The sequence below is a fragment of the Mastigoproctus giganteus genome, chromosome 3 (assembly GCF_048544385.1).
Source record: "Mastigoproctus giganteus isolate SK-2022 chromosome 3, ASM4854438v1, whole genome shotgun sequence".
NCBI lineage: Eukaryota > Metazoa > Arthropoda > Arachnida > Uropygi > Thelyphonidae > Mastigoproctus > Mastigoproctus giganteus.
In genome coordinates this window covers 179570186-180586502 of record NC_143577.1, presented here as the reverse complement: position 1 = coordinate 180586502, position 1016317 = coordinate 179570186, and the positions used below count along the sequence as shown (strand labels likewise).

Sequence of the window (1016317 nt, the reverse complement as noted above, 5' to 3'; positions counted from 1 at the left end):
TTAATAAGTTAGATTCAGTTGTATCTGATAGCTCCACTTATTGTGAAGTGGACCCGACACTGTTTACCAATTTGGTAAATCAATACAATAAAACGTTAACCACATATCGTAAAAACGACTACATTACTATGGTTCAGTTGAAGGAATTGAAGTCCAGAACATACAATATCCCTGCACTTTTTGGTCAGGTAAAATTACACAAGCCTGGATTTCCGATTCGACCTATTGTTTCCTACAGGAACTCGGCATTTTCAGCCTTAGCCACACATGTATATAACATTATAAAACCTTTTAGACAGGTTATACAATTTGGGATTAAGAATTACGATACATTATTTAATAATCTTAAAGACTGTAGACTCGGCGACAATGACAATTTATTCTCATTAGATGTTACATCATTATATACGAATGTAAACGTTGAATACACATTAGATATTATTTGGGATATGTTAAATAAAAACTCGACACCGATTAATTATACGAAGCTGCCTATAAAGGAGATTTTTCACTTAATTAAACTATTAGTTGAGGCTAACTACATCACCTTTCGAGACAAGGTGTACAAACAAATTTTTGGATTACCAATGGGTTTGAGCCTGAGTGGCTTAATGTCAGAGATCTATCTCTCAACGATTGAGCAGATACATTTGACACCTTTTCGTCCCCGTATCACATACTATGGGAGGTATTTAGACGATGTTCTAGTTATTACCGATAATAGTACTATCCAAGATATTTTACATTCGTTTAATAATATTCATTCTAGACTCAAATTTACATTGGAAAGGGAAGATACGGATACTAAGTCATTAAACTTTCTAAATTTCACGCTTACCCGGGACTCGAACAAAATACAATTTAGCATCTATCGAAAACCCACAAACACCGGTATGCTTCTACATTATAATAGCTACCACCCGTTCACCTACAAAAGATCGATTATCTTTAATCAATTTCTAAATGCCTATAAATATTCAACGACGGATTCTGCTTTAGACTCAGAAATACAAATATTAACTAGCAGATTCTTGAACAGGGGTTATCCCATTAACACAATAAATCGAATTAGGGTACAAGCTAGGGATAGGATACAAAATACTGCACCAATCAACAATAGTAATATCAAAAAATACTTTATTTCTGTCCCATATGTTGAACAGTGGCACAAACAGCTTAACAGATTCTTTAAAGATACCGAATTTAAAATTATAGCTAGGCCTATACGGAAGTTACACACTATACTGAACAATCGCTCGGTTCTTTCGGCGTTCGCAACACAAATTAATGATCTAGTATACAACATTTCTTGCGGTGATTGCGACTCGTCTTATCAGGGTTCGACGCGGTTTTCTCTTAATATCCGTGTAAATCAACACGAAGCCTCAGTTCGTGCTTCTCGTTCAGCATCGTCAGAATTAGCCTTTCATGCCATTAACGAAAAACATACTTTTTTATTTAATGAGGCTAAAATACTTAACGTTCAACGTAATTATACGCGACTATTAATTGCAGAAACCGTTGAAATTAAATTACACGAGAATTCTGTTAATGTTCGGCGGCCATATTTGATCTCCGATGCGTGGACCTTTACGCGCATGCGCGAAGTCACATAATCACTATTTAAGTTGCAGGTTTAGCCTGATTCGGTAATTTTCATTCCTGTGATCACGACAGTCGGTCGAAAAGCATTGTCAGCTTCAGGAAGGAAAATCGTTTTGAATATTTTCGTTAGATTCTTTTAATTGCGTTACTTTGAATTTTAATTGTTTTGAATTGATTTTGAATTGTGTTAAATTGAGTATTTAATTATTTATATTTTACTTTAATGTACCGGTAAGTTGTCGATTTTTTCGTTTTTTCCGTTTTAATTTCTGGAGGGTATCTTACGGAAGTGTTCCACGTACTATATTGAGGTAAACTCCTCTTATTAATTTACTAAACTTATTATTCCCCATATTTCTACCTGTCCTCCACTCCTTCAGACTCTAACTTGTCACATCACATTTTTTTTACTTTATTTATTTATTTTTATTATTTTTATTATTATTATTTTATTTATTATTAATTTTATTAATTTTTATTATTATTTTATTTATTTATTATTATTTTTTTATTATTATTTTTTTAATTTAATTTTTTTTTTTTTTTAGGCCCTTGCCACTGAAATCTTCGGAAATTAGGTGGCACGGCCTGCTAGAGAACTTAAGCGATTCCTCTGCTGTCGGACCTGGCTCCTCGGGGCTAAGTGTGGGCAACGGGGGGTCCCACTAGGGCCCCAACTGCTAAAAGATCAGAAGAGCAACATAACACGACATTACACAATGCAAACACACACACACACACACACACACACACACACACACACATTACACTTTTTAAACCTCTGACCTTCACAGAGTTCTGTGATACACAAACAGAGTACACAACGCGATGATGGGGGAAACTCCTGGGGCCGTTAGACATCGAACACTTTCTGCAGTGGAGGACCTAGCGGTATAGTAGTTTTATCATAATCTATGAAAATTATTTCTTCCAGATGCTGCATGAATAGCGAGCGATCTGAGGGAAGAGACTCTATCTTAAGCAACAATTAGGACCTTTGGTGTAGATTTCTCCCCCACCCCAGTGAGTTATTCCTGGTTTTTCACAACAACATACAAATCGGCAGGTGAACACTCTTCTACAGAAATAATGCACTTATCTATATGCCCATGCTTGTGAGCGGTTAATACCAATATTTAATGTACCTGTGTGTATTAACGGTTTGCCAATTAGTGACGAAAACCGCGACATTTTCAGCAGGGAGGAGAAGAAGGCGTGCAGACCATTCAAAATAATGGAAAAATAGTCAGTTGTAACTGCCGATACACATGAGTGGGATCTGCCTCACCACCGTTGCATATACCTGATCTGCAACGGCAATATGATATCCAATACACTTGCTATGTAACAGATTTAAAACTGTCTGTATATAAATCCGACACAAATAGAAATCAGTCATAATTAAGAATAATTACAAGTTTTTTTTTTTTTTTGAAAGCTCCAAACACGAGATTTATTAGAACCTAGGGGCTCACATCTGGTGAGTATGGGCTTGGCACACCCAGGATATCATCATTCTTCTCTTTCCTAGGTGATTCTCTTCTTACTCTTGTTTGCTCTCTCTCTCTCTCTCTCTCTCTCTCTCTCTCTCTCTCTCTCTCTCTCTCTCTCTCTCAGGATAACTTAGAAATTTTTTTTTTTTTTTTTTTTTTTGGCTGGTGCAGCAAAAGCTTCAGCCTTCCTTGCACCATATGGCTAATAATAATAATAATAATAATAATAATAATAATAATAATAATAATATAGTACTTAGTAATGTGCATGGATTGGATGTTGAGAAGAAGAAAGAAGCTATTTGTTGACATTAGACTTGAAATTCTGTAGACTGTAATTTTCAGGAAAATACGGGTTATGAAGAAAGGTTATTACAGAAAACGGCAGTTGAATGAATAAATAAGGAAGATGAAAAGTTAGTAATGCAAATTTGAAGTAGAAGTTGAACAGTAAATGGAGTTGGCTGGTGGCAGCACGTGTTCTGACTGTTTTGAAAGAGAAAGAGCGGGAATTATAGAAGCCAATTGCAGGAAATAAAGAAGACAATTCAGAAGAAGAGTACCCGTGGAAGCATCTGTAGAAGAGGCATGCAACAGAAACAGAACGTCTATAGTGCAGAGACGCTGTTAGAGATGAGTCATAAATTAACCTAATTGCCCTCTTCTGAATGGAATCTAGAAGCCTCAGAGACGTTTTGGAGGCACAGCCTCAGATGTGGGAAAAATATTTCACGGTAGGGCGGATTTCAATTTGTACACAATGAACAGCTGTTTGGAAGAAAAGTAACGCAAAAAGCGAAAGAGAAAATCAAGTTTTTTAGATGCAGAAGAAGCAATATTTCTAATGTGCTTGTGCCAAGAGAGATTAGAAGTCAGGGTAATCCGCAAAACAGATATAAAATTTTGCCTAGAAATCGGAGTGTCACCACAGACAAACTTAGGAGCAGAAGAATCCTTTTTGCAAGACATAAGACAGGACTGAGATTTAGAAAGATTGAAATCAACTAAGTTGTTTTTGCCCCGTGGAGAATTACCTGGAGATCGGAATTTAAGGAATTTGTAGCGAATATTCGAGAAGTTGACGCTGATTGTGCAGAGCGAGGTTTCTCAAACTAGAAATTGGAATGCAATGTGCTATTATCACCAAAACTATAGATAGGTTTCCGGTCATTGGAATAAGGTCATTAATATAAAAGAGGAAATGAGTGGGAGAAAGAACTGAACCTTTGGGGACACCAACATTAGTAGTGAAGTTAAAAGATAGAGAGCCATCAACCTCAGTGAGCGGTCAGAGAGAAAATTGGATAAACAATTACCAAACACAGTAGGCAAACCATAAGATGGAAGCTTGTTTAGAAGACCTTTAAGCCAAACACGATCGAGAGCATTTGAGATGTCAAGAGCAACTGCTTATGTTTTACCAAATTTTTCCATTGAATTTGTCCATAAATGGGTAACATAGGCCAGAATATCACCAGTGGATCGACAATGACGGAATCCATACAGGCGATCGTCGATCAGACAGAAGGTTAATAGTTCGCGGTTAATTGATTTTCTATTACTTTAGAAAGAGTAGAAGTAATGGCAATGGGACGATAATTAGATGGGAGTGATTTGTAAACCTTCTTAGGAACTGGCTGAATATGAGCAAATTTCCAAACAGAAGGAAAAACACCTTTGGAATAAGAAAGTGAACAAAAAAAAAAGGAGTACAGGTTTTGAGAACAAGTGAAGAAATACCATCAGGAGCTCAGACTTTTTTAGCACCAAGATTCGTCAAAATCCTTCTGACATCCTGTTGACGGAAGACCACAGGCGGCATTAAATGAAGCGTACTGGGAATGATGGGGGATGTTTTTATCAAGATCATTAATACATGAGTTGGGAAAAAAAATGGGTTGCTAGCAAATCAGCTTTGTCCTTGGCTGAAGTGACAATAGAACCATCAGGATTTGAAACAGGGGGGAGCAGAGATGGGCAATAGTTGCGACCATATCTTTGGCAAGAGACCAGAATGCTCGGCTACCATTAGGGCAAGAATCAAGATTTCTACTCTTGGCCTGTTCATAATCTAGTTTGGACTGATTAATAACTGCTTTACAATTTTTGAAAGCTTTGGTGTAGGCAGAAAATGAAACTGAAGAATTGGAAACAAGCAAATTACAATATGCAACATTCTTCTCTTGAACAACTTTAGCACATTTATTGGAAAACCAAAGTTTAGATAAAGGACGAGATTTTAAAGTGGTGTGTGGAACAAAACATTCCATCCGTACAAGAATAATTTCACTGACACGATCTGAGCAAACGTTGATATCAGGAGTTTTGAAACAGTAATCCGACCAAGGAAAAGAAATCTCGCAGGTTATCCCATTTTGCATTCTTGTAATGCCAAACAACACGAGGTTGGGAATAGCAATGAGATAAAGGCTCCACTGGAGAAGAGACAATCGCCAAATTGCGATCTGAAGTGACTAAAGGACCACTCTCTTTGACCGTGTACTTAGAAGGGTTGTTTGTGAGAAACAGATCAAGCGGTGTTGGCTGTATGGTTAGGATTATCCGGTATTCTGGTAGGTAAATGAACAATCTGTGCGAAGTCATTAGTAATTGAAAAAGACTCAGCATCACAACCAGCTGGGTCTGTGTGACTAGAAAATGGAAGCCAGCTGGAGTTGTGAACATTAAAATCACCAAGGAAAATTACTTCACTGTTAGGAAAGTTGGACTGGAGAAAGTCAAGTTGCAAAGAGAGGAAGTCAAAGAGTTCCGAGTGACTAGTGGAGTTGGGAGAACGGTAGAGACAACAGATGAATGACAGAGCTAAGTGAATAAGAATGAGGTAGAGAGACTGTAGAAAGTCGAGTTGCATAGAGGGGAAGCCAAAGAGTTCCAAATGATTAATGGAGTTGGCAGAACGGTAGAGACAACGGATGAATGACTGAGCTAAGTGAATAAGAACGAGGTAGAATGATTTTAAGCCAGAAAAGATCGAAAAGAGGAGATTCCGTCTCGACAATGCCCTCCGCATATCGGACTCTCTGGCAGAATAGATGCAGCAAGATTACATACACTAACTGATCAGAAAGCCTCTTAGAGAGTTACCAATAGGTTCGGTCTAGTGTACTAACTAGCGGCCGTCCTGCGAATACCGTTTTAGAGCTGTACCCTCGAAATGTAAAGAAGTTTGGATCTCGCCATGGTGTTCATCATAACCTCAAAGGACATCAATCATACTGCATACTGGAAGAGATGGGGGAGGGTTGATCGGAACTTTGCTCTGGAGGCTAAACATGTGTTCCACCACTTCAAGCCCCAAGAAGCAATGTTGTGGTATTGCATCGTTCTTCTTCCACCTAGTATTGTCTGGTAACACAGAGGAGCTGCATTCCTCAGTGTGGTATGAGCACCACAACTCAACCCCTACTTACATTGGTTCCCACCTGGGTGATTACCCACAGAATGCTTCTAAGTTAAAATTAGGATTGCTAACAAGATTACTAACAAAACAAGTGTGCGCGGCTCTAAGGATTTAATTTATTAACTACAGATTAACTAATTTATTAACTAGGTGTCAGTAGGTGTAACCTTAGAATCCCAAATTTAAATTCTTAAAATCACAAATACCCAAAATCTATGAGAAAATATGGACATAACGTTCTTGTTAGGCGGTGGAAGTCACAAAGAACAATGCCGGTGATACCATCCACGAGGGAGATCTAAGGAACTCATTTGTGGAAAGTGGCAGTGGTGATAGGGGCTGAATATTCTGCCAGAGGGGGACTACCATGCCAAGAAATCCAAACCCTAAGGCATTCTTTGGATCTCCCTGGTTTGAAAGAGATTTTACACTGGGGTATCCAACATTTGTATTTAATCCCACCTAGCATGACAGACCACTAAGTAGAAGTTCATGAAGAGCCAAAACATTATGACCACCTACCTAATATGATGTTGGTCCTCCACGTGCAGCCAAACCAGCTCGACTCAGAGAGGCATGGACGCTACAAGATTTCTAAATGTGTCTTCTGGTTTCTGGTACCAACACGTAACCAGCAGATCTTTTAATAATTCTTGTAAGGTCCGTGGATGAGACGCCGCAGATCCGACTTGCTGTTCCAACAGAAATCACAGATTCTCGATGGGAATGATGTCTGGGGAATGTGGAGGCCAGGGCAATACCTGGCCTCCACATTCCCATACACAAAGTCTTCCTCATATTCCGCGAACTAATATCAAACAATCCGTGCGGTGTGGCATGGCGCATTATCCTGCTGAAAGACGGCACCGCCAGAGAGGAAGACGGTTGCCATGAAAGCGTGTACCTGGTCAGTAATGATGTTTAGGTAGAGTGTAAAGTGTGTTTAGTGTCAAACGGCCCTAGGGGTCGTTTGACACCAGGGGACGTTTGTCCCCCCCCCATCTCCGTGTAGTACACATTGTGGGTGTGAAACAGAACACTGTCAATGCCAATGGCTTAAAAGTGTATGGATTTTGTATATGGGTAATGTCATGTACCATTGTTTCCCTGGTCATTTAGCAGTTGGGTCCGTAGTGGGAACCAACGTTGTCCACACTCTGCCCCATGGAGGCAGACCAAGTACACCAGTATTATAGTTATTTACTCTGGCAGGTCGTTCCACCTAATTTTCTGAGACTTCAGTGGCAAGCACCTAAAAAAAATGGGGGTGAGGAGAAGAAATAGGGTTAGCCGAGGTAATTAAAAAATTGTGTTAGTTAAATTTTTGAGTGTGGGGTACAATTACTAGGGGTTGGCTTGAACACTAATCATGAAAAATTTTAAGAGGTAGCAGCGGGGGAGACTGAAGGCAAAGAAGAGAAGGTGACCCAAAGGTGTCAGTGGGGCAGGCCCATGCCCCACCAGAGGGAAAGAGGGATCAGCAGGGGTGGAGACAAAGAGACCGTCCGTTCCCCCCCACTAGGAGGAAAGGAGTAGAAAGGACCATGCAAGGGAGCATGGTTTTGAACGTGTAGACTCAACGTTGTGAACACTCTGCCCCATGGAGGGTACACCAATATTATAGTTATTTACTCTGGCTGGTCCTGCCACCTAATTTTAAGATGTTTAGGGTTTTTTTTTTTACTTTGAATTTTGATACTTAAGTTTACTGTTATATTTAGGCCACCCGAATAATTAAATCCATCTGCCGTGCTATGTCTATTAATTGCGTGTGTTCTACGGTCGATTTGTCTTCACAAACAATTATATTGATACACCAACGTGTTGTATTAAAATAATAATTTACCTTTAATATTGGAAAATAAATGTACATAACATAGATATTTACAATTAAAACTATTTACAATAAAATACATAGTACAAATAAAATAAAAGCGATATAAAACGTTAAATCATGTTAAAATACTTTTAAACACTATGAGAAAATAAAAGCGATCAAATAATGAAAATACTAAAATACCGATAAAACACTGAGACTAATACCGCTAAAATCCCGAAGCTTTCAGAGGCATCGGCCTCCTTTCTCAACAGTACTTTTTTAATTGCAACATATCCTTAAATAATAGCAGGTTCACGGCTCACGTGGTTCCACAGGCGCATGGGCGGTATTTAAGGATGTGTTGCAACACATCCTTAAATACCGATTTTAATTGCAACACATCGTATTATTTAAGGATGTATTGCAATTAAAAAAGTACTGTTGAGAAAGGAGGCCGACGCCTCGGAAAGCTTCGGGATCTTAGCGGTTTTAGTCTCAGTGTTTTATCGGTACTTTAGTATTTTCATTATTTTATCGCTTTTATTTTCTCATAGTGTTTTAAAGTATTTTAACGTATTTTAACATGATTTAACGTTTTATATCGCTTTTATTTTATTTGTACTATGTATTTTATTGTAAATAGTTTTAATTGTAAATATCTATGTTATGTACATTTATTTTGCAGTATTAAAGGTAAATTATTATTTTAATATAACACGGTTGGTGTATCAATATAATTGTTTGTGAATATGAATTCTAGTCTAGGTGAACGACGCTCGCCAGGACCTACAGGGCATTAGTGCTTGTGGTGCTACAGGCTCGCATTATAGTGAGCAACACAGTTCTTTTGATTGCGTCCAGGGTCCTCCGATTTACAACCATTGCTGTTTAGGTGTACCATGCTGGAGCTGCATACAAGATGGCTAGCAGGAAGACTGTTTTATAATACAGGTTGGGGGTCGTTTTGATAAACCCCAGTCCTGTCGTGCGATTCTTGCTAGTAGGCCAGCGTATCTTTTTATTTTTGTGCGAATGTAGGATAGGTGATGCTTGAAGGAAAGATTTTTATCGAGAACAACGCCAAGGTATTTCAATTTGTCGGTTAAGCCAATGGTCTTTGTGTCAATCTTAATTTGGGGCGGCCTGAGGATGTCAAGTCTGCCCTTGAGTAATATGAATGTAGTTTTTTCCGACGATACTTTTAAGTCGTGGATCCTAGCCCAGTTTTAGAGCGTAGTCATGACCTGGTTTGCTTTTACCTCAAGAAGTTCAGGTATGTAGACATATACACATGTATAGTATCTTCTGTATGGTGGCTCCAGGAACATAAGTTCATCTCCGCCCTGTTACTCTGTGATGATACAAAACTCTGTAGAGCGGCCAGAAACGTGTAGTGTTATGCGTGTGTATATTATGTGTTTTTGTGTTGTTTAGTTGTTTCTGGCCTCTTTGCCACCGGGCAGGCGATCTCCTGGAAAGCATACCCGGTGCCTGTCTACACCATGAAGAGGTGGGCCACAACTAGATATGTCCTTAAACAAGTGGAGATGGACCATTACAATCTTTGTCTGCCCTGAAGAGGGCAAAGTTCCACACCCACTGGAGACAGTGCTATACCAGTGATGCCAGCAAACCCCATACCCACAGCTTCCCAAACTTAGGGTACCAGCATAGAGAAAAAAATAATAAATAAGATCATAATTTAAAAAAATAAATAAATAAATAAAACAAAAAAAATTAGTTAAAAAAAAAGTAAAAAAAAAAAAACTAAGATAAAAATTTATAGATGAGTAGATAATTTTTTTTTAAAAAAATTGAATAAAAAATTAAATTAAATTAAACAGTATTAAAAAAAGTAAAATAAAATAAAAAAAATATATATAGATACAAAGTTAAAAAAAGGAAATTGCTAATAAAAGAAATAAACAAAATGAAGGTGAAGTAAAATTATATAAAATAAAATAAGATAAATAAAAAAAAAAACATTTGCCCAGACTGTCTTCTATTTTCTGTAGCAGGTACGGCTAAAGAAAATAGAAGAAAAAAAATTACACAAAAGTAAATAAATAAAATATATTAAAAAAAATAAATAATTAAAATTTAAAAAATTAAAAAAACGAAAAGAGAAAAAATATATATAAATAAATTTAAAAGAAAAAAAATTAGATAAAAAAAATAAAAGGGAATAGTCTAAGATTGGACAAATCCCACACCCACTGGAGGCAGTGCAATACCTGTGGGTGCCAGCAATCCTCGGGTTACCCAGACCTGAGGGGATAAAAGTAAAAAAAAAAAACAAAAAAAAAACTGGATCTATGTGATCTTCTAAGAGCTATTCAAGGTGACAATATTTTATCTTTGCAAGACACTGCTCACTGTTGAGGCTGACATTATTGAAGGTGCTGGAGGCACTGTAGGAGGTGAAGCTGAAGCAGGATGGGCCAACAGAAATTTTCTTCTAGCAAATAAATCAGAAGCAAATTGTTGTAGGATTCCAAGGTGTGAGGCAAATTCTACTATATGTTTTTCGTTGCCAAGTGAGGTGTTCCTACAGTCTTGTAGGGATTTCCATAGGTTAGCATAAAGAGGGCAGTGATAGAGCAGGTGGTTCCAGTCTTCCAGTTGGAGTCAACGGCAAGAATCGGTATTGCTTATTCTGAACTGAAAGAGTTTGGAGTTGAAAGAGCCATGTCCAGTTATGATAAATGATGTGTAGAGGTTTGAAGAGAACCATAGGGAATTTTTCTTGTTGGCAGTAAAGGAGACGTCTGGTATAGATTTTTATGTAGTTCTGCCTTTATGGATTGTATTCCAACGATCTTGCCAAATTTTTGTTAAAGCAGACCAAATCCGGGTTTTTTAAGCTAGAATTCCATTCGATAGAATTCCATGGAGGTCTGATGTTTTTGAAAGTAGCAGAAGGCACGATGTAAAATGTGCAAGTCCAGACTTAGCACTTCATAACCAGCCTAATCAGCTAACCACATATTGTAGCTGAACTGGACAAACCAACATTGATATCACGACTTCAACTAATGATCTACGAACGCAGATCAGTGACTGCACAACAATTCCAGACCTGACACTGAGTGATCATAGGGTCATTCTCTTTTACCTCTCTCTCTCAACACCCCTCCTGCTGCCTCCAGCGTTAGACCGACTTTGTGCGATTCTCAACTAAAAAGATCGATTGGAAAGCCTTTGACAAACTAATCAGGCGCGACATCCCGAACACAGATCATTCCTGCTTTGAGTTAACAACCCCGGAAGACTTAGTCGAAAATAATCCAAAACTCTCTCGTGAAAGCCGCTTACTGTTCCATTACGAAAAAGAAGGCATAACCGAAGCTCCGCCCTTGGTGGACACTGGAGCTGTCTTGCCTTAGGAGAGAAGTACATCAATCAAGAAAACGATATCAAACTCACAGGGACTGGTCGGCCCCAGAGGTTGAAAGACTCCACAGAGAATATTTAAGAACAAAAAATCAGAACACCATGGCATTATCTAAGAGAAAAAAAGAAACTTGGATCTCTTTTGTGAAAGAATCAGGCAACGCTAACCCCTGGGGTCTCCTCTACAAGATTGCTAGAGCTAAAAGCTTTACTCCATATGTATTCGGTACAGTCCAAACAGATACTTCTGAAACCACCTGTTGGGCTGATTCAATTAATACAATTCTGGACAAACTCTTTTCCCATGACGATCCCTCTGAAGACCTGCCAGAACATAAGACTGTTAGGCGACAGAACGCTGCATACAACCCACCAGACAATGCTGATCCATTTAAGATGATTGAACTGGAGACAGTGCTCAAAAAGATAAATAATAAAAAATGTCCTGGAATTGACTGTATTGAATATGTCTTCATTCAACGATTCTTTAGATTAAAACCTGACCTCCTTCTACTTCTGTTTAACAAATGCCTCTCCTCCTCTCAGTTCCCTAAGGCTTGGAAGGTGGGGCCCTTCTTCATCTCATCGCCAAGCCCAACAAACCACTGACTGAACCCAGGTCCTTCAGGCCCATTGCCCTGCTGGCCAACCTTGGGAAAATCCTTGAGAGATTGATGTCCTACAGGGTTACAAACCTCCTATTGTTAAAAGACTCTATATCCCCTTCACAATATGGCTTCACCCCTGGTCGATCCAGTGAGGAGGCCCTTTCTGACCTAGTCCTTCATCTGGAGACTTCCCAGTCCAATATGAGCTGGCCATGTTCATCGACTTTGAGGGCGCGTTCGACAGAGTATGGTGGGAGAGTGCCCTTCAATGCCTCCGTCAACCTAACCATTATTGTCAAATCCAAGCATCAACAGGTCTCCAGGCCTGTTCACAGGGGATATCCCCAGGGTTCGGTCTTGGGCCCCCTACTTTGGAACATGGTCCTACAAAGTTGGCTCAGCAATACATTTGAAAACACAAAAATAATAGCCTTCGCAGATGACTTCACCATCACTGTTTCTGGTCGGTCTCGCTCAGTAATTGAGATGAATGCTCAGCGGGTCCTCGACCATCTTCCTGGATTTGTGCAGTCTTCTATGGAGACTGCACAAACTCCATATTAATCCAGCAAAATCTAATATGATCATATTTAAAACGAAGCTTGACATCAGAAGGCTCCCCCTAAGGTCAAGATCGATGGCGCTCAGTTACTACTGGTCCTGCAAACTAAAGTCCTAGGAGTAGTTATAGACCACAAGTTGTCATTTCTTCCCCACTTCCAGCACTTGAGTACAAAAGTCAAGAAATTCACCGCATCCATAGTTAGGATTTCGAGATATGAGTGGGGACTGTCTCGCAGGACACTACTCTTATGCTGTAAAGCTGTATTCTTGCCGATTGTAATTTACGCTGCAGGGGCCTGGTTTCACCGAGTGACTATTGTAAAAATGCGAGAGAAACTCCAATCAATACAAAGAAGTATGATCCTTGCCATCCATCGTTTCTGCCGCACTGTGTCCATGGCGACCATCCAAGTCATCGCGGGGACAATCCCGCTGGATTTGGCTGTGATCTTCCGAGGCATCTGATTTCGACTAAAGAAAAGAATCCAAACCTCCATACTTGAAATAGAGCTGAACCTCGATAATGACATCAAACGAGAAAAGACTAGATGTTACAATGAACTTATCAAACTGTGGCAGACCAGATGGGACACCTCTACCACTGGAGCAGTAACTAAAAAATTCCTCCAGATGGTAACCTTTGCAACATCTAAAACCACCATCTCATGGTTTTTATTGAGTTTAGAAACTACATACATTGTCACCGGGCACGGTTCCCTTAATGATAAGCTCCACCAACTGGGATTGATCAATACAGATCTTTGCATCTGTGGCAACAAAGAAAGCTGGTTCCATATCCTTTTCGAATGTGATCTATATGACGAACAACGCGAAAAACTAAAGACAACTGTCTCTAACTTTGCAACTGAACAACTGGAGCAACTCATCCAGTACCCTGAGAACCTCTACTCCTTCCAGGAATTTGCCAAGTCTGTCTTTTCAAGGCGTCGAACTCTGCTGGCCAACACTAACCCAGCACCTGAACCCAGCAATAATTAATACCATAATCTCATTATTATTATTATTATTAGTCTTTTTTCTTTTTTATTTTAATATTAATATTTTTTCCCTTCTCCTCTCTTCGCGCTCTGCTCTGATTCTAGGGCTGTCCTCGGAGTCGGAGTAGCTCTTCTCTGCACTCCTTCCTTTTTCCCTTCTAGTCCCATGCTGGATGAAAAAAAAAAATTTTTTTTTTTTTTTTTCGTTCTTCCTCGCCTTTTGCTTCTCTGAAACGGCCCCCCCCCAGGGCAGGGCAGCCCCTCTTTCTCAAAAAAAAAAAAATATATATATATATTAATTTATTAATTATTATTATTTATTTAAATAATTTATTTATTTTTCTCCTCCTCTCTCTCTCTCTCTTTCTCTCTCGTTCTACCCTGGATTGGGACTTCCCTGGGCTAGGGAAGTCTCCCTCCTCTCTTCCCCCTCTTCATCTTTAGATAGTCCTATTTCGTCCCTGGGAAACCCGTTCCTAAAGGGGGAGGGTGAGCAGATAGTAGGGAAGCCTGCCTTCCTGCAGCTAGGGACGAGTGCCTGGAAGCGGCCATCCTGTTAATGGCTGCTTTCAGGTTTGTTTGTTTGTTTGTTTTGTTTTTTAGGAGCATTAGCAACTAAGGCCATATTGCTCCGGGATATGCGGTGGTCATTCCTTTCCGCATCCTCCGTATTTGGTGGTGACGGGCTCGAACCCCGGTCTAATCAAGAAGCGTGTGCTACGCACTGCTGCTCCTTCCCACCTGGCTACTGAGGCGCCTTTGCTTTCAGGTAGTCAAGAGTATAACAGTATAACAAGACACACACAGACAGTATTTATTTTCTTTCCTGTCCTGTGCGGGATGAACTTTTTTTTTTTTCCTCTCTCTTCTTCTTTCCTCTTCTCTCTCTCTCTCTCCACTGTCCTTTTCCTGCCTGTGCAGGAAAAATTTTCCGTGCTAATTTTTTTTTTCTTTCTTCACTACTCACACACACGGGTCTTACCTTGACAGTCTGTTTTAAAAAAAAAAAAAAAGTAAAAAGTAACCGAGAGGAGCTGAACTTATGTTCTAGGAGCCGCCCACACATATAATACATACATACATGGACATTGCTCTGTATCGGGACCAGTTACTCGCGGCTGCCCTCAGGGATCCGTTCTTGGCCCTGTTTGCTGAAACGTGGTCCTTGATGGGTGGCTGGTTAAAGAACATGAGCGTATTTCTAAACTTGCGTATGCAGACGATCTTGTTGTTTTCATATATGGTAATTCCAGACTTGAACTGGAAGAACGTGGAAATTAAGTGTTTCTTGACTTAAATACTTGGTGTGTAACTCACAAACTGGAGATTTCCGTAATGAAAACCAAACAAATGCTCTTTAAAGGTAAGCTAAATTTAGAGACCACCAAACATAAATTAAACGACCAACCTATTAAAATTGTCCGTACGTATAAATATCTTGGTATAATGATCGATGATCGCTTTCAGTTCGTAGCCCATGCAAAATATATACTCCAGAAAATAAAAACACTGACCGGAAAATTAATTAGAATTACAAGATGTGCCTGGGGCATTAAGCCTTCTACATTAAAAATGTATTATGGAAGCATATTTCTACCTATAGTTTGCTATGCAGCAGGTGCATGGGGCACTAGTATTGTAAATGCCTTGTAAAAAAGTATTTTGTGCAAGCTCAACGGTTCTTTTTATTAGCGACATCAAGGGCATCTCGTACAATTTCGACATCAGCTCTCCAGGTACTAACAGGCAAAGTGCCCATTCAGTTTGAAATAATATTTAACTACTTACAGTATTATAGGCGGAAGGGTCTACCTGCTGTTATTGACCACTATACACTTAATCTAGAGTTACCAGTTAAGAAAGATGTGCAGAGAATTCGGAATCAGTTCCTTGTAGATTGGCAGGAGGAATGGTCTAATGATACTAAGGGTAGAATAACTAATAAATTCATGCCTATGGTGATATAGAATTAAGTAAATCAAACATGCCTTGGTTTAATCCAGGCTTAAATTTAACGTTCTTGATTTCAGGCCATGGAAGTCTGAATTTTACATTGTATACTTTTGACCTTGCTGCTTCTCCACTATGTAATTGCGGAGAGCCTGAAACTGTGCAGCATTTAATTTTTGAATGTAACTGTTACTTAGATTATAGAAGGGACTCACAAATATTGACAAAAAAAAATACGAGGAGAATGACCTACCTAGATTTCTTGACAGTAAAGAAAATTACCTTGCTTTGGCAGAATTCGCAGATAAGATTTTAAGCGAAGGAAAAGACTGAATGGAACTAATCCTTAGCAAAAACAATTTTGTCCCTTGAGAACAACATGATGTTCTCCATTATGTTTGTACTGAGCACAGAGCTTGTACTTGGTATTTTTATTCCTCAAAAGACTTGGGAAAAACTGTGCATAAAAAAAATTGAGACTGTCTTAATTAGAAAGTAATGATAAAGCTTTCTTATATTGCAGAGGTTTGCAGCAATTTGAATTTTGCTTAATTATAGACAAGACTGGATCGAGTCAATTAAAGATTGGTGATAAAAAATAAATTGAACTTATGAAAATGTTAAAATGAATACCTTGTGTTTTCAAGCCTTTTGTAAATGGTTGTTCTTGTGTTCTGGGTAGCTCTGGACATAATTTACTTGAACTGACTTTCCACACGGGATGAAGACAGATCTTGGAAAGAGAATTTTGCCTTGCAGCTTCATATTGCTGAAATCTCAGATGGGTTGTAGTATTTTGGGTATAGTCTCTTATCTGACTTACTGTTTTCTTGTGGTGAGATCAAGATTTCTGACTTGTTAAATTGAAATTCAAATCACTGTGAAATTTTGTTATATAGATATTGAGCTGTTTGTTGACGAATTTATATCTTAGGTTGAGATCAAATTTCAATAGAGTTGACCTGTAGTGATGGGGATAAAGAGGTTATTCGATTATCACAAGACAATGATTTCTGTTTAACGTAGTTGCTGCTGCGCGTTCAGTATAAGAATTGGATATTTTCAATTGTAAAAATTGCTTTCTAACTGGCTGTAGAAATCCCCATTAGCTAGTACTTTAACCATCTTGTCTTTTCTTCACTGCATGGTCTTGTGTTAATATTAAGAGTGTTAATCATAATATAAAGAGTTTTAATCATAATATAAAGAGTTTTAATGTTAACAGTTTTAACAAAATCAATTGAAAATTGTCTTGGTATCTGATTGTTGCAGCTGTGACATGTTCATTTTCTTGTTACTGCTGCCAGGTAGACAGTTATTGTTCTACAAGATTAATCTAAAAGATTAATTTCTTAGTTTAAATATTGATTGTCTTTTCCACTAATAACTTTACTCTTCTTTTCCTACTTTGCTTCTTTTCCGGGGATGCCTATTTCTCTCATATCCTTGCTTTCTATCAACTTTCCTTCCCTCCATTTTCCATACTACTCCTTCTGTATCCCTTTTCCTTTTTTTAAATACCTTGGGGCTCACAGGGTTGCCTGATAGCCCCAGTAAGAGTCTCAGCTAGAAAGGGGAACCTGGTGCGCTTCCACGTGGCCAAAGTTGGGAGTCAGGAGGCAGGGACCAGGTGTCGCAGCGAGGTGCCGGCACTCAACACTCAACATAACAAGACACATACTTACACACCTACATATATACACTTGCCGGCCTGGCCTTTGCCTTTTCAGATGCTACAGCCGCATATAGGGGAAACCCTGGAGACCGCAATTAAAACAAACACACCTTGACCTTGAGTACAGTAGCGTGCACCGGTTACAGTACCGCCTTCCAGTATCTCGAGTTGTGTACGTCCATCCAAGATAACTCCCCAGACGAGAACAGCTCAACCACCATATCGACCCCTTTCAGCGATGTTGGCGGGGTAATACCGTGCGCCAACCTCTCGCCTGATTAGCTGACGTCCAGAATCGCTGCTGAGACTGAATCTACTGTCATCAGTAAAGAGTACCTGAAGTAAAAATTTTGTGGTTGTAAACCTTTAGAAATAGTGTTGGTCCTTAAGTTTTGCACACAAGTGTAAAATAAATTTAAATTTTCTGTTTATACTCCGGGACGACCAAACGGTCAGAGGAGTTCACAAGATAGACAGAATACAAGAAACAGCACCGTATTCAGTAGTCACGGGCTTGAATCCCGGTCACTCAAGGCACGTGTACTTATGCAACCGCGCGCCCGACCACTAGGCTACGGCACAAATAGTAGACTTTTTAGGAACATCAGCAACTAAGGCATATTGCTCCGTTTATATTGTTTGTAAATTGCGTGTGTTCGAGGTCGATTTTCTGTTTGCTGGACGAAAAACCAGAGTTTCCGGGAGAAAAAACCATGCTACTCTCGCTTGAGTCCGACTAACTCAGCCACGTTGTGAAAACGACCAATTAAAATTCTAGCCGTCATCGACAGGATTCGAACTCCGTCCTGTGTGGAGGACGGCGTTCCTACCAACTGTGCAACCTCCTAGGGCAGATCCTGGAGTAAGTTGGGAGCAAGTGATCAAAGCTGTTGAATCCGGTGAAGTCCAGGGGCTTTGTCACACTTGAACTTTTAGATGGCATCACATACGTCCAAAATCTTTCTCCCTCCTTCCCCATGGGTACATGTAAAAGAATTTCTGGGATGATGACGATCTGTTATTGAGAATTGCTGTCTGTACTATCCGGTATGATGATCTGATCCAGTGTCTTTCCTATAGTGTCCAACCAGGAAGTCGTTTACGGTGTGCCCACTCCTCGTCAGAATAGCGAACACCACGCCAAACTGCGCAAAAACTAAAGGAATAGTAAAAAAATAACAATAATAAAATAAAGGAATCGCAAGCACACTTTTTTTTCTTTCTTTTTTTTTTTTTTTTTCTATTACATACCAAAGATTGAACGACTCGCACCAAACATAAAACGGAAAAGATCAAGATCAATATTTATATTTTAAGGGCATACTGCTATCGGGGCGTGCCAGCAGGATCTGCTCTTTAACTGCGCAACATACGCCTTCGCAGGGCAAGTCCAGATTTCTAAAGTGGGTAGCCCGGTGCAGAACTTACAAAAAAAACGAATTCTATGTATTTTTTTACTCGTTTAATAACAGCGTGTGAAGCAGGGGGGATTTATAGTTTTGCCACTGTCACGCAGTAGCCCGACAAAAGTAATTGATGCTGGTATCGAAAACATTTATTGCTAAGAAATAAAACAAAACATATAATTTCTTAGAGAATTTAATTAGTTACTTTACATTATTAAAAGTTTTAGGTCATATTGTTAAGTCGTATGGAGATCGGTGTGATATGTTGTATTTACATGTTTCTGCAGCTAAAAGGATTTAAATTGCATAGTTAATGAACGTTCATAATGCTCACCACAGAACACCTTTCCTTCATAACCAATTGACCCAATATTGTACTACTTTTACATAATTGGCATAATCAAGTGTTTTTTGACTCATATTTAAAAGAAACCACCTACTTTCTGAGTTACTCTCACATTGCAGAGTGAATCCTGAAACCGGGGATTTTCTCATAAATAAATGATAGTTGACTGTTACAGATGCCATTAATTTGAAAGATATGCAATACAAGTGAAGGAAAAGATTGTTCTTTTTCAACAACAATATTCTTTCACTAGGCAGACTAAACATCATCTTCGTCTTTTCCGATTAAGGGTGCCAATAAATACCTACAAACTCCAGGGGTTCACATCTGGTGAGTATGAGCTTGGCACACTCAAGGTCCTGAGCTGAATCTCTCTCTCTCTCTCTCTCTCTCTCTCAGGGTAAATCAGAATTTTTTTTTTTTTTGGATGGTGCAGCATAAGCCTCAGGCTTCCTTGCACCATGTGGCTAATAATAATAATAAATTAATATTAAATCTTGGTAGCTACAAACACAACAGAAATATGTAGAAAAAACTACAGAAATAGTCAATTCATTTCGTCATTACTTTATTGTAAAAAGAAAAAGATAGATGAAAAACCTTTAAGTTGCACATAACAACTATATTTTACTGCACAAAATAATAGTTGATTAACGGAGAAAACACATACCATACAGAAAAGCTCACAACAAAAATGTTCGGTGAGCGAGAACATTTTTCATATAAACTTCGAAATTAAAACATGAAGATGAAGGGCTGTAAACGCTACTACAGACTGGAAACATAATTTTGACCGTTGTTACCGATATCCCTTGTATTTTATCTAAATGTTGTTATTTTTGACAATCTGAGAACCAGCAAGGCCTAAATAGGTTATCATCTCATTTTCGAGTATCTTTTTAATACTAATACAGTATTACTGTAGATACCTCGCACAGTGCTGAACATTAAAATCTGCCAATTTGGGAAAACTGTCCAATTTTTGGCTATCCAATTTGTTACAAAGTAGGACAATATCAGGGCAACTTCTCGTGAATGAAAAGTGCATTATTAGAATTCATTGTAGCAGTTTAAATCTTCCTGGGTGCAAAAAACGTATTTTTTTTTTTTTTAATGTAAATCCCAAATACGAGAGATATTAAAACTTATAGTACTTAGTACCATGCATGCATTGGAGCTGAGAAGATAAAAGAAAATATTTGTTGACATTAGACTTGAATTTATGTAGATTGCAATTTTCAGTAACTACATATGAAGGAAGGTTGTTCCAGAAAACGGAAGTTGAATGAATAAATGAGGCAGAAGAAAAGTTGATTCTGTGAGTTTGTCTGGAAGTAAAAGGATATTTACTGGTTGTGGCACGTGTTCGGACCTTTGAAAGAGAGAGCAGGAATTGTAAAAGTAAAAAGAAAAGACATGCAACAGAAACGAACATCTATGACAGAGAGAGAGAATTTGTTGGTTTTTAGGAGCATTAGCAACTAAGGCCATATTGCTCCGGCGATATGCGGTGGTCATTCCCTGACCTTTCCGCATCCCCGTATTAGGTGGTGACGGGCTCGAACCCCGGTCTAATCAAGAAGCGTGTGTTACGCACTGGTGCTCCTGCCCACCTGGCTACGGAGGTGCCAGAGAGAGAGAGAGAGAGAGAGAGAGAGAGAGAGAGAGAGATTAATTAACCTAACCGCTCTCTTTTGAATGGGATCTAAAAGCTTGAGAGAGGTTTTGGGGGCACCGCCCCTGAGGTGGGAACAATATTCCATGATAGGGCGAATTTGCGATTTGTACAGAGTGAACAGCTCTTGGAAGAAAGCAACGCGGAGAGCGAAAGAGAAAACCCAGTTTTTTTAGATGAATAGGAAGAAATATTTGTAATTTGCTTATGCCAAATTGCCAAAAGAGAGAGAGAGAGATTATAAGTCAGAGTAATTCCCAATACAGATATATGATATTACCTAGAAATCGGAGAGTTACCGAAGATAAGCATAGGAGCAGAATTATCCTTTTTGCGAGATATAAGACAGGACTGAGTTTTAGAAGGATTGAAATCAACTGAGTTATTTTTGATCCACTGAAGAAAAACATGGAGATCAGCATTTAAGGAACGGGTAGCGGTATTCGAGAAATTAAATCGGTTTCAGCAGGAAATGGTTTCTCAAACTGGATGGTGGAATGCAATTTGCTATTATTAGAGGACAAAATATGCATGCTACCTTCATATAAATCAAATAAAAACAAATATTACAGTTTTTAATTAAAATCATTTTTCAATTTTATTTTTTTCAACTAATACATAGGTACAACTTTAATGAAGATTTAGATAAAACCTATGCCAATTTTATAAACGTTCTTGGTTATTCTCCGGCACGACCGCTAGGAACGCAGCTATGGAGGTAAGCAAACACTAATCCATAATCGTGAGAGCACATTTGGATTCAGATGAATTCCTCTATGGACTGGAGAATCTATCCCAATTTATACGAATCTGTCCCGATTCAAAAACTAAGATGAAAAGGAATTATAAAGCAATTATAAAGCTGTTTGAAATTTGCCTGCAACCAGCGGGTGGCCGATTTTTGGAATAAAATGTTGTGAGGAAGAAGAAGAAGAAGAAAATCTTTATTGTGCAGTAAAGATACAGATACAATAATGTGCCCGCGACAGCCAGGAGGCCAGGGGCTTGACAATGATATAGGGTAATATAAAATATGTACAGTATAAAAATTTGTACAGTATAAAAGATAACATAACGATTAAAAACGTAGCATTAATCTTTCAATAGATATGAGTTTGTACATAGTTGTCAGGCAGACAGTACACCAAGGTATGTACACGTTCATATGTACAAAGCACATATTTAAGTATATTCAAAAAAGTCAGAATATTTCAAAGTGCCAAATTGATGTTCGGTATCGCCTTTTCTTGTGAAACAGTTCGTCGATTTGCCTGCGACGTGCCGTTCTGCGCCTCATAGCAGATAGCAGGTGGAGGTATCGGTATGAGTCGACATCAGGGCCAAACAAAAGGGGAACAAGTTCCGCCAACGAGCGCCTGTAATTTGTAAGATGTAAAATCTTACAAATATAATATTTTGTGGAGGAGGGAGATTTATTTAAAGTAAAACTTATAATATGGCAATATGGGGGAGCGAAACCATACGTCAAGAATATTACTAAGATCACCCAAGGGATTAAATTAGACAACATCTATACAAGGGGAGCGGTAAGTGAAAAGCTATTAGCAAGCTAGGGACACTCGACTCTCAGCTCACACAAACAAACCAAACAATAGAAACTAGTAGCAACTGCTATTAGTAGAAGGGTCAACTCTGGTAAACAATAGCGCGGTGGACCATGTGCTGTCGGGAAATTTCCTTAATCGGTGACACCTCCAGGAAAGACAAGGTAGGAATGCTGGGAATTAGATTTAAGATTAGCGTCTGGCTGGCAGAGATGGCAAGTTTTATAGATCGTGGGAAATTAGTCTGCTACAGTATAACTATAAGCGGCTGACTTCAAAGGTACTGACAGCCTGTGAAATTTTACAAATTTCTTAAAATAAGAAGTTGGATAGAGCATTAAATAGACAGCGTGAGAAAGATTAAAATTTAGCGTATAAGAAGAGAGAGAAAGTTGATAAAATGAGTAAGATTGGTTAAACAGAAAACTAGGGCGTTTTTGACATATGTTTTTTTTTTTTTTTTTTATGTGAACCCCAAACACGAGAGGTATTAGAACCTATAGTACTTAGTACAGTGCTTGGGTTGAAGGTTGAGAAGACGAAAGAAGATATTTGTTGACATTGGACTTGAACTTCTGTAGATTGTAATTTTCAGGAAATACATATGAAGGAAGGTTGTTCCAGAAAATGGCAGTTGAATGAATAAATGAGCAAGATGAAAAGTTGGTTCTGTGGGTTTGAAGTTGGACAGTAAATGGATGTTAGCTGGTGGCGGCACGTGTTCGGACTGTTTTGAAAGAGAGAGCAGGAATTATAGAAGCCAATTCAGAAGAACAGTGCCCATGGAAGTATCTGTAGAAGAGGCATGCAGCAGAAACAGTGCGTCTATGCGAAAGCGAGTGGAGAAACTCTGTTAGAGATGAATCATTAATTAACCTAACTGCCCTCTTCTGAATGGAATCAAGAAGACTGAGCCTGAGAGAGGTTTTGGGGGCACCACCCCAGATGTGGGAACAATATTCCATGGCAGGGCGGATTTGCGATTTATACAGAGTGAGCAGCAGTTTGGAAGAAAAATAACGCCGAGAGCGAAAGAGAAAACCAAGTTTTTTAGATGCACAGGAAGCAATATTTATAATGTGCTTGTGCCAAGAGAGATTAGAAGTCGGGGTAATCCCCAAAAGAGATATATCATTTTGCCTAGAAATCGGAGTGTCACTAAAGATAAGCATAGGAGCAGAAGAATCCTTTTTGCGAGATATAAGACAAGACTGAGTTTTAGAAGGGTTGAAATCAACTAAGTTGTCTTTGCCCCACTGGTGAATTACCTGAAGATCGGCATTTAAGGAATTGATAGCAGATTTTCGAGAAGTTGAAGCTGATTGAGCAGGACAAGGTTTCTCAAAATGGAAAGTGGAATGCAATGTGCTATCATCGGCAAAACTATGGATAGTATTTCCAGTCAATGAAGAAGGTCATTGATATACAAGAGGAAAAGAGTGGGGAAAAGAACTGAACCTTGGGGGACACCGGCATTAGTGGAGAAGTTAGAAGACAGAGAGCCATCTACCATCATCCTCAGTGAGCGATCAGTGAGAAAACTGGATAACCAATTACTAAAAACAGTTGGCAAACCATAAGATGGAAGCTTGTTTAGAAGACCTTTATGCCAAAGCCTTTGAGATATCAAGAGCAACTACTTGTGTTTTACCGAACCTTTCCATTGAATTAGTCCATAAATGGGTAACATAAGCCAGAATATCACCAGTGGATCGACACTGACGGAATCCATACTGGCGATCGTTGATCATACGGAAGGTTTCTAGGTGGTTTAAGAGTTGGCGGTTAATTGATTTCTCCATTACTTTAGAAAGAGTAGAAGTAATTGCAATGGGACGATAATTGGATGGGAGGGATTTGTCACACTTTTTAGGAACTGGCTGGATATCAGCAAATTTCCAAGCAGAAGGAAAAACACCTTTGGAATAAGAAAGTGAAAAAAGGCGGCAAAGAATAGGAGTAAGTTCAGGAGCACAGGTTTTGAGAACAAGTGGAGAAATACCTGGAGCTTTCTTAGCATCAAGATTCATCAAAATCCTTCTAATATCCTTTTGACGGAAGACCACAGGAGGCATTAAATGGAGCGTGTTGGGAATGGTGGGAGGTGTTTTACCAAGATCATTAATACATGAGCTGGAAGAAAAATGGGATGCTAGCAGGTCAGCTTTATCCTTGGCTGAAGTGACAACAGAACCATCTGGTTTGGACAGAGGTGGGAGCAGAGATGGGCAAAAGTTGCGACCAATAGCTTTGGCAAGAGACCTGAATGCTCGGCTGCCATTAGGGCAAGAAGCAAGTTTCATACTCTTAGCCTGTTCAAACTCTAGTTTGGACTGATTAATAACTGCTTTACAATTGTTGCGAGCTTTGGTGTAGGCAGAAAATGAATCTGAAGAATTAGAAACAAGCCAATTGCGATATGCAACTTTCTTCTCTTGGACAGCCTTAGCACATTTATTGGAAAACCAAGGTTTAGATAAAGGGCGAGATTTTAAAGTGGAGTATGGGATAAAGGATTCCATTCCTTCAAGAATAATTTCACTGACACGATCTGAGCAAACGTTGACATCAGAAGTTTTGAAACAGTAATCCGACCAAGAAAAAGAAGAGAAGAAGTCTCGCAGGTCATCCCATTTTGCATTCTTGTAATGCCAAACAAAACGAGGTTGGGAATAGCCATGAGATAAAGGTTCCATTGGAGAAGAGACAATCACCAAGTTGTGATCTGAAGTGCCTAAAGGACCTCTGACTTCGACCGTGTACTTAGAAAGGTTGTTTGTGAGAAAAAGATCAAGCGTATTGGCCGTATGATTAGGATTGTCCGGTATTCTTGTAGGTAAATGAACAATCTGTGCTAGGTCATTAGTAATTGCAAAAGCCTCAGCATCTCGACCTGCTGGGTCCGTGTGACTAGAAAACGTAAGCCAGCTGGAGTTGTGAACATTAAAATCACCAAGGAAAATTACCTAACTGTTAGGAAAGTTGGACTGGAGAAAGTCAAGTTGCAAAGAGAGAAAGTCAAAGAGCTCCAAGTGATTAGTGGAGTTGGGAGAACGGTAGAGACAACAGATGAATTTGACAAAATGAGGTGGAGAGATTTTAAGCCAGAGAAGATCAAAGAGAGGAGATTCCAAATTGCCAAGTCTCTGACAGGGAATATCAGAACGGACATATGCACAAGTACCACCTTAGAGGCGAAAGGAATCATACAGCGAATAATTTGGGCATCTGAGATGAGCAGTAGTTGAATCAACTGATAACTGAGATTCTGTCAGAAAAAGTACATGGGGTTTGGCAGACTGCAAGTGGAAATGGACATCGTTGAGATTAGAATTGAGACCACGTATATTTGTGAAATGAATTAGGAAGTCCTTGGGAGGTTTAGATCTTTTCGCAGATAAGCTTGCTCTATTAGTTTGACAATTCATTGTGTATTCAATAGTAAGAAAAAGTGGTGGGACATGCTGTATGAAGTAATGAAATTTTTGGATATGGCATACATGTGGTAAGAATATACCCAGATCCTTGACATAACGTGGCCTCGACAATGCTCCCCGCATACACACTACTCGGACTCCCTCCAGTCACTATCTGGCAGAGTAGAGGTAGCAAGATTATACACTAGCTGATCCGGAAGCCTCCTAGAGAGTTACCAATAGGTTCGGTCCGGTGTACTAACTAGCGGCCGGCCTGCGAACACCGTTTTAGAGCTGTACCCTCGAAATGTAAGGAACAGTAGTAGTAGTAGTGGCATGTGATGCAAGAAAGCAAATGTATGAGCTTATGCAGCATCAGCCAAAAAAAAAAAAAAAAAAATCACACCATTCCCTCAAAATGCCTGTCCAGTTCTTCCTTAAATTTATACAACCTATCAACTTCTACAACGACAGATGGAAGTTTGTTCCAGCAATTAACCACCCGCTGGCTAAAGGCAAATTTCCGCACATCTATTCTACATCTGTCATTTCTTAATTTGAATTTATGCCCCCTTAGGTTCGTAATCTGAACAAGTGGAAGGATCCCATCAGAATTCAGCGTGCTCAACCCATTCAAGGCCTTATATACCTCAATCAGATCATCTCGCAGATGCCTAGTCTCCAGCCACTGCAATTTGCAGAACTTAAGCCTCTCTTGGTAAGAGGTTCCCTTCATTCCCCTCACCAATCTTGTTGCCCTTCTCTGTACACGCTCAAGTAAATCTACATCCTTCCTAAAATGAGGCCTCCAGACCTGTACGCAGTACTGAAGGCACGGCCTGACCATTGCCTTATACAGAGGTACAATAACCTCCTTTTCCTTTCTAGCAAAATTCCTATATATCATTGACAAAACCCCATGACCTGCCCTGGCAGCCTGTCTGCATTGTTCAGAGAACTTCATATCTGACTGCACAATTACTCCCAGGTCTTTTTCATTTTCTACCACCTTAAGTGTAGTACCACACAGTTGGTACGTTTCTCTGGGGTTACTTCTACCCATATGCAGTACTTTGCATTTGTCAAGGTTAAACTTCAGTTGGCACTTCTTAGCCCATCTGATCAAATTATCTAGATCCTGTTGCAGTAGCACACTGCCATTACTGTCATTAAGAACCCTGCCAACCTTTGTATCATCTGCAAACTTCGATATTAAGCCTGATATACCTTCATCAATATCATTGATAAATATACAAAACAACAGTGGATCTAACACCGAACCCTGTGGGACACCACTGATAACATTAGTCCAAGAAGAGCAGCACCCATTGATTACCACCCTCTGTCTTCTAGCAGTTAACCATCCTTTTATCCATTGTAGCAACTTACCCTTAATACCATTCTGCTCCAATTTGTATAATAGTCTTCCATGCGCAACAGTGTCAAAAGCTTTCCTGAAATCCAAATATATGATATCAAAATTATTTTTTGCATCCAGTTCCTTTGTAACCACATAATAATATCCTATCAAATTTGTCAGACAAGACTTTCCCTTAACAAACCCATGCTGTGTCTGAATTATTGCTGCAGTCTTGTCTAGATGATCCTGCAATGCATCTTTATCCAGCGACTCCATTATTTTACCCGGAACAGAAGTTAAACTAACTGGTCTGTAATTACTCCTGTCACCCTTCGATTCCCCTTTGTGAATTGGGGATACAATTGCACATCTCCAGTCCGTGGGAACCTCCCCTGAGTCCAAGGATGCTCTCATAATTATGGCTAAGGGTTTGCTTAGTTGCTTTGCTGCCTCCTTTAATATAACTGGATAGATCCCATCTATCCAGTTATATTAAACTTCAACAATTTCTCTTCCACTTTGCTCTCAGTTATTACAAGATCATTAAGCACCCTGCTACAATTTGATAACCTTCTGCCATTTTCAAACCTTAATAATTCCTCACGTGTGAATGTAGATGCAAAATACTGATTCAGTTTGTTTGCTATCTGAGCAGGATCATCAACAGTCGAACCATCGATGTCAAGTGGACCGATCAGATTTATCCCCTTCCTTTTAGAGTTTATATAAGTAAAGAAATGCTGTTTTTTTCTTGCTGTTTTTCTTAGCATCTTTTGCCAAGGATTTCTCGTAATCTGCCTTCGCCTGCCGAACCTCCTTTGTGACCTGATTACAGATTAACTTATATCTGCCATAGGCTTCTGAGTCGCTTGATAATTTATATGCATCCCATGCATTTTTCTTCTCTGTTATGAGTCTCATTAGTTCATTTGACAATCATTTAGGCCTAAAACTTGCCACAATTGAACAATATTTCTTAATAGGTATGAAACTTTTGGTAGCTTCCACGATTAATTCCTTGAATGCTTCCCACTTAGAATTTACTGTTAGTAACATCGTCAGTTGATTCCACTGCACAGAATTTAAAAACTGTCGGGGACCACTGCACTCGCCTTTACGGAAGCAAAAACCCTTTCCTTTACCCCAGATGGTAATTAAATCTTTAAGTAAATCCCACGTCAGTACACTGTGATCACTGCCACCTAATGGTTCTTTTATCTGCAAATTCCTAATACATGAATGATCACTGCTGATAACCAGATCAAGAGTATTACATTCTCTAGTTGCCTCTCGAACATGCTGCTGCAGAAAACAATCATCCAATAAATCCACAAAATTCTGACTAGTGTGTGAGTTCCCAACCCACAAGTTCCAGTCAATATCTGGGAAGTTAAAATCCCCCATTATAAGACATTTCGATTTACTAGCCCACTCTATTTCTCTGTACAATTGTTCATTGTACTCATTCGAGTCATTAGGCCTATAGCACACTCCTACTCTAATTTTTGCTTTCGCAGTGCTTATGTCACACCAAACTGACTCAACAGTGCACTATTCATCTATATCAACTGGATGCACTTCTTTTGATTTTATGTTTTTCTTTATTAACAGCATAACACCTCCTCCCTTCCGATCCTGTCTATCCTTTCTGTACACACTGTACTCCCCAAATTCCAGTTCGGCATTCCTTATATCTGGGTGACACCACGTCTCCGATATCCCAACAATATCCGCCTTTGATGTCTTGACCAACACTTCAAATTCATCAAATTTATTTACTATACTTCTAGCATTGGTATACATGCAAGCATACATGCACCTATTCCTATTCCCACCCACTCTAACACATCCCATATACCCGCCTGTTTCACGATGACTGACATCCGTCCCTGAAACCCCCAACACCCCTCGCTCCAGGTCGCTACTTATTCTAATAGAAGTTGTGCAAGAATCACCTTCACCTCTGTCTACGGCTACTGTTAAACTATTAGTTCTTGTATCCCCCCAAGCTATCAGTTTTCCGACCCACCTAACACTGCCTCGATAGCATCAGCAAATATTCTTGCACCCTTTCTATTTAAGTGAATCCCATCCCTGTAGAAGCAATCTCTCCTGTTATAAAGTACAGTCCAAGCTTGAAAAAATTCTACCCCTTGAGCCTTGCACAATCTTTCCAGGGCCGAATTGATCGACAAGGCTCTCATCATATACTCCCTCCTATCGTGTCTGGGCAGAATTGCAGACACTTTCAAATTCAACCCTAATTCACGGCTTTTTTTCATCAGTGACCTGTACTTGTTAAGTAATTCTGCCGGTCTCCTACTCTTAATATCATTTGTGCCAACGTGTACAACTATATCACCTTTTGTGCCCTTAAAAGATGATATCTACTCTACAACGTCATCAATCTTTGCCCCTGGCAGACATACCCTGGTCCTGTTCAATCTATCCTTTCTACAAAGGATGTTTCCCGTTTCCCTGACAATAGAGTCACCAACAACTACTAGTTCCTTTGGGACCAGCGCAATCTGCCTTGGGGGTTGCCGCTGTGTTGCGTGATGACCAAGTGCAAGCTCTGGCGTTGATGTGGGCAGCTGAGAGCCTGATGGGCCCCTCAATTTAGATCTTTCGAGGGCATCCACCCTGTCCTTCAAACTCTCATATAGGCCCATAACAACACTGAGTTGTCGCCTGATTTCCTTACATTCCTTACATCGCGCACACACAAAGACACCCCCCATGGCAATATCATGTTCCGTTCCAGATAGTTCGGCAAACATTTCACAAGTTGCACATTTTTTTAGGCTGTGATGCGTTGGAGAATCGCCCCCCTCAGTTCTCCCCCGAGTCACAGCACTCTTGCCACTTTGTGCCCGTTGCTTTGCTTTGCCTATTGGATCTCGCCACGGCGTTCATCATAACCTCGGAAGTCATCAATCATACTGCATGATGGAAGAGATAGGGAAGGGTTGACTGGAACATGTTTAGCTCTAGAGACTAAACATGGGTTCCGCCACTTCAAGCCTCCAACAAGCAAAGTGGTGGTATTTCACCGGTTGATGAGAGTCATCTAGCACCTAGTACTGCCTGGTAACATAGAGGGGCGTCGGTCCTCCATGTGGTGTGGGCGCCACACCTCGACCCCTGCTTACGTTGGATCACACCTAGGTGGTCACCCACCATGTACTTGTGAATGGAGGTTATACCCAGGTTTACTAACGGTCCCACCATCGTGAAGGTGCAAGCAGAGGATTTGGCTGTCACAGACCGTCCGGACTTCGCCGAAATTGGGTCCACTTGACTTGAGTGTCACCCGAATATCAGTTCCATCAGCGTTTTAGACTCCCAGGTAGCAAGTACAGCTTGTCTGGCATAACTGAGAGAATGTCTGTGATGAACAAAAAGTGAGTGAACAGGGGAAAACACAGTCATACCCCGAGTTGAGTTATGTGGGTGTTTAGGAAAATGAGTTAGTGGGATTCTAAGTTGAGTTTTTTTGTTGGTGCTAAGGAAAATGAAATAGTCAGTGAACACAGCAGTCGAGATAGGTAAAATGAGTTAGTAACATGGACAGTTGAGGGTTCTGTTGTGGTAGGAAATATGCGTCAGTTAACAGTTGAGTGTTTGGACGTAGTGGAAAAAGCAAAGGGTAGCGGCCTGGGAAGTTTTCTTCTTGAAAGAGTTCTTAATAGGTGGAGCGGAAAAACGAGGGTAGCACCCTATGAGTTTTTCCTTGTGATAAGTTTTAATAAAGTGGAGTGGGGAAGGAATTAGTGTGAGATGCCCTATGAGTTTTCCTTGTGATAAGTGAATGGATGGTAGCCCGAATAAGGTGGAGAAAGAACGCCAGTCCCATGCAGCAAAGAGTTCCTAAAAACTACCTGTAGCAAATTCAGGTGTAGCGGATGAAGGAGATCCTCAGAGAGCCAAAAATGGAAAGTTGAAACCGCCCCGGAAAGCAAAGGAAAGAAGAAAAAAGATAATAGTAAGTACTGTAAGTTAACAAGGACTGTTAGTGAAACAGTATAGTGATTAATTAATGAAAAACAGTAATAGCACTAGAAGTAACTTGATAGATAAATTATCTCTTAAGTAAATTATATATATGCTAGCAGAGTTTAATTAATTCAAAAAGGTTATTGTAAAATGCAAGAGAAACTAAAGATAAGTAATAGATTAAATTGTTGTTCAAATGATTATAATATGTTAGAAGGATAATAAAGTTTATAGTGAGAATCTTTGAATGTTTTAAGGATAAGAAATTGATTATAGTGTTTGTATTCATGAAGAATTGTTGGTCCAACTGAAAGACTAATAACAAATAGAGACTATAGGAAAGTTAAGATTAGTCTTCAGTGTATTGTAACAGAATGGCGAGAACACAGATTATAATGATTATAATGATGAAAATAGCATATTGATTGTTAATATAAGAATAATATATGCAAGGTATCCTTGACTTAACCTTGTATGCATATTACATGTTTTTTATTCAATTGTATATTATGTTGTATATATATGTGTAAATAAACTTTGTTGTTTGTTAATTTGTGAGTTGTTATTCCTGAACACTCAGCCTTTCCGAAGGGAATTATAATTAATTGAGAAGTTCCCTTGAATCTGGAATTCTCCTAGGAAGTAAAGTTAGATGCGTAAGTGGGGGAAATAAGAATAAAGTGGACAAATACATAATAGGGAACAAAACAAAACGAAATAAAAGTAAGAATAAATAAAAAGGAAATATATAAATCATTCTTCGAATTCCACCCCCGACAAATTGCGATCAGAAGCGCATTTCTGGAGGTCAACTCCGATCATTAGCAGGGCTTGTACTGTAGGAAGTACTTGTCCAGGTAGGAATCTGTCACTGTCTTCAGCCTGTTCCGTTGTAGCTGAAGAAGAGGGGTGGCTCATAAGGACGGAAGTGGAACATGCCACTGGCATATATCCCAGAAGTCAGGGGAGTTGATTTTTCCAACCAGCATTTTAACTGTGGTCACAGTTCTCCTCATGCGGATTATTTGAGGCAGCCGTGGAATTTGAAGTTGGTCGGCCATGCTGGTGGTCCTCTGCTGGGGGGGGGGTCGATGTTTGTGGGTTGCCCACTTCAATATCCAGTATTCATTGGCGAAGATGGGCTTCATGAGAGAAGGTACTGCGGATGCCCATATTTCAGAGGCATACAGAAAGGTAGGATACACAACGGTTTCCAGGTATCTGATTGTGGTTCTTGCATCTGTTACGAAGAAGATGTTGACGGGCAATCCAGCGCATTCGGCTGATCTTGCGTAGAACACATTCGATGTGGCAGTTGAATCTAAGGTTTGGGTCGAAGGTTACACCGAGATCTTTATGTTTAGTTACACTTGGAATAACTGCCGTGCAGTGAGGGTTGTATGGATGTGGGACACTTCTTCAGAGAAAAAAACCATAATAACGGATTTTTGGGGGTTCAGTTTAAGACCGAAATGGTTGAGATGGCTAGAGAAAGCTGTGATCTTATTACAGATTTCCGATGTGATCACTCCCCTGTCGGCTGATGGTGGTATTTCCGTTAGGAACTTTATATCGTCGGCATAGATAATAACGTCATCTCTGTTACACACAAACGGAATAAGGAGGGCGGTAAAAAGTAACCCCGATAAAACGCCACCTTGCGGCACACCTTCATTGATGGATTGGGTATAGCAGAGGTTGCGATGAGTGAGGTACACTGTTCTATTCCAGAGGAGCGAGTGCAGAAAAGCGAAAACGTCACCTTTGATCCGAAAGAAATTGGTTAGGAGATTCAGAAGGGCTGAGATGTTGAAGCTATCAAAAGCAGCTTCAATATCGGCATAAACAACCGCCATTTCTGATCTGGCCTCAAATGCGTTTAGAATTTCCGTTTGGACTGCCAGAAGGTTGGAGACAGTTTATCTATTAGGGAGAACATAATGGAGTTTTTTTGATGATTGTTGAAGTAGACGGCGTGTTATATGCGGAAGAAGGACTTTTTCCAGTAGCTTTAGGAGCGTGGATGCGGTGGATATCGGTCTGTAGTGCTTCGGCTGGCTTGGTAGTTGAACTTTAGGTAGTGGGGGAAGAGCGTATTTGCTCCAGGATGCAGGAAACACTCTATGAAAGAGGATGGAGTTGAACAAATAGAGCAGAGGATCAAGGATATATGGACTGAGGCACTTTACGATGAAATGCGGGACTTTATGGACGCCAGCGGTGTATGACGGACGAAGCGAGTTGATGGCTTGACGGAGCTGCTGTCGATTGATTTGAATGGAAAACAGCTCATCATCTGGACTAGAAATGGGGTCTGGCTGGCAATCATATAGTTGTGTGATGTTGTCTTGGAATCTGGCTACATAGTTGATCCATTCAACTGGATTGAAATTGGAACCTGGTTCAGAGTTACGGGTATATGGCACTTTGCCTTTGGATAAGGTCTTGTCAGTATATTCTTTAATGGCTTGCGATTTCAGTCTGTTAAACAGTGCTCTTGTGTTGATTTAGAGGTGCGTTATTTAAATAAATTCAAAGAAGATCTAGACAAATTATTAGAATGGATGGACATGTAATGTGAGTTTTATTTTTTTTTGTATTTTTTTGCTGATATCGCGCTTCCTTTCTTTTGAAATATGCCACTGTTACTACTACTACTACTACTAATAATAATAATAATAATAATAATAATAATAAACGAACAGCAGAAAGGATGCAAGGAGCTAACCATAGATGCTGCAGTTATGGAGCAAGCCTTCAAGAAGCACCGCAACCTATACACGGCCTACATCGATTACCGCAAGGCCTTCGACTCCTTACCTCATAGCTGGCTAATAGAGACCCTGAAGATCTACAAGGTCAATCCGATAGTAACAAACTTCCTAGGAGCAACAATGGCAAAATGGAGTACCACCATTAAGGTCGAGAACATCACAACCAGGCCAATCCCCATTAGAAGAGGAATCTTTCAGGGAGATGCCCTGAGCCCACTATGGTTCTGTCTAGCACTCAACCCGCTATCCACTATGCTCAACGGCAGCAAGTATGGATATAAGCTAAAGAAGGAAGAAAGAACCTGTACACCCTCACCCACCTGATGTACATGGATGACATCAAGTTCTACGCGGCAACCGAGAAGCAACTCCAGCAACTGCTCCGGATCACCGAAGAATTCAGCAAGGCTATCAGGATGGAATTTGGTCTAGAAAAATGCAAGACACCAGGGAAAATTAGTTGGCCGAAACTACCAGCTGCTGACTGGTAAAGAGATCGAAGCTATGACAGAAGGAGAGACCTACAAATACCTAGAGATGATGCAGGCTGAGCAGTTGGAACACAAGGAAATCAAGAAGTGCTTGATTGAAAAATATCATCAGAGACTCAGAAGCCTGCTGAAAGCAAAATTGAACGGCGGGAACACAGTTAAAGCCATAAACACCTATGCAGCTCCAGGAATAACATACGAATTCGGGTCATAGATTGGAACACTGAGCTAGACGATATCATGCGAAAGACAAGGACAATGATGACCAAAAGTCGCCAACACCACCCGAAGTCAGAAGTGTAGAGAATAACAATACCTCGGAAAGAGGGAGGAAAGGGCCTGATAGACCTGACAGAACAACAGAAAACAGCGATAGTTAACCTGAAGGATTACTTCGAGAACAACAGAGCACCACTCCACCATTCCATAAGGAAGATAGATAAGTGATATACCCCACTCAACCTAAGAGAGAAAACCCCTCACGCCCAAACGGTACAAGAAACGAAGATAGAAAGATGGGCAAAGAAGACACTCCATGGAAGACACTACAATGACCACCATCAAAATCACATCGATAACACTGCTTCCAATGCATGGCTCACAAGCAGGACACTCTTCCTCGAGACTGAAGGATTCATGCTGATTCAAGACCAGGTGATCACCAGAAACTATAGACAATACATCTTAAAGGAGCCTGGAATGTCAGATGACACGTGTCGACGATGCCACCTGGCCTCAGAAACGATCCAACACATCACCGCGGGGTGCAACGTGATCATTCAGACTCGACCAGGTAGCCAGGATAATACATCAGAAGCTAGCGAGGAAATACCAATTGACCAAAGAAAGTGTCCGTACTACAAGTACGAACCCAAAGCAGTACTAGAGACCCGAACCCACAAGCTGTACTGGGACCGCGCCATAATAACGGATAAGACCATCCCGGACAATAGACTGGACATAACCCTTGTGGACATGATGGAAAAGGCTACCTATCTGATTGACATAGCGGTGCCGAACACTAGTAATGTCCAGAAAACCCACGAGGAAAAAATTAGGAAGTACACGAACCTGAGACATGAGATCAAGGAGATGTGGCATATGTAAGAAGTATCAACCATCTAAATCATCGTGTCAACCACAGGTATTGTACCAAAGACTCTACATAGCAGCCTAGCAGCAATAGAGAACACCTACAAGGAACTCCAGAAAGTTGCAATTCTGAGCACCTGTGGGATAGTCAGAGATTTCTTCGGGGAGATGCCCTGAGCCCACTATGGTTCTGTCTAGCACTCAACCCGCTATCCACTATGCTCAACGGCAGCAAGTATGGATATAAGCTAAAGAAGGAAGAAAGAACCTGTACACCCTCACCCACCTGATGTACATGGATGACATCAAGTTCTACGCGGCAACCGAGAAGCAACTCCAGCAACTGCTCCGGATCACCGAAGAATTCAGCAAGGCTATCAGGATGGAATTTGGTCTAGAAAAATGCAAGACACCAGGGAAAATTAGTTGGCCGAAACTACCAGCTGCTGACTGGTAAAGAGATCGAAGCTATGACAGAAGGAGAGACCTACAAATACCTAGAGATGATGCAGGCTGAGCAGTTGGAACACAAGGAAATCAAGAAGTGCTTGATTGAAAAATATCATCAGAGACTCAGAAGCCTGCTGAAAGCAAAATTGAACGGCGGGAACACAGTTAAAGCCATAAACACCTATGCAGCTCCAGGAATAACATACGAATTCGGGTCATAGATTGGAACACTGAGCTAGACGATATCATGCGAAAGACAAGGACAATGATGACCAAAAGTCGCCAACACCACCCGAAGTCAGAAGTGTAGAGAATAACAATACCTCGGAAAGAGGGAGGAAAGGGCCTGATAGACCTGACAGAACAACAGAAAACAGCGATAGTTAACCTGAAGGATTACTTCGAGAACAACAGAGCACCACTCCACCATTCCATAAGGAAGATAGATAAGTGATATACCCCACTCAACCTAAGAGAGAAAACCCCTCACGCCCAAACGGTACAAGAAACGAAGATAGAAAGATGGGCAAAGAAGACACTCCATGGAAGACACTACAATGACCACCATCAAAATCACATCGATAACACTGCTTCCAATGCATGGCTCACAAGCAGGACACTCTTCCTCGAGACTGAAGGATTCATGCTGATTCAAGACCAGGTGATCACCAGAAACTATAGACAATACATCTTAAAGGAGCCTGGAATGTCAGATGACACGTGTCGACGATGCCACCTGGCCTCAGAAACGATCCAACACATCACCGCGGGGTGCAACGTGATCATTCAGACTCGACCAGGTAGCCAGGATAATACATCAGAAGCTAGCGAGGAAATACCAATTGACCAAAGAAAGTGTCCGTACTACAAGTACGAACCCAAAGCAGTACTAGAGACCCGAACCCACAAGCTGTACTGGGACCGCGCCATAATAACGGATAAGACCATCCCGGACAATAGACTGGACATAACCCTTGTGGACATGATGGAAAAGGCTACCTATCTGATTGACATAGCGGTGCCGAACACTAGTAATGTCCAGAAAACCCACGAGGAAAAAATTAGGAAGTACACGAACCTGAGACATGAGATCAAGGAGATGTGGCATATGTAAGAAGTATCAACCATCTAAATCATCGTGTCAACCACAGGTATTGTACCAAAGACTCTACATAGCAGCCTAGCAGCAATAGAGAACACCTACAAGGAACTCCAGAAAGTTGCAATTCTGAGCACCTGTGGGATAGTCAGAGATTTCTTCGACCGACAGTAACACCAGACATTACAACCACCCTGCGTACTTGGTAGCAGTACTCGTCACGGAGTGGAATCCCCCAATCAGGGAGAAATAATATAAGAGCAACAACAATAATAATATAATTAGAGGGGGAGATTAGCCGAGTGGGCGGGTTAAAATGCTGGACTGTGCATATCATGAATTTCGAATCCACGCAAAAAAAAAAAAAAACCCCAGAAGTCTTGAATTGCAGATGAATTTAATTATTTGGGTGGCCTGAAAATAATAGGGTTTTTTTTTGTTTTTTTTTTATTTTTAAATAGGATCATACCTGTCCAAGATCGAAGTGACCGCAGAGATAGCAAGTGTCACCATGTAGTGTTAGTCTCAATAGCTATCATCCACCACTGGATTCAAAAATGTAAGCTAAATCAGCTCCACCTCTCTCAATAGCTGGATGATTAGGAGAAGTAGAAATATTGATTATACTGGTGTGTAGCACAGGATAAAGTCACTCGTGTTCAGGCCTTAGACAGAGGGTGGGTTGGAAAAGTCTAACTCTTTTCCACCCCCCCCTCTCGAAAGTTCACGTTCGCGGGAAACAATTCTCACTTTCCCTGACAACACCTACACTCTTCCGACCACAATCCCGAAAGAAGCAACCAAAACTCCCCGAAGGAAAATCTGTCAGTTCACCCATTTTAGGATCATCAATCATTTGTGAATCCTCAATCCCCTCAGTGATAGTCTCAGTCAAGGCTCCAGGATGCATGCGCAGCCCTGAGCCTTCACTAACCACTGGGGTTTGTACACTCACTGACACAGTTTTCTCCCCTGTGTCACCAATCACTAGATTTCCCCCCACTTTCTGACGCATTAATTACACCATTATCTTCACCTATTTGGGGATGGGGGGGGCTGATACCGCACTTCTCCTAGCTTTTGGAACTTTTGGCTTCAAATACTTAGCCTTCAACACATTTTGCGCTGAATCAGCAGGTAATCTAGGTAACCTTGAAGAAGAAGAAGAAGAAGTTAGGGAGGAAGAAGAACTGGAATCCTCCTTCCTTCCACCCCCCTCCACGTTGCGACTTCCTACTATAAGATTTAACTTTCATTTTTCCAAAATCCCCGTAACAGAGAGCGTCCACAGCAAACACGAGACAAAAAAATCAGAGAAAAGGTGAGAGCTTGGACACACTGAAGTAGAACCTCCACGCTCTCAGCAAGGGACTACATCGATACAAAGAGAGCTCCCAGAGGAAAATAAACAACCGAATCTTCGAAGACCAAAGATGCCTCTACACAAGTGTCGGAGAAGACGGGAAAGAAGGGAACGGACTACCCGAGCAAAAGACGATTTAGTAGTTCTGGGGCAAAGCAGGGAAGTAAGACAACAGTCCCCTGAATAGAACTATAACGCAAGAAAACCAAGGACGTAAAAGAGATGAGAGAGTGGGAGATTCGTGAAGAAGAAGTAAAACAGACAATCAAGAACTCTCACAACTGGCTCACTCCAGGAATAGATAACGTCCACAACTACTGGTACAAGAAACTCACTTGCACATACAAGCACCTGGCAGAGCAGTTCACCCGAATGATAAGGCACCCAGAGACAATCCCTCAAGGAATCATATATCTGAAGCCTAAAGACGAAGATACAAGAAATCCAGCGAAATACAGGCCAATCACCTGCCTCCCAACGAAGTACAAGATCCTGACCAGCTGCATAACCAGAAAGATGTGTGATCACCTGGAGAGCCAGATCATAATGGCCGAACAGCAGAAAGGATGCAAGGAACAATTAACCATAGATGCTGCAGTTACAGAGCAAACCTACAAGGAGCGCCACAACCTGTATTAGCTGGCTAATAGAGGCGCTGAACATCTATAAAGTCAATCCCATAGTGACAAACTTCCTAGGAGAAAGGACAGCGAAATGGAGCACCACCATTAAGGTCGAGAACATCACAACCAAGCCGATCCCCATCAGGAGAGGAATCTTTCAGGGAGATGCCCTGAGCCCACTGTGGTTCTGTCCAGCACTTAACCTACTATCCAACATGCTCAACAGCAGCAAATACGGATATAACCTCAAAGAAGGAAGGAAGAACCTGTATACCCCACCCACCTGATGTGCACGGATGATACGAAGCTCTACGAGGGAACCGAGAAGAAACTCCAGCAACTAGCCCAGATCACCGAAGAATTCAGCAATTATATTAAGATGAAATTTGGTCTAGAAAAATGCAAGACCCACGGTTTGCACCAGGGAAAATTAGTCAACCGAAACTACCAGCTTCAGACTGGTAGAGAGATTGAAGCCATGGCAGAAAGAGAGATGCAGGCTCAGCAGTTACAGCACAAGGAAATTAAGGCCTGCCTGATCGAAAATGCCATCAGAGACTCAGAAGCCTGCTAAAAGAAAAGCTGAATGGAGGGAACACAGTTAAAGCCATAAACACTTATGGCTTTAGTCCCAGTACTAACATACTCCTTCGGGGTCATAAATTGGACTAACACCGAGCTGGAGGATATTGTGAGAAAGCCAAGGACAATGGTGATGAAGAGACGCCAACACCACCGAAAATCAGCCATGGAGAGACTGACAATTGTTCTGAAAGAAGGAGGATGGGTCTGATAGACCTCATCGAGCAACAGAAGACAGCGATTGCTAAGCTGAAGGGTTACTTCCAGAAACACACAGCAGCACTCCACAAGGCCATAAGGAAGATTGATAAGCGGTATACTCCACACAACCTAAGCGAGGAGTCTCCTCTCAACCAGGAGACACAAACGAAGCTAGAAAGATGGGCAGAGAAGACACTCCACGGCAGATACTACAATGATCTCTATCAAGATTACACAGATAAAATTGCTTCCAATGCATGGCTCACGAGTGGGACGCTCTTCCCCGAGATTGAAGAATTCATGCTGGCCATCCAAGACAAGGTAATCACCACCAGAAACTATAGAAAATACATTGCCAAGGAGCCCGGAGTGTCCGATGACACATGTCGACGATGCCACCTGCCCTTAGAAACGATCCTACATATGATCGCGGGATGTAGCGTGGTGCATGAGTGCATTCATAGACAAGACCTGGTAGCCAGGATAATACATCAGAATCTAGCAAGGAAATATCAGTTGATCGAAGAAAGTGTACCGTACTACTACTAGTACGAATCCCAGGCAGTACTAGAGACCCCAATCCACAAGCTGTACTGGGACCTCACCATAATAACGGATAATACAATCCCGCACAACAGACCGGACATAACCCTTGTGGACAAGAAGGAAAAGGCTACCTATCTGATGGACATAGCGGTACCCAACACTGGCAACCTGCAGAAAACCCATGGAGGAAAATATCAGGAATTACATGAACCTACGGCCATCCCGATCATAGTGTCAACCACAGGTATGCCTTGCAGCAATAGGTCTTCCAGCGAACACCTACATGGAACTCCATAAAGTCGCAATTCTGAACACCTGTAGGATAGTCAGAGAGTTCCTCGACCTACAGTGAAATCACACATAACAACAACCACCCTGTGTATGTACCTGGTAGCAATACCCGTCACGAGGTGGAACCCCCAATCAGGGAGAAATAATATAAGAACAATAATCATAATAATAATACAATACAATACAATTTACTTTCATCAAAAAAATTTGTTTACAATAAATGAACTTGTTAAGAGTAAATATCTTGACAAAAAGTTGTCAAGAAATTCTTCTGAAGAAACTCTGTAATTCTTCACATACAGTGGTTTTTCCAAACAAATTTGTTATTTAACAGAAAAGGAAAATGTAATTACAATACATAATACATTCCAGACTGCAAAAAGAGATAATAATTTATCTGCATAGCATTCTAATCTACTGAATCATTAAGTGTCAAAAATTTTCTTATTAAGAATTTTAATTCGAAAATAGGACAACTTCTCCTGAGCCTGAAATAAACATTAGCCAACAAATTGTTCATTTTATTCATTGTATGCCTGTCTCCAAATCTATTTAGTATCCTAGGGTGAGGGAAAACAATTGCTTAGGGTTCCTTAAGCTACGTGAAATTCTTTTGTAGATTCAACTCTTCAAAAATAGTGTTTGAATTTTTAAAGATTAAATTTAACTTCAGTTTTTGAACAGTATTTTATTTTTCAACAAAAAATGCCTTCTCTTATTCAGGTCATTCAAAATGTTTATCCCCATTAAAATTCTTAAAATCCTGTTAATTAAGTCGTTTATGACCCTTATTTCAGTTATATTGGATCGTGCCCATCAGGGACAGCTCGTCCATAAGCACCATGGCACAGCAGCAACCCCAGCTATTTAAATATAGTTATCCAGTGAACGGAGTTATATGTTCGAGCCCGTGACCACCAAATACGGAGAATGCGGAAAGGTCAGGGAATGACCACCGCGAATCCCCGGAGCAATATGGCCTTAGTTGCTAATGCTCCTAAAAAACCAAATAAACAAACAAACAACAAGCAACGGAGTTATATGAAATTTTGTGAAGAATAATGCAACGTAATGAATATTTTTATTAACAGTACCCGCATATACACTGTTGTGCAAAACTTTAGGACCAGTCAGATTTTCACCTGTAGGTTCTCACAGGAACGGCATGGATATGCCACTCCTGTGAGATCCTTGAGGTTGACCTTTGGTCCTTGAGGTTGTCACAGACAGATAATTGTGGTAAATAGGTAGCTCTAATGTAAAATTATATAGCGTAATACGCATCACTGCATTTAGGATTCTATTAGAACTGTAGTATTGACAATTAATTATTAAATTTATTGATCTTATTAATTTAAAATATCATCCCCAGACTAGAGCAGCAAAGCAACGGACACAATGTCTCAGGAGTGCTGTGACTCGGGGGAGAACAGAGGGGGGGGGGAGATTGTCCAACGCATCACAGCCTAAAACAATATCTTCAAAAAGGCCTCTAAGGTTGGGAGAGTACATATCCAGAATTTAAAACAAATACACCAACCGTTTAATTAAAATGGTTTAATACCAGAAACTAAAATGAACCAAACGATATTACACTGTAAAATGATATATGCAAGATTTGCAAAATAAATATATACGATGAAACTTTAATATACAATAAAATAAATAAATAAATAAATAAAATATTTAAAATACAATAAAGCTAAAAGCGATAAAACATTGACTGAAGCTTTCGGAGGCTTCCGCCTCCTTTCTCAACAACAATGATGTTAAATCAACACATCCTTAAGTAACAGGCTCACGGCACACGTGGTTGACCAGGCGCATACTCAATACTTCTTCCATATGATCCAGAACCGGAAGCGGCTCGGGAGCGTGGAAATATAAAACGCTCGTCTTTTGCCAGAATCACAGCTTCTAGTAGGGGGTGAAATCGAACACCCCTGTCCCTATTCACCTGTAGGTGAATTTGGACAGGGGCGCATAGGTTCTGGGACCGTAAGTGGCTAGAGAGTTTGTGGATAGGCTCGTCCGAGAACAATAATATGAATAGGGACAGGGGTGTTCGATTTCACCCCCTACTAGAAGCTGTGGTCCTGGCAAAAGACGAGCGTTTTATATTTCCACGCTCCCGAGCCGCTTCCGGTTCTGGATCATATGGAAGAAGTATTGAGTATGCGCCTGGTCAACCACGTGTGCCGTGAGCCTGTTACTTAAGGATGTGTTGATTTAACATCATTGTTGTTGAGAAAGGAGGCGGAAGCCTCCGAAAGCTTCAGTCAATGTTTTATCGCTTTTAGCTTTATTGTATTTTAAATATTTTATTTATTTATTTATTTTATTGTATATTAAAGTTTCATCGTATATATTTATTTTGTAAATCTTGCATATATCATTTTACAGTGTAATATCGTTTGGTTCATTTTAGTTTCTGGTATTAAACCATTTTAATTAAACGGTTGGTGTATTTGTTTTAAATTCTGGACAGCCTAAAACAATTTGCAACTTCTGAAATGTTTGTTGATATGGATGAACAGTACACTGTTGAGTCAGTTTGGTGTGACATAAGCACTGAGAAAGCAAAAGTAAGAGTAGAAGTGTGTTATAGGCCTAATGACTCGAATGAGTACAATGAACAATTGTACAGAGAAATAGAGTGGGCTAGTAAATCAGAATGTCTTATAATGGGTGATTTTAACTTCCCAGATATTAACTGGAACTTGTGGATTGGTCACTCGCACACTAGTGAGACTTTGGTGGATTTATTGGCTGATTGTTTTCTGCAGCAGCATGTTCGAGAGGCAACCAGAGAGGGTAATACTCTTAATCTGGTTATCAGCAGTGATAATTCGTGTATTAAGAATTAGCAGATAAATGAACCATTAGGTGGCAGTGATCGAAGTGTACTGATGTGGGATTTACTTAAAGATAAAATTACCATCAGGGGTAAGGAAGGGGTTTTTGCTTCCGTAAAGGTGAGTACAGTGGTCTCACACAGTTTTTAAATTCTGTACAGTGGGACCAACTGATGATGTTGCCAACAGCAATTTCTAAGTGGGAAGCATTCAAGGAATTAATCGTGGAAGCTACTAAATGTTTCATACCTATTAAGAAATATTGTTCAAGGTTTAGGATTAAATTGTTATCAAATGAACTAATGAGACTCGAGACAGAGAAGAAAAATGCATGGGATGCATATAAATTATCAGGCGACACAGAAGCCTATGGTAGATATAAGCTAGTCTGTAATCAACTCACAAAGGAGGTTAAGCAGGGGAAGGCAGATTACGAGAAATCTTTGGCAAAAAACAACAAGGATTTCTTTACTTGTATAAACTCTAAAAGGAAGGGGATGGATCTGATTGGTCCACTTGATTTCGATGGTTTGACTGTTGATGATCCGGCTCAGATAGCAAACAAACTAAATGAGTATTTTGCATCTACATTCACACATGAGGAGTTATTAAGGTATGAAAATTCCAGAAGGTTATCAAATTGGCGCAGGGTGCTTAATGATTTTGTAATAATTGAGAGCAAAGTGGAGGAGAAATTGTTGAAATTAAACATAAAAAAGGCACCTGGGGTGGATGGGATCTATCGTTATATTAAAGTAGTAGGCAAAGGACATAAATAAACCCTTAGCCATAATTATGAGAGCATCCTTTGACTCAGGGGAGGTCCCCACGGACTGGTGGTGTGCAATTGTATCCCTAATTCACAAAGGGGGATCGAAGGGTGACACGAGTAATTACAGACCAGTTAGTTTAACTTCCGGGTAAAATAATGGAGTCAGTGGTTAAAGATGCATTGCAGGATCATCTACACAAGACTACAGCAATAATTTAGACACAGCATGGGTTTGTTAAGGGAAAGTCTTGTCTGACAAATTTGATTGGTTATTATGATGTGGTTACAAACGAACTGGATGCAAAAAATAATTTTGATATCATATACTTGGATTTCAGGAAAGCTTTTGACTCTGTTGGGCATGGAAGACTACTGTACAAATTGGAGCAGAATGGTATTAAGAGATGGATAAAAGGATGGTTGAGTGGGAGAAGACAGAGGGTGGTAACAAATGGGTGCTGCTCTTCGTGGACTAATGTTATTAATAGAGTCCCAGGGTTCGGTGTTGGGTCCTCTGTTGTTTTGTACATTTATCAACGATATTGATGAAGGTGTATCAGGCTTAGTATCCAAGTTTGCAGATGATACAAAGGTTGGCAGGGTTGTTAATGACAGTAATGGCAGTGTGCTACTGCAACAGGATCTAGATAATTTGGGCAGATGGGCTAAAATGTGGTAAGTGAAGTTTAACCTTGACAAATGCAAAGCACTGCATATGGGTAGAAGTAACCCCAGAGAAACGTACCAACTGTGTGGTACTACTCTTAGAGTGGTAGAAAAATGAAAAAAACCTTGGAGTAATTGTACGTTCAGATATGAAGTTTTCTGAGCAATGCAGACAGGCTGCCAGGGCAGGTCTTGGGGTTTTGTCAATGATATACAGTATTTTGATATAATATACAGAATTAATGAATTTTGCTAGCAGGGAAAAGGAGGTGATGTGCTTCTGTATTAGGCAATGGTCAGGCCACGCCTTGAGTACTGCGTACAGGTCTGGAGGCCTCATTTGCTTGAGCGTGTACAGAGAAGGGCAACAAGATTGGTGAGGGGAATGAAGGGATCCTCTTACCAAGAGAGGCTTAAGTTCTGCAAATTGCAGTGGCTGGAGAATAGGCACCTGCGAGATGATCTGATTATGGTGTATAAGGCCTTGAATGGGCTGAGCACGCTGAATTCTGATGGGATTCTTCCACTTCCTCAGATTACGAACCTAAGGGGGCATAAATTCAAATTATGGAAAGACAGATGTAGAATAAACGTGCGGAAATTTGCCGTTACCCAGCGTGTGGTTAATTGTAGAAACAAACTTCCATCTGTCGTTGTGGAAATGGATAAGTTAAATAAATTTAAGGAGGAACTAGACAAACATTTAGAGGGATTTGTTTTGTAATTTTTTTTTTTTTTTTTTTTGGCTGATGCTGCATAAGCTCATACACTTGCTTTCTTGCATCACATGCCACTACTACTACTACTGCATTCTCTCATATAGGTCAGACAAGCTCTACTTGCTCTGCTCTACTTTTTCTTCTGGGTGACATAGCCAGAGGAAGGCCTTGACTAGCTTCTTGTAATGATTCCTGTCTCCTAAAACTGCTGCCATATAGACATGGAAACACGTATAGTATATTCTGTACAGCGGCTCCAGGAACATTAGTTCATCTCTGCCACGTTACTCTTTGATGACACAAAATCTGTAGAATGATCAGAAATGTGTAGTGTTATATTTGCGCATTTATGTGCGTGCTATTTAGTTGTTTCGGGCCTCTTTGGCACTGGGCAGGCGATCTCCTCTAAAGCGTGCCCTGTGCCCGTCTACACCAAGAGGAGGTGCGTCACAACTAGATATGCCCCTAGCCAAGTAGAGATAGACCATTACAATTTTTGTCTTCCCTGAAGAGGGCAAAGTCCCGCTCCCACCGAAGGTAGTGTTACAGTATACCAGTGGGTGCCGACAAATTGCGTACCCACAGTTATCAAAAATTTGGGTACCAGCATGGAAAAAAAAAAAATAAATAAATAACATCATAATAAAAAAATTAATAAATTAAAAAATGAAAGTAAAATAAAATAACAAAAACTAAGATAATAAAAAATTTATAGATAAGAGTAGAAAAAATAAAAATAAAAAATAAAATTAAAAAATAAAATTAAATTAAAAATAAAAATAAAAACAAAATTAAAAAATAAAAAAGAAAAATTAAAAAAGAAAATTAAAAATAAAAAATAAAATTAAAAATAAAATTAAAAATAAAAATAAAAATAAAATTAAAAAATAAAAAATAAAAATTAAAAAAGAAAATTAAAAATAAAAAATAAAATTAAAAAATAAAATTAAAAATTAAAAATAAAATTAAAAAATAAAATTAAATTAAAAATAAAAATAAAACTAAAAAATAAAATTAAATTAAAAAATAAAATTAAAAATAAAATTAAAAACTAAAAAATAAAAAATAAAATTTAAAAAATAAAAAATAAAAGTGAATTGTCTAAGATTGGACAAATCCTGCACCCACTGGGGGCAGTGCAATACCAGTGGGTGCCAACAATCCTCGGGATGGCCAGGCCTGAGTAAATAAAATTAAAAAAAAAACACAACTGGATCAATGTGGGGGGGGGATCTTCAAAAAGGTGATCTTCTAAGAATTATTCAAGGTGACAATATTTTAACTTTGCAAGACACCACTCACTGTTGAGGCTGACATTATTGAAGGTGCTGGAGGCACCGTAGGAGGTGAAGCTGAAGCGGGATTGGCCAACGGAAGTTTTCTTCTAGAAAATAAATCAGAAGCAAATTGTTGTAGGATTCCAAGGTGTGAGGCAGATTCTACTAAATGTTTTTCATTGCCAAGTGAAAAGGTGTTTATAACGTCTTGTAGAGATTTTCGTAGGTCAGCATAAAAAGGGCAGTTATAGAGCAGATAGTTCCAATCTTCCAGTTGGAGACGAAGGCAAGAATCGGTATTGCTTATTCTGAACAGAAAGAGTTTGGAGTTGAAAGAGCCATGTCCAGTTATGGTAAATGACGTGTTAAAGGTTTGAAGTGAACCATAGGGAATTTTTCTTGTTGGCAGTAAAGGAGACGTCTGGTGTAAATTTATATGTAGTTCTACCTTTAGGGGTTGTATTCCAATGATCTTGCCAAATTTTTATTAAATTAGACCAAATCCAGGTTTTTTCAGCTTTGGTGTCTGCAAGGACATCATTCTGTATTCCGTAGAATTCCATGAAGGTTTGATGTTTTTGAAAGTAAGCAGAAAGCAGGATATGTATAGTATCTTATGTAGGACGCCACCTGAACGAAATTTCAACTCCGCCTTTGTACAGTGTGATGGTTACAGAGCACTGTAACAGACCCAGAAATGTGTGTAATATTATGGTCGTACAGTGTGATGGTTACAAAGCACTGTAACAGACCCAGAAATATGTGTAATATTATGTTCGTGCAGTGTGTGTTGTTGTTGTTGTTTGGTTGTTTAGTTGTTTCTGGCCATTTTGTCACCAGGGAGACGATCATCTGGAAAGCTTGCCCAGTGTCGGTTTACACCACGGGGCGCTATGCCACAACTACGCATGTACAATGGCCAACCTCACAGTCATGACTGAATGTCCAAAGCGAGTTTGGAATCATTCAAAAGAACCTCCGTGTAGCGCGCGCACACACACACACACACACACACACACACACACACACACACACACACGGAGAGGTGCGGGGATAGTCTCGGCATGCAGACGCAATAATTCGAGCTCCTGATATTTTGTTTAATTTAAGTGCTTAAAGTGCCTCATACTTCTGGAATTATGTTCTCCATAGACAAGTTTAGAAGAGGATTCCGTTGGTGAGACTTTTTTTGGTATTTTCTGGGATCTTTCTGCTAGATCTTAACGTTAATTATTCAACGTCTTTGTCAATGGTTAGGTCGCCATGCCGCCATTGGCAGGAAATTGAAGAGAGCAGTTTTCGGTCTTTTCGGAGCTGCCACGCTAATATCTAGCAAATTGTGACTGGGGAGGGGACCACCCGCTGTGTGTCAGCAATTGTCTGCTTACGTTGCCTAGTGATTGTCGCTTAACAAGGTCAAGAATAACGTCACGTGGCGACAAGGTTAGGGATTATACTCCTCCACCCTAATTGCACTTTTCTCCTCTTATGCCCATAGGCACAACGTCTCTGAAACTTTTCGCCTGATTTAAACTAACTTTACCATGTTTTCTGTGTGTTCCCCACACGTCTACAAACTTTTTGTGGCAGATGTGAAACTTCCCCCGGGCTTATCCTGCAAGAAAATGAAGACTGACATCGTATTTATCGTCCCCAAAAACTTCTAATAATAATAATAATAAAAAAAAAAAAAAAAAAAAAGACCTTGTTCTGTTAATTTAGAGGTTTTTCCGCTTGAACTTTTCCTATTTTTTCCCACGTGAACAGAAGGCTACAGCCCAATCCCGGGTTCCTGTTTATCATAGAGACTTGCTTCAACCATCATTTTGCTACTTTTTAGGAGAATACTAACGGCGACCCGATTATCTGGAAACCCCTGTTTTCCGTTTTTCGAAAATCATGTCCACTGCAGACTATACTATCATTGATGAATGCCAGGACTTTACTCCTGAAACTATCCAAACTCTAGGCCTACGGGGTGATACTGAGGCCTCCAGGCCTACTCCAGCCTCCAAGAAGCGTAATAAAAAATCATTTCCGAAATCAGAAATGGAAACCAGATCCCAAAGTGAACGAAAGGAACTACAAGACCGATCTTCCCAGCAAGGAGAAAATGATGATGAAGAGACACCACTGGATCCCACTCTGCCTGAGGGTCCCGTTTTAGAGCAGGTTCTCTACCTGAGAACTGCACTAGAAACTTTAATGAAGACAACCAACAGCAGAGTCAGTACAGCTCTGCGCGCAGACATAGTTTCCCTATGGACGAAGTTGGAAACCATTTTACTTACAACGCACCTCGAACGCGAGAAAGCAGTGGCTAAACTCGAGGCATATCTTGACGGTAGGGATAGTCAAATGCAACAGCGCGCCCCTAATTATGCAGACACGCTGAGGATTCCCAGTAATGCTGAACAAACAACTGAATCAGAAAACTCAACCAAAAGGAAAACTCTCCTACAAAAACCACATCTGGTAATTGTTAGATCTACTTCCACAGAAGATCATCACACAAGTGAGGAAGTAAAAAATATAGTGGTCGCAAATCTAGCAGAAGACCTGAAAATGGCAAAAATTAAATCTGTGCGTAAGACACGTAATATTGGTGTCATCATTGAAACTGAGACGAAAGAAGAAGCTAACAAAATCATTAGTAACCCCAAAATACAAACACTTGGCCTACAGGCTGCACCCCCGAAAAGAAAGGGGCCCAGCATAATAATTTATGATACCGAAAAGGACCTAACCCCAGCAACGCTCCAGGATGAACTATACAGAAGAAACCTCCAGCAGGACCACCCAGATGTTGAACCAAATGACCTCGTTTTCCCGAAATTCCAAAAAAATGCCAGAGTGGGAAATTCTACCAACTGGGTAGTGGAGCTTTCCCCCGCAGCCTGGAGAACAATAAGTCAACAAAATAGAGTGTTCATAAATTGGGGCAGTCACCGCTTCAAGGAGCATGTGGCTGTCCCCAAATGCTACAAGTGTTGTCGTTTTGGACACACGACACACACGTGTACCCAAGCTCAACCCACATGTGGACACTGTGCTGAGAGAGGCCACGACTTTAACTCGTGCACTAAAAAAGAAGACCCACCCACTTGCGCAAACTGCAAATCAATGAAAATGCAGGCAGATCATTCCATCCGGGACAATAAATGCCCTGTCTACACAAAAGCTAAGAGCACATGCCAACTAAGGCTCGATTATGGGGACTTACCTTAAACCATTTAATACTACCACTGTAAAATTTGCACAAATTAATGCCCAGCGAGCTAAAGCAGTTGCAGCGCAGTTGAGGAAAAAGGCAGATGAGGAGAACCTCGATATCCTCTTTCTTCAAGAGCCATATTCGCATAGTAAGGCAGTCAGAGGGTATCCGTTGGCTTATAAGATCGTTCAAGTGGACGGGGAGACCCCATGGGCGGCTATTCTGGTCAGAAACTCTGATCTCACTGTTACCAAAATACCACATTACTGCCTTCCCTGGGCAGCCTGTGCCCATATCATCACCCCTTTGGGGGAATTTTACGCAGTTTCTCTCTACTCGCGGCCGGGGGAGGATATTCTCCTGATTATTAGATACTTACAAAGCATCTCTCTGGAATTCCCAAATGCAAAAATCATCGTTGCCGCCGACGTAAACTGCAGGTCGCCAGCGTGGTTCAGTGAAACTCAAGATAGACGAGGCACAAACAACGGACAAAGACTGGAAGAATATCTTTCAAACAGTTCTTTCTCAATTCTCAACCAACCAAATAACCTACCGACCTTCTCTAGTACAATGTGGGAAGCCACAATTGATATCACCCTGGCCACAAGATCCGTTGCACAACACCTTTCATCCTGGACAGTTAGAGAAAGCTGGACCACTTCGGACCACCGTGTAATAACTTTCCAACTACACCGATCAGTAAGCCGACAACCAATTATGAGGCAAACTCTACATAGATTTGCAATTGACAAGGCAAACTGGCAGGAATTTAAGGATTCACTGATCATGGCCGCCCACTCTCTCAGCACAGTTGGACTGAACCCAGACCAGCACCAAAAGGCAATTGTAAGCCTAGTCACTGACAGCTCAATTAACTCTATTAAACGGAAGAAACCTTCTCTTGGAGCCGTACCTTGGTGGTGCCCAGAGCTCCAACAACTGCGACGGGAGGTTTACACCCGACGGAAAAATTTTCAACGCGCAAGACGGACATGGCCAGAAGCGGAAGTAGAGTATCTCAAGCAGCAGTACCGAACGGCAAGAAACGAATACACAGCCCTGATTAAACAAAGGAAAAAGCGCTCCTGGGAGCACCTAGTCTCCACAGTTGGAAATTCTGCTCCATGGGGAGTGGTTTACAGAGTAATCACAAACAAACTCCCCAGGGGAGAAGTCATCCCAGCCACCAAGACGCCACAAGGCACGTATACAAAGACATGGTCCGAATCTATAAATAACATCCTTGACGCCATGTTCCATCAACACATGCCACCAAGTACCCCAGAGCAAATACTACTATGTGAGGAAAACAGCACATACACCACGGCCCAAGTGGAAGACAGCTTCACCAAGGAAGAACTGGACTCCGCTGCAGCAAAAATAAAAAACAAGAAATCTCCAGGAGAAGATATGCTGGAGCCTGAGATCGTAAAGAAGGCTGTTGAAACCATCCCAAATGAGATCCTAAACCTCTTCAACCATTGCCTTGAAGCAGGCCATTTCCCAGTAGTATGGAGATCTGCAAAATTAAGGCTTATTCTCAAGAATCCGACAAAACCACAAGACCTTCCGGAGTCATACCGGCCCATCGCTCTTCTATCCATACTAAGCAAACTCCTAGAACATCTTCTAAGCAACAGAATAGAAATTCATTACTCCAAGGCTGGCCTTCACTCTGACAACCAATACGGCTTTAGAAGGGGATACTCCACGGTGGACGCCTTAGAGAATATCGTCAAAGCAGCTACCACTACCAGCCATAAATACTTCCTTGTCATTTCAGTGGATTTTGCCGGGGCGTTTGACTCCCTCTGGTGGCCAAGCGTCCTTGGCAGACTCCGGAAAGCAAAACTACCAGCTAATTTGTACAATTGTATAAAAACCTATCTTGCAAACAGAACAGTAACCGTCAGTGCTCCGTACTGTTCAGTCACACGACCAGTCTATAGAGGATGCCCACAAGGCTCAGTACTTGGCCCACTTCTCTGGAACGTGGTGCTCGACAGCTTTCTAAACCTCGACCTTGGTAATGTGCGATCGCAGGCCTATGCGGATGACCTGATCCTGATGCTGGCGGCAGACTCAAGAACTCAACTAGAGATCTCTGCAAACCGTGCTATAAATATCCTACAAGACTGGGCCACCCAAAACCACTTAAAGATATCCCCAACAAAAACCTGCTCCATCCTACTTAAAGGTTCTCTCAATATCAGAAGGCCTCCCCAGATAAAGATTCAGGAAACAACAATTAAGCTTTCCACTGAACTTAAATATCTTGGTATTCTGCTGGATAAAAATCTGTCATTCACACCCCATCTTACTTACCTCAGAAGCAAAATCAAAAAATACTCCGCACTAATAGCTAGAGTCACTCGTCGCGACTGGGGACTTAAGAAGAGGACCCTAGCCCTCTTCTATAAGGCAGTCTTCTTACCAGCAATAACATACGCATCAGGAGTCTGGTTCCACAAGGCGGTAACAGCAGTTAACAAAAGGAAGCTAGAGACCATTCAACGTTCAGTCCTACTAACAATCTCGAGAGCCTGCTGTACTGTAAGCACCCACGCCCTCCAGGTCCTCTTGGGTGCTCTCCCCCTGGACCTGGAGATCGTCCGCTGTGGGTTGCTTTATCAACTATCCAAAGGCAAATCAATCACCTGCCTAGACTACACAACTGATCCGGCGAACGATCGTAAACTAGAGAAAAAACGCCTTCTCACCCACCTACAGCAGGCCTGGCAAACCCGCTGGACGACTTCGACAAAAGGGGAAGTCACCCGAAGATTCATACCGGATAATCAACTAGTGTTTCCCCAAAGCCCAAACTGGTTTTCACCGGGTCTGCTGACATCTTACCTGCTCACGGGACATGGCGCAATAAGAGCAAAACTCTCCAGTTTCGGATTGAGTGAAACCCCTCTCTGCCACTGTGGACAGCCAGAGACGTGGGAGCACCTCATGCACCACTGCCAACTATATGAAGACCTCCGCTGCCTCTTAATAACTAGAATACGTTTCTCACCAATAAACCAAGAACAATATCTCCTGGAGAGCGAGGACAACTATAAAGCCTTAACGCAGTTTGCGCAGGATCTTTTTACTAGAAGAAGAACATACCCACAACCTTAGCAGGAATTTTCCCACAAACTAACCACTCATCATCCATAATAAAGATCCTTAGATGTGTCAACCAAACAAAAACCTAACAGCTACAATCTGAAAAACTAATCATTAACTTAACCTGGATCTGACCACTGGCTTAAACTGGAGTCATTATCTGGATTTGACCACTCACACGGACGGAACAACATGTCCCAGGAATGGCGTACGAAGACCTGACAAAGACATTATGCAGTTTGCTGCCGAAACATCATTAGGCGATCTGAACCGGGTACCCTCACTCGGTTCACTTTCTTTCCCTTTCCTTGGCAGGGGATGGTTACTCTGTACCCTCCCCCCTGCCATCCCCTATCTTCACCTGGTGAGGCATGGGCCTGCCCCACCGACTTTTGGGGTTATCTTCACTATTGACTCCATATTTCTGTCTTTCACCCCCCAGTCTTCAGTCTCCCTTCCCTCTCTAGCTATCTTGCGACTAGCGTTTGACCCTTGCCAAAACTACACAAGCCCCACACAAAAATTTAAAAAAAAAAAAAAAATAAATAAATAATAATAATAATAATAAATGAACTATAACCCGTATAACTTATATCTCTTTCGGTCTGACCCAATTTCTAGCGTTTCTCCTCCCCCCTCCACTTTTTTTTTTTTTTTTTTTAGGTCCTAGCCACTGAAATCTCAGGAAATTAGGTGGCAGGACCTGCCAGAGTAAATAGTAAATTTCTAAAATACTGGTGTACCTGGTCTGCCTCCACGAGGTATAGTGTGGGCAACGGTGGGTCTCATTTGAGACCCAACAGCTAAAAGACCAGATGAACAACGGTACAAAACATTACACACTACAATATCCATACACTTTTAAACCTCTGGCCTCTACAGTGTTCTGTATCACACCACAATGTATATTACGCGGAGATGGGGGAAACCCCTGGTGCCGTTAGACCCTAAAAACACTATACACTATACACTATACACACACACACACACACACACACAATTTCCATGAGCAGGACAGCAGAACACGAAAAAATGAAGAAGAAAATAGCATAAAGTAAAAAAAAGCAAATTAAAATTAAATGTTTTTATCCATGTCTTTGTCCACGTCTGTATCCAGTGCTGCCCAAAGTAGTCCACAAGAAGAAAAGGTGTACAGTCAAACTGCAGTAGTAATGTCATCCAAACATGAGATCTGCAAGGCAGGAACAAATTCTAGATATATATCTGTTCTGTTAATCAGAAGTCACTGGTCTGTGGCATCATTGAGCAGATGAGCGAGTCTTGATAAATGATTAGCAAGAAAAGTGCAGCATCTGTTAAAACCTTTGCGTGTTCTTGAAAACCAAAACAATTTTGGACATTACGTCATCAGGACGACAGACGAGGCAACAGGTCGTATTTTCATTTATGAAGTGTTTTCAGTTTGATTGCCTGCATTAACATTGACGTTGAAAGTCTTCCTACGATTAAACGCAGCATTGCAGAAGGTTTGAAGGGCCTGGATATTGATGACAGATATGAGTATCTTCACCCATCCAGGTGACAAGTTTGGTACTGTTGCCTGAAGAGCCAATCTTATGTCGTCGTAAATGGAGCATTTAAAAAGTACGTGAGGAGGGTTTTCCGGTAGCCCACATCGACAGGAGACTGTATAGAAAGTCTGAATTGGTAGAGTTTTGCGTTAAGCGAACCATGTCCAGTTAGTATATCGGAGGTAAACAGTGAGGGTGAAAACCATTTTCTGGTGGATGATGAAAGTAGTGCAGTTACGTCGGGAACGAATTTATTGGTAACAGCTCCTTTTTCGGTAGAATTCTATCTATTCTGCCAGATGTTGACCAACAAATTCCAACATCGAGTTTGTTCAGTTTTGGGATCAACCTGAGGGTTAACAATGATTCCCTGAAATTCCGTAGAAATGCCTCTGCGGATGTAAAAGCATAGCCATCTAAACGCAACATGCAGGTCAAGTGGTATAGTGACTGCAACAGCCTGTAGAGCTAGAGTTGATGCTGTTCTGCAACCGTGAAGTAGGCCAAGTAGACAACAACGTTGAATAGTGGATAACTTGGTTTGTAGAGTTCTGAGTGCAGCACGTCTAAACCATTGACTGGCTGTATAGGTTGTAATTGGGATTATGGCAGCATTATAAAATACACTGTGCTGCCACTTTATTGGGTACACACATGCCGTGCACACAAATGGTTTATCCCACAACGTTGCAAGTCACATGATCAAATTTGTGGATATAAACGCAGCAGAACAACCTTTATAGTATAAGTTAAGCGTACAAACCGTAGTAAGAATGGGGAAAAGGAGTGAACTAACGGACTTCGAACGTTGTATGGTAGTAGGTGCAAGGCGTGCTGGACAAAGCATCTCTGAAACGGCAGTCCTCCTGAACTTATCGTGCAACAGTTTCAAGGGTGTATCGAGAATGGTGCAACGAACAGAAGACACCCTCTTAACGGCACTCCTGTGGAAGAAAATCCCCTGTTGATGAGAGAGGCCAGAGGAGGATGGCTAGAATTGTGCAAGCAAACAGACAGGCCACAATGTCGCACATCACGTCAGAATACAACCTTGGCGCGCAGAAAAAATATCGCAACGGACCACTAGTCGCACTTTGTCGCGAATGGACTACAACAGACGACGGCCCACATCGCGTACCTTCGTTATTAATGAAAAACAAGAGCACGCCTCCTGTGGGCACAGCAACACCAGCACTGGACTACCGAGGATTGGAAAACTGCTGCTTGGTCTGACGAGTAGAAGTTCCTGGTGCATCATGTTGATGGAAGGCTCAGAATTTGGCGAAAACAACATGAATCCATGGACCCGTCATATCTAACGACTATTGTGCAAGGTGGTTGGGAAAGTTTTCTTGGCACCCATAGATTTACATCTGAATGCCATATCGTACCTAAACATCCTTGCTGACCAAGTGCATCCGTTCATGTTGACAGTTTATCCTCAGTTGGTTACTTTCAGCAGGATAATGCGCCGGTGCACAAATCCCGAATCACTATGGAATAGTTCCTGGAACATAACAATAACTTTTCTTTGCTGCAGTGGCCCGCTCAGTTGGCGGATCTCAATTCTATTGAACATCTTTGGGATGAGCTGGAAAGGGCTGTTCGCTGCAGGCCTAAATCTCCGTCGAATCTCAAGGAACTGCGTGACACACTGATGTCTGCATGGTACTCCATTCCTGCACAACGTTTTCAGCATCTTATTCAATCCATGCCTAGACGAATTCCGGCTGTTTTGAAGGCTAGAAGGAGGCTCAACACGCTACTAGGTAGGTGTACCTAATAAAGTGGCAACACAGTGTAGATATAGGGTTTTGGTGTTCAATCCCCAGTCTTGTCTGATAATTCGGAGCAGCATTGCGGTAAAACTCTTAACTTTTACGGAGAGGTGTTGAATATGTAGAGTAAAGGAAAAGCGTTCGTCGATGATGAGTCCTAAAAAAATTGGTGCTTCGGACAAGTGAAAGTGATTTCTTGCCATATTTTATAACTGGTGGTCGGCCATAGTCTAATTTGTGTTTAAAAACCATAATCTTCGATTTGGTTGGGGATAATTTCAATTTGTTTTAGAGGAGCAGGATGATAGTTCAAGGAGTACTTTATTGGCATAGAGTTCTAAATCAGATCTTGAGTTTCCATTCACTAAAACGACAAGGTCATCTGCATATCAAAGTTGTTGCACATTTTGAAATTCAGTCGTCCTAAGCAACCAATCATCAAGAACCAGGTTCCAAATCAAGGGAGCCAAAATTTTTTAACTTTATGCTATTCTCTTCTTTATTTCGGAAGACAGATCTGTGAATCTTCGTGCTTTTAGTGATGACCATGACAGTGCGATCAGCAAAGTAATTTCTAACAAGTTTATAAAGCTGCAGAGAGCAATGATTGGAACGAAGTCCACTGAGGGCACTCTCCCACCATAAGGTATCAAAAGCGCCCTCAAAGTCGATAAAGATCGCCATAACCTACTTAGAATTGGAGCTTTCAATAAGGTGGTGAAGTTCTAATAAGGCGTTTTCGCATCCAAGCCCTTGCCTAAAACCGTATCGAAGAGAGGATGTGGAGCTTGTAGCTCCGTGCAGTGTGGTTATTTTATTGGCAATTAGTCTCTCTAACACTTTTTCATGGTTTGGGAAACGTTCCAGAATTTAAGCAGTTGGTGAATAATTTAAGTAGAACTTTGGGCCTGAGTTCATAAAATTGTTTGATAAATATATTATCAATCAGGTCATCACCAGGACATTTGTTTGAATTAATTTTTATTCAGGATTGAAGTCAGTTCCTCTGCAGTGAATGGACTTGTTTCTTCTAAAGGAAGGTATTTTTGGAAACAATCTCGAATAGATAGATGGTATGAAGTGTAAATAGTGAGATCATCATTAGGCAGCAGTTGGTCCAAGATGGTATTTATGGAGTCTGTTAATGAAAGAGTTTTCATACTCTAGGTAATGGAGTTAAAAATGTCACCTAGGATCATTTTATTTTTAGCAATTTTATAAATGACACCCAAGGATTATTATTCCCAGATGTACCGACAAAATTATGCCAGGAATGCAATTTATTTTCATAAATCAATTTTACGTATTTTCTTTTGAGAGTTTCGTACTCATCATGTAATCTGTTAACTGCTTCTTGAGGCCTAGTACGCCGTTTTCGCTGAGAATTTCTCCTGGCAGGATGTAGACATTTGTAGACATGTACAGTATCATATGTAGGACGACACATGAACGAAAGTTCAACTCCGCCTTTGTACACTGTGATGGTTACAGAGCACTGTAACAGGCCAGAAATGTGTGTAATATTATGTTCGTGCAGTGTGTGTGTGTGTGTGTGTGTTGTGTTGTTTCTGGCCATTCTCTCACACACACACACACACACACACACACAGGCTCGCGCACGAGACAGGACAGCAGAAGACGAGGAATAAAGAAGAGAATAGCATAAAGTTAAAAAAATAATAATAAATAAATTTTTTAAAAATTAAAAAAATAAATTAAAAAAATAATATAAAAAATATAAATAAAAGATAAAATAAAACAAAAATAAATAAATAAATTTAAAAAATATATATAAATAAAATAAATAAATAAAACAAAAAAAATAATAAAACCTTTATCTGTCTGTTTTTTCCCACGTCTTAATGCAGTGCTGCCCAAAGTAGTCCACAAAGAGAAAAGGTGTACTGTCAGACAGCAGTAGTAATGTCATCCAAAAAACAAGATCAGCAGGAACAAGTTCTAGCTACAATTCTGTTAATCTGGAGTGGTATTAGAAGTCACTGGTTGATGATGGTATCACTCTGTAGAGGAAGGATTTCATAAAATTGTTTCAGATAAAGAATTTGATAAAGAATGAATCTGAAAAATGCAGAATCTGTTAAAATCTTCTTATGTTCTTGAAAACCAGCAAAATTTTGGACATTACATCATCAGGACGACAAACGAGGCAACAGGTTGTATTTTCATTTATGAAGTGTTTTCAGTTTGATTGCTTGCATTAACATTGACGTTGAAAGTCTTCCTGAGATTAAACGCAGCATTGCAAAAGGTTTGAAGAGCCTGGAAATTGTTGACAGATATGAGTATCTTCTGACATATGGGAGACAAGTTTGGTACTTGCCTTAGGAGCCAATCTTAGGTCCTCGTAAAGGGAGCATTCAAAAAGTACATGAGGAGAGTCTTCCGGTAGCCCACATCGACAGGAGACTGTATAGAAAGTCTGAATTGGTAGAGTTTTGCGTTAAGCGAACCATGTCCAGTTAGTATATCGGAGGTAAACAGTGAGGGTGAAAACCATTTTCTGGTGGATGATGAAAGTAGTGCAGTTACGTCGGGAACGAATTTTTTGGTAATAGCTCCTTTTTCGGTAGAATTCCATCTATTCTGTCTTCTAGCAGGATGTAGACATGTATAGTATCTTTTGTACGACGGCACCAGAACGAAAGTTCAACTCCACATTTGTACACTGTGAGGGTTACAGAGCACTGTAACAGGCTAGAAATGTGTGTGTGGTTGTGTGTGTGGTTTAGTTGTTTCTGGCCGTTTTGTCACCAGGCAGGCGATCACCTGGAAAGCCTGCCTAGTGTCCGTCTACACCACGGGGAGGTAGGCCACAACTACGCATGGTACCGTGGCCAACCTCAACCGTCACGCACTGAATGTCCAAAGAGTTTGGAGCCATTCAAAAGAACCCCGCGCCAGCAAGGCGGCAACAGCGCGATAATTATGAGAGCCATAATTATGAGAGCATCTTTGGAATCAGGGGAGGTCCCCACGGACTAAAGATGTGCAAATGTATCCCCAATTCACAAAGGGGGATCGAAGGGTGACACGAGTAATTACAGACCAGTTAGTTTATCTTCTGTTCAGGGTAAAATAATGGAGTCACTGGTTAAAGATTCATTGCAGGATCATCTAGACAAAGACTGCAGCAATAATAGAGACACGGCATGGGTTTGTTAAGGGAAAGTCTTGTCTGACAAATTTGATAGGAGATTATGATGTGGTTACAAAGGAACTGGATGCTAAAAATAATTTTGATATCATATATTTGGATTTCAGGAAAGCTTTTGACACTGTTACGCATGAAAGATTATTGTACAAATTGGAGCAGAATAGTATTAAGGGTAAGTTGCTACAATGGATAAAAGGATGGTTGAGTGGGAGAAGACAGAGGGTGGTAATTAATAGGTGCTGCTCTTCGTGGACTAATGTTATTAGTGAAGTACCACAGGGTTCGGTGTTGGGTCCTCTGTTGTTTTGTATATTTATCAATGATATTGATGAAGGTATATCAGGCTTAGTGTGGAAGTTTGCAGATGATACAAAGGTTGGCAGGGTTGTTAATGGCAGTAATGGCAGTGTGCTACTGCAGCAGGATCTAGATAATTTGGGCAGATGGGCTAAGAAGTGGCAACTGAAGTTTAACCTTCACAAATGCAAAGTACTGCATATGTGTAGAAGTGACCTCAGAAAAACGTACCAACTGTGTGGTACTACACTTAGGGTGGTAGAAAAGAAAAATACCTGGAATAATTGTGCAGTCAGATATGAAGTTTTCTGAGCAATGCAGCCAGGCTGCCAGGGCAGGTCATGGGGTTTTGTCAATGATATATATAGGAATTTTGCTAGAAAGGAAAAGGAGGTTATTGTACCTCTGTATAAGGCAATGGTCAGGCCGTGCCTTCAGTACTGCGTACAGGTCTGGAGGCCTCATTTTAGGAAAGATGTAGATTTGCTTGAGCATGTACAGAGAAGGGCAACAAGATTGGTGAGGGGAAGGAAGGGATCCTCTTACGAAGAGAGGCTTAAGTTCTGCAAATTGCAGTGGCTGGAGGCTAGGCCACTTATACACCTCAATCAGATCACCTACGCGGTGATCTGATTGAGGTGTATAAAGCCTTGAATGGGTTGAACACGCTGAATTCTGATGGGATCCTTCTACTTGTTCAGATTACGAACCTAAGGGGGCATAAATTCAAATTAAGAAAAGGCAGATGTAGAATAGATGTGCGGAAATTTGCCTTTAGCCAGCGGGTGGTTAATTGCTGGAACAAACTTCCATCTGTCGTTGTGGAAATTGAGAGGTTGAATAAATTTAAGGAGGAACTGGAGGCATTTGGAGGGAATGGTGTGATTTTTTTTTTTTTTTTTTTTTGGCTGATGCTGCATAAGCTCATACACTTGCTTTCTTGCATCACATACCACTACTACTACTAGTACTAGACAGGACAGCAGAAGACAAAAATAAAGAAGAGAATAGCATAAAATAAAAAAAATAATAAATAAAAAATAAAATAAAAATAATAAAAAAAATTTCAAAAGTGGAAAACCCAGCTGTTTCTTCATTATCAGACGCCCTTCCATCTACTTCATCTTCACCTAGTGTCACTTAAGGAAAATATTGAACTCTGATGAAGATAATGACGAATAAAAGTTGAATATATGTATGTACAGTTTATTATTATGTTAGTACTCATTTTCTTTATTTCTATTTTGTAACTCTCTATGTTTTTAATTAAAATTAACAAGTACGATATCTTGGTTTTTTTTATTCTTTTTTATTTTCTTTTACGTTACGTATCGTATACGATAAACCATAGGATAGTGTATACATACATTATAATAAAACGTATTGTATAGACCATTCAATGTTTAGTACATGGTTTTAATGCTTTAAAATGGCTGCTAATTTATACGATTCGTATTTTAAAAGCTCAGGAATGCAAGATACACATACCGAACAAAACATATAACAAACAACGTCTTGGAACAGAACTCGTTCGTAAACTGAGAGTTGCCTGTGCTGTGGTCGGAAGCCGTGTTTTTCTAGGCGTAAATAATTGTGTGGCTCTGCAACGTGGTAGTTCGATTTCTATTGGATACTCTGAATTTGCATGCCAGGATGCCTGCTACATCAAATATTCGCCTTCGGCGACACTGTACACAATGAAATATTCAAGAAAAACATGTTGTTTTTGTCCATCAGTGTTAGCTTAGTGCAGTATCATCAATTAATCAATCAAATTTATTATTCTGATTATTTTTCATTGTTAATCAATTAAATTGTAATTAAACGAGAATCATGCCCCAGATTAGAGCAGCAAAACAACAGCACAAACCAGCGGAGTGCAGTGGCTGCCGTAGAACCAAAGGGGACGATTCTACAACACAAAACGTCCCCGGGGACTCACATCTGGTGAGTATGGGCTTGGCAAACCCAGGGTCCTGAGCTGGATATCATCATTCTTCTCTTTCTTGGTGATTTTCTTCTACTTTTCTCTCTCTCTCTCAGGGTAACTCGGGAATTTTTTTTTTTTGGGTGGTGCAGCATAAGCCTCAGGCTTCCTTGCACTATATAGCTAATAATAATAATAATAATAATAATAATAATAATAATAATAATAATAATAATAACATCATAGCATAAAAACTTGTAAATGTTTCCAGAACTTACTAGAACACGACATGCTTCAGCCGAGGAGGCTGGACAATACAGTCACCGACTTATTGTCGGTGACTGTATTGTCAAGGAAACGGTAAATATGTTGTGCAAGATAGGTGGAACAGGACCAGGGTATATATGCTAGGGGCAAAAGTAGATGACGTTGTAGAGCAGATATCATCTTTTAAGGGCACAAAAGGTGATATTGTTGTACACGTTGGCACTAATGATATTAAGAGTAAAAGATCTGTGGACTTACTTCACAAATTCAGAGAAATGTTAGGGATTTGAAATAGATTAATAACTTTTTCATTCAAGTTTGGTGCACTTGTGTGCAATAAAGAGTTCTTCTGTTCAAATCGGCGTTACTTGCTTTGCGATTCCTTTGACTCGTTTTATCACCTCTTAAAATGCGTATTGGCAACTTGCCAACTAGGCATTGACTCAACCACTGGGGCCAAAATGTAGAATAGTGTAGCGCACAGTTTCACCTACGGTTAATTTCAAAGTTGAAAACGATTTCGTGTTTTTATTCGTTTATTATTGAAATGATTATTAGAGGATGAGTATACTATATGCGGGACCTGTTAATAAAAATATTTATTGCATTGCATTGTTCTTCACAAAATTTCATATAACTCCGTTGACTGTATATTTAGATTTAAAAGCTGGGGGGTGCTGCAGTTCCGCAGTGCCTACCAACGAGCCGCCCATGTTAGAGAGGCAACAAGAGGAAGCAATACTCTTAATCTGGTTATCATCAGTGATTCGTAATGCATTAAGTACCTTCATATAAAATCCTCACTGGGTTACAGAACCACCGTCTACTAATGTGGAATTTAATTAAAGACATAACTATAAGGCCGCCGTAGCCTAGTGGTCAGGCGCGCGGGTGCCTAAGTACACGTGCCTTGAGTGACCGAGGTTCAAGCCCGTGACTACTGAATACGGTGCTGTTTCTTGTATTCAGTCTATCATGCGAACTCCTCTGACCGTTTGGTCGTCCCGGAGTATAAACAGAAAATTTATTGTCTAGGGTAAAGCGAAAGGCTTTTCCTATGGATGACTACAGAAGTCTCAGATTGTTTTTATATTGTGTGCAGTTGGACCAACTGATGATGGTACCATCAGCAAATGCTTAATGGAAGTATTCAGGGAAATAATGAGAAAAGCTATTAGGCTTTTCATAACAACAAAGGAATACTTTTCAAGGCTTAGACCTAGAATGATGTCAAATGAACTATTGAAACACGTGGCAGAGAAGAAAAATGCGTGAGATTAACATAATGATACAGAAGCCTATGGTAGGCATAAATTATTCTGTCATTTAGTCACAAAGGACGTTAGGCAAGCTAAGGCAGATTGTGAGAAATCTCTAACAAAGAATGCAATGAAAAGCAGCAAAGATTTTTATAGTTATATTAACAGTAGATGGAAGGGGTTGAATCACCTTGGGCCATTTGATATCAATGGGTTAATTGACCATGATGTGTATCGGTTAACTGTTGATGACGCTGCTAGGGTTTCTGACAAATTAATTAGGTATGTTGCATCTACATTCACACATGGCGAATTCTTTAGGGAAGGGGATGCCAGAAGTTTATCAAACTCTAACGAGGTGAGAAATGACTGTGATAATTGAATGGATATTGGAAGAGAAAAAATAAATTGTTGAGGATGGACATAAGAAAAGGCACCTGGGAAAGTTGGAATCTATCCAGTTATATTAAGGGAGGCAGCTAAGGAGGTAAGCATATCCTTAGTCATAATTATGAGAGTATCCTTAGATGCAGGGAAGGTCCCTCTGTACTGGAGATGTGCAAATATATCCCGAATTCTTAAAGGGAGATCAAAATGCAATATTAGTAATTACAGACCTTTAGTTTAACTTCTGTTCCATGGAAATAATAGAGCTACTGGTTAAAGGGCTATCTGGACAGGCACGCAATTAAACAGCTATCACAGCACGGATTTATCAATGTGTGGTCTGGTCTATGGAATCCGATAGTTTAGTATGTTGTAGTGATCAGGAACTGCTTGCAAAAATTATTTTAACATCATATGCTTGGATTTAAGGAACGCTTTTGATACTGTTTTGCATAAAGGACTTCTGCACAAACAGGAGTAATGTGGCATTAAGGATGATTTACTACTATGGATACAGGGATCGTTAAGTGGAAGAAGACAGGGAGTCGTTATCAATATGCTTCCTGCTTCACTCTGTGTGGTACTTCCCTGTGTGTTACTACCACACAGAGGCGTATCTAGGTATTTGGCGCCCTTGGGAAATTTGTGGCTTTTTTCGATAATTGGTAAAATAATAATAATAAATACAGTCGGACCTCTGTTTAACGATCTTCTTTATAGCGAATTTTTATTAGCGAATTTTTTGCATTCCCCTTGGTAATTACATTTAAAATAGTTTCCGTAAAATGAAGAAAAATTTTCATATAACGAATGGATTACGTCGATGGCATGTCTAAAATTAATTGGGCTTTTTTTGTTTTATTTAAATTATAAATCAGAATATTCACGATTACCTATTTACATAGCAAGCACAAAAACACTATACACACATTATTTATAACTTCTAGCTTATTCAGTACTGTATCGTAGAATGAGCACAATGCGTGAATTGTACTGCTATGCAAGCGATCTACTAGATAGAGATCCAGAATCTGAGTGGGCCAAGAAGATAATGAGAGATGCTGCAAATGCAATTTTTGGACTGGCCCAAAGGAAAGCCAAACAGCAATGGATGACAAGATACTAGATGATATTAGATCTAAAGAAGCGCAGGAAAATCTTTAAGAACAAAGATGTATGACAGTTTGATTAAAACGGAAATAAGGAAGACTAAACAGATAATGGATGGCAGAGAGATGTAAAAGAATTGAATATCTGTAAAACGAGCATAAGGAACACCTAGTCCACAAAGAAGTGAAGGAACTATGCAAAATCAAGAACGATCGTGCAAGAGGCCACATTCTGGATAAAAAAAAAAAAAAAACAAACCAGGAAATTGAAGGACACGCAACAGAAAAGGGATAGATGGAAAGAATATCTGAGGGAACTATACTGCGATGACGACAGACAACTAGGAAATGACAACATCCAAACAGAAGGAGAACATCAAGACTTTCTGAGGGAAGAACTGGAGCAAGATTAAGCTAATGAAAAATAACAAAGCAGCTGGCATTGATAACATCCTAGCCGAAATGCTCAAATACTTCAGAACAAGAGGTAAACAACAGCTTTTCAATATTTTCGATAATATCTTAAATGGAGGGAAACTACCCCTTGACTTTCTGAGATCCATCTTTATTCCCATACCAAAAAAGGCAAGAGCAGCAAAATGTGCAGCCCACTGCACAATAAGCCTCATAAGCCACTCCATGGAAGTCCTGTTGAAGATGATTCTACACAGAATTGAAGGCAAGATTTAAGAACAAATTGGAAAAGACCAGATCGGTTTTAAAAAGAGGGTTGGCACAAGAGAAGTAATATTTGTTCTGAATATATTGGCAGAAAGAGCAATTGAACAACAACAGAACCTATTGTCTGCTTCATTGACTTTAACAAAGCATTCGATTGCTTGAAACATGATATCCTCTTCCAGCTCTTGAACAATCTAAACATCAATCCCAAGGAACTAAGGATACCATGGTTACTATACCTTTAGAAAGAAGCGGCAATCACTGTAGGTGGACATGTGGACATGTGTTTTTGTAAAGGGCTGCACCTCTGTTCAACTCCGCCTCGTATCTCTGTGAACAGTATCATTACAAATGGGCCAGATATGTGTGTGACGGAGGTTGGTGTGTTCTGTTGTTGTTGTGTCTGGCCGCTTGGCTACCCAGAAGCATCAATCACCTGGAAGGATGATTCTGGGTACTCGTCCACACCACGGGAAGGTGGGCCAGTCCCAGTAATGCACGTACTGTCTCAAAAGAGACTCTGACCCACATGATGTTGCCAGCAGGTAGGTCAGGATCCTCTGGGGGCCCATTCCAGAGGGGCAGACAAAAAAAACAACAAAAAAAAAACCACCCGTGGTGTAGGTTATGGGGAAAAAATTATAAAACAAATAAATAAATAAAATAAAAGTAAAAATAAAAAATAAATAAAAATTAAAAAAAAATAATAATAAAAAAACAAAACCACCCGTGGTGCAGGTCATGAAAAAAAATAAAATAAAATAAAATAATAATAAAATAAATAAATAAATAATTAAAAATAAATAATAATAATATAATAAATAAATAAAAAATTAAAAATAAATAATAATAATATAATAAATAAATAAAAAATTAAAAATAAATAATAATAATATAATAAATAAATAAAAAAATAGAATAAATTTTGAGAAAAAATAAAATAAAAATAATAATTAAAAAAATTTGAGAAGAAAAAAAATAAATAAATAAAATTAATAATTTAAAAAAAAATAATATATATATATAAAATAACTAAAAATAAGTGTGTTCTGTTTCTGACTCCAAACAGAACTCAAGGAAGAAAAGAAAAAAAAAAAAAAACCCATTGTCTAATCCACTTCAGGCCCAATGCCAGGGGTGTTGCCCACTCTATATGATCTCCTCCTTCGAGCAAAGACTTCCGTAGCAAAGTTGTGAAGAGCAAATAAACGTTCAGGGGTTTGGAGTAACTGGTCTAATTGGTTTTCACTGTAGATGGAGAAAGCACAGTCTGGTACAAATCCAGAAAGGAGTGAAGTCAAGGATGTGTGTTGTCTCCTATGCTGTACAATCTGTATGTTGACGCCATTATAGATTTAATACAAGGTTCTAAAGAAGGAGTTACTGTTAATGGTTCAGTTATCAGTAACCTGCGATATGCAGACGATACTGCCCTGATTGCAACATCAGAGGAAAAGCTACAAACACTCCCCAACAAAATGTTAACATCCAGTGAGCAGATAGGCTTAACAATTAATGCCAAAAAAGATCAAGACTATTGTCATAGGCAAAAACACCTTGCCTGGAATCAAATTACGCTGTGGCAACGCTACCATCGAACAAGTGAGTAGGTTTGAATATCTAGGGAAGATCTTTACAAATAATGATGACCAAGGGACAGAAATTAGAAGCAGAATCACTGCTTCTAATTTCTGTCCAAATTAATATGGCCAAATCGGTATTTAATAATCTTAAGAACTTCCTCTGTGACACGAAACTGGGTTTTCAGAAAAGATATCGAATGGCCAAGTGCAACACATGGAGCACTCTTTTACAGTGGCGGACAAAACACTTGCATCACCTTTAAAAAAAGTAACATTTGCAGTGAAACGTATAAGATATTGTTTGATTACAGTCATTTTGTTTGTCGCAAAGCAAAGGTAAAGTGTAAAGTGTGTTGTTGTCATACGACACCAGGGGTTTCGCCCATCTCCGCGTTGCTTTCATTGTGGGTGTACCAGTTTACTGGAAATGCCAGAGATTTAAAAGTGTATGGACACTGTATATGTGTAGTGTCATGTACTGTTGTCATCTTGTCATTTAGCCGCTGGACCCCCTACTGAGGCCCAACGTTGCCCCACTTTCGCGTCTTGGAGGCAGACCAGGAACCCAGCAGACTTAGATTTACTCTGGCAGATCCTGTTGCTTACTTTCCTGAGCTTTCGGCGGCAAGGACCTTAAAAAAAAAAAAGATTTTGAATTTGCATGCATGCGTCATCGAATGTTGGGGTATCGCTTAGAATGAACAGGCCGAAACTGGGCGAAACTATACTTTGAGCGAAATTTGTTTGGTGTATGGGGCATCGTTGGGTGGAAGACTGGGTGGAAGAGGAGGTGGAAGACTGGGGGATAAAGGTAGAAGTATGGGGGCGATAGGAAAGGTGCCCCCAGATGATCAATGGGGCATACCCATGCCCCACCAGGTGAAGAGAGGGTTGGCGGGAGAGTGAGGAGATAGTCTCCTCCCTCCCCTGCCAGGGAAGGGAATAAAAAGGAATCAAGTCAGAGTGCTCGATTCATTGCCAACAAGGCTTGTCGGCAGCGAAGCTTCGTGGTCTAGATCGGTGTGTTCCAATCCAGTCACTAGTTCAGTTGCATTGGTCTTTCATGCAGTTGAGTTCCGCGTCCGTTTCTCTAGATTCAGATGTAGATGTTGTCTCTTTGTTAGAACTGCGTAGTCACATTTTGTGATTGTGTTTCAGCTTCTGTGACCTTAATTCTGGTCTCCGTCCTTAGTCTTATCATAATATAGTGTTGCTATGTTAATCCTCTGCAGTTTTCTTCATTTGCGTTTTGATTGGGTTGCGGGTTCATTTGTTGAGATTGTATGGTTCGACGCCTAGCGAATAATTCCTGGGCATGATCGGTGAAGGCTGTGTATGATTCTTTGTCATCCAGGATATATTGTTCCTGGTCTTTGGGGGAGTGTTTCAATTTTGTCACCAGTTGACAGCGGAGGTGTCATATTGGTGGCGGTCAAACATTAGGTGAGCCCACGTTTCTTGGTCGCTGCAGGTGCAGCTATTTCCAGTGCGGTTAGTTTGGCATTTAGGGCGCCACGTCCTGTGAGCAGGTAAGTTGCAAATAGACCTGGTGCATACCAAGTTGGGAGCTTTGGATGGAATCTGTCCACAGTGGGGAAAAACTTCCTGGTTATCCAGCCTTTTGTAGAGGTGTCCCACTGCGTTTGCCACACCTGCAGCAAGTGGGCCTGAAGCCTGCTTTTTTCTGCCACACGGTTGTTTCCTGGGTTTGCATCAAAGTCCTGGTGCGTGCCAGCGGTACCCTTACTAAGCTCGTAGAGTATGCCTCTCCTAACCACCTCGAGGTCTATGGGGAGGGTTCCAGCGATGATTTGTAGGGCGTGAGTACCCACCGTGCTGCAGGCACGGGTGGCAGTGAGGAGCATTATTCCGTGCATAGAATCTAGGTTTCGTAGGTTGACAGTAGTGCCAGCCTTTTTGTACCATAGTGGTGACATAGTGACATAGTGTTTTTTGACAGGCGGCACCGGTGCTTTCGCACAACTCCGCATTTGAATCTCTTGTGAAGTAAGACAGTACTGTCAAGGCCAGATAGCATATGTTAGTGTATGTTTGTGTTTGCTTAGTGCGGGTTATGTTGTTTATCTGGCCGCTTAGCCTAGGGTCTGTGGAACACCACAGGCCGCTAGTTACCGTCACTGGCACTGGGAGCCGGACCAGGTAAGTGGCCTTTTTGTACCATGCACCCGCTGCGTAGGTTACAATTGGTAGAAATGCTGCTTTGTAATAGAGCATCATTGTTCGTTGTTTTAGTTCCCAGTCTCGCCGGCTGAACCTCCATGATAATCCTGTTTATCATGAAGGTTCAGCTTCGTATTTTTCTTCTGAGGTAATTGAGGTGAGGTTTGAATGATAACTGGGTATCCAGTATGACTCCCAAGTGTTTATGTTCTGTGCATAGCCTTACGGTGCCAATCTTTATTTGGGGTGGTCTGCTGGTGTCCAGTGCTCCCTTTAAGAGAATAGAATTTGTTTTTGTTGGTGAATTCTGGAGTATGTGCATTCTAGCCCAATCTCGGAAGATTTTCACGGCGCAATTTGCCAATGTTTCTAGTTGTACATTAGCGTCTATTGTCAGGACGAGGTCGTCCGCAAAAGCCTGCGACATAAAAATTCATCCTGATGGATGAATTTCTACATAAAAACATGTCTTTATGTAGGAATTCATCCATCAGGAGGTTCCATTGGTCCTAAGACAGCCTCTGTGGACAGTCCATCTGGGCAGCCTCTGAAGATTTTCCTTCTTATTTCTTTGTATAGAGTGTTGACCTTTATTTCTCTATCAGTGATGTAGCTTCGGAGCACATTGAACAGGTTGCCAGGCACCCCTGCCTACGAGAGCCGAACTAGGACGCTCGGCCACCATAAGGTGTCGAACGCTCTGGCAAAGTCAATGGATATGGCTAGGAAGTATTTTTTTCTCCGTTTGTTGTGCTTGAGTAATTAAGCTTTTGAGGGCGTCAACAGTAGATCGACCTGATTTAAACCCGTACTGGTTTGGTGAGGGTAGGTTTGCCAGTTGGTAATGATGGTTATTCTAGATAGTAATAATCGTTCAAAGAGTTTGCTAATGATGGTGAGGAGAGCTATTGGTCTATAGGAGGATGGCTGTTTTGGTGGTTTTGTTGGATTTTTAATTATTAGTTTGACGTTAGCCGTTTTCAAATCCTGCGGGTATGATCCCGTTTTGAAACACAGGTTGAAGAGTTGGAGCAGTAGGTCTGGTTCTCTTTCAGCGACTTTTTTGATGATTTCCGATTTCAGGAGGTCTGGCCCAGGACATTTCCTTGTTGTTATGCGTGAGGCAGCCAGGATGAGTTCGTCTTTGGTGTATTGTGGTTCTTCATTCTGTTTGGTAATTATCATTGCTTATACAGGTCTGGATTTGTTCCTCCGTTTATGGTTCTACATGGGGAAGGAAGGTGGCATCTAAGATATTTATTGATGCTTCCCACAAGCAAGTTTCGTCTCCTTCTGGTGTGACTGTGGTTGTAAGTACCTCCCCTCTGGGAAGTTTGTTCCTGACTACTTTGTACACGACACCCCAGGGGTCAGTGTTTCCCGTATTTGTCACTAGCCTCTCCCAGGATTCTCTTTTGTTTTTTCCATATAAGGGCTGCATAGGAGTTTCGTGCTTCTCTGTATAGATTTCCGAGCGCTTCTACCTCCTGCCCAGGCCATGAGCGTCTAGCCCTTTGGAGATGTTGGCAGCCTCTGTAACGATTCATGTGATGGTCCTTTGTAGGTCATCAGGGTTTCTGGCAGTGGCTAGTGTTTGTATTCTTCTATTCTTGTTCGCTGTCAGGGTTTCCTGGAATAGGTCGAAGTTTGCCGTTTGCAGTGCATAACAGTATAGAATTCTTTCTGCAGGTGGTTGTTGATGCAAGTTCCTGTTGAGTTGTTAGGTCAGGACCCTATGGTTGGATGTAGTCCACGCATCCTGGACCGTCCAATCAGTGATGTTGCCTGCTATATTTCGGGTGGCGAGGGAGACATCGATTGTTGCCTCAAATAGGTTACAGAACGTTGGCAGCTGATTTGGTCTGTTGAGGACAGCGATGGAAGAGCTCGCAATGAATTCCTCCAATAGTTGCCCATTCCTGGTACCTTGCCTGTCGGGGGGTGTGGCTGTACGTACCAAGCCGGGGATCTGCAATTTGCATCAGCCCCAATAATAATTTTTTACCCTCGTCCTTAGTAGTAGGTTGGTGGCATGTTCCAGGTATCTAGTAGCTGTGGTGATGTCCTCACCGGGTCTGCAGTATAGGGAAAGCAAAGGTATTGCGTCGGATAACGCTTCTATTGCATCAGACAGTAGTTGTAAGATCTATTCAGCCGTTTCTATAAATACGGCGTTGAAACACCGCCGCTCATTAGTATCCTGTTTTGCGGAGGTGTAAGCATGTCTCCATATGTTCGGCTGACACTAAGAAAAAAAAAGTGTAGCTGTCGCTCTGTCCCAGGAAGATCTTTCTACGCGTGCTATCGCTCATAAAATAAGCTGCCACCAGTATCCCGGGTTTAAATTAAAGCGTGAAACCGATATGAAGAGAAGACCTGGATCAGGCAGTAAGAGAGTGACTACGCCTTCCCAAGATCGATATTTGAAACGGCTATGCCTTCGTAATCACCATTCTAATGTTCATGATCTAAAATTGGACTTTGAGACGGCCTCGTGTAGAAACAAGTGCATGAACTATCCAACGACGGCTTTCAGAATGTGGTCTACATACCTATCGGCCCAAGAACGTCTTGTGTTTGACCCAACAAATGTTTTGCTTCGGCTAAAATACATGTTTCATGGACAGAAGAGCAATGGACACTGTCATCTTTTCTGACGAATCGAAATTCAACCTGCATTTTTATTTTATAATATCATCCCAGGGAGCTCACATCTGGTGAGTATGGGCTTGGAACACACACACACACACACACGGTGAGTGTGCTAAGCCCATATATTGCAGCTAGATATCATCATTCTTCTCTTTATTATTATTATTATTATTATTAGCCATATGGTGCAAGGAAGCCTGAGGCTTATGCTGCACCAGCCAAAAAAAAATTTTCTGAATTACCCTGAGAGAGAGAGAGAGAGAGAGAGAGAGAAGGGAATCACCAAGAAAAAGAAGAATGATGATATCCAGCTCAGGACCTTTATTGGTGATTCCTTTCTACTTCTCTCTCTCTCTCTCTCTCTCTCTCTCTCTCTCTCTCTCTCTCTCAGGGTAACTCGGAAATTATTTTTTGGCCGGTGCAGCATAAGCCTCAGTCTTCCTTGCACCATATGAATAATAATAAGAAAGACTTCGAATATGTGGGTTGTAGAGTTTGGAAACCAGACACCTTAGAGAGATTAACTGAGGTGTTTAAGGTTCTGAGAGTCATCAGTAAAATGAATGAGGACGAAATTTTCAAGATTATAAATTATGCTAGAACTAGGGGGCATAAATTCAAGTTAAGGGGGGGGAGATGTTTAGATTGAACTGTAGGAAGTTTTATTTTAGCCAGCAAGTTATAAATTACTGGGAAAAGTTGCCTACATGGGTGGTAGAGGCTGACAGTTTGGGGAAATTTAAAGATCATCTGGGAATTCAGGTGAGGGAAACGCATAGGATGATAGGTTTAATTTCCTTTTCTTTTATTAATTCTTAGGTTTTTTTTTTTTTTTTCATTGTTTTATTCGGTTTTTTTTTTTGGCTGGTGCAGCATAAGCCATAGGTTTTCTTGCACTATGCGGCCATTACTAATACTAATACTAATAATGATAATCTCAAAGAAGGAAGGAAGAACCTATACACCCTCACCCACCTGATTTACATGGATGATATCAAGCTCTACACGGAAACCAAGAAGCACCTCCAGCAACTACTCCAGATCACCGAAGAATTCAGCAATGATATTAGGATGGAATTTGGTCTGGACAAATGCAAGACCCACGGATCGCACCAGGTAAAATTAGTCAATCGAAACTACCAGCTGCAGACTGGCAAAGAGATCAAAGACATGCCAGAGGGAGACATGGCCTACAAATACTTGGGGATGATGCAGGCTCAGCAGTTACAGCACAAGGAAATTAAGGCCTGCCTGACCGAAAAGTACCATCAGAGACTCAGAAGCCTGATGAAACCAAAGCTGAATGGAGGGAACATAGTTAAAGCCATAAACACCTATGCAGTCCCAATGCTAACATACTCCTTTGGGGTCATAGATTGGACTAACACCGAGTTGGAGGATATCATGAGAAAGACAAGGATAATGATGACAAAGAGCAGCCAACACCATCCGAAATCTGCAGTGGAGAGACTGACAATTCTTGGAAGAAGGAGGAAGGGGCCTGATAGGTCTCATTGAGCAACAGAACACAGCGATAGTTAACCTGAAGAATTACTTCCAAAACCACACAGAAGCACTCCACCGGGCCATAAGGAAGATAGACAAGCGGTATACACACTACTCAACCTAAGCGAGGAGTCATCCTCCAAGAAAAATGGGCAGAGAAGACACTCCATGGCAGACACAACAAAGATCTCCATCAAGATGACATAGATAAAATTGCTTCTAATGCACGGCTCACGAGATATATATGTATATGTATACCTGTCCCATAGTGGCACCAGGACTATTCGTCCCTCTCCACCAATTTTCATGTAGAGAAGGGGAAAAAATCCTCTTAATTACATCGGCCTGAAGGGTAAATTTGTATTTACCAGGCCTCTCTGCCATCAGGTGGCAACCACCAACATGAGCAAATACCACTCGATGCTCGCCCTAGCACAAGGAGCCGAACTTGGGTCTACTCCTATGTCAATGCTAACATAGCACCAGAAAATCCTGCACCCAACAGAGGCCGTGCAAAACCGGCAGGTGCCCGCAAAATCCCGCTTCTGGTTGCCCACACCCCAGAGCCAGCAAAAAAAAAGGCTCACGAGCGAGATGTTCTTTAGTCTCTTCCCCGAGACTGATGGATTCATTCATGCTCGCTATCCAAGACCAGGTTATCAACACCAGGATCTAAAGAAAATACATCGCCAAGGAGCCTGGATTTGTTTTTATTATTATTAGCTTTATGGTGCAAGGAAGCCTGAGGCTTATGGCTGCACCAGCCAAAAAAAAAATTCTCGAGTTACCCTAAGAGAGAGAGAGAGAGAGTCAAAAGGGATTCACCAAGAAAGAGAAGAATGATGATATCCAGATCAGGACCTGGGTGTGTCAAGCCTATGTGAGCCCCTGGGGTTAATGGCATATGCCGATGATGCCACTTTGCCTTAGAAACGATCCAACATATCACCGCGGAATGCAAGGTCATCCCTCAGCCTGAGTACACTCATAGACACGATCAGGTAGTCAGGATAATACATCAGAAGCTAGCAAGGAAATACCAGTTGATCGAAGAAAGTGTACCGTACCACAAGTACGAACCCCAGTCAGTAGTACGGTCTCAGTACAAGCTGTACTGAGACCGCGCCATAATAACGGATAGGACAATCCCACACAACAGACCGGACATAACCCTTGTGGACAAGATGGAAAAGGCTACCTATCTGATTGACATAGCGGTACCCAACACTAGCAACCTGCAGTAAACCCATGGGGAAAAAATCAGGAAGTACGCGAACCTAAAACAGGAGATCAAAGAGATGTGGCATAGGCAACAAGTAACGACCATCCCGATTATCGTGTCAACAACAGGTATGGTGCCAACGACCCTACATAACAACCTAGCAGCAATAGGTCACGAAGTAGAACCCCCAATCAGGGAGAAATAATATAACTGCAATAATAATAATAGAGTTATCCGTAATTTTATACATTAACCTGTATTTGTGTCTGTAAATTGCATGTGTTCTCTAGTCGCGTAGCTTGACGAAAAAAACCTCAGTTTCTGGGGCAAAACCTTGCTACCTACGCCTGAGACCGACTAACTCAGCCACGGAATGAAAAAAGCCCATTACAGTTCCTCGCGTCATCGACGGGATTTGATCCTAGGCCTTTTCCACTCGGTGTGGGGAGGCTGCTAACGATACCAGTGTGCTACCCCAGAAAATTCAGCCTGCGTGGCTCGGATGGGAAGCGATATGTCAGAAAACGAAAATCGGAGGTGCACCATCCTGAATGCATAACACCGACTATAAAGTTCTCCTCCAGTCAGATGGTCTGGGATTCATAACAAGCAAAAGGGTGGGGCGAATTGAGTTTATTAACGGAACGTTGAATACAGACACATACATTGCTACCTTGGAAGAGTACCTGAAACCCATTATCAGGGATCACCACACAGACGTCCAAAATTGTATTTTTCAACAGACTCAGCATCTTTCCACACAGCCAAATTGGTAAGTTTTATGCTATTTATATTTAATGATAAGTTTGTCTTATTGTCTCACAAGGCTTAAAACATATTTACACCAAAGTTTTCCCTCGTTTTTGTCCCTTAAGGTGCAGTCATACCACAGAAATGCTGGCATTACAGTGTTGGACTGGCCCAGCAACAGTACAGATTTGAACCCGATTGAAAATCTCGTTCATAATGTAGTCTAAAATTGCCCACAAGAAGTTATCAAGTAAGATTCAGCTGCAGAAGAGCATTATTATGAGGGTATGGTACCATGAAATTGGGTAATCTTATATCCAGAAATTGATTAATTCCATGCCAGATCGTTGCAAGGATGTAATTGCAGCTCGAGGAGGAAGAACAATATATTGAGGACTTATTTTTCTGATTTACAGTACATGATACTATTACAACAACTTTTCATTTAAATTTGTACACGTAAATGCAATAAAATGCATGTTTGGTTGTTGAGATTTCCATTTGCATTTTTTCTTATATTTCCATTAATTACGTATTTTTCCCTTTGGGATGATATTTATGACAATTAGGTATATCAGGTGGAGCCTTTTTATTTTATTTCATTCACAGACATTTATATCCCATCTAATAAATGTATTTCGAACATTTCTTCAATCCACAATGCAGTGAAAAACACATTATTTGCAAAATTCACAAGTAATCCAGTTTTTTTTGTCCGCCACTATATATGGATGTGAGAATGGGTCATGCAGAAATAAGGAAACTGGAACCTTCGAGATCACAAAGGAGATTAGGCAGGCAAAGGCAGATTATGGGAAATCCTTGGCAAAGGATGCAAAGAAAAACAGAAAAAGAGTTCTTTACCTATGTAAACTCTAGAAGGAAAGGGATGAATCAGATTGGTCCACTGGATATTGATGGTTCAACAGTTGAGGATCCTGCTCAGGTGGCTAACAAACCAAACGAGTATTTTGCATCTACATTCACACATGAGGAGTTATTCAGGAAGGGGAATGCCAGAGGTGCAGTAAACTCTGGCAGTGAGCTAGATGATTTTGTAATAACTGAGAGGAAAGTGAAGGAAAAATTGTTGAGGATAAACATAAAAAAGGCACCCGGGGTGGACGGGATCTATCCAGTTATATTAAAGGAGGCAGCAAAGGAAGTAAGCAAACCAGTAGCCATAATTATGAGAGCTTCTTTGGATTCAGGAGAGGTACCCATAGACGGGAGATGTGCAAATGTGACCCCAATTCACAAAGGAGGACAAAGGCTGACACAAGTAATTATAGACCTGTGAGTTTAAATTCTGTTCCAGGAAAATTAACGAAGGCACTGGTTAAAGAAGCACTGCAGGATCATCTAGACAAGACTTCAGTTATAGCTCGGACACAGCATGGTTTTGTAAAGGGAAAGTCTTGCCTGACCAATTTGATTGGATACTATGATGCAGTCACAAAAGAACTGGATGCAGGGAATAACTTTGATATTATATATTTGGATCTTAGAAAGGCTTTTGATACTGTTGCACCTGGAAGACTGGACTGTTGAACAAATTGGAGCAGTGCGGCACTGAAAGCAAATTGTTGCTATGGATAAAGGGATGGTTGAGGAGGAGAAGACAGAGAGTGGTATTCAATGGACACTGCTCACTCATCATGGACTAATGTTATTAGTGGAGTCCCTCAGGGTTTAGTGTTGGGTCATTATAGTTTCGGAATTAATAAATGATACTGATGATGGTATATCAAGTTTAATGTCCAAGTTTGCAGACGATACAAAGGTTGGCAGGGTTGTTAAGGACACTACTGATGCTATGCTGCTCCAACAGGATCTGGAAAGGTTGAGCAGATGGGCTGAGAGGTGGCAAATGAAATTTAACATTGACAAATGTAAAGTACTACCTATGGGAAACAGCAACTCCAGAGCAACGTATCAACTCTGTGGTACTACACTGACAGTGATAGAGAAGGAAAAGGACCTGGGTGTAATTGTGCAGGCAGATATGAAGTTCTCTGAGCAGTGCAGACGGGCTGCAAGAGTAGCTCATGGTGTATTGTCAATGATATTCAGGAATTTTTCTAGCAGGGATAAGGGGGTGATTATTCCTTTGTATAAGGCAATGGTCAGGCCACACCTAGAGTACTGTATATCGGTCTGAAGGCCTCATTTGAAGAAGGATGTAGAGCTCCTGGAACGAGTACAGAGAAGGGCAACAAGATTAGTGAATGGAACAAAGGGTTGCTCTTACGAAGACAGGCATAAGTTTTGCAAATTACATTGTCTGGAGATTAGGCACCGGCGAGGTGATCTGATAGAGGTGCATAAAGCCTTGAATGGTGTGAGCATGGTCAATGCCAATTGAATTCTTCCTCTTGCTCAAAATAATCACCTGAGAGGGCATAAATTCCGATTGAGGAAAACAAATGTAGATAGATGTGCGGAAATTTGCCTTTAGCCAGCGGGTATTTGGTTGGTGGAACAGACTTCCATCCCTTGTTGTGGAAGTTGATAGTCTAAACAAATTTAAGGCTCAGCTGGACATGTATTTCGGACGAATGGAAGTGTGAAATGGAAGTGTTTTTTTTTTTTTTTTAGCTGAAGCTGCATAAGCTTGCTTTCTTGTACCATATGCCTCTACTAATGCTAATGCTAGATGTGCACGCTCAGAATAATGTTCAAAATTCCGTGGACAGATCGGGTTACCAATGAGTAGGTCCTTATGAGGGCAAGGATCATAAGGACAGTAGAGAGTACAATTGCAAAGAGAAAGACAGTCGTTGTGGAAGTTGATAGGTTAAATAAATTTAAGGAGGAACTGGACAAACATTTAGAGAGAATGGTTGTGGGATTTTTTTGGCTGATGCTGCATAAGCTCATACACTTGCTTTCTTGCATCACATGCTACTGCTACTACTACTTTGGCCATATTATAAGTGGTCCACAATATGACCTGCCGAGACTAAGCGTGTGAGGAAGATTAAAGGCTAAAGAGCAAAGAACAAAGAAAAAAGTGGCTTGATAACATCAGAGGATGAACAGAGGGTCTTACAACTGTTCCACAGGGGTTCGTCTGGACATCATTCTTCAAATGGAGATTAAAACATTCGACTCTTAATATTATTGAAAATGCAAAGTGAAGAATAATGTTTCCGGGCAAGGTTATTCGTTAATAATGATGTTCCAGAAAACGACTATGTTTTGTATGATCGACTAGTGGTTTATATATTAGAACATCAATCTCGTTTTCTCAAGATCTATTCTGAAAAGGAGAATAGATTCGCAACAACAAAATCGGCATTGTGTTTATTCATTCTGAAAACCTCCTATAAATTAGACCTCAGAATGCCGCAAAACTATGGTTCTTTTACTATAAAACTCGTGCTGTAGAAAACGTGTAGCAAGAGAATGGCTAAGAGGCAAGGATGATTAAACAAAACATGGTTTATTAACTCTAGAGTACAAACAGGTGTAAAGTAAAATGGTTATATACTTTTATATGATTATATAAGACCTCTATCTCTTATCAAAAAGGATAAAACGATATACTATAAGGCTAATGATATATGTGTATAAACATGTCTGTGTTTTTCATGTGATCTTCAATTGGCACTTCTGCCCGTACTCTTTGAAGCCAACAAACATCCTCCAGTTCGAGTATCTGAGTATATGTATAAGTGTACTATACAGGTTTAACAGTCATAACTTACGTTATTTCATTTATACAAATAGATCTTGTGAATCTTAGACTCTAATTTCTAGGTGTTGTAAGATAGACGCTACCTTACTGAGTGTTCCTACGAGGAGGGTTGTTTCTCAGTGGTCTCTATTAAATAAAGAGTTATGTATTAACGTCAGGCACTTTCATTCTATTAAATATCGTGTTGTAAATATAGGGTGAAACTTACCAGAATAAACTTTGCAATATTCAGGGATAGACTTCTAGGAACAGGAGCTACCAGCAAAAGATTCTCAAGACGTTTTTACGAGATAGCCTGAAGAAAAAGAAATGCTTCGCTCGGGACAAGACTGTCTTCATCTCCTTCTCGGTTTCTCCGTGTCTCTGTGTGTGTGTGTCCCCTCTTTTGTCTCCGATCTGCATATATATATGTCCCCCCCTTTTAGAGTTTCCAATGCTTCTATTGGTCAAAAGGCTAATTTCGTGGGGAAACGAAAATCCCAGGGACTGTTCTTTTGGAGACCTGACATAGTAAAAATGGAATTTATGAGGAGAAAGAGGGACTTCACATCTGCATTGGGGTGGAATTTCCAGACTGCCCAGCTGTAGTCACTAGATCTGAAGTCCGTTAGTTCCTACACAAGGAATTTCCAGACAACAATCACCCCGTAGTTATAAGGTTCAGATTTCACCCTGAAGTATGCTTCTTAATCGTCATTACTCTCTTTTCTCCGACGAAAGTCATATACTTTCTCACCGTTTTATAAATATCATATCCACGATGTTCGTCCGATGCGATCGAGTAACGATCTCTTGCTGTGAATCAGCTGGACTCATAAAGATGGAACAGTGTTTCAACTAGTGTTTTCCCTAGCGCTGCGCCAACGGGCGTACGCTAAAAAGAGAAACAGCCTTATACAAGGAGTGAATATCACACTACAGGTATAGTAGTGACAAAAAGTATAAGGTGACTTGGCGAAGTAACAGCCCTCAAAGGCAAACGAAAAGTAAAAATGAAGACATTTTTACCCAACACAAGAACAATTTCACAAAGCAAAAGACAGAATTGGCTAGAAAACGTTGGTCTCCGACATTCACATTGAATACGTTCAAGCATGCGATGATGAAGTGGTTGCCTATTGGTCCCTTCAGAATTTCGTTCTGGGGGGAAAATATATCTATGCTGTAATGTAATCAGATTTAACGATGCATGCAGGCTTGAATCGCCCTCTGAAAGCAATACATTTGGCAAAAATTAATTTTCACACCCATGCTCTCATCATGATGGGACACCATTTAGCTGCGCCATTTCTTCAGCTATTTCGACATTACGTCACCATTTCCACACCCGAATTATCCCCAGGTGTCAAAATAGCTTGGCACAGAACTGATGTGGGCTGTCAGTGGCACCCTTCTGCTACTGCTACCACACTAGTTAATGAAAATGACCTGGGGGTAATGGTGTAGTGAGACATGAAATTCTCTGAGCAATGCAGAAATGCTTCCAGGACAGCTCAAGGGCTTCTGTCAGTGCTATACAGAAATTTTTCTGACAGGTATAAGGAAGTGATTACCCCTTTCTATAAGGTCAGGGTTAGGCGACACCTTGATTACCGTATACTTATCTGGAGGCCTCGCTTTCGGAAGGATGTATATCTGCTGGAATGGGTGCCGAGAAGGGCAAGCAGATTGGTGGTGGCAACAAAACGGTGATCTTACCTAGAAAGGCTTTGGTTCTGCAGAGTGCAGTGTCTCGAAGATAGGCACCTACTGGGAGATCTGATTCAAATGTTTAAACCTTTATTGGACTGAGTAAGTTGAATGTCAGTGGCATTTTTTCACTTTCTGAGACTACAGACATGAGGGGGTATAAATTCAAGTTGAGGACGGATGTTTGCAAGATAAATCTGCATTAGTTTGCCTTCATTCAGCAGGTGATTGATTGCTGGAACAGGCTTCCATTCGTCTTTGTGGAAGTGGATGATTTGAATAACTTCAAGTGAGAACTAGTCAAATTCTTTGAGGCTACGGATGTGCGAACTGTGCTTTTTTTTTTTTTTTTTCCTCGTCCGATGCTATATAAGCTTGCTTTCTTGCATTATTTCCCATTGTTACTACCATTTGCAAAATTCCACATTTTTCTGTCTAATCTGTATGTGTATTACATTTATCGATTAATCTCTTTAACGACAATTGAATATCGCCAACATTTGGATTTTAATGTCTTACGCACCCATCTCAAAATAATTTGTTTATTATTATTATCATTAGCCATATAGTGCAAGGAAGCCTGAGGCTTATGCTACACCAGCCAAAAAAAAAAAAAAAAAAAAACAAATTCTGAATTACCCTGAGAGAGAGAGAGGGAGTCAGAAGTAGAAGGAAATCATCAAGAAAGAGAAGAATGATGATTGTTGTATGTGAGAATAATTAGTAATAGAACTTTCTAAACGAGACAACATCATTAGATGGATGTTTGATTGGATTTGAGAGATACTATTTTTTGGTACTAAAAGCTACAATAATAATTCACATTTGGGATTTATCATAAAAACAGAAATAAAAAAAAAAGCTTTCCAACCAAAGTATGAAGAATTTACAGTTGTGTGTTTTCTACAATGTTTAATAATTATTTATTTAATTTAAAATTCAAATAAAACTTTAAATTTATGTAATTATGCTCTTGGGTATAATCCCCCCCCCCCCGTCATACCCGTGATTTTTTAATTTTCGGTAGTCTATTATGCACTGACCTAATGAATAAACTGATGTTCATTGAATAGATCCAAGAACAATAATAATTTATCTGTAATTGGTGTTTCTGTGATGTTCACCTATTCGGCTTTTAGGTAACCTGTTGCGCAGTTGTGTTTCTGCCGCTAGATGGAAATTGGTTTCGGTATCATTATCTATAGGTAGCTGGTTATAGTTACTCTTTTTGCATTTGGCATATTGATATGTTTTTTTCTTTTTTTTTTTTTTCTTTTAACCCCAACATGTCAATAGTCACGCAACCGTTTTGAATTGTAGTGTAGTTCACGTATTCATTCTTTTTAATACTGTTTGTGTTATTTATTTATTATTTATTTTTTTTTTTTTTGTTGTGAAAATGAAACCATGCTGACGAATTTGATCCATGTTTGAATCATGTTGAATTATGTGCGACCCGTGCTTCCAGTGGGGGAACATTCCTGCAATATACTGTATATTTTTTATCTGTATTTGTGGTGATCCTTAATTTTTGAATCCCCGAAGTCGAAAGTATATGCAGTTATTCAAAGGCTGTTAGAGTTAGAATCTACATGGACAAACTGGTTGCACAACATCTGTCAATAGTGGGATGTTTAATTAGGACAGGTGCATAATAACCTGCACCTAGTTTCTCTGAACTGCTTGAGTCAAATAATATAGGCGGTGTCTCTTTAATTAAATTAATTTTTGTCGTTTTTCATTTAACTGTTTAGTTAAAAACAACAAAAACTTTATGCACTAGTAAAATCTGAAGTTTGGGTGTTAGGACTTTTGACGTAAAGTGAGTTATGCTAGCAACAGTTTTCAAGCAGCTTTGATCATGAGAGGAAGCAAAATCTTGGGATGACAGGAGAGCACCGTGTCATTGGCAGTTCATTAAAGTTTGCTTCTGCATGTTTTGCTTCATTAAGGGATCAGTTTACCTTACAGTTATTTCTAACAACGAATAAACTGTATACGTTTAACTCGTCTTAGATAAAAAAAAAAAAAAGTGAAGGTGGAGACATTGCCCATTTTTGGTAAGTAGTATTAATATGTATATCAGACTTACTTATTAGAGGACAAATTATATCTAAGTTTGGATTTTCATGGAATTTTTTGCGAATTATATTTAGTAAAATAATAAGTTATATTTATTCCAGTTTCTATATTAAATTTTTAATATAGAAACGGGAAAAAAATTACTCTGTAAAGTGGTTATCCCTATTGAATTAGGTGTGAAATGTTAAAAAAGAACATAGACAACACAAAAAAAAAAAAAAAAAAAAAATTTTGAAGTAACCAGCACAAGTGATCGTAGGACTTGTTATATGCATTATACTTGAAGTATGATTCAGATTATTATTATTATTATTATTATTAGCAGCTGTATAGTGCAAGGAAGCCTGAGGCTTATGCTGCACCAGCTGAAAAAAAATCTCCAGTTACCCTGAGAGAGAGAGAGAGAGAGAGGAATCACCAAGAAAGAGAAGAATGATGATATCCAGCTCAGGACCCTGGGTGTGCCAAGCCCGTACTCACCCAATGAGGATTTTCAGTTATTAAAAGATCATTATTTTAGTATCAACAAGACAGTGCAGTTCTGATGGTACTAAAATAATAATATCTTGTTTTAATTATCATCTCTAACAAAGAATTTAACTTGTGGTTTCCTGGTACTATGTATGGATTGAAAAAAAAAAAGAAGAAACTCATTGATGTCACACTGCAATTTTTGGAAATTGCAAATTTTAGTACCTGTGTAAAGTTAATGTAGAGTTGGAAGGTTGGGTGTTGAATGAGTTTGCAGTTTCGTGTTAAGTGTTCTTAGCATTCTACCAGGTTAGGAAATGGTGATAAAATCAGCTTTAAAACTGAAAATAAAGCTTGGGGAGGAAAGGAAGGAAGATTATATATATATGTGTGTGTGTGAGTGTGTATACACACACACACACACACACTTAACTTATTTATGCATTATTTCTTTTTAAAATTATGGTACTACTTGGGAGCATCAGGTTTGTAGTGACTCCAACCAACATGCTAGTTATATATAAATCTAGCCCTAGTATGGATTGCCTTATATATAAATATAGATACATATAAAAACAACAAAATTAATGTAAATTTAAAGATTAGAGCCTTTTAGAGAAAGTGGGAGAAATAGAGAATACTAGAGAAATTGGAGAAAATTAGTGAAAATTAACATTTCCCCCTCATGCCATACATCTGCTACTTCCCCAGGGGCTTTGAGCAGACATATAACCATACTAGAAGAATACATTATACATACCAGTTTTGCTAGGTTAACTTTAAGTAATTACTTGGTGAATAATTTGGAATGATGAGAGTAATTTTTTTTTTTTTTTAATATATGTATTTAATTTTAAATGAACAGGGTGGTTTGCATATATGACAGCAAACTGTGATAGTTGATTCAAAACCCTACAGGTATGTATCAGATTAAATCCGATATATTTAATCCGAATCTCCTATCACAGTTTGCTGTCATATACGTAAACCACCCTGTTTATTTAAAATTAAGTGCATATATTAAAAAATAATAATTTAAATATAATTAAAAATTATAATTAAATTAAAAATAATTTAAATAATTTACAAATAATTAAGGTTATATACAGGGTGTCTCACAAATACACGGCATAACTTCAGGAATGAGTTCCTCATATGTAGACAATAAAAATATTTTATATCAACATAGTTCCGGAAATGCTTGGTTCCCGAGTTATTAACCAGAATGTCTTATCTCCCGCAGGTGATTTCCTTCATCACAAGGTACTGACAGAATCTGGTGGTTTTCCATTCCAACCATATACTCAAATCAGGAGCAAGCGGATATGCACTTTATGTACAGTTTGGCAGACGGCAATGCTTTGGAGGCTCGTCGTTTGTACCATGAAAGGTTCCCAGAATGAAGATGTCCAGACAGGAAAACGTTTGAAGGTATCCATTGCTGCCTTTGTGAACATGGGACTTTTACATCTCGTGCTGCTGACAGAGGATGACGACCAAGATCTACGACTCCTGAAGTAGAGGAGGAGATTTTGGATGTTGTGCATGCCACTCCTGGAATCAGCACACGCATGTTTGTTTTCCTGTCTGGACATCTTCGTTCTGGGAACCTTTCATGGTACAAACGACGAGCCTCCAGAGCATTGCCGTCTGCCAAACCGTACATAAAGTGCATATCCGTTTGCTCCTGATTTGAGTACATGGTCGGAATGGAAAACCACCAGATTCTGTTAGTATCTTGTGATGAAGGAAGTCACGTGCAGGAGATAAGACATTCCAGTTAATAACTCAGGAACCAAGCATTTCCGGAACTATGCTGATATAAAATATTTTTATTGTCTACATATAAGGAACTCATTCCTGAAGTTATGCCGCGTATTTTTGAGACACCCTATATATGCATATATATATATATAACTGTTTCCCTCCCATATATATATATATATATATATATATATATATATATGTTTGCTTACATGCACACCTCTGTATATTCTTGTTGTTTATTTAAAAATCAGAAAAGTAAAGAAGTTGTCAATCTGGAATAATTTTTGAAAGTAGGGTGCCGTCCCTTTTTGGTCTTTCATTCAGCATCTTATGGGGAAAGATTATATCCCTCGTATGCCCCCTCACCTTCCAGACTGGGGAACTCAAAATTGAAACACAAATGGTGGTGGTGTGGCATCAATTAGATTATTGGATTGATTGTTTTTTAGTAATCATGAAATGTAATTTTTAACATGTTATTGTGAAGTTGTAAATAGGCTTTAATTAAATGTAATTTACAAAGTTTAATCACTTCCTTATTGTATGAAATTTCTAATGCTCTGTTTTTTCCCACTGTTTTTTTCATATCTTCCCCTGTTATTTGCTGGAATATTCTAGAAATGGGCAGACAACTGTTAGCACTATTAAAACTTATAGAAAAACAAACATGATGGTGACACTGGTTTCACCTGTAGAGGACTCATTGTAGAGGTGGATGTGGCTTCTTATTTATCTGTCCACTTACCTATCGTGGAACATTTGCTTATTGGCATCACTTCGTAATTATAAAAAAAAATATAGAGGAGTGTTGTGATGTGGCATCCGTTAGAGTCAAAGTAAATAACATCTGACAAATTTAATTAATAAGGAGAGGGAGGTGTAATTTTTCATATGACATTCCATGAATGGAAGGTTATAATCAAATGTAGAGGTGAATCGATCATTAATACAGTACATTTACAGCAATTAGGTTATGTCCCTTGTCAGCTTTCTTGAAGAGAGTTATTTAAATCAATTATAGATTGGAAGAATTTTCAAAGGCTTTTTATTTCGAAGTTGCGTTAGCAGATCAGTTTAGGAAGTGCTGGCTGTGATCTTGCGATAATGTTACGTGGGCATTGGCACACAAATTGTGATATCAAGGCTGTGTAGTACTGTGAAATATGCATATTCAGTTATTAATTGTAGCATTGGTTTTTCTGTTGTAATAAGGCATTTAAAATGAATTTGTGAACTCTTGGTTGCAGCGACTGTAAAGTATAAATGTAAATTTATTTGAAAATTGCATGCATATCTGCATTCAGTTTTCATGTTAATATTTACCAGTTATTTCAGTGCTACATGGGAATATAACCATGCTATTTATTAATATAGGCAAGATTATTCATGGAAGATTGGGTTGTTCATTATCAGCTTTAAAAAAAAAAAAAAAAAAAACTTAGGAAATATAAGTAGTTTGCTATCTTATATGCATACCTTAGGATGTAACATTCACTCAGTAGTTTGTAATACTTTACTGATTCCTCCTGGATTTTAATGAAAATTGAAGTGCTCTTATTTTGCAGAGCTTCTCAGATTTAATGAAATAATGCATACCTTAGGAAATAATGAAATTATTATAATGAAATTAATGAAATAATGCATACCTTATATGCATACCTTAGGATGTAACATTCACTCAGTAGTTTGTAATACTTTACTGATTCCTCCTGGATTTTAATGAAAATTGAAGTGCTCTTATTTTGCAGAGCTTCTCAGATTTAATGAAATAAATAAATACCAACAATTATCTCAGATCATTTTATGCAATAAACATTTTTGTAACATTGCCAGTAATTCTTCTTCATGTGTATTTCAAGTGAGATCTTGCAGTCATTTAATTCCTGCTACTTTCATCTGGATCAGCAATTCTGTAAGGTATAAAAGAAAGTTCTTGTGTGAATATTGATGCAAAAAAATTTAGTTCACCTGCTAAATAAGTTTATTTACTAAAGTTTAGGATCAGTAGTGATATTACCATAGCTGTCCTGTAGTGGATCATTGTAATGCAGTTCCTTCCTTCTAGTGTTCAACTTTTCCAAGAAAAAAAAAAAAAACACCACCACATTGTTATTAGCTCTCTTTGTCAGAAATTTTTTTGTTTTATCTTAGTTTGCCTTATTCTACTTTAATCATTAAGAATATGCTTATAGCCACTTCATGCTTTAAAAATTTTTTTTAATAAAAACACCAAGCATGAAAGATATTAGAATCTATGGTATTTAATAATGTGCATGGGTACCAAGTGCTATAAGTTGAGAAGCTGAATGAAGATACTTGTTAATATTAGACTTGAATTTCTGTAGATTGTAATTTTCAAGAAATATGCATGGAAGGCTGTTTTCAGAAAAAGGGAAGCTGAAAGAATAAATGTGAAAGAAGAAAAGTCGGTTCTGTAAGTTTGAGGTTGGACAGTTGTAAGTTTGAAGAAGGATGCTGAGTGGTTCTAGCACGTGTTCGAACTGGTTTGAGAGAGAGAGAGAGAGAGAGAGAGAGAGAGAGGAAATTATAGAAACCAATTCAGAAGAAGTGCACATGAAAGTATCTATAGAAAGGGCATGCAGCAGAAACAGAACTTCTATGAGACAGAGAATGGAGAGACTTTGTTATAGATGGGTTATTAATTAACCTAAGTGTCCTCTTTTGAATGGATTCAAGAAGTCTGAGAGAGGTCTTGGTGCACCACCATCACAATATTCCATGGTAGGGCAGAATTGAGATTTGTACAGGTGAGTAGTTCTTTGGAAGAAAAGTGACACTGAAAGCAAAAGAGAAAACTCAGTTTTGTAAATGTAGCAAAAGGAATATTTGTGATATGCTTATGCCATGAGAGAGAGAGAGAGAGAGAGAGAGAGAGAGAGAGAGAGAGACACATGACATGACATGGTAATCCCAAATATAGAGATGTGACCATGTCTAGAAATCTGAGTGTCAGCAAAGATAAGTAGGAGCAAAGAATCCTTTTTGTGAGATTTAAGACTGGACTGAGTTTAGGAGGATTGAAATCAGTGAGTCAAAGTTATCTTTGACTCACTGAAGGAATTACCTGGAGATCAGCATTTAAGGAATTGGTAGTGTATGTTTGAGAAGTTGAAGCTGTTTGTGCAGGGCAAGATTTCTCAAACTGGAAGGTGGAATTCATTGTGCTATCATCACAAAAATTATGGATAGGATTTCCTGTCAGTCGAAGCAGGTCATTAATATACAGGAGGAAAAGAGTGGGAGAAAGAACTGAACCTTGGTGGACACCAGCATTAGTGAGGAAGTTATAAGACAAAGAGACATCCACCATCAACTTCAGTGAGCGGTCAGAGAGAAAACTGGATAAACAATTACAAAACACAGTAGGCAAACCATAAGATGAGACCTTGTATAGAAGACCTTTATGCCAAACACGATTGAAAGCCTTTGAGATGTCAAGAGCAACTGCTTGTGTTTCACTGAACTTTTCCATTGAATTTAATCAACACTGACGGAATCCATACTGGCGATAGTTGATCAGACGGAAGGTTTCTAGTTAGTTTGAGTTGGTGGTTAATTGATTTCTCCATTATTTTAGAAAGAGTAGAAGTAAGTGCAATGGGACGATAATTGGATGGCAAGGATTTGTCACCCTTTTTAGGAACTGGCTGGATATGAGCAAATTCTAAGCAGAAGGAAACACACCTTTGGAATAAGTAAATGAAAAAAGGCAACACAGAACAGGAGTAAGTTCAGGAGCACAGGTTTTGAGAACAAGTGGAGATATACCATCAGGACCTGGAGCTTTTTAGTATCAAGATTTATCAAAATCCTTTTGATGGAAGACCACAGGAAGCATTGAATGGAGTGGACTGGGAATGGCAGAGGTGAATTACCAAGATCATCTTAGTAAACTACCAAATCATTAATACATGAGTTAGAAGAAAAGTAGATTTGTTATTATTATTAGCCATATGGTGCAAGGAAGCCTGAGGCTTATGCTGCACCAGCCAAAAAAAAAAATTTCAACTTACCCTGAGAGAGAGAGAGAGAGAGAGAGAGAGAAAAAGAAAAGAAAAGAAAAGAATCACTAAGAGAAGAATGATGATATCCAGCTCAGAACCCTGGGTGTGCCAAGCCCATTCTCACCAGATATGAGTCTCTGGGGTGAAAGTTTGCTAACAGGTCAGCTTTATCTTTGGCTGAGTGGCAGTTGAACAATTCAGTATGGGGTGGGAGTAAAGATGGACAAAACCTACGGCCGATAGTTTTGGCAAGAGACCAGGATGCTTAACTACTGCTTTGACAAGAAGCACATTTTTTACTCTTAGCCTTTCAAAATATAGTTTGGATTGATTAATAACTACTTTACAATATTTGCGAATTTTGGTGTAGGCATAAAATGAACCTGGAGATTTTAATGCACACTAATTGTGATATGCTATATTCTTATCTTGAACAGCATTTGTACATTTATTGGAAAGCCAGCTTTTAGATAAAAGATGAGATTTTAAGGTGGAGTTTTGAATAAAGAATTTCATTTCTACTTGAATAATTTTACTGACTTGATCTGAGCATACACTGACATCAGAAAATTTAAAACACCGATTCAACACTAGCAAAGGAAAAATAGAGCATCACATAGCTGTGAAGCTCAATACGTTCTACATTGATTTCAATATTTGTAAAAGAATAAGAGAAGTTTACTTCAGTATGATACGTAGAACACTTCCGTATGATACTCTCCAGAAATTAAAACTAATATAACATTACAGTAAAAAATAATTTGAAAACAATTAAAAAAAATCAATTAAACACAATTAAAAATAATAGAATGCAATTAAAAATTAATTAAAAGAATATAACGTCAAATTTACAAACTGATTTTCCTTCCTCATTTTGCAAATTTGAAAAAATTGTTTTGCATATTTGATGTTACATTCTTTTAATTAATTTTAATTGCATTCTATCATTTTTAATTGTTCAATTGATTTTTTTAATTGTTTTCAATTTATTTTTTACTGTAATGTTATATTTGTTTTAATTTCTGGAGAGTATCATATGGAAGTGTTTTATTTTAATTGCATTCTATCATTTTTAATTGTTCAATTGATTTTTTTAATTGTTTTCAATTTATTTTTTACTGTAATGTTATATTTGTTTTAATTTCTGGAGAGTATCATATGGAAGTGTTTTATATATCATATTGAAGTAAATTTCTCTTATCCTTTTACAAAAATTTTGCATTCTTGTAACACGTGAGAACAATGGCTTCAGTGGAGAAGAGTCCATCACTAAGTTGTGATTTGAGGTGCCTAGAGAATCACTCAGCTCTACCATGAGAAAAGATCAAGAGTGTTTGCAGTGGTTAGGATTGTCTAGTAGATAAATGAACAATCTGTCATTAGTAATTACTAATGCAAAATTACCTCCCTGTTAGGAATGTTGAACAGGAGAAAGTTGGGCTCCAAAGAGAGAAAGTTCAAGGATCCAAAATGATTAGTGGAATTGGTAGATTAAAGGCAGCAGATGGATTTGATGAAATGGGATAGAGAGATTTTATGCCAGAGAAGATCAAAAAAGAGATTCTAAATTACTCTCTCTGACAGGGAATGTCAGTGTGTGGACATATGCTTCAGAGTATACTTCAGAGGTAGTATACTACCTCTGAAGCCAAAGGATTTGTACAGTGAATAATTAGGACAACTGGGATGCGCTGTGGTTGAATCAACTGATAATTTGGATTCTGTTGAATCAACTAAGTGGCGCTTGGCAGACTGTAAATCTATATGGACATCATTGAGTTTGAACTGAGACTACATATATTTGTGAAATGAATGAGGAAGTGTTTGCAGATAAAAGAACCACTAGTGAGCAGTGATCCCATTGATTGATGTGGGATTTACTTAAAGATGTAATTACTGTCAAGGGCAAAGAGAAGGGCTTTTGCTTTCGTAAAAGTGACTGCAGTGGTCTCAGACAGTTTGTAAATGCTGTTCAGTGGATGTAGATGGTGATGTTACCAACAGCATATTCTAAATGGAAAGCATTTGGGCAAATAATCACAGAAGCTGCTAGGTTTTTTATACCAGTTAAGAGATACTATTTGAGGATTAGAATGTATAGCTGTGAATGTATGGCTTAGAACTAAATGTAGGTTAGATTAACTGATGAGACTAGTGACACAGAAGAAAAATACACGGGATGTATTTGTTACAAATTATCAGGGGACACAGAAACCTACAGTAGGTATAAATTAATCTGCAATTAAATAAAAAAGGTTATGGCAGCTAAGTCAAATAATTAGAAGTCTTGCAAATAATCCAAATAAAAGTACCAAAGATGTTTTTACTTATGTAAACTCTAGAAAGAAAGAGAGGGATAAGTAATTGTTTGCCAGATATGGTGTAACTGCTATGATCCTGCTGACAAACTGAATTGATACTTTGCATCTACTTTTACACATGATGAATTTCGAAGTGAAACTTCTTTAAGCGTGCTCCAGGCAGTTTTCAGATCTGAGTAACTTGCATTTGTGGATTGACAAAAAACACAATGAAAATGCGACCATTGCCATAAGTAAGTGCATTACAGGCACTTTGAACAGCCAAATGTCGTACTAGGCTAAATTCTCCGGTTTTCGTGCGATCACCGAAGTTAAGCAGCAGTAGACTAGGTTATTTGCTTTCAGCTAGCTGGTTGTTGATTGTTGGAACAAACTTTCACCTTGTATTTTGGAAGTGGGTAGCTTGAATAAATTTAAGGAAGAACTAGACAAAGCCATTATTAGTGAAATTATTTGTTTACCTTATTACAGAATAGTTTATGCTTGTTATAGTGTCCAGTTTTCTTGATAAAATATGTTCATTGCATGCACATTTTTTTTTCTGTTACACACTTCACTTTAGTGGTCATTCACTGTAGTTTAGTCTAGGCCAGGGATTGGCAACCTTTTGGGTTTAGGGGTAGAGGATAGTGGCCCTGGCCCACTCTGGTGTGGTATTCTGGTTGTAGATTTAAGTATATTTGATGATCTTTGGTACCACTATAATTTTTTTCAAATCAGACCTGGTTATACTGAACAGAAGTTCTTTTAAGTTATTTTGGAATAATGAATGTATACCATGGGAAGGCTGAAGCCTTCCCATGGTATACACCCATATTTCATATTTGCATTCCAATCAATTGGAATAAAAGTGTGTCCATTTCTTTGTGGTAACTTAAATATTTTGTACATATAGAGCCCTGATACCTTGTTAGTGTTATTACATGAAATAGTCATATGGTGTCATTAAGATTGGGTTACCAGATTGTCTGAGGTGGATGTAGTATGTTGGAATTGAAAATGAGGATATATTTTTTATGAAATAATTTTTTTTTGATATTTTTTATGAAATATATTTTTTAGGACATTATTATGAAAATGAGGACAAATAGAGGATATATTTTTATTACAGAAATTGATATAAAATGACCAAAATAGAAATAGTAAAATTGGTGTATATAGGTTACAAAGTAAGGGATATAAACATCAAAACTCACTGCAAGTAATTGAACTATAAAAGAAGAAAAACCAGTTAAAACTAAACAGATTATAAAATCCTGATGTGCATTAGCATTAGTAGAGGTATTTGATGCAAGAAAGCAAGCTTATGCAGCATCAGCCAAAAAAAAAAAAAAAAAAAACCACTTCCACTTCACCCCTCTGTTCGTTCGAAATACCTGTCCAGCTGAGCCTTAAATTTATTTAGGCTATCAACTTCCACAACAAGGGATGGAAGTCTGTTCCACTAACCAACTACCCGCTGGCTAAAGGCAAATTTCCGCACGTCTATCCTACCTCTGTCTTTTCTCAATTTGAATTTATGCCCTCTCAGGTGATTATTCTGAGCAAGAGGAAGAATCCCATCAGCATTGAGCATGCTCAAACCATTCAAGGCTTTATACACCTCTATCAGATCACCTCGCTGGTGCCTAGTCTCCAGACACTGTAATTTGCAAAACTTAAGCATTTCTTCGTAAGAGCACCCCTTTGTTCCATTCACTAATCTTGTTGCCCTTCTCTGTACTCATTCCAGCAGCTCTACATCCTTCTTGAAATGAGGCCTCCAGACCTGTATACAGTACTCTAGGTGTGGCTTGACCATTGCCTTATACAAGGGAATAATCACCTCCTTATCCCTGCTAGAAAAATTCCTATATATCATTGACAATAAACCATGAGCTACTGTTGTAGCCCGTCTGCACTGCCCTAAGAACTTCATATCTGCCTGCACAATTACCCCCAGGTCCTTTTCATTCTCTACCACTGTCAGTGTAGTACCACAGAGTTTATACATTGCTCTGGGGTTGCTGTTTCCCATGTGTAATACTTTACATTTGTCAATTTTAAACTTCATTTTCCACCTCTCAGCCCATCTGCTCAACCTTTCCAGATCCTGTTGCAGCAGCATAGTGTCAGTAGTTTCCTTGACAACCCTGCAAACCTTTGTATCGTCTGCAAACTTGGACATTAAGCTTGATATACTATCATCAATATCATTTATAAATATAGAAAACAATAATGGACCCAACACTGAACCCTGAGGGACTCCACTAATAACATTAGTCCGCGATGAGCAGTGTCCATTGATTACCATTCTGTCTTCTCCCCCTCAACCACCCCCTTTATCCATAGCAGCAATTTGCCTCCAATGCCACACTGCTCCAATTTGTGCAGCAGTCTTCCATGTGCAACAGTATCAAAAGCCTTTCTAAGATCCAAGTATATAATATCAAAGTTATACCCTGCATCCAGTTCTTTTGGGACTGCATCATAGTATCCAATCAAATTGGTCAGGCAAGACTTCCCCTTAACAAAACCATGCTGTGTCCGAGCTATAACTGAAGTCTTGTCTAGATGATCCCTCTGTTGTTGATGTTCCACCAGAAAAATGGTTTAGTGTCTAAGCTACAAAATATGTTTCTATTAACCAGTAATGTCTCTTTTTTAGCAAAGCTGAATTAGCTGGGTGTTTTGGAAAGGTTGCAGTGTCACTGCACGGTTCTGGAGACATGGAGTTATGCTTTATATTTTTGTCATGAGTGCTTGGATTTCAGAAATGAATTTTTATTTGCTAGTCCTAATCTTGCTCATTTGACTGATGGCGATGGGGCTCAATTAATTAAGACTGAGGAAGATTTTCAGGCTTTTCAAAAATTTTCCAAGAAATTATTTCAAAGAAGATTAGTTCTTCTTGAACTTGAATAAAGAACAGTAGAAGGCTTATAGACTATTGACATGAATTCTGTGTAACAGTTAAAGATGCTGAAAGAAACAGTGTAATTGACCTGGTAGTTAATAATTATTGTGTTCCTTTGTAAACAGACTAATCTTATCGGACAATTTATGTAGTTATTTGTGACCATATTGTTATTTGACTTCATCTCATGTTGACTTCTTAAGAACAGTGGCTCCTTGTGCCACGTTTGGTCTTATTCATGTGATAGGGCTCATTGCGCCATATGCCTGTCCTGTGGTTCCTTGTGCTGCAATTTATATTTCTGTATATTATCTGTATATCATATGAATCTGTATATAATATATACAGTGGTGGACAAAAAAACTGCATCGCTTGTGAATTTTGGAAATAATGTGTTTTGAGCTGCATTGTGGGTTGCAGAAGTGTTCGAAATGCATTCGTTAGATGGGATATACAGTAGACTCTCGAGTAAGTCCCCGACATACGAAAAAGATACATTCTAGGACTTATTACGTAAGTCGAGTTTTACGTAACTCGCGAATGACTAATAAAATATTGCTACTATATCCCTGATATGCCAAAATTACAAAAACCACATAATATCCTCAGAAGAATGAAGAAAAATAGTTATATATTTTTAATTAGTTCAATTAAAAACTTTATCTGGGGATAGCGGTGAAGTAGCCAGAGTGGCACATAAGAAAAGAAAACATAAAAGGAAGAAAAAATGCATGTTGTACTGTAAAACTGATATGTATTTCGTAGCCTTCGTTATTATAGTTGACTTCACTGATGCCGATCGCTTCACTGCTTCTCGCATTCTGTCTTTCTCCTTTATTGTGTTCACTGTTGTCACTGACAAATCTGAATTCCGTACAATACTTGTTAATGTTTGGCCATTTTCATACAACCTTATTATTTTAATTTTCTTATCCAACTCAATCGCTTTCCTTTTCTTCATAGATTTACTAGTACCGCTGTCACTTATTCTCTTAGTCTGCACCATGATAACAGTCAAAATTAAATTTTCTGAAAAGCACTTAACAGGGTTAAGGCAAAAACTCACTATTATCACCCCAAGCATGCTCACATTTTACTGAAGCACAATTCCGGAGGTCACTGCCATAAAACAATTTGCACTTTCCGGGTTATTAGGCTTTTCTGTTAGTGCAATTCATTATAAATGGGTAGTAAACTCGATCTTACTGCATTTGCAATAATACCAATAGCTGGAATTCTGTGGGTTTTTAGTTATTATGGTGAAATGTGTGTCTCCTTCACTGAAATCATCAGTCATATAAAAAATATATAAATAACGGAACATAAGTTTGAAGCTACATAAGTTGGCAACTTACTGTATCGAAAAATGTTCAGCAACCTACGTAAAAGGTATGGTGATAGATAAAAAATGAAAAAACTTACCACGCACAACTCGCGTGTCTGATACGATGCTTCCCTTTATTTTTTACAATTATGCGTATGGTTTTGGTCACCAACATTACAATGGTTCTTTAGAGATTTAACAGATGCCCCGTTTTCAAACTTTTGAATAATTTCAAGTTTTTGTTTAATTGAAAGCACAAATCTTGCTTTTGCCCATCATTTTCACGATTTCTAAACAAAAAAAAAAAATGTTACTATAAAAAAAAATTCCGATATCCCTGACATAAATAACGAAACAAAATTTGCCCTCTTGCAGTGCGATGGAACACAACAATCGACGATACACTAAAACAAACTAAACATTTGGTCACTTTTTTGTTTTAAGCGGATGTGAAGACAACCTACTGATAATAGGTACATTAATCTCCCAATGACGACTTATAACACTGCTTCTTGTCGCTTATTAACGACTTTCAAAACATCTGTTTATACCTTTATATTTATTACTTGAATTTTATATAAGATTTCTGGTTGATTTTATTTTATTTTTAAATTTGGAGTCTTGAAGTGTCCCAGTTAATCAGATTCCAGTAAATTGAGTCTGCTGTATACCTCTGTGATTGAAATCCAATAAAAAGACTCCACCTGATACACCTAATATCTATAAATATCTTTCCAAAGGGTAAAATGCATAATTAATGGAAATATGAGAAATCATGCAAATGGCAATCACGACAACCATACAATCAGCAAAATAAGTCCTCAATATTATGATGTTCCTCCTCGAGCTGCAATTACAGCCTTGCAACGATCTGGCATAGAGTTAATCAACTTCTGGATATACAGTTGCCCAATTCCACGGTACCACACCCTTACAATGCTCTCCTGCAGCTGAATCTTACTTGTTGGCTTCTTCTGAGCAATTTTAGACAACATTATGCACCAGCAATTTTCAATAGGGTTCAGATCTGGACTGTTGCCAGGCAAATCCAACACTGTAATGCCAGCATTTCTGAGGTATGACTGCAGCTTAAAGGAGAAAAATGAGGGAAAACACTGGTGTCAGTATGTTTTAAGCCTTGTAAGACAAGAAGACAACTTCATCATTAAATCTAAATAACATAAAACTAGCCAATTTTGCTGTGTGGCAAGGTGCCGAGTCCTGTTGAAATATGCAGTTTTGGACGTCTGTGCAGTGACAACGGGTTTCAGGCACTCCTCCAAGATAGCAGTGTAGGTTTCTGCATTCACAGTTCCGTTAATAAACATAATTCGCCCCACTTTGCTTGTTATGCATCCCCAGACCATCCGAACAGAGGGGAACTTTACAGTTGGTGTTATGCAGTCAGGATGGTATGCCTCCGATTTTCGTCTTCTGAAATATCGCTTCCCATCCGAGCCATGAAGGTTGAATTTTGATTCGCCAGAAAAGATAATGTCCCATTGTTTTTTTGTCCATGAAACATGCGTTTTAGCCCAAGCAAGTCGCTTCATCCTCATTTGTTGGGCCAACAAAGGCTTTTCTTTGGCAAATAGGTATGCGGACCACATTCTGAAAGCCACCTTTGGTTAGTTTGTGCACTTGTTTCTACACCAGAAGCCATTTCAAAGTCCAGTTTTAGATCAGGAGCACTAGCATAGCAATTACGAAGGTATAGCCATTTCAAATATCGATCTTGGGAAAGCGTAGTCACTCTCTTAAGGCCTGATTTAGGTCTTCTCTTCACATCACTGGTTCACGCTTTAATTTCAGCACCTGGGATACTTTTGACTGGTGGCAGCCTATTTTATCAGTGATAGCATGCATAGAAAGCCCTTCCTGGGACAGAGCAACAGCTACACTTATTTTTTTTCTTGGTGTCAACTGAACATATAGAGCCATGCTTACACCTCCACAAAACAGGATACTAATGAGCATGTATACCCTTCCAAAGCTGTATTTATAGAAACGGCTCATGCAATTACTGATCCAATACTTTTGCTTTGCGATAAACAAAATGACTGTAATCAAACAATATCTTATATGTTTCACTACAAACGTTACTTTTTTTGAGGTGATGCATATTTTTTTCTGCCACTGTATGTATTTAGGGGAGTTGCCAGGTTTCCGGCTAGGGGATGCTTGCTAATAAAAATGGAAAAAAAAAAAAAAAAAATGCGTGCCCACCTATAACCACCCTCTATCTTATGTAACTCAAACATCCCTTTATTCATAACAGTAACTTTCCTAATGCCATACTGCTTAATTTGTACAGCATGCAGAATAGTACCGAAATCTAAGGATATGATGTAAAAATTTTCAAAATTATTCTTTTTTTTTTTTTTTTTTTTTTTGCATCCAGTTCCTTTGTTATCGTGAAACGGTAACTAACAGATGGTCAGACAAGACCCCCTTAACAAACCCATATTCTGATTTGCATATAATTCCATTCCTGTTAAGATGATCCTCCAATAATTCTTTAACCACTGAACCCATTATTTTCCCTAGAACAGGTCAAACTTACAGGTTTATAATTGCTCAGTTGCCCTTTATTATTATTATTATTAGCTATATGGTGCAAGGAAGCCCGAGGCTTATGCTGTACCAGCCAAAAAAAAAAAAAAATTCTCTAGTTACCCTGAGAGAGAGAGAGAGAGAGAGAGACAACAATGTGGCATATACATAAAAATTCAGTATATCACACAGAGATCAGAAATTAACAAAATCAATGAAGTTAATGGTTTAGGAAAGAAGACAAACTTTGGCAACTTAAAAACAAGGAATGCAAAAATTTTGAAAATAATATATTTTTTATGAGCTGGAAAGTGATTACATGCCTATTTCAGCATGACAGGCCATATTGTAACACCTTTAATCCAGATAAGATTATTTATTAATTTTTTAACACACCTACTCAATTGAATCATTTGCTTTTACATAAGCATTTATTATTATTATTATTATTAGCCACATGGTGGAAGGAAGCCTGAGGCTTATGCTGCACCAGTCAAAAAAAAAAATTGAGTACCTGAAAGAGAGAGAGAGAGGTAGGAGGGAATCACCAAAAAAGAGAAGAATGGTGATATCCAGCACAGGACCCTGGATGTGCCAAGCCCATACTCATCAGGATGTGAGCCACTGGGATTTAGTAGCAGTAGCAGAGGCAATAGCAATCAATGCTGCTAGAACAGCATGGGCTTAAAGCTTCAATAGCCTTAAAAAAAAAAAAAAAAAAAACTGTTAATCTTAAATTTTTTCCTTTCTTCTAGTTTGTGTTAATAAATTTCTTCCTCATTTTCTAATCCTGTAATCAACCAAACCTAGTTTACTAAAAAAACATGTAATTCAAAAAATCCCAAAAAAATAAAAAGTTTTAAAAGTATTTCTTTACACCTTGTCTCTATTCTAACTACCTTTCAGGAAGCATTGTAGTTAGGATCCATGCCATGTGGAAAATGAGGTGGTTTGAATCCCATCACAAAGGAGGAACTTTTATGGGTGGGCATTTGGTTTCCTCTCCCACCTGGTAACTTGGTTTCTTATGAAGCAAACAGACAATACAATATAGGCAATTCACAGGTATTATACACAGTTGCCTCACAACCTTAGTTGCTTGATGCAAAAATAAACACCCTTTTAACTATCCTCCAAGCTGTCTTTTGGTATACCATCCCTTGGACAGGAGCATCGAGAACCACCATGGGCCCTGGTGAAAGTGCCTTACTTTCTTACAAATTAAGAAAGGACAGATGTAGAGTAGATGTGCGGAAATTTGCCTTTAGTCAGCGGGTGGTTAACTGCTGGAACAAACTTCCATCTGTCGTTGTAGAAGTTGATAGGTTGAATAAATTTAAGGAGGAACTGGACAGGCATTTGGAGGGAATGGTGTGATTTTTTTTTTTTTTTTTTTTTTTTGGCTGATGCTGCATAAGCTCATTCACTTGCTTTCTTCCATTACATGCCACTATTACTCTTAACCAAATCATGCTTGCTACTAAATTCTTTCAATAAAGTCTATAGCAAAGCTTGCATACCAAACATCAGAAGATGCGCATGACCCAGCCAGCATCCATTAAAGATCTCTACTTTTGGTCTTGTGGAACAACTTTCCACCACATGTGCATTTCCTAAAAAATGCAACTTACAAAAGTGAAAGTAAAGTGACGACAAGGTTTTCTTGTATCCCAATCTTTAACGTGTAGTAATCTTTAACTTTTCTAATAGGATCTCCTAAAAAAATTGAATGTGCATTAAAAAAAGAAAGGTGGATAGTATGCTTCATCAAAAAATTAAATATCAAGTATGGTATCATAATCACTAATTTACAGCATGGCATGTTGAAAGTTTGCATTTTCAGTCTTGCTTTGCCATACATCTAATTCTTCCAAAGAATACATCAAATTGTTGTTATGTTATTTGGTTTTTAGGAGCATTAGCAACTAAGGCCATATTGCTCCGGGGATATGCGGGGATATTCCCTGACCTTTCCGCATCCTCCATATTTGGTGGCCACGGGCTCGAACCCCGGTCTACATCAAGAAGTGTGTGCTATGCACTGCTGCTCCTACCCACCTGGCTACGGAAGCACCTCAAATTGTTGTAGGCACCAGTTTTCTTTCACCAAATGGTCACAGGCACCAGTTGTCTTTCACTAAATTGTCTCATACATCGAACTGTCATGCACTGAATTATCATGCTAACTAGTCATATAAATTGTCTTCCAATAAACTGACATGATTCCAGGTAAGTCATAAAATATACACAATACAAAGATTATATCAATTCTAATACAGGAGATGCAGAAATTGAATAGAGTTAATACAACGTGTATAGAAAGGATATGCATGTTAGGAAGGAAGAGGTGAGTGCTTCTGGTTAATCAGTACAGATTCTAAAACAGAATGGCTAGTAGAAAAAAACTGTCAGCATAATACTGAGTCTAGTGTGAAAAAACATTGAGAAAACAAAAATTAGAGTAGAAATATGTTATAGGCCCATAGCTTAGAATGAACCAGAGCACAGCAGTATATTGTTCCAGCTCATCACTCACTCACTCATTATAATCAGACCGGACCCTTATGTTATGAACATGGGATAGTATTATATACCCCAGCTGAAGTTGCAGATGAACTCAACAGTTACTTTGCATCAATATTTACAGAAGAAAAACCCTTTGTGTCAATGAGATATTATGGGAGTGAGGCTGAAAAAATAGTAATTAATGATGTTGAAATTTCACATGTTTATTTAAAGAAAAAACTTGAGCCTATAGGCCAGTAAAGCTCCTGGGGTTGATGGCATATACCCTAAAACTTAAGAGAGACAGTAAGTGAGTGCATTGAACCATTGAGGTTAATTATGAGAGCATCATTGGACACTGAATTGATTCCGTTGGATTGTAAAAGTGCCAATATATCTCCAATACATAAGTGCAGTTCTAAGAGTGTAATGGAAAATTGCCAGCCAGTTAGTCTAACTTCGGTAGTAGGGAAAGTCATGGATACAATGATCAAGGGTGAAATTCAGGATCATTTATATAGAAATGGAATTCTGAAGGATACTCAACATGGTTTTGTAAAGATAAAATCATGTTTAACTAATCTGGTTAGCTATTTTGACAGGGTCACTCAAGAGGTGGACTTAGGGAATAATTTAGACATAGTTTACTTGGATTTCAGCAAAGCATTTGACTCAGTCCCACATGGGGGGGGTAACTTTATAACCTGGAACAGGTCAGAATCACAGGGAAAATCCTTACATGGATAGCAGGATGGCTTCAGGGCAGGAGGCAGAGGGTTGTAATAAATGGTTATTCCTCAGATTGGGTTTATGTAAGAAGTGGGGTTCCCCAAGAATCAGTATTAGGTAATTAGGACGACTGTTGTTTTTGATTTTAATAAATGACGTCGATGCATTTCTAAATTTACAGATAATGTAAAGAGTGGTAGAGTAGTTAATGATCACTGCCAAGTAGAGCTTCTTCAGAATGACCTAGACAGACTTCAGGGATGGTCAGAAAAAATGGCAGCTATGCTTTAATCCAGCAAAGTGTACGGTATTACACTTGGGGAACAGTAACCCCAAAATAACTTATACACTTGGTTGAAAAAACCTGGTAGTAGAGAAAAGGGACTTTGGTGTTATAATACGGTCAGACGAAGTTCTCCAAGCATTGTAGACAGGTTGCAAGGAAGGTCCATGATATCCTATCGATGATTTATCGAGCAATTGCTAGTAGAAATAAGGACATCATAATCCCATACTGTGTTCAAGTATGGAGACCGAACCTAAAGAAAGACACTGTGCTTCTTGAAAGGGTCCAAAAAAGGGTAACTCGCCTGGTGGATCAGCAAAAGAGTGTCCACATGAGGAAAGACTTCAACTATGTGGGTTGCAGAGCCTGGAAACTAGGCACCTTACAGGAGACTTGATTGAGGTGTTTAAGGCTCTGAGAGGCATAAGTAAAATGAATCAGGATGAAATGAAATTTTCATGGTTATAAATGATTCTAGAACAAGGAGCCATAATTTCAAGTTACGGGGGGGGGGGGAGTTGTTTAGACTGGATTGCAGGAAGTTTTATTTTAGCCAGTGAGTTATAATTACTGGAATAAGTTACCTACATGGGTGGTAGAGGTTGACAGTTTGGGGAAATTCAAAGGTCAGCTGGATAATTACCCACGGGAGGAGGGAAATGCATAGGTTTGTCTATTTCCTTTTCTATTATTAACTATTATTTTTTTTTTATTTTCTTCTTCTTATTATTATTATTTTATTTTTAATTTTATTCTATTTTACTTTTATTTATATATTTATTTTTTATTTTTTTGGCTACTGCAGCATAAGCCATGGGCTTCCTTGCACCATGTGGCCATTGCTAATACTAAAAATATACATGTGTGATTACTGAAAATAAGATATTTTATTAACAAACAATCCACATCAAAAAATTTTATATTTTGATACCTGTATATGCCAAGTGACTGTTACGAATATAACATTCAAATATAGACAGAATGGGCCAGTAAATAAGAAGGGCTTATCATGATACGATTTTAGCTTTCCATATATTCACTGAACTTGTCCGTTGGTAGCACACACCACAACAGAACACTACTGTATTTTCTGGACTACATATTTCTAAATATAAACATGTTAGACAGGCTTAAAGAGAAATGAAAGTTCTTGATTATCAGGATTCATAGTGCATTAAGACATTTTTCAGGTAATATAATTCTTGAGGTAAGTGCAAGCATTACTTTGATCCAAACCATCAGATAAATCCTTTGTTGGCATAACAGCCAATGTTGGAAGGATGTTCTAAGGGTAGCAAAGTTTCAAATGACTGGGGAGATAATGCTAGGAAAATATGCCTCAATAACTTCAAGAGGTGTGTCAGGATAGTAAATTATAGAAGAATACTTAATCTTAACAGTGTCTACAGTAATGTCAGCAGTGTTGTAAATAAAATGGCTGAATTTGAACTCTTGATTAGGCCAACTGATGCTATCATAACACAGCTAACAGAAACATGGTGCCATCCAGAAACAGGGGATGACTAGTTCCACTATGATATGTATAATGTATTAAGAAAGACAGGGAAGATAGAAGGGGTGGCGGGGTCATGCAGCTTATCAAAAGAGCTTTTGCTGAGTCAGAAGCTATGTCAGTAAAAGATAGTATTGAATCTATGATGTGAGTTAGTTGGAAGCAAATGTATAATGAGAATGGGAGTAATCTACAGACCAGAAGATTGTGAAGAGTATGATGAGTGTCCCTACATGCAGATGGAATGGGCAAGCAAGAATGAATGACTTCAATCTGCCCCAGATGGGTAACTCACCAGGGAGAAAAAAGTTTAAATAAACTAGATGATTATTATTTGTACCAGCATATTAGAGAAAATACTAGGAGTGAGAATATTCTCAATATTCTCAATATTATTTATTAACCAGATTACATCATGGGGGTTTAAAGTACAGGAACCATTGACAGAGAGTGATCACGCAGTCATTAATTGGAAGATGGGTTTTAATTTCAGACAAGAGGACTATGATAGTTTAAAGTACTGTGTGGCATCTATTAATTGGGCGGATTGCCAAGTGAGGGCAAATACATTTGAATTATGGAATACCTTTAAAGCTAAAAACACAGTAGCCATGAACGCATACATACCATTAAAAAATATTGCACAAGGAGGATGCCAAAATGGATGAATGCGAAGACGGCTGGTCTAACAGAGCAGTAAAAGATAGCACGAACTAGTTACAGAGCTGATCTATAACAGTACCACATATAAGGTAATGGAGGCCAAAGCAAAGCTGCATATGAGAAAGCACTAGCTAAGAGAGCAAAGACAAGGGGACAAGGAATTTTTCATCAAATGCCATCAAATGCTCCAAAACAACAACAACAACTCTCAGCCCATCTGCTCAACTTTTTTAGATCCCGTTGCGGTAGTGTACTGTCATTAGTGCCATTATCAACCCTGCTAGCCTTGATTATCTTTACTTCATTTGATGGCTTAGTTATCTAGCTGCCCAGCAATAACTCAGGAACTGTATATCAGACGTGCCTTTTTTGTGGGTGGGGAAGAGATGGATCAGGGGGTGAAATATCCATTTGAAATAATAGACAGACAGAAAATTGTCCCCCCCCCATGCTTGGTACTGTTAACAATTCCCAAATTTTAGCATGTAGTAAGTACTGTAATCAGTGACTTACTATGTGTTGAAGTCGAGTGTTCATTCTCCACTGGTTTGTGTGTGTGTGTGTGTGTGTGTGTGTGGGAGGGTGTTATTTCAGTGGCCATTGAGTGTTTATTTTGAAATCGTGTTATATTTTAAAATGTTAAAATGTATTTATTTTAAAATGTATTTATATAATATGTGTGTATATGAGGCTGGTAAAACTACTCTTATTTAAAAAATTGTTACTTTGTTATTAATTTCAAAAAAATGATTTCTTTTTTCCTCTTTAACATTCAGCATAAATTTTAGACTCTTTGCAATTTTCTTTATGTAGATATAAACCATGGAACCACCAGTAATAAACCTTCCAGGGGAGATTTCCTTCACAATGCAGGTTGGTCTAATCAGAGATACTGTTACCACTGACATTGGGGAGCTTACTTTAAAAATCCTGAAAGATTTAGCATGCGTTTTCATTGATAAAAAGGTAATTCTTAATGCATTAACATTTAAAACATAATTATTCAGTAAAATTTTAAAGAAATTGTTATGTATTTAGTAATATGAATCTATTCCAAGGCAATAAATGAAATATATGTGAAAAAAAAAAAAAATCAACATATATATATATATATATATATATATATAGAGAGAGAGAGAGAGAGAGAAATGTATTTGATAAGCGTATTGAGTAGGGTTGCTGGCCTGTCAAGTGTTAATTACAACGGAATAAATTAAGAATGCCTGCAAAGGAAAAGCAGATTACCTGAAAATAAATAGTAAAATTAAGATTAACAAAAATAACTGAAAAATAATAAAATAATACTTAATGCTGTGGGTCCTGAAATTTTAACTACGTCTTCAAAGTGCCGGTAGCCAAATCCGAAAGAACCGCAGCAATAAGCAAGGTCTCTGTTTCTGTTATGATGTATACGTATGAAACTTTCACTAATTTTTTCTTTTGACAGAATTTATCGGTTTTATTTTAGCATAATTCTACATCTTACTTTTATTTATTTATTTTTGAATTTAATTCTTGTTATTCCTTCCTTTTTGGTCACTGTCAGGTCAGCTATGATGTATACATTTCATACATATACATCATAGCAGAAACAGAGACCTTGCTGTGGTTCTTTCAGTTTTGGCTACCGGCACTTTGAAGATATAGTTAAAATCTCAGAACCCACAGCATTAAGTATTATTTTATTACTTTCAGTTATTTTTATGTTAATCTTAAGTTTATTATTTATTTTCAGGTAATCTGCTTTTCCTTTGCAGGCATTCTTAATTTATTCCATTGTAATTACACTTGACAGGCTAGCAACCCTACTCAATACACTTATCAGATACATTTGCCTATATTTCATTATGGTTGCTGGGTATTTCTGCTATTACTAGTAGTGTCCCAGATTCATAATTCAATTTAATAAATAAATAATTTTTTCATTCTTTTTAGACGTTCAGTTTTATCACTACATCCTATTATTTTTATATATATGTGTGTGTGTGTGTGTTATTTGTGAGGGTTTGTATAAGTAATTTTCACTAAACTACTCGCCTATCTGGCTGCATAGACAGAGCTAGTAAGTATGTATATATTATTATTATTATATTATATACAGGGGGTCTCAAAAATACATGGCATAACTTCAGGAATGAGTTCCTCATATGTAGACAATAAAAATATTTTATATCAACATAGTTTTGGAAATGCTTGGTTTCCGAGTTTTGAAGGTCTGTCTATGACACTTAACTGTTCACATCACCTTATAGTAATTGTTCAAAATGTTCACCTTCTGCTTGAATACAGGCCTCACATCGACGTCTCATGGACTTGTGAAGACGATGCCAAATTCCTGACATGTTTTGTATTGTCTCACAACTTGCCACAATTCGATTGCGGAGAGTTTCCACATCAGCTACCCGAGTCGAATACACCAATGACTTAAAATGGCCCCCACAAGAAGAAATCTAGTGGGTTTAAGGCAGTGAGCATGGAGGCCAGGCAGTTGGTCCATCTCTACCTATCCACCGACCACGAAACCTTCGATTTAGGTAATTGCGGGCTAGGTGGCTGAAATGTGCGGGAGCGCCATTGTGCATGAAGTGTGCTTGTTGACGAATGATCAGTTGTGTGTCTTCCAAGAAATCAGGCATGTTGTTTTCCAGAAAGTTTCAGTATGCCTGCCCTGTGAGTTTGTTTGGAACATGGGGCCCAAATAACTTATCACCAAAAACACCCACCCAGATGTTGAGGCTGAACTGCTGTTGGTGATATGATGAAAGAATTGCATGTGGGTTTTCCTCAGCCCATACATGCTGATTGTAAAAGTTTTGGATTCCGTCTCGTGTGAACTGTGCTTCATCTGTGAATATCACTAAGGTAGGAAAGTGAGGAATTGTACCACACTGTTAATTGTGCGAGTAATGTTCTGCCAGTGGCAGAACATTACTTGCACAGGGTAATCTGCTGGTGACGAGGACTGTACCCGTTGCAGATAGTAAGGATACAGTTGGTGTTCTCGCAACGGTCCAAATAGTCGAATGTTGAATAGCCAGTTGCATTGCTATTCTGCGTGTGCTGATTCCAGGAGTGGCATGCACAACATCCGAAATCTCCTCCTCTACTTCTGGAGTTGTAGATCTTGGTCGTCCTCTGTTGGCAGCACGAGTTGTAAAGGTCCCATGTTCACCAAGGCAGCAATGGATACCTTCAAATGTTTCCCTGTCTGGACATCTTCATTCTGGGAACCTTTCATGGTACAAACGATGAACCTCCAGAGCATTGCCATCTGCCAAACCATACATAAAGTGCATATCCGCTTGCTCCTGATTTCAGTATATGGTCGGAATGGAAAACCACCAGATTCTATCAGTACCTTGTGATGAAGGAAATGACTTGCGGGAGATAAGACATTCCGGTTAATAACGACAAAAAGGTAAAAATCAGTATGTTTGTGTATATGGTAGGGGAGTTGAGCTATCAGGTGTAGTTAAAGTCCTAGGACCCACAGCTTTAAGTTCTTACTATGATTATGCCCTTAATAATTGCATTTTATTGTTATTTCAGGTAAACTGATTTTTTACTTACAGGTTCTTCCTATTCTTCCATGGTTACTACACCTGATAGCTCAACTCCCCTACCATATACACAAATATACTGAGTTTTACCTTTTTGTCTATTATTCATTATGGTTGTCGGTCCTTTCTGCATTTACCGTAGTACCCGGATCCATAACCCTGTCTTATATACATTTTATAAATATTGCATAAACTCTTATAGCTCATTCCTGTTTGATAATACTTTTGTAATTTCATTGCATCTTTATCATTTTTATATATATATATATTTTTTTTTTTTTATGTAAATGTTGTGTATTATAGTTAAAAGTCAGTGTCTGGCTGTTTAGCTAATGGGCGGCATTATATATTAATTTCTTCATTTCATATTATGTTTAGTTTAGCTTCAGATTCGATAAGAATAATATCATAGCCCGAAACCATTCAATTTATTATTTTTCTCAGTTTTTTATGGTAAAATGTCAACAAAAAGAAAATGCGTAGCTTTTGCAACAAAAAAAGGAAATTATTAATTAGAGTTAGAAAAGGTGAAAATTTAGGAAATCTCGCCAAATGTGGGGATATCAACAATTTGCGACATGAAGAAAAATTCCAGTGCTATATCAGAATTTGGATCTAGCAGAAAAAAGACTGTTGAAACCTGAAAATGCCGCTGTAGAGAGAGTGTACTTTATTTGTGCTTTCTTCAGAAGTGAAGATTAGGTGAGCTACCAGTGTCTGGTCCAATGTTGTGTCAAAAATCATTAGATTTTAATCAAAAATTAAGAGGTTATGAAGATTTTAAGGCAAGCACAGGTTGGCTGAAAAACATTAAATTGAGACATGGTATATGTGAACTAGATATTCAAGGAGAGAAACATTCTGCAGACAAATCAGCAGCAGTGTTCTTTAAAAGTAAATTTACTTCAGTTATAGCAAATTAAGAAAAAGAAAACGTTTATAATGTTGATGAGACGGGCTTATTATGGAAAGCGTTACCGAGAAAACCCTAGCCGCTAAAAGAGAAATGCCTGCACCAGGTTTTAAGACGAGAAAAGAGCGAGTTACAATTGCTGTGTATGCAAATGCTACTGAGATGCACAGATTGCCCATACTCATTTTCGGTAAGTCGAAAACACCAAGAGTATTTAAAAATCTTTTTAATTTTCTGTTTTGTATAAAAATCGGAAAAATACCTGGATGGATGTCTCTGTTTTCTTAGACTGGTTTATAAATTATTTTATTCCTGAAGTTAAAAAAAGAAAACCATCAAAAAAACTGGCAAAGTTTTACTTCTATTAGATAATGCACCTCCCCATCTATGTGAAAATGACATTAACAGCATTGATCAAAATTTTCAAGTTTTCTTTTTCCCACCAAATATGATTTCTCCTTTAGACCAAGACATTGTTGAGACTTTTAAAAGGTTTTACAGAAAAAGGTATTACGATGTTTGCTTCTTTCTAACAAAGGTTCGGAAAGTATCATTTTGTTTTATAAAAATTAGAACATTTTGGAATCTGTTTTTATGATTGCTGAGGCATGGAACGATGTTTATGAACTAACACTTATTTGACCAAACCAGTAGTATAGATTCAGCATTATTATACAGCTGATTTGTATGCCATAGAGTTAGCCTTGGACCACATTAAAACCCACAAGTACCAAAGGTGTATGGTGTACACTGACTCTCTACGTACACTGCAGGCTTTATCAGGGATGAGGTATAATCTTCACCAATTCCTGACCCGGATCCAGCAGATGCTACATTCTCTATCTCAGTGTTCATTTGACATTCGATTCTGCTGGATTCCAAGCCACATTGGAATGAGGGGGAATGAACTGGCAGATGTTACAGCCAGATCACCAGAACTCCGCAACACTCATTGCCTGTTAGTCCCCTATACAGACTACAGGCAGGTGATACAACTTACATTACTCTCCCACTGGCAACAATCTTGGCATGGGCAGGTCACAAACAAGCTCTGTCAGATAAAGTCTGTAATCTGACACTGGTAGTGTAGTCTGCAGGAACCGCAGAGAGGAAGTTGTTCTAGTCTGCCTGCACATAGGATACAGTCATCTTATGCATGGATTTCTGCTGAGGGCAGATGACCCTCCTATGTGTTGAGAACTTGCCACCATTTTAACTATTCATCACATTTTAACTGAGTGTCCATATTTTAGACATGAACGTAATTTATATTTTACTGTTTTTAATTATCTGTCTGAGTCTTATACACTCAGTCAGATATTGTCTGACAATGATCATTTCTCTGCTGTTTTTATCTATTTAAAATCAGTAAACCTTTTTGCACGCATTTAAAATTTACCTTTATTATTATTTCTTTATTGATATATCTTTATACTTTTTATACCTATGTTATTATCTTTATTGATATATCTTTTATACTTTTTGTACCTATGTTATTTATATATCTTAACATGGTGACCTAATTTATTAGGTCAATGAAAGCTTAAATTTTTTATATATGATCTGGTTTTTGGTGCATTATAGCCTTTGTTGCTAATAAAATCCAAACTGACTGACCAACCAACCAACCAACCAACCAACCAACCAGCATTCTCATTAAGCATTCTGGTGACCTACCTTTTTCAACAGCCTTCCCTGAAACTACATTTACTTACTCAATCTCCATTTCACCACAGATATTTCTGGCTTTCATCCTTACCCTACTTGTCCTTTGTTCTTAATTCAAGCCTTCATGGATTTTGTCTTACTATGCTTTTTCTTTACATGGTAATAGTAACAGTATTTATCCACTAATTCATTGAATTGTTTCACAATCAGCATTGAGCTTGCACAATCCGTTAACAGCCTCAACAATTCAATCAGATCACCTTGCAGGTGTCTAGTCTCCTGAACTTCAATTTTCAGAACTGAAGCCTAGTATAACCACTTAGCCTCCAGACCTGTATGCAGTGCTCAAGATGTGGCCTAACCATTAATGTATACACTGGGATAATCACCTCATTATTCTTTCTAGCAAAATTCCTGTATATCATTAACAAAACCCCATGAGCTCTCATGGCAGCCTGTCTATATTGCTCAGAGAACTTCATATCTGACTGCATAATTAAACTAAACCCCCAGGTCTTTTTTGTTCTTCACTAATTTGAGTGTGGTACCACACATTTAGTATGTTACTCTGGAGTTACTGCTAAACTTCAGTTGTTGTTTCTCTGCCAATCTGCCTAATTTTTCTAGATCTTGTTGCAGAAGCATACTTTAATTACTGTCATTAACCCCACTGCAATCCTTTGTATCATCTGCAAACTTGGACATTAAGCCTAATATGCTTTCATCAGTATCATTAATAAATATAGAAAACAACGAGCCCAGCACTGAACCCCGTGGAACCCCACTAATAACATTAGTCTGTGAAGAGCAATGTCAACTAATAACCACTCTCTGTCCTTCCCACTCAACCACCTCTTTATCCATGAGCAGTAATGTGCCCTTAATGCCATACTGCTCCAATTTGTACAGCAGTCTTTTATGTGCAACAATATCAAAATCTTTCTTGAAATCTAAGTATATTATGTCAGAATTATTTTTTGCATCCAGTTCCTTAGTCACTGCATAATAGTAATCTATCAGATTTGTTAGACAAGACCACCCCTTGACAAATCCATGCTGCAATGGCAGTATAATTGTATTCCTGTCTAGATGGTCCTGCATTACTTCTCTAACCAGTGACTCCATTATTTTCCTTGAAGAAAAGTTAAGCTGACAGGTCTGTAATTATTCATGTCACCTTTTGATCCCTCTTTATGAATCGGGGATATATTTGCGTACTTCCAGTCCATAGGGACTGCACCTGAGTCCAATGATGCTCTCATAATTATGGCTAAGGGTTTGCTTACCTCCTTTGCTGCTTGCCTTAATGTAATTGGATAAATCCTTTATGGCCCAGATAGCTTATTTCACCAGATAGCTTATTATTATGTTTAGCATCAACATTTTCCTCTTTATCACAAAATCTTTAGTTCCCACTTAAAATTTGATAATCTGGAATTCTCTTCCCTAAAGAATTCTTCATGTGTGAATGTAGATGCCAAATACAGATAGCAGGATCATCAACAGTTAAACCATTTGGGTTGAATTACATCGGCCCATCAAGTGAACCAATCTGATTCAACCTTTTCCTTCTACTGTTAATATAAATGAAGAGGTCTTTGCCTCTATTTTTTTACATTCTTCGCCAGAGACTTCTCTTAATCTGTCTTAGCTCTCCTAACTTCCTTTGTGACTTGATTGCAGAATAGTTTCTATCTAGAATAGGCTTCTGTGTCACCTGATAATTTTTATGCGTCCCGTGCATTTTCCTTCTCTGCCACAAGTCTTACTGGTTCTTCAGCCCTCCATTTTGACTCAGTGTCAAATTGAATTTCTTATTTGGTTTTAAAAGCCTAGTAGCTTCTATGATTTTTTCCCTGAATGCTTCCCATTATCATTAGTTAGTCCCAGTGATTTGAATTTAAAAACTGTCAGAGACCACTGTAGTCACCCTTATGGAAACAAATGTCTTACCTTTACCCTTGACAATAGTTGTCTTTAGTCTTATATATGCCCTATTTTTTTTTTTTTTTTTTTTCTATCAGTTTATATTATTTTTCACTTCATTAAAGCTGAGTATCCCTGAGAGAGTAGGCAATACTCACATCATTTACATTACTCTATTGGGTCCAGCCAAGTTCAGTTCATTGGTAGTGAAACACTTCTTTTTATCACACTGACATGATTTTCCCCTATCCAAAAGCTTCTCAAGTTCATAACTCACCTATATAAGAATTAACACAGAAAATAAGAGAAATTCCAGTAGAGTTTGTGGCCATGAACAATAAATGAGCTAACCATAGTGCATATGCATTCCAGGAAGTTGTCACAAAAGTAACTTATGGTACTAAAAAAAGCTAGGACAAAGCTAGGATATATGGTACTAAAAAAAGCTAGGAGCCACAGATTGCCACATTTTACAGTTCTGTAAAAGATGATGAATGAATTGATGCAATTGAACAAATTGTGTGCTATATATGATATCAGCCAGAATACCATATGTTGGTTCATGGTGATTTTTTTCTTTCCTTATAAATGTAGAAGGCATCAGTTTCTAAATGACATACAGGTGATAATATGCAAAGAAGGCTGTTAATAAGAAAAGTAAAAATTATGGTGATAGAAAATGAACACATGAAATTGATGTATTGCAGTTGTTTTTCTAATTCATCCATGCAGAATTTTTATTTAGTGAATGCCACAAGAACCTTAGAAAAATGGATGAGTGATTTCATGTTTATTTAATTAAAACTAATGTGTATTTATTTTTAATTGCAAAAAATACATTTTTCAAAAGTTTCACTTATTATTTAAAAAACGTAGAACTGAAATTTATGAGTATTGAAAAATGTATTTTTTGCAATTAAAAATAAATACACGTTAGTTTTAAATATTTCCTTTAAATGCAAGGTGTTCATAAAGTCCTTGTGCACTTTAAAACTGCAATAATATAGTTTCTATATGATAAGGAATATGCATTTAGTCAAAGCTTAATAAAGAGACGGCACTTACCTCAATAATCCATTGTGGTTATATGGATCATAAAACAGTAGTGTGAGAAATCATTGGTTAAACTGAAAACGGTGTGTGAAAATCACGGTAAGGAAAATGTGGTTTAAAAAGAGTAATTGAGAAAACTTAGCGTAGAGGGGGAAGGGTGCATCATACCAGTCTCTAGTTGTCTGAAATTAAAATTGAAAAATGATTGAGGCCAATAGTCGAGAACGACGGACTTTTGATAGGGTTCATCTTCAGTTGGCGAAAAAGAAGAGCGAAAGGGTTGCTGTAGATCGTAAGTACCCAAAATGTTATGCTGGACACGTGGTAATTTAATTTGTGTGGGATTCCAAATGGTAGACAAAGTAATCGGAAGTTTTGTGTTTAAGACGTCAAGATTGGTGTTGAGATGATACCATTCTATTACGAGGATTTTGTATAGAAGGAGTTTATAATTTGAATTTAATTTGACGATGGTTTTTGTGGTATCAACTGATGGGTTGTGGTTATGAGTGTGTACGTGTTGAGACAGTTCAGTATTTCCTTGCTGTGTCCAAAAACTATGGATATAGGCGCCTGTGTTTGCGAAGGTGGATGATCCAAATTTATTAGTAGTGCTCCCGATGTAGCATGCGTTACAGTCAGGTTGACATTTGATTAAATAAACTATGTTGTTGATATCTTTAGTGTCAAATGTGGTAAGGGGGAATAACGCGAATGTTGGATATGTTGGATTTTTTATAACTGAGTTTAGAAACCCTTAAACTACCAATATTACTTTTAACAGTTGAAATAATTTGTTGGATTAGTTTGATGGGATATTTTCTGACTGTAAATTTTTCAGTGAGATATTTTAGCTCGAAAGATAGATCATCGTGTGACTGGCAGTACTTGAAGTATTAAAAACTTGGTTGTAAAGAACTGATTTCTTTACACTAAGGGGGTGATGTGAGAGAAAATGTAGATATTAGCCTGTGTTGGTTTTTTTCTTGTAGATTTTTGTCTTAAGCATGCGATTTTGTTTATATATGGTTAAATTAAGAAAATTGATTGCATTATTAGTTTCTAGTTCCAAGGTGTATTTTAATCTTGGGTGTACTGAATTAAAACTGATAAAAAGATCGTTAATGGTGTTTTGGTCTCCAATTATTAGAACGTCGTCTGCATACCGGATGTAAAGTTTAATATTTACTGGAAAAGGTTGAAGGGTCTGATGTTCGACTGTGGCAAGGTATATTTCAGATAAGGACGCTGAGATACCTAGGCCCATAGGGAGTCCGAAAATCTGTTCATATACTTGATCTTGAAAATAGAAGTGCTTTAATTAGTACAGTAATGATTTTGAATTAGTACAGTAAAGCTTTTGCTAACTCTTTTATGGTTTCTATATGATATAAAACAATCTGTAAAATGCATTGGAAAAGGTAATTTATTCTAGTTTTTATGCTCAAATAATTTCTAAATTTACACTAATTTTATTTTTTAAATTTTTTCAGATACCCTACCCTACCCTACCCTACCCTACCCTGCAATAGAAGAGAAACTGTGTCCTCTAGCTAGCAGAGCTCAAGTCAGTGTCAGCAGTTAGAAGAAAATATACAACACATGCAGAAGAAGTTTAAAGAGACTAGTTCTGTTAATGATAAGCTGCAAACTGGAAGGCCTGTAGTAGTAGTAGAGGCATATGATGCAAGAAAGCAAGTTTATGTTGCATCAGCCAAAAAAAAAAAAAATTTCACACATCCATTCGCTCTAAGTTTGTCCAGTTCCTCCTTGAATTTATTTAAGCTATCAACTTCCACAACGACAGATGGAAGTTTGTTCCAGCAATCAATCAATCAATCGCCCACCCACCCACTGGCTAAAGGCAAATTTCCACACATCTGTTCTACAACTGTCTTTCCTCAATTTGAATTTTTGCCCCCTCAGGTGTGTAATCTGAGCAAGAGGAAGAATCTCATCAGCACTGATCTTGCTTGAACCATTCAAGGCCTTATTCGCCTCAATCAGATCACCTTGCAGGTGCCTAGTCTCCAGATGCCACAATTTGCAGAACTCAAGATGTGGCCTGACCACTGCCTTATACAAAGGGATAATCACCTCCTTTTCCTCTGTTTCTTTTTCTGTATTTTTCTGTAACGGAAGCTTTGGGGAATCATCTCTAGTTGGTTACAGCCAGTGGTGAGCTGTGAATATCTTAACAATGGGCTCGCAGTTTTGCAGACTTTTAGATATAAAATATCCTTGGGGTACCTACCGAGTAAATCTGATTGGTCATGGAAGTGACGTCACCCTTGGCTTCCGCCAGAGATGCTTCCCACACTTACATCAATAGTCTGTGCCGAGCACTCACTAGTGTGATTAGAGTGTATGACGCATTTTTCATGACTGGTACGATATCTCAAGTTGGGAGGAAGAGGGGGGCATATCCACCGCCTAACTATGAGTATAAATGTATGTGTATAAGTGTTCCTAGATCCATCTAAAAAAAAACACTCAAAAACCTGGTTGTCATGCCCCCTTACGATGATACCTGGATATGAAAGTGTCTCGAGTTCTAATTTTTTAGAATTTTTGAATAGTATGACGTCACAGTCATATTTCCTGCAATTACTCCTGCAGTAAGTATGATTGCAATAATACAAATATTTGTCGTATGACTGCAACAGTACAAATATTTGTCAACAATTTCTTTTTTCATCTTGCATTTTCATTACATTTCATTGTTAGGTACCCCCAACAGCTGCATATGTCTTTTCAACTACAAGATTGGGTACCTCAATCGATGCTGTTTTCAAAGACATTTAGATATGTTGCAATCCAAGTATACGTCTCTTACTTTAGTTATCATAAATTCATTGTATCTTGTCTTCCAGAAATTATGGAAATTTTTGAGTGATCAATAAAATATTTACAATACAAAAGTTCTTATTTCGTAATCAATGTATACAAATCAAAATACCTAAAAGAAATGCGAAGGATGTTTCACAGAAAACCATCTACCGCCTGTGCTCAGCACACGTGCCACTTTTTTCATTTTTTTTTACAACTAGGGAAATATAATGGATACATTTTTTTCATGATAAAATTTTAATATTGAATTTAAATTTTAAATTAAAATAACATGAAATATTTCCCATATCACAAATTACATAAAACTATCACAAAACATTCTACAATATAAAAACAAATATTACATAAAAAACAAACTATTCTAGAAAAGATACACAAAAAAACCCACAGATTACGTGAAAAAAATTATTACACAAATATTCAAGAAAAATTTTTTTCTAAAAATTGCCATATAGAATTTACTTCTTTATTAATATTTGTTGTTGATCTTCTGTTTTGCTCAATAGCTGAGTGATGATTATGGAGGAAAGATTTGAGGTAACGATCTAGATCAAATTGAAGCAATGGTTGTTTTTCATTTAGATGTATGGTCATCATATCTGCAATGTGTTTATTGCCAAAGATGTTCTTTTTATTGTTACAGTATTATTCATTATGCTGAAAGCTAGCACAGTTCAGCACTGCTAATCACAATGGTTTCAAGGATATTTCTGGCTTTTTTAATTGAAAAGAGAATTTCACTTGATTCTAAAGATAAACTGTATTTGACCAAATCTCTAAAATTGTTATTTTTATTTCATATTTTATTTGAAAACTTAAAAAATTCTCATTCGTTTTTTGTAACATGGCTCTCGTGCCTCTTGCCACGGAGAAGAAAGTTCTTCCATATTCCACTATTTCAGGTAGCATATGTTTAAAATTTCTTTCAATTTCTCATCGTCAGTGATATCATTATTTTCTTTATTTAATTTAAAATTACTCTGTTGCATTAATAACCGATCTTTTAAAGATAAAACAATGCAGTTTAATAACTTGTCATAAGGTAATTTTTTAAATATGTTCTTACTTTCTATTTTGATTCCTCCAAATTCTTTAAACTTCAACATGCTCTTAATTTTAGCTTCATAATTTTCTCCAAATTTTTTCGAATTAACAATAGCATTGATAGTTAGAGTAATTAATTTAACTGCTTTTACTACAGTGATCTGCAACTTTGTAAAGCTTCTGAAAGGTTAGAGAGCTCCTGCAGGATGTCGACCTTTAGTGCTAAATTGTTAAGAAATTCCAGATTTAAAAGTTGATTTAATAATCCGGAATATTTAACTTCTGATTCAGAATATTTGCACAAAGCAGGATAATTCCCTTAACTGCAATTGCCACCTGCACACTACAAACTGCGCATCGTGTACTCCCAAACACACGACCAATCTTTATAGTTTCCACATCAAGTTCTTTAGTAATCATCCTTAACTCGTGTTGTTTTTTTTTGGAAATTGGTGATATAATGCATACAGTTTTTTTTTTTTTTTAATTATTTGCCCATATACTGTTATATTTTGGAATATTTTCTTCACAGTGAAGGCATCAGTGCAGTTTTAAAATCTGCCAACATTTCATCAGAAAGTTTATTTAATATCTTAGTTGCCTTCACCTCCCCTCGCCCCGACATCGCTACTGTCACTGGTTCTTTGAATACTGTGCAAAATGTCGGAATCGCTCAAATATTCAGTTACTGTGACCATGTAAATATAGACACAAGAAATTTACTCACCATGGTTTGTGGTGATCTATAGTGGGCTGATTTGTGGATTAAATTATCTGCTATTATGATCAGCTATGCCACAGTGATAATGCTGTTATTCATGTTTCAGTATAGCCATTCAGTAATGGCTGAATTAATGCTGCTTCCAGTATTGAAATACTTCCTCTGTTATCCAGTCCTCAAGGTAGTCTCTATTCAGGTTTAAGGAATAACCACTGACAACTGTCCCCATAAGTTCATCCCTCTAGTTTTCAAACTACCTATCCTTCTCCACTTACTTTTCAGATTTATAATGCTTGGTTATGGGCAGCCATTAGCCAGCAGACTCTTTATAATGGTCAAAACAAAAAAGAAATTCAAGCAAAACTTTTTAAAGCTAAGATTGCTTTGAAAAGTTTTAAAGCAATCTTAGCTTTAAATTAGAAAAATCTTATTCTTCTAACTTAAATCTTTAAATTAAATCTTAAATTTTTAAGATTTAAAGCTAATATTTTTATGTAAATATTAACTGCTAGTAGCACTAATCTTTTCCCATTAAAATTCATAACGTTCACTGATCTTCCAGCACAAAAAAAGAAATTTAAAAAAATTCAAAAACAAATAAATTTCTCTAAAATAGGGAGCATTAAATTATCATGCAAGCATAGCTCAGTGGCAGAAGTACCATCATCAGTAGAGGAATTCAGTCAGCATAACATTCATGCATTATAGAGCACCACCCAGGGAATTACATATAAGCTAAACAAGCTACAATTTAGGGCCTCACTATACAAGGGCCCTCACTACACCTTAAAAAAATCCTTTTTTAATATTGTCACAGGTGAACTGTAAGAGAGAAGTGCCTCATACATGTTATTGCTTAGAGCAACAACAAGTGTAAATCTGATCCTGGCACCACCCCATAAATAATATGCCCTGTCAAACATTTACTGATGTCAGTCTTTGGCATAGTTCGTGTGCTTGGCAGATGTCTATATGAATGGCTGTTCAGATTTCCAGATTTGACACCAGTTGATATTTTATTATGGATCTTCTTGAAATATAGTGTATGCAAAGGTAATCCATTGTGTCTGCCATCTTATGCTTAATGCTGAGAAGTTGTAGCAATGAATTTTCCTCCATGAATGTAGGAAATTCATTGCTAGTGCCTTGTCTGTACTTATCACTGAAATGTGGTGGTAGGTAAGTTGAGCAGATGCTGCTGTGTATCTGTGACAATTGCATTTCATTAGTGCCACCTTATGCATGGTACCTCTTTCTTATTATATTTGGAACTGAAATCTTGATTCCATTAAAAGTTCCATAAGCTCTAGAGTATTATTTTAGAGTAAACACCGCAGTTATCTACAAAAAAGTAATTTTTCTGTAATCAGTTTTTAATTTTTTTGTAGGCTTGGAAAATTATGTATATAATTGAATGGCATTTGTTTAGTGATTCTAATATCTTAATATCAGCCACTTTAAGCAGCCACTTATGCTTAAATTGACTAATATTTTTATTGTAAGCCACTCAGCAAGGATGCATTTTTGGTTTAAGCTATGTATTATCTTTAGAAAAGATAAGACATAGCTCCCTGACTTGACTAACCCTCTGGTCATGATTATAAACATATAGAACTGAGATTTTTAAGTAAAATAGAATAACATTTACCATATAAAATAGTGATGACTATTAATCCTTTCCCTCCCCCCTTAGTTCCCAGAACATGGTTTAACCCGACTTAATGAACGATTGATCCTATTTCGCCATGAGTACAACTCCGAAAATATGCTTTTACCAATCAATGCAGCGTCCGATGTGGCTGAAGGTACCTTGATAGAGGTTATACTCTCAGGTAAGAGAATGATTAGAATGAAAAGTATATCAATGAGAAAAACTTCCAGAAATGTTTCTCTTAAAATAAACTTTTATTTTTTCCTTTTCTTATTAAAAGGATTATTTCTATGATTTCTGTCAGAGCTGTAACTAGATATTTTTAGTAAAAAAAATAAATTTTACTCCCTTCCTAGTCCCCATAAATAAACATTATATATTAGCAACAGTGAATAAATAAATAATGAAACACTGAAAAATTCATGAAATACGCACTCATTTTGAGGTAATTAAAAAAATATATATTATATTATATTTTTAAATCCTATGCTTTGTGCCCACTGGTTTTGAGCACATAATACAAGTTCCATGCTTGTTCTCTCCCACTTTGATTTCTATAACTGAAAGCAGTAATAGAAATCAGAATGGAACTATTACAACTTCTTTGAATTGTTTTGTGATGGAAGCAATACATTGTTTTGTGTTACTTCCATCTGTTGTGATGGGGAAATGGAATTAAAAAACATACCCAATTAAATGTTATCTTATGGTACCCCCCTGCAGGATTTGATAATGCCCTGTGACAGCAGATCATACTTGCTCTGCATTAGTGAAAATAATTTGGGAGTTCAGTAACATTATAATTATACTATTAACAATATACATAACATCATAAAATTTGGGGGTGTCTATATGAAATTCTCTGTTTGGCTTCAGAATATGGGGTTATCTATTAAACTAGATAGTAGGTGTGCTTTGGGGAAACTGGTGTTTGTCTGCCATTGTCTGTTTTTCCTTAGCTAGTGTAGTCTTTTTGTGTCTGTGTGTATTATTTCTGCACTAGTGCATGTTCACTGGTTTGTATGTGTGGGCTAAAAAACTCAGAATACTCACAGAGGAAGCTCTCTGCCTGAGATTGGCTAAATACAGCCCTAATTGAAGAGGTTGTTAATATCTTCCTTAGGCTCTTATGTTGAACTAACATCTCCAAATGAGTGATAAGTGGAAACTGCAATATTGTTGTTCACTGTTTGATAGACTTGACTACGGGCATGATTTATGAGTGTACGAGGAAACTCCAGAATTGTGATATGATAGAATCGGAAATACTTAATCCGTATCACGAAAAGTTAAAAGAAAAAAATTTAATACTTTTAAAATAATAAATTAAAAGGAAAAAAATTTAATACAAAAAAGTAATGGGACTGAATTTATGGAAACATTTTCTAAGGTGAGTATCACTTTGGGAGCGGGTGCTAGAGACGCATAGAACTGTGTTTGGTAGTCGCAGCAACCAAAATCAGTTGGTCTCAAGTTGTTTTTTTTTTGTGTGGACATTATTATTGCATTGTGTCTAATGTCACTATGAAAAACCAAAAAAATGGAATAACAGATCAACATCATGTTTTATGGGGAAAAGTCCCAATGAAGTACATGAAATATTAAGAAGAGAGTATGGTGTTTTGAAGAGGACAGAGAGAATGTAGCAGATAATTTTCAAAATGGATGATCAAAAATGACCCAGTCTCAAATTGGTGGACGAAGTGCAGAAAATACCAGAAGTAACTGCGGATTAACAGGAAGAATACTATTTAATGAGTTAAATGTGAAGAATCAATAAGTGGCAATCATGCAAGATAGCAAGCTTGTACAGCGTCAGCAAAAAAAAAAAAAAAAAAAACCCTTCCTGCATCCTTTGACCATTCCCTCCTTGAATTTATTCAAACTGCCATTTCATCAACAACATGTGGAAGTTTGTTTCAACAATCAGCTGCCTGCTACCTGAAGGTAAATTTTCATATATCAATTCTGCAAACATCCGTCCTCAATTTGTATTCATGCCCTCTCGTGTGTGTTTGCTTGTGTGGTTTGAGCAAGACAAAGGATTCCATCAGCATCTGCTTACTCAATCCATTCAAAGCTTTAAATACCTTACTCAGATCTTTTTGCAGATGCCCATGCTCCAGGTGCTGCATTTTGCAGACTGAAGTCTCTCCTCTTAAGGGCACCTTTTTGTTCCATTTACTAATCTCATTTCTCTTAACACCTGTTCCAGCAGATCCTTAGTAAAATGAAGCTTCCATACACTGCGGCAATATTCAAGGTGTAGTCTAACCATTGCCTTATACAATGGTATAATCATCTCCTTATCTCTGTTGGGTGGCACCTCCGTAGCCAGATGGGAAGGAGCAGCAGTGCGTAGTACACGCTTCTTGATTAGACCGGGGTTCGAGCCCGTCACCACCAAATACGGAGGATGCGAAAACTTCAGGGAATGACCACCGCATATTCCTGGAGCAATATGGCCTTAATTGCTAATGCTCCTAAAAACCAAATAACAACAACATCTCTGTTGGAAAAATTCCTGCATATCATTGTACAAAACCCCATGAGATGTCCTGGCAGCCAGCCTGTCTGCACTGCTCAGAGAACTTCATATCTCACTGCACAATTATCCTCAGGTCTTTTTTCATTCTCCACTATCCTGAGTGTGGTGACACTTTATTAATCTGGAATTAATGCAATTCACATGAAGTACCTTGCATTTGCCAAAGTTAAACTTCAATTTCCATTTCTCCGCCCCTTTTCTTAATTTGTCTGGGCCTTGTTATAATAGTATATCCTGATTACTGTTATTAATTGACCTGCTAACCTTTATATCATTTGCCGCAAACATCAAACAGACATCAAACCTGATATGCCTTCTTTAATACCATTGATAAACATAGAAAATAATAATGGATCCAGCCCTGAAGGACTTCACTAATAACATTAGTCCAGAAAGAGCATTGATGACCATTCTGTCGAAGACAGAATGATCATTCTGTCTTCTTCTGTCTGCTAAACCATCCCTTTATCCATTGCAGTGACTTGTCCTCAATGCCACACTATTCCAATTTGTATAGCAGTCTTTTATGTGCAACACTATCAAAAGCTTTTATGAAATCAAAGTATATAATGTCAAATTTATTTTTTGCATCCATTTCCTTTGTTACTGCATCATAGTATCTAGTTGAGATTGGTCGGACAAGATTGCCCTTTAAAAAATCCATTATGTGACTGGTATAACCATTCCTGTCTAGTTGGTTCTGCATTACTTCTTTAACCAGTGACTCCATTATTTTCCCTGGAACAGAAGTTAAGCTAGCAGGTCTGTAATCACTTGTGTCCCCACTTCTATGAATTGGGGATATATTTGCATATCTCCAATCCATAAGGACCTCCCCTGAATCAAAGGTTGCTCTCATAATTAGGATTAAAGGTTTGCTTACTTTCTTTGCTGCTTCCCTCAGTATGATTAGGTGGAACACTTACATCTTTCTTCCCCCAGTGCTTTTTTCATATATAGCTTAAGCAATTTCTCTTCCACTTCCCTCTTGGTTATATCAAAATCATTTAGCTCCCTGTGTTACACTTTTAACATCCCTATCTCTAAAAAAAAATGCCTCCTATATGAATGTGGATGCGAAATATCTATTCAGTCTGTCACTTAGCCCGAACAGGTTTGTTAACAGTGAAACCATTCATATCTAGTGGACGAATATGATTCAACCCCTTTCTTTTAGTGTTTATATCAGTAAAGAAGTCTTTGCTACTTTTTCTTTGTATTCTTTGCCACAGACTTCTCGTAATATGCCTTAACTTGAATAGCCATCTTTGTGATTTGAATGCAGACTTATGTCTGTTGTAGGCTTCTGTAACACCTGTTAATTTATATGCATCCCGTGCATTTTTCTTCTCTGCCACAAGACTCATCATATTTGTCAGACATCCATTTAGGTCTAATGCTTAAATAGCATTTCTTTGTTGGTATAAAAAGCCTAGTAGCTTCTATGATTAATTCCCTGAATGTCTCCCATTTATTATTTGCTGTTCGTAACATCAGCAGTTGGTCCCATTGCATAGAATTTACAAACTGTCTGAGACCACTGTAGTCAACCTTACAAAATCAAAGGCCATTCCTTTTGCCCTTGACAATAGTTGCATCTTTAAGTAAATTCAACATTAATACACTCTGATCACTGCCATTCATTGAGTCTTTTATCTGCAAATTCCTGATCTATGAAGAGTCCGTTTTGATAATTAGATCAAGAGTAATTACGACAGACTTTAGAAAAGAAAAATTGGGTGAAATTTGTTCCACACTGTGATGAGGAAAATCTCAGAACAGTTGGATGCTTGCAAAGATTTTGTTTAAACAGCTGATATTGTTCAAGGTTTAGGCCAAAATGGATGTCAGATGAACTAATGAGGCATATGGCAGGGAAGAAAAATGCATGGGATACTTACAAATTAACACATGACACAGAAGCCTATGATAGATACAAGTTGATATGCAACCAAGTTACAAAGGAGGTTAGGCAGGCGAAGGCAGATTACGAGAAATCCTTGGCAAGGGATGCAAAGAAAAACAGCAAAGAGTTCTTTACTTATGTAAACTCTAGAAGGAAGGGGATGAATCAGATTGGTCCACTTGATATTGATGGGTCAACTGTTGATGATCCTGCTCAGGTAGCTAACAAACTAAATGAATAATTTGCATCGACATTCACACATGAGGAGTTATTCAGCGAGGGGAATGCCAGAGGTGTATTCAACTCTAGCAGTAAGCTACAGAATCTTGAATCTACAGAACAGAAATAACTGGGAGTAAAGTGGAGGAGAAACTGTTGAAGATAAACACAAGAAAGGCACCCGGGGTGGATGGGATCTATCCAGTTATATTAAAGGAGGCAGCAAAGGAAGTAAGCAAACCCTTAGCCATAATTATGAGAGCTTCTTTGGACTCAGGAGAGGTACCCATAGACTGGAGATGTGGAAATGTGACCTCAATTCACAAATGAGGATCAAAGGCTGACACAAGTAATTATAGACCTGTGAGTTTAACTTCTGTTCGAGGAAAATTAATGGAGGCACTGGTTAAAGAAGCACTGCAGGATCATCTAGACAAGATTCAGTTATAGCTCAGACACAGCATGGTTTTGTTAAGGGAAAGTCTTGCCTGACCAATTTGATTGGATACTATGATGCAGTCACAAAAGAACTGGATGCAGGGAATAACTTTGATATTATATACTTGGATCTTAGAAAGGCTTTTGATACTGTTGCACATGGAAGACTGCTACACAAATTGGAGCAGTGTGACATTGGAGGTAAATTGCTGCTATGGATAAAGGGGTGGTTGAGGGGGAGAAGACAGAGAGTGGTAATCAATGGACACTGCTCAACGTGGAGTCCCTCAGGGCTCAGTGTTGGGTCCATTATTGTTTTCTGTATTTATAAATGATATTGATGATGGTATATCAAGCTTAATGTCCAAGTTTGCAGACTATACAAAGGTTGGCAGGGTTGTCAAGGACACTACTGACACTATGCTACTGCAACAGGATCTGGAAAGGTTGAGCAGATGGGCTGAGAGGTGGCAAATGAAGTTTAACATTGACAAATGTCAAGTGCTACACATGGGAAACAGCAACCCCAGAGCAACGTATCAACTCTGTGGTACTACACTGACAGTGGTAGAGAATGAAAGGGACTTGGGGTGGTTGTGCAGGCAGATATGAAGTTCTCTGAGCAGTGCAGACGGGCTGCAAGAGTAGCTCATGGAGTATTGTCAATGATATACAGGATTTTTTCCAGCAGGGATAAGGAAGTGATTATTCCCTTGTATAAGGCAATGGTCAGGCCACACCTAGAGTACTGTATACAGGTCTGGAGGCCTCATTTCAAGAAGGATGTAGAGCTGCTGGAACGAGTACAGAGAGGGACAACAAGATTAGTGAATGGAACAAAGGGGTGCTCTTACGAAGAAAGGCTTAAGTTTTGACTAGGCACCAGCGAGGTGATCTGATAGAGGTGTATAAAGCCTTGAATGGTTTGAGCATGCTCAATGCTGATGGGATTCTTCCTCTAGCTCAGAAAAATCACCTGAGAGGGCATAAATTCAAATTGAGGAAAGACAGATGTAGGATAGATGTGCGGAAATTTGCCTTTAGCCAGCAGGTGGTTGGTTGGTGGAACAGACTTCCATCCCTTGTAGTGGAGGTTGATAGCCTAAATAAGTTTAAGGCTCAGCTGGACAGGTATTTTGAACGAACAGAGGGGTGAAGTGGAAGTGGGGTTTTTTTTTTTTTTTTTTTTTTCCTTTTTTTTTTTGGCTGATGCTGCATAAGCTTGCTTTCTTGCATCAAATGCCTCTACTAATACTAATACTAATACTAATAGTGAAACTGTTTCCCTTAACATCATTATTACTGGAGATGAGGGTTGTTGTTTCCAGTATGACAAAGAGGCAGAATGTAGAATGGTAATCAGAAAGCTTACCAAAGCAAAAAAAAAAAAAAAGGGGGTTCATTTCTAGAAATCATTTATCAAAACCATGCTGCTTGCATTCTTCAATTGCAAAATGATAATCTATTGGGGAGAATCAATTGCCTGTGGCCTTTTTGGAACAGTCTGGTTGGAAGTTGCTGCGTGACGATGCACCTTCTCGCACATACAGCTGTTTATGGCTCACAAACAGGTTGCAGTGCCCAACTACCCTTCTTTACTCTCCTTTCTTGGTTACATCAAACTTTTTATCACTTTCCCAAGTTGAAATTGAGATTGGAAGGATGCTGATTTGATAGGGTTAATGACATTTGGGAGAAGGTGACAGCAGAGCTTAATACCATCACAGCAGATGAGTTTAGCTTGGATGGATGCTGTAACTGGTGTATTCAGTCCCTTGAGAACTATTTTGAGGGAAATGAGTAAGAAAATATTTTTCTTATCCATTACATAAGCCAACATGATTTTTACCTCCAAGAACTTAAATGCTGTTTTTAACCAATTTTTGTGCCTAGATTTTGCAAATCACCATGGTGGTTTCACATCACGTCACAGTTATTAAATATAGAGGGAGTTACATTTTGCCAAAATATGCCAATTTTGCATAATCTAACCAGTAATATATGATGTACTGATTTATTTTAATAAGCTAATTCTCTTAATTTTAGCATTGATTCTAGTCTCGGTTTTCTTGTGATAAACATAATCGGACTTCTAGCTATGGTTCTTAGGTTCAAATTCCGATGCAACATTAGCATTAGCATTAGTAGAGGCATTTGATGCAAGAAAGCAAGCTTATGCAGCATCAGCCAAAAAAAAAAGGAAAAAAAAAAAAAACCCACTTCCACTTCCCCCCTCTGTTCGTTCAAAATACCTGTCCAGCTGAGCCTTAAACTTTAGGCTATCAACCTCCACTACAAGGGATGGAAGTCTGTTCCACCAACCAACCACCCGCTGGCTAAAGGCAAATTTCCGCATATCTATCCTACATCTGTCTTTCCTCAATTTGGATTTATGCCCTCTCAGATGATTATTCTGAGCTTGAGGAAGAATCCCATCAGCATTGAGCATGCTCAAACCATTCAAGGCTTTATACACCTCAATCAGATCACCTCGCTGGTGCCTAGTGTCCAGACACTGTAATTTGCAAAACTTAAGCCTTTCTTCGTAAGAGCACCCCTTTGTTCCATTCACTAAACTTGTTGCCCTTCTCTGTACTCGTTCCAGCAGCTCTATATCCTTCTTGAAATGAGGCCTCCAGACCCGTATACAGAACTCTAGGTGTGGCCTGACCATTGCCTTATACAAGGGAATAATCACCTCCTTATCCCTGCTGGAATAATTCCTGTATATCATTGACAATACTCCATGAGCTACTCTTGCAGCCCGTCTGCACTGCTCAGAGAACTTCATATCTGCCTGCACAACCACCCCAAGTCCCTTTCATTCTCTACCACTGTCAGTTAGTACCACAGAGTTGATACGTTACTTTGGGGTTGCTGTTTCCCATGTGTAGTACTTTACATTTGTCAATGTTAAACTTCATTTGCCACCTCTCAGCCCATCTGCTCAACCTTTCCAGATCCTGTTGCAGCAGCATAGTGTCAGTAGTGTCCTTGACAACCCTGCCAACCTTTGTATCGTCTGCAAACTTGGACATTAAGCTTGATATACCATCATCAATATCATTTATAAATACAGAAAACAATAATGGACCCAACACTGAGCCCTGAGGGACTCCACTAATAACATTAGTCCACGATGAGCAGTGTCCATTGATTACCACTCTCTGTCTTCTCCCCATCAACCACCCCTTTATCCATAGCAGCAATTTGCCTCCAATGTCACACTGCTCCAATTTGTGTAGCAGTCTTCCATGTGCAACAGTATCAAAAGCCTTTCTAAGATCCAAGTATATAATATCAAAGTTATTCCCTGCATCCAGTTCTTTTGTGACTGCATCATAGTATCCAATCAAATTGGTCAGGCAAGACTTTCCCTTAACAAAACCATGCTGTGTCTGAGCTATAACTGAATCTTGTCTAGATGATCCTGCAGTGCTTCTTTAACCAGTGCCTCCATTAATTTTCCTCGAACAGAAGTTAAACTCACAGGTCTATAATTACTTGTGTCAGCCTTTGATCCTCATTTGTGAATTGAGGTCACATTTCCACATCTCCAGTCTATGGGTACCTCTCCTGAGTCCAAAGAAGCTCTCATAATTATGGCTAAGGGTTTGCGTACTTCCTTTGCTGCCTCCGTTAATATAACAAGATAGATCCCATCCACCCTGGGTGCCTTTTTTTGTGTTTATCCTGAACAGTTTCTCCTCCACTTTCCTCTCGGATGTTGCAAAATCATCTAGCTCACTGCCACAGTTTACTTCACCTCTGGCATTCCCCTTCCTGAATAACTCCTCATGTATGAATGTAGATGCAAAATACTCGTTTAGTTTGTTAGCCACCTGAGCTGGATCATTAATAGTTGAACCATCAATATCCAGTGGACCAGTTTGACTAATCCTTTTCCTTCTAGAATTTACATATGTAAATTCTAGAAGGAAAATTTCTGTTTTTCCTTGCATCCTTTGCCAAGAATTTCTCATAATCTGCCTTTGCCTGCCTAATCTCCTTTGTGACTTGGTTACAGACCAGCTTATATCTATCATAGGCTTCCATATCACCCATTAATTTATATGTATCCCATGCATTTTTCTTCTCTGCCATGTCTCATTAATTCATCTGACATCCATTTATTTCTTAGTTGGTATGTAAATCCTAGTAACTTCCAAGATAAATTCTTTGAATGCTTCCCATTTTGAATTTGCTGTTGGTAACATCATCAGTTGGTTCCATTGTATAGAATTTAAATACTGTCTCAGACCATTGTAGTCGCCTTTACGAAAGCAAAAACCCTTCGCTTTACCCCTGATGGTAGTTACTTACCTCTTTGAGTAAATCCCACTTCAGCACACTGTGATCACTGCCACCTAGTGGTTTCTTTATCTGCAGATTCTTTATGTATGAAGAATCACTATTGATGATCAGATCAAGAATATTACTCCCTCTAGTTGCCTCCCGAACATGCTGATGTAGAAAACAATCATCCAATAAATCCACAAAAGCCCTGCTAGTGTGTGAGTAACCAGCCCCCAAATTCCAGTCAATATCTGGGAAATTAAAATCTCCCATTATAAGACACTCTGATTTACTGGCCCACTCTATTTCCCTGTACAGTTCCTTATTATACTCATCAGAGTCATTAGGCCTATAGCACACTCCTGCTCTCAATTTTGATTTCCCAATGCTTATGTCACACCAAACTGACTCGACACTGCACTGTCCAGCGATGTCGACTGGCTTCACTTCCTTGGAATTTGTGTGTTTCTTAACTAATAGCATAACCCTTCCTCCCTTCCTATCCTGTCTATCCTCTCTGTAGACGTTGTATTCCCTAAATTCCAGTTCTGCATTCCTTATATCTGTGTGACACCACGTCTCTGATATCCCAACAATATCCGCCTTGGATGCTTTGAGCAATACCTTAAATTTATCAAATTTATTTACCAAACTCCTAGCATTGGTGTACACGCAAGTATACCTGCACCTGTTTCTATTCTTAGGTACCCTGACACATCTGTTTACTTGTGTGTTTACTTGTACCGCAATGACTCCCAGCAGTCTCTGAAATATCCTGCATCTTGTTTTTCAGGCTTCTGCTCATTCCAATAGAAGCAGTGCAAGGACTTTCACCTCTGCCAGTGGCTGCTTTTAATCTATTAGTCTTTGTATCCCACCAAACTAGAAGTTTTCCGACCCACCTAACACTGCCTCGATAGCATCAGCAAATATTCTTGCGCCCTTTCTATTTATGTGTATCCCATCCCTGTAGAAGAAGTCTCTCCTGTTAACAAGTACAGTCCAGGCTGGAAAAAAAATTGATTGACAAGGCTCTCATCATATACTCCCTCCTATCGTGTCTGTCAGAATTGCAGACACTTTCAAATTCAACCCTAATTCTCGGCTTTTGTTCAACAGTGACCTGTACTTGTTAAGCAATTCTGCCGGTCTCCTACTCTTGATATCATTAGTGCCAACGTGTACAACTATATCACATTTTTGTGCCCTTAAAAGATGATATCCACTCTACAACGTCATAAACATTTCCCCCTGGCAGACATACCCTGGTCCTGTTCCACCTATCCTTTTTACAAAGCATGTTCCCTGTTTCTCTGACAATAGAGTCACCAACAACTACTAGTTCCTGTGGGACCAGCGCTTTCTGCCTTGAGGGTTACCGCTGTGTTGCGTGATGAACAAGTGCAAGCTCTGGCATTGATGTCAGCAGCTGAGAGCTTGATGGGCCCCTCAGTTTAGTTCCTTCGAGGGCATCCACCCTGTCCTTCAAGCTCTCATATAGGCCCATAACAATGCTGAGTTGTTGCCTGATTTCCTTACACTAATTAAGGAAAGAGTTGTAGAATAGATATGAGGAAGTTTGCCCAATATCTATTCTACAACTAGAATACAAATAGATACGAGGAAGTAAGCTACTAAATTATTGATAATGTGATACCTTTTTTCATAATACGGCCATTTAGCCTGGCTTTAGGTTCTGCATACTGGTAGGTAGCAATCAGAAATGTAGCTTTTGCTAATTATTATTTGAATGTTTTTAATGGTGCTAGCCCTTGATAATGTTCCATTCAGTTTGTATTATTTTAATAATAATGGGCAGTAATTTTATTAATTTTATAAGCATTATAGTGAAGTCTTACTTTATGCATTTTAGAATTACTCGAATTTAAATAATGTGTGACAACCATATTTACAGAAATTGCCACGAGAAGGGGAGTCCATACCTAAACAGATATTCAACCTCAACAAAACAGGTTTATATTGGAAAAAAAATGCCTGATCACACCTTATATTTCCATTGCTGAAAAAATGCTCCTGTCTTTAAGGCAGCAAAAGATTGGCTAACATTTCTGTTTGGTGGGTCCTAATCTGGTCTAATGTTTTCTGATGTGGACAGCCTAATAGTCTGGTCTAATATGCAGTGTCATAAACTGAAACCTGTGTGCCCTTATAGGTTACGACAGGTTATTTGGGTAGCAGTATACATGCCTGTATACCGCTACCCAACTCTAAAGGGGCAGGGGAATGACTGCTGTTATTTTCAGAAGTTATGTTGGATCTCAGTTATGATGGAAGTGTATTTCAAGGCAGAAGAATCCCGTTCAACATTTTACTTATTCTTGATAATGTCACAAGCCATCCAGTGTTGTTGATGTCTGTTCCAATATCAAGATTGTTTCTCTCTATGTAATAGAATATCAGTACTCCAGCCTTTGAACCAACATGTGATTAAATCTTTTAAGGCTCAGTATTTAATAAAGCACATTCTGGTGGATCTAATTGACAAGACCGACCACGAACAGATGAATATGCAGCAATATTGGTGAGCCTTCAATATAAAAGATGCTTTAAAATTCATTGATAATGTATGGCATGAAGTTCCACATAACTATTCAAAGTTTGTGGTATAAGTTATGTCCAGATCTTAGCAACTCCTTCAAAGGCTCTGATACCGATGAAGATTATGCACAAGCTAAAGATAAATACATGAAACTTGCTAAAAAGATAGGATTCACTGAAGTGGAGGTAACTGATGTCAATAATTTAATTGATTTGCATCATCAAGAATTGTCAAATGAAGATCTGTTTGCACTGGGGTAGCATCGCATTCAAGAGGAGGAGGCAGCAGCGAGTGAAAGCCCAGTGGTTAAAGAAGAACGAAGCCTGAGAGTGAAAGGAATATTGAAAGTAATAAATCTTATATATGAAGGCCTAAATCTATTAGCTGATGAAGGCCCTAAAAAGCTCTAAAGTGCAATGTAAAGTTGCGCTAGAACTTGGTTGCTACTATGAGTTGTTGCGAGAGAAGAGGAAACGTGCAAAGCAAGTAATTCTGGATTCCTTTTTCAAGCGCTCAAGGGAGCAGGCAAGCAAACCTTTCACCTCCCGGGTTAGTGTAACCCCCTCCACCTATCTGGTCCTAATCCGAGGAAACGGAATCTGACCATGACGATCCCTCTCATCTATCTAAGACCACTTTCAACCCCAATCTCTCTCTCTCTCTCTCTCTCTCTCTCTCTCTCTCTCTCTCTCTCTCTCTCTCTCTCTCTCTCTCTCTCTCTCAATTGTTGTTTGTGTTGTACTGTATATGTTAGTTATAGTGAACATACTTTTTCTTACTGTACAAAAAAAAATAATAAAAACATTAGTAAATCAATAAAGATGAATGAATCTCTTTGGTTGCTCATCATTTTGTTTAGAGTGGCCAGCCTTCTAACCAAAGAAAAAAACGAGTGGTATGTACCATTTGTTTTTTTTTTTTTTTTCTTTGGTTAGTAGACTGATTTGTACCATTGTAGGGGTAACTTAGCTATATGTGAGAGTTACTCTCATAGGCCTATTATCACATTTTTTTTTGGTGATTATTTATATTACATGTAAATGTAAATTGCGGAAGACGTTTTGGAAAGTAACCGTCTCGTAAATTAAGAAGTCACTGTATTATTTTTTAGTGCTTTAACTTTGGTTTTAGTTTATGGCCTTCTTACCATTTCTCCACTTAACTAGTCTATTTCTTTTGCTTCTTTTAGAGCTTTAATATTTGTTGGACTCAAATATCTTCTGTTAGTGTTGTTTTCTTACACTCTTCTCTCTACAAATACACAGATAATTACATATGCTTTAATTATTTAATTTTCCATATATTCCTGTATATGAGGTGTGGTGGTAAAGTTTTCAGACTGGTGCTGTTGGGATCATGTGTTTTGAGTTAAAAAAAAAAAAAAAAGTACAGCACTCCCCGACTTACGTGAGGGTTGTGTTCCATGGAACTCTACGTAAGTCAGCATTTCCCTAAATGCTTATGCAGCACTCGCAAATTTGATTGAAGCAAAAAAGAAATTTCGACAAACATGTAAATAGAATTATTTATTCAATTTTTTTATCTCATGCGCAGGAAAAATTATGAGTGTACCAAATTATAAAATAAGCAAGTTTTACCTTTTGAGCATCGTTGCCAGAATTAACTTTCTAGCTGATAAGCATGCTGCTGTGCAAGTTGAGGGCTGTGGAGATTTAGAAGGGTTTTTTTCCAACACATCACAAAATTTCTCTGCAGTTGCAGAATCGGCACTGGCTATTTCACCGCATACTTTAATGTTTTGGACACGCGCAATGCTTGAATCTATTAAACCACCCATTGCTTGCCACGAACTTAGCTTGGGGTTCACCGTACTTATCCTTAATATCTTCATAAATACTTATTGCTTTTCTTTGAATAGCCATTGGACTCAGAGGCACTTGCTTCTGAATCAGATTTTCCATCTATATTATTAATAGGTTTTCCATCTTCGATATAGCACCTGAACACTGTTTTGTGATTACTGTTCATCTTAAATGAGTTGATCCTTTAACATGTTCTTTTATATGCGCACTGTCTCTTAAAATAGTATTCACTGTTGAAGCAGCTAGACCTAATTCCGTGCAATAGATGACAAACTTTATCCTGCTTCGTACTTCTTAATTAATCATCTTCATTTCTAAATCAATTCTGTTTCGTTTCCTAGCACTGCCAGCATTTGCCCTTTCTGTTGGTCCCTTTCCCTTCACCATTGTAATAAGTAAATAGGAATGAAGAGACGATTCTGAAAATATATTTGTTTTTTTATATGATTGAAGATTTCAGTAAAGGGGAACTCATTTCACCATAATACCGTAGTGTAAAATCTCACAGAATTCCAGTTATTGGTATTATCACAAATGCAATAAGATTGAGTTTACTACCCATGTATACTAGATTGCGCTAACAGAAAAGCCCAGTAAACCGGAAAGTGCAAGTTGTTTTTATTGTTTTATGGTAGTAACCTCCAGAAATGTGTTTTAGAAAAATGTCACAATAGTGATTCTTATAATGGAACATATGATAACGATGAAAGTGTAGTGCAATTTCCATTAAAAAAATTACCTTTTAGAGAGAGAAATTTAATTATATAGTGAAAATTTCAACTTTTGAGGTCTTGGAATGAATTACCAAAAAAAATAAATAAATAACGTGTTGTTGGGTTCATGTTACGATATTTTCACGATACCTCCATTTATTCCTATGGGATGCATTTTTTTAAGTTTGCACCAGCCTGCAAAAACTTATATAAAGTCAAATTTCCATAAGTTGAATATTACATAAGCTGGGGAGTTGCTGTAGTACATTGTAGTTCAAGCTTCCTTCAACAGATGGTGATACAGAGATTGTAAGTAACAACCAGATTCATTAGTAGCATTAATATTCCATGTCACAATTTTGCACTGGAACAATGAACGAATATCAAATTTTGGGAAAAAAGTTTGATATTCATTTGTTGGGAAAACTGGGAAAATCTGCAACAGAAACATTAAATGTTAAAAACTGTTTATGGTGCTGAAACATTAAGTGGTGCTATTGTGTTTGAACGGTATATAAAATTCATAGACAGACATGAGAATGTTCACGATGACCCAAGAAGTGGGCACCTATCAACCTCTTGAAATGATGACGACAGAGTTAAAAAAGTTGTGGAAATTGTGGCAAGAGATCATTGGTTGATCCTCAGAATGATGACTTGAATATGAATAAAGAGATGATTGATTTTTCAAATTCTGCATGAAGATTTAGGGAAAAGGAAGGTCTGTTGATTTCATCCAGACTTATCAAGACATTCTTAATTTCCTTGACTGTATTGTCACTGGAGATGAAAGTTAGTGTTTTGGTATGACCCGGACAGAAGCATAAGAGCATGCAGTGGACTTCAAAATTACCACCAAGACCCAAAACGTTTCGTGTACAGTAGTCCAGGATCAAGATTATGCTGATCATATTTTTCGACAAACAGTGTGATTCACTGTTCTTCAGTGTGATTCACTGTTCTTTTTACTTCTTTCCTAAGGGGTGAAAACTGCCCAGTGAGGAAAGAGATTTCAAGATATTGAGGAAATAAAAAAAAGCATGGCCACTCTTTTTAAAAACTTTTAGAATGGTGTAGTAGGTGCATTCATTCAGCTGGTGATTACTTTGAATAAAAATAAAGCCATTTTTGAGTTACTTCAATTTGTGTTCTTTTTATTGCACCAGTCTGGGAACTTTATTGCCACACCGTGAATGCATGCGTGTAATTCAAACAAAATTTGAACAAACTGGTTCAAGGTATGAAATAAAAGCAAGTAGAGTTATGTAAATGTAGAATAATATTATGCAGAATAATATTATCTAAAGCAGAATTAATAGAACAGATCAATGCAATGTTAAGTCTGTTTGGTGTGACATAAGCACTGGGAGAGTTAAAATGAGAGTAGGTGTATAATAGTCATGTGTTATAGGCCTAATGAATCTGATGAGTATAATGAGTAATCGTGCAGAGAAATAGTGGGCCAGTAAATCAGTGTCTTATAATGGAAGATTTTAATTTTCCAGCGACTGACTGGAATTTGTGGGTTGGTCACTCACACACTAGCAAGGCTTTTGTGCAATTATTGGATGATTGTTTTCTACAGCAGCATGTTCGGTAGACAACTAGAGGGAGTAATATTCTTGATCTGATTATCAGTAGTGATTCTTCATGCATTAAGAATCTGCAGATAAAGGAACCACTAGGTGGCAGTGATCACAGTGTGCTGATGTGTGATTTACTCAAAGAGGTAACCACCATCAGGGTAAAGGGAAGGGTTTTTGCTCTCGTAAAGGTGACTACAGTGGTCTGAGACATTATTTAAATTCTATACAGTGGGACCAACTGATGATGTTACCAACAGCAAATTCAAAATGGGAAGCATTGAAAGAAATAATATTGGAAGCTACTAGGCTTTTCATACCAACTAAAAAATATTGTTTAAGATTTAGGCCTAATTGGATGTCAGAAGAACTAATTGGACATGTGGCAGAGAAGAAAAATGCATGGGACACAGAATCCTATGATAGATATAAGCTGGTCTGTAACCAAGTCACAAAGGAGGTTAGGCAGGCAAAGACAGATTATGAAATATCTTTGGCAAAGGATGCAGAGAAAAACAGCAAAGAGTTCTTTACTTATGTAAACTCTAGAAGGAAGGGGATGAATCAGATTGGTCCACTTGAAATTGATGGTTCCCATTGTTGATGATCCTGCTCAGCTAGCTGACAAACTAAATGAATATTTTGCATCTACATTCACACATGAGAAGTTATTCAGGGAGGAGAATTCTAGAGGTGTAATAAATTCTGGCAGTAAACTAGATAATCTTGTAATAACTGAGAGTAAAGTGGATGACAAATTGTTGAAGATAAACAGAAGAAATGCACTTGGGGTGTGATTGGAATCTATGCAGTTGTATTAAATGAGGCAGCAGAGGAAGTAAGCAAACCCTTAGCCATAATGATGAGCACTTCTTTGGACTCAGGGAGGTACCCATGGACTGGAAATGTGCAAATGTGCGAAGGAGGATCAAAGGGAGATGTAGGTAATTACAGACCTCAGAGAAATTAATGGAGTCACTGGTTAAAGAAGCATTGCAGGATCATCTAGACAAGACTTCAGTTATAGTTCGAACACAATCTGGGTTTGTTAAGGGGAAGTCTTGTCTGACCAATTTTATTGGATACTATGATGTAATCACAAAGGAACTGGATGCAAAGAATAACTTTGATATCATATATTTGGATCTTAGAAAGGCTTTTGATACTGTTGCACATGGAAGACTGCTGCACAAATTAGAGCAGTGTGGCATTGGAGGCAAATTGCTGCTATGGATAAAGGGATGGCTGAGAGGGAGAAGACAGAGTGGTAATCAATGGACACTGCTCTTCATGGACTAATGTTATTAGTGGAGTCCCTCAGGGTTCAGTGTTGGGTCCATTGTTATTTTCTGTATTCATTAATAATATTGATGATGGTATATCAGGCTTAGTGTCCAAGTTTGCAGATGATACGAATGTCGGTAGGGTTGTTAATGACAGTACGCTGCTGCAACAGGATCTAGAAAAGTCGAGCAGATGGACTGAGAGGTGGCAGCTGAAGTTTAACATGGACAAAAGTAAAGTACAGTAAACCCCCGCTATTCGCAGGGGTTACGTTCCTGAGAAATGTCGCGAATACCGAAAACGCGAATACTGAGTTATGGCTCCCATAGTAATAAAGGGGTTCCGTTCCAAAGTATGAAATATATAAGAAAAACTAGTCTAAAATTTTGTCTGTGTATGTATTATATGTACATAGACAGTACATAGTGAAATGCAAGCATATGGCATCGAAATGAAAATAAGAAACAATTTAATATTAAATGTAATATTTATTAGAAATTTCAAACAAATCTTTCAAACCAGTGCCTTTGCTAGCAAAAAAACTTATCCCGCCAGTGCTATCACCAGTTTCGCTAAAGTGTTGATAAAGGAGTTTTGCCTTTTCACAAATGATGAGTGACCTTAACGTAATTTTATTTTGAGTTCGTTCTTCTATCCACAGATTTAAAGCTTTTTCCATTTTTTCTAATTTAACATCACGAGTTACAGAGCAAATTTTTGAAACAATTAGCGCGTTTTCACGGACACTACGGCGGATTTTTTCTTCCGATTTTTTGATTGATCGTACCGTTGACTCATTGATTTTATAATGTTTTGCCACTGAAGAGGCACTTTCACTATTAGAAATTTTGTCTAATAACTCAATGTTATTCGCTGATCATCACCTTCTTTGATATTTTCATATTTCCCTTGTTATTCGTAGCCATATTTTTGTATGGGTAAAAAAGAACTTCTCCACAATAAAGGCACTTTCTTCCGTTAACACACTCGAAAAAGTCTGTTTTACACTGCAAAACTGTAGATTTATCACTTATGTAAGCATATCAATTTATAAATTGATAAATTTATTCAATTTATAAGCATATAAATTAAAAGCAAACGACCAAACCTTCCATGACAAGCGCATAACACATACTAAACAAGGATTAGCCAGAAACATCCACGCTCGTGATTTTGTCACCCCTCTACCCCACCCACTGAACGCTGTTTTGACCGGGAAAGATAATTTTAGCCACGCCCATGTTTTTTTATGGTGGAAAATATTCACGGCGCTTTAAAATTTACATTTTTTTAAGTTTCATTTTATATTAAATCAGCGATCGCGAATACGCGAAACCGCAAGTACAGATACCACAAATAGCGGGGGTTTACTGTACTGCATATTGGAAGCAGTAACCCCAGAATAATGTGTGTGATACTATACTGACAGTGGTAGAGAGTCAAAAGGACCTGGGGGTAATTGTGCAAGCAGATATGAAGTTTTCTGAGTAGTGCACATGGTCTGCAAGAGTAGCTCATGGTGTCTTGTCAGTGATATACAGGAATTTTTCTAGCAGGGATAAGGTGTTTATCCCCTTGTATAAGGCAGTGGTCAGGCCACACCTTGAGTACTGTATACAAGTCTGGAGGCCTCATTTTAAGAACGATGTAGAGCTGTTAGAACGAGTACAGAGAAAGGCAACAAGATTAGTGAATGGAACAAAGGGTTGCTCTTACGAAGAAAGGCTTAAATTTTGCAAATTACAGTGTCTGGAGACTAAGCACCTGCGAGGTGATCTGATTGAGGTGTATAAAGCCTTGAATGGTTTTAGCATGCTCAATGCTGATGGGGGCGCCTCCGTAGCCAGGTGGGCAGGAGCGGCAGTGCGTAGCACACGCTTCTTGATTAGACCGGGGTTCAAGCCCGTGTCCACCAAAGACGGAGGATGTGGAAAGGGCAGGGAATGACCACTGCATATCTCCGCAGCAATATGGCCTTAGTTGCTAATGCTCCTAAAAACCAAATAACAAATAACATGCTGATGGGATTCTTCCTCTTGCTCAGAATAATTGCCTGAGAGGGCATAAATTCAAATTGAGGAAAGACAGTTGTAGGATAGATCTGCGGAACTTTGCCTTTAGCCAGTGGGTGGTTGATTGCTGGAACAAGCTTTCATCTGTCATTGTAGAAGTTGATAGCTTAAACAGATTCAAGGCAGAACTAGACAAACATTTGCAGTGAATGTATGGGTGAAATGAGAAGGATCTGTGTGTGTTTTTTTTTTTTTTTTTTTTTTGGCTGATGCTATATAAGCTTGCGTTCTTGCATCATGTGCCCATGCTAATGCTGTGAAATCAACAGTTAAATATTACATTAGACTGTGATATAAGAGAATATAGAGAACTAGATAAATAAAATGTGTAAGGCTATGTGCGTTAGAGAGAAGAGTGTAAGCCAAGAAGATATTAGAGCCCAGCAAAAAAAATAGGCTGATTACTTATAATACAGGGAAAAGTTTGAGTGCCTTGAGCTAAAACCAAAGCTATTATATATATATATATATATACTAAATAGATACGTTATAGTGTAAAGTTAATATCTTTAAAGTTTGAAAATCCATATAGCCATAGTCCTGCCATATCTCCAGTATACATGAAAACCAAAATATAAATCATATTAAGTAAATTAATAAAATAATAAAATAATAAGCCCAACACAGGAAAATTATTTTGCAAGGAACTTTGTCGAGGGCTAAACCCTTACAAAATAACCAACCCATGCTAGACTGAGCAATCGGTTTCTGTTATCATCTGCCTGTATACTAACGCCAAAATAATATAATAGTGGAAATGTGGAATAATTTAGTATAACATTAACGTAAGATTTGAGACAAATGTAAGTCTAGAATGCCAAAACAACAAGTGTCGTACCGTAATACATAACAACAATTTATAAATGATACAGGCTGGATGATCATCCAGCCTGTATCATTTATAAATTGTTGTTATGTATTACGGTACGACACTTGTTGTTTTGGCATTCTAGACTTACATTTGTCTCAAATCTTACGTTAATGTTATACTAAATTATTCCACATTTCCACTATTATATTATTTTGGCGTTAGTATACAGGCAGATGATAACAGAAACCGATTGCTCAGTCTAGCATGGGTTGGTTATTTTGTAAGGGTTTAGCCCTCGACAAAGTTCCTTGCAAAATAATTTTCCTGTGTTGGGCTTATTATTTTATTATTTTATTAATTTACTTAATATGATTTATATTTTGGTTTTCATGTATACTGGAGATATGGCAGGACTATGGCTATATGGATTTTCAAACTTTAAAGATATTAACTTTACACTATAACGTATCTATTTAGTATATACATAACGTCCGATGTAATGTTCGATCGTTTGATGGCATTAATTGGGTGTTCTATATATTACACTTTAACTATAATTTTACATCTTTACAACCTAAACTCAGTAATTTTATGGATGCTTTATATATATATATATATATATATATATATATATATATATAAATGAAATTAATAAAATTATTGCTATTATTAGTAAAAGAATACATCAAATGGTACATTATCAGGAGCTAGCAGCATCCAGATATCAGTAGGAGCTATCTGTTTGTGATTCTATTTGTAAAACTGTAGCATCTTAAGTCTGTTTCTGATTCCAGTAAAACTGTAGCACCTAAAGATAAGCCAAATGGCCTTTGTGAGAATAAGGTAAGAAGTTATTAATGATTTGGTAGTTTAGTAGCAGAATAATAGCTAGTCCAACAGAAGCAGACCAAACAATTATATACAAATTATTCATATATAGTGGGGGGGGGAAGTACATAGAGTAAAGAATAAGCCAATGCTAAACTAGACAAAAATGAAGGGATGAAAGTAGGATAGAAATAGTACTTCTCTAATTGTTTCTTCTCTAATTATTGCTTCTCTAATTGTCCTCAAATTGCTCTAGGTCATGGAGTGTAAAAATTAGAATAAGAAAGCAAAACATCATAAAGAGAAGAGCAAAGTATATGCCTAAATTACTCGGACATACCTGAGAGTTAACTGCTTGTCCCATAAGGTGAGGTGCTGGTATTTTGATGATATATAGCAATCATAGAATAAGTAATGAATCAGATATAACAAACAAATAGGAATTTTGAAGATATTTAGAAAAGCACTAAAGTTAAGGTGAAGTGAAAGGGGAAAATCTGGTCTGCTATCTCTTACTTTCACTTTCCTTTAACTTTAGTTCTTTTCACAGTATTCTCAGAATTCCTATTTATTTGTTATATTTCATTTATTACTTATTCTGTGATTGTTATTAATTTGATTCATTACATATTCTATGATTACTATTAATTTGATTCATTACATATTCTATGATTGCTATATACCTTACCGAAATATTAGTACCTTGCTGTGTGGGTTGCACAGTCACACTCTTTGTATGTCTGAGTACTTTTGCCATATACTTTTCTCTTCTCTTTATGACTTTATTTTTGCTTCGTTATTGAAATTTTTAAACTCTATGAATAATAGAGCAATTCCGATAATTGGAGCACTATTTCTATTCTATTTTCTTCTCTTCACTTTGCTTAATTTCACCACTGGCTTTCTTTTTAACCTATGCTAACCCCCACCCCCCGCTATATTTGTATAATTTGTATATAATTGTCAGGTATGCTGTCTGTTATTCTGCCCGTAAACTACTTAATTGTTAGTAAATTATTGCCTTTTACTTACCAAGGCCATCATTTAGTCTATTTTTAGTTCCTGTAGTTACTGGCAAATGGTAATCAGAAACAGATAGCTTCCGCTGATGATTATTATTTGGACGTACTGAATGGTGCTAGCCCTTGATTATATACCATTCAGTGTATTCTTTTAATCAATCAGCCTGTTTATTTTGTCAGGCACTAATATCTTCTACTTATTTTTGGTTTGCTCTCTTGTAATGTACTCAGCTGTACGCTCATTTTATCTAGTTCTCCGTACTGTGTGTGTGTGCCTACACACATAAATATAAAGATGTAGTGAAAACATAAAACCTTCATTTGCTGGCACAATATAATGACACTGAAGAAAAAATCAATGCTTTTTGGATTCAGCACACAAAGTATACATAAGAAACAATTAAATATAAATGCTTTTTTTTGTTACATAAAGGGAGGTTTGTAAAGTTCATGGTGAGGATAGTGTGGTACAGTGTTAAAAATTTCTGTACTTTATAATGCTTCTAACAGTAACATACAAAGTTTCACAATTTCAATAACATATTGTTTTTTTTTTTTTGTTAAATTTAATAAATTTAATCTGTATTTAATAAATTTAAAATCTCTGAATTTAATAAAGTTGTGTGAATGAGGAAAGGTGGACAGTATCAGTCACCATGCAGTCATCCAATATTTGGGAAAAAAAGGACTAACACCAAAAGGCAATTCATGAGGATATGGTTATAACACTGGAGGAAGATGACCCTTCCTATTCCATGGTTAAGAAGTAGACAGCAGAATTTAAATGAGGGAGGGAGGGAGGGAGAGCCAGGAAGAGACCCTCAATGTGGAAGACCTGCATGACCATCAGAAATTGGTGGTCCAGAAGTTGTTGACAGTGCACATAATCTGATGATGAATGATGGATGCATGACAATTCAGTATATTTTCAGCATCCTGGGCGCCTCATTTGAACATGTATACCACATAACAGAGGTTCTCACTATGAAAAAAATGTCCACATGGTTGGTCCCAAAGTTGTTGACAGCAGTTCAAAAATGCACAAGAGTTGTGAAGTCAAGGGAACATTTGCATTGTTTTCAAGTAGATCCAGTAAATTTCCTTGCAAGGTATGTGACCATAGATGAGACATGGATTCATCATTTTCAGCCGGAGACAAAGGAGCAGTTGAAATGGTGGAAATACAGCTCTTCTTCTTCCCCTCCAAAGAAAGCCAAGTTGATTGATGAATTGATTCCTTCTGCTGGCAAGATGATGGTAGCATTAAGTTTTTGGAATGCTTATGGAATGTTGCTAATGAATTCCTTGAGAAAGGCCGGATGGTCATAGGTTCATGTTACTCGGATCTTGAGAGGCATTAGTATGAAAAAAATCAAAGACAAACCGAGGACGACTTAGCGAAAGAGTCTTGTTTTACCAGGACAAGGTCCCTGCTCACAGGTCTGTCGTTGTCTTAGCTGCACTGCATGAATGCAGCTTTAAAATCTTGGACAATCCACAATATTTGCTAGATCTAGCACCATCAGACTTGCACCTATTTCCTAATTTGAAAAAAAAAAAAAATACTTGGCATCTATTTTCCTACCAAAATAGTGACATCAGTGCTGCAGTGGATGCGTTTCTGAAGACCCAAGGAGAAACTTTCTTTGCAGCTGGAATCAATGTATTACAGCATCAGTGGAACAAATATTGACTCCAAAGGAGACCATGTTGAAAAGTAATGTTGCACCACCTTCAATTGTAAACAGTCACAAGGTTGGATAGTGTCGCAATGTCCCTTCACAACCAAAAAGCCAGGGGTTGTTACCAATCTCCTCAAATAAGTTCTTCATACTCAGGCCATGAACTATCACCCCCTCATAGTGTAACCATTTTATTGTATTACACTTATTGCTTTTTTATACCATAATGTTATATTTATATAATATATTTTTTTTATAGCTAACAATCCATCTGAACACATTCAAGTTAGGCCTCATTCTCTCACTGTGCATTCTTACAAAACTCCAACATTCTGTGACTTCTGTGGAGAAATGCTTTTTGGATTGATGAAACAGGGTTTGAAATGTGATGGTAAATAGCCAAATTTAATTAATATGGGTTAAAAAAGAAAATCTGAATACCTTTCTCTGTATGTAGACTTTAGATGCAAAATATTATTGTGAATATTTAATTATAAAATTATTAGTTGAAAATGATATCTGTGTTCAGTAGGGGTGAAGTTAATATGGAAAAATAACATTCAGGAATATAGATAATTAAAATCTCATTAATACAAACTTGTTTTATACAAAGTACTCGTTTATATGAAGCATATACCATTCCAATGCAAAAGAATAGGCTTTTCTATTTAAATATATTCATTTATTACAAAATCAGTTAATATGTATTACAAATATTGTTATAAATATTATATTTATTATAAATATTGTTATAATATTGAAATAAATATTGTTATTTTGTATGTTTAATACAAATCTTGGCACAGCTGTTTGATTATTGTCTCTGGCCACATGGTTCCCTACTTCCAATTACTTTTGTGTAAACAAAACCAATTTATGGCATCTACAAGTAAATCACTCTGAAAAATATCTTTCTGAAGGATGAGCTGTTAAATTAACAAAAGAATAAAAACAGTTTTCTAAGTTGTTTACATATACTCCCTCACTCTCCGCAGGATTAAGGTCAGTTGTAATTGTTATGCCAGTTCAAAGGGTCTTTTGCTACAGTATACAGTAATCTATTTTTTGTGCAATTTTATCTGAGATGATGTCTTTTGTGAATTTAAAGACACAAGTTTTGGAACTTGTGTCTTTAAATAAATTTAAAATTTGTTTTTGTTAAATCGTAGCAGTGTTAACAGATGGAATTAAGCCTGGAAATTAAATTAAAAATTATACAAGAGGCTGATAGGATGGATCAAAGTAAAATGGACATTGCAAAGGAATACATCTTCATTTACTTTATCTGTAATACTGAAAAACCGAAAAAAACTCAAAACCGAAAAAGTGCATGACACTGGAGCAATGATTAAAAAAAAAAAAAAAAAAACAGGAAGCGAATTCGTGGTGCCAAACATGAAGAGCTTGAAACAAAACTTTTCGAGTGGTACCAACAAAAATGCATGCATCTAATTGGCCAATATTAGGTTCGATTTTGCAAGAAAAGGCAAATCATCTAGCTCAGCAACATGCAATTAGCGACTTCAAATGTAGCAGTGGCTGGCTCCAAAGATTTAAAGACAGGAATAACTTGTCTTTGTGAAATGTTTGTGGCAAGTCTAGATTAGTTGACAAAGAAAAGGCAGACTGGTTGTGTTCTGTGCAGTCCATTCTTGAAAAATAGGAGGCAAAGGATATTTTTAATCTTGATGAGACAGGTTTATTTTATAATTTGCTGCCAAACAAAACGTTTGCTGTTTGAGGAAAGCCTTGTCATGGTAGAAAATTAAGTAAACAAAGACTTACTGTTCTGTTATGCTGCAATTCAGATGACTTAGTCCACTTCAATTCAAAACTTAGTCCACTTGTGATTGGTAAGTTTTACAAGCTAAGATGTTTTAAAGAAGTTAACCAAGTTCCTTGTGATTATGATGCCATTAGAAGTGCTTGGCTTACGGTCAAAATTTTTCAGTCTTGGTTATCAAAAGTGGACAGAAGAATGGCTTCAGAAAAAAGGAACATTTTGATGATTCTAGATAGTTGTACAGCACATTCTGCCGAGATACTTAAGTTGACAAATATATGGGTGTTGTTTTTACCTCCCAATACCATCAGTTTTATGCAGACACTGAATCAAGGCATAATTTATAACCTCAAGAGAGCATGTAGCGCCTTCCTGATAAGGTGCTCGATCCACAGTATAGAAGGAGGGAACAATTTGCAGCCAAATTGGAATGTTTTGGATGTTATCTGTAATCTTGTTATTGCTTGGGACAGTATTACATCAAGTGTAATAATTAACTGCTTCAGAAAGAGTGGGTTTTGAAAGAATATCATCAAAAAACATGGTCCAGCAGACAAATGTGATAGCAACATTGAGGAATGGAGGAATTTGAAGGAGCATATGGATTTTATTGACAAATTTGAAGAGGTTTGTGAAGGTGGATGATGAAGTTGCTATCACAGCAATTCCGACACCAGAAGAGCTGCTGAGCATCAAGCAAAATGGTGATGTTTTTGTTACCAGCGGCAGAAAAAATGAAGTGCGCGCCTACACACACACACACACACACACACACACACACACACACACACACACTGCCGTCTAAAAAAAGATACTCAAAATGCATTGAGCATAATAGAGAATGTGTTGGCCTGCAGTAATGTTGATAAAGAAACAGCTATTGCATTTGATAATGTCTGTGCTGTAGTCAGAAATGCAAGTTAAAAAACTGTGCAAAAACAGCATTGGAGTCTTTCTTTAAATTAGATTAATTTATTAAAAAGTAAATGGTTTGTATGTCTCGTTTTATATTAAGATTGTAATTCTTTTTACTGTGATACTAAAATATTGTGTATATCAAAATATATACTGTACAGTATTTTCATTTCCATTAATTGCTTTTCTCTTAGTTTATTTTATTACAAGTCTATCGTATAACAAAAAAAATAAAATCTTTAAAAAGTGTATTATTCCAATTACTGTATTGTCAGACAAGGCTTTTGTTTTTATTATATTTTATTTTTATTATTTTATTTTATTAATTTTTTTTATGAAAACCCCAAACATGAGAGATATTAGAACCTATAGTACTTAGTACCGTGCTTGGGTTGGAGGTTGAGGAGATGAAAGAAGATATTTGTTGACATTAGACTTGAACTTCTGTAGACTGTAATTTTCAGGAAATACGTATGAAGGAAGGTTGTTCCAGAAAACGGCAGTTGAATGAATAAACGAGGAAGATGAAAAGTTGGTTCTGTGAATTTGAAGTTGGACAGTAAATGGATGTTGGCTGATGGCGGCACGTGTTCGGACTGTTTTGAAAGAGAGAGCGGGTATTATACAAGCCAGTTCAGAAGAACAGTGCCCATAGAAGTATCTGTAGAAAAGGCATGCAGCAGAAACAGTACGTCTATGAGACAGAGAGTGCAGAGACTCTGTTAGAGAGGAGGCATTAATTAACCTAACTGTGCTCTTCTGAATGGAATCTAGAAGTCTGAGAGAGGTTTTGGGGGCACCACCCCAGATGTGGGAACAATATTCCATGGTAGGGCAGATTTGCAATTTGTACAGAGTGAACAGCTGTTTGGAAGAAAAGTAATGACTAGAGTGAAAGAGAAAACCAAGTTTTTTAAATGCAGAGGAAGCAATATTTGTAATGTGCTTGTGCCAAGAGAGATTAGAAGTCAGGGTAATCCCCAAAAGAGATATATCATCTTGCCGAGAAATCGGAGTGTCACCAAAGATAAGCATAGGAGCAGAAGTTTTTGCAAGATATAAGACGAGACTGAGTTTTGGAAGGATTGAAATCAACTAAGTTGTCTTTGCCCCACTAGAGAATTACCTGGAGATCTGCATTTAAGGAATTGGTTGCGGATATTCGAGAAGTTGAAGCTGATTGAGCAGGGCAAGGTTTTTCAAAATGGAACGTGGAATGCAATGTACTATCATCGGCAAAACTATGGATAGGATTTGCAGTCAATGGAAGAAGGTCATTAATATGCAAGAGGAAAAGAGTGGGGGAAAGAACTGAACCTTGGGGGACACCAATATTAGTGGAAAAGTTAGAAGACAGAGAGCTGGATAACCAGTTGCAAAAAACATTTGGCAAAACATAAGATGGAAGCTTGTTTATAAGACCTTTATGCCAAACACGATTAAAAGCCTTTGAGAAGTCAAAAGCAACTGCTTGTGTTTCACTAAACTTTTCCATTGAATTTGTCCATAAATGGGTAACATAAGCCAGAATATCACCAGTGGATCGACACTAGTGGAATCCATACTGGAGATCGTTGATCAGATGGAAGGTTTCTAGGTAGTTTAAGAGTTAATTGATTTCTCGGTGGTTAATTGATTTCCCCATTATTTTAGAAAGAGTAGAAGTAATTGCAATGGGACGATAATTGAATAGTAGGGCATCACCCTTTTTAGGAACTGGCTGGATATGAGCAAATTTCCAAGCAGAAGGAAAAACTCCTTTGGAATAAGAAACTGAAAAAAGATGGCAAAGAACAGGAGTAAGTTCAGGAGCACACATTTTGAGGGCAAGTGGAGAAATACCATCAGGACCTGGAGCTTTCTTAGCATCGAGATTCATCAAAATCCTTCTGATATCCTTTTGACAGGAGGTGTTTTACAAAGATCATTGGGAATGGTGGGAGGTGTTTTACCAAGATCATTAATACATGAGTTGGAAGAAAAATGGGATGCTAGCATCAGCTTTATCCTTGGCTGAAGTGACAACAGAACCATCTGGTTTTGACAGGGGTAGGAGCAGAGATGGGCAAAAGTTGCGGCCAATAGCTTTGGCAAAAGACAAGAATGCTCGGCTACCATTAGGGCAAGAAGCAAGTTTTCTACTCTTAGCCTGTTCAAACTCTAGTTTGGACTGATTAATAACTGCTTTACAATTGTTGCGAGCTTTGGTGTAGGCAGAAAATGAAACTGAAGAATTAGAAACAAGCCAATTACGATATGCAACATTCTTCTCTTGAACAGCCTTAGCACATTTATTGGAAAACCAAGGTTTAGATAAAGGACGAGATTTTAAAGTGGAGTGTGGGATAAAGGATTCCATTCCTGCAAGAATAATTTCACTGACACAATCTGAGCAAACGTTGACATCAGAAGTTTTGAAACAGTAATCTGACCAAGGAAAAGAAGAAAAGAAGTCTCGCAGGTCATCTCATTTTGCATTCTTGTAATGCCAAACAACACGAGGTTGGGAATAGCCATGAGGTAAAGGCTCCATTGGAGAAGAGACAATCACCAAGTTGTGATCTGAAGTACCCAAAGGACCACTCACTTCGACCGTGTACTTAGAAGGGTTGTTTGTGAGAAAAAGGTCAAGTGTATTTGCTGTATAGTTAGGATTGTCCGGTGTTCTTGTAGGTAAATGAACAACGTGTGCAAGGTGATTAGAAATTGCAAAAGCCTCGGTATCTCGACCAGGTCGGTGTGACAAGAAAACGGAAGCCAGCTGGAGTTGTGAACATTAAAATCACCAAGGAAAATTACCTCACTGTTAGGAAAATTGGACTGGAGAAAGTCAAGTTGCAAAGAGAGGAAGTCAAAGAGCTCCAAGTGATTAGTGGAGTTGGGAGAACGGTAGAGGCAACAGATGAATTTGACACAATGAGGTAGAGAGATTTTAAGCCCGAGGAGATCAAAGAGAGAGGAGATTTCAAATTACCAATTCTCTGGCAGGGAATATCAGAACGGACATATGCACAGTACCACCTTTGAGGTGAAAGGAATCATACAGTGAATAATTTGGGCAAATGAGATGAGCAGTAGTTGAATTAAATGATAACTGAGATTCTGTCAGAAAAAGTACATGGGGGTTTGGTAGACTGCAAGTGGAAATGGACATAGTTGAGATTAGAATTGTGACCACATATAATTGTGAAATAAACTAGGAAGTGTTTGGGAGGTTTAGACCTTTTAGCAGATAAGCTTACTCTATTAGTTTGACAATTCATGGTATATTCAATAGTCAGAAAAAGTGGGGGGGACATGCAGTATGAAGTAATGAAATTTTTGGATATGGTGTACACATGGTAAGAATATATCCAGATCCTTGACGTAATGTGGCCTTGACAGTGCTCCCCGCATACACACTACTTGGACTCCCTCCAGTCACTATCTGGCAGAGTAGAGGCAGCAAGATTATACACTAGCTGATCTGGAACCCTCCTAAAGAGTTACCAATAGGTTCGGTCCGTGTACTAACTAGCGGCCGGCCTGCAAACACCGTTTTAGAGCTATACCCTCGAAATGTAAGGAAGATTGGATCTCGCCACGATGTTCATCATAACTTCAAAATTAATTTCAATTTCAGTTATTTTATTTTTTCATTTATTTTTGATATTATTTATTATTATTCTTAGATATATAGTATGTATCAAAAAAAAAAAAAAGTGGTAAAATAATTTTGACACTTTTCGGGGACGTGTTTCTACAAACCTTGTTATTACAAAACGTGAAAATTTAGGTCCCTTGAACTTTGTATAAATGAGATTCGGCTGTATATAGTTATATGCAAATATTAATGAAAGTGTTAGTGAAATATTCTAATTTTTAAACGTTAAGGAGTGAATGTTTTTTCTGTTTTGGATATTACTTCCCCTGTCATCTAGAAGTCCATATTTGTCATCTGCAAAGAGGGAAGCCATTAAAATACATATACCATGGAACTCAACACCTTGCATTGTATCAATATATGTGATTTGATACATGCATGCACGCACGCACGCGTGCGTGTGTAATCAGAATATATGTGATTTGGTGCACACGCACACACACACAGAGCGTATGAATGAAGTTATAATTCTTGAATGCACAGTAGTAGCTTTTGTTATGTGTACTGAAAAGGGTGAAATTTGAATGTATGGATATTAAATTTCGTTTTAAACTTGGAAGGTTAGCCACAGAAGCAACAATTACCAATTTATGGAGATGTTGTAATATGGAAAAGCATTTTCAAGTGATCACTGACTCAGAATTATAAAGTAATTGATATTGAAATTTAATTTCATGTAAAGTTTGAGCTTGAGAGAAGTTATTGGATTACCAAGCAATTTCTTTTGCACTTTATGAATAATGAGTAAATGAAGTAGGCTCTGTATTCATCTACTCTGAGTCTTTCCCTAACAATGACAATGTACAGAAAGTCAACACTGGTGTTCATTATTAAGTCTTAACAAAAAAACACCACCATCTGCTGTGTCTTGCAAAGCTAGTGGTTATCTCATTGTCTTAGGTTAGACTAAAATATCCTTCACAGACCTTTAGAAATCACCCGAAAATTTATTGTCCTTGGACACTAGAGTTAGCAAGGTTCGGGCAGTGGAGAGGAGCCACAATTAGCCACGCGCCTCACGCACCATCCTGTCAGTGGACATCTCTATTCCAACTGCCATTCAAAGTATTTTTCTATCTGAAGAAGGCTGTCCACTCAGCCGAAAGCTAATTAATTGTAATTTTAGTTTAGTTTGCTCTGAGAAATAAAAATAAAAATTTTCGTAGTATGAATCCAGAGCACGTAGGCCTCTTTCATTATAATCTTATATTTTTTGAATTTTAACCTTTTCATGTTTTTGCATCACAAAAAATCAAAATGAAATCAAACACCACTTCTTTACCTCACTGTAGTAATGGCATGTGATGCAAGAAAGCAAGTGTATGAGATTATGCAGCATCAGCCAAAAAAAAAAAAAAAAAAAATCACACCATTCCCTCCAAATGCCTGTCCAGTTCCTCCTTAAATTTATTCAACCTATCAACTTCCACAACGACAGATGGAAGTATGTTCCAGCAATTAACCACCCGCTGGCTAAAGGCAAATTTCCGCACATCTATTCTACATCTGTCCTTTCTTAATTTGAATTTATGCCCCCTTAGGTTTGTAATCTGAACAAGTGGAAGGATCCCATCAGAATTCAGCATGCTCAACCCATTCAAGGCCTTATATACCTCAATCAGATCACCGCGCAGGTGCCTAGTCTCCAGCCACTGCAATTTGCAGAACTTAAGCCTCTCTTGGTAAGAGGATCCCTTCATTCCCCTCACCAATCTTGTTGTCCTTCTCTGTACACGCTCAAGTAAATCTACATCCTTCCTAAAATGAGGCCTCCACACCTGTACGCCAGTACTCAAGGCGTGGCCTGACCATTGCCTTATACAAAGGGACAATCACCTCCTCTCCCTGCTAGCAAAATTCCTATATATCATTGACAAAACCCCATGACTTGCCCTGGCAGCCTGTCTGCATTTCTCAGAAAACTTCATATCTGACTGCACAATTACTCCCAGGTCTTTTTCATTTTCTACTACCTTAAACGTAGTACCACACAGTTGGTACGTTTCTCTGGGGTTACTTCTATCCATATGCAGTACTTTGCATTTGTGAAGGTTAAACTTTAGTTGCCACTTCTTAGCCCATCTGCCCAAATTATCTAGATCCTGTTGCAGTAGCATACTGCCATTACTGTCATTAACAACCCTGCCAACCTTTGTATCATCTGCAAACTTCAACATTAAGCCTGATATACCTTCATCAATTTATTACCACCCATTGATTACCACCCTCTGTCTTCTCCCACTTAACCATGCTTTTATCCATTGTAGCAACTTACCCTTATTCTGCTTGAATTTGTACAATAGTCTTCCATGCGCAACAGTGTCAAAAGCTTTCCTGAAATCCAAATATATGACATCAAAATTATTTTTTGCATCCAGTTCCTTTGTAACCATATCATAATATCCTATCAGATTTGTGAGACAAGACTTTCCCTTAACAAACCCATGCTGCGTCTGAATTATTGCTGCAGTCTTGTCTAGATGATCCTGCAATGCATCTTTAACCAGCGACTCCATTATTTTACCCGGAACAGAAGTTAAACTATACATTTGCACATCTCCAGTCCGTGGCAACCTTCCCTGAGTCCAAGGATGCTCTCATAATTATGGCTAAGGGTTTGCTTAGTTGCTTTGCTGCCTCCTTTAATATAACTGGATAGATCCCATCCACCCCAGGTGCTTTTCTTACGTTTAACTTCAACAGTTTCTCTTCCACTTTGCTCTCAGTTATTACAAAATCATTAAGTATCCTGCTACAATTTGATAACCTTCTGCCATTTTCAAACCTTAATAATTCCTCACGTGTGAATGTAGATGCAAAATACTCATTCGGTTTGTTTGCTATCTGAGCAGGATCATCAACAGTTGAACCATCGATGTCAAGTGGACCAATCAGATTCATCCCCTTCCTTTTAGAGTTTATATAAGTAAAGAAATCCTTGCTGTTTTTCTTAGCATCTTTTGCCAGGGATTTCTCGTAATCTGCCTTCGCCTGCCTAACCTCTTTTGTGACCTGATTACTGACTAACTTATATCTGCCATAGGATTCTGAGTCGCTTGATAATTTATATGCATCCCATGCATTTTTCTTCTCTGTTACGAGTCTCATTAGTTCATTAGATAACCATTTAAGCCTAAATTTAGTGGATGCTACTAAAAGGTATGAAACTTTTAGTAGCATCCACGATTAATTCCTTGAATGCTTCCCACTTAGAATTTACTGTTGGTAACATTGTCAGTTGATCCCACTGTACAGAATTTAAAAACTGTCTGAGACCACTGTACTCACCTTTATGGAAGCAAAAACCCTTTCCTTTACCCCTGATGGTAATTAAATCTTTAAGTAAATCCCACATCAGTACACTGTGATCACTGCCACCTAGTGGTTCCTTTATCTGCAAATTCTTAATGCACGAATGATCACTGCTGATAACCAGATCAAGAGTATTACTTTCTCTGGTTGCCTCTCGAACATGCTGCAGCAGAAAACAATCATCCAATAAATCCACAAAAGTCTGACTAGTGTGTGAGTGTGCAACCCACAAGTTCCAGTCAATATCTGGGAAGTTAAAATCCCCCATTATAAGACATTCCGATATACTAGCCCACTCTATTTCTCTGTACAATTGTTCATTGTACTCATTCGCGTCATTAGGCCTATAACACACCCCTACTCTTATTTTTGCTTTCGCAGTGCTTATGTCACACCAAACTGACTCAACAGTGCACTGTTCATCTGTATCAACTGAATGCACTTCTTTTTATTTTATGTTTTTCTTAATTAACAGCATAACACCTCCTCCCTTTCTATCCTGTCTATCCTTTCTGTACTCCCCAAATTCCAGTTCTGCATTTCTTATATCTGTGTGGCACCACGTCTCTGATATCCCAACAATATCCGCCTTTGATGTCTTGACCAACACTTCAAATTCATCAAATTTATTTACTATACTTCTAGCATTGGTATACATGCAAGCATACATGCTGGTACTCCTATTCCTAGTTATCCTAACACATCCCATATACCCACCTATTTCAGGATGACTGCCATCCGTCCCTGAAACCCCAACACCCCACGCTCCAGGTTGCTACTTATTCTAATAGAAGTTGTGCAAGAATCACCTTCACCTGTGCCTACGGCTACTGTTAAACTATTAGTCCTTGTATCCCCCCAAGCTATCTGTTTTCCAACCCACCTAACACTGCCTCGATAGCATCAGCAAATATTTTTGCACCCTTTCTATTTAAGTGTATCCCATCCCTATAGAAGCAGTCTCTCCTGTTAACAAGTACAGTCCAGGCTGAAAAAAATTCTACCCCTTGAGCCTTGCACATTCTTTCCAGGGCCGAATTGATCGACAAGGCTCTCATCATATACTCCTCCCTCCTATCGTATCTGGGCAGAATTGCAGACACTTTCAAATTCAACCCTAATTCTCAGCTCTTGTTCAACAGTGACCTGTACTTGTTAAGTAATTCTGCCGGTCTCCTACTCCTAATATCATTAGTGCCAACGTGTACAACTATATCACCTTTTGTGCCCTTAAAAGATGATATCTGCTCTACAGCGTCATCAACCTTTGCCCCTGGTAGACATACCCTGGTCCTGTTCCACCTATCCTTTTTTACAAAGCATGTTTCCCATTTCCCTGACAATAGAGTCTCCAACAACTACTAGTTCCTGAGGGACCAGTGCATTCTGCCTTGGGGTTGCCGCTGTGTTGCGTGATGACCAAGTGCAAGCTCTGGCATTGATGTGGGCAGCTGAGAGCCTGATGGGCCCCTCAATTTAGATCTTTCGAGGGCATCCACTCTGTCCTTCAAACTCTCATATAGGCCCATAACAGCGCTGAGTTGTCGCCACTTTAATTTCACCACTTTAAGCCTCCAGTAAGCAAATTGGTGGTGTTGTACCAGTTGATTAGAATCATCTACCACCCTGTATTGCCTATTAACACAGAGGGGCGGCATTCCTCTCTGTAGTATAGACTCGACTCCTTGGCCTCTGCTTACCTGGGTTCACACCTTGGTGGTGTATTTTGGTACTTGCACTTGACTCAAGAGTGTCATCTAAATATTAGTTCCATCAGTATTGTAGACACCCAGGTCTACAATGCTCTGGGGGCTTGTTGGTCCTTTAGGGTTGTCACAGCTGTTCTCCAGAATAGCTCTGACAACCCTCAAGGACCAACAAGGACAGGTAGACCATTAGGAGCAGTTAATATGTCCAATTATATTAAAAGAAGCAGCAAAGGAGATAAGCAGGCCGTTGGCTATAATTGCGAGACCTGTTTTTAAAGTAATTACAGACCTGTAATCTTGACATCTGTTCCAGGGAAAATGACAGACCATGGTTAAAGAAGTAAAGACCATAACATTTAATCCCATAATGTTTAATTGCATAAAAAGTAAAAATCATAAACTGTTTCTTATATTTTTATTACAAATTTGTCTAGTTAATTGCATAATGCTTATATGCATATTGCTTTTTTGCATGCCCAAACTGAGTTGAATTTTGCATTTTCTAGGACATTTTGTAATGATTTATTAGAGTTCTTTTTTCTAAAAATATATTTTTCTTTACTTTTCAATTGCACAGTGATTACTAGGGTTCGGATTTTTATGACCTTAAAAATGTCAAAACATGAAAATATGTCATTAAATTTAACAAAATATGACTAAATAATTTACGTTTACATACCGTATAAATGATATTTTCTTTTTTTATTCTTTTAAAGTTGTACAACGACTTGTTATACAAATAATTTCTAACAAGTAATATAATGAAAATATCACAATTTGCAAGGTTTTTTTTTTTTTTTTTTTTTGAAATATAAACATTAAACTATATTTTTTTTAAACATACAAAAACCAAAATGTATAGACTAAGGTACTAGGTTACCAACACTTAAGTTGGTAAAGTACTCAGCTTTGGTAAAGCTGGTGCAGCTATATGGTGCAAGGAAGCCTAAGGCTTATGCTGCACCAGCAAAAATATAAATAAATTCCTGAGAGAGAGAGAGAGAGAGAGAGAGTTGTTATCCTGAGAGAGAGAAGTAGAAGGGAATCACCAAGAAAGAGAAGAATGATGATATCCAGCTCACCAGATGTGAGCCCCTGGAAGCATCCAAAAATAAAAATTATGATAGATGTCTTACCAGGTAATTAATTTATTTACTTAAACTAAATGCAGCAATGCATAATATTTAAGAGTTTAAGATTCTATATAATATCGGTGTAGATACACCATAGATTAAGAACAACTTGTCTTACCACCACTCACCGATGAAAAGGCCAACTAGCTTTGAAACGGTGCCGTCTGGGTGGTGGTACTCACTGAGAATAAGTAACAGTAGTCTTCTCTATTATTGAAGTGTTACTTATTCGAGGTAGTGCAATACATGGACAACTCGTAAAGGAAGAGCACAATATGAGATACAGATGAAATGATGCCTTTCACACTACTATCGTAGTTGTTCTTTAAGAGTTATCTATGGTGTATCTACACCAATATTATATTTATTAATTAATTTACGTACATCTTTATTGCACGCATTGCAATATATTATTTTTCCATCCATTTGGTCTTTAGACTCTACTTTAACCACAGAAGAAATCCATTTTCTAAAAAGCTCAATTTTGGCTTCGTTTTTCCAGTAGCTGAAATTTCTATGTATAAAATAAGTTGAATGAATAATTCGTTGAACTCGGTATAAGGCGAACCTATTGTAGAGTTTTAAATTATAGCTAATATTACACTACGGTGTGGTGGTGAGTGACTAAAGAGCCAATCAAAATAACTTTGTGATTTAGCCGCTCATGCCCACCCATGCTGTAATGTGAAATGATTAAATGTAAATTCCTACCGTTTTTTAGAAATATATTTTAAATCAATTGGATAAATAATTTGTCGATTATCATAAGACGAAATATGAAAATTTTATGTCGACAAGTATAAAATATGCTATTAAATATGATATATTTTTTGAAATTATGACCTAATGTGTAAAATATGTTGAAATATGAAATTACAAATACGCTTCTTTAGGATCCTCAGACCATGTAACATGGACACACACTAAGTTTCATGCCTTTATGTAAATGGAAAATGAATATGATAATACATAAAAATCCTCATCAACCGTTAAAATTACATTTAACACAACATTCATGCTCTGTTTTCCAGTCTGTGCACATGTTTACTTTTATGAATGTACTGGCTAATTGTTTTCCTACGTGTCAGTAACATTTTTATCTGTGCTTTTCAATTCTACAATAAACAGTAGTTTTTCAGTTCTTGAGGATATTCCCCGCACATAAACATAAATACAATGATACATACAATGTACTTGTGTTTCCACATTATGTAAGTGCATGCTTATAGCACAAAGAATAACAGGGTCATTTCTTGTGTTTTAGAGCAGTTGCGTGTATTCTACAATCATTTGCACTGTTATCAATCAAGAACACTGAGCATATAAGTTAAAACATTTTAAACATTTATTTTTATCCAGTGATGCCACAAAAATGGAAGAATTTAACTCTTAGAGAACAAGTTGCTGTTATTGAGGTTGCCAATAAGCTGTCTCAAAATGAAATAGCAAAGAATAATGGAATATCACAATTGCAAGTGTCACGAATCAAAACAAATCAGGACTCAATCGTGGATCAATTTATAGGAAATGCTAATCTGAGCAAGGAACGACAAAGTGAATCAAACAGAGATGTTAATGATGTCCTGTTTTATTGGTACACCCAAGCTCATACTCTTAGTACTCCAATTTCTGGGTCACTCCTCCTTGAAAAAGCAGAAGCTTTAGCTAGGGAATTGGATGTGCAAGAAATATTTAATCAACAGTGGATTCATTGCTGGTGTTAGTGCCAAATGATTCAGTTGAAAAGCAAAGTCACAACAAGGAGGCACTAGAGTATTCACTATGCAATGTTTTTGGCTTGACAACCACGAGCACTACAAAGTAGAGGGCAACTATAATTGTGAGGAAATAGGGGTCTATTACAGTGCCCTCTACAGTAGTGGTCATGCTTTCACAAATGAAAAAAAACCATTTGTAGGCAAAATTAGCAAAGAAAGAAAGAATAACAGCCCTCATTTCGTGCAACTGGACAGGAATGGATAAGGGAAAGCCCATCATATGCTCAGAAAGCTGCTCATTGTCAGTAAACAGGCCACCCCAGCATGCCAATGTGGAGTGCAGTCAATACCAGTGAAATACATGTCCAACTGTGGCACCTGGATTACCTCTTCTATATTTAAAGAGAGGCTCTTGGAATTTGACAAAGACATGGCTAGGTGAAAGCCTATGATATGTCTAATAGCAGCTGGGTTGTGCAAAACCACTGGTACCACTTGATCCTCAATATTATGTCCACTGTGCTAGATAATTGTACGTCCTACAAAAACTGATATTAAGACTCAAGCCATGGAAATAATTTTTTTCCCTCAAACACAACAGGCTCCTTACAACCATTACATCGGGGAATTATTAAAAATTTAAAATGCTATTACTTCTAGTAGTATGATGAGAAAGATTATTTGCTAAATTGAAGCCAGAGAATCAATAGTGCATTAAAACTTGAAAGGTTCATTATATTGCTTGATACAATTCACCTCTTGTCCAATGCATTGACTCTACTTAATCATGAAACAGTCTCGCTGCTGATGTGTCTGAATTTTCTGAGGGATTTTTAATGGAGGATATGCCCAAAAACATGGTTGAAGAAGTGTACAGAAGATATGTGGAGGTAGATGTCAACACACTAACAGAAGGGGAATTCATGGATAAGGAATTACGTGCTGGTGTTAGAAACAGGGAAATTGAAGCAGAAGAGGAGGAAGTGGCTGTTGCTGATCCATCAAATACAGCTGTGATGGGAACTGCTAGACTCCTTTAGAAGTCATATCTGTGCTAGAGGACTGCTGCAACTGGGAGATTCTTTGGCTGCTTTAGAAAATGGCATAAGAGCAGACATATGCAAGCCACCAAGCAAAAAAAACAACAACTTGGATTTCTTTTTAAAGTACATAAAAGAGACCATCAGATATTTTTGGATCGGAACATTTTGATTTCAGTATTGTAATTGGATGTTAATTTAAGATCTTATTACACGTCATTTAGCCACTTTTTAGACAATGTGTTATCCACATTGCTTGCTATTTTGATGGGTTTACTTATGGTTAGTTACTGTAAAGTTTGTGTGTTTTTTCTTCGGTAAATGAAAAGATGTGAAAAATTCTTTATTTATGCAATAAATTTATTAATATTTTATTAATATATCATTACATAAACAAATCACTATGTAAATACATATGGAAAATATTCATACTGCTAACATGTGCACAATGGCACTTCTCAGCCCTTGATCCTCTTTAAGGTCTTTATTGCAGGATTACTTTTAGCATTAGTTGAGGCATATGATTCAAGAAAGCAATCTTATATAGCATCAGCCAAAAAAAGAAACTTTTGTTTTTCATCCAGAAAAACAGAAAATTGACCACAGAACACATGAATTTACAGACAATATATACAGATATATCAGGCCTTATTCACTGATGCTCTTAAAACCCTACTGCAACAACAGTTGAGTTTCATGTTACTGTCTTTATACCTTAAAACAAATCTTTCAAAAGTAAGGTAAGGTAAGATGGTAGATGTTTATTGACATAGTGGGAGAGGAAGAACAACCTGAAATTTTAAACACAAACACAGCATTGGCACTTGTCTGGTACTACACTCTTGTTTAAGCAAAATCCAAATACTTGCAAAAATAGTGGCAGGGCACTTGACAGGTTCTCACACACAATTTCTGTAGGAAAATCACTTCAGAAACTATTGCAGTAAAAGTTTGATTCTATTTAGGAAGGTAGAAAAAATGTCATGTTTTTAATTATTGACTGACTGTTAATGGTTTTTTTGAGGGGTACCTGTGAGATTATTGCATCATAGTGTCCAATTATATTGGCTGACCAACTTAATTGGACACTGAGGCAGTAACAAAGGAATTAGATGAAAAAATTAATTTTGACATCATATATATGTAGATTTCAGTAAAGTTTTTGATGCTGTTCCACATGAAAGCGTGCTGTTCAGATTGGAGCAGTGTGGCATCATTGGGTAAGTTACTGCTATGGATAAAGAAATGGTTGAGTAGCAGAAGACAGAGGATGTCTATAAATGGGCCCTTCTCTTCTTGGACTAATGGTATTTACGACACCAGCAAAAAGAAAAAAACCCTTCCCACATCAAATTAACCACTTCACAACACCAAATGGAAGTTTGTTGCAATGATTAACTACCTGCTGGCTGAATGCAAATTTCCATGCATCACTCCTGCAGTTATCCTTCACTTTAAACTTGTTTCCTAAAATGTGTTGGCTGAAAATGAGAAAGCATTGGGTGGTCCAATGCCCACAGGTTGTACATAAACAGAAAATAAAACCAAAAAAGCTAAATATTTGTAACATACTGTCAGCAGTTATCTTATGCAATCCATTCAAAGCCTTAAAACACTTCAGTTGGGTGCCTCACAGGTGCCTAGTTTCCATATGTTGCAGTTTGCAATACTGAAGCCTTTCTTCTGAAGAGAACCGTCATTGCTTCTCACTAATCTCATTACCCTTTTCTGCACCTGTTTAAACAGATCCACATCCTTCCTAAAATTACAGACCACCTGTATGCAGGACTCAAGGTGTCCCTATTCACCTCCTTATTCTTGTATGTCATTGATGAAATCACATAATCTGGCCAGCAGCCTGGCTGAGAACATCATGTCTGACTGGACAATTACCCCAAGGGTCTTTTTTATTCTCCACTCATAGTGTGATACACAGTTGGTATGTTATGCTTTAATTTACATTTGTCATTGTTAAACTTTAATTATCAATTACCACTCCTAGTCTGTTTGCCTAATTTTTCTAGATCTTGTAGCAGTAGCATACCCTAATGCAGCGTTTCCCAACCTTTTTTGACTCGCGAACCCCTTTTAACATAATATTTTTATCGTGAACCCCTAAGCGTATATTCTTTGAAATCATATAATAGTACTGATTTTTTATGATAAAATATTCCCAGTACTATGTTTTTATAAGCGACATTGTGTAATAATAAAAATTATTATTAAATATTATTTATACTTTGTAAAGCAGTTATTAATCAGTTCAAACTAGATTTTGAACAGGCTAAGAATAGAAAACTTGCTTCTTGTCCAAATGGTAGCCGAACATTCTGGTCTCTTTCCAAAGCTATTGGAGGCAATTTTTGCCCATCTCTGTTCCCATCTCTTTCAAAGCTAGATGGTTCTGTTGCCACATTAGCCAAAGATAAAGCTGACCTGCTAGCATCCTATTTTTTTTTCCAACTGATAATCTTGGTAAATCACCTCAAACCGTTCCTAGTACACTCCATTCAATGAATCCTGTGGTTTTCGGTCAAAAGAATGTCAGAAGGATTTTGGTCAATCTTGATGCTAAGAAAGCTCCAGGTCCTGATAGCATTTCTCCACTTGTTCTCAAAACTTGTGCTTCTGAATCTACTCCTGTTATGAGTCATCTTTTCTCACTTTCTTATTCCAAAGTGTTTTTCCTTCTGCTTGGAAATTTGCTCATATCCAGCCAGTTCCTAAAAAGGGTGACAAATCCCTTCCATCCAATTATCGCCCCATTGCTATTACTTCTACTCTTTCCAAAGTAATGGAGAAATCAATTAACTGCCAACTATATAGAAATCTTTCATCTGATCAACGATTGCCAGTATGGATTCCATCAGTGTCGTTCCAGAAACTGGTGATATTCTGGCTTATGTTACCCATCTATGGACAAATTGAATGGAAAAGTTTGGTGAAACTCAAGCCATTGCTCTTGACATTTCAGGGGCTTTTGATCATGTTTGGTGTAAAGGTCTTCTAAATAAGCTTCCATCCTATGGTTTGCCAGCTGTTTTTTGTAATTGGGTATCCAGTTTTCTCTCTGACCGCTCACTTCAAGTGATGGTAGATGACTCTCTGTCTTCTAACTTCTCCACTAATGCTGGTGTTCCTCAAGGTTCAGTTCTTTCCCCCACTCTTTTCCTCTTGTATATTAATGGCATTCTTCCATTGACCAGAAATCCTATCCATAGTTGTGCTGTGATGATAGCACATTGCTTTCAACCTTCCAGTTTGAGAAACCCTGCCCTGCTCAAACAGTTTAACTTCTCAAATATCCACTACCAATTCCTTAAATGCAGATCTCCAGGTAACTCTTCAGTGGGGCAAAGAAAACTTAATTTCAATCCTTCTAAAAGTCAGCACTGCCTTATACCTTGCAAAAAGGATTCTTCTGCTCCTATGATTATCTTTGATGACACTCCGATTTCTAGGCAAGATCTTGGGGATTACTCTGACATAAACTCTGACTCTAATCCCTCTTGGCATAAAGCACATTACAAATATTGCTTCCTCTGTATCTAAAAACTGAGTTTTCTCTTTCTGTCTTGGCATTACTTTTCATCTAAATAGTTGTTTACTCTGTTGAAATTGCAAATCTGGCCCACCATGGAATATTGTTCCTACATCTGGGGCGGTGTCCCCAAAACCTTTTGCAGGCCTCTAGATTCCATTCAGAAGAGGGCAGTTAGGTTAATTAATGTCTCTTCTGTAACAGAGTCTCTCTCCCCTCTCTGCACATAGATGTTCTGTTTCTGTTGCATGTCTTTTCTATAATTACTTGCGTGGACACACTTCTTCTGAATTGGCTTCTATAATTCCCACCCTCTCTCTTTCAAAACAGTCCGAACACTTGCTGCAACCAGTCAACATCCTTTTACTGTCCAAGTTCAATTCCACAGAACCCACTTTTCTTCTTCCTCGTTTATTCATTCAACTTCTGTTTTCTGGAACAACCTTCCTTCTTACGTATTTCCTGAAAATTACAATCTGCAGAGAATTGAAGTCTAATGTCAGCAAGTATCTTCTTCCATCTTTTCAACCTATGCACAGTACTGAGTACTATAGGTTCAAAAAAAAAAAAAAAGTACCTATACATAACAATGATCCTTAAGAATGAAAAAAAATTAGCATGGAAAACATTTATTTAAAAAAGGTTATTTAGGCATGGGTAATGCAATTCCATCGTTTCTGCTACCCAGGTAGTATGCGTACATTGTTTGATTATATCTCATATTGTGAATACCTTCACAATGAGTTGCTGAGATATTGCACTACTTTGAATAAGTAACTTCACCAGTGGACAAGAGTAATGTTACTTATTCTCGGCGGATACCACCATCCAGATAGCACTGTTTTGAAGCTTGTTGGCTTATTCATCGATGGATGGGCAGGTACCCTGTTGTTACAGTAGTCACAACCCGGTTATGAAGTATAACTCCACAATGTGAGAGATGCTTGATGGTTTAATCTAAAAATATTTCTTGACTAAATGTCTAAGAGTATGTGAAAAAGGTTGTTTATGCATGGGTAATGAACTTCCATCATTTCTACTATCATGGTAGTATGCATGCATCGTTTGATTATATCTCACATTACCCATGCATAAACAAATTTTTTTTTATACTCTTAGACATTTAGACAAGAAATAATTTTATAGATATTTATTTATTTAGCATGATATACTGTAAGATAGTAAGTCCATCTCCACCATATAATCAGTATCAAGCAGAACATCTACCAATAGCAAAAAAAAAAAAAAAAAAAAAATCACTCTGCCACCAGGGAGCAAACACGAAATTGGCAATTGCCTCCCGGTGCCCATCCCTAGGGCCCAAGTAAGGCATACTTTCTTCCTTAACCCATGTAGTAGTACTAACACTAACTAGTACCTACTAATATAAAATAGCACTTATAATACAATACTATAATATAATATTTCAGGGACTGATGGCAATCATCATGAAACAAATAAATATATGGGATGTGTTAGGGTAACTAAGAATAAGAATAGGTGCATGTATACCAATGCTAGAGGTATAGAAAATAAATTTTATGAATTTGAAGACATCAAAGATGGTCAAGACATCAAAGGTGGATATTGTTGGGATATCAGAGACGTGGTGTCACATAGATATTAGGAATGCACAATTGGAATTTGGGGAGTACAATGTGTACAGAAAGAATTGGACGGGAGGAAGGGTTATGCTGTTACTTAAGAAAAACATAAAATCAAAGGAAGTGCATCCAGTTGACATAGATGGACAGTGCAATGTTGAGTCAGTGTGGTGTGACATAAGCACTGGGAAAGCAAAAATAAGAGTAGGAGTGTGTTATAGGCCTAATGACTCGAATGAGTACAATGAACAGTTGTACAGAGAAATAGTGGGCTAGTAAATCAGAATGTCTTATAATGAGGGATTTTAACTTCCCAGATATTGACTGGAACTTGTCGGTTGGTCACTCGCACACAAGCAAAACTTGAGGATTTATTGGATGATTGTTTTCTGCAGTAGTACATTCGAGAAGCAACCAGAGAGGGTAATACTCTTGATCTGGTTATCAGCAGTGATCATTCGTGTATTAATAATTTGCAGATAAAGGAACCACTAGGTGGCAGTGATCACAGTGTACTGATGTTGGATTTACTTAGATGTAATTACCATGCCAGGTCTGGGTCAACTATTCCTGGCTGTGCACAATGCACGAACTCCACACCCATCGGGTGAAGTGCAGTGCCAATAGTTGTCACCTTCCCCGCATCCTGGCTGCCCACACCAGGAATACAAACAACAAAAAAAGAAAAAAAAAAAAGCATATGCAAACAGTCAGGAAATAAATCCCGCATCATCAGTTTGTGGTGCCAGCAAAAAAAAATAAATAAAATTAAAAATAAAAAAAAAAACTTTTGACTGCCTGCATAAAAAAAACCGCTTATTGAGGCTGGTTCTGCAATAATCCCGCATCTTAGCATCTTAAGATGCCAGTAGAAAAAAAAAAAAAAAAAAAAAAGGCTGAGACAGCATAGATAAAAAAAAAAAAAAAAAAATACTCAATCAATATCAATCAGAACATTAAGCTACCTCCTCTTCGACACCACATTTACAAGATTAATTCTCATCTGATTGTAAACCGAACAATTTAATAACACATGGTCACAAGTCTCTAAAGCCTGACAAACACAATACGAGTCAGACTCTATCCCTAGCTCGCACAACTTGCCCTTCAAAGATCCGTGACCAGTTAATAAGTAAGAAGTCTCCATTCTCAAATTAAACCAATTGTTCTTCTTATCTACATTAAAAGTTACACTAAGAATAAACCTCCTGATCACGGCTCCGCTCAGACTGCAGTCTATCTTTCCTACCAAATTTCTATTAGTTTTGACATAATATTCCTATTATACATCTTTCGATCAACCTGAATATCATTACTAATACCAATAATAGTAACTGGCCTACACTTCCTGGTGTAAATATAAGCAGATGCCATTAAAACAATTTTTAGTACAAACCCCATGGAACACTTTCGCGAATCACCGATTGGGAACCGCTGCCCTAATGTATCATCTGCAGGTTTAGACAATAATCCTGATATGCCTTCATTCAGTATCATTAATAAATATTAAAAACAACGATGGGCCCAGCAACAAACCCTGTAACTAATAACATTAGTCCAAGAAGTGCTATGGCCTAATTTTTCAAGACATTGAAAAATTAGGCAGATGGACTGAGAAATGGGAATTGAGGTTTAATACTGGTAAATACTATATACTGCATATGGGCAACTGTAATCATAGAATAACCTATTAATTAGGTGATATCACACTCTAGATAATGGAGATTGACAGTGACCTAGGAGCAGTGTCATTGTGAGATATTTTTGCAACCTAGGCAAATCAGGCATTTGCCTAGGACCAACTAAGAAATATTGTTCAAGGTTTAGGCCTAAATGGATGTCAGATGAACTAATGAGACACATGGCAGAGAAGAAAAATGCATGGGATACATACAAATTAACACGTGACACAGAAGCCTATGATAGATACAAGTTGATCTGTAACCAAGTTACAAAGGAGGTTAGACAGGCAAAGGCAGATTACGAGAAATTTTGGCAAGGGATGCAAAGAAAAACAGCAAAGAGTTCTTTACTTATGTAAACTCCAGAAGGAAGGGGATGAATCAGATTGGTCCAATTGATATCGATGGGTTAACTGTTGATGATCCTGCTCAGGTAGCTAACAAACTAAATGAATATTTTGCATCTATATTCACACATGAGAAGTTATTCAGCGAGGGGAATGCCAGAGGTGTATTCAACTCTGGCAGTAAGCTAGAGAATCTTGTAATAACTGAGAGTAAAGTGGAGAAGAAATTGTTGAAGATAAACACAAGAAAGGCACTTGGGGTGGATGGGATCTATCCAGTTATATTAAAGGAGGCAGCAAAGGAAGTAAGCAAACCCTTAGCCATAATTATGAGAGCTTCCTTGGACTCAGGGAAGGTACCCACAGACTGGAGAAGTGCAAATGTAACCCCAATTCACAAAGGAGGATCAAAGGCTGACACAAGTAATTATAGACCTGTGAGTTTAACTTCTGTTCCAGGAAAATTAATGGAGACACTGGTTAAAGAAGCACTGTAGGATCATCTAGACAAGACTTCAGTTATAGCTCGGACACAGCACGGTTTTGTTAAGGGGAAGTCTTGCCTGACCAATTTGATTGGATACTATGATGCAGTCACAGGGAATAACTTTGATATTATATACTTGGATCTTAGGCTTTTGATACTGTTGCATATGGAAGACTGCTGCACAAATTCAAGCAGTGTGGCATTGGAGGCAAATTGCTGCTATGGATAAAGGGCTGGTTGAGGGGGAGAAGACAGAGAGTGGTAATGAATGGGCACTGCTCATCGTGGACTAATGTTATTAGTGGAGTCCCTCAGGGTTCAGTGTTGGGTCCATTATTGTTTTCTGTATTTATAAATGATATTGATGATGGTATATCAAGCTTAATGTCCAAGTTTGCAGACGATACGAAGGTTGGCAGGGTTGTCAAGGACACTATGCTGCTTCAACAGGATCTGGAAAGGTTGAGCAGATGGGCTGAGAGGTGGCAAATGAAGTTTAACATTGACAAATGTAAAGTACTACATATGGGAAACAGCAACCCCAGAGCAACGTATCAACTCTGTGGTACTACACTGACAGTGGTAGAGAATGAAAGGGACCTGGGGGTGGTTGTACAGGCAGATATGAAGTTCTCTTAGCAGTGCAGACAGGCTGCAAGAGTAGCTCATGGTATATTGTTAATGATATATAGGAATTTTTATAGCAGGGATAAGGAGGTGATTATTCCCTTGTATAAGGCAATGGTCAGGCCACACCCAGAGTACTTTATACAGGTCTGGAGGCCTCATTTCAAGAAGGATGTAGAGCTGCTGAAATGAGTACAGAGAAGGGCAACGAGATTAGTGAATGGAACAAAGGGGGTGCTCTTACGAAGAAAGGCTTAATTTTTGCAAATTACAGTGTCTGGAGACTAGGCACCAGCGAGGTGATCTGAAAGAGTGTATAAAGCCTTGAATGGTTTGAGCATGCTGAATGCTGATGAGATTCTTCCTCTTGCTCAGAATAATCACTTGAGAGGGCATAAAATTCAAATTGAGGAAAGACAGATGTAGGATAGACGTGCGGAAATTTGCCTTTAGCCAGCGGGTGGTTGGTTGGTTGGTTGGTGGAACAGACTTCCATCCCTTGTCATGGAAGTTGATAGCCTAAATAAGTTTAAGGCTCAGCTGGACAGGTATTTCAAACAAACAGAGGGGTGAAGTGGAAGTGGTTTTTTTTTTCGCTGATGCTGCATAAGCTTGCTTTCTTGCATCAAATGCCTCTACTAATGCTAATAAAATTAAATAATCTGCATGTCTGCGAAGCACACCTACACAAGTGGTGCCCTAGGCATTTGCCTGGATGCCTATCATACCACGGTGGCAGTGCCTAGGATTAATAGTATGATCTGATGTGAAGCTCTCTCTCTGAGCAGTGAGATGGGCAAATCCAGGCATGCCTAATAGGGTTTGAGCCCCTTGGCTCTCTCTCTCAAATTAGGGGCCCCAAACCTAACTTGTATTTTTTTGTGTTAGCGTATTATTATTAATTTGTAAAACGTTTTTTTTTTTAAATTTATTATTTACAGTACATATAGACACTTTTTACATTTGAATTTTTAAACAATTAAAGGTTATTATGACCTTGAAGCAGCTTTTCAACCAAAATCCTCTACAAATTGTGAGGTTTTATGATTAGAATGTTACTGGTGGTGGTGGATACTGCACTAACTCTGACATGACCCTGGTAAAACCAAGCTCCCGCTTTTAATAGTCTAACAAGTTTGAACAACATGTTCAAACTTGTTAAAGAGAGTCAGAGCCCTTTCTAAAGAGAAGGCGCTGACTCTCTTTAGAAAATACAGTTGCGAGTTACAGGCTCCGAAAAAAACAATGTGTTTGCTTTTTATTTATATAATTGTTATTTTATATTGTACTTAATACGTAGTCTTATAGTTTTAATTACGCTGGTTATTTTTATTTTAATTTATATAAACAGTTTTTGTAGATATATGTAATACTTTATAAAACCTTATTTCATTTGAATATTGCAGGCATTGTTTTTGTATATAGTGGTAGAGAATTCAAATTTTTAATTGAGGTAGCTCTAACTTATAAATATAGAACTCTAACGTATAATTATAGAAACAGTAATACGCTTCACTGTTTCTATTAGATAGCGTAGTATTGACATTTAATTAATTTAATTTATTGATTTTATTAAATTAAAGTATCATGCCCCAAACTAGAGCAGCAAAGCAATGGGAACAAAGTGGCAGGAGTGCTGTGACTCGGGGGAGAACTGAGGGGGAAGATTCTTCAACGCATCACAGCCTAAAAAAATGTGCAACTGGAGAAATGTTTGCCGAACTCTCTGGAACGGAACAAGATATTGCCATGGGGGATGTCTTTGTGTGTGCGCAATGTAAGGAGTGTAAGGAAATCAGGCGACAATTCGGGCCTATATGAGAGTTTGAAGGACAGGGTGGATGCCCTCGAAAGATCTAAATTGAGGGACCCATCAGGCTCTCAGCTGCCCACATCAACGCCAGAGCTTGCACTTGGTCATCACGCAACACAGCGGCAACCCCCAGGGCAGAATTCACTGGTCCCACAGGAACTAGTAGTTGTTGGTGACTCTATTGTCAGGGAAACGGGGAACATGCTATGTAAAAAGGATAGGTGGAACACGACCAGCGTATGTCTACCAGGGGCAAAGGTTGATCACGTTGTAGGGAAGATATCATCTTTTAAGGGCACAAAAGGTGATATAGTTGTACACGTTGGCACTAATGATATCAAGAGTAGGAGACCGGCAGAATTACTTAACAAGTACAGGTCACTGTTGAACAAAAGCCGAGAATTAGGGTTGAATTTGAAAGTGTCTGCAATTCTGCCCAGACACGATAGGAGGGAGGAGTATATGATGAGAGCCTTGTCGATCAATTCGACCCTGGAAAGATTGTCCAAGGCTCAAGGGATAGAATTTTTTTCAGCCTGGACTGTACTTGTTAATAGGAGAGACTGCTTCTACAGGGATGGGATACACTTAAATAGAAAGGGTGCAAGAATATTTGCTGATGCTATCGAAGTAGTGTTGGGTGGGTCGGAAAACTGATAGCTTGGGGGGGATACAAGGACTAATAGTTTAACAGTAGCCGTAGGCAGAGGTGAAGGTGATTCTTGCACAACTTCTATTAGAATAAGTAGTGACCTGGAGCGAGGGGTGTTGGGGGTTTCAGGGACGGGTGGCAGTTATCGTGAAACAGGTGGGTATATGGGATGTGTTAGAGTAACTAAGAATAAGAGTAGGTGCATGTATACTTGCATGTATACCAATGCTAGAAGTATAGTAAATAAATTTGATGAATTTGAAGTGTTGGTCAAGACATCAAAGGCGGATATTGTTGGGATATCAGAGACGTGGTGTCACACAGATATAAGGAATGCCGAACTGGAATTTGGGGAGTACATTGTGTACAGAAAGGATAGACAGGATAGGAAGGGAGGAGGTGTCATGCTGTTAATTAAGAAAAACATATAATCAAAAGAAGTGCATCCAGTTGATATAGATGAACAGTGCACTGTTGAGTCAGTTTGGTGTGACATAAGCACTGAGAAAGCAAAAGTAAGAGTAGAAGTGTGTTGTAGGCCTAATGACTCAAATGAGTACAATGAACAATTGTACAGAGAAATAGAGTGGGCTAGTAAATCAGAATGTCTTATAATGGGGGATTTTAACTTCCCAGATATTGAGTGGAACTTGTGGGTTGGGCACTAACACACTAGTCAGACTTTTGTGGATTTATTGGATGATTGTTTTCTGCAGCAGCATATTCGAGAGGCAACCAGAGAAAGTAATACTCTTGATCTGGTTATCAGCAGTGATCATTCATGTATTAGGAATTTGCAGATAAAAGAACCACTAGGTGGCAGTGATCGCAGTGTACTGACGTGAGATTTACTTAAAGATTTAATTACCATCGGGGGTAAAGGAAAGGGTTTTTGCTTCCGTAAAGGCGAGTACAGTGGTCTACGACAGTTTTTAAATTCTGTACAGTGGGATCAACTGACGATGTTACCAACAGTAAATTCTAAGTGGGAAGCATTCAAGGAATTAATCGTGGAAGCTACTAAAAGTTTCATACCTATTAAGAAATATTGTTCAAGGTTTAGGCCTAAATGGTTGTCAAATGAACTAATGAGACTCATAACAGAGAAGAAAAATGCATGGGATGCATATAAATTGTCAAGCAACTCAGAAGCCTCTGGCAGATATAAGTTAATCTGTAATCAGGTCACAAAGGAGGTTCGGCAGTCGAAGGCAGATTAAGAGATATCCTTGGCAAAAGATGCTAAGAAAAACAGCAAGGATTTCTTTTCTTATATAAACTCTAAAAGGAAGGGGATGAATCTGATTGGTCCACTTGGCATCGATGGTTTGACTGTTGATGATCCTGCTCAGATAGCAAACAAACTGAATGAGTATTTTGCATCTACATTCACACGTGAGGAATTATTAAGGTTTGAAAATGGCAGAAGGTTATCAAATTGTAGCAGGATACTTAATGATTTTATAATAACTGAGAGCAAAGTGGAAGAGAAACTGTTGAAGTTAAACGTAAGAAAAGCACCTGGGTGGATGGGATCTATCCAGTTATATTAAAGGAGGCGGCAAAGCAACTAAGCAAACCCTTAGCCATAATTATGAGAGCATCCTTGGACTCAGGGGAGGTTCCCACGGACTGGAGATGTGCAAATGTATCCCCAATTCACAAAGGGGGATCGAAGGGTGACAAGTAATTACAGACCAGTTAGTTTTACTTCTGTTCCGGGTAAAATAATGGAGTCGCTCGTTAAAGATGCATTGCAGGATCATCTAGACAAGACTGCAGCAATAATTCAGACACAGCATGGGTTTGTTAAGGGAAAGTCTTGTCTGACAAATTTGATAGGATATTATGATGTGGTTACAAAGGAACTGGATGCAAAAAATAATTTTTATATCATATATTTGGATTTCAGGAAAGCTTTTAACACTGTTGCGCATGGAAGACTATTGTACAAATTGGAGCAGAATGGTATTAAGGGTAAGTTGCTACAATGGATAAAAGGATGGTTAAGTGCGAGAAGACAGAGGGTGGTAATCAATGGGTGCTGCTCTTCTTGGACTAATGTTATTATTGGAGTCCCACAGGGTTTGGTGTTGGGCCCACTGTTGTTTTGTATATTTATCAATGATATTGATGAAGGTATATCAGGCTTAGTGTCGGAGTTTGCAGATGATACAACGGTTGGCAGCATTGTTAATGATGGTAATGGCAGTGTGCTACTGCAACAGGATCTAGATAATTTGGGCAGATGGGCTAAGAAGTGGCAACTGAAGTTTAACCTTGACAAATGCAAAGTACTGCATATGGGTAGAAGTAACCCCAGAGAAACGTACCAACTGTGTGGTACTACACTTAAGGTGGTAGAAAATGAAAAAGACCTGGGAGTAATTGTGCAGGCAGATATGAAGTTTTCTGAGCAATGCAGAAAGGCTCCCAGGGCAGGTCATGGGGTTTTGTCAGTGATATATAGGAATTTTGCTAGCAGGGAAAAGGAGGTGATTGTCCATCTGTATAAGGCACTTGAGTACTGCGTACAAGTCTTGAGTACTGCGTACACGTGCCTTGAGTACTGCGTACAGGTCTGGAGGCCTCATTTTAGGAAGGATGTAGATTTACTTGAGTGTGTACAGAGAAGTGCGACAAGATTGGTGAGGGGAATGAAGGGATCCTCTTATCAAGAGAGGCTTAAGTTCTGCAAATTGCAGTGGCTGGAGACTAGGCCACTTATACACCTCAATCTACGCCGTGATCTGATTGAGGTGTATAAAGCCTTGAATAGGTTGAACACGCTGAATTCTAGGCACCTGCGCGGTGATCTGATTGAGGTGTATAAGGCCTTGAATGGGTTGAGCACGCTGAATTCTGATGGGATCCTTCCACTTGTTCAGATTACAAACCTAAGGGGGCATAAATTCAAATTAAGAAAGGACAGATGTAGAATAGATGTGCGGAAATTTGCCTTTAGCCAGCGGGTGGTTAATTGCTGGAACAAACTTCCAGCTGTCGGTGTGTAAGTTGATAGGTTGAATAAATTTAAAGAGGAACTGGACAGGCATTTGTAGGGAATGGTGTGATTTTTTTTTTTTTTTGGCTGATGCTGAATAAGCTCATACATTTGCTTTCTTGCATCACATGCCACTACTACTACTACATTCTAAAATTTGTTCTTAAAATATTATGTATCAACAATATGATTGTTATTTTTACTAACAATGACAAATGGAATTTTAGTGAGAGAGAAGCTAATAGCTCCCCTTAATTAACTGATTATGTTATTTAAGAAGTGACCACATTGATTTAATTTAACTGATTGAGCCATGCACATTATACTAATACCTAAAAGGTGCCCACTAAAAATGCCAAGAGGCCCCAAGAACCTTGATCTACCCCCGAGTGCAGATAAGCTTCTAGGACAGCTCATTTGGTTTTGTCTGTGTTATAGTATTATTAGTGGCAAATGAAACAAGATAGAAAGCATATGCAGCATCAGCAAAAAATAAAATAAAATAAAACCCCTTCCCATATCACTTGCCCATACCCTCCAATAGTTTGTCTACTTCTTCCTTGAATTTGTTCAAAGTACCCACTTCCACATTACAGATGAAAGTTTGTTCTAGCAATCAACTACCCAATTTGTGAAGGCAGATTTCCAAACATCTGAGCTGAAAGCATCCTTCCTCAGTTTGAATTTATCTCTACTTGTATGTAATGTGAGCAGGAGGAAGAATCTCATCAACATTGAGTTTGCTCAAGCCATTCAAAGACTTAAACACTTCAGTCAGATCACCTTGCCCGTGCTTAGTCAATAAATGTAATTTGCAGAAGTGAAGCCTTTCTTGGTAAAAGCACCCTTTTGTTCCACTTGCCAATCTCTTTGTACTTCTCTATGCCCATTTCAGCAGATCCACATCCTTTCTAAAATGAAACCACCAGACCTGTATGCAGTAGGCCACGGTTAGGCTTCATCTCAGGATGCAGCCTAACCATTGCCTTATTCAATGAGAAAATCATTTTTTTATTTCTGCTAACAAAATTCCTATATATTATTGATAAAACCCCTATGAGCTGTCTTGGCTGCCTGTCTGCACTGTTCAGAGAACTTCATATCTGACTACAGACTGGCTGCCAGGAGAGCACACGGGGGTTTTGTCAATGACACACAGCAGGGGTGGCTGACAAGTCGATTGCAGCTTTAATTTTGGTTGATCACTGCAAATTTTAAATATATATGAAAAATAGATTAGTCAAAATCTAAATATTATTATTATGCGCCCCACTGCATACTCTTATTACAAATCCATCGAATCACGTGACTACTATTGTCGCTGCGCAGCAGCTAGGCTTGTCTAGTGAAAATTAAAGCAGTTACATTTTGGAGAGCAGCGTGCGCCGAATTCTTATTTAGCTTACTTAATATTAATAACTGGACAGTACTTATATGTTAATTTAATATCCTTTGATTTAAAATGAATACTACGAAAAAGAGTAAAACATAATTTTCATCGAGTGGGAGCTAGAATACTTTTTTGTAATTATAAAAGTAAAATGTTGTTGTTTAATTTGCAAGCTTCCATAGCTATACCCAAAAAAGGAAGTTTAGAAAGGCATTTCAACGAACTCCATGGTAAAATGGTAAATACCAGTCGGATTTTCTGCCTAATAGTGACCTTAGAAAAAATAAATTAAAAGAACTTAAATCCAGATTGCACAACAAAATTTATTGAACTAATTTACAATCAAAAGCAGTAACTGTAGTATCATTTAAAGTGAGTCATCTTGCAAAAAAATGCATACCATTTTCTGATGGTCAATTCATCAAAGACGCATTTTTAGAAATAACAGATTCTCTTTTTGAAAATTTTAAGAACAAAAATGAAATTAAAAGTGCTCTTCAAGATCTGTAATTATCTCAAAATACTGTGATGTGACACATCAAAAAAAATGAGTAAAAATGTGAGCGAACAATTGCGTGCTCATATTGCTAAATGTGTGTCCGTTTCTTTACAACTGGATGATTCTACAGACGTCAGTGATACAACTCAATTGCTCGTTTTTATTCATATGGTTTTTGATGATTCTGCTACTAGAGAAGGTTTGCTGGGCATGGTTTCATTAAAAGAAAGAACTAGAGAGAGGTCTTGATATTTAATGCAATCAAAAATTTTATTGAAAAAATGAAATTACCACTATTTAATCTCATATCAATAACAACAAATGGAGCTAAAGCAATGACGGGGCATCTTAATGGATTCATCACGTTGTGCCAAAAGGCTGATGAATTCCCAGAGTTTTTTGAGTTATCACTGTATCATCCACCAATAAGTGTTAGCCAGCAAAAGATTAAATACTAAAAGTGTTATGGACATAGCTTTCAAAATCATGAATTCCATCAGAGGACAATCTCTTCAAAGGAGACTTTCAAAATACAACTCAATGAAAATGAACCAGATCTGATATTACACACAGATGTGAGGTGGCTGAGTCGGAGTAAGTTTCTACATAGATTTCAAAATTTGCTGAATGAAATTAAAAAATTTGTTGATCAAAGGGGAGTTGATTATCAGCAGCTATGAGATACGGAGTGGTTGTGCGAGTTGGCTTTTTTTTGTCAGATTTTATCAGTAAATTAAGTGATCTGAATTTGGAATTACAAGGAAAAAATAAAAATGTGGGTGACATGATTCGTAGTATTTCTGCATATAAATATAAATTTTTGGCAGTGATTAAGGATCTCAAAGAAAAAAAATTCGATAAATTTGCAAATATCCAAGATCATTTGCAAAAATATTCTGTTTTGGAATTTAATAGTGAAAAATATGGTTCTGAAATTGAGAAAGATGTGGATGATTTTGAAACCTGATTCAGTAATTTTAAAACAATTGAAGACATTGTTCAATGTATTTTTTATCCATTTAATGTCAACTTAGATATGAAACAAAAATTGCTGAGATTTTTCACACGGAGAAAATATTACTTGAAAATGAAATTATTACATTTCAAAACGATATCTTCCTAAAAGCCAAATCATCAGAAAAAGACTTTTGGAAATATGTTTGCCGACAAAATTACCCAAATGAAAAAAATGCAGTGAATTTTTAAATTCCTGTTTTGGTTCCACTTATCTATGTGAATCAGCCTTTTCGTATTTGAAACAAAGACGAAGAATCGCTCTACTTTTATGGACTTACATAAGAAAATTCTTTACAGTTGGCCTTATCACAGTATGTCCTCGATTTTAAAAGCTTGGGAGATGACACGAACACACAAACTTCACATAAATTAAAAATTTAAATGCGTATGAATTTAAAATAAGAATTTTGAATCGTATTTAATTTTAAAATTTATAAACAGCATTTTTCAATATGTGTTGATTAACTTTTTTAACCACGTGCAATGAAATTCTTGAGATGGTATATCGCGGTACATTTTGAAGAAAAAAAGTAGATCACATCACAAATTAAGTTGGCCACCCTGATATACAGGAATTTTGTTAACAGGGATAATGAAATGATTATCTCATTGATATTTGATCCCTTGAGTGTTGTACCAAATAATACATTAATCTAGCACCTTGCATTTGTCAATATTAAACTTTATCTGCCATTTCTTAGGTATCTACCTAATTTTTCCACATCTTGTTGCTGTAGCAGCTACGGAGCAGCTTTTTTTTTTTTTTTTACCTTGACTACTGTCATTAACCACCCTACCAACCTTTGTATTGTCTGAAAACTTAGACATTAAGCCTGATATATACTCATCAATAACATTAATAAATATAGAAAACAACAATGGGTCTAGCACTGAACCCTAGTGGGGGTGGTGGACCACTAATAATATTAATTCGCATAGAGCAGTTTTAACCTTTCTGTATTCTCTCACTGAATCATCCCTTTGTCCATAGCAATAATATGTAGTAATGTCTCACTGCTCCAATTTGTACAACAGTCTTTTATGTGCAGCAATATCAAAAGATTTCCTGAAATCCAAATATATGATACAAAGGGTACTAGGAAAGTTTTTTGCAATATGATGCAACAATGAATCACAGGAAGCTGCTTGTTGCTGCATGTTGAGACATGTTCATACGTGCATAGTAGCCGCCGCGTCAAGTCGATGGGCTCAGTTATTCATTAGTAGTGAGAGTGTAAAGTGCTTGCGATGGCATCGTGGTCACGAAATGAGATAAGGACAGTTTTGCGGTATAATTTCGTGCGTGGTTTAACCATAGACCAGTGCTTAGAAGAAATGACTCTTGCACTAGATGATGATTGTCCACATCGTACAACGATAGTCAGGTGGTATAGAGAATTCCAAAGGGGAAATTTCACTCTGGAGGATTCTGAGAGGCCGGGAAGGCCACGAACGTCAGTTACGGAGGAAAACGTTACTGCTTTGAGGAAAATGCTTGACGAAAACAGGCGAGTGACCTACCAACAGATAGAGGATACTTTGGGCCTAAATGCACCAGCAATTCGTTCGATTCTGCAAGATCATTTGCACTTGAAGAAACTTTGTTCTCTCTGGGTGCCGCATCAACTGACTGAAGAGCAGATGACACGACGTGTGACTTGGTGCCGGGAGATGTTAAAAAAGTTTCATAAGGGACAATCTCGGTATGTGAACAACATCGTGACAAGTGACGAGACTTGGCTGTACTATTACGAACTGCCAACCAAGGCTCAAAACAAAGTTTGGGTCTTTGATGATGACGACACACCCGTAATTGTCAGAAAATCCCGATCTGTAAAGAAGAAAATGATAGCTGTATTTTTCAAATCGAGTGGAATTGTGGAACGTGTCGTTTTGGACACGCAGAAGACAGTCACAGCTAAGTGGTATACTGAACAATGCCTGCCTAAAGTCATTGGATCTATGAAGAACCTGCGGCCAAAGTCAAGAATGGACACCTGGTACCTCCATCACGAAAATGCTCCAGCTCACTGCGCCAAAGCCTGCACCGAATATTTGACCACGACAGGACTGAAACTTCTCGAGCACCCTCCCTACAGTCCAGACCTTGCTCCCTGCGACTTTGCACTGTTCCCGCATGTGAAAATGAAGCTAAAAGGGAGGCGGTTTTCCAGTGATGAGGACCTTCTACGGGCTTGGGACAACGAGTGTGCTTTACTCCCTAGTGAAACTTGGCAGAACTGGTTTAAAGATTGGTTTCGGAGGATGGAGAGGTGTATTGAATGTAGAGGAAATTACTTTGAAAAAATTAAATAAACAAAGCTGTATTGCAAAACTTTCCTAGTACCCTTTGTATCAGTTTTTATTTATCCAGTTTCTTTGGCACTGTATCATAGTATCCAATAAAATTGGTCATGGATTTGTTAAGGGATCATCTCTCAACAAATCCATGTTGTTATTGCTATATAACTTAATTCCTGTCTAAATGGTCCTGCATTACTTTTTTAACCAGTGACTGTTATTTTCCCTGGAATGGAAGTAAACCTAACAGGTCGGTAATTACTTGTGTAACCCTTTCATCCCCTTTGTGAATTGGCAATACTTTCACACATCTCAAGTTCACTAGGATTTATCCTGAATCCAAGGATGCTCTCATAATTATGGGTATGGGTTTGTTTACCTCCTTTGCTACCTCTGTTAATAATTTGGATAGATTCCGTCCACTAAGGTGTTTTTTTTTTGTTTATGTTCCACTTTACTTTTAGTTATTGCAAATTTATTTAGCTCTCTGTTAGAGTTTGATATACTTCTGGCATTCCCTTCCCTAATGGATTCTCCATGTATGAATATAGATACAAAATACCTATTCAGTTTGTCAGCAACCTGAGCAGGATCATCAACAATTAAACCAGCATTTCCCAAACTTTTTTTAGTCACGGAACACTTTTCATCTCACAGTATATTTATGGAACACATGAAACACAAGTTTAGCAGGAACCAAAGAACTGTTTGCTAATATTTTATTACATACGATGCACTGTGCATCAGGAGCATCCTTATTTCCAACCCATATAAAGCCGAAATTTAAATAACTGTTCATACTTTCGTTTTGGTCTTTTTGGTTTTATTAGTTGGCTCCTGTTTTTTTACTTTGGATTTTTGGGAAACAAAAGGCTGTGATTGTTCATTCTCACTTTGAAGTGTGACAGTATTGTGTTCATTTTCATCGACCACAATTGCAATACTAGAAGTACTTGCTTCTCGTTTTAAAGTTCCTTTTTTCAACCACAAATCCATGGTCATTTATTTTAATAATAATATTTGGAAATACTAATAATTATCAAAAAAAAATTTGTACAAGGAAGTGAGTTTACTTATAATATCAGTTCGCTTTCCCCTCTCCTTCAACCCACGTACTCCAGGCTAAATCACATACAAGCATATTAGATCACTACATCGCTACTTTTTCGTAGATGTCATTACCTCTACGCATACTTCTCTATTCAAAAGTCTGCAAAATAAGCTGTTCCATGGTCTATCTGATTATTAGTCTATGCCAGTATATTAATAACAGAAAAAAAAATAACGTTAAAAATTATAATGAAACAAAAGTGGTGTACACTACAAATATGCAAAATTTATTTATTTTATTTTATTTTTTAATTATTAATCACGATTTTTCACGGAACAGTTGTTCACATCTCACGGAACACTAGTGTTCCGTGGAACACAGTTTTGGAAATACTGAGTTAAACCATTCATATCAAGTGGACCAATGTGATTCATTCCCTTCCTTCTAGTGTTCACATAAGCAAAGAAGTATTTGCATCATTTGCCAAAGGCTTCTTGTAATCTGCCCTAGCTTGCCTAATCTCCCTTGTGACCTAATACAGCAACATTGCCAGTAGGAAAAGGATGGTGATTTTTTAATTGTATAAAACAGTAGTTAGTCCACATCTTCAGTACTGCATGAAATTCTGTAATCTTCATTTTAAGAAGGATGTAGATCTATTTTAGTAGGTGCAGCCAAGAGAAACCTGCTGAGTCAAGGACATGGAAGGATATTCTCACCATGAAAGGGCTTAGTTATGCAAATTGCACTGTTTGTAAAGGCACTTGCAAAGAGTCTTGACTGAAATGTTTAAGGTGTTAAGTGGATTGAGTATACTAGGTGCTGCCGGTATTCTTGCTCTTTCTTGTGACAACACACATAAGTAGACAAACTTAAATTGGAAAAAAAAAAAAAAAAAAAAAATGGTTTCAGGTTAGAAGTGCAAAAATTTGCTTTCAGCCAGATGGTTGTTTGAACAATCAATTACTGTTTGGCTGAAATTAACTCCAAGTAATTTCATTCTAAAACTTGCTAAAAATTTTAGTAATTGTTACAATTTCCTTGAACAAACTACTATCTGTCTTTGTGGAAGCAGCCAGTTTGAATAAATTTAAGGAAGAATTAGAGGAGATGGACAGATGATGTGGGTAATTTTTTTTTTTGTGATGCTGGCTTGTTTTCTTTCATCATTTGCTACTAATATTAAACACTATGCCACTAATGCAGATTACTTTTTACATTTAATTAAGTGGCCGCTAGTACATGTGGTGCTATTTGTAGAAGACACCAAAATGTGTACTATTTTCCCAGATTCCACTAATCAATAATGCTTCAAAATTCTGTAAATAATTTTCCTCATTGTGGAGTTTTCAAATGGCTTTTCCACTAATCCATCCAATAGCCATTTCTGGCAGACACTATTTCCACCTACAATTTAAAAATCTATTTTTGTGCTGCTCTCCATTATAAACTATATCTGCAATTACTTCAGAACACAAATGTGGGATGTGGTATGCACCGGAAATTTTAGCAATTTTCAGACTGAAGCTTACTAAAAATTTTAATAATTTTTACAACTACTCTGAAATATTGCTGATAAAAATGTTTCTCTTAACCTATTTTGCCTATGTATCTATTTGAAAGAAATTTAAGAGGAAAACCCCAGGGGCTCACATCTGGTGAGTATGGGCTTGGCACACCCAGGGTCCTGAGCCGGATATCATCATTCTTCTCTTTCTTGGTGATTCCCTTCTACTTCTCTCTCTCACTCAGGGTGATTGAAAAATATTTTTTTTGGCTCGTGCAGCATAAGCCTCAGACTTCCTTGCACCATATTGCTCATAATAATAATAACATGGATTTAAATATTACATACATACAATTTTGTTATTTAAAACAGTGGTCATTTCTATGCTTGCCTTTGGATCAGCAGTAAGGAACTGATCAAAGAAAACCACTTCAACAGTGTAGTGTGCTGCTTCTACACTTCAACAGTGTAGAAGCAGTACACTATAATTTTATAAGATACTGTGCATCCAGAAATCCATGCCACTGCCACACATTCCTCCTTTGAATTAATCTGCACTTACAGAAAAATTGAGAAAAATAAAAGTCTCAGAAAAATTTAAAGTTAGATCTTAAATTTCTGGCAAAGATTCTCTCAGGAGATATATTTCGATTAACGGTTCTAAAGCATGTACTCATAACTGTAAGTGTATTAAAGCTGTAGGTTTCTACATACATAATAAGATTACTGTCCGCAGTTAGTGTACTCAATCTTTTAAAGGCATAACCCCTTAGGTGTAATGCATACAATTGTAACAAAAAAAAAAATATATATCTGATGCTTGGTCTTACCTTGGTGCTACTTTTTTTTATATTTAAAAATGAGATCTTGATGTTTTTGGGATATTGTTTAAAGTATACTAATGTTTTAACTTTAGTCATTTGATTTTAATACTTATTATATGACAAGAAGAAAATTGGATTAACTTAATTTTACAGAACTTACCTTCCAACTGCTTATGTGTTGATTAGAATGAAATTAAGTTTGAAAGAATTGTGCATGTTAAAAATTCCCAGAGCTTAAGGTTATCCATAACACAATTATATAAGTACTTATTAAATATTATTTTTTTAATGGAAAATTGAAAAGGCTGCATTTTTTAGGCATGTTAGAATATACACTGCCTTATCATTAATATCCGGGTGCTCCTCCATTGATAGTTGGCCATGTTTACCATGCATCATAGGTCAGATACAACTATAAATATGCTCGTAGGCCTTATCAGAGACATTAGTATGATTGTGAATGCAAGATGCTACAATCAGCAGAATTAACAGGCTTCCATCTTGGAATGATAATAGGGTACCACATAAGCAATCGCTCTGTACATTTCAACAGCACTGAAATGGTTTACAATTGGTGATATTATCTGCAAATGGAAGCTGACTACTGTGGAAATCATAAAATTACCTGGAAATCCTCAAAAACTGACAGAACATGACAGGAGAGCCCTGCAAAGAATTGTCTGCTCAGAACACGGAACAACGTTTCCATCGTACATAAAGTCCCTCAGTGAGATGATTGAGACACAGGTAAGTACCAGTACAGTGCACAGAATGTTGTATGAAAAGGGTAACTATCATTGTACAGCCACCCACAAACTACGAATCAGCCTGACTTACGCTAGACACAATCTACCTTTTGTAAGGCCCATCTCTTCTTGTACCATTGTCCAATGGACAGCTGTGCTCTTGAGTGATGGGTCACAGTACATGGTCTACCAATCTGATGTTCAAGACTGGTTGTGGCAGATGCCCAGTGAAAGATTGGAATGATGCAGCCTAGCAGTCGAATTCACCAATAAAATTGGTGAATTCGAACTCCTGGTTAGGACAAATAATGCTTAAATAATAGGGCTAACAGAAATGTGGTGCCACCTGGAAATTGGTGATGTAAGTTCTTCTATAATATGTATAATGCATTTAGAAAAAATATTGTGTGCCGCGAATGCATAGCAGAAGTTTAGTGAAACTTATTGAGAATCTTTTGAAACTTGTACGTGCTTCATTATGTTAAATTATAAATTTTTTCCATCAAAATATTTTATGAAATACGGTAGAGAATGACTAAAGAAATTTTGTTTTTTAAATCGGATTGCTAGAAGCTGAGATATAGTGATTTAAAACATAAACGCGACACGCATGCGAGTTACACCATGGCCATGCTGTAGGGGTACTGATTGCATCATGTGTCAGTGCCTCTGTAGCCAGGTGGGCAGGAGCAGCAGTGCGTAGCACATGCTTCTTGATTAGACCAGGGTTCGAGCCTGTGACCACCAAATGCGGAGGATGCAGAAAGGTTAGGGAATGACCACCGCATATCCTCGGAGCAATATGGCCTTAGTTGCTAATGCTCCTAAAAACCAAATAACAAACAATCAAACAACGTCGTGTCACTGCAGCAATGCTGCTGTGTCGCTCGTACCTGACATGGAGTGGTGCAATGGTGGGGGCGATGAATCATTTCGTGTCGCATTTTTGTACCAATTTTTGTCAATCCACAGATGCAAGTTACTCCCATGTGAAAACTGCCTGAGGCCTAAAGAAGTTTCACTTTAAAAGATAGGGAAGCTAGAAGGGGTAATGGGGTCATGTTCCTTATCAAAAGCAGTCTGAGCAAGAAAAGAGCTTTTGCTGAGTCTGAAGTTATGCTTGCCAGCATAGAATCTGTGTGGAGTGAAGTAAACTAGATTATTATTATTTGCCAGCATATAAGAGAAAATACCAGAGGTAAGAATACTTTGGCTTACTAGAATATGTTCCTCATTTACACACAATCAGAGAATTAATTTATGGGTGACAAGTATCTCAGAGTATTTAGATTCAACTTTCCAATATTGAGCACCACTTAATTTGTGAGTCATAAGCAGGGAGGATGACATTAATATAACCTTGATTACTCCCCCCCGACCCAAATCTTTTACAATTAGATAAAATCTAAATAGAAAATCTTACCACCAGACCTTGGATAGTTATTTTCATATTCCATAAGTAACATTCTGTTATTCCACAGATGTTTTAGTCCAGCCTGTTTGTGGTTGTGAGTAGAATACCTTGCTTCAGAGGTAAACTATTGTGAATATTTAATTTGGGGGGGGGGGATTTATATAACGTGTTTTTGCTTTCACATTCATTTTTAATCAGTGAATATCTCTTTCAATATGGTTTTGAACTTTTATATTTAAATTTAAAATTCTCAATCCTGCCAACAAAGTAATGTATTAGAGTTTCATCTTCATTAATATTCTGTATTATTTCTTGGTTTCTCATCCTTCCCATTCTTTCTTTCCCTTCCTTTCTTCCTTCTTTCTAGACGAACTTTCAAAATGTCGATCATTAAATGAAATAAGAGCATTGATTATCTGGTTCGATTGGAATATTTTATGGAATCTATGTTTTAAGAAACCAGTAAACTATTTCATTTTACTAAAAATGTGCAATTTTTGTTATCATATTAAGACTTTTAAAATTATCATACCCATATATTACACCTTTCACATAAGATCTGAATCGAAGGAGAAATTGGTCTCTGCTAAGTCTAGATTTCTGGTGTGGCTAAAGAACATCTCCAGATCCTTAAATGAGATAATGTGAAAAATGTCCCACTGGGAGTGTGACTTGAGAATATACTATACATCAATGTATAGTATATTCATACTATACATTGATGTATGTATATGGTTTGAATAATAGCCCTATCTCGTTGGAATGAAGTTTGATCATCAAATCCCGTTTTCGAGTTTGAGATAAAGAAAATTGTCTATTATTTCTTGGTATTTTATACTATTTCTAAGATGCCATTATAATAGTATCCCCATTGGCAGAAGAAAAAAAAATGACCTGATGACACTAGCCCATGAAAGGCCACACTAAACAACAAGGATTAAATCAGGTACCCTGCTTGTTAATGTTACTGGTCATGTTGAAATGGGCTTCATCTGACATAATTAGTCTCTCTGTAAATCTAATCATTTTCCTGTAGCATCCATAGAAACATATTGTAAAAAAAATTATCTTTCTATATATAAAAAATTATCTATTTATCTCCATATTAAGTTGTTTAACCACTTGAATTTTGTTTGGAAACATATGCAGCTTATCCTCCAACTTGGCTTTCCATGGTGTTCAATGATGTGGCAGTTTTCTTCTTGAAGGCATGGAATATACTGTGAACAGCTTCATGCAGAAATGCAGTGTATTCACAGTGAATACTACTTCTGGGAGGTGCACTATAGCCAGTGTACCTTATGCACCACTAAAAAAAAAAAGTAAAGTGCAGCCATTATCAACCCACTGCAGGATGGAAGCCTCCTCAACAATTCATGCTGAGGGAAATGGACCATAATCCGCCACGCTGGTCCAGTGCGAGTTGGCAGATCGACCGTATTCAGCAGTCAGGGGCTTGAACCTTGGTCTGCTCAAAGAGCGTGTGCTACTGCACTCCCGCTCCTGCCCACTTGGCTACGGAGACCTACTATGCACCACTAAACACCCATAACACACACACTTCTTCTGGGTTGTTCTGGATAGGGCCTCGTTTTGTGCCCTGATTGATGTAATTTTTTTTACATATAAGAGTATTGTTTCCTAGAGGGGGGGACATCTCTTAATGCTGTACATTTGTTTTAAATCTCTTTGAGCCTGATGATTGAATATTTGAAGTACAGCTCCAGGTTTCATCAACTATCATTATTTGTCCACTCAATCATCTCTATATAGGGTGCAAAGAGCCTAGGGGCACATTCCAACAAAATGTAATTTTTTTTTGACAGAAGAGTTCAAAGCTTGCAGGGGAAAATTACAGCAGGGAGTTCTCCAAAAGATGTTATTGAATTCATTTTTTCCAATAAATCAGAAGACTCCATGCCTAATATTGTAATTTCTCTTAGAATTCTTCGAACTGTGCCAGTTACCATTGCAAGCAGCGAGAAGAGTTTTTCTAAACTGAAACTCATCAAAACTTATCTACGATCAACACTGAGCACAAACCGACTCTGTGGGCTATCTACAATTTCTGTTGAAAAACAAATTGCGCATGACATGGATTTAAAATAACTTGTGAAAACGTTTGTGGAGGCAAAGGCAAGGAAAGTAAATTTTTGAGGGAAATAATTACAGTAAGTAAAATTCACCAATTATTAAATTTGTTTTAAAAATTTTTCTAGTCCTTTGTGTTGTTGTGATCCCTATTAGCTATTTTTTTCAGCGTAGTAAATAGAACATTGTAACTCCTTCTGTGCCAATGAATTTAATTACCATGGGAAGAGAGGGTAGAAGAGGAGGACAATAAAAGATTATTTTGTGATAATGTTCCATGTCGTATTCATGCACTGTATTATTATTATTATCACATCACACATGGTACAGAATACAACTGGGATGCAAATTTTAAGTCTTTCATAGGGAGCATGAAACCCTTGCTCCAACTCTGCTTACAAAGATCCTATAAAATCTGATAAATATAAAGTTCTATCAGATAAAAAGTGCGTAGTACACGCTTCTTGATTAGACTGGGGTTCGAGCCCGTCACCACCAAATAAGGAGGATGCGGAAAGGTCAGGGAATGACCACCGCATATCCCGGAGCAATATGGTCTTAGTTGCTAATGCTCCTAAAAACGAAATAACAAACAACAACAACAACAGATAAAAAGTTTTTATTAAATAAAAAAACTAATAAAAAGTTTATTAAATAAAAAAACTAATAAAAAGTCTTTTATAATAGTTACATATCTAATGACAATTCTGCTTTATAATGAACATTTCTTTCTTAGATTACATAAAGTATTGAAACCATATGGCCTGAATTCTCTCATGATTATCTGAAACAATCCATTGTAATTGTTAGAAAATAAAAATTACTGTATTTAGTAAATATTCAAATAAGAACTAAATCCTTTTTAATTCTAAAGTGATTTCATTATTCTTATTAATCTTTATTAAAGATTTTTCAGTGTTGTAGACATACTGAAATATCATCTTTGTTATATATATCTGTTGATAATGATTAGAAAAGTATAGTTTCAAATGAAATGTGATTGATTTTTTTATAAAAAATCAATCACATTTCAAATGAAATGTGATTGATTACCATCTTTTTCTGTTAACTGCAGTATTTGTCTGTATTAGGATGTGGTTTGAACTTTCACAAGCGATGTGCTTATAAAATTCCCAATAATTGTACCCATGCTCGCCGTCGAAGATCATCTACGTACCTTTTTCCTCCGAGCCCAACAGATACTTCACATCCCACATTGGATAGTTCAATTACAGATGTTGGTTTTGGTTCAGTGAGTAGTAATTTTTACATTGTAAAATTTTTATTCTTGTGCAAAGACTTTAAAAAAATATTATAAATTAACAACGAAATAATTTTTAAAAGAATAAAAATTCTCTAGTTAGTTTAAATTTACTGGCATATAAAAACAGTTTGTTACTTAGGCACATCACATGCAAAAATGTAAATGCATAGTAGTCAGTTGTGCATGCATTTGATTTTGAATAGCAGCAGCTTAATGATGCTTAGTCATTTTCATTTATATCATTGTGGCTGACATACTCATATACATGGAACAATATGCTGTTCTTTTGTAATGTTTACATGTCTAATGAAATTCTGCCTTATAATGGACATTTCTTCTTTGGTATTAGCATTAGCAGTTACATATGATGCAAGAAAGCTATCAACTACCACAATGACAAATGGAAGTTTGTTCCAGCAATCAACCACTTGCTGGCTAAAGGCAAATTTCTGCACATCTATTCTGCAATTGTCTTTCCACAGTTTGAATTTATGCCCCTCAAGTGCTTAATCTGAGCAAGAGGAAAAATCCCATCAGCATTGAGCTTGCTGGAACCATTCAAAGTCTTAAACTCCTTAATCAAATCACCTCGCAGGTGTCTATTCTCCAGATGTTTATTTGAAGCATTCAGATTGTGATTTTTAAAGAGAGCAGAAGCAGTGCTGGACCAAGAAATTTTCTCGCCCTGAGTAGAAAGATTTTTTGGCACCCCCTTTACTAAAGATAAATATATATATATATATATTTTTTTTTTCATGAGTTCTAAAAATTTGGCACCCCTTAAAGAATGGTGCCCTGGGAAAGGGCCCTGCTAGCCCGTGCCTTAATCCGGCACTGAGCAGAAGATACACAAGATGTAGATGCTGCAGAAGAGATTGTTCTTAGCAGCGATGAAGAGGAAGAAAATTAAATGAACGTACATTATCTGACATATAAGTATCACAGTTTGTAAGGAAAGACGTTTGTTCAGTTATTACTATTTAAGTTACTACTGTTATAAAAACAAAGTTAAAATATTAAGTGATTACTACAATAAAAATCAAAGTTTCTGATAATATAAAAAAATGGTGTATTTTTGTTAGCTTTTGGAACGTAACCTCCTTTTTTGTACTGGTTGTTAGTCTCGTATAACACGGTTTCGCATTATATAAGATTTTCTATGAAACAAACTACCATGTTATATGAAGGATACCTGTACCATTGATAAATATTGAAAACAGCAATCGGCCCAACACTGATCTCTGGGTGACTACACTGATATCATTAGTCCACAAATAGCAGTGCCCATTGATAATCACTCCGTCTTATTCCACTTAACCATCTCTTTATCTATAGCAGTAACTTGCCTTTAAATTTTCACATTGCTGCAGTTTATACACCAATGAGCCAAAACATTATGAACATCTACCTAATATGATGTTGGTCCTCCACGTGCAGCCAAAACAGCTCTTACCTGCTGAGGCATGGTTGCTACAAGATTTCTAAATGTGTCTTGTGGTACCTGGTACCAACATGTAACCAGCAGCTCCTTTAACTCCTGTAAGGTCCGTGGTTGAATCGCCACAGATTGGAGTTGCTGTTCCAATACAAACCACAGATGCTCGATGGGATTGATATCTGGGGAATTTGGAGGCCAGGGCAATACCTGGAAGTCTTCCTCATGTTCCGTGAACTACTCTCGAACAATCCAGGCGGTGTGGCATGGCGCATTATTCTGCTGAAAGACGGCACTGCCAGAGGGGAAGATGGTTGCCATGAAAGGATGTATCTGGTTATCAGTGATGTTTAGGTAGGTAGTAGATGTCAGAGTGCCCAGCACATGGATGACTGGGCCGACTGGGCTAGCCAGGTGGGCCAGTCATAAAGTGCCTGCCTGGCAACCCAAAAGTTGCGGGTTCGAATCCCGCCTCGGGCTTGGATCAGAGGAAAATGCAAAAACTTTGGGAGGTGCATTATGGCCACAGAAGCCGATGTGCCAACAACTAACAAATGAAAAAAAACATGGATGACTAGACCCAGAGTAACCCAGCAGAACATCGCCCAAAGCATGACACCACTGCCACCGGCTTGTTTTTGTCCCACAGTGCATCCAGGTGCCATCACTTCTCCAGGTAAACGACACACACACACATACCTGGCTGTCCACATGATGCAACAGGAAACATGATTCGTTGGACCAGTTGACCTTCTTCCAATCACTCAAGGTCCAGTTTCGATGCTTGCGTGCCCATTGTACGCACTGTCGCCAGTGAACTGTGGTTAGCATGGGCACTCGGAGCAGCCTGCAGCTACGCAGCCCCATTTTCATCAGGATTTGATGTACTTTGTGACCATCTGGGAGAGCTTTTGCTTAACTCGAGCATCGATGAGCCGTGGTCGTCCAACACCTCGCCAGCGTTTCGTGGGTTTTCCCTCCTCTGATCACTTTTGGTAGGTATTAACCACGGCTGACCATGTGCACCCCACCAGCTGTTCCAATACAAACCACAGATGCTCGATGCGAGTTTGGCCTTTGTCAAACTTGCTTAAGTCCGCTGCCTTTCCCATCTGAAGAACAATAGTAACACCGATTAACGGAACTCAGTATCAGGTGTTTTTTATACCGTGTCCCAACCCATGCACTTGCCATAGTTCACCTGCAGTTATTATTATTAGTGATAAAGTGCAAGGAAGCCTGAGGCTTATGCTGCACCAGCCAAAAAAAAAAAAAAAAAAGAAAAAAAAACAATCCAGAGTTACCCTGAGAGAGAGAGAGAGAGAGAGAGAGAGAGAGAGAGAGAGAGAGAGAGAGAGAGAGAGAGAGAGAGAGAGAGAGAGTCAGAAGTAGAAGGAAAATCAGCAAGAAAGAAGAATGATGATATCCATCTCAGGATCCTGGGTTTGCCAAGTCCATACTCACCAGATGTGAGCCCCTAGTTGCTTCGATTTGCATAAAGACTCGCTGATCATAATGTTTTGGTTCATCGGTGTATAGCAGTCTTTATGTACAATAGTATCAGAGGGCTTCCTGAAATTCAAGTAATGATATCAATAAAATTTAATTGGTGCATATTATTCATTAAATATAAATTTTTAAAGTGTGCATACATAATTTTGAAACACTCTGTATATGATAACAAAATTATATTTTGCATCCAGTTCCTTGGTCACTGCATCATAGTAACCTATCAGATTGTTTGGACAACACTGTCCCTTAACATATCCATGCTGTAACTGCAGAATAATTGTATTCCTGTCCAGATGGTCCTGCATTACTTCTTTAACCAATGACTCCATTATTTTTCATGGAATAGACGTTAAGCTAACAGGCTTATAATTACTCATGTCACCTTTTAATCTCCCTTTGTGAATTTGGGATACATTTGCACATGTCCAGTCCATAGGAACCCCCCTAATCCAAGGATGCTCTCATAATTATTCTTTAGGGTTTACTTACTTCCTTTGCTGCCTCCCGTAATATAATTGGATAGATTCCATCCACCAAAGGTAAGGTGCCTTTCTGATATTTAACTTCCAACAATTTCTCTTCCACTTTCCTCTCAGTTATTACAAAATCATTTAGCTCCCTGTTAGAGTTTTGATAAAATTCTAGTCTCCACTTCCCTAGTGAATTTTTCATGTGAATGTAGATGAGAAATACTCATTCAGTTTGCCAACTACCTGATCAGTATCATCAGTAGTCAAACCATCGATATCAAGTGGACCAATCTAATTCATCCCCTTCCTTCCAGATTTTACATAAGTAAAGAAGTCTTTGCTGTTTTCTTTGCATCCTTTGCCAAAAATTTCTTTAATCTGCCTTTGCTTGCCTAAACCTCCTTTGTGACGTGATTACAGATTAATTTATGTCTATGGCTTCTGTGTCACTTGATAATTTATGTGCATTCCACGAATTTTTCTTCTCTGCCACAAGTCTCATTAGTTCATCTGACATTTAGGTGTAATCCTTGAACAGTATTTCTTAGTTGGTATGAAAAGCCTAGTAGCTTCCTAGAATGCTTCCCCCCTTTAGAATTTGCTCTTGATATCATTATCAGTTGTTTCCACTGTACAGAATTTAAAAAGTGTTGGATACCACTGTAATCATCTTTGCAAAAGCAAAGACTCTTCCCTTTACCCTTGATGATAGTTACATCTTTAAATAAGTCCCACATCAGTACACTGATTACTGCAATGTAGTGAATATTTTATCTGCAGATTCTTAATGCATGAATAATAACTGATAATCAGATCAAGAGTATTTCTCTGGTTGCCTCTCAAACATGTAGAAAATAGGCATCCGAAATCTCCACAAAAGTCTTGCTAGTGTGGAAGTGACCAACACACAAGTTCCAATCAATATCTGAAAAGTAAAAATCTTTATTATATGTATTGAAACCACATGGCCTGAACTATATTGTGATAATCTAAAACACAGAATTTTTTTAATAGGCAGATTTATTACATATTAATAAAAAATTTAGAGGCATATTTTTGTGTTGGGAGGCCTATGCAAATTCTGCACTTTGCAAGTATTTCTTTTATAATAATTTTGAACAAGAATTATAGAAGTTGAAGCAAAATTATGGGAAAAGAGCTCTACTCTTAATTATTCATTGTTTGAAAGCAGGTTTATATTTGGTCAACAGTTGGTGGATACATTGCATGTCTAATTATAATGTACAACTGGAATAATGTTTTTTCCAGGTTCTAACATCACTGAAAAGTTTTTAAGGTAACAGAATGCAAGTTTTATATTTGTTGATACAGAGTGCCTTGCTCATTGTCCATGGGGACTTCCCCTGAGTCAAAGGATAGTTTTGTGATAACACAACACTATTCTTAGGTTAGGAAAAAACGTATCAAGAACTATTAGTTTATTCAATAGCTTTAATAGAGGCATACGAAGAAAGAAATCAAGCTTATGCAGAATCAGCCCCCCATTTCACCCCCCCATTCATTCCAAATGCCTGTCCAGCTCAGCCTTAAATTTATTTAGACTATCAACTTCCACAACAAAAGATGGAAATCTGTTATACCAATCAACCACTCGCTGGCTAAAGGCAAATTTCTGCATATCGTTCTATAATTGTCTTTCCTCAGTTTGCATCTATGCCCTCTCAGGTTCTTAATCTGAGCAAGAGGAAGAATCCCATCAGTATTCAGCTTGCTCAACCCAGTCAATGTGTTATATGCCTCAATCAGATCACCTCGCAGGTGCCTACTCTCTAGGTGCTGCAATTTGCAGAACTTAAGCTTTTCTTAGTAAGAGCAACCCCCTTTGCTCCCCTCAACAATCTTGTTGCCCTTCTTTGTACCCATTCTAGCAACTCTACATCCATCCTAAAATGAGGCCTCCAGACGTATACACAGTACTCTAGGTGTGGCCTGACCGTTACCTTGTACAATGGGATAATCACTTCCCTGTCCCTGCTAATAAAATTCCTGTATAAGATTGACAAGACTCCATGACCTGCCCTAGCAGCCTGTCTGCACAGCTCAGCAAACTTCATATTTGACTGCACAATTATCCCCAGGTCTTTTTAACTTTCCGCTTCCCTGAGTGTAGTACCACACAATTGGTATGTTTCTCTTCGGTTTTTGCTACCCATGTGCAGTAATTTGCATTTGTCAATATTAACCTTCAGTTACCATTTCTCAGCCCATTTTCCCAACTTATCTAGATCCAGTTGGTGTAGCATACTGTTTTTACTGTCGTTAACAGCCCGGCCAACTTTTGTATATTGTCTGCAAACTTGGACATTAAACCTGGTATACCTTCATCAATATCATTGATAAATAAACAAAACAACAATGTGCCCAACACCGAAACCTGGGGAACTCAACTAATAACATTTTTCCACGAAGATCAGTGTCCATTGATTACCACTCTCTGTCATCTCTCCCACTCAACCATCCCTTTATCCATTGTAGCAACTTACCCTTAATGCCTTACCTTTCCAATTTGTACAGCAGTCTTCCATTGCAACAGTATCAAAAGCTTTCCTGAAATCCACGTATGTGATATCAAAATTATTTTTGGCATTCAGTTCCTTTGTGACCACATCATAGTATCCAATCAGAGTGGTCAGACAAGAACTCCCTTTAACAAACCCATGCTGTGTCTTTACTATTACTGCAGTCTCGTCTAGATGATTCTTCAATGCTTTCTTAACCAATGATTAGTAGTAGTAGTAGTGGCATGTGATGCAAGGTGCCTCCGTAGCCAGGTGGGAAGGAGCAGCAGTGCATAGCACACGCTTCTTGATTAGACCAGGGTTCGACCCCATCACCACCAAATACGGAAAGGTCAGGGATTGACCACTGCATATCCCGGAGCAATATGGCCTTAGTTGCTAATGCTCCTAAAAACCACCAACAACAACAACATGTGATGCAAGAAAGCAAGTGTATGAGCTTATGCAGCATCAGCCAAAAAAAAAAAAAAAAATTCACACCATTCCCTTCAAATGCCTGGCCAGTTCCTCCTTAAATTTATTTAACCTATCAACTTCCACAACGACAGATGGAAGTTTGTTCCAGCAATTAACCACCCGCTGGCTAAACGCAAATTTCCTCACATCTATTCTACATCTGTCTTTTCTTAATTTGAATTTATGCCCCCTTAGATTCGTAATCTGAACAAATGGAAGAATCCCATCAGAATTCAGCATGCTCAACCCATTCAAGGCCTTATACACCTCAATCAGATCACTGCGCAGGTGCCTAACCTCCAGCCACGGCAATTTGCAGAACTTAAGCCTCTCTTGGCAAGAGGATCCCTTCATTCCCCTCGCCAATCTTGTTGCTCTTCTCTGTACATGCTCAAGCAAATCTACATCATTCCTAAAATGAGGCCTCCAGACCTGTACACAGTACTCAAGGCATGGCCTGACCATTGCCTTATACAGAGGGACAATCACCTCCTTTATCCTGCTAGCAAAATTCCTATATATCATTGACAAAACTCCATGACCTGCCCTGGCAGCCTGTCTGCATTGCTCAGAAAACTTCATATCTGATTGCACAATTACCCCCAGGTCTTTTTCATTTTCTACCACCTTAAGTGTAGTACCACACAGTTGGTACGTTTCTCTGGGGTTACTTCTACCCATATGCAGTACTTTGCATTTGTCAAGGTTAAACTTCAGTTGCCATTTTTAGCCCATCTTCCCAAATTATCTAGATCCTATTGCAGTAACACACTGCCATTATTGTCATTAACAACCCTGCCAACCTTTGTATCGTCTGCAAACTTCGACACTAAGCCTGATATACCTTCAACAATATCATTGATAAATATACAAAACAACAGAGTACCCAACACCGAACTCGGTGGGACTCCACTAATAACATTGGTCCACGAAGAGCAGCACCCATTAATTACCACCCTCTGTCTTCTCCCACTCAACCATCCTTTTATCCATTGTAGCAACTTACCCTTAATACCATTCTGCTCCAATTTGTACAATAATCTTCCATGTGCAACAGTGTCAACAGCTTTCCTTTGTAACTGCATCATAATATACTATCAAATTTGTCAGACAAGACTTTCCCCTTAACAAACCTATGCTGTGTCTGAATTATTGCTGCAGTTTTCTGTAGATGATCCTGCAATGCATCTTTAACCAGTGACTCCATTCTTTTACCTGAAACAGAAGTTAAAATAACTGGTCTGTAATTACTCGTGTCACCCTTCGATCCCACTTTGTCAATTGGGGATACATTTGCACATCTCCATTCCGTGGGGACCTCACTTGAGTCCAGGGATGCTCTCATAATTATGGCTAAGGGTTTGCTTAGTTGCTTTGCCACCTTCTTTAATATAACTGGATATATCTCATCCACTGAGGTGCCTTTCTTATGTTTAACTTCAACAATTTCTCCTTGACTTTGCTCTCAGTTATTATGAAATCATTAATCACCCTGCTACAATTTGATAACCTTCTGCCATTTTCAAACCTTAATAACTCCTCAGTGTGAATGTAGATGAAAAATACTCATTCAGTTTGTTTGCTCTCTGAGCAGGATCATCAACAGTCAAACCATCAATATCAAGTGGACCAATCAGATTCCATCCCCTTCCTTTTAGAGTTTATATAAGTAAAGAAATCCTTGCTGTTTTTCTTAGCATCTTTTGCCAAAGATTTCTTGTAATCTGCCTTCGCCTGCCTATCCTCCTTTGTGACCTGATTATAGACTAGCTTATATTTGCCATAGGCTTCTGAGTCGCTTGATAATTTATATGCATTCCATGCATTTTTCTTCTTTGTCACGAGACTCATTAGTTCATTTGATAGCCAATTAGGCCTAAACCTTCAAAAGTATTTCGTAATAGGTATGACACTTTTAGTAGCAACCACGATTAATTCCTTAAATGCTTCCCACTTTGAATTTACTGTTGGTAACATCGTCAGTTGATCCCACTGTACAGAATTTAAACTGTCTGTGACCACTGTACTCACCTTTATGGAAGCAAAAACCCTTTCCTTTACCCCTGATGGTAATTATATCTTTAAGTAAATCCCACATTAGTACACTGTGATCACTGCCACCTAGTGGTTCCTTTATCTGCAAATTCTTAATACACGAATGATCACTGCTGATAATCAGATCAAGAGTATTACCCTCTTTGGTTGCCTCTCGAACCTGCTGCTGCAGAAAACAGTCATCCAATAAATCCACAAAATTCTGACTAGTGTGTGAGTGACCAACCCACAAGTCCTAGTCAATATCTGGGAAGTTAAAATCCCCCATTATGAGATATTCTGATTTACTAGCCCACTCTATTTCTCTGTACAATTGTTCATTGTACTCATTCAAGTCATTAGGCCCATAACACACTCCTACTCTTATTTTTCCTTTCGCAGTGCTTATGTCACACCAAACTGACGCAACAGTGCACTGTTCATCTATATCAACTGGATGCACTTCTTTTGATTTTATGTTTTTCTTAATTAACAGCATAACACCTCCTCCCTTCCTATCCTTTCTGTACCCATTGTACTCCCCAAATTCCAGTTCTGCATTCCTTATATCTGTGTGACACCACGTCTCTGCTATCCCAACAATATCTGCCTTTAATGTCTTGAACAACACTTCAAATTCATCAAATTTATTTACTATACTTCTAGCATTGGTATACATGCAAGTATCGTGTACGTATCCTTATTTTTAGTTACCCTAACCCAACCCATACCCACCTGTTTCACGATGACTGCTATAAGTCCCTGAAACCCCCAGTATCCCCCCCCCGCTGCAGGTCGCTACTTATTGTAATAGATGTTGTGCAAGAATCACATTGACCTCTGCCTGCGGCTACTTTTAACCTTTTAGTCTGTGAATCCCCTCAAGCTAGCAGTTTTCCGACCCACCTAACACTGCCTCGATAGCATCAACAAATATTCTTGCACCCTTTCTATTTAAGTGTATCCCATCCCTGTAGAAGCAATCTCTCCTGTTAACAAGTACAGTCCAGGCTGAAAAAAATTCTATCCCTTGAGCCTTGCACAATCTTCCCAGGGCCGAACTGATCGACAAGGCTCTCATCATATACTCCCTCCTATCGTGTCTGGGCAGAATTGCAGACACTTTCAAATTTAACCCTGACTCAAGACTTTTTTGCAACATTGACCTGTACTTGTTAAGTAAATCTGCAGATCTCCTACTCTTAATGTCATTGGTGCCAACGTGTACAACAATATCACCTTTTGTGCCCTTAAAAGATGATATATGCCTTACAACGTCATCAACTTTTGCTCCTGGCAGATATACCCTGGTCCTGTTCCATCTATCCTTTTTACACAATATATTACCCGTCTCCCTGACAATAGTCACCAACAATAACTAGTTCCTTTGGGACCAGCGCATTCTGCCTTGGAGATTGCCGCTGTGTTGCCTGATGCCCAGGAGTGAACTCTGGCATTGAGTTGGGCAGCTGAGAGCTTGACAGGCCCCTCATATTAATTTCTTCAAGGGCATCTACCCTACACCTTAAGCTCTCATAGACGCCCAGTAGAACGCTGAGTTGATGCCTAATTTCTAGACACTCTCTGCACCTGGCACACACACACACACACAAAGACATCCTCCTTGGCTAGATCATGTTCTGGTCCAGAGAGTTCGGCAAACATTTTACAAGTTGCACATTTTTTTAGGCTCTGATGGATTGGAGAATTGCCCCCCCTCAGTTCTTCTCCGAGTCACAGCACTCCTGCAACTTTGTGCCCATTGCTTTGCTGCTCTAGTGTGGGGCATGATGTTTTAAATTAATAAGGTCAATAAATTTAATTATTTAATTGTCAATACTACACTATCTAATAAAATCCTAAATGCAGTGATGCGTATTACGCTATATAATTATACGTTAGAGCTGCCTAGTTACCACAATTAAAAATTTGAATTTCCTACTACTCTATACAAAAACAATGGCTGCAAAATTCGAATGAAATAACGGTTTTACGTATATTAGGTAGCAATCTACAAAAACTGTTTATCTTAATTAAAAAATAAAAATAACCAGCATAACAATATAAAATAACAATTAGGTAAATAAAAAGGCAAACACATCACTTTTTCGGAGCCTGTAATTCACAGCTGTAATTTTTGAAGAGAGTCAGCGCCCTCTCTTTAAAAATTTTCCCTGGAACACAAGTTAAACTGACATGTCTATAGTTACTTTTGTCACCTTTTGAACCTCCTTTGTGATTTGGTGATACATTTGCACACTCCAGTCCATGGGGACCTCCCCTGAGTCAAAGGAAACTCTCATAATTACGGCTAAGAGTGTGCTTACTTCCATTTATGCCTCCTTTAATATAACTGGATAGATCCCATGTGCCTTTTTTATGGTTAACTTCAACAATTTCTCCTCCACTTTGCTCTCTGTTATTACAAAATGCTTAGCATCCTGTTAGAGTTTGATAAACCTCTGGCATACCCCCTCATTGAATAACTCCTCATGTATGAATGTAGATGCAAAATACTCATTCAGTTTATCAGCTACCTGAGTATGATCATCAATGTTAAGTGGTCAAATCTGATTCATCCCTTTCCTTCTAGAGTTTACATAAGTAAAGAACTCTTTGCTGTTTTTCTTTGCATCCTTTGCTAAAGATTTCTCGTAATCTGCCTTCGCCTTCCTAACCTCCTTTGTGACTTGATTACAGACAAGCGTATATCTGTCATAGGCTTCTGTTTCACCTAATAATTTATATGCATCCCATATATTTTTCTTCTCTGCCACGTGCCTCATTAATTCATCTGACATCCATTTAGGCCTGAACCTTGAACAGTATTTCTTAGTTGGAATGAAAAGCCTAGTGGCCTCCAAGATTAAGTCCCTGAAGGCTTCACATTTAGAATTTAACATTGGTAACATCATCAGTTGATTCCACTGTACAGAATTTAAAAACTGTCTGAGACCCCTGTAGCCACCTTTATGAAAGCAAAAGACCTTCCCTTTACCCTTGATGGTAGTTATATTTTTAAGTAATTACCATATCCGTACATTGTGATCACCCAGTGTTTCCTTTATCTGCAAATTTTTAATGCATGGATAATCACTGCTGATAATCAAGCAAAAGCCCTTCCTTTTACCCTTGATGGTAGTTATATTTTTAAGTAATTGCCATATCCGTACATTGTGATCAACCAGTGTTTCCTTTATCTGAAATTCTTAATGCAGGGATAATCACTGCTGATAATCTGGTTGCCTCTCGAGCATGCTACTGTAGAAAACAGTCATCCAATAAATCCAAAAAAAGTCTTGCTAGCATGTAAGTGACCAACCCACAAGTTGCAGTCTATCACAGCCCAAATTGTGCAGAGAAATAGAGTGGGCTGGAAAATCCCCCATTATAAGACATTCTGATTTACTGGCCCTCTCTATTTTTCTGCACAATTGCTCATTATACTCATCAGATTCATTAGGCAAATAACACACACACACACATACTCTCATTTTACCTTTCCCAGTCCTTATGTCACACCAAACTGACTCAACATTGCATTGTCCACCAACATCAATTGGATAACGAATGGGCCTGGTGTACTGGGGTCCATGGTTAAGAAAAATATATACATACAGTGATAACCCAGTTTAATATTATATAATAAGTAGCAGTAGCTTTCGAGACTAACGAGTCTCTTTTTCAATTGATTTAAATACAATGGATAAGTGCAATGAGCTGAGAGTGAGGCACATTATTCATTTTCTATTTTGTTGCTGGACGTGCGTTGTTTTACTCCAGTGTTTATCCAGCATTAAAATGGTTGTCTCCAGGATGAGGTGTAGACGTTTGCTTTTGTGGCGGTTTATCGCCTTTGGATTGTTTAATATGTTAAGTCACTCTAGCCATAGGTGGTGGTGGTGAAAGTGTCGTGAGTGGTCTACTATTTCAAAGTCATGTTTGGGATCAAGATCGTGGTTGGTGGCCCAGAAACGTTCCGCGACTGCAGACTGGTCAGTTTCGGTAATCCAGATTGATCTGTCATGTTCCGTAAGGTGATCTTGGAGACGTCTTGATGTTTCTCCTATGTAGCAGCTGTCACAGTCTCTACAGGTGATGCGATGATGTCTCTACAGGTGATGTCACAGTCTCTAAAGACTGTGACAGCTGCTACATAGGAGAAACATCAAGACGTCTCCAAGATCGCCTTACGGAACATGACAGATCAATCTGGCTTGTCGAAACTGACCAGTCCGCAGTTGCGGAACATTTTTGGGCCACCAACCACGATCTTGATCCCAAGCGTGACTTTGAAATAGTAGACCACTCGTGACACTTTCGCCACCACCTATGGCTAGAGTCACTTAACATATTAATCAGTCCAAAGGCGATAAACCACCACAAAGGCATACGTCTACACCCCATCCTGGAGACAACCATTTTAATGCCGGATAAACACTGGAGTAAAACAGCGCACGTCCATGCAACAACAATAGAAAATGAATAACATGCCTCACTCTCAGCTCATTGCACTTATCCGTTTTATTTAAATCAGTTGAAAAAGAGACTCATTAGTCTCGAAAGCTACTGCTACTTATTATATATTATATTATATTAAACTGGGTTATCACTGTATGTATATATTTTTCTGGATACACTTTCTTAGATTTTGTGTTTCTTAACTAACAGCATAAATGCTCCTCCCTTCCTGTCCTGTCTATCCTTTATGTACACATTGTACTCCCCAAATTCCAATTCTGCACTGCTTATATTTGCGTGACACCACATCTCTGATATCCCAACAATATCTACCTTTGATGTCTTGACTATCACTTTAAGCTCATCAAATTTATTAACTATACTCCTAGCATTGATGTACATGCAAATATACATGCACCTGTTTCTACTCTTAGTTACTCTAATAAGGGGTAGAATTTTTTTCAGCCTGGTCTATGCTTATTGACCAGAGAGACTGCTTCTACAGGAATGGGGTACACTTAAATAGAAAAGGAGCAAGAATATTTGCTGATGCCACCTAACACTGCCTCAATAGCATCAGCAAATATTCTTGCTCCTTTTCTATTTAAGTGTACCCCATTCCTGTAGAAGCAGTCTCTCCCGTCAATAAGCATAGACCAGGCTGAAAAAAAATTCTACCCCTTATGCCTTGCACAATCTCTCCAAGGGCCGAACTGATTGACAAAGTTTTCATCATATACTCCTTCCTATCGTGTCTACTCAGAATTGTAGACACTTTCACATTCAACCCTAACTTGCGGCTTTTTTTTTTCAAAATTGACCTATACTTGTTGAGTAAATCTGCAGATCTCTTAATCTTAATGTCATTAGTTCCAACATGTACAACAATATCACCTTTTATACTTTTAAAAGTTGATGACAGCTGTCTTTCCAGCTGTCTTTCCTGCATAGTATATTCCCTGTCTCCCTGACAATAGAGTCACCAACAGTAACTAGTTCCTCTGGCACCAGAGCATTCTGCCTTGGCGATTGCCTCTGTGTTGCCTGATGCACAGGAGTGAGCTTTGCTGTTGATCTCGGCAACTGAGAGTTTGATGGGCCCCTTATATTAATTTCTTTGAGGGCATATACCCTACACCTCAAGCTCTGATAGATGCCCATCAGAGGCACCTAATTTCTTGACACTCTAGGCATCTAACACACATAAAGACGTCCTCCTTGGCTACATCATGTCCTGTTATAGAAAGTTCAGCAAACATTTCACATTTCACACATATTTTGTGATGCATTGGAGAATCGCCCCTTTGTTTCTCCCCCAAGTCACAGCACTCTCGCTAGTTTGTGATCTTTGCTTCACAGCTCTAGTCTGGGTCATGATTTCCGTTTAAATACAGTTTAATTAACATTAAAATTTAAAAAGATTAATAAATATTTTTGATTAATTGATAACACTATACTATACTAAGCTAACAGATCCTAATACAGTGCTTCATATTTTGTTATCTAGTTTTGCATTATACCTTATGCTATCAGTTTGAGATATATACATTATGCTATTTCTTATCGATTACATTATGGCAGCTAGTTCAACAATATTGGCGCCGGGAGTCATAACTTCCAAAAATCACTAGTTAAATTCAAAATAAGACGCAAATGAACACTACTAAACCTATTTAATATCATATCTTTGTAAAACACAATGTAGTATGTTAATTAATGAAGAATACAGTAAAACTGTCAAAAATACTTATCCCTTTACAGTAGCCAAAATTGCACCAACTGTTCTCTTCCACAATCAGAGTCTCTAATCTTTGGAAATAAGAAAAAAAATGTTAAAAACAAAGATGGCTACTGCACCAAGAACAAACTATGAATCTTTCATGACATGCTCAGCTGCCAAATTCTGAAATTATGCAGAAGTTGATTTCCAACACATTGTGGAAATCAATCATTTGTTCCGGAGTCAAATAACAAAGCCTTTGCTTCTCACACTCAGAAGCATCATATTGTATTTCAGAGAGCTTAATTAATTGCAAAAAAGAGCTTACATTTGCATAGGGATGATTCTGTTCCGAATGTATCAGGAACTACATGGTCAGGTGTAGTCCCCTGATGAATTATCTGACCATGTATCAATATTTACTTTTGCTAACATCAGATTTTGCCTTTTTGCCATCCCTGTATTTGACTTTTAAATAAATTTGCCCACCCACCATATCTGATGACAACTCTACCACCTTTTATTTTATATTTTTTTACTTTATTTTGTTTAATTATTTGGTATTAATATTTTTACTTTTCATTTCCTTCACCTCCAAATTGGCTTTGCAATTCAGTCCATAACTTTCTTAATTCATCATAACTTTTAGGATATTAACATTCTTTCGCCTTTTTCAAATCTACATTACTTCTTTTTTCTACTATCCTTACTCTTCTAGTTCTTGACACTTTGTGTAATTTTCACCTCCATCTATGCAAACTTTATCAGACTTATCCATTCTTACATGCTTATATATGTATATACAGTAAATCCGTTATATCGGACCCCGATATAATGGATTTCAAATTTAACGGACCCGACAAATGATAACACAGTAATGTACATATTAATTTGACCATATTATTTTTTTTTAGGTTATACAAAACTTCAGTGTTATTATTAATTAAAAATGAATACTAATCACCTATTTCCATTATTGTTTTGATTATTACCTACTTTTATCTTTATAATGAAATTCTGGAAATTGTAGTCAGGAAATTGTTTTTTTATTATTTCTGAAAACATGTTCAAATAGCTATTTTTGAGCTGAACGTGACTTGAGACACTAAACTGCAGGCCTACCAACTCACTTTGTTTCGGTCTCAGTCTGCCTCAAGCTATCGTGTGGTCAGGTTTTGTACAGAGTGTTTCTGTGATTTCTGAATTGTGACTTTAATAAATAATTTTGCAGTCCTTACAATTTAAAATGGCATCAAGTGATAGAGGAGTTAAAAGAAAATGGAAAATGTGTGAACGTAAATTAGGCACAGAAATTAGAGTTAATTGAAAAATTAGAACAAGGGGTCTCAGTAGCACATGTTTGTAAAATTTACGGCGTAAAATAAACAGTTTCTGATATCTGTAAATCAAAGGCCAAATTGCAACATAATTTTATATTGTACAGTACTGTATATTGTATTAAAGTTTTTTTTTTTTTTTTACATTAAGAACAATGAATTAGATCTTATGAACCAGAGCTGTAATGCTCAATACGTTCTATGTTGATATCAGTATTTGAAAAAATATTAAGAGAATCTAACCTCAGTATAGTACGTAGAGCACGTCTGTATGATACTCTCCAGAAATTAAAATAAAAAAATCGAAAATCTTACATTAAAGTAACAAATAATTACAAAACAATTGAACTTAATTAAAAATCAATTTAATGCAATTAAACATTAAGAAAATTAATTAAAAGAATTTAATGAAAAAATTGCAAAATGATTTTCCTCTCTGAAGCTGACAATGATTTTCGACCATATGTCGTGATCACAGGAATGAAAATTACTGAATAGAGGTGAGCAAGAAACTTAAATAGGGATTATTTGTCTTTATGCATGCGAGTAAAAGCCTATGAATCCGAGATCAGATATGGCCGGCGGAATTCTCGTGCAATTTAATTTCTACGGTTTCTGCAATTAATAGTTGAGTATAATTACGTTGGACACTAAGTATTTTGGCCTCGTTAAATAAAAAAGTATGTTTTTCATTAACAGCATGCAAGGCTAATTCTGATGCTGCTGAACAAGATGCACGAAGTGAGGCCGCATGTTGGTTAATACAAATATTCAGAGGAAATGCATCGAACCTTGGTAAGATGAGTCGCAATTACAGCAAGAAATGTTGTATACCAGGTCATTAATTTGTGTTGCGAACGAGGAAAGGACAGAGCGATTGTTCAGTATCGTGTGTAATTTCCGTATTGGCCTGGCAACAATTTTAAATTCGGTGTCTTTAAAGAATCTGTTAAGCTGTTTGTGCCACTGTTCAACATACGGGATAGGAAATAAAGTATTTTTTTATATATTACGATTGTTGGTTGGTGTGGTATTTTGTATCCTATCCCTAGCTTGTACCCTAATTCGGTTTATTGTAGAAAGTGGATAACCCCTGTTTTAGAATCTGCTGGTAAATATTTGTATTTCTGAGCCAAAAGCAGATTCCATCATTGAATATTTATAGGCATTTAGAAATTGATTAAAGATAATCGATCTTTTGTAGGTGAACGGGTGATAGCTGTTATAATGCAGAAGCATGCCAGTGTCAGTTTTCAATAGATGTTAAATTGTATTTTATTCGAGTCCTAAGTAAGCGTGAAATTTAGAAAATTTAATGACTTAGTATTCATATCCTCACTTTCCAATGTAAATTTGAGTGTAGAATAAATATTATTAAACGAATATAAAATGTCTTAGATAGTACTACTATCAGTAATAACTAGAACATAGTCTAAATACCTAGCATATATATGATATGGGGTCAAAAAGGCGTCAAATATATATTTATATTTATAAACATTTATATTCGTATATAATGAGGTAACATCTAGTGAGAATAAATTGTCATTGTTGCCAAGTCTACTGTCCTTAAGGTTATTAAATAATGCATTGTAGTTCTTAATCCCAAATTGTATCGCCTGTCTAAAGGGTTTTATAATGCTATATATATATATTTTTTTTTTTTTGGCCAAGGATGAAAATGCCAAGTTTCTGTAGGAAACAATGGGCTGAATAGGAAATCCAGTCTTGTGTAATTTTACCTGACCGAAAATTTAAAATTCTGTACAGTGGGAGCAACTGACGATGTTACCAATAGGAAATTCTAAGTGGGAAGCATTCAAGGAATTAATCGTGGATGCTACTAAAAGTTTCATACCTATTAAGAAATATTGTTCAAGGTTTAGGCCTAAATGGTTATCAAATGAACTAATGCGACTCGTGACAGAGAAGAAAAATGCATGGGATGCATGTAAATTATCAAGCGACTCAGAAGCCTATGGCAGATATAAGCTAGTCTGTAATCAGGTCACAAAGGAGGTTAGACAGGCGAAGGCAGATTACAAGAAATCTTTGGCAAAAGATGCTATGAAAAACAGCAAGGATTTCTTTACTTATATAAACTCTAAAAGAAAGGGGATGAATCTGATTGGTCCACTTGATATCGATGGTTCGACTGTTGATGATCCTGCTCAGATAGCAAACAAACTGGATGAGTATTTTGCATATACATTCACACATGAGGAATTATTAAGGTTTGAAAATGGCAGAAGGTTATTAAATTGTGGCAGGGTGTTTAATGATTTTGTAATAACTGAGAGCAAAGTGGAGGAGAAATTGTTGAAGTTAAACATAAGAAAGGCACCTGGGGGGGGATGGGATCTATCCAGTTATATTAAAGGAGGTGGCAAAAGAACTAAGCAATCCCTTAGCCATAATTATGAGAGCATCCTTGGACTCAGGGGAGGTCCCCACAGACTGGAGATGTGCAAATGTATCCCCAATCGACAAATGGGGAATCGAAGGGTGACCCGAGTAATTACAGACAGTTAGTTTAACTTCTGTTCCGGGTAAAATAATGGAGTCACTGGTTAAAGATGCATTGCAGGATCATCTAGAGAAGACTGCAGTAATAATTCAGACACAGCATGGGTTTGTTAAGGGAAGTACTGCATATGGGTAGAAATAACTCCAGAGAAACATACCAACTGTGTGGTACTACACTTAAGGTGAAAAAAATGAAAAAGACCTGGGGGTAATTGTGCAGGCAGATATGAAGTTTTCTGAGCAATGTAGACAGGCTGCCAGGGCAAGTCATGGAGTTTTGTCAATGATATATAGGAATTTTGCTAGGAGGGAAAAGGATAGATTGGTCAGGCCACGCCTTGAGTACCACGTACAGGTCTAGAGGCCTCATTTTAGGAAGGATGTAGATTTGCTTGAGCATGTACAGAGAAGGGCAAGAAGATTGGTGAGGGGAATGAAGGGATCCTCTTACCAAGAGAGGCTTAAGTTCTGCAAATTGCAATAGCTGGAGACTAGGCACCTGCGCAGTGATCTGATTGAGGTGTATAAGTCCTTGAATGGGTTGAGCACGCTGAATTCTGATGGGATCCTTCCACTTGTTCAGATTATGAACCTAAGGGGGCATAAATTCAAATTAAGAAAAGACAGATGTAGAATAGATGTGCGGAAATTTGCCAGTGGGCGGTTAATTGCTGGAACAAACTTCCATCTGTCTTTGTGTAAGTTGATAGGTCAAATAAATTTAAGGAAGAGCTGGACAGGCATTTGGAGGGAATGGTGTGATTTTTTTTTTTTTTGGCTGATGCTGAATAAGAACATACACTTGCTTTCTTGCATCGCATGCCACTTCATCTACTAGTACTACTACTACTACTACTAAAAGTGCAGGAATATTGTATGTTCTGGCCTTTGATTCCTTTAACACTTTTAATTTTACTATGGCAATAGTGCTATATACACACATATGTATATAGCACTATTGCCATAGTAATTTAATTGTTTTTTCGATACGTGGTTAATGTTTTATTCTATTGATTGACCAAATTGGTAAATAGTGTCGGGTCTTCTTCAAGATAAGTGAAGGTATATGATACAATTGACTTTAACTTATTTATATAATCCGGATTATCGAGTATTACAACTGTATCTCCTTTATTTGCCCTCTGTATAATAATGTCTTTATTTTCCCGAATTTCACGTAAAGCTGAATTGTCACGTGTATTCAATATAGGAAGCCACATTTCTTTTATGTTATTCACCATTTGGTTAACTTGTTGAATAAATAAATCTTTTTGTGGAACATTATGAAGTCCAAATTCAATATCGATTACGCACTGTTTTTTAGGTAGTTTTCGAGGTTGTAAATTATACTATCTCTGGTTCATACTATCTAATTCATTTTTTAAAACCGTTATTGACTATTTCATTCATTTCCTTTTCTCCAGGTACTATCGCTACACACAATTATGGGGGATTTTTTGAACAGCTTGGTGCAAAATTACATTAGATGAACACTAGAATAGTCGGCCCAAAGTTACCATATTTCTTTTCTGAAATATTCTCTTCAAAACAACGTTGTTCTGAAGTTTGCCAGGGTCAATTTAAATCATAAAATTTAAGGAAGTAACTTTGGGCAAAAAGTAGCTAGCACTTGCCACATCATGTAATATTGTGAAATTTGCCTTAAAATCTTGGTGTTGTTATTAACATAAATACCTTTCCCAGGTTAGGAAACTTTGCAATAAATTAAAAAATTATGTACATCCTAACGATTGGTCTATATTGAAGACCTCCATAGATTTGTGACTGGAGCACAGGCCTCAGAAATAAAAAAACAGACACATTAACGAATTGCAAACATTATTGGGAGGGTCAAGACATGTTCATACGAGTTCTAACACAGTCGTGGGCTTGTGACCAAGTGCATACCATTTGGGTAACAACCCCCCCCCACAGAATACATCAGCTGGTTTGCGAACTCCCCCTCGCCCAGCATTCAACGAACCGACGTATCAACAGGTTACAAATCTTTCCTCGTATACACTATTGCAGGACCAAATTTCACTTTTATCCAAAGGATTAAATTATAATTTGCCACCTCAAAAACTACCTAAAAAACAGTGCGTAATTGATATTGAATTTGGACTTCATAATGTTGCACAAAAAGATTTATTTATTCAACAAGTTAACCAAGAAGTGAATAACATAAAAGAAACACGGCTTCATAAATTGAATACACATGACAGTTCAGCTTTACATGAACTTCGGGAAAATACAGATATTATACAGAGGGTAGATAAAGGAGATACAGTTTTAATACTCCATAAACGTGATTATATTAATAAGTTAGAGTTAGTTGTATCAGATACCTCCACTTATCTCGAAGTAGACCAAGCACTATTTATCAGTTTGGTCAATCAATACAACAAAACATTAACCATGTATCAAAAAAATGACTACATTACTATGGCTCAGTTAAAAGAATTGAAGGCCAGAACATACACTATTCCTGCACTTTTTGGTCAGGTTAAATTCCAATTTTGCCTATTGTTTCCTACCTGAAACTCTCACTTTTCATTCTTGGCCACACATTTATATAGCATTATAAAACCCTTTAGACAGGTGATACAATTTGGGATTAAGAACTATGATACATTATTTAATAACCTTAAGGACTTTAGACTTGGTGATAATGACAATTTATTCTCACTAGATGTTACCTTGTTATGTACGAATGTAAACATTGAATACACATTAGATATTATTTGGGATATGTTAAATAGTAACTCTATACCGATTAATTATATCAAGCTTTCGAGACAAAGCGTATAAACAAATTTTTTGGTTTGCCAGTGGGATTGAGTGTGAGTGTGAGTGGCTTAATATCGGAGATCTATCTCTCAACGATTGAGCATATATTCATTTGACACCTTTTCGACCCCGTATCACATACTATGGGAGGTATTTAGATGATGTTCCAGTTATTATTTGATAGTAGTACTATCCAAGACATTTTACATTTGTTTAATAATATTCATTCTAGACTCAAATTTACATTGAAAAGGGAGGATACGGATACTAAGTCATTAAATTTTCTAAATTTCAAGCTTACTCGAGACTCGAATAAAATCCAATTTAACATCTATCGAAAATCTACAAACACCGGTATGCTTCTGCATTATAACAGCTATCACCCATTCACCTACAAAAGATCGATTATCTTTAATCAATTTCTAAATTTCTGTAAATATTCAACAACGGAATCTGCTTTGGGCTCAGAAATACAAATATTAACCAGCAGATTCTTAAACAGGGGTTATCCCCTTGCTACAGTAAACCGAATTAGGGTACAAGCTAAGGATAGGATACAAAATACTACACGAACCAACAATTGTAATATCAAAAAATACTTTATTTCTATCCCATATGTTGAACAGTGGCACAAACAGCTTAACAGATTAAAGATACCGAATTTAAAATTGTGGCCAGGCCAATACGGAAATTACACACTATACTGAACAATTGCTCTGTCCTTTCCTTGTTCGCAACACAAATTAATAACTTGGTATACAAATTCTTGGGTGATTGCAACTCGTCTTATCAAGGTTCGATGCATTTTCCTGTGAATATTCATGTTAATCAACATGCGGCCTCATTTTGTGCTTCTCGTTCAGCAGCATCAGAATTAGCCTTTCGTGCCATTAACGAAAAACATATTTTTTTATTTAACAAGGCCAAAATACTTAGTGTCCAACGTAATTATACCAGACTATTAGTTGCAGAAACTGTTGAAATTAAATTACGAGAATTCTGTTAATGTTTGCTGGCCATTTGGGCTTTTATGCGCATGCTCATCCCTATTCGGTAATTCTCATTCCTGTGATCACGACATACGGTCGAAAAGCGTTGACAGCTTCAGGAAGGAAAATCGTTTTGCAATTTTTTTGTTAAATTCTTTTAATTAATTTTCTTAATTTTTGATTGCGTTAAAATGGTTTTTAATTGTGTTCAATTAATTTTTTAATTATTTGTTACTTTAATGTAAGATTTTCGATTTTTTTGTTTGAATCTGGAGAGTATCATTCGGAAGTGTTCTACTTACTATATTGAGGTAAACGTCTCTTATTATTTTTGCAAATTAAGAGCAATAAAAAATGCTCCTCCAGGTTATATTCGATTTAATGGACATACAGCATTAACGGACACCTGTTCTTCCCTATTATCGTTAAATCGAGGGTTTACTGTATATATATATATATATATATATATATACATATATATTCGTTATTTGGTTTTTAGGGGCATTAGCAACTAAGGCCATATCGCTCGGGGGATATGCAGTGGTCATTCCCAGACCTTTTCGCACCTTCCATATTTGGCGGTCATGGGCTCGAACCCCGGTCTAATCAAGAAGCGTGTGCTACGCACTGCTGCTCCTGCCCACCTGGCTACGGAGGCGCCATATATATGTATTGGCTACATTGGTTGAATTATATGAAACCAGGCATTTTGTTCGAGTTCCTAAAATGTCTAATGTTCAAAGTATGGCAGCTTTCATCCCATTTCCGTTCTTTTCTAAATATTGTAGAAAATGTACTTTTAAATCTATTGCTGAATGAGAGGTTTGCAAACAGAACACAGTAATAATGGGAAGAGTAAAGGTTTAACAGTTACTTGGTTACAACTGTTAATTGGAAGAATCCATTTTGCTTGGAATGCTGTGTTCTTTGACGTTTCCTCTTCTTTCGATTCTGTATGCTTACCTTTTTTTTTTTTTTTTTTTTATGTAAACCCCAAACACAAGAGGTATTAGAACCTATAGTACTTAGTACCGTGCTTGGGTGGAGGTTGAGAAGACGAAAGAAGATATTTGTTGACATTGGACTTGAACTTCTGTAGACTGTAATTTTCAGGAAATACGTATGAAGGAAGGTTGTTCCAGAAAGCGGCAGTTGAATGAATAAACAAGGACAATGAAAAGTTGGTTCTCTGAGTTTGAAGTTGGACAGTAAATGGATGTTGGCTGGTGGCAGCACGTGATCGGACTGTTTTGAAAGAGAGAACAGATATTATAGAAGCCAATTCAGAAGAACAGTGCCCATTAAGTATCTGTAGAAGCGGCATGCAGCAGAAACAGTACGTCTATGAGAGAGCGAGTGGAGAGACTCTGTTAGAGATGAATCATTAATTAACCTAACTGCCCTCTTCTGAATGGAATCAAGAAGCCTGAGAGAGGTTTTGGGGGCACCACCCCAGATGTGGGAACAACATTCCATGGCAGGGCGGATTTGCGATTTATACAGAGTGAGCAGCTGTTTGGAAGAAAAGTAACGCCGAGAGTGAAAAGAAAACCAAGTTTTTTAGATGCAGAGGAAGCAATATTTGTAATGTGCTTGTGCCAAGAGAGATTAGAAGTCAGGGTAACCCCAACAGAGATATATCATTTTGCCTAGAAATTGGAGTGTCACTAAAGATAAGCATAGGAGCAGAAGAATCCTTTTTAGAAGGGTTGAAACCAACTAAGTTGTCTTTGCCCCATTGGAGAATTACCTGAAGATCGGCATTTAAGGAATTGGTAGCAGATTTTTGAGAAATTGAAGCTGATTGAGCAGGACAAGGTTTCTCAAAATGGAAAGTGGAATGCAATGTGCTATCATCGGCAAAACTATGGATAGGATTTCCAGTCAATGGAAGAAGGTCATTAATATACAAGAGGAAAAGAGTGGGAGAAAGAACTGAACCTTGGGGGATGCCAGCATTAGTGGAGAAGTTAAAAGACAGAGAACCATCTTCCATCACCCTCAGTGATAAGAAAGAAAACTGGATAACCAATTACTAAAAACAGTTGGCAAACCATAAGATGGAAGCTTGTTTATAAGACCTTTATGCCAAACACGATCAAAAGCCTTTGAGATGTCAAGAGCAAATGCTTGTGTTTCACCGAACCTTTCCATTGAATTAGTCCATAAATGGGTAACATAAGCCAGAATATCACCAGTGGATCGACACTGACGGAATCCATACTGGCGATCATTGAATAGATGGAAGGTTTCTAGGTCGTTTAAGAGTTGGCGTTTAATTGATTTCTCCATTACTTTAGAAAGAGTACAAGTAATTGGATGGGAGGGATTTGTCACCCTTTTTAGGAACTGGCTAGATATGAGCAAATTTCCAAGCAGAAGGAAAAACACCTTTGGAATAAGAAAGTGAAAAAAAGACGGCAAATAATAGGAGTCAGTTCAGGAGCACAGGTTTTGAGAACAAGTGAAGAAATACCATCGGGACCTGGACCTTTCTTAGCATCAAGATTCATCAAAATCCTTCTAACATCCTTTTGACGGAAGACCAGAAGAGGCATTGGATGGAGCATGTTGGGAATGGTGGGAGGTGTTTTACCAAGATCATTAATACATGAGTTGGAAGAAAAATGGGATGCTAGCAGGTCAGCTTTATTCTTGGCTGAAGTGACACCAGAACCATCTGGTTTGGACAGAGGTGTGAGCAGACATGGACAAAAGTTGTGGCCAATAGCTTTGGCAAGAGACCAGAATGCTCGGCTACCATTAGGGCAAGAAGCAAGTTTTCTACTCTTAGCCTGTTCAAACTCTAGTTTGGACTGATTAATAATTGCTTTACATTTGTTGCGAGATTTGGTGTAGGCAGAAAATGAAACTGGAGAATTAGAAACAAGCCAATTACGATATGCAACATTCTTCTCTTGAACAGCCTTAGCACATTTATTGGAAAACCAAGGTTTAGATAAAGGATGAGATTTTAAAGTGGAGTGTGGGATAAAGGATTCCATTCCTGCAAGAATAATTTCACTAACACGATCTGAGCAAACGTTGACATCAGGAGTTTTGAAACAGTAATCCGACCAAGGAAAAGAAGAAAAGAAGTCTCGCAGGTCATCCCATTTTGCATTCTTGTAATGCCAAACAACATGAGGTTGAGAATAGCCATGAGATAAAGGTTCCATTGGAGAAGAGACAATCACCAAGTTGTGATCTGAAGTGCTGAAAGGACCTCTCACTTCGACTATGTACTTAGAAGGGTTGTTTGTGAGAGAAAGATCAAGCATATTGGCTGTAAGCTTAGGATTGTCCGGTATTCTTGTAGGTAAATGAACAATCTGTGCAAGGTCATTAGTAATTGCCAAAGCCTCAGCATCTCGACCAGTTGGGTCAGTGTGACTAGAAAACGGAAGCCAGCTGGAGTTGTGAACATTAAAATCACCAAGGAAAATTACCTTGCTGTTAGGAAAGTTGGCCTGGAGAAAGTCAAGTTGCAAAGAGAGGAAGTCAAATAGCTCCAAGTGATTAGTGTAATTGGGAGAACGGTAGAGACAACAGATGAATTTGACACAATGAGGTAGAGAGATTTTAAGCAGAGAAGATCAAAGAGAGGAGATTCCAAATTGCCAAGTATCTGACAGGGAATATCAGAACGGACATATGCACAAGTATCAGCTTTTAGGCGAAAGGAATCATACAGCGAATAATTTGGGCATCTGAAATGAGCAGTAGTTGAATCACCTGATAACTGAGATTCTGTCAGAAAAAGTACATGGGGTTTGGCAGACTGCAAGTGGAAATGGACATCGTTGAGATTAGAATTGAAACTACGTATATTTGTGAAATGAATTAGGCAGTGCTTGGAAGGTTTAGATCTTTTCGCAGATAAGCTTGCTCTATTAGTTTGACAATTTGTGGTGTATTCAATAGTAAGAAAAAGTGGGTGGGACATGCTGTGTGAAGTAATGAAATTTTTGGATATGGCATACATACGGTAAGAATATACCCAGATCCTTGACATAACGTGGTCTTGACAATGCTCCCCGCATACACACTACTCGGACTCCCTCCAGTCACTATCTGCAGAGTAGAGGTAGCAAGATTATACACTAGCTGATCCGGAAGCCTCCTAGAGAGTTACCAATAGGTTCGGTCCGGTGTACTAACTAGTGGCCGGCCTGCGAACACCGTTTTAGAGCTGTACCCTCGAAATGTAAGGAATATTGGACTCGCCACGATGTTCATCATAACCTCAAAAGTCATCAATCATACTGCATGATGGAAGAGATAGTGAAGGGTTGACCAGAACTTAGCTCTAGAAACTAAACTTGGGTTCCACCACTTCAAGCCTCCAATAAGCAAAGTGGTGGTATTGCACTGGTTGATGAAAGTCATCTATTACCGCCTGGTAACAATGAGGGGTGGCATTCCTCCATGTGGTGTGGGCGCCACACCTCGACCTCTGCTTACGTTGGTTCACACCTTGGTGGTCACCCACCATGTACTTGTGCATGGAGGTTATACCCAGGATTACTAACAGTCCCACCAACGTGAAGGTGCAAGCAGAGGATTTGGCTGTCAAAGACCGTCCGGACTTCGCCGAAATTGGGTCCACTTGACTTGAGTGTCACCCGAATATGAGTTCCATCAGCGTTTTTGACTCCCAGGTAGCAAGTACAGCTTGTTTGGCATAGCTGAGAGAATGTCTGTGACAACCTCAAGGACCTTCCTTAATCATATTATTATGTGTGTGTACATTGGCATTAACAGAACAGTTCTTAAAACTCCCAGAGAGCCCTAACTAAAAGAATTCTGGTCTTTTTTTTTTTAATTGTTTAATAGCAAGGTTTTGATTCATCTGTTGTTATTCTGTTAAAGGGCATCCAATCTGCACTTCTTTTTTCCATTCTCTTGATCCTATATTTGATAACAAATATTTTATTTCATGTCTTATGACAATAATTAATTCTCCAGACGTTTGAGAATAATTATTTGTAGTAGTGATTTTATTGTCTATGATCTATAAATTTTTAATAATACAAATATGATTTTATTATGTAATGGTATTACAGTTTTCAGGTTTTCAACTTATATATGTAAGCATAGCTGCCATCATGCCAGAGACTCCATCTTTTTTACTTGATTTGACACTTCTGAATCTCACCATCATAATATAGTTGATGACGAGTTTTTCAATTTTTTATTTTTTTAAACTCAGTTTATCTCCAACTTTTCCTTTTCACAGAAAAATAATAAAACTATTCTAAAATTTCTAAATATAATAAAACTGTTAAAATTGAATTTTGAATTTTTTTTTTTTTTTTTTTGAATTTTTGCCTATTTTTATTAATGAATTACCTGTTATGTGTGCTGTGGTAGTCTCCATTGCAAAATAAAACTGTGCCTTAATAACATTATTCAGTCATGTCATTTCATTTGTCTACTGCAAAGCTAATTAACAATATCTTTCCATTAGATGCCAAAGAAATACAACATAAAATTTCTGAAGACATAACTTTGCTTGTGTTGTAACTTTCATGTATTGTAAAATCTGATAAAGGTGACACATTTGTCATGTGTACTGCATGTAGATGTGATTTTTAAATTTCAAGCAGTGGAAAACATGACATAATTAAACATTTTCAAACAAATAAGCATAAGGACAGTATACAGTTAATAAAAAGAAATGAAAAAATAGATGCAGCATTTTATTATGATGACGTCAAACGTGCTGAATATTTATGTGAATCTTTTGTTATAGAACATAATCTTTCTCAGGATTGTGCTGATCGTGCAGGTGCATTGTTCAAAAATATATTTATCAGTAATGAAATAGTGAAAAAATACAGTTGTGGAACAGCAAAAACAACCTGCATTGTTAATAAAATTGCATGCATATGGAAAGAAAAGTAGTAGTGATGGCTCTGAAAAATAGGCAGTTTTCATTTGCTACAGATGGCATTAATCAAAGTGATTCCAAGCTATTTTCCATTGTGGTGAACTCTTGTAACAAAAAAAGAAAATGTCAAATTGAAAGCCACTTTCGGAATCAGAAGGTGACTATACAGGGTACAACATTGGACATCTGAACAACCTGAAAGCATATGGGATTCCTTTAAAAAAAATGGCGAGTGTGCCAAACACATGCATTAGATGGTTTTTTGTGAAACATACTTGGTTTGGAAAAGGTTAGCAAAATTCAAGCCAATACCCTAATTTTCCATTTGATTGTAGCCATTTGAATGGCTCAATCAAATGGAATCAGATTTACTCAGTTGAGGTGCCCCCAAGGATGTTTCACATCAAAAATGTCTGGCACTTAATGTTGATAATGCACCTGTTAAGGTATGTCTGAAAATGAGTAGCAAGGATCTTAAATGAAGAGATTGAGCACTTGTTGGTAATATGCTATCCTTATCATCATATTAATTTGGATGCTGAAAGGGATTTGCATACCTTCTTTGTGAAAGTAGTTGAATATTTACTGGAAATTTACTACTATCTAGAAAGAAGTGCTAAAAAAAAAAAGGCATCTGCATACCTTCTTTGTGAAAAGGTTGAATATTTGCTGGAAATTTACTACTATCTAGAAAGAAGTGCTAAAAAGGAAAGATAAATTTAAACATTTTCAACTAATGCATGCCACTGAAGTAAAAAACATTTTGTAGCTTGTTTATGCATGTTGGTTGTCTTTGTAGTAACATTTCTGCTGGAAAACCAGCAGAAATGTTACTACAAAGAGACAAAACCAATTTCAGTAACCTGATGCAGTCCCAAAGAAAAGCTCTGAGACAACCTAAAGGCAAACCATGGAACCTGGAAATCCTTAGGTGATCCTACTTAATTTCAACCAATCAGTATTTGATATATGTAATAGTTAATTCTACTTAATTTTTCCCAATCAAATAACATCGACACCCATATCAAAAAGTACCTGGGCAAACATATATCTGTAACCATACATAAGAAATACTATAGTTTGGCAATTTGGTCTTTTGGTGTTCATGTGATGGTGGGGCAGCAGGATTAAAATTAAGTGGCTTACCTTAGTATTAATTCTATTATATAATTTTTACACTTTGTTTAGATTAAATTAAGTAAAGATGTAAAAACCAAGGTGATTAAGGATGGAAAAATAGATAAACTATCTTATTCTTAATTTTGCAATTAAAGAAAATGCAGAGGAGAAAACATCTGGGAAACTTATGATTTTTATACCAATAGTTATAAATAGACGATAAACTTTACACAGGTGAAGTTTTTTTTATTTCAGATATTCAGTGCTCTCACTTTTTCTTTCAAAATTACTGGTATGTCATCAACTCCAGGGGCCTCGTTTTTAAGCCCAAAAGTTTTTCTAATAAACAGTTTTCTGTAATTTCAGTAGTGCTAATTTTGTACTGCACTTGCTTAGTTTCTCCTTGCCGAGGATGGTTTTTGTCTGTAAAGATGAATGCCAAATGCCCTTTCAGTTCTTCAACAGCATCTATCAGATTCTTTAATACTCTTCTTTTTCAGAAGAGTATTAGAGAACAAGTGGATCATGCTGAATTCTCCCATGAAATGCCCTTTTAGCTTGGTTTCCTGTCATGCAAATCATCCTTCCTTCCACTTCAATGCACTTTTCCATCCTATCCTCATCCTACTACTTGCAACCCCACTGTATCTATAATTCCTAATTATAATGGAAGTGTAAATATCTTCAGCATTTGACCCCTGTTGACTTATTTAAGAGGTGCCTCCGTAGCCAGGTGGGAAAGAGCAGTAGCATGCATATCACATGCTTCTTGATTAGACCGGGGTTCGAGCCCGTCACCACCAAATACGGAAGATGCGGAAAGGTCGGGGAATGACCACCGCATATCATGGAGCAATATGGCCTTAGTTGCTAATTCTCCTAAAAAAACCAAAACAACAACAACTTATTTAAGAACTCTGATGCTCTCATGCATACCCATATGGGACATTTTTGGTTAACTAGTTAAATCCAGTCAGTTCATGTGCCATATCCTCATCACCGGCACTCCAGATTTGCTGATAATGTTTAATTCTCAGCCTCTCTCTCTGCCCCCAGAAAGAGGTACTGGGTTGGATTATTAGTGAACACTATCTTGCCCTCTATTAGGAGGACCCTAAACCTATGCTTCGTGATGTTTGCTTCCTAGTTGGATCCCATTATGACACCTCAGTTGATTGCAGAGCTCATCAAAAACGAAATGCAGTTAAATGTCAATATCTGACAATTATCCATGAAAAATAATAATTATGCTTCCTTCTAGATTGAATACCCCATTCTCCTTTTAATTTATTGGGGAACACTTTATCAGATTTTTTTGGTATACTAATTATTATACTTTTTTTTTTCTTCTTCTTTTTTTTTTTTTTTTTGGAAAGCTCTGCAGTTAAGAATCACTAGTTATGTCTTATAGGGCTGGGCAGGTGCAACTCAGCTGAATATATGGCTTCTTACCAAGTAACCAGATATCACATCTTCGTCCTTAGCTATAAGATCCTATTTGAAGCCTATAATTGCATGCTAATGCCAGATTATATAGGATAGTATTACTTTTGATATTCCAGTCCTCGTACCACCTATAGGAGACCCAAGAGGATAATTTGTGCCCAAAGCTCAAACTAATCTACTAGCTGTCACTCCCACCTTTGCCTCCAGAATCAGAATTACTTTCCTGTTCGTGTACTCTGTAAGAAGTAAATTCGACACCATCAAACAACTACTGCCTCTCAGATGCATTTGATGATGTGATCTGTCTTACAGAGATGTGGCTCATCCAATGTCTGGATTCAATGCCGTGTACATTAACTGTGGAATATATACTCCTAATTGTTTCCAAAGAATATCATGGTGTGGCTGTTCTTGTCAACTTCTCCATGTTTCTCAGTTGACCACTCAGATATGTTCTCCCTATTCCAAGTTGATGCTGTTACCAGTTGGTTACTTAAAAATTTGCACTTGCCTGTCACTCAAATTGTTTGTGAGGACCTCAGCCTCTCCCTTTTGCTTCAGCATCCTGCTTACTGTCTCTCAGGATTCATCACCCCAATTTCCATACACCTCATCGACCACCGACCTTCCAGGGGAACAGTCACCTTGATCTTTGCTTCAATTCCCACTGAGCTGCAAGATAGCTCATTCCATCTCTTTCAATCTTACCACGATCTTGTTCTTTTCACTTTTAATATCTCAAAAAGCTATTTTAATGCTCTCGTGAAGTTATCTGCAGGAAGGATCATGGTTCTGAGGTTCCTCTGTTTGGATTGTTGTATCTGGACTGCCTCTGTGCAATGTTGTGACATTGGCTGAGGATCTTCTCACCAGGTGGATTGTCTCAATTGCAGACTATGCTACTTCTAAAATTCCCTTGCACTTGCTACTTCTTTCTGGGAGAAACAGTAGTGTCAAAAGACTCTCTAGAGATCTAGCAGATAGGATTGCATTTTCTGTTTTAAGAGTAACCTCCAATCAGTTTAAATCTGGTGCCATTAAGAAACATATGGACATTACTCTTAAGAAAGGGTGGCCCATTTATAACTCAAATACAGCAGACCTTGTCAGCCACCTTGACATTAACTTTTGGCTTGAAAGGTTCATAGCTTATTGGAAAGTGATCTTCCAGTAACCATGCTGGAAGTCTTCTGGATATAGCCCTACACTTCACTCATCTTCATTCTGTGAATACTGTTTGCATTTCTAAATGATAGTTAATCTAAGAAATAAATGCCCTTCCACTTCTGCCACCATGGGTGATGACGAGATACCTCAGTTTCTACTGAAAAGCTTAAGTTCAGTCACTCTTAAACCTCTCCGTAATACCTGCAACTCGATTCTAGCAGAACATTACTTTCCTGCAGCTTGGAATTGTTATACTATCAAACCTCTTCTCTTCCTCACTAGCAAGATTAGACCGATTTCCCCTAGGCGCCTCCGTAGCCAGGTGGGAAGGAGCAGCAGTGCGTAGCACACGCTTCTTGATTAGACCGGGGTTCGAGCCCGTCACCACCAAATACGGAGGATGCGGAAAGGTAAGAGAATGCCCACCGCATATTCCCGGAGCAATATGGCCTTAGTTGCTAATGCTCCTAAAAACCAAATAACAACAACAAATAACAACCGATTTCCCCTGAATTTTGTCTCCTCAAGGTATTAGAGAAAGCCATCTTTCCTCTAATGGTTGGTAAATTTCTTCAGAATAAGCCACCTGAAATCTACCTTGCTATTCCTGGAAGGTCTACTGTCACGTATTTGTCATCTCCCACTTCATAGATTTTACAAGCTTTTGAAGACCATACAGAGATTGTTGTCACATACCTTGATCTTCAGGCTGCTTTTGATACCATTTAGATGCCTACCCTTGTGTATTTCCTTGAGGTCTATTTCAAAATTCACGGTGACCTTCTCTGGCTACTATAGGCACTGTCCCACAGGAGAGAATCATAGTTTTCAAGCATCCAGCAGTTATTGATTCTTCTAGGAGATTGAGGTCAATGATTGTTGGAGTTCTCCATGCTTGTGTTTTCTCCCTCATTGTTTTCTTCTTGGCACTGCTTGTTCGTTTCATCGTCAACAGATGTGACATAAACACCTATACTAACAACTCGGGCAAGGGAGTATCCATGATAAGTTTTTTGAAAAATTTTGCAGTTTTATGGATCTAATTGTCATATTAAATCATACCCTATAAATAGCTTTCTATTCCTGGTTACGCTAGTTATTTTATTTTTTAATTTAACTAGAGGTATTGTAAGTTACTGCTTAATATATGTAGAAACTATGTATCATTCGAATCTTGCCACCATTGTTATAGTTAGAGAGTGAGTGGCAAGGGAATTCAGTTTTTTAATTGTGATAAATAGGTAATGGCTTGTATGATGTTTGCAGAGTTATCAGGAATGGAACGTGATATTGCCAAAGGGGGGGAATGTATTTGTGTATGCTTGATATTATTATTATTAATAGTCATATGGTGCAAGGAAGCCTGAGGCTTATGCTGCACCAGCCAAAAAAAAATTCCACGAGTTACCCTGTGAGAGAGAGAGAGAGAGAGAGAGAGAGAGAGAGAGAAGTAGAAGGAACCTGGGTTTGCCAAGTCCATACTCACCAGATGTGAGCCCCTGGTGAGGAGTGTGAGGATATTTTATGACAGCTTGAAGAATGGATGCCCTTGAAGGAATTAAATTGGGGGAACCATCAAGGTCTCAGCTGCCCACATCAATATCAGAGCTTGCACTTGATCATGAAGCAACACAGCAGCAACCCCCAAGGAAGAATGCACTGGTCTCCCAGGAGCTAGTTGTCGTTGGTAGCTCTGTTGTCAGGAAACACATTAGTGTCAACAATGTGTAAAACAATACCTTTTGTGCCCTTAAAGTTGATGACATTGTAGAGCGGATATAATCTTTTAAGGGCACAAAAGGTATTGTACACGTTGGCACTAATGACCTTAAGAGTAGTAGATATGCACACTTACTTAACAAGTACAGGGCAATGTTAAAAAAAGTTGTGAGTTAGGGTTAAATTTGAAAGTGTCTGCAATATGATAGGAGGGAGTATATGATGAGCATCTTTTCAATCAATTTGGCCTTGGTGTGCAAGGCTCCTGGGATGGAATTTATTTCAGTGTGGTCTGTGCTTGTAAACAAGAGTCACTGCTTCTACGAGAATGGGATACACTTAAATAGAAGGGTTCAAAAATATTTGCTGTGCTGTCAAGGCAGTGTTACTTGGTCAGAAAACTGCTAGCTTTGGGAGATGCACAGATTAATAGATTAACAATAGTTACAGGCAGAGGTGAAAATGATTCTTGCACTGCTTCTATTGGAATGAACAGCAACCTTGAAAACAAGGTGTTGGGAATTTCAAGAACTCCTGGGTGTAACAAGTAAATATATGGGCTGTGTTAGGGTAACTAAGAGTAAAAACAAGTGCATATACAGAATGAGTGAACAGAAATCATGGGATACATAGCTAGTAACATGTAAGCCCACCGTTCACCCAGATAAGGGCAGTCACATGGCGAGGCATTGAGTCCATTAGTTTAGAAAGCTTTCCACAGGTAGCACATTCGAGCTCAAATGGACCTTTCCACAGCATCCCAAAGATGCTCCACAGGGTTCATGTCCGGTGAATGGGGAGGCCATTCCATTCTGATAAAATCTGCCGAATGCTCTTTGAACCATGTCCTAGTCACCACAGCTCTGTGGGGAGGCGCATTGTCCTGCTGGAAGAGTCCATTGCCTTGTGGGTGCACGATAACCATGAAGGGATGCAGATGGTCTGCATCCCTTCACGTAACCTGGACCAGAGATATGCCTACATGTACCAGGGATTCTAATGTGTTCCAGTTAATCATGCCCCAGACAATTACTGACCATCCACCTGCCCGAACAGCTCCTTGTTGACGTGAAGGGTGCATAGCTTCGTTCGGTTTCTGCCAGATACCCTCCGTTAGAAATAACTGGAAATGGGACTCATTGGACCAGGAAACCAGTCTCCAGTCATGCAAGGTCGAGTGCCAATGTTCTGAGATATAATTTATGCAGAATTCGAATATGAGGAGTACAATTTATGTAGAAAGGACACACAGGATAACATTAGCATTAGGTAGAGGCATATGATGCAAGAAAGCAAGCGTATAGAGCATCACCCAAAAAAAAAAAAAAAAAAAAAAAAAAAAACAACTTCCCATTTCACAAATCCATTCTCTCCAAATGTTTTATCTAGTTCTGCCTTGAATTTATTTAAGTTGTTGATCTCCACGACAACAGATTGAAGTTTGTGACAATTATCAACCACCCGCTGACTAAAGGCAAATTTCCGCACATCTGTTTTACAATTGTCTTTCCTCAGTTTGAATTTATGTCCTCTCAGGTGAATAATCTGAGCAAGAGGAAGAATCTCATCAGCATTGAGCTTGCTCAAACCATTCAAGACCTTATACACCTCAATTAGATCACCTTGCAGGTGCCTAGTCTCCAGAAGCTGCAATTTCCAGAATTTAAGCCTGTCTTGGTAACAGCAACCCTTTGTTCCATTCGCTAATCTTGTTGCCTTTCTCTGTACTCGTTCCAGCAGCTCTACATCTTTCTTAAAATGAGGCCTCCAGACCTGTATAAAAGTACTAAGGTGTGGCCTGACCATTGCCTTATACAAGGGGACAATCACCCCCTTATCCCTGCTAGCAAAATTCCTCTATATCATTGACACGACACCATGAGCTACTTTTGCACCTGTCTGCGCTGCTCAGAAAACTTCATATCTGACTGCATAATTACCCACAGGTCCTTTTCATTCTCCACTACCCTGAGTGTAGTACCACCCAGTTGACATTACTTTGGGATTACAGCTACCCATATGCAGTAATTTACATTTGTCAATGTTAAACCTCAGTTGCCACCTCTCAGCCCATCTGCTCAACGTTTCCAGATCCTGTTGCAGTAGCATACTATCATTACTGTCATTAACATCCCAGCCAACCTTTGTATCATCTGCACACTTAGACATTAACCCTGATATACCTTCATCAATATCATTGATAAAACCTGAAAGCAACAATGGGCCCAACACCGAACCCTGGGGAACTCCGCTAATAATTAGTCCACGCTAATAATTAGAGCAGTGTCCACTGATAACCACTCTCTGTCTTCTCTTACTCAACCATCCTTTTATCCATTGTAGCAACTTGCCCTTAATGCCATAAATCCAAGTATGATATCAAAATTAATTTTTGCATCCAATTCTTTTGTCCACCTGATAATGTCCAATCAAATTTGTCAGACAAGACTTCCCCTTAACAAACTCATGCTGTGTATCAACTATAACTGCAGTCTTGTCTAGATGATCCTACAGGTTTACTTAACCAGTGACTTCATTATTTTCTCTAGAACAGAAGTAAGTAAATTGTGATCACCACATCAGTACACTGTGATCAATGCCACCTAGTGCTTCCTTTATCTGCAGATTCTTAATGCATGAAGAATCACTGCTGATAATCAGATCAAGAGTATTACTCCCTCTGGTTGCTTCTCGTACATGCTGCTGTAGAAACAATCATCCAATAAATCCACAAAGACTTGCTAGTCTGTGAGTGAATATCCCACAAGTTCCAGTCTATATCTGGGAAGTTAAAATCCCCCATTATGAGACAATCTGATTTACTGGCCCACTCTATTTCCCTATACAGTTGTTCATTGTACTCATCAGAGTCATTAGGCCTACACACTCCTACTCTCAACTTGATTTTCCTAGTGCTTATGTCACACCAAACTGACTCAACACTGCACTGTCCACCCATGTCAACTGAATGCACTTCCTTAGATTTTAAGTGTTTCTTAACTAACAGCATTACCCCTCCTCCCCTTCTATCCTTTCTATACACATTGTACTCCCCAAATTCTACTCCTGCATTCCTTATCTCTGTGTGACACCATGTCTCTGATTTCCCAACAACATAAGCTTTTGATGTCTTCACCAGCACCTCAAATTCTTCAAATTTATTTAATGAATTTGAGGTGTTGGTTATGAGTTTAGTTAAGAATCACAAAATTGTAAGGCAGTGCATCCAATTGACATGGGTGACCAGTGCAATGTTGAGTCAGTTTGCTGTGATCTAAGCACTGGGAAAGCAAAAATGAGAGTAGGAGTGTTTTATAGGCCTAATGGTTCTGATGAGTATAATGAACAGCTGTACAGAGAAATAGAGGGCCAGTAAATCCGAATGTCTTTTAATTGGGTATTTAAGTTTCCAGGTATTAGTATTAGTAACGGCCGCATGGTGCAAGAAAGCCTATGGCTTATGCTGCACCAGCCAAAAAAAAAAAAAAAAAAAAAAAAACAAACAATGATAAAAACAAAAAAAAAAAAAAAAATAAATAAATAACTAAATAATAATAATAATCATCGATAGGACACCATGCTCAGAGAATTTCATGTCTGACCGTATCGTAACACCCAAGTCCCTTTCCTCCAGTACTGGGTTTAGTTGAACTCCACCAAGTGAATAAGTTTTTTTGGGATTACTGTTTCCCAGGTGTAATACCTTACACTTTGTTGGATTAAAGCATAGCTGCCATTTTTCTGACCAAATTTAGACATCACGCCCTCTATCTCTTCATCAATGTCGTTTATGAAAATTAAAAACAACAGTGGTCCTAATACTGATCCTTGGGGAACCCCACTTCTTAAATCCACCCAATCTGAGGAATAGCCATTTATCACAACTCTCTGCCTCCTGCCCTGAAGCCATCCTGCTATCCATCTAAGGATTTTCCCAGTGATTCCAACCTGTTCCAGCTTATAAAGCAACCGCTCATGTGGGACTGAGTCAAAAGCTTTGCTGAAATCTAAATAAACAATGTCGAAATTATTCCCTAAATCCAGCTCGTGAGTGATCCTTTCGAAATAGCGAACCAGATTTGTTAAACATGATTTTCCCTTTACAAAACCATGCTGAGTATCCTTGAGAATTTCAATTCGATCCAAATGATCCTGAATTCCACCCTTGATCATTGCCTCCATGATTTTCCCTACTACTGAAGTCAGACTGACAGGTCGATAATTTCCAACTTCACTTTTAGAGCAACCCTTATGTATGGGAGATACATTTGCAATCCAATCCAAGGGAATCTCCCCAGAGTCTAGTGATGCTCACATAATTAGCCTCAGTGGTTCAATGCACTCGCTTGCCGCCTCTCTTAAGATTATAGGGTATATTCCATCAACTCCAGGAGCCTTACTGGTCTGTAGGCCCGAAAGTTTTTTCATTAAATAATCTTGCGAAATTTCAATATCATTAATTACATATTTTTTAGCTTCGCTCCCACAATTTCCCATTGCCACGAAAGGCTTTTCATTTGTAAATATCGATGCAAAATAACTGTTGAGCTCATCTGCAACGGCAGCTGGTGTATTTATTACTATCCCTTTTCCCTTACGTAAAGGTCCGATCTGGTTTGTCCTGCTCTTCTTGGCATTTATATATGTGAAGAATTCTTTATACCCCCTCTTTGCTCTGTTTGCTAGTGATTTCTCATAAACTGCCTTTGCCTGTCGAACCTTTTCTGTGGCTCTATTACACATCACCTTGTAGCTGTTATAGGCTTCAGTACTTTTTATTGCTCTGTAATCTTTCCATGCCACCTTTTTCTGCTCAAGTAATGTGGCAACTTCAGTATTCATCCAACTTGGAACCCTTCTCGTGGAGTATTTTTTTAATGGTATATACGCATTCAAGGCATCTGTGATTAATGTTTTAAAAGCGTACCACAGTTCAATTGTATTCATTCTCTGCGCGATATCTACCCAGTTAATAGAGGCCATGTAGTACCTTAAGGCATCGTAATTTCCTTTTCTGAAATTAAAACCCATTCCTTTGCCTTTTACTTCTGCTACCTCTCTCGTTATCATCCACCGTAGAACTCCGTGATCACTTCCTTCTACTGGTTCCTCTACTGTCAGCCCTGTTATGTCATCTGATTCATGTGTGATGATGAGGTCTAGCATATTCTTTTCTCTAGTACTTTCTCTGACATGTTGATACAAATAACAGTCATCTAGTTGATTTAAAAATTTTGTTCCCCATGTCGAGTTTCCCATTTACTCCAATCAATTAGAGGCAAATTGAAATCACCCATAATAATATTGACTAGAACTTGTGGGTTGATCACTCACTGACTAGCAAGACTTTTGTGGATTTACTGGATGACTGTTTCCTACAGCAGTATGTTAGAGAGGCAACAAGAGGGAGTAATACTTTTGATCTAATTATCAGTAGCTATTATTCATTCATTAAGAATCTGCAGATAAATGAACTGCTAGGTGGCACTTTTAACTCCAAGTGTGCTTGTATCCACCAGACAGTAAGAAATCAATTTCTCAACATAAAATGCTCTTCTCTTGTCTTTTCTAGATACTTCCTCATCAGCACCTTACCACCAGTTCTCTATGGCACAGAGATTTGGTCTTCTGCTTCTCCCATCACAGTGATAACAATATTCATTGCCGAATATTGTCTTTTAAAGTGGGAATTTCTCCTCTAGCAAATGACCATCACCACCAAGATACCTAGCAAATGACCATCACCACCATAACCTAGGTATCACCCATTTTCTGGGAGAAAAGATTATTATTCTTGGTTCAAATGCTAATTGGTTTTATCACAGAACCTTGTGTATGGGATACATGCTTGTGGAGGATTTCGAGAGTCCGAGAATGCTTCCCTCTTTGGTACCATACATTAATAGACATGGATGGCCTCTCTAGGAGGTTCCTGCCAACCCAAATGTTGCCTGATATCCAAACATAATGATTGTGACCTCAGGAAGTTTTCCCCATGCAAGTAAAATCAGAATAGCCCGCCTACTAAAGCAAGTAGGTGGGCTATTTTGTATGCTTCCAATCTGCACGATGCGGTTGATATTTCACCTGACATGTAGAAGTGCCTACTGAGACCATGGTGGCTGATTTCATTGCCAGTTTCAGTAGAGAACTTTTATCTTGCCTTGGCTGGTCATTGGTGAATGGTTTGCCGTCTCTTGACTTTGAATGACTTGTTATGGTGGGGGTTATGCATATTTAGATGTATATATATATATATTGATTATTTTATAGATAATTCATTATGCAATGTTAATACAATTATCTTATTATATGTGTCAACATAATATACCTTTTCATTTGTTACCTATAGGCTATGGTACATTCTGTAAAGATTAATTAATTTATTTATTTACATTATGAATGAGATTGATTTCTCCTTGCATAAAAAAATGTCTGTCATTCAGCATGCAAGTTTTGTTTTTCCTCTTCTTTGAATTGGAGAATTGCATTGCATTTAAACAGGGTTCTTGCTTTACTCACACCATTAAGTATCCTAAAAGATGAATTTCTTGAACTTCATAGGTTGAATTTAAAATGTAAAATTAAATTATCCAGCATAATTTCTCTGCAGTCTGCAATTAAAAATTTCTTTCAGGAAAATTAGAAAAGTCATAAGTGCCCCATCATGCAATTTGAAATCCATATTCAAACTAAAAATAATATTAATTAATCCTCTGCATTCAACCATCTTTTGGCAACTGTCTGCACCAAGGGAGTTGCATATCACTCCCATTTTTTTATATGTAGGTAATTGAAATATTGAAACTTTTATCTTCAGTTTGTTGCATGGACCCCTATAAAATTAATTTAGTAACATTTTATTTAATAATAATAACAATAACATGCACTGATTTAGTATTTACTAGAGTTGTCAAGTATTCAGCATTGACTAAAACAGTCATTATATTTGAGCTTACTGTCTGGTAAACAAATTAAGTAAATACTGGACATGTAAATGTTCATTATTTTTTAAATTGTAAATTTTACAGTTGTTGTTGTTGCTGTTTCTGTTTAGATAGAACTGTACCTTGTAATCTTTGTTATTTTCACATTGCCAGAATAATAAAGGTTCAGCTATTTTAATGAAATATCAATTTCTATTGCCAGATGAATATAACACAGAGTAACTTTTTTTTTTTTAATAGGCTGTTTTTTTAATCTGTTTTTTATGAAAGATGTTTTCTCTATAAAAAAATTAAGCAAATTTCAATTAAATTATAACTTGTAGATTATTAATTTGAATAAAGTTAGTTCAGTTATATTTTAAATTAATGCTTCTTACTCTAACTATCCCCTTCCAATTACAACTCTTTTTATTTTTTTATTTTTTATAAATTTTTTTCGTGGGTTTCTGGTACTTTTATGGTTTCTATAAAAGTCATGAGAAAAGTTTGGCACAAATTGTACAGTGATATAGCTACAACATCATCCAGCAAGCCTGTCTACTTTGAAGTAAGTTATGCCAATGTGCAAAATCAGAAACTGCAGATGGAGCAGCCAATAATGTCCAGATTTTCTGAGAAGGTTACTTGGGAACCCTGGTAGTTACTGAAAAATTTTCTACACAGACAGGAATATAAAACAATATTGTGGGTTACAAAGGACATTAATAGTGACTTTACTAAAAATATTGTTACAATGTGTAAAAAATATCCCAAAAAATCGATCGCAAAATAATATACTAATAAAATGAGGTATTTAATTTGTCAAATTTTTTGTGAAATAAGTATTCAACAGCAGTGTTCTTTTCTCATTAATTTTTTGTGTAGTATAGCATTCTTTTCAAGCCTAGTTTGAGCAGTTATCATATGCTTTCAGATTTTCCAATCCTTATTCCCAACTGAATTAGCCTGTTGAATATCTGTATTCATTGGAATTTTATTTCTCCATTATGGTATTTTGAATGTGCTTTTAACATCTATACTTTTCTATGTCTAATAGAAATTAATAGTAAGTTTTGCAAACTCTTACCCTTTTGAGTTTCTTCTACAGGGTGTAGCAGAAAATGCATACACAATTAACTTTTTAGATTGTGTTCAGATTAAGTAGAGAATAGTCACATGTATATGAAGACAAGATATCAAAAGGCAGGATCTTGGAGTTTTGTTTAAAGCTATTTTGTACCAGTCCACCATGGAGTGTTGGTCTGGGATGCCAGTTGTGCTTTGCTTATGTTGAGTTATTTGTGAAGTCGTTAGTTTCAAACCCTCAGTACTTGTCATCCCATGTTAATTTGGGTTACCAAATAGTGACCGACAGGTTTGGTGTTAGGTACATTGTGTTCATTTTAGCATTCTGTGATATCTCCAGAAAACATGGGGCAAGTTGTTGATGCAAGTAATTCTTGGTGCACAATTCAATTTCATCTGTCAAAGGAAAAACCATTTGAAACATCTATTGAAACTTCTATGTTTATCCTTAAGGGTTTAACACAAACATTTTTAAGGGATAAAAATTTACCTTATTCTCAGAATAATGTAGTGTGCTCTGTGTGTGAGAGCATCAAAGTGGTTGATAACTCACTTATCAATGAGCAGCATTATTAGATCTTCAGAAGCTGAGTCTCAAGAATAAATTAACTTCAATAAATATATAAATTTAGATTCATCTGTAATGATATGAAATTATAAAAACTGAAAATAGGTAATGTTCCATATTGTTTTTCCTGGTAGTTGGGCCGACCGGGCTAGCCGAGTGGGTAAAGTACCTGCCCAGCAACCCAAAGGTCGCGGGTTCGATTCCCGCCTCGGGCTTGGATCGAAGTACTGCAAAAACCTTGGGAGGTGCAATATGGCCACAGAAGCCGATGCGCCAACAACTACCAAATCCTGGTAGTTGAAAGGGATAATTTTGAACCTTAATATATTTAACTATTACTACTACTTATTATTATTATTTATTATTTTTTTTTTATACAAGCTTTGTAGGTATGATGACCTGTGGTAGCTGTGCTATTGTATAATAATAAATGGAAACTTGGGTGGATGTTTGGTAAAAGTTCATTAATTATGACATCAGAATCAGCAAAATTTATCTATTTTCATGACTAAACCTAAACATGCGTGGAAATCTTTTTAAATATGTTATTGCTGCAGGGAATGAAAATTCATAAGTGACATTTAAATTGTGCTCAGTCACTCTTTATGTAAACTTAAATGTAAAATTAAATTCCTCTTTTTTTAAATGTTTTCTCAGCTATCACCATCTTCTCCATCAAGAGATAGGTGGTCATTTAGTGGGAGGCCACCTTGGGTGGAAAAAGAAATGGCAGATCGCATTCGAGTACCTCATAGATTTGAAGTGCATTCATATACACGGCCTACCGTATGTCAATATTGTAAAAAGCTGTTGAAAGGAATTATCCGACAGGGACTACAGTGTAAAGGTGATGATATATGTGAATTTGTGTGTGTGTGTGTACATGTGTACTAATTACTACTATACATACAGATAGATTATGCATTTATATTTATTTTTTACTGAAATGTAACTATGTGTTTCATTTCTATTTCTTATTGTTTTATGGAGGAAGATAATTTAATATACCTAATCAGTATGACTTAAAACTTTTAATTTTTATTGAGAAAGTTAAAATGCAAAAGTAAACTTTGGTCCAATTTACAGAACCACTCATTTTATTTTTGATTCCTTTATGTATCTAAAATATTATAGTATATAAAATAGCTATGATGCTTCAATTACATTTATATTGATATCAATATTTGATGAAGAATAAGAGAAATTTACCTCAATATGATACCTAGAACACTTTTTTTTTTTTCTTTTTTTTTTTTTCTTTTTTTTTTTTTCTTTTTTTTTTTTTAGTAATAGCCATATAGTGCAAGGAAGCCACAGGCTTTTGCTGTACTGATTGAAAAAAAAAAAAAAAAAAAAAAACACTAGATAAGGAAATACAAATTATACCATGCAAATTTTGGTAACTATGCAAACATTCTTAATTGCTCAAGTAGTCCAAAAAACCCAATTCTTACAATAGACAAAAATGAAAAGGGCGACAGCATTTATGACCACCTTCATCAGATTATCATTAGCATTAGTAGAGGCATATGATACATGAAAGCAAGCTTATGCAGCATCAGCCAAAAAAAAAAAAAAAAAACCCCCACTCCCATTTCACCTCTCCATTCGTTCGAAATACCTGTCCAGCTGATCCTTAAATTTATTTAGGCTATCAACTTCCACAACAAGGAATGGAAGTCTGTTCCACCAACCAACTACCCGCTGGCTAAAGGCAAATTTCCGCACATCTATCCTACATCCGTCTTTCCTCAATTTGAATTTATGCCCTCTCAGGTGATTATTCTGAGCAAGAGGAAGAATCCCATCGGCATTGAGCATGCTCAAACCATTCAAGGCTTTATACACTTCGCCGGTGCTTAGTTTCCAGACACTGTAATTTGCAAAACTTAAGCCTTTCTTTGTAAGAGCAACCCTTTGTTCCATTCACTAACCTTGTTGCCCTTCCTTGTGATCGTTCCAGCAGCTCTACATCCTTCTTGAAATGAGGCCTCCAGACCTATATACAATACTCAAGATGTGGCCTGACCATTGCCTTATACAAGGGAATAATCACCTCCTTATCCCTGATAGAAAAATTCCTGTATATCATTGACAAGACACCATGAACTACTCTTGCAGCCAGTCTGCACTGCTCAGAGAACTTCATATCTGCCTGGACAATTACCCCCAGGTCCTTTACATTCTCTACCACTGTCAGTGTATTACCACCGAGTTGATACGTTGCTCTAGGGTTAGTTTCCCATATGTAGTACTTTACATTTGTCAATGTTAAATTTCATTTGCCACCTCTCAGCCCATCTGCTCAACCTTTCCAGATCCTGTTGCAGCAGCATAGCGTCAGCCTTAACAACCCTGCCAACCTTTGCATCATCTGCAAACTTGGACATTAAGTTTGATATACCATCATCAATATCATTTATAAATACAGAAAACAACAATGGACCCAACAGTGAACCCTGAGGGACTCCACTAATAACATTAGTTCACGATGAGCAGTGTCCATTGATTACCACTCTCTCAACCCCCTCAACCATTCCTTTATCCATAGTAGCAGTTTGCCTCCAATGTGTGCAACAGTATCAAAAGCCTTTCCAAGATCCAAATATATGATATCAAAGTTATTCCCTGCATCCAGTTCTTTTGTGACTGCATCATAGTATCCAATCAGATTGGTCAGGCAAGACTTTCCCTTAACAAAACCATGTTGTGTACGAGCTATAACTGAAGTCTTGTCTAGATGATCCTGCAGTGCTTCTTTAACCAGTGCCTCCATTAATTTTCCTGGAACATAAATTAAACCCACAGGTCTATAATTACTTGTATCAGCCTTTGATCCACCTTTGTGAATTGGGGTCACATTTGCACATCTCCAGTCTATGATTACCTCTCTTGAGTCCAAAGAAGCCCTCATAATTATGGTTAAGGATTCGCTTACTTCCTTTGCTGCCTCCTTTAATATAACTGGATAGATCCCATCCACCCCGGGTGCCTTTTTTATGTTTATCCTCAACAATTTCTCCTCCAGTTTCTTCTCAGTTACAGTAATACCCCGACTTACGCTACCCCGACTTACGCGAACTCGGAGTTACGCGGTTCTTGATTTTTTCGTTTGGCAACGCTGCCGCCCACTATCTTCAAGGTCGTTTTTCGTATGTTATCGATATACGGTGCGACGGCGGAGAATGAGAGCGAAAGATGAACAAAATTCAACTTTGCTGCTTTTATGTTTTTTATATCAGTGAAGGGGAAACACATTTCACCATAATAACGTAAAAACCAACACAATTCCAGCAATCGGTATAATCGCAAATGCAATTAGATCGAGTTTACTACCAGTTTATAACAGATTTCACTAGCAGAAACGCAACTGGATTTTTATTGTTTTATGGTAGTAACCCCTAGAAATGTGAGGTGTTAATAGTGTATCTCTGCCTTTATGGTGTTGTTTATTCAGTTGCTACATGCGCGCAGCTTTGTTTATGCGTATCAAGCGTGCCTCCTCGTTTTGTAATTGTGCTTTATTCCCTAAAAATGAGTAAAATACTTAATTAAAAGTGTGAAAAGGAAGCGTCCTGGTGAAGACACTGCAGATTCAGAGAGAAAAAGAAAAGCAATTATCGATAAACAGAGGCGGACTGGATCAAAAATTCTTACCCGGGAAAATTTATAGTGGCCTCATACTATGGTTTATGGCCAAAATCACACTGGCCCACCGGGGTTTCCCCGGTAAGGCTTATGGCCAGTCCGCCTCTGTCGATAGAGAAAAAATATGAAATTGTGAAACGCTTTGAGCGAAATGAAAGACCATGTGATATTGCACGTGCTACAGGCCTAAACGAAGCAACGCCGAAAAGCACATGACAATTGCAAACTTGACAGGTTGAAAATTGAAAAGGGCTCAATTGTAAAGGGCTTAAAAATTTTAGAAAACATAGACTCCAACAAAGAACGCGTTATAGCTACAAAGCAAGGAATAAAAAAATTATTAGCTTGCTACGAAGAAATTCTGCGTGAAAAAAAGAACGCGCTGTGTCGTCAGACGAATTTGTTAGATTTTATGAAGCCATCGACATCGAAATAACTTTTTAACGTAAGTCATTTGTTTTTTAATACATATTTTGTATTAATGTGTATAAAGAACTGCCATTTTATTAATATTTTTCTTCTAAACTAGTGTTTTTGTTAGTCCTTGGTCCCAATTAAGCAAAATTTATATGTATTTATATGCAAAGTTGTACCCCGACTTACGCGAATTCGACTTACGCGATTTTCGTCGGACCCACCTATCGCGTAACTTCGGGGTATTACTGTATTTCAAAATCATCTAGCTCACTTGCAAGAGTTTACTTCACCTCTGGCATTCCCCTTCCTGAATAACTTCTCATGTGTGAATGTAGATGCAAAATACTCGTTTAGTTTGTTAGCTACCTGAGCAGGATCCTCAACTGTTGAACCATCAATATCTTGTGGACCAATCTGATTCATCCCTTTCCTTCTAGAGTTTACATAAGTAAAGAACTCTTTTCTGTTTTTCTTTGCATCATTTGCCAAGGGTTTCTCATAATCTGCCTTTGCCTGCCTAATCTCCTTTGTGACTTGGTTACAGACCAGCTTATATCTATCATAGGCTTCCATGTCACCCATTAATTTATATGTATCCCATGCATTTTTCTTCTCTGCCATATGTCTCATTAGTTCATCTGACATCCATTTAGGCCTAAACCTTGAACAATATTTCTTAGTTGGTATGTAAAGCCAAGATAAGTTCTTTGAATGCATCCCATTTTGAATTTGCTGTTGGTAACATTATCAGTTGGTCCCACTGTATAGAATTTAAATACTGTCTCAGACCATTGTAGTCGCCTTTACGAAAGCAAAAACCTTTCCCTTTACCCCTGATGGTAGTTCCCTCTTTGAGCAAATCCCACTTGAGCACACTGTGATCACTTCCACCTAGTTGTTCCTTTATCTGCAGATTCTTAATGCATGAAGAATCACTACTGATAATCAGATCAAGAGTATTACTCCCTCTAGTTGCCTCCCGAACATGCTGATGTAGAAAACAATCATCCAATAAATCCACAAAAGCCTTGCTAGTGTGCGAGTGTCCAACCCACAAATTCCAGTCAATATCTGGGAAATTAAAATCCCCCATTTCTTTTGGTTCCTTTATGTATCCTTTATTATAAAATCCCCCATTTGATATGTTTCATTTTTGGTTCCTTTATGTATCCAAAATATGATAGTATATAAAATAGCTATGATGCTTCAATTACGTTCTATGTTGATATCAATATTTGATGAAGAATAAGAGAAATTTACCTCAATATGATACGTAGAACACTTCCGTATGATACTCTCCAGAAATTAAAATGATAAAAGATTAACACAAAATATGTGTTTTCTCTTAATCTATATATCATATTGAGGTAAATGTTTACTGTATTCTTTTTACTTAATCATTTTGGGCTAATCTTTTATTTGTTTTAATTTCTGGAGAGTTTCACACACAAGTTTTCTACATATCATATTGAGGTAAATTTCTCTATTCTTCTTCAAAGTATCAAAAATATGTAATATTTAGAAATCTTGTGTCATATTTGATAAGATTTTCAGTATTCTCTCTCTCTCTCACGATAAATTTTCTTAATTTTTCAGCATGAGTACACAAAAATCAGCAGAGTGTGTGTCCTGCCCAAGTCCATTTCAGTTCTTTAGTTTTGATAAGAATGTTCTTTACAGGAGTCTGTTGCCTAATCCAACATCATTATTCTAACGGCCAAGCCCTGTCACCATAGAGATCTTTTTTCTCCACCCATCCAGAATTTGGGCTTTTTGTTTTGCTTCATTGTAGTTCATTCTTCAAAGTTGGAGCATGTCATCAAGTGGTGTGATTTTTGATTGTCCACTGCTTCTTTTCCCTTCTAGCTGCCCTTCTAATATGTTTTATATCCAATCATTGTGTCTCCAGAGATATCCAAGGAACAACATCTTCCTTTTTATTATGGCTTTCTTGATTGTGTTTTGTTCCTCAACAGTTCTGATTACTCCTTCATCATCTTTTTGTCTCTCTAGTTGATTTTCATCAATATTCTCCACCAAAACATTTCAAATGCTTCAATTCCCCTCCAGTCTGTAGCTGTTATTGACCATGTTTCACATCCATACAGCAGTGTACTAGATATATATAGGTTTTGATGAATCTCTTACTCTTTTCTTTGTTTATCTTGCTTGCAATAAATGATTTCTTTTTTCTAAGTGCTTCTTTCGCTATTGCAATTCTTTTTCTCTCTAAATGGCTTTTACCATCTTCTTGTGTGTTGCTTCCAAAATATTAAAATGAACTTACTTGTTCAATTTTCTTGTTTCTATTTCTATATTGTCTGTTTTTCTTCGACTTTCTTTTCCGGCAACCATTATTTTTGTCTTTTTTGTGTTAATTTTGAACCCATATTTTAAGAAAACTTCTTCCATTACTTCTATTGAGTCTTTCAACTCTTCTTCATTTTCCCCTAGTGTTGCTATATCATCTGCAAAATGTGTGAATTTTGCTGTACTCCATGTATATTTATTCCTCTGGTTTTACACTTCACTTTCTAGAGCATTCTCCATGTACAAGTTGAATAGTGATGGTGATAGTGCACACTCCTGCCTAACACCTTTTCTTATCTTGGCTATTGCTGCATTATTTTGAAATTCAATTTTTGTTATTTGATTTTCATATAATTTTTTGATGGTTTGTCAATCTCTCCAATCAAACTGGGCATTCTTTGTGACTCTGAAAAACTTCTCCCAAAGAACACCGTCAAATGCTTTTTCTAGATCAATAAAAGCTATGTGTGACTATTCTTCAATCTACTATTGTGCGTAGCACTAAGATGGCTTCTCGTGTTCTTCTTCTATTTTGAAATCCAACATTCTAATTCTTAGTATAATTCATTCCATTCTTCAGTGTCGTTTTCAGCTTCTCTTTTATTCTTTTAGTGAGTGACCAGGTTTCACTTCCATAAATCTAATCTAATCTAATAGATTCCTATATGCAGTGATAGGTATTACATTATCTAGTTTTATGTTATACCTTGCACTAAAAAGGTTTACAACGTTGTAGAGCAGGTATCATTGTTTAAGGGCACAAAGGGTGATATTGTCATGTTGGCACTAATGACATTAAGAGTAGGAGATCTACAGATTTACTTAATAAATACAGGTCAATGTTAAAAAAAAGTCATCAGTTAGGGTTAAATTTGAAAGTGTGTGCAATTCCTCCCAGACATGATAAGAAAGAGTATATGATGAGAGCCTTGTCAATCAATTCAGCCCTAGAGAAAGAGAGAGATTGTGCAACACTTAAATGGGATACACTTAAATAGAAAGGATGCAAGAATATTTGCTGATGCTATCGAGGCAGTGTTAAGTGGGTTGGAAAATTGCTTGCTTGGAAGGATACACAGACTACAGATACACAATAGAGTAATCAATTAACAGTAGCTGCTGGCAGAGGTAGGTGCCTCCGTAGCCAGGTGGGCAGGAGTAGCAATGCGTAGCACACGCTTCTTGATTAGACTGGGGTTCGAGCCCGTGAATACCAAAAAACGAGGATGCGGAAAGGTCAGGGAATGATCACCGCATATCACCGGAGCAATATGGCCTCAGTTGCTAATGCTCCTAAAAACCAAAATAACAACAACAATAACAAATAACAGCTGGCAGAGGTGAAAGTGATTTTTGCACTGCTCCTATAGGAATGACTGGCAGCCTGGAAAGCAAGGTGCTGTGGATTTCAAGGACTGGTGGGTGTCATCGTCAAACAAGTAAATACATGGGCTGCATTAGGGTAACAAAGAGTAAGAACAGTGCATGTATACTGCATGTACACCAATACTAGGAGTATAGTAAATAAATTTGATGGGTTTGAAGTGCTGGTCAAGACATCAAAGGGCAGATATTGTTGTGTTATAAGAGACATGGTGTCACACAGATATACGCAATGCAGAATTGGAATATGGATATTATAATGTGTACAGAAAGGATAAACAGGATAAGAAGGGAGCAGAGGTTATGCTGTTAGTTAAGACAAAATCTAAGGAATTGCATTCAGTTGATATAGATGGACAGCGCAATATCGATGTAATGTGACATAAGCACTGGGAACACCAAGTTGAGAGTAGAATAGTGTTATAGGCCTAATGACTCTGATGAGTACAGTGAAGAGTTGTGCAGGGAAATAGTGGGTCAGATTGTCTCAAATTGGGGGATTTTAACTTCCCAGATATAGAATGGAACTTGTGCGATGGTCACTCACACACTAGCAAAACTTTTGTGGATATTTTGCATGATTGTTTTCTATATTAGCATGTTCGGGAGGCAACTAGAGGAAGTAATACTCTTGATCTGATTATCAGTAGTGATTCTTCATGCATTAAGAATCTGCAGATAAAGGAACCACTAGGTGGCAGTGATCACAGTGTGCTCAAGTGGGATTTACTCAGAGAGGCAACTACCATCAGGGGTAAAGGGAAGGGTTTTTGATTTCGTAAAGACAACTACGGAGGTCTGAGACAGTATTTAATTCTATACAGTGGGACCAACTGATGATTTTACCAACAGAAAATTCAAAATGGGAAGCATTCAAAGAATTACTCTTGGAAGCTACTATGCTTTACATATCTACTAAGAAATATTGTTCAAGGTTTAGGCCTAAATGGATGTCAGATGAACTAATGAGACATGTGGCAGAGAAGAAAAATGCATGGATCATCCAGACAAGACTTCAGTTATAGCTTGGACACAGCATTGTTTTGTTAAGGGATAGTCTTGTTTGACCAATCTGATTGGATACTATGATGTGGTCACAAAGGAACTGGATGCAGGGAATAACTTTGATATCATATATTTGGATCTTAGAAAGGCTTTTGATACTGTTGCACATGGAAGACTGCTGTACAAATTGGATTAGTGTGGCATTGGAGGCAAATGGATAAAGGGATGGTTGAATGGGAGAAGACAGAGAGTGGTAATCAATGGACACTGCTCTTCATGGACTAATGTTATTAGTGGAGTCCCTCAGGGTTCAGTGTTGGGTCCATTGTTGTTTCTGTATTTATAAATGATATTGATGATGGTATATCAGTTTTATGTCCAAGTTTGCTTCTTTTTTTTTTTTTTTTTTTTTTTTGTTGTTGGCGCATCAGCTTCTGTGGCCATAATGCACCTCCCAAAGTTTTTGCATTTTACTCTGATCCAAGCCTGAGGCAGGATTCGAACCCCCGACCTTTGTGTTGCCAGGCAGGCACTTTACCCACCTGGGTAGCCCGGTCGGCTTCCAAGTTTGCAGATGATACGAATGTTTGCAGGGTTGTTAAGGACACTAATGACAGTACGCTGCTGCAACAGGATCTAGAAAAGTTGTGCAGATGGGCTGAGAGGTGGCAAATAAAGTTTAACATTGACAAATTTAAAGTACTACATATGGTAAGCAGTAACATCAGAGTAATGTATCAACTCTATGGTACTACACAGTGGTAGACAATGAAAAGGATCTAGGGATAACTGTACAAGCAGATATGAAGTTTTCTGAGCAGTGCAGACAGTCGGCAAGGGTAGCTCATGGTGTCTTGTCAATGATATACAGGAATTTTTCTAGCAGGGATAAGGAGGTGTTTATATCCGTGTATAAGGCAATGAAGAAGGATGTAGAGCTTTTGGAACGAGTACAGAGAAGGGCAACAAGATTAGTGAATGGAACGAAGGGTTGCTCTTACGAAGAAGGGCTTAAGTATTGCAGATTATAGTGTCTGGAGACTAGTCACCTGCGAAGTGATCTGATTGAGGTGTATAAAGCCTTGAATGGTTTGAGCATGCTCAATGCTCATGGGATTCTTCCTCTTGCTGAGAATAATTATCTAAGAAGGCATACATTCAAATTGAGGAAAGACAGTTGTAGGATAGATTTGCAGAAGTTTGCCTTTCGCCAGTGGGTAGTTGATTGGTGGAACAGACTTCCATCTTTTGTTGTGGAAGGTGAGAGTCTAAATAGGTTTAAGACTGAGCTGGATAGGTGTTTTGAACAAATGGAGGGGTGGAATGGGAGCAGTTTTTTTTTTTTTTTTTTTTTTTTTCTGGCTGATTCTGCATAAGCTTGCTTTCTTGCATCATATACCTCTGCTAATGCTAATGTAACCACCATCAGGGTTAAAGGGAAGAGTTTTTGCTTTCATAATGGTAACTACAGTGGGATCCACTGATGACGTTATCAGCAGCAAATTCTAAATGGGAAGCATTCAAGTAACTAATCTTGGAAGCTACTAGGCTTTTCATACCAACTATTCTTGCTGTTCAAGGTTTAGGCCTAAATGGATGTCAGATAAACTACTGAGATACGTGCACGGGTTGCATGTAAATTATCTAGCGACACAGAAGCCTAAGGTAAATATAAGCTAGTCTATAATCAAGTCACAAAGGCAGTTAGGCAAGCGAAGGGGGATTATGAGATATCTTTGGCAAAAGATGCAAAGAAAAACAACAAAGGCCTATTTACCTATATAACCTCTAGAAGGAAGGGGATGAATCAAGTTGGTCCACTTGATATTGATTTTTTGACTGTTAATGATCATGCTCAGAAAGCTGACAAACTAAACAAGCGTTTTGCATCTTCATACATGAGGAATTTTGTAGGGAAGTGGAGAACAGGAAGCTTAATGATTTTGTAATAATTGAGAGAAAAGTGGAGGAGAAATTGTTGATGTTAAACATAAGAAAGACATTTAGGGTGGATGGGATCTATCCAGTTATATTAAAGGAAGCAGCAAAAGAAGTAAGCAAACCCTTAGCCCTAATTATGAGAGTGTGCTTGGACTCAGGGTAGGTCACCACAGACTGTAGATGTGCAAATGTATCCCAATTCACAAAGCGTGATCAAAGGGTGACACGGAGGATTTAAATGGAGTCACTGGTTAAAGAAGCATTGTAGGATCATCTAAAAAAGATTGCAGTAATAATTCAGATACAGCATGGGTTTGCTAAGGAGAAGTCTTGTCTGACCAATTTGATTGTATACTATGATGTGGTTACAAATGAACTGGATGCAAAAAAATAATTTTGATATTATACATTTGGATTTCAGGAAATCCTTTGATGCTGCTTCACATGGAAGACTACTATACAAATTGGAGCAGTATGGCATTAAGGGCAAGTTACTACTGTGGATAAAAGGGTGGTTGGGTTGGAGAAGGCAGAGATTGGTAATTGCAGGTGCGAAGTGATCTGATTGAAGTGTATAAGGCCTTGAATGGGTTGAGCAGGCTCATTGCTGATGGGATTCTTCCACTTGCTCAGATTACGAACCTGAGGGGGCATAAATTAAAATTGAAGAAAGACAGTTGTAGAATAGATGTGCAGAAATTTGCCTTTAACCAGTGGGTTGTTGATTGCTGGAACAAACTTCATTTGTCGTTGTGCAAGTTGATAGCTAAAATAAATTCAAGAAAGAACTGGACAAACGTTTAGAGCAAATTGATGTGCGAAATGGAATTTTTTTTGGCTGATACTGTATAAGCTTGCTTTCTTGCATCAAATGCCTCTACTAATGCTAAAATCATTGGTTCATTATTTTGTTTCAGACAAATTAGGATATTGCTCCTCAGTATGCGACTATTTCCTGAAAGCTATGCATCCGAAATTTATTGTTCTCTTGACTTCCTGCCATGTATCATTATTACAGCTAATGATAAGTATATGAATTTACTTTTTTAATTTCTGCTCCTTCAATGGTTATATCCCTTTCTGTGGCATACTTGTTTATCATAACTTTGTTTTAACCATATTCATCTTTAGTCGAAATCCTTACTAACTTTGCATAACTGATTAAGATTTTCATCTAATTCTTTGGGATCATGGCTTATAATCACAATATCAGCCGCAAATCATAAATGGTTTACTATCCATTCACATTAACTCCTTTCTGCGACTAGTCCAATCTTCTGAAAGCTTCTTCAAGAGCAGCTGTAAACAATTACAGAGAGATATTGTATCACCTTGTCAAACTCCTTCCTCAATTTTAAATTGTGCTACTGTCTTTGTTTAGTCTAATAAAGGAGGTAGCATTCTCATATATTTTTCTCAAAAGCATTCTGTATGGGATGTCTATGCCTTGTCTTTCCAGTTAGTTTTTTGGTTTTTTGGTTTTTTTTTTTTTTTTAGGAGCATTAGCAACTAAGGCCATATTGCTCCGAGGATATGCGGTGGTCTTTCCCTATCCTCCGTATTTGGTGGTCACGGGCTCGAACCCCGGTCTAATCAAGAAGCGTGTGCTACGCACTGCCGCTCCTGCCCACCTGGCTATGGAGGTGCCGTTTTCCAGTTAGGAGCCACATCCCAATCAGAGATATATTCATCAATTTTGCTTGTTGTTATTGTTACATCTATATTTCATTCATGGTGGAGAAAGTGAATGGCTTATAAGGTAGATTCTATACATTTAGATTATATGAAAGGATTGAATCTTCAAGTAGAGAACCTCAGGAATCCATATGCCCACTGTGCCATAAAAATGACTTTGTGTTAAAATCTGCTGAGATAAATTAAATTTCTGTTTCCAAATTTTGAACAAATCCTGTCTAAATAGTGTAAAGCCTGTTGAATATTCTCAGAGGGGGGGGACAATAGATGGAAACCAAGTAGAAGGTAATGATTGGAGCAGAAATTAACAGACTGGTAACAGTGGCATTGTATTCTCCAGTTATGGTTGTAATCACCAAGTCTTTGTCTAATATAACTATGGCTGATTTTGGGGGCTTATCCTGAGAATGGATTACCCTAGCAGTGGTGAGAAAACCCATAACTTTAAAAGCTCCATCCCACCTGACCGGGAGGAATAATACAGTTCTTGTATGCATATTAGGTTGATTTTAATTCCTGAACCACAACTCTGATTTCATCCATTGCTAACCTAGACCTTTGTCCATTTATTTTGATAACCTTTGTCCCCTCAAAGCTACATGGATTCTCTATCAAAATGATTGAAAAGGTTATATTATTAATTATTTGTTCTCTTGTTTACCATATTTACCGCTTATATATTCTGGACAACCACTGTCTCTAATAGAATGATGAAAATCTTTGCTCTTTCTTTTGCAATTCATGCACTTAGGGGATTCCTCCTTGTGCAATCAGCAAATATATGTCCATCACTGGCACAGTGGCCACAGGACACAGTTGTGTGGCCATAAGCCAGGCAATGAAAGCATTTGGCGACCACTGTGAAGTGGCGGAACTTGTGCGATGTAAAACCAAGGTAAATACGATCATTTTCCATCAGGCATTTAAAAAGCTTGGGTGAGAATCCTATAACCCAATTAACCACCTTATTTCCTGAACCGGAACTAAAACAAAAAGTTGTCCCCCGAGTAATATCATTCTGTTAAAAACTGTGGTCTTTCAAGTTTTTGAAAAACAAGTCATCCATAATTTCTTCCTTTGAATAATCCTTAGGGATTTTGTATAAAAGAATCGTGGGTTCTTACAATTTGGGCTTTCCCATAGAAAGCCTGGCACCAATCATGGTTGTAGAGGTACTAATTTTCCTTGCATTTGTAGGTTTGTAATTTCCACAAGTAGCCGTTGTTCCTCAATAACTGTATGTTTTTTATTTTATATACCGATACTCTTTTTTAAAAGTTTCTGTCACTAGTCCCTATTTCTTGACTTGATGCAGTTTTGGAGTCAGGCAACAGTCTTAAAATTACAATGTTATTTGGATCACTTGTATTAGTCGGAACCAGTGAGGAAAAATTAAGTCCAGACATAACCGAAGATTCTTCTACAGTCGGCTTTGGTCAAACCAGACTGGAGTCTCCTCCACCAGGAGTGAGACCCTCAGATCTGGAACATAAGAGACGCCAATAGAACCAACCAGTCTTTGTCTTTGATCTACTCCAGTTTTAACTTTTTCTTCATATGAGTGTGAAAGAGAAGCAGTAAAGTTACCTATTAACAGTTGGTCATACATGGATATACGAATTTGCAACTCCTCTGCCTTAATTTTTTCATTAGCGATTATCAATGTTGTTGTAATCGTTTCAAGATTGGCCCAAAGGCCTGTATAAAATTCGAGATCATTTTGGTCACTTTGTTAGCTTCCTTGCCCATAAAGTCACTAAGGGCTTTTTTAATTACGGTTTTGGATGCCTGTACTGTGGCTCCATCAGTATGACAATCTGGTCCTAGATGAATCACTAGAGTTGAACTCTGCTTATCTATATTTGGTTTTTCCATGGCCTCTACCATGTTATCTTGCAAGGGTGTGGCATTGGTTACCATATCTGTATTTACATTTTGTACAGTAGAGGCATTATTTCTACCTGAGATTCCTCAACCTCCACTTCAGGGTTTCAAGAAATATGTACAGGGGGTTGCTTTTGTTCCCATCTTCAGGCAAGGTCTAGTCATCCCTTGCAAGGGTAACTTTGTGCTTTTTCTTTTTAGTTTTAACAGATTGAGTTAAACTATTTGCCTGTCCAGAACTAGAAATACCACTATTGCCAGTCTGGCTTGAAACCACAGCTGAGAGCAGTGGAAACACCTGATCTGTTATCATTCTTGTCAGAGGAAGAATGTTGAAAGTATTTTTCACCTTGTTTCAAGTACTTACCAACTTGGGAATCCATGACTGAATGTTTGTGTAGATTTTACTGAAAGCACAATATAGTAGACAGCAAAATAATAAAATTTACTTTCCCTGAAAAGTAAAAAATTTTCTTTAATTTTGAAGAATTTTCTTCAACTTGTAGCTTCCTGGAAGATCTACATCATCTTCTTAGGGCTCCTCTGTAGTCAGGTGGGCAGGAGCAGCAGTGAGTAGCACACGCTTCTTGATTAGACTGGGGTTCGAGCCCGTGACCACCAACACGGAGGATGTGGAAAGGTCAGGGAATGACCACCGCATATCCCTGGAGCAATATGGCCTTAATTGCTAATGCTCCTAAAAACCAAATAACAACAACAACTTCTTCTTCTGAGAGAGAGAGAGAGAGAGAGAGAGAGAGAGAGAGAGAGAGAGAGAGAGAGAGAGAGAGAGAATTATATTTTTCGCAATAGAGAACCTACCTGATTCCCTAGAAAGAAATATCTTAAAAATACTGTATGTATATCTGGGATAATAAAACTTGCATACAAGTTCTGATTCTGCAGTGTTTTGAAATCCTGGTCAAGTCATACTATCCACCAGGGGCAGTATAAAAATATGAGGAAAATAAGTAATTTCTCTCACTTCCTATTGGCACCCTAATAAGTCCAGATGACCAATAGGAAAGTTTCTATGGGCTGCTGAACCTTTACCCAATTATAGCCCAACACTATACAGTATTTCTTACCTATGTGTGGTCAAGTCTTATTTATGGTTATGTCTACTCACTAACTTACCCTAATGAGGGTTTATATTTTATATTATACATTTCTACTAGAGGACGCTCTGGCCAAGATGGTATCCTCCTTATCAACTTCTTGCCTATTTTTGGTTCCAATTATTACGAAGAAGAAGCAATGGCGATAATGTTAAAAGCCCATTGAGACATCATATGTATGTAAAGCAATGGCAGTAGGGCAGCAATGTTGAAAACATTGTGTTCTATTCAGACAAAGTCTATTGAGAATATTACAGCTAAGCTTAATTATTATTGCAATACTTTAAACAGTCAGAACAAGGCAACCCCTTCATCAAACAAGACAAAACTTATTTCTATCACTCACCAAAAATTCATGAATTTCAAGTGACATTTTATTTCCATGGAGGTGGTCAAAAGATATCCAAAAATAGCATATCCCGAAGAGCACAAAAATCCAATAGCACACCAAAGACTAGTAGCAAAGTTAATAAGAGAAAGAGAGAGAGAGCTATTCTTTCTTTAACCTTCTTAATGTATTAGTTTTTTTTAATGTTTACTTCAAAAAATGTAAATAAAACATTAGCCAGGGTTTTAGTATGAATGAAATCTTGGCACAAACTGCACAATCTTTTTCCATGTTATGTAACAACACAGCTAATAGTTAAGAGAAGTTGTTGCTTTGCAATTTTTGACACATTATTCAGTGTTCGAGTTCAAATGATACCCCAATCCACATTAATTAACCTGGGAGTGATCACACTGGACTTGTCAGGTGATTCAATAAAACGTTTTGCATATTATTTTTGGTTTAATGTTAATAGCTGAAACTTTCTTTACCTTCCTAAGCAAAAATGTAGTTTTACTAGAGTTTTTTGAAGCAACATTTTATGTTTTTCACATTGCAATTAATTGAAAGAACCAGTTGCCACGCGGAATTTTTTTTTTCAACTTTTAGTTTTATCACATGTCAAGACAGGTGAAGGTCCGATTTTTTTTCTTTTTTTCTTCCATTTATTGTTTTATTACTAACCCACTACTGCTTTGTCACAAAGGTGGTATTGCTCCTGCCTCCACGTGGCTGGGCCGGTAACCTCGAGGGGAAAAGCATTCCTTCCGGGACGAAATGGAGCAAACAGATCCTAAGACCCAGAAATCCACTGGGTGCATGGATGAGACCCTTAAAGGGCGAAAACAGTCAGAGCCTGATTTTGTTGCAGCTAAACGTCAAAAGACTGACATAGCCAAAATTAGAACTGCAACCTTCTTATCATTCACTCAACTGAAGAACAACCTATTGGCAAACTAATGCCATTTCTAGTGCAAAAATGCCTAGAAAGCATAATAGGTAACCCCCAAGACAGTTTGTCGCTTGAGATCGGGAGACTTACTGGTTGAAGGTGCCACTGCATGGCAGTCTGAGCAATTACTCAGACTGTCGTGCATTAAAAACCTTTGGTGGAACTTCCATTACTGTTTCACCGCATGTTTCCCTGAACACGTCAGGAGGTGTCATCACCAAATGGGACCTCATGAACGTGTCAGATGAAGAGTTAAAACAGGAAGTACGAAATCAAGGGTAATCAATGTAAGAAGAATAATGACAAAGAAAGACGGCATACTAGTTCCCACTTGGAAATAATACTCACTTTCGAACCCTAAACCACCAACAGCAAAGCAGGTTACCTTAATTGCCATGTTAGAGCATGCATTCTAAATGAATTACACTGCAATAAGTGCCAGAAGTTTGGGCACTCACAGAGAGTCTGCAGAGGAGCAGCTGCCTGTGCCGCATGTAGGTCCACTGCGCACACGAACACAGAATGCACAGCTACAACACCTAGTTGTCCAAACTGCAGAGAAGCACATCCAGTGTTTTCTAAGGAGTGTCCCCTTTGGAAACATGAAAAACACATACCACGATACAAAACTGAACACAGTGTCACCTATTAAGAGGCCAAAAAATCTCTACCAGCCCTGAATAATAATAAACCAACCTATGCTCAAGCAACCAAAAGACATATATCAATTGCTACTACTACTAATTGCAACCTAAATTGTGGTAACCATACCGCCAAGCGAATCGCTATCTCAGTGGGCAAGGTCAGTACTGACAAGTAAACCAAACAACAAGCAAACAAAGTAAAGCCATAAATACTCCAATTACTGTACAACCAGATGCCCCCCCACAGCAAAACACTAAAGTAACTACCTCTCCTCCTGATGCAAACCAAGCAGGTTGCATGGACTTAGAAGATAGCTCACAGCAAGATGAGCACGTACTAGAACTATTTACTGATGAGGATATGGACACAGGAAAACTATGCAAAGAAGGGGAAAGGGAAACCTAAGCGAAACAAATCTTCAACCCCTCGAAAACAAATTGAGGGTTCTACTAAACCCAAATAATGCTTACATTTCTGCAGTGGAACTGTAGAGGATATCGCAGTAATTTAAATGATATCCGAGATCTCCTCACACAATATGATCCTATCACTTTCTGCCTTCAGGAAACCAATCTGACCTCACATATAACTGTTTCTCTCCGGAACTATATAATTCATCAGCAAGATCGTGTTGTACACAACCCTAACGATCAGGCGCATGGAGGTGTGGCATTGATAATCAACACTCAAATACCCTCCAAACCACTCCTATTAAAAACCAACCTTGAGGCAGTTGCAGTGCGAGTCAATTTTGACTTGACTATCGTATTAGTAGTAGTAGTAGTATTGGCATGTGATGCAAGAAAGCATATGAGCTTATGCAGCATCAGCAAAAAAAAAAAAAAAAAAAAAAAACAAATCACACCATTCCCTCCAAATGCCTGGCCAGTTCCTCCTTAAATTTATTTAACCTACAGTCTGTCCTCTTATAGCACGATAGTTGTGTTCCTAAAAACTCTCGTGCAATATAAACAACAGGCCCTATGGGAAAAGTGGGGTTAGGTGCCGACCACCCACGGTTGAACACACATTTGGAACCAAAACATTACCAAACACAATAAATAATCGGGTAATTTTAATATATGTAATAAAAAATATAATATATTTTTTATTATAATATAATAAATAATAAAAAATAAATATTTTTTATTATATTATAATAAAGTATTTTTAGTATTTTTTAATACTAAAAAAGTATTTTTTACGAATAAAATACGTATTTTATTCGTAAAAAAATTATTATTTTAAATAAAATAGTCGTAATAAAATACTTACGTATTTTATAATACGTAAGTATAAATTATAATACGTAAGTCGTAATAAAATGCTTACGTATTTTATTACGACTATTACGTAATAAAATATTGCTAATGCTTTTGCTTCTATCGTAAGCAAACTTGTTTTTTGTTTGATTTTCTATCCAAACAGATGACAGCCGTTCCATCCCTTCCAATTCTTGTGTCTTAATCTAATGGATTTTAATTACACTTTGAGTTGTTCCCGCTATGAAAGTTGTTTTTATTTTCTCCGCATTCTTTGTAATTCTCGGCGTTGCCTCATTTAGGTCTATAGCACGTGCAATATCACACGGTCTTTCATTTCGCTCAAAGCGTTTCACAATTTCATATTTTTTTCTCTATCGACAGAGGCGGACTGGCCATAAGCCTTACCCGGGAAATCCCGGTGGGCCGGAGGCCGGTGTGATTTTGGCCATAAACCGTAGTATGAGGCCACTATAAATTTTCCCGGGTAAGAATTTTTGATCCAGTCCGCCTTTGTTTATCGATATTGCTTTTTTTTTTTTTTTTCTCTGCATCTGTAGTGTCTTCACCAGGACGCTTCCTTTTCACACCTTTTAAGTATTTTACTAATTTTTAGGGAATAAAGCACAATTACAAAATGAGGAGGCACGCTTGATACACATAAACAAAGCTGCGCGCAGGTAGCAACTGAATAAACAACACCGTAAAGGCCGAGATACACTATTAACACCCCACATTTTACTAAAGCGCATTTCTGGGGGTTACTCCAATAAAACAATAAAAACAATTTCCAGTTTTGTTTCTGCTAGTGGAATCTGTTATAAACTGGTAGTAAACTCCATCTAATTGCATTTGCGATTATACCGATAGCTGTAATTGTGTTGGTTTTTACGTTATTATGGTGAAATGTGTTTCCCCTTCACTGATATAAAACACATAAATACATTTTCAGAATCTTCTTCATTCCTATCGTGTTGCGTTCTGTTGGGGAGATTCCGAGTTCGACTGCCATTTCTTGTAAACACAAAGGCGAATCGTGCAAAAACGAATTCGGTTCGTGTTATATACGATAACGTTCCCCTATTTATAAATCGTGTATGATCGAATTCGTGTAATGTAAACACGTGTTAAAAGAGGACCGACTGTATCAACTTCCACAACGACAGATGGAAGTTTGTTCCAGCAATCAACCACCCGCTGGCTAAAGGCAAACTTCCGCACATCTATTCTACATCTGTCCATCCTCAATTTCAATTTATGCCCGCTTAGGTTCGTAATCTGAACAAGTGGAAGAATCCCAACAGAATTCAGCGTGCTCAACCCATTCAAGGCCTTATACACCTCAATCAGATCACCGTGCAGGTGCCTACTCTCCAGCCACTGCAATTTGCAGAACTTAAGCCTCTCTTGGTAAGAGGATCCCTTCATTCCCCTCCCCAATCTTGTTGCCCATCTCTGTACACGTTCAAGCAAATCTACATCCTTCCTAAAATGAGACCTCCAGACCTGTATGCAGTACTCAAGGCACGGCCTGACCATTGCCTTATACAGAGGAACAATCACCTCCTTCTCCCTGCTAGCAAAATTCCTATATATCATTGACAAAACCACATGACCTGCCCTGGCAGCCTGTCTGCATTGATCAGAAAACTTGATATCTGACTGCACAATTACTCCCAGGTCTTTTTCATTTTCTACCACCTTAACTGTAGTACCACACAGTTGGCACATTTCTCTGGGGTTACTTCTATCCATATGCAGTACTTTGCATTTGTCAATGTTAAACTTCAGTTGCCACTTCTTAGTCCATCTGCCCAAATTATCTAGATCCTGTTGCAGTAGCACACTGCCATTAGTGTCATTAACAACCCTGCCAACCTTTGTATCATCTGCAAACATCAACACTAAGCCTGATATACCGTCATCAATATCATTGATAAATATACAAAACAGCAGAGGACCCAACACCGAACCCTGTGGGACTCCAAAAATAACATTAGTCCATGAAGAGCAGCACCCATTAATTACCACCCTCTGTTTTCTCCCACTCAACCATCCTTTTATCCATTGTAGCAACTTACCCTTAATACCATTCTGCTCAAATTTGTACAATAGTCTTCCATGCGCAACATTGTCAAAAGCTTTCCTGAAATCCAAATATATGATATCAAAATTATTTTTTGCATCCAGTTCCTTTGTAACCACATCATAATATTCTATCAAATTTGTCAGACAAGACATTCCCTTAACAAACCCATGCTGTGTCTGAATTATTGCTGCAGTCTTGTCTAGATGAACCTGCAGTGTATCTTTAACCAGTGACTCCATTATTTTACCCAGAACAGAAGTTAAACTAACTGGTCTGTAAGTTAGTTGTGTCACCCTTCAATCCCCCTTTGTGAATTGGGGATACATCTGCACATCTCCAGTCCGTGGGGACCTCCCCTGAGTCCAAGGATGCTCTCATAATTATGGCTAAGGGTTTGCTTAGTTGCTTTGCCGCCTCCTTTAATATAACTGGATAGATCCCATCCGCCCCAGGTGCCTTTCTTATGTTTAACTTCAACAATTTCTGCTCCATTTTGCTCTCAGTTATTACAAAATCATTAAGCACCCTGCTACAATTTGATAACCTTCTGCCATTTTCAAAGCTTAATAACTCCTCATGTGTGAATGTAGATGCAAAATATTCATTCAGTTTGTTTGCTATCTGAGCAGGATCAACAACAGTTGAACCATCAATATCAAGTGCACCAATCAGATTCCTCCCCTTCCTTTTAGAGTTTATATAAGTAAAGAAATCCTTGCTGTTTTTCTTGGCATCTTTTTCCAAAGATTTCTTTGGAAAAAGATGGGACGCTTATATGCATCCCATGCATTTTTCTTCTCTGTCACGAGTCTCCTTAGGTCATTTGATAACCATTTAGGCCTAAACCTTGAACAATATTTCTTAATAGGTATGAAACTTTTAGTAGCATCCACGATTAATTCCTTGAATGCTTCCCATTTAGAATTTACTGTTGGTAACATTGTCAGTTGATCCCACTGTACAGAATTTAAAAACTGTCTTGGACCACTGTACTCACCTTTACGGAAGCAGAAACCCTTTCCTTTACCCCTGATGGTAATTAAATCTTTAAGTAAATCCCACATCAGTACACTGTGATCATTGCTACCTAGTGGTTCCTTTATCTGCAAATTCTTAATACACGAATGATCACTTCTGATAACCAGATCAAGAGTATTACTTTCTCTGGTTGCCTCTCGAACATGCTGCTGCAGAAAACAATCATCCAATAAATCCACAAAAGTCTTACTAGTGTGTAAGTGACCAACCCACAAGTTCCAGTCAATATCTGGGAAGTTGAATTATGAAGTTAAATCAATCTCCCATTATGAGACATTCTAGACATTACTAGCCCACTCTATTTCTCTGTACAATTGTTCATTGTACTCATTCGAGTCATTAGGCCTATAACACACTCCTACTCTTATTTTTGCTTTTGCAGTGCTTATGCCACACCAAACTGACTCAGCAGTGCACTGTTCATCTATATCAACTGGATGCACTTCTTTTGATTTTGTTTTTCTTAATTAACAGCATAACACCTCCTCCCTTCCTATCCTGTCTGTCCTTTCTGTACACATTGTACTCCCCAAATTCCAGTTCTGCATTCCTTATATCTGTGTGACACCACGTCTCTGCTATCCCAACAATATTCGCCTTTGATGTCTTGACCAACACTTCAAATTCATCAAATTTATTTACTATATTTCTAGCATATTGTCTCGCTATACTTGCCACCTAATCAAAATATAAGCTACACCGACCTAGAAGTACTAGTGGTACAACTTCCTCAACCTTTCTTCATCCTAGGGGACCTCAGTAGTCATCATCCTTTATGGGGAAATCAAAATATGGACAAACGAGGACAAATTATAGAAAAGTTACTTGACCAGCACAATATGTTTACTCTCAATAATGGCTCACACACCTATACGCATTTACCGACAAAATCTACCTCGGCTATTGATGTCTCACTATGTTCAGCATCCATATATCCTATATTTGGATGGACTGTTCACAGCAGTCCACTGGGTAGTGACCATTACCCAGATATGCCGGACTGATACAGCATCCATCACTTTTCTGACAGAACTGTTAAATGGAACTTTTCCAAAGTGAAATGGGATATATACAAACAACTAGCAATACTGGAAGAAAAGCTGGTCCAGCAAGCATCCATAAACTCAGCCACAGAATATATATCTAACCAAATACTACAGGCAGCAGGCCAAGTGATTCCAAAGCAATCCAACAAAATATCAGCATGCTCAAAATTTTGGTGGAATGATGAATGCAGCATTGCTAAAAAATAAAAGAATAAAGCATGGAATATATTCAGGAAGTTTCCAAGAACTGCAAATCTCATCCACTTTTAACAGGCTTTGGCAAAAGCAGAACGTATTAGACAGGCTAGCAAAAGGGAAGCGTGGAGACGTTTCGCCTCCATAATTACAAGAACTACAAAAGCGCAAACGATATGGACCAAAATACGACGTATGTACTCTAAATATCCTCACATCAACCTTCCCATACAAACTGTAAATGGTTGTGATGTTACAACACCAGTGGAGATTGCAAATTCATTGGGTGAATCATTCATGAAAATCTCAGCCACAACATCTTACCCAACTGATTTTCAGGTACGCAAGGCACAGGCTGAGAAATATTTTATCAACTTCGAATCAGCATCTAGTGCCGCATACAATCTACCCTTCACAATGACAGAATTGCACCATGCTTTAGCCATCACCAAACTCAGTGCAGCAGTACCAGATGGAATACATTAATATATTAATATATAAAGCGTGGTGCCATTTGTCCGGGAAGGTATTCCCAGACAAATGGCCACGCTTTTGTTTTGGCATTTCCAAAACCAGGAAAAGATTCTACAAATCCACAACATTACCTTCCTGGACAAATGGCACCACACTTTTGTTTTGGCATTTCCAAAACCAGGAAAAGATTCTACAAATCCACAACATTACCTTCCTGGACAAATGGCACCACGCTTTTGTTTTGGCATTTCCAAAACCAGGAAAAGATTCTACAAATCCACAACATTACCTTCCTGGACAAATGGCACCACGCTTTTGTTTTGGCATTTCCAAAACCAGGAAAAGATCCTACAAATCCACAACATTACCGACCCATTGTACTCACCAGCTGTATGAGCAAGATCCTGGAAAAAATGATAAAAAGAGCACACCTAACCTGGTTTCTAGTCCAAAACAAGCTTCTTAACCTGGTACAATGCAGTTTCCGTCAAGGCAGATCCACTCTTGATTTACTGATCAGGGCAGAAATAAACATCCGTGATGCTTTTGTACAAAAAGAACACCATGTCATGGTTCTTTTTGACATAGAAAAACTATTTGACACAGCTTGGAGGTACTGCATAATGCGAAACCTATATGATCTAGGACTACGCGGACACCTGCCAGAGTTTATCAGAAACTTCCTACACCATTGCTCATTCCAAGTTAAAGTCAACAACCAGTTATCTTTAAATTTTATCCAGGAAGAAGGAGTTCTGCAACTTCTTGGATAAAATTTAAGAAGGAGTTACTGAGTGGCACTCTATTTAACATAAAAATGAACTCCATAACACAGGGTCTACCACAAACAGTGTCCACCACCATGTATGCCGATGACCTCAGTATCTCCTGCCATTCACCTGATATGCGAATGGTAGAAAGACAGTTGCAAGGTGCCATCAAAAAATTTGTAAAATGGTCACAAAACAATGGCTTTCGCTTCTCGCCTCAAAAGACTGTTGGGATACACTTCTGTCGGAAGCGTAACCTAAATCCAGACCCAGAACTTCACCTAGAAAATCAAATGATCCCAGTGGTTCGCAGTGTCCGCTTTCTTGGTGTGGTTTTAGACCAAAAACTTACCTTCCTTGAACATATAAAATGGTTCCGGTTTATTTGCCTTAAAAAGCTAAACATCTTAAGAGCACTATCTGGCCCAACGTGAGGAGCCGACCATTACATGCTACTGCATTTGTATCATGCATTAATACAGTCACATCTGGACTACGGCTCTGTGGTCTACAGCTCTGCTAGACCAAGTGCCTTACGTTGGTTTGATCCCATACACCACAGTTCTCTTCATCTTGCACTAGGGGCATTCCGTACATCGCCAGTTCAGAATCTTATATGCTGAAGCAACTGAAACCTCTTTACATCTACGCAGACAAATGCTTCTGTTAAACTACGCAGCAAAAGTCAAAGGACAACTGGACAACCCTACTGGGAATGGACTTTTCTCACCCAAATGGGAAAAGCTTTACAGAATCTAAAAACCCATCAACAGGGATACGCCTGAGTTCCTTGCCTCAGTGATTGGCAAATTGACCTTAGCATGATACAGCCAGCCACTTTGCATACAGTCCCCCCCCCCCGGATGTATCACATACCACTGTGCAACCTTTCACTCACATCGTTGGGGAAACATACCTTATCCCAGCAGAACATACTGCGAATTCATGCCGCATTGAGAACCCAAAACGCGGAGTACACGCCAGTCTACACAGACGGATCTAAATCTGACACCCATGTTGGTGCAGTAGCAGTATTTCCCAACCTTACTATAGCCAAGAAACTCCCCATTGAAATCAGTAGCTACACTGCAGAACTCTATACTATCTACATAGCGTTAAATTTCGCCCTCTCAGCAAATATTTTGCACAGTGCTATCTACATAAACTCAATTAGTGCTATCAAGCTGTACAGCAGAATAAAAATCATCATAACCCCTTACTCGTACACATTTGTCTGAGCAATGCTGCCAGGGCAGGTCATGGGGTTTTGTCAATGATATACAGGAATTTTGCTAGCAGTTAAAAGGTGGTGATTGTCCCTCTGTATAAGGCAATGGTCAGGCCATACCTTGAGTACTGCATACAGGTCTGGAGGCCTCATTTTAGGAAGGATGTAGATTTGCTTGAGCGTGTACAGAGAAGGGCAACAAGATTGGTGAGGGGAATGAAGGGATCCTCTTACCAGGAGAGGCTTAAGTTCTGCAAATTGCAGCAGCTGGAGAATAGGCACCTGCGAGAGGATCTGATTGAGGTGTATATGGCTTTGAATGGGTTGAGCACACTGAATTCTGATGGAATTCTTCCACTTGTTCAGATTACGAACCTAAGAGGACATAAATTGAAATTGAGGAAGGACAGATGTAGAATAGATGTGCGGAAGTTTGCCTTTATCCAGCGGGTGGTTGATTGCTGGAAGAAACTTCCATCTGTCGTTGTGGAAGTTGATAGGTTTAATAAATTTAAGGAGGAACTGGACAAATATTTAGAGGGGATTGTTTTGTAAATTTTTTTTTTTTTTTTTTGGCTGATGCTGCATAAGCTCATACATTTGCTTTCTTGCATCACATGCCACTATTACCATAACCAAGTTAAATAAGAACAAACAACAAATTCTCTTTTGTTGGATCCCTGGTCACATTGGAATTGTTGGAAATGAACGTGCTGACCTAGCTGCCAAAACTGCTGCAGATCCTGTAGATCAACCCTTTAACATACCACTCTCTGATTTCAAATTAATTATAAAGAAGCGAAGTATTGAGCAATGGCAGCATATCTGGCAAAATCTGATAACAAACTGTTCTGTATACAGAAAGATCTGAAGCCTTGGAAGTAGAGTACACCTGAGAATAGACATGAAGAAGTAGTACTAGCTCGACTACGAATAGGTCATATGCACCTGACTCATCTCTATCTTCTTGCAGGCACTGATCCACCATGGTGCACAGGGTGTAACACTCAGCTCACTGTCGAGCATGTGCTTATCGATTGCACCAAATACAATACTGATTGACAAGTTATGTTTACCTCATTTTCCACAACAAACACCTCTTTCAGCATTTCTGACTTCCTAGCAGACATGCCACATGTAACCAGAATTTTTGGTTTCCTCAAACAGATAAAACTGTACAACGTAGTATAAATTTGAATAACATCTATACAGATATAACTATGTATTTAACATCACCATAGTTACACACATTTTATGGCCTTTTCTGCCCTTGCGCCGTTAAAGCCTACATACAAACAAACAAACAATCCATATCCTAAAAGTGGCATTATTAGTTTAATCCACTTCCTAGAAGTAACAACAAATAAAATCCAATGAATCAAATAAAAAAAAATAGCATTCATGCAGTTCTATTTAAAGGAAAAGCACCAGTTATGCTTTGCTCTAATCTTTGTAAACTTCTAAATAAATCATAGTATCATTCATAGAAGGAATATTTTAAGTCTTTCCCAAAATAATTACCTTGAACCATGTGATTGGAAAAACACGTGCAAACTGTGGAAAGGCTTTTGTTTTATTTATTTATTTTTTTATTTCACCTCTAATTATTCTTGTAATTATTTTTTTGAAGAGTGCTTCAGTTTCCAAAAAAAGAATCATTTTATTTGGTAAATCTGATTCTAATCATTTTATATTTCATTTATTAATTAAAATGGCTTTTATTTATATTTTATTTTGCAAAATATACATAATGGATAATATCTTTCAAACACAATACTATGTGCATAAAAACCCACAAGCATAATCACAAAGCAGAAAAATGTGTGCATGCATAAATTTGAATTTGTGTGCTGAATGATTTTATCAACTCTGAGAAATAAAATGCCTAAGTTTGTGTGTACAGTTTATGACTGCAATGTTTTTCTTAATGTTATGCAGAAATAATAAAAGTTGCTGCATATTTCTGCATCCAAATGTAATATATAAGCAGATGCACAAAACAGAAATTTCATAATCTTATACATTGTCTGTACTGGAAAATGGAAGAGACTGTTCATTTCATGTTTATATATTTATGGCTGTAATTTTTTTTTTTTTTTTTAATTCAGTAAAATTAATTTTTTTTTTGTTTTTTTTTTAAAACTAAAATATGATGTAAAAAATACAGCATTTTTAAATTTAAATATTTACTTTTCTTTTTAAAAAATTAAAGTATAGATACAATGAAGTATGGAGATCGGTTAAGAAATACGATATATTGACATATTGACATAATAAAAAAACAAAGTTGGTCACCTGACAGGGATAGAGCAACCCCAATTCACCAAACTGGTGTGTGCGATATATTGACATATTGACATAATAAAAAAACAAAGTTGGTCACCTGACAGGGATAGAGTAACCCCAATTCACCAAACTGGTGTGCAACCACTGCTAGGTTAAGAGAAATAAGAAGGAAGTTTTTATGATGTGAGAACTTCCATTATTTTTAAGTTTTGCCAAATTTTAAATTAAATGGTGGTATATATGTATAATCACCATTTGATTTTAAATTTGATGGCGATTATATATCATACATTGAGATACAATTGAAAGGTTGGCAGTTATGCCACAGTAATATTACAAAACTACAACCATGACTGGAGAATACAATGATACCTGTCTGTTGATTTCTCTACCTTCTACTTGGTTTCCATCTATTGTCCACCCTCTGAGGATATTCAACAGGCTTTACACTATTTAGGCAGGATTTGTTCAAAATTTGGAAACAGAAATTTAATTATCTTGGCAGATTTTAACACAAAGTCATTTTTATGGCGCAGTAGACATACAGATTCCAGAGGTCCTCTACTTGAAGAGTCAATTCTTTCATATAATCTAAATGTACAGAATCTACCTTATAAGCCATTTACTTTCTCCACCGTGAATCGCAAATCAAATATAGATGTAACAGTAACAACAAGCAAAATGGATTGGGTTGGGGCTCCCAATCTTGTAAACAGCGATCATAGAGCCATAGTTTTTTTTGGACTTAGAACTAAAATTCAACAAACTGATTTCCAAATTAATGATCTCAGACGATTTTCTACAAATGGAATTACAGCACCTCCGTAGCCAGGTGGGCAGGAGCAGCAGTGTGTAGCACACGCACTTCTTGATTAGACCGGGGTTCGAGCCCATGACCACCAAATATGGAGGATGCAGAAAGGTCAGGGAATGGACACCACATATCCCTGGAGCAATACGGCCTTAGTTGCTAATGCTCCTAAAAACCAAACAACAGCAAATGGAATTAACTGGAAGAAATTTAGAGTATATCTGGACACAGTAATCACTCAAGACATTACCACTCAAATTAATTCCTTTTTGGCGCCAGAATATGTAAACTTTGTTCAAAATTGCCTGTGTCAGGTGATGGAATATTCTGCAAAGAGGAAGCAGATCAAATGCACAGCAGTTCCCTGGTGGAATTCAGGCCTTTCTGATCTTAGATCTCAGGTCCAACAGACTAGAAAACAGTTTCAGTGGCACAGTTATCTGAGTCTGATATCACTATCTATAAAAATGCATACCGGGATTTGCATAAATGATTCCGCAGAGAAATTGCGGAAGCAAAGAATTCCTGTTGGCAACGTTTTGTTCATTATACTGGTAATTCTGATCCATGGGATCTTGTTTACAGGATATCTAGAAATAAAATGTTATGCGGAGATATGTATACAACACTGTGATGGTTGGTGAACAAGAAACACAGGATTGGACGTCAATGGTTGAGACCATTGTTTCTAAAATTTTCCCCAGGGATTCTCTTGAAAGTGACTCCTTTGAACAAAATCAAATCCGTCATGATAATGCCTTATATGTTGAGTGGTTGGATATAGTGCCTTTCACACTTGTTGATCTAGGATTGGCTATTGCAAAATTAAACACAAAAAAATGCCCCGTCTTGGACTTGTTAGAAAATAGTCTTGGTCAAGTTTTTCAAACTTTTTCCTCAAATCTTATTGAATCTTATGAACAAGTGTTTACTAGAAGGGGTTTTTCCCAAACAATGGAAGGTGGCTTTATTAAAAATTTTTCATAAACCAGGGAAATCTAAATCTGATCCACAAGCATACCACCAACCAATATCTTTGTTAACAAATGTGGGTAAATTGTTCAAGAAGCTTCTCGCAGCAAGAATTCAGAATCTTCTAGAGGAAAAATAGCTCACATCTAATTGTCAATTTGGCTTCAAAAAAGGATGTTCAACTGAAGATGCCATTATCTCCCTAACAGATTACATTCAAAATTCAACTTTTGAATGTTACATTCAAAATATGTAATAGCCGTGTTCATTGGCTTCAAGGGCACTTCCGACTCACTTGGTGGGAAAGCATCCTCCAGTTGTTGCATGAAGCCAACTGTGATAACTACAATTATCGAGTGATCAGATCTTACTTCAGTGATAGATTAATTAAGGTCTGTGCAGGGCACTTAAACGATTTCTCAATTGTTTCCAGAAGATTCCCCCTTGGGTCAATCTTGGGGCCTCTCTTATGGAATGCAGTGTTGGTCAAAGATCAGGAGAACACTCAAAATAGCTTATGCCGACGATCTGGTTATTGGAGTGGAAGGAAGGTCAAGGAGGGTAATTGAAGAGAGAGAGAGAATCCAACCCATACTGGACGATCTATTGGCTTGGGCACAAATGAATAAATTAAAAATCTCTATGAGCAAGACAAGTTTTATGAGTTTCTGAACTCATTTGGCATACAACAGACCTCCAAAAGTTCTAATAAACAACTCTCAAATTCCCTATGTCTCAAGCAACAAATATTTAGGTGTAACACTGGATGACAGATTATCATTCTTGCTGTAGACATCAAGACTGTTAGAAAAAATCAGGAACTTCACTTACTCCTTGGTTAGAATCTCTAAAAAAGAATGAGGGTTGATGAAGAAAACCCTTCCATTACACTATAAGACAATATTCTTACCGATTGTGTCTTAAGCCACCAGTGTATGGTTCAGAAATGTTATAAAAGTGAAAATAAGTACCAAACTGATATCCTTACAATGCTCTGTTCTTTTGGCTATCAATTGTGTTCCTAGAACAGTATCTAATAATGCTTTACAGGTGTTATGATGCCCCTTGACCTGTTTATTATATACAGAGCAATGACTCATTGTTTGAGACAGTATTGCTATGGAAATATTGGGGATTTCCTCAGATCCAGCAAACAACTTAAAGATAGAAAAGACCAGAATTTGGGAGGCACTTGTAAAGGTGTTATTTGGTTTTTTTTTTAGGAGCATTAGCAACTAAGGCCATATTGCTCCGGGATATGCGATGGTCATTCCCTGACTTTTCCGCACCCTCCGTATTTGGTGGTGACGGACTTGAACCCCGGTCTAATCAAGAAGCATGTACTACGTACTCTGCTCCTTCCCACCTGGCTACGGAGACGCCCTTGTAAAGGTGTGTGGCAAATCCGTTGAGATGATTTTGCTAGGAAATTTGTTCCTAAAGCTGATTTTGTATCAAAGATTCAAGTTTTCTCGTGATTTACACCCTTTATAACCACATTTTATTTACTTGCACGTCGTGGTTCCTGCTGATCTATGCTCTTCGAAAGAGGACTGGAACCTGATCCTTATTGCACCTGCGAAGGCTTGGCGACATGGAACCATGTACTTTTCCATTTCCTATTATACTCACAAGTCAGATTGAACCTACAAGCCGCAGTTCCAGGTCTTACAGAGGCTAATGTAAACATACTTGTGGAAAATAAAACTAATTTCAAGGCATTACAGATTTTCTCCACCTTGGTTTTCAAGAAGAGAATTGAGCTGAGAGCTCAAACTGCTAGGCAATTCACTTAATAGATCTTGAACATCTAAAGTAATAGATGGAAATCAGCTTTGGGGCATAGTTGCCATATTGTGACACGTCACCTAACCTAGAACCACAGTATAAAACAGTGGGTGTGATTTCTAGATCTAGTGTGACTAGGAATCTATTCACAGTGACTTCTTGGACGTGAACTTCAGGCAAAATGTGTTTGATGGCTCTGTATACTATCAACATTGCTGTTTTGGACAAAACTGGTGACAACCGAACGTTCTGCTTTTTCTGCCTTGGATATAATCAATTGGACACATCTGATCTGCTTTGGAGGCTGAAACAAGCATGTACTAATTACAATTAAACTACAGCTATGATTTTGTGTAAGTTCATGGCTCTGAGGTTAGGATTTGTAAAGAATTCTTCAGTTTGGGAGATGACATAAAACATAATGCTATGATTGCTGTTGTGTTTGCCTGAGTTGGGCCTTGGCAACAACTAAATGTTTATAATGTAATTAGTGTAGATAATATAATGTTAAAAACTATACTCGTTTTGGTGCTACTCCAAGCCTTGTTTGGACTCAGCACTATTATGAGTAAACTTAATTAAGTAGTGATAAATGATAAATTGGTATAATTTAAGCATTGAATGCCATGGTTACCTAAAAATATGTAGTGGTACTACTACGGGTAACTATGCCACTATTTTTTTTTTTTTTTTCTGGATCCCAGGTCTGGGCAACCTGGGAGCGGGATTGCTGGCACCCACCAGTATTGCACTACCTCCAGTGGGTGCAGGATTTTTTGCACATAAGTATATATAGGACAGTAGACCCAGGCCAATATCATCATGCCTGGGGACGGGCACCAGGCAGCAGCTGCCCAGGTGTTTGCTGCTCCCTGGTGGATAAGTGGCCTAGAGTTTCTACACCGACACAGAGAACAAAGGTGGAGATGGGCTACTGTGTTGGAGCCATCATGCACACACACACACACACACACACACACACACACACACACACACACACACACACACACATGAAAAGAAAACATAAAAGGAATAAAAAATGCATGTTATTGTACTGTAAAAACTGATATGTAGTTTGGTTGTTATAGTTGACTTCATTGGTGCCGATCCCTTCACAGCTGTGACCGTTTTCACACATCCTGATTATTTTAATTTTCTGATCCAAATCGATTGCTTTCCTTTTCTTGGTAGATTTACTAGTATCGCTGTCACTTATTCTCTTAGCACCATGATAACAGTCAAAATGAAATTTTCAGTAAAGAACTTCACAGGGTTAAGGTTCTTGTTGTTGTTGTTATTTGGTTTTTAGGAGCATTAGCAACTAAGGCCATATTGCTTCGGGGATATGCACTGGTCATTCCCTGACCTTTCCGCATCTTCCGTATTTGGTGGTGGCAGGCTCAAACCCCGGCCTAATCAAGAAGCGTGTGCTACGCACTGCCGCTCCAGCCCACCTGGCTACGGAGGGGCCAGGGTTAAGGTGGAAACACACTATTATCACCTCACGCAAGCTCACATTTTACTAAAACAATAAAAACAATTTTCAGTTTTTGGTTTATTCGGCTTTTTTTGTTAATGCAATCTATTATAAATGGGTCGTAAACTCGATCTTATTTCATTTATGATATTACCAATAGCTGGAATTTGTGGGTTTTTATGGTAAAATGTGTGTCCCCTTCACTTAAACCTTCAGTCATATAAAAAAAATAAATAAATTTTCAGAATCTTCTCTTCATTCCTATTTTTTAAGCTTGTTACTTGTATCTCACTTGTGCAATTTGTGCTTGCCATGTTCCTTATTATTGATTACTTTTTTTTTTTTTTTTTACTGTTTTAAATTTTAGTCCTAAAAAAAAAAAAAAATTCAGTGAAAAAAATTTGTATAAGTCCGAAATTACGTAAGTCGGGGATTACTGTGTATTTTAGTTTTAATGAAACTTTGTAATATGTTGAATGCCTTTAGTTAAAGTACAGTTTATTATAAAGCCATTGCATTGTTAAAAAGACATTATCAAAATTTAGGAGCAAACACACTATTTATGAACACACAGATTATGCATGCTTCTCAGTTTTGATAGTCTTTTTAACATTGTAATGATTTTACCCTAAGTCACTCTTTAGAAGAGGTTTTCTCTAAATTTCAGAATTGTGAAAAAAATTTTACAACAGGTTTAAGTCTCATTAAACCTGTTATAACATTTTTGTGATACATTCAGAAACCCACAAAACTAAGCTAAAAAATAGAGGTGAATTTTAATTTATCTCTACTTTTATATTATTAAAAATTTTAATTTAAAGAACTACTTTGTAATATGCATGTAAACACAGTGAATATGACAATAATCAACATGGTAATACTGCACATTCCTACAGTATGCTACCTTGGAGCCTAAAACTGATGGAACTGATATTCAGCTTATTCTTACAAGTTAAGTAGACTGAATTTCAGTGAAGTGCAGTCATTTAGCAGCAAACATATCCTCTCCCTTCACAGTGGTGAAACTGTCAGTAATGTTGGGTGTACCCCATGTGTGGGGTCCTTTCATCTAGTATACTAGAGCTATGAACTAACTTAACACGTTCACTGTCCAGGGAATCACATGTGATGCACAATCGTTTTTTGTAATAAGTTCAGGCATCATATGTGATTCCCAAGGGTCTTGCCAGCTTAAACATTTTTAAAAAATTGGACTTCTGACCTATGTTTTTAATCTTTTGTGGACTTATTAAAAAGAATATATTTTTTTAGAAAAGTTAATGAACCTGCATAAAAGTTTCCTAGTTTTTACACATAGCTACATCAAATATTTCAAATTACATGCAATGTTAGGAGTAAATAAAACAGATTTCAAAATGTTAAGAAAAGTGTATTTTATTTCAGAAGTACAAAAAACTGAAAAAAGACTAATTTTTATGTTTATTTTCGAAACATTTCATACAATATGGCTTCTCACATGATTTACATTCAGTATGAACTTGTTTGGCAGCCAATTTGGGATTTTTTCCAGCAATTTCTGCTTCTTCGTAACATGCGTGACACCTTTTCCTGTGAATTTTACCGTGGGAAAGCCTCTGAATTTCCGACAGAAAATGCTGAGATGAAGATTGACAAATGGTTGTACTAGAGGTTGGTTCCTTTTTGATTCCCATCAATTCTTTAGTGATTGCCTCTCTCACTTCTAAAAGAGACATTGTCTTTCTTCTCTTGCTGCAATTCATTGAAAATTATGAATGTGTTCACAATTGCTGTCCCAAAAACTAATTCTATTGCAATTTTTTTATACCATATCAATGATTTTCTCATTGGTGACAGGTAACTTGAAAGTTGGTCTGATACATCGATCCCCTTTTTTGCCTTATTGTATTCAGTTATCATTTCTGGTTTTACTTGTTCATTTCTTCTTCCACACTTCTTCATTTCATCACCAAAACATGTTGACAACATCAAAATATCTCTCTTATCATGCCACTTAGTGATCACAATATTATCTTTTTGCATTGTTATTTTTTCACCCCTGCGTAATTTCTTCTGGATTATTTCCTTAGGAACTCCCAATCTATTACTACGAAGTGTACCACACAAATCTGTTTTATTTGATTTCAGGTAATTTGCAAGAGGTATGCTAATATAATAATTATCTGCAACTAGAAGTCGCCCTTGGTTTATTAGTCTGTCTAATAGCTTTATAACCACACATCCAGGTTTATCGATTCCTGGCAGGGTTTGCGGGGTTTGACCGTTGTAAACATCGAAAGACCAAACGTAACCATCTTTTGTACACAACTTGTATACTTTCAATCCATATTTGTTACTTTTTGAAGGGATATATTGCCTGAATAGAAGCCGACCTCTGAACGGTATCATAGATTCGTCGATAACAACAACATCCCTGGGAAAGTATAAATTACGTAAATTTGTAATTACTAGATCAATAAGGGGTTGAATTTTATACAATCTATTAGAATGTTCTGCTGTGTTATCTGCAAAATGCCAGCATCTTAGTAGGTTAGTAAAACGATTGTAAGTCATTCCAAAATTATGTAAAAATGGATGATAGTACATAGGGTCTGTTTTCCAATAATACTCCCATCTCGGATATGAAACAATACCTGAGAATAAGATGAATCCCAAAAACTTTTTCATTTCACTTTCATTAGTATCTTTCCATCGTTGCATTCTTCCTTTCGCTGTTACTTGACTATTCATAACCTGATGAGCATATAAATTTGTCTGAATCACCATAAGATTCATGACGTCTTCATTTATAAATTTATAATAAATGCGGGTTATAGAAGCATTACCATTTTCCATTATACTGTCAATATTTTGGATACCGGATGAACCTATGAAAGTTTCCTTCTGAGGTGGAGAAATGTTGTAAGTCCAAGGACTTTTACTAACACTAGTAGAACCTTCATGTTGCCTTGATGTACCTGCCATATCCGTAAATTGTGTCAATATTTCTTTCATTTCATTTCCACTGTCAATATCAGGCTCTGAAACTGTCTCTGGTACATAATCGTCGTCGCTATCACTAGAAATTGGCTCATAGTCACTTTCCTCCAATATTCTTTGCAACTCCTCATCACTAAGTCCACGACTACCCATTTTCACACTAGAAAGTAACTAATAACTTGTGACCGTGGCCAAAACACTTCAAGGTCAACAATATAACCTCAAAAGTAATAAAATTGGTGGGTAGTTGTAAGTGAATCATACGTGATTCATGGACGTGGAGGAGTAAATTTGTATTCACAAGTCCAGGCATCACATATTATGCATAGTAAAAAAAAAAAAAAAAAAAACACAAAAAACATTACATACAATATACAAAATAGCTATATGTACATATTTACGTACACTTTGATTAATCTGATAGTTTCATATCTGGACTTCTCAGGTCACGCAAATGTAATATATGGGGACAGTGAACGTGTTAAGCAAGGATTGAGTATAGTGTCCACACTACACAGAGGATTACCCTTTTGCATCACCAGGCAGAACTACACGGGACGATGAGAGTCATCACATGCAGTAAATCTACTATGCTAATTTGATGCTGAAAGTTGTGAAACGTGTTTAGTCTTCAGAGAAAAGTTTTGACTACCACATCTCTTTCACCATGTGGTATGAGTGATGTCTTTTGAGGGTTGGCTGTGGGGTAATATTCACGGATGCAAATTTATAATTGTGAGATTCAGCCCATTAGCTGCCAAAAAAAGTGCCCAGCCCATTGTTAGCTGTTGTGCTGTTATGTTGACTGTGGTAAAGCAGTTACAGTGAAGTGGTAAACTCTTCCTCAGTCATCCAGAGTGTAAACTGACATTATTGTTATTGTTATTATTACCATTTGTAGAGACATACGATGCAAGAAAGCAAACTTATGCAGCATCAGCCAAATAAAAACATCCCATTTCACCCCTCCATTTGTTCCAAATGCGTGTCCAGCTCAGACTTAAATTTATTTAGCCTATCAACTTCCACAACAAAAGATGGAAGTCTGTTCCACCAATCAAATACTTGCTGGCTAAATGCAAATTTCCACACATCTATTCTAAAACCCTTTCCTCAATTTGAATCAATGTCCCCTCAGGTTCTTTTAGCATTAGCATTAGTAGAGGCATACGATGCAAGAAAGCAAGCTTATGCAGCATCAGCCAAAATAAAAAAAAAAAAAACCCGCTCCCATTTCACCCCTCCATTCATTCCAAATATCTGTCCAGCTCAGCCTTAAATTTATTTAGGCTTTCTCTTCCACCAATCAACTACCCGCTGGCTAAAGGCAAACTTCTGCACATCTATCCTACAACTGTTTTTTCTCAATTTGAATTTATGCCCTCTCAGGTGATTATTCTGAGCAAGGGGAAGAATCCCATGAGCATTGAGCATTCTCAAACCATTCAAGGCTTTATACACCTCAATCAGATCGCTTCGCAGGTGCTTAGTCTCCAGATACTATAATCTGCAAAACTTTAGCCTTTCTTTGTAAGCGCAACCCATCGTTCCATTCATTAATCTTGTTACCCTTCTCTGTACTCATTCCAACAGCTCTACATCATTGTTAAAATGAAGCCTTGAGTACTGTATTAAAATACAGTACTCAAGGTGTGGCCTGACCATTGCCTTATACAAGGGGATAATCACCTCCTTATCCCTGCTAGAAAAATTCCTGTATATCATTGACAAAACACCATGAGCTACCCTTGCAGACTGTCTGCTCAGAAAACTTCATATCTGCCTGCACAATTACCCCCAGGGCATTTTCATTCTCTATCACTGACGGTGTAGTACCACAGAGTTGATACGTTACTCTGGGGTTACTGCTTCCCATATGTAGTACTTTACATTTGTCAATGTTAAACTTCATTTGCCACCTTTCAGCCAATCTGCTCAACTTTTATACATCCTGTTGCAGCAGCAGCATACTGTCATTAGTTCTTAATCTGAGCAAGAGGAAGAATCCCATTAGCATTCAGCTTTCTCAACCCATTCAAGGCCTTATACATCCCAATCAGATCACCTCGCATGTGCCTACTCTCCTGGCAGCGCCAGGAGAGAAGATTGCAGAACTTAAGCGTTTTTTGGTAAGAGCACCCTTTTGTTCTGCTGACCAATCTTGTTGCCCTTCTTTGTACTCTTTCTAGCAACTGTGCATCTTTCTTAAAATGAGGCCTTCAGATATGTACACAGTACTCAAGGTGTGGCCTAACCATTGCCTTGCTCAACAGAATAATCACATCCCTGTCCATGGTAGCAAAATTCCTATATATCATTGACAAGACTCCATGACCTGCCCTGGCAGCCCATCTGCACTGCTCAGCAAACTTCATATCTGGCTGCACAATTATCCCCCCAGGTCTTTTTCACTTTCTACTTCCCTGAGTGTAGTACCATACAGTTGTTACGTTTCTCTTGGGTTATTGCTACCCATATGCAGTACTTTGCATTCGTCAATGTTAAACTTCAGTTGTCACTTCTCAGCACATTTGCCCAACTTATTTTGGACATTAAGCCTGATATACATTCATTAATATTGATGAATACACAAAACAATAATGGGCTCAGCACCGAACCTTGGGGAACTCCACTAATAACATTTGTCCACGAAGAGCAGTGTCCACTGATTACCACACTCTGTTGTCTCCCACTCAACCATCCCTTTAACCATTGTAGCAACTTACCCTTAATGCCACACCACCCCAATTTGTACAGCAGTCTTCCTGGTGAACAGTATCCAAATCATTCCTATAATCCAAGTATATGATATCAAAATTATTTTTTGCATCCAGTTCTGGATGCAAAAAATAATGGAAGACCTGGGGGGATAATTGTGACCACATCATTGTATCCAATCAAATTGGTCAGACAAGACCTCCCTTTAACAAACCTATGCTGTGTCTTAACTGTTGCTGCAGTCTGATCTGGATGATCCTGCAATGCTTCTTTAACCAGTCACTCCATTATTTTCCTCGGAACACAATTTAAACTAACAGGTCTATAGTTACTTATGTCACCTTTTGAACCCCCTTTGTGAATTGGTGATATACTTGCACAGTTCCAGTCCATGGGGACCTTCCCTGAGTTCAAGAAGCTCTCATAATTAAGACTAAGGGAGTTGCTTACTTCATTGCTGCCTCCTTTAATATAACTGTATAGATCCTGTTCATGCTAGGTGCTTTCCTTATGTTTAACTGCAACCATTTCTCCTCCACTTTGCTCTCAGTTATTACAAAATCACTTATCTTTAGCTTCTTGTTAGAGTTTTATAAACTTCGGGCATTTCCCTCCTTGAATAACTCCTCATGCGTGAATGTAGATGCAAAATACTCATTCAGTTTATCAGCTACCTGAGCATGATAATTAATAGCTAACCCATCTATGTTAAGTGTTCCAATCTGATTCACCCCTTTCCTTCTAGAGTTCACTTAAGTAAAGAACTGTTTCCTGTTTTTCTTTGCATCCTTTGCCAAAGATTTGTCATAATCTGCCATCGCTTGCTTAACCTACTTTGTGACTTGATTACAGACTATTCATATGTGCCACAGTTTTTTTGCTCTGCCACAAGCCTCATTAATTCATTTGATGCCATTTAAGACTTAAACCTTGAACAGTATTTCTTAGTTGGAATGAAAAGCTTAGTAGCCTCCATGATTAAGTCCGTGAAGGCTTCCCATTTAGAATTCAATGTTGTTATCATCACTAGTTGATCCCACTATATAGAATTGGATTTAAAAACTGTCTAAGACCCCTGTAGTCACCTTTACAAAAGCAAAAGCCCTTCTCTTTACCCTTGATGGTAGTTACATCTTTAAGTAAATCCCACATCAGTACATTGTGATCATTGTCACCCAGTGGCTCTTTTACCTGCAAATTCTTAATGCATGAATAATCACTGCTTATAATCAGAACAAGAGTATTACTCCCTCTGGTTGCCTCTTGAACGTGCTGCTGTACAAAAATAGTCATCCAATACAAAAGTTGCACACTAGCAAGACAAAAGTCTTTGCTAGTGTGCAACCGTTTGTCTTGCTAGTCTGCAACCCAAATTCTATTAAATATCTGGTAAGTTAAAATTCCCCATTATAAGACATTCTGATTTACTGGTCCACTGTATTTTTCTGCACAATTGCTCATTATACTCATCAGATTCATTAGGCCTATAACACACACCTACTCTCATATTTCATATCACGGCAAACTGACTGAACATTGCATTGTCCACACCAACATCGATTGGATCCACTTCCTTACATTTTATGTGTTTCTTAACTAACAGCATAACCCCTCCTCCCTTCCTGTCCTGTCTATCCTTCCTATGCACATTGTACTCCCCAAATTCAATTCAGCACTGCTTATATCGGTGTGACACCACGTCTCTGAAATCCCAACAATATCCACCTTTGATGTCTTGACCAGCACTTCAAACTCATCATATTTATTAACTATACTCCTAGCATTGATGTACATCCAAGTATACATGCACCTGTTCCTACTCTTAGTTACAAGTAAATGTAACTAAGAGTAGGAACAGGTGCACGTAACAAGTAAATACATGGGCCCTAACGTAGCCCATGTATTTACTTGTTACACTCTGATTACAGCAGTCCTGGAAATCTCCGGTACCTTGCTTTCCAGGCTGCTGCTCATTCTGATAGAAGCAGTGAAAGAATCACTTTTACCTCTGCCTGTTGCCACTGTTAACCTTTTAGTCTGTTTATCCCCCCAAGCTAGCTGTTTTCCGATCCACCTAACACTGCCTTGATAGCATCAGCAAATATTCTTGCACCCTTTCTATTTAAGTGTACCTCATCTCTGTAAAGCAGTCTTCCCTGTCAACAAGCATAGACCATGCTGAAAAAAATTCTACCTCATGTGCCTTGTGCAATCTTTCCAGGGCCGAACTGACTGACAAGGCTGTCATCATATACTCCCTGCTGTCGTGTCTGAGCAGAATTGCAGACAATTTCACATTCAGCCGTAACTCGTGAATTTTTTTTAACATTGACCTGTACTTGTTGAGTAAATCTGCAGATCTCTTACTCTTAAGGTGCCTCCGTAGCCAAGTGGGCAGGAGCAGCAGTGCGTAGCACATGCTTCTTGATTAGACCTAGGTTCAAGCCCGTGACCACCAAATACGGAGGATGCGGAAAGGTCAGGAAATGACCACCGCATATCCCTGGAACAATATGGCCTTAGTTGCTAATGCCCCCAAAAACCAAATAACAACATCTTACTCTTAATGTCTTTAGTTCCAATGTGTACAATAATATAACCTTTTGTGCCCTTAAAAGATGATATCTTCTCTACAATGTCATCAACTTTTGCCCCTGGCTGACATACCCTGGTCCTGTTCCAGCTATCCTTCTTGCATAGTATTTTTCTTGTCTCCCTGACAATAGAGTCACCAACAATAACTAGTTCCTGTGGGACCAGCGCATTCTGTCTTGGGGATTGCCTCTGTGTTGCTGGTTGCACAGGAGTGAGCTCTGCCGTTGTTATATATATATTATGATGACATCATGGCAAGATCCAGTATTTCTGACATTTTGAAGGTACAGTCTAAAATAATTTTTGCAGATTGACCTCTCGATTTGCCCACCAAACCGAATGATAACCCTCAATTGATGCAATTGATGTTGCATCAGGATCAGCTGCAGTATAATCTTGCTGCTCTACTCTGCCAGATAATTATTGGAGGGGTCTGAGTAGTATGTATTAATTAGGCATTGTCTAGGCCATTTCAAGGAGCTGGGTATACTCTTGCTATGTGTATGCCCTATCCCAAAATTTCATTAATTTATACATCCCCCCCCCTCCACTTCCTCTCTTTTTACTTTTTCTCTATGATGCATCACGAATAGTCAAACTAATAGAATGATGTTATTTGTAAAAAAGATATAAACCTCCCTAAAACTTCCTCATTCATTTCACATATATGTGTGGTCTCAGTTCAATCCTATTGATATTCATTTTGATATTCACTCTTCATAGTCTCACTTACTTTTCTCTGACAGAAACCCAACTTTCGGTTGGGTTTCTGTCAGAGAAAATTTGTTCTGATTATTCATTCGTTCTGATTTGTTCTGATTATTCATTCTCTGATTCCTCTTGCTTCAAAGGTGGTACTTGTGCATATGTCTGCTCTGATATTTTTTGTCAGAGACTTCATAATTTGGAATCTATTTTTGATCTTTTGGAGCTTAAAATCCCCACCCCATCCTGTCAAATTCATTTGCTTCTGTTATTCTCTTAGTTAAACTAATCACTTAGAATTTTACACTTCCTTTTTTCTAAACACTACTTCCTTTTCTGTCTTTTCTTACAGTATTTCCTTGGTGATTTTGATGTTCACAACTCCAGTTGGCTTCAGTTTTCTTGTTACGCATTGATATGTTGACAGTTTTGCTGTTACTAATGACCTTACACAACTTATTTATTTACCTACCATAAAAACTAAATAATTCTAACCATACATTCAACACTTTTGATTTTTTTCTCACCTCAAACCTTCAAAGTACATTATCACAACAGAGTCACATTCAGTGCAAAGATCCCAACTTGGTGATGGTATCTTCTCAAATGTAGCTTCTCTTTTATGGCCATTCTTATCCTTACGTTGTTATTATTATTATTGTCATTATTATCATCAGCCACATGGTGCAAGGAAGCCTGAGGCTTATGCTGCACCAGCAAAAAAAAAAAAAAAACAAAAAAAATTCTGAATTACCCTGAGAGAGAGAGAGAGAGAGAGAGAAGTAGAAGGGAATCACCAAAAAAGAGAAGAATGATGATATCCAGCTCAGGATCCTGGGTGTGCCAAGCTCATACTCACCAGATGTGAGCCCCTAGGGTTTTCCTCTTAAATTTCTTTCAAATATATACATGTTTGGCATTATAGGACTGTGAAATACAATGATTGCATCATTTCTGTTCTTCTTTTCATTGGTTGAATTACTGTTTTTCTTCTGATTCCAAAGTTTGCTCTGATCACATTAGCGAACTTTTTTAGGAAGAAAATCCTTTATTCTGGATTCTTCCCTAAAAACTTATCCTTTATCTAAACCAGTTTTCCAATCAGTGCACTAAGGCTCTTCAAGATAAGATGCAATTGGCTTGTATCCAAATCTCCAATTTCATTTTCTTCCTATGCTAAAATTTGCAGTAGTTGTAAAACAGTTATTAATCAATCCAAACTTTATTTGAACAGGTTATTTTTCTCTTCCAAACCATAGTTGAGCCTTCTGGTTTCTTGCCAAAGCTATCGGCTCTGTTCAAGATAAGAATGTAGCATACTGCAGTTAGCTTGTATCCAAATCCCTAACTTCATTTTCTATAGTCAAACTTATAATGATTTTAAAATAATTATTAATGAATCCAACTTTTATCTGAATAGGCTGTGATTAGAAAACTTTCTTCTTGTCCAAACTATAGTTCTGGGCTTTTGACTATGTTTGGCAGTGTCTTCTGAATGAGTTTCCATCTTATGGACTTTTTTTTTTTCCCCCCATTGGGTATCCCTTTTTTCTCACTGCAGGTGATGGTAGATGACTGTCTTCTAATTTCTTACTGAGGTGAGTGTTTCTTCAAGGTTCAGTTCTTTCTTCCATTCTTTTCCTCTTATATATTAATGATCTTCTTGTAAGTGAAAATCCTATCCATAGTTTTGTTGATGGTAGCACAGCATATTTACCTTCCAGTTTGAAACACTTTTCTCTGGGTATGCACAAGTTGTTTCAGTTAAAATGCACTGGGGAACTGTCCTACTTATTTTTAGGTTTAGACTTTTTGTCTTCTGACCCTTTTTTATGATATTTCTGCTGAAATATTTGAATTTCATATTAAAGTTGGACTAAGTATTGCCATTTACATTTTACAATTTCTAAATTAAAATTTTTCTTAATGGACTTTTTTTTTCCTCAGCGGGAAAATTCTTCATTATCTTCGGTTTAGTTTAAAAACATCATCTCTGCACATTCTGAAAAGAATGTAAACCAATTTTATTCCAAGAAAAAGGAAACAAACAGTATTTGTGCCATGTTCACTCTTCAGTATATATGTTTAGCTGTGAACATTTAGCTATGAACAAAGTTGTGTCATGTCTCCTGATGTTACAATCATTATATTTATGTTAAATTTTGCTTCAAATAAAATTGGTTTATGTTTGTTTCTGAAGTATGGCGATGACATTTTTATATTAAACTGAAGATGGGGAACAACTTTCCCATTGAGAAAAAGCAGTTGATTAGACAAAATTTTAATTTTGAAATCATAAAGTCTAAATAGCATACTTAGTCCAATTTTAATATAAAATTCAAAAATTTTAGCTCAAATATGACTAAAAATTCTGTACCAGGTACATAATGCGTTCTGTCGCTAGCATATTTAATGTACTTTACATTTAATGAGTATGTTAAAAACATTTTAATTTTAAGATATTAATAAAATTCATTGATAATAATATAACAATGTTTTTATTTTATTAATAATAATTACATATCAATTATTAAAATTATTAGTCTGAGCATTGGTATGATTTAAGTAGGATATATAATTTTTACATTGAAGAGTTTAGTTCACGACTAAATACACCATTTTTTGTTGTTCTATTACATGTAGTATTTATCGAAAGATCTGATGACATGTCCAAGTTGAACAATGTTTTCATAAATGTGCTTAACTCTTTTCCAGCCTCAGAGTTAAAGCAGATGCATTTTCGAATTAATGTATTTCCCAGTTTCCAAAAGTTTTTTTGTATCTTAAAACCTTAATATTTCTGTTTCTAAATTCCTTAGCTTTCCAGAGATATGCTCTACATCCACATTATCCCGTTTATTATGTGAGAAAATTTCCTTGATCACATGTTCATATTTTCACTATCCTGGGAAACTACTGCAGTTTTCAGAGATTTGAAAGTTTTCCCTCTAGTAAAGAGCTAAGATGAAGCTCCGTGCAAAATTTCATTAAATTTGGTCCAGGAGAAGATAAATTATTGTTGCCATCATACAAGTATGATTCCAACAATACAAATTATAATAATTCACTTCTGGTGGAAGCTGAAGATGACTTCACTTCCGTAATGCTTCTGCATGACAGTTTTTCATTACAAAATTTTTGGATTAATGCCAGTAAAAACATTTTTAACGTAAAAAGGTTCTGACAACAAATAGCTTAAACCTAAATAAAGGTGGTAGATTACTTTCATCAACCGGTGAAATACCACCACTTTGCTTATTGGATGCTTCAAGTGGTGAAACCCATGTTTAGTCTCTAGAGCAAAGTTTCCGGCATCCCCCTCCCCCCATACTTCTTCAACCCATGCACGGTACTAAGTACTATAGGTTTTGATACCTTTCGTGTTTGGGGTTTTCATCAAAAAAAAAAAAAGGAAAAAAAGTGAGATAGACTCCTCCTTGTTCCTTTTAATTGAAAAACTCTGTATAATTAAATACAACCACATACTTATAATATTAGCCAAAATTTAATGTAACATAACATTAGCTGAAATTTAATGTAACATAACATTAGCTGAAATTTAATGTTAAAAAAGGAATATCATTGATCTTAAATTTGAGCATGATACACATTTAAAGCTCTGAATGGAAAAAGGCTTTTTTACTTGGGCTAAAACTTGTGAAAAAGTTATTCATAGTATTTGTCTTGTTTCTTTTTTTTTTTTTTTTTTTTTGTTAGTTGGTGCATCGGCTTCTGTGGCCATGATGCACCTTCCAAAGTTTTTTCATTTTACTGTGATCCAAGCCAGAGGCGGGATTTGAACCCGCGACCTTTCGGTTAGGCACTTTACCCACCTAGATAGCCCGGTCGGCATATTGTTTCTGTTGTATTTATATATATATATATATATCTTGTTTTTTAAATGTGTTTGTGTAATTACTTAAGGAAAAGATATCCCACAGTCATTGGTGGAAGTAAATCTTTAGAGTTGTGACAAGTGGAAAATCCTATTATGTTTTGTCCATACTTGAGCAGAGGGATATAATGTATATAGCTGTTACCTGTTAACGCACCTGCTTCTTGCCTGTAGGAAAGAGGTATGTATATCAGTGTTTACTATTGAACACTGGAACATGCTCATTAAAGCATATTCCAGTTTTCAGTAGTAAACAATAGCAAACATACTAATGAGTATGTTCCATTATTTGGCCACATGAATGACAAATCATTTTGCTTTGTAGCATCTAATATGAAAATTTATTGTCATTACTGAATTTTTCATTGCAGCCTGATAATGAGTGTATTCTTTCAGGATTAACATATTGTAGTTTTTAAACTAGCAGTTGTTACATAACATGGAATATAACACTGTACAAATTATGTTATTAATTTTATGAACTTTTTGTGTACTTATTTGGTCTTTTATTTACTTGCTAAATAAACTGAAAATATTTGTTACTTTAATCATTTCATTAAGCAAATCAGTTTTAGCATCACTGTATAAATTAATTATGAATATGATTAATTTTACAGATTGTAAATTTAATGTTCATAAAAGATGTGTTGAAAAAATTCCCATGGACTGTACAGGTGAAGCTCCTAAGGAGTGGGGTAAGTATTCATTTTTTTGACGAATTCTATATTTCAGAAAATGTAAAAGTGATTCTTCCAGTAGACCTGTCAGGTATTATCTCTCTGAGTTATTGTTAATTATGTCTTTTTTCTTTTTTTTTTTTATGAAAACCCCAAACATTACAGGTGTATTAGAACCTATAATACTTAGTACCGTGCATGGGTTGGAGGTTGAAAAGATGAAAGAAGATATTTTTTGACTTTAGACTTGAACTTCTGAAGATTGTAATTTTCAGGAAATACGTACAAAGGAAGGTTGTTCCAGAAAATGAAGTTGAATGAATAAATGAGGAAGAAGAAAAGTCGATTCTGTGAGTTTAAAGTTGGACTGTAAAAGGATGTTGACGGGTTGCGGAATGTGTTCGGATAGTTTGGAAGAGAGAGAGTAGAAATTCAGAATGGTGCCAATAGAAGAGGCATGCAGCAGAAACAGAACATCTATGGGACAGAGAGTGGCAGTTCTGTACTTATGAACAGGCGTATGAGGTGCTAGCCTCAGGCCTCACCATATGGGGTCTTCATATGGCCTCTGTAATCTCAAATTTTTAAAACGATTTCTTTTTTTAATGCCCTGATCTAAACTAGGGGCCCACTTTTACCTACCATGTAAACAGAGACAGGTGAAATTTACTCAAAAGTGTGGATGACTCATTTCTGCAAAAGAACAGATTAACTTCCAGAATAAAGGAAAGTCACTCTCTCCTAATTCTCTAATAGGGTGTAACAGTAGAACACAGGTTGATCACAGTGTATTATTCACGTCAAGATTATGCCTAATCTTTTCACCTGGCTGTGAACACAAGAAAGCAGTTGACCAGCGCAACTTCTTGGTACAGTATGTGGGAGTTGACACCACTAAATTGTGGAATGTCCATTTAGTTCTTAATTTGTGCTTTTTACAGCAGCAGCTCTATTGCCTAAAGGCCAGAGGTTCAAACAATGCTCATCACAGAGTTTAGTTCAGTACTGTTCTTTATATTTTGCAGTATTACAACATTTGTGTTTAAACAATTGGTAAAAATAATTATTTCTTTCTGATTCTATTTATATATGCAAGTTTTTTTGTTTTTTTTTTTGGACTCTGGTATCTTTAAAGGGGGGGCCCCCTGCAAGAACTAACCTTGGGCCCTGAGAAGTGTAAGTATAGCCCTGGAGAGAGTGGAGAAACTCTGTTAGAGATCAGTCATTAATTGACCTAGCAGCCCTCTTTTGAACAGAATCTAGAAACCTGAGAGAGGTTTTTGGAGCACCACTCCAGATGTGGGAACAGTATTCCACGAGTGACCTCCAGAAGTGTGTTTTAGAAAAATATTACAAAGGCATTCAAAATTAATTCTTATAATGGAACATATGATAACAATGAAAGTGTAGTGCAATTTCCATTATAAAAATGACCTTTTTGGAGAGATAAATAGCTTAGTTATATACCGAAAATTTCAACTTTTGAGGTCTTGGAACAAATTATCAAAAAAAAAAAACAATTTGTTATTGGTTTTTTTTTGGTAATTTTTGGTACCTCCATTTATTCCTACGGGATGCAAAATATGTTTCACGATTTTTTTAAGTTTGCACAGGCCAACAAAAACTTGCGTAAAGTCGAATTTCCGTAAGTCGAGTGTTACGTAAGCCAGAGAGTGGCTATATTATAATCTTTGATGTACCTGTGTCAGTAATAGAAAAAGAATTCATGATGGACATTTACTTCAAAAACTTTAACAATGAAATGACAATAAATGAATTTGCTGCTGAGTTCCTGCTGAAAAGGGCAACAAAAAATAAAACAAATTGACAGCGCGATATAATTGCAGAAATTGCACTGAAAATTTGGAAGGTATTGCAGGGACAACAGAGAATCAGTGCTGGCTGGACCAGTCATGGATTTAGGTAACATTTCCCTATCCAAAGATGTTTTAACTGCCATAAATATGGTCACACTGCCAGAGACTGCAGTCAGAAAGAACCTGTCTGTGGTCACTGTGCAGTAGCTGGCTACGATTACAAAAATTGCAAAAATAAGTGGCGAAAGTAAAGAAAGTCTGCACGAGAATGACGAGAAACGTCGGATATCTTACACGGAAAATTAGTTTCCCGATACGGCACTCTAGCGCTGCTCACTCATCGGTAAACAGACGGTATGTGTTATCGGTCTGGAGCAAAGTTGAGAACGATATATTGATTGACAGGTAGGCATGGCAAACGATGTGCTGATTGGTGCGCAAAAACAACACACGATAAAATCGGTTTAGTATCACTTTAGCAGCACTAATGGTAACTTGTCCTAATCGCATATGCCCATCCTTTTTTCACCATTAAAATATTTCGTAATGGTGAAAAAAGGTCAGGTTACCTCGACTTGAATCCCATGGGAGTTGAACCCCTCTCGAAGTGTGGATACACACGTATCATAACATCAATCAGCATCTTAATAGCTATTCAGTATATATATATATATAAAGAATCTTTCTTTCTTTTTCTATTATTTCTCAGCCTTATGTTTAAGTTTAGGTCGCAAAATACAAGGGAAACCTTTTCTTTTATTTCCTAATCAGGTTATGAAATACAACGAAAAACAAAGAAACCTTTTCCTTTTTTCATAACCAAACCTAAATCAATAATAGAGTAAAAACAAACACTCATCAACTCCAAAAATCTGCTTTTAATAATGAGAAAAAAAAAACACAATGAAGAACATAGAAACGAACAGAACAAAACTTTCTCAGAAAAAGAAATCATGAGTACAAATCATACAGTTGGACCTGAATAGCTATTTGCAATTTGAGTAACAATAATGTGAAAAGTATCTTCATGATTTTTCCCATAAATTTGACGCCATTGATATGACCCATCAACATATGTTTACAGCTGCCATTTACTCTTTTAGTTACACTTTTTAGTTTCTTCCACTGGGCTTCGATATTATTCTTATGTGGATCTCCTGTATGTGGATCTACAAAATGTTCCTTGTATTTCACTGTTAAATGTTTGTAATTCTTTTTTTCTAAAGCCGCTTTAGAAAAACTTTTACTACTTTTCTAATAATGCGCAAAAGGGTTTTTGCTTTCCGATTTTTTATCAATTTCATGAAGACGAATTTAGATTCTCTTTCGAACACACCAAACACCCATTTCCTCTTAGCAGTTAAATTTCGTCCTCTGTGATGTTTTGGTTTTACTAATACAGTTTCGTCTGCTTCTACAATTTTCCCCGATCCACCCAGCTTAATGGGTTTTTTTATCAACTGCAATTCGCAAATATCTCTTAGTTTCTTATAAAACTTAATTTCTGTCACTTTCGAAATCTCCAGATGGAATGCTGTCATAGTTACTGGCATGCACGTTGACCAAAAGTATATAATGTACCTTATCTTTTTCAATGAAAATTTTGTATTTTCCATAAAACTATGTTTCAATAAAGAAACTCTCGAAGAACATTTTTTACAATGCCACAACTTTCCACATGACTCTGTGATTCAATTAGTTGAAGATAATCATTGCACTTAAAACAGTACAATTTCAGACTTATCAATTTAGTTTTCATCAAAAAATCAAGCAATGTTTTATTTTCCTTACAAATTTCTTCCATCTTTAAAAGATTCATCGCTACTATTACCTGTTCACTGTTCATTATAAAAATATTATGCACTGTTCTTTACTGGTAAATACACACCGTAATGCCAACCAATGACTACACAGTAGCTTGTCGTCTGTTGCGCCCACCACCACCAATCATTTCATCATTTGCCATGCCTACCTGTCAATCAATATATTCTTCTCGATTTCTGCTTCAGACCGATAACACGTACCGTCTGTTTACCAAACGAGCAGCGCTAGAGTCCGGTGTCAGGAAACTAATTTTCCATGTAAGTTATCCAATGTTTCTCTTTGTTCTCTTGGATTTCAGGAAAGCTTTTGAAAATGTTGCACATGGATCAGAATGGTATTAAGGGTAAGTTGCTACAATGGATAAAGGGATGGTTGAGTGGGAGATGACAGAGGGTGGTAATCAATGGGTAATGCTCTTTGTGGACAAATGTTATTAGTGGAGTCCCACAGGGTTCGGTGTTGGGTCCACTGTTGTTTTCTATATTTATCAATGATATTGATGAAGGTATATCAGGCTTAGTATCGAAGTTTGCAGATGATACAAAGGTTGGCAGGGTTGTTAATGACAGTAATGGCACTGTGTTACTGCAACAGGATCTAGAAAATTTGGGCAGATGTGTTGAGAAGTGGCAACTGAAGTTTAACATTGAAAAATGCAAAGTACTGCATGTAGGTAGAAGTAACCCAAGAGAAAAGTACCAACTGTGTGGTACTACACTTAAGGTGGTAGAAAATGAAAAAGACCTGGGAGTAATTGTACAGTCAGATATGAAGTTTTCTGAGCAATGCAGACAGGCTGCCAGGGTAGGTCATGGGATGTTGTCAATGATCTACAGGAATTTTGCTAGCAGGGAAAGGGAGGTAAATGTCCCTCTGTATAGAACAGTGGTTAAGCCATGCCTTGAGTACTTCGTGCAGGTCTGGAGGCCTCATTTTAGGAAAGATGTAGATTTGCTTGAGTGTGTACAGAGAATGGAAACAAGATTGGTGAGGGGAATGAAGGGATCCTCTTACCAGGAGAGGCTTAAGTTCTGTAAATTGCAGCAACTGGAGATAGGCACCTGCGAGGTGATCTGATTGACATGCATAAGGGCTTGAATGGGTTGAGCACACTGAATTCTGATGGGATTCTTCCACTTCAGAAAGGTCAGGAAGGTCACTTGTTCAGATTACAAACCTAAGGGGGCATAAATTGAAATTGAGGAAGAACAGATGTAGAATAGATGTGCGGAAATTTGCCTTTAGCCAGCGGGTGGTTAATTGTTGGAACAAACTTCCATATGTCGTTGTGGAAGTTGATAGATTAAATGAGAGACGGTCATGTTCAAAGCCGCTAAGTGGATTTTTCTTATTTATTGATTTGAAATTATTGTTTTTTCTAAAACTTTTGATTTAAATTTAGTAGTATAACATTATTTTGTGATTTTGTGATTAATTTGGTGTATTTATTCTTTACTCGGCCTTGTAATTGCATAAAAGTATCGGTAAAGGTTTCCACGTGTTTCAACTCCGCTACCGTTTGTAATTTTCCCGCCTTTGTGATACGATAGTTATATACCGTACTAGATAGCGTTAGTTTAACTTCGTTAGCAGTTAAATTGTACGTTTAAATAAATACATATAACGACTTAGATTACAAACGTAATATAATTAATTATATTTAACATAATTAATAACATAACATAATTAATTATAATTAATTAATAAATTAATAGAATCATGACTCAGACCAGAGCAGCAAAGCAAAAGGCGCAAGCTAATGGAAGTGCTGTGGCTCAGAGCAGAACTGAGGGGGCAGTTGTCCTCTGACTCACAGCCTTATAAAATGCACTGTTTGCTTGATGTTTGCAGAGCAATCGGGTACGGATATGATACTGCCAAGGGGGATGTCTTTGTATGTGTGCGCGATGCAAGGAGTGTATCGATATCAGGCAACAACTCGGCGTTCTTGTGGGCCTATATGAGAGCTTGAAGGACAGGGTGGATGCCCTCGAAGAAACTAAATTGAGGGGCCCATCAAGCTCTCAGCTGCCCACATCAACGCCAGAGCTTGCACTTGGGCATCGCGTGACACAGAGACAACCCCCAAGGCAGAATGCGCTGGTCCCGAAGGAACTAGTAGTTGTTGGTGACTCTATTGTCAGGGAAACAGGGAACATGCTTTGTAAAAAAGATAGGTGGAACAGGACCAGGGTATGTCTGCCAGGGGCAAAGGTTGATGACGTTGTAGAGCGAATATCATCTTTTAAGGGCACAAAAGGTGATATAGTTGTACACGTTGGCACTAATAATATTAAAAATAGGAGACCGGCAGAATTACTTAACAAGTACAGGTCACTGTTGAACAAAAGCCGAGAATTAGGGTTGAATTTGAAAGTGTCTGCAATTCTGACAGACACGATAGGAGGGAGTATATGATGAGAGCCTTGTCGATGAATTCGGCCCTGGAAAGATTGTGCAAGGCTCAAGGGGTAGAATTTTTTTCAGCCTGGACTGTACTTGTTAACAGGAGAGATTGCTTCTACAGGGATGGGATACACTTAAATAGAAAGGGTTCAAGAATATTTGCTGATGCTATCGAGGCAGTATTAGGTGGGTCGGAAAACTGCTAGCTTGGGGGGAGACAAAGACCAATAGATTGACAGTAGCCATTGGCAGAGGTGAAAGAGATTCTTGCACTGCTTCTATTAGAATGAGCAGAAGCCTGAAAAACAAGATGCATGGTATTTCAGAGACTGCTGGGAGCCATTGCGGTATAAGTAAACACATGGGTTGTGTTAGGGTAGCTAAGAATAGAAACAGGTGCAGGTATACTTGCGTGTACACCAATGCTAGGAGCTTAGTAAATAAATTTGATGAATTTGAGGTATTGCTCAAAACATCAAAGGCAGATATTGTTGGGATATCAGAGACGTGGTGTCACACAGATATAAGGGATGCAGAACTGCAATTTGGGGAGTACAACATCTACAGAAAGGATAGACAGGATAGGAAGTGGGGAGGGGTTATGCTATTAGTTAAGAAACACATAAAAACCAAGGAAGTGAAGCCAGTCGACATCGCTGGACAGTGCAGTGTTGAGTCAGTTTGGTGTGACATAAGCATTGGGAGATCAAAATTGAGAGTAGGAGTGTGCTATAGGCCTAATGACTCTGATGAGTATAATAAGGAACTGTACAGGGAAATAGAGTGGGCCAGTAAATCAGAGAGTCTTATAATGGGAGATTTTAATTTCCCAGATATTGACTGGAATTTGGGGGCTGGTCACTCACACACTAGCAGGGCTTTTGTGGATTTATTGGATGATTGTTTTCTACATCAGCATGTTCGGGAGGCAACTAGAGGGAGTAATACTCTTGATTTGATTATCAGTAGTGATTCTTCATGCATTAAGAATCTGCAGATAAATGAACCACTAGGTGGCAGTGATCACAGTGTGCTGAAGTGGGATTTACTCAAAGAGGTAACTACCATTAGGGGTAAAGGGAAGGGTTATTGCTTCCGTAAAGGCGACTACGATGGACTGAGACAGTATTTAAATTCTATACAGTGGGACCAACTGATGATGTTACCAACAGCAAATTCAAAATGGGAAGCATTCAAAGAACTTATCTTGGAAGCTACTAGGCTTTACATACCAACTAAGAAATATTGTTCAAGGTTTAGGCCAAAATGGATGTCAGATGAACTAATGAGGCATATGGCAGAGAAGAAAAATGCATGGGATACTTACAAATTAACACATGACACAGAAGCCTATGATAGATACAAGTTGATATGCAACCAAGTTACAAAGGAGGTTAGGCAGGCGAAGGCAGATTACGAGAAATCTTTGGCAAGGGATGCAAAGAAAAACAGCAAAGAGTTCTTTTCTTACGTAAACTCTAGAAGGAAGGGGATGAATCAGATTGGTCCACTTGATATTGATGGGTCTACTGTTGATGATCCTGCTCAGGTAGCTAACAAACTAAATGAATATTTTGCATCGACATTCACACATGAGGAGTTATTCAGCAAGGGGAATGCCAGAGGTGTATTCAACTCTAGCAGTAAGCTACAGAATCTTGAAATAACTGGAAGTAAAGTGGAGGAGAAACTGTTGAAGATAAACACAAGAAAGGCACCCGGGGTGGATGGGATCTATCCAGTTATATTAAAGGAGGCAGCAAAGGAAGTAAGCAAACCCTTAGCCATAATTATGAGAGCTTCCTTGGACTCAGGGGAGGTACCCATAGACTGGAAATGTGCAAATGTGACGCCAGTTCACAAAGGAGGATCAAAGGCTGACACAAGTAATTATAGACCTGTGAGCTTAACTTCTGTTCCAGGAAAATTATTGGTGGCAATGGTTAAAGAAGCACTGCAGGATCATTTAGACAAGACTTCAGTTATAGCTCAGACACAGCATGGTTTTGTTAAGGGGAAGTCTTGCCTGACCAACTTGATTGGATACTATGATGCAGTCACAAAAGAACTGGATACAGGGAATAACTTTGATATTATATACTTGGATCTTAGAAAGGCTTTTGATACTGTTGCACATGGAAGACTGCTACACAAATTGGAGCAGTGTGACATTGGAGGCAAATTGCTGCTATGGATAAAGGGGTGGTTGAGGGGGAGAAGACAGAGAGTGGTAATCAATGGACACTGCTCATCGTGGACAAATGTTATTAGTGGAGTCCCTCAGGGCTCAGTGTTGGGTCCATTATTGTTTTCTGTATTTATAAATGATATTGATGATGGTATATCAAGCTTAATGTCCAAGTTTGCAGATGATACAAAGGTTGGCAGGGTTGTCAAGGACACTACTGACACTATGCTGCTGCAACAGGATCTGGAATGGTTGAGCAGATGGGCTGAGAGGTGGCAAATGAAGTTTAACATTGACAAATGTAAAGTACTACACATGGGAAACAGCAACCCCAGAGCAACGTATCAACTCTGTGGTACTACACTGACAGTGGTAGAGAATGAAAGGGACTTGGGGGGTGGTTCTTTTTTCCAGCAGGGATAAGGAGGTGATTATTCCATTGTATAAGGCAATGGTGAGGCCACACCTAGAGTACTGTATACAGGTCTGGAGGCCTCATTTCAAGAAGGATGTAGAGCTGCTGGAACGAGTACAGAGAAGGGCTACAAGATTAGTGAATGGAACAAAGGGGTGCTCTTACGAAGAAAGGCTTAAGTTTTGCAAATTACAGTGTCTGGAGACTAGTCACCAGCGAGGTGATCTGATAGAGGTTTTTAAAGCCTTGAATGGTTTGAGCATGCTCAATGCTGATGGGATTCTTCCTCTTGCTCAGAATAATCACCTGAGAGGGCATAAATTCAAATTGAGGAAGGACAGATGTAGGATAGACGTGAGGAAATTTGCCTTTAGCCAGCGGGTGGTTGGTTGGTGGAACAGACTTCCATCCCTTGTTGTGGAAGTTGATAGCCTAAATAAGTTTAAGGCTCAGCTGGACAGGTATTTTGAACGAACAGAGGGGTGAAGTGGAAGTGGGTTTTTTTTTTTTTTTTTTGCTGATGCTGCATAAGCTTGCTTTCTTGCATCAAATGCCTCTACTAATGCCAATGCTAAATAAATTTAAAAAAGAACTGGACAAACATTTAGAGGGGATAGTTTTGTATTTTTTTTTTTTTCCTTTTTTGTAGAATAGATGTGCGGAAATTTGCCTTTAGCCAGCGGGTGGTTAATTGTTGGAACAAACTTCCATATGTCGTTGTGGAAGTTGATAGATTAAATAAATTTAAAAAAGAACTGGACAAACATTTAGAGGGGATTGTTTTGTATTTTTTTTTTTTTTTTTTCTTTTTTTGGCTGATGCTGCATAAGCTCATACACTTGCTTTCTTGCATCACATGCCACTACTACTACTACAGTCACAAAGGTGGGTCATCTCTGCTGCCCTTCCCAGTGGCAGTGTGTGCCCATATCACCAGTGCTGTAGGACAGTTTTACATTATCTCACATTATTCCAGACCAGGTGAAGATATAAATCCAACTATTGAATACCTACAAGCAGTCATAGACCTACTGCAAACATCAGTGTGCTGCTGTCAACTGCTGGTCAGTCTTATAGCATAGCTGTATGGAAAACAGAGCAGGGTGAGGAGAGTGAGATTGATGTTACCATGTGGGAGAGTGAATTGATGTTACTCTTGCCACCAATTCAATAGTTTATAAAATTACAAACTGGTGTGTCCGGCCAGTCTGGACCACATCAGATCATAGAGCCATCACATTCAAACTAAGCAGACAATTACAAACAACTCAACACTCCTCGTTGGATATCAAAAGGTATAACCTTAAAAAGGCAAACTGGCAGATTTTTGCAGAACATACTGCTGCTGAACTGCAGGAAAAGAGCAGGAAAATGAGTGGGCTAGATCAGGCAACTGTAGCCCGGATGAACAAACACTGACTATGACAAACATTTTAACAAAAACAGCAAATCTGTCTATCTCACGGAAAAACCAAGGAAGCAGGCAGTCCCCTTGTGATGCCCTGAACTGACTATACTCAGGAGAAGGGTGCACCAGGTGAGGAGAAATTATTAAAGAGCCAGAAATCTTGGCCACAAAATGAGGTGGATGCACTGAGAGATTCTTATAGAAATCTCAGGAATCAGTATACAGCCCTCATAAGAGACAAGAAAAGGGAATGCTGGAGGTGTGAACTACTGAAAACAATGGCCCTTGGGGAGTTGTCTACAGAATAGTGAAGAACAAGCTGCCAAGAGATGTTCTAGAAACTACTGTGATGTCAATTATAACCTCAAAAGACATCAGTCATACTGCATGATAAAAGAGATTGAAGGTGGGGAAGCGATTAGCTGGATCTTTACTCTGGAGTCTAAACTTGGGTTTCACCACTTCAAGCCTCCATTAAGCAAAGTTGTAGTATTACTCTAGTTAATGAGAGTCATCTACCACCTAGTATTGCCTGCTAACATAGAGGGGTGCCATTCCTCCGTATGGTGTGAGCATCACACCTCGACCCCTGCTAATTTGGTTCACACCTGGGTGGTCACCTACAGTGTGCCTGGTGCTATATTTCAGGACTTGCATATGGAGGTTATATCCAGGGTTACTAACAGTCCCACTATCATGAAGGTGCAAGCAGAGGATTTTGCATGCCAGAGGGACAAGACTTTGCCGAAATTAGGTCTTCTTGACTTGAGTGTCACCCGAATATCAGTTCCATCAGTGTTTTAGACTCTTAGGTAGTAAGCATAGCTTGGCATATCTGAGAGAATGTCTGCAACAGTCTTAATCTATTGGTTGCCATCATGTTAACTATATTAGAATAAGATTGGCTTAATATAGTAAATAAAATTAGTGTTGTCTGCTGTTATGATGTATGCAAGTATTATATTATTGTTTGGTGGGTATTTCAAGGCATCCGCTGAAATTAAAAAAAATTTGCTTTGCTTTTCTTTCATTCAATTTTGATTGCCGGCAAAGGCTGCTCACTGAAGACTGAGTGCCAAATATTTGGTAATAATGATTGGGCTTATGTTCAGATTTGAGACAAATTTCATTATCTGCAGTTCTGCTAATATCTTTTGAATAGCATCCCCAGAATAGACAAATCTGCTACCTGTTCAAAATCTGAGACAACTGTTTTGAAGCTTACTGGCCTCTTTATCAGCTGGTAGAGGTCCTTATTAGTAACCATATTCTGAACTGTGAATAATGTAGTTTGTCTAAGTGAACAGCCAAACAGTGTATAGAAGTAAAACATTTCATATAGAAATGTAACTATTATTTTGCCTTTAACTGCTAGAATTTGGACTGTATTTGCTCTACACAGTATAAATCAAAATTTGCCCATTCTCACTCTCTCTGTTTGATTTCAATCACAGAGACTTTCTGCTCAGTGAGAGCAGAAAGTCTCCATGATCAAAATCAAACATCAACCATTGGTGTCAGGGCCCATTGTTATTTTCGGTATTTATCAATGCTCACAATGACTGCACGATCCTACGGTAACCATTATAAACTTTTATTCAATAAAATAAAATAAATTAGAGTTCTGTTGTACAGTAAACCCTCGATTTAACGGCCCCCGATATAATGGATTTCGGATTTAACGGACCTGATAAATAATAATACACTAATGTACATATTAATCTCGACCATATTACTTTTTTTAGGTTATACAGAACTTCAGTTATACCTATTTCCATTATTGTTTTGATAATTACCTACTTTTATTTTTATAATCAAATTCAGAAAATTGTAATCAGGAAATTGCTTTTTATTCTTTCTGAAAACGTGTTCAAATAGCTCTTTTCCATTACAGATAACAGATATAGATTACACATAACAGATAAAAGCAGGCGTTGACTTGTGAGCTGAAAGGGTCTCGGGACACTAAACTGCAAGTCTACTGACTCGCTTTGTTTCGGTCTCAGTCTGCCTCAAGCTGTCGTGCGGTGAGGTTGTATACAGAATGTTTCTGTGATTTCTGAATTGTGAGTTTATTTATTAAATAATTTCACAATCTTTACAATTTAAAATGGCATCAAGTGATAGAGGAGTTAAAAGAAAGTTTGCGTGTGTTAAAAGAAAGAAATGTGGCACAGAAATTAGAGCTAATTGAGAAATTAGAACACTGCGTCTCAGTAGCATTTGTGAAATTTACGGCTTAAAAAAACAAACTGTTTCTGATATCCATAAATCAAAGGCCAAATTGCAGCATAATTTTGTATTGTACAGTACTGTATATTGTATTAAAGCTTTTTTTTTTTTTTTTTTACATTAAGAACAATAAAAAATCCACCCCCCCCCCAGGTTACATTCAATTTAACGGACTTTTGGCATTAACATACACTCCTCCCCTATTAGTCCATTAAATTGAGGGTTTACCTTATTAAGATAATAATAATAAAAATTAAAGAAAATAAGTAAAATGAATAGTACAATTGCACCAGATAAAACTGATTAAATAAGATACCTGTCTGTACAAAAAATATAAAATACAATAAAATGAAATAAAACAATGTAGATAAAACGCCGGATAAAAGCAATAAAATACCGAAGCTTTCAAAGTACGCCATATCCAAAAATTTTATTACTTCATACAGCATGTCCCACCCACTTTTTCTTACTATTGAATACACCATGACTTGTCAAACTAATAGAGCAAGTTTATCTGCGAAAAGATCTAAACCTCCCAAACACTTCCTAATTCATTTCACAAATATACGTGGCCTCAGTTCTAATCTCAACAATGTCCATTTCCACTTGCAGTCAGCCAAACTCCATGTAGTTTTTCCTGACAGAATCTCAGTTATCGGTTGATTCAACTACTGCTCATCTCAGTTGCCCAAATTATTTACTGTATGATTCCTTTCGCTTCAAAGGTGGTAGTTGTGCATATGTCCGTTCTGATATTCCCTGTCAGAGACTTGGCAATTTGGAATCTCCTCTCTTTGATCTTCTCTGGCTTAAAATCTCTCTACCTCCTTGTGTCAAATTCATCTGTTGTCTCTACCGTTCTTCCAACTCCACTAATCACTTGGAGCTCTTTGACTTCCTCTCTTTGCAACTTGACTTTCTCCAGTCCAACTTTCCTAACAGTGAGGTAATTTTCCTTGGTGATTTTAATGTTCAGAACTCCAGCTGGCTTCCGTTTTCTAGTCACACCGACCCAACTGGTCGAGATGCTGAGGCTTTTGCAATTACTAATGACCTTGCACAGATTGTTCATTTACCTACCAGAATACTGGACAATCCTAACCATCCAGCCAACATGCTTGATCTTTTTCTCACAAACAACCCTTCTAAGTACACGGTTGAAGTGAGGTGTCCTTTAGGCATCTCAGATCACAACTTGGTGATTGTCTCTTCTCCAATAGAGCCTTTATCTCATGGCTATTCCCAACCTCATATTGTTTGGCATTACAAGAATGCGAAATGGGATGACCTGCGAGATTTCTTTTCTTCGTTTCCTCGGTTGGATTCCTGTTTCAAAACATCTGATCTCAATGTTTGCTCAGATCGTGGCAGTGAAATTATTTTTGCAGGAATGGAATCCTTTATCCCACACTCCACTTTAAAATCTCATCCTTTATCAAAACCTTGGTTTTCCAATAAATGTGCTGAGGCTGTTCAAGAGAAGAATGTTGCATATCGTAATTGGCTTGTTTCTAATTCTTCAGTTTCATTTTCTGCCTACACCAAAGCTCGCAACAATTGTAAAGCAGTTATTAATCAGTCCAAACTAGAGTTTGAACAGACTAAGAGTAGAAAACTTGCTTCTTGTCCTAATGGTAGCCGAGCATTCTGGTCTCTTGCCAGAGCTATTGGCCGCATCTTTTGCCCATCTCTGCTCCCACCTCTGTCCAAATCAGATGGTTCTGTTGTCACTTCAGCCAAGGATAAAGCTGACCTGCCAGCATCCCATTTTTTTTCCAGCTCATGTATTAATCATCTTGGTAAAACACCTCCCACCATTCCCATCACGCTCCATTCAATGCCTCCTGTGGTCTTCCGTCAAAAGGATATCAGAAGGATTTTGATGAATCTTGATGCTAAGAATGCTCCAGGTCCCGATGGCATTTCTCCACTTGTTCTCAAAACCTGTGCTCCGGAACTTACTCCTGTTCTTTGCTGCCTTTTTTCACTTTCTTATTCCAAAGGTATTTTTCCTTCTGCTTGGAAATTTGCTCATATCCAGCCAGTTCCTAAAAAGGATGGCAAATCCCTCACATCCAATTATTGTCCCATTGCAATTACTTTTACTCTTTCTAAAGTAAAGAAGAAATCAATTAACCGCCAACTCTTAAACTACCTAGAAACCTTCTGTCTGATCAACGATCGCTAGTATGGATTCCGTCAGTGTCGATCCACTGGCGATATTCTGGCTTATGTTACCCATTTATGGACTAATTCAGTGGAAGAGTTCAGTGATACACAAGCAGTTGCTATTGAAATCTCAAAGGCTTTTGATCGTGTTTGGCATAAAGGACTTCTAAACAAGCTTCCATCTTATGGTTTGCCAACTGTTTTTTGTAATTGGTTATCCAGTTTTCTCTCTGATTGCTCACTGAGGGTGATGGTAGATGGCTCTCTATCTTCTAACTTCTCCACTAATGCCAGTGTCCCCCCAAGGCTCAGTTCTTTTCTCCACTCTTTTTCTCTTGTATATTAATGACCTTCTTCCATTGACTGTAAATCCTATCCATAGTTTTGCTAATGATAGCACATTGCATTCCACTTTTCATTTTGAGAAACCTTGCCCTGCTCAATCAGCTTAAACTTCTCGAAAATCTGTACCAATTGCTCAAATGCTGATCTCCAGGTAAATCTCCAGTGGGGCAATGGCAACTTAGTTGATTTCAATCCTTCTAAAACTCAGTCTTGTCTTATATCTCGTAAAAAGGATTCTTCTGCTCCTATGCTTATCTTTGGTGACACTCCGGTTTCTAGGCAAAATGATATATCTCTTTTGGGGATTACCCTGATATCTGATCTCTCTTGGCACAAGCACATTATAAATATTGCTTCCTCTGCATCTAAAAAACTTGGTTTTCTCTTTCGCTCTCGGTGTTACTTTTCTTCCAAACAGCTGTTCACTCTGTACAAATCACAAATCCGCCCTACCGTGAAATGTTGTTCCCACATCTGGGGTGGTGCCACCAAAACCTCTCTCAGGCTTCTTGATTCCATTCAGAAGAGGGCAGTTAGGTTAATTTATGATTCATCTCTAATAGTCTCTACACTCACTGTCTCAAAGACGTACTGTTTCTTCTGAATTGGCTTCTATAATTTCGGCTCTCTCTTTCAAACAGTCCGAACACATGCCGCCACCAGCCAACATCCATTTACTTTCCAACTTCAAACTCACAGATCCAACTTTTCATCTTCCTCATTTTTTCATTCCACTGCCGTTTTCTGGAATAAACTTCCTTCATACGTATTTCCTGAAAATTACAATCTACAGAAGTTGAAGTCCAATGTCAACAAATATCTTCTTTCGTCTTCTCAACCTCCAACCCAAGCACCATACTAAGTACTATAGGTTCTAATAGGTTCTTTGCCCCTGGCAGACATACCCTACTATAGGGTATGTCTGCCAGGAGCAAAGGTTGATGACGTTGTAGAGTGAATATCATCTTTTAAGGGCACAAAAGGTGATACAGTTGTGCACGTTGGCACTAATAATATTAAGAGTAGGAGACCGCAGAATTACTTAACAAGTACAGGTCGCTGTTGAACAAAAGCCAAGAATTAGGTTGAATTTGAAAGTGTCTGCAATTCTGCCCAGACACGATAGGAGGGAGTATATGATGAGAGCCTTGTCGATCAATTCGGCCCTGGAAAGATTGTGCAAGGCTCAAGGGGTAGAATTTTTTTCAGTCTGGACTGTACTTGTTAACAGGAGAGATTGCTTCTACAGGGATGGGATACACTTAAATAGAAAGGGTGCAAGAATATTTGCTGATGCTATCGAGGCAGTGTTAGGTGGGTCGGAAAACTGCTACCTTGGTGGGAGACAAAGACCAATAGATTGACAGTAGCCACTGGCAGAGGTGAAAGAGATTCTTGCACTGCTTCTATTAGAATGAGCAGAAGCCTGAAAAACAAGATGCATGATATTTCAGAGACTGCTTTGAGCCATTGCGGTACAAGTAAACACATGGGTTGTGTTAGGGTAGCTAAGAATAGAAACAGGTGCAGGTATCCTTGCGTGTACACCAATGCTAGGAGTTTAGTAAATAAATTTGATGAATTTGAGGTATTGCTCAAAACATCAAAGGCAGATATTGTTGGGATATCAGAGACGTGGTGTCACACAGATATAAGGGATGCAGAACTGGAATTTGGGGAGTACGTCTACAGAAAGGATAGACAGGATAGGAAGGGGGGAGGGGTTATGCTATTAGTTAAGAAACACATAAAAACCAAGGAAGTGAAGCCAGTCGACATCGCTGGACAGTGCAGTGTTGAGTCAGTTTGGTGTGACATAAGCATTGGGAGATCAAAATTGAGAGTACGAGTGTGCTATAGGCCTACTGACTCTGATGAGTATAATAAGAAACTGGACAGGGAAATAGAGTGGGCCAGTAAATCAGAGTGTCTTATAATGGGAGATTTTAATTTCCCAGATATTGACTGGAATTTGTGGGCTGGTTACTCACACACTAGCAGATCTTTTGTGGATTTATTGGATGATTGTTTTCTACATCAGCATGTTCGGGAGGCAACTAGAGGGAGTAATACTCTTGATTTGATTATCAGCAGTGATTATTCATGCATTAAGAATCTGCAGATAAATGAACCACTAGGTGGCAGTGATCACAGTGTGCTGAAGTGGGATTTACTCAAAGAGGTAACTACCATTAGGGGTAAAGGGAAGGGTTATTGCTTCCGTAAAGGCGACTACGATGGACTGAGACAGTATTTAAATTCTATACAGTGGGACCAACTGATGATGTTACCAACAGCAAACTCAAAATGGGAAGCATTCAAAGAACTTATCTTGGAAGCTACTAGGCTTTACATACCAACTAAGAAATATTGTTCAAGGTTTAGGCCAAAATGGATGTCAGATGAACTAATGAGGCATATGGCAGAGAAGAAAAATGCATGGGATACTTACAAATTAACACATGACACAGAAGCCTATGATAGATACAAGTTGATATGCAACCAAGTTACAAAGGAGGTTAGGCAGGCGAAGGCAGATTACAAGAAATCCTTGGCAAGGGATGCAAAGAAAAACAGCAAAGAGTTCTTTACTTATGTAAACTCTAGAAGGAAGGGGATGAATCAGATTGGTCCGCTCGATATTGATGGGTCAACTGTTGAAGATCCTGCTCAGGTAGCTAACAAACTAAATGAATATTTTGCATCGTCATTCACACATGAGGAGTTATTCAGCGAGGGGAATGCCAGAGGTGTATTCAACTCTAGCAGTAAGCTACAGAATCTGGAAATAACTGGGAGTAAAGTGGAAGAGAAACTGTTGAAGATAAACACAAGAAAAGCACCCAGGGTGGATGGGATCTATCCAGTTATATTAAAGGAGGCAGCAAAGGAAGTAAGCAAACCCTTAGCCATAATTATGAGAGCTTCCTTGGACTCAGGGGAGGTACCCATAGACTGAAAATGTGCAAATGTGACCCCAATTCACAAAGGAGGATCAAAGGCTGACACAAGTAATTATAGACCTGTGAGCTTAACTTCTGTTCCAGGAAAATTAATGGAGGCACTGGTTAAAGGAGCACTGCAGGATCATTTAGACAAGACTTCAGTTATAGCTCGGACACAGCATGGCTTTTTGTTAAGAGGAAGTGTTGCCTGACCAATTTGATTGGATACTATGATGCAGTCACAAAAGAACTGGATGCAAGGAATAACTTTGATATTATATACGTGGACCTTAGAAAGGCTTTTGATACTGTTGCACATGGAAGACTGCTGCACAAATTGGAGCAGTGTGGCATTGGAGGCAAACTGCTGCTCTGGATAAAGGGGTGGTTGAGGGGGAGTAGACAGAGAGTGGTAATCAATGGACACTGCTCATCGTGGACTAATGTTATTAGTGGAGTCCCTCAGGGCTCAGTGTTGGGTCCATTATTGTTTTCTGTATTTATAAATGATATTGATGATGGTATATCAAGCTTAATGTCCAAGTTTGCAGACGATACAAAGGTTGGCAGGGTTGTCAAGGACACTACTGACACTATGCTGCTGCAACAGGATCTGGAAAGATTGAGCAGATGGGCTGAGAGGTGGCAAATGAAGTTTAACATTGACAAATGTAAAGTACTACACGTGGGAAACAGCAACCCCAGAGCAACGTATCAACTCTGTGGTACTACACTGACAGTGGTAGAGAATGAAAGGGACTTGGGGGTGGTTGTGCAGGCAGATATGAAGTTCTCTGAACAGTGCAAATGGGCTGCAAGAGTAGCTCATGGAGTATTGTCAATGATATACAGGAATTTTTCCAGCAGGGATAAGGAGGTGATTATTCCCTTGTATAAGGCAATGGTCAGGCCACACCTAGAGTACTGTATACAGGTTTGGAGGCCTCATTTCAAGAAGGATGTAGAGCTGCTGGAACGAGTACAGAGAAGGGCAACAAGATTAGTGAATGGAACAAAGGGGTGCTCTTACGAAGAAAGGCTTAAGTTTTGCAAATTACAGTGTCTGGAGACAAGGCACCAGCGAGGTGATCTGATAGAGGTGTATAAAGCCTTGAATGGTTTGAGCATGCTCAATGCTGATGGGATTCTTCCTCTAGCTCAGAATAATCACCTGAGAGGGCATAAATTCAAATTGAGGACAGACAGATGTAGGATAGACGTGCGGAAATTTGCCTTTAGCCAGCGGGTGGTTGGTTGGTGGAACAGACTTCCATCCCTTGTAGTGGAGGTTGATAGCCTAAATAAGTTTAAGGCTCAGCTGGACAGGTATTTTGAACGAACAGAGGGGTGAAGTGGGTTTTTTTTTTTTTTTTTGGCTGATGCTGCATAAGCTTGCTTTCTTGCATCAAATGCCTCTACTAATGCTAATGCTAAAGGCGTTTGCCTCCTTTTTCAACAGTGAAGCTTAACGTACAGTACATCCTTAAATACCAAGATATAAATACTTTAATATAAATGCCAAGAAGAGCAGGACAAACCAGATCGGACCTTTACGCAAGGGAAAGGGGATAGTATTAAATACACCAGCTGCCGTTGCAGATGAACTCAACAGTTATTTTGCATCGATATTTACAAATGAAAAACCTTTTGTGGCAATGGGAAATTGTGGGAGCAAAGTTAAAAAATATGTAATTAATGATATTGAAATTTCGCAAGATTATTTAATGAAAAAACTTTCGAGCCTACAGACCAGTAAGGCTCCTGGAGTTGATAGAATATACCCTATAATCTTAAGGGAGGCGGCATGTGAGTGCATTGAACCATTGAGGCTAATAATACGAGCATCACTAGACTCTGGGGAGACTCCCTTGGATTGGAAAAGTGCCAATGCATCTCCCATACATAAGGGTGGCTCTAAAAGTGAAGTTGGAAATTATCAACCTGTCAGTCTGACTTCAGTAGTAGGGAAAATCATGGAGGCAATGATCAAGGGTGGAATTCAGGATCATTTGGATTGAATTGAAAACATGGTTTTGTAAAGGGAAAATCATGTTTAACAAATCTGGTTCGCTATTTCGAAAGGGTCACTCACGAGCTGGATTTAGGGAATAATTTCGACATTGTTTATTTAGATTTCAGCAGAGCTTTTGACTCAGTCCCACATGAGCGGTTGCTTTATAAGCTGGAACAGGTTGGAATCACTGGGAAAATCCTTAGATGGATAGAAGGATGGCTTCAGGGCAGGAGGCAGAGGGTTGTGATAAATGGCTAGAGGGTGTGAGATAGAAGGGATAGAGGGCGTGATGTCTAAATTTGCAGATAATGTTAAAATTGGTAGAGTAGTTAATGATCACTGTCAAGCTGAGCTTCTTCAGAGAGACCTAGATGGACTTCAGGAATAGTCAGAAAAATGGCAGCTATGCTTTAATCCAACAATGTGTAAGGTATTACACCTGGGAAACAGTAATCCCAAAATAACTTATTCACTTGGTGGAGTTCAACTAAACCCAGTACTGGAGGAAAGGGACTTGGGTGTTACGATACGGTCAGACATGAAATTCTCTGAGCATTGTAAACAGGTTGCAAGGAAGGCCCATGGTGTCCTATCAATGATCTATCGAACTTTTGCAAGTAGAGATAGGGACGTGATAATCCCATTATATAAGGCTTATGTTAGACCACACTTGGAATACTGTGTTCAAGTATGGAGACCGCACCAAAAGAAAGACATCGAGCTTCTTGAAAGGGTGCAAAGATGGGTAACTCGCCTGGTGAGATCGGCAAAAGGGCGTCCTTATGAAGAAAGACTTTGAATATGGGTTGCAGAGTTTGACGCTCTGAGAGGCATCAGTAAAGTGAATGAGGATGAAATTTTCAAGATTATAAATGATGCTAGAACTAGGGGACATAAATTCAAGTTACGGGGGGAAATGTTTAGATCACTCCAAATGTTTAGACAAACATTTGGAGTGAATGGATGGGTGAAATGGAAAGGTTTTTTTTTTTTTTTTTTTTTTTTTTGTTGGCTTATGCCATATAAGCTTGCTTTCTTGCATCATATGCCTCTACTAATGCTAATGCCCAAATTACAACGAACTTTATAATTTTAGTAATGGTAATAGCCATATAGTGCAAGGAAGCCACAGGCATTTGCTGCGCTGGCTGAAAATAAAAAAAAGAGTAGATAAGAAAATACAAATTATTTGCTTCTCTTGTCACTTAGGTTACTATCTAGTCGACTTTGGATTTTATTGAAACTGTCAAGTGCTACTACATGTGAAAGCAACCTGTTCCAGCAATCACTATCTAAAAGGAAACTTCCTACAATCTAGTCTAAATCTCTTCCCCTCTAATTTGAATTTATGTCCCAGAGTTCTGGAATTCTTTATAACAGTGAAAATTCCATCATTATTCTTTTTATTAACTCCTCTCTGAGCCTTATAAACCTCAATCAGGCCAACTCTGACTTGCCTGGTTGCCAAGCAGTGTAGCCCACATAATTGGAGGCTTTCCTAGTATGGTCATCCTTTTGCCAACTTCACCATGCGGATTGTCTGCCTTTGGATCCTTACAAGAAGCTCAGTGTCTCTTTTCAGATGGGTTCTCCATACCTGAATACAGTATTCCAAACCTTGATCAGGCGTGTTGTTGCTTTCCTTCTCATTAGTACTCTTCTCTTAATTTTTCCATCACATTGCCCATCATTCTTATTTATTCTAGAGTCCAAGGGAACAAAACTATTATGTTTACATGACCCTTGTCAGTTTTGAATCTGTTGATCTTCCCAGATGACATCACTTCTGTCTTTTTAATGTTCAACACGAGTCCAAATTTTGCACTCTCAAGTTTGACTTTCTTAAGAAGTTTTATCACTTCTTTATTACTTTCGGCTAATAATATAGTATTATTTGCTTATTTCAAAATGCTGTCTGAGTTAAAGATGTATGGGAGTTACAGTGTGGCTTTGCCTCACTCTTATGAGCGTAAACTATTTATTCTTACCAAATTCTGTTCTCATAGTCTCTTGCTCAGTGTAAAGACTTTGCATAAAGTGGATTAGGTGCTCTGCAAAACCAACTTTCTGTACATTTCAGGGTCTGATATGATCAATACAGACAAAAGCCTTACTATAGTCAATGATGCATAAGTACACCTAATTTTTAATATTCTCTTGCTCTCTCCGTTATCCATCTTTGTTTGTTATCTGATCTCATGTTTCTTTGCTTCTCCTAAATCCAACCTGCTCATTTGGCAAGCTCCCACTCCAGAAAAGATTCAATATTCTTTGTGAATAAAAACAATTTAAAAAAATTGTTTCTGATCAGGAATACCCAAATCATAAAGTCATGATGATGCCCAAGTATCTCCACATGCTGCTTCTTGGTTATAGTCACTATTGTAGTTCTAGGAGCTACAATAGTGATCAGGTTTACTTACTGTCACAAAAAAGAAATCCATACACCACTTTTATTATATTGTGTTATAGCATAAACAGAGTTATGAATACAATCTTCTTCATGAGCAGCATCTATATATATATATATGTATATATATATTTGAATAATGGCTTAAAAGTTAAACATAAAATAAGATAATAAATAAATATAAAGCTGTCATTAGAGGCAGCAAAATGCCCATCCTCCACATGAAGCCCAGATATATCCGATAATTCAAAATAAAAATAAAACATAAGCCAGTAGCATGGCTAAAAATGTAGAGCGAAATTAACATAAAAATAACGTAAAATAAAATAACATAAAAACAAACGGGGAAGGGAAAGTAAAGGTACTAAGATATAAGCAGTAGCCGATTGTCCCCATATAATTTAGCAATTTTAATCCAATTAATAAAACCAATGTCAAATTTAAAATAATGCCAATTATAATATGATTTAGCGGTACCCCCCCTTGAAGGTACCAGATCCGAAAAACATGAAATATCACCAAAAAAGAGGTTAAAAGAACTATCTAAATGAAAAATAAAATATAAAAATAATAGACTGACCATTATGCCCCATATCGACAGAGGACCACGAGGCCAATAATGGTTATGGAATCGCTGCATTTCAATCGCCATACAAATCATCACAAAGGCGAAAAAATCGAAGAATCAAATTCCTCGAATCGAAGAACCCATTCCTCCTCCAATCGATCCACCAATGCAGAGGACTTATATGGCGGTGGTCCTTATGTAGCGAGAAATAATATATAGAACAGACAGCACTCTAGATCAGAGCCGCACCACTGACATAATGTAAGCTTAACCAGCTTATATAAAGGAAAGAAAGGAATAGATGGCAGCACTGCTTATTGGCCTCGTGGTCCTCTGTCGATATGGGGCATAATGGTCAGTCTGTTATTTTTATATTTTATTTTTCATTTTCTCAAAGTCTTGACACTGAGCAAGAGACTATGAGATCAGAGTTCGGTAAGAGTAAATAGTTTAGTGCTCATAAGAGTGAGGCAAAGCCACACTGTAACTCCCATACTTTAACTCAGACAGCATTTTGAAATAAGCAAATAATACTATATTATTAGCCGAAAGTAATAAAGAAGTGATAAAACTTCTTAAGAAAGTCAAACTTGAGAGTGCAAAATTTGGACTTGTGTTGAACATTAAAAAGACAGAAGTGATGTCATCTGGGAAGATCAACAGATTCAAAACTGACAAGGGTCATGTAAACATAATAGTTTTGTTCCCTTGGACTCTAGAATGATGGGCAATGTGATGGAAAAATTAAGAGAAGAGTACTAATTCTGAGAAGGAAAGCAACAACACGCCTGATCAAGGTTTAGAATACTGTATTCAGGTATGGAGAACCCATCTGAAAAGAGACACTGAGCTTCTTGTAATGATCCAAAGGCAGACAATCCGCATGGTGAAGTTGGCAAAAGGATGACCATACTAGGAAAGCCTCCAATTATGTGGGCTACACTGCTTGGCAACCAGGCAAGTCAGAGTTGGCCTGATTGAGGTTTATAAGGCTCAGAGAGGAGTTAATAAAAAGAATAATGATGGAATTTTCACTGTTATAAAGAATTCCAGAACTCTGGGACATAAATTCAAATTAGAGGGAAAGAGATTTAGACTAGATTGTAGGAAGTTTCCTTTTAGATAGTGATTGCTGGAACAGGTTGCTTTCACAGGTAGTAGAACTTGACAGTTTCAATAAAATCCAAAGTCGACTAGATAGTAATCTAAGTGACAAGAGAAGCAAATAATTTGTATTTTCTTATCTACTCTGTTTTTTTATTTTCAGCCAGCGCAGCAAATGCCTGTGGCTTCCTTGCACTATATGGCTATTACCATTACTAAAATTATAAAGTTCGTTGTAATTTGGGCATTAGCATTAGTAGAGGCATATGATGCAAGAAAGCAAGCTTATATGGCATAAGCCAACAAAAAAAAAAAAAAAAAAAAAACCTTTCCATTTCACTCCAAATGTTTGTCTAGTTCTGCCTTGAACTTATTTAAGTTGCTGACCTCCACTACAACAGATGGAAGTTTGTTCCAACTATCAACCACCAGCTGGATAAAGGCGAATTTCCAACATAAATTCTACAATTTGAATTTATGTCCCCTCAGGTGAGTAATCTGAGCAAGAGGAAGAATCCCACCGGCATTGAAAAGACTCAAACCATTCAAGGCCTCATACGCCTCAATTATATTACCGCGCAGATGCCTAGTCTCCAGACGCTGCAATATGAAGAACTGAAGCCTCTTTTGGTAACAGCAACCCTTTGTTCCACTCACCAATCTCATTGCCCTTCTCTGTACTCGTTCCAGCAGCTCTACATCTTTCCTAAAATGAGGCCTCCAGACCTGTATACAAGGTGTGGCCTGACCATTGCCTTATACAATGGGACAATCACCCCATTATCCCTGCTAGCAGAATTCCTCTATATCATTGACAAGACACCATGAGCTACTTTGTGCACCTGTCTGTGCTGCTCAGAAAACTTCATATCTGACTGCATAATTACCCCCAGCTCCTTTTCATTCTTCACTACCTTGATTGTAGTACTACCCAGTTGATACGTTACTCTGGGGTTACTGCTACCCATATGCAGTACTTTGCATTTTTCAATATTAAACCTCAGTTGCCACATCTCAGCCCATTTGCTCAACTTTTCCAAATCCTGTTGCAGTAGCGTACTATCATTACTGTCATTAACAACGATGCTTACCTTTGTATCACCTGTAAACTTAAGATTAACCCTGATATACACTTATCAATATCATTGATAAGTACCTAATCTTCAAATAGGCCTCTGGGATTGGGAATGTTCATGTTCACAATGACTGCACGATCCTACACAAAGCGTTATAAACTTTTATTCATTAAAATAAAATAAATTAGAGTTGTGATGTATTAAGATAATAATAATAAAAATGAAATAAAATAAGTAAAATGAATAGTACAATTACACCTGATAAAACTGATTAAATAAGATACCTGTCTGTACAAAAAATATAAAAAAAATATAAAATATAATATAAAATAAAATAAAACAATGTAGATAAACCAGATAAAAACAATAAAACACCAATAAAACATCGAAGCTTTCAGAGGCTTCCGCCACCTTTTTCAACAGTGAAGCTTAACGTACAGTACATCCTTAAATATCAGCAGGCTCACAGTTCACAACACGTATTTCTACAGGAGCATGGACAGTATTCTCCATATGAGCGCCATATGAACCAGAAATGGCTCGGGAGCATGCCAGGCAGAACCATTCATCCCATCCAAGGACCACAGCTTCGAAGAAAGGATGAATGTGGATTCCCCTGTCTCTATTAATAGTGTTACTCTCAGAGGAGCAAATTCGCAAGCTTTCGAGCCACTTGCGGTCCCAAAGTCTGTGTGCTCAGTTGACGATAACAGCTTCGGCAGGAGAGATATGATGGTTCTCCTCCCAAAAATGCTCCCACCACAGCAGACCTTCCATAATCCACACTCTTGATCGCACTGATATGCTCTCCCATACGATCTTTAAACTGAAGCTTTGTTTCACCAACATTACATTCCCCGTAATCCGGGCATTTTATCTCATATATGACCCCACTTACACATTCCATAGATATGGGGTCCTTAACCTTTGACACAACTGTGTGCACCCTCCGCCCTGGTAGCTGCACCTGGCAATCGAACACCCAAATTATACGCGCAGTTAGACCTGGATAGTAGGGAATGTATGCAGTGGCGATGGGTGTAAATGCTCTTTATCGTTGAAGTATCATTTCCATGCATGCATGGGAAGAACCAACCCATTAAAAATCCTGGACTTGAGCACCTCCATAACTAAATTTGCTATTTTTGGTTCCAGTATGCATATGGAGAATACTGCCCACGCTCCTGTAGAAGCACATGCTGTGAACCATAAGCCTGCTGATATTTAGTATTAGTAATGGCCGCATGGTGCAAGAAAGCCTATGGCTTATGCACGAGCCAAAAAAAAAATAATAATAATAAAAAAAAAATAAAATAAAAATATCCAAAAAAAAAGGAAATTAAACCTATCACATCCTATGCGCTTCCCTTACCCGAAGGTACTATCCAGATGACCTTTGAATTTCCCCAAACTGTCGACCTCTACCACCCATGAAGGCAACTTATTCCAGTAATTTATAACTCGTTGGCTAAAATAAAACTTCCTGCAGTCCAGTCTAAACATTTACCCCCCCGTAACTTGAATTTATGTCCCCTAGTTCTAGCATCATTTATAATCTTGAAAATTTCGTCCTCATTCATTTTACTGATGCTTCTCAGAGCCTTAAACACCTCAATCAAATCTCCTCTAAGGTGTCTAGTTTCCAAACTCTGCAACCCACATATTCGAAGTCTTTCTTCATAAGGACGCCCTTTTGCCGATCTCACCAGGCGAGTTACCCGTCTTTGCACCCTTTCAAGAAGCTCGATGTCTTTCTTTAGGTGCGGTCTCCATACTTGAACACAGTATTCCAAGTGTGGTCTAACATAAGCCTTATATAATGGGATTATCACGTCCCTATCTCTACTTGCAAAAGTTCGATAGATCATTGATAGGACACCATGGGCCTTCCTTGCAACCTGTTTACAATGCTCAGAGAATTTCATGTCTGACTGTATCGTAACACCCAAGTCCCTTTCCTCCAGTACTGGGTTTAGTTGAACTCCACCAAGTGAATAAGTTATTTTGGGATTACTGTTTCCCAGGTGTAATACCTTACACTTTGTTTTGGATTAAAGCATAGCTGCCATTTTTCTGACTATTCCTGAAGTCTATCTAGGTCTCTCTGAAGAAGCTCAGCTTGACAGTGATCATTAACTACTCTACCAATTTTAACATCATCTGCAAATTTAGACATCACGCCCACTATCCCTTCTATCTCACGCCCTCTAGCCATTTATCACAACCCTCTGCCTCCTGCCCTGAAGCCGTCCTTCTATCCATCTAAGGATTTTCCCAGTGATTCCAACCTGTTCCAGCTTATAAAGCAACCGTTCATGTTGGACTGAGTCAAAAGCTTTGCTGAAATCTAAATAAACAATGTCGAAATTATTCCTTAAATCCAGCTCGTGAGTGACCCTTTCGAAATAGCGAGCCAGATTTGTTAAACATGATTTTCCCTTTACAAAACCATGCTGAGAATCCTTGAGAATTTCAATTCGATCCAAATGATCCTGAATTCCACCCTTGATCATTGCCTCCATGATTTTCCCTACTACTGAAGTCAGACTGACAGGTCGATAATTTCCAACTTTACTTTTAGAGCCACCCTTATGTATGGGAGATGCATTGGCACTTTTCCAATCCAAGGGAATCTCCCCAGAGTCTAGTGATACTCGCATTATTAACCTCAATGGTTCAATGCACTTGCTTGCCGCCTCCCTTAAGATTATAGGGTATATTCTATCAACTCCAGGAGCCTTACTGGTCTGTAGGCTCGAAAGTTTTTTCATTAAATAATCTTGCGAAATTTCAATATCATTAATTACATATTTTTTAACTTTGCTCCCACAATTTCCCATTGCCACAAAAGGTTTTTCATTTGTAAATATCGATGCAAAATAACTGTTGAGTTCATCTGCAACAGCAGCTGGTGTATTTATTACTATCCCCTTTCCCTTACGTAAATGTCCGATCTGGTTTGTCCTAAATGGCACTAATGATGCTAACTCAGTCACAAACGTTGATTTGGTAGAGTAAGTAGTGGGCATAAGAATAAAACATTGCATCGTTCATATTATGAGACAGAAATGTCACTAACTGAATCACTAACGTTGATTCGGTAGAGTAAGCAGCGGGAGTAACAGTAATATTATGCAAGAATAAAAGCTTCAAACCAACCAAAGAAGCCTCTCATGTCGAAAAGTAATGAGTTAAAAACATAGAGAACAAAAAAAAAAATGCACATTTTAATAAAATCTGCTTTCAGATGTTTCAGACAAACAGTTTCAGTTGTTTCCACACAAAATATCTTTTGTGCGTACAGGGTACACACAGGCTTTTTTTTTTTTTACTCTCTATTACCTTGAGTGTACTACTGCACAGTTGGTATGTTACTCTGGGGGTTACTGCTACCCATATCCATATTTTGTATTTGTCAATGTTAAGCCTCAGTTACCACCTCTCTGCCCATCTTTTCCAAATCCTGTTGCAGCAGCATTCTGTCATTACTGTTATTAACAACCCTGCCAACCTTTATATCTTCTACAAACTTGGTGCCTCCGTAGCCAGGTGGGAAGGAGCAGCAGTGCGTAGCACACGCTTCTTGATTAGACCAGGGTTCGAGCCCGTCACCATCAAATACAGAGGATGCAGAAAGGTCAGAAAATGACCACTGCATATTCCTGGAGCAAAATGGCCTTAGTTGCTAATGCTCCTAAAAAAAAACCAAATAACAAATAATAACAAATCTACAAACTTGGACATTAAGTCTGTTCTATCTTCATCAGTAGCATTGTTAAATATAGAAACAACAATGATCTGAACACCGAAACCTGGGGAAGCACACTAATAACATTAGTCCATGGAGAGCAGTGTCCATTAATTACCACTGTTTGTCTTCTCCCACTCAACCATCCTTTTATGCATAGTAGAAGCATTCCCACAATGCATACTACAATTTGTACTGCAGCCTTTTATGTGCAATAGTATCAAAAGCTTCCTTAAAATCCAAATATACATCATCAAAATTATTTTTTACATCCAGTTCTTTTGTGACCACATGGTAGTATTCACTAAAATTGATCAGGCAAGATTTCTCCTTAACAAACCCATACTGTGTCTGAACTAACTTCAGTCTCGTCTAGATGATCCTGCATTGCTTCTTTAACTAGTGAATCCATTACACTCCCTGGATCGAAATTAAATTAACAGGTCTGTAATTACATGTGTCACCTTTTGATCCACTTTGTGAATTGGGGATACATTTGCACTTCTCCAGTCTGTGGGGACCTACCCTGAATCCAAGATTTCTCTCATAATTATGGCTAAGGATCTGCTTACTTCCTTTGCTGTCTCCCTTAATATAACTAGATAGATCCCATACATCCCGGGTGCCTTGCTTATGTTTAAGACAGAGTAAATGGAAGAGAAATTTAACAATTACTCCTCCATTTTCCTCTCAGTTATTATAAAGTCATTTAGCTCTCTATTAGAGTTTAATGAACTTTTGGCCTCCACTTCTCCACAGAATTCCTCATGTGTGAATGTAGGTGCAAAATACTCATTCAGTTTGTCAGCTCCCTGAGCAGGATCACCAGTCAAACCATTGATATCAAGTGGACCAATCTGATTCTTACCCTTCCTTTTAGAGTTTACATAAGTAAAAAAGTCTTTACTGTTCTTCTTTTTGTCATTTGTAAAAGATTTCTTGTAATCTGCCTTGGCTTGCTAAACCTCCTTTGTGACTTTATTACGGACAAGCTTATAATGACCATTAGTTTCTGTGTCACCTGATAATTTATATGCATTCCTTCCATTTTTCTTCCCTGCCACGAGTCTCATTAGGTAATCTGACATTCGTCTTAGGCCTAAACCATGAACTGTATTTCTTAGTTGGTATGAAAAGCCTAGTAGCTTCCCCTCGACGTGGGCACCTGTACGTGGTGAGGGGACCTCCCAGTGATGCTGCTGGACTTCCAGACTAGCGTCACTGGAATCCAATGCCCACAGCCCAGGTTCCAGGCTTACATCAATGGAATCCGGCGTGTTTGCCGTGCGCTGCGACCCATGGAAATTCGAAAAGGGGGATCCTGGTGGTTGAGGGGCCCAGCTTCAATACACCACTTTGGCCCCTGCTTCGACAAGACGGGTGGTCCTGGAAGGCCCGGCTAGGATCAATCGGCTAGTAGGCTCACCTGCAAGGGTCAACCGTGTCAATGCCACGCCCCTACCCTCATGGTCCGAGGGACAGGATTCAGGCTGGCGGCGGTGCGGGTATAGTGTCTGGGTAGCCCTGGCGTCCCACTCCCGAGCGCATTTATTGCATGCCGGGTAGTGGGCGTCCCTTTGGGCTCCGTGGTGGGTGGGGAGCCCGGGCACTGAAAAATTTAAAAAAACTATATGAATCCTGATAAACTTACTTCTTCAGGGGCCCCAACCCGGTCCCTATCTGAAAACATAGACAACGATCCAGATAGCATTATTGCTAAAAAAAGGCAGAGAACTGAAGTACCATCAGGGCCTGTTCCAAGGTTCCTAATTATACACTCCACAGGAGAAAAACCAATTGGTAAAATGTCGCCCTTCTTCATACAGAAAGGGTTAGATGGGTTAGCAGGGTCACCCAAATCGGTTAAGAGGCTCCGTTCTGGAGACCTCTTAATTGAAACCAAAACTGACAGGCAGTCTGAGCAGCTACTCCGTGCAACATCAATCGGAGGAATACCCATAACAGTGACACCACATAGAACACTCAATTCATCGAGAGGTGTCATTTCGGAATGGGACCTTCTCGACGTCACCGAGGAGGAAATCTGCTTAGAACTGAAACCAAAAGGAGTTACTGCCGTCAAGAGAATTACTGCGCGAAGGGATGGAAAAATTGTTAAAACCAGGAGCGTTATCCTGACTTTTAACACTCCTAAACCTCCTGATGAGATCAAAGCTGGATACATCAATTGTTCAGTGCGTCCATATGTTCCGAACCCTTTACGGTGTTTTAAATGCCAGAAGTATGGACATTCTCAAATGGCCTGCCGTGGAGTCCTTGCATGCGCTCGATGCGGTGCAAAGGACCACGAAACAACAGCATGTTTAGCCGCAAAACCCACCTGTGAAGGCGAACCCACCTGTGAAGGCGAATTAACTGTGAAGGCGAACACCCGGCCTACTCACGAGCATGCCAGAGGTGGAAAGAAGAAAAAGAGATTCAACGGCTGAAGGCAGAGCTTAACATATCATATCAGGAGGCAAGGAAATCGGTCAAACCCCTGAATATCAACAAACCTACCTACGCCCAGAAGGTAGCAGGGAGATGTTCCGTCGGAACTCAGACGGACATGACCATTCCTCCTAAGGAGTCTTTCACTCCCATCGCGCGGTATCTATTAAGTTCTCAAAAACCTGCACAAAAGGACCAATCAGCTACCACTCCTATATCGGTACCTCCTAATGCTCCACAAATTACAAAGGTAGTTATGAAAGAAAAGAATAAGAAAGGGGAAGTCCCCCCTAGTACCCAAGGAAAGATGGATGTCGAGCAGAAGGAGGTACCGGAAGAATCAGTCTTGGAACTCTATGCGGAGGAGGAAATGGACACGGGACAGCGTCCATTCTTCCCCAAAAAAGATAAATCCAGGACTGATAAAAGTAAGCCCTCAGCACCTCGGAAGCCGCCTGATGGACCCACCAAGCCAAAATAATGGCTAAATTCCTACAATGGAATTGTCGTGGATTCCGGCGAAATATTGATGACATCAAGGCCCTCCTGCAAAAGCACGAGCCAGTTTGCTTTTGCTTGCAGGAGACATATCTAAAGGCAAATGATGATCTCACCATGCACAACGTCACAGTTTTTCGAAAGGATAGAATTGCGGATGGCTCTGTACATGGGGGAGTGGCTATCCTTGTGGGTAACCAGACCCCAGTGCAGCCCTTGCTAATTACAACCAGCATAGAGGCTGTTGCAATTCGCCTTTCAGTGGGATTTTTATTAACTGTGTGCTCCATTTATTTGCCACCTGGGACTGACATCTCCCAAGCAGACCTTGATGATCTTCTAATGCAGCTGCCTTCCCCTTTCTTACTTCTCGGGGATTTTAACGGACATAACACCCTGTGGGGTAGTGCTAACATCAACGGAAGGGGAAGAGTCATAGAGCGTATGCTCAATGACAATGATCTTTCCCTTCTAAATACTGGAACAAACACCTTCTTCCACATGCCTACCCGTACTTTTTCTGCCATTGATCTCTCTATCTGCTCCCCTGCTCTACTCCCTTCACTCACCTGGGAAGTGGAGGAGAATCCATACGGAAGTGATCACTTCCCTGTGATAACCTCGTTACACAGCGGGAGACCATGTCTTCCCTTCAGGTTACCAAGGTGGAAGATTGATCAGGCTGACTGGACTGCCTACCAACATCAGGCAAATTTTGATCTTAGCACAGTCAGTCAAGAGCCTATCAATGATGCAGTTAAGTACATCACAGAAAATATTGTCCAAGCAGCTGCGAATGCTATTCCAAAAACATCTGCCCGGTTTCCACCATTTCCCAAACCTTGGTGGAATTCACAATGCACAGCAGCAAAAAAGGCTCAAAACAAAGCGTGGGGGATATTCCGCCGCTATCCTACCACAAACAACCTTATAGCCTTCAAACGTGCACGAGCCAAAGCACGCTACATCCGTCGTCAGAGTCAAAAGGAATCGTGGATCCGTTTTACATCATCTATTAACCAGTCTACCAACTCTAAGGTAGTCTGGGATAAAATTTGGAAAATGAAGGGAAAATATACATCCCACCCTTCTGCAATCCTAGATTATAATGGATGCGCTATTACCGATTCAACTGCAATAGCCAATGCTCTTGGGGAAACATTTTCTAACATCTCTGCAACATCTTCGTATTCCCCAGAGTTCCTGGTCCTGAAACATAAACTAGAAAAACAAGCACTTAATTTTAAGACCAAGGGCCTCTATCCCTACAACGGGGCATTCACAATAGAGGAACTGAAAAGAGCCCTCACTCTTTCCAAAGCAAGTGCTGTTGGACCAGATGGCATCCATTATGAAATGATTAAACATCTTTCACCAAAATCTATGGATTGTCTGCTCCTTCTGTATAACAGAATCTTTACTGAAGGGCAGTTCCCGGACTCCTGGCGAAAGGCAATCGTTCTTGCCTTTCTTAAACCAGGAAAGGATCCAAAAGTCACCACCAATTATCGTCCTATTGCTCTGACTAGCTGTCTGTGCAAAATCCTGGAGAGAATGGTCAATTCTCGTTTAATATGGTATCTAGAATCAAACTACCTTCTCTCCAACATCCAGTGCGGCTTCCGAAGGAACCGGTCCACTTTGGACCATCTTATTAGATTGGAAGCATCCATCCGGGATGCTTTCCTAAAACGCGAACACTTGGTGTCGGTGTTCTTTGACATGGAGAAAGCGTACGACACAACTTGGAGATTTGGCATTTTAAAAGATTTACATAGCCTAGGCCTAAGAGGGCATCTCCCCTGTTTTATCCAAAACTTTTTAGCTAATCGATCGTTCCAAGTTCGTGTGGGATCCTCACTCTCTCGCTCTTTTAACCAAGAGGAGGGAGTACCACAAGGATCCGTATTAAGTGTCACACTTTTTGCCATCAAAATAAATTCCATCACAGAACAACTTCCTCCAACTGTAAACAGTGCCCTCTGTGTTGATGACTTTAGCATTTTTTGTCAGTCGTGCAACATGAGGGTTATTGAAAGACAACTGCAGAAAGCCATTGATAGTCTGAATTCCTGGGCACTTGCTAATGGCTTCAGGTTCTCGCCGGAGAAGACCGTTTGCGTACACTTTTGTCGCAAGCTTAATCTTCATCCTGAACCTGAATTAAGGCTCGGACAAAATGCTATTCCAGTAGCAGCGAACACAAAATTCTTGGGACTCATATTCGATAAAAAACTGACCTTCTTGGATCATGTTCGTCAACTCCGCACAAAGTGCACACGTGGACTTAACATTCTCCGCTTGCTCTCCTCTACATCTTGGGGAGCAGACCGATGTACTCTTCTTCGGCTTTACCGTGCACTTGTGCAATCCAAACTAGATTATGGGTCCTAGGTATATTCCTCAGCCAGAGACAGTGTCCTGCGGTGGCTGGACCCCGTCCATCATCAGGCCCTACGTATTGCTACTGGAGCATATCGCACATCTCCTGTCCAGAGCTTATACGTCGAAGCAAACGAACCACCGTTATCGCTTCAATGTAAGCAGCTGTCTTTAAAGTATGCTTTGAAACTGAAATCCCTGCCAGACCATCCTACGTGGCCATTCGTTTTTGAGCCACGCTGGGAAAAATTATACAATACTCGTAAGACTGCCAATCGTCCTTTTGGTATTCGTTTCCAAGAGCTACTCAAAGAACTTAATATCAAGGTAGACAAGGTTGCCCAGACATCAAAGCAACCCTTTCCACCCTGGCATGCTCGTGTCCCGGCATGTGACTTGTCGCTTAGAAACTGGGGAAAGTCGGACACTTCATCATGTGTCTACCTGCAGCTTCATTCAGCACATCGAACTGAATTATCCGAATTCGTGCCAGTCTACACAGACGGTTCGAAGTCGGAATCATATGTGGGATCTGCTGCTGTCTTTACAGACAGCACTACATCGGAGCAGATTCCCTCTGAATGCAGCATATTTACTGCAGAGCTGCACGCTGTAGAGTTAGCCTTGGATCATATTAGCAAATGCCAATACCAACGGTTCATTTTATATTCCAACTCTCTTAGCATGTTACAGGCTTTAATATCTGTGAGATATAATCCTCATCCAGTTCTGTCTAGCATTCAGCAGAAGATTCACGTTCTCCTTGAACGCGAATATGACATCCGCTTCTGCTGGATTCCCAGCCACATTGGGATTAGGGGAAATGATTTGTCTGACGCCGCAGCCAAATCAGCAATTTCCAATAATAACCGTTGCCTGTTAGTCCCCTATACAGACTACAGGCAAATAATACATCAAAAGATACATTCCCAATGGCAGGATTCGTGGAATAGACAGACTGCGAATAAATTATATCGTATAAAGCCTGTAATTTAACCGTGGCAGTCCAGTCTGCGCAGGAATCGTAAGGAGGAAGTTGTTCTAGCTCGCCTCCGAATAGGACACAGTCATCTTACACATTCTTTTCTGCTGAGGGCAGATGACTGTCCTATGTGCGAGAACTGTGGCACCATTTTATCTATTCATCACATTTTAATTGAATGTCCAGATTTTAGCAATTTCCGTTTTACCGCTTTTAACCATCTGACTGAGCCGTATACACTCAGTCAGATTTTATCTGACAATGACAATGTGTCTGCTGTTTTTAACTTTTTAAAATCAATAAATATTTTTACTCGGATATAAAATTTTTACATTTTTCTTTTATATATTTGCTATACCTTTTGACATAGTGACCTAACTAATTAGGTCACTGAAAGTTTAAAATTTTTTACAAATAACCTGGTCTTGGCGCATTATAGCCTTAGTAGCTAATGCGCCAATAAAACCAAAACCCAAACCCAAACCCAAGCCTAGTAGCTTCTATGATTAATTCCTTGAATGCTTCCCATTTAGAATTTACTGTTGGTAACATCATCAGTTGGTCCCACTGTATAGACTTTGAAAAATTTCTCACACCACCATAGTCACTTTTTATGGCAGCAAAAAACATTCCACATCAGTACACTGTGATTATTGCCACCAAGTAGTTCTTCTATCTGCAGATTCTTAATGTATCAATAATCACTGCTGATAATCATATCAAAAGTATTACTACCTCTGTTTGCCTCTCATACATGCTGCTTTAGAAAACAGTCATCCATTAAATTCACAAAAGTCTTGCTGGTGTGTGATTGACCAGCCCACAAAATTCCAGTCAATCTTTGGAAAGTTAAAATCCCCATTATAAGACATTCTGATTTACTGGCCTGCTATTTCTCTGTACAGTTGTTTGTTGTACTCATCACAGTCATTAGGCCTATAACAGTCCTACTCTCTTTTTGCTTTCCCAGTGCTTATGTCACACCAAACTGACTCAACATTGCACTGTCCACCCAATCAACTGGATGCACTGCCATAAATTTTGTTTCCTAACTAACAGAATAATCCCTTCTTCCTTCTTCTCCTGTCTGTTCTTCCTGTACACATTGTACTCCCCAGATTCATATTCTGCATTCCTTATATCCGTGTGACACCCCGTCTCTCATATCCCTACAGTATCTGCCTTTGATGTCTTGACCAGCACTTCAAATTCATCAGATTAGTTTACTATAATCCTAGCATTGGTGTTCATGCAAGTATACATGCACCTGTTCCTACTTTTTTACCCGAACATTGCTCATGTATTTACTTGTTCCATGGTGACTTCCAGTAGTTCTAAAATTCCCCAACGCCTTGCTTTCCACGCTGCTGCTCGTTCCAGTCGAAGCAGTGCAAGAAGACACTTTCACCTCTGCTTTCTGTTATGTGTGTATCCCTCCATAAGCTAGCAGTTTTCTGATCCACCTAATGCTGCTCTTCAATAGCACAGCAGATATTCTTGCATCCTTTCCATTTAATCCCTATAGAAGCAGTGTCTCTCCTGTTAACAAGCACAGACCACGCTGAGAAAAATTCTACTCAAAGAGCCTTGCACAATCTCTTCAGCGCTAAATTTATTGACAAAGCTCTTACCATATGCTCTCTCTTATCATGTCTGGGCAGAATTGTAGACACTTTCAAATTAACACTATCTCGTGACTGTTTTTCAGTATTGATCTGTACTTGTTAGATTGGATGAGCTTGAATCCTATAGAGATAAGAATCCTGTTATTGCCTGGATTAGAGCTGAGCACTTAATCAACAGTATTCTCAACAAGAATATTGTTGATTCAGTATTAAGAATAATGTTAAATAAACAGAGATACTATGTGGTAGAGTGAGTATGTTTGAATGTATTCTACTAATATCAGAAGCCTGAACAGCCAACCTCCTTCATCTTAATATATTAACTGCTGTAACTTTCATACCTGTCACCTATGTTGAACCTTGCTGATTGGAAATCACTATCTTCATTAGTCCATGCCTACTTCCCCTCTGTTAACTGCCCCTAGAAGTGAGATCATGGTGGTGTCTCTATGTTTCTTCATAATGACAACGTCATCTGTACTTTCAATCACATATAAGCAGGCTATGTTAGAAATGTCTGTTTTACCAGTCAAGTTTCACTTTGTCATTGTCTACTTAGTTTCACTAGTTATTTCCACTTTTCTTGATGACTTTTTAGGCTCTCTGATATCCTCATTTCTGAAAATCAGGTGACATATCATCATTCTCTTAGATTTTACTCTCCTTTCCTGACTAGTCTGCTTTATTTTGGAAATGTAATTCATAGCTGTCTCCTGTTTTCTGTCCTCAATCCCTTCCAAATCCCACTTACCTTGCTGTTTTTCTTTTGTTGTAGATTGGTTTCTCAACTTGTTAGTTGCTTGGAGAGATCTGGGTATGATCTCCTTCAGAGACTGTAGAAATTCTTAAAGGAATCTCAGTGAGGGCTATATTTAGCCCATCTTAGACAAAGGGAGCAGGGTTTTTCCCCCATGAGTTATTCTAAAATTTTCAGCCCGTGTCACTTGCAAATCCAAGTAATGAATGTTATGTCTGTACATTTGTACAGACATGACATACTGGTGTAATGATTATATTTTTCATTATTGCTACTGCATATTGGTTAATAATGATTATATCGTGCTGAAATCATAATTTCTGTAGTTGTAATGTGTTGTTAGAAGATCTTGTTTGTTGAATAATGTTGATTAGAACAATTCTAATACCCACCGATATCCTTTCCAGTTTTCACTTGGAATTAGCAGAAAACATCCTCCCCTTTAGTGATAGCAAATGATCTTGCAGAAACATTCTATAATGTATCAGCAATAATTGCACATGAACAGTTTTTCCATCATATCAGAACAGTAGTTGAGCGACATAAAATAAACCTTAACATTTACTTATCTCTTATTTGAACACAAGTAAGAGATTTTTATTCACAGTTGATGCAGGTTTATGAGAGTAAACTGAATGAAAACAAATATTTTGGAATCTGATTACAGGATCTGATGAAGAACTGGATTCATCTTGACAACATTACCAAGATATTAATATTAGTAATGGCCACACGAGGCAAGGAAGCTTAAGGCATGCTGCACCAGCCAAAGGCATCTCCGTAGCCAGGTGAGCAGGAGCAGCAGTGTGTAGCACACGCTTCTTGATTAGACCGGGGTTCGAGCCCGTGACCACCAAATATGGATGATGTGGAAAGGTCAGGGAATGACCACCGCATATCCCTGGAGCAATATGACCTTAGTTGCTAATGCTCCTAAAAACCAAATAACAAACAAACACCAGCCAAAAAATTATATATAAATAAATAAAATAATAATAATAAAATTAAATAAATAAATAAAATAATAAAATTAAATAAAATAAATAAATAAAATAATAAAAATAAAATAAATAAAATAATAATAATAAAATAAAATAAAATTAAATAAATAAATAAATAAAATCATAATAATAAAATTAAATGAAATAATAATAATAAAATTAAATAAAATAATAATAATAAAATAATAAAATTAAAATAATAATAATAAAATTAAATAAAATAAATAAATAAAATAATAAAAATAAAATAAAGTAAAATAATAATAATAAAATAAAATAAAGTAAAATAAATAATTAATAAATAATAATAAGAGAAAACAAAATAGACAACCTATGCATTTCCCTCTTCCCATAGGTAACTATTTAGCTGACCTTTCAATTTCCCAAAACTGTCAGCCTTTACCACCAATGTAAGTAATTTATTCCAGTAATTTATAACTCGCTGTCTAAAATTAAACTTTTCCAGCAATCCAGTCTAAACATCTCTCCCACTTGAATTTATGGCCCCTAGTTCTAGATTCATTTCTAACAGTGAAAATTTTATCCTCATTCATTTTACTATTGCCATTCAGAGCTTTAAGACACCTCAATCAAATCATTTCTAAGGTGCCTAGTTTCCAAACTGTGCAACCCACATAGTTGAAGTCTTTACTCATAAGGATGTCCTTTTGCTGATCTAACCAAGTGAGTTACCCACCTCTGGATCCTTTCAAGCAGCTTGATGTCTTTTTTTAGGTGGGTCTCCACACTTGAACACAGCATTCCAAGTGTGGTCTAACAAGGTAGATGACTCTCATCAACCGATGCAATACCACCACTTTGCTTATTGGAGGCTTGAAGTGGTGGAACCCATGTTTAGTCTCTAGAGCTGAGTTCCGGTCAACCCTTCCCTATCTCTTCCATCATGCAGTATGATTGATGCCTTTTGAGGTTATGATGAACATCATGAAGAGATCCAATATTCCTTACATTTCGAGGGTACATCTCTAAAACGGTGTTTGCAGGCTGGCCGCTAGTTAGTACACTGGACTGAACCTATTGGTAACTCTCTAGGAGGCTTCCGGATCAGCTAGTGTATAATCTTGCTATCTCTACTCTGACAGATAGTGACTGGAGGGAGTCCGAGTAGTGTGTATGCGGGGAGCATTGTCGAGGCCACGTTATGTCAAGGATCTGGGTATATTCTTACCATGTGTACGCCATATCCGAAAATTTCAGTACTTCATCCAGCATATCCCACCCTCTTTTTCTTATTATTGAATACACAATGAATTGTCAAACTAATAGTGCAAACTTATCTGCGAAAAGATCTAAACCTCCCAAACATTTCCTAATTAATTTCACAAATATACGTGGTCTCAATTCTAATCTCAACGATGTCCATTTCCACTTGCAGTCTGCCAAACCCCATGTACTCTTTCTGACAGAATCTCAGTTATCGGTTGACTCTACTGCTCATCTCAGATGCCCAAATTATTCGCTGTATGGTTCCTTTTGCCTCAAAGGTGGTACTTGTGCATATGTGATTTCTGATATTCCCTGTCAGAGACTTGGCAATTTGGAATCTCCTTTCGTTGATCTTCTCTGGCTTAAAATCTCTCTACCTCATTGTATCAAATTCATCTGTTGTCTCTACCGTTCTCCCAACTCCACTAATCACTTGGAGCTCTTTGACTTCCTCTCTTTGCAACTTGACTTTCCCCAGTCCAACTTTCCTAACAGTAAGGTAATTTTCCTTGGTGATTTTAATGTTCACAACTCTAGCTGGCTTCTGTTTTCTAGTCACACTGACCCAGCTGGTCGTGGTGCTGAGGCTTTTGCAATTATTAATGACCTTGCACAGATTGTTCATTTACCTACAAGAATACCGGACAATCCTAATCATACAGCCAATACGCTTGATCTTTTTCTCACAAACAACCCTTCTAAGTACGCTCTCGAAGTGAGAGGTCCTTTAGGCATTTCAGATCACAACTTGATGATTGTCTCTTCTCCAATGGAACCTTTATCTCATGGCTATTCCCAACCTCGTGTTGTTTGGCATTACAAGAATGCAAAATGGGATGACCTGTGAGACTTCTTTTCTTCTTTTCCTTGGTCAGATTACTGTTACAAAACTTCTGTCAACGTTTGCTCAGATTGTGTCAGTGAAATTATTCTTGCAGGAATGGAATCCTTTATCCCACACTCCACTTTAAAATCTCGTCCTTTATCTAAACCTTGGTTTTCCAATAAATGTGCTAAGGCTGGTCAAGAGAAGAATGTTGCATATCATAATTGGCTTGTTTCTAATTCTCCAGTTTCATTTTCTGCCTACACCAAAGCTCGCAACAATTGTAAAGCAGTTATTAATCAGTCCAAACTAGAGTTTGAACAGGCTAAGAGTAGAAAACTTGCTTCTTGCCCTAATGGTAGCCGAGCATTCTGGTCTCTTGCCAAAGATATTGGCCGCAACTTTTGTCCATCTCTGCTGCCACCTCTGTCCAAACCAGATAGTTCTGTTGTCAGTTCAGGCAAGGATAAAGCTGACCTACTAGCATCCCATTTTTCTTCCAACTCATGTATTAATGATCTTGGTAAAACAATTCCCAACACTCTCCATTCAATGCCCCCTGTGGTCTTCCGTCAAAAGGATGTCAGAAGGATTTTGACGAATCTTGATGCTAAGAAAGCTCCAGGTCCTGATGGTATTTCTCCACTTGTTCTCAAAACCTGTGCTCCTGAACTTACTCCTATTCTTTGCCGCCTGTTTTTTCACTTTCTTAAACTACCAAAGGTGTTTTTCCTTCTGCTTGAAAATTTGCTCATATCCAGCCAGTTCCTAAAAAGGGTGACAAATCCCTCCCATCCGATTATCGTCCCATTGCAATTACTTCTACTCTTTCTAAAGTAATGGAGAAATCAATTAACTGCCAACTCTTAAACTGCCTAGAAATCTTCCGTCTGATCAACGTTCGCCAGGATGGATTCCATCAGTGTCGATCCACTGGAGATATTCTGGCTCATGTTACCCATTTATGGACTAATTCAATGGAAAGGTTCGGTGAAACACAAGTAGTTGCTCTTGACGTCTCAAAGGCTTTCGATCGTGTTTGGCATGAAGGTCTTCTAAACAAGCTTCCATCTTATGGTTTGCCAACTGTTTTTAGTAATTGGTTATCCAGTTTTCTCTCTGATCGCTCACTGAGGGTGATGGTAGATGGTTCTCTGTCTTACTTCTCCCATAATGCCGGTGTCCCCCAAGGTTCAGTTCTTTCCCCCACTCTTTTCCTCTTGTGTATTAATGACCTTCTTCCATTGACTGGAAATCCTATCCATAGTTTTGCAGATGATAGCACATTGCATTCCACTTTCCATTTTGAGAAACCTTGTCCTGCTCAATCAGCTTCAACTTCTCGAAAATCTGCTGCCAATTCCTTAAATGCCGATCTTCAGGTAATTCTCCAGTGGGGCAAAGACAACTTAGTTGATTTCAACCCTTCTAAAACTCAGTCTTGTCTTATATCTTGCAAAAAAGGATTCTTCTACTCCTATGCTTATCTTTAGTGACACTCCGATTTCTATGCAAAATGATATATCTCTTTTGGGGATTACCCTGACTTCTAATCTCTCTTGGCACAAACACATTACAAATATTGCTTCCTCTGCATCTAAAAAACTTGGTTTTCTCTTTCGCTCTTGGCGTTACTTTTCTTCCAAACAGCTGCTCACTCTGTATAAATCACAAATCCGCCCTGCCATGGAATATTGTTCCCACATCTGGGGTGGTGCCCCCAAAACCTCTCTCAGGCTTCTCGATTCCATTCAGAAGAGGGCAGTTAGGTTAATTAATGATTCATCTTTAACAAAGTCTCTCCACTCACTGTCTCATCGACGTACTGTTTCTGCTGCATGCTTCTTCTACAGATACTTCCATGGGCACTGTTCTCCTGAATTGGCTTCTATAATTCCCGCTCTCTCTTTCAAAACAGTCCGAACACGTGCCTCCACCAGCCAACATCCATTTGCTGTCCAACTCCAAACTCACAGATCCAACTTTTCATCTTCCTCGTTTATTCATTCAACTGCCGTTTTCTGGAAGAACCTTCCTTCGTACGTATTTCCTGAAAATTACAGTCTGCAGAAGTTCAAGTCCAATGTCAACAAATATCTTCTTTCTTCTTATCACCTCCAACACAAGCACGGTACTAAGTACTATAGGTTCTAATACCTCTCGTGTTTGGGGTTTACATAAAAAAAAACACAAAAGCAATAGCCTTATATAGTGGGATTATGACATTCTTATCTCTACTAGTAAATATTTGATCATTGATAAATCATTAATAAGACAGCATGGGCATTCATTGTAACCTGTCTGCAATGCTTAGAGAACTTAATTTCTGACCATATCTCCCAAGACCCTTTCTTCCACTGCTGACTTTAGTTCAACTCCACCAAGTATATTAAGTTATTTTAGGGTTACTATTCCCCATGTCTGAGACTTGGCACTTTGAATTAAAGCATAACTGCCACTTTTCTGACCATTCCTGAAGTCTGTCTTGACGTGTGCACAGTCTACATCCCCCCTCCCACAGTAAAGAACACTTTACAAGAGATCTCCAACTGGATCATTAATCAATGCCACCCTAAAGCAACATTACTTGTGTGTGGAGACTTTAATATTAGCTCAGGCCAACACAGTCTTCGCAAATTGTTATCTTCTAATCTGGCATCAGTAGGTCTGACCTTCCAGAATTTTTCCCCTACCAGAGGCTCTAACCCGTTAGACCTAATATTTGCAACAGACACCCTCACCGTTGACAGCCAACCGGAAACAGCCTTCATGTCAGACCATCTACCAGTAGGCCTCATTCTTCCAATCACTCCCAGGACATCCTGGCAACATCAGGCACCAGTTAAGAAGACAGTGATTAGCCCTTCTCTCCTCAATCCAGAGAAATACTGCTACGCAGCATCTATTTTTCCTTGGGAAGCCCTAAACCAATGTGATCCACAGCTCGGGCTGCACTTTCTTACCTGCTTTCTGCAGTCTATTGCCCGAACTGCAGCGTCAAAAACAGTTTCAATCTCCCGTCGAAGCAAAGCATGGTGGACCCAAGATCTCAGCCTTAAATTTCGGAATAAACAAAGACTACGTGCAAAATGGAAAGCAAAATTAGACCCACTAGACAGAATTGCATACTCAAAGCCCGCGCCCAGTTCAATAGAAGCAAATCTCAAGCCATTAAAGCCTATATCGACAAAACAATCAAGATCGGGAAAGCACCGTTTAAGGCAAGGCATGATGAATTCCCTCAACAACTTAATCCAATTGAATGGCTAGACTACATTACAAGATTTAAGCCAAAGTCAGCATCAGACTTTAAGAGCATTCACAACAGTTGTCAGCGAGATGTCCTCGCTTCCATCATCATCACAAAAAGAGAGCTTATCCAGGCCATCAATGATATCCCACCAACGTCTTGCACTGGATATGATGGGGTCCCACAATTCATTCTTAAGAGCATCAGTGTATTCATCATTGATGCACTCCTAGGTATCTTCAATGGAATCCTCACAACGCAAAGTTTCCCAATAGCCTGGAATCAATATATTGTCCGACCAATCCCCAAAACACAAGGAGCGACATCAATTTCACAATTCAGGCTAATAATGAAAGCCTCATGTCTCCTCAAAGTCATGGAGAAGTGCCTTCTTCCTATCCTAACCAACCAGGTTCTGCCATGTGAACCACCATACATTCACTATGCCTTGAAACACAGGTCCACCATTACAAACCTATTGCAAACCACCAACACCATTCTGGGGACTCTACAAGATAGGGCTGAGATGGCAATTGTTTATCTGGATATCCAATCTGCATTCGACAGCATAGACATCCAGCCGCTCCTGCAACTTTGTGAGGATGGATACCAGATAAAAGGCAATATACTGGAATTCTTGAAGTCGCTACTTACGACCAGGGTCCTTCACTTGACTGTGAATAAAAAATCTTTCACAAGGAAAGTTTGTGTAGGTGTACCCCAGGGCGGAGTTCTCTCAGGGCTCCTCTTTACGGCTGCCATCCACCCATTCCTGTGTCAGCAAACAGAATTTATCAGTTATGCAGACGACTTGAAGCTCCTCTATCGGATCAACGGGACCGCCCGACCTGATTCTGTTTCTGGAAACATTATCAACAGCCTCAAGAATCTGATTACATACTTGGCACAGTTCTCTCTTAAGATAAATCCAAAAAAATCTGCACAAATGGTATTTTCCCTCAAATCAAACCCAACGCAACTAAACCTGGAAATCCACGGAACCCCCATCACCCCAGTCATCAAGCACAAAGATCTCGGCGTTATATTCGACCCTAAACTCAGTTTCAAACACCATGTTGCAGACATTCACAACAAGGTCTTCAGAGCAAGATAGCTTGCCAAACAACACCTCCTTCATGTCAGAGAGCCTGAGTACACGCTCCAATACATATACCGGTTTCTGCAGCCAGCCATCACCTACGGGTCAGAAATCTGGGCGTCGGCAACGAAAACCACGCTAAAAACCATTGCATCTGATGAGTACTGGCGTCTTCGGTGGATCCTCTTCAAGCATAAACTGCCACCACTCATACATACTTCAGATATCACCCAACTTCTAAATTACAGAAAAGTCTCCAAACGGATATTTGCCCTCCGCTTGCTTGTGTCAATTAAAATGATAGCGGGTGAAGTCAATACGCCAAATTTTTGGCAGATGTGCAATTGGAGGATCCCCCAAAACCCTTAAGAGCCCTCCCTTCTCTGCAGTCTGTGGCGTGGAGGCTCAGAATAGGGGATAGATTCCTGCCCATGGAGATGCTCCACAGTGTCCAGGAGATGGATGTGGACTACAAAAAGTTCATAGAGGACAAATCGTACAGAAGACACATCATCAGGGACCAGCTTTCGTCTTCAACCGAGTGACTGTCATCGTCCTTTCATGTGTCTTCATTTCACATGTTAATATTAATTTTATATGTAAAATATGTAATTATTCGTTTTATGTCCTAATATATGTTTTAAGTAATTTTTCTTGTATAAGTTATTTAATGTTAAACCCCTAGCATTGTCGCTGTTGTGGGTATTATTGCATCAGGCAATCATGTAACCAATCACTGCCTGCAATAAAAATATATATATATATATATATATATATATATATATATATATATATATATCACTTTGCAGCAGCTCTGCTTGGCAGTGATCATTAAATACTCTATCAATCTTTACATCACCTGCAAATTTAGACATCACACCCTCTATCCCTTCATCGATGTCATTTAATGAAATCAAAAACAACAGTGTTTCCAATACTGATCCTTGGAGAACCCTACTTCTTTCTTACATTAACTCAATCTGAGGAATAACTATATATCACAACTCTCTGCGTCCTGCCCTGAAGCCATTCTGCTATCCATCTAATAATTTTCTCTGTGATTCCAACCTGTTCCAGCTTATAAAGTAATCACTCATGCTGAAATCTAAATAAACAATGCCAAAATTTTTCCCTAAATCCAGCTCACGAGTGACCCTGTCAAAATAGCTAACCAGATTTGTTAAACATGATTTTCCTCTATGAAATCATGCTGTGTATCCTTCAGAATTCCATTTCTATCCAATGATCCTGAATTGAATGAAAGGGATAATTGCCTTCATGATTTTTCCTACTACTGAAGTTAGACTGACTGGTCTGTAATTTCCCAATAATTTCCCACTAAAACTCTTAGAACTGCCTTTATATATTGTCTATACATTGGCATTTATCCAATCCAACAGAATCCCTCCTCAGTCTAGTGATGCTCTCATAATTAGCCTTAATGGTTCAATGGTTATATCTTGTCACTTCCCTTAAAATTATAAGATATATTCCATTAATCCCAGGAGCCTTATTCGACTGTAGGCTTGAAAGTTTTTTCATTAAGTAATTATGTGAAATTTCAATATAATTATTTATATATTTTTCAACTTTACTCCCATAATTTCTCATTGACATAATGGGTTTTTCTTCCGTAAATATCAATGCAAAGTAACTGTTGAGTTCATCTGCAAAATCAGCTGGAGTATCTAATACTATCCCACGACCATTACATAAGGGTCAGATCTGGTTTGGCCTTCTCTTCTTTGCATTTATATATGTAAAGAATTCCTTATCCCTGCTCTTTGCTACAGATTTCTCATAATCTTCCTTTGGCAGCCTAACCTTTTCTGTGTCATTATTACAGATCAATTTGTAGCTGTTATTAGGTTTCAGTACTTTTTATTACTCCGTAACTTGCCTTCTTTTTCTGCTAAAGTAATCTGGCAACTTCATTATTCATCCAACTTGGAATCCTCCTCATGGAGTATTTTTTTAATGGTATATACACATTCAAGGCTTAATGTTTTAAAGGTATACCATAATTCAATGGTATTCCCTCTGTGAGATATCTATCTTGTTAATAGAGGCCAGGTAGCACCTTAAGCCATTGTAATTTCCTTTTCCGAAATTATAACCCATTCCTTTGGCTTTAACTACTGCTACATCGTTCACCCTTGAACTCCATGATCACTCCCTGCTACTGGTTCCTGTACTGTTAGCCCTATTATGTCATCTGATTCATGGGTGATGATCAGATCTAGAATATTCTTTTTCATAGTACTTTCCCTGACATATTGACACAAATAACAATCATCTAGTTGATTTAAAATTTTTTTTGTCCCCCATGTTGAGTTTCCTTCCCATATGCTTCAGTCAGTTAGAGGAAAATTGAAATCACCCATAATAAGACATTCACGCTTTCTTGCCCATTTCATTTGCATGTTAAGGCTCTCATCTTAATCTTCACAATCACCTGGTCTGTAGATTACTCCTACTCTCATTATACCTTTGCTTCCAACTATATCACACCATACATATTCTATGCTATCATGTAAAATGTCTGAATCCAGGAAAGCTCAGACTGCTTTTTATAAGAAGCATGACCCCACTACCTCTTCTGTCCACCCTCTCCTTCCTAAAGGGGTAGAATTTTTTTCAGCCTGGTCTGTACTTGTTAACAGGAGAGACTGCTTCTACAGGGATGGGATACACTTAAATAGAAAGGGTGCAAGAATGCTTGCTCATGCTATCAAGGCAGTGATAGGTGAGTCGGAAAACTGTTAGATTGGGGGGAATAAAAGGACTAATAGATTAACAGTAGCCACTGGCAGAGGAGAAAGTAATTCTTGCACTGCTTCATTGGAATGAGCAGCAGCCTGGAAAATAAGATGCAGGATATTACAGAGACTGCAGGGAATCATGGGGGTACAAGTAAACATATGGGTTGTGTTAGGGTGGCTAAGAGGAAGAGCAGGTGCATTTATACTTGCATGTACACCAATGCTAGGAGTTTAGTAAATAAATTTGATGAATTTGAGTTATTGCTCAAAACATCAAAGGCAGATATTGTTGCGATATCAGAGACGTGGTGTCACACAGATATAAGGAATGCAGAACTGGAATTTGGGGAGTACAATGTCTACAGAAAGGATAGACAGGATAGGAAGGGAGGAGGAGTTATGCTATTAGTTAAGAAACACATAAAATCCAAGGAAGTGAAGCCAGTCGACATCACTGGACAGTGCAGTGTTGAGTCAGTTTGGTGTGACATAAGCATTGGGAGATCAAAATTGAGAGTAGGAGTGTGCTATAGGCCTAATGACTCTGATGAGTATAATAAGAAACTGTACAGAGAAATAGAGTGGGCCAGTAAATCAGAGAGTCTTATAATGGGGGATTTTAATTTCCCAGATATTGACTGGAATTTGGGAGCTGGTCACTCACACACTAGCAAGGCTTTTGTGGATTTATTGGATGATTGTTTTCTACATCAGCATGTTTCGGAGGCAACTAGAGGGAGTAATACTCTTGATTTGATTATCAGTAGTGATTCTTCGTGCATTAAGAATCTGCAGATAAATGAACCACTAGGTGGCAGTGATCACAGTGTTCTGAAGTGGGAGTTACTCAAAGAGGTAACTACCATTAGGGGTAAAGGGAAGGGGTATTGCTTTTGTAAAGGCGACTACGATGGACTGAGACAGTATTTAAATTCTATACAGTGGGATCAACTGATGATGTTACCAACAGCAAATTCAAAATGGGAAGCATTCAAAGAACTTATCTTGCAAGCTACTAGGCTTTACATACCAACTAAGAAATATTGTTCAAGGTTTAGGCCTAAATGGATGTCAGATGAACTAATGAGGCATATGGCAGAGAAGAAAAATGCATGGGATACATACAAATTAACACGTGACACAGAAGCCTATGATAGATACAAGTTGATCTGTAACCAATTTACAGAGGAGGTTAGGCAGGTGAAGGCAGATTACGAGAGATCCTTGGCAAGGGATGCGAAGAAAAATAGCAAAGAATTCTTTACTTATGTAAACTCTAGAAGGAAGGGGATGAATCAGATTGGTCCACTTCATATCGATGGGTCAACTGTTGATGACCCTGCTCAGGTAGCTAACAAACTAAATGAATATTTTGCATCGACATTCACACATGAGGAGTTATTCAGCGAGGGGAATGCCAGAGGTGTATTCAACTCTAGCAGTAAGCTAGAGAATCTTTTAATAACTGAGAGTCAAGTGGAGGAGAAATTGTTGAAGATAAATACAAGAAAGGGACCTGGGGTGGATGGGATCTATCCAGTTGTATTAAAGGAGGCAGCAAAGGAAGTAAGCAATCCGTTAGCCATAATTATGTGAGCTTCCTTGACTCAGGGGAGGTGCCCACAGACTGGAGAAGTGCAAATGTAACCCCAATTCACAAAGGAGGATCAAAGGCTGACACATGTAATTATAGACCTGTGAGTTTAACTTCTGTTCCAGGAAAATTAATGGAAGCACTGGTTAAAGAAGCACTGTAGGATCATTTTGGCAAGAATTCAGTTATAGCTCAGACACAGCATGGTTTTGTTAAAGGAAGGTCTTGCCTGACCAATTTGATTGGATACTATGATGTAGTCACAAAAGAATTGGATGTAGGGAATAACTTTGATATTATATACTTGGATCTTAGAAAGGCTTTTGATACTGTTGCACATGGAAGACTGCTGCACAAATTGGAGCAGTGTGGCATTGGAGGCAAATTGCTGCTATGGATAAAGGGGTGGTTGAGGGGGAGAAGACAGAGAGTGGTAATCAATGGACACTGCTCATCGTGGACTAATGTTATTAGTGGAGTCCCTCAGGGTTCAGTATTGGGTCCTTCATTGTTCTCTGTATTTATAAATGATATTGATGATGGTATATCAAGCTTAATGTCCAAGTTTGCAGACGATACGAAGGTTGGCAGGGTTGTCAAGGACGCTACTGACACTATGCTGCTGCAACAGGATCTGGAAAGGTTGAGCAGATGGGCTGAGAGGTGGCAAATGAAGTTTATGACAAATGTAAAGTACTACATATGGGAAACATCAACCCCAGCCCATAAAACTTTATCTTGGAAGATGATGTAATTGACTTCAATTAAAAAGTTTTATCAGATCAAAAAATAGCTGTAATTGGGAGTTTACTATATTTAATTGTTAGGGAGTCTTTGTTTAGCATGTCCCAGACAATGTTCAAGGTGTATGCAACGTTCACGTTGGCATATAAAGAGGCGACATCTATGGAAAATAGGTTGTCATTATCATTAAGTGATTTATCTTTTAGGTTGTTAAATAGCGAATCGTTGATTTTTATTCCAAACTTATGGTTTGTCTATATTATGTATGTGGGAAGCTAATGCTGAGAATGCAGAATGTTTGTATGAAATGATGGGACGAATTAGGAAACCTGTCTTATGTAGTTTAACCTGACCAAAAACTGTGGGTATATTGTACGTCCTAGCTTTTAATTGTTTTAACTGGGCCATCATAATGTAATTGTTTTTCCATTATGTCATTAAAGTCTTATTATATTGGTTGACTAAATTGCAAAAAATAAAAAAAGATTGACTTCTTCATAAGTGGAAGTATCTGATACTATGGAATTTAATTTGTTGATTAGTGAAATTGGGCTGGGAAGCTGTGCTGCAAGTTGAGAGTGGTGGTTCGGGGTAATTAGCGTGGAATTTCAGATATCCAGGATAGCCTGTTTAGTTTATTTCTGTGACGGTCACTAATTTCCAAAGCTAGCAAAATACAGATGTATTGTATTCCCTCACTCAAAGATTAGGGTTGGTAATTCAATGTATTTTGAGGTCTGTGGGCGTCCGATTCCGTGTGCGTTGGATTATTAATTTTGTCTACGAAGGTGTGGAATACATGTAATCTATTTATATAGTTATTCAACAATGGAGAGTATCAGCACTGAAGTGTTCTACAAGACATTATAGAGGTAATTCCTCCATTTCTAAACTAATGCATATAGAGTGCGCCAGTAGAGCAGAATGTCTTATAATGGAGGATTTTAATTCTCTAGATATTGACTGGAAGTTGTCAGTTTGTCATTCACATGGTAGAAAGATTTATTTGAATGGAATAGATCAATTCGATGACTGTTTTCTACACAAGAATATTGAGAGACAATGAGAGAAAGCAATATACTTGATATGATTTTGAGCAGTGACTCTTCATGCATTACGAATCTCCAGATAAAAGAACCACTAGGTGGCAGTGATCATAATAAATATATATACAGGTATATAAATACCGGTACAATGATCAAATATAAATATATAATAAATATAATATATATATACAGGGTGATTCACTACTAGTGCGACAAACTTGCAGGAGGTGTAGGGGGCACAAAGACGAATCGGAATCACATAGCATTGCAGGGTCCAAAATGCCTTCGTCATGTGGTAGAGGACGTTGAACGGGAGGTCGCGTGAACAGCGATCCTGCTGGAAGTCAGCATTTGCGAACCAGTTCCCGAGGCAGTAGGATGGATGAGTATTCAAACGTTGAACTGGCCGACATGCACCTCGCGTATGGAGCTGCAGACTGTAACGGGCGCGCCGCTCTGCGCTTGTACCAGGAACGTTTCCCGCACAGGTGTGCTCCTCATCATACAATTTTCGCACGTGTGCACAGAAGGTTACGTGAGACTGGTTGTTTCACGAGAGGTACCATGAATCGAGAGCGAACAACAAGGACGCTAGACAATGAGGAGAATGTCCTACGTCTTGCAGAAGGCAATCCGAGTACGATTACTCGAGCGATAGGCCAACAATTGGGTATTTCCCAATCCACTGTATGGAGGATACTGTCAACAAACCAAATGAGTTCATACCATATGCAATGCGTCCAATCATTGGAGCCTGCGGATTATCCTCTCCGGAGGACTTTTGCTACTTGATTTCTTCAAGAGAAACGGTTCGCAAATGCTGACTTCCCGCAGGATCGTTGTTCACGCAACCTCCCGTTCAACATCCTCTACCGCATGACGAAGGCATTTCGAACCCTGCAATGCTATGTGATTCCAATTTGTCTTTGTGCCCCCTACACTTCCTGCAAGTTTGTCACACTGGTAGTGAATCACCCTGTATATATATATATATATATAATTATTCTTTTGTATTATGATGGTTCAATTCGCATTTTATTTTTAATATTCTATTATAGTAGTTTTATTTAATTTCTTTCTAGTTTTTCATCAATAAGTGTTATGGAATTTTCTTACAGTTTTTTTCAATAATATATAATAAATATATAATAATAATATATAATAAATGTATAGGCCACGGGTAATTAAGATAACCGAGAATAGGCTAGCTTAAAGACCAGTAATGTATTAACTATAATATCTTTAGGTAAAAAACACCGGCACGGACAATGTTTAATTAGCCATCATGGCGAAAAACAATGACATTAATGAAGAACAAAGACGAGTTAAACCACAATAGAATGATAATACAAAAGAATAATAATATATATATATATATATATACACACCAAGAAAAATACATGGAATACATACAAATTTGTATAAATCTCAAAAGAACTAACCTCCACACTCTCATCAATATCTATGTACCTCAAACAATTTGGTCTACGCATCAATCCTGAGAAGTCAGAAACCATGGTTTTTCTCGCTCAAACAAAACCCAACAAAACTCCACTTAGCCCTCAATGGAGCTTCGATACCACTTGTTCAAAATCGCATTGACCTAGGGATCAGATTCGACCCAAAGCTTTTGTTTAGCCAACATGTAGACAGGCTTCTCACAAAAGCCACCAGACTGAGATGGTTATGCAAGCAGCACCTGCAACATGCAACAGACAAATCCACAGTGGTCAGATACATTGCAATAATTGCTTATCCCCCACTTCTCTATGCTGCAGAGATTTGAGCATCTGACACCAAACCAACATTCTCCTCCGAGTACTGGCTCCTCAAGTGGTCTTGCCACAAGCTCAACCTACTTCCCCATCTCCGAACCACCACTATGGTCAACACACTTGACATTCCAAGGCTTATGTGGCTCATTGATGATAGGAGACTCGTCATTACAGTCAAGCTCATGAATGGTCTCATCTCCTCTCCTTTGTTCTGGGACAACTGTGCATGGAGAATCCCAGTGGCGCATCTGCAAGAAACTCCACAGCTATACTATTCTTCGAACACGCCTTCACCTATTGGACCAGTTCCTTCCTCAGCAGATGTTAGCACACATCTAGGATGTAGATGTCGACTTCAACAAGTTTAGTCAGGATCAACAATACAGGAAAAAAATACCCTGTGGTGGGTGGTGAAGGCCACCACTATTGTAACCTGACCCCGATCAATGCACACTATTATTCAACTCCATCCATTGTATATAATCACGAAATCCAATGTATATTCTTATGATATTTATTTTGTAATGGGTGTTTATACTCACTTAATGTATGTAACTATACTTATTTATTATTATTTGCTTATTCATTATTATTTTATGCTTTTATCCTTTTGGTTTATTCAGGCATCCTTGCTTTCATATTACTTTGTCAACCCCTGGCCACTGTGCTGTGACGGGTAGTTGCAACTACACTATTATATAATCATCATCTGTGTTGCAATAAAGATTTTTTTCTCTCTCTCTCTCTCTATATATATATATATATATATATGTATATATAGCGAGATAGAATATATATATATATATATATATATACAGGGTGTTTCAGTTAAACGTTTCAGAACTTCTAAGAGGGGTAGGGTACATCCTGACAACTCGAAATCATATAGCAATGTGGGGTCGGAAATGCTTTCCTGAAGCGGTGTTGTACACAGAAGCACCATAAAGAAAAGAGACCGTAAGTGAGATATCGTTTTAATAATACATGAAAAGAAGCAAAAGGTACATGGATTACCGTAGGTACATGGATTATCAAGTAGATAGGTCTAACCGGACCTATCTACTTGATCTTTCTGCAGCAAGTATTGCCACAACTTTTGAGAGATGAACAGATTTCTGCATCGACGCAACAGACAATGTGGTTCCAACACGATGGAGCCCCTGCCCATTATAGCGGAGATGTTCGTAACTACCTGGATGTCACATTTGGTCAGCAGTGGATCGGACGTGGTGGTCCCGTGCGTTGGCCTGCTCGGTCACCCGACCTATCATGTCTTGATTTTTATTTCTGGGGTCATATGAAATCGCTAGTTTATGACACCCCTGTTGACAATGCTGAGGAGCTGGTTGCAAGAATCGCAGTAGCTGCCGAAGAAATTCGAAATTCGCCTGGAGTATTCCAGAATGTTTGGATGTCCATGCGTCGGAGATGTGAGGTGTGCATTGTAGCCCGTGGAAGAAACTTCGAACACTTACTTTAATCCATGTACCTTTTGCTTCTTTTCATGTATTATTAAAACGATTTCTCACTTATGGTCTCTTTTCTTTATGGTGCTTCTGTGTACAACACCGCTTCAGGAAAGCATTTCCGACCCCACATTGCTATATGATTTCGAGTTGTCAGGATGTACCCTACCCCTCTTAGAAGTTTTGAAACGTTTAACTGAAACACCCTGTATATTCTATCTGCATAAAGATAGAAGTACTGTAAAGGGAAAGGATTTTGCTTCCATAAAAGAGTGGTCTCAAGGAATTTTTTAATTGTGTACAGTCAGACCAACTAATGATGTTACTGACAGCAATTCTAAATGAGAAGCATTCAGTGAAATAATTGTAGATGCTACTAGGCTTTTTATACCAACTGAGAAATAGTGTTCAAGGTTTTCCTAAATGTATGTCAGGTGAACTTATGAGGCTAATAGCAGACAAGAAAAATGCATGGGATACATATAAATTATCAGGTAATACAAAGCCTATGGTAGATATAAACTAGTTGGTAATCAAGTCACAAAGGAGGTTAGGAAAGCCAAGGCAGATTATGAGAAGTCTCTGGCAAATAATCCCAGAAAAGCAGCAAAGACTTCTTTACTTATATTAACAGTAGACGGAAGGGGTTGATTCACATTGGGCCACTTGATGTTGATGGTTTAACTGTTAATGCTCCCTCTCAGGTTGCTGACATGCTGAATTGGTGTTTTTGGATCTATATTCACAAATGAGGAATTCTTTAGGGAGGAGAATGCCAGAACTTTATCAAACTTCTTGCATTCCCCTTTTCATTAATTTGCCACTGTTAATACTAATGTTATTAGTAGTGGATTCCCCCAGATTTCAGTGCTGGAACTATTGTTGTTTTCTTTATTAATTAATGATATTGATGAATTACATCGATGAGCCAAAACATTATGACCACCTACCTAATATGATGTTGGGCCTCTGCATGCGGCCAAAACAGCTCATACTCACCAAGGCATGGATGCTACAAGAAGTCTTGTGGTATCTGGTACTAACACGTAATCAGCAGATCCTTTAACTCCTGTAAGGTCCATGGTTGAGACGCTGCAAATCAGAGTTGCTGTTCCAACACAAACCACAGTTGCTCGATGGGATTGATGTCTGGGGAATTTGGAAGCTAGGGCAATACCTGGAAGTCTTCCTCATGTTCCAAGAACCAGTCTTCAATAATCCAGGCGGTGTGGCATGGCGCATTATCCTGCTGAAAGATGGCACCACCAGAGGGGAAGATGGTTGCCATGAAAGGGTGTACCTGGATAGCAGTGATGTTTAGGTAGGTGGTAGACATCAGAATGCCCGGTGCATGGATGACTGGACCCAGAGTATCCCAGCAGAACATCGCTCAAAGCATGACACCTCCGCCACCGGCTTGTTTTCGTCCCACAGTACATCCAGCCACCATCACTTCCCCAGGTAAACGATGCACATGTACCTGGCCAGGTAAACGATGCACATGTACCTGGCCATCAACATGGTTCAACAGGAAACTTGATTCATCGGAGCAGACGACCTTCTTCCAACCACTCAAGGTCCAGTTTTGATGTTCGCATGCCCATTGTAGGCACTGTCACCAGTGAACCGTGTTATCATGGGCACTTGGAGCAGCCTGTGGCTAAGCAGCCCCATTTTCAGCAGGGTTCGGTGTACTGTGTGTGTTGTGACACATTACTCCCGCCACCAGCATTCCAATTACTGGCGAGTTGTGCCACAGTCGCCCTTCTGTTGCCATGTACCATCTGGGCGAGCCTTCGCTCACCTCAAGCATCGATGAGCCATGGTCATCCAACACCTCACTGGCGGTTCGTGGGTTTCCCCTCCTTGTACCACTTTCAGTAGGTACTAACCCCGACTGACCGTGAGCCCCCTACCAGCTGTTCCGTTTTGGATCTGCTCTGACCCACTCATCTGACCATTACAATTTGGCCTTTGTCAAACTCACTTAAGTCCGCTGCCTTTCCCATCTGAAGAACAAGAGTAATACTTATTAACAGAGCTCAGTATCAGGTGTTTTTTATACCGTGTCCTGACCTGTGCACGCGCTGTAATTCACCTGCAGTTGCTTCGATTTGCATAATGACTTGCTGGTCATAATGTTTTGGCTCATTAGTGTATATGAAGCATAATTTCTATGTTTGCAGACGATACAAAAGTTGGCAGGGCGGTAATGACAGTAATCAGGATAAGCTACAAGAAGATCTAAAAAAATTAGGCTGTTGGGCTGAGAAATGGCAGTTGAATTTTCATATTGACAAATGCAAGGTACTCTGTGTGGGTAGCAGTAATCGCAAATTAACATACCAACTGTGTGGTACTACACTCATGATATTAGAAAATGAAGAAGACCTGGGGGAACGAGTACAGAGTCAGATATGAAGTTCCCTGAGCAATGCAGACATGCTACCAGGACATGTCATGGTGTTTTGTCAATGACATACAGGAACTTTGCTAGCAGATAGTAAGGATTATCCCTTTGTACAAGGCCATGGTTAGGCTGCATCTTGAGTAACATATACAGGTCCGGAAGCCTCACTTTAGAAGGATGTAGATCATCTGAATGGGTGCAGGGAAGGGCAATGAGATTTGTAAATGAAATGGAAGGACAGCCGTACTAAGACAGGCTTCAGTTCTACAAATTGCAGTGTCTAGAGACTACGCACCTGTGAGGTGATCTGAATCAGGTGTTTATTCTCTTGCTTAGACTACATACTTTAAGGGGACATAAATTCAAATTGAAGAAGGATGGTTGCAGAATAGATGTGTGGAGATTTGAATTTAGTTAGCAGGTTGTTGATTGTTAGAACAATCTGCTGTTGTTGTTGTTCAAGTATGCTGTTTGAATGAATTCAAGAAAGAACTAGTTAAATTATTGGAGAGGAGGGGTTTTGTCCTGGCTGATGCTTTACAAGCTTGCTTTCTTGCATCACATACCGCAACTACTACTAATAATAATTTTGAATCTGTTTATTACACACATGAATTTTTTAGGAATTTGGATGCCAGAAGTATATCAAATTTCAGGGAACTAAACAATTTTGTGATAACTCAGAGGAAAGCATAAGAAAAGTTGTTGAAGCTAAACATAAATTATGATTCTGTCTGCTCAAGAGGTAATTCTCTTATATGTTTTTCCATATAAGAGAATTGCACCTGGGTTGGATGGTATCTATCCAGTTGTATTAAAAGAAGCATTAGGTACAATGGATACAGTGATCTCATTTTACCCTTTGATGTGGGGATACATTGTATCCCCAGCTCAATGAGTAACGTGCGTAATAATAAGCCTTTAAGCTTGACTTCTGTTCCATGGAAAATAATATAGTCACTGATTAAAGAATAATGCAGAACTATCTAAACAGAAATGGAGTTATGTGGTAGTGACAGCATTAGAGTTTTCAAGGCTACTGTACAGATTGGAATAGTTTGGCATTACGGGCAATTTACTGCTATGGATAATGAACCAAAGGATAGGTGAGTGGGAGATAACAAAGAGTTGTTATCAGTCGGCACTGTTCATCTTGGATTAATGTTATTAGTGGTGTTCCCCAGTGTGTTTATCTGTCATGTGAAGTTTACCCTTACCCTAAGGTGGTAGATGCCTTTCATCAACCGGTGAAATACCACCACTTTGCTTATTGGAGGCTTGAAGTGGTGAAACCCATGTTTAGTCTCTAGAGAAAAGTTTCCGGCAAATTTTTCCCTTCCAGCAAAATTCCTGTATATCATTGACAACATCCCATGACCTGCTCTGCTTTGGCAGCCTGTCTGCACCGCTCAGAAAATTTCATATCTGACTGCACAATTACGCTCAGATCTTTTTCATTTTCTAAGGTGCTAGATGACTTTCATCAACCGGTGAAATACCACCACTTTGCTTATTGGAGGCTTGAAGTGGTGAAACCCATGTTTAGTCTCTAGAGCAAAGTTTCCGGCATCCCCCCCCCCCCAATACTTCTCCTTCAACTCATGCACGGTACTAAGTTTTGATACCTATACTAAGTATAGGTATCAAACCTATACTAAGGTATCAAACCTATACTAAGTATAGGTTTTGATACCTTTCGTGTTTGGGGTTTTCATAAAAAAAAAAAAAAAAACCTGCAATGAACAGTCAGACGGAACACTGGATTTCCAATTGCAACAAACATTTGGCAATCATCATGATGGGAACTTGTCCAGAAGACCTTTATGCCAAACAATCTACCAGTGGATCATCACTGACAGAATCCATGTTGGATATAATTGATCAGGTGGAGGAAGTTGAGATAGTTTAAGAGTTGGCAGCTGATGGATTTTTGTGAAAATTTGTCATCTTTTTTTGGGGAATGGCCAGTTATAAGCATATTTTCAAGCAGAAGGAAACACACCAGCACGGTAAGAAAGTGTAAAAAGACTAAACAGAACAGGATATCAAGTGAAGAAATGCCTTCCTTCAGGACATTCAGCTTTCTTGGCATCAAGGTTGTTCTGAATTCTTCTGAAATCCTTGTAAGGCCACAGGAGCTATTAAGTGGTGTGTATTAGGTATGGTAAGGACTGGTTTATGAAGATTGCCAATACAAGAATTAGAATAAAAGTAGAATGCTATTAAGTTGGCTTTATCTTTAGCTGGGGGGATGCAATGGAACCATCGTGTAATTAGAGGTGGAAGTAAAGATGGGCAGAAGTTGTCACCAATAGTTTTGATATGGCTTGACTACCATATAGAAAAGAAGCAAGTATTCTGTTAAAATCAAGTTTGAATTGATTAATAGCTATTTTATAACTGCTGCTAGCTTTAGTTTAGGCTGAAGCTAGAGATTTGGATAAAAGCCAATTGTGATATGTCACATTCTTATTTTGAATAGCTTTAGCACTTTTATTGGAAAACCATCATTTAGATAAAAGATGACATTTTAGGGTGGATTGCCGAATAAAGGGTTTCATCCCTATGAAAATAATTTTATTCCCGCAATCTGAGCAAATATTGGGATCAAGATTTAAAACAGAAATCCAGCCAAGGAAAATGAAAGAATAGAATTCATGCAGATTATTCCATTTCACATTCCTGTAATGCCAAGTGACACTAGGCTGATAAAGGCCTTGAGAGAGAGAGAGAGAGAGAGAGAGAGAGACTCCGTTGGAGAAGCGATCATTACCAAATTGTGATCTGAGCTGCCTAGAGGACTAGGCAGCTCAGATCACAACATTGATTATTCCTTACATTGTGTACACCACATCCAAAAACTTCATTAATTCAGCCAACACAGTATCCCTCTATTTTTACTTTATCAGCTGATGGCATCATGAATAGTCAAACTAATAGAACAAACTTATCTGCAAAAGGCTAAACTTCACCTAAACTTCCTCATCCAGTTCACAAATATGTGTGGTCTCAGTTCAAATATCTGTTCAAATAATGCCCATTAAAACCTACAGTCTGCATACCCCACTTATTTATTATTTTTTTTTTTTTTTTTTACAAAATCCCAGTTATCAACTGCCTTAATTCAACTCACCTCAACTGCCCTAATTATTTACTCTGTGATTCTTGTCCTTCAAATGAGGTTACTTGTGTGTATGTCTACTCTGTTACTCCTTGCCAGATTTTTCTTAATTTTAACTTCCTCTCATTTAAAAACTTTTCCCCATTCTATTGAATTTATCTGTTGCCTCTATTGTTCTCCAAACTCCACCAATCAATCAGAACTTCTTGATTTCCTTTCTTTGAAACTCAACTTTCTGCAGTGTAACTTTTCTAACAATGAGGTAATTTTTCTTGGTGATTTTGATGTTCAATTCTAGGTAGCATCAGTTTTCTAGATACACTGATCCATACTGAGACTTTTGAAATTAGTAATGTCTTAGAATTCCAGGTGACATCAGTTCTCTAGTTACACTGACTGAGGTAGTTGAGACGTTAAAGTTTTAGAAAATAATTCTAATGTTCACAATTTTGACCTTCTAGGTGGCATCTATTATATAGTTACATGGACTCAGCTGGTTGAGTTAGGCAAATGGGCTGAAGAAGTGGCAATTGAAGTTTAATGTTGACAAATGCAAGGTACTTCATATGGGTAGCAGTAATCCCAGGTTAACACACTAAATGTGTGGTACTACCACACTCAGGGTATTGGATATTGAAAGAGATCTGTGGCTAATTTTTCAGTCAAATATGAAGTTCTCTGAGCATTGAAAACAGGCTGACAGGACAGCCCATGGTGCTTTGTTAGTGATATACAGGAATTTTGTCAGTAGGGGGAAGGAACTGATTATCCTGTTCTATAAGGCTATAATTAGACAACATATTGAGTACTGCATACCGTCTGTAGAAGTATGTGGATCTGTTGGAGTGGGTGCCAAGAGGAGCAACAAAAAAAAAAAAAAAAAAAAAGGATTAGTGAGGTGGAAAAAAACGATGCTCTTACCAGGAATGGCTTCAGTTCTGTCAATTCTAAATTCTAATCACCTGTAGACTAGACACCAGAAAGAATATCTGATTTGAGGTTTTTAAGGTTCTGAATGGATTTAGTAAGCTCAGTTGATAAAATCCTTCCTCTTGTTCAGACTATACACATACATAAGTTTTTATTGTTGAAGTTAAACATAAAAGGCAGATGGAATCTGTCCATTTATATTGAAGGAGGCAGTGAGAGAAGTTAGCAAACCCTTAGCCATAATTATGAGAGCATCCTTAGATTTAGGGGTGGTCCTCGTGGACTGGAGATGTGTAAAGGTATCCCCAGTTGACAAAGGGGGGTTCAAAGGGTGACACAAATAATTATAGACCTGTTAGTTCTTGAGAAAATAATGGCATCACTCGTTAAAGAAATGATGTAGGATCACCTAGACAAGACTTCAATAATAGTTCACACACAGCATGGGTTTGTTAAGGGGAAGTCTTCTCTACCAATTTGATGAATACTACGATGTGGTCACAAAGGAACTGGATGCAAAAAATAATTTTGATATATACTTGGATTTCAAGAAAGCTTTTGATACTGTTGCACATGGAAGACTGCTTTACAAATTGGAGCGGTATGGCATTAAGGGAAGTTGCTGCAATGGATAAAGGGATGGTTGAGTAGGAAACGGTAGAGAGTGGTAATAAATGGGCACTGCTTTTCGTGGATGAATGTTATTAGTTGAGTTCCCCAGGGTTAGGTGCTGGGCCCATTCTTGTTTTGTGTATTTATCAATGATATCGATGAATGTATATCAGGCTTAATGTCCAGGTTTGCAGATAATACAAAGTTTGGCAGGATTATTTATGATAGTAAAGACAGTATACTACTTCAACAGAATCTAGGAAAGTTAGGCAGATCGACTGAGAAGTGGCAACTGAAGTTTAACATTGACAAATGCAAAGTACTGCATATGTGTAGCAATAACCCAAGAGAAACGTACCTGAGCAGTAGAGGTAGGCTGCTAGAGCAGGCCATGGAGTTTTGTCAATGATATATATGAATTTTGCTAGCAGAGAAAAGGAGCTAATTATACCTTTGTATAAGGCAATGGTCAGGCCACACCTTGAGTACTGTGTACAAGTCTGGAGGCCCCATTTTAGGAAGGATGTAGAGTTGCTAGAACGAGTACAGAGAAGGACAACAAGATTGGTGAGAGGAACAAAGGGGTGCTCTTACCAAGAGAGGTTTAAGTTCTGCAAGTTGCAGCATCTGGAGACCTGCAAGGTGATCTGATTGAGGTGTATAAGGCCTTGAATGGTTTGAGGGCTCAATGCTAATGGGATACTTCCGCTTGCTCAAGATGTGTTGGAAGTTTGCCTTTAGCCAATAGGTAGTTGATTGCTGGAATGGACTTCCCTCTGCTGTTGTGGAAGTTGATAACTTAAATAAATTTAAGGCTGAACTAGACAAACATATGGAGTGACCAGATGAGTGAAATAGGAAGGTGTTTTTTTTTTTTTTTTTTGGCTGATGCTATATAACCTTGCTTTCTTGCATCATGTCCCTCAACTAATGCTAATGAGGCATAAATTCAAATTGAGAAAGGGTGGTTGCGGGATAGTTGTGTCTTCAGCCAGTAGGTAGTTGATTGTTGGAATGAACTTTTACGTGGTGTTGTAGAAGATCACTCATACTTCATGAAGAGAGAGAGAGAGAGAGAGTGAGTGAGAGAGAAATAAAGAATTCCAGAACTTTACTCTAGAGACTGAAAATGAGTTTCACCACTTAAAATCCTCAGTATGTAAACTGGTGGGTGGAATTCCCTGTATGATGAGGTTTATGTACCTGATAGTAAAAAGAATGCCTTGTGGCATTCTTTTTATGATGTGGATGCCACACATTCATCCCTGCTTCTCACCCGGGTAGTCACCTCCAGTATACTAGGTGTAGCATTTTAAACCTTGCACCTGGGTATACCCAGAGTTACTAACAGTCTCATCATTGTGAAGCTGAGTTGTTATGACACTATGATTGAACTTCACCAAAATTCAGTCCACTTAATCTCAAGTCAGACCTAAATATCGGTTCAATCAGCATTTTATACTCTTGGTTAGCAAGCCCTAAACTATCATACTCATTAGGATGTCTGTGATAAGCCTCAGTGATTGTGATACAAAGTAATACAAATGTGTTTCATAGTTGCTGCAATAAAAAGGTTGGGAGGGTGGTTAATGATAGCAGTCAGAGTATGCTGGTGCAACAAAATCTATACAGTCTATAAACCTATTTATTGTGTGGACGACACATACAATAAATTTACTTATCATAAATTTTAGCACCGAGGAAACAAGTTAGATCTTGCACTCCTAGATAAAATGATGAAACGTAGCCATCAGCCAAAAATGTGAGAATATGTATATGCACCATCACCACTTTCAAACAACTATATAACAAGTTGCTATTAATATTAATAGTTTAACTCTTAAGATGGACAGGGCTTTTAGGCAGTTGAGTCATAGTCACAGACAAGAGTAGCTTATCTGTGTCAAAGACACAGAGAGTTTGTGGAACAACAAAACATCCGTGAATTATATGCATTCCTTCTAAAAATGAAAGTTAGATTTCTCTCTATGAAGGTTGAAGTGTTTGCATTTTTGCTATTCTACAAACTAAATACTGTATTTTTTTATAACATTAAAAGTACTGAAAAAAAATATTTGTAAGTCAAAAGGAAACTAAGGAAAATACTGATCTGTTGACATTGTAAACTACTTTTATTATTACAGACCATATTCAAATCAGTAAGGATTTAGAAAAAGTGTAACCATTGAATATGGGATATTTAAATAAATAAATTTTTCTGTTTATACTCCGGCACGACAACCAAGTCAGTAGAGTTTACAATAAATCGTCAATACAAATATTTATCGTATTTAGTAGTCACGGGCTTGACTACTAAATACGATAAATATTTGTATTGACGATTTATTGTAAACTCTACTGACTTGGTTGTCGTGCCGGAGTATAAACAGAAAAATTTATTTATTTAAATATCCCATATTCAATGGTTACACTTTTTCTAAATCCTTACTGATTTGAATATGGTCTGTAATAATAAAAGTAGTTTACAATGTCAACAGATCAGTATTTTCCTTAGTTTCCTTTTGACTTACAAATATTTTTTTTCAGTACTTTTAATGTTATAAAAAAATACAGTATTTAGTTTGTAGAATAGCAAAAATGCAAACACTTCAACCTTCATAGAGAGAAATCTAACTTTCATTTTTAGAAGGAATGCATATAATTCACGGATGTTTTGTTGTTCCACAAACTCTCTGTGTCTTTGACACAGATAAGCTACTCTTGTCTGTGACTATGACTCAACTGCCTAAAAGCCCTGTCCATCTTAAGAGTTAAACTATTAAATTTTATTGATCAGTGAAGATATAGTGATTTTGTTTTATGTACATATCATTAGCATGACTTGGTCAATATATTCAACACTGTAAATTTCTCTGTCATTTTCTCCATCTTCAGAATTATTTATTTCCAAATAAATTCTTCTTTTTTATTTACTTCCACCAATTCTTCTTTTTTGTAAGTCATGGCAGTGGTCTTAACCCCCTCCCCATGCACATCAACCATCAACCCTAATTCTTTTACAATGCCACATTGTAAAAGAATTATTTTAGGTGATCATAAATAAATGAAAAAACTGCATGATTACACAATGAGCAGAAACGTTGGACTCTAGAATCAGTGCATACCAAAAAAAGAATGAGATTACAATACCACACATGATTTCCCAGTGAACAAAAATGCTACACTCTAAAATTGAAACTAGATTCAAAATGAGGGTGGTCATGTATATGACTGTTGTCCTCCACATCAATTTGGACTAAAATTTCATTTCTGACCCACATTAGTTCTCAAATCAGACAGAAAATATATATATTAGGGTAAGATAGGGTAAGGTACTAAGAGCTCTGTAAGTAATTAGAGAGGCTCAGCAGGGTGCAAGTTAGTCATGGGCAGTAGGTTTAAACCTGGTGAATGATTTCTGTCATTCAGCATATTTAAAGTGTGATGACTCTAGAGTTTAGGCAAGTAAAATAGATGAGTTATGTTTGTATTCATTTCTGTTCTGAGGAAGTAAAGCAAACATAAAATATAAGGTGTTCATTTTATTAAAACACTGATAAAGGAATTTTGAAATAATTTTTTTATTCATTTGGTTTTATTTTATAAAGCTAATGAAAGTTGCAGAAGCTCAGAAGCAGAAAATGGTAGCAGTGAAAGAGATAACCTTGAAGAAGAATCTGACACTGAAAGTGATGTCCTTTTGGATAGGAGCAATGGCAGTCAGGATAGCCAAGATGATGATCCAAAAATACCAGCAAAGTAATTAAAATTAACACAAGTTTTATTAAAAAATTATCCTCACATGAAAAACATCCTTCATTTAAATAAAATTCAGGCTTTTTCATACTTGACTTCATCCTTTTTATGATGTAAATGTATTGTACCCTGCCTTATGGTCTAAACCATATAAATAATTGCATCACTACATAGTCATTCATGATGTTTTAAAAGCTGGTAATTTTTTCCCCTCATTTATATAGAGAAATTTTTTTTTTTTTATCTATCTAGACATTAAAAAAGTTTTCCTCCTAGTGATATTTATTCAAGCCAATGGGAGCAGAGGGCGAGGCAATTACATCACTAGAAATGCAATTGATTATTGACAGCTGCCTCCATAACATTCACCAACCTCATGCATGTGATTCAATGTCTAACATTTGATGTTCCACTGTAATGTTTTTTTGTATATTAATAAATATTCTATATTTGTAAATACTGTGGTTAGTATTTTCTAAATATTTTAAATATTTGTATAGTTTGTAAATATTTCAGTTAAATATTTTAATCCTGCTCTTTTGGATGTAACAATATTCCTCATGCATTATGGAACCCGAAGCAAAAGGCCTTTTCCTAAATGACCTATGTAAACACAGGTAAATAATTACATAGTGATATTGGCTGAAGTCCAGTATAGTATACACTGGCAGGTACTTCGATGAAAGCGAGGAAGATGGCGATAATTGATAGGTGCAATAATCTCTATAACTGCAATTGTGGTAGGTTTATACACTGTTATGGTGAAATGTGTTCCCTTCACTGAAATCTTCAATCATATAAAAAACAAATTTTCAAATTTCAAACAGTGTCAGGAAATGAAAACAATATTGATTTAGAAATGAAGATGAAAATGATTAAGAAGTACGAAGCAGGACAAAGTTTGTCATCTATTGCAAGGTAATTAGGTCTTGCTGCTTCAACAGTGAATACTATTTTAAAGGACAGTGCATGTATAAAAGAACACATCAAAGGATCAATGCACTTAAGATCAACAGTGATCACGAAACAGCATTCAGGTGCTGTATTGAAGATGGAAAAGCTATTAATGATATGGATGAAAAATCAGATTCAGAAGCGAGTGCCCCTGAGTCCAATGGCCATTCAAGCAAAAGCAAGAAGTATTTATGAAGAAGTTTGTGGCAAGCAACCAGGAGGGGGGGGGGTTAATAAGTTCAAGCATCGCGCTGATTTCCACAACATTAAAGTATGCGGTGAAGTCGCCAGTGCCGATTCTGCAGCTGCAGAGAAATTTTGTGATGTGTTGGAAAAATTTATTGATGAAGGCAACTGTTCAACAGCATATTTTTAACATTGACGAGACTGCTCTGTATTGGAAAAAAATGCCAGATCGAACATACACTGCTAAAGAGGAAAATACAATGCCAGGTTTCAAGGCGTCAAAAGATAGGGCCACGCTCTTGCTTGAGGTTAATGCAGTGGGAGATTACAGATTAAAACCACTGCTTGTGTACCATTCTGGAAATCCTCGTACATTTAATAAAGCCACCCTACCCGTGCATTTCCAATTGAACCAGAGTGCTTGGATAACAATATCTCTCTTTGAGATTGGTTTCAATGCTGCTTCATTCCCGAGGTTGAAAAATATTGTAAAGATAATGACGTTCCTTTCAAGATTTTGCTTCTGTTATATAATGCTCCTGGACATCCTACGCATCTAGATGATTTCAATTCGAGCGTGAGAGTCATATTTCTACTGCCAAACACGACTTCGCTCATCCAACCTATGGATCAGGGTGTTGTTTTGAATTTAAAAGCATAATATTTACGCACAATATTTGCTCAGGCATTGTCTGCAGTAGACAGTGAGAAAAATTTCATATTAAGAGACTTTTGGAAATCTTACAATATTTACCACGCCATCTTAAACATTAATAAGGCCTGGGCAGAAATTACTAAAAGTTGTTTAAATGGCACATGGAAGAAAATATGTAAAGGTTGCAGAGCTACTTCAGTTGGAGGTTGATGCCAAAGACATGGAATTAATAGAGGAAGGAGAGAAGAAATTATCTAACGAAGAACTTATTGACTTGCAGGCAGCGATAGTGAAAAAAAGAAAATGCTGATGAAGCTCAAGATGAACCAAATGAGGAGCCAAAATGCTTCATCACCAGAGAGAGAGATCGCAATGGCATTTCATGAAATTGCGTCGCCAATGCCGAGATTTGAGAAGATGAATCCTGACAGCAAACGATTCTTAAAAGTTAACAGAGGGGTGAATGATATGCTTGCTTGCAACAAAGAAATCTATAATGAAAAGAAAAAAGACACCGTCCAGTCATCCATTAATATGTTTTTTCGTAAGGTTGAGCGGCCGACCCATTCTAAATCTCCACAGCCCTCAGCGGCGTACTTACCAGCTGAAGACATCAATTCTGTAACGATGCTCGAGAGGTAAAACTTATACGAGAGGTATATGATAGCATATCTGAGATCTCGTATCATATACGAGAGTTGTTGTTGTTGTTATTTGGTTTTTAGGAGCATTAGCAACTAAGGCCATATTGCTCCAGCGATATGCGGTGGTTATTCCCTGACCTTTCCGCATCCTCCGTATTTGGTGGTCACGGGCTCGAACCCCAGTCTAATCAAGAAGTGTGTGCTACGCACTGCCACTCCTGCCCACCTGGCTACGGAGGCGCCTGTATATATATATATATACGAGAGGTATATGATAGTATATACTACCTAACTATCTTCCGGACACTGTTATGCTGGACGATGACAACAGAAACGGATAGCCCGTTAATTATGGTTGATACATTGAGAGGGTTAGCCCTCGAAAAAGTCCCTTTTAATGTATTTATATACCTATAATTAACATAATTTTGATATGTAAGGTTTTCCTTATGTTATATTGCATATATATTTTTTTCCAGGTTGCCGTAGGCGCTTACGTAGGTTTTTATGTTTCTTGGGCTGTTATATCGTACCGGTTTGTTTCTCGGTATACACTATAACCTGCTAAATTTTTATTATAACTACACTATTAGACTCTAACACTATAACTAACATCTTAAATAATAAAATAATAAAATAAAATTATATATACAGTCAGTCCTCCTATAACACATGTTTACACTACATGAATCCGATCATACACGATTTATAAATAGGGTAACAATATCTTATATAACACGAACTGAATTTGGTTATGCACGATTCGCCTTTGTGTTTACAAGAAATGGCAGTCGAACGCAGAATCACCCCAACCGAACGCAACACGATAGGAATGAAGAGAAGATTCCGAAAATGTATTTATGTTTTTTTATATCAGTGAAGGGGAAACACATTTTACCATAATAACGTAAAAACCAATACAATTCCAGCAATCGGTATAATCCCAAATGCAATTAGATCGAGTTTACTACCAGTTTATAGCAGATTCCACTAGCAGAAACGCAACTGGAAATTGTTTTTATTGTTTTATGGTAGTAACCCCTAGAAATGTGCTTTAGTAAAATGTGAGGTGTTAATAGTGTATCTCTGCCTTTACGGTGTTGTTTATTCAGTTGCTACACGCACGCAGCTTTGTTTCTGTGTATCAAGCGTGCTTCCTCATTTTGTAATTGTGCTTTATTCCTTAAAAATGAGTAAAATACTTAAAAGGTGTGAAAAGGAAGCGTCCTGGTGAAGAGACTACAGATTCAGAGAGAAAAAAAAAAAAAAAGCAATATCGATAAACTGGGTCAAAAATTCTTACCTGGGCAAATTTGTAGTGTTCTCATACTCTAGCGTTTATGGCCAAAATCACACCGGCCTGTGGCCCACCGGGGTTTCCCCGGTAAGCCTTATGGCCAGTCCGCCTCTGTCGATAGAGAAAAAATATGAAATGTGAAACGCTTTGAGCGAAATGAAAGACCATGTGATATTGCAGGTACTACAGACCTAAATGAGGCAACATCAAGAATTACAAAGATTGCAGAGAAAATAAAAACAACTTTCATAGCAGAAACGACTCAAAGTGTAATTAAAATCCATTAGATTAAGACACAAAGAATTAGAAGAGATGGAACGGCTGTCATCTGTTTGGATAGAAAATCAAACAAAAAACAAGTTTGCTTACGATAGAAGCAAAAGCATTAGCAATATTTTATTACGTAATAGTCGTAATAAAATACTTGCATATTTTATTACGATTATTTATTGTGTTTGGTAATGTTTTGGTAACAAATGTGTGTTCAATTTTGGGTGGTTGGCACCTAACCCTATTTTTCCCATAGGGCCTGTTGGTTATATTGCATGATTTTGCATTGCACAAGGGTTTCTAGGAACACAACTATCGTGCTATACGAGGAATGACTGTGTATATATATATATACCAGGTGGTTATAAAATAAGTTTCCCTATTCAAGAGATCCTAGTGTCAGAACAGTTAGAGTTAAAGTGGTAGAGAACAAAAGAGATCTAGTGGTAATTGCTTTGAAGTTTTCTGAAGCAGTGCATGTAGGCTGCTAGGTCAGTTCATGAGATTTTGTCAGTAATATATAGGAATTTTGATTATCATACTGTATTAGGCAATGGTCTGCATCTTGAATACTACATTAGGTCCGGAATCCTCATTTTAAGAGGATGTCGATCTCTTGGAATGGGTTTAGAGAATAGCAAACAGATCTCCAAATTGTAGCACTTGGAAACTTGGCATTTACTATGAGTCCTGATTGAAGTATATAAGACTTTAAATGGGTTGAGTAAACTAAATGCTGATGGCATCCTAACTCTTTCTCAGACAACACACATATGGAAAAATAAACTTAAATTAGAAAGGATGGCTGGAGGATAGTTACGTGAAAATTTGATTTCAGCCAGAAGCTACCTTACATCATTTACTGATACTAATTTTAATTCTGAAAAGTAAAGTTGCTTAAGTAAGCATAATGACATGCATATCCACATTGTCAAACAAGACATTGTATCCACTGTATGTTTTAATTTGAATGTAAACATTGGAGCACTGGCAGCATCTATATGTCTGGTAGCCAGTTGGCAGACAAGCTTTAGCAGAAGGGCTATTGATAACCAGTCTTTTTTACTTTTCCATAAGAGGACAAATATTAATTAAAATTAATTAAACCATGCATATGTTAATTGTGATAATCTGGTTATGTTCTTTCAAAGTTATGTTCAACAATATAATATTACTGTGCGTATGTACTCTGTGAAATCTGTAAGCTTACATTGTGTCCAACATATCTTTTAGTTCAGAGCGACAACTTTGAAGCACTGGTAGCATCTATGTGTGTGCTGCCTGGTGGCCACTTGACAGACACAGACTTCAGCAGGAATGCTATTGATAAGCCATTGCCTTCTCTATCTTTCCATAAGAGGGCATGCAGTAATTAAAATTAATTAAGCTATACAAACGTTAATTTTAATAATTTGGTTGTGTTCCTTGAGTTATTTTCAGCAATATGATGTTACTATGCATGGTTTACTGTGTGGACTCTATAAGTTGACATTGTGTCCACCATATCTATTAGTTTTGAATAGCAACATTGAAGCTCTGGCAGCAGCTGCAAATCTTCTTTACCTTTCCATAAAATGGTAAATTCTAATTAGAATTAATTAAATTGTGCAAATATTAATTGTGGTAATTTGGTTGTGTTTTTCCAAGTTATTTTTAACAGTGTGATATTATTATATATTGCTTACTTTGTAGACTACTTGGCTTATATTATTTCTGTGCATTTATATTAAGACAATTTTGCTGATTTTTATGTAACTTTTCAGATTTTTAAGCTGCTTAATTACTTTCACGAAACTGAGACTGCTCGAATTGGAAAAAAAAGGATGGTGTCAAATAGAAAAAGTTCTGTTGTCAATGTGCATTAGACTGTTTGGCATTTTGGTTCATTAAACCAAAATGCCAAATTGCCAATTGTGTTCAATTGCCAATGTGTAGGCACAGCAAACAGCAATATGCTTGCTGTGCCAACAAACCTTTTTGGATGAAGCAATGAAATCCTTTAACTTTGCAATCATCTTAATGCAAAACACACAGAAATAGTTAAGCCACTGAAGTTTTTCCAAAGTGCTTGACAATCCCACAGTACTCTAAAAATGCATTGATGAAGATAAATATAGACTTGTTGCATCTTACTGCATATCTGAGCTCATTGTTAAGAGTTGTAAGCCGTATAATGTCAATGAAATTTAAATAATTCCATCTTTCTACGAAATACCTTAGTAATTCATCAGGATCCACAGATTTTTTAGTCACACCAGCTAGTGATATAACAATACAAAAAGACATCAATGAAATGAAAATAATATTGGAAAATAGCTAAAAGAACTTCCATAGAACTTGGATTTCAGGAAAGCTTTTGACACTGTTGCGCATGGACGACTACTTTACAAATTGTAGCAGAATGGTATTAAGGTTAATTTGCTACAATAGAAAAAAGGGTGGCTGAGAGGGAGAAGACAGAGGGTGGTAATCAATGGACGCTGCTCTTTGTGGATTAATGTTATTAGTGGAGTTCCACAGGGTTCATGTCGGGCCCACTGTTGTTTTGTATATTTATCAGTGATATTGATGAAGGTATATTAGACTTAGTGTCGAAGTTTGCAGATGATACAAAGGTTGGTAGGGTTGTTAATGGCAGTAATGGCAGTGTGCTACTGCAACAGGATCTAGAAAATTGGGGCAGATGGGCTGAGAATTGGCAACTGGAGTTTTAACATTGACAAATGCAAAGTACTGCATATGGGTAGAAGTAACCCCAGAGGAACGTACCAACTGTGTGGTACTACACTTAGGGTGGTAGATAATGAAAAATATCTGGGAGTAATTGTGCAGTCAGATATGAAGTTTTCTGAGCAATGCAGACAGTCTATAAGACAGGTCATGGGGTTTTGTCATTGATATACAGGAATTTTGCCAGCAGGGAAAAGGAAGTGATTATTCCTTTGTATAAGGCAATGGTCGGGCCATGCCTTGAGTACTGCATACAGGTCTGGAGTCCTCATTTTAGGAAGGGTGTATATTTGCTTGAGTGTGTACAGAGAAGGGCAACAAGATTGGTGAGGGGAATGAAGAGATCCTCCTACCAATAGAGGCTTAAGTTCTGCAAATTGCAATGGCTAGAGACTAGTCACCTGTGAGGTGATCTGATTCAGGTATATAATGCCTTTAATGGGTTGAGCATGCTGAATTTAATGGGATTCTTTCACTTGCTCAGATTAAGAACCAAAGGGGGCATAAATTCAGATTGAGGAAAGACAATTATATATATACATGTGGAATGCCTTTAGCCAGCTGGTGGTTAGTTGCTGGAAGAAACTTCCATCTGTTGTTGGGGAAGTTGATAACTTAAATAATTTCAAGGAGGAACTGGACAAACATTTAGAGGGAATGGTTGTGTGAATTTTTTTTTTTTTTTGACTGATGCTACGTTAGCTCATACGCTTGCTTTCTTGCATCACATGCCTCTGTTACTCTTATTAATACTATAAGACAGTTTTCTTTCTGGTTAAATGAATCCACAATTGATGACATTTCTTTATAGTGAAATATTGCCAACACTGTTTCAATCTAACATGTTTCGGGGTCTTGACTAACCAATCTGATAGGTTGCTATGATGCAGTGACCAAGGAACTGGATGCAAAAAAATAATAGGCGCATTATAGCCATAGTAGCTTATGCGGCATTAAACTCCCATAACAACAACAAGCAAAAAATAAATTTGATATCATATATGTTTTTAAATTTTAAACTCTTTGTTAATCTGGTTACAGTTAATCTGGATGTCGGATAATCCGGATTGAAATATGAAAAATTCTTTTACAGTTGAATATTATACTTTGAAAGACACACAGGATTTAGGAAGGCAGATGAGTCACTCTGACTGTGCAGAGAGAGAGAGATGGAACATACATCATATTGTCTTGCATGTTGTTTTGTAATGATGTTGACTCTGAGTCAGACAACCATTGCCTTGTCAAGGTCCTGGTATGTAGACTGTTTCATTGTTTTTCTGATAGTCATGCCTTTAACGTTATCAGATGTGCCCGCAAAATCGAATAGCTTCCCTTTATTTTTTATGATGTTGCATTTGGTTGGGTTACCAGCATTATAATGGGTCTTTAAAGATTTAACGGATGCACTATTTTCAAACTTTTGAATAATTTCAAGTTTTTGTTCAGTTCAAAGCACAACTCTCATGTTTGCCCATCAGTTTTGTGATTTCTAAACGAAAAAAAAAATATATTTATTATAATTTCAACACTCCTGACAATGAAACCTTTTTTTTTTTTTTTTTTTTTTGCAGTGCGATGGAGCACAACAATCCACATGATGCACTAAAGCAAACTAAACGTTTGTTCCCTTTCCATTGTTTTTTTTTTGAATGGCTGGTGTGAAGACAGCAGGGGTTGAGGCACATTTATCACCCAATCATGACTTATAATTAGGGCTTACAATACCGGTCAAAATCTTAATACTGGTATTTCGGTATTTTTAATTTATGAAACTGGGATACTGGTATTAATACCGGTATTCCAAAAACAAACATTTTCTCAGTAAATTTTGATGACAATTAGGTGCAATAAAGTAAGGAAAAAATAAGTACTGTAATTACTTGAATTCATGTTTTAAATAAACTTTTATTGCAATAATAAATATTCTGAAAAAATCATTAAAAATACAGTTATTCTAAAAACAAAAAAATAGATATTGTTACTGCAAAGTTTAGTTATGTTTAAGCATCCACACTACCTGTCCAAATAAAGTGAGCTCTTAAGAACATAAGCAATCAATGGTATGATCGTTTAAAATGGATCTAATTTTTGGTACATATTTGATTAGCGGCAGAAAATGCTCTTTCGGATTCTATTCTGGTACTATTGTACTAAGATAATCGTAAACGATCTCAGTCCATATTTTCTAGGCTTTGAACTTTTTTAGCAAAAATAGCTAAAAGTATTTCATTAATTTCCAACTCAGGTTCATCTTTTAAAATCTCATTGGAATCAGGCAATTTCTTATTTTGGAAAGAATTTGTGGAACACCAATGTTCTGTTCCATGTTGGTCTTCCATGGTTGAATTATGTTCATCATTTTCTGAAGGAGAAAGACGTTTTATTAAGCGAAGTATAATTTTCACTATAGTATCTTTACTGAGTCGGGGAGAGAGCAAAGAGTGAGGATAAGAAATAAAGAAGAGAGCAAAGAGTGCAGTTAAGGAATTTTTCACATATATAAATGCAAAGAACAGAAGGACAAATCAGATTGGACCCTTATGTAATGGACGTGGGACAGTATTAGATATCACAGCTGAAGTTGCAGATGAACTCATCAGTTACTTTGCATCAATATTTACATAAAAAAACCCTTTGTGTCAATGAGATATTATGGAAGTGAAGTTGAAAAAAAATGTAATTAATGATGTTGAAATTTCAAATGATTATTTAATGAGAACTTTCATGCCTACAGGCCGGTAACACTCCTGTGGTTGATGGCATATACCCTATAATCTTAAAGGAGGCGGCTAGTGACTGCATTGAACCATTAAGGCTAGTTATGAGAGCATCACTGGACTCAGGAGAGATTCCGTTGGATTGATATAAATTGGAACATAAAAGCAGTTCTAGGGGTGCAACGGGAAATTACTGACCGGCCAGTCTGACTTCAGTAGTAGAGAAAATCATGGCGGCAATGATCAAGGGTGGAATTCTATAGGATACACAGCATGGTTTTGTAAAGGGAAAATCATGTTTAATTAATTTGGTTAGCTATTTTGACAGGGTCACTCAAGAGCTGGACTTCCGGAATAATTTCGACATTGTTTATTTGAATTTCAGCAAAACATTTGACTCAGTCTCACATGAGTGGTTACTTTATAAGTTGGAGCAGGCTGGAATCATAGGAAAAATCCTTAGATGGATAGCACGATGGCTTGAGGACACCAGGTAGAGGGTTGTGATAAATGGTTATTCCTCAGATTGGGTTAATGTAAGAAGTGGGGTTCCCCAAGGATCAGTATTGGGACCAATGTTGTTTTTGATTATCTTAAATGATGTCTATGAAGGGATGGAGGGCATGAGGTCTAAACTTGTAGATGATGTAAAGATCAATAGAGTAGTTAATGATCACCGCCAAGCAGAGTGACCTAGATAGACTTCTGGGATGGTCAGAAAAATGGCAGCTATGCTTCAATTCAGCAAAATGCAAGGTCTTACACCTGGGGAACAGCAACCCCAAAATAACTTATACAATTGGTGGAGTTGAACTAAAGTCAGTAGTGGAGGAATGGGACTTGGGAGTTACGATACAATCAGACATGAAGTTGTTCGAGAATTGTGGACAGGTAGCAATGTTGCATGGTATCCTATCGATGATTTATCGAACATTTGCTAGTAGAGATAACGACGTCATAATCACATAAAGGTGATTTTATAACCTTTATGTGATTAAATTATAAGCAATTATTTTTTTTTAAATTAGTACCAAAAAACCAGTATTTTTTGTATTAATACCGGTATTTCAATACCAGAAAAAAATGACTGGGATCCCGGTATTGTAAGCCCTAATGCTGTCTTTTTGCTTATTTAAGAATTTCAAAACATCTGTTTATACCTTTCTATTTACTACTTGAATTTTAGGATTTCCAGGGGATATATATATACAGTTGAACTTGGTTATAATGAGCATCAAGGGACCAACAAAATTTCCTCGTTATAACCATTACTTGCTATATTAGTGATAGCGGAACCCCTGGGGCCATTAAACAATGAACACTTTATATCAGTGATGAATTAAATTTGCCTCCTATTTTTTTAAATTCTCAATAACTTGATAAAAAGATAGATTCAAAAAACAAAAGAAATATTAGAGAGAAAAAAAAATAATATAAGTACATACATACCTACATATTATTTGTATTAATATGATTAGCTATATGGTGCAAGGAAGCCTGAGGCTTATGATGCACCAGCCAAAATAAAAAATTCCCCAGTTACCCTGAGAGAGAGAGAGAGAGAGAGAGAGAGAGAGAGAGAGAGAGAGAGAGAGAGAGAGTCAGAGAGAGAGAGAGAGAGAGAGAGAGAGAGAGAGAGAGAGAGAGTCAAAAGTAGAAGGGAATCGCCAAGAAAGAGAAGAATGATGATATCCAGCTCAGGACTCTGGTTGTGCCAAGCCCACCAGATTTGATCCCCTGAGGTTAATATGCTTGTATAAACTACAGTACACTTAATACAAAACACAATTTATTTCTCTATAATTAAAAAAATAAAATTCTTTAATAATAAACACCATTTCAATTAGTCTTTATTTATGAATCTAAAAATTAATGTTTGTTTTAAAGATTTCACTTTGATATATCTTAAGTTTCCTATTAAAACACTCAACGCATTAAAAGTCTCATTACTTGCCTCAGTTCCATCAAAAAAATTGACTAATGTGTCCATTGCACCTTGAGCTTGTGAGGTTTTTGGCACTGATGTTGATTCACTTTCACTTGTCATCATATCATCATCATCACAATCATCATCTTTACCATCATCGTTATCGTCTTAGTTGAGCACAGCATCTACAATGTTACTCTCTGTAGGATTACCACCAGTTAATAAGTTGTCATCGACTCGTACAAATTCATCAGTGTTATCTGTATTAAAACCTACAATGTTGTTACGTAGCAGCTATTTGGATAATGGTAAGTTGTTTTCTTCGTTTCCATCTTCGTCATCTACAATTGAAATTTCATTCGAATTTAATTTTGATTTCTTAAAGCAATTCGATATGGTTGTCAAAATAACATCGTTCCATGCATCATTCAATAAATTTACAGCATCCAATATCAATAGACTTAGTAAGTTTCTGTTCTCATTGACTGATCAGATGTAGAACTAGAAATATTTTAGAAAATCCTTTCAAACTCTTGATTACACTTATGTGCATTGATTGTAAAATTGATGTCGCATTGGGAGGCAAAAACACTAGCTTAATATTGGACAAATTTTGAATCTGGGGATGTGCAGGACAGTTATCAACTAAAAATTAATTATTTTTCTTCTTTTTGAATAGTTCCTTATTCCAATCATTTACTATTCCCAAAAAATATCCGAAGTCATCCTAGGTTTCTTGTTTGCAGTGTAATGCACAGGAAGTTTCCTTGTGTTTTTGAAACACCAAGGTTTTAATGATTTTGAGAAAACAGTTGTTTTTTTTTTTTTTTTTTCAGTTCCTGTAATATTTGCATATACGAGCACTGCAGTGAGCCTTTGATTTTTTTCCACCAACACATTTTTCCCCTTTGAATTTAAATGTATTGTCAGGTGTCAAATTATAAAAAAGTCCTGTTTCGTCGGCATTGTAGTAGTAGTAGTAGTAGTAGTAGTAATAGAGGCATATGATGCAAGAAAGCAAGCTTATGAGCTTATGTAACATCAGCCAAAAAAAAAAAAAAATTTCACACATCTATTTCCTCTAAAACTTTGTTCAGTTCCTCCTTGAATTTATTTAAGCTATCAACTTCCACAACGACAGATGGAAGTTTGTTCCAGCAATTAACCACCTGCTGGCTAAAGGCAAATTTCTGCACATCGATTCTACAATTGTCTTTCCTTAATTTGAATTTATGCCCTCTCAGGGTCTTAATCTGAGGAAGCAGAAGTATCCCATCAGCATTGGGCCTGCTCAAACCATTCAATGCCTTATACACCTCAGTCAGATCACCTCGCAGGTGCCTAGCCTCCAGATGCTGCAACTTGCAGAACTTAAGCCTTTCTTCATAAGCGCACCCCTTTGTTCCTCTCACCAATCTTGTTGCCCTTCTCTGTACATGCTTAAGCAACTCTACATTCTTCCTAAAATGAAGCCTCCAGACCTGGGCCTGACCATTGCCTTATACAAGGGGATAACACCTCCTTTTCCCTGCTAGCAAAATTCCTGTACATCATTGATAATACCCCGTGACCTGCTCTGGTAGCCTGTCTGCATTGCTCAGTAAACTTCATATCTGATTGCACAATCACTGCCAGGTCTTTTACATTTTCTACCACCCTAAGTATAGTACTACACAGTTGGTATGTTCCTCTGGGGTTACTTCTATCCATATGCAGTAGTTTGCATTTATCAATGTTAAACTTCAGTTGCCACTTCTCAGCTCATCTGCCCAGATTTTATTTATTTATTTTTTTTTTCTGTTTATACTCCGGCACGACAGCTAAGTCAGTAGAGTTTACAATAAATCGTCAATACAAATATTTATCATATTTAGTAGTCACGGGCTTGAACCCTGGTTCACTCAAGGAACGCGTGCTATGCACTTTCACTCCTGACCACTGGGCTGGTCAGGCGTTATTCTAGATCCTGTTGCAGTAGATGTTTTTGTCACTGAAATCTTTCCTGTTTTCTCCCCAACCACAGCCAGTCCATTCATTTGCCATTATTGGATCAGCAGATCAAGATTCTCCACTAATTTTTTCATAAACGATGTTATGTCGATTTTTAAATCGGTCCATCCAACCATTGTTACTAGCAATTTTTTCCACTTGAGCCTTCAAGGTCAGGCTGTTTAAATGGATGGACCGATTTTTAAATCGGCTCATCCAACCATTGTTACTAGCAAATTTTTCCGCTTGAGCCTTCTAGGTCAGGCCATCTATTGAAAATTCATCACTTCTTTGTGTGGTGAACCATTGAAGCAATGCTTCAACAACATTTGTAACCTCACAGTTTCTATATATAGATATATATATTTTTTCGGTTATGTTCTTTTCCAGTACCGATATGTAAACATCTTTATTCTTCCACAATGTCGATACATACACTTGAAGAGGACAAAGAAAACTTTTTACACACTTCAACATTTATTGCACCACGTTCTAACTCACGAATATTTTAGACTTTTTTGCGAATCGACAGACACTTCCTTTTGTTAGTAGAAATGATTCTGAAGGAAGGTTTCGTTTCTGATTTTCCTTTAATATGATAAAGTGATCTGCATACAAAGTTCTTAAAAGCCCGAAATGGATACAAAGTTCTTAAAAGCCCGAAATGCATACAAAGTTCTTAGAAAACCCGAAATGCATACAAAGTTTTTAGAAGTCCCAAAATGCATACAAAGTTCTTAGAAGTCCTGAAATAAATTTACGGTTCAGTGAATACAAGAGAATCTGTAAATAGGCTGTACAATAGTGCACGACCAGTGCACTATTGTACAGCCCCCCCTCCCCAGAAGGACAAGGTCATAAACCGGCTGCTAATATGATGCAGGTAGTCATAAAGTTGTCACCCTTTTCATTTCCATCTATTCCAAGAATAGGGTTTTTTTGACTACCAAGCAATGAAGAATGTTTGCATAGTTCCCAAAATTTGTTCAGTATATCCATGTAGTAGTACGCTGGTTATAACAGTGAGCGATTGTATGGTAATAGACATAAATTAAAATTGTTATGGCTTTTACCTTGTTACAGCCGTGATCTCATTATTTCCATGCTCATTTTAACCAAGTTCAACTGTGTATATATATATTTTTTTTAACTTTGGAGCCTTGAAGTGTCCCTGTTAATTGAGAGTCTGCCGTACAACTTCTGAGTCTTCTATTGATGGATAAATGTATTGTCTTTTTATAGTTTTTAAATAAAGGCTCTACAGTGATATATTTTTTTATTTTTTTTCATTAGCACTATCTATATTTTTTTATTTTTTTTTTGGCTGATGCTATATAAGCTTTCTTTCTTTCTTTCATCATATGCCTCTACTAATGCTATATCATTAAATTTTCTATTTATTTCTGTTCTAAGTTTTTTTGTCTTTTAGAGCAATCTTTTGCTTCACTAATCCAGATTATTGCTTAATCCGGATGACCTCTCCCCCAACTAATCCAGATTAGTGACGGTCTGCTATACTTGGATTTCAGGAAAGCTTTTGATACTGTTGCACATAAAGACAGCTATATAAACTGTATCAATGTGGCATTTAAGGGCATGTTCATTATTTTGATGATGATTGTAAACTGCAAGAGATTTTACAAACATCTCTTTCAATTTACAGTCATCATCAAAATAATGAACGTATGCCATTAGAAGAGCCTTATTGTCAGTAACTTTATTAGGATATTTCCTTTTTAAGTGATCTAAAAGTCTTTATAAAACATAAGATGGTTTCGTAGCCTCATTTGAAAAAAAAACTATTACGCATAAGATGCATAGGCTGTCTTGAGTCAAATGGGCTTTCAATAAAACCATAAGCTAGATATTCATCCAGATAATGTTGACACTTTTTTTCCATCACTTGATATGATTGATGATGGTTGAATAACTACAAAGAATTAAATAATAAAATATAAACTATTTTTATTTAACTTTCATAGCCCATGTCACTCACAAAAGCACTGGGGATCAAAAATAAATTACTTTCCCAAGGAAACGATAAATCAATACTAATTGTCGCTTAGAAAGTAGAAACAATAGACTGAAACATTTCCTCATCCCATCCATGACTCATATATTGGCCAATGGAACAAAAGAATAAATAAATAAACCATACCCACCAAGTTTGCGACCAAGGTCGCTGCTGTCGGAAAGGTGCAAATGGCAAGGATTTCAGAGACATTACCTCTGAAAGCACTTAGGCATTTAATGCCTATGAAAAGCGAAGGTGGTTGAATTAAATCATGCCCACTATCTTCCTTTTATCAAAATTTCTCACTCACTCCTAATATAATATACTTATATATTAAAAATCAGTTGTCTCAGGGGAAAAGAAAACCCAATGAGAGAAATTAAATATTAAGGAATAAGATGTCGTCAGGTAGGGTTACAAACCATCGAAATGCCCATTAAATGGCTGCACTTTTGCCACACATTTTTTTGAGAGACAGGCCATTACCAGTCTTTTATTTCTGGAACCATCCATCTGAACTTTTAACTCCTTCAATATTTATTCGATGCACAAATAATTCAGCCTCAAGTTTTAAAAGATTGCCATCTAGGGGAATGTTTTTTACACACATCATCATTAGCAATCCAAAAGTACCTTTTCAAGATCCAAATACTTCGTCTTCCATGCTCAAATCCTACCTGGTGCAGCAGATTTCTCTAAACTTTCAATCTTTTCCAATCTTTCAGAATAGTGAACAGAGTACTAGGAATGCCGAGTTGTTTGGCAATGTCAGTCTTAGAATGCACACCATTATTTACAGCTTGCAAAATCCTAAATCTATCTACTTTCTTGGAGCCATACCAATAAACATACACTCTAGCTAATGAAATTAACCTCTATCAGATTTCATTATCACACTGCGAGAAAAGAGCATAGGAAATCTTAATAAATGATTTCTCATGATCAGACTGCAAGCTTGTCAACTACTTCAATATATTTGAAGCATTCTGTTATTTTTAAACACAAATATTGTAATAAAAAAGTAAAAATTCAGATTGAGAGGTAGAAATTTATGGTCATTGTAGAGAAATCCTTTAATTTTCAAGGTCTTTATTCTGAATGTAAAATAGCATTAGGTTAATGCGAAAATGGCTGGGACCAACCAAAAAATATGTTATAATGTGTTGCGACTTTAAAAAGAGGATTGCTATAAAGAGCTGTGACTGTTTATACATTAAATCCAATTCTAGGAATGCTGAATTTTTCGCTGGATATGCACAAATAATGCTACTGCTCACCATTATCTTTGTATATAGTTGGCGAGCAGTAGCCACTTGTTGCTACACTACACACCAGATTTTATTGCTTCTCAAAAGGCAGTTGTTTGATGCATTTTTTGGAATTAAAAGAGTGTATTTTTTTACAATAATAACTAGAATTTTGGCCTTTTCAATGATTTCATGTTGGTGAAAGAGGATGCTTTTTACTTGTATTGAATATTTAAAATTTTTCAAGCCAAGCTATGAATGCAAGGCAAAGTAACACTCATTGATTGCAAAAATGTTATTTTAGTATTAATTGACAAATTAGATTTATTTAAATAATATATCCTCCTAAAAGAATTTTTCTGTTTTGAGACTATGCATCATGAAAGATGATCGTACATTTGAAGACAGACAAGTTTTATGACCTCGGGCCAATTATTGTAGGGTGTGGACTCCTAAAACTGTTAACCTTAACCAATCATTTGCTTCCAGTGTAGACCAGTGCATCTGCACACAATCAAAGGAAGATCAGCAACCACCAGCTTTTTAGGAACTTAATGAAAAGTCCCAAATGGATATAGTGTTTTTGGACATTAAATCATTGTATGATGCCCAGCTAATACCAGCCGTAGCCCTCCTATCAGTCTTAGAAGGATATATATATTTTTTTTTTCAATAAAAGGCAGTATATATATAAAAAAAAGTGCTAACCAGGATATTTTAGATTAGTCATCTTAATGTTTTTCATAAGGATATCAAAGATTGCTGTCATCCCCAGGTGGAAGTTCTGTCAACTGTGTATTTTGCAGCTGCTCTTGAATTTTATCTTAAACAAAATAAAAACTTTCTTACCTGTGCAGACAATGTAAATTCATGAATACTTCAAAAAAATTTTGAATGTACTTTGGAGATATGCAAATACATGGATTCATCAATTCTTGAAATCTCTCAACCTCGAATTTCTCTAACTAATACAAAGTAACAATGATATGATATTCCAAGCTACCTAACAACAACAAAAAAAGTATTAATGCTTTCATGTGCAAACTGTGAGAAGGTTTCATTTCTGCTCATCTGCCATATTGCCCATTCATTCCTCCAATCAGCACATGGTAACAAATATAATATCCAATGCTTTAGCTATAATATACTGTACACCAATAGCTTATATATGTATGTATGTTTGATATATAGGAAAAAAGAAATAATAATTGCTGGTTTCTATTGGTCTGAGTTTTATAGAATTTAGGAATGCTTGACATATCATTCTAAAAGGGCCAAATATAAAATTTTGTGACAATACATCCACTGGGATTTGAGTTATTACACAGAGCTAGATGGAGAAAGAAATAATAATTACTAGATTTCTATTGCTTGGCAGATTTTTCTAAAAGAGCCAAATATAAAATTTTTTGAAAATCCATCTACTAGTAGCGTTATTAAAAGTGGATGGATGGGCATAAGTGGTGAAGATTATAGGTGCTTTATGCATATATATACTAAAGTGATAAAAAAAAAAAAAAATTTAATTGCTTCATTATATCTAATTCTATATCACTAAGCCTTTCCATGACTACTATTCTTCTGAATGAGTATCTGTCTTTTTACCTTTTCCTTCAGAACTAGTCAGAACCTATAGATTAATTAGTCAATATCCATTCACAGATCCACTCCAAAAGTCACTGAATGTAATTTATTTATTCCCTCTATTTCTTTTCACTAAATTTCTTTGTATCTAGATGAGAGCAAATAGGAAAGTAATAATACCTTTCTTACAAACTTGCTCCACACCCTATTGCACAGATGTTCAGTTGTTGCTGCCTTTTTTATAGATATATCCATGCTCATTGTTCTTCTGAATTAGCAAACCATTCCACTCCTTCCTTAAAAGCTAGTGTGATATGTGTATCAGTGAGTTAACATACACTCACAGGTCAGTCCACCAAAGTTATTGAACTAATTTTTTATTTATTTATTCCTTTTACTTCTCTTCTTTTGTGCAACCTTTCTACTTTTTTATTTCATGATAGATGTAATTAACATATTGACAGGCACTATCAACCAGTATCTTTTGTGCTTGACCCTTTAAAGTACATTGTACTAAAATACTGTAGGTTCCAAAATGTCCTTTTGTGTTTTGGGATACCATAAAAAAACAAGCAATGCAATGACTGTCTCCATTTATTTGGCTTCTTCTTTTACGTGTTTTATAGGTTTTATAATTTTTAAACATGGCTATTGAAACATGAATTGAAAAATGGAGTTTTTTATCAGATTCTGTTCAGTGCTTTCTCAGCATGTTGTTAATGAATTTCTTCTTCTTCTTCACCAATCAAAACCTGGATGCTTTTTTGCTTGATTTTGTACTGAATTGGTTCCACTAAGTAATAAAATGAAAATTAAACGTTCCAACTTGGAAATTATTGATTTTTTTTTTTTTTTTTTTTAATGCAGAGAAGCTGGTCAAACTTTAATGTTACCTTAAATGGCACCTTGAATGAAATAAAAATTCTGATTTTTTTTTTTTTTTTTTTTCTTTCATACAGTGTAACCTCTAGCAACAACATTCCACTGATGAGAATCGTTCAAAGTATTAAGCATACAAAACGTAAAGGATCAAAAGTTCTTAAAGAAGGTTGGATGGTTCATTTTACAAACAAAGACAGCATGGTATGTAATATTAAATTACTTATGTTATACTTGTTTTTCATTATTTAAAAATACTTCTGATAAAATTAGCATTACTAGAGACATTTGATGCAAGAAGCAAGCTTATGCAGCATCAGCCAAAAAAAAAAAAAACACTTCCACTTCACCCCTGTGTTCATTCGAAATACCTGTCCAGTTGAGCCTTAAACTTATTTAGGCCATCAACTTCCACGAGGGATGGAAGTCTGTTCCACCAACCAACCACCCGCTGGCTAAAGGCAAATTTCCACACGTCTAACCTACATCTGTCTTTCCTCAATTTGAATTTAGCATTAGCATTAGCATTAGTAGAGGCATATGATGCAAGAAAGCAAGCTTATTCAGCATCAGCCAAAAAAAAAAAAAAAAAAAACACACACACCACTCCCATTTCACCCCTCCGTTCGTTCGAAATACCTGTCCAGTTGAGCTTTAAATTTGTTTAGGCTATCAACTTCAACAACAAGTGATGGAAGTCGGTTCCACCAACCAACCAACCACCCGCTGGCCAAAGGCAAATTTCCGCACATCTATTTGACATCCGTCCTTCCTCAATTTGAATTTATGCCCTCTGAGGTGATTATTCTGAGCAAGATGAAGAATCCCATTGGCATTGATCATGCTCAAACCATTCAAAGCCTTATACACCTCTATCCGATCACCTCGCCGGTGCCTAGTCTCCAGACTCTGTAATTTGCAAAACTTAAGTCTTTCTTTGTAAGAGCAACCCTTTGTTCCATTCACTAATCTTGTTGCCCTTCTCTGTACCCGTTCCAGCAGCTCTACATCCTTCTTGAAATGAGGCCTCCAGACCTGTATACAGTACTCAAGATGTGGCCTAACCATTGCCTTATACAAGGGAATAATCACCTCCTTATCCCTGCTAGAAAAATTCCTGTATATCATTGACAAGACACCATGAGCTACTCTTGCAGCTCGTCTGCACTGCTCAGAGAACTTCATATCTGCCTGCACAATTACCCCCAGGTCCTTTTCATTTTCCACACCACTGTCAGTGTAGTACCGCAGAGTTGATACGTTGCTCTGGGGTTACTGTTTCCCATATGTAGTACTTTACATTTGTCAATGTTAAACTTCATTTGCCACCTCTCAGCCCATCTGTTGAACCTTTCCAGATCCTGTTGCAGCAGCATAGCGTCAGTAGTGTCCTTAACAACCCTGCCAACCTTTGTATAATCTGCAAACTTGGACATTAAACTTGATATCCCATCATCAATATCATTCATAAACACCGAAAACAACAACGGACCCAACACTGAACCCTGAGGAACTCCACTAATAACATTAGTCCACGTTGAGTAGTGTCCATTGATTACCACTCTCTGTCTTCTGCCACTCAACCATCCCCTTATCCATAGCAGCAATTTGAATCCAATGCCACACTGCTCCAATTTGTGCAGCAGTCTTCCATGTGCAACAGTATCAAAAGCCTTACTAAGATCCATATATATAATATCAAAGTTATTCCCTGCATCCAGTTCTTTTGTAACTACATCATAGTATCCAATCAAATTGGTCAGGCAAGACCTGCCCTTAACAAAACCATGCTGCGTCTGAGCTATAACTGAATTCTTGTCTAGATGATCCTGCAGTGCTTCTTTAACCAGTGCCTCCATTAATTTACCTGGAACAGAAGTTAAACTAACAGGTCTATAATTACTTGTGTCAGCCTTTGATCCTCCTTTGTGAATTGGGGTTACATTTGCACATCTCCAGTCTATGGGTACCTCCCCTGAGTCCAAAGAAGCTCTCATAATTATGGCTAGGGGTTTGCTTATTTCCTTTGCTGCCTCCTTTAATATAACTGGATAGATCCCATCCACCCCAGGTGCCTTTTTTATGTTTATCCTCAACAATCTCTCCTCCACTTTCCTCTCAGTTATTACAAAATCATCCAGCTCACTGCCAATGTTTACTTTACCTACATCATTCTCCTTCCTGAATAACTCCTCATGCGTGAATGTAGATGCAAAATACTCGTTTAGATTGTTAGCCACCTGAGCAGGATCCTCAACTGTTGAACCATCAATATCCAATGGACCAATCTGATTCATCCCTTTCCTTCTTGAGTTTAAATATGTAAAGAACTCTTTTCTGTTTTTCTTTGCATCCTTTGCCAAGGATTTTTCGTAGTCTGCCTTTGCCTGCCTAATCTCCTTTGTGACTTGGTTACAGACCAACTTATATCTATCATAGGCTTCCATGTCACCCATTAATTTGTATGTATCCCATGCATTTTTCTTCTCTGCCACATGTCTCATTAGTTCATCTGACAACCATTTAGGCCTAAACCTTGAACAATATTTCTTAGTTGGTATGTAAAGCCTGGTAGCCTCCAAGATTAGTTCCTTGAATGCTTCCCATTTTGAATTTGCTGTTGGTAACATCATCAGTTGGTCCCACTGTATAGAATTTAAATACTGTCTCAGACCATCATAGTCGCCTTTACGAAAACAAAAACCCTTCCCTTTACCTCTGATGGTAGTTACCTCCTTGAGTAAATCCCACTTCAACACACTGTGATCACTGCCACCTAGTGGTTCATTTATCTGCAGATTCTTAATGCATGAAGAATCACTACTGATAATCAGATCAAGAATATTGCTCCCTCTTGTTGCCTCACGAACATGCTGATGTAGAAAACAATCATCCAATAAATCAACAAAAGCCTTGCTAGTGTGCGAGTGTCCAACCCACAAATTCCAGTCAATATCTGGGAAATTAAAATCCTCCATTATAAGACTCTCTGATTTACTGGTCCACTCTATTTCCCTGTACAATATCTTATTATACTCATCAGAGTCATTAGGCCTATAGCACACTCCTACTCTCAATTTTGATCTCCCTATGCTTATGTCACACCAAACTGACTCGACACTGCCCTGTCCATCGATGTCGACTAGCCTCACTTCCTTGGACTTTATGTGTTTCTTAATTAATAGCATAACCCCTCCTCCCCTCTGTGTGACACCACGTCTCTGATATCCCAACAATATCTGCCTTTGATGTTTTGAGCAATACCTCAAATTCATCAAATTTATTTACCAAACTCCTAGCATTGGTGTACACGCAGGTATACATGCACCTGTTTCTATTCTTAGCTACCCTAACACAACCCATGTGTTTACTTGTACCGCAATGACTCGCAGCAGTCTCTGAAATATCCTGCATCTTGTTTTTCAGGCTTCTGCTCATTTCAATAGAAGCAGTGCAAGAATCACTTCCACCTCTGCCAGTGGCTACTGTTAATCTATTAGTCCTTGTATCCCCCCCAACTAGCAGTTTTCCGACCCACCTAACACTGCCTCGACAGCATCAGCAAAAATTCTTGCACCCTTTCTATTTAAGTGTATCCCATCCCTGTAGAAGCAATCTCTCCTGTTAACAAGTACAGTCCAGGCTGAAAAAAATTCTACCCCTTGAGCCTTGCACAATCCCTCCAGGGCCGAATTGATCGACAAGGCTCTCATCATATACTCCCTCCTATCTGTCTGGGCAGAATTGCAGACACTTTCAAATTCAACCCTAATTCACGGCTTTTTTTCAACAGTGACCTGTACTTGCTAAGTAATTCCGCTGGTCTCCTACTCTTAATATCATTAGTGCCAACGTGTACAACTATATCACCTTTTGTGCTCTTAAAAGATGATATCCGCTCTACAACGTCATCAACCTTTGCCCCTGGCAGACATACCCTGGTCCTATTATTCCACCTATCCTTTTTACAAAGCATGTTTCCCTGACAATAGAGTCACCAACAACTACTAGTTCCTGTGGGACCAGCGCATTCTGCCTAGGGGGCTGCCTCTGTGTTGCCTGATGACCAAGTGCAAGCTCTGGCGTTGATGTGGGCAGCTGAGAGCTTGATGGGCCCCTCAATTTATTTCCTTCGAGGGCATCCACCCTGTCCTTCAAGCTCTCATAAAGGCCCATAACAACGCTGAGTTGTCGCCTGATTTCCTTGCACTCCTTACATCGTGCACACACAAAGACATCCCCCTTGGCAGTATCATGTCCCGTACCCGACTGCTCTGCAAACATCAAGCAAACAGTGCATTTTAAAAGACTGTGATTCAGAGGGCAACTGCCCCCCTCAGTTCTCCCCTGAACCACAGCACTCCCATTAGCTTGAGCCTTTTGCTTTGCTGCTCTGGTCAGAGTCATGATTCCGATTTAATTCAATAAAATTTCAAAACAAAAATTAAATCCTTAAGTTATATCCCAAAACAGTTACATTATATATATATATATATATATTTTTTTTTGGTATCTAGTGTTTTCTACGAGTTCCCTTTATACAACTTCCGTATCACGTGTACCACTATAGTTATGTATTAATTATTTGTTAGGATTAAGTCGTTATATATGTATAGAGTTAAAAATACAATTTAATTGACAATAAAGTTTATCAAGATTAATAGATTTACTGATTAATTGACAATATTATATTATGCACTATACTACACTAAGCTTATGCGCTTATGCCATCGTGTAAAAACGGCGGGAATTCTCGAACGGTACTTCTACGGACTCGTAAGTATTGATTAGCTTCCAAATCTCGCTATCTCAATTTAGAATAAACTAAGGATCCTGACTAGGTCTATAATCTACTTATAGAAGATAATTTGATATAACAATTGGTTAATAAATCGACTAAATTTGGTTAAAAAAAAAAGACCTCTCATTCAATTTGTAACACGTGGATTTGATACCGTTATCGATACTAAGTAATACCTACAAAATCTCTGTCTAAGTTAAACTTTAAACTAAGTATCATAACTAGGAATATAAAGCTACTCTAGAAAATAAGTTAATATGACAATTTAAGCTAATAAATCAGAAAATAAATCAGGAAAAACTTCTCTTTTCCAAGAGCTTCAAGGAGCCTTGGCCGCACAGGCTAACCTCGCTCCCAGACTCCACTGAGTCTGGGTGCGAGGTTAGCCTGTGCCCTCTCAGGTGATTATTCTGAGCAAGAGGAAGAATCCCATCAGCATTGAGCATGCTCAAACCATTCAAGGCTTTATACACCTCTATCAGATCACCTCGCTGGTGCCTAGTCTCCAGACACTGTAATTTGCAAAACTTAAGCCTTTCTTCGTAAGTGCATCCCTTTGTTCCATTCATTAATCTTGTTGCCCTTCTCTGTACTCGTTCCATCAGCTCTACATCCTTCTTGAAATGAGAGTTTACAGTTAAATCTGAACATAACCTAAAGAATGAAATAAGGTGTTTAATTTGTAAAAAGTAACATGCCATCTCTCAGTAATGAAAAAGTTATATACACTGGTACTCATGCAGATATACCTTGTTTAATGAAATGGATGCATTCCTATAAAGGAAATATATTTTACTTAAGTGAAACCTTTTTCCACAGTGAGTTCCATTACATAAATTGAGGTTCATTCCTACAGAGGAAAGATTTTTCTTTAGGAGTAATGAAATGGAAAGAAAAAAAGCAAATTATTAAGCTCTTGTTTAATGTACAATTGAAGACACTGGTATACATGAGTTTTACTGAATGACAGCTGTGTTATTCTTTCTCTGATGAGATTACAAAAAAATGAGATTTCAGCATAAAATCAGAGGTGACAAAGGATCACCAACTTTCAGAAGAAAGTGTATTATGCTTACTTTGATGTTAGAATAGTAATAAAGACAAATGAGTTCCACATTATGTCCACCATAATGTGTAACTCATTTGAAAAATGAGTGTCATATTGTACCATATTGAAAAATGTGAGCTAATGGAAGACAGAAATCACTGGAAGACAATTGTAACGTATGACATTAATATTCATTGAGCTTTTGTATTGGTAATTTGGCATGAATATAGTACCATGTAACTAGTAGTATAGTGTAGTGCATTGTATTGGAATTTTAATAAACAAGTAGGTTTTAACCACATAGATTGCCATATTTTTTATTATTTTTTTTTTGTTTTAGTTAAAAACTTTATTTTACTAAGTCTATAACTAATTTAAAACTCTACAAACCTAACGGTCTAGTGCAATACACATAACATAAACTTGATGGCCCAGTACATATGATGTAACTTGATAGTGTAATGCTTATTATTGTATTTAGGTATCTCTCAGTTTAGTGTATTATTCTCAGGTTAAATTGAATTTAAACGGAAAATCATGTGTTAGAGTAGAGCAGCAAAGCAATGGGCTCAAAGTAGTGGGAGTGCTGTAGCTGGGGGAAGAACCGAAGGGGAAAGTTCTCCTACAACTTTCACCCTAATGAAATTTACTACTTGTGCAATGTTTGCAGACCTATCTGGACCAGGATGATGGATCCGGGGGGAATGTTCTTTGTTTACAATTGTCTTCTCTGTACGTTCGGTGCATGCAGTAAAAGGAAATTAGATGCAAACTTAGCATACTGGTGGGCATTTGTGACAACTTGAAGAACAGGATGGGTGTCATTTTTTTTCTCTGCTACTTATGAGGCTAGTAGCAGAGAATAAAAATGCATAAGATGAATATAAATTATCAGGTAATACAGAATCATATGGTAGATATAAACTACAGTAAGATCCCTGTATCTGCGGGAGGGATACGTTCCAAGACCTCCTGTGGATGGCTGAAACCGCGGATATAAGCGAACGCCTGCTGACCCCATATATAATGTGATTTTCTTGTACATATGAGGGTGGTTCAATAACTCGTACATAGTAATGTTACTCATTTGTCTGTCTCGTACATATAATAAAGTTTGATAAATTAAACACAAGTTAAGACATTAAATACTATAATAATAAAGTACAGCAGACTCTCGACTTACCGGACACTTCAAGACTCCAAATTAAAAATCAAACAGAAATCATAAAATTCAAGTAATAACTAGAATAGGTATAAACAGATATTTTGCAAGTCGTAAATAAGTAACAAGAACCAGCGTTATAAGTCGTCATTGCGAGATTAGTGTACCTATTATCTTGCAACCACAATTGGTTTCACACGTACTGCTCAAAACAAAAAAAAAAAAAAAAAAGAGACCAAATGTTTAGTTTGATTTAGTGCGTCGCGTTGATTGTTGTGTTCCATCGCACTGCAAAAGGACAAATTTTGTCTTGTTATTTATGTCAGGAAGTGGAATTTTTTTTTTTTTTTTTTATTTATAGTAACTATTATTTATTTATTATTATTTTTTTTTTTGCTTAGAAATCGCAAAAATAATGGGCAAACGCAGGAGTTGTTTTCAAATTAAACACAAACTTGAAATTATTCAAAAGTTTGAAAACGGTGGATTCGTTAAATCTCTAATGAACCATTATAATGTTTGTGACCAAACCATATGCGACATTGTAAAAAAATAAAGGGAAGCTATTCGATTTAAAATCAACATCGTAAAAAATAAAGGGAAACATTGTATTGTACACACGAGTAGCATGTGTTAAGTTTTTTCTCTTTTTTTTTTTTTTTTTTTTTTTTCATGGTTAACCGCAGGTAACTGAATCAGCAGATACGAGGGCATAACTGTACTCTGTAATGAAGTCAAAAGGAGATTAGGCAAGCTAATGCAGACTAAGAGAAGTGTCTGGCAAAGAATGCCAAGAAGCAAAGACTTCTGTATTTATATTAGCAGAAGGAAGGAAGGGGATGAATCATATTGGTCCACTTGATAGCGATAGTTTAATTGTTGGTGATCCTGCCCAGGTTGCTGATAAACTGAATATGCATTTTGCATTTACATTCCCGCACAAGGAAATCTTTATTGAGGGAATCCAGAAGTTTATCAAAATTTATCAGGGATCTAAATGATTTTGTGATAACTGAGAGAAAAGTGGAAGAGGAATTGTTCGAGCTTGACATATAAAAGGCACCTGGGTTGGTGGATCTATTCAGTTATGTTAACCCATTAGTGCTGGGCATACTCGTATGGGAACACTAATTAAAAATGTTATTATTTTGAAACCGTCGCAATTCCATGAAATATTTATCTATATTTGTTTATCAATAAATATCAGGAAATGATTCGTATACCGCTGACAGTGCCAGATGTCTTCAGTGCCGATCTTGTAGCCATTGCAAGAGGCCGATTTATTTTTCTAATGGCTCACAGAAGTTATCAAATTTTTTTTAATGCAGAGTGTTTTTTAATTATCTTTGTTTTACAATCAAATTTAGAGACACAACATATGCTGTAAGTATGAACAAAATTTCATTTATTAAATTTTTTCTAGTTATTTTTTTTTGTTTATATCTTACTATCCTCAATCTGGGACGTTAAGCATTACTGTATATAAGTTTTATTTTTGTTTATAGTGAATCATAAACTGGGCAATAATAGAACCAAAGATTTTTTATGGCAAGAAGAAATACACTAGACTTCAGGAAGTTGTCGAAGACATTAGAAATCAAGAATCTAATCATAATGAGGTTTTTAAAATTCGCATGTATCTCCAAATTTGGACAAGTTGACAGGTTGTGAAGAGTTTGATGAAGATGTTTTACAGGACCTTAATTCATTTCCAAAATAAATTCCTGGTTCTATGGAAATTTCATCTGAAAATACCAATGAAGATGTTTTACCCTCGGAAGAAGATGATGTTCCGCAGGAACTGTGAGGGACAATCGAATTCAACAGTCTTATTATTACATCAAAAGAAATTAAAAAAAATCAAAAGAGGTACTTATAACTATAGGTTTAATGTCATCAACTGCATATTGTGTATAAAATGGAAAGATAACAACGTATGTTTTATTCTTACCAATTATGATTTTGTTGAACCATTACAATACGTAAAACGTTGATCAAAAACTGCATAAGCTAAGGTCAATGTAGAACAACCTGCATCATTCGCATCTTACAATAGTGTAATGAGTGGCGTAGATATCCATGACCAATGTATATCTCGGTACAGGATAGCAATAAGAGGCAAGAAATGGTGGTGGGTTCTGTTTATACATGTTAGATCTGACCATCACTAATGCGTGGAAGTTGCACCAGCAGAGATAAAAATGAATCATTTGGATTTTTGTCAAAACATTGTACGAAGTTACCTGAAAGATGCTAAATCAACAAGAAGCAAAAAGCCAGAAGTTCCATGAAAATTAGTGAAGGCCATCACTTTCCAGAAAACCTTGATAGACAATTAAAATGTTGTGTTTGTCATATGAAAGCTAGGTGGTCATGTAAGAATTGTCAGAAAACAATGTGCATTGAAAAAGGCTGCTTCGAAAAATACCACTTATCTGCCTAATGTCCACATTTGTGGATGCCTGTTTTTCTAAAAAAATAAATATATTTTATTTGAAATTTTGGTATTGTTTGTTTCTTTGACTTATGATCTCACCATAATATTGAGCGAAATGAGTTTTTGATAGGTAATTTTTTTAATAGGCATTAATGGGCTAAGGGAGACAGAAAAAGAAGTAAGCTCACCCTTAGCCATAATTGTATTCCTCACCTCTGGAATACAATTATGAGAGCATCTTTGTATTCCAGAGAGGTCCTTTTGGACTGGATATGTGCAAATATATTCCCAATTCACAAGAGGGGGGATCAAAGGGTGACATAAGTAGTTACAGACCTGTTAGGTCTGTAACTACTTCCATTAACTTCCAGTCTTAACTTCTATTTTGGGGAAAATAATAGGATCTCTGGTTAATGAAGTAATGCAGGATCATCTAGACAGAAATGTACTTATACTTCAGTCACAGCATCTCCAGCTTTCCTGATTATCCATTCTCTGTCTTCACAACCTGTCAGCAAGCTCACCCCTTTCATCATACAATGATGCCTTGAAAATGCAGCAGCATATCCAAAAATGGTGAAATGTATTCAATCTAGAGAAGTGGTTTTCAACCTTTTTTTAATAACGGCACCCCTACTCAATTTTCTGCCTGTTAGATCCGATCCTCTCTCTCTCTCTCTCTCTCTCTCTCTCTCTCTCTCTCTCTCTCTGTATATATATATATATATATATATATATATACACACGCACACAGAGGCATCCACATATTGCACCGTATCTCACCCAAAACTGCTACCGCTTTACCAAACTGATATTTTTTCCATTATATCCAGTACTTATCAATACAGACCGATTTAATGCATAATCTTACACTTAGATGGCATTAATATATATATTGGTATTAGGCGAAGGATTGTTTATGAATTTTGTTGTTATAGATCGTTTATTGAGATCATTACCGATTAATGCCATCTAAGTGTAAGATTATGCATTACATTCGTCTGTATTGATAAGTACTAGATATGATGGAAAAAAAATATCAGTTTGGTAAAGCAGTAGCAGTTTTGGGTGAGATACGGTGCAATATGTGGATGCCTTGTGCGTCAAACACCCAAGTAACGTGCATAGGCCAATGCCGGCACAATGGCAAAACCTAGAGATATAATATATGATACAATATATAATAAAAGGTGAGCGGAAAACAAAAGATAAAACGTAGAGCAAAAAGATGAAAGCAGTAATGGAAGTGATATATGATAGAGCAAACTATAAGATAGAGCAAAATATATAAAATAATGAGGCAAAGTTGTATAACCATACAGAGGCAAAGGTGTATAACTATACAGAGGCAAAATTATAAAGCAATGAGGTAAATTATAAAAAAAGGGGTCAATTATGGGTATGTAGATACATTAAAAGGGACTTTGTCTAGGGCTAACCCTCTCAATGTACCAGCACATAATTAACGTAGCTATCTGTTTCTGTAGTCAACTGCCAGCAAATATAGGTAAGAATATAAGTAGGATGGTAAAAAGGTAATAATAATATACATGCCGAAAGCTGGTAATACGCCGTTTTTGGTAGGTAAGAAATTTAGAAGCAATAAGATGTGAGCCAAATACCGGTGACAAGCACATATTTGATAAGTAGTTTGCTGGCGAGATGACTGTTAGCCCGACAGATAGCATAGTAGCATAAATGATACAAAAGAATATACTAGAGTAAGAGTTCCATCCATTGTAATTGTATATCTTAGTTGAATAGGCAGCTCGGGCTAAAGGAAGGAGAACGGAAGTAGGATGTAGAATATCAATATTACCTAAATCCCCCTCGAATTGCTCTAATAGTTCATGAGGTATGAAGGAAAATAGTGTTATTTAGTTTATAGTCAAAAGTATAGAAAAAGAGGAAAAACAATTTTACTTGGGAAGAAACTGGGAGCGTAACTTCTCGTCCCTTAAAGAAAGGGATCCTGGTATATGATTATAGGTATTACATTGTATAGGATGTAGGCAATATACTGTAATAGAAAATAGGAAGCCGTGGATATAATTAGGATATAATATGGGTGATATATATATATATATATATATATATATATAAGGAACAAAATCCTGGTGAACAAAAATATATAAAAAATATAAAATTACATTTCATAATACAAATTATATATATATACAGTATATAATAATTTTATTCTTTATATAGAATTATAGATCACCACAAAATTAAAAAGATAGTCTACACCTTTTTATAATGAAATAAACATATAAATTTTAAAAAATAATAAGTTTAAGTAACTTAAACTGAAATTATGTGGCTCCCCTGGAATGTTGTTGCGGCAACCCATTTAAAAACCACTGATCTAGAGACTTGCTAATAGAGACCTCTCACCCAAGACACTCTGACCTACTTTTAAGACTTACTTCCTTAAGAAGTGGAATTCCAATTCAAGTCATTCCACATAACACACTGAATTCTTCCAAGGGAGTGATCAGTGAATGGGACCTATTAAATGTTTCTGAGAAAGTAATAGTCCAGGAACTAAAGGATCAAAATGTAACTCAGGCCAAGAGAATTATGATACAAAAAGACTGCACCTTGTCCCAACACGTAGCATAATTTTAACCTTCAATTTACCGAATTTACCAGCCTCAGTCAAAGCAGGTTATTTAAACTGCTGTATTTGAATCTTTCTCCCGAATCCTTTAAGATGCTACAAATGCCAGAAATTTGTTCACTCCCAGACAGCATGCTGTGGAGATGCAACATGTCCAAACTGCAGTTCCAAAACACATACTCAATCAGAATGCAAGGCACAGGGTGCAGTGTCCTAATTGCAGGGGCAATCATCCAGCATACTCCAAAGATTGTGATCTCTGGAGGATAAAAAATATAGAAATACAAGACTGAAAATAAAGTATATTTTCAAGAAGCTAGAAGGCAAGTAAAATTAAGCATGCCAAAAAGCACTCACGCTTCGGCTACCCATAGTCACAAATCAGTAGCATGATGTCTGACAGAAGTGTCAGTCTCTCCTGACAAATCGATCGCAGACTGGGCTCGATCAGTACTGTCGACTCGGCATATATCTAAATCACGGTCAGTGGACCAAAGTAATAAAACACCACAGTTTCAGCTCAAAACCTAACCCGCAGTAAAGTGGCGGAAAAATTGCAAAAATCAGATCCTGTTGAGGTGAAGCAACCACAACCAACAAGCATGGATACCGATGATATGCCCAACCAAGAAGATTTTCTTGAATTACATGCAGGTGATATGGAAGATAAAAGTGATTCAGGATGCTCCAATTTTCCCAGAAAAGAAAAATCTAAACCTGACCATTATAAACAATCCACACATAAAAAGCAGACAGGTTCATCTTCCTCTTAAAAAACCAAATAATGGAATATATTATCCAATGGAACTGTAGAGATCTTCACAGTAACATTGATAATATACATGAATTAATTCATCACTACAAACCTCTTGCAATGTGTTTGCAAGAAACTAATTTGACATCTCTGGTTTCAGTTTCAATCAAAAAATTACACTGATTATTCAGGCAAGACAGGGCTGACTCCAATAGTGCCCATGGAGGAGTAGCAATACTTATGGATTGAAGCATCCCCTCCAGACACATTCCATTACAAACATCCCAAGATGCAGTTGCCATGCATGTTGTTAATGGTATTACTCTGACTTTGGTTTCAATTTATCTTCCGCCTAATCATCAATATACCTTTCAGTAATTTTAAGATCTTGTTATGCAGTTACCATCTCCATTTTGTTTACTAGGAGACTTTAATGCACATCATCCCTTATGGGGTTCCCCCATCTCAGACAGATGAGATAAGCTTATCAAAATGCTGATTGATAGCAGAATTTAATGTTACTAAATACTGGATTTCCTACCTATATGCATCTCCCTACAGGTTCAACATCTGCAATAGACCTTTCCATTTTTTCCCTACTCCTCTTTCCAAGAATAGCATTAGCATTAGTAGAGGCATATGATGTAAGAAAGCAAGCTTATACAGCATCAGCCAAATAAAAAAAAAAAAAAACCCCTTCCCATTTCACTGATCCATTCATTATGAATGTTTGTCTAGTTCTGCCTTGACTTTATTTAAGCTATCAACTTCCACAACAACAGATGGAAGGTTGTCCCAGCAATCAGCTACCCGTTGACTAAAGGCAAACTTCCGCATATCTATTCTACAATTCTGTCTTTCCTCAGTTTGAATCTATGCCCCCTCAGGTTTGTAATCTGAGCAAGGGGAAGAAGCCCATCAGCATTGAGCCTGCTCAATCCATTCAAGGCCTTATATATTGATATAGATTGGGTAACTCTAAGTGATCTTTATAGCAGCGACCATTATCCATTAATCTGCAAAATTCAAACATCCTATTCCTTCCCAACAGAAAATCCAATTAAATGGAAATTTTCACTGGCTGACCGGACAAAATATGGAATTCACATATCATTTGACAACAATACCATTCAGTCCAGTTGCATCAACAGTCTTACCAAGCACATCACGAATCAAATGCTGACAGCCGCGTCTGCTGCCATTCCTCAATATCAAGTTAGAAATACCGTAGATGAAAAATAAATTACTGCTGGAGTGAAGATTACAACAATGCAAAAAAAGAGAAAAACAAAGCTTGGAACCTTTTCCTCAAATATCCAACCACATCCAGTCTTATTAACTATAAACGGCTTAGAGCTAAAGCTTGTTATATCAAACGTAAAACAAGATAAGAAAGTTGGATTGGAACAGTAAATTTCCACTTTTACCCACCCCCACAACTGAAATGGAATGGACAAGAGCTCTCTAATTCTTTAGAAATATCAAATGCACTGGGAATCGTATTTTCTGTTGTCTTCTTATAACACTTATGATCAGTCATTTCAAAAACATAAAACAGTTACAGAGAAATCCAGACTGAATTTCACTGACAATTCTGCTTTATCTTATAATCAACCATTTACCATGCTTGAGCTACAGCAATCTCTTACCAACTCAAGAAACAGTGCTGCTGGCCCTGATGGGATGTATTATGTAATACTCCTAAATTTGGATCAAAGATCACTCTCTTTATTGTTCATATTTTTCAGTCGAATTTTTTCTGAACATGCCTTCCCAAGATCCTGGTGTCATTCTTATGAACTAGCAATTACAAAACCCAGTAAAGATCATTCTATTCCTCAAAATTACAGGCCGATATCCCTTACCAGCTGTCTCACTTGGTTCCTCGAGTCTCAAAACTTGATTAACAACAACCAATTTGGATTCTGGAAAAACCAATCTTCATTGGATCTCATGATCAAAGCCAACACAAACATCAGAAATGCTTTCACCAAAAAGGAACATCTTGTCGTGGTCTGTCTTGATGTTGACACTACATGGCATTCCAGCATCTTAAAGGATATATATTCTCTTGGCCTGAGAGGTAATTTACCATATTTTATCCAGAATTTCCGTCAACAGAGATCCTTTCAAGTTTGTTACCGGGGAACCCTCTCTAAAAACTTTATCCAAGAAGAAAGAATTCCACAATGGTCTTTTCTCAGTGCCACTTTGTTTGCAATGAGATTGAATCATATAATTGAACTCATTCCGAAAACTGTGGATTCATACCGTTTCACAGACGATCTCACAATTTACTGTCATTCTCAAAACATGCATTACATTGAATGCCAACTACAAATATCAATCAGTTGCATCCTCACATGGATGACACAAAATATATCTAGCCAGAAATCTACTGCCATTCACTTCTGTATCAGATGCAATATGCATCCTGAATCCGAGCTCCACTTGAATAACCATCCTCTTCTCATAGCTAATAATATTCATTTACCAGGATTGTTTTTTGACAGTAAGTTAAACGTCCAAAAGCACATTGAACATCTCTGGACTGCTTGTCAAAAAAAACTGAAAATACTCAGAATCAGAGTCTTATCAGCCACAGCACGGGGAGCAGATTGTTACAGCCTTCTTCATTTATATAGATCCATAATCAGATCATGCGTGGATTACAACGTGCCTGTCTTCGATTCTGCTAGGGAGAGTGCTTTATCTCGCCTCAACCCTATTCAACATTCAGCTCTTAGAACAGCACCAGATGCATTCAGAAATGTCCACTGCAAAGTTTGTATGTTGAAGCCCATGAACCTCTTCTAAATATCAGGAGAAAGATGTTGCTGCTGAACTATACAACCAAGACCCAAAGCCAAGTGACTCATCCTAATTGGTCAATACTTTTTATCATCTGCAGTTTATATGACTTTTTATAGAAACAAACCACAGATAGTTCGGCCTGCTGGTATTAGGCTGAAGCAACTAGCAGAAGTTCAACTTCAGTAATATCTTGCAATATCCTATAGATCCCAACCCTCCATGGCCTGTCACATGCCACCTTGTGACAATTATTTCCACCAGTGTCAAAAACACACTCTATCAGACATTAACATCCAACAGCTACACATTGCGCATACTCAACATTATCCTGACTTCACTAAAATATACACATATGGATCGAAGTCTGAGAGTAGATCAGGTGCAGCAGTGGTACTCCCTGATACTACCTTTTCTCTATCTCTTCCAGAAAAGTATAGTAGTTACACGACTGAATTATATGCCATAAAGCTTGCTTTAGAAAATATTTTCCGTATGTCAGTTCAAAAGAGCATAATATACACAGACTTGCAAAGTTCTTTATTAGCCATGCAAAACAATTGCCCACCTACTCACCCGTTATTAAAGCTCATTAGAACAGAGTTGATACGTCTCAGAGAGCATCAAACTCCAAAGGTACTCTGAAATGAAATTGCAGATAATTGCCAGACATCCATCCAGCTCAGCCCCAATGACTTTCCTAGTACCATTCACAGATTATAAAATGAATATACAAATTTAGTACAAAGAATATATGTAAAGGTCAATGGACTCTTCAATGGCAAGTGCAAATTCATAATAAACTACTTCAAATTAAACCTGTACCAAAATTATGGGCTTCCAGCCTCATTACAAACAGACAAGAAGAAGTAATTCTAGTCAGAATCGGTCATACTCACTTAAGCCATCTCTTTCTTTTGTCAGGGAATGACCCTCCTCAGTCTAATTACTGTCATACACCACTCACAGTCAAACACATACTTCTGGAATATACTCTATATAATAATGCTCAACTAGTCATTCAGTTCTCTGGCAAGCTTAAACGAACATTTGTCACTTAGCCATATCATAGGCAAAAAATCAAATCTCACAGAATTCTTCTCCTTCCTAAAATAAATAGGACCGTATAGCCATTTCTAACTGCTTATACATCAACCAACACAGGCAGTATGAACCAATTTCATAAGTGCAATGTGTCATAAGTAGCCATTGCACTTAAAACCCCATCAACAACAGCAACCACCATCCAGATGGCACTGTTTCAAAGCTTGTTGGCCTTTCATTGGTGGATGGGCAGGTACCTTGGTAATGCAAACATGCCATCACAGTTGCGAAGTTAATTCCACAATATGAGAGATGCCAATATAGCATTAATTGAGGCATATGATGCAAGAAAGCAGGCTTATACAGCATCAGCCAAAAAAAAAAAAAAAAAAAAAAACTTTCCCATTTCACCCACCCGGTCACTCCAAATGTTTGTCTAGTTCAGTCTTAAATTTATTTAAGCTATCAATTTCCACAACAACAGATGGAAGTCTGTTCCAGCAATTAACCACCCTCTGGCTAAAGGCAAATCTCTGCACATCTCTTCTACAACTGTCTTTCCTCAATTTGAATCTATGCCTCCTCAGATTCCTAATATGAGCAAACGGAAGAATCCCATCAGAATTCAGCATGCTCAACCCATTCAATGCCTTATACACCTCAATCACATCACCTCGCAGGTGCCTAGTCTCTAGCCTCTGCAATTTGCAGAACTTAAGCCTCTCTTGGTAAGAGAACCCCTTTGTTCACCAATCTTGTTGCCCTTCTCTGTACTCGTTCTAGCAACTTTACATCCTTCCTAAATCAGGACTCCACACCTGTACGCAGTACTCAATGTGTGGCCTGACCATTGCCTTATACAAAGGTATAATTAGCTCCTTTTCTCTGTCAGCAAAATTCATATACAGGGTGTTTCAGTTAAACGTTTCAGAACTTCTAAGAGGGGTAGGGTACATCCTGACAACTCGAAATCATATAGCAATGTGGGGTCGGAAATGCTTTCCTGAAGCGGTGTTGTACACAGAAGCACCATAAAAAGAAAAGAGACCGTAAGTGAGAAATCGTTTTAATAATACATGAAAAGAAGCAAAAGGTACATGGATTAAAGTAAGTGTTCGAAGTTTCTTCAACCTCGTATTGCTTTCACACAGTGGTACCTTGGAAAATGTGCTACCCTGCTGAAGTGTTGTTTTCCGATGAGGCATCCTTCACAAGGGAAGGAATTTTCAGCACGCATAACGACCATATCTGGGCGGTCGAGAACCCGCATGCAATACGACGTCGTGCAGCACAGATTCGATTTTCGGTCAATGTATGGGCCGGTATTATGGGAGATCACCTCATCGGACCTTACCTGTTACCGTGTCGTCTAACCGGACCTATCTACTTGATCTTTCTGCAGCAAGTATTGCCACAACTTTTGAGAGATGAACAGATTTCTGCATCGACGCAACAGACAATGTGGTTCCAACACGATGGAGCTCCTGCCCATTATAGCGGAGATGTTCGTAACTACCTGGATGTCACATTTGGTCAACAGTGGATCGGACGTTGTGGTTCCGTGCGTTGGCCTGCTCGGTCACCCGACCTATCATGTCTTGATTTTTATTTCTGGGGTCATATGAAATCGCTAGTTTATGACACCCCTGTTGACAATGCTGAGGAGCTGGTTGCAAGAATCGCAGTAGCTGCCGAAGAAATTCGAAATTCGCCTGGAGTATTCCAGAATGTTCGGATGTCCATGCGTCGGAGATGTGAGGCGTGCATTGTAGCCCGTGGAAGAAACTTCGAACACTTACTTTAATCCATGTACCTTTTGCTTCTTTTCATGTATTATTAAAACGATTTCTCACTTACGGTCTCTTTTCTTTTTATGGTGCTTCTGTGTACAACACCGCTTCAGGAAAGCATTTCCGACCCCACATTGCTATATGATTTCGAGTTGTCAGGATGTACCCTACCCCTCTTAGAAGTTCTGAAACGTTTAACTGAAACACCCTGTATATCATTGACAAAACTCCATGATCTGCTCTGGCAGCCCATCTGCACTGCTCAGAGAACTTCATATCTGACTGCACAATTAACCCCAGGTCTTTTTCATTCTCCACCTCCCAAGGAACGTACCAACCATGTAGTACCACACAGTTGGTACGTTTCTCTTGGGTTACTGCTCTGCTACCCATATGGAGTACTTTACATTTGTCAATATTAAACTTTAGTACATCTCAGTCCATCTGCCTAACTTTTCGAGATCCTGTTGCAGTAGCATACTGTCTTTACTATCATAAACAATCCTGCCAACCTTTGAGTCATCTGCAAACCTGGACATTAAGCCTGATATATATTCATCGATATCATTGATAAATACACAAAACAAGAATAGGCCCAGCATCAAACCCTGGGGACTCCATTAATAACATTCATGAAAAGCAGTGTCCATTTATTACCACTCTCTGCCGTCTCCCACCCAACCACCCCTTTACCCATTGCAGCAACTTACCCTTAATGCTATACTGCTCTAATATGCACAGCAGTTTTCCATGTGCAACAGTATCAAAAGCTTTCCTGAAATCCAAGTATATATCAAATTATTTTTTGCATCCAGTTCCTTTGTTACCACATCGTAGTATCCAATCAAATTGGTCAGTCAGATGAGACTTCCCCTTAACAAACCCATGCCGTATGTGGACTATTACTGTAGTCTTGTTATTTGGTTTTTTTAGGAGCATTAGCAACTAAGGCCATATTGCTCCGGGGATATGCGGGGTCATTCCCTGACCTTTCCGCATCCTCCATATTTGGTGGTCATTGGTTCGAACCGTGGTCTAATCAAGAAGCGTGTGCTACGCACCACTGCTGCTGCTTCAATATAAATGGATAGATTTCATCTGCCACAGGTGCTTTTTTATGTTTAACTTCAACAATTTCTCCTCTACTTTGCTCTCCGTTATTACAAAATCATTTAGCACCCTGTTAGAGTTTATTAAATGTCTGTCCTCACTTTCCTTACAAAATTCCTTAAGTGTGAGATGCAAAATACTCGTTCAGGTTGTCAGCTATATGAGCAGGATCATCAACAGTTGAACCACCAACATCAAGTGGACCAATCTTATTCATCTCCTGGTGCCTCCGTAGCCAGGTGGGCAGGAGCAGCAGTGCATAGCACACGCTTCTTGATTAGACCGGGGTTTGAGCCTGGGACCACCAAATACGGAGGATGCGGAAAAGTCAGGGAATGACCACCGCATATCTCCGGAGCAATATGGCCTAGTTGCTAATGCTCCTAAAAACCAAATAACAACAACAACATATTCAACCCCTTCTTCTAGTGTTTACATAAGTTAAGAAGTATTTGTAGGGTTTTTTTTTTTTTTTTTGCATCTTTTGTCAAGGATTTCTAGTAATCAGCATTTTATGTCATCCTTTGTGTCTTGATTACAGGCTAGCTTATATCTGCCTTATGTGTCACCTGATAATTTATATGCATCCCACGTATGTTTCTTCTCTGCCACGAGCCTCATTAGTTCATCTGACTTCCATTTAGGTCTAAATCTTGAACAGTATTTCTTAGTTGGTATCAAAAACCTAGTAGCTTACAAGATTAATTCCTTGAAGGCTTCCCATTTAGAATTTTCTCTTTTTAATATCATCAGCTGAGACCACTGTAGCCACCTTTACCAAATCAAAAACCCTTCTCTTTACCCTTGATGGTAGTTAAAACTTTAAGGAAATTCCACATTACTAGACTGTGATTACTGCCACATAGTGGTTCCTTTATCTGCAAATTCCTAATGCATGAATCATAACTACTGATAATCAGATCAAGGGTATTACTCCCTCTGGTTGTCCCTTGAACATATTGCTGTAGAAAACAATCCTCCAATAAATCCACAAACATCTTGCTAGTATGCAAGTGATCAACTCACAAGTTCAGTCAATATCTGGAAAGTTAAAATACCCCATCATAAGACATTCTGATTTACCAGCCCACTCTTATTTCTCTGCACAGTTGCTCATTATACTCATCAGATTCATTAGGCCTATAACATACATCTACTCGCATTTTCCCTTTCCCAGTGCCTGTGTCACACCAAACTGACTCAGCATTGCACTGTCCACCCATGTCAACTGATGGCATAACCCCTCTTCGGCCCCGGGTGCCAAGCGTTTCCGTGGCCAAGCGATTCTTGCGAGTTTATAAAGCGTTTTTCCTCCAAGTGACAGAGTTTTCCTTGTTTTTCTCTTAGAATTAATATTTTCTGTTAAGTAGCTCTACTTACTTAAAAACACTAAGAAGAGAGCCCAGAAGAAGGCAAGTACCTTTTTCTTTAATTTTGCTAGCTGTACTAACTTACTAACTCTACGCTTGGCCACCAAGCGGCACTGCTCCTGCCTCCCCGTGGCGGGGCCGGTAACCTGGGAGGTAAAGGCAAACCCCCAGGGCAAAAAGGAGCGATCATGGATAAAAATCATTATCCAAACTTAGAGCCTTTGAGCTCAAGAGCGGAAGATTCTAAACCTGACCATGACTCAAGTCAACCTAAAAGACTGCGAAGAGAAGCAGAATGTCATGACGATTGCCCAAACTTCCTGGTGATTCATTCCCTATCTGCCCAACCTGTGGGTAAGTTGTCACCATTCTTAATTCAGAAAATCTTGGAGTCAATTGCTGGATCACCAAAAATGGTTAAAAGACTGCAATCCGGAGACCTTCTGATAGAAACAGCCACCTCAAAACATTCTGAGCGGCTCTTAAAAACAACAACATTTGGTGGGTTGACAGTAGAAATTACTCCCCACAAAACACTAAATTCATCAAAAGGTGTCATCAGCGAGTGGGACCTAATTACAGTCTCCGAAGAAGAACTACTCCAAGAACTCAGCAGTCAGAAAGTAGTAAATGTAAAACGGATCATGACGAAAAAAGATGGAAATCTTACTCCAACAAGATCCATCATTCTGACATTTAGCACTCCAGACTTACCATCCTCTATTAAAGCTGGTTATTTAAACTGCCGGATTCGACCATACATCCCGAATCCTGTTCGTTGCTTTAAATGTCAGAAATACGGCCATTCCCAGCAGGCTTGTCGCGGGGAAGCCACATGTCCCATCTGTGGCTCTAAAGATCACACCCAAGCGGATTGTTCAGTCAAAACTCCTGTTTGTCCAAATTGCAAAGGAAGCCATCCAGCCTTTTCCAAAACTTGTGAGCTATGGATAACAGGAAAGAAAATACAAAAATACAAAATTGAAAATAAAGTCACGTTTCCTGAGGCACGTAGACAAGTTATGTCGACCATGCCTAGTGGTCGTTCTTATGCAGCTCGAACTAGAAACTTTGTTTCTACTGCAGCTCAAACGGATGTATCAGTTCCGCCTAATACCTCTCTAGCGAATTGGCTTAAAGTTACACTTTCAACCTCTAAAAAAGATAATCCTCCGAAAAAAACTAGCGAAGCCACAAATACTCCAATCAGTATTCCTACTCATACCCCATTAGTCTCAGTTGAAAAAGAACAATTAAAATCTCACTCAGTCTCAAAAAAAATGGAATCGCCTACCAATAATATGGATGTAGATGAGCTGCTAAGTAACGAGGAGCCCATTCTAGAACTCCATGCAGATGACACCATGGATATTGGACGCCCCACATTCCCAAAAAAAGACCGGAAGAAATGTCCCACGAACAAAAAACAGTCAGACGAATCATCCTCAGCTAAATCTAAATAATGTATAACATCATACAATGGAACTGCAGAGGACTAAGTAGTCATTCTGATGACTTAAGGGATTTACTAGCTCAATTCAATCCCATAGGTGTATGCCTACAGGAAACTTTCTTGTCACCCCAAATTTCACCAAAATTTTCAAATTATGTGATGTACAGACGAGATAGGAGTTCAAACTCTCCTGCTCGTGGCGGAGTAGCTATTCTTGTTAACTCCGACATTCCATCCAGGCCGATCCAATTGAGAACCACTTTAGAAGTTGTCGCAGCTCGTATTGCAGTTGGTATTTCAGTTACCCTTGTTTCCATCTATATTTCACCATCTCTACCATTTCCGCATTCAGAACTTGACAGCCTGATTTCACAACTCCCAACTCCAATTTGTCTCTTTGGTGACTTTAATGGACATCATCCATTGTGGGGGTCTACTACAATGGATAGAAGAGGCAAATTGATGGAGGAATTCATGAACAATAATGATCTTAATTTATTAAATTCTGGATCTCCTACTTACATACACCTAGCAACAGGATCTGTTTCTGCAATAGACTTGTCAATTTGTTCACCATCTATCTTTCCAATCATGACATGGTCAGTTTTAACCGATCCCTTTAACAGTGATCACTTTCCAATTATTTGCTCACTACAAACAAGAGTAACTCCGAATCCTGTTCAACGATCCAACTGGCAGTTTAAAAAGGCAAACTGGGGAGGGTATTCTGCAAAAATACTCTTAGACAGATGTTATGTTCAAAGGCAACATATTGATGAAGTAAATACTTATATAATCAATCAGATTCTCACTGCAGCTAATGGTTCCATTCCAAAATCCACGCTTTATCACAAACACAGAAATAACTGGTGGAATACAGAGTGTTCAATTGCCAAACAGGAAAAAAACCGTGCTTGGAATAATTTCCGCAAGTATCCCACCACTAGTAACCTAATTGCTTATAAAAAACTCAAAGCGAAAGCTAGACAAGTTAGGCGGAAAGCGAAACGGGATTCTTGGATTGCTTTTGCCTCAACCATTACCAAAGACACGGATACACGAGTCATCTGGAAAAGAATACAGGCATTAAATGGCAAATTTACTCGGCTGCCCTCTCCGATACTTCATTGGAGAGGGAAAGACATTTCTACTCCTGAAGAAGTTGCAAATGCATTAGCAGAATCATTTGCAAAAATATCAGCTTCTGCCACCTATGCGTCCACCTTCCAGAACATCAAAGCAGGTGCGGAACGATATAAAATCAACTTCTTCACGCGCCGCTCACTGCCGTACAACCAACCGTTTACATTAATAGAACTTCAAGAATCATTAAACAGATCTTCCAATAGCGCTGCAGGTCCAGATGGAGTTCATTACATTATGCTAAAGCATTTACTTGATGAAGACTTGAGAACTCTATTAATTTTTTATAATCGGATCTTCACCGAAAATGCCTATCCTTCTTCATGGCGCCATTCGTTCGTTATCGCCTTACCAAAACCAGGAAAAGATCCTTCCTGTGTTGAAAATTACAGGCCAATATCTCTTACGAGCTGCATGGGAAAAATTTTCGAAAGGATGGTTCATACTAGGCTCACCTACATCCTGGAGTCAGAGAATCTCCTTCCAGAACAACAATATGGCTTTCGGAAAAATAGATCAACACTGGACGTGCTTATCAAAGCCGAATCTCATATCCGCAATGCCTTTGTCATGAAACAACATCTAGTCATGGTCAATTTAGATCTTGAAAAGGCATTTGATACAACATGGCGTCATGGTATTATTAGGGACCTTTACCATCTGGGGCTTCGGGGCCATTTGCCGGAAACAATTCAAAATTTCCTGCAATTGCGCTCTTTTCAAGTCCGATACAAAAACGTCCTCTCTACATCTCACATACAGGAAGAGGGAGTTCCGCAGGGATCAATACTCAGTCCAACACTGTTTTCAATCCGAGTTAGCACAATGACACGAGATATCCCAAAAACTGTTCAAACTTATATGTATGCAGATGATCTTACCATTTCCTGTCAATCTCAAAGTATGAATACCATTGAACGGCAGCTACAACTAGCCATAACCAAAATAGAGGCCTGGACTTCACGGAACGGTTACAGATTGTCAGAAAAGAAATGCACTGTCACTCACTTTTGCAAGAAGCGAGCTCTCCATCCGGAACCTGAACTACAAATAAACAATACTCCAATCCCAATTGTTAATACCGTTAAATTTCTTGGACTATTACTAGACCGCAAACTAAATTTCCAAGCTCACATCAGTTATTTGAGAACTTCTTGTTTAAAGCATTTAAATATACTTCGTTCGGTCTCATCTATGTCATGGGGAGCTGATCGCTGTACTTTGTTGCATCTTTATAGAAGTTTAATCCGTTCACGATTAGATTATGGTTGTCCAGTGTACGACTCTGCCAGGAGCACTACTTTAAAACGGCTAAATATGATCCACCACAGTGCTCTGAGGACTGCGCTGGGAGCTTTCAGGACTTCTCCTATCCAAAGTCTATATATTGAAGCGCATGATCCCCCATTACATCTGCGTAGAAAAACACTATTGCTTCGCTACGCTGCTAAGATCCAGAGTCTACCATCGCACCCAAGTTGGGAGTATCTCTATAATACTCATTGGGACGCCTTCTATGAGAGCAAACCAAATGAAAATAGACCCGCATCTATCAGGATAAAAGAGATTGTTCAGACTTGGAATATCAATTTAAATGAAATTTTCCAAGACACAACTACACCTGTTGCTCCTTGGACATATGTGTCTGTCTCTCAAGATACATACTTCCTCCAGTGGGGGAAAAATATACCTTCCTGCAATATCAGACAGTTACATTCAGCTCATGCTATGAACAACCATGCCTGTAAAATTTATACGGATGGTTCCAAAACTGAGAGTACGGTAGGTGCTGCTGCAGTTTTCCCTTTATGTACAATTTCAGCCACACTACCGCTTGCCTGCAGCGTCTTCACAGCCGAATTATATGCCATTAAGTTAGCGCTTAGTAAGATAATTGAGCTTTCCATCTCATCTGCCATAATTTACACAGATTCTCTTAGTGCTATCTCTGCCATAAGGAAGAATTCCTCCATTTCTCACCCTACATTGCAACAGATTCATTCCCAGCTATTCGTTTGCAGTGTGTCCAATCAGTCAGTCAGATTTTGCTGGATCCCTGGCCACTCAGGCATTCCGGGAAATGAAAGTGCTGACTTTGCCGCTAAACATCCGGAAACCGCTCTCTCACAACATCCTCAGGTTCCTTTCTCTGATTTTAAGTCTGTCATACGCAAAGCCTGCTACAATAAATGGTCACAGACCTGGAAAAGTGACAAAAACAATAAACTATACCAAATAAAAGAAGACCCAAAGCTGTGGCTGTCTGGCTTCCGAAGAAACAGACGAGAGGAAGTAGTACTGGCAAGACTGAGAATTGGACACACTCACCATACTCATCTCTTCCTATTATTGGGAGAAAGTCCACCACAGTGCTCATCCTGTCAGACGCAACTTACAGTCCGTCATTTTCTGGTTGATTGTCCCTTGCATTCAACCATCCGGTCAAACACTTTTCAGTCTCTCTCTAAATTGAATATATCACCTGATTTATCTCGCATCTTAGGAAATGAAGCAAATATTGAAGAACTTTTATTATATCTAAAACATATTGGTTTGTACAGAAGTATATAATTTAATCTCTCTAGCAATACGTTTTTTGTAAATTAACGATTAGGAGACACAATTTGGCCGTAGTAGCCCTTGTGTCGTTAAACCGAACAACAACAACAACAACAACCCCTCTTCCTCCCTTCCTACCCTGTCTGTATACATTGTATTCAGACAGGGTCTGTATACATTGTACTCCCCAAATTCCAATTTTCATTGCTTATATCTGTGTGACACCATGTCTCTGATATCCCAACCATATCTGCCTTTGATGTTTTGATCAGCACTTCAAATTCATCAAATTTATTTACTATACTCCTAGCATTAATGTACATGCAGGTATATATGCACCTGTTTCTACTCTTAGTTACCCTAACACAGCCCATGTATTTATTTATTCCGCTATGATTCACAACCGTCCTGGAAATATCCATTGCCTTGCTTTCCATGTTGCTGCTCATTCTAATAGAAACATTGCAAGAATCACTTTTCCCTCTGCCTGTGGCCATTGTTATCTCTTTTTAGTCTGTTTATCCCCCCCCCCCAAGGTAGCAGTTTTCCGACCGACCTCACACTGCCCCGATAGCATCAGCAAATATTCTTGCTCCCTTTGTATTTAAGTGTGTCCCAGCACACCCAGGGTCCTGAGCTAGATATCATTATTCTTCTCTTTCTTGGTGATTCCCTTCTACTTTTGACTCTCTCTCTCTCTCAGGGTTACTTGGGAACTTTTTTTTTTTTTTTTTTTCTGGTGCATCATAAGCCTCAGGCTTCCTTGCATCATATGGATATTAATAATAATAATAATAATAATAATAATGTAGAAGCAGTCTCTCCTGTCAATAAGCACAGACCAGGCTGAAAAAATTTCTACCCCTTATGTCTTGCACAATCTCTTCAAGAGCCAAATTGATTGACAAGCCTCTCAGCATATACTCCCTCCTATCATAATAAAACACGCCTGCGTGCTCTGGATTCATAATTTATTTTATTTTTGTTACACAGAGCATTAAAACTATGATAAATGAATTAGCTTTCGGCTGGGTGGCAGCCTTCATCAGATTAAAATACTTTGAATGGCAGTTAGAATAGAGATGCACTGCCAGGATGGTGCGTGAGGCACGTGGTTAATTGTTTGTTGATGTTTGTGGCTGTGACGTATGGTGGTGACGTGGCCAGCGTTTGTCTATGGACAGAATTACTGCTTCTGTGATGGGGTTAAGTTGACAACCACTGTTCCTGTTCAACGAGGTATCCGAGCATTTTATACTTAACGATTCCAACCAGGTGCGCCTTAGGTAATGGTGGGACTTGTCTACAACCACGACATCGCGGTGTGGGTCAATGTCGTGGTGGGTTGTCCAGACATGTTCGGCAATAGCTGAGTGTTCTACATCCGCCAAACAGATCGCCCTTTTATGTTCTGAGAGGCGTTTCTCGAGACGACGTCCAGTCTCTCCAAAGTAGCAGCTCGTGCAGTCACGGCAAGAGATGCGATAGACCACACCACTCTGTAGAAGGGTGGGGACAGGTGTTTTTATGTTGGAAAGGAGAGAACGCAGTTTCTTGCCTGGGAGTTGGATGCACTTTACCCCATGCGATCTTAGGATTCTACCGATCTGCTGTGACAGGTTGGGGTAGTATGGGATGAATGCCCTCGTGGAAGACTCGTCACTGTTGGCGTTGCTGTTGGTCGTCACGTTGTCGCGTGCTTGTAGATCACATCTGTTAAGGACATCGATGGGGTAGCCACACCTCGTAACGTCTACTTTGACTCTGGTGATCTCTTTGCGCCTTTCATCTGCAGAGCTGGAGTGTGTCCAGGCGAGAGTTAGCAAGGTTCGGGCGGTTGAGAGGAGGTGGCCCCGTGCGTGTGCTGACTGGAAGTTGGTAAATTGGCCAGCACACATAGGCTTACGATAAACCGTTGTCTTCAAGCATGTGTCTTCGCGCCGGACAAGTGTATCTAGGTATGGTATAGAGTTGTTCGACTCCAGCTCAATCGTGAATTTTATGAAGGGCGACAGTGAGTTGAGGTGGGTTAGGAGTCGCTGACCTGAGTCTCTAGGGATCACTACGAACACATCGTCTACGTAGCGACACCAAAATAATAAACTCCCTCCTATCGTTTCTATGCAGAATCGCAGACACTTTCACATTCAACCCTAACTTTCGGCTTTTTTTCAAAATTGACTTATACTCGTTCAGTAAATCTGCTGATCTCTTAATCTTAACATCATTAGTTCCAACGTGTACAACAGTATCACCTTTTATACCCTTAAAAGATGATATCTGCTCTACAATGTCATCAACTTTTTCCCCTGGTAAACATACCCTGGTCCTGTTCCAGCTATCCTTCTTGCATAGTATATTCCCCATCTCCCTGACAGTAGAGTCACCAACAATAACTAGTTCCTGTGGAACCAGTGAATTCTGCCTCAGAGATTGCCTCTGTGTTGCCTGATGCACAGGAGTCAGCTCTGATGTTGAGTTGGGCAGCTGAGAGCTGGATGAGCCCCTCATGTTAATTTCCTCGAGGGCATCTACTCTACACCACAAACTCTCATAGACGATAAACTCTCATCAGAACGCTGAGTTTGTGCCTAATTTCTTGACACTCTAGGCACCTAGCACGCGGACACACACAATGACATCCTCCTTGGTTAGATCATGTCCTGTTTTAGAAAGGTCCGCAAACATTTCACATTTCACATATTGTTTTAGACGGTGATGCATTGGAGAATCCCTCTTTGGTTCTCTCCTAAGCCACAGCACTCTGGCTATACTGGCTATTCCTGCTCTTGTCTGGGTCATGATTCCATTTAAGTACAGTTTAATTAACAATGAACTTAGCATTAGCATTGTAGAGGCATATGATGCAAGAAAGTAAGTTTATGCAGCATCAGCCAAAAAAAAAACCCTTCCGCTTCACCCCTCCGTTCATTCGAAATACCTGTCCAGCTGAGCCTTAAATTTATTTAGGCTATCAATTAGGATGATCAGAGACTGACACAAGTAATTATAGACCTGTGAGTTTAACTTCTGTTCCAGGAAAATTAATGGAAGCACTGGTTATAGAAGCACTGCAGGATCATCTTGACAAGAATTCAGTTATAGCTCAGACACAGCATGGTTTTGTTAAGGGAAGGTCTTGCCTGACCAATTTGATTGGATACTATGATGTATCCAATCAAAAAAATTGGATGCAAATCCAATTTTTTTGGTTTTGCATCCAAAAAATTGGACCACAAAAGAATTGGATGCAGGGAATAACTTTGATATTATATATTTGGATCTTAGAAAGGCTTTTGATACTGTTGCACATGGAAGACTGCTGCACAAATTGGAGCAGTGTGGCATTGGTGGCAAATTGTTGCTATGGATAAAGGGATGGTTGAGTGGCAGAAGACAGAGAGTGGTAATTAATGGACACTGCTCATCGTGGACTAATGTTATTAGTGGAGTCCCTCAGGGTTCGGGGTTGGGTCCATTGTTGTTTTCTGTATTTATAAATATTATTGATGATGGTATATCAAGCTTAATTAGCATTAGCATTAGTAGAGGCATTTGATGGAAGAAAGCAAGCTTATGCAGCATCAGCCAAAAAAAAAAAAAAAAAGAAAAAAAGACCACTGCCACTTCACCCCTCTGTTCGTTCAAAATACCTGTCCAGCTGAGCCTTAAACTTATTTAGGCTATCAACTTCCATGACAAGGGATGGAAGTCTGTTCCACCAACCAACCACTCGCTGGCTAAAGGCAAATTTCCGCACGTCTATCCTACATCTGTCTTTCCTCAATTTGAATTTATGCCCTCTCAGGTGATTATTCTGAGCGAGAGGAAGAATCCCATCAGCATTGAGCATGCTCAAACCATTCAATGCTTTATACACCTCGCCGGTGCCTAGTCTCCAGACACTGTAATTTGCAAATCTTAAGCCTTTCTTCGTAAGAGCACCCCTTTGTTCCATTCACTAATCTTGTTGCCCTTCTCTGTACTCGTTCCAGCAGCTCTACATCCTTCTTGAAATGAGGCCTCCAGGCCTGTATACAGTACTCTAGGTGTGGCCTGACCATTGCCTTATACAAGGGAATAATCACCTCCTTATCCCTGCTAGAAAAATTCCTATATATCATTGACAATACACCATGAGCTACTCTTGCAGCCCGTCTGCACTGCTCAGAGAACTTCATATCTGCCTGCACAACCACCCCCAGGTCCCTTTCATTCTCTACCACTGTAAGTGTAGTACCACAGAGTTGATACGTTGCTCTGGGGTTGCTGTTTCCCATGTGTAGTACTTTACATTTGTCAATGTTAAACTTCATTTGCCACCTCTCAGTGCATCTGCTCAACCTTTCCAGATCCTGTTGCAGCAGCATAGTGTCAGTAGTGTCCTTGACAACCCTGCCTACCTTTGTATCGTCTGCAAACTTCGACATTAAGCTTGATATACCATCATCAATATCATTTATGAATACAGAAAACAATAATGGACCCAACACTGAGCCCTGAGGGACTCCACTAATAACATTAGTCCACGACGAGCAGTGTCCATTGATTACCACTCTCTGTCTTCTCCCCCTCAGCCACCCCTTTACCCACAGCAGCAATTTGCCTCCAATGTTACACTGCTCCAATTTGTGCAGCAGTCTTCCATGTGCAACAGTATCAAAAGCCTTTCTAAGATCCAAGTATATAATATCAAAGTTATTCCCTGCATCCAGTTCCTTTGTGACTGCATCATAGTATCCAATCAAATTGGTCAGGCAAGACTTCCCCTTAACAAAACCATGCTGTGTCTGAGCTATAACTGAAGTCTTGTCTAAATGATCCTGCAGTGCTTCTTTAACTAGTGCCTCCATTAATTTTCCTGGAACAGAAGTTAAACTCACAGGTCTATAATTGCTTGTGTCAGCTTTTGATCCTCCTTTGTGAATTGGGGTCACATTTGCACATCTCCAGTCTATGGGTACCTCCACTGAGTCCAAGGAAGCTCTCATAATTATGGCTAAGGGTTTGCTTACTTCCTTTGCTGCCTCCTTTAATATAACTGGATAGATCCCATCCACCCCAGGTGCCTTTCTTGTGTTTATCTTCAACAATATTTCCTCCACTTTACTCTCAGTTATTACAAGATTCTCTACCTTACTGCTAGAGTTGAATACACCTCTGGCTTTCCTCTCGCTAAATAACTCCTCATGTGTGAATGTCGATGCAAAATATTCATTTAGTTTGTTAGCTACCTGAGCAGGATCATCAACAGTTGACCCATCGATATCAAGTGGACCAATCTGATTCATCCCCTTCCTTCTAGAGTTTACATAAGTAAAGAACTCTTTGCTGTTTTTCTTTGCATCCCTTGCCAAAGATTTCTCGTAATCTGCCTTCGCCTGCCTAACCTCCTTTGTAACTTGGTTACAGATCAACTTGTATCTATCATAGGCTTTTGTGTCATGTGTTAATTTGTATGTATCCCATGCATGTTTCTTCTCTACCATATGCCTCATCAGTTCATCTGACATCCATTTAGGCCTAAACCTTGAACAATATTTCTTAGTTGGTATGTAAAGTCTAGTAGCTTCCAAGATAAGTTCTTTGAATGCTTCCCATTTTGCATTTACTGTTGGTAACATCATCAGTTGGTCCCACTGTATAGAATTTAAATACTGTCTCAGTCCATTGTAGTCGCCTTTACGAAAGCAATAACCCTTCCCCTTACCCCTAATGGTAGTTACCTCTTTGAGTAAATCCAATTTCAGCACAATGTGATCACTGCCACCTAGTGGTTCATTTATCTGCAGATTCTTAATGCATTAAGAATCACTGCTGATAATCAAATCAAGAGTATTCCTCCCTCTAGTTGCCTCCCGAACATGCTGATGTAGAAAACAATCATCCAATAAATGCACAAAAGCCTTGCTAGTGTGTGAGTGACCAGCCCACAAATTCCAGTCAATATCTGGAAAATTAAAATCTCCCATTATAAGTCTCTCTGATTTACTGGCCCACTCTATTTCCCTGTACAGTTTCTTATTATACTCATCAGAGTCATTAGGCCTATAGCACACTCCTACTCTCAATTTTGATCTCCCTATGCTTATGTCACACCAAACTGACTCGACACTGCACTGTCCAGCGATGTCCACTGGCTTCACTTCCTTGGATTTTATGTATTTCTTAACTAATAGCATAACCCCTCCTCCCTTCCTATCCAGTCTATCTTTTCTGTAGACGTTGTACTCCCCAAATTCCAGTTCTGCATTCCTTATATCTGTGTGACACCAAGTCTCTGATATCCCAACAATATCTGCCTTTGATGTTTTGAGCAATACCTCAAATTCATCAAATTTATTTACTAAACTCCTAGCATTGGTGTACACGCAAGTATACATGCACCTATTTCTATTCTTAGCTACCCTAACACAACCCATGTGTTTACTTGTACCGCAATGACTCCCAGCAGTCTCTGAAATATCCTGAATCTTGTTTTTCAGGCTTCTGCTCATTCCAGTAGAAACAGTGCAAGAATCTCTTTCACCTCTGCCAGTGGCTACTGTTAATCTATTTGTCTTTGCATCCCCCCAAGCTAGCAGTTTTCCGAACCACATAACACTGCCTCGATAGCATCAGCAAATATTCTTGCACCCTTTCTATTTAAGTGTATCCCATCCCTGTAGAAGCAATCCCTCCTGTTAACAAGTACAGACCAGGCTGATAAAAATTCTACACCTTGAGCCTTGCACAATCTTTCCAGGGCCGAATTGATTGACAAGGCTCTCATAATATACTCCCTCCTATCGTGTCTGGGCAGAATTGCAGACACTTTCAAATTCAACCCTATTTCACGGCTTTTTTTCAACAGTGACCTGTACTTGTTAAGCAAAATGTCCAAGTTTGCAGACGATACAAAGATTGGCAGATTTGTTAAGGACACTACTGACGCTATGCTGCTGCAACAGGATCTGGAAAGGTTGAGCAGATGGGATGAGAGGTGGCAAATGAAGTTTAACATTGACAAATGTAAAGTACTATATATGGGAAACAGCAACCCCAGAGCAAAGTATCAACTCTGCGTTACTACGCTGACAGTGGTTGAGAATGAAAATAACCTGGGGGTAATTGTTCAGGCAGATATGAAGTTCTCTGAGCAGTGCAGACAGGCTGCAAAAGTAGCTCATGGTGTCTTATCAATGATATACAGGAATTTTTCTCGCAGGGATAGGGAGGTGATTATCCCCCTGTTATAAGGCAATGATCAGGCCGCACCTTCAGTACTGTATACAGGTCTGGAGGCCTCATTTCAAGAAGAATGTAGAGCTGCTGGAACGAGTACAGAGAAGGGCAATAAGGTTAGTGAACGGAATGAAGGGTTGCTCTTACGAAGAAAGGCTTAAGTTTTGCAAATTACAGTGTCTGGAGACTAGGAACCGGCGAGGTGATCTGATAGAGGTGTACAAAGCCTTGACTGGTTTGACCTTGCTCAATGCTGATGGGATACTGCTTCTTGCTCAGAATAATCAGCTGAGAGGGCATAAATTCAAATTGAGGAAAGACAGATGTAGGATAGATGTGAGGAAATTTGCCTTTAGCCAGCGGGTAGGTGGTTGGTGGAACAGTCTTCCATCCCTTGTTGTGGAAGTTGATAGCCTAAATAAATTTAAGGCTCAGCTCGACAGGTATTTCGAACGAACGGAGGGATGAATTGGAAGGGGTTTTTTTTTTGGCTGATGCTCCATAAGCTTGCTTTCTTGTATCTTATGCCTCTACTAATGCTAATGCTAATTTCCACAACAAGGGATGGAAGTGTTTTCCACCAACCAACTACCTGCTTGCTAAAGGCAAATTTCCGTACAACTATCCTGCATCTCTCTTTCCTCAATTTGAATTTATGCCCTCTCAGGTGATTATTCTGAGCAAGAGGCAGTATCCCATCAGCATTGAGCATGGTCAAACCATTCAAGGCTTTGTACACCTCTATCAGATCACCTTGCCGGTGCCTAGTCTCCAGACACTGTAATTTGCAAAACTTAAGCCTTTCTTCATAAGAGCAACCCTTCATTCCGTTCACTAACCTTATTGCCCTTCTCTGTACTCGTTCCAGCAGCTCTACATCCTTCTTGAAATGAGGCCTCCAGACCTGTATACGGTACTCAAGGTGTGGCCTCACCATTTCCTTATACAAGGGAATAATCACCTCTATATCCCTGCTAGAAAAATTCCTGTATATTATTGATAAGACATCATGAGCTACTCTTGCAGCCTGTCTGCACTGCTCAGAGAAATTGATATCTGCCTGCACAAATTCCCCCAGGTCCATTTCATTCTCTACAACTGTCAGTTTAGTATCACAGAGTTGATACGTTGCTCTGGGGTTGCTGTTTCCCATATGTAGTACTTTACATTTGTCAATGTTAAACTTCATTTGCCACCTCTCATCCGTTCTGCTCAACCTTTCCAGATCCTGTTACAGCAGCATAGCGTCAGTAGTGTCCTTAACAACCCTGCCAATCTTTGTATCATCTGCAAACTTGGACATTAAGCTTGATATACCATCATCAATATTATTTATAAATACAGAAAACAACAATGGACCCCACACTGAACCCTGAGGGACTCCATTAATAACATTAGTCCACGATGAGCAGTGTTCATTAATTACCACTCTCTGTCTTCTGCCACTCAACCATCCCTTTATCCATAGCAACAATTTGCCACCAGTCTTCCATGTGCAACAGTATCAAAAGCCTTTCTAAGATCCAAATATATAATATCTAAGTTATTCCCTGCATCCAATTCTTTTGTGACTACATCATAGTATCCAATCAAATTGGTCAGGCAAGACCTTCCCTTAACAAAACCATGCTGTGTCTGAGCTATAACTGAATTCTTGTCAAAATGATCCTACAATGCTTCTTTAACCAGTGCTTCCATTAATTTTCCTGGAACAGATGTTAAACTCACAGGTCTATAATTACTTGTGTCAGCCTTTGATCCTCCTTTGTGAATTGGGGTTACATTTGCACTTCTCCAGTCTGTGGGCACCTCCCCTGAGTCAAGGAAGCTCACATAATTATGGCTAACGGATTGCTTACTTCCTTTGCTGCCTCCTTTAATATAACTGGATAGATCCCATCCACCCCAGGTGCCTTTCTTGTATTTATCTTCAACAATTTCTCCTCCACTTTACTATCAATTATTACAAGATCATCTAGCTCACTGCCAGTGTTTACTTCATCTATGGCATTTCCCTTCCTGAATAACTCCTCATGTGTGGATGTAGATGCAAAATATTAATTTAGTCTGTTAGCTACCCGAGCAGGATCATGAACAGTTGAACTATCGATGTCAAGTGGACCAATCTGATTCATCCCCTTCCTTCTAGAGTTTACATAAGTAAAGAATTCTTTGCTGTTTTTCTTTGCATCCCTTGCCAAAGATTTCTCGTAATCTGCCTTCGCCTGCCTAACCTCCTTTGTAACTTGGTTACAGATCAACTTGTATCTATCATAGGCTTCTGTGTCATGTGTTAATTTGTATGTATCCCATGCATGTTTCTTCTCTGCCATATGCCTCATCAGTTCATCTGACATCCATTTAGGCCTAAACCTTGAACAATATTTCTTAGTTGGTATGTAAAGCCTAGTAGCTTCCAAGATAAGTTCTTTGAATGCTTCCCATTTTGAGTTTGCTGTTGGTAACATCATCAGTTGGTCCCACTGTGTAGAATTTAAATACTGTCTAAGACCATCTTAGTCGCCTTTACGAAAGCAGTAACCCTTCCCTTTATCCCTGATGGTAGTTACTTCCTTGAGTAAATCCCACTTCAGCACACTGTGATCACTGCCACCTAGTGGTTCCTGTATCTGCAGATTCTTAATGCATGAAGAATCACTACTGATAATCAAATCAAGAGTATTGCTCCCTTTAGTTGCCTCCCGAACATGCTGATTTAGAAAACAATCATCCAATAAATCCACAAAAGCCTTGCTAGTGTGTGAGTGACCAACCCACACACTAGCAAGGCTAGTTGTGTGTTTTGGTCACTCACAAGTTTAATAAGATTAATAAATTTTACTGATTAATTGATAATACTATACTGTACTAAGCTAACAGATTTCTAATACAGTGCTATATGTTTCACTATCAAGTTCGGAATATATGTTACGCTATTCCATATCATATAACAATGGCGGCTAGTTACGAATGGTAAAATTTACGGACACTAAGTGTTAACTTTCAGTATCGTTATCTAAATAAAAAATAAACCAAGGAGCTAGACTAGTTCTATAAGCTACTTATAGAAAATAATGATGAACAGAATGATACTGTATTTTAAGACTAAATGCAAAAGGCATAATTCCCTGTGGGTTTAAATTAACTATATAATATCGGTGTAGATATATACCATAGTTAACTCATAAAATTAAACTGCTTAAGTAATGTAAAAGTAGCCACAATATAAGATATAATTAAAAAAGATGTCTTTGCAATACATAGGTAGTTTAATTTTTTGGGTTAACTATGGTGTATCTACACCGATATTATATAGTTAATTTAAACCCGTATGGAATTATGCCCTGTGCATTTAGTCTTTAATTACAGTACTGAGCCCATAATGAGCTCATTTGGTTCCTTGCATCATATGCCACTAATAATAATAATAATGAAATTAAAATAATAATCTCATGCATTTAGTGTAATAACTGTGGTGTGGCATGAAGACAGGGCACACATAATGGATTACTATTTTTAAATATCTGTCAATATTTTAGATGTTGAACATAGTTCTTGTATAACAGTTTGATCATAAAATTCCCTTGCTTTCTGTGGCAGTGGAACAGCAGAGAGCTAAACTTGGTCATTGAATTAGGAAGATACAGCCAAAAGGATTTATCTCACGCTTGGAAACAAAAATATCATTAGTGAACTGCTTCTCTCTCTCTCACTCTCTCTCCACCCCTCCCTCCCCCTCTCTACCCCCCCTCCAAGTGAAGTACTTGTGAAGTGCCATGTATAAAAGGAACTAAAAAACATGCCACAGATATGCATTTAATAGAGGGAGCCCACTTGCATTTTGTGTTTGAGAATTTTCTGAGATAAGCAATGATAAAATCCACACGGGTATTTTTGTTAGCATAAATCAGGAAGCTGCAAAATGATACTTTCACTACGAACCAGGGCAGTATGCACTTGATTATTCCGTATTGGGGTCTGAATGTGGTTTTTTGTGTTGGTTGATGGATAATGAACTGATCAGTACCATACCACAATATTTATGGGAAATCTTACCATTTTATACATATTGTAAAAAAGCATTAGTGCAGTTCTACCAATGTTATGCTTTGAAGTTATTTGTAGATGCCCCAAGGGCTCTCATCTGGTGAGTATGGGCTTGGCACACCCAGGGTCCTGAGCTGGATATCATCATTCTTCTCTTTCTTGGTGATTCCTTTCTATTTCTCTCTCTCTCTCTCTCTCTCTCTCTCTCTCTCTCTCTCTCTCTCTCTCTCTCTCTCTCTCTCTCTCTCTCTCTCAGGGTAACTTGGAAATTTTTTTTGGCCGGTGCAGCATAAGACTCAGCCTTCCTAGCACCATATGGCTAATAATAATAATAATAATAACAACATGTTATAACTTCAAATATACGCCCATAACATAAGTTGTATGACTTTATGAATAAATTTGATAAATTGTGGAAGCTTAGTTTGGCAGCTAGCTAACTTTCAATTGTGAATTCCTGAGACAAAAACAGGTTTCTTTATGGCAGTGAAATTTGGCTGCAAACAGAATTCATGTTTTGAGTTTTTGAGCCAGTTGAGTTTTCAGATGTGCTAAGTTAAATATTATTTAATTTTAACTTAAATGTAATTATATTTGGAGAACCAGTTCATCATCCAAAGCAGTATTTATAGAAACATCAAAGGCAGATATTGTGGTGATTTCAGAGACGTGGTGTCACACCGGTATAAGGAATGCAGAACTGGAATTGAGGAGTACAATGTCTACAGAAGGGATAGACAGGATAGGAAGGGAGGAGGGGTTATGCTATTAGTTAAGAAATACATAAAATCCAAGGGAGTGAAGCCAGTCGACATTGCTGGACAGTGCAGTGTCGAGTCAGTTTGGTGTGATATAAGCATTGGGAGATCAAAATTGAGAGTAGGAGTGTGCTATAGGCCTAATGACTCTGATGAGTATAATAAGAAATTGTACAGGGAAATAGAGTGGGCCAGTAAATCAGAGAGTCTTATAATGGGGAATTTTAATTTCCCAGATATTGACTGGAATATGGGGGCTGGTCACTCACACACTAGCAAGGCTTTTGTGGATTTATTGGATGATTGTTTTCTACATCAGCATGTTCGAGAGGTAACTAGAGGGAGTAATACTCTTGATTTGATTATCAGTAGTGATTCTTCATGCATTAAGAATCTGCAGGTAAATAAACCACTAGGTGGCGGTGATCACAGTGTGCTGAAGTGGGATTTACTCAAAGAGGTAACTACCATTAGGGGTAAAGGGAAGGGTTATTGCTTTCGTAAAGGCGACTACGATGGACTGAGACAGTATTTAAATTCTATACAGTGGGACCAACTGATGATGTTACCAACAGCAAATTCAAAATGGGAAGCATTCAAAGAACTTATCTTGGAAGCTACTAGGCTTTACATACCAACTAAGAAATATTGTTCAAGGTTTAGGCCTAAGTGGATGTCAGATGAACTAATGAGACATATGGCAGAGAAGAAAAATGCATGGGATACATACAAATTAACACGTGACACAGAAGCCTATGATAGATACAAGTTGATCTGTAACCAAGTTACAAAGGAGGTTAGGCAGGCGAAGGCAGATTACGAGAAATCTTTGGCAAGGGATGCAAAGAAAAACAGCAAGGAGTTGATTACTTATGTAAACTCTAGAAGGAAGGGAATGAATCAGATTGGTCCACTTGATATCGATGGGTCAACTGTTGATGATCCTGCTCAGGTAGCTAACAAACTAAATGAATATTTTGCATCGACATTCACACATGAGGAGTTATTCAGCGAGGGGAATGCCAGAGGTGTATTCAACTCTAGCAGGGATAAGGTGTATTGCCTTGTATAAGGCAATGGTCAGACCGCACCTAGAGTACTGTATACAGGTCTGGAGGCCTCATTTCAAGAAAGATGTAGAGATGCTGGAACGAGTACAGAGAAGGGCAACAAGATTAGTGAGTGGACAAAGGGGTGCTCTTACGAAGAAAGGCTTAAGTTTTGCAAATTACAGTGTCTGGAGACTAGGCACCGGCGAGGTGATCTGATAGAGGTGTATAAAGCTTTGAATGGTTTGAGCATGCTCAATGCTGATGGGATTCTTCCTCTTGCTCAGAATAATCACCTGACAGGGCATAAATTCAAATTGAGGAAAGACAGATGTAGGATAGACGTGAGGAAATTTGCCTTTAGCCAGCGTGTGGTTGGTTGGTGGAACAGACTTCCATCCCTTGTCGTGGAAGTTGATATCCTAAATAAGTTTAAGGCTTAGCTGGACAGGTATTTCGAACGAACAGAGGGGTGAAGTGGAAGTGGTTATTTTTTATTTATTTATTTATTTTTTTTTTTGGCTGATGCTGCATAAGCTTGCTTTCTTGCATCAAATGCCTCTACTAATGCTAATGAACAAGTTTTTTTTTTTTTTTTTTTATGAAATTAAAATGAATCAGTTTTGTAATAAAATAAATATATATTTTGTAGTATCATTTCTGGAAATTCTTTTTTCAATATTATGAAAGAAGAAAGAATTGATGTACAGTGTTCCTGGATTGGAGAACTGACAAATGCACAAGGAAGCAAGAAATATGATTATCTCAAATCATGCTTAGCATTTTGGCAATTCCTAATAGCAATACCAAGTCCCAGAAAATTAGATGAGGAAAAAAAAAAAAAAAATTGAATTCAGATCTCTTTCTGGTGATGATTTGGAAATGCTCTTGACAGCCATGTCTAAACAGCACTACAATTGTTATAAAAAAAACTCTGAGTTAACATTTCTGATGATGGTGACAAAGTCTGCAACAGTATCTATTTTTGAAGAAGTCTTAATTGCTTGATGTCTAACAGACAATCCAAATAGAAGTCCACAGACAGAAAAATCCTACTAATGTTGAAATCAAACTGTACTGAAAAACAATCTTATTGTTATTAAGAGATAAATGCAATTTAAACCACTGTCCCTCCATGTTAATTATATTTATAAAGAGTCATTTTCAGGAACTTGCACTGGTCTCTTAATCAGAAGCACAACTCTTTGGTGGTCAGCATACCCAGGCAAGTAAGAGAAAAGAGATGGTGTCATAAGACGGTAATTAATCCACGATTGGTGATGTCACCTGCCTTCTCTTAATTGCTGGGACATCCTGACCACCGACAGGAGTCGTGCATGTGAAAAAGTGACTGATATAAATAAGTTCTGGACTGTGATTCTCTTTGTAAAGGAATTATTGTAGTGTAATAGTGGTTTAAAGTTATGTCTTAATGGTAATAAATGAAGGTAATGACTCATTTAAAGTTATGGTTGGGGAAGCCTATTGCTCTATTTTAATATAAAATACATGTGCTGTCAGTATTTGATTTCTATGAAATATCTCTTATTTTTGGCCTGCAAAAAATCTCCTGTTAAACTCCGACTTACAGTTATAATTAACATTAGCATTAGTAAAGGCATATGGTGCATGAAAGCAAGCTTATACAGCTTCAGCCAAAAAAAAAAAAAAAAAAAAAAAAACCTTCTCATTTCACCCATCCACTCGCTCCAAATGTTTCTCTATTCTCTAGTTCTGCCTTGAATCTATTTCAGCTATCAACTTCTGCAACAACAGATGGAAGTTTTTTCCTGCAATCAATCACCCGCTGGCTAAAGACAAACTCCACACATCTATCCTATAACTGTCTTTCCTATATTTCAGTTTATGCCCTCTTGGCGATTATTCTGAGCAAGAAAAAGAATCCCATCAGATTACCTCGATCAGATCACCTCGCTGGTGCTTAGTCTCCAGACACCGTAATTTACTAAATTTAAGCCTTTCTTCGTAAGAGCATCCCTTTGTTCCATTCACTAATCTTGTTGCCCTTCACTGTACTCGTTCCAGCAGCTCTACATCCTTCTTAAAATGAGGCTTCCTGACCTCTATACAGTACTCAAGAAATGGCCTGACCTTCTCCTTATACAAGGGGATAATCACCTCCTTATCCCTGCTAGAAAAATTCCTGTATATCATTGACAAGACACCATGAGCTACTCTTGCATACCGTCTGCACTGCTCAGAAAACTTCATATCTGACTGCACAATTATCCCCAGGTCATTTTCATTCTCTACCACTGTCAGTGTGTGTGTGGTGCCTCCGTAGCCAGGTGGGAAGGAGCAGCAGTGCATAGCATACGCTTCTTGATTAGACCAGGGTTCAAGCCTGTCACCACCAAATACGGAGGATATGGAAAGGTCAGGGAATGACCACCGCATATTCCCCCAGCAATATGGCCTTAGTTGCTAATGCTCCTAAAAACTAAATAACAAACAAACTGTCAGTGTAGTACCACACATTTGATACATTATTCTGGGGTTACTGTTTCCCATATGCAGTACTTTACATTTGTCAATGTTAAACTTCAGTTGCCACCTCTCAGGCGCCTCTGTAGCCAGGTGGGCCGGAGCAGCAGTGAGTAGCACACGCTTCTTGATTAGACTGGGGTTCGAGCCCGTGAGCCACCAAATATGGAAGATGCAGAAAGGTCAGGAATGACCACCTCATATCCCCGGAGCAATATGGCTTTAGTTGCTAATGCTCCTAAAAACCAAATAACAACAACAACAGCCACCTCTCATCCCATCTGTTCAACTTTTCTAGATCCTGTTGCAGCAGCATACTGTCATTACAACCCTGCTGACTTTCGTATCATCTGTACTTAGACATTAAGCCTGATATACAATATCAGTAATAAATACAGAAAATAAAAATGGACCCAACACTGAACTCTGGGAGACTCCACTAATAACATTAGTTCACAAAGAGCAGTGTCCATTGATTACCACTCTCTGTCTTCTCCCACTCAACCATCTCTTTATCCATAGCAGCAATTTGCCTCCAATCCCACACTGCTCCAATTTGTAAAATAGTCTTCCATGTGTAACAGTATCAAAAGCCTTTCTAAGATCCAAATGTATGATATCAAAATTATTCTTTGCATCCAGTTCCTTTGTGACCATATCATAGTATCCAATCAAATTGGTCAGACAAGTCTTCCTCTTAACAAACCCATGCTGTATCCGAGCTATAACTGCAGTTCTTCTTTTACCAGTGCCTCCAGTAATTTCCCTTGAACAGAAGTTAAACTAACAGGTCTGTAATTACTTGTGTTGCGCTTTGATCCTCTTTTGTGAAGTCGGGTCAAATTTGCACATCTCCATCCCCTGGGTTCAAGGAAGCTCTCTGTAATTATGGGTAAGGGTTTGGTTACTTCCTTTGCTGCCTCCTTTAATATAAACGGATAGATCCCATCCATCCCAGGTGCCTTTCTTATGTTTATCTACAACAATTTCACTCCCACTTTGCTCTCAGTTATTACAAAATCATTTAGCTCACTGCCAGAGTTTAATTCACCTCTGGTATTCCTCTCCCTAAATAACTCCTCATGTGTGAATGTAGATGCAAAATACTAATTAATTTATTAACTACCTGAGCAGGATCATCAACAGTAGAACCATCGATATCAAGTGGACCAATCTGATTCATCCCCTTCCTTCTAGAGTTTACATAAATAAAGACCTCTTTGCTGTTTTTCTTTGCAGCCTTTGTCAAAAGATTTCTCATAATCTGCCTTTGCTTGCCTAATATCTTTTGTGACTTGATTGATTACTAGCTTATATCTACCATAGGCTTCTGTGTCGCCTGATGATTTATATGCATCCCATGCAGTTTTCTTCTCTGCCACGAGTCTCATTAGTTCATTTGACAATCATTTAGGCCTAAACCTTGAACAATATTTCTTAATAGGTATGAAAAGTCTAGTAGCTTCCACAATTAATTCCGTGAAGGCTTCCCACTTAGAATTTGCTGTTGGTAACATCAGGCCTGACGTAGCCGAGTGGTCAGGAGCGAGAGTGCATAGCACGCGTCCCTTGAGTGGACCGGGGTTCAAGCCCGTGACTACTAAATACGATAAATATTTGTATTGACGATCTATTGTAAACTCTACTGACTTGGTTGTCGTTCCGGAGTATAAACAGAAAAAAAATTTATTTATCATCAGTTGGTCGCACCGTATAGAATTTAAATACTATCTCAGACCACCGTAGTCACCTTTACGAAAGCAAAAACTCCTCCCTTTACCCCTGATGACTCTCCTCAGTCTAATTACTGTCATACACCACTCATAGTCAAACACATACTTCTGGAATATACTCTATATAATAATGCTCCACTAGTCATTCAGTTCTCTGGCAAGCTTAAATGAACCTTTGTCGCTTAGCCATATCATAGGCGAAAAATCAAATCTCACAGAATTCTTCTCCTTCGTAAAATGAATAGGACCGATAGCCATTTCTAACTGCTTCTACATCAACCGACACAGGCAGTATGAGCCAGTTTCATAAGTGCAATGTGTCATAAGTAGCCATTGCACTTAAAACCCCATCAACAACAACAACCACCATCCAGATAACACTGTTTCAAAACTTGTTGGCCTTTCATTGGTGGATGGGCAGGTAGCCTGGTAAAGCAAACATGCCATCACAGTTGCGAAGTTAATTCCACAATATGAAAGATGCCAATATAGCATTAATTGAGGCATATGATGCAAGAAAGCAGGCTTATACAGCATCAGCCAAAAAAAAAAAAAAAAACTTGCCCATTTCACCCACCCGGTCACTCCAAATGTTTGTCTCGTTCAGTCTTAAATTTATTTAAGCTATCAATTTCCACAACAACAGATGGAAGTCTGTTCCAGCAATTAACCACCCTCTGGCTAAAGGCAAATCTCTGCACATCTCTTCTACAACTGTCTTTCCTCAATTTGAGTCTATGCCTCCTCAGATTCCTAATCTGAGCAAACGGAAGAATCCCATCAGAATTCAGCATTCTTAACCCATTCAATGCCTTATACACCTCAATCACATCACCTCGCAGGTGCCTAGTCTCTAGTGTCTGCAATTTCAAAAAATTTCAAAATAATTAAATGGGGATTATTTGATTAAATTTAATTTAATAATAAAAATAATTGTAACTAAAAGCCACTATTTCAAGTGTCCGCATTTTTGTTTTATGGTTTCAGGTTCCCTTTATTTTCACGCAAACCATCTTTTGATACTGTTTTACACAAACGGTCTACTTGCGACTAATTCTTTGTTTGTATATCGCAAACAAGATCACAGGCCACGAATAGGTTAACCTGAATTGGTTTCTGACAGATGCTATTCTAAGTATAGTGTCCAGCAGCTTTCAGGGGAAGGACTAAACGATTTCCAGGCAGAGGGAGGAGTGTACTGCAGCTAGTAATTCAATCTTAGGCAGTTTTGCTTTGTAGTTTTCACATTCCCTTTATATGTTTTTTTCACAGCAAGAGTCTACTTGTGATTAATTCTTCCTTTGTATACCACAAAGAAGACAGTTTGTGGTCACAACCTATAAACAATACATTAACCTTTTTATTATAATGCAGCTGTACTGTAATATTGCAAGGTTGCGTGAAGATAAGCTTAGAGGGGCCGAATGAGTTATCTGAAAAATTATTAAATGAAGTGATTGATACACACGAAAGGATAAGCAAAGAAGAATTAGATTATTACAGTACAGTACTTGCATGTTTGATTATAATTTATATAATTTTTTTTTTTTTTCCAAATTTTAATCGGTGATTTTCATATTATTAAACTGATTATTGTCAGTAATGTGGTTTTTGTGAACCGACTATTAGTATAAATATGCATAAATATGCAGAATCTGTATATTTATATCTATGCATATTTTAAATTTATATTTATGCATATTATGCATAAATATAAATTTACAGATTTGTTTGTAATGTATAAATATGTTGTAAATATTAAATAATAATAATCTGAGTATAACAATATACACATATACTACATGAACCCCCCCCCCTGAAGTTTATAATCTTTCCCCCAGTGCATTTTCCCCCGAAGTTTACATTCTACACCACAGTGCAAATGCTCTGGATTCAACATTGGTATAAAAGTAGCAGTAATCACAGAGTAACTTATCAACTATGTGATACTACACTGAGGTTAGTGGAAAATGAAATATACCTGTGTAATCAGATGTCAAATTCTCTGAGCATTGCAGACAAGTTGCTAGGACAGCTATGTTGTTTTTTCAATGATATACTGTTTAAATGTTATAAATGGACACTGCTTTTCGTGGACTAAGTGAAGTGAAGTCCCCCAGGATTCAGTGTTGGGTCCATTTTGTTTCCTGTATTCAATAATGATATTGATGATGGTATATCAGGCTTAATATCCAAGTTTGTCGAAGGTGGGAAAGGTTATTAATGACACTAATGACAGTACACTGCTGCAACAGGATCTAGAAAAGTTGAGTAGATGGGCTGAGAGGTGGGAACTGAAGTTTAACATTGACAAATGTAAAGTACTGAATATGGAAAGCAGTAACCCCAGAGTAACGTATCAACTGTGTGGTACTACACTGACAGAGGTAGAGAGTGAAAAGGACCTGAGGGTAAGTGTGCAGGCAGATATGAAGTTTTCTGAGCAGTGCAGACAGTCTGCAAGAGTAGCCCATGGTGTCTTGTCAATGATATACAGGAATTTTTTTAGCAGGGATAAGGAGGTGATTATCCCCTTGTATAAGGCAATGGTCAGGTCATTTCTTGAGTACTGTATACAGATCTGGAGGCATCATTTTAATGTAGAGCTGTTGGAAAGAGTACAGAGAAGGTCAATAAGATTAGTGAATGGAACAAACAAAGGGTTGCTCTTACGAAGAAAGGCTTAAGTTTTGCAAATTACAGTGTATGGAGACTAGGCACCTGTAAGGTGATCTGATTGAGGTGTTTAATCTACCCCAGGGGCTTACATCTGGTGAGTATGGGCTTGGCACACCCAGGTCCTGAGCTGGATATCATCATTCTTCTCTTTCTTGGTGATTCTCTTCTACTCTCTCTCTCTCTCTCTCTCTCTCTCTCTCTCTCTCTCTCTCTCTCTCTCTCTCTCTCTCTCTCTCTCTCTCTCTCTCTCTCAGGGTAACTTGGGAATTTTTTTTTTTGGCTGGTGCAGCATAAGCCTCAGGCTTCCTTGCACCATGTAGCTAATAGTAATAATAATAATAAAGCCTTGAATGGTTTGTGCATGCTCAATGCTGATAGGATTCTTCCTCTTGCTCAGAATAATCGCTTGAGAGGGCATAAATTCAAATTGAGTAAAGACAGTTGTAGGATAGATGTGAGTAAGTTTGCTTTTAGTCAGCAGGTGGTTGATTGCTGGAACAAACTTCTATCTGTCGTTGTAGAAGTGGATAGCTTAAACAGATTCAAGGCAGAACTAGACAAACATTTGGACCGGGTGGATGAATGAAATGAGAAGGGGGTGTGTGGTTTTTTTTTTTTTTTTTTTCATCATGTGCCATTCTAATGCTGTACAGAACTTTCTATTCTCACCTTAAGTATTGTATACACATCTGGAGGCTTCACTTTAGGAAGGATGTAGAACTACTGGAACAGGTGCAAAGAAGGACAACCAGATTGGTGACAGAAACAAAATGTGCTCTTATCTAGAAAGGCTTCAGTTCTAGTAACTTGATCAAGTTGAGGTATTTAAGACCTTAAACACCTCAATTGGATCAAGTTACCTTGAATGGCCTTGAATGGAATGCCATTAACATTTAGTATGCTAAATTTAATTCCATTCTTCCTCTTGCTGAGACTACTCATATGAGGAGGGCTTAAATTCATATTGAAGAAGGATGGTTGCAGAATAGATCTGCACCATGTAGCTAATAGTAATAATAATTCCTTTGGCCAGCAGGTGGTAGATAGTTGGAACAGGCTTCCATCTGTTGTGGAAGTGAGTGGTTTCAATTAATTCAACTAAGGACAATTCAACTAAGGACTTGGAGAGTTTTGATGGGTGAAGTGTCCCCCTCTTGGCTGATGCTATATAAGCTTGCTTTCTTGCATCATTTGTGAATACTACTAAATATGTACACTGATACAGTGTACCCCGCTTTACGATATTAATCAGTTCCAGAGAGGCCATCGTATTGTATCGTGAAAATATTGTAATGTGAACCGATTAACACATTGTTTTTTGGCAATTCGTTTCAAGATCTTGGAAGTTGAAAGTTTCGCTGTATAACTAAGCTATTTATCTCACTAAAATTTCATTTTTAAGATCACGAGCGTGACCTTAAGGCCATATAAAAGGTTGTGAGTGTGGTTTGTAAACTGTATTAGTTACCAATTCAAATCATTAAAATGAACTATACTTTCATCATTATCGTATGTTCCGTTATAAGAATCAATTTTGAACGCCTTTGTGATATTTTTCTAAAGCACATTTCTGGAAGTCATTACCATAAAACAATAAAATCAATTTGCACTTTCTGGTTTATTGGGCTTTTCTATTAGTGCATCTAATTATAAATGGGTAGTAATCTCGATCTTATTGCATTTGTGATAATACTGATAGCTGGAATACTGTGGTTTTTACGTTATGGTGAAATGTGTTTCCCCTTCACTGAAATCTTCAATCATATAAAAAACAAATAAATTTTCAGAATCTTCTCTTCATTCCTTTTTTTTAAAACTTCGTAAACTTCTTACTCCACGCAAATCGTGTTAGTTGCAATTTTTGTGTGCCGTTAAAAAATGCTTATGCATATGCAGTCGTGAAATTTATAATTAAAAGAGAAGATTATCTTGGAAACAAATGCCTCTTGAAGATTTCTGAAGAAGACGAATCCTTATGCAACAAACCAAAGAGTGCCGAACCAATAATGAGTGACCAACAAGTGTGCATTTAGTCGATGATGATAATGAAGAATAAACATTCTTTAACATTTGTAAGTCATAAATAATTTCTCTTTTATTATAATTTGCTTGATTTTACAAGCTGTGTTTTCATTTCTTTAGATAAATCAGTCATTGTTTAAACTTAAACTAATTAGCTAACTAATTTCATTGTCGATAATGTAACCTCTATTTTTAACCTTATGTCTATGGGAAATATATTCCCGCTTTACGAGTTTTTGCTTTATGAGTGTGCTCTAGGAACATATTAACTCGTAAAGTCGAGAACTACCTGTATATTCTTCAAAAATCTCACTTTACTCCATAAAAAAGAGCCGTTCTTCCAACATTATTCCTAAATATTTTGTAGGGTGATACTGTCATATCAGACAGCATCAACCTGAAGCCTCACAAATGGGGCCCAATTCATGCTTAAATTGTCCGTGAGTAACATCTGAACAGTCTTATTCTTAGAAATTTCTAACTTATGTATTTTTGCCCATTCCTCCAAAACTTTTCATGTCTCCTCAGCTTTTTTCTCAATCTGAGATCTAACATTTCCTTGTATAACCAATGATAAATCATCAGCATATGCTATAATTTCTACTTTAGGTATAGAGAGATTTAAAAACTCATCAAATATGACATTCCATGCGAAGGGGCCAATCAGCAAGCCTTGTGGACATTCACAATATACTTCCTTAGTTATCTTAGCATATTTAGTTTTAACTACTACTTCTCTGTTAAAGAAATATTTCTTATAAAAACTAAACAACTTATTTGAACTTCCAGCTCTACTAATTCTGGCAAGGATACCTTCCTATCATAACCGATCAAATACTCCTTTAAAATCTACAAGTATCCCAAGAGCATATCGACAACTACTCCGATCCACCATCTGAACCAATTTATATATTGAATCCTCATTTGAATAGCCTTGTTTAAATCCATATTGATTTACTGAGGACATCTGTCTGATTTCATACATAATAATCAATCGGTTTACACATAACCATTCATATACCTTTCCTAAGACTGGGATCAGAGAGATCCTGAGACCAAGCAAGAGTCAATGCAATGGAAGCACCCAAAAAAATTTCTGATTCATATTTCAGCTGGAGAGATGATGGCTACCATATTTTGAGATGCTGATGAAATTTTGTATATTCAGTACTTGGAACACAAGCAGACAGTCACCGAGGATGTCATATGCATCCCTACTGTTCAACCTAAGGGATGTCATAAAGGAAACACACGTGTAAAACTTTCCAGAGGTGTGCTGCTTCTTCAGGACAACACAGAAGTGCACAGGTCACATGCTGTTGCTGCTGCTGCTTTGAGAGACTGTGACTTTACAGAACTTAACGATTCACCTTGCAGACTACATCTGCCCCAGTGACTATTTCCTGTTTCGACACCTCAAGAAAAAGAACTACTTAACAAGTACAGGTCACTGTTGAAAAAAACCCGTGAATTAGGGTTGAATTTGAAAGTGTCTGCAATTCTGCCAGACACGATAGGAGGGAGTATATGATCAGAGCTTGTCGATCAATTCGGCCCCGGAAAGATTGTGCAAGGCTCAAGGGGTAGAGTTTTTTTCAGTGTGGTCTGTACTTGTTAACAGAAGGGACTGCTACTACAGGGATTGGATACACTTAAATAGAAAGGGTACAAGAATATTTGCTGATGCTATCGAGGCAGTGTTAGGTAGGTCGGAAAACTGCTAGCTTGGGGGATACAAGGACTAATAGATTAACAGTAGCCACTGGCAGATGTAAAAGTGATTCTTGCACTGCTTCTATTGGAATGCGCAGAAGCCTGAAACCAAGATGCAGGATATTTCAGAGACTGCTGGAAGTCATTGCGGTACAAGTAAACACATGGGTTGTGTTAGGTTAGCTAAGAAAAAGAACAGGTGCATGTATACTTTCGTGTACACCAATGCTAGGAGTTTGGTAAATAAATTTGTTGAATTTGAGGTATTGCTTAAAGCATCAAAGGCGGATATTGTTGGGATATCAGAGACGTGGGGTCACACAGATAGAAGGAATGCAGAACTGGAATTTGGGGAGTACAACGTCTACAGACAGGGAGGAGGGGTTATGCTATTAGTTAAGAAACACATAAAATCCAAGGAAGTGAAGCCAGTCGACATCGCTGGACAGTGCAGTGTCGAGTCAGTTTGGTGTGACATAAGCATTGGGAGATCAAAATTGAGAGTAGGAGTGTGCTATAGGCCTAATGACTCTGATGAGTATAATAAGAAACTGTACAGGGAAATAGAGTGGGCCAGTAAATCAGAGAGTCTTATAATGGGAGATTTTAATTCCCCAGATATTGACTGGAATTTGTGGGTTGGTCACTCCACACACTAGCAAGGCTTTTGTGGATTTATTGGATGATTGTTTCTGCATCAGCACATTCGAGAGGCAGTGATCACAGTGTGCTGAAGTTGGATTTACTGAAAGAGGTAACTACCATCAGGGGTAAAGGGAAGAGTTATTGCTTTTGTAAAGGTGACTATGATGGTCTTAGACAGTATTTAAATTCTATGCAGTGGGACCAACTGATGATGTTACCAACAGCAAATTCAAAATGGGAAGTATTCAAAGAACATATCTTGGAAGCTACTAGGCTTTACATACCAACTGAGAAATATTGTTCAAGGTTTAGGCCTAAATGGATGTTAGATGAACTAATGAGACATATGGCAGAGAAGAAAAATGCATTGGATACATATAAATTAACACGTGCCACAGAAGCCTATGATAGATATAAGTTGATCTGTAACCAAGTTACAAAGGAGGTTAGGCATGAGAAGGCAAATTACGAGAAATCTTTGGCAAGGGATGCAAAGAAAAACAGCAAAGAGTTCTTTACTTATGTAAACTCTAGAAGGAAGGGGATGAATCAGATTGGTCCAATTGATATCGATGGGTCAACTGTTGATGATCCTGCTCAGGAAGCTAACAAACTAAATGAATATTTTGCATCTACATTCACGCATGAGGAGTTATTCAGCGAGGGGAATGCCAGAGGTGTATTCAACTCTGTCACTATGCTAGATAATCTTGTAATAACTGAGAGTAAAGTGGAGGAGAAATTGTTGAAGATAAACACAAGAAAAGCACCTGGGGTGAATGTGATCTATCCAGTTATATTAAAGGAGGCAGCAAAGGAAGTAAGCAAACCCTTAGCCATAATTATGAGAGCTTCCTTGGACTCAGGGGAGGTACCCATAGACTGGAGATGTGCAAATGTGAACCCAATTCACAAAGGAGGATCAAAGGCTGACACAAGTAATTATAGACCTATGAGTTTAACTTCTGTTCCAGGAAAATTAATGTAGGTACTGGTTAAAGAAGCACCGCAGGATCATCTAGACAAGACTTCAGTTATAGCTCGGACACAGCATGGTTTTGTTAAGGGGAAGTCTTGCCTGACCAATTTGATTGGATGCTATGATGCGGTCACAAAAGAACTGGATGCAGGGAATAACTTTGATATTATATACTTGGATCTTAGAAAGGCTTTTGATATTGTTGCACATGGAAGACTGCTGTACAATTTGCCTCCAATGCCACAGTGTGGCATTGGAGGCAAATTGCTGCTATGGATAAAGGGGTGGTTGAGGTGGAGAAGACAGAGAGTTGTAATCAATGGATACTGCTCATCGTGGACTAATGTTATTTGTAGAGTCCCTCAGCGTTCAGTGTTGGGTCCATTATTGTTTTCTGTATTTATAAATAATATTGATGATGGTATATCAAGCTTAATGTCCAAGTTTGCAGACGACACAAAGGTTGGCAGGGTTGTTAAGGACACTACTGATGCTATGTTGCTGCAACAGGATCTGGAAAGGTTGAGCAGATGGGCTGAGAGGTGGCAAATGAAGTTTAACATTGACAAATGTAATGTTCTACATATAGGAAACAATAACCCCAGAGCAACGTATCAACTCTGTGGTACTACACTGACAGTGGTAGAGAATGAAAAGGACCTGGGAGTAATTGTGCAGCTAGATATGAAGTTCTCTGACAGTTCAGACGGGCTGCAAGAGTAGCTCATGGTGTCTTATCAATGATATACAGGAATTTTTCTAGCAGGGATAAGGAGGTGATTATTCCCTTGTATAAGGCAGTGGTCAGGCCACACCTCGAGTACTGTATACAGGTCTGGAGGCCTCATTTCAAGAAGGATGTAGAGCTGCTGGAACGAGTACAGAGAGAAGGGCAACAAGATTAGTGAATGGAACAAAGGTTTGCTCTTATGAAGAAAGGCTTAAGTTTTGCAAATTACAGTGTCTGGAGACTAAGCACCGGCGAGGTGATCTGATGGAGGTGTATAAAGCCTTGAATGGTTTGAGCATTCTCAATGCTGATGGGATTCTGTCTCTTGCTCAGAATAATTATCTAAGAAGGCATAAATTTAAATTGAGGAAAGGCAGATGTAGGATAGATGTGCGGAAATTTGCCTTTAGCCAGCGGGTAGTTGGTTGGTGGAACAGACTTCCATCCCTTGTTGTGGAAGTTGATAGCCTAAATAAATTTAAGCCTCAGCTGGACAGGTATTTTGAAAGAATGGAGGGGTGATGTGGTAGTGTTTTTTTTTTTTTGTCTTTTGGCTGATGCTGCATAAGCTTGCTTTCTTGCATCATATGCCTCTACTAATGCTAATGCTAAAATGCAAGGAAGACTCTTTGTTAATCATAATGAACTGAGGTCTCCTGTTTCTGCATTCTTTGATTAGCAGAACAAAGAATTTTATTTTCTGGTATTTCTTCATTGCCAACAAAATGGAACAAGTGTATTGAAGTTCAGGGGGGGTGACATTGAAAATTAAAAAAAGATTTTTGCCCCTATCTCATTTCCTTCATAGGTAGGTAGATAATTTATTGAATGCCCCTTAATATATATCTTAATATATATGGTTAATGCAGTTTATCTTCTTACCTAATCTAAATCTGGATTTTAAAAAGTAGCCTGCTTACAATTACCAAATCTCCAACTTTTCTGAAGTTAGTCTGTAGTGTCTGTGATTATAAATCAACAGGGGTTTTACTTAAAATTTTCCTTTTACGTGTGCATGTGATTTTTCAGTGAGGACCTCTAACAGTGGCAGCTGCTCCAACATATATTATTGCTGGTTACATAATCATTCTCACCATTTATTTATCATTTACTGAACCATTTACTGAAACATAATTTGTTGTCCATTATGTCCATGCTGATATCACTAATAAAACCTTGTATTTCCAAGAAAGGTTAATATTCCTAAGCTTTGAATGTCAGGCATAGTTGTATAATCATTCACATAACCCGTGGATGGGCATGCTAACTTTGTGTCTTCTGTTAAGCATCCCCTTGTTCTTACATCTTATAACCTGAAATTAGGCAAGAAATCAAAACTGTTTTATTTTCAAATTTCCATTTATACATAGGTACACCTGTTCATGTAATAGGAATAATGACATTTTTCAACAAGCAAGCAAAATTACAGGTATTAAAACTACAAGTTTTACAAGAAAAAAAAAAAAAAAAAAAACTACAAAGATTATCATTCGTAATCCTTGTTGTTTTATAACACAATTTTGCAACAGCTGATCTTCTCTACCAATTTTGAAAATAACAACATGCCTGCAGTTTATTTAGGCGAAAATCCATGTTACATGAATGATTACTTGTTGGTTTAAAGTATGTCTGCATATATATGAGATTTTCCCCCTTTGAAGGTCATTTTGACTCTATTCAATAGCAATTTCTCTATATTAAATTTATCTTATAATACAGCAGGGCTTTTTATCTTTCTCTATATTAAATTTATCTTATAATACAGCAGGGCCTCCACTGGCCCTGCTGTATTATATTCTTTACTTAAACTATGGAAACCAGTGCCACAGGCCCATTCTCCTTCATTCATTCGTATTATGGCCTCGGTGCATACAGTATTTGTATTGCACTTCAGAAGTCCTTCATCTCACCAGCCTGGAACAAACAGCATTTACGCTTTGCACACAGTTGCAAATCACATCGCATCATTCCCAAAAGCTTCCGTTATAAAGCTCCCTTCAACCAAACTCATATGGAACGTGCCTGTTCATCTTCAGCCTTCAAAACTTGAAAGTGCAGATTGGTTAGATCCACTTCGAACTTCAGAGAGCTGGCTTCAGTGTCCAGACTTATACAGGAACTAAAAGGCTTGATCTCTCCATTGGCATTCTCTAACCTAATTCATACTCTTTGCTACCAGGCCAACCGTGTGTCTGATACTTACCGTTCTCGCCAGCAACACAAGTTCCTTAGCCTAATCAGAGAGGCTCACTCTTCAAGGGCATATACACATCTTACTAAAAATGCTAATTTTGTTCTGAAACTTAGCAGCAAGTGATTAACCTCTGAACAGACCGATGTTCTCGCCCTCCAGGATGAAGTTTGCCGTTCTACCATTGAGACCGCCAATCACGCAAATTGCCATGGAAGTAGGGGCATCCTTAGCCAACCTCCATGAAGAGACTGCTAATAACATCTGCTTCGGAATGGCCTCTGTTCTTCAGTGTGCACAGCCTGCAAACTCCAACCTCAGCCACTGGCAACACGCTGCTCTTAACTCCATCAGGAAAGACAACACCATTGTTGTGCTTCCTGCCGACGAGGGACGTCACACAGTTATACTGGATCATTCAGGGTATTTGAACAAGGCCCTTGCCATTCTACAAGATCCCAATGTTTTTGGGCCTGTAAGTGACCCACCCATCAAAGGGTGACTAGAATCAAACGTTAATAAGTTTGATCTATGAGTGGTTCAAATCTGGGAATATCACAATGTCGACGAGATGACAGTTGCATGGCACGGATTGTCAGCTCCCGCAATTTTATGGCCTGCCAAAAGTTCATAAGCCAGGCATTCCTCCCTGGCCCATCGTGTTCTGTTGCAATTCGCTGACATACGAGCTGTCAAAACACGTCACCCATCTCCTAATGCCCCTAGTGGGAGATGCTGCCCATACGGTCTCCAATGAGGAGTTCCTTCACCTCATCAAACAGCTTACAGTTCCTGATGACAAAATCATGACATCCTTTGAGGTTGTATCTCTATTTAGCATGTGGCATTAGTAGAGGCATTTGATGCAAGAAAGCAAGCTTATGCAGCATTAGCCAAAAAAAAATAATAAATAAATAAATAAAAAATAACCACTTCCACTTCACCCCTCTGTTCGTTCGAAATACCTGTCCAGCTGAGCCTTAAACTTATTTAGGCTATCAACTTCGACAACAAGGGATGGAAGTCTGTTCCACCAACCAACCGCCCGCTGGCTAAAGGCAAATTTCCTCACGTCTATCCTACATCTGTCCTTCCTCAATTTGAATTTATGCCCTCTCAGGTGATTATTCTGAGCAAGAGGAAGAATCCCATCAGCATTGAGCATGCTCAAACCATTCAAGGCTTTATACACCTCTATCAGATAACCTCACTGTTGCCTAGTCTCCAGACACTGTAATTTGCAAAAATTAAGCCTTTTTTCGTAAGAGCACCCCTTTGTTCCATTCACTAATCTTGTTGCACTTCTCTGTACTCGTTCCAGCATCTCTACATCCTTCTTGAAATGAGGCCTCCAGACCTGTATACAGTACTCTAGGTGTGGCCTGACCGTTGCCTTATACAAGGGAATAATCACCTTCTTATCGCTGCTAGAAAAATTCCTATATATCATCGACAATACACCATGAGCTACTCTTGCAGCCCGTCTGCACTGCTCAGAAAAAGAAAAGTGCGGCTCGTCCAGGATTTACCTCCATTCCAGTCCAACAGGCCATCGTTTGTACCAGACGGCTTCTAGATAATGATCCCAGCTATTAGAACATTACTATCTACAGAAGATGTCTGTGCCACCTCTTGTTTTTCAGGCAGTGTCATCGCATTTGGCAATTCTCTGAACAAACAGACAGATACAAAGGGGTGCTCTTACGAAGAAAGGCTTAAGTTTTGCAAATTACAGTGTCTGGAGACTAGGCACCAGCGAGGTGATCTGATAGAGGTGTATAAAGCCTTGAATGGTTTAAGCATGCTCAATGCTGATGGGATTCTTCCTCTAGCTCAGAAAAATCACCTGAGAGGGCATAAATTCAAATTGAGGAAAGACAGATGTAGGATAGACGTGCGGAAATTTGCCTTTAGCCAGCAGGTGGTTGGTTGGTGGAACAGACTTCCATCTCTTGTGGTGGAGGTTGATAGCCTAAATAAGTTTAAGGCTCAGCTGGACAGGTATTTTGAACGAACAGAGGGGTGAAGTGGAAGTGGGTTTTTTTTTTTTTTTTGGCTGATGCTGCATAAGCTTGCTTTCTTGCATCAAATGCCTCTACTAATGCTAATGCTAATACACAGTATAGCTATGGGTGCCCCTGTCAGCTCCATCGTCACTAACATCACAATGGAGGAGTTAGGGGTATACATATTCCTGAACCCACCAGTACCAATTACTATGTGGTGCAGATATGTTGATGATATTTTCACCAAAATCCCCTGTGGTTCAGATGCTGCACTGTTGGAGTACCTCAACTCCTTATCCCCTTCATCCAGTTCACTTTAGAGTTGGAAACGAACAGGTCCCTTCCTTTCCTGGATGTTTTTGGTGAAATGAGTGGGCCCAAACCTGGGAACCTCAGTATACCGAAAGCCAATGTGGTGTGGGCAGTTCACTAACTACAGGTCAGCCCATGCCCCTTGTTATCTAAACAGCACCGCATGTGCTCTACTATCTTGAGCTTGGAGCCATTCCAGCTCAAAGGAAGCCAGGCGCACCAATGTTTCCATAGTAAAAGCTGACCTAACACCAAGAGCTTGCAATTCACCCGAGGCCCTCATCCTCATGCGACAGTGCACTAATTGCTTATATTCCCTATTATCCAGGCACCTCAGACCAGATTTCTAAGATCTTACATGAGTACTGCATGAAATGCGTATAACTCCCTGGTAGGAGCTTATGATCTCTGGTCTTGAGTGTAAAAACACCCATCATCCCTCTCTTATGCAGCTCAATTGTATACCATGTAACTTGGCACGATTGCGACAGTTGCTATGTAAGGGAGAGCTCCAGACATCTTCAGGACTGCCTCGCAGAACAAAATAGGTCGATCTGCCTGGGTGACACTGAACATTTTTGGTCAACTCATCATGACCTCAACCCCAGACACAGTTGTGAGGTGATCGACCAATCTCAACACTATTGTCACTGCCTACGGTTGGAATCGTTAAATATGTCCAGCTGCCCAAAACGTCTTAAATTGCTGCAGAGGTAACCCTATTTTAGAGTCAATAGTTTTGAAGCATGGCAAACACTGGCAGAAATCCCATATACGCCCAGTCTAGTGACTGAATATCTTTAGTCTTGCGTTCATGTCCGTGCTCTCCAAGTCATCTGAGCATGCACAGCCTATTTAGTATTTATTCTATTCCTAATGTTTATATTATGTTTGCATTTCTGTATGTATGTACTTTTACTTTTACTTGCTGAGGAAGGGGTTTGTCACTCTGAAAGCTTTTTGTATTAATCTTAACTTATTAAATTTATTTTAGTTATTACCTCCAATGGCCCTGCTGTATTATTCTTCCCTTAAACTATGGAAACCAGTGCCACAGGCCCATTTTCCTTCATTCATTCAATTTCTCAATTTGTAATAGAGCAACCATGGCAAAAAATTATATAAGAAAGTATTGAGTTACTCCAAGAAAAGAAAATGATTTTTGGTTACGAATAGCAAAATAAAATAAAATTAAGCTTGTTATTTTATTTATTATTATTTATTTTCTTTGTTATTGGTCAAACTACTTCAGTTTCCAGCAGCACAGTTAATGATGCTGATCAAAAGGAAACAAAATAAATAAAGAATAACAAAACTGACATTATCTGTTATTCTGATAAATGTATATCTTTTTAATTTAAAGACCTCCGGCATATCTATTCTGTGGTAAACAGAAGAGAATGCTGTTAGTGTCTGAGTTTGTCAGTTTGTCATATATTCAATTTTTATTGCTTTCATACAAGATTATTGATAATCTCTTCATAGGTTATATTAAACTGAACCTGTATTCCAGAAAGCAAGCATATGATCTTATGTAGCATCAGCCAAAAAAAAAAAAAAAAAAACCACCAATTTCACACATCTGTTCCCTCTAAATGTCTGGTTCCTCCTTGAATTTATTTAAGCTATCAACTTTCACAAGGACAGATAGAAGTTTGTTCCAGCAATTAACCACCCACTGGGTAAAGGCAAATTTCCATACATCTATTCTACAACTGTCTTTCCTCAATTTGAATTTATGCCCCCTCAGGTTCATACTCTGAGGAAGCGGAAGAATTCAGCATGCTCAATCCATTCAAGGCCTTATACACCTCAATCAGATCACCTCGCAGGTGCCTAGTCTCTAGCCCCTGCAATTTGCAGAACTTAAGCCTTTCTTGGCAAGACGACCCCTTCATTCTACTCGCCAATCTTGTTGCCCTTCTCTGTACACGCTGAAGCAACTCTACATCCTTCCTAAAATGAGGCCTCCAGACCTGTATGCATTACTCAAGGTATGGTCTGACCATTGCCATATACAAAGGGATAATCACCTCCTTTTCCCTACTAGCAAAATTCCTGTATATCATTGAGAAAATCCCATAACTTGCTCTGGCAGCCTGTCTGCATTGCTCAGAAAACTTCACATCTGACTGCACAATTAGTCTCAGATCTTTATTAATTTTCTACCACCCTAAGTGTAGTACCACACAGTTGATACATTTCTCTGGGGTTACTTCTACCAATATATATATATAGTATTTTACATTTGTTAGTGTTAAACTTCAGTTGCCACTTCTCAGCTCATCTGCTGCTGTTGTTGTTATTTGGTTTTTAGGAGCATTAGCAACTAAGGCCATATTGCTCCAGGGATATGCAGTGGTCATTCCCTGACCTTTCCGCATCCTCCGTATTTGGTGGTCATGGGCTCGAACTGCGGTCTAATCAAGAAGCACGTGCTACACACTGCTGCTCCTGCCCACCTGGCTATGGAAGCACCAGCCCATCTGCCTAACTTTTCTAGATCCTATTACAGTACGTACTGTCTGTAGTGTCATTAACAACCCTGTCAACCTTTGTATCACCTGCAAACTTGCACAATAAGCCTAATATACCTTCATCGATATCATTGATAAATATACAAAACAACAATGGACCCAACACTTGAACCCTGGGAGACTCCACTAATAACATTAATCCATGAACAGCAGTGTCCATTGATTACCATTCTCTGTCTTCTTCCACTTACCCATCCCTTTATCCATAGCAACAACTAGTCAAACTTCATTTTATTTTATCGGCATAGTTACCTTAATCATTATTTGTTTATTTATTGAAGAAATATTTAATTTCTCTTTTGCAATTATAATTCTACATTTGGAAACTAAAATAGAATTTTTATAACCTAAATTTTTCCTCCCCTTCCAGAGAAAACGGCACTACTGGAGATTAGATACAAAAGTAATTGCAATGTTCCAGAATGACACAACATCAAAATATTATAAGGTATGTGTTTGTACTTGAAACATTATTTTTAATGCTATTTCTAAATGGCAAATATCATTCTTATATTGTTTAATTAATGTAAGCAAAATAAAATATAAAAAAATTTTTTTTTTTAAATACTTTAGCAGTACAGTAACTTTAATCAATTAACCTGGAGTTAATTGATTTTAAAACCAATTAACTCCAGGTGGGCAGAAATTCCTAACTAATGCACCCCATAAATTTGTCAATTTAAAACAGATCTGGAAGGAAATATTTTGAGTTACCACTTTGAAGGTCATTTTGACTTCCAAAATGGTAACGCTAAAATTTTTATGATTTCTCAAATTTGTAATAGAGAAACTATGGCTAAATAAATTTTATTGATTTCCTATATAATTTGAATATTATGTAAGTAAAGAGCTTCCAAAGACTCAAGATGTCCTACTTTATATTAACATTTAAGAATATACAAAGGAAGTACCTCTGTCTTATAAGAATTCTTATCCTACTCTCCCATAATACCAATGAATTAATGAATGATAATTTTAAACTTGAGACATGTTCCTCACCTTCAGCCCATGATTCAATAACCCAGATTGCAGTTGAAGACCTCAACTGAAGACCCCAGAAATATCAAATGTCATGCAACTTTTAGTGATGGAAGCCATTATCAGAAAAACTGCAACATAAAATATATTTAAAAATATACGATAAAATTTCGATAAAAAATTGCAATAATAAAATTATAATCCCCTAAAATTCCTTCCTACTTTAAAAATATACGTTAAAATTACGATAAAATTGCGAAATAAAATTATAATCCACTAAAATACAGTAAACCCCGCTATTCGCGGGGGTTACGTTCCCGAGAAATGCCGCGAATACTGAGTTATGGCTCCCATAGTAATAAAGGAGTTCCGTTCCAAAGTATGAAATATATAAGAAAAACTAGTCTAAAATTTTGTCTATGTATGTATTATATGTATCTTCATAATATGACTATGTACATAGTGAAATGCAAGCATATGGCATCGAAATGAAAATAAGAAACAATTTAATATTAAATGTAATATTTATTAGAAATTTCAAACAAATCTTTCAAACCAGCGCCTTTGCTAGCTAAAAAACTTATCCTGCCAGTGCTCTCACCAGTTTCGCTAAAGTGTTGATAAAGGAGTTTTGCCTTTTCACGAATGATGAGTGAACTTAACGGAATTTTATTTTGAGTTCAGTCTTCTATCCACAGATTTAAAGCTTTTTCCATTTTTTCTAATTTAACATCACGAGTTACAGAGGAAATTTTTGAAGCAATTAGCGCGTTTTCATGGACACTACGGCAGATTTTTTCTTCCGATTTTTTGAGTGATTGTACCGTTGACTCATTGATTTTATAATGTTTTGCCACTGAGAAGACACTTTCACCATTAGAAATTTTGTCCAATAACTCAATTTTATTCGCTAATGTCATCACCTTTGATCTTTTCACATTTCCCTTGTTATTCGTAGCCATATTTTTGTACGGGTTAGAAAGAACTTGTCCACAATAAAGTCACTTTCTTCCGTTAACACACTCGAAAAAGTCTGCTTTACACTGCAAAATGGTATTATCACTTTTGTAAGCATATCAATTTATAAATTGATAAATTTGTTCAATTTATAAACATAAATTAAAAGCAAACGACGAAACCTTCCATGGCACGCGCATAACACATACTGAACAAGGATTAGCGAGAAACATCCACACTCGCGATTTTATCACCCCCCTTCCCCACCCACTGAGCGATGTTTTGACCGGGAAAGATAATTTTAGCCACGCCCATGTTTTTTTATTCCAGGAAATGTTCACGGCGCTTTAAAATTCACATTTTTTTAGGTTTCATTTTATATTAAATCAGCGACCGCGAATACAGATACCGCGAATAGCGGGGGTTTACTGTAGTTGAGATCTATCTAGATAGAATAGGAAACATATACAGGAATTCCCTGACTTACGTAATACTCGTCATAGGGAAATTTGACTTTATGTAAGTTTTTGCAGGCTGGTGCAAACTTAAAAAATCGTGAAAATATCGTAATCCGAACCCAATAACATTTCTTTTTTTTTTTTTTTTTTTTTTGTAATTCGTTCCAAGTTCTTGGAAGTTGAAAATTTTGCTGTATTATTACTAAGCTGTTTATCTTTCTAAGAGGTCACATTTATAATGGAAATTGCACTACACTTTCATCGTTATCATATGTTCCCATTATAAGAATCAATTTTGAATGCCTTTGTGAAGTTTTTCTAAAGCATATTTCTGGAGGTGACGACTGTAAAACAATTTGCGCTTTCCAATTTATTAGGCTTTTCTGTTAGTGCATCTAATTATAAATGGGTAGTAAACTTGATTTTATAGCATTTATGAGAATACCAATAACTGCAATTATGTGGGTTTTTACGCTATTATGGTGAAATGTGTTCCCCTTCACTGAAATCTTCAATAATATAAAAAACAAATTTTCAGAAACTTCTCTTCAATCCTATTTACATATTACAATGATGAAGGGAAAGTGACCAATGAAAACTGGAAGTGGAAACAAAGTACGAAGCAGGACAAAGTTTGTCATCTATTGCAAGGTAATTAGGTCTCGCTGCTTCAACAGTGAATACTATTTTAAAGTACAGTGCGCATATAATAGAACATGTAAAAGGATCGATGCACTTAAGATCAACAGTGATCACAAAACAACGTTCAGGTGCTATATGCATTCATGCGGTGAAGTCGCAAGTGCCGATTCTGCAGCTGCAGAGAAATTTTGTGATGTGTTTGGAAAATTATTGATGAAGGCGGCTATTCAATGCAGCAAATTTTTAATGTTGACGAGATGACTCTGTATTGGAAAAAAATACCGGATTGAACATACATTGCCAAATGGGAAAATACAATGCCAGGTTTCAAGGCGTCAAAAGATAGTGCCATGCTCTTGCTTGGGGCTAATGCAGTGGGAGATTACAGATTAAAACCACTGCTTGTGTACCATTCTGGAAATCCTCGTGCATTTAAGGGCATCAATAAAGCCACCCTCCCATGCATTTCCAATCAAACCAGAGAGCATGGATAACAATATCTGTCTTTGGGGATTGGTTTAAATTCTGCTTCATTCCCGAGGTTGAAAAATATTGTAATGACAACGACGTTCCTTTCAAGATTTTGCTTCTATTAGATAATGCTCCTGGACATCTTACGCATCTAGATGATTTCAATTCAAATGTGAGTGTTATATTTCTACCGCCAAACACGACTTCACTCATCCAACCTATGGATCAGAGTGTTATTTTGAAAACATTTGTCCAGGCATTACTAAAAGTTGTTTAAATGGTGCATGGAAGAAAATATGCCCACCGCATGTAAAAGGCTTTGAAGGATTTGAAAAAGATGAATCATATGAAGAGGTTACAGATAGGATTGTAAAGATTGCAGAGCTACTTCAGTTGGAGGTTGATGCCAAAGATGTGTAGTTAATAGACAAAGAAGAAAAGAAATTACCTAACGAAGAACGTATTGACTTGCAGGCAGTGATAGTGAAAGAAGAAAATGCCAACGAAGCTCAAGATGAACCAAATGAGGAGCCAAGACACTTCATCACCAGAGAGTTGGAAATGGCATTTTGTGAAATTGCATTGACAATTTCGACAATTTTTGTGAAATTGCATCGACAAGACACAGTCATATGTGAAACATATGACTGTGTCTTGGGTGTGACAACATAGTTGCATTTTATAAGATATACTGGTGCATCTGGCACCGGCTACCGTGCCACATTCAAAGTCACTTAAATCATTCATCTTGCCTGAATGATTTAAGCGATTTAATCATTTAATCGTTCTGCAACCTGAATTGTGCACCTAATATCATCCCTACATACGTCTACTTTATATTGAAAGGGGCCACTCAGTGTACCTTATCATAAATTTCCCATGTGCTGGTTTTACCTTAGTCAACAGTTTTTCTGCTGATGTGGGTAGGTTCATAATGACAGCTTAATTTTTGTATGTTTAATCCTGGTCTCCTAATTCTCAGTAACTTTTTTGTTTTTTAATCTTTTTCTCTAATTTAATGACCATGTGTAATTAATTAAAATCCGTCCATTTCAAAAGCTGTTTCTAGAGTAAAAGATATAAAATCAAGCTACCTATATATGTACTTCTGGAGTAAAATATGTAAAAAAAATTTGCATTTCAAATTCATATAAATCCCACACATAAGAATATTATTTTGAAAATGGGTGACATTGAAGGCAACTGGCGATATATGGCAATACCTGGGCATACTTGAATGATGTTACAGTTCAAGCATAGATAGGACTGTTGTTGTGTGGCAGATTGTATGGGCAAAAAGCTTGTGGGAGATGCAGAAGCAGGCAGACATATTTGCTGGCAACAGCATTGTTGGGGGGAACCCCCTCTTTTTTTAGGCACATTATTATATATGTGTAATGTACCTATTTTGTTATTGGGAATATAGTAATATGTTCCCAACAAGCCTGAAGAGTATGGCATTGAAATACAGACTCTTTGTGATAGTGTAAGTGCATATGCTTGGAAAACTCAAGTGTATATGAAAAAAGTGTAAAACTTTTTCTATATGAAAGTGGAAAAGGTTTTACACCCATAATCTCTAAAAATTAAAGTGCACATGGGAAAGGCATAAAAGGACTTAAAAAAAAAAAAAAAAAAAAAACCTGGCAAAGAAGCCAAAGACTACAAATAGTTTTTAGATTTCACATGTGGACCAAAGAGAAAATATTGTCTGATGATTTTTTTAACTTCATACAAGCTAGATCAGATGCTTCTCTAAAGAAACAGTTAAAAAAATAAACTGGGACTCCCTGTGGTCACAACAAATGGGAAGTATAGTTCAAACTTTTATTTTATAGAGGATGCTACCATCATTGCATATGTTCATTAAAAAAAAAAAAAAGCAATGTTATTTAGCACACTGCATAATGATGAGGTGTTTAGTTAACTGGTATGACAAAAAGATATACCTGACAACAGTGCCTACAATAAATTTGTATTATGGCAAGGAATAAATCCAGAATGTAACAAAAATGTTCTGCACAGAAGAAGAATATTTTTAGAATAACTAGGTAAGTTAGTGGTAACTTCCCTTATGTTGTCAAACAAAAAGAAAATGACAAATAATGAACAAGCCTATTCCATAATGAAAAATATCAAAAAAAAGAAGCCTGGTGAAAAAGGATCTCTTCCTTCCTTCACAAAAAAAAGTAACAAGTGAACAAGTTGTAAATATTCTCTCTCAAAATGTGATAATAAAACTAATGTAACTAGTAACTAATGTTACTAATATCACTACCTGTATGTACCGAGACACTCCAACATTAAAGTAAAATAAAATTATAAAATAAGAAAAAGACAAAGTGGCACTTACCCTCTATTAATGCGTTCCTATACTTATATGCAATTAACAGCACCCAAGTGATGTGCCATGATACACATATGTGGCTATTTTTAAGTGGTCAGTAAATGAGTGCCACAAAAATAAAAGTACATGAAATTAACAACTGCTCAATGTCTGCATGCTGATTGAACTCTGTGCTATTTGCAGTAATGCTTGGTTTTTGTTTATTGTTAGCCATGTGCTACACAAACTTAGTACACAGTTTTATTTTCTTGCATTGGGGTTAGATTACATACTCAGAATAAATTTTTCATAAAACTTTGCAGTTTGGTCTCATTTACAGCTTGGCCCAAAAGTAAGAGTTTGCTTTTAGCTATGAATTACAAACTTTTACTTTTCAACCATTATTTATTTATTTAATTATTTTTTTGCAGATATTAAAGGAATTGCTCTTCAACATTTTCACAAATTATGGCACAGGGAGTACACTTTCTCAAATATAGACAACAGCAAAAAGTGTTAAAATGCCTTCCAAAAGTTGGTAGTATCTTTTGTGTTATTTCACACAACTGGGAGCAGGATAAATTTAATGTACTGGAGATGTGCAAATGTATCCCCAGTTCATAAAGGGGGATCAAAAGGTGAAATGAGTAATTAACTTAATTACCTGTTAGCTAAACACCTCTTCCAGGGAAAATAATTTGAGTCACTGATTAAAGAAGTAATGCAGGACCATCTGCACAGGAATGCAATTATACTGCAGTCACAGCATGGATATTAGCATTAGTAGAGGGATATGATGCAAGAAAGCAACTTTATGCAGCATCAGCCAAAAAAAAAAAAAAAAAACCCCACTTCCACTTCACCCCTCCATTCGTTCGAAATACCTGTCCAGCTGAGCCTTAAATTTATTTAGGCTATCAACTTCCACAACAAGGGATGGAAGTCTGTTCCACCAACCAACTACCCGCTGGCTAAAGGTAAATTTCCGCACGTCTATCCTACATCTGTCTTTCCTCAATTTGAATTTATGCCCTCTCAGGTGATTTTTCTGAGCTAGAGGAAGAATCCCATCAGCATTGAGCATGCTTAAACCATTCAAGGCTTTATACACCTCTGTCAGATCACCTCGCTGGTGCCTAGTCTCCAGACACTGTAATTTGCAAAACTTAAGCCTTTCTTCGTAAGAGTACCCCTTTGTTCCATTCACTAATCTTGTTGCCCTTCTCTGTACTCATTCCAGCAGCTCTACATCCTTCTTGAAACGAGTCCTCCAGACCTGTATACAGTACTCAAGGTGTGGCCTGACCATTGAATTATACAATGGAATAATCACCTCTTTATCCCTGCTAGAAAAATTCCTGTATATCATTGACAAGACACCATGAGCTACTCTTGCAGCCCGTCTGCACTGCTCAGAGAACTTCATTCTGCCTGCACAATTACCCCCAGGTCCTTTTCATTCTCTACCACTGTCAGTGTAGTACCACAGAGTTGATACGTTGGTATCAACTCTGTGGTACTACACATTTCCCATATGTAGTACTTTACACACAGGAATTTGAGTCACTGATTAAAGAAGTAATACAGGATCATCTGCACAGGAATGCAATTATACTGCAGTCACAGCATGGATATGTTAAAGGGCAGTCTTATCTAACCAATCTGATAGGTTACTATGATGCAGTGACCAAGGAACTGGAAGCAAAAAATAATTTTGTTATCCTATACAGGGTGTTTCAAAATTATGTATGCACACTTTAAAAATTTATATTTAATAAACAATATGCAACAATTTAATTTTCTTAAACTCATTTTGTAGCTTAAAAATAGACAATTTTTTTACAATAATTTAATTTTTATTTTATTTCATAAAAATACCTCTAAAATGATGGAGAGTACCCAATTAAGTTTTGAAGAAAGAAAGGTGTTTATAAAATGGTATTGGAAATATGAAAATGTCAATGAAATTCAGTGTGCTTGTAAATCACAATATGGAACAAATGCAACCACATGTTTAATAATTACTCATTTGCAGGATAAATTTGAGGAGCATGGAACCATTCAGAATATCAATAACTTAGCAGGTGGCAGGAAGAGGACATCAAGAAGTAATGAAAATGTTGATGATAGATGCCACATGTGCATTAATGCTGATGAAGGGCATTTTGAACAATTAAAGTAAAGTTTTATTGTTGTAAAAAAAACTAATGTTTTTTGTCTTCAGAATATCAAAAAAAATTTACAATTGTTTATATTGCTCATTAAATATAAATTTTTAAAGTATCTATACATAATTTTGAAACACCTGTGCTTGGATTTCAGGAAGGCTTTTGATACTGTTGCACATAGAAACTGCTGTATAAACTGGAGCAATATGGCCTTAGTTGCTAATGCTCCTAAAAACCAAATAACAACAACAACAACAGCAGATGATAAAAAGGTTGGCAGGGTGGTTAATGACAGTAATCAGTGTGACTGCTGCAACAAGATATAAGAAAATTGAGTCAGTGGGCTGCGAAATGGCAGTTGAAGTTTAACATTGACAAATGCAATGTACTGCATATGGGGTAGCAGTAATCTGAGAGTAGTAGTAGTAGTAGTAGTAGTAGTGGCATGTGATGCAAGAAAGCAAATGTATGAGCTTATGCAGCATCAGCCAAAAAAAAAAAATCACACCATTCCCTCCAAATGCCTGTCCAGTTCCTCCTTAAATTTATTCAACCTATCAACTTCCACAACGACAGATGGAAGTTTGTTCCAGCAATTAACCACCCGCTGGCTAAAGGCAAATTTCCGCACATCTATTCTACATCTGTCTTTTCTTAATTTGAATTTATGCCCCCTTAGGTTCGTAATCTGAACAAGTGGAAGGATCCCATCAGAATTCAGCGTGCTCAACCCATTCAAGGCCTTATATACCTCAATCAGATCACCGCACAGGTGCCTAGTCTCCAGCCACTGCAATTTGCAGAACTTAAGGCTCTCTTGGTTAGAGGATCCCTTCATTCCCCTCACCAATCTTGTTGCCCTTCTCTGTACACACTCAAGTAAATCTACATCCTTCCTAAAATGAGGCCTCCAGACCTGTACGCAGTACTCAAGGCGTGGCCTGACCATTGCCTTATACAGAGGGATAATCACCTCCTTTTCCCTGCTAGCAAAATTCCTATATATCATTGACAAACCCCCATGACCTGCCCTGGTAGCCTGTCTGCATTGCTCAGAAAACTTCGTATCTGCCAGCACAATTACTCCCAGGTCTTTTTCATTTTCTACCACCTTAAGTGTAGTACCACACAGTTGGTACGTTTCTCTATGGGTTACTTCTACCCATATGCAGTACTTTGCATTTGTCAAGGTTAAACTTCAGTTGCCACTTCTTAGCCCATCTGCCCAAATTATCTAGATCCTGTTGCAGTAGCACACTGCCATTACTGTCATTAACAACCCTGCCAACCTTTGTATCATCTGCAAACTTCGACATTAAGCCTGATATACCTTCATCAATATCATTGATAAATGATTACCACCCTCTGTCTTCTCACACTTAACCATCCTTTTATCCATTGTAGCAACTTACCCTTAATACCATTCTTCTCCAATTTGTACAATAGTCTTCCATGCGCAACAGTGTCAAAAGCTTTCCTGACATCCAAATATATGATATCAAAATTATTTTTTGCAACCAGTTCCTTTGTAACCACATCATAATATCGTATCAAATTTGTCAGACAAGACTTTCCCTTAACAAACCCATGCTGTGTCTGAATTATTGCTGCAGTCTTGTCTAGATGATCCTGCAACACATCTTTAACCAGCGACTCCATTATTTTACCCGGAACAGAAGTTAAACTAACTGGTCTGTAATTACTCGTGTCACCCTTCGATCCCCCCTTTGTGAATTGGGGATACATTTGCCCAATTGTGCTATTTGATATGAAATTTTCTGACCAGTGTGGACATGCTGCCAGAACAGCTCTTGGGGTTTTGTCAATGATATACACAAATTTTGCTAGCAAGGATAAGGAAGTGTTTATCCCTTTGTACAAGGCCATGGTTAGGCCGCATCTTGATTATTGCATAGAAAGGATATAGATCTGCTGGAATGGGTGCAGAGATGGGCAATCAGATTGGTGAAGGGAATGGAAGGGTGCCCTTACCTAGAAAAGCTTTCTGAAAATTTCAGCATCTTAAGACTAGGCACCTACAGACCGATCTGATTAGGTCTTGAATGAATTCAGTAAGCCGAATGTGAATGGCATTCTTCCTCTTGCTGAGACTACACATGAGGGGGAATAAATTTAAGTTGAGGAAAGATGGTTGCAGGATAGACATGCAGAAATTTGACTTCTGCTAGCAGATGGTTAAATGTTGGACCAGGCTTCCATCTGTTGTTGCGGAAGTGAATGGCTTGAATAAATTCAAGGAAGAACTAGACAAATTCTTGAATGGTTGGGAGAAGTGTTCAGTGTTTTTTTTTTTTTTTTTTTTTTTTTTTGCTAATGCTATATAAGCCACCACCACTACTACTATTGTTAGTGCCAGAAAATTATCCTTTTGTATAAGGCAGTGGTCAGGCCACACCTTGAGTACTGCATACAAGTCTGGAGGTCTCATTTTTCAAGGTATATAGAGCTGCTGGAACGAGTGCAGAGAAGGGCAATGAGATTGGTGAGCGGAACAAAGGGTTGCTGTTACCAAGAGAGGCTTAAGTTCTTCATATTGCAGCATCTGGAGACTAGAAACCTGCGAGGTGATCTAATTGAGGTGTATAAGGCCTTGAGCAAACTCGATGCTGATGGGGGTACTTTCTTTTGCTCAGATTACTCGCCTGATGGGGACATAAATTCAAATTGAGAAAAGACAACTGTAGAATAGGTGTGTTGAAATTTGCCTTTAGCCAGTGGGTGGTTGATAGTTGGAACAAACTTCCATCTGTTGTAATGGAGGTCAACAGTTTAAATAAGTTGAAGGCAGAACTAGACAAACATTTGGAGTGAATGGATAGGTGATATGGGAAGATTTTTTTTTTTTTAGCTGATTCTGTATAAGCTTGCTTTCTTGCATCATATGCCTGTACTAATGCTAAAACACAATAAAATTTTAAAAAAGTGACATTCAATAATATTTTTTTCTCTCCCATGCAAATATTAGGAATCTCTGATATAAAGTAATGGTTAGATCACATCATGAATATTGCATACAGGTCTAAAAAGAAAGTGAATTTTATGAGGGATATTGACCTGCTGGATAGTAAGAGTAAATAGTTAGTTATTCTCATAAACAAGTATTCTAAGTGGAAGTGCAGATTCTGAAACCTTAGCATTTACATGGAAACTTGATTGATGTGAGTTGTATTGAATGCACAATATTTGAGATATTTAAGGATTGTAGAAAATAAACAATGGCACATCTAAAAGTTTGCTTGTAGCCAGAGAGTAATTAATTATTGAATCAGACTAGTATCCAGATTTGTGGAACTAAAGAGCAATCATAAATTTAAAAGAAGAATTTACAAAACGGATTTACAAACATGAAAAGCATATGGGTTATAATTAGCTTTTTTTTTTTTTTTTTTTAATACAGATGCCACATAAGCCTGGTTTTCATGTAACTTTGCCTTTACCTCAGCCATAACCAAAAGCATCTTAATACCATCATACTGTGGTTGCCATCTTCAGTTTGTTTATTTTGCCCTTGAGATATATGTTCTATTGCAGGATTACTTACAAGTCTGTGAAAAGTTCCCAGGAATTGACATGTTTAAGGATTCCAGAGATACTCTGCAACTAATTTTATTTATATGATCTGTATGGCTCTGAAGTGATTTTTTTTTATTTATTTGTTTGCAGCTTTCTTAATTTAGTCTATTATAACAAAAAATTAATATTTTTACTTAACAGTTTCATTTAACACTGATTATTGCTTATGCAGTATTAATGAAATTGTTAAATGAATTTCAAATATTTCTTCAGGAAATTCCACTTTCGGAGATATTGGCTGTAGATGTTGCTAGACATAATATAAATAATCAGCAAGGCCATTTTGGCCATTACTTAGAGCTTCGTACTGCCAATGTGGATTATTTTATTGGAGAAGATCCAGATGTAGCCAGGGGATGGGAAGTTGCTATCAGACGGGCTTTGATGCCAGACATTACCCCTTCAAACAATCAAGTTCACTATAATGCAAGTAAGTAATTTCTTATGTGCTTTATAAATTCATTTTATCTTCCCTCAATAGTTGGAGTAACCAGCCTTTAAGACTGAGAACTATTCTTTAGTTTCGTTATGTGACAATTTGCCATTTGCAGTTCATTATAAATCTGTATATAATAGGACAAAAAAAAGTTTGTCAGACTCAATTATTAAAATTAATAAATATCTCAACATTATATCTGAACATCATGTTTTTTTAACTAATTTAAACTTTTTAACAAATTTTAACTAATTTATGATTCTTAATCATAAAAAAGAACTTGAAAAAAGTTTATATTCCTGATGATCATATATACAAAATGTGTGATAACTTTATTATTACTACTGTAATAATGTTCACACAAGTCCAGAGCCAACTGAATACAGGCAGTTATCAGAATGTTTAACCAACGTGTGCACGCACGTGAGAGAGAGATATTTAAATCACACGTGAATGCATATTTTGTACTTTTACCTGTATTTCATAATTTTTATGTTTTAATTATAAATTCATTTAACAGATTATTACACAAACTTTAAATAATGTTTTACAAATGATTGTAATAATAATAATATTTTGTTGTAGGGTTAGGTGCTTCACTTTACCTTGTCCATGTTTTTCTTTTTTCTTTCATTTTGTTTCCTTTTTCATATAAATAAATATTCATTGTTAAAGTATTTTGTTCACAATAATTTTATGGAAGACAGAATATGAATTAACTACAGTAAAACCACTGTATCATAGGTTCTTGAATCAGCAAGTATGAAAACATTTCCGAAGCATAACTGATGTATTATTTAAAGGACATTATAACATGTTCTGTAAACTTGAAAGAACAAACACTACTTTGCATGGAAACTAATATAATTTATTAAAATAAAAATAGAATAATTGCTCAGGTAACTTCTTTAATGTATATTTATGTTTTGGATTTTTTTTTAACCTGTTTTCCAACTGGGACTCTTACCAATATTTGTAAGCTCTTTGGGCAGGTATTCATTATTTTTATTTAATAAAGTTTGTTAGTTCTCCCCTCAGAGCATGTCTTTGTTTTTTAAATTTTGCTGAGCATCACATTTTAAGCTTCATGTTAAACTGGTCTTCATTGAAATTACTCCACCTAGAGTGCATGCTTTGAGTTTAAATTAAGCGGAGTGATAGAAATCACTGTAACTAGAGATGATTTTTTAGGCAGTACAGTCAGTCCTCACATAACACGTGTTTACACTACACGAATTCGATCATACACGATTTATAAATAGGGGAACAATGTCGTGTGTAACATGAACTGAATTCTCTTATACACGATTTCCCTTTGTGTTTACAAGAAATGGCAGTCAAACGTGGGAATCACCCCAACTGAACGCAACACATTAGGAATGAAGAGAAGATTCTGAAAATTTATTTATGTTTTTTATATGATTGAAGAGGAAGGGGAAACACATTTCACCATAATAATATAAAAACCCACAGAATTCCAACTATCGGTATTATCGCAAATGTAATTATATCGAGTTTGCTACCCGTTTAAAACAGATTCCACTAGCAGGAACACCCAATAAATCGGAAATGGCAAATAGTTTTTATTGTTTTATGGTAGTGACCTCCAGAAATGTGCTTTAGTAAAATCTGAGCATGTGAGATGATAATAGTGTATTTCTGCCATACTATTACAATACGTAATAAAATACATAAGTATTTTATACATAACCATATATATACATAAAATAAGTATCTATATAAAATCTATAAGTATCGGTGCAAATACACCATAGTTAACCCATAAACTTGAACTATGTATGTAGCGTAGAAGGCATCGTTTTAATTGTATCTCATATTGTGGTTGCCTTCCCAACGAGATAGCAGCTATTGCATTACTTCAAATAAATAACGCTTCTCTAGTAGGGAAGACTACTGTTATTTATTTTCAGCGGTACCACCACCCAGACGATCGTTTCAAAGCTATTGGGCTTCATCATCAGTCGGCGGGCAGGTACTCAGGTAATGCAACAAGCCATCACAGTTGCGAAGTTATATCCACAATATGAGAGATCCCAAAAGGGTGTGGTAGTAATGTATGGTATATTTACACTGATACTATATAGTTAATTATCAAAACCCATAAGGATTATGCCTTGTGCATTTCGTTTTCAAAATAAAATAAGTATATATAAAATACATAAGTATTTTACTATGATTATTTATTGTGTTTGGTAATGTTTTGGTTACAAATGTGTGTTCAAACTTGGGTGGTTGGCACCTAACCCTGTTTTATCACTAAGGCCTGTTATTTATATTGCACGATTTTGCATTGCACGAGGGTTTCTAAAACACAATTACCGATTTATACGAGGACTGACTGTATTTACTTTGGAAAATACAATACACATCAATATGAAGTACATCATCCACAAACAGAAATATGAGTAGTCAAATATTGTTGTGATAGGGAGTCTAGATAATGGTGAATGCTATCTTGGTGATATTGAACCATGCTACTTGCGCTGTGAGTTGGGCAGCTTGTTTGTTGTTTGTTATTTGGTTTTCAGGAGCATTAGCAACTAAGGCCATATTGCTCCAGGAATATGCAGTGGTCATTCCCTGACCTTTCCGCATCCTCCGTATTTGGTGGTCACAAGCTCGAATCCCGGTCTTATCAAGAAGCGTGTGCTATGCACTGCTGCTCCTGCCCACCTGGCTACGAAGATGCCTGAGTTGGGCAGCACTGATTGGACTGACAGTGTAAGTCTGTGTATGGCCCATCATATTACGCACACATCTACGTTATATGATGGCACATCATATCACGGAGATGTGTGCGTTATAGGCCTAATGAATCTGATGAGCATAATGAGCAATTGTGCAGAGAAATAGAGTGGGCCAGTAAATCAGAATATCTTATAATGGGGGATTTTAACTTTCCAATATAGACTGGAACTTGTCAGTTGGACACTCGCATGCTAGCAAGACTTTTGTAGATTTATTGGAGGATTTTTTTCTACATTGAAGAGCAACCAGGGGAAGTAATACTCTTGATCTCATTATCAGCAGTAAAGATACATGCATTAGGAATTTGCAGATTAAAGAACCACTAGGTGACAGTGATCACAGTCTACTGATGTGGGATTTACTTGTAAGATGTAACTACCGTCAAGGGTAAAGGGAAGGACTTTTGTTTTCGTAAAGGTGACTACAATGGTCTCAGACAGTTTTTAAATTTGATACAGTGGGATCAACTGATGATGTTAAGAACAGCGAATTATAAATGGGAAGCCTTCAAGGAATTAATCTTGGAAGCTACTAGGCTTTTCATGCCAACTAAGAAATACTGTTCAAGATTTAGACTTAAATGGATGTCAGATGAACAAATGAGGCTTGTGGCAGGGAAGAAAAATGCGTGGCAGTGTTCTCCCCATGACCTAACGAATGGGCGCACCACCTTCTAAAATTTAACCAATTCTTGTGGTACCGTATACTACTACTCACTGATCTCGATCAATATTAATTCGAACATACTATATTAAGTATTACACTTGCCCACCTAGCTACTTAATAATGGGTGCTTCCGTAGCCAGATGGGCAGGAGCAGCAGTGCGTAGCACATGCTTCTTGATTAGACCAGGGTTCGAGCCCATGACCACCAAATACGGAGGATACGGAAAGGTCAGGGAATGACCACCGCATATCCCTGGTGGTCAAAAACAAATAACAAACTTCACAATGCCACAAAGCTGGCAAAATGTTCTGGGGAGAGCACAGCATGGGATGCATAGAAATTATCAGGTGACATGGAAGCCTAGGGCAGATATAGGCTAGACTATAATCAAGTCACAAGGGAGGTTAGGCAAGCAAAGGCTGATTACTAGAAATCCTTGGCAAAGGATGCAAAGAAAAACAACAAAGACTTTACTTATGTAAACTCTAGAAGGGAAGGGATGAATCAGATTGGTCCACTTGATGTTGGTTGTTCAACTGTTTCTGATCCTGCTCAGATAGCTGACAAACTGAATGAGTGTTTTACTTCTACATTCACACATGAGGAATTCTGTAAGGAAGGGAAAGACAGAAGTTTATTAAACTCTAAAAGAGAGCTAAATGTTTTTGTAATGACGGAGAGCAAATTGGAGGAGAAATTGTTGAAGTTAAACATAAAAAACGCACCTGGGGCAGATGGAATCTATCCAGATATGTTCAAGGAGGCAGTAAAGGAAGTAAGCAAACCCTTAGCCATAACTATGAGAGGATACTTAGATTCATGGGAGGTCCCCATGGACTGGAGATGTGCAAATGTATCCTCAATTCACAAAGGGTTTTCAAAGAGCGATGCAAATAATTATAGACCTGTTAGTTTAACTTCTGTTCCGGTTAAAGAATTGATGCAGGATCACCTAGACAAGACTGCAGTAATAGTTCAGACACAGCATGGGTTTGTTAAGGGGGAAGTCTTGTCTGACCAATTTGATTGAATACTATGATATGGTCACAAAGGAACTGGACGCAAAAGATAATTTTGATATCATGTTTGGATTTCATCAAAGCTTTCGATACTGTTGCACCTGGAAGACTGCTTTACAAATTGCTGCAGTGGATAAAGGGATGCTTTTGTGGGAGATGGCAGAGAGTGGTAATAAATGGACACTGCTCTACGTGGACTAAAGTTATTACTAGAGTCCTCCAGGGTTCAGTGCTCGGCCCGCTGTTGTTTTGCGTATTTATCAGTGATAGCGATGAAGTTATATCAGGCTTAATGTCCAAGTTTCCAGGTGATACAAAGGTTGGCAGGGTTGTTAATAATAGTAAAGACAGAATGCTACTGCGAAACGATCTAGAAAAGTTAGGCAGATGTTCTGAGAAGTGGCAACTGAAGTTTAACATTGACAAATGCAAAATACTGCATATGGGTAACAATAACCCAAGAGAAACATATCAACTGTGTGGTAATACACTCAGGGAGGTGGAGAATGAAAAAGGCCTGGGGAGTAATTGTGCAGTCAGATATGAAGTTCTCTGAGCATCACAGACGGGCAGCGAGAGCAGGTAATAGAGTTTTGTCAATGATATATATAGGAATTTTGCTAGCAGAGACAAGGACGTGATTATATCTTTGTATAAGGCAATGGTCACTCTACACCTTGAGTACTGCGTACAGGTCTGGAGGGCTCATTTTAGGAAGGATGTACAATTGTTAGAACAAGTACAGAGAAGGGCAACAAGATTGGCTTAGTTACTAACGATATCAAGAGTAGGAGACCGGCAGAATTGCTTAACAAGTACAGGTCACTGTTGAAAAAAAGCCGTGAAATAGGGTTGAATTTGAAAGTGTCTGCAATTCTGCCCAGACACGATAGGAGGGAGTATATGATGAGAGCCTTGTCGATCAATTCGGCCCTGGAAAGATTGTGCAAGGCTCAAGGGGTAGAGTTTTTTTCAGCGTGGTCTGTACTTGTTAACAGAAGGGACTGCTTCTACAGGGATGGGATTCACTTAAATAGAAAGGGTACAAGAATATTTGCTGATGCTATCGAGGCAGTGTTAGGTGGGTCGGAAAACTGCTAGCTTGGGGGTAGACAAAGACGAATAGATTAACAGTAGCCACTGGCAGAGGTGAAAGAGATTCTTGCACTGCTTCTATTGGAAAGAGCAGAAGCCTGAAAAACAAGATTCAGAATATTTCAGAGACTGCTGGGAGTCATTGCAGTACAAGTAAACACATGGGTTGTGTTAGGGTAGCTAAGAATAGAAATATGTGCATGTATACTTGCGTGTACACCAATGCTAGGAGTTTAGTAAATAAATTTGATGAATTTGAGGTATTGCTCAAAACATCCAAGGCAGATATTGTTGGGATATCAGAGACTTGGTGTCACACAGATATAAGGAATGCAGAACTGGAATTTGGGGAGTACAACGTCTACAGAAAGGATAAACTGGATAGGAAGGGAGGAGGGGTTATGCTATTAGTTAAGAAATACATAAAATCCAAGGAAGTGAAGCCAGTCGACATCGCTGGACAGTGCAGTGTCGAGTCAGTTTGGTGTGACATAAACATTGGGAGATCAAAATTGATAGTAGGAGTGTGCTATAGGCCTAATGACTCTGATGAGTATAATAAGAAACTGTACAGGGAAATAGAGTGGGCCAGTAAATCAGAGAGTCTTATAATGGGATATTTTAATTTCCCAGATATTGACTGGAGTTTGGGGGCTGGTCACTCACACACTAGCAAGGCTTTTGTGGATTTATTGGATGATTGTTTTCTACATCAACATGTTTGGGAGGCAACTAGAGGGAGGAATACTCTTGATTTGATTATCAGCAGTGATTCTTAATGCATTAAGAATCTGCAGATAAATGAACCACTAGGTGGCAGTGATCAAAGTGTGCTGAAGTGGGATTTACTCAAAGAGGTAACTACCATTAGGGGTAAAGGGAAGGGTTATTGCTTTCGTAAAGGCGACTACGATGGACTGAGACAGTATTTAAATTCTATACAGTGGGACCAGCTGATGATTTTACCAACAGCAAATGCAAAATGGGAAGCATTCAAAGAACATATCTTGGAAGCTACTAGGCTTTACATACCAACTAAGAAATATTGTTCAAGGTTTAGGCCTAAATGGATGTCAGATGAACTGATGAGGCATATGGCAGAGAAGAAACATGCATGGGATACATACAAATTAACACATGACACAGAAGCCTATGATAGATACAAGTTGATCTGAAACCAAGTTACAAAGGAGGTTAGGCAGGCGAAGGCAGAGTACGAGAAATCTTTGGCAAGGGATGCAAAGAAAAACAGCAAAGAATTCTTTACTTATGTAAACTCTAGAAGGAAGGGGATGAATCAGATTGGTCCACTTGATATCGATGGGTCAACTGTTGATGATCCTGCTCAGGTAGTTAACAAACTAAATGAATATTTTGCATCGACATTCACACATGAGGAGTTATTTAGCAAGGGGAAAGCCAGAGGTGTATTCAACTCTAGCAGTAAGCTTGAGAATCTTGTAATAACTGGGAGTAAAGTGGAGGAGAAACTGTTGAAGATAAACACAAGAAAGGCATCCGGGGCGGATGGGATCTATCCAGTTATATTAAAGGAGGCAGTAGAGGAAGTGAGCAAACCCTTAGCAATAGTTATGAGAGCTTCCTTGGACTCAGTGGAGGTATCTGCAGACTGGAGAAGTGCAAAAGTGACCCCAATTCACAAAGGAGGATCAAAGCCTGACACCAGCAATTATAGACCTGTGAGTTTAACTTCTGTTCCAGGAAAATTAATGGAGGCACTAGTTAAAGAAGCACTGCAGGATCATTTAGACAAGAATTCAGTTATAGCTCGGACACAGCATGGTTTTCTTAAGGGGAAGTCTTGCCTGACCAATTTGATTGGATACTATGATGCAGTCACAAAGGAACTGGATGCAGGGAATAACTTTGATATTATATACTTGGATCTTAGAAAGGCTTTTGATACCGTTGCACATGGAAGACTGCTGCACAAATTGGAGCAGTGTGACATTGGAGGCAAATTGCTGCTGTGGATAAAGGGGTGGCTGAGGGGGAGAAGACAGAGAGTGGTAATCAATGGACACTGCTCATCATGGACTAATGTTATTAGTGGAGTCCCTCAGGGCTCAGTGTTGGGTCCATTATTGTTTTCTGTATTCATAAATGATATTGATGATGGTATATCAAACTTAATGTCGAAGTTTGCAGACGATACAAAGGTAGGCAGGGTTGTCAAGGACACTACTGTACTAGGTAGTAGACGATGCTGCTGCAACAGGATCTGGAAAGGTTGAGCAGATGGGCTGAGAGGTGGCAAATGAAGTTTAACATTGACAAATGTAAAGTACTACACATGGGAAACAGCAACCCCAGAGCAACGTATCAACTCTGTGGTACTACACTGACAGTGGTAGAGAATGAAAGGGACCTGGGGGTGGTTGTGCAGGCAGATATGAAGTTCTCTGAGCAGTGCAGACAGGCTGCAAGAGTAGCTCATGGTGTATTGTCAATGATATATAGGAATTTTTCTAGCAGGGATAAGGAGGTGATTATCCCTTGTATAAGGCAATGGTCAGGCCACACCTCTAGAGTACTGTATACAGATGTGGAGGCCTTATTTCAAGAAGGCCGTAGAGCTGCTGGAACGAGTACTGAGAAGGGCAACAAGATTAGTGAATGGAACAAAGGGGTGCTCTTACAAAGAAAGGCTTAAGTTTTGCAAATTACAGTGTCTGGAGACTAGGCACCAGTGAGGTGATCTGATAGAGGTGTATAAAGCATTGAATGATTTGAGCATGCTCAATGCTGATGAGATTCTTCCTCTCGCTCAGAATAATCACCTGAGAGGGCATAAATTCAAATTGAGGAAAGACAGATGTAGGATAGACGTGCGGAAATTTGCCTTTAGCCAGCGAGTGGTTGGTTGGTGGAACAGACTTTCATCCCTTGTCGTGGAAGTTGATAGCCTAAATAAGTTTAAGGCTCAGCTGGACAGGTATTTTGAACGAACAGAGGGGTGAAGTGGAAGTGGTTTTTTTTTTTTTTTTTTTTTGGCTGATGCTGCATAAGCTTGCTTTCTTGCATCAAATGCTTCTACTAATGCTAATGCTCCTAAAAACTAAATAACAATAACAGCAACGAGATTGGTGAGAGTAATAAAGTACTGCTCTTACTGAGAGAGGCTTAAATTCCTGCGAGGTAATCTGATTGTGGCGTATAGGACCTTGAATGGGTTGAGCACGCTGAATTCTGATGGGATTCTTCCACTTGTTCAATTTATGTTCAGATTACGAACCTAAGGGGGTATAAATGCAAATTGAAGAAAGACAGATGTATAATAGATGTGTGGAAATTTGCCTTTAGCCAGCGGGTGGCTAATTGCTGGAAGAAACTTCCATCTGTTGTTGTGAAAGTTGATAGTTTAAATAAATTTAAGGAGGAACTGAAGAAATATTTAGAGTGAATGGTTGTGTGAGTTTTTTTTTTTGGCTGATGCTTCATAAGCTCATACGCTTGCTTTCTTGCATCACATGCCACTATTACTAACTAGTGGCCGACCTTTGAACACCGTTATAGAGCTGTACCCTCGAAAAGTAAGGAAGTTTTGATCTCGCCATGGTGTTCATCATAACCTCAAAAAGACATAAATCGTACTGATTGATGGAAAAGATGGGGTCGGGTTGACTGTAACTTTGCTCTGGAGACTAAACATGGGTTCCACCGCTTCAAGCCTCCAATAAGCAAAGTGGCGGTAATGCACTGGTGGATGAAAGTCGTCTACTACCTAGTATTGTCCGGTAAACACAGAGGGGTGGCATTCCTCCGTGTGGTGTGGATGCCACACCTTGACCTTGCTTATGTTGGTTCACAGCTGGGTGATCACCCACAGTGTGTTTTCACATGGGGGTTTATACCCAAAATTACTAACAGTACCACCATCGTGAAGGTGCAAGCAGAAGATTTGGCTGTCACAGACCGTCCGGGCTGAACCCAAATTAGGTCCACTTGATTTGAATGTCACCCGAATATCAGTTCCATCAGTGTATTAGACTTCCAGATAGTAAACTCAGCTTGTCTGTCATATCTGGGAGAATGTCTGCGACAGCCTCAAGAACCACTGTTACTGGCTTATGATAATTCTCTGTCTAATTCCTTCAGAAATTCAACAAAAATTTGAGATGTCATCTATGCTTTTGTGTTGCTCTTATATTCAGCTGGTGCTGACCGGACTAGCCGGGTGGGTAAAGTACCTGCCTGGCAACCCAAAGTTCCCGGGTTCGATTCCCGCCTTGGGCTTGGATATCACGATGGTGCCGCACTATCTGGTTGGATCTCGTGGCCACGATACACGAAGGAAGCAGGAAAAAACTGGTTCCTTCATCTATTGCTCACATCATACGGGGGAAAAAAAAAAAAAAAAAACTCAGCTGGCAGCTTTTTTGTCCATCTGGAGATACATGGATGCTTTCTTTTCCCAGTTATGGAAAGCTTTATTTTTTATTGTACCTATCATATTCCACATTTTAGGAAGGATGTAGATTTGCTTGAGCGTGTACAGAGAAGGGCAACAAAATTGGTGAGGGGAATGAAGGGATCCTCTTACCAAGAGAGGCTTAAGTTCTGCAAATTACAGCGGCTGGAGACTAGGCACCTGTGAGGTGATCTGATTGAGGTGCATAAGGCCTTGAATGTGTTGAGAACGCTAAATTCTGAAGGGATTCTTCCACTTGTTCAGATTACGAACGTAAGGGGGCATAAATTCAAATTGAGGAAAGACAGATGTAGAATAGAAGTGCGGAAATTTGCCTTTAGCCAGCGGGTGGTTAATTTCTGGAACAAATTTCCATCTGTTGTTGTGGAAGTTGATAGGTTAAATAAATTTAAGGTAACTGAACAAACATTTAGAGGGAATTGTTTGTAATTTTTTTTTTTTTTTTTTGCTGATGCATAAGCTCATACACTTGCTTTCTTGCATCGCATGCCACTGCTACTACTACTACTACTACTACATGTAAGAAGTACAGTCACTCTTTCATTCTGCTTTTTTTCCAGCTATCAAATGTTCATTTCCGAATAATAAAGTATGCTCAGGCATTGTGCTCAAATAAACAACAGTTACATTAGTATTGAAAATACAGCCAGTACTAAATTACAGTAAACCCTCACTAATCCTTGGGGGGCAGAAGTCAAAAGATACCCTGAAAGACAAAAAAACTTAGAACACAAATAAATGGAAAATTTAATGATATAGGTAGTGCTGATGAAAATAAAAAATATATATATCACTGTAGAGCCTTTATTTAAAAACTATAAAAAGTCAATACATTTATCCATCAAAAGACTGATAAATGTATTGTCTTTTGTCTTTTTATACACTTATCAGGTGGCACTGGCATCGCATGCCAAATCCACTTTTTTTCCAGAACACCATTTTCAAGTTGTTCTCTAACTTTGAGCTTGTTAATTGTAGTTAAAGTAAAGTGTTTTCTTTTTATTTCACTTTTTAATTCTTTAGAACCCATAATTATATAAAATATGTTAACTTATATAAATATGTATATATACGTATAAAGAAGTATGCAAATGAAGTGATATAAGCAATAACATCCATCTGACTCAGTCAACAACGATATTGAACAATGAACAACACGCAAGACAATGTAATGTATATTCTCTCTCTCTCTCTCTCTCTCTATCTCTATGCAGTCAATCAGCATGCAGTGAGGGTCACTCATCTGTCTTCCTAAATCCCATGTGTCTTTCAAAGTACTCAACGGTGAACAGAATTTTTCATATTTCGATCCTGATTAACTGTAATCGGATTTGCGAGTGTTTACTGTATTTCAATAAATTAGGTAAAACATTTTCTACCCATTTTTGTGCTGCACCCATCCGAGTGTAATTTTTCTGTATAAAGTTTTTTGTACACAATGGTGTCTCTCCTTCTATCTGCTTAGCCACCCATCTATAGTCTTAAAATCGATTACACTGAATTCACTTACAGATTCCTTCGCTTTCTTCCTAGGATATTTCTGATAGGAGCATTTTTTAATCTACCCTCTGTGAAAAAATAATTTTGATATCGTATAGTTGGATTTCTGGAAAGCTTTTGATTCTGTTGCACATGAAAGACTGCTGTAAAAATTTGAGCGGTATGGCATTAAGGGCAAGTTGTGCAATGGATAAAGGTATGGTTGAGTGGGAGATGGCAGAGAGTGGTAATAAATGGACACTGCTGTACTTGGACTAATGTTATTAGTAGAGTCCTCCAGGATTCAGTGCTGGGCCCATTGTTGTTTTATGTATTTATCAATGATATCGATGAAGGTATATCAGGCTTAATGTTCAAGTTTGCAGATGATACAAAGGTTGGCAGATTTGTTAATGACATTAAAGATAGCATGCTACTGTAACAGGATCTAGAAAAGTTAGGCAGATAGATTGAGAATTGGCAACTGCAGTTTAACATTGACAAATGTAAAGTACTGCATATGGGTAGCAGTAACCCAAGAGAAATGTACCAACTGTTTGGTACTACACTCAGGGAGATGGAGAATGAAAAAGACCTGGGGTTAATTGTGCAGTCAGATATGAAGTTCTCTGAGCAGTGCAGATGGGCTGCCAGAGCAGGTCATGGAGTTTTGTCAATGATATATAGGAATTTTGCTAGAAGAGACAAGGAGGTGATTATACCTTTGAATAAGGCAATGGTTAGGTCACACCTTGAGTACTGTGTACAGATGTAAAGGCCTGATTTTAGGAAGGATGTAGAGTTGCTAGAATGAGTACAGAGAAGGGCAACAAGACTGGTGAGAGAAAAAAGGGGAGCACTTACAGTGAAAGTTGTTGTTGTTGTGTGGTTTTTAGGAGCATTAGCAACTAAGGCCATATTGCTCCGGAATATGCGGTGGTCATTCCTTGACCTTTCCGCATCCTCCATATTTGGTGGTGACGGGCTCGAACCCCGGTCTAATCAAGAAGCGTGTGGTACGCACTGCTGCTCCTTCCCACCTGGCTACGGAGACGCCTACAGTGAAAGGCTTAAGTACTGCAAGTTGCAACATCTGGAGACTAGGCACCTGCAGGATGATTTGATTGAGGTGTATAAGGCCTTGAATAGTTTGAGCAGGCTCAATGCTGACAAGATTTCTCTTCCATCATGCAGTATGATTGATGACCTTTGTGGTTATGATGAACATCGTGGCGAGATCCAATATTCCTTACATTTCGAGGGTACAGCTCTAAAACGGTGTTCGCAGGCCGGCCGCTAGTTAGTACACCGGACCGAACCTATTGGTAACTCTCTAGGAGGCTTCCGGATCAGCTAGTGTATAATCGTGCTACCTCTACTCTGCCAGATAGTGACTGGAGAGAGTCTGAGTAGTGTGTATGCGGGGAGCATTGTCGAGGCCACGTTATGTCAAGGATCTGGGTATATTCTTACCATGTGTATGCGATAGCCAAAAATTTCATTACTTCATACAGCACGTCCCACCCACTTTTTCTTACTATTCAATACACCATGAATTGTCAAACTAATAGAGCAAGCTTATCTGCAAAAAGATCTAAACCTCCCAAGCACTTACTAATTCATTTCACAAATATACGTGGTCTCAATTCTAATCTCAACGATGTCCATTTCCACTTGCAGTCTGCCAAACCCCATGTACTTTTTCTGACAGAATCTCAGTTATCGGTTGCCTCTACTGCTCATCTTAGATGCCCAAATTATTCGCTGTATGGTTACTTTTGTCTCAAAGGTGGTACTTGTGCATATGTCTATTCCGATATTCCCTGTCAGAGACTTGGCAATTTGGAATCTCCTCTTTTCGATCTTCTCTGGCTTCAAATCTCTCTACCTCATTGTGTCAAATTCTTCTGTTGTCTCTACCGTTCTCCCAACTCCACTAATCACTTGGAGCTCTTTGACTTCCTCTCTTTGCAACTTGACTTTCTCCAGTCCAACTTTCCTGTCAGTGAGATAATTTTTCTTGGTGATTTTAATGTTCACAACTCCAGCTGGCTTCCATTTTCTAGTCACACCGAATCAGCAGGTCGAGATGCTGAGGCTTTTGCAATTACTAATGACCTAGCACAGATTGTTCATTTACCTACAAGAATAGCAGACAATCCTAACCATACAGACAACATGCTTGATCTTTTTTTCTCACAAACAACCCTTCAAAGTGAGAGGTCCTTTAGGCACTTCAGATCACAACTTGGTGATTGTCTCTTCTCCAATGGAACCTTTATCTCATGGCTATTCCCAACCTCGTGTTGTTTGGCATTACAAGAATGCAAAATGGGATGACCTGCGAGACTTCTTTTCTTCTTTTCCTTGGTCGTATTACTGTTTCAAAACTTCTGATGTCAACTTTTGCTCAGATCGTGTCAGTGAAATTATTCTTGCAGGAATGGAATCCTTGATCCCACACTCCACTTTAAAATCTTGTCCTTCATCTAAAACTTGGTTTTTCAATAAATGTGCTAAGGCTGTTCAAGAGAAGATTGTTGCATATCGTAATTGGCTTGTTTCTAATTCTTCAGTTTCATTTTCTGCCTACACCAAAGCTCGCAACAATTGTAAAGCAGTTATTAATCAGTCCAAACTAGAGTTTGAACAGGCTAAGAGTAGAAAACTTGCTTCTTGCCCTAATGGTAGCCGAGCATTCTGGTCTCTTGCCAAAGATATTGGCTGCAACTTTTGCCCATCTCTGCTCCCACCTCTGTCCAAACCAGATGGTTCTGTTGTCACTTCAGGCAAGGATAAAGCTGACCTGCTAGCATCCCATTTTTCTTCCAGCTCATGTATTAATGATCTTGGTAAAACACCTCCCACCATTCCCAACATGCTCCATTCAATGCCTCCTGTGGTCTTCGGTCAAAAGGATATCAGAAGGATTTTGATGAATCTTGATGCTAAGAAAGCTCCAGGTCCTGATGGTATTTCTTCACTTGTTCTCAAAACCTGTGCTCCTGAACTTACTCCTATTCTTTGGCGCCTTTTTTCATTTTCTTATTCCAGAGATGTTTTTCCTTCTGCTTGGAAATTTGCTCATATCCAGCCAGTTCCTAAAAAGGGTGACAAATCCCTCCCATCCAATTATTGTCCCATTGCAATTACTTCTACTCTTTCTAAAGTAATGGAGAAATCAATTAACTGCCAACTCTTAAACTACCTAGAAACCTTCCGTCTGATCAACGATCGCCAGTATGGATTCCGTCAGTGTCGATCCACTGGTGATATTCTGGCTTATGTTACCCATTTATGGACTAATTCAATGGAAAGGTTCGGTGAAACACAAGTAGTTGATCGTGTTTGGCATAAAGGTCTTCTAAACAAGCTTCCATCTTATGGTTTGCCAACTGTTTTTAGTAATTGGTTATCCAGTTTTCTCTCTGATCACTCACTGAGGGTGATGGTAGATGGCTCTCTGTCTTCTAACTTCTCCACTATTGTTGGTGTCTCCCAAGGTTCAGTTCTTTCCCCCACTCTTTTCCTCTTGTATATTAATGATCTTCTTCCATTGACTGGAAATCCTATCCATAGTTTTGCCGATGATAGCACATTGCATTCCACTTTCCATTTTGAGAAACACACTTGTAAAACGTTGCAGTAGTGACTTAGATTTTTTTATTTTCCCAACTGTGTACGTTGCAGTAGTGACTTAGATTTTTTTATTTTATCAAGTGAACAATCAACAAAGCATCATTTTGTTGATTGTTCACTTGCTTTTGTTTACAGGCATTATCCTGCATTTCCTGAAGACTACAGTATGTGGCAGAGATTAGAAGTTAAAAGGTACCACTTTCATTCAACAAAGGATTTCACATACTCCTGGTTGTAAATAGTCAACAAGTTTAGTATTAGTAGTGGAAAATTTTGCAAGAAAGTAAGGTTATAGCATCAGCCAAAACAAAAATAAAAACCTTCCCATATCAGCTATCCAACCCCTCCAGCAGTTTATCTTGTTTTTCCTTGAATTTATTCAAGCTATTCACTTCCACAACATCGCCCCAGGGATTCATATCCAGTGAGTATGGGCTTGGCACACCCAGGTTCCTGAGCTGCTGGATATCATCATTCTTCTCTTTCTGGAATTTTTTTTGGCTGGTGCTGCATAAGCCTCAGGCTTCCTTGCACCATATGGCTAATAATAATTAGATTGGAGTTTGTTCCAGTACTCAACCACTTGGCTAAAGGCAAACTTCCACACATCTATTCTGTAACCATTCTTCCCTTGTTTGAATTTATATCCCCCTCATTTGTAGCCTCAATATGAGAAAGAATTCCATCACCATCAAGCTTTCTCAACCCATTCAAAGCCTTAACACTAGAACTACCACAATGGTCAATTTGACTGTTTGCTTTAAATAGTTGCAGTTTTGCAGCCCTTACTAAAGAAATGTGAGTTTATGACATTACTTAACTCTCCATTAAATTACAGCATGCACATTTGCAAATAATTTTGAACACATGTTTCTTTTAAAATTCAGTTCTATACCTAAAACTGCCAAAGCAATCGATTTGACTGTTTGCAAAATTTTTAAAAAAATTAGCTAATTTTTATACAGTTAATCAAATTTTTGCATTTATTTAACTTGTGACAAATATTGGTGATTCGAATCACTCTATGATTGTGCATGTCTGTGCCTGCCACCTCAGGTCTGAGTGTGTGTAGTTGTCACTACTACATCTTGGCATGCTGTACCATTTTAGTTTAGTCTAGGTGAAACTTTATACATGGAAAGGTATTTCAACAATTTTTAGTGCTAGTTTGATTCATCCCCTTCCTTCTTTGCTATTTTTCTTTGCATCCTTGCCGAAGAGTTCTCATAACCTGCCTTAGCTTGCTTAACTTTCTTTGTGACTTAACTGTAGACTAGTTTATATCTACCATAGGCTTCTGTATAACCTGATAATTTATATCCATCCCATGCATTTTGCTTCCCAGCAAGAAGTCTCATTGTTTCATCCACCATCCATTTAGATCTAAGCTTTGAATGGTATTTCTTAGTTGGTATGTAATGTCTGGTAGCGTCTATTATTAATTCCTTGAATGCTTCCCATTTAGAATTACTGATGGTAACATAATCAGTTGGTGTTACTGTATAGAATTTAAAAATTTCTTGAGACTGCTGTAAAGCTAAACCTTTATGAAAGCTAAACCCTTCCCTTTACCCTTGATGGTAGTTACATCCTAAACAGTAGAATATGACAGTCAAATTTCACTGCTTCCCAAATTTAAATTGTTGCAGTTTTGCAGCTGCTTTAACTATAGAATTGGGAATCATGACATTTCCTAACTGTCCATGAACTTACAGCATGCACAACTGCAAATAATTTTACACCACAATTTTTTTTGAAATTTTAGCTCTATGCCTCACCAAAGCAGTCAATTTGATGGTTTGTAAAATTTAGATAAAATTAGCTAATGTTTATACAGTTAATCAAGTTTTTTCATTTATTTGTCTTTTGAAAAACATTGTGATTTGAATCACCCTGTGGTTTGTGCAAGTATATTTGCATGTCTGTGCATGCCACTTCACATCTAAGCATGTGTAGAAGTCACTATTATCTCTTGGTGCGCAGTGCCATTTCAGTTTAGCCTGGATGAATCTTTATACATGGAAAGGTATTTAAACAATTACAATTTTTTGCAGTGCTAGTTCAATTGTGATACTGAAATGTCACAATCTCATGGTCTTGACCAAGAGCAGATTCAAAAATGGATATTGCTCCGGGATATGCGGTGGAATGACCACTGCATATCCCGGAGCAATATGGCCTTAGTTGCTAATGCTCCTAAAAACCAAATTACAACAACTGCTCAGAAAACTTCATATCTGCCTGCACAATTACCCCCAGGTCCTTCTCGTTCTCTACCACTGTCAGTGTAGTACCACAGAGTTGATATGTTACTCTGGGGTTACTGTTTCCCATATGTAGTACTTTACATTTGTCAATGTTAAACTTCATTTGCCACCTCTTGGCCCATCTGCTCAACTTTTCTAGATCCTTTGCAGCAGCATACTCTTAGTAGTGTCCTTAGCAACCCTGCATCATTAATAATTACAGAAAACAACAATGGACCCAACACTGAAACTTGACGGACTCCACTAATAACATTAGTCCACGATTAGCAGTGTCCATTGATTACCACTCTCCATCTTCTCCCCCTCAACCATCCCTTTATCCATAGCAGCAATTTGCCTCCAATGCCACACTGCTCCAATTTGTTCAGCAGTCTTCCATGTGCAACAGTATCAAAAGCCTTTCTAAGATCCAAATATATAATATCAAAGTTATTCCCTGAATCCAATTCCTTTGTGACCACATCATAGTATCCAATCAAATTAGTCAGGCAAGACTTTCCCTTAACAAAACCATGTTGTGTCCGAGCTATAACTGAAATCTTGTCTAGATGATACTGCAGTGCTTCTGTTACCAGTGCCTCCATTAATTTTCCTGGAACAGAAGTTAAATAAACAGGTCTATAATTACTTGTGTTGCCCTTTGATCCTCCTTTGTGAATTGGGGTCACATTTGCACATCTCAAGTCCATGGGTACTTCCCCTGAGTCCAAAGAAGCTCTCATAATTATGGCTAAGAGTTTGCTTACTTCCTTTGCTGCCTCCTTTAATATAACTGGATTGATCCCATCCACTCTGGGTGCCTTTTTTATATTTATCTTCAACAATTTCGCCTCCACTTTCCTCTCAGTTATTACAAGATTCTCTAGCTTACTGCCAGAGTTTACTTCACCCCTGGCATTCCCCTCCCTGAATAACCCCTCATGTGCAATGTAGATGCAAAATACTCATTTAGTTTGTTAGCCACCTGAGCAAGATCATCAACAGTTGAACCATCAATAAGGGATTCAACCCTTTCCTTCTAGAGTTTACATAGGTAAAGAACTCTTTTCTGTTTTTCTTTGCATTCTTTTCCAAGGATTTCTCATAATCTGCCTTTGCCTGCCTAATCTTCTTTGTGACTTGGTTACAGACCAGCTTATATATATCATAGGCTTCCATGTCACCCATTAATTTATATGTATCCCATGCATTTTTCTTCTCTGTCATATGTCTCATTAGTTCATCTGACATCCATTTACGCCTAAACCTTGAACTATATTTCTTAGTTGGTATGTAAAGCCTAATAGTTTCCAAGATAAATTCTTTGAATGCTTCCCATTTTGAATTTGCTGTTGGTAACATCATCAGTTGGTCCCACTGTATAGAATTTAAATGCTCTCTCAGATCACCGTAGTTGCCTTTGCGAAAGCAAAAACCCTTCCCTTTATCCCTGATGGTAGTTATCTCTTTGAGTAAATCCCACTTGAGCACACTGTGATAACTGCTACCTAGTGGTTCCTTTAACTGCCGATTCTTAATGCATGAAGAATCACTACTGATAATCAGATCAAGAGTATTACTCCCTCTACAGGGATGGGATACACTTAAATAGAAAGGGTGCAAGAATATTTGCTGATGCTATCAAGGCAGTGTTAGGTGGGTCGGAAAACTGCTAGCTTGGGGGGAGACAAAGACCAATAGATTGACAGTAGCCACTGGTAGAGGTGAAAGAGATTCTTGCACTGCTTCTATTAGAATGAGCAGAAGCCTGAAAAACAAGATGCATGGTATTTCAGACACTGCTGGGAGCCATTGCGGTACAAGTAAACACATGGGTTGTGTTAGGGTAGCTAAGAATAGAAACAGGTGCAGGTATACTTGCGTGTACACCAATGCTAGGAGTTTAGTAAATAAATTTGATGAATTTGAGGTATTGCTCAAAACATCCAAGGCAGATATTGTTGGGATATCAGAGACTTGGTGTCACACAGATATAAGGGATGGAGAACTGCAATTTGGGGAGTACAACGTCTACAGAAAGGATAGACAGGATAGGAAGGGGGGGGGGGGTTATGCTATTAGTTAAGAAACACATAAAAACCAAGGAAGTGAAGCCAGTCGACATCGCTGGACAGTGCAGTGTTGAGTCAGTTTGGTGTGATAAGCATTGGGAGATCAAAATTGAGAGTAGGAGTGTGCTATAGGCCTAATGACTCTGATGAGTATAATAAGGAATTGTACAGGGAAATATAGTGGGCCAGTAAATCAGAGAGTCATATAATGGGAGATTTTAATTTCCCAGATATTGACTGGAATTTGGGGGCTGGTTACTCACACACTAGCAGGGCTTTTGTGGATTTATTGGATGATTGTTTTCTACATCAGCATGTTCGGGAAGCAACTAGAGGGAGTAATACTCCTGATTTGATTATCAGCAGTGATTCTTCATGCATTAAGAATCTGCAGATAAATTAACCACTAGGTGGCAGTGATCACAGTGTGCTGAAGTGGGATTTACTCAAAGAGGTAACTACCATTAGGGTTAAAGGGAAGGGTTATTGCTTCCGTAAAGGTGACTACGATGGACTGAGACAGTATTTAAATTCTATACAGTGGGACCAACTGATGATGTTACCAACAGCAAATTCAAAATGGGAAGCATTCAAAGAACTTATCTTGGAAGCTACTAGGCTTTACATACCAACTAAGAAATATTGTTCAAGGTTTAGGCCAAAATGGATGTCAGATGAACTAATGAGGCATATGGCAGAGAAGAAAAATGCATGGGATACTTACAAATTAACACATGACACAGAAGCCTATGATAGATACAAGTTGATATGCAACCAAGTTACAAAGGAGGTTAGGCAGGCGAAGGCAGATTACGAGAAATCTTTGGCAAGGGATGCAAAGAAAAACAGCAAAGAGTTCTTTACTTATGTAAACTATAGAAGGAAGGGGATGAATCAGATTGGTCCACTTGATATTGATGGGTCAACTGTTGATGATCCTGCTCAGGTAGCTAACAAACTAAATGAATATTTTGCATCGACATTCACACATGAGGAGTAATTCAGCAAGGGGAATGCCAGAGGTGTATTCATCTCTAGCAGTAAGCTACAGAATCTTGAAATAACTGAGAGTAAAGTGGAGGATAAATTGCTGAAAATAAACACAAGAAAGGCACCCTGGGTGGATGGGATCTATCCAGTTCTATTAAAGGAAGCAGCAAAGGAAGTAAGCAAACCCTTAGCCATAATTATGAGAGCTTCCTTGGACTCAGGGGAGGTACCCATAGACTGGAAATGTGCAAATGTGACCCCAATTCACAAAGGAGGATCAAAGGCTGACACAAGTAATTATAGACCTGTGAGCTTAACTTCTGTTCCAGGAAAATTAATGGAGGCACTGGTTAAAGAAGCACTGCAGGATCATTTAGACAAGACTTCAGTTATAGCTCAGACATAGCATGGTTTTGTTAAGGGGAAGTCTTGCCTGACCAACTTGATTGGATACTATGATGCAGTCACAAAAGAACTGGATGCAGGGAATAACTTTGATATTATATACTTGGATCTTAGAAAGGCTTTTGATACTGTTGCACATGGAAGACTGCTACACAAATTGGAGCAGTGTGACATTGGAGGCAATTTGCTGCTATGGATAAAGGGGTGGTTGAGGGGGAGAAGACAGAGAGTGGTAATCAATGGACACTGCTCATCGTGGACTAATGTTATTAGTGGAGTCCCTCAGGGCTCAGTGTTGGGCCCATTATTGTTTTCTGTATTTATAAATGATATTGATGATGGTATATCAAGCTTAATGTCCAAGTTTGCAGATGATACAAAGGTAGGCAGGGTTGTCAAGGACACTACTGACACTATGCTGCTGCAACAGGATCTGGAAAGGTTGAGCAGATGGGCTGAGAGGTGGCAAATGAAGTTTAACATTGACAAATGTAAAGTACTACACGTGGGAAACAGCAACCCCAGAGCAACGTATCAACTCTGTGGTACTACACTGACAGTGGTAGAGAATGAAAGGGACTTGGGGGTGGTTGTGCAGGCAGATCAGTGCAGATGGGCTGCAAGAGTAGCTCATGGAGTATTGTCAATGATATACAGGAATTTTTCCAGCAGGGATAAGGAGGTGATTATTCCATTGTATAAGGCAGTGGTCAGGCCACACCTAGAGTATTGTATACAGGTCTGGAGGCCTCATTTCAAGAAGGATGTAGAGCTGCTGGAACGAGTACAGAGAAGGGCAACAAGATTAGTGAATGGAACAAAGGGGTGCTCTTACGAAGAAAGGCTTAAGTTTTGCAAATTACAGTGTCTGGAGACTAGGCACCAGTGAGGTGATCTGATAGAGGTGTATAAAGCCTTGAATGGTTTAAGCATGCTCAATGCTGATGGGATTCTTCCTCTAGCTCAGAAAAATCACCTGAGAGGGCATAAATTCAAATTGAGGAAAGACAGATGTAGGATAGACGTGCGGAAATTTGCCTTTAGCCAGCGGGTGGTTGGTTGGTGGAACAGACTCCCATCCCTTGTGGTGGAGGTTGATAGCCTAAATAAGTTTAAGGCTCAGCTGGACAGGTATTTTGAACGAACAGAGGGGTGAAGTGGAAGTGGGGTTTTTTTTTTTTTTTTTTTTGGCTGATGCTGCATAAGCTTGCTTTCTTGCATCAAATGCCTCTACTAATGCTAATGATAATGCTAGTTGCCTCCCAAAAATATCCACAAATGGGATATCAGAGATGTGGTTTCACAAACGTGCACCATGTCTCTGATATCCCAACAATATCTGCCATTGATGTTTTGAGCAATACCTCAAATTCATCAAATTTATTTACCAAACTCCTAGCATTGGTGTACACGCAAGTATACATGCACCTGTTCCTGTTCTTCGCTCCCCTAACACAATCCATGTGTTTACTTGTACTGCAGTGACTCCCATCAGTCTCTGAAATACCCATTGCCTTGCTTTCCAGGCTGCTGCTCAATTGCATTTCAATAGAAGCTGTGCAAGAATCAGTTTCACCTCTGGCAGTAACTACTGTTAATCTATTAATCCATGTATCCTCCCATGCTAGCAGTTTTCCGACCCACCTAACACTGCCTCAATAGCATCAGCAGATATTCTTGCACCGTTTCTATTTAAGTGTATCCCATCCCTGTAGAAGCAGTCTCTCCTGTTAACAAATACAGACCATGCTGAAAAAAATTCTACCCCTTGATCCTTGCACAATCTTTCCAAGGCCGAATTGATCGACAAGGCTCTCTTCGTATACTCCCTCCTATTGTGTCTGGGCAGAATTGCAGACACCTTCGGCGTCTCCGTGGCCAGGTGGGAAGGAGCAGCAGTGCGTAGCACACGCTTCTTGATTAGACCGGGGTTCGAGCCCGTCACCACCAAATACGGAGGATGCGGGAAGGTCAGGGAATGACCACCGCATATCCCGGAGCAATATGGCCTTAGTTGCTAATGCTCCTAAAAACCAAATAACAAATAACAAGCAGACACTTTCGATTAAGATCCTCATTAGAGTTTGATAAAATTCTGGCATCCTGTTCCCTAAAGAATTCCTCATGTGTGAATTTAGTTGAAAAATACCTATTCAATTTGTCTATAACCTGAGCAGGATCATCAAAAGTTAACCCATAAACATCAAGTTGTACTTCTCATCAGAGCCATTAGGCCTATAACACACTGCTACTCTCATTTTTGATTTCTCTCTGCTTATGTCATACCAAATTGACTTAACATTTCACTGACCACACATGTCAACTGAATGCATTTCCTTATATTTTGTGTTTCTTAACTAAAAGCATAACCCCTTCCCTCTCTTGTCCTTTCTATACACATTGTACTTCCTTCCCACATTCAAATTCAGCATCCCTTATATATTTGTGACACACATTTCTGATACCCCAACAATGTCCTCATTTGCTGTCTCGACCAGCACTTCAAATTCGTCAAATTTATTTACCATGGTCCCTAGCATTGGTGTACATGTAATTATACAGCACCTGTTCTTACTCTAAGTTACTCTAACACAGTTCAAATATTTATCTTTTCCATGATGACTCTGAGTAGGCCTTGAAATCCACAGCACCTTGTTTTCTTGGTTGCTGCTCATTTGAGTAGAAACAGTGGAAGAATCACTTTCACCTCTGCCTGTGGCTATTTTTAAAGAATTAAAAGAATTTTTCACAGCATAAACATGGTGTGAAAAATTGTACTGCACAAGCCTTGCACAGTCTGTCCACTGCCGAATTCATTGCTCTTTACTTCTTAAGTATATTAGCAGATTTCCTACTATTAATGTCATTAGTTTTGCCTCTGGCAGACACCCTGATCCTATTCCACCTATCCTTTTTGCACAATATATTTCCCATTTCCCTGATGATAGAGTCACCAATAATAGCTACCTCCTCCTGAGACCATGGCATTCTGCCCTGGAGGTTTCTGCTGGCAGATTCTGAAGTGTAAGCTCTGCATTGTACTGTATAGTTGAGAGCTTGATAGCCCCCTCTATTTTAATACTTTTGTGGACATCCATCCTATTCTTTAGTCTCTCATAAAGGCTCATCATAATGCTGAATTGCCTCATCATGATCCCTGAATTACAATATAGAATTTCCATACTTGCTACATATTGCTAGAAGTTTTGAATTTTTTGTGAACATCCATCCTATTCTTCAGTCTCTCAATAATAAAGGCCCATCATTATGCTGAATTGCCTCCTCATTTCTTCACACTCTCTGCACCGAGCATACACAAAGATATCCCCCCCCTGGATATATCAAATCCTGTTACAGAAAGGTCCAGAAACAGCACATTAATTCAGGCCAAGGCCACGATTTGTAGGAGAATCATTCCCTTCAGTTCTCCCCCCAAGCTGCCGTGCTCCCACTGCTTTGAACTCAGTTCTTTGCTGCTCTAGCCTGGGATATAGTTTCCATTTAAATTCATTATAATTGAGTATACTACACTAAACTAATGTACTTAAATGCAATAATAATACTACCCACCAACAATAACATGACTGTGCTTTATATGGTAATGGTCTTGGTAACATATTGTTCTTCAGTGAGACCAATAGGTTACCAAGAAAGACTTCTCTTCTACAAATTACAGCATCTGGAAATCAGGCACCTACAAGGAGGCTTTGAATGGAATTGAATACGCTCAGAGTTAATGACATTTTTATTTTTGTCTGGCAAAACACATAAAGGAGTATAAATTTAAATTGATGAAGGATGGTTCCAGGATTAAATTATAAAGGAAGAATTAGACAAATTATTGGAGATGATGACAAGTGATGTGGAAGTGTTTGTTTTTTGGCTGATGTATAAGCTTGCTTCTTTGCATTATTTTTACTAATTTAAAATTTAAAAGAAGACTGATGGCTCCCTAAAAAGATTCATAATGAAAGACAAAGAAATTATTATTATTATTTTTTTTAAGAACATTACAATTTTGTTGTCGTCGTTGTCTTCTTTTTTTTTTTTCCTTCAGTTTCTTTTTAAGTCACTTTCCTGTTAAAATATTCAGGAAACCTCTGTCTTTCTCATCTGACCTCCCTTATGACCTCCACCCTTATCTTCTCAATATTGCCATTTTTAGCAAGTTAAATGGACTTTTTTTGCCTTTGTTTTTTTTTTTTTTTTTTTTTTTTTTTGTTTCATAGGGCACATTCATAGTATTTATTTTTGTTATAATAAGCATGACTATTACATATATATTACATTTAATTATTATCAATCACAAATTTTGATTAAACAATTTTTAGTATTAGTACAGCAAAACTGATAATCACAGAGACAAGGAAAATTACCATATCCATCCACCCCCCTTCCTATAAGGGAAATGGGTGGTAGGTGGACCTTTCTTATAGAAAGGCTTTCCTATCACCCATATGAATGTTCATATTGATTTCTATAAGAAAGGTCTACCTACCACCCATTTCCCTTATAGGAAGGGGGAGGGTAGATTGACATAGTAATTTTTCATGTCTCTGTGATTGATTATATGGCTTAAAGAATCAAACTCCTCTGTATGAATATTTTAGTGACTACATCTTTATACAAGTAAATAAAATTTTGATTTTTCAGAATCTGACAATGAGAAGATGGGCAAAAATGAATGTAAAGAATGGAATGTGGTAAGGAATTTTGTATTTGTATAAGATTGATTAATAATAGGAGCTAGGCTGATGCACACATTTTTTAATTTATTTTTATATGTTGGATGCCACAAAATTTGGTTACTATATGCTTTTTTTGTGCACATTATCAGCTTTTTTAATAAAGCACATGCAATTACTTGCTATTTATTTGTTGCTTACATTAAAGGAACTTACTTCTTAGATATTAGTAATTGATACAAGTTATGAATATATCTAATAAAAAAAGGTTGCTTTGTGTTAAATCTATGTTCTAAAACAGTAACAACTTTTTAAGCTTCTGATTATTAACAACTGAGAGTTCAAAATGAGAACTCTCACATATCAGAGAACTGTCATAACATAATTCCTGAGAATAATTGGCTCATTAATGATAAATAAGTGGAAAACAATAATTGATGTAGTAAGGGGAATTTGTGAACCAGTTCCCATTTCTAGTTGAATATAAGTGCCATATACTTTTTATTTGATAAGGAACAGTTGCTTTCTAATGTCATAAGTAACTTGTGACAGATGGAAAAAGAAGGAAACCCCTAGCTGGTGAAAAGTTTGTCTCTAAAGTGTTTTTATCTAACAACAAAACTGTAGCAATTCCTCACAGAATGTTTAATTTCATAGTAGAAAAGGAGTGAGTAATCATATCAAGGCAATTCTCTTTTCTCTTTTTATTCAAGAAATTTGTTTCTCCTTGTTAAATTATACAAGAAAAGATCTTTCTGACAGAAAGATTTATATTTTTATATAAAAATCGTTCTCCCAAAAAAGATCTTTATGCATTTATCACATTCTTATATGATCACAAAGCTTAGTTTTTGAACCTACACACTCAGATAAGTTTCAACAAATAAACTTTGCTGTCACCAACAAATAAACTTTGCTGTCACATAAAAATGTCAAAAATTTTCGAAACTATAAGTTAATGCTGTAAATGTTTTTTTATACATTTATCACAGTGGTAAGTTTCACATCACATCAGTAAGTTTGACATCTTGCTGATCACTATGCAGCTAGTGTGCCTTGTTTATGAACCTGTTCAGCCTGAACTTCAAGAATCTAATTGAAAATCATTAAACTTTCTCAGAGAAAGAATCATTCTCTGTATAGAGTTTCGTTGTACAAGTTGACAGTTTTCAGCAGGGTGCTATATAGAATTGGATTATAAGACAGAATATATATAAAACAAATCATACTATTTAATATACAGGGTGTTTCAGTTAAACGTTTCAGAACTTCTAAGAGGGGTAGGGTACATCCTGACAACTCGAAATCATATAGCAATGTGGGGTCGGAAATGCTTTCCTGAAGCGGTGTTGTACACAGAAGCACCATAAAAAAAAGAGACCGTAAGTGAGAAATCGTTTTAATAATACATGAAAAGAAGCAAAAGGTACATGGATTAAAGTAAGTGTTCGAAGTTTCTTCCACGGGCTACAATGCACGCCTCACATCTCCGACGCATGGACATCCGAACATTCTGGAATACTCCAGGCGAATTTCGAATTTCTTTGGCAGCTACTGCGATTCTTGCAACCAGCTCCTCAGCATTGTCAACAGGGGTGTCATAAACTAGCGATTTCATATGACCCCAGAAATAAAAATCAAGACATGATAGGTCGGGTGACCGAGCAGGCCAATGCACGAGACCACCACGTCCGATCCACTGTTGACCAAATGTGACATCCAGGTAGTTACGAACATCTCCGCTATAATGGGCAGGGGCTCCATCGTGTTGGAACCACATTGTCTGTTGCGTCGATGCAGAAATCTGTTCATCTCTCAAAAGTTGTGGCAATACTTGCTGCAGAAAGATCAAGTAGATAGGTCCGGTTAGACGACACGGTAATAGGTAAGGTCCGATGAGGTGATCTCCCATAATACCGGCCCATACATTGACCGAAAATCGAATCTGTGCTGCACGACGTCGTATTGCATGCGGGTTCTCGACCGCCCAGATATGGTCGTTATGCGTGTTGAAAATTCCTTCCCTTGTGAAGGATGCCTCATCGGAAAACAACACTCCAGCAGGAAAAAGGGGATTTGTAGCACATTTTCCAATGTACCACTGTGCGAAAGCAATACGAGGTGCATAATCCTCCGGTTGCTGTGTCTGGACACGCTGCACGTGAAACGGATGCATGTCTTGTTCTCGGAGAATCCTCCAGACGCTGCAATGGGAAACCCTGACTGCGTTTGCTAGACTTCGTGTACTCGTTCTTGGATTCCCCTGTACATGCTGCAGCACATTCTGTTCGACGGCTGGAGTCCGTGCTGTTCTTACCCTATCCCTGTCAGCTCTTTCAAATGAACCTCTCTCAGCTAACCTCTGGTGCAGTCTTGCAAAGAAATTATGACTGGGAATACGCCTCGTCGGATATCGTTCCGCGTACAAACGCTGTGCGGCTGGCCCACTACAATTTGCAGCCCCGTACGCCAAATGCATATCGGCTAACTCTGCGTTCGTGTAATCATCCATCCTACTAACTTGGCGTTCTTGTTCAAGAAATTCGAAATTCGCCTGGAGTATTCCAGAATGTTCGGATGTCCATGCGTCGGAGATGTGAGGCGTGCATTGTAGCCCGTGGAAGAAACTTCGAACACTTACTTTAATCCATGTACCTTTTGCTTCTTTTCATGTATTATTAAAACGATTTCTCACTTACGGTTTCTTTTCTTTTTATGGTGCTTCTGTGTACAACACCGCTTCAGGAAAGCATTTCCGACCCCACATTGCTATATGATTTCGAGTTGTCAGGATGTACCCTACCCCTCTTAGAAGTTCTGAAACGTTTAACTGAAACACCCTGTATGTATTTTTTAAAAATAATTTAAAAAATATATATAAATATAGTACTAATATAAGAAAATTACAAGAAGATAGGATACTTTACTACACCTTCACGCACTAAAGTAGCTATTAAAGAATGTAGCATTTAAATAATAAAATGTAAGTTTAGAAAGTGGATATGGTTTTGTAGTGATTTTGAATTTGCACAGTTCTCTGCAGAAAAAAGACGATGAAGGAAACCAGAAATGTTAGAGGAAAGTTTACAGGGAAAAAAGGAAAAGACTAAAGAAAACTAAGATAGAGGACATTCAGAAGAAGAAGAATTGAAATATTATCATATTATAATATACAGTAGAGCATAAAAAATACAAACGTCAATAATCCAAAAGCATTTATTTTATTTATTTTTTTTATGTTGGTGCCATAAAATAATTACAGTTAGCACTAGTTATTGTGATCACATTTGCGAATTGAATTTTTATTCTATTTAAATGGCAATTCTAATATGTGAAAAATTTGAGGAATATTATCCACAGGCTATAAAAAGGAAGATATAAAGCACAGATTTACACCTTTTCCCCTTATCAATTAACAAAATTAAATGATACATGAAAATCTTAAGAATATTATCTAACCAATATTATCAAACCAGTGCTAGGAGTATAGTTAATAAATTCGATGAGCTTGAAGTTCTAGTCAAGACATCAAAGGCAGATATTGTTGGGATATCAGTGATGTGGTGTCAGATGTGGGAAATCAGACAGAAGCTGTGCAGAATTGCAATTTGAGCAGTACAATGTGTACAGAAAGGATAGACAGGACAGGAAGGGAGGAAATGTTATGCTGTTAGTTAAAAAACACATGAAATCTAAGGAAATGCATCTGATTGATATTAGTGGCCAATGCAATGTTGAGTCTGTTTGGTGTGACATAAGCACTGGGAAAGAAAAAATGAGAGTTGGTGTCTGTTATAGGCCTATGAGTTTAATGAGCAATTGTGCAGAGAAATAGAGTGGGCCAGTAAATCAGTGTGTCTTATAATGGGGGATTTTAATTTTACAGAGATTGATTGGAATTTGTGGGTTGGTCACTAACAAGGCTTTTGTGGATTTATTGGATGATTATTTTCTACAGCAGCATGTTTGGGAGGCAACTAGAGGGAGTAATACTCTTGATCTGATTATCATTAGTGATTCTTCATGCATTAAAAATCTGCAGATAAAGGAACCACTAGGTGGCAGTGATCACATTTTGCTCAAGTTGGATTTAGTCAAAGAGGTAACTACCATCAAGTGTAAAGGGAAGGGTTTTTGCTTTCGTACAGGTGACTACGGTGGTCTAAGACAGTATTTAAATTCTATACGGTAGGAGCAACTGAAGATGTTACCGACAGCAAATTCAAAATGGGAAGCATTCGAAGAATTAATCTTCTAAGCTACTAATCTTTTCATACCCAATAAGAAATATTGTTCAAGATTTAGGCCTAAATGGATGTCAGATGAACTAATTAGGCATGTGACAAAGAAGAAAAATTCTTCGGATACATATAAAATAACAGATGACACAGAAGCCTATGATAGATATAAGCTTGTCTGTAACCAACTCATAACGGAGGTTAGACAGGCGAAGGAAGATTACGAGAAATCTTTGGCAAAGATTGCAAAGAAAAACACCAAAGAGTTCTTTACTTATGTAAACTCTAGAAGGAAGGGGATGAATTAGATGGTCCACTGGATATTGATGGTTCAACTGTTGATGATCCTGCTCAGGTAGCTAACAAACTAAATGAAAATTTTGCATCTTTATTCACACATTCAGGGAGGGGAATGCCAGAGGTGTATTAAACTCTGGCAGTAAGCCTAGATAATCTTGTAATAACTGAGAGTAAAGTGGAGGAGAAATTGTTGAAGATAAACATAAGAAAGGCACTATCAGGTTATATTAAAAGAGGTGGCAAAGGAAGTAAGCACACTCTTAGCCATAATTATGAGAGCGTCCCTGGACTCAGAGAAGGTACCCATCGACTGGAGGTGTGCAAATGTGATCCCAGTTCACAAAGCGAAACACGGGTAATTACAGACCTGTTAGTTTAACTTCTTTTCCAGTGAAATTAATGGAGGCACTAATTAAAGAAGCATTGCAGGATCATCTAGATAACACTTCAGTTATAGCTTGGAGACAGCATGGGTTTAATAAGGGGAAAGCTTTTCTGATCACTTTGATTGGATACTATGATGTAGTCACAAAGGAACTGGATGCAAAGAATAACTTTGATATAATATATTTGGATCTTAGAAAGGCCTTTGATACTGTTGCACATGGAAGACTGCTGCACAAATTGGAGCAGTGTGGCATTGAAAGCAAATTGCTGCTATGGATAAAGGGATGGTTGAGTGGAAGAAGACAGAGAGCGGTAATCAATGGACACTGCTCTTCGTGGACTAATGTTATTAGTGGAGTCCCCCAGGGTTCAGTGTTGGGTCCATTGTTCTTTTCTGCATTCATTAATAATACTGATGATGGTATATCAGGCTTAATTAACAAGTTTGCAGACAATACCAAAGTCGGCAGGGTTGTTAATGACACTAATGACAGTACACTGCTGCACCAGGATCTAGAAAAGTTGAGCAGATGGGCTGAGAGGTGGCAAATGAATCTTAGCATTGACAAATGTAAAGTACTACATATGGGAAGCAGAAACCCCAGAGTAAATATCAACTCTGTGGTACTACATAACAGTGGTAGATAATGAAAAGGACCTGGGGGTAATTGTGCAGGCCGAAATGAAGTTTTCTTAACAGTGCAGATGATCTGCAAGTGTAGCTCATGGAGTCTTGTGAATGATATACAGGAAAAATTCTCCTAGCAGGGATAAGGAGGTGTTTATCCCCTTGTATAAGGCAATGATCAGGCCACGCCTTGAGTACTGTATACAGGTCTGGAGGCCTCATTTTAAGAAGGATGTAGATCTGTTGGAACGACTACAGAGAAGGGTAACAAGATTAGTGAATGGAACAAAGGGTTGCTCTTACGAAGAAAAGCTTAAGTTGTTTTGCAAATTGCAGTGACTGGAGACTAGACACCTGCGAGGTGATCTGATTGAGGTGTATAAAGACTTGAATGGTTTGACCATGCTCAATGCCGATGGGATTCTTCCTCTTGCTCAGAATAATTGCCTGAGAGGCCATAAATTCAAATTGAGGAAAGACGGTTGTAGGATAGATGTGTGGCAATTTGCCTTTAGCCAGCTGGTGGTTGATTGCTGGAACAAACTTCCATCTGTGATTGTAGAAGTTGATAGCTTAAATAGATTAGGGCAGAACTTGACAAATATTTGAATTTAGTGGATGGGTGAAATAAGGGGTTTTTTTTTTTTTTTTTTGACTGACCAATAAGCTTTCTTTCTTGCATCATGTGCCTTTGCTAATGCTAATGCTAAAATATAAGACAATACAGAGTTTTAGAAGGATTGAAATCAACTAAGTTGTCTTTGCCCCAATGGAGCATTACCTGGAGATTGGCATTTAAGGAATTGGTAGCGAATATTCAAGAAGTTGAAGCTGATTCGGCAGGGCAGGGTTTCTCAAAATGGAAAGTTAAATGCAATGTGCTTTTTCCAGTCAATGGAAGAAGGTCATTAATATACAAGAGGAAAAGAGTGGGGGAAAAAAACTGAACCTTGGGGGACACCAGCATTAGTGGAGAAGTTAGAAGACAAAGTGCCATCTACCATCACCTTCGGTTAGTGATCAGAGAGAAAACTGGATAACCAATTACAAAAAACAGTTGGCAGACCATAAGATAGAAGCTTGTTTAGAAGACTTTTATGCCAAACACGATTGAGAGCCTTTGTGATGTCAAGAGCAACTGCGTGGTTTTTCACTGAACTTTTCCATTGAATTTGTCCATAAATGGGTAAGGAACTGGATGCAAATATTCTTAATGAGAGTCATCTACCAGAATATCACCAGTGGATTGATACTGACAGAATCCATACTGCCGATCATTGATCAGACGGAAGGTTTCTAGGTAGTTTAAGAATTGGCGGTTAATTGATTTCTCCATTGCTTTAGAAATAGTAGAAGTAATTGCAATGGGATGTTAATTGGATGGGCGGGATTTGTCGCCCTTTTTAGGAACTAGCTGGATATGAGCAAATTTCCAAGCAGAAGGTAAAACACACGTTTGGAATAAGAAAGTGAAAAAAGGCGGCAAAGAACAGGAGCAAGTTCAGGCACACAGGTATTGAGAACAAGAGGAAAAATACCATCAGGACCTGGAGCTTTCTTACCATCAAGGATCATCAAAATCCTTCTGACATCCTTTTGACAGAAGACCACAGGAGGCATTGAATGGAGCGTGTTGGTAATGGAGGTGTTTTACCAAGATCATTAATACATGAGTAGGAAGAAAAATGGGATTGCTAGGAGGGCACCTTTATCCTTGGCCGAAGTGACAACAGAACCATCGGATTTTGACAAAGGTGGAAGCAGAGATCGGCAAAAGTTGTAACCAATTGCTTTGGCAAGAGACCAGAATGCTCGTCTACCATTAGCGCAAGAAAAAAGTTTTCTACTCGTAGCCTGTTAAAAATCTAGGTTGGACTAATTAATAACTGCTTTGCAATTGTTGTGAGCTTTGGTGTAGGCCGAAAATGAAACTGAAGAATTGGAAACAAGCCAATTACGATATGCAACATTCTTCTCCTGAACGGCCTTAGCACATTTATTGAAAACCACAGTTTAGATGAAGGACGAGATTTTAAAGTGGAGTGTGGGATGAAGGATTCCATTCCTACAAGAATAATTTCGCTGACACGATCTGAGCAAATGTTGACATCCGAAGTTTTGAAACAGTAGTCCGACCAAGGAAAAGAAGAAAAGAAATTTTCTTTTCATTTTGAATTCTTGTAATGTCAAACAACATGAGGTTGGGAATAGCCATGAGTTAAAGGCTCCAATGGAGAAGAGATAATCACCAAGTTGTGATCTGAGGTGCCTAAATGACCACTCACTTTGACCATGTACTTAGAAGGGTTGTTTGTGAGAAAAAGATCAACATGTTGGCTGTATGGTTAGGATTGTCCGATATCCTTGTAGGTAAATGAACAAGCTGTGCAAGGTCATTAGTAATTGCAAAAACCTAAGCATCTTGACCAGCTGGGTCACTGTGACTAGCAAGCGGAAGCCAGCTGGCGAAAGAAATCTTACAGTGAATAATTTGGGCAGCTGAGATGAGCAGTAGTTGAATCAATTGATAACTGAGATTCTGCCAGAAAAAGTACATGGGGTTTGGCAGACTGTAAGTGCAATTGTACAACGTTGAGATTAGGATTGAGACCACGTATATTTGTGAAATTAACTAGGAAGTGTTTGGGAGGTTTAGATCTTTTCGCAGATAAGCTTACTCTGTTAGTTTGACAATTCGTGGTGTATTCAACAGTAAGAAAAATTGGAGGAATACATGCTGTATTATGTAATGAAATTTTTGTATATGGTGTACACATGGTAAGAATATATCCAGATCCTTGACATAATGTGGCCTCGACAATGCTCCCCGCATACACACTACTCAGACTTCCTCCAGTCACTATCTGGCAGAGTAGAGGTGGCAAGATTATACACTAGCTGATCCAGAAGCCTCTGCAAGATTTACCAATAGGTTCGGTCCAGTGTACTAACTAGCGGCCGGCCTGCGAACACCATTTTGGAGCTGTACCCTCGAAATGTAAGGAAGATTGATCTCGCCATGATGTTCATCATAACCTGAAAAGTCATCAGTCATACTGCATTATTGAAGAGATGGGGAAGGGTTGCCCTTACTTAGCTCTGGAGACTAAATATGGATTCCACCACTTCAAGCCTCCAATAAGCAAAGTGATGGTATTGCACTGGTTAATGAGAGTCATCTACCACCTAGTGATGCCTGGTAACTTAGAGGGGTGGCATTCCTCGTTGTGGGCTGAATGCCACACCTCGACTCCTGCTTACGTTGGTTCATACCTGGGTGGTCACCCACAGTGTGCTTGTGCATGAGGGTTATACCCAGGATTACTAACAGTCCCACCATCATGAAAGTGGAAGCAGAGGATTTGGCTGTCACTGACCATCCACACTTTGCTGAAATTGGGTCCACTTGACTTGAGTGTCGCTGGAATATCAGTTCTATCAGCGTTTTAGATTCTCAGGTAGCAAGTACAGCTTGTCTGGCATATCGAATTCCCTAATAATTCCTCATGTGTGAATGTAGTTGCAAAATACTCATTCAGTTTGTCAACAACCTGAGCAGAATCATCAACAGTTGAACCATCGATATCAGGTGGACCAATTTTATTCATCTCCTTTCTGCTAGTGTTTACTGTTTTTCTTTGCATACTTTGCCAAAGATGTCTTATAATCTGCCTTGGTCTACTAAACCTCCTTTGTGACTTCATTACAGACTAGTTTATGCCTACCATAGGCTTTTGTGTCGCCTGATAATTTATGTGCATTCAACAGATTTCACTTCCCTCACATGAGGTCGCATTAGTTCAGCTGATATTCTGCTTAAGACTGAACAGTATATCTTAATTGGTATGAAATGCCTGATAGCTTCTGTGCTTAATTCCTTGAATGCATATCGTTCAAAATTTGCTGATGATAACATCATCAGTTGGTCCCACTGTATAGAATTTAAAAACTGTCTGAGAGCATTGTAGTCACCTTTGCGGAAGGGGGAACTGTTCTCTTTCCTTTTTTCCCTGGATGGTAGTTACATTTTTAAGAAAATCCCACATCAATTCACTGCCACCTAGTGGTTCTTTTATCTGCAAATTCTTAATGTACAAATAATCACTGCTGATAATGAGATTAAGAGTATTACTCAATTTTTTGTTGCCACTCTATCAGGCTGCTGTAGAAAACAGTCATCCAATAAATCCACAAAAGTCTCGCTAGTGTGTGAGTGACCAACCTCAAGTTCCAGTTAAAATCTCTCATTATGACATTTGGATTTACTGGCCCACTCTATTTTTCTATACAGTTGATCATTGTACTCATCAGAGTCATTGGGCCTATAGCACACTCTTACACTTTTTGCTTTTACAGTGCTTATGTCATAAAAAACTGACTCAACATTGCAACTGACATGGCCACCATGTCACCTTAGGTTTTATGTGTTTCCTAACTGTGACAGCATAACCCCCCTCCCTTCCTATCCTGTCTGTCCTTCCTGTTCATTGCTTCTTGGGCTTTTGGCTAAGATCAAAGTGTCATTCCTCTACCCACTGTACTCCCCTAACTCATTCCTTATATATGTCTTTGATATCACAGCAATATCTGTCTTTGATTTCTTGACAAGTACTTCAAATTTATTGAATCTATATGTTATTCTTCTAGCACTGGTGTACATGCAAGTATATATGTGCACCTGTTCTTACTCTTAGTTACCCAATCACAGCCCATGTGTTTACTTGTTCCGTAATCACTCCCAGTAGTCCATGAAAGCTCCACACTTTGCTTTCCAGGCTGCTGCTCATTCCAGTAACAGTGCAAGAATCAATTTCACCCCTGCCTGCAGCTATTGTTGATCGGTTAGTCTGTGTATCCCCACCCCCAATGCTAGTGGCTTTCTGACCCACCTAACACTGCCTCGATAGCATCAGCAAAAAAAAAAAAATTCTTTTACCCTTTCTATTTAAGTGTATATCATCCCTGTAGAAGCAGTCTCTCCTGTTAACAAGCACAGACCAAGCTGAAAAAAATTCTACCCATTAGTCTTGCACATTGTCTCCAATGCTGAATTTATTGATAAGGCTCATTGTGTATGCCTTCTTATAGCGTCCGGTAGAATTGCAGACACTTTCAAATTTAACCCTAAATCGCGACTTTTTTCAGAATTGCCTCATACTTGTTAAGTAAGTTTGCAGACTACTACTCTTATTCAGATAATTTCTTATTTAAATGTTTGCTTTTGTCTTTGGGAAAGGATTTCTTTATTAATTTTTTATTATTATTATTATTGTTACTAGAATAATACTGGAAATGTTCCGAAGCAATCTTACACTAATATAAGCAGCACTTTTACTACAGCATCACTCAAAAAATAAATAAATAAAGAAAGAAATAAAGAAAAACACACTACACGTCTCGTCTCATTTGTCCATCCCATTTAATAATATGTCTAATTCTTTCCTAAATTTATTCAGACTACCCAATTCCATGACACCAGATGGCAGTGTGTTCCAATAATCAATTACTCACTGGCTGAAAGCAATTTTTTGTATATCTGTATTGCAGCCATCCTTTTTCAGTTTGAGTTTATATCCTCTTGTTTACCTTGTCTGAGAAAGATTTTGAATACCATCATCTTTAAGATTATTCAGTCCATTTGAAGCCTTAAACATTTCAGTCAGGTCTCCTTGCGAGGGCCTACTTTCCAAGTGCTGCAATTTACCGAACTGAAATCTTTTGTGGTCTGAGAATCCCTTTGTGTTCTTGGCTATTCTGGTTGCTCTTCTCTGTATCTGTTTCAACATATCTACATATTTCTTAAAATGATGCTTGCTGACCTGCATGCAGTACCCTAGGTGTTGTCTAAACACTCCCTTATACAATGGAATAATCATCTCCTTTTCCTTGCTGGAAAAGTTCCTGTATATCATTGACAGAACCTAATGAACTGTCCAACACTGCTCAAAGAGCTTCACATCTGACTGCACAATTACCCACAGATCTTTTTCGTTCTCCACTGTCCAGACTTTTATACCACACAGTTGATACATTAATTGAGATTATTGTTACCCATGTGAAGTACTTAGCATTTGTCAGTGTTAAAAAAAAAACTTCAATTGCCACTTCTGTTAATTTTTCTAGATCTTGTTGCAGTACCATAGCCTGATTACTGTCATTAACTGCCACCTGATCATTACTGTCATTAACCGCCAACTGCGACCTCATCTTCAAACTTAGATATTAAGGCTGATATGCCTTCATCAATATCATTATTGAAGAAGGCATATCAGGAGTACAAATTGGAGCAGAATGGTATTAAGGGTAAGTTGCTACAATGGATAAAAGGATGGTTAAGTGGGAGAAGGCAGAGGGTGGTAATCAATGGGTGCTGCTCTTCGTGGACTAATGTTATTAGTGGTGTCCCACAGGGTTCGGTGTTAGGTCCACTGTTGATTTGTATATTTATCAATGATATTGATGAAGGTATATCAGGCTTAATGTTGAAGTTTGCAGATGATACAAAGGTTGGCAGGGTTGTTAATGACAGTAATGGCAGTGTGCTACTGCAACAGGATCTAGATAATTTGGGCAGATGGGCTAAGAAGTGGCAACTGAAGTTTAACCTTGACAAATGCAAAGTACTGCATATGGGTAGAAGTAACCCCAGGTAAACGTACCAACTGTGTGGTACTACACTTAAGATGGTAGAAAATGAAAAAGACCTGGGAGTAATTGTGCAGTCAGATATGAAGTTTTCTGAGCAGTGCAGACAGGCTGCCAGGGCAGGTCATGGGGTTTTCTCAATGATATATAGGAATTTTGCTAGCAGGGAGAAGGAGGTGATCGTCCCTCTCTATAAGGCAATAGTCAGGCCACGCCTTGAGTACTGCATACAGGTCTGGAGGCCTCATTTTAGGAAGGATGTAGATCTACTTGAGTGTGTACAGAGAAGGGCAACAAGATTGGTGAGGGGGAATGAAGGGATCCTCTTACCAAGAGAGGCTTAAGTTCTGCAAATTTCATTGGCTGTAGACTAGCCACCTGCGCAGTGATCTGATTGAGGTGTATAAGGCCTTGAATGGGTTGAGCACGCTGAATTCTGATGGGATCCTTCCACTTGTTCAGATTACGAACCTAAGGGGGCATAAATTCAAATTAAGAAAAGACAGATGTAGAATAGTTGTGCGGAAATTTGCCTTTAGCCGGCGGGTGGTTAATTGCTGGAACAAACTTCCATCTGTCGTTGTGGAAGTTGATAGGTTAAATAAATTTAAGGAGGAACTGGACAGGCATTTGGAAGGAATGGTGTGATTTTTTTTTTTTTTTTTTTTTGGCTGATGCTGCATAAGCTCATACATTTGCTTTCTTGCATCACATGCCACTACTACTACTACTATTAATAAATATTGAAGGCAACAATGGGCCTAGCATTGACCCCTGGGTCACTCCACTAATAACATTGCTCCATGAAGAGTAGTGCCTAATGATAACTGCTCCTTGCCTTATCCCACTCAAACATCCATTTGTTCAAAACAGTAACTTGTCCTTAATGGCACTATTTACTTTTAGCTTGAGCAATTTCTCTTCCACTTTCTTAGTTATAACAAAATAATTTTTTAGCTTCCATTTTTATTTTAGTGTACTTGTGATGTTCCCCCTCTCTAAAACTTCATACTTGAATGTAGATGCAAGATATTTATTTAGTTTTTCCAGCTATCTGAAGAGGATCATCAATAGTTATGGTATTCACGTATAGTGTGCCAGTGTTGTTCATCTCTTCCTTCTGGGGTTAACATAAGTAAAGAATTATTTTTCATCTTTTTATGCCAAGTCCTCATAATCTGCCTTTGCCTGCCTAAACTACTAAGTAATCTGATTGCTAACTGGTTTGTCTTTGCTGTAGGACAACGTGTCCCCTGCTTATAATCATTTATAATCATTCCACACATTTTGCTTCTCAGTCTGAACCTGTCAATTCATCTGACATCCCTTTTGCCCAATGTAGGTAGCAGCATCACTCCAACCTTGAGAAGGGCTGAGGGGGTTCTTTTTATGATAAAAATAGTTTCATTGTTTAATTAATTCGGGTGATTTGTTAATTTTTTTTTTTTAATATGGTAACAGTAGTAGGTACTACATATATAATGGCGCCTCCGTAGCCAGGTGGGCAGGAGCAGCAGTGTGTAGCACACACTTCTTGATTAGACCGGGGTTCGAGCCCGTGCCCACCAAATACGGAGAATGTGGAAAAGTCAGGGAATGACCACTGCATATCCCCGGAGCAATATGGCCTTAGTTGCTAATGCTCCTAAAAACCACAACAACAACAACAACAACAACTACATATATAATGTGTTGTTTAGCATTATCAGTATCACATGGTTTAAGAGTGATTAATTCAATTGAAATGTTTTTTTTTTTTTGGTTAAATAAACCATGTAAGTTCTTTCTTTTTCCTTTTTGAAAACCAGAGATGGTTCTAAAAAGTTGAAAAAGGATATTTTCTTCTTCAAATCAGTCATTTATTAGAATTGCTGAACTGCTAATGGTGTATTTTATTTGATGCCCTGCTCATTTCTATTAACTTACACTCAGGGTAGGAAAATGAAACACACCTTAGATTAATTATCGAGTTAGATGTGAAGTTCTCTGAGCAGAGCAGATGGGCTGCCAGAGCAGTTCATGGGGTTTTCTCAATGATATATAGGAACTTTGCTGCCAGGGATAAGGAGGTGATTAGTGTACAAAGCAATTTCTTGCTTTGCACAAGAAATTCGAGTGCTGCATACAGGTCTGGAGGATGAAGAAACGTAGATCTGCTATGCTGGAATGGGTGCAGTGAAATGCCATGAAATTGAGAAGGGGAACAAAAGGGGTGGTCTTACCAAGGAGGGCTTCAGTTCTGCAAATATATCAGAATCTTGAGACTATGCACTTGCGAGGTGATGTGAGTTAGGTGTTGAAGGCTTGGAATGCCTTCAACACCTAACTCACATCACATCATGGAATGCCTCAATCAGATATCACATATCTATCTTTCAACATTCTTCTATCTGTTGTTGTAGAAATTGTTAGTTTGAATATATTTAAGGAAGAACTAGACAAACTATTTAGATGGACATGTGATATGAGTTGTGTTTCTTTTTTTTTTTCTTTTTTTTTTTGTGGCTGATGCTGTATAAGCTTGCTTTCTTGCTTCATTTGCCAATACTAACTTAAACCTCTAAACTCTAGGCCTCTGTATTGAAAGCTGAAGAAGTTGATATCTGTAGTGAGCTCCTAAGCAGTTTCAGCCAGTGCTTGAACTTGAGATAACCCAATGATTTGCCACTTGAATAGCTCCATAAGGCACATGTAGCTCTTACAAGCTACATGTGGCTTATGGAGAACTACTGCTCTATTGTATGTAGAAATTTTCTATGCCTTAATCATCTGCAAGTTAGTCTTTTTAGTTAAATGAACAACCAAGTAAGTATAAATTATCTTTTAGAGATATAAAGTTAAATCTAACCAGATATACTGGATTTGAAATATCCTTAACAATTTAAGAAAATGTTTATAATTGATGTGAAAATTAATAATAATTGTAAGTTATGAAATTATTTACCCTGTTTATACTTTGCATAATATAAATTTCTTTGTAGGATATTAGCCTCCAGTATCAGATTTTTCCAGATGAAGTTTTAGGGTCAGGACAATTTGGAATTGTTTTAGGGGGTAAGCAGCTGTTAGAATATTAAATGAAGCCCTCTTTTCATTATTATTGTCAGCTAGTTTTTTAAACAGTGTCAATGAAATTTTATTTATTTATTATTATTTTTTTTACTTTTATTTTTCCTGCTTAACATCAGCTGTAATGAAGTCATCATAATTTTCAGTTCCCCTATGTTACTGTCATTATCTGAAAATTGGATCTCTATATATTGCATGGCAATTCCTCACTTCCTCTACCACCCAATGCAAAAATGAGAAGCAGCTGCATCCTTGCATAATTTTTATGAAGACATTTAGAGTAAATAAAACTTTCTCTCTCTCTCTCTCTCTCTCTCTCTCTCTCTCTCGCGCGCGCACACACACATCTAGAATTTGAAAATTCCAAAAAAACTTATATCTTCTCTACTTTCTCCTCTGTTAATCTTGATGGTTCTGTTGAATCATCAAAGAAAGATAAAACTGACAATAGCACTTTACTTTCCCCTCTATTTGTTGCATTTAAGAGCTTGCTAAATATTTGGCTCCTGGCAAAGAAATTAGTATTCTGAACAATCACTAAGCTGAGAGATCTCCATGTTGTTGTGATATTTTTTTTTTGTTTTTTTTTTCAATTGTTCTTAAAACCTGTGGTACAGAGTTAACTCCTTTTTGGTGTTTGTTATTTTATGCTATTTTTTTTTTTTTTCTATGAAAACCCCAAACACTAGAGGTATTAGAACCTATAGTACTTAGTACCATGCTCGGGTTGGAGGTTGATAAGATGAAAGAAGATATTTTTTGGCATTAGACTTGAACTTCTGTAAACTGCAATTTTCAGGAAATACATATGAAGGAAGTTGGTTCTGTGAGTTTGAAGTGGGACAGTAAATGGATGTTGGCTGGTGGCAGCACATGTTTGGACTCTTTTGAAAGAGAGAGCAGGAATTATAGAAGCCAATTCAGAAGAACAGTGCCCATGGAAGTATCTGTAGAAAAGGCATGCAGCAGAAACTATGCGAGATAGCGAGTGGAGAGACTCTGTTAGAGAGAGTTATTAATTAACCTAACTGCCCTCTTCTGAATGAAATCTAGAAACCTGAGAGAGGTTTTGGGGGCACTGCCCAGATGCGAGAACAATATTCCATGATAGGGCAGATATGCAATTTGTACAGAGTGAACAGCTGTTCAGAAGAAAAGTAACGCCAAGAGCGAAAGAAAAAGCAAGTTTTTTAGATGCAAAGGAAGCAATATTTGTAATGGGCTTGTGCCAAGAGAAATTAGAAGTCAGGGTAATCCCCAAAAGAGATATATCATTTTGTCTAGAAATCTGAGTGTCACTATAGGTAAGCATATGAGCAGAAGAATTGTTTTTTGCGAGAAATAAAACAAGACTGAGTTTTAGAAGGATTGAAATCAACTAAGTTGTCTTTGCCCCACTGGAGAATTACCTGGAGATTGGCATTTAAGGAATTGGTAGCGGATATTCGAGAAGTTGAAGCTGATTGAGCACGGCAAGGTTTCTCAAAATGGAAAGTGGAATGCAATGGGCTATCATTGGCAAAACTATGGATAGGGTTTCCAATCAATGGAAGAAGGTCATCAATATACAAGAGGAAAAGAGTGGGAGAAAGAACTGAACCTTGGGGGACACCGGCATTAGTGGAAGTAGTTAGAAGACAGAGAGCCATCTACCATCACCCTCAGTGGGCGATGAAACAGAAAACTGGATAACCAATTACAAAAAACAGTTGGTAAACCATAAGATGGAAGCTTGTTTAGAAGACCTTTATGCCAAACACCATCAAAAGCCTTTGAGAGAAGTTAACAGCAACTGCTTGTGTTTCCCTGAACTTTTCCATTGAATTTGTCCATAAATGGGTAGCGTAAGCCAGAATATTACCAGTGGATATTCTGGCTTACGGAATCCATACTGGCGATTGTTGATCAGACGGAAGGTTTTTAGATAGTTGAAGAGTTGGTGGTTAATTGATTTCTCCATTGCTTTAGAAAAAGTAGAAGTAATTGCAAAGGGACGAAAATTGGATGTGAGGATTTGTCACCCTTTTTAGGAACTGGCTAGATATGAGCAAATTTCCAAGTAGAAGGAAAAATGCCTTTGGAATAAGAAAGTGAAAAAAAAGCAACAAAGAACAGGAGTAAGTTCAGGCGCACAGGTTTTGAGAACAAGTGGAGAAATACCATTGGGACCTGGAGCTTTCTTACCATCAAGATTCGTCAAAATCCTTTGACATCTTTTTTGATGGATGACCACAGGAGGCATTGAATGGAGCTTGTTGGGAATGGTTGGAAGTGTTTTACCAAGATCGTTAATACATGAGTTGGAAGTAAAATGGGATACTTTATTATTATTATTATTATTATTATTATTATTAGCCCTATGGTGGAAGGAAGCCTGAGGCTTATTCTGCACCAACCAAAAAAAAAATTTTTCTGAGTTACCCTGAGAGAGAGGGGTAGAAAGGAATCACCAAGAAAGAGAAGAATGACGATATCCAGCTGAGGACCCTGGGTTTGCCAAGCCCACACACCAGATGTGAGCCCCTGGGGTAGCAGGTCAGCTATATCCTTGGCTGATGTGACAACAGAACCATCTGGTTTGGACAGAGATGGGAGCAGAGATGGGCAAAAGTTGTTGCCAATAGCTTTGGCAAGAGACCAGAATGCTCGGCTTCCATTAGGGCAAGAAACAAGTTTTCTACTCTTAGCCTGTTCAAAATCTAGTTTGGACTGATTAATAACTGCTTTACAATTGTTGTGAGCTTTGGTGTAGGCAGAAAATGAAACTGAAGAATTGGAAACAAGCCAATTACGATATGCAACATTTTTCTCTTGAACAGCCTTAGCATATTTATTGAAAAACCAAGGTTTAGATGAAGGACAAGATTATAAAGGATTCTATTCCTACAAGAATAATTTCACTGACACGATCTGAGCATACTTGTTATCAGAAGTTTAGAAACAGTAATCCGACCAAGGAAAAGAAGAAATGAAATCTGGCAGATCATCCCATTTTGCATTCTTGTAATGTCAAACAATACAAGGTTGGGAATAGCCATAAGATAAAGACTCCATTGAAGAAGAGACAATCACCAAGTTGTGATCTGAGGTGCCTAAAGTACCACTCACTTTGACCTCATACTTAGAAGGGTTGTTTGTGAGGAAAAAAAGATCAAGCATGTTGGCTGTATGGTTAGGATTGTCTGGTATTCTTGTAGGTAAATGAACAGTCTGTGAAAGTTCATTAGTAATTGCAAAAGCCTCAGCATCTCGACCAGCTGGGTCAGTGTGACTAGAAAACAGAAGCCAGCTGGAGTTGTGAACATTAAAATCACCAAGGAAAATTACCTCACTGTTAGGAAAGTTGGACTGGAGAAAGTCAAGTTACAAAGAGAGGAAGTCGAAGAGCTCCAAGTGATTAGTGGAGTTGGGAGAATGGTAGAGACAACAGATGAATTTGACACAATAAGGTAGAGAGATTTTAAGCCAGAGAAGATCGAAAAGAGGAGATTCCAAATTGCCAAGTCTCTGACAGGGAATATTGGAATAGACATATGCACAAGTACCACCTTTGAGGCAAAAGGAACCATACAGCGAATAATTTGGGCATCTGAGATGAGCAGTAGAGTCAACCGATAACTGAGATTCTGTCAGAAAAGTACATGGGATTTGGTAGACTGCAAATGGAAATGGACATCGTTGAGATTAAAATTGAGTTCATGTATATTTGTGAAACGAACAAGGAAGTGTTTGGGAGATTTAGATCTTTTCGCAGATAAGCTTACTCTATTAGTTTGACAATTCATGGTGTATTCAATAGTAAGAAAAAGTGTGGGGGGGACATGCCGTACGAAGTAATGAAATTTTTGGATATGGAGTACACATGGTAAGAATATACCCAGATCCTTGACATAACGTGGCCTCGACAATGCCCCCGCATACACACTACTCGAACTCCCTCCAGTCACTATCTGGCAGAGTAGAGGTAGCAAGATTATACATAGCTGATCCGGAAGCCTCCTAAAGAATTACCAATAGGTTCGGTCCAGTGTACCAACTAGCGACCGGCCTGTGAACACTGTTTTAGAGCTGTGCCCTCGAAATGTAAGGAAGATTGGATCTCACCATGATGTTCATTATAACCTCAAAAGTCATATGTCATACTGCATGATGGAAGAGATGGGGGAGGGTTGATCGGAACTTAGCTCTGGAGACTAAACATAGGTTCCACCACTTCAAGCCTCCAATAAGCAAAGTGGTGGTATTGCACCGGTTGATGAGAGTCATCTACCACCTAGTATTGCCTGGTAACACAGAGGGTCGGCATTCTTCCATGTGGCATGGGTGCCACACCTCAACTTCTGCATACGTTGGTTCACACCTGGGTGGTCACCCACAGTGTGCTTGTGCATGGAGGTTATACCCAGGATTGCTAACAGTCCCACCATAATGAAGTTGCAAGCAGAGGATTTGGCTGTCATAGACCATCCGGACTTCGCCGAAATTGGGTCCACTTGACTTGAATGTCATCCGAATATCAGTTCCATCAGCGTTTTAGACTCCCAGGTACCAAGTACAGCTTGTCTCTGGCATATCTGAGAGAATGTCTGTAACAACCTCAAGGATCAAAATTTTATTCACTGTTATTTAATTTTAATTCACTGTTATTTTTCTTTTTGCATGGAAGCATTTCATTTCTTTTAATTCATAATTCATATCCATTGAATTCCTAAAAGAGTAATAAATCACTCTTTTTGTTTACTTCTTGTTGTGCTTATCGTGATCCTTTACAAAGTAATGGAGATATCCCTCAGCCACTAACTCTTACACTGTTTTGAATTCTTTCATCTGATTAACAATTACTGTGTTGATTCCATCAATGCTGATTGACTAGCAATAATCCTGATTGTCATATTAAATGTTGAGAAAATCAATCACTCATTAAATGCATTATAAGCAAGCTTTCATCAAATGATCTATCTTCAAAATATTTTTTGTTATTGGGTAGCCACCTTAAATTTCTTCCCCATGTGACAGTTTATGGCTCTTTATTCTAGTTTGTCAAGTGCTGCTGCTGGGATTCCTCAACAATCTGTTATTTCTTCCATGCAGGGGTGTTCTTATGGTATGTGGTGTCCGGGTGCTAATTGCAATTTGTCGCCCTGGTGCCAATTGAAAACTGGTGCCCCCCCCCTTAAAATTTTCATGATATGTATATGTAAGTTTCAGGTTTTCAGGCACCCCTTGAACGTTTGCTCCCAGATGTGGTGCACCCCTTGCACCCTCGGGACGACCTGCCCCTGCCTCCATTTATATTAATGATCTGTATCTATATCTGCTGACCTGTATTTATTACTAATGTAAATTCCCCATTGGTTGGAAATCATCAGGAAAACTATGGTTGTGAAAACTATGGTTGTACAGTACAGTACATTCCACTTTCCAGTTTTGCGTATCCTGCTCTTTATTGGGCACTTCCGTAGCCAGGTGGGAAGGAGCAGCAGTGCCTAGCATGCGCTTCTTGATTAGACCCGGGTTCGAGCCCTCACCACCAAATACGGAGAATGCGGAAAGGTCAGGGAATGACCACTGCATATCCCGGAGCAATAGATGCTAATACTCCTAAAAACCAAATAACAAACAAACAACAACAACAACAACCTGCTCTTTACACACAACTGTCTTGCTGGTAACTTATTTTTTCTCATACGATTCCAGATGTTTATTTGTGTACTACAACTCGGGGGTATTTTATTCAGTTTACATGTGAGTAAGAATGCAATAAGAATACATACATTTGCAACAAGGTTTAATTCTAACAAAGTCTTGCACACATCTGAAGATGCAGGTTATCATGCTAATCTATATTGTGCCCCATACTTATCCTTCACTAGAGAGTGGCAGATCTGCATTGCACAGATATTCAGTGATGTTTGTCACAGGGTTTTGTTGGAACCACTGGAGGAGGGCAAAGTTTTCAGTGTCAGAAAATCATTTCTGATCATGTCTAGCTTGATGGCATGGTACATTATCTTGCTAGAAGACTGTATCATAGTCATGGAATAGCAGGACATAAACATATGTACCTTGTCAATAGTGATTGATGGCCTTAAGTCGACCACCATAAAATGTCTTTGCATACATATCAGAGAACTTAGGATAACTCAGAAAACCATTCCACAACCAGAATATCATTGCCACCAGCCTGCATTGTCTACACCAGTGGTTTTCAAAGGGTATGATACAAAATTTTTGATTTATGTTATTGCAAATAAAAGAAAATTTATAAATAATTTTGTATTATGTCACATTTTAAGGCAAAAGCCTCAAGTAGCATAGTGAGTTAACATGCTTACAAGTTAGTGCCAATGCATCAGATTTGCTCGCAGCTAACTACTTAATAATTATAAAATTGGCATCATTATGTATATCTCATATTGTGAATAAGTAACAATAGTCTTCTCCTATGGTGAAGAGTTACTTATTTGAGATAGTGCAATATCATGACAACTTGTTGTGAAGGTATTCACAATATGAGATATACATAATGATGCCAATTTTATAATTATTTATTAGTTAACTGCAAGCAGATCTGATGCATTTGCACTAACTTGTAAGCATGTTAACTCACTACGCAATTTGAGGCTTTTGCCCTAAAATGTGAAATAATTCAAATTACTACACACCATCAAGCATCTCTCATATTGTTGAGTTATACTTCGCAACTGCCTTGCCATCATTGCAACACCAGGGTGCCTGCCCACCCACCGAAATGGAGCCAATCAGCTCTGAAACAGTGCCGTCTAGGTGGTAGCATTCGCTGAGAATAAGTAACAGTAGTCTTCTCCTATGGTGAAGAGTTACTTATTCTAGGTAGTGCAATATCATGGCAACTCGTTGTGAAGGTATTCACAATATGAGATATACATAATGATGCCGATTTTATAATTATTTAGTAGTTAGCTGTGAGCAGATCTGATGCATTTGCACTAACTTGTAAGCATGTTAAATAATTTTGTTTAATATAAATTTTATTTACTTGGCATACAGAGTATGGGATAAGTATAATATTTGCAAAATAATCATCTGCCCTATTTTAACGGATCCCAGGGTTCAAAAAACCCATTTTTAGTTATGCTTCGGGGATGGTTATTTAGATATGTTTGTAGGAAATTATGCTTCACTGCTGGTTAAGTATCCTTGTGGTACCCACTGATTACTTTTTAAAAGGAAATAAAAGAGAAAAATGTTCAGTGTTTTAATGATACTTGTTTTTGCTAGTTAAACAGAAAATAAATGGCTTAAAATCAAAAATTTGAGTAATTAATGAGAAACATGCACTTGTCATTTCTTACACAAGTTTTTTGTGGAAGAAACAATAGCCAATAGACAACAAACACACCCACATTTCCTATTCATCTGAAAGAAGAAGTCTCTTTGGTTGAAAAGGTTAACAGCATGCTTACTACTCCTTCTGCTATTTCTGGGTAAACCTTCCTTTTTTAATATCCGAAACTTTAGTAGTTATAGTTCACCATATTTTAGTTGCAGGGTACAGTCCAAGTGAAGTTCTGCAAGTTGTTCTTGTTTCTCCATAGGTAGGTGGGTTGGGCTAAACAGCATGAGGATTGAATATCCAGTCATATTCATCGACAGCAAAAGAGGAAAAGTATTGTTTCATTTTATACTCAAGAGCTAATATATGATTAGAAATCAGCCTAGATGTCACTTCCGAACCATGCGGATCTGTTTATTTTCCACTTGTGATTTCCCTATTTAAGTTTTCTTAAGAAACCTTTGAGTTTATCATTTGAAGACAGCACATTTTCTTCTCTCCCTTGCATATTCACATTTAGGCTATTTAAATGGCTGAAAATATTAGTCAAATAGGAAAACTTCGTACATCACTCCTCATCATTTAACTGAGTGAAAAAGTTCAGGTTTTCGAGGGTAAATATATTTAACAGGTAATTTTTCAGTTCATAAAATCTTGCAAGAACCTTACCCCTTGATAATGAGCAAATATCAGTATGAAGTAGGAATAGCTACTCCAAAGTGTCATGGTGAGATCCTGCTTCCTAACACAGTTGTTTCAGAAGTCTTGTTTTAGAGACCTTGACTTTACCTAGTTGACCATTTTAATAACTGTGTTTTAAATTTGGCTGGAATAATGTTTGCCACCAGAGGTTCACGATGTATGAAGCAGTGCATTTAGCCTACATTCAGGGAATCTCGTTTTACTCTTAAAACAAATCCTTTTGACCTTTCAGTCATGCAGGTACACCATCTGGGCAAACAGAAAGACAGTTTTTCCTAGGCAGCCATTTTTCTTGATGGTGCTGGAGATAGAATTATATATATCTAATCCTGTTAATGTTAATTTAGTACATAAAAAGAATTGTTCAACAATCGAATCTTCCTCAGTAAATCTAATGTAAATCAGTAACTGGCATTTTGACTTGTTAGTTGACACATCGAGCTGTAACACAAATATTTGGCTGTCGCTCCCCTTTTCAGCTACATTTCTCTGAATGTCTTAAGACATGTTGTCATTCCCCAAAAAATAGTATAATTTTACATGAATATTTCTTTCTCAGTGCCATCACCTGACATCGATTTGACTATTTCTTTGCTGGCAGAGAAAATTAAATCCTCAGTTATGGTGTGAGACTGTATTTTCATTGCTGTTATTTTGGCAACTTTATATATCTGCTGCTTGTGCTTTTTCTGCAATAGTTGCTCTTTTTTCCATATATATATATATATATATATATATATATATATTATTCAGGCGCCTCCGTAGCCAGGTGGGAAGGAGCAGCAGTGTGTAGCACACGCTTCTTGATTAGACCGGGGTTCGAGCCCGTCACCACCAAATACGGAGCATGCGGAAAAGTCAGGGAATGACCACCGCATATCCTGGAGCAATATGGCCTTAGTTGCTAATGCTCCTAAAAAAAAACCAAATAACAATATTATTATTCTTTTGTATTATGATGGTTCAATTCGTATTTTATTTTTAATATTCTATTATAGTAGTTTTATTTAATTTCTTTCTAGCTTTTTCTGTTGTCCCAGTAGCTGTTTTAGCAATGCATGGGTACGAACAGAGTACCTATTATTATTCTTTTGTATTATCATTCTATTGTGGTTTAATTCGTCTTTGTTCATCATCTGCAAAAATTCATTGTGCAGGCAGATATGAACCTGTTCAAAAATTCCTGCCTAATTTATCTACCCTTTTAATAATTTAATAATTTGTCTAATCCTACTTTAAATTTATTCAAACTACCCACTTCTACAACACTAAATGGAAGTTTGTTCTAGAGTATAGAAATGAAAACCAACACGTGCTATCTTAGTCTTTATAGATACTTTTTGAGATCCACTGTACATAAAGACAAAGTTTAAATAACTATCTTGGTACTTACAGACTGTACCAAGGGACTACATTCCCTGTGTGGTTTGTATAAAACTTACACTGTTTATTTCTAGGGTATAGCAATGTAAACCAACATGTGCTATCTTAGTCTTTAGCATTAGTAGAGGCATATGATACAAGAAAGCAAGCTTATGCAGCATCAGCCAAAAAAAAAACACTTCCACTTCATCCCCCTCCATTGGTTCGAAATACCTGTCCAGCTGAGCCTTAAATTTATTTAGGCTATCAACTTCCACAACAGATGGAAGTCTGTTCCACCAACCAACTACCTGCTGGCTAAAGGCAAATTTCTGCACATCTGTCTTTCCTCAATTTGAATTTATGCCCTCTCAGGTGATTATTCTGAGCAAGAGGAAGAATCCCATCGGCACTGAGCATGCTCAAACCATTCAAGGCTTTATACACCTCTATCAGATCACCTCGCCGGTGCCTAGTCTCCAAACACTGTAATTTTCAAAACTTAAGCCTTTCTTCATAAGAGCAACCCTTTGTTCCATTCACTAATCTTGTTGCCCTTCTCTGTACTCGTTCCAGCAGCCCTACATCCTTCTTGAAAAGTACCAATGTAGTACCAATTATACTCTTACAATAGTAATTATATATAGGCAGAAAAAGAGCAAAGAAACAAATAATAACAAAGACAGAAGTGGAAAATGCATCGTACATGTCAAAAAATTTATTAGAAAAATATTAAGTACAGGACAAATATAGCCAGAATTATAAGCCAAATAAATAATAAATTTAGACCAGTGTCGAAGAGAAAAATGCAGAGGCCAAAAAAATGTGAAATATCACTAAAATGACATAATAAACCAACCACAAAAGAAAATAGATATAAGACAAACAACAAGGAACAATAATAGTGTCATCCAAAAAAAGATAAGGATGCCAGAAAGAGTAATGCCATCTGTGATATGCTGTTAGGAGGGGGGGGGATGTTGAGTTGGTCATCCACTTTTTTATTCCTTCCCATGAAGATACATTGAATAGTCTTGTTGCAAAGTGTTCTAAACTATTTAAATTTATTTATTTGATTTACACATGCCCATAATGTGATTAGTGATAAATTTATGATTGAATTTATTATTAAGCTCATATGGGTAAAGTGTTTTAAATTTTAACATATAGAGTTCCTCGTGTCTACCCTGCATTTTCCATTTCCACTTCAGTCTTCGTTATTGTTTATTCTCTCTTTTTCTGCTTTTTTTTTTATATTGATTCTGTATATGCTTACACAGCCACTTACATTGTGGTTATTTTATTCTTTTTCCTTTTCTTCTTTCTCCTAACCTATTATTTTTATAGTTTTATTTTTAATGGGTGTAGTGTGCTAGTTACTTTGTACTGCTCATACTGCCCTCTATAATATTTCTATAATTTGTTTTTATTTTCTAATATCAACTTTATTCTTTCTTTTTGGCAGTAGTCTGGTCCAGTGGTGAGTGCTTAAGCTTTTCTGTTAATACTGTTACTGCATTAGGGTATCCATGATGTGATTTTATTGCTTTGGCAGGCTGCCATTTTAATTAATGTCTATCTCCATCTTTTGCTGTAATTTGCATTACATTCGAAATGCAGTACTGTTTATGGCTGTTGTATCCACCCCCCCCCCTCTCTGACATGATTGGATGCAACGGTCGTCTGTTATTGTTCCTTGTTGTTTGTCTTATATCTGTTTTCTTTTGTGGTTGGTTTATTGTGTCATTTTAGTGATATTTCACTTTTTTTTGGCCTCTGCAGTCTCTCTTCGGCGGCAGTCTAAATTTATGATTTATTTGGCTTATAATTCTATATGTATTTGTCCCGTATTTAATATTTTTCTAATAAATTTTTTTGGCACATATTCCTATCACACATCTTCCATTTATACTTCTGTCTTCATTATTATTTAATTGTTTCTTCCCCCTTTTTACATTTTTCCCCTTTTTTCTTTTTTTTTTATATTAATTCTGTATTTTACACGACATGTTATTGGATATTGCTTACGAAGAAAAGGAATAAAAGAACAGTAAAAAAAATAATAAAGTAGAAAGTTAAAGAAAGTGAGAGAAACATGTAGAGTGAAGATAATTAATAGATAATGAATAAAAATATGCATAATGAAAATACATAATGACATAAAATTGGATCAAATGAGAATGTTGCTTTACAACTTACAAAAATGGCCTCTCGTTGGGCCAATGGCCAGAATTGCAAGGAAAATTACATCTTGTCTTCGTTTCTGATGTAAACCACAAGTCAATGGATAAAAATATAAACAGAAATGAAAATGAGAATAAAATTTAGTTACCAATATAAGTAAATATTATGGGAGGTGTAAAATAGAAATTACTAGAATTAAAAGGGAGATTTTTTTAGAAAATTGCTTGTGAACTTTACAGTTGAAACAGTGAAGATGCAAAATTAAAACTGGAAATAATAATAACTGAAATTTATAGAGACATATAACATTTTAGCCTAATACTATTTAAAGTAGATTTGAAAATGTAATTAAAAGTGAATAGCCTACAGAAGAGTAAAGGAATATGGGAGCAATGACTTGAATATATAGAGATATTAGAAATATAGCAATGCAGACTGATAATAACTGGAAATGAAATTTTGACCAATGAGGTTATACATAGGAAAAGTTGTAAACAACAGCTTGCAGTAAAAATTAAATAAAATTAAATTAAATATAAATAAAACAATGAGATATGACAAATAAAGCAATGAGATATGAAAGTATAAGTCTGAAAAAAAAAAAGACACAGCAATATTAAATATATATATGCTATAATAAGGAATCAAAAAATAGAAATGTAAATAATAACAAATTTTATCAGAAAATATGAGAGTTAAAGTAAACAATGATATTACATATAGGGGCTTAAGGCAGAAGAACATGTAATTGAGCTATGTAATTAAAGAACATTGATGATAGATGAAACGGTGTGAAGCACCATTTCACTGTACCATGGATAATCTAACCAGTCTGGTTAAATTATACATGGTACAAAAAAACCAAGCATCTAATCATGCTTGCCTTTTTTTCACAGATAGATCAAACTTTATAGTTTTTTTAGATGCTTCTTTCTTTGAAATGTTTATTTGTATAATGTTTCAATTTAACTTTCTCTCAACAGAGTTTTCTTGTACTGTTTCATGAACTCTGTAATAAACTCTTTGCACATTTTTGACACTAATAATGATTCAGGTTAGCACTTTCTGACAGCTGAGGAAAGAATTTCACCATTAATTACTAATCCAAATCTGACAGAAATTTAATATGAAGAGAGTACATTATGATGAATATATACCATGAAACCAAGAACCAGTGCAGCATTTAATACCTTTCCATTTATTATTATTATTATTATTATTAGCCATATGGTACAAGGAAGCCTGAGGCTTATGCTGCACCAGCCAAAAAAAAAAAAAAAATTCCCGAGTTACCCCCCTGTGTGTGTGTGTGTGTGTGTGTGTGTGTGTGTGTGTGTGTGTGTGTGTGTGTGTGTGTGTGTGTGTGTGTGTGTGTGAGAGAGAGAGAGAGAGAGAGAGAGAGAGAGAGAGAGAGAGAGAGAGAGAGAGAGATAGAGAAGAATGATGATATCCAGCTCATCACCCTGGGTTTGCCAAGCCCATACTCACCAGATGTGAGCCCCCGGGGTTACTAATAGTTGGGCTGAGTCACAAGAATTGAATATCAAATTGATGCATTTGATGGGTAAATATATAAAAATTATTGTAATTTAATTTTCTCTCATTAAATTTTTCTTTCCAACCTTTGTATTTTTATATATAAGTAGAGTGCATTTAGAACTGATTACTGGAAAAAAAAATTTACTATCCAAAATACTCTTGGTCCCAGTTGTTTTGGATAAGTGGAATTCTATTGTAACTTGTTTCAAATACCAATGTATTTACTTTAACTGCTGGGAAGTGGACAAGGCCATTTGTTTAGGAGCATTTTTCCCTCAGCAATAAATTGACATTTATTATTTTATCAAAAGAGACATAGGCCCAATAATGACACCATGGCTCCTCACTCCAAAACCTTCCATTAGTCTATGGTCGATCCTTGGACCATAAAATAATGCCAGGCATTAGTTGGGATGATTACTAGCTTGTGGATAGCTGCATGACCATGATAATTGATGGCATTCAGCATCCTGAACTGTACTGGTGCTGACATGTCCGAATCAGCTCACTTAAGGCTTGTGTATGCTGTGACAACATTGACCTGCTCTCCAAATAGATGATTGTTTTCAGGGATCTCATGTCATATTCCATTAGCTTCAGAGGTTTCGGGGTCATTTCATTGAGGTTTTCATTGTTATTTGATGATTGAAATGGGCTAGTGCTGAAACCACTAGTCCATTTCATTTTGCAGATCACATCACCACTTGTTAACCTAGGCATCCTCAGTGCCATTGAAATTTCACATACAGACTGATTGCTTATGTGATACCCTACCATCATTCTGTGCTGAAATTATGTTAGCTTCTTCACTCTTGCCATCTTGCATTCACAGTCATACTACTGCCCCCTAGAAGGCAGGCACCTCCGTAGCCAGGTGGGAAGGAGCAGCAGTGCGTAGCACATGCTTCTTGATTAGACCGGGGTTCGAGTCCGTCACCACCAAATACGGAGGGTGCGGAAAGGTCAGGGAATGACCACCGCATATCCCGGAGCAATATAGTCTTAGTTGCTAATGCTCCTAAAAACCAAACAACAACAACAACCTAGAAGGCCTCTGAGCATATTTATAGTTGTGTCTGACACATGGTGCTTGGGTAAGGTGTGACCATCGCTGATCAACTCGTATTCTTCAGCTAGAACCTTACAGAAACAGCAGCAGCTTCAGTTGACTTCTAACAGCACTAATACTGTAGTTGCAAAAGTACATTCTCCTTATACTGACTGTATCTAGCCACAGAGTTATTCCATTGTTCCATTGTGATTAAAAAAGGCATATTGCAGCACAATTGTCTTCACAAATGGTCAAAGCCAAGAAAATCAACTGGATGCCTCCTTACAAACATGACACAATGAAGGCAGAAGTCATGGAAACTTGTCAAACAGCTTCATGTAATTAGTTTTAAAAAAATTCAACATAAATATATTATTTATTATATTAGTTGCAAATAATTTAAATTCATAGTTATTGAATATCTTTAATCTAGATGGAGCCATAGAGCAGCTCTTGCAACAAAACAAAAATTTCTCTGTTAACTTTTTTTTCTGTAAATCTTTTCACTTAACTATGAACTTTGGACTCATTGCTTCTTGGCGTCCCTGCAAGAAGCAAGGAGTCCCTGTGTAGCAATTTCAGTTTGATAACATAAAGGAGTGTGTTCTGAAATAAACTTGGGAGGAAAGCAGCAATTTTCTTTTCAAATTCATTTCATGGTTTTTTTTTAGTTTTAAGTTGTTGCTATTTGTTATAAAAATATCATTATTGTTGTAAAGCATCTGTCCATACTCTGTATTTACATAATAGACAGCACATCATAATCATCATCATCATCATCCATTTTCAATCCACTGCAGGACAAAGGCCTCTCCAGCAACTTTCCAGTTCCTTCTGTTTTGAGCACTGGCCATCCATTATTACCCACAAACTCGTGAATTTTATCTACCCATCTCCACCTTTGACAGCACATAGCAGCAGAATTTTGGGAGGGATGTGGGCTGTTGGGGGGGGGAATTGGTAGGTTGCTCTTGTTGCGGGTTTGAGTTTTGCAGATTGCAGTGTCTTGGGGCTGGGCACCTGGGAGGTGGTCTGATTGAGGTGTCTGGGGCCTTGAATGGGTTGAGCATGCTCGGTGCTGATGGGATTCTTCCTCTTGCTCGGAGTGGGCGCCTGAGGGGGCATGGGTTCAGGTTGGGGAAGGAGGGATGGATGTGCGGGAGTTTGCCTTTGGCCGGCAGGTGCCTGGTTGGTGGAGCAGACTTCCGTCCTTTGTTGTGGGGGTTGGTAGCCTGGATAGATTTTGGGCTGAGCTGGACGGGTATTTGGATCGAAAGGAGGGGTGAAATGGGAGCTTTTTTTTTTTTTTTTTTTGGCTGATTCTGCATAAGCTTGCTTTCTCGCATCATATGCCTCTACTAATGCTAATGCATCAGTTGTTTGTTGTAATATTAAGGCATGAGAATAGTGATAATGTTAGAGATACAGATATATTTAATGATTGGAAATTATTACTAATTTAAAAATATTGAAGAAGGAACATTAAATTGAAATAACTTCTTGGTTAAGATGTTCAATAAAGCATTAAAGTCAGTGAATGTTGATGCAGATACATGATAAAGAAACTGATCATCAAAGCAATTGCATAAAAATGGCAAGAATAGATTTGGTTAAGTGGCATTAATTCCATTTTTTGTAGGTTCAGTTGATTCAACGTTTAAAAGTACAAGAGCAACATGTCTCCATATTGAATTTAATGCTGTTGATTTTGAAAATTAAGGTTCCTAAATACCTCAAAATAAGCTGTTATCTCAGTAATAAAACATTCAAGTTTTAAAGAGACAACATTAATCTCAAGTTATGAAACTGAGCATTGTAAGGTTATTGCATAACCATACATTCTAAGGTTATGATAATTCCATAAATCATCAAGACTGGAATTCTAGTGAAGCTTAAAAGGTCTTAACTGTTTAATTGTATCTTGAAATATAAATACTTTTTTGCACAAGAATTTGTGTTCTTGTCGGTTGTTTATTTTAAAAAGAGGATTGTTTGATTTTATTTTGGAATTGAAATTAAAGGAAACATCTTGTCTAGAGAGGAGAGGGGAAACTGAAACCTATGTGAAACCTCAATCACATAGTCCACATGAATTGTATTACAATGTGCTGCTTTTGCAGTATACAATTGACTGCAATATTGCATGAAGAAACTAGACACGAGGTGGCAAACAAAGGTACAAGAAATAGCTTGCTGACTTTCTAATTTCATATGCATAAATGTGAGCAAATGTTTAGTTTAATAACTGCATATTCATCAACATAATAAACATTGTTCCAGAGTAATCAAAAATATTTAACATACAATCAAAGTATGATAAAAAAAAAAAATAAAACTATTTAATCTCTAGTATTATTTCTTGAATTTGGGTCAATATGGACTCAGTGATACAGTTCAACAGGTGCAAGGCATTCTTGTGTAGCAATTTCAATTTGATAACTTAAAGAAGTGTGTTCTACAGAACAAGATTTTACATTTTACTTGATTGTGGACAAAAATTCATTAAATATTAGAGGAAAATATTAAAAAACAAAAATTAAATATCCAAGAAGAACATTGATTTAATTTGTGTCAATTTTTGTATTACTTTTCTTAATAAATTCCCCTTGTCAATTGAATTAAATTTTTATCTCCATACTTGCTGTCCTCACTGGGTACTTTATTTTATATATATATATATATATATACAAAGGGTACTAGGAAAGTTTTGCAATACAGCTTTGTTTATTTAATTTTTTCAAAGTAATTTCCTCTACGTTCAATACACCTCTCCATCCTCCGAAACCAATCTTTAAACCAGTTCTGCCAAGTTTCACTAGGGAGTAAAGCACACTCGTTGTCCCAAGCCCGTAGAAGGTCCTCATCACTGGAAAACCGCCTCCCTTTTAGCTTCATTTTCACATGCGGGAACAGTGCAAAGTCGCAGGGAGCAAGGTCTGGACTGTAGGGAGGGTGCTCGAGAAGTTTCAGTCCTGTCGTGGTCAAATATTCGGTGCAGGCTTTGGCGCGCTTAGCTGGAGCATTATTGTGATGGAGGTACCAGGTGTCCATTCTTGACTTTGGCCGCAGGTTCTTCATAGATCCAATGACTTTAGGCAGGCATTGTTCAGTATACCACTTAGCTGAGACTGTCTTCTGCGTGTCCAAAACGACACGTTCCACAGTTCCACTCGATTTGAAAAATACAGCTATCATTTTCTTCTTTACAGATCGGGATTTTCTGACAATTACGGGTGTGTTGTGATCATCAAAGACCCAAACTTTGTTTTGAGCCTTGGTCGGCAGATCGTAATAGTACAGCCAAGTCTTGTCACCTGTCACAATGTTGTTCACATACCGAGATTGTCCCTTATCAAACTTTTTTAACATCTCCCGGCACCAAGTCACACGTCATGTCATCTGCTCTTCAGTCAGTTGATGCAGCACCCAGAGAGAATAAAGTTTCTTCACGTGCAAATGATCTTGCAGAATCGAACGAATTGCTGGTGCATTTAGGCCCAAAGTATCCTCTATCTGTTGGTAGGTCACTCGCCTGTTTTCGTCAAGCATTTTCCTCACAGCAGTAACATTTTTCCTCTGTAACTGACGTTCGTGGCCTTCCCGGCCTCTCAGAATCCTCCAGGGTGAAATTTCCCCTTTGGAATTCTCTATACCACCTGAATATCGTTGTACGATGTGGACAATCATCATCTAGTGCAAGAGTCATTTCTTCTAAGCACTGGTCTATGGTTAAACCACACACGAAATTATACCGCAAAACTGTCCTTATCTCATTTCGTGACCACGATGCCATCGCAAGCACTTTACACTCTCACTACTAATGAATAACTGAGCCCATCGACTTGGCGTGGCGGCTACTATGCACGTATGAACATGTCTCAACATGCAGCAACAAGCAGCTTCCTGTGATTCATTGTTGCATCATATTGCAAAACTTTCCTAGTACATGTCTCAACATGCAGCAACAAGCAGCTTCCTGTGATTCATTGTTGCATCATATTGCAAAACTTTCCTAGTACCCTTTGTATATATATATTATTATTATTATTATTATTAGCCATGTGGTGCAAGGAAGAGTGAGGCTTATGCTGCACCAGCCAAAACAAAATTTTTCTGAATTACCCCGAGAGAGAGAGAGAGAGAAGTAGAAGGGAATCACCAAGAAAAAGAAGAATGATGATATCTAGCTCAGGACCCTGGGTGTGCCAAGCCCATACTCACCAGATGTGAGCCCCTGGGGTAAAATATAAAATATATGTATATAATATACACATATATATAAATATAAGTTGAACTTGGTTATAACGAACATGGAAATAACAAGATCATGGCTGTAACGAGCAAAAAGCCATAATGATTTTAATTTACGAATATTCTCATACAATTGCTCACTGTTATAACAAGCATATTACACAGATATACCATACAAATTTTGGTAACTATGCAAACATTCGTAAGGCCGCCTCCGTAGCCAGGTGGGCAGGAGCAACAGTACGTAGCACACGCTTCTTGATTAGACCAAGGTTCGAGCCCGTGACCACCAAATACGGAGGATGCAGAAAGGTCAGGGAATGACCACCGCATATCCCTGGAGCAATATGGCCTTAGTGAGCCCCTGGGGTAAAATGTAAAATATATGTATATAATACACACACACACACACACACACACATATATATATATAAATATAGTTTGAACTTGGTTATAACGAGCAAAAAGCCATAAAGATTTTAATTTACAATTATTCTCATACAATTGTTCACTGTTATAACGAGCATATTACACGGATATACCATACAAATTTTGGTAACTATGCAAACATTCGTAAGGCCACCTCCGTAGCCAGGTGGGCAGGAGCAACAGTGCGTAGCACACGCTTCTTGATTAGACCAAGGTTCGAGCCCGTGACCACCAAATACGGAGGATGTGGAAAGGTCAGGGGAATGACCATACTCACCTCATATCCCTGGAGCAATATGGCCTTAGTTGCTAATGCTCCTAAAAAACCAAATAACAAACAAGCAAACATTCATAATTGCTCAAGTAGTCGAAAAAACCCAATTCTTGGAATAGACAAAAATGAAAAGGGTGACTTAGCTTTTATGACCATATGCATTAGATTAGTGACCAGTTTAATTCCTTGTCCTTTCAGGAACGGGGTTTCACAACCTTTTCCTTTCACAGGCTTGTCCTTTCACAGCCTTTTAAAATGCACTACTTGCTTGATGTTTGTGGAGCAGTCGGGTACGGGACATGATACTGCCTTTGTCTTTGTGTGTGTGTGTGCGCAATGCAAGGAGTGTAAGGAAATCAGGCGACAACTCAGTGTTGTTATGGGCCTATATGAGAGCTTGAAGGACAGGGTGGATGCCCTCGGAGGATTAAAAGTGAGGGGCCCATAAAGCTCTCAGCTGCCCACACCAATGCCAAGCTTGCACTTGGTCATCACGCAACACAGCGGCAGCCCCCAAGGCAAAATGCGCTGGTCCCAAATGAACTAGTAGTTGTTGGTGACTCTATTGTCAGGGAAACGGGAAACATGATTTGTAAAAAGGATAGGTGGAACAGGACCAGGGTATGTCTGCCAGGGGCAAAGGTTGATGACATTGTAGAGCGGATATCATCTTTTAAGGGCACAAAAGGTGATATAGTTGTACATGTAGGCACTAATGATATTAAGAGTAGGAGACCAGCGGAATTACTTAACAAGTACAGGTCACTGTTGAAAAAAAGCCATGAATTAGGGTTGAATTTGAAAGTGTCTGCAATTCTGCCCAGACACGATAGGAGGGAGTATATGATGAGAGCCCTGTCAATCAATTCGGCCCTGGAAAGATTGTGCAGGGCTCAAGAGGTAGAATTTTTTTCAGCCTGGTTGTACTTGTTAACAGGAGAGACTGCTTCTACAGGGATGGGATACACTTAAATAGAAAGGGTGCAAGAATGTTTCCTGATGCTATCGAGGCAGTGTTAGGTGGGTCGGAAAACTGCTAGATTGGGAGGATACAAGGACTACTAAATTAACAGTAGCCACTGGCAGAGGTGGAAGTGATTCTTGCACTGCTTCTATTGAAATGAGCAGAAGCCTGAAAAACAAGATGCAGATATTTCAGAGACTGCTGGGAGTCATTGCGGTACAAGTAAACACATGGGTTGTGTTAGGGTAGCCAAGAATAGAAACAGGTGCATGTATACCTGCATGTACACCAATGCTAGGAGTTTGGTAAATGAATTTGAGGTATTGCTCAAAACATCAAAGACAGATATTGTTGGGATATCAGAGACGTGGTGTCACACAGATATAAGGAATGCGGAACTGGAATTTGGGGAATACAATGTGTATAGAAAGGATAGACAGGACAGGAGGGGAGGAGGGGTTATGCTATTAGTTAAGAAACACATAAAGTCCAAGGAAGTGAAGCCAGTCGACATCCATGGACAGGGCAGTGTCGAGTCAGTTTGGTGTGACATAAGCATAGGGAAATCAAAATTGAGAGTAGGAGTGTGCTATAGGCCTAATGACTCATCTGCAGAATATTTCTGCAGATGAGTCATTAGGCAGAATATCTGCAGAATATATCTCTATATCTATATCTGCAGAATATATCTCTATATCTATATCTATATCTAATCCTATATCTGCAGAATATAGGCCTAATGACTCATCTGCCATATTTCCCATCTGCAGCTCTAAAGATCACACCCAAGCGGATTGCTCAGTCAAAACCCCTGTTTGTCCAAACTGCAAAGGAAGCCATCCAGCCTTTTCCAAAACTTGTGAGCTATGGATAACAGTAAAGAAAATTCAAAATATAAAATTTAAAATAAAGTCATGTTTCCTGAAGCACGTAGACAAGTTATGTCAACCTCTACATCTATTCTACATCTATAACAAGTTATAGATGTAGAATAGATGTGCGGAAATTTGCCTTTAGCCAGCGGGTGGTTAATTGCTGGAACAAACTTCCATCTGTCGTTGTGGAAGTTGATAGGTTAAATAAATTTAAGGAGGAACTGGACAGGCAATTGGAGGGTATGGTGTGATTTTTTTTTTTTTTTTTTTTGGCTGATGCTGCATAAGCTCCTACACTTGCTTTCTTGCATCAAGTGCTACTACTACTACTACTACTAACCGTGCATAGTGGTCGTTCTTATGCAGCTCACACTTGAAACTTTGTTTCTACTGGAGCTCAAATAATCCTCCAAAAAAAAAACTAGTGAAGCCACAAATACTCCAATCAGCATTCCTACTCATACTCTATTGGACCCATTTGAAAAATAACAATTAAAATCTGAATCAGTTTAAAAAAAATGGAATCTCCCACCAACAGTATGGATGTAGATGAGCTGCTAGATAATGAGGAGCCCATTCTAGAACTCCATGCAGATGACACCATGGATATTGGACACCCCACATTCTCAAAAAAGGGCTGGAAAAACTGTCCCACGTACAAAAAACAGTCAGATGAATCAACCTCAGGTAAACCTAAATAATGCATAACATCATACAATGGAATTGCAGAGGACTAAGCAGTCATTCTGATGACTTAAGAGATTTAATAGCTCAATTCAATCCCATAGGTGTATGCTTACAGGAAACATTCATGTCACCCTAAGTTTTGCCAAAATTTTCAAGTTATACCATTTACAGACGAAATAGGAACTCAGAATCACCTGCACGTGGAGGAGTTGCTATTCTTGTTAACGCTAACATACCATCCAGGCCGATCCAATTGAGAACTATCCTAGAAGCTGTGGCAGCTCGCATTGCACTTGATACATCATTTACCATTGTTTCCATTTATATTCCACCGTCTGCACCACTTCTGTTTCAGAACTTGGCAACCACATTGCACAACTCCCAACTCTAATTTGTCTTTTTGGTGACTTTAATGGACACCATCCATTGTGGGGATCTACCACAATGGATAGAAGAAGCAAATTGATGGAGGAATTCATGCGTAATAATGATCTTAATTTATTAAATTCTGGATCTCCTACTTACATCCACTTAGCAACCGGATCTGCTTATCAATAGACTTGTCAGTTTGTTCACCATCCATATTTCCAATCATGATATGGTCGGTATTAACCGATCTCTTTAACAGTGATCACTTTCCAATTATTTGCTCGCTACAAACAGCGGTAACTCCAAATCCCGATCAGCAATCCAATTGGCAGTTTATAAAGGCAAACTGGGGTGGCTATTCTGCCCAAATACTCTTAGACATATTTTATGTTCAAAGGCAACATATTGATGATGTAAACACTTACATAACCAATCAGATTTGCAGCTAAGGCTTCCATTCCAAAATCAATGCTATACAGAAAACACAGAAATCACTGGTGGAATACAGATTGTTTAATTGCCAAACAGGAAAAAAACCGTGCTTGGAATAATTTCTGCAAGTATCCCACCACTAGTAACCTAATTGCTTTTAAAAGACTAAAAGCAAAAGCTAGACAAGTTAGGCTCGGCTGCCCTCTCCGTGTGTAGCACATGCTTCTTGATTAGACCGGGGTTCAAGCCCGTCGCCACCAAATACGGAGGATACGGAAAGGTCAGGGAATGACCACAGCATATTCCCGGAGCAATATGGCCTTAGTTACTAATGCTCCTAAAAACCAAATAACAAACAAACAGCTTCCCTCTCCGATACTTCATTGGAAAGGGAAAGATATTTCTATTCCTGAAGAAGTTGCAAATGCATTAGCGGAATCATTTGCAAAAATCTCAGCTTCTGCCACCTATGCGTCCACCTTCCAGAACATCAAAGCAGATGCAGAACAGTATAATATCAACTTCTTCACACGCCGCTCATTCCTGTACAACCAACCGTTTACATTAATAGAACTTCAAGAATCATTAAACAGATCTTCCAATAGCGCTGCAGGTCCAGATGGAGTTCATTGTATTATGCTAAAGCATTTATTTGGAGAAAACTTGAGAACCCTATTAATTTTTTATAATTGGACCTTCTCTGAAAATGCCTTTCCTTCTTCCTGGTGCCATTCGTTCATTATCGCCTTACTAAAACCAGGAAAAGATTCTTCCTGTGTTGAAAATTACAGGCCAATATCTCTTACGAGCTGCATGAGAAAAATTTTCGAAAGGATGGTTCATACTAGACTCACTTACATCCTGGAGTCAGAGAATCTCCTTCCAGAACAACAGTATAGCTTTCGGAAAAATAGATCAACGTTGGACGTGCTTATCAAAGCCGAATCCCATATCCACAATGCCTTTGTCATGAAACAACATGAAACAATTTAGATCTTGAAAAGGCATTTGATACTACATGGCATCATGGTATTATTAGGGACCTTTACCATCTGGGACTTCGGGGCCATTTGCCGGAAATAATTCAAAATTTCCTACAGTTGCGCTCTTTTCAGGTCCAATATAAAAACATACTCCATACTCTCTACATCTCACATTCAGGAAAAGGGAGTCCCGCAGGGATCAATACTTAGTCCAACACTATTTTCAATCTGAGTTAGCAACATGACACAAGATATCCCAAAAACTGTTCAAACTTATTTGTATGCAGATGATCTTACCATTTCATGTCAATCTCAAAGTATGAATACCATTGAATGGCAAGTACAACTTGCCATAACCAAAATAGAAGCTCTCCATCCTGAACTTGAACTACAAATAAGCAATACTCCAATCATGCTTGTTAATACTGTTAAATTTCTTAGACTAATATTAGACATCAAGCTAAATTTCCAAGCCCATATCACTTATTTGAGAGCTTCTTGTATGAAGCAATTGAATATACTTCGATCGTCTCGTCAATGTCATGGGGAGCTGATCTATATACTTTAATGCATCTTTACAGAAGTTTAATCCATTCACGGCTAGATTATGGTTGTCCAGTTTTTGACTCTGCCCGGAACACTTCTTTAAAACGACTAAATATGATCCATCACAGTGCTCTGAGGACTGCACTAGGAGCTTTCAGGACTTCTCTGATCCAAAGTCTTTATATTCAAGCGCATGATCCCCCATTACATCTGCACAGAAAAACACTACTGCTTCACTACACTGCTAAGATCTGGAGTTTACCATCGCACCCAAGTTGAGAGTATCTTTATAATACTCGTTGGTAAAAGCCTTCTATGAGAGCAAGCCAAATGAAAATAGACCTGCCTCGCTCAGGATCAAAGAGCTTGTTCACAGTTGGAATGTCAAATTAAATGAAATTTTTCAAGACACAACTACACCTGTTCCACCTTGGACATATGTGTCTGTCTCTCAAGATATACACTTCCTCCAGTGGGGGAAAAATATTATACCTCCCTGCATTCAGTTACATTCAGCTCATGCTACTATGAACAGCCATGCCTGTAAAATTTATACAGATGATTCCAAAACTGACAGTATGGTAGGTGCTGCGGCAGTTTTTCCTTTATGTACAATTTCATCCACACTACCGCTAGCTTGCAACGTCTTCACAGCTGAATTGTATGCCATTCAGTTACCGCTTAGTAAGATTATTGAGCTATCCATCTCATCTGTCATAATTTACACAGACTCCCTGAGTGCTCTCTCTGCCATAAGGAAGAATTTCTCCTCTTCTCATCCTACATTGAAACAGATTCATTCCCAGCTATTTTCTTGCAGTATGTCCAATCAGTCTATCAGTTTTAGCTGGATCCCTGGCCATTCAGGCATTCCGGGAAATGAAAGTGCTGACTTTGCCGCTAAACATCCTCAACCCGCTCTCTCACAACATCCTCAGGTTCCTTTACTCTGACTATAGGTCTGTCATACGCCAAGAGTGCTACGATAAATGGTCACAGACCTGAAAAAGTGACACCAACAATAAACTTTACCAGATAAAAGAAGATCCAAAGCTGTGGTTATCTGGCATCCGACAAAACAGATGAGAGGAAGTAGTACTGGCAAGACTCAGAATTGGACACACTCGTCATACTCATCTCTTTCTATTATTGGGAGAAAACCCGCCGCAGTGCTCATCCTGTCAGATGCAATTTACGTTGCATCTGACAGGATGAGCACTGAAGTCCATCATTTTCTGGTTGATTGTCCTTTACATTCAACCATCCGGTCAAACACTTTTCAGTCACTCTTCACGTTGAACATATCACCTGATTTATCTAATTTCTTAGGAAATGAAGCAAATATTGAAGAACTTTTATTATATCTAAAGCATATTGGCTTGTACAGAAGCATATAATTTAATCTCTCTAACAATATGCTTTTGGGAATTAACTATGAACAGACACAGTTTGGCCTTAGTAGCCCTTGTGTTGTTAAACCGAATAACAACAACAACAGCAAATCACTATCTCCCAGTGCATTCTGCTTAGTGTTGCTACATACTGGCAATTGAATTGCTAGTTTTCCCTAATCTAACTTATCTTAATTAAGTTACAGTCCGTTAGCTTTGGAAAATAGGATAAGTAATTTGCAGTTAAAAGAAAATATGCAGTTAAACTCAGTTTCCTTGGTCACAGTTTGGCTTGCCTTGCCTACATAGTGCTATTGATGAAACTGACCATATGAAAGTGCTGGTGAGAAGTGTATTGCACGTATCTGAGTACACAATCCACAAAAAATTGCCCCATGCATACCTTTGTACTTCTGTTTGGTTCAAAAACTGTGCTAGAGGAGGAGAAATGTTGTATATTTTTCTTTGACCTATGTATCCATATCAACAGTACACCCATGTTAGTCTACGGAAATACATTCACATAGGCTTCTACCTCTACTACATTTCCAGGTACGCTAATCAGTAAATTTTCATTGAGAGCTCCTGATGAACAGTGCCATACCTTTACACAGGAACAATTTAACAGGAAAAGTGAAATAAATTGAATTCAAAATGATCTAATGAGATTCCAATACCCAGTGAACTTCATCGCCCAACATGTGCAGTGTATCTAGTGAACATAATCCAATCCTACTATAAGACTGAAAATAAAATTTATAACAAGGTTGGTAGTACTATTATTTATACATGACAATAACTGGAAGTTATTCTAGTATCTTATGATCCTAAAATCTCTGCTTTATCCTATGTGCACATTTCTAGTTTGCTCTTGTTGATATTTTTAGTTGAAAATCTCAACAAAGGCAAAGTTATTTACAGGATAGACTGTAAATAACTTTGCCAGAGTTGTCCAGAGTAAGTTAAATACAAAACAGCAGGTGTACAAGAATAAAACAGCATAACAGTCCACAGTGTTTTCAAAAGGTCAGCCATGCCAGAGGATTTTTGGGAATTTAACTGCAAGATTTGATCTAGGGACACCATATCGATATGAAGGAAGTACAAAAAAATAGTCATTTGTTACCTATAAAGCACAACTTTACCACAAGCCTTCAACAGAGACATTGAAGAAATAATCTTTGATATGGTATATACACTGAAAAATTCAAAGCATCCAAGGTCTCTCTCTCTCAGATCCACACAGAATCACCCCTACAAACAGAACTCATGTGTGTATGCACACCATAAATGTAAGAATAAAGGACATTCTCTTCAGAATGTTGCACTTGCTGTGCAGTTCATATTTTCAAGAAGATACATAGTGGAACTCTAGGTTTCTTGTACATATCCATTTTATTGAATTATTTGTGAATGGTCTTCTTTTTAGTAGGTTACAGTCGATAGTAGTAGTTTGTTGAAGATTAGTAGATCTGTTTTAATAAATTGATTAACTATTAAAGGATCTTTAATTTAAATATAACTTTTTTTAAAAAATACTGCATTTTTTAATCCAGGTGTTCATAGGACATCGAGCCGATGTGTTGCTATTAAAGTAATCGACAAACTAAGATTTCCAACTAAACAAGAAGCACAATTGAAAAATGAAGTTTCTATTTTGCAAAATATTCACCATCCTGGAGTTATTAATCTGGAAAACATGTTTGAGACTCCTGAAAAAGTAAGTGTGCATATTCCTCTCTGTTATGAAAGGGGTCTTGATTTTTTTTTTAGCATTTTTTTTCCAAAAATAAAAAATAGACTTGGGATATCAAAATTTTAACCAAGAGAGCACCCTAATAGATATTTTTATTTCAATCCATCTAGAAACAAGGTAGTGGTCGCTCATATTATAAACTCATTTAGAATGTTATTTATTTAAATAAATAAAATAAATTTTCTGTTTATACCCCAGCACGACAACCAAGTCAGTAGAGTTTACAATAAATCGTCAATACAAATATTTATCGTTTTTAGTAGTCATGGGCTTGAACCCCGGTCCACTCAAGGAACGCGTGCTATGCAGTCCTCGCTCCTGACCACTGGGCTAGGCACCTCCGTAGCCATGTGGGAAGGAGCAGCAGTGCGTAGCACACGCTTCTTGATTAGACCGGGGTTTGAGCCCGTCACCACCAAATACGGAGGATGCGGAAAGGTCAGGGAATGACCACCGCATATTCCTGGAGCAATATGGCCTTAGTTGCTAATGCTCCTAAAAACCAAATAACAAACAAACAAACAACCACTGGGCTACGTCAGACCTATAGTCTGATTAGCATTAGTAGAGGAATATGATGCAAGAAAGCAAGTTATGCAGCATCAGCCAAAGAAACACCACTCCCATTTCATCCCTCCACTCGTTCAAAATACCTGTCCGGCTGAGCCTTAAATTTATTTAGGCTATCAACTTCCACAACAAGGGATGGAAGTCTGTTCCACCAACCAACTACCCACTGGCTAAAGGCACATTTCCGCACATCTATCCTACATCTGTCTTTCCTCAATTTGAATTTATGCCCTCTCAGGTGATTATTCTGAGCAAGAGGAAGAATCCCATCAGCATTGAGCATGCTCAAACCATTCAAGGCTTTATACACCTCTATCAGATCACAGAAAGCTAGATGCTGTAGTTTGCAGAATGGAAGCCTTTCTAGGAGCACCTCTTTGTTCCCTTCACCAATCTGGTTGCCCTTCTCTGCACCCATTCCAGCAGATCTACATCCTTCCTAAAGTGAGACCTCTAACCCTGTATACAGTACTCAAGGTGTGCCATTACCATGGCCTTATAAAAAGGGATAATCACCTCCTTATCTCTGCCTAGCAAAGTTTCTGTATATCATTGACAAAACACCATGAGCTGTCCTGGCACCATGTCTGCACTGCTCAGAGAATTTCATGTCTGACTGCACAGTTATTCCCGGTTCTTTTTCATTCTCCACTACCTTGAGTGTAGCACCACGCAGTTGATAAGTTCACCATTATTATATGATAAGTTACTCTAGAGTTACTACTACCCATGTCCCGTACCTTGCATTTGTCAACGTTAAACTTCTTTAAACTTCAACTGCCATTTCTTAGCCCATCAACCCAATTTTTGTAGATCTTGTTGTAGTAGCTCACCCTGACAACTGTCATTAACCACCCTGCCAACATCTAATATAGTTAGGGAAGGATGTTACATGTTTGTTTTCCATGAAAATTAATTGTACCAATAACAACTCTTCTGTCATGTGAGATTAATAATATAGTTTATTAAGCTTATAGCACAAAACACTATAAATTTAAGGGTGATATTTCAGTCAAATTATCGCTACTGTGGTCTGACGATAGGCAGCAGTAAGTTGCCCAAAACATCTCCCTTAAATGTATAGTGGTTTGGGCTATGAGTTTAATAAAGTATTAACCTGAGATTAATCTCAGATAAAATTAGATAAAACATGTGAGATTAATAAATTATTAATCTCACGTGTAGAGGAATGGTTAATTGATTTTCACCCTGTCATCCTTTGTGTCATCTGCAAACTGACATTTAGCCTGATATGCCTTTATCAGTATCATTGATAAATATTGAAAACGACAGTGGACCCGAACTGTGAACCCTGGGGAACTCCACCAAGATCATTAGTCCACGAAGAGCAGTGCCCAATGATTACCACTCTCTGTCTTCTTCCACTTAACCATCTCTTTATCAATAGCAGTAACTTGCCCTTAATGCTAGTGCTCCAGTTTGTATAGCTGTCTTTGATATGCAACAGTATCAGAAGCCTTGCTGAAATCCAAGTATATGATATCAAAATTATTTTTTTGCATCTAGTTCCTTGGTCGCTACCTCATAGTAACCTTAGATCGGTTAGACAAGATCGCTCTTTGACAAATCCATGCTGTGATTGCATAGCTGTATATAATTGCATGCCTATCCAAATGGTCCTGCATTACTTCTTTAACCAATGATTCCATTATTTTTCCTGGAAGAGATAGTATGCTAACAGGTCTGTAAATACTCATTTAATCTTTTCATCCTCCTTTATGAATTGGGGATACATTTTCACATCTTCATAGAGACCTCCCCGAATTCCAAGGATGCTCTCATAATTACGGCTAAAGGCTTGCTTACCTCCATTATCACTTCTTTTAACATGATTGGATAGATCCTATCCATCCCAGGTGCCTTTTTTGTTCAGCCTCAACAATTCCTCTTTCACTTTCCTTTTAGGTGTCACAAAGTAATTTAGCTCCCCATTGGAGTTTGATAAACTTCTGGCATCTCCTGTCCTAATTAATTCCTCATACATGAATGTAAATGCAAAATACCTATTCGGTTTGTCAGCAGCCTGAGCAGGGTCATCAGCCATTAATCCATTGACATCAAGTGTGATTCATTACCTTACTTCTACTGTTAATATAACTGAAGTTCTATATAATGACCCGTTAGGGGAATGAGAAAAACAGTCCTTTTATAGGAAGGACATTATATCAATTGTTCATAAAATCAGCAACAAAACAAGTAAAAGCTTGAACAGTTAATGTAATTCTACTAATACTATGTAGTATAATCTTATTTAAAATATGTACTACAGATTAAACAAGAAAAAATCTGATTGTAGAGTGCAGTAAAGTTACAATTAAATTGTAAATTTCACAACATAGGCTACATACCTATCAAGACCTATAAGAGAATTTTTTCATACTTTAAAATAATTTATCAAAACAGACTGTTTCAATTGAACAGCATGTTTTAAAATAGAATTATGATGGTGCGTGATAGCTGTTATTTCAATTTCACAGTTAGGCTGTGCTTTAAAAATCAGTGTGCAAGTTCTAACCCTTGATGAGCATTATTTCTTCCCTATTATCAGACTGTTCTTCACAAATAATAGAGGAAGAAGCATGAAAACTTTACACATTGCATCATTCAAGCAGGTAAATCCAGCATGTTTGAAGCAGTTGGTGATCACTTTTTCATAAACTTCATCCATCCCATGCTGAAACACTTAAATATATTGCCTGGATGTCAATTTCGCATTGATTTTTGCTTTCAAGATATAGCACAATTTTGTTTAATAGCATTCTTTGGTAGTTGTTTTTAAATAGTTTTCCTTACTTTAATTTGTAGTGTCAATGTTCATGGCTGCATTTTTGCCACACTTTTTTTGAAAGACAGGGCACAACAAGTCTTAAATTTCTGGAACCAGCTATCTGAACTTATAAATTCTTCAATATTCGTTTGATGCATAACGATTCAGCCTTAGCTTTTAAAAGATTACCATCTATGGGAACATTTTCTGCACGCATCATCATTAGCCATTCCAAAAGTACCTTTTCAAGATCTGAATACTTTGCCTTTTGTGCTCGAATCCTACCCAGTGCAGAAGATGTCTCTAAACTTTGAATCTTTTTCCAATCTTTCAGAATAGAAAACAGTACTCTTAGGAATGCCGAATTGTTTGGTGATGTCTTAGTATGCACATGATATCTATAGCTTTCAAAATCCTAATTTTAAATGCAATTGGCAAAGCTATCCACTTTCTTGGCACAAAAAATTAATAAACAGACACTCTAACTAATGAAATTAACTTCTAGTTCATTCTTAACTTCTAGTAAATTCAGCTCATTTCATTACTGCACTGTGAGAAAAGAGCGTGGGAAATCTTAACAAATTATTTTTCATGGTCAGGCTGCAATTACTTCAATATATTTGAAGTTCGGTCATTTTTAAAAGTGAATATTGTAATAAAAAATTAAAGTGTGTGTACCCTGTACACACAAAAGATATTTTATGTGAAAACATCCTTGACTTGGAAGAGGTTAGCAAAACCCATTCATAGAATACCATGACATCACAATTAAGTATGGTGCCTCTGTAGCCAGGTGGGCAGGAGCAGCAGTGCGTAGCACATGCTTCTTGATTAGACTGGGGTTCGAGCCCATGACCACCAAATACGGAGAATGCGGAAAGGTCAGGGAATGACCACCGCATATCCCCAGAGCAATATGGCCTTAGTTGCTAATGCTCCTAAAAACCAAATAACAAACAAGCAAACAATTAAGTATGATTGCAACAATACAAATATTTGACAGCAATATTTGCATTGTTGCAAACGTTGTGGAGATATGTAACAGAAGGTATTTCCGTTACTCTTCCATCGTTGGGTGCTGCTATAGATGTTTTCACATCAAAACTAATGCAAGAAGTGATTGTTGTTTGTTCAAGTGAGTTTTATTGTTGCGTTCTTGAATCTGAACTGTTTAAATTTTTAAACAGTTTAATCTAAACTTATTTACACTACTTAGAAGGTTGATGTTGATCAAAACCTTGAGAAGCAGATTTTATTAAAGTTTGCATTTTTTTTTGCATAATATTACTACCCGCTTACACTGCTGAATCAACGTTAGTGACCGAGTTAGCGTCATTTAAGAAATGACGTCATTTCTGTCTCTTATTTTGAAAGATGCAATGTTTTATTATCACGCCCTCTACTTACTCCACCGGATCAATATTAGTGACTGAGTTAGCATCATAAGTGCCATTTAGGAAGTGACATCATTTAAAAATCTAACAGCCACCTAATAGGAAATTACATCATTTCGTAAGGAAATTTCGTTATCAGTTGGTTTTACTCTAGTGCCGCCATAGATGGTTTCACATCAAAAAGTAAAAATTCAGATTGAGAGGTAGAAATGTATGGTTGCTATAGAGAAATCCTTTTATTTTCAAGGTCATTATTCTGAATGTAAAATAGCATTAGGTTAATGAGAAATTAGCTGGGACCAACCACATTGGACGTTTCATTTGTTGTGATGTTAAAAAGAAGGTTGCTATAAAGAGCTTCAACTGTATAAACATAGAAGTCTTTCCTGTTTTTCTTTGCATTCTTTGTCATTTTTTAGCATGTCTAACATCCTTTGTAACTTGATTACAGACATAATTTATGTCTACCATAGGCTTCTGAATCACCTGATAATTTATATGCAATCTATGCACTTTTCTTCTCTGCTGCAAGTCTCAATAGTTCATCTGGCTTAAACTCCATATTAGGTCACTGTAATCGTTTACTTGCTGCCACCCAATGGGTCTTTTACCTACACATTCTTAATGCATGAAGAATTATTGCCGATAATCAAATCAAAGGTATTGCTTGCCCTTGTTGCCTCTCTAACATGCTACTGTAACTCCAATTTTAACTTTCAGTCAACATCTGGAAGTTAAATCCCCCATTTGTGAGACATTCTGATTTGATGGCCTACTGTATTTCCCTGTATAGCTGTTTGGTATACTCATCACAGTCATTAGGCCTATAACACACTCCCATTCTCAATTTTGTTTTCCCAGTTTTATATCACACCAAACTGATTCAAAATTACAATCGTCACCCAAGTCAACTGGATGCACTACCTTAGATTTAATATTCTTCTTAACTCAAAGCATAACTCCTCCACCTCTTCTGTCCTTTCTGTATATGTTAAACTCCCCATATTCAAATTCAGTATCACTTATGTCTGAGTGAACTATGTCTCTGCTGTTCCTACAATATCTGTATTTGGTAACTTAATCAGTACAGTAAGTCCCCGACATATGCAAGCAGTACATTCCAAGACTTCTTACCTAAGTCGAGTTTTACATAACTCAGGAATGACTAATAAAATATTGCTACTATATCCCTGATATGCCAAAATTACAAAAACCATAATATCCTCAGAAGATTGAAAAAAAAATAGTTATATATTTTTCAATTAATTAGTTACATATTTTTTATATATTAGTTATACATGTATATATATATAGCAAAATAGTTATATATTTTTAATTAGTTCAGTTAAATACTTTATCTAGGGATGCATGTTATTGTTCTATAAAAACTGTATATCCCTGATATGCAGTAGCCTTGGTTATTATAATTAACTTCATTGGTGCTGATCCCTTCACTTCTACTTGTATTCTGTCTGTCCTTAATTATTGTGTTCACTGTACACTAACAAATCTAAATTCCGTTGATACTTGTTTATGTTTGACAATTTTCATACATCCTTATCATTTTAATTTTCTGAACCAAATCAATCACTTTCCTTTTCTTGGTAGATTTACTAGTAACACTGTCACTTATTCTCTTAGTCAGCACCATGATAATGGTCAAAATGAAATTTTCTCTAAAGAACTTCACAGGGTTAAGGTGGAAACACACTATTATTACCTCACGCTAGCTCACATTTTGTTAAAGCACATTTCTGGATATCACGTTTCGGGCTTACGCGAGTCAGGGACTTACTGTACTTTAAATTCATCAAATTTATTTATGATGCTCCTAGCATTAGTGTACATGCAAGTTTACGTGCACGTGTTCTCATTCTTAGTTACTCTAAAACAGCCCGTGTATTCATTTGTTCCCTGAAATCCAAATCACCATGCTCTCCAGGCTGCTACATGTACCAATAGTAGCAATGCAAGAATCACTTTCAACTCTGCCTGCAGCTCTAGTTAAACTATTAGTCTGTGTTCCCCCTCAAACTAACAGTTTTCCGACCCCACCTATTACTCCCTGAATAGCATCAGCAAATATTCCTGCACTCCTTCTATTAAAGTTCTGATGCTATTTAGGGTTGCTTTCTTGCATCATATGCCTCTACTAATGCTAAGTATATCCCATGCCTGTAAAAACAGTCTCTTCTATTAACAAGCACAGACCACACTGAAAAAAATTCTATCCTACGAGCCTTGCACATTCTCTCCAGGGTCGAATTGATTGACAAGGTTTTCAACATATACTCCCTCCTATTGTGTCTGGGCAGAATTGCAGATACTTTCAAATTCAATCCTAACTTGCAATTGTTTTCCAATATTGCCCTGCACTTAAGTATATCCTCAGATCTCTTACTCTTAATATCATTAGTCCCAATGTGCACAACAATTTCACCTTTTGTGTCCTGAAAAGATGATATCTCTCTACAATGTCATCTACTTTTGCCCCTGGCAGACATACCCTGGTCCTCTTCCACCTATCCATTTTGCACAACATTTTTCACATTTCCTTGACAGTAGAGTCATCAACAATAACTAGCACATGTGGAACCAGTGCATTCTGTCTTGAAGATTGCCATTATGGAAGGCCTAATGAATGAATGATCACAAATCACCTGTTGTTTTTCTGTCTGTTATAGTTATACTGGTGGCAAGAACAAAACTTAGAAATCTTTGTTATTGCATTTTAGAAATTGAAATCTTCACAGTACATGTTTAAAATCAAAATGTTGTGTAAATTAATAAAGATTGCACATGCCTTATTATAATTATTCCTTTAGAAGAATAGTTAATTTTTTTCAGATTATCCAATGCAAAACTTTTTTCTCTGAAGCACTCATTGATATTCTCACACTATACTTGGCATGCATTTAAAATTCTTGGCATACAATACATGACAAACAGTATTTTCTGTGACATTATTATTATTTGTTTACATTTAAAAATGAACTGTTATTTACATTCTTAATCTATACCTTTATCTTTTAATCATTATGGATTCTTATTGGCGTAAATAAATTCAATTTTTAGTGCTTGTATACACTGAGATTTGCTTCGCGAAAAGTGCCGAACTGCTAGGTTCACTCTAAAATCTGGCACCTCTCAATACCTGAAGGTGCTGAATTTTTTACTGCCATGTGAACCTACATCATGCAATATCTTTTCGTTATGGAGAGAAATTTCAACATAAGCATGGATGATTTGTTTCAATCGGATGATACAATTGTGGGCGTTTTCAGTACAACAAAGGTAGAAAGTAGCCTTGCCTGAAAAGTTGAAAGTTTGGGATATATCTCTTCAGTTTCATCAGGAGTTATTAGCATACAGTTTTTAGAGGCATAATGCACACATCTTCCAAAATTTTTCATTTTGTGTTTGAAATTTGTGCTTTAATTGCATTTTGAAGGCTTCTTTTTTTGAAAATGTTTTTTTTTTTTATGATATCCAATCTGTCACTAGTATTTCTTTATATGTAAGCATTCCTACGAAAAAGATTCCATTTCATGAATGTTTGATGATGATTAGATGATATCACCTTTAAAAAAATAATAAAAATAAAATAATTTATCAAAGAAATTTTATGCTATCTTAATTTATTTTATGCTTATATTTAATTTTATTGTAAAAATCAATTTTTAGCATAATTGGGTTGTTATTTGACAGAGCCTTTCTGTTACTCTGGACAAGTCTTGTCAGCCTCTGTTGGTCTTTCACATTAACAGTCTGTCTCTGACTAATATGCACTACAAATTGACTTTGGATGGATGTTATTTAGACCAATCTTCATACACTCAAGCACAGTTACATGTAAAAACCCATGCAGGGTTGTGATTATCAGGGCACTCATACCAGAATATCCAGCATTGATTATCATGTTACACTCAGTTGCTTAAATCTTTTGTCTGTCCCATTCTTCCACTGAGCTGAACACATACAGCATTCCTACATATCTGCCCATCTACTTATATTGCACATCATATTATTATTATAATTATTAGCCATATGGTGCAAGGAAGCCTGAGGCTTATGCTGCACCAGGCAAAAAAAAAAAAAAAAAATTCTGAATTACTCTGCGAGAGAGAGGTAGAAGGGAATCACCAAGAAAGAGAAGAATGATGTTTAAACTAATTAGAACAAAAAAAAAAAAAAAACATGCGATGCGCCCCTAAGAAAAAGATTAATGGCGAACTTCAGAAGAATTTTAGTCCAAACAATTAAAATGCTCTATATATTTTTGCAAACATCAAAAACTGTCACATTGGGGCCACCAGAGATTGAATTAATGATCAGTACATCTGCCCATGTGTAATATGTCCATAAATTGCATGTGTTCTTTTGGTCGGTTTGCCTGACGAAAAATCTGAGTTTTCCGGGGAGAAAAACCATCTGTCCACGCCTGAGACCAAAATCAGCCAGAATGAAAAAACAAAAAAGCCCATAAAAGTTTTCCTCGCGTTACTGATGAGATTTGAACCTTTCCCACGCGGTATGGTAAGGACGTGATTATAACCACTATGGTACCCGCACAGACCCTGTAACCATTATCCATTATTACGAGAGCATCTTTTTCTTTGGATTTCCCTGGTTGGCCTAATTTCACAGTGTCTATTAAAATCCTGATTATCGTTGGCCAATTAGTTTCAGTGTTCCTTCTGCATTTTCTAACTCAGAAGTTTCAGTTTCCTTTGATGTGTGTTGTAAAAAAAAAAAAAATGCGATGCTGTTACTGGGGAACACACCTCTTTATAAAATGAGTAGGGTTACCTAATAAAGTGTCCGCTCAGCATATATAATTATATATTAACTTTTATAAAATTATAAAACTTCTTAATGAAATCTGTGTGTCATTAATTAGGCATATATTCTGCTAGCATAGGAGAAACTGTGATTATTTTTTATCACATTGTTTTTGTATATTTTCTTAGTAACAAAGGAACTGTTATTGAAATGTTTCATCTCTCTTGTATTTATTATTTTAATAGATATTTGTAGTAATGGAAAAACTGAAAGGTGATATGTTGGAAATGATTCTCTCTAGTGAAAAAGGAAGATTGAATGAACGCATTACAAAATTTTTGATATATCAGGTAAGCTTTGCCAAGAATAAGGTTTCTGTATAGTATCAAAATCTCATGTATGTAATAATTATTATTTACTGTAGGCTTTGAACAAAATTGAGAGTAGGAGTGTGTTATAGGCCTGACTCTGATGAGTATAATAAACAACTGTACAGGGAAATAGAGTGGCCCAGTAAATCAGAGAGACTTATAATGGGGGATTTTAATTTCCCAGATATTGACTGGAATTTGTGGGTTGGTCACCCACACACTAGCAAGGCTTTTGGGGATTTATTGGATGATTGTTTTCTACATCACCATGTTCGGGAGGCAACTAGAGGAATAATACTCTTGATTTGATTATCCATAGTGATTCTTCATGCATTAAGAATCTGCAGATAGAGAAACCACTAGGTGGCAGTCATCACAGTGTGCTGAAGTGGGATTTACTCAGAGGTAACTACCATCAGGGGTAAAGGCAAGGGTTATTGCTTTCATAAAGGCGCCTATGATGGTCTGAGACAGTATTTAAATTCTATACAGTGGGACAAACTGATGATGTTACCAACAGCAAATTCAAAATGGGAAGCATTCAAAGAACTTATCTTGGAAGCTACTAGGCTTTACATACCAACTAAGAAATATTGTTCAAGGTTTAGGCCTAAGTGGATGTCAGATGAACTAATGAGACACATATAGTTAGTTAGTTATTTGGTTTTTAGGAGCATTAGCAACTAAGGCCATATTGCTCCGGGATATGCGGTGGTCATTCCCCGTCCTTTCCGCATCTTCCGTATTTGGTGGTGATGGGCTCGAACCCAGGTCTAATCAAGAAGCGTGTGCTACGCACTGCTGCTCCTTCCCACCTGGCTACAGAGGCACCAATGAGACATATGGCAGAGAAGAAAAATGCATGGGATACATATACATTAACACGTGACACAGAAGTCTGTGATGGATATAAGTTGATCTGTAACCAAGTTACAAAGGAGGTTAGGCAGGCGAAGGCAGATTACGAGAAACCTTTGGCAAGGGATTCAAAGAAAAACAGCAAAGAGTTCTTTACTTATGTAAACTCTAGAAGGAAGGGGATGAATCAGATTGGTCCACTTGATATCGATGGTTCAACTGTTGATGATCCTGCTCAGGTAGAAAACAAACTAAACAAGTATTTTGCATCTACATTCACACATGAGGAGTTATTCAGTGAGGGGAATGCCAGAGGTGTATTCAACTCTGGCAGTAAGCTAGATAAGCTTGTAATAACTGAGAGTAAAGTGGAGGATAAATTGTTGAAGATACACACAAGAAAGGCACCTGGGGTGGAATGGATCTATCCATTTATATTAAAGGAGGCAGCAATGGAAGCAAGCAAACCTTTAGCCATAATTATAAGAGCTTCCTTGGACTCAGGGGGAGGTACCCATAGACTGGATGTGTGCAAATGTGACCCCAATTCACACAGGCTGACACAAGTAATTATAGACCTGTGAGTTTAACTTCTGTTCCAGGAAAATTAATGGAGGTACTGGTTAAAGAAGCACTGTAGGATCATCTAGACAAAACTTCAGTTATAGCTTTGACTCGAACACAGCATGGTTTTATTAAGGGGAAGTCTTGCCTGACCAATTTGATTGGATACTATGATGCAGTAGTCACAAAAGAACTGGATGCAGGGAATAACTTTGATATTATATACTTGGATTTTAGAAAGGCTTTTGATACTGTCACACATGGAAGACTGCTGCACAAATTGGAGCAATGTGGCATTGGAGGCAAATTCCTGCTATGGATTAAGGGGTGGTTGAGGGAGAGAAGACAGAGAGTGGTAATCAATGGACACTGCTCATCGTGGACTAATGTTATTAGTGGAGTCCCTCAGGGTTCAGTGTTGGGTCCATTATTGTTTTCTGTATTTATAAATAATATTGATGATGGTATATCAAGCTTAATGTCCAAGTTGGCAGATGGTACAAAAGTTGTCAGGGTTGTTAAGGACATTACTGACGCTATGCTGCTGCAACAGGATCTATAAAGGTTGAGCAGATGGGCTGAGAAGTGACAAATGAAGTTTTAACATTGACAAATGTAAAGTACTACATATGGGAAACAGTAACCCAAGAGCAATGTATCAACTCTGTGGTACTACACAGACAGTGGTAGAGAATGAAAAGGACCTGCGGGTAATTGTGCATGCAGATATGAAGTTTTCTGAGCAGTGCAGACAGGCTGCAAGAGTAGCTCATGGTGTCTTATCAATGATATACAGGAATTTTTCTAGCAGGGATAAGGAGGTGATTATTCTCTTGTATAAGGCAATGGCACACCTTGAGTACCCTATACCGACCTGGAGGCCTCATTTCAAGAAGGATGTAGATCTGCTGGAACGAGTGCAGAGAAGGGCAGCAAGATTAGTGAATGGAACAAAGGGTTGCTCTTAAGAAGAAAGGCTTAAGTTTTGCAAATTGCAGTGTTTGGAGACTAGGCACAGGCGAGATGATCTGATAGAGGTGTATAAAGCCTTGAATGGTTTGAGCATGCTCAATGCTGATGGGATTCTGCCTCTTGCTCAGAATAATCACCTGAGAGGGCATAAATTCAAATTGAGGAAAGACAGATGTAGGATAGATGTATGGAAATAGATGTAGCCAGCGGGTAGTTGGTTGGTGGAACAGACTTCCATCCCTTGTTGTGGAAGTTGATAGCCTAAATAAATTTAAGGCTCAGCTGGACAGGTATTTCGAACGAACGGAGGGGTGAAGTGGAGGGTTTTTTTTTTTTTTTTTTTGGCCGATGCTACTCATATGCCTCTACTAATGCTAATTCTGCAATGGTAGTTTTACATTAACATGTTCACACCTGTGCCATAAACTTGTATTATAAAACTGTATGCAGACATAGTGGGCATGCAAGTCATTGGTTATTAATAAGTATTATCATCAACCAGTGACCAGCACTAAAAGTTCTATTAAAAAATTTAGTTGTGATGGAACACATTAAAAAAAAAAAAAAAAAAAAAAAGGAAGAAGAAGAAAATAATTGGTAAGGATTTTGTGTCATTGATGAATATATTTTTTGTGCTGTTGCATTAAACATGTTAATTGAGTGGAATCTTATCTGAGTGAGCAAGTTGTGCACTTCTAACACATTCTCTAACAGTTAATTACTTTCTGTTTTTTGTTTTAATTTTTAAATTAAAATTTTTGTGTTGAAATTTAATGTAATTCACTAAAATCAAAAAAAAGCCATTCAAATAGTTATTTTGCCAAATTGCTGTATTGCATAGAATGCAAAAATGTGATTTATCTTCAAAAATCTTCAGAATAAATTGTCAGCATTTTAACACTGAATGCATCTTGTGCTCTAGATATTTACCCATTCAACTAATAAATTCTATAATTTTTACTTTATGCACAGAGCTGAAACTCGGTATAGCTGAAGCTAGAACTGTTTTCTTTAATTTTCCCACTTAAAATTTCAGAAATTTCTATTGATTTTCACACACACAAAAATGTACCATCAAGTGTGTATTTTTTTAACCTTATTTCAGTTATTTTTTTTACCCCCACCCTAACTAGCCTAGCACTAATGAAACACAATAGTCTGTTTGCTTTTTTAGCGAGTGCACACCTCTGTTTAGAAAAGGGAGTGTTTTTATTTTTTTTTTATGTTGACCCCAAACACGAGAGGTATTAGAACCTATAATACTTGGTACCATGCTTGGGTTGGAGGTTGAAAAGACGAAAGAAGATATTTGTTGACATTGGACTTGAACTTCTGTAGACTGTAATTTTCAGGAAATAGGTATGAAGGAAGGTTGTTCCAGAAAATGGCAGTTGAATGAATAAACGAGGAAGATGAAAAGTTGGTTCAGTGAGTTTGAAGTTGGACAGTAAATGGATGTTGGCTGGTGGCGCCATGTGTTCAGACTGTTTTGAAAGAGAGAGAGAGAGCAGGAATTATAGAAGCCAATTCAGAAGAACAGTGCTCATGGAAATATCTGTAGAAAGAGGCATGCAGCAGAAACAGTACGTCTATGAGACAGCGAGTGGAGAGACTGTTAGATATGAATCATTAATTAACCTAACTCCCCTCTTCTGAATGGGAAGCCTGAGAGAGGTTTTGGGGACACCACCCCAGATGTGGAAACAATATTCCATGGTAGGACAGATTTGTGATTTGTACAGAGTTGAGCAGCTGTTTAGAAGAAAATTAACGCCGAGAGCAAAAGAGAAAACCAAATTTTTTAGATGCAGAGGAATCAATATTTGTAATGTGCTTGTGCCAAGAGAGAGAGATTAGAAGTCAGGATAATCCCCAAAAGAGATATATCATTTTGCCTAGAAATCGGAGTGTCACCAAAGATAAGCATAGGAACAGAAGAATCCTTTTTGCGAGATATAAAACAAGACTGAGTTTTAGAAGGATTGAAATCAACTAAGTTGTCTTTGTCCCACTGGAGAATTACCTGAAGACTGGCATTTAAGGAATTGGTAGCAGATTTTCGAGAAGTTGAAGCTGATTGAGCAGGGCAGGGTTTCTCAAAATGAAAAGTGGAATGCAATGTGCTATCATCGGCAAAACTATGGATAGGATTTCCCATCAATGGAACAAGGTCAGTAATATACAAGACGAAAAGATTGGGGGGAAAGAACTGAACCTTGGGGGACACAGGCATTAGAGGAAAAGTTAGAAGACAGAGAGCCATCTACCATCACCCTCAGTGGGCAATCAGAGAGAAAACTGGATGACCAATTGCAAAAAACAGTTGGCAAACCATAAGATGGAAGCTTGTTTAGAAGTCCTTTATGCCAAACACGATCGAAAGACTTTGAGATGTCTAGAGCAACTGACGGAATCCGTACTGGCGATCGTTGATCAGATGGAAGGTTTCTAGGTAGTTTAAGAGTTGGCAGTTAATTGATTTCTCCATTAATTTAGAAAGAGTATAAGTAATTGCAATGGGAAGATAATTGGATGGGAGGGATTTGTCACCCTTTTTAGGAACTGGCTGGATATGAGCAAATTTCCAAGCAGAAGGAAAAACACCTTTGGAATAATAAAGTGAAAAAAGGCGGCAAAGAACAGGAGTAAGTTCAGGAGCACAGGTTTTGAGAACAAGTGGAGAAATACCATCGGGACCTGGAACTTTCTTAGCATCAAAATTTGTCAGAATCCTTCTGACATCCTGTTGATGGAAGACCACAGGAGGCATTGAATGGAGCATGTTGGGAATAGTGGGAAGTGTTTTACCAAGATCATTATCATTAATATATGAGTTGGAAGAAAAATGGGATGCTATCAGGTCAGCTTTATCCTTGGATAAAGTGACAATACAACCATCTGGTTTGGACAGAGGTGGGAGCAGAGATGGGAAAAAGTTGCGGCCAATAGCTTTGGCAAGCAACCAGAATGCTCAGCTACCATTAGGGCAAGAAGCAAGTGTTCTACTCTAAGCCTGTTCAAACTCTAGTTTGGACTTATTAATAACTGCTTTACAATTTGTTGCGAGCTTTGGTGTAGGCAGAAAATGAAACTGAAGAATTAGAAACAAGCCAATTATGATATGCAACGTTCTTCTCTTAAACAGCCTTAGCACATTTATTGGAAAACCAAGGTTTAGATAAAGGACAAGATTATAAAGGATTCTATTCTTGCAAGAATAATTTCACTGACACGATCTGAGCATACTTGTCATCAGAAGTTTAGAAACAATAATCCGACCAAGGAAAAGAAGAAATGAAATCTGGCAGGTCATCCCATTTTGTATTCTTGTAATGCCAGACAATACAAGATTGGGAATAGCCATGAGATAAAGGCTCCATTGGAGAAGAGACAATCACCAAGTTGTGATCTGAGATGCCTAAAGGTCCTCTCACTTCGACTATGTACTTAGAAGGGTTGTTTGTGAGAAAAAGATCGAGCATATTGGCTGTATGGTTAGGATTGTCCGGTATTCTTGTAGGTAAATGAACAATCTGTGCAAGGTCATTAGTAATTGCAAAAGCCTCAGCATCTCGACCAGCTAGGTCGATGTGACTAGAAAAATGGAAGCCAGCTGGAATCTTGAACATTAAAATCATCAAGGAAAATTACCTCACTGTTAGGAAAGTTGGACTAGGGAAAGTCAAGTTGCAAAGAGAGGAAGTCAAAGAGCTCCAAGTGATTAGTGGAGTTGGGAGAACGGTGGAGACAAGAGATGAATTTGACACAACGAGGTAGAGAGATTTTAAGCCAGAGAAGATCGAAAAGAGGAGATTCCAAATTATCAAGTCTTTGACAGGGAATATCAGAAATGGCATATGCACAAGTGCCACCTTTGAGGCGAAAGGAATCACACAGCGAATAATTTGGGCAACTGAGATGAGCAGTAGTTGAATCAACCAATAACAGAGATTCTATCAGAAAATGTACATGTTGTTTGGCAGACTACAAGTGGAAATGGCCATCGTTGAGATTACAATTGAGACCACGTATATTTGTGAAATGAATTAGGAAGTGTTTGGGAGATTTAGATCTTTTCGCAGATAAGCTTGCTCTGTTAGTTTGACAATTCATGGTATATTGAATAGTAAGAAAAAGTGGGTGGGACATGCTGTATGAAGTAATGAAATTTTTGGATATGGCATACACATGGTGAGAATATACCCAGATCCTTGACATAACGTGGCCTCGACAATGCCCCCTGCATACACACTACTCGGACTCCCTCCAGTCACTATCTGGCAGAGTAGAGGTAGCAAGATTATACATTAGCTTATCTGGTAGCCTCCTAGAAAGTTGCCAATAGGTTTGATCTGGTGTACTAACTTGCAGCCGGCCTGCGAACACCGTTTTAGAGCTGTACCCTCGAAATGTAAGGAATATTGGATCTCACCACGATGTTCATCATAACCTCAAAAGTCATCAATCATACTGCATGATGGAAGAGATGGGGAAGGGTTGACTGGAACTTAGCTCTAGAGACTAAACATGGGTTCCACCACTTCAAGCCTCCAATAAGCGAAGTGGTAGTATTTCATCGGTTGATGAGAGTCATCTACCACCTAGTACTGCCTGGTAACACAGAGGGGTGGCATTCCTCCGTGTGATGTGGGCGCCACACCTTGACCCCTGCTTAAGTTGGTTCACACCTGGGTGGTCACCCACCATGTACTTGTGTATAGAGGTTATACCCAGGATTACTAACAGCCCCACCATCGTGAAGGTGCAAGCAGAGGATTTGGCTGTCACAGACTGTCTGGACTTCGCCGAAATTGGTTCCACTTGACTTGAGTGTCACCCGAATATCAGTTCCATCAGTGTTTTAGACTTCCAGGTAGCAAGTACAGCTTGCTACCTGGGAGTCTAAAAGAGAAGAAAGCCAGTCAGCAAGCTTTCTTCTTTTCTGATCCAGAAATGTTTAGAGAATGTTGCTGGCTCACCAAAAATGGTTTGCAGGCTAAAATCAGGGTGACCTGCTTGTTGAAACAACACAACCCAAGCATTCTGACAAGTTATTTAAATTGAAAACACTTGGAGGAACTCCCATAGAAGTGTCACCTCATGCCACCTTAAACTACTCAAAAGGAGTTATAACAGAATGGGATCTTCTACACGTATCCAAGGAAGAAATTAAACAAGAACTCGCAGACCAAAATGTTATTCAGGTTAAAAGAATCTTAATTAAAAAGGATGGTTCATTACTTCCAACCAGAAACATCATACTAACGTTCAACTTGCCAAATCTACCAACATCTGTAAAGGCCAGATAGTTGAACTGACATGTCCGACCGTATATACCGAACCCTATCAGGTGCTATAAATGTCAGAAATTTGGGCGTTCACAGGCAGTTTGTCGAGGGACTGCTTTATGTGCTTCATGTGGATCTAAAGATCATATCCATAGTGAATGTTCTGCACAATCCTTACAGTGTCCAAACTGTAGAGGCAATCATTCTGCTTACTCCAAAGACTGTGAAATATGGAAAAAAGAAAAAAAATGATTCAGAAGTACAAAACCGAGCACAAAGTTTCCTATCCTGAAGCAAAGAAACAAATATCACCAATTACAGTAACACGCTCATATGCAGCAACTGCCCAACAGCATGAACAGATAACTGCTGTTACCACCACTACCACTTCGGTTCAAACTAATGTTACAGTTCCACCCAAGATCTCTATATCTAATCGGGCTCACTCAATCCTAGCTCCATCAGCAAAATCACTTTCAACACCAACTTCCAATCAAGCCATCAATACACCTGTTACAATTCCGCCAAACACACCTTCCACATCGCAGCCAACCACAAATACTAAAAACATAGATACAGATGACAAACTCTCTGTCCATGATCATATGGATACATGTGAAAAATAAGTCTCAGAAAAACCAATCTTAGACCGAGGAAGAGATGGAAGTTCGTCCATTTTTCCCAGAAAAGAGAAAAAGCCTGATCGATCCAAGCAGATCCCCATTCGAAAAAAGACAGATACAAATACAAAGCCAATATAATGCGCACAATAATACAGTGGAATTGTCGAGGTTTCCGCAGTAACATTGATGACATTCGCAACCTAATTGATAAATATCATCCTTTAGTTGTCTGCCTTCAAGAAACTAACCTAACTCCACAAGTAAACACAGCAGTGAACCGTTACGGTACCTATAGACAAGACCGATTCCCTTCCGGTGAAGCTCATGGTGGAGTGGCAATTTTAATCGACTCCAGAATTCCGTGTAAACGTCTCCAACTACAAACATCTTTGGAAGCAGTAGCAGTACGAGTCTCGATCCAGTTTACATTCTCACTGGTCTCACTCTACCTTCCCCCAAATCAAGAGTATGCATATTCAGATCTAGAAGCATTAGTACCCAGCTACCACCTCTGGTCTGTATCATGGGAGATTTAAATGGACACCATCCCATGTGGGGATCCCGTCACCAAGACAGACGTGGTAAATTGAAAAATTAGTGGAAGAGCAAAATCTCTCTCTCTCTTTAATACTGGAGTTGAGACATACATTGATTTGCCCACTGGAACAGCCTCTGCAATTGACATTTCCATATGTTCACCTGTCCTATATGCACTGATTGAATGGACAATCTTGAATAATCCTCTTAATAGTGACCATTTTCCTGTGGTCTGCAAAATATTAACAAATGACGTTACACATCACGATGGCCAAACAAGATGGAGATTTCATAAAGCTGACTGGACAAAATATAAAACAATTGCAGCAATAGATGAACAAATAATCACCAATCACCACTATAGACAATGCTACAGTTCATGTCACAAACCAAATTTTAATAGTAGCTGAAGCTACAGTACCTCGGTCATCTGGAAAATATCATAAACATGACACAGCGTGGTGGAATGAAGAATGCAGTATAGCCAAGAGAGAGAAGAATAAGGCTTGGAATCTCTTCCGAAAGTATCCCATTTCCATCAACCTCATAAGTTATAAAAAAGCTAGAGCCAGAGCTAGATATATCCAGCATAGAAGTAGAAAGGAATCATGGATACAATTTGCCCCTCCACAATTAACAAAAATACAAATACCCGTGTTATATGGAACAAAATCAGAAAACTTAATGAGAAATTTCTTTCGGTTCCAACTCCACTAATAATCTGGAATGGACAGGAGATAACTAACTCCAAGGAAATCGCAAACTTATTTGCAACTTCTTTTGCAAATATATCAGCAGTATTGGCATATATCCCATCCTTTCAGAAAATGAAAACTGTAGCTGAAAAATACAGACTAAACTTTAATACCAGCCAACAACTCCCATATAACCAGCCTTTCAACATAGAAGAATTACAAAACGCTCTGGCTAAGTCTAGGAAGAGTGCAGCATGACCCGATGGAGTTCACTATGAAATTATCCAACAACTTAATCAAAAATCTCTAAAGTCATTACTTATGCTATACAGTAGAATTTATATGGAAAACTACTATCCAAACTCTTGGCTTCACTCCCTTGTAATTGCCTTTCCTAAACCTGGCAAAGATCATATGATCCCCACAAATTATCGACCAATAGCTCTAACAAGTTTCCTTGGGAAAATCCTCGAGAAAATGGTGAACAACCGATTTACCTGGTTTTTGGAAACATATAATGTACTTAACATAAATCAATACAGCTTTTGTAAAAATAGATCATCTCTGGATCCCATGATAAAAGCAGAAGCAAATATCTGCAATGCTTTTCTAAGGAATGAGCATCTAATTATGATCAGTCTCGATATAGAAAAGGCCTTCGACACTACATGGCAATATGGCATTCTTAATGATCTCCACAACATTGGTTTGTGAGGCAACTTACCACTCTTGGTAAAAAAATTGTTTGAAAGTCAGAACCTTCCAAGTAAAATATCAAAACAATCTGTCACAAATATATACTCAGGAAGAAGGAGTTCCTCTGGGTTCAGTGCTGAGTGCAACTTTGTTTCCAATCAAAATAAATTCTATTACAAAAGACCTGCCAAAAACAGTTGTAACATTCCTTTATGCAGATGATGTTACTATTTCGTGCCATTCACAAAACATGAACATGATTGAAAGGCAATTACAAAGCGCAGTAAAATAAATAGAATTGTGGACTAAAAACAATGGCTACAGAATATTACAACAAAAAACAATGGCCATACATTTCTGTAGAAAGCAAAAAATGCACCCAGATCCAGATATAAGGCTAGAAAACCAGCTGATACCTCTAGCAAATAGTATACATTTCCTTGGCCTGATTCTCGATAAAAAACTTCACTTTTTTGGAACATATCAAATGCCTCCGAACAACCTGTCAAAAAAAAAAACTAAACATTCTCAGAGTCCTTTCTGCAATGAACTGGGGAGCTGATCGGTTCACACTACTTCACCCATACCATGCTATAATCAGATCAAGACTAGACTATGGAGCCCCTGTGTATAGCTTGTGTAGACCAAGTGTCATCAAATGGCTTGATTCCATACATCATAGTGCCTTACGAATTTCCTTAGGTGCATACAGAACATCGCCTGTACAAAGCTTATATGCAGAGACCCATGAGCCTTCACTATATCTCTGGAGGCAAATGCTGCTATTAAATTATACTATTAAAATCCGAAGTCTTCCTCATCATCCTACTTGGCAGTATCTCTTCAATCCACAGCGGGAGATACTCTACAGAAATAAACCCACAGTAAATAAACCAGCTGGAATACGACTAAAAGAAATAGTTTCAAAATGGGGCCTAAGCTTTGACAACGTGCATGAGGATAATAGCAAAAGTATTCCACCATGGCACACTTTCACGCCTAACTGTGACACTTATTTTCAACAGTGGGGAAAAAGCACTCTGGCAGATGTCAACATAAAACAGATGCATGCAGCCCACTCATCACAGTTTTCTGAATATCTTCAAATATATACAGACAGCTCTAAAACAGATACCAAAGTTGGTGCTGCAGTGGTCTTTCCACACACTGTTATCTCACAGCAACTCCCAAACCAATGCAGTAGCTATTCTGCTGAGCTATTCACCCTACTAATGGACTTAAAATACATTGCATCTTCTCCTCTTCTGAAACATCTCATATACACAGATTCATTGAGTGCAATACATGCTCTCCAACCAAAGCAGACTCCATCACATCCCATTCTTTACCAGATACAAGCTCATCTTGAGAAACTCAAAACCAAAATGAGGCAAGTAAAATTCTGTTGGATTCCAGGACATACAGGCATTGAAGGTAATGAAAGAGCTGATCAAGCAGCAAAGAATCCTACAAATACAAACCTAAGGCTTTACAAAGTTCTACATTCCGATTACAGACCTATCATAAAACAGATTCTCCACACTCAGTGGTCACAAATGTGGCAAAATGAATCAAACAATAAACTGTTTCAATAAAACATGAACTTCAGCTATGGAATTCGTAAGAATCGGCATGAAGTCATTTTAACCAGACTGTGCATTGGACATACACATCTCGCACACTTTTACTTACCCACGAAAGCAAATCCTCCAGAATGTCTTCACTGTTCTTGTCAACTCACTGTAAAACATTTCTTTATAGAATGTCCACAATACCACATGGCATGACAATCAGCCTTCCATCTCCCTATAAATATTCAGGATTCCCTGACTTTATCACAAATCCTAGGCGATAACTCCAACATTGAAAATATATTTACTTATTTAAAACTAATAGGATATTTTAGCCAGATATAAACTATAATTAAGAAACGTTCAAGGTTTAGGCCTAAATGGTTATCTAATGAGACTCGTAACAGAGAAGAAAAATGCATGGGATGCATATAAATTATCAAGCGACTCAGAAGCCTATGGCAGATATAAGCTAGTCTGTAATCAGGTCACAAAGGAGCTTAGGCAGGCGAAGGCAGATTACGAGAAATCCCTGGCAAAAGATGCTAAGAAAAACAGCAAGGATTTCTTTACTTATATAAACTCTAAAAGGAAGGGAATGAATCTGATTGGTCCACTTGACATCGATGGTTCGACTGTTGATGATCCTGCTCAGGTAGCAAACAAACTGAATGAGTATTTTGCATCTACATTCACACATGAGGAATTATTAAGGTTTGAAAATGGCAGAAGGTTATCAAATTGTAGCAGGATACTTAATGATTTTGTAATAACTGAAAGCAAAGTCGAGGAGAAATTGTTGAAGATAAACATAAGAAAAGCACCTGGGGTGGATGGGATCTATCCAGTTATATTAAAGGAGGCGGCAAAGCAATTAAGCAAACCCTTAGCCATAATTATGAGAGCATCCTTGGACTCAGGGGAGGTTCTCACGGACTGGAGATGTGCAAATGTATCCCCAATTCACAAAGGAGGTTTCGAAGGATGACACGAGTAATTACAGACCAGTTAGTTTAACTTCTGTTCCGGGTAAAATTATGGAGTCACTGGTTAAAGATGCATTGCAGGATCATCTAGACAAGACTGCAGCAATAATTCAGACACAGCATGGGTTTGTTAAGGGAAAGTCTTGTCTGACAAATTTGATAGAATATTATGATGTGGTTACAAAGAAACTGGATGCAAAAAATAATTTTGATATCATATATTTGGATTTCAGGAAAGCTTTTGACACTGTTGCGCATGGAAGACTATTGTACAAATTGGAGCAGAATGGTATTAAGGGTAAGTTGCTACAATGGATAAAAGGATGGTTAAGTGGGAGAAGACAGAGGGTGGTAATCAATGGGTGCTGCTCTTCATGGACTAATGTTATTAGTGGTGTCCCACAGGGTTCGGTGTTAGGTCTACTGTTGTTTTGTATATTTATCAATGATATTGATGAAGGTATATCAGGTTTAATGTCGAAGTTTGCAGATGATACAAAGGTTGGCAGGGTTGTTAATGACAGTAATGGCAGTGTGCTACTGCAACAGGATCTAGATAATTTGGGCAGATGGGCTAAGAAGTGGCAACTGAAGTTTAACCTTGACAAATGCAAAGTACTGCATATGGGTAGAAGTAACCCCAGGTAAACGTACCAACTGTGTTGTACTACACTTAATGTGGTAGAAAATGAAAAAGACCTGGGAGTAATTGTGCAGTCAGATATGAAGTTTTCTAAGCAATGCAGACAGGCTGCCAGGGCAGGTCATGGGGTTTTGTCAATGATATATAGGAATTTTGCTAGCAGGGAGAAGGAGGTGATTGTCCCTCTGTATAAGGCAATGGTCAGGCCATGCCTTGAGTACTGCGTACAGGTCTGGAGGCCTCATTTTAGGAAGGATGTAGATTTACTTGAGCGTGTACAGAGAAGGGCAACAAGATTGGTGAGGGTAATGAAGGGATCCTCTTACCAAGGGAGGCTTAAGTTCTGCAAATTGCAGTGGCTGGAGACTAGGCACCTGCGCGGTGATCTGATTGAGGTATATAAGTCCTTGAATGGGTTGAGCACGCTGAATTCTGATGGGATCCTTCCACTTGTTCAGATTACGAACCTAAGGGGGCATAAATTCAAATTAAGAAAAGACAGATGTAGAATAGATGTGCGGAAATTTGCCTTTAGCCAGCAGGTGGTTAATTGCTGGAACAAACTTCCATCTGTTGGTGTGATTTTTTTTTTTTTTTTTTTTTTTTTTGGCTGATGCTGCATAAGCTCATACACTTGCTTTTCTTGCATCACATGCCACTACTACTACTACTACGTCAACATCTTTGTCATATAATACTAATAGATAGGTGCAATATGCCCAAAGTAGTTGCTTTTGTGCCAAAAAAAATCCAACAACAACCAGCTCTGGCATAGTTCTAAATCTTTATTGAGAAGGCAAAGGAAAAAAAAAAAAAATGCATGCAACTGTTTGTTGAGAAACAACGAAAGAATCCTCAACAATTGCTTTTGAAAAAAAAAAAAAAAAAGACCATATTCCTTTCTTCAATGTGTATTGTATCTAATAACACAAAATCAAGAAAATTCCAGATATAATACATATTGAAGAAATGAAATACGATATTTTTGTTTTTCAAAAACAATTCATTGCAATTCTTTTGGTTACATTTCTTAAACCAAGAAACAGTTATGTACATTTTCTTTTTTTCTCCCTGTCAGCTACATCGGTCACCTTGGTAACTGTGATGGACGTAGCCTCAGAGTCAATAAATGTTCTGGGTAAGTTGATTCGTTCTAGCTAGCGGCACTGTGATGATGATGTAGGAAATTCAAACTTATGGAGTGACATATTATATAATCAAGGGGTACGCCTGCTAGTTTTTTGTGGACAAAATTACAAAAATGCATACTTGATTGTACAGTTTTGCTGTTTTCGAGTTAATAGTTTTTTCTGAAATTTAAAGGTAGGAAATCAAAGAAAACACTTCTGTTTATGTATATTAAGTAGAAATTATAGAAATAATTAGTTTATTTCACGAGGGCAATTTTCAAATTGGGCTTGAAAGTAGGCTTAAAAACTGGCCAGACCGTTTAAGGAGTAAACATTTAAGGAGCAGGATTAGAATTTTGTTATGCATTTTTTTTAAATATTTCATAATATTTATACAGTTACTCTTTTGTTTTTATTTTTTTCTTTAATAGTTTTTTCTGGTGTTGCTGTTCCATTAACAATGAAATATCATCTTCTGTAAGTTTGTTATATATCACACATTCACTGTAACAGTATTTAGAACTAAGTAACATTCTTTCTAATTTTCTAAACTATTTGCCATTTGTTGGCTTCTGCAGAAATACTAAATTCTATCAGTTTCATTTGAGAGATTGTCCAAAGGCTCTTCCAGGTTTTAATCATTAATTACCTTTGTCTTATAGATATCAAGTTAATTTCTGATTATAACAGTTTCCATTATATTTCAATACTTTGTTTAATGCATCAGCATATTCTTGAATATGCTGCCTTTTGGGTTTCCTTTTATGTTCCTGTGAACAGTGCCCAGTTAAATAGGTGCATCTGTGAGACTATTGTGAGCTATCCCTAAACATGTATACTAGTTATCACTACATAATAGTGCAAGTCATAAGCAGTGGTGTTTGCGATATCGCTGTAATGCATTGTGACTTTGTCCAAATATTCATTAAAAATCCCCCCAACACCACCACCATCAGAAAAATACATTTATGCTTTCAATACAGCATGATTACTCTTTCAACCCTTGCTACTTTTCAATCAGTGTGTCTTTTTGTACCTTTTTTAACATGAGAAGAACAACAACAACTAATACATCAAGATATTGAGAGCAAAGCTTCTTTTGATCTCTACATTCTCAGGCACTTAGGTGGCTTATTTCCAACTCAATTTTTATTATTGTTATTATTATTATTTAAAAAATATATGTATATATATATCCCTTTTTCTCCTTTATGGGGTTTACCCCATCCTGTGATGGATACTGAGACAAGTGCATTGAGTGGTTAGTTGTGTCTGGTTACTATTATTATTATTATTACTGTTGTTCAAGGAACTCTCTTACTATCCTACACATGTTCAGGATCACAGCTTTCTAGAGTTCCATGTAAGTGTTTTCTGGGAAGCCTATTGCTGCTAAGTTCTTAAAGAGGCTGTTTGACACCATGTGCCAAAAAGCCTCATTAAGAACGAGGTTGACACGGTGATCAGGATAGTCATTACTTGTTCCGCATGCCACATATCTTTGACACTTCCTGTCTTAGGTCTGAATACTCACTGATCTCTTACTCGTATGTTTTCTGGAGATTGCTGGTACTGGGCACCAATATGTCAATCAGGTAGGTTGCCATTTCCTTCTTGTCGATGAGGGTTATGCCTTGTCCATTATTATGGCACTGTTCCAGTATAGTCTGTATTTTTTGTACCAGCTTCTGATGTATTATCCTGGCCATCTGGTCATGTCTGTGAGTTTATTCCATCTGGGTGATCACCCTGCATCCTGCGGTGATGTGCTGGATTGTTTCTGGGACCAGGCAGCATCGACAACGTATATCATCTGTTACTCCAGGTTCCTTGGCAATTTAATTCCTGTAGTTCCTGGTATCAGTTACCTGATCTTCGATGACAAGCGTGAATCCTTCAGCTTAAGGGAAGAGTCTTCCTTTTGTGAGCCAAGCATTGGGAGCCATCTTATCTATGTAGTCATGATGGAGGTCATTGTAGTGTCTCCCATGGAGTGCCATCTTTACCCATCTTTTTGTATTTGTTTCTCCTGTCTGTATGAGTGTGGTCTCCTTGTTGAGGTTGTGTATTGAGTATTTGTCTATCTTTCTATCGACTAGGTAGATTGATGCTGCAGGTTCTTTTCAGATGTTTTTCTGGAAGTAATGTTGCAGATTTGTAATCACCTCTTGTTCAACGATGTCAGATAATTCCCTCCCTCCTTCTTTATGGGCTATGGTCAGTCTCTCAATGGCTGACTTTGCGTGGTGTTGTTGGCTCTTGGTCATCATCATCCTCATCGATCCCATAATCTCCTCCACCTCAGTGTTGGTCCAAATATACGATTCTGATGGGTACATTAGTACCGAGACTGCATAAGTGTTTATGGCATTCGGCTTTAATTTTAACAGGCTTCTCAGTCTTTGATGGTATTTCTCAGTCAGGCGGCCCTTGATTCCCTCATGTTCAAACTGATGGGCTTACATCGCCCCCAGATATTTGTATGTCTCTTCCTTTGCCTTGGCTTCAATCTCTTTACTGGTCTTCAGCTAGTATCCTTGATGGTCTTGCATTTGTCTAGGTCAAGTTGCATCCTGATATCTGCGCTTGAACTCCTTGATGATCCGGAGTAACTGTTGTAGTTTATTCTCAGTTGTAGCATAGAGTTTGACGTCATCCATGTACACCAGATGAGAGAGGGTGTACAGGTTCTTCCTCACATCTTTTAGGATGCATCCAGACAGTGGGTTGAGTGCTAGACAGAACCATAGTGGGCTCAATACATTCACCTCGAAGATTCCTCTTCTGATGAGTATTGATCTAGTCATGATGTTCTCTGTATATGGTGGTCCTCCATTTTGCCATGATTGCTTCTAGGAAGTGTATCAGTGTCAGGTTGACTTTGTAGAGCTTCAATGTCTCTATCAGCCAGCTATGGGCACAGAGTCGAAGGCCTTGCAGTAGTTGATGTAGGCCATGTACAGGTTGCAGTGCTTCTTATAGGCTTGCTTCATAACTGAAGTGTCAATGGTCAATTGCTCTTTGCATCCTTTGCTCATCTGGCAGGATCTTGTACATTCTTGGAGACAGGTGATTGTTCTGTACTTTGTTGAGTTTGTGGTATCTTTGTCCTTAGCCTTCAGGTTAGGTGATTCCTTAAGTCAAAGACTCTGGGATTCATTTTGATCTGGTTGAACTGCTCCACTATGTGTGCAGCTGAACTTCTTGTACCAGTAGTTGTGGAAATTACACTTCAACACATAAAATGTTATGAAAACAAACATACCTAATCTTGACTAATTTTATGCTGCTGAACATGAAAATTTATTACATTAAAATTTATTGATTGGCTTTTGTTTTCGAATTACAGTTGGGGTCTTATATTAGCGAGTTACTCTACTTTATCAACTAGTCTCTCGGCAAAACGAATGACAACACTGCAGTTTCAGTACCACCACACTCTTATCATGTGATCGGTAACTGTCATCTCGCTCTGCATCACATAATAAATTGCAGCCTCAAAAAAAATGCAATCTCATGTGAGATTGCCATTTTTTGCTCGAGATCTCTCATCTTTAATAGCAGTATCTCCATAGAACTACATTCAGACTGTTACTCACACCATGCCATTGCAGTTTCTGGTGCAGTAAAGGCCTCCACATGAGTGGGCTTTCACATGCATTAAGTGGCAGGAGTAATATTTCAGCATAGCAACCAGTGCACTAAAAGTAAATATTGTCATTTTTTGGGGGGGGGGGGCAACGGTGTTTCGGATAATCGACATTTTACTGTACTTTGCAAAATTCCAAGCGGCACGTGAGGGTAGTTTTTTAAAAGATTTGGCCAGTTTTGGCACACACCCTTAAAAAGGTTTGCCACCCCTATGACAACATTTTGTACTCAAAATAAAGACTATGATAAATTCTATCAAACTGAAGGTGAACTCACTGTTTGTAAGGATGTTGATGGTCTAATTGCAGCAATGAACATGAGGCACATTCCTGAAGAATGCTGACTATTTATAGATTCTTCTAAGGTTAGTCTTAAAGCTGTGTTATTACACAACGGAAATATGCTGTCTTCAATACTGCTTATGCATGCCTTCCACAAAAAAGATACAAATGCAAGCACGGAGAACATCCTCCTAGGTGTACACTATCAAAAGTATGAGTAGATGATGTGTGGTGATTTAAAGATAAGCGCCATTTTATTAGGACTACAAAAAAGTTACACTAAGTATTGTTGCTTTCTCTGCAAGTGAGATAGCCGTGCCAAGGATATGCACTACGAGAAGAGGAGTTCCCCTCAATGAAAATCATTAACACCTGGAATGAAGAACGTAGCATTTGAACCTCTGTTAGATCCAAATAAAGTTTTGCTTCCACCACTCCACATCAAACTGGGGCTCATGAAAAATTTCATGACTGCTTTGGAAGTGAATGGTTTTGCATTCACATATTTCCAAGAGAAATTCCCAAGGCTTAGTATAGAGAAGATTAAGGCATTTTCATTGGGCCACAAATAAGGCAACTTTTCAAAGATGAACAGTTTGAAAGTGATAGAGAGAAATCAGCATGGAAAACATTTCGAAATGTTTTGACTGGTTTTCTAGGAAATGTTAAAACTGGCAACTACAGGCAGCTTGTGGATCATGTGATTACTTCTTATGAAAAACTGGGGTGCAACATGTCATTGAAGATGCATTTCTTGCACTCACACCTGGATTTCTTCCTGCCAAACTGCACTGCCATCAGCGACGAACATGGTGAGCACTTCCATCAAGATATCACAGCAATGGAACAAAGATACTAAAGCAAATGGAGTGCCACCATGTTAGCCGATTATATTTGGATTGTGAAAAGAGATACTCCCCAAGTTTGATACAGGTATGTTCGTAGCTACACCGGGTGGGTAAAGTGTCTGCCTGGCAACCCAAAGGTTGCGTGTGGGTTCGAATCCCGCCTCGGGCTTGGATCAAAGTACTGCAAAAATCTTGGGAAGTGCATTATGGCCACAGAAGCCGATGCGCCAACAGCTACCAAAAAAAAAAAAAAAAAAAAAAAATTATACTACATCTTAATAAAAAATACCTTGTATAAATATAAAAAATGTTTTTCCAATCTGCCATTTTAACCTCCACTTTTGGGGTGCCATGTTTAGCACCCCAAAATCTGTAAAGTGAACTTACTTTCATGCTTGTAGCAAGATATGACCCAAAATTCATTGTTCAGTGTAATTATAATAGTAATCAGACATAACAAACCATCCTATGCACTTGGTACTAGTACCCATCATGGGGCAGAAATAATCCCATTTAAAAAAAAAAAAAAAAAGAGAGAAAGTTTATTTATAATAGTAAATATTATAGGCTTCCCAGAGAACATTTACATAGCCAGTCTGCTATTTTAGGCACTATTTCCATGTGTAGCACCCCAAAATTTATAAAGTAAACTTACTTTCATGCCCATAACAAGATATGACCAAATATTTATTGTTCAGTGTTATCTATTCCTGGGGTTCTCCAGTTGTGGGACTTCCTGAACAACTGTTGTACGTCTTCCTCCCGAATCTCCCATTCTGTTATCTCTTTACGTTTTTGATTTTCTTCCTTTCTAGATCTATCCAGGGGATATGGCTGTTATGGCTAACTTTGCTTCTCCACAAGTTGTCCCAGAGCCTCTTGAATGCCTTCTGGTTGAGGAGTCCATTACCCTTCTTTCTCTTCTCATTTAATTTTCCTGTAGAAGGTTGTCTGGATTTTCATAAAAAATCCTGCTGTCTGTCTGAGCACTCTCTCTGTATTGGCAAAGTATTTTGCTGAGTGTCAGGAGTTTCTGCTTGAGGGTGTCAAGGTATTCTTCCTTCCTCTGATTAAGGGTCTAGTGTTTGCTGTGGATGTTGTCTTTCTAGGGAATGACCTTCACTTTTCTGATCAGCCTCTTATTTCTGTTAGCCCATTGGTATTGAATCAGTTGGTCTATCTTCACTCATCTCTTCTGTCCTCTGCTGTAACCTTTTTTTCCCAGGTTGGTCATTCCTTGTCTTTGCATTTTGTGTTATGTTGTTCTCTGGTTTCCCTTCCATTCATCCTGGTGCTACAGGAGCTTAGTAAATGGCTGTGTGGATGATGTCTAGTGTTATGTCATTGTCGTTGAGATAATCTGGTATTATTTGTCTATTGAGGCGGTCTGTGACTTGCCACAGGATTCTATTGGATTTCTGTTTTGGTATGATGTGGGTCTTCGTGGGGTGCATTCCCTTGAAGTTCCTGGGTTGTAGTTCTTGTACTTGCTGTTTCTGCTCCAGTTCTGGTTCCGTTTTGTCCGTATTCATTGTTGTTTGTAATTTATCACTCACATCCTGCTTGATTTTTTTTTTCAAGATTGCAAGAGCTGTCACCTTGACGTTGGTCTGTCTCCAGTCTGCTATTCGCTGTTCAATGGCCTGAATGGTCAGGAACTGTTCCAACCACTTGGTGTGTAGTTTCATCATATACATTATCATGTCTGGCTCTAACTTCGCTATTTCATAGTATTATCGCATGGTGAATGTATTCATTTCCATACCACAACACAACACAGTCCCTATCAGAAAATCTGAATCTTGATACAGATAATCATCATCAATATCATCAGCCATTTTCAATCCACTGCAGGGTGAAGGCCTCTCCAACAACTTTCCAGTTTCTTCTGTTTTGTGTCATGGTCATCCATTTACTACCCACAAACTCACAAATTTCATCTATCCATCTCCGTCGTTGTCTTCCAGGTTTTCTTCTAGCTCCTCTTGGGTACTATTCTGTTATTCTCTTAGTCCATCTGTCATCATGTCGTGCTGTGTGTCTTGCCCAAGACCATTTTGTTCTTTAGTTTTGATAAGAATGTCCTTTACTTGAGAAACACATGGATTACTGCCTAATCCATGTGTTTCGCTTCTTATCTAACAGTCTAATTCTCAATATAATTTGTTCCATTCTTCACTGTGTAGTTCTCAGCTTCTCTTCCATTCTTTTGATGAGTGCCTAAGTTTCACTTCCATAAGTCATGGTGGCTAGTATACATTGGTTCATTATTTTACGTTTCAGACAAATTGGGATATTGCTCCTCAGTATGTGACCATATTTCCTGAATGCTATCCATCCAAAATTTATTCTTTTCGTGACTTCCAGCCATTTATCATTATTACAGCTAATGACTTGTCCCAAATAAGTATATGACTCCACCTTTTCAATTACTGCTCCTTCAATTATTATATCCCTTTCTATGGCATACTTGTTTATCTTTACTTTTGTTTTAGCCATATTCATCTTTAGTCCAAAATCCTTACTAACTCTGCATAACTGATTAAGATTTTCCTCTAATTCTTGGGATCGTGGCTTATGACCACAATGTCATCTGCAAATCGTAAATGGTTTAGGTACTCTCCATTCACGTTGCCTCCTTTCTGCGATGACCAGTCTAATCTTCTGAAAGCTTCCTCAAGGATAGCAGTAAACATCTTTGAGATATTGTGTCTCCTTGTTTAACTCCTTTCTCAATTTTAAATTTGCTTTGTCTAAGTCTAATAAAGGAGGTAGCGTTCTCATATACAGTGGATTCCGGTTATTTGGGCCACCGATTAATCGGAGCAGCCGTTTATTTGGGGCAAATCTTAAAAAACAGAAACCAATCGAGAAAATAGCCAGGGTTTACTTCGCTTAATTGGGACAAAATGCCATTTAATCGGGGCAGGAGACCGCAGCACTGGAAATTACGCTACGATTGTCTCCGACAGTACCATGTGGTTCAGTCGAAATTCTGGAGGTCACGACCATAAAACAATAAAAACAATTAACAGTCACTTGTTTATTGGGCTTTTCTGTTAGTGAAATCTATCGGACAGTAAACTCGATCTTACTCAATTTGCGATAATACCAACAGCTGGAATTCTGTGGGTTATTATGGTGAAATGAGTTTACACTTCCATGAAATCTTCAATCATATAAAAAAATTAATTTTCAGATCTTCTCTTCATTCCTATTTTTAAAGCTTTGTAACTTGTTACTCTGTTCTCACTTGCGTGTATCGTGTTACTTGCAATTTGTGTGTGCCGTGTTCTTTGTTATTGATTACTTATCTTTTTACTGTTTTAAATTTTAACTCCCACGCACAAATGTCAGTGAACAGAAATCTCAACTAGTTCGTATGTACATATTACAATAAGTATTAATTATCATGTATATTCTTCTGATTTTCACGTATCATTTAATTGGTAAGGTAATAAAGGGTAAATTTGTGCTTAATATATCTTTACTTTTATAACTTGTGGATAATATTCCTCATTTTCTCTAATTAGAATCGCTGTTTAATAGAATTAAAATTCAATTCACAAACGTGATCATAATGACCGTCGCTTACTACACATCGTATAGTGAACGGTACTTTACTATGGTAAATTACCATAGTAAAATCACGGTGATTTTACTATGGTAAAATCACGTTGCAACAAACTCACTTTACCAGGTGAGTTCGTCGCAACGTGATTTGATTGTACAGTGAACTAATTGTAAAGGGGGGAGTACATTGTATTTTTTAACTATTTACGTGAAACTTTGGATAATTGGGGCAGCCACTTAATCTGGCCAAAATGCACTAGTCCCGATGTGTCCCAAATAACCAGAATGAACTGTATTTTCTTCAAAATCATAATATATCGGTATCTATGCCTTGTCTTTCCAGTGCCCGAAACATTTCCTTATGCTGTATGAAGTGAAATGCCTTTTCATAATCCACAAATGCCAGGCATAATGGTGTTTTATATTCATTTGCTTTCTCCATTAGCTGTGATATTACGTGAAGGTGATCCATAGTTGACAATCCCATCCTAAAGCCAGCTTGCTCTTTCGGTTGATTCTCATCAAGTATTCTTTCTAATCTGTTAGTAATGACCCTTGTGAACAACTTGTAGATGTGGGATAACAAGCTAATTGGTCTATAATTTCCAATTTCTAATTTATCTCCTTTCTTATGCAGCAAAACTATGATTGCATTATTCCACTCCTTAGGCGTCACATCTTTTCTAATGCATTTTCGGCGACTCCGTAGCCAGGTGGGAAGGAGCAGCAGTGCATAGCACACGCTTCTTGATTAGACCGGGGTTCGAGCCCGTCACCACCAAATATGGAGGATGCGGAAAGGTCAGGGAATGACCACCGCATATCCCGGAGCAATATGGCCTTAGTTGCTAATGCTCCTAAAAAACAAACAACACTTCTAATGCATTTTGTAAAGAGTCTTGCCAGTTTTTGTGCTATGTCTTTTCCTCCCAATTTTAACAACTCTACAGTAACTTCATTTTTCCCCTGGGGGCTTTCTGATTCTTCATTTTCTTCAACGCATGTTCTACCTCATCAGGAAGGATATCGAGTATGTTGTATGTGTTAGTAATTTGCGATCCATCTTCCCCACTGCTGGCATCATTCCTCACTCTTGTATAATTCGCTATAGTAGTCTTTTGCTATTTGAATTATGCCTTCTCTGCTATTTATAAGTACACCATCGCTATTCTTCAGTTTCAGTATCATTTGTCTTTCTGTGTTACTGCCAATGGCTGCTGATTTATGTCCTTTATTTTCCCTTAATGCTTGTTCTACTTTTCTTGTATTAAATCTTATGTCCTCTCTGAGTCTCTTTCTAATGGCGGTGCATAACTCAGTATACTCAATTTTCTCCTTGTTAGTGTTTATCTTGCTCTTCATTTGTCGTCTTTGGTTCATCATGATAAGTGTCTTTTGACTAATTTTTTTCTTCTTTGGATTTCTTTTTACCTATAGGTTTCTTGGGCTTTATCACTTTCAGAAAGTTGTAATATTCTTCGTCGATATCTTGGTCCTGAACAGTCTGCAGAAGCTCAAACTTGTTCTTAAGTTCCAGTACATACTGCTTTTTCTCCTCTCAAAGACCTTCGTATTATATACTCAAGTCAGTTTTTTTCCTTTCTTTTCTTACAGCTATATCAAGTGTTCATCTTACCATTCTGTGATCACTTCCAACATTTACATTATTCAGGATGGTAACATCATTCACGATACACCCAGGGTCCCAAGCTGGATATCATCATTCTTCTCTTTCTTGGTGATTCCTTTCTACTTCTGTCTGTCTCTTTCTCACTCTGAGGGTAACTCGGGACTTTTTTTGCTGGTGCAGCATAAGCCTCAGGCTTCCTTGCACCATATGGCTAATAATAATAATATCTTCTGTTAGTGAGGATGAAGATACAGACAATACCATGTAGCAAAAAAAAGCCTCCAAACTGAAGTAGTGTCAGGCCCTACTCCAAGGCTCTTTATGCCAACCGGGCTAGCCGAGTGGGTAAAGTACCTGCCCGGCAACCCAAAGGTTTCGGGTTCGATTCTCGCCTCGGGCTTGGATCAAAGTACTGCAAAAACCTTGGGAGGTGCAATATGGCCACAGAAGCCGATGCGCCAACAACTACCAAATCAAAAAAAAAAAAAAAAAGGCTCTTTATCATTTACTCAGTGACTTACTGGGAAAATGCCACCATTCTTCTCACTAAAGAGTTTAGAGGAGTTTGCAGAATCCCCTTAATCAGTTTGAGGCTTTGCTCTCAAAATTTCTTAATTGAAACCAAAAATTTTCGAAAAATCTGAACAGCCACCCTTAGCAACTTTAATTGGAGGGATTATGATCATTGTGATACTCCTCAAAACATTAAATTCATCAAAAGGTATCAAATTAGAGTGGAACCTCCTTGATATTATAAGCAAAATGTCTGCTCTGAATTGAAGTCTCTATGAATGATGAACAGCAAAGAAAGGACTTCTGTAGTAGGGAAGGGATTTTAGTACCAACCAGAAACCTCTTCCTCACTTTTAATTCTTCACTGTCTCCTGACCCAATAACTACTGGTTATCTGCACATCCATACATCCCAAACCTTTTGAGATTATATGCCAAAAATATGGGTACTCACATGTGGCCTATTGTGGACACTTGCCTGCATTCATTGTAGTGCAAGAGACCACAAGAGCAAGGCATGTTTCGCCACAAACCCTCTTATGTAAATTGTTGAGGTGACCCTGAATACCCTAAGGCATGCTAGTAGCAGAAACAAGCAAAAGAAATGCAAAACAGAACACATCGGGAGGCAAGAAAACTGGTAATGCCAATAAGTAGCAGTAAGTCTACATACATGCAGAAATTCTATATTCTCTATTATGTAGCACAGAGCATAACGGAAAGTAAAATAAAATGAAGTTGTAATTAAACTTGGTTTAATGTTAAATACATACAATAAACAGTAAAAGGTTACCGTTTATCATATGTATTTAACATTAAATCTAGTTTAACTACAACATAATAGAGAATATAGAATAATGAATCCATATGTGAAGAAGGTTTCAGTGAAGCATTCCATTGGAACTTAAACTGAAATGACCATCCCACCAAAGCATCTTTTGCTTCTATTCATTGCAATTCTCATAAACTTATAGAGCTCTCATAAACAAGTACAAAATACTCAATTCCTTCCACTCCCATATCATACCTCCTATATTTCTACCTGTGACAAAACCAAATAATACAGAGAAGACAAAAAATCCTGACCTGCAACCTACAACAAATGAAGAAAGAGATATAGAGGTGAAGGAGATAACTTAAAGATGAATCTTGGAGCTCTTTGCAGAGGAAAATACAAACACTGAACAGGTTTCATCCTTCCCTACAAGAAACTACTGAGAAAACAAGCATCAGCCACTCAAAAATACTTAGACAGATGCAGTAAACCTAAATAATGTTCACATTCAAATTTTTACAGTATAACTGCCATGGATTTTACTGAAATTGTGTTTATATCATGTCCCTCCTGCATAAGTATGAGCTAAGATACTTCTGCTTACAGGATACATATATAAAGGCAAATGAGGATCATCCCTTCATAATTGCACATCCTCCAGAAAGACAGAGATGGTGATGGACCTACCTATGGAGGAGTTGCTATCCTTGTGGGTAAAACTTACAACTGTCATGTAATCATGAGATGAGATATAATTCTCATCCGTCCCTAACTCAAGGTCCAGCAGATACTATATTTTCTTTGATGTTCATTTGACATCTGCTTTTGCTGAATCCCAAACCACATTGAGATCAGTGGTAATGAACTGATAGGTGACACTACAAATCAGCACAGCTGCAGGACAGTCATAGCCTGCTTGTCCTTATATAGTCAGATAATATATAAGGCAAAGTATGATGAGACATATTTTATCTGAGTGTCCAGGTTATAGACACCAACATGTTTTATATTTTACTGCTTTTAGCCATCTGACTGAGCTTTTTATCCAACAATGACCATGTGTCAGCTGTTTTTAGTTATTTAAAATTTACCTTTCTATACCTATTTATCTTTTTTGTTATACATTTTGACATAGTGAACTAATCTGACATAGTGAACTAATGTCACCAAATTCTTACCTCTTTTCTTTTATATGACCTGGTTTTGGCTTATTATAGCCTTAGTTCCTGATGCACCAAAAAAACCCTTAACCAAACCAAATCTGATTATTTTCAGATTTAAAGAATGAAATCAAATGTCACAAATTAATTTTACATCACATTGAACAGAATCATATAAGTTAACTAAAAATTCAAACTATGACCATTTCTAAGAGAGATACTGTGGGATTAGATCACTTTCACTGTGACATAATAAAACATCTCATGAGTAAATTACTGTACAGCCTTTTGTTACTATTATATATATATATGATTTATTTACTATTATTCTATATTTGCTACTGTATATTATAATGTTTTGCTACTATTTCTTATAGATATTAATTGCTTTGAAGCATTTGCATTCCAAAAACATTGTTCACTGTGATTTAAAACCAGAAAATGTACTCCTGTCTTCAAATTCTGATTTCCCTCAGGTAAGTGCTAATTTTTGATAATGATACAAAATATTATGTTTTAAATAAATAATTGTAACTGGTTGGTGAATAAATTGTTCTATGTGAATGGAAAATAAAAGCACCATGCAAAAAATAGAGGGAATGCAATTTATATTGCCAATTAAAAAAACACAACTTATGAGCTCATGATTCCTCAAAGTAGAAAGGTATTCTATCATGATGTTGATTATTTGTTTAAGGCAGTGGTTTTCAACCTTTTTTTAATAACGGCACCCCTACTCAATTTTCTGCCTGTTAGATCTGATTCTCTCTCTGTATATATATAATATATATATAAATATTTATATATAAATGAATATATATATATATATATATATATAATATTAAAAAATATATGTTATATGCTATTTTTTACAATAATATAATTATAAAAATTACATTTCATAATAGAAATTTATATATATATATATATATATATATATATATATATATATATATATACATACATACATACAGTATATAATTTTATTCTTTATATAGAGGTACTAAATAAGCTATTTAGTACCTCTATAATTGTAGAGGTACCTCTATAATATTATAGAGGTACTAAATAGAAGTACTCGTTTTATCAAAAAGATAAAAGGTCACCATAAAATTAAAAAGATACTGTACACCTTTTTATAATGAAATAAACATATAAATTAAAAAATAATAATAAGTTTAAGTAACTTAAATCCAAATTATGTGGCACCCCTGGAATGTTGTTGCGGCACCCCGGTTGAAAACCACTAGTTTAAGGGCTTTACGGTGCAAGGACAGTAAAGCCCTTAAACCAGTGGTTGTCAGCCATCATTATCCCATTCCATTTACTCTAATATCATTTTTCCATATTCTTGACTGCTCGGCAAAACCTTTAAAACCCTGATGTTCACTCACTGGATCAAAACGTTCTTTGAAAGTATTCAAGGTAGCTGTACTTTAGTGTTCTTCTAAAGACAGCACAACCTGTAATATAATAGGGTATTCCTGACCTGTAAGGCAAGCTCTCTTATGACAGCAAGGCAAAAGTCACAAATTCATTTTTCTTACTGAGTACCTATCAAAAAGATAAAAGGCGTTAAGAAGCATAATTTTGAAAAATATGATCTGCTGGTTTCTTGTACCAAAAAATTGTCTTTTCTTTCACAAGAATAATATTTCGTCTTTATGATCTACTCAAGACTCATATATCTGTGGTATTCAGTGGTATTCAGCAACAGCTTTGGACTTCATTTTTGTTTTCCCTCAACAATATTGTGCAAGTTTATAGCTTCAATGGATGAGTGGAATGTTTTTTTTATTTATTTATTTTTTTATTTTTAGCTGATGCTGAAGCTTATTTTCTTATATCATATGCCTCTATTGATGCTGATTTCTACTGAATTTGAGCATGAAATGGTAGAAGCCGGAAAAAAAGTGAGGGAAATCAAAAATGAAGCCCAAAGCTGTTGCTGAATACCACAAATACATGAGTCTTGAGTAGATCATAAAGACAAAATACTATTCATGTGAAAGAAAGACAATTTTTTGGTACAAAGAAACTAGTAGATCATATTTTTCAAAATTATACTTCTTAATGCCTTTCATCTTTTTGATAAGTACTCAGTAAGAAAAATTAATTTGTGACTTTTGCCTTGCTGTCATAAGAGAGCTTGCCTTACATGGTCAGAAATATCCTATTATATCATAGGTTGTGCTGGCTTTAGAAGAACATTTTTGTATGCACTTGTGAAATTCTTTCTGAATCTGATGTATAAAAAAAATGTCATTCATGCCTTCAGTCTGGGCAAAGGAAAAATACAATGTATTGTTGCTTTAGCATAAAGATTCTCAGCGAAATATAAAGTGAAGTTGAATATATCGAAAATAAGATCGATAATTAACCAGAAATAATTTCCTGCAAAAGCTATGTGACACTTTCTATTGAGTATGGGGGGGGGACTTAATTCCTGAATAATATTTAATGAAGAATGATATACAATCAGAATCTAGGACAAATATTATAAATTATGCTAACAGCAAATGGAATGCACTCTCTCAAATATAGGTGGCAGCAAGCATATTAATGGTGGCTTTATTTAAAATGTTTGTACATTTGTTTTGTTTTTTTGCCAAAGCAACTAACTACAATGAATACGATGTGTCAGCATATATGTTTGTAAATTTCAATCTAGAAATTATCTAGAAAAATGCCTATTTTTCTAGATAAAAACCTCAGTGTTTCTGCTTGGTAAAAATCATAAAATCAGGAGTTATGTGGTTTTTGCCCTCCATATAACGTGAAACCAGCTTGCTGGAATTTAAGTCCAGGTCTTTTTTCACATGATGTGGAAGATGACAGAAACTGATCTACTACCCATGATGAGTTATTGAACATGCATTTAGTAAAGCTCATTCCCTGTGATGCAAATATGTGACACTTTCTATTGAGTATGGGGGGGAAGACTTGATTCCTGAAAAATATTTAATGAAGAATGATATACAATCAGAATCTAGGACAAATATTATAAATTATGCTAACAGCAAATGGAATGCACTCTCTCAAATATAGGTGGCATCAAGCATATTAAAAGAGTCAAGTTTGAACATAAGTTTATTGTAGGAAAAATTTGGAAGTTGAACAAATTATAATGTTTTCAAGTTATTTCCCTTTTGTTTTTATTTTGCCATAAAGATATCCTCTTAACTTATAACAGATATTGTATTTTTGAATTCAAAGTTTTGGACATCTAGATAAAAAAATTTCCAGAATGTGTTTTTTGGAAAAGGTGATCTTTCCCTAAAAACACAACATAGTCACCTTAACTATATTATATATAGTTAACATGAGGCCTCCAGTTAAGGTAACATAGTCATCTTTACTGGAGGCCTCATTTTAAGAAGGATGTAGAGCTGTTGGAACGAGTACAGAGAAGGGCAACAAGATTAGTGAATGGAATGAATACGATGGCTCTTACAAAGACAGGCTTAAGTTTTTCAAGTTACAGTCTCTGGAGACTAGGCACCTGCGAGATGATCTGATTGAGGTGTATAAAGCCTTGAATGGTTTGAGCATGCTCAATGCTGATGGGATTCTTCCTCTAGCTCAGAATAATCACCTGAGAGGGCATAAATTCAAATTGAGGAAAGACAGCTATAGGATAGATATGCGGAAGTTTGCCTTTAGCCAGCGGGTGGTTGATTGCTGGAACAAACTTCCATCTGTCGTTGTAGAAGTTGATAGCTTAAACAGATTCAAGGCAGAACTAGACAAACATTTGAAGCGAGTGGATGTGTGAAATGAGAAGGGTGTGTGTTTTTTTTTTTTTTTGCTGATGCTATATAAGCTTGCTTTCTTGCATCATGTGTCCTTGCTAATGCTAATATACTCAGTTGCTTTTGTGAAAGTTAGTACAGCCAGGCCTCGCGTAACGCGAGTTCAATTAACACGTTTTTCAGTTACCACTATTTGATAAAATTATGCCACTTTTCACTTTACATGAAGCAAATTTCCAGTTAACGTGATCTTTTTTTATATGATAGCTGAAAAAGATTTGAATCGAGCACTAAGCTTACCGAACATCGAACAGGCAATAAACAAGTGTTTGCCTGCTGCCCAACTCAGTGTGTTCTTTCAACTATCAGAAGCAGACATATTACTTGTTTGTCTTCTGCTAATAAAGTCGTGTACAGACTTGCATTTAAAAATTCTAATTTTTAAATGCAAAAAAAAAAAAATTTTAATTTTTAAATGAGCCAGATGAAAATGTTACTGCAAAGGAGATGGCAGTGAAAGAACTAGATGAAATCTTTCATATTGCAGAGCACCTCAAACAAAAGGTTTGAGGTTCTCTGTGATATTTATTTCGCCAGGGCCTAGAGAAGATTGCTGTCGGTTATCGGAAATTAATTGATTAAAAAAAGAAAAGTCAAGACTGTTCAAACGACTCTGTTCAAATATTTCCGTAACAAATAGTTTCTTCATTGTGTATTTTATGCAATAAACATTTAATTCTATAATTATTTTTATTTTCTTTTATATGGTATACCGTTAAAAACTTATTTAAAAGGAATTTTTAAAATATTTTATGGACATTCCTCTAAAGGTCACAGACCAATTATAATTTTTGCTATTGATTATTATATTCAATTGATGTGTTTCCATTTTGCCCAATACTCGCTGGACAAATTAATCGTGTTAATCAAAGCCGGCCTATACTATGTTGTTACGTCATCAAGTACACATCCACGATGCTGACTTCCTGCTGTACACTGACCTTCACTATTCCCAAAAAGTAGATTTCCTCAGTTGTGCCATCAGAGTCATTTCCTCACTACACACTATTCTTGGGCAACAAGACTTTATAAAGTATATACAGTGGAGCTGGTGTCATCAAATTTATCATGACAGAAGCATATTGACCTTCTTAAAACTGGTGTATGTAACATGTCACAATCCACTTAGTCCTCAGCAAAATTGGAAATAGCAAAAACAAACAGTGAAACTGTTTTTGCTATTTCCAATACTGCTTTGGTACCCATTTTTGTTGCTCAGGTTGCTTGCCATTATCAACTTCCTGTAAGAAGAGAAAACACACATAATAATTGTTATTACTCTTATACACCATCCTATAAGTGAATGCTGCTTATTGTGATCATGAATAATGTTATCATTCATTTAATGATAACATTTTTATGAAATTCTGATCCAACTTATATTAATACATAGAAAAAATTACATTTATTGTAATCAATGCTTCAGTTTACGTTATCACTTTATTTTTCTTATTGCAGTTTACGCACATGTAGTGAAAAGAATTACATATCATCTCGATTTGTTCTTGAACTCTAACACATTGCATATCCATTTACTGCTGTTGCTTTATACAGTACATGTGGTTTTTCAGTGTCATTTCTCCATGAAAAAAAGTACTGTATCTGTGCTCCTACCATTGTGACTGTTTTACAGTAGAGCAATAACCCTTTTCTAATTCTTCTTGATTTTAATATTTTCTTTTTGTTTTTAATGGCTTATATCAATTTCCAGAAACATTATGACAGTTTAATTTTGATTAATGACTTTCTAAAAGAAATAGTGGACAGTCAAATTAAAGTATTTTTTATTTCTTGATTTTTAATGTTTTCTTTCTGTTCACTTCCATGTTTTTATGTACACATTTCCGTTCTACATCAATAAACAACATTGAGCAGCTGCAGCATTGTTTCTTCAGTAATTGTTATCAATTAAACTGTGTCCCATGGTAATCACAACAAGCTGTGTCCACTGTATATATATTTTTTCCACTATATATTTTGTTACTTTTAGTTAAATTGTGCATGCACGCATTTGTGTTTTCTGTGTACTTTCAGGTGAAGCTTTGCGATTTTGGTTTTGCTCGCATAATAGGAGAAAAATCATTTCGTAGATCTGTTGTTGGAACACCTGCATATTTAGGTAAGAAAAAAGCATGGTTAGCATTTGCAAATATGAGAATTAACTATGAGAATTTTTATGACTATTTATTAAAATTTATTAATATAAATTTTATAGAACTTTTTGAGCTTTATTTCTAATATATGCATTTATATGCATTTTAGAGCATTAGAACACACAAGTCCAAAATTTGAATAAAAGAATGCTTCACTATATGAGTAGAAAATAAACTCAAAAATAAAATTTAATGAGAAGAATAAACTGCCAATTTATAAATTTCTGTAAAACTGAATTTCTGTAATAATCAAATTGATCACTTAGAATAAGAAATAAAATTAGAAACTACTGTAACAATGGAATTACTAAATTATGTTTACAGTGGCAAGGGCCCTGACTTATACAATGTCAGGACCGTGGAAGGGTATCTGGGGTCCATATGCAAAGTATAATTTAGAGTACCCATTTTAAATAAATAAAAATAATAATAAAATGTATGTTGTGTGGTTACTGTTTATTAGTGTACATTGCCAAAAACTAACTGGACACTTGCATGTTTCAAAGAACCTTTTATTGATATAGTATTCAAACTCGTTGAACATGGCCACAACAGCACCAATCCAGGAACTTGATTGCCACACCTCACATAATAACCATTTTGGATTAGTATTGCTATTAGTAGCTTCAGATGATGCAGTGTAACAAGCTTAAACACCATCAACCATAAGAATAAACAAACAAAAAAAAAACACTATTACCCACTTCATCTGATCATCTCTTCTAATAATTAAGGACCCACAGCTTTTGGTTCTTACAATTATTAATTGCCCTTATTAATTGCATTTTATATTTATTTCAGGTAAATTGATTTTTTAACTTACAGGTTCTCCCTATTCTTCCATAGTTACTACACCTTATAGCTCAACTCCCCTACCATATACACAAATATACTGATTTTTACCTTTTTTGTCTATATATTAATATATATATTATAATATATTATTTATAATTTTGTTTATTTTTATTTATAAATTTTATTTATAATACTTATATATATATATATATATTATATATGAGAATAATAGTGATTGTAGTGTGCCGCAAAATTTTAGCATCTTTAAAAATGTGCCACAACAACAAAAAGGTTGAGAAACATTGATCTAGTGTCATAGGAGCAACAGTTAAGATTAGATCCACATTTAATTTACTCAATCCATTTAAGACAGGCTGGTAGGCCACCTCATGGGGAGTTCAATTCTCTTATTGATATACAGTAATTTTGCCAGCACAAACAAGGAAGGAAAGGTGCCACCGTAGCCAGGTGGGAAGGAGCAGCAGTGTGTAGCACACGCTTCTTGATTAGACCGGGATTCGAGCCCATCACCACCAAATACCGAGGATGCGGAAAGGTCAGGGAATGACCACTGCATATCCCGGAGCAATATGGCCTTATATGCAACAACAACAAACAAGGAAGTGATTTTCAAGAAAGCAAGCTTATGCAGCATCAGCCAAAAAAAAAAAAAAAAAAACCCACTTCCACTTCACCCCTCTGTTCGTTCAAAATACCTGTCCAGCTGAGCCTTAAACTTATTTAGGCTATCAACCTCCACCACAAGGGATGGAAGTCTGTTCCACCAACCAACCACCCGCTGGCTAAAGGCAAATTTCCGCACGTCTATCCTACATCTGTCTTTCCTCAATTTCAATTTATGCCCTCTCAGGTGATTTTTCTGAGCTAGAGGAAGAATCCCATCAGCATTGAGCATGCTTAAACCATTCAAGGCTTTATACACCTCTATCAGATCACCTCGCTGGTGCCTAGTCTCCAGACACTGTAATTTGCAAAACTTAAGCCTTTCTTCGTAAGAGCACCCCTTTGTTCCATTCACTAATCTTGTTGCCCTTCTCTGTACTCGTTCCAGCAGCTCTACATCCTTCTTGAAATGAGGCCTCCAGACCTGTATACAGTACTCTAGGTGTGGCCTGACCATCGCCTTATACATTGGAATAATCACCTCCTTATCCCTGCTGGAAAAATTCCTGTATATCATTGACAATACTCCATGAGCTACTCTTGCAGCCCGTCTGCACTGCTCAGAGAACTTCATATCTGCCTGCACAACCACCCCCAAGTCCCTTTCATTCTCTACCACTGTCAGTGTAGTACCACAGAGTTGATACGTTGCTCTGGGGTTGCTGTTTCCCATGTGTAGTACTTTACATTTGTCAATGTTAAACTTCATTTGCCACCTCTCAGCCCATCTGCTCAACCTTTCCAGATCCTGTTGCAGCAGCATAGTGTCAGTAGTGTCCTTGACAACCCTGCCAACCTTTGTATCGTCTGCAAACTTGGACATTAAGCCCGATATACCATCATCAATATCATTTATAAATACAGAAAACAATAATGGACCCAACACTGAGCCCTGAGTGACTCCACTAATAACATCAGTCCACGATGAGCAGTGTCCATTGATTACCACTCTCTGTCTTCTCCCCCTCAACCACCCCTTTATCCATAGCAGCAATTTGCCTCCAATGTCACACTGCTCCAATTTGTGTAGCAGTCTTCCATGTGCAACAGTATCAAAAGCCTTTCTAAGATCCAAGTATATAATATCAAAGCTATTCCCTGCATCCAGTTCTTTTGTGACTGCATCATAGTATCCAATCAAGTTGGTCAGGCAAGCCTTCCCCTTAACAAAACCATGCTGTGTCTGAGCTATAACTGAAGTCTTGTCTAAATGATCCTGCAGTGCTTCTTTAACCAGTGCCTCCATTAATTTTCCTGGAACAGAAGTTAAGCTCACAGGTCTATAATTACTTGTGTCAGCCTTTGATCCTCCTTTGTGAATTGGGGTCACATTTGCACATTTCCAGTCTATGGGTACCTCACCTGAGTCCAAGGAAGCTCTCATAATTATGGCTAAGGGTTTGCTTACTTCCTTTGCTGCCTCCTTTAATATAACTGGATAGATCCCATCCACCCCGGGTGCCTTTCTTGTGTTTATCTTCAACAGTTTCTCCTCCACTTCACTCCCAGTTATTTCAAGATTCTGTAGCTTACTGCTAGAGTTGAATACACCTCTGGCATTCCCCTCACTGAATAACTCCTCATGTGTGAATGTCGATGCAAAATATTCATTTAGTTTGTTAGCTACCTGAGCAGGATCATCAACACTTGACCCATCAATATCAAGTGGACCAATCTGATTCATCCCCTTCCTTCTAGAGTTTACATAAGTAAACAACTCTTTGCTGTTTTTCTTTGCATCCCTTGCCAAGGATTTCTCGTAATCTGCCTTTGCCTGCCTAACCTCCTTTGTAACTTGGTTGCATATCAACTTGTATCTATCATAGGCTTCTGTGTCATGTGTTAATTTGTATGTATCCCATGCATTTTTCTTCTCTGCCATATGCCTCATTAGTTCATCTGACATCCATTTTGGCCTAAACCTTGAACAATATTTCTTAGTTGGTATGTAAAGCCTAGTAGCTTCCAAGATAAGTTCTTTGAAAGCTTCCCATTTTGAATTTGCTGTTGGTAAAATCATCAGTTGGTCCCACTGTATAGAATTTAAATACTGTCTCAGTCCATCGTAGTCGCCTTTACGGAAGCAATAACCCTTCCCTTTACCCCTAATGGTAGTTACCTCTTTGAGTAAATCCCACTTCAGCACACTGTGATCACTGCCACCTAGTGGTTCATTTATCTGCAGATTCTTAATGCATGAAGAATCACTGCTGATAATCAAATCAAGAGTATTACTCCCTCTAGTTGCCTCCCGAACATGCTGATGTAGAAAACAATCATCCAATAAATCCACAAAAGCCCTGCTAGTGTGTGAGTAACCAGCCCCCAAATTCCAGTCAATATCTGGGAAATTAAAATCTCCCATTATAAGACACTCTGATTTACTGGCCCACTCTATTTCCCTGTACAGTTCCTTATTATACTCAGAGTCATTAGGCCTATAGCACACTCCTACTCTCAATTTTGATCTCCCAATGTTTATGTCACACCAAACTGACTCCACACTGCACTGTCCAGCGATGTCGACTGGCTTCACTTCCTTGGTTTTTATGTGTTTCTTAACTAATAGCATAACCCTCCCCCCTTCCTAGCCTGTCTATCCTTTCTGTAGATATTGTACTCCCCAAATTGCAGTTCTGCATCCCTTATATCTGTGTGACACCACATCTCTGATATCCCAACAATATCTGCCTTCGATGTTTTGAGCAATACCTCAAATTCATCAAATTTATTTACTAAACTCCTAGTATTGGTGTACACGCAAGTATACCTGCACCTGTTTCTATTCTTAGCTACCCTAACACAACCCATGTGTTTACTTGTACCGCAATGGCTCCCAGCAGTCTCTGAAATACCATGCATCTTGTTTTTCAGGCTTCTGCACATTCTAATAGAAGCAGTGCAAGAATCTCTTTCACCTCTGCCAGTGGCTTCTTTCAATCTATTGGTCTTTGTCTCCCCCCAAGCTAGCAGTTTTCCGACCCACCTAACACTGCCTCGATAGCATCAGCAAATATTCTTGCACCCTTTCTATTTAAGTGTATCCCATCCCTGTAGAAGCAATCTCTCCTGTTAACAAGTACAGTCCAGGCTGAAAAAAATTCTACCCCTTGAGCCTTGCACAATCTTTCCAGGGCCGAATTGATCGACAAGGCTCTCATCATATACTCCCTCCTATCGTGTCTGGGCAGAATTGCAGACACTTTCAAATTCAACCCTAATTCTCGGCTTTTGTTCAACAGTGACCTGTACTTGTTAAGTAATTCTGCCGGTCTCCTACTCTTAATATTATTAGTGCCAACATGTACAACTATATCACCTTTTGTGCCCTTAAAAGATGATATTCGCTCTACAACGTCATCAACCTTTGCCCCTGGCAGACATACCCTGGTCCTGTTCCACCTATCTTTTTTACAAAGCATGTTCCCCCGTTTCCCTGACAATAGAGTCACCAACAACTACTAGTTCCTTCGGGACCAGTGCATTCTGCCTTAGGGGTTGTCTCTGTGTCACGCGATGCCCAAGTGCAAGCTCTGGTGTTGATGTGGGCAGCTGAGAGCTTGATGGGCCCCTCAATTTAGTTTCTTCGAGGGCATCCACCCTGTCCTTCAAGCTCTCATATAGGCCCACAAGAACGCCGAGTTGTTGCCTGATATCGATACACTCCTTGCATCGCGCACACACAAAGACATCCCCCTTGGCAGTATCATGTCCCGTACCCGATTGCTCTGCAAACATCAAGCAAACAGTGCATTTTATAAGGCTGTGAGTCAGAGGACAACTGCCCCCCTCAGTTCTGCTCTGAGCCACAGCACTTCCATTAGCTTGAGCCTTTTGCTTTGCTCATTAAGCACCCTGCTACAATTTGATAACCTTCTGCCATTTTCAAACCTTAATAACTCCTCATGTGTGAATGTAGATGCAAAATACACATTCAGTTTGTTTGCTATCTGAGCAGGATCATCAACAGTCGAATCATCGATGTCAAGTGGACCAATCAGATTCATCCCCCTCCTTTTAGAGTTTATATAAGTAAAGAAATCCTTGCTGTTTTTCTTAGCATCTTTTGCCAAGGATTTCTCGTAATCTGCCTTCGCCTGCCGAACCTCCTTTGTGACCTGATTACAGATTAACTTATATCTGCAATAGGCTACTGAGTCGCTTGATAATTTATATGCATCCCATGCATTTTTCTTCTCTGTTACGAGTCTCATGAGTTCATTTGACAACCATTTGGGCCTAAACCTTGAACAGTATTTCTTAATAGGTATGAAACTTTTAGTAGCCTCCACGATTAATTCCTTGAATGCTTCCCACTTAGAATTTACTGTTGGTAACATCGTCAGTTGATCCCACTGTACAGAATTTAAAAACTGTCGGAGACCACTGTACTCGCCTTTACGGAAGCAAAAACCCTTTCCTTTACCCCTGATGGTAATTAAATCTTTAAGTAAATCCCACGTCAGTACACTGTGATCACTGCCACCTAGTGGTTCTTTTATCTGCAAATTCCTAATACATGAATGATCACTGCTGATAACCAGATCAAGAGTATTACTTTCTCTGGTTGCCTCTCGAACATGCTGCTGCAGAAAACAATCATTCAATAAATCCACAAAAGTCTGACTAGTGTGTGAGTGCCCAACCCACAAGTTCCAGTCAATATCTGGGAAGTTAAAATCCCCCATTATAAGACATTCCGATTTACTAGCCCACTCTATTTCTCTGTACAATTGTTCATTGTACTCATTCGAGTCATTAGGCCTATAACACACTCCTACTCTTATTTTTGCTTTCGCAGTGCTTATGTCACACCAAACTTACTCAACAGTGCACTGTTCATCTATATCAACTGGATGCACTTCTTTTGATTTTATGTTTTTCTTTATTAACAGCATAACACCTCCTCCCTTCCTATCCTGTCTATCCTTTCTGTACACATTGTACTCCCCAAATTCCAGTTCGGCATTCCTTATATCTGTGTGACACCACGTCTCTGATATCCCAACAATATCCGCCTTTGATGTCTTGACCAACACTTCAAATTCATCAAATTTATTTACTATACTTCTAGCATTGGTATACATGCAAGTATACATGCACCTATTCCTATTCCCAGCCACTCTAACACATCCCATATACCCACCTGTTTCACGATGACTGACATCCGTCCCTGAAACCCCCACCACCCCTCGCTCCAGGTCGCTACTTATTCTAATAAAAGTTGTGCAAGAATCACCTTCACCTCTTCCTACGGCTACTGTTAAACTATTAGTCCTTGTATCCCCCCCAAGCTATCAGTTTTCCAACCCACCTAACACTGCCTCGATAGCATCAGCAAATATTCTTGCACCCTTTCTATTTAAGTGTATCCCATCCCTGTAGGAGCAATCTCTCCTGTTAACAAGTACAGTCCAGGCTGAAAAAAATTCTACCCCTTGAGCCTTGCACAATCTTTCCAGGGCCGAATTGATCGACAAGGCTCTCATCATATACTCCCTCCTATCATGTCTGGGCAGAATTGCAGACACTTTCAAATTCAACCCTAATTCACGGCTTTTTTTCATCAGTGACCTGTACTTGTTAAGTAATTCTGCCGGTCTCCTACTCTTAATATCGTTAGTGCCAACGTGTACAACTATATCACCTTTTGTGCCCTTAAAAGATGATATCTGCTCTACAACATCATCAACCTTTGCCCCTGGCAGACATACCCTGGTCCTATTCCATCTATCCTTTCTACAAAGGATGTTTCACATTTCCCTGACAATAGAGTCACCAACAACTACTAGTTCCTTTGGGACCAGCGCAATCTGCCTTGGGGGGTTGCCGCTGTGTTGCGTGATGACCCAAGCGCCTCCGTAGCCAGGTGGGAAGGAGCAGCAGTGCGCAGCACACGCTTCTTGATTAGACCGGGGTTCAAGCCCGTCACCACCAAATACGGAGGATGCGGAAAGGTCAGGGAATGACCACCGCATATCCCGGAGCAATATGGCCTTAGTTGCTAATGCTCCTAAAAACTAAATAACAAACATAAATAACAAACGCGTGATGACCAAGTGCAAGCTCTAACGTTGATGTGGGCAGTTGAGAGCCTGATGGGCCCCTCAATTTAGATCTTTCGAGGGCATCCACCCTGTCCTTCAAACTCTCATATAGGCCCATAACAACGCTGAGTTGTCGCCTAATTTCTAGACACTCTCTGCACCTGGCACACACAAAGACATCCCCCATGGCAATATCATGTTCCGTTCCAGATAGTTCGGCAAACATTTCACAAGTTGCACATTTTTTTAGGCTGTGATGCGTTGGAGAATTGCCCCCCTCAGTTCTCCCACGAGTCACAGCACTCCTGCCACTTTGTGCCCGTTGCTTTGCTGCTCTAGTTTGGGGCATGATATTTTAAATTAATAAGCTCAATAAATTAAATTAAATTAAATGCCAATACTATGCTATCTAATAGAAACAGTGAAGCGTATTACTGTTTCTATAATTATACGTTAGAGTTACCTAACTACCTCAATTAAAAATTTGAATTCCCGGTCACTATATACAAAACAATGCCTGCAATATTCGAATGAATAACGGTTTTATAAAGTATTACGTATATCTACAAAAACTGTTTATACAAATAAAAATAAAAATAACCAGCGTAATTAGAACTATAAGACAACGTATTAAGTGCAATATAACATAACAATTATGTAAATAATAAGCAAAAACTTATCGTTTTTTTCGGAGCCTGTAACTCGCAGCTGTATTTTCTAAAGAGAGTCAGCGCCCTCTCCATTGAACTTGCACAATTCATTTGAAGCCTTAAACTCGAAGTCCTTAAGGTTGTCACAGACATTCAGGTATGTCAAGCCGGAGTTACTACCTGTGAGTCTAAAATTCTAATGGAACTGATATTCAGCTGATCACTAGGTCAAGTGGACCGAATTTCAGCGAAGTCCCGTCGTTCTGTGACGGCCAAATCCTCTGCTTGCACCTTCACAATGGTGGGACTGTTAGTAACCCTGATTATAACTCCCATATGGAAGTCCTGAAATATGGCACCTAGTATACTGGAGATGATGGAACCAATGAAGCAGGGATCAACCAGTGCAATACCATCACTTTGCTTATTTGAGGCTTGAATTGGTGGAACCCATGTTTAGTCTCAGGAGAAAAGCTCCAGCACACTCCGCCTGTCCCATCATGCAGTATGATTGAGTATCATTTGAGGTTATGATGAACATCGTGGCGAGATCCAATCATCCTTACATTTTGAGGGCACAGCTCTAAAATTGGGTTTTTCTCAAGCCAGCCACAAGATAGTCCACTGGACTAAGGCTTCTGGATCTGCTAGTGTATAATTTCGCTGCATCTGCTCTGCCAGATAATGACTGGAGAGAGTCCTAGGAGTGTGTATGGCAGGGGAATGTTGTTGACAGCACATTATGATAAGGAGCTGGGTATATTCTTGCCATGTGTACACCTTATCCAAAAACATCATTACTTCATTCAACATTTCCTCACTTCTTTTTCTTAATACTGAATACATCATGAATAGTCAAACAAATAGAACAAACTTATCTGTGAAAAGATCTAAACCTTCCAAACATTTCCTCATTATTTCACAAATATACATGGTCTCACTTCCAATCTCAGTGATATCCATTTCCATTACAGCCTGCCAAATCCCACGTCCTTTTTCTGACAAAACCCCAATTATCACTTGATTCAACCCCTGCACACCTCAGTTGTCCTAATTATTCACTGTGTTATTCCTTTCACTTGAAAGGTGGTACTTGTGCATATGTCTGCTGTGATATTCACTGTCAGAGACTCAGTAATTTGGAATCTCCTCTTTTCAATCTTCTGTGGCTTAAAATCTCTCTACCCAATTCTGTCAGATTCATATGTTGTCTCTGTCATTCTCCCAGCTCCAATAATCACTTGAAACTTTTTGACACCCTGTCTTTGAAACTTAATTTTCTCTAATCAAACTTTTCTAATAGGAAAGTTTGATTAGAGAACATTAAAATCACCAAGTTTCCTTGGTGATTTTAATGTTCAGAACTAAAGCTGGCTCCCATTTTCCAGTCACATGGATGTGGCTGGTCGAGATTCTGAGGCTTTTGCAATTAAACTAAAGACCTCGCACAGATTGTTCATTTACCTACAAAAATACCAGACAATCCTAACCACACAACTAACATTTGATATTTTTCTCATGAACAACCTTTCTAAGTACATGGTTCAGCCAAGTGGTCCAGGTTCCTCTAGGCACCTCAGGTTACAAATTGGTGATGGCCTCTTCTCCACTGGAGATTTTGTCTCATGGCCATTCCCAACCTCATATTGCTTGCATTACAGGAGTGCAAAATGGGATCATCTGCGAGATTACTTTTCTTCTTTTCCTTGGTTGGATTACTATTTCAAATCTTCTGATATCAACATTTCCTCAGATTGTGTCAGTTCAATTATCCTTGTGGAGTGTGGAATAAAGGGATGAAATCCTTTATTCCACACTCCATCTTAAAATCTTATCCTTTATCTAAACCTTGGTTTTCCAATAAATGTGCTAAGCCCATTCAGGAGAAGAATGTTGCATATCGTAATAGACCTTTTTTCCAATTCTTCAGTTTCATTTTCTGCCTACACCAAAGCTTGCAACAATTGTAAAGCAGTTATTAATCAGTCCAAACTAAATTTTGAACAAGCTAAGAGTAGAAAACTTGCTTCCAAATAGTAGTCAAGCATTCTGGTCTCTTCTGTTGGCCACAACCTTTGCCCATCTCTATTCCTACATCTGTTAAAACTGGGAGGTTCTATTGCTACCTCAGCTAAAAATAAAGCTGACCTGCTAGCATCCTACTTTTCTTCTAACTCACGTTTTGATGATCATGGTAAACCACCTCCGACTGTTCCCAGTACACTCCATTGAATGCATCTTGTGGTCTTCTGTCAAGGCTGTTCAGCCAGAACAGCCTTGATGCAAAGAAAGCACCAAGTCCTGATGGTGTTTCTCCACTTGTTCTCAAAACCTGTGTTCCTGAGCTTACTCCTGTTCTGTGTTGCCTTTTTATACTTTCTTATTCCACTGATGTTTTCCTTTCTGCTTGGACATTTGCTCATATCCAACCAGTTCCTAAAAAGGGTGACAAATCCCTCCCATTCAGTTATCATCCCATTACACTTCTACTCTCTAAAGTAATGGAGAAATCATTTAACCGCCAACTCTTAAATTATCTAGAAACCTTCCATCTGATCAGTGATCACCAGTATGGATTCCGTCATTATCTATCCACTGGTGATATTCCAGCTTATGTTATCCATCTATAGACAAATTCAATGGAAAAGTTTGGTGAAACTCAAGCAGTTGCTCTTGACATTTCAAAAGTTTTTGATCATGTTTGGCATAAAGGTCTCCTAAATAAGCTTCCATCATATGGTTTGCCAACTGATTTTTGTAATTGGATATCTAGTTTTCTCTCTGACTGCTTACTGCAGGTGATGGTAGACAGCTCTCTGTCTTCTAACTTCTCTACTAATGTGAGTGTTCTCCAGGCTCAGTTCTTTCTCCCACTCTTTTCCTCTTATATATTAATGACCTTCTTACATTGACTAGAAATCCTATCAAGATTTGTGGATTTATTGGATGATTGTTTTCTACATCAGCATGTTCGGGAGGCAACTAGAGGGAGTAATACTCTTGATTTGATTATCAGTAGTGATTCTTCATGAATTAAGAATCTGCAGATAAATGAACCACTAAGTGGCAGTGATCACAGTGTGCTGAAGTGAGATTTACTCAAAGAGGTAACTGCCATTAGGGGTAAACGGAAGGGTTATTGCTTTCGTAAAGGCGACTACGTGGACTGAGACAGTATTTAAATTCTATACAGTGGGACCAACTGATGACGTTACCAACAGCAAATTCAAAATGGGAAGCATTCAAAGAACTTATCTTGGAAGCTACTAGGCTTTACATACCAACTAAGAAATATTGTTCAAGGTTTAGGCCTAAATGGATGTCAGATGAACTAATGAGACATATGGCAGAGAAGAAAAATGCATGGGATACATACAAATTAACACGCGACACAGAAGCCTACGATAGATACAAGTTGATATGTAACCAAGTTACAAAGGAGGTTAGGCAGGCGAAGGCAGATTACGAGAAATCTTTGGCAAGGGATGCAAAGAAAAACAGCAAAGAGTTCTTTACTTATGTAAACTCTAGAAGGAAGGGGATAAATCAGATTGGTCCACTTGATATCAATGGATCAACTGTTGAGGTAGCTAACAAACTAAATGAATATTTTGCATCGACATTCACACATGAGGAGTTATTCAGAGAGGGAAATGCCAGAGGTGTATTCAACTCTGGCAGTAAGCTAGAGAATCTTGTAATAACTGAGAGTAAAGTGGAGAATAAATTGTTGAAGATAAAGACAAGAAAGGCACCTGGGGTGGATGGGATCTATCCAGTTATATTAAAGGAGGCAGCAAAGGAAGTAAGCAGTTAGGGGGTACATTGTGTACAGAAAGGATAGACAGGATAGGAAGAGAGGAGGGATTATGCTATTATTAAAGAAACACATAAAATCCAAGGAAGTGCAGCCAGGCGACATCACTGAATGGTGCAGTGTCGAGTCAGTTTGGTGTGACATAAGCACTGGGAGATCAAAATTCAGAGTTGGAGTATGTTATAATCCTAATGACTCTGATAAGTATAATAAAATACTTTACAGGGAAATAGAGTGGGCCCGTAAATCAGAGAGTCTTATAATGGGGGATTTTAATTTCCCAGATATTGACTGGAATTTGTGGGTTGATCACTCACACACACACACTAGCAAGGCTTTTTTGGAATTATTGGATGATTGTTTTCAACATCAGCATACAGTCAGTCCTCGTATTACACGTGTTTAAACTACACGAATTCGATCATACACGATTTATGAATAGGGGAACGATATCATGTATAACATGAACTAAATTCGCTTATGCACGATTCGCCTTCGTGTTTACAAGAAATGGCAGTCGAACGCGAAATCACCCGAACTGAATGCAACACAATAGGAATGAAGAGAAGATTCTGAAAATGTATTTATGTTTTTTTATATCAGTGAAGGGGGAAACACATTTCACCATAATAAGGTAAAAACCCACACAATTCCAACTATTGGTATAATCGCAAATGCAATTAGATCGAGTTTACTACCAGTTTATAACAGATTACACTGGCAGAAACAGCCGACCGGGCTAGCCGAGTGGGTAAAGTACCTGCCCGGCAACCCAAAGGTCGCGGGTTCGATTCCCGCCTCGGGCTTGGATCAAAGTACTGCAAAAAAACCTTGGAAGTGCAATATGGCCACAGAAGCCGATGCGCCAACAACTACCAAATCAAAAAAAAAAAAAAAAAAAAAAACTGGCAGAAACGCAACTGGAAATTGTTTTTATTGTTTTATGGTAGTAACCCCCAGAAATGTGCTTTAGTAAAATGTGAGGTGTTTAATATTGTATCTCTGCCTTTACGGTGTTGTTTATTCAGTTGCTACACACACAGCTTTGTTTGTGTATCAAGCGTGCCTCCTTATTTCTAATTGTGCTTTATTCCCTAAAAATTAGTAAAATGCTTAAAAGGTGTGAAAAGGAAGTGTCCTGGTGAAGACACTGCAGATTCAGAGAGAAAAAGAAAAGCAATATCGATAAACAAAGGCGGACTGGGTCAAAAATTTTTACCCGGGAAAATTTATCGTGGCCTCATATTTTGGCCAAAATCACACCGGCCTCCAGAGTTTCCCCAGTGAGGCTTATGGCCAGGCCACCTCTGTCGATAGAGAAAAAATATGTAATTGTGAAACGCTTTGAGCGAAATGAAAGACCATGTGATATTGCATGTGCCATAGGCCTAAATGAGGCAACGCAGAGAATTATAAAGATGCATTAAAACAACTTTCATAGCAGGAACAAGGAACACCTCAAAGTGTAATTAAAATCCATTAGATCAAGACACAAAGAATTGGAAGAGATGGAAAGGCTGTCATCTGTTTCAATAGCAAACAAACAAAAACAGATTTGCTTACGATAGAAGCAAAAGCATCAGCAATATTTTATTACATAATAGTCGTAATAAAATACTTATGTATTTTATTACGATAATTTGTGTTTGGTAATATTTTGGTTATAAATGTGTGTTCAATCTTGGGTGGACGGCACCTAACCCTATTTTTCCCATAGCACGAGGGTTTCTAGGAACACAACTATTGTGATATAAGAGGACTGACTGTATTTGGGAGGAACTAGAGGGAGTAATACTCTTGATCTGATTATCCATAGTGATTCTTCATGCATTAAGAATCTGCAGATAAAGGAACCACTACGTGGCAGTGAAAACAGTGTGCTCAAGTGGGATTTATACAGAGGTAACTATCATAAGGGGTAAAGGAAAGGGTTTCTGCTTTCATAAAAGCCACTATGGAGGTCTGAGACAGTATTTAAATTCTGTATGGTATGGCCAACTGATGATGTTACCAACAGCAAATTCAAAATGGGAGGTATTCAAATAACTTATCTTGGAAGCTACTAGGCTTTACATACCAACTAAGAAATATTGTTCAAGGTTTAGGCCAAAATGGATGTCAGATGAACTAATGAGACATGTGGCAGAGAAGAAAAATACACGGGATACATATAAATTAATGAGTGACATGGAAGCTTATGATAGATATAAGCTGGTCTATAACCAAGTCACAAAGGAGATTAGGCAGGCGAATGCAGATTACGAGAAATCTTTGGCAAAGGATGCAAAGAAAAACAGCAAAGAGTTCTTTACCTGTGTAAACTCTAGAAGGAAAGGGGTGAATCAGATTGGTCTACTGGATATTGATGGTTCAACTGTTGATGATCCAGCTCAGGTGGCTAACAAACTAAATGAGTATTTTTCATCTACATTCACACATGAGGAGTTATTCAGGGAGGGGAATGCTAGAGGTGAATTAAACTCTGGGAATGAGCTAGGTGATTTTGAAATAACTGAGAGGAAAGTGGAGGAGAAATTGTTGAAGAGAAACAAAGAAAAAGGTACCCAGGGTGGCTGGGATCTATCCAGTTATATTAAAGAAGGCAGCAAAGGAATTATCAAATCCTTAGCTATAATTATGAGAGCTTCCTTGAACTCTGGGGAGGTAGCCATGAACTGGAGATGTGCAAATGTGACCCCAATTCAAAACTTCTGTTCCAGGGAAATTAATGGAAGCACTGGTTAAAGAAGCACTGCAGGATCATCTAGACAACATTTCAGTTATAGCTCGGACACAGCACGGTTTTGTTAAGGGAAGTCTTGTCTGACCAATTTGATTGGATACTATGATGTGGTCACAAAGGAACTGGATGTAGGGAATAAGTTTGATATCATATATTTGGATCTTAGAAAGGCTTTTAATACTGTGGCACATTATTATTATTGTTATTATTACAGTCTGTCCTCATATAGCACGATAGTTGTGTTCCTAGAAACCCTCGTGCAATGCAAAATCGTGCAATATAAACAACAGGCCCTATGGGAAAAGTGGGGTTAGGTGCCGACCACCCAAGATTGAACACACATTTGGAACCAAAACATTACCAAACACAATAAATAATCAGGTAATTTTAATCGTTATAAAATACGTAATAAAAAATATAATATATTTTTTATTATATTATAATAAAGTATTTTTAGTATTTTTTAATACTAAAAAAAGTATTTTTTACGAATAAAATACGTATTTTATTCGTAAAAAATTTATTATATTAAATAAAATAGTCGTAATAAAATACTTACATATTTTATAATACGTAAGTATAAATTATAATACGTAAGTCGTAATAAAATGCTTACGTATTTTATTACGACTATTACGTAATAAAATATTGCTAATGCTTTTGCTTCTATCGTAAGCAAACTTGTTTTTTGTTTGATTTTCTATCCAAACAGATGACAGCCATTCCATCTCTTCCAATTCTTTGTGTCTTAATCTAATGGATTTTAATTACACTTTGAGTTGTTCCCGCTATGAAAGTTGTTTTTATTTTCTCCGCATTCTTTGTAATTCTCGGCGTTGCCTCATTTAGGTCTGTAGCACGTGCAATATCACATGGTCTTTCATTTCGCTAAAAGCGTTTCACAATTTCATATTTTTTTCTCTATCGACGGAGGCGGACTGGCCATAAGCCTTACCCGGGAAATCCCGGTGGGCCGGAGGCCGGTGTGATTTTGGCCATAAACCGTAGTATGAGGCCACTATAAATTTTCCCGGGTAAGAATTTTTGACCCAGTCCGCCTCTGTTTATCGATATTGCTTTTTTTTTCTCTCTCGGAATCTGCAGTGTCTTCGCCAGGACGCTTCCTTTTCACACCTTTTAAGTATTTTACTAATTTTTAGGGAATAAAGCGCAATTACGAAACGAGGAGACACGCTTAATACACATAAACAAAGCTGCGTGCGTATAGCAACTGAATAAACAACACCATAAAGGCTGAGATACACTATTAACACCCCACATTTTACTAAAGCACATTTCTGGGGGTTACTACCATAAAACAATAAAAACAATTTCCGGTTTCGTTTCTGCTAGCGGAATCTGTTATAAACTGGTAGTAAACTCCATCTAATTGCATTTGCGATTATATCGATAGCTGGAATTGTGTTGGTTTTTACGTTATTATGGTGAAATGTGTTTCCCCTTCACTGATATAAAACACATAAATACATTTTCAGAATCTTCTTCATCCCTATTGTGTTGCGTTCGGTTGGGGTAATTCCGCGTTCGACTGCCATTTCTTGTAAACACAAAGGCAAATCGTGCATAAGCGAATTCGGTTCGTGTTATATAAGATAATGTTCCCCTATTTATAAATCGTGTATGATCGAATTCGTGTAATGTAAACACGTGTTATACGAGGACTGACTGTAGCCATATGATGCAAGGAAGCCTAAGGCTTACGCTACACTAGGCAAAAAAAAAAAAAAAAAATTCTGAATTACAACTGAGAGAGAGAGAGAAGTAAGTAGAAGTGAATCACCAAGGAAGAAGAATGATGATATCCAGTTCGGGATCCTGGATGTGCCAAGCCCATACTCACCAGATGTGAGCCCCTGGAAGACTGCTGCACAAATTGGTGCATCGTAGCATTGGAATCAAATTGCTGCTATGGATAAAGGGATGGTTGAGTGGAAGAAGACAGAGAGTGGTAATTAGTGGACACTGCTCTTCGTGGAGTCCATCAGGGTTCAGTGTTGGGTCCATTGTTGTTTTCTGTATTTATAAATGGTATCGATGATGGTATATCAGGCTTAATGTCCAAGTTTGCAGATGATACGAAGGTTGGCAGGGTTGTTAAGGACACTAATGACAGTACGCTGCTGCAACAGGCTCTAGAAAAGTTGAGTAGATGGGCTGAGAGGTGGCAAATGAAGTTTAACATTGACAAATGTAAAGTACTAAAGTACTACATATTTGAAACAGTAAACCCAGAGTAACGTATCAACTCTGTAGTACTACACTGACAGTGGTAGAGAATGAAAAGGACCTGGGAGTAATTGTGCAGCCAGATATTAAGATTTCTGAGTACTGCAGACGATCTGCAAAAGTAGCTCATGGCGTCTTGTCAATGATATAGAGGAATATTTCTAGCAGAGATAAGGAGGTGATTATCCCCTTGTATAAGGCAATGGTCAGGCCACACCTTGAGTACTATATACAGGTCTGGAGGCTTCATTTTAAGAAGGATGTAGAGCTGTTGGAATGAGTACAGAGAAGGGTAACAAGATTAGTAAATGGAACGATGGGTTGCACTTACAAAGAAAGGTTTAAGTTTTGCAGATTAGTGTCTGGAGATTAGGAATCTGCGAGGTGATGTGATTGAGGTGTATAAAGCCTTCAATGGTTTGAGCATGCTCAATGCTGATTGGATTCTTCCTCTTGCCCAGAATAATCACCTGAGAGGGCATAAATTCAAATTCAGGAAAGATAGTTTTAGGATAGATGTGCGGAATTTTGCCTTTAGTCTGCGGGTGGTTGATTGGTGGAACAGACTTCCATCTTTTTTTAGCATTAGCATTAGTAGAGGCATATTATGCAAGAAAACAAGCTTATGCAGCATTGGCCAAAAAAAAAAAAAAAAAAAACACTTCCATTTCACCCCTCCTTTTGTTCCAAATACCTGTCCAGCTCAGCCTATCAACTTCTACAATAATGGATGGAAATCTGTTCCATCAACCAACTACTTGCTGGATAAAGGCAAACTTCTGCATATCTATCCTACTTTTGTTTTGGAAGTTGATAGCCTAAATAAATTTAAGGCTGAGCTGGACAGGTATTTGGAATGAACGGAGGGATGAAATGGGAGCCGTTTTTTTTTTTTGGCTGATGCTGCATAAGCTTACTTTCTTGCATCGTATGCTTCTACTAATGCTAATGACAGTATGCTGTTGCAACAGGATCTAGAGATGTTGAGCAGTTGGGCTGAGAGGTGGCAACTGAAGTTTAACATTGACAAATGTAAAATACTGCTTATGGGAAGCAGTAATCCCAGATTAACAAATGAAGTGTGTGGTACTACACTGGCAGTGGTAAAGAGTGAAAAGGACCTGGGGGTAATTGTGCAGGCAGATATGAAGTTTTCTGAGCACTGCAGACGGTCTGCAAGTAGCCCATGCCGTCTTGTCAATGATATACAGGAATTTTTCTAGCAGTGATAAGTAGGTGATTATCCCCTTGTATAAGGCAGTAGTCAGGCCACATCTTGAGTACTGTACACAGGTCTGGAGGTCTCATTTTAAGAAGCATGTAGAGCTGTTGGAATCAGTACAGAGAAGGGCAACAAGATTAGTGAATGGAACAAAGTGTTGCGCTTACGAAGAAAGGCTTAAGTTTTGCAAATTACAGTGTCTGGAGACTAGGCACCAACGAGTTGATCTGATTGAGGTATATAAAGTGTTGAATCCCATCAGCACTGAGCATATTCAGTGCTGATGGGATTCTTCCTCTTGCTCTGAATATTCATCTGAGAGGGCATAAATTCAAATTGTGGAAAGAAAGTTGTATGATAGATGTGCGAAGTTTGCCTTTAGACAGCGGTTGGTTGATTGCTGGAACAAACTTCCAACTGTTGTGGAAGTTGATAGCTTAAACAGATTCAAGGCAGAACTAGAGAAACATTTGGAGCAAGTGGATGGGTGAAATGAGAATAAATTCAAGAACTGGACAATCTTTTGTTGTGAATGAATAGGTGAAATGAGTAGTAGTTTTTTTTTTTTTTTTTTTTGTATTATGTGCCACCACTAATGCTAAAGAGCATAGTCAGATTATGCAGGTGTACAGATAATAAAGGAGCACTACAGCATTCAATGTTTTAAATTTTGTGTTTTTTATCAGAATTTTTACTGCTAATAAATGAGTTAAAGTTGAATGAGATAAAAATAAAAGGTTTGGTTAAAATGTTTGGTGATTGATTTTAATTTCTGAAGAATTCATTTAGTATAAAAAAAAAATGTGAACAGGCTTTTATGTCTTTTGCATATGCCCACAACAAGTGTTAACTTTCAATCTGGTCTAAAGCAAGCTTTCAGTGAACACTTAATTTTCTCAACTGTCTCCTGAAAAAAATACTTTATTTCTGTCCCATACATTGAACAGTGGCACAAACAGCTTAACACATTCTTTAAAAATGCTGAATTTAAGATTGTGGCCAGACCAATATGGAAATTACACGCTATACTGATCGCCCAGCCTGTTCCTCTTTGGCAACACAAATTAATGACCTGGTATACAACATTTCTTGCTGTGATTGTGACTCATCTTACATGGATCCACATGATTTCCTTTGAATTTTAGAGTAAAGCAGCATGAGTCCTCAGTTCATGTTTCTCGTTCAGCAGTGTCAGAATTAGCCTTTCTTGTCATTAATGAAAAACATACATTTTTATTCAATGAGGCCAAAATACTTGGTGTCCAATGTAATCATGGCAGACAATGAATTTCAGAAACCATCGAAATTAAATTACATGAGAATTCTATTAACATTCACTCTATGTATATCTACTCTCTGATTCTTGATCTTTTACATACATGCATGAAGCAAAATAATCTCTATTTAAGATTCATTCTCACATATACGCCCTAATTTCCATTCCTGTGATCATGTCATATGGTCAAAAAGTTCTGCCAGCTTCAGCAAGAAAAATCGTTTTTCAAAATTTACATTAAACTTTTTTAAAAATTTTTAATTGTGTTCAATTGATTTTTTAATTGTTTTAAATTTATTTTTTTACTATAATCATTTTGTGTTAATGTTATATTCATTTTAATTTCTGGAGAGTATCATACAGAAATGTTCTACGTATCATATTGAGATAAATTTCTCTTATTCTTCTACAAATAAGCTTAATAAAAAAAAATTTTAAGTTTTATAATAAAAAAAAAAACATAATTCTACAACTAGCACATTTTGTTTACAATAGAGAGACACTTTTACAATATTTAAATAGGTTGATATCATCTGGTAGATGATGTAGTGGGAAAGGCTGGTTTTAAACATTGTAACATAGATACAAGTGTGATATACAAATAAAAGTTAAATAGGTTATAAATTCTAATGTTCTACATTCAAAAAAAAGTGTATAATTTTATAATTACATGCAGTAATATCACATTTCCTCAAAATGGAATGGAAATTTAATTTATCTACCATTTTGTGACTGAAGAAATTACAACAAAACATGGAACCAAAAGTTCAACGAAAAACTCCAGGTCAAACTATGGGTGGGCTGCATATGAGAAGCCATACTTATAAGCTAATGAAGCATACAAGTACACAGAAGTAGTTTTTTTTTTTTAAAAGAATTGCTATATCAGTACGGTTTTGTAGTTGTATGAATAGGTGTGGAGTTCTGCTGTTATGATATAATTTAAATAGAAATAAACAGTTATAAAGATAACACTGTTCTAGCTGATGCTTACATAGTGTGCATAGTGTTAGGGGGAAAGGTGCCTCTGGTGGTTCCCACATCTGCATCATATGAACTCTGTGGAGGCAAACAGTATACTGTGAAAGCCAGAAAGTGTTATGTGTTGTTTTTTCATAGGGCTCCTGGTGGGACCCCACGTTGCTTGCACACACTCATGCTTACAATTGGTTAATCCCCCACCCCATTCAAAAAATCAAATTGTATTGTATCTAACAGGAAAAAAAATTTGGACTTTTTAAATAAAAGCTGCAGCTGAAGTACTATCAAGCAGTTTCGTCATGCATATTTGAATAGTAATTTCAGGTAATAATAAAAATAATAGTAACCAAAAATATACTTTAGTGTGCTGTATTTATCTGCAAGTACAGTATATATGAGATGGGATCAAAAAGTTCAGGCCAGAACTGATATTTGGGAAAAGATGAAGCTTACCAGTTAATTAGATGACCTCCTTCAATGTAGTCTTCTGGAGGTTTCCTAATAGGCTTTTTTCCTGAATACCTTCCTTAGTTGTTGCAAATCTGTGGCCTTTGTAGGGAACTTTAAGTTATAATTATATTTTATTATACAGATTTCTCACACTTTCAAAAGTGTGATTATTATACACATTTCACACCATCCAAAATCTGTCAATTCCTTTGCACCCCTCTGCACAGGAGACAACATAGCCTCACCAATCTTGTACATTCAGCGTGCTGAACCCATTCAAGGCCTTCCAAATTATTCCTAGTTCGATATGATAATGTATAATGAATACAGTTATTTAATCTCAATTTTTAAAAACATTTATTTCATGTGAAAATTAGAGGCCTTGTGGTTCATTGTTTTGTTTGTTTTTTTAATGTTGTTAAATTGTTTTTTTTTTTTTTTTTTAATAAACATGCAAAAAAAAAGATACTTTTCTGTGCACAGTAAAAACAGGTTGCCAAAAATTAAATTTCCAAAAATAAACAATGCTACCCACAAAACTTTTGATACATTCATATATTCTTTTTGTTTTATCAAATATCAAATCTAGGTAGTAGTGGCAAGTGATGCAAGAAAGCAAGTGTGTGAGCTTATGCAGCATCAGCCAAAAAAAAAAAATTCCAAAACAATTCCCTCTAAATATTTGCCCATTTCCTCATTAAATTTATTTAACCTATCAACTTCCACAACAACAGATGGAAGTTTGTTCCAGCAATTAACCACCCACTGGCTAGAGGCAAATTTCCGCACATCTATTCTGCATCTGTCCTTCCTCAGTTTCAATTTATGCCCCCTTAGGTTCGTAATCTGAACAAGTGGAAGAATCACATCAGAATTCAGCGTGCTGAACCCATTCAAGGCCTTATACACATCAATCAGATCACCTTGCAGGTCCCTAGTCTCCAGCTGCTGCAATTTGCAGAACTTAAGCCTCTCCTGGTAAAAGGATCCCTTCATTCCCCTCACCAATCTTGTTGCCCTTCTCTGTACACGCTCAAGCAAATCTACATCCTTCCTAAAATGAGGCCTCCAGACCTGCATGCAGTACTCAAGGTGTGGCCTGACCATTGCCTTATACAGAGGGACAATCACCTCCTTTTTCCTGCTAACAAAATTCCTGTATATCATTGACAACACCCCATGACCTGCCCTGGCAGCCTGTCTACATTGCTCAGAAAACTTCATATCTGAAATTTTCTTCATATAGGTGAGTACTACTGATTGGTTTGTCAAACAGAATGGAGCTTAGTGTTGTATGCAAAATATTATCACAAAAATTGATACATTTTTTAGTAATATTAGATATAGAATATACCTTAAACAATGAAAATGGTTGTTGATATTTTAATTATATTTTGTTTGTTATTGTTAGCACCTGAAGTACTGAGAAACAAAGGCTACAATAGATCACTTGATATGTGGTCCGTTGGGGTGATTGTTTATGTCAGGTAAGAAAGAAAGAAAGAATTGTAGAGCCCTTCACTCTTTGTTTTGATAAGAAAGATTACTACTTTCCATATTTCTGTACATTATTTTATTTGCACATTACATGAATTGATACATGTTTATCCTAATTGGTGTTACCTGCTGCTCTCTCAAGACCTTATAAATTCTTTCTTCTTCTTCTTCTCTTTTTTTTTTTTTTTTGGTTTTTGTGTATGTGCATGTTATTGCTAACCACCTTAACTTTAACCTTAATCTCTGGTCACTAAGAGGCACTATTCTTGCCCCTTAGGATTAAATTTAATTTGACAAGGCCACTTAAACGAAAGATCGATGTCTCTTAATGACCTTGAAGATGAAAATAACCTTCCTGTGACTAAAATAGAAAAATGAGTATTCCAGTCCTCTTCCCTTGGAATCTTTGTTGAAGTTCCAGTCAAACAGCCATCTAGAAAAGCTAGAATATTTTCAGACACAGAAAATCCCCTAACACTGCCTCAGAAACATGCAAAGATAAATTATGATAGGTACGAGGGTATCCATGTGTTGGACAAGATTTTGCATCTCCGGCGAATGCTAAGTTTTTATTTATATTTAAAAATATAAATAAAAACCTAGTGTTATATTTTAGCCATTTTATTGACTTAATTGTTAAATTAAATTATTTTCTATAAGTTGTTGTTGTTGTTGTATGTTTTACGGCGCAACGGGAGCTATAGGCCATTATGTGCCAAACAATGATAGGATTTTCTATAAGTAGCTTTATAGTCCTAGTCAAGCACCTTGGTTTATTTTGAATTTGGATAGCGAATTTGAAAGTTATTACTTAGTGTCTGTCTATTTTATTGTTCATGACTTGCCGCCATTGTTATACGATATGGAAAAGCGTAATGTGTATCCCGAACTTGATAGCGTAAGGTTTAATGTAAAACTAGATAGCAAAATACGTAGCACTGTATTAGAAATTATTATTATCCATATGGTGCAAGGAAGCCTGAGGCTTAAGCTGCACCAGGCAAAAAAAAAAAAATTTTCTGCTTTACCCTGAGAGAGAGAGAGAGAGAGAGAGAGAGAGAGAGAGAGAGAGAGAGTGCATTTCAGAAGTAGAAGGGAATCAGCAAGAAAGAGAAGAATGATGATATCCAGCTCGGGACCCTGAGTTTGCGAAGCTCATACTCACCAGATGTGAGCCTTTAGTATTATAGATTAATCAATTAAAAATGTATTAATTAAATTAAATTTTATTGTTAATTAAATTGTACTTCAATGGAATCATGACCCAGACTAGAGCAGCAAAGCAACGAACACAAAGTAGCTGTAGTACTGTGACTTGGGGATAGAACCGAAGGGGGCAATTCTCCAACGCATCACAGTCTAAAAAAATGTGCGAAGTGTGAAATGTTTTCAGACCTGTCTAGAACAGCACATGATCTAGCCAAGGAGAATGTCTTTGTTTGTGGTTGGTGCAGAGACTGTGAAGAAATTAATATAAGAGCCCATCAAGCTCTCAGCTGCCCAACTCAACACTAGAGTTCAGTCCTATGCATCAGGAAACACAGCAGCAATCTCCAAGGCAGAATGTGCTGATCCCAGGGGAGCTACTTATTGTCGGTGACTCTATTGTCAGAGAGAAGGGGAATATATTATGCAAAAAGAATAGGTGGAACAGGACCAAGGTATGTCAGCAAGGGACAAAAGTTTATAATGTTGTAGAGCAGATATCTTTTAAGGGCACAAAAGGTGATATTGTTGTACACTTTGGCACTAATGACCTTAAACGTAGCAGATCTGTAGATTTACTTAACAAGTACAGGTTAGCATTAGTAGAGGCATAGGATGCAAGAAAGCAAGCTTATGCAGCATCCGCTAAAAAAAAAAAAAACCCACTCCCATTTAACCCCTCCATTCGTTCAAAATACCTCCAACTGAGCCTTAAATTTATTTAGGCTATCAACTTCCACAACAAGGGATGGAAGTCTGTTCCACCAACCAACTACCTGCTGGCTAAAGGCAAATTTCCGCATCTATCATACATCTGTCTTTCCTCAAATTGAATTTATGCCATTTCAGGTGATTATTCTGAGCAAGAGGAAGAATCCCATCAGCATTGAATCTGATTGGTCCACTGGATATTGATGGTTCGGCTGTTGATGATCCTGCTCAGATAGCAAACAAACTGAATGAGTATTTTGCATCTACATTCACACATGAGGAGTTATTTAGGTTTGAAAATGGCAGAAGGTTATCAAATTGTAGCAGGGTGCTTAATAACTGAGAGCAAAGTGGAGGAGAAATTGTTGAAGTTAAACATAAGAAAGGCACCTGGGGTGGATGGGATCTATCCAGTTATATTAAAGGAGGCGGCAAAGCAACTAAGCAAACCCTTAGCCATAATTATGAGAGCATCCATGGACTCAGTGTAGATCCCCACGGACTGGAGATGTGCAAATGTATCCCCAATTCACAAAGGGGGTTTCGAAGGATGACACGAGTAATTACAGACCAGTTAGTTAAACTTCTGTTCCGGGTAAAATTATGGAGTCACTGGTTAAAGATGCATTGCAGGATCTTCTAGACAAGACTGCAACAATAATTCAGACACAGCATGTGTTTGTTAAGGGAAAGTCTTGTCTGACAAATTTGATAGGATATTATGATGTGGTTACAAAGGAACTGGAGGCAAAAAATTATTTTTATATCATATATTTGGATTTCAGGAAAGCTTTTGACACTATTGCACATGGAAGACTATTGTACAAATTGGAGCAGAATGGTATTAAGGGTAAGTTGCTACAATGGATAAAAGGATGGTTGAGTGGGAGAACATAGAGGGAGGTAATTAATGGGTGCTGCTCTTTGTGAACTAATGTTATTAGTGGAGTCCCACAGGGTTCGGTTTTGGGTCCACTGTTGTTTTGTATATTTATCAATGATATTGATGAAGGTATATCAGGCATAGTGTCGAAGTTTGTAGATGATACAAAGGTTGGCAGGGCTGTTAATGACAGTAATGGCAGTGTGCTACTGCAACAGGATCTATATAATTTGGGCATATGGGCTGAGAAATGGCAACTGAAGTTTAACCTTGACAAATGCAAAGTACTGCATATGGGTAGAAGTAACCCCCAGAGAAACGTACCAACTGTGTGGTACTACACTTAAGGTGGTAGAAAATGAAAAAGACCTGGGAGTAATTGTGCAGTCAGATATGAAGTTTTCTAAGCAATGCAGACAGGCTGCCAGGGCAGGTCATGGGGTTTTGTCAATGATATATAGGAATTTTGCTAGCAGGGAAAAGGAGGTGATTGTCCGTCTGTATAAGGCAATGGTCAGGCCGGGCCTTGAGTACTGCATACAGGACTGGAGGCCTCATTTTAGGAAGGATGTAGATTTGCTTGAGCATTTACAGAAAAGGGAAACAAGATTGGTGAGGGTAATGAAGGGATCCTCTTACCAAGAGAGGCTTAAGTTCTGAAAATTGCAATGGCTGGAGACTAGGCACCTGCGCGTTGATCTGATTGAGGTGTGTAAGGCCTTGAATGGATTGAGCACACTAAATTGTGATGGGATCCTTTCACTTGTTCCTTACGAACCTAAGGGGGCATAAATTCAAATTAAGAAAAGACAGATGTGGAATAGATGTGCGGAAATTTGCCTTTAGCCAGCGGGTGGTTAATTGCTGGAACAAATTTCCATATGTCGTTGTGGAAGTTGATAGGTTAAATAAATGTAAGGAGGAACTGGACAGGCATTTGGAGGGAATGGTGTGATTTTTTTTTTTTTTTTTTTGCTGATACTGCGTAAGTTCATACACTTGCTTTCTTGCATCACATGCCACTACTACTACTACTATTGAGCATGCTCAAACCATTCAAGGCTTTATACACATCTATCAGATCACCTCGCCAGTGCCTTGTCTCCAGACACTGTAATTTACAAAACTTAAGCCTTTCTTCGTAAGAGCAATCCTTTGTTCCATTCACTAATCTTGTTGCCCTTCTCTGTACTCGTTGCAGCAGCTCTACATCCTTCTTGAAATGAGGCCTCCAGACCTGTATACAGTACTCAAGGTGTGGTCTGACCATTGCCTTATACAAGGGAATAATCACCTCCTTATCCCTGCTTGAAAAATTCCTGTATATCATTAACAAGACACCATGAACTACTCTTGCAGCCCGTCTGCACTGTTCAGAAAACTTCATAACTGCCTACACACTTACCCCCAGGTCCTTTTCATTCTCTACCACTGTCAGTGTAGTACCACAGAGTTGATTCATTACACTGGGGTTATATTTTCCAATATATAGTACTTTACATTTATCAATGTTAAATTTCATTTGCCACCTCTCACCCCATCTGCTCAACCTTGAATGGATTCAGCACTCTGAATTAGCATTAGCATTAGTAGAGGCATTTGATGCAAGAAAGCAAGCTTATGCAGCATCAGCCAAAAAAATAAAATAAATAAATAACCCACTTCCACTTCACCCCTCTGTTCATTCAAAATACATGTCGAGCTGAGCCTTAAACTTATTTAGGCTATCAACCTCCACCACAAGGGATGGAAGTCTGTTCCACCAACCAACCACCCGCTGGCTAAAGGCAAATTTCCGCACGTGTATCCTACATCTGTCTTGACTCAATTTGAATTTATGCCCTCTCAGGTGATTATTCTGTGCTAGAGGAAGAATCCCATCAGCATTGAGCATGCTCAAACCATTCAAGACTTTATACACCTCTATCAGATCACCTCGCTGGTGCCTAGTTTCCAGACACTGTAATTTGCGAAACTTAAGCCTTTCTTTGTAAGAGCACCCATTTGTTCCATTCACTAATCTTGTTGTCCTTCTCTGTACTCGTTCCAGCAGCTCTACATCCTTCTTGAAATGAGGCCTCCACACCTGTATACAGTACTCTAGGTGTGGCCTGACCATTGCCTTATACAAGGGAATAATCACCTCCTTATCCCTGCTGGAAAAATTCATGTATATCATTGACAATACTCCATGAGCTACTCTTGCAGCCCGTCTGCACTGCTCAGAGAACTTCATATCTGCCTGCACAACAACCTCCAAGTCCCTTTCATTCTCTACCACTGTCAGTGTAGTACCACAGAGTTGATACGTTGCTCTGGGGTTGCTGTTTCCCATGTGTAGTACTTTACATTTGTCAATGTTAAACTTCATTTGCCACCTCTCCGCCCATCTGCTCAACCTTTCCAGATCCTGTTGCAGCAGCATATTGTCAGGAGTGTCCTTGACAACCCTGCCAACCTTTGTATCGTCTGCAAACTTGGACATTAAGCTTGATATACCATCATCAATATCATTTATAAATACAGAAAACAATAATGGACCCAACACTGAGCCCTGAGGGACTCCACTAATAACATTAGTCCACAATGAGCAGTGTCCATTGATTACCACTCTCCGTCTTCTCCCCCTCAACCACCCCTTTATCCATAGCAGCAATTTGCCTCCAATGTCACACTGCTCCAATTTGTGTAGCAGTCTTCCATGTGCAACAGTATCAAAAGCCTTTCTAAGATACAAGTATATAATATCAAAGCTATTCCCTGCATCCAGTTCTTTTGTGACTGCATCATAGTATCCAATCAGATTGGTCAGGCAAGACTTACCCTTAACAAAACCATGCTGTGTCCGAGCTATAACTGAAGTCTTGTCTAAATGATCCTGCAGTGCTTCTTTAACCAGTGCCTCCATTAATTTTCCTGGAACAGAAGTTAAGCTCACAGGTCTATAATTACTTGTGTCAGCCTTTGATCCTCCTTTGTGAATTGGGGTCACATTTGCACATTTCCAGTCTATGGGTACCTAGCCTGAATCCAAGGAAGCTCTCATAATATGGCTAAGGGTTTGCTTACTCCCTTTGCTGCCTCCTTTAATATAACTGGATAGATCCCATCCACCCCCAGGTGCCTTTCTTGTGTTTATCTTCAAGAATTTCTCCTCCACTTTACTCCCAGTTATTTCAAGATTCTGTAGCTTACTGCTAGAGTTGAATACACCTCTGGCATTCCCCTCGCTGAATAACTCCTCATGTGTGAATGTCGATGCAAAATATTCATTTAGTTTGTTAGCTACCTGAGCAGGATCATCAACACTTGACCCATCAATATCAAGTGGACCAATCTGATTCATCCCCTTCCTTCTAGAGTTTACATGAGTAAAGAACTCTTTGCTGGTTTTCTTTGCATCCCTTGCCAAGGATTTCTCCTGCCTCACCTCCTTTGTAACTTGGTTGCATATCAATTTGTATCTATCATAGGCTTCTGTGTCATGTGTTAATTTGTAAGTATCCCATGCATTTTTCTTCTCTGCCATATGCTTCATTAATTCATCTGACATCCATTTTGGCCTAAACCTTGAACAATATTTCTTAGTTGGTATGTAAAGCCTAGTAGCTTCCAAGATAAGTTCTTTGAATGCTTCCCATTTTGAATTTGCTGTTGGTAACATCATCAGTTGGTCCCACTGTATAGAATTTAAGCCGACCGGGCTAGCCGAGTGGGTAAAGTACCTGCACGGCAACCCAAAGGTCGCGGGTTCGATTCCCGCCTCGGGCTTGGATCAAAGTACTGCAAAAACCTTGGGAGGTGCAATATGGCCACAGAAGCCGATGCGCCAACAACTACTAAAAAAAAAAAAAAAAAAAAAAAAAAAATAGAATTTAAATACTGTCTCAGTCCATCGTAGTTGCCTTTACGGAAGCAATAACTCTTCCCTTTACCCCTAATGGTAGTTACCTTTTTGAGTAAATCCAACTTCAGCACACTGTGATCACTGCCACCTAGTGGTTCATTTATCTGCAGATTCTTAATGCATGAAGAATCACTGCTGATAATCAAATCAAGAGTATTACTCCCCCTAGTTGCCTCCCGAACATGCTGATGTAGAAAACAATCATCCAATAAATCCACAAAAGCCCTGCTAGTGTGTGAGTGACCAGCCCCCAAATTCCAGTCAATATCTGGGAAATTAAATCCCCCATTATAAGACTCTCGGATGTACTGGCCCACTCTATTTCCCTGTACAGTTTCTTATTATACTCATCAGAGTCATTAGGCCTATAGCACACTCCTACTCTCAATTTTGATCTCCCAATGCTTATGTCACACCAAACTGACTCAACTCTGCACTGTCCAGCGATGTCGACTGGCTTCACTTCCTTGGTTTTTATGTGTTTCTTAACTAATAGCATAACACCTCCCCCCTTCCTATCCTGTCTATCCTTTCTATAGACGTTGTACTCCCCAAATTGCAGTTCTGCATCCCTTATATCTGTGTGACACCACGTCTCTGATATCCCAACAATATCTGCCTTCGATGTTTTGAGCAATACCTCAAATTCATCAAATTTATTTACTAAACTCCTAGCATTGGTGTACACGCAAGTATACCTGCACCTGTTTCTATTCTTAGCTACCCTAACACAACCCATGTGTTTACTTGTACCGTAATGGCTCCCAGCAGTCTCTGAAATATCGTACATCTTGTTTTTCAGGCTTCTGCTCATTCTAGTAGAAGCAGTGCAAGAATCTCTTTCACCTCTGCCAGTGGCTACTGTCAATCTATTGGTCTTTGTCTCCCCCCCCAAGCTAGCAGTTTTCCGACCCACCTAACACTGCCTCGATAGCATCAGTAAATATTCTTGCACACTTTCTATTTAAGTGTATCCCATCCGTGTAGAAGCAATCTCTCCTGTTAACAAGTACAGTCCAGGCTGAAAAAAATTCTGCCCCTTGAGCCTTGCACAATCTTTCCAGGGCCGAATTGATCGACAAGGCTCTCATCATATAATCCCTCCTATCGTGTCTGGGCAGAATTGCAGACACTTTCAAATTCAACCCTAATTCTCGACTTTTGTTCAACAGTGACCTGTACTTGTTAAGTAATTCTGCCGGTCTCCTACTCTGATGGGATCCTTCCACTTGTTCAGATTACGAACCTAAAGGGGCATAAATTCAAATTAAGAAAAGACAGATGTAGATTAGATGTGCGGAAATTTGCCTTTAGGCAGCGGGTGGTTAATTGCTGGAACAAACTTCCATCTGTCGTTGTGGAAGTTGATAGGTTGAATAAATTTAAGGACGAACTGGACAGGCATTTGGAGGGAGTGGTGTGATTTTTTTTTTTTTTTTTTTTTTTTTTTTTGGCTGACGCTGCATAAGCTCATACATTTGCTTTCTTGCATCACATGCCACTACTACTACTACTACCTTTCCAGATCCTGTTGCAGCAGCATACTGTCAGTAGTGGCCTTAACAACCCTGCCAACCTTTGTATCGTCTGTAAACTTGGACATTAAGCTTGATATACCATCATCAATATCATTTATAAATACAGAAAACAACAATGGACCCAACACTGAACCCCGAGGGACTCCTCTAATATCATTAGTGAACAATGAGCAGTGTCCATTGATTACCACTCTCTGTCTTCTCTCCCTCAACCACCCCTTAATCCATAGCAGGAATTTGCCTCCAATGCCACATTGCTCCAATTTGTGCAGCAGTCTTCCATGTGTGACAGTATCAAAAGCCTTTCTAAAATCCAAGTATATAATATCAAAGTTATTCCCTGCATCCAGTTCTTTTGTGACTACTGCATCATAGTATCCAATCAAATTGGTCAGGCAAGACTTCCCCTTAATAAAACCATGCTGTGTTCGAGTCAAAGCTATAACTGAAGTTTTGTCTAGATGATCCTACAGTGCTTCTTTAACCAGTACCTCCATTAATTTTCCTGGAACAGAAGTTAAACTCACAGGTCTATAATTACTTGGGTCAGTCTTTGATCCTCCTTTGTGAATTGGGGTCACATTTGCACATCTCCAATCTATTGGTACCTCTCCTGAGTCCAAAGAAGCTCTCATAATTATGTCTAAGGGATTGCTTACTTCCTTTGCTACCTCCTTTAATATAACTGGATAGATCCCATCCACCCCGGGTGCCTTTTTTATGTTTACCCTCAACAATTTCTCCTCCACTTTCCTCTCAGTTATTACAAAATCATCTAGCTCACTGCCAGAGTTTACTTCACCTCTGGCATTCCCCTTCCTGAATAACTCCTCATGTGTGAATGTAGATGCAAAATACTCATTTAGTTTGTCATCCACCTGAGCAGGATCATCAACAGTTGAACCATCAATATCCAGTGGACCAATTTGATTCACCCCTTTCCTTCTAGAGTTGACATAGGTAAAGAACTCTTTTCTGTTTTTCTTTGCATCCTTTGCCAAGGATTTCTCATAATCTGCCTTTGCCTGCCTAATCTCCTTTGTCATTTGGTTTCAAACCTGCTTATATCTATCATAATTTATATGTATCCCATGCATTTTTCTTCTCTGCCATATGTCTCATTAGTTCATCTGACATCCATTTAGGCCTAAACCTTGAACAATATTTCTTAGTTGGTATGTAAAGTCTACTAGCTTCCAAGATAAATTCTTTGAATGCTTCTCATTTTGAATTTGCTGTTGGTAACATCATCAGTTGGTCTCACTGTATAGATGGCGCCTCCGTAGCCAGGTGGGAAAGAGCAGCAGTGCGTAGCACACGCTTCTTGATTAGACCGGGGTTCGAGCCCGTCACCACCAAATACGGAGGATGTGGAAAGGTCAGGGAATAACCACCACATATTCCCGGAGCAATATGGCCTTAGTTGCTAATGCTCATAAAAACCAAATAACAAATAAACCCACTGTATAGAATTTAAATTCTTCTCAGACCATCGTAATCGCCTTTACGAAAGCCAAAACCCTTCTCTTTACCCCTGATAGTAGTTACCTCTTAGAGTAAATCTCACTTCAGCACACTGTGATCACTGCCACCTAGGGGTTCCTTTATCTGCAGATTCTTAATACATGAAGAATCACTACTGATAATCAGATCAAGAGTATTACTCCCTCTAGTTGCCTCCCGAACATGCTGATGTAGAAAACAATCATCCAATAAATCCACAAAAGCCCTGCTAGTGTGTGAGTGACCAGCCCCCAAATTCCAGTCAATATCTGGGAAATTAAATCCCTCATTATAAGACTCTCGGATGTACTGGCCCACTCTATTTCCCTGTACAGTTTCTTATTATACTCATCAGAGTCATTAGGCCTATAGCACACTCCTACTCTCAATTTTGATCTCCCAATGCTTATGTCACACCAAACTGACTCAATACTGCACAATTCAGTGATGTTGACTGGCTTCACTTCTTTGGATTTTATGTGTTTCTTAACTAATAGCATAACACGTCCTCCCTTCCTATCCTGTCTATCCTTTCTGTACACATTGTACTCCCCAAATTCCAGTTCTGCATTCATTATATCTGTGTGACACCATGTCTCTGATATCCCAAAAATATCTGCCTTTGATGTTTTGAGCAATACCTCAAATTCATCAAATTTATTTACCAAACTCCTAGCATTGGTGTACACGCAAGTATACATGCACCTGTTCCTATTCTTAGCTACCCTAACACAACGTACTGTACCGCAATGACTCTGAAAGTATTTCAGAGACTCCAGCAGTCTCTGAAATACCCTGCCTCTTGTTTTGCAGGCTGCTGCTCATTCCAATAGAAGCAGTGCAAGAATCACTTTCTCCTCTTCCAGTGGCTACTGTTAATCTATTAGTCCTTGTATCCCTCCAAGCTAGCAGTTTTCCGACCCACCTAACACTGCCTTGATAGCATCAGCAAATATTCTTGCACCCTTTCTATTTAAGTGTATCCTATCCCTGTAGAAGAAGTCTCTCCTATTAACAAGTACAGTCCAGGCTGAAAAAAATTCTACCCCTTGAGCCTTGCACAATCTTTCCAGGGCCGAATTGATCGACAAGGCTCTCATCATATACTCCCTCCTATCGTGTCTGTGCAGAATTACAGACACTTTCAAATTCAACCCTAATTCATGGCTTTTTTTCAACAGTGACCTGTACTTGTTAAGTAATTCCCCCGGTCTCCTACTCTTAATATCATTTGTGCCAACGTGTACAATAATATCATCTTTTGTGCCCTTAAAAGATGATATCTGCTCTACAATGTCATCAACCTTTGCACCTGGTAGACATACCCTGGTCCTCTTCCACCTATCCTTTTTAGATACCATGTTTCCTGTTTCCCTGACAATAGAGTCACCAACAACTATTAGTTCCTGTGGGACTTGTAAGTCAGTGTTAAAAATAAAATCGCGAGTTAGTGTTAAATTTGAAAGTGTCTGGAATTCTGCTCAGACACAATAGGAAGAAGTGTATGATCAGAGCCTTGTCAATCAATTTGGCTCTGGAGAGACTGTGCAAGGCTCATAGTGTAGAATTTTTTCAGCGTGGTCTGTGCTTGCTAACAGGAGAGACTGCTTCTATAGCTTCAGCAGCCTAGGGAAACACTTAAATAGAAAGTGTGCGAGAAGATTTAAGGAAAATATTCTTGGAAAACTGCTAGCTGGGCAGATTCATAGACTAAAAGATTAACGGTAGCTGCAGGCAGAGGCGAAATCGATTCTTGCACCGCTTCTATTGTAATGAGCAGCAGCCTAGAGAGCAGCTTGCTGGGGATTTGAATAGCTGCTGGGAGTCATCATGAAACAAGTAAATACATGAGGTGTGTTAGGGTACTAAGAGTAAGAACAGGTGCATGTATACTTGCATGTACACCAATGCTAGAAGTATAGTAAATAAATTTGATGAATTTGAAGTGCTGATCAAGACATCAAAAGCAGATATTGTTGGGATATCAGAGACATGGTGTCAGTGATTCTGTACTGATTATGTCAGACAGACATAATCAGTACAGAATTAGAATTTGGAGAGTACAATGTGTACAGAATGGATTGACAGGGTTTGGCTGTAGATGATCATTCTCAGATAGCTGCCGAACTAAAAGAGTATTTTGTGTCTACATTTACATATAAGGGTGTTTTTCCAAGAGGAGAGTACCAGATGTTTATCAGACTCTAACAGGGAATTAAATGATTTTATAATAACTGAGAGCAAAGTGGAGATGAAATTGTTGAATTTAAACATACGAAAGGCACCTGTGGTGGATGGGATCTATCCAGTTATATTAAAGGAGCCAGCAAAGGAAATAAGCAAACACTTTGCCATAATTATGAGAGCATCCTTGAACTTGGGAGAAGTCCCCACGGACTGGAGATGTGCATATGTATCTCCAGTTCACAAAGGCGGATCAAAGGGTGACTCAAGTAATTGCAGACCTGTTCGTTTGACTTCTGTTCCAAGGAAAATAATGGAGTCACTGGTTAAAGAATCATTGCAGTGTCATTTAGACAAGACTGCAGCAATAATTGAGACACGGCATGGGTTTGTCAAGGGAATTCTTGTCTGACCAATTTGATTGGATACTATGATGTGGTCACAAAGGAACTGGATGCAAAAAATAATTTTGATATCATATACTTGGATTTCAGGAAAGCTTTTGATACTGTTGTACATGGAAGACTATTGTACAAATTGGAGCAGTATGGCATTAAGGGCAAGTTGCTAGAATGAATGAAACGATGGTTGAGTGGGCAAAGGCAGAGAGTAATAGTCAATGGGTACTGCTCTACATGGACTAAAGTTATTAGTGGTGTCCCTCAGGGTTCGGAGTTGGACCCATTGTTGTTTTGTTTATTGATGAAGTGCTCATGTCTGGTGAGTATGGGCTTGGCACACCTAGGGTCCTGAGCTGGATATCATCATTCTTCTCTTTCTTGGTGATTCCCTTCTGTTTCTCTCTCTCTCTCTCTCTCTCTCTCTCTCTCTCCCCCCCCCTGATAATCTAAAATCTTCTGCTGGGAACCCAGTATGGTCTCTACTAGAAAATCACAATGCTGAATATCATATTACCACTCAACAAAAAGCCCCAAACACAAGAAACATCAAGACCTACACTTTCCTAATAGTCCATTCTGTAGTTTTTTTCACTATTCTACTGGTGAAAAACCAGTCACGTTTCTTTATTCAGAAAGGTCTGGAATGATTAGTAGATGCTCCTAAATAAGTTAAACAGCTACAATCTGGTGACATTCTGATAGATATTTAGAACAATCAGCTTTTCAAACCAGAGCTATTGAAAAAATTTTGATTACAGTAGGTCCCCATAGCAAATGGCAAATATGCTATGGGGACAATTTTGGCAAACTTACATAGCAAATTTAATCCAGGGATTTTGGTATAAGCTGAAAACTGTGGAAGTCTAACATTGCTTAAATGTGATATATTAATTGATATATATAAATTTGTTTAAATAAGTGTGAAAGCTAAAAAAGTAGCTTATAAAAACAAAATACTATTATAATAGTATATAATATTATTATAATAGTAAATTGTGTGCTGTGGTTGGACGAGTTAACGTCTGTAATCACAATACAAAAAAGATTTAGAACCATTACAATAAAGACACACAGGAATTCCATAACTAACTGGATGAAAAAGTTTAAAGAAACAGGTACCGCCAAGGATAAACCACGATCTGGAAGGCCAAGGACAGGTTGTTAATAGTGAGAGTTATTTGGAAATGCTGCAGAATTATTTTATTCCTGAACTTACACTTTTAGGGCTTATAATTACTTTATTCCTGAACTAACACTTTTAGGTTTATAGGTGATACAGTGTTTCAACAAGATGGTGCATCTTGTCACTTTGCTCTCAGTGTTAGGCAGTTTCTGAATGAAAATTTTCCTGTCAGATGGATTTGGAAAAGGTAGACTGATCTCATGGCCACCACATTCATCAGATTTGAACCCATTGGATTTTTTCTGTGGGGACATGTTAAGACTATTGTTTATTCAACAAAACCTCACTCTTTAGATGATCTTCAGACTTGGATAGCTAATGTGATTCTGGGTATTACTGAAAATCAGCTGCAAAACGTATTTGTAGAACTTCCGAATCATATCTCAGGTTGTATACATAATTATGGCGCACTTGTTGAGAATTAACAATCCCAAGTATAAATGCATGTAAAACTGCACAAGGACTTTGTAATAACCCTGTATACAGAATCAAAATTTTTGGCATAAAACTAAACTGCATATTTCCCACCTTGTCAAAATCAGCCCGGTAGAAGAGAAAGGACAAATTCTCCTTCTCTTTAAATAGATACACATGTAGGAACTTTTAAGAACTTTTTTTTTTTTTTTTTACATACAAAATTACTTTATTAAATTCACTAAAATTGTCCTGAATTGTTTCTGCAAGTGTATGTAAGCAATGGGCTAAGCAAATAGTGATTCCTTACAAGGAAATATATTAATGAAAATGTTGATATATATATATATATATATCAACATTTATATATACATATATAAATATATACAGGAACTCCCCGGGCCGACCAGGCTAGCCGAGTGGGTAAAGTACCTGCCCGGCAACCCAAAGGTCGCGGGTTCGATTCCCGCCTCGGGCTTGGATCAAAGTACTGCAAAAACCTTGGGAGGTGCAATATGGCCACAGAAGCCGATGCGCCAACAACTACCAAATCAAAAAAAAAAAAAAAAAACAGGAACTCCTCGACTTACGTAAGGGTTGCATTCCTCGGAATGCTACGTAAGTCGGGATTTCCCCCATACTTGTGCAGCACTCACAACTGTGTTCACAGAATTGATTGAATCAAAATATAAATGTTCAATGAACATTTATATTATTCAATTTTTTATCTCATGCGCAGGAAAAATTACAAAAGCATGCAATTTAAAAAAATTTCAAAATTATAAAATTACAAAAAAAGAGAGGAGACAGGCATAACATCAGTAAGTTTTACCTCTCGAGCATCGTTGCCAGAATCGACATCTTCAGCTGATAAGTATGCCACTGCAGAGGTTGAGGGCTGTGGAGATTTAGAAGGGGTCGGCCGGTCAACCTTACGAAATAACATATTAATGGATGACTCGAGGGTGGCTTTTTTCTTTTCATCATAGATTTCTTTGTAGCAAGCAAGCATATTCACCCCCTCTGTTAACTTTTAAGAATCGTTCGCTATCAGGATCCATCTTCTCAAACCTCGCCATAGCCATCTCTCTGGTGATGAAACGTCTTGGCTCCTCATTTGGTTCATCTTGAGCTTTGTCAGCATTTTCTTCTTTCACTATCGCTGCCTGCAAGTCAGTAAGTTCTTCGTTAGATAATTCCTTCTCTTCTTCTTCTATTAACTCCTCCACGTCTTTGGTATCAACCTCCAGCTGAAGTAGCTCTGCAACCTTTACATGTGGACATGTGTTTTTGTAAATGGCGGCTCCTAGAACGTCGGTTCAGCTCCACCTCGTATCCCTGTGAAGAACAGTATCACTACCAGTGGGCCAGTTATGTGTGTGACGTAGGTTTCCGTGTACTATGTTGTGTTCTGTTGTTGTGTCTGGCCCCTTGGCAACCCAGGCACATTGGTCACTACACACATAATACACACAAACCTACATCACACGCACACACACACACGTACCTGGCCCATTGGTAGTGATACTGTTCTTCACAGAGATACAAGGTGGAGCTGAACTGATGTTCTAATAGCCACACTTTACAAAAACACATGTCGACATGTAAAGGTTGCAGAGCTACTTAAGTTGGAGGTTGATGCCAAAGACATGGAGGAGTTAATAGAAAAAGAAGAAGAGAAGGAATTATCTAACGAAGAACTTATTGACTTGCAGGCAGCGATAGTGAAAGAAGAAAATGCTGACGAAGCTCAAGATGAACCCACAGAAAGGTGGGCCAGTCCCAATTGTGCTCATAGAGTCTCAGTTCGAGACTCTGACCCACCTGATGTTGCCAAAAGGTGAGCCAGATTCCTCCGGAGGCCCACTCCATAGGAGGAGAAAAAAATATAAATTTTAAAAAAAATAAGTTCCCGTGGGATATTTATAATAAAATAAAATAAAAAAAATGTGAAGAGAAGGGGAAAAAAAGATGAAGAGAAAAAAAAAAACAAAGAAGAGAGGAAAAAGAATGAAAAAAAGATGAAGATGAGGAGGATGTATATATAGATATATATATATATTTGAGTTAAGTTATAATGTATAACATGAAATTAGAAATAATATTATAAAATAGATATAAATTAACTATCCTATTTTCTTTTTACATACTTGGATATATCTATATATATATCTATATATATATATATATATATATGTATATATATATAAAATAATAGATTAATGAAAGACAGAAGAAAAGGGGAAAATGCTCTCGTAGCGCATTTATATATATATAAAAAAAAAACAAAGAAGGAAAGAGAGATTTAGTTGGAGTTAGTTTGTTGATGGTTTGCAATCAGTGACTTCCGCCAGGCAAAGACATCTGCAGTGAAGGCTTGGAAGGCAGTGTGGTTAGTTGAGGTGCTGATAAGTTGATGGACCTGGTCTGGAGAGAAATCAGGGTTCTTGCTCTTAGGCAATCTCTGTATTCTTGATACTGGACACATTCAAATATTAAGTGGTGCCAATTTTTGCTCTGTCCACAGTAGCATAGGTTAGTATTTATAAACCCAAATTGATGAAGTTTTTCATTAAGTGATCCATGCCCAGTTATAAGGAACAAGGATTCAAGACTGAGGGAGAACCAGATCCTATTCTTTTTCAGCATCACAAAGGTCACATCTGGTAGAAAATTTCTGGTCATCACCCCCACAGCTGAGGTGTGCTGTGGGGGTGATGACCAGAAATCTGGTCTGCCACACATTAATAAGCTCATTTAAGCATCGAGCGTTCTCTCTTTTAACATCTGTATCTAAGGAGAGTTCTCTGTCAAGGATAAAAGCAGGAATGCCTTTCCTGAGTTGGCAGCAAAGACCTCTATAGATTATGTATGTCTAATGGAAGGCTATTACTTGGATTGCAGTTGTGGAGACTGTACGGCAGATACAATGGGTTGCCAAAAGCATTTCTCTCTGAATAGAATTCAGTTTCTCTCTCATTTTGACAATAGGAACCCGATGAAACCAATCTCTGACTGTGAAGGAGACCATTGGGAGAAAAACAGCCTTGTGGTAGAGCAGCAGGGTATACCTTTATAGTCCCCACTCTCTCCTCTACAACCTTTACAATCTTATCTGTAACTTCTTCATATGATTCGTCTTTTTCAAATCCTTCGAAGGCTTTTACGTGCTGTGGCATATTTCTGCCCAGGCCTTATTAATGTTTAAGATGGCATGGCAAATATTGTAAGATTTCTAAGTCTCTTAACGTAAAATTTTTCTCACCATCTACCGCAGATAATGCCTGAACAAATGTTGTGCATAAATAGTATGCTTTTAAATTCGAAATAACACCCTGATCCATAGGTTGGATGAGTGAAGTTGTGTTTGGTAGAAATATGACTCTCATGTTTGAATCGAAATCATCTAGGTGTGTAGGACGTCAAGGAGCATTGTCTAATAGAAGCAAAATCTTGAAAGGAACGTTGTTGTCTTTACAATATTTTTCAACCTCAGTAATGAAGCAGCATTTAAACCAATCCTCAAAGAGATATATTGTTATCCATGCTCTCTGGTTCGATCATTGCCCTTAAATGCACGAGGATTTCTAGAATGATACACAAACAGTGGTTTTAATCTGTAATCTCCTGCTGCATTAGCCCCAAGCAAGAGTGTGGCCCTGTCTTTTGATGCCTTGAAACCTGGCATTGTCTTTTCCTCTTTGGGAATGCACATTCGATCCGGCATTTTTTTCCAATACAGAGCAGTCTTGTCACTGTTACAAATTTGCTGCGTTGAATAGCCGCCTTCATCAATAATTTTTTCCAAAACATCACAAAATTTCTCTGCAGCTGCAGAATCGGCACTGGCAACTTCACCACATACTTTAACGTTGTGGAAACCAGCGCAATGCTTGAACCTATTAAACAACCCATTGCTTGCCACAAACTTGGGTTGGGATTCGCCATGCTTATCTTTATAAATACTTGTTTCTTTTGCTTGAATGGTCATTAAACTCAGGGGCACTTGCTTCTGAATCTGATTTTCCATCCATATTATTAACAGCTGTTCCATCTTTGATATGGGGTCCGGAAAATTGATCGCCAGCAATTTACCGTCGCGTCAGTTTATCGCATTTTACCGTCTAGAAGCAATGAGATGTGTTTGGTCAAATCATAAAAGGTTATTTTTTATTTAAGTTTCTGCCTTAAGCTATGATTAGCATATTTTTGGAATTCTATGAACTGTTAGGGAATAGTACAGAAATAAAAAAAACACATGTATGGAAATATGTAATTTTATAGGTAGATTATGTGTTTTAATAGTCACATGTATCACAAAAATAGTCAAAAAATCCATTATTTGAACAATATAACAATTGGTTAATTTTAAACTAATCATAAAAAATAACTTTTTATTTACGTTTCTGCCTTAATCTATGATTAGCATATTTTTGCAATTCTATGAACTGTGAGGGAATAGTACGGAAATAAAAAAAACACTTGTATTAAAATGTGTAATTTAATAGGTAGATTATGTATTTTAATAGTTACATGTATCACAAAAATAGTCAAAAAATCCATTATTTGAAAAATAATGGATTTTTTGACTATTTAGCTGATAAAAAATAACTTTTTTATCAGCTGTATACAATACATGGATTCCAGGACAAAATATTGCTTCCATTAGTTTATGCATTATTGCCTAACAAGTCTGAGGAAACGTATGTATCTCTGCTGAAAGTATTGGAAACGGCGATGATGAATGCTTGCAGAAGAGTTTTCCCTGACGCTTCGCAATGGGGTTGTTTTTTCCACTTTTCACAATGTATTTTTCGTTCCATTCAGAATAATGGATCGAAACAATGTTATGAAACTGATGCTAATTTTGATTTAAATATGCAAATTTTGGCAAGTTGCATTTGTGCCCATTCCAATTGTGACGGTCGTTTTTGAACAGTGTGTGAAAATGGTGTTTTTCCTCCAGAATCGCAAGAAGTTGTTGATTATTTTGAGGATACATGGATTGGATGCCCAACCAGACGACATTTTCGTCGACCACCAAAGTATTCCCACGAAATGTGGAATGTATGCCAGCTTGTTCTAGAAGGATTACCAAGAACAAATAATTCTGTTGAAGGGTGGCATAGAGGATTTGAGGAACAAGTCGCTGCTTATCATCCCAACATTTGGAAATTTATCGATGGCATTAAAAAAGAACAAAGTACTAACGAAATGCGCATTGAACAATATTTAAGTGGAAGTGATACGGGCAACAAAAAAAAAAATAAGTATCGCGATTGTTATGTATTAGCATCTTCTTAGTGCATATGATGAACGGGGTGATATTGTTGATTATCTAAGAGGTATAGTGCATAATATTTCTTATTAATAATTTACATACTGTGTTGTAAATATTACAGTTTCTTAGTAATTAATTATCCCAATGTGACTGATTCTGAAGATTGCATAAACATTCATTTTGAATTTTTGCAGTGATTAGTTTTGTTTAAAATTAAACAATTGTTATATTTATATTGTTCAAGTAATGGATTTTTTGACTATTTTTGTGATACATGTAACTATTATCTAAATACATAATCTACCTATTAAATTACATATTTCCATACATGTGTTTTTTTTTTATTTCTGTACTATTCCCTAACGGTTCATAGAATTCCAAAAATATGCTAATCATAGCTTAAGGCAGAAACTTAAATAAAAAATAACTTTTTATGATTTGACCAAACACATCTCATTGCTTCTAGATGGTAAAACACGATAAACTGACGCAGCGGTAAATTGCTGGCGGTAAAATATTTATGCGATAAACTGATGCAGCGGTGAATTGCCGATGATCAATTTTCCTAGACTCCTTTGATATAGCACCTGATTTCTGTTTTGTAATCACTGTTGATCTTAAGTGCGTTGATCCTTTGACATGTTCTTTTATAGGCGCACTGCCCTTTAAAATAGTATTCACTGTTGAAATGGCGAGACCTAATTCCCTTGCAACGGATTACAAACTTTGTCCTGCTTCATACTTCTTAATCATTTTCATCTTCATTTCTAAATCAATTTTGTTTCGTTTCCTGGCACTACCACCACTTGCACTTTTCGTTGGTTGCTTTCCCTTCATCATTCTAATATGTAAATAGGAATGAAGAGAAGTTTTTTTAAAAAATTTGTTTTTAATGATTGAAGATTTCGGTGAAGAGGAACACATTTCACCATAATAGCGTAAAAACCCACACAACTGCAGTATTATTGCAAATGCAATAAGATCAAGTTTACTACCCATTTATAATTAAATGCACTAACAGAAAAGCCCAATAAACTGGAAAGTGCAAATTGTTTTTATTGTTTTAGGGTCATGACCTCCAGAAACGTGCTTTAGAAAAATATCACAAAGCATTCGAAATTTATTCTTATAATGGGAACATATGGTAACGATGAAAGGGTAGTGCAATTTCCATTATAACTATGACCTTTTAAAGAGATAAATAGCTTAGTAATATAGCGAAATTTTCAACTTCCAAGGACTTGGAACAAATTACAAAAAAAAAAAAAAAAACAATGTGTTATTGGATTCACATTATGATATTTTCACAATACCTGCATTTGTTCCTATGGAATGCAAAATATGTTTCCACGGGGAGGGGTTTTTTTTTTTTTTTTTTTTTCCAGTTTGCACTGGCCAGCAAAAACTTACATAAAGTTGAAGTTCCCTAAGTCGAGTATTACGTAAGTTGGGGAGTTCTTTTATGTGCAGCTACCAGTACCTTTATACAAGGTATACTTCCAAGCTGAGATATTTTTATATTGTATGTATATACTGCATTTTTTAAAATTGATATAAATTTTGGAATTTTTAGTTAATAATATATAAAACAGTTATGACTGAATAGAGTTTTGAATTAGACTATTACCTGTATTTAAAAGTTTCTTTTTATGCTTAGCCATCAGGTAACCAAGGAGTTTACATCTTCATAACTGTATTTTGTGGCAGCTGATATACCAACACCAAAAATGGATAGAAAACAAAAACATGTAATACAGAAGCTGCTTTTGTGATGTTTGTAGCAGCTTCTCTAACAAAAATTCAGCCTTTTCAATTATGGCTCAATTCTCAGTCTGGCCATAGTAACTGCAAAGAATCATTCTTGCAATTGTGGAGTATTCATGTTTTCAAGAATCTTGCAAGCAAGCATATGTGGATAAGAAAGCACTCCATGTAATTTCCCACATAACAAAAACTGTGCAATATAACAGCCACAAGTATCTACCATTTCATCCATGGACATTCAGATGCAAGGATGTTTATCCATGCAAATCCTTTTCTCCAGTATCTTGACAAATTTCACAAATAATGTCATCATGAATATCATTGAAATAATTCTTCCTAACTTATCTTAATGATATTTATGATGATCAAGCTATATTTGTCTGGAGTGTCTTGATTTATATGATAGTTTTTCAATTTTTTTTTTTGAAAAACGGATTGCTTAACTATTTTAAAAGGAATATTTGCTGCTTACCAAGGCAGAGATACTTTGAGGAGTTGATTCTCTCTTCTCTTGAGGTACGTGGCTTGGTTAAAAGTGGCTGAGCTGGCAATATTTCTTAGGCCACAATGTGCAATATTGTTCACACACATGTTCGCATTTGTACATTGGATAATATGCAATAAAAAATAGGAATTTTTAAGGAATCAGTAGGAATTTTTTTCTTCGTGAAACTTTATTTTCACAAACAACACAAATGACAATACTGCCATTTATAGTAAAATCTTTTCCATGATTAGTGATCCACAATTCCATAAGTTTAGTAACAGATTTGATTTTTGGCATTTTTGAACGAAAGCTTGAGTTCCCAATTTTTGATAGCAATTTTTTGCAAATTTTGATAGCAAAACTGAACTGTTAGGTTACACATCCAAAGAATATACAGGTTGTCTCAAAAAATACACGGCATAACTTCAGGAATGAGTTCCTCATAAAGTAAAGTGCAGCCATTATCAACCCACTGCAGGATGGAAGCCTCCTCAACAATTCATGATGAGGGAAATGGACCATAATCTGCCACGCTGGTCCAGTGCGGGTTGGCAGATCGACCGTATTCAGCAGTCAGGGGCTTGAACCCCGGTCTACTCAGAGAGCGTGTGCTACTGCACTCCTGCTCCTGCCCTCAGCTACGGATATGTAGACAATATCAACATAGTTCTGGAAATGCTTGGTTCACGAGTTTTGAAGGTCTATCTATGACACTTAACTGTTCACATCATCTTATAGTAATTGTTCAAAATGTCCACCTTCTGCCTGAATACAGTCCTCACATCGACGTCTCATGGACTCGCGAAGATGATGCCAAATTCCTGGCATGTTTCGTATTGTCTCACAACCTGCCACAATTTGATTGCAGAGTTTCCACATCAGCTACCGCAGTAAATACACCAGTGACTTTAAATGGCCCCACAAGAAGAAATTTAGTGGGTTTAAATCAGTGAGCGTGGAGGCCAGGCAAGTTGGTCCACCTCTACCTATCCACCCAGGAAATCTTCGATTCAGGTAATTGCAGGCTAGGTGGATGAAATGTGCGGGAGTGCCATCGTGCATGAAGTGTGCTTGTTGACGAATGATCAGTGGCGTGTCATCCAAGAAATCAGGCATGTTGTTTTCTAGAAAGTTTCTATACGCCTGCCCTGTGAGTTTGTTTGGAAGTACATGAGGCACAAATAACTTATCACCAAAAACACCCACCCAGATGTTGAGGCTGAACCGCTGTTGGTGATGTCATGGAAGAATTGCACGTGGGTTTTCCTCAGCCCGTACATGCTGATTGTGAAAGTTTTGGATTCCATCTCATGTGAACTGTGCTTCATCTGTGAATATCACTAAGGCAGGAAAGTGAGGAGTTGTACCACACTGTTGCAAGAACCACTGACAGAACATTACTCACGCAGGGTAATCTGCTGGTGACAAGGCCTGTCACCCGCAGATGGTAAGGATACAGTTGGTGTTCTCGCAACACTCTCCAAATAGTCAAATGTTTAACAGCCAGTTGCATTGCTATTCTGCGTGTGCTGATTCCAGGAGTAGTATACACAACATCCAAAATCTCCTCCTCTACTCAGGAGTTGTAGATCTTGGTCGTCCTCTGTCGGCAGCATGAGGTGTAAAGGTCCCATGTTCACAAAGGCAGCTATGGATACTTTCAAATGTTTTCCGGTCTAGACACTTTCATTCAGGGAACCTTTTGTGGTATAAACGACAAGCCTCCAGAGCATTGCCATCTGCCAAACTGGTATCCGCTTGCTCCTGATTTGAGTACATGGTCGGAATGGAAAAATACCAGATTCTGTCAGTACCTTGTGATGAAGAAAATCACCTGTGGGAGATAAGACATTCCGGTTAATAACTCTGGAACCAAGCATTTCCGGAACTATGTTGATATAAAATATTTTTATCGTCTACATATGAGGAACTCATTCCTGAAGTTATGCCGTGTATTTTTGAGATACCTGTATACTTTCATCCAACATCATTGATGGAATGAGAATTAAAGTAAAGCACTATTGACTTGTGTTTTCTTCACACAGATGTTATTGAATTGTGGTATTTTCAATGATTCCCAAGTCATTGAAAATGACTTAAGCATTGGGAGATCAAAATTGAGAGTAGGAGTGTGCTATAGGCCTAATGACTGATGAGTATAATAAGAAACTGTACAGAGAAATAGAGTGGGCCAGTAAATCAGAGAGTCTTATAATGGGGGATTTTAATTTCCCAGATATTAACTGGAATTTGTGGGTTGGTCACTCACATACTAGCAAGGCTTTTGTGGATTTATTGGATGATTGTTTTCTACATCAGCATGTTCGGGAGGAACTAGAGGGAGTAATACTCTAGATCTGATTATCCGTAGTGATTCTTCGTGCATTAAGAATCTGCAGATAAAGGAACCACTACTTGGCAGTGATAACAGTGTGCTCAAGTGGTATTTCCACAAAGAGGTAACTATCATAAGGGGTAAAGGAAAGGGTTTCTGCTTTCGTAAAAGCGACTACGGAGGTCTGAGACAGTATTTAAATTCTGTACGGTGTGGCCAACTGATGATGTTACCAACAACAAATTCAAAATGGGAGGCATTCAAAGAATTAATCTTGGAATCTACTAGGCTTTACATACCAACTAAGAAATATTGTTCAAGGTTTAGGCCAAAATGGATGTCAGATAAACTAATGAGACATGTGGCAGAAAAGAAAAATGCATGGGATACATATAAATTAATGGGTGACATGGAAGCCTATGATAGATATAAGCTGGTCTGCAACCAAGTCTCAAAGGAGATTAGGCAGGCGAATGCAGATTACGAGAAATCTTTGGCAAAGGATGCAAAGAAAAACAGCAAAGAGTTCTTTACCTGTGTAAACTCTAGAAGGAAAGGGGTGAATCAAATTGGTCCACTGGATATTGATGGTTCAACTGTTGGTGATCCTGTTCAGGTGGCTAACAAACTAAATGAGTATTTTGCATCGACATTCACACATGAGGAGTTATTCAGGAAGGGGAATGCCAGAGGTGAAGTAAACTCTGGCAGTGAGCTAGATGATTTTGTAATAACTGAGAGGAAAGTGGAGGAGAAATTGTTGAGGGTAAACATAAAAAAGGCACCCGGGATGGATGGGATCTATCCAGTTATATAAAAGGAGGTAACAAAGGAAGTAAGCAATCCCTTAGACATAATTATGAGGGCTTCTTTCGACTCAGGAGAGGTACCATAGACTGATGTGCAAATGTGACCCCAATTCACAAAGGAGGATCAAAGGCCGACAAGTAATTATAGACCTGTGAGTTTAACTTCTGTTCCAGGAAAATTAATGGAGGCACTGGTTAAAGAAGCACTGCAGGGTCATCTAGACAAGACTTCAGTTATAGCTCGGACACAGCATGGTTTTGTTAAGGGAAAATCTTGCCTGACCAATTTGATTGGATACTATGATGCAGTCACAAAAGAACTGGATGCAGGGAATAACTTTGATATTATATATTTGTATCTTAGAAAGGCTTTTGATACTGTTGCACATGGAAGACTGCTGCACAAATTGGAGCAGTGTGGCATTGGAGGCAAATTGCTGCTATGGATAAAGGGATGGTTGAGGGGGAGAAGACAGAGAGTGGTAATCAATGGACACTGCTTATCGTTCACTAATGTTATTAGTGGAATCCCTCGGGGTTCAGTGTTGGGTCCATTGTTGTTTTCTGTATTTATAAATGATACTGTTGATGGTATATCAAGCTTAATGTCCAAGTTTTCAGACGATATAAAGGTTGACAGGGTTGTTAAGGACACTACTGACAGTATGCTGCTGCAACAGGATCTGGAAAGGTTGAGCAGATGGGCTGAGAGGTGGCAAATGAAGTTTACCATTGATAAATGTAAAGTACTACATATTGGAAAATATAACCCTAGAGTAATGTATCAACTCTGTGGTACTACACTGACAGTGGTAGAGAATGAAAAGGACCTGGGGGTAATTGTGCAGGCAGATATGAAGTTTTCTGAGCAGTGCAGATGGGCTGCAAGACGAGCTCATGATGTCTTGTTAATGACATACAGGAATTTTTCTAGCAGGGATAAGGAGGTGATTATTCCCTTGTATAAGGCAATGGTCAGGCCACACCTTGAGTACTGTATACAGGTCTGGAGGCCTCATTTCAAGAAGGATGTAGAGCTGCTGGAACGAGTACAGAGAAGGGCAACAAGATTAGTGAATGGAACAAAGGGTTGCTCTTACGAAGAAAGGCATAAGTTTTGCAAATTAAATTGAATGGTTTGAGCATGCTCCATAGTAGTAGTAGTAGTGGCATGGGATGCAAGAAAGCAAGTGTATGAGCTTATGCAGCATCAGCAAAAAAAAAAAAAAATCACACCATTCCCTCCAAATGCCTGTCCAGTTCCTCCTTACATTTATTTAACCTATCAACTTCCACAACGACAGATGGAAGTTTGTTCCAGCAATTAACCACCCGCTGGCTAAAGGCAAATTTCTACACATCTATTCTACATCTGTCTTTAGAGGTGTATAAAGCTTTGAATGGTTTGAGCATGCTCAGTGCGGATGGGATTCTTCCACTTGCTCAGAATAATCACCTGATAGGGCATAAATTCAAATTGAGGAAAGACAGATGTAGGATAGATGTGCGGAAATTTGCCTGTAGCCACGGGTAGTTGGTTGGTGGAACAGACTTCCATCCCTTGATGTGGAAGTTGATAGCCTAAATAAATTTAAGGCTCAGCTGAACAGGTATTACGAACGAGCGGAGGGGTGAAATGGGAGTGGGTTTTTTTTTTTTTTTGGCTAGTGCAGCATAAGCCTCAGGCTTCCTTGCATCATATGACTAATAATAATAATAAAAATAATATGTAATGTTGCTAGTAATATTTGTATTATATTCATTTATATGCACTGTGATATAAAAAAGGCCACAATATGTTGTTGCATATGTTTCAATGTCCAGTCATCACCATCTGCTATATATAACCAAATTGTTTTTGAATATGCTTGTTCATGATTTTGGCCTTTTGTATCTACAAAGATAAATACCTGCATATCCAAATGTTACTATGTCTAGTCATCATAATCTATTGTAGCCGACCGGGCTAGCCGAGTGGGTAAAGTACCTGCCCGGCAACCCAAGGTCGCGGGTTCGATTCCCGCCTCGGGCTTGGATCAAAGTACTGCAAAAACCTTGGGAGGTGCAATATGGCCATAGAAGCCGATGCGCCAACAACTACCAAATCAATCAATCAAATCATAATCTATTGTACATTTTCTGAACTGTTCTTGAATATGCTTGTTCGTGATTTCGGTCTTTTTATCTGCAAAGGTAAATCATTGTATCATTTGAAAAGTGTCAACCAGGAATCAAGTTTATGATATTAACCAAAATTTAATTTTTTTTTTTTAAATATGAAAATAAGGAATTGATGCATTTGACCAAATGACCAACTGAGATTGTTAATCAAGATATTATAAGTTTATAAGTGATCAATAACAGTTGAAAGCAGTATTATACATAGTTTTACATATAGTTTTGGATATATATATATATATATATTAACCCCGGGGGCTCACATCTAGTGAGTATGGGCTTGGCAAACCCAGGGTCCTGAGCTGGATATCATCATTCTTCTTTTTCTTGGTGATTCCTTTCTACTTCTCTCTCTCTCTCTCTCTCTCAGGGGGTAACTTGGGAATTTTTTTTTTGGCTGGTGCAGCATAAGCCTCAGGCTTCCTTGTACCATATGGCCATTAATAATAATAATAATAATAATAATAATAATAATATTATAGATATTATATGGTATAGATAGTATAGATATTAGATTACAGATATTATAGATAGTTTTGGATATATATATATATATATATAATGAAATCCAAATGTAGGCTGTCTCACTCCCTCACTTCGCCACCAACTATTCCTTGGTTCTTTTGACTGAATAATTTGATATAACTGAGATTTACTATGGCACTGGGATGGGAACTTACTGACCAAATAAACTAACCACTGAATGTTAAATTGGAGCCTAATTTTTGACCTTTATAACCAACTTCCTTGGAATTCTGCGATCGATCCACTTGGATCACAAATATCACAAAATCTGGCATTCAGTACAATAATTACTCTGCTGCAAATTGCAAAAGTATACTAAATACTTTCCTCAATTTGAATTTATGCCCTCTCAGGGCATAAATTCAAATTGAGGAAAGACAGATGTAGGATGGATGTGCGGAAATTTGCCTTTAGCCAGCGAGTGGTTGGTAGGTAAACAGACTTCCATCCCTTGTCGTGGAAGTTGATAGCCTAAATAAGTTTAAGGCTCAGCTGGACAGGTATTTCGATCAAACAGAGGGGTGAAGTGGAAGTGGTTATTTTTTATTTATTTATTTTACTTTATTTTTTTTTTGGCTGATGCTGCATAAGCTTGCTTTCTTCCATCAAATGCCTCTACTAATGCTAATACTAATGCTAAATATGCAATTATAATACTAACTCTTAACATTTATAGTACTCATTCTCAAATATATTTTACAATTGACTTCTCAAAAACATATATTATCAAATGAAATCATCACATATCTTTATGCTGAGTTAAATAAACATGTAAAATTTACATTTTAAAATCACAACCTTCCAAATAGTTATAATTTTTTACCATTTATGTAGCAATCCTCTGTTAAAAGATGTTTTGAATTGATAATTTTTCTATTAAAATTTTTTCATAACTCCTTAGCTTGAGTGGTACTTTTCCGTTTAATGAAGAGGAAGATATCCATGATCAGATTCAAAATGCTGCCTTTATGTATCCACCAAATCCTTGGAAAGAAATATCACCTGAAGGTATGTTAACGATACTGAGTCTTTCTTACTTTTAAGTTATTTCCAAATTTCAGTTATTTGTCCTTTTTTATCCATCCAGATATCCTGGTGATTAATATTGTAGTTGAAATCCATTCGATCTTGAAGAAAACTCCAACCAACTATCCTGATGTTTTCTAAAATACAAGAAAGGAAGAAATATAGAAATGTAAAGAAAAATCATGTGCAAGAAAACATTTGATTTTAAATCTCTCATAGATTTTTTAGAATACATCAATGTAATAGTAATAGTAATCATGGCATGTGATGCAAGAAAGCAAACGCACAAGCTTATGCAACATCAGCCAAAAAAAAAAAAAATTCACACCTAAATGTTTGTCCAGTTCCTCCTTAAATTTATTTAACCTATCAACTTCAACAATGACAGATGGAAGTTTGTTCCAGCAATTAACACCTGCTGGCTAAAGGCAAATTTCCGCACATCTATTCTACAGCTATCTTTCCACATTTGAATATATACCCCCTTAGGATCGTGATCTGAAGAAGTGGAAGAATCCCATCAGAATTCAGTGTGCTCAACCCATTCAAGGCCTTATACACCTCAATCAGATCACCTTGCAGGTGCCTAGTCTCCAGCCGCTGCAATTTGCAGAACTTAAGCCTCTCTCTCTCTTGGTAAGAGGATCCCTTCATTCCCCTTACTAATCTTGTTGCCCTTCTCTGTACATGCTCAAGCAAATCTACATCCTTCCTAAAATGAGGCCTCCAGACCTGTAGCCAGTACTCAAGGAATGGCCGGACCATTGCCTTATACAGAGGGACAATCACGTCCTTCTCTCTGCTAGCAAAATTCCTGTATATCATTGACAAAACCCCATGACCTGCCCTGGCAGCCTGTCTGCATTGGTCAGAAAACTTCATATCTGACTGCACAATTACTCCGTGTTTTTCATTTTCTACCACTCTAAGTGTAGTACAGTTGTTACATTCCTCTGGGGTTACTTCTACCCATATGCAGTACTTTTCATTTGTCAATGTTAGAAACTTCAGTTGCCACTTCTCAGCCCATCTTCCCAAATTTTCTAGATCCAACTGCAGTAGCACACTGCCATTACTGTCATTAACAACCCTGCCAACCTTTGTTTCATCTGCAAACTTCGACAATAAGCCTGATATACCTTCATCAATATCATTGATAAATATACAAAACAACAGTGGACCCAACACAGAACCCTGTGGGACTCCACTAATAACATTAGTCAATGAAGAGCAGCAACCATTGATTACCACCCTCTGTCTTCTCCCACTCAACCATCCTTTTATCCATTGTAGCAACTTACCCTTAATACCATTCTGCTCCAATTTGTACAGTAGTCTTCCATGCGCAACAGACAAAAAACTTTCCTGAAATCCAAGTATATGATATCAATTATTTTTTGCATCCAGTTCCTTTGTAACCATATCATAATATCTAATCAGATTTGACAGACAAGACTTTCCCTTAACAAACCCATGCTGTGTCTGAATTATTGCTGCAGTCTTGTCTAGATGATACTGCAATGCATCTTTACCCAGTGACTCCACTATTTTACCTGGAACAGAAGTTAAACTACCTGGTCTGTAATTACTCGTGTCACCCTTCGATCCCCCTTTGCAAATTGGAGATACATATGCACATCTCCAGTCCGTGGGTACCTCCCCTGAGTCCAAGGATGCTCTCATAATTATGGCTAAGGGTTTGCTTAGTTCCTTTGCCGCCGTCTTTAATATAACTGGATAAATCCCATCCACCCCAGGTGCCTTTCTTATATTTAACTTCAACAATTTCTCCTCCACTTTGCTCTCAGTTATTACAAAATCATTAAGCACCCTGCTACAATTTGATAATGGCATTTTCAATCCTTAATAACTCCTCATGTGTGAATGTAGATGCAAATATTCATTCAGTTTGTTTGGTGTCTGAGCAGGATCATCAACAGCCGAACCATTGATATCAAATGGACCAATCTGATTCATCCCCTTCCTTTTAGAGTTTATATAAGTAAAGAAATCCTTGCTGTTTTTCTTAGCATCCTTTGCCACAGATTTCTTGTAATCTGCTTTCGCCTGCCTAACCTCCTTTGTGACTTGATTACAGACTAGCTTATATCTGCCATAGGTTTCTGTGTCGCCTGATAATTTATATGCATTCCATGCTTTTTTTCTTCTCTGCCACAAGTCTCATTAGTTAATTTGACAACCATTTAGGCCTAAACTTTGAACAATATTTCTTAATAGGTATGAAACTTTTAGTAGCTTCCACGATTAATTCCTTAAATGCTTCCCACTTTGAATTTGCTGTTGGTAACATTATCAGTTGGTCCCACTGTACCGAATTTAAAAACTGTCTGAGACCACTGTAGTCACCTTTACAGAAGCAAAAACCCTTTCCTTTCCCCCTGATGGTAATTATGTCTTTAATTAAATCCTGCATCAGTACACTATGATCACTGCCACCTAGTGGTTCCTTTATCTGCAAATTCTTAATACACGAATGATCACTGCTGATAACCAAATCAAGAGTATTACCCTCTCTGGCTGCCTCTCGAACATGCTGCTGCAGAAAACAATCATCCAATAAATCCACAAAAGTCTTACTAGTGTGCGAGTGACCAACTTACAAGTTCCAGTCAATATCTGGGAAGTTAAAATCCCTCATTATAAGACGTTCTGATTTACCAGGTGGTAGATGACTCTCATCGACCGGTGCAATACCACCACTTCGCTTGTTGGAGGCTTGAAGTGGTGAAACCCATGTTTAGTCTCTATAGCAAAGTTTCCGGCATCCCCCCCCCTTCCATACTTCTCTTTCAACCCATGCATGGTACTAAGTACTATAGGTTTTGATACCTTTCGTGTTTTGGGTTTCCATTAAAAAAAAAAAAAAAAAAAACTAGCCCACCCTATTTCTCTGTACAATTGTTTGTTGTACTCATTCGTGTCATTAGGCCTATAGCACACTCCTACTCTTATTTTTGCTTTCGCATTTCTTGTTATATCTAGCTATAAACTTTAACCCAGTTTGGTTTACACACATTGCATAGCACATTACATATAGTTCAAATTCATTTGTTCCTGAAGAAAATTTCAACCAACTATCCTGAAGATTTCTCAAGTATGTGCAAAGAAATGTAAGTAAAAAAAAACACCTGAAAATATTTGAATTGAAATCTCTCTCTCTCTCAGGAATCACCAAGAAAGAGAAGAATGATGATATCCAGTCCAGCTCAGGACTCACCAGATGTGAGCCCCTGGGGTTAATGATGAGTAATATGATCACAGTATCACATGATTATGGCTTTTATGGTTTCCATAAAAGCCATAACCATGTGATACTGTGATCCTCTTTGGTTTACTTGTATACACAAATGTCTTGATTAGAAATTAACATCAAGTAATGGTCTGTGTTGATATTACAAATGTATTTGGCACTATGTACTTTGGGATTTTTCAATCTCACAACTTCTTGACACCTATATTCATTCAGAACTTTCTGCAGTATCAGTCTTTGCAAGTCCATTATGAAAATAATGGATATTTATAAAGACATTTTATTCAGGAAGTACAGTACCAGGTTTCTTATCCAGAAAACATGGGACCAAAGGCTTTTTGGATTTTAGGTCTGTGTCAAGAAAAATTAGAATACGTGTAAAATAAATATTCTATTTTGCCAGATGATTAGAACACATACTGAACCATAAGATACACCCAGATTTTAGAAGAAGAATTTTGGAAAAATTTTTTTTCGGATATCTTAAATACAAATTCACAAGTAAAGGTATAATTTTCTTGGAGAAAAAACGAAATGTCTTTCAGCTGGCCTGTTTCCATATCCTATGGCATAATTTAGCATCTTCAATTTGAAACTGACAATATATAAAAACCTCTTTTCCTTGTACTGATTTCATCACAGCTACAAATTTATTACAAATTAAATGCCGTACTGTGCAAAATACTGGGAATGTGTTCCTCTCTTGCTGGTGACTCATTGATTTATAGAAGGGATTACTAGTTCCTGAAGGTCAGTCAAATTAATACCAATATGTACCAGTAATTTTGACTGATCATGCTGCTTACTGTTGCACATGTAGATCGGGAAGAAGCAAGACAAGGGAGGTGGTCAGTATCACATTTATTGGAGATCATATCTTTCCAGGAAAAAAATTCTAAAGGAAGTGGGATTTTATTGTTTGTTACATGGAAATAAAGGATGAGTTTTAGTGATTTTAATGATATGTGTAAGACCTCCCTCAGATATGCTTAGCAATAATCAGGGTGACCAACCTTTTCCTGTATGTCACGTTGAAAGTGGATGGCACATCATATGTGCCATCCATAAGCTACAAAAATCAATACCTCCTCTCCCCAACTACTGATCAGTACCACCAAATGTCTTTGCTAACTATGTAAAATAATTGCAATAAGTGCTTGTAATAAAAAAAAGAATTAACAATTTTACTTTGTAAAAGAAATTTAATATATAGTTTAACAAATTAATGTGTCCTTACAGAATAAACCATAAGAAGCTCACTCATGTGCATTAAATTAACACTAAAAAATGGTAAAATTTCTTTTTTTCCCAAAAAAGATTTTGGCAAAAAAAGAAATTTTAACTGTATATTCATTTTGTTTTTGTTTTTTCACATTAGTAAGTGTACCACATCTATATGGCTGTGATAGGTTTGGCAGATTGTCAGATTAAATTTATTGCCTTCAATAGATAAAGAAGACTAAAAACTAATAAGCCCAGACATGACACAGTTGATCTTATTGGTGGTATCTGTGATGCCAACTAGCCTGATGATAATATATATTAAACTAGCCACACTCAATATTATGACATTGTCAGGAAAAATTGAGGAGTGCGTGGACATCTTAAAGGACAAAAATAAGCATACTTGGATTGAGTGAATCAAAATGGAAAGGAAATGGGTTTAGAGAGTTACAAGGAGGCTATTACCTATATTGGTCTGGGGATGATGTAGCGAGGAAGAGTGTAGCCATCATTAGAGATCACAGGATTAAGGAAAGGCTAGTGGAGGTGAATAATATCAGCTACAGACTGATGTTAATTAAATTGCAAATGAATGACAGAGGAACATTGAAGATAATACAATGTTACGCACAGCAAACCGGTTGCGAAGAAATGAAAAGGCTGGAGTTTGAAGACAAGTGCGAAGAGAACATCACTGGTAGAGATGTAGTCATCGTGGGTGACATGAATGCAAAAGTCAGAGTGTAGAGACAAGGACGAGAATATGTTATAGGTCCGCATGGTTGGGGACCTAGGAATGATGATGGTGACGGGCTGTTGGATTTCTGTTTACGGGAACAGCTTGGTCATAGGAAACACCTGGTTCAAGAAGAGAAAGAGTCACAAAATGACAAGATATGGTTGGGATGGTCAACATTAACCCCCTCCTTGACTATATACTTGTGGATAAAGAGCAACGTAGAAGACTAGTGGACATCAAGGTCATTCCTAGTGTCTCCGTGGGTAGTGATCACAGGTTAGTTGTTGGAGTCTTAAGATTCTCTAAATTGAAGAGAATCAAAATAACAAGAGAGAGGAAACTACGGGTGTGGAAGTTGAAAGAAGAGAAAAAAGAGGAATGTTCAGAGAAGAGTTCGGGAAGGTTGTACCTAAGACAGTGGTGAACAGCATGGAATCAGAATGGAAAGCATTCAAAGACTGTATCGTAGGATTGACAGAGCAGGTTTGTGGAAGGACAAGCAATAGAAGGAGATGGAAAGAAATTCCATGGTCGAATGAGAGAATGAGAGAGACAGACTGTGAAAATCAAGAATAATGCATTCAGGACCTACTTCCAGAACAGAAATTATGAGAATAAAGAGAGATATGAAACCGTGAAGAGAGAGGCCAAGAGGTTAGTTAATGAGGAGAGAAGACTGTGGTTGGAAGAATGGAGTGAAACTCTACAACATGATATCAACGGTAGTAAAAAGACACTATATGGTATGGTGAGGAATAGGAGAAGAGATGGCGAACAGAGCAAATACTCAATGGATGAGAAGGAGAACCTCATAACCAAGAATGAAGAGATAAGAGAAACATGGAAGAAGTATTTTGAAAATTTGTTGAACATGCAGGACAGCCAACAAAAGGGACAAAGGCAGGTTGATTATAAAATAGGGGGATGAAAGAGAAGATACGGAGAGAGACCAGACAGACTTGATATGGAATGATGTAGTGCAGGCATGGAAATACATCAAGACAGGTAAGTCTGCTGGTATAGATGAGATAAATGGAGAGATGGTGAGGCAGGAATAGTGTGAATGTACAGGCTGTTCCATAAGATCTGGGATGAGAGACAAGTGCTGAAGAACTGGAAAGAAGATTTGATCATCCCGTTATTCAAGAAAGGGAACGGAAAAAGGTGTTCCAATTATAGAGGCATCACACTGACATCACATGTGAGTAAACTGTATGAGAGAGTGTTAGAACGTAAGATAAGAGGGACGATTGAAAATAGGATGGCCAAGGAATAGTATGGCTTTAGGCAGGGCAGATTGATGGTGGATCTAATTTTCTGCATTAGGCAACTGATGGAAAAGTGTTATGAACACAATAAAGAATTATGGATGGCATTTTTGAATGTAAAGAAAGCATTTGTTGCCGTAAAGAGAAAGAAAGTGTGGGAGGTTTTGAGAAACTTGGGAATAGAGGAATATCTTGTGGAGAGAATTGAGAATATGTACACCAATACAGTGAGCAAAGTAAGAACAGTGATGGGGTTGGTGGAGAGCTTTGAAATAACATCATGTTTGAGGCAAGGAGGCATCCTATCACCACTACTGTTTGTAGCTGTCATGGATGATGTGCAATGTAGAGTGGTGGAACAACTTGGACAGGACCAGATGAAAGTCATGCTCTTCGCAGATGACCTCTGCATATGAGGAGAGAGCAGGGAACAAGTGCAATGGCAAGTTAATATATGGGCTAGTATGGCCTATAAATTTGGACTGGTTTTCAGTCAGGAGAAGAGTGAAGTAATGGTTCTAAAGAGGAGTGACAAGCCTGGCAGATACATTACAATGGTAGGGAAAGAACTAAAAATGGTTAATAACTTCAAATATCTAGGAAGCACCATTACAAAGACTGGAGTGGTAGATGAAGAAATAAGTAGAAGGATAGAAGTGGGTGGGAATTTATTATTATTACTAGCTACGTGGTGCAAGGAAGCCTGAGGCTTATGCTGCACCAGCCAAAAAATTCCAAGTTACTCTGAGAGAGAGAGAGAGAGAGAATGTCAAAAATAGAAGGAAATCACCAAGAAAGAGAAGAATGATGATATCCAGCTCTGGACCTTGGGTGTGCCAAGCCCATACTCACCAGATGTGAGCCCCTGGGGTTACTCTATAGGAAGACAAGAGATCTGATCTGATCTGAAGACAAGACATATAGAAGATGGCTATATATCAGGTCTATTACATACCAATTCTGATGTATGCATCTGAAACTTGGACTAAGCGGAAAAAGGATGAAAGCAGAATTCAGGGGGTAGAAATGAGATTTGTGAGGAGCATAGCCAGAAAGACAAGACGCAACAAAATCAGGAATAGTGTGATTAATGAGAGAATTCAGGTTGAAAGACTCCAGAATAGGATTGAAAGGTCCCATTTCAAATGGTTTGGACTTGTCAACAGGATGAATGAGAGGCATTTGCCAAGAAGAATGTTATAACAGTGAGAAGGCATTTGCCCTTACAATTAAGGGACAAAAGACCAAGAATGAGGTGGCAGGACATGATAAAGACCGATGTCATTAAGATAGGAGGAAACTGGAGTAAAATCAGCGATGGAGAGATGTGCACGGACAGGGCATGGTGGTGAGGCTTCGTATGTCGACCTGTGGAATAGTGGAACAATGACTGATGATGACGACTGAAAGCTGCACATGGCATGAATGCCACAGCATTGGTCACCCCTGCAGTATATAATCTGATTTAAAAAAAAAAAAAATTCACTGCATGCTTCTCATTCAAACTGTAAGCCACAGGAATTTTAGGCAAGAGTTTTCAGAAAAAGCTCATCTTATGGTCCGGGAAATATGCTAATTAAAAACACATATTAAGATTTGTGTTATCTAAAAAGTGTTTCACAATATAAATTTTAATCTTTTCAGGTGTCTTCCAACATGCAATATAACTTTATATTACAAAAGTCTAAACATGAGTGATTACATCTTAATAATTCTGGCTCCAATTGTTGAACTGTCATAGCCAGAATTATCTTTTTTTTTTTTTTTTTTTCAATAGAATGGTCCATAATATTTTTAAACAAGCCTGTAAAAATAATTGTTTCTTGTATATAGACTTTTTTTTTTTTTTTGTGAACCTTCTTGTATTTTTTATACCCATGTAATAATTCTTCTTCATTTATCCCTTCATCAGGATCTTCACCTTTTTCACGATGCCTAATCACTCTTGAACAAAGATGTGTAAATTATTTGTGTGAAAATATTTCCAAGGGATACTTGACTTTCTAATTTTGATCAGAGCTGCTTTATGTGGAATAAGATCAGGAGCACGTCCTGCTTCAATCGGATGTGGTTCAGAGCAAATTTTTGCAGTCCTCCATGCTTGTCTGTAACCACAAATTGATATAAATGTTGTACGATTATAACAGTGAAATTAAATCAAAATTTTAGATACAGTGTTGGTCAGTGCTTAATAGAACTGAAATGTAAGCAAAGTTATAGATACACTGAACATTTGTCAAAGTTTTATCAATGGCATAAAAGGATACCTAGCTTTTGACTTTTATTCTACCCTTGGGCCATTGTTTAAATATTGTAAGCGGTATGTGACTTTCTATTTTCAATTGGGATGTTTCACCTATGAAAGTTGAACATGCTTGTTGTTGGGTGATATAACCAAATTGTCACTGTAACAGCAATTTCCGCTTCCCAACACACAAAAGGATATCTAGCTTTTAACCTTTGTTCGAGTGTGTACTCCTGCTCTGTAGAAGAAACATTACAATGTGATAAGTGAGACTAATGCTAATAGAATATGCTTTTCATCCAAAAATTAGCTGAAACTTCAATGATGAAAATCTGAAAAATTGTGATACATTTCATGTTGTTATCAGCAGGTCCATTAGCCCACCCATTTTGACATCTTCTAATACCACTAGAGCTTTCTGATGCCCCTAGTGACCTGTCTCCAAGTATCTTACTGTACTCGTTTCAAACAGCATGCAATTGTCCAGGCATCGTGAACCACAGGGATGACAATTTGCCAAGTGCACCATCCAACTGCTAACAACCCACTGATCTGACTCCTTTCAAAGTCTGTCAGCCATTCATAGTCATTCTCTCACTATTTTATTTGCCTACTAATGTTTTACACACATTATACCACCTTCAGTTACCTTCAGAATAGCAATAACAGACATTGTCAGGCATTCTACTGTTCTAATCAGCTTTTCATGGCAATCATTTACACCAATATATGTCACAGTTTTGCATGCAAATTTTTAGGTAAATCTGTCCATTCTTTCTCTATGGGGAACTCATTTAAATGGCAAACAGTGTGCATTAAAAATAATTGTAATTGGTATGCAAATATAAAACCTTTTTTTAGTTCAGCAACTTTGCATTGCATATTCAAGCTTGATCATTTGGATTGTTGTTCATGTTTCTGTTTATATGAATGGTGGCATTGGTTTAAAAAATATTCAAAAATTTCGAAGTTCTTTCTGTGTAATTTCTTTAAAATATTGTTAAGTGGGAAAGGAACTGAAAAAAAGGGGGGAGGGGAATGCGTAATTCATAAACATCACTAAGATTCTATTTCAACATAAATTACCTGTGAACAATGATTGTACGAATGCAGTGAGTGTCATTAGAATCATCTCTTGATATGGAATTGGTCACTGTCTTCCACTGAATTTTACTTAAGAACTATAAAATTTTAAAACAATCACATAAATTCAGTTAATTAGCTAGCCACCCTTGGTGGGTAGGTGATTAATGTAATCTTCCTTTTCTGCATAGCTATTATTTTTGAATATTCACTTTTCCATACTATCATTAGAATTTTTTATTATTTTACTGGCCCCCGAGTGCCAAAAGATATTAGTGACCACAGTGCCTTTTCATAGTGATTATCTGGTATGCTTTACTGTAAATATGTTTCTCCTAAGTTTCTCAAGTCCGTTAACTGTTCAGTATTAGAATTAAATAGATATATTCATTTGATATAACCTAGAAAGGAAAGTATCTTTCTTTAACTCCCATTTTTATTTTTAGTTCACACTAACCGTTTCTTCACTTGGGTCACTGGGTAGCATCGCTCTTGCCTCCACGTGGCGGGGCTGGTAACCTGCGAGAAAAAGATAATCTCCAGGACCAAAAAGAACATGCCGTGAGTAAATCAAACTCTGACTTATCTTGGCTGCCAGATGCACCCCAGGCATCTAAAAATAAAGATAGTTCCATTGCCGGAACTTCCAATCATCAGAAAACTGAGAGTGAGACAGAGACACATCCAGTTCCAACTTTCTTGATCATTCACTCAACTGGTGAAAAGGCAACTGGCAAACTCTCACCATTCAGAGTCCAAAAGGAATTAGAAAGTAGAGCTGGATCTCCCACGTCTGTAAAAAGACTGCGGTCAGGAGATATTCTTATCGAGGCCTCTAATGCCAAACATTCTGAATGACTGTTGAGCATTAATCTCTTTGCAAGTTTACCAGTAACTGTGACACCCACAGATCACTGATCTCAGACTGGTATTTATTGGATATATCTGAAGAGGAAATGCTAGAAGAACTTAAAGATCAAGGAGTAATTCAAGTCAAGAGAAAAGATGGCAATCTGACCCCTACACGAAATCTCATCTTGACATTTAACACACTGCATCGTCCAACATCCATTAAGGCTGGATATCTGATATGCAATGTCAGACCATATACAGTCCATTCCGGTTATTTGGAACACATTGGTACTAGTGCATTTTGGCCCGATTAAGTGGCTGCCCCAATTATCCGAAGTTTCACGTAAATAGTTAAAAATACAATGTACCCCCCCCTTTACAATTAGTTCACTGTACAATGTACACGTTGTACACTGTACACGTTACGACGAATTCACCATAGTAAAGTACCGTTCACTATACAATGTGTAGTAGTAAGTGCCGGTCATTGTGATCACATTTGTGAATTGAATTTTAATTCAATTAAACAGCAATTCTAATTAGAGAAAATAGGAGGAATATTATCCACAGGCTATAAAAGTAAAGATATATTAAGCACAAATTTACCCTTTATTACCTTACCAATTAAAAAATTAAATGATACGTGAAAATCGGAAGAATATACGTGATAATCGGAATAATTAATATGTACTGTAATATGTACATATGAACTAGTTGACATTTCTGTTCACTGACATTTGTGGGTATTTGGTATGTTGAGGGTCTTGCGGCTCCTGGGATTTCTCCCATCTCCGCAGTGTTCTCTGTATCGAGTAACAGTACCCTGTCAAGCCAGAGATTTAAAGTGTGTGGATCATGTATAGTGTAATCTGTTGAGCCCATTGTTCATCTGGCTTATTGGCCATCAGGCCCCTGATGGGATCCGACGTTGCCCATACCGTGCCACGTGGAGGCTAGCCAGGTGTTACCAGTAAGGAATCAGTACTCTGGCAGGTCCTGCCACCTACTTTCCTCAGATTTCAATGGCTAGGACCTATAAAAAAATAAAATAAAAATAAAAAAAAGACATTGCTTTAATCGCTATTGGTGCTTTGTTTGGTCATAGAGATTTTCCTTAAGAGCAAGAATGGATTGTACGCTGGATGAGTTTTATTTTTGGCCGAAAAGGGTCGGACAGGCAATTTTGGTGTAGTTACAATTTTGACATGTGGGGCTGTGTGCTGTGAAGGTAGACAGATTTGGGTGGGGAGAAGGAAGGCTGGAGGGTAGAAAAATAAGAAAGGGACCAATAGAGAAGGTGGCCCCCAAATGTTCAGTGGGCATGCCCATGCCATACCAGAGGGAAAGTGGGTTTTCCAGGGAGAGGAGGAGACAGGGGTGTCCCCCCGCCGGGAAAAGGAGATAAAGCAGGCCCAGAAAGGTGTCGGATCTGGGTTGCCATTTGGCTAGTTGGCAGCAAGGCTGCAATCTAAGTTGTTCACTTTGACTCTCCAGGTGGTGGTGGACTTAGTCTCGGCAGAGGCCAGGATGCGTCACCTGCACGTGACAGGCCAACTACATCTAGGTCCCAGTGTTTGGTCGCATCCAGTTAGGACTCAGTTGTCTTTCAGTTGCAGTAGGTTGTCCCCACCACTTGTGTTCAAGTGCTGTAGTCACTCAGCTGGTCGTCAATGGCCAGTTGTGTTCTTTCTGTCCATCGGTGGTCCAAAGTCTGAAGTTTGTTTCAGGGTGGTGGAAGTGCTCTTTGCCTTGCGAAGAGATTTTGAGCGAAAAGCATGAAAGCCTTATAGTTTTCTTCTTCCTGCAGCACTATGTCCTCCTGATTTCTAAGGATGGAGCATAGTTTGGTAAACAGCAGGCCACGGAGGTCTTCATATATGTTACATTCATAGAGCAGGTGCTCCCAAGTTTCTTCTTGTCCGCATCTACACTGCGCTATGTCCGAGCTTCCAAAATCATGTAGCTTCTTCCTGAAGGAGCCATTTGTGGGTGGGGGTTAAAATTTAAAACAGTAAAAAGATAGGCAATCAATAACAAAGAACATGGCACACACAAATTGCAACTAAAACGATACGTGCAAGTGGGGAACGGAGTAACGAGTTACAAAGCTTTAAAAATAGGAATGAAGAGAAGATCTGAAAATTAATTTTTTTATATGATTGACGATTTCATGGAAGTGTAAACACATTTCACCATAATAACCCACAGAATTCCAGCTGTCGGTATTATTGCAAATTCAGTAAGATCGAGTTTACTGTTCATTTATGATAGATTTCACTAACAGAAAATCCCAATAAACAGGTGACTGCTAATTGTTTTTATTGTTTTATGGTTGTAACCTCCAGAATTTCGACTGAACCACGTGGTACCGTCGGAGACAATCGTAGGGTAATCTCCAGTGCTGCGGTCTCCTGTCCCGATTAAACGGCATGCTGTTCCAATTAAGCGAAGTAAACCCTGGCTATTTTCTTGATTGATTTCTGTTTTTCAAGATTTTTCCCAAATAGACGGCTGCGCCAATTAACCGGTGGCCCAAATAACCGGAATCCACTGTATTTCAAACCCGCTACAGTATTTCCAATGTCAGAAGTACGGACATTCCCAGACAGCTTGCTGGGAACCCCTACTTGTGAAAAATGTGGTTCCATAGAACATGACTGCAAAGCCTGGGACTCACATCTGGTGAGTCCCAGGCTGGTGAGTATTGACTTGGCACACCCAGGGTCCTGAGCTGGATATCATCATTCTTCTCTTTCTTGGTGATTACCTTCTACTTCTCTCTCTCTCTCTCTCTCTCTCTCTCTCTCTCTCTCTCAGGGTGACTCAGAAATTTTTTTAGCTGGTGCACCATAAGCCTCAGGCTTCCTTGAGCTATTATTATTATTAATAATAATACTAATAATAATAATAATAATATTCCCAAACTGTAAAAAAGAACACCCACCTAGAACATGTGAACGCTGGAAAAATGGAAAACTTATTCAGAAGTATAAAAAAAGCCATAATGTTCCCTGTCAAGAAGCAAAGCAGATCATCTTACCGCCAACCCATCCAAACAGACCTACGTATGCCCAAATCACCAAAAGATACCAATCAACATCAATGCAAACTGAATTATCAGTACCTCCAAAAGAGTCTTTTTAAAATTACATCAAATCTTGTACAGCGCAACCCAAACTCAAGCAGTCAATACACCAATATCTATACCATGCAAAAACTTCACCCCCCAGATGAAGAATGCAAAGAAAAACAAATAAAAACTTCCAGACATCAATAGGAAATAGTTATTTATGAAAAATCTGCTGATGATGGTGTCCTAGAAATTTTTGTCGAAGAAGACATGAACGTGGGAAAGCCTTACTTTCCAAAAATATATAAAAACAAGAGCGAAAAACAGAGAACTTCAACACGAAAACGTTCTGAAAGCCTAACAAGAAACTAATAATGAACACAATAATTCAGTGGAATTGTCATGGTTTCCATGCCAATATTGATGATGTATATGATCTTACCTCTAAATATACTCCATTTTGTCTCTGCCTTCAAGAGACATATTTAAACCTCAAGATACACCAAAACTGTCTCAGTATAATATCTTTAGAAAAGACAGAACCCACCAAAATACTGCACATGATGGTGTAGCTGTTTTGGTAAACCCACATGTTCCTACCAACTTGTGTTACTGAATTATCCACTTGAGGCAGTAACCATCCGAATAGCTGCTAACATTCACATTACAGTATGCTCTTTATACATTCCACCTAGTTATAGCTTTCAACAAAATTATCTAAATAGTCTCATAGCCCAGCTCCCATACCTTTCCTCATTCTGGGAGATTTAAATGGACATCATACACTATGGGGTAACAAGGAAGTGAACATATGCTGGTGACCCATCATTTAGAAGAAGAAGGTTGTTGTCATCTAAACATTGTTCAATTAGTTTTCCTCTTTGATCAAAGCATATGTTCACCTTCCTTCTGGAACTAATACTGAAATAGACTTGTCCATCTGTTCAGCAACCCTGTATACCACTCTAAAGTGGACAGTAAACAATGATCAAATGCATAGTGATCATTTTTCCATACTAATTGATTTAATAAACAAGGCCTCTTATCAACCTACTAAAATTCTGCAGTGGCTCACTGATAAAGCAGAGTGGCAGACTTATAAAAAACTAGCTAAATTTGACACAGAAATAATCCAAGAATCCCCAACTGATGCAGTGATTGACTATGTCACAAAAACAATATTACATGCAGCAAAAAAAACCATACTGAAATCCTCTTCAAAATTGCCAATACACCCAAAAATCTGGTGGAGTAATGAATGCCATGCAGCTAAAAAACAGCAAAATAAAGCGTGGAATACCTTTTGCTGCAGTCCAACTACAGCTAATCTTATCCAGTATAATCGTGCTAGAGCAAGGTATGTTAGATGCAGTAATAAAAGGCAGCTTGGATTCGCTTTACTTCAACCATCAGTCAAGAAACCCCTACACATAAAATTTGGAAAATAATCAGAAAAATACCAGACGACTCCTGTGCCTATCATGGAATGGAGGGGACAGAACATTTCTGACCCTGTTCAAATTGCCGATATCTTAGGGGAAACTTTTGCCAAAGCATCAGCAATAGAAAGTTACGCACCAACCTTCAGAAGATTTAAAAAATTTGGAAAATAATCAGAAAAGTAACTGGCAAATACCAGACGACTCCTGTGCCTATCATGGAATTGAGGGGACAGAACATTTCTGACCCTGTTCAAATAGCCGATATCTTAGGAGAAACTTTTTCCAAAGCATCAGCAATAGAAAATTACACACCAACCTTCAGAAGACTTAAAACAAATACAGAAAAACAAAAATTAAACTTTTATTCAAAAGGGAATAAACAATATAACCTACCGTTTACTATCCATGAACTGCGCAGAGCTCTGTCAATGTCAAGATGCAGCGCAGTAGGACCTTATAATATACGCTATTCAATGATACAGGAACTAAGTGCTGAATCATTACAGTTACTGCTTGATCTGTTTAATAGACTACGTAGAAGATACATTTCCTAAATGATGGCATCATGCTACAGTCCTTGCATTCCTTAAACCAGGAAGAGACCCAACAAATCCCACTTGCTATAGACCTATTGCTCTGACCAGTTGCCTCTGCAAAATTCTTGAAAAGATGATAAACCGTCGACTGATGTGGTACCTAGAAAACTTTAATCTCCTATATTCTTCACAATTTGGTATTCCCCAAAACAGATCAACCATAGATGTATTGTAAGACTAGAGAACTCCATTCGGAATGCATTCTTCAGATCAGAACATCATGTAACAGTTTGCTTCGATATCAGAAAAGCTTATGATTCCATGTGGAAGTATGGCATTCTCTGCAAATTACTTCACCATGGACTTTGAGGCTATCTACCAATTTTCATACAGAACTTCCTGTACAAACGCACATTTCAGGTCCGATTTAAAACTTCCTTATCCCAAGTATTCGTACAAGAAGATGAAGTTCACCAAGGCTCTGTGCTCAGTGCTACACTTTTTATAATTGCAGTAAACACCTGAACAACTTCCAAAAACTATTGTAGCACTATTTGTAGATGATCTTAGCATTTTGTGTCATGCAAAAAACATGAATACTGTTGAGAGACAGTTACAAGAGGCAATAAATAAGATCAGTTAATGGACACAAACTAGTGGCTTTCAACTTTGTCCCCAAAAAACATTTGTGCATCCATTTTTGCTGCCAATGTAAACTCCACCCACATCCGGAACTACTACTGAAGGGCCAACCAATAGCAGTTCACCCCACCATACGGTTCTTAAGAATCACATTAGTCCATAAACTTACCTTTTTTTGAGCATATTAAAAAACTAAGAACATCCTGTCAGCAAAAACTAAATATCATCCTGGTTCTTTCAGCAACTAAGTGGGGAGCTGATCGCCTTACCTTGTTACGATTATAACAGAGCCTTAATAAGATCGAAGCTTGACTACGGAGCACCAGTGTATAGCTCAGCAAGACCTAGTGTCCTTCACTGGCTTGACCCTATCCATCATAGTGGAATACACATGCCCTCTGAGCACATCATGTCTCCAATACATAGTTTATATGCTGAAGCATATGAACCACCTCTCTCGATCAGAAGATAAAAACTGACACTATGCTATGCATATAAAATTAGATCTATGCCAGAACACCCAAATTAGCAGATGCTTTTCGCATCACAGCACAGCAGGTTATACCAAAACTGCCCTACTCCTAACCATCCTTTGAGTATGAGAATAAAACAGCTCTTAGAAGAACTAAATTTAACCTTAGCACATAGCCTACCATGTGGCGCATCGCCTACCATTCCTTCTTGCTCCTTGGAACATCACTCCACCTACATGCGACTTACACCTTCATGAATGGAATAAATCTACTTTACATGGGAAAAATTTCTTTCAACTATACCATGCAGTAGTGGACCAGTTTCCCAACTTTGTCGTAGTACATACTGATGGATCAAAGAATAATGCCCACATTGGAATCACTGCAGTTTTCCCAAACATCACATTAGCATATCAGTTGTCATGTGAGTTTAGTATATTCTTTGCTGAACTAATAGCAATTCAGGTTGCACTGAATTACATTGAGTCCGCTGATATTAAAAACAGCATAATTTTCTCAGATTCTTCAAGTGCACTTATGCACTTCAAGCACTGAAAAACATCATGAACGCTACCCACCCAGTCGTGAAAGAAATAATCACTTCTTTGCATATCTTGTCAGAACTTGAGAGAAACATATACACATCGGGTCCCAGGACATATGGCAATTCCTGGAAATGAACTACCGGACAGTGCTATCAAATCTGCTAACCTACCAACCCACAACAAATGGAAAGTACCTTATCAAGACTATAGACCAATAATCCAGGAAAAATGCATGTGCCAGTGGCAGTTATCATGAGAAAATCAATCTAACAATAAACTTCGAAGTATCAAGCCAAACCTTGAATGATGGCCTTCCAGCTTCAGTTCAATTAAACAACAAGAGGTAATATTAGCTCGTCTGAGAATAGGTCACGCTAATGTTACTCATGGTTATCTTTTAAGAGAGGAGATACCCCTTCAATGTCATCACTGTAACACTGTTCTTTCAGTAAAACATATCCTTGTCAAATGCACAAAATATACAAGAGATCGCCAGAATTTTTTTTACTCCAGCCACAACAGAAGACCCTCTTACACTTACTTCACTTTTGGATAATAAAACAAAGGTCTCGAGCATTTTTACATTTCTCAAAATGGTTAATGTATACTACCTCATTTAACTAGTTAAAAATAAATCTACTGGTACTGTTTTTGTGATTAACTCTATCCAAGAAGAAATAGCATACACACTAACCACACGTATGGCACACTATGGCCACAGATGCCAATGCATCTAATAAACCCCCAAACAAACAAACAAACAAACAATTATTTTACTTGTGTGTTTGTTGTTTGTTTGGTTTTTTTTTTAGGAGCATTAGCAACTAAGGCCATATTGCTCTGGGGATATGCAGTAGTCATTCCTGCCCTTTCTGCATCCTCCGTATTTGGTGGTCACAGGCTCGAACCCCGGTCTAATCAAGAAGCATGTGCTACGCACTGCTGCTCCTGCCTACAGAGGCAGGAGCAGCAGTTGGCTACAGTGGCGCCATTTACTTTGTGTGTGTGTGTGTGTGTGTGTGTGAGAGAGAGAGAGAGATTTACTGAATATAAAATTCACTAAAACTCAAAATGACCACCTCATTCATAACATAGTCTCATTTTAGGATTGGTAAATCTGTCACTGAAGAAAACAAATTAATTATTATTTAATCCATTTTCAAAATAAAATAATGTCTGGTTATTAAATATTGTTTAAAGATTTGTATATAACATTTATTGATTTTTATATAATATTTAATATATTTTTTTCTGTGTTTTCTACAGCAATTGATTTAATCAGTAATTTGCTCCAAGTGAAAACAAGGAAGAGGTTTACAGTTGATAAATCTCTTGTTCATTCTTGGTTACAGGTAATTACACTTTTGTCTTCATTATGGCCAAAAGTTTTCTGTTAATGGTATGAATAACAGACTGATATATTTTTTTTTTACTTTGCTTTTCTTATTGATATTTTACTGATGTGATGGATTTCCAAACAGAATAATTATTATTAGATGCATTAAGTCTCTCTCTAAATGCAGTAAATGTGTTGATCATAGCATTAACATCATTAGCATATGATGCAAGAAAATTCCTATTTCACCCATCCATTCACTCCAAAAGTTTATTCAGTTCTTTGATTTTATTTAAGCTATCAACTTCCACAATGACCGATGGATCTGAGTGAGAGAAAGAATCCCATCAGCATTCAGCTTGCTTCAAACCATTGAATGCCTTATACACCTCAATCATATCAACTCACAGGTGCCTAGTCCCACATGCTGCAAATTGCAGAACTTAAGCCTTTCCTGGTAAGAGCAACCCTTTGTTCCACTCACCAACCTCGTCACCCATCTCTGTACTTGTTCCAGCAGTTCTACATCCATCCTAAAATGAGGCCTCCAGACCTGTATGCACTACTGAAGTTGTGGTCTGTGTGGCCACAATAATCCCAAGGTCTTTTTCATTCTCTACTGCCCTGAGTGTAGTACCACACTATTGGTACTTTACTCTGGGGTTGCTGCTACCCATGTGCAGTACTTTGCATTTGTAAATGTTAAACTTCAGTTGCCACCTCTCAGCCCATCTGCTCAACTTTTCCAGATCTAGTTCCAGTAGCATACTGACCTTACTGTCATTAACAACCCTACCAACTTTCATATCGTCTGAAAACTTGGACATTAATCCTGATATACCTTCATCAATGTCATGATTCCAAGGAAGCTTTCATAATCATAGCAAAAGGTTTGCGTACTTCCTTTGCTGCTTCCTTTACTATAACTGGATAGATGCCATCCACTTCAGGTGCCCTTCTTATGTTCAATTTCAACAATTTCCCTCCACTTTTCTCTCAGTTATTACAAAATCATTTGGCACCCTACCAGAGTTTGATAAGCTTTTGGCCTCCACTTCCCTGCAGACTTCTCATGCGTGAATGTAGATGCAAAATACTCATTCAGTTTGTCTGCTACCTGAGCAGGATCATCAACATTCCAACAATCAGTATCAAATTGACCAATCTGATTCATCCCTTCTAGAGTTTACATGAGTAAAGATACATCTTTTCTATTTTTCTTTGCATCATTTACAAATGAAAGTTTCTCATAATCTGTCTTTGCTTGTCTGACCTCCTTTTTGACTTGATTACATCGTCACAAAGAAGTCAATGATAGTTTATGTCTACTGTTTACTTCTGTGTCACCTGATAATTTTTATGCATCTAACGCATTTTTCTTCTCTGCCATGAGTCTCATTAGTTCATCTGACATCCATTTAGGCCTAAACCTTGAACATTATTTCCTAGTTGACATGAAAAGTGTAGTAGCTTCCAACATTAATTCTTGAATGTTTCCCATTTAGAATTACTATTGGTAACATCATCAGTTGGTCCCACAGTATAGAATTGAAAACTGTCTGAGACTACCATAGTCTCCTTTATGAAAACAATAATCGTTCCCTTTATCCCTGATGATAGTTACATCTTTAAGTAACTCCCACATCAGTATGCTGTGATCGCTGCCACCAAGTGGTTCCTTGATCTTTATGAATAATCACTGCTGATAATCAGATCAAGAGTATTACTCCCTGTGGATGCTTGGTGCATTATAGCCCTCGTTGCTAATGCACCATTGAAACCCAAACAGCCAACCAACCCACTGGATGTCCCTCTCAAACAATGCTGCTGTAGAAAACAATCATCCAGTAAATCCATAAAAGTCTTACTAGTGTGTGAGTGGCCCACCCACAATTCCAGTTTAATAACTGGGAAGTTAAAATCCCCCATTATAAAACATTCTGATTTACTGGCCCACTCTATTTCTCTGTATAGTTCATTATACTCATCAGAGTCATTAGGCCTATAGCACACTCCTACTCTCATTTTTGTTTTCCCAGTGCTTATATCACACCAAACTGATAATATAATATAATATGTACCCAAACATTGCACTGTCCACCCATGTCAACTGGATGCACTGCCTTAGATTTTATGTTTCCTAACTAACAGCATAATCCCTCCTCCCTTCATACCCTGTCTATTCTTTCTGTACACCTCAAATTCCAATTCTGAATTCCTTATAATGTCACTGATATCCCAACAAAATCTGCCTTTAATGTCTTGACTAGCACTTCAGCATCATCAAATTTATTTACTACACTCCTAGCATTGGTGTACATGCAAGTATACATGCACCAGTTCTTACTTTTAGTTACCCTAACACAGTCCATGTATTCACTTGTTCCATGATGGCTTCCAGCAGTCCTTGCAATCCCCAGCACCATGCTTTCCGGGCTGCTGCTCATTTCAATAGAAGTAGTGCAAGAATCACTTTCACATCTTTGTGCAGCTACTGTTAATCTATTAGTTTTTGAATTCCCCCATCCAACCTCCAGTTTTCCGACCCACCTGACACTGCCTCAATAGCATCAGCAAATATTCTTGCACCCTTTCTATTTAAATGTATCCCATCCCTGTAGAAGCAGTCTCTCCTATTAACAAGCACAGACCATGCTGAGAAAAATTCTACCCCATGAGCTTTGCATAGTCTCTCCAGGCCCAAATTGATTGACAAGGCTCTCATCATATGCTCCATGCTATCGGATCTGGGTAGAATTACATATTTCAAATTTAACCCTAACTCAACTTTTTTTCATTGGTTTCAGAGGTTATGATTAATGGATATTCTTTAGATTGGTGTAATGTCAGGAGTGGGGTCCCTCATGGATCAGTTCTTGGACAACTGTTGTTTCTCATTTTCATCAGTGACACACATTATGAAGGGTAGAAGACGTAATGTCAAAATTTGCAGACAACATAAATGGTAAAGTTGTTAATGATCAGTGCCAAGCAGAGCTCCTTCAATATGACTTGAACAGACATCAAAGATGGTCAGAGAAGTGGCAGCTATGTTTTAATGCTGCTAAATGCAAGGTCTTACGCTTGGGAAATAGCAACCCACAAATAAATTATACACTTCGTGGGGTTGAATTAAAAACTGTGGAGGAGGAAAGGGATCTGGGATTTACAATATGAGCTGATATGAAGTTTTCTGAACAGTGTAAAAAGGTTGGTAGCTACCTTTTTTTTTTTTTTTTTTTCATAAAAAAAAATGTAGCCAGGAACGCTTATGGTATCCTATCGATTATTTATCGAATGTTATCCTGTAGAGATAGGGAGATCATAATCCCACTGTGTAAGGCAATTGTAAGACCACATTTGCAGTGCTGTGTTCAAGTAAAGAGACCTCATCTGAAAAAAGATATTGAGCTTCTTGAAAGGATTCAAAGACTGGCAACTCGAATGGCAAGATTGGACAACTGGAAAGATGACTGTATGAGGAAAGACTGATTATTTGGGCTACAGAGCTTGGCAACTAGGCACCTCAGAGGTGACCTGACTCGCAGGTAGTTGAGACTAACAGTTTGAATAAATTCAAGGGGTTAATGGATAGTTACCTGTATACAGAGGGAAGCATATAATTTTTATTTTCTTATCTACTGGTTGTTTTTTTTTTTTTTTTTTTTTTTTCCCACTGGAAAAAAATTGCTTCCTTGCACTATATATATTTTTTTTTTTCTTATGAGAACCCCAAACACGAGAGTATTATAACCTATAGTGCTTTGTACCGTGCTTGGGTTGGAGGTTGAGAAGACGAAAGAAGATATTTGTTGATATTGGACTTGAATTTCTGTAGATTGTAATTTTCAGGATTTGTTTGTTTGTTTGTTTGTTATCTGGTTTTTAGGAGCATTAGCAACTAAGGCCATATTGCTCCGGTATATGCGGTAGTCATTCTCTGACCTTTCCGCATCCTGCGTATTTGGTGGTGACGGGCTCGAACCCCGGTCAATCAAGAAGCGTGTGCTACGCACTGCTGCTCCTTCCCACCTGGCTACGGAGGCGCCTAATTTTCAGGAAATACATATGAAGGAAGGTTGTTCCAGAAAACGGCAGTTGAATGAATAAATGAGGAAGATGAAAAGTTGGTTCTGTGGGTTTGAAGTTGGACAGTAAATGGATGTTGGCTGGTGGCGGCACGTGTTCGGACTGTTTTGAAAGAGAGAGCGGGAATTATAGAAGCCAATTCAGAAGAACAGTGCCCATGGAAGTATCTGTAGAAGAGGCATGCAGCAGAAACAGTGCGTCTATGAGAAAACGAGTGGAGAGACTCTGTTAGAGATGAATCATTAATTAACCTAACTGCCCTCTTCTGAATGGAATCAAGAAGCCTGAAGAAGAAGAACCTGAGCAGAAGAATCCTTTTTGCGAGATATAAGACAAGATTGAGTTTTAGAAGGGTTGAAATCAATTAAGTTGTCTTTGCCCCACTGGAGAATTACCTGAAGATCGGCATTTAAGGAATTGGCAGCAGATTTTCGAGAACTTGAAGCTGATTGAGCTGGACAAGGTTTCTCAAAATGGAAAGTTGAATGCAATGTGCTATCATCGGCAAAACTATGGATAGGATTTCCAGTCAATGGAAGAAGGTCATTGATATACAAGAGGAAAAGAGTGGGGGAAAGAACTGAACCTTGGGGGACACCGGCATTAGTGGAGAAGTTAGAAGACAGAGAGCCATCTACCATCACCCTCAGTGAGCGATCAGAGAGAAAACTGGATAACCAATTACTAAAAACAGTTGGCAAACCATAAGATGGAAGCTTGTTTAGAAGACCTTTATGCCAAACACGATCAAAAGCCTTCGAGATGTCAAGAGCAACTACTTGTGTTTCACCGAACCTTTCCATTGAATTAGTCCATAAATGGGTAACATAAGCCAGAATATTACCAGTGGATCGACACTGACGGAATCCATACTGGCGATCGTTGATCAGACTAAAGGTTTCTAGGTAGTTTAAGAGTTGGCGGTTAATTGATTTCTCCATTACTTTAGAAAGAGTAGAAGTAATTGCAATGGGACGATAATTGGATGGGAGGGATTTGTCACCCTTTTTAGGAACTGGCTGGATATGAGCAAATTTCCAAGCAGAAGGAAAAACACCTTTGGAATAAGAAAGTGAAAAAAGGCGGCAAAGAATAGGAGTAAGTTCAGGAGCACAGGTTTTGAGAACAAGTGGAGAAATACCATCAGGACCTGGAGCTTTCTTAGCATCAAGATTCATCAAAATCCTTCTGATATCCTTTTGACGGAAGACCACAGGAGGCATTGAATGGAGTGTGTTAGGAATGGTGGGAGGTGTTTTACCAAGATCATTAATACATGAGCTCGAAGAAAAATGGGATGCTAGCAGGTCAGCTTTATCCTTGGCTGAAGTGACAACAGAACCATCTGGTTTGGACAGAGGTGGGAGCAGAGATGGGCAAAAGTTGCGGCCAATAGCTTTGGCAAGAGACCAGAATGCTCGGCTACCATTAGGGCAAGAAGCAAGTTTTCTACTCTTAGCCTGTTCAAACTCTAGTTTGGACTGATTAATAAATGCTTTACAATTGTTGCGAGCTTTGGTGTAGGCATAAAATGAAACTGAAGAATTAGAAACAAGCCAATTATGATATGCAACGTTCTTCTCTTGGACAGCCTTAGCACATTTATTGGAAAACCAAAGTTTAGATAAAGGACGAGATTTTAAAGTGGAGTGTGGGATAAAGGATTCCATTCCTGCAAGAATAATTTCACTGACACGATCTGAGCAAACGTTGACATCAGAAGTTTTGAAACAGTAATCAGACCAAGGAAAAGAAGAAAAGAAGTCTCGCAGGTCATCCCATTTTGCATTCTTGTAATGCCAAACAATACGAGGTTGGGAATAGCCATGAGATAAAGGTTCCATTGGAGAAGAGACAATCACCAAGTTGTGATCTGAAGTACCTAAAGGACCTCTCACTTCAACCTTGTACTTAGAAGGGTTGTTTGTGAGAAAAAGATCAAGCGTATTGGCTGTATGATTAGGATTGTCCGGTATTCTTGTAGGTAAATGAACAATCTGTGCTAGGTCATTAGTAATTGCAAAAGCCTCAGCATCTCGACCTGCTGGGTCGGTGTGACTAGAAAACGGAAGCCAGCTGGAGTTGTGAACGTTAAAATCACCAAGGAAAATTACCTCATTGTTAGGAAAGTTGGACTGGAGAAAGTCAAGTTGCAAAGAGAGGAAGTCAAAGAGCTCCAAGTGATTAGTGGAGTTGGGAGAATGGTAGAGACAACAGATGAATTTTACACAATGAGGTAGAGAGATTTTAAGCCAGTGAAGATCAAAGAGAGGAGATTCCAAATTGCCAAGTCTCTGACAGGGAATATCAGAATGGACATATGCACAAGTACCACCTTTGAGGCGAAAGGAATCATACAGCAAATAATTTGGACATCTGAGATGAGCAGTAGTTGAATCAACTGATAACTGAGATTCAGTCAGAAAAAGTACATGGGGTTTGGAAGACTGCAAGTGGAAATGGACATCGTTGAGATTAGAATTGAGACCACGTATATTTGTGAAATGAATTAGGAAGTCCTTGGGAGGCTTAGATCTTTTCGCAGATAAGCTTGCTCTATTATTTTGACAATTCATGGTGGGACATGCTGTATGAAGTAATGAAATTTTTGGATATGGCTTACATACGGTAAGAATATACCCAGATCCTTGACATAACGTGGTCTTGACAATGCTCCCCGCATACACACTACTCGGATTCCCTCCAGTCACTATCTGCAGAGTAGAGGTAGCAAGATTATACACTAGCTGATCCGGAAGCTTCCTAGAGAGTTACCAATAGATTCAGTCCGGTGTACTAACTATCGGCCGGCCTGCGAACACCGTTTTAGAGCTGTACCCTCGAAATGTAAGGAATATTGGATCTCGCCACGACATTCATCATAACCTCAAAAATCATCAATCATACTGCATGATGGAAGAGATAGGGAAGGGTTGGCCGGAACTTAGCTCTAGAGACTAAACATGGGTTCCACCACTTCAAGCCTCCAATAAGCAAAGTGGTGGTATTTCACCGGTTGATGAGAGTCATCTACCACCTAGTAAATGGCACCTACTATATGGCAAATACTATTACTGTTTGCATGCACAGTTGTTGGATCCTAATTGAATAGAGCATTTGTAGAATGAGGACAAAAAGTTTATCATGATGCCCATTTTTATGCTATCCTTAATTTTAAAGTCACTGTCCAGTCTTCATAGCTGAATATATATATATATATATATACCCAGCAGCATATTACTGTCATGCTGAGATGTTTATATTATTCTATAAAGGTATGCCTAATAAATTGTTTATTGAGTGTATATACCCAATCTTATTGTGAATAATTGCTTGCATAATAAGCCATGAAATGTCCTCATGCTTTTACCAAATCCTTCAAACAACTGGTCAGACCAGTCTCCAATAGCAACATGTGATATTCACAGGGTATTTGGCAACTACTTTCTTCAATGAATCCTTTACTCTTCTGAAATTAGTCATAATATGTTGTGGGCTATGTATTCTAACCCCGCCTAGTTACAAACTATATATCACTCTGATTAGTTGATCTGAGTTATCACCTTAGTTGTATAACAGAGATTTGTTAAGTCGAGTTACAATTATCCTTCCTCAAATGATAATTGCAACCCAGTAAAGCCATAATACTTGTAGAAAACGTTTACTGAGCTGCAGTTATCTTTTTGTGTACAAGTTTTTTGTTTTACTGAGCTACAGTTGCCCCTGACTGATTCTGCCCCCCACACTCAGTAAAAGTTAAAATAAGTAAGCATTTTTCATAAGTTTATTAAATCATGTTGTATATAACTAATTTTTTAAATTTAATCCATGTCTTCTTTATTCTCACTTCTTCCATCTATTTTTCTTAAGTATTTTTCCAATTTCTCTATAAATTCAGATCAACATCCAGCCTATGTTGCTATCATATTCTACCTGCTGTTAGAAGATCCATTTTCCCCATAAACATCAACAAACTATCAATCTCATCCAGGAGACGATCAGTCTCATCCAGTTTATTACAGTAATCAGCAACACACTGACCAAATCTAAACTTCCTGAAGTGTTTTTTCAGTAGTTCATATTTATTCCCCTGGTTATACCTCACTTTGAAAATCCTACCATCATTCAGTTCTACCACTCATCCCATTTCCTTATATGCCTTGGTCATAACTCTCCTTCCTTCTCAGATGCCTTGTTTCCAAGCCCTTAAACTCACACTTTTGTAGTCTATCCTCATATGGGTGCCCTAACTTAATAAACTTAATCTTAATCTTAACTGCTCTCTTTTGGATAAAATCAAAATTTTCGAGGGTTTTGAGGTAACTTCTGCAGATGTAGTATTCCATGGTGTAGATGGGGGATTTTGATTTGTACAGCATTTGCAACTCATTACAGGAGAAGTAAAGCTGAGAGTGTAGGAGGAAGCTTAGCTTTTTTTAGATGTGGAGGAAGAAATATTTTCAGTATGCTTATGCCAAGGAAAGTCAGAAATTATGGCTAATAATTTAGAGAGATATGCCCTTTTTAAAATTCTGTATTTTGATGAAGATAAGCATAGTGGATATTCGAGTAATTTGTGCAGAGGAATGTTTTGTTAAAGTAAATTGAATATAGCCAGAAGCACTCCATTCTTCGGGGCTGCCCTCACCATTTTAAATCACTATGACATAATTCAAAATAATAATAGCCTTAAAACCCATTATTTTTATTATTATTATTATTATTATTATCAGTAGCTACATGGTGCAAGGAAGCCCGAAGCTTATGCTGCACCAGCCAAAAAAAAAAAAATTCCCAAGTTACCCTGAGAGAGAGAGAGAGAGAGAGAGAGAGAGAGAGTGTCAAAATTAGAAGGAAATCACCAAGAAATAAAAGAATGGTGATATCCAGCTCAGGACCCTGGGTGTGCCAAGCCCATACTCATCAGATGTGAGTCCCTGAGATACAATAAACAAATAGATGAATATTGAGATGGAAAACTGCATTTTGTTATGAGAGGAAATGTAAAACATAACTTAATGACAAATATTGTATTTGTACTTAATGTTATTACAGTGATATAGCTCAATAAAAATACTTCTTTTTTTTTTTTTTTTTTTTTTTTTTTCAAATTATATTACAAAAACAAACAAGGTTGGGTAAGAAATTTAAATGGTCATATGTTACCTGTCTTTCACTTATGAAAATCTTCTTAGCCCATCAGTGTTTATGCTACACCTGACAGAAGTAGGGCAAAAATAATCTTTGCACAAAAATTTTTTGTTCAAAGTTATTGACTGAAACTTACTCTACCTTCCTAAATATAGATTCAATTTTACTAGACCAGTTTTTGAAACGAAATTTTATGATTTACACAGCATAATTGCACAAGAACCCCTGTCAGATGCAGAACAACACCTTTGCGGTTGTTTCTTTAGTAGTCTTGCTATATCCCTTAGGTGTCCCCCTCCCCACAAAAAAATTAAAAATAAATATACAAAGCTGCTGACTGTTGTATGTAGTATATTCTCATTTATTCATTTCAAGTTCAAGGGTCCAAAATATGTTTGCTTTGATTTAAACAGATTTGAAATGTTCGAACAAGGTCAGTACATATCAGCGTTAGTCAATTTAGTAAAATCGTGTTATGCTGTTCAAAATTTTGCAGTTCTTTCAATTAAAACAGGGGTGGGCAACCTCCGGTCCCCAAATGTGTGTAATCTGGCCTGCAGTCATTTTCAAAATATATATAATAAATGGCCTGCTATTTGTTATATATGTTATTGAATTAATGGAATGTCTGATGTAAATTTCAAAAATACTCTGTGCATTGCTACCACAAATATTGATCCAGATATCGATTCACTGATAAAAATAAACAATATCAGATCTCTCATTAAATACCATAAAAATAAAATATTATAATTTTTGTTGTTACTGGAATTATATTTGTATTTTACTATAATTGTACTTTTGTAATTTTATCTTGAATTTATATTTCACTTTTCTTATTAATAATTAATAAAATTAATTATATGTACCTGTATGTATAACTATTACAATAAATAATATAAAAGTGTTTTTGACAATTTTTTAATTATACACCATTTTAATAATCCTAAAAATCATGGAAAGCAAAAAAAAAAAAAAAAATATTGGCCTATGGGTACCTCACAGACATTTCATTGTGTAGATGTTTGTGAATCTTAATTGCTTAATATGTAAATTGTCACTCTGAGAAAGATAACAATAGTACAGTGGATAAATTCAGTTTCTTTTAAGAATTTCAGTTTCTTACACATAATAGCAAAGATTTAAGTGTAATTTTTTCTGCAATAATAGTCATTCAGTTCTATGTACATGATCTGAATGTTAAAAGAACTTCATGATTTAGGAACCATTTCTCTTGCAAATTACAGCTACTTAAGATGGGCATGGAGAATATATGAGCTGGAAAATTTTGGCATTACTTTAATACAGCTGTTTATGTGAAGAGACAAATTGTCCACTGTATGAGCACAGCAGGAAAAAAAATAATAAAATAAGTATTTGATCACATTTTGCCTTAATGGTAGGAAATTTTTTTTAACCAATAAATAAGTCACTGTATACAGAAAAGAGCAGCCAATGAAGCTGCTTGAAAGGAAAAGATTGCCAACAGCACATTAATATAAATAAAGTATAAAAAACATCAATTTGCTGTACATTAGAATTGTCCATCACAAACATGGAAGTATGTGATAAAATTTTTGTCTTTTAACGTGGCTTGGTAAAGTAACAATATTGCATGAGAACACCTGTCATTAATCATTCCATAGTTAATCTTTTCCATAAATAATGACTTATGCACACAGAAAAAAAAAAAGAAAAAAGATTTATTCTAGATGACCAATGTAAAATTTCACAACTGTTTAATTTAAAATGCACTTTTCCATGGGCATTTACTCTTCCTCCCTCTCCCTCTCTCTCTCTCTCTCTCTCTCTCTCTCTCTCTCTCTCTCTCTCTCTCTCATGACTGTTTTTATAGTAACATCAAACTTGGTCATAAGTTCTTATGCATTTTGCAAGAGCAGTGTGAGCACGTTACAAAGTTTGGTGAATAACAGATAGTACTAAAAGAGAAATGTGTCTAGTATTAAACAACAAATAATATTCTGAAATATGGATGCCCTCTCTCCTCTTCACTAGGTATGTACAGCTCATCTACCTCAAGCTGCATGACTATTATGGTAGCAAAAACAAATTGAGTGATCTTTATTATGTGGAAATTTGGAAAGCCTGTGCATTTTTTTTTTTTTTTTTTATAAAACCCCAAACACTAGAGGTAGAAGCTATAGTACTTAGTACCATTCTTGGGTTGGAGGTTGAGAAGGCGAAAGAGGATATATGTTGACATTAGACTTGAACTTCTGTAGACTGTAATTTTCAGGAAATATGTATGAAGAAAGGTTGTTCCAGAAAATGGCAGTTGAATGAATAAACAAGGAAGATGAAAAGTTAGTTCTGTGAGTTTGAAGTTGCACAGTAAATGGATATTGGTTGGTGGCGGCATGTGTTCGGACTGTTTTGAAAGAGAGAGCAGGAATTATAGAAGCCAATTCAGAAGAACAGTGCCCATGGAAGTATCTGTAGAAAAGGCATACAGCAGAAACAGTACATCTATGAGACAGCGAGTGGAGAGACTCTGTTAGAGATGAGTCATTAAATAACCTAATTGCCCTCTTCTGAATGGAATCTAGAAGCCTGAAAGAAGTTTTGGGGGGTACCACCCCAGATGTGGGAACAATATTCCATGGTAGGGCAGATTTGTGATTTGTACAGAGTGAACAGCTGTTTGGAAGAAAAGGAACGCCGAGAGTGAAAGAGAAAACCAAGTTTTTTAGATGCAGAGGAAGCAATATTTGTAATGTGCTTATGCCAAGAGAGATTAGAAGTCATGGTAATCCCCAAAGGAGATATATCATTTTGCCTAGAAGTTGGAGTGTCACTAAAGAGAAGTAGAAGAATCCTTTTTGCAAGATATAAGACAAGACTGAGTTTTAGAAGGATTGAAATTAACTAAGTTGTCTTTGCCCCACTGGAGATCGGCATTTAAGGAATTGGTAGCAGATATTCGAGAAGTTGAAGCTGATTGAGCAGGACAAGTTTTCTCAAAATGGAAAATGGAATGCAATGTGCTATCATTGGCAAAACTATGGATAGGATTTCCAGTCAATGGAAGAAGGTCATTGATATACAAGAGGAAAAGAGTGGGGGAAAGAACTGAACCTTGGGGGACACCGGCATTAGTGGAGAAGTTAGAAGACAGAGAGCCATCTACCATCACCCTCAGTGAGCGATCAGAGAGAAAACTGGATAACCAATTACTAAAAACAGTTGGCAAACCATAAGATGGAAGCTTGTTTAGAAGACCTTTATGCCAAACACGATCAAAAGCCTTTGAGATGTCAAGAGCAACTACTTGTGTTTCACCGAACCTTTCCATTGAATTAGTCCATAAATGGTAACATAAGCCAGAATATCACCAGTGGATCGACACTGACGGAATCCATACTGGCGATCGTTGATCAGACGGAAGGTTTCTAGGTAGTTTAAGAGTTGGCGGTTAATTGATTTCTCCATTACTTTAGAAAGTGTAGAAGTAATTGCAATGGGACGATAATTGGATGGGAGGGATTTGTCACCCTTTTTAGGAACTGGCTGGATATGAGAAAATTTCCAAGCAGAAGGAGAAACACCTTTGGAATAAGAAAGTGAAAAAAGTCAGTAAAGAACAGGAGTAAGTTCAGGAGCACAGGTTTTGAGAACAAGTGAAGAAATACCATCAGGACCTGGAGCTTTGTTAGCATCAAGATTCGTCACTATCCTTCTGACATCCTTTTGACGGAAGACCACAGGAGGCATTGAATGGAGTGTGTTGGGAATGGTGGGAGGTATTTTACCAAGATCATTAATATATGAATTCGAAGAAAAATGGGATGCTAGCAGGTCAGCTTTATCCTTGGCTGAAGTGACAACAGAACCATCTGGTTTGGACAGAGGTGGGAGCGGAGATGGGCAAAAGTTGCGGCCAATAGCTTTGGCAAGAGACCAGAATATTCGGCTACCATTAGGGCAAGAAGCAAGTTTTCTACTCTTAGCCTGTTCAAACTCTAGTTTAGACTGATTAATAACTGCTTTACAATAATTGCGAGCTTTGGTATAGGTAGAAAATGAAACTGAAGAATTAGAAACAAGCCAATTACAATATGCAACGTTCTTCTCTTGAACAGCATTAGCACATTTATTGGAAAACCAAGGTTTAGATAAAGGACGAGATTTTAAAATGGAGTGTGGAATAAAGGATTTCATTCCTACAAGAATAATTTCACTGACACGATCTGAGCAAACGTTGACATCAGAAGTTTTGAAACAGTAATCCGACCAAGGAAAAGAAGAAAAGAAAACCTGCAGGTCATTGCATTTTCCATTCTTGTAATGCCAGACAATACGAGGTTGGGAATAGCTATGAGATAAAGGCTCCATTGGAGAAGAAACAATCACAAGTTGTGATCCTAGTGCCTAAAGGACCACTCACTTCAACATGCATTCATTGTGAATGCCTTAAAAATAATAGGGAGTTTTTTTGTTTGCTATTTATTTATTTATTTTTTTTTTTTTTTTGTCGTCCAGTGTAAAAGTATTTTTCCTCAGAAGCACATTAATTCTCCTTTTTCCTCTCATATTCAGTGCATTTCATTGTGTATCAATCACATTGTATGTGCTTTTGGTTGTATAAAGAAAACTGATTAAATGTGCACTCATAGCACAAGTTAGTAGTAGTTAATTCTTTGTGAATTCACTACTCCTAACTCATGATTATGTAATACTAATTCTTTAGTATCACAGAAAATTAACCAAATCCATACAAAAGTTATGAATTATTTTAATAATTCATAACTTTTGTATGAATTATTTTAATAAGTGTTTTCATGCTCTTCTACACAGGGGCGGCCCTTCCCAAGGGTGATAGGGGTACACTGCACCTGGGTGGCAATATTCAAGAGGCACCTGAAAACCTGAAACTTATATGAAGAAAATTTTAAAGGTGGCACCAAATTGCAATTTGCACCCGGGCTCCACATTCTTTAGGAACTCCCCTGCTTCTACGTTACTTTAAATGTTGCCCTATATTCATTGTAAATTATGGAGGTCAATAATTGTAATATGCAAACTGTATATAATTATTTTCGTCTGTAAATCAGTTTTGTATTACACACACAAGAAGAAAAGTTCAGACCGCATTCTTCAAAATGTTTTTCTTATTGTTTGGCTATTATTAGTTGTATATTTTTGAATGATATTGTTGGAAATTGGGATTGAATATTTTATTTGGTGAAGAATTTATATTTTAATTGCATATATTTAGATTTTACCGACTTAAATTTTTAATTACAAGGTGGCAGTATGGATAGATTACTGCAGTTTATTAAGTCAGTCATTCACTCAGAAGAATGTGCTTTAAATATCAATTAACACAATGACAGTATGTGTTTATATAATATTTGTACAAAAATTTTGTTTTGATATCTATTTTTCAAGGACTATAATACATGGTGTGATTTACGAGAACTGGAATCCCAAGTAGGACATCGATACTTAACTCATGAATCAGATGATGCACGTTGGGAAGCTTATCGCAATCAGCACAATTTACCTTCTCCCCCAGTCTGCCCTCAGGAAACTGATGAGGATAATATGCTTCAAAGTAGTGAATATTCTGAAGCTCGAAAAGATAATTCAGGAGTGTGTGGAGGAGTGAGGCTTTAGATGTTAGGAAAAATATAACGTTTCCTATTTTAAGGTATGGATCCAATCCAAACAAGTGTGCCTACCAATATTTGGTGAATCAGGAATACTTGGTGCATCATTTCTTTTTAACTTATTTCTAAAACATGTTACAGAATAAGTACCAGAGACAAGATAATATTACGCAGTAAAATATTTTCTTCCACTGACTGACATAAACTGACTTAGTTATTTTTCTATTTATGCAGTTCATTTTTAGTACTTGATTTTAATATTTTATCTGGAATTATATTTAAATAATATCTAGTTGTAATAATGATAGCATTTTTTTTTTCACTAGGTTTGCTTCTTTTGCTTTAGGGATCTCTGAATAAATTAGATCTTTAATTAATTTCCAAAACTAGGATGGATTTAATATATAGCAGTGACAAAACAAATATGTAGGATAATTGTACATTTATGTTTTATATATAAAATATAGTATGCTGTATATTATATTTTAACCTTTTTTTTTTTTTTTTATTTATTTACTTTAATGATGTTTTTTGAAAAATTACACATGCAGAGAAATTGTGCCCTTTTCTTTACATAATATTATATAAGAAACCTGTTTAGGTTTCTGGTGGCTATAGGAAAATGTACATTCCAAAGTTATATTTTTTGAAATATTTGTATATACATTGATATTTCTGTGAATACAATCTTATTGTTACATATTGTAGTTAATATTTTAGTTATAACTTGCCTTGATACTTATTTACAAAGTATTAAAAGGCTGTTTAATTTTTTAAGATACTTGTACGTTACTTCTGATATGAAACCTTGTTGTTGTGTAGCATTTCCTTCTAGAGTGAAAAGTTTCCAGGAAGCAATAATGTTTTTAATTTTGTATAATTTCTGTAGTACTAATATTAAGATAGTTTTATTCATTTAGTTTCTACAAGTTTCTATATTTAAATTTTATGCAGTTTGAACATTCCACTGCTTATGACTTAATTAAAGTAGCTAGTCAAAATTTCAGTTTCTGTTATACATTTCCCAGACTCTTTTTTTTTTTATATTATATGCATTTATAATTTAAGATGTGCTTAATTGAAATCACAAATAATAAAATTAATTACCTGCAGCTTTCACTTTAATTTGAATGAAAAAAAAATAAAAAATAAAAAAATACAGTTAAGATAAAGATACAGTACATTCCTCTCAAAGTAGTAAAAAAATTTCTTTACTATACCACATTATAATTTTATAGATTTCTTTTCTTTACGTACTGATCTGTAATCAATGTTTGCATGTCACAGTCATAAAATGATTTCTACTTAATAAAACAACACAAAAATAATTAATATATATAACAGATTTTTATTAAATTAATATTAAAATTTTTCCATCTGGTGGTTGACTCAAAAACCATGGCAGTAATAAAGCTGATTCAGCAAACCATATGTATACTACTGGTGCCCTTTCTATTGTGAAAACCCCCTAAATTTGGATATTGGTGGGTGCTTTGCATTCCTAACTATTTTACTTCTCTTCTGTATTGACCAAATTTGAGAGTTTTTGAAATAATGGATGCCTTTGCTCCATTTTCACATGTTTCAATATCTCTCTGACCAATTTTATGACCTCTTCATGTGTTGTGAAATTAGATTTGTAAATTGAATTCTGTTTCTCTACAATTTTTATAGTTTTCAGTGTGTAATACTCAAAATGACACTTTCCAAAACTGCATCGTTCAGTTTGGCAAGGTATACATGGGTGGTGAGACAGGGAGAAGGTTTGAAACTTGCAGAGAAGAACATAAATAACACAACAAACAGATGACTAAAGGGAACACCAAAGAATCTGAATTGGCAGAGCATGCACTGGGATGTACCCAAGCAATATAGTGATCGGAACTTAGCAGAAGTAGGAAAGGTTAAAGACTTTGTAGTAATAGGGAGGGAAAGAAAATTTTAAAAAAAATTAAAAGAAACAGTGTATATTTAAAAATTTAGCAACATTGCTTTAAAGAGGAATAAGGAGACAGAAATATTGGGGGGGGGGGGCTGAGGAATGGGCTTTTCAACAATAAGATTAAATGGGAATTGATGGAGTGATTTGGGGAGGGCGTTCGGAAAACAATAGGTAGTGAAAGTTCTAGACACTAGATTAGAGATGCTGTTTATTAAATGATGTCAGCAGTTTGAGAAAGTCAAATTCATACCCCTTGTTCTTACTCATTGTGCATTTAACCTGGTGAAGGGTTTGTAATGTGATGTTCATTTATTAAAATATTTATCATTGTGCATGAAGTGTTAGAATAGTTTGTCTTGATTTTTCAGCATTCATGCATTGAGCTCACACATGACAATAAAAGGAATGCCCTTATTATGAATTTATTCTTAATAAGGGCATTAGTAAGAATTCTTATAATACCGTGATAATAGACTAAATATAAAAATAGCGAAATGCTTAAAGAGCGGTACTCACCTTGAATATAATCTACATTAGTTTTATGAAAAGACTGATGGCTAAATATAAGGTGGAGTGGTTAAGTTAATGCATTTAGGTGGGATGAGATTTAATTTAACGGAATTTTAAAATAAGCACAAGGAAGCAGAAGTGCACTACTCCATCCCTGGTTGTCATAAAGTAGAAAATAGTTAATCTGGAACATAAAAGAATTGATAATGCCAATAGTCGTGACGACAGACTTTCGTTAAGTTAAAATGTCCTCAGTTGGCGGTGTTAAGTGAGAAGTAACGCGTGCTGTATTTTAAGGAATTTTTTATACTTGCGTGATGCTCTTTGGAACACATGGGAATCTCAGATGTGAGCGATTCCAAGCTGAGGAAAGGTGAAAGGGAAGTTTTGCGTTTAGGATTTTGAGATTAGTATTGTGTCGAAACCATTTGATAATGAGGGCTTCATATTGAAGAATTTTGTGGCTGGTTTTAAGTCTTATAATGGTGATAGCGGAGTCAATTAAAGGAGTGTGATTGTGGGTTTGAGCATGAATTGTGTGTTCTGTACTAGCTTGTCCCTATCTAAGACTATTATAATGGTAGTATGTGCGAGTGTTGAAGATTTTGGTAGAACCAAACTTGTAGTACTACCAATATAACGGGCATCACAGTTTGGTTGACATTTAATCAAGTAAATTATATTGTTCAAATCATTGTTTGGTTATTTGTGTGTGTCTTTGTAAGTGTTGAATAAGGATCCGATATTATTATAATCTGAAAAAATAAGGGAGATATCAGTACCTGTAAACACACGGCGGAATTGTCCGGCAAGTTCATTATGGTATGGGAGGATGATGCGTATATTTGCGTTGGTAATGGGTTTTGGTGGATTGGTAATTTTACTTTTGGCGGTGGAAATAGTTTGTTGATGAATGAGTTGGGTTGGGTAGTTCCTAGCTGTAATTTTTCTGTGAGGTATTGAAGTTCATTGGTTAAGTCATTTTGTGAGGTGCTATATATGAGGGCATTATGTATTTGGTTGTATAAAACCGCTTTTTCTGTGCAGAGGGGGTGGTGCGAAGCAAAATGCAGGTATAAAGCCGCCGTAGCCTAGTGGTCATGCGCGTGGGTGCATAAGTACACATGCCTTGAGCAACCGGGGTTCAAGCGACCGTGACTGCTGAATACTGTGCTGTTTCTTGTATTCTGTGTATATTGTAAACTCCTCTGACCATTAGGTCATCCCGGAGTATAAACAGAAAAAAATATATATATTTTTTTTTTCTGAAATGTGTATTTCATGTGTATGTGTATTTTTTGTGTATTTTTTCTGAAAATCTTTATACCTAGTTTGGTACCTGTTTTGTAAACAGTGAGGTTGAGAAAATTAATTTGGTTGTTGGCTTCAATTTCAAGAGTGAGTTTTAACCTATCATGTATTGAATTAAATTTTAAAAAGAGATTGTCTATAGTGGACCTATTGCCTATTATGAGTATGTCATCAGCGTAATGGGTGTATGATTTTATTTCTAATTAAAATTATATCTCCTCTTAACATAACGGGTGTATAATTTTATTTCTAATTAAAATTACATCCCCTCTTACCAGATTCTCAGAATTCAAAATCAGCAATACCAATCAGGCCTTTCAGAAAATAAGCACTACTACAATTTCTGATGGAGATATCCTAGCATCATTTGACATAATATCTCTATATACTAACGTGCATATCTATCCCATACACTTTTCAGGCTTTACGAAAATTCTTAACAACAGATAACACTTTGACAAAACGTACCTTTCTTTCCATTGATAACATCCTTGAACTCACTTCTCTTTTACTAGACACCCGATATTTCAGATTCAATAATAAAATTTTCAAACAAATATTCAGTTTACCCATGGGTGTAGGTATCTCCGCCCCCCTGTCAGAAATATACCTAGCCGCAATAGAGAACCAAATCTTGCAACCCTTCTCTCCAGAAATAAAATTATATACCCGTTACGCTGATGGCATACTCATAATAGGCAATAGGTCCACTACAGACAATCTCTTTTTAAAATTTAATTCAATACATGATCGGTTAAAACTCACTCTTGAAATTGAAACCAGCAACCAAATTAATTTTCTCAACCTCACTGTTTACAAAACAGGTTTTTTTTTTTTTTTTTTTTTTTTTTGTAGTTGTTGCCGCATAGGCTTCTGTGGCCATAATGCACCTCCCAAGGTTTTTTGCAGTACTTTGATCCAAGCCCGAGGCAGGAATCGAACCGCGACCTTTGGGTTGCCAGGCAGGCACTTAACCTACCCGGCTAGCCCAGTCGGCACACAAAACAGGTACAAAGATTTTCAGAAAAAATATACATACAGGCAAATACCTACATTTTTCTTTGCACCACCCCCTCTGCACAGAAAAAGCGGTTTTATAAAACCAAATACATAATGCCCTCAAATATAGCACCTCACAAAATGACTTAACCAATGAACTTCAATACCTCACAGAAAAATTTACAGCTAGGAACTACCCAACCCAACTCATTCAACACACTATTTCCACCGCCAAAAGTAAAATTAACAATCCACCAAAACCCACCACCAACGCAAATATATGCATCATCCTGTCATACCATACCATAATGAACTTGCCGGACAATTCCGCCGTGTGTTTACAGGTACTGATATCTCCCTTATTTTTTCAGCTTATGATAAACTTGGATCCTTATTCAACACTTACAAAGACACACACAAATACCCAAACAATGATTTGAACAATATAATTTACTTGATTAGATGTCAACCAAACTGTGATGCCTGTTATATTGGTAAATATAACAGGCATCACAATATTTGGTAGAACCAAGTTTGGTTCTACCAAAATCTCCAACACTCACGCATACTACCACTATAATAGTCTTAGATCGGGACAAGCTAGTACAGAACTCACAATTCATGCTCAAACCCACAATCGCACTCCTTTAATTGACTCCGCTATCACCATTATAAGACTTAAAACCAGCCACAAAATTCTTCAATATGAAGCCCTCATTATCGAATAGTTTTGACCCAATACTAATCTCAAAATCCTAAACACAAAACTTCCCTTTCACCTTTCCTCAGCTTGGAATCTCTCACATCTGAGATTCCCACGTGTTCCAAAGCGCATCACGAGAGTATAGAAAATTCCATAAAATACAGCACACGTTACTTCTCACTTAACACCGCCAACTGAAGACTTTTTAACTTAACGAAAGTCTATCATCATGACTATTGGCATTATCAATTCTTTTATGTTCCAGATTAACTATTTTCTACTTTATGACAACCAGGGACGGAGTAGTGCACTTCTGCTTCCTTGCCCTTATTTTAAAATTCCGTTAAATTAAATCTCATCCCACCTTAATGCATTAACTGAACCACTCCACCTTATATTTAGCCATCAGTCTTTTCATAAAACTATTGCAGATTATATTCAAGGTGACTACCGCTCTTTAAGCATTTCACTATTTTTATATTTAGTAGGGAGTTAATTTCATTTACATTCTTAACTTCTTTGCTTCTTAATAAGCTTTCGTTACTTCTATTTCCAATTACCTGAAAAGTCACACTATTTTCCTTTGATAAGTTTTGTTGCATTTTATTTGGACTTTCGTAACACAGTTAACTGTGTTTAATTTTATGAAGTTTCAGACAGCAGTAAATTAGCATTCTGGATCTTTGTGTTCCAGATCCTGATGTGAATGCTGCTGCCCAGATATAAAGTCATGGCAATGAAATCTAAGATATCACAAAAAATATGTATGGATGAAATTCAATCACATTTTGTGGAAAAGTATTATAAGATTCAAGTTATATTGAGCTTGAAAAGAAATATGCCCCTGTTTTTGCGAATTGTAATCGTGTAATTATGACTACCTAACTCGGGGAGGATCGCTGCATAATTCAAACATTTAATACAGCGTACAGTCATCCTTTAAGGCCAAACAACTTTTAATGAACTCTCATGCTGTTTGCAAGGCTGATAATAAGCCATTGTGGTAATAAATTCCACTTTACAAGAGCAGACCTTAACACATGGGTGTTCTGTGAGAAGGATGACATGCTCCATTTTATCTCTGTAAAGCATCCTAAACAAGCTTAATTAGATTCTGCTTAAGAGGTCTGGTTGGTTGCTCATTCAAGGAATATCCTCAGTCTCTGAAAGAATTTGTTCACCAGCTCAGCTCTGTGAGGAAGAGTATTTTCTGTGAAAATTAATTTGAGGTCTATGGCACCTCTGAAACACCTCACATAAAGCTCAATTCTTTTACCTTCAGCAGTCAAGGAACTTCCCTGAAACATGTCGATATCAATTCAGTCATTCACCATAATGCCTCAACCGAGACTATGAGACAGCTCCAGTGATAGTGGGCCTGTTTTTGTGAATTCTGATTTCAAAGCAAAGGGCACATTCCATATTGTTTCCAGATAAAAACATATTGAGAGTGTTCTTCGAAACTGATCTATAAAAAGAATATTGATCTCTGCCCCAGAGAATGTGTTGTCTGCATTACTCTCCCATGGGAAAGGGGGGAGCAGAACATAAGTGTTGGGTTATCTTTCATAGGATCCCGTTTTCAGAAGTCTTTGATATAAAATTTGGGTTGCAACTGTTGTTATTGTTGCTCCTTGAGATAGAGTTGCTTAGTTGTTGGCTGTCATTTCTTTTGTAATTTTGCTATTAGGTCCAGGCAACAGTAATCTTGAAATGTTGCAACTTTGATCGACTTTTAAGTTGCGTTTGAGGTATCTCTCCTGATATTGCCATAATCTTAAAATTAAAATTCTTGACAAGATTAAAGCTCTGTTCATCTCAACTTGAACACCCTGCCAGTAGCATAGTTGCCAACTCTCTGGATTTACAACAGAGAATCTGTCTTTTTTACTTGATTTGATCCCCTCCCATCTCACTAAGTAATATAGTTAGTGACAAAGGGGCGCCTCAGTAGCCAGGTGGGCAGGAGCAGCAGTGCGTAGCACACGCTTCTTGATTAGACCGGGGTTCGAGCCGTGACCACCAAATACGGAGGATACGGAAAGGTCAGGGAATGACCACCGCATATCCCCGGAGCAATATGGCCTTAGTTGCTAATGCTCCTAAAAATCAAATAACAACAACCGTGACAAAGACCGCTCGATATTTTTGCAAAAACTGTTTTTCTTTTTTTTTCCATTTCATAAAAAATAATAAAACTGCATTAAAATTGGAATTAAAAAAAAAAAAAAAAAAACATTTTTGTGAATTTCTGCTTATTTTCATTAAAAAAAGTTGGCCGTCAGGTGTGCCATGCTAATCTATGTTGCAAAAGAGAAATGCATGGTAATAGTATTTTTCTCTGTTATATGCAATCCTTTCATATACTTGGGTAGTGCAAAGCTAATTAACAATGTCTTTTGCCAACGAAATTATTATTATTATTATCATTATTAGCCATATGGTGCAAGGAAGCAATACAACATAAAATTTCAGAAGACATATACACAAGATTTTCCGTGTATTGTAAAATCTTTTTTGCAATGCATGGAAATATGTTTACGTTACTGTATGTAGATGTGATATTTCAATTTCAAGTGGCAGGAAACATGATGTAATCAGATATTTTCAAACAGATATGCATAAAGATAGCAATCATTACATAGAAGAAATGCAAAAATTGGTGTTGCATTTTGTGCCAGTGTCATACATGCTGAATGTTTTTTGCATCTTTTTTCATATAACATAATCTTTCCTCTGCGTTGTGCTCATCATTCAGGTAAATTGTAAACAAAAACATGTTTCCTGATAGCAAAATAGCAAAAAAATAGAGTTGTCTAAGAACAAAAACAGTAACCATTATAAATGAAATTGCACATATAGGGAAAGAAGATTTAGCAATTAACTCTGAAAAATGGGCCATTTTTCATTGCTACGGATGGCTGCAATCAGAGTGATTCCAAATGTGGTGACAGTTCATAATACAATAAAAAGTTATCAAATGGAAAGAAACTTTTTGTTCTCAGTGCCAGCACTGAGAGGTGATGCTATAAGATACAACACAGGACATCCTCTTTCTCAAAAAACTGCCCAGCACTTAGTGTTGATAATGTACCTGTTGTGGTAAACCTAAAACTGGAGTAGTAAGGATATTAAAGGAGGAGATTGGGCATTTGGTAGTAATAGTTTAGGTCCTTATCAGATTAATTTGTGTTGCATTTTGTAAAGAGAGCTGCAAAATGCCTTCCTGTGAAAAGGAATGAATATTTCAGACATTTACCACTATCTAGAGAGAAACGCTAAAAGGAAAGGTGTATTTATGCTTCAAATTTGGCTAGACTGGTAGAACAATTGCAAACTTGACAAGTCTGTTTAAAAAAGTTTGTAGAAGTATGGAAGCTATATGCACATATTTTTCAGATACCAAATTGAACAGTACAGCGAGTGATCATTAGTGCATGGCACTGAACTCATATTCAAATCCAGTTAATGATCCAAAAGAAGTTTTGAAAGAAGGAAAATTGATGAAATCTCCAAGAAAAAGAACTTCTAGTGAAAGCAATCCTGAACAGGCCCAAACAAGCTGATAATTCTAGACATATTGTCCTCACTCATGCAGAAAGTCTGTTCATGTTTCTTTCTGTTCATATTTCTGTCAAATTGCTTGAATAAAGTAATTTGCTTGTTTCTTTTAAATATTATATCATTGTTTGAAAATCTGACCATGGCTGTTCAATCCAACCTACCTCCATGTATGTGCTTTAAAGAATGTTATGTACAAATTTATTTTACCACCAATTTTTAAACCTTCCCCTTCCATTCTGGAAGTTGATTAACACAGCAGACTAAACTAGAAGGATTATTCTGACTGACCCATAAGCATTTCTACCACCAAAATTATAGAGAGATTAAACAAGGAGAAAATTATGCTCTTTTGTTCACTGTGTATATACTTTATTGCTGGCTGTAACTACATAATACAAAAAATTCTCATTGAGAAATGTTCTTATCGAGTTAGCAAATTTCGTCAACTGGGAGTACATCATTTTCAAATTTGAATTTTTTGTGGACAAGTTTCCAGTACCTCTTGGTGTCATCAAAAAAGTAAACAAGTTATTATGCAGTGCATTACACTTTAAGCATGTTCGATTTTTTCATTTCCTGCGAGTAATAGAAATGAAAAGTAAATATAGTATATAGTTATCTCCTTACCAATTAATTACCAAGATAATAACTTTATAGAACACGTAATAAAACTTTGTAGATTTTATTAAGTGAAACTTAGCCATTTAGTTTAATTACAACTGTATTATATTTCTTATTCTCCTCCCATATTACTCTTTTTTTTTATTTATTTATTTATTTTTTAAGTCTCTTTTTTTTTCTCTGTATATATACACAGACAACATCACATATTCATGAGTCTTGCATAAATGTGATGCACACAAAGCTTGCACAAACTGTCTATACCTTCTTATATACTGTCTACATGTGCACGCACTCCCATATTTGTACATAACATAATGCGTTATGTTATGTACAAATATGGGAGTGTGCGTGAAAGTGCCTAAAAAATAAATGAAGCAAAAGATGTTTTACATCATCATTTCTCTCAGTTTCAGTGCAAGAATCCTTCACACACTATTATGAAAAAGAATTGCTGTACAGTGGTCCTTCATTGGGGAACTGACAAGTGCACAAGGATATATGAAATATAACATTATGCCAAGCTATGCTTGGAATTTTAACAATTGTTCATATCAATACTGAGTATGAGAGGATACTCAGCCAGATCAGAAAAGCACAAACTGAGTTCAGATCTTTTCTTTCTGGTGAAGCTTTGGAAATGTTCCTAATAGCTGCCAGGTCTAGACCAGCAGGGCCATTGTTATGAAGAAAACTAGATTCAAGATTTCTGAAGAGAGTAAAGTCTGCAGCAGTATCTTTCTTGAAACAATCAAAATCAGTTGATGTCTTTGCAATAACTGCTTATGCTCATTAAAACATATAATCATAGAATGCCTGCTATATCTAAAAGAATGGAAGACTGCTTTCTCTTCTCATTTTCATAAATGCAATGAGTTATCATTACAGTGTGTTCTAGGAGAACGTGAAGACATGGATGACATTTTTTCTTTCTAAAATTGATAAATAAATATCACATTATCTAAATCAGATCACCTGTAAGACAAAGGAAGAAAATATTAGACAGTAATTAGTGCATTATAGCCTAAGTTGCTGATGCACCAACATATCTAACAACAACAACAATAGTTGATGTATAATAGAAAATCCAAACAGAAAATTACAAACGAAAAAAATCCAAACTAAGGTAATGTTTGGAAGCATACTGCACTAGTAAACAATTCTGTATGTTTATTTTAATATAAAATGTGCGTGTATGTTGTTAGTAAACTTTAATTTATAGTGTATTGTGGTAATTACAGAAACTACTTTTTTTCTCTGTTTCTCCTGCTTGCAATTATCTGATCTCTACCATTTTGAAAGACAAAAATAGCCACCCACCATTCCCAATCTTCAAAACATCTGTTCATTTATTCTACAGAAAGAAAGAAAAAATTTAATCAGATGTGCTAATTTCTTATTAAGTTATAATTAGATAGTATGAATCAGAGCTGTAATGCTCAATACGTTCTACGTTGATATTAATATTTGCAAAATAATAAGAGGAATTTACCTCATTATTATTAATTTGCAAATGTTAAAAGTTATAAATATGTCATTTTCACTTCTTGTATGTGTTCAGGAACTTAAAATTATATTTTTACATCATATTTAGATGCAAGTTAAATTATAAGGATGTGAAATATTTTATGTAACAATTTATGCAATTACACATAAAACATAAAAAAACTGTAACCTAAAATTGGGACACCAGCATATTATATATAACAGAATAATTTTGAAACTCTTAGTTTGTTCATATATTGATTTTTGATATTGTTGTCTTTCATAAAGGATTGAAACTAAGTGCACTAAGTTTGCATGAGCAAATAACATATTTCTCATTTTGGCCAAAAATTGCTAAACATTCAAGATCTTTTTTCTTTTTTTGCTCATTATGAGGTTATATTATCATTCATGCTTTACAGTGGAAATAGTGCATTACATTGGATAGTGGTACACTAACATACAAATACGGTGAATGCCTTTTAATGTTATCACTGGGTATTTTTATCAGCTGATTATTATAATCAAAACTGAAAATTCAAAATTATATTTCATTATATAGGAACTCCCCAACTTGCCTAATACTCGACTCACGTAAATTTGACTTTACGTAAGTTTTTGCCAAACTGGGAAAAAAAAAAAAAAAAAAAAACCAGCGGAAACTTTTTTGCATCCCATAGGAATAAATGGAGGTATCATGAAAATGTCATAATGTGAACCCAATAACACTTTTTTTTTTTTTTTTTTTTTGTAATTCGTTCCAAGTCCTTGGAAGTTGAAAATTTCACTATATTACTAAGCTATTTATCTCTCTAAAAGGTCATAGTTATAATGGAAATTTCACTACCCTCTCATCGTTATCATATGTTCCCGTTATAAGAATCAATTTTGAATGCCTTTGTGATATTTTTTTAAAGCACGTTTCCAGAGGTCACGACCATAAAACAATAAACAATAAAAACAATTTGCACTTTTCAGTTTGTTGGGCTTTTCTGTTAGTGCATTTAATTATAAACGGGTAGTAAACTTGATCTTATTGTATTTGTGATAATACCAATAACTGCAATTGTGTGGGTTTTTATGCTATTATGGTGAAATGTGTTCCCCTTTACTGAAATCTTCAATCATATAAAAAAACAAATTTTCAGAAATTTCTCTTCATTCCTATTTACATATTACAATGATGAAGGGAAAGCAACCACCGAAAAGTACAGGTAGGTACTTTTCGGTAGTGCCAGGAAACGAAACAAAATTGATTTAGAAATGAAGATGAAAATGATTAAGACACACGAAGCAGGACAAAGTTTGTCATCTATTGCAAGGGAATTACGTCTCGCTGCTTCAACAGTGAATACTATTTTAAAGGACAGTGTGCGCATAAAAGAACATGTCAAAGGATCAATGCACTTAAGATCAACAGTGATCACAAAAAACACATTCAGGTGCTATAGCAAAGATGGAGCAGCTATTAATAATATGGATAGAAAATCAGATTGAGAAGTGAGTGCCCTGATTCTAATGACCATTCAAGCAAAAGTAACAAATACAGTGGATTCCGGTTATTTGGGCCACCGGTTAATCGGGGCAGCCGTTTATTTGGGGAAAATCTTAAAAAACAGAAACCAATCGAGAAAATAGCCAGAGTTTACTTCGCTTAATTGGGACAGCATGCCGTTTAATCGGGGCAGGAGATTACCATACGATTATCTCCGACGGTACCGTGTGGTTCAGTCGAAATTCTGGAGGTCACAACCATAAAACAATAAAAACAATTAGCAGTCACCTGTTTATTGGGCTTTTCTGTTAGTGAAATCTATCATAAACGGACAGTAAACTCGATCTTACTGAATTTGCGATAATACCGACAGCTGGAATTCTATGAGTTATTATCGTGAAATGTGTGTACACTTCCATGGAATCTTCAATCATATAAAAAAATTAATTTTCAGATCTCTTCATTCCTATTTTTAAACTTTGTAACACGTTACTCCATTCTCACTTGCGCTTATCATGTTACTTGCAATTTGTGTGTGCCGTGTTCTTTGTTATTGATTGCTTATCTTTTTACTGTTCTAAATTTTAACCCCCATACACAAATGTCAGTGAACAGAAATTTCAATTAGTTCATATGTAGATATTACAGTACATATTAATTATTCCGATTATCACGTATATTCTTCCAGTTTTCATGTATCATTTAATTTTTTTAATTGGTAAGGTAATAAAGGGTAAATTTGTGCTTAATATATCTTTACTTTTATAGCCTGTGGATAATATTCCTCCTATTTTCTCTAATTAGAATCGCTGTTTAATAGAATTAAAATTCAATTCACCAATGTGATCACAATGACCGGTGCTTACTACACATTGTATTGTGAACGGTACTTTACTATGGTGAGTTCGTCGTAACATGATTTGATTGTACAGTGAACTAATTGTGAAGGGGTGGGTACATTGTATTTTTAACTATTTATGTGAAACTTCGGATAATTAGGGCAGTCGTTTAATTGGGCCAAAATGCACTAGTCCCGATGTGTCCCAAATAACCGGAATGGACTGTATTTATAAAGATATTAAGGATAAGTATGGCGAACCTCAACCCAAGTTTGTGGCAAGCAATGGGTGGTTTAATAGGTTTAAGCATCGCACTGGTTTCCACAACATTAAAGTATGCAGTGAAGTCGCCAGTGCTGATTCTGCAGCTGCAGAGAAATTTTGTGATGTGTTGGAAAAATTATTGATGAAGGCAGCTATTGACTCAGCAAATTTTTAACGTTGACGAGAATGCTCTGTATTGAAAAAAAAATGCCGGATGAAACATACATTGCCAAAGAGGAAAAGACAATGCCAGGTTTCAAGGCTTCGAAAGATAGAACCATGCTCTTGCTTGGGGCTAATGCAGGGAAGATTACAAATTAATACCACTGCTTGTGTACCATTCTGGAAATCCTCGTGCATTTAAGGGCATCAATAAAGCCACCCACCTGCATTTTTGATTGAACCAGAGGGCATGGATAACAATATATCTCTTTGAGGATTGGTTTTAATGCTGCTTCATTCCCGGGGTTGAAAAATATTGTAAAGACAATGACGTTCCTTTCAAGATTTTGTTTCTATTAGATAATGATGCTCCTGGACATCCTACACATCTAGATGGTTTCAATTCAAATGTAAGACTCATATTTCTACTACCAAACACAACTTCACTCATCCAACCTATGGATCAGGGTGTTATTTCGAATTTAAAAGCATACTATTTATACACAACATTTGCTCAGGCATTGTCTGCAGTACATGGTGAGAAAAATTTTATGTTAAGAGACTTTTGGAAATCTTTCAGTATTTACCACGCCATCTTAAACATTAATAAGACATGGGCAGAAATTACAAAAAAATTGTTTAAATGGCACATAGAAGAAAAAATGCCCACGGCACGTAAAAGGCTTCAAAAGATTTGAAAAAGATGAATCATATGAAGAGGTTACAGATAAGATTGTAAAGGTTGCAGAACTACTTCAGTTGGAAGGTGATGCCAAAGACGTGGAGGAGTTAATAGAAAAAGAAGAGAAGGAATTATCTAACGAAGAACTTATTGACTTGCAGGCAGTGATAGTGAAAGAAGAAAATGCTGACGAAGCTCAAGATGAACCAAATGAGGAGCCGAGACACTTCATCACCAGAGAGATGGCAATGGAATTTTGTGAAATTGCATCGACAGTGGTGAGGTTTGGAAAGATGGATCCTGACAGTGAATGATTCTTAAAAGTTTACAAAGGAGTGAATGATATGCTTGCTCGCTACAAAGAGATCTACAATGAAAAGAGAAAAGCTACCGTTTAGTCATCCATTAATATGTTCTTTCGTAAGGTTGAGGCTGACCCCCTTCTAAATCTCCACAGCCCTCAACCTCTGTAGTGTCGTACTTATCAGCTGAAGATGTTGATTCTGGCAACGATGATTGAGAGGTAAAACTTACTGATGTTATGCCTATTGCCTCTCTTTTTTTGTAATTTTGAAATTTTTTAAATTGCATGCTTTTGTAATTTTTCTTGAGCATGAGATAAAAAATTGAATAAATACAATAAATAATTCTATTTACATTTTCATCGAACATTTCTTTTTTGATTCAATTAATTCAGCAAGCACAGTTGCTAGTGCTGCACAAGCAGGGGTGAAATTCCGACTTACATAGCATTCCACGGAATGCAACCCTTACGTTAGTCGGGGGAGTTCCTGTAATGTATATAAATTCTGTTGCTTTGTGCAATCATACTGCTATTCTGCTGCTTTATGCTATTTGTTATCGTCTTTTTTTTCAGTTAAGAGAAATATGCCTACCATAAAGCATAAATTTGCAGATTATTGACCAACATTCCAAATACTCTTCACAACATTGTCCTTTGCCAGGTGAAAGTAGTGTGTTTTAATTCCTAATCCTTGCCACATGTCTGTAGTTGCCACAAAACACAGGAACACGAAAACCAAAGCTGGTAAACAATCAAGAAATTTATGCTTCTGTTATCACACTATGTGGTTGGGTGGAGGGGGAGGGCAATCCAGTTGAGTGAGATAACCTTCAGTATGATAGTCATGCCATTAATTTTCACTACTGTGATGTTTTTCAGTCTGAAAAATAACAAGCCCACATTAACTATTGATTAAGGATAAAAATGTGTAATTTTGTGTACCCACCCAAATGTGGATAGGTATGATTTTTAAAATAAGTTTACAGTTATTGGGTTATTGAACATGAACTGCTGGTGCCATGTAAAAGTAGTGTAAAACCAGTGAAACTCATTGTAAAGACAAAATTTTTTTCCCTGCTCTGAGCATGCTGACCATTACACAATAATACTATGAAGTGTATAATTATGTTTGTTAGCAATTCAAGTTTTACTTGTTTTTGGTCTCTGTAATTATTTAATGGGAGATTAACCCTTAAGAGATGTCATGTATTTGAAAGTAGTGCAGTACCATTACTCATTGTAAAAGCAAAATTTGTTCTGTGTGAGCCTAAAGACCATTGCAATTAACACTACAAAGCTTGGAATTGTATTTGTTGATAATTCAAACTTCTTTAGATTTTCTGTAGTTTTCCAATAGATAGGAGATTAAATTTTTAAGCAAGGCCACTCATTTGAAAGTAGTGCAGTATCAGTGGCTCATCATAAAGGCAAAGTTCATTCTGCTGTGAGCTGAAAGAATAGTAGAATAGACTGTTTATAGTTATTTAAAGATGAGAAAAAAATTATTATGCTACAAATTTTTGTACAGCTTACAAGAATGCATTGGAAATTTAATTGCTAAGGATTTTAAACAACAAGCAGTGGAGAGATTTTTTCAAACAACAGATTTGTATATATATGTTTTTTTGTATTCATTGTTTTTTAAATTTGACACTGAAATCATTTGATGTGTTTATATTGAAATGCATTACTTTATATACTGTGCTGGATGATAAATAAAGATTTATAAGATAAAAAGCTTTTCATATTCCATCAAAAGAAAATTCCCTGCATAAAATTCCCCACAAGAAAGGCACCTGGGGTGGATGGGATCTATCCAGTTATATTAAAGGAGGCAGCAAAGGAAGTAAGCAAACCCTTAGCCATAATTATGAGAGCTTCCTTGGACTCAGGGGAGGTACCCACGGACTGGAGATGTGCAAATGTGACCCCAATTCACAAAGGGGGATCAAAGGCTGACACAAGTAATTATAGACCTGTGAGTTTAACTTCTGTTCCCGGAAAATTAATGGAGGCACTGGTTAAAGAAGCACTGCAGGATCATCTAGACAAGACTTCAGTTATAGCTAGGACACAGCATGGTTTTGTTAAGGGTAAGTCTTGCCTGACCAATTTGATTGGATACTATGATGCAGTCAGAAAAGAACTGGATGCAGGGAATAACTTTGATATTATATACTTGGATCTTAGAAAGGCTTTTGATACTGTTGCACATGGAAGACTGCTGCACAAATTGGAGCAGTGTGGCATTGGAGGCAAATTGCTGCTATGGATAAAGGGGTGGTTGAGGGGGAGAAGACAGAGAGTGGTAATCAATGGACACTGCTCATCGTGGACTAATGTTATTAGTGGAGTCCCTCAGGGTTCAGTATTGGGTCCTTTATTGTTTTCTGTATTTATAAATGATATTGATGATGGTATATCAAGCTTAATGTCCAAGTTTGCAGACGATACAAAGGTTGGCAGGGTTGTCAAGGACACTACTGACACTATGCTACTGCAACAGGATTTGGAAAGGTTGAGCAGATGGGCTTCGAGGTGGCAAATGAAGTTTAACATTGACAAATGTAAAGTACTACATATGGGAAACAGCAACCCCAGAGCAACGTATCAACTCTGTGGTACTACACTGACAGTGGTAGAGAATGAAAGGGACCTGGGGGTGGTTGTGCAGGCAGATATGAAGTTCTCTGAGCAGTGCAGACGGGCAAGAGTAGCTCATGGTGTATTGTCAATGATATATAGGAATTTTTCTAGCAGGGATAAGGAGGTGATTATTCCCTTGTATAAAGCAATGGTCAGGCCACACCTAGAATACTATATACAGGCCTGGAGGCCTCATTTCAAGAAGGATGTAGAGCTGCTGGAACAAGTACAAAGAAGGGCAACTAGATTGGTGAATGGGACAAAGGGGTGCTCTTACGAAGAAAGGCTTAAGTTTTGCGAATTACAGTGTCTGGAAACTAGGCACCAGCGAGGTGATCTGATAGAGGTGTACAAAGCCTTGAATGGTTTGAGCATGCTCAATGCTGATGGGATTCTTCCTCTTGCTCAGAATAATCACCTGAGAGGGCATAAATTCAAATTGAGGAAAGACAGATGTAGGATAGATGTGCAGAAATTTGCCTTTAGCCAGCGGGTGGTTGGTAGGTGGAACAGACTTCCATCCCTTGTCGTGGAAGTTGATAGCCTAAATAAGTTTAAGGCTCAGCTGGACAGGTATTTCGAACGAACAGAGGGGTGAAGTGGAAGTGGTTATTTTTATTTATGTTACTTTCTTTTTTTTTTTTTAGCTGATGCTGCATAAGCTTGCTTTCTTGCATCAAATGCCTCTACTAATGCTAATGCTAATTTGGATCTTAAAAAGGCTTTTGATACTGTTGCACATGGAAAACTGCTGCACAAATTGGAGCAGTGTGACATTGGAGGCAAATTGCTGCTATGGGTGAAGGAATGGTTGAGTGGGAGAAGACAGAGAGTGGTAATTAATGGACACTTTCACTTCGTGGACTAATGTTACTAGTGGAGTTCCCCAGGTTTCAGTGTTAGGTCCATTGTTGTTTTCTGTATTCATTAATGATTTATCAGGCTTAATGTCCAAGTCTGCAGACGATACGAAGGTCAGCAGGGTTGTTAATGACACTAATGACAGTAAGCTGCTGCAGCAGGATCTAGAAAAGTTGAGCAGATGGGCTGAGAGGTGGCAACTAAAGTTTAACATCGACAAATGTTAAGTACTGCATATGGGAAGCGGTTACCCCAGAGTAACGTATCAAACTACAGATAAGAGTGGTAGAGAATGAGAAGGACCTGGGGGTAATTGTGCAGGCAGATATGAAGTTTTTTGAGCAGTGCAGATGGTCTGCAAGAGTAGCTCGTGGTGTCTTGCCAATGATGTACAGGAATTTTTCTAGCAGGAATAAGGAGGTGATTATCCCCTTGTGTATAAGGCAAAAGTCAGGCCACACTTTGAGTACTGTATATAGGTCTGGAGGCCTCGTTTTAAGATGGATGTAGAGCTGTTGGAATGAGTACAGAGAAGGGCAACAAGATTAGTGAATGGAACAAATGGTTGCTCTTATGAAGAAAGGCTTAAGTTTCAAAAATTACAGTGTCTGGAGTCTAGGCACCTGCTAGGTATTTTATTGAGGTGTATAAAGCCTTGAATGGTTTGAGTATGCTCAAGGCTGATGGGATTCTTCCTCTTGCTCAGAAAAATCACCTGAGAGGGGATAAATTCAAATTGAGGAAAGACAGTTGTAGGATAGATTTACAGAATTTTGCCTTTAGCAAGCAGGTGGGTTTTTTTTTTTTGTTTTTTTTTATGAAAACTCCAAACACGAGAGAGAGAGAGATATTAGAACCTATAGTACTTAGTACTATAGGTTCTAATACCTCTCCTTTTGGGTTGGAGGTTGAGAAGACGAAAGAAGATATTTGTTGACATTATGCTTGAACTTCTGTAGACTAATTTTCAGGAAATATGTATGAAGGAAGGTTGTTCCAGAAAACGACAGTTGAATGAATAAATGAGGAAACTTCCTAAACCTTAATTTTAGGAAGAATGTGGGGTTGCTAGAATGAGTACAGAGAAGGGCAACAAGATTGGTGAGAGAAACAAAGGAGGATTCTCTTACCAGGAGAGGTTTAAATTCTTTCAGTTGTGGCATCTGAAGACTTTGCACCTGCAAGGTGATCTGATTGAGGTGTACAAGGCCTTGAATGGTTTGAAAAGGCTCAATGTTGATGGGATACTTCCACTTGCTGAGATTAAGAACCTGAGGGCGCATACATTCAAATTCAGGAATGACAGTTGTAGAATAGATGTGCGGAAGTTTGCCTTTAGCCAGCGGGTAGTTGATGATTGCTGGAACAGACTTCCATCTGTTGTTGTGGAAGTTGATACGGTAAATAAATTTAAGGCTGAACTAGACAAACATTTGGAGTGACCCGATGTGTGGAATGGGATGGGTTGTTTTTTTTTTTTTTTTTTTTGTTTGGCTGATGCTCTATAAGCTTGCTTTCTTGCATCATATGCCTCAACTAATGCTAATGCTAATGTGATCACATTGTAAACTCAATGTGATCACATGTGCCAGCATTTCTCTTACTGTGATATCATTAACACAGGTATTAATGGTATCATAGTAAGAAGTTTCCAACAGCTATGATTCAATGAAAATTGATATTAACCATAAAACCCTGTTTCCTTACCAGGCATATTACCAGAGAGGTACCATAACATATACAGATATCTAACAAAATTGAAACTCTCCAATGTTATTTTTACCAAAGGTTTCACAGACAACCATGCTCTTTACATTACTTACTCTTATACACTTACTATAATTTCTTCAGCAGTGATTTTGTTACATTTTAACCATAGCTCTGGTCCTTTAGTGCTGCCCCCTCTTCATCACTTCAGATTTAATATTCATACTGTAGAATCCTCTAGAAAACAGTAGACTGTTGTTGAGAACAATGCCTCTTGTAGAATTTTGTTGTCTTTGATAGATTAACAAGCAGAAGAGAGCAAATCCATTGTCATTACTACCAGTTTTTTTTTTTTTTACAGTACCTACAGAATCAGAAAAAATCATATTTCTTGACAGTGGTTTTATAAGAATGCACTTGGTGCTGTTTTCTTTTTTATAATCACACTATTAACAGAAATAGCCAATAATCTTATAATGCCAATCAGTAACAGATATATCCTACTTCCATTCAAATATTTTGCTAATTCAAAAATATGGTTTCCTTTGTGTATACTTTCACATAGGATTGCCATTGTACCTTTTAATCAGAAAAGATTTCTATATTCATCAGCCATTTTCAATCCACTGCAGGTTGAAGGCCTCTCCAGCAACTTTCCAGTTCCTTCTGTTATGTTTGCCGCCATCCATGTTAGTACCCACAAACTCATGAATTTATTTCATCTATCCATCCTCATTGTTGTCTTCCAGCTCCTCTTGGATACCGTTCTGTTATTTTCTTAGTCCATATGTCATCATGTCTTCAAGCTATATGTCCTGCCCAAGACCAGTTCAGTTCTTTAGTTTTGATTAGAATGTCCTTTATTTGTGTTTGCTGCCTGATCCATGTATTTCTCTTCTTATCCAAGAGTCTGATTCCTAATATAATTTGTTCCATTCTTCGTTGTGTAGTTTTCAGCTTCTCTTCCATTCTTTTGGTGAGTGCCCAAGTTTCAGTTCCATAAGTCATGGTGGGGAGTATATATATTGATTAATTATTTTATGTTTCAGATAAATTGGGCTATTGCTCCTCAGTATCTGACTATATTTCCTGAATGCTATCCATCTAAAATTTATTCTTCTCTTGACTTCCAGCCATTTATCATTATTACAGCTAATGACTTGTCCCAGATAAGTATATAAATCCACCTTTTCAATTACTGCTCCAATGATTATATCCTTTTTTGTGGAATACTTGTTCATTACTTTTGTTTTAACCATATTCTTCTTTAGTCCAAAATCCTTACTAACTCTGCATAACTGATTAAGATTTTCCTCTAATTCTTTACAATCGTGGCTTATGATCACAATGTCATCTGCAAATCGTAAATGGTTTAGGTACTCGCCATTCACATTGACTCCTTTCTGCAACCAGTCCAATATTCTGAAAGCTTCTTCAAGGGCAGCAGTAAACAACTTCAGAGATATTGTTCTCCTTGTTGAACTCCTTTCTCGGTTTTAAATTTGGTACTGTCTTTGTCTAATCTAATAAAGGAGGTAGCGTTCTCATACCTTTTCTTCAAAATCATAATGTATGGGGTGCTATGCCTTGTCTTTCCAGTGCCCGAAATATTGCCTTGTGCTGTATGGAGTCAAATTCCTTTTCATTATCCACAAATGCCAGGCATAATGGCGTTTTATATTAATTTGCTTTCTCAATTAGCTGAGATAGTATGTGAAGGTGATCCATAATTGAGAATCCTATCCTAAAGCCAGCTTGCTCTTTTGGTTGATTCTCGTCAAGTATTTTTTCTAATCTGTTAGTAATGACCCTTGTGAACAACTTGTAGATGTGGGACAACAAGCTAATTGGTCTCTAATTTCCAATTTCTGGTTTATCTCCTTTCTTATGCAGCAAAATTATGATTGCATTATTCCACTCCTTAGGGGTCACTCCTTTCCTAATGTAGTTTTTGAACAGTCTTGCCAGTTTCTGCATCATGTCTCTTCCTTCCAGTTTTAACAACTCTACAGTAACTTCATCTTCATCGAAAGATTTCTGATTCTTCATTTTCTTCAATACATGTTCTTCTTCATCAGGAAGGATATTGGGTATGTTGTATGTGTTGCTAATTTGTGATCCATCTTCCCCACTGCTTGCATCATTTCCTCGCTCCTTATATAATTCTTTATAGTAGTCTTCTGTTATTTGAATTATGCCTTCTCTGCTATTTATAAGTACACCATCACTATTCTTCAGTTTCAGTACCATTTCTCTTTCTGTATTACTGCTCATGACTACTGACTTTTGTTTTCCCTTAATGCTTGTTCTACTTTTCTTGTTTTAAATCCTGTTATGTCTTCTCTGAGTCTCTTTCCAATGGCTTTGCATAACTCAGTATACTCAATTTTGTCCTTGTCAGTATTTATCTTGCTCTTCATTTGTTGTCTTCGGTTCTTCATGACAAGTGTTTCTTGAGAATTTTATCCTAAAGCCAGCTTGCTCTTTTGGTTGATTCTCATCAAGTATTCTTGTTTCTCAGGCTGAAAAGTCTACAGTTCTTAAGTTCCAGTACATACTGCTTTTTTCTCCTCTTCAGTTATCTCAAAAACCTTTGTATTATTTATTCGAGTCAGTTTTTTTCCTTTCTGTGATCTCTTCCAACATTTACATTTACCTTGTTCACTACTGTAACATAATTCACAATATATCTTCTGTTAGCGAGGATGATCCATTTAGGCTCTTCCATGTCCACTTTCTGTTCACCCTTTTCTAGAAAAAAAGTGTTCATTACTGATAAGATATCCTTCAAGATTCTGCCAATTCCATAAGTCTTTCACCTCTTTCATTTCTTTCAACAATTCCAAAATTTCCTATAGTTCCCATTCTGTACTGTTTTGTCTCTTTCCAACCTTAGCAATGAAGTCCCCCATAATAATGGTGTAGCGAGTTTTCTTTTCATTTCTATATTACAGGTCTGTTATAATAATTTCACATTATATAAAGATTAAATCTCATGTATGGTGTAGAGATAAGTGGATAACACAAAACTACTAGAGTATTAAAAGGCATGAAGTTATAATATGAGCAGCACTACTTTCAAATAAAACATTACTTTCAAGAAGAGTTTGCAAAATATTTTTTGAGAAATGTCATTTATTTACTGAAATTGCTAGGCAAATGAGTGGATTTTTTCCCAGTGAACAGAGAACTCCATGTTAAAAGATTTGTCTTTTTCTAAGCAAATGGTTGGGTTTTAGGCCACAATAGTTAAAAAGGTGAAGTTGAATTGGGAGGGGGGGGGGCCTGGGATCAGTATTGTCCAGCTATTCATTAAGCTTATCCTCTTCTACTTAAGCCTATTGCTTAAATTTCCCATCATTGATAACATTAAAGTTATGTGATGAATTTTCAAATTAAGAGTTCCACAAATATTTTTTCACTTGTATCAGTTATCAGTATTTAACTTCCACTTCATTTGTGAAAGTTATATACTGATACAAGTAGTAATCAGTAGTTGATCTCTCTCTGTTTCTTCAATTAGAGGCCAAAATTTATACAAATTATGTACATTGTTAAGATCAGCAAGTGTGTGCAGTTGTTAATCTTAATGGTGCAATATATATATATATGTGGCATGTTCTCCATTATACAGGGTGTCTCAAAAATATTGGTACAAACGTTTAGGGGAGGTAAGTAACATCTAAAGGAATGTGAATCGCATAGGAATCCATAACCGGAAACATCATGGGAAAGTAGTAGCAGAGGCACAAGAAGCAGAAATGACACAAGACAGTAATTAGTGGCAAACAATAATTTGACATAATATTAACAATGGAGTACGAGATGGATGCATTTCATGATGTTACAACAGATGCTCGAAGATTCCACCATGAGATGCGATGCATGCGTGACACCGACGCAGCATGGATTGGCGGATATGGTCGAACACACCTGGAGTTTCTTTGACAGTAGCAGCAGTGCAGACGAATCTCGTCACGAGATCCATTTCCGTTTCCACAGGCGATTCATACACGATAGATTTGACGAGGGCCCCCCACAGAAATAAATCAAGGCTCGATAAATTAGATGAGCATAGGGGCCAGGCAACGGGTCCACCGCGGCCAATCCATCGACGCCCAAAACACCTGTTCAGATGGTCACGAACACACCTTCCATAATGGGCAGGCGCCCCTTCATGTTGAAACCAAATGTTGCATCTCACATTTGCTGGAACATCGTCAAATAACCCTGGTAGAACTTGTTCAAGAAAGATCCGATATTTAGCGGAGTTCATGCAGGATGGTAACAGGTATGGGCCGACTAAGCGGTCATCTACCGACTTACGGTGACGTTTCTGGTTATGGATTCCTATGCGATTCACATTCCTTTAGATGTTACCTACCTCCCCTAAACTTTTGTACCAATATTTTTGAGACACCCTGTATATATAATCATTTTAAAAGAAACCTCTTCTAATATGTCGGACTGTTAGACTCCTTGCACTAATAGCCCAGTTGATTTGATGTTCCTGTATTAATAAATACAGGAAGCTTCAAGTTTAGCTCTTAAACTTGAGGCTGAGGTCCAAGATATAAACTTCCATGAAGAAAAATTTCAGAAAAATGGGAATGAAGGTCTAATGAGTGGAAATGGATGCAATGAATTTGCAGTTATTTAGTGAAAAACTGAAAAATAATTTGCAGTGTTAATGCTGTGCAGGCATAAATTGTTATTTTATTTTTTTTTTATTTATGCAAAGTGTAAAGCAAGGAAAAAAGAGCAGCTTAGTCACAGCATCCACTAGCATTAGCATTAGCAAAGGAAAATGATGCAAGAAAACAAGCTTATATAGCATCAGCCAAAAAAAAAAAAAAAAAAAAAAAAACCCTTATTTCACCCATCCACTCGCTCCAAATGTTTGTCAAGTTCTGCCTTGAATCTATTTAAGCTATCAACTTCTACAACGACAGATGGAAGTTTGTTCCAGCAATCAACCGCCCGCTGGTTAAAGGCAGACTTCTGCACATCTATCCTACAACCGTGTTTCCTCAATTTCAATTTATGCCTTCTCAGGTGATTATTCTGAGCAAGAGGAAGATTTCCATCAGCATTGAGCATGCTCAAACCATTCAAGGCTTTATACACCTCAATCAGATCACCTTGCAGGTGCCTAGTCTACAGACACTGTAATTTGCAAAACTTAAGCCTTTCTTCGTAAGAGCACCCCTTTGTTCCATTCACTAATCTTGTTGCCCTTCTCTGTACTCGTTCCAGCAGCTCTGCATCCTTCTTGAAATGAGGCCTCCAGACCTGTATACAGTACTCTAGGTGTGGCCTGACCATTGCCTTATACAATGGAATAATCACCTCCTTATCCCTGCTGAAAAAATTTCTGTATATCATTGACAATACTCCATGAGCTACTCTTGCAGCCCGTCTGCACTGCTCAGAGAACTTCATATCTGCCTGCACAACCACCCCCAAGTCCCTTTCATTCTCTACCACTGTCAGTGTAGTACCACAGAGTTGATATGTTGCTCTGGGGTTGCTGTTTCCCATGTGTAGTACTTTAAATTTGTCAATGTTAAACTTCATTTGCCACCTTTCAGCCCATCTGCTCAATCTTTCCAGATCCTGTTGCAGCAGCATAGTGTCAGTAGTGTCCTTGACAACCCTGCCAACCTTTGTATCGTCTGCAAACTTGGACATTAAGCTTGATATACCATCATCAATATCATTTATAAATACAGAAAACAATAATGGACCCAACACTGAGCCCTGAGGGACTCCACTAATAACATTAGTCCACGATGAGCAGTGTCCATTGATTACCACTCTCTGTCTTCTCCCCCTCAACCACCCCTTTATCAATAGCAGCAATTTGCCTCCAATGTCACACTGCTCCAATTTGTGTAGCAGTCTTCCATGTGCAACAGTATCAAAAGCCTTTCTAAGATCCAAGTATATAATATCAAAGTTATTCCCTGCATCCAGTTCTTTTGTGACTGCATCATAGTATCCAGTCAGGTTGGTCAGGCAAGACTTCCCCTTAACAAAACCATGCTGTATCTGAGCTATAACTGAAGTCTTGTCTAAATGATCCTGCAGTGCTTCTTTAACCAGTGCCTTCATTAATTTTCCTGGAACAGAAGTTAAGCTCACAGGTCTATAATTACTTGTGTCAGCCTTTGATCCTCCTTTGTGAATTGGGGTCACATTTGCACATTTCCAGTCTATGGGTACCTCCCCTGAGTCCAAGGAAGCTCTCATAATTATGGCTAAGGGTTTGCTTACTTCCTTTGCTGTCTCCTTTAATATAACTGGATAGATCCCATCCACCCCGGGTGCCTTTCTTGTGTTTATCTTCAACAGTTTCTCCTCCACTTTACTCAGTTATTTCAAGAATCTGTAGCTTACTGCTAGAGTTGAATATAGAGTTGAATTCCCCTTGCTGAATAACTCCTCATGTGTGAATGTCGATGCAAAATATTCATTTAGTTTGTTAGCTACCTGAGCAGGATCATCAACAGTTGACCCATCAATATCAAGTGGACCAATCTGATTCATCCCCTTCCTTCTAAAGTTTACATAAGTAAAGAACTCTTTGCTGTTTTTCTTTGCATCCCTTGCCAAGGATTTCTCGTAATCTGCCTTCGCCTGCCTAACTTCCTTTGTAACTTGGTTGCATATCAACTTGTATCTATCATAGGCTTCTGTGTCATGTGTTAATTTGTAAGTATCCCATGCATTTTTCTTCTCTGCCATATGCCTCATTAGTTCATCTGACATCCATTTTGACCTAAACCTTGAACAATATTTCTTAGTTGGTATGTAAAGCCTAGTAGCTTCCAAGATAAGTTCTTTGAATGCTTCCCATTTTGAATTTGCTGTTGGTAACATCATCAGTTGGTCCCACTGTATAGAATTTAAATACTGTCTCAGTCCATCATAGTCGCCTTTATGGAAGCAATAACCCTTCCCTTTACCCCTAATGGTAGTTACCTCTTTGAGTAAATCCCACTTCAGCACACTGTGATCACTGCCACCTAGTGGTTCATTTATCTGCAGATTCTTAATGCATGAAGAATCACTGCTGATAATGAAATCAAGAGTATTACTCCCTCTAGTTGCCTCCCGAACATGCTGATGTAGAAAACAATCATCCAATAAATCCACAAAAGCCCTGCTAGTGTGTGAGTAACCAGCCCTGCTAGTGTGTGAGTAACAAACCTAGTGGTTCCTTTATCTGCAGATTCTTGATGCATGAAAAATCATTACTGATAATCAGATCAACAGTATTACTTCCTCTATTTGCCTCTCGAACATGCTGCTGTAGAAAACAATCATCTAATAAATCCACAAAAGCCTTGCTAGTGTCGAGTGACCAACCCACAAATTCCAATCAATATGCGGGAAATTAAAATTCCCCCATTATAAGACACTCTAATTTACTGGCCTACTCTATTTCTCTGCACAGTTGCTCATTATACTCATCAGATTCATTAGGCCTATAACACACACACCTACTCTCATTTTTCCTTTCCCAGTGCTTATGTCACACCAAACAGACTGAACATTGCATTGTCCACCAAAGTCAATTGGATGCACTTCCTTAGATTTTGTGTGTTTCTTACCGAACAATATAACCCATCCCCCCTTCATGTCCTGTCCTGTCTATTCTTTCTGTACACATTGTGCTCCCCAAATTCCAGTTCTGCACAGCTTATGTCTGTGTGACACCATGTCTCTGATATCCCAACAATATCTGCCTTTGATGTCTTGACTAGCACTTCAAGCTCATCGAATTTATTAACTATACTCCTAGCGTTGGTGTACATACAAATATACATGCGCCTGTTTCTACTCTTAGTTACCCTAACACAGCCCATGTATTTACTTGTTCCAATATGACTCCCAGCAGTCCTGGAAATTCCCATTGCCTTGCTTTCCAGGCTGCTGCTCAATTGCATTTCAATAGAAGTAGTGCAAGAATCACTTTTACCTCTGCCAGTGGCTACTGTTAATCTATTAGTCCTTGTACCCCCCCCCCAAGCTAGCAGTTTTTCTGATCCACCTAACGCTGACCGTGCTAGCCGGGTGGGTAAAGTGCCTGCCTGGCAACCCAAAGGTCATGAGTTTGAATCCTGCCTCGGGCTTGGATCAAAGTACTGCAAAAACCTTGGGAGGTGCATTATGGCCACAGAAGCTGATGCGCCAACAACTACAAAAAAAAAAAAAAAAAAAAAAAAAAAAGACCCACCTAATTCTGCCTCTATAGCATCATCAAATATTCTTGCACCCTTGCTATTTAAGTGTATCCCATTCCTGTAGAAGCCTTCTCTCCTGTTAACAAGCACAGACCAGGCTGAGAAAAATTCTACCCCTTGAGCCTTGCACAATCTCTCCAGGGCCGAATTGATCAACAAGGCTCTCATCATATACTCCCTCCTATCATGTCTGGGCAGAATTGCAGACACTTTCAAATTCAACCCTAACTCACGGCATTTTTTCAGCACTGTCTTGTACTGGTTAAAGCTTTTGCAAGTCAACACACACCAGCAGAAAAATTGGCACGATGCATTTGTTAATGAATTTTTTTTTTTTTCTAAATGTGAGATATCTTCTGTGGCAGTTTATCATTTCCTATGCCTACTTATTTTTCTCAAGTTGTTGTGAGCTACAAGAAACATATAAGGGCAGAGGTACACATTTTGAGGGAGGTACACATTTGAGGGATCTTTCCACAAGGAATGCATGGTCCCTTGCTGTTGCGCTCATAGACCAGCCATAATGAAAGAATAAAAATGAAGTTGTCACTCTCTCCATTGATTGTGCCAACCCTTAACAGAAATCTATATATATTTTATAGTCTACAGTGTAGAAATGTACAAACAACAAAGTTGTGTGTGCATTTCTCTATTTCATACTGCAATTGCTTCTAATAAGCAATAAAAATCAGTTATTTGATCCATGCCCATTTATTGGAACTCTAATGCACAAAAAAAAATTTGATTCCTTTAAGAGCACCATGCCTCTTACTCCTCTCAATTAAGAGCAGTCTATACTAATGAGTTCCAGACACATTGGCACAAGCCAGAAAAGTCAGGTAATCTTCCAACTCTTTGATTCTTAATGGTGCTATCTTGTCAGCTGTCTCATATTTTTTTCTGAGAAACATATTTCCAAAAATGTGGTGATACATCACTCAGTTTTAGGTTAATTCCTCATTTTTAGGTTAATTAATACAGGTATTCAGGTGTTAAGTTTGCATCAATTACACTGGCCAACAAAAAAATATATGTACAGTAAACCCTCGCTAATCCAGTTACAATTAATCCGGATGTCGGATAATTCGGATTGAAATATAAAAAATTCTGTTCACAGTTGAGTACTTTGAAAGACACACGAGATTTAGGAAGGCAGATGAGTCACTCTGACTGCACATTGACGGAGTGCACAAAACAGCAAGGAGAAGTTTTCAGCACTTCCTTGTGCCACTGCAGATGGAACTCATGGGCTAAAGTCTGTTGTGGTTGGCAAGGCTAAGAATCCAATAGGCAATATGCGCATACAGCCTTTTAATGCCCGTGACATTAAAATACTGTATGCACCTATTGTCTACTACAACCCCCAAATGCTAGATTCACACAGGAAATTACAAAGAATTGGTTCCTTGATTACTTTGTACCTGAAGTCCTGTTGAAATTTTCAGATTACCAGATAAAAGCACTTCTAATCCTTGACAATGCCCATCACACCAGATATTGAATTGGCTTTGCTGCCAAACACAACTGCCCATAGACCAAGGCATCATTATGGCCTGCAAGAGGCTCTACAAGGGCAAGTTCCTTGATGAGGTGATTGTAGTGTTGGAAGACAGAATGGATGAAGATAACGACACAAGAGGAAGAACAACTCCGGAAAATATCAAATTATACAATATCAAGTCTGCTATCTTCAACTGGGCCAATGCATGGAGGGAAACTATAAAGGAAACTTTAGTGAATGGCTGGTTAAAAAAAAACTTTCAAAATACAGATGGTGATATTGACTTTAAGTGATTAGAGCCAAAGGACAGATGGTGATATTGACTTTAAGTGATTAGAGCCAAAGGACTTTCAGTCTGTGTCAGGGGCATCTGGAGAGACCAAAGTAATACAAGAAAATATCCAAGATTGGCCTTCACTGGAAGAAGGAGATCCAGGATTTCAGCTTCTGACAGATGAAGAAATTGCTGTATATGTTATTAAAGATTCTGCTATAGAAGAAGAATCAGATAATGAACTACAAGAATCTACAATTAAGAAAAAACTTCTTAGCTCCGCAAGATATGGCATTGATGCAATAATCAATGATGTGGACTCTTCAACAAATCAAAAATTGCAGGGGGCATTAAGAACAACTAAAAACTGTGAGGGAGATCCTAATTAAAGAACAGCAGCAGAGGTCTGTTCAGACCAAATGTGCCAGTTTCTTCAAACCTGCATAATTACTTTCAAAAACAAGTACAACTGAGTCTTCTATTGATGGATAAATGTATTGTCTTTTTAGCTTTTAAATAAAGGCTCTACAATGATATTTTTTATTTATTTTCATCAGCACTACATATATCATTAAATTTTTCTAAGTTTTTTCGTCTTTTACTTCACTAATCCGGATTAGCGAGGGTTTACTGTATATATAATAATAATTTGTATCTCCAAAGCAAAGTGGCAGATTCTAAAGGAAAATTGATCTGCTGATTCAAAAATACCAAAATAACTGTATCACATCTCCATTGAAAGATACTGAAATTTTAATAACCTCTCTCCTTCAACCTATGCACAGTACTAAGTACTATAGGTTTTCATACCTTTTTTTTGTTTGGTTTGGCATTTTCATAAAAAAAAAAAAAAACATTCTATTTCCTTGAACATATATGCCACTCAAAGTTATTCTTATAATCAATTTTGCTTTATTGCTTAAGAAATCAATAATAATTTCCCATCACAGCAGTATCCTAGTGATCTTGGTGCCACTTTTCCATTATTGTGGATATGTCCTGATGAAAGCAATCCCCTTGCTCATCACATTACATCTTCCAAATTTGAAGGAAAAAACTGAAATGGGAATGACGAAAATGATTTTCAAAGACCTTCAGTAGCTCATATCTTTTTAAAACTGCATAAAATTGACACCAGAGATTTGTAATTATCTTCTTTCCTTCAAAGAAATCCATACACAATCCACTTCCTTCTTCATCCAGAGCCTTAACAAAATTCTTCATCAATCCAAGCTTTATATGCAAAGCTGGAAGAGGAACCATTTTTGATTCAACTAGTGGAAACATATTTAATATTACTTCTCCCTGATAAAAATTCCTCCTTTTTGTCCCACATTAAATTGCTGCCCAGTTTAATGTTTTTTTGTTGTGTGACTATCCCACAAACTGTAAACAACTGTATTTTGTAAACTTCCCTATAAACCATTGAGTAATCTGATTACCTGAAGGTCACTGCAGACATCCTAGTCAAAGTCATAGTACTTTTTGCACTCAGGAATTTGGACATACTTTCATGTGTTTCTTTCAAGACAACAGCATAAAGTAGAGGAAGTGATGGGAATGCATTTCTATTGTGCAGCAAAACTGCTTTTAAACTTAATTTTGGGTCATCAGTAAATATATGCCATTCATTAGATTTGTGTTTAATACCCAGCTTGTTCAGAAGACCACAAATACTTTACAAAAACACATACTGCCATTCATTATGAAATATTTTGAAAACACTTTTTGACATTTTCAATATACTGTAGGTTTAGCTGATGCTTCAAGTAACTTCCACTGTTGTAACTTAGAAGTTCAGCTTGCTCTTTCGGTAAGTTTAAATCACTAACTAAATAAATGATTCAGCTAATAAGTGATTCAACTCTTCTTACTTAAGTATGATGCATTAAAATTTTCTGGTTAATAGTCCAAATCTGTTGTTAGTGGAAATTCCAGCAAAATTTGCAACGCATGAATCCTTGCTATATTCATCACTGCTTCCTCTGTCCCATAATTTCAGAGGATCTGGTATCGTCAGGTCTTCACTATGTGAAACAGGCCTTATTGTATTTATGCTCTGCTTGCTCTTTCTAGACATCCCTGATATTTCTGTCATGCAGAAGTAACAACCATAAATGTGGTTACATGATTCTTGTGACACAATAGTTACAGCAAAAGGCATACTTTTAATTTTCCCAGTTGGTGACAGATTCTAGTAATACAGCACAAGTATGGAGACCAAGTTTTGTCCTGATCACCAATCTTGCAATCAAAGTACAAAGCATATACACTGTTCCGAAGTATTTTCTGTAATGGTATCGGGCGCCTGCTGGATAGTGTTTAATACGAATAACGAGATTTTCAGGCAGGTTTCCAACACTAAAATGAGAAACCAGAAAGACTAGGATTGATATGAGCGTCTAGCAGTCCCTTCAAGACAAACTCCTGTGTTCTTAGATTTACTCTGAGAGATAAAGAGCAAACTGCAACATCAAGAGGCATTGTGTTTTTTCACCCAGAGGTACCTCTTAGATAAGGGGGCCCCCAGGATGACCGCAATTAATGGTTCTTTTAAACAATAACTTATTCAGTGACTGATGTGTAACTAGAGAGAATAGTCAAGAGGCAGGAGTAAACAAACAAAACATGATTTATTGGATATAGACATATATGATACACATGAATCAAAGCAGTGGCTGGTACAGAATATGACTCTGTACCTTATTTAGAGTTGACTTGTTTATGTTTACCAATAATTTATAATATTCCATTTAGTAGTATTAACAATAGGTAAAATGTTGACATGTAAATGTGATGGTAGTATTAATAACACATTCTAGGACTAATGTTGACATGTAAATCTGAGAGAAGGAATGTAAATAATCATCGACAGTGCAGGGGGGGTGTCTAATTAACATGTGAGTTCAGCAATGATTGACACTATTACATTTAATAATGGGTCGCATTATTAATACATTTTAAGGTAATAATACATTTAATGATGGGTCGCATTAATAATACATTTAATGATGGGTCACATTAATAATACATTTTAAGGTAATAATACATTTAATAATGGGTCACATTAATAATACATTTTAAGGTTCAAGTGCTATATAACTCAATATTCATCATAGTGTATCCCTAGGAGGTGACATGTCTGTTAGGGGCTTAATATTTAAGTTAAGTGTAGGATTTGATGTTGGTCAATTTAGTCTGGTTTGCAATCAAACAGCGAGGGACAACTTACCGACTAGCTTCTGCCTCATATCAGGGATTTTAGATTCCTCACAACGATCCATCGGATATTCCTCTTCTTCCTTCATACAATACGTCTTTCTCTCCCTAAAACGTCGCCACCGCTTTTCCACCACCTCTCTAAGACATCAGAAAACGCAACCAACCACAATTACCATTTTTCCTCCCCTTCTTTGTCTTCCCTCAATATATATATAGGTCCCCCTCTTTCGAGCCTACCCCGCCGCATTGGCTTGGGTTAATTTTTGTCGGGGGGAAGAAAACACAGGCACTGTCATCTAGGATACCTCACGTAATCAAAATGGAATTCATGAGAAGTATATAGGAGAACTTCATATTTGTATCAGGTTGCTTCTCTAGACTGTCCAGCGGTAATCACTGGATCTAAAGTCTGATCAGTTCTACTTATTTTTAGATAACAATCACGAAAGATGACCTCTCACTACTAACTAGCGGACACGTAACAGTGGGGTAATGTTTCACGACTCCTTTTCCTCGTGCGGCATCAATTGTATGTGAAAACGAAAGTAAAACACAGCCTTTCCCTGATTGTTTTACACATACAGCCAGTGACACAAGTATGGGATGTCTGCTCTCACTCTAAAGGTGAGCCAAACTAAGTAAAAATGAAGACATTTTTACAACACATTTAATAACACTGTAGATTTTCTTCAGAGTTTTGTTGAAACCATCCATACGTGTAGCAGAAATTGTCAGATGATTCAAACATCCTTTGCTCTTTTGAGGTGATTTTCTTTGCTCCTGCTTACACATTTTAATAATATAATGCTGTGAAAAACACAGAATAAACAAACAATATGTAACAGATATGTAGATAAACAGTATATATATTCACAATACAATTTCCTATCTGTTACTGAAAAAGAGGTGGGAGACAGAGACATGGTGAACGTGTTAATCCTCTCCAACTTACTGCCATCTATGAGAACCTTCAAATATTATTATTTGTAAATAATACAACAGATCAGTATTATATCTGCTTCCCAAAACTGTAGTGAGATATACATATTGTGGGTAAAAAATAAACCTGTATAAGCAGAAATTGTGACATGATTGAAATTTAAGAATTATTTTTGAACTCTATGCATAAAAATTTATTGCAAACATTTGATATATTAATGGAGGTAAAATCATTGGCCAGTGTTATTTTGAAAATTTTTCTATAAATGCCTTGGTGGTTTTACTTTCACTGTTGGCCATAGCTTTATTACCACACAATATCTTGGAATTGTTGGCCTGTCGTCAGTGGGTAACCGACAGTAGGCCAACAAGCCTTGGAACGGTGCCATCTAAGCAGTGGTGCCCACTGAGAATAAGTAACAATAGTCTTCTCTATTAGTGAAGCATTACTTATTCAAGGTAGTGCAATAGATGGTAACTCATTGTGAAGATAGTCACAATATGAGATACAATTAAATCAGTGCCTTTACACTACAAATGTAGTTCATTTTTATGAGCAAACATGTTGTATTTACACTGATATTTTATAGTTAATTCATGCCCATATTTTATTATGCCTTGTGCATTTATACTTTTATTCCCAATTTCAATATCAGGAAAGAGGTCTTCCAGAATTCTGTCCACAGAATCGTGCCAAGTTAAACTTTGATTTTCACCAAAAACCCCAGGGGTTCATATATGGTGAGTATTGGCACACCCAGGTTCCTGAGCTGGATATTATCATTCTTCTCTTTGTTGGTGATTTCCTTCTGCTTTTTTTCTCTCTCTCTCTCTGAGTAAGTCATTTTTTTTTTTTTTTTTTTTTGGCTGGTGCAACATAAGCCTCAGGCTTCCTTGCACCATATGGCTGATAATAATAATAATAACTTCAGATAGATTTTTCTTATTTGTTAGTACTTTAGAAACAGTACTCCATGGATCTTTGGATCCTTGCTCTTTTTTTTTAACTTTATTCTTAATAGCATAAGTTGCCATAGTAAAGTTAATATGTGACTGCCCATGGACTGTTGAATATGTCGGAGCATTAGCATTAGTAGAGGCATTTGGTGCAAGAAAGCAAGCTTATGCAGCATCAGCCAAAAAAAAATAAATAAATAAAATAAAATAAAAATAAATAAATAAAAAAATAACCACTTCCACTTCACCCCTCTGTTCGTTCAAAATACCTGTCCGGCTGAGCCTTAAACTTATTTAGCATTAGCATTAGCATTAGTAGAGGCATTTGATGCAAGAAAGCAAGCTTATGCAGCATCAGCCAAAAAAAAAAAAAAAAAAAGTAACATAAATAAATAAAAATAACCACTTCCACTTCACCCCTCTGTTCGTTCGAAATACCTGTCCAGCTGAGCCTTAAACTTATTTAGGCTATCAACTTCCACGACAAGGGATGGAAGTCTGTTCCACCCACCAACCACCCGCTGGCTAAAGGCAAATTTCCGCACATCTATCCTACATCTGTCTTTCCTCAATTTGAATTTATGCCCTCTCAGGTGATTTTTCTGAGCTAGAGGAAGAATCCCATCAGCATTGAGCATGCTCAAACCATTCAAGGCTTTGTACACCTCTATCAGATCACCCCGCTGGTGCCTAGTTTCCAGACACTGTAATTTGCAAAACTTAAGCCTTTCTTCGTAAGAGAACCCCTTTGTCCCATTCACCAATCTAGTTGCCCTTCTCTGTACTCGTTCCAGCAGCTCTACATCCTTCCTGAAATGAGGCCTCCAGGCCTGTATACAGTACTCTAGGTGTGGCCTGACCATTGCCTTATACAAGGGAATAATCACCTCCTTATCCCTGCTAGAAAAATTCCTATATATCATTGACAATACACCATGAGCTACTCTTGCAGCTCGTCTGCACTGCTCAGAGAACTTCATATCTGCCTGCACCACCACCCCCAGGTCCCTTTCATTCTCTACCACTGTCAGTGTAGTACCACAGAGTTGATACGTTGCTCTGGGGTTGCTGTTTCCCATATGTAGTACTTTACATTTGTCAATGTTAAACTTCATTTGCCACCTCGAAGCCCATCTGCTCAACCTTTCCAAATCCTGTTGCAGCAGCATAGTGTCAGTAGTGTCCTTGACAACCCTGCCAACCTTCGTATCGTCTGCAAACTTGGACATTAAGCCTGATATACCATCATCAATATCATTTATAAATACAGAAAACAATAAAGGCCCCAATACTGAACCCTGAGGGACTCCACTAATAACATTAGTCCACGATGAGCAGTGTCCATTGATTACCACTCTCTGTCTTCTCCCCTAGGCTATCAACTTCCACGACAAGGGATGGAAGTCTGTTCCACCAACCAACCACCCGCTGGCTAAAGGCAAATTTCCTCACGTCTATCCTACCTCTGTCTTTCCTCAGTTTGAATTTATGCCCTCTCAGGTGATTATTCTGAGCCAGAGGAAGAATCCCATCAGCATTGAGCATGCTCAAACCATTCAAGGCTTTATACACCTCAATCAGATCACCTCGCTGGTGCCTAGTCTCCAGACACTGTAATTTGCAAAACTTAAGCCTTTCTTCGTAAGAGCACCCCTTTGTTCCATTCACCAATCTTGTTGCCCTTCTCTGGACTCGTTCCAGCATCCCTACATCCTTCTTGAAATGAGGCCTCCAGACCTGTATACAGTACTCTAGGTGTGGCCTGACCATTGCCTTATACAAGGGAATAATCACCTCCTTATCCCTGCTAGAAAAATTCCTATATATCATCGACAGTACACCATGAGCTACTCTTGCAGCCCGTCTGCAGTGCTCAGAAAACTTCATATCTGCCTACACAACCACCCCCAGGTCCCTTTCATTTTCTACCACTGTCAATGTAGTACCACAGAGTTGATACGTTGCTCTGGGGTTGCTGTTTTCCATATGTAGTACTTTACATTTGTCAATGTTAAATTTCATTTGCCACATCTCAGCCCATCTGCTCAACCTTTCCAGATCCTGTTGCAGTAGCATAGTGTCAGTAGTGTCCTTGACAACCCTGCCAACCTTCGTATTGTCTGCAAACTTGGACATTAAGCTTGATATACCATCATCAATATCATTTATAAATACAGAAAACAATAATTTTTTTTTTTTTTTTTTTTTATGTGAACCCCAAACACGAGAGGTATTAGAACCTATAGTACTTAGTACTGTGCTTGGGTTGGAGGTTGAGAAGACAAAAGAAGATATTTGTTGATATTGGACTTGAACTTCTGTAATTTTCAGGAAATACGTATGAAGGAAGGTTGTTCCAGAAAACGGCAGTTGAATGAATAAATGAGGAAGATGAAAAGTTGGTTCTGTGGGTTTGAAGTTGGACAGTAAATGGATGTTGGCTGGTGGCGGCACGTGTTCGGACTGTTTTGAAAGAGAGAGCGGGAATTATAGAAGCCAATTCAGAAGAACAGTGCCCATGGAAATATCTGTAGAAGAGGCATGCAGCAGAAACAGTACGTCTATGAGAAAGCGAGTGGAGAGACTCCGTTAGAGATGAATCATTAATTAACCTAACTGCCCTCTTCTGAATGGAATCAAGAAGCCTGAGAGAGGTTTTGGGGGCACCACCCCAAATGTGGGAACAATATTCCATGGCAGGGCGGATTTGCGATTTATACAGAGTGAGCAGCTGTTTGGAAGAAAAGTAACGCTGAGAGCGAAAGAGAAAACCAAGTTTTTTAGATGCAGAGGAAGCAATATTTGTAATGTGCTTGTGCCAAGAGAGATTAGAAGTCAGGGTAATCCCCAAAAGAGATATATCCTTTTGCCTAGAAATTGGAGTGTCACTAAAGATAAGCATAGGAGCAGAAGAATCCTTTTTGCGAGATATAAGACAAGACTGAGTTTTAGAAGGGTTGAAATCAACTAAGTTGTCTTTGCCCCACTGGAGAATTACCTGAAGATCGGCATTTAAGGAATTGGTAGCAGATTTTCGAGAAGTTGAAGCTGATTGAGCAGGGCAAGGTTTCTCAAAATGGAAAGTTGAATGCAATGTGCTATCATCGGCAAAACTATGGATAGGATTTCCAGTCAATGGAAGAAGGTCATTGATATACAAGAGGAAAAGAGTGGGGGAAAGAACTGAACCTTGGGGGACACCGGCATTAGTGGAGAAGTTAGAAGACAGAGAGCCATCTACCATCACCCTCAGTGAGCGATCAGAGAGAAAACTGGATAACCAATTACTAAAAACAGTTGGCAAACCATAAGATGGAAGCTTGTTTTGAAGACCTTTATGCCAAACACGATCGAAAGCCTTTGAGATGTCAAGAGCAACTGCTTGTGTTTCACCGAACCTTTCCATTGAAGTAGTCCATAAATGGGTAACATAAGCCAGAATATCACCAGTGGATCGACACCGACGGAATCCATACTGGCGATCGTTGATCAGACGGAAGGTTTCTAGGTAGTTTAAGAGTTGGCGGTTAATTGATTTCTCCATTACTTTAGAAAGAGTAGAAGTAATTGCAATGGGACGATAATTGGATGTGAGGGATTTGTCACCCTTTTTAGGAACTGGCTGGATATGAGCAAATTTCCAAGCAGAAGGAAAAACACCTTTGGAATAAGAAAGTGAAAAAAGGCGGCAAAGAATAGGAGTAAGTTCAGGAGCACAGATTTTGAGAACAAGTGGAGAAATACCATCAGGACCTGGAGCTTTCTTAGCATCAAGATTCATCAAAATCCTTCTGATATCCTTTTGACGGAAGACCACAGGAGGCATTGAATGGACCGTGTTGGGAATGGTGGGAGGTGTTTTACCAAGTTCATTAATACATGAGCTGGAAGAAAAATGGGATGCTAGCAGGTCAGCTTTATCCTTGGCTGAAGTGACAACAGAACCATCTGGTTTGGACAGAGGTGGAAGCAGAGATGGGCAAAAGTTGCGGCCAATAGCTTTGGCAAGAGACCAGAATGCTCGGCTACCATTAGGGCAAGAAGCAAGTTTTCTACTCTTAGCCTGTTCAAACTCTAGTTTGGACTGATTAATAACTGCTTTACAATTGTTGCGAGCTTTGGTGTAGGCAGAAAATGAAACTGAAGAATTAGAAACAAGCCAATTACGATATGCAACATTCTTCTCTTGAACAGCCTTAGCACATTTATTGGAAAACCAAGGTTTAGATAAAGGACGAGATTTTAAAGTGGAGTGTGGGATAAAGGATTCCATTCCTGCAAGAATAATTTCACTGACACGATCTGAGCAAACGTTGACATCAGGAGTTTTGAAACAGTAATCTGACCAAGGAAAAGAAGAAAAGAAGTCTCGCAGGTCATCCCATTTTGCATTCTTGTAATGCCAAACAACACGAGGTTGGGAATAGCCATGAGATAAAGGTTCCATTGGAGAAGAGACAATCACCAAGTTGTGATCTGAAGTGCCTAAAGGACCTCTCACTTCGACCGTGTACTTAGAAGGGTTGTTTGTGAGAAAAAGATCAAGCGTATTGGCTGTATGATTCGGATTGTCCGGTATTCTTGTAGGTAAATGAACAATCTGTGCTAGGTCATTAGTAATTGCAAAAGCCTCAGCATCTCGACCTGCTGGGTCGGTGTGACTAGAAAACGGAAGCCAGCTGGAGTTGTGAACGTTAAAATCACCAAGGAAAATTACCTCATTGTTAGGAAAGTTGGACTGGAGAAAGTCAAGTTGCAAAGAGAGGAAGTCAAAGAGCTCCAAGTGATTAGTGGAGTTGGGAGAACGGTAGAGACAATAGATGAATTTGACACAATGAGGTAGAGAGATTTTAAGCCAGAGAAGATCAAAGAGAGGAGATTCCAAATTGCCAAGTCTCTGACAGGGAATATCAGAACGGACATATGCACAAGTACCACCTTTGAGGCGAAAGGAATCATACAGCGAATAATTTGGGCATCTGAGATGAACAGTAGTTGAATCAACCGATAACTGAGATTCTGTCAGAAAAAGTACATGGGGTTTGGCAGACTGCAAGTGGAAATGGACATCGTTGAGATTAGAATTGAGACCACGTATATTTGTGAAATGAATTAGGAAATCCTTGGGAGGTTTAGATCTTTTCGCAGATAAGCTTGTTCTATTAGTTTGACAATTCATGGTGTATTCAATAGTAAGAAAAAGTGGGTGGGACATGCCGTACGAAGTAATGAAATTTTTGGATATGGAGTACACATGGTAAGAATATACCCAGATCCTTGACATAACGTGGCCTCGACAATGCTCCCCGCATACACACTACTCGGACTCCCTCCAGTCACTATCTGGCAGAGTAGAGGTAGCAAGATTATACACTAGCTGATCCGGAAGCCTCCTAGAGAGTTACCAATAGGTTCGGTCCGGTGTACTAACTAGCGGCCGGCCTGCGAAAACCGTTTTAGAGCTGTACCCTCGAAATGTAAGGAATATTGGATCTCGCCACAACGTTCATCATAACCTCAAGAGTCATCAATCATACTGCATGATGGAAGAGATAGGGAAGGGTTGACCGGAACTTAGCTCTAGAGACTAAACATGGGTTCCACCACTTCAAGCCTCCAATAAGCAAAGTGGTGGTATTTCACCGGTTGATGAGAGTCATCTACCACCTAGTACTGCCTGGTAACATAGAGGGGCGGCATTCCTCCATGTGGTGTGGGCGCCACACCTCGACCCCTGCTTACGTTGGTTCACACCTGGGTGGTCACCCACCATGTGCTTGTGCATGGAGGTTATACCCAGGATTACTAACAGTCCCACCATCGTGAAGGTGCAAGCAGAGGATTTGGTTGTCACAGACCGTCCGGACTTCGCCGAAATTGGGTCCACTTGACTTGAGTGTCACCCGAATATCAGTTCCATCAGCGTTTTAGACTCCCAGGTAGCAAGTACAGCTTGTCTGGCATATCTGAGAGAATGTCTGTGACAACCTCAAGGACCGATATGGACTCAATACTGAACCCTGAGGGACTCCACTAATAACATTAGTCCACGATGAGCGGTGTCCATTGATTACCACTCTCTGTCTTCTCCCCCTCAACCACCCCTTTTTCCATAGCAGCAATTTGCCTCCAATGCCACACTGCTCCAATTTGTGCAGCAGTCTTCCATGTGTATCTCCATCCCGGAAGCATCTACAAACTCTTCAAGAACTAATACTCTTTCATTATTGTCTTCGCTACCCCAAAGTGTGTGAATTTGTGTTGGAGAGTCAATAGCAACTGTCACCCCACAGGAGTCAGCCATCTTGTAAACATGTTCTAGATATCTCACATAAGGCTTAATGTCTTCAGAATACTGACTATATACCCACATGAAGTAGGCCCTACTGATGCTGCAAATCACCTCACAACATATAGTATTTTCACTACATAAGGTAGAAACCCTAGTAATAGCAAAATCATTGCCTCTAATAATGACTGTGACACCAACGAGTCACCATCAGATATAATCTTATACCTCAGTGAGTATCCTCTTACTTGTTTACATGCTACGTATGGCTCCTGCAGGGGGGACAACCGCTATATCATCCTTTTCCATCAAACAACTGATTTGAGTGGCAACACTTTTATATCTCTGGGCATTCAATTGTAAAACACTTACTTCTCTACCCATAATTAATTTTCTTTTTAAATATCTTTAAAGCCTTAATATACCCCGAACATTTTTTATCAACAGCCATATGTGCAGCATTAACTTTTTTCCTCTTACAGTTGCAACACTCAGGTTGTTTTTCTTTATTAGGGCGGTTCGGGAAAGAGTGTCCTTCAGTAGAATAGTGACCACTCAGCACCAGTATTTAGTCACATGTCCATACATTAAGCATTTAAAACATTGAACTACTGAAAATTTCTTTGAATTTGCAGGCTGGCTGTTCAATGGACATAAAATTTTGTTCTTTTGTTAATGATTCGCCATAATACAGGAGACACTTGAACTATGCAATTATTCATGTTAAAACTTATTTTTATTTACAGTCTGAACCTCAATTCCTTCTAAAAACTTCGCACTTATATTATTATCGGTAAAATTTTTTCACCACAATCGTTTAAGCAATTCTTCCTTCTGAACATCAGACTCAATATAAAATATCACTATCTTAGGATACATAGCTTTAGGAATCACATATTTCAAACCAATATCTTGTATTCTCAAACACCCTTTAAGTTTATCAATATCTTCATCACTCTCAGCTTCTACAATGACAGCTCTATCACATATTGGTATAACATTTATGACCCTAACTGTGGATAATATTGGCCTCACTTCATGCAAAATTTAAGTTTTCACTTCATCACTGGTTTTCAGTCTGTCGGTCACTGCTTTGATAATCATACCTTTGTTCTCATATCAGACTTGTTAACTTTTGAAGAATAACTTTCACTGCCTTTATCTACTTTCCTTTTAAGTCTATATATTTGAACTGTGTTCTTCATGAAAACATTATAAGCCTTGGTTTCCATAAGTCCATTACCCCATAAGTCCATTACTATTCGAATTGCTGCCATAGGGACTTTACTATTCACATCCCATAAAAAAAACTTTTCAATCTTTTACGGATTTCTTGGACATGCTCAAATCCTTCATATTCGAGTTTCTCAGTTACACTATTTTCCTTTCTCTTTCTTTTTTGATTTTCATCCTTTTTCTGAAAGTGCTTCTTGACTTGTATCAGCACCTTTTCTTTTTAACATTTTCCTTTTAGAGCTTTTTCCTTCAGTCCCTTGTACAAGACCAGGGAGTGATGATGATCTTGTTTTAACAGGTGTTCTGGGAATAGTTTTCCCAGAGAATACCTCGATTTTGGTCATAATTCTACTTCAGAGAGTATTTTCTCTCTCTCGTCCTCACTATTTGCTTATTTGGGTATGTGGAATTCCTAGTTCTGTGGGGGTCAAACACAGATTACAAAATTGATGGAAACAACTGTGGGAGACACATGAACAGCAGTACCATTATGCAAATACTGTTTTATTCTTCCACAATTATAATTGTTTTCAAACTCCTCAACCACATCACTAACTTCTGTTGGCTAATAGGGCTTCAGATTGTCTGCTGGAATTTCATCAGATGGAATAATGCCAAGGCAAACAAATGGCCACAGCATCAAACTGAACTCTTCATCAGTGCCGTATCATGATACCAATCCACTCACTTGAATCTTTTTTCAATCACGCTGCCCCAGGTGAAAGAAACAAACTTTGTTTGACACATCGGGAAATTCACTTTTTGAAGCATTTATTTCAGCCATTTTTAGATTGGTTAATATGGTCTTGGCCTTAGTTCAGTTTGTTTTCTTCAGCAAAGTCAATCAAATCTTGAAATAAATGTTTATAACTTTCTTCACTCTTGCTGGTCATTAACACAAACTAATCAGAACCAACTGGTGCATTATTGTATATAACTGATAAAAAGATTTGGTAATAGTTTTGAACATACTATCCATAATCCAATATTCAGCCTGTGATAAACAATGAACATTTATTTACTTTTGTTGCAAAAACCAAAATTCTTTCCTCTCCCACTACAGAATCTATAACTATAAATGTCTTGCCATTTAATGTTTCCCACAAAGCAATTGGAATGTCAGTTTCATCCAATGACTGTGGCTCTGCTTGTCATTCAGCTTTCTCGCCCATTTTATTTTCTTGCAAAGAGTGTTTTTTATGGCAATATATAGTTGAATCTATTAAGGAATGACAATGTTGTTGGTTTGAATAATCTGACATGACAGATTTCTCATTTGTTTTGCAAGTATCTTAATTTGTCCAATGATTTTTGCAACAGTGGCAGCACTTGATTCTGGAGAATGATTATGATTCACAGGCTTTTGAAGTGATGTTTCCCATTCAAATATTTTGTCATTGCTCTACCTTTAAAATCTTCTGATTTTCTTCTTTCACAATACCAATAATAAATATTCTCACAATGTTTCTCTTTTACCAATAAATAGTCACACGTGTTAATTTTGTTCTCCCTTTTTGAAATGGAATTATTTCACATATTTCATCCATTTCAACAAGAGGTATCAACTAACCAAGTTTTATCTTGTACATGCTTTTATATTGGTCCACCGGCCTACCTACCTCCCTCCATAATCCCTTTTCAACAGATTTCTCAAAAGGAGAAATCTGTTTTTTTTTTGTTTTTTTTTTTTTTGATGTCTCCAAAAAATAAAACAAAAAAAAAAATAGCTAAGGTAAAGAAAGCCAACACGAGAATGATGAGAAACATCAGATAATTTACACAGAAAATTAGTTTCCCGACCCCGGACTCTAGCACTGCTCGCTCGGTAAACAGACGGTAGGTGTTATCTGTCTGGAGCCAAAATCAAGAAGGATATATTGACTGACAGGTAGGCGTGGCAAACGATGAAATGATTGGTGGTGGGTGCAACAGATGACAAGCTGCTGTGTAGTCGTTGGTTGGCATTATAATGTGTATTTATGAGTAAAGAACAGTGCATAATAGTTTTGTGATGAACGGTAAACCTGTAACAGCGGCAACGAATCTTTTAAAGATGGAAGAAATTTGTAAGGAAAATAAAACGTTGGTTGATTTTTTGATGAAAACTAAATTAATAAAAGTTTCGTTCCATTAATTTTTATGTTCTTTTCTCATTATTAAAAACAGATTTTTGGAGTTCATGAGTGTTTTTACTATATTGTTGATTTAGGTTTGGTTATGAAAAAAGGAAAAGATTTTTCTTTATATTTCGTTATATTTCATAACCTGACCTTAAATGGTAGGTTAGGAAATAACAGAAAAGGTTAGGTTACTCCTCCATTTCGGAAGGGGTTCAAGTTCCCATGGGATTTAAGTGGAGGTAACCTGACCTTTTTTCACCATTATGGAAAGCGTTCATTTGGGCAAGTTACCATTAGTGCTTCTGAGTGCTACTAAAGTGATAATAAACCTTTGTTATCGTGTGTTGTGTTCACGCACCGATCAGTACATTGTTTGTCAAGCCTACCTGTCAATCAATATATCATTCTCAACTTTGCTCCAGACCGATAACTCCTACCGTCTGTTTACCAAGCGAGCAGTGCTAGAGTGCCGTATCGGGAAACTAATTTTCTGTGTAAGTTAACCGACGTTTCTTGTCGTTGTCATGTTGGCTTTCTTTACCTTCTCCAAAAAAACTATTAATTCCTAAAATTTTAAATCTGATATTGTGGTACTATAGTTTGTTGTGAATATCTTGGTATTAGCAGGGTATTACAGCTATCAGGATTTTGATTTGTTGGGTTTATGGCCATTCCCCCCTCCTCCAAAGCATCCATTGTTTTCTTTCTCAAGAAGCCTTTTGTATAAAACTCCTTTGTAAAGAAGAAGAGGGTAAACATTTGTGCTATGTTTTAATCCTTTCACAAGTGAGTATTCCTGCATGTTAATATTAGTATTAATAATAGTATTAATAATAACAAATAGTAATAGTAACTGAGGTCGCAGAAGAGAACAGGCAGTGGATTTTCAGCTGCTGAAAAGGGATAAGTAGTTTTGGTATTTTTACCATATTATTTGTTAATTAACATATTACATTGTGTTCTACAAAGATATTAAATAGGCTTAGTAGCATTTGTTAGCTTATTTTTTAAATTTAACTAGTGATCTTTGTAAGTTACGACTCACTGCTCATACACGTGTGTTGGCGCCAATATTGTTGAACTTGCCACCATTGTTATAGTCGATACGAAATAGCATAACATATATCTCAAACTGATAGTGTAAGGTATAACATAAAACTAGATAGTGTTATATGTGGCACTCTATTATGAATCTGTTAGCTTAGTGTAGTATTATCAATTAATCAATAAAATTTATTAAACTTATCAAATTTCATTGTTAATTAAATTGTATTTAAACGGAAATCATGACTATGCTGGAGTGCTGTGGCTCGGGGGAGGAACGAAGTGAGCGATTCTCCAAAGCATCACTGTCTCAGAAATGTGTGAAATTATTATTATTAGCCATATGGTGCGCAGATGCCTGTGCTGCACCAGCCAAAAAAAATAATTTCTGAATTACTCCTGAGAGAGAGAGAGCCAGAAGGGAATCACCAAGAAAGAGAAGAATGATGATATCCAGCTCAGGACCTGGGAGTATGTGAAATGTTTACTGACATTTCTGAAACAGAACATAATCTAGCCAAGGAGGATGTCTTTGTGTGTGCTAGGTGCTTAGAGTGTCAAGAAATTAGGCATCAACTCAGCATTATGATGGGCGTTTCAGAGAGTTCGAGTTGTAGGGTAGATGCCCTCGAAGAAATTAATATGAGGTGGCCCAACAAGCTCTCAGCTTCCCAACTCACTGCCAGCACTCACTCCTATACATCAGGCAGTAGAGAGGCAATCTCCAAGGCAGAATGCACTAGTCCCACAGAAACTAGTTATTGTTGGTGACTCTATTGTCAGGGAGACGGGGAATATATTATTCAAAAAAAGGAAAGGTGGAACAGGACTGGGGTATTTCTGCCAGGGGGCAAAAGTAGTAGTAGTAGTAGTAGTGGCATGTGATGCAAGAAAGCAAATGTATGAGCTTATGCAGCATCAGCCAAAAAAAAAATCACACCATTCCCTCCAATTGCCTGTCCAGCTCCTCCTTAAATTTATTCAACCTATCAACTTCCACAACGACAGATGGAAGGTTGTTCCAGCAATTAACCACCCGCTGGCTAAAGGCAAATTTCCGCACATCTAATCTACATCTGTCTTTTCTTAATTTGAATTTATGCCCCCTTAGGTTCGTATTTTGAACAAGTGGAAGGATCCCATCAGAATTCAGCGTGCTGAACCCATTCAAGGCCTTTCAATCAGATCACCGCGCAGGTGCCTAGTCTCCAGCCACTGCAATTTGCAGAACTTAAGCCTCTCTCTCTCTTGGTAAGAGGATCCCTTCATTCCCCTCACCAATCTTTTTGCCCTTCTCTGTACACGCTCAAGTAAATCTACATCCTTCCTAAAATGAGGCCTCCAGACCTGTATGCAGTACTCAAGGCGTGGCCTGACCATTGCCTTATACAGAGGGATAATCACCTCCTTTTCCCTGCACGCAAAATTCCTATATGTCATTGACAAAACCCCATGACCTGCCCTGGCAGCCTGTCTGCATTGCTCAGAAAACTTCATATCTGCCTGCACAATTACTCCCAGGTCTTTTTCATTTTCTACCACCTTAAGTGTAGTACTACACAGTTGGTACGTTTCTCTGTGGTTACTTCTGCCCATATGCAGTACTTTGCATTTGTCAAGGTTAAACTTCAGTTGCCACTTCTTAGCCCATCTGCCCAAATTATCTAGATCCTGTTGCAGTAGCACACTGCCATTACTGTCATTAACAACCCTGCCAACCTTTGTATCATCTGCAAACTTCGACACTAAGCCTGATATACCTTCATCAATATCGTTGATAAATATACAAAACAACAGTGGACCCAACACCGAACCCTGTGGGACTCCACTAATAACATTAGTCCAAGAAGAGCAGCACCCATTGATTTCCACCCTCTGTCTTCTCCCACTTAACCATCCTTTTATCCATTGTAGCAACTTACCCTTAATACCATTCTGCTCCAATTTGTATAATAGTCTTCCATGCGCAACAGTGTCAAAAGCTTTCCTGAACTCCAAATATATGATATCAAAATTATTTTTTGCATCCAGTTCCTTTGTAACCACATCATAATATCCTATCAAATTTGTCAGACAAGACTTTCCCTTAACAAACCCATGCTGTGTCTGAATTATTGCTGCAGTCTTGTCTAGATGATCCTGCAATGCATCTTTAACCAGCGACTCCATTATTTTATCCGGAACAGAAGTTAAACTAACTGGTCTGTAATTACTCTTGTCACCCTTCGATCCCCCTTTGTGAATTGGGGATACATTTGCACATCTCCAGTCTGTGGGGACCTCCCCTGAGTCCAAGGATGCTCTCATAATTATGGCTAAGGGTTTGCTTAGTTGCTTTGCTGCCTCCTTTAATATAACTGGATAGATCCCATCCACCCCAGGTGCTTTTCTTACGTTTAACTTCAACAGTTTCTCTTCCACTTTGCTCTCAGTTATTACAAAATCGTTAAGTATCCTGCTACAATTTGATAACCTTCTGCCATTTTCAAACTTTAATAATTCCTCACGTGTGAATGTAGATGCAAAATACTCATTCAGTTTGTTTGCTATCTGAGCAGGATCATCAACAGTCGAACCATCAATGTCAAGTGGACCAATCAGATTCATCCCCTTCCTTTTAGAGTTTATATAAGTAAAGAAATCCTTGCTGTTTTTCTTAGCATCTTTTGCCAAGGATTTCTCGTAATCTGCCTTCGCCTGCCTAACCTCCTTTGTAACTTGGTTACAGATCAATTTGTAGCTATCATAGGCTTCAGTGTCACGTGTTAATTTGTATGCATCCCATGCATTTTTCTTCTCTGTTATGAGTCTCATTAGTTCATTGACGACCATTTAGGCCTAAACCTTGAACAATATTTCTTAATAGGTATGAAACTTTTAGTAGCATCCACGATTAATTCCTTGAATGCTTCCCACTTAGAATTTACTGTTGGTAACATCATCAGTTGATTCCACTGTACTGAATTTAAAAACTGTCGGAGACCACTTTACTCGCTTTTTCGGAAGCAAAGACCCTTTCCTTTACACCTGATGGTAATTAAATCTTTAAGTAAATCCCACGTCAGTACACTGTGATCACTGCCACCTAGTGGTTCTTTTATCTGCAAATTCCTAATACATGAATGATCACTGCTGATAACCAGATCAAGAGTATTACTTTCTTTGGTTGCCTCTTGAACATGCTGCTGCTGCAGAAAACAATCATCCAATAAATCCACAAATGTCTGACTAGTGTGTGAGTGCCCAACCCACAAGTTCCAGGTCAATATCTGGGAAGTTGAAATCCCCCAATATAAGAAATTCCGATTTACTAGCCCACTCTATTTCTCTCTACAATTGTTCATTGTACTCATTCGAGTCATTAGGCCTATAACACACTCCTACTCTTATTTTTGCTTTCGCAGTGCTTATGTCACACCAAACTGACTCAACAGTGCACTGTTCATCTATATCAACTGGATGCACTTCTTTTGATTTTGTTTTTTTTAATTAACAGCATAACACCTCTTCCCTTCCTATCCTGTCTATCCTTTCTGTACACATTGTACTCCCCAAATTCCAGTTCGGCATTCCTTATATCAGTGTGACACCATGTCTCTGATATCCCAACAATATCCGCCTTTAATGTCTTGGCCAACACTTCAAATTCATCAAATTTATTTACTATACTTCTAGCATTGGTATACATGCATACATTCTCCTACTCCTATTCTTTGTTACCCTAACACATCCCATATACCTACCCGTTCCACGATGACTACCACCCGTCCCTGAAACCCCAAACACCCCAATCTCCAGGTCGCTACTTTTTCTAATAGAAGTTGTGCAAGAATCACCTTCACCTCTGCCTACGGCTACTGTTAAACTATTAGTCCTTGTATCCCCCCAATCTTCCCAGGGCCGAATTGATCGACAAGGCTCTCATCATATACTCCCTCCTATCGTGTCTGGGCAGAATTGCAGACACTTTCAAATTCAACTCTAATTCATGGCTTTTTTTCATCAGTGACCTGTACTTGTTAAGTAATTCTGCTGGCCTCCTACTCTTGATATCATTAGTGCCAACGTGTACAACTATATCACCTTTTGTGCCCTTAAAAGATGATATCTGCTCTACAACGTCATCGACCTTTGCCCCTGGCAGACATACATTGGTCCTGTTCCATCTATCCTTTTTACAAAGGATGTTACCCGTTTCCCTGACAATAGAGTCACCAACAACTACTAGCTCCTGAGGGACCAGCGCATTCTGCCTTGGGGGTTGCCGCTGCGTTGCATGATGACCAAGTGCAAGCTCTGGTGTTGATGTGGGCAGCTGAGAGCCTGATGGGCCCCTCAATTTAGATCTTTCAAGGGCATGCACCCTGTCCTTCAAACTCTCATATAGGCCCATAACAATTCTGAGTTGTCGCCTGATTTCCTTACACTCCTTACATTGCGCACACACAAAGACATCCTCCATAGCAATATCATGTTCCGTTCCAGAGAGTTCGGCAAACATTTCACAAGTTGCACATTTTTTTTAGGCTGTGATGCGTTGGAGAATGGCCCCCCCTCAGTTTTCCCCCGAGTCACAGCACTCCTGCCACTTTGTGCCCGTTGCTTTGCTGCTCTAGTTTGAGGCATGATACTTTAAATTAATAAAATCAAAAAATTAAATTAATTAAATGTCATTATTATCTTTAAACATTGGCACTAATGACCTTAAGAGTAAGAGATCTGCAGATTTAATTAACAAATACAGGTCAATGTTCAAAAAAAGTGACAAGTTAGGGTTGCATTTGAAAGTGTCTGCAATTCTGTCCAGACACATTAGGGGGGAGTATATGATGAGAGCTTTGTCAATCAACTCGGCCCTGGAGAGATTGTGCAAGGCTCATGGGCTAGAATGTTTTCTAAGCATGGTCTCTGCTTGTTAACAGGAGAGACTGCTTCTACAGAGATGGGATACACTTAAATAGAAAGGGTGCAAGAATATTTGCTGATGCTATCGAGGCAATGTTAGGTGGGTCAGAAAACTGCTAGCTAGGGGGATGAAATGTGGCTGTAGACGGGGGGGCAAAAGTGATTCTTGCACTGCTTCTATTAGAATGAGCAGAAGCCTAGAGAGCAGGTGGGGATTTCAAGAGCTGCTGGGAGGCATAATGAACAAATAAATATATGGGCTGTGTCAGGGTAACTAATAGTAGGAACAGGTTCATGTATACTTTCATGCATACCAGTGCTAGAAGTATATTTAATAAATTTTATGGGTTTGAAGTGCTGGTCAAGACATCAAAGGTGGATATTGTTGGGATATCAGAGACATGGTGTCACACAGATATAAGCAGTGCAGAATTGGAATTTAGAGAGTTCAGTGATGTGTACAGAAAGGATAGACAGGACAGGAAGGAGGAGGAGTTATGCTTTTAGTTCAGAAACACCTAAAATCTAAGGAAGTGGATCCGATTGACACTGGTAGATGATGCACTGCTGAGTCAGTGTGGTGTGACATAAGCACTGGGAAAGGGAAAATGAGAGTAGGTGTGCATTATAGGCATAATGAGCAATTGTGCAGAGAAATAGAGTGGGCCAGGAAATCAGAATGTCTTAATAAATCCACACTAGCAAGACTTTTGTGGCTTTATTGGATGACTGTTTTCTACAATGTGTTCAAGAGGCAACCAGAGGGGATAATACTCTTGATCTGATTAACAGCAGTGAATATTTATGCTTTAAGAATTTGCAGATAAAGGAACTACTGGGATAAATGATCACAGTGTGCTGATGTGAGATTTACTTAAAAACTACCATCAAGGATAAAGGGAAGGGCTTTTGCTTTCGTAAAGGTGACTACAGTGGTCTCAGACAGTTTTTAAATTCCATACAGTGCGATCAACTGATATTGTTACCAATGGGGAATTCAAAATGGGAACCTTCAGGGACTTAATCTTGGAGGCTACTTGGCTTTTCATACCAACAAAGAAATGCTGTTCAAGGTTTAGACCTAAATGGACGTCAGATGAATTAATAAGGCTCATAGCTGAGAAGAAAAATGCATGGGATGCATATAAATTATCAGGCAACACAGAAGCCCACGACAGATATAAGCTAGTCTGTAATCAAGTCACAAAGGAGGTTAGGCAGGTGTAGGCAGATTACGAGAAATCTTTGGCAAAAGGATGCAAATTAAAACAGCAAAGGGTTCTTTATTTATGTTAACTCTAGAAGGAAAGGGATGAATGAGATTGGTCCACTTAACATAGATAGTTTGACTATTGATGATCATACTCAGGTAGCTGATAAACTGAATGAGTATTTTGCATCTACATTCACACATGAGGAGTTATTCAAGGAGAGGAATGCCAGAAGTTTATCAAAATCTAACAGGGAGCTAAGTGATTCTGCAATAACTGAGAGCAAAGTGGAGGAGAAATCATAGAAGTTAAACATAATGAAGGCACCTAGGGTTGATGGGATCTATCCTATATATTAGAGGAGGCAACAATGGAAGTAAGCAAACCCTTAGCCATAATTATGATAGCTTCCTTGGACTCAGAGGAGGTCTCCATGGACTGGAGGTATGCAGGTGTATCCCCAATTCACAAAAGGTTTTCAAAAGGTGATACAAGTAACTATAGACCTATTAGTTTAACTTGTATTCCAGGAAAAATAATGGAGTCACTGGTTAAAGAAGCATTGCAGGATCATCTAGACTAGACTAGACTAGACAAGACAAGTAGTAGTTAAGACACAGCATGGGTTTGTTAAAGGAAGCTCTTGTCTGACCAATTTGATTGGATACTATGATGTGATTACAAAGGAACTGGATGCAAAAAATAATTTGATATCATATAATTGGATTTCAGGAAACCTTTTGATACTGTTGCACATAGAAGACTGCTGTACAAATTGGAGCTGTGTGGCATTTAGGACAAGTTGCTACAATTGATAAAGTGATAGTTGAGTGGGAGACAACAGAGAGTGGTAATCAATGGGCACTGCTCTTTATGGACTAATGTTATTAGTGGAGTTCTCCAACAATGTGCCCAGCACATTGTTGTTTTATGTATTCATTAATGATATTGATGAATACACAAAACATGATATGCCATATCAGGATATAGCATATCAGGATATGGCATATCATGATATAACATGATATGCCTTCATCAGTATCATTGATGAAGGCATATCATCTTAATGTCCAAGTTTCAGATGATACAAAGGTTGGCAGGATTGTTAACGACAGTAAAGACTGTATGCTACTGCAACTGGATATAGATAAGATGGGCAAATGGGCTGAGAATTGGCAACTGAAATTTAACATTGTCAAATGCAAAGTACTGCATATGAGTAGCATTAACCCAAGAGAAACATGCCAACTGTGTGGTATACGACACTCAAGGAAGAGGAGAGTGAAAAAGACCTGGAGGTAATTTGCAGTCGGATATGAAGTTTGCTGGGCAGTGCAGACTGGCTGCCAGAGCAGGTCATAGTCAGTGATATAGAGGAATTTTGCCAGCAGGGACAAGGTGGTGATTATCTCATTGTACAAGGCAATGATCAGACCACACCTTGAATACTGTGTATAGGTCTGGTGGCCTCATTTTCAGAAAGATGTACAGTTGCTATAACAGTAACAAAGATTGATGAGGGCAGCAAAGGGGTGCTTGTACCAACATAGGTTTAAATTCTGCAAATTGCAGCACCTGGAGACTAGACACATACAAGATGATCTGATTGAGGTGTATAAGGCCTTGAACGGGTTGAGCAAGCTCAATGCTGATGGAACTCTTCCTCTTGCTCAGATTAAGAACCCAAGGGGGCATAGATTCAAATTGAGGAAAGACAGTTGTAGAATAGATGTGTGGAAATTTACCTTTAGCCAGCGGGTAGTTAATTGCTGGAACAGACTTCCATGTCTTGTTGTGGAAGTTAATAGCTTAAATAAATTTAAGGCTGAGCTGTACAAGCATTTGGAGTGAATAGATGGGTGTAATGGGAGAGATTTTTTTTTTTTTCTTTTTTTTTGGCTGATGCTGCATAAGCTTACTTTCTTGCATCGTATGCTTCAACTAATGCTAATGCTAAATGATGCAAGAAAGCAAGCTTATGTGGCATCAGCCAAAAAAAAACACAGTAACAAATATTCCCACATGATCTGTCCAACTCCTCATATAGTTTGTCTATTCTTCCCTGAATTTATTCAAACTACTCACTTCCACAACACCAGATGGGACTTTGTTCCTAAAATCAACTACCTGCTTGCTGAAGGCAAATTTCCACAACATCCTTCCTCAATTTGAATTTATGTCCTCTCAAATGTGTAGTGTGATCAAGAAGAAGGATGCCATCCACATTCAGCTTACTCTATCCATTCAAGACCTTAAACACTTCAATCAGAATTCGTCACATGTGCCTAGTCTCCAGATGCTTCAATTTGCAGAACTGAAGTCTTTCCTAGTAAGAGCACCCTCTTGTTCCCTCTCAGTAATCTCATTGCTCTTCTCTGAACTCATTCCAACAGATCTGCATCCTTTCTGAAATGAGAGCTCCATGTTCTTATACAACAAGGTAATCACCTCCTTATCCCTGCTAACAAAATTTTCTTATATCACTGATAAAACCCCGATTAACTGTCCTATAAACCCAGCTGCACTGCTTAGAGAACTTTGTGTCTGACTGCACAATTATCCCCTTTCATTCTGAGTACCTTACATTTGTCAATGTTAAACTTCAATTTCTACTTCTCATCCGATATGCCCAACTTTTCTAGATCTTGTTGTATATACCCTGATTACTGTAATTAATCACCTTGCCAATCTTTGTATGATATGTAAACTTAGACTTTAAGCCTGGTATGCCTTCATCAGTATTATTAATAAATATAGAAAACATTGATAAGCCCAGCACTGAACCTCGAGAAACTCCACTAATAATAGTACTTCAAGAAGGGCAGTGTCCATCAGTAATCTCTTTGTGTTTTCCCACCAAACCATCTCTTTATCCTTAGCAGTAACTAGTTCCTAATGCCATAGTGTTTAAATTGTACAGCAGTCTTTTACGTGAAACAGTTTCAAAAGTTTTTTATATGATGTCAACTTATTTTTTGCATCCAGTTCCTTTGTTATTGCATCACAGTACCAATCAGGTTGTTCAGACAAGATTTCTCCTTTAAAATGCATGCTGTGACTGCAGTATGACTACATTCCTGTCTAGATAATCCTGCATTACTTCTTTAACTGGTGTCTCTGTAATTTTCCTTGGAACAGAAGGCAAGCTAATAAGTCTGTAATCACTCATGTCACCCTTTGATGTCCATTTGTGAATTGTTGATCACGTGTATGGATCCCTCATAGTAAATTTTTAATAGTGACCGACTCAATGAAGTGAGCTCCTTCATAAAATTTGGAAGTTTTAGAAAAATTAATACTCTGTACCTAAATGCTATTATTTATATATATATATATATATATATAGTAAACTCTCGATTCAACAGACCCCGATATAACGGATTTTGGATTTAACAGACCAGACAAATAATAATACAGTAATGTTATATTATTTTTTAGGTTATACAAAACTTCAGTGTTATTATTAATTAAAAATTAATAATAATTACCTATTTCCATTATTGTTTTGATAATTACCTACTTTTATTTTTATAATCAAATTCAGGAAATTGTAGTCAGGAAAATTTTTTATTCTTTCTGAAAAATGTGTTCAAATAGCTGTTTTCCAGATAACAGATAAGAACAGGCAGTGACTTACAAGCTGAATGTGACTCAGGACACTAAACTGCAGGTCTACCAACTCACTTTGTTTTGGTCTCAGTCTGCCTCAAGCTATCGTGCGGTCAGGTTGTATACAGAGTGTTTCTGTGATTTCTGAATTGTGACTTTATTTATTAAATAATTTTGCAGTCCTTACAATTTAAAATGGCATCAAATGATAGAGGAGTTATAAGAAAGCGCATGAACTTAAATGTGGCACAGAAATTAGAGCTAATTGAGAAATTAGAACAAGGCATCTCAGTAGCATGTGTTTATGAAATTTACGGCTTAAAAAAACAAACTGTTTCTGATATCCGTAAATCAAACTCGAAATTGCAACATTTTTCTTTAAAATACAGTGTTGATGACAGCTCTTTTTTACATTAAGAACAATAAAAAATGTCCCCCCCCCCAGGTTACATTCGATTTAACTGAATTTCAGCATTAACAGACACCCCTTCTCCCCTATTAGTCTGTGAAATTGAGGGTTTACTGTGTATATATATATATATATATATATATATAAAAGTTATTAAACATAAAAATATGTTTTATTTCGGTAATATGTTTAAATCTGCCTGTACGTACAGCATTGCTGAGCATAGTAAATAAATTTGATGAAGTACTTGGGATTTCAGAGACGTGGTGTCATATAAATATAAGGGATGCAAAATTTGAATATGGGGAGTAAAATGTGTATAGAAAGGACAAATGTCAAATGTAGTGGTGTTGCAAATCCCAGGTTTCTCCCATTTGCTACTTAAGTGCACCTGTAATGAGGTTTTTGCATTATCCAGTCATGCAAAAAATCCAGTGTGTAGTGTAGGGTGTATAAGAGTTGTGATGTGTTCTGTTGGTGTGTTGTATGACTGGCATCTTAGCAAACATGGAGCATCCAACACTTGGTCAGTTTCTCCCTGCCTCCCATCCTTTGCCATGTGTAGGCATGCTAGGTTTTACTTATCTCATACTGGGTCCCCCAGAGACTGGCTCTGGGAGGGGCCCCTGTGAAAGAAAGGAGAGGGAATAGTGGGAGAAGAGTGGAGGGAAGGGAATAGCAAAGATGGAGGCGTTAGTAGGAGGCTCTCCCCCAGAAAAAGAAGTTAGTGGGGGAAGAATAGAAGATAGGGCAGTGCAATTTCACCCTGAGTGGCCCCTCAAGGTTGGCATAAATCCCACAAGGTCAGCAGTGATCCCCCCCCAAAAGGGGTCAGCAATAGGCATCTCTTCCTGGTACATGGGTAAAATGGTGTTGATCTGCCTCTAGATGAGGCCATCATTGATCCCACCCTGCATAGCAGGGTCAGCTAGTTATATTGGTTGTGTAGTCAAATCTGTGATGTTTTCTTAGTCAAGGTTGTTCTTTCCATCTTTCATAGTTTCCTGTCCAGGGAAGATTGTCTGGGGATAGATTGTCAGTTTTTGGGAAGTCTGTCATTGTCACATTATTATTTATTTTTTTCTTTGGTGTATTCTATGTGTTTTTTGTGATATTATTGTGGTTCACCTCTTAAATGCTTGAGCTCCAAAGTTACAGAATGCCTTATGGTTTTTCCTGTTCTGTACTAGTTCTTGTTCCATTCCTGACTATAGGGGGGGTCCTGCTTGTAGGTCCAGCTGGTATCTCTGATCTGTATATGATGGGCAATCATATAGCATGTGTTTCCACGACTCTGGCTATTGGCAGTTGTGGCAGTTTGGAGTCTCTGCTATTCCCAATTTGTATAGCTTCTCATTTAGGCTGCTATGCGGATTTGGCAAACTACGGCCCGCGGGCGGATTTGGCCCGCGGGCCGTAGTTTGCCGACCCCTGGTCTAGTTCAACATTAAATTTATTTAAGCTATCAACTTCCAGAACAACAGATGGAAGTCTCTTCCAGCAATCAACTACCCGCTGGCTAAAAGCAAGCTTCCACACATCTATTCAACAACTGTCTTTCCTTAATTTGAATCTATGCCCCCTCAGGTTCTTAATCTGAGCAGGCAGAAGAATCCCATCAGCATTGAGCCAGTTCAAACCATTCAAGGCCCTGTACACCTCAATCAATTCACCTTGCAGGTGTTTAGTCTCCAAACGCTACAATTTTCAAAACTTTCTTCATGAGAGCACCCCTTTTTTCCTCTCGCCAATCTTGTTGACCTTCTCTGTTCTAGCAACTCCACATCCTTCCTAAAATGTGGCTTCCAGACCTGTATGGTACTCAAGGTGTCGCCTGACCATTGCCTTATACAAGGGGATAATCACCCCCTTATGCCTGCTAGCAAAATTCCTGTATATCATTGAGAAGACTCCATGACCTGATCTGGCAGCCTGTCTGCACTGCTCAGCGCGCCTCCATAGCCAGGTGGGAAGGAGCAGTAGTGCGTAGCACACGCTTCTTGATTAGACCGGGGTTCGAGCCCGTCACCACCAAATACGGAGGATGCGGAAAGGTCAGGGAATGACCACCGCATATCCCGGAGCAATATGGCCTTGGTTGCTAATGCTCCTAAAAACCAAATAACAACAAAATAACAACAGCACTGCTCAGAGAACTTCATATCTGACAGCACAATATAAGTAACTTATAACTGACTTGCACCTGCCTAGCAATCCAAAGGTCGCGGGTTCGAATCCCGCCTCGGGCTTGGATCAAAGTACTGCAAAACCTTGGGAGGTGCATTATGGCCACAGAAGCTGATGCGCCAACAACTACCAAAAAAAAAAAAAAAAAAAAAACTGACTTGCTAAAATAAAACTTCTACAATTCAGTCTAAACATCTCACCTCCCCATAACTTGATTTTATGGCCCCTAGTTCCAGAATCATTTATAACCGTGAAAATTTCATCCTCATTAATTTTACTTTTGCCTCTTAGAGCCTTAAACACCTCAGTCAAGTCTCTAAAGTGCCTAGTTTCCAAGCTGTGCAACCCACATATTCAAAGTCTTTCCTCATATGCCGCCCTCACCAGGTGAATTACCTGTCTTTGGACCCTTTCAAGAAGCTCTATGTCTTTTTTTAGGTGTGGCCTCCACACTTCAATACAGTATTGCAAATGTGGTTTAACAATAGCCTTATATAGTGGGATTATGACATCCTTATCTCTACTAGTAAATGTTTGATAAATCATCGATAAGACACCTATGGGCCTTTCTTGCAACCTGTCTACAATGCTCGGAGAACTTCATGTCTGACCGTATCATAATTCCTAAGTCTCTTTCTTTTACTATTGACTTTAGTTCAGCTTCATGAAGTGTATAAGTTATTTTGGGATTGCTGTTCCCCAAGTGTAAGACCTTGCACTTTGCTGGATTAAAGCATAGCTGTCACTTTTCTGACTATCTCTGAGGTCTGTCTAGATCACTCTTAAGAAGCTCTGTTTGGCAGTGATCATTAATTACCAATCTTTACATCACCTGCAAATTTAGACATCACACCCCTCTACTCTTTCATCGATGTCATTTAATGAAATCAAAAACAACAGTGGTCCCAATACTGAACCTTGGGGAATCCCACTTCTTTCTTACATTAACCCAATCTGAGGAATAACTATATATCACAACTCTCTGCATCCTGCCCTGAAGCCATCCTGCTATCCATCTAAGGATTTTCCCTATGATTCCAACTTGTTCCAGTTTATAAAGTAACCGTTTATGTGGGACTGAGTACTTAGCTGAAATCTAAATAAAAAAAGTCAAAATTATTCCCTAATCTTCAGCTCTGATATATAATACTATCCCACATCCATTACATAAGGGTCCAATCTGATTTGTCCTTCTCTTTTTTGCATTCATATATGTGAAGAATTCCTTATCCCCACTCTTTGCCAGCAGTTCTTATGTATATATATTTTTTAAGTTTTAATAAAAAATTAAAAATTTTAAAACATGCTATGTGTTTTGTACATTTTATTTTCAAAACAAAAAAAAAAAAAAAAAAAAGTAGTAATTCTGCTGAAACTTGCAATAAAATGTTTTAAGCATAAAATAGAAAGCATCAGTCTCTTGTTCACCTCTATATTCAGTTTAAAGGACCATTAAATCTCCTCACCATTGAGTGTGAGAATTTTAAAGCACACGCATCTGCAAACATTTCTGCTTATTATGTATATAAATATATAATTTTATTAAAAAAATTAAAAAAAAAACATTTTTTATACTCTATATATACTATTATTTCAAATATATTTTTGGTATGTTTCAAAGCATGCAAAATGTGAAGCTATGTATCTTGCTTTCTGCAGTGTTAGCAGCCATCTGGAGAGAATATCAGGTTTTATATAATTGTCTTTACTCATATGAAAACAACAATAAATATTTCAGAAAGAATTAGAATAAGAAAGTAGATTTTTATTGTACTAGTGGGAGGAGAAAAACAAGTAACCTGAAACTTTAAACAAGCACAGTGTTTACACTTGTCTGGTATCACACTGCTCTTCAAGCAAAAAGCAGTATAATTGTAAAGACAGTGGCAGGTTCTCGCATGCAATTTCTGTATGAAAACCAAAAAAAAATTGCTTCAGAAACTGTTATTACAGTAAAAGTTTGACTATATTTTGGAAGGTAGAAAAAAATTTCAGATTTCTAATCATTGTTTAATGGTTAACACTGGAAAGTTATTTTTGCATGTCACCAGCCAGGTAATGCACCAATACCACAGGTTTAATGCTGCTCACCAGGTAATTTTGGTTTACTTCTTAGTTAACTAGGAAGAGAACTTAGTTAAATTATCTAAAGAGAGAGAGAGAGAGCATTTCAGTATCCTGTTTTCACCCTCTCTTTAACTCACCACCACCACCACCATGGAAAGCTGCACCCAAAAATGGATAGGTATATTTCATTTAAAAAAGAAATCAGTCTTGCTGTACTCTTCAGTATCTTTTAAGAAAATTCCAAATGATGGGTTATCAATATACTGTATTTCTGCAGTCATAGAACTCTTTTGTGAACAGACTTATCGATGCTTTCCACATCCACAATTGTGAGAATCACCGGCAGTGTGAAGAAGGTGTAAAACCATGGGGTAATTGATTTCTAATGGAAACATTAAAAACTTAACTTTGCTAGTAGCAAAATTTAATTTTCTATTTGCATTTTGTTAGATAAGGAAATCCGTGTGTTGCCTCTCATTTTATTTTAACCTGTCAGCAGGCACAAAAAAGGATTGTTCTTCCTCTAGTTGCTTAGGGTAATTTAGACTTGTACTACCTACATTTGAAAAAATTAGCAAAACATTATTCAGAATTGTTCACTTTTTTTTGATGCCACCTATATTTTCAATATTTTCTGAACACAATTGTGAAAATCCATTTTTTTTATGTTAAAAACATTTTAAATTAATTTGTAAATTAAAACACTCTTTAGACATATCAGCAATTGAAATGCAAATTTAAAAACTGCATGCTTCAACCAATACCGGCAATTGGAAGCTGACCACTGCATGAAATGTTAAGCTTGCATCAACAGTTTGATTCTAAACGATGCTTCAATGTCACGAAGGTAGAAAATGTTACCAGTTGGAAGAAAGCGTGTGGCAGTAAAGCCAGCTTGGTATCAGTGACAGATCCCAGTCAACATGTGCATATATTAGGTTTAACTTCATTCATAATTTTTTCCTAATTATTACTAATTAACAGAGATTTCTGGAATTTTCAGTTGAGAAATCAAAGAAAGTATCTTCAAAAACAGCTATTAGGTGTTTCAAGGAGTAGACGAATAGCACAAATTGCTGAAATATTGTGTGGGCTGAATCAACCCTGCACTCCTAACTTGGGGTTAAAATTGTTTTAGGACAATGTTTGGAAGACTGGAAAAATGACTGAAAAGCATCTTAAGTTTTTATAAAAATGTGATTTAAGTGTTTAAAAAATGATCATTTACTAGTAAATGATCAGAAAAATTCAATTAGAAGTATTCATGCAATAGCATAATAAGCTTCTGGAGGGTGGTATAGTTAAATTGACCATTTTTGACCACTTTAATCAGTGATTCTCTCAACTGGGATGAAACAAACTTCTTAAGCTGTAGTTAATGGTATATCCAATCCTAACAGACATAGTGGCACAGGACCCAACAGATCCACCTCTTTCTTTTTTATTTCTAGAAAAAGTTTTTTTGGTGTTTAAAATTCTGCTTACAGTATACTTATTAAAACGTAATTGTTATTTCCAGAATAGCAAAACATTTGTCAATTCTTTTGGGAGGGGATGGGGAAGTACCATAAATGTTAAATAAAACCATGAAACTGTTAGTCACTAACATATACAAATATTACTACATAAACACATATCCTTCCAAAACTACTGAAATAAAACTGTTTATATTTAGGAAGAACTGCTAATGGCAATTAACATACAACTGATATTTTTCAGATTGGCTTATAAAACCACATGCCCTGCTGCTCAGGTAAAGGGGTACCATCAGATTATAAAATGCTCTGTTCAACCTATTGGAAATTGCTCTTTCGGTATGCTCAATTATAAAAAGCTATTTTTGAGATAATACCTGTTTACAATAATAGTGACAAATGTCAAATTAACTCAAATACACAATTAACACAAATTTGCTGTGTAGCTATTAAAAATTTATGAATAAATTTGAACTAAAGATATTTTCATATGCCAGTGTACCCCTAAAAGAACCTTATCCCCTGTTCTGTGTTACATGTACCACCAGTTGAATACCACTGAAATAGAGACTACAAGCATATTATTGTATTTATGGTATCTCTTGGATTTGAACATGTGCCATGAATAACCCTGCTTGTACACTCACCATTTGGCCACAGCATACAGTCTTGGGTTACAAAAAAAGAAAAAAAATTGTAAAAACTTATTGCCACTATGATTATAAAATTTTAATATTACATAGAAAGGCTTCATATTGACTGGGGTGACAAATGCTTTGATGAGAAATATTCAAAGCTTCTAATGTTATAGCATTTTAAGGTGTGATGGATTTTCCATCCTAAGCCAACATTCCTGTTTCTTATACAATTTTATACCAACATTAGAAATTATTTAATGTGGAGGCCACTGCAAAACACCAACTCTCACCCACCCACCGACTCACTCACCCAGAATCTATGTATCCTAGTTTCTTCATTCATGAATTCGATTCCCAGATCTTCTTAAAACTTTGTTATTAATTTGTGGTGTTATTCTTCTTCATGACAACCATTAAAGATATATGTTCAAATGTCACATGATTACAGTCATCCCAAGGTCTCATTAAGTGACTTAAATATACCATATTTGTTTAAGTCAGTGGTCTCCAAACTTTTTTGGTCACACACCCTTATTTTACTTAAAAGGACTAGTGCACACCCCAGAATAAAAAATTAAATATAAGTTTAATATATTTTTTATTTATAAAAAAAATATTAAACTTATATTAATAATTTTATACATTAAATAAAAATATTTGAGATATAATTCCTTCCATTTACATGGAAAGTATGTAAAATTATCTAAAATCACATTTATAAAATCATATATAATTTTAAAAGTTCACAAATAAAAAAATACAAAACAAAATTAAATTGAAGCTCAAGTGCAAAATGCATGTACTTGAACATGCATGATCGATGGCATGATCAAATAAAGTGGAACAATCAAACAAATCCACATATTGAAGTATTAATTTAATACTTTATTTAATTTTTAAATTAAAATTTATTTAATTTTTATTTTCGATTACATTTTGAAAAACTAAAGTTTTCATAATTAATAAATATTGATTTATTGCTGATCATTTTGCACACCCCATGAATCATCTCATGCACCCTTAAGGGTGTGCACACCCCACTTTGGAGACCACTGGTCTAAGTTATATTTTTTGTGTATTATTGATCACAAACTTTAAAGTTATTTTTTTTATTACATGTCTAATTGTTATTACTAAATGATATATATTTTCACAGTGTGATGATATATATTTTTCTGCCTTTTTAAAAGAATTGTAATGCTTGCTTTAAGGCAGACTTTATGAAAATATCATTATTAATTAAAAACTAAAGAATGTATTTATTTTTAAGGTTCTCCTAATATATATAAATGAACAAATATTCAGTACTAAATAAATTGCTGTTTCAGATCTGTAATAGGAAACTGTTGAATGTTTATCTCAAATATTAAGTGGTGCTAATTTTAGAATTGAAAAGTTTTAGAACATTTCTTAAATTATAATGAAATTGATACAAGCCTTGCAAATCAGTTTCATAAAATAGCAGAAGTGCCTTTCTCGTGCATTAAGATTGTATACAAATGAATATATGATAACATATCAGTGGCATTTTAATAAGAATTAATAATTGTATCAAAAATATTTGTACTATTAAACTACATTTAGTATTGCAGACATTATAAAATGAATTTATACAATTTATTTATTAAGATTTTTATACTGCAGCTAATTTGTTTTTTAATCAGCTAATAGACCAGTTTTATTTAATTAAACTGTAATATTTGACAATAAGACTTGGATTGATGTTTGCATTTGAATTAGGAAAGGAAATTACAAACTTTCCCCTCTTGTTCTTCTTTTATATATTTAGGTAATATGAACAGAATATTTTAATAATTTAGATGAACATCAGTGAATATCGTACATTTTACTGCAAAATTTGTTTATTAAAACAGTGATGTATTTAAGTGTTTTCTAATCATTTCAAAACGGATCTGCCAACTTTCTTAATTTAGGCAAGAGATTTCCAGGATAGGGACACTATTTCATCCATATCGTATTGAAAAACTATTTTCCTTCCAACATTTTTGAAGAAATTTACATTGTGGGTGTGCTTTTTTTATTATTATTATTTTAAGAAATATTTACAAATTTCTGTACATTTAATCCCAGTAAGCATGGTAAAGATTTTTTAATTATCAGTGAACCTGCCTAACTCACTCACATGTTTGCAGTGATTGATTTTTCATTACTAATACACAAAATAATGACAGCGGTTATTGTGAAAAGAATAGGATTACCACAAACGATAATTACTGCTCTAATTTCCATCAAAAGTTAGCTTATATACAAGTTACTGCCGGAGAAACTGTATTACTGCTCTTGGTAATTAATCATATTTTCTGGACCATAATGTGCACTTTTTTTTTCCAAAATATTACCTAAAATTCCCCTGCATCTTATTGGATTCCTGCAGTGTTATTTTTAATCATGTCTAGAAAAAGTGTGGTCAAAATGTCCAAATTGCTTTCTGAAGAAAGCTATCTCTTTTAATATGTAGCCAGATTAGATCAAACCATATAGGCAGCAAAAAAGGACAGTTACTGAATTTACCACAGTTCAGTGGCTGATCCAGAAAAAAATTACAGGAGGGGCACCCCATTTGTGACAGGGGCACCATTTTGTGCACTAGAATGGCGATCACATTAGCATCAGTGTTACCAACTGTAGTCAGTTGAAAATAGCTGAGCTACAATGCAAAAATAGATAAAATCCTATGTTAACAATGAAAAAAAAAATTTTTTTTTGTAGCTAAAGGTAATATGAACAATTGGTGTATATTTTCCGAAAAATGACAAGGGAGGGGGGCACTTGCCCCTATCCTGACTCTGCCGCTGCCACAGTTTAGCTGTAATTTCAATAGATTGTCCATCTGGACCACTAGACAACTCAATTGGCACTTCCGTAGCCAGGTGGGCAGGAGCAGCAGTGCGTAGCACACGCTTTTTGATTAGACAGGGGTTCAAGCCTGTGACCACCAAATACGGAGGATGCGGAAAGGTCAGGGAATGACCACCGCATAGCCCCGGAGCAATATGGCCTTAGTTGCTAATGCTCCTAAAAACCAAATAACAAACAAACAGCTAATCTATTATTTACACCCACAATTGAGATGAAACCTTATCTGGTTTCTTTGTTTTTTTGCTATTCTGAAAAATCACATTTTTCGAGTTGTGCCACTTTTCCGTATGATGTGTGTCAAAATGAACTCAAAAAAAATTAACTCAAAACTTATGCACTACTTTAAACAAATATGGTGCAATATGGCCTTAGTCAAAGGGTTCACTGTGCCATACACATAAAAAACAAACTAAACAAAACCCTATTAGAACCTTTATGTATTATTGATACTTTGCACTTCTCTAGTCCAGAGGAATCACTCCAGTGATGCCCTCGTGGTTCCATGCAATTATTTATTGTTTTTTGCTTTCACTTCAGCATGTTAGTTTTGCTTTCATCTTATAAACAACACATTGTTTGAAAAACAACATGCCAATTTCAAACTACATGTAGTTTGAAATTAGCACTTTGTCTGACATGTGGCGGAGGAGTCTGCTATGGAAAGTAGTTCCTCTAATTTTTAATTTTTGTAATGTGTTTTTGAATCATTTAATATTGTTATTATGTATGTAAAATGGTTTGCTCAATTATTATTATTAATCTATTTATTCCTTTATTTGCAAGACAAAACATATTAATATGTGCACAAATTTAAGTTTTAAATTTCAAACTCTTAATTGGTTCTCTGAACTGGAAAATACACTGATGAGCCAAATCATTATGACCACCTACCTAATATGATGTTGATCCTCCATGTGCAGCCAAAACAGCTCGTACCTGGTGAGGCATGGACGCTACAAGATTTCTAAATGTGTCTTGTGGTATCTGGTACCGACACGTAACCAGCAGATCCTTTTAACTCCTGTAAGGTCCATGTTTGAGACGGCGCAGATCGAAGTTGCTGTTCCAACACAAACCACAGATGCTCGATGGGTTTGATGTCTGGGGAATTTTGATGCCAGGGAATTACCTGGAAGTCTTCCTCATGTTCCGCGAACCAGTCTCGAACAATCCGGGCGGTGTGGCCGCTGAAAGACGACACCACCAAAGGGGAGACCGTTACCGTGAAAGGGCGTACCTGGTCAGCAGTGATGTTTAGGTAGGTGGTAGACATCAGAGTGCCCGGCACATGGATGACTGGAACCAGGATATTCCAGCAAAACATCGCCCAAAGCATAACACCGCCGCCACCTTCTTGTTTTTGTCCCACGGTGCATCCAGGTGCCATCACTTCCCCAAGTAAACGATGCACACGTACCTAGCCATCCACATGGTGCAACAGGAAATGTGATTCATCGGACCAGACGACCTTCTTCCAATCACTCAAGGTTCAGTTTCGATGCTCGCATGCCCATTGTAGGCTCTGTCGCCGGTGAACCGTGGTTAGCATGGGCACTTAGAGCAGCCTGCAGCTACACAGCTCCATTTTCAGCATGGTTCAATGTACTGTGTGTTGTGACACATTACTCTTGTCACCTGCATTCCAATTACCAGCGAGTTGTGCAATAGTCGTCCTTCTGTTTTCACGTACCATCCGGGAGAGCCTTTGCTCACCATGCACATCGATGAGCCATGGTCGTCCAACACCTTGCCGGCAGTTCGTGGGTTTTCCCTCCTCGGACCACTTTTGGAAGGTACTAACCATGGCTAACTGTGAGCATTCAAACAGCCGTGCCATTTCGGATATGCTCTGACCCAGTAATCTCCATTACAATTTAGCCTTTGTCAAACTTGCTTAAGTCCGCTGCCTTTTCCATCTGAAGAACAAGAGTAACACTGATTAACAGAGCTCAGCATCAGGTGCAGGTGAACTACGGCGCGTTCCCGACCTGCACACAGGACGTAGTTCACCTGCAGTTGCTTCGATTTGTATAATGACTCGCTGGCCATAATGTTTTGGCTCATTGGTGTAGAAGTGACTGTTAATTTCATATTTTATGGTTGTATCTTTGTATTTTAATTTTCAATAATATTAATATTTTAAAATTGACATATTAACTACTTCGGCACCAATCACATGGCTACAACATGACTGCATGCATGACCTCACAAAATATTCATGCTGTAAAAAGGCAGTTACAGGTTCAGTTATCAAACTGAAGGATGGAAACTAAAAAAATGGTTATCTTTTCTCCCAGAAATGCAGTGTTGTATAGTCCTGCAAAAAAGCAAATTACAACCAGGCAGCCATAGCTAAATGATCAAGTGAAAGATACATTAGTGAATGCATTTGAGTGATTGTGGTTCAAACTCATGTGGCTACTAAATAAGATTGTGAACTCCTTTGACCTTATGTGGTCATCCCAGACTATAAACAGAAAGTTTATTCATTTAATTAATTAAGATCCTGAACTTCAATTAGAAACTGCCAATTCCTACTACTAATATCACCCATCTTCTGGGGCTTTTACTTGATAATAAATGGAACTTTCTCAAACATGTACATGTATGAACTCAGTGTTTTTTTTTAAAAGCACAGCATTTTTTAAAATATTTGTAATTTTTTATTGAAAATTACATACAGTAATTAGTACTGCAATCCATTAAGAAAATAAAAAATATTGGTACACCACAAGCAAAATTTAGAAAAACCAAAAACTTTTTTTCAGAAACAAAAAAAAAATGAAATCTAGGCACCTATGAGATTCTGTGCAACTGTGTTTGTAACAAACAGTAACATGACTGCGGAGGAGTTAAACTGGCTAGTTTTATTATTCATCTATCTTTGCACCCTCATTATTCTATATATTCTTAATGGTACATATGTGTTTGTAATTTCTGTGACTATTGCTCTAAAAGTATTCCATAATTCTAAGGCCTTCCCTCTATCCCAGCTGACAGAAGCTATGTAGCACCTTAAGCTGCCATAGTTTTCATAGCTGAAATTAGAACCCATTCCTTTCTGTGTTATGGTAAGCTGATTTGTTAGATAAAATGATTGTGCCCTCAGCAATAATGTTACTAATTTACAAAAATTTGCACAAACTTTCCTTCAGTTTTAATCTAATAAGCACTAAGTTGTAATAATTTCCTGAAATGAATGTCAGAAAGGAATTGTTAGTGATCAAGTACAAGTCTCTTTAGATAATTCTAATTGTCATGAAGTAATAAAAATTAGAATTTTAATTGCCCTGTAAATATAGAAAAAAAACTTGAGTAATTTTTTTTTCTGCAAAACTTCTCTATTTCTTTAAACCAGACTTGTTGCTTTACAAATTAGATGTTACAAATTGCTAAACATATGCTTACAGATATTGCAAGGTTCAGGTTTGCATTTCACTTCTTTAGAAATTGTTTTCTCTTAAGTAGTTTAGCATGTGCTCATCACTTTTACAAACTAATTGCAAAATATTAGTGTTTGAATGGCTAAAGATACAAGGAAATGGACTTTTTCTGCATCTGCCAAAAAAATTCCTCAATCTCTCACTCACTTTCTCCATTGCTAAAGGGTGATTATCCAATACCACTTTGAACTTTACCAAACTTTCTGCCTTGATCACTCTGACAGATAATTTATTTTAATGATCTACAATTATGCTGTTCAAAGATAAACTTCATGAGATCCAACCTTCTGATACTCTCTAAAGTGTTATAGTTGTGACCCCAGATTATTTCTTATACAGTGAAAATATACCTCCCCTCCCTCATTCATTTTACTGCTTTACTTATCTTACTAACAGTTTTTTCAATTACCTTTGAAGTATTTTTACATAGCATAATATGTGCAATTATGTATAATATGCAACTTTTTTATATAGAACAGAATTAGTCTATCCATGAGTCAAAAAATTTAATTGTGATCCTGATTACCTCATTTCAATTAGCTGTGTAATTTTTACAATTTCATTATACTTTCACAATTGGCAGCTGATAAATGAACTACAGTATTCTCATAATTTACAAGCACCATGCGATTTTAAAATCTGGTTCATAAACATATATTGAAGGTACTGTAAGAAAATATCAGTAAAAAAAATTAATAACAAGTGAAATAATTGCCACTCTATACAAATAATATGAACAAAGCAAACAAAAATGCAATTAATGTAAACACATTCACCATAACAGATAGCACTTTCTGCCTGCATGAGTACTGGATTTAACTTTAAACAATCTGTGGTTAGTGAAAACTTTTTTTTTTTTTTTGTTAGTTGTTGGCGCATCGGCTTCTGTGGCCATAATGCACCTCCCAAAGTTTTTGCACTACTCTGATCCAAGCCCGAGGTGGGATTCGAACCCACAACATTTGGGTTGGCAGGCAGGTACTTTACCCAGTCGGCATGAAAACTTAAGTTGTCAGTAATAAACCTTTACCAGAAAGTAATCTATTTCATTGTAAAGTGGTTACCAGATTCATAGTTTTTCTTGTAATTTAAAAATCTATGGAATATCTTCTCGGGTCACACTTATTAGAAGTAAATGTTAATACTTTTATACACATGTACTTTCATTATGGTATCCATCAAAAAAGTATTTGTACAGTTGAGCTGTAAAAGTTTCTAATATCAGTCAGATGATATTATTCTCATGAAGCCAAAGGTCATATCAGAAACAAATCTTTGGAAGAAAGCAGTGTGTATCATCAAAAAATATACAGCTTTTCTTGTGATTTGAAAATCTAAGGAATATTCTTTCAGATTGCACCTCATTACGTAATTGAAAGAAGTAACAAATTACTGCTTTGAACACAGTACTTTGATTGTGGTTTCCCTCAAAAACTTATTTTGCTGTCAAGTAGCAAACGTTTCTAATTGCAATTAGCTGATGATGGAAAGTCAGCTCCAGATTTTGGTTACACTGTGTAGAAGTAAAATGTGCTTCCCTTAAAATAAATAAAAATAAATTAACTTTGAGATTGTTATATGGTGCAGCACTACAAATTAATGGTTTCTATTTGGCAATTATATGAACAAATTGACTTAACTGAAAAATCTGTTTAACAGTATAATTAATGTGGTTTTAGTTCTTTAAAATCAAGTCAGATAGCATTAGTAGAGGCATATGATGCAAGAAAGCAAGCTTATGCAGCATCAGCCAAAAAAAAAAAAAAAAAAATCTACTTTCTCATTAGTTATGCAACTTCAACTTTTTCGTGTATGCTGAAAATTTTCCATGACACAACATAGGTTTTTATTAAGCACCCTTTCTTGTGAAATCTTTCTTTCTGATATCCTCGCTTCAGCTGGTCCCCAAGAAATCCTAGATAACTGTCCAAAAACCCACTACACAGTCCAAAGATTACAGTACAGTGTGGAGCTGCAATATTTGGAATTGCATGAACATATTTTTTCGAGGAGGAGGAGGGGATCAAATAGTAGCAGCAAGTGTGAGATGATATTTTTTTAAGACATTTTTAGAAAATGAGTTACAAAAAGAGTAGAATAGACCAGCACAATATTTATTTCAAAACATAATGCAATAGCCCACACTTCCCATGCCACTATGCAAGTCTTATGTATTGTGTTGCCCAATCATGTTGTTTCAAGAATCAGCAACATGCTATGTTGCTGATTCTCCTCCAAGCCCCCACCTCATTGCAAATGATATTTATATTGGATATATCTGAAGGAAAGAGTTATTCAGTATTGCATCCTACAAAAGTATCACTGAATTAAAATAAAAATTCCACAACAAATCAGAATGATTAATAAAAACTTGATATGTGGTTATGGAAAATTTTCAGCATAGATTATAAAACTGCATAACTAATGAGAGAGCATATTTACCTGACTTAACATTTAAGAACTCAAACTGCATAATTTGAACTGTTACATGAAGTTTTTTTTTTTTTTTTTTTCACAAAATTATGTTTTATCAACTTGATATTGCATAATAAAATCCACAATGCCACACATATCCATAGAGAGGACTTCATAACAACGTTGATCATCTAGTTTTTTTTAGTATTATTTGTATAGAAAATAACATCTTGGTGCTATTAAAACTTTAAATAATTTTAAACAGAAATATTATTGTTACTTATTGTTTTAAAATTATTCTTTTTAATTTTAAAAATGCATAAACCTTACATTGTTTCTTGAAAAATAATTATCATTTCAGTTATGATCTGTTGATGTAATAGTCAAGCTTGAAAGCAGTTGTTGTTGACATCAATAACTTCAGACTTTTTTATTACTTTTTAACTTTTGCAACAGTGTTTCTTTTATTTCACCAGAGACAAGTTTTAAGTTACTGTGGCATAGAAGGCATTGAATTTTGTTGGTCTCACTATCTGAACTGTTTACACCATTTGATGATCCACTTTCCTGTGATTTTACTTCTTGATGATTTTCAATCACTGTTTCATTTTTTTATCTTCAGCTAACAAGCAGACACAGCAACTGTGTTTTCTTAGAATAAAATTCATTTTAGTTTATCTTTAAAAAATGCCAGCTTTTACTAAAATTAAGAAATAGGCCAGTAAATTTCTTTGCAATTTTTGAAAATTCATGGCATACCCATTATTCAGTTTGTCAAATGTCATATAACATGGTAAAAAATTTTGTCTGCCAATAACATACTTACTGAATGCCACTCTAAATATGCAGTTATGGTTAGCAAGTGGCACCATGTTAAGTGTTTATCTTAAAATATTAGTATTACCCACATGGTGCAAGGAAGCCTATGGCTTATGCTGCACCAGTCAAAAAAATAATAATAATAATAAAATAAATAAAATGAAAATAAAAATAAAATAATAATAAGAAGAAGAAAATTTTAAAAAAATAAATAATTATTAAGAGAAAAGGAAATAGACAGCCTATGCATTTCACTTCTCCCATAAGTAATTATCCAGCTGACCTTTAAATTTCCCCAAAATGTCAGCCTCTACCACCCATGTAGGTAACTTATTCCAGTAATTTATAACTTTCTGACAAAATTAAAACTTCCTGCAATCCATTCTAACCATCACCCCCATAACTTGAAATTATGGCCCCTAGTTCTAGAATCATTTATAACTGTGAAAATTTCATCCTGATTCATTTTACTTATGCCTCTCAGAGCCTTAAACACCTCAATTAAGTCTCCTCTAAGGTGTCTAGTTTCCAAGCTCTGCAACCCACATATTTGAAGTCTTTCCTCATATGAACACCCTTTTGCTGATCTCACCAGGCGAGTTACCCATCTTTGGACCCTTTCAAGAAGCACAATGTCTTTATTTAGTTGCAGTCTCCATACTTGAACACATTATTCCAAGTGTGGTCTAACGATAGCCTTATATAATGGGATTATGACATCCCAGAACACTATTATGGAACAAATTTTGTTCCATAATAGTGTCAATTTATTTGTTTGTATTGTCTAATTTTAGATTACAAAATTGAATGAAAACATAAGGAAGATGATATTAATGTATTCCAAAACAGTGAGTACAGGTATTGTATCTTTAGATGTCTTACATATTATGTAGGGGGCGCCTCCATAGCCAGGTGGGAAGGAGCAGCAGTGTGTAACACGCGTTGATTAGACCTGGGTTCGAGCCCGTCACCAACAAAATCAGAGGATGCTGAAAGGTCAGGGAATGACCACCACATATCCCGGAGCAATATGGCCTTAGTTGCTAATGCTCCTAAAAACCAAACAACAACAACAACATATTATGTAAGATTTCAATTTGAAAAAAATCTGAAAATTAAAGACTAATGAAAACTGAATGGTCACAGCCCTAAGAGGGAAAAAGTAAATTTATTTACAAGCAAAAATTTAATGCCAAAAGGTAATTTTGTACTTTCTCCCACCAGGAACTTATGTACATATGATCCTGATTGAGAATCATAATCCTATGACTGTGTCAGGACGTGGCTGGATGTACCTTTCTTCATGCTGTGACAAAATATATTAATGAACTTATATTTGTGACAAGTTCTTCTCATTCGTAGAATCTTATAAGAATTATGCTGACAAAAGTACAGTAGTGTTGTCAGTAATAATTTTCAATAATTTGCAAAATATGCATATGTGAGAATTAAATTCTCACATATGCATTTCAGCAACCCTATGCCACTTATATACTTGCATAGGCTCTGGAGTCAGCCCTACTGGTAGGCAACCTTTAAATTGTAACTTTATAGTTCCAGAATAAAATTAAGTGATAAAATTGTTTATAAAGCATTACAAAATTTAAAACACTGTACTAACATGTAAAAAAAGCATAGTCCACTCACGAGCAGTAGTTAATATAAAAATTATGAAAAGAGTATTTATATTGATATCGTGATATTTTCATTTTTTTAGCAAAGTAATACAAATTTTTTATAATTAAATATATTAATTTTAAAAACTTTGTAATATTTTGCTGAAAATTTTTTTTCAAGCAAAAGCCTGGAGTAAGACTAAATACTTTCTCATATTTCCAATAAAAAATCAGGGAAATTTCCCAGTTTTTGAAATGAAAGTTGCCAGGTCTGATATGTGGTATATAGTTAGAAAAGTGCCTAATTATCTTTCATTTTTTTATGAATTCATTCTCATTTGTACCACTAGCTTCTACTTTAAAATCATTTACAAAAGTGTTGAAAATGCAAACGGATTTTATTTATTTTTATATTACAGAAATTAAATATTTCTAGCATTATTATGTAATTATTAGTGTACTGTACTTCTTTTTTTTTTTTTTAACTGGAGTTGCGTTACAATAAAAAAATAAATACTTAACCCATATGTGATGCCATGGGGTGGAATTTCCACCCCATCCCTCTACAAATATATTTCATATATATATATATATATATATATAAATTAATCCTGATGCACCCTTCACCACTTTTCATAGTGATTCCAAGTGATCAGTCAGTCACAATAAATTCCATTTATGTTCAATAACTTTGGACAAGGCAGTGGTGAATATACCCTTTGGGCAGATCTCCATCCCATTCCAATATTCAGATAACTTTTTTAGGAAAGGGCAGTGATGCTCACCACTTTCCAGGGTTGAAGAAGAAATAAAACCATAAATGTTTTGCATTTCTTGAGGGAGTAAATTATTAAACTTTGCTAAAATCAAATTTTAATTTTCTTTTTGCTGTTTGTCAAAGAACATTGTCACTGTACTGTTTATTTTATTTGAAAGTTGTTGTTTTAGGAAATGTGATTAGAAGATTAGGCAAATGACAAAAATATGTGTTCATGAAAAATTAAATACTGTAACTGTGAACATACAATTTCTATGCAAGATAGCCAATATAAAAGAGGCAGTTTCAATCAGAAATATTTATGCATACAATGTTTAAGTTTCTAAAGGATGATATTTGAGAAAATTAACATTTTTTGATCTATCTGACTATGAAATTAAAGAAGAAAAAAGCTAGTCATTATGACATTAATATTTTTAACTTGTAGGTAAAAGTATTCTATTAACCAATTGTATCGATGATGATATGTGTTGTGTTCATTAAGAAGTATCCATAAACAGCCTGTGTTTACAAAATTTTAAGGTGGGGGTGGATGTTCCACACCATGCCAACACCATGCCATCACTGATGGGTTAATAACAGACAGCTAGATAATTGCTGAATTAATAAAAAGCTAAATAATTTCTTGAATTACAACAAATGACTGTGATTTCTGGACTCTCCTTGTACAGTTTAACTTTTAATAAAACTGGTATCTTTATGTTACTTTTTATGTATGTAAAGTAAATCTGTTGTCCAAATGAATATTTTATAGGCACAGATATACAAACTAAAAATCTGTTTTTCTCTCTCTTAGTAAATGTATGAAATATTTCTTGATATGTTATTCTTTAATGTAGCTTGAAGATTTTTTTTAATCTTATGATTATCTTATGGATGTGAATTTAAACCATTCTTTGCATCTTAAATTCCTAAAACATTTACTTATATGTGATTTTACATGTACTTTTAGCTCTCTAAAGGTATGAAAACTGGATGAAAGCAGCATATAAAAAAACTGTTACATTTGCTGTGTGAATTTTTAAGAATAATTAGCATAATATATTATAATAAATGGCTGTTTTATGGTGGTTTATAAAAATTGTAACATACTATGGAATATTCCAAAGATTTTCCAACATACAGAATAAACTTTTTTTATATATATATAATATCTGTGAACACTGGGTGCTTTCTATTATAATCATAGTGTGATCTTGCTTGTTAATTTCAGGTATGAATTATCAGAGGTAAAATGTTTTCTCACTAATATTTCAGTAACACATGTATCCTTAAATATGTTTTTATAAATACAGTGCAGTCATTATAATACAAACTCCATTAAACCAAACTAAATTCTGGTTTAAATATATTTTTTCAATAAGTAAAAATGTCTGTACAGAATAGAGCATGGAATTTTCTTTCAGCAATAACAATATTTGTTTATATTGTCGTTACAGAAATGAACAGAAGTCTGGCCATAGGTAGAATTGTTAAATTTTAGTTATTGCTGGCTGCACATGCTCAACAAAGTTTCCCCATCCTCCCCCCACCACACCCAAAGTAGGTGTCTAAATGGTGGGGGGACATCCAAGTGATGCTGCTGACCTTTTAAATTAACATTACTGGGGTCTAATTCCCATAGCTTGGTTCCAGGGTTAAATCATCAGAATCTGATGTGTGCAGTCATGCACCACAACTCCAAAGGAAACTTGGAAAAGGTGATCTGTTGGATGAAGTGGGGGGGGACCAACCTTATATGCCATTTTGGCCTCTTTTTCAACTAGATGGATGGTCCTAGACCAGCCCACCAAGGATCACTCAGTGAGTGGCTTTTACTACAAGGTTTGACCACATTCCAGTAAGATCTCCTTCCATTTAGTTCTAAGACATAGTCTTGGTTAAGACCTCTTGGAAATACTGGTATGATGTTCCACATAAACTTGACATTCTATTTACATGCCCAGTACCAGCTAGTCCATGAGTGGGTGCTCCCCCGTAGAGCTCCATAGCAGGTGAGGTACTTGAGTCTTATGAAACTTCCTTTTTACTTGCATGGATAATTTAAACACATCTTCCTCGAGGTACAACCCTGATCACTCAAAAAGTATAATTTCATCAACAAAAAACACTTCACATCCTGATCTTACATTCTACAGGAGAAAATGTGAATGGAAAAATGCCTACTTTTCCGATTCAGTGATTTTCAAGGTTTTGCATAGTCTCTATAATCAGTGAAACATCTAAAATCCAGAAATATCTTAGAAAAGACTCAGCCCAAAACAGTTTGAATTACTGGAGACCTCATCTGAAAAAAGACATTGAGCTCTTTGAAAAGTTGAAAGACACAAATTATATGGTGAGATTGGCAAAATGGGTAACTGTACAAGGAAAGACTGATTATGGGCCACAGTTTAGCAACCAGGCACCTCAGAGGTGACCTGGTACTAATTGTACTAATCCCTCTTAAGACTCTTAAGAGGGATTAGTACAATGAATGAAGGTGGAATTTGCACTGTTATAAAGAATTCCAGAACCAGGAGCCATAAATTCAAATTACATAAGAGGAGGTTTAGATTGTAGGAAGTTTTCTTTTATCTGGTGAGCTGTTGATTACTGGAACAAGTTGCTTCTGCAGGTAATTGAGGCAGCTGATAGTTTGAAGAAATCCAAAGGTCAACTGGATAATTACCAATATGATGAGAGAAATGCAAAATTTTTATATTCTTTTCTCCTTTTTTTTGTTTGGCTGGTGCAGCAAAAGCCTGTGGCCTGTTGCATTATATAACTAATACCAGTGCTTTTTTTGGGTACAGTACGGCATACCGGCACCTTTATTTGACAGTGACTTGTGACAGTTGGATGCAGTACACTTCGAAATTTGTAATATTCCATAAATTTTTTTCACATTTACCTACTATTCAAATAAGCTTAAAATTATTTAACTAAATTTGCATTTTTCACTGGCTATTGTTAAGATATTTTCTATATAAAACTTTATAACCATTTTTAGAATGATAAATTACTCAGTTGGTCCTCTGTTTAACGAACTCCTTTTATAACGAATTTTTTTTTTAATTCCCCTTGGAAATTACATTTAAAATACAGTAATTTCTGTTGAGTGAAGAAAATTTTCATATAACGAATGGATTAGGACAGACTTAACTCGGTACGCACTGTTCGCATTTCTGGCCTCCAGGCAATTAGTGCTCCTGCACGAATTAAGAGAGCTAACAGGATTACCATTCTGCAACTTAGTGGTACTCATAAAACCTGTCCGACCACCTGTCCCACATATGGAGAAGTCGCACTGGTCAACAGTGAGCAGATCAAGGGGTATTCCCGATGCTGACAATGGTCTTTGGTCAACCGTCTACTGCAGTTGCATCCAACCTTTTCTCATACAGGGGCCGTATTCAAAAAAATTCAAAGTTAGATTTCTTTTGCGGGCCGCACTGAGTGATTTGAGAAAAATTAGTGTGTTACATTTTCCATATCTTGTTACATGTAAAAGTAAAATTGAAAATATCCGAAATTAAGTACAATACACAATTACATTTACTGAGCAAAACATTTAAAGAGAATTTTTGATAATTAACAAAATTTAAAATGCTGTTTTGGTTCACTTTCTGTGCAGGCCATAGGCTGGACACCACTGTGATTCAACTGTAAGCACCCCATTCGAGAATTAGGAGAGAACAATTTTCTTTTACCCTGACAAATAATCATATGGTGTTTTGCAGAAGTGCATTATCCACATTTTTCCGTAAATTTTCCCTATATATGTTTACATGGTCACAGTACCTGAATATCTGAATGACACTGACATTTTGGACAGTTTCAAAAAAAAAAAAAAAAAAGAAAAAAATTAAATTTAAGAACTAGTGACAGTATCAATGACGAGAGAAGGAAAATTGAGGACAATGAAGGTATTAAACCTTTTAAACATGACATGTTGGCATTTGGTGAAAATAAAATTAGAAAATTGTCAATTAGGTTACAATTAAATGAAAGAGATGCAATTCGTGGATTCCTAATTGAAAAGAAGGTTTTGGAAGAATAGAAGCATTTGATGAACGCTCTGAGTAAGATACCAATTTCATCGAGTGAATGTGAATGAGGATTTTCACAAATGAATCTGATCATCAGCCCAACCAGAGCTTCGCTGATGACAAAAACAATTTCTTCACTACTATTTCCTAAAATTGCAAGCCCACCAGTGACACTTCGATCAAGCAAATATGTCGATTCGTGGCTGCTTCAGAAATGTCATTCAGCAACAGACACAAGCAGAAGCAAAGAAGTCGGATGAGAATGTAATAAAAATTTGGAATATTCTACAAAAACTTTATTATGAAATTATTTTTACTTATTTATTTATTTTTGTTTATTACTTATTTTACTCACATTATACTTATTTTTTTATATACTTGAATAGTAAATTTATGCTTAATAAACTGTGTTAATATACTTAATTTGTTGTTCTTATTACAAAAACATTACCATTAAAGTAACAATATCAGGAAAAAAATTTCTAGAGTACTTTTCATATCCTTTTAATTTTCAATTTTTCCTGTTAGCAAAGAATGAGTACTGGCACCTATTTTTTATTTAAATTTAAACTAATTTGTGGCTCAGACTAGAGGAGCAAAGGGCTCAGAATAATGAGAATTCTTAGGCTCAAGAGGGAAAAAACTGCAGTGGTGTTTCCACAGCCTCTATGGTGGGACATCATACAGCCAAAGGGGATGCCTTCATTTTTTTTTTTTTTTTTTGATGCAAGGAGTATGATGAGATTAAGCAGAAATTCAGCATTCTGATGAGAATTAATGACAGCTTGAAAAAAATGGTTGCTATCCTTGAAAGAAATATAAAACAGAGAAACCAAGCAAAAAAAAAAAAAAAAAAAAAAAAACAACATTAACAATTTCACCTATTCATTTCCTCCAATAGTTTGTCTAGTTCTTCCTTGAATTTATTTAAGCTGTGAACTTCTACAGCAAAAGATGGAAGCATGTTCCAACAATCAACCAACCGCTGGCTAAAGGCAAACTTCTACACATCTATTCTGCAACTATTGTTTCTCATTTTCACAAATGCTGAGAAAAATTCTACCCCCATGAGCCTTGCATAATTTCTCCAGTGCAAAATTGATTGACAAGGCTCCCATCATATACTCTCTCCTATCGTGTCTCCTTTTTTCATTGTTGATCAGGTGCATATTTCCTTCCACTACTTCCTCAGAGGTTGTCATTAATGAATATTCTTTGGATTTGTGTAACGTCAGGAGTAAGGTCCTTCAAGGATCGTTCTTGGACCACTGTTGTTTCTCATTTTCATAAATGACATTGATGAAGGTTAGAAAGTGTGATGTCAAAATTTGCAGACAACTTAAAGATGGTAAAGTTGTTAATAAGTGCCAAGCAGAGCTCCTTCAGGATGAACTGATTTCAAAGATGATCTAAGAAGTGGCAGCTATGTTTTAATACTGCTAAATGCAAAGCCTTCAACTTGGAGAATAGCAACCCACAAATAAATTATACACTTGGTGGGGCTGAATTAAAAACAGTGGAGGAGGAAAAGGATCTGCACGTTACAATATGGGCAGAAATGAAGTTCTCTGAACAGTGTAAACAGGCAACCAGGAATGCCTATGGTATCCTATCGATTTATCAAATGTTATCCTGTAGAGATGGAGAGATCATAATCCCACCGTATAAGGCAATTGTAAGACCACATTTGGAATACTGTTCAAGTATGGAGACCTCATCTGAAAAAAGATATCGAGCTTCTTGAAAGGGTTCAAAGACTGGCAACTTGAATGGTGAGATTGGCAAAAGTACGACCATACAAGGACAGACCCTGAGTATATGGGCTACAGAGCTTGGCAACTGAACATCTCAGAGGTGACCTGATTGAGGTTTATAAAGTTTTGAGAAGGATTAGGATAATGAAGTTGGTATTCTCACTGTTATAAAGAATTACAGAACTAGGGTTAAATTTAAATTACGGAGATTGAGGTTTAGATTTGATTGTAGAATGTTTTGTTTTAACCAACAAGTCATTGATTGCTGGAACAAGTTGCCCTTGCAGGTTGTTGAGGCTGACTGTTTGAATAAATTCAAATATCAACTGGATAGTTACCTGTGTGTTTTCTTATCTGTTTGATGGAGTTTTTTTACCAGTGCAGCAAAAGCCTGTGGTTTCCTTGCACTATATGGTAAATACTACTACTATAAGAACAAAAAGGCAGGTGTTACGATTCAATATGATATGAAATTTTCTATGCAACTACAAATGCACATGATATCCTGTCCAGGATAGGACCTTTGACAGGGCTAAGGGCTTAATTATTCCTTTATACAAGGCAATGGTTAGATGTGGGTTACAAAATTTTGACAACCATACATCTAACGTGTGAGTTTACTGAGATTTAAAAGCTGAAAGAGTTGAGCAAATTGAATGAAGAAGTTCTGTTCTTCCTCACAGCTGAGACGAGAAATATGGGACACAAATATAAAATATCAACGAAAAACAGAAGATTTGATCTCCTGAGGTTCACCTAGGGCATGAATTGTTGAACATTGGAATAAATTTTGCAAGTCAGCTTATTCCAATGTTCAACAACCCATACAATCTGAATAAATTCAAAGTACAATAATTATTATTAAATCCAGTTATTAGCTGGAAGCCTTGTCACGAATGCAGCCTTCTTAGCTAGGAGGCCTACAAATATACTGTCCGATTACTGTGAGAAGAAACCTGTCAATCATTCTGCTGCCATGAAAACAGAATAGTTCATTTCAGTTTGGGTAAGTGTACATTTGTAAATGCAAGAAGCTAGTACTACTTCGAAGTGCGCATTTACAGCAACCCTGCATTGCAAGCACTCACAACATAGAAACAAAGAATTCGTTCATTTCCATGGAGGCAGAATGAGTGACTGCTCTTCTCATGGTGGTCAGACAATATATAGTTACATCTACAAATATAAATAGTTATATAAATGTTACATAAACTGTTTCATATATGAAATGCACAGTTTTCGTGTAACAAAGTACAGAGTGCTGTACTCGGCAAATGGTTACAGTTACAAAGTATGTATGCCCTTTATGATTAGATCAGTGGTTTTTAACCTTTTTTTTAATAACGGCACCCCTAAGTAATTTATTTTATTTTGCGGCACCCCTACTAAATTTTCTGATGTTAGATCCAATTCTCTGTATATATACGCACACACACACACCCCAGGGTCCTGAGCTAGATATCATCATTCTTCTCTTTCTTGGTGATTCTCTCTCTCTCTCTGGGTAACTTGGAAATTTTTTTTAGCTGGTGCAGCATAAGCCTCAGGCTTTCTTACACTATATGGCTAGTAATAATAATAATATATATATTATTATTATTATTATTATTAGCCATATGGTGCAAGGAAGCCTATGCTGCACCAGCCAAAAAAAAAAAATTTCTGAGTCACCCCGAGAGAGAGAGAGAGAGAGAAGTAGAAGGGAATCACCGAGAAAGAGAAGAATGATGATATCCAGCTCAGGACCCTGGGTGTCCCAAGCCCATACTCACCAGATGTGAGCCCCTGGGGTTACATTTCATAATACCAATTATATATATATAGTATATAATAATTTTAATTCTTTATATAGAGGTACTAAGTAAACATTAATTACAGATCACCACAAAATTAAAAAGATACCGTACACCTTTTTATAATGAAATAAACATATAAATTTTTAAAAAATAATAAGTTTAAGTAACTTAAAATTATGTGGCACCCCAGTTGAAAACGCTGGATTTTATTGTAGTGGTTCTTGAGTGTTGTAGTTGTAGTGTTGGTTGTTGCAAACTAGACTTCTCAGGCTGCTACCCAATGTAATAGGGTCATTTCCATTGCTAATTCCCTGTCAATGGGCAGTGGTAACTACATCTGAAATATTTGGAGAAGATACTCTCCCCATAACTTGCTGCACAAAGACACACAAGTTCCTGGTTAGGACTTGTTTCCAAGGGGATATTATGCCTAAGTTGGTATGAAGAATAGCATGTGAGGTGGTGAAGGCCCTTCTTTCGGCTCTGATCAACCATCGATAGAACCAGTATTCAATGCTGTAAGGTTTATTCAGGTGCAGGGGACCGAGGCCCCGGGTGCCAAGCGTTCCATGGCCAAGCGATCTCAGTGCGTTTTCCAAAGCGAGCTATCTAAAGAGCTTTTGCCATTGTATATATTCTGTTTATTTCTGAATACCGTTTTTTCTCATTTTATATTTAAGTAGCTCTTTTGTTCTACAAGAAGTAGGCAAAGGCCCAGAAAGGAAAGAAACCTTTCTGTTTCGTTTTCTTGATTACTAACACAACTAATAGCGGCTTGGTCACCTCGTGGCACTGCTCCTGCCTCCCCGTGGTGGGGCCGGTAACCTGGGTGGTAAAGACAAACCCCCAGGGCCAAAAGGAGCCGACATGGATATAAGTAACTATCCACTGTTAGAGCCCTCGAGCTCAAGGTCAGAAATTCCTGACATTGACCATGACTCCAATCGTCCAAAACGACTAAGGACTGAAAATCAGAATAATAACGTGCCAGCATTTCTTATAATGCACTCGTTATCCACGCAACCTGTTGGCAAATTATCGCCTTTTCTTATACAGAAATGTTTGGAATCGATTTGTGGATCTAAAATGGTTAAGCGGCTCCAATCTGGAGACCTAATTGAAACTTCTAAGACAACTCACTCAGAGAAGCTGTTAAAGTTAACATCATTTAACAGTATTCCAGTGTCAGTTACGCCCCATAACACCCTTAACACCTCTAGAGGCGTTATCAGCGAATGGGACTTGCTATCTGTGTCAGAAGAAGAGATAATGCAAGAACTCAGGGAACAAAAAGTGACGCATGCGCGGAGAATAATGACCAAAAAAGATGGCAACCTACTACCAACCAGGTCCATCATTTTGACATTTAGCACTCCGACTCTTCCATCTTCTGTTAAAGCAGGTTATTTAAACTGCAAGATTCGGCCCTACATACCAAATCCCATTCGCTGCTTTAAGTGCCAAAAGTATGGCCATTCTCAGACGGCATGCCGAGGCGATGCTGTGTGTCCTATTTGTGGCTCTAAGGAGCATTCCAAAAGTGACTGTACAGCTACCACTCCTAGTTGCCCTAACTGTAAAGGAAGCCATCCTGCCTTTTCTAAAGCATGTGACCTTTGGAAAACAGGCAAACAAATCCAGAAATATAAGGTGGAGCATAAAGTCACATACCCAGAAGCAAGGAAGCAAATTCTGTTAACCATGCCTAGCCGATCATACGCATCGGTCACTAAAAATAGCAGGTCAATTTCAACTCAAACAGGTGTCTCCATAGAACCAAACATTTCATTTGCCACCTGGGCCAAAACTTTGCTAACGTACAATAAAAAATCTACAGTTAATGAAACTAGCAACACACCAATCAGTATTCCAACTGATGCCATCTCAACCTTGCCCGAAAGAACAAAATCTGTTAGTGTTGAAAATAAAAAGACAACGAAACCACGCCATAGCAACATGGAAATGGAGGTTCAGTCAGGGGACGAAGACACAATACTAGAACTACATGCCAATGATACCATGGACACAGGACGCCCAACCTTTCCCAGAAATCAAAAATCAAAACAAAATAGACAGAAACCTCAGAAAAAACAGTCAGATCAATCTTCCTCAAATAAACCCAATCAATGAACAAATTCCTTCAATGGAACTGCAGAGGACTACGCAGTAATATAGATGACCTGAATGATTTACTCATACGAACTAACCCATTAGGAGTATGCTTACAGGAAACATTTTTATCACCAAAAGTTTCACTCAAATTCAAAAACTATACTATGTTTAGGCGAGACAGGGATTCTGACTCTTCTCGTGGAGGGGTAGGTATTCTTGTGAAAACTACCATGCCATCAAGACATCTCCAACTGGTAACCTCCCTAGAAGTTGTAGCAGTTCGGATAGCAATGGGAATATCATTAACTCTTGCATCTGTTTATATACCACCTAATTATCCTTGTTCCCAGACTGAACTTGACAGCCTTTTAACACAACTACCACCTCCTGTCTGTTTACTCGGTGATTTCAACGGTCACCATCCATTGTGGGGATCCTCCACTATGGATAAGAGAGGCCAATTAATTGAAACATTCCTAGATAATCATAATCTCACTGTATTAAACACTGGCTCTCCAACTCATATTCAATTACCTACAGATATAACATCTGCCATAGATTTATCTATCTGTTCAGCATCTCTTTTTCCAAGTATGGAATGGTTTGTGTTGAATGATCCATTTCACAGTGACCATTTTCCCATCATCAGTTCGATTCAAACACAGGTCGTATCATGCCCGAAAGCCCATTTTTCTTGGAATTTCCACAAAGCAGACTGGAAAAACTACTCTACTTGTGTCCTACTAAACAAACAGTATGTACAACAACAACATATTGATGACGTAACCGAACACATTACCAGCCATATATTATCAGCAGCCGAAATTTCTATTCCAAGATCCAAACAGAGCAAGCGGGTACACCAAAACCATTGGTGGAATCATGATTGTACCATAGCGAAAGTAGAAAAAAACCGTGCCTGGAACCAATTCCGCAAATTTCCCACTACCGCCAACCTTATAGTTTTCAAAAAACTGAGAGCCAAAGCAAGACAAATTAGGAAAAAAGCAAAACGTGACTCCTGGATTAAATTCGCCTCAACTATTAACAAAAATACTGACACTCGGATTATCTGGAAAAAAATACAAGCTCTGAATGGAAAATTTCTACCGTTACAATCTCCAATAATACAGTGGAAAGGGCAGGACCTATCCTCTCCTACTGACATCGCAAATGCTTTAGCAGAATCCTTCTATAATACTTCCGCCTCTACCACTTATGTGACTACTTTTCAGAGAATTAAAACTAATGAAGAACGAAAAAAATTAAATTTTTGCACTAATCTCCCACTCCCATATAACCAGCCTTTTACTATAGCTGAACTCAAAGAATCCTTGAGTAAATCTCCAAATAGTGCAGCAGGAGCAGACGGCATCCACTACAGAATGCTTAAACATCTGTGTGAAGCTGATCTGTACACACTATTGCTATTTTATAACAGGATCTTCTCAGAAAACACATATCCTCTCTCATGGCGTCATTCATATATTTGTGCAATACCAAAACCAGGAAAAGATACATCTCAAGTTCAAAATTACAGACCAATATCATTGACAAGCTGTTTGGGCAAGGTCTTCGAAAGGATGGTGCATAAGAGACTCACCTGGATTCTAGACTCCCAAAATCTGCTTTCTGACCACCAATATGGCTTCCGCAAAACAGGTCCACCCTAGATTTACTTGTCAAAATTGAATCTAACATACGTAACGCCTTCATTAGGAGACAACATTTAGTTATGGTCAACCTGGATATTCAGAAAGCATTCGACACCACATGGCATCATGGAATTATCACAGATATGCATCAGTTAGTGTTGAGAGGCTATCTCCCTCAAATAATTCAGAACTTTTTAAAGTTACGTACCTTTCAAGTCAGATATCAAAACTTCCTATCAGCATCTCATATTCAAGAAGAGGGTGTCCCACAGGGTTCCATACTGAGTCCAACGCTATTTGCAATTAGGGTCAATAATATATTGGAAAATCTTCCAAAAACTATTGAAGTATATATGTATGCAGATGACCTCACCATATCGTGCCAGTCACAAAATATGAATACTATCGAAAGACAGTTACAAATTACTCTAAACAGAATAGAATCGTGGACTTTACGCAATGGATACCATCTTGCCGAACAGAAATCCACTACCACTCATTTCTGCAAACTCCGGTCATTTCATCCTGATCCTGAGTTAAAGATAAAAAATGTGTCGGTTCCTCAGGTTAACACTGTCCGCTTTCTTGGCCTGATACTAGATAGAAAACTGAACTTTCAAGCACATGTGGCCTATCTTCGCACCATCTGCTTGAAGAAATTGAATATCCTTCGGGGTGTGTCATCCATGTCATGGGGTGCTGATCGGCATACGCTTATCCATATTTATAGAGCTCTCATCAGGTCCCGTTTGGACTATGGTTCTCCAGTGTATGACTCTGCGAGGAAGAGTACTTTAGAGCGGTTAAATACCGTCCAGCACAGTGCCCTTCGAGTTTCTCTAGGGGCTTTCAGAACCTCTTCAGTCCAGAGCCTTTACATTGAAGCCCACGAACCTCCCTTACATCTTCGGAGGAAAACATTGCTTTTAATATATGCCGCAAAAATCCGCAGTCTTCCCTACCACCCGAATTGGAGATGTCTATACAATACCGAATGGGACTCATTTTACAACAGCAAACCAAATGAAAACAGACCTGCTGCACTTAGACTTAAAGAACTAACTCAAGCGTGGAATATTGAAATAGGCAATATATATCAGGACATAACACCGCCTGATCCACTGTGGACAAATATCCCTGCAATTTACGATGACTATTTCCAACAGTGGGGAAAGAACACCTTGTGTCCCTTCAATATCGCACAGTTACATAAAGCTCACTCTGCTTCTAATTCACAGGCCTGTAAGATCTACACAGACGGATCAAAAACTGAGACTCAAGTAGGCGCTGCGGCAGTCTTTCCATCTTTCACCACTTCTGTCTCATTACCTGTAGAATGCAGTATCTTCACTGCTGAGCTTTATGCTATTAACTTGGCTCTAGGTCACATTGCTAAACTTCTAATTTCGTCTGCCATAATATACACTGACTCGCTCAGTGCTGTCTCTGCCATAAATAGTAATACCAATTCCTCTCACCTTGTAATAAAACAAATCCATTCTAAATTACTTGTGTGTAATAAGTCAAACCAAACTGTAACATTCTGTTGGATTCCAGGTCATTCTGGGACAGCAGGAAATGAAAGAGCAGATCTTGCAGCGAAACAACCAGATACTACTCTTTTGCAGACTTTTCGAACCCCATATACTGATTATAAACATATTATCCGTAAAGCATGTTACAATAGCTGGTCACTAATCTGGAGAGGTTATCCAAGAAACAAATTATACCAAATAAAACCAGAACCAAAGCTGTGGCCCTCCAGCTTCCAGAAAAGCAGACGAGAAGAAATAATTTTAGGAAGGCTCAGGATTGGGCATACTCATCTCACTCACCTGTATCTATTAAATAATGACAGCGCTCCACAATGTACATCATGTCAAGTACAACTGACCATTCGCCATTTGTTAGTGGACTGTCCCCACTTTCAAAACATCCGCTTAGATACTTTTAAATCAATTGCTAAAACACAGTCATCAATAAATTTATCGCAGATTCTGGGAGATGATCCTAATAAAAAAGAACTATTTACTTTCCTAAACCGGATAAAAATATATCATAAAATATAGTTATTATTTCAAATTCACCATTAGAAGACACAATATGGCCAAAGCAGCCTATGTGTCGTTAAAACCCAACAACAACAACAACAACAGCATGGGACCAAATGGATGATTTAAAGTGGACAAGCATGAGACAAACTTAAGTGTAGTGTATGATCATCTTTGAGTCATAGCATCCAACCAACTCCTGTCTAATCTCCCATAATGATGCGTACCTTTTGGATTTTGTGTGAGTGCATCCCAGTCAAGTTGGTCATTGACAGATTTAATTCTGGTGCCCCCGATGAACAGTGGAACTACATTCACTGATTTGACTTTTGTGATTGATGGGCTGATAATGTGAGGGAATTAACCTTAGGCCAAATGTGCCAGGGTAAACTTCCAGCTGCTTAGTTTGGGTAGCACCATGAAAGATTGCTTCTGATCCTTTGTAGGAAAAACTTCAAAATATCTGCATAACAAAGTTATCTGATGTGGCAAGAAATTCTTCTAAGGCAGCTCTAAAGGGGAAGGCCCAGAGAACCCTTCCCTTATGCTATGCCCCTAATAATAGTTCCTAATATAGGTTGTTATACGTAATAATTAGCTTCCTGCAAGATAGTAATGCCCGCAGGGACTGCGAGCATGGTCACCTTATGTGAATCAAAATGGTATGAATATTGATATAAACCTTTCTCTTTTATGAGATGTTACTCCGCCCAAAGACAGGTACTGGTTCCAAGAGCATAGGATGGTTGGTTGTGTCCAGTTATTATTATTATTATTACTGGTAGTTAAGGAACTCTCTTACTATCCTACAAGTGTTCAGGATCATGGCTTTCAGGAGTTCCATTTAAACATTCTCTGTGAAGCCTGTTGTAGCCAGGTTCTTATTGAAGCTCCTCGGCACCATGTGGGTGGTTGATATGATTATTATTATAAAAAACACTTTTTTATATGGAATTTTTTCTGCCCCATGGTATTGGTAGCAATTGCATAGGATGGTTTGTTGTGTCTGCTTACTGTTATAATTACACTGAAAATTTTGGGTTATATCTTGTTACAGGCATGAAAGTAAGTTTACTTTATAGAATTTGGGTGCTAAACATGTAAATAGTATATAAATGGCAGATTAGCTCTTGTTTTCGAAAAACGTTTTATACAAGGTACTTTTTATTTATATGGCAGTAAGATGTAGCTACAAACATACCTATAACAAACACAGGACCTGTTTGCCTTTTGCTTGTATTCAGCTTGGGGAGCATCCCTTTTCACCATCCAACAATAATCAGCTAAATGGCAGCACTTCATTTGCTTTTGTATCTGTTCCATCGCTGCAGTCTTGAAAATGCTCACCATGTTCATCGCTGATGGCACCACAGTTTGGCGAGAAGAAATCCAGGTGCGAGTGCAATAAATGCATCTTCAATGACATGTTGCACCCCAGTTTTTCGTAACAAATAATGAAACCTTCTGCAAGCTACCTCACTCTTTTTCCTGAGTTAGTTAGTCAGTCTCAGGCGTAGATAGCAAGGTCCCCCCCCCCCTCGGAACTCAGGTTTTTCGTCCAGCAAAACAGGCAACTCGACCATAGAACACGTGCAATTTACAGACATAATACACAATGCACGACAGATGAATTTAATTATTTGAGTGGCCTAAAAATAATAGCCTACAAGCTACCTGTAGTTGCTGGCTTTAACATTTTCTAGAAAACTAATTGAAACATTGCAGATGGCTTTCCACGCTGATTTCTCGCTATTACTAAGGACATTAGAACTGTTCATCTTTGAAAAGTTGCCTTATTTGTATACCAATGAAAACCTTAATCTTCTCTATACTAAGTCTTGGGAATTTCTCTTGCATGTTTGTGAATGAAGAACTGTTCACTTCCAAAGCCTTCATGAAGCCCCGGTTTGATGTGGAGTGGTGGAAACAAAATTTTATTTGGATCTACCAGAGGTTCAGATGCTACATTCTTCATTTCAGGCACAGAGTAGTAACATAACAGAGTGGACACTCCCATAGACAACAGTTAATTCCAGTTACATGTTAAAGTGCATAGACAGTGGAGCCAGCAGTTTCAGGACATAGAAACATTGCAAAGAGTTCCTGGAGCATTTTCTAAAATTTTGTAATTGCGTTGGACAATATATCAATTCGCTGATTATTAGTATGCAATTTTCATAACTGCTATTCCAATACAAAATAAAAGGACACTAATAACAGTGGAAGAATAGCGAAATATCATAAATATATATGTAAAGGTTTTGGCAAGTTTACATTAACAGTTATGGTAGCCGTGTGGTAACGTCGAATGCTGACATTTTCTATTTCGTCTGTTCAAATTCCTCCTTTTTAACTGCCCTGGCATTTTCCTTTCCTCCCCCTCTTATACTTTGAATTCATTTCTCCAGTATAATATGGTAATTTACTTATGCTTTCACATATATATAATAATTTAATAAATAATACCTTAAAATATTTTAATGGTTTTTATAACGTTGTGGCCAGACTTTGCTACAAATGTAGCATAGAAGGAGATTAAGATGACAGTATATGTATCATTTACAATTATTGATGTGCCAGTTGCAATTAACATTAATAAATAAAGATTTTTATATGCACTAGTGGGTTCAGGTGGCTAATTATAACAGGTTTCAATACAATTTTGAGTATAATGAGGCCTGTGCACCTGTCTCACTGTATTAGTAGTAGTAGTAGTAGTAGTAGTGGCATGTGATGCAAGAAAGCATGTGTATGAGCTTATGCAGCATCAGCCAAAAAAAATCACACCATTCCCTCCAAATGCCTGTCCAGTTCCTCCTTAAATTTATTCAACCTATCAACTGCCACAACGACAGATGGAAGTGTGTTCCAGCAATTAACCACCCGCTGGCTAAAGGCAAATTTCCATACATCTATTCTACATCTATCTTTTCTTAATTTGAATTTATGCCCCCTTAGGTTCGTAATCTGAACAAGTGGAAGGATCCCATCAGAATTCAGCGTGCTCAACCCATTCAAGGCCTTATACACCTCAATCAGATCACCGCACAGGTGCCTAGTCTCCAGCCACTGCAATTTGCAGAACTTAAGCCTCTCTTGATAAGAGGATCCCTTCATTCCCTTCACCAATCTTGTTGCCCTTTTCTGTACACGCTCAAGTAAATCACGAATATCCTTCCTAAAATGAGGCCTCCAGACCTGTACACAGTACTGAAGGCGTGGCCTGACCATTGCCTTATACAGAGGGATAATCACCTCCTTTTCCCTGCTAGCAAAATTCCTATATATCATTGACAAAACCCCATGACCTGCCCTGGCAGCCTGTCTGCCAGGGCAGGTCATGAAACCTTTTTATCATCACCCATCCGAACCCAGTAGTGTTTACATAAAATTGTGTATTTATTAATGTTTATTGCAACTGGCACACATCACTGTCATCTTAATAGCCTTCTAGGCTGCATTTTAGGCAATGTCTCACGGTTATATTTTAAAATATTACTTATTTGACCTTAAATCCATAAATTTACATCTGTTGTTTTGACTAATCTAAACTGTTGTTTTAGGTTTTGATGTAAATGAATTGAACTGCTTTGAACTTTGGTTCAAATTTCTATTTAATTCTTTTCCTTCATTTATTTATTGTTTTATGTCTGCATTATTTACCTGCTACCAGAGCCACTAATACATTTTGTTTTTTAAACTTCACAGAAATACAAAGAACCTGGAATGAATGAAAGGGGATAGTAATAAATACACCAGCTGCCGTTGCAGATGAACTCAACAGTTATTTTGCATCGATATTTACAAATGAAAAGCCTTTTGTGGCAAAGGGAAATTGGGGGAGCGAAGTTAAAAAATATGTAATTAATGATATTGAAATTTCGCAAAGTACTGAAGCCTATAACAGCTACAAGGTGATGTGTAATAGAGCCACAGAAAAGGTTCGACAGGCAAAGGCAGTTTATGAGAAGTCACTAGCAAATAGAGCAAAGAGGGGGAATAAAGAATTCTTCATATATATAAATGCCAAGAAGAGCAGGACAAACCAGATCGGACCTTTACGTAAGGGAAAGGGGATAGTAATAAATACACCAGCTGCCGTTGCAGATGAACTCAACAGTTATTTTGCATCGATATTTACAAATGAAAAGCCTTTTGTGGCAAAGGGAAATTGGGGGAGCGAAGTTAAAAAATATGTAATTAATGATATTGAAATTTCGCAAGATTATTTAATGAAAAAACTTTCGAGCCTACAGACCAGTAAAGCTCCTGGAGTTGATGGAATATACCCTATAATCTTAAGAGAGGCAGCAAGCGAGTGCATTGAACCATTGAGGCTAATTATGCGAGCATCATTAGACTCTGGGGAGATTCCCTTGGATTGGAAAAGTGCAAATGTATCTCCCATACATAAGGGTGGCTCTAAAAGTGAAGTTGGAAATTATCGACCTGTCAGTCTGACTTCAGTAGTAGGGAAAATCATGGAGGCAATGATCAAGGGTGGAATTCAGGATCATTTGGATCGAATTGAAATTCTCAAGGATACTCAGCATGGTTTCGTAAAGGGAAAATCATGTTTAACAAATCTGGTTCGCTATTTCGAAAGGGTCACTCACGAGCTGGATTTAGGGAATAATTTCGACATTGTTTATTTAGATTTCAGCAAAGCTTTTGACTCAGTCCCACATGAGCGGTTGCTTTATAAGCTGGAACAGGTTGGAATCACTGGGAAAATCCTTAGATGGATAGAAGGATGGCTTCAGGGCAGGAGGCAGAGGGTTGTGATAAATGGCTATTCCTCAGATTGGGTTGAGGTAAGAAGTGGGGTTCCCCAAGGATCAGTATTAGGACCACTGTTGTTTTTAATTTTCATAAACGACATTGATGAAGGGATAGAGGGCGTGATGTCTAAATTTGCAGATGATGTTAAAATTGGAAGAGTAGTTAATGATCACTGTCAAGCTGAGCTTCTTCAGAGAGACCTAGATAGACTTCAGGAATGGTCAGAAAAATGGCAGCTGTGCTTTAATCCAACAAAGTGTAAGGTATTACACCTGGGAAACAGTAATCCCAAAAAAACTTATTCACTTGGTGGAGTTCAACTAAACCCAGTACTGGAGGAAAGGGACTTGGGTGTTACGATACGGTCAGACATGAAATTCTCTGAGCATTGTAAAGAAGTTGCAAGGAAGGCCCATGGTGTCCTATCGATGATCTATCGAACTTTTGCAAGTAGAGATAGGGACGTGATAATCCCATTATATAAGGCTTATGTTAGACCACACTTGGAATACTGTGTTCAAGTATGGAGACCGCACCTAAAGAAAGACATCGATCTTCTTGAAAGGGTGCAAAGACGGGTAACTCGCCTGGTGAGATCGGCAAAAGGGCGTCCTTATGAAGAAAGACTTCGAATATGTGGGTTGCAGAGTTTGGAAACTAGACACCTTAGAGGAGATTTGATTGAGGTGTTTAAGGCTCTCAGAGGCATCAGTAAAATGAATGAGGACGAAATTTTCAAGATTATAAATGATGCTAGAACTAGGGGACATAAATTCAAGTTACGGGGGGAGATGTTTAGATTGGACTGCAGGAAGTTCTATTTTAGCCAGCGAGTTATAAATTACTGGAATAAGTTGCCTTCATGGGTGGTAGAGGCCGACAGTTTGGGGAAATTCAAAGGTCATCTGGATAGTACTTTCGGGTAAGGGAAGCGCATAGGATGATAGGTTTAATTTCCTTTTTATTTATTTTTTATTTTATTATTATTTTTTTTATTTATTAATTATTATTATTTAGTTATTTATTTATTTTTTTTTTTTTTGTTTTTATCATTGTTTTGTTCGGATTTTTTTTTTTTTTTTTTTTTTTTTGGCTGGTGCAGCATAAGCCATAGGCTTTCTTGCACCATGCGGCCGTTACTAATACTAATACTAAAATTTTGGAAGACAGTTCTCTGTGACTAAATTTTGACTTTCTATGCTGAGTTAAGTTATCTTCTTTAACAAAGGAATTAAGCATTCTTTCATTTAGATCACTATTTTAGTTAGCATTACGATAACAGAAAAGAAAAAAAACCATCATGCTATATAATTGAAATTCTTTTTATTTATGAATTTTCTCATTACATATGAATGATATTTGAATTACATGTAGTCGTCCAGTGCAAATTGAATTAGTAATATCCTCACATGAAATGTCCTGTAATATATATAAAAAAAGCATGCTAATTTAATTCATAAAATTAAAAGCAAGACTAAAGATATGCCCAGTACAAGAAACAAAAATAAATTAATTAATAATAAAAATAATAACCCCACAGAGACCCAACAGAATCCAGACAGGCCTATCAGTTATGACCAGCTGCATAACCAAGAAGATAGCATGCCGCTTGGAGAGCCAGAACATAATAGTCGAACGTAATGTATAGTGTTAATTGTTAATGCATCTAGTGTTAATTGTATAGTGCCAAAGACCCTAGCAACACTAGGTCTCCCAAAGAACATATACCGGAACTCCAGAAAGTTGCAATCCTGAATACCTGTAGGATAGTCAGAGTTCCTGGATCTACAGTAACACAACACATAACCACCCTGTGCACTTGGTAGCAATACCCGTAGCGCGGTGGATCCACCCAATCAGTAATAGTGTAAGAACAACAATACTACTAATAATAAAGCACTGTGTCCAGTCCGTAATCCAATCATTGATTTCATAATCTGTAGAGATGGCATCACATATTTTGTGAAGTATTGCACTGAGTGGGATAAAAGGTTTAGAAATCACGTTAAAAAAAAAAAAAAAATTCCCGCAATACCCTGAGAGAGAGAGAGCGAGAGTCAGAAGTAGAAGGGAATCACCAAGAAAGCAAGAAGAGAATGATGATATCCAGCTCAGGACCCTGGGTTTGCCAAACCCATACTCACCAGATGTGAGCTCCCTGGGGTTATATTTCTAGCTAGGTAACCTGAAACATATGCCAGTACATTTTCATCAGAAATATCCATATCCTCACAGTACCTGAGCGATTATAACTCTTGCGCTTTGTCAGTGAGACTCTGGCTGACTTAACTTGATTTCAGAAACATATATAACATTTCATTAAACATTTCCTGGTTCTATCGATTCTAATAAATTATGTTAAATGTTCTTTCGGAAATCGCTACAATCGCACTCCACATTTATCGCACACAAAACACATTTCTGTGCATGAAAGCAGATAGGGAAAAAAATAAATACACAAATAATTATAACGATAGTAAAAAAAGCTACATAATACAAAATTTCTACGTTCAACAAACAGAACTCGAGAGACAGAAGCAACCACGTGGTAGCAACTTTGTTAGCGTCGGGCGTGCTTGTTACAACTCTGGGTTTTGATGGCCACAGATCGCCACGTTAGTTTCTTGTTCTCAAAACTGGGAGCGCTCGGAGTAATTGAGCAAGTGTTTACTCTGTGATTCCAGGTGTTAATGATTATCGTTGAGGCAACTCCTCGTAGTGCATATCCTTGACATGAATATCCAGCAGAGAAAGCAACAAACAAACTGTGACCCTTGTAGTCCTAATAAATTGGCAATCACCGCACATATGCCACTTATACTTCTGATGGTGTACATCTAATAGGACATTATCCATGTTCTTGCATGTTTTTTTTTTTTTTTTGTGGACGGCATACACAAGAGATATTGAAGACAGCATAATTCCATTGTGTAATAACAGCCTTAAGGCTAACCTTAGAGGCGTCTATAAATAGTCGCCATTCTTTAGGAACGTGCCTAATGTTCATTGCTGCCATTCTTACAAACAGTGAGTTCACCTTCTGTTGGATAGAATTTATCATAGTCTTTATTTCGCGTACGAAATGTCACTTTCACCGAATGATCTACAGCAGTGCTTCTCAAACTTTTTTGGATCATCGCCCCCCTAAAAAAAAGCCCTCGCCAGGGCTTTTTTTTAGCCGTTTCGTGTTACTTCCTGTACCACGTTTTCAGTGGCGGTGAGCTTAAACTCTTGGTTACGTTGTTAACCGAAAAGTTGCATCATCATTGCCAGCTTTCAAAATCATTCCTAATAAAGTGTGTATGGTTTCTCAAATTTGTTTGTTCAGAAAATTTTATTTAATTCTCATTTTTTATTTCTTTCATTAATAGATTGGTTTAGTGGATATAGACAAAACAAGTTAGGTCACGTACGCAGCGCGTTACATTTCGGAACTAAAACTCACAAAATAATATTCATTCAACGTTTTGTTAATAGTTTAGTTATTTCTCCACAGTGTTTTTTTTTTTTTTTTTTTTAAATCAGCATTTTTGTAACATACTTTACTCGCGGCCAGGGCTTTTTTTTAGCCCACCAATATAAAGTGAAGCTAAATAACTGAAATGAATATTTCTGTTTGCCTCCAAAAACGTAAATGCAGCCCTGCATATATGTGTGTGAATTATAAATAAAACTATTTACTGCACTGTATTCCTTCGTAAAAAATTACAACTTAATTTAAGTTATAGTCACTTAAATTAAGTCATACAAATTAAAGTTAATTACATAAATAAGTCACGATATTAATGGAAACAGTTAATTATATTTTAATATTTAATGCGATGGATGAGCTTTGTGGGATTTATTAGCTTATCAATATTAGGTTTAATATCTGTAAGTAGAAGCCGTAAATCGCCACATTTAACAACATCCAGATAATTTCTTTGTTTTGTCAGCAATTGAGATACAGCACTGAAACCGGTTTCGACTAGATATGATGTTGAAAAAGAAATAAGTAATTTTTTTTACAATGCCCCACAATGATAATGATCAGGGATTTTCTTTTGTAACCAAAATTCCTGATATGAATTTTGAAATTTTGGCTTCAGTTCAACTTCATTTCATTATTTTGTAATTCAATCAATTCTTCTACTACAAAACGTTCACCATCGTCATTATTTAAAAAAGGATTTATAACCCAATCTGGAATTTTCAAATTAAGGAGATCTTTGGAACTTTCCTGCATATCTCTGTGCAAAATTTCTAGATGATTACAAAAAGTTAGTTGAGTTTCATCAGCTATTTTTTTTCTTTTTTCCCTATTTCCAACAGATTTGGAAATTGATACAATTCACTTCGTCCTATGTTGCGCATAGAAAGCTTTAATTTTGAAATAAATGCTGAATTTGAGTTTTCGCCTTAATAAGAGTTACATCTTGTCCTTGTAAATGTAAGTTCATTGAGTTGATTCTAGTAAATAAATCTGCAAGATAAGCAATATCAGTTTTCATTTTCTTGAGGTCATTACTAAGGTCGTTGTTCCTATCATCAAAAGACTCGACGACAGTATCAAAGAGTTCATAAAATCTGTTGAGACAGTTGCCTTTTGACCCACCAAACCTTGGAGTGAAGTAGCAATCGTTCAAAATCTTCACTGTTTTGATCACAAAGCTTTCGAAATATGCGATCATTCAAAGAATGTTCTTTAATTTTATAGCAGTAATAACAGTTTATAGATAATTGTGCAGTTGATCACCAAGTTTTTTCGCAACTAAATGATGACAGTGTATGACACAATGAACAGTAATAATATTTGGCACAGCATTTTTTAAATAAGTCATAAAACCCTTGTAACGGCCAATCATTGATGGTGCTCCATCCGTTGCTCAAGCAAGTACATTCGTAAGTGGAATTTCCCTGTCTTAAAAAAAACTTTTCAGTAACCTGAAATATAGACCCGCCTTTGGTATACGTTTCTAGATTTCTTGCAAATAATAATTCTTCGTTCAACTTTTCATCTTTTATAAAACGTACGTATGCTAGTAGTAAAGATTCGTTACCTGGCAGAGTTGATTCGTCTATTTGCAAGGCAAATTCTGTTGTTCGTAAAATGTTGCATAGGGTATTTTCTGTGTCTTTGGCCATTTAGATTATCTGTCTCTGAACTATATTATTGCTAAGTGGAATAGATTTTATTATATTGTGCGGGTGATTTATGTAAAACGGTACTGATAACTTCAAAAATTGTTGGCAAGATTAATTCTTCACCAATTGTATGAGGCTTACCAGCTTTTGCAATCAACAGTGAATTATTGTATGAGGCCCGCAAGCCATCGTTGTTTTGTTGCGACGCACAAGAAAACATGCTCGATAATGTTGGGTGCTTTTCAAATTTGTTACGTAACTTTTGAAAGTAAGACAAGTCGTTATTTGCCTTATCTGAAATTACTGGAAGGCTATGAAGCCTTTGAGTAATTTCAGATAGATAAGGCAAATAATAAAGGCTATGAAGCCTTTCAGTAATCTGGTAGGATTCATAGCCTCATTTGAATATGTCTTTTCACAAATAAGGCACATTGGAAGTTGATTGTTTGTTGCTGCTGATATAAATCCATATTTTAGATATTCCGCAGAATATCGTGTACTTTTCTTTTCTGGCTCGGCTGTTTTTCTTCCTATTTAAAAAAAATAATAAATAATAAGAAGAAGAACAACAGCATATACGTATCATTAATTATTAAGAAAATTAAAAATAAATTATAAAAATATTTGCGTTAAGCTTGTCTGACATTATACTGTTTTCAACTTTTTTGTAGGTTCGGGTCTGGTCCAAGCTTAAAGCTGGAAACCACATAAATAAGAACATATATGGAGCTTAGAAAAGGATGTTCAGGACTCAATTTAGAGTAGGAGGTCCGAATTGCTAGTTGTTTTTGTGTAATCGTGCCCCCTTGTATGCTACACAGAGAAGTAAGATGCGGCACTGTTTGATGACATCCACGAACATCAGGTGAGAGAGAGAATCTTTTATTGCCCACCTTCAACTGTAACAGTTACAAGATTGGATTGTGTTGCAATTTCCTTTCATGGCCAAAAAGCCAGAAGTTAACATTTACAGAAATGATCACAACCAGATATATTACAGAAATAAATAAACTGACATTAAGTGATACAGGACATTAAACAAATGAAAATGACATAAGACATTAAATGAAATAAGATGATATAATAACGTACATAATGGCATTAATTTCATTAAGATGACACAAAATGACATTAAACCAAATAACAATAAAAACTGGCATAACTTAACATTAAAATTAAATAAACAAAATGAGGTAAAGGTTCTTTCTTCTGTTCTTTTAGGATATATCTGCACTTCCTGCTATTGAACATGGTGGACGGTGGGTTGAGTACTAGACTGAACCCATAATAACCATCAGAAAATTCCTCTTCTGTTGGGTATTGGTCTAGACATGATGTTTTCGAACTTGTTGGTGGTCCTTCACTTTGTAATGGTTGCTTCAGTGTCAAGGTGACGTAGATCTTCAGTGCCTATCAGTCCGTTTTAGGGCAGAAGTCAAAGGCCTTGCGGTAGTCAATGCAGGCCATGTACCGGTTGTGGCGCTTCTCGTAGGAATATTTATAAGCCATTTTCACAACGTGGCTGAGTTATTCGGTCTCCGGAGAGGGTAGCACGGTTTTTTCTCCCAGAAACTCGGGTTTTTCGTTCAGCAAATAGAAAATCGACGACAGAACAAATGCAATTTACAGACAGTATACACAGAGCAATGCAGTCTTATCCTCCTAAAACCCTACAACAACAACATAAATGCAGCAGCAGCATCATCATCAGCCATTTTCAGTCCACTGCATGATAAAAGCCTCTCCAAGCAACTTTCTAGTTCTTTCTGTTTTTTATGATTGCCATCCATTTACTGCCCATTAACTCTTGAATTTCATCCGCCCATCTCCTTTGTTGTCTCCAGGTTTTCTTTTATCTCTTCTTGAGTACAATTCTGTTCTTTTTTAGTCCGTCTGTCAACATGTCTTCCAATTATGTGTTCTGCTCATGTCTATTTTAGTTTTAATAAGACTGCCCCTTACTTAAACTCGCTGCCTAATCCAAGTACACGTATGTTTTTTTCTTATCCAACAGTCTGATTCCTAAAATAATTCGATCCATTTTTCGCTGTTGCTTTTCGCTTCTCTTCCATTTTTTTTTATGGTGAGTGCCAAAGTTTCACTTCCATAAGTCATGGTTGGGAGAATACGTCAATGAGCCAAAACACCTACCTAATATGATGTTGGTCCTCCTCTTGCAGCCGAAAAAGCTGTACCCGGCGAGGCATGGACGATACAAGATTTCTAAATGTGTCTTGTAGTATCTGGTACCAACTCGTAATGAGCAGATCCTTTAACTCCCGTAAGGTCCGTGATTGAGATGCGGCAAATCGGAATTGCTGTTCCAACACAAACCACAGATGCTCGATGTGACTGACGTGTGAGGAATTTGGAGGGCAGAACATTACCTGGAAAGCTTCGTCATGTTCCACGAACCAGTGTCGAACAATCTGGGCAGTGTGACATGATGCTGAAAGATGGCACAGCCAGAGGGGGGAGACCGGTGCAATGAAAGGGTGTACCTGAAGAGCAATGGTGTTTAGATAAAATGTATTTAGGGTCAGACGACCCCAGGAGTTCCCCGATCTGCGCGTAGTTTACATTGTGGTGTGATACAGTTCGCTGTAAAGGCCAGAGATTTAAAAGTGTGTGGATCTTGGAATGTGTGGTGTCACTTACCATTGTTCTTCTGGCCTTTTAGCCGCCAGACTTCTTCTGAGGCCCAAGCAGAAGCAGACCAGAAACCTAATAGTTTGTATTTACTCTGGCAGGTCCTGCCACCTAATTTCCTGTGATTTCAGTGGCTAGGACCTATAAAAAAATAATAAAAATTAATAAATAAATAAATTTTTTCATACATATAATGATTATTTAATAATCGATCGATTGCGTGGGGAGAGCGCTTGAAGTCTGAGAGGCCAAAATGTGAGTGAAAAGTAATTTGGACAAAGTTAGATTTTGACGTGTGGGGCGTACGCTAGAGTGAAGATAGAGAGCGCAGGGAGACTGAAGACGGGGTAGAAAGACAGCAGGATGGGGTCAGTAGTGAAGACGACCCCAATCAGATGTCAGTGGGGCATGCCCATTCCCCACCAGAGGGAAAAGAGTGTTGGTGAGGGGAGGGGTTCTCAGGAGGACCGTCAACTACCTCCCGCCGCCAGGGAGGGTAAAGTGGGTCAGGCTGATAGTTAGGTAGGTGGTAGACGTCAGAGTGCCTGGCACATGGAGGACTGGACCCAGGATATAACAGCAGAACATCGCTCAAAGCTCTACACCGCCACCACCGGCTCATTTTCGTCTCACTGTGCATCCAGGCGCCATCACTTCCCCAGGTAAACTATGCACACTTACCCTGCCGTCCACATGGTTCAACAGGAAACGTGATTCATCGGACCAAACGACTTCTTCCAATAACTCAAGGTCCAGTTTCGATGCCGGCCTGCCAATTGTAGGCGCTGTCGCGAGTGAACCATGGTTAGCATGGGCAACTTAAGTTTTTTTTTCTTTAATTTATTTCGACTTTTCTATTCTAGCCTCTTGAAAGTCTTTTGGTTGGTTGATTAATGACTGGGTTACAATTGTTGCAAGCTTTAGTGTACGCAGAAAATCACATGAAGATTTTTGTGTGAGCTAATTTTGATATGCATAATTTTTAATTTGAACAGTCTCAGCAGATTTATTGAAATACCAAGGTTTAGGTAGAGGACAAGGTTTCAAGGTGGAATGTGAGATAAAGGATCTCATCGCTCCAAAAATAATTTTACTGACACAATCTGAGCAAACGTTGACATCAGAAGATTTAAACCAATAATCCGACAAAAAAAAAAAAAAAAAAGAACAGAATTTTCTCAAATCATCCCATTTCACACACATGTGAAGCCAAACAACAAGAGATTTATTGTTAAACAGCACGAACTGGGGAACTTCGTGTTTCAAGGAAAGCAATTCAAAAAGTTTCATGTATTTGAAGAACGATAGAGGCTGCTATTGTTGCTGTAGTTGTAGTAGGGCTTTAGGAGCATCAGAGACTAAGGCCATATTGTTTTGTGTATATTTTTTGTGAATTGCGTGTGTTCTGAGGTCGACTTTCTGGTGACTCTAATTCATGTCTTTTCCACCTGGTATGGGAAGGATAAAGAAAATTTCCATAAAACGAACGGATTTTGGGAGAAACACTTTGTATGCTTTGTTTCCACCTCTGGCCTTTAGGCAATTTAAGCAATTAGAAAGTGCAAATTAAGGGTTAAAGGGATTACCGTTTCACAATGTAAGTGAAACATAATACGTATGCAGTCAACGATCCCACATACCGAGAAGTCATGTTTAGTGAACTGCTTTCTATATCCAGTCTTAATATTAAGGCGTTTTCCCGACACGGATAATAGCTTCTGGTCAATTTGTGTTCTTTGTTTAAAATAAAGATTTTATAAAAAAAAAAAAAAAATACTGCATTATCTTTGTAGTGCCACTTATGATTCCAGAAATTTTTGTGTGAGTGACAAAAATTATAAATTCGGGATTTATAATCACTTACGTAAGAAAAATATCAGGGAGGAACGGTGTTTTACAAATTATGAAAATAACAGACAAACTCCAATTACAAAGTTCTATAAAGTATGGCCCGTTTTGTGAGCCTCTTAGCTTTTTTGTTTATCCCCCAGTGCTAACCACTGAAGGACACACAAAAATTTTCAAATATCTGTTGATATTTCCACAGATTGAAAAATCATGTTTTTTCAATCCTGCATGATATAAAATCTGTAACTCCTTTACAACTTCTCCAATTCGTTCATGAGTATTGTTTAATGGAGTATTATCTACATATAGAAATAGCGGTATGAATTTTTCTTACCCTACCTCTAACAGTAGCTTCTTGTGAAAGGTCCTTCAATGCGAGAAAAGTTCAATTAAAATAATACACCTTTATTGCATATTTTTAGTTTATGTTATAATGTTAAAAGTACATATTTCGCAATATTTTGTTTCTATGATTTTATACTAAATATATAAACATAAACTACCTGATTTTCTAATTTATTTGTAGTTTGTATAGAATTAAATTCTCTATAGATATAAACGAATATTTCTTTTTCTTGGAGATTTTTGTTTTGTAATATTTATTATATTATTTAAATTGTTTTGGGCCTATATGAGAGCTTGAAGGACAGGGTGGATGCCCTCGAAGAAACTAAATTGAGGGGCCCATCAAGCTCTCAGCTGCCCACATCAACGCCAGAGCTTGCACTTGGGCATCGTGTGACACAGAGACAACCCCCAAGGCAGAATGCGCTGGTCCCGAAGGAACTAGTAGTTGTTGGTGACTCTATTGTCAGGGAAACGGGAAACATGCTTTGTAAAAAAGATAGGTGGAACAGGACCAGGGTATGTCTGCCAGGGGCAAAGGTTGATGACGTTGTAGAGCGAATATCATCTTTTAAGGGCACAAAAGGTGATATAGTTGTACACGTTGGCACTAATAATATTAAGAGTAGGAGACCGGCAGAATTACTTAACAAGTACAGGTCACTGTTGAACAAAAGCCGAGAATTAGGGTTGAATTTGAAAGTGTCTGCAATTCTGCCCAGACACGATAGGAGGGAGTATATGATGAGAGCCTTGTCGATCAATTCGGCCCTGGAAAGATTGTGCAAGGCTCAAGGGGTAGAATTTTTTTCAGCCTGGACTGTACTTGTTAACAGGAGAGATTGCTTCTACAGGGATGGGATACACTTAAATAGAAAGGGTGCAAGAATATTTGCTGATGCTATCGAGGCAGTGTTAGGTGGGTCGGAAAACTGCTAGCTTGGGGGGAGACAAAGACCAATAGATTGACAGTAGCCACTGGCAGAGGTGAAAGAGATTCTTGCACTGCTTCTATTAGAATGAGCAGAAGCCTGAAAAACAAGATGCATGGTATTTCAGAGACTGCTGGGAGCCATTGCGGTACAAATAAACACATGGGTTGTGTTAGGGTAGCTAAGAATAGAAACAGGTGCAGGTATACTTGCGTGTACACCAATGCTAGGAGTTTAGTAAATAAATTTGATGAATTTGAGGTATTGCTCAAAACATCAAAGGCAGATATTGTTGGGATATCAGAGACGTGGTGTCACACAGATATAAGGGATGCAGAACTGCAATTTGGGGAGTACAACGTCTACAGAAAGGATAGACAGGATAGGAAGGGGGGAGGGGTTATGCTATTAGTTAAGAAACACATAAAAACCAAGGAAGTGAAGCCAGTCGACATCGCTGGACAGTGCAGTGTTGAGTCAGTTTGGTGTGACATAAGCATTGGGAGATCAAAATTGAGAGTAGGAGTGTGCTATAGGCCTAATGACTCTGATGAGTATAATAAGGAACTGTACAGGGAAATAGAGTGGGCCAGTAAATCAGAGAGTCTTATAATGGGAGATTTTAATTTCCCAGATATTGACTGGAATTTGGGGGCTGGTTACTCACACACTAGCAGGTCTTTTGTGGATTTATTGGATGATTGTTTTCTACATCAGCATGTTCAGGAGGCAACTAGAGGGAGTAATACTCTTGATTTGATTATCAGCAGTGATTCTTCATGCATTAAGAATCTGCAGATAAATGAACCACTAGGTGGCAGTGATCACAGTGTGCTGAAGTGGGATTTACTCAAAGAGGTAACTACCATTAGGGGTAAAGGGAAGGGTTATTGCTTCCGTAAAGGCGACTACGATGGACTGAGACAGTATTTAAATTCTATACAGTGGGACCAACTGATGATGTTACCAACAGCAAATTCAAAATGGGAAGCATTCAAAGAACATATCTTGGAAGCTACTAGGCTTTACATACCAACTAAGAAATATTGTTCAAGGTTTAGGCCAAAATGGATGTCAGATGAACTAATGAGGCACATGGCAGAGAAGAAAAATGCATGGGATACTTACAAATTAACACATGACACAGAAGCCTATGATAGATACAAGTTGATATGCAACCAAGTTACAAAGGAGGTTAGGAAGGCGAAGGCAGATTACGAGAAATCCTTGGCAAGGGATGCAAAGAAAAACAGCAAAGAGTTCTTTACTTTTGTAAACTCTAGAAGGAAGGGGATGAATCAGATTGGTCCACTTGATATTGATGGGTCAACTGTTGATGATCCTGCTCAGGTAGCTAACAAACTAAATGAATATTTTGCATCGACATTCACACATGAGGAGTTATTCAGCAAGGGGAATGCCAGAGGTGTATTCAACTCTAGCAGTAAGCTACAGAATCTTGAAATAACTGGGAGTAAAGTGGAGGAGAAACTGTTGAAGATAAACACAAGAAAGGCACCCGGGGTGGATGGGATCTATCCAGTTATATTAAAGGAGGCAGCAAAGGAAGTAAGCAAACCCTTAGCCATAATTATGAGAGCTTCCTTGGACTCAGGGGAGGTACCCATAGATTGGAAATGTGCAAATGTGACCCCAATTCACAAAGGAGGATCAAAGGCTGACACAAGTAACTATAGACCTGTGAGCTTAACTTCTGTTCCAGGAAAATTAATGGAGGCACTGGTTAAAGAAGCACTGCAGGATCATTTAGACAAGACTTCAGTTATAGCTCAGACACAGCATGGTTTTGTTAAGGGGAAGTCTTGCCTGACCAACTTGATTGGATACTATGATGCAGTCACAAAAGAACTGGATGCAGGGAATAACTTTGATATTATATACTTGGATCTTAGAAAGGCTTTTGATACTGTTGCACATGGAAGACTGCTACACAAATTGGAGCAGTGTGACATTGGAGGCAAATTGCTGCTATGGATAAAGGGGTGGTTGAGTGGGAGAAGACAGAGAGTGGTAATCAATGGACACTGCTCATCGTGTACTAATGTTATTAGTGGAGTCCCTCAGGGCTCAGTGTTGGGTCCATTATTGTTTTCTGTATTTATAAATGATATTGATAATGGTATATCAAGCTTAATGTCCAAGTTTGCAGATGATACAAAGGTTGGCAGGGTTGTCAAGGACACTACTGACACTACACTGCTGCAACAGGATCTGGAAAGGTTGAGCAGATGGGCTGAGAGGTGGCAAATGAAGTTTAACATTGACAAATGTAAAGTACTACACATGGGAAACAGCAACCCCAGGGCAACGTATCAACTCCGTGGTACTACACTGACAGTGGTAGAGAATGAAAGGGACTTGGGGGTGATTGTGCAGGCAGATATGAAGTTCTCTGAGCAGTGCAGACGGGCTGCAAGAGTAGCTCATGGAGTATTGTCAATGATATACAGGAATTTTTCCAGCAGGGATAAGGAGGTGATTATTCCATTGTATAAGGCAATGGTCAGGCCACACCTAGAGTACTGTATACAGGTCTGGAGGCCTCATTTCAAGAAGGATGTAGAGCTGCTGGAACGAGTACAGAGAAGGGCAACAAGATTAGTGAATGGAACAAAGGGGTGCTCTTACGAGGAAAGGCTTAAGTTTTGCAAATTACAGTGTCTGGAGACTAGGCACCAGCGAGGTGATCTGATAGAGGTGTATAAAGCCTTGAATGGTTTAAGCATTCTCAATGCTGATGGGATTCTTCCTCTAGCTCAGAAAAATCACCTGAGAGGGCATAAATTCAAATTGAGGAAAGACAGATGTAGGATAGACGTGCGGAAATTTGCCTTTAGCCAGCGGGTGGTTGGTTGGTGGAACAGACTGCCATCCCTTGTGGTGGAGGTTGATAGCCTAAATAAGTTTAAGGCTCAGCTGGACAGGTATTTTGAACGAACAGAGGGGTGAAGTGGAAGTGGGTTTTTTTTTTTGGCTGATGCTGCATAAGCTTGCTTTCTTGCATCAAATGCCTCTACTAATGCTAATGCTAAGTAATAAATACTAGGGGGATTCGCCCCCGGCTCACTTTTCTACGTAAAATTGACCCCACGGGCTCACATTTGGTGAGTATGGGATTGGCACACTCAGGGTCCTGAGCTGGATATCATCATTCTTCTTTTTCTTGGTGATTTCCTTCTACTTCTGAAACTCTCTCTCTCTCTCTCTCTCTCTCTCTCTCTCTCTCTCTCTCTCTCTCTCTCTCTCTCTCTCTCTCTCTCTCTTTCTCTCCCCACAGGGTAATTCAGAATTTTTTTTGGCTGGTGCCGCATCAGACTCACACTTCCTTGCACCATATGGCTAATAATAATAGTAATAATGATGTAGAAGTATACGGAGTAAGTCAAATCTTTTCTACGTAAAAGACACACCCGTCGATACACACTGGTCGGCTTTTAATCAGGAAAAATGACCTATGTAATTATTTACCTATGCATTTGTAGTGCTCGGAATTCTCGAGGTCGAATAAATATCACTATGTAATTATTTACCTGCGTTTACATATGTCACTTAGGAACAGGCCTTCGGTTTCGGGGTCCATCCAAAAGAGCAAGACTAAAATATTTAACTAAAATATTCACAAACTAAAAACACGCGATGCAAGGAGTGTAACGAAATCAGGCGACAACTCAGCGTTGTTATGGGCCTATATGAGAGCTTGAAGGACATTTTTTTTTCATTCATTTATTAATTACACACAATATAGTCTCAACATTATGTACATAAAAGTATATACATGATTTATATACAAGATATATTCACATATAATTATATGCTCTGACAAACATTAAACTCTCGTGTGTGTGTGCAAGTGTGTTCTTATTCAGGGTAGCTCCCAGGCATAAGCCCAAATCTACCTTGAGAACTTGGGAATATATAGTCTTTACAAAGCAGTCCTTAAAAAGTATGTCAAATTACCTGAGTCTGATTTTACTGTAGCGCTATTCGCACTTGAAATCCCGCACCCACTGGAGGTAGTGCAATACCAGTGAGTGCCAGCAATCCCGCACCCCGGGTCGCCCATACCAGGGAGCCAGCAGGAAAAAACAAAATAAATAAAAAATAAAAAAATAATAAAATATATATATAATAAAACAACAATAATATTCGATAGTCTGGATGGCACAACTAAAAACTTCAAAAATGACGGTTCAACTGAATATTTCCTCAGTTGCTGTTTCACATGCACTGGAACCTCCAAAATCAATAACGGTACTATCCAGCAATCTCCAACTGTACGCTATGGATTATAGAACCTTTAGACCACCAGACCCGACGCAATGAATCTGATCCAGCACGGCAAAATCCAGAATGGAGTATTCATGATCGCAGCACAAAAGCCAACTAACCAGAGCACCAGACCCAACACCATGAATCATGTCCAGCACCCCAGCTGTAGAAACAAATAAAGAAATTCCATGAAGACAATTAAGACACTAGGTTTGCCTCTCAAGAAAGGCTCTGAGAACAGTTCTTCTTGCAAAAACAGCAGCTGAAAACTCCTGAAATAAATTAAAACAGTCACGATTTGCAATAAGCAAATCGTGACTGTATCAAATGACAAGTCAGGAATATGCGCCATTAAAATCGGCCTTTGGTCTTCATACTCCCGACATAAAAAAAATTACATGCATCCAAGTCTCCTGCTCGCCACATGTACAGAAAGGATCTGTCTCCAACCCTCTCTCATATAATTTGGCCCTAAGTGAGCCGTGTCCTGTTAACAAATAAGAAGTGTACATAGAAGGAGTAAACCAAAATGCCACGGTTTTTGCCAATGCATAGTTCACCTGGGGAATATATTTCCTCGTCACAGCTCCAACATCACCACTTTCCCATCTGGTCTGCAATAAATCCATTAATTTGTTCCATATTCGTTGTTTTTCTTCTTTAATATTATTCTCCAAATCGATTGTAATATCCAAAAACGTTATTGATGTACCCTTTTTCAATTTGCACAAAAACCCTCTGTAGACAATAAATAAATCCAATGGCATGGTACCAGAAATTACCTGTAGGGCGTTTGTAGACGCTGTTCTAGGTACTTTCAATAAAGTTAATAACATAGAGCTCTGAAGCGATAAAAGTTTCGATCGAATCCTAGTTTTAGTTACCACAGAAAACCAAACAACAGCCGCATATGCCACTATCTGGAGAAAAATAGTCTTATAATACAATGACAACACCCTCTTATTCAATCCCCACTCCTTACGAGAAATCCTAGCAATGGAGCCTGTAAAGTGTCTTACTTTTACATTTAGGTGTTAAACATGTGGGAAAAAGGAAAGTTTGTCATCTATGATTAATCCCAAATACTTAGTTTTAGCAACCTAAGGAATTTGAACTCCACCTAAAAGAATTCTTGGAGGTCTACCGTAATCAAATTGTTTCTTAAAAACCATAAAACAGGTCTTACTTGCAGAGATCTTCAATTTGTTCAAATTGGCCCACTGCATTAAATCATCTAATACTGACTGTATTTTTCTTTCCAATATAAGTCTGGAGCGCCCAGAAAGTCCAATCACAAGGTCATCAGCATAAGCTATCTTAGCAAACTGTACTCTCCTTAACAAGCCACTGATCTAAAACTGCATTCCAAAAGAGAGGTCCCAAAACCGAACCTTGAGGACAGCCTCTCGAGACACTGGCACTATATGACAGATGACGTGCACGCACAGTAATAAATCTGTCCTGAAAGTATGACCTTATAGTGTTAAATATGTAACTATTACACTCTGCAAGCACTAGAGATCGAAGGGCACTTTCCCACCATACCGAATCAAATGAACCTTCAAAGTCTATAAAGACCATAAGAACATATTTCTCAGAAGAATCTTTAATGTACTTTAAAAGAGGTGTTATGGCGTCCTCTGTAGAGTGCCCCTTCTTAAATCCATGCTGATCAGCAGAACACAGATGCTTATCCTCTAACATCGCAGAAATTCTGGGAGCAAGTAACCTTTCATAAACCTTACCCATGTTCGCCAAGAGAGAGAGAAATTGGTCTGTATGCTCTCGGATCAGTCCTGGGCTTACCAGGCTTATGCAATATCTTTAGCAGTGCCATCTTCCACGGTCTTGGAAAAGTACCTTCAGTGAAACATTTATTAAACAAATTTAACATAATTTGAGGAAAGTAATCATAAAACTTAATGATTACTTGATTTTCAATTAAGTCCAAACCTGGACATTTCTTAACGTTCAATTTAGCTACTGCTGTACCCAACTCCATCAAACTGAAGAGTTCAGCGTCACCTGCTCCTGTCAACTCAGAGTTCATCCGGCGTATCTCCGTTTGTTCAGGTGAATCATCTTGAGGAAGATCCTGAGGAAATAGTCTTCTAACAATCGTTTCCACAGTAGAAAACCAATCCGATGTCTCATCATTATTGTTCAATACAATGTTGTATATTTCTCCACAAAGCAACTTATTACGAGAAATTTTATACACGAGACCCCAGGGATCTCTGTTACCAACTTCATTAACCAAATTTTGCCAACAAGTTTTCTTGCTCTCAGCAATAGCCTTATGAAAGGCCTTTCTTCTCTCTTTATAGGCATTTTTAAATGATTCCACATCAACACTAGAGAGATGTCTATTTCTTTGGTATACTTTCCTAGCCTGGCATACCTGAGACTTCAGAGCAGACAAAGCAGGAGTCCACCACGGCGCAGACAACTTTTTAGTCCTTTTTCTCCTTGTGGAGTGCACACAAGCCTAGAAAATATGATACTGTACATAGTTTACATATTCATAAGCTGTCATATCATTTAAACTCTCTCCAGGTATCTCACAATTATCACTATCGAAAACCGTAGTCAAATAATTTTTAAAATTGTTCCAGTTAACACAGTCCATAGAAAATCTAGACAGATCACTCGTAACGAAGCTCTTTTCCCTTACTTCGAAACAGAGATCAAATGAAATTGCACGGTGATCACTATTTACTAAACCAGAATTGACTTCCCAATTCAAAATAGAATCGCACATACGAAGAGATGTCACAGTTACGTCAATATTAGACTCTCCATTTACAGTTGAAAAGGTGAACGGCTTATTTGGAAGGTTTTGAACAACAAGATTATGAGATAATAAGAGGTCTTCAAATTGGTTCCCTCTCACATCAGTAATCCACTGTGCCAAAAATGTGATTTTGTATTAAAATCAGCAGTCACAATGAGATTATGAGATGCATATCTTAAATAAATATTTTCCAAATTATGAAGCGCTATCTGAATGTTTTCCGATGGAGGACAATACAGTGACACCAGGCAGAAAGAAGAAACTTGTGAAGACACAATAATGCTTGTCATACACGCCGAGCACAAACCCGTGATTGACGTTACAACAAGGTCTTGATTAAAAATCACAATAGCTGATTTTGGAGGAACATCTACAGCTGCTACTATTCTAGTAGAAGAAGGAAAACCCATAATCTTATGGGCTGCCCCTCCCACATGTGAGGAATAAAATGGCTCCTGTATACAAACAATATCTATACAATGCTCCAAGGCAATCACCCTTATTTCATCAGCAACTGCCCGAAAGCGCTGACCATTTATTTGCAAAATTTTTAAATCTCTATGTCCTTGCAAAGCTCCAGAGGTAAAATCAGAGGAGTTATTATCCATGATTGATGCGCATGTTTGCTAATTCCACTGCTCTCATGTACTCAGGACACTTAATGTCCCTTACGGAGTGATTACAATCTCTGTTTCTTCTCTTACAATTAATACATTGTGGAGGATCCTCCTTGTGAGGGCACTAAGCGAAAACATGACCCCCATTAGCACAGTGACCACAAGAAACAGTCTTGTGTGAACATGACTGTGCACCATGTACAAAACCCAGACATCTAAAACACTTGTTCACCAACGTGAATTTTCGAAACCTGTGTGAACCGAATCCAAGGAAAATTCTTTCATTATGAAACAAGCATTTATATAATCGAGGGCTGAAACCAATAACCCAATTAGTTGCATTAGTTCCAGATCCAGAATTAAATCTGAATGTTACTTCATCTTTTACCTCATCCTGAGTAAATTCATAATCTTTAAAATTTTTATAATATAAATCCTCCAGGATTTCGTCCTTTGTGAACTCCTTGGGCACCCCGTATACATGCACTGTTGGATCTGACATTTTAGGCCTCTCGATCGATATACCAACCTCCTTTAAAGCTGAAACATTCCTTATCCTAGTTGCATCTTCTGAGTTTGTGGTTTCTAATAAAATCCCTTTATTCCTCGGGAGACGAATATTTTTAATTTTCATATTCTTATAATCCTTCTTAATTGCGTCTGCCACCGCATTCCTGACGAATTGGCTTGAAGCCAAAGCAGAATTCTCTGCTGGTCTAAGTATAACAATGTTTTTAAGGTCCGAAATACCACGAGGACTAACCGAGGACACATGCACAACCTTATCTGCAGCTGCAAAACCCATTGCGCGCCTCTTAGTAGCCTCTCTAACAATAGTATCACCATTTAAATTCTCACAAACCAAATTCTGCCTAACAGCATCAGCAAATAATCTATGAGGAGCTGCCCGTTTCTCCATTAGCTGATTAAAATGATTTGCTCGAATTTCTAGTTCAACTGATTTAGCTTTTAATCGCTCATTGTCAATAAATAAAGCTGTTGTGACTGCCTCCAAATCTGCCTACAAACTATGGATGCGATTTGAGGCCAACTTTGTTACTTTGCTTGAATCAGCTGACATAACCTCACCCAAAGCCTTTCGGATTTTGGCTACCGCTGCATACACAGCAGAAGCCTCTATGAACCCACCAAGGTCCAAACCCTCGGTAAATGACGAATCCCGAACCACATCATTTTCACTAGAACTATTTTGATTATCCGTATTAATCGTAGTAGTAATAAGATTAACATCCGTTTCTATTGATGGGGTAGACTCTTCCGCCCAAACCTGAGGATTTTTATCCTTATCCTTGTCTTTATCTTTGTCCAACCGAGGAGCAAGCACTCTGGGCGTTTTCGGTGTTTTCGGGGTTTTTTTACCTCTAGACATGTTTACATTGTCTGGAGATTTCTTTCTTCTCACCGAATCCACTAACTCTGATCCGGAAGACGAATTCTCTGCTTCAGAAAGTCTAGTTAAAGTTTTTTCTAAATCCGTATCCATGTTTAAGAGTGTGTGTTTTAGTGAAGAAACAAAAGCCATAAATAAATAATCTTATAGCTGGATAGATTTCTCTTCTTCAAAATATCCCGAAAATAATCACAAAACTTCAAAATATGTATATTTTGAACTTTATTTTATTTAATATTATTCGGTACTATGTATTACTGAGATGGCACTAGTTAGTGTTTTCCATCTCCATGGATATTTTTAAACAAAATTTCTCAGGTAGCCATTTTCTCCCATGAAAAGTCTATGGGCTAATGCTAAGTCTATGGGAAATTTCAGAAGGGTATATATTCCAGTGTTAACTCTACGTATTCCTATGTATAGTATTCAAATAATGAAAGAGAATACTTCACTCAATGATATCAGCACAACCCCCACGATTCCGACACCCAAAATTTAACACAACAACTCACCAACTCTTCGTCTTTGAGAAGCACGTAATTTTATAGCAGGGGGAGGCTTAAAAAACTGTAAATAATCTTAAGAACAGGAGCACATTTTAACGATTAGTCCAACCAACAATCCCTGTTTAGCTTGAAGGACAGGAAAATATAGATTTGGACCCTTCAATTTAGATCCTTCGTGGATGCCCTCGAAGGATCTAAATTGAGGGGCCCATCAAGCTCTCAGCCGCCCACATCAACGCCAGAGCTTGCACTTGGTCATCACGCAACACAGCGGCAACCCCCAAGGCAGAATGCGCTGGTCCCACAGGAACTAGTAGTTGTTGGTGACTCTATTGTCAGGGAAACGGGACACATTCTTTGTAAAAAGGATAGGTGAAACAGGACCAGGGTACGTCTGCAAGGGGGTGGTATATGACGTTGTAGAGCGGATATCATCTTTTAAGGTCACAAAATATGATATTGTTGCACACGTTGGCACAAATGATATTAAGAGTAGGAGACCGGCGGAATTACTTAACAAGTACAGGTCACTGTTGAAAAAAAACCCGTGAATTAGGGTTGAATTTGAAAGTGTCTGCAATTCTGCCCAGACAAGATAGGAGGGCGTATATGATGAGAGCCTTGTCGATCAATTTGGCCCTAGAAAGATTGTGCAAGGCTCAAGGGGTAGCATTTTTTTCAGCCTGGTCTGTACTTGTTAACAGGAGAGACTGCTTCTACAGAGACAGGATACACTTAAATAGCAAGGGTGCAAGAATATTAGCTAATGCTTTCGCGGCAGTGGAATGTGGGTCGGAAAACTGCTAGCTTGGGGGGGGATACAAGAACTAATAGATTAACAGTAGCCAATGGCAGAGGTGAAAGTGATTCTTGCACTGCTTCTATTGGAATGAGCAGCAACCTGGAAAACAGAATGCAGGATATTTCAGAGACTGCTGGCAGTTATTGCGGTACAAGTTAACACATGGGTTGTGTTAGGTTAGCTAAGAATAAGAACAGGTGCATGTACACTTGCATGTACACCGATGCTATGAGTTTGGTAAATGCATTTGAGGTATTGCTCAAAACATCAAAGGCAGATATTGTTGGAGATATCAGAGACATGGTGTCACACAGATATAAGGAATGCAGAACTAGAATTTGGGGAGTACAATGCGTACAGAAAGGATAGGAAGGGAGGAGGGGTTATGCTATCAGTTAAGAAACACGTAAGTAGTATAAGGTTGGGGTTCTAACCGAGTACGGCTCTATGAATTTTGGCGTCAATTTTCGTGCGTGCTGCCGCCTCGGTCGCTTGTTTTGCCGTTTAGGTTTAGGCTTAGCTGTTGCGCCGAGGCTTAGTTTCGGAGTCGGAGGAAAAAATATTTCATTTCTTATTTCGCCCGCTAGATGGCGCCACTTATTTTCGGCATTAAATATATAAATTTTATTTTTGCTTTACCTAGGCTCAAACCCATGTCGTTGCTACTCATGGTCCAGTGCTTATCCCCACAGCTACCCTTTCAGTTATAAGAATATGTGTAAATGTAGCTGTTATAGTTAAGAGTGGTATGAGTGTGACGTAGGAAGTTGTATTTTGCATTGTTCTGATTGGAGGGGGATATGAACCGACGTGCTGATTGGTCTGGGGGTATAAACCGAGTACGGCTCTGAGTCTAGCGGTGATTTTCTGGTCGGTTGATGCCGTAGAAATCGTCTGTTTTTGCCGCGTTGGTTTTCAAGCTACCGTGTTCGCAATGGATTGTGGGTTTGCGCACGCACACACACACACACACACACACACACACACACACACACACACACACACAAGAAAATAGAGCAGTAGAAATTCTTTCCCAAGACAAAGGATTTGGCGTGAAAAACGTGGACGCTGAAGACATACGGGCACCTGGGGCCCACACCACTTAGCGCACGGAGATTACAACGACAACAGAAGCCCCGAAACAGTTTCGCCATCTAGCGAGTCATTCTGAAAGCTGAAAAGTCTGAAATTAAAGATTTTATTTAAATATATATTTTTTCTCACATATGGGTACTTGGGGGTCACAAAAGTTCGAGCATGACGATGCCCACGACAACAGAAGCCCACGAAACAGTGTCGCCATCTAGCGAGTCATTCTGAAAGCTGAAATCAAAGATTTTATTTTATTTAAGGTGTTTAAATATATATATATTTTTTTCCCTATGTAACTATGACTTTGCCGTTTAAATATATTTCAGTGGCTTTGCAAGATGTGGCGCCATCTGTGGAAGCAAACTGAAAGCTGAAATTTGAAATTAAGGATTTTATTTAAATATATATATTTTTTTCCCCACATACGGATACTTGGGGCCACAATACTTCTTGAACGGAGAATGCCACGACATCGGAAGACCTAGATACTCTGTCGCCATCTAGCGAGTCATTCTGAAAGTTGAAAAATCTGAAATTAAGGATTTTATTTAAATATATATTTTTTCCCCACATACGGATACTTGGGGCTACAATACTTCTTGAACGGAGATTGTCACGACATCGTAACATCCAAGAAACTGTGTCGCCATCTAGCGTGTCATTCTGAAAGCTGAAATCTGAAATTAAGTATTTTCTTTAAGTTGCTTTGATGTTTAAATTTTTTTTTTTACCAAAAGCACGGAGAATCCCATAACATCGTAACTACCAAGAAACTATGGCGCCATCTGCCAGGTCATTCTGAAAGTTGAAAATCTGAAATTAAAGATTTTATTTAAGGTGTTTAAATATATATTTTTCCTAGGCAGCTATGACTTTGACGTTTAAATATATTTCCGTGGCTTTGCAACATGTGGCGCCATCTACCAGGTCATTCTGTAAGTTGAAAATCTGAAAGTAAGTATTTTCATTTATGTGTTTTTGTTTAATGTTATGTGTGCTTTTTTTTTTTTTTGATGGTTAAATTTATATGTATATATTTTTACCTATAACTATTTGTGATGGTTCCTCTTCAAGTTGAATTTGTATTCTGATGATTAGAGTCTTTTCCATCTAGGGAAAAAAAAAAAAAAAACCTGAAAAGTAAAATGTATTGATGTGTATATTTATTTATTTATTTACTGTCTTCGTGATATGGTGGCGCCATCTTCAGATTCTATCTGCAACTTTGATTTTTTTTTAATCTATATTTGAAATCATTTTATGTCTTTTTTTCTCTTTCCTAAAAGTAACTTCTCAATTTTTAAAAAAGGTTATTGATCTTCTTCATCTTGGCAAGTTAAAGGTTTTAATAGTATTGCTTTATTTTCCACCTCCCTTAACTAATATAGACCTCCAGTACTTAGAAAGCTCGCTGGAATCAATCTTCCCACTAATTCAATCTGCCGACATAGCAATGGTTTTGGGTGACTTTAACTGTCAAATGGCCAATTTAGAATCTTCTTCTCCATCACTGCAGACTAGGGCTCTCTTTAATATGCTTCACAGCTATGGTCTGGAACAAATTTGCAACTTTCCAACCAGAGAAAATGCCTACCTCGACCTAATATTTTCCTCTACTCATATAGATGTTCACACCGACAACCCCATATTTCACTCGGATCATTCACCAATTACTTTTGACATCACAGTGACTTCTCATAACTTCAAATGCAGCTCCCGTACTCCTCGATTCAATTTCAGAAAGGCTGACTGGCCTCTGCTCAACCTAGCTCTAAGAAACGTAGACAAGCAGCTCGCTGACGCTATGGATGACATCGATGTGCTCACCAACAACCTGATTAACTGTGTCCATTCAGTTATATCTGACATTGTTCCTCAATCCCATCTTACCGCACGCTCTACCTACCCGCACTGGTATAATAGTGAACTAATACGTAAAATTAAATCCAAACAATTCTACAGAAACAAATATAAGCAAACAGGTGACAGTCAATACTATGAAATATTCAGCCAACTCCGCAAAGAAGTGAAAACTCTCATATTAAACTCCTACAACATGTATACAGAGTCAGTTCAGGATAGTCTGCTTACTCACAGAGATATCAAACCATTCTGGAATTTCATGAAGCATAAGAACATAACCAGTAGAAAGTTACAACTCCGAAACGCAGATGGAATTCTCTTATCTGACGAATTCAGTATTGCTCAAGAGTTTGCCAAACACTTTTCTAGAATTCAAACAAATGATACATTGAGACCTGCCTCATTTCCTGACTTCACACCTGTTAAAGATGATATCCTCATTAATCTCTTTATCACTGATGAAGATTTAAACTCGGCATTAAAAAGCATGAAAAATGACTATACTAGAGGCCCAGATGACATTCCAGGCCTATTTTGGAAAAGGACTGTCACTACATTGAAACCCCTCATACTGCGGATCTTCAACCTGTCTCTCAGGCTGGGGAAGTATCCTAATCACTTTAAGCAGGTCAATATAGTTCCTATTTTCAAAAAAGGTGATAAAAATGACGTATGCGATTACAGACCCATAACCTTGCAAAACAGCCTGGCTAAACTCTTCGACACAGCAGTGCACAAACATCTCTTCGAATTCTTCAAGCCTTTTATCGATCAGAATCAACATGGTTTCTGCAGTGGCAAGTCAGTAGTCACAAATTTACTTCCTTTCTGGCAATACACCTCTGAAGCTCTTGATAACCACCTACAAGTTGATGCAGTCTACACAGACATATCTAAGGCATTTGATAAAGTCCCGCACGAACAACTTCTGGAAAAACTTAAGCTGTATGGCATCCGTGACCCTTTGCTCTCATGGCTACGCAGCTATATTACGCATCGTTCCTTGAGCGTTATCATCGATCAAGTGAACTCAGACTGTTTTATACCACTAAGCGGAGTACCACAAGGCTCTCCCTTAGGTCCTCTTCTCTTCATTGTTTTCGTAAATGATCTTCCTTCTTTCATCTACACCTCCAATGTTCAAGTTGCTCTCTATGCAGATGATCTTAAGATCTACTCAGCAGTGAAGGAGACTACCGATTCTCAACAACTTCAATGTGCTCTCAATAAATTCTCTCTGTGGCTATCTCTGAATGGCTTGTCTGCTAACCCCTCGAAGTGCAAAGTTATCTCTTTCTCATCTTGCAGATCTCCACAACTAATGAATACGGAGTATAGTATTAACTCTGTGATCATCGAAAGGTGTGACCAAGTTAACGACTTAGGGATTCTCTTTTCCAGCAGTGCTAAATTCGATGCCCATGTCCTTAAAATCACCAGCAAAGCATTCAAAACACTGGGATTCATCAAACGGAACACATACAAGTTCAAAAACTACAGATATGCGGTTATCCTTTATAAAACTATCGTACTGCCAATCCTTGAATTCAGTTCACCCATCTGGAATCCTCACACAAAGACTTTAACTAACAAAATTGAAGCAGTCCAAAAAAACTTTATCCGTTACCTTACGTACCGCAATCCTCTATTCTATCACTCAGTGTATTATGAATCGCTGTGTGATTACTTTCATCTAAGGCCTCTGTGCGCTAGAAGAGTTACTGCTGACATCGCCCTCCTAGCCAAAGTAATCACTGGAATTTATGAAGCATCTGATATCCTGAGTAAAATAAACTTCAATGCTCCCTGTAGACAAGTCAGGAACCTTACACCGTTTCGCCTTGACTCTGCCAACACGGACTTAATGAAGTTCAGTCCACTGAACAGAATCAGCAAATCAGCAAATGACTCTCGCATTGACTTCTTTGACAACTCCCAATCACTGATGAACTCCATCCACAAGTTTGCCTCTTCACTTAAACTGCAAAGTGACTAGCTCACATCTAATTATTGTAGCTTATTATTTGTTATATTATTTTTCTATTCTCTAACGGATTAATTATTACTTGTTTTACCGGTAACTTAACTTAATACAATCCTCTTTTGTACATATGCTTTATTGTTTGAATTTGTATCAATGTTTATCGTCCTGTAGGATTTCACATTATTGTTATTATGTTTATTGATCTGATCTCAGATACACTGTTAATGGTTACCTGTTGTGTATCTTTTTATTAATAAAATAAAATAAAATAAAAAAAAATAAAAAATTAATGGAAAATTAAAACCTATTTTCTACTTTCTAAGAAAAAAGACAGACAATATTTTTCAAATAGATATGTTTTATTGGTAAGTTTTACAGATGTAGTTACTAATCACAAAAAAAATTCAACACAAACACTTACATGTGTACATTGCTTTGATCAGAACGGATACTTCGTATATTTCGTAGTGTAAGCAGTTTGAAGTTCTTCAATCATCGAAACTACAGCATTGTACAAAGCATAATGGTTGAACACTGTAGCTACACCTTCTTTCAAACACTTAGCAGAAAAAATTTTAACAGTTGTAGATGGTTCAGCATTCCTAACGAAATAAGCGTACACATCGTTAAACGAAACATCGAGGGAGTCGATAAAGACATCATTCTTTATGCGCTCTCTAACGCAGTCAAGATGCTCCAATATAACTGTTTGCATTAACAGAAATGCAGGTTTTTCGTCTTCTAGACGTTCAAGAAAAGAATCTATGTCTATGATTCTATTAGATATCGATTCTAGTTCAGAAAGGTGTAGAGTCATTCGTCTTTCTGCAGCTAGCGAGAATTGCTTCCAATAGAAATCACAAACACCACCATCAGTAATGATTCGCAGTCCATGTAGTAGGATTTCATCTTTAGATCTAGCTCTTAAGGAAAGCAAGATACCATCCATTTTGTCTTTGAATTCATTCCATTGTCTTCTCGATAACAACATGTGCGTATTAGATGTCTCGATCGCAACATGTGGCTCGAATTCGTGGCAATAAACACGAACTGTACTACTGTGACTCAGACGTCTGTAGAAAGTTACGTTCGGTTTTCTTACTTCGTCAAACATTTCATGCAGTGGCATTTTAAACAACAACAGTGTAAAAATTTACAACCACGCTGAGAAAGTTCCAAACTGTAAATGTGGTCTAAGAGCTATAACAGCATGTGTTTAGATTCTAACCGTGTTGTTACTGGCTCATAAACTCGTGATGTATCAGGAACAGGTAGAGGCGTGTTGTACAAAGGTTATATAACCGCATATAGTTAGTGCAGGTGTTGCTCCCAAGTCTTTGTTCAAATTTAGAACGCTAAAGCAAAAGGTAACTCAAATTCAAAGGCTTTGTTTGGTCACAGCTAGACACAAGACATACAAAGACTATATATAACTAGAGGAGATACCACCCCCAAGTCGGCTCTACCACTCCCAAAGCCTTTGTACGACATGTGCCTGTACTACCGCTCCCTAGGCTTTGTTCAAAATGTAGAGTGACAAAAAGCAAAAAGATGTCGATCGGTCGGGAACTGGGTAGGCACATGTCATATAACTAAGGGTGATGTCAATCCCATGTCTTTGTTTAAATTTAGAATAGTAAAAGCTAGCTCAACTTCAAAGGCGATGGTTGGGAACAATTAGAAACATGTAGTACAAAGGTTATATAACAGCACATAGCTTTAGCTGGTATCGTTCCCAAGCCTTTGTAGTAACAAAAAAAAACAAAAGATAACTCAGCTTCAAAGATTACCTTCAAAGATGTCACACCCTTACTGATGATTAAGGATTTCGCTCTCATACCATAGTGATTTCCTATAGGCTGTGACTTTCACTCCCATACCGTAGTAATTTCCTATTGGTTGTGACGTTCACATACTCTTGAATCTAAACACAGATTGGTTGTCGTCAAGTAAAAAGGAGCATGTTAACTAATAAGTTGTTTTTAGCAATAGTATTATATACAATAATTCCGATACGCACGTACTCACCTTCATGAACGCATCTCATTGGCTAAATTTTCACCTTTCCATTCCAATCTGATTGGTTGTATTAGGTTATCATTTGAACCTGTTTGAGTTTAAAAGGGCTAGTTTTGTGTTTATTTCTTCATGCTACTCTCACGTTTTTTTTCTATCCTTGCAATGTTGTGTACGAACAGTTTCTGCATGTGTTCAGGGTCAGGTGTCAGTTCTGATAAAAGTTCAGAGTGTTGTGACCCGTGGGTTTCCGGCAGCGACATAGACCTTTTGGAAGTTGCTGACGGTTGTGAGACCTTTGACTGGAACGACCCAACACATTTTCCGAAAATACGGAGTTCAACTCCCATTAGTACGGGGCACTCCTTTAGCAACTACACCAATTCATCTCTATCGCTGGATGATAGCCTCTATTCATGGGAAGCACCTATGAAACTTTCAACCTCTGCAAGTTGGCATCTTTCATACGACGGCGATATTTCCACATCCATCTCCTCATGGTCGACATCGGAAGTGTCAACAGGATCGGCAAACGTTGATCGTGAGGTTCAGTCACCGGATATAATTATTGTCAGGGAGTATGAAGAAGAAGAAGAAGAAGAAGAAGACAATGTAAATGATGCTGGTCCTTGGAATCCCTATTCCGCTGACGAGAGCGGTTTTTCAACGTCCGTTGCTTCCACCGAGCCCATCATCTGGCACGATCAAAGTAACGATACTTTAGCAACAGATGATGGTTACAGTAGCTTGATTTATTTAGATTATGGGAATCTTTAGTTGTAAGTATTTTGTATCTTTCTTTAGTTTTTAAGAATAAAATAGAATATTCTTTTGTAACTTTTATCTGTGTCTCTTTTTTTCTGTCGAGGTACCGTTTTCTGTCCGGAGAGACAAACGTATTTCTCGTCTCCTTGAGTCCTCAGTATCAAAAAAGGTTTGGATTTACTTTCGCTAAACGTGTGGTAGGAGACGACACACACACACACACTCCAAGGCACATAGTGAAAGCTAACCACCTACTCATCATACTATCAACATTAGAAAAAAAACCCAGTGAAATCCCCATGTTTTTGACACTAAGCAGTTTTTCAGTGGCTAACTCTGGTGACATCTCCTTTTTTTTCAGGATGTTGGTGAGTTTGATCGGGACACGGACTTCCCATCCTATTCCCACCGACGTCACATTTGTGACGGCACTCGGCTGGGAATCGCGGGGGCGCCGGGGCGTGGGGGGATCGCGGCACCCCTCTCACCCATCACATTGTGATGGGCGCGCGCACGGGGGGATCGCGCCACACCCCTCCCACCCGTCACGAAGTGCCGGGCGCGCTTAGACTGAGGAATGCACACAACCCTTTTTTTTCCATGTCAAGAATGGTTTCATGGAAAAGACAACTTCCAAAAAAAAAAACCTTTTTCATAACTCACAGTTTTTTTTTTTAAAAAAGGGGGACAATGTTTCGTTTTTCTGGAGATGTCACCTTCTGTCTTTACCGTTGCTAGTCCTACCTCTCGCATCGGCGCGCGAACACACACATAAATACTTGGTCCAGACTCGCGCGCGATCATTTACATAATGTTTCATCACCCCTTCACAGCGATAGTCTCGGGAGCAACACAGAGTGGAAAGACAACGTTTGTGTTGTCGCTATTAGAAAATAGTGAATGTTTAATTTCGCCACCACCTCAAAGAATCGTCTATTGCTATTCCGAGTTTCAAGATAAGTTTCGGTGTTACTCGCAAATCGAGTTCGTGGAGGGTTTAAACATCCCCGAATTTGATCCATCAGTAAACAATTTACTTGTTTTAGACGACCTCATTAACCAAGCAAAAGATAGTATTGTTGTTTCTGAGATATTTATAAAAGGATCACATCATAGAAATCTTAGTGTTATTTTGTTAACACAAAACCTGTTTTCGCAAGGCACCCAGTTCCGTACTATTAGTTTGAATTCGCACTATCTGATTGTTTTTAAAAACCCTCGCGACTCGAGACAAATCTCACACCTAGCAAGTCAAGTGTTCCCCGGAAGGTCACGTGTTTTAGTTGACATATATAAGCATGCAACACGCGATCCTCATTCATATTTACTGTTTGATTTTTGTCAGTACACTGATGATAGATTGAGACTGCGCTCACACGTGTTACCAAACGAAGGACCTACGATTGTTTACATCCCCATATGGCTCTGCGTCTAAAAAACAATGCTAACTTTATAAGGTATCTGTCGGAAGTTCGACCGAAACAGGCAACCGCTTTATTAAGGAGTTCAGATCAAACACAAATAAATTCACTCTGTGAAATATGTAAGAACATAATCAAAGGTAGCATTCCTTTAACAGAGAGAGTGAAAAGCAAGTTACAACGCAAAAAACGTCTGCTCAGAACACTAGCAGATAAAAAAGTAGCATTTAAAACTAGGCGGAAATTAATACTTCAACAAGGATGTTCACTGATCCCCCTGATAGCAAGTATAGTGGCGCCACTCATTACAAGTTTAATCAGAAGATGAGTGAATCTTTCCGTAAATTCTTGCTTGTAGCTGCACCGCCAGAACAAAAACAGATGCTCTCTTTAGATGAGCAAATGTCTGCAATCTTAAAAAGACAGGATTTGCAGCCCGAGTCTAAAGTTAAAATGTATCTTCAGATACTACAGTCATATTTAGGCCTGAAAACTAATGCCGCAAAACAAGCATCACCGTCGGCATCAAGCGATATCGATACCAGCGTATCGAACGTAACGGCGTCGCTACCCATAATCCCCTCCTCTGAAGCGCAGGAGCAACAACACTCCGAGAGTGAAGTTATAAAGCCTCGTAAGCAGGTCAAGCGCAGATATACGGCTTTGATATCGCCTCGTCGTTTGAGACGTAAGCATACGTGGATATCGTTGTGGTAAGTTTTTTTTTCAATAAAACAGACACTTTTAAAAATAAATAAAATTTTATTTTGTAAGTAAATGTTGAATTACATGTAATGTGGCCTTTACATCATTTGCCCACAAATCTTTACAATAATATTTGTTTACAATCTTTGGCATAGAAATGTTTCTACACCTATGAGTCAGGAAAAAAATACAATGTAGTCCACACGCTATAGATTCTGGATGTTGAATCACCACTTTGTTATAAGTCCATTTCTTACTGTTTTGGTTAAGGAACTCTGCAATGTCCTGTGTCGGTGGTCTTGCAAAACTGTCGAAATATTGACTTTCTCTTTTTCCTAGGAAAATGCAAACCCAGTGAGTACCCGGCATATGTGCCCAGTCGGTATTGATGACTAACAATGCTGGTTTTCTCGGTATTCTTGACGGTAATTCGTCCCTGGCACAGACACCTATCAGATGTTTTCTCGATTCACTGTCTGCTTCTAAAACCTTCAATATTTCTCTAGTGTTCATAATTTATGAGGATTGAACGGTCTTTAGTCACAGAAAGAATGTTTTCGAATTCGGCATACAAGATCACTGTTACGTTTTCGGGAAGAGGTTCTGCGAATTTCAGTTCGAGTCGAACTCCACCTCGTCGTAAAGAACTGATGTGCTCGCCGATCGCGTTGCTGTCTGGAGTTAGGTCGAAAGCATAAAGCACATTCCCTTCAGTATAATCCAAGAGTGATATGTCGTTTCCACAGTCTGAATTCCACTTGTTTAGCGATGTAAACAGCGATAAGTAGGACCTGGTATAATGTCCATTCTTATAATCGGGTGTTAGCGGTATGGAAGGGTGCTGCACACCATCAGCCATCAGAAGTAAATAACACAGGTTGTAGTGACAAAAATTGAATGGGTTGGTTTTGAGGGAGCATTGAAACTATCACTGGACACAATACTGACTATTAAACGAGCGGGGATCTGGCCTAGATATATATTGTCTCTGGTAGAGTCTGACATGCCTTTTGGAATTGAATAGTAACTAACATTAACTCTGTTAATGGGATATACAAGAGGATGTTTTTCAAGAACACTCATGTGGGCTAACTGTATGCTGGGGTTAAGTTTAACTTTACGCACAAAAAGACATGCCTCACGTATATGAATCTTCGCAGTATTGTCGAGAGACAACAGACAGAAGTCGGGCGAACTGCGAACCAATCTCAGACGGAATGATACGCTGTTAATAATATATTTGGCCTGATGGCACAAATCTAGTCTGAGACGACCCAGAAGTTCCACAGTTTTGGTTTTCGAAAAAACTTCATATGTTGATTCATACCACTGTCAGGCTGAGAAAACATTTGCGAAACATCGGAAACATTGTCTTTTACGAACAGTTCTGTAGTGAGTTGGGATTTTTTTGCTCCTCTGTCAAAATTCAAAAGCGTTTCTAAATAAGCTCTATAGGGGTATGTATCACTGCTAGGATTTATTAATTTGTCTTGAACGAAAAGATCTACATGTTTAAACATGGAGTGAAAAAAGTTGTTGACAACGCCTACACTCGACTGTAATTCTTTTCCGTCGCTTTGAGTTAACTGTACTTTGAGTCGCAAATATAAGTTTTTCCCAGGTCCAGATATTCTTCCGATGTTCCCGGTACGGAAAATTCTATTGGCCCCGGTGGTCCACAGAAGCTAAAGGCAAGAAAGTAATGTATGAAGATCGCTCGATGCATAGATTAGTGGCAGGCTGTGCAAACAGGTCTAGTTCGGACATCATAACTTCAGCCATCATGGAAAGATGTCCTGATATTTTTTTTTCTTTCGACGCTTGCCTCCACTCTGACTACGGACTTTTTGCCTAATGGCCTGTCCAACTTCAGAAGCTCGATTTATAAATGATTGTTTCACGGGTGCTCCCGAAATGACATCATCGGTCATATTACGACCTGCCGACAGCACTTGGAGACCGATGAATTTGGCTGCTGGCTTCAGAAGAGGAGAGAGAAATGTAAATGCAGATCTGAATATACTACCTAAGCCTTGACCTCTCTGGATCGCTGCTCCTGCAAAGTAGGGATTTCCCCCCACTTGCACTGAGTAGTAATCAACGCACGCGTTCATTGGGGTCGAAAATGTAACTTAATTAGAGTTTTACCACCTCTGAATGGAAATAACTGACCGCTGTCTGTGCGAATTTGAATAGAAATGGATTGAATATTTGATAGAAGTACAGGGTAATAATCCAAATGTAAGAATTCACCACTGCTTCCGAATGGTACTACTCGCAAAAGAGGCGCTCTGATATCACCCACAATCTGGTCTTCGATCACGTTACTATAAACAAAATAAGAGCCTACACCTCTATTTATATCTCCGGGAAATTTCGATCGCGCTGTTCCTTCGAAACCATCGGGCATACGCTCAAAACCGAGTAACTCACCGAGTCCTGTCTCAGGGAAGCGAAGACGCATACCGCTTTTTATTTCGAAAGAAACAAAGTCACGGGCATTAACAGAACCTTTAATTTCGGGGGCTATAAAAGTCATAACCTTTAGAATTTCGGAGATGCTATCGTAATTACCATAAGGAATTTTATACTCGCGAACATCACAAGTCGGTGGTTGTACGAACACAAGCCTCCTATCAACACACTCACTGTTAGACTTTATTGGTGGTATCACTATTTTACCTTTAGTTATCCACTTTCCGGTGTACTCCCCTTTAAAAGTTCTAGATTTGTCAACAACTTCACTCACTACTGCTTTGTGTACTAGTCCTAGAATTCTGGCAGTTCGTAAAGTCATACGCAACTCACAGCCATTTTTAACACAAATTGTAAATCTCACTTTGAATTCTGTCTCTTCTACTTTAAGCTCTAAATTGGTATTAAGACCACACATATGTTCAATCAATTTAGACGAATTTTCGTACTCATCGTTCAGCATGTAAACCTCAGGGTTCCTAACTGTCGGTTCTTTCTGCAGAATTGCAAACTCTGCCCAATCTTCGGTAATATTGTCCCATGACTTAGGTACGTGTATTTCAGCCAGTGCGATTTCCCACTTGCTCTTGAGAGGTATAGTGTCGGGTAAGATAATAGTAAAATTAGATTGCGTATTCTGGGAATGGAAATCCATACACGCATTACTCGGTAGGGTTAAGAAGAACATCCTTAGCCGAAACCCAACTGTTGTAGGAAGCCGGATATCCTAACCACTTAACACGCAATTGACGCTCTCCTTTCACACGTCGCTCCTTAAGTACTTTTTCAATAAGATATGTGTCGAGTGGCAACTTGTCGTGGATATTAACAAGTTGTAGTTGTTGCTCATAAAAGCTACCTTCGATCGTATCGCCTGTTTTGTCTTGTACTCTGTACACAACTGGCTTTCTTCGTTTCAATACTTGAGATATAGTAAAAATCTCACGAGTCCAGCAACCCCAGAATCCTTTGCGGAAAAGATGTGAACCTGTACTTAGAACGACACGATCCCCCACTTTAAATTTAGGAGTCTGTTCTTTGGTTTTTTTCAAGTACAATTTCCTGTAGACATCTTCTTCATTGTGCAAGTTGACATCGGCTGGTGGCGTTCCTATGGCTCGATGTGGTGTTCGATTATAAGTAGACACAATGTCGGGAAGAACATGCACATATTTCTTACTTTCAGAATAAGTTATCCATTTAAATATTTTTTCTTTCAGAGTTCGAATGAAACGTTCAGCTATTGCTGCTTTTTTTTTCAGATCTAGTTGTGTAGAAATTAATGTTGAGAGATTTAAATAAGGCCCTAACATCTTTGCTTGTAAATTCTTTACCCTGGTCGCTGTTAAGACTGAATGGTGTTTCTTCCTTGAAAATTGATTTGAATGCTTTTACCATCTGCTTTGATGTTTTATTTCTAAGTGTTCTCACCCAGGCGTATCTAGAAAAAGCGTCTATACAGACGAGTAAATAGCACACTCCACCATTAGCATCAGACAGATTGGAAACTTCTGCTAAGTCGCACTGAAACGTATGGTGTAGTCCAGGAACTATTATTTGGTTTCTAGGAAAATTAACTCTTTGAGGTTTGTGTCTGACATAAGCAGGTTGAGATGACAAATACTCTTTCACGATACGCCTGGGTAATTTTGTATGTTTTTGTAATGCATTAACACCACTAAAACTACCCATGACATGTGGATCATTGTAATCTTCTAACATTTCTTTTTTCTTTTCCAGATGGACTTCTACGAAAACCAAGAATACTTATGGCACGACACATGTTTCTTTGCGTCTTATATGGGTGTGGATGCTAATGCTTAAAGATTGGGGTAAAACTAGCGATGAACCCACTAAGCTGTAATTTTTATTTTATTTTTTTATTTTTTATTATTTATCAATAAAGCATATCTATTTGAAAAACATTGTCTGTCTTTTTTCTTAGAAAGTAGAAATTAAGTTTTAATTTTCCATTAATCAATAACCTTTTTAAAAAAAATGAGAAGTTACTTTTAGGAAAGAAATGATTTCGAATATAGATTAAAAAAAAAAAATTCAAAGTTGCAGATAGAAACAGAATGTGGCCACAGCGTTTCACGAAGACGGTAAATAAATAAATATACACATCAATACATTTTACTTTTCAGGTTTTTTTTTTTTTTTTTTTTTTTTCCCTAGATGGAAAAGACTCTAATCATCAGAATACAAATTCAACTTGAAGAGGAACCATCACAAATAGTTATAGGTAAAAATATATACATATAAATTTAACCATCAAAAAAAAAAAAAAGCACACATAACATTAAACAAAAACACATAAAATGAAAATACTTACTTTCAGATTTTCAACTTACAGAATGACCTGGTAGATGGCGCCACATGTTGCAAAGCCACGGAAATATATTTAAACGTCAAAGTCATAGCTGCCTAGGAAAAATATATATTTAAACACCTTAAATAAAATCTTTAATTTCAGATTTTCAACTTTCAGAATGACCTAGCAGATGGCGCCATAGTTTCTTGGTAGTTACGATGTTATGGGATTCTCCGTGCTTTTGGTAAAAAAAAAAAATTTAAACATCAAAGCAACTTAAAGAAAATACTTAATTTCAGATTTCAGCTTTCAGAATGACACGCTAGATGGCGACACAGTTTCTTGGTTGTTACGATGTCGTGACAATCTCCGTTCAAGAAGTATTGTAGCCCCAAGTATCCGTATGTGGGGAAAAAATATATATTTAAATAAAATCCTTAATTTCAGATTTTTCAAATTTCAGAATGACTCGCTAGATGGCGACACAGTATCTAGGTCTTCCGATGTCGTGGCATTCTCCGTTCAAGAAGTATTGTGGCCCCAAGTATCCGTATGTGGGGAAAAAATATATATATTTAAATAAAATCCTTAATTTCAGATTTCAGCTTTCAGTTTGCTTCCACAGATGGCGCCACATCTTGCAAAGCCACTGAAATATATTTAAACGGCAAAGTCATAGCTACATAGGGAAAAAAATATATATATATATTTAAACACCTTAAATAAAATAAAATCTTTGATTTCAGCTTTCAGAATGACTCGCTAGATGGCGACACTGTTTCGTGGGCTTCTGTTGTCGTGGGCATCGTCGTGCTCGAACTCTTGTGACCCCCAAGTACCCGTATGTTAGAAAAAATATATATTTAAATAAAATCTTTAATTTCAGACTTTTCAGCTTTCAGAATGACTCACTAGATGGCGACACTGTTTCGTGGCTTCTGTTGTCGTTGTAATCTCCGTGCGCTAAGTGGTGTGGCCCCCAGGTGCCCGTATGTCTACAGCGTCCACGTTTTTCCCGCCAAATCCTTTGTCTTGGGAAAGAATGTCTACTGCTCTATTTTCTTGTGTGTGTGTGTGTGTGTGCGTGTGCGTGCGTGCGCGCGCGCGCGAGCGCGAGAGCTCGGGCTTGTGTGTGTGTGTGCGTGCGGGCGCAAACCCACAATCCATTGCGAACATGGTAGCTTGAAAACCAACGCGGCAAAAACAGAAGATTTCTGCGGCATCAACCGACCAGAAAATCACCGCTAGACTCAGAGCCGTACTCGGTTTATACCCGCAGACCAATCAGAACGTCGGTTCATATCCCCCTCCAATCAGAACAAGGCGAAATACAACTTCCTACGTCACACTCATACCACTCTTAACTATAACAACTACATTTACACATATTCTTATAACTGAAAGGGTAGCTGTGGGGATAAGCACCGGACCACGAGTAGCAACAACAGGGTTCGAGCCTCTGTAAATCAAAAATAAAATTTATATCTTTAATGCCGAAAATAAGTGGCGCCATCCAGCGGGCGAAATAAGAACTAAAATATTTTTTCCTCCGACTCCGAAACTAAGCCTCGGCGCAACATCTAAGCCTAAACCACGGCTCGCCTCACCGGCACACGCTCAAAACCTAAACGGCAAAACAAGCGATCGAGACGGCAGCACGCACGAAAATTGACGCCAAAATTCATAGAGCCGTACTCGGTTAGAACCCCAACCTTATACTACTCACGTAAAATCCAAGGAAGTAAAGCCAGTTGACATCGCTGGACAGTGCAGTGCCGGGTCACTTTGGTGTGACCTAAGCATTGGGAGATCAAAATCGAGAGTAGGAGTGTGCTATAGGCCTAATAACTCTGTTGAGTATAATAAGAAACTATACAGGGAAATAGAGTGGGCCAGTAAATCAGCGAGTCTTATAATGGGGAATTTTAATTTCCCAGATATTGACTGAAATTTGTGGTTGGTTACTCACACACTAGCAAGGCTTTTGTGGATTTATTGGATGATTGTTTTCTACATCAGCATGTTCTGGAGGCAACTAGAGGGAGTAATACTCTTGATCTGATTATCAGTAGCGATCCTTCATGCATTAAGAATCTGCAGATAAAGGAACCACTAGGTGGCAGTGATCACAGTGTGCTGAAGTGGGATTTATTCAAAGAGGTAACTACCATCAGGGGTAAAGGGACGGGTTTTTGCTTTCATAAAGGCGACTACGATTGTCTGAGACAGAATTTAAATTCTATACAGTGGGACCAACTGATGATGTTACCAACAGAAAATTCAAAATGGGAAGCAGTCAAAGAACTTATCTTGGAAGTTACTAGGGTTTACATACCACTAAGAAATATTGTTCAGGGTTTAAGACTAAATTTATGCCAGATGAACTAATGAGACATATGGCAGAGAAGAAAAATGCATGGGATACATATAAATTAACATGTGACACAGAAGCCTACGATAGATATAAGCTGATCTGTAACCAAGTTAGAAAGGAGGTTAGGCAGGCGAATGCAGATTACGAGAAATCTTTGGCAAAGGATGGAAAGAAAAAAAGCAAAGAATTCTTTACTTATGTAAACTCAAGAAGGAAGGAGATGAATCAGATTGGTACACTTGATATAGGTGGTTCAACTGTTCATGATCCTGCTCAGGTAGCTAACAAACTAAATGAATATTTTGCATCGACATTCACACATGAGGAGTTACTTAGCGAGGGGAATGCCAGAGGTGAATTCAACTCTGGCTGTAAGCTAGATAATCATGTAAAAACTGAGAGTAAAGTGGAGGAGAAATTATTGAAGATAAACACAAGAAAGGCACCTGGAGTGGATGGCATCTATCCAGTTATATTATAGGAGGCAGCAAAGGAAGTAAACCAACTCTTAGCCGTAATTTTGCCAGCTTCCTTGGACTCAGGGGAGGTACCCATGGACTGCACATGTGCAAATGTGATACTAATTCACAAAGGAGAATCAAAGGCTGACACAAGTAATTATAGACCTGTTAGTTTAACTTCTGTTCCAAGAAAATTAATGGAGGCTCTGGTTAAAGAAGTACTGCAGGATCATATAGACAAGACTTCAGTTATAGCTCGGACACAGCATGGTTTTGTTAAGGGAAAGTCTAGCCACACTGCTCTAATTTGTGCGGCAGTGTACTATGATGCAGTCACAAAAGAACTGGATGCAGGGAATAACTTTGATATCATATATTTGCATCTTAGAAAGGCTTTTGATACTGTTGCCCATGAAAGACTGCAGCACAAATTGGAGCAGTGTGGCATTCGAGGCAAATTGCTGCTATACATAAAGGAATGGTTGAGTGGGAGAAGGCAGAGAGTAATCAATGGACACTGCTCATGGTGGACTAATGTTATTAGTGGAGTCCCTCAGGGTTCATTGTTGGCTCCATTATTGTTTTGTGTATTTATAAATGATATTGATGATGGTATATCAAGCTTAATGTCCAAGTTTGCAGACGATACAAAGGTTGGCAGGGTTGTTAAGGACACTGCTGACACTATTCTGCTGCAACGGGATCTGGATAGGTTGAGAAGATGGGCTGAGAGGTGACAAATGAAGTTTAACATTGACAAATGTAAAGTACTAATGTGAAACAGCAACACCAGAGCAATGTATCAACCCTGTGATACTACACTGACAGTGGTAGAGAATTAAAAGGACCTGGGGTTATTGTGCAGGCAGATATGAAGTTTTCTGTGCAGTGCAGACGGGCTGTAAGGGTAGCTCATGGTGTCTTGTTAATGATATACAGCAATTTTTCTATCAGGGATAAGGAGGTGATTATTCCCTTGTATAAGGCAATGGTCAGGCCAGAACTTGAGTACTGTATACAGGTCTGAAGGCGTCATTTCAAGAAGGATATAGAGTTGCTGGAACGAGTACAGAGAAGGGCAACAAGATTAGTGAATGGAACAAAGGGTTGCTCTTATGAAGAAAGGCTTAATTTTGCAATTTACAATGTCTGGAGACTAGGCACCGGCGAGGTGATCTGATAGAGGTGTACAAAGCCTTGAATGGTTTGAGCATGCTCAATGCCGCTGGGAATCTTCCTCTTTCTCAGAATGAGAGGGCATAAATTCATATTGAGGAAAGACAGATGTAGAATAGATGTGCTGAAATTTGCCTTTAGCCAGCGGGTAGTTGGTTGGTGGAACAGAATTCCATGCCTTGTTGTGGAAGTTGATAGTGTAAATAAATTTAAGGCTCAGCTGGACAGATATTTCGAACGAACGGGGGGGGGGGTGAAGTGGAAGTGTGCTTTTTTTTTTTTTTTTTTTTTGGGCTGATGCTGCATAAGCTTGCTTTCTTGCATCATATGCCTCTATTAATGCTAATGCTAACTATACAAATATTTACAAAATACTTACCTGTTTACAAATACTGTATACAGTATTCATTAATATACAAAAAGTTAGAATGGAACATCAAATGTTTGACAGGTAAGCACCTGCACGAGGTTGGTGGACATTTAGAGGCAGTTGTCAATAACTTTGAACACAATCAAAAGAAGGTGGAAAGAATACTCAGAGCAGCTCTTCCGAGCTCCTGCTGGCACTAATGATCTACCATCAACTTTTCAAGAATGTGATCATGAACCAGTACCACTAAAGGAAGAAGTCGAAAAAGCCGACAGAGAACTAACGTGTGGCAAGTCACCTGGAATTGATGAAATCTCATCGGAAATGATTAAAGTTACAGGTGTGAAGGGCGCCGATTTTTTTTTCATAAAATGATTGTAAAAATTTGTGAAACAGGACGGTGACCATCAGATTGGAAGAAATCAATTTTCATCCCGTTACCAAAAAAACCTGCCACCCTATTTCTTCCCTCTGGTGGGGCATGGGCATGCCCCACTGTAAACTGGAGTTGCCTTCCCTTTCGGCTCCATATTTCTGTCTATTTGCCCCCCCCCCCCAGTCTTCAGCCTTCACACCGCTCTATCTGATAGCAACGTGAACACGCCCCACGCAATCTAAAATCACCAATCTAAATTAATTTTGCCCAACATTTTGGACTTCTAGCGCTTCCCGCGATGCGTACGCGATTTTTTTTTTTTTTTTTTTTTTTTTTAAGGTCTTAGTCACTGAAATCTTAGGAAATTAGGTGGCAGGACCTGCCAGAGTGAACTATATACTAGTGAGTACCTGGTCTGCCTCCACGGGGCTAAAGTGGGACAACGTCGGGCCTCAGTAGGGGTTTGGCGGCTAAATGACCAGATGAACAACGGCACAAGGTATCAAATATATACAAAGTCCATACACTTTTAAATCTCTGGCTTTTCCAGTCAACTGGTTCACCCACAATGTAAACTACGCGGAGATGGGGGAAACCCCTGGTGCCGCTTGACCCTAAACACACTTTACACTTTACCAAAAAAAAAAAAAAATCTCCAAATTTGCTCAAATTACAGGTCTATTAGGCTAATTTCACGCTAGCAAGATTCTTCTTAAAATCATATTAAACAGAATCTCAAGAAAACTTTAAGAAGAAATGCCAGAAGAGCAAACAGGTTTCAGAAGGGGTAGAGGAACCAGAGATGAGATCTTAAGTCTACGACTGATTATTGAAAAATGCAAATAATTCAATGTTCCAGTCGTTTTGTGTTTTACAGATTATGCTAAAGCATTTGATTGTGTTCGACATGAGAAACTATGGAAAACGACTATTATGGGTTTCCCAATCCAGATAATTCAGCTGATTAAGCTACTGTACCAGGAACAGGGAGGAACTGTGAGAACGAACATGGGAAACACCGACATTTTCAAAATAGGTAATGGTGTCAGGCAGGGCTGTATTTTGTCACCTCACCTTTTTATTCTTTATGCCGAAGATATCATGCGTGAAGATTTAGAGACTGTCATCAAAATTGGAGGACTGAAGATAAACAAACTTAGTATGCAGATGATACTTTGCTAATTTGTAATTCTAAGGATCATCTTGAAGTAATTCTGAGGGGAATATGTGAAGCAAGTAAGAAAAAAGGATTGTTTCTTGTGAAAAATGCTATCATTTTTATCCCTCTCGCCCGCTTTTAAGAACATTTATCCCTCAAAGTGCCCATACTTTTTCCGCGGCCTGCGTAACTAAAATAGCGTAACTCCACATCGGAATTAGTTGCGTTTCACTTTCGTTTTCGCACGCCCCAGGGGATGCGGTCGTTGAAACATTATACCTCCGTCGGGTGTCCGGTCAATTAGTAACGTCAGGTCCCTCTCATGATAGCAGGCAGGCGGGCAGCGAACACGTAATTGCCCCAAGAACGACGAGGGGAGAACGGGACTTTTGTCGGAAAAAGGTGATTAAGCAGAGCAAGAGACATGATACCTTACGCAATCGAATCCGATAAACATTGACTGTCATTTCAAAATTCCATACGTAAAATTGTATCGACTTATGTTCGATGAACTCGATTGTAAAACTAAAGAAACTACCCTACACAAATATGAGATATCCCTTCTGCATATAAGATATCATTTTTAGTAGTGTCAAATCCCAAAAGTTGACAGTCCCCAAGTGTAATTCTTTGCCCCACATAATTAACCCGTGAAATCAGAACAGGTCAGAGGAAACTTCGGAAGGGGGATGCAGGGATATACATATATGAAAAGGGAATAGAAAACGAAAGCGTCTTTGGGTAAATTTTGAAGGATTCGGAGTTGTAAGACAGTCTGTGGCTAGATTTTGGAGCGTTCAGAGTTGTCAAAAGAGATTTGGAAGTCGCTGATTAGATTCAAGAGTTTACAGAGTTTGAAGAGATCTTCTAGAGCCCAGTGTAGTCAGCAGAACCTTAAAGAGTGCCAGATGAAAAAACACGAGGAAGATCGCAGATCTTGTCGATTGAACAGGTGTCCCCAAAACTGTATTTATTGAGCGGTGAGCCATAGTCAGAAGTGCAGAAGGAGAACGACGATTTGTTGGTAAGTTAATTAGCGTTTTTTAGAACAAACCAAAACCCGACTACTCAAAGTTAATCCTACTCCCCATTCCTGTAATTTATCCATACCCACTGACCTCTCTTCTCATAGATACATTCTGACAATTGTTTATCTACTTTTAGTAATTAGAATTTAACAGGTAATGAGACTTAATGACCTAGTTGTCAAAAATACTAATTGTAATTGTTTAATTGACATACTTCCCTATTCTAGCAGTAAAATAGTTGTACACCAGCCATTGTGAATACTCGTGAGAGTATTGGTGGAAGTGCCCAGACGAAGAACACTGTAAAATTGTAATATTAGTAGCAGCAGGATTATACCTGCTATTTAGTTAGTTTCCAAACAGTCAATTGGCAATTATGCTAAAACTTTGATCGGTTCTTTTGTAACTATTTGTATGACTTATATGTGTAATAAACCTTGTTTTGTTGATCATTTTGCCTAGTAGCATTTCTCTGCTACACATAACTCATTGAACAAAGTGTTGAAGAAGAACCATAGTTAAGCGGCGGTCGAAATCCAATTACAAAGAAAGGGTTTTGAGTGAAATCACAACGCAATCTTCGATGCTGCGAGCTTGCTCTCAGTGTCATTCTTAGTGAGTTTTGAGGGCGCAAGATTTTGTCCTAATCCAAACTACTGGACTATCATATAAAACCCAGGTTTTCTGGATACACATATTAGCATGCGTTCTTACCGGCAGTTGTATAATTCACAGAGAGCTTCGATTGACGGCAAGATTGAACCAACAGCACATGGGTAAGCTCACACGCAGAAACAGCCTGTGGAACATTCTAACCGTGTGTAAAACTAAAATTATGGTGATTGGTGATAATCTCGGTTCTAGTAAAGTGAAGGTTAATGAACAAGATATCGAAGAAGTTGATGAATTTGATTACTTATGGTCAAGAATAAATAAAAATAGTGACTGCTCAAATGATGTAAAGAGACGATTGGCAATTGCTAAAACGTTTGTCGCTGATCTGATAAAATTATGGAGCGACCATGATCTGCCCCTAAAGACGAAACTGAGAATCATTGATTCGTAAATTTTTCCAGTTGTCACTTATGGATGTGAAGGATTGAATCTGAAAAGTGTTGACAGGAAAAAAATTGAGGCATTTGAAATGCGGTGTTACAGGGGAATACTGCGTGTAGCCTACTTGGATCGAAGAACAAATGAGTGGGTATTGAATAATATTGGCATGTCTAAAATTCTTCTTCATATTATTATTATTATTATTATTATTAATATCCATATGATGCAAGGAAGCCTGAGCTTATGCTGCACCAGGAAAAAAAAAAGTTCCCGAGTAACCCTGTGAGAGAGAGAGAGAGAGAGAGAGAGAGAGAGTCAAAAGTAGAAGGGAATCACCAAGAAAGAGAAGAATGATGATATCCAGCTCAGGACCCTGGGTGTGCCAAGCCCATACTCACCAGATGTGAGTCCCCGGGGTTAATCAACAAAAGAAAACTCAAGTTTTTTGGTCATACAGTAAGAAGAGAAAGCTTTCTGTTGTAGGATATAATGGAAAGAAAAAACCGTGGGGAAGAGGTGCAGCTTCAACTAGGTGGAATGATGGGATCAGTGTACTTCTGGGCATGACACTTTGCGATGCTGCTCGTATAGCACACGATCGATGCAGTTGGAGGAATTTGTTGGTGGCCACAACAGATTCTCGTGGAGCTATGTGACTGGAAGAAGAAAAAGAAGTCAATAATTAATTGCATTTGTAGTGACGTAATTGCCTCTCCCTCTTTTTCCATTGGCTCGAATAAAGATCATTAAGAAGAAAACTTTTTTAATGTATAGAGAGATATGCAAATCGTAGACTGTTGCAACAGTAATTTTTATAAATTCATAAAGATTGCAAAGGCTTAGCAAGGGGTTGCAGAGAGGGAATTTCCCCCGGGCGCCGAGCTTAAGGGGCGCAAATTGAATGAATTATCTGTCAATCAGGGGCACCAGGAAGACATGTTTCCCCCGGGAATCGACGACCCTAGCTACGCTATTCAAAGATTGACTACCTGCATATAATGGGGGTGTACTTATAACACTTTTGCCCCAGGTGCAGTCTTGCCTAGTTCCGGGTCTGGGCACGGGGGCAATTGTTTGTTTGTTTGGATTTTAATGGCGTATCAGCTACTACGTCTATAATGCGACAACAGGTGGGCAATGATAGAGGTAGCAGGTGAATTTGACAGAATAGGATAGAGAGATTTTAAGCATATAAGTTTGAAAAGAGGAGATTCCGAATTACTGACTCTAATAGGGATTATCACAACCGACATATGAACAAATATAACCTTTGAAGCAAATTGAATTGTAGAGAGAATAATTCGGACAACTGAGTTGAGCAGTGGTTGAAGCAACCGATAACAGGACAGACTGTAGATGGAAATGGACATCGTTGAGATTGGAACCTGGGAGGATATATTTCTTATTAAATCATGAAGCTTTTCTTAGGTTTAGTCTTTTTGCAGTTATGATATTGTTCTATTAGTTTAACTATTAATACTGTATTCAGTAACAAAGTATAATTGAGAGGACAGCTCATGTTGTATGAAGTAATGCAATATTTTGATACGTCGTACACACACAGACAAACATACCGCTTCTTGATACAACATGGCACAGACAAGGCTCCCCCCCAACATACGCACTATGAAGCTTCTCTCTCTCTCTCTACTCATTAGAGATTCTCTCTCTCTCTCTCTACTCAACAAAATTACATACTTGCTTCTCTGGATGGCCCTTAAAGAGGCCAATAGGTTAGGTCTGGAGGATTTTCTAGCGGTCTAGGTCTGCCGGCGAACATCGCTTTAGAGCTCTATCCTCGGAAAGTTGATGCAGATAAAAATTTGTTTATAATCACCATTCTCTCCACAATGATTGGAAAAAAACCCAGATTTATGTCTGCAGCACAGTGGTATCATTACCGTCCTTCCCACACCAGGTGGAAAAGGGCTGGGTTCGAAACCCATTAATAGCGCGAGGAACTTTAATGTTTTTTTTTTTTTTTTTAACTCCGTGGCTAGTTAATCAATCTCAGGTGCAGATAACAAGGTTCCTCCCCCCTCCCCCGAAACTGGGTTTTTTCTATCCAGAGAACACATTCAATTTACAGAGACAATACATATATGGGTATATAGAAGCAATTTTGATGACTAATAAAATTTTTGAAAAGATCCAGATTGCAGTAACTTCAATTACTCGGGAAGTGATATGGACTTTTTTTTTACACCATGGTTGAATTATACGGTTTCAATGTGGATAGCTAAGCTATTTTACCTCGGAAGTTCTGGTTTTTCGTCGAGCAAGCAATTAAGTCATTTAGATAACACACAATTCATAAACATGATTACATAGGGGCAGTTTAATTAGTTTTTGGTTGGCCCTGATAAGACAGTTACTGCTCTGTTTATATTCTGCGTAAATTGCGTGTTTTCTGAGGTAGACTTTCTGTTTGCTTGACGAAAACCCTGCGTTTCTGGAAGAAAAAAAACTATGCTACCCTCCCCTGTGACCGACCTGATAAAAAAAAAAGCCTATAAAAATTCTTCATATCATCGACTGGACTCGAACTCGGGTCATTTTTACTCACTGCGGGGAAGATGGGGATATAACCAACAGTACTATCGATATGTTGTGATATATCAGTTTGTACCCTCGAAATGCAAGTAATATTGGATCTTGCTATGATTCCACTCATAACGTTAAACGACATCAATCGTAATGCATGATGGAAAAGAACCTATTACAGAAACGGTGTTGCGGAAAGAATACTGCTCTGGGCCGTCTGTTTTAATTTAAATTCTTAGGAAATAAATGTAACTTTGTTCCAATGGAGGAAAGAACTGTAATTTTTTAATTTTAAACTTTTTGTATTTATTATTAGTATATGAGCATTAAGTAGCAGAGATTAATATTATCATTATTGCTGTTATATTATTTCTCCCTGATTGTGGTATTCCCTTCCGTGACGGGTACTACTACAAATTACGCAGGGTGATTGTAATGTGTGGGGTTACTGTTGGTCGAGGAACTCTCTGACTATCCTAAAGGTGTTCGGTATTACGAATTTCCGGAGATCCTTGTAAGTGTTCACTGGGAGACCTATTGCTGCCATGTAAGGTCTTTGGCACAATACCGGTGGTTGACACGATGATCGGGATGGTCGTTACTTCTTGCATATGCAACATCTCCTTGACCTCATTTTCGTGTATTTCCTAATTTTATTCTCAGGTTCGTGTATTTCCTAATTTTATTCTCTTGGGTTTTTTGGACATTGCTTGTGTTGGGCACCGCTATGTCAATCAGGTAGGTAGCCTTTTCCATCTTGCCCACACGTGTTATGTCCGGTCTGTTGTGCGGGATGGTCTTATCCGTTATTATGGCGGGCCCCAATACCGCTTGTTTGTTTGTTTGTTTTAGGATTTATGGCGCATTAGCATTTAAGGCTATAATGCGCCGAAACCACAAGCTGTATTTTCCTCGCTAGTATTTCCAACTGGTATTTCTTCGATAGCTTCTGATGTATTATCCTGGTTATCTGGAGGTGTATATGAATGTACTCAGTCTGGGTGATCACCTTGCACCCCGCGGTGATGTGTTGGATCCTTTCTGACGGCAGGTGGCATCGTCAACATGGAGAAATCATCTGACATTGCAGGCTCCTCTGCGATGTATTTTCTATAGTTTCTGGTGTTGATTACCTGGTCTTCGATGGCCAGCATGAATCCTCCAGTCTCAGGGAATAGCGTCCCGCTTGTGTGCCATGCATTAGCATTAGTAGAGGCATATGATGCAAGAAAGCAAGCTTATGCAGCATCAGCAAAAAAAAAAAAAAAAAACCCTTCCACTTCACTCCTCCGTTCGTTCGAAATAACCTGTCCAGCTGAGCCTTAAATTTATTTAGACTATCAACTTCCACAACAAGGCATGGCAGTCTGTTCCACCAATCAACTACCTGCTGGCTAAAGGCAAATTTCCCCACATCTATCCTACATCTGTCTTTCCTCGATTTGAAAGAAATTGGAAGATTGGAAGAAATGTTATCGATGTGATCTTGGTGGAGTTCATTGTAGTTTCTGCCATGCAGTGTCTTCTTTGCCCATCTTTCTAACTTCGTTTCTTGCGTCTGGGCGCGAAGGGGGTTCTTCGCTTAGGTTGAGTGGGGTATACCACTTATCTGTCTTCCTTGTGGCCTGTGGAGTGGTGCTGTGTTGTTCTCGAAGTAATCTTTCAGGTTAACTATCGCTGTTTTCTGTTGCTGTCGTTAGTCTCTTCACTGCTGACCGGGTGGCGTTGGCTGCTCTTGGTCATCATAGTCCTTGTCTTTCGCATGATATCTTCTAGCTCGATGTTTGTCCAATCTATGATCCCGAATGTGTATGCTAGTACTGGAGCTGTATAGGTGTTTATTGCTTTAACTGTGTTCCCTCCATCCAATTTTGCTTTTAGCAGGCTTCTGAGTCTCTGATGATATTTTTCGGTCAGGCTCTTCTTGATTTCCTTGTGCTCTAACAGCTGAGCCTGCATCATCCGTAGGTATTTGTAGGTCTCTCCTTCTGTCAGAGCTTCGACTCTTTAACAGATAGCAGCTGGTAGTTTCGGCCAACTAATTTTCCCTGGTGCAGTGTGTGGGTCTTGTATTTATCTAGACCAAATTCCATCCTGATATCCTTGCTGAATTCTTCGGTGATCCGGAGTATTTGCCTGAGTTTCTTCTCGGTTGCCGCTTAGAGCTTGATGTCATCCATGTACCTCAGGTGGGTGAGGGTGTTAAGGTTCTTTCTTCCTTCTTTGAGGTTATATCCATATTTGCTGCCGTTAAGCATGGTGGATAGCAGGTTGAGTGCTAGACAGAACCACAATGGTCTCAGAGCATCTCCCTGAAAGATTCCTCTTCTAATGGGGATTGGCCTGGTTGTGATGTTCTCGACCTTAATGATGGTACTCCATTTCGCCTAGGAATGTTGCTCCTAGGAAGTTTGTCTCTATCGGATTGACCTTGTAGATCTCCAGGGTCTCTGTTAACCAGCTATGAGGTGCGGAGTCGAAGACCTTGCGGTAATTGATTTAGGCCGTGTATAGGTTGCGGTTCTTCTTGAAAGCTTGCTCTATAAGTGCGGCATCTATGATTAATTGCTCTTTGCATCCTTTGCTCCTCCGCTTGCATCCTTTCTGCTGTTCGGCTATTATATTTTAACCCTCTAGGTGGTCTGATATCTTCTTGTTATGCAGCTGGTCAGGTTCTTGTACATCGTCGGGAGGCATGTGATTGGGTTTTTTGTATCTTCATCTTTAGGCTTCAGATATGTGACTCCTTCAGTGAGAAACTTCGGGACTGTCTCCGGGTTGCTTATCATTCGAGTGAGTTGCTCTGCTAGGTGCTTGGGTGTGCAGGTGAGCTTCTTGTGCATGTTAACAATTCTCGTGGTTGGCCAGTTGTGGGTGGTCCTGATCGACTATTTTACTTTTTCTTCTCGAATCTCCCACTCTCCCATCTCTTGTATGTCCTTTGTTTTCTTCGGTTCTACTTCTATCTAAGGTGCTTTGCTGTTATGTCTTACTTCACTGCTCCAGATATTTCCCCCCAGAACTCTTCGATCTTTTTTTTCTCGGGTGGTCTGGTTCCTTCTTTCTCATCTTAAGCCAGTTTCCTGTAGAAGGCTCTTTGGTCCTCATTGAAGATTCCGTTGTTTATTTTCCTCTTTGTATTGGTGTAGTCTCTTGCTGAGTGCGAGGAGGTTCTGCTTCAGTGTGTCAAGTTTTCTCCTTTTCTCTGATTTCTGGTCTCATGTTTGCTGTGGACAGTGTCTCTCTCTTGAGGATGCTATTCACCTTTCCAATCAGTTTCTTACTCCTATTACCCTGTTGGTACTGGGTCAACTGACCTATCTTGACTCTTAATTCTTCCATCTTCTGCTTAAGCTTTCTTTCCCAAGCTGGCGGTTCTTTCTGTTTTCGGTTCTTTTGCTTGTCTCTCGTTTCGTTTCCATTAATCCTAGTGGCTGCTGTGGCAGCACAGTATACGTCTATATGGATAGCCTCGAGCGTTGCACCATTGTTTTCAAGGTAATGCGGCATTATTTGCCGATCGAGCTGGTCTGTTACTCTCCACAGGATTTTATTTGGCCTCTGCTTAGGTAACACGTGGGTTCTTGTGGGGTCCATTCCTCCGAATTCTGTTAGGGCCTTCTTCCACTCATCTTCTATTCTGGATAGCATGACAGCGTGTCTTTCCACTTCAGCTTGTCTGGGTTGTATTTCTTCTTGCTTTTCCTCCTCTGGTTCCATATTCTTTGTGCTTTGTTGCAGATCGCTACAAACACAAAGACAGTATGCTGACATCCTGCTTGATTTTTTCCAAGGTGGCAGGAGCTATTAGGTTCTTCATGACAATGGTCCTTCTTTGGTCTGCTAATCGCTGTTCGGTGACCTGAATATCCGGGTATCGTTCCAACCACTTGGTATGTGGTCGTGATCTGTACATTGTCATATCGGTCTCTAGCCTGGTTATTTCATAGTATTCTCACATGATGTATGTATTCATTTCAATGCTACACTTGATGAGTTGGCGTTTTCTTCCTTCCTGGGTGGTCACTAGCGCAGTTGCACAGGAAACACTTCCAGTTGGTGGCGCTGAATGGTCTTGCCCTTCTCTTGCGGTAGCCTTACGGTCTCCTCTGTCTTGCTTATTATTATTACTATTATTATTAATTTTAGCCATAAGGTGTAAGGGAGCCTGAGGCTTTGGTACAAAAGCAAAAAAAAAATTTCTGAGTTACCTGAGAGAGAGTCAGTAGTATAATGGAATCACCAAGTTGTTGTTATTTGGTTTTTAGGAGCAGCAACTAAGGCCATATCGCTCCGGGGATGTGCGGTGGTCATTCCCTGACCTTTCCGCATCCTCCGTATTTGGTGGTGACGGGCTCGAACCCCAGTCTAATCAAGAAGCGTGTGCTACGCACTGTTGCTCCTTCCCACCTGGCTACGGAGGCGCCAAGGAATCACCAAGAAAGAGAAGAATGATGATATCCTGATCAGGACCTTGGGTGTTCCAAGTCCATAATCACCAGATCTGAGCCATGTGGTTAAACATGTTTGTAAATTTTTTTTTTTTAGAAAATTATTACCTAATTTTAAAATCACAACCAGTTGAATCCAGAAAGTTATTTTCTTTTATAAATTACAATGTTTGTATACTTTGTATGTGCTGTTTTCAAAATTGGTAGCTATCTTCAATTTTTGGACTGTTGGACCTCCTTTCTCACATGCTTGATCAATCAATGTGTTCCTTGGACTTTTGTGTTTCCCTCGATTTTCATCTCTCTTATATGGAAATTATTATTATCATTATCATTATCATTATCATTATTAGCCGTATGGTGCAAGGAAGCCTGAGGCTTTTGCTGCACCAGGCAAAAAAAAAAAAAAAAAAAGCAACAAAAAAAAAAAAAAAAAAACAACAACAAAAAAAAAACATTCTGAAGTACTCTGAGAGAGATAGAGAAGGAAATCACAAATAAAGCGAAGAATGATGACCAAATGCGGAGGATGTGGAAAGGTCAGGGAATGACCACCGCATATTCCCGGAGCAATATGGCCTTAGTTGCTAATGCTCCTGAAAAAAAAAACCAAATAACAATAACATCATATGCACATCTTTTTATACCAATTATATGTGTATTCCTGCCATGCTAATGAAGCTATCAATTAAATTTTCTTACAGATAAGGCAAAGTCAGCCTGCCTCATGTAAGAACCACTGTATACTGCGAAATGGTCACTAATCATGGATTGTTAATGACAGCTCCATGACCAAACTTTCTCTTTGTCCCTTGCAGGGTAGAAAGAACTCTTAGTTCTTACATACTTCATGCAAGAACTATGAGCTGATCCCTTGCAGGACAGCAAGAACTTATAGCTCTGAATTGAAATCACCTTGATGAACCACATTGCTTTATACTATTTTATAGCAGTTTAGTTGTTCTATTGCTTGCTGCAGTATTGGTTAAATAGACTTTAGTGGTTAAATAGACTTTTGGCTAGTTATCCTTGGGATCATAACTATTTGTCAAATTGTTCCTATATGACAATTTGATAAATGCATTCCAAACAACTGACCTCACTTATGGAACACCAAATTCCAACAAATCATAACTTTGAAATACTACTGGCTACTTCCTGTATTGGTGATGGGGCAGGAAATGATTTTTCTAATGGCAGAGAGCATATCCCACTTTGATAAGTTAGCTTTGTTAAATTTAAAAGATGTTATTTTTCAATAGCAATGCCTCATAATAGTGGCCGTACTACTGTACAGCCACTATTAGGAACTGTATTACAAGTTCTAAGTCCTTTTAAATGAATTATATTTGTTTAGTTGAATTGAAATATTTTGAGACTTAGTGGGTCAGGGCCATTCACTATGCCTCAATACTTTTACTGTACCATTTTTCAAACACTGGTATAAAAAAAGTATTGAACTTTTGCAACTTATTGTACTTTGTAATATCACATACCATAATTTCACACCATACTTAGGGGTTAAAAAATCTCATAACAATACTGACACCTTTGGCAACCAATGACTAAAACACCCAATGAAGGTTTGGTGTGAGCATCTAAATACTGGAAATCAAAATGAACCCTTTTGCATTCACTTGTGTTATAAACTCAGTGCAACTTTTGTCAGGTTAAATATGCTTTTGGATGGAAAATGAAAGGAATATAGAAATTAATCTCTTGTGAATGACAAATCTTTCAAAGTATGACATTTTTCTAGAGTAAAAACACTTCCTATGCAAGGTTTCACATGTATGGCTGAATTATTTATTTATTTATTTTTTTTTTGGGAATGTGAGAATCCCAGGGGCTCACATCTGGTGAGTATGGGCTTGGCACACCCAGGGTCCTGAGTTGGATATCATCATTTTTTTTTTTTTTTTTTTCTCTCTCTCTCTCTCTCTCTCTCTCTCTCTCTCTCTCTCTCTCTCTCTCTGGCTCCTCCGTAGCCAGGTGGGAAGGAGCAGCAGTGCGTAGCACACGCTTCTTGATTAGACCGGGGTTCGAGCCCGTGACCACCAAATACGGAGGAGGCGGAAAGGTCAGGGAATGACCCAATATGGCCTTAGTTGCTAATGCTCCTAAAAAAAAATAATAAATAACAATAACAACTCTCTCTCTCTGGGTAACTCAGTAATTTTTTTTTTTTTTTTTTTTTTCCTGGTGCAGCAAAAGCCTCAGGCTTCCTTGCACCATATGGCTGCTAATGATAATGATGATAATGATAATGATTATCCAGCTCAGAACCCTGAGTGCGCCAAGTTCATACTCATCAGATGTGAAACCCTGGGATTAATGTTCCGTTTAATCTAAATTTTTGTGTTATTTTCCGTTCTATACTTCCGCTTTCCTGCTAGATTTAGTTAATAATTTTGAAATTACCTGTGGCTTATGAATTTTTATATTAAGTGTTTATAAATTGAGGATACTGTATTTACATTATTTTAATTCGTACCCTTGTGAATTTTATTCCTTTTATGGTCCCTTTCGTTGAACTTCATGAACAGGTGTTCGATCATGCGACACCTTTCGTCAAACATACTGCTGAAAAAAAAAAAAAAGAATGTTTCGGTGGAAATATGATAAACAATACTGTGATTATGTGAAAATACTGTTGCTACTAAAGAACAGTGTTCGAGAGGGTTCGAATTCATGATACCGACAATTATTTTTGCACTGAGCTGTGTAGCAAAAGTGTATAGATTATTGTGAGCCAATCGAAGCTCTCGTCACACCTAAGTAGAAGGTTTGTCCCTAATATGGCGGAGTGTAGTTGTTCAGAGAGTAGTTGGATAGTGTATTTTGCGCGTGTTAGGTGCTTGTTGAAGGTGCTTGTATGTATAGAATAAATCTGAGCCGCCTATTCTGCTCATTCTTTGGTATTTATTGTTGTGTATTTATTCCTTCGCATTCATTCCGTAATGTAATGTTTTATATAATATTCGTATAGGTTTAGGCCTAACAGTATGTAAATGAGCTGCATTTGTAGCAGTAGCCTCCAGGCTCCTTCAAGAGACTGGTATAGGAGGGCCCCTTACCGGTTCAGAATTAAATACGAGGGGCTTACGTCCTATCCTAATTTTTTGACGGATGCCTAGTATTATTATATTGTCCATGGAACCAATTCAGGCTCCTCTGAGAGGCGAGAATGGCCGTGAAGACAAAAATAGGTTTTGGACAGCTATATATGATTATGAGGCGGCAGGTGAAGATGAACTGTCATTACGACGTGGTGAACAGGTGGAAGTGCTATCCAAAGACGCAAAAATATCAGGAGATGAGGGCTGGTGGACAGGAAAAATTAGTGATAAGGTTGGAATTTTCCCGAGCAATTTCGTTACTCAGCAAGATGTTAACAACGTTGAACCAGTGGGAAATGATGGTAGGCCATTTGAAATTAACTTTTGTGAATTAGAACTGGAAGAAGTTATAGGAGTAGGAGGATTTGGCAAGGTATATCGTGGCTTTTGGAGAGAGCAGGAGGTCGCAGTTAAAGCTGCAAGGCAAGATCCTGATGAGGATATTAGTGTAACAACTGAGAATGTGAGGCAAGAAGCAAAACTGTTCTGGTTGTTAAATCATCCAAACATTGTTACATTAAAGGGGGTATGTTTAGAAGAACCAAATTTATGTTTGGTAATGGAATATGCACGTGGAGGACCGCTAAATAGGGTTTTAAGTGGTAGGAAAATATTGCCTGATGTACTTGTTAATTGGGCTATTCAGATTGCTCGTGGCATGTATTACTTACATTCAGAAGCACCCATTTCTTTAATACATAGAGATCTGAAGTCAAGTAATGGTAAGTGGAGTTATTCCAGTGAAAGTAAGATATTTTGGAATTTATGTTAAAAAATTGTTTATCTTAGAATTACACCTTTTTGATGTGTTGAAAATTGCTGATTACTGAAATAAAGCATATTTTAAATGCATAATAATTAATGGTAAAGAGTTTGATATGACAACAAATTGCCCAGTCTGTAGGATGATTTGTTTGTTTTTCAGATGTGATACCATTATTATACATATTAACAGTGTTCTTGTTAGGTGTTAATCATGAGATCCAGCACTTTTTTGTACAGAATGACACATTGCTGTGTTGTATTAGAAATTCCATGTAAAATTGCAGGCCCACTTGTCACATGCAATCATAGACTTTTTAAAACTGTTCTGTTAGCCTGTACATTTTTTATTGAGAGACATTATTTGATAAGAAGGACTAAGCAAATGTTTACTCAACATTTCTAACTGTGGAAAATTATATTGGTATGTCTCAAGTTACACAGATTATACATTCCTAGAAATTATTATGTAAGGGGAAAAATTGTTGAGCTGGCAAAGTTTTTGTTGCTTATCTTCAATCACTTGAGCTGGCCTAGCAGCTTGCTTGCACTGCTCAGAAAACTTCATGTTGGGCTCTATAATTATCCTTTTCATTCTATAACTATCTTTTTCATTCCCTCCACCTTGCATTTATCATTGTAAGGTAGTGTAGCACATTTATTGCTTTTTATTTGCCTTACATTTATCAGTGTTAAACATCAACTGCCAATTTTCAGCCCATCTGCTTACCTTATACAGGTCTTGTTGGAATGTAGTCTGATTACTCTCATTAGCCATCCTGGCCAACTTTTTATTTTCAACCACTTCAACATTAAACTTGATGTGCCATCATTGATATTGTTAATAAATATTGAAAACATTAAGGGACCTAATATGGTACTACACTAAGAACATTAGTCTAGAAGAGCAGTGGCTTTTAATAACTATTCCGTCTCCTACCACTTAACCATCCCTATTAGTAACTTGTATTCGGTACCTCAGCTTGAACAGCTGTTGCTCATGTGGTATAAGCTTTACTGAAAACTAAGTATAGGATGTCAGAATTATTTTTGGCAAGCAGTTCTTTTGTAATTACCTTTTAGTTGCTAATTAGATTTGGTAAGAACTCATTAGTTTTTTTTCCTAACAAATAATTTTTAATTTATTTCTTTATTATTATTACAGCTAATCTCAGAAATATTTCTTATGAAAAAATTAGCAGGATTATCTTAATAACCCCTCAAAGTCATCTCCAGACCAGAGATTTTGAAGAGGCAGCAGGTATATGTGTAGATCATACAGTGACACCAGAATTTCCATAGACCATAACAGTGGAAAGAATGTTGAGTTTAAAAAAGTGCTTTAGACTGGTTTATGGTTTACTGGTTAATTTGTCATTGTATTTTAAAAATGTTATCTGCCATTGTGTAATCAAGTATATGCAAAATTACTAGTTACATGTAACTTAAACAATTCCCTGAAAATCTGTCAGCATGATGCTTTCCTGATATCTGTTCATTAACCAGCTTAATGGTTGTTTACTAATAGAGCCGGGAACAATTGAATTACAAATAGCTAAAAATTGCCTGTGTACCTGGTGGGTTTACTAGTCTTAGTGAAAGGTCAGGAGCGGTAGTGCAGTAGCAAATGTTCTTTGAGTATATCATGGTTCAAGCCCCTAACTGCTAAATACGGATTATCTGCCAACCTGCACTGGACCAGTGTGGCAGATTATGATCCTCAGCATGAATTGTTGGGGAGGCGTCCATCTTGCATTGGATTGATAATGGCTGCAGTTTAAGCAATACCATAGGTATAAACAGTAATTCTGAGAAATAATAGTTGAATAAAACAGTTATAAAATTGTTTTGTACACATATTCTGGAAAGCTGTTTTTAATAATAAAATTTGATCAGCCATTAACCCATATATGCTACTCTGGTGTATTTTGTATGCCAAAAGCAGAAACTTAAAATAGTTAATTTTTCATGGCTACCATAGCATCTGACAGACACCCTGTTTTAAATTTAGAAATCCTGTCATGGGTCTTGCCCCGATTGTTCTCTAAATAATTATACTGTATTTTCTATTTTTGTTTTGGTGTACTAAGAATTAAAAGAAATTTATTTTTTGTTGGTATTTAACATGTGCCAGGCGAGCAATAGCATCTGTGTTTTTTGTACTCCAATCCTCATGTGTCACCTCTGAGATACCAGTGAGGGCTGTCTAATCTTCCATAGAACTTTGATTTTGACAGCTTCACAGAAACAAAACAGGAACAGCCATTCAAGGGGTTGAACAACTGTTCAACGATTCAGGGGTTGAGTGAAAAAACCTTTACTATTGTAAAAACATTTTGTATTATTATTCGTTTCTCTCATTTATTATTGGTTGATCTTTTCTGCTTGAGTTGCTAAGCATAATTAAAAACCCAGTTTTAAATTCAGCAAAAAAGCTAAAAATTAATATATTATAATAAAAAAAAATAAAAAAAATTAAAAAAATGTACCTAATTGTTATTTTATATTTTTATTTACCTAATTGTTATTTTATATTGTACTTTATAAGTAGCCTTACAGTTCTAGTTATGCTGGTTATTTTTAATTTAGATAAAAGTTTTTGTAGATTACTACTTAATATACATAAAACCGTTGTTTCGTTCGAACCTTACAGCCATTGTTTTTGTATAGAGTGGTAGGGAATTCAAATTTTTTAATTGTGGTAACTAGGTAGCTCTAACATAAAATTATAAGCGTAATTCGCATCCCTGCATTTAGGATTCTGTTAGATAGTGTAGTATTGACAATTAATTAATTAAATTTATTGATCTTATTAATTAAAAATATCATGCCCCAGACTAGAGCAGAAAAGTGGCAGGTGTGCTGTGACTCCTGGGAGAACTGAGGAGGGCGATTTTTCAATGCATCACAGCCTAAAAAAATGTGCAACTTGTGAAATGTTTGCTGAACTCTCTGGAACGGAACATGATCTAGCCGAGGAGGATGTCTTTGTGTGTGTGTGCCAGGTGCAGAGTGTGTCTAGAAATAAGGCATCAACTCAGCGTTCTGATGGATGTCTATGAGAGCTTGAGGTATAGGGTAGATGCCCCTGAAGAAATTAATATGAGGGGCCCGTCAAGCTCTCAGCTGCCCAAATCAACACCAGAGCTCATTCCTGGGCATCAGGCAACATAGTGGCAATCTCCAAGGCAGAATGCGCTAGTCCCACAGGAGTTAGTTATCGTCGGTAACTCTATTTTCAGGGAGACAGGGAATATATTTTGTAAAAAGGATAGATGGAATAGGACTAGGGTATGCCGGCCAGGGGCAAAAGTTGATGATGTTGTAAAGCATATATCATCTTTTAAGAGCACAAAGGATGATATTGTTGTACACGTTGGCACCAATGACATTAAGAGAAGGAAGTCTGCAGATTTACTTAAAAAGTACAGGTCAATTTTGCAAAAAAGTTGAGTTAGGGTTAAATTTGAAAGTGTCTGCAATTCTGCCCAGACACAATAGGAGAGAGTACATGATGAGAGCCTTGTCAATCAATTCGGCCCTGGAGGAAATGTACAAGGCTCAAGGGGTAGAATTTTTTTCAGCCTCGTCTGTGCTTATTAACAGGAGAGGCTGCCTCTACAGAGATGGGATACACTTAAATAGAAAGGGTGCAAGAATATTTGTTGATGCTATTGAGGCAGTGTTAGGTGGGTCAGAAAACTGCTAGCTTGGGGGGATTCATAGGCTACAAGGTTAAAAGTAGCCTCAGGCAGAGGTGTACGTGATTCTTGCACTACTTCTAATATTATAAGCAGTGGCCTGGAGTGAGGGGGTGTTGGAGGTTTCAGGGACTGATGGCAGTCATCGTGAAACAGGTGGGTATATGGGATGTGTTAGGGTAATAATAATAAGTTACATGTATACTTGCATGTATACCAATGCTAGAAGTATAGTAAATAAATTTGATGAATTTGAAATGTTGGTGAAGACATCAAAGGCAGATATTGTTGGGATAGCAGAGATGTGGTGTCACACAGATATAATGAATGCAGAACTGGAATTTGGGGAGTACAATGTGTACAGACAGGATAGGAAAGGAGGAGGTGTTATGCTATTAATTAAGAAAAACAAAATCAAAAGAAGTGCATTCAGTTGATATAGATGAGCAGTGCACTGTTGAATCAGTTTGGTGTGACATAAGTACTGCGAAAGCAAAAATAAGAGTAGGAGTGTGTGTTATAGGCCTAATGACTCGAATGAGTACAATAAACAATTAAACAGAGAAATAGAGTGGGCTAGTAAATCAGAATGTCTTATAATGGGGGATTTTAACTTCCTAGATATAGACTGGAACTTATGGGTTGGTCACTCGCACAGTAGTAAGACATTTGTGGATTTATTGGATGATTGTTTTCTGCAGCAGCAGCACGTTCAAGAGGCACCCAGAAAGGGTAATACTCTTGATCTGGTTATCAGCAGTGATCATTCGTGTATTAAGAATTTGCTAATAAAGGAACCATTTGGTGGCAGTGATCACAGCGTACCGATGTGGGATTTACTTAAAGATATAATTACCATCATTTAAAAACTGACTGATGTTGGTAACATCAGTCAGTTTTTAAATTCTGTACAGTGGGACCAACTGATGATGTTACCAACAGCAAATTCTAAGTGGGAAGCATTCAAGGAATTAATAGTGGAAGTTACTAAATGTTTCATACCTATTAAGAAATATTGTTCAAAGTTTAGGCCTAAATGGTTGTAAAATGAACTAATGAGACTCGTGGCAGAGAAGAAAAATGCATGGGATGCATATGAATTATCAGGCGACACAGAAGCCTATGATAAATTATCATAGGCTTCTGTGATATAAATTATCAGGCAACACATAAGCTAGTCTATAATCAAGTCTAAAAGGAGGTTAGGCAGGTGAAGGCAGATTAAGAGAAATCTTTGGCAAAGGATGCTAAGAAAAACAGCAAGGATTTCTTTACTTATATAAACTCTAAAAGGAAGGGGATGAATCTGATTGGTCCACTTGATATCAATGGTTCGACTGTTGGTGATCCTGCTCAGATAGCAAACAAACTGAATGAGTATTTTGCATCTACATTCACACATGAGGAATTATTAAGCTTTGAAAATGCCACAAGGTTATCAAATTGTAACAGGGTGCTGAATGATTTTGTAATAACTGAGAGCAAAGTGGAGGAGAAATTGTTGAAGTTAAATATAAGAAAGGCATCTGGGGTGGATAGGATTTATCCAGTTATACTAAAGGAGGCAGCAAAGGAAGGAAGCAAACCCTTAGCCATAATTATGAGAGCATCCTTGGACTCAGGGGAGGTCCCCACGGACTGGAGATGTGCAAATGTATCCCCAATTCACAAAGGGGGATCGAAGGGTGACACGAGTATTTACAGACCAGTTAGTTAAATTTTTGTTCTGGGTAAAATAATGGAGTCACTGGTTAAAGATGCATTGCAGGATCATCTAGGCAAGACTGCAGCAATAATTCAGACACAACATGGGTTTGTTAAGGGAAAGTCTTGTCTGAAAAATTTGGTTATTATGATGTGGTTACAAAGGAACTGGATGCAAAAAATAATTGATATCATATACTTGGATTTCAGGAAAGTTTTTTGACACTGTTGCGCATGGAAGACTACTGTACAAATTGGAGCAGAATGGTATTAAGGGTAAGTTGCTACAATGCATTAAAGGATGGTTGAGTGGGAGAAGACAGAGGGTGGTAATCAATGTTTGCTACTCTTCGTGGACTAATGTTATTAGTGGAGTCCCACAGGGTTCGGTGTTGGGTCCACTGTTGTTTTGTATATTTATCAATGATATTGATGACGATATATCAGGCTTAGTATCGAAGTTTGCAGATGATACAAAGGTTGGCAGGGTTGTTAATGACAGAAATGGCAATGTTTTACTGCAACAGGATCTAGAAAATTGGGGCATATGGGCTGAGAAGTAGTAACTGAAGTTTAACATTGAAAAATGCAAAGTACTGCATATGGGTAGAAGTAACCCCAGAGAAACGTAACAACTGTTTGGTACTACCCTTAAGGTGGTAGAAAATGAAAAAGACCTGGGAGTAATTATGCAGTCAGATATGAAGTTTTCTGAGCAATGCAGACAGGCTGCCATTGCAGGTTATGGGGTTTTGTCAATGATATATAGGAATTTTGCTTGCCGGGAAAAGGTGATTGTCCCTCTGTATAAGGCAATGGTCAGGCCACGCCTTGAGTACTGCGTGCAGGTCTGGAGCCCTCATTTTAGGAAGGATGTAGATTTTCTTGAGCGTGTACAGAGAAGGGCAACAAGATTGGTGAGGGGGAATGAAGGGATCCTCTTACCAGGAGAGGCTTAAGTTCTGCAAATTGCAGCAGCTGGAGACTAGGTGCCTGCGAGGTGATCTGATTGAGGTGTATAAGGCCTTGAATGGATTGAGCACCTCTGAATTCTGATGGGATTGTTTAGAATTCAGAGGTGCTCAAGTTCAGATTATGAACCACTTGTTCAGATTACGAACCTAAGGGGCCATAAATTGAAATTGAGGAAGGACAGATGTAGAATAGATGTGCGGTAATTTGCCTTTAGCCAGCGGGTGGTTAATTGCTGGAACAAACTCCCTCTGTCAATGTGGAAGTTGATAGGTTAAATAAAAATAAGGAGGAACTGGACAAACATTTAGAGGGGATTGTTTTTTAATTTGTTTTTTTTGCTGATGCTGCATAAGTTCATACACTTGCTTTCCTGCATCACATGCCACTACTTGCTACCACCACCACCACCACTACTACTACTACTATTTCTTCAGTATGCTATGCACTTCCAGTCTACATTATTAATTACACTGGCAAGTGATCAGCAATTTTTTTTTTTTTTTTTTTTTTTGCTCATGCTAGCACACGCTCTTTGAGCAGACCGGGGTTCAAGCCCCTGACTGCTGAATACGGTCGATCTGCCAACCCACACTGGACCAATGTGGCAGATTATTGCCCATTTCCCTCAGCATGAATTGTTGAGGAGGCTTCCATCCTGCAGTTAGTTGATAATGGCTGCACTTTACTTTACTTTTTTTATATAAATTTGCATCCTTGTCCCATTTTCCAGTACTACCACCACCACCACCACCACTACTACTACTTTTAATAATAAAATTTTTTTAATGATAACTATGTCCAATGGCAACATTCATAACATGAGCAGGCTTCAAAAAATTAAAGAAGATTAAGCTTATAATCCAGTTATGGTAGTCTAGTTGGCTTATTAATTGGAAAGGGTTCTGGCTTTCCTCACTCAGCATTGTATGCAGGTATTATTGTAATGGGGGAGTTATGGTGACCAGGTTTTTGAGCATTTTTTTTTTTTTAAATATACCTAGGAATGTTTAAATGCACATAAATAATGTTGATTGATTATCTTTATTTGAATATTAGGAAAGCATGTGAATGATATTAATAATATGCATATTAATCAGGTAACATGCTAATAATATGCTTTCCAAACATTTGGCAATATAACACATGGAGCTTTTTTTTTTTATTTTGAATTTTTGTTAAGGGGTTATATGCCCCCCCCCCCCCCCCCCGGCTTCCCTACCCTCACCCATAGGAATTTGATGACCTGTGTGCAAGCAGTGTAAGGATATTTTAATAATGAAACATGTTTTATTGAATGTTCAGATTTTATCTGTGCATACTGTTTCTTTTAGTGCTTTTAACCAACAATCAGATGGTTAAAAGCACTAAACGGCTTTATACATTGTCAGATATTATCTGAAAATAGTCAGAAATTTCAGAATTTTTTAGAAATTGCAAGCCTTTAACAATATAACAAATAGCTTTGTACTTTTATTCTTTACTTTTCTTGTACTTTTTATTCTTTACTTTTCTTGTACTTTTTTTATTCTTTACTTTTCTTGTACTTTTTTTATTCTCTACTTTTCTTGTACTTTTTTTATTCTTTACTTTCCTTGTACTTTTTATTCTTTTACTGTTCATGCACTTTTATTCTTTGTTTTTATTATTTACTACATGTTTGTGTTTTTTATGGATTGACATGGTAAACAATTTGTAGTTTGTCTATACATTTTAATATATTTTATTTTTGACTTGACACATTCTATTAGAATGAGCAGCAGCCTTGAAAGATTGGTGCTGGAGATTTCAAGGACTGTTGGGCTTTATCACGGAACAAGTAAATACATGGGCTGTGTTAGGGTAACTAAGAATAAGAAAAGGTACATGTATACTTGCATGTACACTAGTTCTAGGTGTATACTAAATAAATTTGATGTGCTGGTCAAGACATCAAAGGTGGATATTGTTGGGCTATCAGAGACAGTGTCACAGATATAAGGAATGCAGAGTTGGGATTTGGGGAGTACAATGTATACAGAAATGACAGACAGGATAGGGGTGGGGGTTAAGTCCTTAGTTAACAAGCATATTAAATCTAAGGCAGTACATCCAATTGGCATGGTGGTCAGTGTAATGTTGAATCAGTTTGGTGTGACCTACAGCAAAGTGTAGGAGCAATTGTTGAAGTTAAACATAAGTAAAGCCCCTGGGATCAATGGGATCTATCCAGTTATATTAAAGAAGGCATCAAAGGAAATAAACCACTGGGAACCACTGGGAAAGCAAAAATGAGAGTAGGAGTGTGTTATAGGGTAAAGGACTCTGATGAGTAGAATGAACTACAGAGAAATTAAGTGGACCAGTAAATCAGAATGTCTTATAATGGGGGATTTTAAGTTCCCAGATATTGACTGGAACTTGTGGGTTGGTCACATGTGCACAAGTACGACTTTTGTGGATTTATTGGATGATTGTTTTTCTACAGCAGAATGTTTGAGGCAACGAGAGGGAGTAAATCTCTTGATCTGATTATCAGTGATCATCCATGCATTAAGAATCTGCAGATAAAGGAACCATTGGTGGCAGTGATTCCAGGTTGCTGATGTGGGATTTACATACCATCACGGGTAAAGGGAGGGGTTTTTGCTTTTGTAAAGTGGTTTCAGACTTTAAAATTCTATACAGTGGGACCAATGGATGATGTTACCTACAGCAAATTCTAAATGGGAAGCATTGAAGAAATTAATCTTGGAAGCTACTAGGCTTTTCATACCAACTGAGAAATACTGTTCAAGGTTTAGGCATAAAGGGCTGTGAGATGAACTAATAAGACTTGTGGCAGAGAAAAAAAAAATCCATGGGATGCATAAAAATTATCACCCGACACAGAAACCTATGGTAGTTATAAGCTAATCTATAATAAAGTCACAAAACAGTTTAGGGAAGTGAATTTTTGGCAAATGATGCAAAGAAAAACAGTAAAGAGTCCTTTACTTAGGTAACCTCTAGAAGAAAGGGGAAGAATCAGATTTGTCCACTTCATATTGATTATTCAACTGTTGATGATCCTGCTTAACTGGCAAATGAATGAGTATTTTGCATCTACATGCACATATGAGGAATTCTGCAGGGAAGTGGATGCCAGAAGCCTATCAAACTCTAAGAGGGAGCTAAATGATTTTTTTTTGTAATAACTGAGAGCGAAGTGTAGGAGCAATTGTTGAAGTTAAACATAAGTAAAGCCCCTGGGATCAATGGGATCTATCCAGTTATATTAAAGAAGGCATCAAAGGAAATAAGCAAACCTTTAGCATTAATTTTGATAGTGTCCTTGGACTCAGCGGAGGTCAAAAAGACTGCAGATGTGCAAATGTATCCCCAATTTATAGAAGGGGATAAAAGGGAGACACTATTAATTACATACCTGTTAGTTTCTGTCCTGGGGAAAATAATGGAGTCACTGGTTAAAGAAGCATTGCAGGATCATATAGACAAGACTGCAGTGTTAATTCAGACACAGAATGGGTTTGTTAAGGGGAAGTCTTTTCTGACCATTTGATTGGATATTATGATGTCACAAAGGAACTGGATGCAAAAAATAAGTTTGAAAACATATACTTGGATTTCAGGAATGCTTTTCATACTGTTGTATATGGAATACTACTGTACAAATTGAAGCAGTAAAGCATTAAGGGCAAGTTGCTGCTTGAATAAAGGGATGGTTGAGTGGAAAGAAGACAGAGTGGGAATCAATGGACACTGTTCTTTGTGGACTAATGTTATTAGTGGACTCCCCAGGATTTGCTGTTGGGCCTGTTGTTGTTTACTATATATATCAATGATATTGATGAAGATATATCAGGCTTAATGTCCAAGTTTTCAGATGATATGAAGGTTGTCAGGGTTGCTAATGATAGTAATGACAAATGCTATTGCAACAGGATCTAGAAAAGTTGGGCAGATGGGCTGAGATGTGGCAAGTGAGGTTTAACATCGAGAAATACAGAGTATTGCATATGGGTAGCAGCAACTCAGAGTAGTGTATCAACTGTGCAGTATTACACTCACGGTAGCGGGGAATTAATAAGACTTGTGGGTAATTGTGCAGTCAGATATGAAATTTTCTGAGCGGTGCAGACATGCTGCCAGAGCTGCTCATGTGGTCTTGGTAATGATATACTGGAATTTTTACTGGCAGGGTTGAGGTGATTATCCCTTTGTATAAGGCAATGATTAGGTCAAACCTTGGGTACTGCATACAGGCGTGGAGGCCTCATTTTAGGAAGGATGTAGAGCTGCTGGAATGAGTACAGAGAGCGGCAACAAGATTGGTGAGGGGAACAAAGGGTTGCTCTTACCAAGAAAGTAATTTCTGCAGATTGCAGCATTTGCAGACTAGACACCTTCTAGGTTTTCTGATTGAGGTATATAAGGCATTGAATGGTTTGAACAAGTTCAGTGCTTATGGGATGGGATTCTTCCTCTTGCTCAGATTATGCACTGGAGGGGGTATAAATTCAAATAGAGAAAAGAAAATTTTGTTATATAGATGCAGGCCTGGCAGCAGGGTTTTTGGGGACTTATGCAGAAATGTATTTAGCGCTTTTGAATAAATAGAAATTAAAATACATTTTTTATTAATTTTATTTAAATCAATTACATTCTCACTTTGTGCTTTAATATTGATAAAATCACGTACAAGTTCAGATACATTTAATTGTTCACTAATATCGTGTTCTGTAGATATCATTACCAGATTTACAAGCCTATCTTGTAACATACCCGATCTTAAATAGTTTTTAATAAGTTTTAATCTGGAAAATTAATCTTTCCCCGCTTACAACTCACCAGAATTGTTAATAAAATTCTTAGGGCTATTGTTAAGTGCAGAAGAGGCAATTTATTTGTCGAAATTAATTTTAATGTTTCATACGGATTTTCAAATTTATCTGAATCCAATTTAAAAAGATCCCTGAATGCACATATTTTGTCGAACAACTCAGTTCCATTTATGTCTTTGTTATCTCTGTCTGTTAAATGTATTTGCCAATCATTACAATTCTGTCGAAGTTTTTTGTGATCAGAATCATTCGATTTATGTAAATCATAGAAAAACTCAAACTACTTGTTGTGTAGTTTTAGTTGTTCAGATCTTTCGTTTAGGGAATATATTGCAACATCTAAAATGGTGGTGAAATCTACTTGAAATTTATCTTTTGGCTGTTGCAACGATTCGTCCTCATGCTTGTAGTCAAAATGCTTACTTTTTTTCTTCACTGAACTTGTTCAACAGTTTGGAAGTTTTGTATAGCATCAAGGTATTCACAAAAATTGTTTTGCTTCTTGTTGCATTTTCTCATAGCTGACATCAGAACAATTCAAAATAAAAGTTAGCATTAGCATTAGGGTGATTCCATGTCAAGTGGCCTAATTTTGAAGATGGTCCCTGCTTGACAAACTTCAATTTTGTTGAAACTTGGTGTAGATGTTTAAACAGGTTTCCAAAGAAGCTGTGCAAAAATTCAGTTTAAAATATAGTATGCTTGAGGCACCAGCACATTTTTTGTGGAGGTCACTTGTGTTATGCGGAGTAAATCACAAAAAATTTTCAAAGTTTTAAGTGTTACTGTTGCACAACATTGAAAGGTAGTGCTCTGAAACTTGGTATACCTAGTTAACTTTTGGGAGAATGCAAAACCTTTGGTGTCCAGACTCAAAAACCTTCACATTTTTTACAATGTGGTCTAAAACTGGCACCAAAAATTTGTTGTGACAAATTTAAGCAAGACTTTTGAAAGTCATAACTTTGAAATAAAAACCTTTGGTACCTTTTTCTTGGGGCATTTCATATAACATCTACATGAATTCAGCCTAACTAAATATGAGCTCTTATACTTGTTTGCTGGCTGAGATATTTTCCTTCGGAGCTAGACTCAAAATTTGCAAGTCAAAATGTGACCTATCTTTAGGGGAGTTGACCTATCTTGAAGGTGTCCCATCTTAATGTGGGACACCTTCAATTCTCTCGGTTTTCCACCATTGGAAAGAGCAGGTTTTAAGCAACAAGAATCATGGTTTTTCAGTTTTGTGTCTTGCTAATTAAGGCCTTAAACATTTTCTATTTTCAACATAATATTTGCATACTTATTTGATGGTGAAGTTTCACATCTCAATAAGGACAGAACTATTGCATTTACAAGAGTGAAAATTTCTGCAATTACTCCACCCTGTGCTTTAAAAAGAAAGGATATATTGCCAATACACAAAAAAGATCTGTATTTTTTACAATGGAGGTGTAAATGGCAAGAAAAGAAATTGCATGGGTTTCTTTAGTACAAGTTTCCAAGCCTGAAAAGTGGCTTTATTTAGGATTCCAAGCATAAAGATGTTCTATTGGTTTCTAAGCTTGAAAGAAGTTATAACTGCAACAAAATTTATTTAAAACACAATACAATTTGAAATAAGCAAGTGACTGTGAAGATATTGAATCACTGCTTCGTAAGCCGACCGGGCTAGCCGAGTGGGTAAAGTACCTGCCCGGCAACCCAAGGTCGCGGGTTCGATTCCCGCCTCGGGCTTGGATCAAAGTACTGCAAAAATCTTGGGAGGTGCAATATGGCCATAGAAGCCGATGCGCCAACAACTACCAAATCAAAAAAAAAAAAAAAAAACTGCTTCGTAATGGAATTTTTCATTAATGGTTGATATTACTACTTCAGGCAAGCTATATTGTTGCCCCATTGTTGTTGTTTTTGGAGCTGGAAGATTGGCAATAATTTGTTGTTCAGGAATTCAGCAGACATCTTGTCTAGCAGGCCAATGAAATGAGCAAGCTGCTCCATGAGGATGCATTAAATTTACCAATACATCATGTTCTTCAAATGAAATTTTACAAATATTTCCAATCCACCAATTATTGTCATAAATACAGGCAATGTATTGGTGGAACAAAAAGGCAGTACAGGCAATTATTATTTTATTATTATTAGCTATATGGTGCAAGGAAGCCTGAGGCTTATGCTGCACCAGCAAAAAAAAAATTTCTGAATTACCCTGAGAGAGAGAGAGAGAGGGAGAGGAGAGAGAGAGAGAGAGAGAGAGAGAGAGAGAGAGAGAGAGAGAGAGAGAGAGAGAGAGAGAGAGAGCATCAGATCAGAAGTAGAAGGGAAATCACCAAGAAAGAGAAGAATAACGATATCCAGCTTAGGACCCTGGATGTGCCAAGCCCATACTCACCAGAGCCCCTGGGTTTGAATTGGTGTAATTACTGGAATAAACTTCCACATGTTGTTGTGTAAGTTGATAGCTTAAATAAATTCAAGGAGGAACTGGACAAACATTTAGAGGGAATGGTTGTGTGAATTTTTTTTTTTTTTGTTGGCTGATGCTGCATAAGCTCATATGCTTGCTTTTTTGCATCACATGCCTCTATTACTATTATCTCCAGCAAAATCTAATTCCATGACTTTCATGCTGACTAATAAGTGGACATTTCTGCAAGCAGTGAAAACTTAATTAACTTTATTACAGTCAAACAATAAAAAAATAGAGGAACAAAATAAACTGTTCATCATGAAGATAAAACACATTTATAACAGCATGGTTCAAATATCAGCTATTTGAATCATACAAATACTTTTATTTGTATGATTCTAGAATATTCCAGAGTTCTAGAATGTTCATCAGTTTTTCTTATTTTATTTGGAATTTAAGAATATTCTAGAATGGTCTGAAATCCTAGAATATTCTATAATTCTTGGGTATTCTGCTAGAATATTCTATAATATACTCTATTTCTAGATTATTCTAAACATTAAACAGCATAATGCAGCATAAACAGCATTAAGGAAGTGTTCTGCAGCAAAAAAATGATCTCACAAAATAACAATATGGTAATAAAACTGCTTGATATTAACAGATAGACCATGATCCTTGTAGCTGAAACTCTGCTCTTTCCACTTGTGGCAAAAACAAGAGAATTGAAGGTGTCCCACATTAAGATATTTGCCCCTTAAAATAGTTCAAATTTGACTTTCAAAATTTGAGTCAATCTTTGAATGAAAATATCTCAGCCAGAAAACAAGTATAAGAGCTGATATTTAGTTAGGCTGAATTCATGCAGTTGGTAAGTGGAATGTCCAAAGAAGAAGGAACCCAAGGTTTCTTTTTCAAAGTTATAACTTTCAAAATCCTTGCTTAAATTTGTCGCGACAAATTTTTGGTGCCAGTTTTAGCCCACATTGGAAAAAATGTGAAGGTTTTTGAGCCTGGACACCAAAAGTTTTGCATTCTCTGCCAAAAGTTAACTAGATATACCAAGTTTCAGAGCACTACCTTTCAATGTTGTGCAACAGTAACACTTAAAACTTTGAAAATTTTTTGTGATTTATTCCGCATAATGCAAGTTACCTCCACAAAAAAGGTGCTGACTGGCCTCAAGCATACTATATTTTGAACTGAAATTTCGCTCAGCTTCATTTGAAACCTGTTTAAACATCCACACCAAGTTTCAACAAAATTTAAGATGGTCGAGCAGGGACCCGTGGGCCACTTTAAATGGAATAACCCATTAGTAGAGGATTGATGCAAGAAAGCGAGCTTATGCAGCATTAGCCACAAAAAAAAAAAAAAAAACTCTCCCATTTCACCCCTCCGTTCATTCAGAGTACCTGTCCAGCTCAGCCTTAAATTTATTTAGGCTATCAACATCCACAACAAAGGATGGAAGTCTGTTCCACCAACCAACCAACCACGCGTTGGCTAAAGGCAACTTCCGCACATCTATCCTACATCTGTCTTTCCACAATTTGAATTTATGCTCTCTCAAATGATTATACTGAGCAAGAGGAAAAATTCAATTAGCATTCAGCATGTTCAAACCATTCAAGGCTTTATACACCTCAATCAGATCACCTCGCAGGTGCCTAGTTTCCAGACACTGTAATTTGCAAAATTTAAGCCTTTCTTCGTAAGAGCAACCCTTTGTTCCATTCACTAATCTTGTTGCCCTTCTCTGTACTTGTGCCCTTCTCTGTACTCTACATCCTTCTTAAAATGAGGCCTTCAGACCTGTATACAGTACACAAGGTGTGGCCTGACCATTGCCTTATATAAGGGAATAATCACCTCCTTATCCCTGTTAGAAAAATACCTGTATATCATTGACAAGACACTATGAGCTATTCTTGCAGTCCGTCTGCACTGCTCAGAAAACTTCATATCTGCCTGCGCAATTACCCCCAGGTCCTTTTCGTTCTCTACCACTCTCAGTGTAGTACCACAGAGTTGATACATCACTCTGGGGTTGCTGCTTCCCATATGTAGTACTTTACATTTGTCGTACTGTCATCAGTGTCCTTAACAACCCTGCCAACCTTCCTATCGTCTGCAGACTTGGACATTAAGTTTGATATACCATCATCAATATCATTTATAAATACAGAAAACAACAATGAACCCAGTACTGAACCCCGAGGCACTCCACTAATAACATTAGTCCACGATGAGCATTGTCCATTGATTACCACTCTGTCTTCTCCCACTCAACCATCCCTTTATCTATAGCAGTAGTTTGCCTCCAATGCCACACTGCTCCAATTTGTGCAGCAGTCTTCCATGTGCAACAGTATCAAAAGCCTTTCTAAGATCCAAATATATAATATCAAAGTTAATCCCTGCATCCAGTTCTTTTGTGACTGCATCATAGTATCCAATCAAATTGGTCAGGCAAGACTTTCCCTTAACAAAGCCATGCTGTGTCCGAGCTATAACTGAAGTCTTGTCTAGATGATCCTGCAGTGCTTCTTTAACCAGTGCCTCCATTAATTTTCCTGGAACAGAAGTTAAACTAATAAGTCTATAATTACTTGTGTTGCCCTTTGAGCCTCCTTTGTGAATTGGGGTCACATTTGCACATCTCCAATTCATGGGTACCTTCCCTGAGTCCAAAGAAGCTCTCATAATTACGGCTAAGGGTTTGCTTACTTCCTTTGCTGCCTCCTTTAATATAACTGGATAGATCCTGTCCACCCCGGGTGCCTTCTTATGTTTATCTTCAACAATTTCTCCTCCGCTTTCCTCTCAGTTATTACAAAATCATCCAGCTCATTGCCAGAGTTTAACTTACCTGAATAACTCCTCATGGGTGAATGTAGATGCAAAATACTCATTTAGTTTGTTGAATTGGTTATCCAGTTTTCTCTCTGATCGCTCACCGAGGGTGATGGTAGATGGCTCTTTGTCTTCTGACTTCTCCACTAATGCCGGTGTCCCCCAAGGTTCAGTTCTTCCCCCACTCTTTTCCTCTTGTATATTAATGACCTTCCATTGACTGGAAATCCTATCCATAGTTTTGCCGATGATAGCACATTGCATTCCACTTTCCATTTTGATAAACCTACCATGTGCAACATGTCCTGCTCAATCAGCTTCAACTTGTCCTGTCCTGCTCAATCAGCTTCAACTTCACGAAAATCTGCTACCAATTCCTTAAATGCCGATCTTCAGGTAATTCTCCAGTGGGGCAAAGACAACTTAGTTGATTTCAACCCTTCTAAAACTCAGTCTTGTCTTATATCTCGCAAAAAGGATTCTTCTGCTCCTATGCTTATCTTTGGTGCTTCAATTTCTAGGAAAGTTGATATATCTCTTTTGGGGATTACCCTGACTTCTAATCTCTCTTGGCACAAGCACATTACTAATATTGCTTCCTCTGCATCTAAAAAACTTGGTTTTCTCTTTCGCTCTCGGCGTTACTTTTCTTCCAAACAGCTGCTCACTCTGTATAAATCGCAAATCCGCCCTGCCATGGAATATTGTTCCCATATCTGGGGTGGTGCCCCCATAACCTCTCTCAGGCTTCTTGATTCCATTCAGAAGAGGGCAGTTAGGTTAATTAATTATTCATCTCTAACAGAGTCTCTCCAATCGCTGTCTCATAGACGTACTGTTTCTGCTGCATGCCTCTTCTACAGATACTTCCATGGGAACTGTTCTTCTGAATTGGCTTCTATAATTCCCACTCTCTCTCTTTCAAAACAGTCCGAACACGTGCTGCCACAAGCCAACATTCGTTTACTGTCCAACTTCAAACTCACAGAACCAACTTTTCATCTTCCTTGTTTATTCATTCAAGTGCCATTTTCTGGAACAAGCTTCCTTCATACGTATTTTCTGAAAATTACAATCTACAGAAGTTCACGTCCAATGTCAACAAATATCTTCATTCGTCTTCTCAACCTCCAACCCAAGCACGGTACTAAGTACTATTTGTTTGGGGTTTACATAGAAAAAAAAAAAGAAAAAAAAGCCACCTGAGCAGGATCATCAACAGTTGAACCATCAATATCCAGTAGACCAATCTGATTCATCCCTTTCCTTCTAGAGTTTACATAGGTAAAGAACTCTTTGTTGTTTTTCTTTGCATCCTTTGCCAAGGATTTCTCGTAATCTGCCTTTGCTGCCTAATCTCCTTTGTGACTTGGTTACAGACCAGCTTATATCTAACATAGGCTTCTGTGTCATGTGGTGATTTGTATGTATCCCATGCATTTTTCTTCTCTGCCATATGTCTCATTAGTTCATCTGACATCCATTTAGGCCTAAACCTTGAACAATATTTCTTAGTTGGTATGTAAAGCCTAGTAGCTTCCAAGATAAGTTCTTTGAATGCTTCCCACTTTGAATTTGCTGTTGGTAACATCATCAGTTGGTCACACTGTATAGAATTTAAATACTGTCTCAGTCCATCGTAGTCACCTTTACGAAAGCAATAACTCTTCCCTTTACCCCTAATGGTAGTTACCTCTTTGAGTAAATCCCACTTCAGCACACTGTGATCACTGCCGCCTAGTGGTTCATTTATCTGCAGATTCTTAATGCATGAAGAATCACTACTGATAATCAAATCAAGAGTATTACTCCGTTTAGTTGTCTCCCGAAGATGCTGATGTAGAAAACAATCATCCAATAAATCCACAAAAGCCTTGCTAGTGTGTGAGTGATCAGCCCCCAAATTCCAGTCAATATCTGGGAAATTAAAATCCCCCATTATAAGACTCTCTGATTTACTGGCCCACTCTATTTTCCTGTACAGTTTCTTATTATACTCATCAGAGTCATTAGGCCTATAGCACACTCCTACTCTCAATTTTGATCTCCCAATGCTTATGTCACACCAAACTGACTCGACACTGCCTTGTCCAGCGATGTTGACTGGCTTCACATCCTTGGATTTTGTGTGTTTCTTAACTAATAGTATAACCCCTCCTCCTTTCCTGTACACATTGTACTCCCCAAATTCCAGTTCTGCATTCCTTATATCTGTGTGACACCACGTCTCTGATATCCCAACAATATCTGCCTTTGATGTTCTGAGCAATACCTCAAATAATTTAAGCTATCAACTTCCTCTACGACAGATGGAAGTTTGTTCCAGCAATCAATAGTCCGCTAGTTAAAGGCAAATTTCTGCACATCTATGCAACAACTGTCTTTCCACAATTTGAATTTATGTCCCCTCAGATATGTAATCTGAGCAAGACGAAGAATCCCATCAGCATTAAGCATGCTCAATCCATTCAACACCTTCAACAACTCAACCCATTCTTATACACCACAATCTGATAATCTTGCAGGTGCCTAGTCTCCAGGAGCTCAATTTGCTGAAGTTAAGCCCTTCTTGGTAAGAGGCCCCCCCTTTGTTCCTCTCACCAATTTTGTTGCCCTTCTCTGTACTCTACATCCTTCCTAAAATGAGGCCTCCAGACCTTTTCACAGTACTCAAGGTCTGGCACGACCATTGCCTTAATCAAAGGGATAATCACCTCCTTATCCCTACTAGCAAAATCCCTGTAAATCACTGACAAGATCCCATGACCTGCCCTGGCCACCTATCTGCACTGTTCAGAAAACTTCATATCTGACTGCACAGTTGCCCCCATGTCTTTTTCATTCTCTTCCACCCTCAGTGTAGTACCACACAGTTAGTATATTTCTCTGGGATTACTTCTACCCATATGCAGTACTTTGCATTTGTCAATGTTAAAACTTCAGTTGCCACTTCTCAGCCCATCTGCCCAACTTTTGTGGATCCTATTGCATTACATACTGTCATTATCAACCCTGCCAACCTTTGTATCATCTGCAAACTTCAACATTAAGCCTGATATACCTTCATCAGTATCATTGATAAATATACAAAACAACAATGGTTCCAGCACCGAACCCTGGGGAACTCCAGTAATATCATTAGTCCATGAAGAGCAATGTCCATTGATTACTAATCTCTCTATCTTCCACTCAACCATTGCTTTCTCCATAGCAGAAACTTGCCCTTAATACCACATTCCTCCATCTTGTACAGCAGTCTTTTATGTGCAACAATATCAAAAGCTTTCCTGAAATCCCATTGTTTGTTTGTTATTTGGTTTTTTGGAGGATTAGCAACTAAGGCTAAATTGCTCCTGGGATTGCGGTGGTCATTCCCTGAACTTTCCATATTTGGTTGTCACGGGCTCGAACCCCGGTCTAATCAAGAAGCGTGTGCTACGCACTGCTGCTCCTGCCCACCTGGCTATGGAGGCACCGAAATCCAAGTATATGATATCAAAATTATTTTTTGCATCTAGTTCTTTTGTAACCATATCATAGTATTCAGTCAAATTAGTCAGACTAGACTTCCCCGTAACAAATCCATGTTGTCTGAATTATTACTGCACTCTTGTCTAGTTGATTCTGGAGTGCTTCTTTAACCAATGACTCCATTATTTTCCCTGGAACAAAAGTTAAACTAATGGTTCTCTCTAATTATTTGTGTTACCCTTTGATCCTTCTTTGTGAATTTTGGATATAATTGCACATCTCTAGTCCATGGGGACTTCCCTTGAGGGCAAGGATTCTCCATAATTATGGCCAATGGTTTGCTTACATCCTTTGTTGCTGCCTTTAGTATAACTGGATAGATCCTCTCCACCTCATGTGCCTTTCTTATGGTTAACTTCAACAATTTCTGCTGCACTTTGCTCTGTTATTACAAAATCATTTAGCTCCCTGTTTAATAGTCTTCTGTAGCCAAGTGCTCAGGAATGGGAGTGCAGTAGCACAAGCACATGCTCTAATAGACCGGGGTTCAAGCTGCTGATTGCTAAATACTGTCATGCTGCCAACACGTACTGGACCTGCGTGGCAGATTATGGTCCATTTCTTTCAACATGAATTGCTTCAACATCCTGCAGTGGATTGATAAAGGCTGAAGTCTACCTTATTTTTACAGTTTAATAAGCTTTTGTCCTCCACTCCTTTACTGAATTTCTCACGTGTGAAGGTAGATGCAAAATACGTTTTCAGTTTGTGAGCTATCTGAGCAAGGTCATCAACTTCAAGGTCATCAAGGTCATCGATTCAAGTGGACCAACCTGATTTATTCCCTTTTGTCTAGAGTTTATATAAATAAAGAAGTTCTTGCTGTTTTCTTTGCCAATTTTTGTAAATTTTTTATGGATGTCAAAAATACAGCCATGTTTGCACTAATGTTTTGAAGCATTTCACTTACGAGATTGATATGATTTAATATGTCATGCAATAGTATCTATGAACTCAAAAATTTTAAATCTTTTAGCTTAGTGCATAATTTTTTAAGTTACATTGTGTTTCTCTACTCTAGACAATAAATTTCATTACAATAAATTTCATGTAGGGAATCATATTGTATTTTCTACTATCTGATCTGTTGGTGACTTGTGTTGTGTAAATAAACAAATTTTAACTACAGGACTGCATCAATAGTAATTAAAATCATTTAAAACATTATTATACAGCAAACTCTCGATTTACTGGGATCGGATTAACTGGGACACTTCAAGATTGCAAATAAAAAAAAAAAAAATCAACCAGAAATCATAAAATTCAAGTAGTAAATAGAATAGTTATAAACAGATGTTTTGCAAGTCGTAAATAAGGAGATTTATTTACGACATTAGGAGATTAGTGTGCCTATTATCTTGCAGCCCCCGCTGTCTTCCCACCTGCCATTCAAAAAAAAAAACCAAATGTTTAGTTTGTTTTAGTGTGTCACGTCGATTGTTGCGTTCCACCGCAAAAGTACAAATTTTGTTTCATTATGCATATCAGGTGATGTTGGATTTTTTTTTTTTTTTTTTTTTTTCCCCTATATATAGTAACTTTTTTCTTTTTTTTTTTTTTTTTTCCATTTAGAAATTGGGTAAATGATGGGCAAACGTAAGAGTTGTGCTTTTATTTAAACAAAAACTTGAAATTATTTAAAAGTTTGAAAATGGTGCATCCGTTAAATCTCTAAAGAACCATTATAATGTTGGCAACCAAACCATACGCAACATTGTAAAAAGTAAAGGGAGGCATCATATTGGACATGCGAGTAGTGCATGGTAAGCTTTTTATCTGTCGCCATACTTTTTACGTGGGTTGCTGAACATTTTTCAATACAGCAAGTCCCCGACTTACGTAGCTTCGGACTTACATTACGTTATTTATAATTTTAATATTTATAATATTTCGAGTTTACTACCCGTTTACAATGAATGGCACTAAAAAGGAAAGTGCAAATTGTTTTTATTGTTTTCTGGTAGTGACCTCCAGAAATGTGCTTTAGTAAAATGTCAGCTTGCATGGAGTGATAATAGTGAGTTTTTGCCTTAACCCTGTGAAGTTCTTTTCAGAAAATTTCATTTTGACCATTATCATGGTGCCGACTAAGAGAATAAGTGACAGTGGTACTAGTAAGTCTATCAAGAAAAGGAAAGCAATCAAGCACGGAATTCAGATTTGTCAGTGGCAACGGTGAACACAATAAAGGAGAAAGACAGAATACGAGAAGCGGTCGGCACCAATGAAGGTCAACTATAATAATAACCAAGGCTGCAAAATACATACCAGTTTTTACAGTACAATAACGTGCGTTTTTTCTTCCTTTTATGTTTTCTTTTCTTATGTGCCACTCAGGCTACTTCACCGCTGTCCCTAGATAAAGTTTTTAATTGAACTGATTAAAAATATATAACTATTTTTCTTCATTCTTCTGAGGATATGTGGTTTTTGTAATTTTGGCATATCAGGGATATAGCAGCAATATTTTATTAGTCATTCCCGAGTTACGCAAATCTCGACTTACGTAAGAAGTCCTGAAACGTATCTCTTACATATGTTGGGGACTTACTGTATTTTTGGATTAACTGGGAAATCAATTATCCGGGAATATTTCTTTACCATCTATCCTGGAAAATCGAGAGTCTACTGTATTATTTAATAAAAGGAGGCACTTACCAAGAACAAAAGAATTCACTTTGTCAGTACCACACAAATTGAAAAATACTGACACAGTTATGAGGGCCCATATATATGTTGTTTCACGTGTGGTCGTCAGCATCTAGAGTAGTGCAGAGCATCACATATCAACATATGTTACAATTTATGTACGTGCCTAAGCTGTGAATAGATATAAGGTGCTATTTTACTATACAGTTAAATAATAGTTTGTTCTTATATTGAGATTAAAGTCATTATTTACTGACTTTAATTGAGATGCTTTTATTAAATCTTATTATAATAAAAATTTTGAATTTCGTTGTCCCTTGATGCCACTATGCCCTGCTTACCAGGTTTATCATGTTCCGCCTGCCCTGAATAGCACAGAAATTTGCCTTTAGCCAGCGGGTGGTTTGATTGCTGGAAGAAACTTCCATCTGTTGTTGAAGTTGATAATTTAAATAATTCAAGGAAGATCTGTACAAACTTTTGGAGCAAATGGATGGCTGAAATGGGAAGTTTTTTTTTTTTTTTTTTTTTTTTTCTTGGCTGATGCTGTATAAGCTTGCTTTCTTGAATCAGACGCCTCTGTTAATGCTAATGGTCTAAGTTGCCAGTGTGTCCTAAAACATCAAATCCTACTAAAATGAATTTTGGGGAGGGGGGGACACCATCTTGCTGCAGCCACATCTAATTGGTTTGTAGAGGAGCATTTTCTAATGGCAGCATCATTTCTGTAGAAATTAAATTTGAAGTTTTTGAAGAGTTTGTATTTGAAGACTGGCTGTCAGAACAGTGAGTAAGTTACTAATAATATGGCACCAAATATTCACCAAGAAATGGGTGTGAAAATACCTTTCCATGGTTGTGTGAGGATTTTCAGGTGCATGTGCACTTCATGCGTTTGCTATTCAATATGTATTGAACAGAACTTCTGTGAATAAAATTTTTGTGTGGAGTTCTGATTGGCAGTTCATGAAGGATTTCACAATGAGATGCCATAATAATGATGGTCAATGTACAAAGTTTGGTTTGTCTTAATATTCAACTATGTAGTAATGATGCAGTTGCACCAAACATTGTCATAGTTTGAATTTTACATAGTCTGAGGCTTTCTGCCCTAAAATTTTATTAGTCTAAGAAGTACATATTTTGGCATCTCTCATATTATGTAAATTGTGTAAAATATTAGTCACAACTGAGTTGTTAGCTATACCTTTTATTAATTACCCATCCCACTGACGAGAGACCAAATAGCTTTGAAACGGTGCAATCTGGGTGATGGTGGTGGTATACAACTGAGAATGAGTAACAGCAGACCTCTAATTGGGAAGTGTTACTTGCTTGAAATATGAGGAAGGAAATTCATGAAGGATTTCACAATATGAGATGTTATAATAATGATACGTAATATACAAACTTCAGTTTGTCTTAAAATTCAGCTATGTAGAAATAATGCAGTTTCACGCAATAGTTCACTGCTTAATAAATTAAATAAGAAGTAGGCAATTGAGTAAGCAAATGTTGCTTCCTCTGCATCAAAAAACTGGGTTTTCATATTCACACTGTGTTACCTTCTAAACAACTACCCAATCTTGTATGATGAAATTTGCCCCATCACGAAATATTGTTCCCACATCTGGTTTAATTCCTCTGAAAACCTCTTTCAAGTTTCTGAACTCCATTAACAAGCGGACATTCAGGTTAATTAATGACTTGTCTCTTTTAAAATGACGAGCCTCTTTATCAACTAATAGATTGAAATTTGAATACAACTGATATAGTTATGCGTGCAGTGAGCTGAGATTGAAGTCACATTATGGTTAATCAATCTCAACCATTGTCAACGTGCTGCCCTATCATCTATAAGAAAAGACAACACCATCGTCGTACTTCCTGCTGATAAAGTTTGCCGGACCATTGTATTAGACCGGTCAGCCTACCGAGAGAAAGCCCTAGCCCTACTACTAGACCCAAATGTATATAAACCTCTGTCATCTACCCATTAAGGTCTTGAAACGTCTAGAGACACATGTCAATAAATTCATCAACACATGGTTTAAAGATAAGAAAATCTCAACTACAACTCAGCGTCTTCTGCATGCCACCGGCTGCCAATTGCCCCAATTCTATGGATTGCCAAAGATCCACAAACCAGGTATCCCCCTCAGACCTATGGTATCGTGCTGCAATGCCCCAACGTATGAACTATCCAAGCATATTGCGTGCCTCCTCTCACCTCTTGTAGGAAATACCACACGCACCGTCAAAAATAGTGGCAAATTCATCCACCTCATTAAAAAACTTTCAATTTCTGACAGCTCCTTCATGGCATCATTTGATGTGGTCTCATTATTCACTTCAATTCCCGTCCAACAGGCCGTACTCTGCGCCAGGAGGCTCCTTGAGAAAGACTTAAGCCTTCCAACCAGAACATCACTATTCACTGATGATATCTGCACTGCCCTCAACCTATGCTTATCAAGCAGCATCTTCACCTTTGAGGATTCAGTCTACCAACAAGTGCATGGCACTGCCATGGGTGCCCCTGTCAGCTCTGTAGTAGCCAACATTGCCATGGAAGATTTAGAGGAGCAGATACACCTGAACCCACCTGTACCTATTACAACATGGTGCAGATATGTTGACGATATTTTCACTGTAATACCACGTGGCTCTGAAACAGCATTACTAGAATACCTTAATTCCCTGTCTAATTTCATACAGTTTACTCTAGAGTTAGAAATCAACGAGGCGCTCATGTTCCTGGATGTCTTAGTGCAATGCTTAGGCCCACGTCTAGAGACTTCGGTATACCTTAAACCTATGTGGTGCAGACAATTTACAAACTACAGATCCGGCCACGCACCCAGTCATCTCAACAGTGCTGCCCACACCCTATTCTCTATGGCTTGGAGCCATTCCAGCACTGATGCAATCGTATGCAACGAGATTTCCCATTTGAGGACAGGCCTGACCAAATGTGGATATCCCTCCCATGTGCTAGACAGATGCCTATTACATGCACAAGAACTTGCATCCCACCCAAGACCCCCGAACCAAGACAGTATACAATCCGCCTACATTCCCTACTATCCAGGCGTGTCCGGTCGGATCTCAAAAATCCTCAGAAATTATAACATCAAATGCGTACAGTTACCCTGCAGAAACCTACATTCGCTTGTCTCCAGTGTGAAGACCCCTGTCACACCTCTCTTACGCAACAATGTAATATACCGCATCACCTGCAGAGACTGTGACAGCTGCTACATAGATGAGACATCAAGACTTCTTCAAGATCGCCTTATGGAGCATGACAGAGCACTGGCTTGCCGAAACTGACTAGTCCGCAGTCGCAGAACATTTTTGGGCCACAAACCACGATCTCGATCCCAAACGTGACTTCGAAATAGTGGACCACTCGCGACACTTTCGCCACCGCGCATGACTAGAGTCACTTAATACAGTCGATTCCGGTTATTTGGGACACATCAGGACTAGTGCATTTTGGTCTGATTAAGTAGCTGCCCCAATTATCCGAAGTTTCACGTAAATGGTTAAAAATACAATCCGCCCCCCCTTTTTTTTCACAATTGGTTCACTGTACAATCAAATCGGGATCGCCAATCCCAACCTTGGGCCTTACTGCGGAAACCCTAAGAAGAAAAGGGCCATCTGTCATAATATTTGACGTGGACCAAGAGATCACCTCCGAGACTCTAACCGTGGAAATCTATAGGAAAAACCTACAGAGAGGACTACCAGAGAGGGATGGAAAGCTAATGGTAATGCCCAAGTATAAAACAAGGGCCAGAAGCAGCGGAAACTGTAACTGGGTAGTGGAGCTGGCCCCAGAGGCTTGGCAAGTCCTTCGGGAACAGCGATCAATTTATATAGAGTGGAGTAGCCACAGGTACAGAGAACACGTGGCTATAGTAAAGTGTTTTAGGTGCTGCAAATATGGGCACACAACACACACATGTAATCAAATGGAACCAACCTGCGGCCACTGCTCCGAAAAGGGGCACAACTTCAGTAGCTGCCCAAACAAAGCAAAAGACCCTGTATGCATCAACTGCAAGCTACTAAGGCTAGATCATACGCATTCCATAAGAGATCCAAAATGTCCGACATATCAAAAGTTCAAGTGTATATATATATCAACTCAGAACCGATTATGGGTACGCAACGTAAAAAATATAACTATGGAGTGCTAAAAATTCACCAAATAAATGCGCAACGTGCGAAAGCAGTGGTCGCCCAAGTATGCCTAAAAGCAGAAGAAGACAATGTCCAAACTACCCTAGCAGGACAGAGGATCATAATAGGTGCCGACGTCAACTGCCGATCCCCAGTCTGGCACAGCGCCACGCCGGACCGGCAAGGCACCAGAAACGGCCAAAGACTGGAAGAGTTCCTGGCTAACTCAATATTGACGGTTAAAAATCAACCTTTCTGCCTCCCAACCTTCTGTAATACACTTTGGGAGGCGACCATTGACATCACCCTAATCACGAGAAATATCGATTCCCACGTGACCGACTGGACGGTGCAAAATGCTTGGACCACGTCGGATCACCGTACCATCACCTACCGGATACAGAGAACCACAGCAAGAATCGCAACAGAAAGGACGATGCTAAACAGATTTGCAGTCTCCAAAGCCAATTGGGAACTCTACCGAGAACAGCTTATTAGTAGAGCCCAACATGATAGAATTGGGCAAACCAGACAGGATGGCCAAGAAATAAGAGAGGACCCAGACGAACTGCAACAAATAATAACAAACATAACCAAGGCAGCTGAAGTAGCCATAAAAAAAAAACGCTTTCGAGCAAGACCATGCCCTGGTGGACCCCAGAGCTGCAACGACAAAGGAGATTAGTCCAACAAAAAAGGAAGGAATATCAGAGAGCACGGAGGTCGTGGCCACCCGCTGAGGTCACTTACCTGAGCCGCCAATATACAGTACTGAGAAATACTTATACCGAGAGTACAAAGAAAAGTAAAAAGTCCTCCTGGGAACGACTGGTCTCAACTAAAGGTAATGAGAATTCCTGGGGAGTGGTCTACAAGATCACAACAAATAAACTCCCCAGGGGGGAAATAACCACAGCAACTATAACGCCGCAACGCACCCTCACCACAACATGGGACGACTCGGTGGCCAACATTTTGAACACCATTATAAAAGACCCACCGAATATACTCGCGGAAGACCAACAAGCTATCATACAGGCAAACGAGACCTATAACATCCAACAAATGGAGCCGTCAATTACCATGGATGAGCTACAGGAAGCTGCAACACAAATGCGCAACAAGAAATGCCCTGGCCCTGACCTCTTGGACCCAGAACTCGTTAAGAGGGCGGTGGAGCACATACCGGAACCCCTGCTGCACCTCTTCAACTGCTGCCTCAGAGTGGGCCATTTCCCAACTAGCTGGAAAACAGCACATCTCAAGCTCATCCTGAAAAACCCAACTAAACCACCTGAACAACCAAACTCTTACCGTCCCATAGTGCTGCTATCAACACTAAGTAAACTCCTGGAGAGATTACTACATCGAAGAATACTCAGCCACTACAAAGAAGCTAACCTAGAGTTACCCAGACAATATGGGTTCAAACCCGGACTCTCCACGATTGAAGCAATTCGGAACCTCCTAGAAAGCGCAGCACAATGTAATGAAAAGTACTTCCTGGTAATTGTGGTCGACTTCGCTGGAGCGTTCGACACCCTCTGGTGGCCGAGCGTCCTGGGCAGACTCCGCAAGGCAAAAATCCCCATGAATTTATATAATTGCATTAGATCCTACCTCTCAGATAGAAAAATCAGGGTAATGGCACCGTTCCGGAGCCTGACAAGATCGGTCCGCAGGGGCTGCCCGCAGGGATCTGTCCTGGGGCCGCTCCTGTGGAACATTGTTTTTGATGAATTCCTGGCACTCGACTTGGGTGATGTCAACGCACAAGCTTTCGACATCAGACGGCCGCCCCAGATAAAAGTAAGGGGAAGCACAATCAAACTGGCAAAACAGATGAAATACCTAGGCATTATCCTAGATTCCAACCTGTCCTTTAAACAACACCTCTTATATCTGAAGGAGAAGCTGAGAAAATATGCAGCACTAGTAGTCAGAGTAACACGCAGAGACTGGGGACTAAACAAAAGAACATTATCCCTCTACTATAAAGCAATTTTCGTCCCAGCAATTACTTCTGGAGCCCCAATATGGTACGTCAAAGCAAGAACTGCAGTAAATAAAAGAATCCTCGATACAATACAGCGAAAAATACTCCTCACCATCACCAGGGTGTGTAACACGGTGAGTACCTGTGCGCTGCAGGTCCTGGCGGGAACTCTCCCTCTGGACCTGGAGGTGGCGAGATGTGGGTTGATGTACTACCTGGCAAAGGGAACACTGACCACATTTGACACTTTTACACTGGACCCTACAAACAACCACCGAATGGAAAAACAGAAAATCATGGAACACCTGAAAGAAACTTGGCAGAGGAGATGGCAAGAGATGACCAAGGGTGAAGTCACACGGAAATTTATACCCTACGTAGACAAGACCTATCCAAAAGCCCCCAAATGGTTCTACCCAGGACTGAACACCACCTTTCTCCTGACGGGCCATGGGCCCTTTAACGCAAAACTGAATGCATTTGGACTGACCGAGGACCCAACTTGCACCTGTGGCAATATGGAGACGTGGCAACATATCATGCAAAAATGTGAATGCTATGAGGAACAAAGATCAGTACTCATCACCAGTATAAAATTTGTACCAAAAGACAATGAGCATCACCTCCTGGATTCGGAAGACGAGTACACCGCGTTCAGCCGCTACGCCCAGGACATCTTTAACAGAAGGAGAACAGAAATCGCTATCCGCAACAATATGGAAACATCTGAATAGAAGAACTCCATTGAAACTAACCAAGGAGGAGACTACAGCATGAACATACCGCATGACTACAACCGATCAGAAGAAATTACCAACAAAGATAACTCTCCATTCATGACCTGGTGCAAATGGCCAGGACTGATGCTCTCAACGAATATGACTACCTGGATTGACATCAAAGCAGTACTACAAACCGACCAGAGTCATCACTCCTCTTCCTGATCCCATAAGATGAACACGAGACAAGTGAGACTGAACCAAGACTGTGACCTACCTGAAGTGACACTGAACTGAACATCCAAAAACCATGACTGTGACCGCAGCTACGCTGTTGCCTCGCCTTTTGGCGATCTGGGTTGGACACCTAGTCTGGCCCACTTTCTTTCCATATCCTGGCGTGGGAGGGGCCCGGGACTGTCCCCTCCCCCGTCTCCCCCGTTTACTTCTCCTGGTGCGGCATGGGCATGCCACATTGATACCTGGAGTCGTCTACCCTATTGGCCTCATACTTCTGTCTTTCCCCTCCAGTCTTCAGTCTTCCCCCCCACTCTCTCTCTCTCTAAACATCACAGTGGACGCCCCACACGACAAAAACTTAAACTTCCAAATTATAACAGCCAAATCGTGCATCAATTCCAAAACTTAACCTCATTAGCGAACCACCCCTTAAAATCGCGTTATTATTATTATTTTTATTTATTTTATTTTATTTTATTATTACTATTTTTTTTTTTTTTTTTTTTTAGGCCCTAGCCACTGAAATCTCAGGAAATTAGGTGGCAGGGCCTGCCAGAGTAAATAATTATGCTGGGTGTACCTGGTCTGCCTCCACAGGGCTGAGTGTGCGCAACATTGGGCCCCAGCAGGGGTCTAGCGGCTAAATGGCCAGAGGAACAACGATACACAACACAATACTTCCAAATCCCATACACTTTTAAATCTCTGGCCTTAACAGTGATCTGTTACACCCACAAAGAAAACCACGCAGAGATGGGGGAAACCCCTGGTGCCGTTTGACACGAACACACTTTTACACTTTGTACAATCAAATCACGTTATGACGAAGTCAACATAGTAAAAGTACTGTTCACTATACGATGTGCACTAAGCACTGGTCATTGTGATCATGTTTGTAAATTGAATTTTAATTCTATTAAACAGCGCTACAGCGATTATAATTAGTGAAAATAGGAGGAATATTATCCACAGGCTATGAAAGCAAAGATATATTAAGCAGAAATTTACCCATTAGCATTAGTAGAGGCATTTGATGCAAGAAAGCAAGCTTATGCGGCATCAGCCAAAAAAAAAAAAAATAATAAAATAAAATAAATAAATTAAAAAAATAAAAAAAATAACCACTTCCTCTTCACCCCTCTGTTCGTCCGAAATATCTGTCCAGCTGAGCCTTAAACTTATTTAGGCTATCAACTTCCACGACAAGGAATGGAAGTCTGTTCCACCAACCAGCCACCCACTGGCTAAAGGCAAATTTCCGCACGTCGATCCTACATCTGTCTTTCCTCAATTTGAATTTATGCCCTCTCAGGTGATTATTCTGAGCAAGAGGAAGAATCCCATCAGCATTGACCATGCTCAAACCATTCAAGGCTTTATACACCTTTATCAGATCACCTCGCTGGTGCCTAGTCTCCAGACACTGTAATTTGCAAAACTTAAGCCTTTCTTCGTAAGAGCACCCCTTTGTTCCATTCACTACTCTTGTTGCCCTTCTCTGTACTCGTTCCAGCAGCTCTACATCCTTCTTGAAATGAGGCCTCCAGGCCTGTATGCAGTACTGTAGGTGTGGTCTGACCATTGCCTTATACAAGGGAATAATCACCTCCTTATCCCTGCTAGAAAAATTCCTATTTATCATTGACAATACACCTATATATCATTGACAGACTCACAATACGTGAGCTACTCTTGCAGCCCGTCTGCACTGCTCAGAGAACTTCATATCTGCCTGCACAACCACCTCCAGGTCCTTTTCATTCTCTACCACTGTCAGTGTAGTACTACAGAGTTGATACGTAGCTCTGGGGTTGCTGTTTCCCATATGTAGTACTTTACATTTGTCAATGTTAAACTTCATTTGCCACCTCTCAGCCCATCTGCTCAACCTTTCCTGATCCTGTTGCAGCAGCATAGTGTCAGTAGTGTCCTTGACAATCCTGCCAACCTTTGTATCGTCTGCAAACTTGGACATTAAGCTTGATATACTATCATCAATATCATTTATAAATACAGAAAACAATAATGGACCCGATACTGAACCCTGAGGGACTCCACTAATAACATTAGTCCACGATGAGAAGTGTCCACTGATTACCACTCTGTCTTCTCCCCCTCAACCACCCCTTTATCCATAGCAGAAATTTGCCTCCAACGTCACACTGCTCTAATTTGTGCAGCAGTCTTCCATGTGCAACAATATAAAAAGCCTTTCTAAGATCCAAGTATATAATATCAAAGTATTCCCTGCATCCAGTTCTTTTGTGACTGCATCATAGTATCCAATCAAATTGGTCAGGCAAGACTTCCCCTTAACAAAACCATGCTGTGTCCGAGCTATACTGAAGTCTTGTCTAGATGATCCTGCAGTGCTTCTTTAACCAGTGCCTCCATTAATTTTCCTGAACAGAAGTTAAATTCACAGGTCTATAATTACTTGTGTCGGCCTTTGATCCTCCTTTGTGAATTCGGGTCACATTTGCACATCTCCAGTCCACGGGTCCCTCCCCTGAGTCCAAGGAAGCTCTCATAATTATGGGCAAAGGGTTTGCTTACTTCCTTTGCTGCCTCCTTTAATATAACTGGATAGATCCCATCCACCACAGGTGCCTTTCTTGTGTTTACTTCAACAATTTCCCCTTCACTTTACTCTCAGAGATTACAATATTCTCTAGCTTACTGCCAGAGTTGAATACACCTCTGGCATTCCCCGCGCTGAATAACTCCTCATGTGTGAATGTTGATGCAAAATATTCATTTAGCTTGTTAGCTACCTGAGCAGGATCATCAACTGTTGACCCATCGATATCCAGTGGACCAATCTGATTCATCCCCTTCCTTCTAGAGTTTAAATAAGTAAAGAACTCTTTGCTGTTTTTCTTTGCATCCCTTGCCAAAGATATCTCGTAATCTGCCTTCGCCTGCCTAACCTCCTTTGTAACTTGGTTACAGATCAACTTGTATCTATCATAGGCTTCTGTGTCACGTGTTAATTTGTATGTATCCCATTCATTTTTCTTCTCTGCCATATGTCTCATTAGTTCATCTGACATCCATTTAGGCCTATAACACCCAACAAATTAGTTGGTATGTAAAGTCTAGTAGCTTCCAAGATAAGTTCTTTGAATGCTTCCCATTTTGAATTTGCTGTTGGTAACATCATCAGTTGGTCCCACTGTATAGAATTTAAATACTGTCTCAGTCCATCGTAGTCACCTTTACGAAAGCAATAACCCTTCCCTTTACCCCTAATGGTAGTTACCTCTTTGAGTAAATCCCACTTCAGCACACTGTGATCACTGCCACCTAGTGGTTCATTTATCTGTAGATTCTTAATGCATGAAGAATCACTACTGATAATCAAATCAAGAGTATTACTCCCTCTAGTTGCCTCCCGAAGATGCTGATGTAGAAAACAAACATCCAATAAATCCCCAAAAACCTTGCTAGTGTGTGAGTGATCAAACCCCAAATTCCAGTCAATATCTGGGAAATTAAAATCCCCCATTATAAGACTCTCTGATTTACTGGCCCCCCTCTATTTCCCTGTACAGTTTCTTATTATACTCATCAGAGTCATTAGGCCTATAGCACACTCCTACTCTCAATTTTGATCTCCCAATGCTTATGTCACACCAAACTGACTCGACACTGCTCTGTCCAGCGATGTCGACTGGCTTCACTTCCTTGGATTTTATGTATTTCTTAACTAATAGCATAACCCCTCCTCCCTTCCTATCCTGTCTATCCTTTCTGTAGACATTGTACTCTCCAAATTCCAGTTCTGCATTCCTTATATCTGTGTGACACCACGTTTCTGAAATCCCAACAATATCTGCCTTTGATGTTTTGAGCAATACCTCAAATTCATCAAATTTATTTACTAAACTTCTAGCATTGGTGTACACGCAAGTATGCATGCACCTGTTTCTATTCTTAGCTACCCTAACACAACCCATGTGTTTACTTGTACCGTAATGGCTCCCAGCAGTCTCTGAAATATCCTGCATCTTATTTTCAAGGCTGCTGCTCATTCCAATAGAAGCAGTGCAAGAATCACATTCACCTCTGCCAGTGGCTACTGTTAATCTATTAGTCCTTGTATCTCCCCAATCTAGCAGTTTTACGACCCACCTAACGCTGCCTCGATAGCATCAGCAAACATTCTTGCACCCTTTCTATTTAAGTGTATCCCATCCCTGTAGAAGCAGTCTTTCCTGTTAACAAGTACAAACCAGGCTGAAAAAATTCTACCCCTTGAGCCCTGCACAATCTTTCCAGGGCCAAATTGATCGACGGGGCTCTCATCATATACTCCCTCCTATCGTGTCTGGGCAGAATTGCAGACACTTTCAAATTCAACCCTAATTCACGGCTTGTTTTCAACAGTGACCTGTACTTGTTAAGTAATTCCGCCGGTCTCCTACTCTTAATATCATTAGTGCCAACATGTACAACTATATCACCTTTTGTGCCCTTAAAAGATGATGTCTGCTCTACAACGTCATCAACCTTTGCCCCTGGCAGACATACCCTGGTCCTGTTCCACCTATCCTTTTTACAAAGCGTTTCCCTGACAATAGAGTCACCAACAACTACTAGTTCCTTTGGGACCAGCACATTCTGCCTTTGGGGCTGCCGCTGTGTTGCGCGATGACCAAGTGCAAGCTCTGGCATTGGTGTGGGCAGCTGAGAGCTTGATGGGCCCCTCACTTTTAATCCTTCGAGGGCATCCACACTGTCCTTCAAGCTCTCATATAGGCCCATAACAACACTGAGTTGTTGCCTGATTTCCTTACACTCCTTGCATCGCGCACAAAGACATCCCCCATGGCAGTATCATGTCCCGTACCCTTCTGCTCAAGCAAGTAATGCGTTTTAAAAAGCTGTGATTCAGAGGGCAACTGTCCCCCTCAGTTCTCCTCTGAGCCACAGCACTCCCATTAGCTTGAGCCTTTTGCTTTGCTGCTCTGGTTTGAGTCATGATTTCGATTTAATTTCAATAAAATTTCAATTTCAGTACAAAATTAAAACCCTAAACTTGTATCCCAACACAGTTATAACGCTCGCTATATTTATGTTTCAGTATCGAGTGTTATCTACGAAATCACTTTATATAACTTCTGTATCAAGTTAGTATTAATTATTTATTTTTCTAATTATTTATGTTACGTAACCTCAGTCGTTATATGTATAGTTAAAAGTACAATTTAATTGACAATGAAGTTCTACAAGATTAATAGATTTTACTGATTAATTGACCATATTATGTACTATACTATACTATACTATACTATACTATATTAAGCTTATGCTATCTAGTTCGAGATATTTTATATCGCGTTACAATGGCGGCAATTTACGAACGGTCAACACGTGGATTTGATGCCCTTACCGATACTAAGTAATATCCACAAAATCTCTATCTAAGTTACTTTAAACAAGTATCGTAAATAGGAATATAAAGCTACTCTAGAAAATAAGTTAATAAGCCAAGTTAAGCTAATAAAACAGAAATAAATCAGAAAAAAACTTATCTGTTCCAGGAGGTGGCAAAAAGCTACTTCTACACTCACTTTTGTTTTTCTCAGTGGTTATGTTATACCAGACTGACTCTGCATTGCATGTCAGCTGGCACACTGCCTAAGATTCTGTTCTTAACCAATATCACACCCTTTAAACCCAAGGCCCATCCTGTCCTTTCCTTTCTGTATGCATGTACTTTTCATATTTGAATTTCCCATCCCCTGTCTGAGTGGTACCATATTTTTGATATCTGTATAATGTCCACATTTGATGACTTGATCATTACTTCAAAGTTGTGAAATTTATTCACTTGCTCCTGACATTAGTGTGTAAGTAAACATGTGTGCATGTTTTACTTCCTAGTGTTCCTACTATAGCCCATATATTTGCATGTTCCATGAAGATCTCTCCAGCAAGTCTTGTAATCCATTATACTTTTTATTTATTAAGTTAGTTAAATTATGATTATGCATTGTAGTGTTTTTTTTAAAATCCAGTTATTTCCCACGCTAGTCATCTCCTTCTGCTCCTGCATTTCAAATTTTATATAATTTTATAATAATTTGTATGAAACTTATGGTATATAATTTTCCATACCATATCAAACAAATTTTAAAAGAAAGTAAAACTAAACAAATGCTCTAAAAAAAAAAGCATTTGTTTTACATTAACATTGGGACCAGATCTTTTTGCAGTTACCGTTTAATTAAAGAAAATATAAAAATAAATGTATAAAGTTTCCTGATTATTTCAATATCACAGACCTGGCACTATTTTGTATAGTTGTTAAAATTGCAGAAGGGGAGGACATGCTTGAGTACATTGTAGAGGTGAATATTAAGAAATTCAACTAGTAATGGTGAAGATTAAGAAATATTATGAATTGTAACATTTCAGATATGATCTTGTTTTCAGCTTTCCTCTCAAACCTCTTAGCTACTCAGTGTTGTATCATGAGATCTTATCCCAGTGTGAAAATTCTACTATCCTGCCAGGTCTGCATTTATGTACAGTTATCTGTTCCCAACCTCTGAGTTGAAATAATGTGGTTTTAATATCTGTATACCAAAATTATATGTTTTACCTTTCTTAGGTGTATTAAGTTGCCTAATGCACCTATTTTATCTTCACCACATTCATCCACCTTCATATGTTAACTCAACTCCTAATTGATGGATTTTCCTAGAATTTTATTTGGCTCTTTTAGAAAAATATGTTTGACTAGCACAAATTTCATTAAAATCAGGTCAATAGAAATTGAGCAGTTATTTCTTTGGCTGTTTTCCTGCATGTAATAACTCTACTTTCAGTGGATAGATTTTCATGAAATTTTATGCTTAGCTCTGTTTTACAGATGTGTAGAGCAGTACAAAATTATCAGGAGGGCATCCCCATTAAAATCAGGCCAATAGAAATCTGGTAATTATTATTTCTTTGTCTGTCAGCATATAATAACTTGATTCTCAGTAGATAGCTTTCATGAAATTTTATATTTAGATCATTTTGGTATGATTTATTGAGCCTTTTCAGATTTCATTAAAATCTGACCAATAGAAATCTGTAATAATTATTTTTATTTATTTATTTTTCATAAATATAATGTAGGCTATCTGTATACCATATATTGTATGTGGCGCCTGGGCAGGAGCAGCAGTGCGTTGATTAGACCGGGGTTCGAGCCTGTGACCACCAAATACAGAGGATGCGGAAAGGTCAGGGAATGACCACCGCATATCCCCGGAGCAATATGTCCTTAGTTGCTAATGCTCCTAAAAACCAAATAACAAATATTGTATGTGAAACACTGGATATTAAGTGTTTTGCCATAAACTGATTGGAGGAATGACTGAATATGTGGTAGATGTGCAGATATGAAATGTTTTTTGCTATTTTTTTTTAAAACCATGTAGTATTACTCTTTGTTAATCTGCCGAAAACTAAAGCATAAAGTAACTTTTTTTTTTTTTACTTTATGTATATACAGTTTGCTCCAGTCTCCTTAAAGAAAAGAACACAATTATTGCTTCTGTCTCTCATAGATCATGGCAGTGTGTGTAGTGTAGCAGATAGTGCAGGGAGAGATTTGTTTACACTCTGTTCCTACACTTTTTTCTCACAAGTCACATGTTAAAAGAGTCTGTATTCATAGTACACCTTAAGAACACTACCATTGATCTTAATGGGGTTTTACCTAATATTGCCACATGCCTGAAGAAGGTTATAGCAAATCAAAGTACCACGATACACAATTCTGGAACCACAATATGTATAATCTTTTCTCTCTCTCTCTCTTTCTCTCTCTCACAGTTATGCACTTGTCAGTACCAGAGGTATACTATGCTATCTCTCTGTACATTTTTGTTTTTGACAGCATTTTCATTTTTTCTGGATGTATTTTGTGCTTTTATAATGCTTTGAAGATTACTCTCTTTCAGCATATCAAATGAAAGTGTGAAATTGGAGGATAGTTGGCGTGTTTGTGTGCTTTTGTGTATTATATTGTCAATTGTAACATCATTTTTATGTTGTATAAATGGAAAATGAAGTTTAATGTGACTTTTTTAAAATTTTATTGACATATTTGTTGTTTTATCCATAAGTTCCTATTTTATGTAGGACGCTTAGCCTTGCTAAGTGTTCTACATAAAATAGGAACACTTAGTGTCCCACACTTAGAACACTTATCAAGGCTAAGTGTTCTAAGTATGGTTTTGCCAAATGCAGTTCTTTTCAGGAATGTATGAGTATAGTATGTATGTAGCTGTTAAAGAGCAGATGTGGGGGAGCTTTTTGTGTAGCTATTGTAGACTCAGAATTTATAGTTTTGCCTCTAGCTTTTCGTCACTCATTTTTTTGATATTTTCGTGTCTTCAACATGCAAATGGAAGACTAATAGATGATCACAATGAAGGTTTGTGTTTAAATTTGCTAAATATATTAATTTCTTTCCAATAGCATAGTTTTTGTGCAGATATTCTAATGGACTACTACAGTATGGTATTTATAGAGCAACAAATAGTGGCTCGCACAGGTAAATTACTTTTTGATGTAACATTAGTGAAAGTGGTTAATATCATTGTTGGCACTGCTTACACCATAAAGCATGACTACTTGCATTATCAGAATGTGTTTGCATCCTGTATGCTCAGACCCTTATGTGGACTGTGTGTGTGAGCGTGAGTGAACACATGCACATATCATACAGATAATTGTTGCAAGAGATGATTTCTTGAGTTAGTCACCACCAGTAGGGTTGCACTCTGTAGCAGAGTGCAGTAGCACACGCTCTTTGAGTAGACAAGGGTTCAAGCCCCTGACTGCTAAATACGGTCGATCTGCCAACCTGCATTGGACCAGCGTGGCAGATTATGGTCCATTTCCCCTCAGCATGAATTGTTGAGGAGGCTTCCATTGTGCAGTGGGTTGATAATGGCTGCAGTTTACCTTTTTTTTTTTTTTTTTCTTTTTTTTTTTACTAGAAAGGCTAGCAATAGGCATCACCAAAAAGTTACTTTTCTTTTTCCATGTTGCACCAAACTCTGGCAGTGAGCTAGACGATTTTGTAATAACTGAGAGCAGAGTGGAGGAGAAATTGTTGAAGGTAAACATAAGAAAGGCACCTTGGGTGGATGGGATCTATCAAGTTATATTAAAGGAGGCAGCAGAGGAAGTAAGCAAACCCTTAGCCATAATTATGAGTGGTTATTTGGACTCAGGTGAGATACCCATGGACTGGGGATGTGCAAATGTGACCCCAATTCACAAAGGAGGATCAAAGGGCAACACAAGTAATTACAGACCTGTTAGTTTAACTTCTGTTCCAGGGATATTAATGGAGGCACTGGTTAAAGAAGCACTGCAGGATCATCTAGACAAGACTTCAGTTATAGCTTGGACACAGCATGGGTTTGTTAAGGGGAAGTCTTGTCTGACCAATTTGATTGGATATTATGATGTGGTTGCAAAGGAACTGGATGTAAAGAATAATTTTGGTATCATATATTTGTATCTTAGAAAGGCTTTTGATACTGTTGCACATGGAAGACATGTTGCAGAAATTGGAGCAGTGTGGCATTGGAGGAAAATTGCTGCTATGGATAAAGGGATGGTTTAGTGGGAGAAGACAGAGAGTGGTAATCAATGGACACTGCTCTTCATACTAATATTATTAATGGAGTCTCCCAGGTTTCAGTGTTGGGTCCATTGTTGTTTTCTGTGTTTATTAATGATATTGATGATGGTATATCAGGCTTAATGTCCAAGTTTGCAGACAATACGATGGTCGGCTAATGACACTAATGACAGTACACTGCTGCAACAGGATCTAGAAAAGTTGACCAGATGGGCTGAGAGGTGGCAACTGAAGTTTAACATTGACAAATGTGAAGTACTGCATATGGGAAAAAGTAACCCTAGAGTAACGTATCAATTGTGTGGTACTACACTGACAGTGGTAGAGAATGAAAAGGACCTGGGGGTAATTGTGCAAGCAGATATGAAGTTTTTTGAGCAGTGCAGACAATGATATACAGGAATTTTTCTAGCAGGGATATAGGAGGTGATTATCCCCTTGTATAAGGCAATGGTCAAGCCACATCTTGAGTACTATCTACATGTCTGGAGGCCTCATTTTAAGATGGATATAGAACTGCTGGAACAAGTACAGAGAAGAGCAGCAAGATTAGTGAATGGAACAAAGGGTTGCTCTTACGAAGAAAGGCTTACATTATAAATCAATCGTTACATTATAAATTCAAATCGAGGAAAGACAGTTGTAAGATAGATGTGCAGAAGTTTGCCTTTAGCCAGCGGGTGGTTGATTGCAGGAATAAACTTCCATCTGTCGTTGTAGATATTGATAGCCTAAATAGATTCAAGGCAGAACTAGACAAACATTTGGAGTGAGTGGATGGGTGAAATGAGAAGGTTTTTTTTTTTTTTTTACTGATGCTGTATATAAGCTTGCTTTCTTGCATCATATGCCTTCATACACTGAGGTAAAAATGTAATATTTTTATAAAAGGAAATGTATTGTCATGCTCTTATTTTACTGAAGTCTGTCAGTTAACTTTTCATGCTCCTTCCTCTGAAAGTATTTCTGCATTATGATGGGACTATTGAGTGAGCGACGTGATAAAAACAGCACTCAAAACTGAATTTCATATATGAAATACACAAAGTTGTTTCTGCGACAGCTTGGTCAATTCAATATTTTATTTTAAAGTGAAATTGTCATGAGGAACCTGATTGGATGATTAAGATAAGTCCTGCCCTTCTTCTTCAAAAAGTTATGATGGCAAAGGCAAGTGGTAGTATTTTATTTAAAGGAAAAATTTACAGTCATCTGGTAAAATTATGTTGAGAAATGTAGTGGCCTATTTTTTAAAGGAATAAGAAAATGGAGGACCTGTACCAAATGTTGCATCCATTTATAAAAGTGCAGCACAGGCATTAGGAATATCTTGAACAAGTGTTGCAAAGTATGTAGTGACTGAGCAACAGCCCTTGATGCCAGTGAAAAGAAGACCCAAAAAACATGCAAGAGTTACTAGAATAGACAGTTTCAGTGAGGATTGTTTAAGATGTTTGATTTATAATGAATATGCTAATAATCATAATGATGATCATTAGACAGTTTACTTCAATTGGTTAAAGACAGAAATTGACTTCATTGGCACCTGAGTGTTGTTACATGCATTATAAAAATCTTAAATTAAATAGTGGGAGCACGGTAATTAAAGTTTTAACTGAAAGTGCAGATATAACAGTTGCTAGGAGAAGATATCTGTCACTCAGATGACATGTTGGCTAGATGAACCTGGGAGCTGTCATTTCAAAAGTGCATGATGGTGCATTTATTATTTTGCACGTTGGTAATAAAAATGGCTGAATTTCAGTGAAAGCTTGTTCAAAAAAAAAAGTGGTGATTACCATGATTCAGTGAATGCTGAGAATTTTCAGTGTTGTATTACAATGCAGTTATTGCACATTATTCCGTAAAGAATCCTAATTGTATTTGACACCCTGTCATTTGCAGCAAATAAACGATGCTCCAGAAACTGCTTGGGAAAAGTACAATTTTGATACAACTATAACTTAAGTTATGGTTGTATTGAAATAACATATATGTTAAGTCTCATGTGATAAAATAAACTTGCAATCAATCGTTACATTATAGGTAAACTTTTAGAAGATCAGGGCCATTCGTTTTAAGGTTAATGCCAACCATTATTACCTCATTCCTATTGAACTCTTATTAGGCTCAGGCAGAATCATATGAAAAAAAAAATGTTGGTAGAAATGGAGTTTACAATGAATTAAATATAAGTGCTGTTTGACAAGAAGCATTAAATCAGGTGACACCTGATAGATGGGCTCAATGTGTATGACATGAGAGATTTGGAAAATTTCTCACATGCCATATTATTTGACCCAATAATTATTGGGTGACAGATGATGTGATTGGAAATAGAATTTTGGAACTACTAATATTTTCTGAAGGTGGTAGAGAAGATGAAACTGACAGAAAAAATTTAATAGTAATCTTAACTGCATTCTGTAAAAATGAATGCATTTTAAATACTCCTTTTTTTTTTTTTTTTTTTCTCTGTGCAAGATTGGCACCTATGAATTTGTCCGAAAAATGACCCTTTCCATGGCCAACAAATTTTGGTAAAGAACTCAACTTTTCATACTTAATTTATAGTGCTTCGAAACTAGTTGTTTATTGCCAACATTTATAGTGTCTGCCCATCCTTGGGAATTTATTTAGCACTTTTTTTTTTTTTTGTATGATTTAAATCAAAATAATTAAAAACAATACCCTTGAAAAATTGTTTTTTAAAGTATATTTTTTAAAAGTGAAAATGTGCACATTTGGAATGTAATAAAAGCAAAAAATACTTTTATTACATGTATTATTACTACATAGGTTGTTCAGACATTTTTAAGTACAATATATTAAAATGTAATTTTATAAACTATTTATATTTTAAATATGGAAAACAGTAGTGCGAAAATTTTAAAATATTATTAAATTAACTATATGCACGAATATACTGCAAAATTTTTATGATAGCTATACCATTTCTGAATGGATTACACTTGGTAGATGGATACAGTACCATGCTGATGCAGTGATATGGTTGCAAAAGGGCAACTTCCAGAAAGTCTGAAGTTAGATGAGACAGACTCTATTATCCACAAATTCATTTCACTGTTCCTCTCACTGTATTATCTGAGAGAACAAAGTTTTTGCAACTAAAACATTTAAAAATGTACATGTGATCATTGGTGTTCAAGAATGAGTTAACAACTGGGTTATTTTGCTGTTGAAAATTGTTGCCAGCAGGATTATGGTGCAATTATATTTGCTTTTGCATTATTAAGTAAAGCTTGAAAAAATTTGTTTTAAAGTTATTTCATAAATGATTCTTTGCAATTAGTGACCTGTTATCCTGCCATGCTCCCTCCCGTTGCTACTCCTAAATATTCTGTGTTTTTACCCATTTTAAACTAAATATTTGGCAAAAAAAAATAAATAAATAAAATAAACAGTGAACAAAAATAATCAATTGCAAGTTATAGGTGATAGCCGATAATTCATGTGGAGTGGGGTCTTAAAGGCAGTTGCCTTGGAACTACTGTGATTGTGTATTCCTACTTATGATTACTTATGCATCTACCATTTGGACACATAGGGTGTCTAAGTGGCAGATGCATAATATCAAGAAAAATATAAGAGTCGACTTTATTACAAGTAGGCAAGCATGGTTAAGTCTGGAAAAAAAAAGAAACTGTATTTACCACAAGACATGCAAATACTACAATTAGTGTAAATTTGTAGGGCAGTATTACTACCTGTATACTAAGATACTAATATTCAAATAAAACCATAAAATAAGGGGAAAAAAGCAACATGTGCCCCCAGAAGTGCAAGCACGACTCCCCTACCTAAGGAGACCCTCCCCAACAACCACTGAAGCTTGAGTGCCACTTGCAGGGAATTCGCAATCACCACCTTTTCAAGGGACAAAATATGATAGAAAAAAAAAAGCAGGTGCAACTGGCACAGTGTGTGTGTGTGTGTGTGTGTGTGTGTGTGTGTACACTTAGGGTTAGATGAGCATGCCCAGGTTTCATATGATTATATTTTTATTTAAGACTGTTATTTGCATTTAGATATTGAAGACTTCATTAATTTAAATTTTTATCCCTTATAGTTTTGCTTAGTGAGCCAATAGAAAATGGTGAACTCCAGTACAAAACATTAAAGATAACAGACTTTGGTTTAGCAAGAGAGGTGTATAAAACAACTCGTATGTCAGCAGCTGGGACTTATGCATGGATGGCTCCAGAGGTGATAAAATCTTCAACATTTTCCAAATCTAGTGATGTATGGAGGTAAACATGCCATTTCTCATATACGTGTGTGTGTGTGTGTGTGTGTGTGTGTGTGTGTGTGTGTGTGTGTGTGTGTGTGTGTGTGTGCACGTGGGTGCATGTTTGTGTGTGCATGCACTCAGGCTATATGTATACTGTATATGTGATAGTAATTTGTTGCTGAACATAATTTAAATGGAAATTCCAAATATTTGAAGAATTTTTGGAATTTCCTTGCAGAATTTAAATGGAAATTCCAAATATTTGAATTATTCAAGAAATAAAATAGTTTTATTTACCACACATATAGATATGCACACAATATTAATACAGCAAACAAGGTGGCAGCGAAATGGCAACTACAGTTTAATCCTTCTAAATATAAGGAACAGAAATCCACGAGTTACTTACCCAGGGTCCTGAGCTGGATATCATCATTTTTCTCTTTCTTGGTGATTCCCTTCTACTTCTCTCTCTCTCTCTCTCTCTCTCTCTCTCTCTCTCTCTCTCTCTCTCTCTCTCTCTCTCTCTCTCTCTTTCTCTGGGGTTACTGCTACCCATAAAAAAAAAACATTCCCACATTACCCTGAGAGAGAGAGAGAGAGAGAGAGAGATGTGGGAATGTTTTTTTTTTTTTTATTTTGGCTGGTGCAGCATATGCCTCAGACTTCCTTGCACCATATGGCTAATAATAGTAATAATAATAATAAGCTTGAGGAAGGGAATTTAAAAGTGGTTCAGGATGAAAAAGACTTAGTGGGTTGTTGGCTATGATTCAGTCAGACATGAAATTTTTCATGCAGTGTAAACAAGTGGTTATGAAGGTACTTGGTATACTGTCTATGAAATATAGCTTCTTCATGACTTTGGAAAAGGATGGCATTGTTCCCTATATATAAGATGACGATGCAACTGCATTTGGAATAAGTGTTCAGGTTTAGAGGCAACACTTGAAGGTAACACACAGAGCTGCTAAAAAAGAATTAAAAGAAGGGTAACTGGATTGGTCAGGTGCTAATTGATGTCCATATGAAGAATGGTTTAGAAGGCATGAACTGTGAAGTAACTAGACATCTCAGGCGGACATCCTGATAGAGAGATATATTTACTTTCATATATAAATTAAAAATAGTAAAATTATTAAATATTTCCTAAGAATCAAATTCTAATAAATTTATTTTTTAATTTTCAGTAAATATTTTAATAAGATTTGTTTTTTCAAGTCTTTCAAAAACCAGAAGGCAGTTCTCTATTCACCTAAAAAAAAAAAAAACCCAGAAGGAGTGTGGCATATACCTCCACTACAGCCCTGGTTAAGGTTCTGAAGTAGAATGAACAAGGGGGATCTATTTAGCATTAGTACAGGCATATGAAGGAAGAAAGCAACCTTATACAGCATCAGCCAAAAAAAAAGAAAAAAACCCTTCCCATTTCATCCATCCATCCATTTGCTCTAAACATTTATTCAGTTCTTCCTTGAATTTATTTAAGCTATCATCTTCCTATAGATGGAGTTTGTTTCATCAATCAACAACCTGCTGACCAAAGGAAAATTTCTGCACGTCTATTGTGCAACTGTCTTTCCTCAATTTTAACTTATGCTCCTCAGGTTCATAATCTGAGCAAGAGAAAGAATCCCATCTGGTCTGAGCCTGCTCAAACCAGATCAACTTGCATGTGCCTAGTCTCCAGTGCTGCAATTTACAGAACTTAAGCCTTTCTTGGTTAGGGACCCCCCTTTGTTCCCCCACCAATCTTGTTGCCCTTCTCTAGCAACAAGATTTTTTTTTGGGGGGGGGGGGAACTAGTTCTACCAACTCTACATCCTTCCTAAAGTGAGGCCTCCAGACCTGTACACAGTACTCAAGGCGTGGCCTGACCATTGCCTTATACGGAGGGATAATTACCTCATTATCCCTATTAGCAAAATTCCTGTATATCATTGACAAGACCCCCATGAGCTGTACTGGCTACATATCTGCACTGCTCAGAAAACTTCATATCTGACTGCACAATTACCCCCAGGTGTTTTTCATTCTCTACCACACTGAGTGTAGTACCACACAATTTGTACATTTCTCTGGGGTTACTGCTACCCATATGCAGTACTTTGCATTTGTCAATGTTAAACTTCAGTTGCCACTTTTGGCCCGTCTGCCAAACTTTCCTAGATCCTGTTGCAGTGGCATACTGTCATTAACAACCCTTCCAACTTTTGTATCATCTACAAACTTGGACATTAAGCCTGATATGCCTTTGTCAGTATCATTGATAAATATACAAAACAACAATGGGCCCAACACCAAACTCTGGGGGACTTCACTAATAACATTAGTCCACGAAGAGCAGTGTCCATTGATTAACACACTCTGTCTTCTCCCAGTCAACTATCCTTTTATCCATTGTAGCAATTTGCCTTAATGTGATACTGCTCCAATTTATTCAGTAGACTTCCATGTGCATGAGTGTCAAAAGCTTTCCTGAAATCCTAGTATATGATATCAAAATTATTCTTTGCATCCAGTTCTTTTGTGACCACATCACAGTATTTAATAAAATTGGTCAACCAAGACTTCTCCTTAAAAATTCATGTGTATCTGAATTATTACTGTAGTCTTGTCTAGATGATCCTGCAATGCTTCTTTCACCTGTGACTCCATTATTTTCTTCACAACAGAAGTTAACTAACAGGTCTGTAATTACTTGTGTCACTCTCTGATCCTCCTTTGTGAATTGGGGATAAATTTTAACATTTCCAGTCTGTGGGGGGCTTCCCCTGACTCCAAGGATGCTCTCATATCATTATGGCTAATTGTTTACTTACTTCCTTTGCTGCTTCCTTTAACATAACTGGATAGATTCTATCCACTCCAGGTGCCTTTGTTTTGTTTAACTTCAATAATTTCTCTTTCACTTTACTCTCAGTTATTACAAAATCATTTAGTTCCTCTTAGAGTTTGATAAGCTTCTGTCCTTCACTTCCCTACAGAATTCTTCATTTGTGAATGAAGATGAATATGCAAAATACTCATTCAGTTTGTCAGCTCTCAGAGCAGGATCACCAACAGTCAAACATTGATATCAAGTGACCAATACGGATTCATCCCCTTCCCTCTAGAGGCACCTCCATAGCCAGGTGGGCAGGAGCAGCAGTTCGTAGCACACGCTTCTTGATTAGACTGGGGTTCGAGCCAGTGACCACCAAATACGGAGGGTGCAGAAAGGTCAGGGAATAACCACCGCATATCCCCGGAGCAATATGGCCTTAGTTGCTAATGTTCCTAAAAACCAAATAACAACAACAATCTTCCTTCTAGAGCAGCATTTCCCAAACTGGGGTCCGTAGACAAGTTCCAGGGGATCCACGAAATGGACCCTCTGGAACTGGTCAAATTATTGTTCTATGTATAGCAAATTGATGATAAATAAATTTATTATTATATATTTTTGTAAAAATAAGAATAAAATTGAGTTGTTTTCAACATAAAACTTGAATTTTGTTTTCAGAAAACCCAGTGTTCACACACACACACACACACACGCACACGCATATATATATTTATAGGGGTCCACAAACTTTTTTTTTTTTTTTTTTTTTGATTTTTGAAACAGTCCATAGATCTCAGTAGTTTGGGAATCACTGTTCTAGAGTTTATATTAGTAAAGGCATTTTTGATGTTCTTCTTTCCATCCTTTGCCAAAAGTTTCTTGTAATTTTCTTTTGGTTTTAAGATTAATTTCTTGAATGCTTCCCATTTAGAGTTTGCTGTTGGTAACAACATCAGTTGTTACCCACTGTATACAATTTGAAAACTGTCTGAGACCACTGTAGTCACCTTTATTTTACGAAAGCAAAAACCCTTACCTTTACTACTGATGGTAGTTAATCTTTAAGTAAATCCCACTTCAGTACACTGTGATCACTGCTACCTAGTGGTTCTTTTATCTGTAAATTCTTAATGCATGAATAATCACTTCTAATAATGAGATCAAGAGTATTACTTTCTCTGGTTGCCTCGCGAACATGCTGCCATAGAAAAAAATCATCCAATACATCCACAAAAGTCTTGCTAGTGTGCGAGTGACCAATCCACAAGTTCCAGTCAATATCTGGGAAGTCAAAATCCCCCATTATTACACAGTCTGATTTACTAGCCCATGCTATTTCTCTGTATAATGCATTTTCACTGGTAGATGAAAGAAGCAGGAGATACAATTAAATAAAAATAAATTGGGGAAAAGGCTGTTGATTTTCATGACATTTACTTTCAGGCAGTTTGTTGTTGATCATTGGATTAAATCAACTGCTGCAGTGGCTTAGGTAGAGATTTTGGTAAATTTAAAGTGGAATTGGATCGCCACTTTTTTGGGTAGAGAAAGTGAGTAAAAAGAGAATTCCAGTCCCCCCCCCCTTTTTTGATAGAAAATTCCACTCTTCCTTGCATCATTTAGCCATTATAATACTAACTCTTATTTTTCCTGTATTTTATTATCAGTATTTCTAAAATAAACACTTACACCGATGAGCCAAAACATTATGACCAGCGAGTTGTTATGCAAATCGAAGAAACTGCAGGTGAACTACGCACGTGTGCAGGCCGGGACACGGTATAGAAAACACCTGATACCGAGCTCTGTTAATCAGTGTTACTCTTGTTCTTCAGACTGGAAAGGCAGTGGACTTAAGCAAGTTTGACAAAGGCCAAATTGTAATGGCCACATGACTGGATCAGAGCATATCTGAAATGGCACAGCTGGTGGTTTGCACACGGTCAGCCTTGGTTGGTACCTACCTAAAGTGGTCCGAGGAGAGGAAATCCACGAACCGCCGGTGAGGTGTTGGACCATGGCTCATCGATGCTCGAGGTGAGCGAATGCTCTCCTGGATGGTACGTGGTAACAGAAGGGTGGCACAGCTCGCCAGTAATTGGAATGCTGGTGACAGGAGTAATGTGTCACAACACACGGTACATCGAACCCTGCCGAAAATGGGGGCTTCAAGTGCCCATGCTGACCACATTTCATCGGCGACAGCACCTACAATAGGCACGCGAGCATCGAAATTGAACCTTGAGTGATTGGAAGAAGGTAGTCCGGTCCGATGAATCTTGTTTCCTGTTGAACCATGTGGATGGCCGGGAAGTGATGGCGCTTGAATTTACTTGGGGAAGTAAAGTAATACTCTGGGTCCAGTCATCCATGTGCCGGGCACTCTGATGCCTATCACCTACCTAAACATCATTGCTGACCAGGTACACCCTTCCGTGGCAACTGTCTTCCTCTCTGGCGGTGCCATCTTTCAGCAGGGTAATGCGCTATGCGACACCGCCCGGATTGTTCGAGACTGGTTCGCGGAACATGAGGAAGACTTACAGGTATTGCCCTGGCCTCCAAATTCCTCAGACATCAATACCATCGAGCATCTGTGGTTTGTGTTGGAACAGCAACTCTGATCTGCGGTGTCTTAACCATCGACCTTACAGGAGTTAAAGGATCTGCTGGTTACGTGTTTGTACCAGATACCACAAGACACATTTAGAAATCTTTTAGGATCTGTGCCTCGCCGGGTACGATCTGTTTTGGCTGCATGTGGAGGACCAATATCATATTAGGTAGGTGGTCATAATGTTTTGGCTCATTGGTGTATTTCAGTTTACAGATAATTTGAAAAATCGACCCTTGTTGAACTCTTCAGTAGGCATGTTGGGAAATTTTTGTACTCTATTTTAAATTTTAATTTTTTTGTTATATTTTATTTAAGCAAGAAATAGTTTTTAATTGTGCACATTGTAATATTATTCTTTTTTTAAACTTTATAATGGAAAACAGCTACGAATAATATACTTCCTGAAATTTTCATGAAGAATATGTTCATATATTTACGTTTTTCATGTCACACCAGACATGCTTCAAATATATTTTATATTTGAACAGAACATATGACATAATTGTCCTATGTTCTGTTATCCATGTCTCATAGTAGACAAATCTGTTAAAATCTATTTGTCACCTATTAAAACTTGGTTTTATGGTAGGCAAAGTTTTAATAGGTGACAGCACGAATATAGTTTTGGAAATCATACAAGGAAGTTATTAGTTATCGTTGTCTGACTTTTAAGAGCCAAATTCAGATCCAGAACTTGTGGAAATTGAATCACAGGTTAAATGAAGAGATGTGAAGAGAGAAGAGATGTAAAAAAAAAAAAAGCAACGAGTCTTTTTAATAATACAGTCAATTCCAGTTAATTAGGACACGTCGGGACTAGTACATTTTGGCCCGATTAAGCGGCTGCCCCGATTATCCAAAGTTTCACGTAAAAAAAAGTTAAAAATACAATGGACCTCCGCTTTACCATTGATTCACTGCACAATCAAATCATGTTACGATGAAGTCACCATAGTAAAGTACTGTTCACTATACGATGTGTAGTAAGCGCCGGTCATTGTGATTACATTTGTGAATTGAATTTTAATTCTATTAAACAGCGATTCTCATTAGTGAAAATAGGAGTGTTATCCACAGGCTATAAAGGTAAAGATATATTAAGCACAAATTTATCTTTTATTTTATTACTTTACCAATTAAAAAATTAAATAAGTGAAAATCGGAAGAATATACGTGATAATTGGAATAATTAATACGTACTGTAATATGTACATACTAACTAGTTGCCATTTCTGTTCACTGACATTTGTGCGTGGGGTTAAAATTTTAAAAAGTAAAAAGATAAGCAGTCAATAACAAAGAACACAGCACACACAAATTGCAAGTAACACGATACGTGCAAGTGAGAACGGAGTAACAAGTTATGAAGCTTTAAAAAAAGGATTGAAGAGAAGATTCTGAAAATTATTTTTTTTTATATGATCGAAGATTCCATGGAAGTGTAAACACATTTCACCATAATAACCCACAGAATTCCAGCTGTTGGTATTATCACAAATTCAGTAAGATCAAGTTTACTATCTATTTATGATAGATATGATATCTATCATAAACAGATATCTATCATATATGATATATATGATATCTGTTTATGATAGATGGGGCTTAGAGGGGAACAGGTATCCTGTGTGTTATCAGACACTCAGCCTAAAACACTGATGGATCCAATATCTCTCTATTACAGAAGATTTAGGAGAAGTCCGGTTGGCCTGCCTCCCTAAAATCCACTCATGCACACCTTCTCGATGGTAAGCCCTGTTACGTCACTTAGGTGGCAACGAACGTGTAGTGGTTCTCTTCAAGACGCCTGGTCAGCGTGAAGAGGAAAAGACCAAACCCTCCAGCAATGAGAGCACAACAATACAAATGGCCCTCAGTCCCCAGCAGCTTTCACTCTCCCTCTTACGGCAGCGAGAGGATCAGAGTGGAAGCAGAGGGTGCTAAGAATCTCTGGGTACGACCAGGCTGCCATGCACGGAAATTGAACTTGGCCTGTTATAACGTACGATCACTCATCGGTGAAGACAGGATATTAGAGCTGGAAAAGGAATTAGAAAATGTGAATTGGAATATCATCGGTTTGGCTGAAACAAGAAGAAGAAATGAATCACTTATAAGTTTATCAAGTGGAAATCTGCTGTACACCAATGGAAACAGTGAAAGGAGTGAAGGTGGAGTTGGGTTTCTGGTCCATAAAGATTTTAAAAACAACATTTTGGAATTCAAAAGTACATCACCAAGGGTGTCAAGACTAATACTCAAGATTTCTAAGAGGTACAAGCTGAAGATTATAATGATTTATGCACCAACATCGAGCCATGATGATGATGAAGAGGTTGAAGAAATGTACACTGAAATTGAGTCTCCTAGATGAGCAGAAAACCCACTACACTCTTATTATGGGGGACTTCAATGCTAAGGTTGGAAAAAGGCAAAACAGCGCAGAAAGAGGAACTATAGGAAATTTTGGAATTGGTGAAAGAAATAAAAGAGGTGAAAGACTTGTGGAATTTGCAGAATCTCAAGGAATGTCAGTAATGAACACTTTTTTCAAGAAAAGGGTGAACAGAAAGTGGACATGGAAGAGTCCAAATGGATTAACAACTAATGAAATCGACTTCATCCTCACTAACAGAAGATATATTGTGAATGATGTTACCGTCCTGAATAAGGTAAATGTTGGAAGTGATCACAGAATGGTAAGATGTACACTTGATATAGATGTAGGAAAGGAAAGGAAAAAACTGACTCGAGTAAATAATACAAAGGTCTTTGAGATAACAGAGGAGGAGAAAAAGCAGTATGTACTGGAACTTAAGAACAAGTTTGAGCTTCTGCAGACTGCTCAGGACCAAGATATCGACGAGGAATATTACAACTTTCTGAAAGTGATAAAGCCCAAGAAACCTATAGGGAAACAGAAATCCAAAGAAGAAAAAATTAGTCAAGAAACACTTGTCATGATGAACCAAAGACGACAAATGAAGAGCAAGAAAAACACTGACAGGGAGAAAATTGAGTATACTGAGTTATGCAAAGCCATTAGAAAGAGACTCAGAGACGACATAAGAAGATTTAACACAAGAAAATTAGAACAAGCATTAAGGGAAAACAAAGGATTTAAATCAGCAGCCATGAGCAGTAATACAGAAAGACAAATGATACTGAAACTGAAGAATAGCGATGGTGTACTTATAAACAGCAGAGAAGGCATAATTCAAATAGCAGAAGACTACTATAGAGAATTATACAAGGAGCGAGGGAATGATACCAGCAGTGGGGAAGATGGATTGCAAAGTAGCAACACATACGACATACCCGATATTCTTCCTGATGAGGTAGAACATGCATTGAAGAAAATGAAGAATTGGAAAGCCCCGGGGGAAGATGAAGTTACTGTAGAGTTGTTAAAATTGGGAGGAAGAGACATAACACAAAAACTGGCAAGGCTCTTCACAAAGTGCATTGGAAAAGGTGTGATGCCTAAGCAGTGGAATAATGCAATCATAGTTTTGCTGCATAAGAAAGGAGATAAATCAGAAATTGGAAATTATAGACCAATTAGCTTGTTATCCCATATCTACAAGTTGTTCACAAGGGTCATTACTAACAGATTAGAAAGAATACTTGATGAGAATCAACCGAAAGAGCAAGCTGGCTTTAGGACAGGAGTCTCAACTATGGATCACCTTCACGTAATATCACAGCTAATGGAGAAAGCAAATGAATATAAAACACCATTATGCCTGGCATTTGTGGATTATGAAAAGGCATTTGACTCCATACAGCATAAGGCAATGTTTCGGGCACTGGAAAGACAAGGCATAGATACTCCATATATTATGATTTTGAAGAAAATATATGAGAGTGCTACATCCTTTATTAGACTAGACAAAGACAGTAGCAAATTTAAAATCGAGAAAGGAGTTCGACAGGGAGACACAATATCTCCGAAGCTGTTTACTGCTGCCCTTGAGGAAGCTTTCAGAAGATTAGACTGGTCGCAGAAAGGAGTCAATGTGAACGGAGAGTACCTAAACCATTTACGATTTGCAGATGACATTGTAGTCATAAGCCATGATCCCAAAGAATTAGAGGAAAATCTTAATCAGTTATGCACAGTTAGTAAGGATTTTGGACTAAAGATGAATATGGCTAAAACAAAAGTAATGATGAACAAGTACGCCACGGAAAGGGAAATAATGATTGAAGGAGCAGTAATTGAAAACGTGGAGTCATATACTTATCTGGGACAAGTTATTAGCTGTAATAATGATAAATGGCTGGAAGTCAAGAGAAGAATAAATTTTGGATGGATAGCATCCAGGAAATATAGTCACATACTGAAGAGCAATATCCCAGTTTGTCTGAAACGTAAAATAATGAATCAATGTATACTCCCCACCATGACTTATGGAAGTGAAACTTGGGCACTCACCAAAAGAATGGAAGAGAAGCTGAGAACTACACAGCGAAGAATGGAACGAATCATATTGGGAATCAGACTGTTAGATAAGAAGAGAAACACATGGATTAGGCAGCAAACTCAAGTAAAGGACATTCTTATCAAAACTAAAGAACTAAAATGGTCTTGGGCAGGACACATAGCTCGAAGACATGATGACAGATGGACTAAGAAAATAACAGAATGGTACCCAAGAGGAGCTAGAAGAAAACCTGGAAGACAAAGGCGGAGATGGATAGATGAAATTCATGAGTTTTCGAGTAGTAAATGGATGGCCAGTGCTCAAAACAGAAGGAACTGGAAAGTTGCTGGAGAGGCCTTCATCCTGCAGTGGATTGAAAATGGCTGATGATGATGATTATGATAGATTGCACTAACAGAAAAGCCCAATAAACAGGTGACTGCTGATAGTTTTTGTTTTATGGTTGTTACCTCCAGAAATCCGACCGTACTATGTGGTTCAGTCGGAGACAATCGTAGAGTAATCTCCAGTGCTGCCATATCCTGCCTCGATTAAACGGCATGTTGTCCCAATTAAGCAAAGTAAACCCTGGCTATTTTCTCGATTGGGTTCTGTTTTTTAAGATTTGCCCCAAATAAACGGCTGCTCTGATTAACCGGTGGCCGAAATAACTGGAATCCACTGTATTTTTTTTAATTTCAAAGGGCATATCTCTTCATGGACTGATTCTTCAAATAGGCCTTTGGGTTGGGAATATTCATATTCATAATAATTGCACAATCATACACAAACCGTTATTAAAAAATATAAATAGTGTTATGTTATATTAAAATAATGATGTAGATAAATGAAATAAATAGAATGATAAAATTCCACTGGATAAAACTGATAAAAAGGTAACTGTCTGTACAATAAAATATGAAATTTTAAACTGCAAAGAAATATTTACAATAAAACAATGTAGATAAAACACAGGATGATAAAAGTGCTAAAACACCGTAGCTTTCAGAGGCATCCGCCTCCTTTTTCAACGGTGAGGTTTATCGGTACATCCTTAAATATCAGCAGGCTCACAGTTCTCAGCATGTGGTACTGCAGGAGCATGGGCAGCATTCTCCTCATGTGCACTGGAACCAGAAATGGCCCGGGAGTGTGCCAGGCAGAACCGCTCATCCCATTCAAGAACCACCGCCTCGAAGAGGGGATGAATGCGGATTCCCGTCTCTGTTAATGGTATTGCTCTCAGAGGAACAAATCCGCATAGATTTTGAGACCGCAAATGGCTTGAGAGCTTGCGGATTTGTTCCTCTGAGAGCAATACCATTAACAGAGACAGGGGAATCTGCATTTATCCCCCTCTTCGAGGCGGTGGTTCTTGGACAGGATGAGCGGTTCTGCCTGGCACGCTCCCGAGCCATTTCCGGTTCCAGTGCACATGAGGAGAATGCTGCTCATGCTCCTGTAGAACCACGTGCTGAGAACTGTGAGCCTGCTGATATTTAAGGATGTGCAATACGATAAACCTCACTGTTGAAAAAGGAGGCAGATGCCTCTGAAAGCAGTGGTGTTTTAGCACTTTTATCATCCTGTGTTTTATCTACATTGTTTTATTGTAAATAATTCTTTGCAGTTTAAAATTTCATATTTTATTGTACAGACAGACCTTTTTATCTGGTGGAAATTTATCATTCTATTTATTTCATTTATCTACATCACTATTTTAATATAACATAACACTATTTATATTTTTTAATAACGGTTGGTGTATGATTGTGCAATTATTATGAATATTCATGGACTGATGTTACTAGCAGAGTTAGAGTTCACTGCTGGTCCCATTGTTGTTTTCTTTATTTATTATTGATATTGATGAATATCAGGCTTAATGTCCAAGTTTGCAGATGATATAAAGGTTGGAATGGTGTTTAATGACAATGATGAAGGGTTGCTTTGCAACAAGATATAGATGGCCGAGAAATTGAATCAATTGCAGTTTAACATTGAAAAATGCAAGGTACAGCATGTGAGTGGCAGTAATCCCGGAGTGATGTGCCAAACTGTGTGGTGCTGCACTCGGGCTGGTGCAAGGTGAAGGGGTCCTGGGGGGGGGGTAGTTGTGTGGTCGGGTATGGGGTTCTTTGAGCAGTTCAGGCAGGCTGCTGGGATGGCTCATGGGATTTTGTCAAGGGTGTGGTTGTTCCATTGTGTGGGGAAATGGTTCAGGTTGCATCTTGAGTGTTGTGAATGGGTCTGGAGGCCTCATTTTGGAGGGGGGGGATGTAGAGCTGCTGGAATGGGTGCAGGGACTTGCAGTGGGGCTGGTTATAGTGGAGCAGTGGCTTGCTCTTACTAAGAAGGGCTTCGTTGAGGTGTTTAAGGCATTGAATGTTGATGGGATTCTTCCTCCTCCTCTTGTTCGGATTTTGCAGATGAGGAGATATGGATTCGGATTGAGGGGGTTATGGTTGTGGAGTGGATGTATGGAGGTTTGCCTTTCGGTAAATGGGTGGTTGATTGCTGGAATAGCTTTTGTCTGTTGATGTGGAGTGAGTGGATGGTTTGAATGGATTAGAGGGGAAAACTGGTCAAACGATGGATGGGTGAAATGGATTTTTTTTTTTTGCTGATTCTGTATGGGCTTGCTTTCTTTCATCATTTGTCAGGGTCCTGAGCTGGATACCATCATTCTTCTCTTCTCAGGCTTCCTTGTACCATATGGCTAATAATAATAAAAAAAACATGTAAAGCTGAAATGCAAATAACTGTCATCATACTTTTGTTTTGGTCTTTTATTAGTTGGTTTCTGATTTTTCACTTCAGATTTCTGGGAAACAAAAGGCTGTGATTGTTCATCCCACTTTGAAGTGTGACAATATTGTGTTCGTTTTCGTCGACCACAGTTGCTCTACTAGAAGTACTTTGCTTCTTGTTTTAACGTTCCTTTTTTCAATCACCAATCCATGATCACATATTTTAATAATAATATTTCGAAATACAGTAATACCCTGAAGTTACGCGCTAGGTGGGTCTGACGAAAATCGCTTAAGTCGAATTCGCGTAAGTCGGGGTACAACTTTGCATATAAATACATATAAATTTTGTTTAATTGGGACCAAGGACTTACAAAAACACTAGTTTAAAAGAAAAATATTTAATAAAATTGCAGTTATTTATACATATTAATACAAATTATGTATTAAAAAAAATAAATGAGTTACGTAAAAAAAGTTATTTCGATGTCGACGATTTCATGAAATCTAACAAATTCGTCTGACGACACAGCGCCTTCTTTTTTTAAAGCAGAATTTCTTCGTAGCAAGCTAATAATTTTTTATTCCTTGCTTTGTAGCTATAACACGTTCTTCGTTGGAGTCTATGTTTTCTAAAATTTTTAAGCCCTGTTCAATTGAGCTGAGACCTTCTGTCAATCTTGCAATTGTCATGTGCTTTTCTGGTGGAACTGGGTCTGAAGTGTCGGATAATTCAGTGATGTTTTGCTCACGCATCTCTGTGAGCTCATTCATTGTTTAAAAGAAAAATATTTAATAAAATTTCAGTTATTTATACAGTTGGTTATACAATTGCAGTTGGATTCACATAGTGAATCCAACTGCAATTGTATAACCAACATGATCAGTTTCTGGTGTTGTTTTCGTCTCGTTTTTGAAAAAAAATGGACAAAGTTTCTTCCAGACACCATTCAATGTTTTTTTGTGAATTTCATCCCAAGATTCTTCAATGATTCTTACGGCATCTAAAACATGAATTGTTTCCAAAAGTCTTTAACAGATATCTCACTATTTTGTCTCATAGCTTCATTCAGACGTGCAAACGAATGCCTCGTGTAGTAGGCCTTGAATGTTTTGATGACTCCCTGGTCCATCGGTTGAAGCAAGCTGGTTGTGTTTGGAGGCAAAAACACAACTTTCACACGTCGGTCGAAATTAATTAGGGTGGCAGGAGGGTGACTGGGTGCATTGTTAATAAGAAGGATCAATTTAAATGGAATCTGTTTAGACTTACAATAACGTTCGACTTCGGGTATGAAGTGGTGACCAAACCAGTCCTCAAAAACGGAAGCTGTTACCCAAGCTTTATGATTTGACTTCCAAATCACTGGTAAACTAATTTTAGATATATTTTTTAAAACTCTTGGGTTTTTGGAGCGATAAATTAAGAGAGGTTTTAACTTGCAGTCACCAGCTGCATTCCCGCCGACCATCATTATGAATCGGTCTTTGGAAACCTTAAAGCCTGGAAAGTTTTTTTATTTGTGAAAACAATGTAATTTCCAACAAAAGTTGAGCACGAATTCGAACGCACACATATAAATATGACAGTTGGAATGCAAATTCTTGTATATGTGTGCAGCTCATAAGGCAGCAAAGTTGAATTTTGTTCATCTTTCGCTCTCACTCTCTGCCGTTGCACCGTATATTGATAGCATATGAAAAACGACCTTGAAGATAGTAGGCGGCAGTGTTGCCAAATGAAAAAATTAAGAAACATGTAACTCCGAGTTCGCGTAAGTCGGGGTATTACTGTACTAATAATTATCAAAAAAGATTTATACAAGGAAGTGAGTTCAGTTACGATATTGGTTCACTTCTTCCTCTCCTTCCACTTGTGTACTCCATGCTAAATGGCATACTAGATCACCACAGTGCTACTTTTTCGTATTTGCCATTACCTCTATGCATACTTCTCTATGCCAAGCCCACCAAAATAAAGTGTTCTGCAGTCTGATTGATTATTAGTCTATGCCAGTATATTAATAACTGAAAAAAATTGTGTTAAATATTATAATGATACAAAAATTATTAATTACGATTTTTCGTAATTAAAAATAAAAAATAAAATAAATAAATTTTGCATATTTATAGATTACACCACTTATCTACAAATATGCAAAATTTATTTTTTTAATTATTAATTACGATTTTTCGCAGAATGCTTGTTCACATCTCACAGAACACAGTTTGAGAAACGCTGAGTTAGTGTATGTTTATTGGTTATTTACTCTAAGAAAGCCGATAGCTTTGCCAATCGCAGGTAAAATTAGGATTTTTCAAGTTGTAGATATGATGTGCATTTTAAGACTAACATCGGAAAACAGTTTGGCATTCCCAAATTTAGATGCTAATGCGCCATAAAACAAATAAACATTCCCAAGAGCACTCTGTTCACTATTCTGAAAGATCAGAAAAGATTGAAAGTTTAGAGAAATTTGCTGCACCTGGTAGGATTTGATTACAAAAAGGCAAAGTATCCAGATCTTGAAAGGGTACTTTTGGAATGGCTAATGATGATTCATGCAGAAAATGTTCCTGTAGATAGTTATCTTTTAAAAGGTAAGGCTGATCATTTGTGCATCAGATGGATATTGAAGAATTTAAAAGTTGTTCGGATGGCTGGTTCTAGAAAATTAAGACTCGTCACGGCCTGTCTTTCAAAAAAAAAAAGTGTGCCGAAAATGCAGCCATATATTAACGCTACAAACAAATGGAAGGAAAATATTTTAAGAAAAACTATAGTCTATTAAACAAAATTGTGCTATGTTTTAAAAGTAAAAATCAATGCGAAATTGACATCCTGCAGGCAATGTATTGTGTTTCAGCACGGGATGAATTTGATGAAAAAGTGATCGCCAAAGATGCTATCGAATTTTTTCAAGTGCATCCTAACTGCGAAAGTGAAATAACTGCTATTGTGCACCTTCATAATTCTCTTTTAAAACATGTTCTACCATTGGAATAGTGTTTTGGCAGACTATTTTTTTTTTAAATTTTGAAACAATTCTCTTGATAGCTATGTAACCTATGTAGTGAAATTTACAATTTAATTGTAACTTTACTGCACTCTACAATCATAATTTTCTTGTTTAATACTGTAGTACATATTATAAATAAGATTACTATATTGTATTAGTAGAATTACATTAAATTTTCAAGCTTTTACTTGTTTTGTTGCTGATTTTATGAACGATCGCTATAACGTCCTTCTGATATAACAATCTTTGTGCTCTTTCCCCTAAGGGGTCATTATATAGAGCTTCGATTATATTAATATGTTATTTACTTTATTTTATTTATTTTTACTTCTGTTTTTTTCTGTTATGGACTAAGTGGTCTTTCCTCTTACACATTTAATACATTTACTTTGTTTTGCATGGTTCCAAAAACACTGGTAGGAGTTCTGATGTTTTGCAGACTTTGACACTATTTTGTAGGTATGCTTTGCAACAAATGTTCCAAAGTTACTTCATTTTTTGGACTATTATTAATTGAAAAAACAGTATTTAGTATTTTTATGATTTTTCTCATAGTTTTTATTTTTATTGCTGTATTTTGAAAATTTTAATGAACTTATATGATTGTCAATTTCTTGACAATTGTAGTGTTGAATATACAGGGTGTTTCAATTAACAGGTGCTGGGGTCTGTCTCACTTATTTTTAGGTTTAGGCTATTTGGGGTTTGAACCTTTTTTTTGGTGTATATGAGCTGAAATTTTTGGCTCTGACGTTAAAATTGGACTAGTGTGTTACCATTTAGATTTATGCTTTTTTTCTCCATGGATAAATTGTGCCATATCATCAGTTTAGCATAAAATGTCAGTGGTGTACTTTTAAATAAACATACGCCGATTTTATTTAGGGGATAAAAAAAGAAAAAAAAAGAAAAGAAAAAAAAGAGCATAACAGTTGAATAGAATGTTTGCACTTCAGCTTATACAGGGTGTCTCAAAAATATTGGTACAAACATTTAGGAGAGGTAGGTAACATCTAAAGGAATGTGGATCGCATAGGAACCCATAACCGGAAACATCACGGGAAAGTAGTAGAAGAGGCACAAAAGCAGAAATGACACGACAGTAATTAGTGGCAAACATTTATTTGACATAATATTAACAATGGAGTACGAGATGGATGCATTTCATGATGTTACAACAGATGCTCGAAGGTTCCACCATGAGACGCGATGCATGCGTGACACCGACGCAGCATGGATTGGCGGATACGGTCGAACACACCTGGAGTTTCTTTGAGAGTAGCAGCAGCGCAGATGAGTCTCGCCATGAGATCCATTTACCCGTCTTCACAGGTGATTCATACACGATAGGTTTGAGGGCTCCGCACAGAAAGAAATCAAGGTTCAATAAAATCAGGTGAGCGTGGGGGCCAGGCAACGGGTCTACCCCAGCCAATCCATCGACGCCCAAAATGCCTGTTCAAATGGTCACGAACACACCTTCCATAATGGGCAGGCACACCGTCATGTTGTCTGTCTGGGAAGCATCTCACATTTGCTGGAACATCGTCAAGTAACCCTGGTAGAACTTGTTCAGGAAAGATCCGATATTTAGCGGAGTTCATGCGGGATGGTAACAGGTATGGGCCGACTAAGCAGTCACCGACCATACCTGCCCACACATTTATTGCGAAGCGATGTTGTGCCGCATGGGGTTTGTCGTGAGCCCACACATGAGCATTGTGCTGATTGAATAAGCCTTCCCGAGTGAAATAAGCCTCATCCATGAACAGAACATAGGCTGGAAAATTCAAGTCTTGAACACTTTCTTGGAGAAACCACTGTGCAAAAGCCACATGTGCAGGATGATCTTGGGGGAGCAGTAACTGAACCCTTTGGAGATGAAAGGGGTGTAAGGAATCGTTGATGCCAGACACGCTGTACACTGCAATGAGACACTCCTAAAGCAGAGGCAACGGCATGTGTGCTGGTAGTAGGATTATTCTGGACGGCATTCAACACACTTTCTTCCATGGCGGGAGTTCGTGTCGAAAGTGGTCTGCCCGCACTACTCCTGTTACCTCTAAATGACCCACAATCACACAAATTTTGATGCACACATGTGCAAACAAATGGTGGTCCGTTACATGTCTGTCTGTCTGGGAAGCATTCTCCATAAATTCGTTGAGCAGCTCGTCCATTACCCTCTGCTAATCCATACATTAGGTGCATGTCTGCCAGCTCACAGTTCGTATATCGATGCATGCTCTTTGTGCGGTGACTACTGCTCGAATGAGTAAACCAGAAATTTTCCCTCTTGCGAACTGATGAACAGCGCCGTGTACCAACTTACGGTGACGTTTCCGGTTATGGTTTCCTATGCGATTCACATTCCTTTAGATGTTACCTACCTCCCCTAAACGTTTGTACCAATATTTTTGAGACACCCTATATATTTATTTGTGCTGGCCATATGATGGAAATTGTGCTGCATTCCCTTATGTTACAGCTGTTATATTATAGTTATTTTTCTTTTTAGATAAAATCAGCTTTCATTTCTTTTAGAAGTACAGTGATGAAGTTTTTATACTAAAGCTAGGATGGGGAACAACTTTTATGTTGGGAAAATTTAAATTTTGATTAGTCAAAATTTAAGGTTTAGAAATTGTAAAATATAAATGGTAATACTTTGCCCTATTTTAGCATAAAATTCAAAAATTTCAGCCCAAATTTGACAAAAAGGCAGCAAATAGCCTCAACTTAGGGTTAAGGCAGATACTTACTGATGCCTTTGAATTGAAATACAATACAATACCTTGTATAATTATAGTGCTGAACCTTAAGCAGCACTTTCAAATATCCATTTTTTTTAGCTGGTAATTACAAGTTTACTGCAAGTACTATATAATTATTTCTTAGCAAATTTATTGCTGGACATGATGAATTTTATAAAAGGGGTTGAGGTCTGTCAATCTTCTGAATGGACCATTATAATAAAATACAGACTAATTTAGTTTAATGCTGAATGTTGGTATAATGGTAAATGCTAATATTATTTCAGAAAGAACCAGTAATTGACATGATCCACCATCCAAAAATACACACTCACCCCCTCTCTCTCTCTCTCTCTCTCTCTCTCTCTCTCTCTCTCTCTCTCTCTCTCTCTCTCTCTCTCTCTCTCTCTCTCTGTCTCTCTCTCTCTATCTCTATCTCTCAAATTTTTACTACCTATTGGCATGTTCCCTGTCTAAATAGACATGGTTTAATATGAAAGCATAGCTGTGGAAACCTGCTAAATTTTGAAAGCATGTTTCTTTAATAGTGTTTGTTCACCAAAACCAAATCTGTAATTGTATCCTTACACCCTTACTGACACCACTGCAGGTTGTATTCTTTGTGATTTTTAATTTATCATAGTATATTGCAACGTTCTGTGATATGCTTTGAGGGGCCCTCATGAAAAGGGTTGGTTATGACCTAACATTTGAGAACTGCTGGTCCACAAATATTTTATAGAATATGATTTGTTCCGAGAATTCAGGAGTTCAGTATCAGTTATAAGATTTTTCTTCAATTCTGTTTTATCACCTTGGTTTTAAATTATTTGGTAATGATTTTTCATGTTGCTTATATAAATTAAATTAAATAAATTAAAACAAAATTCTGTGAATTTTGTTTTATAGAAGGCATCATCTATGCATTCCCCACTAAGTTGCAGGTGGGGAGGTTTTTTGCCAGAAAATGTTGTTTTTCTTATAAGTAGCAGATTTGGCTGAGTCTACAATGAGGTTTAGAGGTCTGGTTGTTCAAGTTGCATGTGTGAAGAGAGTTATAATGAGCAAAATTGACATTCACAAGAAAAAAAAGGTTGCTGACTCTTTTCTGTCCTGTTTATTTCCTCAGAACATGTTTTTAACATATGGTGGTTATCAAGGATTTATAAAAATGAGTCAGAAAATATTCAGTGAACAGAGTTTATTATACTTAGTAAATTACAAAGCTAGTGATTGATTTATTTTGCCTGAAAAGTGGCAAATGGATGGAAATATTGTGCATACCTCTTACTACTACTTTTGTATTTTTACTGCAGTTATCACCCTATAATGTAAACTGAAAAGAGGCTGAGTAGTATACGTTCATTGTGGCCATGTATTATGGCCACATATATTATTATCGACATGTATATCTGCTACATATATGCCATATATACAAATTTGATTAATTCATATAACCAATTCATCAGTTCTTTCTCTGTCCTCAAATTTTGTTTCATTTATATCAGTGCATCATTGATGGAACAAACTCCTACTGACCATTGCTAACCGTCCACCTACCTGAACAGTTCCTTGTTGACATGACGGGTACTTAGCTTCATGTAGTTTCCGCCAGATATGCACTCTCCCATTTGCTCGAAATAACTGGAAATGGGACTTATTGGACCAGGTGACCCTTCTCCAATCACCCAAGGTCAAGTGCCGATGTTCTTTTGCCCAGTTGAGTCGTAGAGTCTTGTAGCAATGGAACTCTGATGGGTCGGCAGTTCCCATAACCCATTGTGGCTAATGATTGCCTGATGGTCTTGGTGGAGACATTTCTGGCACCTCCCTTGTCCACAGTGATTTGTGCCACTGTGGCTCTCCGGTTGGCTGAAACAATGCAAGACAGACATCAATGGCCACATTTATCTATCACCTTTCTCCGCCCACAGTGCCATCTACAATGAAATGTTATTTATGAAATGGTGTATTCCTGATACACTCTTGATACTGTCGAACTGGGATAGTGTAATTTCTGTACCATCTCCACGATAGTGACCCATGCATCGGGCACCCACTATCATCGCTCTTTCAAAGTCTGTTAACTTACAATGTTTATCCATACTAACATCAAATTACTGTCTACGTGAATACATTATACCGATATACCTGCCAAGCAGTGGGTTCGTCCACTAGCGAGAGGGATGACAGCGTCGTGTTGCCCAGGAACCACGTATCCCATGAATTTTGTCCTTTCAGTGTACAGTATAAAAGTACAGGAAATTGTTGGATGTTTTGTTCCATACTTAAGAATTTCTGTGTGGATTGCAACAACCTATTGTTACTTTGACAGATTGTAAAATAGCATGGTGGAGGTAGCAAAGTAAATTGTATATCTGCTTTTTCTTTGCTTCATGTGAAAAAGAAAAGGAAAAATGCAAAAAAAAAAAAAAAAATAAATATATATATATATATATAAAATATGTTATATATAGTAATTAATATTGAAGACAATCATATATTAGCATTAGCATTAGTAGAGGCATATGATGCAAGAAAGCAAGCTTATGCAGCATCAGCCAAAAAAAAACACACGCTCCCATTTCACCCCTCTGTTCGTTCCAAGTACCTGTCCACCTTAAATTTATTTAGGCTATCAACTTCCACAACAAAGGATGGAAGTCTGTTCCACCAACCAACCAACCAACCACCCGCTGGCTAAAGGCAAACTTCTGCACATCTATCCTACATTGTCTTTTCTCAATTTGAATTTATGCCCTCTCAAATGATTATTCTGAGCAAGAGGAAGAATTCCATCAGCATTGAGCATGCTCAAACCATTCAAGGCTTTATACACCTCAATCAGATCACCTCGCAGGTGCCTAGTCTCCAGACACTGTAATTTGCAAAATTTAAGCCTTTCTTCGTAAGATCAACCCTTTGTTCCATTCACTTATCTTGTTGCCCTTCTCTGTACTCGTTCCAACAGCTCTACATCCTTAAAATTTCTTAAAATGAAGTCTCCAGACCTGTATACAGTACTCAAGGTGTGGCCTGACCATTGCCTTATATAAGGGGATAATCACCTCCTTATCCCTGCTAGAAAAATTCCTGTATATCATTGACAAGATACTATGAGCTACTCTTGCAGACCATCTGCACTGCTCAGAAAACTTCATATCTACCTGCATAATTACCCCCAGGTCCTTTTCGTTCTCTACCACTGTCAGTGTAGTACCAGAGTTGATACGGCACTCTGGGGTTGCTGCTTCCCATAAGTAGTACTTTACATTTGTCAGTGTTAAACTTCATTTGCCACCTCTCAGCCCATCTGCTCAACTTTTCTAGATCCTGTTGCAGAAGCGTACTGCCATTAGTGTCCTTAACAACCCTGCCAAATGTAAGGTTAGTAGAAGTAAGAATAATATACAAATAAAGGGAAAAGAAGAGAATATAAATTAAAATATACACAAAACATCGCTATTTACCCATAATCTAGGTGAATTCGTCTGGGGCCAACCACCCGGACTGAAAACAAAAAACAATAAGGAATTCTCAGTTTCTGTAATGAACAGTATCTGTACCACCTCATTATCCCTTGCGTTTTCTGTAAATCTATCTTGGTATTTATGATTGTATTCAATATTAGTTACTATATACAACATATACATACATATTATGGTTATAATGCATCATTGCTGTTGCAAGTGCGTTGGCCCGTAAGTATTAGTTACAATATTTGTTGGTTACAATTTATTAATGTTTCTTTCCATATTCCCCATGTATAAGACCACCTTTTTTCAAAAAATTTGGGGTCTAAAAACTGGGTGCATCTTATACAGTGGTTGTAGATATTTTTACTTGCATTTCCCGCTTTTTTGCGCTTGTTGTCTTTGCGCTCATTGTTTCGCACTTGTTACCAGTATATTAGGTTACATTTTGCCACGTTCTGCCCAGAAATGGCTCAGAAAAGATTTTCGTACAGTGCTGAATTCAAGTTAAAAGTGATCCAGTTTGCAAAAGTGAATGGAACTAGTGCTGCTGAACGTAAGTTTGGTCCTCCTCCAACTGAGAAAACAATCCGAGACTGGCTACGGGAAGAAGAAACCCTACTGAAACGCCACGGCAGAAGAAGGCCATGAGAGGCAAGTCAGCAAAATGGCCTGATTTAGAGAGGGAATTGAAGATATGGATTGAAGAGCAAAGGGCAATTGGAATTCCTGTGTTCACAAAGATGGTTCAGCATGAGGCAAGAAGAATTGCTGATGAAAAAGAAGTTACTGATTTCAAAGGAGGATACAATTGGTGCTTCAGGTTCATGAAACGGAATGGACTAAGCATGCGTACATGCACCAGACTTGCCCAAAAGATGCCTGAAAGCTATAAGCAGAAGGTCCTTGAATTTCATCGTTTTGCCATTCAATGTCGGAAGACACATCAGTTTGAGTTGGGACAGATTTCAAATATGGATCCTCCTTCAATTTGATGTCCTAAGTAACAGAACTGTTGATAACAAGGGGGTGAAAACTGCAACTGTGAAGACAAGTGGACATGAAAAGAGCCATTATACAGTTGTTCTAGCTTGTTGTGCCGACGGAACCAAGCTGCCTCCTATGCTGATTTTCAAATGCAAAACAATGCCGAAAGAAGACATTCCTCGAGGAGTTGATTGTTCACGTTCATGACAAGGGTTGGATGGATCAGGATGGGATGAAGATCTGGTTTGAGAAAGTTTGGAGCAGGAGACCAGGTGGGCTCTTACACAAACCTGCCCTATTGGTGCTTGATCAGTTCAGGGCACACATAACAAAAAACACAAAGAAGATTGCTGCAGAGCAAAAAACAAAACTTGCCGTCATACCTGGAGGCTTGACATCCCAGCTCCAACCACTTGATGTTAGTGTTAACAAACCCTTCAAAGCTGCCATGAGAGACGAATGGAACCAATGGATGAAGTCTTCTGGGGACAATTTGACATCAGCAGGAAGAGTGAAGAAACCAACTATAGGAGAAGTTTGTACCTGGGTGAAAAGATCCTGGGATAATATCAAGATTGAGATCGTTGTCAAGTCATTTAAGAAGTGTGGCATTTCAAATGCCATAGATGGAACTGAGGACGAGACAATATATGAAGACACTGATTCGTCATCAGACACTGATGAGGACAAGCTAATGGATGGGAGTTTTCAGAGTGATGAGGAGTTGTATGAATTTTATGATGAATAAAACTTGAGTTCAATAACTTTATGTAATACAAAGGGTACTAGGAAAGTTTTGCAATACAGCTTTGTTTATTTAACTTTTTCAAAGTAATTTCCTCTACATTCAATACACCTCTCCATCCTCCGAAACCAATCTTTAAACCAGTTCTGCCAAGTTTCACTAGGGAGTAAAGCACACTCGTTGTCCCAAGCCCGTAGAAGGTCCTCATCACTGGAAAACCGCCTCCCTTTTAGCTTCATTTTCACATGCGGGAACAGTGCAAAGTCGCATGGAGCAAGGTCTGGACTGTAGGGAGGGTGCTCGAGAAGTTTCAGTCCTGTCGTGGTCAAATATTCGGTGCAGGCTTTGGCGCGGTGAGCTGCAGCATTATCGTGATGGAGGTACCAGGTGTCCATTCTTGACTTTGGCCGCAGGTTCTTCATAGATCCAATGACTTTAGGCAGGCATTGTTCAGTATACCACTTAGCTGTGACTGTCTTCTGCGTGTCCAAAACGACACGTTCCACAATTCCACTCGATTTGAAAAATACAGCTATCATTTTCTTCTTTACAGATCGGGATTTTCTGACAATTATGGGTGTGTCGTCATCATCAAAGACCCAAACTTTGTTTTGAGCCTTGGTCGGCAGATCGTAATAGTACAGCCAAGTCTCGTCACCTGTCACGATGTTGTTCACATACCGAGATTGTCCCTTATCAAACTTTTTTAACATCTCCCGGCACCAAGTCGCACGTCGTGTCATCTGCTCTTCAGTCAGTTGATGCGGCACCCAGAGAAAACAAAGTTTCTTCACATGCAAATGATCTTGCAGAATCGAACGAATTGCTGGTGCATTTAGGCCCAAAGTATCCTCTATCTGTTGGTAGGTCACTCGCCTGTTTTCGTCAAGCATTTTCCTCACAGCAGTAACGTTTTCCTCCGTAACTGACGTTCGTGGCCTTCCCGGCCTCTCAGAATCCTCCAGAGTGAAATTTCCCCTTTGGAATTCTCTATACCACCTGAATATCGTTGTACGATGTGGACAATCATCATCTAGTGCAAGAGTCATTTCTTCTAAGCACTGGTCTATGGTTAAACCACTCACGAAATTATACCACAAAACTGTCCTTATCTCATTTCGTGACCACGATGCCATCGCAAGCACTTTACACTCTCACTACTAATGAATAACTGAGCCCATCGACTTGGCGCGGCGGCTACTATGCACGTATGAACATGTCTCAACATGCAGCAACAAGCAGCTTCCTGTGATTCATTGTTGCATCATATTGCAAAACTTTCCTAGTACCCTTTGTACATTTTTTTTCAAATTTCGGGCCCCAAAATTAAGGTGTGTCTTATACATGGGGAAATACGGTATATATATAATAACTATAAGAAAATAAAGGGAAATGGAGTAGAGTGAAAAGGAAAAAGAAATCAAGTCGGTATTATGGACTAGGGACGCTGCTTAGGCAAACGAACCCTACGACCATAGTTATAAATTTGTAATAAATTGAAAGTGTATAGGAGAAAGCTGTTACTATCGAATCTATGGTATACATGAGCAACTAATAAAATAAATATCCAGAACTAACAGAAATGAGTGTGAAAAGAGGTAAAATAAAAGTAAAAATCTTAAATGACATGAGATAAAATAAAACATCATAAAATGACACACACACACACACACACACACACACACACACACACACACACACACACACACACACACACACATGGGATGAACTTAAATTGAAGGAGGATAGATGCATGAAAATTTGCATTCAGCCAGAGCTTAATTGCTTGTTGGAACAAACTGCCATCTGCTGTTGTGGAAGTGGGAAGAGTTAATAAATTATTGAAAGAATTACACATATTAGTAGAGGAATGTATAGATGGGGTGTTTTTTTTTTTTTTTAATGGCTGGTGCTGTATAGCTTACTTCCTTGCATCATTTGCCATTACTAATGCTTAAAACAGCCAAAAGACACTTGTTCCATATTAGTATTATTTATCCAATATGAAGAGGAATAAAGTGGAAGATGACTACGAAAATAAGTGAAATCACTTTCCTACTCAACTACAGTTGTTTGGTAAATATGTCATTAATAATTTAGAAGAAAACCTGTATAACATTTTACTGCATTTTAAGAATTATATTAGCATTGATGAAAAAGAAAAATGTGAGTTTTTGATATGTTTAAATTTCTGAATAAAAATAATTTAGATAATTTTTCCAAGGTTGTAATTTATTTGAACTTAATATTCCTGCCGAAAGCCTTTTTTCTGCATTGAAATGGGTCAAAAGCAACCTAGATCCATAGTTTAAATCAAGAAAAGCTAAAGTATATTTGAAAATATTTAAAGTGATATTTTGAAAGGGAATAGTGTGAAAGAAGTCATAAGTGAATTTATTTTATAAAAAAAATAAAAATTTGAATTGTATATTCATTATTGTTATCAAAATATGTGTTGTTTGCAATTAAAAACTCATTTGTATAATAAATGAAATGAAAATTTACTGGAAATTTTTTTTTTTGTTTTAATTTTAAAACATGTGGGGGTTAAATTTGAGTGTATAAGGGTACTCAAGCCTTAAATCTGTCTCTGCCTACTATGCTATCATTCTGGTATTCAGTTATCATTATGTAATCATCACCACCATCCTAATACTCCCCCCCCCCCCAAAAAAAAAACATATGCAGAATTGCATATTATGCTGTTACTTGTGCACATTATGCTAGCAGTTTCTTTTCAGGTAACCTCAAATTGGAAAAGGAGACTATAGGAGGCTGAGTTGGTAATGGAGAATTCAATATCAGATTTTTTCACCATCCTTGACACAAAGGAAACTTCAGAAGCATCTTTGTTTTCTGAGAGAAACCTTATAGTTGGTGAGATGAGATTTCATCAATAGAGGATGACATATACCAAGAACTTCGACAGATTTTAAAAAAAAATTAATTGGGAAATGTTTTCTCATTTTGAGTTTCAGAAAATATAGGAAAAGATGGGGAATTTTTTCCATAAAATGAATTCACTGAATTATGGATGTTAAGTTTATGCAAGTCCCACTGTATTTTAATTAAGATAGACTGTGCAGCATGCCTTTTGAGGGGTGGAGGTATTTTTAGTTTAATGACCTTTCTGAGACCTGATTCTGTTTAGAATTGAGTCAACTTCAAATTTACGCCAAGTTACCACTTTATTAGGTATGCCTACCTATTTCATGAATTAGAGCACTCTTTCAGTAACATTGCGTAAGTGTACTATTCATTATAAAGAAGGTTGCTGGATATGTAGAAATGCTGAATGTATGCAAATCAATGCAAGAATGGGCAAGACCAAAAATTTAAGTGACCTTGAATTGTCAGAGTAGTAGTCAGCATCTTGCCTACTGGTATGAATATCTAGCTAACTTAATCTTCTAGACTTCAGTGGTTGTCTTGGATTTATTAACATTGGTTAAATAACCAAATAACATTGAGCATATGCTGATCCTGTATTTGTCAGGTGGAAGCAGCTTGCTGACATGAACACACTGTGGAGGGTGACAATACTTGTGCAGGGTAATAGAAAGGATAACAGTCCAGTACAATAGTGGTAATCATAGGCATCTCAGAACACACAACTTGTCATATTTTATCACAGATGGTGTATTGCAGTTAACAACTGAAACAGTTGCAGTTAACTGTAAATTACGGTAACTGTTTCAGTTATCATGATTTACAGCGTTGAGACAACCAGAATTTGGTGACCAGTCCAAGTTTGGTGGTACCTAGCAGAATGGGTCTGAGTTTGTGGACCCATCTTGCCAGGTGTTAACAATGTAAGCTGGTGGTGGCAGTGTATTTTTGGTGAAATGTACCATCAAGCACATGTAATAATAGTGAAATTACCCTCTATAACTTGTTAAGTTGGACATACAAGCTCAAGTAAATTTTGCATATTTGCTTGAGTGTGAATGGTGAATTTTAGATGAAATTTAGATACAATCTGTTTAGAATAGTTCAGTTAATTTATTGCCTGAGGAAACTTTTCTATTCTTTCCAAAGCCATTTCATGTTTACAGTGGGTAAATAAGCAGCTTTATGATAATTTTTTTTTTGTAGATATCTGCTTTAATGCATTTCACTTTAACTGCATCTTGTAATAAAGATATTTTGCAATCTTATTTTTAAAAAATAGTTAGTTAGCACATGTTTTGTACAAAAATCATTTTTTATTCCAGTATACATTTTTTGGGATCTAACATTTTATATTTTGGAAAGCATTCTTTATTATATAATATTTAAGTAAGATTAAATGCAACAAGGCATAATATTTTTAAGAGTTATAATTATCTATATAATATAGGTGTGAAAACACCATAGCCAACCCTTAAAGGAAAAACTATGATAGTAGTGTAAAGGGCATCATTTCAACTGTAGGGTGCCTGCCACCCACCGATGGAAGGCCAACAAGCCTTGAAACGGTGCCGTCTGGGTGGGTGGTGCCCACTGAGAATAAGTAACAGTAGTCGTCTCTATTAGTGAAGCCTTACTTATTCGAGGTAGTGCAAAATACATGGTAACTCGTTGTGAAGGATGAGCACAGTATGAGATACGGTTGAAATGATGCTCTTTACAGTACTCTCATAGTTTTTTCCTTTAAGAGTTGTCTATTCTGTTTTTACACCTATATTATATAATTATCTTTATGAGAAAGTTGCTCTTGATTTACAGATTTACACTTTATGAATTACTTTTCAGGAGCTTCTGGTTATAAATTTGAAGGGTTTGTAATTAAGTTATTTAAAATAGTTATGAAGATAATCCAGTTTTGAAATTTTACAAATTATTTTTTTAATAGTTATGAAGATAATCCAGTTTTGAAATTTTACAAATTATTTTGTGTGTGTGTGTGTGTATATATATATATATATATATACGTTTTTAATTTTTCCTATTAAAGCTATGGGGTTTTGTTGTGGGAGCTGCTAACAGGAGAAACACCATATAAAGGTATTGATGCTCTTGCTGTAGCATATGGAGTAGCAGTGAACAAACTTACTCTTCCCATCCCGTCCACTTGTCCTGCACCTTTTTCTTGTTTAATGGAAGGTAAGCATGATAAATTAAATCATGGCAAGCACTATATTATGTATAATTTTGATATCTTTCAGATTCAGAAAACATTTGAGGAGTTTTGTTTATTAGGAGGAACTGAGTTTATTGTAACTAAACAAATACAATAACTTATTAACCCATTAGTGCCGGATGTACTCCTATGGGAACACTAATTTTAAATGTTATTATTTTGAAACTGTCACAATTCCACGAAATATTTCTCTATATTGTTTATCTATAAATATCAGGAAATGATTCATATACCACCATCAGCATCAGATATCTTCAGTACTGATCTTGTAACCATTGCATGAGGCCGATATATTTTTCTAGTGACTCACAGAAGTTATCATCAAATTTTTTTTAAATACAGCATTTTTTAATTGTCTTTGTTTTACAATAAAATTTAGAGACACAGTATATGTTGTAAGTATGAACAAAATTTCATTTATTGCATTTTTTTTCCCTAGTTACTTTTTTTGTTTATATCTTACTGTCCTCAAACGGGGACGTCATAGGAGTTACTGTATATAAGTTTTATTGGCGCCTCTGTAGCCAGGTGGACAGGAGCAGCAGTGCGTAGCACACACTTCTTGATTAGACTGGGGTTTGAGCTCGTGACCACCAAATATGGAGGATGTGGAAAGGTCAGGGAATGACCACTGCATATCCCTGGAGCAATATGGCCTTAGTTGCTAATGCTCCTAAAAAAAATAAAAACAAATAACAAACAATAAGTTTTATTTTTGTTTGTAGTGAATCATAAACTGGGCGATAATGGAACCGAAGATTTTTTATGGCAAGAAGAAATACATCAGACTTGAGAAAGCTATCAAAGACACTGCAAACCAAGAGCCTAATGATAATGAGGTGTTTGAAATTTGCATATTACCTCCAAAAAATTTGGACGAGTTGACAGATTGTGAAGAGTTTGACGAAGATGTTTTACAGGACCGTAATTCATTTCCAAAAGAAATTCCTGGTTCTATGGAAATTTCATTTGAAAATACCAATGAAGATGTTTTACCCCCTGAAGAAGATAATGTTCCAGAAGATAAAAGTGGTAGTGATCCAACAGTATATCTTGATTTTGAAAAAGCAAAATGGCTGAAGAGACATCTGGAATATGCACCTTTTGGAACAAATGAACATTGTTTTACAAACAAGTTAGATGCTGTGAAAAATGACTTAACAGATTAGTCCCCACCCAAAATATTTGAAAAACTTTTTAGTGATGAAATCATAGACTATATATGCAAACAAACGATAATATATGCTCAACAAAAAAAAAAAAAAAAAAAATCATGAATTTACTATGGCCAACAAAGAAATGCAAAGTTTTATTGCAATATTGCTTTTGACAGGATATCATAACCTTCCTCAAGAAAGAATGTATTGGTTGCTGGACGAGAACTTTAGTGTCTCGTCCATTTATAATGACATGCCAAGAGATCAATATCTAGAAATAAAGAGATTTGCACATCTGGCCAATAATGATGAAATTGTCAAGATCGAATTTGCAAAGTTAGGCCAATAATGAATATGTTCATAAAACAATTTTGCTAGTGGGGTTTTTTCACAAGGATCTCTCAATAGACAAGTCAGTGGTGAAGTATTTTGGACATAATTCAGCCAAACAATTTATCAACGGGAAACCAGTGAAGCTTGGTGACAAAGTAGTTGGTAAGTAGTTCTTCTGGGTATTTTGACATCTATTGCGGAAAACCAACTAAAGAGGTGCAAGAATGGTTATTGATTTATTGGAATGTTTGCTGGATCCATCAAACCACCTAGGTTTCTTCGACAATTATTTTGCAAAGTACTTGTTGATGATATTCTTGAAAAAGAAAAAAAGAGCTACAGGAACTGTGAGGGACAATCAAGTTCAACACTCCTATTATGGCTTCTAAAGAAATGAAAAAATGGAACGAGGTACTTATGACTATAGGTTTGATGTCATCGACAGCATATTATGTATAAGATGGAAAGATAACAATGTATGTTTTATTCTTACTGATTATGATTTTGTTGAACCATTACAATACATAAAACGTTGGTCAAAAACTGCAAAAGCTAAGGTCAGCGTAGAAAAACCTGCATCATTTGCATCATACAATAATGGAATGATTTGCGTAGATATCCATGACCCATGTATATCATTGTATAGGATACCAATTAAGAGGCAAGAAATGGTGGTGGGTCCTGTTTACATACATGTTAGATATGACCATCACTAATGCGTGGAAGTTGCACCAAATGACAGCAGAGATAAAAATGAATCAGTTGGATTTTTGTCGAAACATTGTACGAAGTTATTTTAAAAATGCTACATCAACAAGAAGTAAAAAGCCAAAAGTTCCATGAAAATTAGTGAAGGCCATCACTTTTCAGAAAAACTTGATAGACAATTAAAATGTTGTGTTTGTCATATGAAAGCTAGGTGGTCATGTAAGAATTATCAGAAAACAATGTGCATTGAAAAATACAACTTATCTGCCTAATGTTCCCATTTGAGAAGCCTGTTTTCTAAAAAAAAATAAATATATTTTCTTTGAAATTTTGGTATTGTTTGATTTCTTGACTTATCTCACCATAATATTGAGAGAAAAGAGTTTTAATAGGTAGTTTTTTCATTGGCGTTAATGGGTTAAATGAAAGAAAAATCAAACTGTCTTAATTTTATTAGCATTAGCAAATGATGCAAGAAAGCAAGCTTATACAGCATCAGCCAAAAAAAAAACCACATTCCATTTCAGCCATTAATTTCCTGCAATAGTTTTTGTAGTTCTTCCTTGAATTTATTTAAGCTATCAACTTCTACAACAACTGATGGAAGTTCGTTCCAGAAGTTAACCACCTGCTGGCTAAAAACAAACTTCTGCATATCTATTTTGCCACCATCCTTAATTGGAATTCCCCCCCCCCATGTTGCATAGTTTCAGGACCAGGAAGAATCCCATCAGTATTGATCTTACTCAATTCATTCAAAGCTTTAAACACCTTAGTCGGATCACCTTGCATGTGCCTAGTCTCCAGATGCTGCAATTTGTAGAACCGAAGCCTTTCTCGGTAAGAGCACCTCTTTGTTCCCCTCACCAATCTTGAAAAAGAAAAAAATAAGAGCTACAGGAACTGTGAGGGACAATCAAGTTCAACACTCCTATTATGGCTTCTAAAGAAATGAAAAAATGGAACGAGGTACTTATGACTATAGGTTTGATGTCATCAACAGCATATTATGTATAAGATGGAAAGATAACAATGTATGTTTTATTCTTACTGATTATGATTCTTACTTACTGATTTTGGAGCTGCTGTACTTTTTCCAGCAGCTCCGTATCCTTCCTAAAATGTGGCCTCCAGACTTGTATGTAGTATTCAAGATGTGGCCTGACCATTGCCGTATACAATGAGATAATCACCTCCTTATCCCTGCTAGCAAAATTCCTGGATTAGCAGGTGTTGAATCTTTACATTTTCAACAGATGGGCTTAAACCGTTGATATTCATCATTTTACATATTTCCAAACAAATTTGAAAATTCTGTTTCCAATTTTTGTAAGTGCCCAAGTATAGTTGTTTTTATTAGTGATATATTCAAATTGTTTTCAACAGAAGAATCACTTAACGATGGAAACATTTCCAAACATCCTTTTTCAAACTGCTCTCTCCAGAGTGCAAGTTTTTTTTCTAAAAGCAGTTACCTTCTCGCATATCCTTAAAACATTGCCTTTACCTTGGAGAGATAGATTAAGGGTGTTCACTTTTTCGAAAATGTCTGCAAGGTAGTGACAACCACTTCTTGTCACAAAAAAAATCGGCCCATTTGTAACCTGTCTCTTTTTCTAAAAAAAAAAAAAATCCATAATTCATCTCTGAGTTCAACAACTCTTGAGAACTTTACCGTGTGATAACCAACAGCTGACCGGGCTGGCCGGGTGGGTAAAGTACCTGCCTAGCAACCCAAAGGTCGCGGGTTCGAATCCTGCCTTGAGCTTGGATCAAAGTACTGCAAAAACCTTGGGAGGTGTATTATGGCCATAGAAGCCGATGCGCCAACAACTACCAAAAAAAAAAAAAAAAAAAAGATAACCAACATACCTCTGTGAGATATAAAAGATTTTCATGTTCATGGTCACTCCCCATCTCATTACAAAGTATTTTGAAAATGCTGTTACTCAAAGGGCTTTTTTAATAAAATTAACCACATTAATCACATCTTGCAGCACTATGTATTTTGGGTTCCAACTTCTTTGCTGCAATAGCTTGCCTATGTTCTTGCTATCTCAAGAACCTTGCTCTTAAATCCTTTTTTGTTCCAGTCAAAGCAGCCACTCCATCACTAGTAATACTCAAACAGTTTTTCCACAAAATTTTGTTTTTATTGAAGAAATCATCCACTGTTGAGAATATATCTTCTCCAGTACACCTTTCTTTGAGTGACTCACAAAAAAGCAATTCTTGTATTTCGTTATCAAAATAGAATCAAACAAATACCAAAAGTTGAGACATGATAGCTACATCTGTACTTTCGTCCAACTGCAGAGCAAATTTTCCACATAGAGTTATTTGTTCTATTATCTGCACTTTAAATCTTCTTCAGTGGTTTCTATTCGTCTTCCAACGTTATTTGCCGACAGCGGAAGTGACTTAAGTTTGTCAGTGTATTCTTTACTTTGTATGATTTCCACCATTCTTAGGCACCTCCGTAGCCAGGTGGGCAGGAGCGGCAGTGCATAGCACACGCTACTTGATTAGACCAGGGTTCGAGCCCGTGACCAAATACGGAGGATGCGGAAAGGTCAGGGAATGATCATCGCATATTCCCGGAGCAATAGGGCTTTAGTTGCTAATGCTCCTAAAACAAATAACAAATAAAAATAACCACCATTCTTACTGCAATAGGCAGAAGTAGGGTTTCGCCAATGGTGTTCGGCTTCTTCTCTTTTGCAATAAGGTAGGAAATCTCAAGAGAAGCTTGTAAACATTTGTCATTAATTTTCTTAAAGTTTTGCAAAACAGTGGTCTGATTATTGCATGACTTTTATAAATGTTGAAAAAATTGTACAGGTTTCTCTTCATGCTCTGGGTGCTTAGTTTTTAAATGTCTTATCAGTCGTGATGGTTTCATGCTATCATTAGCTAATATCTCAAGACAGAGTACACATTTGGGACGTTGTTCATCATTGATGATGATAAATGTAAAATCAAATTTTAAAATCTTCTTGATAATATTGAATTTTCTTAAAAAGCTTCTTATTCAAAATTAAGTCGGCATCGTTCTTAGTTCGCATTGTGGTTGATGATGTGCTTGTACTAGAAGAAATATAAGTCTCAGTATGTCCTTGTTGATCGTTTGTGGAAGTATCAATTTGAAGTTTCTTTGCACTTATTTTAATAAGCCAGCTGTCTATTGTGGCGGTGTCTAATGAGAAACAAATTTAATTAGTGAATTAACATGAGATACAAGATACTTTTTTAAAATATATTTTAAAATACTAAATACAAAAAAAAAGTATTTTGAAAACTTGTTTTAAATACTTAAAAAGTATTTAAATACTTCAAAGCATCCAAATCATTTAAAGTATTTAAAATACTTTTTAAGTACCTTAAATATTTTTCAGAATTGTCTTTCATTTTAAATACAAGATACTGAGAATAAAAATTATATAAGTTGCTAGAAAGTATTTAATATTATTGAAATGGTTCTCAGCTCTGGTGATAAATACATGTGAAGATGCTTACCGTGGTGTGTTTTTAAAATATAAACACAGTTCCGCAACTACAGACAGCTTACGGACAAATATAGCTACGACACTTGTGGCTGCGGTACAGCTCAACAATAGCTGCAAGCACAGTCCATCCTTTCTTGATCTACATTTGTTCAGTAAGTTAAACAAGGATGGAAGATATACTCAGAGCCCAAAGCGAGCACTTGGTTGCTTCGTTTCGGACATGGGTGAAACTGACGGCATGATCAAACAAAGCTGTACAATGAAATAAAGCAGCATATTGAAGTATTAAAAAAAACATTTGTAATTTTTATTTTCAATTTTCAAAAAACTAAAGTTTTCATAATTAACAAATATTGATTCATTGTGGATTATCTCGCGGATTCCATGGATCCTCTCGCATGGAATCCGCGAGAGGATCCATGCGAGAGGTCTCCAAAGTAAATGCGATCCATTTACTTTCCGTTCAGAAGACGGCAGTTAGGTTAAATAATGATTCACCTCTAACAGAGTCTCTCCACTTGCTGTCTCATAGACGTACTGTTTCTGCTGCATGCCTCTTCTACAGATACTTCCATGGGCACTGTTCTTCTGAATTGGCTTCTATAATTTCCACTCTCTCTCTCTCTCTCTCTCTCTCTCTCTCTCTCTCTCTCTCTCTTTCAAAACAGTTCGAACACGTGCCGCCACCAGCCAACATCCATTTACTGTCCAACTTCAAATTCACAGAACCAACTTTTCATCTTCCTTGTTTATTCATTCAACTGCCGTTTTCTGGAACAACCTTCTTTCATTCATATTTCTTGAAAATTACAGTCTACAGAAGTTCAAGTCTAATGTCAACAAATATCTTCTTTCATCTTCTCAACCCAACCCAAGCATGGTACTAAGTACTGTAGGTTCCAATACCTCTCGTGTTTGGGGTTTACATAAAAAAAAAAAAAAAAAAAAAAAAAAACATCCAGTGTGCAGAAAATAACATCTGAATTTAACCAATCCCAGAACTGCCCAATTTCAATCCATACTGTTCACAGGGAATTGAAAAAAAATTGGTATTGGCAGTTACTTGCCTATTCAGAAGTCATTTGTTTCAGAGAAAAACAGAAAAATCTGCTTGCAGTGGTGCCAAAAATATTGTAATTGAAAATTGGAACAATGGAAGAAAATCATGTTGTCAGACAAAACACAATACACTTTGTTTTGCATGGATGGTAGGCAGAGAGTGTCGCAAAAATTTCACAAAGCGATGGATCCTGTCTGTCTTGTTAAGACATCCCAAGAATCTGGTGGTGGTGGTGGTATCATGGAGTGTGTTTTGTTGGTATAGACTTGGTCTGCTGATACTGGTGAAAGTTAAATTCATCCCTGGAGTACCTGAATTTTTGTATCAGATGTACTGCACCCTGCAATGTTACATTTTCATCCTGAAAGTGTTGGCCACTTTATGGATAAAAATGCAACACATTGCACTAGAATTGCATAAGAATGATTTGGAGAACATGACATGACATGGATTTCCACCATCTTTCCTGGCCTCCACATTAACCTGATCTCAATCCTATTGAGAATGTGTGGGATATGCTGGAGAGCTGTTTGGCAATGAAGTCAACTTTATCACAGCTATGCAATATTTTGCTGGAAGAATGAGTACAATTAGAAAAAAATGCAATAAGACACCTTATAGAATGTGCCACATTCTTGTGGCACATTATTCGAAAGAAAGGCAGTGCTATTCAATACTGAATAAATATTAGTATATATTTTTTGGCCAGTGTGTGTACTTTGTTTGCTGCATTCTTCCCCTCAGTGAAATGTTATTCTTCCTAATAAGTTAAAAGATAGTTCTGCCGTCCAACAGAGTTGAAACTATGTAGAAAGAAAATTAAAATTTAATAAAATTCTTTAAATGTAATTATTGCTATTAATATTTGAAGAATATTGCTTATAAATGAATTTTTAGTAGAGCTGGAATGATGAATTTGACAATATAATGGTAATATGATTTTGGTTATTGGTATATATATATATATATATATATATATATATATATATATATATATATCCTTTTTAAAATTATGAAAATTTTCACATCAAACTAAAGTTTTTAAAATAAATTAATTTTATCTGTGTTTAGCTTGTTGGAATCCAGATCCTCATGGTCGTCCAAATTTTGTGGATATATTAAGGGAACTAGAAGACATTTCACAGTCGCCATTTATGAATACCCCCCAAGAATCATTTCATACACTGCAAGAAGATTGGAAACACGAAATTGCAGAAATGTTTCATGAATTGCGGTGTAAAGAAAAGGTATAGAAAGAAATAATATGAAAAATTTTCAGTTTTAGCTGGTTCTATTTTGGCAGAACTGATGACTCCAAATTTCTTTAATGTACATGTACAGGGTTGTTTAAAATAAACTACTCCAGGTTCTGTCTTACTTATTTCCAGATTTAGGCTGTTTGTTGTCTGGACCCTCTTTTGCCATATTTGTGTTAAATTTTCGGTTGTTATTTATGTTAAAATTGGACTAAGTGTTACTATATTTAGATTTTAATTTTTAAATTAAAATTTTGACAAATCAACTGCTTTTTTTTCTCATTGGGAAAGTTATTCCCCGTCAGTATAAAAAGATTTAGTTTAAAAGTATCATCAGTGTACTTCTGAAATGAATGTAAACCAATTTTATTTGGAGGAGGGAAAAATGGTTGTATGTGATGATTGCTTTTCCATAGGCACACAAGTGTGCATGTGAAAAAGAAACTGTCAAACAGCTAGCTGTATAAGAGCAGTTATGGTGTTGCATCTACCCTAGCAAATTATGATAAAATATTTATTTAAAAAAAATTAAATTGTGGTGGTGGAAAGTATTAATTTCATGAAATAGAAGTTAAACAAATGTGCAATAATAAATTCATTATCAGGAAATTAAAAAAAACAAAACTGATATATGAAATGGGAATGGATATTTTTGTACTTTGCAATTGGGCCGTTTGTTATCACTGATCAATTATCAGTAATATTTTATAACATTGTATGGCACTTGCTATTATTTCTACAAATGAAAGGTAACAGTGTAACTAATAACAACTGCAAATTTAAATAATTTTAATCTTATAACAAAAGCTGATACTAATCAAATAATTAAAATATTAACATTTTATTGAGAGAGAGAGAGAGAAATAAGATCTGGTTGTTTTCTTGCTAAGTAATGATTGTTATCAAAGAGAAGCAGTTTATGATAATGTAGTAGTAGTAGTGGCATGTGATGCAAGAAAGCAAGTGTATGAGCTTATGCAGCATCAGCCAAAAAAAAAAAAAATAATTACAAAACAATCCCCTCTAAATATTTGTCCAGTTCCTCCTTAAATTTATTTAATCTATCAACTTCCACAACGATAGATGGAAGTTTGTTCCAGCAATTAACCACCCGCTGGCTAAAGGCAAATTTCCGCACATTTATTCTATATCTGTCCTTCCTCAATTTCAATTTATGCCCCCTTAAGTTTGTAATCTGAACAAGTGGAAGAATCCCATCAGAATTCAGCGTGCTCAACCCATCCAAGGCCTTATATACCTCAATCAGATCACCTTGCAGGTGCCTAGTCTCCAGCTGCTGCAACTTGCAGACCTTAAGCCTCTCCTGGTAAGAGGATCCCTTCATTCCCCTCACGAACCTTGTTGCCCTTCTATGTACACGCTCAAGCAAATCTACATCCTTCCTAAAATTAGGCCTCAGACCTGCACACAGTACTCAAGGCATGGCCTGACCATTGCCTTATTCAGAGGGACAATCACCTCCTTTTCTCTGCTAGCAAAATTCTTGTATATCATTGACAACACCCCATGACCTGCCCTGGCAGCCTGACTGTATTGCTCAGAAAACTTCATATCTGACTGCACAATTACTCCCAGGTCTTTTTCATTTTCTACCACCTTAAGTGTGGTACCACACAGTTGGTACGTTTCTCTGGGATTATTTCTACCCATATGCAGTACTTTGCATTTGCCAATGTTAAACTTCAGTTGCCACTTCTCAGCCCATGTGGCCAAATTTTTTACATCCTGTTCCAGTAACACACTGCCATTACTGTCATTAACAACCCTGCCAACCTTTGTATCATCTGCAAACTTCGATACTAAGCTTGATATACCTTCATCAATATCATTGATAAATATAAAGAACAACAGTGGACCCAACACTGAACCCTGTGGGACTCCACTAATAACATTAGTCCACGAAGAGCAGCAACCATTGATTACCACCCTCTGTCTTCTCCCACTCACCCATCGTTTTATCCATTGTAGCAACTTACGCTTAATACCATTCTGCTCCAATTTGTACAGTAGTCTTCCATGCGCAATAGTGTCAAAAGCTTTCCTGAAATCCAAGTATATGATATCAAAATTATTTTTTGCATCAAAATTATTTTTTGCATCCAGTTCCTTTGTAACCACATCATAATAACCAATCAAATTTGTCAGATAAGACTTTCCCTTATCAAACCCATGCTGTGTCTGAATTATTGCTGCAGTCTTGTCTAGATGATCCTGCAATGCATCTTTAACTAGTGACTCCATTATTTTACCTGGAACAGAAGTTAAACTAACTGGTCTGTAATTACTCGTGCTACACTTGGATCCCCCTTTGTGAATTGGGGGCACATTTGCACAACTCCAGTCCGTGGGGACCTCCCCTGAGTCCAAGGATGCTCTCATAATTATGGCTAAGGGTTGCTTACTTCCTTTGCTGCCTCCTTTAATATAACTGGATAGATATCATCCACCCCAGGTGCCTTTCTTATGTTTCACTTCAACAATTTCTCCTCCACTTTGTTCTCAGTTATTACAAAATCATTAAGCGCCCTGTTACAATTTGATAACCTTGTGGCATTTTCAAACCTTAACTCCTCATGTGTGAATGTAGATGCAAAATACTCATTCAGTTTGTTTGCTATCTGAGCAGGATCATCATCAGTCGAACCATCGATATCAAGTGGACCAATCAGATTTATCCCCTTTCTTTTAGAGTTTATATAAGTAAAGAAATCCTTGCTGTTTTTCTTAGCATCCTTTGCCAAAGATTTCTCGTAATCTGCCTTCGCCTGCCTATCCTCCTTTGTTACTTGATTACAGACTAGCTTATATATATCATAGGAGGCTTCTGTGTCACCTGATGATTTATATGCATCCCATGCATTTTTATTCTCTCCCACGAGTCTCATTAGTTCATATGACAACCATTTAGGCCTAAACCTCGAACAGTATTTCTTAATAGGTATGAAATGTTTAGTAGCTGTTTTGTTATTCCAGTACAATTACATAGATAAGAAGAGTTTTCAGCTATACGTTTGACAAGATTATTTTTTGTGGTCTTGCACATTCTAAGCATGATATTTTCTTTGACTGCATAGCCACTTAGATATACAGTCTGTTCTCGTATAGCACGATAGTTGTGTTCCTAGAAACCCTTGTGCAATGCAAAATCGTGCAATATAAACAACAGGCCCTATGGGAAAAGTGGGGTTAAGTGCCGACCTCCCAAGATTGAACACACATTTGGAACCAAAACATTACCAAACACAATAAATAATCGGGTAATTTTAATCGTTATAAAATACGTAATTATTTTATAACGATTAAAATACGTAATAAAAAATATAATATATTTTTTTATTATAATATAATAAAAAATAAATATTATTTATTATATTATAATAAAGTATTTTTAGTATTTTTTAATACTAAAAAGTATTTTTTACGAATAAAATACGTATTTTATTCGTAAAAAATTTATTATATTAAATAAAATACTTACGTATTTTATAATACGTAAGTCGTAATAAAATATTGCTAATACTTTTGCTTCTATCGTAAGCAAACTTGTTTTTTGTTTGATTTTCTATCCAAACAGATGACAGCCGTTCCATCTCTTCCAATTCTTGTCTTAATCTAATGGATTTTAATTACACTTTGAGTTGTTCCCGCTATGAAAGTTGTTTTTATTTTCTCCGCATTCTTTGTAATTCTCGGCGTTGCCTCATTTAGGTCTGTAGCATGTGCAATATCACATGGTCTTTCATTTCGCTCAAAGCGTTTCACAATTTCATATTTTTTTCTCTATCGACAGAGGCGGACTGGCCATAAGCCTTACCCGGGAAATCCCGGTGGGCCAGAGGCTGGTGTGATTTTGGCCATAAACCGTAGTATGAGGCCACTATAAATTTTCCTGGGTAAGAATTTTTGACCCAGTCCGCCTCTGTTTATTGATATTGCTTTTTTTTTTTTTTTTCTCTCTCTCTGAATCTGCAGTGTCTTCGCCAGGACGCTTCCTTTTCACACCTTTTAAGTATTTTACTAATTTTTAGGGAATAAAGCGCAATTACAAAACGAGGAGGCACGCTTAATACACATAAACAAAGCTGCTCGTGTGTAGCAACTGAATAAACAACACCGTAAAGGCTGAGATACACTATTAACACCTCACATTTTACTAAAGCACATTTCTGGGGGTTACTACCATAAAACAATAAAAACAATTTCCAGTTTCGTTTCTGCTAGTGGAATCTGTTATAAACTGGTAGTAAACTCCATCTAATTGCATTTGCAATTATACCGATAGCTGGAATTGTGTTGGTTTTTATGTTATTATGGTTGAATAACTTCACTGATATAAAACACATAAATACATTTTCAGAATCTTCTTCATTCCTATCATGTTGCGTTCAGTTGGGGTGATTCCGCATTCGACTGTCATTTCTTGTAAACACAGAGGCGAATCGTGCATAAGCGAATTCGGTTCGTGTTATATAAGATAACGTTCCCCTATTTATAAATTGTGTATGATCGAATTCGTGTAATGTAAACACGTGTTATACGAGGACCGACTGTATTTGCAGTCTTATATAGCAAAATGAATAATTGTGCCACCACCAAATAGGAATGTGTATGAGGGGGTTGAAAGTTTTTTAGCCCAATGTAGACTGCAAAGGTTTATCTGAAAGACAATATTGACAATTTGTGATGTGACTCTTTTTGGGTGTTCACAGAAAATTTCAGGTTTATAACTATTCTCTTTTACAGGTGGAAATGTGAATGAAGATTGTAGTTGTTGAAAGAATCAGTTGCTGTGCAGTCATTGAGTACCTTCACTTAAAGGGAATATAACTGAAAGAAATTTATAAAGACATGTAGCAAACATTGAAATCTTGTCCTTCATATGCCTTGGCATAAAACTTGGTTTCAGAATTTAAGCATGGATGAGACAGTGTTGAAGATGCACCCTGCAGTGGGAGGAGGTTATTACTGTGTTGACATCGGCAAGTGTGGATGCCATAAATGACCTGATCATTCAGCACTGCAGAATAACGTTTAAGCACATTTAAGCAACATCTCCCAAGAACAAGCCCACGATATCATGGTGAATATTTTAGGAATCGAGAAGGTTTCTTTGAAGTGGGTCTCTAAAACCTTGAATGCAAATCAAAAGTGGGGAAAAGTGAGATGTTGTCAGCATTTTGAAGCTAACAAAGCTCAGTTTGGGGGTGTGGTATATCATTGTGGGTGCACCACTTTGATCCTGAAACAAAAGAACAATCAAAACAGTGGAAGCAAAAAAGTTTTCAGTGCAGAAGTTGGCTGGGAAAGTCATGGCATTCGTCTTCTGGGATGCAGAAGGAATGGTGAGGGTTGGTTTCTTGGAACAAGGTGCCACTGCCAATGCCGAATATTATTCTAACCTACTGAGATGTTTCCATGAATAATTAAAGCTTAAGAGGTGTTGGAAATTGGCCAAAGGAGTCATCTTGTGTCAAGACAATGCATGGTGCACACTGCATTTGTGACTCAGACAATACTGCACGATTTTAATGGGTTTAAGCAATTACAGCATCCAACCTACTTACCGAACCATTTTGTATTTCCAAATATCAAAAAGAAAGTGAAAGGGCAGAAATTCAACAGTAACAATGCTGTGATGGATGCAGTCAACAATTGCCTTGAGCAAAATCCTCTGAATTTTATTTGAGGAGGTTACGAAAGCTAGTGGATCATACCAGAAAGTGAAAATAAATGGGTTTCACAATTTTCCAGCATTCCTTCTATGAGAGGCTAGTGACTTTTCAACCTCTGCCCATATGTGTTTTCTTTGTGTCCTTCAGATACTAAGAAATGGATATTTATTTTGAATTGAAAACAACACTGTTTCCTTGATGAAAACCAAGCAAAAAATGACTTATTTGCTTGTACTGGGAATTAAATCTGCATATTTTTCTATTCTTTATTATATAGTATCGGTGTAAATACACCATAGTTAACCCATAAACGAAATGCACTAGGCATAACCCATAAGGATTATGCCTAGTGCATTTCGTTTTCAAAATACATTACTACCACATCCTTTCGGCATCTCTCATATTGTGGATATAACTTCGCAACTGTGATGGCTTGTTGTATTACCTGGGTACCTGCCCGTCCACTGATAATGAAGCCCAATAGCCTCGAAACGATTGTCTGGGTGGTGGTGGTACTGCTGAAAATAAATAACAGTAGTCTTCCCTACTAGAGAAGCGTTATTTATTTGAAGTAATGCAATAGCAGCTATCTTGTTGTGAAGGCAACCACAATATGAGATACAATTAAAACGATGCCCTCTACGCTACATACATAGCTCAGTTTATGGGTTAACTATGGTGTATTTACACCGATACTGTATAGTTAATTATCAAAACCCATAAGGATTATGCCTAGTGCATTTCGTTTTCAAAATACATTACTATTCTTTATTGTATCATAGTATATTAGAAATGATTTGAATACCAATGTGCATCATCCTTACAGTTCAACTGTGACATCATTTAATTGGCTTAACTTCACTGGAAAGAGAAAACTGTTTGAAAAACTATCAGTGGAATGCTTGTCTGTCTGTCTGTTTAAAAAGAAGTATTTCATTTAATGCAGCTTCTGATTTTTGAATGTGAATGAAGGTCACCTAGTGTTTATAAGTTTCAAAGTTTGAGTGAATGCCTTGCGAATATGTATCATTTAAATGTATAACTTTTGTTTTTGTCATCAGTAATATTATATTCACAGCTCAGAAGCACTTTTTCTGAGCTGAGTTAATGTAGGAACCCAGAGCCATAAATCTGTTTGTACCCAAAAATCCCACATTTTTGAATTCAGGGCATTTTAAAATCCCAAGCCAAAATTTACAAAATTTGGCTTGGGATTCTAAAGAAAATAGATTGCATACTCAGAATGTTTTTATTTGAATTAAAATGTAGAGTAAAGAGTGAGGAGGATAGCAATTAGTATTACTATATGAGATTTAGAACACTTTGAACTGGATCAGCAAAAAATGTTTTGTATATACAGGCACTCCTACTTACTTACAAACAACTTACGTACAACTCGCAGATACATAAGCTGTTGCTATGTTTGGTTATAAGAATCAATTTTGAATGCCTTTGTGATATTTTTCTAAAGCAGATTTCTGGAGGTCACTACCATAAAAACGGGTAGTAAACTTGATCTTATTGCATTTGCGATGATACCTTTAGCTGGAATTCTGTGGAATTTTACATTATTGTGATGAAATGTGCTTCCTCTTCACTGAAATCTTCAATCATATAAAAAATGTATATTTTCATAATAATAATTTTCACATAATAAATTTTCAGAATCTTCTCTTTCATTCCTATTTTTGGAGCTTCATAAAGTTGTTACTGCATATCTCACTTGCGCATATGTTAGTTGCAATTTGTGCGTTCCGTGTTCTTTGTTATTGATAGCTTATTATCTTACTGTTTTAAATTCTATGACTAAAAAAAATGTCAGTGAACAGAAATATCAATTAGTTACACTATTAGTTAAGCTATGTACGTAAGTGTAAATTTATTTTTATTTTGCTAACCTGTGAGAAATATTCTTCCGATTTTCACGCATCATTTAATTTTGTTAATTGGAGGAAGTAAAGTGTAAATTTGTGCTCTATATTTTACTTTTATAGCCTGTGGATAATATTTCTACTATTTTCGTTTATTAGAATAGCCATGTAATACAATTAAAATTCAGTTCGCAAATGTGATCACAATGACTGGCGCTTACTACATATCGTATAGTGAACAGTATTTTATTTTGGAGAGATCATAAAATTAAATTAAATTACATCATAAAATTAAATTAAATTACATATCCTATTTAGATTAATTTAGTTTTGAATAAATACTGTACTCTACATTATTATTCATTGTATGTTTTTCAGACTCATTTAACTTGGTTACAATTGTAAAATGCTGTACACGATGAAGTTTGTTGGGTTTATAATCTCAGTCCATTGTACTATACTTGTATTTTGTATCTACAAGACTGAAGTTGGATTTATGTACATAAAAAAAAAAAAAAAACACGATTAAGTACCTAAGTCGAGGAGTGCCCGTAATGAATTGGAGACTGCTGCACTTGCAAACATTGGGGCAGGTGATAGAAATACTGTTGTTTTTGGGATCAAAATTTCCACATACTCAGCCTCCTTTGTTAAATACAGTAAACCCCCGCTATTTGCGGGGGTTACATTCCTGAGAAATGCCGCGAATACCGAAAACGCGAATACTGAGTTATGGCTCCCTTAGTAATAAAGGGATTCCATTCCAAAGTATGAAATATATAAGAAAAACTAGTCAAAAATTTTGTCTATGTATGTATTATATGTACCTTCATAATATGACTATGTACATAGACAGTACATAGTGAAATGCAAGCATAAGGCATCGAAATGAAAATAAGAAACAATTTAATATTAAATATAATATTTATTAGAAATTTCAAACCGGCACCTTTGCTAGCTAAAAAACTTATCCCGCCAGTGCTATCACCAGTTTCGCTAAAGTGTTGATAAAGGAGTTTTGCCTCTTCATGAATGATGAGTGAACTTAACGAATTTTATTTTGAGTTCGGTCGTCTATCCAGAGATTTAAAGCTTTTTACATTTTTTCTAATTTAACATCACGAGTTAGAGCAAATTTTTTAAGCAATTAGCGCATTTTCACGGACACTATGGTGGATTTTTCTTCCGATTTCTTGATTGATCGTACTGTTGACTCATTGATTTTATAATGTTTTGCCACTGAGGAGACACTTTCACCATAAGAAATTTTGTCTAATAACTGAATTTTATTTGCTAATGTCATCACCTTCTTTGATCTTTTCACAATTCCCATGTTATTCGTAGCAATATTTTTGTAGGGGTTAGAAAATAATTTGTCCACAATAACATCACTTTCTTCCGTTAACACACTCGAAAAAGTCTGTTTTCACTAATACACTGCAAAACGGTATATTTTTCGCTTTTGTAAGCATATCAATTTATAAATTGATATATATATATAATATCAATTTATAAATTTATAAGATATAAGATATATAAGATATAAAAAAATTTATAAGATATATATAATATCAATTTATAAATTGATATATAAATTGATAAATTTATTCAGTTTATAAGCATATAAATTAAATGCAAACCACAAATTCTTCCATGAGAAGCGCATAGCACATACTGAACAAGGATTAGCGAGAAACATCCACGCTCGCGATTTTGTCACCCCTCTTCCCCACCCACCGAGTGCTGTTTTGACCGGGAAAGATAATTTTAGCCACGCCCATGTTTTTTTTTGGCGGAAAATGTTCACGGCGATTTAAAATTCAATTTTTTAGGTTTCATTTTATGTTAAATCAGCGACCGCGAAAACAGATACCGCGAATAGCGGGGGTTTACTGTACTTTTTAAAGTTTCTTTATCTTCTGTTTGATGCACTTGTTCAGTGCATAAGCACTGTATTTTTGTTAATTTTACGTAATTTTACGTAATTGTGGTTATTTTTGAATTTATTAATTAAATAAATTGAACTTAAATAACCATGGCTCCTAAAGTGCAGTTTAAGAATAAAATTTTGATCAAAGCTAAGCAGGAGAAGATAAAAAAAACATGATGGAATAAAAATTTGTGCATTATTATATGAGTATGGTTTTCCTCAATCGACCATTTCTACAGTAATTAAAAAAAAGAGGATATTAGCATTAGTTGAGGCATATGTTGCAATAAAGCAAGTTTATAAAGCATCAGCCAAAAAAAAAAAAAATAAAAAATAAACCAACCATTTTTCCCATCCGGTCACTCCAAATGCACCTCAGTCAGATCACCTCACAGGTGGATTAGTCTCCAGATGCTGCAACTTACAGAACTTAAGCCTTTCTTCGGCTTAAGTGCACTTTCTTTGTTCCTCTCACCAATCTTGTTGCCCTTCTCTGTACTTGTTCTAGCAATTCTACATCCTTCCTAAAATAAGGCCTCCAGACCTGTACACAGTATTCAAGGTGTGGCCTGACCATTGCCTTGTCTGTGCTAACAAAATTCCTATATATCATTGACAAAACCCCGTGATCTGTTCTGGCAACCTGTCTGCACTGCTCAGAGAACTTTAAATCTGGCTTCACAATTACCCCCAGGTCTTTTTCATACTCCACCTTCCAAGTGTAGTACCACACAGTAGGTACATTTCTCTCGGGTCACTTCTACCCATTTGCATTTGTCAATGTTAAACTTCAGTTGCCACTTCTCAGCCCATCTACCTAACTTTTCTAGATCATGTTGTAGTAGCATACTGTCTTTAGTGTCATTAACAACCCTGCCAACCTTTGTATAAACTGCTAACTTGGACATTAAGCCTGATATACCTTAATGGATATCATTAATAAATACACAAAACAACAGCAATGGGCCCAGCACTGAACCCTGGGGGATTCCACTAATAACATTAGTCCACATAGAGCAGTGTCCATTTATTACCACTCTCTGCTGTTTCCCACTCAACCATCCCTTTATCCATTACAGCAACTTGCCATTAATACCATACCGCTCCATTTTTTTGTTTTTATCATTGTTTTGTTCGGTTTTTTTTTTTTTTTTGGCTGGTGCAGCATAAGCCATAGGCTTTCTTGCACCATGCGGCCATTACTAATACTAATACTAATACTAATTTGTACAGCAGCGTTCCATGTGCAACAGTATCAAAAGCTTTCCTGAATTCCAAGTACAGTCAGTTCTGTTATAATGCGGAACATGTGTTCTTAGAAATCTCCGCATTATGGTATTTTGTGCATTAAAAACAACAGGACTTATGGGAAAAATAGGGATAGGGGCAGAACACTCAAAAAAAAATTTTCAGTCTGTTCGTAAAACACTAAAAAAAAAAAGATAGAAACCCAATAAAATTGCTAACATAGGTTTAAACATTTTAAATTCCTAATAAATAAATAAATAAATATTACAGTAAATATAGCACTTTAACTTGACAAGATATGAAGTTTGCTTGTTTGTAGAAGGGCTGTAGCTGGTGAGTTATAGCTAGGAGGAAAAAGGAGGGTTATCATTCTAAGGACGAAATGTTGTTAAACTTGATGTAGTAGTAGTAGTGGCATGTGATGCAAGAAAGCAAATGTATGAGCTTATGCAGCATCAGCCAAAAAAAAAAAAAAAAATCACACCATTCCCTCCAAATGCCTGTCCAGTTCCTCCTTAAATTTATTCACCCTATCAACTTCCACAACGACAGATGGAAGTTTGTTCCAGCAATTAATCACCCGCTGGCTAAAGACAAATTTCCGCACATCTAATCTACATCTGTCTTTTCTTAATTTGAATTTATGCCCCCTTAGGTTCATAATCTGAACAAGTGGAAGGATCCCATCAGAATTCAGCGTGCTGAACCCATTCAAGGCCTTATACACCTCAATCAGATCACCGCGCAGGTGCCTAGTCTCCAGCCACTGCAATTTGCAGAACTTAAGCCTCTCTTAATAAGAGAATCCCTTCATTCCCCTCACCAATCTTGTTGCCCTTCTCTGTACACGCTCAAGTAAATCTACATCCTTCCTAAAATTAGGCCTCAGGCCTGCACACAGTACTCAAGGCGTGGCCTGACCATTGCCTTATTCAGAGGGATAATCACCTCCTTTTCCCTGCTAGCAAAATTCCTATATATCATTGACAAAACCCCATGACCTGCCCTGGCAGCCTGTCTGCATTGCTCAAAAAACTTCATATCTGCCTGCACAATTACTCCCAGGTCTTTTTCATTTTCTACCACCCAGTTGTGGTAGAAAATGAAAAAGACAGAAAATAAGTGTAGTACCACACAGTTGGTACGTTTCTCTGGGGTTACTTCTACCCATATGCAGTACTTTGCATTTGGCAAGGTTAAACTTCAGTTGCCACTTCTTAGCCCATCTGCCTAAATTATCTAGATCCTGTTGCAGTAGCACACTGCCATTACTGTCATTAACAACCCTGCCAACCTTTGTATCATCTGCAAACTTCGACATTAAGCCTGATATACCTTCATCAATATCATTGATAAATATACAAAACAACAGTGGACCCAACACCGAACCCGGTGGGACTCTACTAATAACATTAGTCCAAAAAGACCAGCACCCATTGATTACCACCCTCTGTCTTCTTCCACTTAACCATCCTTTTATCCATTGTAGCAACTTACCCTTAATACCATTCTGCTCCAATTTGTACAATAGTCTTCCATGCGCAACAGTGTCAAAAGCGTTCCTGAAATCCAAATATATGATATCAAAATTACTTTTTGCATCCAGTTCCTTTGTAACCACATCATAATATCCTATCAAATTTGTCAGACAAGACTTTCCCTTAACAAACTCATGTTGCATCTGAATTATTGCTGCAGTATTGTCTAGATGATCCTGCAATGCATCTTTAGCCAGCGACTCCATTATTTTACCCGGAACATAAGTTAAACTAACTGGTCTGTAATTACTCGTGTCACCCTTCGATCCCCCTTTGTGAATTGGGGATACATTTGCACATCTCCAGTCCGTGGGGACCTCCCCTGAGTCCAAGGATGCTCTCATAATTATGGCTAAGGGTTTGCTTAGTTGCTTTGCCGCCTCCTTTAATATAACTGGATAGATCCCATCCACCCCAGGTGCTTTTCTTACGTTTAACTTCAACAGTTTCTCTTCCACTTTGCTCTCAGTTATTACAAAATCATTAAGTATCCTGCTACAATTTGATAACCTTCTGCCATTTTCAAACCTTAATAATTCCTCACGTGTGAATGTAGATGCAAAATACTCATTCAGTTTGTTTGCTATCTGAGCAGGATCATCAACAGTCGAACCAACAATGTCAAGTGGATCAATCAGATTCATCCCCTTCCTTTTAGAGTTTATATAAGTAAAGGAATCCTTGCTGTTTTTCTTAGCATCTTTTGCCAAGGATTTCTCGTAATCTGCCTTCGCCTGCCTAACCTCCTTTGTAACTTGGTTACAGATCAACTTGTAGCTGTCATAGGCTTCTGTGTCTCGTGTTAATTTGTATGCATCCCATGCATTTTTCTTCTCTGTTATGAGTCTCATTAGTTCATTTGACAACCATTTAGGCCTAAATCTTGAACAATATTGAACAATGTGGAAGGGTGTGATTCACTCTTCTGATTTTCTTTCTTCTGCACTGGTTTAAAATAGCTATCTATGTATTGTTGCTTTTCCTGCCTTCTTTCATACAGGAGCTGCCTGTATGCATCCAAATGGGTCTGAATGCCACCAAGCACTATCCTACTACGTTCAACGTTACAATCGAAAAGTGGAATGCTTTTCGATTCCACTTAAAGCAGCTGATAACTCTGCTGTTTTAAGTTCTCATGGGGCAGCCTGCTGGACTTTGTCATTATCCTCATATGACTTTCCACTTGACTAGCTGCAACAAGTTGTTGCAAATCTTCAGTAGATAGATTCTCATTTCTTTCAAAATATTTTATTATTTCAAGTTTCTCTTCTATATTTAATGCTTTCCTTTTGCACACACTGTTTGGCTTCGTGGAACCAGGATGCTTACCCATGTCTGGGATACTCTATGAATATACTTTTTATAAAGAAAAGTTAACAAATGCAGTAAAACAGTCCAAGACATACACTTGCATGCAAATGAACTGAGACATGAGGTTTGTGTGCGTGTGTGTGAGTGAGTTAAGGTTCTGCCTTTAAGGTGGAAACACTATTATCACCTCATACATTGAGCTCACATGTAAACATGTTAAACTTAAAATGTGTGAGAGCTATATTTCCTATTTAGTTGTATTGGTCGGTGACTATGCATGCTTACGTACATAGCTTAATTATTACTGTAATATATACATACTAATTGATATTTATGTTCACAGGCTTTTTTTTTTCTTTTTGGATGGTAAAATTTAAAACAGTAAAAAAGATAAATAGTCAATAACGACGAACATGGTGCGCGCGCTCGCACACACACACACACACACACACACACACACACACACACACACACACACACACACACACACACACAAGAGAAGATTCTGAAAATTTATTTGTTTTTATATGATTGAAGAGGAAGGAGAAATACACCTCACCATAATGTGAAAACCCACAGAGTTCCACTCTCGCTATTATTGCAGATGCAGTAAGGTCGAGTTTACTTGCTACCTGGGAGTCTAAAACGCTGATGGAACTGATATTCGGGTGACACTCAAGTCAAGTGGACCCAATTTCGGCAAAGTCCGGACGGTCTGTGACAGCCACATCCTCTGCTTGCACCTTCACGATGGTGGGACTGTTAGTAATCCTGGGTATAACCTCCATGCACAAGTACATGTTGGGTGACCACCCAGGTGTGAACCGACATAAGCAGGGGTCGAGATGTGGTGCCCACACCACATGGAGGAATGCCGCCCCTCTATGTTACCAGGCAGTACTAGGTGGTAGATGACTCATCAACCGATAAAATACCACCACTTTGTTTATTGGAGGCTTGAAGTGGTGGAACCCATGTTTAGTCTCTAGAGCTAAGATCCGGTCAACCCTTCCCTATCTCTTCCATCATGCAGTATAATTGATTACTTTTGAGGTTATGATGAGCGTCATGGCGAGATCCAATATTCCTTACATTTCGAGGGTACAGCTCTAAAACGGTGTTCGCAGGCCGGCTGCTAGTTAGTACACTGGACCGAACCTATTGGTAACTCTCTAGGAGGCTCCCGGATCAGCTAGTGTATAATCTTGCTACCTCTACTCTGCCAGATAGTGACTGGAGGGAGTCCAAGTAGTGTGTATGCGGGGAGCATTGTCGAGGCTACTTTATGTCAAAGATCTGGGTATATTCTTACCACGAGTACGCTATATCCAAAAATTTCATTACTTCATGCAGCATGTCCTACCCACTTTTTCTTACTATTGAATACTCTATGAATTGTCAAACTGATAGAGCAAGCTTATCTGCGAAAAGATCTAAACTTCCCAAGCACTTCGTAATTCATTTCACAAATATACGTGGTCTCAATCTAATCACAACGATGTCCATTTCCACTTGCAGTCTGCCAAACCCATGTACTTTTTCTGACAGAATCTCAGTTATCGGTTGATTCAACTACTGCTCATCTCAGATGCCCAGATTATTTGCTGTATGATTCCTTTCGCCTCAAAGGTGGTACTTGTGCATATGTCCGTTCTGATATTCCCTGTCAGAGACTTGGCAATTTCGAATCTCCTCTCTTCGATCTTCTCTGTCTTAAAATCGCTTTACCTCATTGTGTCAAATTCATCTGTTGTCTCTACTGTTCTCCCAACTCCACTAATCACTTGGAGCTCTTTGACTTCCTCTCTTTGCAACTTGACTTTCTCCAGTCCAACTTTCCTAACAGTGAGGTAATTTTCCTTGGTGATTTTAACGTTCACAACTCCAGCTGGCTTCCGTTTTCTAGTCACACCGACCCAGCTGGTCGAGATGCTGAGGCTTTTGCAATTACTAATGACCTAGCACAGATTGTTCATTTACCTACAAGAATACCGGACAATCCTAATCACACAGCCAATACGCTTGATCTTTTTCTCACAAACAATCCTAAGTACACGGTCGAAGTGAGAGGTCCTTTAGGCACTTCAGATCACAACTTGGTGATTGTCTCTTCTCCAATGGAACCTTTATCTCATGGCTATTCCCAACTTCTTGTTGTTTGGCATTACAAGAATGCAAAATGGGATGACCTGCGAGACTTCTTTTCTTCTTTTCCTTGGTCGGATTACTGTTTCAAAACTTCTGATGTCAACGTTTTCTCAGATCGTGTCAGTGAAATTATTCTTGCAGGAATGGAATCCTTTATCCCACACTCCACTTTAATATCTCGTCCTTTATCGAAACCTTGGTTTCCAATAAATGTGCTAAGGCTGTTAAAGAGAAGAATGTTGCATATTGTAATTGGCTTGTTTCTAATTCTTCAGGTTCATTTCCTGCCTACACCAAAGCTCGCAACAATTGTAAAGCAGTTATTAATCAGTCCAAACTAGAGTTTGAACAGGCTAAGATTAGAAAACTTGCTTCTTGCCCTAATGGTAGCCGAACATTCTGGTCTCTTGCCAAAGCTATTGGCCGCAAATGTTGCCCATCTCTGCTCCCACCTCTGTCCAAACCAGATGGTTCTGTTGTTACTTCAGCCAAGGATAAAGCTGACCTGCTAGCATCCCATTTTTCTTCCAATTCATGTATTAATAATCTTGGTAAAACACCTCCCACCATTCCCAACACACTCCATTCAATGCCTCCTGTGGTCTTCCGTCAAAAGGATGTCAGTTTGATTTTGATGTACCTTGATGCTAAGAAAGCTCCAGGTCCTGATGGTATTTCTCCACTTGTTGTCAAAACCTGTGCTCCTGAACTTACAACTATTATTTGCTGCCTTTTTTCACTTTCTTATTCCAAAGGTGTTTTTCCTTCTACTTGGAAATTTGCTCATATCCAGCCAGTTCCTCAAAAAGGTGACAAATCCCTCCCATCCAATTATCGTCCTATTGCAATTACTTCTACTCTTTCTAAAGTAGTGGAGAAATAAATTAACTGCCAACTCTTAATTACCTAGAAACCTTCCGTCTGATCAACGATCACCAATATGGATTCCGACAGTGTCAATCCATTGGTGATATTCTGGCTTTGTTACCCATTTATGGACTAATTCAATGGAAAGGTTCGGTGAAACCCAAGTAGTTGCTCTTGACATCTCAAAGGCTTTTGATCATGTTTGGCATAAAGGTCTTCTAAACAAGCTTCCATCTTATGGTTTGGCAACTGTTTTTAGTAATTGGTTATCCAGTTTTCTCTCTGATTGCTCACTGAGGGTGATGGTAGATGGCTCTCTGTCTTCTAACTTCTCCACTAATGCCGGTGTCCCCCAAGGTTCAGTTCTTTCCCCCACTCTTTTCCTCTTCTATATTAATGACCTTCTTCCATTGACTGGAAATCCTATCCATAGTTTTGCCGATGATAGCACATTCCATTCCACTTTTCATTTTGAGAAACCTTGTCCTGCTCAATCAGCTTCAACTTTTCGAAAATCTGCTACCAATTCCTTAAATGCCGATTTTCAGGTAATTCTCGAATGGGGCAAAGACTATTTAGTTGATTTCAACCCTTCTAAAACTCAGTCTTGTCTTGTATCTCGCAAAAAGGATTCTTCTGTTCCTATGCTTATCTTTAGTGATGCTCCGATTTTTAGGCAAAATGATATATCTCTTTTGGGGATTACCCTGACTTCTAATCTCTCTTGGCACAAGCACATTACAAATATTGCTTCCTCTGCATCTAAAAAACTTGGTTTTCTCCTTCGCTCTCGGCGTTACTTTTCTTCTAAACAGCTGCTCACTCTGTATAAATCGCAAATCTGCCCTGCCATGGAATATTGTTCCCACATCTGGTGTGGTGCCCCCAAAACCTCTCTCAGGCTTCTTGATTCCATTCAGAAGAGGGCAGTTAGGTTAATTAATGATTCATCTCTAACAAAGTCTCTCCAATCGCTTTCTCATAGACGTACTGTTTCTGCTGCATGCCTCTTCTACAGATACTTCCATGGGCACTGTTCTTCTGAATTGGCTTCTATAATTCCCGCTCTCTCTTTCAAAACAGTTCGAACACGTTCCGCCACCAGCCAATATCCATTTACTGTCCAACTTCAAACCCACAGAACCAACTTTTCATCTTCCTCATTTATTCATTCAACTGCCATTTTCTGGAATAACCTTCCGTCATACTTATTTCTTGAAAATTACAATCTACAGAAGTTCAAGTCCAGTGTCAACAAATATCTTCTTTCATCTTCTCAACCTCCAACCCAAGCACAGTACTAAGTTCTATATGTTCTAATACCTCTCTCGTGTTTGGGGTTCACATAAAAAAAAAAAAACTTATTTATAATTAGTCTGTGCAAACAGAAAAGCCAATAAACTGGAAATTGCAAATTGTTTAATGGTAGTGACCTCCAGAAATGTGCTCCTGCACTCACGCTATCCATTCTCACAAAATTTCTGTTTGAACAAAAAATCTTGTTAATACAGAGAATGAGAACAGTGTCTCCGATCAATATTGTTACAGTAAATGGGAAATATAGCTCTCACATATTTGATGTTTCACATTTTTAAATTCTTAAACTTGTGGGTATTGCTGCGCAGGTTGCTATGTTCAGCTTGGTGCCTGGTTTTACGTTCACCAGGTGTTACTTGCAGAAGAAATCGCACTCAAGTCAATGCGAAAATGGCATTTAGTCGCATATATTAATCCCTAATATATTAATCACGTTGGAACAAATTCGTGTTTTTATAACAGAATTGACTATATGATATCAAAATTATTTTTTGCATTCAGTTCCTTTGTGACCACATCATAGTATCCAATCAAATTGGTCAAACAAGACTTCCCCTTAACAAATCCTTGCTGTGTCCGAGTTATAACTGAAGTCTTGTCTAGATGATCCTGCAATGCTTCTTTAACCAGTGCCTCCATTAATTTTCCTGGAACAGAAGTTAAACTAACAGGTCTATAATTACCTGGGTCTCCCTTTGATCCTCCTTTGTGGATTGGGGTCACATTTGCACATCTCCAGTCTATGGGTACCTCCCCTGAGTCCAGGAAAGCTCTCATAATTATGGCTAATGGTTTGCTTACTTCCTTTAATATAACTGGATAGACTCCATCCACCCCAAGTGCCTTGGCCCCGAGTGCCAAGCGATAGTTCCCACGCGATCTTTCTAGTGATTTTCCTAGGGCGAGTACTAGTGCTTAAATAATCCCTCCACCGCTTGCAGCGTTACTGCTGACCGCTCGCAACGTTACTGCTCCCCTCGCTGAGCAACGTCACTGCTTCACCGCTAGCAACGTACTGCTCTCTTCTTCTGCTGATCGCTTGGTCACTGGTTGGCACCACTCCTGCCTCCACGTGGCGGGGTCGGTATCCTGGGAGAAGGAATTCCCTCTTCCAGGGCTGAAAGGAGCAAAAATGGATTGTGATGCATATCCACCGCTAGAGCCCACCGGTTCCAGACCTGTCAACTCTGATTCAGAGCATGACTTGAATCGTTCAAAGAGACAGCGGACTGAAAAATAGTGCAGATATGCCAGCATTTCTAATAATGCACTCATTATACACACAACCTGTAGGCAAGTTATCGCCATTTCTAATACAGAAATGTTTAGGATCCATTGTTGGATCCCCTAAAATGGTGAAGCGTCTTCTGAGGCCTTTTAATTGAAACTTCAAAAACATCTCATTCAGAAAAATTGTTAAATTTAACTACATTTAACAATATCCCAATGTCAGTTACTATCCATAACACCCTGAACACGTCTAAAGGCGTTATCAGTGAATGGCACTTACTAACTGTTTCTGAAGAAGAAATAGTACAAGAACGTAGCGAACAAAAGGTGACACATGCTCGGAGAATAATGACCAAAAAAAGATGGCAACCTAATTCCAACTAGGTCCATTATTTTGACGTTCAGCACTCCGAATCTTCCATCTTCTGTCAAAGCAGGTTACTTAAACTGCAAGATTCGACCTTACATCCCGAATCCCATTCGCTGCTTCTTTAAGTGCCAGAAGTACGGCCATGCACAGACTGCATGCAGAGGCGACGCTGTGTGTCCTATTTGTGGCTCCAAGGAGCATTCCCAAGGAGACTGTACAGCTTCCACTCCCACTTGCCCAAACTGCAAAGGAAGCCATCCTGCATTTTCTAAAGTGTGTGACCTTTGGAAAACGGAAAAAAATCCAGAAGTATAAAGTGGAGCATAAAGTCACATACCCTGAAGCAAGAAAGCAAATAATGCTAACCATGTCTAGCCGATCATATGCATCGGTCACAAAAAATAGCCACTCAGCTGCAACCCAAACAGATGTCTCCATCGAACCGAATATTTCCTTTGCCGCCTGGGCCAAAACTGCGCTAACTTACAATAAGAAAACTACAGTCAGTGAGACCAGCAATACCCCAATCAGCATCCCAACTGATGCTATCTCAACCTTGCCAGAAACAACAAAATCAGCTACTATTGAAAACCAGAAGAAAGCGAAACCAAGGATTACCAACATGGAAATGGAGGTTCAGTCAGAGGATGAAGAGACAGTACTAGAGTTACATGCTAATGATACCATGGATACAGGACGCCCAACCTTTCCCAGAAATGAAAAATCAAAACTAAGCAGACATAAACCTTCCCAGAAAAAACAGTCAGATCAATCTTCCTCCAATAAATCCAACAAATGAATAAATTCCTTCAATAGAACTGTAGAGGATTACGCAGTAATATAGATGACTTGAATGATTTACTAATACCAACTAAAGCAATAGGTGTATGTTTACAGGAAACATTTTTATCACCACAAGTTTCTCTGAAAATTAAAAATTATTCTATCTTTAGGCGAGACAGGGATTCTGACACTCCTGCTCGTGGTGGGGTGGCTATTCTTATCAGAACTAACATACCGTCAAGACATCTCCAACTACAAACCTCTTTAGAAGTTCTAGCGGTTCGGATAGCAATGGGAACTTCGTTAACCCTTGCATCCATTTATATCCCGCCAAATTATCCTTGCTCCCAGACTGAACTTGACAATCTTATCACACAGTTGCCACCTCCAGTCTGCTCGACGATTTCAACGGTCACCATCCATTGTGGGGATCTTCCATCATGGATAGGAGAGGCCAATTAATAGAAATGTTCCTGGATAACCATAACCTGACTCTGTTAAATTCTGGCTCTCGAACTCATATCCAACTACCTGTAGGTAGTTGGATATGAGTTCCTGTAGGTAGTTGGATATGAGTTCCTGTAGGTAGTTGGATATCAGCCATAGACTTATCAATATGTTCAGCATCTCTTTTTCCAAGCATGGAATGGTCAGTGCTAAATGATCCATTCCACATTGACCATTTTCCTATCATCAGTACAATTCAAACACAGGCGGTGTCATGTCCTAAAGGCCATACCTCTTGGAACTTTCATAAAGCAGACTGGAAAAACTATTCAACTTGTGTTCTACTTGACAAACTATATGTACAACAAAATCATATTGATAACGTAACTGACCACATTACAAGTCATATATTATCTGCAGCAGAAATTTCCATTCCAAAATCCAACCAGAGCAAGTGGGTACACCAAAATCAGTGGTGGAATGGAGAATGAAAAGTGAAACGAGAAAAAAACCGTGCCTGGAACCAGTTTCGCAAATTTCCAACTACTGCCAACCTAATTATGTACAAAAAACTCAGAGCCAAAGCAAGACAAATTAGGAAGACAGCAAAATGTGACTCCTGGATTAAATTCGCCTCAGCTATTAACAAAAATACTGACACTCAAATCATTTGGAAAAGAATTCAAGCTCTCAATGGGAAATTTCTACCGCAGCAATCTCCGATAATACAATGCAATGGGCAGGACTTATCCTCTCCTACTGACATTGCAAATGCTTTTGCTGAATCTTTTTATAACATTTCTGCCTGTTCCTCTTATGTGATCTCCTTTCAACGCAGCAAAACTGATTCAGAACGTCATAAGTTTAATTTCGCAACTAGACTTTCACTTCCGTATAATCAGCTGTTTACTCTATCTGAACTGAGGGAATCTTTGAGCAAATCTCCAAACAGCGCAGCAGGACCAGACGGCATTCACTACAGTATGCTGAAGCATCTGTGTGAAGCCGATCTCGGCACACTATTACTCTTTTATAACTGGATCTTTTCAGAAAATACGTATCCTCTGTCATGGCGTCATTCCTATATTTGTGCTATTCCAAAACCAGGCAAAGATCCTTCTCTAGTTGAGAATTACAGACCAATATCATTGACAAGCTGTCTGGGCAAAATCTTTGAAAGGATGGTACATAAGAGGCTCACCTGGATTCTAGACTCTGAAAATCTCCTTTCTGATCACCAATATGGCTTCCGTAAAAACAGGTCCACCCTAGATGTACTTGTAAAAATTGAATCCAACATTCGTAATGCCTTCGTCAGAAAACAACATCTAGTGATGGTCAACCTGGATATTCATAAAGTATTTGACACCACATGGCATCATTTTATTATTAAAGATATGCATCAGTTGGAGCTGAGAGGACATCTCCCTTTAATAATTCAGAACTTTTTAAAATTGCTTACATTTCAGGTCCAATATAAAAACATGCTGTCAACATCTCACATTCAAGAAGAGGGTGTCCCACAGGGTTCCATATTGAGTCCAACCCTATTTGCGATTAGGATCAACAATATTTTGGAAGAACTTCCAAAAACGATTGAAGTATACATGTATGCTGACAATCTCACCATATCTTGCCAATCGCAAAGCATGAATACTATCGAAAGACAGCTACAAATTGCTTTAACGAAAATTCAGTCCTGGACCTTACGAAATGGATATAATCTCGCTGAACAGAAAACCACTACCACTCATTTCTGCAGACTTCGGTCACTTCATCCTGATCCAGAGCTAAAGATAAATAACGTGCCAGTTCCTCTTGCTCACAATGTCCGTTTCCTTGGTCTGATACTAGACGGGAAACTGAACTTTCAAGCACATGTGGCCTATCTTCGAACTATCTGCTTGAAGAAATTAAACATCCTCCGGTGTGTGTGTGTGTGTGTGTGTGTGTGTGTGTGTGTGTGTGTGTGTGATCCTTGTCATGGGGCGCTGATTGTCATACCCTCATCCATCTGTATAGAGCTCTCATCAGGTCTCGCTTGGACTATGCCTCTCCAGTGTATGATTCAGCGAGGAAAAGTACTTTAGAACGACTAAACACCATCCAGCACTGTGCTTTGAGAGTCGTTCTAGGCGCATTCAGGACCTCCCCGGTTCATTGCCTGTACATCGAAGCTCATGAACCTCCCTTACATCTTCGCAGAAAATCATTACTTCTGATGTATGCTGCAAAAATCCGTAGTCTGCCCTCTCATCCTTGTTGGAGATGTCTCTACAATACTGTATGCGAGTAATTTTACATCAGTAAACCTAATGAAAACTGACCTGCTCCACTTAGATTTAAGGAACTGGCTCAATCATGGAACATAGAAATCAGCAATATATTTCAGGACAAAACACCACCAGATCCACCCTGGGAAAATATCTGTGCAATATATGATGACTACTTTCAACAGTGGGGAAATAACACGCTGTCTCCTTCCAATAACGCACAGTTACGTGCAACTTACACTCTTTCTAATTCAAACGCATGTGAAATCTATACAGATGGATCAAAAACTGAGACCCAAGTAGGTGCTGCTGCAATCTTCCCATCATTTAGCACTTCTGTCTCACTGCCAATAGAATGCAGTATCTTCACTGCTGAGCTCTATGCTATAAACTTAGCTCTGGATCACATTGTTGAACATCTAATTCCGTCTGCTTTAATATACACTGACTTACTCAGTGCTGTCTCTGCCATAAATACTAATACCAACTCCTCTCACCCTGTAATAAAACAGATTCATTCTAAGTTACTTGCCTGTAAGGAATTGAACCAAACTGTGATATTCTGCTGGATCCCTGGACATTCTGGAATAGCCGGCAATGAAAGAGCAGATCATGCAGCCAAACAACCAGAAACCACTATTTCGCAGACTTTTCAAGTTCCATATACAGATTACAAACATATTATCCATAAAGCATGTTATAACAGCTGGTCATTAATCTGGAAAGGTTATCCAGGAAATAAACTCTACCAACTAAAACCGGAACCAAAGCTGTGGCCCTCCAGCTTCCAGAAAAGGAGACGAGAAGAAACAATTTTAGGAAGGCTCAGGATTGGGCATACTCATCTCACTCACCTGTATCTGTTAACTAATGACAGCGCTCCACAATGTACATCATGTCAAGTACAACTGACCATTCGCCATTTGTTAGTGGACTGTCCTCACTTTTGAAACATCCGCTTAGACACTTTTAAATCGTTTACTAATATGCAGACATCAATAAATTTAATGAAGATTCTGGGAGATGATCCTAATAAAAAAGAACTATTTACTTTCCTAAACCGGATAGGAATATATAATAAAATATAGTTATTTCATATTCACCATTAGAAAGACACAATATGGCCCAAGTAGCCAAGTCGTTAAACCCAACAACAACCCAGGTGCCTTTCTTGTGTTTAACTTCAATTTCTTCTCCACACTTTGCTCCCTGTTAGAGTTTGAAAAACTTCTGGTATTCCCCTCCTTGAATAACTCCTCATGTGTGAATGTAAATGCAAAATACTCATTCAGTTTATCAGCTACTTGAGCAGGATCATCAATACTCGAACCATCTATGTTAAGTGAACCAATCTGATTCATCCCCTTCCTTCTAGAGTTTACATAAGTAAAGAACTCTTTACTGTTTTTGTTTGCATCCTTTGTAAAAAACACCATAAGTATTAACTTTCAAAATTGCTATCTAAATTCAAATAAACCAAGGAGCTTGACTAGGACTATAAAGCTACTTAAATAATTTAGTATCTTTCTATACATTAAAATAATTTTCCTCTTAGTGATATTTATTCAGCCAATGGGAGAAGAGTGATGCGAATTACGTGGTAATACATAAAAATACTAAAATACTTAACAGAAGCTTATTTTACTGTGGTAAAACTAGCTTCTGTTTATGGATGGTCACGAGAGGGATCCAGTGCCGATTTAAAAAAAAAAAAAAAAAAGGCAGCGGAGCCCTTGAAAATTGAATTCCAAGAGTTTGTTGATCAGAAGGGTTATCTTGCCTGGCAGGTTTTTAAATGTTGATGAAACTGGCGCCTTCTGGAAGCGAATGCCCAGGAGAATGTTCATCACCAAGGATGAGGCTAGTTTACCCGGGAATAAGCCTATGAAAGATACTCACTTTCCTGTTGGGTGCCAATGCCTCTGAAGATTTTGAGCTGAACCCTTTGTTGATATATCACTCTAACACCCCTAGAGTATTCAAACAACAACAAAGTCAACAAAGGCATGCTGGGAGTGTTTTAGTGCTGTAACAAGAGGGGCCTGGGTTACAAGATATGTCTTCAATGAATGGGCACTTGAAGTTTTCTGTCCTTCAGTGAAGACTTATCTTGAGAAAAACATGCTTCCTGTGCTCCTGCTGGATAATGTGCCAGGCCATAATCCCAACCTTGTTCAATCTCTTGAGGCACAGTGTCACTTTGGTCCAGTCAAATTTTTGCCACCCAACACCACTCCTCCTCTCAAATAATGGACCAGCAAGTGGTTGCAAACTTCAAGAAAATATATACCAAGAAAATGTTTGCAAATTGCTTTGCAGCAACCTCTAGTGAAAATGCTGTCACCCTCAAAGATTTTTGGAGGGCAAAGTTCAACATCCTGGATTGTGTGAGGCCGATTTTAAGTTTTTGGAATGATGCTTTCACCAGCTGCTTAAGTTCAGCCTAGAAAAACATCTAGCCTTTCATCATCGATAACTTTGTCAGATTTGAAGATGATGGTGCTTTGACAAATATTGTCACCCTTAGTAAATCAGTGGGTCTGAAGGCTGACGAAGAGGGTGTGGAGGACCTTATTGACACTCATGGGAGTGAACTAACAACAGAGGAGCTATAAGAGTTCACAAAAATTATGGAGAGTGTTACTGGAGAGGAAGAAAAACACCCAAAAAGTGTCAGCTGAAAAGTTGGACTGTAATGTTGGGAGCATTTAAGAGAAGTGGTTAAAAAAAAAAAAAAAAAAAAAAAACCCCTCCCCAACATTGAAAACACTGAACTCGTGATCTGCAAAATGGAAGACGAAGTCATTCCTTACTCCAGGAAGCTACAAAAAAAGTTGTCAAAAACAGTACACTTTGGAGATCACATTTCTTTGCCAGTAGTGACAAAAGACTGAAAAGACATCTGATCTAGTCCCACCAGCATTATACCACTATTGATTTCATTGGCACTGCACTTCAAGTCTAAGGTAAATGCCAATTTATTTTTGAATTTTATTTTAAGATGTTTTATAACTATTTGTTAAATAATCTTTATAAAACTCAATTTTTAATATAAAAATCGAGTATAACATTTAAGAAATATCTATTTTGTGTGTTATTGGGGTTGCCTCTGAAGAGTTTAGACTGAATTACAAGAAATCAATGTATTATTTCTTTCTACTTACAATATGTTCAACACACAATGGGTTTTGTGGAACAAATTACCATCAGATGTCGGGGCTCACTGTATTTGATTAAATTTCTAGTTAATCTTTTCCATCAATAGCAAATTATATATTCACACAAAAAATGCATTTAATTTCACACAACCAAGATTACAACTGTAACCAAGTCATTTTGAATGCAGTCTCTCTCCTCTCTCTTTGATCATTCTAAAGTAAAAAATGCATAAAATTATGTATTTATATATTTTTTCTATGTCATAGAAGCTGTTTTTTTTTTTTTTTTTTCCTTCCTCGTAGGAATTGCGTTGTAGAGAGGAGGAATTAACAAAGGCACTTCTGCAGCAGAAGATTCAAGAAGAGTTCTTAAGAAAGAGAGAACAAGAACTTGCAGAACGTGAGATAGATTTGTTGGAGAGAGAACTAAATATTATGATTCTTCAGCAGCAACAAGGACGTCCTACTCCTAAGAAACGTAAAGGAAAATTCAAAAAAAGCCGGTTAAAACTTTTAAAATGTGGAGGCCAGATTAGTATGCCTTCAGGTAAGAATTGTTTCTCTTTATTTTTCCTTCTTCATCTAGCTAACCATGAAGACATAGTAGTGTTAATAAATGCAGACATAGAATTTATACAGAAAACATGAAATGTTACTGACAAGATGAGCATCAGATGACTGTTGTTGATTAGTTAAACGAAAGAAATTCCATATTGAATGTGCCCCAAGCATAATTTGTATAGTCAAATCTGGATGCACAACAAATTCTAATCACAATAGTGATATTCGGTATTCTAAGACACATTCAATTTCTAAGCTTCATAATTTTCCAGTTGATATCAACAGACTTTGAGTATATTGGCTAAGTCATTAAAGATATTAATTAATAGTAGTCTTAGAAGAGGTGCCACTTGATAGAATAACAGAGCAAAGCTAAACAGCAAATAGAGTAAAGCTGAATAGAGCAACAGAGCAAAGTCTTTGAACAATTACACTAATGGGGGAAGCTTCATTTACCTAGACATTAATGGCATGAAATACCTGGATGCATGGCATTGAAAACCTTTGACAAACAAGGAATTTATATGATGCCTCAGATCAAGTTTTACTTAAATGAAAAGGGCAAATACAGTGTATTATAGGATTCAGGGGGATATTTCAGTGCAGTAATTGAAATCAAATAGAATTCTTACTCTTAAATAGGTTTGATTTTCATTTGTGGAGTACTCATCTGCACTCATGGATGACTGTGGCTGAGGTAAGTATCGCCAAGGTTTTGGTTGGTATTCAACTTAGAGACATTCTGTTATCCATTGTTTTATATAAGTTGCTTTTATCTTTTTTATATTGTACAGCTTCACCTTAACAGTGAATCTTCTAGCTGTTTTGAACCTAGGCGCTTCCATAGCCAGGTGGGAAGGAGCAGCAGTGCATAGCACACGCTTCTTGATTAGACCGGGGTTCGAGCCCGTCACCACGAAATATGGAGGATGCGGAAAGGTCAGGGAATGACCACCGCATATCCCACAGCAATATGGCCTTAGTTGCTAATGCTCCAAATAACTAACTAACTAGCTGTTTTGAACCTTACTGGCTTCTTATCAGGTGATGGGTGGCCTCCGTTAGTGAACATGTGCTGAACTGTGAATAAATCAAATGTATTTTGTTTAAGTGAATAGACAAGTAATGTATGGAAGTGAAACTGTCACATTTAAACCCATAGTAACTGTTATTTGCCTCAAACATTCGCTTGCTTTTGCCCTACATGCAGTACATTATTATATGATTGTGGAGTACTGTTTCAGTGCAGTAGTTGAAGTCAAATAGCACTTATGTTTTAATGAATTTGATTTTTAATCATCGGGATTATTCTGCTCCTATACAGACAGATAAGATGGAATATACAATCCTAAGGCTTGAGGGAATGAAGTATTCACCTTTAAGACAAATATTATCCAATTTTCTGTTTAAGTTACCAATATCTTTTTAAGTTGTGTAGAGCCACCTGAATAGGTGCATCTGCTTTACACACAAAAATCTGAGACAAAAATCCAGGATAGTCTTTTTGAAAGTACTGGCCTCATCAGCTTGCATGGGCCTCTGTTAGTAAATGGTTGCTGAATTGTAAATAATGTATTTTGTCCAAGTGAAGAGCTAAGCTGTATGTGGAAGTACAACTTCCTTTAAATGCATAATGATCATTAACTAAGGTACAGGTGACTACACAACTTAAAAGTAAAGAGAATTAAGGCCAACTTGGGATCACTCAGCCAGCCAGGTAGGGGTGTGTGTGTGTGTGTGTGTGTGTGTGTGTGTGTATAAATATATAAATATAAAATGCAGACAAATCCAAACAGCCCCAAACAATGGCAAATAAAATTTTATATATCACACACAAATCCAATCTGAATGCAGCAAAATAAATAAGCCAGCTCAGTTTAAAACCATGGGTGTAATCACATGGAAGTACAAGAACAAATTTTTGGAATCCTTCTCATACTCATTTTTCCAGTTGGTGGAAGGGAAGCAGCTTTCCAGTTGCATGCAACTTGCCAACAGGGAAGTGGAGCAAAACAAAAATTTGCTTTTTCACAGGGAAATACATTGCATTTTATGCAAAATAGCTTTTATTAGTACAGTCAGTTCTGCTGTGATGCGCTACTTGTTCCTAAAAATCTCCTCATTATGGTATTTCGTGCATTAAAAACAACAGTGCTTATGGGGAAAATAGGGAATCGGGCAGAGCACTCAAAAAAAAAAAAAAAAGTTCAGTCTGGTGAGTAAAACACTAAAAAAAGTTAGAAACACAATATTGCTAACACAGGTTTAAACATCTTAAATTTCTAATAAATAAATAAATATTAGAGTAAATATAGCACTTTACCTTGACAAGATATGAAGTTTCCTTGATTGATATTTCTGTTAACTTTTTTTTTTTTTTTTTTAATTGTAAAATTTAAAACAATAAAAAATATAAGCAATCAATAGCAATGAATATGGGATGCACAAGTGGGACAAGTTTATGAAGCTTGAAAAATAGGAATGAAGAGAATATTCTGCAAATTTATTTATGTTTTTTTACATCATTGAAGATTTTGTGGAAGGGGAAACCCGTCACCATGATAACATAAAAACCCACATAATTCCCGCTATCGGTATTGGTCCTTGAGGTTGTCACACATTCTCTCAGATTTGGCAGACAATCTGTACTTGCTACCTGGGAGTCTAAAACGCTGATGGAACTGATATTTGGGTCAAGTCAAGTGGACCCACTTTCGGGAAAGGCCGGAAAGAGGATTTGGCTGTCCTGGTCTGTGACAGCCAAATCCTCTGCTTGCACCTTCACCATGGTGGGACTGTTAGTAATCCTGGGTATAACCTACATGCACAAGCATGGTAGTGACCACCCCGGTGTGAACCAACGTAAGCAGGGGTCAAGGTGTGGTGCCCATACCACATGGAGGAATGCCGCCACTCTTTGTTACCAGGCAGTACTCGTTGGTAGATGACTCTCATCAACCAGTGCAATACCACCACTTTGCTTATTGGAGGCTTGAAGTGGTAGAACCCATGTTTAATCTCCAGAGCTAAGTTCTGGTCAATCCTTTCCCATATTTTCCATCATGCAGTATGATTGATGACTTTTGAGGTTATGATGAACATCGTGGCAAGATCCAATCTTCCTTACATTTTCAGGGTACAGCTCTAAAATGGTGTTCGCAGGCCGGCTGCTAGTTAGTACACCGGACCAAACCTATTGGTAACTCCGTAGGAGGCTTCTGGATCAGCTAGTGTGTAATCTTGTTACCTCTACTCTGCCAGATAGTGACTGGAGGGAGTCCGAGTAGAGTGTATGTGGGGGGGGGGGCATTGTCGAGGCCAGGTTATGTCAAGGATCTGGGTATGTTCTTATCATGTGTACGCCATATCCAAAAATTTCATTACTTCATACAGCTTGTCCCACCCACTTTGTCTTACTATTGAATACACCATGAATTGTCAAACTAATAGGGCAAGCTTATCTGCGAAAAGATCTAAACCTCCCAAGCACTTCCTAAATCATTTCACAAATATACGTGGTCTCAATTCTAATCTCAGCGATGTCCATTTCCCCTTGCAGTTTGCCAAACCCCATGTACTTTTTCTGACAGAATCTCAGTTATCGGTTAATTCAATTACTGCTCATCTTAGTTGCCCAAATTATTCACTGTATGATTCCTTTCGCTTCAAAGGTTGTTACTTGTGCATAGGCCTGTTCCGATATTCCATGTCAGAGAAATGGTAATTTGGAATCTCCTCTTTTCGATCTTCTCTGGCTTAAAATCTCTCTACCTCGTGCCAAATTCATTTGTTGTCTCTACCATTCTCCTAACTCCACTAATCATTTGGAGCTCTTTGACTTCTTCTCCTTGCAACTTGACTTTCTCCAGTCCAACTTTCCTAACAGTGAGGTAATTTTCCTTGATGATTTTAATGTTCACACCTCCAGCTGGCCTCTGTTTTCTAGTCACACCGACCCAGCTGGTTGAGATGCTGAGGCTTTTGCAATTACTAATGACCTTGCACAGATTGTTCATTTACCTAGAAGAATACTGGACAATCCTAACCATACAGCCACCACGCTTGATCTTTTTCTCACAAACAACCCTTCTAAGTACACAGTCGAAGTGAGAGGTCCTTTTGGCACTTCAGATCACAACTTGGTGATCGTCTCTTCTCCAATGGAGCCTTTATCTCAAGGCTCTTCCCAACCTCGTGTTGTTTGGCATTACAAGAATGCAAAATGGGATGACCTGCGAAATTTCTTTTCTTCTTTTCCTTGGTCGGATTACTGTTTCAAAACGTCTGATGTCAACGTTTGTTCAGATTGTGTCAGTGAAATTATTCTTGCAGGAATGGAATCCTTTATCCCACACCCCACTTTAAAATCTCGTTCTTTATCTAAACCTTGGTTTTCCAATAAATGTACTAAGGCTGTTCAAGAGAAGAATGTTGCATATCGTAATTGGCTTGTTCCTAATTCTTCAGTTTCATTTTCTACCAACACCAAAGCTCGCAACAATTGTAAAGCAGTCAGTCCAAACTAGAGTTTGAATAGGCTAAGAGTAGAAAGCTAACTATTGGCTGCAACTTTTGCCCATCTCTGCTCCCACCTCTGTCCAAACCAGATGGTTCTGTTGTCACTTCAGCCAAGGGTAAAGCTGACCTTCTAGCATCCCATTTTTCTTCCAACTCATGTATTAATGATCTTGGTAAAATACCTCCCACTATTCCCAACACGCTCCATTCAATGCCTCCTGTGGTCTTCCGTCAAAAGGATGTCAGAAGGATTTTATCAAATCCTGATGCTAAGTAAGCTCTAGGTCCCGATGGTATTTCTCCACTTGTTCTCAAAACCTGTGCTCCTGAACTTGCTCCTCTTCTTTGCTGCCTTTTTTCACTTTCTTATTCCAAAGGTGTTTTTCCTTCTGCTTGGAAATTTGCTCATATCCAGTCAGTTCCTAAAAAGGATGACAAATCCCTCCCATCCAATTATCGTCCCATTGCAATTACTTCTACTTTTTCTAAAGTAATGGAGAAATCAATTAACTGCAAGCTCTTAAACTACCTAGAAACCTTCCCGTTGATCAACGATCGTCAGTATGACGATATGTTAGATTCCGTCAGTGTCGATCCACTGGTGATATTCTGGCTTATGTTACCCATTTATGGACTAATTCAATGGAAAGGTTTTGTGAAACACAAGCAGTTGCTCTGCTCTTGACATCTCAAAGGCTTTTGATCATGTTTGGCATAAAGGTCTTCAAACAAACGTCCATCTTATGGTTTGCCAACTGTTTTTTTGTAATTGGTTATCCAGTTTTCTCTCTGATTGCTTACTGAGAGTGATGGTAGATGGCTCTCTGTCTTCTAACTTCTCCACTATTGTTGGTGTCCCCCAAGGTTCAGTTCTTTCCCCAACTCTTTTCCTCTTGTATATTAATGACCTTCTTCCATTGACTGGAAATCCGATCCATAGTTTTGCCAATGATAGCACATTGCATTCCACTTTCCATTTTGAGAAACCTTACCCCGCTCATCAGCTCCAACTTCTCGAAAATCTTCTACCAATTCCTTAAATGCGGATCTTCAGGTAATTCTGCAGTGGTGCAAAGACAACTTAGTTGATTTCAATCCTTCTAAAACTCAGTCCTGTCTTAACTTGCAAAAAGGATTCTTTTGCTCCTAAGCTTATCTTTGGTGATACTCCATTTTCTTGGTAAGATGATGGCAAGATTTCTCTTTTGCTCCTGCCATTACTTTTCTTCCGAACAGCTGTTCACTGTGTACTAATCGCAAATCTGCCCTACCATGAAATATTGTTCCCACATCTGGTGTGCTACCCCCAAAACCTCTCTCAGGCTTTTTGATTTCATTCAGAAGAGGGCAGTTAGGTTAATTAATGATTCATCTCTAACAGTCTTTCCACTCGCTGTCTCATAGACGTACTGTTTCTGCTGCATGCCTCTTCTACAGATATTTCCATGGGCACTGTTCTTCTGAATTGGCTTCTGTAATTCCCGCTCTCTATTTCAAAACAGTCTGAACACGTGCAGCTACCAGCCAACATCCATTTACTGTCCAACTTCAAATTCACAGAACCAACTTTTCATCTTCCTCGTTTATTCATTCAACTGCCATTTTCTGGTACAACCTTCCTTCATACGTAGCCGAGTGGGTAAAGTACCTGCCCGGTAACCCAAAGGTCGCGGGTTCGATTCCCGCTTCGGGCTTGGATCAAAGTACTGCAAAAACCTTGGGAGGTGCAATATGGCCACAGAAGCCGATGCGCCAACAACTACCAAAACAACAAACCTTCATACGTATTTCTTGAAAATTATAGTCTACAGAAGTTCAAGTCCAATATAAACAAATATCTTCTTTCGTCTTCTCAACCTCCTACCCAAGCACGGTACCAAGTAGTATAGGTTCTAATACCTCATGTGCTTGGGGTTTACATTAAAAAAAAAAAAAAAAAAAAAAAAAAATTATTGCAAATGCAGCAAGATCAAGTTTACCATCTGTTTATAATTAGATTACACTACCTGAAAAGCCCAATAACTGGAACTGCAAGTTGTTTTTATTGTTGTTTGTAGTGACCTCCAGAAATGTCCTTCTCTGCTCATGCTACTGTGCCTCACAACATTTATGTTTGAACAGAAAAATGTGAGCTGAAAACGTGAGTCTACCTGCAATATCACGTTATCTTTTGAATAGAGTGAAAGACAACAGTGTGACTCCGACCAATTCAACTACAGTACATGGGAAATATAACTCTTACACGTATGACAATTTTTTTAAAGCTTTGTAAACTTGTATGTATTGCTGCACAGGTTGCTACGTTCAGCTTGCTGCCGGATTTTGCATTCATCTGGTGTTACTCGCAGGTGAAATGGCGCATGCGCCTGTGAAAAAATTGCGTTATACCCGCATTGTTCCCTAATATATCAGTTGCATTGGAGCAAATTCGTGTTATAGCAGAACTGACTGTACTCTTGATTGGTACAATCTAAAGGCATGTTAAGAAATAAATACATTTTGTTTCAGAGGTGACTTTGTTGATATTTGTGACCCGATTATGCACTATGTGCCGTCTCTAATAAACTTTAAAACCACATAATTTAATTAATATGTGTTTGTCTAATATGTCTAATATTTTTAAAACTACATAATGTGATATGTGCTTGTCTCCAAGAAACTTTAAAACCAAGGGTACTCTGCAGATAAACAAGCATACTATTTTTATTAAAGATAGGATCCTACACAGCTCTACACATGGAGTGCAGGGATGGCAGTTATCACCAAGATGGGCTAAGAAGTGGCAACTTAAGTTTAACCTTGACAAATGCAAAGTACTGCATATGGGTAGAAGTAACCCCAGAGAAACGTACCAACTGTGTGGTACTACACTTAAGGTGGTAGAAAATGAAAAAGACCTGGGAGTAATTGTGCAGTCAGATATGAAGTTTTCTGAGCAATGCAGACAGGCTGCCACGGCAGGTCATGGGATTTTGTCAATGATATGTAGGAATTTTGCTAGCAGGGAGAAGGAGGTGATTGCCCCTCTGTATAAGGCAATGGTCAGGCCACGCCTTGAGTACTGCGTACAGGTCTGGATGCCTCATTTTAGGAAGGATGTAGATTTACTTGAGCGTGTACAGAGAAGGGCAACAAGATTGGTGAGGGGAATGAAGGATCCTCTTACCAAGAGAGGCTAAAGTTCTGCAAATTGCAGTGGCTGGAGACTAGGCACCTGCGCGGTGATCTGATTGAGGTGTATAAGGCCTTGAATGGGTTTGAGCACGTTGAATTCTGATGGGATCGTTCCACATGTTCAGATTACGAACCTTAGGGGGCATAAATTCAAATGAAGAAAGGACAGATGTAGAATAGATGTGCGGAAATTTACTTTTAGCCAGCGGGTGGTTAATTGCTGGAACAAACTTCCATCTGTCGTTGTGGAAGTTGATAGGTTGAATAAATTTAAGGAACTGGACAGGCATTTGGAGGGAATGGTGTGATTTTTTTTTTTTTTTTTTTTTTTGACTGATGCTGCATAAGCTCATACACTTGCTTTCTTGCATCAAATGCCACTACTACTACTACATACTACCTGACTACTATGTGTGGTATAATGATTTAAGTAGCCTGATATCACAATTTCCCTCAATGTATATATCTTAGGTGATATTAATAGTTATCATGTGATATGGGGGCAATGACTACATAGACCATAGAGACATAGAAATTGAACAATTCATAGTTGACAGTGATCTTAATCTCCTTAATGATGGATTACCAATATATGTTCACCTTCCTTCACCAATACCCCATTTTATCCATTTATATCTTCTAGTCTGTTCCCTATGTTAAAGTGGAATGACTTTGATGATCCTCTCTATGGCACCCATTTCTCAGTTCTAATTAAACTGCTGTTAAAAACTCTTAAATTTCCTTAACAGGAATCTCACAGGGAAACTTGAGGAAACAGATTGGACAAAATACCAAGCCTAGTAATACTAGCTTTGCAGATAGTCAACAGTCCTCAACCAGTAACACCACAGTCAAGTATGTTACAGAGTAATTGCTATGTGCTGCTGATAATGCCATTCTTAAGATATCTATGAGACTACTGCTACATTCAAACATTTCTTGGGACAAAGATTGTTGAAGTGGGTGGTGTAATGACAGTTATATCAGCCACTTTTTTTTTTTACCATTTATACCAGACAACTCTCCTCCAGTTATAAATTGGCAGGATCGTAACATTTCATAACTACAAATTGTAAACATACTTTTAGTGAGACTTTTGTGAGGGCTCAGCAATATCATTGTACTTACAGAATTTTGAAAGACAAAATTAGAAATGGAAAAATACAAGATTGATTTTCTCCGAAACCAGAATAAGAGGAGTAATGAACACAATCTATGATTCCAAATTTTAAAATCCTCGGTACGAAAGTTTTCCACAATCATTTCTACTCCTCGACGAATAGAATCTACACAGAAAACTGCTTTCCAGGAACAATAGCTTAGTGCCAAGAGACACTTTGCTGTTTTTACTGCTTTTATGAAACTGGGAAAAGACACCACCAATCCACTTCATTACAAACCGATTGCCCACACAAGGTTTTTTAAAAAAAAAATGGTGAATCACAAACTTATATGGTATTTAGAAAAGTACAACCATCTACACAATGCCCAGAATGGGATCAGTTCGAATAGAACTGTGCTAGATGTTTTGATCAATTTGGAGGACTTATTGAGAAACTCCTTTTTATAATAGGAATCAGATAAGAGTTTATTCAGATATCAACATAGCCAATGATACAACCAAGGCATATGGAATTCTTAACCAGCCAGCACAGACTATGTAGATATTTATCTACCTTCATCCAAACTTCCTGCAGATATTATCTACATCACACTGATGGTGTGATGTAGATATTCAAAAGTTCATAAATAAGTAGGCCTTTATGAATACAGCTGTGGCCTTTTTCCAAGTTGACTTCGCAAACCTTACTATCAAATGTTTTCTCAGAGGAAGAAAGTTTGCCTTTGGGGGTCGGTATTGAGTCCCATCATAATCGCGATAAGCCTTATAATAGAACAACTTCCCAGGGTAATCAATACAGCATTATTCACTGATAATCACAGCTTTTCTTACTGCTTACAAACATGTGGTTAGCAGAGAGATGGTGACAGTATTTTAGCAACAAAGTTTGCTCACGAGTGCAAGCAAGTAGATTTCTGTTATCCCCTCAAAAAACTGTTGTAATATTCTAATGCACAAAAGCATTCATTTTTCAGGACTAATATTTCATCATAAACTGCTGAGAATTATGTGCCTGAAAAAGTTGAACCCTTTGAATCTTCTCATTCACCAAGTGGAAACTTGAAAACTTCGCTCTTATATTATATTATATTGTAAATTTAAAAATTATTTTAAATGCAGTATGCATTTAAAGTATAATCTCTGCTTGACCGCTTGAAATTATTCACACGATGCTGGGAAGCTATGCCAAAACTTCTGTTAATTCAGTAATAAGAACAAAATTCTAGTAAATACTACTAGACTTAGAGTTGACACTAGACAATATTCCATCTACCCCAAGATCTATGACCCACCTGGAGCTCACCTTCAATAAACACAGTCTTACAATGCAGAAGCAGAGTAAAAACATTTTCCAAAATACCCCATACTTCTTACAACTGCATTCCACTATCAGTGACCAGTACTTCATTTCAGTGTATACAGATGGGTCAAAGGGCAAAACCCAAGTAGGAGTAGCTGCGGGCAAGACCCAAATAGTTGAATGTAGTATATATGGCTGAATTAATAGCAATAAATTTAGCTGTAGAACATTAAAATTGTAATCATTAAAATTCAATAGAAAGGTTTGGTGAAATTCAAGCAGTTGCTCTTGAAATTTCGAAGGCTCTTTACTGTGTTTGGCATAAAGGTCTTCTAAACAAGCCTCCATCTTATGGATTGCCAACTGTTTTCTGTAATTGGTTAACCAGTTTTCTCTCTGACCATTCACTGCGGGCGATGGTAGATTGCTCTCTGTCTTCTAACTTTTCCACTAATGATGGTATTCCTCAAAATTCAGTTCTTTTTCCCAGTCTTTTTCTGTTGTATATTAATGAGCCTTCATCCGTTGACTGGAAATCCTATCTGCAGTTTTGCTGATGATAGCACATTGCATTGCAGTTTGAAAAACCTTGCTCCTGCACAAACAGCTTCAACTTCTCGAATACCCACTACCAATTCCTTAAATGCTGATCTCCAAGTGCTCCAATGGGTCAATGATAACTTAGTTGATTTCAATCCTAAAACTCAGTCCTGTTTTATATCTCACAAAAAAACCATTCTTTTGCTCCTGTGCTTACCTTCGATGGCACTCAGATTTCTAGACAAGATCACATATTTCTATTACGGATTACCCTGATATAATACTTAATTACTTTTCTTCTTAACACTTCTTGATTACTTTCAATCTGACTCTCTCTCTCTGCATAAGCACATCACAAATATTGCATCCTCTACATCTAAAAAAGTGTGTTTTCTTTTTCACTCTTGGCGTTACTTTTCTTCCGAACAGCTGCCAGCTCTGTACAAATCTTAAATCCATCCTACTCTTGAATATTATTCTCACATCTGGAGTGGTGCCCTTCAAACCTCTCTCAGGCTTATATACACCATTTGAGTGATGTCAGTTAGGTTAATTAATGATCCATCTCTTAAAAAGTTTCTACACTCTCATTCTCGTAGATGTGTTCCTGCTGCTTGCATTTTTTATAAATACTTCCACGGGCACTGTTCTTCTGAATTGGTTTCTGTAACTCACTCTCTCTTTCAAACCATGCCAAACACACGCAGCAACCAGTCAGCATCCTTTTGCTGTCCAACTTCAAACTCACAGAACCAACTTTTCTTTTTCTTTATTTATTCCTTCGACTTCCGTTTTCTGGAGACTGCTCCAGAAAACGGAAGTCAAAGTCAATAATGAAACAAGTATCTTATTTCATATTTTTAACGCTTCAGTGTATGCTCTACTATAGGTGCTAATACTTGTGCTTGGGGGTTTCATAAAAAAAAAATCAAAATCAATGATAATCTTAAAAAGCATAATATACACAGCCTCCCTAAGTTCATTGCATGAGCTAAAAACCCACTAGAGGCTTCTCACCCTGTATTCAGGCAAATGATATCTGTACTTGCTGAAACAAGGAAATATGTTTCTGTTGGGTACCAGTTTGTTGTCTGAATTCTGGGTAGCACACTAGCCCAACACCACCAAGTTAGATTCAAAACAACACCTAATCATAAACAGGAAATATCATATAAAGATTTGAAACAGATTAGCATTTTAGCATTAGCATTAGTAGAGGCATATGATGCAAGAAAGCAAGCGTATGCAGCATCAGCCAAAAAAAAAACACTTCCATTTCACCCCTCTGTTAGTTCTAAATACCTGTCCAGCTGAGCCTTATATTTATTTAGGCTATCAACTTCCACAACAAGGGATGGAAGTCTGTTCCACCAACCAACTACCCTCTGGCTAAAGGCAAATTTCCGCACATCTATCCTACATCTGTCTTTCCTCAATCTGAATTTATGCCCTCTCAGATGATTATTCTGAGCAAGAGGAAGAATCCCATCGGCATTGAGCATGCTCAAACCATTCAAGGCTTTATACACCTCTATCAGATCACCTTGCCGGTGCCTAGTCTCCAGACACTGTAATTTGCAAAACTTAAGCCTTTCTTCGTAAGAGCAACCCTTTGTTCCATTCACTAATCTTGTTGCCCTTCTCTGTACTCGTTCCAGCAGCTGTACATCCTTCTTGAAATGAGGCCTCCCGACCTGTATACAGTACTCAAGGTGTGAACTGACCATTGTCTTATACAAGGGAATAATCACCTCCTTATCCCTGCTAGAAAAATTCCTGTATATCATTGACAAGACCCCATGAGCTACTCTTGCAGCCCATCTGCACTGATCAGAGAACTTCATATCTGCCTGCACAATAACCCCCAGGTCCTTTTCATTCTCTACCACTGTCTGTGTAGTACCACAGAGTTGATACGTTGCTGTTTCCCATATGTAGTACTTTACATTTGTCAATGTTAAACTTCATTTGCCACCTCTCAGCCCATCTGCTCAACCTTTCCAGATCCTGTTGCAGCAGCATAGTGTCAGTAGTGACCTTAACAACCCTGCCAACCTTTGTATTTGTATCGTCTGCAAACTTGGACATTAAGCTTGATATACCATCATCAATATCATTTATAAATACAGAAAACAATAATGGACCCAACACTGAACCCTGAGGGACTCCACTAATAACATTGGTCCACGATGAGCAGTGTCCATTGATTACCACTCTCTGTCTTCTCCCACTCAACCATCCCTTTATCCATAGCAGCAATTTGCCTCCAATGCCACACTGCTCCAGTTTGTGCAGCAGTCGTTCATGTGCAACAGTATCAAAAGCCTTTCTAAGATCCAAATGTATGATATCAAAGTTATTCCCTGCATCCAGTTCTTTTGTGACTGCATCATAGTATCCAATCAAATTGGTCAGGCAAGACTTTCCCTTAACAAAACCATGCTGTGTCCGAGCTGTAACTGAAGTCTTGTGTAGATGATCCCTTTAACCAGGGCCTCCATTAATTTTTCTGAAACAGAAGTTAAACTCACAGGTCTATAATTACTTGTGTCAGCCTTTGATCCTCCTTTGTGAATTGGGGTCACATTTGCACATCTCCAGTCTATGGGTACCTCCTCTGAGTCCAAGGAAGCTCTCATAATTATGGCTAAGGGTTTGCTTACTTTATTTGCTGCCTCCTTAATATAACTGGATAGATCCCATCCACCCCAGGTGCCTTTCTTGTGTTTATCTTCAAAAATTTCTCCTCCACTTTATTCTCAGTTATTACAAGATTATCTAGCTTACTGCCAGAGTTGAATACACCTCTGGCATTCCCCTCCCTGAATAACTCCTCATGTGAAAATGTCGATGCAAAATATTCATTTAGTTTGTTAGCTACCTGAGCAGGATCATCAACAGTTGAACCATCGATATCAAGTCTACCAATCTGATTCATCCCCTTCCTTCTACAGTTTACATAAGTAAAGAACTCTTTGCTGTTTTTCTTTGCCTCCTTTGCCAAAGATTTCTTGTAATCTGCCTTCGCCTGCCTTTCCGCATCCTCCGTATTTGGTGGCTCACGGGCTCGAACCCCGGTCTAATCAAGAGGCGTGTGCTACGCACTGCTGCTCCTGCCCACCTGGCTACGGAGGCACCGGCTTACAACTTGTACAGACAGTGGAAATTCGATAATACAGGGTGTCCCAAAAGTAACTGCGTATTTTGGTGAACCAGTGTGATTTTCAAATAAATTTCATTATGACAAGTATATTTATTCTTTTTTACATAAAACATAAGTATTTGTAAATTGTAATCTGTTGGACATGTTATTATAATTTTTATGAATTTTTTTAATGTTTTCTTTTCAGACCCATAATTCATGATGAATGTTCAAGATTTTTGTTTTAACAACCTTCATCAAAGGAATGAAGTTTTGTGAAATTAGGGAAAGATTTTCAAGGAAATTCCATAGTGTGAAATTTTCAAGGAAATTTCTTAATTCCATTAAGCTGTTGTTTTGGATTTGATCAACAAGTTCTGCACACATAGTTGCTCGAAATGGAAAATCTTCATCCAGGTCATGGAACAGTTGGATGTAGTAGGGCTTTTTCATCAGTGTCGAATGCAAAATTCTGTCAACAGATGTCTTGGGTCTGTTCAGTCTTCAAGATCCCTTCCTAACTGATAATTTTGGGGCCACTTCCAACATTTCTCGAATTGATTCAATGCTTTCACCTACTGTCCTTGGGCATCCACATCTCTCCTTGTCACGCACAGACCCAGTTCTTTTGCACTTATTTACCAGTGCACGAATCACATTGTCTGTATGACTGGGACTATGAAATCTCCTTAAATCTTTCCCTAATTTCACAAAACGTCATTCCTATGATGCGGGATATTACAACAAAAATTCACCCTCGAACATTCATCATGATGAATTATGGGTCTGAAAAGAAAACATTAAAAAATTAATAAAAATTATAATAACAAGTATAATAACAAATTATACTTGTCGCATTGAAATTTATTTGAAAATCACAGTATTTCACCAAAATATGCAGTGACTTTTGGGACACCTTGTATAAGACTTTGTCATTGGGGATGGAAATATGGACTTCTTTTTAAGCATTGTGCATTCATTTCTATTCTTGGCAATCTAGGTTTTCTGATTTGACACAACAACAAGAAGTTGTTTTTGTTTTAATCTACAGATTAAGACTGAACTTGGTTTTAGCACTGTTGATTTGTTTCCTGGATTTAATGTGAATGACAAGTATTAAAACTGATATGACTGGAGCTCACAGTAATGATTTTATTTTTGAACTGAGAATAGCATCACCGAATATGGCAAAGACTAATTTCAGTGACTCAGTACATAATTTCTTGCTCTTGAATTAGCCAGGTGGACTTTGGACATTGTTGCCTACTTTTGAATCAATGTACCCCATTCTCTGTATGATATTGTAAATATATAGTGAGCTTGCCAAAAACACCCTCTCTCTATCACATTCTGCATCTGCTTGGCATGCATGCCAAGCAGACGCAGACATCTCTGCACCTATCTCTCAGGAATCGCTCATTATTTCATCATTTCTAGATAATAAGTAAACCTCAAATAACCTAAAACCACAAAATAAACCTCAAACTCAAGAATTGAAATTACAACCACCTGTAAATAGTATGCAAATAATAGCACTCAACTCTTACCACATGTCTGACCAGTGACACTCTTATACCATGTTTATGGTGCACTGTAGTTAAAGTTAGGTTCTCCATGGCAGTATAGTGGTTTTGCCACTTGTCACTTATTTTGAGACATCTGGGTTCAAATCCTCTTGATTACTGGAAGAATTTCTAATGGTCTCTTCAGTTAGGTCTGTAGTAGTCAAATTTACATGGAGGGATTAGGCCCCAAAATTATGTCTTTCAGCTTGCACAAAATGAAAATTGGCCCATGAACACATTGCACCGACATAATGCACAATGGAACTTGGCGCATTATGACCTTGTTATCAATGCACCATTAAACACTAAACCAACCACAATGGAATAATATGGTCTGAGTCACTTCTCCTGAAAAACAAGTGACATGATGTGCTAGTAAACTCAAAAAGAAACAAGGTTCCATGAAAAGAACATGAAAAGAAATGATATCTAAGAACATTGTAATCCTCTGTGAAAACAAAAACCTTTTTCTTTGACACTAGTTTATTTCTTTAACTAGATCCCACGTTAATACACTGTGATCATTGTTTTCCACTAGTTCTTTTATTTGAAGATTTGTAATATTTGATGGATCCTTACTGATGAACAGATTGAGAATATGATGAATACCAAGAATGTCATGTTAGGAGAATCCTTGTGGTGTCTTTAACATGCTGATATAGAAAGTAGTCATGGAGAATATTCAGAAATGACCAACTACTAGGCAAATGACCAGCCTGCAGTTCCAATCTCTGGAAAATTGAAGGCCCACTTAATAAGACATTTTTAGTTAGTAGGCATGCACATTTACTTTTAAAAAAAACTTGGCATCTTTTAGAGACCTGTTAAGTAGAAGGTCTGTGTACCTCAGAATGTCCTGAATAACCTTTCTTACCTAGCAGCAGATACCTCATTGAAAAGACAGTTATTGTTCTCCATTCCTGAAACCAAACTATTATATTAATAGAGAGTAGCAGTCTTTATAGAGAAAATTTTAAGAAAAACAAACAGCTTCTGTGTCCTTGAATTCTAATTTAAAAAATTTAAGTATTTCTATATGATAAACACTTAACTGTTTTTCTGGCGCCTCATGGGTTCTTAATAGTTCTTCATTGATTCTTTAAGGTTATAATAGTCAATCAAAGTTCTTAAAGTTCATTTTTGTTTGGTTTATCTTTTCACAGGTCTGAAATGCTTGTTTTCAAAGGAAAAGCATTTTTAAAAAATTTGATTGAGATGCTATAATGGCAAAATAGAGATGTGCATTTTCACTTTCTTGGGAAAAAGCTGTTTTATAGTCAAGTTCAGCATGATAAATTTTGCGGGTTAGATATCTCATTAAATAAAGCTTCAGCATGCAAAAACAGTACTTTTGAACTATTACACATTTTTAGACAATTTACACCTTTTCTAAAAATATATCATTAAGCAAACAGTCTTTAATCTTTACTTAAGCAAGTGGGATATTATCCTTAAATAAAAAAAAAAATGCTGTGTTTATATTATTTGGAGATAATGACTACTTTAGAACACTTTTTGTCTTATAATGCACTGACTTATTCCAATTTGTATTCCAGAAAAACAGTAATTGTTAAGTTGTTGTTCATTTGTGCTTTATACTTATTTTTTAATCCTTTGCCTCTGACAGAATAAGAAACTAATTTTATAACATTTCAGCTGGCAGCAGAGTGTTCAAATTCTGTAGGCAAGAGCCAGCACTTAATGTGCTGGCTCTTGGCCTGCTGGACATGTGAACAAATAACTAGTATAACTTTATTTCTTTTGGGCTTCATATAAATTGTGGAAACTTCTTTTACATGATTTCTGTAAATATACACAACTTGAATGCTTTAAAAAACTTTAATGAAGATACCATTGCTTAATATCATTAACTCTTTTTTAAAAGGACCCACCCACTTTTTCTGCTTAATGTGTATGTTGTCAAATGCAACCTCTGCTAACAACAGTGTGGTTGGTAAACTTGTGACTAAGCTGGAGTGCAATGAGTATTTAGAAACAAATGCAAAGCATAGTCATTGTATTCATCATTATTAGCATTAGTAGAGGCATACGATGCAAGAAAGCAAGCTTATGCAGCATCAGCCAAAAAAAAAAAAAAAAAACCCCTCCCATTTCACCCCTCTATTTGTTCCAAATGCCTGTCCAGCTCAGCCTTAAATTTATGTAGGCTATCAACTCCACAACAAAAGATGGAAGTCTGTTCCACCCATCAACTACCCACCGGCTAAAGGGAAATTTCTGCACATCTATTCAACAACTGTCTTTCCTTAATTTGAATTTGTGCCCTCTCAGGTTCTTAATCTGAGCAAGAGGAAGAATCCCATCAGCATTCAGCTTGCTCAACCCATTCAAGGCTTTATACACCTCAATCGGATCACTTCTCAGGTGCCTATTCTCCAGGTGCTGCAATTTGGTGAACTTAAGCCTTTCTTGGTAAGAGCACCCCTTTGTTCTTCTCACCAATCTTGTTGCCTTTCTTTGTACTCGTTCTAGAAACTCTACATCCTTCCTAAAATAAGGCCTCCAGACCTGTACACAGTACTCTAGATGTGGCCTGACCATTGCCTTGTATGATAATCACCTCCCTGTCAACACTCTGCCCTGGCAGCCCATCTGCACAGCTCAGCGAACTTCATATTTGACATAATAAATTGTATCTACATAATAAAGATTATTTTAGATTACAACACAATATGGATAAAGCAATATACATATTATTAATGATAATCAGGTAACAGATTATTCATTGATTCTTTAAGGTTATAATAGTCAATCAAAGTTCTTAAAGTTCATTTTTGTTTGGTTTATCTTTTCAGCTCATTTCTATTATAAAATTACCATTAAGGTCAATTAGAGTTGGAGATTCCACTCATTACACTGACTCATTTCTGTTTATCTGTAAAGATATTCATTATACTTAACACAGTCATCTTTTCTGTAACACATTCCTTCCTCAGTTTTTTGTTCAGTTTGTGTTTCCAATGCTTATGTCACACTATACTAATTCTGTGTAGTTATCTATTTGATATGGTTGAATTTATATGCTTGGCATTTAAAAAATAAACCATTCTCCAGTTCTTTCCCTTTCTGCCATGTATGTCACTTACATATGCACATTGAATTGCCATGTCTGTCATATTCATATTCTGTCCAGTATATCAGAACTGTACCATGTTTTTGTTATTCCTGTGTGTTCTGCACTTTTTGATTTAGCGAGTATCTCAAATTCATCAAATTTATTAACTATATTCCTAGCATTATTGTTTAACTTAAAATAAACTTGTTAAGTTTATTTTAAGTTTTTAGCTTCCTGTTCATTTAAAATATTGCTAACAGCTTAGTGACCTAATTCATTAGGTCACTGAAAGTTTTACTTTTTTATGACAGGGTTTTGCCGCATTATAGCTTAAGTTGCTGATGCGCCAATAAAACTCAACCAACCAATCAATCAATCTATTGCTAACAGCAGCAGCACATCTCTCCAATAGGCTCTTTCTCTTCTTAGATCTCATAATATAACTCTTGAGGTATGAGGTATGAGGTATATTGAGGGTCTAGCGGCTCCTGGGATTTCTCCCATCTCCGCAAATGTTCTATGTATCGGTGACAGTACCCTGTCAAAGCCAGAGATTTAGAAGTGTGTGGGTCATGAGTAGTGTTATATGTTGTGCCCATTGTTTATCCGGCTTATTGGCCGCCAGGCCCCTAATGGGACCAGACGTTGTCCATACCTCGCCACGTGGAGGCTAGCCGGGTGTTACCATTGAGTCAATTGTACTCTGGCTGGTCCTGCCACTTACTTTCCTGGGATTTTAGTGGCTAGGACCTAAAATAAAATTGGAACGACCGCGGTTGATTTTAAATCACTTACATTAAAGCACTAATATGGGGTTGACGCTGAAAGCCTGTTTCTGAAGTGCCTAAAAGGTTGGGCGAAATTTTTTGGTGTATTTAAATTTGGACGTGTAGGGCTATACGCTGTGCAAGAAAAAGTGCTGGGAGGGGAGAATGAAGGCTGGTGGGTGAAATAGGAAGAAGAGCGTCGATAGGGTAGGTGACCCCCAATTTTTCAGGGAGGCATGCCCATGCCCCACCAGAGGGAAGAAATGGTGTGGCAGGGAAGAGAGGCGACAGCAAGCCGTCACCTCCCACCCCTGCCGGGTGTGGGAGTAAAAGAATTGCACTGCACAAGAGAGTGCAGAGCATAGAGCCAATATGGCTCCGTTGAGGCAGCAACTTGGAGTTCTCTATCTTCGTTGGTCTTCTCTGTCATTGGTAGCCATATTTTTCCTCAGCTATGAACACTGGTCAGGTCCATTGTTGGTCTGTTAGCTATGGCTGTGGTTCTCTTCATCATGGGAAGATCCGCAGCTCCATGGGGTTATTCTTGCGATCGCTGGTTTTAGATGATTAGTAGTAAGCAGGTTCCTGGGCGAGGTTCTCCTTGAGTCCTCTCCACGCATGTTCTGTGTTTTTTTTTTTTTTTTTTTTTTTACCTTCTGTAGATGGCTATCAATGTTTTACGCCTACCAAATAGTTTTTGGGCATATTCCTTTAGCTCCCTGTATTCCTCAAGTGAGTCCAATAGATGTGATTCCAAGTTCTTGGGGAGGTAGTGTATTGCAGTGATCAGTCTGCACCTGAGGTCCTCATAATGGGTGCAATCATACATAATGTGCTCCCAGCACTCAAGCTCCCCACAGGCACATCTCCGATCCACCTCAATCCCCAGCGCTGCCAGCTTGGCTGTAAAGGCCCCGTGACCAGTCAATAAATAGGTGGTGTATAAGCCAGGTTGAAACTAAGTTGGGGGACTGGGGTACATCCTGTCGATGTTCGGAATGAATTTCCTGGTGATATTTCCCTTATTTGAGTTGGCCCAGCGCTCCTGCCAAACTTGCATCAGGTGTTTTTGCAGCCTTGTCTTTTCATTTTTTTGTGGTGCATTAACGTCCACAGTATAGCCATGGTATGTACAAGGTATTCCTTTCTCTATGTGGTAGTTCATTCCCCTACGCATGATCTCTAAGTCAAGGGGAAGAGCTCCGGCCAAGACCTGCAGTGCGTGGGTACTGGTTGTCCTACAAGCACGTGTAACTGTCAGTAGGATTGTTCTTTGCGTTGCATCAAGGATGCGTCGGTTTACTACAGTTCCTGTTTTGGAAAACCATATTGCTGAGGCGTAAGTGATGATCGGTAGGAAGGTTGTTTTATAAAACAATGACAGGGTGCGTTGGTTTAACCCCCAGTCCCGCCTGACGATCCTAGCCACCAATCCAGAGTATCTTTTGATTTTGGCTCTGATATAAGTTAGATGGTGTTTAAAAGTAAGATTACCATCCAGTATAACTCCTAAATATTTTAACTGGGTCACTAATTTTATTGTGGTAGGTCCCACCTTTATTTGTGGCGGTCTACGTATATCAAGCTTGCCTTTTAGCAGGACGGAGGACATCTTTGTTGTTGATATCGTCAGGCAGTGGGTTCTGGTCCAGTTTTGCAATATCAGCATTGCCTGATTGGCCTTTTCCTCTAGCTGGGCCCTGCTATCTGCAGCAATGGTGAGGACCAAATCATCAGCAAAGGCCTGGGAGCGCACATCACCAAGGTGCAAAGCCAAGAACCCATCCAAAACCATATTCCACAGGAGCGGCCCCAGAACAGAACCCTGGGGACAGCCACTGTGGACATCACGATTCACTCTACCATAAGGTGCTTCCACGATGATGCGTCTCTCGGAGAGATAAGACCTAATTATGGAATATAAGTTGATTGGCACATGTGCCAGCCTTAGTCTTGCCAGTACGCTCGGCCACCAAATGGTGTCGAACGCCCCAGCGAAGTCAACAGAGATGGCTAGAAGATATTTATTATTGCAGTTTGCTGCTGATTCCGATAGGCTACGCAAGGCTTCCACAGTAGACGAACCCTTCTTGAATCCGTATTGCGATGTCTCTGTGAGTTTCGCTGCCTGGTAATGCTGATTTATCCTTGTACAGAGTAGTCTTTCAAGCAGTTTGCTTGCAACCGGCAGCAGGGCTATTGGCCGATAGGAGTTTGGCAGGTGGGGTGGTTTGTTCGAATTTTTGGCGATTAATTTTACCTTTGCTGTCTTCCATTTTTTGGGGAAGATGCCCTTAGCCAAGCAGCTGTTATATAGGTGTAAGAGGAGGGCTGGAACGATCTCCATGGTCTTCTTAATAATTTCGGGTTCTAAGTAGTCCAGGCCTGGACATTTATTATTTCTTATCGTGGTTGCCATTTGTTGTAGTTCATCCCGTGTGAAGGGTGGCTCCTGAGTGTCTGTTGAGTAAACTTCATTATCTTGACAGATGATAAGTTGCTCTGGCAGTGATGGCTCTATTGGTTTCGGGAAGATGGCATCCAATATATTGCTTATAGATTGTTGCCACGTGGTGGTATAATCACCTTGTGGTGTCTGGGTGGTTGAAATGACTTCCCCCCTGGGAAGTTTATTCGTCACTATCTTGTATACCACACCCCAGGGTTCGGTGTTCCCTGTTGTGCTTACAAAGGTCTCCCAGGCCTTGCGTTTGCTCTTGACGATCGCATTTGTGTAGCTGTTTCTGGCTTCTCTATATCTTTCCCTTAAAGCTTCAACCTCATGGGCCGGCCATGTACGTCTTGCCCGTTGGAATTGTTTTCTTCTTGTAATTGTTTCCCGTCTGAGCTGTTGAATTTCCAGGGTCCACCACGGGACAGCCCCCCGGATCGGCTTCTTCTTTTTATTGCTGCGTTGCTGGCTTCTGTTATTATCTTGGTTACTTTAGTTTGGGTTTTATTGGGTTCCTCGAGCTGATTTGTCTCAGTTAGATGTTGGGCCGTTGCTGGTATTAGGATTTCCTTAAAACGTTCCCAATTTGCTTTGCGAATGGCATATCGGCTCTGTATTTGCTTGGATATTGGGGCTCTGTCAAGTGACCTTGCTATCTGATAGGTAATCACTCTGTGATCGGACGTTGTCCACGAATCCCGAACAAGCCAATCCTTAATATAGCCTGCGACATTCCTAGTGGACAGCGTGACGTCGATCGTGGCCTCCCACAGTGTGTTACCGAACGTGGGCAGTTGGTGTGGCCGATTTAGTACCATGATCGGGGAGTTAGAAAGATATTCGTCTAGTATTTGCCCGTTCCGAGTTCCGCTTCTGTCCGGAGTCAGGCTGTGCCAGGTGGGGGATCGGCAATTGACATCTCCCCCTATGATTATTTTCTCGTCCGGGAGCAAGTCTACCAAAACTTGAAGGTATTGTGTAGCTGGGGTAATGTCCTCCCCTGGTCTACAGTACAGTGCCACTATGTAGAACTGGCCTAGTGGCGTCAATACGTGGGCACAAGCTGCCCATGACGAGCATAGTTGTTTAACTTTCGTGACTGTGTAGTCTGGGTTGCGTACCACTACCGCCGCCCAAGGGGTATCTTCCTCTTCGTGTACTATCTTATATGTGATTGGGTATCCACACACCCATTTAGAATGGGTGTACGGCTGTTGGAGTATGAGAATGTCTGCATTGATTTCGTCAGCTTTTATCCTTAGCTGTTCTGCCACTGCTCTGGCTCTTTGAGCATTTTGTTGGATGATCTCTATTTTGGATGTATTATATTTCTTATTGTTTGTCTCCATAGTCGGTTCTCTTTTGGTATTGACCCTTTGCTTTGATATAGACCGGGCAGTTTGGATCTCTGATCGAATGTGTGTATTCCATTTTGGCTGCTTTACAATTGGCACAGGTTGGATCCTGTTCCCTGTTCTGGCAAGTTTTGTACTCATGGCCCTTGCCAGAGCAATGGCCGCAAGTAGGCGTTGTCTGAGTACAGGTGTGGGTTGTGTGTCCGAACTTGCAGCACCGAAAGCATTTCGGCACAGCTGCATGCTCCCGGAACCGGTGGGATCCCCATTCTATATATATTCTGTTGCAGTTTTTCAGCTGTTGCCATGCAGATGGGTCTAGTTCAACTACCCAGTTCCTATTGGTTCCCGATCTGGTACCGGTTGAATACCTTGGTGTTACCGTGCATTTTTTTTGTTCTTCCTGGGCTAAATTCCTTAAATTTCTGGTGACAATTTCAGTTGCTAGTTGTTCAGGCGTTACGTCTTGGTCTACATTAAATATTATAATTGAAGGCCCACGCTTTTTTGGCGGCTCCGCTGTTAGCCCTAACTTGACAAGTTTTGGGTTTTCCATTATTGCCTGTATATCTTCCTTATTTTCTGTTTCTATTATTAGTCCCATGCTTCTTGTTTTTCTTATTGTTTTAATTCTAGTAGTCCTCAAGTCATCTTTCATCTCTTTCATAAATTTAACCTTCAGTTCTTCGCTGGATTGGACATTTTCAGCGTTTTCCAGGGTTGTCGGTCTGAGAACCACCAAGTTTGGTGTTTTCAAGAGTGGTTGCCTTTTTTCTTGTTGCCCTTCTTCATTTGGTTGTAACTGGTTTGAGCCATTCCTCAGCGCCTGGACATATGTGGGGGCACGCTGTTGCATTTGATTTGTCCCACATTGTTCGTAGATTTGTATCTTCACGTTTGCCTTTTCATTTTCCAGGAAGGTCTCTATCAGCATGGCTTCCATCTTACTAAAAATGTTTGCAATCCGCGATCTAATACCTGTTGTAATTCTGTTTGATGGTTCTTTGAAAACATTCTCTAATGCTGTCTTCAAGGCTAGAGATTTTTCATACACTGTGCCATCAGGCAAGGTAGGATCCAAGGGAACTTCTGTTGACTTCTCTTCTCTGGTGTCCTTTGTAGATGGCATACTCTCTGGTTGGTCCCTTGCTACAGTTTGGGAACATGTTCCCCCGCTCAGACTAGACATAGTGACAAATGTTTTATGTCCAGGACGCAATTTACCAGATTCGGTCTGCGTCTTCAGTAAATTTCCAAAAAGCTCTGCACGAGTCTCTAGCTCGGCTGAACGTACCCTCAAACGTTCATTTTCCACCAGTAAGGTAGTATTCACTGCCTCCAAATCGGCACAGAAGCCCAAAATACGTCCAGAAGCAGCAGTTGTAACCCCACTAGCCTCTGAGAACAGAAAATCGGTAAGGGCTTTTTTAACCCTAGAAACTACAGAACACATTTCAAATACCTCCGGAACCCGTCCAAGTACAGGATCATCTTCAAGTGGGGAACTCAGTATCGACTCCCATCTCGGAGTCTCTCTGTCTCCCCCATGTCCACCCGATACAGATGAACTGGAGGGACCATGCACATGTATTCCTTTAGGCTCCTCCAACGTGGATGATTCCACCGCTAATCTAGGGGGACATACTACATTATCTTTATCTATGTTAGAAGCTATGTCCTCATCCCCACGTGACACAACCCGAGGGGTCAATGGAACCTTGCGACTTTTAAGTGTTTTAAATACTTCAGGAGATTTTAACACTGGTGACTCCGAGTCAGAAGAAGTACCTTCCTCAGAATCATGTCTACTTTGATCCTTGTCAGTAGGAACAGATTTTTTCTGTTTGCTTTTACCTTTTCCACCCTTAAAATTTCCCTTAAGTGATACAACTTTTTTGCCCTTGTTTTTCTTACGGGGTTCGGGTTTATCCCCAGACTCGCTAGAGCACACCTCCTCTACCTCTGAATCGCGAACTGTCTCTCTGTTAGGTTCTGTATCCATTGTGTGTATTGTTTCAAAGAAAACAGTACCAAAACAATTCCACAAAAACTAAAAATCTCCTCTTCCGCCTGTAAAAAACAATTCTTTATTTATTTCTTGATAAGATCCTCTTCTTCTTGATTCTCCTGCTATTACTTACTTACCTCACTCCTATAAGGAAGAAACTAATTCAAAAGTATATATTTTTCAATGTTAATCTATGGACACAAATCTGCATAAAAGTTTTGATTTTGCAAAAAAAAAAAACCAGTTTCTGTAACTCAGCTCCTAATCACCAGATGGAGCTGGAAAAATTCCCAGAAAATAAGTAATTTTCTTAAGAATACTCCCACGAAAGAATAGCACCTCAAGTCCAATAGGTAAAAAGATATAAACGTTTAAAGTTTTCTGAATTTCAGCCCAAAACCAGCCCACACGAAATCCTATGTTAACCTATGGGAAAAAATTTTACCATAGGAAAACATGTAAAAATCAATTATTTTCTAATATTTCTCAGTTTATGTTAGGTATATAATCCATGTAGGTGTCACTAGGCCTGTTATAAAGTCTCCTGGATACCCTAAAAAAAGTTGAATCTAGGTAGCCATTTTGTCCCATGTAAAGTCTATGGGCAATGTATGAGAAAATTCACAATGGGTTTTTGCACAATGCTAAGTCTATGGGACTATGAGTCAGCATAGGAAGCACAAACTGAAAACCTGCAAAAAATACAATCAAATGTATCTCGCTCAAAACACGACCCCAACCTCCAAAACTTTACACCTACACTCACCACACTTTATATTTTCACAAACTCCTATTTTCTCAACTCAGGGATTGTTCAAAACACACAAAATAAACCAAAATTCGGGAGCTCACTTTAACGTGACTTATACACTAATTACCGTGTGGGAAGTACTGCTTTGACCCATATAGTCAGACAAAAGCGTGTACATAATATCTCTAATCATATAACTAGTGCCGACTGGGCTAGCCGGGTGGGTAAAGTGCTTGCCTGGCAACCCAAAAGTTGTGGGTTTGATTCCCGCCTTGGGCTTGGATCAATGTACTGCAAAAACCTTGGGAGGTGCATTATGGCCACAGAAGCCTATGCGCCAACAACTTCAAAAAAAAAAAAAAAAAAATATATATATATATATACATAACTAGCAATTTCCTCAGTGATATTTACAAAGAATTTCTAAGTACTTATGTAAGATAACAGTTCATTGCAGATACTTGTTTTAAAAATATAATAATTTTAGTAATCAACAAATTAAACTACAGCACAAAACATATATGCGACATATATATAAATACAGATTTCAGTTTCCTTTAATATAATGTTTTCACAATTCTGTTAGATCTGCAAGCTGTTAAAGAAGTGTAATTGAATTATAGCATTTTACAGGATTGTTTCCTTTTATGCGTTAGTAGTGGCAAACGATGCAAGAAAATAAGCCTATCAGGGAAAAAAAAAAAAAACAAAGGAACCAACACTTCCCATTTCATCTCTCTCTCTCTCTCTCTCTCTCTCTCTCTCTCTCTCTCTCTCTCTCTCTCTCTCTCTCTCTCTCTCTCTTTCTTTCCCTTTTAACACTTTGTCTAGTTCTTCCTTGAATGTATTCATACTACTCACTTCTACTATGCCAAATGAGTGTTTTTTACAGTAAAGAAGAAGGATTCCATCAGCACTGAGATTACTCAATCCATTTAAAGCCTTAAACACCTCAGTCAAAACTCCTTACAAGTATATTTAGTCTTCAAGTACTCCAGTTCTCAGAGCTGAAGCCTTTTCTGGTAAGGGTACCCTTTTTGTTCCTCTCACTAATCTCTCTGCTATTCTCTCCACCTGTTCCAACAGATCTTAAGTCCTTCCTAAAATGAGCCGCCCAGCCTGTATATAGTACTCAAGACGTTTCCTAACTATTGCCTTTTATGGTGGAATAATAATCTCCTTATCTGGAAAAATGCCTGTATGTCACTGACAAAACTTAATGAGTTGTCGTGGCATCCTGTCTGCACTGCTCTGAGCACATCACACCTGGCTGCAAAAATACACCAAGGTCTTTCATTTTCCACTACCCTCAGATTGGTACCACACAGTTGGTAACATTAATCTGGGATTACCGCTCCCTGTTTGCTTTTACCTTTTCATCCCTTGCATTTGCCAGTATTAAATTCATTTGTCACTTCTCAGCCCATCTGTCTAATTCGTCTAGATTTTGTTACAGTAGCATACCCTTTATAACCTTCATTATATCTTGTCTGAAAACTTAGACACCCTCTGTTTTCTCCCACTCAACCATCCCCTTATCCATAACAGTAACTTGCCCTTAATGGCACACTACTCCAATTTTTACAGCAGTCAATTTTGTGCAACCCTATCAAAAGCTTTCCTGAAATCCAAGTATATGACATCAAAATTATTTTTTGCATCCAGTTCCTTTGTTACTGCATCATAGTATCCAATCAAATTGGTCAGACAAGATCACCCCTTGACCAACCCATTCTGTGACTGAAGTATAGTTGTACTTCCATCTTGATGGTCCTACATTACTTCTTTAATGAGTGACTCCATTATTTTCCCAGAAACCGAAGTCAAGGTAACAGGTCTGTATTTATAATTAAACTTTTGATCCCCTATTGTGAATTGGAGATACATTTGCATATCTCCAACCTACTGTGAATTCAAGGATGCTCTCATAATCTTAGCTAAAAGTTTTATATAATATAATTGGATAGACTTTTAAGACTTTATAGACCTTTAATATAATTGGATATACCCCCCCCCTCCACCTCAGGTACCTTTTTTACATTTAGCTTCAGTGATTTCTCTTCAACTTTCCTCTCAATTATCACAGAGTTATTTGGCTCCCTGTTGGAATTTGACACATACTTCCAGAATCCCCATCCTAAAAAATTCCTCCAGTGTGAATGTAGATGTAAAATACCTATTCAGTTTGTCAGCCCCCTGGTGAATTGTTAACTGTTGATGATCTAACAGAATCATCAACAGTTAAACATTGAAATCTGTGAACCAATTTGATTCATCCCCTTCCTTCTTTACAGAAGTAAAGAATTCCGTGCTACTTTTCTTTGTGTTCTTTGTCAGACTTTTTGTAATCTTCCCGAGCTTGCCTAACCTTCTTTGTGACCTGATTGTGGAGTAGTTTATATCTGCTGTAAGCATCTGTATCACATGATAATTTATATGCATTCCATACATTTTTTTCCTCAGTTACAGTGTCATCAGTTTGTCTGACATCCATTTATATCTAAGCCTTAAACAGAGTATCTCTTAGTTTGTATAAAAAGACTAGTAGCTTCTAAAATTATGTCCCTGAATGCTTCTCATTCATTTAGAATTTGCAGTATTGGATATTCGTGTGACACTCAAGTCAAGAGGACCCAATTTCGGCGAAGTCCGGACGGTCTGTGACAGCCAAATCCTCTGCTTGCACCTTCACGATGGTGGGACTTTAGTAATCCTGGGTATAACCTCCATGCACAAGTACATGGTGGATGACCACCCTGGTGTAAACCAACGTAAGCAGGGGTCGAGGTGTGGTGCCCACACCACATGGAGGAACGCCACCCCTCTATGTTACCAGGCAGTACTAGGTGGTAGATGACTCTCATCAACCAGTGAAATACCACCACTTTGCTTATTGGAGGCTTGAAGGGGTGGAACCCAGGTTTAGTCTCTAGAGCTAAGTTCCGGTCAACCCTTCCCTATCTCTTCCATCATGCAGTATGATTGATGACTTTTGAGGTTATGATGAACGTCGTGGCAAGATCCAATATTCCTTACATTTCGAGGGTACAGCTCTAAAACGGTGTTCGCAGGCCAGCCACTAGTTAGCACACCGGACCGAACCTATTGGTAACTCTCTAGGAGGCTTCCGGATCAGCTAGTGTATAATCTTGCTACCTATACTCTGCCAGATAGTGACTGGAGGGAGTCAGAGTAGTGTGTATGTGGTGAGCATTGTCGAGGCCACGTTATGTCAAGGATCTGAGTATATTCTTACCACGTGTACGCTATATCCAAAAATTTCATTACTTCATACAGCATGTCCCACCCACTTTGTCTTACTATTGAATACACCATGAATTGTCAAACTAATAGAGCAAGCTTATCTGCGAAAAGATCTAAACCTCCCAAGCACTTCCTAAATCATTTCACAAATATACGTGGTCTCAATTCTAATCTCAGCGATGTCCATTTCCACTTGCAGAATGCCAAACCCCATGTACTTTTTCTAACAGAATCTCAGTTATCGGTTGATTCAACTACTGCTCATCTCAGATGCCCAAATTATTTGCTGTATGATTCCTTTCGCCTCAAAGGTGGTACTTGTGCATATGTCCATTCTGATATTCCCTATCAGAGACTTGGCAATTTGGAATCTGCTCTCTTTGATCTTCTCTGGCTTAAAATCTCTCTACCTCATTATGTCAAATTCATCTGTTGTCTCTACCGTTCTCCCATCTCCACTAATCACTTGGAGCTCTTTGACTTCCTCTCTTTGCAACTTGACTTTCTCCAGTCCAACTTTCCTAACAGTGAGGTAATTTTCCTTGGTGATTTTAATGTTCACAACTCCAGCTGGCTTCCGTTTTATAGTCACACCGACCCAGCAGGTCGAGATGCTGAGGCTTTTGCAATTACTAATTACCTAGCACAGATTGTTCATTTACCTACAAGAATACCGGACAATCCTAATCATACAGCCAATACGCTTGATCTTTTCTCACAAACAGCCCTTCTAAGTACACGGTCGAAGTGAGAGGACCTTTAGGCACTTCAGATCACAACTTGGTGATCGTCTCTTCTCCAATGGAACCTTTATCTCACGGCTATTCCCAACCTCTTGTTGTTTGGCATTACAAGAATGCAAAATGGGATGACCTGCGAGACTTCTTTTCTTCTTTTCCTTGGTCGGATTACTGTTTCAAAACTTCTGATGTCAACTTTTGCTCAGATCGTGTCAGTGAAATTATTCTTGCAGGAATGGAATCCTTTATCCCACACTCCACTTTAAAATCTCGTCTTTCATCTAAACCTTGGTTTTTCAATAAATGTGCTAAGGCTGTTCAAGAGAAGAATGTTGCATATCGTAATTGGCTTGTTTCTAATTCTTCAGTTTCATTTTCTGCCTACACCAAAGCTCGCAACAATTGTAAAGCAGTTATTAATCAGTCCAAACTAGAGTTTGAACAGGCTAAGAGTAGAAAACTTGCTTCTTGCCCTAATGGTAGCCGAGCATTCTGGTCTCTTGCCAAAGATATTGGCCGCAACTTTTGCCCATCTCTGCTCCCACCTCTGTCCAAACCAGATGGTTCTGTTGTCACTTCAGGCAAGGACAAAGCTGACCTGCTAGCATCCCACTTTTCTTCCAGCTCATGTATTAATGATCTTGGTAAAACACCTCCCACCATTCCCAACATGCTCCATTCAATGCCTCCTGTGGTCTTCCGTCAAAAGTATATCAGAAGGATTTTGACGAATCTTGATGCTAAGAAAGCTCCAGGTCCTGATGTGTTATTTCTCCACCTGTTCTCAAAACCTCTGCTCCTGAACTTACTCCTATTCTTTGCCGCCTTTTTTCACTTTCTTATTCCAAAGGTGGTTTTCCTTCAGTTTGGAAATTAGCTCATATCCAGCCAGTTCCTAAAAAGGGTGACAAATCCCTCCCATCCAATTATCGTCCCATTGCAATTACTTCTACTCTTTCTAAAGTAATGGAGAAATCAATTAACCTCCAACTCTTAAACTACCTAGAAACCTATCTGATCAACGATCGCCAGTATGGATTCCATCAGTGTCGATCCACTGGTGATATTCTGGCTTGTGTTACCCATTTATGGACTAATTCAATGGAAAGGTTTGGTGAAACCCAAGTAGTTGCTCTTGACATCTCAAAGGCTTTTGTTCGTGTTTGGCATAAAGGTCTTCTAAACGAGCTTCCATCTTATGGTTTGCCAACTGTTTTTAGTAATTGGTTATCCAGTTTTCTCTCTGATCGCTCACTGAGGGTGATGGTAGATGGCTCTCTGTCTTCTAACTTCTCCACTAATGCCGGTGTCCCCCAAGGTTCAGTTCTTTCCCCCACTCTTTTCCTCTTCTATATTAATGACCTTCTTCCATTTACTGGAAATCCTATCCATAGTTTTGCCGATGATAGCACATTGCATTTCACTTTCCATTTTGAGAAACCTTGTCCTGCTCAATCAGCTTCAACTTCTCGAAAATTCCTTAAATGCTACCAATTCCTTAAATGCCGATCTTCAGGTAATTCTTCAGTGGGGCAAAGACAACTTAGTTGAATTCAACCATTCTAAAACTCAGTCTTGTCTTATATCTCGCAAAAAGGATTCTTCTGCTCCTATGCTTATCTTTAGTGACACTCCGATTTCTAGGCAAAATGATATATCTCTTTTGGGGATTACCCTGACTTCTAATCTCTCTTGGCACAAGCACATTACAAATATTGCTTCCTCTGCATCTAAAAAACTTTGTTTTCTCCTTCGCTCTCGGCGTTACTTTTCTTCCAAACAGCTGCTCACTCTGTATAAATCGCAAATCTGCCCTGCCATGGAATATTGTTCCCACATCTGGTGTGGTGCCCCCAAAACCTCTGTCAGGCTTCTTGATTCCATTCAGAAGAGGGCAGTTAGGTTAATTAATGATTCATCTCTAACAGAGTCTCTCCACTTGCTTTCTCATAGACGTACTGTTTCTGCTGCATGCCTCTTCTACAGATACTTCCATGGGCACTGTTCTTCTGAATTGGCTTCTATAATTCCCGCTCTCTCTTTCAAAACAGTCCGAACATGCGCCTCCACCAGTCAACATCCATTTACTGTCCAACTTCAAACCCACAGAACCAACTTTTCGTCTTCCTCATTTATTCATTCAACTGCCGTTTTCTTTAACAACCTTCCTTCATACGTATTTCCTGAAAATTACAACCTACAGAAGTTCAAGTCCAATGTCAACAAATATCTTTCATCTTCTCAACCTCCAATCCAAGCACGGTACTAAGTACTATAGGTTCTAATACCTCTCGTGTTTGAGGTTCACATAAAAAAAAAAAAAAAAAAAAAAGTTTTTAACTAAATCATTTGTTCCAACTCTGTGGAATTTAAAAATGTATACTACCACTGCAGTAACCTTAAAAAAGGAAAAGCCCTTTCCCCTTGCCTCTGACAGTACACTGGTATTCAAAGAAAGTGCATCCCCTAGGAATTTCACATTTCTAACCCTTTTTTTGCAATGGTATGTTACATTAATGTAACATACCATTGCATTAATGACTAGCATCACAAATAGAAATATAAACAAAAAAGATAATTATCAGTAGTTAAGGCAAAGCTAAGTAATATTTGACAGGTGCTCTCAAAATATTCCAAAATGAGCATTTGCAACTTTTATACAACAGTTTTGGTAAACACGACAATTATGGCTGAAATATTATCAGAAGTCCTCAGTTTGCTTCAGTTTATGATTTTAAATGGAAAACAAAATGAAAAGTTCACGAGGTGCAAACTAATATTTAGTTGAACTGCCTTGGGCCCTGATGACAGCAGCACATCGTCGAGGCATTGACAAGATCAATTTCTGAAGATAATCAACTGATAGTTTGTGGTTCCAAACACAAATTATGAAGTTCACGAAGGGTCTTTGGTTTCTTTCTGGCAACTGTAGATTCCACACGATGCCAGTAGTTCTCTATAGGATTCAGGTCCAGTCGGGCTGTTTCCTGGCCAGCTAAGAGTTGTAATGGACTTTTCTTCCAACCGTTTTTTTCATCTGTAACAAATGTAAACACATTACTGCCAAACCTCTAATGCAGAAATGAAGCTGAAGTAACTACAGAAGTGCCTACTTACATTTTTCGCCCGATGACAGGAGCAGAGTCATCCTGAAAGATGCAGTTACTTGGCAGGTTGAAATGGTCTCTAATGGTTGTCAGCAATTTGCTTTCCAATACAGCCAGGTATCCATTGACATTTATAAACTGCAGGTGACCTACTCTGTGATACGAAATACATCCCCTTATCATTTGGCTGGTAGGGAATTTCACTGTAGACATCATACAGTCTGGATGGTATTCTTCACCACGTCTATGGCGAATCATTTGTCTCCCATCATGCAGGTTGAATTTCTTCTCATCCGAGAAAATAACTGACTTCCACTGCTCCGGGGGTCCATTTGACATTCTCCTTACACCAAATTAATCGGGCCTTTTTCATTTTTTGTGTGAGGAGGGGCTTCTTAGGACAATGGGCTACAAGTCCATTTTTGAAGAGGCGTGTTCTGACTGTTACTGCACTTGCTACCACTCCTGTATGTTCTTCCCATTCTGTTTTCAGCTCAGACGAAAAAGCTTTATGGTTTTTAAGGCATAAATGCTTCAAAACACAGTGTTGTTTTGGCGTAGAGAACTCGTTTGTCCGGTTCCTTTTTTTCCTTATCAGCAGAACCAGTATTCTTGAGTTTGGAAAGAAATGTATCACTGTCGACTTATTATAAGACACTCAATAAACAATATGACGGGAAGAACATCCTCATTTAAAGCAACAGTAACACTCTTTCTTCGTGGTGTCAACTGCATGTTACTCGCCATCCTGACACAAGCAAGGAATAACTGCAATTCTTGCAGAGCGTGCTTATATTAGCTGAAAGTAACAGCTGATGCAATATTATTACTTCATCACCTACGCATGTCAATCTTATCTGATGCAATCTGTAAGAAATATTAAATTCACAAAAGTCTTGCTACTACTAGCGTGAGTAACCAACCCATTGGGTCTAGTCAGTATCTGAAAGTTAGTCCCCCATGATAAGATATCCTGATTTACTGGCCCACTCCATATATCAGTACTTTGTTTATTATATTCATCACAATCATTAGGTCTACATAACATACTCCAACTCTGATTTTTGTTTTCTAGATGCTTATGTCATCATACCAAACTGACTCAACATTGCACTAGTCATCCATGTCAACTGGATGCACTGATGCACTGCCTTGGATTTTATGTGCTACTTAACTGTTCAGGTTCTTCCTTTTTTTAAGAGTATATCTGTACTTGCTGTTATTGAGCATGGTGGACAGTGGGTCGAGTGCTAGACAAAACCAAAGTGGGCTCAGTGCATCTCTCTGGAAGATTCCTCATGCTCCATCAAAGTGATGTTCTCAACTCTGATGGTGGTCCTCCATTTTGCCACAATTCCCTCTAAGAAGCGTATCAGTTTCAGGTTGACTTAGTAGATTTTCAGTGTCTCTATTAGCCAGCTATGTGGCATGGAATTGAATGCCTTGCAGTAGTCTTGCAGTGTAGGTCATGTACAGGTTGCAGTGCTTCTTATAAGCTTGCTCTATAACTGCAGCATCAGTGGTCAGTTGGTCCTTGCATCCTTTCCTCATCTGCTTACATTCCTTCTGCTACTTGGCCATGGCATTCTTGTACTCTTAAGTGGAGTGATATCATCTTAGTTACGAAGATGGTCAGGATCTTGTAAATTGTTGGGAGACAGGATGAATGGTCTCTACTTTGCCGGGTTTGTGGTGTCCTTATCCTTTGCCTTCAGGTTAGTTGATTTCTTGAGTCAGAGGTCCTGGGATTGTGTTGGGATGCCTTGTTATCTGGGTGAGCTGCTCATGTGTGTGTGTGTGTGTGTGTGTGTGTGTAGCTGAATTTCTTGTACCAGTAGTTGTGGGACTTACTCACTGACTGTTTTACTTTTTCCTCCCAAATCTGTCATCTCTTGTATATTCTTGCTTTTCTTCCTTTCTAGATCTATCCAGGGGATGCAGCCGTTATGACTAACTTCGCCGCTCCATAGGTTCCCCCAGACCTCCTCGAGCACCGTCTGGTCAGGGAGTCCTTTTCCTCTTGTCTGATGTTCCTGTTGAAGGTTTAGTTTTATCAAATATCCTATTCTCTGTTTTTCTCTGGGCACTCTCCCTATAATGGCACTTTGCTGAGTGTTAGTAGTTTCTGCTTCAGGGTGTCAAGGTGTTCTTCAGTCCACTAATTTTAGGACGTGTTACTGTGGATGTTGTCTTTCTTGAGGATTCTATTGGGTCTCTGCTTCGTTATGGTGGGGGGTCCATTCCCTCAAATTCTGCTATTGCAATCTCACCTGTTCCCCTTCTGGCTTCTCCAGGTTGTAGTTTTTTTACTTGCTGTTCCTACTCCAGTTCTCATTCCAATGCGTCTGTCTTTGTTGTTGCCTGCTCACATCCTGCTTGATTTTTTCCAAGATTACAGGAGCTATCAGATTCTTCTTGATGACGGTCCTTCACTGGTGTGCTATTTTCTGTTTAGTGAAAAGTCTGGAACCGTTCCAACGACTTGGTGTGTAGTTTCATCCTGTACATTGTCTTGTCTGTCTCTAGCTTTGTTACTTCATGCATTGACTTCTTCCTTCCTGGGTGGTTACTGGTGCAGTTGGACAGGAAACATTTCCAGTTGGTTGGGCTGGGTGGTCTTGCCTTTCACTTGTGGTACCCATACAGGAGACAGTATTTTCTCCACTCATCTGCAGGAGACTGTCTCCGACTTTTTGAACTGATCATGGGTGCTTACACGTAGAACGGAGGTAACTGCTTACTGGGAACCAGCAGCGACATGCAGGTGAAGCTTCTCACTGGCTATGAACAGAACAGAAAGCATCTGACCAGTACAAAACTTTACTCTCGCATACCAGAAGTTGCACTGGTCAACTACTTTCTGTGTGTTCATAGCCAGTGAGAAACTTCCGCTTTATGTCATTACTGGTTTCCAGTAAGCAGCTACCTACATTCTACGTGTAAGCACCCTAAGTCCTGAATGTGAAGGACTTTATCCTGTGCCAGACTCGCAGTTTGTTCAATATTTATACTTCTCATCTTCATCCAGCTATAGAGGTGGATCTGTTTTAGCTTTGGCTTTTGCATTTAGTGGTGGATGTTAATTATGGGATTGATGCCAGATGGTGCCACTGTCTGCCTCAGCTGACACTTTGACCTTGTGGAGGTAGGTCTGGCGAATCGACTTTCGTGATTATTTTCTCTCTTACGGGGAGAAAATTATATTTGGGTTATTATTATTATTGCTCTTTATATTATTTTTCCCTGATTGGGGTTTCCACCTTGTGACGGGTATTGCAACCAAGTACACAGGGTGGTTATTGTTATGTCTGGTGTTACTGTTAGTTGAGGAACTCTGACTATCCTACAGGTGTTCTGGTTTGCGACTTTCCGGAGTACCTTGTAGCTGTTTGCTGGGAGACCTCTTACTTCTAGGCTGTTATGTAGGATCTTTGGCACCATACTGATGGTTATGACGATGATCAGGATGGTCGTTACTTGTTGAATATGCCACATCTCTTTAATCTCCCTTCTTAGGTTTGTGTACGTCCTGATTTTTTTTTCCCCATGGGTTTTCTGCAGGTTGCCAGCATTTGGGTACCGCTATGTCAAACAGATAGGTAGCCTTTTCCTTCTTGTCCACAAGGGTTATGTCCAGTCTGTTGTGCGGTATTGTCTTATCCGTTATTATGGCACGGTCCCAACTTGTGGGTTGGGGTCTCTAGTACTGCCTGGGGTTCGTACTTGTAGTATGGTACACTTTCTTTGATCACCTGGTATTTCCAGGTGATCAAAGAAAGATGGCGAGCATGAATCCTGCAGTTTCGGGGAAGAACGTCCTGCTTGTGAGCCATGCATTGGAAGCAATTTTATCTACTTGCTCTTGATAGAGATCATTGTTAGTGTCTTCCATGGAGTGTCTTCTTTGCCCATCTTTCTAGCTTTGTTTGTGCCTTCTGATTGGGAGGGGACTCCTTGTTTAGGTTGAGTGGGGTATGCTGCTTGTCTGTCTTCCTTATGGCCGGTGGAGTACTGCTGGAAATAATCCTTCAGGTTAGCAATCGATGTTTTCTGTTGCTCGATGAGGTCTATCAGGCCCTTTCCTCCTCCTTTCTGAGCAAATTGTCAGTCCTTCCATGACTGACTTCGAGTGGTGGTGGTGGCAGCTCTTGGTCATATTGCCCTTGTTTTTCGGATGATATCCTCCAGCTCGGTGTTAGTCCAATCTAAGACCCTGGAGTATGTTAGCACTGGGACTGCATAAGTGTTTATGACTTTGACTGTCTTCCCTCCATTCAGCTTTGATTTCAGCAGGCTTCTGAGTCTCTGATGGTATTTTTTGGTCAGGCAGGCCTTAATTTCCTTGAGCTGTAACTGCTGAGCCTGCATCTTCCCCAGGTAGTAGTGGTAGTAGTAGTGGCACGTGATGCAAGAAAGCAAGTGTATGAGCTTATGCAGCATCAGCCAAAAAAAAAAAAAATAATAATCACACCATTCCCTCCAAATGCCTGTCCAGTTCATAATGATTACACTCAACACCAACCATGCGATCAAATGAAATATTTTTACTGAAATTATATGTACAGTGAATAATAAAAACTGATCTATTTACATTAAAAGCGATAAAATAGTTAAAATATTTACAATAACTAAAATAATATGGCTAAAATCTTTAAATACCACTAACCGTAGCTTTCGGAAGCGACAGCCTCCTTTCTCAACAGTATACTTCTATTGTACAGCACATCCTTAAGTAGCAGGTTCACGGCACACATGGCGCCTCCGTAGCCAGGTGGGAAGGAACAGCAGTGCGTAGCACATGCTTCTTGATTAGACCGGGGTTCGAGCCCGTCACCACCAAATACGGAGGATGCGGAAAGGTCAGGGAATGACCACCGCATATCCCGGAGCAATATGGCCTTAGTTGCTAATGCTCCTAAAAACCAAATAACAACAACAACAACAACACGGCACTCACACACGTGGTTCCACAGGAACATGTTCCTGTGGAACCACGTGTGTGTGTGTGAGTGCTTAGTAGCTTTCACGTGTGTGTTTTAGTAGCTTCCATGATTATTTCCTTGAATGCTTCCCACTTAGAATTTACAGTTGGTAATATCGTCAGTTGATCCCACTGTACAGAATTTAAAAACTGTCTGAGACCACTGTACTCACCTTTACGGAAGGAAAAACTTTTTCCTTTACCCCTGATGGTAATTATATCTTTAAGTAAATCCCACATCAGTGCACTGTGGTCACTGCCACCTAGTGGTTCCTTTATCTGCAAATTCTTAATACATGAATGATCACTGCTGATAACCAGATCAAGATAATACCCTCTCTGTTTGCCTCTCGAACATGCTGCTGCAGAAAACAATCATCCAATAAATCCACAAAAGTCTTACTAGTGTGTGAGTGACCAACCCACAAGTTCAAGTCAATATCTGGGAAGTTAAAATCCCCCATTATAAGACATTCTGATTTACTAGCCCACTCTATTTCTCTGTACAATTGTTCATTGTACTCATTTGAGTCATTAGGCCTATAACACACTCCTACTCTTATTTTTGCTTTTGCAGTGCTTATGTCACACCAAACCGAACGCAACAGGTATTTGCAGGCTTATCCCTCTTTCTTGACTTCGATCTCTTTACCAGTCTGCAGCTGGTAGTTTCGGCAGACTAATTTCCCCGGGTGGAATCTGTGGGTCTTGCATTTGTCTAGACCAAATTCCATCCTAATATCATTGCTGAATTGTTTGGTGATCCGGAGTAGTTGTTGGAGTTGCTTCTCAGTTGCTACATAGTTTGATGTCATTCTTGTACAACAGGTGGGTGAGGTTGTACAGGTTCTTCCTTCCTTCCTTCCTTCCTTCTTTCGTTGAGGTCATATCCATACTTGCTGCTATTGACCATGGTGAATAGTGGGTTGAGTGCTAGACAGAACCACAGTGGGCTCAGGGCATCTCCCTGAAAGATTCCTCTCCTGATGGGGATTGGCCTGGTTGTGATGTTCTCGACCTTAATGGTGGTATTCCATGTCGCCATTGTTTCTCCTAGGAAGTTTGTCGCTATTGGATTGAATTTGTAGATGTTCAGCGCCTCTGTTATCCCTCTATGAGGTACGGAGTCGAAGTAGTCGATGTAGGTTGTGGTGCTTCTTGTAGACTTGCTCTATAACTGCGGCTGCTGCTTCTTCTTATTATTATTATTTCTTAACCTTGTACGGTAGATAACTACAGAAAATAGCACATTGATGATGGAAAGATTTAGTTCAGTTTAGGGTTTAAGAAAGCCTGTTTAACAGTTTTCATGTGTAATTATAACACCAAATATATTTTTGAAAACATTAAGGAAAAATAATCCATCTGTATGGATTTATATGGCATATTTTCAAGCTTAATTAAATGATCTTAAAATATTGATCAATATTTTAAAAATGAAACATACCTAGGCAGCTAATCATTGAATAAAACATTAAATATGTCAAAAATATATTATTCAAAAAATTGTGTTTTTTTCATGCTGTACTCAAGTTCAAATAATTCTAATGATACTGGTTATATCTGACTAATTATTTATTCAAATTGTTATAATGTTGTCTACTATATGGGTCGTAATCCTCAAGAATACAGCCTGATAATTATCTCTATGGTTTCATTAGATTTTCGCCACAATATTACAGTCCAATCATCACCCACAATCCGGCCAGAAATCAAGGGTTTGCGTATGCCCTCTAGTCCTGAAAGCCCTCCAGCCTCTCCCAATCTACCTCGCCTCAGAGCCTATGCATGTAAGTAAATTTTTTTTTTTTTCTAAACTCCCACACAGATTCATATACACTCTGTCCTTCTCTTTTCTCCCTCCCCCCATTCAAATTAAATTTATGGCTGGAATGGACTGCAAAATTTCCTCTCATTTAGCCAAACGATGGCCAGTAAACAAAATTTGAGAATATTAGAAGTGAAGGAAGCTGAACACCATTATATGGATATTGAGAAAACATGGATACCACTCTGTGCCTTCATGTTGTTCCAGGCTATCTTACAAAAAACTTGTCTACAACATTTGATTTCATTGCAATAAATTTTTGGGCAAATCTTGCTTTTCTTTAGATTGCTAAGCAAATGTTCTAATGTCACCTTGAATAGTTTTTGTATACTCTGGATCACAGATAACCTAAATTTATGCCTGTTGATTTCAGTACATTATACTTTACTGAGTTCAAGAGTGCATGCTAAAAATTCAAAAAATCGCTCTTTACTGCAAGACATAAAAGAAAACTTTTTCAGCAGCAGTGACTCTATGTATCTAGAAAATAATTTTTAGAATAGAGGTAGACAATTTATGACTCATAAACCTTTTTTTATGGAGCCTATGGTGACTTGGCAAAAAAAAAATTGTCTTCATTTTTTATTCAGCAAGTAAAGTTTTAACCTTCTATGACTTATGTGGCATCAGCCAGGTTCCCAATATTTTGGTTTCTGTCATTTCTGTGAATTTGAGAGTGTAAGCGTATCCCAGACCACATGATCTTAAACCTTCTTTTCCTTCTTAAACCTTCTATTGCTTCTTTTCCTCTACATTGCATGAAAAAGACCCTGAATCCCATCTAGATATGGGAATTTGTGCTGCTTTTTTTTTTTCCCTTATCTTTTTCACCACAATGCCAGATGGAAGTTTGTTCCACCAATCAACTACCTGCTGGCTAAAAGCAAATTTCTGCACATCTATTCTATAGCTGTCTTTCCTCAGTTTGAATTTATTCTCCCTCAGGTTTGTAATCTGAGAAAGACGAAGAATCCCATCAGAATTAAGCCTTCTCAACCCATTCAAGGCCTAACCTGAATCATATCACCTTGTAGGTGCCTAGTCTACAGATGCTGCAATTTGCAGAACTTAAGCCTTCCTTTCTAAGAGACCCCCTTTGTTCCCATCATCAATCTTGTAGCCCTTCTCTGTACTTGCAACTCTACATCCTTCCTAAAATGAGGTCTCCAGACCTGTACACAGTACTCAAGGTGTGGCCTGACCATTGCCTTATACAAAGGGATAATCACATCCTTTTCCCTACTAGCAAAATTCCTTTATATCATTGACAATCCCCCATTACCTGCTCTGGCAGCCTCTCTGCACTACTCAGAAAATTTCATTTCTGCCACCCTAAGTGTAGTACCACGCAGCTGGTATGTTTCTCTGGGGTTACTTCTAACCATACTTTGCATTTGTCAATGTTAAACTTCAGCTGCCACTTCTCAGCCCAACTTTTCTAGATCCTGTTGCAGTAGTATACTGCCATTAACAACCCTTCCAAACTTTGTCTCATCTGCATACTTGGATTAAGCCTGATTTACCTTCATCAATAAACAACTACATATCCTCCCATGTAACCTTTCCAATTGGTGGTCTCTAATAAAATAAATTAAAATAAAAAAGGGAAAAAAAATGTCCCCAATCCAGAATGACTGTAAATGTGAACATCCGTTTTCTAAGATGAAATATGTAAACTCAAAAGACAATTTTATGTTCAATTTTACATATGTCGATCTTGTAAATTACGTATTTGGCTGACACCATAATCCCCAAAATAAGGTAAGGATTGGCACGTCAGGTATTTAGCCAAACATTGATTCTCTTGGGAAAACTCTCCAAGTCCAAAACTTGCATTGTAGTAAAAGCATCCACAGGAATTAGGGCAATCCTAAATTAGTTTCGTTCTTTTTATAATAATAGTAAAACTAAAATTTTGGATGTGATGTGTACCAATGTCAACCATATTATAACAGCATAAAATATGTATAGGACACATTGAAGTAAAATTGAATCTTATTTCATTTTAAAAGAAATTAATTATGATATAGTACTGTAAAATCAGTTGATGTTACAGTATTTTCAGCATTCTAAACATTTACTCATTCTCTTTATGAATATTGTTAATATTGATGCTTTTTTCAATTCCATTTTCCTTGGAAAGATTTAACATCAGCCAGATAAAATGAAAGTAACTAGAATATTCAGTTTTAATCACAATAACAAGCCTTTTATATAGAAGAAACTACCAAACTGAAAATACTTATTTCAGTTTATAAGTTTCCTTAATTTAATCTGCAACATTTAAAAATTCAATCATATGTCATATTGAATGCATTTTATTTGTATTCTGTAATAACTTAAATTTTTTTTTTTTCTTTGCCATGGCCCTGAGTGATCAAGTGATTCCGGGTTATATACATTGATTTTTTTTTATTCAGTTAAGTTTCCCAATTTAAGTTTATTTCTTGATATAAACCCATGTATATTGCCTTCAGGAGCCAACCATGAGCAATATAAACTGAACTCTCTGCACCAGAATTGCCCCAAACTAACTGTATAAATGCATATCACAATACCAGTAGTAGTTAAGAGATTGAAAATTGAAACAAACTATATATGTTTTAGTTGTCTATCTCTTAACTGCTGTACAGTTCCAACATACTTAATAATGCACTCTACTAGTGATCAACCTAGGCATATTATCACAATTTCTATTATCACAAAAGTGGCTTGATAGTAAGTATAATTGGAATATCCAAATCAGTCAAAAGATATACTGATACGAACTGCATGCAATTACTAACTTTGGAGGGCTCACAGTCACAGTAACTCCTCATACAACACTGAACACATACAAAGGAGTAATCTCGAATGGGACCTACTCTGTCCCAGACAAGGAAGTCCTACAGGAATTGAGAGAACAACGGATCACTGGGGTCAAAAGTATCTCCATTAAGAAAGATGGTAATATTGTCCCTACTAGAGATCTTATACTGACTTTTATTACACCACAACTTCCGACATCCCGTCAAAGCAGATTACCTAAACTACCAAATAAAAACATATTCTAGTAACCTACCATGTGATGCACTCCCGATTCGGGCCCAAGAACAGAATAGCCAAGTGCAAACTACTCTGGTTAAAAATTACTTAATTCTATTAGGAGACGCCATTGTCGGGGAAAATGGGAAATATTTTTTGTAATAAGGATAGGTGGACTAGAACCAGGGTATGTCTGCTGGGAGCAACTGTTAAGGATTTCACTAACAGACTGTCAGATTTTAATGGGGGGTAGAGGGAATATTATTATTCATCTGGAGACTAATGACATTAAGCATACACAATCTGGCGATTTGTTAGACAAATATTGGACCATTCTGAAGAAATGCCACGCGTTAGATCACAATGTTTGTGTCTGCAATTCTGCCCATGATGTGAGGGATTATATGCTGAAAGCCTTGTGGATTAACTCAAGACTTGAATGACTCTGCAAGGCTTTTGGGGGAAAATTTCTCTCAGTTTGGCCTGCACGTGTAGGTAGAAGGAATCTGTTTTGTAGAGACTGGATACATTTAAACAAAGGTGGTGCAAGAGTTTTTGCCAGTATTATTGAGGATACCTTAAAGGTTCAGGGGAACTGCTAGTTTGGGGAGACAAGGGCAATATAGATACTCGTTTATCTGATAATATTGGTCAAGGTAATGCTTGCACATACCTAAAGAGCTCTTGTTTGTTACTGCAACATACAGAACATATTAGCAAGATGTCCTGAGGGCAGAAGTGTTTCAAATGAGCAGCTAGCTAATGCCAGGGAAGCAAGCTTCAATAACTTTAAGGGGTGTCAGGGTAGTTAACTATACAAGAACATTGTCTTAATTGTCTATACAGTAATGTCAGGGGTGTTGTCAATGAAATGACTGAATTCGAACTGCTGGTTAGGACAAGTAATGCTGACATAATAGGGCTTACTGAAACATGGTGCCACCCAGAGATAGGGGATGATGAGTTTCAGTACGGTATGTATAATGTAATTAGGAAGGATAGGGAAGATAGAAGGGGGTGGTGGAGTCATGCTTCCTATCAGAACCAGCTTGAGGGCAATGAAAGCTTTCCAGGATTCACACATTTTGCCTGCTAGTATAGAAACTATATCATGTGAGATAGTTGGAAGCAAAAGTATAATGAGAGTGGAAATTATCTACAGGCCAGGTGATTGTGAAGATTATGATGAAAGCTTCTAAATGCAAATGGAATGGGCAAATAAGCATCAATGTCTTATTATGGGTGATTTTAATTTGCCTTAAATTGATTGGAGCAAATGGAAAGGAATTTCCACATTGGGGACAAAATTTTAAAATCAGCTAGATGATTGTTATTTGTATCAATTAGGGAAATAAATGTCAGGGAAAGTACTAGGGAAAAGAATACTCTAGACCTCATCATCACCCTTGAACAAGATGGCATAATAGGGCTGACAGTACAGGAACGAGAAGCACGAAGGGATCACAGAATTCTATGGTGGATGATGAAGAGAGAGGTAGCAGTAGTTAAAGGCAAAGGAATGGGTTATAATTTCAGGAAAGGAAATTGTGATGGCTTAAAGTGGTACATGGCCTCTATTAACTATGTAGATATCACACAAAGAGCGAATACAATTGAATTATAGTATACCTTTAAAACATTAATCACAGATGCCTTGAATGCCTATATACCATTAAAAAATTACTCCACGAGAAAGATTCCAAGTTGGATGAATAATGAAGTTGCCAGATTACTTGAGCAGAAAAAGATGGCATGGAAAAGTTACAGAGCAATAAAAAGTACTGAAGCCTATAACAGATACAAATTGATCTGTAATAGTGCCACAGAAAAGATTAGGCTGGCAAAGGCAGATTATGAATAATCTCTGGCAAAGAGAGCAAAGAGTGGAAATAAGGAATTCTTCACATATAAATGCAAAGAAGAGAAGGACAAATCAGATCGGACCCTTATGTAATGGACGTGGGATAGTATTATATACCCCAGCTGAAGTTGCAGATGAACTCAACAGTTACTTTGCATCGATATTTACAGAAGAAAAACCCTTTGTGTCAGTGAGAAATTATGGGAGGGAAGTTGAAAAAAATTTAATTAATGATGTTGAAATTTCACATATTTATTTAATGAAAAACCTTTCGAGCCTACAGGCGAGGAAGGCTTCTGGGGTTGATGGTATATACTCTATAATCGCGGCAAGTGAGTGCATTGAACCATTGAGGCTAATTATGAGAGCATCACTGGACTCGGGTGTGATTCCATTGGATTGGATAAGTGCTAATATATCTCCAGTACATAAGGGTGGTTAGTATAACTTCAGTAGCAGAGAAAATCATGGGGACAATGATCAAGGGTGGAATTGAGGATCATTTAGATAGAAATGGAATTTTAAAGGATAGTCAGCATGGTTTTGTAAAGGGAAAATCATGTTTAACTAATCTGGTTATCTATTTTAACAGGGTCACTCAAGTGCTGGACTTAGGGTATAATTTCGACATAGTTTATTTGGATTTCAGCAAAGTATTTGGCTCAGTCCCATACGAGCAGTTACTTTATAAGCTGGAACAGGTTGGAATCACAGGGACAATCCGTAGATGGATAGTGGGATGGCTTCAGGGCAGGAGGCTAATGGTTGTGATAAATGGTTATTCCTCAGATTGGGTTGTTGTAAGAAGAGGGATTCCCCAAGGATCAGTATTAGGACCAATGTTATTTTTGATTTTCATAAATGACATCGATGAAGGGATAGAGAGCGGGATGTCTAAATTTGCAGATGATGTAAAGATTGGTAGAGTAGTTAATGATCACTGCCAAGCAGCGCTTCTTCAGAGTGACCTATGTGGACTTCAGGGATTGTCTGATAAATGGCAGCTATGTTTTAATCCAACAAAGTGTAAGGTATTACACCTGGGGAACAGTAACCCCAAAATAACTTATACACATGGAGTTGAACTAAAGCTGTAGTGGAGGAAAGGGACTTTGGTGTTATGATACTGTCAGGCATGAAGTTCTCAGAGCATTGTAGACATATTGCAAGGAAGGCCCATGGTGTCCTATCGATGATTTATCGAACAATTGCTAATAGAGATAAGGACGTCATAATCCCATTATATAAGGCTATTGTTAGACCACACTTGAAATACTCTGTTCAGATATGGGAACTGCACCTAAAGAAAGACATTGTGTGTAAGGTCCAAAGACGGTTAACAAGTTTTATTTTAGCCAGCGAGTTATAAATTACTGGAATAAGTTACCTACATCAGTGGTAGAGGTATGGAGACCACACCTAAAGAAGGACATTGTGCTTCTTGAAAAGGTCACTCGTATTACTTTGAAAAGGTCACTCATTGGGTTCTGGGAGCAGAACCCAACTACTACAACAAGCATTACCAACTAAGGCCATATTGCTCTGTGTATACTGTCTGTAAATTGCATGTTCTGTGGTCTATTTTGTTTGCTGGACAAAAAACACGAGTTTCAGGGTAAAAAAAGCCATGCTACCCTTGCCTGCGAACAACTAACTCAACCATGTTGTGAAAAAGGGCTATAACAATTCCTCCCATAATTGACAGGACTCAAACTCAGGTCTTTTACACCCAGTTGGGGAGGATGGTGATTCTACCAACTGTGCTACCCATGGTATGAGCAACAAACTCTATACTGTCCAACTCAACTACTCTTGTTGAAGAGAGAGAGAGAGAGAGAGAGAGAGAGAGAGAGAGAGAGAGAGAGAGAGAGAGAGAGAGAGAGAGAGAGAGAGAGTGTGTGTGTGTGTGTGTGTTCTGGCAGCAAAGAAAAGAAGTTCGAAAATGGTGCAGTAAATAATTATTTTTGTTAAAAGTCTATATTATGTGACTGAAAGTTCCATTTGTTTTGTTACCTATGAATAAAAATATGTAAGTAAAACGTAGTTTTATTTTTAAACTTACCAAATCCTTTTTTTAGTCTTTAGAACTGTATTTTTGATAATCTTCAGAAGTCCGAACTACTCCTGATTCCAATTAATTCAGATTATTGACGCTCTACTGTACATGTCATCTGTATGAGACAGAGCCCTGTATCTCTCTCTCTCTCTCTCTCTCCCCCCTCTTAAAATTTTCCCAAAATTTTGTTGCACATTATTTTTCTATCCCTTGGTGTCATTCAATAATTCTACCCATTCTAAACCTGGAAAAAGACCTATCAGATCTCATAATTATAGACCATTCTCACTTACAGCTGCATTGCTTGGATAAGACTCTGGAGAAAACAGCATACAGTCACCTCCTGTGGTATCTGGGAACTTTAAACTATTATGGACAAAGACCTTTAGTTTTCATAAAAATAGATCTGGCCTAGACTTTATGATCAAGGCTGAGACAGTGCGAAAAATGCATTTATAAAGAATGACAATTTGGTCATGGTGAGCCTACATATAGAGAAAGCCTTTGACACACACATGACATTTTGGCAACCTTTGTGACTTATATGCCCCAATGACTGAGAGGACAATTTACCATCTTTAAATTGGAGCTTTCTTTAAGATTGAACTTTCCAGGTCAGTAGTTGAAGTGTATTCTCTAGAATCTCTGTGCGGGAGGAAGGGCTAGGTACTTCAAGATCAGTCCTGAGTGCTACAGTTCTCAGTTAGATTTCATGCTCTGATGACAACTACCCCAAATTCTATAGAAACTTATCTTTATGCCGATGGCTTCACAATATCCAGTCTCAGAATATGTATTCCATTGAAATGCAACTCCAACTGTCAATAAATAAAATACAATTATGGATGTTACAAAATGGTTTAACAGTTGTCTCCATAGAAATTCGTTGGTGTATTCAGGTGATTCTGCAAGAAGTGTAGAATGCACCCTGATCTAGAATTGTACTTGGGGAATCATGTTATACCACTCTACTCAGGGTTTCTAAGAGGTACAAACTAAAGGTTATAATTATATATGGCACCTCCATAGCTAGGTGGGCAGGAGCAGCAGTGCGTAGCACACGCTTCTTGATTAGACCGGGGTTCGAGCCCGCGACCACCAAATACAGAGGATGCGAAATGGTCAGGGAATGACCACCGCACATCCCCGGAGCAATATGGCCTTAGTTGCTAATGCTCCTAAAAACCAAAACAACAACTACAATAATTATATGTGCACCAGCATTAAGCCATGATGATGAAGAGGTTGAATAAATGTACATCAAAATTGAGAGACTTCTAGATGAATAGAAAACTCACTACACCATCATTATGGGGGACTTCAATGCTAAGGTTTGAAAGAGACAAAACAGCACAGAAATGTGCTTTTTTATATAAGAAATTTTGGAATTGGTGAAAGAGGTGAAAGACTTGTGGAATTTGCAGAATCTTAAGGAATGTCAGTAATGAACAGTTTTTTTTTTCAAGAAAAGGATGAACAGAAAGTGGATATGGAAGAGCCCAAATGGATTAACAACTAATGAAATTGACTTCATTCTCAATAACAGAAGATATATTGTGGAACAATGTTACTGTCCTGAACAGGTAAATGTTGGAAGTGATCACAGAATGGTAAAATGCACACTTGATATAGATGTAAGAAAAGAAAGGAAAATATTGACTCGAGTAAATAATATGATATCATTTGATATCAGCACAATGTTCACATTTTGCTCTCCTACCTGAACTTCTGATTCAACAAGTTTATTTACTATGCTCCTAGCATTCTGTGCATACTTTTTTCATGTACCTGTGCCTACTTTTAGTAACCCTATGCAGCCCATCTATTTTCTTGTTCCATCAAGGATCCCAGCAGTGCTTAAACTCTGATACCTCATTTTCCAGACTGCTACATGTTGTAAAAGCAGTGCAAAATTTACTTACATCTCTACCAGCAGCTGTTGTTAATCTATTAGTCAGTATATTCCTCTCTTTCCCAGCTAGCAGTTTTCCAACCCATTCAATACTGTCTTGGTTGTATGAGCAAATAATCTTGCACTCCCATCTTATTTAAGTGTATTCCATCCCTGTAAAAACACTCTCCTGTTAACAAGTGCAGGCCATACCTGGAAAAATTTTATCCTCTGAGCCTGGCACAGTCTCTCCCAGGGATGAATTTTTTGATAAGGCCATCATCGCGCACTCCCTCCTGTAGTGTCTGGGCAGGATTTCAGACATTTTCACTTTCATTCTTAACTCTGCTCTTTCTCAACGTTGCTCTGTACTTGTTAATTAAATCCTCAGATATCAAGTTCTTAATACATTGTCATTGTACACAACAATATCACCTTTTGTGTCCAAGGTGATAGCTGCTCTATTTCATAAATGTTGGCCCTAGTAGACACACCCTGGTCCTTTTCTGCCTGCCCTTTTTGTGGAATATATTTCCTGCTTCCTGACAATTGAGTTACCAACTATAGTTCTTTGTGGGACCAAGGATGTCAGCTGCTGGAGCTTTGGCTCAATCATTGGGCTGGACAGTTTTGCGCTTGATGAATCCCACCCTCCACTCTTTTAATTTTTCAAGATTATCAACCCTACTCTTCAAGCCCTCTTATATGCCCATCAGAATGCTGAATTTACACTCCTTTTCGTAGTTTTTGCAATAAATACATAAAGGCTAGGGCTTACAATACCGAGATCTTGGGATCCCGAATATCGGGATCCTGGTAATTTTTTTTCCGGTATTCAAATACAGGTATTGATACAAAAATACCGGTTTTTCAGTACTAATTTAAAAAAAAAATCGTTTATAATTTAATCACATAAAGGTTATATAATCACCTTTATGTGATTTTGACATCCTTACCTCTACTAGCAAATGTTCGATAAATCATCGATAGGACACCATGCAACATTGCAACCTGTCCACAATTCCCGGACAACTTCATGTCTGACCATATCATAACTCACAAGTCCTGTTCCTCCACTACTGACTTTAGTTCAACTCCACCAAATGTATAAGTTATTTTGGGGTTGCTGTTCCCCAGGTGTAAGACCTTACATTTTGCTGAATTAAACATATAGCTGCCACTTTTCTGACCATCCCAGAAGTCTATCTAGGTCACTCTGAAGAAGCTCTGCTTGGCGGCGATCATTAACTACTCTACTGATCTTTATATCATCTGCAAGTTTAGACATCACATCCTATATCCCTTCGTAGATGTCATTTAAGATAATCAAAAACAACAGTGGTCCCAATACTGATCCTTGGAGAACCCCGCTTCTTACATTAACCCAATCTGAGGAATAACCATTTATCACAATCCCCTGCCTGGTCCCCTCAAGACATCGTGCTATCCATCTAAGGATTTTCCCTATGATTCCATCCTGCTCCAACGTATAAAGTAACCGCTCATGTGGTACTGAGTCAAATGCTTTGCTGATATCTAAATAAACAATGTCGAAATTATTCTCTAAATTTTCAGCTCACGAGTGACCTGTCAAAATGGCTAACCAGATTTGTTAAACATTATTTTCCCTTTACAAAACCATGCTGTGTATCCTACAGAATTCCATTTCCATCTAAATGATCCTAAATTCCACCCTTGATTATTGCCTCCAAGATTTTCACTGCCACTGAAGTTAGACTGGCTAGTCAGTAATTTCCCATTACACTCCTAGAACCGCCTTTATGTTCCAATTTATACCAATCCAATGGAATCTCTCCTGAGTCCAGTGATGCTCTCACAACTAGCCTTAATGGTTTAATGCACTCACTTGCTTCCTTTAAGATTATAGGGTATATGCCCTCAACCACAGGAGCCTTACTCACCTGTGGGTGTGAAAGTTTTCTCATTAAATCAATATGTGAAATTTCAACATCATTAATTACATTTTTTCAACTCACTCCCATAAATTTCTCATTGACGTGAAGGGTTTTTCTTCTGCAAATATCGATGCAAAGTAACTGTCATTCATCTGCAGCATCAGTTGGGGGTATCTAATACTATCCCACGCAATTACATATGCGTCCGATCTGATTTGTCCTTCTCTTCCTGGTGCCTCCATAGCCAGGTGGGCAGGAGCAGTAGTGTGTAGCACATGCTTCTTGATTAGATCGGGGTTCAAGCCCGTGCCCACCAGATATGGAGGATGCGGAAAGGTCAGGGAATGACCACCGTATATCCTCGGAGCAATATGGCCTTAGTTGCTAATGCTCCTAAAAACCAAATAACAAACAAACAAAAACAACAAACCTTCTCTTCCTGCATTTATATATGTAAAGAATTCCTTAACTGCACTCTTTGCTCTTTTTATTCCTTATCCCCACTCTTTGCTCTCTCCCAGACTCAGTAAAGATACTATAGTGAAAATTATACTTCACTGAATAAAGTCTTTCTCCTTCAGAAAATGATAACATAATTTAATCATAGAAAACCAACATGGAACAAAACATAGGTGTTCCACAAATTCTTTCCAAAATAAGAAATTGCCTGACTCCAATGAGATTTTAAAAGATGAACTTGAGTCGGAAATTAATGAAATACTGTTAACTATTTTTGCTAAAAAAGTTCAATGCCTAGAAAATATGGATCGAGATTGCCTATGATTATCTCAGTACAATAGTACCAGAAAAGAATGTGAAAGGGCAGTTTCTGCCACTAATCAAATATGTACCAAAATTAGATCCACTTTAAACGATCATACTGTTGATTGCTTATGTTTCTTAAGAACTCACTTTATTTGGACAGGTAGTGTGGATGCTTAAACATAACTAAACTTTGCAGTAACAATATGTATTTTTTTTGTTTTTAGAATAACTGTTTTTTAATAATTTTTTTCAGAATATTTATTATTGCAATAAATGTTTATTTAAAACTTGAATTCAAGTAATTACAGTACTTGTTTTTTCCTTACTTTATTGCACCTGTTGTCAAAATTTATTGAGAAAAACTTTGTTTTAATTTATGAAACTGGGATACCAGTATTAATACTGGTATCCTGGTTTCATAAATTAAAAATACCGAAATACCGGTATTAAGATTTTGACCGGTATTGTAAGCCCTAATAAAGGCGTCCCTCATGGCATGAAGCTATACCCCTTCTAAAGGTAGATTTGCAGAAAGAGAACAAGTAATGCATAAAATATAATACTGATTTCTAGGAGAACTGCTCCTGTAAGTTCTTTCCCAAACCCTGAGCATTTCCACTGCTTTCAATCCATTGCTTTGATTCTGAGTTTATGGGAAGTAAAGGATCAAAGAATCTTAAAAAAATCTTAAAAGAAAATATGCATGAGATGATCAGAATGCTGCTAAAGAATTTTGTGAGAAGATGGCTAAAAGAGGGTTTGTACTTTCCAGATCAGGTATTTTTCTGGAAAAAGGGGTGTGGAAGAAATATCAAATAGAATTTTTTTGTGCCAAACCTGGCGAGGGGGAGAAGAAAAAAAGGCTAGTGGATTTAAACCTTCCAAAGTTGATATTACAATACTCTTTTTCATTAATGCATCATTCAACCTACACTAATTAAAGGTGCTTTTAATCCACATGCAATAAAAGGATTGAATAAGACTAACCTACCAAGAAAAAACTATTGGGGGGGGATTCCAATAGTTTTTTCAATGTCCCCCCAAAGCTGAAACCACTGCATGAAGTAATCTTCAAAATTTAAACCATTTGATGCAAGAAAGCCAGCTTATGTAGCATCAGCAAAACAAAAAAAAAAAAAAAAAAAAACCCAATTTCACACATCCATTCCCTCTAAAAGTTTGTCCAGTTCCTCAAATTTATTTTAGTTTTCAATTTACAAAACAGCAGATGGAAGTTTATTCCAGCAATTAACCATCGACTGGCTAAAGACAAATTTCCACACATCTATTCTACAACTGGAATATTTCAGAGACTGCTGGGAGTCATTGCAGTACAAGTAAACACATGGGTTGTGTTAGGGTAGCTAAGAATAGGAACAGGTGCATGTATACTTGCGTGTACACCAATGCTAGGAGTTTGGTAAATAAATTTGATGAATTTGAGGTATTGCTCAAAGCATGAAAGGCAGATATTGTTGGGATATCAGAGATGTGGCGTCACACAGATATAAGGATTGCAGCACTGGAATTTGGAGAGTACAATGTGTACAGAAAGGATAGACAGGATAGGAAGGGAGTGGGGGGGTTATGCTATTAGTTAAGAAACACATAAAATCCAAGGAAGTGAAGCCAGTCGACATCACTGGACAGTGCAGTGTCGAGTCAGTTTGGTGTGACATAAGCATTGGGAGATAAAAATTGAGAGTAGGAGTGTGCTATAGGCCTAATGACTCTGATGAGTATAATAAGAAACTGTACAGGGAAATAGAGTGGGCCAGTAAATCAGAGTCTTATAATGGGGAAATTTTAATTTTCCAGATATTGACTGGAATTTGTGGGTTGGTCACTCACACACTAGCAAGGCTTTTGTGGATTTATTGGATGATTGTTTTGTCCATCAGCATGTTCGGGAGGCAACTGGAGGGAGTAATACTCTTGATCTGATTATCAGAAGTGATTCTTCATGCATTAAGAATCTGCAGATAAAGGAACCACTAGGTGGCAGTGATCACAGTGTGCTGAAGTGGGATTTACTCAAAGAGGTAACTACCACAAAGGGTAAAGGGAAGGGTTTTTGCTTTTGTAAAGGCGACTACGATGATCTGAGACAGAATTTAAATTCTATACAGTGGGACCAACTGATGATGTTACCAACAGCAAATTCAAAATTGGAAGCATTCAAAGAACTTATCTTGGAAGCTACTAGGCTTTACATACCAACTAAGAAATATTATTCAAGGTCTAGGCCTAAATGGATGTCAAATGAACTAATGAGACATATGACAGAGAAGAAAAATGCATGGGATCCATATAAATTGACATGTGACACAGAAGCCTATGAGAGATATAAGCTGGTCTGTTACCAAGTTACAAAGGCGGTTAGGCAGGCGAAGGCACATTACGAGAAATCTTTGGCAAAGGATGCAAAGAAAAACAGCAAAGAGTTCTTTACTTATGTAAACTCTAGAAGGAAGGGGATGAATCAGATTGGTCCACTTGATATCAATGATTCAACTGTTGATGATCCTGCTCAGGTAGCTAACAAACTAAATGAATATTTTGCATCGACATTCACACATGAGGAGTTATTCAGGGAGGGGAATGCCAGAGGTTTATTCAACTCTGGCAGTAAGCTAGATAATCTTGTAATAACTGAGAGTAAAGTGGAGGAGAAATTGTTGAAGATAAACACAAGAAAGGCACCTGGGGTGGATGGTATCTATCCAGTTATATTAAAGGAGGCAACAAAGGAAGTAAGCAAACCCTTAGCCATAATTATTGATAGCTTCCTTGAACTCAGGGGAGGTACCCATAGACTGGAGATGTGCAAATGTGACCCCAATTCAAAAGGAGGATCAAAGGCTGACACAAGTAATTATAGACCTGTGAGTTTAACTTCTGTTTCAGGAAAATTAATAGAGGCCCTGGTTAAAGAAGCACTGCAGAATCATCTAGACAAGACTTCAGTTATAGCTCGGACACAGCATGGTTTTGTTAAGGGGAAGTCTTGCCTGACCAATTTGATTGGATATTATGATGCAGTCACAAAAGAACTGGATGCAGGGAATAACTTTGATATTATATAATTGGATCTTAGAAAGGCTTTTGATACTGTTGCACATGAAAGACTGCTGCACAAATTGGAGCAGTGTGGCATTGGAGCAAAATTGCTGCTATGGATTAAGGGATGGTTGAGGGGGAGAAGACAGAGAGTGGTAATCAATGGACACTGCTCATCGTGGACTAATATTATTAGTGGAGTCCCTCAGGGTTCAGTGTTGGGTCCATTATTGTTTTCTGTATTTATAAATGATATTGATGATGGTATATCAAGCTTAATGTCCAAGTTTGCAGACGATACAAAGGTTGGCAAGGTTGTTAAGGACACTGCTGACACTATGCTGCTGCAACAGGATCTCGAAAGGTAGAGCAGATGGGTTGAGAGGTGGCAAATGAAGTTTAACATTGACAAATGTAAAGTACTACATATGGGAAATAGCAACCCCAGAGCAAATTATCAACTATGTGGAACTAGACTAACAGTGGTAGAGAATGAAAAGGACCTGGGGGTAATTGTGCAGGCAGATATGAAGTTCTCTGAGCAGTGCAGAAGGCTGCAAGAGTAGCTTATGGTGTCTTATCAATGATATACAGGGATTTTTGTAGCAGATAAGGAGGTGATTATTCCCTTGTATAAGGCAATGGTCAGGCCACACCTCGATTACTGTATACAGGTCTGGAGGCCTCATTTCAAGAAGGATGTAGAGCTGCTGGAACAAGTGCAGCAAGATTAGTGAATGGAAGAAAAGTGTTGCTCTTAAGAAGAAAGGCTTAAGTTTTTGCAAATTACAATATCTGGAGACTAGGCACCGGTGAGGTGATCTGATAGAGGTGTATAAAGCCTTGAATGGTTTGAGCATGTTCAGTGCTGATGGGATTGTTCCTCTTGCTCAGAATAATCATCTGAGAGGGCATAAATTCAGATTGAGGAAAGACAGATGTAGGATAGATGTGTGGAAATTTGCCTTTAGCCAGTGGGTAGTTGTTTGGTGGAACAGACTTCCATCCCTTGTTGTGGAAGTTGATAGCCTAAATAAATATAAGGCTCAGATGGCAGGTATTTCGAATGAACGGAGGGGTCAAATGGAATTTTTTTTTTTTTTTTTTTTTTTGGCTGATTTATGATGCAAGAAAGCAATCATAAGCTTGCTTTCATGCATCATTTGCTTCTACTAATGCTAATGCTAACTGTCTTTCATCAATTTGAATTTATACCCCCTCAGGTTAGTAATCTGAGCAAGTGGAGAATCCCATCAGAATTCAGTATGCTCAACCCATTCAAGACCTTATACAGTCAGTCCTCGTATAACACGTGTTTGCATTACACGAATTCGATCATACACGATTTATAAATAGGGGAACGTTATCTTATATAACACGAACCGAATTCGCTTATACACGATTCGCCTTTGTGTTTACAAGAAATGGCAGTCGAATGCGGAATCACCCCAACTGAACGCAACACGATAGGAATTAAGAAGATTCTGAAAATGTATTTATGTGTTTTATATCAGTGAAGGGGAAACACATTTCACCATAATAACGTAAAAACCAACACAATTCCAGCTATCGATATAATCGCAAATACAATTAGATGGAGTTTACTACCAGTTTATAACAGATTCCACTAGCAGAAACGCAACTGGAAATTGTTTTTATTGTTTTATGGTAGTAACCCCCAGAAATGTGCTTTAGTAAAATGTGAGGTGTTAATAGTGTATCTCGGCCTTCAATTGCTACACGCGCGCAGCTTTGTTTCTGTGTATCAAGCGGGCCACCTCGTTTGTAATTGTGCTTTATTCCCTAAAAATTAGTAAAATACTTAAAAGTTGTGAAAAGGAAGCGTCCTGGCTAAGACACTGCAGATTCAGAGAGAAAAAAAAAGAAGCAATATCGATAAACAGAGGCGGACAGGGTCAAAAATTCTTACCCAGGAAAATTTGTAGTGGCCTCATACTACGGTTTATGGCCAAAATCACACCGGCCTCCGGCCCACCGTGGTTTCTCCCGTAAGGCTTATGGCCAGTCCGCTTCTGTCGATAGAGAAAAAATATGAAATTGTGAAACGCTTTGAGCGAAATGAAAGACCATGTGGTATTACACGTGCTACAGACCTAAATGAGGCAACGCGGAAAATTACAAAGAATGCAGAGAAAATAAAAACAACTTTCATAGCGGGAACAACTCAAAGTGTAATTAAAATCCATTATATTAAGACACAAAGAATTGGAATAGATGGAACGGCTGTCATCTCTTTGGTTAGAAAATCAAACAAAAAGCAAGTTTGCTTACGATAGAAGCAAAAATATTAGCAATATTTTATTACGACTTACGTATTATAATTTATATTTACGTATTATAAAATACGTAAGTATTTTATTACGACTATTTTATTTAATATAATAAATTTTTTACAAATAAAATACGTATTTTATCCGTAAAAAATACTTTTTTAGTATTAAAAAATACTATTATAATATAATATTATTTTTATAACGATTAAAATTACCCGATTATTTATTGTGTTTTGTAAAGTTTTGGTTCCAAATGTGGGTTCAATCTTGGGTGGTCGGCACCTAACCCCGCTTTTCCCATAGGGCCTGTTGTTTATATTGCACGATTTTGCATTGCACGAGGGTTTCTAGGAATGCAACTATCGTGCTATACGAGGACAGACTGTATATCTCAATTAGATCACCTCACAGGTGACTAGTCTCCAGCCACCGCAATATACAGAACTTAAGCCTTTCTTGGTAAGAGGACCTCTTCATTCTCCCCACCAATCTTGTTGCCTTTCTCTGTACATACTCAAGCCACTCAAAATCCTTACTAACATAAGACCTCCAGACCTGTACTCAGTACTCAAGCTGTGGTCTGACCATTGCCTTATACAAAGTGATAATCACCTCCTTTTCCCTCCTCACAAAATTCCTGTATGTCCTTGACAATACCCAATGATCTGCTCTGGCAGCCTGTCTGCATTACTCAGAAAACTTCAAATCTGACTGCATAATTACTCCCAGGTCTTTTTCATTTTCTACCACCACCCTAAGTGTAGTACCACACAGTTGGTACTTTTCTTTGTGGTTACTTCTACCCACATGCAGTACTTTATTTGCCAATGTTAAACTTCAGTTGCCACTTCTCAGCCCATCTGCCCAAATTTTCCAGATCCTGTTGCAGTAGCACACTGCCAGTACTGTTATTAATAACCCTGCCAACCTTTGTATCAACTGCAAACTTCGACATTAAAGCTGATAACATACATTGATAATTATAAACAGTGGGCCCAACACCGAATCCTAGGGGAATCCACTAATAACATTAGTCCACGAAGAGCAGCATCCATTGATTACCACTCTGTCTTCTCCCGCTTTAACAACCGTTTTATCCTTTGTAACAACTTACCCTTAATACCATACTGCTGCAATTTGCAGTAGTCTTCCATGTGCAACAGTGTCATAAGCTTTCCTGAAATCCAAGTACAGTAATACCCCGACTTACGCGAACTCGGAGTTACGCGGTTCTTGATTTTTTCGTTTGGCAACGCTGCCGCCCACTATCTTCAAGGTCGTTTTTCATATGTTATCGATATACGGTGCAACGGCGGAGAATGAGAGCGAAAGATGAACAAAATTCAACTTTGCTGCTTTTATGTTTTTTTTTTCAGTGAAGGGGAAACACATTTCACCATAATAATGTAAAAACCAACACAATTCCAGCTATCGGTATAATCGCAAATGCAATTAGATCGAGTTTACTACCAGTTTATAACAGATTTCACTAGCAGAAACGCAACTGGATTTTTATTGTTTTATGGTAGTAACCCCTAGAAATGTGAGGTGTTAATAGTGTATCTCTGCCTTTATGGTGTTGTTTATTCAGTTGCTACATGCGCGCAGCTTTGTTTATGCGTATCAAGCGTGCCTCCTCGTTTTGAAATTGTGCTTTATTCCCTAAAAATGAGTAAAATACTTAATTAAAAGGTGTGAAAAGGAAGCGTCCTGGTGAAGACACTGCAGATTCAGAGAGAAAAGAAAAGCAATTATCGATAAACAGAGGCGGACTGGGTCAAAAATTCTTACCCGGGAAAATTTATAGTGGCCTCATACTATGGTTTATGGCCAAAATCACACTGGCCCCGGTAAGGCTTATGGCCAGTCCGCCTCTGTCGATAGAGAAAAAATATGAAATTGTGAAACGCTTTGAGCGAAATGAAAGACCATGTGATATTGCACGTGCTACAGGCCTAAATGAAGCAACGGTGAAAAGCACATGACAATTGCAAACTTGAGAGGTTGAAAATTGAAAAGGGCTCAATTGTAAAGGGCTTAAAAATTTTAGAAAACATAGACTCCAACGAAGAACGCGTTATAGCTACAAAGCAAGGAATAAAAAAATTATTAGCTTGCTACGAAGAAATTCTGCGTGAAAAAAAGAACGCGCTGTGTCGTCAGACGAATTTGTTAGATTTTATGAAGCCATCGACATCGAAATAACTTTTTAACGTAAGTCATTTGTTTTTTTAATACATATTTTGTATTAATATGTATAAAGAACTGCAATTTTATTAAATATTTTTCTTCTAAACTAGTGTTTTTGTTAGTCCTTGGTCCCAATTAAGCAAAATTTATATGTATTTATATGCAGAGTTGTACCCCGACTTACGCGAATTCGACTTACGCGATTTTCGTCGGACCCACCTATCGCGTAACTTCGGGGTATTACTGTATATGGTATCAAAATTATTTTTGCATCCAGTTCCTTTATAATCACATCATAATATCCAGTGAAACTGGACGGAAAAGACTTCTCTTTAACAAACCCATGCTGTGTCTGAATTATTACTGCAGTCTAGTCTAGATGATCCTGCAATGTATCTTTAACCAGTGACTCCATTGTTTTTCCCGGAACAGAAGTTAAACTAACTGCTCTCTAATTCTCGTGTCACTCTAAGATGGCCTTTGTGAAATGGGCATATATTTGCATATATCTTGGGTACCTCGCCTGAGTCCAAGGATGTTCTCATAATTATGGCTAAGGGTTTGATTACTTCCTTTGCCTCTTCCTTTAATATAGCTGAATAGATCCCAATCACTCCAGGTGCCTTTCTTATGTTTAACTTCAACAATTTCTCCTCCACTTTGCTCTCAGTTATTACAAAATCATTAAGCACCCTGTTACAGTTAGATAAACTTCTGGCATTTTCATCCTTTTATAACTCCTTATATGTGATTGTAGATGCAAAATACTCATTCAGTTTATCAGCTATCTGAGCAGGGTCGTCAGCAGTTGAACCGTCAATATCAAGGCGACCAATGTGGTTCATCCCCTTCCTTCTAGAGTTTATATAAGTAAAGAAGTCCTTGCTGTTTTTCTTTGTATCCTTTGCCAAAGGTTTCTTGTAATCTGCCTTTCCTTGCCTAATCTCCTTTGTGACTTTATTACAGATGAGCTTATATCTGCCATAGGCTTCTGTGTTGTCTGATAATTTATATGTATCCAGCATTTTTCTTCTCTGCACATGAGTCTCATTATTCGTCTGATGTCCATTTAGGCCTATATTGAACAATATTTCTTAATTGGTATGAAAAGCCTAGTAGCTTCTGCGATTAGTTCATTGATTGCTTCTCATTTAGAATTTGCTGTTGGTAACATCATCAGTTTGTCCCACTGTACAGAATTTAAAAACTGTCTGAGACCAGCGTAGTCATCTTTACGGAAAGAAAAACCTTTACCCCTGATGGTAATTATATCTTTAAGTAAATCTCACATCAGTATACTGAGATCACTGCCACCTAGTGGTTCCTTTGTCTGTAAATTCTTAATGTACGAATAATCACTGCTGATAACCAGATTAAGAGTATTATATTTTCTGGTTGCCTCTCGAACATGCTGCTGCAGAAAACAATCATCCAATAAATCCATAAACGCCTTGCTAGAGTGCGGGTGACCAACCCACAAATTCTAGTCAATATCTGGGAAGATAAAATCCACCATTATAACACAATCTGATTTACTTGCCCATTCTATTTCTCTGCACAATAGTTCGTTGTACTCATTAGAGTCATTAGGCCTATATCACACTCCTACTCTCAGTTTTGCTTTCCCAGTGCTTATGTCACACCAAACTGACTCTACATTGCACTGTCCATCTAAGTCAGCTGGATGCACTTCCTTAGATTTTGTGTTTCTTAACGAACAGCATAACCCCTCCTCCCTTCCTATGCTGTCTATCCTTTCTGTACACATTGTACTCCCCCAGTTCCACTTCTGCACTTCTTATATCTGCTTTGGATGTCTTGACCAGCACTTCAAATACATCAAATTTATTTACTATACTATGTTCAGGTTGTGTTCTTACCTCCCAGTACAACATCATTAATTCAGCCCCTAATGAACTTGTAATATTTACTCTCAAGGTTTATTGTATAAAATATACATTTTCTCCTTTAATAACTCAGTTATAATCATATCCAATTGGCAGAAATTATATATTCTGTGATTATTGATCTTGTACTTTCAGCGGGAGATGAAGTATTAGTTGATTTTTGTTTTTTGCGACAGTTTCCTTCAAGGATGAAACCCCGTCGTAAACCAAGGGCTGTCTCTATTCCCCTGTTATTGTGGTTTTAAGTGCAACATGATCAGTTAAGAACAATCTTTTGATATCCCAGAAAATTTAAGCTAACACTTTTACATTGGATAGTTGGGTTTGAAACTTTCTCGGAATTGTAGATCACACATATTTCAACTGCATTATTTTTGATTCAGGTTGTGTTTTTACCAACCAGTACAACATTATTAATCCAGCCCCTCATAAAGCTGTAATTTTTACTTCCAAGGTATATTATATAAAATGTACATTTCTCCAAGTACTTTTCATTGTGATTATTGATCTTGCACTCTCAGTGGGAGGTGAAGGTTAGTTATTTTTTGATTATTAGAGAAATTGAAGAATTGTTGATGGAATGAGGTTATACTGAAGGTGAATTGGTAGAAATGGTTACCAACTTCGTGCCTAGTAGATCAGAAAGCAGTTTTGATGAGTCTATTTTTGTGCTCACCACTATATAATAAAAGGCCTCAATGCGGCTACGAAACTAAAGAGTGTTTTTTGGATAATGATTTCAATGTGCATTGCAGCTTAAATTTTACAAGGACTGGAGAAAATAAATAAAACATTGGTAATGGAGTTTATTGAAAGGAGGTGCACAGTGGAAAATTAATCTGAAGAGTCCAGTGTTGAGGAAGATATTGAGTGGAATACTGACAAATTTTAAGCAAAGAAGAAAATTTGTTTCTTCATTAACCAGGGAAGAAGATTCTGTCTGCAAAATTATTGCATTTTTCACTGCAATTTTCTCTTTGTAAACCTTTAACTTTTAAGTTGATTTTTAATTTTTTACTTATATAATTAAGTTTAATAAAACAGTATAATTTATTTGAATTAGCACAAATATTTATATTAGGCGATTAATTGAATTGGAATTTGTGATAAATAGTATATATATATATTTATATATATAATTATATTTAAATAATGTTGGAAAAGAAGTATTACATTATAAAATAAAAAGGAGGATACAGCACACATCAGGGGAAGGAAAAAGCATATTCCTCTACATGATGCTTGAAATATAGTCATATAAATTAGAATAAGGTTTAAAATAAAAAAATAATGCCAGCAGTACGGCAAGACAAGAGCGAAAAACAAAATTAAACCTAGATTCAAATCAAACAGGGAGGGAAGAGAAAGGTAGCAAGAATAAAAATATTGCAGCGGAAACTCTAAATTAATTTAGAAAATCTAATTATACGAATAATAATTCTTAAAATTTAAAAGCCAATTAAATAGAGATTTAGCGGTGCCTACTCTGATGGGCACCAGGTCCAAATTTATGTGAAATATCACCAAGCAGAGATTTAAACCACTACAATAAAACAAAACAAAACATGACAAAAATAGACTGACCATTATGCCTCCATCTCAACAGAGGACCACAAGGTCAACAATGGTCAGGGAATAGCTGCATTTCGAACGCTAAACAAATCGCCGCAAAGGAGAAATGATCGTAAGATCAGTCCGCCACACCGATCCCCGGATCGAACTGCCAATGCAGGGAATTGAACAGCGGTGGTCCTGATGCAGCGAAAATCAAAAATAGAACAGACTGAGCACTCCAGTACAAAGCCACACTACTGACAAAAGTAAACTTAACCCGTTTATATAAACAAATAATGAACTATAGATGGCAGTACAGGCGCAGCGTTAGCAATTCGCCCAATACTATCATGTGACATAATTATATTTAAATAATGTTGTTAAAGAAGTATTACATTATAAAATAAAAAAGAGGATACAGCACACATCAGGGGCAGCAAAAAGCATATTCCTCTACATGATGCTTGAAATATAGTCATATAAATTAGAATAAGGTTTAAAATAAAAAATAATGCCAGCAGTACGGCAAGACAAGAGCGAAAAACAAAATTAAACCTAGATTCAAATCAAACAGGGAGGGAAGAGAAAGGTAGCAAGAATAAAAATATTGCAGCGGAAACTCTAAATTAATTTAGAAAATCTAATTATACGAATAATAATTCTTAAAATTTAAAAGCCAATTAAATAGAGATTTAGCAGTGCCTACTCTGATGGGCACCAGGTCCAAATTTATGTGAAATATCACCAAGCAGAGATTTAAACCACTACAATAAAACAAAACAAAACATGACAAAAATAGACTGACCATTATGCCCCATCTCAACAGAGGACCACAAGGCCAACAATGGTTAGGGAATCGCTGCATTTCGAACGCTAAACAAATCGCTGCAAAGGAGAAACAATCGTAAGACAGTCCGCCATACCGATCCCCGGATCGAACCGCCAATGCAGGGAATTGAACAGCGGTGGTCCTGATGCAGCGAAAATCAAAAATAGAACAGACTGAGCACTCCAGTACAAAGCCACACTACTGACAAAAGTAAACTTAACCCGTTTATATAAACAAATAATGAACTATAGATGGTTCTTCCCTCCCTGTTTGATTTGAATCTAGGTTTAATTTTGTTTTTCGCTCTTGTCTTGCCATACTGCTGGCATTATTTTTTATATATATATATATAATATAAGTATTCAATGTACATTCTTTTGGAGCCTATCCCTCTTTTTCTGTATAATTATAATTGTTATTTTACACAGTGTTTTTACAGAATCTCTGTTTACCCTGTAAATCAAGGGATATCCATACTGAGAGTTGCTATGAAAGGGAAAACAATACAAAAGAAATTTTTGGGGAATCACAATGACAATTTTGAAAGGAGGCCGATGTCTTTCTTACAAAGTTTCCAAGGTGAAACTTCATGATTATGACTAGTGTAATTTAAAGATTACTGATAACTCACTCTTATTTGAAGATAACTCCGTCCTCTCCTTTATTAATTTGCACTTCTAAGGCAGCCACAATGATAGACTTGGCTACATTGCAGATAAATGATATCCTACTCTCTCTTTTCATTGTAATGAGGTTATACTGAAGCTATAACCATCAATGAAATATTGCACCTTTCCTTTACTCAGTTGAAGAATCTTGACCAAAGATATTTGCTTGGGCTTGTTTGTAAATAATATATGAGAAAATAAAATAAATGCTCTAGATTACACAGGGACCTACTGAAAGAAAGTGGGAACCTGTGGAAGAACAAGAAATTTTGGTTAGCATTGAAAGCAGTAACATTCTGTTTATAGTAGGAAGTAGAGTTGCACATAAGAAAATTGCCCGATTACCAATTAATCAGCCAATTAGTCATTACATTGCTTTTCCAACTTAATAGTCAACAGCCCACTGAAAAAGTCACAGAATTAGTTACATATCTGTAGTTTTATATCTGTAACTAGTTCTTTTAGACCACCTTCTGGCTGGCATTTTTTGCATCCCGATGCCGATACATCATTTGCATCTCAGAAGCACTTTCCTGATGCACACAGACAGTTAAACGCCAGTCACCTGACTCCTACTTCGATAGTCTGCCCATCTCATTGAACCCGTTAAGAAGAATTGCAACTCGTGGATGAAAAAAAATTTTTTTTCCCTAATTAAGTCTTTCTATGTTGCTACCATTCTGGAATTTTGGTAGCGCTGGGGACTTCGACAATTCTACTCGAAACTAATGAGTTTAATGATATTTAATTGTTTTATAGATAAATTGAAGTGATATTTTGTTATTTGCAGTATTAATAATGGCACTATAATACATATTGGTTATTTTTGTCAAACTTGGGACTTGAAAAAGTCGTTTATGGGGGGGGGGATGCTGTAAATTTGGAACGAAAGCCAACAGGAGAACCACGGCAAATTACAGGGAACTTGCATGACAAACTGCTTTGCCGCTACCGCAGTTTTTCGCCGCATTCTTGTAAATAGATAATGCGTGTTATCGGTTAGTTTCCTGTGGTTCTTGTGTCAGCTTTCTTTATCTTCGCCCCATGTTGTGTTCCGTTTGTTTGTACACCTTATTAATCCATGATGTGTTTTTAATCCTCTTAATATTTTAATATTTTTTAAGATGAAATTTTATTAAGATTAAGCAGAGCTGTAGTTGTAAAATTAATAGGTGGTGTACTCTATGGATGTTACGAAAAGCAGAGAGTATATTGTGCAGATCAGGCTTACACTGAAAGGACAGAATTCATGGGGTACCTGGTTCCTGGGCAAAATGTGATACTGTCACCCCTCTCGCTAGTGGATGAACCCACAGCTTGCTACCTATAAACTTGCCAAGCTGTGGACGAACCCACATATAGGTAGACCACATCACTGTATTCATGTAGACAGTAATTCAGTGTCAGTAGGGATAAACGTTGCGAGTTAACTGACTTTGAAAGAGGGATGATAGTAGGTGCCTGATGCACGGGTCACTCTATCGCAGATGTAGTACTGAAATTGTGCTATCCCCGTTCGACAGTATCAAGAGTGTATTGGGAATACGCCAGTTCCGGAATAACATCTCATCGTGGACAGCGCTGTGGGTGGATAAAGGTGGTGGATGAACATAGCCGTCAGTGTCTGTCTTGCATCGTTTCAGCCAACCTGAGAGCCACAGTGGCACAAATGACCACCAGTTTCAACGAAGGAGGTGCCAGAAATGTTTCCACCAACACCATCATATAATCATTAACCACAGTAGGTTATGGAAGTCGCCAACCCACCAGAGACCTATTGCTAATACACAGGACTCTATGCCACAACTGGACAAAAGAACATCTGCACTGGACCTTGAATGATTGGAGACAGGTCTCCTGGTCTGATGAGTCCTGTTTCCAGTTATTTCGAGTGGACTGGAGGGTGGATATCTGGCTGAAACCGCGAGAAGCTATGCACCCGTCATGTCAACAAGGAACTGCTCAGGGAGGTGGACAGTTGGTAATGATCTGGGGTGTGTTCAAATGACAAACGTTGGGACCTCTGGTATATCTAGACGCATCTCTGAATGGTGCAAATTAAGTGTCCATCCTTGCAGACCATCTGTATCCCTTCATGGTCATCGTGCACCCACAGGGCAATGGACTCTTCCAGCAGAACAATGCACCCCCCCCCAGAGCTGTGGTGACTAGAACATGGTTCGAAGAGCATTCCACAGATTTTGCCACCATAGAATGGCCTCCCCATTCAACGGACGTGAACCCTATGGTTCACGTCATATAAACGTGATATAAACGTGAACCGTCGTTTATATCAGCTACATGAGCAGGATCATCAATAGTCGAACCATCTATGTTAAATGGACCAATCTGATTCACCCCCTTCCTTCTTCTTTACTTCCTTACATAAGTAAAGAACTCCTTGCTGTTCTAGCCAGGAAGCGTACATTTCATTTTTATTATTTTTATTTCCTGTGCTACCAGACCAACTAGGTCATCTGCCCCTGGTCGGTTGCCATACAACGTGGTTTCCATACAGTGCAACTGTCTGGCCTCACTTCAACGCTGTTCTAAATGCAAGTCAAAGTGTCCTATAATTTGGACAATGAGATTGCCTGATCTGAATCCACTGGATTGTTTTCTCTAGAGTCATCTTGACAGAACAGATGCCAATGTCCCTCTAGCTGGGATGATTTATTTGTGCAATATGGCAGCTGTCACCACTGTAGATGCCCATATGTTAGCGATTATACAGTGATCCCTGTCAACTGCAGTTTATAATTGTATACTAAAATTTTACAATCCAAGGGTTTTTTTTTTTTTTATGTATACACAGTTCAATCTAGTCTCCTTAAAAAAGATGGCAATTACTCCCAACTATCAAAGCTGCAGGGAGGAGGAGGAGGAGTGTGAACAGGAAGAGGATAGCTTCAATTCACATCATTTTTAATTTTAAATTCTAAACAGGAAAACATTTACCACTCCCTTTCACTTATTTTTGTTTTTCTTACAATACTTCATCAACAAAACTTCTCAAAAGGAGAGAATTACAGCCACTCCCCGATTTATGTAAGGGTTGCATTCCGTGGAACTCTATGTAAGTCGGAATTTCCCCCATGCTTGAGCAACACTCGAAACTGTGCTCGCTGAATTGATTGAATCAAAAAAGAAATGTTCGATGAACTTGTACATAGAACTATTTATTGTATTTATTCAATTTTTTCTCTCGTGCATAGAAAAATTAAAAAAGCGTGCAATTTAAAAAATTTCAAAATTATAAAATTACAAAAAAAGAGAGGAGACGGGAATAATGTCAGTATTTATACCTCTCGAGCATCGTTGTCAGAATAGATGCCTTCAGCTGATAAGTATGCCGCTGCAGAGGTTGCGGGCTGTGGAGATTTAGATGTGGTCGGCCACTCAACCTTACAAAAGAACATATTAATAGATGACTGGACTGTGGCTTTTTCTTTTCATTGTAGGTTTCTTTGTAGCTAGCAAGCATATCATTCACCCGTCTCTTAACTTTTAAGAATCATTCGGTGTCGGGATCCATCTTCTCAAACCTCGCCATTGCTGATGCAATTTCATGAAATGCCATTGCCATCTCTCTGTTTATGAAACGTCTGTGCTCCTCATTTGGTTCATCTTGAGCTTTGTCAGCATTTTCTTCTTTCACTATCACTGCCTAGAAGTCAATGAGTTCTTTGTTAGATAATTCCTTCCCTTCGTCCTCCATTAACTCCTCCACATCTTTGGCATCAACCTCCAGCTGAAGTAGCTCTGAAACTTTTACAATCTTATCTGTAACCTCTTCATATGATTCTTCTTTTTCAAATCCTTCGAAGCCTTTTACGTGCTGTGGGCATATTTTTTTCCATGCGCCATTTAAACAGCTTTTAGTAATTTCCGCCCGGGCCTTATTAATCTTTAAGATGGCGTAGTAAATACTGTAAGATTTCCAAAAGTCTTTTAATGTAAAACTTTTCTCAATGTACTGCAGACAATGCCTGAGCAAATGTTGTGCTTAAATAGTATGCTTTTAAATTCAAAATAACACCCTGATCCATAGGTTGGATGAGTGAAGTTGTGTTTGGCGGTTGACATATGACTCTCATGTTCAAATTGAAATCATCTAGATGCGTAGGATGTCCCTCCAGTAGAAGCAAAATCATGAAAGGAACATCGTTGTCTTTACAATATTTTTCAACCTAGGGAGTTAAGCAGCATTTAAATCAATCCTCAAAGAGATTAATCTAAAGATGGAAACTTTTTAAACAAAACTACACATGCTAAAATAATTTTTATGTATGCATGCAGGAAGGTGTTTGCTTAACTTGTAGTTGCATGAACCAGGGTGGGGGGAACCATATAATTTTAAGATAAATGTGAGAGCGATTCTTATATACTCATAACATCTTAGGGAATCGACATACTCAACTCATTTTCAAGTCAGGTAATTTTATATTTCATTTGCATATTTCAAAATTACCAATCTCTTAATTTTTTAGTAGTGGTATCAGGATTTATTGTGTTTTGTTTTTAGCTGATTTGATTGTTTCTTTTACAGCTACAAATCCTTGTAACCTAGCCAGGTTACAAGGTGTTCACCCATTATCAGATTTAGTTTTTATTGAATTTGGTAGTATATAAAGCATTTAGGGCTGAAGCCTCAAGCTATGGAAAAGTCTCGACTATGTATAAGTATAGTGCAAAAGCATCAATAAATTATTGATGCTTTTGCACTATACCTATACATAGTCTGAATTTGGTAGTGGAAAAATCAGACATAATATAACTTCAAGCAAATATTGCAAAATCAAATTTTTTTTTTTTAAAACATGCATCACGTGGTTTTTTTTTTTTTTTTTTTTTTTAACTGACTAAATAATGAAAATAGCTATTTGTGCTTTTAATGATTTTCTTTGATTATCATTCTAAATAATAACCTTATCTTTGTTTGTACCTTACAACTGGTGATAGTTTATAATAGGCTAAGCAGTACTTGTCTACAAAGGTGCCTCCGTAGCCAGGTGGGAAGGAGCAGCAGTGCGTAGCACTTGCTTCTTGATTAGACCAGGGTTCAAGCCCATCACCACCAAATACGGAGGATGCGGAAAGGTCAGAGAATGACCACCACATATCCTGGAACAATATGGCCTTAGTTGCTAATGCTCCTAAAAATCAAATAACAAACAAACTTGTCTACAATATTTAAAATACCTATTGTTAATGATATTCATAAATATTTTTATTGTTCATGCAAATAGTACCTGTGGATGGTGTTAAAGGCAAGACCTGGGGACCAAGCACTGTACATCAGAAAGAACGGGGACATTCTAGAAGACTTTTAATTGATGGCAATAAAAGGTGGTCTAAAAGTGCCCCAAATCTTGAGAAGCCACAAAGGGGTTATCCATTTGGGGGTATGTCAAATTTTGGAGCTTTACAAGAATTTGGTAGGTATTTTTTTATTTTATTATTTTTTTTATAACTTATAATTTTATGCAAATTAAATGCAGTATTTAATTTAAGTAATTGAAGTATTTAAGAATTTTTCTTGTAATTGTTTTATGAAACTGCTCAATTTTTGAATAGCTTTTTCATATCAGTTAGCTTCACATTCTAATATTTTATTTAATTATTTTTTTTGTTAACATTTTCATTTAAAAGTGCATTTTAAAATTGTGGTCAGGAGCGGGAATGCAGTAGCACATGCTCTGAGTAGACCGGGGTTCAAGCCCCTGACTTTTTTTTTTTGAAATATATACACAAGGGATATTTAAAATTTCATTAGCCCAGTGAAACACCCAGGGCCACATTAATACTACAGCGAAATCGGCTATGGCTGGGGGCCTCATGCGAAGAGGGGTCTCATTTTCAAGTGTAAATATTTTCTAAAGTAGTGATAAAAATTTCTAATAATAATAATAAACCAAGAAAACTTGTAATACAAAAGCATTCTTAAACTGTTAAATGTTTAAGTTTTATTCTTCTGACCTTTTATTGTACAGTAAATAAGTTAAAAGTTTCTATTATTGCAGTAGAGTCTCAGTTATCTGGAATAATTAATGTCAGACCGCTTCTGGATAGAAAAATTTTCCGGATAATCAAATGTAAGGTAAAATTAAATAAATTATGTTATAATGTATTAAGGTAAAAGAAAAAGATTTTAAAAATAGAGTGAAAAAATATTATTTAATTAAAAATAATAACTCGTACATAAAAATTCGCATATTTACATATGTATGTATATTTGGATAGGTATTTTATTGCAAATTTTATGTGGGAAAAATTTAAAGTAATTTTTTAAAATACTGTTTGTTTTTTGTTTTGTTTCTTGTGACATTTTTTTGCTGCTAAATTGCTCAAGTTCTTTAATAATATCAATTTGATTATATTGCATTCTTCCTGGTTTTCTGCCTATTTCAGTGCTGTTTCTTTCCGTTAACATTTTACCGAGAACAATAATAAATTGTAATTTCAGGCTGATATTATTAAAGAACTTAACGAATCTGGAGCTAAACTAAACATAATATGAAATGAAGAGAACAAAATATGTCATGGAAAATTGGGTTCACGGAAGCGAATGACTAAACTCTATCACTTATGGTTTCCGAGAAAACTCATTAGTCCTAATCAAGTGCCTAATCAAGTTAAATGTTTAAGTTTTATTCTTCTGACCAGATATATGACCTAAAAAACAGATGGAAATACTCTCATAGCATAATAAACATTTGTCTCAAATACTACCATTAATAAAAATAAGAAGTATCAAAGTCAGCCTTTTAAATTGTTTCTGATAATCGATGTTCTACCGTACTTTATTTTTCAAGTCAAAAAACATAAAACATTTTTGACCTCTTAGTTTACATTTTTATCAGGGAATTATTATTCAAAATATAAATATAAAAACCAATGTAGCATTTGTATTTATATATATAAATATATATTAAAGGGGCCTAAAATTTAAATATGGCAGGGGCCTATTTCATCCTTAACCTGGTCCTTGATGCAAAACATGGCAGAATGGCTGGTGAATACAACTGCTAAAAAAATAATAAAATAAGAATTTAATTAGATTTCATAAAGATAATAGAATGAAAATATTAACACCAATCTTTATCTTAATAACATCAATGCTTATCTTATATGTGAAAAACATCCCCCCCCCCACAGCTAGGACCTAGATTAAGTTTTTGGAGTCAGTTTTCCATGATTAGGTTTTGAATTAATATTTTATTTCTGTTAATTACTTGACTTGTCATATATTCCCGCATAAGAAGTTTTCCCCTGCACTAGGTTTGGGTTCTTAATTCCCAATTTTAACTCTATATATTATAATGTATTGTTTCCCTGGTAAAAAGCTTTTCCGCATAAAAAGTGTGTGATAAAGAATACACTGTGTATTATTATAATGATGTTTTCCCACTTAATATGCTTTTTAAATATAGAAATTCCTTATTTTTATATAAAAAAAATATAAAACTATAAACATTTTGGTAATTGAACAAGTTATGGTTAGCATCATTTTAGAAAACCATGAAATGGCATCGATTTTTACATCTCATATTGTGAATGCCATCACGAGTTGCCCTGCTATTACACTATTTCTAATAAGCAATGCTTCGCCACTGACTAATGTTACTTATTCATGGTGGATACCACCACCAAGGGGGTGGTGGTATCTGCCGAGAATTCACTGGTAAAGTGTTTCCTATTTGAGAATCCACTATCAAAGGTAGTTTACTATCAGGGAAATTAATTGTGAAGGCATTCACAATATGGGCTCTTACAAAAACAATGCCATTTCACCTACTTCGGTGATTTACTACGAACTAAAAATGATACTACTTACTAACCTTTGGGAATGACAGAGTTTTTGGGAATGAGATTATAAGCACCAAGTCACAGATTTTCGAGCTTCTGCAAACGGATAAGTATTTTAGAAATTTTTACCATATTCTTGATTAAGTAACATATTAAATCATGCTTTACAAAGATATTAAATAGGCTTAGTAGCATTCCTTAGCTTATTTTTAAATTAAGGGTTTAGTTGTGATAAATAAGTAGTTTGAAGGTTTTAATCACTTGTTGGGCATATATCTTTTATTTAGCTAAGGATATAACTAATTTAACATGGTGATCATTACAGTATAGTGTAACTTGGTGGCATATATCTTGAACTTGATAGTGTAAGGTATAATGTAAGAACTAAATAGAGTAATATGTATTGCTACATTAGCTTAATGTAGTATCATCAGTTAAATTTATTAACCTTATTCATTTTCATTGTTAATCAATTAAATAGTATTAAATGGAAAACAAGGCCCAGAGCAGCAAAGCAAGAAGCACAAAGTAGCGGGAGTGCTCTGGCTCGTGGAAGAACTGACTGGGGTGATTCTCCAATGCACCACAGTCTAAAAATATGTGTAACTTGTGAAATGTTTGCGGACTTTCTGGAACAGAACACAAAGCCATCATCTTTGGCTAGAAACCTAGGAGGATGTCTTTGTGTGTTCTAAGTGAAGAGAGTGTAAAGAAATTAGGTGCTAACTCAGCGTTCTGATGGGCTTCTATGAGAGGTTTGAAGAATGTGCTGGTCCCATAGCAGCTTATTGTCAGTGGCTCAATTGTCAGGGAGACGGGAAGTATATTGTGAAAAAAGAATAGTTGGAATAGGACCAGGGTATATCTGCCATGAACAAAAGTTGATGACGTTGTAGAGGAGCAGATATCATCTTTTAAGGGCACGAAGCTGCAATGTGATATTGTTGTACATGTTAGCACTAATGACATTAAGAGTAGGAGATCTGTAGACATTGACAAGTACAGGTCAATGTTGAAAAAAGTTGCGAGTTAGGGTTAAATTTGAAAATGTCTGCAATTGTGCCCAGACACAGTAGGAAGGAGTATATGAGCCTTGTCAATCAATTCGGCCCTGGAGAGATTGTGAAAAATGGGTAGAATTTTTCTCAGCATGGTTTGTGCTTGTTAACAGGAGAGATTGCTTCTACAGGTATGGGATTCACTTAAATAGAAAGGGTGCAAGAATATTTGCTGATGCTGTCAAGGTAGTGTTAGGTGAGTTGGAAAACTGCTAGCTTGGTGGTATTCATAGACTAATAGATTAACAGTAGCTGCAGGCAGAGGTGAAAGTGATTCTTGTACTGCTTCTATTGGAATGAGCAGCAGCCTGGAAATCAAGGTGCTGGGGATTTAAAGGATTGCTGGGAGTTATCATGGAATAAGTAAATAGATGGGCTGTGTTAGTGTAATTAAGAGTAAGAACAGGTGCATGTACACCAATACTAGGAGTATAGTAAATAAATTTGATGAATTTGAGTTGCTGATCAAGAGATCAAAGGCAGATATTGTTGCGCTATCAGAGACGAGATGCCACATAGATATAAGGAATGCAGAATTTGAATTTGGGGAGTATAATGTGTACAGAAGGGATAGAGAGGATTAAGAATCTGCAGATAAAGGAACCACTAGGTGGCAGTGATTACAGTGTGCTGAAGTGGGTTGGTTTTACTCAAAGAAGTAACTACCACCAGGTGTAAAGGGAAGGGTTTTTGCTTTCGGAAAGGAGACTACAACAGTCCCAGATAATTTTTAAATTCTATACAGTGGGACCAACTGATGATGTTACCAACTGCAAATTCTAAATGGGAAGCATTCAAGGAACTAATCTTGGAAGCTACAAGGCATTTTGTCCCAACTAAGAAATACTGTTCAGGATTTAGGGCAAAATGAATGTCAGATGAACTGAGACTCGTGGCAGATAAGAAGAATGCAAGGATGCATATAAATTATCAAGTGACACAGAAGATAATGGTAGATATAAGCTAGTCTGAAATCAAGTCACAGATGATGTTAGGTAAGCAAATGTAGATTATGAGAAATCTTTGGCAAAGGATGCAAAGAAAAATAGCAAGGACTTCTTACTTTATTTAGGAAAACTCTAGAAGGAAGGGGATGGATCAGATTGGTCCCCTTGATATCTATAATTCTACTGTTGATGATCCTCCTCAGGTAGCTGACAAACTGAATGAATATTTTGAATCTACATTCACATATGAGGAATTATGTAGAGAAGTGGAGGCCAGAAGCTTATCAAACATTAGCAGGGAGTTAAATGATTTTGGAATAACTGAGAGCAAAGTGGAGGAGAAATTGTTGAAGTTGAACATAAGAAAGGTGCCTGGGGTAGATGGGTTCTATCCAGTTATATTAAAGGAGGCTGCAAAGGAAGTAAGCAAACCCTTAGCCAAAGTGATGAGAGCATCTGTGGACTCAGGGGAAGTCCCCACAGACTGGAGATGTGCAGATGCAGTGTTCTCCCTAGGACCTATTGAATGGGCGCACTGCCCGGTGAATTTAACTGACCACCCAGCTAAAATTTAAGCGATTCCTGTGGTTCTGTATGGTACTGTTCACTGATCTTGATCAATATTAATTTGAATACAGTATGCGATCGAGGTCAAGGCAACACGAGCATATATGTTAAATTTTGCAATTAATTACTGCTCTGGATTGCCTAAGTCACATTTATAAATAACAGAAAATTTTATAATATTTCCAATACTATAAAACCAAGAGTAAAAAATGCTCTATATATCCTCTGCTTGAATCAAATTTAAAATTTTACGACAGAGTTACCTCAATCTATTTCCATAGGGTGACTTCTCTTCAGAAACTATATTAAAATTATATCTACTTTGTTAAAATATTTAAATGTGCTCTTTCCTCTAAGCTCACAACTGACCAGACATCCCCAGGGCTATTGCTGAAGGTCTCACTCGACCCTAGACTTATCTGTTCCACCACTAAACCTTGAGTGACTGAAGACATTGTGTCAAAGTTTAAAATAAATGCCGCTAAAGTCATGGAATATACTAAAATACGATGATGAATAATTTACTAAAAACTTTCCTTCCTTAAGGGACAAAACTTATCGACATACTGTCGTGATCACAGGTAGGAAACAAACTGCCTAATGCTGACTTTTCCCCCACTATTTATATACGGGAGATATGTGTGCAAAGGTCCACGAATCCGAGATGAAAAATGGTTGTCGTATGTTTCTTATGTTATTTTGTACTCTCATTTCTGTAGTTTCTGCAATTAAATGTTTTGCGTAATTATGCTCTGTTTAAAATTTTAGCCTCATTAAACATTTATATATATTTATGTATAATATTAGTAAATTTATAAGAGGAGTTTACCTCAATATAGTACGTGGAACACTTCCGTATGATACCCTCCAGAAATTAAAACGGAAAAAACGAAAAAATCGACAACTTACCGGTACATTAAAGTAAAATATAAATAATTAAAGTAAAATATAAATAATTAAATAATCAATTTAACACAATTCAAAATCAATTCAAAACAATTAAAATTCAAATTAACGCAATTAAAAGAATCTAACGAAAATATTCAAAACGATTTTCCTTCCTGAAGCTGACAATGCTTTTCGACCAACTGTCGTGATCACAGGAATGAAAATTATCGAATCAGGCTAAACCTGCAACTTAAATAGTGATTATGTGTCTTCGCGCATGCGCGTAAAGGTCCACGCATCGGAGATCAAATATGGCCGCCGAACATTAACAGAATTCTCGTGTAATTTAATTTCAACGGTTTCTGCAATTAATAGTCGCGTATAATTACGTTGAACGTTAAGTATTTTGGCCTCGTTAAATAAAAAAGTATGTTTTTCGTTAATGGCATGAAAGGCTAATTCTGACGCTGCTGAACGAGAAGCACGAACAGAGGCTTCGTGTTGATTTACACGGATATTAAGAGAAAACCGCGTGGAACCCTGATAAGACGCGTCGCAATCACCGCAAGAAATGTTGTATACTAGATCATTAATTTGTGTTGCGAACGCCGAAAGAACCGAGCGATTGTTCAGTATAGTGTGTAACTTCCGTATAGGCCTAGCTATAATTTTAAATTCGGTATCTTTAAAGAATCTGTTAAGCTGTTTGTGCCACTGTTCAACATATGGGACAGAAATAAAGTATTTTTTGATATTACTATTGTTGATTGGTGCAGTATTTTGTATCCTATCCTTAGCTTGTACCCTAATTCGATTTATTGTGTTAATGGGATAACCCCTGTTCAAGAATCTGCTAGTTAATATTTGTATTTCTGAGTCTAAAGCAGAATCCGTCGTTGAATATTTATAGGCATTTAGAAATTGATTAAAGATAATCGATCTTTTGTAGGTGAACGGGTGGTAGCTATTATAATGTAGAAGCATACCGGTGTTTGTGGGTTTTCGATAGATGCTAAATTGTATTTTGTTCGAGTCCCGGGTAAGCGTGAAATTTAGAAAGTTTAATGACTTAGTATCCGTATCTTCCCTTTCCAATGTAAATTTGAGTCTAGAATGAATATTGTTAAACGAATGTAAAATATCTTGGATAGTACTACTATCGGTAATAACTAGAACATCGTCTAAATACCTCCCATAGTATGTGATACGGGGACGAAAAGGTGTCAAATGTATCTGCTCAATCGTTGAGAGATAGATCTCTGACATAGATCTCAGGGTTCCACGCGGTTTTCTCTTAATATCCGTGTAAATCAACACGAAGCCTCTGTTCGTGCTTCTCGTTCAGCAGCGTCAGAATTAGCCTTTCATGCCATTAACAAAAAACATACTTTTTTATTTAACGAGGCCAAAATACTTAACGTTCAACGTAATTATACGCGACTATTAATTGCAGAAACCGTTGAAATTAAATTACACGAGAATTCTGTTAATGTTCGGCGGCCATATTTGATCTCCGATGCGTGGACCTTTACGCGCATGCGCGAAGACACATAATCACTATTTAAGTTGCAGGTTTAGCCTGATTCGATAATTTTCATTCCTGTGATCACGACAGTTGGTCGAAAAGCATTGTCAGCTTCAGGAAGGAAAATCGTTTTGAATATTTTCGTTAGATTCTTTTAATTGCGTTAATTTGAATTTTAATTGTTTTGAATTGATTTTGAATTGTGTTAAATTGATTATTTAATTATTTATATTTTACTTTAATTATTTATATTTTACTTTAATGTACCGGTAAGTTGTCGATTTTTTCGTTTTTTCCGTTTTAATTTCTGGAGGGTATCATACGGAAGTGTTCCACGTACTATATTGAGGTAAACTCCTCTTATAAATTTACTAATATTATTATCAACGTAGAACATATTGAGTATTACAGCTCTGATTCATACTATCTAATTAATTTTCATACTCTTATTGACTATTTCATTCACTTCCTGTCTCTCCAGTAGTATACAATCGATACACACAATTATGGGAGATTTTTTGAATGGCTTGGTACAAAATTACATTAAATCTACACTAAGGTACTCGGCCCAAAGTTACCATATTTCTTTCCTAAAATATTGCCTTCAAAACAACATCGTTCCGAAGTTTGCCAGGGTGAATTTAAATCAAAAAATTTCAGGCATAAAACAACTATCACTGGCGACATCACGTAATATTGTTAAGCTTGCCTTAAAATCTCGATATTCGGATAAACAAAAATACCTTTCCCAGGTTAGGAAGCTTCGCGATAAATTAAAAAATTATCTACATCCGAACGATTGGTCTGTATTGAAGACCTCCATAGATTTGCAACGGGAAGCACAAACCTCAGAAATAAAAAACAGACACGTTAATAAGTTGCAAACATTATCGAATAGTTCAAGACACGTTCATACGAATTCTAACACATTGTCGCGAGCTTGCGACCAAGTTCACACGAGTTGGGTGACATCCCCCCCACAGACACATAACGCACTACCACAGAATATGTCGGCTAGTTCACGAACACCCCCTCACCCAGTATCCAACGAACCGACATATCAACAGGTTACAAATCTTTCCTCGTGTACACTATCGCAGGACCAGATTTCACTTTTATCCAAAGGATTAAATTATAATTTTCCACCTCGAAAGCTGCCAAAAAAACAATGCGTAATTGATTTTGAATTTGGACTTCGTAGTGTTCCACAAAAAGATGTATTTATTCAACAAGTTAACCAAGTAGTGAATAACATAAAAGAAACACGACTTCCTAAATTGAATACACATGACAGTTCAGCTTTACGAGAACTTCGAGAAAATAAGGACATTATTATACAGAGGGCAGATAAAGGAGATACAGTGGTAATACTAGATAAACATGATTATATTAATAAGTTAGATTCAGTTGTATCTGATAGCTCCACTTATTGTGAAGTGGACCCGACACTGTTTACCAATTTGGTAAATCAATACACTAAAACGTTAACCACATATCGTAAAAACGACTACATTACTATGGTTCAGTTGAAGGAATTGAAGTCCAGAACATACAATATTCCTGCACTTTTTGGTCAGGTAAAATTACACAAGCCTGGATTTCCGATTCGACCTATTGTTTCCTACAGGAACTCGGCATTTTCAGCCTTAGCCACACATGTATATAACATTATAAAACCTTTTAGACAGGTTATACAATTTGGGATTAAGAATTACGATACATTATTTAATAATCTTAAAGACTGTAGACTCGGCGACAATGACAATTTATTCTCATTAGATGTTACATCATTATATACGAATGTAAACGTTGAATACACATTAGATATTATTTGGGATATGTTAAATAAAAACTCGACACCGATTAATTATACGAAGCTGCCTATAAAGGAGATTTTTCACTTAATTAAACTATTAGTTGAGGCTAACTACATCACCTTTCGAGACAAGGTGTACAAAAAAATTTTTGGATTACCAATGGGTTTGAGCCTGAGTGGCTTAATGTCAGAGATCTATCTCTCAACGATTGAGCAGATACATTTGACACCTTTTCGTCCCCGTATCACATACTATGGGAGGTATTTAGACGATGTTCTAGTTATTACCGATAGTAGTACTATCCAAGATATTTTACATTCGTTTAACAATATTCATTCTAGACTCAAATTTACATTGGAAAGGGAAGATACGGATACTAAGTCATTAAACTTTCTAAATTTCACGCTTACCCGGGACTCGAACAAAATACAATTTAGCATCTATCGAAAACCCACAAACACCGGTATGCTTCTACATTATAATAGCTACCACCCGTTCACCTACAAAAGATCGATTATCTTTAATCAATTTCTAAATGCCTATAAATATTCAACGACGGATTCTGCTTTAGACTCAGAAATACAAATATTAACTAGCAGATTCTTGAACAGGGGTTATCCCATTAACACAATAAATCGAATTAGGGTACAAGCTAAGGATAGGATACAAAATACTGCACCAATCAACAATAGTAATATCAAAAAATACTTTATTTCTGTCCCATATGTTGAACAGTGGCACAAACAGCTTAACAGATTCTTTAAAGATACCGAATTTAAAATTATAGCTAGGCCTATACGGAAGTTACACACTATACTGAACAATCGCTCGGTTCTTTCGGCGTTCGCAACACAAATTAATGATCTAGTATACAACATTTCTTGCGGTGATTGCGACGCGTCTTATCAGGGTTCCACGCGGTTTTCTCTTAATATCCGTGTAAATCAACACGAAGCCTCTGTTCGTGCTTCTCGTTCAGCAGCGTCAGAATTAGCCTTTCATGCCATTAACGAAAAACATACTTTTTTATTTAACGAGGCCAAAATACTTAACGTTCAACGTAATTATACGCGACTATTAATTGCAGAAACCGTTGAAATTAAATTACACGAGAATTCTGTTAATGTTCGGCGGCCATATTTGATCTCCGATGCGTGGACCTTTACGCGCATGCGCGAAGACACATAATCACTATTTAAGTTGCAGGTTTAGCCTGATTCGATAATTTTCATTCCTGTGATCACGACAGTTGGTCGAAAAGCATTGTCAGCTTCAGGAAGGAAAATCGTTTTGAATATTTTCGTTAGATTCTTTTAATTGCGTTAATTTGAATTTTAATTGTTTTGAATTGATTTTGAATTGTGTTAAATTGATTATTTAATTATTTATATTTTACTTTAATTATTTATATTTTACTTTAATGTACCGGTAAGTTGTCGATTTTTTCGTTTTTTCCGTTTTAATTTCTGGAGGGTATCATACGGAAGTGTTCCACGTACTATATTGAGGTAAACTCCTCTTATAAATTTACTAATATTATTATCAACGTAGAACATATTGAGTATTACAGCTCTGATTCATACTATCTAATTTATGTATAATATATTCCATATATTATTCCGTATATCCAGCAATGGTACAAACAGCTTAATATTCTTTTTAAAGACACTGAATTTTAAGTAATAGCAAAACCCTCTTAGAAACTCCATTTAGTATTAAAAAAATATTCCGATCTCTCTCTCTCTCTCTTCAGTTATAGAATTACATTAAATTAAAATTAAATTTTCTGTTTATATTCCAGCACGACAACCAAGTCAGTAGAGTTTATAATAAATCGTCAATACAAATATTTATTGTATTTAGTAGTCACGGGCTTGAACCCCGGTCCACTGAAGGAACACGTGCTATGCACACTCGCTCCTGACCACTCGGCTATGTCAGGCCTCATGATTTCGTATATAACGTTCCATTGGAAACGGTGACCACTCTTACGCGGAATCGACAAGGTGTCTTTTGGAAATGTGTCTTAAGCAGCAGTTAGGGCTATAAGTGTTACGGTATCTGAATTAGTCTTCCATTCGATAAACAAGGATCATGTTTTCATGTTTAACCTAACCTATTTTAACTACTGTTCCTGGGAAAATAATGAAGTCACTGGTTAAAGAAGCACTGCAGGATCATCTAGACATGACTGCAGTTATGGTACAGACACAGCATAGGTTTGATAAGGGGGAAGTCTTGTCTGACAAATTTAATTGGATACGATGATGTGGTCACAAAGGAACTGGATGCAAAAAATAATTTTGATATCATATACTTGGATTAGAAAAATATACTGTATAATCCAGTGAATGTATTTAATAACACAATAAATATACAGAAACTTTCATGGCTGACGAGTCTCTTTATCAACTGATAGATTGAATTTAAATACAACTGTTATAGTTATGCGTGCAGTGAGCTGAGAGTGAAGTCACATTATTCAAGCTGGTTTTCTATTGTTGTCGTACGGATATGCACTGTTTTACTCCAGTGTTTGCCGAGGTGTAAAATGGTTGTCTCCAGGATGAGGTTCATTCTCATCCCTTTGCAGTGGTTTATGGTCTTCGGATTTTTCAATATATTAAGTGACCCTTGCCATGCGCGGTGGCGAAAGTGTTGTGAGTGGTCCACTATTTCGAAGTCACGTTTGGGATTGAGATCGTGGTTGGTGGCCCAAAAATGCTCCGCAACTGCGGACCGGTTAGTTTCGGCAAGCCAGATTGGCTCTGTCAGGCTCCGTAAGGCGATCTTGAAGACGTCTTGATGTCTCACCTATGTAGCAGCTGTCACAGTCTCTGCAGTTGATGCGGCATATTACATTGCTGCGTAAGAGAGGTGTGACAGGGGTCTTCATACTGGAGACAAGCGAATGTAGGTTTCTGCAGGGTAACTGTACGCATTTGACGTTGTAATTTCTTAAGATTTTTGAGATCCGACTTGACACGCCTGGATGGTAAGGAATGTAGGCGGATTGTATACTGTCTTGGTTCGGGGTCTTGGGTGTGATGCGAGTTCTTGTGCTTGTAATAGGCATCTGTCTAGCACATGGATGGATATCCACATTTGGTCAGGTCTGTCCTCACATGGGAAATCTCGTTGCGTCTGATTGCATCAGTGCTGGAATGGCTCCAAGCTCTGGAGAATAGGGTGCGGGTAGTGCTGTTGAGATGACTGGGTGCATGGCCGGATCTGTAGTTTGTAAATTGTCCACACCACATAGATTTATGGTATACCGAAGTCTCTAGACGTGGGCCTACGCGTTGCACTAAGACATCCAGGAACGGGAGCGCCTCATTGACTTCTAACTTTAGAGTAAACTGTATGAAATTAGACAGGGAATTAAGGTATTCTAGTAATGCTGTTTCAGAGCCACGTGGTATTACAGTGAAAATATCGTCAGTGTATCTGCACCATGTTGTAATAGATACAGGTGGGTTCAGGTGTATCTGCTCCTCTAAATCTTCTATGGCAATGTTGGCTACCACAGAACTGACAGGGGCACCCATGGCAGTGCCATACACTTGTTGGACTGAATCCTCAAAGGTGAAGATGTTGCTTGATAAGCATAAGTTGAGGGCGGGGCAGATGTCATCAGTGGATAGTGATGTTCTGGTTGTAAGGCTTAGGCCGTTCTCGAGGAGCCTCCTGGTGCAGAGTATGGCCTGTTGGACGGGAATTGAAGTGAATAGTAATTAAATAAACAAAATAAATAATTAAAATAACAAAATAAAAACATCCAAAGTCCACTGGTTAAGTGCAAGACTAGTGGATGCTATGATCCCGTACCTTAGGGAGCTTAACCTCAGGCACCAGCAATATCCCGTCTCGAGCGAAGGGCAAGAAGTCAAGAAAAAAGAAAAGAAAGGGGGGGGGGGGATAAAATAAATAATAAGTAAATAAAATAAATAATTAAAATAACAAAATATAAACATCCAAAGTCCACTGGTTATGTGCAAGACTAGTGGATGCTATGATCCCGTACCTAGGGAGCCCAACCTCTGGCACCAGCAATATCCCGTCTCGAGCGAAGGGCAAGAGGTCAGGAAAAAAGAAAATCCCACACCCACAGACAGTAAAAGTCCTTGGGTGCCAACAAAAAAAAAAAAATAAATAATAATAATAATAAATATTTATAAAAAAGTAAATTAAAATACGAATAGGATATTAAAAAGATTTAGATAGATAAATTCGTAAAATAAAAAATAGTGTATACAAGAAAAGGTAAAATAAGATACATAAAAAATAATAAAAAATAAACGAATTAAAAAAATAATAAAATAAATTAATTAAAAAATAATAAAAGAAATTAATTAAAAAATAATAAAATAAAATAATTAAAAAAATAATAAAATAAATAAATTAAAAAATAATAAAATAAAATAATAAAAAAATAATAAAATATAATAAAATAAAAAAATTAATAATCTCGCACCCACATGGAGAAAGCAGTGAGTGCCAGCAATCCCGTACCACAGGAGACCCAAATCCTGGGTACCAGCAAAAGAGTTCGCCTCATCAGGCCACAATTTCTGCCCCTTTCGGAGCTGTGGAGAAACAGAAAAATAAACTCTGATCCATGAAAGGAGAAGGAAAGTTGGTATTGTCAGGTAAATGCAGCTAGTAAAGTCCAGTCAGGTGAGTCCTATCATAAAGTCATTTTGGTTTGAAATCAGTTCTTCTGGGAAAACAAATTATCCAGCAAGATATCCTATCTAGGTACGTCATGTCAGGTAAGCAGGTCCATTTTATAATTTTGATAACTGTGATAGGTGCGCAGAATATGTAAGTAATAGTTTCAATAGAGTCCAAGAGCACAACCAAGTATCACCATAATTTTTTCCCCCCTTCTCCTCTTCTCTATTCTAACGGGTATGGGAAGGAAGCACAAAGGAATGATGAAATAAGTTCTCCATGGCTGGATTTTCCATGTCACCATATACAAGCTTATCACCCAAATGCTGCTAGCCATTGCAAATTATAGCCATTGTCAGTTTAACACCTGGCTCGCAATATTCTTGAAAATTTAACAACCGGCTCACGCGAACTGGCTCCAGCACACCACTGCACGTGTCTCAATAGTTCATCTGACATCCATTTAGGTCTTGAACAATATTTCTTCATTGGTATGAAAAGCCTAGTAGCTTTTATGATTACTTCTTTGAATACTACTGATTTAGAATTTGCTGTTGGTAACATAATTTGGTCCTGTTGCATAGAATTTAAAAACTGTATGAGACCATTGTAGTTCCCTCCTTTTCCTTTACTCTTGACAGTAGTTATGTCTATAATTAAATTCCACATTAGTAGACTGTGATCATTGCCACCCAGTGGGTCTTTTACCTGCAGATTTTTAATTCATGAAGAATCACTGCTGATAACCAGATCAAGAGTATTGCTTCTTCTTATTACTTCTCTAACATGCTGTTGTAGAAAACAGTCATCTAAGAAATCTACAAACGTCTTTCTAATGTGTGAGTTAACAACCCACAAATTCCATTCAACGTCTGTAAAGTTAAATCCCCCATTATAAGGCATTCTGATTTATTGGCCTACTCTTTTACTGTGATGAGTATACCAAACATAATTTTCTTTTTCCCAGTGCTTATATCACACCAAACTGACTCAGCATTGCACTGGTCAATCCTGTTGACTAGATGCACTGCCTTAGATTTAATGTTTCTTAAGTATGAGCATAACCCCTCTACCCCTTCTGTCCTGGGCGCCTCCGTAGCCAGGTGGGAAGGAGCAGCAGTGCGTAGCACACGCTTCTTGATTAGACCGGGGTTCGAGCCCGTCACCACCAAATACGGAGGATACGGAAAGGTCAGGGAATGACCACCGCATATCCCGGAGCAATATGGCCTTAGTTGCTAATGCTCCTAAAAACCAAACAACAAACAAACAAACCTTCTGTCCTTTCTGCATACATTGTAATCCCCATATTCAAATTTAGCATCACTTATGTCTGAGTGATACCATGTCTCCACTATCCTTACAGTGTTTCATTTGATGACTTAGTATTAGCAATGGCCACATGGTGCAAGGAAGCCTATGGCTTATGCTGCACCAGCCAAAAAAATAAAATAAAATAATAATAATAAGAAGAAGAAAATAAAAAAAAAAAATAATAAGAAAAAAGGAAATATACAACCTATGCATTTCCCTCCTCCTGTAGTAATTATCCAGCTGACCTTTAAATTCCCTAAACTGTCAGCCTCTACCACCCAATTAGGTAACTTATTCCAGTAATTTATAACTCGCTGGTTAAAATAAAACTTCCTGCAATCCAGTCTAAACATCTTCCCCTCCTCTCCCCTGTAACTTGGGCGCCTCCGTAGCCAGGTGGGAAGGAGCAGCAGTGCGTAGCACACACTTCTTGATTAGACGGGGGTTCGAGCCCGTCACCACCAAATACGGAGGATGCGGAAAGGTCAGGGAATGACCACCGCATATCCCGGAGCAATATGGGCTTAGTTGCTAATGCTCCTAAAAACCAAAAAACAACAACCCTGTAACTTGAAATTATGGCCCCTTGTTCTAGAATCATTTATAACCATGAAACTTTCTTCCTCATTCATTTTGCTTATGCTTCTCAGAGCCTTAAACACCTCAATCAAGTCTCCTCTAAGTTGCCTAGATTGATCAAATTTATTTACATTGCTCCTAGCATTAATGTACATACGTGCACATGTTCTTACTCTTAGATATCCTAACACAGCCCATGTATTTACTTGTTCCATGATGAACCACAGCAGGGCCTGAAATCCTTAAAACCTTGCTTTCCAGGCTGCTGCATGTTCCGTATTTGTGAAATGATAATTGATTTAGTATTTTGTCTTTGCAATTGTCTGAAGGGTAATGGAACTTTTGAAATGATTTCAAGGAGTGAAATTTCTTGTGGTTTTGGTTTGAGATGTTTTTTTTTACAGCCCTTGGGCATGAGTTGTTTGCATTTAAGAATTAATAATTTGTTAGTGTTTAGAAATATGTTAAAAAATAACAGGGGAAATATATTTAAGTAATATATTCTTAGTTTTATTGTTAATTTGTTACTTCCATGTTTATAAAAATGTTTACTGATAGTTGTTTGTTATGCCTCTATTGTTAAGCGTTGTTTAGTAGAGTTATATTACTATTGTTTAGTGTAAATGGTAAGGTGAGGATAAGGAAATTATTGCTGTACTTATATATATATATACATACAAAGGGTACTAGGAAAGTTTTGCAATATGACGCAACAATGAATCACAGGAAGCTGCTTGTTGCTGCATGTTGAGACATGTTCATACGTGCATAGTAGCCGCCGCGCCAAGTCGATGGGCTCAGTTATTCATTAGTAGTGAGAGTGTAAAGTGCTTACGATGGCATCGTGGTCACGAAATGAGATAAGGACAGTTTTGCGGTATAATTTCGTGCGTGGTTTAACCATAGACCAGTGCTTAGAAGAAAGGACTCTTGCACTAGATGATGATTGTCCACATCGTACAACGATATTCAGGTGGTATAGAGAATTCCAAAGGGGAAATTTCACTCTGGAGGATTCTGAGAGGCCGGGAAGGCCACGAACGTCAGTTACGGAGGAAAACGTTACTGCTGTGAGGAAAATGCTTGACGAAAACAGGCGAGTGACCTACCAACGGATAGAGGATACTTTGGGCCTAAATGCACCAGCAATTCGTTCGATTCTGCAAGATAATTTGCATGTGAAGAAACTTTGTTCTCTCTGGGTGCCACATCAACTGACTGAAGAGCAGATGACACGACGTGTGACTTGGTGCCGGGAGATGTTAAAAAAGTTTGATAAGGGACAATCTCGGTATGTGAACAACATCGTGACAGGTGACGAGACTTGGCTGTACTATTACGATCTGCCGACCAAGGCTCAAAACAAAGTTTGGGTCTTTGATGATGACGACACACCCGTAATTGTCAGAAAATCCCGATCTGTAAAGAAGAAAATGATAGCTGTATTTTTCAAATCGAGTGGAATTGTGGAACGTGTCGTTTTGGACATGCAGAAGACAGTCACAGCTAAGTGGTATACTGAACAATGCCTGCCTAAAGTCATTGGATCTATGAAGAACCTGCGGCCAAAGTCAAGAATGGACACCTGGTACCTCCATCACGATAATGCTGCAGCTCACCGCGCCAAAGCCTGCACCGAATATTTGACCACGATGGGATTGAAACTTCTCGAGCACCCTCCCTACAGTCCAGACCTTGCTCCCTGCGACTTTGCACTGTTCCCGCATGTGAAAATGAAGCTAAAAGGGAGGCGGTTTTCCAGTGATGAGGACCTTCTACGGGCTTGGGACAACGAGTGTGCTTTACTCCCTAGCGAAACTTGGCAGAACTGGTTTAAAGATTGGTTTCGGAGGATGGAGAGGTGTATTGAATGTAGAGGAAATTACTTTGAAAAAATTAAATAAACAAAGCTGTATTGCAAAACTTTCCTAGTACCCTTTGTATATATATATATATATATTTTTTTTTTTTTTTGCTCTTTTTTTCATGATGTTATTTAGCACTCTCAGCATTGAAGAGTTAATTGTAAAACTAATGTTACTGGTGTGTGTGTGTGTGTGTGTGTGTGTGTACATATAATTGTTGCTAGCACAGGTGCATGGTTTACACTGTGACATAATGGAATGTTGCTACTGTTTTGGAAATGGATAAGAATTATTGGACAGAATAGAACAAATGTTTTTGCAAAATATTTTATTGTAGTGAAGCAGAGTTTGTTATTTGGTCGCTGTGTAAATTCTCATGGTGTTGGGATACAGGTATTTTGAAGTAATTTGAATCATTTGGCTATTCTCGGCATTCAAAAAAGTTAATTACTACTCAAAGTTAGAAAATGAAGAGAAATTGATGAACTTTATTGCTGTAATGTAATCTCTACTATTCTATAGTAGAGATTTCCTCCTGTGTGACAGTTTATCGAAGTCATTGCTCAGATAAAGGTAGAAAAAGAATTGAATTTGACTTGGGGTCAGTTTGAGAAGAGTTTACTTGTTGCAGTAACTGTTGAAAGCTCCTGAGTAATTTCAATGTTGTGAAGAAATTACTTTTTTGAGAACCTACATCCTTTGTAGCTATGTACAGTGAATATTATTAAGCAGGTTCTTACTTAAGTGTCTACAGTTTTAAGTTCTTTCTTCTGTACTGTTATTCTAACTGTTTTCTCTTGATTAGATAAAATCTAAGGAAGATATCGAAATCATCTGCAAAGAAAGTCTTTCGAAATTACTTTTTTTTTTACAGGTGATTTACAGAAAACGCTTTAAACATACAATATTAGATCTAGAGCTGAGCACCCAAACTGATATTTTTTACACCTGTATCAGAATTGCCTTTAGGTAATCAATCACTGAATATAAGAAAACCACTCCCAAATAATTTCAAATTAACAGTAGGAAAGGTGCATTTACATCCATGCTTCTAACAGCTCCACACAGGAATACACTGCTTTCCAACTCCAAGAATGGAGTAAGATTTTTCTTACACCATCTTGGAGTTGGAATTGGAATTGGTGCAGTATGTAATGCTGTCCAAACAATTACCAGTTGGTCACACCACTTATATTGCTGAACTAACAGCAACAGTTCAAATAGCTGTTATTTTTTCAATCTTCAAAGTGTATTTCCAACATTAAAAATCCCACAAATATTCACATCTAGTTACAGAACGCTGCTTTAATACTCTAACTCAGTGGTTTTCGACCCTTTTTTAATAATGGCGCCCCGAAGTAATTTATTTAATTTTGTGGAGCCCTACTCAATTTTCTGCCTGTTAGATCCAATTTCCTCTCTGCATATATACATATATATCCAGTGCTTTTTTTTGGGACGGTATGCAATGCTATACATATGGAACCTTTATTAACAGTGAAATGTGACATTTGATTGCAATGCACTTTGAAATTTGTAATATTCTATAATTTTTTTTGAAGCGTTTACCTACTATTTAAATAAGCTTAAAATGATTTAACTAAATTTGCATTTTTTACTGTCTATTATTGTTAAGATATTTTCTATATAAAGCTGTATAACCATTTTTATAATTCTTTACTCAGTCGAATCTCTTTAATTATTTTGAATTCCCCATGGAAGTTACATTTAAAATAGTTTCCGTTGAGCGAATAAAATTTTCATATAGCAAACGGATTAGGAGAAAATTAACTCGGTATGCACTGTTTGCATTTCTGATCTTTACCCAATTAGTGCTGCCGCATGAATTAAGAGAGCTAAAGGGATTAGCTTTCTACAACTTAGTGGTATCTAGTAAAACCTATCCGACCACCTGTCCCACATACGGAGAAGTTGCACTGGTCAAGAGTGAGCAGATCAAGGTGTATTCCCAATGGGCTCTGGCCCACCTTCTACTGCAGTGGTGTCCAACCTTTTCCCATACAGGGGTCATATTCAAAAAAATTCAAAGTTAGATTTCTTTAGTGTGTTACATTTTCGATATCTTGTTGCATGTAAAAGTAAAATTGAAAATGTTCAAAAATTTTATTAAGTATAATACACAATTACATTTACTGAACAAAACATTTAATTAGAAAATGTTTTTGTTAATTAATAAAATTTAAAATGCTGTTTTAGTTCACTTTCCTCGCGGGCCGTCAGTTGGACACCTCTATGAATCAACTGTAAGCGCCCCATTCAAGAATTAGAAAAGTGATTTTCTTTTACCGCAACAAATAATCATCTGTTATTTCGCGGAAGTGCATTATCCACATTTTTCCTTAAATTTTTCCTATATCAGGTCACAGCACCTGAATATCCAAATGACACTGATATTTTGGACAGTTTCAAAAAAAAAAAAAAAAAAAAATTCTAATTTAAGAACTAGTGACAATACCAATGACAAGAGGAGGACAACGAAGGTATTAATCCTAAACTTGAATTGTTGGCATTTATTTGGTGAAAATGAAGTTAGAAAATTGCAATTATAGTTAAATGCAATTAGTGGATTTCGGGGATACCTAATTGATAAGAAGGTTTTGGAAGAATTGAAGCATTTGATGAATGCTTGAATATGATACCAATTTCACTGAGTGAATATGAACGAGGATTTTCTCAAATGAATCTGATCGCAGCCCAACCAGCACTTCGTTGATGATAAAAACAGTTTCTTCACTACAGTTTCTTAAAACTGTAGGCCAACTGCTGACCCACTGTGATCCAGTAAAATATGTCGATTTGTGGCTGCTTCAAAAATGTCATTCAGCAACTGACACACAAAGAGGAGGAAAATAAGTCAACATAGAGTGTCGGATGAGAATTTAATAAAAATTTTGAATATTCTACAAACACTTTATTATGAAATTATTTTTACTTATTTTACTCACAGTTTACTTATTTTTTTATATACTTGAATAATGAGTTTATGCTTAATAAACTGTGTTAATATACTTAATTTGTTGTTATTCTAAAAACATTACTACTGAAGTAACCATATCAGGGAAAAAAAAATTTTTTTAGAGTAATGAGAATTTCTCTCATTAATCAGAAATTCTAATGAGAGACGTTCCCAAGAAATGCTGAAAATACTGAGTTATGGCTCCCATAGTAATAAAGGGGTTCCGTTCCAAAGTATGAAATATATAAGAAAAACTAGTCTAAAATTTTGTCTATGTATGTATTATATGTACCTTCATAATATGACTATGTACATAGACAGTACATAGTGAAATGCAAGCATATGGCATCGAAATGAAAATAAGAAACAATTTAATGTTAAATGTAATATTTATTATAAATTTCAAACAAATCTTTCAAACCAGCGCCTTTGCTAGCTAAAAAACTCATCCCGCCAGTGCTATCATAAGTTTCGCTAAAGTGTTGATAAAGGAGTTTTGCCTTTTCACGAATGATGAGTGAACTTAACAGAATTTTATTTTGAGTTCTGTCTTCTATCCACAGATTTAAAGCTTTTCCATTTTTTTCTAATTTAACATCACGAGCTACAGAGCAAATTTTTGAAGCAATTAGTGCGTTTTCACGGACACTAAGGCAGATTTTTTCTTCCGAATTCTTGATTGATCGTACCACTCACTCATTAATTTTATAATGTTTTGCCACTGAGGAGACACTTTCACCATTAGAAATTTTATCTAATAACTCAGTTTTATTCTCTAATGTCATCACCTTCTTTGATCTTTTCACATTTCCCTTGTTATTCGTAGCCATATTTTTGTACGGGTTAGAAAGAACTTGTCCACAATAAAGTCACTTTCTTCCATTAACACACTAGAAAAAGTCTGTTTTACACTGCAAAATGTTAGATTTGTCACTTTTGTAAGCATATCAATTTATAAATTGATATGCTTACAATTTATAAATATCAATTTATAAATTGATAAGTTTATTCAATTTATAAGCATATAAATTAAAAGCAAACGACGAAACCTTCCATGACAAGCGCATAACACATACTGAACAAGTATTAGTGAGAAACATCCATGCTCGCGATTTTGTCACCCCTTTCCCCCACCCACTAAGCACTGTTTTGACCTGGAAAGATAATTTTAGCCATGCCCATGTTTTTTTATGTTCACGGCACTTTAAAATTCACATTTTTTTTAGGTTTCATTTTATATTAAATCAGTGACTGCGAATACGCGAAACCGTGAATACAGATACTGCGAATAGCGGGGGTTTACTGTACTTTTCATATCTTTTTAATTTAAAGCCTTTCCTGATCACAAAGGATGAGTACTGGCATCTATTATTTTGCAAAGTTTACTACAATAATAACTATAAACAAAATTACAATTCATAATACAAATTATATATATAATAATTTTATTCTTTATATAGAAGTGCTAAATAAACATCAATTATTATCACCACAAAATCAAAAAAGATACCGTACACCTTTTTATAATAAAATCAGTGTATAAATTTAAAAAGAAATAAGTTTAAGTAACTTAAACCCAAATTATGTGGCATTCCTGAAATATTGTTTTGGCACCCCGGTTGAAGACCACTGCTCTAACTGGTTATGAGAGAGGAATGTTATTTTGCTGAGTCTTGGCACATTCATGATTCACAAGAATTCACAAGAAATGAAGTACCTGATCTAAGGCAGTTACAGAACTAATTCACAGTGATCAGAAAGTTCCATGCCATGATTTCGCACCAGTAATCCATAAAATATACAGCACCATTAGTAACTGGATTAGCAAACCAAGATGAGAAACTCCACAGCAAAAAACTAAAACTTTAACATCGGTCTAAGTCACAGCACAATCTGCAAACAGAACGTAGTTTTAGATCAATAAGAATTGGCCAGTATTACTCCTGCCTCCGTAGCCGAGTGGTCAGGAGCGGGAGTGCAGTAGCACACGCTCTTTAAAGTAGACCGGGGTTCAAGCCCCTGACTGCTGAATACTGGCGTTCTGCCAACCCGCACTGGACCAGCGTGGCAGATTATGGTCCATTTCCCTCAGCATGAATTGTTGAGGAGGCTTCCATCCTGCAGTGTTGATAATGGCTGCACATTACCTTTTTTTTTTTTTTTTTTACAGTTGCATATAGTTGTCCAGCAGTACCCGCACTGGGAATTTTTCAACCTCTTTACTCTCAATTACCCTAAAGTTTTTTTGTAACTGATCGCCAGTTCCAACAAGCGCTGTATATGACCAAGTTTACTGAATAAGAGAGCACTAAAACAATAAAACTGAATAAGAGAGACCTAACCTTTTTTTTTTTTTTTTTTTACTCATTTGCATCTCCTGATAACAGCAGTTGAGTGAATAAATGAGGAAGATGAAAAGTTGGTTCTGTGGGTTTGAAGTTGGACAGTAAGTGGATATTGGCTGGTGGCGGCATGTGTTTGGACTGTTTTGAAAGAGAGAGTGGGAATTATAGAAGATAATTCAGAAGAACAGTGCCCATGGAAGTATCTGTAGAAGAGGCATGCAGCAGAAACAGTATGTCTATGAGACAGCAAGTGGAGAGACTGTTAGAGATGAGTCATTGAATAACCTAACTACCCTCTTCGGAATGGAATCTAGAAGCCTGAGAGAGGTTTTGGGTGAGCACCGCCCCAGATGTGGGAACAGTATTCCATGGTAGGGCAGATTTGCAATTTGTACACAGTGAACAGCTGTCCGGAAGAAAAGTAACGGCAGGAGCAAAAGAGAAAACCAAGTTTTTTACATGCAGAGGAAGCAGTATTTGTAATGTGCTTGTGCCAAGAGAGATTAGAAGTCAGGGTACTCCCCAAAAGAGATATATCATCTTGCCTAGAAATTGGAGTGTCACCAAAGATAAGCATAGGAGCAAAAGAATCCTTTTTGCGAGATATAAGACAATACTGAGTTTTAGAAGGATAGAAATCAACTAAGTTGTCTTTGCCCCACTGGAGAATCACCTGGAAATCGGCATTTAAAGAATTGGTAGCGGATATTCGAGAAGTTGAAGCTGATTGAGCAGGGAAGGTTCCTCAAACTGGAAAGTGGAATGCAATGTGCTATCATCTGCAAAGCTGTGGATAGGATTTTCAGTGGTTTTTTAGTGGAAGAAGGTCATTAATATACAAGAGGAAAAGAGAGGGGGGAAGAACTGAACCTTGGGGGATACCAGCATTAGTGGAGAAGTTAGAAGACAGAGAGCCATCTACCATCACCCTCACTGAGCGATCAGAGAAAACTGGATAACCAATTACAGGAAACATTTGGCAAACCATAAGATGGAAGCTTGTTTAGAATACCTTTATGCCAAACACGATCGAAAGCCTTTGAGCTGACAAGAGCAACTGCCTGTGTTTCACCGAACTTTACCATTGAATTTGTGCATAAATGGGTAATATATGCCAGAATATCACTAGTGGATTGACACTGAAGGAATCCATACTGTCGATTGTTGATCAGACGGAAGGTTTCTAGGTAGTTTAAGAGTTGGCGGTTAATTGATTTTTCCATTACTTTAGAAAGAGTAGAAGTAATTACAATGGAACGATAATTGGATGTGAGGGATTTGTCAACCATTTTAGGAACTGGCTGGATATGAGCAAATTTCCAAGCAGAAGGAAAAACACCTTTTGAATAAGAAAGTGAAAAAGATGGCAAAGAATAGGAGTAAGTTCAGGAGTACATCTTTTGAGAACAAGTGTAGAAATACCATCAGGACCTGGAGCTTTCTGAGCATCAAGTTTTGTCAAAATACATCTTCTGACATCCTTTTGATGGAAGACCACAGGAGGCATTGAATGGAGCATGGTGGGAGGTGTTTTACCAACATGAGTTGGAAGAAAAATGGGATGCTAGCAGGTCAGCTTTATCCTTAGCCAAAGTGACAACAGAACCACTTGGTTTTGACAGTGGTGAGAGCAGAGATGGGCAAAAGTTGCGGCCAATAGCTTTGGCAAAAGACCAGAATGCTCAGCTACCATTAGGGCAAGAAGCAAGTTTTCTACTCTTCGCCAGTACTAAATCTAGCTTGGACTGATTAATAACTGCTTCACAATTGTTGTGAGCTTTGTTGTAGACAGAAAATGAAACTAAAGAACTGGAAACAAGCCAGTTACGATATGCAACATTCTTCTCTTGAACAGCTCTGGAACATTTGTTGGAAAACCAAGCTTTAGATAAAGGACAAGATTTTAAAGAGGAGTGTGTAATCAAGTATTCTGTTCCTACAAGAATAATTTCACTGACACGATCTGAGCAAACTTTGACACAGAAGTTTTGAAAAAGTAATCCGACCAAGGAAAAGAAGAAAAGAAATCTCACAGGTCATCCCATTTTGCATTCTTGTAATGCCAAACAGCACGAGGTTGGGAATAGCCATGAAATAAAGGCTCCATTGGAGAAGAGACACTCACCAAGTTGTGATCTGAGGTGCCTAAAGGACCACTCACTTCAACTGTGTACTTAGAAGGGTTGTTTGTGAGAAAAAAGATCAAGTGTGTTGGTTGTATGGTTAGGATTGTCCAGTATTCTTGTAGGTAAATGAACAATCATTAGTAATTGCAAAAGCCTCAGCATCTCGACCAGCTGGGTTAGTGTGATTGGAAAACGGAAGCCAGCTGGAGTTGCGAACATTAAAATCACCTACGAAAATTACCTCACAGTTATGGAAGTTTCAGTGGAGAAAGTCAGGTTGCAAAGAGAGGAAGTCAAAGAGCTCCAATGATTAGTGGAGTTGGAAGAACGGTAGAGACAACAGATGAATTTGACAGAATGAGGTAGAGAGATTTTAAGCGAGAGAAGGGCGCACCCAAAGCCAGATGGGCAGGAGCAGCAGTGTGTAGCACACACTTCTTGATTAGACCAGGTTTCAAGCCCTTGCCTACCAAATATGGAGGATGCGGAATGGTCAGGGAATGACCACCGCATATCCCCGGAGCAACATGGCCTTAGTTGCTAATGTTCCTAAAAACCAAACAACAAACAAACAAGCCAGAGAAGATCGAAACAAGAAGATTACAAATTACCTAATCTCTGACAGAAAATATCGGAACGGTAGTATGCACAAGTATCACCTTTGAAGGGAAAAGAATCATGCAGCGAATAATTTGGACAAATGAGATGAGCAGTAGTTGAATCAATTGATGACTGTGATTAAGTCAGAAAAAAAAAATATATGGGGTTTGGCAGACTGCAAGTGGAAATGGACATCGTTGAGATTAGAACTGAGACCACGTATATTTGTGAAATGAACTAGGAAGTGTTTGGAGGTTTAGATCTTTTTGCACATAAGCTTACTCCATTAGTTTGACAATTCATTGTTTATTCAACAGCAAGAAAGAGTCGGGGCTGGGGGGGTGACATGCTGTGTGAAGTAATGAAATTTTTGAATATGGCGTACACATGGTAAGAATATACCCAAATCCTTGATATAAAGTGGCTTCAACAATGCTCTTCTGCATACACACAACTCGGATCCCTCCAGTCACTATCTGGCAGAAAAGTAGTAGCAAGATTATACACTAGCTTATCTGGAAGCCTCCTAGAGAGTTATCAGTAAGTTCAGTCCGGTGTACTAACTAGTGGCCGGCCTGCGAACACCGTTTTAGAGCTGTACCCTCAAAATGTAGGAAAGATTGGATCTCACTGTGATGTCCATCATAACCTGAAACGTCATCAGTCATACTTCATCATGGAAGAGATGGAAAGGGTTGACAGGAATTTACCTGTCAACCCTTTTTACCTGTCTGCACTGCTCAGAAAACTTCATATCTGCCTGCACAATTAACCCCAGATACTTTTCATTCTCTACCACTGTGAGTGTGGTACCAAAGAGTTGATACGTTACTCTGAGATTACTGCTACCCATATGTAGTATTTACTTTTGTCAATGTTAAACTTCATTTGCCACCTCTCAGCCCATCTGCTCATTGTAAAACGAGCAGATGGGCTGACTATAATGACCTAGGTCGCTATATTTATCTAGTTAAAGTACAATTCAATTGGCAATGAAATTTAATAAGCTTAATAAATTTTACTGATTAATTGATACTACTATGCTCTATCTAGTTTTCCGTTAGACCTTACACTATCTAGTTCGGTTTTTTCCTAGTTCCTTTTTTGAAGAAAATATTTAATTGCCCCCCCCCCCCTCCCAACTCCCTGTTTCTCCCCTCACATTTTTTGAGAATAAATAATTTTCTATATTCATCTCGGGCACAATATGGCCCAAGTAGCCCTTGCGCCAGAAAACACCACCATCACAACAACAACTATATTTTTCTCCAAGTTTTCTGACTTGTGGCAGTTCCTTCCTCCACGACAGCAGAGCTCATTCAAATCCCCATCTCTGCAACTCCCAGTCCCCCTCTTTTAGACCATCGATACCTCTATCAAATCATTTAACATTCCAGTTCATGGTTCATCATTTTTCTGACGATTAAGTCTCTTAATCCATTTTCTCTTTTCTCCATTATTGCTACTCATCTGCAAAAATAAATAGATTTAGTAATTTCAAGCAGTTATTGCTGTAAATAGAAATCCAGAAATTGGGAAAAAAATTCATTCAAAAGAATTTAAAAATTTCACATATACTAATAGTTGAAATTTTGAATTGAATGAAAAGCAGGTTGTTGAAGTCAGTGGTTCTCCTACTGTGTGCCATGACATTTTTTTTTTTAAATGTATGTCATGAGGTTAATAAATTCTATTGAATAAATGGAGTTTTTCCTAATCAATTGGAAATGCACCAAAAGTGATTGCCTTTGAGTGTGCAGTGGCTGTCACTTTTTAGCTGAGCCGCAAGATCACTGAATTGTGACAACCTCATCTGTAACCTACCATGCTGCGTAGCTCACAGTATAAAAAGCTGGATAGAGTTTGTATGCTAGAGCAGTGGTAATTTTGCATCTGATTGTGCAAGTGAAAGTGATAAAGTAGCAGTTTGGGGTAATGATATCATGAAGGGCATGATTGTGGGAGTTCATGTGTCATATGCTTCCATATTCTAAATTGCATGTCTTATTGGTTGCTTATGACCCACAATGGCTAAGGTGTACAAAGAATGGTGTTGATTGGGTCAAACCACCCCCTGTGGAGAGAACTATAAAGGACTGCACAAGGATGTTCATGGTAAGCAAATAGTGCATCGTATTGGCTCAATGTCAGGTCACCATGTGACAGTTGATATTGTAATGCAATGTGGGGAATGTAAGAACGATGTGCCACACACTCAGATGTATGGGGTTCCACAGCAGACAACTCAAAGAGACCCTCTCCTCATTGCTGATCATCTTGGACAGCAAATGCTGTGGTGAACACTAGATGACTGGAAATGAGTGTGCTGGTCAGATGAGTCCAAATACTTGGTGTAACATGACAATGAATACCTTTGTGTGTGGCTAAAGTAACATGAGTCCATGAATGCATCACATAATATCCCACTCTCTCTCTCTCTCTCTCTCTCTCTCTCTCTCTCTCTCTCTCTCTCTCTCTCTCTCCCCCCCCCCCCCAGGAAGGTGGCAGTAGTTGCTTAATATGGAGGATGTTTTTCTGACAAGAACTAGGACTCCTGGTGTATATGGACCAATGTTTCACTGGTGAGATTTAGCAGCTCTTGAGAGACTGTGTGCACCCTGCCATGTTGCATTTTTTCTGGACAGAAATGGGATCTTCCAAGGTGATAATGCACTGTCTTCAGGCCCACACTATGCATCAGTTGTTTAAGTAGAAAGTGAAGATGTCACCCACCTTGATTGGCCTCCAAACTGTCCTGTCCCGAATCTAGTTGAACGCTAGCAGGATACAGCCAATCCCCGGCTTGTGTAATACTCTCTTACGGAAATTTGACTTTATGTAAGTTTTTGCCAGCTGGCGCAAACTAAAAAAAAAATTGTGAAAATGTATTTTGCATCCTGCAGGAATATCGTGAAAATATAATGTGAAATCCCCATTAAAACTTTTTTTTTTGTTTGTTGGTAATTCTTTCCAAGACCTCGGAAGTTGGAATTTTCGCTGTATAACTAAGCTATTTATCTCTCTAAAAGGTCATTTTTATAATGGAAATTGCACTACACTTTCATCGTTATCATATGTTCTGTCATAAGAATCAGTTTTTTGTGAATACCTGCGTGATATTTTTCTAAAACACATTTCTGGAGGTAACTATCATAAAACAAAGACAATTTGCACTTTCCAGTTTATTGGGCTTTTCTGTTAGTGCAATCTATTATAAATGGGTAGTAAACTCAATCTATTGCATTTGCAATAATACCGATAATTGGAATTGTGTGGGTTTTTTACGTTATGGTATTTTGGTGAAATGAGTTCCCCTTCACTGAAATATTCAATAAAAAAAAACACACAAATAAATTTTCAGAACCTTCTCTTCATTCCTATTTGCTTATTACAATGGTGAAGGGAATAGTGCAACGGAAAGTGCAAGTGCTGGAGTGCTAGGAAATGAAACAAAATTGATTTAGAAATGAAGATGATTAATTAAGAAGCACGAAGCAGGAAAAAGTTTGTCATCTATTGCATGGAATTAGGTCTCGCTGCTTCAACAGTGAATAGCATTTTACGGGATAGAGTGCGTATAAAAGAACATGTTAAAGGATCAGTGCATTTAAGATCAACAGTGACCACAAAACAGCGTTCAGGTGCTATATCGAAGATGGAAAGCTATTAATAATATGGATGGAAAATCAGATTCAGAAACAAGTGCCCTTAGTCCAATGGCCATTCAAGCAAAGCAAGCAGTATTTATGAAGATATTAAAGATAAGTATGCCGAACCCCAAGCCAAGTATGTGCAAGCAACGGGTGGTTTGATAGGTTCAAGCATCATGCTGGTTTCCAAAACAATAAAGTATGCGGAGAAGTCGCCAGTGCTGATTCTGCAGAGAAATTTTGTGATGTGTTGGAAAAAACCCCCCTTTTAAATCTCCGCAGTGGCGTGCTGATCAACTGAAGATTTAATTCTGGCAATGATGCTCGAAAGGTAAAACTTGCTGATGTTATGCCTGTCTCCTCTTTCTTTATGTAATTTTATAATTTTGAAATTTTTGTAATTTTGTATACTTTGTAATTTTTCCTGTGCATGAGATAAAAAAATTTAATAAATAATTCTATTTACACGCTTGTCGATCATTTCTTTTTTGCTTCAGTAAAATTTGCGAGGTGAGTGCTGCATAAGCATTTAGGGAAATTCCGACTTACGTAGAGTTCTGCAGAACGCAACCCTTATGTAAGTCTGGGAGTGGCTGTATTTTGGAATGGTAAGTGAGGTGTATGTACACGCAACTGTCATTCATTCCGACACCGTGGAAAGTCTTGCATGCAGCTTGGCTGCAGATAGCTTTGGACATTTTCAGACATCTAGTGGAGTCAATCCCTAGGCAAATAGCAGCTGTTATCTGTACAAGTGATGGCCCAACACAGTATTAGGTAGGTGGTCACACTTCCGTAATCACTGCGTGTATACTGTAGTTTCTTCTATTTTTATTTGTGAAAAAAGATTGAGAGCCACTGCTCTAAGTTATGAAAATATACTTCTAAGCAAGTCCTATGTACATATCCACTTAATGATGCTTATATTTTAAAATTTTAGGCTCAGAAGAATGGCAAGAAGGAATTGGATCCCCACGACATTGCACTTTATACAATGGCACTGGAACACATGGAGACTCAGGTAGTTTAAAACGATCTACACCTAGACTCTTAGAAATGGTTGCTTATAATATAGGAGCCATGTTAGCTAGTATAGCTGCAGGTTTTGATATTCGAGTTGCAACACAATCTTTGGTACACCCTCGTCTTACCTCAGCTTGGGCTGAAGAAGAGGAGGAAGAAAGGAAGTGGTGGTATCGTGAACCAGGTAATTTTTATTTACAGTACATTTATATGTATTTTTTGGTTATGTATATATTGATATATCAGATTATATACACTGAATTGGCTTTGCATTAATAGTGGCTACTTAATACCTAGCGAGGCCACTTTTTGCCTATATTAGCCCATACATATCTTGGCATGGATTCCACAAGGTATTGTAGGGTGTCCTGTGGTAGTGCATTGCTTAATATGTCCACTAATGCCACATTGTCAGGTGGATGGTCATAGCACCGCATACCCTTTTACAATGGATCCCAAATGTGCTGAATTAAGTTGATCAGGTGATTTGGGTGGCCATGAGAGAGTGGAAAATTCATCATCATGACATGTTCCTGAAACCAGTTGGCAACCTGCTAGGCCTTGTGTCGTTGTGCATTGTCTTGTTGATAGATGCCAGAGTTGTCTGGATACACTGCCATCAAGAAGGGGTGTACTTGGTCAGTGTCAGTAGGAAGGTCGGTATTCTCATCAACCTGTTGATTAACGGTGATCAGAAGAACCTAGGCATGCCGAGAAAACAGCACCCAAACCATACCACCACTGCCTCTGGCCTTACAAACACTAACCAATGGCCTTATATTGCTTTCTTCAAATTCAGATATGCCCATTAGCATGATAGAGTTGGAAACTGGATTGATCAGACCTGGTGAAAGATTTCCACATTGTTAGTGGTCCAGTGTTGGTGCTGACCATGCAAGTTGCAGTTTCTTTTGTCTCACAGTGAGCATAGGTACCCACGACCACTGTTGACTGAAATAGTCTATATGAGCTAATATCTGACAATAGTTCATATGGATATTGGCCTTGCTATTCCCAAATGGTATTGTACTGGATTTTTAACTGGGCCACTGTGCTGTGTTGCAAGATGATGCATATGACATTTTGCTGGTGATTCAACCAATTTTGAGCAGTCATGGTAGACACATGACACCACAGAATGGGAGTACTTAACCATGTTGGCTATTGTCGAGATATTGGCACTTACAAGTCTTTCTCCCACAGTAATTCTATGTTCAAAGTCAGAAAGATCTCAACATTCACTCATTGTTATTTCCAACCCTCAACAACTGATTCCTATGTCTGCAAAGTACAATCTCTAATATCAGCCATTTCCAACTTCACCATTATTGTCCTGTAATATTAGCATGCTATTGCATATTGCATATTTTTTATAATATTATATATATATATATATATATATATATATATATATATGCAGAGAGGGAATCGGATCTAACAGGCATAAAATCGAGTAGTAGTGCCACAAAATTAAATAAATTATTTAGGGGTGCCGTTATTAAAAAAAGGTAAAACCACTGAGTTATAGTATTAAGTCAGTGTTCTGTAACTAGATGTGAATATTCATGGAATCAATATTTCTCATTTGCAGACTGTATAATTGAAAGTTCCTTTGACTGATAATTTAAATGGTATTTCAACTGAATACAGTTGAAAGGCCCATGAATGTTTAGTGACAAGGAGTTAGGCAGCTGTAAATTAAGTAATATATCAATCTCAGAGATGAATATATGGGGGGGGGAACTACTGAAGCTGAGAGAGCATGGGTCTCCAGGAGCGGATTGTATGTATTATACTAAAAAAATATACATGTGCGTGCATCATCCTGTTGGGGGTGTTAATTAGATCATGATTGGATTCTGGGAAGATCCTTCTGGACTGGAGAAAGGTCAATGTTTCCCAAATCCACAATGGAGGTGTGAATGATGTGATGGTAAGCTGCAGACCACCACCGAGTTTTTCTTCAGTGGGTAACATAAAAGGAATCTCCAATTAAGGATACAGTACAGGATCATCTGTAACATGACTCGCATTTGTGAAGGGGAAGCCTTGCCTGATCAGTGTAGTTAATATGACAAAGTCATAAAACAGTTGAATGGAAGAAGCAATTTTGAGATATTTACCTTGCCTTCAGTAAACCTTTTGTTACAGTTCCCTGTGAACAGTTATTGTACTGAAACAAATTGGGATTAATGGCATGCTCCTTTGCTAGATCAAGGAGTTAGGAGATAGAGAGTAGTCGTAAATGGACATACCTTTGGTGGAACAGCGTAGTAAGTGGATTCAAAAGGGATCAATGTTGTGCAATTTCCTTAATGACATTGATAAGGGAGTGTGGAGGAAGTTGTCAAAATATTCTGATGATTTAAAGGTAGCAATGTGGTTAATGGCTAAAACTGGATCATTTTACTTCATAGTATCTAGATCGGTTGTAAGAATGACCTGAAAAATGACAGTAATGCTTCTAAATAAAGTAGGTAAGGTTTTGCACCTGGGGGAACAGAAATCCAGGAGTTACAATCTGGGGAGAAGTTAAAAAAAGGTCCAGATATAAAAAAACTTAGGGGTTATGATTCAGTCAGCCATGAAATTTTCCATGCATTTTAAATAGGAATCTGGGAGCTGAACAGTGGGATCTTAGTACCATGCTTGGGTTGGAGGTTGAGAAGATGAAATAAGATATTTGTTGACATTGGACTTGAACTTCTGTAGACTGTAATTTTCAGGAAATACATATGAAGGAGGGTTGTTCCAGAAAACGGCAGTTGAGTGAATAAATGAGGAAGATGAAAAGTTGGTTATGTGAGTTTGAAGTTGGACAGTAAGTGGATATTGGCTGGTGGCGGCATGTGTTTGGACTGTTTTGAAAGAGAGAGCAGGAATTATTTAAGCAAATTGAGAAGAACAGTGCCCCTGGAAGTATCTGTAGAAAAGGCATGCATGCAGCAGACACAGTACATCTATGAGACAGCGAGTGGAGAGACGCGGTTAGAGATGAATCATTAATTAACCTAACTACCCTCTTCTGAATGGAATCAAGAAGCCTGAGAGAGGTTTTGGGGGCACCACCCCAAATGTGGGAACAATATTCCATGGCAGGTCAGATTTGCGATTTATACAGAGTGACCAGCTGTTTTGAAGAAAAGTAACGCCGAGAATGAAAGAGAAAACTAAGTATTTTAGATGCAGAGGAAGCAATATTTGTAATGTGTTTGTGCCAAGAGAGATTAGAAGTCAGGGTAATCCCCAAAAGAGATATATCAACTTTCCTAGAAATTGAAGTGTCACCAAAGATAAGCATAGGAGCAGAAGAATCCTTTTTGCGAGATATAAGACAAGACTGAGTTTTAGAAGGGTTGAAATCAACTAAGTTCTCTTTGCCGGAAAGCTGGAGAATTATCTGAAGATTGGTATTTAAGGAATTGGTAGCAGATTTTCAAGAAGTTGAAGCTGATTGAGCAGGGCAAGATTTCTCAAAATGGAAAGTGGAATGCAATGTGCTATCATCGGCAAAACTATGGATAGGATTTCCAGTCAGTGGAAGAAAGTCATTAATATACAAGAGGAAAAGAGTGGGGAAAAGAACTGAAACCTTGGGGTAAACCGGCTTTAGTGGAAAAGTTAGAAGAGAGAGGAGAGCCATCTACCATCACCCTTAATGAGCAGTCAGAGAGAAAACTGGATAACCAATTACAAAAAAAAAAGTTGGCAAACCATAAAATGGAAGCTTGTTTAGAAGACCTTTATGCCAAACACGATCGAAAGCCTTTGAGATGTCAAGAGCAACTACTTGTGTTTCACTGAACCTTTCCATTGAATTAGTCCATAAATGGGTAACATAAGGCACAATATCACCACTAGATCGACATTGATGGAATCCATACTGGCAATCGTTTATGAGATGGAAGGTTTCTAGATAGTTTAAGAGTTGGCAATTAATTGATTTCTCCATTATTTAGAAAGAGTAGAAGTAATTGCAATGGAACGATAATTGGATGGGAGGGATTTGTCACCCTTTTTAGGAACTGGCTGGATATGAGCAAATTTACAAGCAGAAGGAAAAACACCTTTGGAATAAGAAAGTGAAAAAAGGTGGGAAAGAATAGGGGTAAGTTCAGGAGTACAGGTTTTGAGAACAAGTGGAGAAATACCATTGGGACCTAGAGCTTTCTTAGTATCAAGATTCATCAAAATCCTTCTGACATCCTTTTTACGGAAGACCACAGGAGGCATTGAATGGAGTATGTTGGGAATGGTGGGAGGTGTTTTACCAAGATCATTAATACATGAGTTGGAAGAAAAATGGGATGCTAGCAGGTCTGCTTTATCCTTGGCTGAAGTGACAACAGAACCATCTGGTTTGGACAGAGGTGGGAGCAGAGATGGGTATAAGTTGCTGCCAATGGCTTTGGCAAGAGACCAGAATGCTCGGCTACCATCAGGGCAAGAAGCAAGTTTTTTACTCTTAGCCTGTTCAAACTCTAGTTTGGACTGATTAATAACTGCTTTACACTTGTTGCGAACTTTGGTGTAGGCAGAAAATGAAACTGAAGAATTAGAAACAAGCCAATTACAATATGCAACATTCTTCTCTTGAACAGCCTTAGCACATTTAAATCAAAACCAAGGTTTAGATAATGGACGAGATTTTAAAGTGGAATGTCGGATAAAGGATTCCATACCTGCAAGAATAATTTCACTGACATGATCTGAGCAAACGTTGACATCAGAAGTTTTGAAACAGTAATTCGACGAAGGAAAAGAAGAAAACAAATCTCGCAGGTCATCCCATTTTGCATTCTTGTAATGCCAAACAACACGAGTCTGGGAATAGCCATGAGATAAAGGCTCCATTGGAGAAGAGACAATCACTAAATTGTGATCTGAAGTGCTGAAAGGACCTCTCACTTCGACCGTGTACTTAGGAGGGTTGTTTTTGAGAAAAAGATCAAGCGTGTTGGCTGTATGGTTAGGATTGCCCAGTATTCTTCTAGGTAAATGAACAATCTGTGCAAGGTCATTAGTAATTGCAAAAGCCTCAGCATCTCAACCAGCTGGGTTGGTGTGACTAGAAAACGGAAGCCAGCTGGAGTTGTGAACATTAAAATCACCAAGGAAAATTACCTCACTGTTAGGAAAGTTGGACTGGAGAAAGTCAAGTTACAAAGAGAAGAAGTCAAAGAGCTCCAAGTGATTAGTGGAGTTGGGAGAATGGTAGAGACAACAGATGAATTTGACAGAATGAGGTAGAGAGATTTTAAGCCAGAGAAGATCAAAAAAGAGAAGATTCCAAATTACCAAGTCTATGGAAGGGAATATCGGAACAGACATATGCACAAGTACCACCTTTGAGGCGAAAGGAATCATACAGCAAATAATTTAGGGCAAGTGAGATGAGCAGTTGTTGAATCAACCGATAAATGAGATTCTGTCAGAAAAAGTACATGGGGTTTGGCAGACTGCAAGTGGAAATAGAGATCATTGGGATTAGAATTGAGACCATGTATATTTGTGAAATGAATTAGGAAGTGTTTGGGAAGTTTAAATCTTTTCGCAAATAAGCTTGCTCTATTAGTTTGACAATTCATGGTGTATTCAATAGTAAGAAAAAGTGAGTGGGACAAGCTGTATGAAGTAATGAAATTTTTGGATATGGCCTACACATGATAAGAATATACCCAGATCCTTGACATAACGTGGCCTCGACAATGCTCCCCGCATACACACTACTCGGACTCCCTCCAGTCACTATCTGGCAGAGTAGAGGTAGCATGATTATACACTAGCTGATCCAGAAGCCTCCTAGAGAGTTACCAATAGGTTCGATCCTGTGTACTAACTAGTGGCTGGCCTGCGAACACCGTTTTAGAGATGTACCCTTGATGTAAGGAATATTGGATCTTGCCACGATGTTCATCAATCATACTGCCTGCATAATGGAAGAGATAGGGAAGGGTTGACCGGAACTTAGCTCTAGAGTCTAAACATGAGTTCCACCACTTCAAGCCTCCAATAAGCAAAGTACTGCCTTGTAACATAGAGGGGTGGCATTCCTCCATGTGGTGTGTGTGTGTGTGCCACACCTCGATCCCTGCTTACATTAGTTCACACCTGGTTGGTCACCTGCCATGTACTTGTGCATGGAGGTTATAACCAGGATTACTAACAGTCCCTTGGCCCCTCCGTAGCCAGGTGGGAAGGAGCAGCAGTGCGTAGCACACGCTTCTTGATTAGACCGGGGTTAGAGCCCGTCACCACCAAATACGGAGGATGCGGAAAGGTCAGGGAATGACAACTGCATATCCCGGAGCAATATAGCCTTAGTTGCTAATGCTCCTAAAAACCAAATAACAAACAAACAAACTAACAGTCCCACCATCATGAAGGTGCAAGAAGAGGATTTGGCTGTCACAGACCGTCTGGACTTCGCCGAAATTGAGTATCACCCGAATATCAGTTCCATCAACGTTTTAGACTCCCTGGCAGCAAGTACATACTCTGAGAGAATGTCTCTGACAACCCCAAGGACCAGATATAAGCTGTTTTGTAATCAAGTCACAAAGGAGATTAGCCATGTGAAGGCAGATAATGAGAAATTTTTGGCAAAGGATTAAAAGAAAAACAGCAAACACTTCTTTATTTATGTAAACTGTAAAAGGAAGAGGATATGAATCAGATTAGTCTACTTGATATTGATGGTTTGAGATAGATATTTTGCATATTTTGCAAAATAATGAATATTTTTTATCTGCATTCACACATGAGGTATTCTTTAGGGAAATGGAGGCCTACCGCGTGGTAGGATTCCAGTTCCATCTGGGGCTTGGTGGGATTTTTCAGCAGAATTTTCATATTTGCCATCTTCCAATTGATGAGAAAAACCCCATCTCAGAAGCAGCAATTGTATAACTGAAGGAGGATTTCTGGAGCAACCAACCACATTTTCTTTAACACCTCGACGTTTTTGGGGCCTGGGCATTTTCTGCCTTCATTGTTCATATCCCAGCATCAATTTTTGAATTTTGTCAATCGCTCTTGTATAGAAAAGACAGACAGGATAGGAAGGAAGGCGGAGTTATGCTATTAGTTAATAAATACATAAAATCTAAGCCATTGCATCCGATTGCCAATGCAGTGTTGTGTCAATTTGGTGTGACATATGAACTGGAAAAAAAAAAAAAAAAAAAAAAAAAGGAAGGTTTAAATACAAGAAAATTCAAATTGTCTGATGTTTTAATTATACTTATTTTGATATTTTGCCCTTTTTAACAATTGTTTATCCTGTTTTACATATTGAAGGAACTCTTTTCATGTAAAAGAGAAATTCATTGCAATCTGCAACTGTCTTGATTAATTCTTGGTGACTTCTGTTTCTGACATGTCTCCACTTCAATTTCATTAACGAAAACACCCTTTCTACTACAGCATTTGATCCAGGAATACTTAACAAATATCCTGCTATTCTACTGATACTGTTATTGGGTACATTTTCTTTAGGAACTCTGGAAAACAAATCAAGCAACTTGTGCACATCACTTCCTCTACACTTAACACTTTCCAGCAATTTCAACCTGTTCGCACAAAACTCTTCAATACTACTTGTCCAGATTTACACATTCTTGGAGTTGCAAAATATCAATTGCCATTTCAGAATCAATACTTAATTTTTTTTGTTTCCACAGAAACATTTATTAATTTAGAACACTTTTTTCACTGAAGTCATAGTTTTTTTTCCTAGGTATTGCAATTGATTTGAATAAAAATCACAACGTTCATCAACAATCTTTTTCTGTTTGCATTGGGGTAACTTTTTTAAAAATTGCTTTGCAGAATTTCCGAAGTATTGATACTGGATTCTTTGATTTATTTTATTTCTGATCATTGTCATTATGGATTTATATGAATCCATAATACTCAAGTCACTTTTCTCAAGAATTTTAGTATTAACATCTAGCAATTCTCCAATGTTGACAAAAAAGTTAAAAACCACTTGTAATTTTATTTCTAAATCTGTATCTTTGAAATAATTTGGAGAAAAATTTGAGGCAATCATCAGTACTTTGGAAATAGCTCTTAATAGCAGGCCAGTTTTGAAGTAATCTTTTGACAGCCGGTGTTAAGGACAACCATCTCATTGTTACATGCTGTTCCAATTCAGATCAGTCCAGCTCCACAAAGTCAAAAAATGAGTCCTACGTTTTTCCTTCTTTTAGCTGATACAGAAAAAAAAATTAAGTTTTCAGTACAATGTTTTCGACATCTACTTCAACACTGTCACAAGCTTATTTCATGGCATTATGCAATATATGGTTAGCACAATTAGCTTTAACAATATCGGCATTACTTGCCCTTAACTGAAAAAAAAAGAGTGATATTTTCCAGAATTTACATTTACATTATCAGCACTGTATGTAGAAATATATTTTAGGTTAAGGTGAAAAGCCTCAAGCTTTTCTAACAACATTTCAGATATAGAAATAGCTGTTTCATCAGCCCTTTCAACAACACCTAACAATTTATTTTTTATACCTTTAGTAGATTCAAAATATCTAATGCATATGGGAAAAAGCTTGTTTGAAGCATCTGTAGCAACACAAAAGAACTGACTGCATTTAGTTGGATCATTAAGGATGTCCACAAAGTCTTCTACACTTTTAGGAGCTAGAACATTTTTAACTAACAGTTCCGATTTTGTTCTTCCACAACACAATTTTGTTGCAATATCAGAATCATGGAATAAGGATGAAGCCAGTTTGTTACCACAGTCCAAACAATTATAACTTTGGTTATTTTTCACATTGTGGTATATTAACCCTAGTTCACATGCTGTCACACTGTTGTATTTTGTTTTTTTAAAACTAACAAAATAGCTTGATAACTTGTTTTTACCCACATTTCCCTTTTATTTTTCTGATGCCCTTTGTATTGTGCATGCTGCTTAATGTCAAATTGACCACCATGGCTGATAGAAAAATTCTTGTTGCACAATTTGCAGTAGGCACAATTCTCTGAAGAAGCTGGAGCATGCAAAAGTTTCTTCAAACTTCTTTAAGTAGATTTGCTTATACTGCAATTTCTTCTTTTTCTTGGGAGGCGTGTTAGAAGGACTAATGGACTGTGATTCTTTACTCATTCTATCAAAAATTATTCAGTGGCAATCTGAAAACAATAATAATAATAAAAAAAATTTAATAGAGTAAGTTGCACAAATATCAAATATTGTCTGTCAGCTTAATAAATAAATATGATCTTTATTGTAAGGTTCCTAGGTACATGCAGGTACCCTACCTTTACAAACCGTTCACGGCACTAAGCCAGGGGTTAACAAGCAGCAGAGATATCATCTCGCCGGAAATGTAATAAATACGTAATAGGATAAATAAATAGCATACAGCAGATTTGTAGGTGGTAGATGACTTTCATCAACCGGTGAAATACCACCACTTTGCTTATTGGAGGCTTGAAGTGGTGAAACCCATGTTTAGTCTCTAGAGCAAAGTTTCTGCCCCCCCCTTCCCCCCCAATACTTCTCCTTCAACCCATGCACGGTACTAAGTACTATAGGTTTTGATAACTTTTGTGTTTGGGGTTTTCATAAAAAAAAAAAAAAATTGAATTTAGTTAAAAATAAAATATAATAACAATAATACATCAGATTAAAATAATAAAATAAATTAAAATAAAACATGACAGTTTTCTTGAATTCAAGTTTCCCTGAAATTTTTGCCGAGCCGGAGCGATCTCACATCAGTTGATGGTTGTGGAACACACTTGCAGATCCAAGATGCGCCGTCTGTACTTTTAGTCATCGACGATTTTGCACAGGTTGGCATCCAAGGACTTGAGCTAGATGGAGCTGATAAGGGAGGAACCGATCTTTAAAACGTAACCTCGACGGAAGAGCAAGAAGCTTGGGAGTGGAGCGGAGTGCTGGTTGAGGGATTCTCCAGCACATGGTGTCCCAGATGTTGGGCGTTGAGATTCTTCCAGTGATCATTTTGATGGTGAAGATTAGTCTTCTTTTGTTCATTAAGGCTGCGAATCTGGTTAACTTCAGTGCTTTGGCCATTGGTGTTGTGTGAAGTTGTGACACTTCCAGGTAGCCCACTTCAGGAGCCAGTATTCCGCGGTGGTCAATGGTTTGATTGTTGTGTCTGCAGCCGAGCCCCACAACTCTACCCCATACAGTATACCTCTGAAGATCATCGTCCTGATATACGTTCTTACCAGATTGGTGTTATGAATATGTAGCAAGTGCTGCTTGGCAATCCACCATTTCCTGTTGAATTTTGCACAGAGTTCTTCAATGTGATGATGGAATCTTAATTTTCGATCAGAGGTTACACCCAGGTCTTTCTGTTTTTCGACGCAGGGGACCAAGACTCCGTCTATCGCAGGTTGAATTATTGTTGGTGTGGGTTTCAGTGAGAAGACCATGATGGCGGATTTTGCAGGATTGACTTGCATGTCAAATCACATGTACTGCTTTATTTCTGATAAAGTCTTGTTGATGGTTGCTGTTGTGTCTGTTGCTTTATCGGTTGATTTTATTTTTGTTAAGAGCTTCAAGTCATCTGCATATGATGACATATCTGGTCTGTTGTGTACTAGTGGGTTAATTATGGCTATGAAAAGAATTCCAGACAGGACCCCCTCTTGTGGCACGCCTGCTTGTATTTGCCTAGCATACGTCTGCTTTCCTATGGACATTTTGATGGTTCTATTCTGAAGAAGAGATGTCAGAAACTTCAATACTTGGCCTGTGATATGATAGAAATTTTGAAGGAGCTTAAGAAAGGCAGGTATGTTGACACTATCGAACGCTGCTTTTAGATCCAGGTATGTGATAGCAATTTCTTCTTTCTCCTCAAACGATCCAAGGATGGCATTGGTGGTCATATGCAGATTGCTAATTGTTGATCTGTCCTGCAACGCATAATGAATTTGATGTGGCCTGGGAGGGAGGATGTGTGGGGTAAGTGTTTTCAGTACTGTTTTCTCAAGCAGCTTCAGTGAACACGATGTGGAAAAAATTAAATTAATGGTATATAATAATTTGTTAATCTTGTAGAATTGCCCACGTCTCTCCTAGGATCTTGCTCTCAATTTGAGAAAATAAGAACTATTAAAGAAGAAATAATGCGCACAAGTGTTTTATTTTTAAAAATACCAGTAATAGTGCACAATGTACATTAAATTTCTATAAAGTTCAATATTCCTTACTATAACATCTTGGCGAGATCCAATATTCCTTGCCCATGACCACCAAATATGGAGGATGCGGAAAGGTCAAGGAATGACCACTGCATATCCCAGGAGCAATATGGCCTTAGTTGCTAATGCTCCTAAAAACCAAATAACAAACCAAATAAAAAAATCAATCCAATATTCCTTACATTTCAAGGGTACAGCTCTAAAACGGTGTTCGCAGGCCGGCAGCTAGTTAGTACACCGGACTGAACCTATTGGTAACTCTCTAGAAGGCTTCAGGATTAGCTAGTGTATAATCATGCTACCAGATCTCTGCCAGATAGTGACTGAAGGAAGTCCGAGTAGTGTGTATGTGGGGAACATTGTCGAGGCCCCGTTATGTCAAAGATCTGGGTATATTCTCATCATGTGTATGACATATCCAAAAATTTCATTACTTCATACAGCTTGTCCCACTCACTTTTTCTGACTATTGAATACACAATGAATTGTCAAACTAATAGAGCAAGCTTATCTGCGAAAAGATCTAAATCTCCCAAACACTTCCTAATTCATTTCACAAATATACATGGTCTCAATTCTAATCTCAACAATCTCTATTTCCACTTGCAGTCTGCCAAACCTCATGTACTTTTTCTGACAGAATCTCAGTTATCGGTTGATTTAACTACTGCTCATCTCAGATACCCAAATTATTCACTGTATGATTCCTTTCACCTCAAAGGTGGTACTTGTGCATATGTTCGTTCCAATATTCCCTGCCAGAGAATTGGTAATTTGGAATCTCCTCTCTTTGATCTTCTCTGGCTTAAAATCTCTCTACCTCATTGTTTCAAATTCATGTGTTGTCTCTACCGTTCTCCCAATTTCACTAATCACTTGGAGCTCTTTGATTTCCTCTTTTTGCAACTTGACTTTCTCCAGTCCAACTTTCCTAACAGTGAGGCAATTTTCCTCGGTGATTTTAATGTTCACAACTCCAGCTGGCTTCCGTTTTCTAGCCTCACCAACCCAGCTGGTCAAGATGCTGAGGCTTCTGCAATTACTAATGACCATGCACAGATTGTTCATTTACCTAGAAGAATACTGGACAATCCTAATCATACAGCCAACATGCTTGATCTTTTTCTCACAAACAACCCTTCTAAGTACACAGTCGAAGTGAGAGGTCCTTTCGGCACTTCAGATCACAACTTGGTGATTGTCTCTTCTCCAATGGAACCTTTATCTCATGGCTATTCCCAACCTCGTGTTGTTTGGCATTACAAGAATGCAAAATGGGATTGACCTGTGAGACTTCTTTTCTTCTTTTCCTTGGTCAGATTACTGTTACAAAACTTCTGTCAACGTTTGCTCAGATTGTGTCAGTGAAATTATTCTTGCAGAAATGGAATCCTTTATCCCACACTCCACTTTAAAATCTCGTCCATTATCTAAACCTTGGTTTTGATTTAAATGTGCTAAGGCTGTTCAAGAGAAGAATGTTGCATATCGTAATTGACTTGTTTCTAATTGTTCATTTTAATTTTCTGCCTACACCAAAGCTCGCAACAATTTTAAACCAGTTATTAATCAGTCCAAACTAGAGTTTGAACAGGCTAAGAGTAAAAAACTTGCTTCTTGCCCTGATGGTAGCCGAGCATTCTGGTCTCTTGCCAAAGCCATTGGCAGCAACTTATACCCATCTCTGCTCCCACCTCAGTCCAAACCAGATGGTTCTGTTGTCACTTCAGCCAAGGATAAAGCTGACCTGCTAGCATCCCATTTTTCTTCCAACTCATGTATTAATGATCTTGGTAAAACACCTCCCACCATTCCCAACATGCTCCATTCTATGCCTCCTGTGGTCTTCCGTCAGAAGGATTTTGACAAATCTTGATGCTAAGAAAGCTCAAGGTCCCGATGGTATTTCTCCACTTGTTCTTAAAACCTGTGCTCCTGAACTTACTCTTATTCTTTGCTGCCTTTTTTCACTTTCTTATTCCAAAGGTGTTTCTCCTTCTGCTTGGAAATTTGCTCATATCCAGCCAGTTCCTAAAAAGGGTGACAAATCTCTCCCATCTAATTATCGACCCATTTCAATTACTTCTATTCTTTCTAAAGTAATGGAGAAATCAATTAACCGCCAACTCTTAAACTACCTAGAAACCTGTCTGATCAACGATCGCCAGTATGGATTCCATCAGTGTCAATCCACTGGTGATATTCTGGCTTATGTTGCCCATTTATGGACTAATTCAATGGAACGTTTCAGTGAAATACAAGTAGTTGCGAGGCGCCTCTGTAGCCAGGTGGGATGGAGCGGCAGTGCGTAGCACACGCTTCTTGATTAGACCTGGGTTCTAGCCAGTCACCACCAAATATGGAGGATGCGGGAAGGTCAGGAATGACCACCGCATATCCCGGAGTAATATGGCCTTAGTTGCTAATGCTCCTAAATAACAAACAAGTAGTTGCTCTTGACATTTCAAAGGCCTTCGATCGTGTTTGGCATAAAGGTCTTCTAAACAAGCTTCCATCTTATGGTTTGCCAACTGTTTTTAGTAATAGGTTATCCAGTTTTCTCTGTGATCGCTGATTGAGGGTGATGGTAGATGGCTCTCTGTCTTCTAGCTTCTCCACTAATGCCGGTGTTCCCCCCCCAAGGTTCAGTTCTTTCCCCCCCTCTTTTCCTCTTGTATATTAACGACCTTCTTCCATTGACTGGAAATCCTATCCATAGTTTTGCCGATGATAGCACATTGCATTCTCTACTTTCCATTTTGAGAAACCTTGCCCTGCTCAATCAGCTTCAACTTCTCGAAAATCTGCTACCAATTCCTTAAATGCGGATCTTCAGGTAATTCTCCAGTGGGTCAAAGAAAACTTTGTTGATTTTATCCCTTCTAAAACTCAGTCTTGTCTTATATCTTGCAAAAAGGATTCTTCTGCTCCCATGCTTATCTTTAGTGACACTTCGATTTCTAGGCAATATGATATCTCTTTTGGGGATTAACCTGACTTCTAATCTCTCTTGGCACAAGCACATCACAAATATTGCTTCCTCTGCATCTAAAAAACTTGGTTTTCTCTTTCGCTCTCGGCATTAGTTTTCTTCCAAACAGCTGCTCACTCTGTATAAATCTCAAATCTGCCCTACCATGGAATATTGTTCCCACAACTGGGGTGGTGCCCCCAAAACCTCTCTCAGGCTTCTTGATTGCATTCAGAAGATGGCACTTAGGTTAATTAATGATTCATCTCTAACAGAGTCTCTCCACTCGCTGTCTCAATGACGTACTGTTTCTACTGCATGCCTCTTCTACAGATACTTCCACGGGCACTGTTCTTCTGAATTGGCTTCTATAAATCCTGCTATCTCTCTCTCTCTCTCTCTCTCTCTCTCTCTCTCTCTCTCTCTCTCTCTCTTTCAAAACAGTCCGAACATGTGCAGTCACCAGCCAACATCCATTCACTGTCCAACTTCCAACTCACAGAACCAACTGTTCACCTTCCTCGTTTATTCATTCAACTCCTGTTTTCTGGAACAACATTCTTTCATACGTATTTCCTGAAAATTACAATCTACAGAAGTTCAAGTCCAATGTCAACAAATATCTTCTTTCATCTTCTCAATCTCCAACCCAAGTGTTTGGGGTTTACATAAAAAAAAAATAAATAAATAACTTATTAACAACTTCACATTTCAACACATGATAAACTACATTGCATCCTTCTCCCACGTGATGGACAATGAAAGTGAAAAAACAATATGTTCCACGACTTCTTCCTCCTTCTGCCTTTCTTATTGTAGGCAACTGTTGAAAATATATTGTTGCCAATGGTTTTTGAATAGTTGCAGCGTCATCTTGATTGTTGTGTTAGCAATCAACTTTTAATTATATTTACCGGGACATTTAAAATATAATTTTCATCGTAAAAAGGAAGATACCTACTTACAGGCAAATTAAAAATGTAAACAGTAAAATCAACAAAAAAAACCCCATAAAGCTTACCGGAAAAACGTAGGATCTGGCAACTCTAGAACAGAGAAATAGTGGATCAGTAAATCAGAAGATCTCATAATGGGGGAATTCAACTTTAGAGATATTGACTGGAACTTCTGGAATTGTGACTCGCACACTAGCAAGACTTTTGTGGATTTATTGGATGACTGTTTTCTACAGCAGAAGCATGTTTGCGAGGCAACCAGAGGTAGTAATACTCCTGATCTGATTGTCAACAGTGATTATTCGTGCATTTAGAATCTGATAAAGGAACCTACTTAAAGATGTAATTACCATCAAGGGGAAGGGTGTTTGCTCTTGAAAAGCTCACTACAGTGGTCTCAGACAGTTTTTCATACCAACTAAGAAATAATGTTCGAGGCTTAGGTCTAAAGAAGGTGCCTCCGTAGCCAGGTGGGCAGGAGTAGCAGTGCATAGTACACGCTTCTTGATTAGAGTGGGGTTCGAGTCCGTGACCACCAAATATGGAGGATGCGGAAAGGTCAGGGAATGACCACTGCATATCCCCGGAGCAATATTGCCTTAGTTGCTAATGCTCCTAAAAGCCAAATAACAACAGGTCTAAATGAATGTCAGATGAACCAATGAGACTTGTGGCAGAGCAGTAAATGCATGGGATGCATATAAATTATCAGGTGACACAAAACCTTGTGGTAGATATAAGAAAGTCTGTAATCAAGTCACAAAGGAGGTTAAGCATATGAAGGCAGATAATGAGAAATCTTTGGCAAAGGATGCAAAGAAAAACACCAAAGACTTCTTTACTTATGTAAACTGTAGAAGGAAGAGGATATGAATAAGATTAGTCTACTTGATATTGATGGTTCGACTGTTGATCCTGCTCAGGTATCTTACAAACTGAATGAATATTTTGCATCTGCATTCACACATGAGGTACTTCTGGAATTGTGACTCGCACACTAGCAAGACTTTTGTGGATTTATTGGATGACTGTTTTCTACAGCAGAAGCATGTTTGCGAGGCAACCAGAGGTAGTAATACTCCTGATCTGATTGTCAACAGTGATTATTCGTGCATTTAGAATCTGATAAAGGAACCTACTTAAAGATGTAATTACCATCAGTAATCGTGCATGTGATGCAAGAAAGCAAATATAAGAGCTTACATAGCATCAGCCAGAAAAAAAAAAAAAAAAAAAAATTTACACAACTATTCCCTCTAAATGTTTGTCCAGTTCCTCCTTAAATTTATTTAATCTATCAACTTCCACAATGACAGATGGAAGTTTGTTCCAGCAATTGACCACCTGCTGGCTAAAGGAAAATTTCCGCACATCTATTCTACAGCTGTCTTTCCCCAATTTGAATTTATGCCCCCTTAGGCTCATAATCTGAACAAGTGGAAGAATCCCATCAGAATTCAGTGTGCTCAATCCATTCAAGGCCTTGTACACCTCAATCAGATCACCTCGCAAGTGCCTAGTCTCTAGCTGCTGCAATTTGCACAACTTAAGCCTCTCTTGGTAAGTGGATCCCTTCATTCCCCTCACCAAGTAGTTCATCAAACTCTAACAGGTAGCTAAATGATTTTGTAATAACTGAGAGAAAAGTGGAAGAAAAATTGTTGAAGTTAAACATAAGAAAGGCACCTGGGGTGGATGGGATTTATCCAATTATATTAATGGAGGCAGCAAAGGAAGTAAGCACCCTTAACCATAATTATAAGAGCATCCGTGGATTCAGGGTCTGAGACGTGCACATCTCCACGGACTGGAGACATGCGAATGTATTGTCAATTTCCAAAGGCAGATCAAAAGGGTGACATTAGTAATTACAGACCTGTTCCAGGGAAAATTGTGGAATCACTGGTTAAAGAAGAAATGCATGGTCATCTAGACCAGGGGTCGGCAAACTACGCCCCGCAGGCCAAATCCCCCCCCCCTTTTAATCCGGCCCGCAGGTTAATATTGTTTTTTACATGAAAAAAATTAAAAATAAATCAAATTACGCGCTGCAATAGCCGATAGTCGAGTTGAGAATAATGATCGCATGTGGGGCTACTGGTGTCGCATATTCGCATTCTGTCGTCTACTGTAGAACAAGTGTTGCCAACATTTCTCTCAGTTTTGCTTTAGCAGCTCACGTGGTATTGTCTGTCCTGGTGCTCTGCGATATTTTTTCCCCCTTTTATTTATTACCCACCGTTTCCATGTCACCCTAAAGATCAAATATGAAGAGAAAAGTGGACTTCGAATGTCGTGCTTTTAAAGCTGAATGGAGTATGAATTATTTTGTCATAGAAATAAATGACAAAGTATCATGTTTATTATGTAATGACACAATAACTGTGCGAAAAGAGTACAATATACATCATCATTACCAAAGGAAGCACGCGACATAATATTCAAAACTCACAGAAAATCAGCGGAAGCTAAAATTGGAAAGTTTAAAACTTAATGCATCATCACAATGCAATTTATTCCTTAAAAAAAAAATGATAATGAAGCAGTAACTAAAGTATGCTTACGAATAGCTCATTTATTAGCCAAGAAAGGGAAACCTTACCGATGGATTAATTAAATCATGTTTGCTTGTGGCACTGAAGAAATGTGTCCAAAGAAAATGGATTTGTTTCGATCTGTCAGTCTTTCGGCGAGAACAACTGTTAGAAGAGTTGAGGACGTCGGAAGCCACGTCAAGAGTCAATTAAGACAAGGCAGAAAATTTCATGTGGTTTTCATTGGTTCTTGATGAGTTTACAGAGATTACTGATACTGCCCAATTGTTGCTGTTTATTCGAGGAGTCAATACTAAGTTTGAGGTTACTGAAGAATTAGCTTCTATGAATAGTCTGCATGGAACAACTACAGGCGAAGATATCTTCAAGGAAGTCGAGAAAACGCTAACACAGTACAATTTGAAATGGAATCAGTTAAAATGTGTCACAACTGATGGTGATAAAAATATGTGGAACAGAGAAAGAATTAGTTGGACAAATTTTTAAGGCTTGTGAAGAAGATAAATGTTCAAAACCTCTGGTAATTCATTGTATTATTCACCAGCAGGCTCTTTGTGGGAAACACCTCAATCTGTCATGTGTTATTGAACCAGTTGTGTGAGCGGTTAACTTTATTTACTCTCGTGGACTTAACCATCGTCAGTTTAGTGATTTTTTTATTAGCGATTGAAGCCGAATATCCTGATTTGCCCTACCATACAGCAGTTCGATGGCTCAGCAATGGAAAAGTTTTATTGAGATTTTTTGAACTCAGAGAAGCAACAGAAATTTTTCTAAATGAGAAAAACTGCCAACAACCACTATTATATAACAATGAATGGCTATGGAAATTAGCATTTGCTACAGACATCGTGGGATATCTTAACGAATTTAACTTAAAATTACAGGGGAAAACAGTGCTCATATGTGAAACTATCGTAAAGTCATATCGTCAAAAATTTGCATTGTTTGAAACACAAATCACATTAACCAAGTTTGACCATTTTCCATGCTGTAAAAAATTTCAAATATCAGCGAAATCCCCATTCCCAAAAAAATTTGCGGCCGATATATTTTCTGAACTTAAACTACAGTTACAACAGCGTTTTTTGGATCTTGATGCAAGTGCAAAAGACATTTCCATATTTCAATATTCATTTGGCTGTACAATTGAGGAGTTTCCATCAGACCTTCAATTTGAAGTGATTGATCTGCAAAATGATGATATGCTAAAGGTTAGGTTTAAAGAAATGGATCTAACCCATTCTATAAATATCTTTCGGAAGATAAATACGGTCAATTAAAATCATATGCACGGGGATTTATATCTGTATCTGGGAGTACTTACCAATGTGAAAAGACATTTTCGAAAATGAAATATGTAAAATTGCAATACAGATCATTATTAACGGATGACCATTTGCAAACAACTTTAATGATAGGAAGTACTAACTTCGAAATCCAGTATGATGAAATATTATCTCTGAAAAAACAATTACATTCATCGCATTAGCACAAAATTTAACCAGTTCTATAATACGTTTATTAATAAATGGAAATATTTTATTTATTTTTTTTGTATGTATAAATATTATGTAAAATATCACTTCCTAATAAAACGATTTTTGAACTTGTTTTTTGTTTTTGTTGCTCTATGAATAGAATTACCCATGTAAATATCTTCGAGCTTGCCACCTGGCCCGCCGAGCCTAAAACTTTTCCGATCTGGCCCTTTCCAAAAAAAAGTTTGCCGACCCCTGATCTAGACAAGGCTGCAGTTATAGTTCAGGTGCAGCATAGGTTTGTTAAGGCGAAATCTTTTCTGACCAGTTTGATTGGATACTGTGATCTGGCCACAAAGGAACTGGATGCAAAAGTAATTTTGATATCATATAATTGGATTTCAGGAAAGTGTTTGATACTGTCACATAAAATACTTTTGTATAAATTGGAAAATATGGCATTAAGAGAGCAAGTTGCTGCTATGGATAAAGAAATGGTTGAGTGGGAGAAGACCGAGTGCTAATCAAAGGATACCACTCTTCAATGGCTAATGTTATTAGTGGAGTCCCTCAGGTTACGGTGTTGGAACAGGTGCCCCCTAAAATACAGTTTCTTTTTTTTTTTGTTTTGAAATGTTTTCAAGTATTTTTTTTTAATTTAAAGTAGGTAAATGTTTCTAAATACAGTCCAGTCTGCTATAACATGTAATACATTACAATAAAAACTCACAGCAGAAATACATGCTATATAGTATACACATTGTCATATAATGGTCAGGTTCCATAAACTGAAGCTGTAAATCCTAGATATTTAATACGGAGGATGCGGAAAGGTCATTCAGGGAATAACCACCGCATATCCCGGAGCAATATGGCCTTAGTTGCTAATGCTCCTAAAAACCAAATAACAAACAAATAACAACAAACCTAGATATTTAGCTTATTTTCAGACTTATTTTTATCAGTGCTATGATTGGTAAATAATATTAAAACTAAAAGGTTATTAAATTTAAATGTGTTGAAATAAAACATACATGAGCAAAATTTTTTTAGCTCATTTTTTAATTGGAGGGGGGGGAGGTTTCTTGCATTGCACCCCCTTTTTAAAGAATGAATGCGAGATTGGTTGCTTTGCTTTCTCCCCCTCCTCTCTTCTAAAATAAAATCTGTAATGGCTCATTGTTATACAATTTCCTTTTGAATCCACAGCTTCTTCTGAAGCTCTAATCCAGTGGTGTCCAACCTTTTCCTATACAGGGACCATATTTAAAGTTAGATTTGTTTCACGGGCTGCACTGGGTAGTTCGAGAAAAATTAGTGTGTTACATTTTCAATGAAGTGTACTGCGCATACAGATTTGTGCAGTCACCAAGGTCAAGCAGAAAGCAAGCCATAATTGGAGTCAGGGAACATTTTTAATAGCACCTTGTATATATACATGCTTCTGGTCGGGCATACGCATATTTGATACAAAAAAATAGATAAAAGAAACAGAATTAATAACACCAACACATGGCTTCGTAATTTCAAAGTCTCACATATTTGCCGCAATGAGTGCCACAGTCTTTTAAATTTGTTTATTTCCACTTATTTTAGCGTTGAATGTACACGGCTCTTGAAATAATTAACAAAATTTAAAATGCCGTTTTAGTTCACTTTCTGCGTGGGCCGTATGAAAATTATTCACGAGCCGTAGGTTGAACACCACTGCCCTAATCTATGTCAGAAACCATTTTCACCAAAACTTTAAAACTTCATTTTTATTTCAATGTTTAAAAATAACTAAATGCACAAGGCATAATACGTTAAGAGTAAGAGTTTAATATCTATATAATATCGGTGTAGATACACCATAGATAACTCTTAAGAAAGTACGATGGTAGAGTGGAAGGCATCATTTGCTCCGTATCTCATATTCTGCTCTTCCTTCACAACGAGTTTCCATGGTATTCCACTACCTCAAATAAGTAATCAATGCAGTAATCAAAATAATCAGTAGTAATCAATGGACACTGCTCTACGTGGACTAATGTTATTTGCGGAGTCCCTCAGGGTTCGATGTTGGGTCCATTGTTGTTTTCTGTATTTATAAATGATATTAATGATGGTATATCAGGTTTAATGTCCAAATTTGCAGAAGATTCGAAGGTGGCAGGGTTGTTAATGACAGTATGCTGCTGCAACAGGAACTAGAAAAGTTGAGCAGATGGGCTGAGAGGTGGCAAATGAAGTTTAACACTGACAAATGTAAAGTACTACATATGGGAAGCAGTAACTCCAGAGTAACGTGTCAACTCTGTGGTACTACACCGACAGTGGTAGAGAACGAAAAGGACCTGGGAGTAATTGTGCAAGCAGATATGAAGTTTTCTGAGCAGTGCAGACGGTTTGCAAGAGTAGCTCATGGTGTCTTGTCAATGATATACAGGAATTTTTCTAGCAGGGATAAGGGGGTGTTTATCCTCTTGTATAAGGCAATGGTCAGGCCACACCTTGAGTACTATATACAGGTCTGTAGGCCTCATTTTAAGAAGGATGTAGAGCTGTTGGAACAAGTACATAGAAGGACAAAAAGATTAGTGAATGGAACGAATGGTGGCTCTTACGAAGAAAGGCTTAAGTTTTGCAAATTACAGTGTCTGGAGACTAGGCACTTGCGAGTTGATCTGATTGAGGTGTATAAAGACTTGAATGGTTTGAGCATGCTCAATGCTGATGGGATTCTTCCTCTTGCTCAGAATAATTGCCTGAGAGGCCATAAATTCAAATTGAGGAAAGGCAGTTGTAGGATAGATGTGCAGAAGTTTGCCTTTAGCCAGTGGGTGATTGATTGCTGGAACAAACGTCCATCTGTCGTTGTAGAAGTTGATAGCTTAAATAGATTCAAGGCAGAACTTGACAAACATTTGGAGCGAGTGGATGAGTGAAATAAGGGTTTGCTTGCTTTCTTGCATCATGTGTCTATGCTAATGCTAAATTAATGCTTCACTAATAGAGAAGACTATTAGAAGACTTATCTTCACAACTAGGTTGTCATGTCTGCAATACCAGGGTACCTGCCCACCAACCAATGATAGATCAATATGGGTGGTGGTACTCACGGAGAATAAGTAACAATAGTCTTCTCTATTAGTGAAGCGTTACTTATTTGAGGTAGTGCAATACCTGGCAACTTGTGAAGGAAGAGCACAATATGAGATACAGAGCAAATGATGCCTTGCAGACTACCATCGTAGTTTCTTAAGAGTTATCTATGGTGTCCCACTGAATTGATTTGTGACGTCACTGAACGGCCATTGAGCGCTCAACAAACCACTAATAGCACAAAAAGTGACTAACCTGACATTGAAGTCCCGGATAATTTTGAGGTTGTACGGCTGACACAGGTATCCAGAAAGAAGTACAGAAAAACGGGTATTTCCCTAATCGGGCAGGGAAACCCGCTCACAAAGTGAGCCACAGGGATCCCAGGTCCCCACACAAGACAACTGCGAAAAGACGACAAAACAACAAGAGTCGACTAATATCGACCCAACTCTCTTCCAGAGGGCACCGTCAATGAGCAGGTATTGTCCCTGTGAGTCGAACTAGAAAATAAACTAAAAGAGTCTTCCAGCCACATTATCTCAACCCTTCGGGGCGAGATTGTTGGTATCTGGACAAAGCTTGAAACCATCCTGCACAGTGTTCACCTTGCTTCTGAGAGGAATGAGGCCAAACTCGAGGCATACCTCAAATGTAGGGGCACACAAATGCTGCAGCACACCCCAACTTTTGCTGATGTGCTCAGGAACACAAAGCCAAATACGAGAATGGACCCGCCACCAAAAAGAAAGGCATTACTACCAACACCACACCTGCTAGTTCTCAAGCCGGCCAAAGCCAATGCACCAGAAAGAAGCGAGAGATTAAGAAGACTGTAATTGCTTCCCTTACTGATGACCTGAGAAACACTAAAATAAAATCCATCTGAAAGACCCGAAATATGGGCATCATCATAGAGACTGACTCGAAGGACGATGCTGACGTAATATTAACAAATGCTGAGATAACCCACCCTGGGCCTTCTAGATGAGCCCCCAAGGAAAAAGTCACCCTCAATAGTAATTTTTGACATCGACAAGGGCCTGGACCCCAACACCATACGAGATGAATTGTACAGGCGTAACCTCCAGCACGCACTCCCAAAAGAGGATCCAGCTAACCTGATAAAGCCAAAGTACTAAATGAAGTTTAGAAGTGGCACTTCCTTCAACTGGGTTATAGAACTGGCACCAAAAGCCTGGCACATACTGACCCACCACAATCGAGTGTACATAAATTGGGACTCCCACTGCTACAAGGAGCACGTAGCTGTCCCAAAATGCTTCAGATGCTGTTGTTTCGGTCACACGACCCACACGTGCACCCAGACAGAACAGACCTGCAGTCTCTGTGCTGAAAAAGGCCACATCTATGAAACCTGCCTGAACAAGGCCAACAAGCCAATCTGTGCTAACTGTAAAAGCCAGAAACTACCTCATGCCCACTCACTTCGGGATAATAAATGCTCTGTCTACATCAAGGCCAAGAGCATGCTCCAACAACGAATAAATTATGGGGACACTGCATAAACAGTATAACAGCAACAAGATAAAATTCCTGCAAATAAATGCGCAGCGGACAAAGGCCATTGTGGGACAACTCCGACAGAAGGCAGATGAGGAAAACATCGACATTCTCTTAATACGAGAACCCTACACTCATTCAAATGAAATGAGGGGTGTGAAATCCTGGGTGGCGATCGCTGTCAGGAATCCTCACTTGACTGTGATGCAGATATCTCATCTCTGCTCTCCATGGGCTGCCTGTGCCCACATCATCTCCTTTCTGGGCGAGTTCTGTGCCATTTCTCGGTACTGCAGGCTGGGAGAGGACATTCTACCTGCAGTCCAGTACCTACAACATGTCTTAACAGAACTGGCAGGTGCAAAGATTGTCATCTGTGCCAACGTAAATTTCCACTCCGCGCTCTGGCACAGTGAGATCCCAGGGTGTAGAGGTGCTACAAATGGGTAGCGGTTGGAGGAGTTCCTAGCTAATAGCTGTCTGGAAGTCATTAATAGGCCCAACAACCTGCCGACGTTTTGCAGCTCACTTTGGGAAGCCATGATTGATGTGACTCTCTCCACCAGGTTCTTTGCTAGGTTTCTGTCGGATTGGACTGTGCCAGAGGGCTGGTCTACCTCAGACCATCAAGCCATAACTTTCGATATGTACAGATCGATCACTCGGTCCACAATTCTGAGACAGAAGCAACACAGATACGCTTTGAACAAAGCTGACTGGAATCTGTTTAAAGAGACACTCATCAATGTGATATTGCGCCTACAAACTGAGAACGTGCAAGTTCAGCCTCCAGACTCCCATCAGCGCAAGGTCATGGACATAATTACGTCCATGACCTTGCACTTGCCATGACCATGAATGCTGCAAATACAGCAATAAAATGGAAAAATCCCATCCCTGGGGCAGTCCCTAGGTGTTCAGGGGAGCTTTAGGCCCTCAGAAGTAAACCAAAAGAGGCGTGCATTCCAACGGGCCAGGCGATCCTGCCCCCCCCCCCCACAGAAATTGAATACCTCTGGCAGGAGTACAGAGAGACTCGGCAGGAGTACAGAGAGACTCGAAACTCCTACAATGTGATGATCAGGCAGTGTAAAAGACTGTCCTGGGAGCACTTGGTATCAACAGTTGGTAACTCTGACACCTGGGGTGTCGTGTTCAAGATAACAACAAATAAACTGCCAAGAGGTGAAGTTATTTGCTCCACAAGGCCACGTGACCACCACCACCACCTGGCAGCATTCGATTTCAAACATACTTGATCACTCTTTCAAACAGCCACCAGATGACAACCCTCCAAACAAACAGTAGCTTTGTCTCGACAATAACAACTATAACTCAACACTCGTGGAACAGCCTTTCACCATCGAGGATCTCTCTATGGCCGTTGGGAGACTGAGAAATAACAAGTCACCAGGCCTGGACATGCTCGAGCCCAAAATAATTAAAAAATTGCCAAATTCCCTCCTGAAACACTGCTAAACCTCTTTAACCATTGCCTGCTAAAGGGATGGTTCCCAACTGATTGGAAAACTGCGTCCATTCGACTTATACTCAAAAATCCAACTAAACTGTATGATCGACCGGTGGAAGATTGATCAGGCTGACTGGACTGCCTACCAACATCAGGCAAATTTTGATCTTAGCACAGTCAGTCAAGAGCCTATCAATGATGCAGTTAAGTACATCACAGAAAATATTGTCCAAGCAGCTGCGAATGCTGTTCCAAAAACATCTGCCCGGTTTCCACCATTTCCCAACCTTGGTGGAATTCACAATGCACAGCAGCAAAAAAGGCTCAAAACAAAGCGTGGGGGATATTCCGCCGATATCCTACCACGAACAACCTTATAGCCTTCAAACGTGCATGAGCCAAAGCACGCTACATCCGTCGTCAGAGTCAAAAGGAATCGTGGATCCGTTTTACATCATCTATTAACCAGTCTACCAACTCTAAGGTAGTCTGGGATAAAATCCGGAAAATGAAGGGAAAATATACATCCCACCCTTCTTAAATCCTAGATTATAATGGATGCGCTATTGCAGATCCAACTGCAATAGCCAATGCTCTTGGGGAAACATTCTCTAACATCTCCGCAACATCCTCGTACTCCCCAGAGTTCCTGGTCCTGAAACATAAACTGGAAAGAGAAGCACTTAATTTTAAGTCCAAGGGCCTCTATCCCTACAACGGGGATTTTACTATTCAGGAACTGAAAAGAGCCCTCGCTCTTTCCAAAGCAAGTGCAGTTGGACCAGATGGCATCCATTATGACATGATTAAACATCTTTCACAAAAATCTATGGATTGTCTGCTCCTTTTGTATAACAGAATCTTTACTGAAGGGCAGTTTCTGGACTCCTGGCGAAAGGCAATCGTTCTTGCCTTCCCTAAGCCAGGAAAGGATCCAAAAGTCACCACCAATTATCGTCCTATTGCTCTGACTAGCTGTCTGTGCAAAATCCTGGAGAGAATGGTTAATTCTTGTTTAATATGGTATCTCGAATCAAATGACCTCTCCAACATCCAGTGCGGCTTCCGAAGGAACCGGTCCACTTTGGACCATCTTATTAGATTGGAAGCATCCATCCGGGATGCTTTCCTAAAACGCGAACACTTGGTGTCGGTGTTCTTTGACATGGAAAAAGCGTATGACACAACTTGGAGATTTGGCATTTTAAAAGATTTACATAGGCTAGGCCTTAGAGGGCATCTCCCCTTTTTTATTCAAACTTTTTTAGCCAATCGATCGTTCCAAGTTCGTGTGGGATCCTCACTCTCTCGCTCCTTTAGCCAAGAGGAGGGAGTACCACAAGGATCAGTATTAAGTGTCACGCTTTTTGCCATCAAAATAAATTCCATCACAGAACAACTTCCTCCGACTGTAAACAGTGCCCTCTATGTTGATGACTTTAGCATTTTTTGTCAGTCATGCAACATGAGGGTTATTGAAAGACAACTGCAGAAAGCCATCGATAGTCTGAATTCCTGGGCACTAGCTAATGGCTTCAGGTTCTCGCCGGAGAAGACCGCTTGCGTACACTTTTGTCGCAAGCGTAATCTTCATCCTGAACCTGAATTAAGGCTCGGACAAAATGCTATTCCAGTAGCAGCAAACACAAAATTCTTGGGACTCATATTCGATAAAAAACTAACCTTTTTGGATCATATTCGTCAACCCCGCACAAAGTGTACACGTGGGCTTAATATTCTCCGCTCGCTCTCCTCTACATCTTGGGGAGCAGACCGATGTACCCTTCTTTGGCTTTACCGTGCACTTGTGCGATCCAAACTAGATTATGGGTCCCAGGTATATTCCTCAGCCAGAGACAGTGTCCTGCGGTGGCTGGACCCCATCCATCATCAGGCCCTACGTATTGCTACTGGAGCATATCGCACATCTCCTGTCCAGAGCTTATACGTCGAAGCAAACGAACCACCGTTATCGCTTCGACATAAGCAGTTGTCTTTAAAGTATGCTTTAAAACTGAAATCCCTGCCAGACCATCCTACGTGTCCATTCGTTTTTGAGCCACGATGGGAAAATTTATACAATACCCGTAAGACTGCCAATCGTCCTTTTGGTATTCGTCTCCAAGAGCTACTCAAAGAACTTAATATCAAGGTAGACAAGGTTGCCCAAACACCAAAGCAACCCTTTCCACCCTGGCATGCTCATGTCCCGGCATGTGACTTGTCCCTTAGAAATTGGGGAAAGTCGGACACTCCATCGTCTGTCTACCTGCAGCTTTATTCAGCACACCGAGCTGAACATTCTGACTTCGACCAGTTTACACAGATGGCTCGAAGTCGGAATCATATGTGGGATCTGCTGCTGTCTTTACAGACAGCTCTACATTGGAGCAGATTCCCTCTGAATGCAGTATATTTACTGCAGAGCTGCATGCTATAGAGTTAGCCTTGGATCACATTAGTAAATGCCAATACCAACGGTTCATTTTATATTCTGACTCTCTCGGTGTGTTACAGGCTTTAATATCTGTGAGATATAATCCTCATCCGGTTCTGTCTAGCATTCAGCAGAAGATTCACTTCCTTCGAGAACGTGAATATGATATCCACTTCTGCTGGATTCCCAGCCACATTGGGATTAGGGGAAATGATTTGGCTGACACCGCAGCCAAATCAGCAATCCGCAATAATAATCGCTGCCTGTCAGTCCCCTATACAGACTACAGGCAAATAATATACCAAAACATACACTCCCGATGGCAGGACTCGTGGAATAGACAGACTGGGAATAAACTATATTGTATAAAGCCTGTAATTGAACCGTGGCAGTCTAGTCTGCGCAGGAATCGTAAGGAGGAAGTTGTTCTTGCCCGGACCCGCATAGGACATAGTCATTTGACACATTCGTTTTTGCTGAGGGCTGATGACCCTCCTATGTGTGAGTCCTGTGGCACAATCTTAACAATCAGACACATTTTAGTTGACTGTACCAGTTTTAGAAATGCTCGTTTTACTGCTTTTAACCATCTGACTGAGCCGTATACACTCAGTCAGATTTTATCCGACAATGACCACGTGTCTGCTATTTTTAATTTCCTAAAATTAGTAAACCTTTTTACTCATATTTAAAAAATCTTATTATTTTAAGACATTATGTTACAGTTTATACTTGTTTTTATAATCTGACGTAGTGACCTAATTCAGTAGGTCACTGAAAGTATTTACTTTTTATGACAAGGGTTTGGCGCATTATAGCCATAGTTGCTGATGCGCCAATAAAAACTCAATCAATCAAGCATGATCGACCTGACTCGTACAGACCTATTGCCCTCCGTTCTGTGCTGAGTAAGGTCTTTGAGCAGCTCTTTTGACAGACTGGAAAATCACTACAATACTGCACAGCCACCAGCACAAAATCAATTTGGATTCAAGCTGGGCATGTCTATGGTCAATGCGCCGGAGACCATTACCAATGCTGCCGGAAACTGCACCCAGAAGTACCTCCTCGTCATCTCAATCGACTTTCCTGGGGTGTTCGACACCTTATGGTGGCCTTGCATCCTCGGACGGCTGAGACGCATTGAGCTCCCAGGAAATCTCTACAACTGCATTGCCAGCTATCTCAGTGACAGGAGCATTGTGGTTCAGGCTCCCTTCTCCAGTGTGGAACGTCGTGTCCACCAAGATTGCCCTCATGGCTCTGTCGTGGGGCCCCCTTAACGAGCTTCTCAGTACTGACTTAGGTGATGTCGAGACCTTGGCATATGCTGATGATCTCTCCCTGATCCTGGCAGGGGACTCCAGGGCTCAACCTGCCAACAGAGCTCTTACTACCCTGCAAAGTGGGTCCGGAAAAACCACCTGAGCATCTCATCCACTAAAACCCAATCCATTCTCTTGAAGGGCTGTCTTGATCCACAGAGGCAGCCTCAAATCAAGCTACATGGCACAACCATCAAGCTTGTTACCCAGCTGAAACTCCTTGGCATTATCATCAACAGCAAACTACCATTTCTCCCACACCTCAACTTATCTACAGAGGAAAATAAGAAATTACACTGCACTAGTTGCCAGGGTGGCCTACCAAGATTGGGGGCTCAAAAAACGCACTCTAGCATTACTCTTTAAAGCCATATTCATACCGGCTATCACCTACGCTTCTGGCATATGGTTCACCAAAGCCTCCACTGTGGTAGGACGAAGAAAGTTGGACATCATTCAGCGGCTAATTCTCCTTACGATAACTAGAGCATGTTGCACCTCCAGCATGCACGCTCTACAGGTCCTCGCCGGTGTACTGCCCCCTAGACCTTGAGGTTGCAATGTGGGGATGCTGTATCAGCTCAGCAGAGGCTTTATTGACTTTACCACAGACCCTGCTAACACCTATTCCAGTGAAAAAAGCAGACTCCTAACATATACTTACAATAGACCTGGCAAGCTAGATTATCTGAATCCACCAATGGGGCTATCACCCACAAATTTATCCGGACATATGCAAAGTATCAAAATCACCATCCTGGTTCTCCCCAGGCCTTCTAACCACGTACCTCCTAACAGGGCATGGTGCCTTTCACAGAAAACTGAACCTTCTTGGACTTTCCGACAGCTCCCTTTGCAATTGTGATGCCCAGGAGACCTGGGACCACTTGATGCATGACTGCCTACTATATGATGACCTCAGATCTTCTCTCGTCACAAAAATTCATTTCATCCCAAGAGACCAGGAGCAACATCTCCTATACAGCCTTTTCTAACTTTGCTCAGGGCCTCTTCACGAGGTGGAAAACCCTACCACAACCTCAGAATCAGACCCAACCAGACAATGAAACGGCCTAATCAGCCATGTGTCAAGACCACTACTTGCTTCAGTGTACTGCAATCCCCTTGAAGACTTTCAACCTGCACAATAATCGTGCCTTTACAATGCAGCCTCAATATAACCTCGATCTATCATGACTGCCACTCTGGCTTCGCCCCCCACCAAGTTGACTCACCACCGAAATGACTCGACTATCTGGACGGGACTTCTCTGTCCCAGGATTGACCCTCTCGGATTGACACTACCAAATATATCTTCATGAAGCTCACTACTGAAATGACTTCACCACCTGGACTGGACTCTGCCAACTATGACTTCATGCAGCATTGATGCCAATGCCACGTGGCGATCCTGAACCTGTGCTCCCTTGCACGGCCCTGTTTCTCCCCTGTCCTCCTGGTGGGGGGGAGTTGACGGTCCCCTTGTCTCTCCCCACTGCCCCCTCTTTCCTTCTGGTGGGGCATGGGCCTGCTTCACTGATTTTGGGGTCATCTACTCTATCGAACCTATACTTCTGTCTCTCACCCCCCAGACTTCAGTTTCCCCCCCCTCTAGCTTTCCAACTAGCGTTCATCCCATGTCAAAATTAACCTAGCCCTACACCCAAAATTCTTAATTCCACACTGTATAACTTAAAACTCCTTTGGCCTGACCCAACTTCTAGCGCACCCCCCCCCCCCACTTTTTTTTTTAGGTCCTAGCCACTGAAATCCCAGGAAATTAGGTGACAGGACCTGCCAGAGTACTTATTTAAAAATACTGATGTACATGGCTTGCCTCCACGGGGCTAAGTGTGGGCAACATTGGGCCTCAGTAGGGATACAGCAGCTAAATGGCCAGATGAACAACGGTATGTGACACTACATCCAACAATATCCATACACTTTTAAATCTCTGGCCTTTACAGTGTTCTGTAACACACGACAATGTAGACTATGCGGAGATGGGGGAAGCCCCTGGTGCCCTTAGACCCTAAACACACTTTATGGTGTATCTACACCGATATTATATAGATATTAAACGCTTACTCTTAATGTATTATGCCTTGTGCATTTAGTTATTTTTAAATATTATCATATAAACCTTTTGGCATCTCCCATATTGTGTGATTATCTTCACAACTGGGTTGTTGTTGTGTTTGCAATACCAGGGTACCAGCCCACCCACCGATGATAGGGCAATAGCTTTGAAACAGTGCCGTCTGGGTGGTGGTACTCACTGAGAATAAGTAACAATAGTCTTTTCTATTAGTGAAGCATTATTTATTCAAGGTAGTATAATGCCATGGCAACTCGTTGTGAAGGAAGAGCACATGAGATACAGAGCAAATGCCTTCCGCGCTACCATCATAGTTTCTTAAGAGTGTATCTACACTGATATTATATAGATTCTTTTTTAAACACTTTGTTTTGGACTCATTGTTCACAGTGCTGGTAGTATATATATATAGGAACTATAATATAAATTTTTATACACAGAATATGTAAGAAATCAAAATATGCATCACACTCTCATTGACAACTATAAACTGAGTAACATGATGCTTGGATTTCATGCACAACTTAAATTGCGCATTGAAAGATGGTGTGTGTGTGTGATAGCAGTATGAGCTGTATAAAGGTCACATGAGATCACATTAGATACTTACATTCAGTGATCACTAAATTATCACTACCTCATCCGTAGTGGACTATGCTTCCAGTATAAAAAGCCAAACAGCTTCCTGTGCTAGAGCAGTGGTAATTCGCATCTGGTCTTGCAATTTAAAGCGATAAAGTAGCAGTTATGGGATGTAGTAAAGATATCATAGAGTTACAAAGGGGCATTATTGTGAAGTGCCAGGTGCTTCTGTATTGTAAATTGTATGCCTTGGTTTCTCAATCCTATTTTGGTTAAAGTGTATAAAGAATGGTGTTGAACGGGTCAAACCACCTCCCACCGATAGAACCTTAAAGGAATATCCGGTGGCCCAGATGTTCATGGTAAACTAGGGTATAACCTGCTTTATGTGCTCAATGGCAATTCACTGTGTGACAGTTGACATCACAATACAGTATGGGGTTCCACAGCCAAGAGAGACCCAAGGTGACCCAAGAGATACTCCTCACTGCTGATCATTGTCAACAACAACACCCTGGTTTAAATATTATCATATATTTAAACCAGGAGTACTGGAAACAAGTGTGCTGGTCAATGAGGCTAAATACTTGGTGTAGCATGTGTACATGGACCTGTTGTTGTGCATGGTGCCCACTAACCAGGCAGGTGGCAGTGGTTGCTTAATATGGGGGCATGTTTTTCTGGCAAGAACTATGATCCCCCCCCCTTGAGTATGCACCAATGTTTCACTGGTGAGATCTTCTGGTAGCTCTTAGGAGACCAAGTGCACCCTGCCATGTTGCATGTTTTCCAGGACAAGACAATAATGTGCCATGTCATTAGGCCCGCATTGCACATGAGTGGTTCGAGGAACACAGTGAAGATACCACCCTCTTGATTGGCCTCCAGATTTGCTTGACATCAATTTAATTTAACACATGTGGGGTGTTTTGGAATGGGAAGCGAGGCACATGGACATGCAACCATTATTTATTCTGACACTGTGAAACTTTGAAACCCGAAAGCCTCCCAATGTTTTGCAGGCAGCATGACTACAGTTCCCTACTGAAGGCTTCAGACATCTAGTAGAATCAATGCCTGGGTGAATAATGGTTGTTATCCATATGAATGGTGGCCCAACACAGTTAGGTAGGTGGTTATAATTCAGTGATCACCCAGCATATATATAGTTTTTTGTATTGACTCATTTCATACAAAATATTTTTATATAAATTATCTTAAATTTTTTTCATTTTATTTTGCATTACAGTATCCATGATGAGTACATTTTTTTATGTTTATCTATTTAAGTTTTTTTAGCCTAATGTCAGAGCATAGAAAGGAAGCAGGCACTTATACTTTTAATTTCTTTTTTAGGCTCACCATTTTGTCTTGGTTCAGACTACGAGTTTTCTTCTGTATCAGGATATCCGCATAATACTTACCATGGACAGACAAGGCATTATAGGCCAGGGTTAAATTTTGAGTTTGGGCCTCCACTTCGATTTACTGACTCACCACAACATAATCCGAGTATAGGTTCTGGTGGGTCTTACACACCTCATGCCCAGAGTCCATGCCGCAAGTCATCCAGCACAAGTAATGAGAGTGATCATGGAATTGCCAGCTCAAGCTCAGGGATTGGGACAACAACAACAACAACAACTGTTGGAATTCCTCCTGGAGAAAGATTATCATCTTTTTTAGAATTTTCAAGACAAGACAGTTACCCTCCTGCTCCTCCACCACCCCATTATCCTGATTACGTCCGGCCACCAGAAATGTCGTATCACTATTATCAAGAATATAGGGGTTCTGGAGTTGAAACTACATACTATATTGAACGAATTTATCAGGACTATGCAAGACCTGATGTGTATCATATTGAAAGGATTTATCCAGATTATGTATGCCATCAAGATGGAGTTCATGCTTATGACAACCCAAGCTCCACCATTTCATCAACAAATGTCTCTACGTTAAGTTCATCTCAACCACGAACTCCACAGAGAATTGTGTATACCCATCATCGCACCCCTTCCAATGTATCTAGCAATTCAAATGCATCATCTAGTGTGAATCCCACATTCCACATGGAGGACCATGAACACATTGATCCAGAACGTCTACCTCTTCCTCCCCCACCCCCACCACCACCTCCACCACCACCACCTATTGCATTGAGCTATCTTCCTGCATACTGTTCTCCTTTATCCACATCATTACCAGGAACTCCTCGTAGACAGTGCAGTCAAGATTCTACTCCAAATCACTGTGCTTCAGAAGTTAATAATTTCAGATCCCCAATTATTTCTAAGCTTAAAGTAGTGGCAATAGAACAGACCTCTCCAAAAGGACGGGGAGTGCCATTAAACTCTAGTGGAACTCCCACAAACCTTACACCACCTGATAGTATTTCAAATTCCACAACTGATGAAGATACTTGTACATCGCACGTGAAGTTTAATATATCTGCTAACCATGAAATAGTAGGCACTGTTAACAAAGCTGCAGGTACGGATGATGAAAAGACATTGTTAGATATACCAGCAGAGGGCCAGTCACAAGATGGTACTGTTCCACTGACTGCCATAATGAAACTTAGTATTAGTGATCAGTCAGCAGTTAGCAATTTAGAAAGAGAATTCCTATCATAGCATTACTAATCTTAATAGGATTTTTAACAAAGGATTCTCTTGTTGCATGTGTAATTTAGCCATTGACAGTTGTGGTAGGCACAATTTTGCAAACAACAGATTCCTGCTCATCATTAATTGCACTGTATGTGCTTTGGATGGTAGTCTACTTGAATGGTGCACTTTGCAGGTTACTTACTTAACTGCAAAAGGGGGGGGAGGGTGAGAAAGTTATCTTTACCTCAATTTATCAATATAAATACATCATACAACAATGCAAAACCTGCTCTTCTTCATCTTAAGGGGGTTTCAAAAATATCAAAGGTTAGTGAGAGCAGTGTGCTAGGAAAGTGTGGTAAAATTTAACGAAAAGAATATTTTTGGATTTTTATTTATTTTTTGTTTTATATAATAGTAATACAAAGGCAGCTTTTAATCATAAATGTATTTGTTCAAACAAATTTGGTAGAGATTTATGTACATGAAGAAATGTTATGTTTGTGACATTTTTTTTTAAAATTATTATTAACAGTTAAGCCCATTATTCTTCTAAAGAATTTATACTTTGCTTAAAACTTTTTATTTTGTGCGAATTTTTAAATTCTCGTTAATGCAATTCATAACTGCACACAAATTTAATAAAATAAAGTTTTAAAAATCTTGAATCAGAAAATTTGGAGTAAGTAAAAATATTATCCATATATAAATTTTCAATATCTGGGACATTAGAAACTCCTTGAGTTGTTTCATATATGAAATTCTCACGTTTCAAAAGTTTGTGAATAGAATCTCAGGCTGCCTAAGTGATATAAGTGCAAATTATTTCTAAAGGGTGTTCTGTGATAATAATAATGTAGATGAAGATCAAAGTAAAAGTAATTTAGCTTGACCCAGTGAGAAAAATACAAGTTTGCTTGTTCCTATTTTCTACCACTCATCTATCAAAATCTTTTCGTGCTTGTGTGAGTTTTAGGTGTGTAAGCTTGGTATTGAGCCACAGTTCTTATTGAAAACAAAATATTTCAATAAAGATCTTAATTTGTGTATTTAAGTAGATTAATTAAATAAGGTTTTTATACATCTTTATGTCAGTTGTTCTATTTTGAGTATCTAAACTATTCTCTTTTCATCCTCAATTTGAATTTTCTATTTAATGTTTACACACCCTAGACCAGGACTGGGCAAATGCTGCCTGTATATTATTTTTGTTATGCCATTATGTTATTATCTCACCCTGTACATTATTTCAAAAGGAAAAATCTGATTCCAGAACATGGAAATCTGATTTACAGATACTTTAACTATTTTGCTACCAAACCAAGTGAGAATAATATATTTCTGTGCTTTCCCTGAAGTATTGCTGAAGTATATTTAAGTTGTACAGATATTGATTTGTTGGCATTGTGTTATGGTTAGTAGTGTGAATCAGTCTTTTCTGAAATTCACCTCAGAAATTAGTCTCTGAGCTAAAATGTTTACCCAGTCCTAGTCTTTGTTTTAACTTGAGTGAAATGAGTTAAGTTTATGTATTTAATATATAGGATTCATTACTTCACTTAATATGTATTGCTCATTTTTATTTGTCAAATATCTACTAGCTGCTCTAACTTTATTGGGAGATATCTTAAATTACTTATCCCCCCTTCTAGTTTTCGTGTTGTGTTGGTTGTCTGATAAATATGTTTGTTTTAGTTTTATTTATTCTGCTTTTTTAATTCTCAAGGACAGTTTATATTTCATTCAAGAAATATAGTGGTCATAAATTTATAATACTGTTAGTTAAAAAAAACTAGCGAAGGTAAAAGGTAATCTGTACTTATTTCATGAAAGTAATATTTGTTTAAATATGTGTGGCAAATTTAATTTAGCTAATGCTAATGGCTGTACAAGGTTTTGATAAAAAAAATTCAGTGAATGAACTTATTTTTGAATGCATAATGGTAGCTAAAATATTGTGAAATGCTTATACTGACATCTTTCTAGCATGCACACAACTTTAACACCTGCTAGTGTAGTGGAAAATTGCTTTGAGTGAATGCTTGGTTTTCTTATATTTGGTTTGTACTGAAAATGAGAATATGTGGACAATTTGACTGACTATTTGGAAAAAACATTCCAGTTGTGGCACACACACCCATCTTATTGATCTGATTTAATATCATATGGCTTGGCACACACCCATCTTATTGATCTGATTTGGTATCTTATGGCTTGGCGCACACACCCATCTTATTGATCTGATTTGGTATCGTATGGCTTGACATACACATCTTATTGATCTGATTTGGTATCGTATAGCTTTTGTCTATTCCTAAAAATTAAAACAGTACATGAAAGGAAAATGATTTAAATCAATTTAAGAAATCTAGTCAATCATGATTGACTACATAAGAGCATTACAAAAGATTTCCAGAAATGTTTGAATAGTGGCAAACATGATGGAACAAGTA

At 38.0% G+C, this 1016317-nt stretch overlaps 2 protein-coding genes across 2 annotated transcripts; both read left to right on the top strand.

Annotated features, from left to right (window-relative positions):
- The first annotated feature begins 105074 nt into the window (after window positions 1-105074).
- On the top strand, window positions 105075-656013 carry LOC150088444 (serine/threonine-protein kinase D3-like). Its single transcript, XM_090370161.1, has 23 exons — window positions 105075-105221; window positions 119684-119822; window positions 143686-143817; window positions 186368-186517; window positions 212000-212013; window positions 229392-229581; window positions 275006-275087; window positions 312776-312780; window positions 339901-340051; window positions 359225-359348; window positions 418747-418824; window positions 430184-430400; window positions 455894-455943; window positions 471105-471177; window positions 498103-498266; window positions 508082-508186; window positions 535578-535676; window positions 541047-541131; window positions 563489-563564; window positions 591785-591891; window positions 610566-610651; window positions 625285-625500; window positions 655705-656013. The coding sequence occupies exons 1-23, from the start codon at window positions 105078-105080 to the stop codon at window positions 656011-656013; spliced, it is 2796 nt and encodes a 931-aa protein (XP_090226287.1). The 5' UTR covers window positions 105075-105077.
- A 116128-nt stretch (window positions 656014-772141) lies between these two features.
- On the top strand, window positions 772142-1013888 carry LOC150088443 (mitogen-activated protein kinase kinase kinase 11-like). Its single transcript, XM_090370160.1, has 9 exons — window positions 772142-772853; window positions 816437-816617; window positions 845134-845282; window positions 853155-853330; window positions 879827-880070; window positions 919609-919737; window positions 949040-949228; window positions 979472-979738; window positions 1012609-1013888. The coding sequence occupies exons 1-9, from the start codon at window positions 772142-772144 to the stop codon at window positions 1013886-1013888; spliced, it is 3327 nt and encodes a 1108-aa protein (XP_090226286.1).
- Window positions 1013889-1016317: the final 2429 nt, after the last annotated feature.

What these genes read in the sequence shown, in the direction of transcription:
- LOC150088444 (XM_090370161.1), top strand. Translation starts at nt 105,078, where the DNA reads ATGGAACCACCAGTAATAAACCTTCCAGGGGAGATTTCCTTCACAATG. An exon ending in TCAAGTTCACTATAATGCAA is followed by an intron (nt 430,401 to 455,893) that starts GTAAGTAATTTC and finishes TTGATTTTTCAG; the next exon opens with AATCTGACAATGAGAAGATG. An exon ending in GGGGTGATTGTTTATGTCAG is followed by an intron (nt 563,565 to 591,784) that starts GTAAGAAAGAAA and finishes ATAACTCCTTAG; the next exon opens with CTTGAGTGGTACTTTTCCGT.
- LOC150088443 (XM_090370160.1), top strand. Translation starts at nt 772,142, where the DNA reads ATGCCTAGTATTATTATATTGTCCATGGAACCAATTCAGGCTCCTCTG. An exon ending in CCAGATTAGTATGCCTTCAG is followed by an intron (nt 880,071 to 919,608) that starts GTAAGAATTGTT and finishes TGGTTTCATTAG; the next exon opens with ATTTTCGCCACAATATTACA. An exon ending in TCGCCTCAGAGCCTATGCAT is followed by an intron (nt 919,738 to 949,039) that starts GTAAGTAAATTT and finishes TCATGCAAATAG; the next exon opens with TACCTGTGGATGGTGTTAAA.